Source organism: Dama dama, chromosome 17 (assembly GCF_033118175.1).
Source record: "Dama dama isolate Ldn47 chromosome 17, ASM3311817v1, whole genome shotgun sequence".
Classification (NCBI taxonomy): domain Eukaryota; kingdom Metazoa; phylum Chordata; class Mammalia; order Artiodactyla; family Cervidae; genus Dama; species Dama dama.
Window position 1 is genome coordinate 33,643,612 of NC_083697.1, and position 1,153,433 is coordinate 34,797,044.

Below are 1,153,433 nucleotides of genomic sequence, written 5' to 3' on the forward strand. Positions count from 1 at the left end.
ATTAAATCTTAAAAGAAATTTATTAAATGTTATTCCAGTCTTTTATTGGATTACAACTGATGTTTTAAAAGATAAGTAAGTGGCTGAATTTATATAAGAGCAAAAGTCAGAGGGCAGAAAAAGAGAGTATACCTGACTGAGATCATTTTATACAATATGGAATGAGGATGACTTAGGGAATATCTGTACCCTCTCTTTGAGAGAGAGAAAGGAACAATGCATTAATCCATTCTCCTGCCAGACACTAGTCTGCATCAGTATATGCCATCTCAGTTATTATCCAAAGCAGGCATGAATAATCTTGGGGTGCACATCAAGATGTACAAATAGTCGAAAATATAGAACATTAACCATACATATACTTGTGGCAAAATTTTGATAACTATATAACTAAATGGACTATTTCTAACAATTTTGCTAGAGTTACAATGTAAAACAGTAAATTTCAACGTAATTTGCTATTTTTGTTTAAAAACTAATTTAAATATAATGTATTTCTTCTTTCCTTTTAATTGAGTTGTACAAGATTACCCTTATTTAAAAAAAACAAAAACTCCAAAATGAAACCTGTATAATTTTTTCAACATACTATTTATGAGTACCTATAAATTCCATGGATGGAGGAGCCTGGTGGGCTACAGTCCATGGGGTTGCAAAGAGTTGGACAGGACTGAGCAACTTTTCACTTTCACTTTCACATTGTTGGTATTCAACAAAACACATAGTTTTAGTTATCTTACAATGACATTAAAAAAAGAACATAAATTCACAGTTGAAACTTGTGAAAAAATATAATGAAGGAAAAGAAAAGGATGCAATGATACACAGCAAAAGGAATAGGGTGAGGGAGTTTGGGGGAGGTAGTTGTAGATGAAATGAAGTAAAATTCACTCAGTGGTGTCTGACTCTTTGCAACCCCAGGGACTGTCGTCCATGGAATTCTCCAGGCCAGAATAGTGGAGTGGGTAGCCATTCCCTTCTCCAGGGGATCTTCCTAACCCAGGGATCGAACCCAGGTCTCCCACATAGATGGCAGATTCTTTACCAGCTGAGCCACCAGGAGATCCCTTATGTTCTTGCTCAAAATGACATTTCAGCTGCAGCCTGAAGGGTGACTAGAAGTTATGTATCCGGAGAAAATTTTAAAAAGGATGTGCAGAATAAATAGCTAATTAAATAATAATAGTTATAACAATCAATTTGGATGAAGGAAGAGCTTGTGAAAAAACTCCAGGTGGGTTGGAGGATTTCTGAGGAATGGGGGCAGTGATACTGAGACAGGATGGGACCTGGGAGCCTTTACTTCATTGCTTGCACCTGGACAAAAATCTCCTCAAGCAACAGAATACAAAGAAACCGCTGCTGCTGCAGCTAAGTCGCTTCAGTCGTGTCCGACTCTGTGTGACCCCATAGACGGAAGCCCACCAGGCTCCCCCGTCCCTGGGATTCTCCAGGCAAGAACACTGGAGTGGGTTGCCATTTCCTTCTCCAGTGCATAAAAGTGAAAAGTGAAAGTGAAGTTGCTCAGTCGTGTCTGACTCTTAGCGACCCCATGGACCGCAGCCTACAGGCTCCTCCGTCCATGGGATTTTCCAGGCAAGAGTACTGGAGTGGGGTGCCATTGCCTTCTCCGACAAAGAAACTATAAGGGACTAAAAATGACTGCATGCCTGAACAATGGGACAAATTATGAGCAACAAGATATAAAAAGGCCAAAACCCCAACTGTGACTTCTGAGGTGCCAGGAGCAAAAAGAGGGTACCACACATGACCTCTGCATACAGCAGCCCCTAATGGTGGGCAGACACCTAAGACACCTCTGAGGCCCAAACACCAGCCTGCCCCACCTTCACCCTATTTAGGGAAACAGCTCACCATATCATCTCCCCCACCCCCCACAACTTGCCCCCACAAAAGCAAGCAGCAAAGGCACTTGTTACTTATTCTCGCTCTCTTGTGCTACAGCAGGACTCTCAGTCAAGTCTTGCCTGAATTTCTCATCTGGCTCCTTATCAATTTCTATTAATTAAAGAGTCCAAGAACCCAGTCCGGTAATAATATGAGTTGAGGTTGGAATTAAATCTTGAGGCTTTTACATTATTCTGAATTTAAAGAGGAGGTTAAGGCTGTGATAACATCATTGCCATGACAATATTTCTTTTTTTTCTGCTTTGGAGGATCAAATACCTATATCATTAATTGGGTATAGAGTAGTCAGAAAGGAGGAAAAACATAGGAGCTTAAAGATAAGGTACTCACAAGCCAGGAGAGACAACTAGAGAATCTGTTATTGTATCAACAAATAACAAAAACACACAAAAGGGAATTTACCCGGATACATGTAACTGGAAAGTTAAAGGCTTGTGTAGTTTCAGATACATTGTATTGGCATGCTCAAGCAATGAATGCAAAAAAAAGCTACGTTTCATCATCTCTTAGCTGTTTTTATGTGTGTGATTTTATTTTTCATATGAAGTGACACATTGCCAGCAGCGTCTCCAAGGTCATATTCTACCCGTCTGGTGAACCCAGTGACATAATGCTTCTTTCTCAATAATTCCCATAATGAAGCCTCCTTTAAATCCAAGTCACCCACCCATCCTTGAACCACTCACGACTAGGAAATGATCTAGGAAATGGAATATCCTCCTGGTTTCAGGCCTGACCCACATCCCCAGTCCTCAGTGGGCATGTGGTTAGGTTTTCTGAATCAAACTGACTCAACATGACTGAGGTTGCAAAAGTTGTTTGCCAAGAAAAAATCAGGATGATGTTATTGGAAGAAGTAGAAATTTATGCTAGGTGATGGACAAATAAGGATGTAGGGGATTATGAAGGTGATTAGAATAGGGAGAATCAGAAAAGGACCAGAAGAAATTAATGTCGGGGGATTGAATCCATGAGATTTGTAAACACAAGTCCAAAGATAGGATAAAAGTAAAAATACATATATATGCTACAGATAACCAACAAGGACAGCACAGGGAAATATATTCAATATTTTGTAATAACAGATAAAGGGAAAATAATCTGAAATCACTTTGTTGTGCACCTGAAACTAACAAAGCATTGTAAGTCAACTATACTTCAGTGAAAAAAAAAGGATATAAGGACATATCGATAATCTCACTCAAGATCTGCTGAATGTGAACTGATCCTCTAGGCTGTCTCCTGTTGACATGCATTTTAAAACAAGAACACCAGAATCCCTGAGCACTCTAAAGGTTGAGAATCACTAGATTAAAATGATAACCATGGGGATCCCTGAGTCTCTCAATAATTCAAAGTGTAGAGTTTCTCTGAGTTGCAAATTTATATGACTTTTGTGTCACTTGTTATCTGAAGCAGGAAAATAATCTGACCATGAAAAGGACACCTACCACATAATATTGATTTTTAAAAAAATGTTGGTACTTCTATCAATGTATTGGCATGTTGAGAAATTTATCCAAATCAATTTAAGGCCAGTAAGACCTCTTGGGGAGAAGGCAATGGCACCCCACTCCAGTACTCTTGCCTGGAAAATCCCATGGATGGAGAAGCCTGGTGGGCTGCAGTCCGTGGGGTCACTGAGTCAGACACGACTGAGCAACTTCACTTTCACTTTTCACTTTCATGCATTGGAGAAGGAAATGGCAACCCACTCCGGTGTTCTTGCCTGGAGAATCCCAGGGACGGGGGAGCCTGGTGGGCTGCCCTCTATGGGGTCGCACAGAGTCAGACATGACTGAAGTGACTTAGTAGCAGCAGCAGCAAGACCTCTTGGTGATTTTGCTTCAACCTCCAAACTTTCAGATTTTCTCTACAGCAGATGAATTGAGTTCTTGAAAACAGGTGTGGAAACTTGAAACTGAATACCCATGAGTACCTTTGAACATGAATGCATTGCAAGGTTTTGCTTTGACTCTGAATTTCTTACTCTCCTTAGACTGGAGTTAGTGGTTAGCACTTGCTCACTGTCAAGTGTGTTGCAAATCCTGGATTAAGATTTATTGCAAAAAAAGCTCATCCTTGATTATTGTGAAGTCTGTTAAGATTCAGCCACCAGGTGTCAGCAAGACTTGCAAAACAGTAGGATTTTGCCAAGTCCAGTGATGTTGTTCATTCAGCCTCTGGGAGCAAATTAATATAGTCTTTGGTTATATCTTCTTTTTGTTGTTGTTGTTCCAGGGAAAGAAATGCAATCCATTGACAGACCCATTGAACACAAAATATAAATCTTCCCACCAACTCCCGCCCCTGCCCATGACAATACCTTGCTTCCCCACACTTTTAAGAATATGGGCTAGCTTTTAATTTCCAAGAATTGAGTACCTCAAGATTCATAGTGAATGAGGTCATTTTCCCAATCTAGAAGGAAAAGGATACATCTGAAGCAAGTGACAAAGGGGTAAGTTATCTTGCCAATTACATATAATCTACTATGAAATGTCAATTAATAAAAAATAAGCAGAAAAGTTGAGTGCTCTCAGACTATATATAACACCAAAAAGAATATGCTGGGGCACTTGCAAAGCTTAAATAAAATGGGGTCTTTTTTCTTACTAATCATCCAAGGTTTTGTGTTAGTATTCTCACTTATTATTGATATTCTCTTCATCATTATTGTTTTTTACTCTGCTATTGTTGCTTATAAGACAGACAAATCCATTTGACCCTTATACAAAGCTACCTGAATACCTCAGTTTATTTTTCCTATTTCAGGTAAACTTTGAATTAAAACTTGAAATCAAATATGCCACAGCATATTAATGATATCATTATAAAATTTATTCTATTCTCTGTAGTTTATTCTATTCTATTCTCTATAGTTAATTCTCTACAGTTATTCTCTGTAGAAAAGGGAATTTGCAAAATGTACTCTCACTTTCTTGAGAATTATTCTAATAGTTACTGTGTTCTGGTAAATTGGTTTATTTCACTCTAAGTTTCCTCAGAGGTAGATATTTCAGGTCCTTGATGTAGCCAGCCTAACTAGTTAAAGTCTGACCAAGGTCCTAAAGTCTATTGACTTACGTGGCTATTCCAGGGTAGAACACAAAATTCTACATTATCTTTGAATGAAATCCAATGGAGCAAGATCCCAGCTGTCCTAGTGTCTGTTGAAAACACAAGACTGACCTAGTTTAAGTTGGTTCTCAGCATTATTTTGGAGAGCATTTATGTTTTCAAGACTGTAAGAATGATACATGTATATTTTAGAACATTTTAAAGGTAAACATCAAGATGAAAAATAGACAGCAATTGTTAACATTTTGATTCACAACTGTAAAGATTTTGTATAATCTTCTGTCCCTGTGTTTACTGTGTTTAAAAAGCAGCAGCAACCAAAACAGCTAGTTTTGTATGGAAATTACCTGTCTATGAACAATTTGAAAGACTATATAGAGCTTCTCTTCCCAGGATAATAGATGGTGCGCTACAATGGCTAGATTGTATTGTTCTTATGCCTTAGCAAGGTGAATTCCATGATAGCTATCACCGGACATATAGCACTAACACGTCTTCTCCTTCAAATATAATATGTTTTTAGAGTTTGAATTAAAAAATTACTGTAAAAGAGGTGTGGGGCAGGGACAAGGGTTAGAACCAGCTTTGAATGCTGTGTAAACTAGGTCCAATACTACAAGGGGGTGACTTACTTCCCTGTGGCCACAAAAGAGTCTGGGGCTGTTGGGGGTGAGTGAGTGCAATAATGGTGAGTGAATGAAATGTATACTCTGTTTTTTTCTTTGCGTGCACTTGCTGTTTGCCTCAAAGCTTCATTAGAACTTTGGTTAGTGAACATTCTCTTGATACCTGTCACGTTAAAAATATATATATATATTTCCAGTGCTGTTAAATATTTTCATATCACCTTTTATTTTGTGTTGTGTTTCAGTGGGAGTGTGAGGAGTGTGAGGAGGGGTCAGTCAGGTACTCCTAAATTTCTGCCATTTAACTCAGAAGGCCCTCATTACCAGCACTATGATGTCCTCATTCTGAATCATTAGTGAGCACTTTTCCACTTAGGGCTTTCAGAGTAACCTAGTTGAATGTATTTCAAGTGCCTATCACAGTCCCCAGGACAGACTAGATACTGAAAAAAATATGAAAAGAGTCAATAAACTAATTTTTTAAGAGATAGTAACTTGTTGTCAGGTATTAATGATACAAAACAAATCATATTTTTCATTTGTCATGCTTCATCAGTTTAGTTGGGACATCTGGTAGAAATAATTCAAAGCAGACACTATTAATATATAAGTAGCAGGGTACACATGTCCATGTGAATGATAAATATTGGACAGAATTGTAAGAAGAAAATATTGAACACTTAGAACATATAAAACATAAATACAATTTCTTTTTTAGAAATGAATAATATAAGAACTAGTGGAGTTCGATGAATGGTATAGTGGGTAAGTGGAACTTGGGTTAACAGAACGTGATATTGTCAAGAAGGAAACCACACTTTGATAGTGTATAAGAGAGAAATTGGATCACAAATTGAACTTTGGTTATACTCAAACTGTGAAGTTGGAACATGACCAGGGAATATCGCTAGATTTATCACTTTTGATGGTTTTCAGATTATTTAGGCGGCCAGGATGCCCTTTTAAACTCTCCAGCTGACTGACTGTCTCATCCTTTCCTACAGAGCACAGGCTCTGCTACAGTGATCCCTGCATTTATCATGTTCAGATGTGTCTATTTCAACGTGTTTTTCTGAAACTGGAGGAAAAAGCCATGTGGAGATTGCAGCTGGTACCTAATGCAGTACCTCACCTCATGGCATAAGACAATCTCCAAGAGATATTACTCAGACTCCCATGTACACAAAGAGAAAACCTATGCCTCAGGGAAGATTATCTAGTTCACCGCCTGGATATCTAGGTGAAGATTTTTTCCAAAGTGACATGTAATTTCCAACAAACCCTACAAGTATCCTTAGATATTACACATAACACACAGGTACTTTCAAGAGGATATATTGTTATCAAAAACACTTACATTTGAAGTACTATTTAAAAATAATTCATTTTATATTAATATCTTCCTCATATATAGGCATGTTTCCTTTATAGCCTAATGTGTTTGGTACTAATATACATTTGTGACTTTGGCTTCATAAGATATAATTGTGACTTATGCTTTTTTTTTTCATTCATTTAATAAATAGTTACTGAGCACCTCTACCTTTATATAAGTTTACTATACTTCATAGGAGATATAAAAATGTTTAAGACAAAAAAATAAATAGACCCTCCAGGGGCTTACAGAGGAGGACACAAAACAAGAATATCACTCAGATCTTTTTATAATATATAAAGCTGTAAGTTCCCTGTGAAAAGTGTCCATCACTCATTCTCAGTCAGCCAGAGAGGGTGGTGAAACTTTCTAAAGGCTTTTCTTGTAAAATCAAACACTGAATTCCTTAAAATGCAGTGAATTTGAAATCAAGTCAAGAATTAATTGAAGTTGAGTACCAGCAAACATAATAGTCCCAGGTCCGGAGGCATATGAATTTACATTTAATTGACAAAAGTTACCTGATTTAAAATCATAATATATGAATGGCTAACTCAATCACCTGAGTGACTGATGCAGCATTCAGTGAAGAATATTGTTATTAAAATACCTGGGAAAAGAATCAGCTATAAATAATTCAATTGGTTGGCTGGGAATAGACTCTCAAGTTTATGTGGCAGGTAGGAATCTCTGTTTTATAACTTTGCTTATTTTCTATAACTACTCAAATTTCTGCCATGTTGGCAGACCCAGCATTTTAATATATAGCCAACCCATTCTCTTTTTCTAAATGCATCCTAAGTCTAGGGAAATCTTACATAGGACAAGGCATTTCAGAGACTCATTGGATCCTCAGTGTCCTCTTCCTGCCTGAGTGAGGTCCATTGTTTTATCTGGACCCATTTACCAATCCATGTTTCATCCTCATAGTCATCTCTATTCCCATTTCTTCTTCCTCTGTTTTCTGTACTTCCAGGGCAATTCATAGGCATGATAATCATGCCACTATATCCCTTTTCTCCACTTCCACAGTGCTGACTGGGAAGTAAAGCTCAGAGCATTTTTCTGGGAGGAAAAGACCCATTTCAGTATCCAGTCCTCATCATGTCTCATCTCTCACTTACCTCTTTTCCAAAGGAAAATTTTCTACTTAAATGTGTGTGGAGAGTCCCCTCTTCAATTTACCCCTCTTAAATGTATATTATATTCATAGTATTTCTCCATTTATTGAAGCAACCAGTGTCTTGGGAGATAATAGTCAGGACATGTCTCTTTCTGCTTTCTCTCATCTCTTCCATGAAGTATTGAGTAGAAAAAGGTCTAGCAACTTGACATAGAAGAATGAAGCAAAGTAAAAGGAGTAATAACCAAGAAAAATAACAATGAATAATGTCAAATATAGTTATTCCTACATTTATGTATATTTAAATCAAGTCATAATTTTTTGATCAAATAGAAATCAAATATATAATAAACAAAACTACAGAAATAGAGCAACAGATCAGAACACGTATTCATTATTTTAACATTACTCTTTAAATGAACATTTAAGGCACTGTTTCTAGATGCAAAAACTAATTAAACTGTCTTTTTTTAGATGCTTATGAGCTGTTGGAGATGCCAACATATAAATAAGAACACAAAAGTATTATAGATTGTGAAAATATAGAGAAAGCAGACTGTGGATGAAGGTCTCAGTTCAGTTCAGTTCAGTTGCTCAGTCGTGTCCAACTCTTTGTGACCCCATGAATCGCAGCATGAATCCCTGTCCATCACAAACTCCTGGAGTTTACTCAAACTCATGCCCATCGAGTAAGTGATGCCATCCAGCCATCTCACCCTCTGTCGTCCCCTTCTCCTCCTGCCCCCAATCCCTCCCAGCATCAGGGTCTTTTCCAGTGAGTCAACTGTTCACTAGAGGTGGCCAAAGTATTGGAGTTTCAGCTTCAGCATCAGTCCTTCCAAGGAACACCCAGGACTGATCTCCTTCAGGATGGACTGGTTGGATCTCCTTGCAGTCCAAGGGACTCTCAAGAGTCTTCTCCAACACCATAGTTCAAAAGTATCAATTTTTCAGCGCTCAGCTTTCTTCACAGTCCAACTCTCACACCCATACATGACCACTGGAAAAACCATAGCCTTGACCAGATGGACCTTAGTAGGCAAAGTGATATCTCTGCTTTTTAATATGCTATCTAGGTTTGTCATCACTTTCCTTCCAAGGAGTAAGCGTCTTTTAATTTCATGACTGCAATCACCATCTGCAGTGATTTTGGAGCCCAGAAAAATAAAGTCTGCCACTGTTTCCTCTGTTTCCCCATCTATTTGCCATGAAGTGATGGGACCGGATGCCATGATCTTAGTTTTCTGAATGCTGAGCTTTAAGCCAACTTTTTCACTCTCTTCTTTCACTTTCATCAAGAGGCTCTTTAGTTCCTCTTCAATTTCTGCCATAAGGGTGGTGTCATCTGCATATCTGAGGTTATTGGTATTTCTCCCGGCAATCTTGATTCCAGGTTGTGCTTCTTCCAGCCCAGTGTTTCTCATGATGTACTCTGCATATAAGTTAAATAAGCAGGGTGACATTATACAGCCTTGACGTACTCCTTTTCCTATTTGGAACCAGTCTGTTGTTCCATGTCCAGTTCTAACTGTTGCTTCCTGACCTGCATACAGGTTTCTCAAGAGGCAGGTCAGGTGGTCTGGTATTCCCACCTCTTTCAAAATTTTCCACAGTTTATTGTGATCCACACAGTCGAAGGCTTTGGCATAGTCAATAAAGCAGAAATAGATGTTTTTCTGGAACTCTCTTGCTTTTTCGATGATCCAGCTGATATTGGCAATGTGATCTCTGGTCCTGGATGAAGGTCTAGGAGTGGTCAATTCTACTTAGGTGGAGAAGGTTTAGGCAAGTTTCATAGAAATGAAGAATCTTGAGTTGACAGTTGAAAGGTAGCCAGGTGTGCTCTAGCTGGTCAGAATAGTGAAAGTATTCCAGGAAGGGCAGGTAGGACTAGAAGAGCCATGGCATAACCAAGCAGGGTGCAGACTGGAGTAAGGGAGTCTGGTTATAAAGAAAATACAAGCAGTTTGACAAAGCAGTGACACAGGGTGGTCTATGTTAAGAGGAAACTAGCTGAAGACATAACCTGAAGGACCCATATTTCATTCTACAGAACTCTGTATGACATTTTGAAAGATCAGGAATTTAGTTGAAAGGTGTTGAGGAACATTGTATGGTTTTATAGGATGGGGGTTAATAAGACTGAACTGGATCTTAGGGGTATCATGTTGGTTTTAGTTATGGAGGACAAATGTGAGGTGAGGGGAGCACAGATAGAAAAAGGGAGAATATTTTGAAGAATTTTTCAGAGGCGGTGGCAAGCCATATTTAAAAGTAACCTGTAGTAGCAATGGGGAAGCAGTAGCTTCATAGTGTTATGAGGTTGACTTCACAAGATTTTGAGTGCATATAACAACTATAGTCTAAAAATGAACCCTAGGATAACACTAGATTTTTGGCATGGGTCTCTGGTATACAGTGGTGTATTTTCCAAAGAGAAGCAGGTCTCTTTGGGTAGAAAAGTAATCTCGTATACAAATGAAAGGTAGATTAATTAGGCAAACTGGACATTTTAATGCTGAGAATGATTGTTTTTTTCATATCATTATATAAATGAAGGTTTTGAAATGTTAACTTTAGTGCACATCATACCTTATTGACACATATACTTTTCTTAATAATCTGCTGTAGGTAATGTACTTCATTTCAAAGTTCTAGCTGCCACATGGAGCTTATGTATCTAGTCAGACCTCAACATCTAGAATCATTATTCTCCTCTTAACTTGTAGCATACTACACTAACGAATATTTTGTGTTATTTGGAGGGCAAGATTTCAAATTGATCACACTTTCTCTCTCTCTCTCTTTTCTTTTTTTTTTTTTAAGATTTATGAACTTTCTAAAAGGCTTATTTCAGCTGGAATTGTCCTGTGTCATGTTCTGGACTGTGTTCTTCATCTAATCTCCCATTAATATTAAACCAAAGTCAAAAACAACAACAGAATCTTGCAAGAGAAGGCTTTTAATTTTGCGGATGCAATTATCTTCATGAATTGAATAGCATGTTGCCCTTTATGACATTTAAAAACTAACAGAATTCCATCTTAAGTCACCAATTAAACAGATGGCATTAACCTGTGGGAATTTAACAAATGAAATTGTTTTTAAAATTGTGCACATGAAAGTTGGCCATGGCATTTATGAAAGATATTCTGACTCTAGGCCTTTTAAAGGATGGAGCAAGGGACAACAGCATGTCAGCGTCAGTTCCCTTTAGCTGTCATTTTAATTTTAGGGCAAATTTTGTTTTCAGTTAAAGAAAAAAGGTACTGTTTTTTTCTCTCTCTAACCTTACCATTCTCCTTTGTTTTTCATTTCTGATGATTGTCACTGTCCAGACATGCCTACCATAAAATAAATCAATCAAATAACTTTCAATTATTTTGCTCATTCAATAAGCATTCACTGAGCTACTGAGCAGAAGTGGGAAAGCAGACATAAACTATAAGGACTGATATGAGTAACAACTTCAGACTGGCCTTTGCTACTTGACTACTAGAATAATTGATTTTCTCATGCTAATTTTTTTGGCTCCCCAAGCAGAACAATGCCATTAGACCAGTAGTGATGTGTTTCCACTTCTTATGAGTGTGCACTGTGGGATGAGTCAATGTGAAATAGACAAGTGCTTATAGAGGCAGTTCCGGGAGAGGTAGCCCAGTGAGGAACAGGACATGACGAAAGTCATGCAAGGAAACTGTACTTAATCAGGGGTGGACTCACCCCATTGCGGGTCCCTATGACTTCAGAAAAGCAGACCAATCTTGTTGGCCTCCTTAGGAGAGAAACAAGTCATAGTTCTAGAAAGGACACCCAGCTCTGGAGAGAAGACCCAGGTTCAAGCTGTGGGGGTATCACAGCTTGAACCAGAGAAGGGAGGGAAGTAGGAACACAACTGATGTTGTTGTTGTTTAGTCACTAAGTCGAATCCTACTCTTTTGAGACCCTATGGATTGAAGCCCACCAGCATCTCTGTCCATGGGATTCTCCAGGCAAGAATACCATAGTGGGTTGCCATTTCCATCTCCAGGTGATCTTTGCAACCCAGGGATTGAACCCATGTCTCCTTTTTTGGCAGACGGATTTTTTTCTACTGAGCCCCCTGGGAAGCTCAGGGAAACACTTACTGGTTCCAACAGATTCCTACTATACTGGCACTGAAGCCCAGATACATGTCCTGTTACTATTTGTATTAGTCATCTATTGATGTATTGCAAACTGCCATAGGCTTAGTGACTTAAAAAAACCCTCATATTTATTATTTCATAGATTGTATTTTGGGAATCTTGACACAGCTAGTGGATACACTATTTCACAGCTTCTCAAAAGGCTGAAGGGAAGGTCGTGACCAGGAAAAGGGATTCATCTAAAACTCAAATAGGAAAGGATCCACTTTCAAGCTCAAATGATGGTTGGCAAGACTCAAATTTAGTTTGATTATCAGGCAGAGGCCGCAGGCTCTTGCTGAATGTTGGCCAGAGGCCATTCTCAGTTCCTTGCCCTGTAGACCTGTCCAATGGTTGGCTTACTTCATCCAAACGAGCAAGGGTGAGAGTCAAGAAAGTCTCCCAGCAAGACAGAAAAAGCAATCTTAGAAGTGACTTACCAGGTTTTTTGCCTTATCCTATAGCTTAGAAACAAATAATAGGTCCCCTTTCATATTCAAGGTGTGAATGTCAATAGGTAGCAATAATAAGGGTACTGCAAGCATGCAATAGAGTAGAACATGTGACTAAGATCATAAACTTAGGAGCCAGACACTGTGGATTCAGGTCTCAACTCTGCTACTTACTAAGCTGTGTACTTGACACTGAGTTACTTAACTTCTTTGAATCCAGTTTCCCTGTTTATAAGATAGAAAAAATAATCACATTCACCTCATAGGCTTGTTGTGAGGATTAAACGAGTTCAGATGTTTAAGCAGTAGGAAAGTCTCATTAAATGTTTGTTATTACATTTTGTGAGTAATATGGCAAAAACAGATGTATTTATCACCCAGCTAGACCATGGGTAATCCATTCAAGAGCATTTTGCATTTTTGAGTTTGTAGATAGAAAGGCATGAATATCAGGAATCGATGCTTCACAGAAAGAGCAGACCAATAGATCTGCCTCCACAAAACAGACCTTGGCCCTGGCTCTCCTCATGGAGAACAGGTTATGGAGGGAATTACATCCATCCTGAGAGCCCTCAGGCCAAAATGAGGATGCACATGGGTCTGAGTCTTATATACTCTATTTTTCCTCTTAGGTAAAGGGATAAGAGTCCTCATATTTTGTTTCCCTCCTGAGAAATGAAAATTCTCATTTTTCTGTAGCACCAAGAGGAATAAGAATCTTGTAGTGTCCTCAACTCCCACCTCAACACTTCCATGACCTGTATGCTATTGTGTATACCTAGCTCCATTCTCCAATATCACCTCACTACCTCTTTTACAAAGTTCCCTATACCCAGCAATTGACTTCTTCTTTGTTCCCTGAGGAAACCAGGACCTTTTTTGCCTCAGGACTTTACATATGGTTTTCCTTCTAACTGAACATTTTCTCCACATCTCTTCACACTGTCATTCTTTGGTCTCAACTTCAACATCCTTCTCAGGGAGGACACTGCTGAGGGAGTCTCAACCCTCCTACAAAGCTGTCGAGCATGTAACTCTCTCTTCCATAATTTCTTTACTTCCTCTCCTTATTAGAATCTAAGCACCAGAATTACCAAACTCTTTTCTATCTGGTTTTGTGCAGTACTGGCAACATCTAGCATAGGTGCTTGTAATAAATATGTGTTGAATAATGAATGATACAGATGTAAAGATATGCTTGCTAAATTCAATTACATTGTTACAAAAGGTAGAAAAGTCATTTTAGCCATTTTAAACTCTCAAGATTTTCAAATAAAATACACTCCAAAAAACAGTCACATAAAGATAGAGTTAATATTTTTTTTTTTTGTAACAATGATTTAAAGATATGTCTTACTTTTCCATAAGATATTACAGAAATTTCATTAGGTCCCATTTGTTTAGTTTTGCTTTTATTTCCAATATTCTGGGAGGTGGGTCATAGAGGATCTTGCTGTGATTTATGTGGGAGAGTGTTTTGCCTATGTTCTCCTCTAGGAGTTTTATAGTTTCTGGTCTTACATTTAGATCTTTAATCCATTTTGAGTTTATTTTTGTGTATGGTGTTAGAAAGTGTTCTAGTTTCATTCTTTTAGAAGTGGTTGACCAGTTTTCCCAGCACCACTTGTTAAAGAGGTTGTCTTTTTTCCATTGTATATCCTTGCCTCCTTTGTCAAAGATAAGGTGTCCATAGGTTCATGGATTTATCTCTGGGCTTTCTATTCTGTTCTATTGATCTGTATTTCTGTCTTTGTGCCAGTACCATACTGTCTTGATGACTGTGGCTTTGTAGTAGAGTCTGAAGTCAGGCAGGTTGATTCCTCCAGTTCCATTCTTCTTTCTCAAGATTACTTTGGCTATTCGAGGTTTTTTGTATTTCCATACAAATTGTGAAATTCTTTGGTCTAGTTCTGTGAAAAAATACCATTGGTAGCTTGATAGGGATTGCATTGAATCTATAGACTGCTTTGGGCAGAATAGCCATTTTGACAATATTGATTCTCCCAATCCATGAACACGGTATGTTTCTCCATCTGTTTGTGTCCTCTTTGATTTCTTTCATCAGTGTTTTATAGTTTTCTATGTATAGGTCTTTTGTTTCTTTAGGTAGATATGCTCCTAAGTATTTTATTCTTTTTGTTGCAATGGTGAATGGTATTGTTTCCTTAATTTCTCTTTCTGTTTAAAACTAAACAAATGGGACCTAATGAAACTTAAAAGCTTTTGCACTACAAAGGAAACTATAAGTAAGGTGAAAAGACAGCCCTCAGATTGGGAGAAAATAATAGCAAGTGAAGAAACAGACAAAGGATTAATCTCAAAAATATACAAGCAACTCCTGCAGCTCAATTCCAGAAAAATAAATGACCCAATCAAAAAATGGGCCAAAGAACTAAACAGACATTTCTCCAAAGAAGACATACAGATAGCTAACAAACAGATGAAAAGATGCTCAACATCACTCATTATTAGAGAAATGCAAATCAAAACCAGAGTGATGTACCATTACACGCCAGTCAGGATGGCTGCTATCCAAAAGTCTACAAGCAATAAATGCTGGAGAGGGTGTGGAGAAAAGGGAACCCTCTTACACTGTTGGTGGGAATGCAAACTAGTACAGTCGCTATGGAAAACAGTGTGGAGATTTCTTAAAAAACTGGAAATAGAACTGCCATATGACCCAGCAATCCCACTTCTGGGCATACACACTGAGGAAACCAGATCTGAAAGAGACACGTGCACCCCAATGTTCATCGCAGCACTGTTTATGATAGCCAGGACATGGAAGCAACCTAGATGCCCATCAGCAGATGAATGGATAAGGAAGCTGTGGTACATATACACCATGGAATATTACTCAGCCATTAAAAAGAATTCATTTGAACCAGTCCTAATGAGATGGATGAAGCTGGAGCCCATTATACAGAGTGAAGTAAGCCAGAAAGATAAAGAACATTACAGCATACTAACACATATATATGGAATTTAGAAAGATGGTAATGATAACCCTATATGCAAAACAGAAAAAGAGACACAGAAATACAGAACAGACTTTTGAACTCTGTGGGAGAAGGCGAGGGTGGGATGTTTCGAGAGGAATCGGGTGGAGAGGGAGGTGGGAGCGGGGATTGGGATGGGGAAGACGTGTAAATCCATGGCTGATTCATATCAATGTATGACAAAACCCACAAAAAAAAAAAAAAAAGTAAATGTAAAAAAAAAAAAAAAAAAAAGATATTACAGAAAAACCCAAACAAACTTTTTGGTCAACCCAAACTTTTAGACTGTCACCAGAGTATCATTTGAATATTAAAATTTTGATACATTACAAAAATGCAATCAGCCACAGTATTCAATGAAATGTATAATGCAATAATATATGAAGTAGGAGAATTGCTATTAATACCAATGATACAACATTCTAAACTTGTAATTTTGTTGTTGGACCACAAATAAACAGTTAATTTCATCACCAAATACATATAAGCTACCCTCTATCCAATTATTATCTTATTTTCTAACTCGCCTTTTACCATTGTAATGTGTGTTATTTGAAATACTTTGAGTATTAAAAAGAAAAACATATAGAAATATTCTTTTTAAAATAAATTCCCAATGCTAGTTTGTATGATGTAGAAGAATATAGTGGTCTGTAAACTCAGGAACTTGAAAATACTATTTTTTATTTTTAAAAAAGTTATAACATTACAGTAGAATTACTCTTATTGTTCAATGTATTTGAGTGTTTAACTTTTTTCACTTAGCAAAATGCATTTGAGATATATCCATATTACTGCATGAATCAAAATTTTATTCCTCTTATTGCCAAGTAAAATCCCATTGTATCAGTTTGTTTATTCAACAACTGAAATACAAATTTCTTGATTTTAGTTTTGGTGATTAATAATAAAGTTGACATCCATTTAGAAACAGAGTTTTGTATAATTATACATTTTCATTTCTCTAGGCCAAATACCTTAGCGGAGGTGCGTTACTGGATCATATGTCAAGAATATGTTTAACTTTACAAGAAGCTGCCAAACAGTTTTCCAAAGCAGTTGTATCATTTTATATTTCTGTTGCCAAAATATGAGATATTTCTCAATACCTGGGAAAATTCCCATAACATACAGTATAGCTAAATACAAAGAGTAGTACACAAATTCTCCATACTCTGTGAACTCAATTTTTTTAAGAGAGAAAGATTGTTTAGAAATATAGCCAATTATTAAAGTGACCATTTCTAGGGGCTGTTTGGAGTATGAGTGATTTTAATTTTATATAATCTGCTTTCATGTTTTTTTTCAGGTTACTTCTACTGTACATTATTTTTAATAAGGAAATTTTCTAAAACAACTACATAAAGTTTCTCTTTAGACATTTTAATGGTTGAAAATCAATGAATGGTTCTTTTTACAATGAAAGGCTGATATGAATCAGCTGCATTAATTAAACCTCCAGGACAGGCATAAGTGGAGGAACAATGGTTAAATGAAGTTTGGACAATAAACTGAAGGAAGTGCTTCAAGCAGTGGGTGGTGCCTGTGTGAATAACACCTGGCCCAGAGGAGCAGTAGATCAGTTCCCTGGAGCCACTTCAGGAGAACAGGAAGAACACTTCACAGGACAGACCCCTGAGGACTGTTTTTATATCAATGGCTAAACTCACTACTGAAGTCAGGTGGGAGTTTGGCCAGGACTCTGCCACGTCTCAGGTGCTTGATGTAGCTACCTTTAAACAACAACACGTTTTCCTGAGCATGTAAAGGCCAAGTTCACAGAATTTGGTGGTAACTGCTTTTTTGTTGTTATTGTTGTTAGATTTGTCAATTCCAGGGATTTAATGCCCCAGGTTAGTTCAAAATTATTTCTGAGCCTTCATATTTGTTAATTTTCAAACATGTAGCACAAAGGAAGGAAAAAGTCCTTCTTTTTATAGCTCATTCATTCTTACACTTTTTTTCTCTGCTCTATCCCTGTTCTATTAACACAAAGACTCCTTCTATTTTATACAGCTGTAAAAACCAGCAGGCTTCTCTCTTAATCAGTGCTGTCTAGGTTCATTGCCTGAGGGCCTAGGTCGTTAGTAATAAAGGTCATTAGTTGATGTTTCCAACATCCATAGACTGTCAGATGATCCCTTCCTTTAATCTCCCATGATTAGAAACAGGCCCAAGCTTGTGCTATTTAGTAATTTTATTTTCTTGTTGTGGGAAACGTAAAAGGTTGCCTCTTGGAAACAAAAGCTTTTTAAAACTAATAGCTGCTTCACAGTAGCCATGAAGGAATAACAGACTATATATAAAGACACTCAAAGCGGAAACAAGAGAAAATGGAAGGAATTGGTATCTGCTGCACCCGAGGTTTCTTCAAGGAGTTGAATTAAATCGAGCTATAGGCAGCCTCAACTTGCCTGTCCTTATTACCTTACATCTTAGAGCATTGTCTGATTTCCAGCATTCTAATTGAAAAGACCCTTTGTAGTAAAAAGCTCTGTTTGAGTCACTTTGAAATCATGATCCTTGAGTTTTCTTTCTGGCAAATGTTTCTTGGAGATCACTAAGCTTATTAAAGTTCTGTGTTTGGAGGCTTCTGATGTTGGAACAGGCATAATCCAGACACCTTCCTATAAAAAAAATAGCAGTCAATTCCCCATAGATTCTTTGGAAAGAAGCTGAGTGCTACTCTCCCTCCTTGACCTGTATCTTTGGAAGCTCAATGCCGTGTACACAGGAAATGCCCGGTAAACAACTGCAGTGGCAGATCATGATTATGTAATTATTATTAGTAATAGAACAAATTGTTTTTTGTTCTGCAGTGTTCTTCATCTTATTTCCTCCATGCCCTCAAAGGAAGAATGGGAACTTGCAAGCATCAGAAAGTTTTTAAAGGAAAAATAGTTCTATTTGAGTGAAATTTAAATAATCTTTAGGGAGTTGAAGTATTTATGAAGTCTGAACACCTAACAAAATTGTTCACAGTTCATTGTTGAATGTTGAGAAATAAGATTAATGGATGTAATTATAGGTTTGTCTCTCTATTCCAACACTTTATTCAACATTTTGTTATAGAATGAATACTGCCATATTATAATTCTCCTAGGAAAGTGATTTTTTAAAGAAAGGTCTTTGTTTTCATAGTTACTTTCCAGAACAGAAAAATCGCCTGTTTTATTTTTTAAAATTCCTTGAGACAGGCAATACATGAGCCAATTAAAAAGAAACTGGCAAACTTACAGGCTTTAAAGCTCAAACTGGTAAAAAGCATAATCAGTTGCATCACATGTGACCACCTTTGGTTATATACTGATTATTTATCTCAGCTGAATTAGCTACTCCTGGAAATTGGCTTCTACTCTCCATAGTTGTGCTAAAGTCCATGGGGTCGCAAAACGTCGGACACAAGAGACTGAACTGACTGACTGACTCTACATAGTCAGCATCCCTTTGAACATTCAGGGCCTCATTAATGCAAAAGTGATGCAAAGAATTCTGTAGTCACCTGCTTATGGATACATATCATCTTTTAATTAAAGGGATTTATGGAAAAATAAAGAGAAGAAAAGAACTCTGAATGGTTGCAGTGAAGAAAGAAAGTACTGGGGCACTGAGGAAGTAATGCTGGGAGATCAACCAACAGGATGGAACTTGTGTCCAGACCAATGATCATTCATAGATGTGATCATTCATTTAACTCATGCACTGGATTCCTAGTATGTGCCTTCCACTGTGCTGGCACAGGCCTTAACACCAAGCGCCACAGCATTTAATGGGACAAGATTTAAACATGAAGGAGGGAATGACAATGAAAGTGATATGGGCACTATGATGAGGAGAGACATTGGTGAAGCCCCTAACCAAATTGGTGCTGAGGTGGTGGAAAAAGAAACAAGCTTCATAAAGAATCAAAACTTAAAATGAATCCTGGAATTCTAAATGAAACATTTGAGTACAGGGTCCACTATGTAAGGAAGAAGATTTATCTGTGGTTCTAGTCTAAAATGTTGGCAGACGCTAGACTGTGATTTCTGAAGGTCACAGCCTAGAGAAGATAATTTTCTATAAACCTAATGGAGCCATGGAAATCAACCCTTAATATCAATTGGAAGGACTGATGCTGAAGCTCCAATACTTTGGTCACCTGATGCGAAGAGTTTGGTCACCTGATTCATTGGAAAAGACCCTGTTGCTGGGAAAGATTGACAGCAGGAGAAGGGGATAACAGAGGATGACATGGCAGAGGATGAGATGGTTGGATGGCATCACTGACTCAATGGACATGAGTATGAGCAAACTCTGGGAGATAGTGAAGGACAGGGAAGCTTGGCATGCTGCAGTCCATGGGGTCACGAAAAGCCAGACACAACTTAGTGACTGAACAATAACAACCAGGAAGGCAGCCTTGGAGTAAAAAGCTGAAACCCATTTCACTTTGCTAACTGCTTCTAATCAGCAGCCACTTTTAAGTCATGAATGATGCTTTACTATTCACAGACAGAACAAAACAGCTCTATTCTTCTGCATTGGCATAGGTTATATTGGCTCTTCACTTCTTTTGGATATCTTGTTAGGTGACTGAACTATATAATGGTAATCACAGACCAGTTGAATGTGACTCCCCTATCTGACAAAAGGTTGGGAAACTATAAAATAGATACCTTTATCAAAGAGATGCCACTGTAAGCAAATTATTCATTATACATTTAAAATTAGAAATTTTCTCTAAGTAGAACTTCTAGCTATAGAGGTTCCATTATTTATGGCATTATGTTTAAAATTTGATGAACAACATAATTAAAGAAGTAAATCAAATGTATTTTTATCATATGCCTGAGAATCACTGAAAATAATGGTCTTGGAAACAATTTAAAAAATACATTGCGTCACTTATGCTTTATGAATTACTGTTTTATGCATATACTAATAAAACTGAAGACAGAAACAACCTTAGTATAGGCTTAAAGGTAATTTGGGAAATGAAGCATTAAGACACAACCTAATTTTATACCTATAGTCAGTAAGAATTGGCTACTGTGTTTACCGCAAATGATAATAAGTATAAGTGCCCAAATACCCTCTCTAATACTGGTGAATACAGAAAATGTACATTCTATAAGCATAACAGAATATTCTTTCAAGCATTCTGTAGCATTTCTTTTCTTTTTCTTCCCCTTCCCCTTGTTCTTGCCTCCTTCTCTCCATTCTTCAATTTCAAATGGGTATCTGCCTGTGAGATATATATTGATAGGAATTCAAGAAAGTTTTGATTTACCTCTCATCTTTCCACTCCAATTGAAATTTTAACAGCCCACAAATTCTGCATTCAGAATTACTTATTTAAAATAAATTTACAAAGAAAAAAATTGGCGTTTTCACTTTATGAATCAAAGAAAGTTTGAATTTGCCCCCAAAATAACCTTGTATAGATGAGATAGGCTGAGCAAACTAACCCATGACTGTTGATTCTGGTTTGGTTTTACAGATACCTCACCTCAAAGTCTTATCTGGCTGAGCTGCATGCTTGTTTTAGGGGAGCAAATCCTCAGCAGGAGGAGGCAAATACTAAGAGGCATCCTTGATAGTCTTTGAAGAAACCAGGAGCACTAGGGTAAGAAAGAAAGGAAAAAAAAAAAAGAAAGAAAGAAACCCCTTTGAAAGGGGTAGTAACTTTGGGCCAGGAAAGTGACCTAGGTATTTTATTTAGAAATTATCAGAAAGTGTCTGCTTAGAATTTTATGCTGAGTAGGCAAAAGATGGTTTCGGAAGGTGTACATTAGTCAATGGGCTACTTTTAAATCATGAAGTTATTATTTATCAGTATCTGAGCTGCTTTTGAACTCTCACACAGATTTACAGAAATAAAAAGACAAATACAAAATCAGGAACTCTTAAGTTCTACTCCAAGAGGCACCATTTATAGAGAATAGAATGGGAATGATGCTTTTGGAACTGTGTTAACATGGTAAACTTCTTTAACATTTACAGATTTTTTTGAATATTCACAGTAAATTTCTGCTATAATCTGATATATTTCTGATATAATGTATATCGATCTCCAATATGGAAATTTTAGAAAAAAAAGATAACTTTAAAACATACTATTTAATTACTAGACAATCAGCATGCTAATTATATGGAACTGATAACCAGATCTAGAAATATTTAAAGTGACCAAAAATACATATGAGTCTTGCCATATGTTTTAGAACTAATTTTGATATAATTTGACATCTATTATGAATGAAAACTCTCATTAAAGTAGAGATAGGTATAAAGTTCCATATATATGTGTGCATGTGTATATACATATATATATATATACAAAATATATGATCATATATACACATGATGTATAATATGTATCTCAAAGTTAACATGTTAAAACACAGGCTCCTGATCATTTCACAAAAATCTCGGTTTATTTATAATCTTCTCCATGTGTGTTAAGTCAGCTCCATCCTTTCAGTTTTTCAAACCAGAAAATTTGGAGTCATACTTGACACAGAAAATCCTGTTAATTCTTTCAAATAAATTCTGAAAGTGACTACTTCTATTGCTACAAGTTTGGTAGCAAGAATGAGACAGACCTAATATTATGAAAAGATGTATATGATATATTAAGTGGAATAATCAAGTTACAATTAATTTTTATTTATGTTACCACTTGTGTTCCATAATTTCTCACTATATATAGTAATATATATATATACATATGCATTTGTTTAGCTTTTGTAAATAATAAGAATATCTTTGGAAGTCTGATAGAGTATTTGTTCGGGATAATGAGCTGATTGGGGAAAACATGGGTAAGGGGTTCTTTTAATTGTACAATTTCTGGTATGTTCTGAGTTTTATACCAAGTGAATGTATTATTAACTATTAAAATTAAAATTTTAGAAGACTATAATTATTTAAGGAAACATTTAATTTACTTTTCTCTTGGAGGTTACTTTATATGGTATTTTGGATGATAAATAGCTTAAGATTTTCATTTTCACAATCAAATAGGTAAAATATCAATTCAACATTATGTAGTACAGATAAAATTATGCTTTGATAACTTTTTATTGCTATCTTTTGTATAGAATGTAGTTAGAAAGTGGAGATAAATTACTTATGCCATTATAAACTATTTTATCTGGTGAAACTTAGATAAAATTAACAAAATGAAATGTACATTTGTGTTTAAAAGAAAAAAAAATCACAAATCCATGAATTTAACAATAGGTCAAATGATCTTTCAGGGAGAATGATACAGCTAAATACAGCTATAACTAAAAAGGACAAAATACACAAAATATCCTTAAGGGAATAATCCTAGTATCGCAGAGAAAATACATAACTTCAGAGAATGATTTCTCAGTGATAAAATACTATGATTATGAACAGTAATTAACTCTAAAACAACATGGAAGTTGGATGGAAAGAACTCTACCTAAAATGTTGAATAATTAAAGTGAATGAAATAGGAAGCATGCACTGGGGACATAAAATGTGCTGCTCTAGCAGAGCTATTAACTATTGCATTAGAGCCCCTAAATCATATGCTCTTTTTACCTTCATTGACTTAGGTCAAACTGGATCTTTCCACTAAAGGAGCCAAATGAGCTTAATGTTTCAGCTGGTTGATGCCAATGGCAAAGAGACCTTCAGATGCACTTCGAGAAAGATGTATGATCAAGGAGTAATAAGCTTTTCTCCATTAGTGTAACAAGTCAAAATATCATTTAATTTATTTCTGAAAGTTTTTTTTTTTCTTTTTTACTGTAACAGATATAGCTCATCACTTAACTTCATTCACCAAACATTATGCACTAGCATTTTACTATAGTTTTAGGAAGAGAAAGGAGAAGCATTTCAGGGGTGATTCATTGATATTCCTGAAAATAGGATCATTGCTTCAGGATTCTTAAAATGTTAAGCAAAAAAAAAAGAAAAATGTTAAGCAAGGTGGATACCAAATGCAGTACAAGTGAATACTGAAGTTAAGGTTTTCTGTTGCTATTTTAACTGCATGTTGTACAGATAAATGCTTACAAAATCCACATAAAGAATTTTGAAATTTCAAATAGATAGAAAGCATAATTGATGCTACCATTGAAGGCCAAAGAGGCAATGAAAATGGAGTAAAATACCAGTAAATATCAATGTAACTACTAAGTACTCTATGACTATCTATGCTATATATAATTAGGGGCATTTTCTCATGTCATAGATTATCTGCATGAAAAATGCAAGTATCTAGATGCTATAATCTCTAGATTCTTGGTTCCATACAGAAGAAAAGAACTTATTGTGAGTTCAGTTTTTCAGTCATCTTAATAACATATAGATGCTATGGTATCTTTTTGACCAAAAACAAGAAGTCTGGAGACATAGAGAAGATAACTGACATAATTTAGATTGAAATGGGGGGGGGGGCTAAATAGTTATACTGTGAATCTAGATAAAATGGGCACTTATATACAGTATCACAAAAATGAATAAACATAGTAGAGGTAGTATAAACAGTTATCAGGTAGTAATGTAGTATTTTTGCATTGCAGTTTACTCTAGAAATAAGAGCATCTGGAATTAGATTCAGAAAATCATGTTTATATCATTTTCTTACTTTGAAAATTGTCATTAAAGTCACTAAACATCTCTTAAACTCTATTTATTTATTAGGAATTTAGGAATAATACTAGGAATAATAATTCTTACATCATAGGGGTATTATGGATATTAAGTAATGGGTATCACTTGGCACAAAATAAATGCTCAATATATTACAGCCATTATTCTGTGCAAATTTTGCTATGTTAAGCATTTCTTGTAAATGTAATTGTAAATGCATTTTGTTTCTTTTGACAGTCAGTGACCTAACTATAGTTATTAATCAAGAGTTAGCCTGCTAATGTGTAAGTATGGTATAGGCTTGCTTTCAAAAGAGTGCACGGTCATTAAGCCGTGTGAAGAAATAGATCTGGCTCTGACTTTTGGCAATTAGGTTGACTCTCTTTCTCCTATCATGATTTTGAAGCATTTTGCAGCTCCACCTTGTAGATGAACCCCGCCACCACTACCACCTGAAGCCTGTTGGGTTTTCCCTCAGAGAAGTATCACACAGTGGTTAGGGAAGGGACTCTGGTGAAGAGTCCTGACTCTGAATTCTATACTATCTTTGAAGAAGTGACTTTTGTGTATAATTTTATTATGCTAAATTATTTAGCATAATTTTATTATGCTAAAATAAGGATAATAATAGCAAACTTTGATTTGGGAATTAAATGAAATGATGCATTATATGTGAAAATAATTTACAAAGGCCTATCACAAAAATGATGTTTTTAAATCTGTTTGTAAATGTTAGCCATAATCCTTAGTAGGCATTTGGTTTTTCTCAAAAACTGAAGAGAATCTGGGAATCTAAAAGAATCATGTTCTATCCTGAAACCTATATTCAAGTTCTAATGAAGTTATGTTTGTATGATTTAGGAGTGAATTTTATTCCTATTAGTAAAATTAAGCACAGTCATTTTAAAACTTGGTAACATTATTATCTGAACTTGATTATGGCTGCACACTCTGACTTGGCTTAGAGTTTTACAAACTTGTTTTCCATCAGTTGATTCATCTCATTTGGTTCATTGGTAAAGAAGATGCCTGCAGTGCAGGAGATGCCAGAAATAATGGGTTTGATTCCTGGGTTTGGAAGATCCCCTGGAGGAGGGCACAGCAAACCACTCCAGTATTCTTGCTTGGAGCACCCCATGGACAGAGGAGCCTTGTGGTCTACAGTCCATAGGTCACAAAGAATCAGACATGACTGAAGCGATTGAGCACAGCCCATTTGCCCACACTACTCTCCATTAAATACAATTTCTTTTTTTTTTTAAATAAACTGAATATATAGACATTCCCTTGCAAATTTATGTATAGCAAAAGTTGACTGTTAAGATACAACCAAGATATTAATACAAAGCTAAGATATAACAGATACAATACTTTATATTTTAAATACAAGATGTTTAGTTTACTTATTTTTCAAATTGATGTAACCAAGTCATTTTCAGCTATCTATAATTGCATTACATACAAGTAACTACTTTCTTAATTGGAGAACTGGAATAATTATCCATTTAATCACAAGTTAATATATGGTACATTTTAAACTAATTTTGGTTACTTAGTAATTATTTTTTTCTCTACATACCATTGTTTATATGATAATTGTATAATATTGTCCTTACTTTGCTAGTATATAAATAGTCCTAAAATTCTAGAGAAATTAAAACAAGGTTTCCTTGCCATCTTGTAAGAATATATTAAGTAAATATTTTTAAAATTAAAATAGAATTAGTTTAAGAAGGGCAAAAAGTTTTAAAAAGTCTCAAAAGCCCAAGGGAAACAAACTGCTTCAATGTATTTAGTCCAATGTTTGATATAAATTCTGCTAAATGCATTAGAGGAAATTATATGACACAAAACTTACTGGACATTTTGGTGAAACAATTAGAACACTAGATTTACCTTGTTTTTTCTTGGGTAAAGCATAACGGACCATGTAGGACTAGAAATAATAGGATGGGCTCATTTAATTATGCTTTCAGAATCTTAGTCTTATATTTAAGTATTATTTTTATTATCGTTCCTGCTCTTTGCTTCTCATTAAAACAAACTCTCTTTTCAGAATGTAGAAATCTATTTTAATAAAATAAAGTGAAACTAAATCTGTAGATCTAGACTACAGAACATATAAATAATTGGAAATCATTTTGAATAAAATACAATATTAACTTCTGATTATTTCTGCATGGTAAAAAATTACTGTTGATTTTACTTTTTATCTTATTGCTTATTTTCTTATTCTATAATTAATAGCATATATTTCTTATATAGCATAGTAATTTTTCAAATCAATGATATAAATAAATGTTTGTGTTATATCTATGTATTTCAACTCATATGATGTATTCTAACTATGGGTCAAAATGAGAGAGATTTTAATTAATCAAATTATATTTCCTATGTATAATAATGTCTTCAATTCTCACCAGTATAACATTTCAAACAACTATTATTTAGAATAGACACTGGCAAACAATAATGGTACTAAAATAAAATTTTGAGTTTTAAAAAGAAAATGCTTTTTTTGTGTTACTGAATATTTTCCTTTTTATAAAAATACTAAAATACTGAAAATCAAATCAAATTAACGCTTGATAAAGTTGTCCACTATAGACATAGTCTTAAGCAAGATTACCACACACTAGAGATCTACCCCATTTAAATATAAACCAAAATTCACTCAATGATCATCCACGCTGTACATCATACTCTTTAGGTGTGCTATATGGGAATACTTAAGGATTTGAAAAATATAGTTACTAGGGAGGAACTTAAAATCATCAAAGAATGGCTATGAGAAGCAACTCCTAGATTTACCAACCAATGTTAATTGTCTTACATTAAAAAAAAAAAAAGATGTATCTATCTTGGTACTTTTGGGGAACACCTTCTGGGAGTTTGGAGGATGCAGGGCCCTGCAAAGAGATTTAGATGAAGAGGATCCTGAGGATCTTGGAGGCTCCTAAGATCACAAAGCAATCAACTAATCAGTAATGAATAGATAGGATATTCTTAAAGGAGATGGATCAGGAGAAATGTGAGGTGATATAAAAAGTAAATTCTTATAAGACAATTTAAAATAATTCAAAAGATAAATAAATTTGGCACTATTTTTCAAACTATGGTCTATTTACTGTATTCATTGAAATGATGTAGGCTGTTTCCTAAAAATGTGAATTCTAGAATCATACTCAAGTTTGGCTGAGTCATTACTTGGAGCTGAAGTTCAAGTCCATATTTTTTTAACAGTTCAGTAGGTGATATTCATGTATGCTAAACTTTGAAGTTGGGAAAATGTAAGTACTTTAAATAATACAGGATGAACTGGTAAGAGGCCAAAGAAGAATCACTCCTCCCAACCTTCCCGAACAAATGATCTTCAAAATCAAAGGATAAATATAACTTGGTTGAGAAAATATTTGAATTTCATAAGTGAGTTATTAAACATTAACTTATTATTTAAATACAGTCATCCCTCCATATCTGCAAGGGATTGATTCCAGACCCCTACAAATAACCACATCTGCAGATGTTCAAGTTTCATAGGACAGTGTGCCTTTGGTTTTCCATTCTAATTTCCTCAAAGCCCACCAGTTCAGCACTCATGGATTCTGAATATAGAAATTCAAAGTTGAATCCATGATTATGAAGGCTTATTTTAATTTTCAATTTCTTTCCCAAATAAATTATACTCAAGAAACAAGAATCTTAATTTCAACCCACTACTGGTGATAACAGGGTCTTCTCTGTAGCTCAAGTGGTAAAGAATCTGCCTGCAATGCAGGAGACCTGGGTTCGATCCCTGGGTCGGGAAGATCCCCGGAGAAGGAAATCGCAACCCACTCCAGTATTCTTGCCTGGGAAATCCCATGGACAGAGGAGCCTGAAAGGCATAACTGAAGAATTATGGATAATTTCAAAAGCAGTAGAAGAGAGTTGTCTACACTTTTTTCTTTCCTTTTTCCTTTTCTTTCTTTTTCTCTCTCCCTCCCCCTCTCCCTTTGTCTTCTTCCCCTGCCTCTTTCATTCTTTTCTTGCTTTCTCTTTTTTTCTTTTCTCTTTGTTTTGTGGAAGCTTATCTCTAAAATGTAGACAAGTGATCCTGGCAACAACCTCAACAAAATTAAACAAAATCATGTCAGCACTTAGGAAAGAGGATTGGTAGTTATGACTATCTCTATTCACTGAGAATTTAAAATATGTATTTTTTACTTTTACTGTTTGTTTTTTTTCCCCCTATTTTGACAAGATTATTTAGCTGGCACAGTGAAGGCCACAGATAACTGAATTTCATTAAGATTGCTTAAGGTGTCTCTTGTTATGAGCTTATGGTTACCAGGGGGAAGGGTGGGGTGGCGGGAGGACAGTTAGAGAGTTTGGGATTGACTTGTATACATGCCTATATTGAAATGGATGACCAATTGTATAGCAAAGAAAACTCTGTTCAATATTCTGTAATAATCAAACTGGAAAAAGAATTGAAAAAGAACAGATACGTGTATATATATATAATTGAATCATTTTGCTGTATACTTCAAACTAGCAAAAAAAACTGTTAATCAACTATACTCCAATATAAAATAGAAAGTGAAAAAGAGGGAAAAAAACATGTCTCTTGTTATGTTTTTTATGAGAAATCTCTTAATTGAATTTTAAATAAGAATGACCCAGTGGTTTTAATTGACTATAATTCATACTTAGACAGTAGTGAAATATGGCTGCAAGCAGAGGCCACCCCCCTTCATCTTTGACAAGAGAAAGAAAATCAATCATAAATAAAACAAATTATTAAAAATCTACAAAGTCACATTTGTCCCCTTACTGTAATTTTCAAACTAATAATTTTGACTTTTGGTATATATTTAAGCCTTCCTCCTTTATTTTTTCTTCAGCTTCTGGGTGTTTAGCCCATGAAATAAATAAAAATGGAATAGGTCAAATGACACTAGTTGCATCTGATGAGAGAGATACCAGGAAACTGTGAGTCGCTCATCAGGGTGAACATAGGCCTTTTCCACACGGCAAGGGCTCTGAGATGGGGACTTTCTCCTGGGTGCTGTGAGGGCAGTCAGGACTTTATGCAGAAAGTGGAAAATGTGAGCTGTAAAGAGGAGCAGACTGTTCTTTTCACTCCCGGGAGACCATAAGTGACAATTTGTCAGCAATGTCATACAATTTAAGAGTTGAAATATCATTCCTTCTATTTTTTTTTTTTTAAGTGGCAGCATAATTTGTCAAAGAAAAGTATATCACAGATTTCTAGTATCTAAACCTGACAACAGCCAACATAAAATGGAATTCTCTGGTTAAAGTCTGAAGGGAGTAAAAGCCCCACTCTACTCAATCTCCACCCCTTACCCCCAGGTAGACATTATGGTTCTCCCAGATATCTCTGAGTTCCATATGGCCCTTGGAATTGACAGAACATGGTTGGAAGCTTCCTGCCTATTTCGCCTCCTTCCATGTCCTTCTACTATTTTATAAGTTTGGTGCTGGATAAGGAAATTGAGAGCAGAGAGTTCCAATAATTTCCCCATGGTTGCTATTAATATTAGAAGGAGAAGTGAACTACTGTCTTTAGTTTGTTGTTTCATTGTACAACACTGTCTGGAAACAAAGGGAATGATTCTTAACATTATTTCAAACTCATTTTCAAACCATTTCCCATCTGAGTATGTTAAACTGCAAAGAGAGTGGCATTTGTCACATACTTTTGGATTACTGCAGAAACTGAAGAAAGCTATGTTTAATCACTGAGGGAGTTGTTTAGGGACACAGTCTTAGATTGCATGAAAATTCAAGACAACCACAGACAGTTCAACCAATAAGAATATTATTTATTCATCATCAAGAGTGTGGACAGGATTTTAGAAGATATTAAAGGAACAGAAGACATGGCACCTTAAGGAACTATTTTGTTAGGCAAACAATGTGTGTGTGTGTGTGTGTGTGTGTCTGCATGCTCATGCATGCGCATGGGCCTGTGCATTGTTGTGTTTAGAAGTATCAGCTGAACTGTGCAGGATTTAATAAAAACTTCATTGCAGTTTGTGAAAGAATACAATCAAATTTTCTTACTCGTTAGTTTAAAAAAAGAGAGACACAGACAGAGACAGAAAGACAGAAAAGTTCAGGAATTTGGTTTTTGATCTTTGAAGCTATCAGTGGGTTGACAGATCTACAACTGTTCAAAGTTTTCTATCCTGTCAAATTCATGGAAAGCAGAAGCCAAAAATTTTGCAGAGAAAAATGGGCAGCATGAGATAAAACAGATTTTGTACAAAAAGAGAAGCAGAAGTAGAGAATGCAGAAATAGAACTGCAATTTTGGAATATTCTAACTACTATATTTCCTAAAGTTAGGCTTTGTAAGATTGCCTTCAAAATTTTAGATTCATGAGTCATTCTTTAAGCTTTTGTGAAGGGTTTAAGTTGCATTCAATCAAACTTTTTTTGAATAATTCAGAATAAATGGATACAAATTGCCTGGTAGAGTGTATAGTACATTAAGAGCAAAACATGATATATATAGTTATTACATTGAAATATTGTAATTTCTCGTACCCAAGATTTCACATGGTTAAGGTTATAGAACAAAAAATGCAAAGCTGCTGAGTACATTGCGTAAATGGAAAAACACTGAATGGAATTTGGGAGCTGGGACCCTTAGCCCCATTTTTTTTTTTTTTTAAACCAAGTGTCCCATTGCGCTTTGGTAAGACTAATATAAAGAAGCCTCACTTTTCTTTTCTGATGGATAAGGAGAAGATGAGTGATTTCAGAGATGTATTCTGTCTTTAAATCTATGTAAATCTGGGGTTGAATCAAAGGCCTGGCATAATCTGCAAGCACTTTTGTTATTTGTCCTGTGAAACCCTCCATGCATAAATTTATGTGACTTCAAAGTAAGACAATTTTTCTTTATGTGAGCTTTTTACATGTTAGCTTTTCAGCCTTGTACTGTATGTGTAAACCTTGTTTTGCAGACTTCCAAATAATTATCACTGATTAAGAGATGGGAATTTTAGTTTCTAAATCATAATGTGTAGGAAGTTTATGCTTATTTTCCTTGACATTAACAAGATCTTAATTCCATCTGAAAAGCTGCCTCAACACAGGTTTAATCTTGTAAATGTGTTATTATTGAAAATGGATATGCCTTTATATTTGATAGAAAATATGATTGTGTTCTGATGAAAGTGACATCTAAAATTAGTTTCCCAGACACAGTGTGCCCATTGAAACCTCACAGATGGAAGAGGAGAAAAATGTCAAAGAAGCTCATATACTTGGATTTGTTTCTGCTGCCTACACTTGTCTCCTGATACCTGCTTCTTGGCATTGCCTCCAGTGCCTCTAAAGGAAAACATGTTGCAAAATATGTTAGAAAATTGTATAATATTTTAATACATTTTTAAAAAGGGAATAACTTTCTCTGCTCTCCTATTGCTGACCTCTCCACTCCTATATTCGTCTTTCTTCCTTTTCTTGATTCTTCAGGACACTGTAGTGTTTCCTGAGGGACAAAAGCGAAAAGAAACTCCTGGTGCTTTAACAGGTTTAGATACTGCAGGGAATTCCCATTTCTCACAATCCTTCTTTAAATAGCAGTTCAAGGACTCACTGCTGCAAAGACTGAAATATGTATTTTAAGCAAAAGCAGCAAGGAAAAACAAGAAGCTGACATCTCTCTGCCCATCACTTGGTAATGCTGTCTTTCTCTCTAAGGCAAAACTTCAGAGCTTCATCTTCTAGTATAAGCCTATGACAAGTGACCTCTGCAGTGTTAGTGGTTGGAATTGTTACAGCCTGTAACATCACATAAGGGAAAAATCTGACCCTGAAATAAAAGGATATTTTATTTGTTAGACAACTTTAGTTTGGAAGAAACAAATTCAAAAGAAACAGATTAAACAATCTGGCAAAAATTATAGTTCATCTTGGATTCATGTATTGCTCAGTGATGATTTCATGCTTACTTTCTTATTCTCCATTGTCATGATTCATGTTAAGTGCCAACTTGACTGGGTTAAGAGACACCCAGATAGCTGGCATGAATTATTTCTGGGTGTGTCTGTGAAGATGCTTCTGGAAGAGATTCATATTCTAATGAAACATTCAGTCAAGAAGATCACCCCCTTCCAGTCCCCAAAGTGATCAAACATCATCCAACTTCTTGAGGGCTTAAAGAGACCAAAAACGTAGAAGGAGGATGAATTCTCTCTCTCTCTCTCTCTTTCCTTGAGCTGGGACTTATTATCCTGCTGTCTTTCTTGGGTCTTCAGATTCTGGAACTTGTATCAGTGGTTCCTCCCCCATACTCCCCATCTGCATTTCTCAAGCCTTCAGATTTGAGCTGAATTATACAACTGGCAGCCCTGGTTCTCCAGCTCACAGACAGCAGATTGTTGAATTTCTCAGTCCCCACAACTGTAGGAGCCATTCCTATATCAAATCTCCTCTCACACATATCCATATGTATCCTGTTGGTTCTGTTTCTCTGGAGAACTCTGACTAATACATTCATCATTCTCCTCTTTTCTGAGCGTTGGATATAAAATCCCTATATATTTATCCATTTTCAAAGACACTGCTCTTAAAAACCTTTGTTAGATTTCTGTGGGATACTAATCTCATCCAAATTTCAGTAAAAATACAAGGGTTAACACTAAACATCCTAGGATATCATATCTTTTTCTTCAATAAAAATTATTATTAATGTTCTAGGCCCAGTTTAGTAAAAACTAATGTGCTCTTTCCAGAAGCTCGATTTTCCAGCATCCTAATAATTGTGATTTAATCAGGTAGCCTGAAACTGTTGATTTTAATAGAAGTTTCTGAACTAAATGCCTTGGGTAACAAAAATTGGAGGAAGAATATTGTAGTAACATAGTCCCTTAACAAAGCAGCAGCACTGAACTTGAGAATCGACTCCAGTCTGCCTACCGAAACTAAAGAAAAATTGCCATTGTCACAACTGTGAAGTAGGAGGAAACAGGGGTTGAAAGTTAAATGAGGTCTTTTCTTCTAGAATTGAAAAGCAAGTCAATCCAAAAGACAAAAATGGATGGACTTACAAAATTGCAGGCTCCCCATTATTGTGAGTGTTCAGACAACAGATGGACACTCTTCTAGGGGAATCCCACAATAGGTTGGGATTGTGTTAGGTGAACTGTAACTCCCTTCTAATGCTGACATTCCCCTGTTCTAAGAACCATATGGTGATGGCATTAAAAACAGGACAGGGAGGAAAGAGGCACTGTTAAACCTCCAGTTATCCTCCAATTTCTCTGTACTTGCTGGTTCCCTGGAAAGGCAGCCTCTCTATAACAGAGATGCTAAATTTAACGGGTATGTCTAACCTCATCTATAATCTACTAGCCTATTTCCCCAAGTCCTTTTCTATACTATTGCAGGCATAATTTAAAAACCATTAATAATTGTGTCCATTAACTACATTTTCAAATGTTCTGAGACAGTCTCAGAGATGAGGCATGTGAGGTGCCTGGAGCCTGCAATGGAGAAGAACATGAATTGCACTCAGTTTGTGGCAGAAGGGAAGAGCATGGGAGACTATTCCCCAGTTCACTTGGTTTTTACCTGATGATTTACAAGGTATGTAAATTAGGAGACAACCACAGAAGGTACATTTAATGACATCTTAATGCATCATGGAATTTATGACAAGGCATGAATAGCTTGTGCACTCAACCATTGGAAGCAGATGCTGCAATAATTCTACTTAATACATAGAAGCAAAGTAAAGCATATTGTTTTTTGTACAAATGTTTATGAAACATTAATAAGAATAATATGCACCATTCAATGCTGAACATATAATCTGAAATCCTTTCCTATAAATATTTATAAAGAAGACATTTTGGTTCTCAACGTAAATTGATTTTAAGCCCAGATTCTGAGATTCTACATTTTTCCGCCCCACCCCCATCTGGGTATATATTTAAGTAGAGTAAGACTAACTGACTCATAGGACAGCACCACTTTTTACTGTACCCACTTAGTGAGAGCCTAAAGAGATTGCTTTGAATTAATTCATAAAATATATTCTCTATTACAACAGCTAGTCACTGGGAAATGGAACTTTGACTGTTGTGTTAGCTGGTAACTACTTACTGTGTTACAAAGAATTAATGAGCTTTATTAGGTTCAAGGAAGTATACAGTTTCTAAATTACATGGTAATATTTGATATGTGTAATACAAATAATTTTTAAAATGCCTTTACCATCAATGCCTCAAATGTCAGCTTGTTTGCTCACAATGACCAATTAGAGATATTAAAGGAGCTAGAATATATTTAAGAGAAAAATCTACATTCCAATACTATATAAATTTGATTTACTGTGCAAAATGTTGTAGTTCCTTACTGCTAACTACAGTTAGCACGTTATTTTCTTTCTGACAGTATCTTTTCTATCTGCAATTATCTTATGTTTCTTCTAGTGACTTTTACTAGCCATTGTCAGGTTTTGTTCATTTCTTCCCCTCCCCTTAACAGGGGAACCATTTCAGAGAAACAGAATATCTGTGATTTTCTTCCAGTTAAAGAGTCCTAACTGCTAATTGCTCTTCAACACTGCAGTTTTGTCCATCCTTAGCTTCCTAAATTTGGTTGAAAATGTCAAGATTATGAAGTGAATCATTTTCATAACTTTATTTGTATAAGTATATAAATAATGAGTGAGTTCTACATGCCAAAGTTAGCTTTCCTCAACAACACAGTGAACTTATTGAAAAGTACCAGGTAAAATGTGAGCCTTGGGAAAAGTGAAAAAGATTTCATGATGTAAAGAATATCCCACAGCAACAAAGCAGAAAAAGAACAGGGTGAAGGTGGTTAGGAGTTATGCATGCAAGTGATTTTTAAACTAATGCAGAATGTGCCTCATTAGTATCACTTAAATCCCTCTAACCCTTTTGAACACAATATGATTGGTCATTTAAACCAGTCTTGGCACATTTTATCACAGTATAATGACATCTCTAATCCACTCGCTCATGTGTTATCATTTAAAGATGTTAGGGTTTGTTACATCTTCTCTGACCTTTGTGTTTGTCCTGGATCTCCAAATGTTGATATGCACACTGGATGTCCAAATCCAGAGAAATCAAGTATCATAAAACTATGCCACATTGGGGTATTTAAAAAACTATTTCTGAGCCACCCTTGTCCTCAATGTATGACTACCATAAATTGAGACATTGTAAAAAAGATTTGGTGATTTTTTTTTCTTTTCTATGCATCTACTATATGTAATGAATTTGAAGTTTTTAACAAATTTTATCTCAATTTCATCTAGAATACCTCTGTGATATAAATTTCAACCCTAAAGTAAATGCTTGTAAGAATACAGTAGTAAACAATTATCTCAGTCATTGGTATCTCAGCAGATATTTTGTTCTAATTGGAATAAATTAGACTAAAGTGAATTTGTGTTAGAAAATAACAAAGGTTATTTTAAGGCACCAATTGATATTGTAAAATAAAACCTTCACAAATATTTGAGTTTTATCCATTTCACATACCTTGTCTTGCAGTGGGAAGAGAAAGTACAGTAAATAACAAATATATTCTGTAGTCCATTTTAAAGCAGCTAGAGACAGATTATGGTTTAAATAAATGTTAAAGGCTAGGATAGCAGTATTCCTGAGTCCAACTATGGTCTATATTTATCTAATGAAGCTATAAGTGTCTTTCTTTTAAGGTTTTACTGTTAATTCCCTCATTAGACTCCATTTTCACAACATTACCAGGAAGCTGGTTTATTGCCTGGGTTCAAACCCCATGTCAGCGCCTGCTTAGTCACACATACTGGATTATGGGGCTCCAACAGTTATTAAAGTACTATTCTTTTTTCTACTACCTTCGTCACCATTTATGATCTGGGACGCAAAAAATTCCTGTCCTCTAGCTATTTGTCCCCCAACAATTCCTGAGAATGTCCTCTCTCTGCTATTCACACTTGGATTCTGGAAAAAAAAAAAAAAAAAAAAAGATGGCAACAGTAGCAGTGGGAGGAGAACATACAATTTTATGTATTCTAATGTATTTAATATTACCAAACCCCATTTGGAGAGATCAGAGAAAAGGCTTTGGGAGGTTAAATACTTTGCCCAAAGTCACATAACTATGAAATGATATAGCTGGTGTTTCTGGACCAGTTTTTTATTTCAAAGCCCCCTTTTCCCCAACTGGATCACAGTCCTGGCAACAAAAATGACCAGTGACTAAGTACATCTTACATGCAAATAAACTTCTGACATTTTCACAAGACTATTATCTACCATAATTTCTGGTTCCAGAAATTATCAGGGCATTATAGCATTTAATTCACTAATAGATTATGAACTAAGTTTGACATTTTCAATTAGTCTTGGAAATTAGCTATTTAATGGAAACTCTTTTTCAAAGTTAGTTTTAAATGGTTATTTTTGAACGATGAACCCAAAAAATCAGAGTTCTGTGGCAAAGTTCTTAACCAATTACTTCTCTGAGAGTTTATTTTCCTTTAGACTTGACATTTGGCATGTGAATAGGAACTTGAAAGACAGAATAAGCTGGAGGTAATAAAGGAATAAATGATTCTAGGAAAAGGCTTGAGGAAATGTCAAACTCAGGTTATAGATTGTTGGGACTGCTATTCATGTAACTTATTTTCCTGGAAACACTCTTTGACACGTTTTCATAAATATTTTCTTTGTCTCTTCAAATGAATTCCAAACTCCTGAAGCTTGGAGGGCAGATAAAGTGCTTTATTGGCAATATACCCCAGGTCTCACATTCAGTTGCTGCTTAATAAGTATTTCCTGAATAAATGAATATAAATAAAAGAATCTACTTTAACTTTTGTATATTATATGTTACATCATATTTGTTTGACTATGCACTGTCAATTGTCTGAATCTTGAGTATAAGGAACAATAATAAAATCTATGCAGCAAAGATATATTAATCAGAACAAAATCCTTTAAAAATACGTCTATCAGTTGGCATGTATATGTGTAAGAGGATGTGGATTACAAGCATGTATACATGTTGGTGTTTGTACTCTTATCTCCCACATAGTGGGTTTTCAAATGTACATTTTTTTCTTTTTGGTAGCTCACTTCATTGAACAACATTCACGTTATGCTTTTACTATCAGCTATCATACACAGGTATTCTAGAACTAACTCTGTACTTTAGAAACTCGAGAAGAAAGCTTTCAGATGCTGTTTCATCATACCAATGGCTGATTAAGGTGACAAAAGTGGTAAGAAGCTATCAGAAATACTGGGCTCTGATACTGCTGATGGTAACAGAAGTAAGGCCATTATGTTGGAGCAGGGATTAGACGCCTCAAGTGCTGAGATGCTTGAATTTTATTACTGTATCACTGTTAAACAACATTTACTTTTGAAATTATAACCCCTGACTACTGTTTTACATTGAAACAACATCTTTAAAATTTTTGATAAGCACTATTTATTGGAAATGCATTATACTTTTATAATCAGCCAGGCTAGGGACTTTTGATTCTGGATTAAAAATGGGATAAATTCGATTCTCTTTATTGCTCCTGATGAGTACAGTTAAAAACTCTGGAGATTATACAAATACAAAAAAAAATTAGAAAACCCTAGAAGGTGGAGAGAAGAGGGCAGACATGTAGGGATCTTGGAGACCATGAAACAACTCAGTGAAGTTCTCAGAGTCTTCTTCTTGCCTCGTATATCCAGAACTGGGAGCTAAGACCAGAAACATGGAAACACCAAAGGGAGCATACCAGAAAACAAATAAAACAATAAACTGTCGTGCTCTAGTCAATGGGCAAGGAAAAGGTCAAAATATCAACAGAGAAAACTTTTAGTCAATAACGTCCATATCCCAGCCAAAGAGCACCAATAAAAGACATGCCTCAACACACCCCTGCCAGTAAAAGCTGAGTGAGGGTATGCAGATGTTCGCCAACACTGTAATGAGCACTACCCCTCACATTTCTCTCCTACCCCCTCCGCTTCCCCACCAGGTGGGGATCAGGGGAGACTGAGTGGGAAGCTGGGCCTTTTATCCCTATCTGGTGGTACTGAGCTTACTACCCTCATGGTGTTGGTGTAGGCCTCATGGAGAACCTAGACTCCCAGGCCAGGCTGCACACCCTCTTCCTCTGTGACACAATGTCAGTGGAGACCTGAATAAACAAGATTTAAATAAGACACAGGGCTTTACAATATAATACCCCAAATGTCTGGGATACAATTAAAAGTAACTTTTCACACTGAAAGCAATGATACTAATAGCTTGAATCAAAAAAGGCCATTACAGATGCTAACACTGAGATAACACAAGTTATCTGACAAAGACTTTAAAGCAGCCATCATAAAAGGGCTTCAAAGAGAAATTATGTATTTGGTGCCTGCTCAGTCACTACAGATGTGTCTGACTCTTTGTGACTCAATGGACCATAGACCTCCAGGCTCCTCTGTCAATGGGATTCTCCAGGCAAGACTGCTGGAGTGGGTTGCCTTACACTCCTCCAGGGGACCTTCCCCACCCAGGGATTGAAACCTCATATTCTGTATTGTAGGCAGATTCTTTACTGCTGAGCCACTGGAGAAGCCTATATATACTTAGTAAGAACATATTAAAAAATAAAAAGTATAGACAAAGAAATATAAAATGTAAATAGTAAACAAAGTTTAGAACAAAAAATAACAACAGCGACAAAAGCCTCAATGAATGTGCTCAATAACATAATCTAAAGAGCAGAGGAAGAATCAGTGAATTTCAAGATGTTGTTGTTCAGTTACACAGTCTTGTACAACTCCTTGTAAACCCATGGACTGAAGCACTGCAGGCCTCCCTGTCCTTCACTATCTCCCAGTTTGCCCAAGTTCATGTCCATTGCATCAGTGATGTCATCCAGCCATCTCATCCTCTGATGCCCTCTTCTCCTTCTGCCCTCAATCTTTCCCAGCATCAGGGACTTTTCCAATGAATCAGTTGTTCACATCAGGTGGCCAAAATACTGGAGTTTCAGCTTAAGCATCAGTCCTTCCAATGAGTATTCAGGGTTGATTTCTCTTAAGATTGACTGGTTTGATCTCCTTCATGTCCAAGGGACTCTCAGGAGTCTTCTCCAGCACTACAGTTCAAAGGCATCAATTCTTCGGTGCTCTGCCTTCTTTACGGTCCAGCTCTCACAACTATACATGTCCACTGTGAAGACCACAGCTTTGACTATATGGACCTTTGCTGGCAGAGTAATGCCTCTGCTTTTCAACACACTATCTAGGTTTGTCATAGCTTTCCTGCCAAGATGCGAATGTCTTCTGATTTCATGGCTGTAGTCACCATCTGCAGTGATTTTAGAGCCCAAGAAGAGGAGATCTGTCACTACTTCCACCTTTTCCCCCTCTATTTGTCATGAAGTAATGGAGAAACCTGTATGCAGGTCAGGAAGCAACAGTTAGAACTGGACATGGAATAACAGACTGGTTCCAGATAGGAAAAGGAGTACGTCAAGGCTGTATATTGTCACCCTGCTTATTTAAGTTATATGCAGAGTACATCGTGAGAAACGCTGGGCTGGAAGAAGCACAAGCTGGAATCAAGATTGCTTAGAGAAATATCAATAACCTCAGATATGCAGATAACACTACCCTTATGGCAGAAAGTGAAGAGGAACTAAAAAGCCTCTTGATAAAAGTAAAAGAGGAGAGTGAAAAAGTTGGCCTAAAGCTTAATATTCAGAAAACTAACATCATGGCATCTGGTCCCATCACTTCATGGGAAATAGATGGGGAAACAGTGGAAGCAGTGTCAGACTTTATTTTTTTTGTATCCAAAATCACTGCAGATGGTGACTGCAGCCATGAAATTAAAAGACGCTTACTCCTTGGAAGGAAAGTGATGACAAACCTAGATAGCATATTAAAAAGCAGAGACATTACCTTGCCAACATAGGTCCATCTGGTCAAGGCTATGGTTTTTCCAGTGGTCATGTATGGATGTGAGACTTGAACTGTGAAGAAAGCTGAGCATCGAAAAATTGATGCTTTTGAACTGTGGTGTTAGAGAAGACTCTTGAGAGTCCCTTGGAATGCAAGGAGATCCAACCAGTCCATCCTAAAGGAGATGAGTCCTGGGTGTTCATTGGAAGGACTGATGCTGAAGCTGAAACTCCAATACTTTGGCCACCTCATGCGAAGACTTGTTGGAAAAGACCCTGATGCTGGGAGTGGTTGGGGGCAGGAGGAGAAGGGGATGACAGAGGATGAGATGGTTGGATGGCATCACCGACTCGATGGGCATGAGTTTGAGTAAACTCCGGGAGTTGGTGATGGACAGGGAGGCCTGGCGTGCTGCGATTCATGGGGTCGCAAAGAGTCGGACATGACTGAGCGATTGAACTGAATGGGGCCAGATACCTTGATCTTAGTTGTTTTTAGTATTTAGTTTTAAGCCAGCTCTTTCACTCTCCTCCTTCACCCTCATCAAGAGGCTCTTTAGTTCCTCTTCACTTTCTCCCATTAGAGTGGTATCATATGCATATCTGAGGTTATTGAACTTGAAGATAGATCAATATAAATTACTTAATATAAACAAGAGAGAAAAATGAGTTGAAAAACAAAGTAAACAAGCTCTGAGATTATGTGGGACTATAAGAAAAGATTTGATATTAATATTACAGGATTCTCCAAAACAGAATTGAAAAAGAGCATGGCTGAAAATTTATTCAGAGAAATAATGGCTGAAAAAAGTTCCAAATTCAGCAAAAATAACAAACTTATGAATTCAAGAAGCTGAGTGAACCATTAACTATATAAACCTAAAGAGTGTCATGTCAAAACCAATTATAACTTAATTTTTGAAAACTAAAGACAGAAAAAAATTATTGAAAAAAGCATAGGAAATATAATACCTTACATACATTAGAAAAAGGGTTAGAATGCTCTAGATGTCTATGTCCAATTAAATATCCTTCAGGGGAAATCAAATTATTCTCAAGAGAATCAAAACTATGAAAATTTGTCATCTGCACATCTGCCCTAAAACAATAGCTAAAAGTAGCTCTTGAGGCAGAAAAGGACAATTAAAATTGATAGTAATAGAAACAACAAATCTTAGAACATAAAGAAAGAACAGAAAGAAAAAAAATATGGAGAAATAGCATACATTTTCCTTCTCCTGATGAGTTTCTAAATTGTGCTTGTTGGCTGAAGCAAAACTTATTTCTTTTTTGGATGTGGTTCTCTATGTAAGGGATTTTTGGATGTGGTTCTCTATGTATGTCTCTATTTAAGACAACGCTATTGTAAATTGTAAAGGGACTTAAAAGAAGGTAAAGCTTCTTTCTGGTGATGAAACTGTTCTTTATCTTGATTTTGGTGGCTGTTATATAAATATATACCTGTGATAAAATGACATAAAACTATATCATACATTATACCAATCAATTTCCTGGTTTTGATATTGTGCTACAGATATGTAAAATGTTACTGTTAGAAAAAATGGTGAGGATACGTGGGATGTTTCTCTACTATTTTTGCCACATCCTGTGAATCTAAAATTATTACCAAAAGACAGTCAAAAAAGACAGGCTGTGAATGTATTATATATATATATATGTATCCATATATATATAATTTATATATATATATATATTTGTCTTTGAAAAATAAACACATTCCATATCCTGTACACAAAGACCTGTGCAGGACAGGTCACTCAATCTGGCTCACATCCAAACTTGGTCCTGATCCAATACTGGATCTTTAAAGATGAAAGCCTGGATCAAAAGAAAATTCTACAGGACTTCCCTGTGGTCCAGTGGAGAGAACAGCATCGAAACATGTATATTATCTAGTGTGAAACAGAGGGCCAGTCCAGGTTGGATGCATGAGACAGGGCGCTCAGGGCTGGTGCACTGGGATGACCCAGAGGGATGGGATGGCGAGGGAGGTGGGAGGAGGGTTCAGGATGGGGACACATGGACACCCGTGGCTGATTCATGTCAATGTATGGCAAAAACCACTACAATATTGTAAACTAATTAGCCTCCAACTAATAAAATTAAATGAAAAAAATTAAAAAAAAAAAAAAAAAGAATCTGCTGGCCAATATAGGGGACACAGGTTCTATTTCTGGTCTGGGAAGATTCCACAAGCTGCGGGGAAGCTAAGCCCATGAGCCACAACTTCCCAAAGCATGCTCTAGAGTCCACGAGCCACAACTGCTAAGCATGATTCCCACAACTACTGAAGCCTCTGCTCCCTATTAATCCATGCTCTGCAGTGAGAAAAGTCACTGCAATGAGGAGTCTGTGTACCACAACCAGAGAGTAGCCCCGGTTCACTCACTGCAAGCAGAGAAAGCCCACACGCAGCAATGAAGACCCAGCCCAGCCAAAAATAAAACAAACAAATAAATATTAAAAAAGGAAGTTCTACAGAAATATCTATTATTAATATAAAGTGAAAGTGATAGTCATTCAGTCGTGTCCGACTCTCTACAACCCTATGAACTGTAATCTGCCAGGCTCCTCTGTCCACGGGATTCTCCAGGTAGGAATACTGGAGTGGGTTGCCATGCCCTCCTCCAGGAAATCTTCCTGACTCAGGGATCAAACCTCAGTCTTCTGCATTGCAGATGGATTCTTTATCATCTGAGCTACCTGGGAAGCTCATTATTAATACAAGGATTCTTCCTAATAGTTTTTTTTTAATACCTACCATGTGCCATGTACATTAAATATACCATCTTAGTAAACTTCACAACAGCACTACAATGTGGATATTATTTTATCTATCTTTTATTCAGAGATAAAGATAAAGCTTAAAATATTTAAATAACACATCCAGGATTATCTATCTAGTTAGCGGCCAAAGGCAATATTTAAACTTAAGCTGTATCAGGCAGCCTATAACCAGGAAAACAGAAACCATATTATGTATTTCAAATAGAAAATAATTTAACAAAGGGAATTAGTTATGCAGGTTTTGAAAATGGAAAAGAACAAAAATTGAAATGTATATTAATTCAGAAATTAGAAATTGTGAGAAACCACTATTATCTGAAGGGGTGCAGAATACAAGGGTAGAAATGTTAGTACCAGACCCTGGCACACAGGAAAGACTCCCACCTTTGGTGGCCAACGCTCCAGAAGCAGTGCAATAAGAAAAAGAGCTAGAGTGAAAGTGGGTGTGAGGGAGTATGAGAGCAAGAGGAGGGGCAGGGAGACAGAGACAGAAAGACGCAGAGGGGACTGTGGCTGTTTCTTATCTGCCAGCAGTGCCTCCTATGGGGCACACTCAAAGAGATTCCATCTGGAAAAATACCCTGGGAGACAGTTTGCAGATCTCCAGTGTAGATGGGTGAGGGGATAGAACAAAGGGTTGAAGCGATAACAAAAAAATGGCATAGACCGATTTCTTTTTAAAGTTATAATATTTATAGTGGAATATGCTGCCTGCAAACAAGGGACTATGTACAAATATCTAAAATTTGAAACCTAAAGGTCAAATTTGTTTGCTACACTTTCCAAGATTTTTTAAATGATGTAAATAATATATAATTTAATCTTTTTTCTTTCTTTTCCACCAGCCTTCCAGAAATGCAAAGATACGCAATTTCACTTTCATATTTAAACAGTTGTGTACTTTTTTTTTTTTTTACATTAAGAAATAATTCTAAGCTTTGACATAATCCAAAGACAAAAAGTGCTGACTGGCTTCACTTTCTTTTCATAGATCCCTGGTTAGCATTCAAAGTGCTAATAAGGCCAAGGTCTCAGGTACATTTCTTTAATGTGCCAGTTAGCATCACTGCCCCCGTGCCCATAGATGATCTGTAAAGTTATTTAGACGTGTTAACAGATGCTATTGTTCGCTGGAAATACCCTGGGGATGGAAGGGTCACTGCCAAATTCACTTGGTAGTATTGGTAGTAGCAGTTATGCCTGCAGATTAGTAAATATTTAAACATCAAGAAAATACACTCCTCCTCAGTGTATTGGCATTCAATGAGAAAGAAATAATTCTAGTATTTTCTAGGGGCAAAAAGTTCTTTTTAAAAAGCTGACTCTCAGAGATGTCAATGAGGTTTAACCAGTGGACTCTTGTCTGCACCCCCTTTCCCCTCCCCCTGATATATGTTGTTGCCTTTGGGACCAACATTGAATGAAAGTAAAACAGTTTTGTATTTACTGGGTTTCTTCTGTAAAAAGTCAGTGTTGTCAGGATACAGTTTAGATTTTGAGATAATTCTATATGAAAAGAGTGAGGTGTATTAGAGAAGGATTTTACACTTGGGAAGTACACACTAATTATTTATATAAATCACTAAGAAGCAGAAACTAAATGGACAAAAATATGCTTGCATCTCCAGTGACATAAAGGAAAGAAAGAGAAGTTTAGTTTAGTACCATAACACTTAACAATGTCATATATATGAGAAGTAATAAATGAAGATAATCTGATAGAAGGAAAAGCTTTTCTCTGACTTTTGCTTTTATTTTTTATGTGCTAATTTCTATTGGGGTATAATTAATATGTAACTTTGATTTCAGCTGAACAAAAGGATGATTCAATATTTGCATATAGTGTGAGATGCCCACCACAATGTCTTGTTAACATCCATCACTATGCATAGTTAGAATTTTTTTCTTGTGGTGAGCACTTTTAAGATACTCTCTTAAAAACTTTCAAATATGCAAAAAAGCTTTGTGGAATATATAATACATTATTATTAACACAGTTGTCATGCTGTACACTACATCCCATGACTTATTTATTTTATACCTAGAAGTTTGTACCTTTTGACTCCCTTCACCCATTTCCCTACTCCTCATCCTCCCACCTCTGGCCACCACCAATCTGTTCTATTTATGAGGTTTTTAAAAAGATTCCATATGCAATAATCTTATGGTATGTGTCTTTCCTTGTCTGACTAATTTCACTTAGCATAATGCCCTCAGTGTCCAACTGTGTTATCACATATGGGAAGATTTCATTCTTTTTTATGGCTCAAGAGTATATATATAATATATATATATAATGATATATATATGTAATTGTGCTATAAATGGTTGTGATATATATGTATTCATCATGTTTTCTTTATCCATTCATTCACTGATGAACAGTTAGGTTGTTTCCATTCTGACTTCTGCTTTTAAAACTATGTTGCTTAGATGGTGATGGTGACAACACGTAATGGGAGATTTAATTCTAATTATGTTGTTTTAGACTGACTTTGATCTTGTATATATGACTAATATGAGAACTTGAGCAACATTTCACCAGCAACTTGAGAGTAGGTGACTCATTTCCATAATACCAATCAGTAAGTCATAAAATAATTGTAATGACTTAGTAGACCTGGTACATCATTTTGGAAAATGTAATTGCATAAAATATGACAGAATAAGACAGGATGGGATACGATAACATAGGATGGAATGGAGAAAAAATATAGAATCCAAATAGATCAGGAGGTGAATAATATTTGGTGAAATGCTTACTTTGGTTGTGTGTGTGTGTATATATATACACACACACACACATATATACATATCTGTGTGTATTCTGGGACATGATATTAAATGAGCTACTCACTATAAGTTGTGGTCAAAAATATTTTAATCTGAAAAATACAGTGAAAGAGATCTAACTGAAATAATTATGTAATTCCTTGTTACTTACATGAGTCAAACCACTCTGGATAATTTTCTTCCTCTGTTAGATGAAGGTAAAAGGAGGGTGAACTTGATGTCTTAAAATGCTAATTCTTCATAAAATATCAATTTTGACTTGAGCAATTCTTTCATGGTAAGCAGACTTGAAGATGGCCCCCTAATACTTCCCACTTCCTAGTGTTCACAGACTTATTAATCCTGTCTCCTTTAGTAATGATTCTTACTAATAGAATATAGGGACATTGAGGGATACTACATCATATTACAAAAGATTGTGACTTCCGTATTGTTGGGAGATTCTCAGTATTGCTTTCTCACCTTGCACAATTTGATGAAGAAAGTTGCCATATGGAAGAGGTCCACATGAGATGGCCTCCAGACAATAGCCAGCAGGGAACTGAGGCCCTCATCTCTCCAGGAACCATTCTACAGGAACTAAATGCTGCCCAAAACTAAACATTCAGAAGCAGATTCTTCTCCAGTTGAACCTTCAGATGAGAACTTCCACTCTTGCCAGTAACTTGATTGTGGCCTTTGGAGAGATTCTTAAGGAGAGGACCCATTTATGCCATATCTAAATTCTTGACCCATAGAAATTGCTTATTTTAGGGTTAATGTGTTACACAAAGCCATGATAATTAATGAATTGGCATATACTCTGGTTCTCAAACATGGGTCATTTGGCACTGGCTGGAAATACTTTTGGTTTTCATGACTTTAGGGGTGCTACTTGAATCTAGGAGGTAGAGACTGAAGATGCTGGTAAACACAGGAGAGTCTCCTAACAACAGAGAAGCTTCTGACCCCAAATGTCAATAGTGCTGAAGTTTAGAAATCTTGGTCTAAAGCAGATTACACTAACTTTATATCATTGATTTTAGATCTCATTTTCCACAAAACTATTTCTAATATCTACTACCTAAAGCAAAATTGCTTTTAAATACATTTCTGGGAATCTTGTAAAATCATTGGAATTTCATTCATTTCTGAAACATTACAACATTTTTCCTTAGGAATATCACAACAAAGAAAGTATGAAGCATGTCTCCATTAAAATACTTTAAATTTATTAATCCTAGAGCTATGTCCATTCTGAAATACATAGGCAACCTAGAAACTGATAATAAAGCATCTAAATGAGGCAGAGAAACTTTACATCATATTAATCTCACTATGGTAATACCTGAACAGCCAAATTTATCTTTTTCTATATTTGGTAAGTTTGCTCCCCCTCAGGCTAAGGCTCATTATGCCGAGTTATATCTTACACTGAAATGGTTGACGTACAATGAAAGGAGATCCTAAAATTCTGGTGGGCGTGCCTGTAACTTTTCACACTTAAACTAAAGTGCTTCATGAATAAATCTATGAAGTTGTCAGAGAGGCGTATATTTTTCCACAAATGGAACTGTAAGCAACCAGTACACACTGTGAATAGCCAGTATGTTTCATTTATGCCCTGTCCTGTCAGAGAAATAGCATAATTTGTATTGCACACAATTGATATAGTTCCAGGATATAAAAACAACCTGAATAGTAATATAATAAATACTGATATAACTGTGTTTCTGCCTTATTCAGAGCAATAATATAATTACCAAATTTTTTAAAGGCAATAAGAGTGACAACTGATAGTCCATTGAAGAAATAGCTCCTCACACTAAAGCCAAGAATTGTATTGCTAAAGTTACCTTAAGCACACACATACTCCATCACCATCAAATAAGCTATAGAACCTTTTAGTTTTGAATGCATATATAACACTTCACTTTTGCCAGCATAGCTCACGGGATACTGGTTAAGGACACAGCTGTCAAGGTCTACCCTTCAATTATATTCCTGTCCTAAACGTATTATCTAGGCTAAAGAGAGCTAACTGAAAGGCTGGTTCAAGCCTACATTGTGGTTCTGACCATATCATGAGAAATTATGATTGATCAGCACAGATTTGAAAAGAGTTTAAAATGCACAACATGTGAAATGAAAGATATAGGTTCAGTATCCCTTCTGTTCACTATTCAAAAACTCTAATAGCTCCTTATCCTCTACAAAAAAGTTTAGACTCTGTCTGACATTTACTTTAATGATTTCCTTCCAACTACTTTTTAAAAAAAATTGTTTTTAGTACTTCCCATCTTGAAGTCTTTACTTCTGTTAAATTCAGTCAGACTCCTTTCTCCTTCTTATATCTGTGTCACAGCTTATAGGGTTCCCTAAATCTTAACTAACATTTTCTCTTTCTGCACAAGTTGTAACCATCCTCAAAAGTCTAGATAATGTATTACTCCTTCAATTATGTCTTCTTAGATCTACAGGAAGAAGATAGTTCTTTCCTTCCTCTAATATCATAAAATGCAATTTATATGTATGTTTCAGTTATTTTGCATTTAATTGCATTTCTGAATTACCTTTGTATTTCTCCAATGCACAATGTCTGCATATTAAATACATATGTAATCGCCTGACCTAGATCCTAGTGAAATCCAAAGCACTTAAATTTGCAAATTCAAATTTTTATTGCCTAATTATTAAAACTATATTTCTTGTATGACTAGTTTGACTTGACTATTCCTGAGTATATCTTTCATTTTACAGAAAAAGAATACAAAACTGACAAAGAGTAGCATTTACATGGTAATTCATTAATTAAGTGATCTATAGAAAGTCCCTCAATATGTTGTATCAAACTTTAGTCTGGCACTACTCCCAAATAAACATACTGATATTCCTTATTTCTTTCCTTGGTAAAGGAAGATGACCTAATTCATCTCAAAGATAATATTTGAAATTCTAAACTTACACTGGAATGAAGCTTTCTTTTCTAGGACAGGAAAGGCAATATGGTTAGTGTGCAATTGCTATAATGTGAGGAAAATACAATTGCATTTAATTAAGCAGGTTTAGTGGCTAAAATGTTAATAACAGTTCTAGCTTATAAGCCTTAATACGTGCTTTGTGTGATGAATTCATAGTGTATCCCAAGATTTATTTGGCTTGACTTTGCTGCCTGTAACAGAAGGAAGCTGAATGACTTAGAGAGAATAAACAACTCTCCTTATTGTATACCGTGTTTATTTATGGCATATTTGGGCTATAATAAAAGTTAGGCAAATTAGTATCTATCCTGAAGAATAAGATGCAAGAAGCTAACAATGAAGATAAAAGGAAGAGAATATAAACACAGATCAGATAATATGCTTCCTCATTAACTCTCACTGCAATCTTTTAAATGAAATGAAATATCCTTCCATGTTTAGAAGATTGAATGTATTCCATTACTAGAATTTACCTGCTAATAAAATAAAAATATTCTGCTTTATAGATTGAAATTTAGGTTAATTCTGTGTCTTGCCATCATATCCTAATGGGACCAGGCAACTAACATTTGCTAAAGGCATCAAAGTTACCTTCTAAGAATAAGTACAAAGTCATAAAACTTTACAAACTGCATGCCAAAGACTTTGTGTATACTTGTTTTGTGAATTTGCCTTTTACAGTGAGGAGTTTATATGTGTGATTCTTAAGAGGTAATTTCACTATGTTTCCTTTTGTCTTTAGGATGGAAATCTAATAGGAATGATGGCTTTTTTTTTTTTTTTCCTTTTGGAGAACAACAGCTTTCAAAATACACAGCCCTTAACTGAATGAGTAGCTCCAATTCCAATTTAAATAAAATACATTATATTACTATTTTATTTTGGGGGGATTTAGATATGTGGTTGATAGGTAACTGGACAGAGAAGAAGCAGAGAGATAATTTTTTTACCTGTTTCACATAATATTATATGTAGTAAACACATATAGTGCTTAAAAAGATTTGTTTCTTGGGAAGCAGTTAGCTGACAATGATCAGGGAAAGAAGCCTGGAAGAAAGGAGCTCATATAAAGTGTAGCACTTTTCAAACTGATTCTCATACCACCTGTACTACAATGAACAGGAATGTTTAATAGATATTTAAATTCCTGGCCCACTCAAAACACACTAGGTTAAAATATTTCAGGGCTGGACAAAAGCCTCTGGACAGACATCTTGGTGATTCTGAGGCACATTAAAAATTTAGAACTATTGCCAATGAGAGCACATGTTAATTTTTTATAATAATAACTCTTAAAAAGCAACAGGTCACTCATCTTTAGTACTTTCTCCATCTCTTCTTACCTTTTTAATTTAGCAATTCCATTTCATGTTTCTATGCAGATTGTCTACAATTCATATAGCCTACCAGGTGAAAGATAGCCACATCATAAAGCCCATATCTTTATATCTTTGTCCAAAAAGGCAGTCAAGTACTTCCCTGGTGATGCAGTGGTAAAGAATCCACTTGCCAATGCAGGAGACATGGGTTCGATCCTTGATCTGGCAGGATCCCACATTTTGCAGAGCAAATAAGCCCTTACACCACAACTATTGAACCTGGGCTCCAGAGCCTGGGAGATGCAACTACTAAGCCCATGTGCTTCAATTACTACAGCCCTTGCAGCCTAGAGCCCATGCTCAGCAACAAGAAAGGGCATTGCAATGAGTCCATGCATTGTAACAAAGGTGCGTGGCACAACTAGATAAAAGCCCACACAGCAACAAGGACCATAGCCATAAAGAAAGAGATAAAATTATTTTTAACAAAAGAAGGCAGTCAAGTTGGAGACTACATTCATTTGGCCTCAATTCCAAACTTATAGGGAAGGGATTCTCATTGGTTCAGCTTGAATTAAGTATCCACCCTTTGTCCAATAAGGTATGGGAGGCAAGAGGGCCAAGAAATAAAACATGATTACATGGTCCCTACCCAATTACCTATGAATTAATTTACAAAAATACTAAGCATAGGGAATTCCCTGGTGGTCTGGGCCTGAGTCCAGTCCCTGATGGGGAACTGAGACCTTTCAAGCTGTGCAGCCTGGCACATATATATATATATATGTCACTAAGTCATGTCTGACTCTTTGCAATCCCATGGGCTATAGCCCACCAGGCTCTTTCTGTCTATGGAATTCCCCAGGCAAGAATACTTGAGTGGGTTGCTATTTCCTTCTCCAGGGGATCTTCCTGACCCAGGGATTGAACCCACATCTCCTGCATTGGCAAGTGGATTCTTTACCGCTGAGCCACGAGGGAAGCCTACATATACAAGCCTGTATGTGTGTATATATATATATATATACACACACACACACACATATACATACACAGAGAGAACATATACTGTTTGACAAAGACAGGGTACTGCAACCAAAATAAAATAGAAATGAGAGAAATTCCAGAAGACAAATCATTGTATCCTGGGCAGATAAAATTCATCCCTTAAATGTAGCAAAAGGGTGGTAAGATTCTAAGTGCTCAACACCTGGTTAAAGTATAAGATACACCTATGAAACAGTAATCAGGGGATGTAGCTCAGTGGTACAGTGCATGCTTTCTATGTATGAGGCCCTGGGTTTGATCCCTGGCATCTCCATGTGGTTCTGTTTGGACTTCCCTGGTGGCTCAGACGGTAAAGAATTTGCTTGCAAAGCAGGAAACCCAGGTCTCCTAATTTATATTTCTTTTTAAACAACTGTGGGTAGCTCAAACAGTAAAGAATCTGCCTGCAATGTGGGAGACCTGGGTTGATCCCTGGGTTGGGAAGATCCCCTGAAGAAGGGCATGGCAACCCACCTCAGTATTCTTGCCTGGAGAATTCCGTAGACGGAGGAGCCTGGTGGGCTACAGCCGATGGAGTTGCAAAGAGTCAGACACTACTGAGCAAGTAACACACACACACACACACACACACACACACACACGAAATAACAGAGTAAAACTCATTCTTAGGAGAATACATAGAATGAAGGAAAGCTATTCAAGAATATTTTATGCTAATATACACACAAATTATTAATTACCTATAAAATGACCTTATTTAAAAGTAAATGCAAAAAGACATAGGGAGATATACTAAAATAGCATAGTGAATGTCACTGGATTTCTTCTTTTTTTCTTCAAACATTTCTGATTTTACAAATTTCTTTAGATTACTATTAAACTAGAAGATGATAAAAAGGAAGAAATAACATTTATTCTGCAGCTTGCTGCTTATCTACTTATAAGTCTGACAACAAAGAAGCTGCTTTCTCTGTGTTTTTGGAGCCACAGACTGACTTGCTGAACACACCTCTTCTTGAAGCCAACCATGGACAGACAACACAATTTGCATTCACTGCAAAGCCTAGACTAACCATTAGGCTGTCATAGAATAAATATTCCTCAGGATTTGATCCTTGAGACATGGTAAACCCACACACGTCTTCTTCTTCAATCCACATGGCATTGGGGTTGATATCAATGAAAATTACCTGCACTCAACTGAGTACACAGAAATGTCAACTAGATTATAGTGATAATTTACTTTTTTTCTTTGCCATTTTTCATCTGTATATACTTTTTATTTGGAGAAATTTCAATATAGGTAGGAGGTATTATCCCACCTTCCGCTATAAAAGTAAAGCGAAATAAATATTTTTTCTCCCAGTCTGCTGCTGCTGCTAAGTCACATCAGTCGTGTCTGACTCTGTGTGACCCCATAGACGGAAGCCCACCAGGCTCCCGTCCCTGGGATTCTCCAGGCAAGAACACTGGAGTGGGTTGCCATTTCCTTCTCCAGTGCATGAAAGTGAAAAGTGAAAGTGAAGTCGCTCAGTCGTGACTGACTCTTCGCGACCCCATGGACTGCAGCCCACCAGGCTCCTCCATCCATGGGATTTTCAGGCAAGAGTACTGGAGTGGGGCGCCATTGCCTTCTCCTTTCTCCCAGTCTAGAGACTGCTATACAGTGGACTTGAGGCCCAAGCACAGACACTTAGGTATTCCCATCCAGAATTTTGATTTCTGTGATCAAAATACAAAGATGCAAGAAACAATCAGGAATTTTCAGCTGTTGAATTGGCTGGTTCTAGACTTGAGTGGTGTTTGGAGAGTGGCATTCTGATGGGGTCAACAACAAGCTGTGTCACCCATCCATTGGGGCCACACCTTAGCTATGCCTCCCTTCTTGTGATCTCCCTTGTTAACTAGTCTTTCTAAGGGTGTCATAAGGTTGCAGAGATGGTTAATTTTACACGACAACTCGAAAGGTCATGGAGTGCCCAGATTAAACCTTATTTCCGGGGGGTATCTGTGTTTCTAGATGAGATTACATGTGAAGGAATGAACTTAGCAAAATAGATTGTTCTTCCCATTGTGGGTGGCATCATCTGATCCATTGAGGGCCTGAACAGAATAAAAGGCAGAGGAATTTTTCCTGTCTCATTGAAATGTTTTAGGTTTCAATTTTGAAGATCCTAAAATAAATATATATGAGAAATAAAAATACAAAGGAAATGGAAGGAGGGGAGGGAAGGAGAGCTTGAGAGAGGAAGGAAAAGAATAATATCTGGAAACTGAAGCTCTGAGATTAAGCTTAAACCTTACTCTGTGTTGCATAATTTTAGGCAGATTACTGGAGCTCTCTTAGCATTAGTTTTACTCACTTGAAAGAAGTAAATCAGAAAGAGAAAAACAAATATCTTTTTTTTTTTTTTTTTAAGGTGTGAATGCATGTCTTTTTTTTTTTTTTTTTTTTTATTATTAGTTGGAGGCCAATCACTTCACAACATTTCAGTGGGTTTTGTCATACATTGATATGAATCAGCCATGGATTTACACGTATTCCCCATCCCGATAAAAACAAATATCTTATATTAACACATATATATGGTATTTAGAAATTTGATACTGATGAGCCTGTTTGCAGGCAGCAAAGGAGATGCAGACATCAAGAAGAGGCTTGACATTGTCAGGGAAGGAGAGGGTGGGAAGGAGTGAGAGAAGCATTGAAACATGCATCGCCGTGTGTAAAATAGATAGCCAGTAGGAACTTGCTGTATGATGCAGGGAGCTCAAAACCAGTCCTCTGTGATGACCTAGATGGGTGGAATGGTGAAATGGGAGGTTCAAGGGGGATGGGACATATGTATACCTATGGCTGATTCATGTTGATGTATGGCAGAAATCAACACAATATTGTAAAGTAATCATCCTCCAATTAAAAATTTTAAAAAATGGGGAAAAAAAGAAAAGAAGTAATAATGTTCTTTTTAATCTGTCAGAAGAATTAGAAGAGATAAGTTATGTAAAATAGATAGTAAAAATAAAAGTTTGACACATGGTAAGGACTTAATAGATATTAGTTATTTCTGCTTTCACCAACATTCCAAGTGGGTCTGATTCTTCTAGTTATGTCTCTCTGTCATATGTATAAGGAAGGATGGACTCTAAAACGAGTTCAAGAACTTGTTATCTTGACTCATAGAAACATCTTGGTAACTGAACTTTATTTTAACACTATAACAATAAAGTTAAGAAGATACTGGCTCAAGTGTAAGTTCTGGGAGACTGAGAGTGAAGGTGAGAAGTTTGTTTAACAATATCTGTTCTGTGTACTAGCCCTTAACAATCACATGGTGCATTGCATTATAGATTTGATGCACTTGGCCCAGGTACTGGGTTCTCCAGCATCAATCTAGGCAAGACTGCATGCTGAACTCTTTTATATATATTGGGCCTGAAGAGGCCAGTTGAGCTTCCAAATCCTGATATTTATTCTGTCAACTTAATTATCCACAAATGTTGGTCCATAGTTCAGTCCCCATCTAGATGTTTTTAGACTAAAATGCTTACCTTCACATGTCACTGTAGAAAGCTAATGAGCTATGCTATATCTTATTCAGTGCTGGAAGGAACACTGCTTAAGAATGCTCAAGAATATAAGAGGATATTGTGATAGTCATAAAATGAAGCCAGCAGCTCTATTATTTTGTCAATCAGATGTCACAGAATATCTAAACATATCATTTTTCCTTTGGAGACACTGACTGATTCAGAGAAGTGATATAGCCTACAGAGATGTTGAGATGTTAGTCAGAGTTTTGAAATAGAAGACCCTACTCTTCTAGAAAAATGAAAGCCCTTGTGGTAGCCGTGTGGCTCCTAAGAGGAGACTGTAATTAAGACAAATAGGGAAAAGGAGAGAGCACAGACGGCAACAGAATTGGTCTAACATCCACTAGCCCTCCATATGCTATGCTACGTCGCTTCAGCCCTGTCTGACCCTGAGATCCTATGGACTGTAGCTCACCAGGCTCCTCCGTCCATGGGATTCTCTGGACAAGAATACTGGAGTGGTTTCAATGCCTTTCTCCTGGGGATTTTCCTGACCCAGAGATGAAACCCATGTCTCATTATGTCTCCTGCATTGGCAGGTGGGTTCTTTACCACTAGTGCCACCTTGGAAGCCCCTATTAAAAGAAGTGGTAACCATTCCCTTCTCTGGGGGACCTTCCCAACTCAGGGATTGAACCCAGGTCTCTTGCACTGCAGGTGGATTCTCTACCATTGAGCCACCAGAGAAGCCCATTAGGTCATCAAATCAAGCTAGAATTGACCGGAACTCTTCCTGGACTTTTTAGTTATGTCAGATAATGTGTGTGTGTGTTAGTTGCTCAGTCATGTCCTACTCCTTGTGACCCTATGGACCATAGCCCACCAGGCTCCTCTGACCATGGGGTTCTCCAGGCAAGAATACTGGAGTGGGTTGGCATTCCCTTCTCCTGGGGATCTTCCTGACCCAGGGGTCAAACCTGGGTCTCCTGCATTACAGATGGATTCCTTATTGTCTGAGCCACCAGGGAAGTGCAAATGTAAGACAATAAATTACCTTTTTTCCTTTAGACATTTTTAATAAAGTTGTGGGTTTTTTTTTTTTTTTGTAACTTGGAAATGAAAATGGGATGAAATTTTTCTTTATGGAATTTGGTAGCCAAAAGAATTATCTGGTTAGCTGTAGGTGAGAAAGAGTGTATGATGCGACTTATGAATTTTTCCCAGCAGTACTGAATGATGTCCTGATTAATACCCACATTCTCATTTAGGATTTAAGTGTGTTCTCTCTTAACTCAGTCTATCCTTTGATTCTTCTGTATGGTTACATCTTGCTTCCTATAATCCCCAATCCCTAGAGAGTCACTGTTTGTTGATTGTAGACAGATATTTTATTTACAAATCAATAGTCTCTATGTGATTTCCTGGTGTTACGTGCTGCTTAACATATCGAAATTTTCGGTATCTCTAAGTACCTGTGCTTTCTGAACTTCCATCATTCTAGACTATTTTTCTTTGGAGCATATGCTGACTATTTCCCAGCTAACAGACTGATCTGAGGAAATTCTGGGCATGGCTAGATTTTAAGACTGAAGTGTATGAATACAGGGACAAACAGATCCTCAACTGAAAATGGTAGGGTCTTAGCTCAAGCTATGGAGGAGGGAAAAACTGGTATCCTGAAATACACCTATAAAGAAACTAAGCGTTAAATAACCATGGAAAGAGTTGAATCTAAAAGGAACAGCCACGAAACAAAAATGTTTCTTTACAAAAGTAATGGGACATCTATAGGAATAAAAGGATTCAAGCAAATTTAAATATGAGTATAGGGCAAAATTATGAAAATAAAAGAAGGAAACTCACTCTGCTAACCAATAAATCTTTTTCAGCTTTATCCATGTGTGGAAATTTGATCTGCTTCACACAGACTTAGCAGCCTCTGAAGAAGTAATCTTTTCTCTATTCCAGCAGAATATGATCTTTCCACAAGACATACAGTACCTTTCCTCAGGCTGCTCTGTCCATGTTTGGAGATCCTAGTGCAGGTACAGCCTAGTATACTTTGATTTCAGGGAATGTGGAGACTAAACTTTACTTGCCATTTTCTAAATCTAGAGCTAAGTCTTTTTTCCAACAGTTTTCTAACATCCGACTGGCTTAATAATTCAACTTAATTCTGACACTAACTATCCTGAGTTTGCCCAGATCCCATAATTGAAGGACTCAGTTCTATAAAACTACCCCAATCAAACTGCGGGAATCAACACAAATGGAGCCCTTTGTGTAATCCATACATCTGTCTGAGTGATTACAAATTTGGGGCTTCCCTCAATTTGCCACTCAGGTTTGATAATTTACTAGAATGACCCACAGAACTCAAGGAAGCAGTGTGCTTATGACTACAATTTCATTATAAAGGATACAACTCAGGAATAGTCAAATAGAAAGAGATGAATCCAAAAAAGTATGCAGGGCTCCGGGTATAGGGTGAGGCCTCCATGCCCTCTCAAGCAGCTCTGAATCTCAATGTATTCACCAAACCAGAAGCCTCTCAAAACCCTTTCATTCAATTTTTAATCAAGGTTTCATTACAATAGGCATGACTGATTAGATCATAGACCCCAGACAACTGAGCTTGATCTCCAGCCCCATTCCCACTCCAGCTCCATTCCCAGGAGGTTGGGGGATCAGCAGAACTACCCTCTAATCAGCTGTTGGCTCTAGTCTTCCAGAAACTATTGAGGGGTTTACACTGAGTCAACTAATTAGCATAATGACAGGCAGAATGCAAAGAGGCTCCTTATGAATAACAAAGACACCCATCACTCAGGAAATGCCAAGGGTTTTAGGAACTCTATGCCAAGAACCAGGAACAGAGCAAAATATATTTCATACTATACAACAGATTTCTCCCTGAAATTCCAGAGGTTACATGTAGACCAATCAGAAAAATCCCATCTCACCCTCATAAAATCTTGTTCTCTATGCTTGGATCTTCATTATTTTCTGAATAGATTAAAACAGTGTCTGAAAATATTTAGAAATGCATGAGCTGATCAGTAATTTTCAATGGCAAAAAAAGTTTATTTATACAGATTTCACAAAGTTGAAATATAAAATTCTTCGCGACCTTTATGTGATTTTCTTTTTTTTTTCCTAACTAACTATTAAGCTCTGAAGGGTATAAATGAAGCTAAAGGTCTTACCAGTTATTTCATGATTGGCTGCAGTTATTCATGATTTTCCTATTTGTATAGTACTTGCCTGTTACTATTTCACTTTAGTTTGGATTTCCCAAGTTACTATTATATTCAGTTCAGTTCAGTTGCTCAGACATGTCCGGCTCTTTGTGATCCCATGAACCGCAACATACCAGACCTCCCTGTGCATCACCAGCTCCCAGAGTCCACCCAAACCCATGTCCATTGAGTCAGTGATGCCATCCAACCATCTCATCCTCTGTCGTCCCCTTCTCCTCCTGCCTGCAATCTTTCCTAGCATCAGGGTCTTTTCAAATGAGTCAGCTCTTCACATCAGGTGGCCAAAGTATTGGAGTTTTAGCTTCAAAATCAGTCCTACCAATGAACACCTAGGACTGATCTCCTTTAGGATGGACTGGTTGGATCTCCTTGCAGTCCAAGGGACTCTCAAGAGTCTTCTCCAATACCATAGTTCAAAAGCATCAATTCTTCTGTGCTCAGCTTTCTTTATAGTCCAACTCTCACATCCATACATGACCACTGGGAAAACCATAGCCTTGACCAGACAGACCTTTGTTGACAAAGTAATGTCTCTGTTTTTTAATATTCTGTCGAGGTTGGTTATAACTTTCCTTCCAAGGAGTAAGCATCTTTTAATTTCATGGCTGCAATCACCATCTGTAGTGATTTTGGAGCCCAGAAAAATAAAGTCAGCCACTGTTTCCACTATTTCCCCATCTATTTGCCACGAAGTGATGGGACCAGATGCCACGATCCTAGTTTTCTGAATGTTGAGCTTTAAGCCAACTTTTTCACTCTCTTCTTTCACTTTGACCAAGAGGCTCTTTAGTTCTCTTCACTTTCTGCCATAAGGGTGGTGTCATCTGCATATCTGAGGTTATTGATATTTTTCCCGGCAATCCTGATTCCAGCTTGTGCTTCTTCCAGCCCAGCATTTCTCATGATGTACTCTGCATATAAGTTAAATAAGCAGGGTGAGAATATACAGCCTTGACGTACTCCTTTTCCTATTTGGAACCAGTCTGTTGTTCTAACTGTGGCTTCCTGACCTGCATACAGGTTTCTCAAGGGGCAGGTCAGGTGGTCTGGTATTCCCATCTCTTTCAGAGTTTTCCACAGTTTATTGTGATCCACACAGTCAAAGGCTTTGGCATAGTCAATAAAGCAGAAATAGATGTCTTTCTGGAACTCTCTTGCCTTTTCAATGATCCAGCAGATGTTGGCAATTTAATCTCTGGTTCTTCTGCCTTTTCTAAAACCAGCTTGAACATCTGGAAGTTCATGGTTCACGTATTCCTGAAGCCTGACTTGGAGAATTTTGAGCATTACTTTACTAGCGTGTGAGATGAGTCCAACTGTGTGGTAGTTTGAGCATTCTTTGGGTTTATTGTATATCTTCAATTGTAAAGCTGATTGTATTGTTCAAGATATGTTAGATGATAATAAATAACCACAAAATGCAGTGACTTAATACAACCCAATGTTGCTCTTATTTTTGCTTCATATCTAAAAGACCAGCAAGGTGCTTTTTTCACTATAGTCACTAGGACCAAAGGCCTTCAGAGGCTTCATCGTGACACCTGTTTCTTAGATTACCATGGCAGAGGAACAAGATCCTAGCAGTCCATGCACTGTCTCTAAAAGGTCTGCCCAGAATGGACATGTCTCATTTGCTCACATGTTATTGACTAAACCCCCATGAATTTTTCTCAACTTAACTGCAGGTACCATGATCCTATCAGGTTTTGGTAGGAAATCTAAACAGGCTTCCCTGGTGGCTCAGCTGGTAAAGAACCTGCCTGCAATGTGGGAGATTGGGGTTCAATCCCTGGGTTGGGAAGATCCCCTGGAGAACGGAATGGCTACTCTCTCCAGTATTCTGGCCTGGAGAAAAATCACAGAGTTGGACATGACTTAGTGACTTTCACTTCACTAAACCCTTAATTATTTTCCTGGAGAGACTTTGACTAATTGAAAGGATTTTTTTTCTTTCCCTGTGTTGCCACAAACTGTTCAGAGGTTTTAATAATGAGTTTAATGGCCAAGCCCTTGATTTGATGCTCACCACAAGTTTGAATTTTAATTGGCCCTTTTAATACAAAGAATTTCTCCATTTTATTGTTTTTATAGTTTGGAATTGAAAAGCAGTTCTGCTTCTAAACAAACAAGTCCCTGAATTTGTGGATTATTTCTATTTCTTTTAAATTTGTTTTCTTGAACTCCTCTTTTTCATCTGATTCCTTGGAAATACAGTCAATAACAATTATAAACCATTATTATTCTATTTTTCACTATTAGTTCAATTCCAGCACTAAAAGTTCATGTGGTAAGTGAGCTGCCTTCCAAGCAAAGTGGGAATGTTACCAAGTGCCTTGACCCTGCATAACATGGACCATCATTTCAGGTTCTTATATTGGTTATCTCCCTACTTATTACTGAGTCCTTGTATTAATCCCACATGTTTTAATCTTAATATCATAGAAACATCCATTATCAATTTCTGTATAAATCAGAATAGGATATTTTCATTTGCCCCTCTGAAGTCTATGGGGTCACAAAGAGTCAGACACGACTTAGCAATTGAATAACAACAACAATGATCACCTGGTCACCTATACATTTCTCTTCACTCCTTTGAGATTTGCTATGGGGGGAGACAAAAGGTGGGGGTTGAGGGGCGTGACATGCACAGAATTCAGTTTCCTTTATTTTATTATCTGCATCAGTAGATTCTTTTGTCTTCCAGATTCCCAGACAAATCAACAGAAATCAATGGAAGGATATTGGGAGGTAAAAGGAAAGCAGGTTACTTACTCTCCTGGATTCTTCCCCTTCAGGTTACTGCAGGTTGACGGAATTCTTCTACTGAAGAACAGGCCAGTCTATTGTAGGCCCTTTCCATACAACTGTGCTATATAGGTTCTAGAAATTAACACTTCTCCTTGCCCCTTCGGATACAGTTGTCATAACATCTATCCAATGTCATGAGGCTTAGGATACATCATTCCTGGTTAGTTTACCTAATGTCTAATGACTACAACTTTGTAAATGCTTCAGTCATCTAGTCCAAAGGGGCTTCCTTTTAGGACTCTGATTGATTAGGTTATGTTTCAAGAGTAGAATATCCCTGAATCTTTGCAGCTTAACATAATAAAAGTTCTTTTCTTTCCTAGGCTAGCTACCCATGTGTGTAGGTAGTGAGATCTGTTCCTTCTAGTCACTGAACATTACAGGCTTCAGCTTGGCTTATGCTTTTGTGACCAGCGGGAGCATAGGAAGAGTATGCTACTCATGTAAGGGCATTTCTGCTTCTGCCTGGATGTGACATCTGCCACTTTTACTTACATTCTAACCTCAACAGTTTAAAATTTACCACCCTATAATATGCAAACAAAATGGGGAAAACTGGAGAATTTAATGATTACAAATCTTTCAAAAGTGGTTTTTGAAGCATAACATTATGATGAAATTGAAGCAAGCAATTAAAACTCATGTTTAACTTCATACATATACATAGGAAGAATGGTGACAGTGCATATACAGACTGAGTCTGTTTGTCCTCAAGCAAATAAATCTGCTAGTTTAACGATGCCTCACAATTAGTCCAAAAGAAAAGTGTAAACTCATAGACAAGTAAATAATGGAAACTGAACTGTACTCAGGCCAGTTTATGAGCCATCCAGTTCTCTCAGCTCTGCTCTAACCCTGGGCAGGGGCGTTAGCCATTTTCCCAGTTTCCCACACAGAGCAGCTCCAGTGATGGCTTTCACTCTTCCTAAAGGCTCAAAGCCTTATTCACTACTGCATTTGCCTCATCTTCAAAATATCCTATCATCCCAAGAGTGAGAGGGGAGCTTCAGTAAGAATTCTATTGTACCCTCATGGTATGAGATGACGCTGCTCTGGCTCTTTAGCGTGGCCAAAATGGACTCAAGGAACAGCCAGTTTCCCCAGCAGCTATCCAAAGGGATCAGTTAGTAAAATTCAGAGGACTGGGAGAGGAAATAGCACATGAAGTGATCTTTGATCAAATAAAGACAAAGAGTAGGAAGAGTGTACCGAGAGATTGCTTTCCCTTCCTTTCCTATCAACTTTGAGATGGTGGTATCACAGAGACTCCCTGCAGATATTCCACATAACTAAGCAGCTGACTGCATTTCCTGGGAGGCTGGGAGAGTTTAGTCACATGCAACTTTAAGCTCACTTGCCTTTCTTCACTGCCTCACTTTCCTTTACACTCTCGTTTCCCTCTGAATGTACTGCTTCTCTCAATATAGTGTTTACACATAAGGTTTGCCTTAGGAGATACTTACTAAAGAATCTAGTCTTAGAAAACTAGTACCAAGGATGGTCATAAAGAGAAAACCTTCAGGAGGAAATCTGGTGTTGAATTTCCCACTTGTCTGAAAGCAATAAAGACTTTATCACTGGGGGTGCATTTTACCAGGAATGCACTAACAGTACCAGTATTTAACATTTTAGCAGTAAATAACAGAATTTAGGTATATTTTTGGGTTTTGGCTCATTATTATAACTTCAATTTTTCATTGACCTATTATCACACTTTGCCCTGTATGAGTTTCTTTTCTTTTTCTTTGCCACTTATATTTTCATGTCTGTGAAAATCCTTTGTCAGATTGTTGCTCTTGTTTTTAAGTAACAGACATATACTCTTTATTAAAAAACTATAAGTAGTGTTGAAATGTTGCTATATTTATAGACAAGTCACTTTCAATCACATTTCCAGAGAGAATTTCAGTTGTTAACAGATTCATTCCAAAGAAAATTTACTGAATTTTGTTTTGAATTGTCATTGCCCTTAAGTTGCTTTTGCAGCTGCCATTTGAATTTTCTGACCCAAATCCAGCTGTTTTACTTCTTCTAGACTGATAGATAAACATATTGATCCAGGTTTTGGCAACAGAATTCTTCTCATGCCAAACTATGAATTATGTCAAATTCACTTGTGAATCAAAGAAAAAGGAAGAATGTTCTAGATAGCAACAGAAGCTAGTAGACAGTCTGACTTAAAAGGGCTCAAACAGGTAGGAGTTTACTTATCTCACGCAAGTCTGACATTAATTAGTTACTGGTGCTGGTTTACCTACCCAAGCCTGTTAAGTCTCCCTGCCGGGTCATTCTTAGATGTTGGCTTGGGTCCACATGTTTATTAGCTTTCTAGGGTTGCCATAACAGAGGACCACAGACTAGGCAGGTTAAAACAGAAACTGATTTTCTCATTATCAAGTTGTTGGCAGAGTGAGCTTCATCCTGAGGCCTTTCTCTTGTTTATTTATGGTCCTCTTCTCCCTGTGTCTTCATGTGGTCTTTCCTCTGTGCATGAGTGTATGTTGCAAGTTCCTCTTCTTATAAGGACTCCAGTCAGAATGGATTGGGGTCCATCCCAATGACTTTAACTACCTCTGTGAAAATTCTGTCTCCGTATATAGTCATTCTTATGAACTGGAGGTTAGGACATCAACATACAAATTTTGGTGGAGGGGCACTATTTCAGCCCACATGACTATGGTTATCACTTTATGATCTTAAGATGAATGCCATGACTCTCATATTTACTATAAAAATAGAAAAGCGAGAGAAAGATAAAGTAATGGGCCTGTTATCTTTATTCCCTTTTTAACAGGAAAACAAAAGCTTCCCATACCACCATACTTTCCTCATGTAGTTGATTCATGTATTTGGTTCAACAGTCAATGTGTCACGTGGTCACTTCCACCTGCAAGAATGGCTGAACAAGTGACAGGGCTTTTGAACAGTTACATGAACTCTAACTACAGATCTAAGGTAAAGGAGAAAAGGAAAACAATGATTAGCAATGGCTTTGGGGCCACTCAATCTACAGAATCTGTTCCAGAGAATTTCACAGAATATTAAACAAATGTATATTTATTCATTTACTACTAATGGCATACTATGCTAAACACTCAAGATATATGAATTGAAAAAACACCCTGCCATCAAGGAATTTATAGTATGGTGTGGAAAAACAGAAAATTAAAATAAGCAGTTACAATACAACATGGCAATAAAAATGATGGAGAGCAGCAGAGTGTACTATAGACAATCCTAGGAAAGGCAATAAACCTGCTCACAGAAGATCCTGAAAGGTTCCACAAAAAAAGTGACATCTATGCCTCGCTTATCATTAACATGCAAGTGACTGATTAACTATACATACTTTGTAGAGGTATTTTAAGCAGTAAGCAGTAAGTAAATTAATGTGCCAGAAATCACAAGCACAGGACTAGGCACAAAATAATTACCATGTCTGTGTACATTTATTGATAACTGCGGGTGTTTTCTCTTAATTTTTTTACTTTTTTTGGTTCAAAGTTTACTTTGTTACTGAAGAACTATGGATGAAGGTTTGTGCCACTGTACAGGAGGCAATGATCAAGAACATCTCCAAGGAAAAGAAATGCAAAAAGCAAAAATGGGTGTCTGAGGAGGCCTTACAAATAGCTGAGAAAAGAAGGGACGCTAAAGGCAAAGGAAAAAAGGAAATATATACCCATTTGAATAGAGTCCCAAAGAATAGCAAGGAGAGATAAGACAGCTTTCCTCAGTGATCAATCCAAAGAAATAGAAAGCAATAGAATGGGAAAGACTAGAGATCTCTTCAATAAAACTAGAGATACCAAGAGAACTTTTGATGCAATGATGGTCACAATAAAACAGAAATGGTATGGACCTAACAGAAGCAGACAATATTAAGAGGTAGGAAGAATACAAAGAAGAACTATACAAAAAAGATCTTCATGACCCAGGTAACCACAATGGTGTGATCACTCACCTAGAGCCAGACATCCTGGAATGTGAAGTCAGGTGGGTCTTAGGAAAGCATCACTATGAATAAAGCTAGTGGAGGTGATGGAATTCCAGTTGAGCTATTTCAAATTCTAAAGGATGATGCTATGAAAATGCTGCACTCAATATGCCAGCAAATTTGGGCAACTCAGCAGTGGCTATGGGGCTGGAAAAGCTCAGTTTTCATTCCAATCCCAAAGAAAGGCAATGCCAAAAAATGTTCAAAAAATCGCACAATTACAGTCATCTTAACACGCTAGTAAAGTAATGCTCAAAATTCTCCAAGCCAGGATTCAACAGTACATGAACCATGAACTTCCAGATGTTCAAGTTGGATTTAGAAAAGGCAGAGGAATGAGATTAAATTGCCAACAACCACTGGATCATAGAAAAAGCAAGAGAGTTCCAGAAAAATATCTACTTCTGCTTTATTTTGACTACACCAAAATCTTTGACTGTGTAAAAGTGAAGTTGCTCAGTTGTGTCCAACTCTTTGCAACCCCATGGACTGTAGCCTACCAGGTTCCTCTGCCTATGGGATTTTCCAGGCAAGAATACTGGAGTGGGTTGCCATTTCCTTCTCCAGGAGATATTCTCGACCCAGGGATTGAGCCCGGATCTCCCACATTGTAGTCAGACACTTTACCGTCTGAGCCACCAGGGAAGTCTTGACTTTCTGGTGTGGATCACAACAAATTGTGAATAATTCTTAAAGAGATGGGGATACCAGACCACCTGACCTGCCTCTTGAGAAATCTGTATGCAGGTCAGTAAGCAACAGTTAGAACTGGACATGAAACAACAGACTGGTTCCAACTCCGGAAAGGAGTACATCAAGGCTGTATATTGTCACCCTGCTTATTTAACTTATATGCAGCATCATGAGAAACTCTAGGCTGGATGAAGTACAAGCTGGAATCAAGATTGCCTGGAGAAACATCAATAACCTCAGATATGCCGATGACACCACCCTTATGGCAGAAAGTGAAGAAGAACTAAAGAGCCTCTTGATGAAAGTGAAAGAGGAGAGTGAAAGAGGTGGCTTAAAGCTCAACATTCAGAAAACTAAGATCATGGCATCCGGTCCCATCACTTCATGGCAAATAGATGGGGAAACAGTGGAAACAGTGACAGGTTTTATTTTATTGGGCTCCAAAATCACTGCAGATGGTGCCTGCAGCCATGAAATTAAAAGACACTTGCTCCTTGGAAGAAAAGTTGTGACAAACCTAGACAGCATATTAAAAAGCTGAGACATGACTTTACTAACAAATGTCAATCTAGTCAAAACTATGATTTTTCCAGTAGTTGTGTGTGGATGTGAGAGTTGGACTATAAAGAAAGCTGAGAGCTGAAGAATTGATGCCTTTGAACTGTGGTGTTGGAGAAGACTCTTGAGAGTCCCTTGGACTGCAAGGAGATCCAACCAGTCCATCCTAAAGGAAACCAGTCCTGAATATTCACTGGAAGGACTGATGCTGAAGCTGAAACTCCAATATTTTGGCCACCTGATGCGAAGAACTGACTCATTAGAAAAGACCCTGGTGCAGGGAAAGATTGAAGGTGGGAGGAGAAGGGGACGACAGAGGATGAGATGGCTGGATGGCATCACTGACTCGATGGACATGAATTTGAGTAAGCCCTGGGAGTTGTTGATAGACAGGGAAGCCTGGTGTGCTGCAGTCCATTTGGTCATAAAGAGTCAGACACAACTGAGTGACTGAACTGAACTGAACTTACCTTGTCACAACAGTAAACACTTCTGTACGTAAGAGTTCCCTTTTGCTCAGTTATTTCTTACAGTAATTAAAGAGACAGTAGTATTATTTACCTCATTCTAGATGAAGAATTAAAAAATTAAGTAATTGTGGAAGGTCATATAACTTTTAAAAGACAAGGCTAATTTGAGTCAAGTCAGTTCAGCTCCAAAGCTCACACTCTTATCTACCCTGCCGTAAAAGTTCTTCTCATTTTACTCTGTCTCTGATACTTACTTCAAGTGATGTTAAGAATGTGCTCATACTAAAACTATGGGCTTCCAAGGTGGCTCAGATGGTAAAAAATCTGCCTGCAATTTTATCCCTGGGTTAGATCCCTGGGTCAGGAAGATCCCCTGAAGAAGGGAATAGCAATGCACTCCGGTAGTCTTGCTTGAAGAATTCCATGGACAGAGGGGCCTAATGGGCTACAGTCCATGGGGTCCCAAAGAGTTGGACATGGCAGACAACAGGTACAGTTGGACACCAGTAACACTAACACCCTGATGTCTGAGTTTCTCTTTCTGGCAATCTATCTACCTGATAGGTTACTCACACTAAGTCATGTCCAACTCTTGTAACTCCATGGACTGTAGCCTGCCAGGCTCCTCTGTACAAAGAATTTCCTAGACATAAATACTGGAGTGGGTTACCATTTCCTTTTCCAGTAGATCTTCTCATCCCAGGGACTAAACCTAAGTCTTCTGCACCACAGGCAGATTCTTTACTGCTAAACCACCAGGGAAGCCCCACAGGCTACTATACTATATATAAATATATTTTAAAGGTATCTATTTCCAAGTAAGACCATGTAATAATTTTTTCCTCAAATGGCAAGATTATAAATTCCATCAGTGCATAAAATCCCATCATTTTCCTAAGGCTGGTCATTTTTCCCCTCTTTTGGGACATGTTATAAACCAAATATTGTCAATTTGACATTCAGACAACTTGGATTCAGACTTTAGACACTGTTTTAGGTTCTTCTGGGGCAAGGAAAAATAGTTTTCTTTTTATGCAGCAACCATCTCTTCTCTTGTTCTTTTTATTCTTTCTGTTTTGTTTTCATATTTTGTTTCATTGTTAACCAAACTTAATATGGTTTCTATTTAGTTCTTTGTTTCAGGATATAATTAAAGGAAATACATTCACTAACTATAATACGACTTTTAATTTTTCAATGACACACATTTTGAAGTTAGTAAAGCCTCAATTTTTCTTATTTTCCTCTGGCTGGGAAAAGAGCCTGCTAAGTCATGTGCAACAATGGGATTTGAAGAGTACCTCTGAAAAAAAATAAAAAAAGAAGAGAATTGGTCCTCACTTTTCATTTTAAATATCGACTATTAAATGTCTACACAGTACTGGCAATTATTCATAATCAAATTCTATGCTTTGAGAAGTCAGCAAATCCACAATCCTGAAAATGCTGGTTATTTTTATGCAAATATGTACTGTGTATAAATAATTGTAACTCAGGAAATGGACTTTTCTTTGTAGCCAAAGGTGGTGTTAGCAAGTTTAACTATAGGCTTTAGAGTTTGCTGCTACCTACTATTCATTTTTCTATAGTGATCTCTTGCCTGTGTATTTTCCAAAATCAGATTTATTTTTTATTTCCAGTTGATATAGAAGGTTTTTATTTCTTACTAACCTATTATTCTTTTTTGATTTTTATGGAATGAATAAATTAAAAATTGTGTCAAGAATTATCAAGGTCCTTGATAATTTCCAAGGATGTATTCTTTTGTTTTACTTGTTATGATGCAGCTATTTCCATGTTACCTTATACAGCAGCATGCAATTCTTACACTGCCTATGATAAAGTATGACTTCTATTAAAATTGCAATTGATTTTGTATAATAACTACATTTTGAAATAGACCTTTTCACTTTTCTCTTGGCAATACTTATTTCTACTTTAGAATCTCTATGGACTTAATACTTGAAGCCAATTGAGTTTTATTACATTTTAATGTTCCCAATACTGTGATGGCATAAATTAGCTAACCTCTAACCTGTTACAGCCTTCTGTTAAGATCTGACAAACAAAAATTTGTACTGTGTATTATGATGGTTATACAATTCTAGCTCTGCTCATTTCCAGCAATCAACGTTGTGGGTGTCATTCATGGTCACTCTAGGCCTCAAATTTCTTGTCTCTAAACTAGTAATGGATCTCTCTGGAATGACTCTTTCTCTGAATTGCTGTGAGGGTCAAAGGACATAAGATATGACTTGGCTTCTCAAAGTGGAGAACAAGGATTCCTAGGAGGAAAATTAGTAATTAGGAGGTGCAGAATTCTTAGAATAAAGAATGTGCATCCTCCAACAGGAAGGATTTCACTGAAAATTTAGGGGGAGAAAAATGAAAAAAATTTATAATAAACAACAGTATTATGGTATGAAATTAAAAACATGAATGTTTAAGAGAAAACATTCAAAACTAACAGTGATAAAAGGTCTCTCATGAAATTAAAATTCCCTTTTGTCACTCTCCTCTGTCTCAACCACCTACTCTCCTATCAAGCTTGTATATTTACTTTTCTCTACCTTACAAGGATTTGACTTGAGAAATAAGCATACAAATGTTCCTAATTATGTACAAAACTGACATTCAAATATGACATATTACTATCACCTTTGGTCCTTCTGAAACTTTCTTCAACATCTTGAAAATATGTCATTATCTGCAGTTTACCGCTTAATTCAAGTTGGTATCTTTACTCTGTGATCACTGTGACTACCTTGCAGCTGACCTACTGTATCTATTCTGGTTTCTCTCAAAGTTAGCCTCTAGCACTCAAATAAAATAGTGCTTCTGAATCTCTAATTCAGTCATGGTACGTTCTCCCTTAAAACCCAGCTGTGACTTCCCATTTTTCTGGGGAAAAATATAAAAGTTTTCAACATATCTTCTTAAGCCTTCCATTCCAGATCCCCTAATTCTTCCTAGCTCTCTCTGTTCCTACTGTTCTTATCTTTCAGCCCCTAGTAATGTTTAAGCTCTGTCTTGCCACAGGGACTTAGCACATAATATCCTCCTGCTGAATGGTTTTCCTTCCTCTCCATCTAGTGACTCCTCCACTTGCTTGAGATCTTTCATGAAAAAGAAAACTTCCTATATAAAGCTTTCCCTGTCCACTACAGTTAGGTAAAGTAAGGCTCTGTGGCACCTCATATGTCTCTTTTGTCATACTTACTACAGTTGCAACCAAACATTATTTGGGCAAGTACTTTACTAAAGTTTTTCTTTATTACTTCTCTGTTTAAACTCCCATCAGTCTACTTTGCTTCATAGGAGTACATAATAAATCATATATATAATATATATGTATATATATTTGATGAATGAATGAATAAATGAATGGATATAACTACACTTCAAATAACGATTTTCATCACTGCCATTCTTCCTAAGTATTTTATAGTTAAATACCTACAAAGTGGGCTCCCCAGGTGGTGCTAGTGGTAAAGAACCTGCCTGCCAGTGCAGGAGATATAAGAGATGCAGGTCTGATCCTTAGGTAGGGAAGAGCCCCTGGAGGAGGGCATGGCAACCCACTCCAGTATTCTTGCCTGGAAAATCCCATAGACAGAGGAGCCTGGCATGCAGCAGTTCATAGGGTTTGCATAGAGTCGGACACAACTGAGGTGACTTAGCATGCACACATGACTTACAAAGTAGAGTTATAAAATTCTTCCAAGATAGTAATATTACACACTGCATGTCTCATTTATGTAAAGTTTTATTGCTGACATAGTGTTGGATATATAGTAGAATTAAAGTGACCTTTTATTCAAATGGATTGAAGGATGCAATTTATAGGGAAATGAAGATCAACTATATGTTTGATATTAATTTGTTTACTGATATTCTCTGATTGAGATAGAACTATATGTATTCTACTAACGTTACCATCTAATCTCTATTAACTATCATGGAGAAAGGAAGAATGATCCCAGATAGATTACATTAACAGTGAGTGAAAATGGAGAAAACAATTAGCATTTAGCACTAAGTGGGTAATTACCTTTGTTAGAAATTAGATATAGACATTTGAAAGCTAGAACTGATAATTTAATTACTTATGTATTAAGCATTCACCATAGGTAAGAAACAGCAATAGGCATTGTGAGGATATCCATTTAAATTAGAGGGTATATCTATCCCAAGGCAGTTAAGTTCCCATTAGAGGAAAAAAGTGCAGAACAGTGCCAGACTGCTGTAATAAATGCTATAGTACAGTGTTATAGGCTAAATTTTGTACCTCTCCACCCTCTGTCCCCAGTCTATCCAATTCATATATTGAAGTCCTAACACTTGGTACCTCAGAATGTGATAGTATTTAGAGATGGAGTCTTTAAAAATGTAAATAAGATAAAATAAGGTCATTTGGTTGACAGGTTTTAGCATTCAATAAACAGATGTCCAAAATACAGGCACCCTTATAAGAGAGGAATTTTAAACACATACACACAAAAGGAAGAGAATGTAAAAGCATAGGAAGAAGATAGCCATCTACAAGGCCAGGAGGGAGACCCTCAGGAGGAAAATGACATGCCAAAGCCTTGATCTTGGGCTTCTAGCTTCTGGAACTGTGAAGAAATAAATTTCTATTGTTTAAGCCACCTGGTCTGTGGTATGCTTTTAATGGCATTTCTATCTAACTAATACATACAGTTATAATCTAAATTTTTTAGGGATACAGAAAGAAAAAAAAAGTTTTTCTGGAGGCTTACAAGTCTGTAATGGAAGTGGCATCTCTCCTGATTTATTGACATTTGAATAAGGCTTCTAATAGCAGGATAACATTCTTCTCTGTTTCCACAGATCACTCAGTAAACCTCTCAACTTCAAGTCTTGTAAAACGATTCCAGTTTTGGTCACCTGTTGGGGTCCTTTAATGGACCAGAACCTGGTGGTACGGAGTCGACGATGAGAAAGTGAAAGAAGGAAAGAGGCTAATATTCCCTTGGTTACACAGCCGGCTTTCACGTTTCAGGGAATCAGCCAGAAATAGAGAGAGAGAGAGAGAGAAAGAAAGAAAGAAAGACACGGGGACCCACGCTCTGATGGAACAAGGGTGCTTTACTGAATTCTCTAAGAGTATATACACCAGTAGCTTCTTTAGATAAAGATCAAGAGACCAGACTTTACAAGTTTACCAAGGAAGCAAGGAGCAATAGAGGCCATAAGGCCAAAAAGGCGACCCATATCAAAAGAGGGTTGTAAATAGTTACTTATCACCATACGGAAAAACTAACAAAGGAAATGCATGGATTCCTCAACCACGGGCAGAGGCTTGCCTCTCCTCTTAATTCCTGAATATTCAGGAATTAACAAGGAAGAGAGGATTCATGACAGATCCAAAACAGCACACAGAAAGCCTCCTGTTAAATGCTTCCTGACAGTCACCTGTATCTTAAATCTTGACACCTAAAATCCTCTATATTAGTTTCCTACAGTTACTGTAATAAATTACCACACACTCAGTGGTTTAAAGTAACACAAGTTTATTTATTTATTTTTATAGTTTTAAGGGTCAGAGGACTAAAACTGAGGTGTTGGCTGAGCTTCTTCCTTCTGAAGCCTCCTGAGGATTTATTCCTTCTCTTCCTCTGGAAAAGAGAAGGAATAAATTCCTTCTCCTTCATAGCACTGTAACCTCTTGCTTCCTTTGGTACATCTCCTACTGCTAACTTGGACCTTTATCTTCCTTTTATAAGAACCTTTGTGGTTACATTGTTCCACTTGGGTAATATAGGATAACCTTCCCTTCTCAATATTCTTAACTTGATAATATTAGGAAGTCCCTTTTTCCATGTTATATAGCCACAGGTTCTAGGCGTCATGATGTGGACATCTTTGGGGGTCATCATTCTGCCTAGTACATCCTATGAGACAGATCTCTCATATTTCAATACCCTGCTCTTCAAACTTGGTCTTTCATCTTCCATTTTCTCATTCCTATTAAGCTTGCTCATTGAACTCTAAGCAACAGCCAGTATTGTGTCTTTCCTTTTCTCTATATTGTAGCTTCGGCTTTACTGTTTACTGTAATTTGATCATCCTTATTATTCTCTTCCCAGATCCTTCAGTTCCCTTACCTTTCTGTCATGCCATTGCCCAGGCCCAGACACTTCCCAGACAGATCAGTCACCTATCCTCTCTCCTCCCGACACTGGTGCCCCTGCAGAGCAGAGTACCACACAGCAAGGGTCTCCAATCTAAGCCAGTTTGCAGTATTAATTTTATTTATCCCTTTCCAGTGTCAATGTCTATGAAAAGAAAAGAAAACAAAAACAGAAAAATAAACTTTTACCCTTCACCTTAGACATTCCCAATCCTCACAATTTCTCAGTAGATGATGTAGCATCTTATTTCCATGAAATAATTGAGCCCATCAGCACAAAATATCTGATTCTTGCCACCCACCCACAGAATCCTAGAAAGGTGTGTGATCAATCTCCATTCTCCTTAGAAAATGCTGGAAGGAACATAAATTTGATTGTGTCATACTGCTGCTTAAAAATATTTATAGGTTCCCAGCTATCTACAGATTAACTTATAGCATCTTGATTTAGCAAGGAAAAGTGTTCCAAATCATTGAAATAGCTGTTTTGCACCTTCATCTTACACTATATCTATATTGTACTTATTATCTAAACAGGTAACTCTACACTATTATACATACTTGATCAACTTTTTCTCTTAAAAGTTTTTCTCTGTCTATAATGTTCTTACAGTATGCTGTAAACTAGCAAACTTCTCCTTAACAATCTAAATCCTATTTTTCCTAGGATATCTTCCTCATCTCTTGGAGAAATTAGCAGATATTCCTCTTGACTGAAGTACTATATACTACTGCTACTCCTCCTCTTGCTGCTCTTACTACTATTGGTATTACCCAGATTATTATAAACAATGTAATGATCAGCTACCATTAGCCGAGTTAACCAATGCAAGTAATACTTCTTTTGAATTTCCCTAATTGCCCCTGAATTTAAGTACATTTATTATTCCTTTTACTCTTGAAATTACTGAAGCTTAAGGCAGTTAAGTGTTTTGCCCAAGGTTACACAGATTCAAGATTTACACTCAAGTCTGTCTGATCTAAAATTTTTTACTAAATGTTATATTCAATTGCCTCTCTTATAAATTTATCATATTTAACTGCAAGGCCTTATGTTCTGTATTATGTCAATTGCATACTCTAAAGGATTAGCAATTCTGAGGAGAAATTTATATAAATCAAATTATTTTTTAATACTTCCTTAATACCAAAGGAACATGTTACTGACAAAGAATATGAAAAACAATTATTATTATTTAAAACCTGTGCTTTCTTCTATAAATTAAGGTGCTTTAAATTCACCAAATGACGCATAATCTACAAACTCATATACTTCTTTCCAGTTCCTAATGAACAGAAAAATGCTTCTCTGAATGTTTATAATATCATATCCTTTTGTTTGTGTAAACTATATAAATGTTATTAGAAATATTTAAGATTATAAGTACTTGATTGACTTCATTCTGATAAAAGGAATTGGACAATTATAGTACTCAGTTATTTTTTCCCATTTATCATTTCTTATTATTTTTAACTTCTAATTAGCACCTCCCATGTAATACACAATGCAAGGGAGACTTCTGTGTATAGAAAATAATTCTAACTGTGCACAGAATATCAGATTAAAAGATGTTAAATCACTAATCTATGATATCTTAGTCTTACTAATACTAATTCTGCAGGCTGCATACATTTACCTTTAAAAAAAGTCATCGCTTTGCAAATTATCTTTTCATTTACAATGATAAGAGGGGCAACAGAAAATGGAAAGCCAGCTTTTGAAGGCTCCTCAAAGGATGTAGTCTACCAATTATATGCTAGCCCATAGCACTGCAGAACAGTAGACAATGGGATGTAGAACACTTCATCTCTGCCAACAGACACTACCACTGACTTTTTATAGTTAACATTTCCTGAAACAGCTGGAGTTTGAAATTTCCTAAACCCAAGCCCACTCAGCATCTATTTCAATATATGGCAGTCACAACTGAGGATCTAACCAATAAAGTCTAAACCAACTGGCTTTATATTTGAAGCCATATATCAGATGCCTAGTTAACTATACTAATCTCATCCTGAAAATGAATGAATTAAAATATATTACCACAGGGTTGGCTAGCTACACAAATACCATAAAGTTTGAAACTATCACTGCCTAATTCATGCCTGTAATTAAATTTTAAGAGTTTATGTACCAAAAACCTGGAATGGTCTCCTCATGATCCCTGGAAGCCAGGTCTTTTAAGCTGAATGCACCCATGGACATGATTGGCCCCAAATCTGACCCATAAGTCTTCATGGTTCACTTTGAGCGTGAAACTGATAACTGTCCTGATTCCTGAGAGATCCTTCATTTATGTTCTGCACTTGAATGCAGTGTGCTTCATTTTCATTAGGTGAAAGCATAGGGCTTCAAGCAGAATGATCTACTGAGACGCTGCAGAAAATGCATGTAGCACGCACATGAGAGCACAGATTGAGAGAGCATGCTTAGTATGAACAGCTTTTCCTGTGAATCAAGATTGAAAAGTCCAAAAACCATATTAATTTTTTACCTTTAGAAAACTGCACTGTTTTGAAGCCATTCATATGTGTAACTTAAAGAAATGTGAAATTAGGCAGCAGTAAGTGTTATTTCTTTAATAAATTCAGACAGATTATCGGAGTTAATCCCCAAGAGCTTTCTATTTATTTTAAAATCATTTCCTTGCTATTTCCCCCAGATTGGGAGGCGTGAGTGCATAGATGTTTGTAGCCACAGGATCCACCCTTCCGGCAGCTGCTTGGATTATGCTGAGGACTTTACAAGAGCATTTAGAAAAGCATGAAAAATCCTGATTGCTAAGCATAAAAAGGAGAATATGCATAATATGGGAAAAGGTTATGAATTTTTATTACCCACTTCTCAGAGCTCCATTTTTCAAACATATATGGAGTCAGCATTGCTCTGTAGATGGAATACTAGACCAGGAGCAGCAGGGCTAGATATTACACTCCCAGATTTTACACAAACCAGATTTATGCTCTCACACAAGCACTTAACACCTTAGAGTTTGAACTAATGATCTTTCATATTCAGTTCAGATTTAACATTTTGTTACTCTATTTTGCAGTTTTTTTTCCATAACATATCATCTGCCTACCTATCTATCTACAAACCTATCTTACATCCATTTTCAAAAAACACTTATTAAATAGAATTTACTTTATCTTTACTTAGCAGTACCAATTTTCCAAATCTACTGAAGTCCTGGGTAATTTGGAAATGTGTGGTTAAAAGAAACTCTTGGCTGTTAGCAAAAATATTCCCAAAACTGTAATACACTGTATGATGAAAAAAAAAATGTGCCAGATTGAGACAGTTATTTAAACACAAGTTGATGCTTACTGGGTAAAACAACTGTTTATAAATATAATGAGCTTATCATGGAGCCAAGGAAAAGGATTTACACAACATATACACAGGGGTCAGAGACTGAGTAGATTAAGTTAAGAAATGATGACACATTAAGGGAAAAAAAAAACATTTTTTGAGAGCTTATGGGCTTATCTGCTTGAAAAGTAAATCTCTTATTATGCTTTCTCTTGTGTTTCTTTGAAGATCGATTATATAGTGACCTGTATACATTAATAGGATAAGAATAGAAGAATATTTTGTTTTTTCTTCTAAAATATTTACTACTACATTTAAACATTTCTCATATCTCTACCTACCAAATTTTCTTTTAAAAAGACTAACAGAAAAAAAAATTGATAGAATAATTAAGGAAACAGGATACACATACAACAGAAGAAAGGGGATTGTTTGCAGCAATTTTTCTTCAGTTTCCCCACTTGCTTATGTTTTTGATATCAACCTTCAAATAATAGTTTTCAGATATTATTTAAGACATATTATTATGGTGTTTAGTCACCCAGTCATGTTCAACTTTGCCATCCCATGGACTGTAGCTAGCCAGGCTCCTCTCATCCATGGAATTTTTCAGGCAAGAATATTGGAGTGGGTTGCCATTTCCTACTACAGGGGATTTTCCTGACTCAGGGGTTGAACCCATGTCCCTTGTGTCTCCTGCATTAGCAGGCAGATTCTTTACCACTGTGCCATGCCCTTAAGAATTCATAGTGATAAACAATTTGTCTAAATCACACTGTGGCTGACATTTTCTCAGGTAGCTTTTAATGATCAGTGCCTCATGGTGTTCACACCCTTATATACTGTCTTCCCCTTAAGAGTGAGCAGAGTCTGATTTTATCCAATCAAATATAGCACAAGTGGGGAAATGTCACAAGCTTATGATTCATAACTCAGTTGGTAAAGAATCCGCCTGCAATGCAGGAGACCCTGGTTCAATTACTGGGTCAGGAAGAGCCCCTGGAGAAGGGATAGGCTGCCCACTCCAGTATTCTTGGGCTTCCCTTGTAGCTCAGCTGATAAAGAATGTCTGCAATGCGGGAGACCTGGGCTTGATCCCTGGGTTGGTAAGATCCCCTGGAGAAGGGAAAGGCTACCCACTCTAGTATTCTGGCCTAGAGAATTCCATGGGCTGTATAGTCCATAGGGTCTAAAAGAGTTGGACACGGCTGAACGACTTTCACTTCACTTTTATGTTACATTATGAGGACCTTGGCAGTGCATTTCTGTTAGAGACTCACCTTGCCACCTTCCTGAAGTAAGAAGCCATGTTGGAGAAGCGCAGGTGTCAAGGAGCTGTGGGTGGCCTCCAGGAACTGGGGCAGGCCTCCAGAAGAGATCTCTTGGCTGTCAGCAGAAAACTGAAGTTCTCAGCCTACAACCACAAGTAAGTGATTTCTTTCAACAAATCAAGGGAGCATGAAAATAGATTATTACCTATTTGAGCTTCTGTATAAGAACCCTGCCCTGGTCAAAACCTTGAATCTAGCCTTGTGAAACCATAAGTAGAAGATCCAGACAAGAAACCCCCAGCTCCTGACCTACAGAATCCGTGAAGAAATACATGTGCATTTTTTAAATTTGGCAAGTTATAGTTATTTGCTATGTAGCAATATATAACTGACACATAGCATTTGAGAAAGCAGCAGAATTCAAACCCAGGTCTACCTGACAGTTAAACCAATCCTCTTTCCATAACATCAATGTTCTACAAGTTTGGGTCCCAGGATCCCTTCTCTAAAATTACCTGGAAGATTTATTAAAAAATATTGTTTTGAGGATTTCAAAGCTGACCTACTAAGACAGAATCTCTGGAATAAAGGATGAATATCTGTATTTTTTACAAACTCCTGAAGTGATGGTTATACACAGTAATGTTGAGAATGTTTCACTATACATGTTGTTTTTATAAGCTGTAGATTTATTCCAATTATGTATAATGGCTATAGATCAGAATATCCTTTTATCTTCTAAAAAAGGGTTTTTTTTTTGAAGGTTGATCCTTCTAAGATTTTTATTACAATATAACCAAATTATTAACTGATAGTAGAGATAGAAATGCATCTTTACAACTTAGTTTGCATATTTTCACATTATCATCCAAAAATAAAAATATTAGGCACTTGTTTTATTGCTTAAAATAAAATTGGAAAAAAAAACCCACAGGATATGTGAGACCCTTCAGAGATTAAGAATTAATATCTGAAATATGAACTGTACCTATATTGTTAATCTCCACTGTATGCGCGCAACAGCTGTCAGGCACAGAGCTGGATACACTGAGGGTACTCAGTGAATATTTTTTGATCATTAACTAAAGTTTAGAACAGGCAGACACACCAGTCCTTAGCTTTTTCAAATCTTAATCCTTTAAGATAGAACTTCTTAACCTAAATTACAGGTATATCAACATAAAGACCCTCTCAGCTCTGCCTGGTACTCAAGTTTGTTCCTACTAGACCTAAGTAGCATTGTTCATTTACCTTACTGTGCCTCTTACTAATTCTACGTGTGTCATGACTCTAAACAGAGGTAGAGAGTTCCACATTAGAGTTTATATGACATAAAGGGTACAAAACACAACTTTCAGTAAAACTGTCTTTTAAGTTATGAGAAACAGAATCTCACCACTTTAATTTTATATGTCTGTTTGACTTCTGAATGTGAACGGCAGGTTTCCCAGAAACATCACCAGAAATTCCTTTGTATAACCAAGTAGATAAAATCATCCCATTTCCTGTGAACCAAGTGTGAGTTTAAATACTAAGGAATTCATGTACTAAGACTATAATATCATAATGCTATAATCTGTAAAAGACCTCTTACTTCTTATTGTATAAAAGAACAAAATTTGTTCAAGAGTGAAAATTCTTATCCAGGCCAAGAATGTGATTTTAAGAAGCCTCTTCCAATGTTCCTTCTTTAATACTGATTTCAAGTTTTAAGCAGTGCGAGCCTCATTGACTTTGGAAATAAAAGATAAAAGTCTCAAGATTGAGTTAGGCTAGGAAACAAAGAAAAACAAGTTCCCTAGTACTAAAAGTCTCCCATGATGGCAGGGGAGACATACACATAGACAACGATAGGCAAGGAGGCCTCTAGTACTTCAAATAGATCCTCAGATGGCTTGGGTAAATGTCAGATGTAACTCCCATGTTTCTGTATATTTATCACATATATTGGCCTTCATTCTCTCTCTTTCTCTTCCTCTAAGTACATACACAAACATTCTACCTCTCTTTTAGTGGGAAAATTCCTACCCTTTACTTTGGGGCATACAGGAAGACTATACTTCTTTATTCCTCTTGAAAGTAGACAAGACCAGATGACTTGTTTTAGGCAATAAAGTAAGAGCAGATTTAGCATGTCCTTCATAGGTAGAAACATTTAATTGCCAGAACTCATGTCTCCAGCAATATATTTTCCAGCACCAATGATCACAGCACAAATTGATGTGAAAATGCTCTTAATTCATACCAGCCTGGAATGCTGAGCCAAGACAAGGAGAAAAAATGGATCTGAAGATTTACTCAGATGTACAAAGTACTGAATACAACCAAGAAATACTTTTTGGGTATAGTTGACACACTCATCTTTTGGGATTATTTGTTACTAGGACATAATCTAGTCCATTCTGATTAAAACATATCCTGAGGATAGATAATAATCCTTAGAGCTTAATCTTAACATAGAAGTACATAGTGAAACTGTCCTATAATTTTTAATGCTAATTCATCTCCAAGTGAGAAAGGAGAGTACTAGTAGAGTACTGTTTTATCTTGTAGAGTACTATTATTTTTTTCTTTGATTCTATCCCCTAATGGCTCCACCTTCCATACACTCTCACTCTATGTCTCCTTGAATGTGTTTAGAATAGATAATTGACCACTTTTCCCAGCTTTATTGAGGTATAATCAACACACAACATTGTAAATTTAAGGTGTATGATGTGTAGATTTGATATATTTATGAATTGCAAAATGATTGCTACCATAGTATTAGCCATGTCCTCCTCCGGGGGATCTTCCCAATGCAGGGATCGAACCCAGGTCTCCCACGCTTCCCTGGTAGCTCAGACAGATAGAATTTGACTGTAATGCAGGAGACCTCAGTTCAGTCCTGGGTCAGGAAGATCCCCTGGAGACAGGAATGGGAATCCACTCCAGTATTCTTGCCTGGAGGATTCCATGGACAGATCATGGGGTTGCAAAGAGTTGGACACAACTGAGCAACTTTCACTTTTCGCTTTTATAGCATTAATTATCACCTCTACCCCATCACACAATTACCATTTTTTTTTCTTATGATGAGAACATTTGAGATCTACTCTCTTATCAGTAAGAATATGATACCATATTATCATCTATAATCACTGTGCTGTACATTAGATCCCCAAACATGGAGCTCTGAGACCATCCATGTCCCTACCACACACATACACACACACCTTGGAGCATGAAGAACATACGGCAACAGCAATTAGAAGCAATGGACCACTAATGCACATAACAATGAGGATAGACTTTTAAAGGTAATACTGAATGAAAAGCATAATGTAATTTATACTACATTGGAGAATACAGGGAAGACCAAAAAGATCTCATATTCAGGAGAACAATATTAAAAAGGAACTGGGTTTACTGGACAGTGCTGACAGTCGTGTCTGACACTTTGTGACCCCATGGACAGTAACCCACCAGGTTCCTCTGTCTATGGGATTCTCCTGGAAAGAATATTGGAGTGGGGTGCCATTTCCTACTCCAGGGGATCTTCCCAACCCAGGAACCAGACCCACATCTTTAATGTCTCCTGCATTGGCAGGTGGATCCTTCATCACGGAGCCAGCAGGGAAGTCCTTGTTGCAAATAGGAGTCACCAAAGGCTACAGCAGAAAGGCTATGCAGAAAGTTGAAGCAATAAGTATAGTATGGTTACCAGACTCTTACCTTGTGTTAATCACTGCATTTACTTATAAAATTCTTGCCATATATAAAAGGCAATAATTCTCTATCTCATTGTTAACAGTATGAAAACATAAGGAAGATAAATGATTTGTGTGTGTATATGTGTGCACATGTGTGTATAAAGAAAGTAAATTATTAGATTCTTGGGCAGTTGAGGAAAAAACTACGAATAGTAAGGGGTAAAAGATTTTCCTTAGAGATAAAATCTCAGAAATAAAAGAAAAATTTGGAGGAGAAATAAAAAAAGAAATAAAATGAGATTGAACATTGATATTTCTTTTGACTTATATAAAAATTTATATTCATAATATGAAGACCTATCGATTATATTATGATTTCATATTTTAAAGTTTAAATTGGATACATAACCTAATTAAATTGGAGATATGTGCCAAGAGCTTAGATGCTCTAAATTATCTATCCAATTTCAAATAATCTATTGAAATACTAAACCATAGTATACTAGGTCAATAGAGTATGTAATTTCAATATAGCATAACATTTTAATAGCACTAAAGCAGACAAAAAAGTAATTTTGGCTCTTTTTTTTAAAAAAAGAGATATTGTTTTGATTGTATTTTTTAAACCTTCCTATTGGCTTCTGGAAAGAATTCACTTCAAATTTTTATTTTGTGAATGCTATGAATTCTGCCTTTCTTCAAGAAAACAGAAAGAAAAGTATAAACAGAAAAATATGTATTTTTCTACACCAAATCCAGAGAAATTTCATAACTATTTCTTTGGAAAATTTGTAGTTTAAAATCATACAATGTCTCATGATATTTTATTAATAATATAAAATTTGTCTAAATTTCAAAAAAGGTATAAATAAATATGAGTCTCTTTATGTTGACTAGTGTTACAAAAAGAAAGTGGGGCCAGAGAAGATGCTCACAGCCTAGATTTCAGGCAAGTCCTTGGGACAGTTACCGAGTGTGGATTCTTGGCCTTGTGCAGGTAAGAATTCAAGAGTGAGCCACATTAAATAAAAGAAGGTTTTTTTTTTTTTCAGGGAGAAACACACTCCACAGACAGAGTCAAAGGCAAGAGGCCCTGAAATATGTGGTGGTTAGTTTTTATAGTTTGGATCATTTCATAGGCTAATGAGAAGGAGGATTATTTCAGCTTTTTGGAGGAAGGGGCAGATATTTCTGGGAACTGGGTCACCACCCACTTTCTGGCCTTTTATCGTTGGCCCCAGGACTGTCATGGCAGCTGGGGGTGTGCCATTTAGTATGTTGATGTATTACAATGAGCTTAATGAGGTTCCAGGTATACTGAAAGTCAATCATACACCGCCTTGGACCTAGTTGGTTTTAACCAGTTTATGTTGTATCCTCAATGGCTGTGCCATTCTTTTAAAGGTTGTGCCTGCCTCCTTCCTGTCTCAATAGGGCTGGAAAATAAAGAAACTGTTATGTTAAAAAAAATATTCTACCTATTCTTTCAATTTCACAAAAATATACATATCATTTACTAGCTTACAGATTTCAAGGTATATATTACCTGCATAATAAAATAATAATAACATCTATGGAGCTTAAGCACCTACTATTAATACATTCCAGTCACTGTTCTACGAAGTTGGCACATAGTATGCCATTTAATTTTTAGCACCGCCCTGTGGAGAAGGCAATGGCACCCCACTCCAGTACTCTTGCCTGGAAAATCCCATGGACGGAGGAGCCTGGTGGGCTGCAGTCCATGGGGTCGCTAAGAGTCAGACATGACTGAGCGACTTCACTTTCACTTTCATGCATTGGAGAAGGACATGGCAACCCACTCCAGTGTTCTTGCCTGGAGAATCCCAGGGACGGGGGAACCTGGTGGGCTGCTGTTTCTGGGGTCAGACAGAGTCAGACATGACTGAAGCGACTTAGCAGCAGCAGCAGTGAGATAATACTTACTATTATGGAGAAACTGAGGAACAAGGTTCTTATGCAAGATCACAAAGAGTTAATGACCTAACCGAACTACAAACATGTGGTCTGGCCTCAGAATCTGTATTCTTAACCACTTGGGATCTTTATTCCTCAGCGTGGCAGTCAGGACTCCTGTCATCTTGTAGGAGAGAGCCTTTCTAGAATCATCACACATTACTGGGCCACAGCTACTGAGCCTCACAGCCAGTCTGCTCCTCGAATCTATATCATGTATTCTCTTTCTTGTGGTTGTTTTCATTATCCTTCCTTACTTAATGCTGGTCATTTTTACAATAGCTAGGTCAAAAATCAAATTTCTCTGATTCCCCACCAACCCAGTTCTCCATCCTACCAACCACAGTGGATTCCTCTTTTCCTCCTTCATGGCCCTATAATCATCTAGCACTTAGCTTAAATCACTTGTAGGTCTCTTCCCACCTAGTGTTTTCTATTTCGCCTTGTGGTTGTGTGTGCACATCTTTACATTCCTAAATAATCTTACAATGTTTCAAGACAAGGCCTGTTTATTTTTAGTCATAATATCTGATCTTACCTTTGAAAGCATATCTTTTGATTGAATATGTTAATAAATGAATAGATAAGTGATTTAAATTAAAAAAAGATTAAAAGCTATGAAGGCAATCAATCTTGGAGACGTAATTAAAGTGTTCACTGTTGGGCAGCATATCATCATTTTTTTCAGACTACTGGGAATCTTTTATAAATAAATTTCACCTGACACTTAAGAACTCATTCACTCATGAAGTGAATGATGTACTTTTTACATCCTAAGACTGAGTCAAATACATGTAAAAATAAGATATAATATCCTAATCATTCATCAAAATTTATGAAAATGTAAAATGTATAACAAAGCATGGTGGGACCTCTATTTCTCCTAAATATATCCTTGACTACTTGAGCATAGGAGCTATATTTTGCTCTCTACTCTTATAATATTTCATAGCCCACATCCATAGAATTATTAATATATTTTTGGCTGAGTGAAATAAAAAAAGGCAAAGAATGAGTAAAAAATTAATAAATGATCAAAAAGTATTAGATGCTCAGTTATGTCTGACTCTTTGCAACCCCATGGACTGTGGTCTGCCATGCTCCTCTGTCCATGGAATTCTCCAGGCAAGAACACTGGAGTGGGTTGCCATTTCCTTCTTCAGGGTATCTTCCCAACCTAGGAATCAAACCCAAGTCTCTTGCAATGCAGGCAGATTCTTCACCATCTGGGCCACCAGGGAAGCCTACTAATAAATGATGAGAGAACTTCAAAATTTAAGAAATAACCAGGGCATATGAGTTTGTTTAAACTCTGATCCTAGAAAAAAGTATTTTTTGCTTAGAGAGTAAGGAAAGTTTATGGTCACTAATAAAAGAATTTTAAGCTCTTGCTATTGATCCAAATTGTTATAGTTAATAGAAATTGAGACAATATCTATAGCAAGAATGACATGCTAAATTGACATGTAAACATATCAATTGGCACTTGAAATCAGATTACTAGATTGTGGTTGAAAAAAAAAAAAAGTAGTGTTATGAACTAGCAATGAACAGACAAAGCAAGTAGAAATTTCTTTGGATTTAGGAACATACTTCCTGTCTTTTCAACTGTTGGAGAACATGATGTTTTTCTGTGCTTTCCATTTTAACCCTTATCTCATGCAGAAGTATCCTATTGTAGTTACAATGACCATTTTCCTAATGACTAAAGATGTTGAGCAACTTTTCATGATTATTTTCTATTTTATACTGTTTTTGATGAAATACTTGTTAACATTTGTTAAGAGATACAATTAGCTTGTACTTCCGTTTTTTTTATTAAACTGTGAGATATCATCTGACAATTTTGGTACATGTGCCTTTTCCCCTTATAGATGGACAGATTAATAGCTTAATATAGAAATAAAATATATATATAGCAAATAACTTCTCAATCTCTTTACTTTGTTCTTTAATGCATTCTTTAATGTAACACTTTAATGTATTCTTGATGAACAAGTTCTCAATCCCATTATTATCTAATTTATAATTTTGTGCCCTGTGTAAGAAACTTTTGCTTACTCTAATGTCATAGTATGTTTTCCTATGTTGTTTTCCTAAAATTCTTATTATTTCTACCATTGACATTTAGATTTGTGATCCATATGGAATTGATTTTTAGGAAAGAGTATATGAGGTTTTTAGGAAAGGTGTAAGATTGCGGGTGAGGAGGAGGTACTATATACAATTTTCCCTCATGAATGTCCAGTTGACCCAGCATTATTTATTGAAAAGACCATCCTTTCTACTTTTCATTTCCAATTAACATCTATCAAAAATCAGTATGTATTGTACAGATATGTTTCAGTACTCTGTACATAATTCTAATACACAAGGAGTTACACTGTTAATCAGTTCCATCACTTTGGAAAGCTATTTGTCAATACCTGCACAGTTTGAACATATGCAAATACCATATGATTTAGCAATTCTATTCCCAGGTGTGCATTCAAAATAAATTTGTGCATATGTTCACCAAAAGGCATATACCTGAATGTTCAGAAAAATATTATTTGTAGTAATTAAGCACTGAAAACTACCATAATGTTCATGAATGTTGCTTTGGATAATTATATCATATAGCAAAACATGCAGAATGATAAAAATGAATCAACCACACCTATGCACAGTAACATGGATAAATTTAAAAAACACAAAGTTGAGAGGGAAAAGCAAGTAAAAAAGCAGAGTAGGGTGTGGTGGCAATCCTTACACAATAAGGTTTTACTATAGGTAAAACTAATCTATAATACTAGAAGTATATTTCTAGTATACTATAACACTAGAAGTTACTAACCATTGGGTATATTAGTGTCTGAAAACAGGGGGTCTTCTAGGCTCCTGTAAGGTTCTATTTCATGAACTGAATGCTAGTGACAGTGCTGTATTCAACTTGTGAGTTTACTGGGTTGTATGCTCATGTGTATTTTTGAGGGGATATTATATTTTAATACATTTTTAAAAGGAAGAAAACATTTAAATTCTTTATCGTTAAGGAATAAATTATAATAAAATAGGAAATCATTTAGAGCAAAATAAAAACTTGTGGAATGCAATCTATGCTCTGCTTAAAAGGAATTCTGGGATAGTTTTAAATGCTTATTTAAGAAAAAGCCCTAAAAATTATTTAAGTAAGCAGACAATTTAATATGGGAGAATTGAGCAACAGAAAAAATGTAAAGCAAGTAGAAAAAAGAAAATATAGACCAGATACCATTAATATATAAAACATGCATGCAATAGAATGAATTAAAAATATAATAAGTGTGGGGTTTTACGAATAAAATTGATAAATTAGCAAAAGTGATTAAGAGAAAACATAGGTACAAATAAAAATATAATTTTTGGATTGGAAAATATTACACAGCATTGAGAATTTTTAAGGGATAATGAAATAATATCATGAGAAATGTAATGCCAAATTTCAAGTTAGGTTAAATAAACAAAGGTATACAAAAACAATTTTTGCAAAATAAGATTCAATTCAAGCAACAACCAATTTTTCAGGAACAAAGATATGTTCTAGCTTGATATTAGAAGGTAAAGAGCAAAGTCACGAGAAGTATGGTTTAGAAAAATCAGTTGAAATTGTCTTAGATGAATATCTGTACAAACTGGCATCTTCTCACCTACTCTGTACTACATTATCCCATCCTCATGCATTTCACTTTTGTTGTTTTAGTTGCTAAGTTGTGTCTGCCTCTGTGACCCCATGAACTGCAGCCCACCAGGTTCCTCTATCTATGGGATTTCCCAGGCAAGAATACTGTAGTGGGTAGCCTTTCTCTTCTCGAGCACTTGGCTTTTAACCCTAGGTTAAAACCCAACCGAGCAACCATACAGTAGAAAAACTGAAATCAATAATAAATAAGAACAACAACAACAAAAAATACCTAGAGAAGATTCAGTGTTCTGGCTTTCCAGAGCAAAGTCATATCCATTCATGGTTTCTCAGACCACTCACTTCTTAAGCAAAGTCTACTAATTGGCAAGTCAAGCCAATGTCACAGAATTACTGGTCAACATTCCTTTATGAGAGAGACTTGACTGAAAGCTTATTTACCTAAGTAAGAGTGAGAGAAATTTACATATGTAGGAGTGAAGGGTAATCACAACAGCTATCTGAAAAAAAATCAACCTATAACAATCAAAACCTTGAAATATAAAAACCACAACAGATAAACATTGGAATTGACTCTGGAGGAAAAAGGCATGTTCTAAGAAACCACAAGATTATTTAAAACAATATTACTGATACCATCAATAATAATGACAACCAATCCTTCGAATTATTAAGACTCCCTTCTTAAAAATTGGGCTTCCCTGGTGGTTCAGATGGTAAAGAATCCGCCTGCAGTGCGGGAGACCTGGATTTGATCTCCAGGTTGGGAAGATCTGGAGAAGGGAACAGCTAGCCACTCCAGTATTCTGGCCTGGAGAATTCCCTGGACAGAGGAGCCTGGCAGGATACAGTCCATGGGGTCACAAAGAGTCAGACACGACAGAGCGACTTTCAATTTCTTAAAAACTGGTACTTTTACTTATGTACTAATTTAGGGCATATGCCTTACAATCATCCCTATCCACTTTTTCTCTCTTACTTCCCATCTGATTTATCAGTAAATTTTATTAACTCTAAATCAAAAATATAATCAGAGCCCAATATTTTTCTCATAAGCTACAGAATGACCACCCTATTCAAGACGTCATCATTTCACCAATGGACTATTTGAGTTTCCTTCTAGCTTGTCTCTGGTTTCTTTGCCCCTCTGACTTTGCACCTCCCTCATCATATATCTTTCTACTTATATTTGTAACTGTGATCATGCATATCTCCTTCAACGCTTCCCATTGTTAATTCCTGTATAAAAATAAAATCTAAACTTTATGTCATCATCTTTAAATAAATTCCAAAAGAACATGTAAAAACTACTAATCCTCTCAGTGTAAAATTAAAGGCTTAGTTGACAGAGATCAATGACTATACATAGATGCAAAATATCAAAATATCAAGTGAAGTGTTAGTCACTCATTTGTGTCCAATTATTTTATTTAACTCTATTTAGATAAATGTTATCATTCCTAACAATATAATTTTATGAGAGCAATCCACTATATTAAAATAGGAAAATATTTTTACATAAAATTATATAAATTGTCTATATACTATATTTTACATATTTACTGAATTATACTTTGGTATTTTGAAATTTTTAATAAAAATTGAATGCAATTTTAAAAGATTTAAAAACATATACAATGTTATCTGTGGTTGCTTCTGAAAGAGGACATAATAAACACAGTGATTTTATGTGCAGTTTTTGCTCAGCCATACGTCCTAAACCCCTCAGTCTAGTGTTAAATTACTGACAATAACAGAGTATAGTTTCAGCTTAGTTATATTGCTGTGAAACAACCAAGGGATATATGTATACCTATTGAAGCATGTTAAGGTTTGACAGAAAAAAACACAATTATATAAAGAAATTATCATTCAACAAAAAATAAATTAAAAAAAATAAAACAATTACCCACCCCCTTGCACACACAAACCCATTCCCTAAAATTTATACACATAAACTCCTTCTCCAAACTTAGATATCATGACATTATCTCAGAATTTCAGAATTGCTATGGACCAATGACTACAATGCACCTCTCATTCTTTCCCCCCTTGAGTGCCACTGAGTTTACAGTTAATGTCTCTGTCCCTCCTTTGTAAAGGTCAGATAATTTGTCTTTTTATACAAATTATATTTTAAGAGACACATCAAAATCTGATGTAAGTCATGAGATACTGTACTTTGAGCATAATACTCTAAGTGGATCAAAATTTTGAGATTCTTGAAATAGAATAGATGTAAACAATTGTAATCAGGACGTAGACCATGGAATATCATTTAGAAAAATAGTTACAATTAATCTTTTCTTTATAATCATACTCTGCAATATGACACTGTAAAATAGTACATTAAGCAGTAGAATTATTTCTTACTCCTGGAATCTGTTCTGTCCTTTTAATTCATGGTGGCCAACAGAGTACAACAGAAATCATATTGTGTGAATTCTAATTGTTTGTTTCTGCTTTCTCTCTCACGGAGCCCTGAAAATGCTATGTGAACAACACCCACTAATATACTAGATGGTGACAGTCATGTGCTTTATTTTATCTTATTTTCACCACTGATGGCTGACCTCCAGACTTGTGAATGAGGCAATCACACACCAGCCCGCCCTTGACTACCTGCCAATAGACCCCATATGTAAAACAATTCAAGTAACCCAGGTTAGCTGCAGAACAGCCCAGCTGACCTTTAGACTTATAATAAACGGCAGTTTTTTAATTCACTAAATCTGGGAAATGTGTGTTCTACATTAGTTAACTAATATACTGGCTTAAGGGTAACTGCAGTTGAAAAATCACAACAATGGAGCATCTATAAATTTGGAATAAGAAAAAAGTCATGTAGATGCATGATACTACTAAAATTAGAAGCAAAATACTACAGAGAATACTAATATACACATGAGTTGGATTCACTAGTTAAGTGGTGAGTGATGCCTACCAAATATGGTTCAGGATTCTATAGTTTCTCAGTTTTATTATTTTCTTATGCAAAACAATTTAAAAATCTGTAGCAGAGACATGAATGATTATACATATAATAAACAATGGATGGATGAGGCTATGAAAAATAAATAAGAAAATAATTAAATCTTCCATATTTATATCCTTCTCGTCCTACCCTAACAGTCATATAAATAATGGTTGTACTTAAAATAATCTCTATTTTCCATAATATCAATACATTCTCTGTCATCTCATTCAAATAACCAAATAAATCTCAAGTCATTCAAGATAAGAATTTTTTGATTAGATATAGAAAAGCTGAATCATACTAGTTTAAGCAGTGTGAAAGAGAAGCTTGAAACATATTGAATACAACATTGCTACCTAACTTGGTATAAATCAGGTGAGCAAATGGACTAGTTTTACCCACTGATTAGAAATATAAAAGGAGCAAAGTGGGATAAAAAGGCATGCAAAAATTTAGTTCTGCATAAATTTGAATTAACCATGTATAAATGAAGGAAAAAAAAAAAAAAAAAACAGAGCAGAATAGCTAAGAAATGTTTTCTATTCAGAATTGTATAATGCATAAATAGGTCTCCTGGCACCATCATGGTCAAATTATCAATAGTGAGTTGAAGGTTATACAAACAGAAAAGGTAGCATTTTGAAAAGTATCAACAAAATGAGAAAATGCTAGATTTGCATCATAAAGGACACACACCTTGCTGGGCTTTGAGCAGTACAGAAGAAATGCATTTACATGAAAAATTGAAAGACATTCTGTCAATATGGGCAAAGTGACCTGGAAAATGGGAATAATTATCGGGATAATTCAGGCCAAAAATGCTAATGAGGTAAAATAGTTCTTTACAATCTGATTTATCTAGGTCAACTGTCTACATTTATTAAATTAACTGGACAGTTATTCAAGTCTCCATTTTTCTAAGCTTGAATACACTTTAGTATTGATTCCCTGTTTGCAGGCTGAAGCAGAAGAACCTTGGTGCATTATTGGCATTTCCATATTGGTTACAGATCATGCTCATTTTTAATCTCACAATGCACTTAATTACAGTTTAAGACATTGCTGCATTATACTTAAATATTTACACCATTCTTTAAAATTTTTTTTGTTAAATGTCAGTTTTCAAGCTAGTCTTTTATTAAAAGTAATGTCCTAGGGACAAAGCAAGTTGAGCTGCACTTAATGGCTATAAACCACTGGATAGCTTCATAAGTCTCATAAATGCTTGACAAAATCAGATTAGATAGTGTTCTGTGTATTTCAAGGGACAATTTGACTCTGGGATCTTGATTCAATTTGTTAAAATCATATCAATTTAATGATTAGTTTTATTTCTCTACACAATCCAAATATTGATTTTTTTCTTTTGACATTGATTATGTAGGGGTAAATGGAATATAACGGCATGAGACCTTTCTAGATATGTGCAAGAAAAGAATGAAGAAGAAAACTATTATAGTATTTCCCCCCAAAACACTTAATGTTTCAGTTTGAAGCATTTTTATCACAAGCAACCATGAGGCATGTATTTTATTTTAAACAAACATATGTGGGCTGAAACTGGAAGAGAGAAGATACACCTTAAACACAAGTTAGCAAGATCCTTGTACTTGGAAAATTCAACCAGAATGCAAAAGGTTCCCATTAAGCCTGTTCAGACAAGAAAGTAACATAAATACTTCTAAAGGCTTTGTGCTTTGATAAATATTGCAAAACAAATGCATCCTTAAAGATACCATCCCTAAAAATCTTTCATCTAAGGTTTGCCTCACATAACTTACTAATAGCAGATGCATAAATTGGAAAAATATACATATATATTCAATGCCTGTGAAGATGAATGAACCCACAGAGCTGTGTTTTTGCAAAAACACTGGCAGCTTTGATATTTTGGGCCAGATAATTCTTTGTTTTGGAAAGCCTGTCTTTTGCATTGTAGGATGTTTAGTAGTAGCATGCCTTCCTCGTCATCTCTCTCCAATAAACGCTAGTAACACCAAATATATATATATATATATATATATATATTACCATCAGATATAACAACTAAAAGCATTTCTCGATGTTGACAAATGTCCCATAGGGGACAACATTGCCCGTGGTTGAAAATCACTGCCGGAGAGTGAACACCTAAGCGTTCTCAGTGCCACTATACCTGTGTGACTAGTTCAAGCTCGTTCCCAAAGGAGCGTGCTGCCCTCAGAGACTAAAGCTTTTCACCTTTGTCCCAGGTGGAGAACAGATCTAGAGCCTGAAAAGGAAGAAAGATGTTTAACAGTGACTTTGCTATGAAGAAACTACCTGAACACCCTACAGGCAAAGCACAGCCCTTTAATTGTCTTAAGCTCTCAAGAGATTTTCCAAAGAAAACAAACAAACCCAACCCTGGACTTGTGGATTTACAGCCACTCTGTGTGTGAGAGGCTCTCCTGCTGGGAGATCTCTGGTCAAACAGGGAATGCTACAGGCTTCTCAGGTGGTGAGTGGGCTGTGCAAATAGAGTGACTTCCTGCCTATGCTTGGATTTTCCCCTCAAGATCAAAAGTCTGAGCTCCAGAGCCCTTGAAAAGAAAGCACCAGAGACCTATGTTCAGTCGGAAATTAAGGGATGCCTGATTTCTGTGAGTTTCTGTCATCTCTTGATAAGGCTGTTGCTTTCTCCAATGATAAGGGTCTGTAAAATTCTGAACTGTTTTAAGTGTTGCAGTGATGCCTGAAAGCCATTATTTGCTTCCCTGCAACCAGTGAAATAAATGTTTTTGTTTGAAAATATCTGACAGTAAGCAAGGTTTTTTGTTGTTTTTTTTTTTTTAATTTTGGTAACCTATGATTTTCCTTTCAGAATACTTGCTGAAAATGCCTTTTAGTATAAAAACTATCTTTGTTATTTAAGTTGTCTATATCCAACAATATCAATAAAGATATATTCCCCCTTCTGATTAATTAGATAAATGGAAAATTATTTTAAACAGTCTGACATAGGTAAAGCACAAAACCCACCAGAACGAGGTTTCTCAGTCTCCACACTACTGACATTCTGGACCAGATGATAGTTGGGGGGAGCCTGTCCTGGGTACTACACAGGATGATTGCCAATATCCCTGGCCTCTGCTCAGTAGATGCCAGAAGCACTACCACCCTACCACCACACACACGCACACAAACATGACACACACACCTTTGGATTATAGACAATGAAAATGGCTCCAGAGAGAGCCAGAGGTCTTCTATGGGGGCAAATTTGCCCAAGCTGAAAACCACCATCTAGAAAACTCCTGCTTTGAAATGACATAGGTGTCATTTGGCAGTTGCAAATACTTTGTCATAAATAACCTTAGGCCACAAAGATTCTCTATTTTTTTCTTTTTTTTCTAAATGTGTTAAAATTTTACGCTTGGGGCTATGGTCAATTTTGAATTAATGTTTATATAAGATGTGAAGTTGGTATCCATTTTTTTTTTTTTTTTTTGCATTTAGATATCTAATTTTTCCTTTTATTGAAAGCTACACTTTCTCCATTTAATTGCCAGTACATGGGTGTCAAAAATCAATGAATCATATTTGTGTGGATCTATTAATGGACTGTCGATTCTGTTCCATGGATCTGTATATCTCTATCTCTGCTAGTGAAAGTGAAAGTGCAGGTCACTCAGTTGTGTCCGACTCTTTGCGACCCCATGGACTATAGTCCATGGAATTCTCCAGGCCAGAACACTGGAGTGGGCAGCCGTTCCCTTCTCCAGGGGAATCTTCCCAACCCAGGGATCGAATCCAGGTCTCCTGCATTGCAGGTGGATTCTTTACCAGCTGAGTCACAAGGGAAGCCCAGTAACACACTGCAAATAACACTATATAGTAAGTTTAAAAATTGGGCAGTGGAAATCTTTCAGTTATATTCTTTTTCAAAATTATAATACATATATACTTGCATATATACACATATATTTATTTTTGGATTATATGCAAGCTTAGCTTGAGTGAAAAGGCAAACTAAATACCATAGTTAAAACAATTCTGAAAATGAATACAATGAAAGATTCAGACTTCATTTTGAGTTGTTCTTTTTATCTTTAATATGTCTACACAGACACACAAGAGCACATGTATCTGAATCACTACTGCCCTACCCACCCACTTATCTTCTCAGGTATTCACTACACCTAAACACCCAATTATTTTGCAGTTATCATTTCTCTGCAAAGGGTCAAAAACAGTGAATTTAGAACCAAGGCTTTGGAATCAGGTACACCTGGGTTCAAACTTTGTCTCTGACCTTGTTGGCAGCAGATGATTGGGCTTTTATCAAGGACCTTAACTCTTTAAGACAAGACTTCTTATTTGTAATAGGAGAAAAGCAATACTTAATTTGTAGAATTTTTGCCAGAAACAAACATGATAATATTCAGTTCAGTTCAGTTCAATTCAGTCACTCAGTCGTGTCTGACTCTGTGACCCCATGAGCTGCAGCACGCCAGGCCTCCCTGTCCAACACCAACTCCCGGAGTTTACTCAAATACATGTCCATCGAGTTGGTGATGCCATCCAACCATCTTTTCTTCTGCTGTCCCCTTCTGTCCTGCCCCCAATCCCTCCCAGCATCAGGGTCAACACTTTGCATGAGGTGGCCAAAGTACTGGAGTTTCAGCTTCAGCATCAGTCCTTCCAATGAACACCCAGGACTGATCTCCTTTAGGATGGACTGGTTGGATCTCCTTGCAGTCCAAGGGACTCTCAAGAGTCTTCTCCAACACCACAGTTCAAAAGTATCAATTCTTTGGTACTCACCTTTCTTTATAATCCAACTTCCACATCCATACATGACTACTGGAAAAACCATAGCCTTGACTAGATGGACCTTTGTTGGCAAAGTAATGTCTCTGCTTTTTAATATGCTGTCTAGTTTGGTCATAACTTTCCTTCCAAGGAGTAAGTGTCTTTTAATTTCATGGCTGCAATCACCATCTGCAGTGATTTTGGAGCCCAGAAAAATAAAGTCAGCCACTGTTTCCTCTGTTTCCCCATCTATCTGCCATGAAGTGATGGGACCAGATGCCATGATCTTGGTTTTCTGAATGTTGAGCTTTTTTTTTTTTTTAATTTTTAAATTTTTATTTATTTTTTTTTATTAGTTGGAGGCTAATTACTTCACAACATTTCAGTGGGTTTTGTCATACACTGATATGAATCAGCCATAGATTTACACGTATTCCCCATCCCGATCCCCCCTCCCACCTCCCTCTCCACCCAATTCCTCTGGGTCTTCCCAGTGCACCAGGCCCGAGCACTTGTCCCATGCATCCCACCTGGGCTGGTGATCTGTTTCACCATAGATAGTATACATGCTGTTCTTTTGAAACATCCCACCCTCACCTTCTTCCACAGAGTTCAAAAGTCTGTTCTGTATTTCTGTGTCTCTTTTTCTGTTTTGCATATAGGGTTATCGTTACCATCTTTCTAAATTCCATATATATGTGTTAGTATGCTGTAATGTTCTTTATCTTTCTGGCTTACTTCACTCTGTATAATGGGCTCCAGTTTCATCCATCTCATTAGAACTGATTCAAATGAATTCTTTTTAACGGCTGAGTAATATTCCATGGTGTATATGTACCACAGCTTCCTTATCCATTCGTCTGCTGATGGGCATCTAGGTTGCTTCCATGTCCTGGCTATTATAAACAGTGCTGCGATGAACATTGGGGTGCACGTGTCTCTTTCAGATCTGGTTTCCTCAGTGTGTATGCCCAGAAGTGGGATTGCTGGGTCATATGGCAGTTCTATTTCCAGTTTTTTAAGAAATCTCCACACTGTTTTCCATAGCGGCTGTACTAGTTTGCATTCCCACCAACAGTGTAAGAGGGTTCCCTTTTCTCCACACCCTCTCCAGCATTTATTGCTTGTAGACTTTTGGATAGCAGCCATCCTGACTGGCGTGTAATGGTACATCACTCTGGTTTTGATTTGCATTTCTCTAATAATGAGTGATGTTGAGCTTCTTTTCATGTGTTTGTTAGCCATCTGTATGCCTTCTTTGGAGAAATGTCTGTTTAGTTCTTTGGCCCATTTTTTGATTGGGTCATTTATTTTTCTGGAATTGAGCTGCAGGAGTTGCTTGTATATTTTTGAGATTAATCCTTTGTTTCTTCATTTGCTATTATTTTCTCCCAATCTGAGGGCTGTCTTTTCACCTTACTTATAGTTTCCTTTGTTGTGCAAAAGCTTTTAAGTTTCATTAGGTCCCATTTGTTTAGTTTTGCTTTTATTTCCAATATTCTGGGAGGTGGGTCATAGAGGATCTTGCTGTGATTTATGTTGGAGAGTGTTTTGCCTATGTTCTCCTCTAGGAGTTTTATAGTTTCTGGTCTTACATTTAGATCTTTAATCCATTTTGAGTTTATTTTTGTGTATGGTGTTAGGATAAGTGAGGTAGAAGATAAAATGGTGGAAATAAATGAAGCAGAGAGGAAAAAAGAAAAAAGGATCAAAAGAAATGAGGACAACCTCAGGACCTCTGGGACAATGTGAAACGCCCCAACATTCGAATCATAGGAGTCCCAGAAGAAGAAGACAAAAAGAAAGGCCATGAGAAAATACTTGAGGAGATAATAGCTGAAAACTTCCCTAAAATGGGGAAGGAAATAGCCACCCAAGTCCAAGAAACCCAGAGAGTCCCAAACAGGATAAACCCAAGGCGAAACACCCCAAGACACATATTAATCAAATTAACAAAGATCAAACACAAAGAACAAATATTAAAAGCAGCAAGGGAGAAACAACAAATAACACACAAAGGGATTCCCATAAGGATTACAGCTGATCTATCAATAGAAACCCTCCAGGCCAGAAGGGAATGGCAGGATGTACTGAAAGTAATGAAAGAGAATAACCTAGAACCTAGACTACTGTATCCAGCAAGGATCTCATTCAGATATGAAGGAGAATTCAAAAGCTTTACAGATAAGCAAAAGCTGAGAGAATTCAGCACCACCAAACCAGCTCTTCAACAAATGCTAAAGGATCTTCTCTAGACAGGAAATGCAGAATGGTTGTATAAACGTGAACCCAAAACAACAAAGTAAATGGCAACGGGACCACACCTATCAATAATCACCTTAAATGTAAATGGGTTGAATGCCCCAACCAAAAGACAAAGAGTGGCTGAATGGATACAAAAACAAGACCCCTATATATGCTGTCTACAAGAGACCCACCTCAAAACAAGAGACACATATAGACTAAAAGTGAAGGGCTGGAAAAAAATATTTCACGCAAACGGAGACCAAAAGAAAGCAGGAGTCGCAATACTCATATCAGATAAAATAGACTTTCAAATAAAGGATGTGAAAAGAGACAAAGAAGGACACTACATAATGATCAAAGGATCAATCCAAGAAGAAGATATAACAATTATAAATATATATGCACCCAACATAGGAGCACCGCAATATGTACGGCAAACACTAACGAGTATGAAAGAGGAAATTAATTGTAACACAATAATAGTGGGAGACTTTAATACCCCACTCACAACTATGGACAGATCAACTAAACAGAAAATTAACAAGGAAACACAAACCTTAAATGACACAATGGACCAGCTAGACCTAATTGATATCTATAGGACATTTCACCCCAAAACAATCAACTTCACCTTTTTCTCAAGTGCACACGGAACCTTCTCCAGAATAGATCACATCCTGGGCCATAATTCTGGTCTTGGAAAATTCAAAAAAATTGAAACCATTCCAGTCATCTTTTCTGACCACAGTGCAGTAAGATTAGATCTCAATTACAGGAAAAAAATTGTTAAAAATTCAAACACATGGAGGCTAAATAACACGCTTCTGAATAACCAACAAATCATAGAAGAAATCAAAAAAGAAATCAAAATATGTATAGAAATGAATGAAAATGAAAACACAACAACCCAAAACCTATGGGACACTATAAAAGCAGTGCAAAGGGGAAGGTTCACAGCATTACAGGCTTACATCAAGAAACAAGAAAAAAGCCAAATAAATAACCTAACTCTACACCTAAAGCAATTAGAGAAGGAAGAAATGAATGTTGAGCTTTAAGCCAACTTTTTCACTCTCCTCTTTCACTTTCATCAAGAGGCTCTTTAGTTCTTCACTTTCTGCCATAAGGGTGGTGTCATTAGCATGTCTGAGGTTATTGATATTTCTCCCAGCATTCTTGATTCCAGCTTGTGCTTCTTCCAGCCCAGCATTTCTCATGATGTACTCTGCATATAAGTTAAATAAGCAGGGTGACAATATACAGCCTTGACGTACTCCTTTTCCTATTGGGAACCAGTTTGTTGTTCCATGCCCAGTTCTAACTGTTGCTTCCTGACCTGCATACAGATTTCTGAAGAAGCAATACCAGGTGGTCCAGTATTCCCATGTCTTTCAGAATTTTCCACAGTTTATTCTGATCCACACAGTCAAAGGCTTTGGCATAGTCAATAAAGCAGAAACAGATGTTTTTCTGGAACTCTCTTGCTTCTTCGATAATCCAGCGGATGTTGTCAATTTGATCTCTGGTTCCTCTGCCTTTTCTAAAACCAGCTTGAACATCTGGAAGTTCACGGTTCATGCATTGCTGAAGCCTATATGATCTATTATTGTAAAATGTATATCCCGTCATCATATCTTTCAAGGCTGTTTTCTATGATGTATTCTCCAATTGAAATTAATCTCTTCTGCAATCTGCTTCCAATTTTTATCCTCATTTAAAATGACTAAATTATATTATATAGTATTATGGGAAATAAAGCTGAGCAGGACTCTGTTGGGGCCTTCCCAGGTACAAATACTTTCCATCTCCTCCCTTTCTTATTTGTAGGAAATAGGCTTCATTCAGCCCCCTAAGACCTTCCCTGAGTTCTAAAGGGCAGATTCAACAAGTTGCTAAGAAGGGAAGGGAAAGAATACAAAAACAAAGGAGGAGCCAGTCAAGAAACAACAGTGCATCCCTAAACTGGGTCCTGGTTTCTCTTCAAGGAATATACATAACACTGTGTCTTTGAGTTCTTCTGCAGGAACTAAGACCCCTACTCAGGGGAACAGTAACTTCAGGCTGAGCATAAGAGTCCTGGAGCACCACCCTGTTACCTCACCGGCAACCAATCAGAAGAAGGTCTGCGCAGAGTGAAAAGAAAGTGTTAGTCACTCAATCGTGTCTGACTCTTTGTTACCTCAAGGACTGAAGTCCATCATGTTCCTCTGTCCATGGGATTTCATAGGCAAGAATACAGTAGTGGGTTGCCATTCCCATCTCCAGGGTATCTTCCTGACTCAGGGATCGAACCCAGGTCTCCTGCATTGCAGGCAAATTTTTTACTCTCTGAACTACCAGGGCACACAGTGGAAGACAACAAAGACTCTGACCCTCTTCCCCTAATAATTAACTGCAATTAACTTCCCCTTTATCCTTTTAAAAACTTTCAGGGTCAAGCAAAATCTTCAGAGTTGGTTCTTAGAATGAATCATTGTTCTCCCTAGGTTGCTGGCCTTGAATAAAGCAACTTATCCTTTCCAAACAACACTTGTCTCTTTCAGTATTGGTTTTGAAGCAGACAGCAGTTGAACCTCAGTTTGATAACAAATAGTTATTTGTCCTATTGTAACTTAAGCTACTTCATGATGACCACATATCACATCATCACTAAAATCTCCACAATGATTCTACCAAAAATGCAGCAGGTTCTTTTAGCAAATATATAAATAAACTATCTGATTTAACTCTGGTAAACAATGAATGAATATGTAGATATATAATTATTATTATTTTTATTCTATCTATTGAAAGATGATTCCTCTTCCAGAAAAATAATAGATGAAAATATGTCCTGCACTTATTAACAAAGTTGCCATTTGTCCAGCCATTCTTTTCTTAACACATTCACAGCATAAGATCTCCTTAAGCAGTGAGCTCATTATGACATATATACTTTTGTTGTGATCACAGAAATCTCTTTTTTTTTTTTTTTTTATTAGTTGGAGGCTAATTACTTCACAACATTTCAGTGGGTTTTGTCATACATTGATATGAATCAGCCATGGATTTACACATATTCCCCATCCTTTTTTTATACATCACTTTTGATTTGGTTAGAAACACTTACGTGGTATACCAACTTACCGGTATATAGATGAAATGAGGAGTGTTGAGGCAAGTCTCAATGATATAATGATATACTTATGAAAAGGTATTTTTTATCTTTGTGTGTGTGCTCAGAAACCTCTGGCAACATTAGAATGCAAATGTCAACATTCCTCAAAGGAGGTAAAATAAATAATGAACTGTTTAGGTACTTAAGGAAGAAGCTGACTTGGCAAATCTTTCTGAGATAATGATAAAAATTTATGTGATTACTTCACTTATATTTATTTAAGCTATTTTAAATGTCAAAAATCTTTTTGAGGGCACTATTTCAAAAGGCTACAGAAGCAATCCTCTCTTAAGAAATGAAGATCCCTTTTGTCAAGAGAAGATTCAGTGATGAGTCTTTATATTACTGAATACCCAGACAAGCGGTTTTAAATTCTAGAAAACCTAGTAAATGTATTAAGCCTAAACTGACAAAATAAACAGCAACATTTTAGGTAATCCACAGTTCAAAGAAACATAAATTTTCACTTGATAATTGCATGTCTTTATATTCCATATACTAATAGGTAAATTTCTACTAGAGATTAGAAATAGTATAGCCTTGATGCAGTGACACAGATGATGGAAGAAGAGGTAAGCTTATACCTTCTTAATAAAAAGGAATAGGTCTCAGTTAATGTCAATCTTAGTTGCCAAAACAAGACTATAAGCCTAAAATGAACTGTGTAGACAATCGACTGTATCTTCACTCATGCTTTTACCACCCTTAAATATCAGTCTTTAACAACAGATTTCTGGATGCTAAATTCACTTTTAGTATGCAGAATGCAGAACTCCTCTTTCTTTCTGGAATCCCCATATCCACATTTTCTCTGTCAATTTCTCCTCTCTGCAGACATTAGCATGTTTATTATTATAATGTGTTGATGAAAGGGGACATTTTAAACTGATTTTCTACTTGGAATTCTTGCTTAAGGTACAGTCACCTTATGACATTTCTTGATGTGCAGGAATGTAAAATATGACTGAGAGTAGCAGCATTCTTTGTCAAACTACATTCAGTATCTCTTGGGCTACAGAAGCAATTTGTCTCAATTTAAGGAAACTTAGATGGGATTTAGGCAACTGTGACTGAATAAGGCAGTCTGAGGGGATCTGAGATTAGATGATTATTGTAGAGAAAAAGATTAAACTTTGGGTGCTGAGAGAAAAACCACACAAAGAGGTATGGCATCAAAGGCTATATTCCAAGCCAGCAGTGCCAGTGCATTGGATTAGTCCAAAGTAGCAGTAGGTAGGTGGAGCATTCAAAGGCAAGGATCTAGAGGAAGAGAGGCAGCTGACCTTCAGGAAATGTGCTGAAGGGAAACAGGTGGCTTCATCTTTTCACTGCTTATGTAATATTGAATATCTGTTATGTGCCAGACCCTATGCTAATGACTCAAAATAAGAGTTTTGAACAGGTACTCGCAAAGTAATGCTCAAAATGCTTCAAGCTGGGCTTCAGCAGTACATGAACTGAGAAACTCCAGATGTACAAGCTGGATTTAGAAAAGGCAGATGAACCAGAGACGAAATTGCCAACATCTGTTGTATCAAAGAAAAAGCAAGAGAATTCCAGAAAAGTGTCTACTTCTGCTTCATTGACTATGTCAAAGCCTTTGACTGTGTGGATCACAGCAAACTGTAAAAAAATTCTTAAAGAAATGGGAATACCAGACCATTTTATCTGCCTCCTGAGAAATGTGTATGTGAGTCAAGAAACAATAGTTAGAACCAGACATGGAACAATGGACTGATTAAAACTTGAGAAAGGAATAGGTCAAGGCTATATATTGTCACCCTGCTTATTTAAATTCTATGCAGAGTACAGCATGTGAAATGAGGGGCTGGATGAATCACTAGCTGGAATCTAGGTTGCTGGGACAAATATCAATAACCTCAGATATGCAGATGAAAGCACTCTAATAGCAGAAAGTGAACAGGAACTAAAGGGCCTCTTGATGAAGGTGAAAGAGGAGAGTGAAAAACTGAAATAAAAATAAACATTCAGAAACCTAAGATCATAGAATCCAGTCCCTTCAATTCATGGCAAAAGTGGAAGTGAAAAGTCACTCAGTTGTAACCGACTCTCTGTGACACCATGGGCTGCAGACTGCCAGGCTCCTCTGTCCACAGAATTCTCCAGGCAGGAACACTGGAATGGGTAGCTCTTCCCTTCTCCAGGTAATCTTCCCAACCCAGGGATCAAACCCAGGTCACCCACATTGTGGGCAGATTATTTACTATCTGAGATACCAGGGAAGCCTGCTTCATGGCAAATAGATGGAGAATAAGTGGAAAAGTGACAAATTTTATTTTCTTGTGCTCCAAAATCACTGCAGATGGTGACTGCAGCCATGAAATTAAAAGATGCTTGCTCCTTGAAAGAAAAGCTATAACAGACCTTGATAGCATATTAAAAAGCAGACACATCACTTTGCCAATAAAGGTCCATGTAGTCAAAGCTATAGTTTTTGCAGTAGTCATGTATGGATGTAAGAGTTGGACCATAAAGAAGGCTAACTGCTGAAGAATCGATGTTTTCAAATTGTGGTGCTAGAGAAGACTCTTGAGAGTCCCATAGACTGCAAGGAGATCAAACCAGTCAATCCTACAGGAAACCAACCCTGGATATTCATTGGAAGGACTGATGCTGAAGCTGAAGCTCCAGTACTGTGGCCACCTGATGCAAAGAACCTACTCACTGGAAAGACCCTGATGCTGGGAAAGACAGGGCAGGAGGAGAAGGGGGCGACAGAGGATGAGGTGGCTGGATAGCATCATCAACTTAATGGACATGAGTTTGAGCAAACTTCAGGAGATAGTGAATGATCACAAAGTCTGCTGTGCTGCAGTCCATGGGGTCATAAAGATTCAGACACGTCTTAGTGACTGAACAAGACACATAGTTCACAGAGCAAATAGTTTATTGAGGGAGATAAATGAGTATTAAATTTACATATACAACTATATAACTGGTGTAAGAATGTCTTAAATAAATGCCATACTGTGGTATAAGACCATATGGAAAGAAAATATAACCTACTCAACATAATTATGGAAGGTTTCCCTGAGGAGGTGAAATGTAAGCAGAGTCCAGTCTGTGGGGAAAAGGTTGTCAAAAATAAGACAGGGACAATGCCACAGAGACTGGGCTCCTAAGTCATTGCTAAGACACAGGTTCAGAAATGGGTCAGGCAGAAGCCAAGTTTTTAAAAATTTAATCAAAAGTGCAAAGTTAATACAGCTGTGAGAACACTTTGATATCAAAAAAGGGAGCAAAGTTAGTATTAATACAAGTTATATTCTTTTGTTCTTTCATTCCTGCTCTTCTATAATCACTTTACAACTCCATTTCCTGTTTGAGCTGAGTTGATCTTAGACAGTGGAGCAATGACTAAATTAAATGACTTCAGTTATAGGAAGAAAAAGAGTGCAAGAGTTTCGAGTTTTCTGGGACCTAGGGGAATTTAAAAAAAAATAGAAGATAATACTTCTCTATGACCCATGAAGTGAGGACAAAGAGATATTGAAGATGTCCAACTATTCTAACCAATTAAAAAATATCAGTGATTATTGAGGGACTATAGCATGTCTGATACTATGAAATCCCTTGAGGATGCAACAGTGAACAAGATTAGCTTTTGCACTGAGATGGTTATAGTCCATAGACATATCTGACACATGATATAATAAGGTTAAGTTGTCAAAGGTCGCACAGAAGGACAAATAATCTAAACTTAGAAAGTAAATATATATATATATTGGAGAAAGTATTAAGTTGAGATGATTAGTGAGTAAAAAATACATGATTTTGAGATTCTAGGATCACCCAGGAGAATGTGTAGAGTGAAAAGGAATTAGTGAGAAGGAGTTAGTGTAAGGAAGGAATAAGGGCTTTTATGAAATGGGTAATTGGAGAAGACTCTTGAGAGACCCTTGGACTATAAGGAGATCAAAGCAGTCAATCCCAAAGGAAATCAGTCCTGAATATTCTTTAGAAGGATTGATGCTGAAGCTGAAGCTCCTACACTTTGGCTACCTGATTCGAAGAGCCGATTTGTTAGAAAAGACCCTGATGGTCAGAAAGATTGAAGGAAGGCAGGTGAAGAGGACGACAGAGGATGAGATGGTTGGATGGCATCACTTACTAAGTGGACATGAGTTTGAGCAAGTTCTGGGAGATGGTGAAGGACAGGGCAACCTGGCGTCCTGCAGTCCATGGGGTTGCAAAAGGACAGAACTGAGTGACTGAGTAACAACAATGCAATGGGTAGAAAGAAGAAGGAAAGTATAAACAGGAAATGATAAAGGATTATCCACAGATAAGACACACACACACACACATACAGAAAGCAATCACAGAATGTAATGAGAGAGTTTTTCAAGAAGAAAGGAACTACAGACAATGTCAAAAGTAGCAATTAAATTTCTTAATAAGCATTTTCTGATTTTAGTAATAGGCAGTTTGTTGGCTACCCTGGATAAAGCAGTCATAATGACTGTCTAGAGGAGGAGAATATAAAGATGAAATATAGACAAGTGAACAAAGCTCCCTAGGTTCTTATGAGTTGTGAAACAAATGGGGGGACTGTTCTCCAGTTCAGTCTACACTGGTCATAGTTGATGTGCTCAGTGTCTAAGCCAACTTAGTCTTACTAATGCAGATACCAAGATAAACCATTAATGACTTGCAAGGTGGTGATGCTGGGTTTCAAGTGTCTAATCTCTCTAAGTGCACTGCACAGGCATTCTCCACTGAGACCTTGCCATTTCCAGGATGCTATGGTACTAAGAAAATCCTTGTTCCTTTTACAGTTTTCGATGAAGTTTCTGCCCACAGTTCTTCATTTAGTAACTTTTGCTTTTTTCCTTCTTTCCCTTCTGGGATAATTCTATAGAATTTTAACTCTTACAAACAAAACCTAGATCACTTAGCTTCGTGTGCCTAGGAACATCTCCTTTGGACCTGACTGTTTTGCAGCCCCTGAGTGAAGAAAACACAATACTAACCACTTTCTTGGAATCAGGAAGAGAAAGCATTTATAGCAATCCAAGAAAAATCCAAATTAATGTTTCAGTAAATCATTCTGCCACATTAAACATCTTTTGTGCAAATTTCATATCCCTTCTTTATAGGTTATACTGTTGGCTTTTTGTTTTTCTGTGAAATTTGGAGATAATTTTTTATTTATATTAAATTATCTTAAAGCTACATTAGACCATTCTACCTTCAGGCTTACATATATAGAGTAACATGTTTTGCTGTGTGACATTTTTCTTAAATTTTTTCTTCTCTTCAAAATAGATATGCTTAGTTCTTAAAGCATAGTTCTTAACTAAAAGCACTAACAAGTTTCAAGAATTAATGCATGGATGCAGCATAGTTTTATCTTTACCTAAATTAGTTAGCTATGTAGACATTTCAAATAAAAGGAACATAGAGATGATATTTTTAACTATAACAGAAGAAGCAGCTGCCAATACCAAAGGAAATTTATTTAAATGCAATCTCTGAGGGAGTTAGATTATCATACGGAAGAATTTCCTTGTGTGTACAGAAGTCTTTAAAGATCAGTCATCTTTCACAAATGTTCTTATCCGTTAGTTTATTTGATTATGCTGGCCTTTCCACCAGTGGCTAAGCTGAAGGAAGATGGTATTTCTGAGGTGAATAATTTGCCTTTTTTTCCTTTGGGCTCCTGAATAACACTAGAGGTTGTAAAAGTTCAATGAGATTTCTGTTTACTTGTAACATCCTCTTCAATTTTTGCAGGTTTAATAATGAAAATCCACTCTATGTAATTTACTTGCTACAAAGTTCTGAACAAACATGCCTCATTCATTTGAAAAATAATTAATTATAGCAACTGGAAGGTGGTCACATATTATTCACAGGCAATTTTAGTTTAGTCTGCATTATTTTTTTTTTACATATTTTAAATACCCAGAATATTTCACATGTATAAAATCTGAAATTTATACTATTATTCTACTATTGAAAAATGTTATTTGGAAAAATTGAGTTACAACAGAAAAGCTTCATTCAAACTGAGCACTCAGCTGACTGGTTTAGGGAATGACTGGCCTGGCTACTGTGAACTTTGAATTTGCAACATTGATTTACATAGTTGCTTTCTGGTAACAGGATTGTAATTTCCAAACTACTTTTAATAGCAGACCAATGCTTTAAAAAAAATGAAAGCAACAATAAGAAAGAGTTGACACTCTGTCTGAAGTAAGGTTTGGGTGTCTGTGAGCTCACCTTGTGATCTCTTCATAACAGTCTTTACTAAACCTCTAAGCTATCCCCCATGTTGAAACTGTGAGCCTCAAACTGTGACTTCATCCCATGAAGCCTGGATTCAAACCTGGCCAAAATCCGTGGTCTTTTGACCGAGATCACACACCTAGTTTTAGGACTTACTGAAGCTCAGGTTCTTAATGTCTCATGGCAGAAAGAATTCAGTGAGAGGCAAAGTGATAGGTAAGAAGTGGATTTATTTAGGTAGAGATAATCACTTCACAGACAGAGTAAGGTCCATCTCAGAAGGTTAGAGCTAGCCTTGAGATATTTTAGGTTTGTGTTTTATGGGCTGGGTATGAATGGGAGGACTAATCTAACCATTTCAGGAAAGGGGCAGGAATTTCCAGGAACTGGACCACTTTTTGGTCTTTGATGGTTGACCTCAGAACTATCATGGTATTGATGGGAGTGTCATTTAGCTTGGCAATGTGTTAAGATGAGCTTATACTGAGGCTCAGTGGTAGAGAACCTGCCTGCCAAGCAGGAGACACAGGTTGGATCTCTGGGTTGGGAAGATCCCCTGGAGAAGGAAATGGCAACTGTCTCCCATATTCTTGCCTGGGAAATCCCATGGACAGAGGAGACTGGTGGGCTACAGTCCATGGGGTTGCAAAAGAATCAGACATGGTTTAGCAACTAAACAATATACTAAGGTTCAAAGTCTAGTGGAAGTTGATTCACTCACCATCTTGGATTTACCTGGTTCTAATCAGTTTTTGTTGTGACCTTGGGCTTTATCATTCTTTTAAAATTTGTGCTCTGCCCCCTTCCCTTCTATTTCAATGATACTCTCAAGGCAAATTTTTTGCTCAGTTGTATGCAAAATACTATTCTTAAAACATCTCTAATGATTTTCTTTCATGACACTGGTCAGAGTTATTTTTGTTCTTTCTCATTTTATCTGGTTTTGTAGTTGGACACTTGCAATTCTGACTTGTGTGTAAAATATTGATAAGACATAAGATACCTTCTCTTTTGTTGGGTAATTTATTTCCTGCTGAGACAGGAAGGAAGGGAGCAGGGGACAATTGTTAAAAGAAGAAAGAGGTGAGCAAACCATTGAGAAAAACAGGATATGACAAAAACTAGCTAGAACCAGCTAAAACCAAAATGACAATGAGCCTGGTCTGGTCACTAATCTTTAGCTCATTATACCTCCCGCCAAGACATTTTCAGAGCTGACCATAAAAGACAAGAAGTAGGTAGTGTCTCAACTCCTAGAAATTCCCACTGTCTCCCCTGGAACAGCAAGAATATTCCTCGCACTTGTTAGACTATGAAATTACCCAGCCCATAAAAACTAATAACCACATACCCCAGGCCATTCTTGTCTTTTCGAAGCGGGGGCTAGGCAGGCTCCAGGTTAGACATTTATAACCGGCCTCCTGTTCACATTTCTTAGAGCAGAAAAAAGGTAGGCTTCAGGCCTGACACTTACAACTAACCTGTTTTTATCTCCTGAGACAGGAGATTGGTGGGCTCCAGGTTAGGCATTTACAATCAGCCTCCAGTTTGTACTTCAAATAGAAATAACAACATTAACAGGGTAAATAGCTAGGCTTTGTCTCCTAAGGACACTTTAATATAACAATATGGCAGAAACAAAGGGGGGCTACAGTCTATTTGAGTAAAAGATGGTGTGTGTGTGTTCAGTCATTTCCCATTCTGCAATCTTATGGACTGTAGCCTGCCTGCCTGGCTCTTCTGCCCATGGGATTTTCCCGGCAAGAATACTGGAATGAGTTTCCATTCCTTCCTCTGGGGGATCTCTCTGACCCAGGGATCGAACCTGTGTCTCCTACATTGGCAGGCAGATTCTTTACCACTGAGCCACCTGGGAATCTCAAGTGAAAGATTAAGAGGTCACAAATGTCCCCTCCTTGGGGCAAGGGAGACACTACACATGCACAAAAGGCTCCTCTGGAGTCAAAAGATAGGGGACACCAGGCCATAATAAGTCTGCCATTCTCTCCCTTCACCCCACCCAACTCTTGTTGAAATCTATCTTGGCTCAGGTGGGTGCAGGCACATAGGGCATGATCCTGAGGCAAATTAGCCATGATGGCAAAGCAAGATGATTGGCCAGAAGGAAGACAAAGGCCCAGAATACCCTCTTAAAAACGATTTAAACGTCCCCAAATGACTTTCTACTGCATTCGCCCTTGTATCTTTTTGTACATACTCTGCTTTTCAAAAGTACTCTTTACTTTTCTCTTTCCCTTCTGTCTCATCATGAGAATTTTTTTTTTTTTTTGTGGTCAAGTCATGCAAGGACTGGGGATTTAGGCTCTAGCCACTAGCCTTTGTGGTCTAGCGGTTAGGACTCTGGGTATTTATCCAAGTGACCAGGATTCAATTCCCGGTAGAGGAACTAATATCTTGCTTCCAGCTACTGCTCACTGCCACTGCTTACTGCAAGCTACCACCTACTGCTGCATGTGCCTGAAAGTCATTCTGTCTATGGAATGCATATCTTCAACCTGTTTTCACTCTACTTCCTCTCACTCTTGAATTTCCTGCACAAAGCCAAGAATCCTCACTTAGTGACCCAGCCCAGGGACTTACATGTGTCTTAGGAACAGATATTATCTTCTGTGCCATTACCATCTAAAACAGATTTTGCTTTTCCAGTTCAATGGAAACATGATTCTATAATTCAAGACGTAAATTTGGTCTAGCACAAGACAAACTTATCTGATCCAAAGTCATTACAATGAGTTTAAACTGAAAATGTGGACACGTGAAACATGGAAAACAATTTAACTGTCTTTAATATCCTGTATTCTACATCATTTACATTCATAGTAATTTAAATTATGTATCTGTGTAACAGTATCACAGCCCACAAATATGTGACTTTTGAATTTTTTCTCCTTTTTTGGCTTTTAAAATTCTCTTCAGTTATTTTTAAATGATATATTCTGGGAGAACTTTTTTTTTTCTATGTTTGTATACTGAGACTTTTAGAGACAAAGAGTTATGAAGAATCTAATAATCACATAGTTAAAGTACATAAGAACATGCGGTTACCAGGTTTTAGACTTTTCATAACCTTGCAATATCTAAAATTCCTTTTTCTCCCTGCCTTTGGCCAAGAGAGCAGATGGATAATTACACTCCTCAAAAGACAAATTAAAGAAAAAATTTGGACCAACTGGGTTATTGAAATATAGTGCTAATGGCAGGTTGTGGAGAAATGGCCAAATAAGAGTCTTGAATGACCTTATTTTCCTCCTGGTGACAGTGCTTTCCAGATTAAAAGCTGTTTTCTTTTATTGAAATAGAATAGTGCCAAACATTGAACCTGTTTTGTAAGACATACATCAAGAGAGAAAATATTTCACCACAATGACATGACCTGACATTTTAAAGCAGATAACAAACGACATCTTGTCAATGGCACCAATTTATTATTCCCTCTCTTGTACCTTGGTGCCACAGCAGGATACACGCTCCTTTTAATCATGGGATTGTGTTAAACAAATTTTTAGCAGAGACTATAAAATGCCCCTCATCATTTCCTGACTTCTTGACTGTCCCCACTGTAGCATATAAAGACAAAGGCTATGCTAAATTTTTCATCATTTTATTCCATTTCAGATCCAATTATGTGAGGGTCTTCCATCACTTACAGGGGTGTATATGCTATAACAGGAAGTGCCACACATTAATCAGACTCTTTTTATCCAGCAGACACCAGTGCTAAATCACATTACTTCACAAAAGAGGAACATGAAATAGAGGCAAACGTACAAGGAGGGTGCTCTCTTTTGTGCAGTTACAATAGGAGGTGACTTGTGTGGGTGGCCTTCCATCAAGTCCCAGAGAGTATCAAAGGGCATTTTGTTTTTCATGTTTTCTACCACATTCCTCCCCAAAAGGACTCTCTTCTCCCACTTGCTTTAATGTTCCTCTGCCAGTTTATATCACAGAATCTACTACTTTAAATGCTGCCCTGGGCAATGACTTTCTAGTTGAACTGTTGTAACTAATCGGCCTGTAAGCTGAAAAATGACCAGCTTGACACTTGTTCAGCCCTCTTAGCAATGAAAATTCTCCCTTTATCTCAGCAGTCTCTTTATAAGCACGTAGGACAAAGACCTTAGATGTTGAATATTTCTGACAAATGACATTGAAATTGTGGATCTAAGGGAAACAGAAAGATTTATATTACTAAATAATCTTAACTATTTTGGAGTTAACACTTTCTTAATAATATTTCAAAATTCTACGTGATAGCTTAACAATTATGAAGATAAGTTGCTTATGATTTCAAAGACATATATACAAATATATTATAAAAGTTAAACACATTTCATTGAAAAAATTAATGAAAAATATAAGGATCTCTTTATACAAAAAGGGATAAGGCTTATAGTTCAAAACAGACATACTTATAAATACTAATAACTTGTGTTTGGGCAAGTTACATCATCTTTCAGAATCTTGATTTGTTCCTTTAAGAAAAAGGAATAATATTATCACTTACTTCACAGAGTTGGGGCAGACTAAATGAGCTAATATCTATAAAGCATCAGAAATAATAGTTGATAATGCTAGCCACTCAATAAATATTGTTCTTTGTTAATAGCATCATGAAATTCTAAAATATGCCTAGAGTAAAGAAATAAAATAGAATTGTTGCTTTGACTTCTTCCAAGGACTGATTGGAAAGAATAATCTCAATCGCTTTAGATTCAAACTGTGGATTTAGTTTTATTGAAGAAAATATCATAATTTTCTTTAAGATACTCTTTCATAAGAAAGTTTTAATAGCTGGAGAAAAAAATAAAATCAAAGTTCTTAAAAATCTATCTATAAATTAATGTGTGTATTAAGATAACTTCCCCATATCAATGATACCTCCACTTAAGATAAAATATTTAAAGAATTTTTAAACTCTATGCATTTTAGGAGTATTTGATTCAGTTCAGTTCAGCTCCTCAGTCGTGTCCAACTATTTGTGACCCCATGAACCGCAGCACGCCAGGCCTCCCTGTCCATCACCAACTGCCGGAGTCCACCCAAACCCATGTCCATCGAGTTGGTGATGCCATCCAGCCATCTTATCCTCTGTCATCCCCTTCTCCTCCTGCCCTCAATCTTTCCAAGCATCAGGGTCTTTTCCAGTGAGTCAACTCGTCGCATGAGGTGGCCAAAGTATTGGAGTTTCAGCTTCAGCATCAGTCCTTCCAATGAACACCCAGGACGGATCTCCTTTAGGATGGACTGGTTGGATCTCCTTGCAGTCCAAGGGACTCTCAAGAGTCTTCTCCAACACCACAGTTCAAAAGCATCAATTCTTCAGCGCTCAGCTTTCTTCATAGACCAACTCTCACATCCATACATGACCACCGGAAAAACCATAGCCTTGACTAGATGGACCTTTGTTGACAAAGTAATGTCTCTGCTTTTTAATATGCTGTCTAGGTTGGTCATGACTTTCCTTCCAAGGAGTAAGCATCTTTTATAAATAAGAAATACATACTTTGTTTAAAGATTAAGTCAAAAAGTGATAGAAATGGATATTTAGGATGTAATAGAAAAGGGGCATTGCTAATAGAACAAATTTCTGAATGAGATAATATGAGAAATGAGTGATCAAAAGAACAGGTGGAGTGTTGACACTGAAAAAAGGGAAGGATAACTCTCTTCCTAAAACTGGGAGCAAAGGAATAATATGAGAGGGGGCATAGTGAGATAAACTTATTGGTGAGAAGGTAGAAAGATGAGAGAAATATACCTGACAACCTCAACTATGTATGTAAGGTTGAAAACAAAAATCATACCTGAGATTAAATGAAACAAAAACAGATAAAATGAGTTACGGGGAATGGTAAAGGTTCAGACTGTTCTGAAATAAAAAGGGGAAGAAGAAGTTGATTTAAAAATAATGAATTATTATTGAAAGTCTAGCTACCCTTCATGACACTGAATTTACAAAGTTGTATGATTTTCCTCCAGCTTTCCTGGTGGCTCAGTGGTAAAGAACTTGCCTGCCAATGCAGGAGACTAGGGTTCAATCCCTGGGCAGGGAAGATCTCCAAAAGAAGGAAATGGCAACCCTCTCCAGTACTCTTACCTGGGAAATCACATGGACAGAGGAGCCTGGCGGCCTACAGTCCACAGGGTCTCAGAGTCTGAAATGACTTAGTGACTAAGCATGCGTGCACATGATTTTCTTCTGTAATTCTCAGCAGTCTGAGATGGAAGAAAGGAGTAACTATGTAAATAATAATTGGCTTTCCTGGTGGCTTAGCTGGTAAAGAATCCACCTTCAATGTAGGAGACCCTGGTTCAGTCCCTGGGTTGGGAAGATCTCCTGGAAAAGGAAATGGCAACCCACTCCAGTATTCTCACCTGGAGAATCCTATGCATGGAGGAGCCTGGTGGGCTACAGTCCATGGGAATAATTGAGATAACAGATTTTCCTAAGTAGGTTCTAGACTTGTGCTAGGACTTCAGATAAATTATCTCAGGCTATCCTAACATCAAACCTGTAAGGCAGGTATATTCACTTCCTATTTTGCAGATGAAGGAACTGTGTATTTTAAGTGATTTGCTGAAAGTCACAGAAGGTAGTACAATCTAGGTTCATCTGAACACCAAAATCTTTGTTCTTTGTTCCACAGCTAGTCATAATAATGGAGGATCCAAAGGTGAATCTATGCTGAAGAAGTAACAGTGGGAATGCTGTGGGCTAAAGGGTAATGACGATTCATTTTGATGTATGGCAAAAATCACCACAATACTGTTAATTATCCTCCAATTAAAAATAAATACATAAAAAAGAAAGTCTTTGACTCATTTTATATGGTAAGTGAGACCAAAAAAAGCACATAATCAATATGTATTTTGTGCAGGGGTTCAAGAGAATGGAGGGTTAACCTGGCAATGGTATCTGGCTTAAGGGAAAGTTGACAATTTCAGTTTTAATATGTTGTGTTTGAAGCTATAATGAGAAATATGACTAGTCATACTAGGAATACCTGTATTCCAGGAAGCAGTTTGGTGTTCACAATATGAGTTTTAAAAGAGATATGGTTGGGGATAAAGATTTGTATCTGATTTTATTTGAGAGATAACTTAGAGAGAAGAATAAAATTCCCATTGTAGGAAATAAAAGACAGGAAAGAGAAAATCCAGATAGAATATACATTCAGAGTTGAATGGCATGCATTCAAATTTTGGCAGTAAAAATGCAGGAAAAAATATTCAAACTAATATGAGGAGAACAAAGAGAGGGCTGTTCTCATATAAACTAAAAGTAGTTTGGTGTTTAGCAACTGCTCCTTGGAGCCTAAGAAAAGAAATGGAATGATAATCTAGATATATCCACATTGTATGATTATTGACTTCAGAAAGAACAAATTCTCAAACAGAGGTATGAAGAGATTCTAGATTACAAAGTTACATACACACTCATATATAAGTATTATTTATTTACTTAATAAACTCATATTTTGGTCACAATATGCAAAAATGTAACTTTCAAATACTACCCTTTATAATTTCCTTATACTTGAGGTACCAACCTTTTTTTTTTTTTTTAATCTTTTTTTTTTTTTTTTTAAGTTTTTGAGTGTTTTTTTTTTTTTTTCCAGTGGGTTTTGTCATACATTGATATGAATCAGCCATGGATTTACATGTATTCCCAATCCCGATCCCCCCTCCCACCTCCCTCTCCACCCGATTCCTCTGGGTCTTCCCAGTGCACCAGGCCGGAGCACTTGTCTCGTGCATCCCACCTGGGCTGGTGATCTGTTTCACCATAGATAGTATACATGCTGTTCTTTTGAAATATCCCACCCTCACCTTCTCCCACAAAGTTCAAAAGTCTATTCTGTATTTCTGTGTCTCTTTTTCTGTTCTGCATATAGGGTTATCGTTATCACCTTTCTAAATTCCATATACAAGTGTCAGTATGCTGTAATGTTCTTTATCTTTCTGGCTTACTTCACTCTGTATAATGGGCTCCAGCTTCATCCATCTCATTAGGACTGGTTCAAATGAATTCTTTTTAACGGCTGAGTAATATTCCATGGTGTATATGTACCACAGCTTCCTTATCCATTCATCTGCTGATGGGCATCTAGGTTGCTTCCATGTCCTGGCTATTATAAACAGTGCTGCGATGAACATTGGGGTGCACATGTCTCTTTCAGATCTGGTTTCCTCAGTGTGTATGCCCAGAAGTGGGATTGCTGGGTCATATGGCAGTTCTATTTCCAGTTTTTTAAGAAATCTCCACACTGTTTTCCATAGTGGCTGTACTAGTTTGTATTCCCACCAACAGTGTAAGAGGGTTCCCTTTTCTCCACACCCTCTCCAGCATTTATTGCTTGTAGACTTTTGGATAGCAGCCATCCTGACTGGCGTGTAATGGTACATCACTCTGGTTTTGATTTGCATTTCTCTAATAATGAGTGATGTTGAGCATCTTTTCATGTGTTTGTTAGCCATCTGTATGTCTTCTTTGGAGAAATGTCTGTTTAGTTCTTTGGCCCATTTTTTGATTGGGTCATTTATTTTTCTGGAATTGAGCTGCAGGAGTTGCTTGTATATTTTTGAGATTAATCCTTTGTCTGTTTCTTCATTTGCTATTATTTTCTCCCAATCTGAGGGCTGTCTTTTCACCTTACTTATAGTTTCCTTTGTAGTGCAAAAGCTTTTAAGTTTCATTAGGTCCCATTTGTTTAGTTTTGCTTTTATTTCCAATATTCTGGGAGGTGGGTCATAGAGGATCTTGCTTTGATTTATGTCGGAGAGTGTTTTGCCTATGTTCTCCTCTAGGAGTTTTATAGTTTCTGGTCTTACATTTAGATCTTTAATCCATTTTGAGTTTATTTTTGTGTATGGTGTTAGAAAGTGTTCTAGTTTCATTCTTTTACAAGTGGTTGACCAGTTTTCCCAGCACCACTTGTTAAAGAGGTTGTCTTTTTTCCATTGTATATCCTTGCCTCCTTTGTCAAAGATAAGGTGTCCATAGGTTCGTGGATTTATCTCTGGGCTTTCTATTCTGTTCCATTGATCTATATTTCTGTCTTTGTGCCAGTACCATACTGTCTTGATGACTGTGGCTTTGTAGTAGAGTCTGAAGTCAGGCAGGTTGATTCCTCCAGTTCCATTCTTCTTTCTCAAGATTACTTTGGCTATTCGAGGTTTTTTGTATTTCCATACAAATTGTGAAATTCTTTGGTCTAGTTCTGTGAAAAATACCGTTGGTAGCTTGATAGGGATTGCATTGAATCTATAGACTGCTTTGGGTAGAATAGCCATTTTGACAATATTGATTCTTCCAATCCATGAACACGGTATGTTTCTCCATCTGTTTGTGTCCTCTTTGATTTCTTTCATCAGTGTTTTATAGTTTTCTATGTATAGGTCCTTTGTTTCTTTAGGTAGATATACTCCTAAGTATTTTATTCTTTTTGTTGCAATGGTGAATGGTATTGTTTCCTTAATTTCTCTTTCTGTTTTTTCATTGTTAGTATATAGGAATGCAAGGGATTCCTGTGTGTTAATTTTATATCCTGCAACTTTACTATATTCATTGATTAGCTCTAGTAATTTTCTGGTAGAGTCTTTAGGGTTTTCTATGTAGAGGATCATGTCATCTGCAAACAGTGAGAGTTTTACTTCTTCTTTTCCTATCTGGATTCCTTTTACTTCTTTTTCTGCTCTGATTGCTGTGGCCAGAACTTCCAACACTATGTTGAATAGTAGTGGTGAGAGTGGGCACCCTTGTCTTGTTCCTGATTTCAGGGGAAATGCCTTCAATTTTTCACCATTGAGGATGATGCTTGCTGTGGGTTTGTCGTATATAGCTTTTATTATGTTGAGGTATGTTCCTTCTATTCCTGCTTTTTGGAGAGTTTTAATCATAAATGAGTGTTGAATTTTGTCAAAGGCTTTCTCTGCATCTATTGAGATAATCATATGGTTTTTATCTTTCAATTTGTTAATGTGGTGTATTACATTGATTGATTTGCGGCTATTAAAGAATCCTTGCATTCCTGGGATAAAGCCCACTTGGTCATGGTGTATGATTTTTTTAATATGTTGTTGGATTCTGTTTGCTAGAATTTTGTTAAGGATTTTTGCATCTATGCTCATCAGTGATATTGGCCTGTAGTTTTCTTTTTTTGTGGCATCTTTGTCTGGTTTTGGAATTAGGGTGATGGTGGCCTCATAGAATGAGTTTGGAAGCTTACCTTCTTCTGCAATTTTCTGGAAGAGTTTGAGTAAGATAGGTGTTAGCTCTTCTCTAAATTTTTGGTAGAATTCAGCTGTGAAGCCATCTGGTCCTGGGCTTTTGTTTGCTGGAAGATTTTTGATGACAGTTTCGATTTCCTTGCTTGTGATGGGTCTGTTAAGATCTTCTATTTCTTCCTGGTTCAGTTTTGGAAAGTTATACTTTTCTAAGAATTTGTCCATTTCATCCAAGTTGTCCATTTTATTGGCATAGAGCTGCTGGTCGTAGTCTCTTATGATCCTTTGTATTTCAGTGTTGTCTGTTGTGATCTCTCCATTTTCCTTTCTAATTTTGTTAATTTGGTTTTTCTCTCTTTGTTTCTTAATGAGTCTTGCTAATGGTTTGTCAATTTTGTTTATTTTTTCAAAAAACCAGCTTTTAGCTTTGTTGATTTTTGCTATGGTCTCTTTAGTTTCTTTTGCATTTATTTCTGCCCTGATTTTTAAGATTTCTTTCCTTCTGCTAACTCTGGGGTTCTTCATTTCTTCCTTCTCTAATTGCTTTAGGTGTAGAGTTAGGTTATTTAATTGGTTTTTTTTCCTGTTTCTTGATGTAAGCCTGTAATGCTATGAACCTTCCCCTTAGCACTGCTTTTATAGTGTCCCATAGGTTTTGGGTTGTTGTGTTTTCATTTTCATTCATTTCTATACATATTTTGATTTCTTCTATGATTTGTTGGTTATTCAGAAGCGTGTTATTTAGCCTCCATATGTTTGAAGTTTTAACAATTTTTTCCCTGTAATTGAGATCTAATCTTACTGCACTGTGGTCAGAAAAGATGACTGGAATGATTTCAATTTTTTTGAATTTTCCAAGACCAGATTTATGGCCCAGGATGTGATCTATTCTGGAGAATGTTCCGTGTGCACTTGAGAAAAAGGTGAAGTTGATTGTTTTGGGGTGAAATGTCCTATAGATATCAATTAGGTCTAGCTGGTCCATTGTGTCATTTAAGGTTTGTGTTTCCTTGTTAATTTTCTGTTTAGTTGATCTATCCATAGTTGTGAGTGGGGTATTAAAGTCTCCCACTATTATTGTGTTACTATTAATTTCCTCTTTCATACTCGTTAGCATTTGCCGTACATATTGCGGTGCTCCTATTGTACCAACCTTTTAAAGGACAAATTAACCTAGGTTCTTTATAAGTCATCCTTTGCCAGTACAAACTTGATTCATTTTCAGTTTAGCCCAGTCTCGTTTTAGTTCACCATTCTCAGGGTCCTCTTGCTGTTTCTCATCCTTCTATTACTAAACTCCAGAGGCCCTAACTGCTACCAGCAGGGTAGCTGGACAGGAGCAATCCTGCCTCACTCTCAGCTGGGGGCCACACTGGTCTTCTTCTCCTGATAGAGAATGTCTGCTATAGTTCTTGATGTTGACACCTTTGTCCTTATCTGCTGGTTCTGTTGCAATAATCCCAGCCACAACATTGTCCCTCAGTGTGTGGCCTCTGAATCACCAGCCATGAATTCCTGGGCCTGATTGCTGAAGAACTGGCTAGTTATCTACACCTTTCTGAGGGCTGCAAGTACTCAAGGGTCAGTGGTTGCTCTTATTTCTCTATAAAGCCCTCTTCCTCACTTTTGTGAGGCTACTGACTACTGGCTCTTCAGACACAGCAGGAGATGTGCAAGCTGGCCCCTACACTACCTCTTACTCTAGTTTTTTTTTTTTTCTTTTCTCTTTTGCCTCTGTCAACTCTGAGAATTCTTTATGTGATAACTGGAAGAAAAACATTCTCTATGTTCATTTCACAGCCTCAATTATTATTATTATTATTATATCTGATGAATCCTTTCACAAGTAGAAGCTGTGAATGAGGGGTTTTTCATTTGTTTGTTTTTCCAGTCTATTTATTACAACTGCCCTGGTGCCAAAGCTCAGAGTCTCTCAGTCAATGAGTCAAGTAGGGGACTCACATGAGAAAATGAAAAATACATGCTGTTTATTATCTCATGTTATTCATCTTCCTTATGTATCACATCTTTTCCAGAAAAGGATTTATGGCAGCTTTCATATATTTAGATAAATTGAAGTAAAAAGTAAACAGCAGTGGAGGAGAAAGAAAGCAAAAGAAAAAATACGAGATGAATTCAAGAATGCCATAAAGGCATCTAAACTTGCTTGCAGCCAGCCACACACCTGACTCTTGAGTTCTGAAGCAGTCAAAGGAAAGAGGCCATTAGAGGAAACATGTTGCCCAGCACCAATAAAAAAGCAGCTCACCTGTTGCCTAGAAGAAGCACAATTATTCCTAGCGCTGAATCCAGAGAAAAACTTCTCCTTTGAGTCCTCATAAAAAGGGACACTGTGACACAGTGAACAGTATCCTCAAGAAATTGTTGCAGTAACTACATCAAAGTGGTTTATGGAACTGTTTATTACTGAGTCCTGCAGTGCAGGCCCAGGGTACAGCGCCAAGGGGAAAGCATAACTGACTGGAAATAGTTCTGTGGGGGACAACGTTTGGTTGTCTGGGTGTGCATTTCTCTGTCAGCCTTAACCCATGGGTTGATTTCAATGGTTCTTCTATGTGGATTCAATTACACTTCAGGAGTTTTTCCAGATATTATTCTCTTAAAGTTTTGATGGCTACTGAGCAGCAGGAATTTGTAGTTGGATTCCCTATCAAGTGCCTGGAATGCAACTGCTTTGTGCTATTGATGAAGGTCAGGGCTGCACATTTTTATTGTTCTGTGGCCTGGGAGTAGAGCAGCATTTCTAAGGAAGGAGGAGGGGCCTTCAAAGGAGCTGGGATAATAGCTACCCCATCTCTACTTAGAAAATGCCTGTTGGGAAGGGTTGGTCCCAAATTTCCTCAGGAGGCACTTTGGAGTCTGCTTTAAATCATAGATAAAAAGGCCCTTTTAATCTGTCCACAATAAATTCAGCCTGAAAAAAAAGTATACTTTGTGTATTTAAATACTCAGAGCAATTATGAAACGCAGCTCAGCCTCTACAGACCATTTAACCTTGAGCTTTGTAATTTCAGAGCATGTCCTGTGAAATAAATTGATGGCAAATCATATACAGAGGTAAACAGATGAGTCAGAATTAGCCTAAAATTTGAGTCTAAAGTCAAATAAGTGTTGCCTTTTTACCTAACAGAAATAATAAGCATTTTGTTTTTAGTGGGGCTGATTAGCACCTCTACTTTGACAGTAATTAAGTAATGGATCAATGTGGAATTTTAGAATCATAAAAGTAAATTTCATTCATCATCAATAATTTAAAAAGTATATTTTAAAAATATAATTCTTAAAAAAACGGAGCTCAGTGTGTTGAGACACTTTATCTCTTTAGTGTGGCAGTAGAACTGACACTACAGAATCAGCGGTGGTGAAGGACGGCCGCTGTCCCACAGCATACAGGGTTCGCTTGTTTTAACTGGGGTACGGTTGCTTTACACTGTTGTATTAGTTTCTGCTGGAGACTGAAGTACATCAGCCATAGGTATACATTACCCCCTCCCTCTTGGACCGCCCCACCAACCCACCCTACCCAGGTCACCACAGGGCACTGAGCTGAGCTCCGTGCACCACACGGCTGGTTCCCACTGGCTGTCTTACACATGCCAGGGTACGTTGGTCTGTCCCAGTCTCCCAGCACCTCCCACCCACCCCCAGCATCCTCCACCTGGCCCATCCTGTCCTTGCCCACATGTCTGTCCTGGACCAGTGGTCTCTAAACTGTCAGAGCCACCATGGAGAACAGTACTGAGGTTCCTTTAAAAAACTAAAAATAGTACCATATGCTCCAGCAATCCCACTGCTGGGCATATCCCTTGAGAAAACCATAATTCAGAAACTATACATGTTTTTTTAAACTTCATGTTTAGGCTAAACTTTACCAAAACAACATTTTCTTTTTGACTGTTACATCTCTAGCCCTCAGAACAGTGCCCAGAACACAGCAGGTATTAAAAGCTGAAATACGTGCTATAATTACAATAAAGAGTACTCTCTGGTAAGACAAAAAAATTAAAAGCATAAAGAGATGTTACAGTTTCTGAGTAAATATTACACATTTAAAAATATACCAGTGTAAGTTTGTATTAAAATCATATTGACCTTTAACTGGTGACTTTTTATTCCTCCTTTAATTAAAAAGTTGGCTATCACATTTTAATCAATAGTCTGTCATATCCATGGAGACATGCTATAACCAATATGATATTTTTGCAAGGCATTTTTGCTTGCTTCTTTGAAATCAGACCTCTAAATATATGATCTTAACACAATTTATAGCCCAATTATGATCCAATTTAGAAACTAAATATACAGAAAAGCTTATTGTGTTAGAAAGATTAATATGACGAGACAAAAGCTCCCCAAATTTTAGGGACAGTGGTTCTGCATTTGCAGGTTATAATAATCAAAATATGGTAAATGCCAGTTGCTTCTTATGTGCTTAATCTGATTATATATTCATGTTACATAAAGACATGATGTCTTTATGAAGCTAAGTACTGAGTATCAGATTAAGTGTCTTAGCAGGCTCAAAAACCAAAATCAGAACCCTGAATTTAAGTTTGAATTAATCCAGGTTCCCATTTGCGTGCTTTTTGATAATAGTTCACCTAAAACGACGTTTTATCTCTGAATGATATCCCTGCCAGCACCACCAACTGTTGAATGTTAAATATGAGATTAGGCAGGTGCAGAGATTTTAGTCACCTACAAAAAGGAGTATGTAGACTCCCAAGCCAAACAGCTCATACACTAACAAAAATCAACATCCAAACCATCTGCCAATGGAACAAACATGTCAGTCATTTTTCCATTTGATTGGCAGTATTTCTATAAATGGATGATTTTAAACATTAATTCTGATCCAGAAAAACACCACCATCACCACCACCACAGAGCTGTAGTTTTATTTACCTGGCGATTGAGCTGATTCTAGGCAAAATTATGAGGTTAAAAAAGAGGCTTCAGCTTGTGCCTCTTGCTCTTTCATTTGCCTGCTGCCCCATTTCCAGTTGATATCTACATGCTCATCCTAGCATTTGTTATTACTCTTGCCGGCTGCTGTACCAGTGACTAGGATGAGTTAACACTTGCATCTGATTTATTTCCTCTTAGCCAAGATATGTTTTTGAGGACTCTACTTATAGGTGATTATATGTAGTAATTAAATCAGACACATCAATTCTTGATGATTAGGCTACCTATTAAGTTATAATTCCTAGGTTAAAAATGACTTATCTTTATAAAATATGCTTCCTCCTCCCCATTAAAAATTTTTAAAGAGTAAGTTAAATTCTTAAAATATTTGTATATTTTTAGTTTGCTTGGGAAATGTTTGAGAAACTGTTCGCTTCCTCAGTGCCCCTAAAATTAGAGGTTTTAAGGAGCATTGCAGTGTCTACTCATCTCTGGCATACTCTGCTTGGAAAACTCTACCAACAAATGACTCTGCCTTGATTTGGTAGAGGGAGCAGAAGGTCAGAGTCTCTGAGGCTTGGCAGACTCTGAAATTTTAAAAGGACATAATTCCTCACTAAACAGACTGAAATTCTTATTCATTTAGTGAGATGCTAGACTGGATTTAACAATAACAACAAAAATTCATCTGCTAGTCTGTATGTTTAAATTAGGGGCTACTTGAATCAGAAAGAAAACAAAATAGATGTTGACTTGTATCATTTTATATTTTATTTTCTACTTTAATGTACTCTGATGCAGTTTATTTCTACTTTTAAAAGGAGAGGGATTAGGTATAGGGAATTCTGTAATATTTATCCTGTCTTTCTTTCAGGATAGAGTATCCAATTATATCTTTTGCATAATGCAAAATCTTCACCATCACAGAGAACACATTTTAAATTTATGGCTCAGAGGGATTTCAATCATCTCTGGCATTCAGCACTCAAGGCATTTCAGATATTTATTCAGAGCACTATAGCAGAAAGTACACAACAGATTGCAATTTAAATGCTGTACTTTTTGCAACATATATTTGCAGTAAAAACTTGGAGAATATATAAAATAAGAATGCATTATGAGTACTGTACATTTGGATTACATGTTTTGAGAGGAGAATTCTTACATTCTTCCATTTAACAGACATTTTCTCAGGATAGCACTATGCATAGAAGAACACATCTGATGTTCTGATCCTAAAGTCATGTATTGTTTTGTGTCCACTTTAGGGACACCTCCATGTGGAGATCATTACTCTATGCAGTAGAGGGCAAATAAAAATACTGTAATATTGGAGTTATTTTTTGGCATACAACCAAACAAATAATGCAGAAGATATACTGGAGGATTGGGTACCAGGAAGTTAAGAAGTCATTGCAGGGACTTCCTTAGTGATCCAAGGAAGAATCCAACTTGTGATGCAAGAGACATGGGTTTGATTCCTGGTCAAGACCTTTTAGAACACCCAAAAATGATATCCTTGTCATTATAGGGGACTGGGATGCAAAAGTAGGAAATCAAGAAACACCTAGAGCAACAGGCAAATTTTCCCTTGGAGTACAGAATGAAGCAGGGCAAAGGCTAACAGAGTTGTGCCAAGAGAACGCACCGGTCATAGCAAACACCCTCTTCCAACAATACAAGAGAAGACTCTACACGTGGACATCACCAGATGGTCAACACCGAAATCAGATTGATTATATTCTTTGCAGCCAAAGGGGGAGAAGCTCTATACAGTCAGCAAAAACAAGACTGGGAACTGACTGTGCCACAGATCATGAATTCCTTATTGCCAAATTCAGACTTAAATTGAAGAAAGTAGGGAAAAGCACTAGACCATTCAGATATGACCTAAATAAAATCCTTTATGATTATACAGTGGAAGTGAGAAATAGATTTCAGGGACTAGATCTGATAGACAGAGTGCCTGATGAACTATGGACGGAGGTTTGTGACATTGTACAGGAGACAGGGAGCAAGACCATCCCCCCAAAAAGAAATGCAAGAAATCAAAATGGCTGTCTGAGGAGGCCTTACAAATAGCTGTGAAAAGAAGAGAAGTGAAAAACAAAGGAGAAAAGGCAAATTATACCCATTTGAATGCAGTATTCCAAAGAATAGCAAGGAGAGATAAGAAAGCCTTCCTCAGATATCAATGCAAAGAAATTGAGGAAAACAATAGAATGGGAAAGACTAGAGATCTCTTCAAGGAAATTAGACATAACAAGGGAACATTTCATGTAAAGATAGATAGGCTCAATAAAGGACAGAAATGGTATGGACCTAACAGAAGCTGTAGATATTAAGAAGAGGTGGCAAGAATACACAGAAGAATGTACGAAAAAGATCTTCACAACCCAGATAATCACGATGGTGTGATCACTCACCTAGAGTCAGACATCCTGAAATGTGAAGTCAAGTGGGCCTTCAGAAGCATCACTACAAACAAAGCTAATGGAAGTGATGGAATTCCAGTTCAGCTATTTCAAATCCTCAAAGATGATGCTGTAAAAGTGCTGCACTCAATATGTCAGCAAATTTGGAAAACTCAGCAGTGGTGACAGGACTGGAAAAGGTCAGTTTTCATCCCAATCCCTAAGAAAGGCAATGCCAAAGAATGCTCAAACCACTGCACAATTGCATTCATCTCACATGCTATTAAAATAATGGTCAAACAAGGCAAGCCTCAGGAATACATGAACTGTGAACTTCCAGATGTTCAAGCTGGTTTTAGAAAAGGCAGAGGAACCAGAGATCAAATTGCCAACATCCGTTTGATCATCAAAAAAGCAAGAGAGTTCCAGAAAAATATCTTCTTCTGTTTTATTGACTACGCCAAAGCCTTTGACTGTGTGGATCACAATAAACTGTGGAAAACTCTGAAAAAGATGGGAATACCAGATCACCCGACCTGCCTCTTGAGAAACCTGTATGGAGGTCAGGTAGCAACAGTTAGAACTGGACATGGAACAACAGGCTGGTTCCAAATAGGAAACTGAGTACGTCAAGGCTCTATATTGTCACCCTGCTTATTTAACTTATATTCAGAGTACATCATGAGAAATACTGGGCTGTATTATGCATAAGCTGGAAAGCTGATTGCTGGGAGAAATATCAATAACCTGAGACATGCTGATGACACCACCCTTACGGCAGAAAGTGAAGAAGAACTAAAGAGCCTCTTGAAGAAAGTGGAAGAGGAGAGTAAAAGAGCTGGCTTAAGCTCAACATTCAGAAAACTAAGATCGTGGCATCTGGTCCCATCATTTCATGGCAAATAGTTGGGGGAACAGTCTAAACAGTGACAGACTATTTTTCTGGGCTCCAAAATCACTGCAGATGGTGACTGCAGCCATAAATCAAGACACTTGCTCCTTGTAAGAAAAGCTATGACAAACCTACACAACATATTAAAAAGCTGAAACATGACTTTACCAACAAATGTCTGTCTAGTCAAAAATATGTTTTATCCAGTAGTCATGTATGGATATGAGAGTTGGATTAGAAAGAAAGCTGAGTGCCAAAGAATTGATGCTTTTGAACTGTGGTGTTGGAGAAGACTCTTGAGAGTCCCTTGGACTGCAAGGAGATCCAACCAGTCCATCCTAAAGGAGATCAGTCCTGGGTGTTCATTGGAAGGACTGATGTTGAAGCTGAAACTCCAATACTTTGGCCACCTGATGTGAAGAGGTGACTCATTGGAAAAGACCCTGATGCTGGGAAAGATTGAGGACAGGAAGAGAAGGGGATGACAGAGGATGAGATGACTGGATGACATCACCAACTCAATGGACATGAGTTTGGGTGAACTCTGGGTGTTGTTGATGGACAGGGAAACCTGGCATGCTGCAGTCCATGGGGTCACAAAGAGTCAGACACAACTGAGTAATGGAACTGAACTGAGCATGGTAAGTCTAGTAAACAGCTGTCCATTTCCAGTTACAATTATTTCTCCCTTGGGATGAGAATTTTTAAGATCTACTCTCTGAGAAACTTTCAAATATGTAATACAGTATTATTAACTATAGTCATCAAGCTACATATTAAACACTCTCTTTTTCATGCATGCATCCTCTCCCTACATCCTCAATGAGATACTTATGTCTACATGTTTCTGAAACTCAAATGTTTCCCTGGGTATTGGGGATAATCATACTATATTGTGGTTACCATAAGAATTAAAATAATATATGTAGAAAGGCTACCACATAGTACATTTATTGTTACAAGGTAGTATTAGGAATACCATAACAAAGAAGAGAGTTTTGGACACAATCATCTAAGTAAAGTACTCCCTAGGTTGATTTTTTGAAGTCTCAATTCATGTAACTAAGGCACTGATATCTGCAGATGAGCAGGAACCATACTAATTGCATAGCCATTAGCACTGGAACTAGTTTTATAATCTTCATGTTCTGGAATTTCTGGGTCCACTGAGTGAAATCTTTCTTCACATAATACATTTTACTGGTTTCTCTGAATGGAATCAATATCCTCATTGCATGCTAAGTTTTTGGCAAAAGAAATGAAGAATTCTCCAACCTAATTTTTTTTTCTTGAGATGGTTACCAGGTGCTGGATCTGATCCTTTAAATTCTTATCTAGAGCAGTGGTTCTTCAGAATGGTCAGATAGTCTATGACCTCCCTGCTGCCTCATCTCTGTGAATCCCTGCAATTATCCGGAGTCTTCTTCAAGGTCTGTGAAATTTCTCTCCCATCAACTCTAGGCACTGACCCTGGGTTAGCTTGAATTTTATCTTCTTCTTTGCACATTGCAATAGAACATGAAGACCACTTCCCCATCCCTTCTTCAGGAGCAATGCTTACAGCAACGTTGGATCTTCATGGCTCAGCACTACTCTTCTTTGCATTTTCTTTCTCTTAAGGCATTCTATTGAGAGAGCTTAATGGGCTTCATAAGTTCTCTTAAATTCAGAAAAAAATTTAAACATGCATAACTATAAATATTTTCAGAAATCTTTAGAGTCAACAATTGAAATACATTTCATTTCTTTTTAACTTTCAAAAACTTTGGCTAACATTCAGTTCAGTTCAGTCACTCAGTCGTGTCCAACTCTTTGCAACCCCATGAATCACAGCGCTCCAGGCCTCCCTGTCCATCACCAACTCCCAGAGTCCACCCAAACCCACATCCATTGAGTTGATGATGTCATCCAACCATCTCATCCTCTGATGTCCCCTTCTCCTCCTGCCCTCAATCCTTCCCAGCATCGGGGTCTTTTCCAATGAGTCAACTCTTCGCATGAGGTGGCCAAAGTATTGGAGTTTCAGCTTCAACATCAGTCCTTCCAATGAACACCCAGGACTGATCTCCTTTAGGATGGACTGGTTGGATCTCCTTGCAGTCCAAGGGACTCTCAAGAGTCTTCTCCAACACCACAGTTCAAAAGCATCAATTCTTTGGCACTCAGCTTTCTTTATAGCCCAACTCTCACATCCATACATGACCACTTGGCAACGTAATGTCTCTGCTTTTTAATATGCTATCTAGGTTGGTTATAACTTTCCTTCCAAGGAGTAAGCGTCTTTTAATTTCATGGCTGCAGTCACCATCCACAGTGATTTTGGAGCCCAGAAAAATAAAGTCAGCCACTGTTTCCACTGTTTCCCCATCTATCTGCCATGAAGTGATGGGACCGGATGCCATGATCTTAGTTTTCTGAACGTTGAGCTTTAAGCCAACTTTTCACTACCCTCTTTTACTTTCATCAAGAGGGTCTTTAGTTCTTCTTCACTTTCTGCCATAAGGGTGGTGTCATCTGCATATCTGATGTTAATACACAGAAGAACTGTACAAAAAAGATCATCACGACCCAGATAATCATGATGGTGTGATCACTCACTTTGAGCCAGACATCCTGGAATGTGAAGTCAAGTGGGCCTTAGGAAGCATCGCTACAAACAAAGCTAATGGAGGTGATGGAATTCCAGCTGAGCTATTTCAAATCCTGAAAGATGACACTGTGAAAGTGCTGCACTCAATATGCCAGCAAATATGGAAAACTCAGCAGTGGCCACTGGACTAGAAAAGGTCAGTTTTCATCCCAGTCCCAAAGAAAGGCAATGCCAAAGAATGCTCAAACTACTACACAATTGCACTCATCTCACATGCTAGTAAAGTGATGCTTAAAATTCTCCAAGCCAGGCTTTAGCAATACATGAACTGTGAACTTCCAGATGTTCAAGCTGGTTTTAGAAAAGGCAGAGGAACCAGAGATCAAATTGCCAACATCCGTTTGATCACTGAAAAAGCAAGAGAGTTCCAGAAAAATATCTTCTTCTGCTTTATTGACTATGCCAAAGCCTTCGACTGTGTGGATCACAATAAACTGTGGAAAATTCTGAAAGAGATGGGAATACCAGACCACCTGACCTGCCTCTTGAGAAACCTGTATGCAGGTCAGGAAGCAACAGTTAGAACTGGACATGGAACAACAGACTGGTTCCTAATAGGAAAAGGAGTACGTCAAGACTCTATATTGTCACCCTGCTTATTTAACTTACATGCAGAATACATCATCATAAACGCTGGGCTGGAAGAAGCACAAGCTGGAATCAAGATTGCTGGGAGAAATATCAATAATCTCAGATATGCAGATGACACTACCCTTATGACTAACATTACTGAGACTTAATTATACACCAGTAAATAGGCTAAAATTTTATATATACTTTCTCATTCCAAAGAAGGCATTCTTTAAATACCCGTGTTTTCATTCCTCCTAGAATTGCAATATTTGGGAATGTTAAACTCCCTCAGATAGAATGTGACTAACTTTAAAAGTAAACAATATTGATAAGAAAAATCATAAGACTTTCTTGTATTTCTTCCTATAATGTCTATGTTCAAAGTCAAAATAAGAATTAAAAAGTAGTAACCTAAATCTAAGAGATATAATATCTTTGTACTGTGATAAATTTGGTAACAGAAAAATTTAAAGGAAAAAACTCACAGTTTTAAATATAGCAATCTGTAAATTTCTCATACTAATTATACTTTACCTTATGAAATTGCCTTAAATTTCACTTTGGCATATAAACTGATACATCATATAAACTGAACTTATGAAACTAAGCAATTTTATTTTTCCTTTTGGGTTATGTCATTGAGTATTCTTTTGTTCAGTAATCAACAAATTCCAACTATAAATATAAAGCTGATGGTTGCCTTCAAGTTTTCATATCATTTTATATCATCATTTCCTTGAATGACTTAGGAAGTAGTTTCTGTAGTAAGTCACTTTGAATGATTCTGATAATGCAATTAGATTTATGAGTCAGGGTTTCTTTGCCTAGTTATTCTAGGAATTAAACATAAAAAGTATTTTGTGTAAATAATTCTTCTTTTTTAGGTCTTCAATTTAGGTCATACTTATGAATTTAGGTAAACAGAATCCAGTGAGAATTGGTGGAATTATGTAAACTTTATAATGTTTTGAGCTGAGAAAATCAAGAAAATTCCATTTCCTGACCTATGTACTCAAGGGATGTTCTCAAGATTAATGTGTCTCTTTCAGAGCACTAAGGTACATTTAGAGCACTAAAGAAGTCATTTACTAAATGGTGCCCCTGGGACTTGAAAGAGTTAATGTACCTCTCAAAGGTGAGCAATGAACTCTCAAATGTGTGCAAGGATCAGTACCAGAGCTTATAAAGAATTATAAGAATGTTAGTCAAAAGCAGCTGTTAGTCCGTAGCTCTATTATTCATGACTCTAACATTTAGTTAGTATATTTGCTAGCATTCAGTGGGTGCCTTATAAACAATGCAGACAAATGAGAATCTTCTTACTTTTAAAAGTGAAAACAGGTGAGATAAACATTGGCCAAGAGAAAATGTTGGAAATGTGTAAATGTTATCCAAATAGCTTAAATTTCAAGAATGTGACAAATTATGGAAAACTAGAACTTCAATCCAAAAGTGCTTTCTTCCCGAGCTACATCAGAATAGTTATTAAATCCACTGCATATTTTCTTCTAAAAAAGTATTAAAGATAATTCTGAGAAAATTTACAATATGTAATATTAAGTGATAAAGTAAGGGTGTAAGACTGCCTATAGAATATAACACAATTTTATTTAGTATATCAATCTAAGATATGAAAGGCCAAAGGAAATACAGCAAAGGATTAAAAGCTTTTGCTCTAGGTGATGGGATCATAAATTATACTTTGTTTTCTTACAATTTTTCTGCTCTTCTCTAATTTTTTGTGCAATGAACATTTTTCTTGCGACAGTTAAATGTTGAGAAAATGTGAAAATAGGTTAGTGGCAACTTAACATATTAAATAAATGTTGCTACTTTGCTTTTTTTCATCTGAAGTAAGAAATTTGAGTGTCATTCTATGCAGGATCCTTGCTAAAAGTGAAAACTGCTCTCCTCAGTGATGCTTACGGAGAAATCAATTATTCTTCACAGGCTAATCCCAGTTGCTCAGTATGGAAGTTGGGCACAAAGAAGAGAGATAACTCTGTACTTTCAATGAGAGTAGACCCTGAAATCCTTTCCTTACCTTTCTTCTCAACTTATCTTTCTGGGTAATAAATCTACACTCATGGCTTCAAATGTTGATCTACATACTAAAAGCTCTCAAATACTTATCTTTAGAATATCACTCTCTCCAGTTTTCCCTATTCAAGTACATAGACATCTGTAAATATGGATAACTTCGTATTCAATACAAGAAGAAAACAGACTCAACTGAACTCAGAAGCTTCCCTAAAATATCTCTTCTTTCTGTTTCCTCTCCTAGAGAATGACATTACCATCCTCCCAATTTCCTAAAGCAGAAACAATGAAGCCACACTTGACTCCCTACATCCCCATTCATTAACTCTTCTATAAATATTTTACCTTCCATGTATTTCGAAACTTTTTTTTAATTTTTCTTGAACTCACTCTTATAACACCTACCAGAGTCCTCAGTTTGTCTTACATGAGTTACTGCAATAACTGAAAATTTTCAATTCTGAAATTGTTTCCCTGCATTTGGCTTCCTCTTTTCATATTCGTCACCCACTTTAAAGCTGGAATTACATGAAGCCATAATTTAGGCCCATATTTATCTCTGATTCCTAAGCTCTTTCCACTGTAATTTTTGCTTTCTATGATAAAGAATTTGGAAAAGCTTCAGCTATCTGTTTAGACGGGAGAAAAGGTAGCCTTCCAGTTAAAGATGGTAGCTTGAACTCATGCATCAGCTTTCACTTGCTCCTCAAACCCCACAAAAATAATAGAAAGCATGATTTTTTATCTGTTGGTCATAAATTCAAAAGCTAAATAGAAATTTCATTATACATCTGGAAGTTGGAAAATGATAACTTATTAAATAGAACCAAGATAATTGAATCCCATGTCAGGAAGATTCTGAGAAGCAAAATACATGCAGAATCCCCCAAAGGGAAAGTATACACGCATCAGGTGCTTTTGAAAAGTGTCAAGATGAGTCTATAATCTAGGGAATTTGGGGGAAGTTTAAGAAACAGTTAAAAGATCTTTTCATTGACTGTCCCCTCTAAGCTGCAACTGTTCCTCAGGAAACACTGGATGGTTATATTAGTTTGCCCAACAACAAAAAGATGCACTTCATCATGTGGGTCCTCTATGCAAAGCAATATATTGATTGGGCTCTCAAAGAAACAACATATTTATAAGTGTAAAAGTAAGTTGCTTCCCCTCATCACATACTGGAGCTTCCCTGGTGACTCAGATGGTCAAAATCTGCCTGCAACATGGGAGACCCATACTCATTCCCTTGATGGGGAAGATCCCTTTAGAGAAGGGAATGGCTACCCACTCCAGCAGTCTTGCTTGGAGAATTCCATGGACAGAGGTGCCTGGCAGGCTACAGTTCATGGGTTGCAAAGAGTCAGACATCACTAAGCAACTAACACTGTCATTTTCACCTTGTACTGCATTTAAAAACAATGAGAAACAACCAGTCATAATATAACGTGACAAATTCTGCTATATACTTGTGAGTTAAATGCAGCCGATCTGTACTGATGGCTGCCATAGGAAGGGTTTTCTTTTTAAGTTCAGCTGTGGAATGTATTGATTTTTGCAGAATTCTTAAGAAAGGACACTAATCAAGCAATGATATTATAATTTCAACTTGACCTGCATAAATAATGCTTGCATTTACAATAAAACTGCTGCTAGAGAGCAGGAACAAATAAATCAGCCACTAACAACACGTGTGCCTTAGGTGTCAGGCACATAGCAAATTTTGGAGAAGGGATATTGTAATGAACTACTCATTTCAGACTTTATTCCATTCTAATGACAACAATTTTAGCCCGAACAGTAAAGGTGCTATATCCAAAAAAGATATAAAAACCTCCAGAAAGTATTCAAATAATCTGTACAAATTCATATTGACAATTAGAAAGAGTGCCCATATATGGTTTCCTGCTGCATCTGAATTCTCACTGTATCTGTAATTATCTTATTTTCGATTGTTTTTACTTCATAATCCAATGACAGATATTTTTATGACATTTTTATGACTTCCTCCCAAATATATTGTTAGGTCTTGAATGGGAAAACCAGAAGTCATTTATTTTTGCGCCCTCTGAACCTAGGAAAATGCTCGAACAAATGATGGGTACTCAATAAATGATGAATGACTTAGTTGACCCTAATTTCAATACCAAAAATTATTCATTCTTCTTTGTGACCAAGGGTCCTTCTTGTCAACTGGATGAATAGCTGAGTTCCTGTGTTACAGATCCTGTGCCAGGGTCCGTTCCACATATCCCAGTTCCCTTGGTCTATGAGCCCTATTCTCTGGGAAACTAGAACCCAGTTTGGAATTCTGCTCCTTAAAATTGCTATGAAACTTTCACCATGACACTTAATATCCTACTGTGTTCCTCTATTTACATGAGAATACTACATATGTTTATCTAATTTTTGTGTTCACTTGGGAGTGTTGCTAAGGCACTAGCATGTTGAATAACCACTATAATGCTAGTCACTTTCAGATGCTGTATTTGGTTTGTCATGACAAAACATCATACATAAAGTTGGTTCAACAACTGAAATAACAGTCTCATACTTCTGGAGGTTAGAAGTTCAAAATCAGGGTGTGCAGGGTCTGTTCCTTCTGAAGGCTGTTGAGGAAGGATCTCTCCTAACTTCAGGTGGTTTATTGATAGTCATCAGTGTTCCTTCTTGTGTAGATATATCATCCCAGTCTCTGCCTTTATCTTCCGGGGTATTCTCCCTGCGTCTTTACATTTTCTTTGTGCACATCTCTGTATCCAAATATCCTGCCTTTTACAAGGTCAGTCACAGTGGATTAGGGCACAACCTAATGACTTCATTTAAACTTGACTAATTCTCTAAAGGTCCTGTCTCCAAATAAGGTCACACTTGGAGGTATTGGGTGTTAGGTTTTCAACATCTGGACTTTGAGGGGGCATGAGTCAACCCATAACAATGTTCACTGTCTACAGAGAATTACGCTGAAAGTCTTTGGTATGGGAGCATACCTGGTACAGTTGAGAGTGGGATTATCATTCTGAAAATGTGGGAATAAAGTAAGTGCTATATATTGTGTCTGTGACCCTTACACATTCATCTCTGCCAGACTCCAGGAACTGAGTGGGTACAGATAGAATCAGGCCTTTTTTTTTTTTCCAGCATGAATTCGTAAGTGCTTCCTCTGGAAAATGGGCTTACCTCATAACTCAGTCAGTAAAGAATCTGCCTGCAATGCAGGAGATCCAGGTTCATTTCCTGGGTCTGGAAGATCCTCTGGAGAAGGAAATGGCAACCCACTCCAGTATTCTTGCTGGAGAATCCCATGGGCAGAGGAGCCTGGCAGGCTACAGTCCATGGGGTCACAAGAGTCAGACACAACTTAGCGACTAAACCACCATCTCTGGAAAATGATGTTAATGTAAGAAAATATACTAACATCAGGGACTCTAGCAAGGGAATAGACTAAGGAATCACCCTACTCTAGAATCCACAGTTTACTAGCATCGGCCAGTATCACACAGACAGAACTTCTAATCAACGTTTGGCTGTCCAAGTCAAATACGAACAGACAGTCACAGGTCACCACAGTTTCGGAAGGCCTTTTATATCAAAGACAGAAGCTAAAATAAATAAAGAGAAATGTCAAGTAAAAAAATAAAACCTTGGAGGAAATAGAATATAGGTGGGGGGAAAGCTCCTAAAAACTGTTAGTGGCAAGGGTGAGGGAGGTGCAAAAGCAGAGCAGGAGAGAATCCGAGAGGATGATGTAAAAGTTCCGTATTATGAATGACTGTGGGAGTGGATGTATGACTTTATGCATTTGTCATAATGCACACAAATGTACATCATAAAGAAGAAAGTCTATTGTGTTAATATATGAAAGTTTATAATATCACTTGGATATAAATAGAATCCAAAAAACCCCAAAAAGCATGGGTTTCCCTGGTGTTCCCTGGTGGCTCAGATGGTAAAGAATCTCCCTGTATTGCAGGAGACCCAGGTTCAATTCCTGTGTCTGGAAGATCCCCAGGAGAAGGGAATGGCAACCCACTCCAATATTCTTGCCTGGGGAATCCCATGGACAAAAGAGCCTGGTGAGCTATAGTCCAGGGGTCACAGAGAGTCAGACATGACTGAGCAACTGACACTTTTTCACAGAATCCAAAATAGAATGTAAAGTGTAACAAATGAATCTAACTGTATTACACATGAATAATATCGCCATACTAAGAAGTTGAATTGTGTCCTCTAAAAAAGATATGTTGAAGTGCTAACCTCCAGTACCTGTGAAGGTGATCTTATTAGGAAATGGGAGTTTTACAGATCCAATCAAGCAAAAACAAGGCTACCAGAGGGAAGCCTAACCCAATGATTGGTGCCCTCATCAAAAAGGGAAATTCAGACATAGAGACAGACACACACAGAGGGAAAATAATTTGAAGCCACACAGAGAGAAGAGGACCATACTGAACAAAATGATGCATCTACCAGGCAAAGAATAGGAAGAATTGCTGGCAAACACGATAAGCTAAAATAGGCAGGCAAGGATTATCTCTCTAAAGCCATCAGAGAGAATACGGCCCCTTAGTTACCTTGACGTCAGGCTTATAACTCCCTAAACTGTGAGACAATACCATTTCTGTTGTTTTAAGCTATTCAGCTTTGACAGTTTGTTATGGCAGCCCTAGGAAAATAATACAGTAAATTACTTTGGAAAGCAGCATTTTGATTAGATTCTATAAGGCTAATAACAAAAAGAACAGTTTACAAATACCATAATCTAGTTAACAGATTTGATTCTCATCAGAACATACTTTAGAATTTCAGGACTACTTTACTTATACAGTAGGGGTGAAGAAACAAATAAATATATAGCTGATAATGTGATGTGTCTCTGCTTTTTTTTAAGAAAAGCAGAGACATTACTTTGCCAGTAACAGTCCGTATAGTCAAAGCTATGGTTTTTCTAGTAGTCATGTATGGATCTGAGAGTTGGACTATAAAGAAATCTGAATGCCAAATAATTGATGCTTTTGAACTGTGGTGTTGGAGGAGACTCTTGAGAGTCCCTTGGACTGCAAGAAGATCCAATCAGTCAATCCTAAAGGAAATCAGTCCTGAATATTCATTGGAAGGACTGATGCTGAAGCTGAAGCTGCAATACTTTGGCCATCTGATGTGAAGAACTAACTCATTGGAAAAGACCCTGATCCTGGAAAAGATTGAAGGCTGGAGGAGAAGGGGACAACAGAGGATGAGATGGTTGGATGGCATCACTAACTCAATGGACATGAGTTTGAAAAAAAAACTCTGGGAGATAGTGAAGGACAGGGAAGCCTGGCGTGCTGCAGTCCATGTGGTCACAAAGAGTCGGACATGACTGAGCAACTGAACTGCATGCAAAGTGAGAGTGATTTCCTGTTTTGGAAAAAGACAATACAGATATGTAAAGACAAAATCGAGATGGACTCTGTGGTATTGGATTAGAATTGAAGCTATCAATATATAGTGATTGTAAATGGTTGACCAAAGTTTATCAATAATCGATCTAAGAATGAAATAGAACTTTTTATTTGAGCAAGTCACTGCTACATGGGACAGCAGACTGTTTCAAAATCAGGAAAGGAATACATGAAGGTTGTATATTGTCATCCTGATTATTTAACTTATTTAACTTAGAGCTTCCCTGGTGGCTCAGATGGTAAAGCCTCTGCCTGCAATGCAGGAGACACGGGTTTGACCCCTGGGTCGGGAAGATCCCCTGAAGAAGGAAATGGCAACCCACTCCAGAACTCTTGCCTGGAAAATTCCATGGACAGAGGAGCATGGTAGGCTACAGTCCATGGGGTCACAAAGTGTCGGACACGACTGAGCGAATTCAATATCTTTCTTTCCTTCTTATTTAACTTATATGCAGAGTACATTATGTGAAATGTCATGCTGGATGAATCACAAGCTGGAATCAAGATTCACAGGAGAAATATCAACAACCTCAGATTTGCAGATGACACCACCCTAATGATAGAAAGTGACAAGGAACTAAAGTGTCTCTTGATGAAGGTGAAAGAGGAGAGTGAAAAAGCTGGTTTAAAACTCAACATTCAAAAAATTAAGATCACGGCATGCAGTCTCATCACTTCATGGTAAATAGAAGGGGGAAAAGTGGAAGCAGTGGCAGATTTTATTTCCTTGGGATCCAATTTCACTGCAGACAGTGACTGTAGCCACAAAATTAAAAGATGCCTGCTCCTTGAAAGAAAAGCTATGACAAACCTAGACAGTATACTAAAAAGCAGACACGCTGCCAACATAGGTCTATATAGCCAAAGCTATGATTTTTCCAGTAGTCATTATGGATGTGAGAGTTGGACCATAAAGAGAGCTGAGAGCTGAATAATCAATGCTTTCGAATTATGGTGCTGGGAGAAGGCTCTTGAGAGTCCCTTGGACAGCAATGAGATCAAACCAGTCAATCCTAAAGGAAATCAACCCTGAATATTCACTGGAAGGACTGATGCTGAAGCTGAAGCTCCAATCCTTTGGCCACCTGATGCGAAGGACCAACTCTTTGGAAAAAGATGCTGGGGAAGATTGAGGGCAGGAGAAGGGGGCAACAGAGGATGAGATAGTCAGATAGCATCACTGACTCAATGGATATGAATTTGAGCAAAGCCTGGGAGTTAGTGAAGCACAGGGAAGCCTGGTGTGCTTCAGTCCATGGGGTTGCAGAGAGTTGGACCCAGCTTAGTGACCGAAAAACAGCAACTCACATGGAATGGACACCCTAGTGAGTGCTTTCAGTGCTTTTCCAAGTATGGGAAGATGCAAGAGTTCAGGTTCATAAAAATATTTTCTTATGAAAATACCTATCTGAAGGCCTGTTCTGCCAGTTTTCCCAGAGTATAAATTGCCTCATCCTGATCTTTAGTCTGAATTCCTTTGTAGGTTAATAACTGCACTGATTAACAACTTGATTATTTTAGAAGTGGATGGTGGACAACATTCTTTATTTTACAATCTCTTTCCTTTTGGTCTTAATTGTAACCAAGCTCTGGGAGGCACTGTGTGACCAATTTGTACCAAGACAATAGGAATGCTCATTCCCAGGTCAGGTGAGGATTTCATTTACAAGTTGCAGCGTGCTTTTACTGGACGGGGCCCTGTTAGTAGTAAACAGAGAGTATTTGGACTGCCTGTCTTTCTACTATGTCATGGCCTGGGGAATGGTTCCCTCTTATTGCTTCTTCCCATATCTAGAGTTATATTATCAGGACCATTGACCTTAAAGAACTATATATTTGGTCAATCTTTTCAAATTTCCTAATCATTAATTTTATCTGAGTTTCAGTCACACACTTGGTAATTCAATAAACAATATTCTTGTAATATAGAATACAAGTAAATATAGTTAGTGACATTAGTAAGGTCATAAGTAAGTATTTTAACTAAGAATTTCCATTAAGTACAGCCCAGTATCTCCCCATCTGACCTGTGTGTTCTGCACCAACCACTGTCTTTAAGGGAAATAATATACTGACATTATACATATAACGTTTACCAAAGATGTTGGCACATACAAGTGGTAGGTCATTGTGACCCCTTATAGGATTGCAAAATGAATGTTATATTTTAAGGAGTTACATAACTGATGCCAGAAAGAGAAAAATTGATCTTTGCAGTTAAGGAGGTCATTCTGCCATTGGAGAGGTCTCAATAACACATAGGGCAAAAATACAATGCACACTAGAGAGGAAGGAGGAGGCAAAAGGACAGATTTGGGGCTATAGATATGTGTCTGTATGTGACTTAACATATATACATATATTTTCAAGGTCTGTTCACTGAAAGGTCCTATAAGCAGTCCTAGACTTAAGGCCAAGATTTAGTTTCTAAATACCATTATTCAGTTGAGTCGAACCAGGGCTCCTTAGAAAAGTTGTTGATTCCAGTGCTGGGACAATATAAACAAATGATTAGCCTGGAACATCTTACTGTGCTCTTTCTATATATTGCATAATTTTTTAAGTAAAAAAGTGCTCAAAAGTAGATGAATGTATGTTAAAATGTCACTGAAACCAGAATGACACAATGGTCAAGGATCAAAGCTTCTCACAATCAAAGCAAGAAAATAAATCATAGTAGTATTAAACTCAGAGAATAAAATAAATATCCATGACTCTATATGTATGTAAATAAATAAATAAGAAGAGGAAGAGAAGACAGAACTCTTCCTTATAAAATAACTCAACACATTGCTGCAGAGGAGAAACTGACAAAGCAGTGCAAAACAACTATACTCCAATTAAAAAAGATAGTTCCAATTATTAGATGAAGAAGACATGAGAAAAATAAAAATCACAGTTATACATAAAGAAAATAATTATGGTGAGTAATATATGCCCATGGCCATGGAAGCTAAAACGAAGGTGCCAATGTGTGAGATGAAATAGAATATTGCAGTCTCAAGAATCTCTCTTAAAATATTAATTAACTGCAAAATTTAATAAAAAAGAAAAAAAGTACTTTTACAGTGAATAAAACAGGAAGAAACCACCGTACCCAGATAATCAAGTCAACTGTCATCAGTAATAAGACATATAAATATCAGGTATCTTTGAGATGAAATACTGAGAAATGTACATTACCTTGTTTTCTCCAGAACTCAAAACCTGAATCTAATCATGTGAAAACACTACATAAACACATACTGAATGGTATGTTACAAAACAACAGATGAATACTCTTTAAAAGAAAGATCAAGAAAGACAAGGAATGACTGAGGACCTGTCACAGATCTAAAGAGACTAAGGAGATATGATGGTTAGGTGTGTGGAATTCTGGAAGAGAAAAAACACATTAGGGGAAGAAAACTCTGGTAAAATCTGAATGCAGTCTATAGTTTAATTTATAGTATTTTATTAATGTTAATTTCTTAGTTTTGATCATTGTGCGATGGTTATGAAAGATATTAGCCTTAGGGGAAAATGAGTGTAGGTATATGAGAACACTCTGTATTATTTTTGCAACTATTGTAAATTTACAAAATAAAAAAAGATAAAACTGATAATTATAACCTCAGAGATGTTAATATATTGAGGTATGAATAAGAGCATAATACTATAAAAATATTATTTATGGAACAAAAAGATATCCCTAGAAAATTAAAATGATGAGAGTAGAAAAACTGCATATAAAAGTTGATGAAATCTCTCAGATGGTAGAAAATTAAAGAAAAAATAGGAGAGAAAAATTTAAAAAAAATTAGAGGAGGACTTCAAAAGATCTAACATCCAAGAGAGAAGAAAGAATAAGAAGCTATCAAATTAATAACACAATGTTTTAAGGGACTGTCCTAATTAAAAGATGTAGAGAATACCTTTATTTGTCTAATAAGTATGGCATGAAAGTGAAAGTCGCTCGGTCACGTCTGACACTGCAACCCCATGGACTATACAGTCCATGGAATTCTCCTGGCCAGAATATTGGAGTAGGTAGCTGTTCCTTTCTCCAGGGGATCTTCCCAACCCAGGGATTGAACCCAGGTCTGCTGGATTGCAAGTGGATTCTTTACCAGCTGAGTCATGAGGGAAGCCCAAAAATACTGGAGTGGGTAGCCTATCCCTTCTCCAGTGAATCTTCCCAACTCAGGAACTGAACTGGGGTCTTCTGCACTGCAGGCAGATTCTTTACCAACTGAGCTACCAGGGAATCCCAGGGTGTAATTGATATTTATTGATATCCAGTGGTACTGCATTGTATGAAAATACATTTTAAAGACATTCCCGTGAAATTTCAGAACATTAAAGGCAAAGAAAAGATTTTCAGAGAGAGAAAAGATGTCTTACTAAGAAATTCAAAGATATAAAACCATTTTGTTCTTTCAGTCTTTTGAGCAGCAGCACTGGAAGCTAAAAAAACAATTGAAAATGTTTAGCATAAAAACACTTTCAATTGGAATACAAACAAACTAAGTGAGTGTAAAAGTGAAAGTGTTAGTAGCTCAGTCCTGTTCGACTCTTTGTGACCTCATGGACTGTAGCCTCTGTCCATGGGATTCTCCAGGCAAGAATACTGGAGTGGGCAGTCATTCCTTTCTCCAAGGGATTTTCCCAACCCAGGAATCGAACCCAGGTCTCCCACATTGCAGACAGATTCTTTACTGTCTAGCCACCAGGGAAGCCCATAAACAAACTAAACTATCACTCAAATGTGAAAGCAAAATATAGACATTTTTACATAGGCAATATCTCAAACATTTACCTCTAATACACTTGTTTTAGAAAGCCATGGTAGGATATACTTCATAAAACCAAGGGAGTAAACATAGAAGTCATGCGTTTTGGCACAAAGAAGCAAAGGAAAAACCCTGGGATGTTTAAGGGTATTGCTCTCCTACTTACTCCTACCCTCAAAATAGAGGCTGTGAAAGAGCTTTTCAAGATGAAATTTCATAGAATACTGTACTGAAAGTATTCAATACATTAAAGAGAAAATTAGGCAACTGAAAAAATAATAGGAGGATAAATTTGTGTTCAGTGTACAGAAAACAAAGCAGAAAAATAGAAGTAATTACTACTAACTCCAGCAAAAATAAAAGTTGTGCAGTAAAGGAAGTGTTATTCAGATATTACTATGTATATGGCTCAGCAATATACATATAAAGTTGAATACAGAAATGATAAAAATTGCTATGTTTATATCAGGAGAGTGGGAAATTAGAAGCACAAATATGTGATGTGGAGGCAGGTATATGACAGAAAGCTAAATACTAATACTTCCATTGTGGGTATCCAATGACAATTCTTACAGTGTTAAGTGAAATACCAATGAATTGCATGGTGTTTAGAAATGTAGGAGAAAATGCTGAAAGAATAAATTCAAAAAATTGAATAATCTTTAAGATATAATAAGAAAATACAAATGTAGAGTTTTTGAAATCTTTAAACAATGTTTATAAATAAAACCCACAAATATTGAAAACTCAGTATAAAAAAAAGAAGAAATAAGTAGTTGATTCACAAATTAAAAAACAAACACATTCCAAAGTTATTAAAATTGTGTTGGCTAGCATTAAGAGAACATTTACTGTGTGCTAGATGCTGTTCTAAGTATTTCACATTGATTAACTCAATCCTCTTAATGGTTATTACCATTTAATAAAGAAGACAGTATATTTAAAGAAATTGGACACACATAATGACATGGCAGCAACATAGTCTGCACCCAGTTAGTTTTAAATATGTGATTCTTAAGAGGAATACTACAAAATCTCCCACATGATAAAATCTGTTAGCAAAATGCTGCAGTCATGTGGTCAGATTCATGGAGGTGGTGCAAGAACACCTGGCTCTACATTCTGACCCTACAAGATACTAATTATGAAGTTTTTTACAACGCAATTAATTTCCATGAACTTTAGCTCTTTTGTCTGTACTGAATAACTTTTCCCAAGTGCTGACATTAAAATTAAATAAGGTGATATAAAGTCAAGCATAAGGGAAAAAACAATACAAAGCCTACACAGGGAATGTCAAATAGTAGACATTCAATAAATTCACTCAATAAATGTTAACTGATTGGAATTAAATGTTACTGAAATGGATGTGAAGTTCAATGTTATCTCGGTGCACCATAAGTCTCAATTCTAGCTATAGCTCCTTCAGAGTATCTAAGGGAAAACCATGGATACTTTGCGAAAGCCGAACCATACACATATTATGATAATTGAAAGTAGGTAGTCTAAATTTTCTTCTACGTATATTATTTTCCCCAGAATCAATTTAGGATAATTGTTAATTAAGTCACCATGATATTCTTGACAATATTTTTTCAAATGCTCCTTTTCCAAAAATAGTTTGTTGTTTGAAATTAATTTATGCATCTGACTTAATTGAACTTGTTAAAATTATTCTCTTGGGTTGTTCTGCATGAATAATAAGTTCAGTCAATACTTCTACATTCCAGGAATGAAATGTTGACAACTGTAAAATGAATTTGCTTCTAAATAATCAGACTCTACAAAACTTTATTGTAGAAGAGCAGCTTTTAAGTATTCAAAATAAGACATTTTTGTTGTCTGAGCATTTCCCAAATGTCCAGAGAAATATTTGTGCCTTAGGAAGTTATGAGAAAAAGGTGTTCTGTGATGATAGAATATTTGGAAATTACTAACGTTAAAATGTTAAAGTAAGATGGGTTTCTTTTTTGGGAGACTTTTCAGAACCTCTTATGTGGTAGCTTATGCTTGGATTTCTAATGGCATATAAAATGCACACTGTTACCCCAAATTATATTGACCACAACATCTTTTTTGTTTGGTTTTGGTTTGTTTCTGAAGCTCACCTGTTTCCTACTCCATTAACTTGACATTTTTATCTAGAAGTCAAATGAGTAATAGGTTTGACTTCCCACAATTATTATTCATAATTTGTTTTTCTCCTGTAAGTATTTTATACCAATAGAAAGAAAGACATTAATAAATTCAGAAACCTAAATGAGTTGACATGTGGTTATAATTAAAACTCAAATAATATGTAAGAGTGAATTTTACCAAGAAAAGTATTCCAACTTTTAAATTACAAATATAGACAATAGACATGGTTACCAAAAGGTGGAGGGAGGGATAAATTAGGAGCTTTGGATTAATAGATACAAACTATTAAATATAAAATAAACAACAAGGACACACTATATCAAGTTTCCTATCACAGGAACTATATTCAATATCTTGCAATAACCTACAATGGAAAAGAATCTGACTGAATCACTTTGCTGTACACCTAAAACTAACACAATACTGTAATCAACTATATTTCAATAAACACAATTATAAACATAGAACAAGTTAGTTTTGAATAGTGGTTCAAGCTCTACTAAAATTTGGGTTGGAATTAGATCTGGGTGCACAGCTTTCCAAGATTAATTTAGTAAAACAGAGAGATAAATCTACCATATTTTCTCACTTGGGTGAAGAATTTTGTTTTTCCTAAAGATACTTCCTTCTCAGAGAATGAACTGAACAATAACATACAGTTACTATCTGGAAAAGCAAATTTGTACACAACCATTTTATTTTATATATTAAGTAAAAAATTAAATATGAGAAATTTGTTTTCCAAGTGGCTAAGTATAAGGAAATGGCAACCCACTCCAGTATTCTTGCCTAAAGAATCCCGTGGACAGAGGAGCCTGGTGGGCTGCTGCCCATAGGGTCACACAGAGTCGGACACGACTGAAGTGACTGACCATGCATGCATGACTTGGAGAAGGAAATGGCACCCCACTCCAGTGTTCTTGCCTGGAGAATCCCAGGGACAGAGAAGCCTGGTGGGCTGCCGTCTATGGGGTCACACAGAGTCGGACACGACTGAAGTGACTTAGCAGCAGCAGCAGCAGCAAGTGGTAAAGAATCTGCCTTCCAATGTAGGAGACAGGAGAGACATAGGTTCTATCCTTGGATTAGGAAGATTACCCTGGAGAAGGGCATGGCAACCCACTCCAGTATTCTTGTGTGGAAAATCCCATGAACAGAGAAGCCTGGTGTCACATGTTTCAATGGCTCTCTGATTTTATTTAACCTAATGCATATAAACATTCTAACAATTTTTACTCTTTGCAGAAAATATTTCCTTCAACAAGTGCTATACATGCATTTCATTTCTTCACAATCAAAGTTAAAATAAAAGCAAAAAGCCACTAACACAGGGCTAATTTTACAATGCAAGCAGATGTTGCTCTTAAAACATCTTCCACTATTAGCCTGTGGCTCCAGTGACTACCGTCCAAAAAACAGAGAGGAAGAAACGATTTGGAGAGCAGATAAGCTGTTTGCTGGGGGCACAGAATGTGATAACTAGTTGGAAGTCATTAAATTACAAGTGTCTGTAAGTGCCACTCATAATCTCTTCATTATATGTGTTTCAACTACAGCTCCCCTTTTATAAACATCATTTCTCATCATGGAATTACTTCAAATATTTTAGAAATTAAAGAAAATGTGATGTCCTTAACTAATTGATATAATTTAACCTGAACTTGAAGTTTTATTTAATTTAAAGCCTTCATTGGAATTTTTTTTTTTCCATTTCACTAGAAAGAATATGCAGGTTTTTACATGTAAAATAATGAACAACAGTCTTGAGATTTGTTTTAACTTTGCATACATGGGAAGAGAAAAGACAAAAATATTCCCCACCTTCGGGAACACATGCACAGATAACCTAAATTTTCAGTCCTATATGACTAGGTATTCCTCAGGATTGATAATTTATTGAATTAAACATTATATTCAAGTATGCATAAATGCTGTAGTCCATTGCAAGAGATGGCCACAGATCATTTTTACATCTGTACACATATTTCTTTGTAATATGTCTACTAGCACTTTTTTTCATCAAGTGGTAAAGTCTATTTCCACTCTTCTTGAATTTGAGCTGGCCCTGAGGATATTCTTTGACCAAGAGAACATGGTGAAATTGATGCGGTGTGATTTCTGGATCCAGACTTCAAGAGTAATTGTAGCTTCTGCTGGAACTATCTTAAAACATGCTGAAACCTTGTAAACAAGCCTGAGATAAGCTCCTTGAGGGTGAGATACTACTGGACAGAGAGACTCAACCAACAAAACACCAGATGCCCAAAATGTGTAGGGCTATTAGTATTTTGGACCATCTGTCCTTCTGGAGCCACCAGAACACATGACTTAGGTGAGCCTAGCAGAAGAACTACCAGCTGAACCCAATACAATTGCCAACTCACAGAATCATGGACAAATAGAGGTGCTCTTTTAAGCCACTATGTTTTCGGATGCTTTGTTTTGTAAAAATAGATTACTGAGACAACAGCATTTTACCAAAGGTGTAATGTATGGAATATCTTACAATCACCCAAAGAGATGACTTTATGCATATTGCTTTTTACATAATTTATAAACTGTATATTTATAATGTTCTAATTTAGAATTCATTAAAGATATTGGTGCTTATGGTAAAAAAACAAATGAAACACTACTTGCCAACGCAGGACATGTTAAGAGATGCAGATTTGACCCCTGGGTCAGGAAGATACCCTGGAGGAGGGCATGGCAACCCACTCTATTATTCTTGCCTGGAGAACATCATGGACAGAGGAGCCTGGTGGGCTGTTAGAACCCACAGGGACACAAAGAGTGGACACAACTGAAGAGACAGAACATGCAAAGATATTATTCAGTTCAGTTGCTCAGCCATGTCCGATTCTTTCCCACCCCATGGACTGCAGCACACCAGGCTTCCCTCGCCATCACCAACTCCCAGACCCTGCTCAAACTCATGTCCGTCACGTTGGTGATGCCATCCAACCATCTCATCCTCTGTCGTCCCCTTCTCCTCCCCCCTTCAATCTTTCCCAGCATCAGGGTCTTTTCCAATGGGCAGTTCTTTGCATCAGGTGGCCAAAGTATCAGAGCTTCAGCTTTAGCATCAGTCCTTCCAATAAATATTCAGGACTGATTTCCTTTAGGATTGACTGGTTTGATCTTCTTGCAGTCCAAGGGACTCTCAAGAGTCTTCTCCAGCACCACAGATCAAAAGCATCAATTCTTCGGCTCTCAGCTTTCTTTATGGTCCAATTCTCACATCCATACGAGACTGCTGGAAAAATCATAGCTTTGACTATACAGACCTTTGTTGGTAAAGTATTGTACTGGCAAATATATATATATATATATACATATATATATATATGTATATATATATATATGAGATACCATTTTAAAATCATATCTGAATGATTCTCATCATTAATTCTTTTTCTGATTTCCTTATTCACAACAAAGCTTTTTTTCATATTGAATTTGTTCAGCTTGATTTTCTTCTGGTTAAGTATATTGTCCTGAACTCTACTTAATGAATTTCATTATACTGTTGTAGAATGTTGTTTCTAGGGTCATTTGGGACACTCCTGTCTTTCTTAGACGTGCTGTTCACACTCCATAGTTCAGTGTCATTGGCATTCTGTCATCACGTTCATTGTTTAAAACGTGAAATCTCATTGAGTATAACGTTAATTACAGAGGAATACTTCTTGGTTTTCTCCATGCAGAAGACACAGCTACAGTACTGCCTGCCGCTGCCCTGTCTCTATCAAGAATAATTTCTTCCTGTGGAGCACATTGTCAGACGTGGTACAAAGGTATTGCCCTATATGCATTGTGCCTGTGGTGAATAGAGCCCCACATCATTATGTATATTTAGCAGAGACATATTACTTAGTCTCTTTTAGTATTTCTCATATTATCTTGGATAGAATGTTGATCTAAAAATATGGATATTCTTTATCCTAATAAAAGTCTCATCTCCTAGATAACTCACCACTAAGACAGGTCTAAGACTACATGAAACACACCCCTTCATTAGGGATGCTGAACAGAATCAGATTCAATCATGTAAGGGTTTGAAATTTGCAGTTTTGCAATGTGCAGACAAAATCTATATTTGTTCTTTCTTTGCAGCATGACTACACAAGCTAAAGTAAATAGCCGCTTCTTGGGAAGAAGCTTCTTGATTTATTCTAAAGGGTTATATGTTAATTATGATCCTAGGAAGAAACAGGTTGTACCCTCGAAGGGATAATTGAAGGGAATTTAACAGAAGGATGCTTTTCAGAGCTAGAGATAAGATAAAGTCATTACTCCTAGTCCCTGAAGTAGTGAGTGTTGGCTGTGGCCTTACACAACTGGACTAGAGTCACAGTCATAGAAACGGAACCACTGCCAAAACATTAGTCATTCAAAGAAGGAATGGATTTGAGTAGTATCTTATATATTATTTCCTTCACACTTCTCATCTTCAGTTGATTCCTTCCATTTTCCAAGTCCAACAGAAGTCAGAGGGCAAGAAGGCTCTGGATTCTTGGGGCATAGAACAGGGCAGTGAATGATAGAATGGATATGGGAGAACACAGAATATCCATCACAGCTGGGGTAGAAAAGCTATTTAATACAATGTTCTAGATTGAATTGAGGCTTTTTTCTCCTACTAAGCAGATCAAGTGTGCTCAAGTACTGTTAAAGAACAAGATGTCCTCTCGGTATACCAAATATGAAGTGTTAGAAGGGAATTTAGCTTCACTGTATATACACAATAAATACATCGCATTAATACCTTTGCTTCCCTGGTGGCTCAGAGGGTAAAGCAGCTGCCTGCAATGTAGGGGACCTGGGTTTTATCCCTGGGTAGTGAAGATCCCCTGGAGAAGGAAATGGAAACCCACTCCAGTACTCTTGCTTAGAAAACTCCATGGATGGAGGAGACTGGTAGGCTATAGTCCATGGGACTGCAAAGAGTTGGACACGACTGAGCAACTTCACTCTCATTAATACCTTTGCTAGACTTGCCTTTCCTTATCTAGAGAAAGATGAGAGGAATAAGACTAGGCTCTGAATATAAAAAAAATTTTGCTTTAAATCCTGGTATTGCCACTTCAAATCCTTGTATGACAAACTTATTTTTTTGTTCTTTTTTTCTTTACCTCTATAAAATGAAGATATCTATACCTGCTGTATAGAATTACTATAAAGATTAAACCAAAAGATGGTTGTAAAAAAATTGTAACATGCTCAGAATTTAGTAAGCTCTGAATAAATTTAATGCATTGTTTTTAGCTGAAAGGTTGTTAGAGTTAGTAACCTTGATTATTGCTACTTTTTTTCTTACTTAATGACTGACAATGTTCCTGAATACGTGGGTCTCTGGACTCCTGCATGCACTAATAATTTTCTTTCAAAAACTGTGAGCTCATCTTTAAAAACAAATAACTAATTGACAATAATACACTTAAGAGCAATTAAACAAATAAAATTTCTTTTAATCTAGTATTAAGTTAATAACATTAATAATAATGTTATAATTATTAATAATAAGAAGTATATTAGGCACATTGGCCTGCCACTTGATAGAATTTTATGACTTAGGTCCTAGACCAAGATGGATTAGATTCTTCACTCATAAGAGTCACTCAGCATGTTTTAATTAAAACTCTTATGGCCAGTTCCATAAGCTGAGATGGCTGGAGCAACATCTTACTAAGAAGATATTTATGGCAGCTGGAGACATAATGATAATATTATCAAGAAATTGATCAAAGCATTTATTGCAATGAGAGTTTTTTTCATTTGAAATTTTAGTAAATCAAACTCACATTTGTATGGACAGCATTTTTACAATCACAACTTCAATCAGATATTACTTTTTTCTCTCTCCTGAAGAGTTTGAAAATGAAAGTGAAAGTCACTTAGTTGTGTCTGGTATCTGACTCTTTGCAACCCCATGGACTGTAGCCTGCCAGGCTCCTCTGTCCATGAAATTCTCCAGGCAAGAATACTGGAGTGGGTAGCCATTCCCTTCTCCAGGGGATCTTCCCAATCCAGGAAATGAACCCAGGTCTCCTGCATTGCAGGCAGATTCTTTCCTGTCTGAACCATCAGGGAAGATTGTGGGATGAAAATAAATTTGAAAACCTTTCCTATCACATTCACATGCTCTGTTTTATGATAAGCTCTTATAGCTTTTTCTTTAAGAAGAATCAATGGTACAAGATAAAAATCATTAGATGAGTCCAGGATTAGAATAAAAAAGTGATGGTCCAAAATGTTATACTTCAAAAAAATCACTAGAGTGTTAAGTGATGATTTATAAACACAGCCAAGCTTTCAGCATCAAAGAAAATCTGGGAAACATTTATCAAAACCAATAAATTGTAATTTATTCAGTACTTTTCAAATGGTATTTCATCACTAGTTTTATTTTGATCTATTTTTTAAAATTTCAGTTCCTCATGAAAACAAGTTGTATAGCTTATGGTATTACTCTAGCAAAATGATTTCTATAAATAAAGCAAGATGCAATGGAAAGGAACATATATAAAGATTAATGCATCAGACTTATAGGCTTATGGTGACTAACTATAATTCCTGAGCCTGAAGTTATTGGAAAGAAAATCTCTCTTATGGAAACAGGCAACAAATACCAAACTATCTGGGCAGCACAAGCAATTTCCTTTCCCTTGACTTAAAGAATTGTCGTTTTATAGCCATTTTCCCCGAGTTTATTGATTTCATATGCAGTTTTGTACAATGACATAATGTATCTGGACTTCACACACAGAGACAGAAAGGATAACTAACATTTGTGTCATTTGTCAACCCAAAGTAATCAATGGGACCTGTCTCAACTTAGATGTGCAAAGCAACAAGGTAAATCCTCTTCAATCAAAGTGTCTCAGGGACAAGAAAAGTAAGAGTACTGAAGAAAAGAAGCAAAAATAAGACAAAAAATCCTAATGTTAAATGCTTGTCAGAAAATATGTATAAGTTTTTTTGGCATCTTTCATCAAATGTCACATTAGCAGCACTGTAAATGCTAGTCATTTGTCTGTGAATGTTTGCTCTATCCACCAAGAAAAACTGTGGGTTCCTTAAGGTTATTAATGTGTGTACTCAAGGAATGTAGATGAACTTTAATAGAATATAATTAGACAGGCAAATCTGCTGCAACATCAAAGTGCTATTATATTTTATAAACTAAAATATAAAGTTTTTCAGTTCAGTTCAGTTCAGTCACTCAGTCATGTCCAACTCTTTGCAACCCCATGGATTGCTGCACACCAGGCTTCCCAGTTCATCATCAACTCCCAGAGCTTCCTCAAACTCAGGTCCATTGAGTCAGTGATGCCATCCAACCATCTCATCCTCTGGTATCCACTTCTTCTCCTGTCTTCAATCTTTCCCAGCATCAGGGTCTTTTCCAATGTGTCTGTTTTTCACATCAGGTGGCCAAAGTATTGCAGCTTAAGTTTCTGCATCAGTCCTTCCAATGAATATTCAGAACTGATTTCCTTTAGGATTGACTGGTTGGATCTCTTTGCAGTCCAAGGGACTCTCAAGAGTCTTCTCCAACAGCACCTTCAAAAGCATCAGTTCTTCAGTGCTCAGCTTTCTTTATGGTCCAACTCTCACATCCATACATTACTACTGGAAAAACCATAGCTTTGACTAGATGGAACTTTGTTGGCAAAGTAGTGTCTCTGCTTTTTAATAAGCTGTCTAGGTTGGTTATAGCTTTCCTTCCAAGGAGCAAGTTTCTTTTACTTTCATGGCTGCAGTCACCATCTGCAGTGATTTTGGAGCCCAAGAACATAAAGTCTGTCACTGTTTCTATTGTTTCTTCATTTATTTGCCATGAAATGATGGGACCAGATGCCATGATCTTACTTTTTGCTGAGTTTTAAGCCAGCTTTTTTACTCTCTTCTTTCACTTTCATCAAGAGGCTCTTTAACACTACATTATGTTTCATTTTTCTATATCAACAAACACATTCATCATGTCAGAAAAAATAATAAAATATTCAGTAGAAATGATAGCACTCAGAGGCAGACCTAGTCAGAATTCTAAAGTTGGTAAAATTGTTTTTTCTCCTTTCTAACCTTTTTCTGCCTGTGCTTTCTTCCATGACTCCACTGTGCCCAGGGTCCGGTGCCTTCATGCTATTTCACTGCTGCTCTCTTGTTATGGACTGAATGCTTGTGTTGTCCCAAAATTCATGTGTCAGAATTCCATAATGTGATGGTATTAGGGAGAGCTGATTAGGTCATGAGGGAGGAACCCGTATGAATGAGACTGGAGCCCTTAAAAAAGAGATCCCAGGCAGTTATCTATGAATCAGGAAGTTGGACTTCAGCAGACTCTAAATCCACTAGTACTTTGATTTTGAACTTGTCAGTGCCAGAGCTAAGAAAAATAAGTGTCTTGTTTAAGCCACCCAAAATAAGTTTTTTTGTTATAGCAGCCCAAACATAATCTCTAGATTGCACAAGGTAATCTAGCAAAGATTCTCTCTGTGTTGTAAACTGCTCTTTCTACTCTACTTTTTCTCAAAGAACTTGCCTCTCGGTGTAGCCACTGTAAGTAGTCAGGGGACTTCTTGACCACATTGCTCCAGCTACAGATAATAAGACCACTGAGGAAGTATGATTTAAATGGAGCTAATGGACAGACTGATAGTTCATGATTTATATGACCTTCTTCATCATGAAGGACAAGTTCAACCAGATCCCTATCTCAGAAATTTGAAGCAATTGGTAGATAGAAGAGATTCACAGTGGTAAGTATCTGCTTGAGCTTAAAAAAGAGAAAAAGTAGAGCTAAAACTGCAAATATGAGGCACTGTGCACAAAGGGTTATGAGGAAGGAAGACAATTAACAGAGAGATAAATAGGATAGACCAACAGAAATCAAAGCACTAAGACAAACCCTATGACCCAAGAGATGTGACAGAAGATCTTTAATACTTAGTTTTCATTCTAGTTCCTATTCCCATGAGACCTAAATTCTGATTATCACCTGAACTTTGAAATTAATGATCTTGCTATACTCAGAAAATGCCATTCCATTTTTTTCTGAAGCTAGTATTATTAGGTCTTTGTTCCTTGTTACAAAACTATTCAATATATTATTCATCAAATTAATTTGGAAAACAATAATGCTTGCATTTGTAAAGCATTTTATAATTTATCAATCACTTTCATAAGCATTATTCTGTTTTATCCATACAACAATAAAGTTAGGCAAGCAGGACAGGCATTGATATGTTCAATTAAAATGAGAAAATACAGTATTTGAAAATAATTATATAAACTCTCAGGCCTTATAGGAGTAAAAATAGGACCAAAACCTTGAATTTACTGTGACATTTATGTCATTGAAGCATAGATGAACACACACATATACACACACATACACACACACTTGGATTCCTAGATCATTTAATCCTTTATTTCTAAAATAAATTTGATCATAGTTATAAGCATAAAACTTCTTTGTAGCTCTTTTTCTTACATCATCTAAAAAAAATTTTGGACTCCTCTTTAAAACCTCTGATAATCTCCATACATCAGTCCTACAGTCTTCCACATAACTTCTCAGTTTCCTCTCTTCTTCTTCTAACTTGCTTGTGGACATATTCTGTTGCCACTGATAGTGAAAGCAGCAACTGTACCAACAATGGTCCCTAATGGTGCAGCTGTGATGTGGATACTAGCTATCCAAAGCTCTACCAGCACTGCTGATGCCCTATGAAAATGACAATGTCCACAATCATTCTGTAATATCTTCATGATGGCTGCTCACAGTTTGAGTTTGAAGAAGCAAATACCTTCATGCATGCGTGCATACATGCTCAGTCATGGCTGGCTCTTTGCGATTCCACAGACTATAGCCCACAAGTCTCCTCTGTCCATGGGATCTCCAAGGCAAGAATATTTGAGTGGGCTGCCATTTCCTTCTCCCGGGGATATTCCTGGCCCAGGGATTATAATCACATCTCCTGCTTTGGCAGGCAGATTCTTTACCACTGAGCCACCTAGGAAGTCCAAATATCTGCATGTTGGGCACCTATTGCCAGTGTTAAAACCTCTGAAGATGTCAACGAGCAATGCAAATGCTGTTATCAATTCCATTTTAGTTTTTCTTGGAAACGGAGAGCAAGTCATAATATTGGGACAGGAGTATACCAAGGCTGTATATTGTAACCTTGCTTATTTAAGTTAAATGCAGAGTATATTGTACAAAATGCCAGGCTGGGTGAATCACAAGCTGGAATCAAGATTGATGGGAGAAATATCAATAAAGTCAGATATGCAGATGATCCCCCCTAATGGCAGAAAAGGAAGAACTAAAGAGCCTCCTGATGAGGATAAAAGAGAAGAGTGAAAAGCTGCCCTGAAACTCAACATTCAAAAAAATTAAAATCATGGCATTCAGTTTCATCACTTCATGGTAAATAGAAGGGGAAAAAGTGAATGCAATGACAGACTTTATTTTCTTGGGCTCCAAAATCACTGCAGATAGTGACTACAGCCATGAAATTAGAAGACTACCACACTGTATGTGGTGGGGGTATATGTGAGAAAGAACAGATAATTTAATAGAAAAATTAAGAAGCTATATAACATAACTTGGTGTAGCGGAAACAAATTTGTAAACCTCTATGTTATATTTAACTCATAAGAAAAGAAATATATTTGTGAAATATGGATCATTAATTTTTATCAAAGTTATGTGTGGGCTTTTATTTCAAGTACATTTTCAAAAGTACTATTATTGCTTCATTAAAAAATTGAAGTCTAAATCATATTTGCAGCTAAATCACATAGTAATTAAAACTTTCAATCAAAACCATTTCAATATATGCCTATTTATACACTGTTATTATATAAGGTCTCTAATGCATATAGAGATTGCTCATGATTCTAGGTTACAGGTGATATTTATGGCATACAAAACTCTGAAATATTATGTGCAATTTTCCTTTTTGATGTCCAGTGGCCTTATATGCATCTCAGCTAGCTGGGCTACCTCCAATGGCCAGTCTCAGGTAATGGGTGTAAAAGCAGAACCTGAGCCCAAGGAGAATAGTTCCTAGTGTTTTTAATTTCCAAATTTGAGCTCTGAAGTTAAAGTTTTAAGAGAGCTGTACTAGGTAAGGCTCAAATGTCTAAGCCCTAGAATCTCTATGATGACAATCGTATCACAAAAATAGAGAAGAGGAGCAGCAGAGTCAGACTCCTACTTCCCTAATGCCCACAAGAAGCAAAAATTCCAAGAACCCAGGAAGAAATGACACAGTACTATACAAGGTATAGAGCTATGCGGGCTTCTGTTGGAGAGAGAAAATTAACGACGCCGTGGACATGACTGAGTCTGCAGTGAGTGAGTGTCTGTGCTCCAGCCAGGTCACAACCACTCATCGCAGATTCCCAAGGAGAGATATGGACCATTTCTCCCAGTTTCCCAGACCATTCCAGGAGCATCTATACCATATCACCAGTGCTAAGGATGATATTATTCAATATTATTCAAAAAAGACTTCACATTTTGCAGCAGTCAGAATATCCCTTACTGTTCACACAGTAGCACTGACATCTTCCTGAACCCTGAAAATTTGCTCAACCATATATGAACCACCCTTCCAGAACAAACGGCCCTATCTATTCAATACCTTGCTGCTGCTGTGCTGTGTTCAATTGTGTCCAACTCTTTGCAACCCTATGGACTATAGCCTGCCAGGCTCCTCTGTCCATGGAATTTTCCAGGCAAGAATACTAGAGTGGGTTGCCATTTACTCCTCCAGGGGGTCTTACTGACCCAGAGGCCAAAGTCACAGCTCTGTGTCTCACGCATGGCAGGCAGATTCTTTACCACTCACCACCTGGGAAGGCTTCAGTGTCTTGGGACCCTCTTATATTCCAACGTAGGGAATGGAAGCCTGGAAACCTGTGCTTACATGGATGTGCTGGTTTAAATCACTTTAAACCTCCCCTGAGCCTGATTCCATGTATCTTTACAAAATTAACTGTCTTTGGAAACAGAGCTGACAGCTTGACAATGGCATTTAGTGAGCAACAAACATGCCCCTCATATATGTAGGAAAGAAGAAATTGTTAAAGAGAATTTTCTCTTTTGGGGGGGAATAGTTATCCTTCAAAACTTTAAGTAGATAGAGATAATGACACTGGGAAAATGAGAGCTTATAACCTTCTTTTGTAGCTAGTGCTCTCTCAATTTTTAAGAGTGATCCATCTAGACAGTTGTCTCCTTTGTGGGGTTCTTCCTTGCCTTAGGGTTTTCCATATGTATCATGGCTGACAAAGTGGGTGCTCCTCTCATATCCCTTAGTTCACCTCTGAAGTCAGGTTCTGTTTTGCTGAACTGATTTTACTCATACCTACAGCTTTCTGCTCCCCTTTTCCTGAGGTCAGTCTTTGGCACTGGGACTGTGTTTGGCGGGAAGTTACGCCACCCTGACTGTCTATCAACCAATGAAGAGCAGTAGGTATATAGCTTCTTGCTTTCCTCCCTTGATTGCAATAATTCTACAAAATCTCTTCAAGGGTCCAGAGCAGGAATGAGCTCCAGTTCCCAACAGCAGTAATTCACTCACTCATGAAACCTTAATGGTTGCCCTCCCTTTTTTTTCTTATTTGTTCATTCCTTCCCTATCCAGATATATTTGTGTTAGTATTTGCTTTTGAGGGACTCAAACTAAGAAATAGGTAGTGTTAGTGGTAAAGAACCCACCTACCAACACAGGAGACATAAGGGACACAGGCTTGATCCCTGCATCCAGAAGATCCCTGGGGAAGAGAATGGCAACCCACTCCAGTATTCTTGCCTGGAGAATCCCATGGACAGAGGAGCTTGGAGGGCTGTTGTCCACGGGGCTGCAATGAGTGGGATACGCCTGATGGGACTTAGCACGCATGCAACTAAGAAGCGTACATTGTGGAGTCAGTGTACTCACGTATCACAGTCCTTGATTACGTCAACTGTAAGAAATGCAATGTGCTAATACAAATTATTCCTAAAACAAAATATCATTTTTATAGCTTCATCTTCATGGATTTGCTTTATTATGAGAAAAAGTCTTGCTCTTAACTTTGTAAGGAAATTACAGTGAATGTCAACTAAAGGAATTCTTTAAAAATTGGAATCCCAAATACAGATTAAGAGCAAACCGTTTGCCTGAGTACATCATTCTATAGTGTTTATACTTGTTTAAGTTCAGGTTTATCTCTAAGCTGGGTGCCTATCATTTTTTATAAACAGCCATCAAAATTGTCCTCTGGATCCCTTTATAGCACTCCTAAGATATGAAGTTCTCATCAGAGTAAAGCACAAGGGAATGTGAGCTTGATTTTGTTGAGTTGAGAGATCTGTCCTTGGGAAATGTTTGTTATGTTTAATTATGTACCTGGGTGTCTTCATGAAGCACTCTCTCTGTGAAAGCAATATTGATCTACTTTCCCTTTCTATCTGGGCATTCTATTTCACAGATCATTGTAGACATGTCAGGCATTCCAAGAAATTTAAGTATAGAGAAAAGTATATTGGGCCAAAGGGGGAAAATAGAACTAGTTCCTGTTCTTATAGTTTTGCATTATTTTGTTGATCAAATATGATGAAGCAAGGGTGATTTTTCACATTGTACCCTCTGGAGTTTTTAGAGTCTGTAAGGTGAAATGAAAAAAAATCAAATGAAAGCAGATAGTGCATTTTTGGATCAATTTACCTAGCTCTACACCTGGGACCAGCTTGCCGTGGTTATGATGGACACGTGTCTGTTGGTTCTTTTTTGAATTCACCTTTGCTTATGGATCTGAGAAGGCACTTGTCATTCCAACCACATCTAATATCATTTATAGACAATAACAGAGAATAAAAGAAAAACAAATACTGAAATAGGAAGGCAGCTGGCATAATTCAAGGTGAATCTCACACCTGGGGACAGTCTGCCTTTATAAGAAGGTAGTGTAAACAATAGCTATAATTTGTGTCAGGGCACATTCTTGAGAGCTTTCAAATTGTCTGATGGCAAAAATGGGAATGATACTAATAAATATGATTAAGGGTTAACGGGAAAAAAACTGAGGGCAACTGGCTAGCTAAGACATTTAGTAATGGAATATGACACTGTTTGCTTCTAGGTCACTAGTTCCAATTCAGTCAAAATCAGAAGCAGCTGAAAGCTGTGATTATGTAATGTGTGCCTGGTGGCCTATGTGAAATGGTGTAATGGTCACAGTTCAGGGAAGATGTGCCCCCTGCAGGCATAAATATATCGAGGATCAGTTAAAGCTTTTCAACATTTTTAATCGTTCTGCAATTATTATAAAAAGACCAAATATTGCTTAGGACTAGATTCTATCTTGATCTTTCCTACTGGAATCTCATCATTGTCAAAAGTGGCTCCTCAGAATGTGAGTAGTCCATCCTCCCTATCTACAGACACAGATACTGATCTCACAGATACAGAGAGACATCTGTACTATGCCATTTTCTACAAGGGATCTGGTCATCCATGGAGTTTGGTATTCACGGGATGGGGAGGTGCTGGAAGTTTTGGAACGGATCCCCTGCAGATATCAAGGGATTATTGGAACAATATTTTCCCCTGGAGACTTTGAGAACTGACTGGTGACCTAAAAAGGTGCCATCAAACTCAAGAGAGAAAGATTAAGTCCCTGACCCAGGTCTAGTGTTTTTAAAATTTTATTTTGATCATTTTTGGCTGCATCACGTGACATGCAGCATCTCTGTTCCCCAACCAGGATGGAACCTATGCCCCTTGCAGTGGAAATACGGAGTCTTAACCACTGGACCACCAGGGAAGTCCCCCAGGTACAGTTTCTGCTTTAAAGTGTGGAAATCACTTTACATCCCTGTGCCTCAGTTTCCTTATCTATCAAGTGGAGATGACTAAAGAAATATTATTCAGGGCTATTTGGAAAATTATATGAGTTAATGTTTATAAAACTTCAGGCGTCACTGTCTTCTTACCTACACATGAGAAGTGGGATGGGATGGGTACCTATTTTAAGAGCTTAGATACTAGTGTAGTACTTGGACTAACACAAACCAATAACCTTAGCTACAATGTTGAAGAGTATGTAAGGAGTGGAGAGAGAAGCTACATGTGTTCATATTCTTATTGCTCATTCCTGGAGTAAAGCAGACCCTGAGCCCTCTAGTGAAAGGGGAGGAATGAGAAACAGTGCTGCTTTCTAACCTCAAATAATCATGTCATCAGCTTCCTGAAGTTCCAAGGTAAAAGCATGTCTTTGGGTATTGTGAAATACAGCACTTGAAATGTGTATCTGCCACATTCATCTCTCTATCCTTGGAAGAATAGAGAAGTGTACACTTCAGAGAAAGGAGCCTAAAAAGAAACTGTTCCTGTCTGGGTGTTCCATTATTTATGAAATAATTTAAAAAGTAGCTCCATAAGATCTTCCAGACTGAAAATTTCATTTACATCCCAGAATAATGATGAAGTTTTTTTGAGTCTTCACTTTCACTTTTCACTTTTATGCATTGGAGAAGGAAATGGCAACCCACTCCAGTGTTCTTGCCTGGAAAATCCCAGAGATGGGGTCGCACAGAGTCAGACACGACTGAAGTGACTTAGCAGTAGCAGTAGTTTTTTTTTTAATAATAAAATTCATGGACTCAGTAACAGATCCAGATGAAGTGCTACATAACTGCAATATTATTTGAAAATGTGTACTTTTAGAAATCACAGAAGACTAAATGGGTTGAATTTACAAATATTTTAATACATTGGATTTATAAATATTTAAGTATATTGAATTTATAAATATTTGAATATTTGAATCTATGACTTATGGGAAAAAGTTAAATTCAAAGAGATTTCCTATAGGCAAAAGCTGAATCCTCCTGGTAGTAAAAGTTAACAGCAGTGACTGAGTTTTCAGATTATTTTATTATTTTACATATTATTTGATTATTCCAATAGCTTTGGGAGTTAGAGCACTGTTGTTGTTTTTTCTTCTCTGCTGTTGTTGCAAGCATGAGAAATTTTTGCCTCAGATAGTTGGTTTTGATTGTCCTTGGTCACATAGCTAGAAAGCAGAAAAGGCAGGAGATAAACCACAGGGCTTCACATCTCTTGCTGGCTCACCATGCCACCACTAAGCAGTTATGATTTCACTTTCCATTTTATTGGGCATTGAGTTAGATGTTTTATCCTGCAAATATCTCTCAGAAATTACAGTGCAAACTTAGGCAGGGTCATTCAACACAACGTATATAAATATATATATTAGGCTATTTCACAATGCAGTTTCTTTTTATAGTTTCAGGTACACAAGATGAGATCAGCCTACAGTATACACTTGCCCTTGTAAAGAACTGTTATTTAGCATTTCAACTACTGCTGTTCCTGCAGCAGGGATCTCAGGCTAAATGTCTTCTGAATGGAAAACTGAGCTGACAAGGCTGTATACTAAAACAAACAAACTACTGAGCCAACTAGTAGATCTCCTTAACAAAACTGAAAGTTATTCCCACAATAAGCCCCTTTGGGTTTAGAAAGATATGTGACTATTTTTAAGTTATTTGTATTTTGTACACAGATTTGAGAGACTGAATTTATTGTTGTTCAGTCGCTCAGTCATGTCTGACTCTTTGTGACCCCATGGACTGCTGCACACCAGGCTTCCCTGTCGTTCACCATCTCCCGGAGATGGTGGTCCATTGAGTCAGTGACATCATCCAATCAGCTTGTCCTCTGTCATCCCCTTCTCCTCCAACTTTCAGTCTTTCCAAGCATCAGGGTCTTTTCTAATGATCCAGCTTTCGCATCAGGTGGCCAAAGTATTGGGGCTTCAGCTTCATCATGAGTCCTTCCAATGAATATTCAGGACTGATTTCCTTTAGGACAGACTGGTTTGATCTCCTTGCAGTCCAAGGGACTCTCAAGAGTCTTTTCCAACACCACAGTTCAAAAGCATTATTTCTTCGGCACTCAGCTTTCTTCACAGTCCAACCCTCACATCCATACATGACTACTGGAAAAGCCATAGCTTTGACTATATGGATCTTTGTTGAGAGACTGAATAGTAGGCTCAAATCTTGAAGGCCTTTTGCACAAGATCATATACAGACTGACATGATGTTGAAAGACGCCCTAGTGAAAAATCCATGGCTTACTTCATTCCCCTATATCTTCCAAAGTTATAAAAATGAATCAGCCTCTCTTCTTAAGAACTATTTGTGAATGCAACACTGAATAGTAAATTAGAAAAATCTTGATAAATGTTTTAATGTTAGGATTGCATTTTACAATTGCTCAGATAGTTAAAAAATATTTATCATGAAAATACAGATAAAAAAGAAAATGGTTTATCCATATGCCTTTCTTTCTAAGATATTTATTTCTCATTAATCTCGCATCATTATCTCTTACATCATTGTAGTGGCCTTCTAACAAATCAACCTCTTCTATTTTTGTGACTCTATAGTCTACTTTTGCTTTCTACTGTCTCTTTAATATGTGTATTCATTCTTTACTTTTTTAAAAATATAAATACTTCAGTGATTTATCATCAGAGTAAGAGTAGAACCCCAACTCCTTAACAATAGTTATAAGGCATTCTGTGATCTGGTTCTAGCCTGGCATGACAGTTTTATTGCACACCACTGTCCTTGTTTTCATATTAAGCAACAATTGTAGTTTTTAGCTTGACAAACCAAGCACAGTTCTTCCATGTTGGGGCCTATGTACAAGTTATTTCCTCAGCAACTTTAATGTAGCTGGTTCAGTAATACTCCTTAGATTCCATCTCTGTTGGATAATCTTTCGTGAGCTAGAGTAGATGTACATCTTTCCAACCACCAGCCCCAAAATAAGAACAAAATAACCTTTTTTTTCAGCATTGCTTTGTGGACTTAGTTTCTATAATAATTTATCCTGGTCATACTCCCCACACCCAACTTTTTAATTTTCTTTTTTGGGCCACAACCTGCAGCATGTGGAATCTTAATTCACCAACCAAGGTTCAAATGGGTGTCCCTTGCAGTGAAAGCACGGAGTCTTAACCACTGGACTACCAGGGATGTCCTCCCACACGCTAGCTTAAAAAAACACTTTAACAGAATGAAATATTTGAACTTATTAGAAAAAAATATACAGAAAAAGACATTCAAAGATTTGAATACTTTTTATTAAAATATCCTTTTTATTGGGCTCTCACAGTGGCTCAGTTGTAAAGGACCTGCCTGCCAATGCAGGAGACTCTGGTCCAACACCTGGGTTGGAAAAGATCCCCTGGAGTAGGAAATGGCAATCTACTCCAGTATTCTTGCTTGGAGAATTCCATGGATATAGGAGCCTGGTGGGCTACAGTCCATGTGATCGCAAAGAGTCAGGCGTGACTGAATGACTAACACTTGTACTTTCTATTCCATAGACATTTTTACTCACAATTTGACTTTTCCCTTCCAATTATACTGAGATATAACTGACATACAGCACTATATAAGTTTAAGGTATATAGCATATGATTTGACTGACATATATCATGAAATGATTATCATAGTAAGTTTAGTGAATTCCGTCATTTCATATACATACAAAATTAAAAAAAAACAGAAATAATAATTTCTTTGTATTGAGAACTCTTAGGATTTAGCCTCTTAACAACTTTCATATATAAAATTCAGCAGTTGCTTATCATGTTGTATACATTACTGAATACATTCCCAGCATTTATCTTGCAACTGGCAGTTTGTCCTTTTGATTGCTTTTATCCAACTCCTTCTCCTTCCCCTGACACCTGTGGTAACCCCAGATCTGATCTCTTTTCCTGAGTGCATTTTCTTGTGTGTGTAAAGTATAGTTGACCTACAACATTATATTATTTCCTGGTACACAACTTTGTGATTTTATATTTCTATACATTTCAAAATGCTCACCAAAATAAGTCGTTACTTGTCACCATAAAAATATATTACAAATTTATTGACTATATTTTCCACACTGTATATTTTATATTTATGACTCAATTATTTTACAACTTTTAGTTTGTACTTTTTAATCTCCCTCACCTATCTCTTTCTTGTGCCCAGTCCCTTCCCTCTGGCAACCACCTGTTTAAGTTCTGTGTATAAATCTGTTTTTATTATATTCATTTCTTTTGTATTTTAGACATCACATGTAAATGAAATCATACAATATTTGCCTTTCTGTCTGACTTATTTCATGTAGCATAATACCTGTAGGTCCATCCATGTTGTCACAAATGGCAAAATTCCAGTCTTTTTTTTTTTTTAGGACTGAGCAATACTCCATTGTATAAATGAACTATATCTTTTTTATCCATTCCTCTATCAATGAGCATTTAGGCTGTATCCATATCTGAACACTGTAAATAATGCTATATTGAACATAGCGGTGCATTTATCTTTTCTAGTTACTCTTTTGGTTTCTTCAGAAAAAACATCCAGAAGTGGAATTGCTGGATCTGCTGGATCATGTGGTGGTTCTATTTTTCATTTTTTGAGAAACCTGTGTACTGCTTTCCACAGTGGCTATACCAATTTACATGCCTACTAACAGTGCAAGAAGATTCCCTTTTATTTCTCACATTCTCATCAACACTTGTTATATGTTGTCCTTTTGATAATAGCCATTTTTACAGGTGTGAGATGATATCTCATTGCAGTTTTGATTTGAAGTTACCTGATAATTAGACTTCCCTGGTGGCTCAGAGATAAAGAATCCACCTGCAATGTAGGGGACCCGGGTCTGATCCCTGGGTTGGGGAGATCCCCTGAAGAAGGAAATGGCAACCCATTGTAGTATTCTTGCCATGGACAGAGGAGTCTGGTGGGCTATAGTCCATAGGGTCACAAAGGGCTGAACACAACTGAGCAACTAACGCTTTCTCTGATAATTAGTGATGTTGAGCATCTCTGCATGTGACTGTTGGCCATCTGTATTTCTTTTTTCACAAAATGTCCATTCCCATCTTCTGCCCATTTTTTCACCAGGTTGCTTTTTGTTGTTGAGTTGTGTGAGATCTTTGTAAATTTTGGATATTAACCTCTCACTGGATATATCATTTGCAAATATATTCTTCCATTCAGTAGGAAGTTCCATCTACTGTTCAGAAGCTTTTTCATTTTATGAAGTGCCATTTGTTACTTTTTGCATTTGCTTCTTTTGCTTTTGCTGTTAATTTCAAAGAAATCATCACCAAAACTTGTGTCAAGAAGTGTACTACCTATGCTTTCTTCTAAGACTTTTATTGTTCAGGTCTTATGTTCAACTGTCTAACCCATCATGAGTTAATTTTTGTGTATGTTGTCAGATAGCTGAGTGCCAAGGAATTGATGCTTTTGAATTATGGTGTTGGAGAAGACCTTGAGAATCCCTTGGACTACAAGGAGATCCAACCAGTCAATTCTAAGGAAATGAGTCCTGAATATTCATTGGAAGGACTGATGCTAAACCTGAAACTCCAATACTTTGGCCACCTGATGCAAAGAACTGACTCATTGGAAAAGACCCTGATCCTGGGAAAGATTGAAGGAAGGAAGAGAAGGGGACAACAGAGGGTCAGATGGTTGGATGGCATCACTGACTCAATGGACATGAGTTTGAGCAAGCTTCGGGAGTTGGTGATGGACAGGGAAGCCTGGGTGCTGCAGTCCATGGGGTCTCAAAGAGTTGGACATGACTGAACGACTGAATTGAACTGTCAGAAAGTGTTCCAGTTGTATTCCTTTGAATGTGGCAGTCTAATTTTCTCAACACTATTTATTAAACAGACTGTGTTTTCCTCCTTGTATATTCTTCCCTCGTCACAGATTAATTGACCCTATATGTGGGTTTATTTCTGAGCTCTCTATTCTGTTCTAATGATCTATATATCTGAATTTATAGTAGTAGCATTCTGTTTTAATTACATCATTGTATTATAGCTTAAAATCAGGGAGCATGATATCTCTAGCTTTGCTCTTCTTTCACAAGATTTCTTTGGAAATTCATGGTCTTTAGTGTTCCTATACTAATTTTAGGACATTTTGTTTTATTTCTATGAAAAATGCTATCGAAATTTGAGAGAGATTGCACTGAATCTGTACTTTGCTTTGGGTAGTATGAAAATTTTAACAATATTAATACTTCCAATCCACAAGGCTGAAATTTCTTTCCATGTATTTGTGTGTTCAGTATCTTTCAATAGTGTCTTATATTTTTCAGTATACATGTCTTTCACCTTCCTGGATAAATTTATTCATAGATTTTTTTTTGATGTGTTTGTAAATGGGATTGTGTTCTTAAAATTATCTTATAGTTCATTATTAGTGTATATAAATGCAAGTGATTTTTGCATAATGATTTTGTATACTGCAACTTTACTTAATTCATTCAGTAGGTCTAAAAATTTTATTGACTGAGTCTTTAAGGTTTTATATCTATAATATCAAGTCATCTTCAAATAGTGACAGTTTTCAATTCTTTCTTCCCAATTTGGATGTCTTCTGTTTCTTTTTCTTGGCTATTTGCTCTTGTTAGGACTTCTAATAGTGTTTTGAATAAAAAGCCAAGAGTGAGAATTCTTACGGGCTTCCCAGGTGGCACTGGTGGTAAAGAAGCTGGCTGTCAGTGTAGAACAGGCTTAAGAGACGCAGGTTTGACCCCTGGGTCAGGAAGATCCCCTGGAGGAGGACATGGCAACCCACTCCAGTATTCTTGCCTGGAGAATCCCATGGACAGAGGAGCCTGGCAGACTACAGTCTATGAGTCACAAAGAGTTGGTCACAACTGGAGTGATTTAGCATGCATGCAAGAACATCCTAATCTTGTTCTTGATCTTGGAGGAAAAGCTTTCAGTTTTTCACTGTTGACTATGATATTACCTGTGAGCTTGTCATATATGACCTTTATTATGTTGAGGTACATTTCCTGTATACCTGCTTTGTTGAGAGGTTTTTTTTATCATTAAAAAATTGATGTTTAATTTTGTCAAACATAGTTTCCCACATCTACTAAGATGATTATCTGATTTTTTTAATCCTTCATTTTGTTGCTGTGGCATATCACACTTACTGACCTATTGATGATAAAAACATCCTTACATCTTTGGGATAAATCCTGCTTGATCATGGTATATAATCTTTTTAACATATTGTTGAATTTGCTAATATTCTATTGAGAATGTTTACATCTATGATCATATTGCCTGTAATTTTCTCTTTTGCGGCATTATGATCTGGTTTTAGTTTCAGAGTAATGATGGTCTTGTTAAATGAGTCTGGAAAATTTCCCTTCCCTCCTATTTTTTGTTAAAATTTGAGAAGGATTAATATTAATTCTTTTTAAAATTTTGGTAGAATTTATTGGGGAAGTTATCTGGCCCTGGACTTTTGTTTTTCTGGATGTTTTGATCAATGATTTAATCTCCTTAGTAGTAATCTATAAGTAAAAGTTCAGATTTTTTACTTCATCATGATTCCATCTTAGTGGGTTATATGTTTCTAAAAATTTATCTATTTCTTCTAGACTGTCCAATCTTTTTGTATACAGTTGTTCATAGTAAGCTGTTATGATCATTTGTATTTCTATGGTATCAACTGCAATATATCCTCTTTAATTTCTGATTTTATATATTTGATTCATCTCTTTTTTTCTGATGACTCTAGATAAATATTATTCAGTTGTATCTTTTTAAAAGTGATAGAGTTGATAACAGTATTGTTTATTCTTATCACCATAACATATATGTGTCCTGGGTTCCTGACACATGGGGCTTCTAAAATGCTTAAGATCCTCAGAAAGGATGAGGAGAGTCATTGTGTATGCTAATCAGATGATTAGTGCTGGGAGGCCCACAGATAGCATCCTGATGGGGACTTGTCTCTAGAAAGACCAACATGTGATTAGAGGGTTGGAACTTTCAAAGCTAATCATTCATTTTCTCTAGGGAGGGGAAAGGGCTGGAGACTGGCTTAGTCAGCAATGTCCAATAATTTAATCAATCATGTCTACATAATAAAACTTCAATCAGTTCAGTTAAGTTCAGTCGCTCAGTCATGTCTGATTCTTTGTGACCCCATGAATCGCAGCACGCCAGGCCTCTCTGTCCATCACCAACTCCCGGAGTTTACTCAAACTCATGTCCATTGAGTCAGTGATGCCATCCAGCCATCTCATCCTCTGTCATCCCCTTCTCCTCCTGCCCCCAATGCCTCCCAGCATCAGGGTCTTTTCCAATGAGTCAACTCTTCACATGAAGTGGCCAAAGTATTGGAGTTTCAGCTTCAGCATCAGTCCTTCCCATGAACACCCAGGACTGATCTCCTTTAGGATGGACTGGTTGGATCTCCTTGCAGTCCAAGGAACTCTCAAGAGTCTTCTCCAACACCATAGTTCAAAAGCATCCATTCTTCGGTGCTCAGCTTTCTTCACAGTCCAACTCTCACATCCATACATGACCACTGGAAAAAACATAGCCTTGACTAGATGGACCTTTGTTGGCAAAGTAATGCCTTTGCTTTTTTTTTTTTTTCCATTTATTTTTATTAGTTGGAGGCTAATTACTTTACAATATTGTAGTGGTTTTTGTCATACATTGACATGAATCAGCCATGGATTTACATGTGTTCCCCATCCCGATCCCCCCTCCCACCTACCTCTCCATCCCATCCCTCTGGGTCTTTCCAGTGCACCAGCCCTGAGCACTTGTCTCATGCATCCAACCTGGGCTGGTGATCTGTTTCACCCTTGATAGTATACCTGTTTCAATGCTGTTCTCTCAGAACATCCCACCTCACCTTCTCCCACAGAGTCTAAAAGTTTGTTCTGTACATCTGTGCCTCTTTTTCTGTTTTGCATATAGGGTTATTGTTACTATCTTTTTAAATTCCATATATATGCATTAGTATACTGTATTGGTCTTTCTTTATCTTTCTGGCTTACTTCACTCTGTATAATGGGCTCCAGTTTCATCCATCCCATTAAACTGATTGAAATGAATTCTTTTTAATGGCTGAGTAATATTCCATAGTGTATAATGCCTCTGCTTTTTAACATGATGTATAAGTTGGTCATAACTTTTCTTCCAAGGAGTCAGCGTCTTTTAATTTCATGGCTGCAGTCATCACCTGCAATGATTTTGGAGCCCCCCCAAAATAAATTCTGACACTGTTTCCACTGTTTCCCCATCTATTTCCCATGAAGTGATGGGACCAGATGCCATGATCTTAGTTTTCTGAATGTTGAGCTGTAAGCCAACTTTTTCACTCTCTTCTTTCACTTTCACCAAGAGGCTTTTTAGTTCCTCTTCACTTTCTGCGATAAGGGTGGTGTCATTTGCATATCTGAGGTTATTGATATTTCTCCCGGCAATCTTGATTCCAGCTTCTGCTTCTTCCAACCCAGTGTTTCTCATGATGTACTCTGCATGTAAGTTAAATAAGCAGGGTGATAATATACAGCCTTGATGTACTCCTTTTCCTATTTGGAACCAGTCTGTTGTTCCATGTCCAGTTCTAACTGTTGCTTCCTGACCTGTATATAGGTTTCTCAAGAGGCAGGTCTGGTGGTCTGGTATTCCCATCTCTTTCAGAATTTTCCACAGTTTATTGTGATCCATACAGTCAGGGGCTTTGGCATAGTCAATAAAGCAGAAATAGATGTTTTCTGGAACTCTCTTGCTTTTTTTTTTTTAATTTTCTTATTTTTTCCATTTATTTTTAATTAGTTGGCAGCTAATTACTTTACAATATTGTAGTGGTTTTTGTCATACATTGACATGAATCAGCCATGGATTTACATGTGTTCCCCATCCCGATCCCCCCTCCTGCTTCCCTCTCCATCCCATCCCTCTGGGTCTTTCCAGTGCACCAGCCCTGAGCACTTGTCTCATGCATCCAACCTGGACTGGTGATCTGTTTCACCCTTGATAGTATACTTGTTTCAATGCTGTTCTCTCAGAATATCCCACCTTTGCCTTCTCCCACAGAGTCTAAAATCTGTTCTGTACATCTGTGTCTCTTTTTCTATTTTGCATATAGGGTTATCGTTACCATCTTTTAAAATTCCATATATATGTGTTAGTATACTGTATTGGTCTTTTCCTTTTTCGATGATCCAGTGGATGTTGGCAATTTCATCTCTGGTTCCTCTGCCTTTTCTAAAACCAGCTGAACATCTGGAAGTTCATGGTTCACATATTGCTGAAGCCTGGCTTGGAGAATTGTGATCATTACTTTACTAGCGTGTGAGATGTGTGCAATTGTGTGGTAGTTTGAGCATTCTTTGGCATTGTCTTTCTTTGGGATTGGAATGAAAACTGACCTTTTCCAGTCCTGTGGCCACTGCTGAGTTTTCCAAATTTGCTGGCATATTGAGTGCAGCACTTTCACAGCATCATCTTTTATGATTTGAAATAGCTCAACTGGAATTCCATCACCTCCACTAGCTTTGTTCGTAGTGATGCTTCTAAGGCCCACTTGACTTCACATTCCAGGAGCTACCCCATGCCTGAGGCCAGGGGTTGTGGCCGAGAGGAGCAACCCCAAGTCCAAGGAGTGGTGGCTGCGAGGAGATACCCCTCGTCCAAGGTAAGGAGCAGTGGCTGCGCTTTACTGGAGCAGCCATGAAGAGACACCCCACATCCAAGGTAAGAGAAACCCAAGTAAGACGGTAGGTGTTACAAGAAGACATCACAGGGCAGACACACTGAAACCATCATCACAGAAAACTAGCCCGTCTGATCACAGGACCACAGTCTTGTCTAACTCAATGAGACTAAGCCATGCCGTGTGGGGCCACCCAAGGTGGACGGGTCATGGTGGAGAGGCCTGACAGAATGTGGTCCCCTGGAGAAGGGAATGGCAAACCACCCAGTATTCTTGCCTTGAGAACCCCATGAACAGTGTGAAAAAAACTCAGTAAAACCCCCTAAACTGTGTTTGAAGAGCTTCCAGACTGATGAACATATCCACTTTTTAGGAGACTGGTGAACCTCAAATTCCATAGGGTCAGAAGTGTCCCCTTGGGACTCTTCTGGACCTTACCCTATGCTGGTCTTCATCTGGCTGTTCATTTGTATCCCTTATAATAACCATTATAATAAGCCAGTGAATATAAGTAAAGTGTTTCCTTGAGTTCTATAGACCATTATAGCAAATTATTGAACTTAAGGAGAGTGCTCTAGGAATTCTACCCCCAGTTAATCAGTGGATGCTTAGAAGTATAGATGTTAACCCAAGATTTGCGACTGGCATGTGAGGTAGGGTGGCAGTCTTGTGGGATTGAGACCATAACATGTGGGATTTGTGCTATCTCCAGGTCGTTAGAGTCAGAATTGAATTTAATTATAGGATACCTAGTTGGTGTCCAGAAATTTGGGGAATTGATTGTTACTGTGGAGGAAATACACATTTGTTCTGAGAAGTGCTAAGAGTAAAAACAGCTCACAGACCTTGAGATTATATAGCTAAATTCAATAATGATTAAGAACATCTCCAAAGAGAAGGATCTCTGTTAAATTCAGATGGTTAATCTCCAGCCTATTAATCTCTTAAATGCTGAGGCAGCCATGGAAGTAAAAATGTGTAATAGCATTGCATCTGATATTAAATGTGAGAACTGTTATTAAGACTATGTTGAGAGACTTCCCTGTGGTCCAGTGGTTACGACTCTGTGCTTCCAATGCAGGGGGTGTGGGTTCGATCCCTGGTCAGGAAACTAAGATCCCACACGCCGTGCAGTTGGTCAAAAAAAAAAAAAAAAAGAGAGAGAGAGACAGTGTTTCTTAATGCATTTTATTGTAAGGTTTAGGTTCCGAAAGGCCAGATATATCCTTGCATGGGCTTACAGAGCATTGCATGGGCTTACTGAGTGTCATCATTTCAGTAAAACCGGTTCTCCTCTCCCATCCTCTACCCTCACAAATAATGTTAGAGAAGAACTAAGAGGGAGAAAGAGTATGGATAATGCATTTTCATGAAAGGAAAGAAGGGGTAATTCATAGGAACTGCTCATAAAGCTTGAGATTAAATAATGTAGTAGTGGAAGTCAGTATTATCCATCTACTCCACTTAAATTTCTAATACCAAGAAACATATAGGTTAGAATCTAAAGGTACCTATCAGCTCCAAATCTAGAGGACTTCAAGTGTTTGAGTTCAAGAATACAGGTATCAAAGAAATGTCTCTAGAGGCCTTTAGCTGTAAGTCAACCTTAGGTTAGCAGGGAAAATATGGCCAACCACATCTTTTAAAGGATCACCAGTATTTAGAAGGGCAATTTGGGAGTAATATCTCCACCAGTGGGGCTTATTCTAATCACCATAATTTTACACCATTTCCAATAGCAGTATGGTAGGCATAGTAATATGATTTTCACCCAGTTCTTTCTTCAAGGAAGAACTTGTTGCCATACCTGTTGGGCACTGCTGTATGTAAACAGCCTTCAGCTGTCAGGCCCTTGAGGGATTGTTGCAGATGCAGAGTACTACCTCTGCAAAGTTCAGGGCTGCATTCCAATGATGTTCAAGGCAAGGTGATAAAGGCCCAATTCAAAGCAATTCTAATTCCAGCCCACTTTAGGTCCAGAGCTTTCTATGGAATATGTGATAGCTGTTCCTGGGCCGAAATTGTTGTTCAACTTCCCTTTCTGTCCAGTTATGCTTTCTTCTCAAGAGCATTTTCAGATAAACTTTCTGTAAATTAAATATCTAATTCTGTTCTCCAGAAATACAACCCAATTCTGCAGGTTGGAGACAAGATAGTAGTTAGAAGGACTTGAGCTAACCTATCTCAAGAAAACATTGAAATTACAACTAACTGCTGAATGACTATCAATAAAAAAGACTGGAACCTATCCCAAAAGATCTTGTACATCCAAAGACAATAAGAAGCTACAATGAGATGGTAGGAGTGCCACATTTGCGATATAATCAATTCCCATCTGCCCTGTGTGTGACCCACAGATTGTAAAATAATTATATCGCAGAGGTTCTTCCATAGGAGTGAGAGTTCTGATCCCCATGTCAGGCTCCCCAGACTGGGAGTCTGACATCGGGAGGAGGAGGAGCGCCCAGGCATCTGGCTTTGAAGCCAGAGCATCTGGCTAGGGGGGTTTCATTGCAGGGAGTCCACAGGGCTGAGGGCAGAAGAAACTCCACTCTTGTAGGGCACACATACTGTCTTGTGCACACTGGGATCTGGGGTTAAAAAACCAAAAACAAAAACAATGACTTCATGGGAACCTGGGCCAGACCTACATGGTAGTCTTGAAGGATCTCCTGAGGAAGCAGTGTGCATCTGGGCTCATTGTGGGGACAAAGACACTGGTAGCAGAGACAGCAGTGAGTACTCCTCTGTGAAAGTTCTCCTGGAGGCTGACATTTTGTCACCAAGACCTGGCCCCACCCAAGCACTATCAAATGACTGCTGGCCCTCTTCACACACCTAGAACAAAAAGGTCTTAAAATTTGCATGGAGACCCAAAAGACCCTGACTAGCCAAAGCAATTTTGAGAAAGGAAAATAAAGCTGCAGGCATCAGACCTCCTGACTTCAGGCAAAACTAAAAAGCTATAGCAACCAAAAGAGTATGGTATTAGCACAAAGAAAGATTTATAGATCAAAGGAGCAAGACAGAATGCCCAAAATAAACCTATGAATCTATGGTCATTTAATCTATGACAAGGAAGTAAGGACATACAACAGGAAAAAGGTAGTATCTTCAATAAACGGTGCTGGGAAAACTGGACTGCTGCACCTAGAAGAATGAAATTAGAATGTTCTCTAACACCATACACAAAATTAAACTCAAAATGGATTAGAGACCTAAATGTAAGACCAGATACTATATAACTCCTAGAGAAAAACATAGGCAGAACACTCTTTGACATAAATCACAGCAAAATCTTTCTGGATCCCCTTCCTAGAGTAATGAAGATGAAAACAAAAATAAATAAATGGGATATAATTAAACTTAAGAGCTTTTGCAGAGAAAAGAAACCACACACACACAGAAAAGATAACCCACAGGTACCAGCAAGCACTCCTCTGTGGAAGCTCTCCTAGAGGCTGACAGAATAAGAGAAAATATTAACATTTGCAAACAATGCAACTGACAAGGGATGGATCTCTAAGATATATGAACAGCTTATGCAATTCAATATAAAAAAAAAAGAAAAATCACAACCCAATCAACAGCCTATAGGCAGAAGATCTAAATAGACATTTCTCTGAAGAAGACATACAGATGGCCAAAAAGTTCATGAAAAGATTTTCAACACCTCTAATTATTAGAGAAATGTAAATCAGAACTACAGTGAGGTATCACTTCATTCAGAATGGCCATCATCAAAAAGTCTGTAAACAAATACTCAAGAGGGTATGAAGTAAAGGGAGCCCTTCTATACTGTAGGTAGGAATATAAGCTCATACAGCCTGCAGAAAGGTTTGGAAGTTTCTTAAAAAACTAAAAATAGGTCAATATGATGCAGCAGTGCTACTCCTGGGCACATATCCAGAGAAAACCCTACTTTGGGAAGATACATGCACCCCAGCGTTCATGGTAGCACTGTTTACAGTAGCCAAGACATGGAAGCAAACTAAATGTCCAGTGATAGATGAATGGATAAAGAAGATGTGGTACATATTTACAAAGGTATATTACTCAGCCATAAAAAGAATGTAATAATGCCATTTGCACAACACAGTTGAGCCTAAAGATTATAGTATACTAAGCAAAATAAGTCAGGCAGAGACAAATATCATAAGAAAATGAACTTATTTACAAAAAAGAAACAGACTCACAGATACAGAAAATAAACTTCTGGTTACCAAAGAGGAAAAGTGGGTGGGAGGGATAAATTAGGAGTTTGGGATTGACATATATACAGTACTATCTATAAAAGATAACCAAGAAGGATCCACTAGTGTATAATACAGGGAGCTCTACTCAATACTATGTTAACAACCTAAGTGGGAAAAGAATCTAAAAAAAAAAATGTGGAGCACTGATCATAGCAAACACCCTCTTCCAACAACACAAGAGATGACTCTACACACAGACATCACCAGATGGTCAATATAAAAATCAGATCGATTATATTCTTTGCAGCCAAAAATGGAGATGCTCTATATAGTCATCAAAAACAAGATCAGGATCTGACTGTGGCTAGATCATGAACTCCTTTCTTATTGCAAAACTCAGACTTAAATTGAAGAAAGTAGGGAAAACCACTAAAAAAAAAGTAGGCTTCCCTGGTGACTCAGGTGGTAAAGGATTTCCCTGCAATGTGGGAGACCTGGGTTCAATACATGGGTTCAGAAGATCCCCTGGAGGAGGGCATGGCAACTCACTCCAGTATTCTGGCCTGGAGAATCTCCATGGACAGAGAAGCCTGGTGGGCTGTAGTCCATGGGGTCGCAAAGAGTTGGACATGACTGAGCAACTAAACACAGCACACAGGGAGAACCACTAGAACATTCAGCTGTGACCCAGATCAAACCCCTTACGATTATACAGTGGAAGTGAAAAACAGATTCAAGGGATCACATCTGATAGAGTGCCTGAAGAACTATGGACAGAGGTTTGCAACATTGTATAGGAGGCAGTGATCGAAACCATCCCCAAGAAGAAGAAATTCAAAAAGGCAAAATGTTTGTCTGAGGAGACTTTACAAATAGCTGAGAAAAGAAGAGAAGACAAAGGCAAAGGAGAAAAGGAAAGATATACCCATCTGAATGTAGAGTTCCAAAGAATAGCAAGGAGAGATAAGAAAGCCTTCCTCAGCGATCAATGCAAAGAAATAGAGGAAAACAACAGAATGGGAAAGACTAGAGAACTCATCAAGAAAATTGGAGATACCAAGGGAACATTTCATGCAAAGACGGGCACAATAAAGGACAGAAATGGTATGGACCACACAGAAGCAGAAGATATTACGAAGAGGTGGCAAGAATACACAGAAGAACTATACTAAGATCTTAATGACCCAGATAACCATGATGGTATGATCACTCACCTAGAGCCAGACATCCTAGAGTGTGAAGTCAAGTGGGCCATAGGAAACATCACTATGAATAAAGCTAGTGGAGATGATGCAATTCCAGTTGAGCTATTTCAAATCCTAAAAGATGATGCTGTGAAAGTGCTGCACTCACTATGCCAGCAAATTTGAAAAACTCAGCAGTGGCCACAGGACTGGAAAGGCTCAGTTTTCATTCCAATCCCAAAGAAAGGCAATGCCAAAGAATGCTCAAACTACTACACAATTGCACTCATCTCACACACTAGTGGAGAAGGAAATGGCAACACACTCCAGTATTCTTGCCTAGAGAATCCTGTGGACAGTGGAGCCTGGTGGGCTGCCATCTATGGGGTCGCACAGAGTAGAATACGGAGCTGAAGCGACTTAGCCTGTAAGCATAGCATGCATGCATGCACACACTAGCAAAGTAGTGCTCAAAATTCTCCAAGCTAGGCTTTAATAGTACATGAACCGAGAACTTCCAGATGTTTAAGCTGGAGTTAGAAAAGGCAGAGGAACCAGAGATCAAATTGTCAACATCTGCTGGATCATAGAAAAAGCAAGGTAGTTCCAGAAAAACATCTACTTCTGCTTCATTGACTATGCTAAAGCCATTGAGTGTGTGGATCACAGCAAACTGTGGAAAATTCTTCAAGACATGGGAATAACAGATGCCCTTACCTGCCTCCTGAGAAATCTATATACAGGTCAAGAAGCAACAATTAGAACCAGACATGGAATAATGGACTGGTTCCAAATTGGGAAAGGACTACATCAAGGCTATACACTGTCCGCTTTGCTTACTTATATGCAGAGTGCATCATGCGAAATGCTGGACTGGAGGAAGCACAAGCTGGAATCAAGAGTGCTGGGAGAAATATCAGTGACCTCAGATATGCAGATCACACACACCCTTATGGGAGAAAGTGAAGAGGAACTAAAGAGACTCTTTATTGGGGAGTGTTTGGTGGGAGGATTCCTACGTGCTGTCTCTCATGAGTCCTTTGTCCCTCTTCAAGCAGAGCAGCACACTACTCCCAGGAACTGAGGTCATTGTGTGAGGCAGGCTTGGGTCTCCTTTAGTAAACATTCTCTTTATGACAAAACTGCTTAGTCTCACTCCCCTTTCTTGAGATATGGATTGTCTCCTGATCTTGCGACCATTATTATCCCTTGTTCCCTTGGTAACAGTTGCTGTACGCTTGGTTTTCTGATCTCTATCATTGTCGAAAGAAATTTTTTGTACCACAGCCTTTATATACTCACAGAAAAATCATTAAAGCACATTTGCTCCATCAGAGCTTGGGTCTCCGTGTCTGTTTTATTTTTCTCCCTCTCTCTCTTCCTCTCTCCCTCTCCCTCTCTCTCCCTCCCTCTTTCTCCCTCCCTCTCTCTCCCCCCTCCCCTCCCTCTTTCTGTCTCCCTGTCTCTCTCTTACCCCCCCTTTGTCCCCTGCTCCCTCCCTCTCTCCCTTTCCCTCTCTCTGTCTCTCTCCCCACCTCCCCCCAGCTGATTCTCTGGAGCGTGGAGACCCATTGTCATGCTCACTTTCCTGCCCAAGGTCTAAGACCCTCTCGAGAAGGTGCTCTGTGCCTTCACCACCTCGAGAGGGCACCTGGTTCCTTCGTGAGTGATGCAAGTCCTGTGTCAAGGGCTTTATTGGTTTTCTGCGTAAACCAGGGAATATCAGTCTTTTTCTCTCTTTTACTTTCTTATCATTGACTCCGGACCACCAGGTTCTGGTCCATTAAAGGACCCCAACACCTCTTGATGAAAATGAAAGAGGAGAGTGAAAAAGCTGGCTTAAAACTCAACATTCAAAAAACGAGTATCATGGCATCCGGTCCCATCACTTCATGGAAAATAGATGGGGAAACAATGGAAACAGTGAGAGACTTTATTTTTGGTGACTCCAAAATCACTGCAGATGGTGAACTGCAGCCATGAAATTAAAAGGTGCTTGCTCCTTGGAAGAGAAGCTATAACAAACCTAGACAGTATTTAAAAAGCAGAGACATTACTTTGTCAACAAAGGTCCATCTAGTCAAAGCTATGTTTTTTCCGTAGTCATGTATGGATGTGAAAATTGGACCATAAGGAAAGCTGAGTGCCAAAGAATTGATGCTTTTGAATAGTGGTTTTGGAAAAAACTCTTGAGAGTCCCTTGGACACAGAAGATCCAATCAGTCAATCCTAAAGGAAATCAGTCCTGAATATTCATTGGAAGGACTGATGTTGATGATGAAGCTGCCATACTTTGGCCACTGGATGTAAAGAACTGACTCATTGGAAAAGACCCTGATTATGGGAAAGATTGAAGGCAGGAGAAGAAGGAGATGACAGAGGATGAGATGGTTAGATGGTATCACCAACTCTATGGACATGAGTTTGAGCAAGCTCCGGGAATCGGTGATAGACAGGGAAGCGTGTCATGCTGCAGTCCATGGGTTGGAAATAGTTAGACACAAGCAAGTGACTGAATTGACTGAAATACACAAATGCATAACTGAATGACTGTGCTATGAACTTGAAACTAACATAACATAATAAATCAACTTTATTCCAAAGTAAAATAAAATGAAGAAACCTGACTACTGAAAAACAGTTACAGCTAACTAGAGGAATGACAATAACCTCTCTTGGGTAGTTTACTAAGCATGAATATCCTTCTTTATCCCTTTCTAAGGTATATGCTAGTGTTATTTGCTGAGACAGGGAAAGAGGAAAATGTGAGAGAACTTTCATGTGGGGTAGGAGAGGAGGTTTAATATATGAGAGAGAAACTTTGTAATGACTAAGTCTTCAGGATAGTAATGAGAATTTTTTCAAATAAGAAACATTTATTGAAAAGTCATGGTTTCAGCCAGATATACCATTAAAATGCCCAGTCCCACATAGGAACATGTGTATTTCTTTGTATGTTTTGTATATGTGGTTGGCATAACTCCAACTGTGATGAAAATCAATTTTGTGCCATCCTATTTAGAAAGGCCATATTCCAAATAAGGATGATGTATATCCAATATAAATCCACAGTCATAATATAACTGCTTGTTTATTTCAATGAGCTTAATAACAGTAGCATATTTATTTGTTTTTTAACCATTAAACCATGCCAGATATTATATACACATAATTTTAAAAATTCATTACATAGAGATAGGCATCTTTTTCCAAGAATACCATGGAATCTTCAGTTATGAATTGTCCAATACCACTGAACACAAATTTAAAAGGAATTTAGAGTCTCAAAATTTAAAAGACATGTAAATACTGATAAAGTGTAAACTACAATTCTATTATGAGGGCACTTTGATTTCCCTTTAGTAGATTTTTCTCAGAGTCTTTCTCTCTTTCTTAAAAATGTCAAGTGTGCTACTAATTTATAGCAGCCCAACATGCAAAAGTAAATTTTGAGAAGGAGATAATGAAGAAGCATAAAGTCAAGTAATAAATATTATAATCAATGGTGTCCATGAAAACACATTATTCTGAGATCTAACTTTCTGAAAAACTTAAAAAATCCAAGAAAAAGAAAAAAAAAATGATTAAGGCTGAGAAAAATGGGACTGCTAAATAAAAATATATAAATGAATAAAGAAAATAAATGAATAATGGGCGAAGTAATCAGTAAGAGCCTCAAACCATAAAAAAATATGAGAATTGTTATATATGTGTGTATACATACACCCTATGTCTATAAGATTTATTTGATTTATACATTAATCTCCCAGGTATATTTGATTGTAGGATTGTAAGTTGAACACAAAGTCACCAGTGGAAGCAATATCTTAGATTTAATTATTTGTCTCTTCTAATAACATTCAATAAATACACAGAATAGAACACCTAGTTATTTAAATAACTTTGCAAAACACACAAAGATCAAATAAATATAGGAAATATGTGATTAGTATTGCAGAGAAAACAACTTGGAATAAGGCAGATGCTGGCATATGGTAGAATTGGAGAGTTACATATTTCACATCCAGAGGGATCCAAATAGGGAATGTGATTGCTTCTGGGATATGGATAAAAATGCAAATAGAGCACTAGACTAAATCCTCAGAGTGAGATAAATACTCCAGAAGATACAGATGTCAATTTGAACAGTAATGGTGATTAGTGTGATTTGGTAATTGAAAAGAGACAGCAAAGCAGAATCTGAAATCTTCCACATTTAGGTTCTATGACATGTTGTTATTTGACTCAATTAAATTACTGAGATATAACTGAATATGTTTTATCATGAGGCAAGATTCATCTAAGCACATGCTAGTTAGTTAGTAATGAAATTCAGAGTTTTGTTAACGTAAATTGAGTTAATGGGAATCTGCAAACAATATTTGATCACAAGAGCACAGCTTTCTATTTTCTTAAGGAGGACATGACTTAAAATGGCATGCTACCTCACTGGTTAAACAACAGGATGAGTAGACAGACTGAAATCTAATTTTGAATAATGATTCATCTCACATTTGGCAAAGTAATTAAATTTGGTTCACTTGGGTATAAAATGGAACAAATAATACCCAAATACCTTGTGGAAATATTTTAATGAGAAACTCAAGAAGCATAAATAATCTAAAAAATATAGTTATAGATAAATAAATAGTAATATTTTCAAATTCACCAGTCATATGCAAAATATACTGGTAGTTGATGCTACATTATTAAGTTAGCAACATAAAATAGTGCAGGAATGCATAAAGATTGTCTTTATTTTCTAGATAAAATGACTATGAGGCAAAATTTAATTTATTCAAGGAATTTCAAATTTACAAAATTTAAGAAATAATGGCACTGATCCATAGAAATGGATCACCATAGTTCAAAAGCATCACTTCTTCAGTACTCAGCCTTCTTTTGAAAAACTAATCAATGGAAAAGAAAAGTGTGCAGAAAAAGAGCCATACATATATAATTACTGAATGAAGTGAAATAAAGTGAAGCTACTCAGTCGTGTCCGACTCTTTGAGACCGCAAGGATTGTAGCCTACCAGCTCCTCCATTCATGGGATTTTCCAGGCAAGAATATTGGAGTGGGTTGCCATTTCCTTCTCCAGGAGATCTTCCCTGACCCAGGGATTGAACCTGGGTCTCCTGCATTATAGGCAGACGCTTTACCATCTGAGCCACCAGGGAAGTAATACATCAAAATAATTACTGAAATAGAGTGAGGAAAGAATGGTCTTTTTGATAAATGATGCTGAATAATTAAAGATGAGCTCAATAAAGGACAGAAATGGTATAAACCTAACAGAAGCAGAAGATATTAAGAAGAGATGGCAAGAATACACAGAACTGTACAAAAAAGAACTTCACGACCCAGATAATCACAAAAGTATGATCACTCACACTCACCTAGAGCCAGATATCCTGGAATGTGAAGTCAGGCGGGCCTTAGGAAGCATCACTACGAACAAACCTAGGGGAGGTAATGGAATTTCAGTTGAGCTATTTCAAATCGTAAAAGATGATGCTGTGAAAGTGCTGCACTCAATATGCCAGCAAATTTGGAAAACTCGGCAGTGGCCAGAGGACTGGAAAAGGTCGGTTTTCATTCCAATCCCAAAGAAAGGCAATGCCAAAGAATGCTCAAACTACTGCACAATTGCACTCATCTCACACGCTAGTAAAGTAATGATCAAAATTCTCCAAGCCAGGCTCCAGCAATATGCGAACTGTGAATTTCCAGATGTTCAAGCTGGTTTTAGAAAAAGCAGAGGAACCAGAGATTAAATTGCCAACATCCGCTGGATCATTGAAAAAGCAAGAAAGTTCCAGAAAAACATCTATTTCTGCTTTATTGACTATGCCAAAGCCTTTGACTGTGTGGATCACAATAAACTGTGGAAAAATCTGAAAGAGATGGGAAGAGCAGATCACCTGACCTGCCTCTTGAGAAACCTGTATACAGGTCAGGAAGCAACAGTTAGAACTGGACACGGAAAAACAGACTGGTTCCAAACAGTAAAAGGAGTACATCAAGGCTGTATATTCTCACCCTGCTTATTTAACTTATATGCAGAGTACATCATGAGAAATGCTGGGCTGGAGGAAGCACAAGCTGGAATCAAGATTGCTGGAAGAAATATCAATAACCTCAGATATGCAGATGACACCACCCTTATGGCAGAAAGTGAAGAGGAACTAAAGAGCCTCTTGATGAAAGTGAAAGAGGAGAGTGAAAAAGTTGGCTTAAAGCTCAACATCCAGAAAACTAAGATCATGGCATCTGGTCCCATCACTTCATGGCAAATAGAAGGGGAAACAATGGAAACAGTGTCTGACTTTATTTTTCTGGGCTCCCAAATCACTGCAAATGGTGATTGCAGCCATGAAATTAAAAGATGCTTGCTCCTTGGAAGGAAAGTTATGACCAACCTAGACAGCATATTAAAAAGCAGAGACATTGCTTTGCCAACAAAAGTCTGTCTAGTCAAGGCTATGGTTTTTCCAGTGGTCATGTATGGATGTGACAGTTGGACTATAAAGAAAGCTGAGCGCCGAATAATTGATGCTTTTGCTTTTTCCATTTATTTTTATTAGTTTGAGGCTAATTACTTTACAATATTGTAGTGGTTTTTGCCCTACATTGACATGAATCAGCGACGGATTTACATGTGTTCCCAATCCCGATCCCCCCTCCCACCTCCCTCTCCACCCCATCCCTCTGGGTCTTCCCAGTGCACCAGCCCTGAGCACTTGTCTCATGCATCCAACCTGGGCTGGTGATCTGTTTCGCCCTTGATAGTATACTTGTTTCAATGCTGTTCTCTTTGAACATCCCACCCTCACCTTCTCCCACAGAGTCTAAAAGTCTGGACACAGACACACATGCCAGCAGAGAGACAAGATGAGATTCCAGGGAGAAGAAAGGACACTAACTAGCCCAGGAGAAGAAAACAACCCTGTGGATATCTTGATTTCAGACTTTCAGACTACAGATTCATGAAATAAATAAATTTCTGTTGTGTGAGCCACTCAATCTGTGATATATTGTTATGGTAGACTTAAGAGATTAATACAATAACAATACCACCTATTGGCAAAAACTGCATCCTCATACACAGCTAATGTATATACACCAAGCTTGCTGTCACTTCAGGGCCTTTGCATAATAGTATGACTTGCTTCCTCACTCATAACAGGTCTTTGAACAGATATTACTCTCTTGTGATGTCTTTCCTGACCTCTCTACCTAATACCTTATCACTCTTACACATATTCTTTATTTTCTTTTCTTGCTTCATTCTGAGTAATTATTTATCACCCATATTTATTAGATATTTATTACACATCTCTCACACAGCTAACATGTAAGTCTCTTGAAGGGAATAGATTTCATCTGCTGGTTTTTTCTTTTTTTATTCACCTTACTTGGAATACTGCCTGGTATGTAGTTGGCAGTCAGTGAAAACTTGCTTGAAGGGGATAAACAAATCAGTTTTCTCTTAATTTTAATTATTAGGCTTCAATATTACTCTGTCATCAGTAACTTTCAGTAAATGGATAATTGTTAAGTGAGAATAATTTATAGGTTACCTAAATTATGAATAAAGGTGTGAGGAAGAATCCAGGATAGAAAGCATTTACTAATATTAATCAAATGGTTTGATTTAACAGTTTTCATTTTAACAAATCACAATGATCTCTGTAGTGGTTTGGTATAAAATCACCATATCAGAGGGAAAAATCATTCCATTGTTTATTTCTTCTCAAAGTAGCTGTCTCTTATTATGTAATTTACAAATTGCTAAATATATGTCTTTCAAAAAACAAGAATTGTTTAAGCAATGTATTTGGAGATCAATTATGCAAATTAAAATTTAATGTAATCAGTGGGACACATGAAATGCTGGAACAAAGTGATTTTTAGTGTTGGTCTCATTTCTGTCATGCACAATATCTTATTTTCTCACATATATAACTATAATTAATAATTATAATTATTTAGCATGATTTAGATACAATTTCCCCTCTATATAGTCAGGACAAGTGTGAACTGAGTTATTCAACAGAAAATTACTTTCTCCAATTCTACATATTTTGTCCAAAACAAATCTTATTCCTTTATAGTCCAACTCTCCTTTATAGTCCATTGCAAATATATGTTCTGTTTATTTTTTTAAATGATACTATAAATTATGTTTTATCAACACAGATGCAAATTCTAACTTTGGAATTAGAATTTCCCTTTTTTAAAGAGTCCGATTAAATGCTTTAGCCTAACCACTTGCTTCATGAGTTACTGTTCATAGATATTTCTCATTCATAGCTGGCTGATTTGTTTCTTCATTATAAACACTCTACAATAAGCACTTAGACTGTCCTTTTTCCCCTTCATCAGAATTGGCCCACAACCTGCTTGAAAGCATTTCCACAGAGCTACAGATAAACATCAGCAGGTCACCTTCCACTGATTTATTATTTTTATTAGGATTTGAAATCATTACCATGGAAGAATGCATGCAAGTTACCTTGTTAAATCAAGATCAAAATTTAACTCAGTAAGGCACTCTTATGTGGTTCTAAACTTGTCATTTCAATCTGTTTTGTTTTTTCACACTTAGATCTCTAACTCAGAGGCCTTTTATCTTATTTTTTTTTTTTTTTTTGCTGTCCTTTGGGCACTCCACCAACTTCTCTTACTTCTGTGACTAGATTTTTTTTTTTTTGCTTCTATTGTCTTTTACATTTTGTTATTGTGGTTGGTCTTTCAGAATGTAAGACGGAACTATTCCATAAATATTGGCTATTTTCAAGCTTCTATACCAATATTTGGTGAATCACAATCTATTGAAAGGTCAGAAGAACAATAATCTGTAAAATTAAGTAACTAGTATTAGATATTTAGCATATGGCTCTATCACAGACAATGATCCTTATGTGAACATGATCATCTTTGTATTGCTCATGATGAAATCTCAGTGACTACCTCAGTGCTTGTCACGTAGATAGTGCTCAATAAATGCTTCTAAATGGATACTGTTTGCTTGCTTTTATTTGACACTTACATAGCCTTATCTATTTAACTACTTCAAAGCCTTATCTATTTAACTCTATTTAAATCTCTGACTAAAATAGTTTCAATTGAAATGCGTTCTTTGAATGCTCTTCTGGTCAGAGTATGGAGCTTTAAATAATGGGACTGTACAGTTTTATTTTCATTAAAATATATATTTTTTCCTACAATATAATTCTCAGTAAACTAAGAGAAAAATCATCATTTCCTATTCGTCATTTCAACCTCTTACACAAGTGAAAATATAATTGTCAAAGAACTAATATTGACATTGGAGAGTATTATGAGAGAAAAAGTGAGTTAAAATTGCATGATGTTTACATGTACATGTAAAAAATCACTTGCAAATACTAAAGCTGTCATACTGAGAAAAGAGGCAGCTTTCATTAACCTAAATGAAAAGATGCTTGCAAGGTCAAATTTTCAGTGATTTGTCCAATAGAATTCCCCTAGGTTCTTTTGGGAGAATTGACCTAGGCTGACACACAGGATTAAAAAGTACAGAATTTCTGAATCTATTTAACTACCCTGAGATATGCCAACTAAAAAGTGGCACTTGCTATCTGCCTCTGCAAAGATTAGGTCACTAGCTACTGCAGCCACTGACCTTCAAAAACACCCTGAAAGGAGTTCAGAGTGGAGATCAGGAATGAGGCACTCTGTGCTCTGGGAAAAGTGGGCAAAACTGTCTTCAGATAATTAGGTACTATCAGGAGATTTCACGAGCACAGTTCTTGCATTTCTTCATAGAACAGCACAAAAATCATTAACCGAGACATCTGCTCCTCCTGAAGAGAAGCAAGCCTCTGCCAAAATGAATGTCTGACTGCATGTACCCCCATCCACTAAAATCATACATAATACTGACCTCCTCCCTACTTCTTTTTGGTGCAGTTTCTCAAAGCTGTTTGAATGATGCCTTTCAAGCTCTAGTCCTCATTTTGCCCCAGATAAAATACTTAACAACTCTCATGGTCTACTTTTCATTTTAGTTGACAAGTAGATGTATAAACTTTGCCAACAAAGGTCCATCTAGTCAAAGCTGTGGTTTTTCAAGTAATCATGTATAGATGTGAGAGTTGGACTATAAAGAAAGCTGAGTGCCAAAGAATTGATGCTTTTGAAATGTGGTGTTTGAGAAGACTTTTGAGAGTCCCTTGGACTGCGAGGAGATCCAACTAGTTCATCCTAAAGGAAATCAGTCCTGAATATTCATTGGAAAGACAGGCTGAAGCTGAAACTCCAATACTTTGGCCACCTGATGCGAAGAACTGATTCACTGAAAAAGACCCTGATGCTGGGAAAGACTGAGCGTAGGAGAAGAAGAGGGCAACAGAGGATGAGATGGTTGGTTGGCATCACTGACTCAATGGACATGAGTTTGAGTAAGCTCCAGGAGTTGGTGATGAACAGGGAAGCCTGGCGTGCTACAGTCGATGGGGTCACAAAGAGTTGGACACAACTGAGCAACTGAACTGAACTGAACTGAGTTGTATACACAATAAGAAATACTTTTCTCCTTTATGAAAATCATTTCAACACAAGAAGAAACAAAGAGCCCAAGAAAGGGCTTCAGAGAATATGTACACTCCTTTTGCCCTTTTTAGTTAATTAAGTGACCTCAATAAAATGGAGGGCATCCATTTTTAAATCTCAGGATCTCTGAACAGTAGATTATATCTGAAAATCAAAATACAAAACACCATCTCTGCTGTCAAGGGAAAGGCAGATTCATGGGTTGATTAATTTAGCTTTATGTTTCATCTATTTCTATCATTAACTTTTTGTTTTTGTTCTATTTATTGCTTTTTTTTTCAGTTTTAATGAGAGATATTGAGAGAGATGATATTTTAAACTCATGGCTGAAATTATGTTTTTTGATGGTCTCTTTTATGTTTTTTCTCCCAGCTGACACACTATAAAATCAATTATTTTAGAATTAAATAAAGACATCTATTATAATCATATATGAAAAGATACTTTTAAAAGTTAAATATGGGACAAGATTTTTGCTGTTTTATCATAAAGTGGAAAATCAAGTCTCCTACAAGCCACATCTAACAGATGTCTCCACAAACCTGGCTTTTAAAGAGGCCTGTTTTCTGAATCTCAAGGCTGCTAAAAGCATCTCCCATCTGTGGGAAGTTATAGGTGGTGCAGAGGAAAAGAACCTGACTCCAAGTCTACAAAGATGTGGAGCCTGCATGAAGAAAGTTTGCAGAAGTCCAAGGAGATTGAAGAGGAAGATGAGATTGAAAGACTGGAATAAGGACATAAAGAATGGAAGGTTTTGGCATATGACAAAGTAGTGCAAAGTGGTTCAGTAGATCACCCATAAATCTAGCTTTACACATGCTTGCATCTTTTAGGCTTCCCACGTATTTTTTAAAGACCTGAAAGTGGGTGTTTTATTATTACTACAATAAAGCCACTCTCATTTTTAGCTTTATGTTGCCCTTGGTGTTTTATACATAAGTACTCATTCAATATATGTTTAGTTTAATTTAATTATAGATAGAATCTCCCAGTAGTCACAAATCACAACAGAGAAATGATTTTCCTTTCTTTTTTTCACTTTAGGATAACACTGAAACTTTGTGGGAAGGTGGGTTTACTTAAACAGCATTTCTTTAATTATTCAATTAAATATAAGAATAATAGCAGACCTTTCCAAATGTAATTTTTTAAAGTGTCTTAAAATTGTTGCCTTAATTTTGTTATTTAACTAACTTTGCAATTAGGTTAATTTTGATTGGTGTTAATATAGTATTACCATATATTAAGGCAGCTTTAATTCTAGATAAAATTTTATCAGGCTTAAAAAGATAATTGTGATAGCGCTATTTAACTGCTTACTCAGAAATAGGAAATGGTGCTCCATATTAATCTGAAATATCTAAGAAAAAAGATTCGATTGCTAATTTCAATGTCTCTGGCTGTCTGAAAAAAGACAATTTTATAGTCCGTGCATGCTAAATTGCTTCAGTTGTATCAGACTCTATGGTCTTCTCTCCATGGCTCTTCTCTCTATGGGATTCTCCAGGCAAGAATACTCAAGTGGATTGCCATGTCCTCCTCCAGGGGGTCTTCCCAACCCAGGCATCAAACCCGTATCTCTTACATCTCCTGCACTGGCAGGCAGGTTCTTTACCACTAGAGTCACCTGGGAAGCCTTGATTTTATAGTACAGTACTGTAAAAGTTAATTTTAGTATGTAAATATTTGGCATAACTTTTCTGCTGGGAAACGTAAATCATATTGCTGATGCATCACATCATTTTTGAAGATCTTTAAAACTGTTTTATTGTTTAGAGTGGTAGCAAAATAGCTATTACTGTACATGAAATAGAAAACATTGCTCTTTCACAAAATCTAAATGTTGTTGGTATGACTCAGTTTTAACTTATATTTCCTCTTATTGCAACCTACCACAATGCACAAAATGTTATCAGGTAGCTATCACATAATTAGACTATTTTAATACAGCAATATCAAGAAATTCATATGAAAGCAAACATAATTCAAAAATTAAAATACCCTGTTACAAAGATTTTTTGCAAGCCTGTCTTTCAATCACAACAGAATTATTTGTCAAAGGCTTAAACAATACACGCATATTGACTACTCTTGAGAAACCTATTACATTTCATCATTCAGAAAAGTGAGCATTGACTAGGAAGAATGTTGCATTTGGATTATGTTTTGTCCTTGGGTCATGATTTTCCCTGTCCCTATCTCCAGTATTGTTAACTACTTAATGCACATCATCTTTTTGCTCCTAGTAAGTAAAATGCTCTTGACTGAGTCTAAGGATGATTGATGTCAGCAGAGTATAAAGATATATGAATGTATAATGGTTTTGGACATAAAACTTGACCTTCGTTTGTTTTTCTGCCTGTTTTTTTTTTTTTTTTTTGTCTACATTATTTGAAGTCAATTGACACATCATGCCCCCGGCCCCACCCTTCCCTCAGGACTGAGTGCCAAATTTCCCCCTCTTGTCTGAAAAGTAGTAACCAGGCATTTCCCCCCACCCCCCCAACAAAAGACCTTCCTAACTAGGGGAAAGAGAGAGATAGACAGAGAGACTAATTTTAGTGTTTTGTTCTATTTATTTTCTTTTATTTTATTAGACTAAGGAACAGGCCTCGCACAGGGTGGCTGCCCTGGAGGTTATTCTTCATTGTCTCAGAGACATATCAGGGCTAGTGCTGGTGTGGGAATTTGATTTTGTTACATAGCACGTCCTTACCCGTTGACAGCAGTAGCAGGGATAGTAGATCCACATTACCAAACTTTCTTCTCACTGCCTTATTTATCAGTGAAAATCATGTCCAGCAATGCATTTCAAGATTTCCGTAACACCAAAGCATAAAGCCCCATTCCAAGTTTTCATTTCTGCATAAAGTGGCTGTTGTTTGAACAATATGTGTAAAGTGGAATCCACTTGTGCTAGCATGACTGCAATTAATTACATAAAGTATCTGACCAAATAGTAGCTACAGTTTCACCTGAATATGAGAACAACCACCAACAGAGTGTGACAATTTGTTTCAATAAAATAAACTCTTACATAGTATGAATGCTGGATGCACACAAATGAGGTGGGTCATTTAAGCTCAGGCCATATCACAGCCATCTGAGCTCCATTTATGGCTCTCTACCTGGCTTTCTCTGCACCCCAGTGTTGGATCTGATTTGACCACATCATACATATTGCTATGAAGGAGATGATATCCAAATACTTTAGTCTTCAAAGATAGTAATGGCAATGACATCTCTCCTGTTCTGACACTTCTGTTTCTCTCTTCCCAATTTAAGAGTCCTTATGATTTCATAAGACCTATATGGATCATCTACAACAAAATTCTAATTTTAAGATCAGCTTATTGTGTGATGTGAAAGTCGCTCAGTCGTGTCCAACTCTTTGAGACCCCATGCACTATACAGTTCATGGAATTCTCCAGGCCAGAATACTGGAGTGGGTAGCTTTTCCCTTCTCCAGGGGATCTTCCTAACCCAGGGATCCAACCCAGGTCTCCTGGATTTCAGGTGGATTCTTTATCAGCTGAGCCACTAGGGAGGCCCAAGAATACTGGAGTGGGTAGACTATCCTTTATCCAGGGGATCTTCCCGACCCAGGAATCGAGCTGGGGTCTCCTGCAATGCAGGTGGATTCTTTACCAAATGAGCTATGAGGGAACCTTAATTTTATCTGTAACCTTAACTCCTGTTTGCCATGTAACACATTAGCATGGATTAGGGATCAGGATGTTAACATCTTGGAAGAGCATTATTCTGCTTACTCTAGAAAGGCATTTTATAAAAACTGAGATAACATTTCAGATTTCTAAGAGAAGTTGCCATTTGTATAGTACACAGATGAGCAACTCTAATCATGTAAAATTCCTGGTAGCTTGAGACAGTAATGCTAATTCTAGACCCAACCAGGCTATTGTGGATGTGATTTCTATCAACCATTACACATGGTGGCTCCTGGATTGGATGAGGTTTGAACTTTAGGGAGACAGTCTACTGGTTAATAGCTGGAGAAAGTGAGGCAGTCAGAGAATAAGATTTTCTCATTATTAAATAAAATATATCCTAGCTACCAATTTTATTTCTGTTATCTCTTCCACTAATTTTTTCTTTTGAAGGCTTTGCAGGATTAAAATAAGCCCTCTCTTATCTCTAAGACTTAAAAATGATTCTTGCACTAAACCATTCAAAACACTGAATAACTGAGCTTAAATTATTTAAGATTTCTAACTTTTAAGTATTAAAAGTGATTCCTGCTGTGGAATGCTCTGAAACAGTGAACAACAGCGTTTAAAAGATTTAGAGTCAGGGGGTTACGTGCTGGTGAAACCGAGTATGGCCCTGTGGAGCTCCTAGACAAGGAGGACTTTCTGTCACTCAATTTCTTGTTGGTCGTGAACAGACCCCAGCCTTCATGACCTTCCCTGGGTTCCAAAGGGTAGATTCAAACAGTTGCTAGTCAAGGGAGAAGCAGCCAAGAAACCACCTAAGGTGAGATTAAAGGAACCAGAGAAGCCCATCAAGATTACCTTGGACAAGAGGAACGCAGGCCCCACACACAATTAATCTTAGAGCAACCCCACACTTTAACTACTGCTGTAAAACTCCTCATCAAATCCTCCAGGATTAGATCACATAGTTTTCAGGGCAGAAGCCTGCTGTGCCCCACTTTGCCTGGCAAAGCATTAAGCTATTCTTTTCTACTTCATCCAAAACTCTGTCTCTGACATTTAATTTGGCACCAGTACACAGAGGTCAAGCTTCTGGAATCACTGATGCATCTGCTCTGTTCCATCATCAGATCAGTTACATCATTAAAAAAAGAGACACTGTGAGCCTCCTTCTTAACTTCCTAACTATATGTGTGTGTGTGTGTGTGTGTGTGTGTGTGTGTATATATATATATATATATATATATATATATAAAATGATAACCACAGCACAAAATTTATCTTGTTTTTGGAACACTGAAGTATGCTTTAGCTTCTCTGCTGTGAGGCTGTGGGGATACTTTTTACCAGGTTTTTCTCTACAGGATGTTCATACACACACACATACACACACACACATTTTCTTCATATATATCTTTCTTTAATACATCAGGCTATAATAATAAATGTAGATATTCATTACCTTTGGTTAATATTCTGTGCTTTTAAGATAGCCAGAGTTTAGTTTTCTTCAAGAAAAACACAAAACAACTGCCAAAATATTATTTATAGGTGAACTATTAATTATATATTCCATATTTTATAAAGATTTAAATATGACAGAGAAGACATATTTATTTTGTGAGTGTTAGACAATACTTTAAAGCTTTTTTTCCTCCATGTAAATATTGTCGTCAAGACTATTCCTTATATTTTATACCCCACAATCTGCTTTTTTGTGGCATCTCTTCCTGTCTTTATCAGTGGCTCTATTGTTTCACTTGAAATGAACACTTATTTAGGCTGAAGACTTTTAAGTGAATCAAAATGTTCTGAGTTCATCTACATTGAAAATACTGAATTGTCAGAAAACAGATCAGTGTTGGGACAGAAGGCATTATCTGTGCAAAAAAGGGCAGGATGATTTTTCCATGTAATTCCTAGTTCAGTCTATACCCAGGACAGAATCCTGATTTGTCAATGACAACTGCATACTCCAAAATTTCTATGACCACCTGCAGTTTAGTGAGCCTCAGAACACAGTTCCTAAAACACCCTCTGGTCACTGAAAACGCTCTACAAAATAAACGAAACTTTGGTGAATAAGGGTTAAAGGATATTCTCATCTACAGCACAGGTTAGCCTCTAAAGTACACTACTCATTCTATCCATGTATTTGGTATTCTTTGCATACATGAAGTCCACAAAGGCAGGTGTGATACCTGTTACTCTCAACAGTGGCACTGTGTCTGTGACACAGATACTTCTCAGTAGATACTGGGTAATGAATGAGTTTACAGTGGTTAAATGCAAATGTTGGTCCACAAATTCCAATACTCCAATTTTAAGTTAACTTTATACTACTTGCATGTCAGTCCTATTAAATTAATTGTATTATGCCATACTTAGAATAGAAGAATTCTTCTCAATAATAAGCTAAAATATATTTACACACAAAGATAGAGGTAAAGTGGAAAAAAGGAAGAAAGGGAGAAAAAGAAAAAAAAAAAAAAACTTCTCAGAACTTACTTCTCTTCCTCTGTTTGCCCAGATGATCAGTGATTGTGGAGTTTAGAAAAGTTTTTCCTACATATCCAATGGCTAACACAAAATTCCAGCAAAATTGCAAAGGAACTAGGTGACTTACACAATACTGGTGGAAATGTAAAATAGTACAGCCACTCAGGAAAAGAATTCAACTGTTCCTAATGAAACTAGCCATGCAAATATTATATGATGCACCAATATCACTCTTAAGCATTTACCCCAGGAAAATAGAAACTTAATGTTCACGCAAATACCTGTACACAAATATTCACAGCAGCTGTATTCATAATAGTCAAAAGCTATAAATGACCAGATATTCTTCAATAGGTGATGTTTAAACAAACTATGTTCTATCCATACTATGGAAAACTATAAAAAAGGAATGAACTATTAAAACACTCAACAACTTGAATGACGTGTCAGGGAATTATGTTCTGTGGAAACAGATAAGCCTAAAAGATAATATACTGTAAAATTTATATATTTAATTTAAAGTGTAAAAATAAATGTTATCTTCTCTCACTACCATTACATAATGGGTAACAACAATCACAATAACAATCAAGTTTTGTGAGACTTCCACAACACTGTTCTTATTTTCCTCATTTTGATTAGCCCAACAGTAATCTATCTACAGGCCTTTAGACGGTGCTGATCTGTAATAATACATTACCCAGAAATTCCAAAATTCAATCAAGAATTTTACTAATCCTAAAACACTGAGTATATAGGAACCAAGATGATCTTAATCAAATCTGTATCTATTTACTATGAACAGGCACTACTGGCTGCCTCTCAAAGTCTCTTCTCAGTCCTCTCCACCTCCCATCACTCCCACTTTCTTCTTTTGTTCCTTCTTTTCCATAGAGTATAAATTGGGCAGATCTGCACAGCTAAGTGTCATATAACTAAGTTCTGAAAACCCATTGGGACAGATATTATAAATAATGCTTATAATATATACTATTATGTATTATATACAATAATAGTAATAACAAAAAGAGCAGAAAATAACAATTGTTGGCAAAGATGTGGAAATATGGAGCATTGAGCATTGCTGGCAAAATTGTGAAAAATGGTAAGTCATTATGGATAACAATATGGTGGTTCCTCAGACTATTATACATAGAATTATCATATGATCCAATAATTCTATTTCTGGCTACATATACTAAAGAATTGAAAGCAGGGACTCAAGTAGGTATATCTATATCCATGTTCATAGCAGAATTACTTTCAAGAACCAAGAGGTGGAAGCAATCCAAGTATCCTTTGACCAATGAAAGAAAAACTAAATGTTCATAAATGTTATATATATGTGTGTGTGTGTGTGTGTGTGTGTGTGTGTATACACACATATACATAACTATACATATACATATACATAGACATAGACATAGATATAGATATAGATATAGGCTTCCCATGGAGCTCAGTCGGTAAAGAATCTGCCTACAATGCCGGAGACCTGGGTTTGATTCCCGGGTTGGGAAGATTTCCTGGAGAAGAAAATGGCAACCCACTCCGGTATTCTTGTCTGGAGAATCCCACGGACAGAGGAGCCTGGCAGGCTACAGTCATATACACACACAAATACAATATGGAATATTACTGAATCTTAAAAAGGAAAGTAATTCTGATAAATGCTGCAAAATGGATAAAACTTGAGGTTACTTTTCTATGTGAAATAAACCAGTTGCAAAAGGATAAATACCACGATTCTGCTTATATGGGCCTTATAATAGTTCATAGACATAGAAGTAGAATGGTGGTTTCTGGGGGCTGGGGAGAAGGTGGAATGTGGAGTTATTTAATGCATATGGAGTTAAGTTCTGGAGATCAATGGTGGCAACTTTTTCATAACAATATGAATGTACTTCATGCCACAGAACTGTATATTTTATAGTGGCTAAAATGGTTATTTTTATGTACTTTTAATCATAGTTTAGAAGATAAATAATGTTTCCTTTATATGAATTGAATTGAGTGACATTAGAAGTTAAAGGCTGAACCACACAAATTAAGGACTGAGGAAAACATAAACAAAAGGATTGAGGAGAATGAGAATATGGTTTTCTGTATTTATAGGGACAACAAAGATACTGTTTCTAATTTCTTTTTCAGTCTGTTATTAGGTTATTAGAGAATAATATATATTGAATTAGTGGTTTTCAGAGTACACATGGGAGAACAAAGTGAAATAATCATGTGTGAAACATTTTTTGAATAATGGTACAATTGCTATAAACTGGTATAAGGAGAACCCACCTGAAATAGATGTCCTTAAGTAAATATAAAAGGTGTTTGCCATCTTTCAGTTATCTGTACTAACTCATTCAGCACTTCTGAGATCTAAGGGATAATGAATGACCACTCAGTTTCAGTAATTTTGTAATCACGCAGAATATTACTCACATTTCAATTTCATCATCTGTTGTCAATAAATTTAGAGAAGAATATGCCATAAAGTAACTGAAACCTACAGTTATATACAGTACATTTTTTCAACTTTGAATATCAGTTAAGTTCAGTTGCTCAATCATGTCCAACTCTTTGCAACTCCATAGAGTTGTAGCACGCCAGGCTTCCCTGTCCCTCACCCACTCCTGGAGCCTGCTCAAACTTATATCCATTGAGTCCGTGATGCCATCCAACCATCTCATCCTCTGTCATCCCCTTCTTCTCCTGTCTTCAATCTTTCCCAGCATTAGGGACTTTTCTAACTAACTGAACTAACGAGTCAGTTCCTCACATCGAGGTCAAAGTATTAGAGCTTCCACTTCAGCATCAGTCCTTCCAATGAATATTCAGGACTGATTTCCTTCAGGATTGACTCATTTGATGTCCTTGCAGTCAAAGGGACTCTAAAGAGTCTTCTCCAACACCACAGTTCAAAAGCATCAATTCTTTGGAGCTCAGCTTTCCTTACGGTCCAACTCTCATATCCATACGTGACTACTGGAAAAGCCATAGCTTTGACTATATGGAACTTTTACAGTATGAAAAGGCAAAAAGATATGACACTGAAAAGTTTGAACACACAACAGATGTTTTCAGGAAAAACAGTATGAACTATTCTAACACGTCTCTTATACTTTGTTTTCCCCTGGTCTTTATAGTTAAAAATCTGGAACATCTCCAGTGACTTTTATCACTTCATTTTTGCTTTTATTTTTTGTTTCTCAATGTAAAATATATAACTGATGTGAAGAGAAATCTTATTGGGTAAGATTTCAACTCTTTTGATACTCAACTTTAGAAAAAATCAGTTTCTTTCCTTTGGAGATATCTCCTAAAGCTTTTAAAACTTTTTATTTTTTATTCTTTTTAATTATAGTTGATTTACAATGTTGTGCCAATCTCTTCTGCTTAGGAAAGTGACTTCGTTATACACATTTACACATTCTTTTTTTAATAATATTTTCCATTATGGAGACTGCATATGGTTCCTTGTAGTAGGACCTTATTGGTTTTTCATTCTAAATGTACAGTTTGCATTCACCAACCCCAAACTCCCAGTCTATCCCTCTCCCTTCCTCCCTCTCTCTTGGCAATCACAAGTCTGATATCTATGTCTGTGAGTCTGTTTCTGTTTTGTAGATAGGTTCATTTGTGCCTATTTTAGATTTCATATATAACTGGTATCATATGATATCTGTCTTCACTTAGTATTTAGGTCCATTCACATTGCCACAAATGGCATTATTTAGTTCTTTTTTATGGCTGAGAAATATTCCATTGTATACATGTACCACATCTTCTTTATATGTCCATCTGCTAATGAGCATTTAGGTTGTTTCCATGTTTTGTTATTGGGAATAGTGCTGCTATAAAAATAGGGGTGCATGTATCCTTTGAATTATCGTTTTGTCAGGTACATGCACAGGAGTAGGATTGCTGGATCATATGGTAATTCTGTGAGGCACTTCCATACTGTTTTCCACAGTGGCTGCACCAACATTCCCACCAACAGTGTAGGAGGGTTCTCTTTTCTCCACACCCTCTCCAGCATTACGTGTAGACATTTTAATGATGGCCATGCTGTCTGGTGTGAGGTGACACCTCATAGTAACTTTGATTTGCATTTCTCTGATAATTAGTGACACTGAACATCTTTTTTTATGTGCCTACTGGCCATCCGTATGTCTTCTTTGAAGAAATATCTATTAAGGTCTTCTGCCCAGTTTCCGATTGGATGGTTTGTTTTTTGTTGTTGAGTTATATGAATTGGTTGTATATTTTGGAGGTTAAGCTCTTGTCAGTTGCAATATTTTCAAATATTTTCTCCCATTGCATAGGTTGTCTTTTTGTTTTCATTTATTATTTTTTATGGTTTCATTTGCTGTTCAAAAGCTAGTTTGATTAGGTTCCATTGGTTTATTTTGTTTTATTTCTATTGTTTTAGGAGACTGACCTAAGAAAACATTATGATTTATGTTAAAGAATCCTTTGCCTATGTTGTTTTCTAGGAGTTTCATGGTATCATATCTTACATTTAAGTCTTTAAGCATTTTGAGTTTATTTCTGTGCATGGTATGAAGGTGTATTCTAACTTAATTAATTTATATGCAGCTGTCCAAAAATCCTAGCACTACTTGCTGAAGAGACTTTTTTTTCCCATTTTATATTTTTTGCCTTCTTTGTCAAAGACTAATTAATGGAAGGCATGTGGGTTTATTCCTAGGCTCTCTATTCTGTTTCACTGATTCCTATGACTGTTTTTGTAATAATACAATGCTGTTTTGATTTTTAATTACTGTAGCTCTGTGGTATTGTCTTAAGTCTGGGAGAATTATGTCTCCTGCTTTATTTTCTTCTGGATTGCCTTGACAGTTCTGGGTGTTTTTGCTTCAACATAAACTTTCTGGATAGAAATTTGTTTAAAACAGTTACATTTTACTATGAAGGAAATTTTAAAAGTAAAATCTACTTTAGTTTTTCTATTTCCTCATTTTTAAATATCAGAAAACACATACATGTTGAAAAAGGAAATCTCATGAAAACAAAAGCATGCTTCAATTGAGATGTTTACCAAGTGTGAATCACCTGCTGCCGCTGATGCTCTTCAGTCACTAAGTCATGTCTGACTCTTTGCAACCCCACGGATGGGAGCACATCAGGCCCCATGGGATTCTTCAGGCAAGAATACTGGAGTGGGTTGCCATTTCCTTCTCCAGGGGATCTTCACAAACAAGGGATCAAACCCATATCCCTTGCATTGGCAGGCAGATTCTTTACCACTCAGCCTCAAGGGAAGCCCCATGAATCAGAATGCTTCACTCTTACTTTCCTAGTTTGGCCCTGTGTCATAACAACTGTCCTGATATTAGAGTATTAAATATTTGTTTTTTTAAGAAGATAGTTTTAAAGCAAAATTCAAAAATCTATGAAAGGTTACAGACAGTAAATAACAAATGTAAGCTCAGTCTGACACATTCAATCTTTTGAATGCACAGAGTAATAGACTTAAATCACTTCACATATGGAAATTCATTTGAGGACCAGTGAGCTGTGAACTTTCCCCATGTATCAAAATTACTGCAACACCTGGACCAAATTTCTCTGTAATGATGCACTGCAATTGCACTGTGAAGTGTTCAACAGTTTTCAGAATCATTCTTATTCAAATTGATTTCCACTGATGTAGTAATGCACTGTATTTCACAAGTTTTTTCAATTGACTCAATTTTGAATATTACTCATAAAAGGACTCATCTATGCATCTACATTTATAAATGAATATTTCTTCTGGTTTTCTGCTTTTATCTTGAGTACTCCTTTTGTCTAGAGTATGAGTATACTGATTATAAAAATATATTTAAAGTTCATTTATATATTTGCAATAGAAGTGATCTTTAGGAATTTTCATTTTACCCTAGAGTATTCTGAAACAAAAATAGAGATATGAAAAGAAGACAAAAAAACTGAAATGATGCACTCTATTTCTATTTGTTAATTAAAACATGCTCACATCAATTAAGTAATAAAGCAAAGATTTGAGAACAGGAGGCTAGTCTAGACTCAGTATTGCTAACTGTAAACTTGAACATGTCTTAACCAATGTCTTCTAGCTCAAAATGTCTAAGCCTTAGCCACAGGCACTTGAGTAAAATTTCTCTATTTTAACAGCACAGCAAAGCAAAGGGACTCCTTTACTGGTTTCATAGAGATATACATTATCAGGCTGGCAACAGGGAGAGCAGCTTTCCCACACTGCTAGTTGTTGTTCAGTTGCTAAGTCCTGTCTGACTCTGCGACCCCATGGACTGCAGCACACCATGTCTCCCTGTCCTTCACTATCTCCCCGAGTTTGCTCAAATTCATGTGCATTGAGTCAGATGTAAAACCATCTCATCCTGTGCTGCTCCTTCTCCATTTGCCCTCGAACTTTCTCAGAATCAGGGTCTTTTCGAATGAGTCAGCTCTTCACATTCAGCAAAGTATTGCAGCTTCAGCATCAGTCCCTCCAATGAATATTCAGGGTTGATTTCCCTTAGGATTGACTCGTTTGATCTCCTTGCTATTGAAGTGTCTTCTCCAGCACCACAGTTAAAAACCATCAATTCTTCAGCATTCAGCCTTCTTTATGATCCAAATCTCACATCCATACATGACTACTGCAAAAACCACAAACTACACAAACCTTTGTTTGCAAAGTGATGTCTCTGCTTTTTAATATGCTATCTAGATCTGTCATAGCTTTTCTTCCAAGGAGCAAGCATCTTTTAATTTTGTGGCTGTGCTCACTGTCTACAGTGATTTTGGAGCCAGACCGAAAGTGAAACTGTCTGGCTGTTTCCACTTTTTCCCTGTTTGCAATGAAGTGATGGGACCAGATGCCATGATCTTAGTTTTTACAATGTTGAGTTTTAGCCAGCTTTTTCATTCTACTCATTCACCTTCATCAAGAGGCTTTTTAGGTCCTTTCCGTTTTCTGTCATTAGTGTGGTATCATCTGCATATCTGAGGTTGTTGATGTTCCTCCCTGCAATCTTGATTCCAGTATTTGAAAAATAAGTGATGCCATAGGAGCTACATTATGATGTGTTTCTCCCTTTGGCTACTGATTAGAATTTGCATCTGCCCTTTGAGTGGTAGTAAATAGGACTTCTTTACTGTGGCACCATACATTTCTAACAGAGGAAATTCCTTCCAAGTGATGCTACAAAGGTATACTCTCCAAATGTTTCATCGAATAGTAGTTGAGTAGGATTTCTTTTTTAATTTAATATATTTGAATCCCTTAAATGTATCCAGCTAATTATTATTACTTAAAAAGAAAATTAAGATAAAAATAAATATCTTATTTGTCTGAATCTTATTTTATAAGCAAAAGTTATAAGAAACGCTATCAATTTATAAATCAAAATAAACTCAATTTTGGGCTACCCATCTTGACAGTTTGGCAGAAAATCCAATATTAGTCATTATTAGGGTCTCTCTACTTCTTGCCCACACTCTGAGATTGTACAAGAACACAAGAAGTTTAGAATGCTCTAGCAAAAGCACGATCACAGACAACCTTACTAGCTCAGATCATGTGATCTCATATGGAAGGCTTTTGTGCCCAGCCTGGGTGACATAATTTTATTTTTTTTCTCTGTCTAAAGTTTAAGGCCCTGGAAATAGGGTCCTACCACACAGCCATCGCTCTCTAGGTTTCATCAACTGTCAAGATGATGACACAAAATGAGAATTCATCCCTATTATATACCCAGGTGGAGAAGGAAATGGCAACCCACTCCAGTACTCTTGCCTGGAAAAATCGCATGGATGGAGGAGCCTGGTAGGCTGCAGTCCATGGGGTGGCTAAGAGTCAGACATGACTGAGTGACTTCACTTTCACTTTTCACTTTCATGCATTGGAGAAGGAAATGGCAACCCACTCCAGTGCTCTTGCCTGGAGAATCCCAGGGACGGGGGAGCCTGGTGGGCTGCCGTCTGTGGGGTCGCGCAGAGTCGGACACGAGTCGCACAGAGTCGGACACACAGAAGCGACTTAGCAGCAGCAGCAGCAGCAGCATATACCCAGGACTTTGCTGATTTCAGGACTGGTTCCCAGTCCAGGGAAATTTCTCATTTTTGTCTCTGTTCAGAACTCTCTCTTTCTCCTTTAGATCACTATCATTCTTTCTAAAATAATCTTAGGCTTTCACAAAGAGAGAAAAAGAAGATAAATTGAAGAATTGTTTGCTTTTGGCCAAGACACAACAAAACACAAAGGGTTTGGCTCCTTGCTTGAATAAGGAGAAGAGGGCCTTGCAAAAAATTTAAAAAATGAGATAAAACCTGAATAAATTATTCTGTCACCAAAATTAAATACCTTTCTTTCCTACATTACTTCTTAGAATATTTAATCTCAAAAAAAATTTAATCTCTATGTATTATAAATCTAAAAAGAGGATTCATATGTAGTATTTTCAAAATATCTTTGTCCACAAAAATTTTGACAGTTTTTCTACTCTCTGAAGAGAATCTCTCAAGAACTAGTTTGGAAAATGCTTCTCTTGGAAAATGTCCAGACCTCTAAGATTCTTCACATTTGAGTTTCTCAAACCTCACAGGTTCCCACTGCTTCTATTCCCAGAGAACATAAGAAACGATAACTTATTATATAAGACTTAACCTCTATATCTTTTATATTTAAAAAGGAGCTGAAATGTTACAAAGAAAGTTAATGTATGCTTTTTCTGAAGTTCCTTCATAGGTAATTAATAACATTTTTTTCTAAACCTGCTCTGTACAGAGGAGGGTTCCACATCTTTTCAGGATGAACAAAGGAACAGGTGAGGGAAATTGTTATTTAATGATTCTGCTATTAATTCTGCCCTTAAAGAATGATACCAATAAAACTGAGTACGGGCAAGGTTCCTTCTTCTTCTTTTTTTTTTTTTTTAAATTTGATACATTTATTATTTTTTTTTTCTTTTTTTTTTATTATTATTATTTTTTTTTTCCAGTGGGTTTTGTCATACATTGATATGAATCAGCCATGGATTTACATGTATTCCCAATCCCGAATCACTGGATTTCTTTAAAGTTAAGCGACAGGGAAAATAGAAACATTTCTCTTTTCCTACAATCCAAGGAAAATAAAGCTGAAAAAGAAAGCACAGAAGAAATCTGTCAGTATGTAGCAAAAGGAAGTCATCTGGGCATTCATTGGATTAGGACTTGGTAATATATTGAAATGCTGGATAATTGGATATATTGAAAAATTGTATAATATTGTCTAAAATGCTTTGCATCAATCATTTGAATTCAGAAGTGTGTTTTTGTTTCTTTTTGGTGGCAATATTATTTCATATAAAGAAGAGTTATATGAAGGGCTTATAGTATGACTTTGGTCAATTAGTAAATTGTGGCCAGTTACTTTTTTACATAAAGGAAAAAAAGAGAAAAATATCACTTGCCTAGTGACTTTTTGGTCAGACACTGCATACTATTTTATACTATTATTTATATTGTATTTATTTTATTATATATTATATACTTTTTATATATTTATATTATACTATATTATAATATTTTATACTATTTTGTATTGTTGGGTATAAAAGGAACTTTACTAGCCCATAGAACATAATATCTGTCTGGTCAGACAGATAAAATCTCACCTTCATGTATCTCACAGCCTTATTTAGGGCAGATCGACTTTATAAAATCTGGAATAAATTGATTCTAGTGTATAAAATGGTACAGAAACAAAAAGTATAGGGCAGGTTAAAATGGGGTCTGGAAGAAAGCTAAACCAAGATTTAGTTTAGAAAACAGTAAGTCAAGGACAGGAGAACATCCTGGTAAGTCAAGAACATCCAAGGTTAAGTCAAGAACATCTGTTATTAATGCTGGAGAAAGCAGCCAAACCTTATGTGTATGTCACAAATATACAGAGCACACTCATTTCCATTTCTACTCAATTTGTTCTGGCAAAATATTTGGTAAATTGAAAAGCTACTGGTCTTATATATTTCATACTTGTATCCTGTTCCACAAAACTCCTACCATACATGTTTAATTTCTCATAAATAAATTAATGAAAGAAAGGATATTTATATCTTTTCATTTATGCCAGTGCTTGTATAATACACTTCTTCCTAAATGCCTAAGTAAAAATTCAAATATATTGATAGACATTACCATCACAAAACAAGCAAAAAGATACAAGTTAAAAAATAAAAATAGGTAACTTAGAAATGCTTGAAGGTTTTACAAATTTATAAAAACTCTTTCTTATGTGCACCAGTTTTTTCATTTTTTCCACAAAATATATAATTGAAGTCTTTGTAGACTTCTCCTAATGACACTGGGACTCAGTTGACTTTCTCACTTCACCTTTGGGGTCTCTTTCCCCTTCTCCTTCTCAGAATTAATTAAGAAGGTACAATTTGGGTCTCTAGACTTAATTCACAATCAGGATGACTTTGTGTTTCAACTTCATTTCCCAGTTCAGTGGCACATGCACAGATTTCCTCTTTTTCTCACCATCCCCCGCTCCCCACAAAGAAGCAGTGTGAAGTCCTTCTTAAGGGCTGTCCCTTCCTTCCTCAGGTGACTAAAGGTAGGGGCATCTTGGTGTCACCATCTTGTAGGGGAAGTTCCGAGAGTCCCAAGGGTATTTAGAAAATCATCCAGAGGATCTGAGATGCTTGCTCCTAGCAATGTATTGGAGAGAAATAATGGCTCTATCAGTCCCATCCCATCAATATTGAGTCACTGAATTTATCTGTCCTAGAACAGCCCACGGCATTACTGCTGTCAGAATAACAGGAAAGAAATGCTGCCCTGAACTGAATTAACTGGGAAACTTTTCTCAGTACCACTAGTAAATCCCTCTTCTTAAACTGCCTCTTGTTTATATCAGAACCAGGTAACTAAGGTGCTAATGATTGAAAATGTTCAAATAATTAACCATGTGTTGAAATAATATGAGTTATGCTGATATTACTGACTATAGGAACTGACTCACCCAACTAGGAGTCTCAAAATATTTTCTTAATTTTCCTCAGATAATAACCTCCTAAAACAAAGCAAGGTTAGCACATCTTCCCTTAACAATTTTCTAATATTGAGGAAAATCTGAAATATGGGGCAGACAGTCTTAATACCAACTTATATTAGTGAATGAAGTGAACCTAAATTGATATGAATTAGGTTACTGGCACAGCAAGCTGACTATCCTCTAAATTAAAGAATTTCTAATCCAAGCAAGTGATACTTGAAGGTATGTAGATATCTTAAATATACTTAGGCTTCCTTATCCTGTGTCTGTCTATTGTCTTTCTTACTGTTCTATGTTTTTCCATTGTCTTCATGAAGATACTCATCTTTAGAGGGCCAGCAGTGAATTCCTGAGTTGATTGGTCTCAATTGTGAGTGGACATCATCTGTTCCTAATCTGTAGCTTACATTGTTAATTCCCAAAGATAAAACACTAGACAAGGTTTTTGTTTTTTGCTTTTCTTACTGCCTTTTCCTGTCTTCATTCCTGGAAATCTCTGCTCCATCTACTGTTAGCACATCATTTTTAGTCTCTTTTGGTGTTATTCTACTCAATCAATCCACTGAGTCTTTTCATCTAGTATCCTCTAAAAACAAAGACCACGATGGCTTCTACTTTAAGTCTTTTGGTTTATTTGTTTGTACTGATTCAGTATGCAGATTCTCTTCTTCATATATCTTGTCCTTGATGAGTCTTAATGAGATGACATTTAATGATATGACTGAAGGGCACATTTTCTTTTGGACACCTACACTAATGGTAAAGTTTCTTGGTTTAACAACCTGTTTGCCAGTCTTTGAAGGAAAGCAACAGAAAATTAGTTATATTTGTGAAAATTTTGGAATTGCTGTATTGCTTCTCATTATTTACTAAATAATAAAGAATCTTTTGTTTATGATTGTAGAAATGTTCAACTTGTTGCTATGGCAACAAATTATTTGCTGTTTTAAAATTCTGCATTTATATTTGAACTGTAGAAAATGTAAAGCTAAAAACAGAAATTAGATGGCCAAGAACCATGGATAATAAATATCAGTTAAGTTTATCAGGAATGAAAAGTTACATAGTATTTTCGTTGATGATATTTTAGCAGGATTTTTAAACACTTAATTTGTATCTAAGTATTTATAGTCTATATTTAAATATATTTGTGGATTTAAGAAAATATGTAATTAAAATTTTCAATTACTTCTCAAAATATTTGAATAAATGATTAATGATAATTAAGCTAAATACATGTCATTTTTAGACAGTGGAAATGATTGTCACTGCTTTGTTATTAAAATTTATGTAAAATTATACACATTGAAAAATAAGCCAAGTTTAAGGCAGCAAAATGCTACCACATTTCACTCACTTTTCTGTTTTGTTCTGCACTGTTTAGTTGTCAGGGCAGTATAACATTTAAATACTACCTGCAAATATCCTTTATATCAGTACAAATGTATTATATTATTAGAACTGAATTTTCTATTATTTTCTCAGATTAAGTCCCATCCTTTGAGAGAAAATCTGGCTTGTGTAAAATGAGGGTAATTTACAATAATCATATTAATATCTATGGACACAGATTTCCTTATAGAGCAAATTAAAACTCTTATTTTCCCACACCATAGTCATAATTCTTAAAACTTCTTTTCTGATTGTTGTATAATATACTGAAATGCTAAAAAGATAAAACCTCATATTTACTTGTGATGTGAAATGCTTCCTCTACTTTAAAGAAAATAATGAAAAAGTATGTCTTTCCTACTTTAGAGTTTATGATAACTGCCATGTTACTCTGATAGTTTTCATAATAAAAGCTTCTTCCATTAGGTAGTGGTTTTTGTATCATTTTATCCAATAAAACAGTGACTTTTAAGTGTTTTTGCTTATGTACAACCTAAGAGTTTTCAAAAATGATATACTCCACAGATTTTCAAGTTATCTAAAATTTTACATTTAAATAATTACCAGGATCCATTTCCCAGATTGTTATATATTATAGCTATGGTTTAAATGTATTTTCATCAAAGCCTTTTGAGGTATAAATTTAACACATTCAATTTACTTAAAATAAGTTGTAATTTTCAGTCTTTGTTATAGAAAGCAGTCAAATGGGACTATTCTATCTGAAATTGTGTGCCTTTATTTTAAAATCTAGATTTATGTTTTGGCATGCATTACTGAGAAGACAAATCTTTTCTCTAGAATGCTAATTCTAAGATAGATAGGGAGATTATTTGTGTACGTAGATGGAATGTTGTTCTAAGTCTGCGACATATATGGAATTTGGTGCTTATTCCTTTCAATTTTTTAGAGACTCTATTTGCTATACTCTCACAGAACTCCTCTTGGTGACACTGGCATGGTATTCTTAAAACACACCTTGTTTTCTTCCCTAGAACTAGTTGTGAAAAACTTTCTGCCTGCATTGTAGAAAACAGATGAGAGTGAATATAAGACCAGACTCAGAAAAACAGTCCGATGGTTGCTGCAGTGATGATGGGCTGAAAGATGCGATGCTCTGGACTTTAATACAGCAGTAAAGATGGAGAGAAATAAACATACCTAGAAATATACAAAAAGGATGATCAACAGAAAATACTGATTGCTTGGATGAGTAAATGTTAACACCCAGGGCACTGGCTTGGGAAACTGAACTGTTGACGGTAACGTTTATGAAATCAGGAAACAAACGATGCATTTGGGCCAGTCAGCAGGAAGAAGAGATGATGAGTTCAGTTTGAGAAATAGTTTTGAGGTCCTCTCTGACATCAAGTGAAGATCAAAGAAGATAGTTAGTCATAAAGTTCTGATCCTCAAATACATCTTACAGGGGTGAATATTTCCTGTCTTTAGTCAAGCAATTTCAGAAATTGGCTATTCATATCTTTCTTGATTAATTATAAAGATGGTGATACTGGTTTGAAAACATACTTTCTGTGATTTCTCCTCTACCTTCTACTCCACATATTGAACATCACTGTTTATTACATGTCAAAGTAAAAGTAATTAATTTAGCTTCTCATCTTTCTTTAATACACTTTTTTGATGAACATATACTGAGAAAATTATGCAACCATGCAGATACCATAAATGAATTTCCATAATCTGAATACATCTATGCAACCACCGCCCAGAAAAAGAAATAGAATACAGCCAACGGTGCAAAGTCCTACCATATTCCCTGCCAGTCACTTCCATGTCTTCAAAACAGTAACCACTATGTTTACTCTTAACTTTATAAATGTGCCTGTTTTCTTGTTGCTGTCGTTGTTTTTATTTTCTTTTAACTTGATATTGCAGGGCTTTGCCTGGAAACTCAGAACTGGTATGAATATTATTTTCACCTAAAGAGGTCTGAGGATCAAAAGATGCAGAAAGAAGCCTTCTTGGAGCTTCCCTTGTCTGACTAAAAATGACAACTGAGAAATGAATAAATCCCACCTAATGGGAAGTTTCATGGCCATGTGCAAGACTGAATGACACTCACATCTACATAAACAAATAGCACAATCTTTCTTATCCCCATTATTGGTCTAGAAACTCATTTATCTTTCCTGAAGAAACCTATTCGTTTTTACCACAGAAGACTTTTCTGCCCCATTCCTTTTCCCAACTAAGTTAGGTATATAAACCTCTCTCTTTGACCATTCGGCAAAGGAGTTACTTCTTTTGTTAGCTCCTGTATGCATATGAGTAAATCTTTCCTCTCTTTATTTGTATTTTGTCAGTTTAATTCCCAGGTTCCTGAGAACTAAGTCGAAGAGAAAAAGTTTTTTTCTCCCCTACAGTATCAATGGAACCAGATACTATGTTCCTTTGTGTGTGTGGCTGTAATTTTTGCTCAAAACTATATTTGAATGATTATTTTCATTGCTTAATAACATTTCCTTATATATGAAACTGGACTTCCCTGTTGGTTCAGTGGTAAAGAATTCACCTGGTGCACTGGGAAGACCCAGAGGGATGGGATGCAGAGGGAGGCGGGAGGGGGGATTGGGATGGGGAACACATGTAAATCCATGGCTGATTCATGTCAATGTATGGCAAAAACCACTACAATATTGTAAAGTAATTAGCCTCCAACTAATAAAAATAAATGAAAAAAAAAGAGAGAGAATTCACCTGCCAATGCAGGAGATGCAAGAGATGTGGGTTCTATCCCTGGGTGAGGAAGATTCCCTGTAGAAGGAAATGGCTAACCACTCCAGTATTTTTGTCTGAAAAATCCCATAGACAGAGGAGCCTGGTGGTCTAGAGTCCACAGAGTCACAAAAGAATCAGACACAACTTAGCAACTAAACAAAAATATTCTTGTTGTCGTTGTTCAGTCACTCAATCATATCTAACTCTTTCAGATCCCATGGACTGTAGCATGCCAGGCTTCCCTGTCCTTCACCAACTCCTGGAGCTTGCTCAAACTCATGTCCATTGAGTCGGTGATGCCATCCAACCATCTCATCCTCTGTTATCCCCTTCTCCTCCTGCCTTCAATCTTTCCCAGCATCAGGGTCTTTTCTAATGAGTCGGCTCTCAAGAGTCTTCTCCAACAACACAGTTCAAAAGCATCAGTTTGTCAGCACTCAACGTTTTTTATGATCCAACCTTCACATCCATACATGACTACTGGAAAAGCCATAGCTTTGACTAGGCAGACCCTTGCTGGCAAAGCAATGTCTCTACTTTTTAATATGCTGTCTAGTTTGGTTATAGCTTTTTTCCCAAGGAGCAAGTGTCTTTTAATTTCATGGCTGCAGTCACCATCTGCAGTGATTTTGGAGCCCAAGAAAATAAAATAAGTCACTGTTTCATTGTTTCCCCATCTATTTGCCATGAGATGATGGGGCCAGATGCCATGATCTTAGTTTTTTGAAGGCTGAGTTTTAAGTCAGCCTTTTCTCTCTCCTCTTTCACCTTTGTCAAGAGGCTCTTTATTTCCTCTTTGCTTTCTGCCATAAGGACAATATCAAACAAAAATATATAAAACTATAATTTATTCATTCTGGGATTGAAACAGTTTTGGTTTGTTTCACTTATTCATTAATGTATCAATAAGTATGACACACACTTTGTGGTTTAGTTGCTAAATTCTGTCTGACTCTTTGTGACCCCATGGACTGTAGCCCACCAGGCTCCTCTGTCCATAGGATTTCCTAGGCAAGAACGCTGGAATGAGTTGCAATTTCCTTCTCCAAGCTCTTCTCAATGTGAGTATTGAACCTGTGTCTCCTGCATTGGCAGGTGGATTCTCTACTATTGAACCACTAGTGAAACCCATGATATACACTTATTATCAATTTAACATTAGGCACTGTACTAATTAAAGACAAAAAATATTGATAGGATTGGTAAGATACACTTGATGCTCTCAGGGAATTTACACTTCAATATCAACAATAAAATATGAACAAATATAATAAACTGTGATATGAAATTCTATGAACAAAATAGGGTATACCATGGCAAAGAATATAGTTAAGACTGCTCAAGAAATGAGATTATAGAATCACTAAGGAATAAGAAATGTTTCATCTAGAAGCCTGAGAAATTAGAGGGTAGAGGGAACAGCATGTGAAAATAATTTTAGAAGAGAAAAAAATATGGCAGATTTAGAAACAGTAATTCAAAATGAATATTAATTTTAAAACTGTGATTATAAAGATAAGTATTGATAATTATGCTGCAAATGAAGAGTAGGGCTAAATAATGAAGTTATATCTACTCTGTAATCAGATTTTTGTTTTAGAGAGAGTATCTGTCACTATAGATGACAGAAATGCTGCAGACAGAGGAGAAACAAAAGAAATTAGTGCTAGAGGACCGTCAAAAGATGAAAGTGGAGCAGATGTGTAGCAATGTGGTATAAAGAAAATAGGATTTGGCTCTTGATTGATGAAAGACTCTAAGGTAGATCTTTCATTTCTTAGCAAATAATGATGATCTGAATATTTAGGCTGAGGAGGAAATTTTGCAAACAGATGAAGTTCAGATTTGTCTTACTGAATTCGAACTGATCTAACTAACTAGTAAGTAATTGGTTCCACAGGACTGGGAAAGGTCAGTTTTCATCCCAATTCCAAAGAAGGGTAATGCCAAAGAATGTTCAAACCACTCTACAACTGCACTCATTTCACATGCTAGCAATGCTCAAAATCTCTTAAGCTAGGCTTCAACAATACATGAACTGAGAACTTCCAGATGTACAGATGGATGTAGAAAAGGAAGAGGAACCAGAGATCAAACCACCAACATCTGCTGGATGGTGGAAGAAGGAAGGACATTCCAGAAAAACATCTGCTTCTGCTTCATTGACTATGCTATATCCTCTGACCATATGGATCACAACAAACTGAAAATTCTTAAGAGATAGGAGTACCAGACCAACTTAACTGTATTCTGAGAAACTTGCATGTGAGTCAAGAAGCAATGGAACTGGACATGGAACAACAGACTAGTTCAAAATTGGGAAAGGACCATAACAAAACTATATATTGTCACCTCGCTTATTTAAGTTATATGCAGAATACATCATGTGAAGTGCCAGACTGAATGAATCACAAGCTGGAATCAAGACTGTCAGGAGAAATATCAACAACCTCAGATATGCAGATGATACCACTCTAATGGCAGAATGTAAAGAAGAACTAAAGTGTCTCTTGAGGAAGGTCAAAGAGGAGAGTGAGGAAGCTGGCTTGAAACCCAACACTCAAAAAACTAATATCAAGGCATCTGGTCCCATCACTTCATTGTAAATAGATGGGGAGACAATGGAAATGGTGGCAAACTTTATTTTCTTGGGCTCCAAAATCACTGTGAACAGTGAACAGCCATGAAATTAAAAGATGCTTGCTCCTTGGAAGGAAAGCTATGACAAACCTACACAGTCTATTAAATAGTAGCAATATCACTTTGATGTCATCACTTTGATGACAAAGGTCCATATAGTCAAAGCTATGGTTTTTCCAGTAGTCATGTACAGATTTGAAAGCTGGACCATAAAGAAGGCTGAGCACTAAAGAATTTATGCTTTTGAATTGTGGTGCTGGAGAAAACTCATGTGTCAATCTTAAAGGAAATCAACACTGAATATTCATTGGAAGGATTGATACTGAAGCTGAAGCTCCAATACTTTGGCCACCTGATGCAAAGAGCCAACTCACTGGAAAAGACCCTGACGCTGGAAAGACTGAATGCAAATGGAGAAGAGGGAGACAGAAGATGAGATGTTTAGATAGCATCACAAATTCAGGGGGCATGAGTTTGAGCAAACTCTTGAGAGACAGTGGAGGAAAGAGGAGCCTGGGGTGCTGCAGTCAATGGGGTCACAAGGATTTGGATACGACTTAGGGACTGGACAACACTAGTTTAAATTCCAACCAAATATGTGATTTTGTGATTATGTGATTTTGCATGAAAAAAAGAGTCATGGACAATAATTATCTTTAGAGTGTACACACTTATCTCCAATCTATATAGCACACATACACAGCTTGTGCATTTTTTAATGCTAATCAGTCATTTTATTTTCTCTTTCTGATATTAGGTGAGGAAGTGAGAGATTCAATCACTCTTCTCATGCCCTAGAAAAATATCACTTATCAGCTCCTGAAATATCAACATAAGACATCTCTTTGGCTTTAAACCTTCATTTCCATTCCTACTATAGACAAATTTTTGTGCCTGGGCTTTTGCAAAATACATATGATTTTTTATTTAAAGGAACTAAGTGATTTATCTATCAATTCTGTTTTCTATGGTCTATTTATGTTCATTTGGATATCTATTTCATTGCTTATAACTGCTAAATAGTACACTGAGATATACATCCACTGTATTTTCCCACTTCTTTTCCTTATAAGGGACATCTTTCAACTACTTACTACAAACAGAAAAATCAGAGGTTGCATGGATTTCTGTGGCCTAGATATATTCAGGATCAGAATTGCTGAGTTACAGTATAGGCTTATACTTAACATGGCTAAATAATGCCATGCTGCTCTTTGGAAGCTTTTAGCCAATCTGGAGTATGAAAGAAGTGTTGAAACCATAGTACTCTCTTAAAAGAAGGGACAAATACAAAATAAAGTATCAAAGTGAATATGAAATTAAAGCAAGAATAGAAATAAGAACAGACTCCAATCTAGAAATAATTGACAAACATGAGGGTATCATGACATCTAGGAAAAAAAAAAAAACAACAAACTTTATTACTTAACTACTTAGCCTACTCATAAAATACACTTTGCTTAGTATTTTTTTTTAATTCATTGCCCTTCTTCATCTGTCAACAATTTTAAAATATCATTTTCTCTAGATAATGGAAACATCATTTAGAGCTCCTCTAGAATTAGGTTGAGTGAAACAACAGTTGAGATGCATAAATCCTATAATATGTTCAGTAATGAAAATGTATTATTTTCATTTCTGTAGTAATAACATAATTTTAATGTATACGTTGGTGTAGAACAGTATCAAGACAAAATAATGTTCTTACTAAATAAAGAAGCTAACTAAAGAAATGAAGATAACATATAATTGAAATCGGTTGTGGTATTCATTACTTTTTAACTTCATTTTAACAAATCACACTTTTCTCAGTTGAAATAGAAGGTACAGTTGTAACTTGTATATATTTCAAAACTTAAATAATGTTCGTTACTTCAGCATGGATTTTTGCCCTCAAACTTCTCCTACTTTTGATGATATAAATTGGGTGAATGTATTAGCCAAAGACAATAAGCAATAAATAAAACCAAAATACTGAAAAGTGAAATTTGTAGTTTTCATGATGTTCCATTAAAAAGATACATACCATTATTTTATGATATTTACTTCTAGTCATTCTCAATTTATTTCAGATTTCAACAGGTGACTCTGGGTAAAAGATGCCATCTCCTGTAATCTCTAATACAGCAAACTACCCCATACACTAAAACAACAATTTTAAATGAGAAACATTAAATCAGCTTCCCCTTTGGCACAAAGCTTGAGCTTCTGCTCCTGTACTAGTCCTCATAAATGTATCAGCCCCTCAGAATGAATTTCTGCCCTACTTTAGAGTAGATATACATTTTACGACTTACTTAAGGAATTCCTGACCTGTTATTTTACAAATTATAAAAATCCATAATGCAGTTCTGAAGATAAATGCTGCTCAATATATCAAAGATCTGAAGAAAATGAGGGTTAGACTATTAAGATTTGGACCACAGCCAAAAGAACTGTAACAAACTCTGTTTTCATTGTACCTTAGTTTTATGGATATATGGCTATCTTTTAGAGCTGTAAGCAAAAGAATATTTAGTAAAATTCAGGCAAAATTTACCTTCCAGATGGAACTGACCTAGACAAAGTGATTTTTTTAACTTCTGCAAGACTAAGTAAAGTGAAAACTTGTTACTATATATATATTTTTTCTGAGTTGAATTTTACACCTGAAGTAACTTAATGGCTTTCCACTTGAAGACTGAAGTTGGGAGCAGAGAGATAATAGAGAAATAATGAAGACGAAGCAAATACAGGTGATAAAGGACGTGTATAACTTAAAACCAGCTAAAACATTTGCCACAGTGTTGGAAACCTCTACTGAAATTCAAGCTGATTTCAATGACTCCTACCCTTCCATGAATCTGTTTTGTGTTGAGAGCTCCTGGCCTCAGGATTCAAACCTCTAGCATATTTCCATCCACGGGGCATTTTATTGACCACAGCAGATAATAGTTATACCATCTCTAAATAATGATATCAGCATGACACCTTTAGATTTTTAAAAGCACCTTGGAGAGGGAGGTGGGAGGGGGGATCGGGATTGGGAATACATGTAAATCCATGGCTGATTCATATCAATGTATGACAAAACCCACTGGAAAAAAAATAATAATAATAATAAAAAAAAAATAAAAAAAATAAAGCAGCAGCTTGAAGAGTTAGAATGTAATGCAAATAAATTCTAAGTGCACCCAGTTTTCCTTGTGTATGGGCAGTTAGTTCTAGTATAGTTGGAAATTTCTAAGTTGGTAGGTAATTTAGCAAAATATCTAAAAATACTACACTTTATTATGGAATATTATAGCTTTTCCTCTTCAGTGATTAAACAGTGAATTGTGACTGTGAGTGATCATAAATTAAAATGTGCTAACAGTTTTAAATCTCTTATAGATTACATAGAGGACTCTACTCATGTATGAGTGTGTGTGTGTGTGTGTGTGTGAAAATAAATGATAATGTAGCAACTGACCAGAATAGGTTTTAAATAGCTTTTTTTTTTTTTTTCTTTTTTAATTTTTTTATTAGTTGGAGGCTAATTACTTCACAACATTTCAGTGGGTTTTGTCATACATTGATATGAATCAGCCATAGATTTACACGTATTCCCCATCCTGATCCCCCCTCCCACCTCCCTCTTCACCCGATTCCTCTGGGTCTTCCCAGTGCACCAGGCCCGAGCACTTGTCTCATGCATCTCACCTGGGCTGGCGATCTGTTAAATAGCTTTTATAATATGAAAATTATATTTTCATATAATATATGAAATTTTGAGAGAAGAATTTAATATCCTTTTTAGAGACACATAAGATTGTGAATCATTCACTCACAATTATGCGTGAGTTTACATTTTCTTCTCCTGGCATTGTGGGGCCACCTAGATACTTTCATCCAGTGTACCACCTGGTATTCAGGAGGAAGGGATAAAACTTTGCAAAATGCATCCAGTAAACAGAGTATCAGATAGAAAAAGGGAGTAAAACAGAAATCAGGATTCTGTGCAGAGGGCTCCTCTCAGGTATTTGTAGGATATTACACTTGAAAATTGATGTTAAGAATTCATCTAGTTTTGTCAATTCAAGTCCAATCTTCAGTTAAGCTGTTGTCAGTATTACTAATGTGCACTTCAGTGGTCCTTTTATATTGTGCGCCTAATCACTTCAGTCGTGTCCGTGTCCAACTCTTTGCGACCTCATGGAGTGTAGTCTGCCAAGCTCCTCTGGACATGGAATTCTCCAGGCAAGAATACTGGAGTGGGTTGCCATTCCCTTCTCCAGGGGATCTTCCTGACCTAGAGATCAAACTCGCGTCTCTTACATCTCCTGCACTGGCAGTGAGTTCTTCACCATTAGAACCACCTGGGGAGCACAGTGGGCCTTAGAGGAACCCTTAATTCTGTTCTTAACTCGATTTTATCTCTGAATTTTCATCTCCCCTAGGCTTCTCCAAATCAGCCAATGGCTCCATAATTAATGAAACTTCTCAAGCCTGAAACTCATCCTGATTCCTCTACTCCTTACCCTCCATATCTAATCAAACAGTGCCAATTATAGTCCACCAATATATTTTAAGTCTACCCACTTATCTCCAATTTGACTGCCATCATAGTAAACCAAATCATCACCAATTCTTACCTAATAAAATTACTCTCTAACTGATCTCAGCATGTCTACGTTTACTTTCCTTAAATTAACTGTACACAAAGCAGTCAGCAAGATTGAACAACTTGAACTAGGCCTTGCTTAAAACCTTCTGATGAGGGACTTCCCTGGTGGTCTAGTGGTTAAAAATCTGCCTGCCAATGCAGGGGACATGGGTTCAATCCTTAGTCTGGGAAGATTCCACATGCTGCGGGGCCACTAAGCCAGTGTGCCGCAACTACTGAGCCTGTGCTCTAGGGTCAGCCAGCCGCAACTACTGAAGCTCATATGCCTAGAGCCTGTGCTCCAAAATGGGAGAAGCCACAGCAATGAGAAGCCACACACCACAATGAAGAGCAGCCCCTACTCACTGCAACTAAAACTGCACGTAACAACGAAGACCCAGCACAGCCAAAAATAAACAAACGGGCATCTTATTGCAGTTAGAAGGAAATGCAAATAACTAGACATGTCCTGTGTAATCCTTCCTGAAGTGGTGCTGCCAACCTCTCCATCCTTCTTCATACCTCGATACCTTTCACTCGCTATACTCATGCCCCATTGCTCTCCTCAGTTTTTCAAACATACTAAGTTCTTTCTCTGCCCAGGGTCTGTGCACATTTCAGTTTTTGTTTGTTTTGCTTGCTATGCTTTTATTCCTGCTCTTAATACATTTGTCAACTAATTTTTGCTACTTCATTAAAATTAAATGAAAAAAGGCTTTTTTTTTTTCAGAGAATTATTGACATATTTAAATGTCCTTGAAACTACCGACCAACTTTAAGTGATACTGCATAGGTATCTCAAGATGAGAAACAAATTTCTCTAGACTCTGGGTTGAAAAATATTTTGAGCATCATAACCTCGAAAAACAGAGGTGAATGAATATAATAAACAAAATGAGGTCAGTGATTCTGTATTCCTATTCAGTATAGAGATATACAAAGAGAAATGTAAAAAGAGAAACCACAAAAGTCAGTTAACTTTTTGAAAAGGTTGCTGTCTAGAAAACTGCTTACCACTTATCTATTTTCTTAGAGAGCAAGAAGAAAGGAAAGCAAACGAACAGCCTTTAATATGCCATCGTATACTTTTGCTATCTTCTTTTTCCTTACTTCTTCTCTAACAATGTGTCTCTTAAATTGGGGACAAAACATAGTTAGTAATTTAAAGCATTTAATAAATTTCTAAGGAAAAAATCAGAGCTATTTTAAAGTAGTAATTACAAAAAGTGACTCTGACCAGCTGTACGATGACCTCTTAGCCTGAAGACTGACTCACTCAGGTCATCCGCCGTGCTTTTCTCACTGGTCTGCTGCATGAAAAGACCTGCTTCCCAGTGTGTTTTAATCACATCTCAACTAGCTTCCGGGATGTAGTTCAAGTCCTACCTTTACAGTAAGGCTCTTGCAGACCATTCTATCCTGTATGTGGACTTATTCTGATACGTGTTGCTTTAAAAGTGTGACCACCTGATCTCTTCTTTTATCTTTTCATAAAATAATTTATAAGGATATTCTTCCTGGTGGCATTCTAAATTCACTGAAGGAAGTGATAATGTGCTTTTTGTTTTTTAGTTAATATATTTTCTAGTGCCACACTGTCCTAAGCATTTATTTCATAATAAATAATATGATTCATTCTGTAAACATTGATAGTAAGTTCTGCCATGAGACTATAACGTTCTATATGCTGCCCTGGGAACACAGAGTTAACATATATTCAGAATTTCATACATGCCAAGTATTGTTCTTTGTGCTTTGCATTTGAAAACTTATATTTAATTGTCACTGTCAAGTTATGACATAGACACTATTATTATCCCCTCCCTCAATTTACAGACTAAGACACTGAGACACAGTCACATTAAATAACTTGTTCAAGGTCATAGGGTTAATAAATAATAAGGTCAAGATTTGAATCCACGGAGTCTCATTATAGGTATATGTGATTAACTCATTGTACCTAAACACTTGTGAAGAACACAAAAATTTAATAAGCAATCCCAAGGCAACATAAATATTGTAACAGGGTATAGACAAGGTATAGAGGAACACAGAGGAAAATATTTAATGTAGACCTGTGGACTCAAGGTCTATATATTCTATGCATATAAATTAGATATAACTTGTGTGTGTATAGAGAGAGGAAAAGACTGTGAGGGAGAGAGAGAAGCTATATATATATATATATACATACACACACACACACACACACACTGCACACTAAATTAGTTCTTAGGTGGTCTTGGTTTTTGGTCTTCAATTTGTTTCTATCTTTTGCATAATAGCAGTTTTGCATTAAATCCATTTAAAACTGGATATACCAAAAAAAAAAAAAAAAAATGACTGCCCTGTCACCAGCAAAATCTTGTTATCTATGTTTTCCAACTGAATTCCTGGGGACTATAATAGGTTTAGATCAGTTTACAGTATAAAACATACTTCTAAATAAAACTTCTAAAATTATATAAATTAGTTTCTTCTAAAATGAAGAGTCCCCTGGACAATAAGAAGATCAAACCAGTCAATCCTAAAGGGAACCTATCTTGAATATTCATTGGAAGGACTGATGCTGAAGCTCCAATACTTTGGCCACCTGATGTGAAGAGCCAACTCATTGGAAAAAGCCCGGATGCTGGAAAGATTGAAGACAAGAGGAGAAGGGATCGACTGAGGATGAATGGTTGGATGGCATCATTGACTCAAAGGACATGAGTTTGAACAAACTCTGGGGGACAGTGAAGGACAGCGAAGCCTGGTGTGCTGCAGCCCATGGTGTCATAAAGAGTAGAACATGACTTGGTGACTGAAGAACAACTAAAATGGAACAACCATTTGATTACATTGCCCTCATATACAAACACATTGTCCTCACTCAAATGTTTGTCTTCTGAATTAAAAACCCCAGAATATTTGCTAGGAAAAATATCCAGAACTTTTGCAGATCCTATTAATTTTTTAGCAATGGAATTTCAAAATCTTTACAAATGTCTTGCCAAAGTAGAACTCTGGATATGTAACAGCTGTGCTTAATTTTTCAAGTTTGGAAATCCTAACAGTGCTCCTTTGTGGCTCAGATGGTAAAGAATCTGCTAGCAATGACACAGACCCGGCTTCAATCCCTGGGTTGGGAAGATCCCCTGGAGAAGGGAATGGCAACCCACTCCAGTATTCTTGCCTGGAGAATTCCATGTTCAGAGGAGCCTGTTGGGCCCCTGTCTGTGGGGCTGTAAAGAGTTGGGCACGACTGAGTAACTAACCTGGGTCTAACAGTGCTCCAAAGAGTTTGGCATATTTGTCATCTGTGAGAAGACTCAAAATCTTACTCAACTTCCCTCAGCATTCCTTAACCCAAGGAATAAATTACTTCAAGGGGCAGTTTTCATTGTCCATTCACTGCTTGTGTATTAAGTGCTGACATATTAAAGTAATTCTGCCATTAGAGGAGCCAGATACTTGTGCAGAAAGAGATCCCTTGATTGTTTTAATCTTTTTCAGATCGAGTATCAGTACAGCCTAAGTCTGAACCTCAGTGTCTTCCCAAACGTGCCAGGGAGGAAAGCCTGATGTACAGAGAAAATGTGATGCAGAGGATGAGCCATAGATGCACTGATAAATAATGCTCCAAGCAAGACTGCTACACTGCACAATTCCAAGAAGCACAAGTCACATTATCGCCTATATATATATAATGCTCCCTGGAGTTAAGCAGTGTATAGCCTGCTTAACCACACCTGGCAGCCCTGATCAGGGCTTCACTTAATGCTCCAAATAATATTTCCAATGAGTTCATTTTAGAGACATGAAAGCATCAAACAAGGTTACTCTTCAGCTTCAGAAGCAGATGATTTTCAAGATAATGCAGAGAAAGCATATCATTATAAAATTCAACATTTACATTGCACACCATCAATGATTAGTTTAAGAGGCTTTTTTTTTTTCAAGTAACCATCACTGCTAGGGGACATGGAGCCAAACTCCTGTGAATGATTTCATCTTGCTCTCCAATAAAGCTTTAAATTATGGTTACTTTTTAAAGTGCATTATATTAATTAGCCATTTGCTCAGCAGTCTCCTTCCCAGGGCTCCTTCTTGCAGTTCCCTTGACCCTGTGGCAGGACTTGGCAGTGGCTACAGCAAGAGTTCAGATGTCTGGAAACAGAATTCAATGATATTTTGCCAACATGAAGGAGATAGATATGAGCATAAGAAAAAAACGCATTGCTCTGCAAAACACTGCTTCATTTCTCCAACATAGAGGGACGGCAGAGAAGACTAAATTGCATTGGGCTGCTTCTCAGGCTTAAAGTAGAGGTTTACAAAGCAGTTTCTATTTTTTTGGTTCAATTCATCATTAGTTTAATATTATTTGGATAGGAAACTGATTTAACTCAATTACCCTTAACTGAATTCAGGGCATTTTAGTCACGCAAACAAGAAGGGAAGAGTGGAGCAGACAGAGTTACTAGGGTTGAGGCAGAGAAGAAATGCTCCCCCCACTCAGCTGCCCATTAGTGTCCTTACTTTTCTCATCCATAATTACATTCTATCCGCAATTTTATTCTCTTCACAGAGTCACATAATCTGACTTTGGACATTATCTTTTTAAACCCATAACATGCTGGAAAGCCTCGTAGTGTCACCAGCCTTACTGAAAATTCTCGACGTTTCTTCCCCAACTGTTTCCTCTTAATTATGATTTAAAAGCCCAATTTAGGAGCCTAAAAATTTTGTTTTTTCAGTAGCATCTCCTTACATTGCACAAGTATGAGTTTGTTACTGGAAAATCTGGCTACAGGAGAAAAAAAAAAAAACAAAAACAAAAACGCGGAGGGATTAAGAACCTGGGAGGCAAGACTACTTCAGGGGCCAAATTTGATATCAATTAGCGTTACTTGGCGGAGAAGGCAATGGCACCCCACTCCAATGCTCTTGCCTGGAAAATCCTATGGACGGCAGAGCCTGGCAGGCTGCAGTCCATGGGGTCGCGAAGAATCGGACATGACTGAGCGACTTCACTTTCATGCACTGGAGAAGGAAATGGCAACCCTCACCAGTGTTCTTGCCTGGAGAATCTCAGGGACTGCGGAGCCTGGTGGGCTGCCGTCTATGGGGTCGCACAGAGTCGGACACGACTGAAGTGACTCAGCAGCAGCAGCAGCGTTACTTGGTAAAGCAAAGTTCATCATCTGCCTTGTTCAGTTCCTGGCAGCCATCCCCAATACCATCAAGTTCTCTCTTTCACATCTTTCCATTCTATTTTCCCTACACTCGGAGGGCAATATTTATAATCAAGGCATAAGACAGCTAACCTTCTCCAAGATATAAGAGCTGAATCGCGTGGTTTCATATTGTGGAGTTAATCTAGGTAATTTATTTATTTACAACATTGACTAGTAAAGCTTTAAATGTGTGAAGCACTTATCCAGATATCACCATAGAATTCTGTGGGGATGGACATAACTCAGAAAGGGCATCCCGGTAGAATCTCAGACATATTTTTTTAATATATTGGGCTATTAAATAAAGTGAGAGAAAAAATATATGCCAAGTACTTTTTCTTTTGCCAAATTGATGATGGCTTTTCCGAAAAAAACAAAACAAAACTTGTTCATTTTGAGATAGTCTCAATATATTAAGAATGTGTGTGTGTGTATGTAAGTCGTTCAGTTGTGTCTGACTCTGCAACCGCATGGCCTGTAGCCCACTAGGCTCCTTTGTCTGTGGGATTCTCCAGGCAAGAATACTGGAGTGGGTTGCCATTTCCTTCTCCAGAAATGAACTGCACATATGACCCTGCACAGAGATAGAAGCAGAAAGAAGGCAAATGGACTGTGGTTCCATGGAAGGCTCCTCCAAGCTAGTTCTTGTGCTCAGATGTTCCCAGGAAGGAAATACTTCGACAGAGCCTGCTGGGTGGCCTTTCCTTGGTGATAACACTCAGAGCTGTTGAACATGGACTAATACTCTCCACTGTGCAATGTAACATCGTTTTGCTCTAACTTGTTTTGATCACAGACAGGCTAGACAACCTCTACACTAGGAATGAGTATAGGTAATAAGAGGAAAATGCCTTGTACATGAAAAGTGGCACATGTTTACAAAGAGCTTATTACAAATGGTTGTTTGCCTGAATCCTCTAACAAATGTGTTAAGGAAGAATTATTAATTCCATTTTTAAAATGAGGAGACTGTGGCTGGAAGAGGTGAAAAGGTTGGCTCAGAATCCTATAAAAACTCAGTGGCAAGGCAGAAGCTCAAATGCAAGGATTTTATTTCTAAGTCCAGGGTTGGTTTAACCCACTGCGAATCTCTATTCTTTCACGAAACCTTAAAATAATCCTATATAAGTGCTTCCTAAAAACATTGTAATGACCTCAAAGAAAAGAGATAATAGATTATATACCAAAATTAGGCTATGATTTTCATGCTTTTCTGGGGAGCTCTTTTATTGTTTGAGAGGATCATACAGAAACTAGAAGAGTCATAAAACAGAGGACAATTCCCTGGAATCAAAGAATACAATTAGGCTTATCTGTTTTTACTGCACAAAAATATATCTTATGAACAAAGAGCTGCTGAGCAGAAGATGCATTTGTGGTAGCAATATACACAGGCACACTCAAATTGTGATGCACATAACCAGGTCTTTGTAGTCATCGGAGTATGCAGGGCAGTGAAAGTGAAGCTCATTGACAAACGTGGTTTGGTTTTCTCCCGGATTTCTCTATTTCCTTAGCTTCTTAATATTTTTGACTCTATAGGTAATTTTTAAATTAACTACACTTTTGAGATGTCTATTAATTACTATTTTGCCTTAAAATAATTTTAAAATGATGTTATTGAATATCTTGTGTTTTTAAATGGTCATATTCTTTTTCCTTGCACAATTTTTCTACTTTGCATAAGAAGATATTTATTTTAATTAATTGATTTTACTCTACTCACATTTCAAATTCCAATGTTTCAATTCTAGTCAACTATCACCTTGATCAATGACACTTAAATATTTATCTTTAGTGCTCACATCCTCTTTGCCCATTTCTTTCTTGTACTTCCTAGTCATTGATTTATCTCTGAAACATTTCTTAAGACTGTTCACATGAGCCTGCTTTCCTAAATAAAACCCCTCAACACTTCTTACTTGAATAGCAACAATCACTTAGAGCTCCTGTTTCCACCTCTATTTCTTCCATTATAAAGATAGGACCTATCTTTTGTCAAAAATTAATAAACAGAAACCTTAGTTAAATAGAGTGGAGGACCAGAGAAGGAGCTCTCATGCCCTACCACTTTGTGGAGCCCAACAGGGAAATGAAAGACTTCTTTACTGGCCAGAACTCAGCCAATGATAGACTATCACAACTAAGCCAATGAAAAGTCTTGGACTCTTTGTTTAACATAGTTTCCCCAACTTTCTTTTCTAAACTGTAAGTTAGTTTTCATTTTTGCTAGAGGACTGCACATGCCTTGATATGGTTATAGGCCTCAAACTGCAACTCTTTGCTGATCCTGAATAAACCATTTTTGCTGGAGAAATAATTGGTAGTCTATTTGATTTATGTGAATGCTTTCTAAAATGTAAATATAACTATGATAATCCTTTGTTTAAATGTCTAATATCTTAATAAAGAATTTAAAATATAAAAATATTTATCAGATAATATTAAATACTAAAAATGCTGTCTGCAGTGTTAGACTAACTAGGAAGTATTATGCAAGCATGTAGGCAAGAACACACAAATTCCTCAGGAGTTGTGTATTAATGTGGACACAAAATATATTTCATTGATATCTTTATTTTTGTGTAACTTTAACATTGTGTGTGTGTCTATTAGTTGCTCAGTCACATCTGACTCTTTGCAACTCCATGGACTGTAGCCCACCAGACTGCTCTGACCATGGAATTTTCATTCCTTTCTTCAGGGGATCTTCTTGACCCAAAGATTGAACCCATGTTTGCTGCATGACATCTGAGCCACCAGGAAAGCCCACTTTAAAATTATCAATAAATAATAAAAATAGATATTCAATAATTGTGCTGCCTAGCATTTTAGTACAATTACATTGACATAACACAGAAAACTCTTTCAAAACTGAATTCAATTTTCCCCAGAAAAAAGTTAAAAAAAAAATTGTATCCAGGCATACAATGCTATTCAACCTTTTAAAAATGCACTTTAATTCTTTTTCCATATTCCCTTCCTATGTGCCTACTTGGTACATAAATCCCATTTTTCAATGCTTGTCTTTTATTTCTGTCCTAGATCCTACCCAAATTTTCCAGGCTATAAGGGTCTTTATCATTTATATTTCTAATTCTCTGTTCAAGCACAAAAGAAAGAAAGAAACACTGCTTTTTGCCAAGACACAGATGGGTCTTGAGGGCATTATGTTAAGTAAGTCAGCTAGAGAAAGAAAAATACTATACGATTCTACTGATATGTGGAATCTTAAAAAAAAAGAAAAAAACTTGTAGATACAGACAGACAGCAAATTGGTATTGCAAGAGGCAGGGATGAGGGTGGGGAAAATGGATGAAGAGGGTGAAAACATAGACTTCCAGTTATAAGATAAATCAGTCCTGGAGATATAATGTACAGCAAGGTGAATAGAGATAACAATATTGTTGTATACTTGAAAGTTGTTAAGAGAGTAAATCTTAAAAGTTCCTATACAAGAAGAAAAATTAACTAGTGAGGTGATTGATGCCAGCAAACTTACTGTGATAAACATTTTGCAATATATACATATATCAAAGTATGTTGTGCATATTGGACAAATACAGTGTTAAATGTCTATTATTACCTCAGTAAGACAGGGAAAAAAAGTCTTTGACATACTAAGCCCATCACTGAACCTCCTTGAAATTAAAGATCTTAACTTTTCATTTCTGAATATCTCTTTTAATTGATAAACTCCTCTAGAATACTTCTTTTCCCTCTGAGTGACCCGTTATCCCTCTTAACCCTAGCCTCAGTTAGAGCTGGAGAAGGAAATGGCAACCCACTCCAGTATTCTTGCCTGGAGAATCCCGTGGACAGAGGAGCCAGGTGGGCTACAGTCCATGGGTTCGCAAAGAATCTGAAATGACTTAGCCACTAAACAACACCCTACCTATTTTGCCTTAAAGTTAATAGAAAAAGTCACCTTCTTGAAAGATAATTCTTGAGCTCAACTTTATTCAGTGTTTCCATCTGGATCTATACTATTTTATTTGCCTCCTTAAGGGTTATATGCTGTGATAAGCAAACCATGAGGTAAAGTTAAATTTGATAACTGTACTCTATTATGTTTTCTTTAAAAAGCATAACATAACTTGTTTACTGAAAAAGTTCAATAAAAGTTAAAAACAACAACAAAAAACTCAGAATACATTAAGGAACATAATGAAGCACATTTTCACAAGATGAGAAAGCAAGGTTTGGTCTGGAAATCAGTTATAAATGCATTATTAAAAAAACAGCTTAATAGTTAACTCAAAGCTCTAATCAGTAGTAAGTCCTTAACTAGCATGGATTTTTATGTTTATGAAAAAATAATGAAATAAGAAATGATCTGGTTAGACTGGAGTCTGCCTAGTTTTCCAAAAAATATGGTTTGGGATCTTAAATTTTTGGATTCTGTTCTAAGTAAGAAAATTAGGTTTTCGACCTTTCACTGTGTTTGTGGGAAGTTCTTACACATTTTCCTTATGAAACTCATGAAGAAATCAAATGAAAACAAATTAATTAAGCTAATACATATGAAACTGGATGCAAAGTTTATGTTAATTGACAGTTTCAGGAAGTATTTATTAAAAGCCTTGCTTTTAACTTGGTCACAACTACAGTAATTTTTTCATTGTTAGGTTATTAACTCAATGTGTATTTGAAATATTGGCTAATTTCCTTCAATGTTAAATTATATATTGTCCTTTGCCTCTTCTTATGTATACAAAGAAAGAACACACGTGAATATGAATGTATAGCATGGAAATAGAGATGGCACAAGGGAAGTAAACTAGGAACCTGGAGCACTAATCGTCATAACAGACAGTTTAGGTACATTGAGGCTTTTTTTTCTCTTTCTTTTCTTTCTTTTTTTTTTTTAGCAGCATTTGCCTTGTTTAGCAACAGGAAAATTTTTACATCATCTCGAAAATATTAGTCTTTGAGTTTTCTCAGCCAGACCATCCTGCAATCATAAGCCATATTCCTTGGAAGCTCCAAGGCCAAATCACAAGAACTCAATTAAATGATGTGTGTTAGTTGCTTAGTTGTGTCTGACTCTTTGCAACCCTATGGACTGTAGCCCACCAGGCTCCTCTGGCCATGGAATTATCCAAGAAAGAATACTGGAGTGGCTTGCCATTTCCTTCTCCAGGGGGTCTTCCCGACCCAGGGATCAAACCTGGGTCTCCTGCATTGCAGACAGATTTTTTACCTCCTGAACCACCAGGGAATTTAATGATAGCCTTTCTTTTTGTATGCTAGGTGATTCTGTCTTAGGCAGAACTCTACAGCTCTATCTTTGTGCCTGCATCTATAAGGGAAGGCAAATGCATCCTTTCACCTAGCTGAAGTACACAGAATCAATAAAACACATTTTGATCTCAATAAACTTAGGTAGTAGTATGATTTCAAAACACTTCTGTCACACATAATCTCTCAATAAGTGACAATGAGAATTGCAATGATTCGGCCATAACTTGGGCCAAAGTGAAGTGTTAGTTGCTCAGTTGTGTCTGACTCTTTGTAACCCTATAGACTTGTAGACCCCCAGGATCCTCAGTCCTCAGAATTCTCCAGGCAAGAATACTGGAGGGGGTAGCCATTCCCTTTTCCAGGGGATCTTCCTGACCCAGGGGTTGAATCTGGGTCTCCTGCATTACAGGTAGATTCTTTACCATCTGAGCCACCAGGGAAGCCCAAAGCAAAGTAAGTGATAAGTTACTGTCATTCTGATACACACACTTTTATAGTCACACTCTTCATCTCTCCAGTCTCCCCTTATGTTTCTTTTCGAAGCACTGTGTTAACATCACTTAGTTTCACATATAGTTGGCACTGAACCCTTTCTTTCTTCCTTCCAATGTATTATGTTACCTCCAGCAGCAGCATTGCTATCTGATGTCAAGTACCTACTACATGCAGGGGTTTCCAAACGACAGAATAGAATGGGTTTGAGAGGAAACCCACTTTTCTCCCTTAAGTTCAGAAGTATGATAACAGCTCCTCATGCTGTGTGTGTGTGTGTGTTAGCCACTCAGTTGTGACCAACTCTTTGTGACCCCATGGACTGTAGCCCACCAGGATCCTCTGCCCATGGGGCTCTCCAGTCAAAAAATACTGGAGTGGGTAGCCATTCCCTTCAGCAGGGGATCTTCCTGACCCAGGGATTGAACCTGGGTCTTCTGCACTGAAGGCAAATTCTTTACTATCTGAGCCACCAGAGAAGTCCTAACAACTCCTTATAGAAGTGTTTAATCATTATGAGTCACAGGAAATCCTCTTAAAAATGAGCCCATTAAAAAAGAAAATAACATGGTATACCTCCCTTTTCTATGGCCAAATATTAATGATACCATGTCTTCCTCTTCCTCACTACAAGCAGAATGATAGACCTATTCCTTCTTGAGAGGCACATGCAATACACCTGTCGACTAAAAAGTTCTATGTACCCATATTTTCTAGTGCACTTTTTCTCTTTCCTACTTGTTCTTGTAAGATGCAGGAACATTTCTCATTTTAACCACGATGCTCTTCACAGTTTATAAGAGCTATCTGACATGTTTTAAAAGTCAGAAATAAAGTGTACACTGTGTTATTTTAGCAAAATTCATTCCTCTAGGCAGAGCAACAACAGGACTTCAGGGCAGTTTATTCCAATTTCTTTACCAGATATCTCCCACACTTTAATAAACATTCAGCTTTTCATAAGCAAAGGCTGCTCTTCAGATGTACAGTTACAGATACTCTGAAGAGATTCTTCTCCAACAGCTAATCAAAGAGTACTCTGTGTGATATCAAGATATTTTAATTTGATCCATTGACTACCTGATATTTTTAAACGTTCCTTTTTTTTTTTTTTAATCTAATTATCATCATCACCAGAGAGTTTGGTTCTTTCTTCCTTTTCTAAACTATAACTATATTCTACCTTGTTTTCTTTTCATGGAGCTTCCCAAGCAGCTACATCTTCCTAAATGCACTTATTCCAGCAAACTGAGAGGAAGGGGACCTAATACAAACCTGCTTGAGGACACAAAGTGTCTTGGGAGGATGATAGAAATACCACTTGAAAGAAAGCCAAACACTTAATCTGTGAGTGCACTTTAAAAGTGTCAAGGTCATAAAAAACAAAGACAGGCTGAGGAACAGTTACAGACTAGAACAGGCTAAGGAGAAATCACAATAACATAATCCTGGAACAAAAGAAGGCCCACAGTGGCAAAAATGGAGAAAGTCACATCAGGTCAATACACTAATAGTTATTGTACCAGTGTTAATTTTCTCTTCTTACCGCAGTGCTGTGGTTGCACTAAGATGTCAACATTAGGGGAAGTCAGTGAGATGAGAACTACAGGAAATTATTCAGACTTTATTTTTGCAGCTTTTCTGTATTTTTTTATCAGTTCAAATTTTAAAATAAATATATCAATTAAAAAAAAACCTGAAAGTCTATGCAAAAATGAAGGAAATTTTGGTTGAAGCTTAACTTACAGAGAAACTGGAGAATCTAGAGAGAGAAATGATTAGACATATATGTGGAACATCAAACTTTACTTTGTAGCAGAGCAATCTAAATGAATCATCTAACGAGCTCTGGAGAAACAGCAGAGTAAAGGGCCAGGCCTAGAAGGCAAAGAGCAGGAATCACAGTTCTTCACCATATTCTTCAACATTCCCAGCAACAGAGGAAAGAAAACAAGCTTGAGTAAGCAGCAAGCCATCTGCTGCCATTCTCCCTCCACCAGCATTCAGTTTGTGCTTCTTAAAAGGAAAAATGTGCAGTTGGTCACTGCAATAGAATGCCTTTTATTACGAACACTTGATACACCTACCAATATTAATGTTTATAGAGATAAAAAGTATTCCTCTTTCAGAATCTCAGATATAACAAGATGAAAAAAATAATCTACTAATTCATACAAATTGTTCTGCACAGTGATGACTGAGATTGAAGAGAAAGATTTTGAATATCCTCTACTAAAAGTGATAAAATATGAGTATCTAAGAAAAGTTTTAGTTGTTAATAATATATTGAGTTTACTTAGCATAGCAGATTTTCAAAGTGTTTCAAAATACATTATGCCATCATGACATCCTTATAAAATATCAATACATCTAATTTTTTACATGAAAAGAGCAAAATTTCACAAGGTATATTAATTTCACAATCTACATATGGCAACAACTGACATTTGGCTTGAATGCAGAGGAGCTCCACAGGCATGGTAAACAGATAGTCTGTGCCCCTGGGAGGGAGGAAGCTGATAAGCAGCTCTGAGCTGGCTGTCATGCAGGACTGCAGGCCTGATGTGATCATATCTGCCAGTTTTTCAGGAGGAAATCGAAGTTTCATCAAATAAAATTTTGTCAGCCAAAAATTGAGTGTCTTGTTCCTATTTCAACTCAGGTGGTAATGGAATTTTGGAAATATATATTTCTAGATAAAATACTACATTAATTTTCTCATCAACTCTCACTTGAAGACTAAAAGGTAGAATAAATTTGTGGCTATTTTACTATATCTACTGTGAAATATAAACATTTTACATCATATAACTATTATGCAATATTTCTTAATATTTAAGGATTTAAAAACTTAATTTTTTTAAAGAAAAGAGTGCTGTGCCTGCCAAATTTTGTGGATTTACCAAAACACCTGAACTGTACTTTTTGTAAAAATTCTTGAGAATTTTTAAAGAGGAAGAGAAAAAAAGAAACTCTGGAATAATTTATCTCTCCACTATGTCATTGATTTGTTATCCAGAATCAAGTAAGAAAATGCATGTAGAAGGGATATTTTATAAATGCTGTACAAAGATAAGAAATTATTACATCTGTATTTGATTTTACTTTATGAAAAAATGTTTGTCCTGGAAATTTTATCCTGGCACTCACAAACTAGCATAGTATACTATCACAGTTGAGTAAGAGTGTACGGAGCACTGAGTTCACTTCTATAGATTTTTACCTTCTTGCTTACAATACTGTTCTGTGTAGGAAATGAGGAATAATGAAATAGATAAAATTTAGCCTTCAAGTCAGAACTGATAAAGAACTTAATGCATTAATATGTATGAACACGTATTTCAGAAATAACCTTGTCAAATATCAGAATAGAAAAAAAATAAGAGAGTTTTTTCCACCAACTAGTCAATTTGCTATGAGATAAAATTAATAACTATATAATTCTTAACACTTCCCATATACATGGGAATACCAGAAAACTAATGAAGAAAACTAAGCAAATGTGTATGTGTCACTGCATTTCTTTACACAGCAAGGGTAAGAAATAGGGACTTATTTTGTAGACATAAACTTGAATAAATAGCTCTGGGGCCAAACCATAGTCCCTCACAGCTCACAGGATGTCTCACGATGAACTTCTGCTTTTACCTCTTAAAAAAAGAGAATCTGAAGCAGGTTTTAATCCAGTTGTTATAGAGCTTTCCACTCAGACTTTAGAGCCAGACTGACTAGATTCTGAGTTCTGTCATTTACTGTTAGAATGTGCAAGTTATTTAATTTTCTTATTGTCAGGTTCTTGATACATAAATGTCTGGTATAAAAAGTACTTACCTTTTAGGTAAGGAACATCTAAAACTGACTCCAATTTATTAACAAAGAGTAATTTTTAGATTTTGTGCTCTCAAGGAACATAGTTATTTTTCAAACAGAAAAAGAGATTCTACTCTACATTGTCTGCTGCTGTATGTTATTTTGACATACAAGAAATATTCATTGTGTGGGTTTTGATAGTATTCAAGAGAGATTTATTATTCTCTTGACTTTAGTTTTAGAAAGAGCTAATTTCATATATATGTATAAATTATATGCTAAAAAATAAACATTATTAAATTATATATGTAACTTTCAATGTCCCAGTGTGTTTTCTTTCCCACAATGTAATTGCTATTATTCAAAAATACCCTCTCTGTTACACAAATTGGAGTGTATTTTAGATTCTGATAGAAATATTTATTAGCAGTTACTTAGGAATCTGACTGTGTGACAGGCACCGGGCTAAACATATCACACAACATCGTGTCGGTATGGAATAAAAGTAGAAACGTTGGAGTAGGTATCCTGAGTTCAGCTCAGCTAATTTCTAGCTAAGTGAATAAGGGGAAATTATGCAACCTCTCTGTGTCTCAGTTCGCACAACTGTACTATGGATCCCATATATAGAGCTGTCAAAAGGATTAACTAATTAGAGATTTCAGGTCAGTGCCTGGCATATAGAAAACACAGAATTAGTGATTATTAGTATTAAATATTTTGACACTTCTGTTTTATTTTTTTCAGAATCACTATAGTAGGCCTAAATAGCAAAACTGTCTAGGAGAAGACCTGAATTTCTAGACTCAAATTCTAATATTTGTTGTGACCTTGGTTGAGTCATATGAAGTCACTGAGCTTTAATTCACTTATCTGGAAAACATGATAATAAGATTTGACTAATGACCTACTATTATTGTCAAGTAGAATAATGTAACAAAATTCCTCAAAAGGTATAAAACCACGATGAAAATACAAGCATCTTCTTACCTTAACACAGAAAAAAATGAATATTTATTATATCTTGCCTTTTCTTTCAAAACATCTCCCTCAGTCCACTCTAACCCCACCCAATAGAGGGTTTCAAAACTACAATCCCAAATGGCAATGGTTTCTATATGTGTTTGGAGATACAATGTACCAAACAAGAAATATTTAAAGTAGCTGCTTTCTTAAAGAACAAACTATAATTTGGAACAAGTTCTTCTATGTGCAAAAATCAAATGATGGTATGCATTTTCTAATTCACAAGAGGAAAAAAATGACAGCATTTTCTCAAGATTGAGACTTTCTTTTGTTTATTTTTTTCCTCGTCTTTCCTTCCTGCCTATTCTTTATCTGCTAGGGAATCTGAAAGTGACAAAATGAATTGTTGAGTATCAAACACATGTTAATTAAAAGCCTCAGACTCAGCCATCCTTTTTCCTTGGCAGCATCTTTCCTGATTGATACATGTACCTGTGGTTTTGCTCTTATGTTTTGTTGATAAAATATCATTTTTCCTGCTATTTAGTGGTTATGACACTAGGTGGAAATGTTTCAGGGTAACAGACTATCCAGGGAGAATCAATTATGTGGTATTTCCCACACCAGGCAGAAGAACTTTTCAGTAATCAGGTAGGATTTTACCAAATCAAGGAGATTTGTGAAAATAATTGGAGATATTCTTTCCTTGGGATGGAGTTTTTTAAATGACTATAATGTAAATTACATAGTTACCTAAAACTTAATTTTTCCAGCAACTCTGGAAACCATATATTGGTCTGATTTTTAAAAAAAATTTAGTCACTGAAATTCACTAGTGAGCATCAATATGTGACTAGTTATCAGACATGACTAAAACAACTTTTATTTTCTAGTAGAGAAGAGAAAATTCTGCTGATAAGTCAGAATTTATTTGAGTTTTCAGTAGAGACCTGTGATTGGATGGTGTTTTGGATTCAAATTTTGTTTTGTAATTCTTCTATATCTTTTCTTACTATATACTCCTAAAAGTAGAAAAATGTGGAATTTTTCTTTGGATGCTCTAAGCTGATAAAGTATGAAATTTCCTTGAAATATTCTGTTTCATTTTTTAAAGTTCTGTAAACTTTGCATTCTGTTTCTTAATATAAGTGAAACTCTTTTAAAAGAAAAAAAATATTAAAAATAATAAAATTAATAGTAATGTATAGGACACTAATGTATAGTAACATATACAAGGAAGATGTTTATCAATGAAGACAGTGTCTCAAATTTTTATGCCTATACAAATCTCCTAGTAATTTTGTTACTATATAGATTCAAATCCAGTTGTCTTGAGAAGGTTCTAATATTCTGCATTTCTGAAGGCTCCTGTATGAGGAGATGCTGCTGGTCTCTGACTATATTCTGAGTAGCAAAGTTTTAAAAGGACAACTGAAAAAATATCCAGATGAGTCTCATGTAGACTTACTATAGAGGTGTGAAATTCTGAAGTCATGTAGAAATATAAAGTTAACGCATATGAGTGGTGATTTTTAAATTGTAAACAAAACAAAAATTCCTCATTTCAATTAAATTCTAGCTACCTAAATAATTACTCAAAAGTAAATTGGTATCACTCAGTTTACACATATACTTTAGATTCTAATTTAGTGTTATACTGAACTGAACAGATTTATGCCCTTTCTAAGTAATGCAATTTGTTCCTTCAATGAAGCCAGTTCTTCCACTCTGACCCTATCCAGGGTCTAAGGATCAGAGTCATAAACATAGGTTTGTAAAGCCCCCAAAACAGTAAATGATGGGTCCAGAATTTTAATCCATTTTGACTCTCGATCCTGGCCATATACAATATAATGCTTATTTCCTTTGCTGTAAACTCTAAAACTCTAAGTTGTAAGGGCATTACAAATGGAAGAAGTTAATATATTGAAAATAATTATTTTTCCTGAACTTGTGCTAAAGGCAGTTGACAGCATACACCTTTATATACAAGGTATGGGCTTCCCAGGTGGCATGAGTGATAAAGATCCTACTTGCCAATGGAGAAGATAGGAGAGATGCTGGTTCGATCCCGGGGTCAGGAAGATCCCCTGGAGCAGAGCATGGCAGCCCACTCCAGTATTCCTGTCTGGTAAATCCCAGGGACAGAGGAGCCGGGTGGGCTATAGTCCATGGGTTTGTAAAGAACTGGACATGACTGAAGAGACTTAGCAAAGCACAGCACCCAAGGTACTAAAAATATGTTGAACTGAATAGATTTTTTAGGTATGTTCTAAAACAAAGCAGAATTCCATAATATCTGATGCAGATAATATTCAGTCTCAGAAATTTGACTTGATGTTTACCTAATGCAAGATACAGCATAATCATGAGAAAAGTGAGGATCTGAATTCATCATTCAAGTCACTTATGAAGTTATTCTAGAAGAACTCTACCATTTTGAATAGTTTCAAATACACTTGTTACATTTTCGTGGTCTGGGAAATAGACATTTATATATTATGTATATTTATTAGAGATAGCTTTTTCATAGTACCTTTAAAATCAGTACTTCAAGGGGAGGGGTACTGAGTGTCCAAAAATCCTATTTGTTAGTAAAATACTAAAATCATCTAACTAAAATCATCTAAAATAGAAAATCTTCTAACACAATCACACTTTTCTCCCAAATTTAAAATATTTTAAGTTTCTGAGAGCTTAACTTGTGCAATTAGATCAGTGACAGCTGAGGAAGACAGAAGTTCAAAAGAGTGGCTCAATCAAACCACTAAACCAGGAAAGTGGAAAATTGCATTTTGTTGCTTTGAGTTAGGTAGGTTATCACCTGAATATGTATGCACATGTTTGTTTTTATGTTCATTAATTTGGAGTTCTTCACTTCTCTTTTACCCTTTCTACAGTCCCTTAACTTAACCGAGTTGATATTTTGGTTTCATTTCTTTAATCTCTTGATGGCATTTCTCACAGTATAAGCTTTTCCTCATCTCATTTTAATATCATTTAGTATTTAAGGAGAGTACCTATTTGCAAACCCATTTATTAGTCATGCTACAAAGTAAACATCCTGAATGAGCCCTCTGGAATCCCTGAAATTAAACTAGATAACTAACTCAAATGAATACAGGGCTGATGTGCTTTCAATCAGAGAGCAATGTGCAACAGATGATCCCATTTTGATTACTTGTGTATCTTCATGCAAAACCAGGATGTACTGCAGACCATGGTATTTATCTTAGATTTTATAGGCCCATGAACTGATTTCAGGAATCCATAAACTAGTTGATAATAGGTGGAAATTATTATATATATATGATTTGGATGTCTATTTTTCTGGAAAGAGGAGATATTGCTTTCAGGAGCTTCTCAAAAGGGCTTAAAGCCCCCTAGAAAAGTAAGAATCACTGTCATAAGCCAAGAGATATGTGGTCTGATATTCAGATGTGGTATTTAGCAGGATAATAGGAAATACAAATTATGCAAGCTAAGATAAAATATGGAAGACTATGGCAAACATTACCAGCAGTCCTAAAAACCCTCAAGTGGGCAGAAAACACTAGCATTGGTTGAACTACTACTATGAGGCAGGTTCTGTGTCACAGGCTTTTTGTATCTCATTATATCAACTACATCTCTGTGAGATGATTCTCCTTTACTCTATTTCACAATTGAAAAATTTGAGAGTCAGAAGAACTAAATGTTTTTCAGTTTGTTGTTGTTGTTTAGTCACTAAGTCATGTCCACCTCCTTTGTAAATCCAGTGACTGTAACCTGTCAGGCTCCTTTATACGTGGGATTTCCCAGGCAAGAATACTGGAGTGGGTTGCCATTTCCTTCTGCAGGGGACCTTCCCGACCCAGGGATGGAACCCACATCTCCTGCATTAATAGGTGGATTCTTTACCATTGAACCACCTGGGAAAGCCCAATTAGCAATTAGACCTCAACATTTATTAACACAATTATTTGTACTGGTCACTACTTCATGCATTACTTCATATAATCCTCACGACAACCTCCTGAGGAAAGTGTTACTGTTCACTCAGTTGTGTCTGACTCTTTGCGACCCCATGGACTGCAGCACACCATGCTTCATCCTTATTTAATAGATGAGTAAATGGAAATTTAGAAGTTTATGTTGCTTACTTACTCAAAACTACACAATTAGAGAAAAGCAGAACCAAGATAAAATCAAACAATATATAAAATGAATTCTAGACCTATATATTATTATTATAAACCAGATATAACTCAAAATTCATATTAATCTTATTAGGGCACAACTCCTAAAAAAGCAACAACATTAATTTGTAATTTATAGTCTACCAAAAATATTTTACTTCTTAAAGGCAATAAGAGTAGGAGAAAACAGTATTTTAGAAGACCTATAAGAATTGGCCAGAACTCTTTAAATAAGAGATGAGTTCAAGAGGTTCTTATTTGTTTATAATTTTAGGACTTAAGAGAAAAATCTTAATATAATAAAGTCCAACTGCCATTTGATGCTGATTTCCTCTACTCTATCTCATTCAGATCAGCATCCAGCTTTTGCTTAAAATTTTCTTTAAGTAAAAACACATTATCTCTTGGATAGTCCATTATAACGTTTTAAATTTTCACAATAGTAAAAATTATTACTGTTCTTGCTCAGTTGCTAAATCATTTGCAACCCCATGGACTGCAACACACCAGGCTTCCCTGTCGTTCACTGTCTCCCGGAGTTTGCTCAGACTCAAGTCCATTGAGTCAGTGATTCCATCCAAGCATTTCATTCTCTATTGCCCCCTTTTCCTCCTGCCCTAAATCTTGTCCAACATCAGGGTCTTTTCCAAAGAGTTGTCTCTTCGCATCAGGTGGCCAAGTATTGGAGATTCAGCTTCAGCATCAGTCCTTCCAATGAATATTCAGGGTTGATTTCCTTTAGGATTGAATGGTTTGATCTCCTTGCTGTCCTAGATAAGGGAATGGCAAACCACTGCAGTATTCTTGCCTCAGGAACCCCATGAACAGTATGAAAATGTAGAAATTATAAAGGAAATAAATTATTTCCTGACCTGGAATATAATTCAACTAGGTTGAGCAACCCACGGCTAAATTCATATAGAGAGCATGTAAATATTCTCTTCCTTTTTTTTCACTCTTTTTGAGCATTTGTCCTCTCTTTGGTTTTATATATCCTCTTTTGTTTCAAGACTATTTTTATTGACCAAAAACAGATGCAAAATATCAAAGATCTTTATTCTTAGTCACTAAGCAACAAACTTTGCCCTTCTTTGATTTTTCAAATCCAAATTTATCTGAGATCTGCTTGTACAGTTAGATGGTTCTAACTGGGAAACTAACCGTTCTCATACTCATCAGAATCTTTTGTGATTACAGAGTTAAAATTGCATTTGTGATAACATTTTCATCTTTTAGAAGCCTCATGACACATTCTGATTCATAATTCTTATATTTTTTAAGAAAATATATCAGAAAATAAGTTTTTCTCCTTCCTTCCAACTGCCTTGTTTTTTTCTCTAATGTTTTCTTGTGTGATCATTGTCAGGGTCACCCTCAGATAGGTGGTGCATTGGCAAATAACAAGTGAACAGACCAGACTAACTGAAAATGCTGGTACTGAATTATGAAGAAATAAAATACAAATTGCTAATAAGAGATTTTTGTTACTTTCACCAGTGTGAAAAGAATCTATAGAGAGTAAAACAGTCTTCCAATTTTTAATATATGTCTTCAAGTTCTGATCACAGTTGATCATAAATCTGATAATCTAATGATATCTTAAGCTTGGTGTTTACTCATTTATATTCATTTAAACATTGAATAACCTGATTTTCTCCTTTTGTCCCCCTATAATATGTCTGCAACTCAGGCTTCTGCAAAAGTCACGGTAGAAGCCTTTTGTACCCTGTGGTTCTGCCTAAGACATCTGAAGTTTCTTCAATAAGAGAGAGATTTTTGAGCCATATTTAATAAAGAAAAAAAAAACCACCCTAAATCACTAGGATTCTCAACCATCATCTACTTTCATATATTAAAACAATGTAAAGTTTAGAGAAAAATGTAACTGCTTGTCCAAATAGAAGTAGTGAGTGTAGTATAGTAATCTGGTTCCATCTACTTACTTTCCTACATATAATGGAAAGAACTTTCAAGAATATTATCAAGATAATATATCTTTATCCTAAAGATATGGGGGTACAAGTTTTATGCTCACCATTTTTCCTCTTGAAACACTTAAACAACATTCCTATTCTTGTTATTTCTAAACTAACTCATTTCCAATAGCCAAAAATGGCATAGTTTTTGCTTTTATCTATTTTCTTTCTTATATATGTTGCTACTGAATATCATCTTCTGTCTTTACAATAGTCTTCAGACATGTGCTATCATCACTATATCAACATCCTTCCACAGAATGAGCTTTCAGCTTTCTGCATACTCTGTTTTTGCCCATTATCTATTTCAAGAAGTATGGTATGGCAAAAGTCACTAAATGACATAAACGCCTTACTTGTAATAAATTGATTACATTAAAATGAATAATAAGATATTATTCTATGTACTTCTGAAGTTTAAAAATATAATTTAAGTTTGTTTTCCCATAAACCAGAGAAAATACATAATCAATTGTCCCTTTGCCTTAGTTCAGTCCCTTATCTGTACTTCTAAATATTGTAAACATACATGTAATGTCTTGAAAAGAGTAATTTTCTATCCATCTTCCATCCACCCGTAGAATCTACAGGTGTGTAGGCTTCACTTCCTAAATAAATTCTGGGGCACCTTGTCATCTAATTCAAAAAAGGAAGTTCTCTCCTCAGTTTGGAAACATAACTTTTTGAAATCTCATTAGAATGGACTTTGTTTGAGAACAGGAAAATAAAGGGTGGAAGATGACAAAATTTAAGTTCCCAAGCAAGCAAATCTGGTGCAAGCAATCTGGTGCCATTAATGCTAGAGCTGTCAGAAACAGATAGCACTTTTTTCAGAGCCTAAACTTAAAGCTTCAACAGTAAGTGGGGAAATGACATTTACATTGAGATGCAAATTACAGCCAATGACACTGTTCATTTATGTAAGATGAGTTTATTTTGGTGTTCAGAAATATAAATTGAAACCCTGTGTTTTCTTTTAAAGACACTGCATAGAAAGTAAAGCTTAAACTTGCCCCTGACATACCAGGAAAATGCAAAGGCCATTTCACTGCCTAAATATGAGTATTGATACAGTGCAAAGGTAATTCTGTTTAAGAAGATATCTAAATTAGTAAGATTATTTCTAAGTTCTCTTGGAAAGGCTATCACTTTTGAGGCAATGGAAATTCTATAAAACAGTAAAAACCTTCCATACAGAAATATGCAAACACTTCTCCCTTAGCCCTGAGCATTAGGTAAACAAGTTCACAACTGTGTACCCTAAGAGACAACTCATGTATTTCATAGGACTAAAAGATTGAAAGATATTTTGAAATGCTATTTAATTTTATTTTCTATCTCCAGGTACAAACAGATTATGGGTTTATTTTTTCTATACAAATTCCTAGAGAATATGATTCTCTAATACCTGTGATACTATATTAAAGCAATTTATCATATGGAAGCCTGGGAGATCAACCCTAACACTAAATCCTTCCATTTAGTACCCTGACTTAAACCTTCCTTAGGGAAACCCAAAACAATGGTCAACTACCAAACAGTGTATATTTAAATTTGCTCCTTCAATAACTCTCTGCACATCCCTATCACAGCACCAATCACACTGGAAAAAAGCTACACTTGTCTCTCTCACCTGCTAGACTGGTCACCCTTTGATGGCAGTGTATCTTCCTAGTGTCTATCTTAGTATCTGGAACACAGTATGCATTCAGTAAAGGCTGAGTTATGTTTGTTATATTCTTTTATGTACACTATTTTTTAATCTAAATACTTTCAAGCACTTTAGTTATTAAGAAGAGTTATTTCTCACTCTTTCTGGAATTCATCAACACAATTTATCAACAGCATCCCAATAAATGTTTTGCGGTTATGATAATAACACAAACTATAGCTTTTTAGTTGCTTTTGCTATTATTTTCAAGGCCCATCAAGTTATCATACTATACACTGCTTATACTATCATCTTCATGACTAATATATAGTCTATATTTGAGATAATTTGAGGGGAAAATAAATGCTGCTTAGTAAAAACCACATTATTTGTTGATTTTAACTTAACATTTTGCTATAATCCTCCAGTTATGTTGGAAGAAAAATGATCAAGGCAACTTTAACAATAAATAGAAGGCAAATATCAGTAATAACAATAGTTTAAAAAGAGATAATGTCAAAGTTATTCCCAGAAGTCATCGTCTAATTGCTTTAGAGATTGTGGCAATTCTCTCCTGGGTTCCAGTTAACCAGTCTCCTTCCATCACCTTCCTCACTCTGGCACCCTGAGTGACTTTGACAAATCTCACACCAGTCTTGCTGCAACAAGGGTATTTCATAAACATCAAACTCTGATACAGTTCCACTATAATTAAGATTACTAGTTCATTCATTCAACTAATATTTTTAAAGTCTTTGTTATTTATCAGACATTTTTCTGAACACTAAACAATTATTAAAAAGAAAAACTCTTGACTTTGGAGTCTAGTAAAGACAGACAATAAATATACATGAATACAAACACAGGGTAGTAGATTGTGTTAAGTATCTAACACAGGCTGAGGAAATAAACAGGATGAGGTGATCATACAAATCATTGTGCAAAATGAAAGATTTTTGGAGATAAAAGGAAAGGAGTATTTATAATAACAGAAGTAAATAGTCATAAACCAGAATTGTCCCACATAAACAGGACATATAGCCACTGTAGGCAAGGGAGATTAGAAATGTGTTGGAGTACAAGAAAATGGCGTAATGATCTAGAAATTTGAAAACTAGGTAGCTAACTCAAAGGCGTTGAGCAGCAGTAACTGTTTAGAGAACATTCTCCATAGTAATTCATTTCATCATCATTTTTGTTGTTGTTCAGTCACTAAGTTATGTCTAACTCTCTGTGACCCCATGGACTGTACCCTCCACTATCTCCCAGAGTTTGCTTAAATTCATATCCATTGAGTCAGTGATACTATCTAACCATTTCATCCTCTGCTTCCCCTTCTCCTTTTGCCTTCAAGCTTTCCAAGGACCAGGGTTTTTTTCTAAAGAATTTTCTCTTCCCATCAGGTGGCCAAAGCATTGGAGCTTTAGTATCAGTCCTCCCAATGAATACTTACAGTTGAATTTCTTTAGGATTGATTAGTTTGATCTCCTTGCTGTTCAAGGGACTCTCAAGAGTCTTCTCCAGCTCCACAATTAAGAGCATCAATTCTTTGGTGCTCAGTCTTCTTTTTAGTCCAACTCTCACATCCATACATGATTCCTGGAAAAACCATAGCTTCGACTGTACAGTCCTTTGTCAGCAAAATGATGTATCTGCTTTTTAATATGCTCTTTAGGTTTGTCATAGCTTTCTTTCCAAGGAGCAAGTGTCTTTTAATTAAATGGCTACAGTTACCATTTGCAGTGATTTTTGAAGCCCAAGAAAATGAAATCTGTTACTGCTTCCAATTTTTCCTCCTTCTATTTGCCATGAAGTGATGGGAACTGATGCCATGATCTTAGCGTTTTGAATATTGTGTTTTAAGCCAGTCAGCTATGGCAATCCACCCCAGTATTCTTGCCTGGAGAATCCCATGAACAGAGGAGGCTGGCAGGCTACAATCCATGGGGTCAAAAAGAGTTGGACACGACTGAGTGACTAACACTAACTAACTAACAAACAGCTTTTTCACTTTCCTCTTTCACCACCATCAAGAGGCTCTTTAGTTTCTCTTCACTTTCTGCCATTAGAGTGGCATCATCTGCACATCTGAGGTTGTTGATATTTCTCCTGGAAATTTTGATTCCAGCTTGTGATTCATCCAACCTGGCATTTCGCATGATGTACATCAACATTAAATAAACAGGGTGACAATGTACAGCCTTGACATACTTCCTTCCCAATTTTGAACCAGTTGTTTCACATCCCGTTCTAACTGTTGCTTCTTGACTTGCATGCAGGTTTCTCAGGAAACAGGTAAGATGATTTGGCATTCCCATTCTTTAAGAATTTTCCAGTTTATTGTGATCCACATAGTCAAGGCTTTAGTGTAGTCAATGAAGCAGAAGTAAATGTTTTTCTGAATTCCCTTTATGATCCAGTGAATGTTGGCAATTTGATCTCTAGTTCTTCTTCCATTTCATCATTATCATAACATTGTAAGATATGTGCTATTATTATTTCTATTAGATGGTTCAGGAAAGACATGCATAGCGATTTGAGAGCGGCATTTTCTTAAAAACCCTTTTTTCATTACCTCCTAGCTCTACTGCCTCTTCTGGACTCCTTTCCCCATTACCCTGAAATGCCCATGCCCACATTTTCTCTTTCAAGGAGGCTTCTGCATATGATTCAATAAGATACCATGCTTACCAAATATGGTGAGATAAAGACACTGAATTATGATCATAATTACAGTGTTTGTGAAAATGGGGATATAATTATTTTCATGGATCCTTTTTGGTGATTAAAGTCCTTAGAGTCTCCAGTGTTTGGCCACAAATCTGAGACTTGATGAATTGCCTCATATCATATGAATAGTTTTTTTTTTCACTTTTATATATATTGAGAAAATAAGAAATAAAGTCAGTTTTTCTACAAACCTAGTTATAAAATCAAACCTGTGACTTTTCTCTAGAGACACCTGTAAGCAGAAATGTACCTTAAAATGTTTCTTCTAAGTACAAACTATTTTAGAAAGTTAATCCCCTAAATAAATGGTAAGAAATAATCATATGCTGTCCACATATAAATCAGTAGATATCTGCATTTTTACTACAATTAAATTAATAAAACATAAGCAAGCCAATAGTAGATACTGTATTATTTATATCAAAATAATAAACATTCTGAAAATATTCAGTGTTGTAAGAGTATTATCACATGAACACAGGCATATTTTCTGATGGCAGGATAACTTGTTATACTCCATTTAGAAAGCAATTTGACAGCAATTCTCAAAAAAAAAAGGGGGGGGGAGAGTTTATAAACTTAGTCTTGGCACCTAGACATAGGAAAATTATATTAAGAAAAATAAATAAATGATGTATAACTCTACTGAAATAAATAAACAAAAGCTGGAAATAATCTAAATGTTCCAAAATGAATGGAGGTGAATTAATTCATTGAGTTACATTATCTCTATAGAATATTTTTTAGAAATTAAAAATCTCCTTTTGGGAAGTTTTATACCATTTATGTAAGGCAATCTGATGTAGAAATATTAAACTAAAAGGAAGAAAATACAAAGTTTCATTTGTTATATATTTGTGTAAACCATGGATATTAGTAGGAATTGAAGGAAACTATGCAAGATAAAATTAAACTGAAGTAGATGTATTAGAATTATGGGATTATATATAATTTTAATGAGTTTTCATTATTATTAAAGATTGAATATTAATATAATTTTTTAAATCATTGAGCATAAGTCTTATTCATATATTAGAATCTCTAGAGAGGCAATTTATAGTCCTTACATTTTTAGAGGCCATGTAAATTAAATGGCATTCTTTTTGTATTATACTTCGATTGGTTTAAAGTCTTACCTATCAGTTAAGCATTCTAAACTTACACAGAGTGAATTGGAGAAAGGGAACAAAGTTGAGGAGAAAAATTGTCATAGAGCTTTGATGAAATCTTTAACAAGCATAAACTCTGATAAAGTGTTTTAACAGAGACCTTTTTAAAGAAAAAGCCTATGATTTGACATTCAGTCCATTTGTGTATTTTGAGGGATGTCTGGAGAATTTGCTGGTGACCTGCATAGAGATAGATCCATGATACTTAGAAACATAAATGTCTGATAGTTCTTCATGGATAAAATTTGATGGTTATTTATGCCCCACAGCTTGGTTTTAAATGAATCACTTTGAAGCTATGACAGGCTTTATATATATATCTCTTCAAGTTGAAGCTATACAAATAAAGATATACTAAAATTGTTAACTATATATATGGTCAAAATTATGAGTTCTCTACAAAAGAAATATTTAAAAAGCAAGATTAATTAGAGTGTTGAGAATAAGAAGTTAAATGTCTTATCCTTACATAGACTATACATTTGTCATTTAATATTTAGAAAAGCAGCTCTTTGACTTGACATTTGAAAAATATTGTATGCATATGTTCATTTAAAAAGTGCTGTCTTAACAATGTTGTCTAGGAAATTGAGGAAGTACTGTTTGTCAATTTCCCATTCTGGAAGATTGGAATGAAAGCAGATGTTAACCGAAGAATGGAAAGGTTACTGCAAAATACATGAATGTGGGTGCTTTGGAAAAGAAATAATATTGGATATATTTACATGTAGGCTTTGAATATTATTTGTCTCAAAGTTCTGTTAAATTTAAACAAATCCTAAAAAAGCCCTTGTGATATAGCCATTAAGGTTTCTTATTTCCCAAGTAAACTTTGTCAGCTTCAGCAGAGCAAATAATGCAAAGCCTCAGGAAGATGAATAATGATTAAATGTCCCTCTGTTCCAAAAGGTCTTTGCATTGGTCTTAAGGAGAAACAAGAAAGAACAAATAAGTCCTGGTCTGAAGCTGGTCTTATTCTTTTGGCCAAGGGCCAAGAGGGGCATTCTCTAGGGGACTTATTCATCCAAATAATCTTTTAAAGTGAGCTTGCTTTTTACAACTCCCTGTTTAAATTGAGAAACCTACACATACTATTGGATCAAGTAACTTGGCCAGGATTAAACCTCTGTTTCAAAATATTATCTGTATCACATCTATGACATCCATTATCAATCCCTTAACCAATTCTTCCTGTGACCAGAGTTCAAGGTTGAAGAATGAAATGTTGGGGGAGGAGAGCATAAAACTGGTTCCATTTCTATGTTTTCATTCTTTGTATGCAGCCTTTACTTCAATTAAGACAGTGTTAAAATATCTCCCATGCCCAAATTATAAAAATAATAATCATTTGGTTGGTAATTCTACCACAATGATGATCAGCACAAGAGTAACCATGGCAAAGAACTCCATAGAAACCAATCGGAATGGCATTGTATGCCATGGGATGTATGTGCTGAGGGAATGGCTTAAAAGTGTGTGACTGTATTATTAGGAATTCTCTATTAAGTGAACAGCAGTATTTATGGATAATTTAAATTTAAGCTAAACATCTAGTTATCAAGCAAGATAAAAAGTTCAAGGTAAATCAATAGTTTTGATGTAACAAGACTAAGAGCACTCCAATGCATTTAGTTCAAGTATGTAAACTTTACTAATAAAAAACATTTTCTTAGTCTTTTCTATTAGGTTTTATTATGACATTGATTGTGGAACTATAATAAAGCCTTGTTGAGACTTTATAACCAAATAAAATGTGCTGACAAATGAGTTACCTAACACATAATGCATAGTGCATGATGGCAACCACTTTTTAAAGATCTTGGCAAGCATATTTAATCAATAAATAAGACAGCTGTGTGTTAGGCACAGCTGGCATCATATTCAATACAATCTGTAATTCTGAATTCATGTTATAAAAACATTCCTACTATCTCAAGGAACAGAATGCATTATATAGAGATAATAAATGATTGAGGAATTTATGATATTCAAGTAAGAAAAACACGTTTGATAACAAAGAGCATAACTGAGTTAGGCTTTAATAAAGGATGAGAATCTGAAACAGTTAAAAAGGAGAAAGGAAAGGCATTAGAGGATAATATGTGAAAAGTCTAGGCTTCCCAGATGGCGCTAGTGGTAAAGAATCCATCTGCCAATACAAGAGACATAAGAAATGTGGGTTCTATCTCCGGGTTGGGAAGATCCCCTGGAGGAGGATATGGAAACCCACTCCAGTATTCTCACCTGGAAAATCCCAAGGACAGAGGAGCCTGGCGGGCTATGGTCCACAGGGTCACAAAGAGTCAGACCTGACAGAAGTGACAACGCACACGCGCACACATGCGCAAAGACCCCAGATGATTGACAGATTGGCAGGAGATTGTTATAGTTAAAACAAAGGCTAGTGATTAACCTTCGAACGTGTAAAGAACCCAGGTGAGTGAAAAAGACAAGAAGCCTAAAGAGAGATTAATAGGCTCAAAACAGGAAATTCAAAGTATAAAATATGCTCAATCTCATTACAAAGACAGATGTGAAATAAAAACAACAGTGACCATCCCTTTCACAAACATTATTTAAGCAACATGTATGGACCTAGAGATGATCATACTAAGTCAGTCAGAAGGAGAAATATAAATATAATATGACACTGTTTATATATGGAATTTAATAAATGATACAAACAAACTCATTTATGAAACAGAAACAGACTCACAGACATAGAAAACAAACTTAAGGCTACCAAAGGGGAAAGGTGGTGGGGCATGGATAAATTAAAAGTTTGGGGTTAACATATACACACTGCTGCTGCTGATGTTGAGTTGCATCAGTTGTGTCTGACTCTGTGTGACCCCAGAGACGGCAGCCCACCAGGTTCTGCCATCCCTGGGATTCTCCAGGCAAGAACACTGGAGAGGGCTGCCATTTCCTTCTCCAATGCATGAAAGTGAAAAGTGAAAGTGAAGTCGCTCAGTCGTGTCTGACTCTTCACGACCCCATGGACTGCAGCCTACCAGGCTCCTCCATCCATGGGATTTTCTGGGCAAGAGTACTGGAGTGGGGTGCCATTGCCTTCTCTGCATATATACACTACTATATGTAAAACAGATAATAAACAAGGACCTACTGTACAGCAGCACAGAGAAATCTACTCAATATTCTGTAATAATTCATATGGGAAAAAATCTGAAAAATAATAATATATACATGTATAACTGAATCACTTTGTTGTACACCTGAAATTAACATAACATTGTATATCAACTATACTCCAATATACAATAAAAATTTAATTTTTAAATATCAAGCGTAATACAGCAGTTTGCAACTCAGATTTAAAAGATGAATGTTTTCTCAACAGGCAAGAATCCTCAATATTAACATTTAATGTGCACATGGAAAAGCAGATTTGCCTGTGCCAAATTTTCTTAACACTATGTCAATCTGGTTTCAGTCACATTCACTGGAAAAGTTGGGCAGTTTCTTTTTTGGCCTATTACTCTCAGTATCTTCCAACCCTCAGCCATTGACTCCTAAACAGTGTCCTCTGAACATTGTCCATTTTCCCCCTTTTCTCAGGTCTATATTTCAGGGAAAAAAAAAAAAAATCTCAAGGCTCTCAATCAGCCCTATAAACCTGCTAATTTAAACCATGTTGTACAAAGTACATGTTAAAAAATGCAAGATAATGTTAAACAAAATTTTATTCCTAAAAAAAAATTTTTTTTATTCTTCCTGAATAGTGCTTAACAGTAGGCCCAGAAAACACAAAAAACTATTTGACAGTCCTTTTTGGGGACCCAAGTATTAAGAGACAAGTACTCCCGAGTTTATTGTCCCTTTCATCTTCAATCTCTGCAAACTGCTTTCTTATTTTTCTTTCATCACAAAATAATCTTTCTTATTTACCCTTTCCTAATATAGGTATCTACTTCTGTTTGCTATGTATCTCTGGGATATTGATGAAAGGCTATCAGTGTTCCCCAACATGCATCTCATTCTCTGACACTGTTTTCCAAGATTATTTTCTTTAAAATCAAAGATATTAGTGTCAGAACATTTTAAATCTAACTGTCTCTGAATCTGTAAGCTACCTGAGCATATTGTGCTTCCTACTGCAGATCAGTCCTGGGTGTTCATTGGAAGGACTGATGTTGAAGCTGAAACTCCAATACTTTGGCCACCTGATGCAAAGAGCTGACTCCTTTGAAAAGACCCTGATGCTGGGAAAGATTGAGGGCAGGAGGAGAAGGGGATGACAGAGGATGAGATGGTTGGATGGCATCACCAACTCAATGGACATGGGTTTGGGTAAACTCCGGCAGTTGGTGATGGACAGGGAGGCCTGGCGCGCTGCGGTTCATGGGGTCGCAAAGAGTCGGACATGACTGAGCGACTGAATTGAACTGAACTGCACATTCTTCCTCCAGATCCTATGCTACTCAAATCTATCCCTAGAGCATTTCCTAGGCCAAGCCTCTCTCCCTTTTAAGTTCCACCCTTGGTTCTCAGCCTAAAATTTCATCCTCTACCTACCTAATATAATTACCCCATTCTTCAGACTCTGGCTCAAAGTTTCACTCTGGTCCTGTGGTACAAGTTAGCCCTTTGTTCTTCCCTCAAAACATACAACCTTTTGGGGAGTTGTGAAAACATTGGTTTAATAGTTTGAGGAAGAATGTTAATGGGGAAACAAACATAGAGGAGACTACAGACTATGATGGTTTATTTTGTGTGAGAATTGCAGATGATATGAACTATGAATTGTTCTTATCACATGGACCATCAGAACTCTCAGCACTGCCTGAGCAGCTTCTCATCACGTCGTTATGAAAAAGGAGTTACAGTGTATGAACTCAAACTCACAGAAAGGCATTTTGATTATTGACTTTCATGTCAGTTGCTTACAATTTTATACCCAATTACTATGCTGTAGAATAATGATCATGTAGACCATTAAATGTTTCATTAAGATTTTATGATTTTATTTGATTAGTACAGGAAACTCTACTCATGTGTGTTCTATATTCACAGTTTATTAAATGTGCAACATGGTTATTTGCTCATAGAGCTTTATCTCCCCTAGCCTACATATAAGGGTATTTAAAAATGTATAGCCTTTAAAAAATTCCTTTTTTTGGCCTTATGTTGGAACATAGAGACGGAACCATGAGACAGAGTTATGAGAGATTTCATATAAATATATGCAGTAAGAAGCAACTTTTTGAAAAAAAAATACTTTGGATGTTGTGAAAAATGAATTCAGTCTTTCAACATCCCAGCTTCAGGACTTTCTAGCACGTAGCATGAGTACAAGTGTCCTCATTATGGGTTACACAGTTCAGTTAAATTGAGTGTGTGTTAACTGATAGCATACATTTATAATAGTGACAACAAATAGAAGCATGTCCTTTTAAAAGATCTGAAGGAAACTAGGCTTGGGAACTTCATAATATCTTACTTATGCCCTTTAATGAATCTAAAAGAACTCTATTTTATAGCTAAAAACATTTCATATATTTGAAGAAATTCTGATTTCATGCACTTGATATATGATAAATTCAAGACTCAAAATCTCATCTTTATCTTTAGTACAACTCTAAACATTGCTCAATAGAAATCATTTTAAGAGAATGACTGAAATTGAGATTAAGAGATTTGCACTGTTTAACAATTAAATAGAGATTGTACTTGAATCTGGACTTCTCAGATGATGCTAGTGGTAAAGAATCTGCTTGCCAATGCAGGAGACATAGGTGACTCAGGTTCAGTCCCTGAGTCAGGAAGAACCCCTGGAAGAGGGCATAGAAACCTACTCTGGTGTCCTTGCCTGGAGAATCCCCGTGGACAGAGGAGCCTAGATACAGTCTATAGGGTCACAAAAGAGTCAGACATGACTGTAGCTACTTAGCATGCACACATGTACTTGAACCATCAATTTATACAATCTAGTTCTTGCTTAACCTCTGAATTTCTTTAATGGACTTCAACAACATGAATCTATAACTCTCTGCTCATGCTAGTTTTTCTATATTTTCTTTATTTCTCGGTTTTTCTATTATTCTGTTTTTCTAGCTTGTTGATGTCCTTAGGTTCTCCACAGTAGTTGTAATATTTTTTCTAATAGTTTCCTATGATCTTTAACTTTATTTATGCAATCACATTTGTCTTATGTGAGAATTTAGTCTTGATACTCCCTGCAGTTTGAGATGTTTTCCCCCAGTTTTTGGCTTGGCTAGTTGTAGTAATAAAAGGAAGAAGTATTTAATTTATTGCAATCCACAGTCATCTTTCCTTTCTTTACCACTGTCACATACATTATAATGAGGCAAATTTTACTTGTTGCAAGAGTATGAGAATAGTTTGCAAATGATGCAGACAGCATTTGAAATTTTTGTCAGGTTTGTCATCCCTAAAGAAAATATGAAAACAGACTGAATGATCCAAGATTAGGAAATATCATCACAAGAAGGTAAAGAAACAACAAAAACAGACTCTCTTGAGAGAACTTAGATGCTTAGCATAATACAGAACTTAGATACTTGGCATTAATACATAAAAACAAGGAAGCTTCATGGCTGTGATGGTTAATTTTATGTGTCCACTTGGCGAGATCATGGTGACCAGTTGTTTGGTCAAAACACTAACCTAGGTTTTTCTGTAAAGGTACTTTCTAAGGTGTAAATAACATTTATAATCAGTTGACTTTAAGTAAAGCCGATTACCCTCCATCATGTAGTTGAGCCTCATCCACTAAATGAAATGCTTGAGAAAAAATTGCGGTTACCTGCAGAAGAAGGAATCTTGCCTCCAAATGCCAAAATAAAAATTCTTCCTAAGTTCCCAGCCTTTGGACTTCAGACTGTAACATCAAATATTGCCTGAATCACCAAGCAACCAGTTTGCCCTTAGGAATTTTCAGTTGTCACTTACCAGCCCTAACAATGGCATGAGCCAATTCTTTCAAATCAATCCCTTCTCTTTCTCTTTCTGTTTCTCCCTTTCTCCATCCCCTTTCTTATCGGTTTTCTTTACAACTCTGACTAATATAATGGCCACTAAAGAATCTTCCAATTTTTATCATAAAAAACAAACACGAGTTACTCGATCATAATTTAATTATATAGTCAAGATGTACGATGCTTTCCTTCCTTATGAGGTCATCCCTCACAAGGGATGTGTGATCAAATCATTTTCTTGACAGAGGGCTCAAACAGAACTATCATTAGCCAAGGGTCATTAATACAGGTAGTTGTTATTCTATTATGACAGTTGATATATTAATAGAGATCTTGTGATGTTTTTTCAGCCGATTGTCTATTTTATTTTTCTGAAAACTTCCCTCCCATCCCATAGTATTAGACAACTTTCTGTCATGTTTGCACCATGTGAAACCTACCTCTGGTTTTTGCTGATTGGGCCAGAGATGGACACTTAATTCAGACACATTCACCATGTCTTTCTCCCTTAAGGATCAGTAGGTTGTTTTCAAAGTCAATAGCCTCTGTAAGTCTTCTTAGAAATGGACAGAAAACTGGTTTCAAGAAAAAAAAAAAAGGAGATAAGAATAAATCAAAATGTAATAAAGAGCAGAGACAGCAACTTCAAGATCCACAACAGTGGGAGAAAGTAAAATCCTAAAAGATTAGTCATTTTAATTGCAATGAATAATTACATTTAGTAAAAATATAATCAGTAATAACCAGGTTCAGTTCTTGAGGAGATCTGGATACATGTCTTTCTTCAGATTCCATGAAATATCTCAGAAAGCTTATTCTAAAGTCCTTCCCCTTTTTAATTCTTCTGAATTTTTTTTTTTTCCTTTTTCTTCAAGAAAATTTGAATGGCTTAATCACAAGAGCTCTGATTAAGATAGAAAACCAATTTCCTTCTGATAAAATTAACTGATTTTATCATTTGCTTCCCCATACTTTCATTTTTAAGCATTTTGAAAAGATTAAATCAATACCTTCCTTTTAATTCACTGTCAGTTCATGAAACACATAATTTTTCCTAATAACACTGAATATACTATCTAGCACAAAAACTCAGATGACACCAAAATGTAGGTTTTTATTTTTACTGACTGTTTCATTTGAAATATCAAGAAAAAGGGTTTACAAATCAAGTGTTGACAAGTCTGGAATTGATTATATTATGAAATAATTGCAAACAGTCCAAAACACAGCAACTGGAGAAATGATTCAAAATACTTAGTATATAAAATTAATCAAAGAAAAAGTGATTAGAACTTAAATCTGATGGCATCTGAGGTAAGAGTTCAAGTGGGGCATATCCATAAACATTTCTTGTCTGGTCTTCTGGATCTCATCCAATATTATTCAGTCCAAAAAGGACGTTTAAAATGGGCAATGCAGGAGTGCCGTGGGAGCAGACTGAGTAAATAAAGAGTTCCATCATGGCAATCTGGGAGACTCTTAAGTTTGTGAGAAAGTCAATACCCTTAGCAACCATCCACCTTACCCACTGTTTTAGTTAAATAAAGAAATTGTAGGTATAGTCCATCTGACAGTGACCTGGGCTTCTTCAAAGTAGAGGTTAAAATCAAGAATACTGTAATCTCTTTCATCCTCGATATATGATTTTCTTTTATAACAGAAGTTCAGCAAAGAAAACAAAATCTTGACTCTTTCCCAGAAAACATATTCTATCTCAGGAGTGGTAGTAAATAAGTATTTGTGAAGTCATGCTATATAGAAGATAATGTTTAAGAAGAGCAAAAATAATGACTATATATTTTACTATTCCAGAGAAGAAGTGACATAAACACTAATATATGCAAAAGTTCAGGGGTGAATACATTCAGGTAATGAATCTGTCATTTCAGATTTGTGTGACAAAATTTTCAATGAGCCAATCAGATCTGTATGTTTCTAAATAATAATTATACACTGACATCAGACATATTTAGGTGATTAGTATATCAAAATCTCTTGAAAATAATTAATAAACAATTCACTTCATAGACAATCTATGAGGTGGAAATAGGTGTATTTACCACACACACAAAAAAGTTTTCTAAATACTTTACTGAATGTATGACCTTTGCTGCTTATTTTAAAAATCTTCATGCTTTATATGGTGTATATCATATAACTTTAAATGAAGATGTCCATGTAACACAATTCTACTGAATAACAAGGTGTCCTTTATTGACATGGCTTTTATTATGTTTCTTTGTACTGAGGCAATTACAGCATCTAGTATTTCCTATGCAACTCACAGGAATATTGTAGTATTTGGGCCTAATTAATAAATCTTAAGTGAAGCAAGTCAGTCTAAAAATCTTGGTCCAGTGACACAGCTCTGTGGTTGAATGAAGAGCAATGCTGAGTACAATATGGCATTTACCTTGCAGACTTGTTCTATGCATGAGCTCTTGTTCTCATGTGCCTACAGCTTGTCTCAGGGAAGTCTTCAATTAAAAAGGAAAAGAACTTAGCAGTTCACATAAAACTTCCTGTGGGATGCAAAGGAAGTGGAACAAATTGGCACAGCATATTGGTAATCAGTTGCTAAGTCATGTCCAACTCCTTGAGACCTCATGGACTACAGTATGCCAGGTTTCCATGTCCTTCACTATCTCCCAGGGTTTGCTCAAACTCATGTACATTGAGCTGGTGATGCCATCAAACCATTTCATCTCCTGTTGACCCCATCTCCTCCTGCCCTCAGTCATTCCCAGGATGAGGGTCTTTTCCAATGAGTTGGCTCTTTGCATCACGTGGCCAAACTATTGGAGTTTCAGTATCCGTCCTTTCAATAAATATTCAGAGTTAATTTCCTTTAGGATTGACTGGTTTGATCTCCTTGCTCTCCAAGGGACTCTCAAGAGTCTTCGCCAGAACCACAGTTTAAAAGAATTAATTCTTCAGTGCTCAGTCTTCTTTATAGTCCAATTCTTACATCCATACATAACTACTGTAAAAACCACAGCTTTGACTAAATGGACCTTTGTCAGCAAAGCAAGGTCTCTAGTTTTCAATACACTGTCTAGTTTCATCATAGCTTTTCTTCTAAGGACAAGAGTACTTTAATTTCATGCCTACAGTCACCATCTGTGGATATTTTGGAGCCCAAGAAAATAAAATCCATCCATGTTTCCACTTTCCTCCCTTCTATTTGCCATGAAGTGATGAAACAGGATGCCAAGATCTTCATATGTTGAATGTTAAGCTTTAAGTAAGCTTTTGCACTCTCCTTCTTCAACTTCATCAAGAGGCTCTTTAGCTATTCTTCACTTTCTGTCACTAGAGTGGTACTACCACCTGCATATCTGAGGTTATTGATATTTCTCCCAGTAATCTTGATTCCAGCTTGGGATTCATCCAGCTTGGCATTTCACATGATGTACTCTGCATATAAATTAAATAAGCGGAGTGAGAATATATAACCTTGATGTACTCCTTTCCCAATTTTGAATCAGTTCATTGTTCCATGTCTTGTTCTAACTGCTGCTTCTTGACCTGCATACAGGTTTCTCAGGAGGCAGGTAAGGTGGCCTGATTTTCTCATCCCTTTAAGAATTTTCCACAGTTTGTTGTAATCCACACATTCAAAGGCCTTTGCATAGTCAATGAAGCAGAAGTAGATGTTTTTCTGGAATTCCCCTTGCTTTATCTATGACCCAATGGATGTTGGCAATTTGATCCCTGATTCCTCTGCCTTTTCTAAATCGAGCTTGAACATCTGGAAGTTCTCAGTTCACATACTGCTGAAGCCTAGTTTGAAGAATTTTGATCACAACCTTGCTAGAATGTGAAATGAGTGCAATGGTACAGTAGTTTGAACATGCTTTTACATTGCCTTTCTTTGGGAATGGAATGAAAAGTGACCTTTTCCAGTCCTGTGGCCATTGAGTTTTCCAAATTTGGTGACCTATCGAGTGCAACTTCCCAGGTGGTGCTAGTGGTAAAGAACGTTCTTGCCAATGTAGGAGACATGGGTTTGATCTCTGGGTCAGGAAGATCCTCTGGAGTAGGAAATGACAACTCACTTCAGTATTCTTGCCTGGGGAATATCATGGACAGAGGAGCCTGGCAGGCTAAGGTGCATGGGGTCCAAAAGAAACAGACATGACTGAAGCAACTTAGCCATGCAGTGAGTGCAGCACTTTACATCATCATCTTTTAGGATTTTAGATAACTCAGCTGGAACTCCATCACCTCCACTGGCTTTCTTCTTAGTAATGCCTCCCAAGGCCCTCTTGACTTCATACTCCAGGACGTCAGGCTCTAGGTGAGTGACCACACTGTCGCGGTTATCTAGGTCACTAAGGCATTTTTTGTATAGTTCTTCTGTGTATTCTTGCACCTCTTTTAATCTCTTCTGCTTCTGTTAGGTCCTTGCCATTTTTGTCCTTTATTGTTCCCATCTTTGCATGAAATGTACCTATCTCTAGTTTTCTTGAAGAGATCTCTAGCCTTTCCCATTCTATTGTTTTCTTCTTTTTCTTTACATTGTTCACTTAAGAAGGATTTCTGATCTCTCTCCTTGCTATTCTTTGAAACTCTGTTTTCAGTTGGGTATACCCTTCCCTTTCTCCTTTGCCTTTTGCTTCTCTTCTTTTCTCAGTTATTTGTAAGGTCTTCTCAGACAACCAATTTACCTTCTTGTATTTCTTTTTCTTTGGGATAGTTTTGGTCACTGCCTCCTGTACAATGTTATAAACCTCCATTTATAATAGTTCTTCAGGCACTTTGTCTACTAGATTGAATATCCTGAATCTATTTCTCACTTTCATTGTATAATCATAAGGGATTTTACTTAGGTCACACCTGAAAGGTATAGTGGTTTTCCCTGATTTATTCAATATAATCTGAATTTTGCAATAAGGAGTTCATGATCTGAGCCACAGTCAGCCCAGGTCTTGTTTCTGCTAACTATATAGAGCTTCTCCATCTTTAACTACAAAGAATAAAAAGAACTAAAAAGAATCTGATTTTGGTATTAACCATCAGGTGATGTTCAAGTGTAGAGTTGTCTCTTGTGTTATTGGAAGAGGGTGTTTTCTATGACCAGTGTGTTCTCTTGGCAAAAATCTGTTAGCCTTTGCCCTGCTTCATTTTGTACTCCAAGGCTACACTTGCATCTTACTACAGGTATCTCTTGATTTCCTACTTTTGCATTCCTCCCCTGTGAAGAAAAGGACATCTTTTTTGGTGTTAGACCAGACCATCTTACCTGCCTCCTGAGAAATCTTTATGCAGGTCAGGAAGCAACAGTTAGAACCGGATATGGAACAACAGACTGGTTCCAAATTGGGAAAGGAGTACGTCAAGGCTATATACTGTCACCCTGCTTACTTATACACAGAGTCCATCATGCAAAATGCCAGACTGGATGAAGCATAAGCTGAAATCAAGATTGCTGGGAGAAATATCAATAACCTCAGATATGCAGAATACACCACCCTTATGGCAGAAAGTGAAGAGGAACTAAAGAACCTCTTGATGAAAGTGAAAGAGGAGAATGAAAAGGCTGGCTTAAAACTCAGCATTCAAAAAACAAAGATCACGGCATCCAGTCCAATCACTTCATAGTGAATAGATGGGGAAACAATGGAAACAGTGACAGACTTCATTTTCTTGGGCTCCAAAATCACTGCAGATGGTGACTGCAGCCATGAAAGTAAAAGACACTTGCACCTTGGAAGAAAAGCTATGACAAACCTAGACAGTATATTAAAAAGCAGAGACATTACTTTATTGACAAAGGTCCGTACAGTCAAAGCTATGGTTTTTCCAGTAGTCATGTACGGAAGTGAGATTTGGACCATAAAGAAGGTGAGAGCCAAAGAATTGATGCTTTTGAACTATGGTGTTGGAGAAGACTCTTGCAAGTCCCTTGGACTGCAAAGAGATCAAACCAGTCAACCCTCAAGGATACCGGTCCTGAATATTCATTGGAAGGACTAATGATGAAGCTGAAGCTCCAATACTTTGGCCAGCTGATGTGAAGAACTGACTCCTTAGAAAACTCCCTGATGCTGGGAACAATTGAAGGTAGGAACAGAACTGGATGACAGAGGATGAGATGGTTGGATGGCATCACCAACTTGGTGGACATGAATTTGAGCAAGCTCCGGGAGGTGGTGATAGACAGGGTAGCCTGGCGTGCTGCAATCCATGGGGTCGCAAAGAGTCAGACACGACTGAGTGACTCAGTCGCTCAATTGTGTCTGACTCTTTGCGACCCCGTGAATCACAGCACGCCAGGCCTCCCTGTCCATCACCAACTCCATTGGTCAGCAGTAATGCAGGGGATGCAGGTTTGATACCTGGGTTGGGAAGATCCCCTGGAGTAGCCAAGTATGACCCACTCTAGTATTCTTGTCTGGAGAATTACATGGGCAGAGGATCCTGGCAGGCTATAGTCCACAGGGTCTCAAAAAGTTGGACACGACTGAAGCAACTTAGCGCGTGCACACACACACACACACACACACACACACACACACACACACACACACACACACACACTCACATATGGTAGCTCTATTTTTAGTTTAAGGAACCTCCATACCATTCTCCACAGTGGCTGTACCAATTTAAATTCCCACCAACAGTGTAGGAGGGTTCCCTTCTTTCCACACCCTCTCCAGCATTTATTGTTCATGGATTTTTGATGATACTAAAAAATCTTTGCATCCCTGGGTTAAATTTCACTTGATCATAATATATGATCTATTTAATGCAATATTAGATTTAGAATACTAGTATTTTGTTGATAATTTTTACATCTATTTTCATCAGTGACATTGGATTATAATTTTCTTTTTGTGTGTGTTATCTTTGTTCTTGTTTGTTTGTTTTTTGGTATCAGGGTGATGATGTCCTCATAGAATGAGTTTGGGAGTATTTGTTCCTCTGTAATTTTATGGAAGGGTTTCAGAAGAATAGGCGTTTGCTCTTCTCTAAATATTTGATAGAATTCACCTGTGAAGGTATCGGGTTCTGGACTTTTGTTTGTCAGGTGTTCTTACATCACAGCTTTAATTTCAGTGCTTCTGTTGGTCCCTTCATATTTTCTATTTCTACCTGGTTCAGTCTTGGGAAATTGTACCTTTCTAAGAAAATGTCTATTTCTTCCATTTTATTGGCATACATTGCTTATAGTAGTCTCTTATGATCCTTTATATTTCTACAGTGTCACTTGTGATATATTCTTTTCCATTTCTAATTTTATTGAACTGAGTCATTTCTCTTTTTTTCTTGATAAGTCTGGTTAAAGGTTTATCAATTTTGTTAATATTTTCAAAGAACCAGCTTTTAGTTCCATTGATCTTTACTATTATTTTATTTGTCATTTATTGCTGCTCTGATCTTTATGATTCTTTTTGCCTTCTACTATCTTGAGGCTTTATTTGTTCTTTTTTACCTAGTTACTTTGCATGTTAGGTTAGTTGTTGACTTGAAATTTTTCTTTTTTTTTTTTGTGGTAAGATTGTATTGCTATAAATTTCCCTCTTAGAACTGCTTTTGCTGCATCCCATAGGTTTTAGATTGTGATTTTTTTTTTTTTTTTTTTTTTGGTCTCCTGGTATTACTTGATTTCTTCTTTGAATTCTTCAGTGATCCATTGGTTGCTTAGTAGCATATTGTTTAGCCATTATGTTTGTGTTTTATTTTTTTAAGGTTTTTTTTTTTCTTGGAGTGAATTTCTAATATCACAGCATTATGATGGGAAAAGATGCTTGATGTGATATCAGTTTTCTTATGTTTGCCAAGGCTTGCCTTGTGGCCCAGTGTAGGGCTAATCCTGGAGAATGTCCCATGTGCATTTGAGAAGTTTTTGATGGAATGCTACTAAAATATCAATTAAATCCATCTGATTCAAAGTGTTATTTAAAGCCTGTGTTTCCTTATTAGTTTTATGCCAGGATGATCTGTCCATTGATGAAAAGTGGTGTGTTAAAGTCTTCCACTATTATTGGGTTAATGTTGATTTTTCCCTTCATGGTTGTTATTATTTGCCTTACATATTGAGGTGCTCCGTTGTTGATTGTGTATCTATTTACAACTGTTATATCTTCTTGGACTGATTCCTTGATCATTATGTAGCATCCTTTTTTGTCTCCTATAACAGTTTGTGTTTTAAAGTATTTTGTCTAATAGGAGTATGGTTACTCCAGCATTTTGATTTCCATTTGCATGGAATACCTTCTAACACATCACTTTCAGTCTGTATGTGTCCCTAAGTCTGAGGTGGGTCTCTTGTAGACAGCATACATATGGGTCTTACTTTGTATCCATGCACTAGTGCATTTAATCCATTTACACTTAAGGTAATGATTGATATACATGTTTCTATTATCATTTTCTTATGCAAAGAAGTAGAGATAACAAGAAATTAGGAAAGATTACAGATATCTTCAAGAAAATTGGAGATATGAATGAAACATTTCATGCGAGGATGGGCATGATAAAGGATAGAAAAGGTAAGGGCCTAACAGAATCAGAAGAGCTTGAGAAGGAGTGGCAAGAATACACAGAAGAACTATACAAAAAAAGGTCTTAATGACCCAGACAATCATGATGGTCAGGTCAAGTCCCTCATCTAGAGCCAGACATTCTTGAGTGTGAAGTCAGGTGGGGCTTAGGAAACATTACTACAAAAAAAGCTAGTGGAGGTGATGAAATTCCAACTGGGCTATTTAAATCCTAGAAGATGATGCTGTTAAATTACTACACCAAATATGTCCACAAATTTGGAAAACTCAGCAGTGCCCCCAGGACTGGAAAAGGTCAATTTTCACTCCAATCCCAAAGAAGGGTGATGCCAAAGAATGTTCAAACTACCGTATAATTATGCTCATTTCATATGCTAAGCAAGGTTATGCTCAAATTCCTTCCTGCTAGGCTTCAGCAATATGTAAATAAAGAACATCCAGATGTATAACTGGATTTAGAAAAGGAAAGAGAACCAGAGATCAAATTGCCAATATTCGTTGGATCATAGAAAAAGCAACAGAATTTAAAAAAAAAAAATGTGCTTCATTGACTAAAGCTAAAGCCTTTGACTGTGTGGATCACAACAAACTGTAAAAAATTCTCAAAGAGATGGGGGTACTAGACCACCATACCTGTCTCCTGAGAAACATGTTTGTGAGTCAAGAATCAACAGTTAAAAGCAGACATGGAACAATGGACTGGTTCAAAATTCAGACAAGGCTGTGTAATTCTAATCCTGCTTATTTAACTTTTATGCAGAGTTCATGCATGCTTAGTTGCTCTGTTGTGTCTGACTCTTTGTGATACCATGGAATGGTGTCAGGCTCCTCTGTCCATGGAATTTTCCAGGCAAGAATACTGGAGTGGGTTGCCATTTCCTCCTACAGGGGATCTTCCCGACCCAGGGATTGGACCTGGATCTCTTGCATCCCCTGCTTTGGCAGGTTGATTCTTTACCACTGTGCCACCTGGTACATCATGTGAAATGCCAGTCTGGATGAATCACAAGCTGGAATCAAGATGTCCAGGAGAAACATCAACAACTTCATATATGCAGATGATACCAATCTAATGACAGAAAGTGAAGAGAAACTAAAGAGCCTCTTGATAAGGATGAAAGAGGAGAGTGAAAAGCTGGCTCTAAACTCAACATTCAAAAAACTAAGATCATGGCATCTTATCCCATCACTTCATGGCAAATAGAAGGGGAAAAAGTAGAAACAGTGACAGGTTTTATTTTCTTGGGCTCCAAAATCACTGCAGATGGTGCTTGTAGCCATGAAAGTAAAAGACACTTTTCTCTTTGGAAGGAAAGCTATGACAAATCTAGACAGCATATTAAAAAGCAGAGATATCACTTTGCTGACAAAGGTCTATATTGTCAAAGTTTTTCCAGTAGTCATGAATGGATGTGAGAGTAGGACCATAAAGAAAGCTGAGCATGGAAGAATTAATGCTTTCAAATTGTGGTGCTGGAGAAGACTCTCAAGAGTCCCTTAGACTGCAAAGAGATCAAACCAGTCAATCCTTAAGGAAATCAACCCAGAATATTCATTGGAAGGATTGAAGATGAAGCTGAAGTTCTGATACTTTGGCCACCTGATGCAAAGATCTGACTCATTAAAAATACCCTGATGCTGGGAAAGATTGAAGGCTCAAGGAGAAGGGGGCAACAGAGGATGACATGGTTCGATTGCATCACCGACTCAACGGACTTGAGTTTGAGACAACTTTGGGAGACTGTAAAGGACAGGGAAGCCTGATGTGTTGCAGTCCATGGAGCCACAAAGAATAGGATATGACTAAGCTACTGAAGAACAACTGTTTTGTATTTGTTTTTGTAGGTCTTTTCCTTTTCTTAAGTTTTCTCCCCAGAGTAGTTTCTTCAGCATTTATTTGTGGTGCTGCATTCTCTTAATTTTTGCTTGTCTGTAAAGCTTTTGATATCTGTCAAATCTGAATGACAGACTTGATGTGCAGAGTATTCTTCATTGCAGGTTCTTCCTTTGCATCACTTTAAATACACTGTGCCATTTCTTTCTAGTTGCAGTTTCTGATGAGAAATCAGCTGTTAACCTTATGGTACCTCCCTTTTCTGTTATCTTTTTTTCCATTTTGCTTTTAATATTTTATCTTTGTCTTTATTTTCGTCAGTTTGATTACTACAAGTCTCAGCATGTTCCTCCTTGGGTTTAATCTGGCTGGATAAAAATGGATATTTCTATGCTTCAAGAACTTGGTTGAGCATTTCCTTTCCCACTTTAGGGAAGTTTTAGCTATTATCTCTTCAAATATTTTCTTGGGTCCTATCTCTCTCTTCTTCTGGAACCACTATAATACAAACCTCGGTGCATTTAATGTTATCCCAGAGGTCTCTTAGGCTGTCTTCATTTCTTTTCATTCTTTTCTCTTTATTCTGCCCCACAGCAGTAATTGCCATCATGCTGTCTTCCAGACCACTTACCTGTTCTGTTTCAGGTGTTCTGCTTTTGATTTGTTCTAGTGTATTTTTCATGTCACTTGTGTTGTTCATCTCTGTTTGTTGTTTAGTTCTTCTAGGTTTTTGTTAAACATTTCTTGCATCATTTCAATCTTTGCCTCCATTCTTTATCGAGATCTTGGATCATCTTCACTATCATTATTCTGAATTCTTATTCTGGTAGGTTGCCTATCTCCATTTCATTTAGTTGTTTTTCTGTCATTTTATCTTGTTCCTTCATCTTGGACATAATCCTACCTTTTCATTTTGATTAACTTTCTGTGATTGTGGTTTTTGTTCTGGAGGCTCCAGAAATGTAGCTTCTTCTTGTTTTTGTTGTCTTCCCTATGGTGAATGAGGCTATCTAAGAGGCTTGTGCAAGCTTCTTAGAGACTGGGAGTGACTGGCAGTGGGTAGAACTGTGTCTTGCTCTGATAGGTAGAGGCTTGCTCAGCAAAACATTAACCTGATTTTTTTTAGCTGACAGGTTCTGCTGTGTTCCCTTCCTGTTAGTTGTTTGACATGAGGCAGTCCAGGCATGGAGTCTTCAGGGTCTGTGCTAGGGCTAATGGTGACCAACCTCCAGGAGGGTTCTGAAAGTGGGTACATACTTCCTAGGACCGCTTCTGCCAATGCCCTTGTCCCTGTGGTTAGTCACCACTGACCTATGCCTCTGCAGAGGACCCTCCAACACTAACAAGCAAGTCTGGTTTAGTCTCCTATGAGTTCACTGCTCCTTTTCCCTGGATCCTGGTACACACAAGATTTTGTGTGTGTCCTCCAAGAGCAGGAGGAAAATCTTGGTTTCCCCCAGTCCTGTGGAAATCCTGCAATCAAATTTGCTGGCCTTCAAAGTCAGTTTCCCTCAGGATTGCTATTTGCTTTGCCAGATCCCCAGGCACGAAAGCTTGACGTGCTTAGAACCTTCACAACAGTGAGAGAAGTTTTGTGGTACACTTGTTCTCCCGTTGGTAGGTCACCCATCCAGCTGGCCTGGGATTTGATTTTATCATTGTTGCACCCTTCCTACCATCCTGTTGTGACTTCACCTTTGCCTTGGATATGCGGTTTATTTTTTGGTGGGTTCCAGCATCCTCTGTCGATAACTGTTCAATAGTTAGTTTTGATTTTGGTGCTCTTGCATGAGGAGGTGAGTATGCATCCTCTGCTCTGCCATCCTGAAACAAAATCCTTAATTGTGATCAGACTATTTCACAAAAGAACTGCACCACGTTCCAGACTCTAATGCTTAGCAGATAATCAATAAATATAATGAAAAAAAAAAAAAAAAAAAGATACAATTTCATTTATAACACAGAAAGGCTTACAGGACTAGAAATGAGAACTTTCTATCAGGACCAGTTAATAGTAAAACAAAATTTTAAAAATTGAGGCAAAGTGAGGCCCTTGTTGAGTTAAAATTTAAGTGTACATCACCTAGGTGATTCATCCCCATAACAGCAACTTACCGTTCTACTTCCTCCATGATGAAGTAGCTGATGCAATAAAATTGAAAACTTTACTCTCTCTCTCTCACACAAACACACACACACATATATATATGTGTGTGTGTATATATATATATATATATATATATTTTTTTTTTTCCTGTCTTGCATTCTAGTATGAATGTACACAGTCTCACAGATTGGTCTCTTGTCTCTTTCATTTTGGAAGAAAGTAGTAGAGCTTACCAGGTTATAATAATCATAATGAAGGTGTGGCTGAGTCTCCAAGAACTCTCAATGTGAGACCGGACTTGCCCCTTAAAGCCTTGCAACCTGTTACAAAGTTTCAACATTTATACAATGGCTTGTCAGTTGGAAGTTGATAAGTGCTACTACTAATATCCTCCACCTTCTTGCAAAGTTAACTAGGTGCTTCTCAGCTGAAAAATGACCAAACGCTATTTATTAGTCAATATATTGAATTACTGATTTCTCATTTTTAGAAACTGCTTTGGATCATTTAATTATTCTCTTGATCAAAGTATAGCAATCTATGACCGATGGACTGAATAAAATTTACTTAAGCTTTAAAAATGTGTTTATATAAATAAAACCCTTTAGATAGCAAACACCTCAAAAGCAGACTCTAACATCCAATTTGTTTACGTCTTACAGTAATACAGCACTATGACTATTAAAGAGATTGCACGACGATGTGTATGTGTGTGTATCCTCAAATTTGATTTAAATTATTCTCCCAGGTAAGGAGCTTAGCTTTCAGAGCTACAGAAATATAACTCATGCTGTCATCTGTTAGATTTAGATATGATCATCACTGTGTAGTTACTCTGAAAGCACAGGGACAGAGGGACCCTGAAATCTAGCATCATTGAGACCAGCCTCTTATTTTTCTCTCACATTTCCTTTTTCAGCTTTCATGTATGCCTTTCATTCCTTCACCTAAGGCACATTCTTGAGGCCCTGTGTGTGTGTGTGTGTGTGTATGTGTGTATATGTGTGTATGTGTATATATATGTGTGTGTGTATATGTGCATATGTGTATATATGTATGCACATGTGTGTATGTGTGTATATGTATGTGCATGTGTGTATATGTATGTGCATGTGTGTATGTCTGTATGTCTGTATGCATATGTGTATGTGTGTATGCATGTGTGTATGTATGTGTAGAGTGTGTGTGTGTGTGTGTGTGTGTGTGTGTGTGTGTGTACGTGTGTTGGTTTCTCAGTCATGTCTGACTCTTTGTGACCCCATGGACTGCAGTCCACTAGGCTCCTCTTAAACATCAAATATTGTGCTAAAAAATATAGCCCTTTCTCATAGCAAGTGCAAGTGTGATGAAGAGAGATATGTGGATGCATGATACAACAGAAATGGCTATGTTATTTAATTGTCCAGTCATGTCTGACCCTTTTGTGACCTTATGAATTGGGGTTCTCCAGGCAAGAATATTGGAGTGGGTTGCCATTTCCATTCTCCAGGGTATCTTCCTGACTCAGAGATTGAACCTGAGTCTCCTGCCTGTGTCTCCTTTACCTCTGAGCCACTGGGGAAAGCCCAGAGATTGCTACGGATAGTATTTAAATCATAGTATAATGATGAGCAATGCCTCAAGAAATAGAGTTAATCTTTGAATCATGTTTTGAGCCTAAGTAGGAATTTTTCAAAAAGACAAACAAGGGCATCACCATTCAGGGAAAAGAATACATGATTGTTTCCAGGTAACAAAATAGCTCAGAATTCTTAAGGACATGGGTTACTTCTAATTCATCAATAGACAATAAAGCAAAGCAATGTTACTTCTTTGTTGACTTCAAGATTATTTTTTAATCCTTAAAACTGGGGACCAAAGGTTGAATGATCAAAATTATAAGGTAATATTTCTATACATATAGAATAATTGAGTGATACAGACAGAAAATATATGAAATTTTTAATAATGTTAAATAGCATTTGAAATTGCATGTTATGAGATATTCAAAGGACAGAGTGAGGGAGAGAGATACTATGGCTAGAGTAGGGCTTTGAGGATGAGTGGGGTTTTGGCAAGTAACAGAGTGGAAGTATGATGTAAGTGAAGGATGTCCAAGAAGGGCTACAGTGTTGCAAAGTTCTACAGTATAAAAGTCTAATTGCAATTCTGCTGTGGGGAGAACTATTTGCATAGACTAAAATGTGAATATGTCATTCCCATTTTTCCTCCTGGATTTGTTGAACTCAGCAGTACCAAATAACACACCCTGAATATCCCCTGAAAGCCTAGCCACAGAATTTGCAATTTAGAGTATCAAAACTTGTTTAAGGCCTAAGGAGCCAATTACTTCTTTGAATTTGGGATCAGGCCACCTTAACACTGAATCTCAAGAGAGTCCTAAAGGTCACTAGCTTTGTGTGTCTTGCTTCTGCTGATCCAGCACTTAGAATTTTCATTTCCATTTTGAAACCAATAAATCAGCATATCTTGCTGGAGGAGTTTTAACCTCTTACAATGCAATCAAATTGCTCAGTCAGAATGACTCCTGAAAATTGATCTGTACATTGTTAAGAATGGAAAAGAAAGTGTTTCTAAGGAATATATATCTCTGATTTATAGAATAATGTTAGCTGGATCCTGAATACCAAATAGAACATATCAAATAGAATCCTGAATTTGGTATCCTGAATACCAAATAGAACAGAAAGTTGCCAATCAGTGATACTGGCCAATTGTACACAGTTAGATAACCATTGTAATCAGTGTGTTTGCTGATCCATTGTTTGGTAATTATCTCCATGTCAGTTTGAATGCTTATTGTCTCAGATCACTGAAAAGAATGATAAAATACAAAATACATCTTTAATTACTGAAGAACCCCTTTTGGGGATTTAAATCACCTACCAAAGGCTTGAAAGCTGCTTCAGGATTTTTGGTTTCTGTTTCTTTTTTCTTTTTTTTTGGCCACATAGTTTTGATTTTTTATCCTTATTTTTTTTCAATTTTGACCCAACAAATTATCAATAAATAATTTTCACCAGAATTAGGTCTTTGAATGCGACAATTTTACTTTTAATATGTTAATTTTCTCATTCAATATATGTTTCAAAGCAGTAGTTTTATCAATATGTTGCATCTCAGTTTTCTTCACCCCAATCTCATCTTATTTCTTTGGTCAGAAATAACCAAACCTCCCAAAACAATCTTAAAGTGATCATTTATCTCCCTGCCTGAATACTGGGAGGGAGTTGATAAATGACCACCTCCCTTGGGACCCTACATCCCTCTTTAATGAAGCAATATCCATGTAATTAATTTTATCAGCTATCACAAAGATTAGCAAGGTAACATGTCCCAAGTGTCCTGTGTTAGCTAGAGAAAGGTACAGTGTACACAGAAGCAGCAGCATGATGTTATCTGTGCATTATTCCCTCAGCCCTTAAACTGACTGGCTGGTTTTCAGCATCAGTGCTCAGAATCAAGTGAGCATAATATTAATTTAGGAAGAACACATGAATTGGCAACCACCAAATATCACTAAGTAATATCTGAAACATATGAACATGAAGAATAAGTCTGCTATTGGGAATCTCAGAGTAGAATTTTTTTTTTTCTTACAGACTTTAGCATTAATTTCTCCCCTCTTCACCTGCTGAATGTCATGTAAAAAGTGTCTTGTGCATGTTTTACTAAACTAGCAAGGCAGGTAGCATTGTTGCTGTCTTCCTGTGGAAAGGAACTTAAATTTCCCCCATTGTAAGCAAGGTAATCAGGTAAGTATAGTGGGACAATCTTTTCCTGTAAAATTTTGTATTCTTATGAATATAATATAAAATGATTATTTTTGTTAATGTTGTTAGCACATTTTCTGTTTGAAGGCAAAGGATGCTAAAATATAAATGGGAAAAGGGAATAGAAAACTGAAGGAGTCATTAAAAGAGGGTTGTGAAGCAAGTCTAGTAATTACAGCTGCAATGCATTAAATTTCAGTTTAATTATTTCAAAATTTTCCTCAGAATATTGAAGGAAGAATTGTAGGAGTATTGGAAAGGAAGGGCCAAGTATCTAAAGAAAGTATTCTAAGTTTCTCAACCTCTGTTATCTTTCTTGTGCTTTCTGTAGCACAGGGGAAGGAAAGGAAATAAAAGATGAAGGAGTCTTTTGGGCCTAGAAAAGAAAACAGTCTCGAAGGCCCTTGCTGAATCATCTAACTTCGGAGAAAACAAAACAGAACTTTAGTTCCACCCTGATGCTCCAGGCCAGTTGCATCTATCTGGGACTTAGAACCCCCTGTCCAGAAACCTTCCACCCCCTACACCTGCCCGGAAGACTTATCACCCCCTACCCAACTACAAATGCCATCTCAACTAAAGAATACTCAAAACATCCCACCTGATTAACGTTTCCCTTATCGCTTCCACAAACCTCCCTATAAATATGGAGCCTCCCTGATCCCTCTCGGTGCTCAGCCTGGTCGTTAGGCCGACTGTCGCCCTCTTTGCCTGAATAAAGGTAACACACTTCTGTTGAGGTCGTTTTTCCTTTTCTGCCTTGGCCCAAACTATACAGTACAATAGATACCATCCTCATTCCTTATGGTCTAGATCTTGGTTGCAAAAGTCTCAAGAATGTGCTGCTGTCCCTTTGAGCTTGCTCTGTAATTATGATATGGGCTTTTCTATGAAGGGACATTGAAGAAAAATCTTCTAGTGTCACTTTGCCCAGAAGTTGTTTTCATTTCATCAGAAGCTATACAAATTACTTCTCGGGCCCTCAAGAAATGTAGAACATGAGGGTGATATTAGGGGAAACTTTACTCTTATTCACATTTATGAACTTCTGAAAGTGAAGCGGCTATATACAGAAAGAGAAATATCAGCATTGGGCAGGGTACCAGCTCTGACCAGTTCCTACAAGTCAGTTGTTAAATGTTCTGGCATTTGATGACCCAATTTTTAAGCCATTGGTAGCTTCAAATTGGGCCTGGCAGGAGTATTTATGCCTGATAAACATAACACATTAGTTCCCTGGTTTATAAGAACACTAGCATGCTGAAAGAAGTGGCTAGTGTAACAGTGACTGCCCTCTGGATCTTATGTACTTTAGTAAAGACACTGAAGTGTAAGAGGATTCATGTGGAAGACTTTGTTAGTCTTGAGATGATCATCACAGTGGCTTTCAGAAAGACAGTGGATATAGGATGATACAGTGGATGATAATGCAAGAAAAAAATATCCAGAAGTTGTTTAAAAAATGATCACTAACCACCCATGATGGATGTTCATTCCTAGACAGGAAATGTTGCCTTAAATATCACCGCTTGACTGTATTAACTAAATGTCAAAATTGTATGCAATTTAACCAATTTCCACTCTACCTACCCCTGTCCACAAGCAATTCTCTTAGTGGTATCCTAAAGCTCAAATTTCAAAAAAATCCTTTTGTATGTTAGTTGCTTAGTCATGTCCCACTCTGCAACCCCAGGACTGTAGTCCGCCAGGCTCCTCTGTCCATGGAATCCTCCAGGCAAGAATACGGGAGTGGCTTGCCTTTTCTTTCTCCAGGTAATCTTCTCAACCCAGGGATCAGACCTGGGTCTCTTGCATTGCAGATAGATTCTTTACCTTCTGAGCCACCAGGGATTTTTTTTTTTTTTTCCTTAAATCAAAATACAATGTGAACTTTCTGGAGGTCACTGCCTCAGGTTTTTGCAGACAACAGCCTATATGGGTAACTGAGCAAATTTAGTTGTTTATTTATGCTCATAAGAGGACAGTTGCAAGATAAATAACTGATACAGATTTGAAATTACAGTTAATGCTTATACACTGCTTACTATGTACTACATGTATTAAATAGTATATCCTCATATGACGTAACTACTTCCATTTTACAAATGAAAAAACAAAAACAAAAGATGAAAACCTGAGTCATAGGGAATTGCATTCCTTACCTACTATCTCACAGTAGCAAATCTGGAGCAGGATTTTGAATCCAGAAGGTCTGGCTCCAGAAGTGAAGAGCTTAAACATTACACCAATGCTCTTCATGGAACCATGATTGTGGCATTCAGAAGTACTACTAGCTAAGAATGTTCCAACTTAGTTGCCTCTTTTGCTGGAATAATGTGATGTGCATTATACATTCTTTCTTTTTAAAATAAAGACTCTTTTTATGACAAGGTTTTGACATATTCATCAATTGCTATCATTACTCTAGTAATTAGTATAAATATGAATTTCTCTACTTCAGTTTGACTTAACAAACAAGAATTTACCAGAAATGATACACTCTACTGAGCACTATGAAGAATAGAAAAGCAAGATAAACAGTAACATGATATCTGAACCAGACATTATTACAACAGAACCTGAGGAGCAATGCTTACACACCTGGGACACTGAAGATTGGAGTAAGATAGCATACAATAAACTACTTCCTCTAGGGAAGTATGTGTGAGAGACAACACTAAATCTAGGTGCAATCCATAAGTATTTTTATAGAAAAAAATAAGGTAAAATAAACATTAGCAAAATAAATGAGAATAAACTGTTGCTTTGACATATAAAGGTGAATTAAAGGAATGATGATATAAAAAAGATGATAAAAGGATTTTCTAAGAAAAGTTGACACTGGGGAAAAAAGAGAAAAACTGAGATGATATATAAAGGAAACACTGCATAGACTCCTAAAAACAACGTATACAAGAGAGCAGAGCTATAAACATAATAGAAAGCTGAGGCTCCAAGGGAGAAACTTAAATTAGGAATTCAAGAGGTGCCAGTATTTCTTTCAGAACATTGAGGTAACTGGATTAATAGCACTGACAACTGTCAAAGCAGATGAATAAAGAAGTATGTCATATATTTATTCAAAAATAACATTTTAAGTATATTAATGAAAAATATTTTATCATTAGATATCCTTTGATGATTGTTTCGACTGAATTTAAGTTCTATTTGAATTAAAATAACAAAATTATTGAATTTAATAGGTTATAAGTTTCTAACTTACTGTCCATGTTAATGGGATGATTTGAGGAGCTAATAAGCATTTAAAAGATGAAGACAGACGTAAGGATCCATGGTGTCATCTGAGCAAGACATGAACTCAGAAAAAAAAATGGTGGAATGGACATGTAGTCAAATATTTTCCAATAAGCAAGGAAACTGATCCAATATTCTTCCAAGGCTTGGAGATATACACAGGAGGATAAGGGTAGCACGGTGGAACGGCATGTGTGAGAACAGAAATTCTAGAGGAATCAAGCAACTTTCATGATAAAAATTGGATGAAATTTTACCTCATAAGGGCATTTATTGGTAAATTGATCACAAAAAAGCAATGGTGAAATCCTAAGGCCTGTTATCAAATGGAATTTTATCTATTTCTAGTTGTAAGTCTACAGTGGTTAGGCTAATGTCAAAAGTGTTAATTAGAGTAAGGAACCCTTGCTATTGCAACAGATAAATTCTGGAATTTTAGAGGTTTAACAAAAATTTGTGTCTCACGTGTACAAAGTCTAATGCTCCTTCATCTTGTAATTATCACATCATCTGTAATACCTGGCCTCCAGTGTCACCACAAGAGTGAAGGTGTGACCTGGAGTTATGAAGAATTTTGTAAAAAGTTCAAGAAACAACACATATTGTAACTATCCATATATCATTGGTCAAAACAGTCACACAACCTAACAGCAAGGAAGTATAATTTTCCTGTGTGTCTAGGAAGAGAATGCATTAAAGTGGAAAATAGTTCTGTTTCTGCCAATATAAATTATTAGCATATAAGAAACAATAAATATGCTTAGATAAAATTCTGCTTTTTATTAGTCATGACTAGGAGAGAAAAATGAGCAATGGGATAGAGCAATTAATCACCAGTGCCATCTCTATGAAACTAAAAGAACTGTGAATAAAGCAGTGTCTGTCCAATGTACAGTGAGCCAGGCTTTAGAGAAAAAGGAGAGTGTTAACTAGCCAAACTAAAAAAATATGGCTCATAACACATCAATCATCAATAGGAATTTATATATAGTCTTTCTAAATACATACCATTCTGAAATCCTTTCGTCTGTGTCCCTGTACTATTTTAGATACAAAGTTGGACCTCTCAAGATTTTCCAAGAAGTTATCCAATGTAGAATTACCTGATAGTTTGATGGAGAAAGGTGTACTACAAGGAATAATTTGACATCCTCCTTGAGATGCTTAAAAATTTGCCTCCAATTTGCACTCCAATATACATATTTGCTTTTTTGCCACTTATTTTTTAATTGAAGGATAATTGTTTTACAGTATTTTGTTGTTTCGTTGTTTTCAGCAAGAATCAGCCATAGGTACGCCCATGTGCCCTCCCTCGTGAACCTCCCTTCCATTTCCCTTCCCATCCTTCTAGATTGTCACAGAGCCTCTGCTTGAGCTCCTTGAGCCATAGAGCAAATTCCCATTGGCTAGCTCTTTTACATATGGTATTGTAAGTTTCCATGTTACTCTCCATACACGTCGCCCTCTCCTTCCTCCCCTCCCCCCATGTCCTTAGGTTTGCTATGTCTGCTTCTCCATTGCTGCCCTGCAAACAAATTCATCAGTACCATCTTTCTAGATTCCATATATATGCATCAGTATACAATATTTATATTTTTCTTTCTTCACTCTGTATAAATCCACCTCATTAGAACTGACTCAAATGCATCCCTGTTTATGGCTGAGTAATATTTCATTGTATATATGTACCATGGCTTCTTTATCCATTCATCTGCTGATGAACATCTAGGTTGCTTCTAAGTTCTAGCTATTGTAAATAGTGTTGCAATGAACATTGGGGGTACGTGTGTCTTTACAATTTTGGTTTCCTCAGGGTATATGCCTATGAGTGGGATTACTGGGTCATATGGTAGTTTTATTCTTGTTTTTTAAGGAATCTCCATACCATCTTCCACAGTGGCTGTATCAATTTCCATTCCCTCCAACAGTGCAATAGCATCCCCTTTTCTCCATACCATCTCCAGCATTTATTGTTTGTAGGCTTTTTGATGATGGCCATTCTGACTGGTGTGAGGTGGTAGGTATCTCATTGTAGTTTTGATTTGCACTTCTCTAATAATGAGCGATTTTGAGCATCTTTTCATGTGTTTGTTAGCCACCTGCATATCTTCTTTGGAGAAATATCTGTTTAGGTGTTTTTTCCCACTTTTTGATTGAATTGTTTGTTTTTCTGGTATTGAGTTGTATAAGCTGCTTGTATGTTTTGGAAGTTAATTCTTTGTCAGTTGTTTCCTTTGCTATTATTTTCTCCCATTCTGAGAGTTGTCTTTTCACCATTTTTGTAGTTTCCTTTTCTGTGCAAAAGTTTTTAAGTTTAATTAGGCCCCACTTGATTATTTTTGTTTTTATTTCCATTACTCTAGGTCAGTCATAGAAGATCTTGTTTGATTTATGTCATTGAGTGTTCTGCCTATGTTTCCCTCTAAGAGTTTTATAGTTTCTGGTCTTACATTTAGATCTTTAATCCATTTTGAGTATATCTTTGCATATGGTATTAGGAAGTGCTCTAATTTCATTCTTTTGCATGTAGCTGTCCAGTTTTCCTAGCAGCACTTATTGAAAAGGCTTTTTTTCCCCCCCATTGCATATTCTTGTCTCTGTAAAAAATGAGGTACCCATAGATGCTTGCATTTACCTCCAGACTCCCTATCTTGTTCCATTGGTCTATATTTCTGTTTTTGTGCAAGTACCATACTGTCTTGATGACTGTAGCTTTGCAGTATAGTCTAAAGTCAGGAAGGTTGATTCTTCCAGCTGCATTCTTCTCTCTCAAGACTGTTTTGGCTATTTGGGGTCTTTTGTGTTTCCATAATAATTGTGAAACTTTTTGTCCTAGTTCTGTGAAAATGCCATTGGTAACTTGATAAGGATGTGCATTTTTATTATACAAAGAAACTTACATTTGGAGAAATGCATTCATAAATTTGAATACTCAGGATCATCATTTTTCCCAGGGTACGGGGGATAAAAGCTTGGTGACATTACCGAGTCCCTCATCCCGAACTCTTTAGAAGGAAGAGGAAAAGTAAATAAATGTATAAATATATTTTTCTGTTTCACTGAAAGGGAAGAGGAGAGGATGGGGAGGAGATAGGGAGGAAAAGGACTGGCTGGCTCAGAAGATCAGATATCCCTATCCCCTGAAATAACTGGATCAAGGATGGACACATCCAAACAGGCCAATTAAGAATTATGCCTGAAATTTTCCTGCAACTGTCAAGAAATCTCTCCTAATTTGATAAGTTTTGATGAGATGGCAGATAGAGAAGACCCTTGTTCCATGATATGTAGAAAAATCTAAGAATAAATTAAGTAAAATTAGACAAAGTAGCTGAGATGTGAAAACAGAGAAGGAAGAGGAGGTGAGGGAAGAGACAGAGAGAAAGAGAGAGGAAGAGAAAGAATCTTATAGTCTTCCAGAACTGAAAATATTTCTCAACTTTTCAATTACTGAGCTAGTAAGTTTCTACACTATGCTACTTCCACAATTCACATAAAGAGTTGTTTGTATATATAATATAACAGATACATATCCATTTAATAATAAAATTAAGCTTACTAGAGAAATATGTACATAAGTAGAAATAAAGGATGAATCAACCCTGAATACTTTTTGGAAGGACTGATGCTGAAGCTGAAGCTCCAATAGTTTGGCCATCAGATGCAAACACATGACTCTTTGGAAAAGACCCTGATGCTGGGAAAGATTGAAGGCAGGAGGAGAAGGGGGCGACAGAGGATGAGATGGTTGGATGGCATCACTGATTCAATGAACATGAACTTGGGCAAATTCTGGAAAATGGTGAGGAGAGGGAAGCCTGGTGTGCTGCAGTCCATGGGGTTACACAGAGTCGGACACAACCTGTCAACTGAACAACAAAAATGAATAACTATAAAACTTTATAAAGCAATATTTTAAGATTTTTGTGTTAGTGCTACAAAGCTTAATATTTATACAATCCTTTGTACTTATTAAATTTTCTCATAAATTAACTAATTTAACCTTAACTGTACAACACTTACTATAACCCCACTCTACAAGAAGTAAACTTGTGGTTCAGGGAAGGAAAATGATTTACTCAAGGTCATATAATAAGAACCTGAACAAGAACTCAAACCAATGCCCTCATTCCTGCTATGTGATTACAAACTGCTCATCTTAAAGCCCAAAACTGTAAAGTCTAAATTAAATGTAACCACATATGGTCAAAAAAAGTTACTTCCACCACAAAAAATAATTACAGAAAAGAATTCATTTGAGTCAGTCATCTTGGTTTGAGTTCACATGAAAGCAGAGCCTGAGATAAGCACAGATATTTTGTTATTTTATTTGGGAGGCGAGCCTATGGAGCTAGAGTGAAAGAATGGGGAGGCAGAGAAAAAGAAGAAGAGAAAGACAGTAAAAGAGGGAATACTGAGCTTATCATCATTATGAGCAACTGAAGCTCAATCCCATTTGGGAACATGTGATATATATTACTGCATGCACACAAAATTTTTGTGGGAAGCGCTGGAAGCTGGGGCTTGTATTTACCAACCCTGGATTTCTACTGTTCATTGTCCCCGTATCTCTGCCCCGCATCAGTACTTTCACCAGCTCCTTGATGACATAATTGCAATTGGGCCATGAATGACTGTCTCTGCTGCTCAGAGAAAGACCTATGAAAGAGCTCAGCATTTCAGTGAAGATTCCCTTACAGCTGCAATAAGACTCAGAGGTGGCCTGACGCAGGACACCATAATGTCTACTACAGTCATACCCAAAATAGACTGGCGTTAAAGTCAACGTATCACCATTAGTCTGAGATCTGACATGGACTTGGTAACTATAGAAAGAATAATGGAAAAGTCTGTATCAACTCTCTTGGAAAATAGGAAAATTTTTCTCCTTATCAATTAAAGTTCAATACACAACTTCCTAAAACAATTTGTAGTTCCAGAGAGATTCAATTTCAGACTTGAGTGATAAATATCATTATCCATAAGCAAAGAATGAAAATGAGTAAAAAGAAGACCAAACTATTATATACAGATATAAATATGTTTCATCTGTCTCTAATTAGAAATTCTAACAGATACCACCACTACAAATGAGTCATAACTCATAAACCAATTTACCTTTAACACATGCATCAGGAGGGCAACTTCTTTTGGGCAGTAGACAAAGATAAATATGTCTCAAGAGAAATAAAAGGACGTAACATCTTTTTGGTGTTACCTATTAAAGATAAATTGTGTGCTGTTAAGTTTAAAATTTGCAAAGAAATTCTGTCTAGTTTCAAAAGAAAATTTAATTATAAAAGCTTAAGCCTTTCTATTTAAAATATCTTGCTTTTTTATCACCTTAAAAGTCTTCATAAGCATCGATACTTCTAACATATTTTTAATATTTGCAAAGAAGTCAGGACTGAACAAAAAGGAAATGGAAATTTCTAGTGGGTAAGCCATGTATTAGTAGTGAAATTGGTGTGATATCAACTATACCAGCCACTCGAGTCCCAATTCCTTCCTAAATTATGCTTTTGTTGACTTCAGGAGTTAATACTCAAGATCATATGAAAAGAACCAGACAATTGTTTAGGCAAATCTTCTAGGGTATTTTAGCTTGAAATAAATTAAGCCAAGCAATTTTCAATATCAGATAAAAACTATTAAATAAGGCTAGAATTTAAATCCTTCAAAATTTTTAATCAAAATACTTGAAATGAGACCGATTTTATGAACCTTTCCTATTGAAATGCAAATGCTTCACACAGAGGTTATAATGCTAGAAATAAGACTTAGGGAATTTCTCATATAGTCAGGTATATAAGTATAGGTATTATTCATAAATATTTTCAAAATTTAAATCAACCTTATTGAGGTATAATTTATATTCAATAAAATATATCCATTTTAAATGAACAGTCTGACAAGTTTCAACAAATGTATTCCAGTACACCACCATAAAGATATAGAATATTTTTTATATTCTTAAGCAGTCAGCCTCTACCACCATACCATTGCTGGCCCCAGGCAACCATTGTTATTTTGTTTTGTTACTGTACATTATTGTTGCCTGGTGAATTGCATATAAATGGAATAATATGTATTGTAATATTTTTGGCTTGCTGAAATAAAATCCTAAACATAGAATAAAAATAGGCTGAGAATTACTGTCCCCCTCATTGAAGAATGAGCTAGAGAATAGAATCCACTCCTGGGAACAACCCATCAGGAGCTATTAGGGTTTATAGTTGTCAATAGTGATGGCTGCTTGCTTGCTCCAGCTTTTCACTTGATAAGTCTCTCCACTCAGGGAAACTCTGAGGAAAAAATTGTTTCTAAATTATAGTTTCTACTTCTCTTTAAAGTCTCCTGTTCTAAAATCTTCCAAAATCGAGACAGTATTCTTTCTGGGATAACCAGTACTTTTGATTCATCTAGTCAAAATAAACAAAATATTTCAACAACAACAAGCAAAACTGATCAAAGGGTATCATAGAGTGACTTAATTCCTGTCAGAACTAAATAACATCCTACACAGATTTCAGTTCTCTTCGTGAAGAGGGGAAATTTCAGTTTTGTCAAAGGATCCTACTCTCTGAGCAACAGTTGCTTGATAATGATGATCAGAGAGGAGGCAAAAAGGGATTGGATTAAGAGGCAACAAGTGGGAAAGGAGTAATCTAAACTTTTCATATTTTCTGGGGAAGTGGTTTTGGGCCTCCGTCTACATCCCAATCCCCTGGGTTATGGCCATGGACATTTTCATTTTGCATGATTTGTGACTATTTTCTCCTTAATCTTGTGAGTAGGAATACATACCAAAAAAGGGCAAGCCATCTGGGTTTCCATGAAATGAATTTTAAATATGGATTCTGCATGCTATTTATTCACTCTCAATGAAAACCTGTAAATGTCTCAGGGGAAAGGCTGTTAATTCCAGAATATCTTACTTAAGAGTGATCTTTATAATATTCATATGCTCTATCCCCATAAAATATCTTTATGTGATTAGGACCATGGAATTTCAAGATATACTTGGAGACGGCCCCTGAGTTTTCCTGTATGATCTATATAGTCATGTAAAGTCAATATTTTGTCTTAATACTTGAGGACTTCCTCAAACTCTGCTTTTCCTCCATTTTAGTTTTTGGTCAGCCTGTGGTATTTCCTCAAATTGCTCTTTGTCCCATACATTAAATCTCTGAATGAATTAAGCCACTGTAATTTAGTTTGACAGTCTACATCCTTATACTTCTTTACCTTGCCTTTCTTCCTTCTGAAAACACCTGCTATTTCCCCTACTTTGTCTCCTCACTTTAAGGTCCAAAGAGTGCACAGTTAGCCACAAGAAAATGTGTAAAAGAGAACAGAAAAAAAAAGTCATTGACATGTTTTAAAAAAGGGGCCTTACTTGTGCAGACGGAGAAGGCATATTGACAATCAAAGAAAAATGACACTGTGAAGCGTCATGTAGATAAGAAAAAAAGATCATTAGAGAAGTGGAGGCAGTTAAGATTTGTGAGATGGATGACAACAGATCTTGGATGTCCATCACTGTGAGGTGAAAGATTTAGATATAACTCTATAGATAAAGGATTACAATTGACTGTGAAAAATACGAAACTTTGAGTGACTGAACACGCGTGCAATCGGGAAGAAACTGTAGCATGAGCTTTTTAATGTGTTGTTGTCGTTGTTTTTTAGTTGCTAAGTCATGTCCAATTCTTTTGTGACTCCCTGGACTGTAGCCCATGAAGTTCCTCGGTTCATGGGATTTCCCAGGCAAGAATACTAGAGGAGGTTGCCAGTTCCTCCTACAGAGCATCTTCCCAACCTAGGAATTGAATTCACATCTTTTGCATTGGCGGGCAAATTCTTTACCATTGAGCCACCAGGGAAACCCTAAATGGCTATAATGTACCCTAAAATGCTTAAGTTGAGTGACGTGTGTGTGTATAAGTTAACTTTAATCTATACATTAAGGGCAGCTGGTTAATTTAAGTGATCCTAATCAGGATTACCTACTTGAGAGATGGTTGGTGACTTAGCTGCAATTCAAACTCCAGAATCGACCTCAATTTCTTCCATTATCTTTAGCTCCATCTGCTCTTGTGTGTTTGTTAGCTAATACAAAGCATGACAGAAATAGTTTTTCATCAATGATATGTGTTATTCAAAGCATCATAATCTGCCCAGCAGATTATACATTTCAGAGTTGTGCCCTAGACACAATACTTTTAATTCTCCATCTCTACTCTTATTGCCTTAATCCTGAGAGGGCATAAGAAGAGAGCAACTGATTGAAGATGGGGCCATCGGAAAGACATGATAGACACAGGGCAAGGATCCACACTTACTTCAGTAAAGCACACAAGAATGGCCCTAAGAACACTGTACAAAGCAAACATCCCAGCAGGACTGTCCACGTGGAAAGCCAATGCACCCTTGGGCTTTCAGATTCCAACCATGGAATCTGCTGACCATGGGACTGTCTGATCTAGATGAAAACCTTTAGTCCCACGGATTGGTGGTTGGAGGGTATGCTTTTGGCCAGCCCCAGCTTCTCCCTGCTTTGACTACCCTGCCCCCTGCTTCCCCAGGTACAGAAAACCTGTAAGAACCCCTGCCCATTGCTGAGACCTGTCTCTTAGGTGTTCCATTCCCTTACCATGTCCAGGCTTCAGGCCTGCCTAAAATCAAGTCCTGCAGGGAATAAGGGAAGGGAAAAAGAGCCCAGAAATGACTCCCAATATGGACTGTGTTGTGAGCAACTGAGATGGCAAGAGGAACAGGTCTAGTTGGAGATGGTGGTGGTAGAAAGAGGGAGGGTAGAAGACAGACAGACAAAAGAAAAAAAAAATACTTTTAATTCAACCCTTGATTCAGATATTTAATGAAGGATTCTGTCACTGTATTCCAACCAGGACAGCTGAATTCTGCTGCTAGAAGATTATCACATATGCCTTGAGCTAACCTTTCATGTTACAGTCTCATCAGTATGCCTAAAATGATAATAAGCTGGAGCTCACTAAACTTCTAAGAAAAGTTATATATGATTGTTTTTGTCACTGTCTTTTAATGTGTTTCCATAAGTAGCAATATTCTGAAATTTTCATTTATCATATTTACTATAAGGTAGGAGTACTATTTAAAAAAAAGCATATTTGTGGCTCTCTTACTTAAATAGTAATTTAATTGGAGACTCATTATACTTATAAAAATGAAAGCCAGAAATCTAATAATTGTGAATGGCTAAATGTGGGCCAGCATGCAACAAACATAAGATGAAGATCTATTTTAAAAATAGATCAACAGTACCCATGTGAGGGAATGATGGACTCCATTATATGTGGGAATTGAAATATTTTGGGAATACTGAGCTCAAAGTCTCTCTGTAAGCATTAAACAAAAGGAATTTAACCTCAGATTTAATTAAACTTTCCAACTTAAAATATTTAATTCAAGAACATTAGATTAAGAACACTATTATAAAATATAAAACATATGCCTCAAATTCTATTTAGTCATTTTGATTAAAGTAATAAGGATTAGTAGGAAAGTAGAACTGGAATAATACAGGAAGTAATTAGAAAAATAATTATATCATGGGAAAAAAGGTAGAATGTGAAAGACTGCAAGTGGTTTATCTAGATGCATATCACAGGCCCTGTGGAAGAGTAGCTAGCGTTGTGTGGGACGACGGAACGGCGGTGTGTTATGAAAACACAGCTGCACATCCCGTTCTGTACAAACTGCTCTGGCTAGGGTGACAGACTGTACATCGGTGCAATGTGTGCTCTGTTTGTTCTTATAAAGGACAATTTTACGTTTTGCCATTTCTACATATATTTCTACATAGTTTAGTCCATTCTGAAAATTACTCTCTATCATCCCCAAGGAACAGCAAGATAATTTTGACCTATTTCTTTTGTAAAAAAAAAGAAAGCAACTGAATATTCAGGGGGAAAAAAAAGAAGGCAAATATCACGCATCTCACTCTATATGCTCCTCATTTAATGAGGCTGTTCCCCAAAATTTGACTGGCTGTGTGATAAGCAGAATAAAAAGCTATTTATATGAGACAATTCTAAAAGTATGAAAAATTCCTTTAGTGCCCAAAGGATTTCCCTGGTAATGATTTTATTATGTTTGACATGAAGAAATTAGCTGAAGCTATAGTTTGACATGTAAAACTTCATGGTACATGGTAGGTATCAATGAATCATGTTAAATTTAAATGCACATACTGGAATGATGGGTAGAATAAAAGATTATTAGCTCCTTTTTACAAATCAAGAGATTGGTTTATTTCATTAGCATTAGTTTCTTTTTAGAAGAACTAGGTCTTTTATTTCAAAGAAGAGCAAGCTAGAGTATGTCTGAAACTTGAACAATTATGTAGGGGCACCAGGCTGGGGAAGAGGGAGTTGGAAACTGCCAAAAAATGAATGAGCAAGACTAAAAGAGGAATAATTTAATATTATTAGTTCAAATTATTTCAATATTAGAAATTATTGTAAAATGATTTTATTTCCTAACTCTAACCATAGAAAGAAATAAAATACATTAATGCAAGCCATTTGTTTAAATCTTTATAAAGTTATTTTAAAAATATTCCAATTCTTGTTAGTTAATAAAAGTTAATTTGAAACAGGAGGGAAGGGGCTAAGGCACAACTTTCAAAGAATGACACAGCCCTTAAGCATACAACCTAAACTGGAGAGAACCAACTAGGTCTAAAATGGTAGAAGATTTAGCTTCCAGTGGGCCTTGAATCTCACTATATACTCACTGTAATATATCAGCACACGAAATGCCACATCCACAGGTGCCATGATAGTTCCAGGGTCACCACAAAAGACCAAAAGGAGGGGTGACCCAGTTCCTGTTCATCCCCACCCTTTTTTTCAAGATAGCTGGACTAATCCTCCCACTCATTAGCCTATGAAATTACCCAACCCGTAAAAAGTAATCACTGCCCCGATACTGGGGTCCCTCACCATCTGAGATGGTCTACATTCTGTCTGTGGGGTGTGTTTCTTCCATAGCCACTCTCACTTCAAGATAATTCCATGCCCTGCTCAAAAGCCTGCTCTCACCTTTTGAGACAGACCTAGGTCTGTCTATGGAATGTGTATCTCTCTAAATAAATCTACTTCTTACCTACCACTTTGTCTCTCACTAAATTCTTTCTGTGACCAGACACAGAGCACCTGAGCTTCAGAAAGTCCTGATACCAGGTGAGAGAGATTTTATCTAAAAGACAGTGAGTTTGACTCCCAGAGTTAAGAGACTCAGTCTGGGGGCTCAAGTCCCAATCTGGGTTTAGGTTGGGTTCAAGTCCCATCTAAGTTGTGTGATTTTAAAGATAAGATCAATGCAATAGAATAGAGTCTAGGAAATATATGAACAATTGATTTTTGATAGAGGTGCTAAAACAATTCAGTAAAGAAATAATAGATGTTTTCAACTAGAAAAAATGTGCTGTGCTGAAAATTAGATAGCTATTAAAAAAATACTTCAAATCACACCTTGCACTAAAAGTAGTTTATTAATTTAATGTAAATCTAAAACTTATAGAAGTAAACAAATCTTTTATTAGGAAAAGCTTTCTTAAATATAGCTATAAAATGTGATTCATAAAATTATTTATATGTTAGACTTCATAAACATAAAACATTTCTCCTCTGTGAAATAACAGTTTGAAGGATGAAAAGCATAATTAGGAAAACAATGTCTGCAAAGCATATATCTGATGAAAGATTTGTGTCTAGAATATATAAAGAAAAGTCCATAAGTAAACAACTTAATTTAAAATACACAATAGATTTGAACAGACACTGAAAGAAGCGACAAATTAGCCCATAAATAGATGGTTAGCATCAGTTATCATAGGAAAATGAAAGCACAAAGTAATGTCAAGGAATGCAGAAAAATCAGAACTCACTGCTGGTGGAAATAGTACAGCTACTTTGGAAAGTAGTTTGACAGTGTCTTAAAATTATAAACATATACCTACCATATGACCCAGTCATTCAATCCTTAGGAAATAAAACATTTCCACAAGAAATGTCCATAGCAACTTTTTCATAAAAATGTCCCCAAACTGGAAACAACCCAAATGTCCTTCAGCAGATAAATCAATAAACAAATTTTGGTATATCCCTTTAATGGAAATCTGTTTAGCAATAAAAGGTTAGGGAAAACTGATACAAACAATGACATACAATTAATTTCAAATTGTCTGTGCTAAGGGAAAGAAGCCAGGCAAAAAAACAGTACCTACTGTATTTTTTTTCTAAAATTCTAGAAAACATAAGCTAATCTATACATAGAAAAAATAAATCTGTGACTCTCTGGGGATAAAGGATAGATGGAAAGTGCTGGGAAAGGGAAATAAAAGAGTAACATGAGGAAATTTGGAGAGGTGACGAACATATTCATTGTTCTGTTTGTTTATACACACAAACACACACAGATGCATATTTCACAGTTTAAACATCTAAAGTTTATTGTATATCAGTGACACCCTAAGGACTTTCCTGGCCAAACAATGATTAAGGCTCTGCACTTCTATTGCAGCGGGCGCAGATTTGATCCCTGGTTGGGGAATAAGAATCCCACATGTCCCATGGCGTGGCAATTGTTTTTTTTTTAGTTATAAATTTACAACTTAATAAAGCTATTCTATTAATACAAAACATATTTCCAACCTCTGTGAGATGCTTACATAAACATATAATGTTCTATGAAAGCATTCTGATGTGGCTCATGTTTCCTTTAAATTTATCACAGAAAAGGGTGAATTAAGAATAAAATTATAGGCAGAAAAGTCAAAGGACATAGTTAAAAATGACAGTTTTATACTCTTGAAGGGAACCACAAACACTAAACAGCAGAGCACTAGTTCCTAGACTATTCCTGAATTTGAAATCATAGGAAATAATAAAAGAGAAAAACAAAGCTTACTGTAAATTGATCAATGAATTGAAAAGAATTAGGAAATGGTAAATTTCTTAAAATATTGCTTTTCTCTGCCTTTGGAGTGATGACTGCCAAACTAAAAACTGAAAAGTTCACATTTTCTACTTCAATGAGAATTTGAGCCTGGTCATTAAAAAGTTACCAAGGAAGTGGTTTGAAAGTGATTACATGCTCCAACCTCTTTAGAGGGTTCTCTACAAGCAGCAAATGCTCACAGGTCCTAAAGAGAGCTACAAGCATAATGTGAGCTGCCTTAGAAATATGCTAGTAGTGAAGGAAACTTCCTAAACAATTAGTCATTTTTTTCTACAATGAAACAAGGATTTTTCCTAAGGAAACTAATGGTGAACAGTCTGAAATTGCTACAAATAAAAGATCTATAGGAATTTATAAAATATTTTTAAGTTCTTAAAGATCAAGGGACTGGGGTCTTACTCACTTTTTTCTTTTCGGTTTTTAACCAGTGCCAAACACAGGCATACTGGGGGAGTACTCAACAAATCTTGGCTGAAGTATGCTTTTTTGTCCACTTTGTTTTGTTTTTCACATGGGAGAACCATCTTTTAAGTGCGTTGAGATTTATACAAGGCACTATTGGTTTAATAAAAAAAAAAGCAACTCTCATCTCTGGTAGCACATTTCTACTGTTTCATAAGTGAGATTAATCAAGTGAGCACAGGTCATCAGAAAAGAAACCAGATACAAAGGAGGCATCACCAAGACAACCAGAATAGAGAGGCTTATTACAACAGACGCTAACAAGCTAGGGAGTTGAAACATGACAGAAAAGCAATAGAATCATGAAGAAGGCAAATAAGTTCCAAATTAGTAAATCAATCTAATGCAAAGATTCAAAGGCCCTTCATAATGTCAAGGTGTTACACTACTCAGAACTGTAATAATGCAGAGCAAGGAAATAATGCAATGGTCAAAACTAGTAAACTGAGGAGCCATGGGTTCAGAGTAATAAATGCCAGTGAAGTTGTTTAAGGGCAAGGAATAGCAAAGAACAGAACAGGGATGAGAGGCCGGCTGAAAGGTTACATGAATAAAAGGAAATTGAAAACACCTTCCCTTGAAGGGTTTGGGTAGTTCGATAAGTGGAATGAAGAATATTTCATCTGGGCAGCCACTTCTCAGTAATATTGAGGGTGGGGCACACATGCACATTAGAAGAAGGTTAATGGCAACTGATGCCAGTATTCTTGCCTGGAAAATTCCATGGAGAGAGGAGCCTGGCAGGCTACATACAGTTCATGGGGTTTCAAAGAGCTGGACATGAGTTAGTGACTAAACAACAATAAGAGTAGATTAGGACTTTAAAGTAAATGAGCTTTAATTTTACTCTTGGATCATATGTAAAAATGAATTGCCTAGAAGCATAAACAAAGGACACATGTAAGTAAGCAGAAGTTGGGAGAATCCTGATCACTTCAACACTGCTTTCATTCACCCAATGCCAAATGCGCCCATAAAATATCTTTTCATCACACCTTATATTACCTTCCTAGGGCTGTCATAATAGATTACCATGAACTAGTTGGAGTTCAAACAAGGGAAATTTATTTTTGCATAGTTCTGTAGTCCAGCAAAACAAAATTAAGGTGTTACAGGACCACAGTCTTGCCACAGGCTCGAGGGGAGAATCTGTTTCTTGTCTTATCCAGCTTCTGGCGACTGCAGGCCAATCCTTGACTTGTGGCCATATCACTCCAAGCACCGCCTCCATGATGACATTGCCTCCTCCTTTCCTGTGTCTTCTCTGTATGTCTATTTTATTGAGGATACATATGATTGTACTTAAGGCCCACCCAGATTATCCAGGATAAGCTCCTCCTCTCAAGAGCTAGAGTTAATCATAATTTATAATACTAAGCAATATTCATTCTTTTGTCACATTATGTTATAATTTCTGGGATTTAAGACATACTTTGAGGGGACTACTATTTAACTTACTACATACATTTTTCTGGGAAAAAAATCACATAATAGCAAAAAACAAAAAGTCACAATTTATAAAAAATAATGGGATACACAATACTTATTGTAAATTCCATATTAATCAATTCTTATGGGATGTTTTCACTGATTTTTGCTGAACTCTTGTATCCACAGCCAAACTACAATTTCAGTTAACACAGAAAGTTGATTGACATTTTAGTTTTTAAATTGTATGAGGGTGAAATAATGAGAACAAATGTGGGAACTTTACTCATTCACCAATGTAGTGAGCAAATTTTTGACAGATAGTATATATCTATCTATATACAGAGAGAGAGAGAGAGAGAGAGAGAAAGAAGAAAGTTATTTCTTTAAATACTGAAAGGGTATTTTCTCAAATATTTTTATGCTAGTCACAATGTAACAGCAACAGATGGCACACACTTTGAAATCTAATCTGCATTATTAACATTTTCTCTATCACTTGAAGTCCAGATAATCAGCAAAACAATAGTCAAGTCCTGATTTGTAACATTTGCTGATTTCTGTGGTGTAAACATTCCCAACATGACTAAATTCAAGATACTACTATGAAATCACTAAATGCAGAGTTGGGAAGTGATATTTAGCACACAACTATAAAGTAATTCTTCCATGAGATACATAACTAACCTCAAGAGCATAATAATATTTAAATATACTAAAATAATTAAGAAGTGATAAACATTGATATTTATTTTCAACACAGTTTTTGAATTTTAAGTTTATATAATTTAATTTCAGTAATAGTTATGTTTAAAAACTGTCTTTTACTATTCCTGAAAATTTAAGTTGGCTCTTATAAGTTATTATGAGCTTGTTCCAGTATATTACTCTATAACATGACAATGATGAATTAGAAGAAATATTTTCAAATCTTTACATCATTAATTTTTAATTAAAAATTAATGATAAATTAGCAAGTTTAGCCAGAGCAAATGCATCTTAAAGTCTTTAATCTTTCCCAGGACTATTGATACAATTACCAGTCAGGGCTGGCTCCAAAGAACAATACCAAGTGTTACATTAAAGGTCTCAATAATTTGGTTATAATAAGCAGAAAAAGAAGCTGACTTTCCTGTTCTACATTTCTAGAAGTTTCAGCTATACCTACTGATGAATCTCCAGGTGAATTTCATAAGGGAGCTTACTGATGAGTTCTAATTATGGCTAATTCCATATCCACCAACAAATTCACAGTTTTGTGGTGTGACATTAGGCAAGTCACTTCCTTATCCCTGGCAATTTCTTAATCTACAAAATGTGGATATCTTACCACACAGGGGTGTAGTAAAGTATGAAAAATTAGAAAATATTATGTATCCAAAATACAATTCCATTTAAAATAGTAATTAAGAAAATTAATGTAGGGAACTATGACAATTCCTTTGGAACCAAGCCATTAATTTTTTTTTCTCCATTAATTTTTAAATAAGGAAAGGAGAAACATAAAGGAGTAACCTCATCATGATCTTTTATAACCTCTCTTTTGGGAGAGAACAATCAGGCAACACTTACTCTCTCACAGAGAAAAATAGAGAGGCATGTGACCCTCAGCCTATTTCTATTATGCCAGCATCTGCAATCATTAGGTTCGTGTGGCATTTTAAAAAATTATTTTCTCCAAAATAATTGTGTCCCAAGGAAACAATAATTATCATTTAATGGAATTCACAGTGGCACAATAGCATCACTACTCTTCCCCACCTGAGTTCTGAACCAGTTGAGAAAGGCAGATGGGCACCAAAATACCATCTTTATTACTCATAACAGAAAATGCAGCTGTTAATGGAGGGTAGCTTGGCCTTCTTATAATGAACAAAACATTAAAACTGACTTTCCTACCATGACAAAGGCAAAATGAGATCACTGCACACCGCACACAAGGGCCAGAACAAGGCTGTTGAATACTTACTTATAGCATGACTCATCTGCACAGGATACATGCTTCCCAAGACAGTAAGGGACAAAGGGTCAGCCCCTCACCCCAGCATCATCTTCTAAATTCACTCTGCCTCTTTACTGAGGGGTAAATGATGTGGCAGAAGAAGTCTTAGAATGTTATGCTAAAGGAGTTCCTTTAGCATAAAGAAGGAAACCTCAGGAGTAGAGAAAGTTCCTCCTTTACAACTCCATTCCACCATCATTCAAAACTACTGATATAAAAGAGAGATAGGAATTGTCCATGAGGTATGCACACCTTAGCAAAAAATTTAGGATCAACAAAGAGGATAGTTCCCTTTAGTTCTTTGATAGTGTCAGACCCAGTGCTAGGTGCTCAGAGAAGTCAAGCAACTTAAGTAAGTTTACACAGCCAGCAGCGGAGGATGACTAGACTACATGCTCTCTGAATGCAGATTATACCTCAGTAATTATATAATAGCTATAATTTAATAACAGCCTGGAACATCATAAATATTTATAAAAGGAAGTAAGAAAGGAGGAAACAAGGAAGGAGAAATGAAATAACCGAGAGAAATAAATTTATACCTAGTTTTGAATAGGTCCTCTTGCCACTCTACATTGCCTGGATATGGGTGTTGTAACTGGGCTTTGTGATTCCTGGAATCTTATTAAACATTTAGGAAGGAGTAACTCTTGAATGATCATATTCTTAAGAATAGTAAGTCTCTCTAAAGGAAATAAACTCAGCATTCCAACAAACTCAGATACAATTCTGGCTGCATGCTGAGATGATATATAATCTCACGTGTCCTCAAACCAGATGAGAAAAACAAAATGAACTGCATCTAATACATAATGGTATTTATAATCATACTTAAGATCAGCATGTTATGCCATAAATAATAGTGTAACTGCAAGCTTGCATTAGCATATTTTAGGCATCCTCTCTCAACACCATACACAGGGCTAGGCTGTCATTCTTTTACTGGTAAAGACTGTTCTTATAACATTGACAAGCATTGATATACAGGATTAATACCTTTAAATCATTTACTCAAGAGATTATTCTCTATACCATGCCCATGGCTGAATAAGCAAACAATAAATATTATTGAAAAATCATCAGCAATCATTGGTCAAAAAGTTCAGGTAAGAAAAGAAGTCAGTCATAGAGTTCAAGTAGTTTTTCTGCTCTTCACATATTTTGGAATTTAGGGAAACTACTTACAAAGAAAAACTAAACCCTCATTATGTATGATGAGCTATATGAAAAACTAAAGTGAAATTTTAAAAATGCTTTATATTAGAGGAAAAGATACCGATATACCTTTTAAACCTATATATTTTGTTAATTGTGAGTCTCTCCTTTATTGAAGATTCTTACTTGAGAGGAAGAGGACATATGTATACCCATGGCTGATTCATGTTGATTCTTGACAGAAAACAACAAAATTCTATAAAGCAATTACCCTTCAATTAAAAAACAAATTAAAAAATGTGCTCTTGAGTCTGCATTTTAGAGTCTACTCTATTAATAACTAGTGGGACCACATTAGAAATATGATGGCTCTCCTCTGGGTCTCAGTTATAGTATTTTGTTCATAAATGAAAGTCACTTAGTCGTGTCTGACCGTTTGTGACTGCATGGTCTATACAGTCCATGGAATTCTAGGCCAAAATACTGGAGTGGGTAGCCTTTCCCTTCTCCAGGGGATCTTCCCAATCCAGGGATCGAACCCAGGTCTCCTGAATTGCAGGCAGATTCTTTACCAACTGAGCCACCAGGGAAGCCTTTGCTCATTAGGATGACAGTAACTGGTTACATGAAGACAAAGGCATAGACCAAGCAACCTATTTATAGCCTTTATAGTCTTAAATATCATAATCTCTGATTATGTATAAAAACTTGCAATTTCAGACAACGGGGGTCTTAGGAAGTTAAGTGGCAAAACTGCTGTTCTCATTCATCTGCCCTTCTGCACCCATGGCAGCTTTAAGAACGGTGTTATCTTTCGTTGACTTGGGTCTTAGCTGCATCAGCCTCCACTGCAATAACATGAAGGCTGATGCCTAAAAGAAGCTTTATCCTCCACTTCAGTCAAGCCAGCCTCCTCTAGTACAGGAACACTCCATAATCAGGTATGCAATTCAGTTCTGCCTGAAAGTGAAACTTGCTCAGTCCTGTCAGAGTCTTTGCAACCCTATGGCTATACAGTCCATGGAATTCTCCAGGCCAGTTTACTGGAGAGGGTGTTTTGCTTAAACAATGCTTATTCATGTCATATTCAGGCTGTAAATCACACCTCCCCAGTATCAGTTTCCTATTACTACTGAAACACAGATTTAGTGGTTTAAAACACCACATATTTATTATGTACAGTTTCTTGGGTTAAATGCTCTGCGTGGGTCTTTGCACCAAGTGACATAACAAGGCTATATTCCTCTATGGAGGCCCCAGAGAAGATCTATTTCCTTGCCAAGAGGCTGCCTACGTTCCTTGGCTCATGGCTTCTCCTCCATCTCTAAAGCTGGTCACTGACTTTTCTTCCATACTCATACTACCCTCTAGCTGTAGCCAGGAAAGTGTTTCCATTTTAAGGACCCATGTAATCAGATCAGGTCCACCTGGATGGCTGAAGATAATCTCCCCATCTCAAGGTTTCAAAATCTCTGTTCTTAACCACATTTTCCAGATCCCTTTTGCCACTGTATTAGGGTTATCCAAAGAATCAGAACTACTGGGATGTACCTATGTGAACACACACACACGCAGAGATTCATCTTAAAGAATCAGGAACTGGGTCACAGGATTGTGAGGATTGGCAAATCTGAAATCTACAGGATATGCCAGCAGGCTGGGAACCAGTACGAACGGAAGTTATACTTTGAACCCAAAAGCAGTGCGAAGGCAGAATTTCTTCTTCCTTAGGGGAAAACTTTCCATCTTTTTATCTTTTAAGACCTCAAATGATTATAAGGATTATTGATTTATGAAAGTTAATCTACTTTACACAAAGTCTACATATTTAAATGTTAATCTCATCTAAAAATGAAAAAAAAAATACAGTAACATTTAGATTGACTAAATATCTGGGTGGAGAAGGAAATGACAAGCCACTCCAGTATTCTTGCCTAGAAAATCCCATGGACAGAGGAGCCTGGTAGGCTACAGTCCATGGGGTCGCAAAGAGTCAGACATGACTGAGTGACTTCACTTCAAATATCTGGGTACCCTGGCCTAGTTAAGTTGATACATGAAATTAACCATCACAGCCACGTAGGTGACATATTCATAGCTTCCAGGAATTAGAGCAGAGATCTTTTCGGGGAGGGAGTATTATCTTGCCTGTCATCTCCTCTATGAAACTTCCCATAACCATTCCAGCCCTCGCTAATTAAACTGTACCAGGCACTACTGGATTCTGTAATCTCAAGTATTTAGCAAGTCATTGATTATGGCCTTTTTCAAATCAGATTGTTTTCAATGTGGGGCAACTATAAAATTTCTGGAAGACTTTCTGCTTTATGTGTCCGGTGACTTCTCATCCTTTCCCTTTCATGTTCAGAGTGCTCAACACATAGTAATCAGCATATCTCTTAGATAGTTCTTTAAAACCAAAAACAACATATTTCAGCCTTGAAGACATTTTATATTATCTTTTTAAAAAAACTCAAATTGAGTACCAGACAAGTCAAATGAAAATCTAAGGTGACATGGAGCCAGAAACAAGTTTAGAATCTTTACAAAACCCATCAGTACTCTTCCTATTACCTCAAGTTAAGTGCTTATAAATAATAACTATACAATTATAGTTAGAAAACAGGCAAGGAAATTGTACATGGGTATATATTTCCCATGATTTACCAGTATGAACATATATCATTTTCATAACCAGGTTCATCTACCATTACCAAAAAAAAAAAAGCTTTAACAAGAGAATATAAAAAATATTCTAAAAACCCAGGGATACTGTGATTCAGTATTATGGTTACTGTTCTTTTAAATTTTTATTATTATATACTATGATTTTGAACATGTATTAAACTCAAAGTAGTTTGCAGAAATGAAGTCTTGCTAAAGTCTTCCTTATTCCTTGCAAATATTTTAATCATACTTGCTTGCATGTGTGCCCAGCAAAAAAAGAAAAACTTGCTGACTACCAGGGTCCATGGAGGACACTTTAGTCCCTGGTACAGTTCTGAGTGCTGAAAAATTGATGCTTCTGAACTGCGGTGTTGGAGAAGACTCTTGAGAGTCCCTTGGACTACAAGGAGATCCAACCAGTCCATCCTAAAGGAGATCAGTCCTGGGTGTTCATTGGAAGGACTGATGCTGAAGCTGAAACTCCAATACTTTGGCTACCTCATGCGAAGAGTTGACTCATTGGAGAAGACCCTGATGCTGGGAGGGATTGGGGGCAGGAGGAGAAGGGGATGACAGAGGATGAGATGGCTGGATGGCATCACCGACTCAATGGACATGAGTTTGAGTAAACTCCGGGAGTTGGTGATGGACAGGGAGGCCTGGCGTGCTGCGATTCATAGGGTCGCAGAGTCGGATATGACTGAGCGACTGAACTGAACTGAACTGAATAGTTCACTCACTGAAGTCTGACTGGCATTAAGAATTTTCTGGGTCAATATTTAAACAACACTGAAGTTAATCAGTGATTCTTCAAGAATTTATAGATGGGATAAAAGAGGTAAAAGAAGCAAACACACACACTTTCTAATTACAGTGAAAAAATGATATATTATTTTCTAAGTGATCTGCAAAATAGGGATTCTTAAGATGATCTCATTGACTTAAAGATATAGAGCCCCCTCATTCAATTAAATAGTGAAAAAGTTTTCAAACAAACACAGTTTGGATTTAAAATTGTGTGATATATGTAACTAAATAATATTCATGTTTGCTGTATTAATTTATTTCTCTGAAATTCACATATTGAAGCCCTAATCCTCATGTGATTACATCTGGAGATAGGATAGTAATTAAAGTAAAATGAGTTCATAAGGTGAAGCCATATGTAGATTTATGTAGAGGAAGAACTGTAGATTTATAAGAGGAAGATACAAATTTCTCTCCCTCTCTCTCTGCCATCTGAAAACATAGTCATTTTCAGTCAAAAAGAGAGCCCTCTTCAGAAACCAAATCCTGTTCAAGCCTTAATTTTGGATTTCCAGCCTCCAGAACTGTGAAAAAAAATACTTTTCCTGTTTTTTAAGTCATTCAGTCTATGATATATTATTAGGGCAGCCTGAGCCAACAAATACAACTTTTAATTTATGAAATGGTTTCAATGGTAATGTAATACAATTAACCACAACAATTTAGTACAGGTAACTCTCTTAAGCAGGAAATAAAGAAATCTCCAATCAACAAAATAATAGGTCTTGTTGAAGGACAAATAAAAAAATAAATCTACACGCAAAAAAATATCTAGATACTCACCCTAAACCTTTCAAAAACATTAACTCAAAATGGGTTAGAGACCTAAAACAAACACTATAAAACTTCTAGGAGACAATAATGATGAAAATCTAGGTGATCTCTGGTTTGGCAAGGATCTCTTAGAAAACAACTAAAAAAGCATGATCTGTGTAAGGAAACTTTGATAAGTTTGTTTGCATTATCACTAAAAAGTTCTGATATGAAAAATAAACTATTAAAGAATGAAACAACAATGCATAGACTGCAAAAAAAAAAAATTTGCAAAACTCATATCTCATTGACTATATTCAAATATGCAAAAAGCCTTAAAAATCAACAATAAGGAAACAAACAACCCAAATGAAGTGTGGGTAAAATACCTAAAGAGACACCTGACCAAAGAAATTAGATGACAAATAAGCATATGAAAAGATGTAAACATGTGTTCCCCATCCTGAACCCTCCTCCCACCTCCCTCCCCATCCTATCCCTTTTAGGGTCATCCCAGGGCACCAGCCCTGAGCGCCCTGCCTCATGCATTGAACCTGGACTGGCGATCTATTTCAATATGGTAATATAAATGTTTCAGTGCTGTTCTCTCAAATCATCCCACCCTCACCTTCTCCCACAGAGTCTAAAAGTCTGTTCTTTACATCTGTGTCTCTTTTGCTGTCTCACATATAGGGTCATTGTTACAATCTTTCTAAATTCCATATATATGCGTTATTATACTGTATTGGTGTTTTACTTTCTGACTTACTTCACTCTGTATAATAGGCTCCAGTTTCATCCACCTCATTAGAACTGATTCAAATGCATTCATTTTAATAGCTGAGTAAGATTCATGTGAATGTATGGCAAAAGTTATTACAATATTGTAAAGTAATTAGCCTCCAATTAAAATAAATAAATAAATTTACAAAAAAAGAAGAAAAGATGTAAGATATTATTAGAAAATTTTAAATTACAATAAAATTATATACCTATTGGAATGACTAAAATTTTTAAAAAATGACAACAAATGCTGATGAGGATGTAGAGTAACAGAATGCTAATTCATTGCTTAGTCAGTCAGTTCAGTCACTCAGTCGTGTCCAACTCTTTGCAACCCCATGAATCGCAGCACGCCAGGCCTCCCTGTCCATCACCAACTCCTGGAGTTTACTCAAACTCATGTACATTGAGTTGGTGATGCCATCCAGCCATCTCATCCTCTGTCATCCCCTTCTCCTCCTGCCCCCAATCCCTCCCAGCATCAGGGTCTTCTCCAATGAGTCAACTCTTCGCATGAGGTAGCCAAAGTATTGGAGTTTCAGCTTCAGCATCAGTCCTTCCAATGAACACCCAGGACTGATCTCCTTTAGGATGGACTGGTTGGATCTCCTTGCAGTCCAAGGGACTCTCAAGAGTCTTCTGCAACACCACAGTTCAAAAGCATCAATTCTGCAGTGCTCAGCTCTCTTCACAGTCCAACTCTCACATCCATACATGACCATTGGTAAAACCATAGCCTTGACTAGATGGACCTTTGTTGGCAAAGTAATGTCACTGCTTTTTAATATGCTATCTAGGTTGGTCATAACTTTCCTTAAAGGAGTAAGCGTCTTTTAATTTCATGGCTGCAATCACTATATGCAGTGATTTTGGAGGCCAAAAAAATAAAGTCAGCCACAGTGTATACTGTTTCCCCATCTATTTCCCATGAGTTGATGGGACCAGATGCCATGATCTTAGTTTTCTGAATGTTGAGCTTTAAGCCATCTTTTTCACTCTCCTTTTTCACTTTCATCAAGAGGCTTATTTAGTTCCTCTTCACTTTCTGCCATAAGGGTAGTGTCATCTGCATATCTCAGGTTATTGATATTTCTCCCAGCAATCTTGATTCCAGCTTGTGCTTCTTCCAGCCCAGCGTTTCTCATGATGTACTCTGTATATAAGTTAAATAAGCAGGGTGACAATATACAGCCTTGACGTACTCCTTTTCCTATTTGGAACCAGTCTGTTGTTTCATGTCCAGTTCTAACTGTTGCTTCCTGACCTGCATATAGGTTTCTCAAGAGGTGGGTCAGGTGGTCTGGTATTCCCATCTCTTTCAGAATTTTCCACAGTTTATTGTGATCCATACACCTTAAGCATAGTCAATAAAGCAGAAATAGATGTCTTTCTGGAACTCTCTTGCTTTTTCGATGATCCAGCAGATGTTGGCAATTTGATCTCTGGTTCCTCTGCCTTTTCTAAAACCAACTTGAACATCTGGAAGTTCATGGTTCACATATTGCTGAAGCCTGGCTTGGAGAATTTTGAGCATAACTTTACTAGCGTGTGAGATGAGTGCAATTGTGTGGTAGTTTGAGCATTCTTTGGCATTGCCTTTCTTTGGGACTGGAATGAAAATGGACCTTTTCCAGTCCTCTGGCCACTGCTGAGTTTTCAAAATTTGCTGGCATATTGAGCACAGCACTTTCACAGCATCATCTTTCAGGATTTGAAATAGCTCAACTGGAATTCCATCACCTCCACTAGCTTTGTTCATAGTGATGCTTCCTAAGGCCCACTTGACTTCACATCCAGGATATCTGGCTCTAGGTGAGTGATCATGCCATCGTGATTATCTGGGTCATGAAGATATTTTTTGTACAGTTCTTCTGTGTATTTTTGCCACCTCTTCTTAATATCTTCTGCTTCTGTTAAGTCCATACCATTTCTGTCCCTTACCGAACCCATCTTTGCATGAAATGTTCCCTTGGTATCTCTAATTTTCTTGAAGAGATCTCTAGTCTTTCCCATTCTGTTGTTTTCCTCTATTTCTTTGCACTGATCACTGAGGAAGGCTTTCTTATATGTCCTTGCTATTATTTGGAACTCTGCATTCAAATGGGAATATCTTTCCTTTTCTCCTTTGCTTTTCACTTCTCTTCTTTTCACAGCTATTTGTAAGGCCTCTTCAGACAGCCATTTTGCTTTTTTGCATTTCTTTTCCACAGGAATGGTCTTGATCCCTGTTCTCCTGTATAATGTCACAAACCTCCGTCCATAGTTCATCAGGCACTCTGTCTATCAGATCCAGTTCTTTAAATCTATTTCTCACTTTCACTGTATAGTCATAAGGGATTTGATTTAGGTCATACCTGAATGGTCTAGTGGTTTTCCCTACTTTCTTCAGTTTAAGTCTGAATTTGGCAATACGAAGTTCATGTTCTGAGCCACAGTCAGCTCCTGGTCTTGTTTTTGCTGACTGTATAGAGCTTCTCCATCTTTGGCTGCAAAGAATATAATCAATCTGATTTCGATGTCGCCCATCTGGTGATGTCCATGTGTAGAGTCTTCTCTTGTGTTGTTGGAAGAGGGTGTTTGCTGTGACCAGTGCGTTCTCTTGGCAAAACTCTATTAGCCTTTGCCCTACTTCATTCTGTACTCCAAGGCCAAATTTACTTGTTCCTCCAGCATTTTCACACTGTTCATGGGGTTCTCAAGGAAAGAATACTGAAGTGGTTTGCCATTCTCTTCTCCAGTGGACCACATTCTCTCAGACCTCTCCATCATGACCCATCCAACTTGGGTGGCCCCACACGGCATGGCTTAGTTTCATTGAGTTAGACAGGGCTGTGGTCCTGTGATCATATTGGCTAGTTTTCTGTGATTATGGTTTCAGTGTGTCTGCCCTCTGATGCCCTCTCGCAACACCTAGCCTCTTACTTGGGTTTCTCTACCTTGGACATGGGGTATCTCTTCACAGCTGCTCCAGCAAAGCGCAGCCGCTGCTCCTTACCTTGGACGAGGGGTATCTCTTCACGGCCGCCCCTCCTGACCTTGAGCGTGGAGTAGCTCCTCTCGGCTCTCCTGCAACCATGCAGCCACTGCTCCTTGGACGGGGTTGCTCCTCTCGGCTGCCGCCCCTGACCTCGGGCCTGTGGTATCTCCTCTCGGCCACCACCCCTGACCTATTCATTGCTAGTGGCATGCAAAGTAGTATTGCGCCTTCTGAGGACAGTTTGGCAGTTTCTTACAAAGCCAAACAGTCTTAATTATATCACCCAGAATATGCATTCCTTGATATTTATCCAAACAAACTGAAACCTTATGTCCACACAAAAACCTGCAAATATTTTCAGAAACTTGATTGATAATTACCAAAACTTGGAAGCAAATAAGATGTCCTTCAATATGTAAATGTATAAACAAACTGTTGTAAATGCACACAATGGAATATTACTCAGTGCTAAAAGAAGAAATGAGGTATTCATGAAGCCACAAAAAAGAAATGGAGGAATATTAAATGTGTGTGTGTGTGTGTGTGTGTGTGTATAACATGAAAGAAGCCAGCATGACAAGGCTGTATGTTTTCAACTATATAATATTCTAGAAAAGACAGTACTATAGAGACATGTAAAAGAATAAGGACTGAAGTGGTTTGAGGGTGATGAATAGGTAGAGCAAAGGGTTTTTTTAAGGGCAGTGAAACTATTGAATATGATGTTGTAATGGTATGTGATTCTGTAATGCTGTATTCACGGCATTATGCACTTGTCAAAACCAAAGAGAACAGTACAATACAAAGAGTGAACCCTAATGTAAACCATGAACTTTAATAATAATGTATTGACATTCATTCATCAACTGTAACAAGTATACCACATCTATGAAAGATGTAAATAATAAATGAGGGAGAGGAAATATACAGGAACTCTATTTTCTGTTCAGTTGCATGTAAACCTAAAACTAAATAACAAAGTATATTGACTTTTAATAAATAGGCAAATCAAGATATAATCTATAGCAAATAAAAGATTTAATTTTATAATAACAATATCAACATAGATGGCAGATATTTTACACATTTGCATGCATTACTAGAAAACACAATTCTATGACATATCAGCTTATAAACCTAAATGGATAAGAATCATGGGGATAGAGAAGAAACACAACTATAGATATATGAGTAAAGTCTTTAAAAACAAACATGTTTATATTTAAACTCCTTCACAGATTGAAATTTGACTATATTTTAACTCCTAAGAGTAAAATGACTACAATTATAATGTTTAGATTCTTAACATAAAAAAGAATCTGTATCTTGAGTGATGAACAACACTGGAGTATATTCAGTTAAAGGTTTTCAGTAATTCAAATTGTTCTCTACAGAGGCTATGGGACACTCTCTGGCATCTGTCTGACTACATCTTCACACTGGGAAGAAGTAATGTTTGTTTTTACAAAGGTGGGTCAGTAGGAGAAAAGTTTTCCAAGCTTTTCTGTCATAAGTAACTGCAAAGTTGTAACTGTCATGTACCATCTCAGGAGGGAGATGGGGCAAGTGCCATTAGAATGTTGTAAATTTTGTGACTGCTACTTGCTCATTACTTTTTAATATAATAACTGTTTTTGACCCTTTAATTGATGGCTGACTGATTCATTCATTCAGAAAACAGCACTGGAGTTTCTACCATCCATTCTAGACACTGGCATTAAAGTAATGATCAAAGTATACCAGATCCTGGCTCTCAAAAGATGGAAATAAACCCTTAGTTCTTTCAATTAAACTTGTGCATATATGTATCACTCAGGAATGATCATGCCATTGTCTTCTGGCATCTGCTGTTGGTGAAATAACTCCTTTCAGTCTAGCCGACTAATTCTTCAAAGTAATCTATTATTTTCTCTGGTGACTTCTTCATTTTCATCTCCCAGATTCTGTAGCTTCATTGTGACGTATAAATGTGGATTTGCTTTTATTTATCTTTTGTATGCTTGGTAAGCTCCTTCAATCTGGAAAACTTTATGCCATCACTTCTTGAAATACGGATGTACCTACACACTCCTTCTTTTCAAATGTTCTATGAGAACTATTAGGGGTTTCTCATTCTACACAGTATACTTCAATTGCTTTTTCATTTTTTCTGATTTCTTTTCTTTTGCATGCTGTATTTCCTGAATATTTCTTACAATGTACTTATCCTCCCTCTTTGAGTATTGATTTGGTTTGACTCAATGATAATTAAATATTTATTTCTAAAACTTCATTTTATTTTCAGAGTATATGCTTCAATTTTTAATAAATCTGTTCAACTTCCATATTTCCTTAAACAGTAAGCAATGAAAAATGTAAAAAAAAGATTATGGGAGAAGAGTTTGTCATATTTAAGAACAAAAGATAGGACAGTGTAAAAAGGAAGGAATGGTATAAAATGAAGTCGTAAAGGGTAGGCAATAAATAACCAAATCTTGCTGGGTTATCTAGGCCACTTTAAGGAGTTTGGGTTTCATTCTAAGGGTGAAAGCAGTGTTCTAAACTGGGACATAACATAACTTCATTTATGTTTAGAAACATGTCTTCTATGAAAATAGGAAAAGGATGAAGGGAAAGGTGACAAGCAGTATTTTAGAAATTTAGATAAGAGAGTATAATAGTTTCAATTTGATCACTACAGTGAGACTGTAGAATAGAAAGAAATGATCTTTAATGTGTTATATGTTGGCCAATGCTCACAGCTTTATGTACATTATTATTTTTATCTTCAAAATAGTTGTTATTATCAGTCTAATTTTGCAGATGTGCAGAGGTTTCATCATACTAGATAACTTGCTAAATTTGCAAAGATGTCATATAGGGCAAATGGTTTTTGACTAAAGTCTTAGTCCAGTCATTTTTCTGAGAGAGAGAAATAATGAATAAACAAACAAGATATATTCAGATTATGACATGTCCTGTGAAGGTAATGCTGTTGTTCAGTTGCTAAGTCATATCCAACTCTTTATCTATGACCCCGTGGACTGCAGAACATCAGGCTTCCTCTGTTCTCCACCATCTTCTGGAGTTTGCTCAAATTCATGTTCACTGAGTCAATGATGGTATCTAGCCACCTCATGCTCTACCACTCCCTTCTCCTTTTGCCTTCAATCTTTCCCAGCATCAGGGGCTTTTCCAAAGAATTGGCTTTTTGCATCAGGTGACCAGTGTTGGAGTTTCAGCTTCAGCATCTGTCCTTCCAATGCATAGTCAGTGTTGATATCCTTTCGGATTGACTGGTTTGATCTCTGTATAGTAAAAGGGACTCTCAAGAGTCTTCTCCAGCACCACAATTCAAAAACATCAGTCTTCAGTGCTCAGCCTCTCTTATGGTCCAACTCTCACATCCATACATAACTAATAGGAAAAAAACAAACAAATAGCTTTAACTATACAGACCTTTGTTGGCAAAGAGATGTCTCAGATTTTTAATACTGTTGTCATAGCTTTCCTTCCAAGAGCTAGTGTCTTCTAACTAAATGGTTGCAGTTGCCATTCACAGTCATTTGGAGCACAAGAAAATAAAATTTGCTATTGTTTCCAATTTTTACCCCTTCTATTTGCCATGAATTGATGGAACTAGATGCCATGATCTTAGTTTTTTGAATGTTGAATTTTAAGCCAGTCAGCTTTTTCACTTTCTTCTCTCAACCTCATCAAGAGGCTCTTTAGTTCCTCTTCACTTTATGCTATTAGAGTGCTATCATTTGTATATCTGAAGTTGTTGATATTTCTCCCGGCAATCTTGATTCCAGCGTGTGATTTATTCAGTTCTGCATTTCACATGATGCATTCTGCATATAAGTTAAATAAGCAGAGTGACAATATATAGCCTTGCTGTACTCCTTTCCCAGTTTTGAACCAGTCATTTGTTTCATGTCAGATTCTAACTGTTGGTTAGAAAAAACTGTAGGTTTTTCAGGAGACATGTGAGGTGGTCTGGTACTCCCATCTCTTTATGAATTTCCCAGAGTTTGTTGTGATCCACACCCTGATAATTGATAGAGACCAGTTTGAAATGGTGATCATTTAGCAGATTTTGAATTTGAGAATAGGTTGAAAAAAAGCACGATTAATCTGGTAGGAGGATTTCTATAAAGATTCAACATTGAAATTTAAAAGAGGATCCCCAGCATAATACTCTTTAGGTCCAAATAAGAGCCACTCTTTTGATGTGTTTACATATCTCCACATCTGCAGTGAGCAACACCTTAGACCCCGCTATCAGTTTCATGTCATATTTCTGTGTCTATTAACGACATATCCCTTTAAAAGAAAAGCTGCCCCCCGTTCCCCCACCCTGACTCTGGGTATAGTATGAGGGGGTTGACTGTTAGAAGAGTAAGGGCACTGATAAAAGAAACCCAGATTCCAATCTATAGATATGCATGGTGAACATTTTCTGGAAGGATAATAGCAGAAAGCTATTGAGAATAAATGACAGGTATCAGCCTTATGGAAGGAGAGCAGGGAAAACAGATCTGAGAATGAGGCTCTGGCTTCTAACCATATTTCTTGATGCATAAATGGCCCTTGCAGAATTCACTTCTATCTTAAAAGTGTGTCACTATTTTAGAAGTTGTCCATCTGTCTTTATGTTCATTAGAAAAATCAACATGCTTTTAAGAAAAATTATTATTATGTTTAAATTACATAATTTAAAATATTATCTTGGCAGTCTTTGCCTTTGGGAATTCAGTAGCATTAGGAAGAGGAAGAGTTAGTAATGAAAATTGTGACCTGATATATGTCTCATGTGTTTTATTTTTTAAAATGTTTTAGTTTATATTGCAATATAATTGATTAACAATGTTGAGATAGTTTCAGGTGGATAGCAAAGGGACTTGGCCATACATATATGTGTATCCATTCTCCCCAAAACTCCCCTCTCAGTGTATTTTAAATTTTGGCAAAGTTACACAATTATAGAAGTAATATATGAATATATAGACACAGGTACACACACACACACACACACACACACACACACACTGTATGCTTCTGCCTGGCAATCTTTTATTGACTTATACCAAACTGTTTATTTCCTGGCCTAGTCTTCTGAAAATTATAAAGAAACTAAAAATACTACTTGATCTGATAGATGACAGAACTGAGAAACAGTTCGTGTGCTTGACTGCTGTGACTGCAATTATTTTCATTTAGTGATAAAGTATAAGTCTGTATCTGAGAATGCCTTATTCAATATTCACCAGCTATAAAACTGAAGACAATGCTCTCTCTCATCAATAGTTCTGCAGAAAGAAAACTCTGGATAAGGGAATGGTGGCATTGCCATGAACTAAAGCCCTGGCACTCTGCCCAGAACTCTATGTGCATTTAAAACCTGCACTTATTCTTTTCCATATGCAAGATGAGGAATAATAAGAAATTCAGCCATGCAGTATCAATAGCTCATAATATAGAGTCAGAGTGCCTGTTTCAAATCCCCTGAGCCCTTCTTGTTAGTCAGATGTGCTTGGGTGACTGACAGAGTCACAAAAACTCTCAGCTGCCTCCTCAGCAAATGGCCTGAATAACTGAACCCCTCTTCCCATACAAGAGATGCTGTGAGGATGAAATGAAGATAACTTGAATGTTCCATAATTATGTGATCAACAGTAAGAATTTTCAAAGCACTTTCTAAGGATAAGACATGCTCATGCTCAGTCACTTAGTTGTGTCTGACTCTTTGGGACCCCATGGACTGTAGCCAACCAGACTCCAGTGTCCATGGGATTTTCCAAGCGAGAACACTGGAGTGGGTTGCAATTTCCTTCTCCAAATATAAGACATGAATAAGTAATTAAATTATCACTGTAATAAAGGAATTACTGCTAATTCATATGGGTACCAGATCCTTGAGTAAAACTGTTTATTGGGTTACACCATCCCCTGCAGAAGGGAACAGCTACTGACTCCAGTATTGTGGCCTGGAGAATTCCCTGGACTATTCATGGGGTCGCAAAGAGTTGGACATGCCTGAGCGACTTGCACTTTCACTACCCAATATATATGACTATTTTAGTGATATTTGATTTTGTTTCAATCCAGGACCTCACAAACACATAGTGGAAGAAACCATACACTGTATATTAGACAAGTATTAACTCAAACATAAACACATATTTAACAAGCTGCAAGTAGTACATACTTTGGCAATTATATTGATTTTATATTTTTTCTTTCTTGAATTAACAGGACATTTTAGCCAGAAATCTCTGAGTATCTCTCTCTTCTGGTTTCATTTATATCACTATCTTTCATTGTTGAATCCTATAATGCCCAGAATAACTCTCCTGTGTATTCAATGTAGTATTAGAACTTTCAATACAAATTTCTGGGATTCTTTCATCTCTCCTGCCTCAATAACTGATCTATACAATACTTGGATTTTAAAAGATTTTTCTATCCTTTAACATTTTCTCTTTAAAATTCTGGCTACAGATGCTTATCCCATATTACACAGGCTACAACTCAGGAAATGACTAGTCCCTTTATTTGCAAGGTATTGCAGTTCTGTATAATAGCTCTCGATCAGAATTCAAGATTCTATAATCTTGACCCTGTGTCATTGTGAGAATGGAACAGATTTTTATTACCAGCTGCTGTTAGCCAAGAGCAAAACTGTTTTCAGAGTGAGAATAACATCTAGGTGGTTAAAGTGAACATTGACATCTTAGGAACTGATGAACTAAAATGGACAGGAATGAGCAAATTTAAATCAGATGACCATTATTTCTACTAATGTGGCAAGAATCCCCTAGAAGAAATGGAGTAGCCCTCATAGTCAACAAGAGTCCTGAATGCAGTACTTGGTTGAGACCTCAAAAACAACAGAATGATTTCAGTTTATTTCCAAGGCAGACCATACGACATCACAGTAATCCAAGTCTATGCCCCAACCACTGATGCTGAAAAAGCTGAAGTTGACCAGTTCTATGAAGACCTACAAGACCTTATAGAACTAATGCCAAAAAAAGATGTCCTTTTCATCATAGGAGACTGGAATGCAAAAGTAGGAAGAGGTAACCAGTGTAACAGGCAAGTTTGGCCTTGGGGTACAATTGGAAGCAGGGCAAAACCTAACAGAGTTTTGTCAAGACAACACACTGATAAAAGAAAACACTCTTTTCCAACAACCCAAGAGATGATTCTACACATGGACATCATCAGATGGTCAACACCAAAATCAGATTGATTATATTCTTTGGAGCCAAAGATGGAAAAGCTCTATACAGTCAGCAAAAACAAGACCCGGGGCTGACTGTGGCTCAGATCATGACCTGCTTATTGCAAAATTCAGGCTTAAAGTGAGGAAAGTAGGGAAAACCACTAGGCATCAGATATGACCTAAGTAAAATCCCTTATGGGTATACTGTACAAGTGACAAATAGATTCAAGGGATCAGATTTGGTAGATAGTGCCTGAAGAATTATGACATAATGTCTTAACATTGTACAGGAGGCAGTGACCACAACCATCCCAAAGGGAAAAAAAAAATCATGTAAGAAGGCTAACTGGTTGTCTGAGGAGGTTTTACAAAGAGCTGAGGAAAGAAGAGAAGTGGAAAACAAGGGAGAAAGGGAACTATATACCCAACTGAATGCAGATTCCCAGAGGATAGCAAAGAGAGACAAGAAGGCCTTCTTCTTAAATGAACAATGCAAAGATGTAGAGGAGAACATTAGAATGGGAAAGACTAGATCTCTTTAATAAAACTGGAGATAGCAACAGAAGATTTCATGCAAGGATGGTCACAATAAAGGACAGAAATGCTAAGGACTAACAGATGCAGAAGTGATAAGGAAAAGGTAGCAAGAATACACAGAAGAACTATATACAAAAGGTCTTTATGACCTGGATAAGCCTGATGGTATGGCCACTCACCTAGAGCCAGATATTCTGGAGTGTGAAGTCAAGTGGGCCTTTAGGAAGTATTACTATGGACAAAGTTAGTGGAGGTGATGGAATCCCAGCTGAGCTATTTCAAATCCTAAAAGGTGATGATGTTAAACTGCTGCACTCAATATGTGATTTAATTTGGAAAACTCAGCAGTTGCCACAGGACTAGAAAAGGTCAGGTAAGAAGGGAAGAAAAGTGATCAGGTTGGGACATGTGCCCCTGGGAGGGGATTCAGGGGAAAAGGGAGATTACATGGGTGAGGACCCTGGTTGGGGAGTGAGTGATTCAAGCCACACATTGGGCATCCCAGCCATGGAACCCAACAAAAGGAATTCAAACCCCTTGGTTGGTTGGAGGGCCAGTGGGACTAGCAGCAGGGCTGTGGGAAGTCTGGAACCTACTTCACTGCAAATGCTTGTCTGAACCCAAAGCAGGAGGGAGGGAGTGGGAAGGCAGGATTGAAATTGTGTAGCCCACAACCACCCCCAAGGTATACCAACCTGAGCCAAGCAAAGAGTCCAGCCCTGTTTGCTCCATGATGGAGCAACAGCTGCCAGGACTGAGGAAGCAGCTTAGCTGTGAGACACTATGTCACTCAAACTCTAAGCAGCATATGAAAAGGCAATTACGTAAGTGGCTATCAGAAGCACTCCATATTTCTGACAGTGGCCTGACTGTCACACCCTGTACCCTGACCTAAACCAAATGATGTTTCCAGCCTCTCTTGCTCTAGCCCTGGCCGTCTTTGAGGCTGAGGGTCTTCTGCTGGGAGGAGGGGGAAGAGATGCACTTAAAAGGAACCCAACCCTCAGGGCTTCTGCTCTAGTAGCTGAGACCTGCCCCTGACCCACATCTCCAGCTGTAGCCCCTCTTCCTCCAGCCCCATCTCCTACCAAGGTGATAGCTGCCAGCACATTCTGAGGAAAAGACATGACTTGTGTTCTCATCAAATTCAGCTCTCCCACCAAAGCCATTAGCCACTATTCAGCCTGTATAGGGGTGTGCCTATGTATGAGCACCACTTTGAGACTGCCACAGGCAATTGTTTGACCTAATTTAATAAAGACAGAGAAAGATAAGCAAGATGAGGAGACAGGAATTTGTATCAATTGAAAGACCTAAAGAAAACCTTTTAAAAAAACAGTTAATGAAACAGAAACAGATTATATAAAGAATTCAAAGCATTACTAATATGAATGTTAACTGAATCAAGGAAAAGAATAGATGAACACCATAAGCATTTTTATAAGAAAGTAGAAAATATAAAAAAAGAACCAGCCATAACTGAAATAACACACATGAGAAGGGATCAATAGCAGCCTAAACAACATAGAAGAATGCATAACTGATCTCAAAGACAGAATAATGGAAATTGGGCAACCGGAACAGTAAAAAGAAAAATTTCAAACAAATGAAAATGGTTTACGATTATCTTTGGGATAATTGCAAGCATACCAATATTTGCCTTACAGAAGTCTCAGAAGAAGAGAAAAACAAGGAGAAAGAGGTCAAAAATGTATCTAATGAAATTATGGCTAAAAACTTCCCTAGCCTGAGGAGGGAAACAGATATACAAGTACAAGAAGCATAGAAGGTCCTAAACAAGATGACCCCAAACAGACTCACACCAAGACATATAATTAGAAAGGCAAAAGTTAAACATAAAGAGTGAATTGTAAAAAGAAGCACAAGAAAAACAAAGATTCAAATACAATAGAACCTCCATGAGGCTATCAGCTGATTTTTATACAGAAATTTTTCAAGTCAGAAGGCAGTGACAAAATATATTTATAAATATTTTCTCCCAGTCTGAATGTTGTCTTTCTGTTTTGTTTATGATTTCCTTTACAATGCAAAAGCTTTTAAGTTTAATGAGGTCCCATTTGTTTATGTTTGCTTTTTATTTCCATTACTCTGGGAGATGGGTCCAAAGAAAAAGCTATTGCTGTGGTTTATGTCAGAGTGTTCCTCCTATGTTTTTCCCTGGAAGTTTTAGAGTACATGGTCTTATGTTTAAGTCTTTAATTCATTTTGAGTTTATTTTTGTATATGGTGCTAGAGAATGTTCTAATTTCATTCTTTTACAAGAAACTGTCCAGTTTTCCCAGCACCACTTATTGAACAGACTGTCTTTCCTTCGTTGCATATTCTTACCTCCTCTGTTCTAGATTGACCATAAGTACATCGGTGTATTTCTGGCCCTTCTATCCTATTCTGTGATCTGTTTTTGGGCCAGCACCATACTGCTGTGATCACTGCAGCTCTCTAGCACAATCTGAAATCAGGAAGCATGATTCTGGTAGCTCTATTTTTCTTTCTGAAGATTGCTTTGGTTATTCAGGGTCTTATGTGTTTCCATACAAATTTAAATTTTTTTGTTCTAGTTCTATGAAAAATGCCACTGGTAATTTGATAGAGATTGCACTGAGACTGTAGACTGCTTTGGGTAGTATGGGCATTTTAACAATATTGATTCTCCCAATCTAAGAACACAGTATATCTTTCTACCTGTTTGTGTTGTCTTCAATTTCTTTCATCTTTCAGAAAATATTAAACATTATGACAGTTAGTAACATGATTTAGTCAATCTAAGGCAGAAAAATGGGAAAGATTTCCCAATGTCACAAATGAGCACTGCCCAAGCTGAAAAAAAAAGAATCCTCATGTTATCACACTATTATTATTCACTTAAATTAGGTTAGCGATCAAATGTCCTTATATCTAGAAACATATAAGTAGAATGTATTCTTGGTATTATGATGAATTAAAAACAAAGGATAAATGGCAGTCATGTTCCCCAGAGATAGTTGCTGTACTGGTGGTAAATCAATAGTGAAAAAATGACATTTTATCTTTCACTATCATAATTTAAAATATAAGCTGAAGAAAATATACATATTTCTAACATCTAAACATGAATCCTCACTTCTCTCACATAACTTATTTATAAAATAAGAGTATTAGACTAATAAATATTTACCAGTTTAGTCATGTTTCTATCCTATGATTGTAAAAAGAAAACACATTCTAGAACATTAAGGCTATATTTTTAATTTTAGAGGAGACCTGAAGCTCAAAAGTATTTTGTCAAGATTGTGAAATACCTGTTAAGCAGAGGCACTGATTCACACATTTGAGAAAAAAATAAAATCACTGCTGTTAATTTTAATATTTGATCAATTGATGAATCCTTTTAGCCTTCAACATGAATACTGTGTGCCAAGCAGTTAGAAACCAGAAAATAATGACTCAACTATTCTAGCTTTTCTTTAAAACTAATCATAATTTGCTACCTTCACATATATGCCCTACTTACTATTCTATAAACCAGAAGGTTCCTCTCACAGAAGGAGAGCTCTCTGAGGCTCTACCACAGGAGAGGCATTTTGACTTCTCACCTGTAGATAAAACAAGTAGATAATTTCTTCTCATTTCTTGCATCCAAAGGATTCAGTATTATTTTCTGAGAAGACAAATAGGAGGAAACCATGCTACTACAAGCTTAATATCATATCAGTCTTTAAGGACATTAAAGTCTTTTCCCCTAAATCTTTATAAGATTCTTGGAACAGATATACCATGTCTTAGATTAAATTTAGTCACTTGATGATAGGAAACAAAAATTGCCCATGACATTCTTTTAAATAGAGATGTTATATTTCCATATTCTTATATAAATTGCATTCTTAAGTTTAATTTGCTGATGTATAATTGTTATAATTATATAACATACAATGAAACCCAGGCCAAAAACACATCACAGAGGAGCCTTAGCCAGCAAAAGATATCTTTTTAATTTCATTTCTGCAATTCTTAATCTTGGAGTTGAAACAGCCCCATTAAGAAGACTACTGCCTGGAAAAACTAGACGTAACATCATGTCAAGGGATAGATAAGACTGTACAATGCAGGCTTTAAAGTATGTGTGTCTATGGGGAAGGCAGGGGAGCTGCTTACGATAAATACTACAACAAATATTGACATCATTTTGACAGTGGCACCACAGTTGGACATGATGGAAGATAGAGTAGCAGTTGTTTGCACTGTGTGTGGATATTAAAAAGGAGAGTTCTACTCATTTAAACAATATCAAATCTAAATGTTTCCTGTTTCATGTGTGATTAATAGTGGCTCAAATTCATCCTTACTTAGGAATGAGAACAGAGGAATGCAGGAATTATTGAGTATTAAAGACTCATATTCTTTAAGCATTTATTAAAGATGATTAATTTGAATATCTGACCCATAATTCTAGTATATTTATAAGAAGATTTCGGGGGACTTTACCAATTTAAAACATTATTTATCTAACTTTTATTAATATGTTTAAAATAAATTTAAATATGTGCATAATTAAGTTCTGACTATAATAACCTCAAAAAGCCTATCCTATATCACACAATAATCTTATATATTCTCATTAATAAAATAGTAACTCCAAGCACAGTTTTTCTGGTTGCCTTTTTGTTTGCTTAACAAATGTTTTCCCATTTAGATGTAGTACCTGTTTGCAAATTGCAAACAGTTGCAATTATTTAGTTGATTTATCAAATGAACTAAAATGATGTAAAACCTGATAATGCATTTAAATTCCACTGAATTTCCTTTCTGAACTTGCATTTTCCATCAAACTATTAAGAGTCCTATGCAATAAAGGGTCGCTCTGCCACCATAAAACAACCTACCTTTCTTAACTGTATTTTTGAGCTATATATCAAGTCTGAGATGAGCTGACTATCTGAAAATGGCTGTATCATAGCACAGAGAAGCAGAGGAGATTGTGAACAGAAATATGTGTAACAGCGAGAGACACCCAAAGCGCCTTCCAAAGAGTCTGCCACTGGAAAATTAATTCCTTAAGAAATAGTGGCAGATGTATCAGTGTGAACAGTGTGCAATTTATTTTATACATTCTGTTCCTCCGATTATGATGTCATCAGTTTCTACTACAACTGAAGAAAATATTTCCTAGACACCTAATAGGAAAAACGTTCTAGAGCCAATTCCCCAACAAAAGAGTGCTTGTTACCATCCTTTATCAAAATCTGTTCAACCTAAAAATGAGATGAAATTTGTGTTATAAAAATTAAAGAAAATGAAAATTTTCTTATATGAGTATTTTGATATAGTAAGTTACCAAAATGTTAAATCCTTATGCTATTTTAACTCGACATTAAAAACTCAATATTAAAAAAAAAAAAACTAAGACCATGGCATCTAATCCCATTAATTCATGGCAAACAGAAGGGGAAAAAGTGGAAGCAAGGGAAAAAGTGGAAACAGACTTTATTTTCTTGGGCTTCAAAGTCACTGCAGACAGGGACTGCGGTCATTAAATTAAAAGACACTTGATCCTTGGAAGGAAAGCTATGACAAACCCAGACAGTGTTCAAAAGTAGAGACATCACTTTGCCAACAAAGGTTCATATACTCAAAGCTATGGCTTTTTCAATAGTCATACATGGATATGAGAGTTGGACCATAAAGAAGGCTGAGCACCAAAGAACTTACATTTTTGAACTGTTGTACTGGAGAAGAGTCTTGAGAGTCCCTTGGACTGCAAGGAGATCAAATCAGTTAGTCCTAAAGGAAATAACCTTGAATACCCATTGGAAGGAGTGATGATGTAGTTGAAGCTCCAATACTTTTGATGTGAAGAGTCTACTGATAAAAAAACCATGATGCTGGGAAAGACTGACGGCCAAAGAGAAGGGGGCAGCAGAGGATGAGATGGTTAGATAGTATCACTGACTCAGTGGACATGAATGTGAGCAAACCCTAAGAGATAGTGGAGGACAGAGGAGCCTGGCATGCTGCAGTCCATGGGTCACAAAGAGTTGGACATGACTTAGGGACTAAACAACAACAAGTCACCAAAGTGTTAAATCTTTATGCTATTTTAAACGAATCTTTCATAAGATTTTTTTTTTCGAATCTTTCATAAGATTTTTATAATTCCATCCTGAAATACAGTAAACACACACATGTTACTGGTGGATTGAAGAAACATGGCTAAAAAATATAATCAATGCAACTTTATGAACTCTCATTGTCCTTTCAACATTTATCATAGAAAACTTTCCTGGTTGTTAACTTAAAAAATCATATGATAACTTTATTCCACAGAAACCCTTTTAATAATTTCATTATAAATGTCCAGTGCAATAGCTAAAATCTTCATAACTCATTGAAAAGTAAAGTTTCTGGTTACTTCTCCCCACAAGCCCCAACCACTCCTCCCGTCTCCACCAGTATTGTTAAGTAGTAAGTACAGCTTTATTTTGTTTTTTAATGAAGGGGTATGATTGGCTTTCCCCCTTTATTCCATTCATAATTTTACGTCATGCTTTTAGTCTTTAAGGGATTAGATTTGGGGTAATGGAATGCAGAAAATTCCTGTTAACTGGAACAGTGATGAGATAATCTTTATAGTCTTTGAGCCTAGCATAGGTTGAAAATCAACCCTGGTCTTCAAGTTGCTTTCTTGGAAAGCTCCAAGAAGGGTTATTGGGACTCTCTGGACAATGCCTGAGTGGATCACACAATTGGTCCTATACCTGTACTGCTCCAGATGTCCCCTCAGTCCTCTCATCCTCCTATTCCCCACTCCTTCACTCCTAGCCTTCTAGTTACCCACTCTTACACAGCTTCTTGGGCAGGATTCAAGAGGGATTCATTCCTGCAATCATTTTTCTGTGGCCCATTTTTTCAAATGGACGATTCTTATGGTCTTTTCTTCTTCTGAAAAAGAGCAGGCCACCAATCTGCTGCTAACATCACTCTGGTTTTCTTAACCTGTGTCAGGCACATATTCTAAGTCTCCAGGGTGGGCATAACTTCTGAGTGGTCCCACTGGGGTTGTTCCAAATGTCTGAGGCTAAGAGTAAGTCCTCCACTTAACTGGGTATCCTGTATTTTATCTGGCTACTTTAGTCACCCTTCCTTTGTGGCTGAGTAGGATGTAAAAGCACCTCTCTTCAACATATCCTTTCCAAATCTCACTCCAACTTCCCTATTAATCTGGGCTGTATCCAGATTAATTCTTAGTCCTTGGATATTTCTTTATATTAATGTATTTTGGTATATCCCATAACTCATTAAGTACAAAAATCTATCTTATCTCAGCATCTCAACTGAAATTTTAAATTTAGCTTCTTGTTTTAATAAGTGTGATATATTTTGCCTTTGTGGGCTTTTTAAAATTCTCTAAAGCTTCATACATTTCAAATCCTACTGTGTAGCCATTTACTATTATGATATCCTTTTATTACAGTAAGTTTATATATTTATATTTATTTTATTCATATGTTTATATATTCTATACTTATGTGAATGCATAAAATTATAATTTATATAGCTTATAATGCATGTAATAATTATAATTTTTATTCTAATGCCTCACTTTTTCCATGAACTATAACAATAGCCCCATTCTTTCTGGAATTGCCCCTTTCTTGTCACGATCATGATCTTCTATGACTGTTTCAGTCTCTTTGACTAACCCAAGATGGTCTGAGATCAAAGCCAAGCACACCTGAATTACAGCCAAACCAATCATTGTCCACTGGTAATTTATAGCAAATCTGAGAAAAATCAGTTAAATCAAACTTTAACATATAAAATTCAGAGGCTATAATTAATCATATGTTTTACTTTCTAGAGATAACAGGATTTTAATAACAGCTAAGGAGGAATCTGAAACTCTATTCTATTTATTTCTGTGGTCTAAATGCTACTCTTGACCTTCTCACACATGGTATGTTTAATTTTTCTTTGTTTTTTAGAATGATTATTGATTTTTAAAATCTAATCTAGCTGGAGTTACAATCAATAGATGAAACCAATCAATTGTATCTTGCCTTACAATCAACAGATTGCTTAAATGTTGCAATTCATTATTTTAAATTGAAGCCAAAAAAATATTATCAAGGCTTTTACAAAATGTTGTAAGTGGGTAAAATGATAGGCTTAAAATAGATGAACTAGCATGAATTGGTCCTATTTTAGGAACATAGTTAGAAGAGAGACAAACAGAAAAGCATCCACAATAGACACAGTAAATACTTGGATACACCTCACAATGATACTGAAGCCACAAAATAGTTATAAAACCATTATTATTATCTTTTTTTTGATAGGGCCAAGTCTGTCTTTTATTTTTTTGACAACAGTTTATATACCCTCACTCAGAATGTATCCAAGATACAAGATGCTTACTCATGTTTATACAGGGTTAGTTTACATTACATCAGTTTGTCCTTAAGGAAGAACAAGATGCTTTCTGCATTTTGTTTCTATAATAAATCTTTACACATTATCTTTTGGCCTTGGGGCTATTAACATTTTATGTAAGTCAGGTGAATGTAAACCTATTTTCTGTTCCTGTGGTGATCTTTTTTTTTTTTTCCATTTATTTTTATTAGTTGGAGGCTAATTACTTTACAATATTGAAGTGGGTTTTGTCATACATTGACATGAATCAGCCATGGAGTTACATGTATTCCCCATCCAGATCCCCCCTCCCACCTTCCTCTCTACCCGATTCCTCTGGGTCTTCCCAGTGCACCAGGCCCGAGCACTTGTCTCATGTATCCAACCTGGGCTGGTGATCTGTTTCACTATAGATAATATACAAGTTTCAATGCTGTCCTTTCAAAACATCCCACCCTCGCCTTCTCCCACAGAGTCCAAAAGTCTGTTCCGTACATCTGTGTCTCTTTTTCTGTTTTGCATATAGGGTTATCATTACCATCTTTCTAAATTCCATATATATGTGTTAATATGCTGTAATGTTCTTTATCTTTCTGGCTTACTTCACTCTGTATAATGGGCTCCAGTTTCATACATCTCATTAGAACTGATTCAAATGAATTCTTTTTAATGGCTGAGTAATATTCCATGGTGTATATGTACCACAGCTTCCTTATCCATTCGTCTGCTGATGGGCATCTAGGGTGCTTCCATGTCCTGGCAATTATAAACAGTGCTGCGATGAACATTGGGGTGCACGTGTCTCTTTCAGATCTGGTTTCCTCAGTGTGTATGCCCAGGAGTGGGATTGCTGGGTCATATGGCAGTTCTATTTCCAGTTTTCTAACAAATCTCCACACTGTTCTCCATAGTAGCTGTACTAGTTTGCATTCCCACCAACAGTGTAAGAGGGTTCCCTTTTCTCCACACCCTCTCCAGCATTTATTGCTTGTAGGCTTTTGGATAGCAGCCATCCTGACTGGCATGTAATGGTACCCCATTGTGGTTTTTTTTTTTTTTTTTAATTTTTTTATTAGTTGGAGGCTAATTACTTCACAACATTTCAGTGGGTTTTTTCATACATTGATATGAATCAGCCATGGATTTACACGTCTTCCCCATCCCAATCCCCGCTCCCACCTCCCTCTCCACCCTATTCCTCTCGAAACATCCCACCCTCGCCTTCTCCCACAGAGTTCAAAAGTCTGTTCTGTATTTCTGTGTCTCTTTTTCTGTTTTGCATATAGGGTTATTGTTACCATCTTTCTAAATTCCATATATATGTGTTAGTATGCTGTAATGTTCTTTATCTTTCTGGCTTACTTCACTCTGTATAAGGGGCTCCAGCTTCATCCATCTCATTAGGACTGGTTCAAATGAATTCTTTTTAATGGCTGAGTAATATTCCATGGTGTATATGTACCACAGCTTCCTTATCCATTCATCTGCTGATGGGCATCTAGGTTGCTTTGTGGTTTTGATTTGCATTTCTCTGATAATGGGCGATGTTGAGCATCTTTTCATATAAAACCATTATTATTAATGAGAGGTAATGCCTGAGTGGAATTATAATTAACTAGGATAAGAAATAAAGGCTAAGAGTATAAGTTCTAAAAATTCTTAAACAGATCATCAAACATTTTTGAATGCTTTTTTAAAATGGATTTTATATAGGGAATTAAAATTAGGATGAAAATCCCTGCCTATATGAACATTAAGCAATGGCACTGTTTGATATTTTTATTGTGTGTGTCCCTAAACCACACTTCTCACAGGGACATCTGGATAACTGAAAATGTACAATTACCTAGCTTATCTTCATTTTAACATATTCAGTTCTGGCTCTAATAAATATTTTAGGCAAATGGTTTGGTAGTCTATTCCTTGCCTCTTTCAGAGCCTTCCCCCTCATTTTATTAATGTCTCTACAAAAGCTTCCTGAAGCTCTTTTGCTATTTTCTATAGCACAGATACTTAAATGGTTACTTTTGCACTCTGCATTACCACTCACAATAGTTAACACACCATGATATAATCAGGTGTGAATCTGGTACATCACCTTTGTAGACATTCAACTAAAGTGTCTTCTTTGGCAGGCAACATACAGACAATAAAAATTTTTGTCAGTTTTACAATTCTTATTTCCATTTTTAAGTTATTTTATTCATATTTTCTAACTTCCCAGATGGTGCTAGTGGTAAAAAAACTTGCCTACTAATGCAGGAGAAAAAAGATGCCAATTTAATCCCAGGAAGATCCCCTGGAGGAGGAAATGTTAACCCACTCCAGTATTCTCACCTGGAGAATCCCATGGACAGAGGAACCTGGTAGGTTACAGTCCATGGGTTCTCAGAGTTGGACATGACTAAAGACGCTTAGCATGCACACATTCATATTTTCTCAGGTCAGTTCAGTCTGACTCTTTGTGACCCCATGGACTGCAGCACGCCAGGCCTCCCTGTTCATCACCAACTCCCGGAGTCCACTGAAACCCATGTCCATTGAGTCGGTGATGCCATCCAACCATATCATCCTCTGCCATCCCCTTCTCTTCCTGCCCTCAATCTTTCCCAGCATCAGGGTCTTTTCCAATGAGTCAGTTCTTCACATCAGGTGGCCAAAGTACTGGAGTTTCAGCTTCAGCATCAGTCCTTCCAATGAACACCCAGGACTGATCTCCTTTAGGATGGACTGGTTGGATCTCCTTGCAGTCCAAGGGACTCTCAAGAGTCTTCTCCAACACCACAGTTCAAAAGCATCAGTTCGTCTGCGCTCAGCTTTCTTTATAGTCCAACTCTCACATCCGTACAAGACTACTGAAAAAAACCATAGCCTTGACTACATGGACCTTTGTTGACAAATTCTGCTTTTTAATGTGCTGTCTAGGTTGGTCATAACTTTTCTTCCAAGGAGTAAGCGTCTTTTAATTTCATGGCTGCAGTAACATTTTCTAAACAAAGAAAAATTATTTCCTCTTTCAGATCTACTCTTTTGCAAATAAAATCCATGTAGTTTTAATGAAAGAATTATAACTTACAGAATTACTACATAATTCATTTAAGATTTATCAAGTTTGTTATGTATCTTCCTTCATTTCAGAGGTCACATAACCAAAAAATAAATAGAAAACAGGATCTGAGATGTCATACGTCACATATACTGTAAACTAGGTAGAAAGCTGCAAATAATCCAAATACAAAAAAAGTGTAAAAAATCTGTATTCTGAGGAAACCAACATGCAGCTGTAATAGAATATTTTTTCCTTTGGTGTTCATAAAAATTTCAAAAATTCAGAAAAATGTAATGATAAAAATATGGAGCCCTCTAAGAACTCTGCCTCTCAAAGAACAATAGAGGGGAAAGAGGTGATGTTTGATGGTATATTAAAAAAAAAATAAAGAAGGAAAACAAGCCAAAATAGCTAGTGAGACACAAGGAGAATCTGATTTTCTCCTTGGGGGCAAATTTAACATCAACCTTCTTGACAAATGAAAGACACACAATTGAATATGGGAGATATTACAGTTGGCAAAGTACCTATTATTGCAATATGGATATAGAAAATAACAGCTTCCATACAAAGGGACTTTGAAAGGGCCAGACTTTAACATAAATTAATTAAAGTTAGGGGAGGCGGTCTCTTTGACAGAGCAAGCATTAGGAACTCATCGTTTAGTTAAGCAACAAACCTAGTAGTAGGCTTTATACTCACTATTTCAAAGCAGAAAACAAAGCAGGTAGCAAGGAAGGGCTATTGTGGTACATTGCAGTTAATTTCTTACACTATGTTTGAAAAGAAGAATTCAAGATTGGTTATTTGTAAATTAAGTTAGTCAATTTTACTTGTTAAAGGAAAAAAAGAAAAAAAAAAAAAGAAAAATAATAAAAAGTTGCCTATCTGCATTTATATATTTTGAAAAACAACTTCCAATTTTCTTTTATTAGCTATTAGATAGTGCTGTAACTTCTACTTTCCATTTAATACATTATTAAAAATTTGACATATTACATATTAGTGATAAGGTGAAGTGAGGATATATTTTCTTTAATATTTAGTCTTTGAGGAGCCACTCCTTCCATATAAATGTCTGGACCTGGGTCCTGCAGTTACAGTGACCTTCCCGGCTTGTATTTCACTCCCACCTCATTACCTGACTCCAACAAATGATGATCCACAATGACCAATGAGCGTAGTCTTCTTACACAGTTTGTTATCTAAGGATGTCTGGCCAAGGCAGTATGTGGGGCCTGAAATCTAGCCTTGTTTTTCTCCCCAAGCTGTGTACTTTGGCATGGGGTGTGTATGCCCGAAGAAAGGTCACCTTTCTCTAGTTCTCATAAAGGCTCCACCTGCTTGCCAAGCTGTTCACCTCCAGGGCTACCTCTACCTAGTAAGAAGCAATTTGCTCACTTGTACACAGGCTATGGAGCCATATGGGCTAGCAGAGGACCCGCTAATGAGAGAAACTCCATACTCTTTGCCCCAGTGATTTTTTCATGGATGGACCCAAGCTCAAATCTGGCCAATCAGAATATTCCCTTGAATTTTACTTCACTATTAGCTTGAAATATTGCATTTAATGGCTAGGGTTGCAAAATTAAAGGATGATTGCAGCCATGTTCCTCATCATTTGCAGGGTCTGTATGCAGCACTAAGCAGACACAATGAGGAAAGACAGCTAAGAGATGGGAAAAAAGAGAACAAGCCCTGGTTTGAATCCCTGGTTCCAGCCCTCACTGAAATAACTACCTGCATTTCCCAGCTACAGGAGCCAGTGGAGTCTTCCTTAATTAACTTGTTGCAAGCTGAGTTTCTGTTATGTTCAAACAAAAGAGCGCTGGTATACACTGGTGGTACAGTGATGAGTTCAGTTGTTGCAATTCATTAGAAAGGATGTTGTACATAATGGAATGCTACTAACCTCCCCCTAATAGCAGTGCTCCAGTTACTATGTAATAACAAGCATCTGTTGCCTTTCAACCTGAACCTGTATGTAAAGGCAGGTGTTTTCAGATTAAATGACTGAGTATAGTGGCATGAAGTTAGTCAGGAAAGGATCTCTGAAGACAGATGAATGCTTTTTCCCAATCTCAAAGTAAAGAAACTGGATTGGCAAAAGAATGAAATGGAAGATTCCTTAATTTGAGGAAAGCGCAGGAGAAAAGGCACAAAGAAACAAATTAGAGATATATATTATGACTCTCTTTTAAGTTTCAAAGGAATGAATTTATTAGCTCACTAGCAAAAGTCTCCATGGATAGTATGGAAGCAGGATTGTTCCAATTTGTATTTAGATATGATTGTCTGGGGTCTTTCTTTCCTCTCAGAGAGGGAATTGCTCCTTCTTTGTTATTCTAGCATAAGTCTTAGGAGTGATTATTACTGAGTTATTATGCTTCTTAGGTCATATCACTGAGTAATATATTAGATCATATTACTGAGTAATTATGCTGCTTAGGTCATAGGTCCAAGCTTCACTGGATTTGAATGGCCAAGGTAATGTGAAGCTCTGATCAGTATTACCTGTAGTTGAGCATAGAGGCTCACCATCTGACCAAACACATTGATAAGTGTTTGTCCAAGAAAGGAGGGGGGACTATTACTAGAAAAAGGAAAATAGATGTTGGATAGGTTAAACATCCAAGGTCCAAAGAAGAGGATAAGATGACTGGCTAGGTGACAAGGAGTGAATCTATTAGATAGCATAAAAAAATGAGGTTGGATAAATGAGGGGACCAAGTTCAAGAAATACTGAAGTGTTTTAAATTTGAAGTATTTGAATATCAGTATTGCACATAAAAATGGAGTTTACACATAGTTATCTGTTTAGCACTGGAGAAATATCTGTGACAAGGTGTGCCTCTTCTGAACAGGGAACTCATGTCATTTATATTCCAAGCTGTGACACTTTCAGGAGTAAAGGGGAGTAGTCTTAATGATTATACTAGAAAAAAGAGGTGTAAGTTGGGACTTTACCCCAGAAAAGGGGGGGACAGATGGCTATTCTCTTTCTCAGGAAAGTGGCCAGAAAGAGTAGCTTAGACACTATTTCATGTGCAGTGGTATTTGACCCTGTTATCATAGCCAGAATCAATTCCAAGCATCTGAGACTAACCTTAAGGCAGTCACCGATAGCTGAACATAAGAAGGACCAGGCGATTGGCAAGAAAATCTGTGCCAGAATGAATACTTGATCAGATGGTAATCTATGAATACAAAGCCAACGGGATTCTCTTGAGGAGTGTTAGATACAAGACACAGAGCAAGAATGGTTGGAATGAAGAAAAAAAATTTTTTAAAACTCAGGGATAACATAGTGTATCAGTTGGTGTGGGCTAAAGGTCTATAAAAGACAGAAACAAATATGTCTAAACCAATGAAAGTTGTATCTTACTCCTGTGACAATCCCAAATGAGTGTCCTAGTTAGTGGGAACTCTGTTCACACAGGGATCCTGAGAATAGGACTGTTTCTACTCTGTGGCTCTGTTGTCCCCAAGTCACAGATTACAATTACCATCTGTACCATCAGGAGGGATCGATAAGACATTGGGGGAACCAAAAATCTTTTCTTAAAGGTCTTGGCCAGGAATGGTCCATATCATTTCTATTCACTTTTCATGGATAAGAAGTAGTCACAGGATACAACTACCATGAGAAGCAAGGATGGGAATAGGGTCCTTTCTTGGGAAAGGAAGTATGGCTAGGACACCTCTATACCAAGCAAAGGATTTCAGAAGTCTACCAGTGGTCTTTGTCCCAAGCTGTAAACAGAACCTCAGCAAAACACCTGAGAGGTGGAAAGATGGGCAGTTTGAGTGAGTTAAAAGTGGATATTTGCATAAGAAGCAGAGACAGAGAAATGTTGACTGAGCCTTCTCAGTCCAGCCTCCATAAATTGGTGTTTGAAGGATTTTCTCCTGACCTGCTCTTTTTGTTTATGGCAGTATGTGCTCACATGCATTAATTTGGGGGAAAGTGTCTAAGAATTCTGTAACCTTATCCAGTTTACGATCCACCTCTCTAAACTCCCCAGGCAATACTGTCAACTTCTATGGCTTCAATTACACTTTACAATGTTTATGTCTTCAGGACAGACTTTTCTCCTGAGCTCCAGCCTGGCATGTCTAGTAGCACTGTACAGCTCCACTGTATGTCATAAACACACAACTCAGCATCCCTGCACTGGATTCATCACTCACTCTCCCCCAGCCTGCTCCTCCGTGAAGAGCATTACTGTTCATCTGCATATTCTCATGGGAAACTTGGAAATCACCCCTAAATCTCTCTATTTCTCACACCTCATAGAATTGGTCAGGAACTGGAGCACACCTCCTTCTATGGCTGGAATCCAACCACATGACTTCATCTATTGCAGGTTTCATAATCCAGGTCATCTCTTCTTGCCCACATTTTCACAGGAGACTTTAAAGTATTTTTCTACCATACATTTTGTCCTTCTATGGATTCTTTACACATCAGATAGCGTGATCATTCATGTCCTATTAATACATACATATATACATATATACATATATATATATATATATATATATATATATATTGCCATCCCTTCTAAATAACTCTTATTTACTATAATGTGGCTTGTAAGGCCCTTTTATCAGTCAGGTTCCAATCAGGAAAATATAATCCACCCAAGTTAATTAAAAGAAGGACAATGAACACAATAAACAACTACAAAGGAACTGAGGGAAACAAAAAGAAATATAGGTGATACTGAGACAGGTGGCAACAGCAGGAAACCACTACCACTCTACAGTGGCATGAACAAAGAGATCAAGTAATATACTGTCAGATTTCAGAGTCAAGAATTACTCAACGAAAATGGGAATTCTGCAGGAACTTGTCTGACAGGAGTTGGGGCTATGGATGAGGAGGGTCTGGTGAAAGCTGGAATCATGAAGAAGATGCAGCCTCTTCAGAGAAAGAGAGAGAAGACCACTCTGACTTCTCGTCTCCTGCTCTGCACTACTGCACCTTCAATCACTTAACTTACCCGGAAGCCAACTGGAAAGGAGCCTGTGTAACATACTTTCAGAACACCAGAATATTAGGAAATGAATGTGCACAACGTCATATTCTGGCCCCGCTTATCTTTCCAGCTTTAGCCCTGCAACTACTTCCTCCCTAGCATACTCTGCAATTCATCCCAAGAACCTCATTTCAGTTTTCACCATACTCTTTGTTCCCTCTGTGTTTGTACACCCTTTCATCCCAATTCAGAAGGGCCAGAAAAGAGGACACCCTTTTGCCTTCTCTCAAGTTCCTGAACATCCCCAGCAATGCTTTGGGTCTTAGCTTAAGTATCACACCTCTGGAAAGTCTATTTTGGTCTCCAAATGTGAACTAGATACCCTTAACATATGAGCTCTTAAGAGTCTATAATAAATTGCCATTATAGCATCCATTAAAAAATTAAAACATGATATAAAGATTGATATTTTCCAACTTACTATGTTCTGAGCCAGCTTACAAATTCTATACATGGAACAGACTGGTTCCATATCGAGAAAGGAGTATATCAAGGCTGTATATTGTCACCCTGTTTATTTAACTTATATACAGAGTACATCATGAGAAATGCTGGACTGAGTGAAGCACAAGCTGGAATCAAGATTACCGGGAGAAATATCAATAACCTCAGATATGAGATGACACCACACTTATGGTAGAAAGTGAAGAAGAACTAAAGAGCCTCTTGATGAAAGAGAAAGAGGAGAGTGAAAAAGTTGGCTTAAAACTCAACATTCTTCCATGGCTGATTCATGTCAATGTATGGCAAAAACCACTACAATATTGTAAAGTAATTAGCCTCCAACTAATAAAAATAAATGAAAAAAAAAGAAAAACTCAATATTCAGAAAACCAAGATCATGGCATCAGTTCCCATTACTTCCTGGCAAATAGATGGGGAAACAGTGGAAACAGTGACAGACTTTATTTTTTTCGGCTCCAAAATCACTGCAGGTGGTGACTGCAGCCTTGAGATTAAAAGACGCATGCTCCTTAGAAGAAAATATATGACCAAACGAGATAGCATATTAAAAAGCAGAGACATTACTTTGCCAACAAAGGTCCATCTAGTCAAGGCTATGGTTTTTCCAGTAGTCTTGTATGGATATGAGAGTTGGACTATAAAGAAAGCTGAGTGCCGAAGAATTGATGCTTTTGAACTGTGGTGTTGGAGAAGACTCTTGAGAGTCCCTTGGACTGCAAGGAGATCCAACCAGTCCATCCTAAAGGAAATCAGTCCTGAATGTTCATTGGAAGGACTGATGTTGAAGCTGAAACTCCAATACTTTGGCCATCTGATGCAAAGAACTGACTCATCAGAAAAGACCCTGATGCTGGGAAAGATTGAAGGCAGGAGAAGGGGATGATAGAGGATGAGATGGTTGGATGGCGTCACTGACTCAATAGACATGAGTTTGAATAAACTCCGGGAGTTGGTGATGGACAGGGAGGCCTGGCGTGCTGCAGTCCACGGGGTCGCAAAGAGTCAGACACGACTGTGTGACTGAACTGAATTGAACTGAATAAATTCTATGAGAGTAGGGGTCCCATATCTGCTAGTCACCAGAGCATACAGTTGGTGCTCAGTAACTATCCCTTAACTGACTGTGTGGATCAACAAATGAAGGTGTGAGTCAGAAAGTAACAGAGCTGGACAGGGAGTGGTGCCCGTTCCTGCTCTGGAACTGCAGTGAGGATTTCACTGCCGTTATATTTTGAAAGACAAAGGACAGTGTTCAAATTTTCCATGATTTCTGAGTGTGTGATAGCTACTTGTGTTTTTGACTGTCTTATTTCACTTCTACCCTTCCTTCCTCACTCCTTGACTTAAGACAACACACAACTTACTGTGTTAAATAGATGGAGAAAGACACAAGAAACCAGAAGCCCACCTAAAGGGCTATTGTAGAAATTTATGTGTGAGTTTATAGGAGAAATAAACTAATTATGAGAAAAGAAGAATAATGAGGATAATATTTGAACATGGAAATTCTTTAATTTGGAAATAAAGGAGTAACAAAGAAAAAAAGGAGTAATCAGAGAAAGCCATGCTTACCTGAGAAATTACTAGAAAAAAATTATCCCAATCCAGTTTAGATGCTTCCCTTTTTACTCATTTGTGAGAAAAAATCAACAAAAAAAAATTAGCTAAAGAAAAGCTAATACTACCACATTATAGGTAAAAAAAAGTACATAGTTCACTAATAGTTATTTTAAATACAATATACACCTCAAATTGAAAACAAGAGTCAGTATGGTTCTGGATTTAATCATCATTTCCTCAGCAACAAGTAATTTGGGTGGTGTCTCTGTCCCTCTTATTCCCACATGTCCATCTGGCTACTGGAAGCTGAGACAACTCTTCAAGGAAATGCTATTATCGCTCTCTATTGGAATGATCATCTTTTATTATGATAGTCCATTTGTCTGCAGTTTTTTTTTAAATTTTAGTTCATCAATAATTTCTTTCCTATCCATGTAGATTTGTTCTTGCCTCTTCTATTTCTAAACCTAATTTCTGTTACACAAATTTATGATGATGAAATTCTTCAGGGTTTCTAGTGTGACTGACTTAATATGTGAATGTGCTGGGCTTGTAATCATCTATTCTGTGTTGGAGAGGGTTTCAATTACTCCTATCTGTGAGCAGAACATCTTCTAGAGTAGTCCATGAGGAACATTTCTTGATATACAATGCTCCTTTCCAATGGCTTGTCCCTATGCTATAGTTATTAACCTGAGCAGTTAGAGATAAAAATCTCATGCTCTGTAATAAAACTCTGCTTCACTAGGTCTTTGCTTACTGTATATTGGTTCCATATGTTCTCAATATTAAATAAAGAAGCAAATAAAAATTGAAGTAGGATATGTTTACAAAAGATTACAGAGCTCAGTCATGAAAAAACCAACAATATAGGTATGATATTTTTTTATGTTCTCAAACAAACACTACTTGAACAAACTTGTCATTAAATCTGACCTTGTGACTAGGGATATTAAAAATCAATAACATATGTGCCTTAAAATATAAACTTATTGATTTTTTAAATTCAAATATAAGATCAACAATTATATTATTTGTAAAATAATTCAGTACTTTGAAGCTGGCTTTATGAAAAGTGAAAAATGTCTTCAAACAAGAGAAAGGAAGCTAGAAGTAAAGGTAGAGATCAGCTTGCATGATTTCATACGAAAACTTCCTATATGTCATATATCTTGTCACTCAATTTCCCACATAACTGTACACAAAGCAACTGTACAGCCAAGAAGACAAATAACAAAGAAAAACATCACCACACGAGTTCATAGCTGCATTTCACAGTCAGACAGGAGTTCTACTGAGGAAGCTGATTTTATGATGTTCTGAATAAGATAAAATACATTTTCCAAACACAGGTATAGCAATGTCACCTGAAAATTCTGGCTAGATATAACCCACAGGCTAGTTTTATCTAATGGAGATAAATATATTAACCTCATGGGGTTTGTTGTAAGGATTAAATAAGATAAAGTATATATAATACCTTCTATGGGTTGAATTATGTTCCTGTATAATTCATGTTGAAATCCTAAGCCCCAATACCTCAGAATGTAATCTTACTAGGGTTGTTGCAGATGTAATTAAATTAAGCAGAGGGCATACTGGAGTAGAAAGGGCTACTACGCCAATAGGACTAATGTCCTTATAGAAAGGCAGATGAAGGCAGAAAATACCTTCAGTCTTTTACAAGCCAAGGAAGACCAGAGATTGCCAGCAAACTATCAGAGGTAGGACATAAGCATGGAGCAGATCCTCCTCCACAGCTCTCAGAAGGAACCAATCTTGCAAGACCTTGTTGGTGGACTTCTAGCTTCTAGACCTGTGAGACAATGCATTACTGTTGCTTAGGCCTCCCATCAGTGTTATTTGGTTATGGTAGCTGTACTAAACTAATATGGTATCCAAGAAAGACTGGTGCATAGTGGAGATTCAACTGATGCCAGCGCCTCAATGACAAACTTGTGTGAACACATTCATGTAAATAAAGAGATATAGAGGTATATATTCCTGTGTAAAAGAATGCAGAAGCATATTAAGTACTGCATCAGAAGTTTCACAGTCATTTTGAGGACTGGGATGCCAAATCTCTAGTTTCCTGGAGGAGAAAGGAGCACAAGATAGGAACCTGGGACAAAAGGAACAGAGACATTTGACAAGACCATAGCAAAGCACTCATAATTTAGGAATTCAGCTGTTCACCCAGTTAACAGAATGATCTTTGGACAAAAAGAATGAAAACATAGCTACTGGAATTAGGGTCACACTAGTCATCTGTCATTTCTAGAGTATCCATCGTATGTTCAAGCATTTTGCTAGATACAGAGGGCACAAGAGTAAGCAACTCCTGGCTTTTATGCTCAAGAGCTAACAGCCTACTTGGGAGGAAGTCATAAAGATGTCATAAAAAATACCATTAGGATATAAAGTAGAAATAACTGGTAATGAGCAAAATAATTCCAGATTCAATGAGGATTCAGATGTGGAAGGAAACTGTATGTGGCTAATGTTATCAACTGTCACAATGAAGCCATACTGGGCCAACACTTTATGGAGTCCCTTGCATCTTTTCTTAAATAGAGCAACTCTGTTGTTTGGCCTAAACTATGGTCACCAGAATTAAATAAAATCTGAGTAATTCATCATAACATCTTTTCTCGAGAGTTTGCTATGTGCCTGACACCTAAGGCACAAATACTTTTTTTGTGAGTAATTTATTTGTTCCTGCTGTCTAGCAGTGTCTTTATTATAAGCAAAAACATGTTTTTTTTGTGGGTCTAGTTAGAATATTCTCAATGACCTTTCCTGAAAATTCTACAAATGTAGACACTAAACTCAAAAAAACTTCTTCATAGCACCCACCATAGAGATTGGAGGTGGTGGTGGTGCTCAGTCATTCAGCCATATGTGATTCTTTGAGACCCCAGGTTCCTCTATCCATGGGATTCACCAGGCAAGAATACCAGAGTAGGTTGCCATTTCCTCCTCTAGGGGATCTTACTGACCCAGGGAACGAATCCATGTCTCTTGCCTCTCCTGCATTGGCAGGTGGATTCTTTATACTGTGCCACCTGGGAAGCCCACTACCATAGGGATTAGCCCCATTTAATTCATAACTATATAACAGAATTGGTCAAAATATATTATGGTTAGTCATTTCCAGTTCTTTGTATTTAAACATCGTGTACAATGAAAGGAAACAATTTGCTTTTGCAGTCCTAAACAAGTAATTTCTATGAGTCCAGTATGTTGTTTTATGTGCAGGACCCATACCATGAACTGTGTCTCCTGTTGTTAGGGAATAATACAAAAAAAGGACAAAATCAAGGCAATATAGAGTAGTATCAGGAGTACACAGTGTTATTCTTGTTGCACAGGGCCTGCACTCTTCAGGAGGTGGGCATGCATGTTGACATCGCATAATGGAGTAGTCTAGCAGCTATGCGGTTTAAAGGTTCTGCATACAGGTGCAGGTGAGGCGACGGGCTCAGCGACAGGTCGTAAGGCTCAGAGACAGTACTTTGGTTCTGGGCCATGTTATGAAGGCCTGAGATATGCTACAGGTAGTGACAAAATGACTCCAGCTGTGCAGATTGGCGGAGGAGAAAAGACAGATGTTTACACGGACTAAGAAACAGAAGCAAAGAGTCATACCCCAGAGGATCAGAACAAAAAAGTCATAATACAGGCCAGAACTTCCTTACAAGAAAGGATCTAGGTGAGAGGGGTGACAAGCAGTTGGGGTCAACAAGCAACAGAGCAACATTTCAACAGTTATGATAATATGTAGACTTCCTGTGCCGAAAGATTCTAATATTCCTCCTACCCTCCTTCCAGGGACTAAAAATGGTCTCAGCCAAATGGACACCAGCAAAAACACCTGGTTAGAGAAGATGTGAGGTTGTCAAAATCAAGGCAGTATATGAAAAAAGGGTGCATATATTTAGAAAGATAAGGGTAACATATAGTTTGCAAGTTGCATTTTAAAGATGGAATTTTGAAAAGCTCCTGAAAAGGTTTTATGTTTAGCCAAATTAATATAATGTTTCATATATGTAAAGGTATTACCACCCCTTTAAATATAGCTAGCATATCTTATTTACTTTTTATAGGGGGAAAAGATGATGGTGCAGGATAGCAGATGTCATGCTTTAGTGTCCCAAGAAACTCATTCTCTTTTCAGGCTAAATTCAGCTACTAAAACTTTATAGTCAAGCATTAAGATGCCTGGGGAAACAAAGATACTAGGCAAAGATCCTAGCAGATACTTCTGGAAGCATGAGAGCAGGTGATCTTGAGTCTAAAGTAAAATGAAATCATGATATAGATTCACAACTAACTCTGAGTCATTAGGAAAATCAAAATAATCTCTACATATTTGAAATAATAAGAAAATGTTTGATTAAAAGGTAAGATGTAAATAACTTTAAGTCATTTTTTTTTAAATGGACTCAATGTTATTTTAAGGCAATGGTTCTCCAAGTGTGTTATTTTAAGGCAATGGTTCTCCAAGTGTGTTTCTGGAACCAACAGTATCAATATCCCCTAGGAAATCTGTGAGAAATGCAAACTCTCAGCACCTATTCCAGACCTGCTAGATCAAAAATTCTTAAAATGTGGTCAGCAACCTAGGTCTTAACAAGCCCCCCAGGTGTACAATTGCCAAATTTGGAAAATGAATGTACAGTATACACAGCTGAATGGGATTTCAGATAAAAAATGATTAATGTTTAGCATGTCCAATGTGATATTTGGGACATACTTATACTAAAAAAAAATGCACTGTTTATATCAAATTCAAATTTAACTGGGCATCTTTCATTGTATCCTACAAACTTATCCAGGCTGCTCTGATACAAATTAAACGCTGAGAATTTTAGTGTAAAAATAACAGCAATGTTCAAAAACTGGTATCTTCTATGCCCATAGAGCAGATGTCTGGTGCAAGCATCTGTCTGCATCTGTCTGATGGAATGTTGAATTCAGTTTTAAAATATTTTTGTTTGACCAAATGTATAGGTTTTTGCTTGCTCTTTGTGTTTGGATATTTAATTCCAACTATCCAAATATTTGCAACTAATCCAAATATTTTCAATTATCCAAATATCCCAAAAGTAAATAATATTAATTTTAAATATTTGAAATGTTGTGAAATTTCACATAAAGTTATGATTTTGATCACATACCAGTATGGCAACAATTGAGACTTTTAATAATCCACATTATTCCATATCATTCCACAGTCCATATCATTCTCTATTGTGTCTCTACCATGAATCTAGACATTGCTGGTCTATTCCTGTAATTGTACTGTTTTAATATATTAATATCACTTGCCTCTGTCCTTGTAGACATATAAGGTCTTCTTAAAGTATTCCCCCTACATGTGAACCCTTTGTAATATGAAACATCTCAAAAGGAAGGTCTCACATGGGAAATGGGTATCATGTCACTGGCTATATCTCCCGGAAAATAAGTTATTAGAATTAGAAATCAGGGTTGTAATAGCGTCCAGCCTAAAAGAACCAAGCCTGTCTTATATAAGGACCAATTTAGAGGGAAAAAAATATTGGGTTCCTTTTGATTATTTCATTAAAATTAAAAGTATTAAAAAACAATTAAAAGTATTATTATTGATTCTCCAGGTGAAATGCATATTCAAAATCTGATAATATATTTTAGTAGTGAAAATATAAATATAAAAATTAACAGTGATTTTAAAGGACTAAAATGTTAACACTGAAAAATATTTAAGAAATAAAACACAAAGGGTGATTTTCAATCTTTCACACTAAAACTAAATTTGGGGTCATATCTTGCATTTAGGCCACATACATGCACTCTAAAGATTGTCACTTACTAATCATTTCTCTATACCAGCTTGAACTAATACATGGATGTGTAGAATCAATAGGTAATGCCTTGTTGGAATTTCGTTCCTGTTGCACTTCAAGAGCTCTTTTGGCTGTTGAAGGAATACCATTTAGATATTGTTCGATTTATTTTAAGTAAGTGAATAAGTACTGAAGAAAATTCATCTAGTTTGTTCTTAATGCAACTTTGTGCCTTGAAGATTTGAATTCTGCAAAGTCACTTTTGATTCAAACTTTTGTATCAACATTCGTTTTACTATCTCAAAAGTCTTCCCAGAATAAATCTTTCCACTTCTAATCCAGGCTTGGAGAAAATTTTGTGCAATGCTTTTGTGACATATGGGTCTGTATAAAGTAATTAATTTCTAGTTCAGTTCAGTTGCTCAGTCCTGTCCGACTCTTTTTGACTCCATGGACTGCAGCACGCCAGGCCTCCTTATCCATCACCAACTCCTGGAGTATACTCAGACTCATGTCCATTGAGTCAGTGATGATATCCAACCATCTCATCCTCTGTCATCCCCTTCTCTTCCTGCCTTCAATCTTTCCCAGCATCAGGGTCTTTTCAAATGAGTCAGTTATTCGCATCAGGTGGCCAAAGTATTGTAGTGTCAGCTTCAACATCAGTCCTTCCAATGAACATTCAGGACTGATTTCCTTTAGGATGGACTGGTTGGATCTCCTTGCAGTCCAAGGGACTCTCAAGAGCCTTCTCCAACACCACAGTTCAAAAGCATCAATTCTTCGGCACTCAGCTTTCTTTATAGTCCAACTCTCACATCCATACATGACCACTGGAAAAACCAATAGCCTTGACTAGACGGACCTTGCTCCATGTTAGCAACTCTTGTTATCTTATCAAATGTAACATTGTCAAATATAAACAAAATATTACCAAAATAATGATTATTTTTTCAAAGATGTACACACTTAAAAATTCCTCTATTGTATCAATTAAGTTATCTCTGTTCACTAAATATTTCCTAGCCTCTTGATCTCAAATGCATTGCATGTTCCAATTTATCTTTTTAATTATATTGATGATTAGTTGTGTTCTGAATATACTGTGGAGGCAGAATCAGATTCAATTTTCTTTTCTCATACTTTACATATATCTATATAGAGATCTCTCTCTCTCTATATATATATATATATTTAACATATATCTACCCTTACGTGTTTTATTTTATTCCTACCTGTCAGGAAAGTAGAAAACCCAGGTGTTTTTTATTTTTATGTAAAGTAGATTAGTGTTCCTCTCTGATTGGTCAATGAGGAAAGGCATTTTGTCCATTTAGAACTCCCTCCTTCAGATTGGTATATGCATCTTTAATCCATTGGGACTGTTTTCTTTACTGCATCTCCATTTAATCCAAACTCCACAGTAGTAGCTTTTAGTAAAATTTGGTTTGAGATAGCGTAAACAATTCAGGCATTTACAAAGCTTGTCAGTTGTTGCTTTTTCACAATTTACAACAGAGAAAAACCCCTGAGGGAATGAATTCATTACACTCTAGATCTGTGAGACATTTCTACAGCAATCCCTTAAGTCTCATATAGTGCGTTATAGGATGTCCTTACATGTCTCTACATGCCTAATTCTAAGTTACCCATTATGCATCAAAACACAGTTTATATATAAATAGTAAAATAGTTATAAACACGTTACTCACATTTCTGAAGTCTAATATATTACACTTTTGAAAAATCTTATGAAATCTGCACCACCTTCACAAAAACATTCATCTAAAGCAACAGTACTCTAGACAGGACCTCTCAATTGACTTAAAAAAAAATAGTGAGAGTATACACAGGTATATGTGCAGCAGCGGGAAGATAAAATAGAGCAGTATCTCCTTCTTTCTAGCTATACCCCTCACTGAAAACAGGCCTTGTTAAGGGATGAAAGGTAGGGGCATTTTAAATTCCTTTAGTCTGGAAGATTTAGATCATTTATATATATATATATATATATATATATATATATGATCTTTTCCCTTTTTTAAGTAAAGGGAAAAAAATGCACTTTCACTTGGGTATTATGCTTACTACCATAGGGATTAGAGGGCAGAATTACAAGACGGTAAAACCCGAAAGCCTGAACCCAGCACTTCCAATCCGAAATACTGTGGGGGATGGAAGCAGGGAGAGAAAGGCAAAACAAGTATGTCAGGCAACCGGGACACTCGTCCTGGCAACCCCACCCTATCCTTTCATACTAAACCTGTGGAGACAGGGAGAGGGGCCTTTAGAAACATCCAGAGAGCTCTGGTAGAACCCAGACTTACAGGCCTACATCTCTGCGTGTGTGTGTTTGGGAAGGAGGGAGGTGGACTGGGAGCTCCTAGCAGAAGCCTTGCATAAAGCCAGTGGAGAGGGAGGTGGGAGCGGGGATCGGGATGGGGAATACGTGTAAATCCACGGCTGATTCATATCAATGTATGACAAAACCCACTGAAATGTTGTGAAGTGATTGGCCTCCAACTAATAAATAAATAAATAAATACATAAATAAATAAATAACCAAAAAATAAAAAATAAAAAACAAACAAAAAAAAAATTAAAAAAAAAAAAAAAAAGCCAGTGGGTGACTGTGCATAAGGAGAGCTCAGAGAAGGGATGCACGCAATGAGATAGTTACGGGAGAGCTGGTAATTTTTAAAAGCTAAATATCAAGGTTGTGAGGCCTACCTTAAAGTGCAGGATGTCAGAAGATCATCTCCAAGACCACCCGACCCTCGTTTCTGAGGACCATCTACAGTGGAGGAAGTGCATCACGGATTAAGAAGGTGAAGATTCAGCCCTTCTGTAGATTTACTTCCCTTGTTACAGGGAAAGCTTTCAGAATACAGACACTTCTGTTCCTTTGGGCACAGGCAAAAGGCAATTAAATCGGCTGAGCTAAATTGAATACAGGTGATGGTGAAGGGCACTGCGGGCTTGAATCAAGGCTGGTGGCTGTGAGGATGTACACAGAGGTCGTATCACCAAAGGCTGAATGTCCTTGCTCTGGCTGCTGTCACTGCCCCACAGCCGCAGCTCTACAGCGACCGTGGCAGAGAACTCCCACTTGGACTAGGAGGAGCAGGGCGCATTGGCCTCACCGGGGCTCCGGCTGCGGATCCCATCATCCCCCGCAGGACGTCAGGTGATGAGGGCGGCAGAGCTGGGGCTGAGGTGTCCGCAGAGAACCTGGATACTCAAGGGGCAGGCGTGAGTGGCTGCGGAGGTTCACCAGGGTAGGTGTGGAGGCCTATGATGACTGGAATGTTTCGGCAGCCTCACGGTAGCTGTCACCAGGCCCTGCCCTTGGCTGTGCCCATTCTGGAGGATGCATGAGTCTGAGAAGTCTGAGGTTCTTATCTCCTCACTGTCCTCGTCATGAACACACTCAAGCAGCTGTCCATCCACAAGAAGGTGGCGTGCTGACGAAGTATGCAGTGCCCAGGCGGAGCGCGGGGTCTGGACGCTCAGAACTGGCCATGGTGGGCGTGCCTGCTTCGGGGACAGGCAGTCCACCAAGCCCAGCACCTCCACACCGCACGTCAAGCGCTCGAGCAGCTCGTCCAGCCGCTAATTGTTGCGCAACAGCGTAGCCACTGCGCATGCGGGTTGACGTCAGGCTCTTCACGCGCGGCAGCGCTTGCAAATCCTCACGCACGTCCCCCGCACGCCCTAGTGCTGCGAGCATCCCACACCCCGCGGACCGCATCGGCCGCAGGAAGCGCAAAGGCCAGCGTGGAATGCCGGTGTGAGAGCGGCCTGGGCTGGGAGACTCTGCAGAGACTTATGTGTGTAAGTGTATCTATATGCTTCTCTATTTACATTTGTATCATATGTTTTATAGACAGCCCTCTCTGTTGGTCTGCAGCGTGATTGTGGATATTCATTTATTTATGAAATCTAACGACTGTCGTTTCATGCCCTGCCGTGCCTCTTTGGAACTTCCCGGAACATTCCTAGCCTCTAGTAGGAGTATAACCTGACACAACTACTTTGGAAAAGTGTGTGTGTGCCCAGTACTCTCCAACTCTTTGCGACCCCAAGAATGGTAGCCTTGGTGCATAGGTTTACCATACTGTAATTACAAAGAACTTCTAGCAGTGACGTTTTTAATGACACAAAATTGGGAGAAAAAAATTAAAAGCCCATCCACAGTTAAAATTGAATTTTATATGTTCAAACATGGAAAATACAATTTACTTAAGAGTTTTATTTGGTATGTTCACAGAATAGGATGTAATCCAGTTTGGAAAACACACACACACACAGAGGTATGTGTGGCAAGGTAGATGGATTTTAAAATAGTAATTAAGAGCATAAGAGAAGTGTTGTCTTATGATTTCCAAAAGAAGTTAAAGGTAGTAAAAGCTTAGTGTAGACAAAGGACAAATTAGCCAAGATGGTGTGGTCAGGCTCTCTCGCCCCACGTTTCCTAAATACATGGTTATTGTGTAACAGCTGAGATCACTTACAGCACAGGGAATGCATATCACGATGTACCCACTCAGTCAGGGGCCACTTTTGCTCTGTAAACACATATAAGCTTCACCTGAAAAGCCCTTGCTGCTAGTTTATGGCTGTGTCTCAGCTGGGTCAATGTGTCAACTAGGACAGAAGAGAATACAGCATGTCTGCTGCTATGGCTGCTCTGCCAGTCAGGCGAGAATAAACGTGCCTCCAGTTCCTTTTCTTCCAGTTTCCCCGCTCTCATTTTGCTTACCCTGTGTTCAGTGAACAGTGAGATACAGCAAGACACTAAGCTGTAAATTATATTGTTTAGGAATGTATACTTTGATGTTGTATCTGTTCAGAAAACAATGAACTGCCACAATGGTCCTGGCAGTGGTTACCTCTAGGAGTTGGAAAAGGAAGATGTTTGTAGGGGTGCAAAGAGGCTTCCAGACTGTGAGAAGTGTTCTAATTTTTCACCTGGATGGTGAGTACATTTCTGTTTGGCTAATAATCATTCTTCACACAACATGTTTCTGTTTTATGCATGTTTCTGTAAATTTTTATAGTTTAAAGCAAAAAAATTTCAAGCTGGGGATTTTTTTCAGACGCCACATAATTTTCAAAGTCTAATACAAAGGATTCAGTGGGCTGTGTGCTAGGGCTGGTACCCACGGTCCTCACAGCCAGACTTCAGGGAATTTCCTGGGACCAGCCACAGACTTCGAGATGCCAGCCATAGTTACTTTTGACAGTTCATGGAGGAACCCATACCCGCCACCTCTGGGCAAAATGCAAAGGTTATTTGAAATGAAAAAGATGTGTGTGTGCCCTCAGTCGTGTCTGACTCTTTGTGACCCCATGGACTGTGGCCCGCTGGGCTCCTCTGTTCATAGGATTTTATAGGCAAGGATACTGGAGTGGGTTGCCATTTCCTCCTCCAGTGGGATCTTCCTGAACCAGAGATCGAACCTGCATCTCTTGGGTCTTCTGCATTGGCAGGTGGATTTTTTACCACTGCTCCACCTGGGAAGTCCTAAAGGTCATTTCGAGCACAGCATATTTATGCATGGTTACCAGAGCCCTTCCACCTTGGGAAGGAGCAGGGGAGACCTCTGAGCATTTTTATTTAAAGAGGTTAAGCATTTACCTAAAAGGACTCTTTAAATGATTCCATTCCCAATGCTTACCCAACTGGTCTAACATACTATTTTTTTTCCCCCAGTAAACTGAAAAATGTGGAACTATAAAGAAATTTATATCAGTAACACAAAATAAATTACATTTTCTTTGGACATCTAAATGTAGTTTGAGTAAATCTTTGACCTAGCAATAAATATATGTGCATTTCTAAAGGAAAATGGGGAGGAAAGAAATAATCTGTATTGTTTGTAAGTATTTCATTGGAACAAAATTGGGATTCAGTTTACTCAATAATTAATTGCTGTTGCAGCTAATTCTCTCACCCACTTTGGTTCTCATGGTTGTATAGCTCTTAAATTTGGTGTGGCAAAGTTTTATATATGTGCTTTGTTTCTTTAGCTATGGCCTATATGCAGAACTACACTTGGTTGCAGTTGGACTTTGTATAGAGAACATGAAAATATGAATATGGACAGTAATAATTAATTGAAGTACTGATATTTTTTAATAACACTGTTGAAATTCTGAAGTAAAATAATGAAGCAAAGATGCTTATAAGTCTTTGAAGGAAAAAAAAAAAGCCTGCTTCAATTATTTTGAAATCCCTTATATGACATTCTTTTGTTATTCTGAATAATACTCTAATATTATTAAAAGTTATAAATAGATTATGAATTAGAATAGGAACTTTCTATAACACATAGTCTGACACAAAATGTAGCTGTTACCACAATGAGATTAGCTCTGTGCATGGCTTATTTCAAAACTCTTCTGAAGCAAGAATCTCATTAAATATAACTTTATACCCTTCATACCATATGAATATGTGAATGAATTAATGAACAAATAATTTGAAATCTTGCCCAGTTTGGAATTTATATTTCAAAATAATATAATAATTACTTTTAAATTATTTTAAAAATTCAGATTTTGCCAAAATGTTATATATCCAGCTGCATTTCTTTTTTTATTTTGGCAATGCAGTAGAGTTCCACAACCAGGTATCAAACCCAACCCATGCTCCCTGCAGTGGAAGCATGGAGTCTCAACCACTGGACCACCAGGAAAGTCCCTCTTTATTTTTTTATTCAGATATAATTGACTTATAACACTATGTTAGTTTCAAGTGTGTAATACAGTCATTCCCGCTTTTTATACATTACAGGATGATCACTGTAAGTCCAGTACCATCTGTCACCATACAATGTTATTACAATATCATTGTGTATCCTATGATGTACAGCTCACCCTGATGACATATTTATTTTTTAACTGTAAGCTTGTACCTCTTAATCTCCTTTGTCTATCTCACTTATCTCTGATCCTTTCCCCTCTGGCAGCCCCTTGCCACCTTTTGTTCTCTGAGTCTGTTTCGGTCTTTTTATGTTTGTTCATTTGTTTTTAGGGTCTGCACATAAATAAGATGGTATGGTATTTGATTTATTTCACTTAGCATAATACCCTCTAGATGCATCCATGATGTTGCAAATGGCAGAATTTGTTTTTATTGTTGAGTATATTCTTTGTATTGTGTGTCTGTGTGTGTTTATAGATAGGTAGATAATTAGATAGATAGATATGTATATATGGCTTCACCAGTGGCTCAGCAGTAAAGAATCTGTCTGCAATGCTGCGATGTGCAGAAGATATAGGTTCAGTCCCTGATTGAGGAAATTCCCTGGAGTAGAGGGCTTCCCTGATGGCTCAGTGGGTAAAGAATCTGCCTGAAATGCAGGAAACACAGGAAACAGAGGTTTGATACCTAGGCCAGGAATATCCCCTGGAGAAGGAAATGGCAACCCACTGCAGTATTCTTGCCTGGAAAATCCCATGGACAAAGAAGCCTGGCAGGCTACAGGTCATAGCGTTGCCAAGAATCGAACACAACTGAGCATTCATGCACTATTTATTCATCTTTATTTATCAGTGGACACTTAGGCTATTTCCATATCTTGGTTATGATCAGTAATGCTTCAGTGAACATAGGGGTGCATATATCTTTTTGAATTAGAGTTTGTTGTTGTTTTTTGTTTTGTTTTTTTTTTTCAGAAAAATACCTAGAAGTAGATTAGCTGGATAAGCTGGGTATGGTAGTTCCATTTTAAAATTTTCTTCAGGAGCCTCCTTACTGTTTTCCATAGGGGCTGCACCAGTTTACATTGCAGCCAGGAGTACACGAGAGTTCCCTTTCTCTACATCCTCACCAACACTTGTCTTTTTTGATAATAGCCATCCTGAAAGTTGAGGATGGTATCTCATTGTGGTTTTGATGTGCATTTCCCTGGTGATTCATCATGTTAAGCATCTTTTCACGTGCCTCTTTGTCATCTATATGTCTTTGGAAAACTGCCTATTCAGTCCTCTGCCTATTTTCAAATTGGGTTTTTTTTTTGATGTTTACTTATATAATTTCTTTGTATACTTTAGATATTAATTTCTTATCAGATATATTGCTTACAAATGTCTTCCCTCAATTAGCAGGCTGCCTTTTTGTTTTGTTGATAGTTTTCTTCACTATGCAAAAACTTTTTAGTTCAATGTAGCCTCATTTGTTTATTTATTTTTTTAAATTTTGTTTCTCTTCTTGAGGAGACATAGGCAAAAGAGACAAGTTAAAGTGCTTGATGCTTATGTTTTCTTATAGGCGTTTTATGGTTTTTAGGTCTTATAAGTCTTTAATATATTTTGAGTATTTTTTTTTGTATATTCTTTGAGAAAGTAGCTCAGTTTGATTCTTTTGCATGTTTCTACTAAGTTTTTCTAACTCCATTGAAGAGACTTTGTTTCCTGCCTTTGCATACAAGTGACACGACTTAGCAACTGAACATGTGGGTTTATTTGTTAGCTCACCATTCTGTTCCATTGATATATGTGTCTGTTCTTTTTTTTTCTTGCCAGTATCGTACTGTTTTGATTACTAATATCTTTATAGTTTGAAATAAGGGTGTGTGATACCTCCAGTTTCATTCTTGTTTCTTAAGATTGTTTTGGCTATTTGGGATATTTTGTGTTTCCATACAAATTTTAGAATTATTCTAGTTCAGTGAAGAATGCATTTATATTTTGGTAAGGATTACAGTGAATCTATAGATTGCCTTGGAGAGGATGGGCATTTTAAAAATATTAATTTTTTCAAGTCCATGAACATGACATACTTCTCCATGTGTTTGTCTTGTTTTCAGTTCCTTTCCTCAGTGTCTTACTGTTTTCAGAGTATAGGTCTTTCACGTCCTAAGATTCCTAGTTATTTTAAGTCTTTTTGATGTAATTGTAAGTGAGATTGTTTTTTCTAAATTTTTCTTTCTGATAGTTCTTTATAGGTATATAGAAACACATAGGTATTTTTGTGTGTTAATTTTGTATCCTGCAACTTTACTGAATTCCTTTGTCTAATTCTCATCAGTTCTAATCATTTTTGGTGGTGTCTGTTGAATCTATCTGGTTCCTCTCACAGGCTTTTTTCCCCCTGTGTCTGGTTTATGTGTGGCATGTCTCATTATTTATTTTGTTAAATAGACATTTTACATAATACATTGTAGCAATTCTGGATGGTGATTTTCCTCCCTACTCTCTGGGGCTGTTCTGGTGGTTGTCATATTTGTTTTGTGACTTGATTAGGCTCCTTGATACAGTATTTTCCTTGCCTCTTTAAGACTTTGGTGTCAGTCCTTTGAGGACGTAACGTTGGGCATGTGGCCCATGCCTGGGATAACAGTGATTTTTTACCACGGCTCTCTTTGACTGTCTTTCTCTGGTCTTTCTGATAAGCCATCTGCTTCCTTTGGTATTATACCCTGCTCATAAGGCTTTATTAATCACTAGTTGATTATCATTTTTAGCATCACCCTATAGCATAAATTGCTCAGCAATCTGGTCCAGTTAATTTGGACGGTGATAATTTTTAAGACCAAACTTTCAGTTTTTTTTTTCTCTCCCCACGAGGACTCTTTTCAACTGTTTATTTCCATGTTTGTCACTGGAAAATTAGGTGGCCCGTGGTTTAGCTTGTCACTCTTAATTAAGAGAAGCTGCTATTTTTGAGAGCACCCTTTGGCTTGAACTCATTTCAAATAAAGAACCTAAAGTAACTCCTTTAGATAAAGCTTCAGAGCTCTCTTCTTAATGGACTGCCTGTTTACCTGGGACATCTCTGAGCCACTACTCTGGGCTCTGGGTGAGGCAGTACCCTCTAGTTTTCTTGGCTTGCTTCTGGCAGAATCTCTGCTCTAAGGAGGAGCTAGGGTTAGGGCCATACGGGCCTCAGTAGTCTCAGCATGCTGCACATGGGGTAGTGCTTCTGTCATATGAATAGGAACTGAGTGGGAAAGGGGCCTTCAACTATTAGCTGGAATTCACCAGGAGTTAGCCATTTTAACTTGCAATTGAAGTAGATGAGGAATACTGATGGCTTATACCTCCGTGAAATACAGTAACACTTGACTCGGAGCCTCAGGAAAAGGGACCTCCATCCTCTTAGGTCACACCTGCCTATAGTGGAGCTTTCCTCAAGCGGAATTTGGTGGGTGGAGAAAAGCAGAGGATTGTAACTCAAATGCCTTGTCTCTCACTGTTCTTACTGAGAAAAGTAAAAACTCACTTTATCCTTGAACAATTTTTGTTTCCATTTGCTCCTGTATGCCCTTAGAATGATTTCTGGAGACTTTTTTTTTTTTTTTTTAAGTTTTATGGTTATCATTAGCTTTGCTTATTTCACTGAGGAATGGATTTGCAGGGCTCTTCATCTTGTTATCTTGAAAATGGAGTTCCTGTAATTTCATTCTTTAAATTTTTATTTTCTTTTATTCCAAGGAAATATGAGGTGAATGTGAGGTGGACAGATATGTTCAGTTGGCTCTATTGATCCAACCCTTTTCATCTCTTTTTGAGACTTTATTTCTTCTTTCCATATCTCTTTTGTTGCCTAGGTAGGAGACATTGATTTATGTAGTCCTATTACTGGCATTTAAGAGAACCAGGTCCAGAAACACTCCTAGTAAACGTGATTTCAAATCCAGCCTTCTCTTACTAGTTGTTTGACCTTAACACCATATGGCCTGTTTGAATTTCTGCTCCTTCACCCGTAATAAAAGGAAAGAGCACTTAACATGTATTGTCATTAGAGATAATGTAAAATGTTCATCTAGACATCACTTTTAGAAAAAATCAGATTATCTCATCTCAATTATAGGAAATATAAGAATGTGGCAGAATTTAGCTTCATTATGTAATAAGCTTCAAACTACTCTTGAGTTTAAAAAAAATCTATACACAGAGCAATTACTGCTTCATTAAAATGTTTCAAAAGAATGCAATCAAACCTATTTTTTGATTCTTGATTAATCTCTACAGTGCCTTGAATTCTCATGTAAGATGCATTTAAAAGCTCATGATTAGGAAAAAATAATTTTCTTTTTTGTATGAATGCTCTCAGATATTTTGTTGCTGCTTTTGTATAGATTTAGACAAAAGAGATGATTTTCAGATTCTAGTACCAGAGGGTTTCATTTCAGAAACTATTACTATTTAATCCCACAGTGACCGATTCCTGTATCTGGAGTGCTTGATTTAACTTAAAGGTTTATAATCTCAGCATTTTCCATAATGTTAAGAAATGCCATGCTGTTGTATTAAAATTTTACTGATTATTGCCTCATTTATTTGAAATCTGAAAAATTTACATGTGGATTGTGTGAAAATTTACCTTTGCTATTTTTTTGTATTGAGGTTTCCTAAAAATTTGTCAGTACAAAACCTAGTTGAGAACCCTACAAAAGTGTGTAGCCAATTGCTATATTAAATAAATTGCTATATTTAATAAACATGCTGTTAGTAGAGGGAAGCATTTGAGAAGCAGGAATTTGCCACATATTTAGACAAGTGACAAATTATACATTTCTAAAAATATAGAGTATAGGAAAGGTCTTCAGGACCTTGCCTGGCAATGCCTTCTTACATTAGTTGTTTTCTGAAAGCTGAAATTTGCCCTGTTATCCAGGATTTTCTGTAGTTTTAAAATGGTGCATCAGCAAATCTTTGCAGATTTTTCAAGATCCTTTAGTGATGGAAATTGATAGTCTGTAAAAATTCCAAGAATTCATGTGGCTTCAACCTTTGAACTTTTTTGATTTTACAAATTTCTATACATTTCATTCATTCAAATAAAGGGTCCTGTGATGGTTAATTTTATGTCCATTTGATTAGATGCCAAGATAATTGGTCAAACACTAGTCTAAATATTGCCATAAAGATATTTTTTTAGATGCTATGAAGCTATTTCTAGATGAAGGTATTTTTTAATTCAGTAGGTTGCTCTCAATAATGTGAGTGAGCTGTGTCCAAGCAATCAAAGACACTGAAGGAAACAGGTTGTGCAAAGTTCCCTGTGTTATACGGTTTCCTGTCTTTGGGAGAAGAATCTAAAATGAGCGGATATACGTGTGTGTGTGTGTGTGTGTATAAATGATTCACTTTACTGTACAGCAAACACAACAGTTTAAATCAACTAAAATTACATTTTTAAAAAAGCAAATCAGACAAATCTCTGGGGGAGAGTTTTGCCTCCTGACTGCCTTTTATCTTGAGCTGAAGTATCAACTCTTCCCTGGGTCTCCAGCCTGCTCTGCAGATTTTAGATTTGCTGGCCTTCACCTGAACCAATTCCTTAAAAAAAATTTCTCAATCTCTTTTTTTTTAAAATCTGGAGAGCATTTAGAGTTTATTTTACTCATTATCTCACCCTCACCATTTTTACCATATTAGCATCCCTTCTGTACAGCTCTTACTTTAATATTTGTCTTCAGTCTGTTTAACTTTTAAAGACCAAGATCACATACTGTAAAGAGAAACTAACCACAAAAATTAATTAAATCAAAAGAAAAGAGTAGTTTTACATTCTATAAACTGGGCTTTGTATTGAGGTTTGCTTCCTTATTTTTTTTTAAATTAACTTATTTATTTTAATTGGAGGCTAATTACTTTAAATATTGTAGTGGTTTTGCCATACACTGACATGAATAGGCCATGGGTGCACATGTGTACCCCATCGTGAACCCCCCCCCCCCCCAACCTCCCTCCCCATCCCATCCCTCTGGGTCATCCCAGTGCACCAGCCCTGATCACCCTATCCCATGCATCAAACCTGGACTGGCGATCTGTTTCACAATTGATAACATACATGTTTCAATGCTATTCTCTCAGATCATCCCACCCTCACCTTCTCCAACAGAGTCCAAGTTTGTTCTTTTTATGTGTCTCTTTTGCTGTCTCGCATATAGGATCGTTTTACCATCTTTCTAAATTCCATATATATGTGTTAATATACTGTATTGGTGTTTTTCCTTCTGACTGACTTCTCTGTGTTTAATAGGCTCCAGTTTCATCCACCTCATTAGAACTGATTCAAATGTGTTCTTTTTAGTAGCTGAGTAATATACCATTGGGTATACTTACCACAGCTTTCTTGTTCATTCATCTGCCGATGGACATCTAGGTTGCTTCCATGTCCTGGCTATTCTAAACAGTGCTGTGATGAACATTGGGGTATATGTTCAATTCTGGTTTCCTCCGTGTGTATGCCCAGCAGTGGGATTGCTGGGTCATATGGCAGTTCTATTTCCAGTTTTTTAAGGAATCTCCACACTGTTCTCCATAGTGGCTGTACTAGTTTGCATTCCCACCAACAGTGTAAGAGGGTTCCCTTTTCTCCACACCCTCTCCGGCATTTGTTGTTTGTAGACTTTTGGATAGCAGCCATTCTGACTGGCATGAGATGGTACCTCATTGTGGTTTTGATTTGCATTTCTCTGATAATGAGTGATGTTGAGCATCTTTTCATGTGTTTGTTAGCCATCTGTGTGTCTTTTTTGGAGAAATGTCTGTTTAGTTCTTTGGCCCATTTTTTTGATTGGGTTGTTTTTTTTTCTGGTATTGAGCTGCATGAGCTGCTTGTATATTTTTGAGATTAATTCTTTATCAGTTGCTTCATTTGCTATTATTTTTTCCCATCCTGAAGGTTGTCTTTTCACCTTGCTTATAATTTTCTTCATTGTGCAAAAGCTTTTAAGTTTCATTAGGTCCCATTTGTTTATTTTTGCTTTTATTTCCATTACTCTGGGAGGTGGGTCATAGAGGATCCTGCTGTGATTTATGTCAGAGAGTGTTTTGCCATGTTTTCCTCTAGGAGTCAGTCGCTTTTTCTCTCTCAATGTCTTTTTTTCTCTTTCTCCCCCCCCCCCACCCCCCTTCTCTAACACACAGACACATACACACATACCCCTTATTGGTTTTGTTTCTCTGGAGAACACTTACTGATATAAGCACAAGCCTTTTGCTAGAAATCTTGACTTGTTTCAACCTTCTCTTTGTCCAACAAACTCTTATTAAAAACACAGATGACTGAACATCACTTCCTCCCTGAGAGAATTTTTGGTTCAATATATTCAAAGGACTTCCCAAATTTGCCTTTAACTTCTTTTTTTCCCCCCATTTAATTTTATTAGTTGGAGGCTAATTATAATATTGTAGTGGTTTTTACCATACATTGACATGAATCAGCCATGGATTTACATGTGTTCCCCATCCCGATCCCCCCTCCCACCTCCCTCTCCATCCCATCCCTCTGGGTCTTCCCAGTGCACCAGCCCTGAGCACTTGTCTCATGCATCTCACCTGGGCTGGTGATCTGTTTCACCCTTGATAGTATACTTGTTTCAATGCTGTTCTCTCAGAACATCCCACCCTCGCCTTCTCCCACAGAGTCCAAAAGTCTGTTCTATACATCTGTGTCTCTTTTTCTGTCTTGCATATCGGGTTATCATTACCATCTTTTAAAATTGCATATATATGCATTAGTATACTGTATTGGTGTTTATCTTTCTGGCTTACTTCACTCTGTATAATGGGCTCCAGTTTCATCCATCTCATTAGAACTGATTCAAAGGTATTCTTTTCAATGGCTGAGTAATATTCCTTTGTGTATATGTACCACAGCTTCCTTATCTATTTGTCTGCTGATGGGCATCTAGGTTGCTTCCATGTCCTGGCTATTCTAAACAGTGCTGCGATGAACATTGGGGTGCACGTGTCTCTTTCAGATCTGGTTTCCTCGGTGTGTATGCCCAGGAGTGGGATTGCTGGGTCATATGGCAGTTCTATTTCCAGTTTTTTAAGGAATCTCCACACTCTTCTCCATAGTGGCTGTACTAGTTTGCATTCCCACCAACAGTGTAAGAGGGTTCCCTTTTCTCCACACCCTCTCCAGCATTTATTGCTTATAGACTTTTGGATAGCAGTCATTCTGACTGCTGTGTAGTGGTACCTCATTGTGGTTTTGATTTGCATTTCTCTGATAATGAGTGATGTTGAGCATCTTTTCATGTGTTTGTTAGCCATCTGTATGTCTTCTTTGGAGAAATGTTTGTTTAGTTCTTTGGCCCATTTTTTGATTGGGTCATTATTTTTCTGGAATTGAGCTGCAGGAGTTGCTTATATATTTTTGAGATTAATCCTTTGTTTCTTCATTTGCTATTATTTTCTCCCATTCTGAAGGCTGTCTTTTCACCTTGCTTATAGTTTCCTTTGTTGTGCAAAAGCTTTTAAGTTTAATTAGGTCCCATTTGTTTATTTTTGCTTTTATTTCCAATATTCTGGGAGGTGGGTCATAGAGGATCTTGCTGTGATTTATGTCGGAGAGTGTTTTGCTTATGTTCTCCTCTGGGAGTTTTATAGCTTCTGGTCTTACATTTTGATCTTTAATCCATTTTGAGTTTATTTTTGTGTATGGTGTTAGAAAGTGTTCTAGTTTCATTCTTTTACAAGTGGTTGACCAGTTTTCCCAGCACCACTTGTTAAAGAGGTTGTCTTTTCTCCATTGTATATTCTTGCCTCCTTTGTCAAAGATAAGGTGTCCGTAGGTATGTGGATTTATGTCTGGGCTTTGTATTTTGTTCCATTGATCTATATTTCTGTCTTTGTGCCAGTACCATACTGTCTTGATGACTGTGGCTTTGTAGTAGAGTCTGAAGTCAGGCAGGGTGATTCCTCCAGCTCCATTCTTCTTTCTCAAGATTACTTTGGCTATTCGAGGTTTTTTGTATTTCCATACAAATTGTGAAATTATTTGTTCTAGTTCTGTGAAGAATACCGTTGGTAGCTTGATAGGGATTGCATTGAATTTATGGATTGCTTTGGGTAGTACACTCATTTTCACAATATTGATTCTTCCAATCCATGAACACAATATATTTCTCCACCTATTTGTGTCCTCTCTGATTTCTTTCATCAGTGTTTTATAGTTTTCTATGTATAGGTCTTTTGTTTCTTTAGGTAGATATACTCCTAAGTATTTTATTCTTTTTGTTGCAATGGTGAATGGTATTGTTTCCTTAATTTCTCTTTCTGTTTTCTCATTGTTAGTGTATAGGAATGCAAGGGATTTCTGTGTGTTAATTTTATATCCTGCAACTTTACTATATTCATTGATTAGCTCTGGTAATTTTCTGGTAGAGTCTTAAGGGTTTTCTATGTAGAGGATCATGTCATCTGCAAACAGTGAGAGTTTCACTTCTTCTTTTCCCATCTGGATTCCTTTTACTTCTTTTTCTGCTCTGATTGCTGTGGCCAAAACTTCTAAAACTATGTTGAATAGTAGTGGTGAGAGTGGGCACCCTTGTCTTGTTCCTGATTTTAGGGGAAATGCTTTCAATTTTTCACCAATGAGGATAATGTTTGCTGTGGGTTTGTCATATATAGCTTTTATTATGTTGAGGTATGGTCCTTCTATTCCTGCTTTCAGGAGAGTTTTTATCATAAATGGATGTTGAATTTTGTCAAAAGCTTTTTCTGCATCTATTGAGATAATCATATGGTTTTTATCTTTCAATTTGTTAATGTGGTGTATTACATTGATTAATTTGTGGATATTAAAGAATCCTTGCATTCCTGGGATAAAGACCACTTGGTCATGATGTATGATCTTTTTAATATGTTGTTGGATTCTGTTTGCTAGAATTTTGTTAGGGACTTTTGCATCTATGTTCATCAGTGATATTGGCCTGTAGTTTTCTTTTTTTGTGGCATCTTTGTCTGGTTTTGGAATTAGGGTGATGGTGGCCTCATAGAATGAGTTTGGAAGTTTACCTTCTTCTGCAATTTTCTGGAAGAGTTTGGGTAAGATAGGTGTTAGCTCTTCTCTAAATTTTTGGTAGAATTCAGCTGTGAAGCCATCTGGTCCTGGACTTTTGTTTGCTGGAAGATTTCTGATTACAGTTTCGATTTCCATGCTTGTGATGGGTCTGTTAAGATCTTCTATTTCTTCCTGGTTCAGTTTTGGAAAGTTATACTTTTCTAGGAATTTGTCCATTTCTTCCAAGTTGTCCATTTTATTGGCATAGAGCTGCTGGTAGTAGTCTCTTATGATCCTTTGTATTTCAGTGTTGTCTGTTGTGATCTCTCCATTTTCATTTCTAATTTTGTTCATTTGGTTCTCCTCCCGTTGTCCCTTTGTTTCTTAATGAGTCTTGCGAATGGTTGCCTTTAACTTCTAATACGTTTCCTGGTGATGCTGACCCTGCTAATTTAAGGACCACACTTGATAACATCTCTTCTATATCATTGTGTAAAATATGGGGAAGCAATGAAGGAGCTGCATTATACTAGGGAAAACAATCACAAAATAAATCATTTATTGTGGCCACTTTCTTGGCCTTTTGACTTGGGTCTACTGCAATTTTCATCCATATTTCTGTACCTCAGATTTCTTATTAGTAACATAAGGGCTTTAGATTGAATTATATTTGATCCTCCTAAGTACAGTTTATAAGATTTTATAACTACTACTATTTATTGTGAGAATTAAAGAAAAACTTGTTTCAACCTTAAGGAATTTCAAAATTAAGGAAATTATTTGGAAGTATCTTCTAACAATGAGGAATGATTTAGCATTAGGTAACTGTGAACTTTGTAACTGTGATTTGAACAAATTGTTTTCTCACATGAAAAATATCTGAAAGTAGACCAGTATCATTGTTTTCATGATTGAAAGTTGAGTTCTCTGGAGCAGAATTTGAGATGAAATTTGGGTTATAAAATCCCCACATTTTATAATGTGGGAATCAACACCTAAGGGGAAAAGTGGGAACAAGCAGGATTGGGCAGATAAAGCCTGAAATGTGTGCCCAAGAAAATCTTGGCCATTCTCAGAATGCTCCCTAGCAAAGGGTCTTGTGTTGGCCTGGAACAGCTGGATCTGTCTTAAGTTGTGACTCCATCTCACTCTGTCACTGAAGAGTGTGACCTCAGCCAGACAGCTTTCAGCAGCTGAGTTAGGCCCTGAAACATTGATGTTTGGTTGCTGTCTACTGATTCTGAGGCTTCCCAGGTAACACTAGTGATAAAGAACCCGCCTGCCAATGCAGGAGACATAAGAGACATGGGTGTGATCCTTGGGTCAGGAATATCTCCTGGAGGAGGTCATGGCAACCCACTCCAATATTCTTGCCTGGAGCATCCCATGGACAGAGGAGCCTGGTGGACTGCAGTCCATAAGGGTCACAAAGAATCAGAAGTGACTGAAGCGACTTAGCAGCACGCACTGCTGATTTCACTCTCCACACCTAGCAGCCAGTTCCTCCTTGAAGGGGGTAATGGGCAGTACATTGTTTGTCTACCTCACATATCAACACAAGTCCTCTCTGGCTTTCTTTGCCTTCCTCTCATTCAGAAAATGGCTCCTGCAGTAGCAAGTATTACATGTCATTCGGCGAACCAAGGGAGAGGAGAAGCTGTGATGTCCATCTGCTTTTTTACCAGGAAATAAAAAGGTTTCCTAGAAACCATTGAGCATATTTTTGCTTATGCTTCACTTACCAGAAAGTAATCACATGACTAGATCTGTAGAGGTTGAAAAGGTGAATAGTTTCTGTCTTTAGTGTCTACAATGGAGCAATGAAAGGGAAAGATGATTGGGGTGGATGTGGGATTCCAAGAAGGTCATTGTCACTCATTTTGCTAATTTCCTAAAATATCTACCAGTTACTTTTCTATGTACAAAATGTTAAATCCCATAAAGATGTGCAAAATCAGTACTGTTATTCCCAATCCCCAGAGAAAAGCCTGAAAACTTAATTTCTTTCTGCATCTCTCTCTCTCTCTTTTTTTTAAAAACATTTTCCTCATTGTCCTGACACCAAGAATTAATAGTCTTAGGCTTTAGAGAATTTATTGGAGCAGTGAGCAAGGAAGTTTCCTGGTATTGTGTGTAGAGTGCAGTTTTACTAAGAACATGCTCCTATTGTAGAAAAATAGCATTTACTAAACTTAGTATTTTTATTTTTCCTTTCGAATCCAAATAAGTTTTCTTATCTATCCTGTGAAAATATAGCCAGTTACCTCACAAATGTGGCATGAACTGAAGGTTACAGGGGCTGTAATTTATATCAAAGCCAAACCAACAGGACTCCTGTCATCTCCTTTCCAAAGCAATATTATGCCAATGGATGTGCTATTTCACCATAAACCAGTGAGTTCATGCTCAAACATGTAGCTGCCAGCTCGCAATTTAACATAAAATATCTTAAGGAAGCAAGAAAGTAGGTGGGAAAGAAGCTCTACAAATCTCAGGAATCCCTCCTGTTCTTAAGTAGCAGACATTGTGTTAATACACAAATGAAGATGAGTAATGACTGAGTGAATTATAATAATGCAGACTGTCAAGTGGACACATCACAACTGAAAATAAGGACCATGCTTTCATAATTGCTGAAGTGGATAGGAAGGAGGAGGAATCTAATTATCTTGTTTCTATAGCTTGTCTGATTGAAATTTAGCTATATTCAAACTCACTTTCCTGTAAATGTATTTCTAGGTCAATTTTGACCTAGTATTTGAATTTTTTTTTTCTGAAAACATGTAGGGATTGTATAGAACAGAAGAATAATGTCAGAATTATAACATCAAAGTTATTGTAATAAGAACTATGTTTCTGATAGCAGTGTGTATATAACTTCTCAAAATAATTTAGATCACTCTCTTTTATGGGGTGCTTTTAGAAATTTTTAGAAAAATATACTTTGATATTCTGGCAAAGAATATACTGTTTTCATAGTGAAATTGTAAAATGTCTCTCTGCAAAATAAATGACCCAATCAAAAAATGGGCCAAAGAACTAAACAGACATTTCTCCAAAGAAGACATACAGATGGCTAACAAACACATGAAAAGATGCTCAACATCACTCATTATCAGAGAAATGCAAATCAAAACCACAATGAGGTACCATTACACGCCAGTCAGGATGGCTGCTATCCAAAAGTCTATAAGCAATAAATGCTGGAGAGGGTGTGGAGAAAAGGGAACCCTCTTACACTGTTGGTGGGAATGCAAACTAGTACAGCCACTATGGAGAAGAGTGTGGAGATTCCTTAAAAAACTGGAAATAGAACTGCCATATGACCCAGCAATCCCACTTCTGGGCATACACACCGAGGAAACCAGATCTGAAAGAGACACGTGCACCCCAATGTTCATCGCAGCACTGTTTAGAATAGCCAGGACATGGAAGCAACCTAGATGCCCATCAGCAGACAAATAGATAAGGAAGCTGTGGTACATATACACAAAGGAATATTACTCAGCCATTGAAAAGAATACCTTTGAATCAGTTCTAATGAGATGGATGAAACTGGAGCCCATTATACAGAGTGAAGTAAGCCAGAAAGATAAACACCAATACAGTATACTAATGCATATATATGGAGTTTTAAAAGATGATAACAATAACCCTATATGCGAAACAGAAAAAGAGACACAGATGTATAGATCAGACTTTTGGACTCTGTGGGAGAAGGCGAGGGTGGGATGTTCTGAGAGAACAGCATTGAAACAAGTATACTATCAAGGGTGAAACAGATCACCAGCCCAGGTGAGATGCATGAGACAAGTGCTCAGGGCTGGTGCACTGGGAAGACCCAGAGGGATGGGATGGAGAGGGAGGTGGGAGGGGGGATCGGGATGGGGAACACATGTAAATCCATGGCTGATTCATGTCAATGTATGACAAAAACCAATATAATATTGTAAGGTTAAAAAAAAAAAGACACTCAAAAAAATAAATAAATAAAATATTTCTCTGCAACTTTAACAACCAAAATTGACCAATCAATTAGCAGCTTTGAATGAACTGCCTTCCAGGAGGCAAAATAAGCAGTGATTTTAAAAACTTGTTATTTTAAATAAAAACAAAAGAGGACTCTAAAAGTGATGAAACAAAATCAACTGCTAAAGCCAATTTGGTTGAGTGTCAACTAGGTATGACACATTTTACACACATTATCTCATGTATAAAAGAAATATGGAAGCTATGAATAAGTTGTTAATAAACTAGCTGTTTATGAATGACTTCCCACACAATATTATTTATCCTTTGAAACCATTCCTTAACTATTTTATTTATTTTATTATTTCTCAATAAAAATTCCAAAGAGGCAATTTAATCACTTACAGAATGATTTCAAACATATATTTTCTTGGTGTTATGTCTTTAGGGAATAGCGTTCTCTGTTTTGTTTCAATATTGATTTATGTGTTAATTTTTTTCTGCCATGGAACATCAATGGATATATTTTTCAAGGGGCTATATCTCTAAATTATATTAGAATAGAATTTATCTACTTTCATAATTAAAGTTCCAGGAGATATTTTTCACAGGAATAGAATATAATTTTTAATATTGATCTTAATGCTGCTACAAATAATTGCATTATTTTCCTGATGAACTACTATCACCAAGCCTCCATGTTCAAAGAACTATATTAATTTTGACTCAGTATTAATTTTGTGTACATATTTCACTTGGGTAATTTTCTAAATAGAGGATACATTTACTCAATATGGAAAATATGTTTTGAGTGTTGTTTTTAAGGTATGGTTATAAATTTGATTATTAATAAAATGGAATCAATTGATTATATTTAATGTTTAGCAACATCCCTCTCCCCTACTATAGATGATTAGGGAGCAGCAAGATGTTTGAACATCTGAATTTCTTATTTTTTTTATTTCTTCAGAGTTCCCAAAGGTATATATTAAAATACAGAAATGACAAGTTTAGAGCCACAAATACATGCAGAACTCAAGATACGTTCATGTGAAAGGAATTAATGGCAGCGTAACCAGAGTTGTAATGTTAAATATTTCTGCAATGTGAGAGGCAGCATATTGTTATCATGGGGGCACAGACTTGGAGCAAGACTACCGGAGACAAAACTAGGCTCCACTCACCATCTGCATGCCTGTAGGCAAGTTGGTGCCTCTCTATCAATGTGGAACATTACCATAATATACTTAATATACTACTGACTTAAAGCATTAACATAACTTTCCAAGGGACCTATTTTATTAACAAGATCCCAGTTTAAACCCAAGGACAGTTGAGTTTGAATAGTAAAGCATGGTTAAATATTTCAAAGTGTGAAAATAATTTTTAATTTTATGATATTAATGAGTGCACAGTAATTTATTTATTTGAATCTCTTGTTTCTGTTCTTCAAAATTCATCTCTTCTTTTTCCATCTCTTCTTCTCTCTTTTAGCTATAATCTGACACAGAGGCAGGGCAAAAGGAAAACGCACACTCCTAGAACATTTCTTGGAAACATCATACAATAACTTTTAAAATTAGAATATTAAGAAAAATATCTTAACTACAAAAACCAAAAGCTAGTCCCATTCTGTTTTTATTTCCTTCCTAGGGTAAAAATCAGACATATTAGAATTACATACAAGATATATATAAAATGAAAGACTGAATGCATCCTTTCATTTTCCTCTACCCTTCTGTTTTCATTCCCCTTACACATAATACTGTTCATTAAACTAAGAAGATGTTTTGTCAGCTTTTATTTTTCACCGACCGCTCTCAGTTAGCATGTGACATAAGTAAAAGCACTGTCAGATGATATTAAAGATAGGCAACATTCTGAGTGAACATAAATTGAATAATTTCATTATCTGCCCCCACTATTACCAGTGTACCTCTGTTGTGCTTTTCCATTTCACAGGCAACAGCTGCCTATCCAATTATTTCTATCTGTGGAATCTCAAGATAGCGTTTCCTAATATCGTAGCTATTGAACAACTGAAATAGATACTTTTCCTAGTTTATGAATGAACCCTAAAAAAGATTACTCAGTTAATCATGGAGGGATTTAAGTAAAATCAGTTTGTTTTAGAAAATGATTTAATGTTGGAGGATATAGGGCAGGGGCTTAGGTTAGCTTTAACAAAGTGTACATATCTATTTGCTTCCTCTTGTAGAAATGAGAGAAACAAAGATAAATAGATGTATTAACTATAAAAATCTATGACTCAAGGAAGGGAGTTATTATTTGTGCTGGGGAAGTGAAACAGTTTTTACACAAAAAACTACACTTCTATATATGAGTGTATACATACACACATGTATAAAGTCACAGCACTATATAATTACAATTTCACTGTGGGAATTAGTTGTAAAAAATATGGGGTCTTTGACACCCTGAGATTGGCACTGAGAAAATAATATTCTAAAGAAGAGACAATTATAAAATATACTGTTTTATCTGATTGTGGAAAAACTAGTGTTGGGGTGGGAGAAACTGTAACTGGTTTTAAACGTTTTACATAGATTGACATATTTATACCCTCAAGACTGCCACAAACAGTTACTTTATAAATCTTTTTTGGTCTTAATATTTCTGTTTTGACAGATCAGTGAGCTTGAGGGGTGAAGAGAGTGATGAAACTCCAAATATGTTAATAATACTGTCAACTTTAGTAGCCTTTCTATTTTATTACCTTCTGCATTTAGCAAGAGGTTACTTAACAGAGGTAGAAAACACTTATTTTCTCTGAGACTCAATTAATTGTCTTGCTCAATGATGAGGTTTGAGTAGATATTCTCTTAGTACCTTTATCTTTAAACTTTGTGATTAAAACACAAAATAGAAAATAACCACAGATCCAGAATATTTTACAGACGCATTTACAGATATCAATTCTAAAAATTACCTGAAGAGACAAAAAGGGAGAGAAAAACCGAAATCTATGTACATGGAAGTCTTGGGGGTATGAATGAAAAAGCAATTGCTGTTGTATTCTCCTTTTCTTATATTCAAACTAGTAAGACATAAATATATTTCAAGGGGCTTCAAACTGACTGGAACTTAAATAATATCCATACAGAATCATTCATGTTATGGATGAGAAAACCATAACCTAGACAGGATTAAATAGATTAAAGCATGGGTCTTATCATTAATCTTTTCATTAATTCATTTATCATGCATTTAAATAAACACTAAACACTATTGCATTGAACACTTTGTTAAGCGCTAGAGAACAAATACAAATATGCCATTGACCCTGCCTTTGAGAATATTTTATATTCTTGGAAGGAAAAGCAAATTTCCTGCAGCAAATGTCTCATAATTAAAGATAAAGTTATTCATAGTTAAAACTGTTCTTTGATTTAAATATGTGTATATATATATATATTAATATGAGAAATCATTGTAAGTTCATCAGTTTTAGAAAGCATGAAAGTAGTATAAAATGTTCCAACAAAGAATAGTCCAGTCCCAGATGGCTTTCATAATGAATTCTCTCTAACATTTAAGGAAATAAATGCCAATTCTGTTCAAACTCTTTTAGGAAAATAGAAGAGGAGGAACTAATTTCCACCTTATTTCATGAGGTCACTAGTAACCTAATATCAAAACTCAGCGAATACATTTCAAGAAGTAAATGTTATAGACCAATAGTTTTTATAAAAATGCACACGAAAATCCTCAGCAAAATATTAGCAAAATCAAATCTAGTAATATGTATAAAGTCTAGTACATCATTACTAAGTTGGACTCACCTCAATAATGTAAGATTAGTTTGACATTTAAAATCAACCAGTGTAATTCACCATATTATCAATATAAAGAAGAAAAAATAGGACCATTTCAACAGATGCAGAAGTATATTTGAGAGAATTCAGCACCAAGTCATTTTTAAGACTTTAAGCCACATGCGTGGTTTCCAGAAGAGGGAGGTTCAGGATGGGGAGCACAAGTACACCCATGGCTGATTCATGTCAGTGTACGGCAAAAATCACTACAATATTGTAATTAGCCTCCAATAAAAAAAAAAGACTTTAAGCCACATGCAAAAAGAGAACTTCCACAAACTTCTAAGAGCCATTTACAGGAAGTTTGCAGCTAGGCTCATAATTAAGGGTGAATATTTGGTATTTTCTCTCTAGGATTAGGAAGAAAGCAAGTATGTCTGCCCTCCCTGTTATCATTCAACTTTAATATTGGAGGTCCTAGCTATTACGATAATGAATATCAAAAAGGTATAATTGACAAAAATTATGTAAAAAAAAAGTTCATTTTTCAGTAAAACATGATTGTTTATGTAGGAAATCCTCAAGGACTTAACAAAATAACTACTAAAAGTAATGGGTTAATTTATCAAAGTGGTACAAGGTTAATGTATAAAACTCTTACACTGTTATATAACAAAGAAAAACAATTAGAAAATTAAATATTCTGTTTAAAATAGTCCCAAACTATAAAATAACAAGTAATTGATTTAATAAAACATAATCAAGGCTATACACACTGAAAACTATAACATATTACTGATAGAAAGCAAAGAAGACCTAAATAGAGATATTCACCATGTTCATGGATTGGGGGAGTTAGCATTTTTAACATGTTCATTTTCTTTAAATCCATCCATAGAATGAACTCAATATCAATCAGAATCTTAGCATTTTTTGGTAGCAATTAATCAGTTGGTTTGAAAATTTATGTGAAAATGCAAGCAGATCAGAAGAACCAAAGTCACTTTTAAAAAGAACAAAGAAGACATATCTTACCCAACTTTAAGACTTGCTATGAAGCGCCAATACTTTGTGGTCACCTGATGCAAAGAGCTGACTTACTGGAAAAGACCCTGATGCTGGGAAGAAATAAGGGCAAGAGGAGAAGGGTGTGAAAGAGTATTAGGTGGTTGGATGGCATCACTGACTCAATGGATGTGGGTTTCAGCAAACTCCGGAAATAGTGAAAGACAGGGAAGCCTGGCATGGTGCAATATGTGGTGTGGCAAAGAGTCAGACATGACTTAGCGACTGAACAACAACAAATGAAGCTACAGTAATCAAGACAGCATGGCCCTGATGAAATAATAGATATATCAAATGGTTAACAGAACAAAATAGTGAACCCACAAGAAAATCTGTACACATATGATCAATTGATATTTGTCAATGGTCCCAAAGCAATTCAATGGCTGAAAAAAAAATCTGTAACAAATAGTGTTGGAACCACTGGATATCCTTGAAGAAAAAGAAAACATTACACCATTTCATATATAATACACAAAAGTTCTCTTGCAATGCCTCACAATTATAGTGGTAAAAATATAAAACTTCCAGCAGGGAAAATCTTTGAAAATTTCTGTTAGCTATTGTTTTCTTAGGTAGAACATAAAAGGCATGAACCACAAAGAAAAAATGAAAAATTCAACTTCATGAAAATTAAGACACTTAGCTTTTCAAAAGACACCTTAAGATAATAAAAAAGCAACCCATATAAATGTGAAAACATATGCAGCAATAAGTAATTAGAAAGTGATTCACGATAGTGCCAAAAACATAATTTGAATAAATATATGGTTGAGCAATAATAAAGATTTATAACTTAATACTGAGAACAAGTGAACCAATTTTAATGGGCAAAAAGATTTGAACAGATTTCAAAACAGAAAATTTTTGGCAAATAGACTCATGAAAATATACTTAATAAAAGTCATAAGGAAAGTATAAATCATAATGAGTTATCACTATCCATTAAAGTGGCTAAAATAAGTAATATTGACAATACCAAGTGTTAGGATGGGTGTGAACAACATATACAACTCTTCAAAATGTAGAAGTGGAATAACCATAAAACTTTATAAGAGTGTCTTAAATATCTGTGTGCCTTATGACAGCACTGTTGCACTCCTAAGAATTTTCCCAAGTGAAGTGAAAAGGTATTTCTATATAGATTTTTATGTGAATATTCATATCAGCTTTATTCACAATAGACAAAAATCCTAAGCACAAAGATGCTGTGTTAACAGTACAACAGGGGAAAGGGCCCACTCTTTCTTCATCTTGTTCACCATCACATGGCTGAGCAGACCTTATACCTTGGTGTTTGAGAACACTTACTCCTGGGGCATTGTGTTTGGAAACTGACCAGGTATATCTTGGATGATATCATAATGTAGCAGGTATAGGTGGTGGTTTTGCTAGTTCGTAGCAGCAAAGTGACCCACCATTGAAATAGAAAACATCTGCAAATGGGATGAAATGTTGTTAATTTTTCAGTGGCCTGAGTGGCATGTTGCAATGAGAGCCTTTGACAAGCAAACTGGAGGAGACGAGCTGAGGTCAGAGAAGCAAAGAGCAGAAGCAGGTCCACAGTGGATTACATGTAGCAGATGGCACGTGCACTATACCTTAAAAGAGGATTGAAACCCTCCTTATCAGGGTACTGGGGAATCAGATTAGTACATTAACAGTAGTATCAACATTTTACTCTAGTAGATAAATTTGGGAAGTTCAGTTCAGTCGCTCAGTCGTGTCCGACTCTTTGCGACCCTATGAATTGCAGCACGCCAAGGCCTCCCTGTCCATCACAAACTCCTGGAGTTTACCCAAACTCATGCCCATCGAGTCAGTGATGCCATCCAGCCATCTCATCCTCTGTTGTCCCCTTCTCCTCCTGCCCCCAATCCCTCCCAGCATCAGGGTCTTTTCCAATGAGTCAACTCTTCGCATGAGGTGGCCAAAGTATTGGAGTTTCTGCTTCAGCATCAGTCCTTCCAATGAACACCCAGGACTTATCTCCTTCAGGATGGATTGTTTGGATCTCCTTGCTGTCCAAGGGACTCTGAAGAGTCTTCTCCAACACCACAGTTCAAAAGCATCAACTTTTCAGTGCTCAGCTTTCTTCACAGTCCAACTCTCACATCCATACATGACCACTGGAAAAACCATAGCCTTGACCAGACGGACCTTTGTTTGCAAAGTAATGTCTCTGCTTTTTAATATGCTATCTAGGTTGGTAATAGCTTTCCTTCCAAGGAGTAAGCGTCTTTTAATTTCATGGCTGCAACCACCATCTGCAGTGATTTTGGAGCCCCAGAAATAAAGTCTGACACTGTTTCCACGGTCTCCCCATCTGTTTCCCATGAAGTGATGGGAACAGAAGCCATGATCTTAGTTTTCTGAATGTTGAGCTTTAAGCCAACTTTTTCACTCTCCTCTTTCATCAAGAGGCTTTTTAGTTCCTCTTCACTTTCTGCCATAAGGGTGGTGTCATCTGCATATCTGAGGTTATTTATATTTCTCCCAGCAATCTTAGTTCCAGGTTGTGCTTCTTCCAGCCCAGCATTTCTCATGATGTACTCTACATATAAGTTAAATAAACAGGGTGACAATATACAGCCTTGACATACTCCTTTTCCTATTTGAAACCAGTCTGTTGTTCCATGTCCAGTTCTAACTATTGCTTCCTGACCTGCATACAGGTTTCTCAAGAGGCAGGTCAGGTGGTCTGGTATTCCCATCTCTTTCAGAATTTTCCACAGTTTATTGTGATCCACACAGTCGAAGGCTTCGGCGTAGTCAATAAAGCAGAAACAGATGTTTTTCTGGAACTTTCTTGCTTTTTTGATGATCCAGCGGATACTGGCAATTTGATCTCTGGTTCCTCTGCCTTTTCTCAAACCAGCTTGAACATCTGAAAGTTTTCGGTTCACATATTGCTGAAGCCTGACTTGGAGAATTTTGAGCATTACTTTACTAGTGTATGAGATGAGTGCAATTGTGCTGTAGTGTGAGCATTCTTTGGCATTGCCTTTCTTTGGGACTGGAATGAAAACGGACCTTTTCCAGTCCTGTGGCCACTGCTGAGTTTTCCAAATTTGCTGGCATATTGAGTGCAGCACTTTCACAGCATCATCTTTCAGGATTTGAAATAGCTCAACTGGAATTCCATCACATCCACTAGCTTTGTTCCTAGTGATGCTTTCTAAGGCAGAAGCGTGCCAGCTGCGACAGACCGCGCAGAAGCGGGGCCGTGAGGAGCTACCCCTTGCCCAAGGTCAGGGGTAGTGACCGAGAGCGCCGGGCTGCGACAGCACAGGAGGGCGGCTGAGAGGAGCTTCCCCACGCCGGTGGTCAGGGGCCCCACCTGAGAGGAGCTACCCCACCTCCAAGGAGCAGCTGCTGCGCGGGCGCAGAAGAGCCGAGAGGAGCTACTTCACGTTCAAGGTCAGGACGGGTGGCCGTGAGAAGATACCCCTCGTCCAAGGTAAGCAGCAGCGACTGCGCTTTGCTGGAGCAGCCGTGAGGAGCTACCCCATGTCCAAGGTAGAGAAACTCAAGTAAGACGGTAGGTGTTGCGAGAGGGCATCAGACGGCAGACACCCTAAAACCATAATCACAGAAAACTAGCGAATCTGATCACAGAACCACAGCCTTATCTAACTCAAATTTGGGAAACTTTACGTTAATTAAGCATACAAGAGGATTCCTAGCAATAGTCACAAAAATTAGGATGCCAGAAGGAAATATATGCATCTTGTCTCTCAGTGAAGGTCTTGTAAAGTTGGGATACCAGATGAAGGGTTCAAACCCTTCTTTCTTCAGGAAGAAGATCTGGATTCTAAGTTCCCTCGTGATTGTGGGTCATTATGCTAGGGATGGGTTTTATGGCAAAATTGAGTCCCAGCCTCTCCTATCTGTTTCAGTGTGATTTTCTTCTCATTTGCCTTGTGTGTAGTTGTCAGTTAGCCAGTCTTTATTTACATATTTTTGTAAGATGAAATTGTTCTATATTGTAGCTGTAGAGTCAGTGTATCTGTGGGAGAGGTAAGTTCAGGATCTTCCTATATCACCTCTTGAACTGAAACCTCCTTTCCAACTTCTGAATCCCTACCTCTGCATCATCTGACTTTGGTGGCCATTGAGGTTTATGCTTGCTCATGGTTCTTTCCCCCAGGACGGAGACCAACAGAGAAAAAGTCCTTAAACAGCTACTACGACCAGGACACAGCAAAAGTAATAGCCCCAGGAGCTCTCAGTCTTTCTGTGAAGGAGGCCTATTAGCTAATCGTGATGACTGCAGCCTGAGGGCCAGGCTTCTAATTAAACATGTATCTAGTGGCAGACTATGGTTCTTTCCAGAGACTTAAGAGGGGGGTGCTGTCTTTACACTCATCCTCTTTCAGGCTCTGGAGCACCAGTGTTTCTTGAAGGGGAGCTTTATATGTATCTGACACCTGGTTTGTAGCTCTAGCACCTTATTTCATATAGCTGACACTCAGAGGACACCTCTTGATCACCTGGCTCTGATGACCAGGGGGACTAAAATTCTTGGATTCCAGAGGCTGTGGCAATCAGAGAAACAGTTATTGGTTGGCTACCACCCCAGGGCAGAGCACCACACAGACAGTGGATAGAGACAAACCACCGAATCCTTTTGTGAAGAAGGCCTCCGCTTGTCCTAGTGCTTGGCCTGAGGAGCAGGTTTCAGATTTAGCATACACTTGGTAGCCTGTAGAACTGCTCTAAAAGCAATATGGATTGTAGATACTATCTCCTTCTGCCTTGCTCCAGCCTACTGATATCTCCAAGAAAAGAACTTCTACTCATTTTGAGCCCCATTTTTTTTTTTTTTTGACTGCTGTCAAGGGGTTATCTCTAGATTACCTGTCTGGTGGCCAGTAGGCTTTACACTTGTGGTATTATAGAAATGTATATATTTGCACAATTTTAAAAGCTGCTCCCTGAGGTCTGATTTAGCTTGACTTTGGGTGCTGATATTCCTTGTTTTGGGACGCTGACAGTTCTTGGTACATCATTTACTGGGAGCTGTTAACAATACAATAGGACACTTGGACAAGCACAGAGGTTCAAAAGATGGCAAATACTTGAGGTAGGTTAAACAAGAAGGTTCAGTTCCTATATGAGGTCATTCCCTCAGGACTGGGGCAGGTAGTTGTTTTATCTACTGTATAGAAATTAAGACATGGTGTCAGGCATAATGAAGGAACAGAGTAATATGTTGCAAATGAGAAATAAAAGGAAACATCAGAAAAAAACATTAATGAAATGAAGATAGGTAACTTAACTGATAAATAATTTGAAGTAATGTCATTGAGATGCTTACTGAACAAGGGAGAAGAATGTATGAACACAATGAGAACTGCGATAAAGGTTTGGGCAGTATGCTGCAGGACACAGTAATGGAGCTGAAAACTATGCTAGAGAGATTCAACAGCAGATTAGAAGAAGCAGAGGAAAGCATCAGTCAAGTCACAGGCAAAGCAGTAGAACTCACCCAATCAGAGTAGCTCAAAGGGAAAAAAAGAATGAAAAAAGTGCAGGTGGTCTGTGGGACTTATGGGAGAACATCAGTCAACTAACATTCACATTATTGTATAGGTTCCCAAAAGAAGAGAGAGAGAAATGGGCAGAAATCTTACTTGAATAAATAATGGCTGAAAACTTACCTAGCTTGGGGAAGGATACAGACCTCCAATTCCAAGAGTCAAAGAGAGTTCCAAAGATGAACCCAAAGTGACTTACACCAAAACATGTTATAATTAATACATCAAGAGTTAAGGAAAGGATGTGAAAGAAACAAGAGAAAAACTGCATATAAGAACACCCCCTTAAGACTATTGGAAGATTTTCCAGCACAAATTTTGCAGGCCAGAAGGGAGTGGCACAGTATAATTCAGAGTGCTGAAAGAAAAAAGGAAATTCCAACTAGGAATACTCTATCTGGCAAAGTAATCATTAAGAACTGAAGGTGAAGTAAAGCCTTTTCTAGACAAGCAAAAGCTAAATGAGTTCATCTCCACTAAAATTTCCTTTAAAACAATATTAATAAGACTTTTCTTAAGTTGAAAAGAAAGGTGATAATTAGTGACAGGACCACATATGAAGGAATATATCTCACTGGAAAGGTAAATATCAAGAAATAGTAGTGGATTAGTTACCTTAAGACTAACATGAAGGTTAAGAAGTAAAAAAAAAAAGTAACTGTAAAAAAAATAATAACTGTGATTACAATAATTTCTTAAGGAATACACAGAATAAAAATACTCAAAATGTGACATTAAAAGCATAAAATGTAGGGGCAGAAGTAAAAATGTTGAACTTTACAATGGAATTAAACATAAGTTGTTATCAACTTAAAATAGACTGTTACAGATATAAGGTGTTATATGTAAGCCTCATGAGAACCAGGAAGCAAAAATCTATGGTAAATACACAAAAGATAAAAAGAAAGAAATGCAAATATAACAGTAAAGAAAACCATCAAACCACAAAAGAAGAGAGCAAGAGAAAAACAAAGGAGTAAGAGGAACTACAAAAACAGCCAGAAAACAGTTAACAAAATGGGAATAGCACATGTATTATTTGCTCAGTTGTGTCCAACTCTTTGTGGCCCCATGGACTGTAGCCCACCAGGCTCCTCTGTCCATGGGATTATCTAGGCAAGAATACTGGAGTTGGTAGCCATTCCCTTCACCAGGGGATCTTCCTGACACAGGGATTGAACCCAAGTCTCCTGCATTGCAGGCGGATTTTTCACTCTTTGAGCCACCAGGGAAGCCCAATAAACACATCAGTTCAGTTCAGTTCAGTCACTCAGTTGTGTCCAAACCTTTGTGACCTCATGAATCACAGTACGCCAGGCCTCCCTGTCCATCACCAACTCCCAGAGTCTATTCAAACCCATGTCCATCGAGTCGTTGATGCCATCTAACCATCTCATCCTCTGTTGTCCATACCTAACAATAATTACTTTAAATTTAAATAGACTAAATTTACTAAAAGAAATAAAGTGGCTAAAAAAAAAAAGACTCATCTCTATGCTGCCTTAAAGAGACTCACTTCAGATGTGAAGACATGCAAGACTAAAAGTGAAGGGATAGAAAGAAATACTCCATGTAAATACTAACCAAACAAAAGCTTGAATAGTTACATCTGTTGACTTTAACAAAAGACTGTAGTACAAGACAAAAAGGAAGGCATTACGTAATGATAAAGGGCTCAATCTAACAAGAAGATACGATATCTATAAATATTTATGTATTTAATTAACATCTAAATATATCAAGCAAACATTAACAGATCTAAAGAAAGAGATAGCAACATAATAATAGTAGGGAACTTTAATATTCCACTAACATAATGGATGGATCATGTAGACAGAAACTATAGGGAAACATAAACCTTAAATATAACACATGAGAACAGATGGACTTACATATTTACTGGGCATTATATCGAAAAGCAACAGGATATACATTTTTCTCAACTGCACATGGAACATTTTCTTAGATAATATGGTAGGCCAGAAAACAATTCTTAAATAATTTGAGTTGAAATCATTAAAAATAAATCATCTTTTCCAAGAACAGTGCCATAAAGCCAGCCATTAATTGCACAAGGAAAACTGGAAAATTTATAAATATATAGAGATAAAATGCTGATCAACAACCAAAGAAAAACTCAAAAAGATACCTTGAAACAGGTGAACATGATAATGTAAAATAACAAATTTCACGGGAGGCAGCAAAAACAGCTCTAAGATGGACGTTGATGTGCCTACCTCAAGAAATAAGAAAAGTTTCAAACAGCAACCTAACTCTGCACCTCAGTGGGCTAGAAAAAGAACTAATGAATGCAGTAGTAGAAGTTAGTAGAAGGAAGTAAATTACAAAGATTAAAACAAATAAATAGAGACTTAAAAGACAATCAGTTCAATTCAGTCGCTCAGTCGTATCCAACTCTTTGCCACCCCCATGGACTCCAGCACGCCAATAGAGAAGGTCAGTGAAACTAAGAGCTGGTTCAGAGTTTTGATAGCTCTGTGTCAGGATTCTCAGATGTTTGTTTAGATTGCAGAGTTGTGTTTAGTTGTGATTTTTTTTTTCTTTTTTAGTGTGCGTTAGTCAGACTTGCCCAGAGAAACACAACCAATAGGTGATTTTATATATACCTATTTAATATATGTACATATAGGTATGAAAATATTTATTATAATGTATTGGTGTACATATCTGTGGAGACTGAGAAGTACTAAGATCTGTTGTTGGCAAGCTGGAGACCCAGAATAGCTTGTGCCGCAGTTCGAAGGCCTGTGTAATGGAGTTCAGGAATCATTGAACTGGTTCACAAATATTTCCTTTGATTTAAACTTTCTTTTGGTTTCTCAATTTTTTTTTCAATTTAATTTTCATGATTCTTTTTTATATAAAATTTAGATTCTGAAACTGATTATTCATGTCAAAAATAACTAGTCTAAAATACAGTATTCTAAATATTGCAGTGTAGTGTCATAAGAGTCATGGCACCTGGAAATTACGACTTTCTGAGTAACTCATTCTTGCTCAACATCCAGATAGTTGATTTTGATAAATGTACTTATCTAAAAGTATCTTTCTGTAGTATGAGGTGATGACATGAGATGATATCCAAGATCCTTCTATCTCCAACACTTTTTACTTCTATAAAAAGAGTAATACTGTTTTTATCACAAGCAGTGAATACTGTGTTGGAAAGAAAAAAAAAAGGTTATAAAGAAGAGCTATCGAAAAATATAGAGACAGTGAAAATAGTTTCTCTTTCCACCACTAACAAGATTAAACTGTAGTAGACACAGAGAGTTTATAGTTAATGTAACTTAATGTCCTAATTATACCTTTTGTTTTAACCACTTGTCAAGTGTTATTTCTTGTTGATTTCTCCAGTTTCTATTATAAGCCTTCAACACCCTCCAAAGTCTCTCTATCCTAATGAATTCTATGCATTGCTTGGGCATGTTTCACATGTGAACCGAAATTATGGTTCAACTATCAAACCTAAATACTCTTGCCACCTCTGGTAACAGCTGCTCCTCCCTTAAGTGTTCATCTTTGAGGCCATTCTAGTGGGTTCTGTCTCTCCCACTAATCTATTTACTGTCAGGCATCACTGTCATCGCCTCCCTCTGGGTATCAGCATTGCTTCTGTCAGTATCCACTGTTGTTTGTGCTTTTTAAAGACCTTTTGATAAAGTCAGTGTGTGAATCTTATAGAAGCTGGCAGTTTTCCTCTCTCTCTCTGCTTGAGTGTTGTTTTTATCCTCAGGGGTACCAAAAGCCTTAGTGCTTATACTGCAATGTCTTAGAAAAACTTTTGTGAAATAAATATTTTGGATTTTATCGGTAACTATTGTCATGTACTCCCACCATAAATACATATACTATTTCAGCTTGTCCTTTGTGATAAATGGGTGGAATGAGAAAGTAAACAAAAAGTAGTTACTGTGATAAATGAATGCCAATTTGTGCTTGGATTCTAAACTGATTGTGAGGAAAGAGAAACAAGAGCAGGCATGGACACATGAAGAGCAAAAATTCATGAGTGTGTAGGGTGCCTGTACTGTGGTGCTTAAGAAGTATGTTGTTGTGCTATAATGTTCTGTACATATAAGAAATACCATCCAAGAACTAAATCAAGAAGGAGTTGTCTTAGAGTAATGTGGTCTGTATTCATCTGAAGGAGATGACTAGGGGATGTACAGGTTATTTAATGAATTCATTATTCAGTAACCATTTTTGATGATCTATTGGATGGAAGGTAAAAGCATCATATCAGAGTTATATAGGATATAAAACTATATATAGCTATATAAAATGAAAGGGGCAGAATATGCCATCTCAGATATGCCACTTTGGCATATTAATTATTTTGAATTAAAGTTACTTAAGAAACAGCCAGTGCAAGAAAGGCATTACAACTCTCCTTTGTCCCTGTGAAAACAATAAATAAATCTCCCATGAAATGTACCCTTCCTGTGCCAGGAGGATGGAAGAGGTATCCTAATCACCAGAGTTAGGGAATTCAAGGCTGAGAAGCCCGTATAAACAGACCTTGTTAGTTCTTCACTAATTTACTACCTCAAGCCCAAACTCCTTTGTCTTATCAATTCTCCACACATTTACTGTTTCTTTGTCTGAAAGATATAAAATCTGCCTGCTTTGATTTGTCTTTGAATGTTATACTTTTATGAACCCCCCTATATAAAAAAAAATTAAATTTGTTTTACCCTCTTAATCTCCCTGATATCACTTTAATTATTAGGACCACCAAAAATCCTAGAAGGGAAGAAAGAAAAGTTTTTCTCCCCTTCAGGAGTTATAAAGGGGGTGGCTACTACTTTTACATCATAAGGTGAAAAATATTGCAGTTGTTGATGTTGGCTTTTTAGTTATGTCAACTCCAGCAGCTTGTTTTGTGTTCTTTAGCATGAAGGATCAGTGCCTGAGAGTTTTGAAGCAATCACCCATCTCCCATGAAGGAGTGAGCATAAAGATAACTTGAGTTACATACAATATGTTAAACTCTTATTAGCTCCTGCTTCTGATGACTACAGTTTTATTATTAAGTCAAATGTGTCTTTTTCACTCTCTTTTCTTGGTAAAAATGCATTCCCAAGAGGCTTTTAAGTTCCTCATGCAAACAGCCTTTGAGTCAATCTGTCCCAATTTGTTTGTTTTTTCAAGGTATGTACAAATATTAGTATTGGATTCAGTTGGGTTGCAAGGTGGACTATACCCATCAATCAACATGTGTCTAGATAAATTATTCAGCTGCTTTGTGTCTCTTATATCTCATTTGTAAAGTGAAGAGTAGTATCTATTTTAAGACTTTAACCCACTTCCTATCACAAAATGTCTTAAGTAGATTAAAATTAATGCATATGCTAATTTAATGACATGATAGAAGTAGAAAAATTGAGAACAAGCATTATTAACATAAGTAAAATAGTAAAGCTAAAATTTGTTAGAAAGCATAAGTAGTCATCAAGATTAATTTTGTTATGAGCTGTCATCATCTTAGTTAAATAGGGAGACACAGTGAATTGCAGGGTTTGCAATGTCAAAAATAAGTTTGGGTCCTTTTTCTACTCAGAAGGTCACAAGAGGAGGATGATGCTCCCCATCAAGTACAAAGCTATATAAATTATAAAATTAAAACTTTTTTTAAAACTCACTAGAGATTTTTTTTTTATAAGGCTGATGTAAGGCAAGCAGAGGAACTGAATTCCAAAGGGCAACAAGCAGAGGAGGAGATAGAGCATATACTGAATGTTACATATCTAGCAGAATGTGGGAGGAAGAAGTGTTAGGCATGAACAAGCCTGTGCATGCAGGCCTGCTGGTGGTAATTGGCTCATGATGGGGGACAGGACTGAGTAATTCCTGTGTATTGGGATCTTTTCTTATGCAAAGTAAAAGCTGACTTATCCTAGGAGGAAAAAGAGAAAAGCCTTTATTGAACCCTATGGCCCCAGAACAACATCCACTATCACTGGGAAAAGGATAAAAGCAGAACCCTTCTAATGCTAATGGAAAAGCTGGAACCTCCCCAGTACCTCTGACTCAAGAAAATCTTGGCATCTGTTTGTTTCCCCATCCATTTCCTGCTGATAACTCGAGAAAGGGCAGGTAGCTCACTAGTGTTGAGGATCCTTCATTGATTCAAAGCAAAGATTGCCTACTGCTGTTCATTATTAGGCAATAAATTAATGAGTAGAATTAGATTACAGACTGAGGGTCCATACAGGAGATTTGAAGTAATTACAATTAATATATTGAAGGATATATTAGTAGAAAAGTGAATGTAAAGAGTATTTCATGAAAGAAGTAAAAAAGAAATCAGTCACAGAAGTGCTTGAAATTAAAGCCAACTAATCAAATAAAAAAAAAGAAAGCACTGACTTAGAGATTGTGTAGTCCATATTCTCTGAAGATAAATGCTATTAGCGACATGGTACTAGTGATGGAAGAAATGTATCAATAGAAATCCCTCTGAAAGAAAATGGAGAGTAAGCCAAGGGATGCTGCCAGAGCCATCAGACAAAAAGGAAGTATGATTCTATATGAAAGAGAATGGAAAGGAAGGAAGGAATGTTTTGTGAAAGTTTGTTCCACATATGGGTTATAAAGAAACTCTCCAAGGGTACATAAGATGACTTATATAAGTATGTTTAAAATGCTTTTTGTTTTTGTAGCAAAGAATAACAGATAACCTAGACATCCCTTGCTATGAAAAATGAGAAATTAAATGCAGTATGAGCATATAATGAAAGATTTAGCATAGTAAGTAGCACACATGTACATACCTATGTCACAAAACACTGTATATTTTCTAGGACACATTTAAAACTAAATAAGCATATTGGAAATGGAATGTATTGAAAGACTATGTACTCAGTGTTCTAGAGGTAGGATTGAAAGAAGAGAGGATTGTGACTGGAAAAGGATGAGGACAAAGAAAAATAAAATAAATTCAAGGAGGGCTTTGGACATAATGATGCTGATGATGTGATATGAACTTAATCCTGTATATATGATATATATGAAGTTCTTTTAAAAAGAAAAGAAAGAAAAAGAAAGATCTATATCTTCTTCCTTTAGTTAAACAGCATTTCCTGACTTCTTACTATGAAGATGAGAGTGTTGGTATGTGTACTGTTCCCTAACTTTAATGATCTATACCTTTAATTTTATCTTTTTAGCATTGATTAATCCCTTTAGCATCTATATTTTAGTCTTCTATATTTTGTCTACCAGTTGATTCTAAAAAATAACAATAAAGGAGTTTTTTAATCATCATGACTATGTGAATAGTATGCATTGCAAAGCCTAATGGTGTCCTGGGATTATACCATCTACTCTTAATTGTTGAGTGTTAACAATTACCAGACCACTAAAATGGGAGTGTTCCTTGGATCTACATCAGATAGTTCAACTTTTCTTACTTAGCATCAACTGTGCAAGACCTATAGCTATTTTTATTTGCATCATATGTGGATGATACTGTTTTTTGGAGGGAGGTGACTGCTAGTTTTTTATAATTTTTAATTTGTTGAGAATAAAGACATATGCTGTCTACTAATCCATTAATATCATCTATTTCTCAGTTAGTTACCTGTTTTGTGGAGTCTAGTCAAATGTTCTTGATAATATTCTTAATGTTTATTTTTTTTCAACTTCACTTAAAAAAAAAAGTTTAAAAAGTAGAAAAACCATGGAAAATACTAGAAACAAAAGCAAAATTGAACAATAAAAATAGAAATTAAACCCATATGAATTTATTTCTTAATTTGCATTTAGTGATTAAATCTGATTAGGAAATAATTTATTCTGATGCTGTGAATTAGCTTGTTTTATAATTAGTGATTTGAAAAACAACATCATATACTGTGTGCTTACTACCTGATTTGCTATATGCTAAAAGTTTTACAGTTCTCATCTCATTTTTCACGACACTTCTAGTTGTGAGGCTTAATCATTATTTTTATTAGATAAGATGAGACTTAGGTCATAATGCTTTTTACAAACATGTTAAAAAGTAAAATGACTCCTTGTCATGGTCTGACGCAATGAAGATATGGGGGATATTGTTAATATGAACTTTTTATCAGTTAACATCGTAAGTGACTATATACTATAATTTTCTACTTCTGCCATAATGAAATACTACGGATTGGATGGGTTAAACAAGAAAAATCAATTTTTTCACAATTCTGGAGACTGGTATTCCAACATCAATGTATGGTTAAGTTCAGCTGTTTCTGAGGCTTTTCCCCTTGGCTTACAGTTGGCTACCTTCTTTCTTGTGCCCTCACAGCCGTCTTGTCTGTGTCTCAATTTCCTTTTATAGTAACTCCAGTCACATTGGGTTAGGGCCTACCCATAATGGCCTCATTTTAACTAATCTCCTTGAAGGCTGCCTCTGTCTTCAGATAGAATTATAATTCTGAGTACTGGAAGTTAGGACTTTAGAATTTGGGGGAAGTACAACTCAGCCATGACACCATATAATCTTAATACATTGAAGAGCAACTAGCGTATAGCAAATGGCTCAAGAAAATGGATGCTAAAGCTAGTTTGCTTGGGCTCAAAAACCCATATTCTATAGGATTTCTCTGATCTGTGTTGGACTTCTTCATTTATAAATTGAGGATAAAAATATAATCTTATATCAAAAATCCATTTAAAAAATTTTCTTCAATACATGCATTTAAAATATAGCCTGGTATATCATAAGTAGTGAATAAAATTTTGCTTAAAAAAACTTCACAAAAAGTGTTGATTTCTAAATAGGTTATATAAATATGATGCAAAGTTTGCCAATATGTATTGAACGGACAATAAAAGTAGGAAATTTATACCCCGAATCTTTATAATTAGACCATAGATATTGTCAGAGTTCAAATTCTTATGTTTTGAGAAGTCTACATGACCCATGGAATTAAAATTAAATTTAATAATAAATATATAATTTTATAACAGAATCATAAATATGTGTCAAAAAACAAATAACACTTAAAGGTAATGGCAAGGTCTGTCTTGACAAGTTAATTTCTAATAAGGGTTCGTAATAAGTATGGGGTTTGCGCGTTACTAATTTTGAGGATAAAGGCTAAAACACTGTTTTAACCACCAAATATCCAATATGTTTTTTTAACTTTTGTAAAACAAAGATATTTTTACTCAAATGATTTATTTTGTTTATTTATGCATTTGATCTTGTAATTCTAAAAAGTGAAAAAAAAAATCCCAAATTCAAATAATTAGCTCATCTTTTTAAAAAGGCATTTATATTTCATACTGATAAAGGGGCAGATTTAAATTCAATGTAAATAGAATTCACCTTAAAAAGAGAAAATAAAAGTATACAGAATATTTTATGTTTCAGGAAAGAGGGTCAGATCATTAGCTCTATGTTTACACTTTTCTTTTATCCATTTAAAATGATTTAATATATTTGAATAGCTCTCAGACAAGGTAGATTCTGTAGTGTTTTAATTTGTATGTATGTGTGTATTGGGTTTTTTGATTGACTCTATTGGGATTTCTGTTTTTTTGTTGTTTTTTTTTTTTAGTAGGAGGTGATTTTTACTTGGATTTCTCTTTGTTTCCAATTGGACCATATTAGAGAAAAAATAACTGTACTTATGAAATGTTTCTTAGCATTAAGTGGGTAGTGCTTTTCCTGAGAATCTATGGGTTATAAAGGAGAAAAGTAGAAAGCATTTCCTAGACTTATGTGCAAAGTGTTTAACAAATATATTTAGTCAGTAGAGAAGTCAAGCACTTTGCCCATGATTACATAAGTAATAATTGTCAGCATTTGAATGATCACTTCACTGCAAGTCCCATAAAGACTTGGTGAATATATTCATGACAATAATATATTTATGTATTGTTTTGTTAACATTTTTGCTTTTATATTTTGAATACTTTTTAATTGTGTATCTAATGACACTGTAGGGAGACTTTTTTTTTTTTTTCTTTTACAATCTCAGGTTCTATGGGTCTATGAAATAAACTGACAATAGGTAGTTCCTGATCTTAGAGGAGAACCTTTCAGCTTTTCACTGTTGAGTATGATTTTAGCTGTGGGGTTATTGTAGGTTATCTTTTTTATGCTGAGGTATGTTCCTTTACATCTGATTTGTTAAGAATTTTTACCATAAATGTATGTTGTATTTTGTAAAATGCTTTCCCTGATATGTTGAGAAAGTCATATGGTTTTTATTTTTCATTGCATTAATGTAGTGTATCACACTGACAGATTTGTGGATTTCAAACTTCCTTGCATCTCTGGAATAATCACACTTGATCATGACATATGATCCTTTAAGTGTATTGCTAAATTTGATTTGTTAACATTTTGTTGAGAATTTTTTGTCTGTGTTCATCAGGAGTATTGGCCTGTACGTTTCTTTTTTTGTGGCATTCTTATCTAGATTTGTTATCAGGCTAATGCTGAACTTATAAGATGATTTTGGAAGGTTTCTGTCCTTTTCTGAGAAGAGTTTTAAAAGGATCATTATTCATTTGTACTTGCGTGTTTGGCAGAATGCACTAGTGTAGCTGTGTGATCCTGGACTTTTGACTATTGTCAGATTTTTGGTTACTGATTCTATCACCTTACTGTTAATTGGTCTGTTGAGATTTTCTGTTTCACCATGATTCCCCACTGTCCACCAGAGGTGATCTGGTGGTTAGTCACAAAAATTGGGGCTCCTGATGAGTTTAAGTGCTTCTGGCTGGTACAAGCAACATGGAATGAAGCAGAGGGAGAGCAGCAATATGGTGTCCACAATTTATTTTCCTTGAGAGAAGCTCCTTAGGCCACTAAATATGTGCCAAACCTGAAACCTGTCCCTAAGGCTGAGGCTCTGGGACAAGCAAAAGGCCCTTTTCACAGAAAGACTGGGTGGGCCTGTGGGGAGGTGCCCCAGACTGCTTTCTGTGTAGAGTCCTGGGGTTGGTAGCCTATGAAGAACTTTTTCTCTGATTGCCACAATCCCATAAGATCCAGGAATGTAAGCCCTCAGCCATCAAATTCAGGAGATCAAGGAGATCTACAACTGAAATACAGTTGTAGAAACCAGGGCTTAGACATTAAAAAAAAAAAAAAAAAAAAAATACTGCACAACTTCCCTGCAGGATTCACTGATACTCTGGAGCATTGTGGAGGTTGAGCACAAAGATAATGCCCACCCTTTCAAGGTGTCTGGAGAGGATTACACTCAGTTCTTAGATGCACATTTAATTAGAAGCTGCTTGTCAGTCCACAGGTATGATGATTAGCTAATAGGCCAGTTCCTGGAAAGACTGAGCTTCTGGCTCTGTTGCCTCTTGTTGTGCCCTGAGGATAGTAGCTACTTAAAAACTTTCTCAGTTGGTTACAGTTCCATGTACTTAAACCCCACTGGCCATAAGAACCAGGTGATATTGAGGTATCACCTCAAAGCAGTCCCCAAAATGGGGGCCTCCAGAATCGATAATGAGATCCTTTCTGAATAACATCAATTATTACAGATTAGTATAATCCCACGGAACCAGGAACGTAAATTCCTTTGGCCTTCAGTGCCAGGCAATCAAAAAGTGTTTCCCTCAGTGGCAGCCATAGAATTTGGATCACAGGATGCTTGTAAAAGTTCCCTTGTAGGAGTTATGGGTGCTCTGAGGCATAGCAAAGGTGGTGCCCACCAGTTTCTATACCCAGAGAGTGTTTCAGCAGGCTCATAAGTGTCTGTCTTAAGTTAGATGCCTGCTCCTCAGTCCAGTGCTTTAATATAAGAAGGTGAGCCTCCTTTACCTTAAGTCTGTGAACAATTGCCTGTCTCTGAGCTGGGCCCTGAAGTGTGTGAGTCCACATGTGCAAGCCCTTAAAGAGCGTTTTCTCAGATTGCTTCAGTCTTATGGTTCTTGGGATTCATACCCTGATGGCTTTTAAAGTTAGATGTTTTGAGGGCTCATCTCTCAAGTGTGTGTCTTAATAATTAAGATGTCCAATGTGAGCTTTGAACCCTTTGTTCCTCAGAGAGAAGCTCCAGGTTATGAGTTCCTACCAGTTGGCAGTCACTGTGCCAGGGAGGGAGTTGATGGTGAGATTGTGATCTAGCCTCTTTTTCTTGCCTCAGTGTGGTTTTCTTCTTGTTTGCTTGATGTGTAGTTTCCATTCAACCAGTAGATATAGTCTCAATGTGTCCATGGGAGGATATGAGTTCAGGACCATCCTATATCTAAGTTGGAATCCCTCCCCAATTTGTGTATGTGTGTGTTTTAGTTGCTCAGTTATGTCTGACTCTTTGTGACCCCTGTGGACCGTAGCCCGCCAGGCTCCTCTGTCCATGTCCTCTGTCCATTCATGACTCTTTGCTAGGCATGGATACTGGGGGCGGTTTCCATCCCCTTCTCCAGGGGTTCTTCCTAACCCAGGTTCGAACCCAGGGATCAAACCGGACTAGATTGCAGGCAGATTCTTTGCTATCTGAACCACTGGGGAAGTCCTAAACTGGAACCTCCCCTCAATTTATTAATTTTTAAAATTAAGTGAATGAGCATGTACAGGAAAACAAAAGTGAATACACCAAAACTGGTGCAATTTCAGAGCTCATATTCTATCTGCTGCTACTTCAGCTAAGTTGCTTCAGTTGTGTCTGACTCTGTGCGACCCCATAGATGGCAGCCCACCAGGCTCCTCTGTCCCTGGAATTCTGCAGGCAAGAGTATGGAGTGGGTTGCCATTGCCTTCTCCAAGCATATTCTGTTTAACATCCCCCCAAAAATGTCCTTTTCATTATAGGGGACTGGAATGCAAAAGTAGGAAGTCAAGGAACACCTGGAGTAACAGGAAAATTTGGCCTTAGAGTAGAGAATGAAGCAGGGCAAAGGCTAATAGAGTTTTGCCAAGAGAGCACACTGGTCATAGCAAACACCCTCTTCCAACAACACAAGTGACAACTGTACACATGTACATCACCAGATGATCAACAATGAAATCAAATTGATTATATTCTTTGCAGACAAAGATGGAGAAACTCTATACAGTCAGCAAAAATAAGACTAGGAGCTGACTGTGGCTTAGACCATGAACTACTTATTGCCAAATTCAGACTTAAATTGAAGAAAGTAGGAAAAACCACGAGACCATTCAGGTATGACCTAAATCAAATCCCTTATGATTATACAGTAGAAGTGAGAAATAGATTTAAGGGACTAGATCTGATAGACAGAGTGCCTGATGAACTATGGATGGAGGTTCATGACATTGTACAGGAGACAGGGATCAAGACCATCCCCAAGGAAAAGAAATGCGAAAAAGCAAAATGGCTGTCTGAGGAGGCCTTACAAATTGCTGTAAGAAGAAGAGAAGTGAAAAGCAAAGAAGGATATACCCATTTAAATGCAGAGTTCCAAAGAATAGCAAGGAGAGAAAAAAAGCTTTCCTCAGTGATCAGTGCAAAGAAATAAGAAAACAATAGAATGGGAAAGACTAGAGATCTCTTCAAGAAAATTGGACATACCAACGGAACATTTCATGTAAAGATGGGCTCAATAAAGGTCAGAAATTGTATGGACCTAACAGAAGCAGAAGATATTAAGAAGAGGTGGCAAGAATACACAGAAAAGTTGTACAAAAAATATCTTCATGACCCAGATAATCATGATGGCATGATCACTCACCTAGAGCCAGACATCCTGGAATATGAAGTCAAGTGGGCCTTAGAAAGCATCACTACAAACAAAGTTAGTGGAGGTGATAGAATTCAGTTGAGCTATTTCAAATCCTAAAAGATGATGCTACAAAAGTGCTGCACTCAATATGTCAAAAAATTTGGAAAACTCAGCAGTGGCCACAGGACTGGAGAAGGTCAGTTTTCATTCCAATCCCAAAGAAAGGCAATGCCAAAGAATGCTCAAACTACTGCACAATTGCACTCATTTCACACACTAGTAAAGTAATGCTCAAAATTTTCTAACAGAAGCTTTAGCAGTAAGTGAACCGTGAACTACCAGATGTCCAAACTGGTTCTAGAAAAGGCAGAGGAACCAGAGATAAAATTGCCAACATCTGTGGGATCATCAAAAAAGCAAGAGGTTTCCAGAAAAATATCTATTTATGCTTTTTTGACTATTCCAAAGCCTTATGACTGTGTGGATCACAATAAACTGTGGAAAATTCTGAAAGACATGGGAATACCAGACCACCTGACCTGCCTCTTGAGAAATCTGTATGCAGGTCAGGAAGCAACAGAACTGGACATGGAAAAACAGACTGGTTTCAAATTGGGAGAGGAGTATGTCAAGACTATAAATTGTCACCATGCTTATTTAATTTATATGCCGTGTACATCATGGGAAATGCTGGGCTGGATGAAGCATAGCTGGAATCAAGATTGCCAGGAGAAATATCAATAACCTCAGATATGCAGATGACACTACCCTTATGGCAGAAAGTGAAGAACTAAAGAGTTTCTTGATGAAAGTGAAAGACGAGAGTGAAAAAGTTGGCTTAAAGTTCAACATTCAGAAAACTAAGATCATGGCATCTGTTCCCATCACTTCATGGCAAATAGATGGGCACACAATGGAAACAGTGGCAGACTTTATTTTTGGGGGGCTCCAAAATCACTGCAGATGGTGACTGCAGTCATGAAATTAAAAGACACTTACTCCTAAGTGTCTAGATACTAGTGCCTAGTGTCTAGACGCAACCTACACAGATATTGAAAAGCAAAGATGTTACTTTGCCAACAAAGGTCTGTCTAGTCAAGGCTATGGTTTTTCCAGTAGCCATGTATGGATGTGAGAGCTGGAGTATAAAGAAAGCTGAGCGCTGAAGAATTGATGCTTTTGAACTGTGGTGTTGGAGAAGAGTCTTGAGATTCCCTTGGACTGCAAGGAGATCCAACCAGCCCATCCTAAAGGAAATCAGTCCTGAATATTCATTGGAAGGACTGATGTTGAAGCTGGAACTCCACTACTTGGCCACCTGATGCGAAGAACTGACTCATTGGAAAAGACCCTGATGCTGGGAAAGATTGAAGGCAGGATAAGAAGGGGATAACAGAGGATGAGATAGTTGGATGGCATCACCGATTCAATGGACATGACTTTGAGTAAACTCCGGGAGTTGGTGTTGGACAGGGAGGCCTGGCGTGCTACAATCCATGGGATTGCAAAGAGTTGGACACAACTGAGCTATTGAACTGAACCGATTCTATCTAAGAAGATTTCCATGTGATTGTAGTGGTAAAGAACCCACTAGCCAATGCAGGAGACCTAAGAGATGTGAGTTCAACTGCCTGGGCCTGGGATATTCCTTGGAGATGGGAATGGCTACCCACTCCAGTATTCTTGTCTGGAGAATCCCATGGACAGTAGAGCCTGGTGGGCTGCAGTCCATAGGGTCCCAAAGAGTCAGACACTCCTGAAGTGATATAGCACACATGCATGCATCCTATGTAAACAAGGGGAAAGGAAGATGGGATGTAAGCAACTAAGGGTAGAGGGAATGATTATTAGGAAAGATGAATGGGCCCTTAGAAGAACAGATGGGAAATATGATAGTTTGTGACAGAGTTTTCTGAGTGTGAAGTGAACTTTCAGTTTCCTCTTCTGTGATAAGAGTCAAACTCCTGTAGTTGTAGATGAAACTCCCAAGGAGGACACCGATGATAGTTGTGTTCATTTTGGAGGATCTGTCTTTGGAAAGTCAAGACAAGTCAGAGAAAGTCTTTTCCTGCTATTTTTCCAAGTGCCTTTGCACTCAAAATAATCAATATACCACAGCCACTTATTTGTGATAATGTTTCCTGAATTCTTTCAAAACAAATAGAACTGGACTTTTTCTTTTTTTCTTTTTGCTGTGCCATCTTAGCTTGTGGGAACATTTCCAGACCAGAGATTGAGACCAGGTCATGACAGTTAAAGACCAGAATCCTAACCACTATGCAACCAGGGAACTCAAGAAACACCTTTTTCTTATTTAGCCTGTATATAGGGTGGAATGTTCTGGTAATCCAAATTCATTTTTGGAAAGGTTTAACTTTTATGTGTATATATACAAATAAACTTATTGATAGAATATAAATACACTTTAATATGGGATCTTAAAAATTTTTAAATATTAAAGTATAACTTTATTTCAAGACAATTTCAAAATAACAGAAATAGTTGCAAGAATTTTTAAAAGAAACCCCTTTATCCTTTCCCTAGTTTGATCAATTAATTAAATTTGCTAAAATAACTTTTGTACTCTCTATATATATTATTAGTTTTTCTGAACAATTTTAGAATAAGCTGCATATATTATATACTTTTAACTTTTGATTTCTATAATATTTTCCACTATCTTTGAATATGATAGAACTCTATATGAATGCTCTGGATATGATAGAACTCCATATTAATGATATGGTGCTATTATCATTAGATTTACTGATCTCTTCATTATTTATTCAAAAATATTTTTTGAGGACTCTATGTAACTATAGTGGTGAACGAATTTGCTTAAGTCAGTTTTACGAAGGAAAGAAAGTAATTACAAGAAAACTATATTGAGGATTATAGTAATAAAAGTAAAACTGATGTGAATCACAAAGCAAGAACATCTAATATATTTTCCTGTATCTAAGGAATCTGGAGAAAGGTACATTTAAGAAAGTCTTTAAAAAGTAAAACCTAAGAGAAGCAGGGGAAAGGGTCTTCACAGAGTGGGCTGACTCTTTGTAGAGCTCCAGAGCTCTCAAGCTTAAGAATATTCATATCCTTGGGCTCTTGTATGATTGTTTTAGCTATTTTTACTTAGAATTATTTCCTTCTGTATACAGGGAAATCAAGGACAAACTCTTTCACTAATGATCTCAAGGAACAAAAGTGAGAATGCTTATATGGTCTTTTGTTTATGAATGGCAAAATAGAGTAGAGAAAGATGGACTTCTTTGGAAGGTGGAACAGCTCCTGTGTTGTGGTTTAATCAGATAGGAGAAGAACTTTAGATAGCAGGCATTTCCAGGAGACCTTGGGTAAATGACTCATGCAGTGAATTAATTTAAGGGCTTTTCCTAGAATAGAAGATGGCTCCTTGGTACCCATGAGTTAATGTTCCATAAGAGCACCCTGACCTGAAGGAGAGAGCTGAGTGCCTCCCACCTGAGTAGGAAGAAGGGCTCCCATCCGCTGAGCCACCATTATGGAAGGCAGCCAAAGAGAGAAGTCATTAGCCAAGTGAATTGACCAAAGGCATTACCTTTAAATAACCAGGCCCAGTCAGTGAGATCTCAGGATAACCTCAGGTCAGTCTGTTTATGGTGTGGGTTGAGACTGTAGAATCATGTAAAATTGCTTATCCTCAGGACATGGCTATTGCAAAGCATGTGTGTCTTAGCAAGTGAGAGAACTGGAGACAGGCATATGATACTCTCACTCCACATCTTCCCTGAACAAAACTAAGCTTGGTACTTTGTATGCAGACACCTGTTTGTGAAAGAGACTATCAAGAAAGCATTCAAACATGCTTGTTACTGAAGTATAAAATGTGGGAAATTCAGGCATACTTCTGAAAATTCAAGCATGCTCAAAAATAAGCATGAATACCAATGCTTTTAGTGAAAACAAAATATTATAAAGCAAATCTCTGATGAATCTTAGAGCTATAAGTGCTCTCCAATTATAAATACAGTTATATATGTGTACATATATACTGATTGTTTCTGCGACAGTCTTTAATACAGTAATCTCTTCAGGTTGAATGTGGGCCCAATGTATTGTTTTTATATTTCTTACATTGCCCAGTATAACAGTGAATATTACCTGATATGTGGGTGAAGCAATCCATTCAGTTTTATCAAAGTCATGTATTGATTGGTATTGATTTATCTAATCATTGGAATTACCAACAAGATTATATAGAAATGAGATATTAAATTTTACAATATTCCTCAGTATTTAAAGTAAGATATTTGTGTTTTGACTATAAATGTTTCATTAAATTAAATTTATAATTAAACACAATAAATAGGTTAAGAATCTAATCCCTTTTACCTCTATCTATACTTAGAGGGACATTTTGAGAAAACCTTGGAGAATACAATTAACTTGTTTTTAGTTTCTAGAAATAACATTTATTAAGGGCTAAATGAGCTTCCTACTGAAGAACTACTGGAACTTTTCTGACTATTCTGTTCTGCCTGACTTGAAAGTTCTAGAACAGCAGCAGAGCTTCCCAGCTGATGCCTTATATTTCAGTTAACCATCTCGAGTTCCCCAGTCAGCCAGCTAATGAAAGTTTACCAATTGTGATTAGAATAAAGAAATAGCAGTATATTTTACTGGAGTGGGTCATTCAATACCCTGACCTAAAGCAAAGATGAAATTTTCAGCAAACCCCAACTCATTATCTCTGCAAGCTGAGGTCTAAAGGGCAAGGTTATTACTGGTCACTTCCAAAACAACTTAATGTATGTTTCATGGAAATGGTAAAAAAACAAACAAACAAAAAAAAGAGTTGTTTTAATGAAGGAAATGCCACATCATTTATTTGGAGGGTTTCAGTCATAAAAAGGCCAGAATGATAATATAGGGCAAATGATTATTTTAGCCTGATGATTTTCAGGAAGTTGATTAACATTGCTATGAATTCATTGTATTAAATTATTCTTCTTTATGTAGAGATGAAAAGTTTTAAAGGTTACTTTTCTTTTGGAATATTTTAAACTTGAATTTTCCTCATTTTATTCTGTGTGAGCAGGGGTCACAAGGTAACCGGGAGAAGGAACTCTGTAAAGCTGTCCGGACAACATGAATTACTGGGAGATGCTCGGAAACCAGAATATTAACTATTTTCATTCTGGAACTTATCTCCCAAGAAAGCTTCATAGATGAATGTGTCACACATTAAAGTTGCAAGTTGAGTCACATACAAAGGTTTTAGACCTTCACTCAAAAGGAATCTGCTGTTTAAAGTGTCTCTCTATGTGAATGTGTGGGCAAAAGTCAAGGGCATTATTCCTCAAAATCATCTACTTGATTTTTCTGGTGTGACCTTTATAGTAAGGACATTTTTACATACATGGATGTAAGAAAATGACTGATTCAAGATTACTTGTAGGGACATAATTTTTAATTAGCACTTTTTAACAGGAGCTAGTTGGATATAACATTGATTTTGGGTCACATGCTCTGAATTCACCCCTTCGGCAGCTTGTCTGTATTTAAAAGCCATTAATAGTAAAACTAATTTCTTTCATCTTTCTGGGTGCCGACAATGAAAAGTGAACAAACAAGTTGAAGTGAATATAATAAATATTAGATGCCAAAGTGTATTGCTGATTTATCATAGAATGGGGACTGGGTATTATGTTGATCAGGGTACATTCTACAGCATCTCACAGAGCCATTTCAATTTGTTTCAAAACAATAAGTCAAAGGTCTCAACTACAAGCTAGTAATTTGTACAGGATCTAGCTCTCTATACAAAAAGGCTGCATTTTCTTTGCTACATTAATCTTTTTTGCAAAATGAAGGATGGAAGGGAGGAGGTGGGGTGGAAAGCAGAAGAGAAGGGAAGAGAAGAGAAGAGGGAGGGAGACACTGAAGAAACTCATACACTGAGTAGTAGATAGTAAGGTTTATTTTCTCACTTTTTTTTTTCTTCTTAGTTTGTGAAGAGACATGTTTTCATCTGCTGTAGGGCTTTTGAGATGTAAACAAAGTGTAGACAAGTTAACATTAAAAAAAATAATAATAACAAATAGTGTATCTTCTTCTCCTGGGGATCTTCCCGACCCAGGGATCTAACATGCTTCTCCTAATATCTCCTTACTTACATTCCAGCCTATAAGAAGTACCTACGCTACAGTCCGTGTGATTGCAAAGAGTCACACGTGATTGAGCAACTAACACTTTTACTTTCCTTTTCAAGCTATCAAGTACTCAAGTATTGTAGGGAATTTTAACATGTTGGAGACAACACATGAATAAATGTGTGCTTTCAGCTTAGTTAATTTTTTGTTATTATTTTTTCATGAGTATTCATATATTTTGAAGGTTTTGAAAAAGTATTATGAATTACGGATGTGAGTGACCATGCACTAGTTTTGTTTTGCTTTCTTTTGAAACTCAAGTTGTATAGGTTCATATATGGATACAAATACAGAGTACTTCAACACATCCATGCGTTAGCAATTCATAGCAATGTAATCTTATAAATATCAGTTTATGGCATGTTCTCCTCATTAACTCATTGGATAATAGGCAGAATAATATTTCTTATGTGCCTATGGCCTGCTCGTAGAACTCTAGGCCCTGGGGATATAGACATAAACAAAACTGACAGTCTTTGTTCTTATGGGATTTTAATATTAATGGAAGTCAGGACAGAAAATAGACAAATATAAAATTCATATGTAATATTCTAGATCATAATAAGAGTGTATGAACAAAAAATGAGCAGAGTAAATGGTCTGGAAAAGCTTCTTTGATAAGAAGATAATTGAACAGAAATCTGAGAGGAAGATAAACATCCTTAAGGTTTCTTAGCATAGAGCATTCTGAGAAGTTCAGGTGTGAAAGCCTTAAAAGAAAAACCTGTTAGTCACAGAAGAGTAAGGTGTTCTGGAGAACAAGTATGAAATCAAAGATCATTTTCAGATTGTAAGAGCTGTTAAAATGAAGTGAAGGTGTTTATTTTTGGGAAACCAGAATATTATCAATTTGATGTAACCAAAACAAAAGTAGGTTCTAAGGTTAATACAGAGGATGAGATGGTTGGATGGCATCCCCGACTCAATGGACATGAGTTTCAGCAAGCTTCGGGAGTTGATGATGGACAGGGAAGCCAGGCGTGCTGCAGTCCATGGAGTCACAAAGAGTCAGACACAGCTGAGCAACTGAACTGAACTGAACTGAAGACTAATACAGGGGCAGATGATCCACTAATAATCTAAAATCAAAATGTTATTTTCCTCAAAAGAATCAAGATTTTCACTGATTTACTTTTTGAGATTATTTATTTCCGACTATAAGTGAATGCCTATGTATCAAATATCACTTTATCTCCTCTTTGTTTTTTGGTGCCCAATAATATTTTGTTAAAATATAATTATCAGCTAAAAATATATGTAACTTACAATTATTGAGTCATTTGGAACTTGGATAACTTAATCAGGAATTTTGTAACTGTGCAAACAGCAAAAATTGAAAAGGAGACAAATTATATTCATGTATTAATACTAGAGAGCAAATTATCAGAGCCACCTATTTTTGTTTGTTTTGTTTGCTTTTTCCCTTAGTATAAGTAATAGATAACTGTAATCATGAAAGAGAATACAGTTAGATAGACATGGGTAAATTTAGTAAATGTTCCCTGCTCTGCTTATAACTGAGATTGACTACTGCTTGTTTCAATAATGCAATAATGTATCATAAGGTTAATTTAATTAACTATATCATATTCTGAAAACCATAGTACTTGTCTAGTAGGCTGGTAACATGTATCAAATTTGGTTTATATGTTTATTTTCATGTACAAAATAGGGATAACATAGATTTCTTAGTTTTGAAAAGATTTTCAACAATGTAGATTCTCTTGCAAAGAACATCTGATGTTATAATCAACTTTTATTGAAAATATATTCATGTCATAGTCTAGATCTTTATATATATATAAGGAAAACAGGGAAGTGGTGATACAGAAATGATATGCTTAATATGCTTATATTATTTAGAGAAATAATAGCGTGATAATAGTACAATACTTAGTTTATTGAATAAAAATTCTGTAGGGTATTATGTAATAATAGAGTATATGGATAATTTAAGACTAGCCTTTAGTTAGGTTATTTAATTGGTTTTTTTTCCTGTTTCTTGATGTAAGCCTGTAATGCTATGAACCTTCCCCTTAGCACTGCTTTTACAGTGTCCCATAGGTTTTGGGTGGTTGTGTTTTCATTTTCATTCATTTCTATACATATTTTGATTTCTTTTTTGATTTCTTCTATGATTTGTTGGTTATTCAGAAGCGTGTTATTTAGCCTCCATATGTTTGAAGTTTTAACAATTTTTTCCCTGTAATTGAGATCTAATCTTACTGCACTGTGGTCAGAAAAGATGACTGGAATGATTTCAATTTTTTTGAATTTTCCAAGACCAGATTTATGGCCCAGGATGTGATCTATTCTGGAGAATGTTCCGTGTGCACTTGAGAAAAAGGTGAAGTTGATTGTTTTGGGGTGAAATGTCCTATAGATATCAATTAGGTCTAGCGGGTCCATTGTGTCATTTAAGGTTTGTGTTTCCTTGTTAAATTTCTGTTTAGTTGATCTATCCATAGTTGTGAGTGGGGTATTAAAGTCTCCCACTATTATTGTGTTACTATTAATTTCCTCTTTCATACTCGTTAGCGTTTGCCGTACATATTGCGGTGCTCCTAAGTTAGCAGAAGGAAAGAAATCTTAAAAATCAGGGCAGAAATAAATGCAAAAGAAACTAAAGAGACCATAGCAAAAATCAACAAAGCTAAAAGCTGGTTTTTTGAAAAAATAAACAAAATTGACAAACCATTAGCAAGACTCATTAAGAAACAAAGAGAGAAAAACCAAATTAACAAAATTAGAAAGGAAAATGGAGAGATCACAACAGACAACACTGAAATACAAAGGATCATAAGAGACTACTACCAGCAGCTCTATGCCAATAAAATGGACAACTTGGATGAAATGGACAAATTTTTAGAAAAGTATAACTTTCCAAAACTGAACCAGGAAGAAATAGAAGATCTTAACAGACCCATCACAAGCAAGGAAATCGAAACTGTCATCAAAAATCTTCCAGCAAACAAAAGCCCAGGACCAGATGGCTTCACAGCTGAATTCTACCAAAAATTTAGAGAAGAGCTAACACCTATCTTACTCAAACTCTTCCAGAAAATTGCAGAAGAAGGTAAGCTTCCAAACTCATTCTATGAGGCCACCATCACCCTAATTCCAAAACCAGACAAAGATGCCACAAAAAAAGAAAACTACAGGCCAATATCACTGATGAACATAGATGCAAAAATCCTTAACAAAATTCTAGCAAACAGAATCCAACAACATATTAAAAAAATCATACACCATGACCAAGTGGTCTTTATCCCAGGAATGCAAGGATTCTTTAATAGCCGCAAATCAATCAATGTAATACACCACATTAACAAATTGAAAGATAAAAACCATATGATTATCTCAATAGATGCAGAGAAAGCCTTTGACAAAATTCAACACTCATTTATGATTAAAACTCTCCAAAAAGCAGGAATAGAAGGAACATACCTCAACATAATAAAAGCTATATACGACAAACCCACAGCAAGCATCACCCTCAATGGTGAAAAATTGAAGGCATTTCCCCTGAAATCAGGAACAAGACAAGGGTGCCCACTCTCACCACTACTATTCAACATAGTGTTGGAAGTTTTGGCCACAGCAATCAGAGCAGAAAAAGAAGTAAAAGGAATCCAGATAGGAAAAGAAGAAGTGAAACTCGCACTGTTTGAAGATGACATGATCCTCTACATAGAAAACCCTAAAGACTCTACCAGAAAATTACTAGAGCTAATCAATGAATATAGTAAAGTTGCAGGATATAAAATTAACACACAGAAATCCCTTGCATTCCTATATACTAACAATGAAAAAACAGAGAAATTAAGGAAACAATACCATTCACCATTGCAACAAAAAGAATAAAATACTTAGGAGTATATCTACCTAAAGAAACAAAGGACCTATACATAGAAAACTATAAAACACTGATGAAAGAAATCAAAGAGGACATAAACAGATGGAGAAACATACCATGTTCATGGATTGGAAGAATTAATATTGTCAAAATGGCTATTCTACCCAAAGCAGTCTATAGATTCAATGCAATCCCTATCAAGCTACCAACGGTATTTTTCACAGAACTAGAACAAAGAATTTCACAATTTGTATGGAAATACAAAAAACCTCGAATAGCCAAAGTAATCTTGAGAAAGAAGAATGGAGCTGGAGGAATCAACCTGCCTGACTTCAGACTCTACTACAAAGCCACAGTCATCAAGACAGTATGGTACTGGCACAAAGACAGAAATATAGATCAATGGAACAGAATAGAAAGCCCAGAGATAAATCCACGAACCTATGGACACCTTATCTTTGACAAAGGAGGCAAGGATATACAATGGAAAAAAGACAACCTCTTTAACAAATGGTGCTGGGAAAACTGGTCAACCACTTGTAAAAGAATGAAACTAGAACACTTTCTAACACCATACACAAAAATAAACTCAAAATGGATTAAAGATCTAAATGTAAGACCAGAAACTATAAAACTCCTAGAGGAGAACATAGGCAAAACACTCTCCGACATAAATCAAAGCAAGATCCTCTATGACCCACCTCCCAGAATATTGGAAATAAAAGCAAAACTAAACAAATGGGACCTAATGAAACTTAAAAGCTTTTGCACTACAAAGGAAACTATAAGTAAGGTGAAAAGACAGCCCTCAGATTGGGAGAAAATAATAGCAAATGAAGAAGCAGACAAAGGATTAATCTCAAAAATATACAAGCAACTCCTGCAGCTCAATTCCAGAAAAATAAATGACCCAATCAAAAAATGGGCCAAAGAACTAAACAGACATTTCTCCAAAGAAGACATACAGATGGCTAACAAACACATGAAAAGATGCTCAACATCACTCATTATTAGAGAAATGCAAATCAAAACCACAATGAGGTACCATTACACGCCAGTCAGGATGGCTGCTATCCAAAAGTCTACAAGCAATAAATGCTGGAGAGGGTGTGGAGAAAAGGGAACCCTCTTACACTGTTGGTGGGAATGCAAACTAGTACAGCCGCTATGGAAAACAGTGTGGAGATTTCTTAAAAAACTGGAAATAGAACTGCCATATGACCCAGCAATCCCACTTCTGGGCATACACACTGAGGAAACCAGATCTGAAAGAGACACGTGCACCCCAATGTTCATCGCAGCACTGTTTATAATAGCCAGGACATGGAAGCAACCTAGATGCCCATCAGCAGATGAATGGATAAGGAAGCTGTGGTACATCTACACCATGGAATATTACTCAGCCATTAAAAAGAATTCATTTGAACCAGTCCTAATGAGATGGATGAAGCTGGAGCCCATTATACAGAGTGAAGTAAGCCAGAAAGATAAAGAACATTACAGCATACTGACACATGTATATGGAATTTAGAAAGGTGATAACGATAACCCTATATGCAGAACAGAAAAAGAGACACAGAAATACAGAACAGACTTTTGAACTTTGTGGGAGAATGTGAGGGTGGGATATTTCAAAAGAACAGCATGTATACTATCTATGGTGAAACAGATCACCAGCCCAGGTGGGATGCATGAGACAAGTGCTCCGGCCTGGTGCACTGGGAAGACCCAGAGGAATCGGGTGGAGAGGGAGGTGGGAGGGGGGATCGGGATTGGGAATACATGTAAATCCATGGCTGATTCATATCAATGTATGACAAAACCCACTGGGAAAAAAAAAAAAAAAAGACTAGCCTTTAATATTTGCAACTAGTTTAATATCTGCAACTATACTCTAAAGAAATAAATTCACTGCTGTATATCAGATAATAATCAATATGTAAACAATAAAAGTTACTTGGAGTGTTATACATGCCTCTCATTGAATGATGGAACAGATAGATAGAAAATTGGTAAGCCCTGAAAAAACATGATCAAATTGATTCTTTACTCAACAGTAACAGAATACGTATTTTTTCACATGCACATTAAACATTCAAATAGACTCTTTTCTAGGCCATTATATAAGCCACAGCAAACTGAAAAATATATAATTACACAAAATAGACTGCAATTTAAAATCCATAATAGGAAGTACCTAGAAAATTCCAAACATGAAAATTAAATAAGACACTTCTGAATCCAAGAGTCAATAGGAAGTCTTGAGGGAAATTACCAAATATTGAACTGAATGAATTAAAAATACAGCATATCAAAATTTATGAAGTTCAGTGAAAGTGATATATGGACATTAAAAGTGTTGGATACTCAAGTCAGAATAGAAGAATGGTCTTAAATAAGTAATTTAAGTGTCTTCTGTCAAAAACAAAACAAATCCAAGCAAGAGGTCATATTTTATAAGAAAGAGGAGCAGAATCAATAAAATTGAAAGCAAGACAATAATAGAGAATATCAATAAAAATATAAATAATTAAAAATAATTTTTACATCTCTAACAAGATGGATCAGAAACAAAAAAGAGAGTATATATGTCAGTTTTAGAAATGAATTATCACTAAATAGTGATATGAAGTAATCACTATATAGTATGCAAATATTAAAATGATAAGGGGTTTCTACAAATAGCTCTATGCCTATACATTTGACAACCTAGATTAAGTGGATCGATTTCTTTAGATTAAAAAAATACCAAAACTTACTAAAAAAGAAATAGATGATTTTAATAGACCAATATCAATGAAAAGTTTTAATATGTTAACTATAAACTTTTTAACAAAGAAATCAGCCTTAGATGTATTCACAGTAATTCACATATCTTTTTGGAAAGAAATCAAATTCTGCCAGTCTCTTGCAAGAATAGATAATAGACAAGATGAAAACAATACCCACTTATTTAATGAGTCCTATGTTTCCCTAAGGGCTTCCCAGATGGCTCAGTGGTAAAGAATCAGCCTGCCAGTTCAGGAGACACACTAGACACAGGTTCAATCCCTGGGTCAGGAAGATCCCTTGGAAAAGGAAATGGCAACTGACTCCAGTATTCTTACCTGGGAAATCCCATGGACAGAGGAGCCTGACAGGCTACAGTCCAAGGGGTTGCAAAGAGTCAGACACAACTTAGTGACTGAGCATGAGCACAATGTTTTTCTAATGCTAAAAGCAGATAAAATATATTACAAAAAATAGCGAGCTCCCAGGTGGCCCAGCAGTTCAGACTCAGGCTTTCACTTCATGGACCTGAGTTTGACCCCTTATTGAGGAACTAAGATCTCACAAGTTACATGGTGTGACCAAAAACAAAAAACAGATATTGCATGAAATACAAACCAAATACCGATATACCTCATGAGCATTGACACAAAATTCTCAAAAAATATTAACACTTTGAATCCAGCAAAATAAAATGCAGTATAAGCAAGTGGAGTTTACCCAAAGAATGCAAGCTGGCCTAAAATTCAAAAAATGATATAATTTATTATGTTAAGAAACTAAAAATTAGAAACCTTATTATCTCAAATATGCAGAAAATCACTTAAGAAATCCAACATTCATTCATGGTAAAAACACTGAGCATTCTCAGAATGAAAGGAGACATCCTTAATTGATAAATAACATCTTTAAAACAAACAAAAAATAAAAATCACTATATATACCTAATACCATGCTTAACAATGTAAACCTTAACTTTCTGCCCTTAAGTTCAAAAAGGAAGTATGCTATGTCCTTCTCACCACTCTTCATTCATACAGTTCTAGAAATCATAGCCAGTGCAATATGGCAATATGGTAATATGGTAAGAAATTGAAGTACAGAGCATATATATTTGAAAGAAAGAAAGAAAAATATGTCTCTTATAAGATAACATGCTTAAATCCTCAATAAGGAAATAGCCCAAACATATTTCAGCTTCTAAGAAGGTATACAAACTGTGGTGCACATGTGCATTGTAATACTACTCTGATAAAAATAAATTATTTTATAAACATTCAGCACTATATTTTTACTATGAGTAAAAGAATCTGCCCTTTGTGCAGGAGACTTGGGTTCAAATCCTGGGTTTGGAAGATCCCCTGGAGGAGGGCATGGCAACCCAATATTCTTGCCTGGAGAATCCCCATGGACAGAGGAGTCTGGTGGTCTACAGTCCATGGGGTTGCAAAGAGTCAGACACAACTGAGTGACTAAGCATGACACGTCACATATATGTTTATATAACTACAACAGTGTATTATATATACATGTGTGTATAAATCAAATGTATAATACAAAGTGAAAAAAGCCAGTCTCAAAATATATAATGTGTGATTCCATTTATTTTAAATTCTCCAAAATTAAAAAAATATAGTGTGGAGAACTAATCAGTGGTAGATGGCTAGTAGTTTAGATGTGTGTGGGTAGGCATCTATGTATGGGAACCATGATTAATATTGATTATGGTGATTGTTACACTGAGTTGAAACACACACATGGACACACACACAGGGTAAAATAGCACTCACACTTATTAGGATGGTTAAAGTCATATACAATGACAGAACTGAGTCCTGACAGGAACATGGAGCAATTAGATTTCCCATATATTGCTGGTGAAAATGCAACATGATAAAGCCATTATGGAAAACAAACAGTATATGTTCCAGATATCCTTCCCTTTGACATTAAAACAAGAGGAAGTAAAATTAATATTGACTTAAAATGCTTAATAATTATAATGCTTATATGTAAAAGCAAGGAGGGAAATAAAAAGTTATCATTAGGACACCAAACTGCAGATAAAGTCTTCCAATGGCTGCAAAAATAAGTGGGAAAATTGATTGAGGGGACATTTGCATACTCTCAAAGTATCTCCTCCAAGTATTGGTTAAAGAGAATAATAATACTTTTGTGCTGGAGAAACTCTGAAAATACTACCTTAACTAAATAATCAAGTTTTGAATTATCAGCCTTAAGCATAACAGCATCATGTAACATCTGATTATAATACAAATTAACTTTAGTATTCTTTCCTAAATTATATAACCTAATCTTGAAAATTTAGACGAACTTAAGTTGAGGACCATTCTGCAAAATAACTGACCAGTATACTTCAAAAGTGTTAAGGTCATGAAAGATAAAAGGGTGAAAAAGACCAAATTTCAGTGTGATATTCTGAATTGCATCCCATCACAGAAAGAGGACATTAGCAGCAAAAAATGCTGCAGTCCAAATAGAATTTCTACTTTAATTAAAAGTATTGCACCAATGTTAACTTCTTGGTTTTGATCATTGTGCTATAGTTAATGAAAATGTTCACGTTAGGGGAAAAGAGTGAAGGCAAATGGAAACTGTATATTATTTTTGTCAGCTTTTCTGTTACTCCAAAATTGTTTCATATTCAGCAGTTAAAACATAATATTCATAGTAATTAATTGTACTATTTTGAATACTAAAACAAAAGAAGTATCTGTGAGAAAGAAACATTTCTTAACAAATACCTATAAATGTACAAGAAATTGTAAAATTAGAAATTTTCATTTTAAAACTTCCAATGTAAACTTAATTCATCACAGTATTCTTAATGGTTGCTTGAACATAAATGGAAGTCATCACAGCTGAGATTACTTATTAATTACAAAAGGAAATCTTTGCCTGTAAAATGGAAGGACTTGATAGACACCGACATTACCTAATTCAGCATCTTTAATGATGGGATAAAATAACATTACTTGACCTTTATGTGATGAAATGGAAGGTGTCTATGTAGTCCTTTGCCTTTGCAGTATTCTTACCAAAAATACTTAATTTGACTGTTTATGTAGAGACAGTCAGAGAAGTATTCTGCAAAACGACATATCTGGGTTGTTCAAAATATCAAACGTGAAAGACAATAAGAGGCTGGGAAACTGTTCTTTAGGAGACTGACAAAACAAAACAGCAGCACACCATGCAAGATTTGTGATGGGATTCTAGATTTACACAAATAAAAACAACAACAAAAAGTTATAAAGGACAATATTTGGATAATTCAGTTCAGTTCAGTTCAGTAACTCGGTCGTGTCTGACTCTTTGCAACCCCATGAACCGCAGCACGCCAGGCCTCCCTGTCCATCACCAACTCCCGGAGCTCCCTCAAACTCATGTCCATCGAGTCGGTGATGCCGTCCAGCCATCTCATCCTCTGTCATCCCCTTCTCCTCCTGCCCCCAACCCCTCCCTGCATCAGGGTCTTTTCCAACGAGTCAACTCTTCACATGAGGTGGCCAAAGTATTGGAGTTTCAACCTCAGCATCAGTCCTTCCAATGAACACCAGGACTGATCTCCTTTAGGATGGACTGGTTGGATCTCCTTGCCGTCCAAGGGACTCTCAAGACTCTTCTCCAACACCGCAGTTCAAAAGCATCAAATTTTCGGTGCTCAGCTTTCTTCACAGTCCAACTCTCACATGCGTACGTGACCACTGGAAAAACCATAGCCTTGACCAGATGGACCTTTGTTGGCAAAGTAATGCCTCTGCTTTTTAATATGCTGTCTAGGTCGGTCATAACTTTCCTTCCAAGGAATGTCTTTTAATTTCATGGCTGCAAGCACCATCTGCAATTCTTTTGGAGCCCCCAAAAAATAAAGTCTGACACTGCTTCCACTGTTTACCCATCTATTTCCCATGAAGTGACAGGACCAGATGCCATGATCTTAGTTTTCTGAATGTTGAGCTTTAAGCCAACTTTTTCACTCCCCTCTTTCACTTTCATCAAGAGCCTTTTTAGTTCCTCTTCACTTTCTAGGAAGTATTGAATCTGGACTTATAGCATCATTATAATTAGGTCAGTGTTTTATCTAATGAGTATGATTGTGGCATTGGTCTTATATGGGGCATCTTTTAGTTTTTAGGAGAATATATGTTGCATTATTTAGGAGTAAGTGGAATAATATCTGCAAACTAATTTCAGATGGTTAGAAATCAACACATATATATGAAGAGCAGGGAGAGAAAGAGACCGCATAGGCTGATATTTGGTAAATGTAGCTGAAGTGCTTGCAGGTATTCATTTCACTATTGTTTCAACCGTTCTATAGTTTTAAAATTTAAAGTTTGGGAGGATTTTGAACTAGCCTGTTTGGAGCATCCTCAACTCTTAAAACTTTTAACTGATTAATCAAAAGCTACGTTAAGCAAATATAATAACAATCACAAAAACCAATAATTCCTTTATATAGCTTGTACTTGTAGAAATTGAGTCCACAAAAATGTTGTTTGCATTTTTATACATTTATATACCAAGGATCCTTTCCACATAACATCATCATTAAGATAATTTTCTGAAAAGCAACATTAACATGTGGAAGATTAAGTCGTAAAAAGACATGAGTGCTAGATCTTTTAAAATGAATCTGGAAATACATTGGGAAAAGTTTAATTATCTGTGAGATGAAACCTTTTAGCAGTTGAAATAGAGAAGCCCTGTTTTCAGATTTTCATAATACAACAGAATGCAGTAAAAGAAGTTTATAAATTGTCTAAAACAAGCATTGTGAAGAGAGGTTTTCAAAACTAAATATAATACATATCATAAAATTACCTATATTTCCTAATATATTCATAATATTTTACATATATAGATATATTTTAATTTCCGTGTTTTTTTATTTACAAGGCAAGTGGAAACTTGTCAATGTTTTCTTGAGATATTTTCCAACAAGAATGTAGCTGCTGAATGTGTAACATCAATGCAAATTAGAATAAAATTGTTCAACATTATTTGAACAGTTTGGTAAATAGAAGTTAATTTAAATTTAAGTTAAAACAGGATATACATGTTATACTTAATAATTTGTTTTCTTCTATTTGATAGTTTTTCTGTTTTCTTCTATTTGTACTTAACCCAAGTGAACAGTCAGTAAATAAAATTGCAGTTGCCATGAATGCATTTTGGACTTCCCAGGTGCTGCTAGTGGTAAAAAGCCTGCCTGTAAATGCAGGAGATGTTTCAAGAGACTCGTGTTCCATCCCTAGGCTGGGAAGGTCCCCTGGAGGAGGGCATGGCAACCCACTCCAGTATTCTTGTCTGGAGAATCCTATGGACAGAGGAGCCTGGCAGGCTACAGTCCATGGGATCACAAAGAGTTGGACATGACAAGCAACTTAGCACATAGCACACATGAATATATTTTAATCTCTACCTTAGCAAGAAATGTTTTAAAAAAAACAAACCTTTAGTAAATATTTCCTCATTTTTTTACCTTCAATACATATTATTTTCTACTTTATAGTCACAAATGTATATTTTATTAGCTATCTTTTCCTAATCATTGTTGCAAAGGGGAGAAAATTATTGGATATTTATATTCAATATACAATGTACTTAATATTTTGCAAATATAAAACAGCTTACAGGTGTTAATTCTAAAACAATTCTCTAATAACTTCAATAATGGTAACTAGGTATTATATTTTTGTTTCTGTACTTTTCTATAATTGGAAAATCAAAACATATTTTTGAGAGGGACTTCGGATAGGCAAGAAATATCTTATTAAAGTACTTCAAAAATTGTACCTGGAGAAGAAAAAAGTTGCTAAAATGGATAATTATATCTTTAAGATTTGTCAGTTTATAATACTGAGAAGCTAGATCATATGCAATGAAGCCCTTTCTTTTTCCAGATTCCATATTTCTAAAATTTATTTGTCTAAGAAATTTTTGAAGATAATTCATTAGATAGATCAACTTTCTTTTTAAGGTCTAATGAATATTTTCAAGTTCTTTATCTTTATTAATCCATGCATCAAAGTTCACATCTCTGTCTGTTGTTATGAATCATAAGTTTTTTATAGCAGGGTTTTATTAGAGCATCATTTATTATTGTATTACTATTTCTCACCGTATAAGAACACAGCTTCACATAGGACAGACACACAAATATGTGTTTGTTGAAAGTAGCAAACATTGAAAAGTAATTCTTAGACTTAATTACAGTATTTATATGAAATATGTTTTAAAGAACTCAAATTGAAAGAAATAAACTTGTCAAACTATAGTTAATCACAATCTCTGGAACTTCTTCTAAATATTCCTAGATACAATGACAATATTAGTTTGTAAGTGAGGCATGGAATTGATGTAAGAAAGGCATTACATGCATGTATATTCATGGATATGTTTATGCACTTAAAATGGGATCAGAAGAGGAAAGCTTAACAAAACCAGTAAAAAGCAAATGGCTTAAGTGTTTAGTTCAAGTACCACAGTGATTATAGATGACACAGTCTTTTCTCAGGTTCCAAATATATTTTCCTGTTGGAGAAAGAAATATTGCCTGTATTCAGACACTTGTGCACTAGAGAAATTAATAATTAGAAATGTCTTTTGATTCCTTGCTTATATCTTACTGTCTGTAGTAAGATGAGAAAGTTATTGTTTTATCTTGGGTCTCATGATAGGAATTATGATAAGAATTTTTTTTAATGCTGAGAAATTAGGATTACATACTGTATATGTGTTATGTGGTTAATTTAAATCATGCTTTTGTTGTTCTGTTGCTAAGTCATGTCCAACTCTTTTCACCCCATGGACTGCAGCTCGCCAGGCCTCCCTAAACATTCTGATAGAGATTCGAATCTGTTGAGAGAAAAAAAGTAATAGAAAACTATTATTCTTTAGTATTAGGATAACTAAAAAGTTCAATTTTACTTCAATAAATGTGTAAAGTAAATAATAATGTAGGTGATTTGCAAAAAAAAAAAAAAAAGCAAAAACCATGCAGACAGTAAGTTTATGAATTAACTTTGTAAAATTCAATATTATAGAATATATCTTTTGCTTTCCAGTAGCACGTTGTCTTAGTTTTAGTGTTAAGTATTGCTATTGCTTTGGTTGTATTTCCTGAACTTCACATTTATTTTTAGTGAAAATTAGAAGTCTGCTCAGAATCAGTTAACAGTTACGTATTTTAAGCCACAACCCAAGTAGGAAAAGGAATGGATATTTTAGTGTTTTTGTAAATTAGAGCATGATAAAGAATGACAACTACATTTTAATTTTTTTGCCTTGGCATACAGGCACCATACCATGAAAATATACTCCAAGATTCTTTGCTAGTTCAGAAAAAATTCTTCTCAGACAAAGCAGCAATTCACTTTCAGGTCAAAGGCTATGTAGACAAAAATGGTAGGTTCAAAAAACAGTTAACAGATTTTTCAGTTCTTCACTTTTTGTGGTAACAACTGTTGAGTGCTTATGTTGGACAATGTGGATGCTGCTGCTGCTAAGTCACTTCAGTCGTGTCCGACTCTGTGTGACCCCATAGATGGCAGCCCACAAGGCTCCCTTGTCCCTGGGATTCTCCAGGCAAGAACACTGGAGTGGGTTGCCATTTCCTTCTCCAATGCATGGAAGTGAAAAGTGAAAATGAAGTTGCTCAGTCGTGTCCAACTCCTAGCGACCCCATGGACTGCAGCATACCAGGCTCCTCCATCCATGGGATTTTCCAGGCAAGAGTACTGGAGTGGGGTGCCATTGCCTTCTCCAGGACAATGTGGATACTAGGTAAAATAAGAAAGGTATATTGAAGGTTCTGATGGTAGGTTGCCATCAGTAAATATCTTTACTTTGTCTCTCACCATTGTTTCAAATTGTTAGTCCCCCTTCTCAGTTTCTGTGTGAAAGCTGGAGTAGATATCTTAGCTTTATCATTTATCTTGGATATTGAATTTATCACTTCACTTGAGCAACTAAAAATACTCCCTGACCTAAACCAAAATTCTTCTTCACATCCAGTTTGAAGCTCCTCTATCCTTGTGGGTGAGAGTCAGTTGTGTCCGACTCTTTGTGACTCCATGGACCGTAGCCCGCCAGCCTCTTCTGTCCATGGGATTATCCCAGCAAGAATACTGGAGAGGTTACCATATCCTCCTCCAGGGGCCCTTCCCAAACTGGGGTTTGAACCCATGTTTCTATCCTCATCTAAGGCCCAGTTCTGTTATCTGCAATAAGAAAGGGAATCATTGTTGAGTTATTTTCCTCTTCACTTTATTTCCACCTATTATTTTAAGTTATTTTTGCTTCTTCCAAGATCGAGGGGACAAGAATGAGAAAAAGAAATACATGGTTTTTATTGACAAACGCTGCTGTAACTGAGCAGTGGGGCCCTTTGTATGCAGGTATCAAAATGTGAGCTCTTCCTCTCTTGTACATTTGAGACCATATTTCTTCCCACCCACCCTATACACATACTCGGATTTCTGAAGGTGACAGTGCATTTGACATCTTCTATTCTTATGGCAAACTTCATGTAGCACCCTTCTGTTTGGATATGCCTGAGACCTTCAGGCAGCATCCTCCATCTGCGTCCTTTCGAAAGAGTTCCACATCTGCTGACCTTGTAAGTTGTTATGTACTGTATCTTGTTTAACTTGTGAATTAATTCTCATTGCTCTTTTGTAAATTCCTGTAGATACTCGTGATGTTTGAATATAAAGAGAACTTTATTTCTTCTCAAAATATATGTGTTTTATTTTATTACTCCTTGGAAGGAAAGTTATGACCAACCTAGACAGCATATTAAAAAGCAGAGACATTACTTTGTCAACAAAGGTCCGTCTGGTCAAGGCTATGGTTTTTCCAGTAGTCATGTATGGATGTGAGAGTTGGACTGTAAAGAAAGCTGAGCACCAAAGAATTGATGCTTTTGAACTGTGGTGTTGCAGATGACTCTTGAGAGTCCCTTGGATAGCAAGGCAATCCAACCAATCCATCCTAAAGGAGATCAGTCTTGGGTGTTCATTGGAAGGACTGATGTTGAAGCTGAAACTCCAATGCTTTGGCCACCTGATGCGAAGAGCTGACTCATTTGAAAAGACCCTGATGCTGGGAAAGATTGAGGACAGGAGGAGAAGGGGATGACAGAGGATGAGATGGTTGGATGGCATCACCAACTCAATGGACATGGGTTTGGGTGGACTCCAGGAGTTTGCGATGGACAGGGAGGCCTGGCGTGCTGTGATTCATGGGGTCACAAAGAGTCGGACACGACTGAGTAACTGAGCTGAACTGATACTTAATTCACCAGGCTTCCTTGATGGCTCAGTGGTAAAGAATCGACCGGCAATGTAGGAGATAGTGGTTCGATCCCTGGGTCGGGAAGATCCCAGAGAGAAGGAAATGGCAACCCACTCCAGTTTTCTTGCCTGGGAAATCCCACGAACAGAGTCCGGTGGGCTACAGTCCATGGAGTCTTAAAAGAGTCAGGCAGGACTCAGGGACTAAACAGCTTGATAAACTGGCTATAACTTAGACTGCAATTCCGACAGACATGATGTGAATGACTAACTTGACTTGTTCCCAGTGAAGGGGAAACTATTCAGTCTGTTACCATTATGTACAATCATAATTGTAGATTTTTTCATAAATGTTTCACTGAATGTTCCTTTTCATTTCTAAATTGTTGAGAGTGTTTATCATGCATGAACTTTGGGTTTTGTCAAATGCTATTATTGTGTCTACTGAGATAGTCTTGTGTGTGTTTCACCAATTATTCTGTTAATGTGATTTTATTCACTAAATAAACTACAGATGTTCAAACTGTATTATCCTCTTTATGTATTTCTGGATTCTCTTTGCAAAATATTTTAAAAGATGTTTCAAGTAGAGATATTTGTCTGTAATTTTTTTTTCTGGAAAAGTTTTCCCTGCTTTTGATAATAAGGTTTTTCTGACTCCATAGAATGTTTCTTACTCTTCTAAGTTCTGAAAGGCTCTGTATGGGTTTCATATTATTTCTCTTTTAGATGGTAAATAGTATATACCAATGAGAACATTTGGTTCTGGAGTTTCTTTGGGGAAAGTTTTAATTACCAATTGAAATACCCTGAAAGAGCTGGAGCTATTAAAATTTAGAAAATTTATGTCCTCCCAGAATTTATTTAATCTCAGTATCAAATATATTAGTGTGAAGTTACTTATAACATTTCTTTATTAACGTGTGGTCTCAAAATATGTCTTTTCTTTCATTCCTAATATTAGTAATATGTCTTCAGAATGTTTTTTTTTTAATTAGTGGAGTTTGAAGTCTATCAATTCTATTGATTTTTCCAAATTACCAGCCTTTAGCTTCCTTGCTTTTCCTTTTCCATTTATTCTTCATCAGTGTCATTGAATCCTACTTGTACCTTTTTTTTTAATTGGTAGAAAATTCCTTTACAATGTTATGTTGATTTCTGCTGTACAGTAATACAAATCAGCCATAATTATACATATAACCACTCCCTCTTGAGCCCCTTTCCCTCCCCCATCCTACCACTCTAAGTCGTCACAGAGCACCAGGCTTGTCTCCCTGTGTTATATAATAGCTTCTTACCAGCTATCTCTTTTACACATGATAGTGTATATATATATATATATATATATATATATATATATATAATCAATGCTACTTTCTCCATTCATCCCACACTCTCCTTTCCTTCCTCCACTGTATCCACAAGTCCGTTCTCTACATCTGTGTCTCTATTCCTTCCCTGCAAATAGGTTCATTAGTACCCACCCTTTTTCTAAATTCTATATATTTATGCGTTAATATACAATATGTGTTTTTCTTTCTGACTTACTCTGTGTAACAGACTCTTAAGTTCATCCACCTCGCTAGAACTGTCTCAAATTCTTTTTTTTTTTTTTATGGCTGAGTAACATTTCATTGTATGTATGCACCTCAGCTTCATCCATTCACCTGTAGATAGACATCTAGGTTGCTTCCATATCCTAGCTATTGTGAATAGTGCTCCAGTGAACAATGGGGTGCACGTGTCTTTTAGAATTGTGGCTTTCTCAGGGTATATGCCCAAGAGTGAGATTGCTGGGTCATATGGAGGATTTATTTCTAGTTTTTTAAGAAATTTCCATACTATTCTCCATAATGGCTGTATCAGATTACATTCCCAGCAACAGTGTAAAATGCTTCCCTTTTCTCCATATCCTCTTCAGCATTTATTGTTTGTAGGTTTTTTGATGATGGGCATCGTGACCAGCGTGAGGTGATACCACATTGTAGTTTTGATGTGCATTTCTCCAATAATTAGTGATGTTGAGCATCTTTTTCATGTGTTTTTTGGCCATCTGTGTGTCTCCTTCGAAGAAACGTCTGTTTGGGTCTTACGCCCATTTTTTGATTGGACTGTTTTCCTGATATTGAGCTGTATGTGCTGCTTTAATTCGGGACCCACTTTGTAGGCTGCATCAGATATATGTTCCTTGCCCAGATCAGAGGGGGCAGAAGTAGTGGCTTATTAGGGCTCATTTGCTCAGCTGGGGCTGGGGAGAGGGACGATTATGGAAGCCCCACTTGGGAGATTTGGGGAGTGCGTGCTGTGACCTAGGCCGCGGGAAGCTGCTGCAGTCTGAGCGGGTCTTGTGCTCTCCTTGGGGAAGTAGCCCCGGGTCCGTGTCCCTCAGCAGAGCCGAGCCGCAGAGGCTCCCGGGAAGGCGTGGGCAGGAGCCCACCCCATTCACCGCTCGGGGGCAGCTGCTGCCTCTGGCGCTGGGTTGGTCGGGGCAGCGTTTTGTCCCCTGCCTCAGGCACTTGCCCTGGCTTTGGCAGTGGCCAGTCGGCTTCTTCCCTCTGGGAGCATGAGCGGCAGTCATGTCCAGTTGTACCGCTCACGCTCTGCCTGCTCTGCGGGTGGCCAGGCAGGCTGCTACCTGCGGGTTGCGGAGTTCACAGATGCCTCTCATCCCCCCTGTGGCGTTCAGGAAGGTGGTTTCCGGCCGTCTGCCAGCTTGTGGCCTTCGAGGGTCCGCGTGGGAACTGTCTCTCGCCTCTCGGAGACGCCCAGGCTTTTCCCTGGACTCCCTCAGCTGTGTCATACTAGCCCCCTCTTCACAGCATTCAGTCCCGGTCCTCTCCCTGGGCTCCGACCCCCTACACCCGGGCCTCCGCACCCAGCTTCCATTTGCTGCAGCTGCCGTGCAAGCTGCCTCTTGACCGGGTAGTGCTGTTGGCCACTGTCTCCGTGAAGAATTCTCTCCACCTTGCCTTCTGATCACCTGTTTCTGTGTTCCCCTCTGAGGTTCCAAAGCTGCCCCCGTCTCTGCCCCTGAGGGGGTTTCAGAGAGTGTGGGGGAAGCTTTTCCTTCTTCATGGCTCCCTCCTTGAGGTGCAGGTCCCCTTGCCAAAATCCCGTGTCTCTCTTTCTCATTTTTTTTTTGTCTTTATCTTTTGCCCTACCTCATACTAAGGAAATTGAGTTATCTTTTTGGAACTTTGGGATCTTCTACCAGTATTCAGAAGATGTTCTAGAGAAGTTGTTCCACATGCAAATATACTTTTGATGTATTTATGGGGAGAAAGGTGATCTCCTCATCCTACTCCTCAACCATCTTGAAAATCCCTTCTCCTACTTGTATCTTTATTAAACCCTTCCTTTCATTTATTTTTTGTTTGATTTTTTTCCCCTTGCCTAGCTTCCTAAGGCCAAAACTTAGGTCAGGAGACTACAACCTATGGACTGGAGGCCAAATTCAGTTTACCACCTACTTTTAAAGTACCTGAAAGCTGAGTGATTTTTACATTTTTTTAATGTTTGAAAAAATTAAAATAATACTTTGTGGATGTGAAAATTTCATGAAACTCAAGTTACACTTTTTATAAATAAAGCTTACTTTTAGAGTGTAGTCCTTTTCATCCATTTATGAATGCTTTCACACTACAATGGCAAAGATGTTAGTAGCAATAGTAAACTACACACTCTATTATTTCCCATCTGACTCTTTATAAAAGAAAAACTGTAAACTCTTGTTTTAGATCATTGATTTTAAGTTTTTGTTAGTTTGCTTCTGATATGAACATTTTAAGCTGTAAATTTCCCTTTGAGAAGCATTTATCCCTGCATCACAAACTTTTAAATGTTGTTTTCAATTTTACTTAATTCAAAATACTTTCTAGTTTTCCTTTTGCTTTGATTACAGTATGTTTAAAAATATATATATTTTTTATCTTTTCTTTTAATTGTTTAGGGATTTTCCAGATATCTTCCAGTTATTTGTTTCTAGTTTATTTTCACTGTGGTTTAAGAACATGCTCTGTGTGATTTCAGTTCTTTTAAATTTGATGAACTTATTTTATGGCATATCATGTGGCCTGTTTTGTTAAATGCTCATGTATACTTGAAAATTATGTATATTCTGCTATTTGAGGTTGCAATTTCAATCTAAATGTCAGTTAGGTCCATTTGGTTGATAATATTATTTATTTTTTCTATTTGTTATAGATTATATTTTTGTTTGGATTATCGATGATTGGGAGGAGGGCCTGGAAAACTCCAGTCATAATTCTGGTTGTCTGTTTCTCCCTTCATTACTCTTAGCTTTTGTTTCTTGTAGTTTGTCCTTCTATTAGTGAGTGTGTCCACGTGAAGGACTGTTAGGCCTCCTTGATTAATTTATGTATTTGTCATTTCAAAATACCCTTTTATTTCCCCCTCTATTATTGCTGCTTATTATGTCATAATTTCCCCCTCTTTTTACTACGGCCTTTCCAGCTTCCTTATGTTCAGTGTTTTCACAGTTTGTATTTTTTCATTCTCTTGCATGCATACGTGCTAAAGTCACTTCAGTCATGTCCGACTCTTTGTGACCCTATGGACTGTAGCCTGCCAGGCTCCTCTGTTCATGGGATTCTCCAGGCAAGAATACTGGAGTGGGTTGCCATGCCCTCCTCCAGGGATCTTGCCCACCCAGAGATCAAACCCTTATCTCTTAAGTCTCCTGCATTGGCAAGCGAATTCTTTACCTGTAGCACCATCTGGAAAGCTCTTCCATTCTCTTACTTTATATTCTGTCTCTTTTTATATATTTAAAGTGTTTTCTTATATTCAGTCCTAAAAATCTCTGTCTTTTATTGGCCAGTTAGACCATTTACATTTGGTGTATATATATCAGTATGTTTAGATTTATAACAATGTTGCAATTATTTTTTTTAAAAAGTTGTATGTTTTTTATTCCTTTTTATCTTCTTTTCCTGTTTTTTTTTTTTTTTTTTTTAATCATGTTGAGTGTTTTAAAAAATGGCTTCATTATTCATGAGTTAGGTATGTCTTCTGTTTAGGGTTAGGAATCTAAAATAAAAATAATTTTTTTTACATAACCGTATACTTCACAACATATCATTTTAATTTGGACTTTAAAAACTCAGTTATCTTTTTAAAACTTATGAATAATATTTTGTAATTACTCACATATTTATAATTTCTGGTGTTTTTTTATTCCTTTGGGAAGATCCAAGATTCCCTGTGGTATAATTTTTAGACTGAAAAATTTAGTATTTCTTTAGTTTTGGTCAGCTGATGATAAATTCACTTCCTTCTCCTTTTCTGGAAAGGTTTTTATTCCACTTTAATTTTTAAATGATATTTTGGTCAGATATGAAATTTTAGATTAATAAGTTTTCCTCTTTACCTTGAAATGTTTTCCATTTTCTCTGGCTTTCAGTATTTACTATGAGAAGACTCAGTCACTCTTATTTTGTTTCTCTGCACATAATGTATCTTGTTTTCCATGCCTCTAGTTTTCACAAGTGTAGTCATAATATGCCTTGATATGATATGTGTGTACATTTCCTGTCTCCAGTTCATTGACCTTTTAGGATTGATAGGCTTATAATTTCTTTAAATTAAATTTGGTTATTATTCAGCCATTATTTCTTAAAATATTTTTCTGTAGTCTGCTTAACGATAGGATGCTAATTACATTTGACCTTTGAACAGCACTGGGGTTCGGTGCACCAAGACCACTCCCTTAATACATAACTTCAGTTCAGTTCAGTCACTCAGTCGTGTCTGACTCTTTGCTACCCCATGCACTGCAGATGAGTCAGCTTTTCAAATGAGTCAGCTCTTTGCATCAGGTGGCCAAAGTATTGGAGTTTCAGCTTCAGCATCAGTCCTTCCAATGAACACCCAGGACTGATCTCCTTCAGGATAGACTGGTTGAATCTCCTTGCCGTCCAAGGGACTCTCAAGAGTCTTCAACACCACAGTTCAAAAGCATCAATGCTTCTGTGCTCAGCTTTCTTTATAGTCCAACTCTCACATCCATACATAACGACTGGAAAGCCATAGCCTTGACTAAACAGACCTTTGTTGGCAAAGTAATGTCTCTGCTTTTTAATATGCTATCTAGGTTGGTCATAACTTTCCTTCCAAGAAGTAAGCGTCTTTTAATTTCATGGCTGTGATCACCATCTGCAGTGATTTTGGAGCCCCCAAAAATAAAGTCTGACACTGTTTCCACTGTTTCCCCATCTATTTCCCATGAAGTGATGGGGCCAGATGCCATGATCTTAGTTTTCTGAATGTTGAGCTTTAAGCCAACTTTTTCACTCTCTCTCTTTCATCAAGAAGCTTCTTTAGTTCTTCTTCACTTTCTTCCATAAGGGTGATATCATCTGCATATCTGAGGTTATTATTTCTTCTGGCAATCTTGATTCCAGCTTTTGCTTCATCCAGCCCAGCGTTTCTCATGATATACTCTGAATATAAATTAAATAAGCAGGGTGACAATATACAGCCTTGACACACTCCTTTTTCTGTTTGGAAACAGTCTGTTGTTCCATGTCCAGTTCTAACTGTTGCTTGCTGACCTGCATACAGGTTTCTCAAGAGGCAGGTCAGGTGGTCTGGTATTACCATCTCTTTCAGAATTTTCCACAGTTTATTGTGATCCACACAGTCAAAGGCTTTAGCATAGTCAATAAAGCAGAAATATGTATATTTCTGGAACTCTCTTGCTTTTTCGATGATCCAACGGATGTTGGCAATTTGATCTCTGGTTCCTCTGCCTTTTCTAAAACCAGCTTGAACATCTGGTACAATTTCTTAAAAACCTATCTCCTGAAAACCTAAATTTCCTACTGTTGGGTGGAAACCTTACTGTTAACATGAACAGGCTATTAGCATATTTTCTATTATATGATCTATATATTTTCTGTTATATGATCTAGCTTACAATAAAGTAAGCTAGAGAAATGTTATTAAGAAAATCATAAGAATATACATTTATAGTACTGTACTGTATTTATTGTTAGTGTAATTCTATACTATCTGTTTAGAAGTTGAATTATCTGTCAGTGTCTGCGTCAGTATTATTTGTATAATACTGTTACCAGATTTGGGAGGGTGAGGCTTGTATAGGACCCTCCCTTGTGGGCCTCCATTCTTGGTAAGGACACAAAGAAGAATCTGAGGTCTTACCATTAGCAAAAACAAGTTCATTGAATAAAGAACAAAAAGAGCAGAAAGAAAAGAGAGAGCACCTCAAGGGAGAGGTGGGCCACACCAGGAGAGGCACTGGTACCAGAATGAAGAGGTACAGGATTTTCAAGACAGTGCTTTTACATATTTATTTAGGCAGGCGTGGACTGACAATTTTGGCTGACGGTTGCAAGTTACATAACGACAGGCTCTGTTGTGCATGTCTTTCCCATAATTCAGTCTGTTATAATCAGATGTATGCATATATGGAATATTTATGAACCCTTAGTGGACTCCTGGCTGCCTAAGGTCACTCGAGAACACAGCTGTACAGCCAGGTCATATTTGGAGAAAACTCTGTGGTTAGTTTGTATCCACTATGTGTTTAGGGTGCATACATATGCCAGGAATTGGATAAGTCTCTGTGGTTATTTTGTAGTATATCTATGAGCTCCTTTGGGCTGTATTAAGATGTGTCTGGGGTGGGGCTAGAGATCAGCTTGCATTGCTCATGTTAATTTCCTAACTAACAATACAAAACACTCTAGATAATAAAAGTATTACTAACACTAAACATAAAAAATGAAAATATAATGTGAAGAAGAAATTTATATTTGTTTACAAGTATAATGAATTGTGTATTGATAATGAAGAAGCAACAATATGATTAAGGTAACATAGAATAATGTAATTGCTTCCTGATAACTTAGTTATAAACTAATGAATGAATTATTATAAAATTTTTATGGCATACAGTGTTACAGTCAAATCCATAGTAAAATGCTGGAAACACTGTTACACTATTTTAAAGCCACTCACCTGTGATGTTAGGCTGATATGCAGTTTCTCCAATTATGAGAAAGAGGCATACAGTATTGTAAAATAATTATTTGAAAGAGAAATTACAAAACAGTAAAAACCTTAGGACATTATTAATTTTATATTAAATATCATCACCCCATGTCCATGTAAGCATAGGCCATCCATTTCAATACAAGTCCTGCACAAAGTGTTCTACACAATGAATTTTTCAGCTCGGTTCAGTCACTCAGCTGTGTCTGACTCTTTGCGACCCTATGGACTGCAGCACACCAGGTTTCCCTGTCCATCACCAACTCCCAGAGCTTGCTCAAACCCATATCCATTGAGTCCATGATGCCATCCAACCATGTCATCCTCTGTCATCCCCTTCTCTGTCTTCAGTCATTCCCAGCATTAGGGTCTTTTCCAGTGAATCAGTTCTTCACATCAAGTGGCCTCAGAGTATTGGAGCTTCAGCTTCAGCATCAGTCCTTCCAGTGAATATTCAGGGTTGATTTCCTTTAGGCAGTGCCAATCATGATGATGAAACAAAAACTCTCATACATTTCTCGCCTTACCATTACTGAATTTTCACATGAAGGTACATGCATACACAGCATTTAAGCTTTTTAACTATATGGTGTAATGATTATTTACTATTCCTCATGTGGAAATGGATAATGGTAAAGGTCTTCATCCTCATTGTCTTCACCTTAATTAGGCTGGGGAAGAGGAGGAGGGAGAGTGTTGGTTTTGCTGTCTCCAGTAGCAGAGGTACAATAGCTGGAGAAGGTGAAACTTCAGGCAGGAGAAACAGGCACTCGTGGTGTAACTTTATGAAAATACATCATGATTTGTCTGATTTTTTGCTTTTTCGTTTCTCTAAAATTGTTTCTGTATGGTTCCACCACTTGCTTTAGTTTTTTTGCCATATTGTAGGAGGATCAGTGTCATAAAAGAAGTCAAAAGCAGTCTTGAATAATTAGAACCCTTCTACTAGATTGTCAATTTGTTTTTCTTGCACTCCTATATCTTCTTCCTCATTGTCTGACACTGCTTCGGAAGTACTCATCTTCATCAAGACATCTCTGTTAATTCCTCTGGTTCATTATCTCTTGAATTTCTCTAGGATGCATGTGTAGAAATCCTTCACCCCCATCTTTTTTTCCCCAAATCCACAATCTATTTCATAATTTTCTTGACTGGCTCTGTTGTAAATCCTGTAAAGTCATTTATAATCTTTGGGCAGTTTTCTGTAGCAGGAATTTATTGTTTTGGACTTGATGGCTTTCACAGCTTTTTATACCAATTATGACATTTTCAGTTATATAATATTTCAGGCTTTTATAATGTTCTCTCTATTGGAATAGTCCTCTCCATAGAATATGGTGTATAATGAGTCTTAAAGTTCTTTATGTCCCACTAACCTAGAGGTTGAATTAGAGAGGTTTGTGTTTGGGGGCAAGCAGATCACTTTGATGCCTTTGCTGTTAAACACATGGGATTCTTGGTGGCCAGGGGCATTGTTCAATATCAGAAAAGCTTTAAGAGGCAGTTCCTTACAAACAAGGTACTTCTTGACTTCAGGGACAAAGCATAAATGGAACCAGCTCAGAAAGAGGATTCACATTGTCCAGGCCTTCTTGTTGTGGTACAGCCCCAAAACTGTAGCTTGTGTTTACTTTTTCCTTTCCAGGTACTAGTCTTGATATGACTGCATTTGAGTATCCCTTTATGCCTTAAATCCTGGTGAGCAATTCACTTCCTTACTAATAAATGTCCTTTGTGGCTTTTTTTTTTTTCCCAAAATAGGGCACCTCTTTATGCATTAAAAACCTATTCAGGCAGATATCCTTTCTCCTTAATGATTTTCCAAAAAGCATCTGGGAACTTATCTGCTGTCTGTTGATCTGTGGAAACTGCTTCTCTTGTTATCTTGACATTGTTTTAAGCCAGGCCTCTTTTTAAAATTATCAAATGATCTTTTGCCGGCATTAACTTCTCCACCTTTAGATCCTTCACCTTCTTTTTGCTTTAAGTTTTTACACAATGACTTGGTTTTTGATCAAATCATTTTAGAGTCTATAGGTATGCCTTTCTTATAGCAATCCTGCACCTCCATAAAAGCTGTGTTTTCAATAGGAGATAAAAAATATTTCCCATAATGTTCAAGGTTTTTGTGCCTGCTGACATAGCTGCAACTACAGCTTCATGAATTTCCTTTTATTTTTTAATGTTGGTCCTTATGCTTTGGTCCTTTATTTATGTTTAAGTGATAGGCAGTGACAGTTGTAGACCTCAATCTATAGTACATAATCAAGCAATTCAACTTTTTCTTGTAACATCATGACTTTTCTCTGTTTCTTGGTAGCACATCTAGCATCACTAGTGGCACTTCATATGGGTTCCCTGGTATTATTCGGAGTTTACTGCATTGTACTAAACACAATGAAAATACATGAAAGCTGAGAGATACTTTATTGTGATATGCAATTTACTAGACAGTTTTACATGGAGGTGATTAGTATTACATGATGTTTTAAGCTAATGCTCTCAATACTTGACCTCACCACAATAGCAATAGGAAGTGGTTTTGAAGTTATTACCATGATGCAGTTATGTACAGCAGTTAATTTTATGTAGTTATCAGTTTATACATTTGTTTACATTTCTGTCCACTGCAAATGACACCATGTAAGGTCTGTAAGTGTTTGTATGCATAAAATTTGATAAATGATAATTTTTTAGTAGATTGCTGTGTGCTTTATGATAGTAAATGGTAAAATGAATTAGTATTTGTCTGTATTTTATGCATTAATGCCATACCTTTTAAAATATTTTTCATATTTATAGGCTATGAGGTTCATCTTGAAGTTTATTTAAATTGCTGCAAATCTCCAAAATTTTTTCCAATATATTTATTTTTTAAAAAATCACATGTAAGTGGACCTATGCAGTTCAAAACTGTGTTGGTCAAGGGTCAACTGTGTATTATTTTTACAGTGCTTTGAATTATTCTGAGATCTAGAGCTCAATTCTTTTGGATAGATTGCACTACTGTTCTTCCAAGTTCACGGATCCTTTGTTTCCCCCTGCAATGCCAAATCTACTCATAGTTTCACCCAATAAAAATTTAATTTTAGATAATCTAGTTTTTATATCTAGAAATTTTGGGGGGGGGTAAAAATATTTTGTTTCTATTTATTAGGCTTCTATTTTATAAATACGTATGTATATTTAGAATAGCTCTTTTAGCATTCTTTGATGAATCCGTCATCCCATAATTTCTGAGTCATTTTTTAAGTCAATTTTATTATGATTTTGTGTCACAGTTTCTGGCTGTTTGTGTAATAATTTTGATTGGCTGTTGAACATTGTAGTTTTATTAGTTTTTGGTTTTTTTTAATTTTTGGCCCTAAAATTGATTAGGATACATTTTACCTCTGTTTGTTTTTAAGCTTTGTTAGTGCATGAATATTCATAGGCGTCAAAGCATATCTTCACTCCAGAGCAACCTCAGCACTGATCTCCACTGGTTACTGTAGTGTCTCTACTTGTGGTAGGTTGAAGCATGAATGCCTGCCTGCCCTGTGTGAGTTCTTGGAATTGTTATGCATACACATCGTTGGTCTTTCTCTGTCCTGTCTTTTAGAGTTTTGCTCCATGTATGCCCAACCTAGTTCACAGCCTAGTACAAAGACTCAGGAATCTCTAAACAAATTTCCAGAGTCCTCTGTGAACACAGTTCCCTCCTCTCCAGAACTCTGACTTACACTTCTAACTGACACATACTCCCCAGAAACCTGCACTCCATCTTCCCATTTAGCATGTAAAAATGCCAGGGCCATCTGGATTTCCCTTTTTGCATTAATGGTCTGAATTGTCTCTGGGAAAGAAATGGGTACTTGTTTGTCTCATATGATTTATATTCCATCTTTCAAGGATTGCAAACCTGCGCTGTATGTTGTTCAATGTCTTGAAATAGTTTCATGTATTTTGTGTAGTTTCTAGTTGTTTATGGTGGGAAGTTCTGTCCTTGTTTATTCTTCATGGATCATAGCAGAGATTTGTTGTATAAAATTGATACAAGAATAAATCTTAAAGCTTAAGACCTATATTAATGGTAAAGCCTTTGTGATATTAGTTCTAACAGTGAAGTTAAGGTTTGAGATAGTGGTAAAACATGGAGTTTACAGTCTCATACACCTCTATTTGGATGTTGGATAAGTTACTTAATCTTCTGACTTTCAATTTCTTCCTTATAATATGTTATTATAAAACCTACTTCAGCTTTTTATGAGGGTTTAATGAGGTTTTAGGCCTGCATCTTAGCTTGTCATTATTTTAGATTTGATGTATGAAATCAAAAAAGATAAAAATGTAATCTAAAAATGTTTATGCTTATATTGGTTTTATTCACGATTTGAGCAATTTAATGCATTTAAATTATAAAACTCCTCATTCTCAAGTATAAATGAGAAGAAAATAAATTGATATTTGCTATAAGTTTAATTTTACTTATTATGTCCTCTGCAAAATTCAACAATAAATCAAGCACAAATTCCCAAGCACATGATTTGTCAGCCACAAAGCAGAAATCTTTCATTTCTATTAGTTACATGTGTACCTAAGCTCAATTTTCACATTACACATATCTGAGTAGAAAACTGTTTTTATTCAACATGTTGTAATTTGCCTTCTCAGAAGACTGCCTTGTTTTTATAATTGTAGTACTTATTTGTTTATCTGCTATAGGCTCTGTCCTTTCAGCTATACTTTGATGAAAATGACAGAGGTGATCAGTAAAAATATATTGGGTGACCAGAAGGTTTCTTGGGGCTTTCTGTAATGGTTTATGGAAAAACCTGAATGAACTTTTTGGCCGACTCTGTAAAGTAGGAGAAATAAAGTACAATCTAAAAATATTCCCCTTATGCTCTATAATGACCAGAGGGGTGGAATGGGGGGTGGGAGGGAGGTTCAAAAGGGAAGGGGCATATTTACATGTGTGGCTAATTCACACTGTTGTACACTAGAAATTAGCACAACATTGCTAGCAATGTTGCATTGAAGCAATATGCCATTAAAAAAAAAAAGGCAAGATAAAAAATACTCCCCTTCAGTTTGATTGTAAATGTTGCTGCCTTCCCTTCACTCTCCCTTTGCTCCATTTTCAGGAGAAGAGTTAGAGTACATGACAGTTTATGAAAGACCATTGTTAGTTGTTTGTGACAAAATAAAATCAGAGAACTTTTGGTAACTAAGGATAAATTCATTCTTTAAGCGAGTCTTTGACTGTTCACCATGTGCCAGATGTGTTACAGGCCTGAAGATGTAGTGGTGAAAAGCAAAGCTTTACCATCGTGAAGATTAATCATTAAAGCTAACACTTACATGGTGTTTATTGTGTTCTAAGTACTTTTAAAATAATTAATTTAAAGTTCGGAACAATCCCATGAGATTAGGTAGCCTTATTATTGCCAGAGACATTGAGGCACAAATATTATTAATTTGTCCCAACTCCCACAGATAGTAATAGGCAGAGCTGTAATTAAAACCTAGCACATCAGACTGCAAAGCTCATATTCATATATGTGCTAGTGGGGGGAGAGAGAAAGAGAGGTCATGTTAAATATATGCCGATGTGCTCAGTCGTGGCCGACTCTTTGCGACCCCATGGACTGTATGTAGCCTGCCAGGTTCCTATGTCCGTGGATTTTTCCAGGCAAGAATATTGGAGTGGGTTGCCATTTCCTTCTCCCATATTAAAAATAAAGCACTAAAATACAGTCTGTTCTTCAAATCCATAGGTTTTTTTTGTGCATACGGGGGGCTGACTGTACTATGCCATTTTATGTAAAAGACTTGAGCATTGGCAGATTTTGGTATCTGCAGGGGTTCCTGGAACCAGTGCCTCACAAACACTGAGGGAATAATTAGATAATTATTCATGCCATGGAGTAAAATACAACAGGGGAGAAAAATAAGGGAAAATGTATATGGAGAAACTGTTTTAAAGAAACTTATCAAATGCCACTGAGAAAGTGGCATTTGAGTAAACCTGTTGGAGAAAAATATGCCTGTATATTTAAGGTATATAATATATGTATTTATGTGCGTAAGTTATGTGTATATATATATATTCTATTTAATAGAATAGAGGCTAAATAATAAAAAGCTAAAAATTTCAGGTCATTTCACAAATTAGTTTAGGACATCTGTTTAATTTGCAGATACTGTTTAAATATAACTGCTCTGTCAATCAACATTAATTCAAACTCAAAAATACCCCAAATATTCAAATAGTTGTTACTCATGGAAGATTTCAGTGACTTAAAAATGGGAGCAAAAAAGCCTGTTTTCTTAAATTTGTGGATGATTACTAATACATTCTTTGGTGATCAATTCTAGTCATAAAATTGAGTGTGATCGATCATTATGAAGTGTGCACTAATGATGATTAATTGTACGGACTAAACACACTGTTAAAGCCTGCAATGATTCAACTTGTCATTGTTGAAAAAATTTAAATGCACTAACAAGCTGATGCAACTTGTTTTATTTAAGCATAACATTTTTCGGAGCTTCAGTTAATACTTTGGTCACCTGATGTGAGCAGTCAACTCATTGGAAAAGACCCTGATGCTAGGAAAGATTGAGGGCAGAAGAAGGGAACGACAGAGGATGAGATGGCTGATAGCCTCACCAATGCAAAAGTATAGTTTCATAGACACCTAAATAACTTACAAATGATTACTGCTATTTTATATGGCTTTCTAAATGAATATATCTTAATAAATGCCAAACGCATCATGATTTGGTTAATAATGAATAATATACTTTGTAAGAAAAGAGTTTAATCATCACAGAATAAGAAGCTGTATGTTCAGTTGTTTGTTTTTTCCTGTACCTAATATTTTGCATAATAGTGGCATTTGTTTTGCTCTAAGTTAGTTAACTTGCAGAAGCATAAGCAAGACTTTAAAGCACATAAGAAAAACTAAAATGATTTTAAATGAAAACCATCATTGCTGGAGAAGGAAGGTCTATGAACAAACAGAATTATGGTGGAGTTTCTCAACTTCAGCCTTGGTCTCATTTTGGCATGGATGCTTTTCCTCATGGAAGACTGTCACAGACATTGTAAGATATTTAACATCATTCCTGGCCTCTACCCACTAGATGCCAGTAGAATTTCTTTACCCATCAACCTGGTCATGACAACCAAATATCTCTTTAGACTTGGCCAAATGTCCCCTGGGAGACAGAGTACCCCTGGATAAGAATAGTATCAGTATTAGAAATGCCTTTTTGTATTAATAGTTATATTAATAATAGTAGATTCTTGTGTGTTTATGCTCAGTTGTGTCTGACATTTTGTGACCACATGGATTGCAGCCCACCAAACTCCTCTGTCCATGGGCTTTCCCACTGGAGTGGGTTGCCATTTCCTTTGCAGGGGATCTTCCCAACCCAAAGACTGAACCTGAGTCTCTTGCATCTTCTGCTTGGCAGGTGAATTTTTAACAATGAGAAACTTGGGAAGCCCAAAAAATAGATTAGTGAATTTATTTATTAAGAACAAATTATATTCCAAGTGTTTTGATAGGTGCTAAAATATATATCGCCTCATTCATTTCATCTGTCATATGAGGAAGCACTCTTGTGATGGTCATTTGAGAGAAATGAGAACTGAACTCCCAAGAGATTGACTTACATGTCCAAAGCCCTATAGCCAGTAAATAGCAGAGGAAGCATTTGAAGTCAGGAAGTCATAGTTGTCTGATTTCAGGAATTATATTCTTAGCCAGTTTACTTCATTCTCCTCATTTCCTTAAAGTTTGAATTTAAAATGATTTCTGTGGGTTCAAGAATCAAATGTAAAAAGAGAAAGCTATAGCCAATAAAAATGGTTTAGACTTTTTATAGAACCCAATGAATACTATGGGTGACATTTAGAATATGCAAAACACACATTATACCATTTCAATGCTGCTGCTAAGTCACTTTAGTGATGACATACTCTTTATAACCCTATGGATTGTAGCCCACCAGGCTCCTCTCTCCAAGGGATTCTACAGACAAGAATTCTGGAGTGGTTTGCATGCCCTCCTCTAAGTTATCTTCCTGACCCAGGGATTGAATTCCTGTCTCTCTACATCCACCTGCATTGGCAGGCAGGTTCTTTACGACTAGTGCCACCAGGCAAGCCCAGTACCACATCACATCAACTCTCACAGATTGTTGAAGGCATTACAGTTATAAAACTGTAAGTCCTCACTTTCTTGATGTTCTTCGACCTGGAACTGCTTTCAGCTCCTATATGTTGCTTTTATTTTCTGGACACAAGTCCTTCTCATAAGTATTATTTTAAGATGGTAGCTTGTTCCATCAAAATCAGAAAGAGAAAGACATCTTCTTGACAGGCTTGTAAACAAATACATGCTTACATATTTTTATAGAGAAGTGCATGCTTGCATAATAAATATGCTCATAAACATGTATGTATGTATATTTTCATATAGGAAATACAAAGGGATAAATATATATACATATTATATACTGGTATATAGTATATACATTTAGAATTGGACATGGAACAATTGACTGGTTCAAAATTGGGAAAGGAGTACAACAAAGCTGTATGTTTTCACCCTGCTTATTTAACTTATATGCAGAGTACATCATTTGAAATGCTGAGCTGAAAGAATCACAAGCTCGAATCAAGACTGCAGGGAGAAATATCAGCAAACTCAGATATGCAGATGATACCACTAATGGCAGAATGTGGAGAGGAACTAAAGAGTCTCTTGAGGGTGAAAGAGGGGAGTGAAAAAGCTGGCTTGAAGCTCAATATTAAAAATAAAAACTCAGACCATGGCATCCAGACCCATCACGCTATGGAAAATAGAACAGATTTTCTTGGGCTACAAAATCTCTGCAGATCGTGACTGCAACCATGAAATTAAAAGTTGCTTGCTCCTTGGAAGAAACACTGTGACAAACCTAGACAGCATATTAAAAAGCAGGCATCACTTTGCCAACAAAGGTCCATATATAGTCAAAGCTATGGTTTTTCCAGTAGTCATGTGAGGGTGTGAGAGTTGGACCATAAAGAAAGCTGAGTGCTAAAAATTTGATGCTTCTGAGCTGTGGTGCTGGAGAAGACTCTTGAGTGTCCCTAGGACAGCAAGGAGATCAAACCAGTCAATCCTAAAGGAAATCAACCTGGAATATTCATTGGAAGGACTGATGCTGAAGCTCTAATTCTTTGGCCACCTGAGATGAAGAACTGACTCATTGGAAAAGACCGTGATACTAGGAAAGATTGAAGGCAAAAGTAGAAGATGTCAGCAGAGAATGAGATGACTAGATATCATTATTGACTCAGTGAACATGAATTTGAGCAAACTCCAGGAGATAGTGGAGGACACAGGGACCTATCGTGTTATAGTGCATGTGGTCACAAAGAATGATACACAGCTTAGCAACTGAACAATAATAGTGACATAAAAAAATATCAATATCAATGTGGATACAGATTTATATCTACATATATATATATTTATGTGTATTTTATATATATATATAATGTATTCATACACATATGTGAATATAATCATAGGAATGACATTTCAGCACCTTTTCCATGTTTCATCAGTAAAAAGCAAATCACAGATCCTGTCCACCTTCCAGATTGGGAGATTTTGCAGAATATACACATAGGAGTCATCATTAGATTGTTGAAATCATTATAGTTTTAAAACTAAGGTCCTCACTTTCTTGTGTGAAGACACAATTAGTCTGAAAAGCATTAGTTCAGAAAAATGTATGGCAGTTTCACAACTGTTATCTTGTTTTTAAGAATTCAAATGAAAAAGCAAATAGAAAAACGTCAAAAAAATAACCATGAAATTAGAAGAAAATGCTCATTTTAAATAAAAGAAAATTTTTGTCTTTATAGGACAGAATTTCCTGAGTATAACATTAACATCTATTCGTAACAAATTTCCTCACTTGAAAAAACACTTATTTGGCAACTCTGACAAGTTACAGTGTGACATTTTCAGGTCTCTGCCTGAGAGAGAAGAATCCTTAGAAAGACCTTTTACAAAAACTTCTCTCTAATCCTCCTTCAATTTACAGAACAGTCACAAATACGTCATCAAATCGAAGAATCGATGACAAGATATATCATTGCTTTATGTTTCCTCTCAAAGGAAAAAGCCTGGTAATTAAATTGTTACCCTATATTATTACTCATTTTGTTAAAATTTTACTAGTTAATACAACTCCTTTAAAATTAGCTTACCTTTATTTTTTTTTCACTCTAATTAAAAAAGAAAGCATACCTAAAATGTTGGTTAATATGGTCACAACATTTATTTACTTTCAGTCTGACTTTTTTTTCTTTAAACTTTACTCAAAATTCTGTTGTGTTTCTTCATTTGTTTTGCATCTTGGATTCCACGGATACTTGAAATCACACAGTATTTGTCTTTGTCTGACTAAATTCACTTAGCATAACATTTTCTGTGTCCATTCATATTGTCACAAGTGGCATAGTTTCATTTTTTATTTTCTTTCTGAGCAATATTCCTGTGTGTGTGTGTGTGTGTGTGTGTGTATTACATGTATAATATCACATCATTTTTATCCATTCATCTAGAGATGGGCTCTTAGGTTTTCACTTACGTAAAAAGGGCTGCAGTGCACTTGGCGGGGGGCATATATTTTTCTTAATTAGTGATTTTTTTTTTCTTCAGATAAATACTCAGGATTGAAATCGCTGGATCATGTGATAGTTCTCTTTTTAATTTTTGAGGAGTATTCATACTGTTTTTCTGTAGTGGCAGCACCAATTTATATTTCCCCCTAAAATGCAGAAGAGTTCCTTTTTCTCCACATCCTTGCCGGCACTTCTTATCTGTCTCTTTGGTAATAGCCATTCTGACAGATATAAAGTGCTGTCTCATTGTAGTTCTGGTTTACATTTCTCTAATTAGTGATGTAGACATTTTTTCATGTGCCTCTTGTTCCTCTGTTTTCTTTGAGAAAATGTCTATTCAGATCCTCTGCCCATTTTTTTAAATCAAGTTTTTTGTTTGTGTCTTTGAAGTGGAGTTGTAAGAGTTCTTTGTATAAGTTGTGTATTAATCCCTTATCAGGCATGTTGTTTGCAAATATCTTTTCCTGTTCAGTAGGTAGACTTTTCATTTTGCTGTGTGAAAAATTTTATGTTGACCCATTTATTCATGTTTGTTTCTGTTTCCCTTGTCTGAGGAAATGTTTCCAAAAAATCAGCTCAAATTTAATGATAATTGCTTTGAAGAATACTATAGTGCTCAATAATGTATCAAGAGAAATAGAAATTCAGCATATATTGAAAGAGTATTTCACTCTTCTCTAAGCCAATGATACCTATGTAAGTTCAGTTAATTGACTTTCATCTTGGGTAAATAAGCATGTCTGTTTTAGAGTGTATGGAAAGTGAGGTTGTGTGGCTCTTCTAGGGGTGCCATAACGGATTACTGCAAACTTGGTTGACTAAAACATTAGGAATTTATTTTCTCACAGTTTTAGAGGCTCAGTACGTAAAACTGTGGTCAGGGTCGGCGCCTTCGGAAGGGTCTAAGGAGTAGCCCAGTCCTTCCTTGTCTCCCTGCCAGTTTCTGGGGGCTGCAGGCAGTCCGTGGCATACAGATGGCGTCCAGTCTCTGCTTCTGTCTTTACGTGCCCGGCCTCTCCCTCTGTCCCCAATATCCCTCTCCTTTCTCTTAATAAGCATACCAGTCATTATTCAGGCCCACCCCAAATCCAAGAAGATACTAACGCAAGATCCTTAACAGTTACGTATCCACCTACCTTATTTCCACACAAGGCCAGGTACAATGGATTAAGACTTGGACAATTCTTTTGGGAGGATGCTGTCCAGCCCATTATAAAGGAGACATTGAATAGCTGCAGTGTGTAAACAAAAGCAAATTCTAAATTTAAAGAGCTATAAAATATGAATTTTGGTATTTTAAAATCAAGTTTATTTATGTCATTAGCATTACCTACAGTTATTTGATCATTTTGTCTCAGTTCTCATAGTGTTACCAACAAAATTTCACGGATACAAATCAGGAACCAGAAGACCAGGGGCTACATGCTAGTATTTTATATGCAACTAAGCTTTTACTTCTTGGAAGGAAAGTTATGACTGACCTAGACAGCATAGTAAAAAGCAGAGACATTACTTTGCAAACAAAGGTCCATCTAGTCAAGGCTGTGATTTTTCCAGTGGTCATGTGTGGATGTGAGAGTTGGACTGTGAAGAAAGCTGAGTGCTGAAAAATTGATGCTTTTGAACTGTGGTGTTGGAGAAGAGTCTTGAGAGTCCCTTGGACTGCAAGGAGATCCAACCAGTCCACCCTGAAGGAGATCAGTCCTGGGTGTTCATTGGAAGGTCTGATGTTGAAGCTGAAACTCCAATACTTTGGCCACCTCATGCGAAGAGTTGACTCACTACCCTGATGCTGGGATGGGTTGGGGGCAGGAGGAGAAGAGGATGGCAGAGCAAGAGATGGCTGGATGGCATCACCAACTCGATGGACATGAGTTTGAGTGAGCTCCGGGAGTTGGTGATGGACAGGGAGGCCTGGCGTGCTGTGATTCATGGGGTCACAAAGAGTCAGACACGACTGAGCGACTGAACTGAACTGAACAGGAAAAGAAAATAGCATGAAATTATGCATATTAGAATTAAAAATGTAAACACCAGGATTTTTAGAGATATGAATGACAGATAACATTATTTTTTTTTTAATTTAGCCACTCTTCCATTTCAGTGAAAGCATGTAAAAAAATTGATCGATTACATTGGTTACTGAGAAAGAACATTTAAAATTATTCTCCTTCCTCAGCTGTTATTTACCATTTCTCCCCCTCAAGGATACCAGATTATTACTAAGTGCTTTATAGCAGATTACATTTGTGATGGTTCATAGAGTAATTTCAATGTCTAGTTTCTTAGTTTTCAAAGATATTCTAGTTAAACATTGCAAAGATTAGCCAATAGTTTCTCTTTTTCAAGGACAACTGAATCATATATATTCTTAATTTTTAAGTCTTATTTTCAGGAAAAATAGAGCACACAATGGAACTGGTAACAGCATTTTGTTTTAAATCGCTGAGGAAAATTCTATTTACATAGAAAACAATAATTTATTGTTAGTAATAAAAACAATAAATTACTTCATATGAACAAAGTCTTTCAGACACACACTTATGCTTATAAGAATATCTGTATTTGAAAGTTAGCATATAACATGTTCTTATATATAGAAGTGTGTGTGTGTATATATATGTACACGTGCAGAAATTTTGAAACTGAGGATATACATCTCCATTCATCAATGTTTGTCACTACCAGCAAGCCACTAGCACAGGAAGCACTAAATTAAAGTGACGGCCAGCAATATTTTCATATAAAAATGTGTAAACCAGAATGTCTGTGGTTACCTACAAAAAGTGTATTTCTTTGTGAACAGCTTACAGTCATCTTGACAAATCAGCAAGTCAAGACAGGTGATGAATAGTGATAATTAGATATACTATATTGAATTCTTCACTAGATTAAGTGAGTAAAGCAAAGGTTATACTACTTAGAACCAATTTAGTTGGTTTAAGAAATAGGAAGTTATTACTCACTATAAAAAATCATTTTTGTGTTATTTGAACTCTTGTTTTTTTCTGAAATGATTTATAGTAAGAAAAATTCGTGTAGCTATTTGGAAGATATATAAGTCCTAACTAGTGTCTACCATAAAGAAGGCTGAGTGCCAAAGAATTGATATTTTTGAACTGTGGTGTTGGAGAAGATGCTTGAGAGTCCTTTGGACTGCAAGTAGATCAAGCCAGTCAATCCTAAAGGAAATCAACCCTGAATATTCATTAGAAAGACTGATGCTGAAGCTCCAATATATTGGCCACCTGATGTGAAGAGCCTACTCACTGGAAAAGACTCTGATGCTGGGAAAGATAGAAGGCAGTAGGAGAAGAGGATGGAGCAGCAGAGGATGAGGTAGTTGGATGGCATCACCAACTCAATGGGCATAAGTTTGAGCAAGCTCTGAGAGTTGATGATGGACAGGGAAGCTTGGCGTGCTCTAGTCCATGGGGTTGCAAGAGTTGGACATGACTGAACAACTGAACAATGAGAATCGATGGATTAAATAGAAAGCAGCCTCTCAGATAACCTAAGACCTCACTTCCAGGCATTTACACCTTCATGTAATCCTCTCCACTCCAATGTGTACTGAGTCTAGTATCCAACTACTGATGAATATAGAATAGGGCAAAAGGAATTCAATATCACGTTTGAGATTAGATTACAAAAGGACTATGACTTCTATCTCATTCATTTTCTATTTCCTTCTCACTTGCTTGCTCAAATGGACGCCACCTGGCATGTGTAAGCTACATTATAGAGAGACTTAAATAGCAAGGAATTGATTGAAATTTCCGGCCAACCCTTGTGGCTCAGCTGGTAAAGAATCTGCCTGCAATGCGGGAGATGTGGGTTTGATCCCTGGGTTGGGAAGATCCCCTGGAGAAGGGAAAGGCTACCCACTCCAGTATTCTGGCCTGGAGAATTCCATGGACTGTATAGTCGATGGGGTCGCAAAGAGTAGGACACAACTGAGTGACTTTCACTCACTCACTCTGGTGAACAGCCAGTGATGAACTGACCTCAGTCAACCCACTTGTGAGGAACTAACTCCTGCCAACAACTGGTGAGTGAGCTCTGCAGTGGATCCTTCCGCAGATGAACCTTAAGGTAACTCTAGCCCCAGCCAGTATTTTGATTGCCTTATTGTAAGAGACTCTGAATGGGATGACTCAGCTAAGGTGATACATAGGAACTATGAGATAATAAATTTATATTGTTTTAAGATACACAGTTTTTGGATAATATGTTATGCAGCAATAGATATTTTAACAAACTGTTTCTAGATGCTGGTGAGAAAATAAGAAATAATATGTGTAAGGAGTACAGGAAGACAGTAAATTCAATGTCACTTTATTCCTATTTGAAGTTGGGCCAGATGAGAATATTTTGATGTAGAAGTGTATGCCCATGGTTTTCACACTTGATGTTAAATACATGTCTCTTTTCCTGAAACCTGTCATATTTGTTTCATAATTTTATAGTCATAGAAAATGGTAACATTCAGTGTTAACTCTTTTTAAATAAGTGATTTTAGCACATAATAAAATCTCTACAGTCTATCTGGCATGCACTAGTTATTAATTTTAAATACACTAAGAATTATTTTTAAGATAAATTATTTTCTCCTGTCTTTTATAATGTTTAGAAATAGAGATATGACATTCATTGTGTCACATTCAACAAGCTTGTATCTCCTTTAGAAACATGAATCAGCACTAATGAATTTAAAACATAATTGCCAGGACATGGAAGCAACCTAGATGCCCATCAGCAGACGAATGGATAAGGAAGCTGTGGTACATATACACCATGGAATATTACTCAGTCATTAAAAAAAATTCATTTGAATCAGTTCTAATGAGATGGATGAAACTGGAGCCCATTATAGAGTGAAGTAAGCCAGAAAAATAAAGACCAATACAGTATACTAATGCATATATATGGAATTTAAAAAGCTGGTAATGATAACCTGATATGCAAAACAGAAAAAGAGACACAGATGTACAGAACAGACTTTTGGACTCTGTGGGAGAAGGCGAGGGTGGGTTGTTCTGAGAGAACAGCATTGAAACAAGTATATTATCAAGGGTGAAACAGACCACCAGCCCAGATTGGATACATGAGACAAGTGCTCAGGGCTGGTGCACTGGGAAGACCCAGAGGGATGGGATGGAGATGGAGGCGGGAGGGGGGATCAGGATGAGGAATACATCTAAATCCATGCCTGATTCATGTCAAAGTATGGCAAAAACCACTACAATATTGTAGAGTAATTAGCCTCCAACTAAAAAAATAAATGAAAAAAAATAAATAAGACATGGGGAAAGTATTAATATAAGTCAGAGTGAATAACTTCTCTAACATGTTTTTAGAAAATTTCCAGCAAGAAAAACTAGCTTCACTTTGTTCATTAGGGAGAAGGGAATCTTGGGGAAGTCTTTAAGTTTAGATAGCTAAGGCTGATAATAAATATTTTCTTCCATTATAATCACATAAACTTTTGAATATATGTACATACATTTGTACATCTTTTGTTGTTTGGTCTGGAAAAAACATACATATAAAAATTAGGGCACTTCTTTTTCCTAGTTCCAATATGACCTCTTACGGGAAATTGATTTAACATACAGAGTTAGACATTCCCTTGCTTATATTTTTAACATGTATTATAATTCCTGTTTTGTTCCTTCTCCAGGAAAGAAAATAGATGATTGGAGATATTTGATGCTGTATCTAAAAATATGTGGCCCAGTCTCAACACAATGAGAGTTAATTATGTGTTTTGGAACAAATATCTCATCACATTGTTGCTTTGTGCTTAGTGTATTATATTAGTACAAGAAGAGTAACAGTTTTCTTTAGTAATATTTATTAGCTGCTTTTTAAGGAAAGGTGCTATAAAATGTGAGAACAGGTCCCATTTTTTTGTATTTATTGGAATGGGGGATGTAAAGAGGTGTATAAGAGGACACTAGTCCTCATTCTTGTTTTGATCTACAGTTTGTACCTACTTGCAGGAAAGAAACATGGCTTAATTTTCAGAGTACTGAACTCCACATTTTATTGACTCTGAAAAGTGAAATAAATATCAGTAACCTCGAATATGCAGGTGACACCACCCTTATGGCAGACAGCAAAGAACTAAAGAGCCTCCTGATGAAAGTGAAAGAGGAGAGTGAAAAAGTTGGCTTAAAACTCAACATTCAGAAAACTAATATCATGGCATCTGGTCCCGTCACTTCATGGCAAATAGATGGGGCAACAGTGGAAACAGTGAGAGACTATTTTAGGGGGCTCTGAAATCACTGAAGATGGTGACTTCAGCCATGACATTAAAAGATGCTTGCTCCTTGGAAGAAAAGCTATGACCAACCTAGACAGCATATTAAAAAGCAGAGACATTACTTTGCCAACAAAGGTCTGTCTGGTCAAAGCTGTGGTTTTTCCAGTAGTCGTGTATGGATGTGAGAAGTGAGAGTTGGACTGTAAAGAAAGCTGAGTGCCGAATAATTGATGCTTTTGAACTGTGGTGTGGAATAAAACTCTTGAGAGTCCCTTGGACTGCAAGGAGATTCAAGCAGACCATCCTAAAGGAAATCAGTCCTGAATATTCATTGGAGGGACTGATGCATAGCGGAAACTCCAATACTTTGGCCACCTGCTGCAATAAATGACTCATTTGAAAAGACCCTGATTCTGGGAAAGATTGAGGGCAGGAGGAGAAGGGGCCGACAGAGGATGAGATGGTTGGATGGCATCAATAACTTGATGGACATGAGTTTGAATAAGCTCTGGGAGTTGATGATGGACAGGGAAGCCTGGTGTGCTGCAGTCCATGGGGTTGCAAACAGGTGGACACAACTGAGCGACTAAAGTGAACTGAACTGAGCTGAAGAGTGGAAAATTCTACTCTTTCCTAAATAAAACCAAACAAGCATATAACAACAGAAAATTAGCAAGTTAATTTACCAAAAAGTTATACATACCTTACCTTTTCCTTTGTAACTTGATATTCCTTTCAATTAAATATATAAAAATCCATAGACATTTTTGAAAATGGGCTTTCATGTGTTTTAATGTTATTGACTTCACTTTCTATCACTGTGTAATTGTGTTTTTCTTGTGAACACTGGCTTCATACTAAGTAGAAGGAAAAAAATAGGAAAAAATGTATATCTTATGCCAATCACCCATATATTTTGGGTCAGTTTATCGAATTTCTTAAAACATGATGTTTCCTTCACTAAAATAGTACAGAGATTATAAGACCTATGATGTGTTATCTTTATTACTTAATATAATTTATTTTATTCAAGTTGTTGCCCAACATTTTAATATGTTCAACTACAAGTATGCTCCATAGGAAATTGAATTTTACATTGATATCTCAACTAGTATATTGAAGATTCTGTCTTCAACAATCAAATCCATTTAAAAATGGTGAACATTAGAAACACCATTTGTACTTTTTAAGTGGTAATATATAGTCTGTGAAGATGATTCTAAAAGGGCTGTCCATATTTTTGAATTATGTTGATGTCTTAATTATATATACATCCAAGTTGACTCTTTGGAAATGCCTACTTAGATCTTTAAATTCCAGTTTGTTTCTTAAAAAATCATTTACATTATTATATGTATAAAATCCTACCACATTTAGTGCTTTAGACTCATACTGCTAAAATTCATTCAAAAAGGATATAATCTTAAGTTTGACATAATTTCTGGAATACCTGAAGACTATTTTCATTTTATTTTATTTGAATATGTTTCTTATTTTATGTCATAGAATCCTTTCTTCTTTTTCAAAATTCCACTGGCTAGAAAAAATTCTTCCCTTTGAACTGTAAGCGCCATTTAGATGTTTTTCATTTTTGTTTGTCTAGATTTGAACATAGTTTATATCTGGATTTGAGTATAGGATAAAGGCTCTGTAGTGATTGTCACACTGGATGTTATATTTTATATTTGGGAAACGGGGGTGTGTTTGGAATCTCTGATAAGATAATTAGCTTTCTCTATTTTCTAGTAAGTTGCCTGTCCATCCTCATTGCAAGACTTCCATGGAAGCTATGAACTCTGTGTGCAGTAATTTCAACTAGAAATTGATGTTGATTTAAGAATCTAAAGTCCTGTGCTATGATTATAAAATTCAGATACTATCCAAAGATCAAATTTGAAGAGTGAGGCTTGCCAGTGCTAATCCTGGCAATGCTTATTTTGTAATGCTAGCATGCTCAGTTTCTAATAGGGCATGCTTGGAAAATATTTAAAATATAACACTGCCTCTTAGACTTAATTTTGATCACTACAAACCAAAATCTGAATACATGAAATGAAACCACATGGAAATACTCAGTTAAAAGGTCCAGATGGTCCAGATGGTTCAAAAATAAGTATTTTTAAAATTATTTTTAGATAATAAAATAAGAACATAAATGAAATCTGATAGAGAACACAGAAACCATTATATTCACATAATAGCTTTAAAATAATGTTGAATTTGGAAAGTACTGTTCACAAAGTAATATTTTAGATTCTTGAGTAAGAACTTTTCAATTTTGTGGAGCTGTCTGTTTCAAATAAATTCTCAATATCTAGGGTTAATCAAGCTGGAAAAACTCTTCCTTCTTCAGACACTTATATATTGACCAAACTTTCTTAGTTCTTGAAATAATTAGGCTTTGTTTTCAGTGAGATTACATTGTTAAACTCCTTTCAGACTCCTTAGTAAGGATAAGTAACTTTACCTATACCACTCATGTAACAATTTTATTTTTTTCTGATTGGCTCTCAGTATGGTGAAGGCAGAGGAGTACACACCAGGGCTTGACTTGTAAAAAATGTATTTAAAAAATCATTTAGTTTGCAAATAAGCCAAAAATGATAAAGGGGGTAGAATTGAAGCATGGATGTCATTTGCTGACCCTTGATGCAGACAGTGCATTGAGAGGATCAGTATTTGATTGATGACCAGGGCATATTGAAAATAGTGCTGGATTTCAAAAGTTAGATTGAAGTATAGAATTATGGGGGAGGTATTAGGAATATTAGAAATAAATATGGCTTGAAATACAGGGAAAATAGAGAGAGTTGTGTGTTGATAAAGGAGAACATTGAGTCGTGATTGTGAATGTTATTAGAAACCTTTTAGGTTTGTTTTGGTGAGGGGTAAGCACTGCAGGAAGAAATTAATCTGATGGTGATGTGCAGAATGCGATGGTTTTACTGAAGGCTGGAAACTGTTAGAAGACTAGTACAATTATCCAAGCATGAGAAGTTGATCTAGAAAAATGGCAATAAAATAAAGAGGTAATAAAGAGGTTACCAACATCAAAATAATTGGAGTCTGACCTAATGAGGTATCTTAAGTTAAAGAGGGGGAAAAAAATTCAAATATGTTTCTAAGGATTTGATTTGTAACAAGAAAAATGATGGTACCATTATTGATTCTGACAATAAAATCTAGAGGGATGAGCAGTTTGAAGGGAAAGATTATTGTGATTTTAGCTAGACATACTTTAGTTCTTGAACCTAGGATTTCTCAATGAAAATGCCAACGTGCCAGTTAAATATAATAAAGCCAGTATTTATCAAATGGAAAGAAAAACTTTTGAAAGAAACTGGAGTAATTAAAACTACAGAAGTACTAATACATGATAGTATTTCTGAGATTGGGGAGGTGTTGGAGGAGGCAGAGGTACTCACTGTGTCAAATGTATATCTTTTAAAGCTATATTTTTGGCCCCAGGCTCACAATTCCATTTTGAAGGTGCAAATAGCCATATTCTCACCCTTTGGGAATGTTCAGTTTCTTTTCAAACATAACCACTTGCTGTGTGAGTGACTGCTTCTCACTGTTTGCTAGTGTGAGGCAAAGTCTCGGTGCAAGGTTAACAAAAGATTTTTTCAGTAGGTGTATTCTCCTGCTAGATGAAATATAAGCTTCATAAAGTGAGCATTATAATCTCAAGAAGGATTTTGCTTTAGGCGCATCTCTTCTCCCATGGGCTATGGATATGTGTGCATGAGCCAATTTGCACCCCTTCACAACACTTTCATTCATCTAAAATTACAGTACCATCTTCATGTGATTTTTATGCACCCAGCGGAATTAAGCTTATCATTGCTATTATGACAGTAAAGCTCGCATAAGAAGTTGTTATGTTGGGAATTTTCCCAAATGATTCATTCATATTTTCATCCCTGCCTCAAGTATGTGATTTCCCATTTCCATTTTTAAGATACTTTACATATATTGTAACTGGTGTTAAGAAAATTTTAGTAAGACACTCACGATTTATAGGAAACAAACTTTATTTTGGACAGCATATTTTTTATGTTCCGAAAGTGTGCATTTGAAGGGAGGAGTTTAGAATTACATGGTTATCCCAAATAAAGATAGATTAAGAACTTGTATTTTCTGATGAATTCAAACTAAATGTCTGTTGAACACATCCTCCAAACAGAATGTGTCTGTCTTTCACATATTTTATCTTAAACATAGATCATTGAAGTTGTACCTATGTTTAATCCTCAAGAACAATTCAAAACACAGGAACTTTGATGAACCTGGGAGTTTTTTGTACATCCTTTTTGATTAGATTAGACATCCTTTTTTGATTATTTAAATTTGCTTGGTTTTTAGAGCAATAAAAATGAAATTTCAGAGGTCTTTTATTGATTTCTTTTTTTATTGTTTTATTTATTTTTTAAAAGCTATTTATTTTAATTGGAGGCTAATTACTTTATAATATTGTGGTGGGTTTTGCCATACTGTCATTCAAACTTCTGTAAGATAAAAATACTAAGTAAAACAGATAATGGGGCTTCCCTCATGGTTCATTGTTAAAGAATCTGCCTGCCAATTCAGGAGATTCAATCCCTGGATTAGGAAGATCCCCTGAAGAAGGACATGGCAACCCACTCCAGTGTTTTTGCCTGGGAGATCCCATGGACAGAGGAGCATGGCAGACTGCGGACCATTGGGTCACAAAACAGTTGGACACAACTTAGTGACTAAACAACAGCAAAACAGATAATAGTCTTTTCACTTGACAGCTAATTCTCTCAGTTATCCTTGTCAGCTGGGAATGAATTATTCCTGTAGCTGTGCTGAGAAATAGTGATGAACAGGGGGGCCTGTGCCCTACGTTTTCCCACCCAGAGGAGGGGGTAGGAACTAAACACTATTAGCTTATGAGCTTATGCCTCTTCCTCACTGTACCCAGTTACTATGTGTCCTATCTTTGGAAAAGAAACAGTTTCTGAGGAGATGGTTTGTTCATAAAAAGTCCTATTAGTAATAACCTAAGCTTCCCAGATGACTCAGTGGTAAAGAATCCGCCTGCTAATGCAGGAGATGCAGGTTTGATCCCTGTGTTGGGAAGATCCCCTGGGGGAGGGCATGGCAACCCACTCCAGTATTCTTGCCTGGGAAATCCCATGGACAGAGGAGCCTGGACCTTAGTGCATGTGGTTTCAGAAGAGTGGACACAGCTTAGTGACTGAACAACAGCAATAATTGCCTACATATACTGTTACATATACATTATATCGTTTGCTCAATAAATGGGCAAAATAGAAATTATTCTAGTTTTATTGTTCAAGGCCATAACAGAAATCTGTGTTTGTGTAAACAAGCACATCGCTAGAGGGAAGGTGATTAAATAGTAATGTGTCCTGACTTCTATAAATGAGGAACTCAAGTTTAGTTGAGTCGAAACAGAAAAAATCTTTCCTTACTGCCTGGCACCTATATAGATATGATAGAGTGGAAATGTTCAGAGCAGAAATACACTGCTCACAATGGAGAGAGTTCTGGCACACCCATAGAGCTCAAAGAAACAGTGTGGAAGCATAGTCTAGTTTTCCCTGGAGTGAAAAGGAGAAGTCCAAGAATTCAGTGGTAAGGTGTCCAGAGTTTAGCTAAGCTTCTCTGGTATTGCTGCCTTGGCGGCATCCATTTCTTTTGGCCAGGCTAGCTGTGGAGGCCTTAACCTGAGAGTAGCCCCTGATGCAAACACATGCTTTAGACAACAACCCACAGTCACAAGTGAGTGTAGGTTCCTGTTATGACTTTGCCAAGGGCCTTTGTGATCGTCTCCCCTGCGCAGCCCCTGATGTAAACACATGCTTTAGATAACAACCTACAGTCACACAGTGAGTCTAGGTTCCTGTTATGACTTTGCCGAGGGCCCTTGTGTTAGTCTCCCCTGCCCAGCCCCTGATGCAAACACATACTTTAGGTGAGTGTAGGTTCCTGTTATGACTTTGCCGAGGGCCCTTGTGATTGTCTCCCCTGCCTCCCAGGGCCCTTAACCTTGTGCACTGCTTAGCTAAGACCCTCAGGGTCTTCATTCAATCTGGCCTTAGCCTAGGAACCCCAAAGCATTTCACTCATGGCTCCTGATAAAGGCATGTGCCCCAGATTCTATCTTTTTTTCTGTCTGCACCTTGCCTTGACTTCCCCTTACTGTATATCTCCTCCTTCCTTTAAGATCTTTCAGCAATAAACTTGTCTTCTTCAGTTACCTTGTGGTCTTTTGTTAAATCTAGCTCACTGTCTCACGGATGACTCAGGATGGGGAGTTTACTTAACAAAGTAGTTTAGCAAAATCACCTAACGTAGCAATATCCTATGGCAAATTTTGCTGGTTAAGGATCATGTCAGTTGCCTTAGGAAGAAAAAACCTGATGAAGAATGCCCTTTATCCTTTACAGCCTTTATTGTTCATTGATCCACTTATATACTGCAAAATGATTGCAACCATAGCCTGGACTAACATCATATAAGATCAGCTCTCTTAGCAGCTTCAGATTGTATGATGCATATATTATACTCACCATGAACACCAGTAACTATATAATTCTCATTATTGAATATAAGTTCTGATATTTCAAAAGATTTGTTTCCTTCACACAGTCTTGAGTTATAAATAAGTCTGGGATATAATACTGTATTTAGATTCTAGACTGAATGGATCAATATTTGTTATCACATTCAAGAATGAATTCATTTTTGGCTTCATACTATTGTTAATAAAAAAGAGTCTGGAGAAAATGTATTCCAAAATAACAGCGATTATTCTTGCTGAGTGAGATAAAAAAATATTAATTTCTTTGTATGCTTTTGCATAGTTTTCAACTGTTTTATTATTAATAGAGGTAAGGTAGCCAAGAACTCAGCTCTAGCTTAAACTGCCAAAATTTGATTTCCAACTTTTCCAGTTATTAACTATGTGTTCATCTCTTTATGTTAAAGATTCCTCGCTGAAATGGGTGGGTTCTTGTGAAGCTAAGCTTTAAATGTACAAAGACATGAAAAGTTTAATACTATCACTATTAATTCGTTATTAAGTTGTTAACTTTTCTGCAATGAAGGAGCAAAAACATTCTTTATTTTTTAAGTGTTGGAAATCCTGACAACTAAGAAATAAATTGCACTAGCATTTTTTTGGTTTTTTTTTTTTTAAGTTCAAGTTACACAACATGTGAATTTGATCCACTTATATATTGCAAAATGATTACCACCATAGCATAAACTAACACCTCCATCGCATCATACAAGATCAGCTTCAAAGTGTTAATACAATATTATACTCATCATGCTGAATTTTAGTTCCCCAGAACTTATATAAATCCTATAACTGGAAGTTTGTACTCTTTGACCAGTATATCTTGATTTGCCCTACCTTCTATCCCATGATAATCACCTTGCTACTTTCTGTTTCTATGAGTTTGGTTTTAGTATTATTTTTAACTGGGTTTATTTCATCAGTGATTTCAAGATTTATTATGAGCTGCAATAATCAAAACAGTGGAGTACTGGCTCAAAGATGGAAAATATTGATAAATAAATGGAATAGAAATCCAAGAATTAGACTCACACATATTTGGAAAACTGTTCTGACAAAGCTTAAAAGGCTTTTGGAGTTGATATCTTCAATTGCCTTTAAGATGCAGCCTACTTAATTCATAAATAGTAATGGAAGCCTACTTTTCCTACATTATTTGTTAATCAAATACATACATAATAGTGCTATTTTCTAATGATGGCTACCTATGATTGAGTATTGTGGACACTATAATATTTATAATAACAAATGCAAATCGTGCTTTTAAATTCAGATGACTCATTTTTTAAAAAAAGAAAACCTATATAGAAAAAAAAGTGTTAGGAAATAAAAGTAGGTGAAATGGAAGAGGATTACTTTACTAGCTATGTGACCCTGAAGATGTAATCTAATCTCACTATAAAATTTGGATCTAAAAGGCTAATCACACAGAGATGATATCAGAATAAACAAATCAAACTAGCATGCCCACAAATAATCATTATAAATTCTAGAAAATACACACACACATAGACATACACGTGTATGTGTGTGCACCCACTATTTAGAGGCATGGTGGAGTGACTAAAGCAAGAGGAAATTAATGGAAATTTGACACAAAGATAAGCAAAAGCTAGCTGAGACTATCTTGCTGTGTGGTCTACATTGATGTAGTGTTTTGCATATGATGGCTAGAACTCAAGCAGAAATCTAACATTGTTATCTGCTTGAGGAGTTAGAGGATATAAATAGTTTAATAATACCAGAACAGCTGGAAAATCAAGCATGGGGAATTACCAAAGAGGGATGCAGAAGATCAAAATGTTCCTAAAAACTGTCCTCAAATCTTTGACCACAGAATTGTGTAAGTTTTGGGAAGACTTTAAGAAACCAAATGGATAGACACAGATGGAATATTGAGAACCCTGAGTGGAAATTGCAGCTACTTCCCATCTCTTGGGAAACATAGTATTAAGTTTGAATACCACCAGAGTGAAAGTACTTGGAAATACCTTGGGTTTTCTTGAAAAACCCAAAGAGACTTACATCAAGCAGAAAATATACATCCCTGAGCTAAAGGATTCACTCGAAGAGCAAGGAAATCTCTATAACAGATCGACATCAGTAAATCATAGAAGCAAGTTCCCATTTTTATAAAGAAGTAAGCAAGCAATTTAATTGACTACTAAACAAACAAAAAAAATAATGCTCATCAGAGAAAAAATAGAAGCTAGAGTCTCTCCAATGTATTATCAGTAATTACAGTATATCACTATACAATTGAAGATACAAGAAAATCTACTTCTTTATATTGGAATTAGAATAAATGATATTTAAAACTACTATCAAAGAATTAAAGCGCATGTTCTCAACTGGTGTCTTTCTTAACCCCTGAATTGGACAGTGTGTATCTTTGATTGTTGTGACTGGTGGGTGTCTTGCTGGCATTCAATGAGTAGAGGCTGAGGATCCTGCTAAACATCCTATAATGCACAGAACAGCCTCCCCACACAGTTGTCTAGTTCAGTGGTAACACTGCTTTAGAAACAATGGCTGAGAGGAAAATAATGACATGGTGGAAAAAAAAAATCTGGGAATTCTCAGTAGAAAATAAAGCTGTAAAAAATCTTTAAAATAGTCAATACCTCTGTTATAAAGGAAATAAAATTTAAAACCACAGATACCATTTTAAACTGACAATGATAGCTATAATTTTTATTTTATTTTTATTTTTTTAATGATAGCTATAATTTTTAAAAGACCAAAAAGTACAAGTATTGAGGTTGAGGAAGAACCATAGCTCTCATATATTGGGGATTAGACTGTAGAATAATACAGTCATTTTGGAAAATAATTTGTTGCTTAAAAAGTAAAGCCTAAACTCACCATAACTCACAGAAACATGATTCATATGAATCGACACACAAGTGAAATGTACGTGTGTGCACATATGTATACAAAGATTTTTACACTTCCATAGCAACATTATTCATAAGAAACAAAAATTTGGAACAGTTCAAATGTCCATCACTGGTGAATGAAAAAAATAGAGAAAATGAAAATGGTATATGTTGTAATATGGGTAAAAGTCATAAACAGTGTCTTTAGTGAATGAACCCAAGTGCAAAGGGCTCTACTCGTATGACACCACTTATAAGATATGTATTTAAGAGAGAAATTTTTAAAGACAGGAAGCAGATGTGTTGCTGCCTGGATTTGGAGGTAGCAATGGGGATTAACTGCAAAAACGAATCACTCTGAAATGATGGAAATATTCTAAAACCAACTTTCCAACTTTAAGATTTTGTTTAAAGGCATTGTATTTTATACTCAGGAAATTATATCTATGTGATTACACTTTAATAGAGCTTTTAAAAAAATTAAATGTAAGTGGAAAGTTACAATATCTGAAATGAAAAATTCAACAGATGAATTTTACAGCCAATTGGAGATGACAGAAAAAAAGAGGTAAATTGCAGTCAGATCAATAGAAGTAATCTAATCTTAAGAATAAAGAAAAAAATCATCAAAGCCTTAGGGGACTCATAGAACTACATCAAGCCATCTGACATGTGTAAATGAAATCCTCAATGGAGAGAGACTGGGGAAAAATATATATCTTAAGATATAATAACTGAAAATCCTCTAACTTTATGAAATAAACACACTTAAAGATTGAAGAAACTCAGACAACCCCAAGCAGGGTAAATACCAAAAAGAAAAAAAACAAAAAACACATCTAGACACATCTCAGTCAATTGCTGAAAACTAAAGTTATGGAGGAAACTTGAAACGAGCAGAGGAATAAAAAATAAAAAGACACAGAGCAAACAGCAATATGTAAGACTACTCATTTGATCAATGGACAAAAATAAAATGACATCTCTACTGAAAGTAAAAAGAACACAGAATTCTCTAGTGAAAATATTCTAAAATGAAGAGAAAGAAATTTTCAATTAAATGCAGTATAAGGAGATTCATTACTACCAAACCTATGCTAAAAGAAATGCTAAAGGAAGTTATCTGGTGTGATGGGAATGATACCAGATGAAAACTTGGATCTAATAAAGGAGGGAAGATCCCTGGAAATGGTATATTTGGGGTTAAATATAAAACTTTTGTTAATTTTATTAAAGATAGTAAACTATTTAAAGCAAAACTAATACCTTTGTTTTGTGGAGTTACTAGCATATGTAGTTGCAGATATATCAAAAACAGCAAAAAGTCTAAAGATGAGAATAGTTTTACACCATACACAAAATAGTATATTAATTCAAGTTAGACAGTGGTAAGTTGAATGCATATTATTATAATCACTAAAATAAACACTATAAAAGTAATATAAAATAAAAACCTAGAAGCAGAATAGATGAGATAAAATAACAAAAATTACTTGGTTAACTACGTGAAGTGAAAGTCATTCAGTCATGTCCGACTTTTGCAATGCCATGGACTGTATTAGTGAAATGTGAAAGTCGCTTAGCTGTGTGCTACTCTTTGCGACCCCATGGTCTATACAGTCCATGGGATTCTCCAGGCCAGAATACTGGAGTGGGTAGCCTTTCCTTTCTCCAGGGGATCTTCCCAACCCAGGGATTGAACCCAGGAATCTGCAATCCAGGCAAAGTCTTTACCAGCTGAGCCATAAGGGAAGCCCAAGAATACTGGAGTGGGTAGCCTATCCCTTCTCCAGAGGATCTTCCCAACACAGGAATCAAACCAGGGTCTCCTTCACTGCAGGCAGATTCTTTACCAACTGAGCTATCACGGAAGCCCATGGAGTGTATGGTCCATGGAATGCTCCAGGCCAGAATACTGGAGTGGGTAGCCATTCCCACCTCCAGGGGATCTTCCCAACCAGGGATCAGACCCATGTCTCCCACATTGCAGGTGGGTTGTTTACCAGCTGAGCTGTTAGGGAAGCCTTGGTTAACTTGTAGTATAGATTAAACCCAACCATACCAATATAAATTGTAAATGGACAGACAGCTTGGTTTTTAGGCAATGATTGTCAGACTAGGTTAAAGAGAAGACTTAGCTAAACAGTTTTTATAAGAAACAAATATTAATTAAACATAAAGATAGAGATGATTTGAAAGCAGAGCATTACTCATCAAAAAGCTACTGTGGTGCTATTAATATCAGATAGGCTGTTCTTGTCTGTATTTTCTGGATTATTTAAAGAGGAATAGAAATTTTATAATAAAAATAATTATATATGTTTATTCACCTACTAACAATTTCAAATTTTTTAAAGCAAAAATTGATAAATAGTTGTTTGGTCCTCCTCTCTCAGTAATTCATAGAATTAGCACACACAGATCTATAAGGGCTTAGAAGATTAAAATAGCAAAATAAACTTGTGGCTCAGTGCTAAGGAATCCACTTGCAATGGGTTTGATTGCTAATTTGGGAAAATCCTCTAAAGAAGGAAATGGCAACCCACTCCAGTATTCCTGCCTGGGAAATCCTACAGACAGAGAAGCCTGACGAGCTACAGTCCATGGTGTTGCAGAGTCGGTCATTACTTAGTGACTAAACAACAACAAACTACCTTTACCTAATTGATATTTACAGAACATTACACTCAATACCTATAGAATGCAGATTGTTTTCAAGTGCATATGTTTACCACAGCAAAACGGATACCTTAAAAAATAGTTTCTGTAAACTTTGTGTCAAAGTATTATAGAATGTGTTGTCTGACAAAATCAGAGTTGAAATAGAAAACAGCAGCCAAAATGCATATAAAAGTAACTGTCATAAGCATGTAATCATAATTATTGTACCAGCAGTGATTTTTGAGGAGATGACTGGTAAAATTAAAGTTTATATGAAAATGCAAATGATTTAAAATGACCAAACCAACTTTAAAAATGCATGAAAAGATGGGTGATTTCTACTGTGAAATGTATGACAAAACCCACTGAAATGTTGTGAAGTAATTAGCCTCCAACTAATAAAAAATAAATTAAAAAATTTTTTTAAAAACAGTAGAAATTAATAAGGATATATAAATAAATTAATATAACTGAACATGAAGTCAGGATGTCTCCTAAGTTCACATAACTGTGGAAATTGATTTTTAACAAAAGTGACAAAGCAAGTCAAAGAGAAAGTGCAGTCTTTTCAGCTAATTGGTGTAGGGAAAATGAATGTTAAAATCAAGGAAAGTGAATCTTCTTCCATACCTTGCTCTCACCTACCAGTGTGTTAGTGGCTCAGTCATGTCTGACTCTTTGTGACCCCACAGACTGCACCCGCTCCCACCAGTCTCCTCTGTGGAATTCTCCAGGCAAGAATACTGGAGTGGGTACCCCTTCCATTCTCCAGGGGATCTTCCTGATCAATGGATCAAACCCGGGTCTCCTACATTGGCAAGGCAGAGTTTTTGCCATCTGAGCCACAAGGGAAGTCTTCCATATTTTGAAGCATATATAAAATTAATCAAAGATGTGTCATAGTACTGAATATGAAAGATAAATTTTAAGATTTATAGAAGAAAACATAGGAATATAGCAACAGTCCTGGGGTAGGCAGAATTTTCTTCAGATGCAAAAGCACTAGCAATATGTTATAATTTTAATAAATTAGACTTCATTACAATGCAAAAATATGTCTCATTAATAAACAGTATTAAGTAAATAAAAAACCAAGATAGATTGGGAAAAATATTTGTAAAATTTTCTGGCAAAGGACTTGTATTCAGATAATCTAAAGATTAGCCTTCAGTTTATGAATGAAAACATGAATACCCAATTAAAAGACTTGAACAAGCACTCTGCAAAAGAAAATAAGCATGGGGAAGGAGCCCAACAAAGCGCTTCGTCACTGAAGCAGATTAAAATAATGAAATATCACTATAGTCTCTTTAGAATGACTAAATTTTAAAATGATTAAAAAAATTTTTGAAGGTGTGAAGCAACTAAGGAGTCTCATGCTGTATATTGCTGATAGAACCAGAATGTGGAGAAATACTTGGTACCCTCTCATAAAGTAAGTTGGGCTTCCCTGGTGGTTCAGCTGGTAAAGAAGCAACTTGCAATGCTGGAGACCTGGGTTCGATCCCTGAGTTGGGGAGATCCCCTGGAGAAGGGAAAGGCTACCCACTCCAGTATTCTGGCCTGGAGAATTCCATGGACTGTATAGTCCATGGGGTCACAAAGAGTAGGACATGACTGAGTGACTTTCACTATAATGTAAGTTAAACATGCACCTGCCCTGCAACCTTAGATTTTCACTTCTTGGTGAAAATATATATAATATATTGAAAATACATGAAATGTATTTTATGAAAATATATAATGAAAATACATGAATGTGTGCATATTCACTCACCAATATATATGAAGAAGTGTTTATCGTTTTTTTGTAATTGCTCTAAACCTTGAGGACTGGAGAGATGGTGGGGAAAGAAATTGTATATCCACAAGAAAATGGATATTCGTGTTTGGTACATTTATGCAGTGGTCCACAAGTGTCTGACACGACTTAGCAACTAAACCACCACCACCGTAAACTAAGCAAAGAAAACTGAATACTAATAAGGATTCATCTCATAGCTGTCATAGATAATGCTACTGTCAAGAAAAATTAATATGTGCCCTGTGATTCCATCCATATAAAGTTCTAGAAGAGGCAGAAAAATAATTTTTGCTGATAGGAGTCAAAACAGTTCCTCTGTGGGAAGAGATTGGATCAAAAGAACAGCGAGGATACTCTGTTGGGTGGAGAAACATTCTGTTTTGAGTGTTTTATACACAAGTGAATATAGATTTGTCAAAAACCCATCAAGCAAACAGTTCAGAACTCTACATTTTGCTGAGTGTACATTAAAACTGTGTAAAAAATTGAGAAAGTCTGACTTGATAACATTGGGTATGTTTACTTGTCAGTGTTTCTGCAACAGAATCATAATTTTGTCTATGTAGCTCAAGTAGTTTAGTCTCTTGAGAACTAACCCACAATTATCGTATTTTTAAAAGATTCAGCTATAACCAGAACCACGTAATATTGATTTGTAATGAGCAATGTTAACTGCATTGTTCACAGTGACTACCCAGTACATACATTCTTTATAGGAAAGTTTTCCGTGAGAAGCCCAATTTCAAACAGGAGTTAGTTTAGTGGGTACAAAAATCAGTTCGAGGATAATAAGTTTTATAATTGAAATGGCTGGTATCATCATGCTTGGGTAGCCTGAGGCAGTTGTGTCTTGTTTGGGCCATGCAGACCTTTTCCTAGATTAGATAGATGTGAGGTCACATGGTCAGAGTCCAGTCCTGTGAATGCCTTCTCTCTGAGACCCTTTGAAACATTTTCTGCTAACACAGTTTTTCTCTGAGGAATAGTGAAATCAATGACAATTAAGCTTTATTCAAACTCACCTACTCATCCTGCTTTACTGAGACTTTCACTAGCTATTTTGCCTACACTTTGTCTCTTTTCTTTCTTTTTTTTTTTTTTTTTGACCAATTTATTTCATCTTTATTCTTCCCATTATCCCCTTCCCCTGGATTACTTTTTTTTTTTTTTTAATATCCCTTTGTGTTTTAATTTATTTATTGGCTGCAGTGGGACTTCCCTGCTGTGTGGACTTTTCTCTACTTGTGGACAGTGGGGCTACTCTCTAGCTGGTGAGTGATCTCCCCATTGCAGCGGCTGCTCTTGTTACGGAGCAGGCACTCTGGGGTGTGAGGGCTTCAGCAGCTGTGGTCCGAGGGCTCAGTAGGTGTGGTTCCTGGGCTATAGAGCACAGGCTCCATAGTTGTGGCCCACGGGCTTGTGGAAATCCCCCCAGGTCAGGGATTGAACCCGTGTCTCCTCATCGGCAGGTGGATTCTTTACCCTACAAAGTTTAGGGAAGCCCCTTGCCTAAACATTGATTTTTCTGTATTTAGTTACTCATTTAGTTATGGTTACTTATACAGAAGTCTCTATTTGTATATTTTATTATTTTAACTCTTGGACAATGCTTAGGGGAATCCCTCATTACAAACCTTCTTGGGTTTGTGGTAAAACAGGACATATGAAATGGTTGATTGAAAAAACATTATATTGTAACAGTTTTTTAAAAAATTTTATTAGTTGGAAGCTAGTTACTTTACAATATTGTAGTGGTTTTTGCCATACACTGGCTATTTTTGTACTATGAAGTGTTCTATAGGTACTCATTCAGAGCTTTGTGTCTCAACTTTGTGTCTCATCTCCTCTTTGTTCCTTACTCTCTCGACTCATTCATAAGCTTTCCCCCATTTTAATCCTTTCTGTGATTTTGAACTTTTGTATTTGGTTTGGCTGATTTCTGAGTCTCAGCTCATTCTAAACTTCTAGAGGTAGTAAGTGACAGGGTAATATTCACACAAGGTGGGAACATATGCTTTCATATTACTTGGCAATAAAAATGACTAAAAACTTAGTTTTCTTAATTTACCTCATTGAAAGTTATCACTAATCAGGATGATCATATGAAACAGTTAAGTAAAATTAATTTTGTTGAAAATAAGTATTAGTAGAGTCTGTTTCTAAATATTATGTACCCATTATTCATAAATTTCAGTTTTGTGGGGGAGGACGCATTGTTGGATTAGCTAAATAATTTGTAAAGCCTCATGTTTTGTAGATGACGATGATCATATTGTAGAATCTTTTCACTCCTTGATTACTAAGGTAGACCCACTGGAGTGTGTAAGCTTCTTTCTTCACACTTCCACTTATACACCACCTCAAGCTATGATGTGAATCAAATGGCATGACTTAAGTCATATATTTTTAATATGGAATTGGTATTACCTATTTAATTTTGGTGATTATTAATATTGTGAGTAATAGAAAAATTCATAAATTACCAGGGTCTTGTTGCTAGCATGTAATGTTATCTAGAAGGAATATTTTCTAAATGTTCATTTCCTTATGGTTAATAATTTCCTTATATGTTAGGAAATAAATTATATTTGTTTATTTTTAAGATTCACAGAATAATATTTGACAGATATTTTGATGTGATAAACTTGTCCCTATAGTTGGAAAACAAATGTATCCTTTACATAGAAATAAAGAAGAAGGGGTCAGTTCTATGCCACAACAAAGGATTGCTTATATGAGATTTGTTGTGTCTCTGAATTCCTGAAGGAACATAGGAGCCAGTTGGTAACAAATAACCGTGAATTCAAAAAGGAGGCCATGGCTTGACATATGTGCATGCTAAGTCACTTCAGTCATTTCTGACTTTTTGCAACCCTATGGACTGTAGCCCTCCAGGCTCCTCTGTCCATGGGATTTTCCAGGCAAGAATACTGGAGTGGGTTGTGATGCCCATCTCCAGGTTGTCTTCCTGACCCATGAATAGAACCAGTGTCTCCTGCATTGACAGGAAGGTTCTTTACCACTAGTGCCACCTGGCTTGATATACCATGGAACAAGCCCCAGTGCCCAGATGCTGGAGAGTGAGGAGACCCAGGCTGGAAGACATACTCAAGTGAAAGAGGCAATATTTCTGGCCGTGATCCAGGCAAATGGCAGAAAGTACAGCCGAAAAGAGAAATGCACAGTAGTAATTTGTCCTGACACGTAGGAGGAGGATTATCTGAGTTTAGCAGAAGTCCGATTCTTAGAGATCTGGTCAGATATTAGTGTGAGTGTATGTGGGAATCAGGGCAAGGATAGTTTGTGGATCCAGATTCTAACCAGATTCAAAAGGTCCAGATCAGAATCAGGACCTTTTAGTACTAAGATTAAGATACCCAGCCTTCTTGCACAGTGACTTCAGCAGGACTGTTGGGATATGAAGGAAAGGACCAGAATAGAGGAAGGATGGAAATACATGCCCTGTGGTTTGGCAGGCAGTTCAGAGTTTCCTGTTCTGCCCTGGGGTACTCTTCCCCAGTCAGCCTGAGGAGAGGCATTTTATAGCTGCTCAGAAAATATAGTTTGAATAAAAATGGTTGAGCTATTAAAAAGCCATCATATGGAAATGTCTAGCAACACCACTTTTTTTTCTAGGAATGGATGGGGGATGAGAACATAAATGAAGCAGAACTGACAAATGTTTAATCAGTATAGCATATTTCACTTCTTTTTTATTCAATATTATTAGTGTAATGAGTACAGGATTTTTTTTTTTCATTTTTATCAATACAAGTAGAAAATGAAGTGAGAAGACACATACTCAAGTAAACATCAACATGTATGTGCTCACGTATGAATAATTAAGTATTAATTGATGGGCTTATTTATTCCACGATTATGTGGAAGGATATTCTGGCAACCTATAATCATATTACATTTCTACTAGAAATATTCATTTGTTCTCAAATTGTGAAGAAAATAGTTGCTTTCAGGTTTTTGAACCAGCAATAAAGTAAATTAAAAACCTTGACAGCTTTAAAATTGAGATAGACTTTGTGATTAAAAATACATATAGTTCTGTATATCTGTAGGTGAATATTATCACCAAAAATTCTCTTAAGTACATGATTTTATTATTTCTAATGAAACTACTATTTCTAAAACCAAAGGAAAATAAGTTATTTTATAATTATTCAATGGGTTTGTCCTTAACTAAGGTAAAATATAATCATATAAAAACAACCTGAAATATAGAACATTTGTGAATTTCCACATAAAAACTAATACCATTTTATGGTTATATTTATATACCCAATATAGACCATTCTATGAAGATATTATTTAATTTTATGTTTAGGTTGCAGTCTCAAAAAATTCTAGAAACAAAACCCAAACATGATATTAGGAAAATAAAGAAGTCTATATATATATGAATAATAAATGTGTGCTTTTAATGTCAGTTCTTATATTTTAAATGTTTTATTGAACATATAAAAGGACATGTTTATAAATTAAACCAAAAGTTTTATATACCTCCCACTGTATTGGTATTCTTTTTGAATAAAACCTATGTAAAGGCAGCATGGTTTGAGTAAGTTTTGAGCATGGTTTGAGTAAGTTTATAAAATTTCAGTGTTTGACTATGGCAGATCAGGTTGTATCAGACCAAGTCTTCTACTGAGAAAAACTAGAAAAGTGAATAAAATATTTTAAGAAATTAATGTAATAACATCAGAAAACCCTCAAGTCAGCCAAACTTTTAGAGGTCAGTATCTTAGACTGATAACAAATAATAATAAGTGAGTTTAATATTGGAAATCTCTCTGGCTTTGGAGTTATTTGCTTATTTTCAAGTTGCAGCCAGACCTTAAACTTTAAACAGGTCTGCCCTGATTATGTCATGATGCTCTGTCCTAAATCTAAGTAGCAGAAGAAATGCTGAGGAGTTGAGAAAAGCATTAAGCAGTCTCTTGGGGACTTGGGGCCGGTGGTGAGTTCTGGAATATATTTAGGGTTTTAGTTGAGGTTTCTGAAAAAGTTTGCCCAAGGAGAATGGCCAGACAGAATGTAAAGTGGTTCTCATGAAAACAGAAACCTAGCCTCAAAATAATTCAATTCATGTTAATATTAAAGCAGTCTTCCCATAATGTAGCTTCTTATTAGGACCAAAAGTAAAGAAAACTAATGTTTTATATACTCACAAGTAACCTCTACATGTTTTTATATATGATACTTTGTATTAAAAAAAAAAGTCAGGAATTCCAGGAGCCCAAAAGTGTTGAAAACTAATTGAAAAATCACACAATAGAAACAGACCTATAGGGGGAAAAAAATAGTGAAATTATCAGCCATAGGTTTTCAGATAACTCAAGTTTACATCTCTATCTATCTATAGAAGGAAAATTTTAGCAGAAAACTATACATAGAGAAAATAGTTCAAAAATAAATTGTAACATTAGAAAAATATACTACCTAGAATTAAAAAGTTAATAACTAGATTTAATAGTACATTACACATAGCCCAAATGAGAACTTGCAATCTGAAAAATAAATCAGTAAAAATAAGCAAATTGAAACACACAGAGATTAAAAAGTTGTGAAAATGCAGATAAAGGAATAAGACATGTTTGGGGCAAGGTAAAAAAGATTTAATATTTATAATTACAGTAACAAAGAGGGAAGTGAAAGGCACTGATGCTTGAACACTGGTTGAAGGAAAACAGTAAGAAAGTTCCCAAAGATAACACCAGCTACTAAGCAATAGATAGCATTACAAACTTCAGGCTGGTATTATAATGATTTTTTGAATTTTTTTGGCAGTATCTACTAAACACAAGCATATGAGTACCCCAGTCAATTTCAATTCTAAATATAGTAACAAGAAACATCTCTATGTGTACTAGGAGACATGTTCAAAAAAGTATTTAGCAGCATTATTTGAAATGATCCCAAACTGGAATTGTTTATAAGAATATGGTGGCTGAATAAATGGTGTCGTATGTTTACAGTGGATATAAAAACGAAAGGGAACAAATGGCAGCCACGTGCAGCAACATAGTTTGATGTCACGATCATTTTGGAGTCAAACCTAAAAGGATATACGCTGTAAAAGTCCATTTGAATAATCTAATCTTTAGGAAAATGATCACCTCTGAGCAGGAGGGCTACTGTTGAGAGGGCGTAGGGGAGCTTCTGAAATGTGGATAGTGTCCTGTTTCTTGTTTTGGATTTTTTTTTTGGCTGTATCTGCTTAAAAATCAGTAGATGTGAACTCGTTGTTAGTTCATACTTCTTAATATAAGTTATACCTTAAGGTTATTTTCAAGTAGGAATAAGTATGTGTGTAGAAAGATTATGAAATATGATGGACTTACCAAAAGCTAAAGTTTGAAGGACGATTTTAGCACATTTTCAAATTTATGGAGCCAGTTATAGATGTTTTTGCTCAGAAGAGTAGGAAATATTTTTATTTCAAGGAGGTCACTTAATGTTAACCAGAGGAACTTCTAAAGTTCCTTTTAGTTGGAAGTTTTTACATGTATCATAATCTTCAATGAACAATCTAGCAGTTTCAAAGCACTTGCAGAAGTTTGGCTATAGGCTGATCAGCCAGAAAAATCTCCATTTTCCTAATTAATTAGGTAAGTAATTTATATTGCAAAGTCCTTGCTACATTTTGCCAACTTGCATGATTTGCCTTCCTGCCCTGTTGAACTGTTTGACCAAGTGCCATTCACTTTATATTTTATGTGAAAGGTAGCTTTCACAGATCCACAAACATGGTGGTGATGTTAAATCAAAATTATTGGTCTTGACTATATAAAACTTTAAATTGCCACATGGAAGGCAGAGTCTAATGCAGGTTTTATGGAAGTTGATTGACTCTATCCAATAAGACTAAAGCAATGAAATCTAATTGTCAGTGTAAACCAGTCACAACATCTTCCACTATAATGAACATTTATTATCTAAGTAAAAATAACTTCAACCTTTCCCTAAATTATTCATTGAAAAATGTATAATATATGAAGTTAATTGTGATGACAGAAAATTATTTGCAAATACATGGCATGTATCCTAATTTTTATACTCCTGTGCATATACTTACATCATTATTTCTATCTGTTTATAGTATCAATAGGATACTTATAGTATCCATATGTGGGCAAAGTCCTAAATCCAGGTTGCCAATAAGTAATCTAAGTTATGCGGTAGAGGGGACAGTCTCTTCAAATAGCTGTCATTTTTTAGTGTGTGTTGGTACTTGTTTAGTATATGAGCATCTTTGGTCATCTTCTAGGTGAATAGCAAAGTGATGTATGATGGTTAGTGATTATCAGAGCCATACCATGCTAGAATGGTCAGCTAACATAAATGATTTGTATAACCTGTACCTCTTGTTCATCTTTCAACCCCCTTGCTGTTTAGGATCAGCAGAGAAGGTTTGGTCTTACGTTCTGTACGTTGATGTTTTCCTGGTGCTATGAGCTCTTTTTCCACCATGGCTAGTTTTGCCATTTCCCATTGTACAGCTGGTGTGCTGTTCCCTAAACTGAACTTTCCTGAGAGTTTGTAAAAAGAGAATCTAAGGAATTAGAGCTTTTCATCAAAAGGTTTCCACATGAGGAAACATTCAATTTCTTAACTGTTGTGATAAGGTATGACCTTTCTTTGCTCAAGTCCAAACTGCATAATGCTCTTATAATAATTGCCACCACATTTATAGAAATGCAAATATTAGTGTAGTCCTTTAGCAGTACATTTTTCCAAATTTGAGACATTTGGGATTAAGTCAATCCTTGGGTTTTTAGGAGGATGATTAATGATACCCTCCGTTCCCAAGTCCCATGTCTAGGGAAGAGACAGTACACTACAGTGCTCTGTCTTTTGGTCCGTACTGGGCTTCTAATTAAGATTTCTGCTTAATATCCCAGAGTTAGCCATTTGCAGCTCAGAAACTGGTGTAGGCAGTGAATCATTTAACAGCTCTATACCCTACATTGTCTCACTTGTCGTGCTCCCTGCCATTGTGTATAATAGAAAGACTCAGAAAAAAAAGATTCTTTGAAAAAATGAGTTTTGACTAAAATGAGGTTTTTAAAACACTCATTGGAAAGTCAAGGGTCATAACCAAATGATAACAAGCCCTAATTCTTAGGTCAGCATATTCAACATAAGGAAGCGATAAAGTGCAATGAAATAAACTTTGACTATGTCTTTCTGAATGTAAGCAAGTTAGAGAAACATTTCCTTTCTCAAAATGGGCTTCAGTAACTCTGCCAATGTCCTATTAGCAATGTCCAGTGCCCAAGAGTGGTAAAGGGTGTGTGTGTGTATAAGTGGGTGTTTTTGTGTGTGTTTCAAAAGATTCAATAATTAAATAGGTAGATCTGTAGCTCATCTTATCAGTCTTCACCTACGACAGGGAGAGATGGAATACTTCTGGTTTGATTTTAACAGTATGCCTGGAAGTGTTGGGCCAGACCAGAGTGGTTGGAAATCAGCAGCAACTATTTTCTTGTCATCTTGGTAAGATTTCTTGATGGAAAAGATAAAATTTTACAGAGCTACCCATCCTCCAGTGTGTGTCAGAGACCATCCTATATATAATAAATGTTGAATAATGTTAAAGGAATGAATAATAAATGAGAACATACTTTTGTCCATGTGCAGTGTTTTCTGTTTTCAAAAGAAGCAGTATCCAACATTTTAAAAAGAAATTGTCTCACCAAAGCATTTCTTCAGACTGTATCAAAATAACGAAAATTTAAAGACACATCTGTACAAGTTGTAACAGGACACAAGATGATAGTTTACAGTACAGTGAAATTATGAAATTACCATTCAAATCATAAAGTTGTATAGGATAAGTTACAGATTGAGTTGGAGAGAAGAAAATGACAGCCGAAAAGAAGATACGTCCATTCTAAACTAGCATTCTCAAAGATGTGATGCTCTATCTGTTCTGTGAGATAAAATTTACTGACCCTTGCTTCATTCAACACATTTTTTTTCAATTATACAACTGACACTTTTTTTTTGTTTTCTATGTTTGTATGAATTGATTTGTTTGAAAGTAACTTCTTAGTCCATCATCATCACAAAGATTCCTTAATCATTCAGAAAATTTTCAGGCATTTTGTGAAACATTTTACATTTTAAAAAGAGAAAATCATATGGCTTAAGAACACATTCTATTTATCTCTATTTTTATGACATATATTTATATCATAGATATAAGTCATTGCAAGTTAAGTGATCAAATGCTCTCATTCCCTATTTCTCTGCTGTAAAAAACACTCTACAAAGACTTCTTTGGACACGAAGTTAACACTTTCTTTAGAGCACTATCAATAGTTAACTTCAAACTTCTAAGGAAAAAAGGAGTATTTTGTAGCCTGCAAGTTCCCAATTATATGCATGAATAGAATGGATAACCGAGAGCATGTTCTGAGACCCTTATTTGTTAAAAAGAGAATATCTTTTATGTCACTCAACAGTCAGTATTTCAGAAAAGATTATTAATATAAGAACACGAAACTTTAAATATTTAATTATCTTTGAATAAAATTGAAATAGAGGAAACAATACAGGCAATATATCCTTCAAATTCACCATTTCAGAGTTTTCCTAAATTCATTTCAATAGTATGAATTTACCTAAAGAGTATGCTCATTTGCCCCTGATCAACATACTTTCAACTCTTCAGTAAAGTTTATAAATCACTGGACAGTTCTACCTAGACCTGTGACTATTTCACTTTAGTTTTTTTTAATGGCAATAAATCATAAAAGAGTAATTTTCATAGCATATATACAATACTAAAGCCAATTACTGAATAAGAGTTGTAAAGAAGTATGAAATTTATTCAAAATTAAAATGGTGTGTGGTTTATATGAAAGCAAAGTGGTAATGATGCCTTATACTCCTACAATTCTGTTACATACACACTCATACATAGATCCAGTGCCAAGAATTCTAGCCAGAGGACATGGAGGCTACATAAAAGAGAACAATAACATGTTACAATGTTAGTATAGTAAGAAATGGGAGTAAAAAATTTGCATTTTGATAACACTAGATATAAAATATAATCTTAAACTAATTAAAATCTTTGCTCTGAACACATGATTGGTGAGGAGAAATTGGATCTATGTTAGAGTTGCTTGAAAAAGAAAAATTATCTGTATCCACAGATTTCAGCCATTCCCTTTTTATCCTTTATCAAAATACAGTTGCTAGTGAGAAGCACTCACTTCAGAATTCAGCTAATTTATGTATTGCTCCCAAACTTTGGTCTAGAATGAAATGGATCATTTTGATTGCTTCATAGAAAAGCAGGCTCATGGAAAATAAACTGTCCCTGAGAAATCATTAGAACAGAAATTTAGAACAGGTAGATTTAAGTGCCTCACCAAGAAGCTGTAATAAAGAGTTCTAAATTCTTCAGTGGTCTAAAGGGTAATTTTAAGTTTCAGGGCACTTCAAAGCTAATCAGTGTCTTTTATTTATTTATTTGCATTTCTTGGTCCCTCAATGGAATTTGGTTCAGATCTGCATCTAGGGCTATTCAATGCAATGAGTTCAACTTTTTGACTCCAGCTGACTCTTTGTCTAGACTTGAGAAGCAGAGACTATGGGGAGACTGAAAAGAGATAGATAAAATGCAGCATAACAGGTTCTTATCTTCCTTCTTGTCAGTGATTTTGATACATTGGGATAACTAGAGCCATAGAAAACACTTGTGGCTAGGGACATGTAACTCTGGGAGATATCTGTTTACTTTAGATTACCTGTATCTATTGTCCTGTACTGTAGAAGTACTGTATTCTCCATGCAGAGCTCTACAAAAGATGTGGCTCTGGGTTAATATTACTAATAACTAATAACCATCGACCACTTCCTATGATCTGGGCACTGTTCTATCATCGATTATTTAATTCTTATAAAAAGAGGCTGTAGTGAGTTCTTCCTACTTTTCAAATTTGAATGTTAAATGAAGAGAACTTAGGTAATCAGAGAGATTGAATAACTAGTTCAACATGGATCAGTGCTACACTCATCTTCTAGTAAATAGAAGACTTGATTTGAGCCCAAATGATCAAGCACCACAGTCCATGCCATCCACTATACTACTGCCTCTCAAATTTGACTACTGTTGTAGGTGATAACTGGAGAAGGAAATGGCAGCCCACTCCAGTGTTCTTGCCTGGAGAATCCCATGGACAGAGGAGCCTGGTGGGCTGCCGTCTATGGGGCTGCACAGAGTCGGACACAACTGAAGCGACTTAGTAGCAGCAGCAGTAGGTGATAACTCTGGGGACAGAGTTGGTTCTGAAACAGTCTTAAGAATTTGATTTGAGCCACTTTGGCACTGGACTCTTCTGAGAGACCTCACTTTAAGAAATACTATCTTTAGACCTTCATATGATTTATGCCTTTACACATAATATGTATTTTTCTAGTCTAGTCAAATACTTTGACTATTTATCTGGATTGTTACTATGCTTTCCTTTACTAGTTGTTTTCTGCAGAGATGAGATAAATTTGTCATCATGTTTTAAGGGATGTAGGAGTGCTGATAGAAACTTTATTTAGGATCATTTTGGTTTTATATACTCTGTTTTTATATACCAGAAGTAGCATATTTTATTGTGGACTGATATATGTATCATCCATACAGCTTTTATTAATGGTCTTGTGCTGTCTCAGTTAAATCTTCAGTGACTCTGTAAAATAAATTTGAGCAATATTGTACATGTTAGAAAAATGTATACCAGAAAATTGGGACTTCCCTATAGCTCATACGGTAAAGAATCTGCCTGCAATGCTGGAGACCAAGGTTTGATCCCTGGGTCAGGAAGGTCCTTTGGAGAAGAGAATGTCAACCTCCTCTAGTATTCTTGCCTGGAAAATCCCTTCAGACAGAGGAGCCTGGTGGGATACAGTCCATGGGGTTGCAAAGAGTCGGACATGACTGAGTGACCAACGCTAATATAATACCAGAAAATTAAGATAGTTTACCCAAGGTCACATGCAGCCAATATCAAGGGAATAATCAATAACATCATGTAGGAAATGATGGAGTAACCTAAGTAGAAATTTGAAGGATGAGCTTTCAAAACAGAAGGATCAGGAAAGCAAAGATGACAGCATATTGGGCATTATCTAGGAACTGAAGTTTCAAGTGACAGTTGTAGTGAGCAAAGAAAAAGTGAATTCAGAAAAGTAGTAGCAAACTTTATCTTGTAGCCCATTGAAAGAGAACATGATTTTTACATTTGAGCAATATGAGATGCCATCAATAATTTGGAATACAAGAATGCCATGATATTCCTTGAATTGTAAAATGATCTTTCTGGCAGTTGTATTAACACATCGCTAATATATCATGTGTGGAGAGTTAAAGAACCTGAGGAGTCAGATGAATCCAAGGCTTTGTGCTTCAATAATGATAAAATGGATATTCCATTTATTAGGTTTAGGAAACCTGAGGAGGAACAGGAGTTTTGTTTTGAGTGTAAGTTTGGGATGTTTATCATTCATTAAAATTAAGGTAAAAAGTTAGATATAAAAGTTGGGAGTACAATCTAGATATACAGGATGAAAGGCTTCAATATCTAAGTCATAGGCATGTATAAAGTATTTAAGACTCTGAGACTGGTAATCAGTGTTGATAGATGGGAAATATATAAGGACTGAGGAGCAGGATATGTAAATGATTAGAAATCAGGAAAATGCAGATAATCCAAAAAACTCACAATAAAGCAGAAGAATGAGTCAGTGATCTAAAATGAAAATCAGGGAGCAAATATTCAAGTATAAAGGGTCTGAGAAACCATGACAATGTCACTATCAGGTCAACTCAGATGAGAATTGACTCCTGGATTTTAGCAACAGGGAACAACTTGATAACATGGGGGCATTTTGGAGAAGTGGAGACAATTCCTGATTAGTGTGGATTCTCAAGAGAGAATTAGAAGAAGAGATAAATTGAAGATCATTATAGGCCTTTGAATCTTAGTTATCTGAGATATATTCTTGGTTTTTAGACTCCAGTCTATTATTATGACTAGATCTATTTCATTGTTAAATTTTTAAACTCTGATGTATAGATAAAGTAAATATTGATAGAGGTTTTCTAAATATTCTGAATATAGAGGCTTTCCAAATATTTTCTTTATTTGGGTGATAGCAAGTAGAACTATAGTGATTATCACATTTATGTCTAGAAGTAACTAGCATTGTAAACGAGAAGCTATCTCAAACTTTTAAAATATTAAATATTAAGAATCAGACCATTCAGAGATAAATTAATTGAGCAGTGATTTTTATGTATTAAGATTAAAAGGAATGATTTATTTTGCCTCAGCCTTATAGCAAATTTTCTTTTGTTCAAATACTTGTGCATGAAACTTTTGCATTTCTCATATTGGTTAGATTATATCTTTTAGTTTTTGAGTTAAATTATACATACTCTCTTATACACACTAAACAAAGTTGCAAAGCTTGTCTTCTGATATTTCAGAGACAGTTTCAAGGAAACTCAACTAACTTATATAGGAAATTATATTCATGCATGTTAGTCTCCAAAGCGATGAAAGTCATCTTTATTTAAGAAATGTAAATAATAAATATTTACAATAGGAGCATACTTTTATATGGAAGAATCACTGTGCTTTATTTTCTCTATAGATGAGTCTTGTGTGGATAAATTGTAGCTTACATTTATCTTTTAAAACTTACTACTTAAAGATTTAAGAAAAGACAATGTGACATTTGAATACACTTTGGAGTTCTTTCAAAATTCAATACTTTACAACTTTTATCTCTCTTTTGCATCAACTGCTTTCATTATATTTCTCTAGCAACACCATTTTTGTTTAAAACCAATTTTCCTTTCCTCTTGTTTTATTTCCTCCCCTATTGCATTTTTCTCTTTTACTTTTGCTCTTCACAAGGACCAAATATTCTCTGTCAAAGGTAATAAAACATTATTCTAAATAATCCCTGCCCTTTGAAAAGAGTGATAATGGCTTTGATCATTGTATTTGTATAATTAAAGTGCAGGCTTTTGCTTTAAAAATAGTTCATCTCATGTGTTGAATCTGGGAGGGCATGAAGCATTTACTGAGATGAGTACTCAGTTGGAAAGTCGCTGGTCTCCTTTGGTGTCACATCTATCTATGTCCCCAGACTGCTCATCCAATGTTCCAATGACAATGATTAGCGGGACCCCCCACGAGTTACAGATGGAATGAGGCAGAGTGATAAGGCAAGCTGCCTTTCAGATCAGCAGAAAGAAAGGCCTTCTTCACGGGAAACCCAAGAGGAAGCCATTTAAACAAGCGTGCAGAAAATATTGGGGTAATTACCAAGCACCAGGAGGGGGTCTCAGCATTGAGAACGGATTCAAGAATTCATTCAGCAGATTAATTGGTGTTTTCCCTGCAGCTTGTCTTTGGAAATAATTCCCATGGAAATTCATAACTGAGACTGGGGAAATGTATTATAAAAAGATATTTTCATTATCACATACATATTTACTAATGTTTAACGCATTTATTTCTACCAGAGAAGCCCTGGTGCTTTTGATCGCTCAGCTTTGCAGTTTTGCTTTCTGAAACAGGACTCTTGCACCTAAGCAGCCAGAAAATCCTGATGCATGAGGATGTAGTATAAGAAGCTTCTTAAGGTACTCTGATTATTCAAAATATCTAAGCAAGCTTTTTGACTATTTCTTTCTAACAAAGCAAGACTTCACTGCCATTCTGATGTTTGATTCATCTAGAAAAAAAAATGTTGTGTTTGAGCAGGAGATGCCCTAAAGGAGGACTGGCCTCACTAGCCCCACAAGGCTACTGCAGTGGAACATCAGTGATATGACAGATTTGTTTCTAGGGAGAAGCAAATCGACCTTTGCTTCTTTCTTTCCTAACCAGCTGGCAAATAAAGGACCTTGACAGCAAAAATACAGAGATAGCCACTTATCAAATGTACCAGTTTGGAAAAGATGTCAGAAAGCAAAAAAATATGTGAGTGGACTGTCTACACACACACACATACACACACACATATATGTATATAATATATGTGAAGTGTTTATGGAACACAGTGTTAGGCTTAAAAAGACACCTTTCTTTCGGAAATATTGATCTATCATTTTGAAAAATGGAAAGAAAAAGCTGCTAAACTTATGTTGCTGTATTATCATTGACACCTCTGGGGAAACCTGTGTGTTATGACCAGTTTAATTGGAAATTGACTTGAAATAAATTAATCTGAGTATCCTTACTGCAGATGTCTGCTTATGCACATTAATGATTCTAGGACCACTTGAGAATTTGAGCCTATGGATATCCACTCAGAAAAGGAATGATTCACCTTTCCCATGAACAATGCATATGTTGTTCCCTTCACATTGAACGTGATTCCTCTCTTAGTGCACCTGGCATGCTACACTCATGCAACTAGGATTGTATCCTGATTTCCATGTCAAACCATGTACCACAGATTAAGACTTGAACACATGTGCTAGAACTCGAACCAAGCCAAAACCTAGTTTGGGACTTGAACACACGTGGCTGGGACGTGAACCCAGCCAAAACCCTGCTTGAGACTTGAACCCACATGGCTGGGACTCAGATCTAGCCGAAACCTTGCTTGGGACACAAACCCAGCCAAAACTCTGCTTGGAACTTGAACCCCCAGCCAAATCCTTGCTTGGGACTTGAACCCACATGCCTGGGACTCAAACCCAGCCAAAACCCATGGTATCTGGTTTCAGGACTTAATGAAGCTCAGGCTCTTGATGTCTCATCACAGAAAGAATTCAGTGAGAGACAAAGTGATAGGTAAGAAGTGGATTTATTAAGATTCAGAGAGAAGCACACTGTCCAGACAAATTGTGGGCCATCCCAGAGGGTGAATGCAGCCCTGAAATTTGGTGTGGTTAGTTTTTACAGGCTGGGTAATTTAATATGCTAATGAGTGGGAGGATTATTCCAACTATTTTTTGGAATGGGCAGAGATTTCCAGGATCTGACAGTGCCTTGGAACTGTCATGGCACCTCTGGGTGTGTCATTTCACTTACTGGTTGAGAATCAAGGTCTAGTCTTGTCTGCCATCTTGGTCCCATTTTGATTCTAATCGGTTTATGTTGTGTCCTTGGGCTATGTCATTCTTTCAAAAGTTATGTTCTGCCCCTTTCCCTCCTGTTACCCATGGACATCTATCACTATAAAAAATTTAAATTTGTGGTTCACAGTCACATTGTTATAAAGATGAATATATTGATTTTACATACCAAAATGTTTTCTTCTATATAAATTTTTTCTGACTTGAAATTAAACTATTTTCTTGACCCTAAATTCATGATGCATCCTAGACTATATACCTTTTGTGCCTTATGGATCGGTAGGTCCTGCATGTATCAAGTCCAAGGTAAAATACTAACAGTTCTGTGTAAGCTTCCTGTAGCAGACCTGTTGAAGTCCTTACAACTATTCCCTTCCTTTCCTGGCTTATAGATCCTGGATTTTGTTTAGGGTTCACGCAGGTAAAGGCACAAGGAACAGATTATTCCCTGGTACTAAGGAATAGATCATGACTGGCCCACCGCCATCATGGAGCTTTGACCATCTTTTGATCATAAGGGGAGACATGGTTGAACAGGCCAATGGAAGGGACCTGAGTACTTGATAACATTGTTGAACCACCTGTGATTCTTTTTAAGTTATGTGATAGGTATCCTTGATGTTTTTGCCTTGTTTGGTTCAATATTCTGTTATTAGCAGCTTAACTGAAGCATTTTTTGGTACTTGATAGTGTTGTAGGCGTGTTTCGTGTTGTTTCTTGTCATGTCTGACTTAGTAACCCCATGGACTGTAGCCCTCCAGGCTCCTTTGTCCGTGGGATTCTCCAGACAAGAATATCAGAGAGGATTGCCATTTTCTTCTCCAGGGGATCCTCCTGACCCAGAGTTGGAACCTACATCACCTGCGGTAACTAGCAAGATAAAGGCCTCACATTTCTCTCAGTCTATTTTTGTTCATTTCCCTAAGGAAAACTTGACATATATCATGGAAACTTAGGGACATACTGGGCTATACCAATCAACAGTACATATGCCAGAACACTCCGGATTTATAAAACTTTCTAATCCTGACGTGCTGTTGGATTTGTAACAGACCGGCTCACCCGAGTGTGTTCTCCAGGACCGTTTCTTCTGCTTTATTCATGTCTGGACTTCCCCTTTAGCCTCCAGAAGTGCCACGTTTCCCAGCCCTTGTTGACTGGGTACTGGAACCTCAGTTTTCCCCCGTCAGCTCCTGCTCTCATCTTCTCTGTTTTCCCCTCTGTTGCCTGCTATGACTCTTCCTGGTGACAGACACTGAGAAGTCTTCTTGTATAACTGACCCATCTGAATTCAAATTTAGGTGGCCTGGTCCAGAAAATACTCTTTGATCTCAATTACTAGCAATATGTCCCACTAGCAAATAGAAAAGCTTGGTTCCCATCTTTGGGGAGATTGGCTATTTAAAAAATTATGGCTTCTATAGGAACAAGTCTGGTAGCAAAGTGAAGAGCTGTCACACTAAGTATTAAGGTCAATAAATAGACTCCCTGGAGAGTCTGGGGACAAAATTAGGGGATAGAGTAAATATGGTTATATACATGTAATGTATCTGGATTGGGGTTTTAACTTAAGTGTCTTGCTCAAAATCTATTTGTACAGTTAATCCCTGAAAAAGAAAACAATTAGAGCCAGCATTTTTGCACTGCTGAATAAAGGATACCTGCTAATTTACAGTTCTTAAGCAGTGTGCTATTTATAACTTGCTCAATAATCAACTAACTGTTGACTATCCAAAGTGGACAATCATGACTTGCTTTGAAATAAAAGTGAAATTTTATCATAATGGTGATACCAGTGTTCAATTTATCCTTTTGTTTCATGTTTACATTTAAAAATTATCTTGAAAAGCAAAATTTAATGGAGTTCAATAACATTCTGACTCATCCAATTCCCTTTGTTGTTTTCTCCTGTCAGAATATCAATATCTAAGAAAACACTAGCAGAAATTAATATTGGCAGGTATTAATTTGTTTAATGCATGCAGTAAAAACAGGCACACACAATGGAATCAAAGAACAACAGCATAAGTGCAGTGAATGAAATTTCTGAAGACTACTATGAATGCTTCTTCAGCATAAATTACTAGAAATAAAACGTTTTTGGAGAAATAGTCTTTAAGGTGTAAAAATGTCTCAAAATATTTGAAATTGACTAGTTACCCAGACAAATAAGAGTTGGACTTTCTAAATATTTTAATAATAAAAGCCTGTAGGATACTGGTATTTCATAACCTATGAAAGTGAAAGTCACTCAATCGTGTCCGACTCTTTGTGACCCTGTGGACTATACAGTCCATGGGATCCTCCAGGCCAGAATACTGGAGTGGGTCGTCTTTCCCTTCTCCAGGGGATCTTCTGAACCTGGGGACTGAAACCAGATCTTCCGTGTTGGAGGTGGAGTCTTTACCAGCTGAGCCAACAGGGAAGCCCAAGAAGACTGGAGTGGGTAGCCTATCCCTTCTCCAGGGGATCTTCCTGCATTACAGGCAGATTCTTTACCAGCTGAGCTACCAGGGAAGCCCTCATAACCTTTGCTTCCACATGTGTAACAGTTTAGAGCATCTGACTGAGGAAAATGAACTGGGCAGGACAAATGACAGTGGGCTGGCCAGATTTTCCTGTGTTACCTTCAGGGGTTATCTGTCCTTTGCCCATGATTCAGTTTTTCAGCAATTTGGTTTAAACCTTAAATTCTCCAGGTATGGTACATGTAATCTCTTCTTTCCTTTTATTCATTTAAATACCCCAAAGATATGAATTCATTAAGGAGCCAGTTTGGTTTTCATACATTCCCTTCTTTTGTTCCTCTTTTGTGGTATTTTAAATTACAAGAATTTCATGGTGTAGTGCTTCTGTTGTCCATCTCTGTCCATTTTATCTTTGAAAAGCTCTGGCTTTGGAGGCTGTTTCTTTGAAGTCTTTCACATGATTTGATATAAAGTAGGGTGCCAGGTATTTTTCTAAAAGGGAACTTTAAAAGTTTCAATTATGCTTCAATTTTTTATATTCAGATTTGGAATTAGAAGAACTGTTCTCTTCATCATTAACTTAAGAGAATCAATAATTAATCAGTCTAGTCAAGAATTTACCAGCATTTTCAGTTAAGTTGTATAAATCCTCACATAGTCATCTCAGATTAAAAAAAAAGAAGAAGTAGAAATAAAACATTTTTAGTGTTAAATTCTAAAATTAGCAGGTGATTGGTGAGAGCATGTGTTTAAAATTTAGAGTGATATTACAGAGATAGGATGGGTAATGCCCTGGATCAAGTTCTGAACTTCTTAGAATTTTGTTGTGCTTCCTTATTTTCATCCAGAGGGGAGGAATATGTCAAGCAATTCAATTGGATGTTGTTAAATATTGAATTACCTAATTCTTCCTCTCTTACTAAGCAACAACCTATTGATTATAATATTATTTCTCATAATCATGAGAAAATTCAACTAGAAGATACAGTCATCTAGTTGAATTCTACGTATTTATCATTTAAGGTAGCCAGTTGAATTTTGTTCCTTTGTAAATACTGTACATCTTACCTTTTGCTCACTTAAGTAGCCCTTGAGAGAGAAATGAAGATAATCTTGGTGAGCTGGCAATGGCAGTTTTTAAGCTTGCAAAACTGAAGCATGAAGTTTGGACCAAAATAAAGCAGTACTATGCTATTAAACATCTTGGGATAGATCCACATAGTTTTGTGAGAAAATCCTTCTCCATCATTGTGTATAAGCTATTTCTGTTTGCTACCTATATGAGTGGTGGTTGTTTATTTAATATTAAGATGTCTGGGTCAAAATTACTTCTTGCCACTGCATAAATTTGCAATTTTAGGAAAGCGTACCCTGTTACTGTATTAATGGTCCTTAGTATATTCCTTCTGTTTCCCCCCTTAGTTTTTTTTTTATTATTATTTTAATATTTCTGACTTTTTGTGATGCTATGGACTTCCCACTTATATCAAGCTATCTACTACCCCTTACAGTGATCACAGATAGTCAACTAAACCTTCTTTATAGCTGTGTGTATTGCAACAAGTTAGGAAAATGTGTGTTCATTGCCGGTTTTAGTTTTTGTTCTTCAGTGTTCAGTATCCCTCAGTCTGTTTATTTTCAGTGTATGATCTCATTTCTTACTTACAATAAGATCTTTACTTAGATCTACTTTATTAGATCTTTACTATTTTAATTTCCCACCAAATTTTTTTGGGAAACATTATTATTCCTTTGTATATTTCTATGCATAGATGTCCTTTCCATTCTCCAAGCAGAGACAGGAATAAGGTAGTATTTCCAGGCATTTGATGATTTTTTTCTCATATCCACTTCAAGTGAGAAAAAATGACCTCCATTTACTATCCTGTTGTTGAATCAATCCGTTAAAGAACACTACTCATTCATAGGCTAACTGCTTGGTGCCTTCTCCTTCTTTCTCTTTCACTTATTTTCTCAACAGCTGCTCTATGTACAAGTTAAAAGTTAGGTACAATTCATGGAATGGTCTGGTAGATCACACATATAAAACCTTATGGCAGGCTGTTTTTCAAGTCAACTTTAACACAATAAAAATCGTTCATCATTTATATACTCATTTCATTCTCAGATTGCTTTCTTTCTCAGTCAGTTCAAAACATGAAAGAAAGAAGTAGTCATCATCAACATTGCTAGCATTTCCTAAAAAAATCATCCTAACTGCATTATATCACTATCTCAATCTTTATATTAAAATGTACACATATAAAACGTTTAATAAGAAATGTGTATGCAATAAAGAATTAACTTTATTAACAGCAAACAACTTATTTAACTCACTGGTCAATTTTCAAGTTCATTGATTAGACTGTTTTTATTTGTAAAAAGATAAGTAGATGATATTTAGCCCATAAAATTCCCTGCCTCATTTCTGTTGCCAAGTTTTCCAAAGGTGAAAGCATGTATACACACACACACACACACACACACACACACACATTCTTTTTTTCTGGCAATAATCCATTCCAGTACTAAATAGCTAACAGATGTAGATTTTCTTAAGTCTGTAGCTATAGGGTTATTCACTCATTATCTTGGTTTTGTCTTAATGTACTGTCACCTGGGGATTGCGTCCTTACCCTCAAAGAGATGACTGAGTCCTAGTTTGAAATGTTGGGTACAGTGGAGAGAACCTAACTTTTGGTTCTTTTGCAGTTATATAGACTCAGAATTTAATGCTCCCTGTAACTCATACTAGATATGCTATATTTAAACATGTGATTCTCCCCTTTCTCAATATTAAAATTATTGTGAGGATAATGTTAGATTATCTATCATCACCTAACACAATGAATGGGTACATTGTAGACACACTCAATAAAAAATGGACTTTAATTTTTTTCATTATTGCTGTTATTTTGAATTAATGGCCCAGTTAACAAATAAGTCAAAATCCTTGCTTCTGTTCAGAAAACAAAAACAAGCAAACAAACAAAAATGCTCAACAAATGTCATAAATTAATGGAAATAGAGCTGGAAATAGGCCTTTGACATTAAATAATAAATTTATGATACTTATTCCATTTAGAATGAGGCAGAAGTTCCTCTGTATCTTAAGAGAAAATCACTAGATTGCTATTATTTATTTTACAGAAATCCTTGAAAAGCTGTGTTTACCATTTTGCAAAGTGAATGATACCTATCTGTTAAAAATTACACTGCTGGACGTGTACCTATTGCTAAGAACCTCTGGAAATCCCATCCTTAATTAGAAGGTAAAGTATGTCCAGTTTCAGCATGTTGTTATAAGCAAAGCCTGTTCAAAGGTTGTCACACAGACCAAGAAGGATAGGACCAAAAATCTGGAAGACACAACAGGACATCCAAGACTAGAAGTTAAAAAGGGTGGGGCAAAAATCCAAACTGGTTTTCTTAGTGAAGAGTTTGTGTGAATGAAATAAATTAAGTAATTCCAAATATGTGCATCATCCCAAGAATAATAGAGCAGTATTGAATATAACAACATCTAATTATACCTAACATATTATTAGTTATTTCTCTGTATACTCATTATAATTATAAATACTAGTTATCCTGGTATTTGTAAAAACTACCTCATGAGATCATAATCTCAGTGTCTCGAAAGTGCTAAAGTTCAGACAGGTATAGTGTCAGAAATAAGGCCACCAGCAGTATAATGGGGATTGAGAAAATAAAAGTCATTCACCAGAGAAATAAAATTTGTAAGAAGTCAATGTGAGGACTGAAGGTACATGAAAATTACTCCCGGTTACCTACCATCAAGACATTTCTCTGACAGCAGGTCTCAACCTATATATGGTCATCAATTCGGTTAACTCTCAGTTTGAGAATACAAAGGCACAGGGTTTAAAAAACTATTATAAGAATTTATCATTGTTGTGGGTACCAGGCTATGCCATTAGTTTGTCTTCAGCATTTAAACAGCCACGTGGATAGTCAGAGTCTTTCCTCCAGACACCTGCACCTCCATATAATGAATTGAGAATGAGAGTTTCCTTCCATTCTCAGCCTTAACCATAAACTGATTCCTTATGCCATTTCTAATAGAAAGTCTTTTGCTATAGGTAGCACGCCCATGAATACTTCCCTTGATGCACTTGAGAAGGGAAAAAAATGTGTGCATAAAGACAAGTATGTTTTACTGTGTTAGTATTTGCATAACCCAATAAAGCCCATCTTATATATAACTTATGTATGTAAGTCAAGAAACAGGTATGGAAAAATGACAGAGTACTACAATTCATGGAAGTAAAGATAACTTTTATTAAAAAATTATAACAGCATTTAGTTTTTTTTAAGTATATATTACCAGAAAAATCTTTCCACATCATTCTCCATTTGACGACCCTACATTTACTTCAAATAAAAGCCTGTGATCATTGGAATGAATAAATACAAACAGGTTATTGAAATAGAAAGTGCTCCAAGGTTCGTGTGTGTCAGCATCCTGGAAGTTATGACCAAGCAAAACATACTCTCAGAAACCCTTTTAAAGCATCTTAGTTTTTTAAACTGAGTACTTTTATTTAGTAACAGCAGGAAAGAATAACTCTTTATATAATAGCATGTGATGTGTTCAGTTAATCTGTATCTGAAATATCTTGTAAGGATTTAGATGTGACTTCCATGGAGCTGAGATGACCCTTACTAAAGGCTTCTTTTATTAAGCCACATTTCTGTCTCTGGATGCAAAACACAAATGTATTTGTTTATTTAAGCTTTAAAATATTTGTTGGCAGGGTCAGCAAAAGTATGCTTCAGTTTGTTATTCTTCATGTACTTTAAAATATGTTAAACTATAAAATGTCTAGTGCACTTTTAATAACAATGGTATGAATATTTATTTCCATTTTCAAAGATCCACTAACAGTCAAGTCCAGGAAAAGTTACTCATATAACAGGCATATAAGATGTAGTTTGGCTAAAATTGCATTATAGTTTTTTGGGTTTTTTAATGCTTGCTTTTAGATGCAATTTGGGTTAAAATATCTAGTACTAATCTTTGATCTGACCTAATAAATTTATAAAATATACTATGTTGGGTACTCTCAAAAAGGGTTGAATTAGTCACCATTAGTCCTGAATGGTCACAGAGAGATCTGATTAAGAGGTTTAAGCTCACTTTTAAGGAGACCTTTAAAAAATTATAAACCTCAGTGACATTAGCTATATCTTTTGTATATTTTACAACAAATAATGCATCATGCTGGTTGTTGTCTGGAACATAAAAGTATGTCTCCATCATCAACTAATGATTTTGTTCAATTCTCTTAAATTCAGCCACAATAGAGCAATGTTTAAATTGTGTCTGGGAATTAAACTAATCTCTAATCCTTTAACAATTCCCCAAACTGAGAAGTATGGAACAGACTGTACAATATTTCAGTGAATGTTTATCTGTTTATAACTTGTAAATGTGTGAGCCAAGCTAAAAATATGTGTGCAGAAAAGTAAAAAGTGTTTGTCATCTCAAATCTTGATCTGAAGCAGGTGCCACTTCTCTATTTCTTGTTAGTTCATTTTCCAGGATTTCTTTTGAGGATCCATCATAGAATTCTAAGTGTTGTGTCCACTGGGATTTACACCACTTGTTCAGTCTATTTATACCAAGTTAATTAAGTGATAATCCCAAAGTATCAGAGGACATATGAAGTAATAAATGTCTGATTCTCTCACAGACATGCTGAGACCACATGGTGAGGAGTCACAGGACGGAAGACTGTTTTATTGCCTCATATCATGTTCTCTTGTATAGGGAATATTGCTATTAAACAATCTGTTCTCTTATTTCCTGAGGTTTTATGCCTTTCATTGCCTAATATTCTTTTGACAACTGTGATGCTTCTGAAGGAGAGTTAAGCCAAAGGCTGCATACGTGACATTTTGCAATTTAAGTAAGGGATTACTCCTATTTAGCAAACTTGGTCCAATCCATTGCTGGAATGAATCAAAATATAACTTAATTTTCTATTTGTTAAATGATTTCCATGAGCAGACAAACAAAAATCTGAGATGCCTTTATTTTCAACTCTACCTTGATCCTGTGTTTGCATACAAGCATACATACGTCCACAGAGAAACAAATTATCCACTTACTAACTTAATATACCTGATTGTCTGTTTAACTGTTTATTAATCTCATTCATTTTGTTGAATAAGCAAGAAGGAAGTAAAATTCATTGTTCTTGTATTAGCACTAAAAACATTTGTGGGAGATAAGAAATGTCTGAATATGTCCTAGAAATTCCATGAGTGATTTTCAGCTCTCTAAATAAAACTGTTTCCAACAATCACAAAAATAAATAAATAAATAAAAGATTGGCCAACCTAGAAAACTCACTATTACATTGAAAGTCATGTAGTCTCCTGGTAAAATTAAAAAAATAAAATAGGATAGCATCTATCAAAAGTAACATACAGCAATCCTTTAAAGATGAAGGGACTCCCTTCACACCAATTTAAAATGTTAATGATAGGAAACAAAGAAGCTTAAATGCTACTTACAAGTTTATAAATGGGTGAAACTGGGAAATTTGGGAATGATTCAAGTCCTGGTTCTCCTGCGATTAATTAGTTTCAAAAATATGAAACATTTTACAACATTGGCCATAATTTTTTCCCTCATTAAGAGTAGCAGTGTTGAATTGGATTAGCTGTTAGATATCTTTATCCTAAAAGTAGATTATTTGAAGTTTGCAATTCTGAAGAAAAGCTTCAATGTCTTAGTTATGATTATTTGAGTAATGTGTGCTGTAAAAAATAATGATGGCTATTAAAACCGTGCACTGTGCAAAGAAAAAAAAAAAAAACACACACACACACCCCCTAAAAATCACTTAGTCAGACTATGGGTACTGGATTATTTGACTCTAGATGACTTACTGCTTGTCACTGCTTTGATCCATGTAAACTGTCCAGAACCTCTGGAGCCACATCACATAATAAAAATGTTAGGAATTGTTTACAAGGATATGTTGTTAGCATTGTATCCCTGATATTATGGCTAGTCTTAAAGTATAACTTCAGTAAAGCAAAGGTGTTTATTTTAACCATAGACACTATAATACTGCACTAAAATATTAACAAACACATACTTCTAAGTTGATTGTAAAATAATAAATAGGTTCCCCTTGCATTCACAATATCAAGAATATTCTGTATTACAGATTGGAATGTCACATCAATAAATATATTTGTTGCATGAATTAGATGCACAAAATAATGTTCGCAAGGAAACAGTTGATACAGAAATGTATTGATTATAGATACATACTAACTTTGTTTCTCTTGTGTCTTTGGGAGTCTTCCCATCAGAATATAAGCTCCATCACAGCAGAGATTCTTTATTTTTTGTGTTCTCTCCTTGCTGTATTCCATGCACACCAAGTATATAATATTCGGTGATTTTCCTTTCCCCATTAAAGGGAATTGTATTTTATTTTGCCAGGTATATCAGTTGTTGGTTTATATTGATAACTTTAGTCCTGTTAAATTTGATCCATGTTGATCTAAGTCTGGGTTAAAGAGATTCTAGTTCTGCATTGTTCTTAGTATCGGGACATGGCACTTACCACATGGTATGGTCCATACTGTGAGGCCAGGGCATTTTCTGGAATCTTGACTGAATGTTCAGTGCACTCATGGGTGTCTTTCCATTCTGATCAGGAGACTCAAATGTCCATCTGAAGTGAACCACTCAGCCCTCATCCAAGGACCCATGATGATTCCCTCCAGAGACATGTGGGGCCCCCCTTATCCCAGTTCACTCTTCTTACCCGCAACTGTACATTTTGCCTCTTCTAGAAGCCACATCTGGTGTCTTTTGATGTCTTCCTCCTCAGCTTAGCAATGTCACTGCTTGTTTGCCCCCTTATTCTGCAGCACACAAATGCCTCCCGACTGAGAGCCAGGGCCCTTGGGGCACAGTCATCTGGCTACCTCCCTGTGTTTTCCTTCTCTCCACAGTCACAGATCTCCTCTGCCTGTTGTCCTGTATTTGAAATGTTTTGTCATATAGCTATTTACTCTATTTTATGATAGTTTTTGTGAATAAATCAAACCCAGTATCATTTATTCTGTTGTGATTGAAAGCAGGGGTCCCACCATAGTAACTTGTAATGATTACTAATTAGGTCATTCCTCTTTCTTGACTAAATATCTCATTGAATACACATTGTATTCAGGGGGTTCTGGGTTCTGCCTTATCTCCTGACTCCTAATACCTAATAAAAATCTTCTTGCTCATTACTCCAGACATGGTGATTTCTTGCTGTCACTATTTCAGCACATTCACAAAGGATGTTCCATCTGCATGAGATAACTTTTTTCTACTCTGTCTACTAACTCTTCAAGTTTCAGTTAAAATTCTGTTCCTCTTAAGGAACTTTTCTGACTACTTATATAACTATATTTCTTTCTTGCATTACATTGTATTTTTTTCTTTTATACACTTTCTGCTATGCTGTCAGAATATTTATGTGAGGTTTATTAGTAGATAACATACACTCAGTGTTTTAAGTAAGCATTGTATAGAGAAAGCAGATCAATAAGATGTACAAATATGTGTGTATATGTGTGTTAATAAGGAGTTGGCTTGGTGTGATTATGGAGAATGAGAAGTTCTGAGATCTGTAGTCAGCAAGCTAGAAATCCAGGAGAATTGATGGTATGGTTCTAGCCAGAATGGCTTAAGGCCAAGAGAACCTATGGTAATAAGTTCCATTTCGATACTAGATCCAAATGCAGGACAAGACTGATGCACCAGCTCAAAGACAGGCAGAGAGAACAAATTTTTCCCCTACTCCATCTTCTTTATTCTGGTCAGGACTTCTTTGATGGATTGGATGAAACCCACCCTCATTAGTGAGAGCAATCTGCTTGACTCAGTCTACAGATTCACATGTTAATCTCATCCAGAAATATTCTCAAATACACACCCAGAATACTATTTACCAAATATCTTGGTATCCTGTGGCTCAGTCGAGTTGTACATAAAAATAACCATCACACTCAATAAATGTTTGTCTGGTGAATCGGAGAAATTGAAATTAAAAGAATGCAGGGAATTAGTAGTATAAAATGTAGTAAAGAGGATTCTGGACAGATTAAACTCTCCATGAAATAGCACGGGCATATAAAAGGGTGATGTTCTAAGAAAATGAAGGAAGTCAAGGTGCTTTGAGCCATGTAGGTCAGATGCAGAGTGTTGGGTGATGAATTTTGAGAGGCTGCGAAGAGGTCAGTTATGTAGGAATTTGTAGGTTCATGTTGTTCAAAGGGTGGTTCTCACACCATCAACACAGGTATCACTTGGCATTTTTTTAAAATCCATGGCCTTTAGTCCCGCCCTAAACCCACACAATCAAAATCTAAATTTTAATAAGATCTCAATATGAGGCATGTCCCAGATGTGTAATTTTGATAGGACATGATGATGAATTATATATTGGTGATGATGAGTCAAGGATAACATTCAGATTATGTACCTTGATCAGAAGTGTTAATAAAGGGCCATGTACTCAGGTGGAGAGCTCTATAGGAAGGGTAAAGTGCATATGTACACCATGTCGAACTCAGGATTACGGTTTTGCCTTTATTATGTCTGAACTATGAAATATCCAAATAGTGATGTCCAGTGTTGCAAGGTATTAAGGTCTAGAACTCAAGAAAGATAACTGAGTTAGTTGCATTAAAGAGGACATAAGCTAGAAAAATGTAAATAAGTTAGAAGAACATTAGACAGTTCAGGAAAATGTTAATGAGAATCTGAACAGTGATTTACATGTAAGAATTTTAAAAAATAAATATTTAAGAGATTAGCCTATTGAAAACATAAAACTAATTCAATGTAGGGAAAAGGGCAGAGAGAGTGAACAAAGACGACAACAAAATTCCCATCCTGCATAGAATGTGTGTGTGTATGCTCAGTCATGTCCAACTCTTTGTTACCCCACGGACTGCAGCTTTCCAGGCTCCTCAGTCCATGGAATATTCCAGGCAAGAATACTGGAACAGGTTTCCGTTTCCTACTCCAGGGGGTCTTCCCCACTCATTGATTGAACCCGAGTATCCTGCATCTTCTGCATTGGCAGGCGGATTCTTTACCACTGAACCACCAGCAAAGTCCTCTATTTCTGTTAATAACTCCTTAAGGGCCTCCTGCGTGGCTCAGTGGTAAAGAATCTGCCTGCCAATGCAGGAAATGCCAGTTCATTCCTTGGGTCAGGAAGCTCCTCTGGAGAAGGAAATGGCAACCCACTCCAGTATTCTTGCCTGGGAAATTTCATGGACACTGGAGCCTGGCGTGTTAAAGTCCCTGGGGTTGCAAAAGAGTTGGACATGACTTAGCAAATGAACAGCACCAATAGACATAGAAAATGCAGGAAAATGTCTAAATGCATACATGATATATTTCAGAAATAATCAGTTGGAAGCAACAATAGGATATTAATTTGAAAAGATGATGCATATATGTGTGTGTGTATACATACACAGATATATATATCTATAAACAGATACAGATATGTCTATCATTTATATATATGTAGGGCTTCCCAGGTATATATATCTGTATACCATATACATGTATATAGGGGGCTTCCCTGCACTAGCAGGCAGGTTCTTTACCACTAGTGCAAAGAACCTGCCTGCCAGTGCAGGAGACATAGAGATGTGGGTTCAAACTCTGGGTCAGGAAGATCCCCTAAAGCAGGACACGGCAGGGCACAATATCCCACACCAGTATTCTTGCCTGGAGAATCCCATGGACAGAGGAGCCTGGCAGGCTACAGTCTGTAGGGTTGCAGAGCCGAACACAACTGAAGAGATTTAACACAGCATGGTTGATCTCAGGATGCTAAGTCCACAGCTAAGTCTGCAGTAAAGTATTGGGAAAATATATAGATTGAGAAAATAGTTGAAACTTGGATCTAGAGTTCCATTCTACTTTTCACTGGCTCTGTTGAGTTCCACTTGTACTCAAATAATGATTTCATTAAAATCAACACACCACCTCGAAGTTCTGGCTGGTCAATGCTTAACTGGCATTCTGCCCAGGGACCATACTGAGAAAAGAAACCAAAAGTAAAATCTAGCATCCCTGAAAAGGAATGAGCTAAGATATCAGTTTGAGTGGTTGTGGATTCCCTTTTTGTTTCATTTTCATAATAGAAAAATCTCTGCAGTTTTGAAGAAGAAAGGAGTATCTGATGCAGTGAATTATACTTAAATTGTATGAGAAACAGGAATAAACTTCAATGTGACATGACCCTACATCTGCTGATGGTTTGATCACTAATATTTGAGTAGTTAGCATTAAGAAAAAGAAAGAATGATATTCAGGCAGCCTCAGTACAGTCAGTAAAATTATTGAAATATATTCTCTGGAGTTGGAAATGTGCTTCTGTTTTGAGTCCGTAAATGATGGTCCCTATTAACACAAATCTAGATCCCAACTGCGTCTGTTCCATCTAACTTTCTGGAATCCAACTTAATTGCAGGTTAAAACTTGAATCAGTCACATTTTATCCATCTGTATCCTAACTGAGTTACATATCTACATTCTCATTAGCAGGTGCTCATAGGATAGGTGATTGGCTTCAGTTCTGTAGGCAGCCAATGTTAGGAGCCATGGGAGGGGACACCTAATATGAATAATGCCACTTAATGTAACTGGGAGACACTGATTAAACTGTAGAACACCTAATTGTTTTTTGGCTATCAACACTATGAAATGTATTAGTAAAATGAGATCCAATATCAGGCCATGCCTTAAACATATATTAGCTCATTTGAGTGCTGCAATTACTCAATTATATTGAAAGTGAAAGTTGCTCACTCATGTCTGGCTCTTTGTGACCCCATGGACTCTATGGAATTCTCTAGGCCAGAATACTGGAGTGGGTAGCCCTTCCCTTCTCAAGGGGATCTTTCCAAACCAGGAATCGAACCTGGATCTCCTGCATTGCAGGTAGATTCTTTACCAACTGGGCTGTCAGGGAAGCCCAAAAAGTGAAAGTGAAGTCTCTCAGCCATGTCGGACTCTTTGCAACCTTACGGACTGAAGCTCGCCAGGCTCCTCTGTCCATGGGATTTTCCAGGCAAGAATATTGGAGTGCGTTGCCATTTTCTTCTCCAGGTGATCTTCCTACCCCAGGGATCGAACTTGGGTCTCCACATTTCGGGCAGACTCTTTACTGTTTCAGTCCCCAGGCCACCAGGGGTTGAGAACTATAATTTTACAAATGAGAATTTGAGATATATTGAGATTAATAATAATGTCATTAACTAAAATGACAGTTTCAATTTGAACTCCACCAGCTAGAAACAATCTCCACTTGTATAGTTATTTCAGTGCCTCTAATCTCATCTGGAGGAAGTTACAACCTATTTATATATACTTTCAAACAAATGAATTTGTACACAGTAAATAATAGAATGAATATATTAAATATTAGACATTATATAAGGAGTATTAGAAAAGTGAATTTAATTATTGCTAATTCACCAGAAATTGAGACATGAATCAGTACCATGAAAAATTATCATTGGTGATAGGCATAAAGGAGAAAAATTCAAACAAAGCTACAGTTAATCTTTAATTTATGAAATATAAACAATGAATATATTTATTTTAAATGGTCACAGTTTTAAATATAAAGATATGAGATCATCTGAAAAGAGAAGAAATCATTCCAAGAGGAATGGAAAAGTTTTTGAAGTACTAGTGCTGAAGTGAATTGTTTGGAAACATTCCAGTCCTTCATCATGTACAAGCCACCTTCAATTGTGAAAAGATTCTGATAAAGAAAACATCAGTGCTTCCTCTTCTTACAGTCTCTAAACAGAAGTTTTGTTACAGAGAGTATTATATGTACAATTCTTAGTTTCAGGAATATATTTCCAAGCATATAAGATGGAACAAAAGCTTAGAAATGAACCAGAATGACATCTAGTGAAAGCAGACAATTTAAATCCAGTATTTACTCCTCTAAAAGCTTTGTTAAACCCAACAAGCTAATGTTGTTTATGACTTTTATACTCGAATATTCAGTTTTTTTTTTTTTCAACAAAAAGCATCTTACACAGTAAACCATTTTCACAGCCCGAATCCACCTCTAAAAATACATCATAAGTTTTCATATGTTCATTTTAAGGAAGAAAATGTAGGCTGGATTAAGTAGGATATGAATGAGCAAGCAGAATAAACCAGTAAAATTTAATTAAGCAATTTAGCACACCATAAAAGCAGCAACACATAAAAGTGGGATGTAAATGACAGTGGGGTGGTGCACTGCAATTCCAACCTCTCAGGAACCTAAGAAAGTGTGCTGAGTGCAGCAAACAGACTTCCTTTTTCTCCACACAGTAAATTTAAACAAAAGTACTGATCAAAGCAGCCTTTACATATGGAGATTGTGTCTCCTGGTCTCCTGTATTTTTTACTTTTGCCTTGTGCAAGTGAGGCAAATTATAAGAAATGATTGTAAGACCTATACTCTTAAATTTATTATAAACAGGAAAACGGAGGAAAGAATTCATTTATTAACATCCTATTTTTCAAAATGATATGCCTGCTACATACATTTTAACTGATCCTACCAAGGTACTGAAAACAATTAAAAGCTCAGAGATGAAAAGTATGAGCTACCTTTGCCTTAAAAAAGCCGAATGAATGAACAGCCTCCTTTGCTTCATTTCAAGGGATGATTTGTATTTTCTCAATTTAGGATTATTATGATACTACATTCTTTTAAATCAAACCTGATTGTCAAGGTGCCTGTAACCTTACAATTTTTCAATCTATTTCCTACTAGCTTTCAAAATTTTTCTGAATTTAGTTCAACTAAAATTATTTTAAACATCAGAACATTTATATTAAAAAATCACAATTATTTTATATTTACTGGGGACTTTATCTCAGACTCTTCTACAATGACATATTTGTTAAAAACAATAAAATTATATCTTACTGATATACATTATTAGGCTGCTTTTATAAAATTCCTTATTTCTTATTTTTAACTCATAATTTGTTTAACATATATGTGCATGTTTTACTTAATAGGTTATGTAACATATATATTATATCATTATTATTTTACTTATAATTCAATTTGTTTATCACATGTATTTTATAAGTAAACTTTAAATATTTGTGGAATAAGACCCTGATAGCTCAGTTGGTAAAGAATTGGCCTACAATGCAGGAGACCTGGGTTCGATTCCTGGGTCAGGAAGATTCCCTGGAGAAGTGAGTGGCTACCCATGAAATTCTTGCCTGGAGAATCCCATGGACAGAGGAGTCTGGTGGGCTACAGTCCATGGGGTTGCAAAGAGTTGGACAGGACTGAGTGACTAACACTTCTACTTACTTTTCAGACAAAGAATAAGACAGTAAGCAAGTGAAGATTTCAGTATATCCAAATGTAGCAATTAACATTAAAATTAATTTCATTTCTTCACATAGAAAGAAGACCATAAACAATTCTTCCCCTGGTTATCTTACAGGTCTTCATGTAATCATAAGCACATTGTAAATATTATTCAGCTTATTATGTAGATCACTCATCCATCTTTAGTAAACATAGCACACTTTATTCTAACTTTAATTGTTTTATTTTAAACATTATTTCTTTTAAAATAATTTCACGAATACAGAAAAGTTGCCAGAATAGTACATACAAAGAGCTCACAGATTCCCAAATTTTCATTCACTCAGACCCTCCAGTTGTTGACATTTTTCATGTTTGCTTCATCACCTTCTCTCCCCTGCTTGAAAGCATGATGCAAACACAATCCCCTGTCATCTCTCAATATTTTTGTTAGCTTTTTGGTAAAGCAAGGAAGTGTTATCACACTGTCCTTTTTGTTCTTTGGTTCTGATATATCAATAACTGATTATCTAAAACTTTGATAATTGTCTTTTTAAGTTTATTTTTTTTTAGTTTTTTGACTGGTAGGAAATTGCTTTACCATTTTGTGTTAGTTTATTTTGTACAACAAGCCAATTCAATTCAATTCAGTTCTTCCTCAGTCTCCCTCTCAGCCTTCTAGGTCATCACAGAGCACCAGGCTGGGTTCCCTGTGTTACTTAGCAACTTTCTACTATCTGTTTTACACATGATCATGTATATATGACAATGCTACATTCTCAGTCATCCCACCCTTACTTCCCTTGGAATGTTGAAAAAGCTCAAAAACTTGGTTTCTTATGAACTGACCACAAATCAAAAAAATTGAAGTGTCTTCTTCTCTTATTCTACCCAACAACAAGGAACCATTTCTTGATTGGATTGTGATATGTGATGAAAAGTGGATTTTATGCAACAACCAGTAATGAGCAGCTCAGTAATTGGATCGAGAGGAAGTTCCAGAGCACTTTCCAAAGACAAACTTGCACCAAAAAAGTCATGGTCAGTGTTTGGTGACCTGCTGCTGGTCTGATCCACTACAGCTTTCTGAATCTCAGTGAGACCATTACATCTGAGAAGTGTGCTCAGCAAATTGATGAGATCCATAGAAAATTGTAGCACCTGCAGCCAGCATTGGTCAACACAAAGGGCCCAAATCTTCTCCATGACTACACCCAACCAAACATTGCACAACGATGCTTCAAAAGTTGAACAAATTGGCTACAAAGTTTTGGCTCATCTGCCATATATATTCACCTGACCTCTTCCCAACTGACTACCACTTCTTCCAGCATCTTGACAGCTTTTGGAGAGCAAATGCTTCCACAACCAGCAGGAGGCAGAAACTGCTTTCCAAGTGTTTTCTTTCGTCCAATGCTTTTGTCAAGAATCCCAAAGCATGGATTTTTATGCTATAGGAATAAACAAGCTTATTTCTTATTGGCAAATATGTTGATTGTAGTGGTTCCTATTTTGGTCAATAAAAATGTGTTTGAGCTTAGCTATAATGATTTAAAAGAACTTCCCAGGTGACACTAGAAGTAAAGAATCCGCCTGCCAATGCAGGAGATGTAAAAAACATGGATTTGATCCCTAGGTCAGGAAGATCCCTGGAAGCAGGCATGGCTCTTTTCCAATATTGTTGCCACAAGAATCCCATGGATAGAGGAAATTGGAGGGCTACAGTTCATAGGGTTGCAAAGAATTGAACATGAGTGAAGCGACTGAGCACACACACACACTAACTTAAAATTCATTATCTGAAACCACAATTATATTTGCACCAACCTAGTATATACAATTTATATATGTTAACTTATTAAATATTCTTAATAACCCTATAAAGAAAATATTGTTTTTATTTGGGGAGAATTCACATTTTTACATTTACACTTTACGTTTATAGAAAAGTTACAAAGATGGTACATAGAGTTCCAATACACCTCTCATCCAGTTTAACGTCTTATGTTACTAAGGTTCATTTGTTGAAACTAAGAAACTGCCATAGGTATGTTATTTTTATTAACTGAACTCTAGCATACATTAAGGGCTTCCCTTGTGGCTCAGCTGGTAAAGAATCTGCCCACAAAACAGGAGACCTGAGTTCGATCCCTGGGTCGGGAAGATTCCCCTGGAGAAGGGAAAGGCTACCCACTCCAGTATTCTGGCCTGGAGAATTCCATGGACTGTATGGTCCGTGGGGTTGCAAAGAGTAGAACATGACTAAGTGACCTTCACTTTCACTTTCAGGATACATTAAATTTCACTCTCTGTGATGTATGGCTTATATTGTATGGTTTGTGATGTGTATGATCTATAGATTTTGAGACATGAATAGTCATGTATGTGGTATTCTAGTACTTCGCAGAACAGTTCCTTCACCTTAAAAATTATCCTGCACATTCTCTTGTAGCCAACTGATCTTCACTCCTCCAATTCCAGGCAACTGCTAATATGTCTTCTATCTTTATAATTTTTGCCTTTTCCACAATATTATATGAATGGAGTTGTGTATCATGTATATTTGGGGGTCTGTCTTCTTTCAGTTACTAAAATGTATCTAATATTTGTCCATGTCATTGAATGCATCAGTAGCTCATTCTTTTTATCCCATATGCTATTACATTATATGGCTCTTCCATAATTTATCAATTCTCCAATCGAAAGGCATAGTGATTTTGTCAAATTTTTGGTTATTAGGGATAAAGCTGCTCTCAATATTCTCATACAAATTTTCTGTGAGTATAAGGTTTCAGATTTCTTGGATAAAGACCTAGTAGAGTGATCCCTGTGTTGCATGGTATGTCTTTAACTTTCAAAAATCCACCCAGCTTTCTTCTGAAGTGGCTTTACCCCATAATCCCATCATTAATGAATGGATAAATAAGATATGGTTATATATACAATGCAATATTACTCAGCCATATGAAGGAACAAGTTTGAGTCAGCTCTAGTCAAGTGGATGAACCTAGAGCCTGGTGTGAAGTAAGAAGTAAGTCAAAGAGAAAAACATGTATCATATATTCATGCCTATATATGGAATCTAGAAAAATAGTACTGATGGTACTTATTTTCAGGGAAGGAATGTAGACACAGACTTAGAAAATCCACTTGTGGACACAGAAGGGGAAGGAGATGGTGGGACAAATTGAGAAAGTAGTACTGATGTTGTGTAATATAACTAGCTAGTGGGAAGCAGGTGTACAAAACATGGAGCCCAGCCTGGGCCTCTGTGAAGACCTAGGGGGCTGGGATGGGAGGGCGAGGGAGGCTCAAGAGGGAAGAGGTATGTATACAGTTATGACTGGTTTGCTTATTGTATGGCAGAAACCAATACAGCATTGTAAAGCAGTTATCCTCCAATTAAAAAAAAATTAAATGAAAGAAATTCTGTTGTTCCTCATCCTCACCAGCATTTGCTGTTGTTAGCTTTTCACTTCCTCCCATTTTGGCCTTTCAAATAGATGAATAGGATCTCATCTCATTGTGTTTTTATTTTACATTTCTCAATGACAAACGATTTTTTGTCAGGGAATGTTTGACGGGAGGATTCCTACGTGCTGTCTCTCATGAATCCTTTGTTCCTCTTCAAGCGGAACAGCACGCTGCTCCCAGGGACTGAGGTCATTGTGTGAGGCAGGCTTGGGTCTCCTTTAGTAAACATTCTCTTTAGGACAAAACTGCTTAGTCTCGTTCCCCTTTCTTGAGATATGGATTGTGTCCTGACCTTGTGACTAACATTACCCCTTGTTCCCTTAGTAACGGTTGCTGTACGTTTGGTTTTCTGATCTCTATCATTCCCGAAAGAAGTTTCTTGTACCACAGGCTATATGTACTCATAGGAAAATCATTAAAGCACCTTTGCTTCATCAGAGCTTAGGTCCCTGGGTCTTTTTTGTCTCTCTCTTTCTCTCTCTCTCTCTCTTTTTCTGGCTGACTCTCTGGAGCATGGAGACCCGTCATGCTCACTTTTCTGCCCGGGCTTCTAAGACCCCCTCGAGAAGGCACCTGGTGCCTTCATGAGCGATGCAAGTCCTGTGTCAAGGACTTTATTGGTCCTCTGCATAAACCAAGGGATATCAGCCTCTTTCTCTCTTTCACTTTCTTATCATCAACTCCGTACCACAAGGTTCTGGTCCATTAAAGGACCCCAACAATTTTGAACATTTTTCATGTTTTCATTTACCATTATGTATATCCTGTTTGCTATTTGTATGAATATCCTATCAGGTAACTATTCATTTTATCATTATTAATCCCATTTTATAGATGATAAAATTGAGGATCAGAGCAATTAATTACTTGCTCTAAGGTCATGTAACTGATAGTAATAGATTTTGACTACTCTACTTTTTAAGTAGCATATCCATAAAAGATAAACCAGTTACAGAAATAGCATCAAACTCTACAGTAGATATTACTATATTATATTCCCTTTCTATATGACCTCTAATTCTTAAGGAACACCATGCAAAATTATACCTGAAAAAAATCACTCCAGAAAATCAGAAATGAATAAGATATAAAAAAAAAAATTGTGAGATTGAATGGTGAAGAACTCAGCAACAAGCTCTCAATGATAGAGTTAGTGGTAAAGAATCTGCCTGCAGTGTAGCAGACACAAGTTTGATCCTTGGCTTGGGAAGATCCATGAGAGAAGGGAATGACACTTCAGTATTCTTGCCTGGAAAATTCTATAAACAAAGGAGCCTGGCAGACTATTGTCCATGGGATTGCAAAGAGTAGGACACAACTGAGAGACTGACACACGCTTCTCTTAATAACATCATCAGAATTGAATTAACACATGAAGCTGCTGCCCTCATTATTTTCAATTAAGTTCTCTACTCTCAGTGACTTTTGAAAAAATTATTAAAATGATGATCTATAGCATGCTAAATGGTGTGCTTAAGTAGCACTCTATTTATTCCTGAGCATTCCCTGACTTGATATTTGCAATGTCAATACTTTGCTTTCTATTCTGTTTCTTTTGTCCAGTCACTTACTGGAGATACGGCTGAAGTGCAATGTCACATTATGTCGGTAGTTGCTCCAGAATGAGATGTGATGATACCAGCATTTTAAAGTTGATTTGTGTGAAATGAGGGCCATTCACACAATCACAGTCACACAAGCTATTTTCAACTTTACATAACTTAAGCGTTCAGATTGAATTGATTGTCTTCCATTTATTTATTCTTTTCATGTATTAAAGTTGTGATCATCTATGCCTTTTATGTTGTTTAGCATTAAAAAGACAGTCCTCATTGAGCTTTTTTCTATCTCTTGCACTGTAATTTTAATTACACAATTCCCTAGCATGCTGTATAAACTAGAATCACTATATTTTCAAAGCTATAATTGTACAAAACTCTATTGCTCTGCTTTGCAATACTGTTTTATAAGAAAAAAAATATATGAATACTTTGAGTAGCCATGCTTTTTTAAAAAAAGCTTTAATGCTTAATCATAAATGTTTCAACTTCTTATTAAACTTTGTTTAAACCTGAAATTTACTACTTCAAGATACAGTGAATTAGGTATTTTAATTCATGTTTATAATGCATTCAAAATTTAGTGAGGAAAACATTAATTCTTTAAGTTACAAACTGATTTTTCTTAGATATATATATTTTTGAACTGTTACTGAGGTGTAGAGATATAATTAACAAATATAACTTAATAGAGAAGATTATGAATACAATGAATTTATCATGGAGTTATCCTCATTTTATGAAAAAAACCAACTATTATAGGAAATCATGTCATGTGATTTCAAATGTGGACAGAATAATTATTTTAAAATTATTAATTAATTAATTTGGTTTTTTTCTTCCTCACAGTTATGCTACATTAATAGCTTTGGCTTATTTGCTTTGGTCAATGGGCTATAAGACTGAATAAATGTAAATGAGGGTTCCTGATGTACAATGACTTAAAAATTATGCTCTGTGTGTGTATTAGCTGTTCAGTTGTGTCCAACTCTTTGTGACCCAATGGACTGTAGCCCACGAAGCCTGTCTGTCCATGGAGTTTCCCAGGCAAGAACACTGGAGTGGTTTGCCATTTCTGTCTCCAAAAATTATGCTATGTATATCACAATAACTTTGCATCAACTTTCTATAAAATTTCTAACATTTTTAATCAACACATAGCAACCTGTATTTTAGAACAGCAGCTATTAAGTAGTTTGTTTTAAAATACATTTTATTTCCGTGTCATATCAGTATCTATTATTGATATATCAAATACTGAAGCAATATGAATAAACAAATCTCTAAAAACATTTATTCGCAAACCAGTATTCCTTTTTAATGTCATATAACATAGTATAAAGTGTGGTCAGTGATTTCTTATTTTGACCATTTGTATATATTCTCTCATGATTAGAGAAGAGAATTAACATTGTTGCTATATTAGGTTTTTTTCTTTTGGTCTGTGGTTTCTCCATAATACACATACTACTGTGTGTATTATTCTCATAAATAGCAAATGAGACAATAAAACTCAGAAGATACTGAATTAGTATCTCAATTAGTCTGCCAAGGTCTACCAGGAGATAATAAACTGTATTTTTTGAAATATAGTTTATAAGTTTGGCGCCATGCTGTGCTCAGTAGTGCCTGACTCTTCGTGACCCCGTGGACTCTAGCCCACCAGGCTCCTCTGTCCGTGTGATTCTCTAGGCAAGAATACTAGAGTAGGTTGCCATGCCCTCCTCTGGGGGACCTCCCCAACCCAGAGATTGAAGCCGTGTCCCCTACATTGGCAGCAGATTCTTTACCACTGAGCCGCCAGGGAAGCCCTTAAAAGGTTGGAATGGATCCTATTTGCTTTCATATAATTCAACTGGGGAATACAACATAACTTTTAATTTGGGAGAAGGCTGGCGCTAAATATGTGGTAATGAGATCCAATCAAAGTAGAATCAAATGCCAATAAGTGCATTTTTCATCCCTACAAAAGGAAAAATAAATGTTTGTGTCTTGATATATTATTTTATTTTACAAAAGACCAAGATAATTGTTCCCTTCCCTCTGCTGAGCAAGAACAACAACCTAAAGAAATGTGAAACACTCAGGAACGTTGTTATAAATAGAATTAGAAACTTAGAGTGAGCAGTGTAAACATAGGGACAAAGCACAGACTTTCTAAGAAAAGGTGACACGAGTGCCTGGAGTTCTTCTGGGAAACATAAGATAGTCATTACGTTGTAAATTCATAGATCTGCCAATGAAAATGTTATTTGCATAGACCTCTTGCCTCAGTGCATGTGTGTGTGTAGAGTGGTCATGGGAGGTAAGGATATACTTTTGGCTTGTTTACACTGAGTGTCACATTCAAGTGTGACTCTTGAGTGAGAGTCATATCGGTGTATACCCACATCAATATTTTTTTTATACTAGCCAAACTACTAGTCAAGCACAAAATCTCCAGCCTTTTAACTTGAGTAACTTTTACAAATAAAATAGTTATGAAAATTAAATGGAAGTGTAATCATAAAATACCTTGAATACTGGGAAACACATAATAGATATTTAATAATTTTGTATCTCTTTTTTCCTTATTCTTCCCTGCTTTTGTGTTCCTTTGATTGAGGGTGGTGGCCACCCTCTAATCTAAAATATCAGATTAAGATTTGTAATGGGATAATATGTGATTTAGTTTATTTAAATAATAATAACTAGAGAAAACTGCTCAATATGTTAGAACATTATTTTACAAGATGAAAACTAGACCATAGAGATTAAATACCTTTCATAGATTACAGGTACATATGGCCTAACTAGATTAAAATTCAATTTGCATCATTATTTTTTCTTCACACTTTGCATCAGATTCCTTAGATTGTTACTCATAAACCAGCTCATATCTTCAACATTAATATTCAAATATTCTCAGTATCACTGTGATTAATGAACTGGTTCTTTGAAAGTAAAATCACATCCTTATTTATGTGGGGACCAGGAAGAGGAAGAACTCCTCAATACTTCAAAGTTAGTTTTCGGCTTCATTTGCTATGTTTTAATTTTAAAAATCCACTGAAGTTTGAAAGTGTTAGTTGCTCCATCATGTCTGACTATTTTGACCCCAGGGATTGTAGCCAGCTGGGTTCCTCTGTCCATGGGATTCTCCAGGCAAGAATACTGGGAGTGGGTTGCCATTCCCTTCTCCAGGGGATCTTCCTGAGTCAGGGATCAAACCCGGGCCTCCTGTATTGCAGACAGATTCTTTACCATCTGAACTGCTAGGGAAGCCCCCCAAATCCATTAAGATCCATTAAAATTAAATCAGAAATTATGTAATCTAATAGGCAGATCAAGCTTTATATCCATACTCCATTCTGTAATAGTATAGTAGTGATTAACATGAATAGAATTAAGCCTCTCTTCTATTTTTATTATGAAATTCTTATTTCTGTTCAGTATCTGTAAAGAATAAAAGTTAATGATTATTTTTGTTTCTAACATGTGATTTTTGTCAGCAAAATATTCAAAGGAGAGAAAGAATGGGAAGAGGAAGGAGAAAGAAAAAAACAAGGGAAATAAAGGAAGGTCAACTGAATTCTGAAGAGAAAAGTCACAGACCTAGTATATATGTTATAATTGCCTTGGACATTGTGGCTTAATTTCTCCAGGCATCAATCACTGAAACTTCTAGCATTTTCTGTAGCTTATGAGGGCTTCCAGAGTTGGATTTTACTATACTTTCTCTCAGTTCCTCTTAGCCATTGGTGTAATCAAGGTGAAAGTGCTTTTCAGACACTGTGTGCTGCATGAAGCTATAATGCATGGATGAACTAATAAACAAATGCAAAAAAGTGCATTTAACCTTAAGGTTGTATGTCTCAGACATGACCAAGTAATCATAAGAATTAATCAATTTAATCTAGTTCCCATTATATAGGATGACAATAAACAGGGTTTATTTATAAGAATATAGACATTATTTCTTGACATAAATGAACACCCAACAAAATGGTATATGTTAGAAATATAGAAGGTGCTTATTAATACAGACTTCCTAGAAGTATTATAAGCACGTAGAGACATTCTTCAGGTTGCACTATTTGTCAGTTTACCTGAAGTAGTTTTAAGTTTTTTAATTCTAATATGCCTGAAAGGCAGAAGCTACATTATTATTTGGGACATGTATAGATAGAAGCAGAACCAAATATGCAGTTTTTAACTATCTTAACAATTTTAATCAATGTTAAGAGACTTGTTTTCTTAAAGTGAACTATGTACTACTATCAATAGAAAGTCTTTTCAGAATCCTGACAGCTGGAGGAACATATTTTTGAACAAAGACTCTGGTCTTAATGATCTTAAGTATAAGGGAAATATCTTAAGGCAAATTTTAAGATTAACAATTAGATCCTGAGTGTAAGTTCTTCTGGAATGTTGATGAAGAACCCACAATAAAACATTAGTGGCACAAGAACATTTGACTTCTTTCCAACTCTTGTACAAGACCCTATTAGTGAAATTTGACTAGAACAGAATAAGACAGGAGGAAAATATCACATGGATAAGCCACTTTTATAATACCAACTCTGGTAACATTTTTACTATTGGTTGAGTTTTTCTCATTTAGCCAAACAAACTAGGAATATTAAGCAGATATATGTGTGTGTGAGTGCATTTGTGTTGTGTGTTCATGCAACCTAATTATGATGTTGAATCAGAAATTAAGAATATCAGGACTATCAGTACATTAAAAGATACAATTAAAACTTTCAATATTCTTATAAAGTGATTATCTACTCAGATTATCCCTAAGAGGTGAAGTCTTCCACTCCCATGAAGTATTTTTCATTTCTTATACAGAAACAGACTATGTAAAACTGTGATTGCCAGCATACAAATAAAATTTATATGATGAATTTATTTGGCTAGAACCCCCAAATTTCCAGGTAGAAACAATCTGTTGAAAATATTACTAATAAATAATGGAGTCTTGCTATATAGTAGCTTTGCTGTTCAAACACATTAGCTTCATTTAAAAATAAATATTCTCAGTAAGACAAAACTACTGACTTATATCTGGCTAAAGATATCATAGGAAGTCAACTCTGCTATTATTTCTTGCTTAACATCAGGAGCATCTTGCTAGAATACATTAGTTTGAAACTAAAAGTGCAATAGCTATATTTTAACATTATTGAAACGCATATTTTATATTGAATACTGAGTTGAGTGACTTCAGTGATATTCAAGTCCTAATATGTCATTTTACAAATGAAGGGATTTACTAATAGAAAACATAAATGACCAGCTTCAGTGGCACAGATATCAGAAGGTTAAATTCTAAAATTCTAGGTTAAACTCACCTTCAAAAAAAAAAAGATTCCTGTGTCCATAGTTAAGTAAATTTATATCAGAAAGGTCTTTAGGGGAATGAAAGACATTTTGGAATTAATGTGTTTTCTTCTGTTTAGTTAATATGTTGTCAAATTAATATTTTCAGAGTAATGATGGAAGCAAATAAAAGCTAAATAAATCACTATAAAATTGGCTGATTTGACTCAACAATGGGGATAATGTTATAAGCCTTCAGGTGCTTGACTGTCTTTTAAAGGTATTATGTTACATGACAAAAGAAGAAATCAGTGAATATAATTGGATCAGCCTCCTAATGAAGAGGTTTTAAATTCAGTACCATCAAATCTGCCAGGGCTAAAAGGAAACTGAGAGGCAAATGAGGAAGATATTGAAGTTAGACCTATAGAAAAAGAAAATGGGTAGTTTGAGAATTTTTGAACTAGGCCTCTACAAACCAAATTTAGCTTAAATTTCAATTTTTTACTTCTTTGGTATTCAGCAGGGACAAAAGCCATCTGACAATCAGTTGGATCCATCCTGCTGTTTAAAGTGTCCAAGGGAAAGAAACATGACATTGTATCTTATTGTTTCATTTCAGTGAGCTTACTTTAGGGTACTAAAAATAGGAGATACCAGGACAAGAATTGCCAATAGCTTTTAAATATTATTTTTCTATTTATAGCCGTCTTTTTTCTCATAAAATTTCTTTCTGTTAATCTTTTAAGCAGACTGCTGATTGTTTAGAGGAATACAATTTTACTAAGAAAAACATTTAAAACATGAAATTTCCTATCATGTAAACAAATATTATGAGGAATAAAGTATAAGAACCACTGCTAGTGTTTTGAAAATATACTTATAAAAATTACGTTGAGCCAATAAGCAAGGTTTCAATGTTCCTTTGGATGTAATTCTCTCATAATAAATCATAACTTTCCATTTATTACCATTAAATATATGAAAAAAAACATTGCTTTGAATTGATGACAAAGAGAAAGTCTAGAAGCACATAGACAAAAAGTAATTTGAGTTAAAACTAGAAATCACTCAAATTAGATGATCTTTATGACTTGGCCATGAATAATGCCTTGGGCCAGTAACTTAACCAATGAGAACAAGACCAAAAACTAAACCTAAAAAGACAAAAACTTGAAATCTACAGACTATGCTTTTAAGTTCATAGTGTAATGAAAAAATATAGTGGTTAATAAAAAAGTAAATGTGTGAGTATGAGAGTGTTAAGTAGCCATCTTTAGAACACACACACAAAAATTAGCAGTCTCAAAGTAAATCCATGCTTTAGCAAATATGAATCAATAGGGTCATCTTATTAGATGTGCAACATGTAAATTACTATTCCAAATACTTTCATTGCAAAAAGAGAAGGCAGTTGCTTCCTAGTTGTTTGATTCATGAATTCCTCTGAAAAGTAATGGTTGAAGCTGAAAAGTAATATTTTTAAGTCAGTGTATTAGAAACCTCTGAATTGGCAGAAAATAGACTTTAACTGTATATTTTAGAAATTGATAAATTAGTCATGAAATAATGAGATAAATAATTGCTAATCCATTATGTTCTATCTAATATAAAGAGCCCAACTTAATTTCTTTTCTACTGCAGTTACACTAAAATCATACTATTTACACTAGATAGTATATTCAGTAGATCTGCAATCCTTTCCACATGTTAAAGAACCTTATCAGAGTATTGTGGAATTTACAGTAACTCTTTTATAGTAAAATAGTTAGATCTTCTTTTCTAGTAACCTGAATTTCAGAAGATATTATTCATAGGATTTTACTAAGATTCCTTATGTGGTTTATCATATATATATACACACATATATATATGACAATATGATATAGTACAGTGACTTTCAATGTGTGTTTGGCAGAAGGTTAAAATTTGCAAAGTATTACTATGTTACCACAGAACATAGTTTACAGTCAAGTAGGTTAATAAAATGTAGGATTAATCACTTCAAATGATTTCTTGCACTGTGGAACCTCTAAGAGCATTTAAAATAACCAACTTTATTTTAAAATATTCAAAATTAGGGTATGTTTTTTAAAAGGTTTTCCAAGCTTCTTGGACAAATATTCAATTTTTAGGTGACATAGGATCAGTATTCAACAGAAGTCTACTTAGGAAACATATTTCTTTAGAAAAAATTGGGGGCTAACAGTGCATAATACTGTTTTAAATGTCAGTATCTGGCATTATACATTTGTGGCCTAATTTACTCAATTAACTCTTTTTGTATACTTCAAACCACCTTCATATATATATATTGTGTGTGTGTGTGTGTGTGTGTGAGTCACTCAGTTGTGTCTGACTCTTTATGACTCCATGGACTGTAGCCCACCAGGCTCCTCTGTTTGTGGAATTCTCCAGGCAAGATAATTGGAGTGGATTGCCATTTCCTTCTCCAGGTCATATATTATGTTTGGGGATAAAGGGAAAAGATCGTGTATGAATAAGATTTAAGAATGTACCAAAGCAAATATACACTGCCTTTTAAAATAATAAACATATTATTTATCCTGTGGCTTTTTTGGCACCTCAACATCCTAGACTGTAGCTGCATGTCAGAATTTGGAAACTTAAACCATCAATGTCCAGAACCATTCCTAAATCAACTGAATGAGGATCTCTGGTTTGAGGCCAGACATGGGTGGTTTTAAAAGCTCTCAACATGATTCTAATATACATTGAACGTTGAGAAATATTGCTCATCTGACCTCATCTGAATGGAAAGAAATCAGCCCTCTGAGTTTAATCAGAATTGTCCTAAAATAATATGCTGTATGAGATAGCGAAGCAAGTCCCTTCTCCTATAACACTTGTTATTTGACTCATCTTCACATCCCATACTAGTTACTAAAATTCTCCTGGCAAAGATTCATCATGATCTGGAACAGAACTGCCAATAGCAAGAGCAGAGGTGACAGGCAGCAGCTGAAGTTTGATGGCATTGGTTCAAGTTGGTTTTAGGGATGGATGGAGGAGGCAGAAACTTAGATGAGTGTTTCTCAGTCATGAAGTGGGGTATAGAAGAACATTTTGCAGTTATCCAAGGAGTGCTTCAATATATTCATGCCTGGCCAATTCTATCTCCTCCTCACCTACACACATCCTGATACAGTTGCCTTAGAAATGTTGTTTTACCCTCATATCTGCATTGAGAAGCACTAGCCTGGAAATTTATTTCAATTTCAGAATCTGTGGTGAGTATCATACATATTGATTAAAATGTAGTTAATTGTGAAAATGCAAATGCTATAAGAAAAGATAACACTGCCTTGTTTTTTGTTTGTTTGTTACCTTGGTATAAAAAATTAGGACCAGAAAGAAAGATTTGAGAAATTTTGAAAGCCAGACAAGAAATGAAAATAAATGCTAAGTGGATATGAGACATAAAGGGAAAACTAGGATATATTTGAGAAGCTTGGTGTCTTAGAGGCAATTTTTTCCTATTTTGATAGCTTACCATGTACCTGAGCATTATAAAATGTTAATGGTAGGCAGATGTATACAAAATGCCATAGAGAAAACAAAAGGCATACAAAAAAGTTAATGGCCTGTAAAGATGTAACCTCTAATAATTTCATAAATTCTTTGTCATTATTAAGACTCATGGTCTGATCGTATGTAAGATCATATGTTCTCGTTCAGAAGAATATAATCGGAAGGATTATTATGAAAATGGGAGCCTCCCTGATGGCTTGGTGTTAAAGAATCTGCCTTCCAATGCAGGAGACACAGCAGATGTGAATTAGATACCTGGGTCAGAAAGAGCCCTAGAAAGAGGGAATGGCAACCCCCTCTAGTATCATTGCCTGGAAAATTCCATGGACAGTGGAGCCAGACTGGCTGTAGTTCATGGGGTCACAGAGTCAGACACAACTGAATAACTGGGCATGCATGCATATAGCTGAATTTCTTTGGGAACAGTAATACAGAGATCATTTTAATAGCATGACCTTCCCTCCTTTTCAAAGTTAAACAGACAGCCGCTATTAATCAAGGTTACACATTTCCAAGTTCTTAGTAGTCTAGTTTGGTGTGAGTTAAATGAGTTTGTTCTCTTAACTGCTTTTTCTTCAAATGATTTTATTGTTCAAAATACTTACTGTAGAAACTATATATTTCTAGTCTAGAATATATGTGATCTCCCTAGTGGCTCAGATGGTAAAGAATTTGGCTGCAATGCCAGAGACCTGGGTTAGATCCCCAGGTTGGGTATGTCCCCAGGAAAAGAAAATGTCAACCCTCTCCAATATTCTTGCCTGGAGAATCCCATGGACAGAGGAGCCTGGAGGGCTACAGTCCATGGGGTCACAAAGAGTGGGACATGACTGAGTGGCTTAACACTTTCACTTTCACAATATATGGTAATTAGGTTAAAACTAATATTGAGACAAGTATTCCGGAAGTAAAGCATCTCAAAGGGTGCTCTGTTTAATAAAATTAATGTGTAGTGGACAGGTACACTGAAATCTGTCAGATGACGTTTTTTCCACAAGAAACAAGAAAACCTCAAAATCATAAAATTCTTGAAATATTGGTCATCCAAAATTAATTTGGCTGTGCTCAGTATTTTAGAACCCAATCTTTAAAAAAATTACCTTCCCTTCTGAAGAGACTGGAAAATGAGGCCATCACTCTTTGCACTAAAAATAGTACACTAAATAACTATTTCCAGTTTACCTCTAACATTGAAGAGGATCATCTAGAATTCATTGACTGTTCAAAGGAAAAATGAATGATATTTTTGAAAGTCAAAAATAAATGCATGAGGATAGAAAGAAAATCAGGATAGTGAAAATAATTTTTTGTGTATGAGAGAGACTCCTAGACAAGATATTAGGGAAGACATTCACAGATGTGACAATATTAGGGAAACAATGAAATTTCTGGCTCAAAGTCTATGAAATATCTGCAGGAAATGTGTGAATCCCACTGTTTTCTAGCCTGTGTTGTTTCTAATGCAAAATCATTTGTTAATTGTAATTTTGTTGCTCTGTACATGTTTTTCTCTGGCTATATTGAATATTGAAAGTTTTCTTTATATTTCAGCAATATAACTTTGATATATCTAGGTTTAGATATATTTGTGTTTATTTTACATAGGCTTGTTGATCTTGGACCTATAAGTTAATATTTATAACATTAAATGTGGGAAATTTTTGTAACTTATTTGTTTAAATATTTTTACTGCAAACTTATCTTACTTCTGTCTAACTGGCAGTCACATATATGTGTTTGATACTTGCTCATATGTTTTCACACTTATGTATATTTTTCTTAAATCTTTGTGTCTCCTCATCCTTAAGATTGAATAATTTCTTTTGATGAATTTGTTGATTTGCTTTTCTGTCATGGCAAATATGCTAATAAACTGATCTAGTACATTTTCCATTTCTTTTTTTCTTTTTTTTATTTTTATTATTATTATTATTATTTTTTCCAGTGGGTTTTGTCATACATTGATATGAATCAGCCATGGATTTACATGTATTCCCAATCCCGATCCCCCCCTCCCACCTCCCTCTCCACCCGACTCCTCTGGGTCTTCCCAGTGCACCAGGCCGGAGCACTTGTCTCATGCATCCCACCTGGGCTGGTGATCTGTTTCACCATAGATAGTATACATGCTGTTCTTTTGAAATATCCCACCCTCACATTCTCCCACAAAGTTCAAAAGTCTGTTCTGTATTTCTGTGTCTCTTTTTCTGTTTTGCATATAGGGTTATCATTACCATCTTTCTAAATTCCATATATATGTGTTAGTATGCTGTAATGTTCTTTATCTTTCTGGCTTACTTCACTCTGTATAATGGGCTCCAGCTTCATCCATCTCATTAGGACTGGTTCAAATGAATTCTTTTTAATGGCTGAGTAATATTCCATGGTGTATATGTACCACAGCTTCCTTATCCATTCATCTGCTGATGGGCATCTAGGTTGCTTCCATGTCCTGGCTATTATAAACAGTGCTGTGATGAACATTGGGGTGCACGTGTCTCTTTCAGATCTGGTTTCCTCAGTGTGTATGCCCAGAAGTGGGATTGCTGGGTCATATGGCAGTTCTATTTCCAGTTTTTTAAGAAATCTCCACACTGTTTTCCATAGTGGCTGTACTAGTTTGCATTCCCACCAACAGTGTAAGAGGGTTCCCTTTTCTCCACACCCTCTCCAGCATTTATTGCTTGTAGACTTTTGGATAGCAGCCATCCTGACTGGCGTGTAATGGTACCTCATTGTGGTTTTGATTTGCATTTCTCTGATAATGAGTGATGTTGAGCATCTTTTCATGTGTTTGTTAGCCATCTGTATGTCTTCTTTGGAGAAATGTCAAGGATATACAATGGAAAAAAGACAACCTCTTTAACAAGTGGTGCTGGGAAAACTGGTCAACCACTTGTAAAAGAATGAAACTAGAACACTTTCTAACACCATACACAAAAATAAACTCAAAATGGATTAAAGATCTAAATGTAAGACCAGAAACTATAAAACTCCTAGAGGAGAACATAAGCAAAACACTCTCTGACATAAACCACAGCAAGATCCTCTATGACCCACCTCCCAGAATATTGGAAATAAAAGCAAAACTAAACAAATGGGACCTAATGAAACTTAAAAGCTTTTGCACTACAAAGGAAACTATAAGTAAGGTGAAAAGACAGCCCTCAGATTGGGAGAAAATAATAGCAAATGAAGAAACAGACAAAGGATTAATCTCAAAAATATACAAGCAACTCCTGCAGCTCAATTCCAGAAAAATAAATGACCCAATCAAAAAAATGGGCCAAAGAACTAAACAGACATTTCTCCAAAGAAGACATTTTCCATTTCATTTATTGTATTTTTCAATCCTGGAATTTTCATTTGGTTCTTTTTTCATATATTACTAAGTACTTACTCGCATTTCCTATTTGCTGAGTCATGTCATCATTCTTTAATTCTTTAAAAATAATTTCTTTTAGTTCTTTGAACATAGTTATAAGAGCCATTAGAGGCCTTATTCTGTCGAATCTAACATCTGGTCCTTCTTATAGACTGACCTGTTTCTGAATATGAGTCACACTTTTCTCTTTGTCTTGTGAGGTTTTGTTGAAAGTAGCTATTTTAGGTAATATAGTAAATACCTCAGCTTTTTAAAAAATTTTCTTTTTTTTTCTTATATATATGTGTATATATATATATATATATGTGTGTGTGTGTGTATATATATATATATATATAGTAAATAACTCTGTATTCTGACTTTTCCACTACACATTTTAATTGCCCTTGATTATTTTATTTATTTGTTTAGAAACTTGTCAATACTAAAGATGACAAAAGGAAGAGCAGTAAACATAAATGGGCTTTTATAAGCCATACTTGGGATAATTTCAGCATCTCTTAAACAATACAATGGCAATGATATGTTATACCATATTAAAATAAAAACATAAATGAGTCTATGTAAGATACTAAAAAAGAGGGGAGAGCACTCTTCTTTTAATAGAAGGCCTTAGCGAAAAAGAAATAACACTAAATAAATTATAGAATAAAAATATTGCTGTTTCACAACTCCCAATTTAACTTAGAAAATAGATCATCAATGATTGACGAAAAACAGTGCTGACTCAAAACAGCAATCAGATATCATAAGACGCTTGTTAGAATAATTTGAAAAAAAGTATCAATTACTGGCGAGGATGTGGAGCAACAGGAAATCTCATTGGTTGCTTTTAGGATTGAAAAATGCTATAGCTACTTTTGGAGACAGTTAGCAGTTTCTTATGAAACTAAATGTAGTCTGACCATAGAATCCAGCAGTTGCACTTTATTTAGCCAACTGATTTGAAAGCTTATGTTTACCAAAATTCTACTTGCAAATATTTACAACAGTTATCATCCAAAATGAACTAGCCAAGATGTTCTTCAAAAATAAATGAATAAAAAGCCCTGTCATACTGTCATACAATAGAACATAGTTCATTGATAAAGAGAAATGATTGCAATGGCATGAATGAAACTTAAAAGTGCATCACTAAATCAAAGAAGCCTGTATGAAAAGGTTATATATCATTCCATTTATATGACGTTTTGGAATAGGTAAAAATATAAAGATGGAAAACATCAGGATTTGCCAGGGTTTTGTGAGAAATAAATAGAAGCACAGGGAATTTTGTTTCAGAAATGTGAAACTTTTCAGTATGATACTATAGTGATATATATATATTACACCATTGATTTGTCAAACCTGTAGAATTTTATAGCTGAAGAGCAAAACTTAATGTTTACATTTAAATTAGAAGGTCAGAGGATCCCAAGATGAAATGCAAATTGTGATAAAATAATTTATTGCATTACACATGCATGACATCATTAAGGGAGGTAAGGAGGAAATATGCTGACCCAAGTGGAGACTGGAAGACTAAAGACAAAAGGAATGGAACATAAGAACTGTACTATAGTGAGTGAAGTTTTTTCTCACACACCTGTGAGATAGCAAATCTGAATGAAACAACTGTACATGTACACTGAGACTGAAGAACTACAATACATAAATGAATTATGAATGTTGGTAGTCAGATTTCTCATTGTTAGAGTGCAAGGTTACAAGCAAGAGAGCAAGGCTAGATGAAACAATTAAAACTGACAATTTGAAGACATCAGTATGAACTCATGTTTGGCTTAATATTGGCTTAATACACAAAGGAAAGTAGATATAGAAATAATTATAAATATGAGTTTATACATCATGTTTATATAATATATATAATTAATTACTAATAGATTATTATTATAATATGCATATACAGAGATGTATCTCATTAGTTTATTTATTGTTGGCTCTGCTGGGTCCTTATTGCGGTACAGGGGCTTTCTCTATTTGCGGTGCATGGGGCTGCTCTCTGGTTGTGGTGTGTGGGCTTCTCATTGTGTGGCTTCTCTTGTTGTGGAGCACAGACTGTCACGTGTGCACGCTCAGGAGTTGCAGCTTGTGGGCTCCAGATTGCAGCTCAGTTGTGGCGCACAGGCTTAGTTGCCCTGTTGCATGTGGAATCTTACCTGGTGAGGGTTTGAACCCATTTCGCCTGCATTGGGAGGAGGATTCTTTAGCATGGGACCACTAGGGAAGTCCTCATAGATTTATTTTGAAGTTCTATATTCTCAACAAGCCTGGAAGCAATGACACCTAAGTAGCAATAAAGATACCCAGAACCCAAAATTCCCTGTAGTAGAAGAAATGAGGAGTCCTTGTAGAAATGTATGATTATAAGTCTGGGATAGGAAATAAACATGATAAGCCTGGACCATCTTGTACCACAAAGTAATGGAATATGTCAGAGAAGCACAGTTGAATTTGCTCCTAGTGTGACCAAACCTGGAACAATTTGAACAAGAAAATAATGTATGTAGATAACTATAGTGTAAGGTAAAAAATATCTTTAAGCCTGCAGTTATACAAGTAAGTGATTGAATAAATACATGAAATGGAGAGAATAGACAAATCTTCATATATAAGAAATAAAAAATCAGTTACGAAGATACTCCTTTTTTCAGGAGGTGGAACATAGAACTCCATTGCTTAAGTGTGGGCTGCCCATAGTGATTTCCTACCAATAAAATATACCAGTAAAATATAGAAAGAAAGGAAAGGAGTAACTTTACAGTGGTGAAACCTGACAAATACTACCCTAGCCATGTGATCAAGGCTCATATCCACAGTCATAAGTCGTGTTGATAGCATGAATCCCTGGTATGGTGTGATGCACGTTACCTCTGTGGCTTTTCTTTCCCCAAATCAGTAATTCCAGTGTAACCATAAGAAAACATCAGCCAAACCAGAGACATTCTGCAAAATACTTGATTAGCACTCCTCGAAACTGTCAACTGTCTTGTCATACAAGAAAAGTATGAGAAACTGTCATCTAAAGAAATCTAAGGAAACATGATGACTAAATGTAATGTGACATCCTGGATGGGTTTCTGGATTGAGAAAAATAACATTAGATTAAAAATAAAATAATACAACTAAAGTATGGACTTGAGGTAATAATACATCAATATTGGTTCATTAGTTATATCATTCAATGCAAGATGTTAAAAACTGGGCAGGCAGTCTACTTATGGTAAATATAATAACCTTCTGTATCATCTTTATATATATATATATGTAAATATAAAACTGTTCTAGAATTAAAACTTCATTGAAAAGAAAACATTGGGGAATGTTTAGTGAGTAAAAGGATGTTCAAATAGTTCAAAGATTCACTGCACGAATTGCTTTTTCTTTACAGGAGGAGGGAAGGTACCTTTGTGGTGAGAAATCTAGAGGATAATGCTTTAATTAAATGATCAAATTTTTCATTGCCAAATATTGAATATACACCATATGCCTCCTGATATGCTGCACAGAGATTAATGCAGCATCACTATTTCTGACAAGAACCTTTAACCTGATTTCATTATGTGGATACCATTAGACAAAGCACATTATGTAATGTTCTGCAAAATAACTAAAATGTATGAGATAGCTAAAGCATTCTTAGCTGAAGGGCTTCAGATTAAAATTATTTAGTTTTTTACCTAGCACAGTCTGTTTCCATGGGGTGATTGGAAAGAGCTTGATAGAATAAATGCCACCAGGGATTCAAATCTAAGGCTGAATTGGAAGGGTCAGTTGGACCAAGTAACGGAAGAGAACACGTTATGGTCAATTGATACATTACTGCATAAGAAGAAAGAAAAAAAAATACAAACCTTTCCTAAGAGTTTAGATCAGAGGGGTCAGAAATGAGCAGGCATAGTGTCAGTGATTTCATGTTTGAAATTTACCTAATGCTGCAACTTTGTGTTAATTCTAAAAAGGACGGTGATCAGAAGCTTTCTTCTACTTCATGATCTCAGTTATAAGAAATATTTGACTATTTTTCTCTATTTTTATCAGAGTCTATATACCTATAGATAAAGTAATCACATGAACAATTTTGGACCATAAGATTTCTTTTAAAATGGAAGAGGTTATCCCATGGATGGAGGAGCCTGGTAGGCTACAGTCCATGTGGTCGCGGAGAGTTGGAGATGACTGAGCGACTTCACTTTCACTTTTCACTTTCATGCATTGAAGAAGGAAATGGCAACCCACTCCAGTGTTTTTGCCTGAAGAATCCCAGGGACGGGGGAGCCTGGTGGGCTGCCGTCTGTGGGGTCGCACAGAGTCAGACATGACTGAAGCAACTTTAGCAGCAGCATTCATCATTTTAAAAATATGTCTGACATAATGATTTTTAAATATAGGAAATGGTTTTATGTTCATTTAGCAGGTAGATCAGTTATGAAATCCTTGTTGATGAAAACTTTAAACATTGCTTTGGTTATGCCTAGGGATTTGAAGCTTTTGACTCTGAACCACTTTCACTATTTGATCATAAATCCTAGCGTCTTTGGTTACATTTTATAAAATTAAGTAAAATGACAAAGTGTAATAAAGTTCTGTAAAGGGACAAATATGTAAAGACACTATGTTTATGCTTTTTCTTATTTGGTTTTTAGTATTTTGGATTTCAGTAAATCTCTTAGAAAACCCGTATTTAATATACACATACTGTAAATAATCCAAATCCTGGAAAGTAACTAGGTTGCATTCTTATCATCAAGCCCTGCACTTGTATAGCTATGCTTGAAGCCAGTTTTCTTCTTTTTTCTGGCTCTGTGATCTCTTTTCTAGCACCTCAGTCCTGTAAATTTCTGGCAGAGGCTCCCTAGAATGGGTTGACTGTGTTATTTGACAGCCTCAAGCTTTGCAGGCCCCCTGTGGCTGGTTATAACAGGCAGTTGCGTAAGGAGAAAAATACAGTTGCCAGCTAGTACTGAGGAGAGCCATAACACAGACACCTTGAGACTCATATTCAGTTAACCTTCTCTGCCTCCAAGCTTTTTCATAACAAAACCACTGCCATCTACAAAAGCTATAGTCAATTCAACAAATATTTACAGAGCTCCTACTGTGTGTGGGGTGGGTACTCTGCTAGAGTAAGGAGGCTAAGAGAAAAGGGAATGGAGGTGACTGATGAAAAGAAGGGGGGAATCTTCAAGTTTGAGCTTTGGGGTTAAATAAAATGTATTCAAGTAATTTTAACTTTTCCCTCAATGGCCTGTGACCTTAAGCAAGTTAACTTCTGCAATTTTTTTTTTTTCCATTTGGACAGAGCTAGAGAATTTTTTAAAGGTAAATTTAAGTATGCAACCATATTTAAATTTTCTAAGTCAGTAACAAAAGTTAAAATTAAATACAGTGAATAAGTGTAACATTTTAAATTCTGTGCCTGTACCTTGTGACTGAGAATAAAAATTGAATATAACTAGTTCTAGGGAGCAAACCAGAGTTGTGGAAACATAGGTAAAACTTGCTGAGAGGAGACATTCAGTTAGTCTGCACTAGGTGGGGATCAAAAGTTCAGGTTGTCTGCTGGATCTGAATTATGTATTCATAGACAGGTTAGCTACAGAGTGCCTTGATGGCATGCCAGAACAGAATATTGCATTCATTCATGGAACTGCAATCTAAGTGGGGTCATCAGAAATTTAATAGCAGATTATAAGAGGATACAGGATGAAATGTGTTAAAAAGAGATGCAAACCACACATAGCCAGAAAACTAGAATAATTTATCCCAGCTAAGTTGGATGGTGATAACAGGAAAAGTTTTGTAGGAGAGCTAGCATTGAATTGGGCCTAGGGATGCTAGTGGTGGCATCAGAGGCAGCGAATGGGAAACTTGAACAGTATTAACTAGATGAGAGCACAGGGAATGTTAAAGAAACACAAAAGTATCATAGAAATTATGAATACACCAGAGGGTTATGGTTTATGCGTGCCATTGGTGATGAGTTTATAGTCAAGAAGACGGCAGAGAAAGCTGCATAACTAATCTAGGGAGAAAGTTTGAATAAGGAAGAAAAATGAAGCCTGAGGACTTAACCTTGGAGTATGCCAGTGTTTGGAGTCTGGGGAAGAGCAAGTAGATCTAGCAGTAGACAATGAAAAGAAGACATCTATGTAGATGTTCTCATCAGTTCAGTTAAGTCACTCAGTTGTGTCTGACTCTTTGCGACCCCATGGACTGCAGCACGCCAGGTCTCCCTGTCCATCACAAACTCCCGGAGTTTACTCAAACTCATGTCCATTGAGTTGGTGATGCCATCCAACCATCTCATCCTCTGTTGTCCCCTTCTCCTCCCACTTTCAATCTTTCCCAGCATCAGGGTTTTTTCAAATGAGTCAGTTTTTTGCATCAGGTGGCCAAAGTATTGCAGTTTCAGCTTCAGCATCAGTCCTTCCAATGAATATCCAGGACTGATTTCCTTTAGGATGGACTGATTGGATCTCCTTGCAGTCCAAGGGACTCTCAAGAGTCTTCTTGAACACCACAGTTCAAAAGCATCAATTCTTCAGTGCTCAGCTTTCTTTATAGTCCAACTCTCACATCCATACAATACTACTGGAAAAACCATAGCCTTGACTAGACGGAATGTGTTCTCATAACAAAAACAAAATTGTAGCCCTATATGGTGGTGGATGTTAACTAGACTAATTGTGATCATTTTACAATACACGCAACTATCAAGTCATTATACTGTATCCTTGAAACTGGTATAAAGTGTGATAATTATACTTCAGTAAAAAAAAAAAAAAGGACATCTGTGGAGTAGAAAATGAGCCAGTGAGGTATGGAAATTAAAAAGGAAAGAAGAAAGTAACCAAGAATAGGCATTTATCATCTGTATGAAATACTGCTGAGATTTTAGTAAAAAGGAGACAGATAAATAGCGGATAGTTGACCTAGCATGATGCATGTCTTTGGTGATTATGAGTGATTGGTGAATGGATTGGATGGGGCTGAAAACCTCCGCTAGTTTCTTGAGAGGACAGAGTTGAGGAATTGAAGACAGGCAGTATTGACAGCTTTTCTAAGGAATTTTGTCATAAAATTGTTTCATATTTTTTTATCCTAAAGGCTAGCACAGAAATGTGGCTGTGAATGGAGGGAAGGAGATTCAGTCAAAGCTTCAGAACTGGAAGCTTCAAGTATGAGAATCAGGAGGTTTGATAACTTTCTTTCCTGTCCTGTGGACAGTGTGGGATTTTATTACACATAATAAAACCAGCACCTAGAACAAATCAGGGAAGATGACTATGCAGACTTCTGACTGGTTAGTGCAATCACATGCCAGTATGTTTCTAATGAATCTTTCCTCAGTCTAAGTTAATTAAAGTGGAATTTGTGCAATCTAAATAGGCCTGGATGATTGAGTAGTAAAATATAATCAGCTATACTTCCCAAATATTAACTGTGGGATGTCAAAAACATCAGCAATTTTGGAGATTCAGACCTGGAATTCATCAACAAACTCAAAACTATAGTTTCCTAGTTTGGAATAGATAGGACATAGTGACATCATTAGTCAAGAAGAAGAATTGCTCAGTTTGTGTGCCCAGGCATGGTAGAAGTATTTTCAGTATGTATATAAAACAATATTGTAGAATACATACATGTGAAGAACAGCTGAGTAAAGTCCATGGAAGAAAATTTCAAGAAAGGTATTCCAAGATGTGGAGGAGAACCAAGAATGTCATGTCATAAGATCTAAGGAGTGGTTAAGTATTTTAGGGAAGTAATACATTGCCAAGTGTGTCAATTTTTTTCAAAGAGATTAATTATGATAAAACCATTGGGCTTAACAGTGAGGAGCTTTGAGAAAGCAGTTTTACTTTAAATAGTGGAGATGAAAGAGGGATGAGATTATCAGGTTAATATGTATATTGACAGAGAGGAGGTAGCAAGGGAGAAGTCATTTAAATGAAAGGACAGAGCAAGATGGTAACTAGAGGGAAAACTCAGAATGAAAGAGAAGGATCTTAAATAGTATTGATGGGGGAGCATATTTGGTGACTATAGGGGAGCTGGGGAGGAGGAGAGACTGCAAAGCAAACGAGTAATGGATACAGCAAAGATACGAATGCCAGCAGGGGAGAAAGAGTTAGCATTAGATGTCTCCATTGCTTTCCTTCAAATAATTTCATCAGTACCCTCTTTCTAGATTCCATATATATGCATTAGTATATGATGTTTGTTTTTCTCTTTCTGACTTACTTCACTAACACAATACTGTAAACCAATTATCCTTCAATTAAAAATAAATTAATTTTTAAAAAAAGAAAAAAAAGTGAAGCAGCATTACATGTACTTATGTGGAACAATCCCCAGTATAGAAAACTTTAAGGAAATGAACAGTGCACGTAATATTTTTGTTAAAAATAGTATATATTTCAGAATGAAGAGTTAAAATTATTTAAAATATTTATGGGTATATATGTATGTGTTTATGTGCATGTGTATGTATGGATATATATGTTGTGCTTCTGTGTGCACAGAATATCTATGGGAATAGAAACAAGGAACTAAAAACAGATCTAGGTAGAGGGGTTGGGTGGACTGGACATGGAGGTTAGGAGATGGGAGATTTACTTTTCTGTGTTTACTCTTTGGAACATTTTAGTTTTATAATTGTGAGTTACCAGGTCAAACAATAAACTGGGGTGAAAATTTTAAAAAAAAAGTTAGCATTAGAATGAAGGTAGGCCATGTGTTTGTTGAAAGTAAAATGACAGAAAAAAAATGCAGAAATATTTTAGGTGAAAAGTGGGAAATTTATGTTTTGAAAATGATAACTAAGAGGAAAGGGGCCAAATATAGAAAAATAATGATAAGGCAACCGGTCAGTCAAAGGAGCAAATAAGGTAGATAATTATCCAGAAATGAATAAACAATGCTACTTCCTTCCTTCTGCCACTTCTTCCATTCTCCCCCTCCTTGATTTACAACTAGTTTTAGATATATTAAACACTCAGAGACAGTGCCATCAAAGGGTAGACAAATAAAAGAACAAAAATACTGGATTTTGCTTTGGTATCCAAGGGATGACTTTGGATTACACACCACAGAGAACACTTTGCTTTCTCAACACAAGAATCAACCTTTCCAGGATGTTTTCTTGGTGTACAAGCAAGAACTGAGGACTATTAATTAGCTGGTGGAAGTCTTTCTGTAAGAGATGATTGGTTTTAGAGGACATAGGCAGTTTCCAGGTCACCCAACTTTATGTTGCCCTACCCTTGTGATTAGAAAGGGGTTCCCTTAAGAACCATCATCCTCCTTTACAAAAGAGACTTGAGACACCAGAAATACTTGCTTCAGAGTATTATAAATGAATATGCACATATATAAAAATACCATCCATTTACAAGTTATGGATCACCTTCAAGTTTACTGCTGGTTCTTCATTTGAACTCTGCATCAACAGGAAAACACATTTACTCTGTAGCCTTTGACTCTGATACACTGAGACTTTGTAATTGCTCTACATTCCTGAGTAATCATTTTCTGATGGGTTTATTGCCACCTCTGCCTTATCAGGGCATGGCACTGTTATGGACCCTAGTGATAAATTACCCTTTGGAGAGGGATAAGACAGTGCCACTTTAACAAGTGCAATAAAACACTTTTTATATTGGGAGAGTTCAGTGCATTTTCCATTCATCATACACCCTCAGTGATTTTACACAGATTTTACACTGTTGATTAGCTCATTAGTGGGGTTAATTGGATACATTAACTGGCAGAATTACAGCTTGACTATGAACCAGAGGCTGCAGCATTATAAATGACAGACAAACCGCAGACATGCATGACCAACCTGAAGGAAGTTCTTCTCTTTGATTAACTTTCATTAGATTTTAATTTTCCCCCCTCCCCACTCCTGTAAGTGGCTCCACATGAATATTTACTATGGGTTGGATAAGTGAATAAATGGCATGAATACATATTTTCAATATCTCCTCTCTTTCTACTATAAGTTTCCTGAAAAATAATAAGAAAAAAGACCAGTTTAGGAAAATGATGGAAATAGTCTCCAGGAAATCAAGAAATGAATGTCTAGAAATTCAGTAAATTCTCTGCTTTCAAAAACTGTACTTTTATGAATCCTTGGTAATACATAGTGTGACTAATTGTTCCCTCATGGACTGCACTTCAATATCACAGGGAAGCTTTTAACAATACAGATTCCTGGACTATACAGCAAACTTGTTAAATAAAGACTTATAAAATAGACCCAGGAATCTTTAAAATTAACAAATTCCCCAGCTGATTCTTACACAGTGAGTTTTACGTTGTGGTTAGAGTAGCATGTTAGTTTGTATTGAACACCAAGCAGTGTGAAATACACCCTTAATTAAATGACTGTAAATGGATGTGATACCATTTGGAGAAAGGCCAACGTCTTTTTAAGAGACAATAGAAATTTTTTTCTGTAGTTTAGTTTCCTACCAGACTCAGGTTTTAAGTTTGTTGAAGTCTTTCGGAGTCTCTTCTCCCATCTTTTTTTAACTTGTTTACGTCTACTAGTTGTGATTGTCTTTATGAAATTTTTAGCTTTATTTCTTTCCATTGAAATTGTATTTGTTGCAGTGGAAACTATAGGTATAGAAACCATGTGTAATTTAGCTATGTTTTATATAAGATAGTGGTTGGCAGTGGAAAGCCCTCTAGACTAGAAATGTGGACCTGGGCTCCAGTTTCAGTTCTGTGCTCTGGGTGCTCAGTTGCGTTTGACTCTTTGTGACCCTGTGGACTGTAGCCTGCCAGGTTCTGCTATCTATGGGGTTTCTGCAGCCAAGAATACTGGAGTGGGTAGCCTGTCCCTTCGCCAAGGGATCTTCCTGACCCAAGGATCGAACCAGGGTCTCCTGCATTGCAGGCAGGTTCTTTATCAGCTGAACCACCAGGGAAGCCAGTTCTGTTACTCCCTTTTTAGACACCTTAAGAAAGTTTCAAATTCTCTGGTCCTCAGTTTATGATTCTTAAATTGGAAATCAGTCATATCTGATAGTAGGATCAGGAAAGGATCAGCTCCAAAGGAGGGGGAGGCAGCTAGTTCATTAGGCAGCTAGTTTACAAAGCAGCCGGTATACTAAAAAGGAAGGAAATTTCATGTGGAGAGGATGTGCAAACTGTGTGGAGAACAAGGATGTTGGGATTACAGGAAACTTGGTGATGGTTATAGGTAATTCACCCCTACCTGCTACCCTTCAGGCAGTGGAACAGGCATGAAGCAGACACTGGATGAGGAGAAGGCAGAAGATAAAATAATTATTTGCAGTTCTAGGGGAAAAAAAAGCATAGGAAAAGAAAAGAACAGGGAAAAAAAGTAAAAACAGAAAGCTTTGCCTGTGAATTTTAGGAGAAAAGAAAGCCAGGAGGGCTTGCAAGAGAGAGAAAAATCTCCCTGTTTGATGTAACAGGGAGAGAGAGAAAGGACTGTTATTAGGAAATCTACATAAAAATGCATGGAAGTGATTACCAAGTTACTGCTTAGTTGGAACTTAATGAATGATTTAATGAACTGAACCCAAAGGCTGCGTTTACAGTGACTCTAAGTTCTGGAATTCAGTATTGATTTGCATTCCATAATAAAGATTTTATTATAAAAATTGTTTCCAGAGAATAAAGATTGTAACAACAGTGTTCTCAGTGGTTTTTGGTAGGTGTGAAATAAAACTGCTAAGATGTATTGTGACTTTTGTGACCAAGATACTATAATGTGTTTAGGTGGCCTTGAAACCAGAGACAGTACATCAAAAGACCCACATGTCAGTAACTTATATGTTTAGGAAACTTTAGGTATCTGGCATGTCATTACTTTTCAGAAAAAAAAAATATTCTTTGTATTATTTTGGAGGGGGACCCTCAGGCACTAATTTTACCTTTTTGGGTAATTAATACTTTGGTTTCAGCTACCTTGATGAACTTTTTGCTAATAGCAACCCCCAGATATGGCATTGCTCTCTCCTAAAACTCAAAAACCAAACAGTTTCTAAATATATTCATTTAAAAATATTCTCTGTGCTATGAAAACCAAATAAAATGTAATACATTAAATAAAGCTCTTCCTGTTCAACTAGGTCTCTTTCTTTTCTGAACTTCTGTAGCATGCTGTGTGCACCTTATGAGGTACTTATCTTATTTTACCTTCTGTCCTAGTTATTTGCACGTGAATTTTATCTTCCTTCCTACATGACCTGTTTCTGGAGGACAGAGATGATGTTTAATAAAATGTAGAATAGACACACAGTTAATCATTATAATTCTCATAATATACATAAAAATCTGTTGAGAACAAAGATATACCAAGCAGAACACAGAATGAGATAGACATTGATTACAGTGTGCTTCAGAGTTCATATATTGAACTCAGTGGATCTCACAGCTTGGAGCAGAAGTTGTACATGTACACTTAATATTGGAGTAACTATTTTTATATCTTAGTAGACTATAAAACAACTGGAAATAAAGGTCAATAAAATGCATATTTTGAAAGTTATTGGAACAGAGAAATAAAATATTTTGTGGAAAAATGAAACTAACTTTAAGACAAATAGACTTAGACACAAATTGAACAATGTATTGAAATGAAATCACAAAGTAAAACAAAATATATATTTAAATATACATCGTATAGGAGAGGATATTGTTTTAATATTGTTCTGGAAAGCAATTGAGAACCAATGAAAAGGATTAAAGAACAAAAAAATGTTGGAAATACATTTAGAATGTGGACAAGGTATCTCACCTTTTTATTTCTCTAGTCACAACTTGAAAAAGCCTTATTGTTCCCTGTTTTGTACAGTGGAGTTCAGAGCTTATACCTCCTGATATTGGCTAATGTAGTATATAAGACTATCACCTAGATCATAAAGAGCATTGGGAGAAGAACTCTGCAAGTAAGGGGGGGCTAGAAATCATTCTGTTGCTTTGTACCTTTCCTGGAGCCTGGGCGGGCACTTTGGACATAGAGCACAGTTTTATTTATCTACTACATAATGTGACTTCCCTAGGTTCTTGTTCAGTGCACTCATTACCCACCGACATGAATCCCAAGTTGTTCAGCTGGAGTCCTGTCACTGCTGAAAGTTATCATTAGTCCTCTCTAAGTCCAGAATCTAGTCCACACTCATTTCTTGTTTTGGATGTGAAGTTTCTCAAAACAAGATTACTCAGTGTGTATCATGATGAGTTTCTGTCTGACCGAATTTTGTCACATTTTGAGACTATGGCTTCATTTGGTCTACGTTGAAATCAGTGCCAATGTATAGTCTGTCATTATACCTGTTTAAATACCTGTAATTTGGAAGAAAGTAATTTTCAATGGAAAATTAGCTAAAAAATTGAGTATATATTTTCAAAACTCAACATGTTCATTCACAAATCATTCATTCTATTTATTCCTCTTATTGAGAAAATATTCTACAAATTATTATAATAGTAATATATAGAAACAGAGCAGAGTTATTATTGCTTGTTAGTATACATAAAATATAAAAATGGACACATATTTTAAACAATGATATAGGAAATCAAACTAGTACACTACAATATGAAATCTGAATCTTGTTTCTCTGGAAATAACTTGCCTTCTTGACAACTTCATTATCAAGCATAAGCCCTTACCCGTACTAGGCACTATATAAATACTCATTGCAAGAATAAGTGTGTCTGCTGAAGACAGAAGGTTTTAGCAAGCATAAATAAAGCACAACAGTTCTGTACAGTAAATGAACAGTTGTAGCTGAATCAGAATCCAAAATGCAGTATTATTTTGAAAGCACGATATACTGACAATGGAATATGTGAGGATGCCCTTTGTTTAGTACACTAGTGAGGTAAAACCTGGGAGTTGGTGATGGACAGGGAGGCTTGGCGTGCTGCGATTCATGGGGTCACAAAGAATCGGACACGACAGAGCGACTGAACTGAACTGAAGGGTTCCTTAGAGAAACAGAACCAATAGGATACAAAAAACAATTTATTACAAGATATTGGCTCGTGTGACTATAGAGGCTGAGAAGTCCCATGATTCTCTGTCTGTAAGCTGGAGATCCAGAAAAGCCAGTGGCTTAATTTAGCTCAAGTCCAGAGACTAGAGAAGCAGGACGTTGATGTAAATCTCAGACCAAGGCCAGGAGATGATATGTCCCAGTTGAAGCAGAGGAAGAAAAAAGGGACACATTTCTTCTTTCATTGACCTTTTTGTGCTGATCAGACATTCAACAGATTGAATGATGCCCCCTCACAGAGGGGAGAGTTACGTACTTTACTGAGTCCAGAGATTCAAATGCATATCTCACCTGGGCACACTCACAAGCACTTCCAAAAATAATGATTAACCAGTTATGTAGGCATTCCTTGATCTAGCCAAGTTGATATATAAAAATTAATCTTACAACTGGTTTAATGAAGTTATAGTAATTGAGTAATTTAGTTATTACTCAATAAATTACACAACTTGAGTTATTACTCAATAAATTACTCACTTGTGTCCATGAGGTCGCAAGAATCAGACATGACTTAGCGACTAAACCACTATGATATTATAATTAATTCCTACTCTTTAATTGCTATGAGCTGTATATATAGCTTGGATATAAAGGATCTTTGATGTCGAAAGCATGGATGATACTGCATATGTACAAGGCTCAATTTGGGACTACAGAGTGAATAAGAAGCTGTGTCTGCTCTTAAGGATTTATAATTTAGTAGATGCTGTTAGTGCAGAGAAATTCATACAAACACTCTTAATGAAAACTGGCATTTGACAGTATTACCTATTGATAAGTAGGTATCAATCAGTATGTGTACACACACACACACACACACACACACACACACACACACTTGCAGTCTTCTGAGACACAGGAATTAGAAAATCCAGTATAGCTGGATAATAATTCAGGCAGTCTTGAGACCAAACAGCCATTTTATGTATTTTCCACACCAGTGTTTTCTTCCAGAATTGTGAATGTCTGTCTTTTATTGCTGGTTCTTTGTTGGTTCTTTGTTGCCCCAGATCATGATGCGTCTTGAAAGCTGCTAGTGAATGAACAATTTTGTTTCTATTCCCAGGATAACATCTGTAGGAAAACAACTCAGGCAGATATATTCATTTATGCTAGCAAATGCTACTTTTTTTTATTTGCAGAAAGTTATTTGAGGCATGATTATACAGCACCTGCTAAGATGTTGGCTGTTTCTTTCCCTGTCAGGAAGATGTGGTTCTGATGACCCTAGTTGTATTGGGAAGAATAAGGGTAGTGATTAGGTGGTTATTGTCTCTCATTCGAAGGCAGATTTCTGGCTGAGACATCTTATTTTCAGTATAAAGTGTTTATATAAATGAGAAAAATGCCATACTCACACAAATCCTTGAAATGTCACATTCCCAGTATTTCAATCTGAATCTTATATTCCTCACAATAGATTCATCTCTGCAAAATGTCCAATCAATCCTTTCAACCCTTCCGCTATCATTCTAATTTAATTAAACACCTTTACAGTAAAATTACCATCTTTCCTATGATAATTAAATTACTCTTGTATTCTGTTGCCTTAAATAATGAAAAAAAAGTTTATAAAAATGAGCTCAGTACTGAATATTTTAAGCTTTTCCATCTTATCACTTTCACTATGTAAATATACTTTAACTGTTTAGCTCCTGAATTACTTAAATTGCCTTTGCCTTAGTTGAGGCTGCTGATCCCACCTTCATGACTTTCTCTATGATCTCATCTTATGGACAATATCTTTCTTCTTTGAATTCTTCTCTAGATAGGTCAACCTTCTCATTTTGATCACATGCGCATAATTTGGTCTCTTTCTCATGAAGAGTCTTCTCTTAGTCGCTAACCATAGAGTTTCACTTTCTACCCTCCTTTACCCTGCTAAGTGTACTAGTATTTGATTTAGCTAGACTCCCTATCTATCCCTTAAAATTATATTTGTCCCGTAGAAAATTCCAGTGGGATATCAGTGAATGTGAAGACAAAACTGCCTTTGCATTTAAATTTCTATCTCCTTGTGTTAGTCTGTTGTTACCAATGGCTGGTTCCTTTATGGTAAGCCACAGCTCCAGATGGGCTACACCTTCTGTAACTCTAAGTCTTGCCATGTTCAGAGAAACATATGTCACCAGCTGTTGTCAATTCTTAGGATTCTTCACCTTCTTTTTTGGTGTCCTATAAATGTGTCCAGACAACTGTAAAACATCCTTTTATTAAACTCTTTTTCAGTCACCTTATATGAGTATGCCATATATGTTTCTTGTGGGAATTCCTCTAGATACAGTCTGCCCAACTCTAACAACATCAGTAAAGACTGAATAAAGAACAAGTGAAAAAGTAGGACGTCTCAGTAAAGAAATAGAAGCCATAAAGTAGACCCAAATGAAAATTTTAGAACTGAATATGTTAACCACTAGTAAAATTGGGTAAAGAACACACAGAATTTCTCTGTATTGTTTTTTACAACAGCATGTAAGTGTAGTTATTTCAAAATCAAAAGTTTGATTTAAAATATCTATTTTAGAAGGACAGAAAAATATTTACCTTGAAAGTATCGATATTTAGATGAAAAAAAAAGCCTCCAAATAATCAAATCATAATTTTTCTTTTTCCTTATGACCTTTTAAAACAGCTTTATAGGTATGTTTACATATAAAAAAACTTGCGCACATTTAGCATATATATATATATACAATTTGATGAGTTTGGATGTATGCATACACCTGTGAAACTATCAATATGATCAAGGTAATAAACATAACTGTACCTCCATAAGTTACCTCATGCTCCTTTGATTTTGTTGTGTGTGTTTTATATCACAGCTTTAATCACTAAATCACAGTACTGTAAATCACTATATTTGAAAATCCTTAACAATGTTCTCTATACCTGTGATCTAACTCCTAATATCTTTACAGCTTGTTCCTTTGGAAAATGAACATGCTCATGAAAAATAAGTAACTACTCTTATCTTTTAATTATTAAGCAATTAGTAGCAATGCTTTATGTAAAAGGGATACTGATGGTTAGCCATGGATCAGACTAGTTAGGGGCTTATGTGTATGATCTGGAATGGATTTGGGATTTTATTATAAATGTGAATCAGATTAAGATTGAGAATCAGGTTGCAAATTAAGACTACGTTTGCATGAGTATTAGTATATTATCTTTGTATGTACTCTCACTTGACAAATAAAAATTTTTCATATTATAAAATCTGTTCTCTGAAAATCTTCATTCCTAATTTGATTTACCTAAATTACTTAAATATATTTTTCTCTGCCTTCTAATTATAGAAGCATTCTCATATGTCCTTCTAATATGTGCTAATCAAAATTTAAATTTAGACCTTTATTTCATTTAAATCAATTTTGTTGTATGATATAAAATGAAAAACTTATGTTTATTTTCTTCTAAATAAAATATCCAGCACCCTAACACCATTTTTTGGAATACCATTATTCCCTACTTGGGGCATATTATTATTACATTTATATTATTGTTTTCACACAACTACTTTAATCAATTGTTTCACTTTCTATCATTTCATTAACTTCTTAGACTTTTGTTATACAAATATCATGCTATTCTGATTAAAGAAACTTGATAGACAAGGGACAGGTTCAATTCAGTTCAGTTCAATTGCTCAGTCATGTCAAACTCCTTGCGACCCCATGAACTGCCAGGCCTCCCTATCACCAACTCCCAGAGTTTACCGAAATTCATGTCCATTGAGTCGGTGATGCCATCTAACCATCTCATCCTCTGTCGTCCCATTGTCCTCCTGCCTTCAATCTTTCCCAACAGCAGGGTCTTTTAAAATGAATCAGCTGTTTGCATCAGGTGGACAAAATATGAAGTTTCAGCTTCAACATCAGTCCTTCCAATGAACACCCAGGACTGATTTCCTTTAGAACAGACTGGTTGGATCTCCTTGCAGTCCAAGGGACTCTCAGGAGTCTTCTCCAACACCACAGTTCAAAAGCATCAATTTTTCGGCACTCAGGTGTCTTTACAGTCCAACCCTCACATCCATACATGACCACTGGAAAAACCATAGCCTTGACTAGACGAACCTTTGTTGACAAAGTAATGTCTCTGCTTTTTAATATGCTCTCTAGGTTGGTCATAACTTTCCTTCCAAGAAGTAAGCGTCTTTTAATTTCATGGCTGCAATCACCATCTGCAGTAATTTTGGACCACAAGAAAAGAAAGTCTGCCACTGTTTCCACTGTCTCCCCATCTATTTGCCTTGAAGTGATGGGACCAGATGCCATGATCTTGGTTTTCTGAATGTTGAGCTTCAAGCCAACTTTTTCACTCTCCACTTTCACTTTCATCAAGAGGCACTTAGTTCTTCTTCACTTTCTGCCATAAGGGTGGTGTCATCTGCATATATGAGGTTATTGATATTTCTCCCGGCAATCTTGATTTCAGCTTGTGCTTCATCCAACCCAGCATTTCTCATGATGTACTCTGCATGTAAATTAAATAAGAAGGGTGACAATATATAGTCTGACTTACTCCATTTCCTATTTGGAACGAGTCTGTTGTTCCATGTCCAGTTCTAACTGTTGCTTCCTGACCCGCATATAGGTTTCTCAAGAGGCAGGTCAGGTGGTCTGGTATTCCCATCTCTTTCAGAATTTTCCACAGTTTATTCTGATCCACACAGTCAAAGGCTTTGGCATAGTCAATCAAGCAGAAATAGATGTTTTTCTGGAACTCTCCTGCTTTTTTGATGATCCAGCGGATGTTGGCAATTTGACCTCTGGTTCCTCTGCCTTTTCTAAATTCAGCTTGAACATCTGGACGTTCATGGTTCACATATTGCTAAAACCTGGCTTGGAGAATTTTGAGCATTACTTTACTAGCGTGTGAGATAAGTGCAATTGTGCTGTAGTTTGAGCATTCTTTGGTATTTTCTTTCTTTGGGATTGGAATGAAAACGGACCTTTTCCAGTCCTGTGGCCACTGCTGAGTTTTCCAAATTTGCTGACATATTGAGTGCAACACTTTCACAGCATCATCTTTCAGGGTTTGAAATAGTTCAACTGGAATTCCTTCACCTCCACTAGCTTTGTTCTTAGTGAAACTTCCTAAGGCCCACTTGACTTCACATTCCAGGATGTCTGGCTCTAGGTGAACGATCACACCATCATGATTATATGTGTCGTGAAGATCTTTTTTGTTTATTTTTTTTGTATTTTTTATTACTTACTCATTTAAAAAATTTGTTTAGCAATTTCATATTTTATTCTCCCATATACACTTTAGAATCACTTGCAATAAAAAAGCCCTTTGTAGTTCCAACATTAATGTGATTCTGTAATTAATGTAATCTGTAATTAATGTTGATATTGAATGCAAATCTTTATGTGGCTTTATAACTATTTGTAGGTTATGCTTTTCCTCATTTATTTAGACATCTGCAACAAAAGTGTGTTTTTCTGTTGTGTATGTGTGCTTCTGCGATTTTTAAAATAAGGTTTTGGTGACAGGATCATCCCAGTATTATAAAATAATCTGAAGGGCTTTTCATGTCATTCTGCTGTGAAGTTTTGTAAAATATGAAGGGTTTGTCTGTCATCTGAGTGTATGTTAACATTCACAAGTAAAACTACCTGGAACTTGTGTCTTTTACAGTCATGTGCCTTTGAAAATCTTTTCTTCTAATGCTTTCGAATGTTGAATCTTTGATCTCTTCTTAGACCAGTTATTATGATATATATTTTGCTAGGAAATCATGAAAGTTGTCATGGATTAGCATAGAACTGTCACTTATAATAATTTAAATCCCTTTGAAGCCCGTAGTTCTATCTTCTTTCTCAACTCTGAGGTTGTACATATTAGTATCTTTTTTTTTCTTTCTTTTTTTTACTCTTAATGAGATGTGACTTTTTAAGAAAAAAGAAGGTGACTCTATTCAGAGTTTCATACTCATTTTTTTTTCAGTTCAACATAATCTAAACTTTTATCATTATACTAATGCAATTTTTAGTTTATGTTGATTCTTTCCTTTTATAAATTTAATATGGCCCATGTAGTTTCTTTTATTTCTGAAAAAGAAAGAATTTACATGAATACAATCAATTTCTTAAAGAAGCTTTGATAGGATATAATGTTTCTTATTGCCAAATTCAGACTTAAATTGAAGAAAGTGGGGAAAAGTACTAGACCACTCAGGTATGACCTAAATCAAATCCCTTTTGATTATACAGTGGAAGTGAGAAATAGATTTATGGGACTAGATCTGATAGACAGAGTGCCTGATGAACTATGGACGGAGGTTGGTGACATTGTACAGGAGACAGGGAGCAAGATAATTCCCACGAAAAAGAGATGCAAGAAAGCAAAATGGCTGTCTGAGGAGGCCTTACAAATAGCTGTGAAAAGAAGAGAAGTGAAAAGCAAAGGAGAAAAGGCAAGATATACCCATTTGAATGCAGAGTTCCAGAGAATAGCAAGGAGAGATAAGAAAGCCTTCCTCAGGGATCAGTGCAAAGAAATAGAGGAAAACAATAGAATGGGAAAGACTAGAGATCTCGTCAAGAAAATTAGAGATACCAAGGGAACATTTCATGCAAAGATGGGCTCAATAAAGGACAGAAATGGTATGGACCTAAAGGAAGCAGAAGATATTATGAAGCAGTGGCAAGAATACACAGAAGAACTGTACAAAAAAGATCCTCATGATCCAGATACTCACGATAGTGTGATCACTCACCTAGAGCCACACATCCTGGAATGTGAAGTCAAGTGGATCTTAGGAAGCATCACTATAAGCAAAGTTAGGGAGGTGATAGAATTCCAGTTGAGCTATGTAAAATCCTCAAAGATGATGCTGTGAAAGTGCTGCACTCAATATGTCAGCAAAATTGGAAAATTCAGCAGTGGCCACAGAACTGGAAAAGTTCCAATGGCAGAGCAAGGTAATGCCAAAGAATGCTCAAACTACAGCACAATTGCACTTATCTCACATGCTAGTAAAGTAATGCTCAGAATTCTCCAAGGCTTCAGCAATATGTGAACTGAGAACTTCCGGATGTTCAAGCTGGTTTTAGAAAAGACAGAGGAATCAGAGATCAATTGCCAACATCCACTGCATCATTGAAAAAGCAAGAGAGTTCCAGAAAAACATCTATTTCTGTTTTATTGACTATGCCAAAGCCCCTGACTGTGTGGATTACAATAAACTGTGGAAAATTCTGAAAGAGATGGGAATACCAGACCACCTGACCTGCCCCTTGAGAAACTTGTATGCGGGTCAGGAAGGAACAGTTAGAACTGGACATGGAACAACAGACTGGTTCCAAATAGGAAAAGGAGTACGTCAAGGCTGTATATTGTCACCCTGCTTATTTAATTTATATGCACAGTATATCATGGGAAATGCTGGGTTGGATGAAGCACAAACTGGAATCAAGATTGCTGGGAGAAATATCAATAACCTCATATATGCAGATGACACCACACTTATGGCAGAAAGTGAAGAACTAAAGAGCCTCTTGAAAGTGAAAGAGGAGAGTGAAAAAGTTGGCTTATACTCAACATTCAGAAAACTAAGATCATGCCATCCGGTCCAATCTCTTCGTGGCAAACAGATGGGGAAACAGTGGAAGACTTTTTCCGGGCTCCAGAATCACTGCAGATGGCAATTGCAGCCATGAAATTAAAAGACGCTTACTTCTTAGAAGGAAAGTTATGACCAACCTAGAGAGCATATTAAAAAGCAGAGACATTACTTTGTCAACAAAGGTCCATCTAGTCAAGGCTATGGTTTTTCCAGTGGTCATGTACAGATGTGAGAGTTGGACTGTAAAGAAAGCTAAGCACCGAAGAATTGATGGTTTTGCACCGTGGTGTTGGAGAAGACTCTTGAGAATCCCTTGGACTGCAAGGAGGTCCAACCAGTCCATCCTAAAGGAGATCAGTCCTGGGTGTTCATTGGAAGGACTGATGTTGAAGCTGAAACTCCAGTACTTTGGCCACCTGATGCGAAGAGCTGACTCAAGAAAAGACCCTGATGCTGGGAAAGGTTGAGGCAGGAGGAGAAGGGGACAACAATGGGTGAGATGGTTGGATGGCATCCCCGACTCAATGGACATTAGTTTGTGTAATCTCTGTGAGTTGGTGATGGACAGGGAGGCCTGGCTTGCTGCAATCCATGAAGTTGCAGAGTCGGACACGACTGAGTGAATGAACTGAACTGATCATTTCTTAAAAAGTCTCTTTAAATTTACAGATGGTTTCCATTTTAAAATTTAGTTTAATGTTAAGTTAGTTTTGTTAACTTCTATGTTTTTTGTATTAACATCTGAAAAAATGGTCTCTCAAAATCACTGTTTTTAACATCTACTGAGGCTATCTTTGCTACTCATATACAAAATTTTTGTAAAAGCTCCATTGACAAAAGAGAGAAGAATGTGTTTTTCTGTTTGTTGGTTCAGACAATATTTTTCCTTTGGGTTTATGTTCAAGTTTTCAGATTATTTTTTTCTACCCCTGTAGTGACAGAGATTATACGTATTAGAAAAAGCTACTTTAAAAGCATCTGGATCAGATGCTCTGCAAGGTGATGTGCTATCTTCGTCTCTCTTTCTAGTCCTGGAGCTACTCTGTGATTTGGATTATGTAATATGATTTTAGCTGCCTCCCTTTCTGTTTGAATTGGTGTTTCTTCCTATTGCTGTTAGTGAACATGTTATTCAAATTCAAAACATTTTTATATTTATCTTTTCTATTTCAGATCAAATCTTATTAATAAACCCAATTCCTACTCATTTTGTTTTTAATGCCCTTAAGGTATTATATACACAGAAGCCTTCATGATTTTAAAGGATCGAGGTGCACAATTAATTTACTGAGAGTTGACACCTTAAAGGTACAATGTTAAAAATATCTATAACTCAAAACTCATAAAACACATTAACATTTTTAAACAGAAAGTCCCAAAGGCCACTTAGAGGGGGATGAATATGGGCTTTCTCTTTAAATGCCTCACATAGTTTGTTTTTAATATTTTCTACTTTGATATTTTGACAAGAGAAAACCATACCATTATGCCTCTGCTTTATAAAAACCATTTAAAACAATATGAGAAAAATCAATCTGAATTCAAAATCCATTTTAAGTGCTATTATAATAAAACAGCTGTCTTTATATAATATAGGTGCCCATGTTTAAGATGCTTAAAGAAATGTACTACATCCATAAAAGATAATGTAGATGTAAAAGTATTGATTTTTCAAAATATAGAGAGTAGGAAATGCATTATTGAGTGGATATAATTTCTAAAATTTACCTGAGTGAAAATTCAAGAATAAGAATACATTTCTGGGATACTCTTTTATGTAATTTCATTCACAAAAGTAAGGAATGGTTACCAAGCAGCAGTCCTTCCCAATATCAAGCACACCAAGACATCACACACACAAGCCCATGTATAATTGAACATGCACACATATACAGTTGCACACACAGGACATTACCTGCACATACACACAGACACTAGATATCTCTAATTTTGGGGGCCTTGTTAGCAGGTTTTTCCAGGCTGAAGTATGCATAAGAAAAATTTGAAGATACTTTAAAAAATATTTCTAAGTCACCAGACACACAAACACACTTCTTTGAAATAAATACAGAGTTCTGCCAACCCTTGATGTAATAATAACATTAGGAACATCACTTATTTTATCCCATTATTTCTAAAATTTAGTAAACTTTTAATCAACTCCCCCCCTCCCAGGTTACACCCATTTAAAGGAAGAGACTTTCCACAAAGAAGGAATAGTATGAATGGAACTATGTTGACAATAAGTAAGGTGATAACACATTATGAGGGGCAAGAAATCTCTCCTCTCTTTTTCTTCATTATCACCCGCATCTCTGTCATGTTAAAAGAGATTACCTTTGTCTAAGAGATGTGACTCTTTCTAAATCTAATGCCCTCAGATCCCATTCACTTCCCTTTGCATCCAGAATAAATATCAGGCTGTGTTTTTTGAGGACATATTGATCATTTGTAGTGAGTTAAAGAATGTGTTTTGAAGGGCAAGGAACCCTGGCTTGCTACAGTTCATAGGGTGGCAAAGAGTCAGACACAACTTAGAGACTGAACAACACCCACAAGGAATGTGAGGGGCCTAGGATAGTTTGTTTGTTTTTTCCTAAGTGACTGAGTGTGTTATAGGCTTTTGTTAAAGGTAAAGAACTAAAGGAGATCAGTCCTGGGTGTTCATTGGAAGGACTGATGCTGAAGCTGAAACTCCAATACTTTGGCCACCTCATGTGAAGAGTTGACTCATTGGAAAAGACCCTGATGCTGGGAGGGATTGGGGGCAGGAGAAGGGGACCACAGAGGACGGGATGGCTGGATGGCATCACTTACTCGATGGACGTGAGTTTGAGTAAACTCTGGGAGTTGGTGATGGACAGGGAGGCCTGGCGTGCTGTGATTCATGGGGTTGCAAAGAGTCAGACACGACTGAGCTAGTGAACTGAACTGAACTGAACTGAAAGAACTCAGGAGGGCCAGTAGGTCTGAGGGGAAGAAAAGTGGGTTCTGTGTTAGCCTTCTGAGTTTTGGGTGACTGTGATAGTACTTAGTGGTTATACATCCCCCGTACAGTTGCCCACTACTTTCTGTATGCCCAGATGTTCTCTAAATTTTTATCATAATATCTATAGTATTTTACCTCACTTCAATTAGTTTACTAAATTTAGAACCCTCAAAGTCAAAATGTGAATGTGTTTACTTCACAGAATCTCATGCATTGTCTGATACGTGATAAGTGTAATAGGAGGTATAATCAAACTATTTTCTTTCTCAAAATGTTTATGAAGGCTCAAAGGCCAAGAACAATATAGTTGTTTTCATTGCTACATCATTCTAATGGTCCTAAACACTTTTGTAAGATGTGTGAAGAGATAGCAATAAGATATTACCAGCATTAATTCACTTCTCCCTTTTCTTGTTATTTTTATAAATGGGGTTGGGGTATTGTATAGGAAAGGGTGTGGTAACTTTGAGGGAATGATTGTTGGAGTGATGTGACATTTGCTCTCCCTGCCTTTTGGAGGAAGAAAATAAAGCACATCTCTGTCACCTCAGGTCAGGTGAGTGGGGATTCAAGGAAATAGTTTGGAAAGCTTTATATGAGTCTTCTGAAGACTCGGGGATATTGAAGCCTGGTATCTTTCTCCTCTATGTGAAGTCAAAAGGTAAAAACACTTTGATTAATTATGTTTCAACCATCAAAACAAAGCAAGAGAGGACTGTGATCGAGGAAGCTACATTTCATCTGGAAGTATTACAAATGAGTGTGTTAACCTGATGAGATTTCAGAAGGTGATTGGCCTAGGGTCACCTAGGAAACAGTCCTAAAATGGGTAAGTGATTTCTATCAGAAGGATAAGTATGTGCAGACCATGCCCTGAGGAGGAATTGGTAAAAAAGGGAATGGGTGAATATCAAGAGGATTACAGGTACAAGTTCCATTGGGAGGGTCTCTGAGGAGCTCACAGAAATCACGTAAGAGAAAGACGAAAGTTATTCCTCTGTCACCCTGACAGCACTGAAACCAAACTACGAGTTTACCAACCTAGTGAGGTCTGTGCTATCTCTTATCTCTCTTGCAACCATCAGTTCAGTTTAGGTCAGTCACTCAGTTGTGTCCAACTCTTTGAGACCCCATGGACCACAGAACACCGGGCCTCCCTGTCCATCACGAACTCCTGGAATTTACCCAAACTAATGTCTATTGAGTCAGTGATGCCATCCAACCATCTCATCCTCTGTCAGCCGCTTCTTCTCCTTCCTTCAATCTTTCCCATCATCAGGGTCTTTTCCAATGAGTCAGTTCTTCACATAAGGTGGCCAAAATATTGGAGTTTCAGCTGCAACATCAGTCCTTCCAATGAACACTCAGGACTGATTTCCTTTAGGATGGACTGGTTGGATCTCCCTGCAGTCCAAGGGGCTTTCAAGAGTCTCCTCCAACACCCAGTCCAAAAGCATTGATTCTTTGGCACTCAGCTTTCTTTACAGTTCAACTCTCACATCCACACATGACCACTGGAAAAACCATAGCCTTGACTAGATGGACCTTTGTTGGCAAAGTAATGTCTCTGCTTTTTAATATGCTTTTAATATTTAATATTTTAATGCTTTTTAATATGTTGGTCATAACTTTCCTTCCAAGAAGTAAGCATCTTTTAATTTCATGGCTGCAGTCACCATCTGCAGTGATTTTTGGAGCCCAGAAAAATAAAGTCAGCCACTGTTTCCACTATTTCCCCATCTATTTCCCATGAAGTGATGGGACCAGATGCCATGATCTTAGTTTTCTGAATGTTGAGCTTTAAGCCAACTTTTTCACTCTCCTCTTTCAATTTCATCAAGAGGCTCTTTAGTTCTTCTTCACTTTCTGCCATGAGAGTGGTGGCATTTGCAGATCTGAGGTTATTGATATTTCTCCTGGCAATCTTGATTCTAGCTTATGCTTCATCCAGCCCAGTGTTTCTCAAGATGTTTTCTGCATATAAGTTAAATAAGTGGGTGCCAATATACAGCCTTGATGTACTCTTTTCCTGATTTGGAACCAGTCTGTTGTTCCATGTCAAGTTATAACTGTTCCTTCCTGACCTGCATACAGATTTCTCAAGAGGCAGGTCAGGTGGTCTAGTTTTCAATCTATTTAAGAATTTTCCACAGTTTGTTGTGATCCACATAGTCAAAGGCTTTGGCATAGTCAATAAAGCAGAAATAGATGTTTTTTCTGGAACTCTTTTGCTTTTTCAATCAATAAAACACAATCAGAAAACTAACCAATCTAATCACATAGACCACCGCCTTGTCTAACTCAGTGAAACTAAGCCATTCCATTAGGGTCACCCAAGACAGATGGGTCATGGTGGAGAATTCTGACAAAATGTGGTCCACTGGAGAAGGGAATGGCAAACCACTCCAGTATTCTTGCCTTGAGAACCCCATGAACACTATGAAAAGGCAAAAAGATAAGACACTGAAAGATGAACTCCCCAGGTTTGTAGGTCCCCGATATGCTACTGGAGATCAGTGGAGAAATAACTCCAGAAAGAATGAAGAGACAGAGCCAAAGCAAAAGCAACACCCATTTGTGGATGTGACTGGTGATGGAGCAAGGTCTGATGCTGTAAAGAGCAATATTGCATAGGAACCTGGAATGTTAGGTCCATGAATCAAGGCAAATTGAAAGTGGTCAAACAGGAGATGGCAAGAGTGAACATTGACATTTTAGGAATCAGTGAACTAAAATGGACTGAAATGGGTGAATTTAACTCAGATGACCATTATATCTACTACTGTGGGCAAGAATCCCTTAGAAAAAATGGAGTAGCCGTCATAGTCAACAAAAGAGTCTGAAATGCAGTACTTGGATGCAATCTCAAAAACAGCAGAATGATCTCTGTTCGTTTTCAAGGCAAATCATTCAGTATCACAGTAATCCAAGTCTATGCCCCAACCTGCAACGCTGAAGAAGCTGAAGTTGAATGGTTCTATGAAGACCTTGCAGCCATAGTAACCTAATAAAAGTCAGCACACGAGAGAGAGGAGATATGGTTTTCTTTTTTTTTTTTTTTTTGAGATGTGGTTTTCTAAGTATGGTCCCTGACAAGCAGCAGCAACAGTGCCATCAGGGAACTAGTTAGAAATCTTTCTTAGACCTCATCAGACTGACTGAATGAGAAATTTTCAGATTTAGATACAGCAACCTCTCTAATACACTGTGTAGTTGATTCATGCTGATTCATATGGGAGTGTGAGAGCCACTGTGTTAAGAGAATGAAGAGGTGGGACAAGTGCTACACTTGTCCGTGGCAGACCTGAGATGTGGAAGGAAAAGAACTCTTAAGCAGATCAGTTGGACTTTTGGATAGGAAATGATTTTTAAATAACTGAAACTGAGGCTTACCCTTGCACCATAAAGGACTAAAGAATCGATGGGCCATGCTTGATAGAAGAGGAAGGAATGAGATTAGAGAGTGTGTTTGATAAGGAAAGGTGAAAAACAGAGTTGCTTTCCAATTTTTTTTCCCTACAGAGCTCAGTTCATTCAATACACTTGACAGGAATGTGTCAAATAAATGTGTTCATAAATTTGAGTAAATGCACAAGTCTGAAACACAAATGAAAAGCAGAGGAAGAGATAATGATTTTGTTGTCTACTGCACATGGATGCTAGTTAAAGCCATGAGAAATGTGGAGATTTATAAAAAGGTCAGGAAACCAAAGACAGGAGTCTGGAAACCTCAGTATTTAAATAAGAGCTGGAGAAAGAAGTTGTCATGAGATAGATGGGAAAAAATAAAAAGAATTGTTAGAGATGTTAAAGAAAAACTAAGAGAAGTACTAAAATATGTGGCAAAGAAGATTTAATTATAAAGAAAATAACAAAAAAGAAAATGGACTGAGTTTAATTTTCTGTAGAGATTCAATAGTACTAGATGTGAAAATGTGGATTAATTTTTTTCCAAGAGTCTTAGAAAGCAACAGAAGTAAGAAAAGTCAAAAGCTGGGGATTGGAGGTAAAAAACAAAGGAAAGCATTTAATTCACATGAGTCAGAATGTGTGGATGTTTATATGTTTTAGGTTAACAGCCTTTAGACATAAATATACTCAGAATTTAGGAATATGTTGTAGTGATACAACATAATCCAGAGGAGTAGAGGAAGGAAGGGATAATAGGCATCAATTAAATAATTGGTTGTTTAAACAGAATTTCATAATGGTTCATTAACAACAGCAATTGAATGACTATTAATTATTGAAGTGTAGTATTTAGATAGTGGTATAAGATTTCCATAAGCTGATCACCTAAAGCAATAAAATTTAAATAATTCATGAGAGGAGATCTTATGCTACAAAGTATTAGCTAATTCCTTATTAGCCCATTCACATAGAATTTCAAGCAACTTCTACTGTTCCTGATGATATAATCCATTCCCCCCATGACCTTTTGCTTGTCCTTTTTTAGTATGGGACTAGGTGTACTAGTAGAATTATACCATCTTCCCATTCAGATCCACATGGCTTCCCTTTTTATGTGTATTTTGGGAATTGTATATCCTACTTACGATTGTAGTAAGGACTACGGCTGCTTGTATTGTAACTGAAAACTCTAATGAAATTATATAGAATTTTCAGTCTTATGGTTCAAAGCTTTTGCTTTCTCAGTCATTTACTTTTTAATTCTTTAAACAAGCAATTATTGTGGTACTGTTAGGTATGGTAACACAACAGGGCACAGGACATACATACTCTTGCCTTCTTGGAAATTCAAGGGTCCTGAGGAGGATGTGGGGGTTCCCTGGTAGTTCCGCTGGTAAAAGATCTGCCTGCAGTGCAGGAGATCCTGGTTCAGTTCCTGGGTCATGAAGATCCACTGAAGAAGGGATAGGCTACCCACTCCAGTGGTCTTGGGCTTCATTTGAAGAAGAGATCATCAAATGGTTAGTTGCCTGCTGGGATGAGGTAACTGTCTTTTTTGTAGGTGTGCAGATAAGGGGCTGATTGAGATAATGGGAGGGAAAGCTATAGAGGAGAGGTTAGATAAGGCATGAGTCCAGGGGAATAGGCATCCTCATTTGGCAGTAATGATATAAGTATTTATTTATTTATTTTGATATAAGTATTTAGTCAAGAGGAGTGAGTGCTCCAAGAAGGCAGGTAGAACATCAACATAACACAAAGGCCTAGAAATCACATGGAACAGCCTAGAAGTAGTTAAATAGGTAAGAATTTACTGTAGTAATCTTAATAAGAGCAATGATGGTCTATATTTTACTCATAGCAAAGTGGATGAGGAGAAGTAAACAAATGTAAATAACTGCATATTGAGCCAAGGCTACTGGGTGATCTTATCCAATAAAGAGAAAACCTTATTCTCCTAATCTCTTCCCACAATTGGATCGATTAGTCCAGGATGCTGTAGTCGTACCACTGCCTTGCCTGCCCTGGATAAAGTAAATCAAGGATGAAACAGGCCTCAGATATATGGCTGGGTCTGAGAAATGGTCCCTCCATTATCATAATCTCTTTAGTGCAAAATACAGAGGGAATATTAAGAGAGAGTACAGATCGTAGGGAAAATAGATCTGTAACTGCCACCCTTTGAGATTAGAAAGTGAATTAATGGTCTGATAGAGTGACATCAGGGGATCACCAGCAAACCAGTGTGTTGCCCCATGCACAGAGTCTGTCTGCACAAGACACTGACTGTTCAGTGTGGAAGCAGTCTCACAAATTTCAGACACTGATGGGACAGCTTGTTCATAACAGGGGATTTGTGGGGAATTCTCTGGTGCTCCAATGGCTAGGACTCCATGATTTCATTTCCAAGGACCCAGGGTTGGATTCCTGGTAAGGGATCTGTGATCTTAAAAGCTGCATGATGTGTCCCTCTCCACCACCACAATTTTTTTTTTTTTTTAATGGGATTCCCTTTCTTAGCAAGATGACACATGATGGTATTACCCATATAAAGTAGGAGAAAGTTAGGAGAAACACAGTTTGGAATTTTTTTAGAAATCAAGCATATTCATATATGTGTATTATTACCTTAGAGTTAAAATATCTTGAGGAATGACCAAGTTTAGAATATGGCTATGGAGATGGGTATTTCAGGTGGAACGAATAGGATGGTCATTCAGAATGTTGGGTCAAGGAACTGGAAGTGCAGTTCTGGAAGTGCACTTAGGAACTGGAAGTGCTGCATGTAATTTTTTGTATAGCCATGTATTGACTCAGTATGACAGTAAGGATTTGAATGTAGTAAGATGAGAAAAGCTGGTAGCAAAGTTATCAGTGGAAAAGAGGAGAGTGATAAGAATGAGGAATGAAAGCATGAGGAACGGTAACTGGTTGTATAGCCAACTGGCATAGGCCTCCAAAAGCGGTGGAGTGATTTTTTTTATATGAGAAATCATCAACAATGGCTTGGAAACGCCACGAGGAACTAAGACTACACCAATCTCAGCTATTAGCTATGCAGGAGTGTAAGAACGTGGTAAATTCCTCTTGAATGTTCTGCAGAGAAATCTGTTTCCACAAGGCCACAAATTTAAAGTGAGAGGATGAGACTAGTGGAATAGTTTTCAAAATTCACAGTGGAAATATTTGGGAGCAAGATTAAGAAGAAATAAAGCATTGCATCTGTTTATTGTTAGAACATGACAGAATAACTTATGGAAAAATCTTACACCTTGAGTGCTGGCCAAGGGTTTCAAGGATGTTGAAGAATGGTAGATAGTAAACCTTGTATGATAGGCTGCATTTAATAATAAGACATATGCAAAGAGAATACTATGTAAAGGTGGCTGTAAAGACAACCATAAGTGTTGTTATATTGAAGTTGTGAAACCCACTCTGATAGGTCATCAGTTAAAGAACAGGTTTCAAAAGTGTTTGGAGTTTTATATGCCTTTAATACATTTATGAAGCCACTCAACTAGATATGTGATTATAATACTATGAGGCAGATTTTCTTATGTGGAAAACTTAATCATATTTTATAGTCATTAACCACTACTATCCTTACATGTAAACCTTTTTTTTTTTCACGATTTCAGAGGTCATACTTTTGGCTAAAAGAATAGATATTCTAATTCTGTTACCACTAAAATTTTACCAATGTAATTCTTTTTCTCTAGGTTAACAGTAAAAATGTGAATATTTAATTAATGTTAGTATTTTGCTATATGATCAAATTCCCATGTCCGTTGGATCACTGAAAAAGCGAGAGAGTTCCAGAAAAACATCTAATTCTGCTTTATCGATTATGCCAAAGCCTTTGACTGTAGTTCACAACAAACTGTGGGAAATTCTGAAAGAGATGGGAATACCAGACCACCTGACCTGCCTCATGAGAAATCTGTATGCAGATCAGGAAGCAACAGTTAGAACTGAACATGGTACAACAGGCTGTTTCCAAATCGGAAAAGGAGAACATCAAGTCTATATATTGCCACCCTGCTTATTTAACTTATATGCAGAGTACATCATGTGAAATGCCAGGCTGGATGAAGCCCAAGCTGGAATCAAGATTGCTGGGAGAAATATCAATAACCTCAGATATGCAGATGGCACCACCCTTATGGCAGAAAGCAAAGACAAACTAAAGATCCTCTTGATGAAAATGAAAGAGGAGAGTGAAAACGTTGGTTTCAGACTCAACATTCAGAAAACCAAGATCATGACATCCGGTCCCATCACATCATGGCAAATAGATGGGGAAACAATGGAAACAGTGGGAGACTTTATTTTTTTGGGCTCCATAATCACTGCAGATGGTGAATACATCCATGAAATTAAAAGATGCTTCCTCCTTGGAAGAAAAACTATGACCAACCTAGACAGCATATTAAAAAGCAGAGACATTACTTTGCCAGCAAAGGTCTGTCTAATCAAAGCTATGGTTTTCCCAGTAGTCATGTATGGATGTGAGAGTTGGACTATAAAGAAAGCTGAGTGGGGAAGAATTGATGCTTTTGAACTGTGGTGTTGGAGAAGAGTCTTGAGAGTCCCTTGAACTGCAAGGAGATCCAACCAGTCCATCCTAAAGGAAATCTGTCCTGAATACTCATTGGAAGGACTGATGTTGAAGCTGAAACTCCAAAACTTTGGCCACCTGATGCAAAGAACTGACTTATTTGAAAAGACCCTGATGCTGGGAATGATTGAAGGCCAAAGGAGAAGGGACGACAGAGGATGAGATGGTTGGCTGGCATCACCAACTCAATGGACAAGAGTTTGATTAAGCTCCAGGAGTTGGTGACGGACAGGGAAGCCTGGTGTGCTGCAGGCCAAGAGATTACAAAGAGTAGGGTGGTGTTGAGTGACTGAACAGAACTGAACTGTTATGATTATCAATTTTGTGTTATTATAAAAGATAATTTCATAACTTATCAATTTCTGACTTTCCAGAAATAATATAAATAAAAAGTAGTTTTACATATTACAGTTTCAAGCATATTTGCTTTTTAATATGTGGATTAAATTGATTTTAATGCAATTTCATATAAAGTTGACTTTAGTATGTTTTATTTTTTCAATTAAAATATGGATTTTGCCAGCATAGATAGAAAGGGCTGAATGCTCACCATATGTATGTACATAATTCACAGTTCTCCCAAATACATCCTCCTCTTATCACCATGGTAACAGCCAGGTAGGTTGCTATTGGGATAACATCATTGATGGTGGGTCCTTTTCTATAGAGTTCAGTATATGATTATCAGGAACTTGTTTTATGAGTTGACTTCTAGGCCAGGTTAAGCGAGGGGCTATGATTTTTGCAGATCTAGGGTGCATTTATAGATATATATTTGGGCATGACATGATTCATTCTGTCACCTCAACTCATTCTAAATCCAAGGAACTTCAGAATTCTAGATAAATTTGTTCTGTGTATCCAGGGATAGATGGGAAAATTGGATTGTACTCTATCATGACAGAACCAATGAAGGAGATTTTGATTAAATTTCTTCTAATTTTATTCCAAAAAAACTGCTTACCATCATCCCACTTAAATTATATTGAATGGAAGTTGATGTTTTAACTGATTCTTAAATAAACAAAGGGGACTAACTTAATTATCAACCGAAATTTCTTCTTCTGTAGACATTGGATACACAATACATGGCTATCCGTTCAGTGCCCTTCCTTGTCATCAGGAAGGGGTGGATGTGCCTTCTCTGACACATCATTAAATGTTGAATTTGTTCAATTTTTAAGTATCGTTGAATATTCTATTATTTATAACTCAATTAATTAACAATTTCCTTACTCATATTATAATAAAATATTTACTTTATGTGTTTAGAAATATGCATAGTTCTATTTTATTTGTAACAAACTATCCAAGCTGCTTTTCTAAGAATCCTGATGAATTGTGTTTAGCCTTAAGTCAGAGCAAGGAAAAAGATCATTTTTGCAACTGATAAAAAGAGTTTAAAAACATAAAAGCAGACCTTAAAAAGACAGAAATCATGCAAATCTAGAAATTACAGTGATTTTTTAAAAGTCATTCGTACTTTTCAGAGGGCTGCATCTGTTTTTTTATCATAACTAAAGATCTTTCATTGCCAAGCATCTCTGGTTTAGTTGAAGTCCTGGCCCAGTCTGAGTCACATGTGCATCCTCTGTTATACAGGAGCCCAGATTATTTGGTGGTTGGTAGCTTTACTAGAATCACTTTGGGCAGGAGAAGGTATCTCAAGAAAATTGAGCTTTAACTGATAATCAACAACATTTTTTTTCTTATTGCTTTGCTTTCTTGATACATCTCTCTCTCTGTCTCTCCCTCCGCCCCACACACATGTGCACATACATGCACACAACTTTTTTTCCTATATGTATTCACTTCCAAAAATGTCACTTTTCACAAAACTGACCTACTTATAATAGCAAACCAATTCACTGAATTGTAAGAAACAACCTTTAAAAAATGCTTAGCTAAAGTCTACAAAGTCCAGTGTCACAAGGTTTCTTTTCTCCAAATCCTGTATCTTTAAGAGATGTTATGGATTTATGGAGAAGTCAGTGTTAAAACAAAAATATTTCCCACGATTATGATAACTGAATAACTTAAGTGATATAAGAACGGACATTAGAGAGGAGTTGCAGAAAATCCTTATGAAACATGAGATATTTGGAATTAGTTATCAAACTCAGATTGGGCACATGAAATTGAAGCCTCCCCTTATATGCTGAATGAGCTAGTCATGTCTCTCAGTGCCAACTTCATTAATCAACCTACTCCAAGTCAAGTTCAGGTTAAGTGCAGCCAAACCTAGCCTAGATCAGACAAGCCAGAGCCAGAGCTTACTTGCAAACTCCTGAGCATGAACATAAATATTGTTTTGTAAGGCACTGAGATTTTATAGTTGTTTATTGTAGTGGAAATGAAGAGGAAAGACTGAGCTTCCTGTCCAATTCTCCAGTCTAAAACATTCTAAGATCCTAATTTTCTAGTCCATTAGTCACAATGCATGAATTAGTGTAGATCTTGACCCCAGGCCATCACTCCTTTTAAGCAAAGTAGCAAAGAAAATGTAATGATTGAAATTTTTGCCTAATCAGAGAACTTCCCTTTTGTCCTTAGGGATTTCTTATTAATGAGGCTGTTATATTCCAGTTGCCCTCTTGTTGCTGTCGTCTGCATATTTTCAGAACCATCTGTAGTTTGGGCAATATATTTTGCATTGCTTAATTAATCTGAGGCACTCTTCTGATTTCAGTAGTTGGTGATGAGGAAGTGGTATGTATTCAAGGCACTTAAGAAATACTAACTTGCTAATGCAGTGTTCCTTCCAGTGCTCCCTAGGCCTCCCTTAGATGTGCCAGGTTTCTCTGATGCTGCAGGGTGGTTACACATTCCCAGTTTCACAGCTCAGTGAATCAGGGAAGGCTATGTCCATGTTACCATCTTAGATTTCATGTTCACAAGGGTAGGTGTGCTCTCATCCTCAAAGCTCAGTGATAAATCAGAATCTGCTCCTCAAACCATACGCAAATCCTTTGGATTGAATTCTTTAACTTTTATGATTTTACTTTACTGATTCCAGATTTGCTTTATTTGAATTTATGTTTTGTTTGAATTTATGTTGTCTTGTAAATAATGTGAGGAATATGGTATGAGGAGAAGGGTTAATTCATTTCCATAGGGGGAAGCACATTATTTTCAGTTTGATGAGGCACAATTATAAAGGATAATTCTCAGGGATTTGGGTAGTTGGAACTTTTCAATGCTTTTAGTCCTTCTAAACCAGATGATCAGCCTTAAAGTTTTCACCTAGCAGCCGAATGTCAATAAAATCTAGCAACTTCCGCAATCAATCTCTTCATACTCTTTTCAACAACAGGTAAAAAAAGCAGCATGCTGTTCTTTCATTATTGTCACATAATGGTTCTAAAAGATAAACATTTCAAATTTTAAGTTGTTTTTTCTTTTTTTTTAGATTTTAATATTCAGCTTTGAAAGCAACATGCATTTCTTTAGTATAAATAAAACTTTTCTCATCTCCTTTGCATTGATCTATCTTAGCAGTTGCTTAGTCTATGAAAACTACCAAAAACTTACTATGAGACCACATGGAATAGATTGATTAGTGCAGTTGGCACTGAGACATGGACTAATTCTAGCTCATTCAGAATATAAATAGAGACTTAATTTCATGTGCCAAATCTGAGCTTGATAACTCAGATTACTGTAATTCCAAATACCTCATATTTCATGAGGAGCTTTTCTTCAGCTTCTCTCTAGGGTAGGTTTTTTTTTTTTTTTTAAATCACTTAAGTTATTCAATTATCATAAACAAACTCCAACTTCAGCTAACTTAAATAATAAGGATTAAAGGAATATTTATTTTAAGAATTGGGTAGCCCAGAATATCAAAATCAATCAGTATAGTAAGATCTTAATGCCAGGCGAGTGTATGCTCCTCGAGTTTTGTCTCGTCACAACAAAGATTTGGAGTGACGGACATTAAAGCCCCCCTCAGCGTGTCACAGCTCTCGGGTCTTGGACAGACCGTGTTATAGCTCTCAGGTCTTGAACGGACCGTGTTATAGCTCTTAGACAAATCACTGTTATAGCTCAGTGTTACAGCTCTATTTTATTTAGATAATAGCAGGAAAATCCATCTTCAAGGCGTGAGGGCATGTCAATCCAAAGACGCGAAGAGAAGAGCGCCCCAGCGCGCGGGAGAGAGAGAGCTAGCTTTGGCTCCTCTTTTTATATGTTTTTCTCTCCCTGGGCCTGTCCTATGTAAATTGGGCCAGCCAGGAGTGCTGTTTGTTTTACCCAAGGTTCTCACTCCAGTCCTTGGATCTTCCTTTGTTCTATTTTTGCGGGCTTTTCCCTGCCAGGTCTTTTTAACCACTACCATTCTGGACTCCTTTTCCCTATTCTAACTACCTAGCGTTAAGAACAACAGAAACCTGGGCAGCTTGAAAAGGTCATCAGAAGGTACTTTGGAGAACATCTCTTCAGGACAGTGCAGTAACAATTTAGTTCCAACCACTTCATCCCCATGTGTATCTGGAAGACAATTCTGAACTGAATCATGGCCTTCTGTAGGAGGAGGTCTGATTAGCGGGCTCATCAGAACCATTGGGAGTGGAAGAAAGCAAATCCTAATGTAGTATTTGTGGTTGTCATTGTTGTTCAGTCACTCAGCCACATCTCTTTGCCACCCCATGGACTGCAGCACACCAGGTTTCCCTGTCCTTCACCATCTCCAGGAGCTTGCTGAAACTCATGTCCATTGAGTCCGTGATGCCATCCAACCATTTCATCCTCTGTTGTCCTCTTCTCCTCCTGCCTTCAGTATTTCAAGCATAAAGTGGAAGTCACTCAGTTGTGTCCAACTGTGTGTGACTCCATGGACTGTGTCCATAGTATGGCAAACATACTGGAGTGGATTGCCATTCCCTTCTCTAGGGGATCTTCCCAACCCAGGGATAGAATTCAGGTCTCCCACATTGCAGGCAGATTCTTTACCATCTGAGCCATCAGGGAAACTCTTTCCAGCATCAGGGGCTTTTCTGATGAATCAGCTCTTCGCATCAGGAGGCCAAAGTATTGGAGCTTCAGCTTCAACATCAGTCCTTCCAATGAATATTGAAGATTGATTTCCTTTAGGATGGACTGGTTTTATGTCCTTGCAGTCCAAGGGAGTCTCAAGAGTCTTCTCCAACACCACAGTTCAAAGGCATCAATTCTTCAGCTCTCAACCTTCTTTATGATCCAATTCTTGCATCCATACATGACTATTGGAAAAACCATAGCTTTGGCTATATGGAACTTTGTCAGCAAAGTAATGTCTCTGCTTTTTAATATGCTGTCTAGGTTTGTCACAACTTTCCTTCCAAGGAGCAGGTGTCTTTTAATTTCATGCTAAGGTACGTCTAGTCAAGGCTGTGGTTTTTCCAGTAATCATGTAGGGATATGAGAGTTGGGCTGTAGAGAAAGCTGAGCACAGAAGAATTGATGCTTTTGAACTGTGGTATTGGAGAAGACTCTTGAGAGTCCTTTGGACTGCAAAGAGATCCAACCAGTCCATCCTAAAGGAGATCAGTTCTGGTTGTTCATTGGAAGGACTGATGTTGAAGCTGAAACTCCAATGCTTTGGCCACCTGATGTGAAGAGCTGACTCATTTGAAAAGACCCTGATGCTGGGAAAGGTTGAGGGCAGGAGGAGAAGGGGACGACAAAGGATGAGTTGGTTGGATGGCATCACCGACTCAATGGACGTGGGTTTGGGTAGACTCCGGGAGTGATGGCCAGGGAGGCCTGGTGTGCTGCGGTTTGTGGGGTCACAAAGAGTCGGACACGACTGAGCAACTGAACTGAACTGACCTGAACAGTCACCATCTGCAGTGATTTTGGAGTCTAAGAAAATAAAGTCTGTCACTGTTTTCCTTGTTTTCCCATCTATCTGCCATGAAGTGATGGGACCAGATGCCATGATCTTAGTTTTCTGAATGTCGAGTTTTAAGCCAACTTCTTCACTGTCCTCTTTCACCTTCATCAAGAGGCTCTTTAGTTCATCTTCCCTTTCTGCTATAAGGGTAGTATTATCTGCATATCAGAGGTTATTGATATTTCTCCCAGCAGTCTTGAGTCAGGTTTGTGCTGCATCCAGCCCAGCATTTTGCATGAGGTATTCTGCATATATGTTAAATAAGCAGGATGACAATATACAGACTTGACGTACTCCTTTCCCAATTTGGAATCAGTCCATTGTTCATGTCCAGTTCTAACTGTTGTTTCTGAGAGATTGTTGCTGAACCACAAAAGACACCAGGATTCTTGGCCTCTGGAGGAGAAGAATTCAATCCAGGGCCAGAGAAGAGGCTTGATTGCTCAGAGCTTTTGTGTAATTAAGTTTAATTAAAGTATAAAAGATAGAGAAAGCTTCTGACATAGAATCAGAAGAGGGCAGAAAGAATACCTGTCTTTAGCTGGATGCTATATAGTTACTAGCAGTCTGTTAATGAAAGAAAGGAAATGTCTCTAAACTCTGGAGAATGGCACCAGGCCCCTCACCCTGAGATAATCTCAGCACCAGGTAAATCATCCAGGGCCATAAAACTATTGACTTGAATCCTGAAGAAAGGCAGATTACCATACAAATAGTTTGACTTACATAGATTAAGAGAACAATGTATTTGTATAACATACTGGTTTGTCAAGTCAGTTTTGAGCCTTTAGGCTGAACAGACTTGAAGACAGAGTCTGGGGTAGATGAATAGTATATTAACATAGCCTAAGACAAACATTTCTATTTAAAAAATGCATTGGTTAGCTCAAGATTTGAGAAAAGTTCAGGTGGAACCAGGTGTCATTATGTCAACAGAGTGTTTTATGAGAAACCTGTTTTTAAATTTGTATAGAGAGGGAGAAAAAATATATCACTAGTTCGTTTCCTCCTGCCACTTAAGAGAGAGATAAAAAAAAATGCCTGACACTTGCAGCCTATTTCCTCCATTTGGAGACCCATGGCCTTCCTGCCTGTTACCCTCTCAACTTGTTGACTTGCATATAGGTTTCTCAGGAGGTAGGTAAGGTAGTCTGGTATTCCCATCTCTTTAAGACTTTTCCACAGTTCATTGTGATCCACAGAGTCAAAGGCTTCAGCCTACACAATGAAGCAGAAGTAGATGTTTTTTCTGGAATCCTCTTGATTTTTTGATGATCCAGCGGATGGTGGCAGTTTGATCTCTGCTTCCTTTTGTTAGGTAGTTAGAATAGGGGAAAGGAGTCCAGAATGGCCGTGGCTAAAAGACCTGGAAGGGAGAAGTCCGCGAAAATAGAACAAAGGAAGGTCCAAGGACCGGAGTGTGAACCTCAGGTAAAACAAACAGTACTCCTGGCTGGCCCAATTTACATAGGACAGGCCCAGGGAGAGAAAAACATATAAAAAGAGGAGCCAAAGCTCTCTTCTCTCTCTCTCTCCCGCGAGCTGGGGTGCTCTTCTCTTCGCGTCTTTGGATCGACATGCCCTCAGGCCTCGAAGATGGATTTTCCTGCTATTATCTAAATAAAATAGAGCTGTAACACTGAGCTGTAACACTGATTTATTTAAGAGCTATAACACGGTCTGTCCAAGAGCTGAGAGCTGTAACACGCTGAGGGGGTTTTAATGTCCGTCTCTCCAAATCTTTGTTGTGATGAGACAAAAACCGAGGAGCATACACTCTGCCTGAGACTCTGACTTTTCTAAATGAAGCTTGAACATATGGATGCTCTTGATTCACATACCGTTGAAGCCTAGCTTGGAGAATTTTGAACATTACTTTGCTAGCATGTGAGATGAGTGCAATTTGTGGTAGCTTGGACATTCTTTGGCATTGCTTTTGTTTGCAATTAGAATGAAAACTGACCTTTTCCAGTCCTATGTCTGCTGCTGAGTTTTCCAAATTTGCTGGCATGTTGAGTGCAGCATTTTAACAGCATCATCTTCTGAAATAGATCAACTGGAATTCCATCACTTCTAATAGCTTTGTGCATAATGATGCTTACTTAAGCCCAGTTGACTTCACATTCCAGGTTGTCAGGCTCTAGGTGAGTGATCACAGCATTGTAGTTATCTAGGTCATTAAAGATATACCCATTTGAATGCAGAATTCCAAAGAATACCAAGAAGAAATAAGAAAGCCTTCCTCAGTAATCAGTGCAAAGAAATAGAGGAAAACAAGAATGGGAAAGACTAGAGATCTCTTCAAGCAAATTAGAGATACCAAGGGAACATTTTATGCAGAGATGGGAACAATAAAAGACAGAAATGGTATGGATCTAACAGAAGCAGATGATATTAAGAAGAGGTGGCAAGAATACACAGAAGAACTGTAGAAAAAAGATCATGACCCAGATAATCACGATGGTGTGATCACTCACCTAGAGCCAGACATCCTGGAATGTGGTCAAGTGGGCCTTAGGAAGCACCTCCACCAACAAAGCTAGTGGAGGTGATGGAATTCCAGTTGAGCTATTTCAAATCCTAAAAGATGATGCTTTGAAATTGCTGCATTCAATAATCTGGCAAATTTGGAAAATTCAGCAGTGGCCACAAGACAGCAAAAGATCAGTCTTCATTCCAATCCTAAAGAAAGGCAATGGAAAAGAATGCTAAAACTATAGCACAATTGCACTTATCTCACATGCTAGCAAAATAATGCTCAAAATTCTCCAAGCCAGGCTTCAGCAATACATGAACCATGAAATTCCAGATGTTCAAGCTGGTTTTAGAAAAGGCAGAGGAACCAGAGATCAAATTGCCAACATCTGTTGGATAATCAAAAAAGTGAGAGAGTTCCAGAAAAACATCTAATTCTGCTTTATTGATTATGCCAAAGCCTTTGACTGTGTGGATCACAAGAAACTGTAGAAAATTCTTAGATATGGGAATACCAGACCACCAGCCCTGCCTCTTGAGAAATCTGCATGCTGGTCAAGAAGCAACAGTTAGACTGAACGTGGAACAACAATTGGTTCCAAATCGGGAAAGGAGTACGTCAAGGCTGTATATTGTTACCCTGCTTATTTACTTATATCCAGAGTACATCATGTGAAATGCCAGGCTGGATGAAGCCCAAGCTGGAATCAAGATTGCTGGGAGAAATATCAATAACCTCAGATATGCAGATGGCACCACCCTTATGGCAGAAAGCAAAGACAAACTAAAGATCCTCTTGATGAAAGTGAAAGAGGAGAGTGAAAACGTTGACTTTAAGCTCAACATTCAGAAAACTAAGATCATGGCATCCAGTCCCATCACTTCATGGCAAATAGATGGGGAAACAATGGAAATAGTGGGAGACTTTATTTTTCTGGTCTCCAAAATCACTGCAGATGGTGAGTGCAGCCATGAAATTAAAAGATGCTTGCTCCTTGGAAGAAAAGTTATGACCAACCTAGACAGCACATTAAAAAGCAGAGATGTTACTTTGCCAACAAAGTTCCATCTAGTCAAAGCTATGGTTTTCCCAGTAGTCATGTATGGATGTGAGAGTTGGACTATAAAGAAATCTGAGCACCGAAGATTTGATGCTTTTGAACTGTGGTCTTCAAGAAGACTCTCGAGAGTCCCTTGAACTGCAAGGAGATCAAACAAGCCTATCCTAAAGGAAATCTGTCCTGAATATTCATTGGAAGGGCTGATGCTGAAGATTAAACTCCAAAACTCTGGTCACCTCATACAAAGAGCTGACTCATTTGAAAATACCCTGATGCTGGGAATGATTGAAGATTGGAGGAGAAGGGGATGGCAGAGGATGAGATGGTTCGATGGCCTCACCGACTCAATGGACTTGAGTTTGAGTAGGCTCTGGGAGTTATAATGGACATGGAAGCCTGGTGTGCTGCAGTCCATGTGGTCCAAAGAGTTGGACACAACTGAGCAACTGAATTAACTGAACTGAACTGAGGTCATTAAGATTTCTTTTCTATAGTTCTTTTCTGTATCTTTTCTTAATCTCTTAACCTCTTCTTAATCTCTCTGCTTCTGTTAGGTCTATACTATCGCTGTCCTTTATTTGTCCTCATTTTGAATGAAATATTTGTTGGGAAAAAACTAAGTTATGGGATTTTTTTTTTCAAAAAGCTTTACTTATCTTTCTTCTTTGAAGATTGTTTTTATATGACTGGGAATTATTTTCAAATTAATTATAGCTTCCACTGTATCACCCAATAAAAGTCTCAAAATGCCCTGAATTATAATTGATAATGCCTATCATTTATGCAGTGTTAAATCCAAAGCTCCTTTTGGATGTATATATTTTAATAAATTAGTAGCATAATTATTTTAGCTGACGTCTCCCTACTTTGTTTTAATAATGTGCTGGTTTCAATAGAGATAAATGAAAAAAAAAATGAAAAAAAAATAGAGATAAATGTGACAAGGCATGGACATTGAGAAGTCGTCTCATATATTTCAATCCCAGTATGTCCCCAAAATAGCTAATTATTTTTTCTGCTTAAAGGTATTTACCCAAGTGATTTTTGCAGCTTTTAAGTTAAACTCCACTCATATTTCCAAGCGAAAGTTCTTGTAATTATTAACTCTTTTCTCTTGAACTCTTCTCCAGTTAGACACTGAATTCATTTAAATATATCAAGAATATCTCCCAGATTTGGCCACTTCTTTTGATTCATGCTTATCATCCTTTTTGATGCATGCCCTTAATATCTTTCAACTGCAACAGCCTGATAAATGCTCTTGTCACCACTTTTTCATTCACTATATATGTGTGTGTATATGTTTTATATATTCTCATCGTCACCAGATTTATCTTCATAAAAATGTCTTAATTGTATTTTTTTTCCCAATTCAAAGATTTCTGTTGGTTCATCAGTACCTTCATTATAAAATTGAATACTACCATATGATGTAGAAGGCAGCCAAACTGGCACACAATTGGACTCAATTTACCTCTTCTATTTTATACCAGACAGAATCCTCCCTGCCTTCTCCACAAGCTTCTTTCTCAGGAAAACTGAAAGTCTCATTTTTTCAAGATGGCAACTAAATTTTAACTTTGGTTCGATGACTGTACAGAGAGGCATTTCTTCTGCTAGTGATCGTTTCCCTGGATAATCATTTTTTTTTTATCCTGCATCCTCTTGCTAATTATTCAAAATGCAACACAAATGTTACTTCCTGACTATCTCTACTTACTCTCAGAGTTTACTTGCATATAAGTGATTTAGTCGCTAAGTCATATTTGACTCTTTGTGACCCCGTGGACTGTAGCCCATCAAACTCTTCTGTCCATGCAATTCTCCAGGCAAGAATACTGGAGTGGGTTGCCATATCTTTCTCCAGGAAATCTTCCTGTCCCAGGGACCAAACCCGAGTCTCCTGGATTGCAGGCAGATTCTTTACTAGCTGAGCTATGAGGCAAGACCTAACTACATGCGAAGAGCATGGCAATCTGTGTAATAAATAATCCACAAAATTAATATTAATAAACTACTAGCATCATTGTAATTTTTATTCGGTTATATTATAATTGTTAATGGGTATCTTCCTGAGCAACTTCTGAGTTTCTCAAGAGCAGAGGAGATACCAGTTTCACCTTGGATGTGTTCCGTGCCTAGCATTGTGCATGCCTTATTTGATGCTCAGTAAGTTTTATTGAACTAATACACTAATGATTGACTCTTCCAAAATCAAAATGACACATATAAACTATAATAAATTCTGAGTTGTAAAGTGTGTAACAATATGTTTTCCTCAGAAGACCTTAGGAGTTACTTTTGCTTGTCTAGATTTATTTTACATGTTTTAAGAAAATCTAAAATTTTTTCATCTAATGTAAAGATGACCTTGGTTCACCCTCAGAAAATTAACAGTGAAGAGATCTATTCTAAAACAGCATGCTTGTTTTGAAATCTTGTTTTACTCATTAAGAAAAAGGTACACAAAACTATTTTTGTAAAGAATATCTTCAGCTGATCAAGTATACTTTGATGTATCCTAAAGCATTCATCTTACCAGAATGAAAAGAAAATTCTAATCAAAAGGACTGAAACTAGGCCTAGTGGGAGGTAGAATGTGTACTGCATGAAGAAATAGGTCTCTCAGGCAAATTGCACTTTGAGACCTATCCAGATATGTCAGAAATGGAAACCTTCAAATGATTTCAAAATATTCTATTTCTTTGTCAAAAAATTTTTTTCACATGGGAAGTTTAACAGATATTAACCTGAAAACTGAAAAGTATAGTGGAGACAAATGGGTAGTAAGATCTTGATCTCTGTAATTTTTCTTGAATATAAAGATTGTTGGGACCAAAGAAAGTGAAGAAAAACACATGGGTGGATCCTTGAAAACTTTTATTTCTGTTCTTCATGTAATGCAGCATTATAAATGTTTAGGGTAAGACATATTTTAGTGCTAAATATTAGAATTTGTTTCAGGGGCCCTAGTACTCTATGAGGCATCTTTGTGGTACAGGGCAGTGATTGCACACATTGACTCATACAACAGATATTGACTTTTCCCAAGATTCTAATGGTACACTTGTACAAACAAAGCCTTTGCTTTCAAGACGCTTACCTTCTACTGGGGGAAAGAAATATAGGAAAATACAAACAAGTGGTTTATAATATAATTACCAGTAAATAGAGAGTACATGTTTTAGGGTGTACTCTAGTGGAGGTATTGGAACCAATTGACTTATCACAAATCCTAAAAGATGATGCTGTTAAAGTGCTGCACTCAATATGCCAGCAAATTTGGAAAACAGCAGTGGCCACAGGACTGGAAAAGGTCCATTTTCATTCTAATCCCAAAGAAAGACAATGCCAAAGAATGCTAAAACTATAGTAACTTACTAGGTGTCCTTCATCCACACAGGAAGGTACTTAAGAGAACACCTTGTAAATATCATGGGAAAGGAAGACAGAAGAGCATTTTCAAATGACCTGGCGTGGGGAAAATCTTAGTGTATTTCATTAACAGCAAGAAGGCAAGTGAGAACCAAGCCCAAGGTTGTAGAAGTTGAAGTCAAGAAGTTGGCCAGAGGCAAGATCCTTGTAGCTTGAGGTAAGATGTCTACATTCATTTCATATTAGATGGGAACCAAGTGAGTGGTTTGAGAAGCAAAATGATGCTAGATTTGCATTCTTAAAATATGATTCTAGACGTTGAGTTTTGGGGGTCAAGGCTCTCATTTACCTCAATGGGAGAAGTGGCTCAAGGGATGAGCTCAGAGCTAAATATGGTCAGAGTTGGGATATTGTTGAAGGTGAACTTGTATAATAAGTTGATGGGGTGGATATTACTATATTCAGGCTGCCAAAGCAACAGACTAAGTGGCTTGAACAACAGAGTTTTATTTTCTCAAATTTCTGAAGGCTAGAAATCTGATATCAAGGTTGGGTAGTTCTGAGGGCTGTGAAAGAAGGTTCTATCTGGGCCTTTATCTTTGAGTTGTAGATTGCAGTTTTCTCTCTATACTTTCTCTTCACCATTTTTCTATACCTGTATTTTTCCAAATTTTCTCTTCTTTCATGAACAACTACTATATTGGATTAAGACCCACTCTAATGATGTCATTTTTCTTAATAGCCTCCGCAAAGATCCTGTCACCAAATATGGTCATATTCTGAGTTACTGGGAGTTAGGACTTTAACATATGAATATTTTTAGAGAGTACAACACAAGTCAGCCGATAGCAGATAAAGAACCATTTTGAAAAAGAGGAGTTGGGATAATTTCTAAGCATTGGCCTGAGTAACTAGCAAGTTTACATTACTGAAGGATAAGAGCATGATTGGTCAAGTGTGAGGATGATCATAGAAGGGAAAACAGGATTTATGCATTGTACAACAATATTGGAAGTGTTCATTATATAGTTGGATATATGAGTGTGATACTTAGGAAAAAGATAAGGACTAGAGGCACATGTTTGAGATGCTTCAGATAGACATTTGGATTGCATTGGGACAGAGATGGTGTTTAAAGTCAAGGGATGATATGAGACTATCTAGAAAGTGACTGAGGAGACTGAAGATTTCTGAGGATTCAATCAAGGGACACTGTAAAAAATCTAAATCAGAAAGAAAAGGAACAAGCAGAAAAGGCTATCTAAAAGGAACATCGTTTCAGAAAGAAAACCAGTAGGATATGGCTAGCTCAGAATCAAGGGAAGAGAAGGATTCAAGGGGAAATTGGTCAGTCGTGTACTGTCCATTTGCAAGAGAAAGATAAGAACTGAGAATTTAACCACTGGGTGTGGCAAGGTGAAGGTGACTGTGGAATAATTTTTTAGAGGCGCTGTGATGAACAAAGATGTTTAGGGTAAGTTGAGGACAGAATGGAAGATGAGGACAAAGTAACAAGTACAGTACATATTGTGGAATTTGCTGTGCAGATAGGCAGGGTGGGATCAAGAGATTGTTGTGGTCTGTTGCTTTGGTATCATTTTAAGTTGATAAATACTTTGAGATGTGTCTGTGAACTAAAGGAAAACAGTTCAGTAGCAGGTGAAAATTTGATGATATGGATGAGAGAATAATTTCAACAACAAAATTCTTGTGAGGCAAATGGGGCAAAATGTGTTGCACATATATTGTGGTTGGAGGAAGGCAGGTTTTATGGAAACATTTATGACTGGGTTATTAGATTTGTTGGTGGGAAGATGAAGTAATTCTAATCTGATTATTCCTGTTATTTTGATTGTCCCTTCATAATGAAACTGCAAAGTCTTTTCACAGTGTACTTTATAAAATATTTGCTGTCAAGCTTTATAATGTATAGAAAAAAGTATTCCCATTATAGATTTTATATTGTGTTTATATTGATGATTGTGAGGCTCATTCCTTATTTTTAAAGGTATGTGAAGACTTTTTGCAAGGTGGTATATAACTAAAGATTCAAATAAGAAGTTGTAAAATACAATTTGAAAAAAATTTTTTAGCAGAATAAGATTTTAAGAATCCCAAATGAATGTTAAATTTTTTTGGCCATTTAAATCATTTAGTGTCCATTAAATAAAAAGTAAAAACTAATAAATTCAAAATAGAAACTTAAATTATTTTTCTTTCATGTGTCATATATTCTTTTCATTCCTTTCTCCCTACATTTATTCATTATTCTATTTACACACCTTTCTTTGTTCTATCAGTCTCCTTTGAATCTACACATTACACGTGTAGAGATAATTCCCAAGATATATTACTAAGGATTTCTCATAATTGCTTAGTCTGATTTGCTGTCAGATGTCTAGATTTTATTTTTCAGAATTTAAATAATTTTTGAAAGGTAAAAATCTATTTTTTTTATCCTGACATAGGAAATAGAAAGGAAAGATAGAAAACTTCTTTAGATTCTCCTTATAAGAGATACCTTGTCTCTCTTAAATGGCCTGAATATGGTGTTATCAACCTAAAGCTAAAGATGTATCATATAGATGCATATGCTAGAAGTCAGAATAGTGGTTACCATTGAGGGATAGAGGTAGATTGTGACTGGAGGGGGCACAGGAGCTTCCGGGGGTACTGGTAATATTCTACTCCTTATCTAAGCCACTGTGTCTGTTTCACACTCCAACGTGGTCCTGTAGATCCCTCAAGGGCAACACAGGCGGCCCCCTTCCTTTGCCTCGTTCTGCTTCTCTCCATGACACATACAGAAAGCAGTTCTGATAAGTGCACAGTGCGTCTCATGTCTGACTTGGTATTTATTGTACCCCCGTCTCTAAATTCAGAGATGATCTTGAAAGGAAGAATAGAAGGTTTTAGACAATTTAAGGTAGAGTCACTGATTGCTTAATTACTCCCCTCTGAGACTGACACATTTTCTGTGAACCAAATGCATCATGGAGATGTTTTCTCTTAGAGTGAGATTCTTCCCAGATTTTTATCAGTCCTTCAGGTAAACAGATCCATGATGGGCACTGAGGATGGAGAGAGTTTAGGCTTACCAGTGATTCTTTTTAACTCCATAGCTCTTTTAATTCTGTTGTTCTTATTATTTGTTGGAAGATCACACTATTACCTTCTACACTTTAAGGCAAGATAATATTCCTCAATGTCTTATGATTTCTATTAATTAAAGATTACACATATGAGTATTGGGAACCTCCATTTAACTTAAAAATTTTTTCTAACTACTCATTTTTATGATCCTTTCTTCCTTCAGTATCAGTTTGTAGATGGGTAAACTATAGAAACAAAATTTGCAAATATGGCTGTATCAAAGGCAGTATAGGGCTTCACTGATTTAGCTCATTTGGTGATGAATCTGCCTGCAATGCAGGAGACCCTGGTTCTATCCCTGGGTTAGGAAGATCTCCTGGAGAAAGGAAAGGCTACCTAATCCAGTGTTCTGGCCTGGAGAATTCCATGGACTGTATAGTTCATGGGGTTGCAAAGAGTCAAACACGGCTGAGTGACTTTCACTTTAACTTTCAAGGCAGTATAAAGGTTAAAAGGCATAAAAGAGGAATCACTTCATTTACTGTGATGGTGGGTGTATAAGATATGGAAAATGTTCTACTTGAGGGCAATCATGTTTTTATCAATTTGGTCAAGTTAGTTTTGAAGCATATTGCATGGTGGAAAAGAAACAAGCAATTATTTTCTAATTTTTAAAAATATATTCTATATTTAAGAAACTTGTGACAGTGCAAGGTACAAATGACAAATTTCACACTTAGAATGTAATAAAAACTTATCTTATAAGATAACGCTGCATTTTACTTGAAGGCTTATCTTTTGTCGTGGCAGTGATGACATTGCACCATTTTTAAATGCATCAATATTGAGATGATAAAACATCACAAAATATTGATTCCAGAGAGAATTGTAGTAATTGCCCCGACCCTGAAGGTGACACGTTAGGAACAACACCAGGAGAGCCACGGAGCAGTGACAATGCCTCCAAGCAGAAGTTACCCTTTCAGGAAAATGCTCCAGTTTCCTATGGTGCCCTTTACTGTAATCATTGATGGTAATGGTTTAATCTCATTTTTATAGTTCTAAATAATGTAAATCATCACAAACCACACTTAACATGGAGAATGTGAAGTACAATTAATCACTGATTTATTGCTTCAGTGAATGTGCAAGTGAGGAGAATAACCTTGCCATATTTAGAAGAGATAAGAATAATGTCGTAGAATTACTGGAATTGGAAACTAAAAAGTGAGACAAAGCCTCGACTCTACCTAGAGACTTATTTTATTTGACATGACCTATTTTTCCATGGTCCGCGTGAGGATTATCTAGAGACTGAATTCGTGTATACTTCTTCATAGAAAATTACCAAATGTTTCCAAATTTTAGTACCCGAAGGAACACGCACAATTAGCAGATTGTTTTATTTATTGGTATACATTTTTCTCACAAGATTATTTGTTCTGTGTAGCAGATGTGAGTCATACTTTCAAAGAATCTCGTTTATCACCTAATCTATCATACTATCATTTTATGCAATTTAACTATGTCATATTATTTTAATCCAAGATATAGACTTAAGACCAAAAGGAATATTTTTTACTTGATTTTTTCTTCAATTTCATCTGGATTGATACTCTGTTGTATTCTTCTTTTCAGAGTGGATCCAGTCACACCCGTTGTACAGATTTGTACACACTCTACTCATCACCTGCACAGAATATAGAATGATCCCAGTTTTAGGCAGAAGGGCTATAACCCTCTGGAACTCCGTGTTAAGACACAAAACAGAAAAAGGGACACAGAAATACAGAACAGACTTTTGAACTCTGTGGGAGAAGGCGAGGGTGGGATGTTTTGAGAGGAATCAGGTGGAGAGGGAGGTGGGAGCGGGGATTGGGATGGGGAAGACGTGTAAATCCATGGCTGATTCATATCAATGTATGACAAAACCCACTGAAAAAAAAAATAAATAAAAGCTCATGGAAGAATGCAAAAAAAAATAAATAAATAAAAAATAAAACCCAAAAAAAAAAAAAAAAAAAAAAAGACACCCTTCCCGCCTGACTAGTTCAGACATACTTAGCTCTGTTCTAAAAATTCAGGTTTATAATTTTCTTTTGAGACAGTTTGAATCATTACTTAGGATCCCAGTTATTCCAGGACTCTAATTCTTTGTCTTGCCAGATTTTGCCCCAGGAAAGCTTCTCTCCATCAATCTCCCCTTCACCCCCTAAAGAACATTGCTTATCAAAATATATTCCTAGAGCAACTGATCTCTCAGGCTGATTCAGCACGACAGATGTTTCTATGATCAGACAAATTTCGTAACTTCTACATACTGTTTGCATGGTTTTCTATGTATGTATACAGGAAGGTATAATGTTAAAGGAGTTTTGGTTAAATTGTATATAGCATTGTGACCACCAAACCAAAAAAATCACTAGTTTTTCCTAAATAGTGTCTATCAACAATTTTACCTGGGACTTGAATCACATAGGAACAGTCTTCCTGAATGCCCAACAGCACAGTGTAGACTTCACATGCTGCCTAGTTACATTTTAATGCCTCACTTTCCCCCATGGCCTTAAGATAAGTGTTTAATGCTCCTATGTAGTTATAAAAAGTAAAAATTAATGACAGAATAGTAGTGAGCCCTTTGAACATTTTGATACTCATGCTATTTGAAATAGTTTATATTTATTCATCCCGAATTGCCCAACCTGGTAGTAACTGTGGATTCATGTGCTAATTAAATACAGCATACGTTTCAGTTTTAGTGGGTTAAGGATTTGGAGTCAGACAAAGTTTGAATATCATTACCAGCTATAATTAACCTATATGGTCTGCAGTTTTATTTTACATAAAATGAAAACTATTTGAGATTATCGAGGATTAAATGGATCAATGTGCATCACTTGCCATTATAATGCCTGACACTTTCTATGTGGATCAGTTTCTGTTCCTCCACCTCTGAACATTTACTGATGTTGATTTCCTGATTACTGGTATGATCTTCTAAATATAACTTATTTCTGGAGTCTTTACTTGCCTGTTTGAGAAACATTGCATCCCATGGAGCTCTCTGAAGTAAAACTCTACATGGAATTATACTATAGTCTATGATGTATCTTTTCCATATTATGTTTCACTGATGTGGCTAGACTTTTTCCTGGCACTTGCTACAGTGTCTGTGGCTTGTGTGACCCAGTGCTAGGACAGATTCTGTAATCTGATGCTCCTAGCCGCTCTGTTCTTTTTTTTTTTTTTTTTTAATTTTTATTATTATTTTTTTTTCCAGTGGGTTTTGTCATACATTGCTATGAATCAGCCATGGATTTACATGTATTCCCAATCCCGATCCCCCCTCCCACCTCCCTCTCCACCCGATTCCTCTGGGTCTTCCCAGTGCACCAGGCCGGAGCACTTGTCTCGTGCATCCCACCTGGGCTGGTGATCTGTTTCACCATAGTTAGTATACATGCTGTTCTTTTGAAATATCCCACCCTCACATTCTCCCAGAGAGTTCAAAAGTCTGTTCTGTATTTCTGTGTCTCTTTTTCTGTTCTGCATATAGGGTTATCGTTATCACCTTTCTAAATTCCATATACATGTGTCAGTATGCTATAATGTTCTTTATCTTTCTGGCTTACTTCACTCTGTATAATGGGCTCCAGCTTCATCCATCTCATTAGGACTGGTTCAAATGAATTCTTTTTAACGGCTGAGTAATATTCCATGGTGTATATGTACCACAGCTTCCTTATCCATTCATCTGCTGATGGGCATCTAGGTTGCTTCCATGTCCTGGCTATTATAAACAGTGCTGCGATGAACATTGGGGTGCACGTGTCTCTTTCAGATCTGGTTTCCTCAGTGTGTATGCCCAGAAGTGGGATTGCTGGGTCATATGGCAGTTCTATTTCCAGTTTTTTAAGAAATCTCCACACTGTTTTCCATAGCGGTTGTACTAGTTTGCATTCCCACCAACAGTGTAAGAGGGTTCCCTTTTCTCCACACCCTCTCCAGCATTTATTGCTTGTAGACTTTTGGATAGCAGCCATCCTGACTGGCGTGTAATGGTACCTCATTGTGGTTTTGATTTGCATTTCTCTAATAATGAGTGATGTTGAGCATCTTTTCATGTGTTTGTTAGCCATCTGTATGTCTTCTTTGGAGAAATGTCTGTTTAGTTCTTTGGCCCATTTTTTGATTGGGTCATTTATTTTTCTGGAATAAAGATCTAAATGTAAGACCAGAAACTATAAAACTCCTAGAGGAGAACATAGGCAAAACACTCTCCGACATAAATCACAGCAAGATCCTCTATGACCCACCTCCCAGAATATTGGAAATAAAAGCAAAACTAAACAAATGGGACCTAATGAAACTTAAAAGCTTTTGCACTACAAAGGAAACTATAAGTAAGGTGAAAAGACAGCCCTCAGATTGGGAGAAAATAATAGCAAATGAAGAAACAGACAAAGGATTAATCTCAAAAATATACAAGCGCTCTGTTCTGTCATAGTTAGTATACCACCCCTTTTCCTGCTCTAGAATCAGACAAAATATTTACACTTCTTATGTCTGTAGGAAAATGACTCTATGTATTCAGTGTTTTGGATTTGCTACATTGGAAACAAAGAAACAAACATAAACCTATTCATCATTTCATAAATTCTCTAAAGAATATGCATGTATAGAAAGCCTAATACTTCCCAGTTCTGCTGAAGAGTTATGAAAATCTTCTTAACATTTTCCTGAGTGGCCGAGATGGTAAAACCATTTGTGGAAATATACCTCCTAATAATCTAAATTTTGTTTTCCAAGGGAATTTAATTAGCAGATCATGATAATCTAATTTAAAAAGAAGCATAGCTAAACAAACAATAAATATTCCCATTTGAAAATAATTCCTATCCTGATTAGTTCGGCTCCTGGGGGGAACATAAAAACAATCAATAAAAAGTTGAACATACAAAACGACATTCTTTTGCCAATTACTAAAAATAACTCAGTGAATGTAAATTTATTGTTAATATATAAGCTTTACTAGAGACTTTCTTCTCTGGGATTGTCATTTGAATATTTTTGGTGCCTATCTTAAATTCTGTAATACATTCTCCTGCATAGGGACTAGGAGCTTACTTATATGGTGTCTGCAGAAAATACTGGCAATATTTGAATGATGTTAAAATAATTCTCTGTCAGCAATATAAAATATTCCCTGTCAGTCATCCTTCTAACCCTGAGGGGTCTGTAAGGGAGCCCTGGGCATAGCCAAGTGGGAATCAAAGTACACTTTATGATTATTTGTGTCCATCCAAATCAACAGCAATGCAGGGCTCACTGACATAAGCTAAACTGGATTGTGTGGCTTTAACTTGAATACTAATACAGTTTTATACTTCTTCCTTCACTCTAAATCTTGGTACAGAGAAGTCAAACCTGCCCATGAGGAAAGAGAAAATATGGCCTGTCCTCAAAGCAGGCACTGACTAACCTAACACCAATTAAAGAGAAGATAGTCCACCTCGTTATGCTCCACAGGAGTCAGTGTGGAAATCCAGGGTAGAGAAGGAAGCTGAACTTCTGCCTTGAAGGAGGAGCAGTGTTGTTCAGACATGACATGCTAAGTCATGTCTGTCTCTTTGCAATTCCACAGACTATAGCATGCCAGGTTTCCCTGTCCTTTACTATTTCCTGAAGTGTTCTCAAACTCATGTCCATTGAGTCCATGATGCCATCCAACTATCTCATCCTCTGTCACCCCTTTCTCCACTTGCCCTCAGTCTTTCCCAGCATCTGAGTCTTTTCCAGTGAGTCAGGTTTTTGCTTCAAGTGAACAAAGTATTGTAGCTTCTGCTTCAACATCAGTCTTTCCAATGAATATTAAGGATTGGTTTTGTTCAGGATTAACTGGTTGCATCTCCTTGCAGTCCAAGGGACTCACAAGAGTCTTCTCTAGCCCCACAATTCAAAGACATCAGTTCTTCATCACTTGGCTCCTGTATGGTACACCCCTCACATCCATACATGAATACTGGGAAACCATAGCTTTGACTGTATGGACCTTTGTCAGCAAAGTGAAGTCTCTGCTTTTTAATATGCTGTCTAGATTTGTCATAGTTTTTCTTCCAAGGAGAAAGCATCTTTTAATTTTGTGGCTGCAGTCACAGTCTGCAGTGATGGGCAGTGTGCTTCCTGATAACATGTGCACCTTCTGGATTCTAATCAGGTAAGATAACAGGCAGAGCCAGACGGGCTGGAGAATGGACATGTGTCCTCCTACCTATGGTGTTGGAGAGGAGAGGGTTCTTAAAACACTATATGTAGACTTCCTTTAAGTACCCTTTACCTTTTCCATAGAACAATGGAGAGAGAGAAGCCAGCTATGTGTTGGCAGTCCGGTCATTGCAAAAATAAACTTTATGCTATGAACTTCACCTAGCATGGCCCATGGATGTATTCACATTTGGAAGAAAAATAGTTGAACATTGAACCACTTAAACACATCAGCCTCTTTAATCTTATGTGTATATTACAATATACGGTGCTGTTTGCCAGCGCAACATTTTATACCAAATATTGTGTCATTCTGGAAAATCATTGTAATGGAGTAAAATGTTGTTTTTTGTGTGTTTGTATACATAGTAGAGGAGAAGGCAATGGCACCCCACTCCAGTACTCTTGCCTGGAAAATCCCATGGATGGAGGAGCCTGGTGGGCTGCAGTCTATGGGGTTGCTAAGAGTCGGACACGACTGAGCAGCTTTACTTTTACTTTTCACTTTCATGCATTGGAGAAGGAAATGGCAACCCACTCCAGTGTTCCTGCCTGGAGAATCCCAGGGATGGGGGAGCCTGGTGGGCTGCCGTCTACGGGGTCGCACAGAGTCGGACATGACTGAAGCGACTTAGCAGCAGCAGCAGCAGCATACACAGTAGAAATTGTTTCATATATCACCATTAACTTGTTTAAGGATTCCAGTAATATCCTATGTAGCCCTAAGTTGAGACATTACTGATCCTTGCATAGAAAAATTACTAGTTTTGTGTTAATATGTGCCTTACCTAATTTATACTATATTTCAATCACAATTATTAAATATTCTTGAATTACCATTTTACTCCTAACCAAACATTTCAATATTTTCCTCTAAAAAGTTATTTTGTTTAAAATTAGAATACCATATATATTTAAAGAACAATAAGAAAATAGGTACAATGTATCCACTATTAAAATTAAATAAGAAATAACATTTTTCTTGTAAACATCTAATTAAAAAGTGAGCTAAGGAAAAGACAGAATTAAAATGATACCGCCATAATTAATGATCCCCTGTCATTTCTCTCATCTCTTTCTTTCTCAGAGATGAAATACACAGAGTTGACATATTCCTTTTATATTTATCTATTAGAACTTATATATTTATCATTGTATATTAACATTTTAAAAAGTTTATAGATGTTTATGACATGTATTATTACTCATTGGCTTTATAATGATAAAATCTTCATAGTAATATATGTATCATTTATTTGCACTACTTTGTAGCTTTACATTACATTAATGTCATTTTCCTTTGCTGACAAAGGACCATCTAGTCAAACTATGGTTTTTCTAGCAGTCATGTATGGATGTGAGAGTTGGACTATAAGGAAATCAGAGCACAAGAGAGTTGATGCCTTTGAACTCTAGTGTTGAATAAGACTCTTGGGAGTCCCTTGGACTACAAGGAGATCAAGCCGGTCAGTCCTCAAGGAAATCAGTCCTGAATATTCATTGGAAGGACTGATGCTGAAGCTGAAACTCCAATACTTTGGCCACATAATGTGAAGAATTGACTCATTGGAAATGACCCTGATACTGGGAAAGATTGAATGGAGGAGAAGGGGAAGACAGAGGATGAGATGGTTGGATAGCATCACTGACTCGATGGACATGAGTTTGAGCAAGCTCCGGGAGTTGGTGATGGACAGGGAAGCCTGGTGTGCTGCAGTCCATGGGTTTGCAAAGGGTTGGACACGACTGAGCAACTGAACAGAACTGAATATCATTTTGTCCTTTTTTTTTGTACCAATGTACCATCTTTCTGTTTTCTATTTAAAGTGAGATTTCCATAGTTAATATTATTTTTGTCTCTTTATTCATAGGATGATACAGAAACGTTTATTTTCTGGTCAAAGTATGTATGAATAATCATTTTTCTTGATATTATATTGCCAAATTAATTTCAAAATTGTTTGTGACATTTTAACTCTCATAAGGAAAGCTATAAAAGGTCCTGTCTCTTTGTACTCTCAAATAATACCAAATGCTGTCAAACATTAATTTTGGTCAATATGATGGTTATGAAACCATATTTAAATGTTCTAATTTGTATTTTCTCCATTTCTGGTAGAAATGATTCTGTATGTATTTTTTTTTTCCATTTCCCCAATATTTCATCTTTCCTTTATTACTGATTTGTGGTTGTTCTTTAATTCTTAGTTTCTTTGTCCTGTTAGTCTTGCTTAACAAGTATGTCCCTACACTGATGTAAATCAAGATATTCCTTTTTTTTTTTTTTGAGGGTGAGTGTTAAAATTATCACAACTATAAGCACAAGTATATATTTTACTAGTTTGCTTAAATCCAATGAAGCAACTTATTACAAGTTGATTTTGTAATTTTGTAAGAGTTTATTTTTCTTTTTCATCCATGATGAATTTTTATACTTTAAATGGGGAAAATCCTATGAACTCTATAATTTTCTTATGCTCTATTTTAAAACATTTTTTTTCACATGTATGTCTTTAATTCATCAGGAATTTAATTAGGCATACCAAGTGGCATAGGATCTTATTTTTCTTTTTATAAAATTTTAATCTATACACTTACCTCGATGATTGGTATTGCTTTCTCTCTCATATATAACATCCCCATGCCTACATTTGTCAATTTTTGAGACTTCTTTGTTCAGTTTTCTATTTTTCCAGCTGCATGCCAAAGCCACTTTTAAAAATTATTGTAGATTTTAAAAATTTTGCCAAATGTTTCCATCACCAAATATAAATGAAGAGCCTTGGTTGTCATCTGATTTGGAGAATAGTGCTCTTTGCCATCCTCCACCCTTCCACTGTAGAAGTTAGAAACCTCAGTGCAACCAGCCTCCATGTAGCTGCACAACTTCTGTCAGCAGGAGCCCTGGAAATTTTCCTATGCAATGCAGTCCACTCTGTCTTATATGTCCACCATTATCTGTTTTAGGATCATCATGGCTAGTTTCTTTATGCCTTTTATCACTATTTTTATACCTGCAGGACAGAAGCAGAGACTTTTCAGGTCATCTTTTTTCCCCGTATGACTTTGATTATATCTTTTTTTCTGAATCAGTCTACCCCTATTCCAAAGTCCTAAACTATAACAGAGATTCTACAGATTGAAGTCATTCAAGAATTCTGGACATTTTTCAGTGAACTTTTCTTCAGATATTACCACTTTCTAACTCCTGATGATACCTACTTTTGTAATTCCTAAATGAAATTCTGTTTTTAAACTGTTCACTTTATTCATCATGTTTCTTAATTTCTCCATCATAATTTTGAAATCTTTATATCTGTTCATTTCAGATAAATTCCTCAGTTTTACCTTGCAGTTTATTTTCTTAAGAATTTAAACAATTTATTGTACATATCTTATTTTAACAATGGAATTTTTTTCCTTCTAAGAATTTTGGTAGTTTGTAAAAAATATCTAAGATTTTTTTCATACTTTATCATTTTATCTTATAATGCTATCTTATAATGACATTGATTCATTATCACATGTCATTAATGTTTTAGTACACTATATGTTATTTAAGTAATTTTTGTTATGCAAATATTTGAGGATTATGGTCCCTCTGATTCTCACTGTAGGTGTTGGCTTCCCTCATTAACTTCCATTGTGAAGCTCTCCTTCAGTCGGATTTATCAGTAGTTATCTTGTGACCTGAGCTATTTGTGTTTGATTTTACCAAGCAGCTCAGTGCTATCAGCAGTGCAGGACCATCTTTTGTGTTTTTTCCTGAAAAAAGTTAAGAAAGTAAAAGTTGGAAATTTAGGAAGTACTGGTCACTTCAGACATAAACTATGTATGTTACAGAGCATGGTTATGAATTCTCACTGACTTTATTTTCTTCACTTGGATCCTGTGAGAGACTGACAAGTTTCCCTTTTTAAGTATGTGTACCATTGTACAAATTATGTTTTCTCACTTTATACTTTCAGTAGTTTAATATTAATATTGTAACTCTTCAAATGCTTTTTTTTTTTTATGTCTAGGTTTCTCAATTCAAATTTGTGCATTTCACAGGTTAAGTAAGGTCTTACCTCCCAACTTCATGTGACAGAGCTAATGAACTAATGTGGCAACTGCCTCTGCTTCTCTAGCCCCTCCCCATGTTGTCAGAGGTTTCAGATGGAGCCCTCACTTTTGTTTTCAATTCCTTCTGCACTTCCTGCATTTGGTGATCTATTTATTATTATTATTATTTTTAATTCCAATCTCAGCTTTCAAGAAGTGAATTTGTTGTGAATAGTTTTCTTAAAGATTAGTATTTAGAAAGCCTGAAGTTCACCAGCTGCATTTTTGGAATGTGAAGTCAAATGAATTGTTATTTAATTAATTTTCTTGAAGATTTATTAATGTGTCAAAGGAACACGGTCTATGAACAAAAAAGTTAAGGTTGAAAACACAAACCCTTTCTTTGACAATTTTAACAGTGTGACAATGATGTACTCTTAGCTCCTTAAAATATTTAGAAGCCTGTATTTCATTGGTATATTGTGAGGATTACATACATTCCCCACAATTAGGACAGTCCCTAACACAGCACAAAATAAATGTTTCCTATTGCTTCTGTTGTTATCATTATCTGTTTTGGTAATATAGAGCTGAATAAGAAATAATCCTAAATTTACATGATGTTTCATTTTATTTGTCAAGGTCACTGATCACAGGGTATCCTTGTATGTGTCTGTAAGAATGATTCTGGTGAAATTAGTACTCAAATGGATGGACTCAGTAGGGCAATTTGCCCTGCCCAGTATGGGTGGGCATCATCTAATTACCTTTTGGCCTGAAAACAACAATCTGAAGGAAGAAAGAATTCAGCCTTTCCTGCCTGATTGCTTAAACTGCAGCATTGATCTTTTCTTGCACTCTTTGTTCCTAGTTCTTAGGCCTTCAGACCTGAACTGGATTCTCAAGGAAACAAATTAAGCACCAGTGAGTGAGTGAGTGAGTGAGTGAGTGAGTGAGTGAGTGAAGTTGCTCAGTTGTGTCTGACTCTTTGCCACCCTGTGGACTGTAGCCCACCAGTGATAGTAACCAATAGTCTACTTCAACCCTGTCTAATCTTCACTTGGGAAAATTCAAGTCCAGATGAATTAAAGAGAATCAGTTAGAGTCACAAGGTAAACTAATTAGGATTAAAACTATAGAGTAGTCCAGGTCTTAGATGTTTGGAGTTTTAGTCCAATATTTATAGTATGCTCATTGTATTGCAAGTATTGTTAGCTGTGATTTAATGTGAGTAAAACTGTACTGAAAAGATAAAAAGAGTTCTTTCCACCAAATATTTAAAATTTTGGCTATTATTTTTCTGAAAAGAAAATTATTCTTTCAATTTTAAAAAGCTCTTTAACTTATTTCCCCGAGATTTAAATGTGTAGTGAAATAAATGTATAAATCGGGAAGGCACTGGTGATTCAAATGTAAGGAAGTTAACAGTCTTGAGTTCATGGAACTTGCAGTTTTATTAGAGTGATGGACAATTAGCCTTTACAGTGTGATTTTGTGTTTTGCTATGATAACAGAACTGTGGGGGTTGCTATGAGGGCTCCTAACCTTACCCCGTAGGTCAGGCCTGAGAGGCTCAGAGGTACATTAATGTGTGTGTATGAATGCATGTGTGTATGTGTGTGTATATGGAGAGGATGCATGCATGAAAAAGAGAGTGTTTAATATGTAGCTTGGTGACTATAGTTAATAATACTGTATTACATATTTGAGAGTTTCTCAGAGAGTAGATCTTAAAAATTCTCATTCCAAGGGGAAAATAATTGCAACTGGAAATTGACAGTTGTTTACTAGACTTATCATGCTCAGTTCAGTTCAGTTGCTCAGTCATGTCTGACTCTTTGCAACCCCATGGACTGCAGCATGCCAGGCTTCCCTGTCCATCACCAACTTCTGGAGCTTGCTCAAACTCATGTCCATCAAGTCGGTGGTGCCATCCAACCATCTCATCCTCTATCATCCCCTTCTCCTCCAGCCTTCAATCTTTCCCAGCATCAGAGTCTTTTTCAATGAGTCAGTTCTTTACATCATCATTGCACAATGTATACAAATATCAAAGCATTATGTTGTACACCTGAAACTAACATAATGTTTTATATCTATTTGATCTCAATCAAAGAGAGAAGGGAGGGAAAGAGAGAGATCATTAGCCAATTTTAGAAGTTCAAGGAAGATTTCTCCAAGTAGTGACTGCTAAGCTAATACTGGGAAGATTATGCAATGATGAAAAGAGCATATCCGTGGTCCTATCTTTAAACAGCAAGAGTGGGAATTGTATAGCAGACTGTCATTTATATTAAACCAGAGTTGGGTTGGTTGTATTGATAGAAAGGAAGACAGCAGGGCTTTCTTTTTGGTGACCCAAGTAAGGATTACAGCCCAAAAGTAACCTGAGTACAGGAATAAGGATGGCAAGCCATTTCAGTATTCCTGTCTGGAAAATTCCTTGGACAGAGGTGGGCTACTATCCATGGGCCTGCAAAGAGTCAGACACAACTGAGTCCACACACAGATCCTTTTAGGTTCAGGTAGCAGAGAAACTTGGAAAAGGCAATGGCAACCCACTCCAGTACTCTTGCCTGGAAAATCCCATGGATGGAGCAGCCTGGTAGGCTACAGTCCATGGGGTCGCTAAGAGTTGGACACAACTGAGCCACTTCACTTTCACTTTTCACTTTCATGCACTGGAGAAGGAAATGGCAAACCACTCCAGTGTTCTTGCTTGGAGAATCCCAGGGACGGGGGAGCCTGGTGGGCTGCCGTCTATGGGGTTGCACAGAGTCGGACATGACTGAAGTGACTTGGCAGCAGCAGCAGCAGAGAAACTATGAAATGAGGATCAGGTGAGCTAATTCAACTCTTTAATTAGATAGCAACTGCAAAGAATATTCTTTATAGATTACAAATTACTGTGCTATATGACTTTTTCCAAACATAGTTCTAATACACAGGTGGAAACTGTAGTTACACATTTCATCTTTAACTATCACTTTTTCTTCAAATATGCTGAATTTATAGAACACACTAAAGAATACACTGCAGTAAAAAGGGGTTGTACAAATTTTACTGGTCTGTCTGAAACCTGGTCTTCAGCAAACACTGTGGTATCTCTTCTCCTCATTCCACTAGCACTCAGCTCATTTCACAGAGCCAAAGGTATTCACTAAACAACCATCACTTTTCTCTGTATTCTTGATGATTCTACTTTCTGTTTTTAGTGAAAACAGAGCTGAAGGGGAATGGTGCATTGTGTATGAAGTTAAACGAGATGACTAGGCAAATGCATGTGCCATTACTTTAGAGTGTAACAATTGAGCTTCCACTTTACAATCCTTGAGTTTCTTTTGGAACAACTATTTACGTTTGAGTCTGTCCACTGGTTTTTGTGCTCATTTTCAAAAGAATGTGTCTCCTTTTTCTTTCCGTGTTCAATGTGTCACTTTGGAGTGTGCCGTCATTGTGACACAGTCTGTTTATTTTTAGAAGTAGCAACCTGTTTTGAACTTTTGAATTTTTATCGCAATATATTATGAAATGCTTCTCTTTCAGCTTTTAAAATTTGAGATTATTGCCAAAATATAGAAGCTGCCCCTCAGGTTAAATTTGTCGTGAAAGTTATAATTGAAGGGCTAGTTATGGTTGAAGTGGCCTCAGGAGAAATTATATCCTACATGGTGTGCAACAGCCTTCAGGGATTCATAAAATGAATGACTCAACAGAAGAAGGGAAACATAAAGGTGTCTGAGAAATCTAGTTGTTGAGATTGGAGGAAAGCAAGACAGTGTCACATCAGTTTCAAAAAGAAAAGAAAAACAAAGGGATATTAAAGTATTGATGGTTGGTAGGGATCAAACAAGTGGGGTCTGGAAGAAGTTACGTTTCTAAACATTGTCATAGATATGAAGGACCAGTAGCAAGAGGATCAAATGAAATATTCAAAAAATTTTAAAGCCATGTTAAGTCAGAGAACTGATGAATATAGCCATGGGACTTTGTAAAAGAACTGATGAATATAGCCATGGGACACAGCCAATAGAGTATAGAATGTACAAACATTTCTAACACGTATTTAATTGCTTTTTCGAACAGTCTGGTTGTGTGGAAAAATAGAGGACTATAATAGAGGGAGCTGGTGGGGTTCAAGAAATTGGATGGGTTTAAAGGCTGAGGGAAAGGCTCAAGGGAGAGGAAGAGGTTGCAAAGCAAGAGTAATGAAATAGTTGATGGTTTTAGGGCCCTAAAAAGGAATGAAGGTAGTTCCCAGAACCTGCAGAAATTGGTTTGAGGCTCATGCTCTGCTCCTCAGGGGAAGATAACAGCAGGGGAAGATAAAAGATAATTTTAATAATTTCGAACTGCACCTCTGTCATAAGATTTCTATTTCTTTCTTTCCTTTTTTTTTTTTTTTTTTTTTGGTAAGATGCAAAGTCATCTGAAGGGCCTAATGGAAGTTGATGATTGTTAGTTAACAGTTGACCCAGTCTACTTCTTTTATAATTATAACCAACCATCCTCAGCTTCTTAGAAGCAGGACTGGCTAGAGTAGGTGTTTGGTTTCATTGAAAGTTATGGTTTTTGCCCAGGCAAGTGTAATTTATAAAAAGATGAAGAATTAAGGTAGTTTGGGGCAGTATTTAAGAATGCTTTTTAAAATAATGCTCATAGGAATCTAGTCCAAATGTGTTTAGAATGGAATAAAAAGGTCTATTTCTTGAGAATTCACCTGAAATAATGGGGTCTTCCCTTGTGGCTCAGCTGGTAAAGAATCCACCTGCAATGCTGGAGACCTGGGTTTGATCCCTGAGTTGGGAAGGTCCCATGGAGAAGGGAATGGCTACCCGTTCCAGTATTCTGGCCTGGACAATTCCATGGGCTGTATAGTCCATGGGGTAGCAAAGAGTCGGATACGCCTGAGCGGCTTTCACTTTCACTTTCAATGGGGTCACTGAAAGCTTCGATCAAGATGAATGAAACCATAGGATCATCATTGAACAAGAATGTTAGAAGGAAGGGTGTTCTAATCAGAGAGTGTGGTTCTTGAGTTTGCGATGCTGGTTTAGCAATATTGAGTGATGACGACATTCAAGATGACGCTGTTGAGTGTTCAAAGGTACTGATGATGAGGAAGGGATTAATGATAATAGTTTATATTTACTGATGGCTTATCATAAACCAGGGAGTACTTTATTGACTTTTTTTTTTTCTCTCAACAGTTGTAAAATGAGTTATTATACCAACACTATCTTACAGATGAGAAAGTTAAGTCACTAAACAGTTTAGTAACTTGCCTTGGGATCAAAGTTACCTGCTTCAGAAAACAAGTGGGCAGACAGCTTACACAGTCCATGTTTTTGCACCTGACCTATACTGCTTCTTTGAAATGCCTAAGTCATTGTGGATGCTAAAGTCATCCAAGATGTTGGTGTTTGTGGTAGAAGAAAAGACTATAGTCAAAGTGCTAAACTTCTCAGTGAATAAGGAAAAGTGACCCCAATTCAGGTGACAGCCCAGAAAAGGGCTGCTGGATTGGCATGGAATGAGCTGCAATGAGGCAGTTTTGATGAAAGCAATGATATGTAAAGTCTGGAAGAGATTATGTGGATCTAAGAGGGGTACATCCTTAATACCTGGCCTTACAAGGATGAGGATAAGAGTATATACCTATCACACATTTGAGATAGTTCTAGAAAAGAAAAAAGGCCATTTTCAAGGAAGATCTACATATCCATATCCGTTAAAACAGACAAGTAGAACCAACACAAATGTGGTTGAAGAGGCTTAGTTGAAGTTACATGGTGTATAGCTGCTGAATTTAAAAGCAAAAGTACTTAGCTTACATTGATGGGTGAATGTAGTCTAGGAAATTGTAGACCTCAGACTACTGATTAGTAGAGACTATCTGGAGCACTTCACCAGTTAAGATTTTAAGGTCACATCCTAACACAGCTGGAATGAGCAGTGACTGGATAGATGGCTCTACTGGGGACATAGAAAGAGTCAGTGGAGAATACGTTAAGTGTATTTGGTGACCCAGATTCAGAATTTATCTGGCAATCACACCTTCCATAAAAGTAGTCATTGTTGTGATAAAATGTTTAACAAAGAAACTATGTATATGCTTTCCTAGAGAAATGTCTCTTTATAAGAATCTCCCTTGACATACAGGGCACACTGGCTTGGTCACTGGCCCAAGAGCTTGCCACACGCTGTGGGGCACCTAAACCTCTGCACCACGACTACTGAGCTCATGCTCTGGAGCCCATGCACCTCAGAGCTGGTGCTCAGCAACAAATAAATACGCCACAATGAAAAGCCCACATGTTGCAACTAGGGAGTATCCCAGATTGCCACAATAGAGAAAGTCCTCATGCAGCAATGACAACCCAGCACCGCCAAAATGAAATACATTAAAAAAAATTAAAATATTAGGTGACAAATATTGAAGAGACTGTTGATAGAAGTAATAGGAAATGATGGAATCAAAAAGAGATATTAAATCGCCCAGAGGGTTATAAGAGCAGGAAGTATTAATGCTCCTAGACTTGAAGGGGTCAAGGCAAAGAAGTATTACCAGAACTCAGAACTGGCCTGTATGACTCTAGCTGTGCCAACAGAAAGAATAATAGAATGACTGTTATTTTAGAGTCCCAGTAGAAAGAGAGCTGGGAAAAAGAGCCCTGCCCTTTCTCTCCCATGATACTACAAACTTCTGCTAGTGCCCTTCTTGAGAAGCTAAAAAATACAAGACCCTGAAAATGACATTCATCAATGTCAATCTCCTGGAGCAAAATCATAAGGCAGAGAATGATATCGGAAGGCTAATGGTAAAGTTCTCCCCGAAAATATGATGTCATCATGCTCAGGGCTGCCATGTATGGTTGTGCCGGTTGGGACTGCACATTTCCGTGCAGCACCGCTCCTGTTGGCAGTAGTCGGGAGCTCCGTTTATATAGCTGTTCGTCATGTCTATGCTCTACAGTCTTTGAATTCATAACAAGATTGTAATTTGTCTTTTCCTCATAATAGCAGGATTCAAACTGAAGGTGGTATAGAAGAGAAAAAGTAATACCTTTCTGAGTTTTTAGTTGAGAACTCTTTCACAAAAGATAGCTTAATAAGAGAAAAACAAGTTTATTAATATACATACCTCATTTATTCTTGAGTGATAACCAGGGGAAAATGTGTTATTCCTGTAGTGGATTAAATTGAGACTCACATGCCATCTTAATAGGGAAAGGGGAGAGAGGATCTAGGCTTCCTAGGGTAGAGTAAATGATTTTTAGGAAAGATGGAGCTGTCCTTAGAAGAACAGATGAGAGATATGATAGTTTATGATAGTTTGTCTGGTTGTGGTGTTGACTTGTCACTTCCTCTCCTGTGATAAGAGTCAGTATTCCTTGCTTGATGAAACTCCTAGGAAGGGGATTTACAGCAATTGAATTCTTTTTGGAGGATTTGCCTTTAGACAGATAAGGGAAGTCCAGAAAAAGCCTCTCCCTGCATCTGCTGATTTCAAATGCCTACAGCTCAAAATAATCAATATAACCAAAGCAGCATATATTAGGGTGGTGCATCCTGAACTACTACAGTCATATTTCGAGGCGACACATTCTGTTACACTTCAGAGGATTCTAGAATATCATAATATGGAGTAATAACATCGGTCACAGGTTGAGATGTAATGAACAAGTAATGTCTGATAAGTGTGACACAGCTGTTACATAAGATGCACTCATAGAAATGCCTGTTTCTTTCTTATTGTTTGTTGATATATCAGTAACACATGATTTCATGTAACCTCCAGCTGGAACTCCAATCACACCAGCAAATATTTTATTTTCTAGTTATGACATATGAAACTGACCAAAAAAATTCTCAATAAAGCTCTAGCTTTGAGAAGTTTAATTCAAGAAGTCTAGACTTAGGAGTATTGAATGGAAAACATGGACGATACACTGATATTGTCATCACTATTATTATATTAGTGTCTTCCAAATGAATTTTAGGTACTTCTAATAGAATCGTTATTATAAATGATATGATACGTTTTCTTTAGTAATTCAATCAAAAGAAGTTTGGGAGAAATGGGAACCTAATGAAGAGGTAAAATGGTGTCCTTGGCTACTCAATCAAGTTTAGAAACATAGTTTGAATATATATATGTATTTAAGAAAAATTTAAAATTAATTTTAATATTCATAAACTTGCATAGTATTTAGTTTTTATAGGTATCCAGATTCAGATAGTATCCTTCAGGTTGTTTAAATTCTGCCATATAAACCTTATATTTACAAAGTAACATAAAGTAGCCACTGAGAAATCAGAAATACTGTAAAACAGACCAGGGATGAATTTATCTAGTCGTCCATATTTTAATTCAACAATATCACCTTACTTAAAGGAGTCAGGACTGCTAAGAGCAAATTAAATCTTATCACATATTCACCTTATTGTCCACAGAAAAAAATCTTGTTAGGGCACATGGCAAGTTTTAGTATCAAAATGTAGGGCAAAAAGACACAGAGAAGTATTAGGATCAGAAAGGAAAAGCCAATATGCACAGAATGAAGGACGTTTACCAAAGCTTTTTGTTCACTCAGCTCCACTGCACACTATGTAAATATGTGGTAAGGCACTTAAATACTGTTTGGACTACATAATGCAATATTTTAAAACATTACCTAATAGGAAAATTGTAGAATATGTCTTTTTAAATTAATTGTCATATTACAGAGTCTGATTTGACATAGTGTCTTCAAATAAAGAATATCTGTGACACAAATTCATAGAAATAATAAAGATAGAAAAGTGAAGGAAAATTAATGTATTCACATTTCCTCTCTATTTCCTTAGCAAGAATTTCTGTTCAAAGACTCACCCTTTTTGCTCAGATTTCTGAAATAAAGCATTCTTGTTATACTGTCACTCCAGATTCCACCATATGTCAGTTATGTCTCAAAGTTCAATTAAAGTGACAAGTATGACACACATCAATAGTTTTGGAGTAAAAATGAAAAGTGAGCGAACTTCTAAATGAAATTTAATTATGAGATTATGGTAGAAATTATTCTAGAAAGAAGAGAAATACAGTAGTAAGCAATGGTTTATATTTTGGAATTTTCATCCCCAGAGACAGTTAATCAACCAAATCCACAGCAACATTTGATTAAGTCTGCATGTTGTTCTTGACCTCATTAATGGAGCCAGTTATGAATTTCCACATCAATTTGTATGCAAATGCAACAGAAGTAGGGATGCACTTTCACGAATAATCTGCCCGCTTTCTCTATTTTTTTTCTTCCATCTTCATTTATACACTCATACTTATCTGTGCCCTAATTTAAGTGTTTTGACAACTGATGGTATGTGTTAAACAAAAAAAGGAAGAGATGATCCTAGAGTTTGTTTCATGTAAGACTGTGTGGCATTTAAATGCAGTCTAATGTTTTCTGAAGACTTTTACAACTGTGATTTACTTTACTCCTAAATTATTCTAATACATTTGAACATATGGGAAGGGACTAGAGAATAAGAACAGACAACAGTAAGGTTAAATCCCATCCATTCTGAGGAGAAAGAGACATCTCACCACAAAATGGGATAAATTTAGACATTTAGTGCTATACTGAAAAAATTATAACTATATACTGTAAGACCTTGTCTGTTTTCAAGATAATGGGTGTGGGAGCAATCTGATTTCTTGATAAACACTGTTATTTATAGGATTCACATTTGTTTGCTTTCAATTAAATTTATTCAGTTAAATTAAGTCAATGAATAATAACTTGTGAAGTATCTATGATGTCATATTTTTGCAAGGCATTATTAGAAATGTTTTGGGAACATTAGTTTTATTTGTCATTACACTAAGATTGCACAGATGTCAGCTAGATAGATAAGATAAATAAACCTAAAAGGGTGAAACTTAAGAGACTTAAAGGAGGAAAATCGGTAAGATTTATGATTGGGTTTGTGGAGACCTGTGAAAGGGAAAGCTAGTGTCAACCATAACTGAAGAACTCCTCTAGAATACCAAACCAGTGAGGAATCACAGAGCAGTGTCGGCACATTAAATAGATAGCTTGAGGAAATGATCAGCCCTTATGGAAATGATACTTGTATTTCAGGTTTCATCAGTCAGATGGACTGAGAGTATGTGATTTTCCTCTTTCTCCCAAAATCTTTTCAAAAACAATGGTCAAAAAACAGTGAAAACAATAAGGGTGAATGTGAATAAAGATGTTATTCTAGTCTAGAAATGCTAAATCCTCACTTGTCATGGCCAAAGTCAATAAATAACATCCAAATAAATAAATAAATAACATCCACAGTTAATGAATTAATATGCAATGTCATAAACATATCATATGGAGATTTGAAAGTAAGCAACTGAATAACTGTTACAGATAACTGTTAAAAAAAAAAAAAGTTGTGTTTGTGGAAACAGGAGCAGTGGAACAATGGAACTTTTTCTTTCAATCCTTGAGTAGTACTGGGTTTATAAGCCATGTGTGTGTGTGTTACTTTAATAAAAAATAACACTGCTAAGGGAAAAATAAACTTGCACACTGCACTGAGAATCCCACACATTTCTAAATATTACATTTACCTTACGATGATGATAATTAATCAGTTATTCAGACTTCACTTTGTTGCTTTATAATTAGTCAGTACAGCCAAAGATGGAGAAGCTCTGTACAGTCAGCAAACACAAGACTGGGTGGTAATTGTGACTCAGATCATGAACTATTTATTGCCAACTTCAGATATAAATTGAACAAGTAGGGAAAACCACTAGACCATTCAGGTATGACCTAAAACAAATCCCTAACAATTATACAGTGGAAGTGAGAAATAGATTTAAGGGACTAGATCAGAGTGCCTGATGAACTATGGATGGAGGTTCATGACATTGTACAGGAGACAGGGAGCAAGACCATCCCCAAGAAAAAGAAATGCAAAAAAGTGAAATGGCTGTCTGAGGAGGCCTTACAAATAGCTGTGAAAAGAAGAAAAGCAAAAAGCAAAGGAGAAAGGGAAGATATATCCATTTGAATGCAGAGTTCCAAAAAATAGCAAGGAGAGATAAGAAAGAAGATTAGAGACTTCTTCAAGAAAATTAGAGACACCAAGGGAATATTTCATGCAAAGATGGGCTCAATAAAGGACAGAAATGGTAGGGACCTAACAGAAGCATAAGATAGTAAGAAGAGGTGGCAAGAATTCACAGAAGAACTATACAAAAAAGAACTTCATGATCCAAATAATCACGATGGTGTGATCACTCACCTAGAGCCAGACATCATGGAATGTGAAGTCATATGGGCCTTAGGAAGCATTACTATGAACAAAGCTAGTGTAGGTGGTGGAATTCCAGTTGAACTATTTCAAATCCTAAAAGATGATGCTTTGAAAGTGCTGCACTCGATATGCCAGAAAATTTGGAAAACTCGGCAGTGGCCACAGAACTGAAAAAGGTCAGTTATCATTCCAATCCCAAAGACAGGCAATGTCAAAGAATTCTCAAACTGCCACACAGTTGCACTCATCTCACACATTAGTAAAGTTATGCTCAAAATTCTCTAAGCCAGGCTTCAACAATATGTGAACCATGTGTACAAGCTGGTTTTAGAAAAGTCAGAGGAACCAGAGACCAAATTGCCAACATCTACTGGATGATTGAAAATGCAAGAGAGTTCCAGAAAAACATCTATTTCTCCTTTATTGACTATGCTAAAGCCTTTGACTCTGTGGATCACAGTACAGTGTGGAAAATTTTGAAAGAGATGGAAATACCAGACCACCTGACCTGCCTCTTGAGAAATCTGTATGCAGGTCAGGAAGCAACAGTTAGAACTGGACATGGAATAGCAGACTGGTTCCAAATAGGGAAAGGAGTATGTAAAGGCTGTATATTGTCACCCTTCTTATTTAACTTATATTCAGAGTACATCATGAGAAATGCTGGGTTGGATGAAGCCCAAGCTGGAATCAAGATTGCTGGGAGAAATATCAATAACCTCAGATATGCAGATGACACCACCCTCGTAGCAGAAAGTGAAGAAGAACTAAAGAGCCTCTTGATGGAAGTGAAAGAGGAGAGTGAAAAAGTTGGTTTAAGACTCAACATTCAGAAAACTAAGATCATGGCATCCAGTCCCATCACTTCATGGCAAATAGATGGGTAAACAGTGGGAACAATGGCAGACTTTATTTTTTGGAGCTCCATAATCACTGCAAATGGTGACTGCAGCCATGAAATTAAAAGGTGCTTACTCCTTGGAAGAAAAGTTATAACTAACCTAGACAGCATATTAAAAAGTGGATACATTACTTTGCCAAAAAGTTCTGTCTAGTCAAGGCTAAATTTTTTCCAATAGTCATGTATGGATGTGAGAGTTGGACTATAAAGAAAGCTGAGCATGGAAGAATTGATGCTTTTGAACAGTGGTGTTGCAGAAGGCTCTTGAGAGTCCCTTGGACTGCAAGGAGATCCAACCAGTTCATCCTAAAGGAGATCAGTCCTGGGTATTCATTGGAGGGACTGATGTTGAAGCTGAAACTCCAATACTTTGGCCACCTCATGCGAAGAGCTGACTCATTGAAAAGACCCTGATGCTGGGAAAGATTGAAGTGGGGAGGAGAAGGGCATGACAGAGGATGAGATGTTTGGATGGCATCACTGACTCAATGGGCGTGAATTAGACTAACCTCCGGGATCTGGTGATAGACAGGGAGGCCTGTCGTGCTGCAGTCCATGGGTTAGTAAAGAGTTGGAAATGGCTGAGCAACTGAACTGAACTAAACTGGTCCCTCTTGTAATAGCAGTTGTTTAGATATTTTTGTATAACTTTAAAAGTTAAACTATCATTTGTTAATTTTATTTAAATTGCTTGTTAAAAGTTGATTCTTACTGTTGATAAAACTTGTGGCTCAGAATTTCTCAGTTGCTTTCCAATGTGGAATACTTTTATATAAAGCAGACTATAATGCACTTTCATATAGCACAAAATGTGACATATAATTTGCCATAGAATATTATATATAGCATGGATGTACATAACATATATATGTATATATAACATACCAAAAATGTGATGTATAGTATACATCTGTATACCACATACTGTGCAAAATTGATCCTTTTCAGCATTGGCTAGAGTTTGAAGTTAGCATGAAGATTGACAAAGCCTCTATTATTTGGCATGGTAATTCAGTTTGAGATCATCAAAAACCTTTTCAATACCTTTGAAAAATGAGGGAATGTGTAGCTCACCCTTTTTACAGTATACTGAAGAATAAGGGTTCTCATTTAAATCCACTTTATATTAACCTGTCAATCCCTATAGATTCACAGCAAACCTCTACCAGGCATGAGATTGAAAACTGATGCATGCTATTAAAAAAACTCAATGGCCACACATTCCTTTAAAAAACAAAAAGCTCAGTTTTTTTTTTTTTTTTTTTTAATTAATGGCAAATGGGTTCTTTACTACAGCACCACCTGAGAATTCCCAAAAACTTCATTGAGATATAATTTATTAATTTCAACTGTAAAGTTCAGTGATTTTTATTACATTAACAGGATTGTTCACACATCACAGAAATCATTTTTAAAGCATTTCCCGCTTTCCAAAAAAGAAATCTTTATTCATTTACAGCGACTCCTTATCCCTGCCTCTAGCCTTACATCATGACAGACCTACCTTCTGTCTCTACATTTTTATATCAATTCTTCATGAATAATTTGTGACTAGAATTACGTTTTCAGTTAAATACAAGTTTGGATCTTTGTTCAGAGTGTTTTGATTCAATCATTTAACATCCTAATTTTGCTTGGTACCATTTTAAAAGTCAGAGTATCGAACTCATGAATACCTTGAAAACTCATAATGAGTTTATTTGACTTTGGGCTGCTGCTTTTACTCACCCCCATTTAATGCACCTCTGATCAAAACTGGCTATATAACTGGCTAATCATCATTATATGGATTAATCAGATAAAATCCGTAAATTTATAGCACAGTCTAGAAAATACTAGTTCCTTATCAGATTTTCCTCACACTGAAAACTCATATTCAGGATTAGATTTTTAAGTGTTTGCAATTTAGTAAATGTAGGCTTATTCTGAGCACACATCCAGTGATTTGCATGTGTTCATTGAGCTACAAGTACATTGATAATATTTCCCTGAACTAGAAGGTTAGCCTGATTGTGACTACATTTTTATGAACAGTAATGTAAATTTCCAGTGAAGGATAAATAAGTCCTGAAAATTATTAGCAACAATTGTTAATTTAGAATTTATTCAAATCCCATGAGAATAGTTTGGGTTAAGATCAAGCACTATGATTTTGGCGAATATGAAACAATTTAGAAATTTTCCTTTTGAAAATTATGCCTTGGTTGGATGATAGCTTTGGCTGAAGGAGTCCATTAGCCTAGCATCTTTCACTCCACAGCAGGAATAGAAGGAAAGGTTTGTCATCCTTAAAGCTGAAATCTTGTCAGCACCACTGTAGATTTATGTGGCGATGTTCTAATCCCTCATGATTATCTGTCCTGTTATTCTCCATTACTGCTTCCTCGAGGAGGTTGTTTTTGTGTGTACCCCTCCTGTCATGCTCAGCTGGAGTATAATTGACTGGAAGACCATCTACACGTATGGGGCATTCATACGCAAATGAATGGATGCTGGAAAAGTTGTGCACCCATTAAGCAGAGCATTAGTTCTGATGTTATTCATTTATCTATCAAATATACCTAGACATATGAGTTTTCTGAAAGCTTGTGTACTGAGAAATGGTGCTTTGCTTTTAGGAAGGGAAAATGAAAGATATTGCTACTGTCAATGAACTTAAAGGCTTTTATGCAAAAGTCTGAAAAATGAGAACTCATGTCATTTTTCCATTGTCTGTTTTGTGGTGATTCAAAGTGAAATCTTTCAGCAAGCTGTTTTCATGTTATGATCAGGAGAGAAAACACACACATGAACACTCATACATATTTATTTTGAATTGCCTTTATCTCTAAAGAGAAGTATACAGAAATTTAAGTTGTGGGTGACTTACATATTTCTAATTTCAGGTAGTTCCTTTGGAAAAAAAATACAACACAATATGTAGTTGATTAAAACTACCATTTTTTTGTTAGTAAAAATGGACTACATTTCATATCCTGTGGCATAAGAAGATAGGAAGGGCAAGTCAGTTGACACAGTGGTCAGTAGTATGATCCTTTTTCTGCAGAAATACAGGATATTATATAAAATTATAGCAGAGACATTAACACTGGTTGATAAGACTTGGAGAATCTTTGAGAGGAAGAACCAAAAAGTAAAAAAGAATTTTCAGACATTAGAAATAACAAGTATGAACACTTCAAGGTAGAGAAAAACAAAGCACTTTTGAAGAAAACGTCCTGTGTTACTGGAACATAAAGAACAAGAAAATGTTACCTGATCTAGATCATGTAAAGCCCTGCAGACTTCATTAATAGTTTTAGACTTTAAGGAAAAAGGGTTAACCATCAATGAATTTTAAGCATCAGAGTGAAAAACTTGGATGTGAATTATTTAAAAGGACAATTTTGGCTGTCATTTGGAAAAGACATTGGAATGAGAGAGAAGAACTTATGACTATTGTAATGGTCCAGACTAAGGAAAGCTGATTAGCACTGGTTAGTTGGAAGGGGGATATAGAGAAGTGGAAAGTTGAACACATGTGAGATAGTCAGGGGAGGAGTATAGGAACCAAGGATTTTTCTTAGGTGTTTTCATATACATTCTCATTGAAATCCCAAGTTATTGTAAGATAGATGTCATATCATTTTAGATCTGTAAAAATGGATGCTTAAAGTGAAAAACAGAAGCCCAGAGTATTAGCAGTGTAACAGACCTTGTGTTAAACCTCTTCTGTATGAATAGAAAATCAACCAAATGCCAAATAATGGTCCCTTTCTTTGCATATAACCTTTCAATTAAATGCATAACATTTTAATAAACTATTTTTTAGTATCCTTGTCACTAGAAGCTTGGTAATTCTTAGTACTGACACTGTTTTGAAAACCTCATTGTTTCCTTCTTTGTTTTCAAAGTGTCAGTGACATTTTGAAATTTTATATAATATAGATATTCTCCTGACTTACTTAGTCTATGATCGTACTTTGTTCATAATATTTTTTCTTTACTTTTATCTTTTTCTTTTTAACTTTTCAAACTTGAATATTTATAGCATGTATATGTCAACAGTCTAGATATTTTGGCATATTTTATTTATTTATATTTATGTGTAATATAGTTAGTCATGTCCGACTCCTTGTGACCTCATGGGCTATATAGTTCTTGGAATTCTCCAGGCCAGAAAACTGGAGTGGGTAGCCTATCCCTTCTACAGGGGATCTTCCTGACCCAGGAATTGAACCGGGGTCTCCGGAATTGCAGGAGGATTCTTTACCAGCTGAGATACCAGGGAAGCCCTATGTATAATATTTCTATATCTATTTATCTATCTATCCATCCATTCTTCCTTCCTCTCTTCCTTCCCTCCTTCCCTCCCTCCCTGTGGCTCAGATGGTAAAGAATCTGCCTGCAATGCAGGAGACTAGGGTTCAATCCCTAAGTTGAGAAGATCCCCTGGAGAAGGGAATGGCCATCTATCCATTATTCATGCCTGGAGAATTCTATGGACAGAGGAGCCTATCACAAAAAGTGGGACACAGCTGAGCAACTAACACTTTTACTTTCCTTTATTTTAAAAGATGATCTAGTCTTGCCTCTGACAAAAATGAAACTATAGTTTTTATCTCAGGTTTTTTCTGTGCTACTGAAACAAGTTCACATGAATTTTAAACTTAAAAACATAAGACATATTAAAGATAGCCTTTAAAAAACAGATAAACTATATTCCCACAGATAATTATAATTAGAGTCACAACCCTCCTTTCTTTTGTGTCTGTTATTCAGTAAGTTGTACATCTACCCCAAGGCAACTATTGGGTTGCAATACAGTAATTTCTCAATTTCTCATCTGGTTGCAAAACTTCAAGGAAATCACTCTGAGTTTCCAACAGGTTGTTCAAAGCTGGAAAGTATTTAGTGTGACAGATTGCATATACAAAAGCACAATAGTTAGAGCATCTATGACAGCAGAACCCTTACTTCAACTTCTATGGCAGTCAGTTCAGGACTTATTCAGTGAATGCCAAGTTTCCTGTTTTTTTGGCACCCATTTCCAACTCATAACCAGCCAGAGGAAGGGAAATATGTTCCCGAACCAACCATATACGATGATCTACTTCCCACATGCCATCAATGTCCAATCAGAGCATACTTGAAGTCTTCATTTTTCTACTGTGAGACTTTCCCACTTCACATTTTTGTCTTTTTTAAGTTTCTGCCAAACAGAAGTGGCAGTGATTGACTCCCTTAATATATTAAGTTCTGAATAAGCAGCTTCATTTATTTACACAAGTTTTATTTGGGGAGTCATCACCTATGAAAGAGTAGGAGGCAGTGTTGGGGGACAGGATTAATGAGGGGGGTCCACCTTCTTAAGATACTTTACATGTAAAGGAGACTGGGATAGGTGGGCAGTGGCATTTTGCAGTATCCAGCAAGACTAGCCTACAGAGTTTGAAGATGCCTTATTCCTTGCCAGGCCCAAGGGGACCTTTACTAGAGAGGAAAGGGAAAGAAAGAGAGAGTCTCTTACTGAGATGTGAAAAAAGGAGATATGATTTAGTCCAAAATATAGCTCTTATTAAACATGTAATGTTAGGCAACCACCTAATTCGCTTCCTATGATTTCTATAGCTGCTGACTCTGGCTTAAGTCCCTGTCCTTTTATATATTTTGAATACAAGTTATTTATTATATATAAAGTTTAAAAATATTTTCTCTCAGTCTGTGACTTGTCTTTCATTCTAGTAAGAGTATCTTTTACAGAGCCAATTGTTAAAATTTTCATGAAGTCTAATTTAGCGTTTTCTTTTATATTTCATGCTCTTTGTGTCCCATTTAATTTCTTTCAACTGCGAATGTCATTCCGCTCGATATTACCCCAAAGTTCACTGATACTCTTCACTTTGTTCAGTCACCTTTCACTGTGTGATTTACGTAGAATAGTTTCACTTATTAATTCTTCAACATTCATTATTATTTTTTTCAATTCTTTAGCTAAACCTTGAGGGGATCTCTCCATAGAACTCCAGAAATCTCTCAGGTATTTTGTCCGAGAAATCCTAACCTCTCTGCACCCCCCAGACACTCCACTTTGCCTCTGGGGTATATGTAGACCAGTGGCCTCTGGCTTGCCCTGCTGCACTGTGGCTTCCTTCTGAAGAAATCCTGGCGTTAACCTTGTTTACTTCTTTTTCTCACGTATTACTTTCTTGGGTTAGCTAGTCACATGACTGACAACTCATTTCATGTATTTTGTTGGGTTGTCTAATATTTTAAAGCAGAAGGGTAAGTCAGATTCCTATCATTACATCATGGAAGAAGTGGAATTCCTAGTAGCCTTCTTGATGTGTCCAGATATCATGCTAGTTTTCTCCCTTTCTCACTGGCCAATTACTGTTTTTCTTTGACTTTTAAATTATTTGACTGTTTTCCTATAGGCATGGGCAAAGTACCACTAATTCAACTCTGTATATTAATTTTGCATCAGTGAATGATGTTCCAGTTATTTATTTTTATCTTTTATTTCAGTAAGTTAAAACAATTATTTTTATTAACAGTTTTGAATTGTTTTACTTTATCAGTAGTTTTATTATAAATACATTTGGTTTATTAATAGCTTTATTTTGACTATGTATAGTCCTTTTTTATCAGTTAATTTAAAAAATTCTATTTGAGAACTATTTTAAAGCATTTTATTTATTTCATCATATTGTCATAAATTTAAACACTTGTTATAATTGCTTTGTTATGTAACAGCTAACAGACTTGACAGACTTTACAAATAGAGAAAATGTAAGCATGGTATTTTGGGGAATTATTTTAAATATATATCCTTATTTCTGATTGTTTGTGTGATAGTGTAAATATTGCTTAAATTACTATTTATACATAAAGTATTGTGGTGACAATGGTGACAGAAAGAGTGATCAGAGTCAGTGTAACAATTATTCCTTTGTACTTACAAGAACTTCAAGATTTCTTCCTGTTGACATGTTATCCAACATATGTATTACCTTAATTTATTCAAAGGAGTAGAAACTAAAGTAACTGTCCTAGAAATTACTGCTTGGGTTGATGCCAACTGTCCCTTTAACTTAGTATTTATTCCTGATACAGAGAGAAGAATATAAAGCTTATCTCAAAAAGATATGAGAAGAAATTTTTATTTTTTTCATATTTTATTTACCTCCTTTAAGAAGTTAAATTTTATCTATTCAAATCTTACTCTATATGCAGTGAATATTAACATTCTTTACACTGTTTTAGTCTATACCTAAGGCAATAAGGCAGATTTTTTAAAATCAGGGTTTCTTTGGATTCTGTACTCACAGAGCAGAAAAAAATAAGTATAATAATGTATGGATACTTCTATGAGGTGAAGATTCAATTAAATGTTCCATATATTTTGTAAATGAATTCACTCTGTTAGTATGTATTATGTATGAACCTACTGTGTATCAGATACAATAGTGAACAGAAGAGAAAGAATAAGTATCTTTTCTATAAAGCCTAAATTCTGGTAGAACAAGTGATCAATAAATAGTACATATAAATAATATAATATACTAGAATATAAATTCTATTTGCCACCTTTAATGTAAGAGATGTTCTTCAGTTAGCTAATGGTAAATGTCAATTAAACAAATATGGCTGCTGCCCTAAGAGAGCTGAAGTCGCTTACACTCCTACTAGACAATTTTGGCTGGACATAATGTCAAACGTGGCTATTGATGCTTTGCCTGAGGGAGAATCTGTGCTTTCCTTTTAAGACTCATTGAATTAGACTCACTACATTGAAAATTTGACCTATTCTCACCAGCAGTTGGGAATATTCTCATCCACCAGTTCACCAGGATAGAGTAAAATATTTCATCATTAAAATAAACTGCTGGTTGTAGTTGGATTTATAATATTTCTCCAGACTTTAGACTCCCATCCTGTGGTTACTTAATCCTATGGCAGAAATTCTATCATGACCTTTACACTTACATTTCTCTTTCCTGATTTTTTCCATAGTACAATATTTCATCTCTATTTATGCCTCATTTTTAATGCTCAAGTCTTGCTTTTTACTTTCTATTTATACTTACTATAATTAGAATAGTACTATGTGATTTCTATGTAATTTTGACAAGGTAGAAAAAGGAATATAGCTACATACTTATAATTATGCTGTAGATTTTGCATGACTTCGTTTTATTTTTGGTGGCATATCTTACATTTAACTGTTCCTTATTTTTCATTAACAACAATCTCTTATGTACACACGTATGCTCAGTCTTTAAGAATAGAGATAAAATCATGAAAATAAATGTATTCAATGAGCTACCTAAATCAATAGACATTTTCAGTGTCTAATAAATTCCAGCTAGTTTGTTGCCTTAAACCACTTTAGAATTCTTAGTATAAAAGTTTCCTCTATGAATAGTAGCAACTGTATGTCCTAGATTTCTGAGGACAATTTTGATTTCAAAGAGTTCTATTTTCAGAAGTATCAGGCTCTTCTGTCCTAGTTTTTCATTTAGAAAATAAGATAATCATTCCTACAAAATTAGGTTAGTAAATGTGCACTAGGTTTTATGTAAGATACAGACTCAGTGTAAGATGTGATTATTATCACATGTAAACTAGAGCATAGAACAATAAAGTAAACATAATATTTTAAGCATATTTTTCTAAAAGTGTTTTTTGAATCCCCACAATATAGAAAACTGGATGTTTGAGAAAATATATATATCTCAAATATCAGCACTGTTTCTGAATGAGACATAGTTCTCCATATTCTCATATTATATAACAGTTACCTACTATTTATATTTTTTAATTGGAAGATAATTGCTTTACAATGTTATCTTGATTTCTGCATCCCTGTCTGTATTGTTTCTAAATAGCATAGGTAATGATCAAATAATTCTGGCAAATATATATAATAAGTTGTGTTTTTAATGACTTAATCATTATTTATATTTTACTGGTTCATGTGTGAATATTAATGAATACTTATGCTATCATAGGAAAATATGTACATTTTACTTCAATAAATTTTGAGCAAGCATGGAACATAATATTATCTAGTATATTGTTATTGAGAATTTATGACAGGTGAAATAGGTACTCAAAATTGCATAATTTCATTATAGTCAGTGGTTATGATGTTTTGTTTTATGTATCAGACTGGTTAGACTATAATATCAGTTATTTAACTAAACAGCGATCTCTGTGTTAATGTAAGCCTCATCTATTTTGTAGATGTGATTAGCATCTACAATAAGTTGACTTTAAGTAAAGAAGGTTTCTCTTGATAATGTATTGGGCATCATTAAATCATTTGAAAGTCTTAAGAGCAAAAACTAAAGTTTCCTGAGGGAAAGAAAATTATATCTCAAGACTGTTTAAGATGAGAATAAATTCTTGATTGAGTTTCTAACCTGCCAACCTGGTTACAGCTTCCTTATTTGTCATCTCCCACAATCATGTAAGCCAATTCATTAGAATAAGAACATCTCCGTTTCTGTCTCCCTCTCTCACCATTCCTCTCCCTCCTCCCATTTCTCCTTTTATTCCTCTCCATCTTGTTATCCTCCAGCTGTTGGTTCCATCTTTCTGTAGAACCTTAAGCTATAATGTGGCTATTAGTATAGGTATCAGAAAGAACTGATGAAATAAAATTATCCAGTTTACAAAAAGGATATAGATTATTTGGCAGACTTCCACAATAGTTAAAAAGGCTTAGATTTTTTTTTTTAAGTTTACAAAGAATTTATGAAAGTCCTATATTCATATGGCTAATCATGCATTCATGCATGCTAAGTCACTTCAGTCATGTCTGACTCTTTGCAACATTATGGACTGTAGCCCACTAGGTTTTTCTGTCCATGGGATTCTCCAGGCAAGAATACTAGAGTGGGGTGTCGTGCCTTCCTCCAGGGGATCTTTTCAACCCAGGGATCAAACCTGCATCTCTTAAGTCTACTGCATTAGCAGGCAGATTCTTTACCAATAGCACCAACTGGAAAGCTCCAATTATTCATCTAGATAAGTCTGTATTTTATAAATTATATAGGGATTCTTTTTTCTCAGCAACGTAAAAGGTGAAGATAATTAGTATGAATACTGTAAAAGTAAATACAGTTCACCTATACCATCCTCATGCAGAAATAAGAAGAGGGAATGAGATGTCAGAAAACAGATGAATAAGCTCATGTGTTCTGACTTGCAACACTGGGATAAATCTTAGTGTTAAGACATTATATTGAAGGTCATTATAATGAAGGAAAAGTTCAAGGCCCTACTCTATCTTCAGTTTGTAACTATTGGAGAAGATTTTCAGACATGGTGACCCTATATGAAAACAAGGACAAGCAACAGTGGTTTCTAAACTGAGTATGAAAGCTGCACATTAATCAGCAGTAGCTGCTTCATGGCTAAGCTGTATTCCTTATGCTGCCTGTTTTGGGCAGTGAGAAAACCAGTTCTCATACTCATGAGCCTCTTTAAGCTCCATAAGGATCCAGAAGTCCTTGATCTTCCCTGGAGAATGCAGAAGATAGTTAAATAAAGTCTGCATAAGATAGTTAAATAAAATATAAGTTTTGCTATTAGAACTAAGAGGGCAAAGTAACTGCACAATAAAATTATGAAATGGATAGCCTGAGCCAGAGGAAAGATGTATAAGTATCAACTATTTGGGGACACTATAATACCAGTAAGAAAAAATGCAAGGTAACTCTCCATAAGGACCAATGAAATAGGAGATTGACATGAACACTTTTAAATATAGCTGAGGCACCAACTACCCTCAGCCACTACAAGATACTCTTTTTGCTGTATATATGATGAAGCCTCCAGAAAGAGCAATTTTATTTACCTGAAAGACATTGAGTTCCCTAGAAGACATTTTAAACCAAAAGAGAAGAAAATTTATTAATGAAAAGAATAAATTACAATCTATTCTTCACATGTGTTCTCAGTGGAGTTCATAAGATGAGAGCTTTTTCATAAAACAAAGAAGCTTTGTTTTCTTGCATATCTGAAAACTAGTGTATTAAATATAAACTTCATTAAAATGTTTGTAGTGAAATGATTCATTAGACTCTCATTAATTCCTTACTATCTGACATATTTTAATTGTTTCACAAGGGGGGAAAAAAGCATTTATTAAGTTGCACATTGATAACTCTTCAGAAATTAAACTCTGTCAACACAAACTTAACATTCTTATTTGACTTTCTAGAATGTAAATTGTAAGAGATCTTGATAAATTCACTCTTGTGATAACTTCTATATGTTTTTTTTTTGTATTTTGTAAAATATCCCAAAACTTTATATGATAAGAATTTTCATGAACTCACGAAAATTCAAATTTCATAAATCAGCTTATTAAGTATTCTAAGATATTTTTCTTTAATCTTTCAGTTCCAAGGAAAAATAGTCTGCCCTTTATTCAAGTGATTTTAACTGTTTAAAAAGGCAGTGTTTGAATTTCCTCATATGTGCTATAGAAAATTTGGTGACAGACATTATAATTCGAGTCCTCAAGTTTCTATGAATGATTTTTTCTATCATGATTGTAGTAGTGAAAGATGTCATAAATTTGACTTTTCTATGAAGAACCGATGCTTTAAAGTACAGTTTGTCATCCATAGCTACAGGTTTCAGCTGCAGCTGTAGATAAGAGAGGACTAGATCTGTTCACTGTACCAAGCCTTTTTATGTAAGGAAATTGAGCATCCGTGGATTTTGGTATCTGTGGAGACTCCTGGCACCAATCCCCTGCAGATACCAAGAGGTGACTGTAACTAACTTCTGGAGTAGCTAACATATGATTTCAAAACAGTAGATTGATTTACTGTTTAAAAAAGTGAGAATGGAAGAAGCTAAATATTATCACCAACTTTCAGGTTTGAAAAGAAAATTCTCAATAGAGTGCCAATACATAAAACATACAAAGTTGCATTCTTTTGTGAGAATATGTATACACACATATAATAACAAACTTAATAGTCTTTACTCATAGTTAAGAATCATAACTGAACTAAACAATCAAAAGAATTTGCTGAGGAATAAAGCAATTTGAACTTTATGGTGTGGGATGAGAGTTGCTAGTTTAAATCAGCTTTCATTTTAGTATGTTTTTGGTTTTGATTTTGTTTTTATAGATATTAGCAAATAAGTCTTGACTGAGAGAAAAGTACCTGGAAGCTCATATGTTTTGTGATAACCTCTATATGTTTTTTTTTTTTTTTGTATTTTGTAAGATATCCCACAACTTTATATGATAAGAATTTTCATGAACTCATGAAAAGGTCAAATTTCATAAATCAGTTTATTAAGTATTCTAAGATATTTTTCTTTAATCCTTAAGTTCCAAGGAAAAATAGTCTGCCTTTTATTCAAGTGATTTTAACTAGTTGTTTAAAAAGGCAAATTAATCTCAAAAATATACAAGCAACTCCTGAAGCTCAATTCCAGAAAAATAAATGACCCAATCAAAAAATGGGCCAAAGAACTAAACAGACATTTCTCCAAAGAAGACATACAGATGGCTAACAAACACATGAAAAGATGCTCAACATCACTCATTATTAGAGAAATGCAAATCAAAACCACAATGAGGTACCATTACACGCCAGTCAGGATGGCTGCTATCCAAAAGTCTACAAGCAATAAATGCTGGAGAGGGTGTGGAGAAAAGGGAACCCTCTTACACTGTTGGTGGGAATGCAAACTAGTACAGCCGCTATGGAAAACAGTGTGGAGATTTCTTAAAAAACTGGACATAGAACTGCCATATGACCCAGCAATCCCACTTCTGGGCATACACACTGAGGAAACCAGATCTGAAAGAGACACGTGCACCCCAGTGTTCATCGCAGCACTGTTTATAATAGCCAGGACATGGAAGCAACCTAGATGCCCATCAGCAGATGAATGGATAAGGAAGCTGTGGTACATATACACCATGGAATATTACTCAGCCATTAAAAAGAATTCATTTGAACCAGTCCTAATGAGATGGATGAAGCTGGAGCCCCTTATACAGAGTGAAGTAAGCCAGAAAGATAAAGAACATTACAGCATACTGACACATGTATATGGAATTTAGAAAGGTGATAACGATAACCCTATATGCAGAACAGAAAAAGAGACACAGAAATACAGAACAGACTTTTGAACTTTGTGGGAGAATGTGAGGGTGGGATATTTCAAAAGAACAGCATGTATACTATCTATGGTGAAACAGATCACCAGCCCAGGTGGGATGCACGAGACAAGTGCTCGGGCCTGGTGCACTGGGAAGACCCAGAGGAATCGGGTGGAGAGGGAGGTGGGAGGGGGGATCGGGATTGGGAATACATGTAAATCCATGGCTGATTCATATCAATGTATGACAAAACCCACTGGAAAAAAAAAAAAAAATAAAAAAAATAAACGTAAAAAAAAATAAAATAAAATAAAAAGGCAGTGTTTGAATTTCCCCCAGCTCACCATGCAATCTTATATTTTTAACTAAAAAAATCCCAGAAGCTTTAAATAATGACGGAAATTCATTAATAATAGCAAATAACATCTTTTTCCTTAATAATTGAAGCTTACTCAGCAAATAATAAATTTTGTGGACCTAGGAAAAGAAAGAGGTTCTCAACCATTTTATAGTTTGAGTATCTGAAAAAATACATTTTTCCAATTCTTCTGTAGTGGATATTTCAATTATTATTATAATCTACATACTTTCTTCTGCATATTTTTATAGATACTCCTTAAAATTGCATAGGAAATTTCAATTTTTCACTGAAAGATTTTTATCTAAAATATAAAATACAGATCTTTGCAACCTCAGCATGCTAAGTTGACTCATTCAGTTTATTTAAAGTCAGCTATGAAAGTTAAACAAACTAGCCATTTGAATTCTGATTAAAAGTGTTAGACTCAATACATGTGAAAAAAGGGAAAAAAGCATAATAAAAGTGAACATGAGGCAATTCTTAATAAAAGTAAACTTATTATTAAGGGATAAAAATATTGAGAAATTCTGGAAGATATGAGTCAAAGAAGACAAGATTTCTTGAGATGTAAAATCAATCAGAGAAAATCAGAACCCAAAAACCAGACCTATGTAAGCTACTCTTAAAGATAACTGAGACTGATTTTAAATTAAAACTAATAGAAAATGGCTTTAAAATAGTCATCTGGGTATTTAAATAACCACCATTTAAAGATTGGGGTTAATCACATATTTTTAGCTCTCCCGTGTATACAAAAAGTTAGCAGTAGGTCTGCCTAAGATACATGTGGATTGAAGGTTTAAAGCACTGAATTAAGGAAATATTTAAGCTTGAGATGCTTCTATATAAAAATCTGAGCAACAAACCCAAAAAGCAAACAAAAAATACCTCAGCCTAGATGTAACTTCCACTGTATTAATCCAATTCGAGAATAATGCTCTTCTGAAGAGATGGAGGACTGAAAAGCATTATGCTGCTGCTGCTAAGTCACATCAGTCGTGTCCAAATCTGTGCGACCCCATAGATGGCAGCCCACCAGTCTCCTCTGTCCCTGGGATTCTCCAGGCAAGAATACTGGGGTGCGTTGCCATTTCCTTCTCCAGAAAGACGTTATAGGGGACTGGAATGCAAAAGTAGGAAGTCAAGAAACACCTGGAGTAACAGGCAAATTTGGCCTTGGAGTACAGATGAAGCAGGGCAAAGGCTAACAGAGTTCTGCCAAGAGAACACAATGGTCATAGCAAACACCCTCTTCCAACAACACAAGAGAAGACTCTACCCATGGGCATCACCAGATGGTCAACACCGAAATCAGATTGATTATATCCTTTGCAGCCAAAGATGGAGAAGCTCTTTTCAGTCAGCAAAAACAAGACTGGGAGCTGACTGTGGCTCAGATCATGAACTTCTTATTGCCAAATTCAGACTGAAATTGAAGAAAGTGGGGAAAACCATTAGGCCATTCAGGTATGACCTAAATCAAATCCTTTATGCCGATACAGTGAAAGTGAGAAATAGATTTAAGGGATTAGATCTGATAGACACAGTGCCTGATGAACTATGGATGGAGGTTCGTGACATTGTACAAGAGAGAGGGAGCAAGACCATCCCCAAGAAAAAGAAATGCAAAAAGGCAAAATGGCTGCCTGAGGAGGCCTCACAAATAGCTGTGAAAAGAAGGGAAGCAAAAAGCAAATAAGAAAAGGAAAGATATACCCATTTGAAAGCAGAGTTCCAAAGAATAGCAAGGAGAGAGAAGAAAGCCTTCCTCAGTGATCAATGCAAAGAAACAGAGGAAAACAATAGAATGGGTAAGACTAGAGATTTCTTCAAGAAAATTAGAGCTACCAAGGGAACATTTCATGCAAAGATGGGCTCCATAAAGGATAGAAATGGTATGGACCTAACAGAAGCACAGGATATTAAGAAGAGGTGGCAAGAATACACAGAAGAACTGTACAAAAAAGATCTTCATGACCCAGATAATCACGAAGGTGTGATCACTCACACTCACCTAGAGCCGGACATCCTGGAATGTGAAGTCAGGTGGGCCTTAGGAAGTATCACTACAAACAAAGCTAGTGGGGATGATGGAATTCCAGTTGAGGTATTTCAAATCCTAAAAGATGATGCTGTGAAACGGCTGCATTCAATATGTCGGCAAATTTGGAAAACTCAGCAGTGGCCACAGGACTGGAAAAGGTCAGTCTTCATTCCAATCCCAAAGAAAGGTAATGCCAAAGGATGCTCAAACTACCGTGCAATTGCACTCATGTCACACGCTAGTAAAGTAATGCTCAAAATTCTCCAAGCCAGGTTTTAGCAATATGTGAACCGTGAACTTCCAGATGTTCAAGCTGGTTTTAAAAAAGGCAGAGGAACCAGAGATCAAATTGCCAACATCCGATGGATCATCAAAAAAGCAAGAGAGTTCCAGAGAAACATCTATTTCTGCTTTATTGACTATGCCAAAGCCTTCGACTGTGTGGATCACAATAAACTATGGAAAATTTTGAAAGAGATGGGAATACCAGACCACCTGACCTGCCTCTTGAGAAAGCTGTATGCCGGTCAGAAAGCAACAGTTAGAACTGGACATGGAACAACAGACTGGTTCCAAATAGGAAAAGGAGTACATCAAGGCTGTATATTGTCACCCTGCTTATTTAACTTATATGCAGAGTGCATCATGAGAAATGCTGGGCTGGAGGAAGCACAAGCTGGAATCAAGTTTGCTGGGAGAAATATCAATAACCTCAGATATGCAGGTGACACCACCCTTATGGCAGAAAGTGAAAAGGAACTAAAGAGCCTCTTGATGAACATGAAAGAGGAGAGTGAAAAAGTTGGCTTAAAGCTCAACATTCAGAAAACTAAGATCATGGCATCCGGTCCCATCACTTCATGGCAAATAGATGGGAAAACAGTGGCTGACTTTATTTTTCTGGGCTCCAAAATCACTGTGGATGGTGATTGCAGCCATGAAATGAAAAGGCACTTACTCCTTGGAAGGAAAGTTATGACCAACCTAGATATCATATTAAAAAGCAGAGATATTACTTTGCCAACAAAGTTCCATCTAGTTTTTCCAGTAAAAACTATGGTTTTTCCAGTAGTCATGTATGGATGTGAAAGCTGGACTGTAAAGAAAGCTGAGCGCTGAAGCATTGGTGCTTTTGAACTGTGGTGTTGGAGAAGACTCTTGAGAGTCCCTTTGACTGTAAGGACATCCAACCAGTCTATCCTAAAGGAGATTATTCCTGGGTGTTCATTGGAGGGATTGATGTTGAAGCTGAAACTCCAATACTTTGGCCACCTGATGTGGAGAGCTGATTCATTTGAAAAGACCATGATGCTGGGAAAGATTGAGGGCAGGAGGAGCAGGGGACAGCAGTGGATGAGATGGCTGGATGGCATCACCGACAGAATGGACATGGGTTTGAATAAACTCTAGGAGTTGATGATGGACAGGGAGGCCTGGCGTGCTGCTGTTCATGGGGTCGCAAAGAGCTGGACACGGCCCAGCAACTGAAATGAACTGAAAGAGATGGAGAGGTACTTTAGAATGCCTACCAGTCCTCTTTAGGGATTTAGCCTGCTGACCAATTTCTCGTACTTACTTAGTGTGAGTTATCAGTTGTTTCTTTCAAGAGAGATACTATTTTGTGAAATACACTTTTACAACTCTAGAGGGAATTCACATACTTAATTAATCTAGTCTTTCACTAATGAATATGAACTAAGAATCAGCAAAACTTTCAGAGAAACTATGAGCAGGAAATATATAGACTAAAATGAGTACATGGAACAAATGACCCTGAAAGAGGCAGATATAATCCAGACAGTAAAAAAGGACATTAAAAATTCAAATTAGTACCCCTTGAGAAATGCAGGAAGGCATTGTATTCTATTAAAATACCAACTGATATTAGAGAACAATCGTAGAACAAAGAGCTTAGATGAACTTCTAAATTATTTTTAAAAAATTGTATTAGTGTATATTTGACTTAAAATTGGTGTTAGTTTCATGAAACTCAGTTATACATATACATATGTCTACATGTTTTGAGATTCTTTACCCATGCAAGTCATTACAGAATATTGAGTAGAATTCCCTGTGCTATTCAGTAGGTGCGTGCATCCATGTTCAGTTTTTCTATTGTATCTGACTCTTTGTGACCCTATTATGGTCTGTAACTTCCCAGGCTCCTAGGTCCATGGGATTGTCCAGGCAAGAATATTAGAGTGGGTTGCCATTTCCTCCTCCAGGGGATTTTCCTGACCCAGGAGTCAAAACCACATCTCCCGTATCTCCTGAACTAGCAGGCATATTCTTTATCACTGAGCCACCTGGGAAGCACTTATTAGTTATTGATTTTATATATGGTAGTCAATTCCCAATTTATGTCACCTCTGCTTTCCCCCCTGGTAAACATAAGTTTGTTTTCTACATATGTGACTGTTCCTGTTTTGTAAATCAGTTCATTTGTACCATTTTTTAAGATTCTGCATATAAGTGACATCATATGATATTTGTCTTCCTCTTTCTAACTTTACTCAGTATAACAATCTCTAGGTTCATTCATGTTGCTGAAAATGGCATTATTGTGTTATTTTTTAATGGCTAATATTCCATTGTATATATGTACCACATCTTTATCCATTCCTGTCAATGATCACTTATGTTGCTTCCATGTCCTGGCTATTGTAAATAGTGATGCAGTGAATATTGGAGTGTATGTGTCTTTTTGAATTTTGGTTTTCTCTGGATACATACCTCTGTTCTCGATAGTGGATATACCAATTTATGTTCTCACCAACAATGTAGGAGGGTTCCTTTTTCTCCACACCCTTTCTAGCATTTATTGTTTGTAAATGTTTTGATTATGACCTTTCTACTGCAGTGTTTTATTTGCATTTGCAAATTATTTATTTGCATCTACTGTAGTTTTATTTGCATTTCTCTAATAATTAGTCATGTTGAACACTTTTTCATGTGGTTTTTAGCCATCTAAATGTCTTCTTGGAGAAATGTTTGTTTAGATCTTCTGCCCATTCGTTGATTGGATTGTTCGTTTCCTTGATCTTGACCTGAATGATCTGTTTCTGTATTTTGGAGATTAATACCTTGTCACATGCTTCATTTGCCAATATTTTCTCTCATTCTGAAGGTTGTCTTTTCTGTTTGTTTACAAGTTTCTTTGATGTGCACAATCTTTTGAGTTTATTTAGGTCCCATTTATTTATTTTTGTTTTATTTTCTTTTCTCTAGGAGGTGGATCGAGAAAGCTCTTGTGCAATCTATGTCAAAGAATGTTCTGCCTGTGTTTTCCTCTAAGAGTTTTATAGTATTTAGCCTTACATTTAGATTTTTAATTCATTTTGAGTTTATTTTTGTGTGTGGTGTTAAAGAGTGTTCTCGTTTTATTCTTTCACAGTAGTTGTCCAGTTTTTCCAGCACCACTTATTGAAGAGGTTGTTGTTTTTTTTTCCCTTTCTCCCACTGTATATTCTTGCCTCTTTTTTCATAGATTAGGTGACCGTAGATGAGGTGACCATGGATGCATGTGTTTATCTGAAAATTCTCTCCTTTTCCATAGATCTATGTGTTTTTGTGCCAGCACCATACTCTTTTGAAATGACTGTAGCTTTGCAATATAGTTTGAATCAAGGGAGCCTGATTTCTCCAGTTTTATTTTTCTTTGTCAAGATCGCTTTGACTATTTGGGCTGCATTGTGTTTCTGCACAAAATTTAAGCGCCTCTGTCTTGCCTAACATTTATTTAGTTCAATATTGCAGATGCATGATATACTGACTGTTTATATTATACAATTATATTTCCTACACAATTTTATGTGATCTGGTGTGCACAGGTTAGAGACTCAAAAATTACCAGTGAATGATTGCAACCTTTCTAATCAATGACATTTATTATATGTGACCAGTTTACTTCCACAAATACACCACATTTATGGCAGCTGAAAAGTAATATCTGATGATAGTGTTTATTTACTATCATCATTCAAATACTTCATAATGGAAATATTTTAAATTACATTATAGTCCAACATTTACTGATCATCTGAACCTTTTTGCTAAGTTATAGTTAACCAAAAATAACATCTTTACAAAACTCTGTAATAGGGAAATGTAAAGGTAGGAAAATCAGCTCTGCATTGTTAAAAGTCAACATTTGGTATTTTTATATAGCTTCTCTCATTATATTCCATTTTGTTCGCTCATTTCTTTATATACCCTCATATACACAGGTATGTGTTGCCCTTTCCTTTATCTCATGGACCCCTCTAAAACTGAAATTATTTCAACAGCATTTGTGGTTAGAAGCTGCACCCTTCATGCATTTCTCCCATTAGGCGTAAATAGATCCCAGTCCTTTATGCCCTGTCCCCGTACCATTTCTTCTCTCCCATCCTCCACAAGAGTCCTAACAAGCCTCAGTGTATATAATGTTTAATGCGCTCTGAATTCACAGACTTGGATATTTGCTCCTTACACCCTGTATTGGAAATTGTTCAAGAACTGGGCCAAAACCTCTATAGTGCAGCAGACATCAAAAGCCAGTATTTTATTTCTCCCTCCCAAATGAACGTCAGTGGGCTGATTTCCTGTTCCCCGAGGAACATCTGAATGGTGATTGCAAACTGAGCAGCCTCTCCACAGACCAGAACCTAAAACATTTACAGATTAGAAAGTAAAAAAAGCATATAGTATATGCTAATTCTTTCCTTATGAATAGTTATTTGTGTCTTCGCTATTTAATGAAGTTACGGACTGTGGCCTCTCTGTGAAAGTACAGTAATTAGGAATCAATTAAACACTATATTGAAACATTGGTTACTCTGCTGCTTTAGGATAATTGCGAAATAACTATATTGTCATTTTTATGTATGCTGGCTACATTGAATCACAGTGTTTCAGTGATGACATGCTGGCAAATTACACATACATTTTTTCATATTAGGTCATGAAATGTGAACACTGCTCTCACAGAATGAACTCCAAAGATAATGTGTAAGTTGAAGCAGCTATGTAAAAATAGTCAAGGCTTCTCAGTTAATGTTCATTCCCAATGCAATTAGTACTACTTAATAGAATGTGGTGTGATATTAGAAAATGGATCTAAATGCATTGTTGGTTTACTTGTGTGTGTATATATGTGTGCAAATGTGTATTTTAGCTTGACTACTGAAGGGGATTGAAAAATTAAAGTTTTTTTTTAGAGTAAAGATATTTATTTAAAAATAAATACTTCGAGAATAACATTACAATAAGTAAATAGAAACACTGATAGGTTGGAATCCAGAGCCCTGAAGAAGTTTTCAACTGGGACTTTTTAGAGAGGTATGATTCTTTGCTAATTATATGACTGGGAAGCAAAACCTTGTGATATTGGAGAAGTGTTTTGCTTGCTTATTTATTTGTCTGTATTGCTAGCATTGATGTTGCTAATGTGTTCTCACAGGGACAAGTAGGGGTGACAAATCCAAATCTTGAGCCAAGAACTTAGTTGAGGATTCTAATATGAATATCATCAGAATTTCCACATTGAAGATAAATATATTGTTTACCTTCTAAAAACAAAGCAAAGGAACTCTCAAGAGATTTAACTTAGGCAACATCTGTGTTAACAGAACTGGCAGTGATGGCCCATAGTTTAAATGACCTGTCTCAACCATTGGTTAGTGAGCTGATTTGCATGCTAATGTATAGTTTTTGCTATCAGCCCCCTTCTTTTCATTTATTTTCCTTACATTTTAAAATGTATTTATTTTTTATTTTATTTTATTTTTTTTGGCTGTGCTGGATCTTTGTTGCTATGCATGATCTTTCTTTAGGTGCAGTGAGCTGGCACCACACTCTAGTTGCAGAGCACGGGCTTCTCATGGCAGTGGCTTCTCTCACTGTGGATCACAGGCTCTAGGCACATGGGCTTTAGTAGTTACAGTGAGTGGGCTTAGTAGTTGTGGCACGTAGGCTTAGCTGCTCTGCGGCATGTAAGGTTTTCCTAGACCAGGGATCGAACCAGTGTCCCTTGCATTGTAAGGCAGATTCTTACAGTGGACCCACCAGGGAAGCTCACTACATCATTTTAATTTGAAAAATATTATTGGCCATTTTAAAAATTAGAGATTTCACACTCACACCAAAAATAAATGGTTCGAAAATGTGGGAGCAAAAATTAACTTGCAGTATAGATACAGGAAGTTGAAATGATTTTTTGTTTTCATTTGCCAAGAGTTAACACTGTATCTGTTGATGATAACTATTCTAGTGTGCACCATCCTCAGTCTGAAAAACAAGGATAGTCTTTCCTGACTTCCATTTATACTTTTTACATGGCCACAGTCGAAAAATAGAAACTTCTCAAAGTACCTGGATCTCAAATGTTTTATACAAGTATTGTTCAGATATAAATGGATCCCATTCTATACTTTGAAATATAATATGTATACTTTCTTCCAGTGGGTAGTTAAGGGGTAGATTATATGTAATAGCAAGAGTTGCAGTCCTTAAAATAAAATTGAAAGCATTCTTCCAGAGCTGCATTTAACTAATAACATCCATATTATCCTCAGTCAGATCATCCCGCCAAGTGAGGCAGTCCAGATACCTTATAAACATCAAACTATTCTAAAAGCCTGATACACTTGGTCACTGATTACCCAATTACTTAAGAGGGGTAATCTGAGCACAAACAAAAGTATTTAAGTACAGATTTGTTTTTAATTATAAGCAAACAGAATGAATTAAAATACAGAGGTATTACTGTGAAAGTGAAAAGTGAAAGTGAAGTTGCTCAGTTGTGAAGGGAAAATTACTGTAAAGGGAAAAATATATCAGAAATTGTCTTAAATGTGATTCTTAGAAGTCAAGTGTCTTGTGTCATTTAACAGCAGAAAACTAAGACAATGGGCATGAGTGTGTTTTTCACTTCCTCGGGTGCTATTTGGTTTTCTTTTTGTAATTGTGAAATTAAATTTAACAAGTGATGAAAAGTGAAATTATTTTAAATATTTTTGATACTAAATTTTTGACAAGAGTAAACACTGTTTCATCTACTTGCACTCATTTCTGATGAGCAGTATCAGTAAAAATAGATCACCTTGAAGATACAGGATAACAGCAATGTTAGATTCACGATTCCTCTGAAAAAGAAGAAGATAGAATGCAGTAATAATTTATGATCATGCAAATCTAAAAGGTCCTCAATTTCCATTTTTTTCAATTGTTTCTCAAGTTTAAGTTAGAATAAAGGGAGATTTCCCCCTTGAATTATTCTTTATTTCTATCTGATTAAAGAAAGAGTTTCTATTAAACACATGCTCAGGAGCACTGCAATATTAAAAGGAAACAAGCAGCTGTTGCTGATTGCATATTTTCAGCCTGAAAAATGGCAGTTCCATTAGGCTATTAATCCAAAGTATTAGCCAGTATGTGTTTTCTGATGAAGTTTTAGCACAGCAGAACCACATGTAAGGGCGGAAGGTCATGGATACAATTGAGATGTTGCTCAGCCAGAAGTGAAGAATTATCAATGTATTACTTCCGTCTTATTGTACAAACATCCATAATAATCTTTGTTCTCAAATCAATGCATCTCCATTTCTGGTACTGATTTGAGGTAATTTTGCAATGGTAGATTGTGTCCTGGGGTTTGAACAAATATTTAGTATCTAAATAATGCCTTAGAGTAGAGGAAAGTGATAGGAAATGATTGTCACTAAGACACATATCAGAGGAATGATCAGAATGCTTTTCTTGATGATGCAGAGAATAATTCTAGCTCCTAACAGAGAATGGTGAATCAGGATACCAGCTATCAGATAGATTCACTTCTGTAATTGAGTAATGATACTGTCTATGTATAATTAAGGGGAACATGAGAACGACCATCCTTTGACCTGTGGCAGTCATTAATTTGTGGTATGTTAGACCTTTCCCCTAGAACCTCATACAGATTCTTTGTGATATCTCTTAGGTTATGATTGCAGTGAACTCTCTCTTTTTTATTTTCTTTTAGCTATATTTTATTTAGTAAAAATCTGCTTAATTTTCACTGTGATTGAAAGTATATTCTCATTAAATATTCATGATCAACCTTGAAGAAAAATCATAGATCAGACAAAAATATTATTGAAAAATTTACATTTTTCAATATAGTATAATATATTTTTATAACAAAGACAAATTATGAACACAGTAGGAAATTCCAGCACAAAGACAAGTATGGAAAATTTCACTAAGAATATTTTTAAAGACTTAAGTATGGAAGGAAATTTTTAAAATATAAGGGTAAAGTGCTTAGCTTACTTTATTATATTTTAAACATATGAAATTATGAAAATTATGACATGGAACTGATGCAGAAACAAATCAGTGAAAATAAATAGAAATATACATTCATATAACAATGTCAGTTAAAGCAGTAATGGGCAAGAGATTTTTAAGATTAAGTTGCTTAAAAATTGCTTTTACATTTGATTTCTCTGGTAGCTCAGCTAGTAAAGAACCCACCTGCAATGCAGGAGACCTGGGTTTGATTCCTGGAATCAAATCTTCCTGGATCTCCAGGAAGATCCCCTGGAGAAGAAAAATGGCAACCCACTCCAGTATTCTCATCTGGAAAATCCCATGCACAAAGGAGCCCAGTGGACTAGAGTCCATGGGTTCACAAAGAGTTGGACATAACTGAATGACAAAGCATGGAAATAATTTCGGTCTCAGTTTTACATATCACACTGAAGTAAATTCTGCATCTACTAAAGATTTATAAAACAATACTCTTCCTAGAATAAAATATGCATCAGTACCTATATAATATTGTACTGTTAGGACTTTCTGTGTTTGAGCCCATGGACATTAAAAGAAATTAAAACATTAATAGATTTTAAAAAATAAAAATAAAACTCTTTATGGAAAAATATTTATGTATGTAGATATGCCTTTATAGGTGAAGAGTTTTTGTGTTTTTCAATGTATCAAGGGGCAAATGATTTTGTGTATTGAGTTTGTGAAATGTTATTCCTATCACCTTTTCCAATGTATAGTTAAGTAGGGTAAAAATACAATTTCAAAAAGAAAGAGAATGATACATTGACTATTAAAGAAAAGCTTTTTCATCTTTTTAAATGAATGATAAGAGACATGTATAGTTTGCCTCTTATTCATCCAGTTGCTGAGGGAAGGATCTCTGCCCCCACTTGTGTGAAATGACCAAACGAATCTGTCAGAGAACTGAAACCCATTGAGGTTGAGGATTGGTGGAGTGCAGTTGGTCCAGCTGACAGGGAAACTAGCCAAATGGGGAGCCTTTCCCCCTGGTGGGTACATGTCTCGTGAGAGCAAAACTCACAGTTAGGGGGCCCTGTGAGGCTCAAAGATGTCAAGGCAAGATATGAAGTTTGAGGCCTTATATAGCAATTAAACATTTGATGCTTTCTCATTAAGTACATATTTTAGTGATATTGGTATTTTTTGGAAGTGGAAGAGCTAACTCTCTCAGTAGCCAAGTAGACACTTGGTCAGAAGGGCTACATAGTGAGGTGCTTGTCAAAAATTTGAACTTTAGAAGTGTCCAATAAAGGCAGTGTGTGGCATTCAAGTAGGGAATGAATGTCCCCAGGGAGCCTTAATATAGACTAATTAATGGTTGTGACAGTAATGACAGTCAGTAGAGGTCCAATTGCTATTTTGTAACTTAAATAGTAGAATTGAGGCAGCTATTAGGTCTCTATATTAAACCAGGGCCATGGTGGGTTATTTTTGCACAATGGGTGCCATAACTATGGGAAATTTAGATAATGCAATAGTGAAGTGAGGTATACCTATCTATTTACTATTTTATATTCAGAAATTCCCCTAAGATTACAGGGGGATTGTGCTTAAATTTAGTGGTATCCCTGGATATAACTGTAATTTAAGCCCTGGTATTATTTAAGTCCCTGAAATCTTGCAAAATAGTATATTTCAGCTGATGTTAAAGTTCATTCAGAACCTATAGTAGAGAGATGCAAAACCCAATTAATGCCCATTTTCATATTGGCTGTAAATTTTTTAAGCAAGTTTTAGATTTCCAGTTTGGTCAAATTTGGAATCTCTGTTTTAAATTTTTTTTTTTTTTTTTTTTGAGTTTTCTTTTTTTTTTTTCTTTTTTTTTTATTATTATTATTTTTTTTTTCCAGTGGGTTTTGTCATACATTGATATGAATCAGCCATGGATTTACATGTATTCCCAATCCCGATCCCCCCTCCCACCTCCCTCTCCACCCAATTCCCCCGAGTCCTCCCAGTGCACCAGGCTGGAGCACTTGTCTCATGCATCCCACCTGGGCTGGTGATCTGTTTCACCATAGATAGTATACATGCTGTTCTTTTGAAATATCCCACCCTCACATTCTCCCACAAAGTTCAAAAGTCTGTTCTGTATTTCTGTGTCTCTTTTTCTGTTCTGCATATAGGGTTATCGTTATCACCTTTCTAAATTCCATATATATGTGTTAGTATGCTGTAATGTTCTTTATCTTTCTGGCTTACTTCACTCTGTATAAGGGGCTCCAGCTTCATCCATCTCATTAGGACTGGTTCAAATGAATTCTTTTTAATGGCTGAGTAATATTCCATGGTGTATATGTACCACAGCTTCCTTATCCATTCATCTGCTGATGGGCATCTAGGTTGCTTCCATGTCCTGGCTATTATAAACAGTGCTGCGATGAACACTGGGGTGCACGTGTCTCTTTCAGATCTGGTTTCCTCAGTGTGTATGCCCAGAAGTGGGATTGCTGGGTCATATGGCAGTTCTATTTCCAGTTTTTTAAGGAATCTCCACACTGTTTTCCATAGCGGCTGTACTAGTTTGCATTCCCACCAACAGTGTAAGAGGGTTCCCTTTTCTCCACACCCTCTCCAGCATTTATTGCTTGTAGACTTTTGGATAGCAGCCATCCTGACTGGCGTGTAATGGTACCTCATTGTGGTTTTGATTTGCATTTCTCTAATAATGAGTGATGTTGAGCATCTTTTCATGTGTTTGTTAGCCATCTGTATGTCTTCTTTGGAGAAATGTCTGTTTAGTTTTTTGTGTGAGTTCAGATTTGTTTTATTTCCGTCTTCCTTTTTCTGTCACTGGATATCTTCAGTGTGAGGGATTCTTTCTTATCCTGTTTATTTTTATAAATTATTTTATTCAAAAAGTCTCAAATCAGTATCATTAGGGATCGGGGCCTCCCAGTGCTAGTGGTTATATATGGTGTAAGAAATCTGGTTTAGGTAAGATTTGAATTAATCCCTTCACTACACTAGATGTTTTCCCTTATAACTCTGAAGACTGGGTTCTTTGTTAACAGAGGCATATGTAGGGGGATTGTGCAATGGAAGACCCCTGGGCTGCAATTCAGAGCCTGGTGGATTGAAACCATCCTGTGCTACAGCCTGTGCATGTTTGACTTTCTAGCTGTGTAGCTGTAGTTTTGGGTGATAGGGAAACTAGGCAGATGAGGAGGCTTTCCTGCAGAGTGGGGCATATATGGTGAGAGCCCAGGAATTCAGGGGCCAGTGAAGCTCAAAGATGTCAAAGCAGTACATGAAATTTTAATGCCTACAGTACCCCTAAGTCCTGTGATGTTTGTGTGTGCATGTGTGTGTGTATATATACAGATTATATATATATATATTTTTTTTTTCACTGATGTTTGTGTATATATGTATATTCAATTTTTATTTTTTATTGAAGTAGATCTTCTAATATTATCACCATATCACCATATTAATTCAAACAATACTTTCTAAGCACTTACTATATTCAGTGGTCATGTATGGATGTGAGAGTTGGACTGTGAAGAAAGCTGAGGGCCGAAAAATTGATGCTTTTGAACTGTGGTGTTGGAGAAGACTCTTGAGAGTCCCTTGGTCTGCAAGGAGATCCAACTAGTCCATCCTGAAGGAGATAAGTCCTGGGCATTCATTGGAAGGACTGATGCTGAAGCTGAAACTCCAAAACTTTGGCCACCTCATGCAAAGAGTTGATCTATTGGAAAATACCCTGATGCTGGGAGGGATCGGGGGCAGAAGGAGAAGGGGACGACAGAGGATGAGATGACCAGATGGCATCACCGACTTGATGGGCATGAGTTTGAGTAAACTCCAGGAGTTTGTGATGGACAGGGAGGCCTGGTGTGCTGTGATTCATGGGATTGCAAAGAGTCGGACATGACTGAGCGACTGAACTGAACTGAACTGAACTGAACTATATTTAGTGCATTGTGTTAAGTTTGCTAGATGTTTTAAAATCAATAAGAGTAAGTACCTGATAACAAATATTTGACCAGCTATTATAGATCTATTAAGATATATATTTTATTACTCTTGTACATAATGCAAAATGCAGTTAAAAAGTAAGTAATCTAATATATCAGAAACACAGTTGTTTCCTAAAATATGGAGTTATAATTTGACAAAGATGCTTGGCCAATTAGAATAAAATGAAAGTGTATTTTATCTTCTTGATACAGTTGTTTCTCATAGGTTTCCTATGAACAGCATTTTTTATCCTATTGCTCTATAGTCAAAGTTAGTTGAGATTTTATATATTTATGAGTATATACTCCAATCCCAAAGAAGGGCAATGCCACAGAATGTTCAAACTACCACATAGTTGCAGTAATTTCACACGCTAGCAAAATAGTGCTCAAAATCCTTCAAGCTAGGATTCAGCAGTATGTGAACTGGGAACTTCCAGATGTACAAGTTGGATTTAGAAAAGGCAGAGGAACCAGAGATCAAATTGCCAAGATCTGTTGGATCACAGAAAAAGCTAGAAAATTTGAGAAAAACATCTACTTCTGCTTCATTGACTACACTAAAGCCTTTTGACTGTGTGGATCACAATAAATTGTGGGAAATTCTTAAAGAGATAGGAATACCAGACCACCTTACTTGCCTTCCGCAAAAACCTGTATGCAGGTCAGAAAGCAACAGTTAGAACCAGACATAGAACGATAGACTGGTGTCAAGTTGGGAAAGGAGTACGTCAAGGCTGTATATTGTCATACTACTTATTTAACTTATATACAGAGTACATCATGTGACGTGCCAGGCTGGATGAAGCACAAGCTGAAATCAAGATTGCAGAGGAAAAAAAGAAAAAGATTGCAGAGAGAAACAGGAATAACTTCAGATATGCAGATAACACCACCTTTAAGGTGGAAAGTGAAGAGGAATTATAGCCTTTTGATGAAAGCAAAAGGGGAGAGTGAAAAGAGCTGGCTTAAAACTCAACATTCAAAAAATGAAGATCATGTCATCCAGCTCCATCACTTCATGGCAAATAAATGGTGAAACAGTGGAAACAGTGACAGATTTTATTTTCTTGGGCTCCAAAATCACTGCAGATGTAACTGCAGCCATGAAATGAAAAGATGCTTACTCGTTGGAAGAAAGACATGACAAACATAGTGTATTAAAAAGCAGAGACATTACTTTGCCTGCAAAGTTCTGTATAGCCAAAGCTATGTGGTGGCTTTTTCCAGCGGAGAAGGCAATGGCAACCCACTCCAGTACTCTTGCCTGGAAAATCCCATGGACAGAGGAGCCTGGTAGACTGCAGTCCATGGGGTCACGAAGAGTCAGACACGACTGAGCAACTTCACTTCACTTTTCACTTTCATGCATTGGAGAAGGAAATGGCAACCCACTCCAGTGTTCTTGCCTGGAGAATCCCAGGGATGGGGGAGCCTGGTGGGTTGCCGTCTGTGGGGTTGCACAGAGTCGGACACGAGTGAAGCGACTCAGCAGCAGCAGTTTTTTCCAGTAGTCATGTACAGATGTGAGTGCTGGACAACAAAAAAGGCTGAGCAACCAAGAATTGATGCCTTTGAACTGTGGTGCTAGAGAAGGCTCTTGAGAGTCCCTTGGACAGTAAGGAGATCAAACTAGTCAATCCTAAAGGAAATCTACCCTGAATATTCACTGGAAGGACTGATGCTGAAGCTGAAGCTCCAGTATTTTGGCAACTTGATGACTCATTGGAAAAGACCCTGGGAAGGATTGAAGACAGGAGGAGAAGGGGATGACTGAGGATGACATGGTTGGAATGCTTCACTGATGCAGCACACATGAGTTTGAGCAGACTCCAGGAGATGAAGAACAGGGAAGCCTGGCGTGCTGCAGTCTGTGGGGTCGCAGAGTTGGACATGGCTGAGTGACTTAACAGCAACAGCAAGATACTTATGATATCAAAATCAGTACATTTTCCTTTTCCTTTTAGGTTTTGATGTTAATTCTCACATCAAATAGGTTTATTATTAACTTTTACAAGTATATAGAGAAAACCAGATCTTAATCTTCCTCACTGAATAATAAGGAAATTAGGTTTGGGCTTGTTTTAAAGAGATGAAAGATTATGCCTTTGGCATTTTATTCATAAATGAAAAGGGACAGAATTTACATTTGATAAGCACCTACCACATTCTGTATATTTGCAAGCATTATTTTACTTAACCTCATAACAATCCAGAGAGTAATGTCTATAATTTACAGATGCCTTTGAGAACCAGAGATATTAATTTTCTTGATCTGAAGCACAGAGTAACTAAATTTCTGTGTAAGGATCTGAGCTCAGAGTGATATCCAAGTTATGTCCTCTTTCCATTCAACATAAAACTGTCCCTGTATGGAAACATAGAAAAACTCATGAGTCCTCTCCTGCTACATGACATATCATTTAGAGTTAAATTTTTTTACTGACATTATTAATTGGTCCCACTTTGGAGAGATTTAGAGAATTTATTTATCCATTTAACGAACATTTATAGAGTGTTTACTATGAACCAAGCACTGTTTTATACTCAGAGGATAGAATAGGAAGACAACTACCTCTCTGCTCTATAGTTTATATTTCAGTGAGCAAGGAAAGTTTTATGTAAACAAGCAAATATATGAAAATACACTTTTAATAAGGTAGAAAGAAAAATAAACAAGGAAGGAAAGAGTGAGCATCAGGGCAACCAGAGGCTGGGGAGTATTGTTGTAACTTGAGTGACCAGGGAAGCTTACACGGCTGGTCTGCAGTGTTAAGGATTATAAAGTTTTTTTCATTGAAGACACACAACCTACAAATAGACTGAAAATATGCATAGTAACCAGAGAAGCCAGTATCACTAGGAGAATATTTTGGTACTGTTTGGCAGAACTTTGGTAAAGGATGAGCTTTTTAAGTTAGTGCATTATTTCTTGCAGCTGCATATAATGTGGCTGCAAAGTTGGTTTGTGCAAGGAAGTTGATTTCAAGTCATGGTTAAAGTATCACTCATGAATTTAGAATCACTCAGACATACAAATCTTCCATTTTATCCCCATATGTTGTTATGAGCCTTAATTAACGTTACTCCTATAACAACAAATCAAAGAAAGCACAGACAGCCTAGACTAGTATGCTAGACTCATTCCATTTAGAAAGTACATTTATGTTTCCACTGAAGACACAGCAGATCCATCATCATAAATTTATATACACTTTATATAGCATTGAGTTTTTTATGGGTACTTTATTGGCTTTAACATTTATGAAATAGTAGCCATTTTAACTCCATATACTCAAACATTGATTTTTCTCAACCCAGTACAATTGCTACAACAGCATTCCTTTTAAAAATAATAGGGTAAAGCAGCTGTCTACTGACTGTTTCTATTGATCATGCATAGGAATTTGAATTCATGGTATAGCAGAATACTATAAATTTCAGGGGTTTTTTTGTATTGGTTTCTGCTTTTAACTACAAACAGTGTTTTGCCTATCATGGAGAATAATTTTTGTAGTAGCCCGCATTCATAAATAACAATTGAAAATATTTACTTGAATAAGAATGCAAACCTTTTGTTCAATGAAAATCGAACACTTAAAAACTAAATGAATAAGTTAGTGGGTATATCAGTTAAGACAAATATGTGCATCTTATCTGAATTATCCATATCTACTACCAATCAATTTATCAGTCTATCTACCTACCTTCCTATCTAGTATGTATGTGCGTAGGTGCTCAGGTGCTCAGTCCTATCTGATTCTTTGCGGCCCCATGGTCTATAGCCCCTCAGGCTCCTCTGCCCATGAACTTTTCTAGGCAAGAATACTGGAATGGGATGTCATTTTTCTACTCCAGGGAATCTTCCTAACCCAGGGATTGAATCCACATCTCTTGCATCTCCTGCATTGGCAGGCAGATTCTTTACCACTAGCGCCACCTGGAAAGCCCATCTAGTACTGCATATAAGCCAAAAGTAAAAAAGAACATGAATAAACAGCTCACACATAAATAAAAGCAAAAATATTTAACATCACTAATACTCAAAAGAATGGAAATGAAGAAAAAACAATATGAAAATACCGATTAAGTAAAAAACTAAATTACAGTGTTATTAAGGGTCAAACATAATTTTATTAAAAATAATTTATTCTCAATCTTATATGAAATATTTAATATTATTTACTAAAATATACTGGAGAAGGGCATGGAAACCCACTCCAGTATTCTTGCCTGGAGAATCCCATGGACAGAGGAGCCTGGTGGGCCACGGTCCATGGGGTCGCAAAGAGTCAGACAGGACTGAAGCGACTTAGCACGTATCCACGCACTAAAATATACAACAAATGGTAAAAAAATCTGCCTGCAATGCTGGTGACCTGGGTTCGATCCCTGTAGAGGGCAGATACCCTGGAGAAGGGCATGGCAATCTACTCCAGTATTCTTGCCTGGAGAATTCCATGGACAGAGGAGCCTAGCAGAGTCGGACACGGCTGAAGCGACTTCGTATGCACGTACACATAACAAATATTGCCTTAAGGGTAAGGCAAAGGGATATATAATTGATCAAGATATTTTTTCTTGATGCTAGACTGAAGGAAAAATATATTTTCTTGGTTTATCCTAAAATACAAGAGTAGTTTTGAAACTACATCTTTACAGGAATGAGAATTTTGGTTCTTGTACAGTTGTTTGTTAAGCGTGAGTCAATGCAAACTGATAGCATAACGTCTACCATAGATCACTGAATTCTAAACATAGCCAGAAGCTCTTAAAACTGTTCAGTATGCAAGTTTTATATTGATTCAAAGAATAATATTTAGCATATCTAAATAAATATATTTGCATTGCAGGCATATCCCTTAAAAGTTGAGGAGCAATTCACTTAAAATTGGCAAAGGATAACATTCTTCTTATTTCTGCCAAATACTCCCAGTAATATGCAACCCATCTGATTATTTCCTTTGGGAATCCAGCTTGTGTATTCCAGAAGATGAACCTAAACTTTTAACTGGTATCAAAGAAAACATCCACTTGCCAGCATGAGGAGCTTGGCATGAAGGAGAACTAAAAAAAATAAATAAATAAAGGATTACTGCTGTCAATGTAAATTGTTGTTGACACAACATTCTACCCATTCAAGGAGACAGGACTGCCTCAAGATATTTGTACCAAGATGTCAGTATGGGAAGAAGCTTGCAGACGAATTGGCTAGATGATGTCATTAATAAACATTGAATAAAATTGGATAAGAAAATTAAAAGAGAAAACTTCAGGGTCTATATTTTCAGAGAAAATGTTAGAATATATTCTAAGGATTTGTAGCAGACATATTAAGACAAATTATGTGAAGAGAGGCAAATCCTACTAATAGGAGAAAGCTCCCAGGCATTTAGACATGACAAGCAACTTTGCAAGTATCAATGGCCAAAAAATTACCTGAAAAACTTGTAGTAATGCAGATTTTCAGATCCTGACCCTAGAAATTCAATTTCAGAAGAACTGGAGTGGAGTTTGAGAATCTCCACTCTATTTAATATGCATTGGAATTGACCTTGGGTCAGATACTCCAGTATAACCACTTTGAGAAATGTTATTTCTATAGGAGGAAACAGTGTGGTTTAATGGAGAAACAGCACAATGATTTTGAAAAAAATTCAATTGCAACAAGTTTATCAAGTCTTCTTTCTTGGTAGATTTTCTTAGGAGGTATTATTTCCCTTCACAACAAGACAGATGAATGAATGAGTCTAGAAATGTTCTGGGAACTTAGCAGTTCTTTCAAAATAATAAAATGGTTATATTTACAAAGAAAGTTACATATGATATATGTATACTGTGGTTTAAATTAATAAATTAGATGCCTATGAGAGTATTTATGTAAATTGTTTCATTAAGTTGAATTGTATAAATTAAATTGATTAAATGACTATCAATAAGATAATTATATTAGCATATGTTTTATATATAGTATATAAATATAGTGTAAATTGTAACAGAAATCAAAATTAATGTACATGATGGTAATAACTATATAAATTATTCATGTGCATGATAATATTCACAGGGAAACTTTGGAAGAATTAAAATATTTATGTTTGGAGTGGGAAAATTTATACTCTTCATATAGTTTCATAGTTGGTTTATTATATTTCAAAGCTGTTTAAAAGTTAGTACTAAAATTATTTTAATTAGTTACATTAAAATTTTAACTTGCTTTCTGGAGAGATATGATAGGTTAGTACTCTGGCCAAGCTTATGTTGATATACATATAATACTTGGTTGTCATTGTTTAGTCACTGAGTCGTGTCTGACTCTGTGGCACTATGGACTGTACCCCTCTGTCCATGAGGTTCTCCAGGCAAGAATACTGAAGTGGGTTGCCATTTTCTTCTCCCATAATACTTGGGGAAAATTTTATTGCTACTTCTTCAGAGAGATTTTATTTTAATGTTTGAAATGAGAAGTCCATGGGGGAAAAAAAATTATTATACTGAATTCTGGCTGCCTATAAATCTAATTGGAAAAAGAGCTTCAGTGAAACCTTAATGATTAACTTTCATAGTTTCAGGAGAATTGATTTTAATTATTTGTTGAAGAAAATAGGGCCCGAATACAAAAGCATTGGTACTTGCTGTAGAAAGGCAAGGGCCTTTGACTGTTTGAAAAGGGATATCATGCTCTATGCAAATCATTCTGAGGTGACAATTCTGTGTCACATTCACAGTGCTTACATTTTAGGTAGGGAAGGAGGTCTAAGATGTTAAAGCTCATTTAGGTCTATCACTAAACATGATCTTGAACTAACATATCACATTCCAAACATGAGATGCTCTATAGAGGGCTAAATGGCAGTCTTGCAGCAGAAAGGCGATTCTCAATATAAAATAAAATATTTTTACTGTTATTTTTTTTCCAATGATCTCTCCCATTATCTTTCACCTAAATCTTAAAGTTTTCCTTTTCAAATTTATTCTTTGTACTGTTATTAAAATGTTACTTCTCTATAGTGTAAGAGTTACAGAGAATGGGAAGATTTCATTTCTGTTGTATTATAATGTGTATTTAACATAAAAAGTATTTTATATTTTAAACTTGCATTACAAAAGTGATTTATCTAATGCTAACCATCAAATATGGTTCCTCGAGAATGACGTTGTATCTATTCTCTTAAATATATTCTGATAGAAGCCAATAGAATATATTCCTAAAGTATAATTTTGGGTGTTGTGTTGTGACATCAAGTGAACAGCAGGATTCTAATGTACACCAAATTTGACTTTTATGATGAAAAACACTCATCTATTTTCTGAACTCATATAACTTGCTCAGCAATATTTAGAGATATGATACTTAGATGATGTTAAGAACTCATTTGCTATTTGTGTTATGTTGTAATATTGGTATCTTTCCAGATTACATAAGGAAATCAAAATTTATACATGTGTAACATAATGAAAATAATTTATTATTTGAACTTAAAACTAGTTTAATTGTCAGTAATAAATTTATACAGGCATGCAACGTATGTCCTTTATCAAACATTTGACACTTGACACTTGTTTGCTTCACGTTTTCCAAATTGTCTTTTCCAAGAAAACCACTACAATATTGTAAAGTAATTAGCCTCCAACTAATAAAAATAAATGGGAAACAAAAATAAAAAATAAAAAGTCATCAGTACAATGGAAAAATAAATAAATAAATAAATAAAACCCTGTGTTTTTTCCCTTAATATTCCCTTAATCCAATAACTCGAGTCTATACCTTTTAGATTTCAGAGTAATTTCTAATATTCTGAAATCAGGAATATTTATATTTTTTCTTTTCAGAATTTATTTTGAGACTGTTACGATAAATTGCTTTCCTAGGTAAGCGGTTTTAGGCATGAGCAAGGCTTCCTTCTGATAACTCCAGGGGAAAAAAAAAAATAGAATTTGTTTTTTGTTTGCTTTAAATTCTTTCATAAATATTGACTCTATTTCTAAAATATATGTGGAGTTTCAATATTGTTGTTGTTGTTTAGTCACTAAGTCGTTGCAACCCCATGATCGGCCAGGCTCCTTTGTCCATGGGATTTCGCAGGCAAGAATCCTGAAGTGGATTACCATTTCCTTCTCCAGGGGATCTTCCTGACCCAGACATCATACTCACATCTCCTGCATTGGCAGGCAAATTCTTTACCACTGAGCCACCAAGGAAGCAATAGAGTTACATTAATAACAATAAACACTATTTTGAGTGCTAAGATCCCCTGGAGAAGGAAATGGCAACCCACTTCAGTACTCTTGTCTGGAGAATCCCGTGGATGAGGGAGCCTGATGGGCTACAGTCCATGGGGTCACAAAGAGTCGGACACGACTCAGTGACTTCACTTTCACTTTTACTGTCTCTCCACCAACATGTTCTGAAAATCTAAGTAGGCCTTTGTAAAATATCTCTATTCAGTTTTTGTCAAACCCAAGAGGGTATCTCATATTTGTTAGCAGCAACTTCTCCACTAAATTATGTTATGTGCAAAAACTGATCTCTTGCTCCGGCTGTTGTTAGGATATACTTTCTGTACATCCATCTAGTGAGTGGGAGACAATGAAGCCAACTACTAATCTGTTTTTAGCCAAGAGTGAAGAACCACCCTACCAGTCATTTCTTAATGACAATGAGCTCATTGTTTTGTTTAAATATGTTCATTAAGTTCTTAATATACGTGAAAAGCTACACCAGACACTGGACATGCAAAGATGAGTATGCCCTGAATAAGCCCATAGTCTATTTAGGGCCAAAAGAGAAGACTGGAAGATAATACAGTATAAAAAAGCTATGCTAAGTAAGCACAGAAGACTACAGACACATAGGAGAATCAAACCATTTCTAAAGGTTCAAAAAACTACAAGTAAAAAGTGATGTCTAGGCTGAAATGTGGTGTATAGAGGGAGTGCATAATAGTAACAGTTATTAATCTTTGTTATATTTTTCAGTTCAGTCGCTCAGTTGTGTCCGACTCTTTGCGACCCCATGAATCGCAGCACGGCAGGTCTCCCTCTCCATCACCAGCTCCCGGAGTTTACTCAAACTCATGCCCATTGAGTCGGTGATGCCATCCAACCATCTCATCCTCTGTCGTCCCCTTCTCCTCCTGCCCCCAATCCCTCCAAGCATCAGGGTCTTTTCCAATGAGTCAACTCTTTGCATGAGGGTGCCAAAGTATTGGAGTTTCAGCTTCAGCATCAGTCCTTCCAATGAACACCCAAGACTGATCTCCTTTAGGATGGACTGGTTGGACCTCCTTACAGTCCAAGGGACTCTCAAGAGTCTTCTCCAACACCACAGTTCAAAAGCATCAATTCTTCGGCACTCAGCTTTCTTCACAGTCCAACTCTCACATCCATACATGACCAGTGGAAAAACCATAGCCTTGACCACATGAACCTTTGTTGGCAAAATAATGTCTCTGCTTTTTAATATGCTATCTAGGTTGGTCATAACTTTCCTTCCAAGAAGTAAGCGTCTTTTAATTTCATGGCTGCAGTCACCATCTGCAGTGATTTCAGAACCCCAAAAAATAAAGTTAGCCACTATTTCCACAGTTTCCCCTTCTATTTGCCATGAAGTGATGGGACCAGATGCCATGATCTTAGTTTACTGAGTGTTGAGCTTTAAGCCAACTTTTTCACTCTCCTTTTTCACTTTCATCAAGAGGCTTTTTAGTTCCTCTTCACTCTCTGCCATAAGGGTGGTATCATCTGCATATCTGAGGTTATTGATATTTATCCCAGCAATCTTGATTCCAGCTTGTGCTTCTTCCAACCCAGTGTTTCTCATGATGTACTCTATAAGTTAAATAAGCAGGGTGACAGTATACAGCCTTGACATACTTCTTTTCCTATTTGGAACCAGTCTGTTGTTCCATGTCCAGTTCTAACTGTTGCTTTCTGACCTGCATACAGGTTTCTCAAGAGGCAGTTGGTAGTCCCAACTCTTTCAGAATTTTCCACAGTTTATTATGATCCACACAGTCGAAGGCTTTGGTGTAGTCAATCAAGCAGAAATAGATGTTTTTCTGGACTCTCTTGCTTTTTCGATGATCCAGCGGATATTGGCAGTTTGATATCTGGTTCCTCTGCCTTTTCTAAAACCAGCTTGAACATCTGGGATATTTTTACTAACTCCTAACTGACTATTTTTAGATTTAAATAAAGCAATACATGTAGAATCTTAGAAGAAGTGTGACTGTCACATAGTAAGTTCCAAAAATGTAAGATACCATTGTCATACATCAGTCACTATAGAAATTGTTAATGTATCATTTATCACTTATTATTAATATGATCTTATTAATATACTATGATTTTATTATTTGATAAAATGTTATGACTACTACTATCTCCATTTTACCAATAGGAATAGCAAGTTTCGATAGCATTAACTTCTAGTGAAAGTTAACATAGACAGTAAGAGATGTAGCCTGTTTCTAAACCTGGCTCTACCTGATTCCATAGCCTATCATTAATAAACTCCTGAAAGGTGGTTTCCTGCTCTAAAGCTCTGTGTATGCAAAATAGCCTGAAATGAACTGAGATGAGTGAGTAGTAAAGCCAGGGTGTCACAAGTTGTTTTCTCCAAACTTAAACTAGAGCTGTACGTGGAAAACCTGAGAGGTATACAGGGATCATAATTTTAACTTTAAGAATAATGGGAACCTTTCAGCTTTAATTTATATTTCAATATTTTCACTTTCTGGTTCTTTTGAGACTAATAAATTGGAGAGGCACAGGAACGGATGCCAACCAGTCAATCAAAGAGACCCATAATTCATTTGATGGCAAGTTGATGACATTGAACTCTTTTGAAGTATTGTGGAAAGGACTGACCAATAAGGGGGTTATGAAAAACCAGTAATACAGCCCAGGCTACTGCAACGCTAGTGTCAACAGTGCAAAATCGCCACCACTACCTGAAGCCGATATCCTTATCACCAGCGATGGTGTCTGTGGATCCTCAGCATCCTGATGCTGCTTCCGCTGGCTATGGATGCATTGTGGTGCTATCTCCATGGTGATAGCCCAGCTGGGTGATGCTGATATGCTAGAACCTTCACTATCCTAGAGCTGCATTATGGGTTTCTTGATCCCCAGAATTCCAAAGCTTCATTGTCTTCTCTTCCAAAATGGAGAGAATGCTGTTGGTTAATTTTGGTGGAACTTAGTGATGTGACCTTTCACCTCAATGTCTTATACAAATTTTACCAATGTATACTTTAGGCTTTTACACTACAGTCCCTCACTTGCTTTTCCAACACAGTGTTGCTTAAAATAGGTTTTTTGAAATAATTTATTTCAGTTTGTTATCTCTTCCTCCATAAAAATGTTAAGTGTCTCCAAGGTCTGTTATCTCTTCAGTTTTATAAGTTCAATAAAAATATATATGACTATACATTTTGTTCCTGAAAATTATATATATATCTATGCATATATATATAATTTTATATTATATATATATACACAAAATTTTATATATACACACACACACATGTATATATAAAATCCAAAAATAGCTATGCTAAAAACTTTTCTAGTGTTTTGACATAAAATTCTATCAGGTCTCAGCATTTCCTTCTGTTCCTAGTGACCCCAAGCCTTCTCTGATACCTTCTCTCTGATGCCATTTTTCAAATACTTCATTTTGCATCTGTGCCCTAGTAAAGGCAGGGTATATCACATCAAGTGGTCATGTGGGATTGCCAGTCATGTCCTGGGTTCAGTCAGACTACCATGTAATAAAGTCACATGAGTCCAGCAGAAACCCAGGGTAAAAATGAAAATGGACGTTTTTAATGGAGAGCATTAGAATCAGGCATGTCCAACAATCACAGTAAGCTATATGAGGAGATAGACCAGATCTCCATGGTACCAATCTATGTTGCCCTGACTCCTATCAGCTTATACCCAAGCTCATGAGAACCAGCTGCTAGAGGATCAGAATACTTGAGCCAGATTCAAGGATAGGTCAGGTCCACATGTGGTTGCAAGATGGAAACATTTTGTTACTACTTTACCTTCTTACATAAAGTTGATTTGAAAAGAGACATTGAAAGTGAATCATCCCAGTGGGCATAGCTTTGGGCTGTGTAAATGATCATCCACTTTGTGTAGTGAAAGTTGTAACATGAAGTAAGATTATGCCAGAATTTATAAACTGGAGAATGGCTTAGCTAATTGGGTAGACTTTCAACAACTAAGAGTGAGAGATGTTTGAGAAGCAAGTTTAGGGAAGAAGCTTGTGGTTTAAATATGCAAGTGGACCCAGAATGTGAGGATCATGTAATTCCTTCCAGAAACTGTCTGCTGCTGAAGAGTCTCTAAGTGGGCAGGATGACTTAGTCCATATATTTCAGCCAGTTTCAGTTCTTGGCCATCAAAGCTTAGAAAGGCAGCAGATGATGACAAAAATGAGGGAAGACTTTGAAGCAAGAACATGGTACCCTGTTGGGACTTGTCTTGATACTTCCACTGCAGAATGTCCAAATCACGTGCAATGAAGTTCGGTGCCATGCTTGAAATATAGTACTAGCTTGAAAAAGAGACTAACCAGTCATTTGGCAGTAAGCTGACTGCATCAGACCCCTTTCACTCTGGAAAGGACTGACCTGAATTCTGCCTGACCAGGATTGACCATATTTGGGATTGACCATATTTATGTTTTTTGTCTGCTATGCCCCAGGAGCACCACTCAGGGCTCATAATGTGAAATATGCTGATACAGGAGATTATATAGCATTTTGTTGCACTGAGGGATTGTTATATGACAAAGAAGTACAGCCAATAGTAGATACATTATTGTGGATTTGTAGATCTTATCACATACCAAACTATCCTGATAAAGTAGGAGAGGCTAAACCTTTGAAGTCAGAGCTAAGGTACTAGTTTGAGGATGACAGTCAATGAAAATGGAGTTGTATTTTCAGGATGCAGTACAAATCGTAAACCCACGGCCACTGTATGGTGATAAGTATCCAATAGGTAGACTGAATGGGCTTAGGAACCAATATGTTATAATGGTATTGACCTTGCTTACCACATCACTTTTAGTGTTCTGTTTGTATTTCTTGTCCTCATAAGAATCATCATCTAAAACCCCAAGTCCAGGGCAGACATTTCCAGCAGGTTCCTGTAGGCTATCACTGCCCCCTCATCTGATTAAATTCCTTGCTACAATAGATCAGCAAACAGGGGTCGTTTACCTTATTATCAAGGAGAAGTAGGCTGCCATATAATGAGGGTGAAAAGAAGTGGTTAGAACTCTGGTGATCTTTTTGCATCTATTGATATTCCCAAACTTAACTGAAACCAGAAGTGAAGAACAACCAAGCCCTGATAAGAGTATCAAAAAAAAAATGGATTTAGTCTCCTTGAATTTGATGTGGATCATGCATCACGAAAGCCAACAGGACCCTCAGAAATGCTAATCAAAGGGGAGGACAGTTTAAAATGAATTTTGGGGGAGAGAGATGATGTGTCACTACTATCCCCATACCAAATATAACATTGAGAATTGTAGTTTGCTCTACAATTTTCCCACTACTGCATGCTTTCTCAGAAATTGTGACCAATCAAAATCCAAAAAGAAGTTGTGCCTAGCTGCAGTATATTTAGTGTTCGTGTAAGCAGGTGTGTGTCTTACAAAGACGTATGAACTAGAAATAGATTCTGTTGGTAACCTAGTTTCCATTTCCCAGCAAGTCATGCCACTCGCTTGCTCAGAGGTAGACTTTCTAGGGCTCGGAGCTTCTGATCCTCCCGAGAATAGCCTCAGTTACTCATTCCACGAGGGTGCAGTTTATGTTCAGTGACTGACTATCATTCGAGATGTGGAGTTCCTTCTGGGTACAGACTGAAGCTGAATCTAACTGAGGCTACATCCTTCCTCGGCTGCTTTCCTTGCTTTACTGCTTTTTCATTCTCTTTCTCGTGAGGGCTCTTCATCAACATATTACAGGAACCTGTTTTAGACTCTGCATTTGGGGGCCCAACCTGAAAACATGGAGAAACATTATTTCCATATTAATATCCTTGAGGCATTTACACACTACTGGTGTGTGAGAAAATGATACAACTATTTGTAGGGTAAAATTGTTCAAATCTGTTGTTTTAACCCAGACATTTTGTTTCTGAGTAAGTGTCCTGCATAAATAATCATGCGAAACTTAAAAAAAAAAAATTATATATATATATACATAAATCATTATTGTAACATTGTTATTTTAAAAGAAAAAATGCTGAATGTGTATCAATATGGGAATGGGTTTAATAATTCATAATGTATCCATACATTCAGTGATTATAGTATTAAGTAAATTCCTTTGTTCTTATATAGAAATATGCCCAATGTATGATGGGAGTAAATTAAAGAGCTTAAGTGCATGTACTTTTGTGTTGGCAAAACAATTCTTTTGTAGGTTCTGCCTCTTAGTTACTGCATGATAGTGAAAAAAGTACTTAACCTTTGTAAAGCTACATTTCATTTCCTTCATTTTTAAAATTATCATTTAACAGGATATCACACGCAAAGCATTTAGCACATAATTATTGTTAATATAAGTTAGCTTTTATTTTATTATTATTATGTGTTAAGTGAAAATGTTAAGTAGGAGAGCCCTGATTCATTGAATGTATTTAGAGATTGGTATAGCACTCTTTCATGTAGTTTAAATAGAAGTTAAAGCATGGGCATGTAGCCATGGCATAAATCCGTAGGCTTCATGCCTTGTTGCATCACTAACTTTTGTAAAACCTTGGAGAATTTCTTAACTCTCTAAACTCAAATTTCCTTGTCAGCAAAATAGATATATTAACAGTTCCTTCTTTGGGGAATTACTACCCTAAAAGGCTTAAATGAAAGAAAAGCCATAATAGCTAATGGTTACAGAATGGCATCATTTTAAATGCCTTGCTTGTATTTTTATCATAGTTTCACTGTAGCCCTAGCAACTAAACATTGTTATTATCCCTGTTTTATACATGAGGAAATTAAAGCATAGAGTAGTTAAATAATATACAAAGATTTATAGAGCTAGCACAGGGGCAATTCAGGATTTTAATTTAATCTGTCCAGTTTCACAGTCTGGGGCCAAAACCACTTTGATAAAATGTGAATCCTAAAAAAATATTAAAGTCTCAACAAATGATATATATCATGTCTGTATGAAATGTATGTATACTCATTTATAGAAAAGGCAGAGGAAGCAGAGATCAAATTGCAAACGTCTGTCGAATCGTAGAAAAAACTAGAGAATTCCAGAAAAAATATTTGCTTAATTGAATACATTAAAGCCTTTGACTGTATGGATCACAGCAAACTGTGGAAAATTCTTAAAGATATGGGAATACCAGACCACCTTACTTGACTTCTGCAAATCTTGTATGCAGGTCAAGAAGCAGCAGTTACAACTGGACATGGAATGACAGACTGGTTCCAAATTGGGAAAGGAGTACCTCAAGGCTGTATTTTGTCACCCTGCTCATTTAACTTCTATGCAGAGCACATCATGCAAAATGCCAGGCTGGATGAAGCACAAGCTGGAATCAAGATTGCCAGGAGAAAAGTCAATAACCTCAGATATACAGATGACATATGCATATCTGCCACCCTTATGGCAGAAAGTAAAGAGGAACTAAAGAGCCACTTGATAAAAGTGAAAGAGGAGAGTGAAAAAGCTGGCTTAAAACTCAACATTCAAAAAATCAATAGCATCTGGCCCCATCACTTCATGGCAAATAGATAGGGAAACAATGGAAACAGTAACAGACTTTATTTTCTTGGGTTCCATAATTATTGCAGATGGTGACCATACCCATGAAATTAAAAGACACTTGCTCCTTGGAAGAAAAACTATGACCAACCTAGACAGCATATTAAAAAGCAGAGACATTATTTTGATGGCAAAGGTCCATATAGTCAAAGCTATGGTTTTTCCAGTAATCATGTGTGGATGTGAGAGTTGGACCATACATAAAGAAAACTGAGTGCCAAAGAGTTGATGCTTTTGAACTGTGGTGTTGAAAAAGACTCTTGAGAGTCCCTTGGACTGCAAGGAGAGCAAACCAGTCAATCCTAAATTCCTGAGTATTCATTGGAAGGACTGATGCTGAAGCTCCAATATTTTAGCCATCTGATGCAAAGAGCCAACTCATTAGAAAAGGCCCTGATGCTGGGAAAGATTGAAGGCAGGAGGAGAAGGGGATAAAAGAGGATGAAATGGTTGGATGGCATCACTGACTCGATGGACATGAGTCTGAGCAAGCTCCAGCAGTTGGTAATGGACAGGGAAGCCTGGCGTGCTGCAGTCCATGGGGTGAGAAAGAGTCAGACACCACTGAGCAACTGAACTGATATACATATATACATGTGTGTATGTTTGATTATTTACAGTAAAATATATGGTAGGAGTTAAAACACTTGTTTTTATGGATACATCTGGGAATGTGTTTCACAGTGATTGGAGGAGGATGTTCGTTTTCTGGTCAAAACACTTTGCTTTTTTAATACAATAATCTAGATGCCCCCTCCAAAAACATTACAGTAAGATTTTGAACTTCAAGGAAAAGCATAATTTCAAAAATCAAGAAAATTACCTTAGTTAAATCCTAAAAATAGATTCAATTAAGACAAATTAAAATTAGTACACTTGGTAATAAGGAACCAATTAAAATGAAAAGTTCAGTAATGATGGCTAGATAGGAAAGTTGGAAACATACAACATCTAATCATAGTTCATTAGAGATGGAATGCATTTATTATGTTGGAACAAAATTTAGGGGACAGAGACTCACTGGCATTCTCAACTAGCATGTTCATTACCCAGCTGAAGGGGTGGGATCATTCATTGTCTCCGCTGGGTTCACTCCTTCAAGGACTCCAACTGAGTCAATAAGATTAAGAGTGATGGACAGCTTCTCCTGGGCCCTCATTCTAACCCCCTTCAAAGATGCACTGAACTTTTGAGTTCCACATAAAGTGAAAAGGTATAATTGATTTGAAATATTCATTTAGTTGCCAGAAAAAAGAATTGAAAGTTCTCTTTTTGAATTCCAAGCCAGATTATTTTTAAATTACTAGTCCTAAAACACATTTTATAAGGATTCAAGAGAATGTACATTGTGTTTAAGAGAGGAATTATAAAAACTACTAATGGAGAACACACAGAAAACTGGGAAGACTTTATATAGTATAATGCATACAAGAAAATAAAATAAGCGTAGCTGGTGTGGGGTATTGGTTTGGGGTAGATGTTGTAACTATGACAAGATACACAGAACCACATTATCTTTTGGAGTAGGCATATTTCTAATAGCTTAAGCTGCAGTTGGATATTCCAATAAAAATATGCAAGTGATTCAAAATGTTTTATTAATACAAAATATGGAACTATAGAAGTAGAAAAACATTCTCATAAGGTTCCACATTAGATCAATCTCAAGTATTTCTTACTTGTTTTATTGAGAATCAAAAATAGAATGGTCCAAGAAAGGCACAGCTCTTCTGCAGAACATATCTGCAATCTAGGCTCCTTTTGCCCAGACTTGCTTTTATGATTTCTCATAGAACTGATTTATTCTGGTTGAAGCCCTGATATTCTAAAGAATAAAACATAAGGACAAAAGGATGAACCAGAGATCAGACTGAGCAGGGCATACATCTGTCCTTTACACCAGCCTAGCTATATGATTTGGGACATTTTCTGAATTATATGAGTCTGATTTTTATCTGGCAAAAAATTGCCTTAAAAACTTGTAGTAAAATTACTAAGACAATATACATGACAATGTGGCGTAGGTAGATTATAAATGAACTATTTTTATTATTTTCCTGTATCCCTCCACAGATTTATATTTCAGTCCATTTGTGAAAAATCACAGTTTATCAGGCCTCAGTATCTCGAAATAGCCAGGTCCCAAGCGAACAACCACATTTTGGTGGAAATGGAATCATGAAGTAACCAAAACAGAGAACAAGAGACAGTTCATTATTTCTGACTCACAGATGACATTTTCTCTTTTGGACACAAAAAGTTTTGAGGATAGAGAAGGAAATGGAGCTACCACCTTTGTGCTTGAGATTTTTATTTTCAGTGAGAATCAAGTGCAGATGAGAGGCAGGCCTGATGGAATCAACCTCTGTAGTGGGCGGTTCAGCCTATTTAGATGAGTCAAGTGCCTATTCGTTCAGTTGAAAAGAAAACTAGTTACGTTGATGTAGTCAGCTTCAGAGCAAGCCCAAAACTAAGTGCAGGGAAATGCCAGCAGTTCAGTGAGGAAGTACAAAGGCTTCTGACAAAGAGAAGTATTTTCAAGGTAGAATGCATCTTAACTGATGGACTAACAATAGTTTTTTTTCCACAATTTGGAAATAAAATTGCTTCAGTTCCCATTGACATCTGGGGCTTGGTGACGTTAAAGAGGTATTTAAATAACAATGATGCAAGCTGGTTTTCTTTCAAAATGTAATCTTTGACAGTTTCATATTGCTGTTTTATTTAGAGAGAAATAGTAACATTTTTTCCATGTACTAGTATTATAATGTTAGGAAATCACTTTATCTCATATTCATTCTGTCCTTTAAAATGTCAGACTCCTCATTAGACCCTCAGAATATGAAAGTGATTCTGATGAGATTGCTCCTCTCAGAGAAGTTCATAGTCTAATGGGGGAAATAGATGTCCGAACCCATTTTGAGTAATGTGAAAAAAGTGGCAATACTCATGTGCATAAAATGGCAAAGTTCTCTAACAGAGGTAGCAAAGGCATCATGACAACAGTAGCAACTGTGATCAGACTTAAGGCTAAGTGAACATTTTCTAGATTGAAAAGGCAAAATGGACATTGCAGAGAGTGCCATAAGGATATTGACTGTTTTAGCTCTTTTAACTTGTCAGGAACTGAGGAAAATACATGCATTAATCCATTTGAGGCTTCAACATTTGCTTGAGATAAGTTTTGCTTTTACTCCTTGGTACATACATGGTTACAGGGATTACATATAATGGCACAGACTTTTAATTCAAGGCAGTCTGACTTCACTTTAGTAACTGCTGCTTCCCTGTAACTTCTTTGGGCACATGTATTATCATACCAGTGTAGAAACACACCAAGGGCAAAAAAACACAGAACTAACTAATTCATGAGTACCTACTCTCTGGGCTTCCCTGGTAGCTCAGTGGTAAAGAATACACCTGCAATGCAGGAGACAAGGGTTCAGTCCCTGGTTTGAGAAGATCCCCTGCAGGAGGGTATGACAACCCACACCAGTATTCTTGCCAGAAAAATCCCATGGAGAGAGGGAGCTGGCAGGCTACAGTCAATAGGGTTGCAAAAGACAGACACAACTGAAGTGACTTAGCATGCATGCACACACTCCCTCTCTACCAAGCACTGGGCTGGCATGAACTGTCCGGAGAAAATTTAGGAGGATACTCTACTAATAAAACAATGAGTCAGAAGAAGCAACTATTGAGAGAAAGGTAATTACTGGCAATTCACTTTTGTCTGTTAGATTAGGGATGAGACATGGAGTAGACAAAGATGACTGATGGTTTTTGCTTGACAAATGGAGTAAATGGGATGACATAATATGAAGCAGGAAAAAACTTAATCAGGGAAAATTGGTCATTCATTTTGAAGCCGTGGGTTCCCCTATGAAAATCATACAGTCAGATTACCTGCTTAACTATGTCTCAGTTTGGTTAATAATATCAGATTATGTCGTGATACATTTAACTCTAAAATACTATGCAAAAAAAGAAAACAATACTATGCAGATTTTAAAACAAGCTATCTTAGTACAAGTGAATGAAAAGCCACAATGAAATAAACTCATTCAGTCCAGAAACAGACAACTCAAAGAGAATCCTTCAGAGGGGTAAATGGCTACTTCAGAAGTCTAACCAGAACAGATAATAATTATTTGTAGAGTGAAATAATAAATTAATAATAATTGAATAAATGAGTGTGTGAATTCATGGTGAGATTATGTACTGAATTTACTTTTAGAGCACAAATGAGAGAAAATGGACTTGAATTAGTGCAAAAGAGAGTTGACATTCATAAATCATAAACTTCTTAAACTCGTAGAGTATTTCCTTTGGAGATGTTCCATTAAAGGAGAAACTCATTGCTCAAGAGGCTGCTGCTTGGATAGTTTACAGTAGGCACAGCAGAAAGTTCCAAAGAAACAGGAATGGAGGAGCATTATGTTATCCTGAAGAATCATCCCTGAATATCCTGATAAACTCATACATTCTTTCACCTTTAGTTGATGTAAGTATCTCCTGTATCCTTAGATATTAACTCTTTAATTTTGCTTCAATGTGCTACTTTTAAAACCTCAGCCAAGATTCTCTACTCATCTTTATAAAGACATTAATGATAACCTTATATTTTGGTCAAAAGTTTACTTGTATTCAAAGTCATTGAACTGTTTCCTTTCAGTTTGTTTTTATTTTTTACTGTCTTGATCCCCTCTACCTCAAGTGTCATTTACTCCTCGGTTCCCTTTTAACTATGTTTACAGTCACAGAATCTATTGCTGTCATTTGCACTGAGGACCAACAATTTTCTTTGTACATAAAGCTGTTTCTTCCACATTCAATGTTTATATTTTCATCTATTATTTTTATTATATCATAATATTTATTTTAATGTGCCAAATATTTTACTATCTATGTAATCTTGTTCACATACTTCTACTGCCTCAATAATAGATTCATCTACTCATGAAATTAAAGTGTTTAATTTAATTATAATCTTATGGGTAAACTTATATAATTAAATATTTAATTTAGAATTAAAATATTTGAACAAGACAGAGGTAAATTTTAGTCACATAATAAATAATAAAGTATATGTTATCACATGGTATTTTATCCCAAAACACTGAGTGCCTGGTTGATGTTATTTGCCAAGCTAAGAGATGGTGGTACAATAACCAACAAGACAAGAATGATCCTATTCTGAAAGTGCTTTTAGATTAATGAAAAATATATACAAACTAATTTAACTTTAGAATATCATATAATAGCAAAGAATCAGATTCTATAGGATTAAAATATGCATATATATGTATATACATATGTACATGCATACACATACATATATATTTAAATAAATAAGGTATTTTCATTTTATCATTTTATTGTTGTTATACTTTAGTGTTGACTTCAATGTAATACATTACATATTCCTAAAATACAAATATTCACTCCATTAATAATAAACCATTTAAAAATTAACTGTATATTTTTAAAATATCTGAAAGGATTATAAGTATTCATTTTATAATATTTCATATTTGCAATAAATGCATAAGAAAGTGGCATGTCTTTGGCAAGTAATACAGAAGAGCTCTTTTGAAGTGGTTGTTTTTATTTGAAAACATATTATTAAGGTAATTTGAAAGGATATAAAAACTATATTCATTTCAATGAAGTATGCTTTTAAATTATAACCTTATATTTAAGAATTTTTTGTTATAGGCTTTGAATTCTGATCAATTATAAATATTATAATAACTTCACATTAAAATGGGTTTCAAATTATTTTTATTACAGCCTAAGCATTGTAGCAGGATAATAACATAAAAGATTTGATTATGAATTAAATATTTTTCAAGAAGTAGTATCGGGAGGACAAAAACTATGTCTACTGTTTCCTTTGCATTTTCCCATCGGGTCTAATAAAGAACCGCAGGAGCTCACTAAATGTTGGTGGTGATCTCACTTCCAACTTAGTTTTGATGAGCTTCTGAATTAGATGTCCTTTAATGTCCTTTCCTTCTCTGAAATTGTTATTCTCTAATAGAGTTCTATATGTTCATTTTCCCCCATAGAGAAATATAAAGCACATCCTGCTCTCTAAGTAAGAATGATCTGTTCAGTGATGCAGATTACACATTATTCATGCTAGTGTTGAAGACAGAAATCACAGATAAGGTTCTCATCAGGAAGAGTTATTCCCAGATTAAAAAAGAATGAGTTGAGGCAGTCTCAGCTCTTTGATTTTTTTTTTCAAATTCTAGTTGAAATAGGACTACAACAAGTGAAATTATTTTGTTAGTGTATTAATTTTCATTTATTCTTTAAAAAAAAGAAAAAACAACTAGGGCACATATTTTTACATGTTTCTCAATGATCAGTCTTAAAACTCTTGTTGGAAAACTTGAATTTCCTTGAAAATTCTGATTTATTAAACCAGAACTATCTGGAGATGCATAGTGTTGCATAGTGGTGATGCCAGGGATGTCCAGAAAAATCTCCTTGAATGCTTTTTATTATCATTCGATTTTTTGAAGTGTGGTTTGGTCACTTATTTCTTGTATGATATCCTCAAAAGGTGGATGCATAAAACCCCCACTTATAACTAATTTGAAAAGTTTTGTTTGGCAATAAAAGGACTATATAAATTTAGAAGTGTTAACAAGCCAAAGACATTGTATATAATTCAGGGTCAAATACATGGCAAATAGGAGTTCCCTTAAGGTTACAGATTGAGGAATCATGTTACTTTTTCTGTAGTATGGATACTGTTTGAATGGGCAAAGAAAATGAATGTGATAGAGGATGACAAGCCTTAGTAAAAGCTCAGAAGCAGGCAAACAAAAGCTAGATTCAGCAAAAATGATAATGTCACTTTGTCTGACACAGGGGTATGAGTAGGGAAGAAGAGTAGTCTGTGGACAGATGCAGACGCTGAATAGGATAGCAATGGAAAATGGGCTTTAACGAGACAGAGGCTGAATAAAGGTATCTCTTACTGTGAAAACCTGAGGCAGAAGGCGCTTTGTTTAATTTCTTCTAAATCAGGGGGGAAAAAAAGAAATAAAATACATCTCTAGGTTATCACATAATTAAATTATGTCCATAATCTGCCATACATAGCATTGAAATTCCACTCAATATTGTAAGTATGCAAACTTCCTCAAGTACACTATATCCTCATAGACTTTGTAAACATTGTCACGTAGAAAGGAGATTTTTGCTTTTGCTATGTATATGTCTAGATTTTATCTAATTAGGATATTTTTAAATGGAGGTGAATACACTAAGATCATTGGATGATGGAAACTAAAAGAAAAACCCTGACTCTGCCAGGTCTATTTTAATAGTTTTGTTTTCGAGTTTAACAATTGCTATTCTGTAGGTTTAAATGTAGAAATGACACATAGTGGGAATGGAAGAAAGGAGAAAAAATGTGATGCAAGGGGAAGACCATGGACTTAAGAGACAAATAGACCTATGTTGTAATAAGTCTACCTTTCTTACTGTGTGACTTTTGAACTCTATTAAAGCTCTTTGACTTTGAGATTTCTTATCCATAAAACAAGGACTATTTTTTTTTTCTATCTCATAGTATTTATGTGTCTAGCTTCATGCTTGACAAAGAGGCAGCACTCAAAAAATAATAGCTCTCATCCCATGAATGTCATTATTTTATGCATGGTGAGTTTTCTGTTATTCATAAAAATGACAGTGTCAGCAATTATCAAAGTTCAATATAAGGCTATATTGTGGTTCTTTGAAAACATATTTTAGTTAACAACATCGTTAATTCTTTACACCTTTTTTCAGGAAGTCCCTACTACAGCTTCACATTATCTCGGCCATAATTCTCATGTGCAAAATGGTTGGCTCAAACCCTACCTTTTTTCCCACATAATTTAATCCTAGTGCAAGTTTTGATTAAATCCATCTGATTTTCAATACCTAGAACACTTTTGAAATTCTAAGCTCAAAGAAAAATAAAAAATTAATTTTTAAAACTGTTGAATCCCTTCTGCAGAGGAATTGTGTATCTAATATAGTCCAACAATTGCTACTCAGTAACCTATTTCCACCCTTAAATTTCTAAGCAACAATAACTGTACAATAGATACCTTCCTAATAAATATGACCATTCTTCATACAAACGAAATAGTGCTGTATCCAAATTTACTGAAAAGGCACATTCTGCATGATGCTCATTCCTTCTCTAGTTCAATTAAAATGATGAAGCCATTATCTTTATCTAGCGGATAAAGATAAAGCTGATATATTCTTCTAAGATAGTTGGACAAGGGGAGAGAGAAAATTTTGGTCACTATAAAAGCATATAGGAGGCATGTTTGGGTAGCTTCTATAGTCTCTGTATTTGTATAAGGATGGTAAGATTTTCAGTTTGTTTCTGCCACTACTCATTATTTATTTCCTTTGTTCACAGTTACTATCTCTACTCATCCAGATTCTTTACATGTTGCGATGGTTCAAAGCTTTCTTTCTAACGGATCTAACCCTCGATGTCCCTGCATATGTGTGGTTACTCCAGTCTTCCATTAACTGGTAACGCTGGAATGGCAGTACTTGAAAAACTCCTCCTTGCTGTGCCATAAAAAGCTGCTTCAGTTCCGTCTGATTCCGTGCAACCCTATGGACTGTAGCCCACCAGACACCTCTGTCCTTGGGATTCTCCAGTCAAGAATACTGGAATGGATTGCCATTCCCTTCTCCAGGGGATCTTCCTGACCCAGGGATTGAACTGGCGTCTCTTACGTCTAACCTGCATTGGCAGGCGGGTTTTTTTTTTACCACTAGCGCCACCTGGGAAGTCCAATACTCCTTCTTACCCCTGTTATAATAAAACAAACACATTTGCCCATGATGATCAGAACCAGTCATCTCAGATAACATAGTATTATTCCCTTTTTGGGGGGATTATTGATCTAGCAACATGAGGAGCCCACAATGACCAGGTGGTAATCTCAATGGCATTACTGTTGTTTTGTCTTGTATAAGCATTTAGCTGAGAACTCTAAACCAATAGAACTTTCTGATGCAAGGAAAAGAAGAAAGTATATTTTGAGTTGGTAATTAGGTATATTAGCAGTATTACTTTTAATTTACTCAAATATTCCAGTTCCATGTGTTCTAAAAAGGGAAGAACTAGTACAGCCTCAACTATTTGTCACTGATTTGTATAATATTCTGTCTCACTATATGATGTCATACTTTTAAATGGTCATTTCTAAGTAGGACAATCACAAAGTCTTTAAGAGTCCATTTCACCAGTTACTTCTGGGTGATAGGGTAAGATTTGTCAGTTCTGTGACTGTAAACTGATTGCCTCACTATTTTGGCTAGAAAATAAGTGAATTCTTTCAGAAGTAGAATATCCTGATGATGAATAAGACATTCAATAAGATTATTGTTAAATAACATCACCAACTCAATGGACATGAATTTGAGCACACTCCAGGAGATAGTGAAGGGCAGGGAAGCCTGTAGTGCTGCAATCCATGGGGTTGCAAAGGGTTGGACAAGACTTTGTGACTGAACAACAAACAATAAAGATTATGGTGCCATTACTGGGGGGCAGAGAAGAAGGAACCAAAATGGATGTCTCTTCAAATAAGAAAATCTTCCGTATTTGACATTTCCCAGGTTAACATAACTGATCACCTAGAGGTTTACTGTTATTTACTGCTGGCATTGGGCATTTAGAGTGGCATATGCAGATAAACTTTGAGAAGAGAGAAGCTGTCTGTGTGCACACATTCATAATTTTTATCCCTGCCAAAATGATCACTATTTGTTCTAAACCTTTAGACAATCTTGAGATGACAAGGAAAAGAGGCCATGTAACAACCCAATGATGCTGTCTTATTCACCTGAGAACTTCTCACATGGCACAGAAATATCCTGTCATTCTCAGTCTATTTTGAGAAGTTCATAAATATAATATACCACTTCCCTAAAACTCTGTAACTTACCTTTTTTCTAATTCCCTGACCATCTGGCTAATTTTTACCCACTGTTCTTAAATAAATGTTAACTCATACTTGCAGCCAGTTCTTCCTCCATGCAGGGTGACTACCGTATGTATTATTAGAATTTTTGCCAAATGGCAGTACCTTCCCTGCTCTCCTTTCCAGTCAGTAGACTGCTGTGACTTTACATTTTAACTATTTTTAACATACAGTTAAGGACTGTTTGTAAACCCACGAGCTTTTTTTTTTCCCCTTTCTCAATCAAGTAGCTGTAGGGAATTCTCTGTAAGTGAGCATGCCCATACGTGGCTTGGAGAGGGGTGCCAGTGCTGTAGAGATAAATGTACTAAATGTAGAGACTTCTGCAGCCTCAATTTTACCTTTAGTATCCCAAATAGCTTTGATTATAAACAATGCACTCTTTATAATAACTATAACATAAATCTTACAGCTATAAAGATTGTATTTATAAGCCTAAACACTAAAGTAAGGCCTTACTGGACTGTCTATGTTAATCTTTGGTATTTTATGGGCACTTAGTCAAAAATTCTGGTTATTATTAACTGTTACAGATACCATAGTACCCTTGCTTCTACGCATTACGTATATCCTTTTTGGCCTCTGGATTCCAAGATTTCATCATACACATTAGAATATGAAGAAGTAAATTGTTAGTCACTCAGTAGTGCTCAACTCTTTGCAACCCCATGGAATGCAGCCCATCAGGCTCCTCTGTCCATGGGATTTTCCAGGCAAGGATACTGGAGTGGGTTGCCATTTCCTTCTCCAGGGGACCTTCCCAACCCAGCAATTGAACCCAGGTCTGCTGCACTGCAGGCAGATTCTCTACTGACTGACCTACGAAGGAAGCCCACATTAGAATCTGAAGCTATATCAATACAACTCTCATAATTATATTACAAAGAATAGCAAATATTATGCTATGGCTTTCCTCACCAACAGATTTTTCAATGACTCAGTGAAAGGAATCTCCTTTGGATTCTATCACATTTAATGAATGTATAAATTAATCATACATGGTTAAGCCACACCAACATCAGTAAATCTTTGAGGCATTAGAATCACTTCTTGTGTGTTATAACATGGAAACTGGCATTTTTGTCAGAAGGATATACTGTAACAGCTAATCAGCTTATCAAACACTTTCCTTCAATAAGCACTTTCTCCCAGGAGACTGCAGATAATCATTTAATGTGTTGCTTTGACATCGAATGTGATGGAATAACAGTGTTCTTATTCTAATGTTAGCAGGATCCTCTTTGACTTCAAACACAACCAGGACAGATACCCAATACCAGATGCTCGTTTCCTTGAGGCTTATTACCAAGCACACGTGTTGTATCAGTTAAGGTTTAACAGCAAAGACAGACCTCACTCAAGCTTGCATACCTATATGATAATGTATTGTAATAAATTTAATTTTTTACTGAACTACTAAGAGGCAATAGGAACAGACTCTAGGTTGAGATGCCAAGAATAACCTCCAAACCTACAATAGAACTGGGCTTCCAAGGACTGCTATTCCTGCTGTGATCAGGAAAATTCCTGTTGAATCAAGAATTCAGTGCTGCAGCTGCTTGCTTCATAATCACAACACCTGTGCTATACTACACAAATACAACACATACACACCCCAGTGGGTGCCTTATGCCTCACTTCTTTTTACACTTAATTCCATTTTGAATTCAATTTTTATTCAAGTGGGTCTCACTTGGGGAATCTAAATCACAACAAGATATTGTATTCTTGCTTGGTTCTGTTTTAGTAATTCAGCATCTACATTATAAGAAAGCATATTAGAAAGAGGTTAGAATGGATGTTGAACTGGCTAAGCCAATGCATCTGCCATAGTTTACTACATGGTAGTGATTTATGGAATGAAAGCCTAATTGTGGAAAAGCTTTAGAATTAGCACTTCAACTTTGAAGTGTTCGCTCAAGCATTTACTCTTTTTTTTTTTTTTTCCCCAAGCATTTACTCTGTAGAACTGTTGCCTAACTATTAGCTCAATTCACAACTGTTAAGTACATAATATGTGCCAAGTTCTGGGGATACAAAGATGAATTATATCAGTTGTTCAATCTGTAACATAGGATAGAATAATAAGTAGCTGTAGTAATTCAGATATTAACACTAGACCAAGAAATGAACAATATGCTCTTGGATTAATTCAGCTTTGGGTGGATATAGAATGGATACCGTGCCTTAAGTACTTTTGTGGTATTATGAGAAGGGAAATATATTATTCAAGGAGATAAAAACATGCATTAAGTATGAAAAGATAAGGGTTCATATGAAAGTATATGATCTCTGATTGTACAATAGAATAAATATTTGTTGAGATTAAATTACCAAAAAAAACAAAAACAAAAACAAAACAAAACTAGGATGCAGTGCTCACAATAATAGTGAACAGAAGATATGCCAAGGGAGTTAGAATTTTTAGGTTTTCAAGGACATTTGCAGGTCTGTTTGACCAAGTTGGGGATAGAAATCAAGAGGTATCACTTCCAGGCCAAAACAGCAATTAAGCTGGTATAAGACCACCTACTGTTTTCTTTTCTCTCTTGCAAAACCATCAACATTCAGAAAGAGATTTCTCACAAGAAATGCAAGAAAACAGAAGTCTTTTACACTAAGAAATCACATAGTAATATGTTTATAATGGTAACTCTGGAAGTACTGAAGAGGATAGATTATAGTGCAGACAGCTGGAGTCAGACAGATCAAATAGAATATCATGTAAGAATCTATGTTCCCTGGAGCTGAAGCAGTAGTAGAGATGAGGAAGCTCATCTTAGAGACATTAGAGGGAGGGGAATGAGAGGACTTAGTTGAAGCAAATATATAAAGAGGAAAGGGGGGAAGTCAACAATAAGTTCAAGATTTCTATCTTTGATCACTGGGGGAATGGTAAAATCTTGATTGGAACACAGACATTTATTTCATGCTCACCAAATATCTATATGTGTTCCCGTATTGACCATTCCTCTTGCTATAAAGTGAGATCATCTAGCTACTTTGTCAGTGAGCTGTAAGCAGAAATTATGCATGTCACTCTTGAAAAAAGAATAACTAAAGTAGTATGCATGCTCTGGATCTTTCTTCTTTGCCCTTGTTAACAGAGGAGATCTAGAGCTGAGATGGCCGAATCACTTACACTAGAACCCTAGGTCACTTGATGGATAGAAGCAACTCTAGAATGTCATCCAGTCCTCATCACAAGTGAGATATGAACTGTTTCATGTGTAAATTGACTTTAATTACAGGTTGATTTTATGACAATTTGGTCAGTTTAGCTTCCTTGGTAACTCAGACGGTAAAGCGTCTGCCTATATTGAGGGAGACCCGGGTTCGATCCCTGGGTTGGGAAGATCCCCTGGAGAAGGAAATGGCAACCCACTCCAGTATTCTTGCCTGGAGAATCCCATGGACCGAGGAGCCTGGGGGGCTACAGTCCACGGGGTCGCAAAGAGTCAGACATGACTGAGCGACTTCACTTCACTTCAGAAGAAAAAATAGAACTCTTGTAGAGGTAAATAACATATAATTTACTGAATATTATATGCCAGTCACTGTTTTAAGCACATCCATTATATATAAAACAGGCTTCCCAGGTGACTCAGTGGTAAAGAATCTGCCTGCCAATGCAGGAAACGTGGGTTCGATCCCCAGATCTGAAAGATCCTCTAGAAAAGGAAATGCCAGTCCACTCCAGTATTCTTGCTTGGGAAATCCCAGGGGCAGTGGAGACTGGTGGGCTACAGTCAGTGGAGTTGCGGAGTCAGACACAATTTAGTGACTAAACTACAGCAACAATATTGTCTGTAACAATTCATTTGCTTCCTAAGGCAACCCTGTAAGGAAGGGTTATTTTATTTAAAGTTTGGAGATGAGGGAATTGAGTCACAGGGCAGTTAGGCCATTTGATTTCATACAGGCAGGATGCTGTGAGTTTGAAATTCTGGACCACATTTTACACATGCTGAATTTGAGACAGGAATATCCAGTGTGCATACAGAGATAAGTTCTTCACGCTTAAGAGATTTAATTTTGTGATTCATTGCCATAGAGTTGATATCTGAACCCGTAGACAAGATAAATGTCTTTGGAAGCATACTGATGCAAAAACAAGATTGAAGTAGTAGGAATATAAAGAGATTTTTTTTTTTTTGAGACCTGGATGACAAGAGTACACAACATAAACATAGGGGTATAAAGACTGGAGGGCTTCCCTGGTGGCTCAGTGGTAAAGAATCCACCTGCAGTGCAGGAGACCCAGGTTCTATCCTTGGGTTTAGGACGATCCACTGGAGAAGGAAATGGCAACTCACTCCAGTATTCTCACCTGGGAAGTCCCATGAAGAGAGGAGCCTGGAGGGCTATAGTCCATGGGGTTGCAAAACAGTCGACACCACTTAGTGAGTAAACACACACACACATGAAGACTGGAACATCTTTCTCTGGCTTTAAGATTCTAGATCTTGGTAGTTTTATCTGGCTGCCCATCCACATTTGTAAAAAGCCTGTGTAGGCTGGATGATGGAGTTGCAGACCATGGGTTTGAGTCTATGAAAGGCTTTCAGCCTGCAAGGTTTCTCACCATGAAGGATAGTGAGATAATCTGTCTCTGACTTCAATCTCAGTGGAGAGAATAAAAGGGAAAACGTCTACCTGAATACTTCCTCCCTCCTAAGCCACATTATCAGGGCTTGAGGGCAACAGTTGCAACCTGCTACCCTTACAGTGTCAAACAAATAATAAAAATATAAAGTGGTTCCATAGATATTACTTCGCTCTGTGGAAGAACTTCTTGTAATGTCTAACTTTGATAATGTTTCCTTCTCCATTCCATTATTATTATTTGTGAGTGCTGAAACTCTTAATATTGCTCATTCTAAATAATCTTTTCCTGCCATAGTCATTATTTTCTCTCAGACCCAGCCATCTGCCTTTCCTATTGGGGACTTTATATTTAAAAGCATATTTTCAACTAATATATGTGTGTATATATATATATATATATATATATATATATATATACACCCAAGTATCTCTTTATATCTTTATGTCTAGCTTGTGTTTCTAGTTCTTTTTGAAAGCTCTCAAGCCCAAATGTCTGCAACACATTTCTAATTAGTTTCCAGCCAATATACAGAGAAAATTAAGGTCACTGGATGGCTAACATTTCTTATTGTTTTTACTGCTATTGAGATCTCTGCAAGGCAGAATATGTTATCAGGAGACAAACTGTTGCTGAAAAGAAAACCTCTGGAGTCACAGAGTTCTTCAGTTTCAATCTTGCCTCCATTATTTATATGTGAGAGTTTGGATCTTTTAAACTTTATATGCTGAGCCTCAGTTTTCTCATTTGCAAATCGAGGATAACTGATCCTACATTACCTGTCATGAGTACTAAATCAAATAGCTCACAGAAAATCACCAGATACCCAGTATATGGGATTCCCAGGTGGCTCAATGGTAAAGAATTGCCTGCCGATGCAGGAGACATGGGTTTGATCCCTAAGCTGGGAAGATCCCCTGGAATAGGAAATGCCACCTCACTCCAATACTCTTGCCTGGAAAATTTCACAGACAGCAGAGTCTGGTGAGCTACTACTATCCATGGAGTTCCAAGGAGTCAGACATAACTGAACACACAGGCATCTAGTATATAGCAGGCTCGCTACAAAAGTTAAGATCTCTTTCCACTAGTTTGTATTCTTAGCTGGGTTATTATGACCATACAGCCAACTGATTCTGTTAGGACTTCCAAATCATCCTCTTGGAAAACTTTTGTGATTCCAGGTTTCTGACAGTTAGAATTTTAAAGCAATTCAGAATATGTATTAAGATGAATACTCTTTTACTGTATAGTGAAAGTGAAAGTCGCTCAGTCTTGTCTAATTCTTTGCAACCCCATGGACTGAGTCCATGGAATTCTCTAGGCCAAAATACTGGAGTGGGAAACCTTTCCCTTCTCCAGGGTATCTTCCCAACCTAGGGATTGAACCCAGGTCTCCTACACTGTAGGCAGATTCTTTACCAGCTGAGCCACAAGGGAAGCCCTTTTTACTGTATAATAATGTGTATACATCCTCTTTTACTTGGATAGAACTATGAATTATTATTTTAAAAAATTGTACATATTTTAGCCTCTTTACTTTTTGTGTTTAACTTCCACAGACATACATTGGGGCAAAGTTTTCAATGACTGTCGTGTTTTATCACTCACTTCCTCTAAAAGTGCAGTTCAAAACTGTCTCTTTCATGAAATTATCTTTGTTAGTAAAAACTAAATTCCATCCTCTGATACAAAATAATTATCCATTTATTGTATGTTGGAAAACTCACAACCCTAATTTGCATTGCTCTTCATTCAAATCCTGAGATAGTCCCCACATTATATAAGCCATGTGTGTGGGTGTGTGGGGGGGGGTGGGGGGTAGGTAGGTGGGTGGATTTATGTTTTGAGGTCAAAACTTTGAAAGAAACTTTTGGCAAGACTTTTAAGAATGTGTTTTGAGTTATAATGGAGATTCCTTAATACTTTCTATGTGCAATGATTTTGATCAAGTAATGTGATTTATGAAGGTAACTTGCTGTTATTTTTCTTGTGAATTTTAAGTCAGGTCCCAATTTCTAATTCTGACTTATTCTGATAAGTGAACATATATTGAAGAACATCTGCAGTTTTGTACATGGAAATTGAATAGAGAAAAATTATGTTTGCCCCAGTGGGGAGTATACTGACATTCAATTGTTTTTTTTTTTTTTTATATTTTATCATAAGCCAATAATGGGCCAACAAATGTGTTTATTGCAGAGAAGGGTATGATTAATTTGCCTGATAAGTGAACCAAAGTTTCTCCTTTTAACCTCCATCTGCATAAGTTAAAAGAGAAATATTACAGCTTTTCTTTTTCTTTTTCTTAAAGGTTTCTCATTTTTATTTCAAAATGCTAATAACTAAAGTTTATGCTCCAACTTATTATAGTGACTGTTGGTATTGCCAGTATAGTGCATAGTGCAGGGAAGTGCATTTGAATGTTGTAGAAAGTGGTTAGGCGATTTCCCAGGTGGCACTAGTGGTAAAGTGTCCACCTGCCGATGTCGGAGAGGCAAGAGATGTGAGTTTGATCCTTGGATTGGGAAGATCCCCTGGAGTAGGAATGGCTCTAATATGCTTTCCTGGAAAATTCCATGGAAAGAGGAGCCTGGAGGGCTTCAGTCCAAGGAGTTGCTAAGAGTCAGATACAACTGAGTGACTGAGTACACAGTCACTGGTTAATAAACATCTGTTCAAAAATAGTTTTTTTAAGAAAAAATAACCCATTTTAAATTTTAACTTCCTAAATTATTTCCTATCTTGAATTACAGTGAATATAATTTGAAAGAGAGCCTAATGTTTCATATTTGGAGAGTGTTTCATGCCTGAATGAAAAGCATACAAAGTACTGCTAGATAGACTCAGAGGATGCTTATCTCATAATCGTATTGTTTGGAAACAGGAAATCAACCAGGAACATTTATTCGTTCATTTACTCACTCGTACAGGGTTTACTGTTTGATAGGTGGTGGATACACGGATGAGAAGCACAGATCTCACCCTACCTTCACAGAGATAGAGGCAATCACCTGACACAAAGTTTAAACATTTCTCTTCACGCCACATACAGCATTTTCCACAAGATTCTCAGTCACTGTCACACATCTCAAGTTAGTTTAATAGGCTAAGTGATCAGACACTCTGGCTCACAGCTGATTAAAATAAGTAAGTCAAACCCGAACGAACGTGCTAAGTGACAAAAACATTAACAGGAAATGAAAGCATTTTGACTGTGAGATTGGTTAGGGAAAAAAAAAAATCCCCACCTTACACTCTACTATTCAGCTACAAAATAGCACAGAATCTTATTCAGCTCACATTTAGTTGCTTAACATTTATCACCTTTATGTGACATATAAGGCTTCCCTGGTGGTTCAGACGGTAAAGAATCCACCTGGGATGCAGGAGACCTGGGTTCAGCCCCAGGGGTCAGGAATATCCCCTAGAGAAGAAAATGGCTACCCACTCCAGTACTGTACATGGATTTGGGTTTGTAAAATATAGAAGTAAAAAATGGCCCCTAAGTAAACGGAACTCGTACTATTATACATGCACATGTTTATCTGAGTTTTTTGTGTGTATCTCTGGGAAGGAGGTGGGGATACTTGGTATAGGTTTCAAGAGCTGAAATCAAGCAGAGGGGATACAGTGTCAAGAGAGAACTTTTAACTAACAATTAGGGTTAAGCCTGAAATTGCTGGCAGTGAAGGTATGAAACTGTTACAAAGATGGCATGATTTCACAGTGGTATTCTTGAAGGTCAGAATGAGGATAGAATCAGAGTAAACATGGGGGGCACTTATCCCACTGTGAAAGCTGAAAAAAATAAATGGGCAAGATCTGGGGACATGAGAATAAGTGAAGCATTGTGAATGTTTGCATTATTGTTCAGCAAATAGTCACTACATTTTCTTCATAGGCAGAGTCCATTTACGTACCTCATTGATTTGAGGTTTCTTTGTACACAAATGCTTTGGTCATTGGAGGCAGAACTTGAGTTCCAAATGTAGTCTTAAGATGTATCCAGTGTTTCTCCTCAATTGTCTGAGAACTTTTGACCTTCACAATGAAGATTATGCTTCACATAGTTTCTGCCCCTCTAGCCTGAACCCCCAAATAAGACAGATGATGTAGTGTCCCCCAACTAACCTGAACACCCATGGAAGTAAATGGTTTTTGAGAATAAGTAAGAATTCATTGAGAATAAATAGCTATCATTGTATGCCACTGAATTTTATGTAACAGTAGCTGAGTACTTGAGACTTCCCTGGTGGCTCAGACAATAAAGTGTCAACCTGTAATGCAGGAGATTTGGGTTCGATTCCTGGATGGGGAAATCCCCTGGAGAAGGAAATGGCAGTCAATTCCAGTATTCTTGCCTGGGAAATCCCATGGACAGAGGAGCCTGGCAGGCTACAGTCCATGGGGTTGCAAAGAGTCAGACACGCCTGAGCAACTAACACAAGCTAAGTACTAAGTTAATTGGTAGCTAAAACTAGGAATGACTTCGATTGAGTCACACTAGCTTTGAGACTGGCTAACAGATAACAGGAAAATTTATTGGAGGTTGGATAATTGTGAGCTGTGGTTGTAATGGGAAAATATTTGGTAAAACATTTGCCTCTGGTAAGTTAGAAGATAGAAGACATATCTATGGAAACTGTAGTATTGGTCAAGAAAGTTTTGATAGCGTAAGATGGATGCTACTAGTTGCATTAGATAAGATACTATAAGGGGGAAAATGAGTCCAGAAAAGAAGTGAGCAGTTCTAAATTATACTTGAAAGGAATATGGAGAAACCAGAAATCACAGAGTTAAAATCATAGACATAAATATTGCAACATAGCTTCAGGAAAAAAGAAAAATCTGGAGTAGGAGATAAGACTAACACCTTTTGTTAAGATCTCTGAGTGAATTAAAGTCCACTTATTGGGCTGGGCAAAGTAACTCTAGAAAGCACAAGGATGTGGTTCTGTTGAAGCCCAGTAAGTATACAATCAAATATAGTTAAATTTAAAGAGAAAGAGCAGCATGCTCAAAGAAACAGAAAAACAAACAAGAGCAAACAAAACCCTAAATCCTTGTGGTTCTGCCTTTTGGCTGCTGGAATTCACAAGCATCAAATACATGAGAAATCCACAGCTTACCGAAACTATATTAAAAACATTACTACCAGCCTAGAACAAAAGAGATAGTCTGTCAGTTTAAAAATACCTGAGAGTCACCAACTTTGTACAGACAAGAAGTGATCTGAAAGAGCTGTTTATCCACCAGGCAGCACTGCTTTAAAAGTAGCTATGGAAGATTAAAAATAAATAAGGGTCTCCTAGATGGTAGTGCCATGTTTGGTAGAGATCAATGGAGAATGGGTAGCCACTTACAGGGAGCAAATCTGGAATTAGATCAGTGATAGGGGCATCTAGAAAAAAGAAAATTGCCCAGCAGGAATTTAGAATTCTTGTGGACTATTATCTATTCATTCTTCTTCTTATCCTTCTTGATGTGGAATGAAAATATTTGTTGTGGATATCCTTGTCTGTTTCACCAAATTGTAACTTAGGTTCATAGAGAGTAAGTGAATTGTCTCTTTGGTTCATAAATCCTCAGGTCAATAGACTCTGTACTTGGATAGAATGCAGATGATGAGACTCTTGTCTTAAAGTCTGATACCACTGTAACAGGTAAATCTATCAGTAGTCTTAGGAGTACCTGTGTTTTGCAATGTAAGAAATGATGTGGGATATTTATAAAGAAGAGGATGGATTCTGATTGTTAGATGATTGTTCAAAAAATATTCACTCCTTCCTACTTCTCATTATGGGCACAATATTATTCTAAGAGCAGTGATTTGAGATATGTCCATGAGCCATACTTTGGTCAATTAAAATGGCAATGGAAATAAGAGTGCAAAATCCAAGAATAGACCTTAAGTTCAGTTCAATTCAGTCACTCAGTCGTGTCCAACTCTTTGCAACCCCATGAACCACAGCACGCCAGGCATCCCTGTCTGTCACCAACTCCCAGACTCCACCCAAACCTATGTCCATTGAGTTGGTGATGACATCCAACAGTCTCATCCTCTGTCTTCTCCTTCTCCTCCTGCCCCCAATCCCTCCCAGCATCAGGGTCTTTTCAAATGAGTCAGCTCTTTGCATCAGGTTGCCAAAGTACTGGAACTTCAGCTTCAACATCAGTCCTTCCAATGAACACCCAGGACTCATCTCCTTTAGGATGGACTAGTTGGATCTCCTTGCTGTCCAAGGGACTCTCAAGAGTCTTCTCCAACACCACAGTTCAAAAGCATCAATTCTTCGGTGCTCAGCTTTCTTTTAGTCCAACTCTCACATCCATCCATGACCATGGGAAAACCATAGCCTTCATTAGACAGACCTTTGTTGGCAAAGTAATGTCTCTGCTTTTTAATATGCTATCTAGGTTGGTCATAACTTTCCTTCCAAGGAGTAAGTGTCTTTTAATTTCATGGCTGCAGTCACCATCTGCAGTAATTTTGGAGCCCAGAAAAATAAACTCAGCCACTGTTTCCACTGTCTCCCCATCTATTTGCCATGAAGTGATGGGACCAGATGCCACAATCTTAGTTTTCTGAATGTTGAGCTTTAAGCCAACTTTTTTACTCTCCTCTTTCACTTTCATCAAGAGGCTCTTTAGCTCTTCTTCACTTTCTGCCATAGGGTGGTGTCATCTGCATATCTGAGGTTATTGATATTTCTCCTGGCAATCTTGATTCCAGCTTGTGCTTCTACCAGCCCAGCCTTTCTCATGATGTACTCTGCATAGAAGTTAAATAGGCAGGGTGACAATATACAGCCTTGATGTACTCCTTTTCCTATTTGGAACCAGTCTGTTGCTCCATGTCCAGTTCTAACTTGCTTCCTGGCATGCAAACAGGTTTCTCAACAGGCAGGTCAGGTGGTCTGGTATTTCCATCTCTTTCAGAATTTTCCACAGTTTAATGTGATCCACACAGTCAAAGGCTTCGCATAGTCAGTAAAGCAGAAATAGATGATTTTCTAGAACTCTCTTGCTTTTTGATGATCCAGCAGATGTTGGTAATTTGATCTCTGGTTCCTCTGCCTTTTCTAAAACCAGCTTGAACATCTGGAAGTTCACAGTTCACGTATTGCTGAGGCCTGGCTTGGAGAATTTTGAGCATTACTTTACTAGCGTGTGAGATGAGTGCATTGTGTGGTAGTTTGAGCATTCTTTGGCATTATGTTTCTTTGGGATTGGAATGTGAACTGACCTTTTCCAGTCCTGTGGCCACTGCTGAGTTTTCCAAATTTGCTGGTATATTGAGTGTGCAGCACTTTCACAGCATCATCTTTTAGGATTTGAAATGCCTCAACTGGAATTCCATCACCTCCACTTGCTTTGTTTGTAGTGATGCTTCCTAAGGCCCACCTGATTTCACATTCCAGGATGTCCGGCTCTAGGTGAGTGTGAGTGATCACACCTTTGTGATTATCTGGGTCATGAAGATCTTTTTTGTACAGTTCTTCTGTGTATTCTTGCCACCTCTTCTTAATATCCTGTGCTTCTGTTAGGTCCATACCATTTCTATCCTTTATGGAGCCCATCTTTGCATGAAATGTTCCCTTGGTAGCTCTAATTTTCTTGAAGAGGTCTCTAGTCTTACCCATTCTATTGTTTTCCTCTATTTCTTTGCACTGATCCCTGAGGAAGGCTTTCATATCTCTCCTTGCTATTCTTTGGAACTCTGCATTCAGATGGGCATATCTTTCCTTCTCTCCTTTGCATTTTGCTTCTCTTCTTTTCACAGCTATTTGTAAGGCCCCTCAGACAGCCATTTTGCCTTTTTGCATTTCTTTTTCCTGGGGATGGTCTTGATCCCTGTCTCTTGTACAATGCAATGAACCTCCATCCATAGTTCATCAGGCACTCTGTCTATCAGATCTAGTCCCTTAAATCTATTTCTCACTTCCACTGTATAGTCATTAGAGATTTGATTTAGGTCATACCTGAATGGTCTAGTGGTTTTCCCCACTTTCTTCAATTTAAATCTGAATTTGGTGGTAAGGAGTTCATGATCTGAGCCACAGTCAGCTACTGGTCTTGTTTTTACTGACTGTATAGAGCTTCTCCATCTTTGGCTGCAAAGGACTAAAGTTAAGCCATTCCAGTTAATTGTAAGAGTGAGTCTAGTGGACCTATAGACCTGTGAGCCAAAGAATAAATATTTGCTACTCCCAACTACTGTGTTTTGGGGATGTCTTTTTATGTAATGATAGCTGACTATTACAGGAAATTTAGTTTTGTGCGAAATAAAAGACAAGTATATCTGCTGAGAGTGGTAGGAAAACCAGTATGATAATGACCATTATTGAATTATGGGCTTGTTTTAAAAGGTGGTTATGTGAAATGGCAGATAAATAAGAGGCTGTGTAGAAGGAAAAAAAAAATCTAGGGAAATAGTGAAAATGAGTTTTCTTTATTCTTTTTGCCTGAAGTAAAAGGAATCTGCTGCCGACTTGTCAGCTCACAAAATGAACTCTTCCTTTATCCTGTGTTCCCTTTCCCTTTTAGAGATCTCATGTTATTATTCGCTTTTTGTATTTGTTTACAGTCACAGATCTTCAAACTCTCCATCTCATAATGAAAAGTCTACAAAAATCTCCTTTTAAAATAAAAAAAAAAAACCATAAATATATGTGTAAACAGCAGGAACACATACAAAAAAGTATTATTATCCTTTTAAGGCAATTATAGATTACAAAAGATTTTCCAAAGAACTGTATCACGCTTGACATTTTGGATAAAAAAATACCTATAATTTTTGCAAAGCCTAACTTTTAAAATGCCATTGTCAGGATAGAAAACGTGCCACTCAGTAGCAGTGATTCATTGAGATTTATCAGCAATGGCACGTGTTTTTCTTGTTATCTCAATTTTCCACATAATTCTCAAAATAAACCTACTAGTATGGTACCATACCAGACCATCTGATCTGCCTCTTGAGAAACCTATATGCAGGTCAGGAAGCAACAGTTAGAAATGGACATGGAGCAACAGACTGGTTCCAAATAGGAAAAGGAGTACATCAAGGCTGTATATTGTCACCCTGCCTATTTAACTTCTATGCAGAGTACATCATGAGAAAGGCTGGGCTGGTAGAAGCACAAGCTGGAATCAAGATTGCCAGGAGAAATATCAATAACCTCAGATATGCAGATGATACCACTCTTATGGCAGAAAGTGAAGAGGAACTAAAAAGCCTCTTGATGAAAGTGAAAGAGGAGAGTGAAAAAGTTGGCTTAAAGCTCAACATTCAGAAAACTAAGATCATGGCATCCGGTCCTATCACTTCATGGGAAATAGATGGGGAAACAGTGGAAACAGTGTCAGACTTTATTTTTCTGGGCTCCAAAATTACTGCAGATGGTGATTGCAGCCATGAAATTAAAAGACACTTACTCCTTGGAAGGAAAGTTATGACCAACCTAGATAGCATTTTAAAAAGCAGAGACATTACTTTGCCAACAAAGGTCCGTCTAATCAAGGCTATGGTTTTCCCATGGTCATGTATGGATGTGAGAGTTGGACTAAAAGAAAGCTGAGCACTGAAAAATTGGTGCTTTTGAACTGTGGTGTTGGAGAAGACTCTTGAGAGTCCCTTGGACTGCAAGGAGATCCAACCAGTCCATCCTAAAGGAGATCAGTCCTGGGTGTTCATTGGAAGGACTGATGGTGAAGCTGAAACTCCAATACTTTGGCCACCTCATGCAAAGAGTTGACCCATTGGAAATGACCCTGATGCTGGGAGGGATTGGGGGCAGGAGGAGAATGGGACGACCGAGGATGAGATGGCTGGATGGCATCACCGACTCCACAGACATGTGTTTGAGTAAACTCTGGGAGTTGGTGATGGACAGGAAGGCCTGGTGTGTTGCGATTCATGGGGTTGCAAAGAGTCAGACACGACTGAGTGACTGAACTGAAATGATGGTACCATTACTGTCTTTATTTTAAATTACAGCTTGTTAGGGTGATGATGGACAGTACTAAATTCAGAAGTAAAATTCATCAATCTCTGTATTTTTACTTTCCCATTTCGAAGTAATATTTGGTATGTTGCAAACACCTTAATTATAGTGGAAGATTCCTAAACTTTATCTAATCATCAAAGTGCCCACTCCCAGACTCCATTTATCTAGAATTCTCTATAGCATTAAATATTATGGACTTATGCTCCTTCTTTGAAATATCTTTACTGACTTCTTTTATTATTTGAGTCCTCTATATATCAACTCTGTATAATTTCTTCTATTTAAAAATAATCCTCATGTCCTCATTTCTTGATTTAAATTCATCATATGTTTTTTATTTTTCTTCTGATATGCTTATCCTCTAATTTTTTTACCATGACAATCCACTCGTTAGCATAATTTTGATGCCTGAATTTTCTTTCCTTATTCTCAACTATAGTTATTGCTCATTTATTATTTCATGGAATAACATTTTGTGTGTTGTTTTCTGATTATGTTGAAATCTCATGTCCTTTAAAACACTATATAAATTTATCAAGGGCAAATATGTATTTTTCATGTTCAAATCCCTTCTGAACCTATTGTATGTTTGGATATAAATGATTGGTAAACATGTTTGCATTTACCCTGCATAATGCATTTCTTTAAAAGCCTCAGTGGGGCCATTTATGGCCTGGATTTCCTCTCAAGATCCCTTGAGATCATTATTAGCTTAACTAAAGACAAATAATCTTTCTTGTAATTGTGTCTCTGATGAACCAAGAGAAATTTAAATATTAAGTGTACTCAATCAAAAAAGTAGAATATATAGAAAATAAGTCAGTCTAAATTTTTTATTTGTTTTGATCTTCACAAGATAAACGTATGATCTTCAATATTTATTTATTGTAGATATGTTTAAAGATGCACTCATATAATGTTATACTAAAAGTAAATTTTATCAAGTAGCTTCCAGTCTGTTCTACATGCAGAATTGTCAATATGTCATTATCATAAATCTCTCTTAACTATTGAACAATTTCACAGCTTCTTCTCTAGATAGATTGTAGAGGGCTATTCTCGACAATATATGTCCTTTAGTCTGAAGAAAAGTACAGCACCAAGGATGCATTTTTTTCTAACCAAAAGCATCTTCCATAGCATTTGTTTTATCTTGGATTCATTCCCCAGAGTAAAATTCATATACTGAGGCAATACATCTTTTGGAGTTCTAATTTCATTTTTGCATGCTAAGGCACTTCAGTTGTATCTGACTCTTAGCAACCCTCTGGACTTTAGCCTTCCGGCCTCCTCTGTCTATGGGATTCTCCAGGCAAGAATATTGGAGTGGGTTGCCATGCCCTCATCCAATAGATCTTCCTGACCTAGGGATCAAACCCATGTCTCTTACGTGTCCTACAGTGGCAAGTAGAATCTTTATCATTAGCACTACCTAGGAAGCCCAATTTCATTTTAAAGATATATTATTTTTTAAAGAAATAAAAAAATGCTAGATAGTTGAAAATATTTTAAAAAGCATAGTTAATGAATTTAAAAAGAAGTCTACATGATAGGGAAACCATATCCTAGAACAGTGTGAAGCAGCGTCACAAAATCTTGAAGTGGATAATTTTCAGCCATTATTTTTTTTTAACCACAAGGTAAAAGCAAGGTAAAATGTAGTACAGGGAATTAGATTTTTACCTTGATATATTCCCTTCAGTTACAGAAAAAATTGTCATTTATTCAAAATGTTAACTTCCAGTTTTCTGTTAATTTAATTATTAAGAAGAATAAATTATCTTTGTAAATTTGTATTAGTACTACTTAAGTATGTAAATGTTCATGGCTCAGCTGTGTCCAAGTCTTCACAACCCTATGGACCATATTCTGCCAGGCTTCTCTGTCCATGGGATTCTCCAGGCAAGAATACCAGAGTGGGTTGCCGTGCCCTCCTCCAGGGGTACTTCCCAACCCAGGGATCAAACCGTGGTGTCTTTACATATCTATCTGCATTGGCAGGCGGCTTCTTTGCCACTATCACTACCTGGTAGATTCTATATCACTGATTCTTTATCAACCCAGCAGATGTCTTAGCACTGTCAGGCCAAATAATGACACTTTGTTCACTTACAACATGCAGGAGCTATCTCTCTAGGTCACGGTAGGAGTAGGCATCATTCTTATTCACCCCAATCCCTCTCTGGTCCAGTCAGGCACGGCCAGCCCCGGGAGTGCCCAGCAGAGGCCGAGAGAGAGAGAGAAAGAGAGAGAGAAAGAGAGAGAGAGAGAGAGAGAGAGAGAGCAGGGGAGCCCTCCTGCACCACAGAAAATTTCCAGAGACTTGGTGAAGATAGGAAAGCTATCAAAAAGACCATAGGACTGTTGTACTTGATAAAGTCTTGGCTGTGCAGCGCTGGAGCTGTGAGTCGCTGAGAGGATATACCTCATGTCCAAGGTCAAGAGTGGCGCACGTGAGGAGATACCCCACATGCAAGGTCAGAAGTGGCAGCGGAGAGGAGATACCCCATGTACAAGGTTAGGAGCAGTGGTAATGAGGAGATACCCCGCGTCCAGGGTAAACGAAACCCCACTAAGATGGCAGGCGCTGAGAGAGGGCATCAGAAGGTAGACAGACTGAAACCACAATCACAGATAACCAGCCAATCTAATCACACGGACCACACCTTGTCTAACTCAATGAAACTAAGTCATGCCTTATAGGGCCACCCAAGACGGTCACCCCATGGTGGAGAGTTCTGACAAAATGTGGTCCACTGGAGAAGGCAATGGCAAACCACTCCAGTATTCTTGCCTTGATAAACCCATGAACAGTATGAAAAGGCAAAAAGATAGGACACTGAAAGATGAATTCCCCAGGTCGGTAGGTACCCAATCTGCTACTGAAGACCAGTGGAGAAATAACTCCAGAAAGAATGAAGAGATGAAGTCAAAGCAAAAACAACACCCAGTTCTGGATGTGAGTGGTGATAGAAGCAAGGTCTGATGCTGTTAACAGCAATATTGCATAGTAACCTAGAATGTTAGGTCCATGAATTAAGGTAAATTGGAAGTGGTCAAACAGGAGATGATGGCAAGAGTGAATGTTGACATCCTAGGAATCAGCGAACTAAAATGGACTGGAATGGGTGAATTTAACTCAGATGAACATTGTATCTACTACTGTGGGCAGGAATCCCTTAGAAGAAATGGAGTAGCCATCATAGTCAACAAAAGAGTCTGAAATGCAGTACTTGGATGCAATCTCAAAAATGACAGAATGATCTCTGTTCATTTCCAAGGCAAACCATTCAGTATCACGGTAATCCAAGTCTATGCCCCGACCAGTAATGCTGAAGCTGAAGTTGAACGGTTCTCTGAAGACCTACAAGACCTTTTAGAACTAACACCCCAAAAAGATGTCCTTTTCATTATAGTGGACTGGAATGCAAAAAGGAGGAAGTCAAGAAATACCTGGAGTAACAGGAGAATTTGCCCTTGAAGTACGGACCGAAGCAGGGCAAAGGCTAACAGAGTTTTCCCAAAGGAATGCACTTGTCATAGCAAAGACCCTCTTCCAAAAACACAAGAGAAGACTCTACACATGGACATCACCAGATGGTCAACACTGAAATCAGACTGATTATATTCTGTGCAGCCAAAGATGAGGACGCTCTATACAGTCAGCAAAAACAAGACCAGTAGCTGACTGTGGCTCAGATCATGACACTATTGCCAGATTCAGACTTAAATTGAAGAAAGTAGGGAAAACCACTAGACCATTCAGGTATGACCTAAATCAAGTCCCCTGTGATTATACAGTAGAAGTGAGAAATAGATTTAAGGGACGAGATCTGATAGACAGAGTTCACCTGATGAACTATGGAAGAGGTTCGTGCCATTGTACAGGAGACAGGGATCAAGACCATCCCCAGGAAAAAGAAATGCAAAAATGCAAAATGGCTGTCTGAGGAGGCCTGACAAATAGGTGAGAAAAGAAGAGAAGCAAAAAGCAAAGGAGAGAAGGAAAGCTATTCCCATTTGAACTCCAGAACCCTCAGAGTTCTAAAGAATAGCAAGGAGAGATATGAAAGCCTTCCTCAGGGATCAGTGCAAAGAAATAGAGGAAAACAATAGAATGGGAAAGACTAGAGATTTCTTCAAGAAAATTAGAGCTACCAAGGGAACATTTCATGCAAAGATGGGCTTAATAAAGAACAGAAATGGTATGGACCTAACAGAAGCAGAAGATATTAAAAAGAGGTGGCAAGAATACACAGAAGAACTGTACAAAAAAAGATCTTCATGACCCAGATAATCATGAAGGTGTGATCACTCACACTCACCTAGAGCCAGACATCCTGGATGTGAAGTCAGGTGGGCCTTAGGAAGCATCACTACGGACAGAGCAAGTGGAGGTGATGGAATTCCAGTTGAGCTATTTCAAATCCTGAAAGATGATGCTGTGAAAGTGCTGCACTCAATATACCAGCAAATTTGGAAAACTCAGCAGTGGCCACAGGACTGGAAAATGTCAGTTTTCATTCCAATCCCAAAGAAAGGTAATGCCAAAGAATGCTCACATTACCACACAATTGCACTCATCTCACATGCTGGTAAAGTAATGCTCAAAATTCTCCAAGCCAGGCTTCAGCAGTATGTGAACCGTGAATTTCCAGATATTCAAGATAGTTTTAGAAAAGTCAGAGGAACCAGAGATCAAATTGCCAACATCTGATGGATCATCGAAAAAGCAGGAAGAGAAACATCTATTCCTGCTTTATTGACTGTGCCAAAGCTTTGGCTGTGTTCAGTTCAGCTCAGTTCAGTCGCTCAGTTGTGTCTGACTCTTTGCAAACCCATGAACTGCAGCATGCCAGGCCTCCCTTTCCATCACCAACTCCCGGAGTTTACCCAAACTCATGTCCATTGAGTTGGTGATGCCATCCAACCATCTCATCCTCTGTCATCCCCTTCTCCTCCCCCCTTCAATCTTTCCCAGCAACAGGGTCTTTTCAAATGAGTCAATTCTTCACATCAGTTGGCCAAAGTATTGGAGTTTCAGCTTCAACATCAGTCCTTCTAATGAATATTCAGAATTGATTTCCTTTAGGATTGACTTGTTTGATCTCCTTGCAGTCCAAGGGACTCTCAAGACTCCTCTCCAACATCACAGTTCAAAAGCATCAATTCTTCGGTGCTCTGCTTTCTTTATGGTCCAACTCTCACATCCATATGTGACTACTGGAAAAACCTTAGCTTTGATCTTTATAGGCAAAGTAATGTCTCTGCTTTTTAATTTGCTCACTAGATTTGTCATAGCTTTTCTTCCAAGCAGCAAGAGTTTTTTAATTTCATGGCTGCAGTCACCATCTGCAGTAATTTTGTAGCCCCAAAAAGTAAAGTCTGACACTGTTTCCACTCTTTCCCCGTCTGTTTCCCATGAAGTGATGGAACCAGATGCCATGATCTTAGTTTTCTGAATGTTGAGCTATAAGCCAACTTTTTCACTCTCCTCTTTCACTTTCATCTAGAGGCTCTTAATTCTTCTTCACTTTCTGCCGTAAGAGTGGTGTCATCTGCATATCTGAGGTTATTGATATTTCTCCCGGCAATCGTGATTCCAGCTTGTGTTTCATCCAGCCCAGCATTTCGTATGATGTACTCTGCATATAAGTTAAATAAGCAATCAGTTCAGTTCAGTCGCTCAGTCGTGTCTGACTCTTTGCGACCCCAGGAATCGCAGCACGCCAGGCCTCCCTGTCAAATAAGCAATAGTAGCTGTCAAATTTATTTTTAAAAATACACTTTTATTGTGTTTTAATCATGCATTAAAATGTATCACATCAAAGATTGAAAGAGCATGGACTAACTGAGTTCCAAGATGCATTTGCAAAACACCATTCATTTTGATAAGATAAAACATTTTAAAACATGGTCAATAATTTGATATTTTGATCACTTATATTTTCTATTTCATTTTTATGGAATCATATTAAGTAAATTATTCCTACATTTGGTTAGATTTCCTTTTTCTTTGTGATGGCCCCTGGTAATATCTAAATACAAAATAATGTGCCTATGTGATCAAAAAGGTTTAAACCCCAACTGAGACTTCATTTTGGGCTCTCTGCTTCTAAGAAGTTTTGTGTACATAAGACTTTTTTTCCTTATAGAGTAAGGATAGTTGGAGCTTTAGTTTGACCTTTCCAGTTTGGATTCTTTGCTATTGAATCAGGCTTTGGCTTTGGTTCATTTCTTTTCTTTAGTGGAGTTCCCTGGTCCTAAAATAAACTGTGGATTTGTCAGCATTGTCATGTTGGATCGTTTTAAACACAAAGAAGTCTGTTTAAATACAACCATTACTGTAAAAGCTTACTGTCTTTTTGGCCTCATAAATTGGAAAACAGTTTGAAGGACCTCTTGAAACTGAGGAAAGAATCTAATTCTGCATGTAAACTTCATCTATTTCCCTGCTGATCCCTGAACCGCACATGAATGGGACAGACAGCAAAGAATACACCTTAGGAGATAAAGAACTGAACTGAGTTGAGTGTCTGCATGAAGACTAGCAGTCTAAATCCAACCAAGTTAAATACATGCTATAAAACAATAAGAGCTACAAAAATCGGTGTCGCAGTAAAACAGCAGAATTTTTTATATGGAGTCTTCACAGTGTAATATCCCAATGAACAGGGCACAATACAACATAACACTGTATTTTATTCTACAGCAAAGAATCATAAAAATGTGACCTATTTTTCAAAGAAACAAACCAACACAGCCCTAATTCCAGATGACCCAAATGTTGGAATTAGCAAACAAAGGCTTTGAAGCAACTATTACAGCAATGCTCAATAAAAAACAAAAAAGCACTTGCAATGAATGAGAGAATGAAAAGTATTAGTAAAAGATGATTTCCTTAGAAAATAAAAACCGTGTTAAAATCTAATTGAATTATAAGAAGTGAAAAATATAATATTTCAAATAATTTAAACAAGTTTTTTTTTTTACTCTTGAGACTAGTTTTTCATCTGTCATAGAGAATCACTATAGAATCTATTAAATACAATCTACTTTACAATCTTGTAAACTTCTAATAGCTTCTATAAAAAGAACATTTTACTTTACTTTTTACTTATAACTGAGAGCAGATAGTAAATACTGAGTAATAATTAGAATTATATTAATGTTTACCTTAAAGTTTATCCATTTATTAGCCTGAAAATTTGCATCTTATCTAAAATTATAATTTGGTGAAATTTGTATTTATGTATATTATTTATGTATAAACCCATAGTATTTTAAGTAAAGAACTAGGGAACTAAAGGTACAATGTGAATAAATGTTTGTCTACTTTTGTAATTCAAATAAATTATTATTAGTAACGATGACTACATAAGTAGAAACAAATACAGCAGTTTTACTGCTGAATCACAGGGTCATGCAATGTGATCTATCTTTATGTTTTAAATAGTTTATAAAATGGCATATTATATAATTGACTTAATAAACACAACCAGTCTGTGTTCTTTCTAATATTACTAAAATGGATCCTATTCTCTACAGAACACTGACTACAGTTGAGTTCAGTTCAGTCACTCCATCTTATCCGACTCTTTACAACCCCATAGATTGCAGCATACCAGGCCTCCCTGTCTATCACCAAATCCCAGAATTTAACAAACTCATGTCCATTGAGTCATTGATGCCATCAACCATCTGATCCTTTGTTAGATTTAACTAGATGGACCTTTGTTGGCAAAATAATGTCTCTGCTTTTTAATAAGCTTTCTAGGATGATTATAACTTTTCTTCCAAGGAGTAAGCGCCTTTCAATTTTATGGCTGCAGTCACCATCTGCAGTGATTTTGGAACCCCCACAGATAAAAAATAAAGTCTCTCATTGTTTACACTGTTTCCCCATCTATTTGCCATGAAGTGATGGGACCAGATGCCATGATCTTAGTTTTCTGAATGCTGAGTTTTAAGCCAACTTTTTCACTCTCCTCTTTCACTTTCATTAAGAAGCTCTTCAGTTCTTCTTTGTTTTCGGCCATAAGGGTGGTGACCTCTGCATTTCTGAGGTTATTGATATTTCTCCCGGCAATCTTGATTCCAGCTTGTGCTTCTACCAGCCCAGCATTTCTCATGATGTACTCTGCATATAAGTTAAACAAGCAGGATGACAATATACAGCCTTGACATCCTCCTTTCCCAATTTGGAACCAGTCTGTTGTTCCACATCCAGTTTTAACTGTTGCTTCTTGACCTGCATATGGATTTCTTAGGAGGCAGGTCAGGATTTCTGGTATTCCCATCTCTTTCAGAATTTTCCAGAGTTTGTTGTGATTCACACAGTCATAGGCTTTGGCATAGTCAATAAAGCAGAAGTAAATATTTTCCTGGAACTCTCTTGCTTTTTCAATGATCCAGCAGATGTGGCAATTTGATTTCTGGTTCCTCCGCCTTTTCTAAATCCAGTTTGAACATCTGGAAGTTCATGATTCATGTATTGCTGAAGCCTGGCTTGGAGAATTTTGAGCATTACTTTGGTAGCATGTGAGATGAGTACAATTGTGTGGTAATGTGAGCATTCTTTGGCATTACCTTTCCTTGGGGTTGGAATGATAACTGACCTTTTCTAGTCCTGTGGCCACTGCTGAGTCTTCCAAATTTGCTGGTATATTGAGTGCAGCACTTTCACAGCATCATCTTTTAGGATTTGAAATAGCTCAACTGGAATTCCATCACCTACACTAACTTTGTTTGTAGTAATGCTTCCTAAGGCATTAACTTTGCATTCCAGGATGTCTGGCTCTATTTGAGTGATCACACCTTTGTGATTATCTGGGTCGTGAAGATCTTTTTTGTACAGTTCTTCTGTGTATTCTTGCCACCTCTTAATATCTTCTGCTTCTGTTAGGTCCATACCATTTCTGTCCTTTATTGAGCCCATCTTTGCATGAAATGTTCCCTTGGTATCTCTAATTCTCTTGAAGAGATCTCTAGTCTTACCCATTCTATTGTTTTCCTCTATTTCTTTGCATTGATCTCTGTGGAATGCTTGCTTTTCTTGGAACTTTTCTTGGAACCTTGCTATTCTTTGGAACTCTGCATTCAAATGGATATATCTTTCCCTTTCTCCTTTGCTTTTTAGTTCTCTTCTTTTCATAGCTATTTCTAAGGCCTCCTCAGACAACCATTTTGCCTTTTTGCTTTTCTTTTTCTTAGGGATGTTCTTGATCCTTGCCCCTGTACAATGTCACGAACCTCTGTCCATATCTCTTCAGGCATTGTGTCTATCAGATCTGGTCCCTTAAATCTGTGTATAACTTCAGTGTATAGTCATAAGGGTTTTGATTTAGGTCATACCTAAATGATCTAGACTTTCCTGGTGGCTTAGACAGTAAAAGCATCTGCCTGCAATGTGGGAGACCTGGGTTCAATCCCTGGGTCAGGAAGATCTCCCTGGAGAAGGAAATGACAACCCACTCCAGCACTCTTGCCTGGAAAATCCCATGGATGGACAGAGGAGCCTGGCATACTACAGTCTATGGGGTCGCAAAGAGTTGGACACGACTGAGTGACTTCACTTTCACTTTTCACTTTCTTGAATGATCTAGTGATTTTCCTTACTTTCTTCAATTTAAGTCTGAGTTTGGCAATAAGGAGTTCATGATCTGAGCCTACAGTCAGCTCCCGGTCTTGTTTTTGCTGACTATATAGAGCATCCTCATCTTTGGCTGCAAAGAATATAATCAGTCTGATTTCAGTGTTGACCATCTGGTGATGTCCACACACATCTTGTGTGTCCAACACAAGAGTCTTCTCTTGTGTTGTTGGAAGAGGGTCTTTGATATGACCAGGGTGTTCTCTTGATAAAACTGTGTTAGCCTTTGCCCTGCTTCATTTTGTACTCTAAGGGCAAATTTTACCATTACTCCAGGTTTTTCTTGACTTCCTACTTTTGCATTCCAGCTCCTATAATGAAGAGGATATCTTTTGGGGTGTTAGTTCTAGAAAGTCTTGTAGGTCTTCCTAGAACCATTCAACTTCAGCTTCTTCAGCATTATTGATCAGGGCATAGACTTGGATTACTCTGATATTGAATGGTTTGCCTTGGAAATGAGCAGAGATCATTCTGTCGCTTTTGAGATTACATCCAAGTACTGCATTTCAGACTCTCTTGTTGACTGTGATGGCTACTCCATTTCTTCTAAGGGATTCTTTCCCACAGTCTTAGATATAATGGTCATCTGATTTAAATTTACCCATTCCAGTCCATTTTAGTTCTCTGATTCCTAAAATGTTGATGTTCTCTCTTGCCATCTCCTATTTGACCACTTCCAATTTGCCTTGATTCATGGACCTAACATTCCAGGCTCCTATGCAATATTGCTCTTTACAGCATCCGACTTTACCTCCGTCACCAGTCACATCCATAGCTGGGTGTTGTTTTTGCTTTGGCTCCATCTCTTCATTCTTTCTAGAGTTATTTTTCCACTGATCTCTAGTAGTATGGGCACCTACTGACCTGGGGAGTTCATCTTTCAGTGTCCTATCTTCTTGCCTTTTCATCCCATTCATGGGGTTATGATGGCAAGAATATTGAAGAGGATTACCATTCTTTTCTTCAATGGGCCATGTTTTATCAGAACTCTCCACCATGACCTGTCCATCTTGGGTGGTCCTACAGGGCATGGCTCATCGTTTCATTGAGTTAGACAAGGCTGTGGTCCATGTTGGTTAGTTTTCTGTGATTGTGGTTTTCAGTCTGTCTGCCCTCTAATGGAGAAGGATAAGAGGCTTATGTAAGCTTCCTGATGGGAGAGACTTGACTGAGGGGGACACTGTGTCTTGTTCTGAAGGGCAGGGCCATGCTTAGTAAACCTTTGATCCATTTTTTGTTGAAGGATGAGACTGTATTCCTCCCTGTTATTTGACCTGAGGCCAAACTATGGTGGATGCAATGAAGATGATGGTGACCTCCTTGGAAAGTTTCCTTGCACGCACTTCTACACTAGTGCCCCTAACCCTGCCACAGGCCATCACTGACCCACGCCTCCACCAGAGCCTCCTGGACACTCATGGACAAGTCTGGGTCAGTCTCTTGTTGGGTCACTGCTCCTTTCTCCTGGGCCCTGGTGCCCACAAGGTTCTGTCTATGCCCTCCCAGAGTCTGTTTTCCCAGGCCTATGTAAGTTCTGATGGCTCTATGGTGGGTTAATGGCAACCTCCTCCAAGAGGGCTTATGCCATACCCAGGTCTACTGCACCCAGAGCCCCTGCCCCTGTAGCAGTCCACTGCTGACCCATACCTCTGGAACCAGGGAACTACAAAGTACAATATGAATAAATGTTTATCTACTTGTGTGATTTAAATAAATTATTTTTAGCAATGATGACTACATAAGTTAAGAATATGGTAAGTAGAAACAAATACAGCAATTTTACTGGTGAATCACAGGGACTTGCAATGTGATCTATCTTTATTTTTTAAATAATTTATAAAATGACATATTTTATAATTAACTTAATGTACACAACCAGTCTGTGTTCTTTCTCATATTACTAAAATGGATCCTGTCCTCTGCAGAACATTGACTTCACTTGTGTTTAAATCACTATTCTCATTTAGAACAAAAGCCCACTTTGATAATTGTGGAGTTTCCTTACTACAGACATCTATGTATCCTGATGGACCATAAAGAAATAATGAACACGGGGAGTGATCCAAATATCACGTATTGTATAACCTAAAGGTGCATAACAATCATAAAATTTCTATAGTTTAAAAAAAAAACAACACCCAAAAAATCAGTTGTCCTGAGGTTCTCATGTTACAGTCTGATTACCATAATGTCATAAACATTACCTTCCTCAAAGTCACACCAAAGTCTCATATTATACTCCCAGGAGTTCTGACTGTGAATTTGTGACATCTAACTTTGTTGCAGGTACAATCCTGTCTGGTTTAGTCTATTTCTCATGTTATAATCTCATTGTTATCAGGCAAATTTCCCAAGTTTTATAATTAAAAAATATGAAAATGAAATACAGATGGTATAATCCTACTTAAATGTTTCAGATATTTTTTTGCCAAAAATTATTTTTAATTCCATATCTGTATGTATCTCTGTTAATTTAGTACAATATACTTAAAACCATTGTGAATGGCATGTTTTTTATTTAAACTGAGCAAAGTTCTTTGAAGAAGTGAACATGTATGATTGAAGTTCAGGGTTAGAAACTCTTTTAAATGTGCTCTGAAGGGTCAGTTTGTGACAAAATATAACACATATTTAACACAGTGGTAGATCACCTCATGATGAGATGGGTCATTTGAAGCTATAAACCTAGGGTATTGAGTTTTTTCTTTTCTTCACCAAAGAGCAGCATGGAGGTATAATTGGGGAACTCAGAATGACATAGTTTCCTAAGGCCTATGGTGAAAATGATTGTTTCCATTGAGGATTTTTTTTTGTTTGTTTTGGTTGCTATTACTAACCCCTTTCTTTTTCCCCACTTACTTGCTTTCAAACGATTTCTTTTTTCCAACCAAACCACCAAGCAGTGCTTTCTACTTCAGTTAGTCCAGCTCACCACTTGTATTTATATGTGTTTTATCTTTTCAAGTACTCAGATCTCCCAAGGTGCATTCAGTCCTATGCTCATAATTGAGCAAGATTTTGTTTGTTTGTTGTTTTGTTTTGTTTTTGTCTTGCAAAATAATGAATAGTCCATCTCAGGCTTTATGTAAAATACATTGTCAAAATTCAGAAAAACAATTTTTAGACTCTGTGCTTGTAAACTATAGGGCACAAATGCCCAGTTTCCAGAGAACTCAGAACTCTGTTTTTAGTACCTGACTCTTTTCCCACTTTTGCTAAAAGTGTAGGTCAGTTATAATCTCTTGATAGTGTCCATCCTATTCTGAAGAAAAACATTCTTCACAAGTTAGATATCTGTCCATTATTTTCAATTGTCATGCTGGCCTTCTAAGATGAGATAATATTATATGCAGTAATGTACTATAAGGGGAAAATAAAAAAGGGAAAAAAAGCTTTCAAATAAAGGAGTGCTTACTGTCTTGACAGTTTATCCAAAATAATTAAATCAACCAAAAGGAATGAAAATCTGAGCTTATAATAGTACAGATATCTGATGAATAACATTTTACAAAGCTAACTAAAGTCTTCTTTCAAGTCTCTTCTTTATTTCCTTCAGATATTATCTGACTTATGCTTTACAGCAGCTGTTTTATTATACATGATAGCAAAGTGAGAGTATTCATAGAGCAAAGTGGAAAGTACATATAATGAGGGTATGCTTCATCTAAGAAAGGAATGTCTTATCATGCATGAGAAAAGAAGCTAAGAAGTCAAATCTCAGAATTGATACAGTCAGGACCAATGGGGCTTTTTTTTTTATTTCTAAGAACCTCATCTTGTGGCAACATAATTAATGAGTGCATAAAATAATATAACCATTTTTCATATATTAATGTTACCTGAACATGTGTTACTCTTGTGTGTGTGTGTGTGTGTGTGTGTGTGTGTGTTCAGGCACTCAGTCATGTCCGACACTTTGCGGCCCAGTGGACTGTAGCCTGCCAGGCTCCTCTGTCCATGGAGTTTAGCAGGCAAGAATACTAGAGCAGGTTGCCACTTCCTACTTGAGGGTTCTTCCTGACCCAGAGATCGAACCTGAGTCTCTTGCATCACCTGCATTGGCAGGGGTTCTTTACTATTAGCGCCACCTGGGAAGCCCCTGTTAATCTTGTCATGTTTGACACACACAAACCCCATATATATATATGTACATACACAGATATATTTGTTTGCCATATACATATATGTTTGCCATATATATATGTATATTTGCATATACACACAGACATATATATCTGTATATATATGATACATATATGCTGTTTCCTAGTATCAGATGGCAAAATATACTTCATGCACAAAAGGAGAAGAAAACCTTCTTTATTCATAACTATTCACTTTCATCATTATTTGTTTTGCAAAAACATGAGGAATATTTCTATTCTCATTTGGAGAATATATTTTAAAACTAGTTAATGTGTAAACATCATCAAGATGGCAAACCAGGAAGCTCCAGATGTTCTTTCTTCACTCAGACTACAAATTTAGCAGCTACACAAGGATCAGTTCCCTTTATGTGACATCCAGAAACTGTTTGAGAAACTCCTATACACTAGTCAGTTGAGAAACCACTCAAATCTAGTTGTAGGAAAAGCTGAGGCTCAATCTTGTCATAAACCCCATCCCTGACACAATACCATACGATCAGGAGAGAACCCCCAAATCACAGTTCCTCCCTGAGGAGCAAAGGCTTTGAACCATGCACTAGTGCCTCCATTTTTTGCAGCTGCTATTCAAGGATCTGACTTATAACTCTTGTATACAGTTTATAGAAATTTAAATTTATGCCGCCATTATAGAAAACATACGGAGGTTCCTCAAAAACCTAAAACAGAAACTGCATTATTATCCAACAATCACACTTCTGGGTATATATCTAAGGGAGATGAAACACTATCATGAAGAAATATCTGCATTACCATGTTCATTCCAGCATTGCTCACAGTAGCCAAGATATAAAAACATCCTAAATATCTGTCAGTGTGTGAGTGAATAAAGAAAATGTGATAGAAAGAAAGAAAAGGGAACATTATTCTGCCTTAAAAAAGAAGGAAATCCTGCCATTTGCTGCAACACAAAAGAACCTGGAGAGTATTACGCTAAGTGAAAAAGCCAAACACAGAACAACAAATACTTCATGATCTCACTGATATGTGAAATCTGAAATTGCCATGCTCATATAAGCAGAGACTAGAGTGGTATTTGCCAGAAACTGGAGGAAGGGCAAAAATTTGAAGATGCTTATCAAAGGATGCAAAGTTTCAGTTATGCAAGATAAATAAATTTTGAAGCAATAATGTGTTGTACATTTGAAGTTTGCTAAGAGGGTAGATATTAGGCATCTTGAAAGAAAGAGAAGGAAAGGGAGGAAGAAAGGGAGGGAAAGAAAATAACTATGTAAATTGATGGGTATATTAATTAACTTGATTGTGAATATTTCACAATATCATAATACCAAGTCATAAACCTTAAATATATATAATTTTTTTGGTCAAGTATACTTTAATAAATATGAAAAAAGTCAATGTGGAGAGGCAATCAGTATGCTCAATATTCATGACATTGGAATGAAAGTGTTTCCAATGGAAAACTGCATTCTTTATAACATACACCTTCAGTTTTTCTGATCCTATAGAGTTTTTGTGCCTTTCTTTGCCATTAAGCTATGTTGTGACTTTGTAAGTTGTAGATAAATGATAGCAATGCAAAATAATTCATGAGTATAGGTGTGTAATGAAATTCTGTGGAGGTTCAAATTAGTTCCTTCTCAACTGCATTAAAAGTCAGTTTTGTATTCGTTTGCAAATCTATTTCACTATTCCAGATCTGCAAATATGCTTCTTGTATTCTTCTTTGAATCATCTAACTTCTCACCCATTCCTTTATTTATTAATGAGGTAATTAAATATTTGCTATGTGTTTCTTTTATAAATAGATGTCACAATTCTTATTTGACATTTATTATTTAAATTTAAGTTCTAAAATTTTGTTTCCAAAACTACAAAGGAAATGGAGATTTATATGTTTGAAGGTATTAAAACATATTTTAAATCTCAGCAGTAAAGTGCTAATTATCAAAATTATATAAATTAAAACTGGGAATCAGAACTGGGAAGAGGAGAGTGCTTATGGATTTTCTTCTTTGGTTTGCTCAGATCTGTCTAGCTGTTCGGTAACAGGGAAAGGGAAATAAATGCTAGTTTTCAACTACAGGTCTGAAAGGTTTATAGATCAAGAGAACAGTCATTTTGTTGTTAACTATAGCCATACAAAATTGTATGTAGCAGGCTGGAGACAAGACAACAAATCAAGAACTAATGCTGAAGAAAAACTTGAAAGAATGTTGAATAAAGAGCAAGAATAGTGAAAACTACAAAATGTACTGCAGAGTTCAAATAGCAATGGAGTGTAAAATTTGATAAAGTGCAGTTAGATTCCTCATGACATCTGGACTTGAAGAACTATTACCATTTTTGCACCTTTAAATTGTGTCATTTCAGTCTTCAAGTGTAAACCAAGAACAAGCAATTTTACTGATGTGAAAACATCAAACTATCCAAAGAAACATGTTTCATTTTGTTTTTTTTTTTTAAAAGGAAGTTTATTTTTTTCTCAGTAACTTCCCTTTCACTTTCAGGAAATAATTGATTATTAGACAATTAGTCTAACCTTTATTTTTTAAATATATAGTCTTCATTACTGGAGAGCATTCTACTTCCCAGAAGATGTTCTCAGGGGTGACCAAAGATACAGTTTTAAAAAAAGAAATTTCTCAACTTCTATTCATGAAAACAATGATTTACCTGAGAATTTACCTGAGAATTCACTTGCATATTCCTATAGGTTTTCTGAGTACAGTCCTCTTTTGTAAAATTATTTCAGTTGTATATCCCATACTCATACTAAATCATATCTTTTGTGGTTGTGTATGTACCGGACTAAGCACCTTATGAAAAGGGACACTTTAAATTAACCAAACCATAAGTTTACCTGATTCCTATGGTTTTATATATATATAATAATAATAATAATATATTATATTAAAAATAATATATATACTATATATATAATTATATATATATTTATATATAATTTATATATATTTATAATTATATATATAATATATATAATAAATAATATATATAAATATATATATTTGGATAAGAATGAAGTGTAGCATTGAATTAAATACTGTGATCTGTGTTAGGCTATTCTCATTTAGGAAAGAAGAACCAGAGATCAAATTGCCAACATTCATTGGATCATAGGTAAAACAAGGGAATTCCAGAAAAACATCTACTTCTGGTTCATTGATTTCACTAAGACTCTGAATATGTGGATCACAGCAAACTGTGGGAAATTCTTAAGAGATGGAAGTACCAGTGGAAGTCCCAGATCACTTTACCTGTCTCCTGAGAAACCTGTATGTGAGTCAAGAAGCAACAGTTAGAACCAGACATGGAAAAACTCACTGGTTCCAAGTTAGAAAAGGAGTACAACAAGGCTGAATATTGTCACCCTGCTTACTTAACTTCCATGTAGAGAACATCATGTGAAATGTCCAACTGGATGAAGCCCAAGCTGGAATTAAGATTGCCAGGATAAATACCAACAACCTCACATATGTAATGATACCACTCTAATGGCAGAAAGTGAAGAGGAAGTAAAGAGCACCTCGATGAGGCTGAAAGAGGAGAGTGAAGAAGCTGGCATAAAACTCAACAGTCAAAGAATAATGATCATGGGATCCAGTCCCATCACTTCATGGAAAATAGGTGGAGGAAAAGTGGACACAGTGTCAGATTTTATATTCTTGGGCTCCAAAATCACTGCAGATGGTGACTGCAGCCATGAACTTAAAAGATGTTTGCTCCTTGGAAGGAAAGTTATAACAAATCTAGACAGTGTATTAAAAAGCAGAGACATCACTTTGTGAACTAATATCCATATAGTCAAAGCTATGGTTTTTTCAGTAGTCATGTATAAATGTGAGAGCTAAGCATTGAAGAACCTGAGCATTGAAGAATTGGTGCTTTCAAACTGTGGTGCTGTATAACCCTATATGCAAAACAGAAAAAGAGACACAGATGTACAGAACAGAATTTTGGACTCTGTGGGAGAAGGCGAGGGTGGGATGTTTCGAGAGAACAGCATCGAAACATGTATATTATCTAGCGTGAAACAGATCACCAGCCCAGGTTGAATGCATGAGATAAGTGCTCGGGCCTGGTGCACTGGGAAGACCCAGAGGGATCAGGTGGAGAGGGAGGTGGGAGGGGGGATCGGGATGGGGAATACATGTAAATCCATGGCTGATTCATGTCAATGTATGGCAAAAACCACTACAATATTGTAAAGTAATTAGCCTCCAACTAATAAAAATTAATGGGAAAAAAAAAAAAACAAAAACAAACAAACAAAAACAAGAACAACAAAAAAAAACTGTGGTGCTGGAGAAGACTCTTAAGAATCCCTTGGACTGCAAGGAGATCCAACCAGTCAATCCTCAAGGAAATCAGTCCTGAATATTCACTGGAAGGACTGATGCTGCAGCTGAAACTCCAAAACTTTGGCCACCTGATGCGAAGAACTGACTCATTTGAAAAGACCCTGATGCTGGGAAAGATTGAAAGCAAAAGGAAAAGGGGGCCACAGAGGCTGAGATGGTTAGATAGCATCACCAACTCAATGGAGATAAATCTGAGCCAACTCCGGGAGATAGTGGAAGACATTGGAGCCTGGTGTGCTGCAGTCCAGATCACAAAGAGTCAGAGGCGACTTAGCAACTGAACAATAGCAACAGTAACAAGTTATGCTTAATGTGAAAGATGGAAATTCAAAGAATGGCCTAGGGACTCTTCTTTCAAGAAATTTTATTTTTCTTTTCTCATATTAACACTTTTTAAAACTATGACATAATATTTTTTAAAACATTATTTTGTTTTAAAAACCCGACTTTTCCTACACATTTTTAAAGTGTTGATTGACCTTTTGAAGCAGGAGGCTGATATTAAAGTAAATTGCTTTGTATTGAGGAAAAAAAGCAGATATCTTTGGATATCTTGTTTCTGGATTGCAGCTGAATCCCAAAACTGCATATTTCTATTTTTGTCTGTTTAGAAAATGACATTTTAAATGCCTTATTTGGTTCTGTACTCTGGATGAAACTTTTATTTCTAAGAGAGACTGTTTTAACATGAATAGATCCAGGATTTTAGGGTTATAATCACAGTTATAGTTCTTCTCAACCTACCATTAAAATTAGTGAAATAATACAGCAGGAGATAATACTAAGTTTCTATGTGGTACTAGTATATGGAGGATTATTTTAATATCTATAAGACAAGGTGAAAGCAATTATTTTTTCAGTGTAAATATTGATGCTTAAAGAAGTATGCCAATCAAATAGGTCTACAATATATTTCACTGCTCATTTGTCATATTCTGCATAATTCAGGATTCAAAATTTATATTTTGTGAAATTCAGACTTCCTAGATGGCACTACTGGTAAAGAACCAGCCTGCCAATGCAGGAGACATAAGAGATACAGTTTCGACCCCTGGGTTGGGAAGATCCCCTGGAGGAGGGCATGGTGATCCACTCCAGTATTCTTGCCTGGATAATCCCAAGTTCAGAGGAGCCTAGTGGGCTACAGTCCATCAGGTTGCAAAGAGTCAGACATGACTGAAACAGCTTAGCACACATGCATTCATGCAAAATCCAGAATTGTAAAGAATATAAAGATTAAAAAAATTCTACTTTAGAGAATTTTTCACTGGTTTCACTGGTCCAAGTACCTCTGCTATCTGCACTTCATCCCTTATTCACACCTCTCTACATCTATTTGGGGTCTCCAGTGAACTGAGAATATGGTTAAGGAATTAGAAAATGAAAATGGTGGTTTGGTGGTAGACTCTTGAAGTTGTACATTTACCTTTAAGACCAGGGGTAGAATAAAAGTAGTCCTGGTAATTAATGTTTCATGATGGGGACCTCAGTTACTGATATATTGCATTATACTACTTGAGAACAACAAAAAATGCAATTAATGGAAGTATGGAATATTTCTTAAACTTGGAGAACTAAATAAGATGAATATTTGTAGGCAAATTGAGCAAGAGTAGTTATTTTCAACCTATGGTCCTATATTTTGTTTTAGTGAAAATCTTATATCACCCAAAGGATACTGAGTAGGGACAGACATTTATGAAAACAAAACGTCCAGTATGAAAAAATCTTGCCTTGAATGATAGTGGTTAAAGAGTTAGGAAATCTAAAACAGTGAAATTAGAACTATTAAAAGAAATATAAATATTATAGAAATGAATTATGGATCATTCATATGGCTAGGAAGACAAGTATATCATTGACCTTCATCTTGAAGAGAAAATCAGCCTTCATATTTACCACAGTTTAAATTTACATATATAAAAATAAAGTCTCAGCCAAAAAATATGTTTTATGTTTTTTTCCTTAAATAACCATGGCAGACTCAATTATATATCCCAGATATTTAACACATAGACACCTTTCAGACATATATTACTAACACTAAGTTTATACAGCATTTTTGGGCTTCCCTTGATATAGCATATTTGGGCTTCCCTGGTGGCTCAAATGGTAAAAAATCTGCCTGCAATGCAGGAGACTCAGGCTCAATCTCCTGGAGAAGGCAATGGCTACTCACTCCAGTATTCTTGCCTGGAGAATTCCATGGACAGAGGAGGCTGGCAGGTTATAGTCCATGGGGTTGCAGACATGACTCAGCAACTAACACTTTTACTTTCTTTCATAGCATTTTTCAGTTCAGTTGCTCAGTCATGTCTGACTCTTTGCATCCCCATGGACTGCAGCATGCTAGGCTTCCTTGTCCATCACCAACTCCTGGAGCTTACTCTAATTCATGTCCATTGAGTTGGTGATGCCATCCAACCATCTTATCCTCTGTCACCCCCTTCTCCTCCCACCTTCAATCTTTCCCAGCATCAAGGTCTTTTCAAATGAGTCAGTTCTTCACATCAGGTGGCCAAAATATTGGAGTTTCAGCTTCAGCATCAGTCCTTCCAATGACTATTCAGGACTGATTTCCTTTGGGATTGACTGGCTGGATCTCCTTTTTAATATTTGCTAATTTATGAGTACAAGTTTCACTTTTCCCTCTACTACTGAGTATGAGAAGACTTCATCTTCCCTACAGGACCATTCTGAGGTCCCTCTTTGTCCTACTGCACCAAAGCAATTCTTAATATAGATGTTAATGGCTAGCACATGGGGAATTATATTAGCATCTATAAGATAAGAGATGATGAGAGTAATTATTGTTCAGTGTAAATGTTGTTACTTAAAACAAGTATGCTAATCAAACAGGTCTACAACATATTTCATTTCCCATCATATTCTGCAACATTCAGAATTATAAAGAACATAAAGATAAAAAATTCTGGTGAGTTATACCTATTTATAAAAGAAATCTTGCAATTTTTATGAGTTAATCTGAAATTCAATAAGATAAATAAGGAAATGGAAAATATGTCTTTTCTGCCTACAAAGTAGAAGTAATACTACAGAAACAAAAATCACAGATATGGAGAACATGCTCTCCCTAATATAAACAAAATAACAGTGAAATAAAGAACATTATAAAAAAGATGGTAGAGACAGGGGACAGAAGAAGCCAAAAATCTCAAAGTCAGTATTTTCCTTTTGGAAACGGCAAACAGCTTATGCCAAACCAGGTTTCTTGAAGGTAGAAACTATTAAATCTGGACAAAATTTTGTTTCAAATCAACTATATGAAAGCACTAGAGAAAAAGCAATGGCTGCCCAAAACTGGAGAAGAGCTGACCCTTGAAACAAGGGAACTACGCTGGGTGAAATGAATGTTTCTGTAACTTTTCATGAGCTACTCTGAGTCCATTGGGTATGAACGTGCATGCTCATTTGTGTCCAACTCTTTGCAACCCTATGGGCTGTAGCCTGGCAGGCTTCTCTGTTCATGGGATTTTCCAGGCAAGAAAACTGGAGTGGGTTACCATTTCCTCCTCCAGGGGTCTTCCCAAGTGGGAATTGAACTCACGTCTCCTGTGTCTCCTGCATTGCAGGCAGAAAATTCTTTACTACTTGAGCCACCTGGGAAACCTGTAAGAAGGGAACAGAATTTATAGCCAGTGGCTAACACATAATGTGTTTTACTAGACCCTGCCCTTCTCCAGGGGACCTTCCCTACCCAGGGATTGAACCTGAGACTCATATTCCCTGCACTGATAGGCGGGTTCTTTACCAGTGTCTCCACTTGGGTATAGAGTGACTACAACTCAAAGAGAACTCAGCCAAACTGACTTGAAGAATCAGTTCAGTTCAGTTCAGTCGCTCATTCGTGTCCGACTCTTTGTGACCCCGTGGGCTGCAGCATGCTAAGCTTTCCTGTCCATCACCAACTCCCAGAGCTTACTCAAACTCATGTCCATGGAGTCAGTAATGCCATCCAACCATCTCAAGGATGACATTCAGCATTGTAGTGATGGGAATGTCTCTGTTGTGAATGGGGGTATTGTAAAAGGAAGAAGCTACCAAAGAGGGAGACAAATTTCCATCTTACCTTTGCCTAGGAAATATGAGGTCAAGATACCAAGAACCATTGCAAATCAAGATTGAGGGCCTAAAAGAACTGTATGAGAGAGAAGTTTGGAGTCAGACCAAAGTAACCATGCATTTGAAGAGAAATCAGAACTCTTCAGAGGAAGATAAATCTAAATTATCTACAATTCCTCAAATACAATGTCAAGTATATAAGAACTGTGTGGTAAGATCGCAGAAAAAAAACACAGAGAATGAAAAACTTGAAAGTAGATAGAAAAAAATCAAAAGCATGTTAAATGTGAGAGGAAGCATGCACATGATGATTGATTTCTCATCAGAAGCAATAAAAGAAAGACAAGGAAATTACCTCTTTAAAAAGCTCTGTGCCTTAAAATTTAAAAAAAAAAGAAAAGAAAAATCAATCAACCAGGAATTTGGTATCTTAAAAAACGGTTAAGAACTAAAGTGCAAATGACAACAATTACAGATAAATAAAATTTGAGAGAATTAGTTGCATTAGGCCCTGAACTTCAAGAAATGCTAAAATGAACTTTATACTAAAGGAAATGTCAACATATGGAACCTATAATATACAGGAAGAAAGAACACTTGAAATGGTGAATATGCAGATAAACCTATGACTGTATATATTTTACATCTTTTAATTTTTAAATAACCTCTAAAGCAAAATTCTAATGATACAGGATTTATAAAAAAGTGCTGTATATGACTAATGTAGAACTAAAGGCAGTTGTAAATAAAAATATAAGATTGCAAGTGTCTTGCATTGTACATGAAATAGTACATAAATGATCCTAAGTCACACTGTTAAATGTTGGTTGCATGTTGCAATCCCCAGAGAAACCATTAAAAATGTTTAAAGAGGTATATAAGACCTATTATGAATTATAAATGAATATTAATAAGAAAATGATAAACCTAAAAGGAAATTAATGAGTAAAAATAGATGTGGCAAATTGAAAAGAAATAGCAGGAAAGCTAGAGTTTCTATATTAATGAGAGACAAAACTTATTTGAAGGCAAACAGTATTACTGAAGAGTGGCAAATTCATTGAGGGTATAACAATCGATAAAGAATGGAAAGTCTTTTTAAGAAATGGTGCTAGAACTACAGTATATTGATATGGAAAAAAGAAACACAATTATTTTCTACCTTGAAGTGTATATAAAGCTACTTAATCATTGACTTATGTGTAAAAGTTAGAACAATGAAACTTGTAGGTTAAAAAAGGAGAATATTATCATAACCTGGGAGTAATCAGAATATATCTTGATATGGAAAGCAATAACAAGACCAACCATAATAAATTAGACAAAAATATCTACTTATCAGAAAACATGTTTAAGAAAACAAGCCTAGATTGGGAACTCTTTGTGACTCCATGAGCTGTAGCCCACCAGGCTCCCCTGTCCATGGGATTCTCCAGGCAAGAATCCTGAAGTGTATTGCCATACCCTCCTCCAGGGGATCTTCTGGACCCAGAGATAGAACTCACGTCTCTTATGGGAAGCCCATATATATATACACATATATGTATATATTTGACAAAAGATTATGACTAGAGCACAAATCTATATTTTAAAAAAATCAGACACAGTTTTTCTTTTTTGACCATGCAGTGCAGCATGCAGGATATTTAGTTCCCCAAGCAGGGACTGAAATTGTGCCCCCTGCAGTGGGAACATGAAGTCTTAACCACTAGATTGCCAGGGAGGTCACTAGACACAGTTCTTGAGTACACATGCCACAAAGAAAGGGGCTGACATGTAGATGGGAAACGCACGACAGAGCCCTTTCCTGCCTCGGTTTCATTCAAAGCCAGAAGCCTTTTGAATCACCAGGTATATGGACGACAGCAGTCTGTTCCACAAAGGTGCTGGAATATATTGCTTCCAGAACTGAAGAGGATTACTAGGCATTGTGCTCCCTACCTCATGGCTAGATGTGCAGGATGTGATAATGTACGTTTCACTTTGGAGGGAATATCCTAACTTAACCTTGATATCTAGAAACTAAAAATTGTGTAAATATGATAGGACTTTGTGTAAAGAACACACCTGCCAATGCAGGTAGATGTAAGAGATACAGGTTTGAATCCTGGGTCAGGAAGATCTCTTGGAGGAAGGCATGGCAACCCACTCCAGTATTCTTGCCTGGAAAACCCCATGGACAGAGGAGCCTTGTAGGCTACAGGACCCTTGTGGGGTTGCACAGAGTTAGACATGACTGAAGTTGACATGACTAGCATGCACCCACGGAATCATACTGAGTTTGATTACCACCTTCCTATAGGGCATGTGTCTAACCAAGACCTCCTGGTTATCTCATTCATTAAAATAATGAATCCATGTAATGTTCTGTGGAATAGAGGACAGGAGAGTTAATAGTCCTGGGACAAACTATATATATTGCTGTCTATTCTACCTGAATATGAAGGATTATGTTTTTTTTTAATTGGGATTGATGAAAGTAAACTCTCCAAATTAATACTTGTATTCCATATATCTGGGGGTATATTGATCTGCTTTAGGAAAGATATCACACCTGGCATGGTACTGCCATTGAAGCATCTAACTTGATTGAGCTTTTGGTCATCTGTAAGTAATCCTTCAGGAGCCATTAAGTTTCTGTAGGGGTCTGACACGCCAATTAGATGTAAATATGAAAGTAAGTACCACCTGATCTTCCTGTAGATTCTTAAGAGTAATATTGGTTCCCCTTTGACCACCCCCAGAGTATTATTTTTTTGCTTCCTCATAGAGATTGAACTTTTAGAAACTCCACCTGGCCTTCTCTGTTATCATAGTTCTTCCCATACACACCAAGCTCCCAACACACAGGGACTGAGTCAATGAAGCATTCATGGCCCAGAGATATGAAAACTAGAAACACTCTGTGAGCTTGACCTGTTTCAGTACTTGAATTAATCCTTACTTGGCCCACTTTAGAAGGGGGCCATGCTGACTTTTCTCTTACTTAGACAGCAATATCAGTTCTGATATTGTGTATAAAAATTCTAATGTTATTAGAAAGGTGCATAGTCTCAAAGTTCAGTTCAGTTCAGTCGCTCAGTCGTATCTGACTCTTTGCAACCTCATGGACTGCAGCATGCCTGGCTTCCCTCTCCATCACCAACTCCCAGAGCTTGCTCAAACTCATGTCCATTGAGTCAGTGATGCCATCCAACCATCTCATCCTCTGTTGTCCCCTTCTCCTCCTGCGTTCAATCAAGGTCTTTTCTAATGAGTCAGGTCTTCAATCAGGTGGCCAAAGTATTGGAGCTTCAGTTTCATCATCAGTCCTTCCAATGAATATTCAGGACTTATTTCCTTTAGGATTGCCTGGGTTGATCTCCTTGCAGTCCAAGGGACTCTCAACAGTTTTCTCCAACACTAATGCATATAAACAGAATCTAGAAAAATGGTACTGAATAATTTATTTACAGGGAAACAATGGAGAAAGATACATGGAGAACAGACTTATGGACGTGGGGAGAGGGGGTGAGAGGGTGAGATGTATGGAAAGAGTAACATGGAAACTTACATTACCATATGTCAAATAGAGAGCCAATGGGAATTTGCTGTATGGCTCAGGAAACCTAGACAGGGGCTCTGTGTCAACCGAGAGGGGTGGGATGGGGAGGGAGATGGGAGGGACTTTCAAAAGGGAGAGGATATGTGTATAACTATGGCTGAGTGAAAAAGTTGGCTTAAAGCTTAACATTCAGAAAACTAAGATCATGGCATCTGGTCCCATCACCTCATGGGAAATAGATGGGGAGACAGTGGAAACAGTGTCAGATTTTAATTTCTTGGGCTCCAAAATCACTGCAGATGGTGACTGCAGCCATAAAATTAAAAGAAGCTTAAAAGAACAGCATGTATACTATCTATGGTGAAACAGATCACCAGCCCAGGTGGGATGCATGAGACAAGTGCTCGGGCCTGGTGCACTGGGAAGACCCAGAGGAATCAGGTGGAGAGGGAGGTGGGAGGGGGGATCGGGATGGGGAATACGTGTAAATCTATGGCTGATTCTTATCAATGTATGACAAAACCCACTGAAATGTTGTGAAGTAATTAGCCTCCAACTAATTAAAAAAAAAAAAGAATAAAAAAAAATTCATTTCCTTAAATTTCATTTAATTATTGAATTACTAAAAAAAATAAAAAATAAATAAAAGACGCTTAGTCCTTGGAAGGAAAGTTATGACCAACCTAGATAGCATATTAAAAAGGAGAGACATTACTTTGTCAACAAAAGTCCATCTGGTCAAGGCTATGGTTTTTCCAGGGGTCATGTATGGATGTGAGATTTGGACTGTGAAGAAAGCTGAGCATGGAAGAATTGATGCTTTTGAACTATGGTGTTGGAGAAGACTCTTGAGAGTCCCTTGGACTGCAAGGAGATCCAACCAGTCCATCCTGAAGGAGATCAGTCCGGGTGTTCACTGGAAGGACTGATGCTGAAGCTGAAACTCCAGTACTTTGGCCACCTCATGCAAAGAGTTGACTCATTGGAAAAGACCCTGATGCTGGGAGGGATTGAGGGCAGGAGGAGAAGGGGATGACAGAGGACGAGATGGCTGGATGGCATCATTGACTCGATGGGCATGAGTTTGAGTAAACTCCAGGAGTTGGTGATGGACATGGAAACCCGGCGTGCTGCGATTCATGGGGTTGCAAAGAGTCGGAGACGACTGAGCAACTGAACTGAACTGAACTGAATGGCTGATTCATGTTGAGGTTTGACAGAAAACAACAAAATTCTGTAAAGCAATTATCCTTCAATAAAAAATAATTTTTTTAAAAAAAAGCATCAGTTCTTTGGCGTTCAGCTTTCTTTATGGTCTAACTCTCACATCCATGCATGACTACTGGAAAAACCATAGCTTTGACTCTGCAGACTTTTATTGGCAAAGTAATGTCTCTACTTTTTAATATGCTGTCCAGGTTTGTCATAATTATTCTTCCAAGGAGCAAGCGTCTTTTAATTTCTTGGCTGCAATCACCATCTGCAGTGACTTTGGAACTCAAGAAAACAAAGTCTGTCACTACTTCCATTGTTATCCCATCTATTTGCCATGAAGTAATGGGACTGGATGCCATGATCTTTGTATTTTGAATGTTGAGTTTTTTTAAAGTATGAATCTTTAACTGTAAGGGCAAATATGGAATGTTCTGAGTATACCGGTGGACACAAAAAGAGTATTAATCTTGGCGAAATTAATAATTTTGATATTTGAAGAATTGTGAGGAAATAGAAAAGAATATTAACCACAGTGGAGAGAGCGTGTTTTGATTTTCTGAAGTCTAAGAATGGGGATTCTAGAGGGTATAGTTGAAAGGATTAGAAAGGAAGACAAGATTGAACTTTAGGATCAGGATAAGAGTACTAGGAAAGTTAGAAGCCCAGAGAGCTTCTTTCTCTGGGCTGCATCTAGAATGGTGACCAAAGGTAACAGGGCTAGTAGGCATGGAAGGTGCAGTTGTCATTGAGGATCCATCACTACAGACCCTGTGGGGGGAAGGCTGCTGTCAGGGCATGTAGGTTCAATAGCTTGGGCAGTTGTTCCTGCCAGTAGTAGTCTGGACTCTGTGAAATTGGAGCAGAAACTTTGGAAGTATGGTTGATAGAGTTCACAAGAAGCAGGGGGGGAAATTGGTGATGGTGTCAGAGGGTTTTGAAAAACTGCTTTGTGAACTTCAGTGTTAGGCACTGTAGACTCATCTAGTCATCAAATCAGCTCACACACATGGAGACAATGCTGTTACTTTTGTAATGTGTTAGCAACTATTTATTTTAGATCCAGAGAAATGTATTTTATTTGATACCCCTGGTTTATATTTTATGTCCTGGGTAGAAACTACTGTCATGCATGGTAAACTTGTGACACAAAAATTAGAAGTTTTACTATAATTCAAAGACCAAAATACTTCAAGAAATAGGTGGCATTCCTTTTGTCTATTTCTGACTTATCATTAATTCTTTAGTGCATCTCAGGAGTAGGTAATTTTCTATGTATCAAGATATTATGAAACATTTATCTATGAGTCAGTTGGTGGTGGTTATTAATATTATCATTATTATTGCTTTAATTTGTCTCCAACAGTTTATCTCTCAGTTCTTCTATGCATGTGTTTCTAAATGTTGCTCTCCTCTCTTCATTCCTTTCCCATTCCTTCCTCATTTCTTCATTTTTTTCAGTTTCTTATTTTCCCCTGCCTTCTCATCACTTTTTTAAAAAAAAATTGATTCTTTTTATGTCTGTATCTAATACCTGTCTTTTTGGTTGAAGTGGTAAGTAGCCCATGTTTGGGGGATTGTATGTCCTTATGCAATAATTTAGAAGCTGATAAAATAAGGTGTAAAAGGAGAAATATTCCACTAAGTTGGTGAGGGCAGTATAGAAAGGTAAAGTCAGAGAGCAAAAGCAAGGAAAAGGAGAGAAGGAAGGACATAGAGAACTAAAGGGGAAGCAGGAGGATATAAGGGAATAAAGGGGAAGCAATCAACAAAAATCATTAAGAATGAAAAATTCACAATTTCTTTGAATATGTATTGAGTGCCTCATTAGAAACAGGAATTATTGTATGGAATGAGGAGAAAGTAATGGTGACTAAAAGAAAAAGTTTGCCATAGCATAAGTCAGTATAATACAAAATATTAGTATATGTATTTAGTCATCTCCTCCTGCCCCCCTTAGTATATGGATTTGTAAGTATTATTTCTAACCTAATTACCTGATTATCCATAGTTTATATCTTGGCCTGTTATTCCGACTTCCTAAAGGTTTACTCTATTTGGCAGAGCCACAAAATTCTATCAGGGGAAAAAAAATGATTCTTTCAGCTGACTGGCAGTATCTACAAAAAATATTACCCCTGGGACAAAATAAATAAAGTTAAAGGGCAGTGAAGAATGAGTTTTCTCTACACAATATACCAAGAGAAATAACTATTTTGAACCTGACAATAGTGGAAATGATTGGTGGACAGTTTGTTAAAAATAATGAAATATCTATATCTGATAATATAAAAAACTAATTGCTGTTATGATTTTAAAATATTTTGTATATTAAAATTAATTGTGTTGTGAGTAAATTTTAGTTGAAATATATGCTTTGTATATCACTATAAATATTTTTTTCTTTTTTTCTAATTTGTATGTCTTTTTATTCCCCTTTATTGCATTGGCTAGGACTTCCATTGTCATGTTGAATAAGAATGGTTAAAGTGAGCATCGTTGCTTTGTTCCCTGTCTGAAAGAGAAAATATTCTTTGTGATTCTTCATTAAGTAAGATGTTAGCTGTAGGTTTTTTATAGTTGTTCTTTATGAAGTAGAGAGAATTTCCCTCTATCCTCAAATTGCAAAGTGTTTTATTTTTTTCCCTTTAACAAATTTTGGATATTGCCAAATGCTTTTTCTTCATCAATTGAAATGATCATGTGATATTTTTTTGTCTTTAGCCTGTTGATATTGTAGGTTTATTATCTGATTTTTTGAATGGTGAATCAGACATACTTAGCTAGAAAAATAATCTCATTTGATTATGGTGTTGGCTTTCTGTTACTGATTTCTGGACCGCTTCCTTTATCATATGTTGTTTCTAGTTTGATTCCTATCATCAGACCTTGCTCTTTGGCTTCATTTGGTGAATGGTCTATGAGAACCTAAGAATGTGTACATTTTGTTGTTGTCAGGTGGATTATTTTATATATCTGAATTTGATCCTATTAATTGATTCTGTTGTTTATAACTTCTGTAATCTTGCTGATATCTGCTTAGTAGCTTTATCAGTTGCTTAAAGAGGTGTGTTAAGGTCCCCACATTCATAGTGGATTTGGTTTTCCTCCTTTCACTTCTATCAGTTTTTACTTCATGTATTTTGTGATTCTTCTGTATGATATATGCACATTTTGTCTTCCTGGTAGATTTATTCTTTTATCATTATGCACTGTTCTTTGTTTCTAGTAAATTTCTTTGATTTTCAATCTAATTTATCAAATATTAACATACCTAGTCTCCCATTTTTTTCTGATTAGCATTTGTATATTATATGTTTTCCTGTCCTTTTACTTTCAACCTACTTATGCCATTAATTTGAAAAAAAAATGTTATAAAAAGTATACAGTTGAGTAACTTTTAAAAAATGCATTCCAAATCTCTCATTTTTGATTGATATATTTACATTTTACATTTAAGTTAATTTTGGATATGTTAAAACTTAAGTCTGCCATTTTATTATTGATTTTCTGTTTGTCCTGCCCTTGTTCTTCTTTGCCTCTTTTCTTGTCTTCTTGTAGGATATTTGCACCTTATTTTGATTTATTTACAGAACCTTTGAGTATATCTTTTTGTATAGTTAGTATAGTTGGTATATTTCAATATACACAAAAGACCTATTACCATCTACTGGTATCAGTATTCAACACTTTGAGTGAAGTCTGGAAATCTTTCACCTCCAAAATGTGGCTCTTGTTTCCTCCCCCATGTAAGTAACATTATCTTCAATATCATATAGTGTTATTTTTCCTCTCAATCATCAAATCGTTTTTATAAAACTCAAGAAGATAAGGTTAGTTGCTTGTAGGCACCCATTATCTGTTTTTCAGTTACTTTTTCTTCCTCCTGGCTGCTCCAAGATTCTTCCTTTTATCACTTCCTTTCTGCTTGAGCAACTTAATTGGACAATCTTAAAGGTAAAATCTGAAGAAAAAAAAAATTTACTTTTTCTTTATCTGAGAGTATCTTTACTTCTTATTTATTCCTGACAAATAATTTCAATGAAAATTGTATTTGTAGTTGACACTTTTTTTTTTTTTCCCCAAAAAAATGTTATGTTATTTCCTCTGGCCTGCATGGATTAAGATGAGAACTATAAATTAGTTTTCCTCTGTAGGGAAGTTTTTTGATATTAATTTCTTCTAACAATTTTTCAGCTCCACTCTTCTTCTGGAATTCTGACTATATACATGCTGGATTTTTATTATTATCCTGTAGATCTCTGAGGGTCTGTACAACTTGTTTCAGTGTTTCTTCTCTATTATTTAGATTAGGTTATCTGTGTTCTGTTAAATTCATTGATTCTATCATTTCCAACTTTTGTCTCTATCTTCTTGTTATCTCCACTCTATTTGTGATTCCATTAAGCTATTTTTATTTGTTATTGTGTCTTTTAGTTCTGTAATTTTCCTTTGTCTCTCTCTCTCTTTTTTTTTTTTTTAACTTCTGTCTCCGTAATGAGTTTATTTCCCACTCACTTAAGATAATTTGTCATTAATTGTTGGAGCATTTTTATGATGCTGTCTTATCTCATTCCAGTTCTGATTTTCCTGAGCCTCCATGTGCCAAGTGTCTTTTTATTGTTTCCTGGCTATTTTGCCTGTTATGTTAAGGAGTATCTGAGTTCTAGTCAAGCCTTTTGTTTTAGTGAGTCATCATCTTGTTTATGTGTAGCCTGTAGGTTCTAACCTACATCTTTAGGCTGTGGTTTTAGGTACACTTGTTCCAGAGCCTTCGTGCTTTTATTTTGATCTGCTTACTTTGTTCGGTCTCTCCAAATTTACATGGCCCTGCTGTTGCTGCTTCCCCTGGTCACTTCAGCAAGTACCTTGGCCACACACGCTTGTGGTGGGATCTTCCATGCTGGGCTACAGTCTTACTATGGGTAGATCCTCGCTTTCAGCCTTTTGCACCACCTGACCATACCAGCTGGGAATACCTGGAAAGAGGCATCAGTGGCAACCGAAAGAGAAGCCAAGGGCATTCTCAGACCCACAGGATAAAGAATATCCAGGGCCAGGCTACTTATTATAGTGTGATCCCTCTTGCCAGTCCTTCCTGGCTGCCCTTTTATCTATCAGTGGGAGAGGGAAGTTTCAAACCCTATGTGGATAAAAACATTTTACCTGGACACTTATTTTCAGCCAAACTCCTGCTAACAGCATCCTTTGCAGTGGTGCTAGGCTCACCTGTGGTTGTCACAGGGACTCCTAGTCAATCAGCATACCTTGGCTACCCTCTGTTGCCAGGTTTAGATTTTGGAAATATTGGACTTTGATCACCTTCTTCTGTTGGAAAGGAGATGTAGGACACCCTTCTGCTTTGTTGTTTCTTTACTCCTGTGGTCCCAGTCTGATTTATCTTTCTCTAACCACCTTTCAGAGCTTTTATTTGGTTACCTTTTGCATTATTTCTAATGCAGGAGCAGAGAGAAATGATTCTACATGATCTTGTCCAGATGATCTTGTCATTTTAATTCCAGCAAGATGTCTGTACTTTATCTAGAATTTAATATATGTCAGATGGATCATAATACATTTCTAGAAATTCTACATCAAAATAATGATGTTTCTTTTATAGACTCAATAATGTACATGACCTGTATATTTCAACATGGAGAAAGAAATACCAACTCCAGGCTTTCTTTTTTTTTTTTTTAATACTCACCCTGATGAGCATTACTAGCTGGCCAAATGGACTGATGAGTGGAGTATTGTTTCTGTGGATGTCCACATGGCATTTCATTCTGAAGTTCTGGGAATCAAGAAAGGGCAGAATAGCCGTTGAAGGGTACTTATAAACAAAGTACTCTAGAAGGTTGCGTATGAGTATCAAGATGTAGATGAAAGAAACAGATGATACTGAATCAAGTTTTAAATGTCATAAAAAGTGAAATGAACTGTTGGTTCTAAAAATATATTGATTTGACTGATTTGTATTTTGTATTTTGTGGTGATTAAAACCCCTGTGTGTCTATTGTTTGAGGAAGACAAGTCCTTCAGTAATAATACAGAGAATACTAAGGTATAATCAGGGTTTGAAAAATTTGTGTTTTCCAGATAGATGATGATCTGGGAAGTACATAGTTCAGAAAACTAAGATCTCTTTATTGCCGGGTATAACTTTTGAGAATTGAAATCATCCACACAGTTCATTGTCTACCATATTAGAGTTGTATTTTTTATCAGTAACTTCAGTATTGCTCTGGGTAGATAAAACTTGTGGATATATTCTAGGAACTTCCAGGGATACTCTCCTCTGTATAATAGAAGCATCAAATGACAGTTCTGGAAGACTCTTTGAAACTTAAGCTACATTTAAATATCTCAATAAATATCCCAGCTGTGTCATCCTCTGTATAGATGCTACTAAGAATTAATTAATTGCCTTTCTGCAGTAGGCAGTATACTCAGATTTGTCTTTCCAAAAGTTGTATTGGTAATACTTGAGAGAGAAAACACTTGACAATATTTAAGAATGGCTATAAACAGCCATTCAAAATGAATAGTAACCATATTTCTCTCTTAAAGTATTTTTTGAGCATGAAATATACCCTAGAACTTGCCCCAGGTAATAACAGTGGAACTTCTCCAGTGCTCGCCATTGTGCCAGTCATCGTACTAAATGGTTTGTAGGCATTATCGCATTTATCCAGTGAGATATGTACAATTATTATCATCCCCTCATTTTTAAATATGTAAACTGAGACACGGGAGGTTGAACAAAAATCTGAGATTCATCAGAGACAGGATTTGGTCTGAGAACATCACGTTCCAGAGCCCATGTTCCCAAGTTCTTTCCTACAAATACTCTTCTGTGCTCTGTTATACTTCGAAACCCTACATTTTGTTGAATCTTCACCCCCATTTCTGTTTTGCAGATGATGATAATGAAATTTGGAAGAATTAAATTACATGCCCAAAATGTAGTTTGAAAAAGACAAGATTTATAGCTTGGAAAAATTCACTAACTTTCCCAAAATTACACAAAGAGCTAATATGTGAATATACAAATTAGAATTCTAAAACCAGCAATCTTTTCACCAAGCACTGCTAAATCAATGAGTCTTATTAAGTTCTGGGACATCCTAAATGGAAACTTAATAAATAGGTGCCTACTTCAGGAGCCTATGAGTCCAAAAAATGCTTTTTTTGTTGTTTTTAATCTGAAAATGTTAACCTGCTACTCTACAAAGGCAGTTGTTCTTAAAACCATTATCATAAAAACTTTTAAATTAATTCTTAATTGTTATAGCCTGTGTTCACTAGCAAATACATGTCAAGCATGCTCTGCTATTTCCTGATTTCTTAAACTTCAGAAAAGAACATTAGATGTTGTTTAGTCATTTGAAGAAATAGTAACCCTTTCATCAGCCTATTACATGAAGCTAGCTAGCAATGCTCATGGGACTGACTATAGAATAGCAAAAGCCCAGAACTTCTTATTTCTTTCTCAACATATAATGGGCAAATTTAGTCATTACCTTGTGTGCCTCATTTAGCAAACTGGCCGAGGACAAGGAAAAACTGTCTTCAAGACATTTTACACAATAAGTGGGGAGGTGGGCTAACTAAACTAAGGATCATATGTTTCATTTTTTATATTTTGTGCACTGTACATTTCATTTATACTATTTAAGCTTATTGAATAATCCACACATACAAAGGCAGATAAGTTATTTCTTAGTTTTGTTTTATAGCACTAATCCCATATTATCAAATTCCTCTCATATGCTATTTACTTTGATCTTGTCATGAATCCTACACCATCTTTTTCTTCAATTCGTTGTACTTAGAAATATGGTGGGGGCTTCCCTGATAGCTCAGATGGTAAAGAGTCCGCCTGCAATGCAGGAGACCCTGGTTCGATTCCTGGGTTGGGAAGATCCCATGAAAAAGGAAATTGCAACACACTCCTGTATTCTCACCTGGAAAATCCCATGGACAGAGGAGCCTCGGGGGCTACAGTCCATGGGTTTGCAAAGAGTCAGCCACAACTGAGCATGAAAAATATGGTGAGAATTAGTATACCTAAATGATGATCTTTCAAACTTAGAAACCCTCTAAGGTGTCCCAGATAGATCATTCCTTATCATCTAGGTGCACAGTGTACACTAGCTTGATCACTGTTTTGAAAACCTTGAAGAGGGTTGCTAATACACTTCAGATATAGAAATTTCATAGTTTGAATGATATGATCAATCACTGATTTTTTTTATCACTGTGATTCTGAGTAAGGATTATCCAGTTTTGAAAAATTGTTGTGATTTTGACAAGAAAAAAAAATCAGGGAAAGCACGAATGCCTCTTTTCTTTATTAAAATAGACTTACTTTAAGAATGTGATCAAGATTCTCTCCTTGACCAAACTACTCAGACTCCTGTGAGCCTCTTCTCAGCTAAGCCCTCACTTTAAAGCTTCTCTGTTCATTCTCTGCATTGTCCAACCTACCTTTAGCAGAAACCTACCTTTGTTTATTCCATAATACCCCAACCTCAATAACTGATTACCATTTTTCTCTGATGAGTTTCTTCATCTGCCACTTCTGACACTCCCTGGTAACACACCCCATTGACTTGGTCCCTACATCTATCATGATGCTCCAGGGTAATGTCTCCTGGACTGTGCTTTAACACATATCATGAATAATTTTTTTTTAACAAATGAAGTCATAGACTCCTCAAGTGACATAGAAAAAAGGCTGCACTTTTTTTTTTTTCAAAAAGCATAATTTATGCTAAAACAAGTACGTAAAGTGTTCTGTGGTTAAATGGAAATGTGTGGCTCTTAGGAGTCATATAGCAAGATTCCCAAAGGACACTCAGCAATGTATTGTGTAACTCAGTAGAGATCCATGTCATAAGTATTGATATATTCATCATATAGAATACCCCTCTAGATTCAAATCAGAGCAAAAATATTGTGCCTCTGAAATAGGACATGCATTCACTGGACTTGTTTTCTGCTTGCAGTAACTAGAGATAAAAAGAGTTATTTGGGCAGTGTACATCAGGAAGAAGAAAGGTGTTAGGAAGAAGGGAAGTAAAAGAAAAAACTCTGAAGAGTTTGGGAAGTGCAAACAGAAACTCTTGAGCTCTTGCCTTAGCAATAGTCTTAGCTTATGAAAATGAAAAAATTAGATATTTTTCTTCCAAATCTTCAAACAACATTGGGTGCTTTTTATTTCTTTCAGGCAGTGTAATATTTCTGGTAGTCCAGTGGCTAAGAGTCCATGCTCCCAATGCAGGGGGCCTTTGTTTGATCTCTGGTTGGGGAACTAGATCTTGCATGCCTCAACTAAGACATGGCATAGCCAAATAAATAAATAAATGTTAAAACATGTTTGACCACACAGAATGGATGTTTGTTAATCATAAAGACTGACAGTTTACTCAGCTGAAATCTATATCTATCTATCATCTATATACACTTATGTTTGTATGTATATAGTTTTTTTTTTTTTTTAAATAATTGTGGATCCCTGTCTCTAGGACCTTTAAATGAGAGTGGAGGGACAGTCTAAGGACTGTTGGTGGTGCATTTGCAAGTTTGAATTCTGGTGTTGCTGGTTACAACAAATTTGAACTTCAACAAATTATTTGACTTCTGTGTACCTCAATGTCTTTATCTATAAAATGTGGATAATGACTCTTGGAGTTGTTTTAAGAAGTAAATGTGTCAATACACTTGGAAATGTATTAGTTAATATTGTTTATACATTTCTTATTGACTCTCAGAAGAATCCTACGAAGGTTCCATGTTGCTCAAGACATCTTAGAGGATAATGTAATGTAACTTACAGTCAGGGTCATCCAGTTAATAAACAAGAGGCAAAGCCTCTTTTGAGCTTTTGAAGTTAGAAATACACTTCAAAAGGAAATATAGGAAGATAATACAATGTTGACTGTTGGACTCCCAAAAGACCACAAAAAAAAAAACATTGATCAACAAACCTAATTTTAGTAAACTTGTCATTAAGGTGGAACTGCACTAGGAAGAGTCTTAGGAGTGCCATAGGGGAAAATACTTATAGGGCTTTAGTGTCCAGGCTGGATAACTTTAAGGTGGATTGACAAGTAGGGAACTGGTTGGGACTGGGCTCAGTTTATAACCTGATATCTTTGGTTAGTTTTCAGAGTGAGTAGTATTCGTGAGGGAATGTCTTAAAACAGGTATTGATGAACAAGCTGTTAGTCATGATAAGTCAGTCTTCTCTCTTAGGAAAAGGCAATTTCTTGGAGAAAGCAGTTGGGATATTTTTGCTTGGATTCAGCACTAACAGAGACAAGGAATTGTGTTCAGTTTTGAGGAGGAAAAAGCAAAATAACAGGAGGAGACAGCTAAAAGAGTGTCACTAAAGGTCATCTGGAGAGACTTATCTTGATTTATAAATGTCCAGCAAAAAAATACTCACACAAGTTTGGACAAAAATAAAGGCCTTGTAGCAAAGTTTCTTTTTATTGTAAGACTATTTTCTAGAGGCATAGGATATAAAAATGATTTGAGCTTTGCTTTAATGTAAGAGTCCAACTTGAATTGGAACTTATAAAAATGAAAGACTTAACAAAAAACCTCAGTGGCAAAATTCTGAAAGTCAGTTTCACGTTAACTTCTAAATTATGGGTATATAAATTTCTCTCTTCTAACCTATATTTCGTAATTTTGTGTTTTGATTTCTTATTATTGTCACACTTCTTATCCTATTTTACATTAACTTATCAGTAATAATATTATTGAAGCTACTGAATATTATATTTAAAATACTTATAAAACACATATTAAAAACATTTATTTTGGGGAAAGTGTGAACTTGGGGAATGGATAAGAAATATCCACTAATATCCATGTCATTAGAACATAATGACTTATCTCCATGAACGTACATACAGGTAAGGCCTGCATTGATATGAACAACAGGCCAGACAGGGATGGAAGGAATGATGAAGTAGAGGGAGAACCACACATTTCATTCAACTGTGTGACTAAAAATTATCCAGATGAATCGAGATTGGTGGAGAAGATGACAAATATAAAACAATTCAGTGTTTATTTAATTTAAATCGTGAGCTAGTGTGTGTATATTTTGTTTAAAATATTGTGTTACATATTGACCTAAAGCATTGACAGAAATGATCTATAAAAACAATCCCTTCTAGGAATTTACTACCTGGTGGGGTCCTTTAAATACTTTCAAAAATATCATCTTTATAAGGGACTGTATGAACCGTCCCAAATGAATTTCTAGATAGGAAGCTAATTACAAACCCAAAGGCAGAAAAGCCTCTTCCAATATTGGAGATATTGTAAAGTTAGGAAATGTTGAGTCCAATTTCTATAAATGATCCTTTCTCAGGATGTGTCTCAGAATTCAGAATTTTTGCTGTGCATTTAGTAATTTATATATAGCAAATGCTATTCAGTCTACCAAACATCCTAGGGCTATAATAATGTTCAAATAAAGTACAGTTCATAGATTTTACCATTTGATTGACAAATGAGAAACTAATCAGTGAGCTATGTTATATACACACACACATATATACATATTCATGTATATGAAATTGTCACTGTAGATGTTGCTGTGAAGAAAAAAAAGTGCACACAGTACTAGAGATATAGATCACTAATTTCATTTGGAAGGTTAGAGAATCATTACACAAAACAAGTGGTGACAAATCTATTATTTGAAAGAAGAATAGGAATTAACTTGGCTTAAATAGGAAAGGTGTGGAAGGAAAGATGATTCAAGGAAGAGGAAGAGCACATAATGAGTTTCATAGGTAGGCATAAGAATTCCAGTGTGGCCTGATCACAGAGAGCAAGAAGGAAAGTAGGAAAGGTAAGAAGGAAAAGGAAATGTGGTTTGGATTGTTGTCTTTGTTCTAAGAGAACTTCTTAAGTAGTGGACTGTGTGATTAGATTTATATTTTTCAAGTTTGCTCTATCTGTGGTTTAGGTAATTGGTTAGATAGTGCCATGAATGTAGGGTTCCCAGTTAGAAAACTGTAGTATCAGTCCAGACAAGAGTACCTGGAGCTGGAGTTCTGGTACTGGAGATGGAAGAAAGTGGACTGTTTGTTGAGATATTTAGGAGGGGCTGATGAACAATTTCCTATTCAGGACAGGTGAAGGAAAGGCATCTAGGATGACATCTAAGTGTATGATTTGTTTAGCAAGATGGTGACGCTACTTCACTACAGTAGTTTGGAGTGAGCTCAGGAATTTGTTTTCAAAATACTGAATTCTCGGCTTCATTTCATTGATTTTTCAGGTACGTTAATTGGATGTTTAGTATAGGCATAGATGTCCTGCTTACCAAATTTGAAAATGGCAAGAAGGTCTTTAAAGGACATGGAAAGAAAGCTTTTTGTTGGGATTAAATGCTGCTATCAAACACAGCAAGGTTAGGTTTAAGCAATAGACATACAGTAGCAGCATTTTCTTCAAAAGCTGTTTTTCTTAAGGGTGAGTCTACAAAAACAAGACATTCTGCCAAAAATAAAATAAGATAAGGCTTAAAGGACAAAATATGCAAATAACTGTTGAATCAAAGATAAGCTCATATAACTAGTTGTTTAAACTGATTCTTTAGTTTTAATTTTTAATCTTTGCGTTATTGTGTCCACATTTTACTCCCAATTAAATGGTTGTGTATGACATAGAATTCTCTATTTTAAAAATGAAAAGTTTGTTAAAAATTCTGTATGTTGAAAAATGTTAAAAATTTGGGTACATAGTATTTGATATAATTTGCTATTTATTAGTTTCTAAAAATCACACAGATACATCCTTTCTTAAATTATGAGTCATCTTTACCTGTGAGTGTTGTATGTCACACTTGTCTCCTCAGCAGTTTTCAGCTACTAAAGCATTGTGTTTCTTCTTGAAGTCTGACCCCCAGTGTATTGGTAGCATTCATTATTATTATTCAATGTGATATACAAATAACCTTACTAGAAAGGATCAGTCCACCTCTCTCCAGGTTGGTTCTATATATTTATAGAAAAGATATTCTTTTTGACTAATATTGAGTAGATATAATACTTCATTTTAAAAATTCATAGTTCTTGCCAATATACCAATAAAATTGACACATTACTCAAATGTGACTGCAGTTTAGCTGATAACACAGTTGGCCCCACATGCAAATAGTCTGGGGTATGCAGATAGTTTGCAGGTAGTACTTCCTTACCTAGCATACATGAGAGATTAAAAAATGGTATATACATGCATACTGTGTCGTCCTAAATATATTTTATTGAATGCCTGCCCTACATGCAAACCTATAGTGTGTGCATTTGAAATTCTACAAGAAGTGATTGCATTTTTTGAGCTAAAAGTTAAACTGTGGCAGAGTCCTCTGATTCAAAACTAAGTGTTCCTTTGTAATTAATTTAGGTTGTTTGAGCTATTGTTAGTCATCTACAATGTCAATCTGGCTTCTGGAAGTTGGAGTACTGTTTAGCAGGCAGGTTTAGAGTATGCCTCCGTAGGCAGGATGTCAGCGTGAATGTTCAGAAAAGTCATAGAGCATCAGTGAGGACGAGGGGAGGAGGACCTTCAGAGAGTGAAAGTACCTTGACGTGACACTTAACAGGGCTTTAAAGGGCAAATCATTGATGCCACGAATTTTCCTAAGCCGTATTGGATTGAAACATAAGGATGGTGTAACTTGCTAATGGAAATATTTGTGAAGCTGCATCTTGCATCAGAATTTGTGTATCACATTCTCAGAAATAATAAACAAATCTTAATTGATCCAAAAAGGACTCTAGGCTTGTAGAAATACAGGGATTGCACATTTGTAAACTCTGAATGTGGAAGGCCATACACTCTTTTTCAATTCTCTGACTAGGAGCATGTTTTATTAATATTTGGTTGTGTTCTTGGAGATCAGCAAATCCTCAACCATTTTTTTAATGTTATGATTTATTGTCCATGATACATAAACTCCAGAGCTCTTCAGTTCTGTTCAGTTCAGTCGCTCAGTCATGTCTGACTCTTTGCGACCCCATGAATCGCAGCACGCCAGGCCTCCCTCTCCATCAGCAACTCCCAGAGTTTACTCAAACCCATGCCCATCGAGTCGGTGATGCCATCCAACCGTCTCATCCTCTGTCGTCCCCTTCTCCTCCTGCCCTCAATCTTTCCCAGCATCTCATTTCCAATGAGTCAGCTCTTCGCACGAGGTGGCCAAAGTATTGGAGTTTCAGCTTCAGCATCAGTCCTTCCAATGAACACCCAGGACTGATCTCCTTTAGGATGGACTGGTTGGATCTCCTTGCAGTCCAAGGGACTCTCAAGAGTCTTCTCCAACACCACAGTTCAAAAGCATCAATTTTTTGGCGCTTAGCTTTCTTCACAGTCCAACTCTCACATCCATAAATGACCACTAGAAAAACCATAGCCTTGACCAGATGGACCTTTTTTGGCAAAGCAACGTCTCAGCTTTTTAATATGCTGTCTAGGTTGGTCATAACTTTCCTTCCAAGGAGTAAGCATCTTTTAATTTCCTGGCTGCAATCACCATCTACAGTGATTTTGGAGCCCAAAAAATTAAAGTCTGACACTGTTTCTACTGTCTCCCCATCTATTTCCCATGAGGTGATGGGACCAGATGCCATGATCTTAGTTTTCTGAATGTTAAGCTTTAAGCCAACTTTTTCACTCTCCTCTTTCACTTTCATCAAGAGGCTCTTTAGTTCTTCTTCATTTCTGCCATAAAAGTGGTGTCATCTATATATCTGAGGTTACTGATATTTCCCCTGGCAATCTTGATTCCAGCTTGTGCTTCTTCCAGCCCAGCATTTCTCATGATGTACTCTGATATAAGTTAAATAAGCAGGCTGACAATATACAGAGCTCTTAGATTTCCTTTATGATTTTGATGCCTGTGTTTTCATTAGTATGTGAATCATAAGTGGTTAGGTAAAGACCAATATTTAACTTTTAATATTTGGGTTACCATTTCTGTTTGGTCTTAGGTTAATAAAGACAAATTTCCAAATGACAGAAATTTTCCTACATCCTCTGCCACACTCAAATTATTTTATAAGTTCTGAAAGGTCAAAATTATGTGCACCATGGAGAGCCATTTTTATAGAAGGGACTTTGATTTCTGAAATTAATAAATGGAGGCTTTTATTTTACATCACAGCAATGATAGGCTGTGAAATGCACTGCTTTGTGTCTAGTGCCATCAAGAAAATGACTGAGGCCAATTAACATGTAAATTTGCACCAAGTGAAGATGAAATGTGGTCAAGAAGCACTGTACAAATGGCAGTTTTGCAGTTGTTGAACTAGATAATAGCAGTGGGTATTTGAAGTACACCGTGACACCCTGAAGTCAGAAGCATTAGATAGTGATAGGTTAAGAAAACAGACTCTCCAACCAGGCTTCCCTAATTGCTAGTTTGAAAACAAGTGATTTCACTTCTTCATTTTTAAATTTCCTCAATGAAAATTTGGGAATATAATGGTACATTTTTATAGGACTATTGTGAGCACTAAATATGTTTAAAATGTAATGTTTTAGAATAGTGTTTGGCACATGATAAGCACCCACTAAAAGTCAGACACTGATATTACTAGTTGTAGAACAGGCACATTCAAAAGAATGCACACCAAAACAGTTACCATTATATTCATATTGTGTGTATTATTTTAATTTCAGCAACGTGATCCCTCTGCAACATTAAATTAGTGTTACAAATGTGAAAGTAGTAGGCTTAATAATTTTGTTTATTAATATTTACTGATATGATTATTGAAGTTTTTAGAATGTGGCTGATTTATGGTAACGACTATGTAAGTTTCTTTTAAGCAAATATAGAATTCTATTTATGAATTGGTTTGGTTTATGAGATAGATTCAAAAAAATAAACATAGAAATTTTTAAGTTAGTTTTGTTTTTATACACGTATTTAAAAACTTAAGAAAAATTTGTCTTAGTGGAGAATCTGTTATAATTTTCCCTATGTAACAAAATCTGCATAATAGTAAAAATTTGGGAAGATGCTCCACACAGCTTATTTGGAGATGGATTCAAAATTAGAAGCGCTGGAATAGGAATTAGGAAATGTTACTTAGAATCCACATAAAGAACCAATAAACCATATAACATATCAAATTCATTTAACTACTATACTCCATTTCCTCACCTGCAAGTATCAATTTAAACTCAATAAGCTTTGAGGCAGGAGAATCCCAGTGTTGCTCCCTTGGCCACCTGCATCAGTATAATCTGAGTACTCAGTAAATTTCTCAGCAAAAACTTTCCTGTAACTTAGAAGACTTCTGAATTATCCTTGAGGAAATGCATTTTAAAGTATGGAATTTTAAGCTAAGAAAGTACATGGAGAAGATTATTAACGTCATGTTAGTTAACATGTTTTGAGTTAGTCAGAAGACATTTTCTATTTATCCTCACTATTTTTACAATAGTTATGTGTTTCTCTATATTAAAATATTATAAAATTAGATTAATTTAAACTGAAGTGAGTATGTGTTTTAGGAAAAAATGATTGTCAAGAGAGTAACATAATGTCTATATTCATTTTATTTGTAATAATTTTCTATCTTGTTCAACTTAATTTTAATAAGTATTCTCTATGTCTCCAAGAAGTTATTAATTATCCCTTCATTGCTAACCTTGTATTTGAGTGGGACAGAATCCAATATTGTCCATGATACATAAAAGTATATTGTTTAGTACAAGTATTTGCCAAATTGAATATTGATTAAATCAGAAAAATGGTGGCTAGCTGTCAATGTACAACTCAGAATTATATACACATACATGTAAACATAACTCAAATGCACCTTTGCAGCAGGGACAATTTCTTAATATAAGTTTTCTCCTCCATCCACCAATGTCTTCCTTTATTTGGAATGCCAACCAGTCTGAAAGTCCCCTGCATCCAACCTTCTCCAGCTGGGAGTCTTGACCCATTGCGTCTGTGAGAAGCTTCCATACTATTTTGTAATTACAAATTTGAAAGTTTATAAATGAAATAGGAGATAAAGTATCTATGACAGTATAATTCTATGACAGTAATAAGGCAGGATGGGTCATCAAACTTAACAGAGGGTTTTTCCAACCTTTTGCTCTTCCTTGAAAATATTATATGAGTCATATTATTATGAACTGTTAAGTAACAACTTGTTGCTTAACATTAAAATAGAGTTTTTAAAATAGACATTATAACTCAAATTCAACATTTTGTTCTTCTAAATTAAAAACTATATAATTTGATCATACTTCAAGTTATATTGTGAGAAAATATCTCACCTTTCACTCAGAGCATTTGTGACTTGGTGGTACAGTTGTTGAAAAAATGATTGTATAAACTAACCAAAATAAAAAATAACACTTGATTTTCTAGGAAATGTATGCTTTTGAAAGCTTTTTAGTTAGTAAACTGGTAAGTACATGAGCCAAGGCTAAACTGGATTTTAATACTTCACGCATAATGTTTTCTTAAATCAAATTAAGGTTTTCTTGATACTGTTTTCTCAACCAAAACATACTAACCCTTTTGGATTATATGAGTAATATTAGTTTTTCCTTCTAAAGATTATATCTTTATTTGAGACTCAAAGCAACACTCCATTGAAAAGGCTGATACATAAATACTCCAGAAGGGTCTGAATTAATATCCCATAATCCAATATACTTGCATTTCTTAAGAAAATTATATGAATAATTAGACCACGTGGGATTAAGATAGGCTAAAAGTCTCACCCCTTCCCGTCATATCAGATTATGTTTTGCCACCAAATGAGTTTGCCACAATCTCAGCAAAGTACTTTAGGAATTACTTTGGATCATAATACTATGAATAATGGATCATGGTGGTAGCATTCCATGTCTTGATTATCCATGGATAGTGAATTTGCCTCCAGGGATCAGCTTTCACACTGGAGAGAGTTTGTGTATTTCCTTGAATTCTATAAATAGTTGTGATTATTGAGCTGTGCCTAAGTACAAGGGAATTCTGTTTATATGATATCCACCATGTAATTTTATAAGCAATATGTCTTATACCTAGGATTTTAGTTCTTTCTATCAAAGCAAAAAGTTATTTTTAACCCAAGAAACATTGGATTTGCCCTTGCATCTCTAGTGACTCTAGTGCAGAAAAGCAAAGTTCATTATTTCAGTACAGAGTGAAAAGAAGCCTAGAAAGTTCAAGTAAGTTAGACATGTTTCTATTGATTACAACACTACTGAGAATAGAAAGGGATAGATAAAAGCCAGAAAGTTGGAATTAGTTTAAAATTATCTCTCTAAGGACCGAGCCCTTTGGACAAAGCACTGGATAAATTACAAGTCACATTTGAATAACCTTCAATAACAAAACTATGGATGTGCATTATATGTGTATTCTAAAAGAAAACATACTTGTAGTGCTATTTATATTCTTCTATTTCTTAGAAATATTTTGTAGATCTTCTAAGGAAAATTGCAAGAAAAGACTTACAGTTGCTATAGTAGCAGAGTCAATATGTTTTGAATGCAGTAAACAGAAAAGGATATTGAAAAGGGAGGAGGATATGTATCCGTGGTATGCCTGGGGAACAGCACTGTCCAAGAGAACTTTCTGTAACGATGTAAACAGGGTAGCCCCTAGCGCATGATGCTATCGAGGGTGTGAACTGTGGCTCCTGTGACTTAGGAACTCAGTTGTGAGTTTAATTAGATTTCACTTCATTAAATGTAAATAGACACATGTGACTAGTTGCTACCCTATTTGGCAGTGTAAGTATAGAATTTAAAATGTATTAAACATATGAGTTTTTCCTCCAATGTTGAGGTTGTAATTTTTGGCTAGACCTGTGTTTTAAAATAACAGCTCTAATAGATTGTCTGATGTTTGTTATAACTAATGAAAAGATTGTTCTGGTGCCCAATCACACTACATAACTCATGTCATACTAAATAGCAGGGTGGAGAGATGAGGTTTCCCAATACCAACATACATCTTAGTTACATAAGTCTAGGCAACATTAGTGCTCCTCAAGCTTGAGAATACAGAAGAATCAGATGAAGGTCACTGTTGAAGCACAGATTCTTTTTTGGTAGAACTGAGGTGGGACTCAAACAGGCTCTAGCATTTCTAACAAGCTCTAAGTGGTCCTGCTAGTGGTGGGCTAGTTTTTTTATTAGTCCTCAGTGGTTACTTAATGGGGTTCCCAGGTGGCTCAGCAACAAAGAACCCGCCTGCTGATGAAGGAGACATGGATTCAATCTCTAGTTCAGGGAGATCCCCTGGAGAAGGAAATGGCAATCCACTCCAGTATTCTTACCTGGGAAATCCCACGGACGGAGGAGCCTGGTGAGCGGGTTACTTAATGCGGCAGTGCTCAAAAGGCAGACTCTGAGACTCTGGACCAGCACTTTCACCATCATTATTACTTGGGAACTTGCCAAAAAAGCAAAGTTTCATGATTTTTCTCATATATATTAAAGCAGAAGTCCTAAGGATGGGTATATTTCTTGTAACAAGCCCTCCAGATGAACTGGAAAATGTGCTATAAATTCACTTGTACATATGCATGAGGAAGAATGTATTGTACATGACAGCAGAACCTTGGAAACAACCAAAATACCCATCTTAAAGAGACTAGCTGAGTAAACTGTAGCTGAATTTGCTCTCGGGATACTATGCAATAGTTAACAAAAACAAGTAAGGCACATTAGCTGTCATGGAAAGATGTCTAAGACATATAATGCATGTGGAGGAGTTGAAATAGACAATGTATCATGATTTATGTAAAAACAAACAAAGCAATTAAAAAAGAATGAATTGATCTTGGTATGTATATTTGTTGTATATATAACAGAATAATTTGTGAAATCAAATTGATAACAGTGGTATTCTGTAAGGAATGAACTAGGATTGGGAGCAGTAGTTTAGAGTTTATCTGCATGTTGAGTTTTATAAAAGGAAAATATATTCATCAGATCAATACTTGTGACTTAAAAAATAAAATATTCAAAGTACATGCCTTGATGTTAAACAGGGATATATGTATGTATCTGTAAATATCAGTTGCACAGACCTATTTTATTATCTTATATTTCTGTGACCATACATTTTAATCATTTAGTTTATGAATCCAGTTTCCTGTATTAAGTTAGAAATAACTCCCATTGATAATGCTGGAGTCTGTCATTATATGATATTAATATTGAATCAGAACTTTAAACCAGGAAATAACATCTTTTACACTTTTTGATTGGCTTGCTTTACTTCTCTATATTATAAACCTGCTTTGAATTCAGTTTCCAATATGAGGGTTTTTAAAATCTTTTTATAATTTCAGTGGATTTCTTTCCAAGACATTTTGCATTATAAAGCAAATGTGACTAGGTCTCTATTCAAAAAGATGCTAATTATAAGAAAAAGTAAGACAAAGTTGCTCTAACAGGGTACACAACAAATTTTATCTGGCCCATTACTGTTCACTTTGCCTTTCTACCATGCCTTGGATAAATTCCTGATCATCTTACCCACGGTAAGATATGTGCCCATGGTAATCATGTGTATTTATCCCATGCATCACACACTGAATGTGCATCTCAAAGTTTGTGCAACATAAGATTAGAAGAATGAAACTTATCCTTTCTAAAGTTTTCCAAAGCACTTTCTTGTTAACATTTTACATATAATAAAACAACAAAATGCTGTATTATGCCTGAGGTTAATATAGCAATTTTAATATTTAAATTGATTTTAATACTGCTAAAATTACCTGTGAAGATCAGTTTTATGTGTTAACTTGACTAGGCTATAGGACACAGTATTTCAAACAAACACAAGTCTTTTAAATGGTGCTGTGATGCTATATTGTGGATGTGATTAATGTCTACAATCACTTAACTTTATATAAAGGAGATTATCCTTTATAATCTGTATGTGGCTGATCTAATCAGCATAAAGGCCTTAAGAGTGAAATGGAGGTTTCTCTGGGGAGCAGAAATCTCACCTATAGACTGTAGTATCAGCTTCTGCATGAAAGTTTCCAGCCTACCCTGACTATTATAAAAGTGACCTTGGAATTGGGTGAAGAATGGGGGAAATGGTGAAGAATGGGAGAAATTTGAAGCACTTCAGAGAAGAAGGCTACAATACCTTGAACAGAATGTTAACAGAAATATGGACTTTCAAAGTGCTTCTGGTAACCTCTCAGAAGAAAGTGAGGAGGACAGAAGAGAAAGCTTCTATCTTGATTCTAAGACAAGATTTTTATGCACCACAAGTCAGGAGTCCTCCTGCGGCTATTAACAGAATGTGGATATGTAGGTTGGAAGAATTGTGAAGTTTATACTTTTTGTGATTTTCTTTTTAAATTATTAAATATATGTTTTATTAATGTTTGTTTGCAAACATGTTTGAAGATCCAGTATGGTGTTTTCTAAACATGAGGTGTGAAATAAAAGAGGGTGATTCCAGGTTTGAGTCTACAGATACTTTTGGTAGGGTTGAAAGCAAACAACTGCAGTCTTCAAAGTCATTTCCAAGTAATTGAATCAGAGCAACAAAGGGAAAAAAATAAAACTATAACAAGAGCAACAATAAAAGCTTTCTATTAACATATTTACCAGGGAAGCCAATCAATTTTATAGGAACTGACAATCCATTATTTAATCCCATTGTACATAGTTTGTTGCAAACAGTCTCTACTGAAGCAAAAAATCAAAAGGACACAAAGACAAACCACAGTCACTGGACAAGGAAAGCACTGAGATATAGTTCTTGAAATCTTAAAGTCAGTAAAGGTTTTGTTTAAAAAAAAATTAGCTGCATTCACTGAAACATTTCAAGAATCAAGTTATTTAGTAGCAGGAATTATGACCTCCCACCTAAAGAGAAAAGAAAAGTTTCACATGGTTAGTGATATCATAATGATGGAGGCATGCAAATGTATAGTGAGAAAATGCTGGGTCAAGATACAACTTGATATCAAAGACAACACTCTCTATCAAGATAAGTTGAAAAACTGAGACAGTATCATTGAAACTGAAGAGATCTGAGAACAATGAATGGAAAAGTGACTTCTCCTTCCATTCAGTTCAGTTCAGTCGCTCAGTCATGTCTGACTCTTTGCGACCCCAGAACCGCAGCTCGCCAGGCCTCCGTGTCCGTCACCAGCTCCCGGACTCCACCCAAACCCATGTCCGTCGAGTCGGTGATGCCATCCAACCGTCTCATCCTCTGTCGTCCCCTTCTCCTCCTGCCCTCAATCTTTCCCAGCATCTCATTTCCAATGAGTCAGCTCTTCGCATGAGGTGGCCAAAGTATTCGAGTTTCAGCTTCAGCATCAGTCCTTCCAATGAACACCCAGGACTGATCTCCTTCAGGATGGACTGGTTGGATCTCCTTGCAGTCCAAGGGACTCTCAAGAGTCTTCTCCAACCCCACAGTACAAAACTATCAATTCTTCAGCGCTCAGCTTTCTTCACAGTCCAACTCTCGCATCCATACATGACCACTGGAAAAACCATAGCCTTGACCAGATGGACCTTTGTTGGCAAAGTAATGTCTCTGCTTTTTAATATGCTATCTAGGTTGGTCAAAACTTTCCTTCCAAGGAGTAAGCATCTTTTAATTTTATGGCTGCAGGCACCATCTGCAGTGATTTTGGAGCCCAAAAAAATAAAGTCTGACACTGTTTCCATTGTCTCCCCATCTATTTCCCATGGAGTGATGGGACCAGATGTCATGATCTTAGTTTTCTCAATGTTGAGCTTTAAGCCAACTTTTTCACCCTCCTCTTTTGCTTTCATCAAGAGGATCTTTGGTTCTTCTTCACTTTCTGCCATAAGGGTGGTGTCATCTGCATATATGAGGTTATTGATATTTCTCCCAGAAATCTCGATTCTAGCTGTGCTTCCTCCAGCCCAGCATTTCTCATGATGTACTGTACATATAAGTTAAATAAGCAGGGTGACAATATACAGACTTGATGTACTCCTTTTCCTATTTGGAACCAGTCTGTTGTTCTATGTCCAGTTCTAACTGTTGCTTCCTGACCTGCATACAGGTTTCTCAAGAGGCCGGTCAGGTGGTCTGGTATTCCCATCTCTTTCAGAATTTTCCACAGTTTATTGTGATCCACACAGTTAAAGGCTTCAGCATAGTCAATAAAGCAGAAATAGATGTTTTTCTGGAACTCTCTTGCTTTTTCAATGATCCAGTGGATGTTGGCAATTTAATCTCTGCTTCTTCTATCTTTTCTAAAACCAGCTTGAACATCTGGAAGTTCACATTTTACATATTGCTGAAGCCTGGCTTGGAGAATTTTGAGCATTACTTTACTAGCGTGTGAGATGAGAGCAATTGTACAGTAGTTTGAGCATCCTTTGGGATTGTCTTTCTTTGGGATTGGAATGAAGACTGACCTTTTCCAGTCCTGTGGCCACTGCTGAGTTTTCCAAATTTGCTGATATATTGAGTGCAGCCCTTTCACAGCATCATTTTTCAGGATTTGAAATAGCTCAACTGGAATTCTTTCACCTCCACTAGCTTTGTTTGTAGTGATGCTTCCTAAGGCCCACTTGACTTCACATTCCAGGATGTCTGGCTCTAGGTGAGTGATCACACCATCGTGATTATCTAGGTCGTGAAGATCTTTTTGTACAGTTCTTCTGTGTATTCCTGCCACCTCTTTTTAATATCTTCTGCTTCTGTTAGGTCCCTACAATTTCTGTCCTTTATTGTGCCCATCTTTGCATGAAATGTCCCCTTGGTAGCTCTAATTTTCTTGAAGAGATTTCTAGTCTTTCCCATTCTATTGTTTTCCTCTATTTCTTTGCATTGATTGCTGAGGAAATCTTTCTTATCTCTCCTTACTATTCTCTGGAACTCTGCATTCAAATGGACATATCTTTCCTTTTCTCCTTTCATAGTGTGAGTAAACATGATTCATCATTAGCTATCAAGCTCTAGCATTTATAAACATTGTGAATGTTGACAAAATTCATGAATTACGTTTTCTTGCTACAAGCCTCTGTCTGAAGAAAAGAAGGTCATAATATATTGCATTTTTTGTCTTCATATTTGGATAGTGCTGTCTAGGAGGAATTGTGATGAATTCCTTACTGACATTACCCCATAGGTGGTTAGCTCTAGGAGGGACTTGTCTCCTGTTATTAAAAAAAAAATCTTGATATTGTCATAAAACACATTCACAGATAAATTCTGGGTTCAAAAATTTGGATAGTAAATGAAAACTAAAGTGACTGAATGGTACTATAAAATGATTAACTTTGTTAAATGATGATCAGTTTCCTTGAACATGTAAAACTCAACAAAGAGCACATAAATCATTCAATGCATACAAAAATCTGGATTCATTGTAGAGATTTCTCAGCAAAGTGAGCTGGGAGATGAATTTCAGTAGTACATTTATGGAAATATTAATCCAAATTTTGTTAATGCTTTGAAAATGATGAATGACTGCCCAAAGTAACCTAATTGACAGGCATTGTTTCTTCACTTGAATTAGTTGAACAAGTCTTTGCCAGGCTCTGAAGTGACAAGACTCTTACACTTTAAAAGGAAATGGAATTTTTGAAAAATCATGTTGAAAATAGGAAAAATTTAATGTTTTTACTTTTGCTTGGGTTTGACAGTAAGGAAGGATATCAGTAAATATCTCAATCCCACAGTAAGCAAAGGTGGCATTAATTAAGTGCCAGGAGAAAATCTCTTCAGGAAAACCTTAATATCCAGATACTTAACTAATGTTAAAGGCCTCTTAATAATATTGACCCAGTTATCAAAAAACAATAAAATATCTAAAAATCTATAGAAATATATAGAAAATGGAAATAGACCATTGGGATAACAGATAATATTGTTAAATAATGTTCATTCATATGGCCAAAATATAGAAAAGACAGAGAGGTTTAGCAGACCTCACTGAAATCTACATGCGCACCATCAAATATATGTTCCAAATTAAAAATAAAATTACTGATATTATAATTCTATAGGCTTTAACTATATACTTGACATAGTAGGAAAGATAATTAGTAAAGGAAAAGACAGTTTAGTAGAAAATATCAAACTGAAGTCTGGAGAGAAAAAAAAGTAATGAAAATGTATGAAAAGTCTATAAGAGGTATAAGGTCAAAATATGTAACACTCATACAACTAGAGTCTTAGAAATGGAGAGAGAATGGGACAACTCCTAAAAAGAGAGGAAAAATCATTAAACAATTGAATTCAGGCATATAAAAAATACATGCTTTAAAATTTGATTTATTCTACAATTTCAAGTTATGTTTAATGCTTAAAAATGAATCAGTGTAATGCTCCACATTTACATGATGTGGTTGCAAAATCATATAGCCATACCAATATATGCTGCTGCTGCTGCTGTTGCTGCTAAGTCACTTCAGTCTTGTCTGACTCTGCAACCCCATAGAGGGCAGCCCACCAGGCTCCCGTCCCTGGGATTCTCCAGGCAAGAACACTGGAGTGGGTTGCCATTTTCTTCTCCAATGCATGAAAGTGAAAAGTGAAAGTGAAGTCCCTCAGTCGTGTCCAACTCTTAGCGACCCTATGGACTGCAGCCTACCAGACTCCTCTGTCCATGGGATTTTCCAGGCAAGAGTACTGGAATGGGTTGCCATTGCCTTCTCCACCAATATATGCTAAAATATATTTAACCAACTCCATCAATTTTTCCTGAATTTTAAAAATAATTAGCAGGCCAAGGACAGAGGAAGCTTACTTAATACAATAGTGTATTGACCAAAATTCTGCAGTAAACATCCTGTGTAATGGTGATACATTATAAAATTTTACTGTGAAACTAGGAATGAGATAGAGATGGAGATGATTTCTAGCAACATTTCTTTTCAGTATTTCATTGGAGGGAGTTCAGTGATAGAAGAAAGTGAAATAAGGATTGGGATGGATGAAGTAACACTGTCATTATCCATAGATGACATTGTATAGTAAATTCAAAAGAAAGTTACAAAAAGACCATTAAAATTAATGTGACTCTGAAAAGGCTACTAGATTAAATATCAATATACAAAAATCAATTGTATTTTTCATTTAGAAACAATAGTTAAGAAATGTAACTTCTAAAATATGTTGTTTATCAAATAAGAAACTTATATAAGATTTCTATACCAAGAAAAATATGAGATAAAGGAAGATTAATCAATAGAAAAAGTCTTATATTTTAAACTTGTCATTTTTCCCTGAGTAAAACTGTAGATTCAGTGCAATTTCAATAAACATTTCAGCATGTAAGTTGAGGAGCTGATTTCAACTCATGTAGAAATGAGATAATCGAGAATAATTAAGACAGTCTTGAGCAAATGAACATTGTTGGATGATATAATTGTCATCAAGACAAATAAGAAAGTCATAGTTATTAGAGCAGTGCTGTATTTACTCAAGAATAGACAAATAGACTAATGAAATAGAACAGATAGTATAGAAAATGGCCTGATTTAAGACAGAGATGCCTCTGCAATTTGGTAAGGAAGGATGCTCCTTCTAATAAATGAGACTGGGTTAATTATATACCTGCATATGAAAATATAAACCCATCTACCTCATACCATACATAAAATCAATTCCAGGTGGATTTAGAACTATTTGGATGATAAAGCAAAAATACTTCTACAATAAAATGTATACTATCTATGTGACACCAGAGGGGACAAAGAATTTTTTTTAAATTGGCTTCAAAAACAAATAATCATGGTTGAAGTATTGATAATTGAACTCCATTAAAATTGTAAAGTTTTGATCTTCAAGAGAAACCATTAGGAGAGAAGATGTCCAGCCACAGAATGAGAAAACATATACAAAAAAGAATTTGTATCCAGAATAAACAAAGAATTTCTAAATATCAGTAAGAAGAAAAGACAATCTGCAGTTTATAAAATAGATAAAACTTGAATTAACTCTTTACAAAGATGGTATTCAGGGTTGTCCCTGGTGGTCCTCTGGGTAAGACTTCACTGTCCATTGCAGAGGTTGTGGATTTGATCCCTGGTCTGGGAGCTTAGGTCCTACATGCCTCATGGCCAAAACAACAAAGCATAAAAACAGAAGCAATATTGTAATAAATTCAATAAAGACTTAAAAAAGAAAGATGATATCAAAATGATCAAATAACCTGTGTAAAGAATTTCAACATCAGTTGCCACAAAGGAAATAAAGAATAAAGCCACAATTAAATGCCACCCGTGTACCTACCACAACAGTTGGGAAAAAAAAAACAAGAACAACAACAACAACAAAAAAAACTTTTTAAAAAAGATTTCAAGAATTGATGAGGATGAGAATACTGCTTTAGAAAACACTTTCTCAAAATTTACTAAATCTGAGCTTGTAATACTCTCTGACCCATTAAATACAGACCATGCATGTCAATTTCCCCCCCCAAAATTAAATGACACATCAGATGTTCATCAACAATGAAATAGTATACTATGGCTATAATCAACAAAGTGATAAGCCTCACACTCCTAATGTTGAGTGAAAGAAGCAAGACACAAAATAATATGTACTATTTGTTTTCCTTTATGTAAAGCTCAACCACAGGCATACCAAGTGAGTAAATTCCTTTGGAAGTGCTAATTAACTGGGGGAGAATGATATGGGGAATTCTGGGATGATGGTAATATTCTGTATCTTCATCTGGATTATGGCTGTCTATTCATTTTGTAAAGCATCATTGAACTGTTTATAGTTTCCATGTATACTGTACTGTAATTCAGTGGGCATTTAAAAGGTAAATTAAGATTTTAAAGAATTGCAAAATGTATTTTGCTCACATACTACATCACTGTTACAGTCATGTCTATCTTTGATTCTGTATTTTGCATTGATTTGTGAGAACATGAATGTACAGATACTAAATTATTTTATTTTTAGAATGTTTGGAATTAGCATCACTATTTCCAGTAACATAAAAAAATGACATTTTACTCTGGTTATTTTTTCAAATTAGATCTCAAAGAATTAATACTTAGTTTTTTTTAGCAAATGTTAGAATTTGTATTAATTACCATTTGTTCATTTTTTTTTCTTTTTTTTTGGTTTTATGTTCCTCAATTTTTTACAGGGTTTTTTCTTGTTTCTTCCAAATTTGCTTCTCAGTATTTTATCTTATCATTGCTTTAGTAGATGGGTTCTTCAGTTTAATTGATGTCCATAGTATTTTTCTTGTTGGACTATGGGAAAGCTTCTTTTCGTAAAGGAATCAGTCTTGTAAGTAGTCACTTAAAGCACATTCTCTTATAGTATGAAACCATTTTGTAGTTGTTTTTCTTGTGCTTATAGGTTTCAAATTCTATTATCTGGGAATTGTGATAATTTTCTTTCTCTCTAGAAGTTTTCTAATTCCAAATTCTTATTTCTTTCTGATTGTATTCTCCACTCTGTTCATAAAAATAATACATATTTTATGGAGCCTTGATTAGGGATCCAATGTGATTTTTTCAGAATCAGTCTGAATAATAGGATGGCTGACTGAAAAATAAAAAATTAGGTGTTTATCTTTGATGGTATTCTGACAAGGTGTTAGGTGAGGCAAAAGAGGAGAGAGGAGAATTATAACCCTTTTAATAGTTATTATGGTGCTTTCCATAAAGCGTTGAAATAAATTGTTTAGAAGTTGGAATTTTTATTTCTAGAAATGCATATTAAGATCAAAGTAATCTATATCAGAATTTCTGAATTAGAGGGGTTATTCTGGGGAAACTAAAGCCTAAAAATAAAATTTGTTTCTAAAGATCACAGGATTAATCAAGGTAAGGGTCTGACTTCTACCCCCAAATTTATACTGAGATAAAATTTATTGCAAAGTTATTTGATAATCTAAAAACAATTAATTTATTATGAATTAAATTCATGTACTTTGACAAAAATATTTTAATTATCTTTAAAACAATGCTTATTCTCTTGCAATATTTTGGTAACCTCCTTTTTTCTTGGTCCAAAATTAAGTAGACTTTAGCATCCAGTGTGTGCATACACCTATCAGTCAAAACAAATACAATATTACATACATAGATCTATTTTATTTTCTTCTCTAAATATCTATTGAAAATTTCTGAATATTTTTCACTGCATGAGAGTGTTTTCTTATTTTGAGCTTTACTTTTAGCTACCTTCACAAAGAAAAGCCTCTAAAAACCTAAGTAAATAGGTAAATTTCTTTTCAGGTTGCCTTACATTTGATTATAATCACAAGTCATTATGACCATTGTGTTTTTATTTTGTTTTTCTCATTTCTAACAAATTCTGACCAGGATAGATTAAACTTACTAATAAGCATTAGTTCATCCATAATTATGATTAACATTTCTGAACTTGTTATTTAAGAATAGGAGATTTATAGAGAAATACATCAGGCTTTGCTAAGTAGGTAAAATATATTTGAGTTTTGACTGCAAATTCTGTAAAGTCAAGTAATACAAAACTAAATCCAATAAAATCACCATCATTATGCATACTTACCATTTTTGAAAGTAAGCCAAGATTGTTTAGGTTATAGTAGAGCTAATGGGTAACCTTACTTGTAAGCATACCATAATTGAAGACTGAATCACTTATGTTCATAAGGTAGTTAAATTGTTGACATCCTCTTTCCCTCACAAAAATGTTCTCATGGTCTTGTACTTTGGTGAGGTAGACAATCAATTTCAACTTCTCTAAGCAATTTCTCTCTTCCTTCATTCTTTACTTTTTTTGACCTGAAAATTTATCATTAATTTAAAATAATGTACATACATTGACAAGCAATGGATCAATGCTACTGTAAGATGCATATATCATAGTTAGGCTGTTTCAATTCATATGCAGTTCAGTCATATTTACTAAAATGCTTTACTTAATGAATGACTTAGTAGTCAAAATGGTGAATTAGTATGTACTTGTTTTAATTGTCTTGATACTCAAATGCTGGAGAGGTGAAATAAATAACAGAAGATGGATGAAAGCAATAAATAATAGGGGGTGGTGGGGACTGTGGCCAACCAAAGAACAAATAATATATATGAAGTGTCATTCCCTATATACGTACTGAAGACTGCTGCTACACAAGAATGTAAGCAAATTATTGCCAGATCTTCCTGTTTTAAAATAAGTTGATAATACAGACTTTTGTTTGGATCAAAAAATCTCTATTTGTAAGGAAAATGAGTTACCAAAATAAATCATGTATGTGTGTTTGTGTATTTGCATGTGTGTATGTGTGTGTGTGTGTGTGTGTATCTCCCAGGTCAAAATCCTAGACCTATAATAGGCCTTCTTTCTTTTTAATAATGAGAAAAAATATTCAGATATTCACTTCAATACAATCTGTGTGAATTTATAATCTTATAACATATAAGGTATCTTTGTAAATTCATATATATATGCTTACATCCTAGTCTATGAGTGGCAAAAGTTATGGTAAAACTCTACCCTTGGTTGGAGACCAATTTTCCCATATAAACATAAAGGTAGAGACCTAAATACAAGTATGCTATGCTTGATAGCCAGGGAAGGAAATAAGTCATCATCCAGATCAGTGGTGAGATGATTTCTTCCTACCTCATATTCCATCAGAATATCAACTGAGGTATTCAGATATTTCTATGTAAGAAGTCCTAAGTAGAAGGTACCTATAGTAGAAAATGCTTTTGAATGGTGGTGCTGGAGAAGACTCTTCAGAGTCCCATGGACAGCAAGGAGATCAAACCAATCAATCCCAAAGAAAATCAACCCTGAATATTCATTGGAAGGACTGATGCTGAATCTGAAACTCCAATACTCTGGCCACCTGAAGCAAAGAGCCAACTCATTGGAAGAGACCCTGATGCTGAGAAAGACTGAAGGCAGTAGGAGAAGGGGACGACAGAGGATGAGATGGTTGGATGGCATCACTGACCAAGGGACATGAGTTTGAGCCAACTTTAGGAGAGAGTGGAAGACAGGTAAGCCTGGTGCACTGCAGTCCATGGGGTTGCAAAGACTTGGATATGACTTAGTGACTGAGCAACAACAACAAATAGAAAAATGGGGAGTTTGGCATAGACTCTTAAGGTGATTTCTGTACAAGTAAGCTTTAACTCTTGTCTTTCCATTTAAAGCATTTTGGGTATTGTTACCTCTTCCATGACATGTCTTGGGATTCCCTGATAGCTCAATTGCTAAAGAATCTGCCTGGAATGCAGGAGACCCTGGTTCAATCCCTGGGTTGGGAAGATCCTCTGGAGAAGAGAAAGGCTACGCACTCCTGTATTCTGGCGTGGAGAATTGCATGGACTTTATAGTCCATGGCGGTCACAAAGAGTTGGGCACAACTAAGCCACTTTCACTTCACTTCACTTCACTTTAGACATATATTTATTTATTTGCATATAAAATATTTTGAAGAATATTAAAATTACTATCACAAGGATATACCCTATTTTATTTTGTGGCTTCCAAAAGAGGAGGCCTGCAATCTGAGAATTAATTAGCCTTTATGGTTTGTTGGGAGGTAGAGATGTTGAATAATATCCTCTAAACAGGGAAGGAACTTTAAAACTGAAGGATGCAACTCCATAAAGTACACTTATGAAGTTTATCATGAATAACACTCATATAGCCGTGATGTCGTGGACAAGATCCAGAGGCACTCAGAGCTGCACTCCGCTCTGGTGAAAGGGTTATAGGGAGATTTAAAAGGGGCCAAAGCTAAAAAATAATTTGATTACCAAGTGAAAAGTATGTTAGAATCACCTGGAACTGGGGCTCTTCCCTCTCCCTGGGTGTCTCATGACCATTAACCATCTACATCAGCAAAAGGCATATTTTCCAGTTTCGTATCAGATGAAGGCAAGGGTAAAAGTTGACAGGCAACTTATCTGGCTTGGGCACATTCCTTGTGAGTAGGCTAAAGCTCAGCCACTCCCACAGACATAGAATGGAATAGTACTGCAGGCCTATGTTGGTGCTAGCAATATGGAGTCAGTGTGGTTCGGTGCTGGATTGGATTGTAATATAATGTGACTCTTAAGCCCTGATTCAGCAGAGTGGACAAGGTCAGTGCAAAACATAAAGTGCCATTAATATCTTGTAGCTTATATCTACATTCCCATCTTTTTTTCAAGCTCTGAGAAGAACTAGGCACCTTATCACCAAAAATATATTATTTACAGAAATTGGTTACAAATTAACAGCATTCCTGTGCAACTTAAATGCAGCATATTTTTATTTGCTGCATTGTCACATTTGTTAGAGCCCATAGTGGTATATATGCCAGAATTACCTCATATAAATAAATAAGAAACTAAAAATTATGCACTATTACAAGTTCTTGAACACTACATAGGAAAAAAAAGGAGAAATAAACATGAGCCATATTGGTTTTAAAAAAAAAAACTGTCATACCATAGCAACTATTTTTAAAGACTTGCAGTCTTCCTTTTTATTTATTTCAATCCCCTTAGCTATTCTGAATTATTTCAATGGTATATATTTATACTGTATAGAATCTAATTGTGTGTTTATCTGGAGGCAAATTACAGGATGTATTTCATGTAGAAGTCTATTTTTGATGTTCCATTTTTCACACTAAAATCTTGAAGCAGCCTGAGTCAATGGTCTGAAATGTGCTGGTCCTTTTTATTGCAACGTAAAATTTGGAATCTTTCTGTGGCATAAGCAGAAGGCAAGTAATCTATTAATATTAGAGTACACAAAGATTTTGCTTTTTCCTATGAGACTTGTATTCCTGCTTTCTGTATGCATGATTACTCTCATTGGAGTAATGAAAAACAGCATTTTAAGTTTGTGTGTGTGTCCTTGGGTATGTTGTGTATGGCATAGCTTCTTAGACTGGGAATTAGTAGATAAGGGAAATAATTCTGGAGTTACAGTGGGTGGTTTTAATACAGGCACTCACTTTGAGCACTATTTGAGTGATTCTGAGAAAATCATTTACCCCTTCGAAACCTCACTTTTGTTAAATATAAAGTGATAATTAAAGTTTCTAATCTGAAGAGTTATTACCAGAGTTGAACCAGCTGAAGCATGTGGAGTACCACATATCTGGTGCTTGTTAACTCCTATTATTATATTTAAGATTAAGTATATATCTGTTTATGGGCAATTAGCTTTATTAATCATTTAGTTATCTTATTGTCAACCATCAGCACTGAAATTTGCTGTTATCTGGGGGAAGTTACTTACTTAACCTTTCTGAGCCTCTGTTACTCATCTGTAAATAGTTAGAGTAATATTACCTATTTTGTTCTGGTGTCTTGGGAATAAATGAGATGGAGCATGCCAAGTGTTTAGAACTGGGTAGCACATGGTAACCTCTCCATAACTATTTGATAACATGATAATCACTCGATTTCCCACTAAATAGATTTTAATCTGTGAATTAAGATTGAATTTTTTTTTATTTAATTGTACTTATTCTTTCTTTTACACTCCTTTATGTTTTCAATGAACTTTCTTACATAAATTTAATTATACACACACACCCACACACACACAGACATCATCATCATTATCATCATGTTTTCCCTTAAGCAACAAATAACATGTGCTGAAGAAAAGGGAGCCCTTGTGCACCGTCAGTAGGAATATAAATTGGTAGAACCAGTGTGGATAACAGTATGCAGGGTCCTCAAAAAATTAAGAATAGAACTACCATATAATCCAGCAATTCCACTCCTAGATATTTTCCCAAAGAAAATAAAAACATTGATTACAAAAGATAACACAACCCTATGTTTATTGTAGCATTGTTTACAATAGCCAAAATATGGAAGCCACTTGTGTCCATGATATATGAATGGATAAAGAAGATGTGCTATATATATGTATATGTATATAATGGAATAATACTCAGCCATAAAAAGAATGAAATCTTGCCATTTTTGACAACTTAAACAGGCCTAGAGGGTATTATGCTAAGTGAAATAAGTTAGAGAAAGAAAAATACTGTATGATTTCACTTATATGTGGAATCTAGGAAAACAAAACAAAGCTGAAAATAGAGTCATAGATAGAACCAATAAAGAGTTGACGGCGGCCCAAGAAGTGCGGGGGAAAAGAGAAAAGTAGGTGAGCGAGATTAAGAGGTACTAACTTTCAGTTAAAAGAAGTGGTCAAGGGGATGGAATATACAGAGTTAGCAATATAGCCAATACTGTAGTATCTTTGTATGGTGAAAGATGGAAATTTATTGTAGTGATATCTTTGTAATATACAGAAGTGTTGAATCACTGTGTTGTATGCCAGGAAGTAACATAATGTTGTAAGTCAATTATAATTCAAAACCAAATAAACTCATAGAAAAAGAAATCAGATTTGTGGTTACCAAAGACCAAAAGGTGAGGGGAAGAGGGTATTGGATGAAAGTAGCCAGATAGTATAAACTTACAGTTGTAACTATGTACTAGGAATGTAATGTACAAAATGATAAATATAATTAACACTACTGTATGTTACACTTGAAAGTTTTTAAGAGAGTAAATCCCAAGTTCTCATCCAAACAAAAATTATTTTTCTTTTATTTCATATCTGAGGTGATAGATGTTCAGTAAACTTATTGTCTTAATCATTTTATGATGTGTGTGAGTCAAATCATGCTGTATACTTTAAACATACATTCTGTAGGTCAATTATATCTCAATACAAGTGGGAGGAACAAACAAAAGCTTATGAGAAAAAATTATTTCTTTATATATGGACATCATCATATTTTCTCTTAAATCAGTTACTAAATTTATTTGATACTAAGTAGGTAAAACACTGCACAGCTGTTTTCAGCCTCAAGACGAAAATCACCTTGTGGATGAAATGATGATCAATGGCAGAATTGTTGCTTTACCTCACGTGTTTCACCAGGACCATACTGTTCACTAGAGACGTATGCATTGAAATACACAGAAGACAATTGTTCTTAGCAAGGGGTAATATAAAATGTGTATAGGAAGCAAACCGTTTGAAAATTATTTCTATTGTCAAAACAAACAGGCTATTGCTTTGAGGGGTATGCCTCTGTGGAAACCCTTGGATGTAAACTCTAGCACTTGATGATTCTGCTGGAGCTTCCCTGGTGGTTTCCCTGGAGCTTCCCAGTGGCAAAGAACCTGCCTGCCAATGCAGGAGCCACAGGAGACTTGAGTTTGATCCCTGGGTGGGAAAGTTCCCCTGGAGGAGGAAATGGCAATCCACTCCAGTATTCTTGCCTGGAAAATCTCATGGACAGAGGAGCCTGGTGTGCTATAGTCCATGGGGTTGCAAAGAGTCAGACACGACTGAGCGTGAGCAGGATGATAATTCTGCTGGACTCATGAGCCCTCTCTTGCCAGTGTCTCTGCCACTTGTACTAATCACCACACAGCATCGACAGGCACATCCCAGAGGTTCCAAGGACAGCCTGGGGATGAGTACAGGGAACTGAGTCAGTGTCCATTGATGTACAGAGGTTGCTCCTAGTACACAACAAATATATTCATACCTATGCATCTGACTACAAAACAAATTTATCTCCACGTGAGAGTACTAAAGCCTGTTTGGTAGATGTTATTATCTTTCTCATCTCCAAATCTCCGCATTTTGTTATCTTCATATGTTTCATGGGCCTTTCTCTACTATTGCATTATATCCTTCATTAATTAAACATATATTTCATACTCTTGTATGAATGAAGTGATTACAAAGATTGGAATTTGTATTGCCATCTAAAGTCATACTAAAGATATTTGATTATTACAGCAGGTGATATTTCCTTTAATTTGGGGGAAGGAGGCAGTAAGAGAGACATGTTATTCTCTGAACTTAAAAATAACCTATTGACTGTGGCATGCTCCTGAAGCTTAGCGGTAGCTATGGAGCTGTTACAGGACAAGTACCTCGGGCTGGAAGTGCAGCAGAGGCGCCGGGGGCCTCACCCACCCTTTCCAGAGCTTGTTGTCGGGTGTGGCTCAGATGAGGGAGCTGGTGGCTGAGCTCTTCTGCTCTCAGATACAGCAGGGTGTGTACATCGGGTGACGCTGGCTCCCGATGAGGTCTTCGAAGGTGATGATGATGAAGATGATTCAGAAGATGAAAATAACACTGATAACAGAACTAACTCAGATGGACCATCTGCAAAATGGCAAAAAAAAAAAAAAAAAAAAAAAAACCATCTTAACTAGCTTTTATGAAATTTAAAAGACTGCTACCATATCTTATTTACCACACACTGACATTTAAGGAAGACTTGTACTCTAATTTGGAAAGCATTTGTGTTTTTTTTTTCTTCCCCTGGGACAGTTTTGTTAAAGAGGAAACTTTTCTTATGTTTCCATCAAAGAAAGACATAAATGCTTAGAAATGAATCCCTTTTCTTGGGTGAGAAGGCAGCTTCAGATCATGGAAATAAAATAGACATTTAATAATGTATAATATCCAGTAAGTTGGCAGTTGAATTCTTACTTTATACTTTTTAAATACCCATTGGATTAAATTGTGTGGTGTCTACATCTTTTAGCTTCTGCTTCTGTTATAAAAATATATGTCAAGGTTTATGGAGAATAACATTTCAAGGAACTGACATGAGCAAGTGATGAAAATTAGGTGTTAAATTTAAAAATGTCAGGTACTTCCTTGGTGGTCAAGTGGCTAAGACTCTGCACTCCCAATGCAGGGGGCCTAGGTTCCATCCCTGGATGGGGAACTAGATCCTGCATGCTTCAGCTAGAGTTTGCATGCCACAGCTAAAGACTCAGCATGCGGAAATGAAGGTTGAAGATTCTGCACATCTAAAACCTGGTGCAGTCAAATAAATAAAATAATTAATTTAAATTTTAAAATGACAATTCCTTGTAAGTAGAAGGAAAATGGGAATAGCGAGAAATACTGAAGAGAAGGAGAGCCCCTGAGAGAGACCCAAGAAAACCTTGAATCCACACCTGAACTTGATATACAGACTTCTGGAGATGATACCACTCAACAGATAGATATTTAACTTGCACCTTAAGAGAGTCAAATTGGGGTGTGCTTTTATGCTGTGATATGCTGTTTATGTTAAAATGGATATAAATCTTTAGGTAAGCAACCTGTGCTGACTATAACTTAGATATTTCATGCCATTCTATAGTCAAACTTTGATTTTGCTTAACAAGGAACTATCAAATCCTTTAAATATATATGTATATATTCCTAAAAAAATAACCTATTATGTTTTACTGCTTTAGTTTTTATATTATTTCTCAAAGTATTTCTTTCCCAATATGTACATGAGTTGTTTATTTTTTAATATTGTTATTACGTATTGTCCTAACAAGACCTTGAAAAGATGCATGCATACTCCATGCAGTGTGCACTTTAATTCAAACTGACAAACATATCTGCTCAAATTAAGTCAGCAGGATGTACTTGACCATGATGATGCAGTTTATGATTTCAGTGATTTTTAATCACATCTACCCATGAATTAAATGTTGATAATTTTGGCTCTATCATTTATGTTATTTATTTTTCAACAAAAGTACATGGACACAATTAGTATGTACTCTGGGCTGAGGGTTGATCTGGGCACTGTTTTTTACTGTTTTCTTCTGTAATATTCCTTTATATCTCAAGCAGTTACGCATCGCCTATTGAATAAATATATTTAGAGACTATACAGGACATGTGTGAATTAATGAAAGAAGATGGTCATTGTTACCCTGTCAGTTAATCTCAAGTATACATCCTTGTTTCCTGTTAGTGGCAAATGGCATTCCTGCTGTTTCACTCTTCTTATCTCCCTGTCCCTTTTTAGATTAGGGAAGTTTTTACCTAAAGTTTTGTCAGTTTGGGGGATTTAAGAACATTCTCTGGTATGTGGAAGTCTCCGTTTCTTTCCTGTAAAAGGGAAAAAAATTACTCCTTTCTTTTCAGGTTTGCCCTGAGTCTAAAATGAGAGGATGCATATAATATCTACAGGATAGACAAATGTAATTCTCCTCCTTTCTCATTTTGTTGAACTTAGTAATTAACAGTCACAAGAGAATCCCTTAACTATAAATTTAATTTGAGATGCAATTACAAGGATATGTTGGCCTCTGAAAGAAATTGATACTTGATGAAGGTGATTCTTACTGGAAAGAATAGAATCACATGGAAGATTAGAGATTTCAAAACCATGAGTGTAAAATCAGGACACAGGTCTCCATCGTTGCAGAGACTGATTGTATGGCATTTAGGGATTATGATGTCCCCCAAATTATAGATTAAATGTATGTTTTAGAAATGCTTTGGAACAAACTAATCACAGTTTTTAAAAGATAGAGGAAAAGGAAAGAGAATACTGCTTTGGGGTTGTAAATCTGACTAACAAACTATGGAGTTTGTAGCAGCATTGGCACAATTAAGGATACACTGACTTTCTCAAAAGTTACATTGTATTTTAGAAGAGAAGTCCATCAGTTTACATAATTTAGGGCTACAAATGTTAGTGTGAGTAAACTGAAAGAATGTCTAATCTAGATACAGCTAAAATACACAGGAGTCATGATCAATTTCAATGAAGTAGTCAGGTAGTGGGGCAATATCTGGAATCATGATGTATTCCAATAGAAATCCCAGTATTTAAACCTATTATTATATTGTTCATATATAAGACAACTAGAGAGAGTGAGAAAAAATTAGGATGGCAGAGAGATAATTCTGGGGGAAAAAAGAAAAAGATTGATACAAGGATTTCAGTTCAGTTCAGTCGCAGTCATGTCTGACTCTTTGCGACCCCATGGACTGCAGCACGCCAGGCTTCCCCGTCCATCACCAGCTCCCGGAGCTTACTCAAACTCATGTCCATTGAGTCGGTGATACCATCCAACCATCTCATTCTCAGCTGTCTCTTTCTCCTCCTGCCTCCCATCTTCCCAGCATCAGGGTCTTTTCCAGTGAGTCAGTTCTTTGCATCAGGTGGCCAGAGTATTGGAGTTTCAGCTTCAGCATCAGTCCTTTCAATGAATATTCAGGGCTGATTTCCTTTAGGATCGACTGATTGGTTCTCCTTGCAGTCCAAGGGACTCTCAAGAGTCTTCTGCAACACCACAATTCAAAAGCATCAATTCTTCTACAAGGATTTGGAATATAGTAACAAGCATTAAACTTCCTTTTATATTTCTTCACTTAAATATGTATAAAAAAAGTAAATGTAGTATTAATACATATTAGAGACTCATCATGTGTGTAAATGTATTTGAGGTGAATATAATAAAATCTGTTTAGAAGTGGCAACCTTCCAAATCTGAAAAATGAATTGCTTTCCCAGCCCTTACTGAGACAGATATTGGGGAGTACCCTTACTAGTGGCAAATTAGTGATATGTAACCCCTATCCACACATACAAATAAAGGCAAATTTTGCCTTGAGCTAACAGGCCAGGGCTAGCCCTCGGTAAGGGCAGAGAAGGAGGGCTTCTTCACTGATTCATCATTTTGAGCTGAACTTTAGTGTCCTCCATGTTCCACTAATGCAGAGATAGGGCTGCAGCTTTTCTTTTCATTTAAAATAGCAGGCTGAGTTTGGGAAGAAAACTGCATAATTTGAGAAGAGGGGTGAGGAGATAGGGAAGGCAGCGTTTTATTCACTAAATAAGTGCTGCTTATTCAGCTGTGACAAGCCAGTGAAGTCGGAGGTTGCAAATGAGAGGAGAATCACAGGGGCTTCTATTAAATTCAGCTTCTGTTCTTGATTCAGTTTTATCACTTGCTAAACAAAGCTTGGATTTCAGCGATTTAGGGTTCACAAATTCAGACCAAGTTCTTTCTACTCAGTGAGCTGGGTCAGTTTGTAACCAGTCTAACTTAAAATTCATAAATATGACTTGTTTAATCTGTGGTGTAGATTGAGAGTCACTCAGGATTTTAAATCTCCATTTACTTTCCATTCCTGCAATGCTCCAGCATGAGAGAAATTCGACTCACACACACTGGGAAACTCTAGCTGATTTTGCCTCTGAGATATAGTCAGCGTATTTTGGTTCCTTCATTCATCATTTCATACTACCCTTGATTGAAACTGCACTTGAACAGAACTCTCCCGAGTTACTCAGACCTGCAAAGCTTAAATCTAGTCACAGTTTATTGATGGAGACAGTAGCACATAATGAAATGCCATTAATTCACACATGTAATATTGGTTTCTAATTTGACACATCACATGTAATTATCAGTAGATTAGTTACTCAGATTCATAGCCTGGTGACTATGGGGAAAATGTGCCTACTTCTACGACCTGAACTGTAAGAAATTAGAATGATGTCTATTTCTTTTTTTTTTTTTTCAATTTTTTTTCCATTTATTTTTATTAGTTGGAGGCTAATTACTTTACAATATGGTAATGATGTTATAATGATGTCTATTTCTTATGAGGACAACTACAAAATCTCTGAAGCCTTCACATTGTTATAGATTTATGGCTCAATCCATAAAGAGAGTTCAGGAAAATCAGCTCTGCCACTTGTTATTTCCCTGCAATTCTCATCCCAGATAGTGCTTGCAAAGAGCTTCATCTTGGAAAAAAGCATTTTATTTCAGTGCAACAGTTAGAGGCCATCATCCTGCTTTATTTGGGAGTAAAGGGCATCAAAACATGGCAGCCATATTTCTGAAGCCCTGGCTTCTGGAAATATAAAGGAATTCAACGTTTGATCATAACCAGGGCATGCTGGTTATTCAGGGCATGGACTCCTAACCTCTGATTCTGTGTTTGCTTAGTTAATGTGGAACGTTTGCACCCCTAGTACAGTCCTGCTTCCACTTATGTCTGTTGTGCAAGGATAGTTTCAGCAAGTGTTTCTGAATTCTGGAAACTACAGTTACGGGCATGTTCAAGTTACAGCTGCATATTGGGAAAGACTGGCCTCTCTACGAGGGAGTATAAATGTTTGTGGAAAACATTGTCTCTCTTGGCTTCAGAGCACCCACAGCCAGTCAGCAGGGAAGTGTGAGGATGTCAGGTAAACATAATCAAGCCATTTGTGGAAAATGTGAGAGGAGAAAGAGGAAGGGTAATGAAGCATAGACAGAGCCAGGCTGTTACTATTTAGCTAGATTGTCTTTCTCTAATTGGTTTTCTCCCTGGAGGTTAAAAAAAACAGAGAGGGTGCGGGAGGGAGAGAAAGAGAGAATTTCAATATTATAAATCTATGCTTTATTACTGCTGCTTTCAATTTTTTTTCACAAAGAAACATGTAAGGCATTGTTGTGGAGCCCAGTAGCAACTCCATAGTTAACAGATTTGTCAGCAGTTCCATTGTAGATTGTGTTCCTGAAGATTTCTGTTACAAAAGTAAAATACTTGCTTTCAGGTAAAATTGGCATAAGTATTCTCAAGCCAGGAGCATTTCGCTTTGCTCATTATTTTTAAAAAATCTACAACAAGTGATTTTTTGTAAGTTTTTTTTCCTCTAAAGACTTTTATTTACCTCTTACATGAATGTTGTAAAAACTCTCAAATTCAAGGCCCAATTTATTAACTATCTAGAATATAATTACAAAAGGTGGTAATCTCCTAAACTCAAAGTTTTCTTTCTTTCTATCATGATGAATCTAGTTGAATGTCAATCATCGATGAAAATGGGAAATAGGGATGATCTGGATAAATACAGTTCCCTATAAATTCCTAAATTTCATCAAACAAGTAGACTGCTTCTTTCCTTTCCAGCAGCTCTCACTCTGAATCAATCAGACCAAGAAATAAACTGAACTTATTATTGACCAGGAGACTTTTGTAGAAACTGTCTATGACCGGTGAATTTTATTTTGGCCGGCCCCATATTAATTCTTTTATCTCACTAATACTTTGCAGGTTATCACACTCAGTAGTTACACCTGATACACCTGTAAAGTCTTCTGATTTCCATGGGATATTGTCTTCAGTCAGCTCTTGTATAGAAGCCCAGGAGCATTCTCCAGCACCGTGAGTTTCATTTTCTCTTTCCCTTTCAGAACCAATCTTAAGGTTTTTTGTCTTTTTGTTGGTCTGATATTCACATCGTCTGAATCAGAGCTATAGTCTAAAGAACTGTCATCTTCTGAGACACTAGTATATATGTTGTTCAGACAATCAGAGAAAATGCCTTCATAAAATTTACTGAAAAAAAAAAAAAGGGAAAAAAAAATTTACTGAAAAATTCTTTACTCCAAATTTCATGGTGCAAGATTTTTGAAAACTTTATGTTTATAATATACACAAGGTTGGAACAAAAACCTTATAGAGCAAAATGTGAGCAATAACAACAATCATACGTTTAATAATGAACCCTTGTTCAGTTTTAAGCTCTATCTTTTCATGGTGATGTTAATTGTATTACTCTCTAAAAACCTATTGATAACATCTCCAGTCAATAATGTTTGGGTAACAAAAGACATATTAATATGTCTCAAGTCAATAATAACTAAAAATAATACTATCTCTATCAACTTTCAGGAATTTACATGATCATGGAGGAGAATAGTCATTATAAGCAGTAAAAAAGATATATATTTCAACAGTGATCTAAAATGAGGTCCAAGGTTCCTGGATAGACTTTGAGGAAACCCATGAATCTCTGACATTAACTCAACAGGTTTTGTGCATGTGCCTGCATGTGTATGAATATCCCTGTGTAAGAATATACATATGTACTCATTTTTTCCTGACAAATGAGTCAATGATCTAGAAATTCCATTAGTTTTTAGGCAATATGTAACTATATTGTATAATAATATGTAACTATATATGTTAATGTGTGCTTAGAAGTACATTAGTACTTCTTACCAGTTCAACTAGAAGTACCTAATACTTTTACTAAAACCTAGTATAAGCTGAAATGTTCTTTTAAATATATAATTTTTAGCTATGTATTCATCATTTTATGCAAGAAAGAAAATGGTGAGGATAGGAACTTGTAACTTAATATATTGGACAAAGCACCACTGAATATGAACCTTGAAGAAAAGCACTTATAAAAATTGCAAAATGAATAGGAAAAATTGCGTAATAGGAAAAAAGAGATTTACTCTCTGATCCCAATGATATGACCTTGGGTTACAAACAGATTGTCGAGGCTTCATTGTCTTCATTTGTAAAATGAGGCTGCTTATGGCTCTAGCAATATATTGACTTTTGATCAATGATCATCAGTATTCATTTTTTTTCCCACCCCATTATATGTTGAGAGAATTTCACTGAAAAGGCTGATTTTAATCAAATTTGTTCTGAAATGTTTAGGCAAATTTTCAATCATTTTGGTTGTAAAGTCTGATGAAGTTTGGGATTTGGATGTTATTTGCTTTTCTTAGATTTATGTATATATTTTTTAATTTTATTTGACTGCTCTGGGACTTAGTTGCAGAATCCAGGATCTAGTTCCCTGACTAGGGAACCAACTCTGGCTCTCCGCATTGAGAGCAGGAGTCTTAACCACTGGACAGCCAGTGAAGTCCCTGCCTAATTTTGGTTTTGTTATTTCTTTCTTCCTCCAAGACCACAAAATAGCAGAAATAAGGAACTTTTCTTTTTTTTCTTTTTTCTCCTACGAAGATTAGTGGTGATCTATTACTGATTGTGAATATCAGAGAAAGTCGGAGATAACATGTGCTAAGGCCAACAGCTCTGTCTGTTAGTCTTCAAAAGGTTATGAGACACCTCAGAGATACCAGAATACCTTGGAAAGTCACTAGAATGCTATTGAATGACATTAGAATGAAAAAAAAAAAAATGCATGACTGGACATAAACATTAAATATGTCTGTGTGACCTTGTGAAAGTTACTTAACTACCCTATTGCTATTTATGCACCTATGAAATAGGGATATAAAGTTATGAGGATAAAACATTATAATTATAGAATAATTACAAAATTATTTAACTATTATATTTGTCATTTTTGTTCTCATACCCTTAAAGTGATAGTGAAAGTCACTCAGTTGTGTCTGACTCTTTGAGACCCCATGGACTATACAGTCCATGGAATTCTCCAGGCCAAAATACTGGAGTGGGTAGCCGTTCCCTTCTCCAGGGGATCTTCCCAACCCAGGGATCAAGCCCAGGTCTTCCACATTGCAGGCGGATTCTTTACCAGCTGAACCACCAGGGGAGCCCTTAACCTTGATTCTACAAGTTGTATGATTATTTCTGAAGAAAAATCAATCCATAGATGATTATCGGCAGCAAAGAAAGGTGTTGAAAGTGTAGCCTTTGTAAATACATACTGGAAGACAAAAAAAATTGCTCTGTTAAGAACACCTTTGATTTAAGGGTAGTCTGAATATACCTCTCCACAACATTTTTGTAGACTGCTTCAATTGGATATATTAGTTAAGGCGTACTTGCTTATGAAGTCACACTTCAGATGCTTTATATGAATGTTACAAGACAAGTAATAATATGATTAATATATTCTTTTTCTCTGAGCAAACATAATCTTTGCATTGACTTAAAATGCTTTTTGTATTCTGTACTCTGAAATTTCAGTAATCCTTATTTCATAATTTTATTTCTGTCTAGATATGAATTTTAAGAAATTTTTCAACACAAGACTATTAGATCCCTAATCTTAGCATTAGGAGTTATTTCAACTTCACTCTCAACCCACTGGTCAGCACTGTTCTAAAGCTCTCAAAGTAAGAACCAAGAAAATTGCATGAAAATTTCATCTAATGGTGATTTTGCTTCTCAAAGTGTTTAGATGTTTAAGATTGCTTGTGACATCATATTTAGTTAGTGCACTAGATCACTTGGCTGAAAATGCATATAATGCTCTAGGGTTTTCATGGAGAGTGGTCCTTAATATATTTATCATCGGTCTACTATTTTTGTTAAGAAACTCTTCATCATAACTTTTTTTCTGTTTTTAAGTTCAAAGAAAACACGACTCTCATGCAATACATTTTTTCCCTCATTTTTATCTCCTTTGGGAATTTTTCTCTTCATCTCCTATAACTCTTTTTCTAAAGGGAATGTATAAAGGTAACAATATATATTTAATAATTTATAGAATATACTGAATATTATAATAAAATATGTAAATATATTTTTATATTTATATATGTATATATACATTTTATATACTTAATAAAATATGTGATCACATTTATATATTATACATATTTGTATATTATATATATTTTATATATTTAATAAAATATGTAAATATATATTTATATACCTGTCACCCAACACCTATATGTTTACAAGTTGGCCTGTGTATAATATCTTTGCTGTGTAACAAATTGACTCAAAATGTAGCAGCTTGAAACAACCAGTTAACTCTCTGACATGGTTTCTGAGGATTGGATTTCTGGCAGCAGCTTAGTGATATAGTTCTAATTCACATTTTCCCATGAGGTCACAATCAGGCTGTGAGCACATGCTGCTTTTCTCTAAAGGCTTGACCTCATCTCAGCTCATTCACCTGGCCAAGGAGAGAAGGCTTTAGCTTCTTACCTCTTGTACTCTTCATACCATGAACTGCATTCCTGGCTTTCACAGACACACTGACACCAGAGTGTGGCCAGGATGGAAGACACAGTGCCTTCCTGCTCTAATCTAGGAAGATGCATACCATTACTTCTACTGAATTGTATTGGTCATATAGACCAAATTATGTGCCAGTGATATACATAAGGGTATATGTAGGCAGAGAATGATTCAAGGTAATCTTGAAAACTGGTTAATATAGCCAACATGAAAAGTAAATAGTCAGAAAATAACTGGGATTTTTATTCACATTTCCTAAAATATTCACAAAATTTTACAGCTGTTGTTACTGTTGTTATTGTCTAGTCCCTCAGTTGTGTCCACCTCTTTGTGACCCCCATGGAATGCAGCAAACCAGGCTTCCTTGTCCTTCACTCTTCTGGAGTTTGCTCAAACTCATGTTCATTGAGTTGGTGATGCCATCCAACCATCTCATCCTCTGCTGGCCCCTTCTCCTCCTGCCTTCCATCTTTCCCAGCAACAAGGCGTTTTCCAGTGATTCAGTTTTTCGCATCAGGTGGCCAAAGTATTAGAGCTTCAGCTTCAGCATCAGTACTTCCAATGAATATTCAAGATTGATATCCTTTAGGACTGACTGGTTTGATCTCCTTGATGTCTAAGGGACTCTTAAGAGTCTTCTACAACACCATTTGAAAGCATTTATTCTTTGGTGCTCAGCCTTTTCTATGGCCCAACTCCAACTCACACATCCATAAATGACTACTGGAAAAACCATACCTTTGACTGTACAGATGTTTGTCAGAAAAGTGATGTCTCTGCTTTTAATACACTGTCTAGGCTTGTCATAGCTTTCCTTCCAAGAAGAAAGCTTGGAAGTGTTTTGCATTCATGGCTACAGTCACCAGTAACTGTGGAGCCCAAGAAAATAAAGTCTGTCACTGTTTCCATTGTTTCCCATCTATTTGCCATGAAGTGATGGGGCTGGATGCTGTGATTTTAGTTTTTTGAATGTTGAGTTTTAAGCCAGTTTTTTCACTCTCCTCTTTCATCTTCATCAGTAGGCTCTCTGGTTCCTCTTCACTTCCTGCCATTAGGATGGTATCATCTGCGTAGCTCTGTTTATTGGTATTTCTCCCAGCAATCTTGATTCCAGTTTGTGATTCATCCAACCTGGCATTTCCCAAGATGTACTCTGCATTTAAGTTAAATAAGCAGGATGATAATATACAGCCTTAATGTACTCCTTTCACAATTTTGAACCAGTTTATTGTTCCATATCTGATTCTAACTGTTGCTTCTTGACCTATGTACAGGTTTTACAGGAGGCAAATAAGGTGGTCTGGTATTCCCATCTTTTAAAATTTTCCACAGTTTCTTGTGATCCACACAGTCAGACTTTAGTGTAGTCAATCAAGCAGAAATAGATTTTTTTTCCTGGAATTAACTTGCTTTTTCTATGATCCATCAAGATACTGGCAATTTGATCTCGGGTCCCTCTGTCTTTTCTAAATCCAGCTTGTATATCTGAAAGTTCTCTGTTCACGTACTGTTGAAGCCTATCTTGAAGATTTTTGAGTACTACCTTGCTAGCATGTGAAATGAGTGCAATTGTGCAGTAGTTTGGACATTCTTGGCATTGCCATTCTTTGCAACTGGAATGAAAAACTGACCTTTTCCACTTCTATGGCCACTGCTGAGTTTTCCAAATTTGCTGGTATATTGAGTGCAACACTTTAACAGTTTCATCTTTTAGAATACAGAATAGCTCAGCTAGAATTCCATCACCTCCACTAGCTTTGTTCATTGTAATTGCTTCCTAAGGGCTACTTGACTTCTATGCCCTAGCAATTGTAAAAGGTGCTCTCAAGAACGTTGGGGTACATGTGTCTCTTTTAGTTATGGTTACCTGAGATTGTATGCCCAGGAGTGGGATTGTTGGGTCATGTGGTAGTTCTATCCTATTTTGTTAAAGGATTCTTTACTGTTCTCCATAGTGGTTGTATCAGTTTATATTCCCACCAATAGTGCAAGAGGGTTCTCTTTCCTTCACATTCTCTCCAGCATTTGTTTGTTTAATGATAGCCATACCAACCAGTGTGAGGTGATACCTCATTTATTGATTGTTTTTCTGATACTGAGATTCATGAATGACTTGTATATTTTGGAGATTAATCCTTTGTTCATCGCTTCATTTGCAATTATTTCTTCCCATTCTGAGGGTTGTCTTTTAATCCTGTTTATAGTATCCTTTGCTGTGCAAAGGCTTTTAAATTTAACTAAATCCCATTTATTTCCATTACTCTAGGAGGTGAGTCAAAGATGATCTTGCTGTTATGTATTTAAAATGTGTACTGCCCCTATTTCCAATATTCTGGGAGCTGGGTCATAGAGGATCCTGCTGTGATTTATGTCGGAGAGTGTTTTGCCTATGTTCTCCTCTAGGAGTTTTATAGTTTCCGGTCTTACATTTAGATCTTTAATCCATTTTGAGTTTATTTTTGTGTATGGTGTTAGAAAGTTTTCTAGTTTCATTCTTTTACAAGTGGTTGGCCAGTTTTCCCAGCACCACTTGTTAAAGAGGTTGTCTTTTTTCCATTGTATATCCTTGCCTCCTTTGTCGAAGATAAGGTGTCCATAGGTTCGTGGATTTATCTCTGGGCTTTCTATTCTGTTCCAGTGATCTATATTTCTGTCTTTGTGCCAGTACCATACTGTCTTGATGACTGTGGCTTTGTAGTAGAGTCTGAAGTCAGGCAGGTTGATTCCTCCAGTTCCATTCTTCTTTCTCAAGATTACTTTGGCTATTCGAGGTTTTTTTGTATTTCCATACAAATTGAGAAATTATTTGTTCTAATTCTGTGAAAAATACCATTGGTAGCTTGATAGGGATTGCATTGAATCTGTAGATTGCTTTGGGTAGTATAGTCATTTTGACAATATTGATTCTTCCAATCCATGAACACGGTATATTTCTCCATCTGTTTGTGTCCTCTTTGATTTCTTTCATCAGTGTTTTATAGTTTTCTATGTATAGATCTTTTATTTCTTTAGGTAGATATACTCCTAAGTATTTTATCCTTTTGTTGCAATGGTGAATGGTATTGTTTCCTTAATTTCTCTTTCTGTTTTCTCATTGTTAGTGTATAGAAATGCTTGCAATGCTAACAATGAGAAAACAGAAAGAGAAATTAAGGAAACAATACCATTCACCATTGCAACAAAAAGAATAAAATACTTAGGAAATAAAAGCAAAAATAAACAAACGGGACCTAATTAAACTTAAAAGCTTTTGCACAACAAAGGAAATGATAAGCAAGGTGAAAAGACAGCTCTCAGAATGGGAGAAAATAATTGCAAATCAAGAAACAGACAAAGAATTAATCTCAAAAATATACAAGCAACTCCTGCAGCTCAATTCCAGAAAAATAAATGACCCAATCAAAAAATGGGCCAAAGAACTAAACAGACATTTCTCCAGAGAAGACATACAGATGGCTAACAAACACATGAAAAGATGCTCAACATCACTCATTATCGGAGAAATGCAAATCAAAACCGCAATGAGGTACCATTACATGCCAGTCAGGATGGCTGGTATCCAAAAGTCTATAAGCAATAAATGCTGAAGAGGGTATGGAGAAAAGGGAACCCTCTTACACTGTTGGTGAGAATGCAAACTAGTACAGTCACTATGGAGAACAGTGTGGAGATTCCTTAAAAAACTGGAAACAGAACTGCCATATGACCCAGCAATCCCACTTCTGGGCATACACACTGAGGAAACCAGATCTGAAAGAGACACATGCACCCCAGTGTTCATTGCAGCACTGTCTATAATAGCCAGGACATGGATGCAACCTAGATGCCCATCAGCAGACGAATGGATAAGGAAGCTGTGGTACATATACACTATGGAATATTACTCAGCCATTAAAAAGAATTCATTTGAATCAGTTCTAATGAGATGGATGAAACTGGAGCCCATTATACAGAGTGAAGTAAGCCAAAAAGATAAAGACCAATACAGTATACTAACACATATATATGGAATTTAAAAAGATGGTAATTATAACCCTATATGCAAAACAGAAAAAGAGACACAGATGTACAGAACAGACTTTTGGGCTCTGTGGGAGAAGGTGAGGGTGGGATGTTTTGAGAGAACAGCATCAAAACATGTATATTATCAAGGGTGAAACAGATCACCAGCCCAGGTTGAATGCATGAGACAAGTGCTTGGGGCTGGTTCACTGGGAAGACCTAGAGGTGGGGAGGGAGGTGGGGAGGGGGATCAGGATGGGGAACACATGTAAATCCATGGCTGATTCATGTCAATGTATGGCAAAACCCTCTACAATATTGTAAAGTAATTAGCCTCCAACTAACAAAAATAAATGGGAAAAAAAAATGTATACTGCCTATGTTCCTTTCCTCTAAGAATTTTATAGTTTCTGGCCTTACGTTTAAATCTTTAATCCAAAAAAAAAAATAAAATAAACTAGAAAAAAAATTAATCTTTAATCCATTTTGAGTTTCTTTTTTGTGTATAGTGTTTAGAAAGTGTTCGAGTTTTGTTCTTTTACATGTAGCTGTCCAGTTTTCCCAGTACCACTTATTGAAGGGGCTGTCTTTTCTCCACTGTATATTCTTGCCTTATTTGTCAAAGACAAGGTGTCCATAGGTACATGAGATTATCTTTGGACTTTCTGTCTTGTTCCATTGGTATATATTTGTGTTTTTGTATCAAAACTGCACTGTTTTAATGACTGTAGCTTTGTAGTATAGTCTGAAGTCAGGAAGGTTGATTCCTCCAGCCCCATTCTTCTTTTTTAAGATTGTTTTGGCTATCTGGGGTCTTTTGTGTTTCCATACAATTTGTGAAATTTTTGTTCTAGTTCTGTGACAAACGGCATTGGTAGTTTGATATGGATTGCATTGAACCCTTAGATTACCTTGGGTAGTATCGTCATTTTAATAATATTGATTCTTTCAGCCCAAGAACATGATATATGTTCTTATAGTTTTCTGCATATAGTTCTTTTGTCTCTTTAGATGTTTTTATCCTTAGATATCTTATTTTTTTTTTTTCTTTGCAGTGGTGTATGGGATTGTTTCCTTAACCTCTTTGATTGTTTTTTGTTATTTAACAAACATGAGAACCAAGAAAACTTAATATAATGAATACCTGGATAATAACAACAAATTTTAAGCCATTTTAAGCCATATATCTTATATATATATATAGTTTTTGTCATATACTTTTAATCAAGTGAAAATTAAACTTATAAGGCCACCTATGAAATACTTTTAAAATAAGTTCTTTACCTCCCATCTTAGAGATGACAGTTTTTATCATTTGTGTCATTATTCTCATATATTTGTCTGTACCATGTACTTGCACATTCACAAATAATACACAACATTATCAGTTGTTATTTTTCTATATAAATGATAACATTTTGGCACATATTGTAGCTCATTCATTTTAACTCCAGTATAGTGCATTGACTTAATATCCCTCAATCTATTTATCACTAATCTTACTAATGGATGTATAAAGTGTTTTTGAGTATTTCTAATTATGAGCAGAACTGAATCAATACTCATGTATTTCTCTCCACCAGCACATGCCTGAGAACTCTTTAGAATAAGCCTGGTTGTAGAATTGCTATGTAGTATGGTACATTTCACAGTTTGTCAGTTTATATTTTACTAGTAATATAGGAGAGTCATCTTATTTCCATACCCTTGCTTGATAGAGCCTGTGTTATTTTTTTCAATCTCATGTGTATGAAATACTGTATATCTCCTTTTACTTTTCCTTTGCCTGCTTCTGAGCTTTAATGAGATGGATCATCTTTCTGTGTTTTATTGTTATTCAAGTTTTCCTATCTACAAGTTGATATTCTAATTCTTTATATATTTTTCTGTTGACCATTGTGTTAAATTGATATGTATGAACACTTTTCAAATACTGATTATTTTCAGTCATATATATATATATAAAATAAAAATAAATACTACATCTTCCTAACCTATGCATTAATTAATTTTATATATGTTACTTTATTTATATAAAACTTTTAAATCATCAAATAACAGAGTGTATTCTTTTTCCTTATGGACATTATTTTCTTATGTTTTAACTAAGAAATCTTTTTCTACCTCAAAATCATAATGATATTCTTCTATATGTTTTAAATATTTTAAGGTTGCATGATTAATGTGCATGTGTGCCACACAGCATTGGCAATATTTATGAATTTGTATGTGTTCCAGGCACCATTATAAGCTCTGCCTATTTGGTTCTTAAAACATTATATGATATGCTTGATACTTTTACTTCCATGATCCAACAGAGGAAACGCGAGTGAAAAGGTTAAGCAATTGCCCAACAGTAGGCAGTCTGTGTTAAAAGATATATGCCCACTGGAATTCAAATCCAGGCCTTCTGTCTCTTAAGTGAATAGACAGCCTATAATTTTAGTATTAACTCAATGCCCCAGATTGATAATGAGATATAGTTTCAAAATTCACATTTTAGGCTTTTTCTTGCATAATTAATTTAACACAATTAAGTACTTTGTTTACCACTTATCTATATATGATAAATAATGTTACAGTTTGTATTTAGATAAATTTGTATAGCAATTTTATTTAGATAAATTTGCTTAGACAAATTTATTTAGATAAATTTTTATAGCAATCTTTAGTACTATCACAATTAATTTATTATTTCACTGTATTAAATGCCATGTAACTGAATTCCTTTAAAATTATATAAGGAGTTTCCAAAATTGAGAAATGACTCTCAAATATTTTCAAAAGAGAAACACTTGGCTTTTCTTTTCTACTAACTGCAACTTTTTTGTCCTATCAAAAAAGAATTGCTAAATTGCTATTTAAGTCTTAAAACTTCTCTTTCAAGTATACATAAACTGGTTATTTTTAATTTCTGTAGTTTTAAAATATTCTCTTGTATTATTATTTTATATTCTTTATTAACAGATTAAAGTAATGAGAAAGTGCCTCCCAGTACCTTTTTCAGTTTCTGGGCTTTATATGCTGCCTATTTAGGTCCATCGTCACCATACCACCTCATGTATTCTAAATTTGTGTGAGATCACCCCTGATTGTGAATCTTCCCAACCCATTTTTACTTATCAATTCTGTGTATATAAAATATGGTTTGAAGAGTTCAAATGTACAGCTCTTTCCACAGGATCAGAAATGATTGTGTAGCAGGTCTCATTTTAATTATCAGATCATCAATATTGAAGAGGCAGCAGGCTTTTTTTATGATTCTCAAGCTAGAGTTGGCTTTGCTATTAGTTTTATTGAAAAATTATAGGATTATGCTACCAGTAGAAGAGGATGCAGAATTCAGAGCTGCTATAAAATTGTCTTTAAAAATACAAATGAAACAGTAAGTAGGATACGTGCAATGGTTTTGCGTCCTAAGAAGATTGATAGTTAATATTTAAATAATTAACATTAACATCCTTCTTGTAAGACTGAAACATAAATTGTGGTTAGTATTCTCTATATACTTACAGGAAAATGAAGGTTGTCCATTAGCCATTTTACCATGCTGATTCTAAACTTAAATAATTTTAGGCATGGCTAAATGCATAAAGAAGTATAAAACTTTTAAGTATGATTTTTTTTTCTTTAAAGCAGAGTTAAATTGGATGCTGTCATTGAAGTGTCACAAAGGATAATGACAATAAACCTAAGTGTTAGAACAATATGTGAATTTACTTTGGAGGTATTACAAGATAGCCACATGATTCCAAAAACTCTCACTCTCATTGAGGGTATTTAGGAATGGGGATTTGGAGAATGAGAATTTCTCTAGAGATAACTGATCTGGCCTTAAACTACTCCACCCACCCTCAGGAATAGGAATTCCTGCCCTTCCCCACAAATCGAAAGAGAAAGGCTGCAGTGAGGTCATTCAGTTTGACATCTATTCTCTGAAGCAGAGTGGGATCAGTGAACCTAGACTGAAGGCAGAAGTAAAGAAGAAGAAGGCATTTTGGTTGGGAAGTCCTACCACATGTGTTAGGTATATATTTCCCATAGACCATATTTGTGCAAAGGGAGAGAGTGATTGATTGAGATTAAAATTGAGGTTTTGCCCAATAAACTTGCCATTTGGTCCTGCACAATTCTCTGAAGAGACAAGTTTTCTTGTGATTCTTATCTGCACCAGCAGATAAATGGTGAGTTTTGTGGTGGGCCTATATTGTCACACCTTAATTAATCTGAATCTGCATTTCCTAGTAATTCCTTATGTATATGGTTTCAGGCCATGGTAGCCATGGGAGAAATGTTCAAGGGACTTGAAGTTCAGCTCAATTCAGTCACTCAGTCGTTTCCGACACTTTGAGACCCCATGGACTGCAGCACGACAGCGCTCCCTGTCTATCACCAACTCCCGGAGTTTACGCAAACGCACGTCCATTGAGTCTTTGATGCCATTCAACCATCTCATCCTCTGTTGGCCCTTCTTTACCCACTTTGAATCTTTCCCAGCATCGGGGTCTTTTCAAATGAGTCAGTTCTTTACATCAGGTGGCCAAACTACTAGAGTTTCAGCTTCAGCATGAGTTCTTCCAATGAATATTCAGGACTGATTTCCTTTAGGATGGACTGATTGGATCTCCTTGCAATCCAGGAGACTCTCAAGAGTCTTCTCCAACACCACACTTCAAAGACATCAATTCTTTGGAGCTCAGATTTCTTTATAGTCCATCTCTTACATCTATACATGACTACTGGAAAAACCATGGCTTTAACTAGACTGACCATTGCTGGCAAAGTAATGTCTCTGCTTTTTAAGATGCTGTCTAGACTGGTCATAACTTTTCTTCCAAGAGGCAAGTGCCTTTTAATTTCATGGCTGCAGTCACCATCTGCAGTGATTTTGGAGCCTGAAAATAATAAAGCCGGTCACTGTTCCATTGTTTTCCCATCCATTTGCCATGAAGTGAAGGGTCCAGATGCGATGATCTTAGTTTTCTGAATGTTGAATCTTAAGCCAACTTTTTCACTCTCCTCTTTCACTTTGAACAAGAGGCTCTTTAGTTCTTCTTTGCTTACTACCATAAGGGTGCTGTCTGCATATCTGAGGTTATTGATATTTCTCCCAGCAATCTTAATTCCAGCTTGTGCTTCATCCAGCCCAGCATTTCACATGATGTGCTCTGCATATAAGTTAAATAAGCAGGGTGACAATATATAACCTTGACATACTCCTTTCCCAACTTGGAACAAGTCTGTTGTTCCAGTTCCAGTTCTAACTGTAGCTTCCTGACCTGCATACAGATTTCTCAAGAGGCAGGTCAGTGGGCTGGTATTCCCATCTCTTTCAGAATTTCCCAGAGCTTGTTGTGATCCACACAGTCAAAGGCTTTGGCATAGTCAAAAAAGCAGAAGTAGATGTTTTTCTGGAACTCTCTTGCTTTTTTGATGCTCCAACGGGTGTTGGCAATTTGACCTCTGGTTCCTCTGCCTTTTCTAAAACCAGCTTGAACATCTGGAAGTTCACGGTTCATGTACTGTTGAAGCCTGGCTTGGAGAAGTTTAAGCTTTACTTTCCTAGTGTGTGAAATGAGTGCAATCGTGTGGTCACTTGAGCATTTGTTGGCATTGCCTTTCTTTGGGATTGGAATGAAAACTGACCTTTCCCAGTCCTGTGGCCACTGCTGAGTTTTCCAAATTTGCAGGCATATTGAGTGCAGCACTTTCACAGCATCATCTTTTAAGATTTGAAATAGCTCAACTGGAATTCCATCACCTCCACTAGCTTTGCTTCTAGTGATGCTTCCTAAGGCACACTTGACTTCGCATTCCAGGATGTCTGGCTCTAGGTGAGTGATCACAGCATCATGATTATCTGGGTAATGAAAATCTTTTTTGTATAGTTCTTCTGTGTATTCTTGCCACCTCTTCTTAATATCTCCTGCTTTTGTTAGGTCCATACCATTTCTGTCCTTTATTGAGCCCATTTTTGCATGAAATGTTCCCTTGGTATCTCTAATTTTCTTGAAGAGATCTCTAGTCTTTCCCATTCTATTGTTTTCCTCTGTTTCTTTGCATTGATCTCTAAGGAAGTCTGTCTTATCTCTTCTTGCTATTCTTTGGAATTCTGCATTCAGATGGGTATATTTTTCCTTTTCTCCTTTGCTGTTTGCTTCTCTTTTCTAAGCTATTTTATAAGGCTTCCTCAGACAACCAATTTGCCTTTATGCATTTCTTTTTCTTGGGGATGGTCTTGATCCTCGCCCCAGTACAATGTCACAAACTTTCAACCACAGTTTTTCAGGCACTCTGTCTAGCAGACCTAATCCTTTGAATCTATTTCTCACTTCCACTGTATAATAAGGGATTTGATTTAGGTCATATCTGAATGGTCCAGTGGTTTTCCTCTACTTTCTTCAATGTAAGTCTGAATTTGACAATAAGGAGATGATAATCTGAGCCACAGTCAGCTCCTGGTCTTGTTTTTGCTGACTATATAGAGCTTCTTCATATTTGGCTGCAAAGAATATAATCAATCTAATTTCAGTGTTGGCCATCTGGTGATGTCCATGTGTAGGTTCTTCTCTTGTGTTGTTGGAAGAGGGTGTTTGCTATGACTAGTGCATTCTCTTGGGAAAACTCTATTAGCCTTTGCCCTGCATCATTCTCTACTCCAAAGCCAAATTTGCCTGTTGCTCCAGGTATTTCTTGACTTCCTACTTTTGCATTCCAGGCCGCTGTAATGAAAAGGACATCTTTTTTGGGTATTAGTTCTAAAAGGTCTTGTAGGTCTTCATAGACCCATTCAACTTCAGCTTCTTCAGCATTACTGGTGGGGCCATAGACTTGGATTATTGTGATATTGAATGGTTTGCCTTGGAAACAAACAGAGATCGTTCTGTCATTTTTTGAGATTGCGTCTGAGTACTGCATTTCTGACTCTTGTTGACTATGATAACTACTCCATTTCTTCTAAGGGTATCTTGCCCACAGTAGTAGATATAATGGTCATCTGAGTTAAATTCATCCATTCTAGTCCATTTTAGTTCTCTGATTCCTAAAATGTCGACATTCACTCTTGTCATCTCCTGTTTGACCACTTTCAATTTGCTTGATTCATGGACCTAACATTTCAGGTTCCTATGCATTATTGCTCTTTACAGCATCAGACCTTACTTCCATCACTAGTCACATCCACAACTGAGTGTTGTTTTTGCTTTGGCTCTGTCTCTTGATTCTTTCTGGAGTTATTTCTCCACTGATCTCTCGTAGCGTATTTGGCACCTACCGACATGGGCAGATCATTTTTCAGTGTCCTATCTTTTTGCCTTTTCATGCTGTTCATGGAGTTCTCAAGGCAAGAATACTGAAGTGGTTTGCCATTCCCTTCTCTAGTGGGCCATGTCTTGCCAGAACTCTCCACCATAATCCGTCCATCTTGGGTGGCCCTACACAACATGGCTCATAGTTTCACTGAATTAGACCAGGCTGTGGTCCATGTGATCAGTTGGTTAGTTTCCTTTGACTGTGGCTTTCAATCTGTCTGCCCTGATGGAGAAGGATAAGAGGCTTATGAAAGCGTCCTGATGGGAGAAACTGACTGAGGGGGGAAACTTGAAAGAGACTTGAAATGTTGAAGTAAATCTTAGCGATTAAACACTGAAAGTCAATGCAGAGGTCAGGCAGTTTTTGTATCCCTAGTTGCTATTTCACTGACTCACCTAATTAGCATAATGCTGTACCTGAGCTCATAATTCCTGTTTCCTACATCTTCTCTTTAGCTAGTTGGCCCAATGTGAGTGTGCAACTCCAAATCAAAGAAGGGCTTTTTATCCTGAAAATTACCAATAACTACATAGTTTTAGTTTATGAACCTTCCCTGATTCATAGTTTGTCTCGAAGGTCCCTTTATATCCTGCAAGGTGAAGTTTGTCTCTGGTCTTATCCATGTCTAGCTTTCCTTTTTGATGGACAGTCTGACTGACCTCTAGGAACTCTAGGGTCATCGCCAGATTCAGGACAACAGACGGCTTAACCATCTCCTGCAGTCGGATGATTCCTGCAATAAACTGTGTGTGCAGGTGTGTGAGAGCATGCTCATTCATGGCAGACTCTTTCCAACACCATGGACTGTAGCCTGCCAGGGTCCTCTGTCTATGGGATACCCAGGCAAGAACACTGGAGAGGGTAACTGTTCTCTTCTCCAGGGAATCTTCCCTACCCAGGGATTGAGCCTGCGTCTTTGGGCTGGCTGATTATTTACCACTGTGCTACCCGAGAAGGCCCCCCTGCTCTACATTGCTTACTCTATGTCTCCCTTTAGCAGTTTTGCTCCTCTGATCAAACTCAGACCTGTGAAAGCTGTAATAGAAAGAGGGTATATCCCTCAGAATTGAGAAAGAGTGTATATCTCTCAGTGATGGGGGAAGCGGGGGGATTACCAAATAAACAAACAAAAAAAATGCCTGCCCCCGGGAAGGACTCTGCTTTCTACCTCAGCCAAGTCCTGAACACAGGCAACTTGACTGTTAGTTGCCCATGACTGCAAGCATTCAAGTCATGTCTTTTCATTTAAGACAGAACCTACTGGGAAAAGGGGAGAACTATCATTTTGTGTAAAAATCAAAAACTTTGAATTGTAAGATATGTGACTGGGCATTCTACAGTCAGTACTCTGACTGTATTCACTGTACTGAATTAGGCTCTGCTTTGTGATACAAGGTGATAGCAACTTGACTTAGCTGAGAGTTGGCAGAAAATTTAGCCACCTAGGCTAAATTTTTATCTAATGACAAGTGAAAATTAGCCCCACTGAACAAAGTTAAATGGACAGAGTGGTACTATGTTAAACATGGTTTTGATTGCATCCCACTAGCTGTGCTTGTACACTATTCATTGTACCAGTAGATCTTGCTTTCTTTACTTCCCCTGTGTTTGTTTACTTTCCTATGTACATCTTCTACTTCTTCCTCTTTTCCAGTATTTTCTTGACTTTTATGCTTTTTGCACTGCTCTAACATCATCTCTTTGCAAATGTCTCCTTAAGCAAAATGATGTCTAAATCAAAATCTGTTTCTTTTGCATTCAGTGACAACTAGCCTTACTGAGAAACTTCACTTTCGCTTTTCACTTTCAGGCACTGGAGAAGTAAATGGCAACCCACTCCAGTATTCTTCCCTGGAGAATCCCAGGGACAGAGGAGCCTGGTGGGCTGCCATCTCTGGGGTCACACAGAGTCGGACACGACTGATTCGACTTAGCAGCAGCAGCAGTTGCAACAACAAAGACAAATTAGTAGTCACAAGATTTGAGATTGTTTCCCCTTAGAATTAGGTGGAAATAACCAGGATCCTTTTTGGAAAGCACTAGAGTATGAAGCTTTTTTCAATTTAACCACTGTGGGTTCATGAAAAACATGCTAATATATTGGGTTAGCCAGAAAGTTCATTCATTTCTAAGTAAAAGGCATATTTTTCATTTTCATGGAGAACTTTATTGAACAGCATATTTACTAACCAAACAAACCTTTTGCTCAACCCAGTAGTGTGACTCAGAACTTTTAGAGCACACAGCCTGATATACCATGGGGATATATTTCCTAGTTAAATTTAAATCCCAAGGAAGAAAAGCCCAAGAAAATGTGTAAAAGTGTATTTTTTATTCACAGTAAACTAGTGTGACTCAAAATATTAGGTAAAATATAAAATAAACAAGAATACAAAAAAATGTCTAATATGAAAAACCACAAAATGTATGCAAACCAGCTTAATTGTTGGCCTGTTTGATATAAATTAATAAGTCATTTGTGATTCTGCTTCCAATTTTAATGATTGGCCTATGGTAGTGACATTGCATCTTTCTTTCAATGAGATAATTTTTGAGATATAAGTTTAATTATAGAATAAGGCACAGAAAATGTTAAGTGAAAATAGAAAATAACTTTGAAGGGGGATTGACATTGGCTTTCTGTTCTAGTATCACTGCCAACTTTGGGCAGCCCAGTTCTGTCCCGTGGGGCAGTGATAATGGCAGAGAAACCATCTAGCACAGGCTGCTGCAGATGTTCTAATTCAAGGCCAGCTTGAAGAGTTACCACAAGAACACGGTTCTCTAAGTTTAAATGAGCTGCCAGCGCCGTCATTTGGCAGTGTTGAGTGTGCAGTAATGAACAGAAGAGAAAATCTGTTGAATAAAGGAGACAGTGCCCATATTAAATAGTTGGTAGAAAAAGAGTAGGCTCAAGAGGAAATCAAAAGGAGAGCCATACTTGGGCAGGGGGAGAGAGAGAGGGAGGGAGGGAGGTGAGAAATAGGCAGAAACTGTAAACTGTTCACACAAGTTGAGTGGATCTAATATTACAATGGAAACTTACTCAAGAGGAGTTAAGTTTTCTGTAGCGACAGCAATGCCTCTTCTCCACTCTGATTACCCTGGTAACATGACTCCTTTCTTACAATAATACCATTATAATGAGATTTTAAAAATGAACAAAAATGACGTGAAAAACAATTAGAGGGCAGATCTCAATCCAACTTGGAAATACTTGATGGGGGGTGGGGGATTTGAAAGCTATTTGTTTCAAAAGAAGTGAAATCATGATGAAATTCACTGACTTGGACAAAGACAAGTAGACCATGTTACCTTCAAAGGCCTTCTTTATTTGTGTGCTGCACAGGTCCACCCTTGGACCAAGGTAAATGGAAACCCTGTCTGCATTGCCATAGGCTTGAGGACCCACACCCTGGTTTCCTTCCAGCTGACTCTCTCCATGAGCTGAGGCATCCCTGGGCCTGCCGGGATGTGTGCACTCAGATTCCATATACCTTCTGGACCATGGTATTGAACAAATCCTATGTGCTGGACTTTTGTATCCAATGGCCCCTAGTCTGTCCACAGCCTGCCTGGGTTCTCTCTGCTGCTGCCAAGTCGCTTCAGTCGTGTCAGACTCTGTGCGACCCCACAGACGGCAGCCCACCAGGCTCCCCTGTCCCTGGGATTCTCAAGGCAAGAACATTGGAGGGTTCTCTCTAGGGTGGATTATATTAGTGTCATGGGTACCGCCAGGCTCAAGTGTTGGCCAAGGGGAGGTTGTTTGTAGAGACTTTGGGCTCCTGTATTAGTCCAGGCTGAGGGACTCTTCTCTATAGTGCAGGACTGAGCCAGGACTGGAGGAGCAGGGGCATGCTGCATGGCTACATTTAGGCACTAAACTCTGTCCTTCCACTTAATTTTGAGGAGTGCCTTTTCCAGATGAAGAGATTAGAGCATGTTTAACTCTTTGTTGTTTAGAGTTTAACGTAACATTTATATGTTTAGACATAGGGTTTTGAGCCTCCATTTCTGCTCTTGTCTTAATTTTGCAAATATCAAGGGCAGACCTGATGCTACATGTTATAGATAATTGTACTTATACTTGTGTTGATAGTACTTTTTTTCTGTAAATGCTTTAAAGGTAAGACTGAATAGTAACCTACACCTATTATTTCTAAGTATTACTTAGAAAATCAGTAAATACAGAATTAACATGATGAATCTTATTCTTGTGAAACTGCTTTGGGCTTTCTATGCATACTGTCATCAAGGATAAGAAAAGTGAACAGACCAGGAGCCAAGGGAGAAAACATTTGCAAAGGTAGCTGCATGAACCTTTTTAAAGATAGATTAAAGATGAAGCACATGAGTTAGCAATATGGATATAACTCATGCAAAGTGCAACATTTTAAAATATATTATCTTGACAGTAAGTTTTGAAAAGCAACTCAGAAAAAGTGTGAGCTAATGCTTCTCAATTGACTTCTTTTGTTGGTGACTTCTATATTTTGCCTCAAAAACTGATCCTATATTGATTAAAAGAGACAATTGATATGAAAACATTTTAAACTGTATTATGTAAGTGTAAACATTTTTATGTTATCATGAATAAATAAATGACATAATATATGCATATATTACATACAGTGAAACCGTACTATATGAATATAAATATTAACCTAATTATAGTAAACATTTATGAAAATGTCTTTGAGCTCAATGTTGTATCTTACCAAGTAATCCAGAGACATATCTAAGCCATAGTAACTGAAAGGCCATATCAATTTTTACCCTCATATTTGATTTTAATATTTTATATAATCTTCATTGTAATTATTTGTGTATTTGTATAATACTTATCACTTCAAAAGCGTGATGGCATTCACCAAAACAACGTTGCAGAGAGCTAAGTGACCCATCCATTCCACTGCAGGACTCTGGAGATTCATTATGAGCAAGCACAGAGAAGTCCCTGTCCCAGGGGAGCTTGCAGACTACTTGGGGAAAGGTCATGAAGCAGTCCTGTATTTTAATGAATATGTATAATTTCCCTTACAAAGATTAGTCATGAAGAAAAGTCACTAGATTGGGAGATGGTGGCTCTTACATTTTATGTAGCTCATGAAACAAGCTCAGCAAGTACTGATTTCAGTTATGTGCTTCCTGTAACATGTCCCATTTACCAGGGATTTCATTCTTCTTATGACCATCTCTTCAGGAGTGATCCTGGATTTGTTATAATGAACACAATCAATTGAGCAGAAAACCAACAAGTGGTACTTTTATGACCAGAAATAAAACTCTGTACCTTCTCCTTTCCTCTTTGGTTATTGTCATTTATAAAATTATGTTCTAAGTAATAGGAAGTGCAGGAAATTCTCTGTGAGAGAAACTATGAAGAATGGTAATTACCGTAATGGAAGCAATAAGCAATTACAACAGAACAAAAGGCATATAATACAAAAGTAAGTTAAATAAAATGCTGTGTCAAGAAACCATTGGTTTACAGTCTGTGGTTTAGTTTAAGCTAAAGAAATTGTACAAAGATATTACATGGATTTAAAATGTCAGTATGGCAAAATATGGCAAGCAACTCTAAAGTAGTTAAATGGTGGATAATTCATATTTGTAATATTTTGTTCAAGCTACCCTATTTTTGTTATCTTTGAGTAGATATCCAACTCAAGCTGAAAAATTATTAACTATTTAAAGAAACAAAATTTAAGCATTATGCAAATATAATGGTATTTTAAAGTCTTAATAACTGTTCTGGTTATAATATAATTAAATATTTGGAGCTATTGATTAAAATTCAAAGTGCTTATAATTTTATAATTGTATTTATAGACATTTCATATCAATAAAACAATGAGTTTAGAGATAAAATATGTTTCAATAATTACTCATTATTTTGCCTCTAGGCTACAACTATATAATATAACAATAATAATTTTCAAGTAATAGAAAAAACGACCTTTGTATGCATTTAAAAGAAGCAATCCCTAAATGTTTCCTTCAGGCCATTAAGTTGAATCAAAATATTTAGCCTGATATTTTGGAGGATTTTACTTGCTTCTGTAAAAACCACAGTTTTTGTTTGTCATTTAAGCCTAAAAAGCAATTCTGAAAAGTTATGTAATGCTTCTCAAGCATAGTCTTGCTCAGAGTGTTGACTTTAGGAATAAATTGAAAGTATTAGAGATAGGTTCACTGGAAGTTAATGATAGATTGACTTATCATTACCTTGTCTCACCAAAAATAATATATTTATTAAAATATAAATACACCAGAATGGGATGAGTCTTAAATAACACCATTAATATGTAAGGTAGATAACCAAAATAAAACTTGGAAATAATTTCTGTGCTTTTGATACAATTTCTTTTGCTGTTAACATAAATTTGCAGGAAAAATGACTGAATGAAAACATGCAGATCTTCTAATTCTGATTCGATTAATTGGCCTTTTCTAGGTAACTGGACTTGGGATGGTTGGGGTAGAATACAATTATTGATAAAAATCATGGGAGTTAAATTATGATGAATTTTAATATAAACAAATGAATTTATCAATATTATCAAAATGATGATTACAAGGTTCAGCTGGATCACCATCTCCAGGAAATTGTTTCTTGACTCTGACCTGATCTGTTGGAGTTAGAGTGGATTATAGATCCCTGCTCTATTCATTAGCATCCAGCCCTTGACACTGCTGTGGCCTAGCTCACTCCATGTTATTGATAAAATGTCCATTCACTTATCTGTCTACTTCTTTGAACTGTGAACTCGTTAGAGAAATTGATTGTGTGTCATCCATTTTTTTTAATTTTAATTTTTATTGACTTTATATTTTTAGACCAGTTTCAGGTTCAAAACAAAACTGAGGGGAAGATACAGGGATGTCCTCTTTGACTAATCCCACATGTGCATAGCCTCCCTCATTATCAATGTCACTCAACAAGATGACACATTTTTTACCAAGAAAGAACCTACATTGGTGCATCATAATCATCAAATTGCTGGTTTATATTACAGTTCATTCTTGGTATTGTAAATTTTATATGAGTTTGGACTTATGTCTCATCATTATATCACCAGTTCAGTTCAGTTCAGTTGCTCAGTCTTGTCCGACTCTTTGTGACCCCATGGACTGCAGCGTGCCAGGCTTCCCTGTCCATCATCAACTCCCAGAGCCTGCTCAAACTCATGTCCATCGAGTTGGTGATACCATCCGACCAGCTCATCCTCTGCGTCCCCTTCTCTTCTTGCCTTCAATCTTTCCCAGCATCAGGGTTTTCCGGTGAGTCAGTTTTTGCATCATGTGGCCAAAGTACTGGAGCTTCAGCTTCAGCATCAGTCCTTGCAATGAATATTTAGGACTGATTTCCTTTGGGATTGGCTGGTTTTATCTCCTTGCAGTCCAAGGGACTCTCAAGAGTCTTCTCTAGCACCACAGTTCGGAAGCATCAATTCTTTGGTGCTCAGCTTTCTTTATGGTCCAACTCTCACATCAATACATGACCACATACAGAATATTTTATCTGCCTTAAAATCCTCTGTGCTCTGCCTATTCATCTCACTTCCTCCCAAACTACAAGCCCCTGGAAAGCACTTATCTGAACCTTTTATTGTCTCTGTAGTTTTGCCATAACCAGAATGTCACATAATTGGAATTATACAATATGTAACCTTTTCAGACTGGCTTCTTTCACTTAATAATATACATTTGAAGTTCTTTCATCATTTCATGTCTTAATAGCTCATTCTTTCTAGTGCTGAATAATATTCCATTGTCTATATGTACCACAGTTTATTTATCCGTTCATCTACTGAAGGAGATCTTATTTGCGTCCCAGTTTTGGCCAACAATGAGTAAAGCTACTATAAACATCCATGTGTAGGCTTTCGTGTGGATATGTTTTCAACTCCTTTGGGTGAATACCGAAGAGCTGAATTTCTGGATCATGTGATAAGAATATATTTAGTTTGGGAAGACTGCCAAACAGTCTTCTAAACTGACTGTACCATTTTGCATCCCCACCAGAAATGAATGAGAGGACTTTGGTTTCATCTCTTCACCAGTACTTGGTGTTAGTATTTTAGATTTGGGGTCATTCTATAAGGTATGTGGTAGGATCTTATTGTTGTTTTAATTTACCTTTCCTTGATGATGCATAATGTGGTATATGTTTTTACATGCTTACATGATAATGTACAATGATGCCATGTAATGTAGAGTATCTTTACCCATACTTATTTGAAGATATATCTGTGATTATATCATCTCTCTATTATAATATAATGATAAATTCATGTCATAATACATTTTTCCAAACCCACAGAATGTACAACACCAAAAGTGAACTGCAGTGTAAATTATGGACTTTGGGTGATTTGTTACTGCTTTTAGTTGCTAAATCATGTCCTACTCTCTATGACCCCATGGACTACAGCACGCCAGGCTTCCCTGTCCTTCACTTTCTCCTTAAGTTTGCTCAAACTCATGTCCATTGAGTTGGTGATGCCATCCAGCCATCTCATCCTCTGTTGCCCGCTTCTCCTGCCCTCAATCTTTCCCAGCATCAGGGTCTTTTCTACTGAGTCAGCTCTTCACATCAGGTGGCCAGAGTACTGGAACTTCAGCATCAGTCCTTCCAATGAATACTCATGATTGATTTCCTTTAGCATTAATTGGTTGATCTCCTTGCTGTCCAAGAGACTCTCAAGAGTCTTCTGTAGCACCACAGTTCAAAAACATCGATTCTTCAGCACTAAGCCTTCTTTATGGTCCAACTGTCACATCCATACATAACTACTGGAAAAACTATACACACCTTTGTCAGCAAAGTGATGTCTCTGCTTTTTAATACACTATCTAGGTTTGCCATACATTTTCAGCTAAGCAACAGGTGACTTTTAATTTTGTGGCTGCAGTCACCATTTGCAGTGATTCTGGAGCTCAAGAAAATTAAATCTGCCACTGTTTCCTCTTCTATTTGCCATGAAGTGATAAGACCTAATGCCATGACCTTAGTTTTTTGAATGTTGATCTTTAAGCCAACTTTTTCACTCTCCTCTTTCACCATTATCAAGAGGCTGTTTAGTTTCTCTTCATTTTCTACCATTAGAGTAGTATCATCGGTATATCTCAGATTATTGATATTTCTCCTGACTATCTTGATTCTGGCTTCTGTGGTGTCTCAAAAGGTAAGGAGTCTGCCTGTAGTGAAGGAGACCTGGATTCAATCCATGAGTTGAGAAGATTCCCTGGAGAAGGAAATGGCAGCCCACGCCAGTATTCTTGCCTGGAAAATCCAATGGACAGAGGAGCCTGGTGGGTTACAGTTCATGGGCTTGCAAAGAGTGGGGCATGACTGAGTGACTAACACTTTCACTTTCATCTTGATTCCAGCTTGTAAGACATACACCCAACATTTTACATGATATACCCTGCATAGGAATTAAATAAGTAGGGTGACTATGTATAGCCTTGACATACTCCTTTCCCAATTTTCAGCCATTCTGTTGTTCCATGTCTGGTTCTAATTATTGCTTCTTGACCTGCATACAGGTTTTTCAGGAGGCAAGTAAGGTGATCTGATAGTCTAAACTCTTTAAGAATTTTCCAAGTTTGTTGTGATCCACACAGGTAAAGGTTTTAGCATAGTCAATGACACAGTAGTAGTTGGTTTTTTTTGTTCGTTTTTTTCTGGAATTCCCTTGCTGTACCCCTCTGGTGGTAGATGCTGATAATTGGGGAGGCTGTGCATGTGTATGGTCAGGGGCTATAAAGGAAATCTATGTATACCTTTTCAATTTTAAGGTGACTGTAAAGCTTCTCTAAATAAATAAATTATTAATATGATTTTTTTTTAAAGTAAATGTTAAAAAGTTACTTAAGTTGACTTTCCTGGTGGTCCAGTGGTTAAGACTCCATGATTCCACTGCAAGGGGCATGGGCTGAATCCTCCATTGGAGAGCTAAGACCCCACATGCCACAGGACGTGATAAAAAAAGTGAATTAAGAAACAGAGAATGATGTTAATAAGAATGAACTCTCTGATAAATTACAAACAAAAATTCTAATTTGAAGAAAAATAGAGATAAGGTTAGTACTCAAATAAAAATAACAGAATTCTTAATATGTTGTTAGTTCTAGGTAAAGATTGAACTCTATGATTCTCAGAAACTGAAGTGAAGGGAGAAACATAAATCTTAAGATTCAACATAATCAAATAAAAAAATTTTTCTGATATTTAAGATTCTGGATAATTTCCCCTGATGCCTCAAGGAACCACTGTGTGATATAATAGACAAGGTCCTTTAAAAATCTATAAAATTACTACAAATGCAGACTATATGATAGCTCCTATAGCATTATTCAGTCCTAGCTGAGCACATGATGCCTCAGGGAAGTCCAATGAAAGCAATTGTTCAAGATGTTGAAATACTGACATCCAAGTGCAATCCTGAGATTCTGGCTCACTACCAAGTGCTATTCTCAGCATAAAGGGTGATACATTCTCAGCATAAATGTCCTCCAAGAGCAGCCCCATTAATAGCAACCATATTTTCTGTTCCTTTCATTTATCTTAATATTCAGGAGCAAAGAGTATGAGATTATAATCTGTGGGAATCTGGAGACACAGTAGTCATTCTGTTGATTAAAAGGCCCATATGCTTTATAGTCAGCTAAGGATAGTTGATGTCTTCAAAGGAAACAAATTTCAAACCTGGTATTTTGTCTAAAGCAACCAGGCCCTATCTACAAGAGGATAGCAGAAGGAAATATTCAGGGCCTGGTGTTTCCTTGGCAAATAATCCTGCCTCTGTTCCAACATAAAAATAAGTAAGTGATTGAGGCCTTAAAGACTTATTCCGTACTAGATGGTTTTGATAATTTTACCCTAAGCCATTTTCATAGCAAATACTATCAATCATTCATGAGGGCCCATAAAATATTGCATTTTAAGTGATTTGACTTCCCAGTAAATGATTAAAAGCTGAATTAGTTGTAAAATATACCCTGAGGTAACTAAACATGTTAGCATGCTGTATTCAGTTGTTGGATATAGGCCAATTAGACATTGGAGAATATGTGTCAAAAATTGATTTCAGTTTTAGAGTAGTTAATACTAAATCATTACTTGTGACAAGAAGTATATGCTACTGGATCAAATTATAAAGTTTTATCATCAACATTTTGCAGAACGCATATTGTTTGGCTGCTTAGAGCAGTAGCAACAGTTCATTGAGTTTTTATGAGAGACATGTTAAGTCATTAATCCAGTTAGAGAGAAAAAATGATAAAAACTATGATTTTGAGAAATTGGATTTTTGTATGTTTTCAACATTATATAGCCAGCAGTTTCATGGGTAATAAAATTATGTATCTATGTAGTAGACTCAATGACATTGTGTGCATTATATTAAATGAGATTCAACATCTATTTCTGCTATATTGACTATGCCAAAGCCTTTGACTGTGTGGATCACAATAAAATTTGTGGAAAATTCTGAAAGAAATGGGAATACCAGACCACCTGACCTGCCTCTTGAGAAATCTGTATGCAGGTCAGGAAGCATCAGTTAGAACTGGACGTGGAACAACAGACTGGTTCCAAATAGGAAAAGGAGTACATCAAGGCTGTGTATTGTCTTATTTAACTTATATGCAGAGTACATCATGAGAAATGCTGGGCTGGAGGAAGCACAAGCTGGAATCAAGATTGCCGGGAGAAATATCAAAAACCTCAGATATGCAGATGACACCACCCTTATGGCAGAAAGTGAAGAGGAACTAAAAAGCCTCTTGATGAAAGTGAAAGAGGAGAGTGAAAAAGTTGGCTTAAAGCTCAACATTCAGAAAACTAAGAGCATGGCATCTGGTCCCATCACTTCATGGGAAATAGATGGGCAAACAGTGGAAACAGTGACAGACTTTATGTTTTGGGGCTCAAAAATCACTGCAGATAGTGACTGCAGCCATGAAATTAAAAGGCGCTTAATCCTTGGAAGGAAAGTTATGATCAAGCTAGACAGCATATTAAAAAGCAGAAACATTACTTTGCCAACAAAGGTCTGTCTAGTCAAGGCTATGGTTTTTCCAGTAGTCATGTATGGATGTGAGAGTTGGACTACAAAGAAAGCTGAGGGCTGAAAAATTGATGCTTTTGAACTGTGGTGTTGGAGAAGACTCTTGAGAGTCCCTTGAACTGCAAGGAGATCCAACCAGTCCATCCTAAAGGAAATCAGCCCTGAGTGTTTATTGGAAGGACTGATGTTGAAGATGAAACTCCAATATTTTGGCCACCCTATTCGAAGAACTGACTCATTGGAAAAGACTGTGATGCTGGAAAAGATCGAAGGCAGGAGGAGAATGGGACAACAGAGGATGAGATGGTTGGATGGCATCACTGGTTCAATCGACATGAGTTTGGGTAAACTCCGGGAGTTGGTGATGGACAGGGAGGCCCAGCATGCTGCGGTCCATGGAGTCGCAAAGAGTCAGCCATGACTGAGCAACTGAACTGAACTGAATGGAATATGTTACTTGAAAGTGAAACTTAGATGTACAAAGGTGTGATAGTATACATCATTTGAAATATACAAAATCAGACGAAACTCAGTATAATGCATTTTTTGCTGTTTTTCAACCATCCTTAATGGATGTTTATATTTGTCATGTCTCATCAGAAAAAACAACAAAAAGGCAGATATTTTCCTATGAGTGAATCATAGGAAAATATGTAGAATAAAATATCCAAATTGTATTTTTAGAATTAAAGAAAAAATTATATGTTATTGAAATTGTTTTAGAATAAGAACATTTTTTCTAGATAACACAGTTACTTTCTTATGACTTTTTTTGATACGTTAGAACACATGACACTCAAAGAATCAAGAAAGTCTAGACTTGGAACATCTTCAGTAAACAACAAATCATAACAGCTTGCCAGATACTATTCCTCAAAAAAGGTTATTTGGAGAGCTGAAATCATACAACAAAGGCATAGAGTTATTCATCTTATGTTGATGATGTAAAAATACTTGAAATAGCTCATCATCTTCCAATATGTTATGCATTAATCCTGGACATCTATATAGAGCCAGTGAATTTCACTTACAGAGACTGGTACCGAGACAGTCTGTACTGAATAGTATCCTGACTGGACCACATTCCAGACTTAGTAGAATGAGGGGAAGTAGGTAAATGGAAAGCAGCATCTGCTCTGTCTCCTAAATAAAGCTGGTGTAACAGAGGTTTCCATAAGAATGATAATATTACGGAAGCATTTAAACATAATTGGATTGCTTTCAGTACAATTACCCTGTAAATGTGCTTTGAGTCTTCCTATGACCTTCTGTATCTAATTGGCAAAATTTAGTAGGAGGGTAGAAAAGCAATAAGGACAGGATGTTCATTTTACTGTTTCAGCGGCATAATTGCTACTTATTAATAGTAAGTTTTGCTTTTCTCTATCATTTTGAACCTCATTGTTGAGTTTCCGAAATAGTTTTATAGTATTTATATTTATGCATACACTTATGCATTATATTTTATTTTATATCACTGCAAAACACATTGATTTAATTTGTACTTCAGTATTATTTCATATCACCTGTCTCTGAAAATCTTAGAGTTTTCCATTAAACTAATACACAGATATTCTAAGATTCTGGTGTTAAACTATTTAAGAGACCTAACAGCTGAGCATGGGAGGAAATAAATGCATCAGTAAGAATTAATGTGTGCTCAAATAATTATATTTCACTTGTGTCCTATCTTTTTATTGTAATATTGTTGATGGCCACCCAACATACTTTTTTTACATGAAAATTCAGATTAGAAAGATTTGGTTGAATTATATGTCAAATATTAGATAGAGATTCACTTGAAAAATCATCAAAGTAGCACCCAAGTTACAGTCTCTTGATTGTTATACTTAAAAGTGAAAAGATGATTTATTGAGCAAAATTTATCACTTTTTAAAAGGTATATTTTGTTAACAGTTATGATGTTAATACTTAAAATTACTCTGGTAGCCAGTGGCAAGTTGTTGTCTATGTAAAAATGCCTGGTGGATATACTTTAAATACTTGTTTTCCTTGTTGGGTCTCCCAGGTGGCTTGGTGCGTAAAGAATCTACCTGCAGGAGACGCAGGAAACGCAGTTGGATCCCTGGGTCAGGAAGATCCCTTGGAGCAGGGCATGGCAGCTCACTCCAGTATTCTTGCCTGGAGAATGCCATGGACAGAGGAGCCTGGAGGGCTACAGTCCATAGAATTGCAAAGAATTGGACATGACTAAAGTAACTAAGCATGCACGCATCCTTCTCTGTGCTGGAAAAAAAAAATTCTTACAGGTTCATATTAAACCAAAACTATAACAATTATTAATGTAAATCTATTAATGTAAATCTCTGTGCTGGAAAAAAAAAATTCTTACAGGTTCATATTAAACCAAAACTATAACAATTATTAATGTAAATCTAATGTAAATTAATGTAAATTCTTCCCCTGATCTGTTGATGCTTCTGGGAACTTTCTTTAACTTTTGAAGTCACCTTATACTCAATAATCATTTTAATGGAAATTCTAGGACTCTTTTTCAACCCCAATTTTATTCTTACAGTTAATACTTTCAGAACTTACACAGGCCAAATGCTAATGCAAGAATGCATTTGGTGTCATTATGGTTATTAGAAAGGATTGAATTCAGACACAGTCACAAAGTCAATTATAAGTATAGTTAGAAGTGGGATAAGGATAGAAAACATAAGATGAATATGAAGAAACAGCCATTCATTCTTTGTATAATATTCCCAGTATAAACACTAAGAAACTGTAAATTAAAGCTATCATGCTGAACTACAGCTCCACTTCTTTTCTGCTTATATATTAAAACATCTGTATGGTTTTCTGTTAAATGCTTGAAAACTGTGACCACTGTGCAATCTGATATATTAGTTGACACATGACTAGCATGGAGGATCTCAATGTGTTGTAAATAGAATAATATTTCATATTGTATAACTTTTTGGCAGTAACATTATGCAGGTACCATAAGATCAACTTATATAAAATAGAGATATAGTGATTTTTCAGTTTTAGTGAAGTAGAAATTGCTGCAATGCATTAGAATATGCAAATTTAAATTATACTTAGGTGAACTTCTATTTAAAGACAAGTATTCTGCCAAGAACATAAAGCATTTGTAAAACAATGCTTTCCCAAAGTTTTATACAGTAGTCTGATACTTTTTTTAAATAAAATGAAAGCTCACTTTTTTTTTTCACTTGTTTAGGCATGAACAAGTTAAACTACTTTAAAGTTTGTTGTCTATAAACTATTGTCTTCTGAGTCAGTGATTTCTTTGAGCTTCATTTATTTAACAAATGACAGCAATAAAGACAGTAAAGTACTGTTATAAAAGCAACTAACATTAATACAGATTTTAGGAAATGTATGAAAATGTTTTTGAAACATCAATTTATGTCTTGAATCCCTTACAATGGACAGAATATGCCACCAAACAAAGCCATTTCAAGAAAAAATACCTGATTACAAAAAAGAAGGTAGAACAGTGAAAATAAAACATGAAAATTTTTCAACTCTGTCTTTCTGTATAACAAGTCAGTGTGCTACATTAGTCATTAGTGCTACATTACAATATAAAAAGACAGAAATAATAGAACAGAGTGATAGAGGATGAGAAGGTTACATAGCATCACCAACTCAATGAACATGAATTTGAGCAACCTCTGGGAGATAGTGAAGGACAGGGAAGCCTGGTATGCTTCAGTCCATGGGGGTTGAGCCAGACACAACTTAGCGACTAAACAACAAAATTGTCATAAAACTATTTTAACAATTTATATGAGTTATTTGCTCCTTGTTCTACAAGAAGATATTAAGTTTTACTTTATAAATTGTTTTCTATAAAACCCAAAAGTTATTTTGTTAGTATCTAGAAGTTATGAAAGGGCTTCTCTGGTGGCTCAGCATTGCCTGCTAATGTAGGAGACACAGGTTCAATCCTCAGGTTGGGAAGATCCCTTGGAGAAGGCAGCATACTCCAGTATTCTTGCCAGGAGAATCCATGGACAGAAGAGCCTGGTGACCTACAGTCCCTGAGGTGGCAAAAGCATCAGACATGACTTAGCAACTAAATAACAGCAGAAGTTATTGAAACAGTAATATATTCAGAGACAAAATATTACTAAGAAGGTACTATTGTAAAAGCAGATATTTTCTTTGGAGAATCATGTGTTTATATGTTTTAGTAATGGAATACGTATCTGTTAGAATAATCTAGGTTATGCTGTTATAACAATCAATCCACAAACCTCAACAAAAAATTATTTTTTTCCAGGCTTCATGTCCTTCAAGGTTGACTGGGGCCCTGTTACATGTTGTCCTCAATCTTTGACCCATGTTTACAGATAATACCATCAACTGAAACTGTCACTTTGATAGAGAGAAAAGAATTTGGTGTATCAAATGGCTTGTAAAGCTGTAGTGTCAAATAACACATACTAGAAAAAACAAGTTATGTGGCCATGCCTCACTTGGTAGTGTGGTAAAGAGATTGCAGCTTACTAAATTGTTGGAGGGAGATTAGTAATACTTGGTTTTTGTGTTAAGGACTAACATAGAAGTACTAAGAAATCATATTTAACAATCAAAATCTATTATTATGCCAGTCTGGTTGTTAAAAGATGATAGTAAGACAAAACTGCATTACTATACATTCTGGGCTTAACCAAGAGCAAGTCAAAATATATAATTATCACTAAAAAGCAAGTAAATCATTGTTTTAGAAAGTTCACAAAATATCATAAGTTTTTCTATTGAATATTATAATGTTTTCACTATTTTAGAAAAAGAAAAAAGGAGAAAGAAAGGGGAAAATAGAGTAACTGTGGTTAGGTTCACCATTAACTTCCTTTGGTTTAAAAATGCATTGCTAATGGCATTATTCTGGAAAGCCAGAAAAAAGACTTTAAATTATTATTTTAAGATATGAGGAAGTATTATTAATAGACTGGGTTGTCTGGAGCCAGATTACCTGTGTTTGATTTTTAGTTTTATCATTTATTAGCTGTGTAACTTTGGATAAAATATCTAAATAGCTGTGTAACTTTGCTTTTTCACCTATAAACTTAGAATCATAATAGAACTTCAAGAATTATTAAGAGGATTAAATGAGTTTATGCAAAAAGGGCCCTTAGATCACCACCTATTACTCTGTAAGAACTCAATGGAGGTAAGTCAATTATTTTACAATTCTCTCCTATTTAAAATAAAACAGCTAAGCCAAAAATGATTTTAGATTCTACCCTTATTCCTTACTATGTCACCATATCTCTAAGACATTTTAGGAAGAAAAAAGGCAATGAGAGAAAAGCAAGTTTTTAACATGTAAAGCTTGAGGCTGATGGAACAACAAAGATATTTGTGAATAAGGGGTGTGTGTGTGTTGTGTGTGTGTGTTCGGGGGCAGAGACTGGGGGTTCGCTCCTTATAGTAAGGCATACCCATTTCTAGTGGGGTGGCACACTCAGTGCCTAGCTATTTGTTCTTTCATATGGTACTTTGAAGTGTAATTTGTTACCCAAATTCCCTGACCTCTCTCTGTAACATTTAGAAAGGCACACAAAAAGAAAAGAAAAAAAATGAGTATGATGGGGAATGGGTCATATACATACTAGGGAAAAAGATAGAAAAAATATGGTTTATAATCATTAGTGGCACGTCTATTTACAGGTTCCACCCCCCCCCCATAAATCCTTCCCCCCTTCCAATATGCCTATTTTCCTTTTGTATGTAATCAGTTTTAAATCCAACTTAATTAAAATAAGTGGACTGCCTAATTGGAAAAAGAATGGTAAAAAAGGTAGAAGAAATTGTAAAGATCAGAGCAGAAATAAATGAACAAGAAATGGAGAAATAATATCAAAGGTCAATAAAACTAAAAGCTGCTCCTTTGAGAAAATAAACAAAATTGACAAACCAATAGACATACTCATCAAGAAAAAAGGGGAGAAGACTCAAATCAACACAATTAGAAATGAAAAAGGAGTGGTTACAATAGACAATGCAGAAATAGAAAGGATCATAAGAGTATTATGAGCAACTATATGCCAATAAAATTGACAACCTGGAATAAGTGGGCAGATTCTTAGAAATGTTCAACTAAGACTGCATCAGAAAGAAATAGAAATTATGTGAAAGCCAATCACAAGCACTGAAATCAAGCTGTGATCAAATATTTCTCAAAAACCAAATCCCATGGCCAGATGACTTCACAGGTGAATTCTATCAAACATTTAGAGACGAGCTAATGCCTATTCTTCTCAAACTCTTTCAGAAAATTGCAGAGGAAGGAACACTTCCAAACTCATTCTATGAGGCCACCATTACCCTGATACCAAAACCAGATAAAGACATAAAAAAAAAGAAAATTACAGGCCAATACCACATGAACATAGATGAAAAAATCCTCAGCAAAATTCTAGCAGATTCCAACAGCACATTTAAAAGATCATACACCATGATCATTCTGAGTTTATCCAAGGGATGCAAGGATTCTTCAATATATACACATCAATCAATGCTATACACCATATCAACAAGTTAAAAGATGAAAATCACATGATAATCTCAATAGATGTAGACAAAGCTTTTGATAAAATTCAGCACCCATTTGTGATAAAAACTCTTCAGAAAATGGGCATAGAAGAAACCTGTTAGTTGCTCAGTCATGTCTGACTCTTCGCAACTTCATGGACTATTACCCGCCAGGCTCCTCTGTCCATGGAATTCTCCTGGCAAGAATACTGGAATGAATAGCCATTGCCTTCTCCAGGGGATCTTCTCAACCCAGGGATTGAACCCAAGTCTCCCACGTTGCAGGCAGATTCTTTACCTTCTGAGCCTTCAGAGAAGCCCCATAGAGGAAACATACCTCAACATAACAAGGCCATATTTGATAAGTCCACAATAAACATTATTCTCAGTGGTGAAAACTGAAAGCATTTCCTCTAAGATCAGGAACAAGACAATGGTGTCATTCTACCCCTTATTATACTTCACAATTTTGGAACTCCTAGCCATGACAATCAGAGAAGAAAAAGGAATAAAAGGAATCCAGACTGGAAAAGATGAAGAAAATCTTTTGCTGTTTACAGATGACAGGATACTGTACATAGAAAACACTAAAGTTACTATCAGAAAATTACTAGAGCTAATCAGTGAATTTAGTAAATTCACAGGATACACAAGCAATACACAGAAATCCCTTGCAATCCTGTATACTAAAAATGACAAATCAGAGAAATTAAGGAATCAATACCACTCACCATTGCAACAGAAATAATAAAATACCTCAGAATAAACCTACCTAAGGAGACAAAAGAGCTGTATACAGCAATCTAAAAGACACTCATGAAAGAAATCAAAGAGGGCATAAGTAACTGAAGAGATATACCATGTTCCTGGATTGGAAGTGCCAATATTGTGAAAATGATTAAACTACCCAAAGCAATCTACAGATTCAATGCAATCCACATAAAATTCCCAATGGCATTTTTTCATAGAACTATAATAAAAAATTCACAATTGATATGGAAACACAAAAGACTCCTAATAGCCTAAACAATCTTGAGAAAGAAGAATGAAACTGAAGGAATCAACCTTTCTGACTTCAGATTATACTACAAAGCTACAGTCATCAAGACAATATAATACTGGCACAAAAGCAGAAATATAAATCAATAGTACGAAATAGAAAGGCCAGAGATAAACCCATGCACCTATGGGCACCATATCTTTGACAAAGGAGGCAAGAATATACAATGGAGAAAAGATAGATTCTTCAATAAGTGGTACTAGGAAAACTGGACAGCTATGTGTAAAAGAATGAAAGTAAAACACTTCCTAACACCATACACAAAGATAAGCTAAAAAAGGATTAAAAACCTAAATGTAAATCAGAAACTATAAAACTCTTAGAGGAAAACATAGGCAGAACACTCTCTGCATAAATCACAGCAAGATCTTCTGTGACCCACCTCCTCAAGTAATGGAAATAGAAACAAAAATAAACAAATGGGATCTAGTTAAACTTAAAAGCCTTTACACAGGAAAGGAAGCCATAAACAAAACGAAAAGACATCCCTCAGTGTGGGAGAAAGTAATTGCTAATGAAGCAACTGACAGAAGATTAATTTCCAAAATATACAAGCAGCACAGGCAACTCAATATCAGAAAAACAAACATCTCAATGAAAAATGGGCAGAAGACCAAAACAGACATTTCTCCAAAGGCTATATACATATGGCTAATAAACACATGAAAACAATGCTCAACATTGTTTATTATCAGAGAAATGACAATCAAAAGTAAAATGAAGTATCACCTCACACTGGTCAGAATGTTCGTCATCAAAAATCTACAAATAATAAATGCTGGAGAGGGTGTGAAGGAAAGTGAACCCTCTTGCACTGTTGGTGGGAATGTAAATTGATACAACCACAGTGGAGAATAGTATGGAGATTTCTTTAAAATAACTGGGAAAAAACTACCATATGACCCAGCAATCCTACTACTGGGCATATACCCTGAGTAAACCACAATTCTAAAAAACACTTGTACCCCAGTGTTCATTGCAGCACCATTTACAGTAGCCCAGGACATGGACGTGACCTAGATGTCCATCAAGAGATGACTGGATAAAAAGTTGTGGTACATATACACAATGAAATATTACTAATCCATAGAAAGGAACAAATTTGAGTTAAGTTCTAGTGAGATGGATCATTCTAGAGTCTATTACACAAAATGAAGTAAGTCAAAAGAGAAAAACAAATATCATACATTAATACATATATATGGAAGCTAGAAGAATGCTACATGATGAACCTGTTTGTAGGGCAGCAACAGGGTTTCCTCAGTGGTTCACCAGGTAAAAAACCTACCTGCAATGCAGAAGTTGGAGGAGATGCGAACTTGATCCTTGGGTCAGGAAGATTCCCTGGGGAAGGAAATGGCTCCCCACTCTAGTATTCTTGCTTGAAAAATCTCATGGAGAGAGGAGCCTGGTGGGGTACGGTCCAATGGATCACAGAGTCAGACACGACTGAGTGACTGAGAACACCGCAGCAATAGAGATGCAGACATACAGAACAGGCTTGTAGACAGAGTAGCAGAAGGAGAAGGTGGGATGAGCAGAGACAGCAGCATTGAAACATACACATCACCATGTGTATAATAGACAGCCAGTGGGAATTTACTGTGAGATGCAGGGAGCTCAACCTGGTGCTGTGTGAGAACCTAGAGGGATGGGATGGGGTCGGAGGTGTGAGGGGGGTTCAAGAGGGAGGGGCCATATGTATACTTATGGCTGATTCACGTTGATGTAGGACAGAAATCAACACAACATTGTAAAGCCATTATCCTCCAATTAAAAGTAAATAAATAAATAGATTGACTGGAAATAAGTTATGTAAAATAATTTAAATATTTAAAATAAGAACTTTATCAAATTGCTTTTTATGTAAAAATTTACAAGTTATCTTACCTTATCTTTAACTATATAAACTTTAAAGATTTTTTGACAATTGTATGATACACAGTCTTGCTGCAAAATCACCTAGGTCAAAATCTACCATATTATTAATACTCCAGAATTCTCCTTTAGCCCCGACTAATTCCAAATTCTATTTTCCCCCTGACACAAATATTTTAAATGGATGATACATTAAGTATGTATATATGTGTATATATTTACATATTAAGCATATATATATATATATATGTATATATATATATATACACAAACACATAGCACAGTAATATATATTCAGATAACCTGACTTTTACTCAATCTTCTTCGTGTTTTATTCTCCACCTATGTAGGAAACACTAACATTGTTTAGTTTTGCCTGTTTTGAATTCATATACATGAAATTAATCTATGTTTTCTTTTGTGTTATATATAATTCATTCAGCATTATATAAAGTTCATCCTCATTGTGTGTAGTTCTAGTTTATTTCATTCTGTTTCACTGCAGTGTAGTATTCCTTAGTATAAATATATGGCCATGTTATTCATTGTACTGCTGTAAACATTGGAGCATTTGTACCAGAGATCAACAAGGACATAGTCACATGTATATAGCAAATATATACTTATGGTTTGAATTGCTTGATTATGTGTTATGGATATTTCAAATGAGCAAGACAATGCCTCATGTGTTCTAAAATATTTGTATCCATTTACAGAGTAGTATATGAAAATGTGTGATGCTCCACATCCTTATATTGGTATTATCAGACTTTCCATATTTCTATTCTGATATGTTTGAAATCTCATTGTGGTCTTAATTTACACTTTTCCGATAGTAGAATTTCATATTGCTGAAGCAATATTTTATATATTTATTGGTTATTGCAATGTCCTCTTTTATGAAATGCACATTCAAATCTCTTGTTCATTTTCCAGCAATGTTGACTGTCAGTCTGATAATAGGCTTTGCGTTTTCACAGATTCCAAAGGGAAATATATAAACATATCAGCACTAAATAGTTTACTGTAGGATTTGTCTTACTGTTAATAATCAACTTTAGGAAGTTCCCTTATATTTCTAGACCAAAATTTTACACAAAAATATTGACATGAATACATTTTAAATTAAAATTTATTTGAACCTGAGATGCTCATTAAAATGCTCTTTTTAATATTACATTTTCTCTTTTAATATGTTAAAATGACATGTAAATGTCATACAATGTGCTACACTAACCTACATTAATATATATGGCTGAATTGTTAGCTCATATTTTCTCTAATATATTCACAATTGTAATTGTGTGTAAGATCACTCTATAATTTTCATTTTGTGTACTGTCCTTGTAAGGTCTGATAATAGTTTTTTTTCTTTTTCCTGGCTTCATAAAATTAGTTTGGAAGTGTATTAGTTTGGAATTATCTTTCTTTATCTCTTTTATAAATCTTACCATTTACTTTCTTTGGATATGAACTACTTGATTTGGGCTACTTTTTCACAGGTAGTATAATAATATATCAATATATCCATATGAATATTGATTATATACATATATACATACATATGTATACATATGCATATATATAAATATATATCATATATATGTATGATATATGATATATATTATTATATCATATTATAATATATTTATTATATATAATATATAATATAATTATATTAATGTATCATATTAATTATATTAATTATGTTAATGTATTAATTATATTATATTTATATATATTTATAGAAATACAATAATTATTATATTAATTAAATAATATTAAATAAATAATTGAATTAATTAAGTTTATTTATTAAATGAATTAATTTTATAAATTAATTATTAATTATTATTAAGTAAACTAAACTTAAAATATTAATTAATTAATTTGAAATTAATATTTAAATAAATATAACTATATTATAATCATATTGATTATATTAATAAATTAATACATTACTATATAATATAATTATATATAAAATAATAATAATAATATATTAATATTATATGTTAATTATATATCAATATAATAATATATCAATTTAATAATATATCAATAATATAATCAATATATAATCAATATCAATATAATCAACATAATGTATATTATATATTATATATCATTAATATTATATATATCAATATAATCAATAATATATCTATATAATAATATATCAATTAAATAAAAAACCAAGGTCTTCTGTACAAGAATCATTGCTAAGTCGGTTATCTTTGATCCAGTTAAATATGTCTTAAATATAAGCTTCTAAATTTATCTACAGTCAACTGAGCTTTATTCATTTCAACATATTTTATAAACAATTGAAATGTGTCTGTATCTGGCTTCTGTCACCTTACATATGTATTTTGTATTACTGTATTAGTTTTCTTTTGCTGCTGTAACAAATTTTCATACATTTAATGGCTTAAAATAACAAAAAATGGTTTTATGGTTCTGTAGGTGAGAAGTTAAACCTGGTCTCACTGAAGTAAAATCAAGGAGCTCACAGGGCTGTTCTTTTCTAGAGACTGAACAGGATAGATTCCCCTACATTTTTCCAGATTCTAGAGACCTCCCTCATTGCTTTGTTCACGGCCCTCTGTTGAAGCAAACATGGCCATTAGACTGGAACGGCTCTGACACCTTAATGGTCTATGTGAGCAACCCCAAAGCTAAGCAACAGACAGTGTACTCAAGTCTGAGAGGATGAAATATATGAACACTCAGTCACAAACAGCAAACTAAGCTCTACCAAGTAAGGCAACCGCGTAAGGGATAGCCAGTCAAAATTGGTTTACCTTTGCTTTCTTGTCTTCTGTATAAAACTCTCCCGTAGCTCCTGCCTGTGAGTGTGCCTAACCACGTTTTGGGTGGCACTGTCTGATTCAAGTTGAGATATGCTTAAATAAAACTGAAAATTTTAACATTCTTCAATTTATCTTTTAACACTCCCTTCCATTTTCAGCATGTATTTTTCTCTGACTCTTTTTCTGTTTTCTCCTTTGATCATAGCTGAGAAAGGGTCTCTGTTGTTAAGAATTCCGATAATTACAATGAATCCACTAGGAAGATTCAAGTAATCTCTCCAACTTGAAGTCCTTAAACATAATCCTTTCCTCAAGTAAGAAGATATTCACAGGTTCCAGTGATTAAGACCTTCACCATTGTATCTTTGAGGAGCAATTATTTTGCCTAATGTAATTCTTTATTAATAATTGCTTATTTTATCCAGGCAACAATCCATTTCTGAGCAGATACCATATACCTCTATAAGTACTAAATACATCTTAAGAATATAACATCCAATTGAAATCCTCTCCCAGTTTAAACTTACAGTAAATGCAACTAAATCCGTAAATCAATGGTGACAGTTGCACAATAAAAGCATACAATAAATATTTCTTGTTCATGTTTTGACAAACAAAACAGATGTAATCTTCCCCCCTAAGATCCTATCCTCTGTAAAAGAGATAAACACTAAATTAATAAACATTCACACTGCTGCTGCTCAGTCGCTTAATGGTGTCCAACTTGTTTGCAACCCCTTGGAATGTAGCCCGCCAGGCTGTCTGTCCTTGGGATTCTCCAGGCAAGAATAACGGAGTGGGTTGCCATTTCCTTCTCCGGGGACCTTCTGGACCCAGGGATTGAACCCGAGTCTCTTGTGTCTCCCTCATTGGCAGGCCAATTCTTTACCAGTGGTGCCACCTGGAAAGCCCAGACATACAGAAAATAATTACAAATGTTTAAATATTCTATGATGGATAATATAGCAGGTCATGAAAGTGAGTAACAGGAAGGTACCTGACTTAGTTTGGGTGGTTAGAAAGGAGTCTCTGAGAAAGTATCATTTATGCCAAGACCAAAATAGAAAGAATTAGGTAAGGGAAGGTGAGGGTGCCGAGAGCATGTCAGGTCAATAGAACAGGCTGAAGTAGGGCACTGAACTAGGAATGGGCTCAGAACTTTACGAAACTTGGAAAAAAAAATGGGCTGGGCTGGATTGTAATGAATGAAGAGGGCAGGTGGGAATGCAGGGGCCTGGGAAATCATTGAGGTGAAGGGCCTTGGAAACGAAATTAGTCACAGGTGCAGTGATAACAAAAATGAGAAAGTGACTTTTTAAAATTTTTTCCTTTTGATGATTAGTGAAGACAAAGTATATAGGGATGGTCTTTCAGAAGAATTGACTTTGGAACTGAATGTTGAATAATGAGTATTTGTCAGACATAAAGGGAAAAAAAAAATGACATTCTGAACAGGATGAGTAGTATGCATGGAAGGGAGGGAGACAAAGAAATACAGTTTTGTGCCACATAAAAATTTTATGAACATGCTTCCTCTGTTATCATTCATCTCTTTACTAAAAAAAAAATCATCAAAGAACTGGAAGCAGAGACTGCTTCATCTTACTAGAAAAGTTTGTCTAAATTGACATTAATCCATTCATCTGCTCTTTGGGGATTAACTTGTTTAGCCTTTATTGAATCTACTCAACTGAGCAGGAAGCTTCAGAAAATGTGTCTGAATTTGAATTCTTATTTTGCTAACATATGTCAACATATTTAATCTCTTTGAACCCATTTTCACATGATGATATTTATAATTGTAGACAGTCTTACTTCCAGTTGTAGTGATATTATATGTTGAATATTTCTAATATACAGTCCATACCCACCTGTTACATTTTTATCTCCTCTAAGGGCTTCCCCTATAGCTCAGTTGGTAAAGAATCCGCCTGCAATGCAAGAGATCCTGGTTCAACTCCTGGGTCCAGAAGATCCACTGGAGAAGGGTTAGGCTACCCACTTCTGTATTCTTGGGCTTCCCTTGTGGCTCGGGTGGTAAAGAATCCACCTGCGATGTGGGAGACCTGGGTTCGATCCCTAAGTTGAGAAGGTCCCCTGGAGAAAGGGAAAGGTTACCCTGATTTATTCTGGCTTGGAGAATTCAGTGGACTGTATAGTCCATGGGGGTCGCAAAGAGTTGAACACCACTGAGTGACTTTCACTTTCACTAAATATTTATAAAGTGTTATATGCAAGGCATTTTGCATTTGAAGGTACAAACATAATACACAGTGCTTAATTTCACAGCATTCATAAGGGAATGAGCCAAAGATATAAGAAACTATGAGACAGGCCAGGAATATTACATAACCGGCATCAGTTCAGTTCAGTTCAGTCTTTGCGACCCCATGAATCACAGCACACCAGGCCTCCCTGTCCATCACAAACTCCCAGAGTTTACTCAAATTCATGTCCATCGAGTCAGTGATGCCATCCAGCCATCTCATCCTCTGTTGTCCCCTTCTCCTCCTGCCCTCAATCCCTCCCAGCATCAGGGTCTTTTCCAATGAGTCAACTCTTTGCATGAGGTGACCAAAGTACTGGAGTTTCAGCTTCAGCATCAGTCCTTCCAATGAACACCCAGAACTGATCTCCTTTAGGATGACCTGGATGGATCTCCTTCCAGTGCAAGGGACTCTCAAGAGTCTTCTCCAACACCACAGTTCAAAAGCATCAATTTTTCAGTGCTCAGCTTTCTTCACAGTCTAACTCTCACATCCATACATGACCACTAGAAAAACCATACCCTTGACTAGATGGACCTTTGTTGGCAAAGTGATGTCTCTGCTTTTTAATATGCTATCTAGGTTGGTCATAACTTTTCTTCCAAGGAGTAAGCGTCTTTTAATTTCATGGCTGCAATCACCATCTGCAGTGATTTTGGAGCCCCCAAAAATAAAGTCTGACACTGTTTCCACTGTTTCCTCATCTATTTGCCATGAAGTGATGGGACCAGATGCCATGATCTTAGTTTTCTGAATGTTGAGCTTTAAGCCAACTTTTTCACTCTCATTTTTCACTTTCATCAAGAGGCTTTTTAGTTCCTCTTCACTCTCTGCCATAAGGGTGGTGTCATCTGCATATCTGAGGTTATTGACATTTCTCCCGGCAATCTTGATTCCAGCTTGTGCTTCCTCCAGCCCAGCGTTTCTTATGATGTACTCTGCATATAAGTTAAATAAACAAGGTGACAATATACAGCCTTGACGTACTCCTTTTCCCTGGCATAGTTAATCTCTTATTGGAATTCAGAATAAGCAAGAGTAAAATATGAAATTTTAACAGACGTTTTGGCCTTTTATAAAAGGAATAAGTTTTGAGGAAGTGTGGGGAAGGGCTCCTATTTGAGAAAAGCCAAAGTAAAGGCCTAAATTGAAGGAAGGTTGTGAATCATCACCTTGGCAGGAACACAGGGGTCTCACATACAGACAAACTGTAAGGACAGCTACCTTGTAAGTTTTCAGTCTCTGAGCAACCCTGCAGTCTCATCCTGAGTATTCCTTTCTAGTTACTTATCCAGCCAGCTTTCTCTAATTTGTCTACTAAGTGTTAAGCTCTGATTTATGGGGTTTCTGTTTGTGACTAGACACCTGTATCTGGCTTTTTCTCTAGTTCATCTTTTACTGCTGTTTATTCTTGGAGACTCAGACTTTACCTGAAATTAGAACTATTGTTAAGTAGAACAAGATTTCATTTCCTCACATATGTATAGGTAAGAAGAATTTTTAGAGAGTATTGTTATGATATTTTCTTCTATGGGAAAAGAAAGATTGACATTATTATTAATAATACTAAATTTAAGAATATAGTTTTTAATAAAGGGGATGATCTTTGCATATGGGTGTATGTAGTCTTCCCTTTTAATATGATTAAACTTCTTTTCATTAAGAGAAGCAATGCAATTAGTTATCACATTTAAATAGAAACAGTTATGAAGAAATATATCTTGTTCATAGATTTGTCCTATAGTTGGGTGTATTAAGTTCTATTCGTGTATGTATGTGCATGCACAAGTGTATGTGTGGGTGTGTGGGTGTGTGTGAGTGTGTGTTTTCAATGATATCTTGAGATCTAGCTTTACTCTTAGAATTTCTTTACAGCAAGAATCTCAAAATTTCAGGTAGGGGACAGGAAGAAACAAGTCAAATTTGAGGAGGGTGATCAAATATGCCTTTGAATATTTACTGATCCTTTAATGTATTTCATAGATTATTCTAGAAAGTTACTTTAAATAATTTCTTTAAAATGTATTATAATTCTAAGATATAGGTGCTGTTCTTTCCTTTCTATGGCAGACAAAACCAGGAGAGTAAAAGCTAAAGTGAATTGTCCAACTTCACACATTTACTTAATCAAGTTTCAGGCTACAACTCTGGTGACTTGCTTTCAGAGTCTTAACAACTACTGTTTTGCTTCTTTCTCCCAAAATTAAATGAACTCGAGGAGATCAAACTATGGAACCAAGTATAAGAAAGAGCCGGAAGATGACATAGCACAACTTTCTTTGCTATAAAATGTTGGTTTAAACAGTTTGTTTACCCTCATAGGTAATTTTTTTGGGTATTGTGAGTATTGAGTATGTATGTTTTAAAGTATTTACCTAAGTAAAATGTAAAGTCTAGAACTAAAGCTATGGATCTTACCCAAAGTAATTAATGACTTGAGTAAGGGCTTAAGACTAATTAAAATAATTCACAGAACATGTACCTGGTGACACATTTATGTCACAGTTCAAGTATAGAGGCTTTGACACCAGATCTGGTTTAAATCATAGAAGAGGTGATCCCTTATAGCTCACATTTTGTTTCTTGGAAGGAGAATTAAATCACCTAAAATTTTGTTGAAATTTGTGTCTTTTGAGAAAGAAATTCCCTTTTCTCATGGTTCTTGAAAATTTGAGGTCATTTAGAACACTGGAGTAATTCTCTTTCTATAGGCATACCCTTTCCAACCTCATGATGACTATCAGAGTTAAATACTTCTGCTTTAAGTTTACTTTACTGCTTAGTCATCTGCAAAGTATTTATAGTAAGCCATTGATTGAAGCTGCAAATCCATGTCAACTATCTGGGGAACCCCTTTCTGTGAAAATCTCTGCCTGTTGCTCCTTTGGAATAAACAAATAATTAACACCCTCAGCCACAGCTGACTAGACCAAAAGTTGACTCTGGAATGGAGAAAAGTGAAAGTAAAAGTGAAGTCACTCAGTCATGTCTGACTCTTTGTAACCTCGTAAACTGTAGCCTACCAGGTTCCTCCCTCCATGGGATTCTCCAGGCAAGAATACTGGAGAGGGTTGCCATTTCCTTCTCCAGGGGATCTTCCTGACCCAGAGATCAAACCTGGGTCTCCCTCATTGTGGACAGACATTTTAACCTCTGAGCCACCAGGGAAGCCCTAATCCGCCTGCAATGAAGGAGACCCTGATTCAATTCCTGGGTCAGGAAGATCCGCTGGAGAAGGGATAAGCTACGCACTCCAGTATTGTTGGGTTTTCCAGGTGGTGCAGCTGCTAAAGAATCTGCCTGCAATGCAGGAGACCTGGGTTCAATCCCTGGGTAGGGAAGATCCCCTGGAGAAGGGAAAGACTACCCACTCCAGTATTCTGGCCTGGAGAATCCCATGGACTGTGTAGGGGGTCACAAAGAGTCGGACGTGACTGAGCAACTTTCACTGGAATGGAGAAGATACACACAATTCATAAGCTGTTTTCTGACTTACAGCATACAGGCTTGCTCACACAGATGATGCAGATCAATCATTTCAAATCTAAAAAAACTAAGCATCTATGTTTTTTGAGCTAGAAACCACCCCTAAAGGTCATAATATAAAAGGGAGATTTTGGACATGTTGTCTGGGGGCACAGTAAGGTTCAAGAGGATGTCAGTCAAGAGGAAAAGTGTGCAGAAAGAAGTGGTATTAGAGGAGGCCCTGTGGCTCTGAGATGCCGAGAAAATGACTTAGGCTCCTGGTCTTCCAGAACTTTATACCTGTGAAATGAAAGATTGTTCATCCACTGTTTAAAAATCTATATAATCCTTGAAATCTCTATGTTTATTCACCCCATCTAGTTTTACTTGAGTTAATTTGAATAGATTATGGTTGTAAACTAACAAAAGATTTGAGTAGAAAAGCAAAAGTTCACTTATAGATTCCCCCTTTTTTAAGAGCTTTTCTTCAATTTTATTTTGTTGAAAACATTGGGCTTCCCTGGTGGCTCAGAGGTTAAAGCGTTTGCCTCCAATGCAGGAGACCCGGGTTCGATCCCTGGGTTGGGAAGATCCGCTGGAGAAGGAAATGGTAACCCACTCCAGTATTCTTGCCTGGAGAATCCCACAGACAGAGGAGCCTGGTAGGCTACAGTCCATGGGGTTGCAATGAGTCGGATACGACTGAGCGACTTTACTTTTCACTAAACATGTTTTCACTGTGGAAAACAATATAGAGACTCCTCAAAAAATTGAAAAATAGAGCTACCATATGACCCATCAATTCTACACCTGGATATTTTTCTGAAGAAGGCAAAAGCACTAAGTTAAAAAGAAATATGCATCTGTATGTTCACTGCAGTATTATTTACAATAAGCAAGATACAGATAAATGAGATGTGATACATCTACATATATAAATATAAATATTACATATGTAATATAATATTCTATACATAATAGATGATTACTCAGACATAAAAAATAATGAAATCTTGCCATTTCCAATGAAGTGGGTAGACCTGCAGGATATTTTGCTAAGTGAAATAAGTCACACATAAAAATACAAATATGCTATGATTTCACTTACATGTGGAATCTAGGAAACAAACAAATGAACAAACATATAACAAAACAGAAACAGGGTTATAGATAGAGAAAACAAGCAGGTGGCTGCTCAAAGGGAAGGATAATGGGAGGAGGAAAGAAATAGGTGAGGGAGACGAAGAGGTATGTACTTATTACGTTTGCGAAATAAATGGGTCAGGGATATTAAATATACAATGTAGGGAACATAGTCAATAGTAATATAATATCATCATATGGTGATATATCATGACTAAACTTATTGTAGTGAACATTTTGAAATGTATAGAAATATCGAGCCATGATGTTGTGTAATAGAAACTAACATAGTGTTTTAGGTCAATTATACTTCAAACACACACACACACACACACACACACACACACACACACACACACAGAAAAACTCAGAAAAAGAGATCAGATTTGCTCTTAACAAAGATGCAGGATAGGAGTAGGGGAAAATGGACGAAGGTGGTCAAAGGTGCAAACTTTCAGTTAATAAGATAAAAGACATTTAAGAGATAAAATGCACAACATGATAAATATCATTGACAGTGCTGTATGTTACATATGAAAGTTATTGTGGGAGTAAATCCTACGAGTTTTCATAAGGAAAACATATTTTATTTTTCTTTTCTGTTCTTTTCTAACTGTATAAGATGATGGATATGAACTAAGCTTATTGTGGTAATCATTTCATCATGCATGTAAATCAGATAATAACATTGTTCACCTCAAACTTATATAGGACTATATATGAATTATATCTCAGAAAAAAACTAAGAGAAAATAAAAGACCTACCATTAAAAATTGCAAGAATATCAAGTGATTTTAGAATTAAGGTCTAGCTAACCTTAACCAGGGAATACTTCCAACGCCATTTAACATAGTTTATGCGTGCATGCACACTAAGTTGCTTCAGTCATGTTCATCTCCGCGCAGCACTATAGACTGTAGCCCACTAGGCTTCTCTGTCCATGCGATTCTCCAGGCGAGACTACTGGAGTGGGTTGCTGTGCCCTCGTCCAGGGGATCTTCCCAACCCAGGGACCGAACCTATGTCTCTTAGGTCTCTCAACATCGGCAGGTGGATTCTTTACCCCTTGTACCACCTGGGAAGCCCAGGCTAGTCCAGAGTAATACAATTATGACAACTTACAGTACATTCTGTGATGCTAACGTAACCTAAATAGCATCACCTGATATAGCAGGAAACAATACGGACAATATATAATAAATATAAGAATAGTGTGAGTATACTTTGGAATATCATATTTTATAAATAGCCTTCAGAGCTTCTCTATCATGAACAAAAATACATTGAATGGAGCATACTAATATGAAAAAGTATATTGTCAGTCAGCTGCGATGTCTTCACAGAGTGCCACAGATTTAGCACTCTAACATAAATTCAAAAGTAGCTCTATTTTCCAGAGCTACAAAATAAATATACAACATCAGTTTCTTCTGCACAGAGGAATCATTTTTGCACTTCTGCACAAAAAGTAAGACCTCTTCTCTTACTATTTTTCTTCAGTTGATTAAAACTCTTAATATCTGATGCAATTGAAAACTCAGGGATTTAGGATTAAATGACAATTTTATGTGAAAATGTGCATAAATTTTCTTACACAAGAAAAGTGACTGCTAAACTTAATAAAGAATAAGACTCAGACAAAAATCAGCAAATGATACAAATCTAAAGTGACATAATTTTAAGCAGCAGAAGGTCAAGGACAGAAGTAGGTCCCTTCATCAATTTTTCCTGCTGCCTGTAACACAGAGTCAGCTTTGACACTAGAGCCGCCCTGCTTGTTATTCATTTGTGGTAATTGTTTTACAGATGATTATGCATTAAATATTTAGTCAATTGTATATGACTTGTTCCTTATCAGTAATTTTTAAATTGGGAATGTAAAGAGCTTTATAACCTTACTCAGAGATTTTCCTGTACTGTCTCATAAAACTTAATGTTGATTAAGTATTTCAAAGCATAGGTTTAATGAAGCTGCTGCTTTCTATGTCAGTTCATTTAAAGTGTTGTATCAGATATTGTTTTGATTTCTCTTAAGATTTTGTTTTTTACATTAACATTTTATTTTGGCACTCATATATGCATTTTATTTTATTTAATGTGTTTAATTGATATTATTGCTGAAAACTCCAGGATTATTTTGTTGTTGTTTTGATGCATTTTAATGTTTACAACAGTTAGGAGAAATCACTTTTATTACTCATCATCAGTGTTCTTGTTTGTGTTTTATTGGGTTTTGTATTGAAATATATTTAAGTAATGAAATTAATATTTATTGTATTCCATATCCTATATCATTTGAATAATATACATTGCTTTAAAGTTGTGAAATTAAGATGAGAATGATACCTTTAAAACTGTTTAAATGACTAAAGTAAGATCAGCATTTACCTTGTGATAAATTGTATAGTTCCACAAGTAAATATAGTTTAAATAACTTTCTTAATCTTGATTCTTCCAGAGATATTGACTATTGAAACCACTATAATATTGTAAAGTAATTAGCCTCCAACTAATAAAAATAATTGGGAGGAAAAAAATAAAAAAATAAAATAAAATAGATAAGCAACAAGAAAAAAAGAGACTTTAGAGCTAGTGAACAGAGAAGGCAATGGCACCCCACTCCAGTACTCTTGCCTGGAAAATCCCATGGACGGAGGGGCCTGGTAGGCTGCAGTCCATGGGGTCACTAAGAGTCGGACACGACTGAGCAACTTCATTTTCACTTTTCACTTTCATGCATTGGAGAAGGAAAGGGCAACCCACTCCAGTGTTCTTGCCTGGAGAATCCCAGGGACGGCGGAGCCTGGTGGGCTGCCGTCTATGGGGTCACACAGAGTCGGACACGACTGAAGTGACTTAGCAGCAGCAGCAGCAGAGCTAGTGAAAGCACTAGGGTCACATTGATTATGTCTAATGAGTCTTTTAAATTAATGAATCACCTGCTTGTGCAGGAGCTTCTGTAGATATCTAAGTGGGCAAAATTGAGTGGTTTTAAGTTTATTTATATCTCCTGGAATTAATGGTAAAAACAATAATGGTAACAGAATTTTCTACCAAATGATTTAACAGTTATGATCAAACATTCAAATTATGAATATTTTTATATGACCAAATTGCTACATCATGCAGTATTTGGTACCCAAGTTAAGAGCTATTTCACTAGGAACAACCATGAAAATGTTACTGTTTCCTATATATCTCTTTTTGTAAAATATAAAATGTCAGTATGCTGACATTTAAACATAAGATAATGCAGTTGACTCAAAAGTGATTGCAATGGATCCATTCATAGGTTCTTACCTAGTAATAATAACAAATTCAACATCAACAATAAAAATAGTACTTAGTACAATTGTCAGTACTTCTGAATACAACTGTGAGTACTTCTCTCAGTCATTGAATCGCTACTCAGTGCAAGTCACTATTCAAAGCAATAGTGGTAATCCAGACAAAAATGTTAGGGAGAATTATAATTTAAAAATCCATGGACCAGATAATTTTCAGATAAGTCATTGGTGCTGTACAAATTCCATGTAGATGGCTATAAACAGTTTTCAGATTATCTTCACTTATATAAAACTTACTGATATTCACATTAATACTGAAGTGAGTAATAACAGAAATTTATACCTGGGAGTATAGGATTCAAAGACGATAGAGAACTGATAATAGTCATGGAGGTAGGAGTAGTCATGAGAGAGAAGGGGAGACAAAGAGAGCAGGGAGGGAAAGAGGAGGAGGAGGAGGGGAAGAGGAGATAGGAGAGATAGAAGCACAATGTTTAACTTAAATCTGGAAATTCAACCAAACTATATACAAAATTAAACTTGCTATCTTAAAGTTATTATGCTCATACTCCAAATAAGTGGAGTATAAGCATTTATAACAGAAAAATGTTTTAATATCATCTATATTATTTCAGTAACTTACTTTTCTGTGTTTTGTACTTCATACCCTAAATGCAGAAATCTTTATCTTTTTTTAATCTTTTTTTTATCTAGCTTTTAGCTAGATACTTTTTTAAACTCCACTAAAAATATATTGGTATCTTTATTTTTTACATGCTTTCTTGGAGATTTATCTCAAGAGTCTGACTTTGTTCCAAAAAGCATTATAATTTGCTATTTTCTTATTCTTAGCATATGAGTTTTAGGATTCATGAGCAATCTACCCTAATTAATAATCCAAATTTATGCAAATATGTTTTTGAGTTAAAATACATCTAAACACCTGTCAAGTAAACATTGATTTTTATGATGAAAAGGTCAATTATTTTTCTATCAAATACCGGTAAATATTCATTTATTTTATACATCTAAATTATTGAGAACATTTACAATCCTTCATTAAAACATATGTCTATGTGATGTCTCCCAACATGTCAGGAGTACTGTGAAGAAGAGTAAGATTGTCAAGATTGTAAATGTTAAATGGAAGAGTCTCATCCTATAGAATTCAGTTTTCTGAAATTTTTAAATATTACTTTAAAAAATAAAACACTGTGGCTTAGTACAGCACTATCTATCTACCTATCTATATATTTTTTCCACACACACACAAGCTGTACAAATCTATATCCGTACTAGTATATGTGCTATAAACTACAAAATAAATATATACATATTTATCATATATATATTTATATATAGTTTCCCTTTGACTGTCAAAAGTTCTTATAAATTCTCTGTTATCATATTTGAGCCCTGACTTGTTATATAGGTGTTAAATGTGTGTATGTAGGTTCAGAGATGCTGTAATGACTCAAGGTGTGAAGGTCCATCTCAAAGTCTAAAGATCAGAGCCTAAAACATTCTTGTATAGTGAAAAGACTTAGGAGCCAGGTTGTTCAGGCTTGGAAACATATACCTCTGTCATTTATGACATTATACATTCTTGATATTTATTTAATTATTTTGGCCTTATTTGCCTATCTGAAAAATTAGAATGTGATCCAAAAAGGGTACCATGACAATTGACTAGGAAAAGAAAAGTTTTTCAACAGATTTTGAAAGGACAGCTAGATATAAACATGTAAAAGATTTAAATTGGACCCCCACCCCACATTATATATTAAAAATAATTAAAAGTGTTCATATATTTAAATGTTATAACTAAAACCATAAAACTCTTAAAAGAACGATAGGGGTAAAATCTTTGCCATGGATTAGACAATGATTTCTTATATATGACAGCAAAAGCACAAGCAGCAGAAGAAGAAATAAACTGAACTTCATTAAAATAAAAACTTGTGCTCCAGTGGATACCATCAATAAAGGAAAACTCTCACCCACAAATAGGAAGGAAATTTTTGCAGATCATATATATGATAAGGGAGTTTGCATCCAGAAAATATAAGAAAAATTTTAATTCAAAAGTAAAAAGCAATCCAATTTAAATAATGGCCAAAAAAGTTGAATAGAATTCCCTCCAAAGAAAGTATATAAATGGCCAATACACACATGAAAAGACATTCATTTGTAAAATGTAACTCAAATGACAATGAGGTACAGATTCACACTGATTAGGGTGGCTACAATCAAAAAGAGAATATAATAAGTATTTCCAGTATTAAAAAATCTAAAGACAATAAGTGCTGGACAGGGTGGAGAAAAAGGAAACTTCTAACACTGTTGGTGGGAGTGTAAATTGGTACAGCCACTATGGAGAACAATATAGAGATTCCTTAAAAAATACTAAAAATAATGTTACCATATGATCCTGCAATCCCACTCCTGGCTATGTAGTACCCAGCAGAAGCCATGATTTGAAAAGATAGATGCACCCCTATATTCATTGCAGCAGTATTTACAATAGCCAGGACATAGAAACAACCTAAATGTCCATCAACTGAGAAATGGATAAAGAAGATGTGGTACATATATACAATGGAATATTACTCAGCCATAAAAATAATGAAATAGTGCCATTTGAAATGAATTGGATGGACCTAGAGATTCTCATATAAGGTGAAATAAGTCAGACAAATATGAAAATGAAAGTTGCTCAGTCGTGTCTGACTCTTTGTGACCTCATGGACTATACAGTCCATGGAATTCTCCAGGCCAGAATATTGGAGTGGATAGCCTTCCCCTTCTCCAGGGGATCTTCGTAACCCAGGGGTTGAACTCATGTCTCCCTCATTACAGGCAAATTCTTTACCAGCTGAACCACAATGGAAGCCCCCAGACAAATATATGATATCACTTTTATGTAGAATCTAACATTTTATAAAAATTAACTTATTTACAAAAATGACTCAGAACAGAACTTATTTACAGAAACAGACCTAGAAAATGATCTTAAGGTCAACAAAAGGGAAGGAGAGGAGGAATAAATTTGGAGATTCGGATTAACATATATGCTTCACTATATACAAAATATAAAATATTTAAAAAGTGGAAGCAGTGACAGATATTATTTTCTTGGGCTCCAAAGTTACTGTGGAGGATGATTGTAACCATGAAATTAAAATATGCTTGCTCTTTCGGAAAACTTTGACAAGCCTATACAGCATATTAAAAGGCAAAGACATCACTTTACCAATAAAGGTCAGTATAGTCAAAGCTCTTGTTTTTCCAGTAGTCATGTATGGATGCGAGAATTGGACCATAAAGAAGGCTGAACGCCAAAGAATTCTTGAGAGTCTCTTAGACTCAAACCAGTCAATCCTAAAGGAAATCAATTCTGAATATTTATTGGAAGAACTAATGCTGAAACTGAAGCTCCAGCACTTGGCCATCTGATGGGAAGAGCCTACTCGTTGGAAAAGCCCCTGATGCTAGGAAAGACTGAAGGCCCAAGGAGAAGGGAGTGGCAGAGGATGAGATGGTTAGATGACATCACTGGCTCAGTGGACATGAGTTTGAGCAAACTCCAAGAGACAGTGGAGGACAGAAGAGCCTCGCATGCTGCAACCCATGAGTCTCAAAGAGTCAGGCACAACTTGGCAACTGAACAGCAGCAAGATATAAAAAAGGTAACTAATAAGAACCTACCACAGAGAACTCTACTTAATACCCTTTAATGACTTTTATGGGAAAAGATAATCTAAAAAAAAGGTGGGTATATGATACCAAATTCACTTTTCTGTACAACAGAAACTAACACAGCATTGTAAATCAACTATACTCCAATAAAAAAAATTTCAAAGAATAGTTATTGCCAAGGTTATGAAGAAACTTGAACCATCATACCCTATTGATGGGAATATAAATGTTGCTGACAAAATGGAAAATTGTTTGTCCCCTCCTTCACAAGTTGAACATATAGTTACCAGCAATTCTATTCTCAGGTTTATACCAAGAAAATTTTTAAATGTTCATGTAAGAACTTAAGCACATATGTTCACATCAACATCAATGATAAGTAAAAAGGAAACAGTCCAAATGTCTATCTCCGATGAATGTATGAAAAAACGTGATCTGGCCATACAACTGTTATTCAACCATAAAAAAGAATAGAGTACTGTTACACACTTCAGCACAGATGAACCTTAAAATCATGCTAAGTGAAAGGACCCAGGAAAAAATAACCCATTTATATGAAGTGTTCAGAATAGGTAAACCCTTAAAAGACAAAAAGTAGATTGATGATTGCCAGGGGCTAGGCTGTGGCAGGAATGGAAAGTGACTACTAATGGGTTTGGAGTGTCTTTTAGGGATGATGATAATATTTTAAAATTAGGTAGTGGTGATTGTTGCACAGTTATATCAATCTACTAAAACTGCTGAATTGCACACTCTGAAAAATGAATTTTATGTTATATAAATTATATCTCAAAAAAACCTGTTATTAAAAAAACTGGAATGTGAAACTTAATCCAGGGGATGTTCTCTAAACATTAAACAACTTAAGTATGTAAAATGCCTTCCATGCTTGGCAGCCAGAACATATTCAGTATATAGTTGCTATTATTATATCATTACATTAATCATATTTGAGGGCTCCAAAAATCTTGACACTAACAAATGCATCTGCCTTTTGGGACGTGAAGTCCATTGAATTCTCCAAGCAATAATACTGGGAGTGGGTTGCCATTCCCTTCTCTAGGGGATCTTCCTAACCCCGGGATTGAACCTGGGTCTCCTGCATTACAGGGAAATTCTTTATGATCTGAGTTACCAGAGAAGCCTGCCTTTTGGAAAAAAAGGATTTATTAACTGAACAGAAAAGATAGTGTCTGTTTTTATTTTCTTTGCAATTTCTTTACTTATGGCCTGCATAAAAGAAAATTAAGCAGATGCCTATTTGTATTCTGCACCATATTATGTAAAGTTTTGTTCTCACCAATCATTCTAATTTTAGAGACTCATAAAAGCATAGTAACTAAAACTTCAAAAATAACTTCTTCAGATAATATTATATAAATTATTGTTCAGATTCCATTTAAAATTTAATCATTTGAGGTAATTTTTTCTTTGCAATCAAGTAAAAACAATAAAATATAACATATGCTTGTTCATTATACAAAACATGTATATAATTGATTTGGGTAAGAAATCATTAGCAACTAGGATTAAAGTCTGTATTTTAAGGCTTTTGAAGTAAAAGTTGTGTTCTCTTCTATATTTCTAACTTAAAATTTCTATAGAGTCAAGGTGACTTTAAATTGGATGTTCATTCAAATCTCTGTTACTGAGTATACTTTCCCCAAATGTGCTCATGCTAAGAACGTGAAAAGAAATTGTTCCTCCTGGACTTTCTATTCTTCTTTTGTGTATCAAAATCTCATTGAAAGGAAAATTAATGTATTATAGTGGTAGATATTAGTTTGCTTGACCTTTAACTCAAGTTTTCATGAGCACACAAGTAGGATTTTATGTCTCTATGTGGAATTTAAAAATGTCCTCACTGTTGGCTTTTACAAATGAAATATGACTACAAAGAGCATTTGTAACTTCCAGGTAAAAGTCATTAAGAGACAATGTACTGTATGTCTCCTTCCTCCTGCCATGGTGACTAGACATATTCCATAGAGAGAAAGCTCCATTTACCTGGGCCACCTTGTGAGACATACTTGAAACAGGCTTATAACCAGAATGAGAAGTGCATGTATATATTGGTTTGTTTTAAGCCGTTGAGGTTATCGTTTATTACCGCAAGATAACCTGTGGTAACTCTGTGACCTACTTAACATTTAAACATTAGGTCGAATGAAACATTCAATAACAACATATGCACTCTTATGTTATGCATTATTCAGAAAGATATTTTTAAATTAGAACTTTGCCTTGAAAAAGCATACTGATCAGCTTTATGGTGTGAAATGATAGTTTACATACAATGTTTCTATCATGGAAAGTGTTACCCGGTGTTGAAACATGTCCATTACTTGTAATACAGATTTCTTCACGCATTTGTTTCATGACATCTAAATATAATTTACAAGACTAGGGGGGAAATGATAATATATTTCAAAATAAGTAAATTCATTATCAATACATGCTATTTTTATCCATTAAATGAAGCAAATGACTTTTCAATTTAGAAATAAGGGGAATCTCTTCATTGTGATTCCTTTGCAGGGGTCATATCTTTTCTCTAGTTCTGCTGCCTGTGTACTTCAAGTGCTGATCAGCTTCTTCTGGAACTCTTAAAAGAGTTGCCATATCTTCCCTTTACGTGTTTTCAGAGCAACTTTTATCAAATGGAAACCTCCCTCTTAAAGAATTTCACTGGCTTCCTTTTGCCCTCAGCATGGCATCCAGTCTCTTTTTCACAATTTAGAAACTCTTGCTATTGAGACCCCAGTCGGGAATATTCTACCTGACCATAGCCTTCTTCCTTCCTTCACTCCATATTCAACCACACTGAGATAGTTAGAGCTCACATAAGAGGCCAAGATCATTTATTCTTCCAAACACTTGTTCATAATACTTCCTGTGTTAACAATATCACTTTTTAGGGAAAACATGTCAGTAAATATAACAGCATCACCCTGAGCACATAGTCATTAAATTCCACTTCAATATGACTAAATGAACAGTTTCTTCACCTTGCACCTTGTCTTTAGCTGTTTTCCCTAAAACTGGACTTTCATTATTCCATCCCTATCTCAAATTCAACATAAATCTCTCTGACTACAAGATCAAGATTGGTCCACATTCCTTCATAATGAGTCAAAGCTGCTTTTCAGGGCCCATCAACCCCTTCCCCACTGTATGCTCCCTCACAGAGTATCATTCTTGATGTACTCCCCAACTCCAAATGCATCTGAGCCTTTGGTAGCTCTTATTCATCCACTGTTCCTTCTCTCATATCCATTTTTGAATATTATCAATTTAAATATTCATTATTTGTATAGTAGATTATATGTGTGGTTTTAAAAATTGTTTGGAAGCATATAAGATTAAATTAATATTTATTTTTTTCCTTCTGCTCATTATCCATTCAACAAGAGAATGCTACTCTTTAGTATTAATCTTCTGATGATCATGACCAGTATAGCATTTTAAATAGAATATTAAATTGAATAGATCCATTGCACTCAAGGGTTTAATGAAACTTAAACACTTCATTGTTTTCAGTTTTCCTTTCATGATATGTTTTCATCCATTATTTTTCAATTATCTATACTCATTTTGTTTAAAGAAAAGGGACATGTGATCTTATTGCAATAAGTGAAATAGTATACACATGGTGTTAAAAATTAATCTCTTCTAGCCTCCATTCCCACTCCTGTAGTGTAATCAATCTAGCAGATTGCCATAATTCTTTGCCCATTTATCTCCAGCTTACAATCCTGTGAAGCATATGTGCACATCCATAGGAGTAGCAGACACTGTTCGTCACTCAACCAATATTCATTTTTCTCTGTTACCTTACAAACAGAACCCATTTTTTAGGGAGGGGGTTGCCAGTGCGCCCTATAAAATGTTTGCTTCCTTTTAACCTTCCAATCAGATAGGGGCACGATGAGACACAGTTCGGCAGTGAAAAGGATTTAGATGTCAACTAGGTGAGCTTTTGGAAAAAAAAAAAATTAAAGGAAGAGAAGCTCAGCTTTTCCCTTGTAAGCTTTTTCCAGACTTTTTCATTATCAGATAGTTGTAATAACTTTTAGTCATTGGAGATGTCTTGGTAAAACTTTACTCAAGTGGATGGACCTTTCAAATACTGAGAAAATATTTGGAAAATTGTTGATAGCTGCAAGACCAGCACAACAGTCATTCTGTCTTTTGTTACAAAGATTGGTATCTGCCTATCACAGTAAAATAGAATATGCCATGATTCCTTTGTTCAGTCTATCAGCTGTTTATGTAAACTGTATATTGTAGAAAACTGTTTCCCAAATTATGAAATAGAATCTTGGATGATATTTATTTATGATTTCTTAGATTTAAAGTTGTGGTGTCTTTAGAAATGTCTTATTTCAATTTATTTAATGAAGGAAATTATATCTTCTTGAAATTCAAAAGCAGATGTTATCTTAGGGTGGAACATTTAATTTTGAGATCCTGTTTGATGATGAGTGCAATAGATAAGTATGTGGTTTTTCTTTATTCCAATGACAACTTTAATATGTAAGTACAAAAATTAATGCCCAGTTGTATTTAATGATTATAATTCATTAGGCTAGCTATATTAATTTCTACCTGCTTTAATTTACTATGTCTTTACCTAGGAGTAGGTTTATGTTTTCCATGTAGAGAATAATGTAAATTTTTATCACTAGATTATTACATGCATTTCAGCATGAACATTTACAATTTTGCATTGATGTAACTTTAGATGTTTTTCTTGATACTATAGAGAATATAATCCAGTCTAAATTACATATTTCAGCATAAAATAGTGTAATTTTTCAGGGAGGTTCTTATATACATAGTGGTGAAAGGTAGATGTGAGCTCACAATAACCACAGAACTTGAGGCAAAGAAGGGAACATTTCTTCATATAATTTTAAAATTGAGGTTTCTTATATTTTTAAATCAGAGCCAGCAAGTTTCAAATTAATATAGTCTTGAAATGAGTTCAGCAACGTTTATTCTAAATTTAAATTAAAAACTTTTTTTTCCTTCTCTTTCTTTTCATGCTGACATTTGTTTCCAACATAGCTTTCTTTCCTATTTAATTAGTACTTCTTGACTTTTGACTTATACTTAGTGACTAGTTTATCTTGTAAACCATGCCATTATCTTTCAAAGCTTCATTATTTTTTCAAATCTTCCTTTTTTATTTTTTTATTAGTTGCATAGCTATAAACTTTCAGGGTTTTTGGTCCAAGGACCACGTTTATCTTGCCTATTGCATTTCACAAATGGAATCAGAATGAGAGATAATTTACGACCCAAGCCATTCGAAAAACCCTTGGAGGCCACTATCTAATCATTCCAAAACAAGCATAGTCAAAAACTATCAACCAAGAAAATCACAAGGTGCCAATCAACACTTTACTATATCAAGCAAATTACATACTGCTTGGCTTCTGAGCAAAAGTACCTTTATGAACTGACACCACTCAAATTTATTGGAAATCTTAGTAAAGAAAAACATTACAAAAAAATGCTTTCTAAATTACAAAATATTGCATATAGTTTAGGTGAGTTATTATTAAGACTATATTATGAGGAAAAAATCAACGAATGACAGAAATTTAGAAAACTAGCCTGCATGTACTGATCAGATCTCTCTTTCTGGTAAGATGGTATAGAAGAGCAATAGAATCAGTTTAAGACTCAGAAATAGGGGGATATTTAACAGTTAACTTGATGTATCCCAGGGCAGTTAAATACAGTCATATTGGAGACAGAATGCTAAGATGACCCTCACTGAATCACGCCTTTTAAAAATCTTTTCCCTTTCGAGTATGTGATACAACCTAGGACTTGTTTCTTGCCAACAGAATATGACCAAAGTTGTGAGATAGTCTCTCCCATGAATAGGTTATGTAAGACTCCATCTGAGCAGACTGGTATAAGAGCTTCTCCCATTGGCTTTGAAGAAGTGATTGGCTGTGTTGTGGACAGCCTGTGAGCAGGACACATTGCAAGGATCTAAGAACCTCTGGGAGCTGAGATCTAGCGAGAAAGGGGGGCTCTCAGTAAATACAACAGCAAGGAAATGAATTCTATCAACAACCATATGAGTTTGGAAAAGGATCTCAAGTTCCAGAAAAAAATGAAAAAAGACAGCCAAGCCAACAGATTGTCAAAATATGAGATCATGAGCAGAGGATCTGAACTCCTGACCTGAAAACTGATAATGAAGAAATGTTGTGTTAAGTATCAAATTTATGACAATGTGTTATACAGCACAGAAATTGATACATGTAATGAAAAGGGCTTAATCTAGCCTCTAGGAGTAAAAGGTACATATTTTAGAGACAGGGATAGCATTTTTATCCAGGAAAAATCATATAATGAGAGGGCTTGACACTGGTTTATAAAAATAAATAATATATAAAAATGAAACATGCACACAGATAAATACTGGGATAAATCATCAAAAGAATAACAATTTTTTATGTTGTCTAGATGGTTGAATATTAAGGAATCAAAATGTAATTTAATTGACGCTGAAAAATAAATGGCATGCTTTTCTGTTAAAAGGCACACTATTTAATGTAAAAAAAAACACTGGAAATAGCTAACAAAACCAAGTATGAATAGTCTATCAGAATTCTCTTATTAAACTTAGACTGTGCATTAGAAAGGCAAACTTTTTTTTAAAACTACGAAGTAAAAATCTACATGTTTCTTTGAAATCATTCTAGGATTTTGTGTGTGTCAGGGATGGAGAGTATTTGCTAATTTTCTTAACACCAGGGTAACGGACCTGGAGAAGGAAATGGCAACCCACTCCAGGATTCTTGCCTGGAGAACTCCATGGAAAGAGGAGCCTGGTGGGCTACAGTCCACGGGGTCGCAAAGAGTCGGACACGACTGAGTGACTGAACACACACAAGTTTACGGAAATGATTTCACTGGAAAATAATTACTATAATGAGCATGCTTGCTTGTAAACGTGCACTGTATTAATTTTTAAAATATTTGGTAACACATAAACATCAAGTGACAGAAACAAATCAAACCCTTTGAACCAGTTATTTCACAACTGGGAATATATCTTAAGGAAATAGCTAAAATTTGTAGAACTTTACAGTAAAAGACTTTTACTGCTCTACTGTAACAACAATGTTTCAATCAACCTAAATCTGTCAATGTAAGGAAATTATTAACACAACCAGGCCTTAAGGTGATTTTGCAAATAGTTTATTAGCAGTTAGTAAATTTCTGTCATCTCTAAATCTAGTTTGCTCACATTTTCAGCGGGAGCTCTGGAGAAATAAATCTACAATCCTTTGACTTTCTGTACAGAGACTGCTATTTCCCTGCATTGCTATGTCCTTGACTACAGAGCATATTCCTTCTCTTAAAGAAAAAAAAGAGCAACTCCTTGACTGTGACTGTGAACATTTCTGAAAAATTTATTAATTTTTTATTGTGAGTGTATATCTGTGTTTGTGTTCATTTTAGGCCCTGCATGTGAGAGTTTATTGCACATAACCATCTCAAAAAAAGCTATGGACATTGGAAGAAGGAGAGCTGGTTCAAAGTTTAAATTTTTATTCTTTTCGCTATTAGGCCAGAGAAAAGGAATCATGCTTAAAACTGCAGACGGTGATAGCTGAAAGGGAAGCAAATGAACAGCATTGGAAAATAGAAGTAAGTGGTATGACTTGAGTGTTAAGTTTGGGAGCTGCCGACATCCCTGGTGGTTCCCAGAAAGAGTATGCAGGAGAAACTCATTTCTTTCTTCATTCCAAAGTGACCACCTCCACTTGGTAGCTCAAGTGAATTTGTTTTTGTTGGAGTCTCTCTCAACCCTCTTCTGCAGCTTCAAACTGCAATGTGCACCAATAGTGTATTGAAAACGAGGGGATCCCTGTTCCTCAGGGAAAAATGATAAGAACTGTTCTCCTATCATCTCATGTCTATTTTTCCTATAAGGTTGTTTAAGCATTTGAGTATCCCAAGAAGCCCCAGGCGCCCCCCACCACCGCCCTGCAAAGGATTAAGTCTAGTCGACTTCCTCTTGCTGCTTTTGCCCACATCATGCTCCACCTTTCTTCCACAACACAGTTTATAGACTCCAACCGATAAAAGGCATCTGAAACCCAATTTTAAATCACTTATATTTCCATATGAATGTTAAGTTAGAGGCATAGCTTTTAAAATTTTCATTTGAATCTCAAACTTTGTAACATTTCATGCTTTATAATTTTCTTGATGATTTTCAAAATAAAAATGTAAGTATTATGAACTACTTATTGGAAATTATACCAAACATCAAAATGATGCCATTTGTGATCACATCCAGTATTATAAATAAGACTTGAATGAAACACATAAGACCTGTATACACATTTAAGACTGGATAATATTGATACAGAGATAGTTTTCAATTTGTTAAAAGGAAGTGTACGCACTCATTTGTATTTGTACCTGGGGAAAATTGTCTGGGCAGAAATAACTCATTGCACTTTAGATCACTTTATATAAGTATATCCCTCAAGTACAAGTAATGATTGCCTTACTTAATCTACCCACAAATTGCAAACACTTTGAACTCAAAGTATGAAAACAACTGTTCTTATTAGTATTGCCGTTGAGATTGAATACTATATATATGCAACTGTTTATTTCAGTAGAACATGGAACTTATTCAAGTATACAGATTCTCTTTGTCATGTAAAATATAACAAGAAAAGGCCTAACTTAAACAGATAGATATATTAGTTCATAGATCAGAATCAACATTTATTAAATATTTTCTAAATTCATTGGTTTATTTATTAATTTAACCATTCATTTAGTTCTACGTTTCACAGATTTCTTGGTATTTTTAGAGAACTCAGACCTTTAAATGTATCATATTAGACTCTCAATCTATTTAGCAAAAAATTTTTTTAAACCATTACATATTTGGACACTGAATGGCCAATAATGCATTCTTAATTAAATATTTAAAGGATATTTTAATTAGAGTATCAATATTTTTAAGAAAGAAAAATGATCTATTTTTCTAGAATGTGATCTTGAAGGGTTAAAGACTGCAACTGTCACCAAAAAAGTCAGTGCTTAACATAATTTGCAGTTATTCTTTTACTTGTTTATTGTCTGTCTTCCCACTAGAGGGCAGGGCCTTCTTAGTTTTGTTAACCAGTATACCTTCATGGCAGTTAGTAGGTGCTCAAAAAAATTTTTTTTTAATAAATAAATGGATTAATTCTTTGAATTTATGCAATCCAAAGTTTTGAGTCCCACATTAAATGATATGCTTTATTTTTACTCATGTTCCCTATGACAGAAAATTCCTTTTTAGTTTCTGAGTTTGCACTTTGGGTAAGTACAGTTATCAGGCTACTGTGAAGTGAAGTTGAAACGTCAGACAAGCCCAGGAATCTCAACTAAGCCAGCCCAAACAAAACCTTTTGAAAGCATCCTAGCTGAAACGTATGATTTACAATCAACTAGGCTTTATCTTCACTGTGATGTGAGCAACAGGCATCTCAAAGCATCAATTGTTCAATCATGCCCCTGTAAAGATGGTCGGAAGCTGGCTGGTTTCACAGAATGTAACAGCGAGGATGGTGCTAAAAGCAATGTGAATCTGTTGACAGAACCACTTCCAATATATTCTATAAAAATACAGCATTTTGAAATATTTTCACATTTTAGCTGTCAACTACTCTTTCTATTAAAATGTCCTCTAAAGACAGTGAAAGAACCCTAGCAAGTTTCATGTAGTAGTGGACTCTGCATGTTCTCCTATACAATTGGATCTATCAGAAAACAGATAGGGAGTATTAGTATAACCCAGGTAAGAGATTTATTTTCCAAGTTGCTAGCCAGGTAACCAACAAAATTTGTTGGAAAAAAAAAGGTCAGTATTTTCTCCATGCTTTCTTCTACTGAGTAGGATTACTATAATCATTACAAGAACTATAATGATTAAAACAATGTGTGTGTGTGTGTGTGTGTGTGTGTATACTTACACATACATATATATATTTAGGTTTATCAAGTGTAAAAATAAAATCAATAAAGATTTTGATTTAGTTATATTGAAGGCATTAGTTTAGTGAAAATTGGCAGCTTTGCATTGGGTTGGCCAAAACATTCATTTGATTAGTGAGTAAGTTGTTCAATAAAGTTCTTGGTGAAAATGAAAAATGTACATTTTATTTTACTTAAAACCAAGTGAACTTTTTGGTCAGCCTAATAATATTGAGATTTGTCTTCCAAGAATAAATCATAATCATTGCTTTCTTTTAGTGAAGAACCACCACAAAAGTAAAAACTAACTTTTGATGAAAACTTACTTTGTGCCATTAACATTCAAATCATTATATGCTATGAATCATTTAATCCCCACTACAATCTATAATAATTACTATTGATGTCATTTACATTTTACAAATGAGAAACTGAGGCTCTGAAAGGTTAATGTTTTTCCCAAGATCATGCAAAAAGCAGGCAGATCAGAGCTGCCTGCCTCTCCCAGAGGATCTGTTCGGTCTTATTGCTGTCATCTTATCTGACATTTTGTTGATGCTTCCTTATTTTCTGTTTTTTCTACCTTTTGCTATATGTTCTGTTTGGTGCCTCATATAAGTTATAATCTGTTTTATTTACTCAGAAATATATTTTTCCTTTAAATCACGACTTGAATCTGTCTTTCTAAGTTTATTAACTTTGAAAACAATGTCAACTAATTCCCTGATGTGGAAGATGAAAAGATTGATGAACTAATGAAAGCCTACTTCAACCTCTCTTCCTCCTTCTCAATAAAATATTCTGGGATTTTTATCACAATCACTAGAGTAGAGATAGCTAATAACATTCAATATGTTTTATATTATATAACTTGTCTTTTGAGAATATAAACTTTATCATTCATTTCTTAATACAGTCATCACAGTTATTTAGTTAAGCCTACATTTTGGTGAATCTACTTATCTCTATCAATGTTTTCACAATATATGATATAAGGTAAGGTGCTTCTTCTGGAAGTAAGTTTTAAAAGTTCCATTAAAATTGCCTTAAAAATTTAGGAAATATATATGCCATAATTAGGAGTTCGCAGATAACACAGGCTCCAAGAACGTTGCAGTGAACATTGGTCTAAATGATGTCATGGAGAACCACTGTTACCTTTAACCTCAGACCTTGAGTAGGTAGCTGGAGAAACTTTAGACAACTTAGTCACATTCAAACATAATGAGACGAAGAGGAGAAACATATCTGAGTGAAAAAGGGAAAGTTTCTTTATCTCATTTCTTTCTTAGTCCTAAAGAAAGTTTTCACAGAAGTTAGTAACATATTTTCCCTTCAGTGTAGTTGGATTTTCCACTCCCACTTTTGAAATTTTATTGGGAGGAAGACTGGAATGAGCATGTTTAGCTTAGATTAATTTTACAGGATTTTGAATGTTGGGAACTTTATCAAAAGTCCCCTAAATACTCTCCTCTTCATAAGTAAGCTATTTGTTTTGAATCATTTTGTGAATATCTAGAATATCAGTGAACAATATACCTCCTGAATTACTGCAGACTAAATATATCATCCTGATGCCTTTGTATATGAAATACAGCTTCCTAAGAGTGTAATTCAGAATTCACAATACTTGCTTTAGTGCTTGATAGATAGGCATTACTGCACTAACTTCTGGCACTAAATAGTGTCCTTTGTATTTGTAGGCTATTTTACATTTTTTTTTCTTTTTCTTTTTTTTTTTCCTTTATTTATTTATTTATTTATTTTTTCAGTGGGTTTTGTCATACATTGATATGAATCAGCCATAGAGTTACACGTATTCCCCATCCCGATCCCCCCTCCCCCTCCCTCTCCACCCGATTCCTCTGGGTCTTCCCAGTGCACCAGGCCCGAGCACTTGTCTCATGCATCCCACCTGGGCTGGTGATCTGTTTCACCATAGATAATATACATGCTGTTCTTTCGAAACATCCCACCCTCACCTTCTCCCACAGAGTTCAAAAGTCTGTTCTGTATTTCTGTGTCTCTTTTTCTGTTTTGCATATAGGGTTGTCGTTACCATCTTTCTAAATTCCATATATATGTGTTAGTATGCTGTAATGTTCTTTATCTTTCTGGCTTACTTCACTCTGTATAATGGGCTCCAGTTTCATCCATCTCATTAGAACTGGTTCAAATGAATTCTTTTCAACGGCTGAGTAATATTCCATGATGTATATGTACCACAGCTTCCTTATCCATTCGTCTGCTTATTTTACATTTTTATACTCTCCATATCACTTCTGTACCCCCTCATTGATGTTCAGTCCCTATTTCATATCCGACTCTTTGCGACCCCATGAACTGCAGGATGCCAGGCTTCCCTGTCCTTCCCTATCTCTCAAAGTTTCCTCAGACTCATGGCCATTGAGTTGGTGATGCCATCCAACCATCTCATCCTCAGTCACTCACTTCTCCTCCTCCCCTCAATCTTTCTCAGCATCAGGGTCTTTTCCAATGACTCAGCTCTTTGCATCAAGTAGCCAGAGTATTGATTATCTTCAGTATTGACTGGTTTGATTTCATTGCTGCCGAAGGGACTCTCAAGAGTCTTCTCCAGCACCAGAATTCAAAAGCATCAATTCTTTGGTGCTCAACCTTCATAGTTAGACCATAAAGGTCCAACTCTCACATCTGTACATGACTACTGGGAAAAGAATAGCTTTGACTATACAGACGTTTGTTGGCAAAGTGATTCTCTGTTTTTTAATATGCGGTCTAAGCTTGTCATAGATTTTCTTCCAAGGATCAAGAATCTTTTAATTTCATGGCTGCAGTTGCCATCCACAGTGATTTTGGAGCCCAGGAAAATAAAATCTGTCACTGCTTCCCTTTCCCATCTATTTGCCATGAAGTGATGGAACCAGATGCCATGGTCTTTATTTTTTGAACATTGAGTTTTAAGCCAGCTTTTTCACTCTCCTCATTCACTCTCATCAAGAGGCTCTGTGATTCTTCTTCACATTCTGCCATTAAGGTGCTATCATCTACATATCTAAGGTTGTTGATATTTCTCCCAACAATCTTGATTACAGCTTACAAGTCTTCCTGTCTGACATTTTGAATGATGTACTTTGCATAGAAATTAAATAAGCAGGGTGACAATACACAGCCTTGATGTACTCCTTTCACAATTTTGAACATCTGTTGTTCCATGTCTGATTCTAACTGTTGCTTCTTGTCTATACAGATTTCTCAGGAGACAGGTAAGGTGGTCTGATATTCCCATCTCTTCAAGAATTTTCCACAGTTGGTTGTGAGTCACACAGTCAAAAGTTTAGTGTAGTCAATGAAGTGGAAGTAGATTTTTTTTTGGAATTTCCTTGATTTTCTTATTATCCAATAGATTTTGGCAATTTGATCTCTGATTTTTATGCCTTTTCTAAATCCAGCTTTACATCTGGAAGTTCTCGGTTCATGTATTGTTGAAGCCTAGTAGTATCCCCTAACTTACGATTTGTCAGTAGCTGTGTATTTTCTATGAAAGATCTTTAGTTTATTGTTTTGTCAGTTCATTCTGGGCTAATAGCACTTGATCTTTTGTCACTTGTTTTGGGAATTGCATATTCTCTCTAATTGCCAGGAAATGAATTATTTCTTACTGAAACATTTCATTTCTCTTAAGATATATCTTCTTCCAGAGTGTTTTGTTTTTTTCAGATTTTTGCATACTGTGTTGTATCCTATAACCTTATTCCTTTTTTTCTCTGTATCACCTCTGTGGCTAATTCATGAAGTATTTATCTACAGTAAATTTTTGAAGAACTAACATATTTTTTCTCTGCTTGTCTTACTTTGGATAAATCTACCTAAACCATTTTTTTCCCTTTTGCATCAAAATTGAATTTAAGATTTCCTGTTGATTCTGCCTCTTTTTCTTCAAGACATTTTTTGAATCATCCCATAAAAGGATTAATAGGAGACTAGAATTCATTATATTTGGTTGTGTTTTTTCCTTGGCAGCTCTTCAGATTACTGAAAAATTTATGTCATTATTCAAGAAACTTGTTGCATTCTGTAAGTCTGATTTTTAAGCTCTAAATCAAAATGCATCCCAATAAATGGGGGCGGGGGGGAGAAAAGACAGTGTAGGTAATGTTAAGCACTTTGTAATTTTAGGATTAGATTTCAGGTGGATAAATACTTTGGTGGCACAGAGAACAGATGATTAGATTTGCATGAATGTTCCTACATAGATTAACTATTAAAAACATTATTCCCTAGACTTTGTCCCTATGCCATTGTCTTCTACATGGCATATATGTTAGTAATAGATTTTATATTTTAGAGGACATTTAGGTTCATAGCAAAATTGAACAGAAAGTATAGAGAGTTCTCTGACACTTCCTGCCCCTATGCATATACACTTCCCCAATAATAGCATCTCTCTACTAGACTGGCATATTTCTTTATAACTAATAAACCTATATTGGCACAAGATTACCAGTCAGGTTCGTACTTTACATTAAAGTCACTCTTGAAATTGTACATTCCATGTATTTTGACATAAGTATAATGTATCCCCCACAATAACATAATTCCAATCTGATCACATGGACCACAGCCTTGTCTAACTCAATGAAACTATGAGCCATGTTGTGTAGGGCCACCAAAGAAGGACAAGTCATGGTGGAGAGTCCTGGAAAAATGCGGTCTGCTGGAGAAGAGAATGGCAAATCATTTCAGTATTCTTGCCTTGAGAACACCATTAACAGTATAAAAACAGTTTATACTGTTTTTAAAAACAGTATATAAACAGTATAAAAAGGCAAAAAGATAGGACACTGAAAGTTGAGCTCCCCAGGTTGGTAGGTGCCCAGTATGCTACTGGAGATCAGTGGAAAAATAACTCCAGAAAGAATAAAGAGATGGAGCCAAAGCAAAAACAACACCCAGTTGTGGATGTGACTGGTGATGGAAGTAAAGTCCGATTTTGTAAAGAGCAATATTGCATAGGAACCTGGAATGTTAGGTCCATGGATCAAGGCAAATTGCAAGTGGTCAAACAGGAGATGGCAAGAATGAACATCAACATTTTAGGAATCAGCGAACTAAAATGGACTGAGATGGGTAAATTTGGCTCAGATGACTATATTTCTACTACTGTGGGCAAGAATCCCTTAGAAGAAATGGAGTAGCCATCATAGTCAACAAAAGAGTCCAAAATGCAGTACTTGGATTCTATCTCAAAAAGACAGAATCTCTGTTCATTTCCAAGGCAAACCATTCAATATCACAGCAATCCAAGTCTATGCCCCAACCAATAATGCTCAAGAAGCTGAAGTTGAAAAGTTCTATGAAGACCTACAAGACCTTCTAGAACTAGCACCCAAAAAAGTTGTCCTTTTCACTATAGGGGACTGGAATGCAAAAATAGAAAGTCAAGAAATACCTGGAGTAATGGTCAAATTTGCCCTTGGAGTACAGACTGAAGCTGGGCAAAGGCTAATGCAGTTTTCCAAAGAGAAGGCACTGGTCATAGCAAACATCCTCTTTCAACAAGACAAGAGAAGACTCTACACATGGACATCATCAGATGGTCAATTCTAAAATCAGATTGATTATATTCTTTGCAGCCAAAAATGGAGAAGTTCTATACAGTCAGCAAAAACAAGACCAGGGACTGACTGTGGCTCAGACCATAAACTCCTTATTGCCAAATTCAGACTAAATTGAAGAAAATAGGGAAAACCACTAGACCACTCAGGTATGACCTAAATCAAATCCCTTATGACTACACAGTGGAAGAGAGAAATAGATCTGATAGACAGAGTGCTTGAAGAACAGTGGATGGAGGTTTGTGACATTGTACAGGATGCAGGGATCAAGACTATCCCTGCAGGAATAGGAAAATGCAAAATAGGAAAAAAAATGCAAAAAGGCCAAATGGTTGTCTGAGAAGGCCTTACAAATAGCTGTGAATAGAAGAGAAGCAAAAGGCAAAGGAGAAAAGGAAAGATATACCCATTTGGATGCATACTGCCAGAGAATAGCAAGAAGAGATAAGAAAGCCTTCCTCAGTGATAAATGCAAAGAAATAGAGGAAAACAACAGAATGGGAAAGACTAGAGATCTCTTCAAGAAAATTAGAGATACCAAGGGAACATTTCATGCAAAGATGGGCACAACAAAGCACAGAAATGGTAGGGACCTAACAGAAGCAGAAGATATTAAGAAGAGGTGGCAAGAATACACAGAAGAACTATACAAAAAGATCTTCATGGCCCAGGTAATCACGATGGCATGATGATTGATCCAGAGCCAGACATCTTGGAATGCGAAGTCAAGTGCGCCTTAGGAACTATGAACAAAACTAGTGGAGGTGATAGAATTCCAGTTGAGCTATTTCAAACCTAAAAGACGATACTCTGAAAGTGCTGCAGTCAATATGCCAGCATATTTGGAAATCTCAACAGTGGCCAAGGATGGGAAAAGTTCAGTATTCATTCCAATCTCAAAGAAAGGCAATGCCAAAGAATTCTCAAACTGTCACACAACTGCACTCATCTCACACACTAGTAATGTTCAAAATTCTCCAAGCTAGACTTCAACAATACATGAACCATGAACTTCCAGATGTGCATGCTGGATTTAGAAAAGGCAGAGAAACCAGAGATAAAATTGCCAACATCTGTTGGATCATAGAAAAAGCAAGAGAGTTCCAGAAAAACATCTATTTCTGCTTTATTGACTCTGCCAAAGCTTTTGAATTTGTGGACCACAACAAAGTCTTTAAAATTCTTAAAGAGAAAAGGGAATACCAGACCACCTGACCTGCCTCTTAAGAAATCTGTATGCAGTTCAAGAAGCAACAGCTAGAACTGGACATGGAACAACAGACTGGTTCCAAATAAGGAAAAAAAGTTCATCTATGCTGTATATTGTCACCCCTGCCTATTTAACTCATATGCAGAGTACAGCAAGAGAAACACTGGCTGGTTGAAGCACAAGCTGGAATCAAGAATGCTGGGAGAAATACCAGTAACCTCAGATATGCAGATGGCACCACCCTTATGGCAGAAAGCAAAGAAGAACTAAAGATCCTCTTGATGAAAGAGAAAGAAGAGAGTGAAAAAGTTGGCTTAAAACTCAACATTCAGAAAATTTAAGATCATAGCATCTGGACCCATCACTTCATGGCAAATAGGTGGGGAAACAGTGACAGACTTTATTTTGGGGGGCTCCAGAATCACTTCAGATGGTGACTGCAGCCATGAAATTAAAAGACACTTGCTCCTTGGAAGAAAATTCATGACCAATCTAGACAGCATATTAAAAGCAGACATTAGTTTGCCAACAAAGGTCCGTCTAGTCAAGGCTATGACTTTTCCAGTGGTCATGTATTCATGTGAGAGTTGGAATATAAAGAAAGCCAAGTGCTGAAGAATTGATGCTTTTGAACTGTGGTGTCGGAGAAGACTCTTGAGAGTCCCTTGGACTGCAAGGAGATCCAACCAGTCCATCCTAAAGGAGATCAGTCCTAAATATTCATTGGAAGGACTGAGGCTGAAGCTGAAACTCCAATACTTTGGCCACCTAATACGAACAACTGACTCACTGGAAAAGACCCTGATGCTGGGAAAGATTGAAGGTGGGAGAAGAAGGGTCGACAGAGGATGAGTTGGTTGGATGTCATCACCAATGGACAGGAGTTTGAGTAAACTCCAGGAGTTGTTGACAGACAGGGAGGCCTGGAATGCTGCAGTCCATGGAGTTGCAAAGAGTGGACATGACTGAGTGACTGAATTGAACTGATAATGTATCTCCCATAATAACATAAAAACTCCAAAGTCACCTGAGTTTCTCCTTTGTTATCTTCTAGGAGTTTTTTAATTTTGCATTTTACCTTTACATTGTTGATCCTTTTGGGATTAATTCTTGTGAGGAGTGTAAGGTCTGTGTGGACTTCTCATATGGTTCAATGTTAGAGAATTCTGCTGAACAGGAGATGCAGTAGACATGGGTTTGAACTCTGGATCGGGAGGATCCCCTGGAGAAGGAAATGTCAACCCACTCTAGTGCTCTTGCCTAGAAAACCCCATGGATAGCAGAGCCTGGCGGGCTACTGTCATGAGGTTACAAGGAGTCAGACATGACTTAGTGACTACACAGCAACAGCAGCAGCTAAGGTCTGTCTTTTTTTTTTTTTTTTTTTGCATGTTGATGTCCTGTTTTTCCACTGCTATATGTTGAAAAGACCATCTTCACCCTATTGTGTTCTTTTAGATTTTTCTAGAAAGATCAGCTGACTATATTTAGGTAGGTCCATTTCCGGGCTCCAGGACGTGTTTCTCAAAACACAGTTTTTTCAAAGTTTTTTTTTTTTTTTTAAATCTAGATAAGTCCACATTGTTCTCATTAAAGGGATTGGGTAAAGCTTCACCTGCTGGATCCTTCTTTCTTCCATCCAGTGTCTCCTGGAACAGAACAGTTAGCTTTCTAAGAAAATCCCTGTGCTAAACTATTTTAATAAAGTTGAAATATAGATACATACTGAACACTCATGCTCACACATACACACATGCACACACACACATACACACACATTCACAGCAACAGATGATTTATGCCTGGTGAGTTCCCAATCTTTCTCAGTGGTAGCACATCATCTGTATAAAATTCTCAAGTGCTCATAACATAATTTGCATGAAAGAGCTTATTTACTTTCAAAAGGTAGTATTCCCAGTAATTTTGTGATTATCTTTGAATGTGTTCTTTTGTCAAAGCTTGAACACTATTCTTAAATGTTGTGTGTTTTTTAATAAAACAATTTACTAAAAAAGAGAAAATCCTCTCCTTTATCCCTCAGAAAGCCTAAGCACATTTTTATATTGTATTATTATCATTCCTATAACAATTCTAGTGGATCTCAGTGTATCATGATTAGTTTGCATTAAATGGAAATTAGAAGTTTTCAGTTTAATGCAAAATGGTGGACTGAACTACATTTTTGAAACCTGTATCATGTGAACTCAAAATTTGAAATGTAATTAATAAGGAATTTTATAAATCAAGATTAATAATTTGGCTGAAAATCAGTAGTAAATTATATCCTCAATAATTTGACTTCCCTTTGTTATGAAAAGAATTAGAGTAAGAATAGACTTACTGTAAGCTTCTTGAATGCCAGATCTGCAAGGGACAGAGGAACCAGAAGGATCAATCAGAAAAGAAGAGTGCCTACTTTCTGAGCAGCTCAACATATTGATAGATAAGACTAGGATGGCAATTGTTTTAATTAGTGTAAGTCTTCTCTAAATTTTCTTGTAAAAGACACAGATATGGAGTACAGTGCTTAAGGAAGAGTCCCAGAGCCCTTCTGATCGAAGTCATCATTGCATGATTGATCCACCTTTTGTTGATTGAGAGAGAAAAAACAATCTCAGTGGAAATATGTGTGCCTTTCATTTTGTGGGGGTCCTAGGACATGAGCTAAAGGTTGCTAAATACAGAGGGAGAAAACTGAGCTCTATGTCTTCTGGAGTTTACTGATCTATGAAAGTCACACTTTAGTAAAAGTATCCCATGGTACTCCATTTCTATGTCCTTTAAATAAAACATAGAGAAGACTTAGCAAATTGATTAAAACAATTGCATCTCATCTTCCCTGTGCTGAATCACATAGAAAGTAGGCTTTCTTCTTGACTGTTTAATCTATGCTCTTGATCATCCTGTGTTTAGTAGATCTGGTATTTAATAAGCCTAAAGAAGTTGCTATTTTACTTTAATTCCAGTAATAATCATTGCAAATTATGGTTACCATGGTCAGAGATCTATCACTCGATCACATTTCAAAAAAAGAAAATGACAAAAACAAAAATTTAAATTTTAGAAGTTTCTTTTTTTACTTATGATTATGTAATTTCACAGCCACTTCAGGCAACTGCAAAGTTTAAAAGCAAAATCAATGCAAATTTCCTTTTCTTATTCCTTTCTTCATCTGGGTTGACAAACAAGTTCTGAGGTTGGTTAACAGCTGTAGTACATCATGCCATTTGAATGCATAGCCTGTGGCAACATCTGGTTTCCAAGGCAACTAGACTACCTGCTTTGGTCTAAATGTACCTCCTCATATGTTGAATCCTAACCTCAGAATGTGATGTTATTAAGAAGTGGGACCCTGACAGTTTCTGCCATCATCAATGGTATTAACCTCTTATGAAATAGTCTCCACAGAGATCCTTCCCCCTACTACCATGTGAGAACCACAGAGAAAATGCACCAGCTATAAATCAGAAAGAGGGCTCACCAGAGCTCAATCTTGCTCTTGTCTGGATCTTGAACTTTCAGCCTACAGAACTATGAGAAATACATTTCTTTTGTTAATAAACCATTTAGTTTACATTTTGTTATATAGCAGCCCAAATGGACTAGTATTATGCTACACTAGTTTGTAGCATAATATTGTACACAGTTCCACAGAAATCCAAAGTGACTACTTAGAGGCAGCTTACAGATCTGGGCATGGGGATAACAGTGGGGCCAGCTTAGAGTGGCATTGTGAGTTTTAAATGACTTAATATATGAAGAGTATTTAAATGACTGTCATTGACATAGTCTTCTAAGTTATCATCAGCGCCATCATCACTATTCCTTTTTATTTCTACTTTTACTAATTACCTGTGAGTGTTGTTTCTGGTGCTTCTGTTTCAGGCACACTTCACTGACAGAAACTCAGTATCTACTGTGCCTACAGGAGGAGCAGGAGGGAGCAGCTGGCGAAGTAACAAGGAGCAGGAAGCATGGTATAGTCTCTGTAGACACAAGCACGTCAACACAGACACATTGCACCCACATTTACTTAAACACACACATCTGGAGAGGGCTGTCAAGAACTGTGAAGACTATGAGACTTTACCCCACTTGCAGGCTAGCCTGTCACAGTGTCAAATGTGGTGGCAGATACCCGCATCAGAGATAAAGGACTTTATTACTCATGGCGCAGCACGCAGCTTGAGCTTCATGTTCTCATAGAGAAACCCTTGCTCTCCAGGCCCCAAGAATGATGGAGAGGTGGGCCCTTTTGGACATGGCATACATAGTGGATTGTCTCCCAAATGAGAACAGCTTAGAGTATCACCAGTCTTATAAAAGAATTGCCAACTCTTACATCAGATGGGGACATTATTATCCTGGACAGCAGATCCATTCACCTTCTCTTCTGAAGAGGGGTACTATCTCTGCTTCCTAAGCCTGTTTCCTATTGTACAAAAGGTAACCATAAACAAAATCAGATACTAGACATATAAAAACAACATTTGGGAGGATGGCCTCCAAAAAACCACATGGATTGATCTGACATCTATTTTGGTCTCCAATCTCCCTTAAGATGTATGATAATTTTAATGTTGTAGGAAATCTACATTTTACAGAATAAAATATATTCTGATTACTTTAATTATTTAAAGTAATGCTGTAATGACAAATAAACCTCCAAAATCCAATAGCCTAATGTGGAAGTTACATAAAGTATACCTATTGCTATGATAATATGAAGTCCAAAATGATAGCTCCTAATAAGTGGACTATTCTTCAAATAGGGATATGTATACGAATTCTTGTTGTTTTAGTCACTAAATCACACCCAGCTATTTTGAGACCCCATGGACTCAGCCTCCTCTGTCCATGGGATTTCTCAAGGAAGAATATGGGAGTGGGTTGACTTTCCTTCTTCAGGGAATCTTCCCAACCCCGGGATCAAATCTGCATCTCCTGCAATGCAGACAGATTCTTTACCACTGAGTCACCAGGAAAGCCCCTTAAGAATTCTCACTTTTTCCATATTATGGCTCTAATATCGTCTGCAAAAGTCTCCCAAGTTTGCCATAGGCTTGGTCTCCATTCCAGCTATCTTAAAAGAGAATGGATCTCAGTGGATTCCCTGTGGTGGGATTTTATAGACAGAACTCTGACATGCATCATTTCACCCTCAGTCTACTTTTGGTCAACCAGATAGTCACATGGCCATATCTAACAGCAACAGAAGCTAAGAAATGAAGTCCAGTTTTGGGTGGAAGAGGAGAAACTCTTCTTGTCAATTTGATAGTCTCTTACACATTCAACTTAGATCTGTGTGTGCTCAGCTATTTCCAACTCTTTGCAACCCCATGGACTGTAGCCCATAGGTATCTCTGTCCATGGGACTCTCTAGGCGCGGATACTGGAGTGGGTTGCCATGCTCTCCTCCAGGGGATCTGCCCTACTCAGGGGTTGAACTAGCGCCTCTTGTGTCTCCTACATTGCAGGTGGAAATTGTACTGCTGAGCCACCAGGAAGCCTCTCAACTTACATAAGTGCATCTTAAATTTAGACTTTTTAAAAGCCATATGTAGAAAAAAAATTAAATATACATTTAATTTCATTTTGAATTTTGCTGTGTGCCTTAAGTAGTTTCACTATGGTACAGAATTAATTTCAAGTTAGTTTTCCACAGTTTGAAAGTAATTTTGATGTGACACAAATACATTATTGGTTAATCCTTCATATCAGATGTAGAGATTTGGAGGATTAAAAAGATTGATTTACAGCCAACTCGGAAAAATATTTATGCATGCATGAATAAAGCATTGCCTTAAAGTAGCAGAAATTAAAAAATTGGGGTATTGAAGTGTTTATATCCAAAGGAATCAAAACAATTTCAGGGAGCTAAGTTTTGTCTAAAGTATTTTTTTAATATTTAGAAGATACTAACACAACTTGGCTTATTATCATCACCCTGGCTCAACTCATTTTTCCATCCTGCATGCAGAGAAGAAATAGAAAAGTGAAATAATGCTTGGCAAGGTCATCCTCTGGGAGCCCTTGGCCACATGGGACAAAATAGGGAGAGTGGATCAGCTTTTTACTAGTAAAATGTAACTTGGTGATGTCTTAGATCACTAAGCAGTTTAACCAGAAATTCATCCTATGTTGTGGGGAACTAGAAAGCTTAATAGTACTGGGGATGGAAGATAGCAGTTTTTCCTGTACCTATACCTTTTACTCTGAATTAAATTTAGTTTTGCTTTTAACCAGTTCATTTTACTTTCTCTCATTTATAACCTTACTCTGATAACTGCATTGTGTGAGTGTTTTTTGAGCATGATCCTAGTTTTCATCTTCCCATATTTTTCAGCTTTGTTCAGTCACCGTTCTTCTTTGTTGCTATGTGCAGTTTCTATGGTATCCTTTGCCATTAATTTTGTTTCTCAAAATAACCTCCTCTCTTTCTCTTTGAGAGCAAGCATCACAGAATGAATAAACATTTCTAATCCAAGATAATATCAGAAGCTTTTAGCCTTAAAAAATGAAAAGGTATCATCACCCCTAAACTATTTTGTTTAGTGAATGTTGGAAACATCCCCTATACATATATGAAGTAACTATATAAAATGGAAATTTGGAAAAAGATAAGAATTCCATGTGTTATCCTCATTTAGCTCTCCCTGTTCAAAACCTCTTATAGCATGTTCTTCCTTCCAACAACAACAAAAAAAGCCACCATCGATTTAGTGCTTACTGTTTGGGACTCAAGGCCAAGCACTTCTTCCTCTACCACACCAGGGTTCTGGCTGAAGAAATGTACACATCAGGATTTCCAGCCAAATGGGAATCAAGCAGCATTTTTAAAAATTTGTACCAGCAACTTAAAATGCCAAATGTAAGGCTGTCTTTTACATGCTGTAGTGAAGAACAAGAAAAGGGCTTAGATCAGGGTCTGAAATGACATCTTCTCCATCATAAGCCAACTTTCATGTTTGAATCTTCTTGTGCTTCAGCTGGGTCTGCTGGGTCTGAAGAGGTCCAGGTGGACACAAGGGAGAGAATTGTGATTGTCTAACCTATAAACACTTCACTTTCACTTTTCACTTTCATGCATTGGAAAAGGAAATGGCAACCCACTCCAGTGTTCTTGCCTGGAGAATCCCAGGGACGGGGAGCCTGGTGGGCTGCCGTCTGTGGGGTCGCACAGTCGGACACGACTGAAGCGACTTAGCAGCAGCAGCAGCAGCAACCTACAAACAACCTATAACCTATAAAAACAAGAGAGGTTCTCTCAAACCTATAAAAGCAAGAAATCCTGAAAGATGATGCTGTGAAAGTGCTGCACTCAATATGCCAGCAAATTTGTAAAACTCAGCAGTGGCCACAGGACTGGAAAAGGTCAGTTTTCATTCCAATCCCAAAGAAAGGCAATCCCAAAGAATGCTCAAACTACCACACAATTGCACTCATCTCACACGCTAGTAAAGTAATGCTCAAAATTCTCCAAGCCAGACTTCAGCAATACGTGAACTGTGACCTTCCAGATGTTCAAGCTGGTTTTAGACAAGGCAGAGGAACCAGAGATCAAATTGCCAACATCTGTTGGATCATTGAAAAAGCAAGAAAATTTCAGAAAAACATCTATTTCTGCTTTATTAACTATACCAAGCCTTTGACTGTGGAAAATAAACTGTGGAAAATTCTGAAAGAGATGGGAATAGCAGACCACCTGACCTGCCTCTTGAGAAACCTGTATGCAGGTCAGGAAGCCACAGTTAGAACTGAACATGGAACAACAGACTGGTTCCAAATAGGAAAAGGAGCACTGTATATTGTCACCCTGCTTGTTTAACTTATATGCAGAGTACATCATGAGAAACGCTGGGATGGAAGAAGCACAAGCTGGAATCAAGATTGCCGGGAGAAATATAAATATGCAGATGACATCACCCTTATGGCAGAAAGCAAAGAAGACCTAAGGAGCTTCTTGATGAAAGTGAAAGAGGAGAGTGAAAAAGTTAGCTTGAAGCTCAACATTCAGAAAACTAAGATCATTGTATCTGGTCCCATCACTTCATGGCAAATAGATGGGGAAACAGTGGAGACTGTGGCAGACTTTACTTTTGGGAGCTCCAAAATCACTGCAGATGGTGACTGCAGCCATGAAATTAAAAGACGCTTACTCCTTGGAAGGAAAGTTATAACCAATCTGGACAGCATATTAAAAAGAAGAGACATTACTTTGTCAACAAAGGTCCGTCTAGTCAAGGCTATGGTTTTTCCAGTGGTCATGTATTCATGTGAGAGTTGGACTATAAAGAAAGCTGAGCCACAAAGACTGATGCTTTTGAACCATGATGTTGGAGAAGACTTGAGAGTCCCTTGGACTACAAGGAGATCGAACCAGTCCATCCTAAAGGAGATCAGTCCTGAATATTCATTGGAAGGACTGATGCTGAAACTGAAACTCCAATACTTTGGCCACCTAATGCAAAGAACTGATTCATTGGAAAAGACCCTGATGCTTGGAAAGATTGAAGGCAGGAGGAGAAGGGAACGACAGAGGATGAGATGGTTGGATGGCATCACTGACTCAATGGACATGAGTTTGAGTAAACTCCAGGAGTGGGTGATGGACAGGGAGGCCTGGTGTGCTGCAGTCCATGGGGTCACAAAGAGTCGGACATGACTGAGCGACTGAACTGAACTGAACCTATAAACTACCCTACCAGGATTTGCTTGTGATAAAGGAGTAAGAGTTCAGGATACTTTTAACATATATTTTATATAAATAACAATAATAATAATAAAAAGATTATGTTTGAGACAGAGTATCAGACATACTGTCCAATGAATGTCAAACTTATCCTAATCAGGTTAGTACCTCTGCTACTTTGGGAATTAACAAATATATGCACTGCAAGAAAGTTATGAATGTAACTTCCTCCCTTTCTGGTCAAGGCAGGAATAGGGAGAGAAGAATAATCAGTTTCCCCTAAGCTCACAACATGCTATTGTGCTAAACAATTTACATTTTGTAATCTCTTTATCTCACTGTTGTTGTTATCAGATGTTATTATGGATATAAAATAAAGGAATGTGTTGTAGTAGGTGAACCCATCATTTGACTGTTTTTCTTCACATCCATCCCTTACATTCCTCTGCCCTATTTGTATCATAAAAAAATAACCTATACAGATTACATTTCCAAAGCTGGAAAAAACTGACAAGAAGTGCTGGCAAGGGATGGGAAACAAGAAGAAAGAAGAGGCTTGGTGTATTTTCCTCCTTGCTCCTGAGTTCAAATGTCATGTAGTAGTAGCTGCATTTTCTTAATATTTCCATCTCTCTTGGGCAGCCCCTTTCTCTGAGATCCAGCTTCTGATGGGAGGCTCTCTGGATGGTTCACCAGACAGATCTTAGATTCCACTTCCTCTGAGATTCCAAGCAGGCAGCAAAGATGTAATATTATCTTCTCTCTTTCTAATATCCCGTTAGCCCGAAGAGTAGAGAGAGTTTCTTTAGTTTGTACTATCAGGCTCACCTTTGCTCCTTTTACTCTTCTTTTATTTAGGTAACTATCTCCAAACTCATATGGTCTAAGTTCTTTTGAACCAAATGTGTAGGTTTGAAATTCCTCAAATGAAGGACTAGAATGTTAGGTTCAGTTATCCAATACTCACTTGTGAAATATATTTTTTTCCGAATCTCATTATTTCTAGAGAATAGTGTATTATATTACTTGTTAAAATTTGTACACTACAGAGTAAGTATAACACATTAATTAAGAATTAGCCTTATAGTAGAGGGAGATGAACTTATTCATTCAACAAATATCCTCTGTGTTCTTTGAGTACCAGCTACATGTCAGATAGCTAGTGAAGAGGACAAATGTGATCCCTACTTTCAATTGGTCCATAATCTGTCTATGCTTCTGACTTTTTGTAATATTTGAGTGAAGAGTAGGTGGTTCAAAGTAAGTTTATTCCACAAAAATTAGATTAAGAAAATTTTCAAATAAAGAAGTGGAAAGATTTTTATAGTAAATATCCATAAATCATCACCCAAATTCTAAAAATTAATATTAACTATTATTATTTTATTATATGTGTATATTTCTATATATCTCTGGCTCTATTCATGCAGCATGTAATCTTTTTTGGTATACTTCAAAGTAAATTGTAGACGTCTACAATTTACAATTGTAGACGTCTTCTCTCTAAACACTTTAGCATAAATATCATTGACTAGTTAAATATTTTAAAAGTTTTTTGTTGCATAAAATTATTTCGTTACATATACAAGTTACCTACAGTGAAAAACACAAACTTCCTTACACATTAAGCTGAGTTTTGACAGATGTATATTTTAATACTTCAGACTCTTATGATACAGAGCATTTTGATCACTATCAGAAAATTCTTTATGTCACTTAATAGTCAATTCTTGTCTACTTTCCCTTGAGGATACCACTGTTCTGATTTTATCTAACATGATTTAGATTTTCGTCTTCTAAGAACCTCTAATAAATAGTATTATACAATATACACTTTGTGTAAGATTTCTTTCATTCAACATCATGGCTTTAAAGACATCCATGCCACTTTATGCTTCAGTAATTCATTAATTTTTATTGCTCACTATTATTCCTTTGGTTGAATACTCTTCATTTTTTTTATCCATTCACCTTTCAATTGACACCTATATTATTTCCAGTTTTGGGCTATGATGAATAATGCTGCGATTTAAAGTACAAGTTATTCAACATCAGCAAATAAAACAATAAAAAATAATAGAATATCATATATTTAAAGCTGTCTCGTAGGATGTAGATTTCCTCTAGTGTTGAAAATGCTAGTCATAGAGTACATGTGTATTTAGATTTGTTTGTTTGTTTTTTAAAGTCCTGGTTCGTATTCTCCCCCAAAATTGTAGAATTTTACCTACCAACGAATGACACTGGAAGTGAAAGTGAAGTTGCTCAGTCGTGTCCAACTCTGCGACCCAATGGACTGTAGCCCGCCAGGCTTCTCCTCCATTCATGGGATTTTCCAGGCAAGAATACTGGAGTGGGTTACCATTTTCTTTTTCCAGGGGATCTTCCTAACCCAGGGATCAAACTCAGGTCTCCCACATTGCAAGCAGACTCTTTACCCTCTGAGCCACCAGGGAATCCCGAGTACTGGGGTGGGTAGCCTATCCCTTCTCCAGCAGATATTCCTAACCCAGGAAATGAATCAGGGTCTCCTGCATTGCAGGCAGATTCTTTACCAACTGAGCTATCAGGGAATCCCTTAACGACATATGAGAGTTCTGATTATTCCACATCCTCACAAAGCTTGCTGTGATAGTTCTTTTAATTTTTGCCCCTTTAATCAATGTGTATTAGTATTTTATTGTGATTTAATGTGAGTTTACCCAATGGCTAATAAAATTGAGCAGTTTTTCCTGCATATTGTCCATTTTTAAATCTTCTTACTAAACTTATAAAAATCATTTTTCCAGTTTTTACAGGGATTGTTTACTTTTCAGTGTCGAGTTCTAGAAGTTCTTTATATATCCTGGAAACCAGGATATGTTTCACAAGTATTTCTTTTAAGCTGATAAAAGGTTTTCCTTTTCATTTTATTGGCAATGTCTTTTGGTGAATGGATACTTTTATTTTTGATGAATTAAAAAAAAACTAATTAAAAAAAACTACTTCATTTGATTTTTAAAATGTTTTTGTTGCCACTGTTTTAAGAAATCTTTGTCTATTCCTGAAACATAAAAATACTCTCCATATGTTTGCCCTTAAAAGGTGTTATAAACATAGCTTTTAGTTTTAGGTCTATGGTTTATCTCCATTTCGTGTATGGTAAGCCATAGAGGCTAAAATTCTGTTTTCTTTTGCATATAGATATCTTGTAATTCCTGAGCAAATGGCTGAAAAAGACACCCTACCCCTGACAGGATTGCTTTAGTGTCTATGATGAAATTTGCCTGAGAATGTAAGTGGGTCTCAATTTCTGGATCCTCTCTTTTATCTATCATTCTCTTTGTAAATCATACAGTCTGGGTGCTGTATCTCTACAGTAAATATTAAAGTCATCTAGCTTAAGTTATTCATCTTAGTTATTATTTTCAAGATTACTTTGGAGAGTCTAAGTCTTTTCATTTCCATATAAATTTTAGAATTTTATATTCATTTCTAAAAATATCTCTTTTAGTTTTATCCTTGTAATTGCAATGGAATTATAAAATTGTAATAAAATTGGTGGAGAACTGACAACTTAAAAATAGTATGTCTTTCAGTTCATGAACATGGTATATATCTTAATCTATGCAGCTATTATTTAATTGTTCTAAGCAATAAATATCTTATACATGGTTTGTTTAAATACTGAGATATTATGTTTTTATCTTTTATCAATTTTGGTAAATTTATAACTTTGTTTAACACTTTGGTAGTGAAGTGTGCTGGCAATTATTTCTCTTAGATACATCTAAAAATATCTTTAGTCACTATTCTTGAAGGATATTTTCAATAGATTTAGCATTCTAGGCTATTTTTTCCCCTTTTGGCATTTAATACTGTTATCTAATTGTTTTCTGTGGCTTCTGTTGAGAATGCAACTATCATCCGAATCATTCCCCTGGATACAATGCATTACTTCTGTCTGGATGTTGTCAAGAATTTTATTTATTGTTGGCTTTAAATAGTTTTGCTATGCTGTGTCTAGGCTTGTTATTCTTAACATCTAGTCAACTTGATTTCTGATATTCTTACTTTCACTAAATTGTAAAAATTTTCACTCATTATTTTTTCAAACTTTCCTTCTGCCATATTTTCCTTCATATTAATCAGCCAGTATTTAAGCTTATGTTCTCTTTTTCCTGAACTTTTTATTCTTTATGGTATTCAAATCAGATCATCTTTATTGATCTATTTCCAGACTCACTTTTTCCTTGGTTGAATTTAAGTCCATTTTTCAAATATATTTTTCAGCTCTTGATTGTTTCTTATTCCTTTTTGTGGTTTTTATTGTTGAAATTTTCATTGCTTGTTTCACTGAATTCACATTTTTTTTAACCTCATTTATCATAGTTACATTACTGCTTTTAAGTGTTGTTATTTCCAACATCATGGGATTAATATCTGTTTTAGTTCTGTTTTGTTTTTTGTTTTTTGTTTTTTTTTCATAAAGAATGGATCAGTCTTCCTTTTTCTTTATGTATCAGGTAATTTCAACTTTTCCCAGACTTTATGAAAGATATATTTTGGAGGCTGTGAATTCTGTTATATTCCCCTGAAGAATATTGATGTTTTTATTTTAACAGGCAGCTAACTTGGTTAGACTCAAAGTAAAACCCATTCTCTTAATCTATAACTCAATACTTAGATCAAGTTCAAATCCCTTTCTTCATCCCCCCCACCCCGCCACTCTCTTTAACAAGGCTTCTTTCCGTTTGCAACATGCATGCATGCTTCATGAAACACCTACAGATTTTTCAAAGAGTTTACTCATCAAATATGAAAACCTCAACTCTGGATCTCTGCTCGGACACCATAACCATTTTCTAGGGTCTGTGATTGCCCTCTGTCTGTCCAATGACTCTTCAGGCCAGAAGGCCATACATTTTCTATTGGAGTTTTGGCTGCTCTGAGTTACGCTCAGGCTAAAAGCCATAAGTGTTGGAAGCTCCCTCAACATTTTTTCACTCTTCCATATTAAAATTCCCTTTATAGTATGCCTATGTTTTTTCACTGTACCAGAGTTTATTGTCCAGAGCAGAATTTATCATTTTTATCTATGGGGTGATCAGTATGTAAGATTGTTACTAGGTCATTCCAGAGGCAGAACTTCTATGGTAGAGATTTCCCTTCCTTTGGAATTACGTGCTGTTCTTTGTTATACATTGTCTGATAATTTTGATTACTATATTTAGATAGATTCTAATTTGTGTTTAAGCTATATTCTAGACATTCTAATCAGTATATAATACATGTAATGCTTTTCTCTTTATTAAAGATATATAATAAGGAAAGAAGAACTATAATTACAAACCAAATATATGTAACATTGTATTGTTCTGTAGAAATAATATATGAAGTTGAGAAAGAGAATAGGGAATATTGAGAGTATGGCAGCTAATCAGAGATTCTGGAACTTGGTTAATATGCTAACATGAGAGAAGATTTAATATTTTTTTGGAATTGTCCAAACCCTAGTGTGGCTGAAACTTAATAAGCAAATATAAGAATTTCATTAGGCCAGATTAAAATAATTGTGAGGGGCCAAATCAACCAGATGTTCTACAGATTTTGTTAAGAGAATTGGATTTAATTATAAGTATGGAGGGAATCAGTTGAAACGTTGTTAGCAAGGAGTGACTCATCTTGAAAAATCTACATTTTCCAGTGTCTGAATGCACTCTGCTAAAGCCCAAGATTGTTTGTAATCTTATATGATACTTAAAATGCATGTAAAATATAACATGTCTGTGTAGACTCAAGTTAGAAATAACTATGTAAAGTGAAATACTGCAACCAGAAAAACATTAGTTTGTTAATAAAATTATACAATATTTAGCTATGGAGAAGAAATTAAAAGTCTAATTCCATTAGAACAGTGTTAAAATCTTTCAATGTCAGTAAATCTCTTTGCTTTATGAAACCATTCTCTTCTACCCTGTCTTGATGATGACTGATTTTCTGAAGTTCCAAACCTATATACATGCATCAGAATGTGCAGTTTTGATGTGTCAATACTAGCCACTATTATTCACAGGGGATAGTTTTAGCACTCTACCACTAGCAAAGATTTACTGGAGCAAATAACCATGTTGTTATACTATATGTTTTTAGGACAAGATTATGCACACCAAAATATCATTAATTAATGATATATATGTGAACTCTTGTATATTTATAATCAAGTGGTGACATTTTTGTAGTCGAGTTTCATGGTAATTGAATAACCAATACATAGCATGTTAGTTTCTCAAATTTTACAAGCCAATACTTTATTTTGATGAATATAATCACCTTATCCCACTCCTCAGGATTTCTGATGTACCTATTTATAATAGGAAAGTGGCCCACAATCCCTTTGAAAACAGTCTTCACTAGCAAAAAAAGTCTTCTCGAGCTTTTCTCTTTCATTTTATATTTATAAAAATATAATTTTCACTCATTAAAATTTATTATATGTATTGAATCATAAGTCAGAAACTGGAAAGGAGCTGAAATTTCATCCTACTTGTAGGCAACAAATTAGTCTGATTTTATCTATACACATACATATACACACACTGACAGAAGTCATAAAATGATATGAGATGCTTTGGTCAGAGACACACAATATTTATTATTCATAGCAAAAGTAGCAACAAGAACAATATATGAGCACTGATGACTCAAAGCCTAGTCATCACAGGGTGATGCAATGAGGAACATATAGTACTTGTACATACAGTAACCTGGATCACAGGAGAGAAAATTAGAAATCAGGAAAGTCTGAATGTATGAGGTTTGTGACTGGCCTGACTTGCTTTCCAGAGAGAGAGAGAGAGAGAGAGAGAGAGATCCTATGTTTATTTTTGTATGGAAACAAATAATAGAATGGGAAAGGTTAGAGAGCTCTTCAAGAAAATTAGAGATACCAAGGGAACATTTCACACAAAGATGGACTCAATAAAGGACAGAAATTGTAGGGACCTAACAGAAGCAAAATATATTAAGAAGAGGTGGCAAGAATACACAGAAGAACTGCACAAAAAGATCTTCACGACCCAGATAATCATGAAGGTGTGATCACTCACCTATTAGCCAGACATCCTGGAATGTGAAGTCAAGTGGACCTTAGGAAGCATCACTACAAAGCTAGTAGAGGTGATGGAATTCCAGCTGAGCTATTTCAAATCGTGAAGATGATGCTATGAAAGTGCTGCACTCAATATGCCAGCAAATTTGGAAAAGTCAGCAGTGGCCACAGGACTGGAAGAGGTCAGTTTTCATTCCAATCCCAAAGGAAGGCAATCCCAAAGAATGCTCAAACTACTGCATAATTGCACTCATCTCACATGCTGGTAAAGTAATGCTTAAAATTCCCCAAGCCAGGAAAATTACTTCAGCAATACATGAACTATGAACTTCCAGATGCTCAAGCTGGTTTTAGAAAAGGCAGAGGAACCAGAGATCAAATTGCCAACATCTGCTGGATCATTGAAAAAGCAAGAGAGTTCCAGAAAAACATCTATTTCTGCTTTATTGACTATGCCAAAGCCTTTGACTGTGTGGATCACAACAAACTGTGGAAAAATCTGAAAGAGATGGGAAGAGCAGACCACCTGACCTGCCTCTTGAGAAACCTGTATGCAGGTCAGGAAGCCACAGTTAGAACTGGACATGGAACAACAGACTGGTTCCAAATAGGAAAAGGAGTACGTCAAGGCTGTATTGTCACCCTGTTTATTTAACTTATATGCAGAGTACATCATGAGAAACGCTGGGCTGGATGAAGCACAAGCTAGAATCAAGATTGCTGGGAGAAATATGACTAACCTCAGATATGCAGATGACACTACCCTTATGGCAGAAAGTGAAGAACTAAAGAGCCTCTTGATGAAAGTGAAAGAGGAGAGCGAAAATGTTGGCTTAAAACTCAGCATTCAGAAAACTAAGATCATGGCATCCAGTCCCATCACTTCATGGGAAATAGATGGGGGAACAGTGGACACAATGGCTGACTTTATTTTTTTGGCCTCCAAAATCACTGCAGATGGTGATTGCAGCCATGAAATTAAAGAGCACTTACTCCTTGGAAGGAAAAGTTATAACCGACCTAGACAGCATATTAAAAAGCTGAGACATTATTTTGTCAACAAAAGTTCGTCTAGTCAAGGCTATGGTTTTTTCAGTGGTCATGTATGGATGTGAGTTGGACTATAAAGAAAGTTGAGTACTGAAGAATTGATGCTTTTGAACTGTGGTGTTGGAGAAGACTCTTGAGAGTCCCTTGGACTGCAAGGAGATCCAACCAGTCCATCCTAAAGGAGATCAGTCCCAGGTGTTCGTTGGAAGGACTGATGCTGAAGCTGAAAGTTCAATACTTTGGCCACCTCATGCGAAGAGTTGACTCATTGGAAAAGACCTTGATGCTGGGAGGGATTGGCGGCAGGAGGAGAAGGGGACAACAGAGGATGAGACGGCTGGATGGCATCACCGACTCGATGGGCAGGAGTTTGAGTAAACTCCCGGAGCTTGTGATGGACAGGGAGGCCTGGCGTGCTGCGATTCATGGGGTTCAAAGAGTTGGACACTACTGAGTAACTGAACTGAACTGAACTGAAATATCTCCAGAGAGGTGAGGAAGGATTTATTTTTATTACCCCCATTTATCTTTGGAGAGGGAAAGGTGTTTAAGTTGATTATCCTACAATATTTCCTTATACAATTATTCTTAAGTTTGCTGTAAATGCCTTTTCTAAGAGAATCAGCAAGATGCATAAAAATTAGATATTTAAGGAGAATTTTCTCCCAACTACAGTCACCTAGTCTTTATAACTAATTGCAACCTCTTGATCCCTGCCATCCTGGTATCCCATTATCCCTGTGCATTTCGGGATTCAAGATGGATGGTAGCATTCTCACCTACATGAACGTACAATGGCCACAGAACTCTTCAGGGATGCTGGAACTCCCCTCATAAATTTGTCATATTTTTTGCATGCAAAGGGTAGGTTCTATGTACCCTCCTAGCATGACTGAGCTGATCTTAACATGGTAAATGTATTCTAACATTCTAATATCTCTAAGTGTTTGGACATTTTTCTGCATTTAGTTTATCAAGATAGTTTTGATATTTCAACTTCATTTAATGTATGTAGTTCATGTTAGGGTCTTTCAAAAAATCAAGCAAAACAACCTGTAGAGCCCGTTCTAACATCTTCCATCAAACACTAGTCCAGGACCCCTGTTCAGTGGTCCTGTACCAATAAATAGGGCTTGATCTCATTTTATGTTCTGTACACCATTCAGTTCAGTTCAGTTCAGGCACTCAGTCATGTCCGACTCTTTGAGACCCCATGAATTGTAGCACGCCAGCCCTCCCTGTCCATCACCAACTCCCGGAGTTTACTCAAACTCACGCCCATCGAGTCGGTGATGCCATCCAGCCATCTCATCCTCTGTTGTCCCCTCCTCCTCCTGCCCCCAATCCCTCCCAGCATCAGGGTCTTTTCCAATGAGTCAACTCTTCGCATGAGGTGGCCAAAGTATTGGAGTTTCAGCTTCAGCATCAGTCCTTCCAATGAACACCCAAGACTGATCTGCTTTAGAATGGACTGGTTGAATCTTCTTGCAGTCCAAGGGACTCTCAAGAGTCTTCTCCAACACCACAGTTCAAAAGCATCCATTCTTCGGTGCTCAGCTTTTTTCACCATCCAACTCTCACATCCATACATGACTACTGGAAAAACCATAGCCTTGACCAGATGGACCTTTGTTGGCAAAGTAATGTCTCTGCTTTTAAATATGCTATCTAGGTTGGTCATAACTTTCCTTCCAAGGAGTAAGCATCTTTTAATTTCATGGCTGCAATCACCATCTGCAGTGATTTTGGAGCCCAGAAAAATAAAGTCAGCTATTGTGTCCACTCTTTCCCCATCTATTTCCCATGAAGTGATGGGACCAGATGCCATGATCTTAGTTTTCTGAATGTTGAGCTTCAAGCCAACTTTTTCACTCTCCTCTTTCCCCACACCCTTAAAATCCATTCCCACACATATTCCCCAGATCTCTGCATCTGCGTATATACTAAAAATAATCATGCAGTTCTTTTGATGTGTAAGTCACTTTTTTATGGTTCACATCTTGTACCTTATCCTTTGAGACCCCTTAGTGATTGAGTCTAAATATAGGACCAGGCTATATATAGTTCTGTGCAGTTATAGGTCTAGAAACAAAGAGATGCCTGGAGTGGGCCCTAAATAGCAACAGCAGTGCTTTTCAAGGCAGCAGTCTCAGGAAGGCTTGTGCTGACAGAGAAGAATTTGGGGATTTGCCTTCACTTGCTTCCAAGTGTTCTGCATATATGACCCCATTTGAATTTTCAGGATCTTATTCCTTCCCAAACAATAAGGTGGAAGATTCAGTTTGCACTGTAATCCCATCATGCACAAAATGAGACTCTGATTTTTTGTTTCCAGTTTTATTGAAATGTAATAGACATATAACATTGTGGAAGTTTAAGCTATACTACATGTTGATTTGATATATTTATATATTGCAAGATTATCACCATCGCACAGTTACAGTGTCAGCACTTAATTAACATTTCTTTGTGGTGGTGAGAGCACTTAAGATCTACTCTCTCAGCAACATTCAAGTCTATAATACAATATTACTAATTATAAGCAGTCATACTGTACATTAGATTCCCAGAGCTTGTTAATCTTATAACTAGAATTTTCACCCCTAGACACATATTTTCCCTAACCCAACCCCTGGTAACCACCACGCTACTGTCTGTTTCTCTGAGATCTGACTTGTTTTCATAACTCTCAGTTCTGTAGCAACAGGAGATAAAGGTTTCTTTCAAGGCAGTCACAGAAGCTTTTAGGTCATTTATACTCAGCTGAGCCTGAGAATTTGAAGCCCTGTGATAACCTTTTCTTTCCTCACTGTTTTTCCACTATAATCAGGAGAAATATTATTCTCTTAGTTTGACTAAAATATTCTAAACCAGCAAATGAATGGTCATGTAGAACATCATTTCTTTATGTATTTCATTAGGAGTATACAAGGTGATATTTTGGCTACCTCTGTTGCCAAATCATAACGTGGACTTCGAGAGCCCTTTTTTTTAACCTCTGAAAATCATAGTCATTAGTGCTTGAAATCTAAGCAAGTAGAAAAGCATTTCAGCAAAACCTAGAACCAATTTAGAAACTGCATCCTTATCTTGCTATTCCTCTGGAACCACATCTGTTACTAAAATTGTTAACAATCAGGGTTCAACAAGAAAAGCAGAATCAGAAATATACATATGTATATGTATGTACATACATATATATATATATGTGTGTGTGTGGTGTGTGTATATGTATATGTGTATATATATATATATATATAATAGAGAGAGAGAGAGAAGCTTATAAAGCTAATTTAACATCCAAAGGGCTGATTATGAACAAGGATAGGCTAGGACTCTGGCACATCAATTGAAGCTGTTCGTCAGAGGCAGAATTTCTTCTCAAGAAAACCTCAGTTCTGTTTTTAAAGGTGTTTAGCTAATTAATTCATGCCCACCTAGATTATCTTGAATGATCTCCTTTACTTAAAGTCACTGATTATGGATCATAACCATATATATAAAAAACATTCACAGCAATGACAAGGTAAGTGTGTGACTGAGTAACTGGTAACTGTAGCCTACTCAATTTAACATATAAAATATCCAACATAATAGAGAAATAGTTTATTATTCTAAAAAATTGGTAAACAGAGTAATATAATCAAACGTTCCTGCTCTTTCTTTAAGGACTATACTAATAGACAGGCAAATAATATACATGGGGAAATGTGTCTATAAAAGTATACCAAGCAATAATTGAAAAAGAAATGATAGAATATCACCACTTAACCATACCAGTGAAGTAATGGATGTGGACATTGTGTACAAATAAAAATGAGAGAAAATCAGACATTATCATTCCCTATCCCTAATGAAAGAACGTACCACCATTTATATCCTTGCCAAAGAAATGAACCTGAGTCTGGTCAGGTCTCTATATTCATCTGCCAATATCCAGAAAAGGCAAAGGAAAAACCAAATTTTGAGCTACATTGAGCATATAAGAACAGCCAAATCCAGACTGTGGGAGCTTCTTTATATTGAATAGTCAATGATCTTCAATGGATAAACTTGTAAAAATTGAAAAGAATAGGGGATTGTCTGCTAAAATTAATGTTATAAACTCTATAATTTTTTAAAGAACAAAACTATGGTATTATGTATACACACATGTGACTATCCAAAAAGCAGCATTTATATGACAGATTATTTGTCCTATAGTTACATAGAGTGTCAACATTTTCATGACTCTCCTCATAGGAACCAGTTCTCCTGTTTAATAGATGAGATCCTTGTCAATTAGGATGTTTCATTTCCTGAATTCTTGATAATGGGGATATGCCAACAAGTAAATTGTTATAGGGTCCTAGGAAATCTATTATTGATAGCTTTGACTTCTATTGTTTTGAGATATTCAACACCCATTCTGCCATTTTTTATTCTAAAGGCAGAACCATTTATTTTTGTGAAACTTGTCTCTATGTGGAGCTCACCCAGTCACCCCCTGTTCATGGTTTTGGGGCCACTGTAAAGGTTTAGGAAGTCTCTCAACCCTGAGCCACAGTAAAGACATGGGGAAGAGACAGGGATTCACTTAACAAATATCTGTGACAAAATTAGACCAATCGGAGTTCTTCCAAGGGCATTTTTTCATTGTTATTCAATGTCCCTTTCATACTGGCCCTGAGAAGCTGTTAGAAGGTGAGTATCGTTCCCCCTGCAGGCTCTCTATCAACTATATGAATAGAAAGTTTGAGTATGAAAGAATCAGGGCCTCAACATCATTGATTTCATGAATCCAGCAGTGACTGAACCCATGGAGTGTAGTCTCCCCAGTTTAAGTTTGGTTTCTATAATTTGTGTCTAACAGCTTTTTTCAATAACATATTGTGGATACTTGAAGATTTCTAGAACCTAAAATAACAGGGTATACTATTAAATTATTTCTTTTCTAAAGAAATTTTAAAATCCTTTAGCATAAAGTTGGGGGGATATTTAAGAAATAACTTTATTTTGTAGAACATAATGTGTTTTTAAGAATGTTTTCAAACTTTTGTATAGTAGAATGTTTACAGTCGATAGAATTAAGATTCTACAGTGAAGAAACTGAAGTGACTTATGTAAGGTTACAGAATGGCAGGCATAGCATCGATGGTACTAACATCGATACTAACATGTTTATTCTTAGAAAAGAACATGAAATCAGCCATTTGAAATGTATAATATGACATATTCAGAAAACTAACCATTGATGCTTCAAAATAGTCTTTTCCTAATCACCTTAAAAAATCACCTACCAAATATAGTTTTTAAAATGAATATTGTATTAAGATACTACGTATATAAACATGTCTGAGAATTTTATTTAAAACTCTCGAAAAAGAAGACATCTCAAAGTTGCTAAATGATTTTTAGAAAGGTAGAATATTTTTAGGTTTATGCTAAAATTGGATCCTTTCACTTATTTTATTTATGAGTTTATTTACCAATATCATTCCACAAAGGTAATGCATTTTGATTTTTAAATATTGACATTGTAAATTATAATATCTGTCTTCAAAAGGTAAACAGAAAGAATTATCTACTGTAAAAATATTTCTTTATATGTACAGCATGCCACTTTTGGCATGTCAACATAGCAATAACTCACTGGTAAGAAGACACACACATATTGACAAAGCATTTATTAATATGTAGAATTACAGTAATTCCAGAGAGTCTGCTTCTGTAAGCTCTCTAAACATCGGACATTTCCAAGAAGTATTCTGAAGTCTAATAATTATCATCCCAGACAGCTGAATGAGCTGTCACATTTGAGAGTTGCCAATCTTAAACCAGCTATGACTCTTCTCTGTAAACTTCTCTCTCTGGGGCATTAGAAAACTCTTAATTAGCTTTTGTTTCCAAGCAGGGTTTCATTCTCATGATATTACTTCATTTTGTTAAAATTATTGGATTCAAATTGATTTTGACATTTCATTTATTCCAATAAGTACATATATTTGTGCATACATTTAAATTCAAGTTGCTAACCTAACTAAGCCTGGAGAAGGAAATGGCAACCCACTCCAGTATTCTTGCCTGGAGAATCCCATGGACAGAGGAGCCTGATGGGCTACAGTCTATGGGGTCGCAAAGAGTCAGACACGCCTGAGTGACTAACACACACATACCCTCCCTAACTAAGATAAAATCGGGAGTTCATTAAAACACAAATGTCCCTTTAATACTGAAACAGGAACTTTTTATACATAATTCAGAATTTCATGCAAAGACAGGCACAATAAAGGACAGAAAGGGTAACAGAAGTAGAAGTTATTAAGAAGGGGTAGCAAGAAGAACTATACGAAAAGATCTTAATGACCCAGATAAAAACAATGGTGTGATAACTGACCTACAGCCAGACATCCTGGAGTGCCAAATCAAGTGGGCCTTAGGAAGCATCACTATGAGCAAGAAAGCTAGTGGAGGGGATGGAATTCCAGCTGAGCTATTTCAAATCCTAAAAGATGATGCTATTAAAGCGCTGCACTCAATATGCCAGCAAATTTGAAAAACTCAGTAGTGGCCACAGGACTGGAAAAGGTCAGTTTTCATTCCCACCTCAAAGAAGGGCAGTGCCAAACAGCGTTCAAACTACTGTACAATTGCACTCATTCCACACGCTAGAAAGGTCATGCTCAAAATCCTTCAAGCTAGACTTCAACAGTATGTGAACCAAGAACTTCCAGATGTACAAGCTGGATTTCAAAAAGCCGGAGGAACAAAAGATCAAGTTGCCAACATCCGCTGGACCATAGAAAAGCAAGAGAATTCCAGAAAAATATTTATTTCTGCTTCACTGACTACACTAAATCCTTTTATTATGTGGATCATAGCAAACTGTGGAAAATTCTTAAAGAGGTGGGAATACAAAACCACCTTACCTGCCTCCTGAGTAACCTGTATGCAGGTCAAGAAGCAACAGTTAGAACCAATCATGGAACAGCAGACTACAGACTGGTTCAAAATCAAGAAAGGAATACATCAAGGCTATATATTATCACCATACTTTTTTAACTTATATGCAGAGTACATCATGCAAAATGCCGGGCTGGATGAAACACAAGCTGCAATCAAGATTGCTGGGAGAAATATCAATAACCTCAGATATGCAGATGACACCACCCTTATGGGAGCAAGCAAAGAGGAATTAAAGAGCCTCTTGACGAAGGTAAAAGAGGAGAGTGAAAAAGCTAGCTTAAGTCTCAACATTCAAGAAACTAAGATCATGGCGTCTAGTCCCATAACTTCATAGCAAATTGATGAGGAAACAATAGAAATGGTGACAGACTATTTTCTTGGGCTCCCTCAAAAATTACTGTGGACAATGACTGTAGCCATGAAATTGAAAGATGCTTGCTCCTTGGAAGAAAAGCTATGACAAACCTAGACAATGTATTAAACAGCAGGGACGTTGCCAATAAAGGTCTGTCTAGTCAAAGCCATGGTTTTTCCAGGAGTCAAGTGTGGATGAGAGATTTAGACCATAAAGAAGGTTAAGCTCCGAAGAATTGATGCTTTTAAACTGTGGTGTTGGAGAAGACTCTTGAGAGTCCCTTGGACTGCAAGGAGATTAAACCAGTCAATCCTACAGAATATCAGCTCTGAATGTTCATTGCAAGTACTGATGGTGAAGCTGAAGAATTAGTACTTTGGTCACCAGATGTGAAGAATTGACTCATTTTGGAAAAGACCCTGATCCTGGGAAAGATTGAAGGCAAGAGGAAAAGGAGACGACAGAGGACGAGATGGTTGGATGGCATCACTCACTCAATGGACATGAGTTTGAGCAAACTCCAGGGGATAGTGAAGGACAGGGAAGCCTGGTTTGCTGCAGTCCTTGGGGTCACAAAGAGTCAGACACAACTGAGCGACTGAACAATAGCAATTCAGAATTATACTGATGTATGATAAATTTGTCCAAAAAAGCAAGCTTATTTTTGAAGACATGTTGATGGTTTTAAGTGTTAAAAATTCATAGAAATAAAAAAGAAGGTAGCTATATTATGAACCTATATAATGCTGTTAAAATTCTTGCATAAATTCTGTATTCCCACAAGGGAAAAATACTTGAATTAAGAGTATATTCAACTTATTGTAGAGAAAATTTAGAAAGATTTTCCATGTAATATATTCCAAAATGTTTTGAGTTTCCAAGGGGAAAACATTACACCAGTGAAAAATATTTAGGTATGTTTTTAGAGCTTGGCATTTTTGAATAGTTTATCCTGAATGCATCTTTATTATATAGTGTCAGTTTCAAGTTACTTGAAATTTTTCACGCAATAAATTTCAATTTGAGTATCTTATCTTAGGGTTCGGGATTAGTTAAAATATTTCAGCAAAATCAGCTGCTTATGAAAGTAGTCAATTGTCATTTACCTTTACCAATATTAATAGTGTGTTTAACAAGTAACAATATGCATCCTCCTTTAGGCAGAGATGCTGCTTACTAATGACATCTCATTGCTTCACACAGCAGGGCCTCTCATTCCATTTGGGTGTAATGACTGAGCTAACATCAGTTTTTAAGAATGTATGTTATCATTATTCATTACAGTACAGCACTGAAGCTTCTTTGGGAGGCAATAAAGAACAAAATGTATATTTTAAAGACTCTCATTTTCCCCCTAAATGCTTGAATTAAGCTGCAGTCTGTGGTGTTCAGAGAATTGAGTTATGTCCTAAAGCAATGCTTCTCTTGAAGTACATCACGCCTGGAGATTGGGCTCTGATTAGCCTCTGAGTTTTCTAATACAGCCTATTGATTTTCTGTTACTGTAGCTGCCTTTGGATTTTGTGTGCTGGTACAGAGTTTTCTCTTTTGCATGAGAGAATGATGAATGGTTGTCTGCAAGGCTCCAAGCACAGACTTATTTCCTCTTCAATAAGGACAAGTGTTAATATCATTTAAGCAGAGAAAAACAGCAAGGAACCCAGCACACTTAGGGAGGAATTTGGGTTTTCTTCATATTCTTTGTTGATTCTAACTACTGAACTATTTACATCCTACAAAAAGTTGACAGTCTTATTTGGTACTATTATATTTTCTTATTACTCTAATGGTGAGGAAAGAATAAACATTGTTTTAAAGGTAAACATACAACTTTTGTGAAAGTATATTTTAAAAGCAATCTCATTTTTATTTTTCAATTGGCCACCAAATTGGTTTTAAATGCAAACAGACTAGGACTAAGAAGTGAACCAATATTCTGAAAACATTTTTTTTAAATTTCAGATAAATAAGTACTAGAGATATAATGTAAAACATGATTAATATAAATAACACTGTTGCATGTTATATATGAAAGTTAAGAGAGTGAATCCTGAGAGTTTTAATCACAAGAAATATTTTTCTTTTATTTTGTATTCATATGAGATGATGGATGTTCACTAAACTTATTGTGGAAATCATTTCATAAATCATAACTTTATGCTATATATAGTAAACTTATGCATTTCTGTATGTCAATTATATCTCAATGAAGCAAGCAGAAACATTCTTATTTGGAATGGAAATTCTTATTTCCATTTGTTCTTGTGAATAAATACACAGAATCATAATCATCTAGAACTTCCTACATGTGTGCATGCATGCTCAGCCGCTTTAGTCGTGTCCAGCTATTTGTGACGCTGTGGACCGTGGCCCGCCAGGCTCCTCTGTCCATGGGATTCTCCAGGCAAGAATACTGGAGTGGGTCGCCTCACCCTGTTCAGGGGATCTTCTTGACGCAGTCATGGAACCCATATCTCTTAGTCTCCAGCACTGGCAGGCAGGCTTTTTACCATCAGCGTCATCTGGGAAGCCTGGAACTTACTACAATTTATATTAAAAAAAAAAATCATTTCAATGTCAACGGACTCTGATTTTTTTTTCTTTTTTTTCAGTAAGATAACACATTGTTGATCTATGTTCACTACAAGCAGAGTCAGAGAAATAGAACCTTGAAGCAATGGTCTGGGTGACACCTGTAGCAAGTGAGGGAAGCAGAGTAAGTCTGGAAAAAGCTAGGCACAGATGTGAGTGCAGGTGAAATCTGTCTCCGGTCTCATTTCATAGGGAATGTTACCACTCTGTTGGTACCCACCATGAAGCAAGGGCCTACCTCTTTTTCACCCTTGTCAGTGAGTCATTGATCACAGGCTGCCTAAGAAGTGGAAGAGGAACATAATTTCCTAGATTATCTTCTTGCCCAGCAGGTCCCATCAGAAGAGAACAATATTCAAGGGAAGAGGCAGCCATGAGCTGCTAGCAGTCAGCACTCACAGCAGCCCTCAGAGTGGACCTGAGCAGGGCAGCAGCAATGCCTGCTGGATAGGTCAAGTTCAGATTCACAGTTTCTGGTCTGACTTGCTCCCACATAGAGATGCAAAGGTTGCATATTGTACCCATTGCCTTTAAAATGGGGATCTGTTAAAAGGATTCACAGGTGATATGAAATTATAGTTGATCATATAAATTGACCAGCAAAACATTTGCTTTGCAATTTATGAATGAAAATCACAAGATATTCTACATTAGTTGAATCCACATTTTTATACCTGTTTAAAATATTTTTATAATTTTAGTATTCAGTAAACTATAAATAAAATGATTTGATTGCTATGTTCCTGTTATTAATTTTTATTCTTTCAAAGAATTCCCATAAAAGGCAATGTGTGCCATTTCAGTGTTGTGCAAAAAAAAGAGGATACAAAATGATCCACTTCTATGTTTATCAATCATTTAGGAGATGAAAAAGGTAAACAAATAGTTTAATGATTCAAAAAGAGTAATAATTATGACAGCAACAGAAATTTAGTTACACTTTTAAAAAGTCTACCAAATTCTTCATAGAACAACGAACTTCATAGCTTCTGAAAGTTGGAACTATCATTCTGTCATACCACAACCCTTAGATGGTACATTTATCTGGGCTTCCCACACGTGGAATCATCCTCAGAATAAAACTGAATTATATTCAAAGAAAAGGTAGAGAACTTGTAAAGCAGTCCAACTATGCATATAAATTTATTTAGAAATACTGTTTTGCTTCCCAAAGGGTTGTTTTTATTGAAGATTTAACCCAATATCATTTTCCAATACCTTGGGTTCTTAGTTTTCTTTTCACCTATAAAAATATTCAGTGTTTTCTTTGCTCATATTCACAAATCACTAGAGTAAGGTTTGTATGTATGGCATGTAAATTTTTTATTGATGTCAAATATTCTGACTTACTGATTCTAAAATATGAAATTATTGGCTGCTGTGAACGATAGATTCTGGAGTGATTTCAACTCACAACAGGATAGTGAATGAGCTTGTACTTTTAGATAATTCTCCAAGCAGACAACTCAAAGTATATAAACTAATATCCATCTAGTTTTGCCTTGGCACCTTGGTATTTATTCTGCACAGGAACCTTTAATATTGATTACAAGTCATATGAAGTTAGACTGATATGCTTTCTTCCATTTTCTTTCCAAAAATAAATTATGCCAGAAATTCAAAATTAATGGAGCAATCTCATTATAATACATCTCTGCTGGGCATTCTTTCACTTTGGTTAAATAATTGAGGGAATTAGACAGGTGGAGCTATGCAGTGTGATATAAGCATACACATCCTCAGGCTGAATTGATGTGAAATTAAAGGAACAGGTTAGGAAGAAGAGTTGTGGCAAGTTCATATGAGTTCACACTACACTATAGTCTTTAAAACATTTCATGAATTTTCAGTGACACCAAGAAAATGTTAATTCAAGCTTTGACCTCATTTCCTAGCTGAAACAGAAATGATAAGGTATGCTGATGGACTAAGTCTAACAAACTTCAGTGTGGTAGGATCAACTAGCCTAATTCATTCCTTGTCAGTCAGTAGAATGTAAATATAGTAGCATATAGTGTTTTGTGAATTCTCAAAGGATCAATGTAAACTTCATAGAAAGGAAATATTCATCCATTCCTGATTAAAATGAATTATCTTATTGCAATTTGGAAACACTTTAGTAATAGTAACCAATTGAATAAAGGATATATATAGTCATCGGTATGCTGAAAAGCACACACTGGGGCCACTTGTAAACTTGGTCAAGTTGTTGTTCATTTGCTAAGTTGTGTCCCACTCTTTGAGACCCCATGGACTGAAGCATGCCAGGCTTCCCCATCCTTTACCATCTCCTGGAGTTTGCTCCAACTCATGTCCATTGAGTTGGTGATGCATTTGTGGTATAAAATATACTAATGTTATATCACTAAGATTAAGTTAAAAACAGTATATGAAGCATGATTTTAATTTTATTAAAATTAAATAAATGCATTCAGATATGCTAAGTAATTTTACCAGTGGAAACACAGTGTTAAGATTGACTATTTTAAAATGTAGATGTATGGGTAATTTTATCTGATTAAATTTTATTTTATTACACTGGAATTTTTTAAATAAAAGTTTTAAGAAGTAAATTAATTTAAAGGCTTAAAAGTTCTTGCAAATTGTACTAAACATAGTTTCTAATCTGCTAAGTGATCTTGTAGAGATATACCTCTAAATAGGGCCCTTTTTATATAAATGATGTAAACCCAGCAAATTTGGGCTATTTCTATATAAGTGCCTTATACAGAAAGTCTTCTGTTTTTAAAGGTAACAGATGTAAACCTCCATAGGAGATATTTTCTCATTATTGACCTAAGGTAATAACGAGAAATCATTCATTGGCTACACATGTCCTGAAGGAATAAAAATACCCATCTCACCTTATAGTCAGCAATCTAGAAAAATAGAAACTTGATAAGACCTTTAGCTGAGATTAATAAAAGCAGTGCCCCATTATTTAGCCTACAGTGCCTGAAAAGATCACCTTCTTTTGAGAGAATGAGCCATGATCTTCAAGATTACTGAAACTACTTTTTTTTTTGTAATTTACAGACATACATCTTTGATGATTAACTTCTGAGTTTTTCATGTACTCCTCAATACTGTAAGAAAATATTGTTTTGCCAGAAACAGCTTTGTCGCCCATGAAAAAATGTGATGTCTCTACTAGTAAAAACTTAAACATACTTACATAACATTACAAGACTATATTGAAAAAGAAATGAATACTTCAAGATGTCAAAAATGCACTTGGTGTTCACTGTTCATAGAGAAGAAAACCTGTAACATGCCTAAAAGTTAGACAAGAAATGTTATTAATGAGATGATTTCACCTTAAAGCACAGAAGAAATCTATGAGAAATCTAATATAATTTCCCAGCATGCCACCTTGAAAAGATCACTAGTTGACATGAGTAGCCCTTATTTAAGCAAGTATTATAATCCCAGTTTAATCTATTATTTAATTAATTCATTCATTAATTAGTTGTAGTAGACCATTGCCAGATGAAGGAAAAATAAAAAGAAAAACAGCTCAGTTAAGGCTAGAATAAAAAAACTTGCATGTCACCAGAAGCTACCAGTAAATTTTCAGAGTATGGATCTTGGCAGGAGATAGAGTACACCTATGCTTTAGTTTCCTTAGAAATGAAATAGAATAAAGCCAATTAAAGGGAGAAAGAGGAGTTATGATACCGAAAAGCTAATGTCTACTGATTAATTTAAAGGAAAATTTGATTCTACTCAAGATCCATGTATCAGGTAAATTCTTAAAGTTTATGGCTTTTCCTACCCTTAATTTCTTCCCCTCTCCTCCACCCCTAACCCTGAGTGTGGCTGGACAGCTGACAAATACACACAGTACATTCAGCTGCCAAATACCTGAAAGCACATGTCAGCCATGATTACCAACAAGCTATGCTACATGCCAGTTTATCCCACAGGGGCTCTGGGATCATGTACGTGTTTTTAGTCCACGCTGCCAACAGACTCTGTGTAACACCCAAGTAGAAGCAGAGCCCTTCTCAGATCTAACCACACATTTCAGATCATGACTTTGTTTTTGTTTATATACCTTGTATTTCAAAATAAGTTTATATTTATCCCAAGGAAAAATAAAGATAAAGAGACTGGTCTGATCATATATCTTTCTGGGAATTATTCCCAGAAATTGTATACTGAAAATATGTTCCAAAAATATAATTTCCAGATAGTTAAGTGGGCAAAATATCAGCTTGTTATTCACTTGCTTATTAAAAAGCAGATCAGAAACATACCTACCCTGTCTTTTAATGATTAGTGTCTAATATTTAATTGTCTACTCCCCACCTATTAATCCAAACATAAACCTTCTTTTACACAAATACAGAAATCTAGAAGACTCTCCTTTGAATTAAGTGCTGCTTTTAATGAATAAATAATTCATGAACTACTACCTTCTTCATGAAAGTTTCCAAAAGTTGGATAGTATTATGAATGTTTTCCTATCACCACCTACTCTAGCTTTCAAAACTCATATTTCACGTTTTGCTAAATTTGCAAATTGTATAAATGTAATGGGTTTCACTTTATGAATTTACCTTTGTGACAGTTAAATCTCTGCTATCAACATATTTGTAAATTCTCACATTAGAATTTCTGTTTTAATTTGCAAAGTCTGAAATCAAGGTGGTTGTAATGGAAATAAACTAGTTGACTTCTGAAACACTTACAAGAGATATTTACTCATTTCACTTGGCCATCAAGAAATCTAGTAAAGAATCACTAAGCTTGAAAGTATCAGTGAAAATAGAGAAAATTAAAGTAAAAGCTATCATCTACTCAGTAATCTAGCTCTCTTTCACCTCATTATTATTGCTCTTTTACACTTCCTATCAGTTTAGATTTCACTGCTCATATTCAGGTATGACCTTGAATTATTTATGTAACTTCTATTAGCTACAAATTGTTCATTTACGTGTATTATATGATAGAGTTGTTGAAAGACTAAATAAGATATGTGAGGTAGCAAACATATTGTTTGCTTTAATAAATGATAGTCAACATCTTCTAATTCTCCTATTCTTCATCTTTTATTTCTCCCTTCTCCAGGGAATCTTCCAAACCCAGGAATCAAACCGGGGTCTCCTGCATTGCAGGTGGGTTTTTTACCAGCTGAGCTGTCAGGGAAGCCCCATGTTCTTCACGGGAACCCTCAGCACCGCTCCCTGAGAGGCACACCTCTACGTGCAACGTTATGATGTGCAGAGGTTTCTAAGTTTAGGTTCGTTTGCTCTCCTGCAGATACATTTTCCTAATTACTAGTGAGTGAGGATTCCGATTCATATATAGACATACTTAATAAAGAAATCTTGTCTTAAATATCAATGTTTGTCAAGTGATATAATTCAAAGCTATTCTGATATATTTAATTCAATATTTTGGGTTTCTTTGGTTGGTTGGTTGGTTGGTGGGTGGGTTGGTTGGTTGATTAGTTTTTCTTGGTGTCTTGCTTAACTTGGTGTCCTGCGACTAACTGCAAACAACCAGACAGACTTTGTTAAATATAAACAACTTCAAATGCTTCTCTCTGTGACTTGAAAGTCCCTAGCACATGTGGAAAATAACACATTGAGCTTTTAATAGATAAAGTTTTGTATTCTTTTTCTAGATTATGTTAAAGGTGCCTGTAAGGGAAGTTAAACTTTATTAAACCTTTGTTATGTTTAATGTTTATTTTTTTAACCTTTATTAAGTTATTATGCAACTATAAGGACAACCTATATTTCAGAAACTGGGACTATATATCCTTTCCTTGAACAAAAGTCAAGATCTGAATAAGGCCATATCAATAAATTAAAAGGAAAAAAATAATATAATTTCAACCCTCTCTCAACCTCATATTTTCTCCTAACATAAATGGAATAGGGGCATAAGTATGGGGTCATAATTATTAAGAGTATGACTGGATAATTTACTGAAACACCTTGTCGTCTGTTACCAGTTCTGCAGTTTGGGGTAAGAACAGTGTCTAATGCTTGATTTTATGATTGCTAGATAAATAGTGTTCAAGTGCTTAGAAGTATCAGTATGCAATAAATGTTAAATGTTAGAAAAGGGAAAACAATTTTTAAAATAACATGAAGATAATCTGGTATCATGAAATTAAAGAAAATAATATAGATATATTATTATTCTGACTAAAAAATACTTTAGGAAATGTCCTGCTAAAATTTTTGTCCACTTGTTGCTATATTAAATGAATAGCCAGAAATGGTAAGATGCAATAGTGATTGAATATAGGTTGCATTAAGGTATATGTAATACTGTTTTATTTCTCATGGACACTGACAAAAGTGTATATGTTAGATCTCAAGAAAAATGTCCTACCCTTGTTCTACCCTGGATACAACCTACTCTGAGCATAAACATAGGTTTGTGATATTAATCATTATATAGATCTCAGAATTACATAAAATTCTAAAGTGCACAAAAATTTAACTTGCTGAATTATTATGGTTCATTTTGGAATTAGTTAATATAGCCTCTTGTATTCTACGTTTATAATGACATGTCAGTGATTGGAACCTACAAGTGGAAGAGCAATAGTTACAAGAGTGACTAATTATTAATAACGTGCCACAGTTTTAAAATTTAAATAGCAGTTTCTTGTAAGGGGGGAAATGTGTTGCATTTCAAAAAATAGAAATAGTCATTGGAAAGCTAGTTACAGGTAAAATGGTTAAAATTTTGATTATGTGTTGGAAGAGAAAAAAATTATGTCTTGTACTCACAGATGTTAATTTTTTTCTTTGTTATAAATTCAACTTGAACACAGCAAAGGGTAAATGTTAAAAAAGCAGATTTCAAGTGATTTTTAAAATACTTCACATTAATCTTTCTAAAATCATGAAAAGTTACTTTTTATAATTTTATTCAACTAGAGAATGTTTATTTTGTTATACAAGCGCACCATAAAACTGCTAAAGTAACAAGCACCTGTGGTTAGTCACTCAGTCATGTCCCATTTGCTACCCCATGGATGTAGCCCGCCATATTTCTCTATCCATGGGGATTCTCCAGGCAAGAATATTGGAGAGGGTTGCCATGCCCTCCTCCAGGGGATCGTCCAGACCCAGGGATCAAACCAGTGTCTCTCGCATTGCAGGCAGATTCTTTACCGTCTGAACCTCCAGGGAAGCCTAAGAATACTAGTGTGGGTAGCTGATCCCATCTCCAGGTGAACTTCCTGATCCAGGAATCATACCAGGGTCTCCTGCATTGCAGGCGGATTCTTTACCAGCTGAGCTTATGATTATTGTACAACTCATTTTAGATTTTTTGGAGCATCATAATTATTGAAAAGTTTTCACATATATCTATTTCATCTCTCCAACTATAGTGAAACTATAAGTTCAAACCAGAAACAATAGATAGCACTCTTTATATACCACCTACTCTCAACCATGTCCCAGTTTTGGCTCACTACTAAATTTTTGTCTCTGTCTTTTCTGTATAAGAAAAATATTTTAAAATATTGCATCTATTAACTGTACTAATTACTTAATTGTTCAACTAGCATGGGATTTGACCAAACTACATTATACAGATAACAAGAGACAAACTCAATAACCTTGGAGGCTCCATTCCTCCACTTTTGATGATGAGCAAGAAGGCAGGAAGCCCTTCATTAGCCTAGGGAAGCTCATGGAAGAACTGGCTCATAACAGATTCTGAGTTATGTGGACACAGCCTTTTTGTCAGGACATTTTCCTTGAACAGATAGTTCTTGTTTTGCTTTTGTCTTGATAGCCATTGCCTGCTATTTCCCTTAGTAGAAAGCAGCTTCACCAGGAGCTCGTTCCATGGTGTGTCATCCAGTCCAGCCATAGCTGGTCTGTGTTCTCTGGCCTGAGAGCTCATGGATTTCATGTGCTCTGATACTTCTCTGCCCATATGTTTAACCTCAATAAACCCCGTGCATTGATGCAGTTATACATCAGGGTTAATAGATAGTGATTTGTGTATCTGTGTGTTGTTTGTATGAAAAAGGATGTTGAGACCTATTACTTTAATATTAGCATGAGAGAACAGATCTCATCACTTAATGGTAAAGGCAACAAGGACAAAGTCTTAAATATATAATACTTGCATGAGTCTGTTTTCCTATGTGCTTGGAATAGGAAGAGAAAGTAGGATAACGACATCTTTGTGATTTTCTTCAAAATGCCACAATACCATTTTATTTAGAATATACTGAGAGCTCTTTTGGAATCAACTGGATCCATGTGATTGGGTTACAAAAGTAGTTTTGAAAATGTAAACAATATTAAACTCCAGCAATTCAAGACAGAATGTTAATGCTAACAGAAGCCCTTCAAGGTTTTTGTTACATTTGTATATATCTTAGTAGACCATGCCATCAACACAACTCTTTTTCAGTAAATATATTATAAACGTGTTCATCCTTTTTCTAATATCATCATAAAGTATACATGTTTCATCACATAAAGAATACTTAGCACACTTTATTTCCCATATTTTTAGTACAGCCTGGAAAAGTCACTAATATTTATTGATGTCTTAAGCTACAAAAGTATTGGCAAAAAAAAAATGCATGTGTCTCTTATTACTGATATGATTTATTTAAATGAACCATATGTATGGGGGATAGTTGGTTTGAGAGAAGCCTTCAACTATCTGTGTGATTGGATTTCCCTGTACATTAGATTAATTTGGCTTTCCAGCAAAGGGAGGTACTACTTTTTGATGGCTATGGTTTGTTCCCTGAGACTGAAGACTACTGCATAATGGGAGTCTAGCCATCTATGAATCTCTGACAAGGAAATGGATAGTCTCCCCTAATGTTACAGCTCTCTTGTGATTAACACCACTCTAATATGAAACTGAAGAAATCTACCCATCATTTCAGGATACATGACACTCTCATTCTAGCTGGGGACTTGACAGAATTCATGAGCTGTTTGCTGAATCTCTTTAAAAAGCAGTGGTTAAGTCCAAATTCCTTTATTTTGTAGTCAGACACCCCCAAATTATGGCTCCGCTATTACTGCCATTCATATTCTTCCAAAGAATTACATGAAATTATATAGAATAGGCTATATTTTTCATTACTGCTGTGCTTTTTTTCAAGGAATTCTTTCTTAGCACTGTTTTTCTTTCCTGCCTACTCTGTCCAAATATTGTCTGCCTGCCTCCTAGGCTCAATGCATAAGTTGACTCTTTTCTGTAGCTCCCATTGACTCCTTCAGAGCCATCAGTTCAGTTCAGTTCAGTCGCTCAGTCGTGTCTGAATTTTTGTGACCCCATGAACCTCAGCATGCCAGGCCTTCCTATTACCAATTCCCAGAGTTTATGCAAACTCATGTCCATCGAGTTGGTGATGCCATCTAACCATCTCATCCTCTATCGTCCCCTTCTCCTCCTGCCCCCAATCCCTCTCAGCGTCAACGAGTCAACTCTTTGCATGAGGTGGCCAAAGTATTGGAGTTTCAGCTTCAGCATCAGTCCTTCCAATGAACACCCAGGACTGATTTGCTTTAGGATGGACTGGTTGGATCTCCTTGCAGTCCAAGGGACTCTCAAGAGTCTTCTCCAACACCACAGTTCAAAAGCACCAATTTTTCAGCGCTCAGCTTTCTTTATAGTCCAACTCTCACATCCATACATGATCACTGGAAAAACCATAGCCTTGACCAGACGGACCTTTGTTGACAAAGTAATGTCTCTGCTTTTTAATATGCTGTCTAGGTTGGTCATAACTTTCCTTCCAAGGAGTAAGTGTCTTTTAATTTCATGGTTGCAATCACCATCTCAGTGGACTTCATCTGCCTGGCACTGAATTCCCCGTAGTCTATCTTCTACAATAGATATTAGGACATATTTTATTTCCTGTACTTGATTATGAGTGTTTTAATGGCATGTGTCTCAAGTATCTCAGCTTTCTCACCTACATGTAATGCTGCTCTTTGTCAGTTCACTTGAATATGCCTAATCATTAGGTGGCAGAAAAATGTGCATGATTTCTATGGATATGCAGTTTAAGTGAAATATAACTGAAACATTGAGTGATTATATTAAAACCATGGGACTGACTTTACCATTATTTTGGCAGGGATTTTATTTAAGAGAAATGGAACCTTAAAAATAACTCTTACCATTCTACAAAATAATGGCACTGTTCTCCTGTGGATGTGCTCATGTGCTAAGTCGCTTCAGTCATGTCCAATTCTTTACGACTCCATGGACTATAGCCCGCCAAGCTTCTCTGTCCATGGGATTCTTCAAGCAGGAATACTGGAATGGGTTGCCATGCCTTTCTCCAGGGGATCTTACTGACGCTAGGGATCAAACCAAGTCTCCTGAGACTCCTGCATCAAAGGCAGAGTCTTTACTGCTGAGCCTCCGGGGAGGCCAGTAATAGCACAAGTAAATAAAATCCAAAACTTATCCCCAAATCTTATTTGAATTTCATCTTTTAGCATTTCCTTGAATTTGTATTTCTTCCACACATCTTTCCCAGTCATACCTAATTTAAAAAATCATATAAAAACAGTCATTTCCATGAGAGTATCAGTTGCAGAGCCAATAAATTTGAACTTGGTGATAGCTCTTTAGTGTGGTAGTTCAGTATAAAAGATGGAGCAGGTCAGGTCTGGCCCTGTCCCTTCCATCTATTCATTCTATAATCCTGGCTCATCTTCAGTTTACTCTTGCTGTTTCAGACAAGCTAAGCCTTGTGTAACTGTTGCAACCACATGAACTGTAGCCTGTCAGGCTCCTCTGCCCATGGGATTTCTCAGGCAAGAATGCTGGAGTGGGTTATCATTGCCTTCTCCAGGGAATTTTCCCAACCCAGGGATCGAACTCATGTCTCCTGCACTGGCAGGTGGATTCTTTATCACTGAGCCACCAGGGAAACCCCAGCTTCAGTTTGCTCATCAATGAAATGTGGGGAGGGATCCTACCCAATAGGCTTTTTATGGGGATGCAAAGCTTATGTAAGTGTTTTATATATGTGACCTACTTATATTACTCACTCTTGGCTCTTAGGCCTTGCCAGCTGTAGACAAGCACTGGCAGAACCAAATTCAGACTTTTTAATTTTTTTATTACCGGAACTCTTAGCCCAGTCATGTTTCAGGCAGATTAAGTATATTTTAAACTTGCAACATTTTCTTCTATGGAAACTTTATTAAATCAGAGTTTCCTTTTAGGAAGCAAAGTGGAAGACCTCAGTAACAGTGCTTCAGATATATTTTGTGCCCACATCCACTGATCCTTTGTTTCAATTTCTAGGAAGTTAATGGTTTTCAAATGGGTCAGGAAAGGATGATGAAACACAGAGCAACAATTTCTCTTATGAGTTCTTCTACAGTGCAGGCCCAAAAATAAAATGACTAGACTTATGTTTGTCTATCATCTGAGGAATAATGTATGTTATTTGGCATAGAGGTAATAGCAATCTGAAGCTTTTCAATTAAATTGAAAATGCTGACACACCAATTCTCTTACCTCATACATATCATTAGATAGATTTGTGTTTGACTGAATCACATGGAGGTATCTTTGTGTATCTTGAGAAATATACCTTCAATTAATGGCACACTATATAATCTACTGAATAATTTTCTTGATAACTAATAATTATTTTTATGTGTGTGTTTGGTAAATGATATTATATATGAACTCAGACCAAAGCAACTATTTACAGAAGAAAGAATGAATTTGTCCATTTTTAGGATTATTATATAAAAAAATTAAATGATATCTAATTTGCTAGCACCAGTTGAATTTCATATAATGTTTGTCTGCCTACTGTATACAATTTAAAGGCTTTTCTGTACATAAAGAGTGCTTCCCAGAAGTGTTTTATTCTTTAATTTTCTCTATTAATTTAAAAATAATTTTGTTCTTTTGTCATATGTCCTACAGAGTAGACACATTTTCTTCTAGTGCTAATTTTTCAGTCACATTTATGTGAATGCTACATTCTAAATTGTCATATTAGAGCTAATCAGTAAAAGTTACTTCTGCTGTCTTTGAACCCAAGAAGGAAATTCTGAAGGTCAAAGCTTCTCTTGCTCTCTCATGCATACACTCATTTTCTCTCTCTATTTTGTCCTTTCTCCAGCTCGTTTCATCTTTATATCTCTCATTAATGCTCTAAATCATTAATGTACTCAGAGGCAGTGGAAAAGAGAGATTTTTCTATGTTATGGATAATAGATTGGCAGGAATATGTGGAAGAGAGGCTATAATTGTCTAAACTTACAATCAGATTCAATACGGGCTTTCCCCCATGGTCTACGCTAAGAAACTTTATTACTTCTGAGTTGTAGATATGAAACCAAACCACAGACAAGACAGTATTTTAAAGAAACATACCATCAACTCAAAGCTAAAGTTTTGATTTTTTTTTTTTAGTTAAAGTATTGTCTAAAGGAAAACTTCAATTGTTTGAAATGTATAAATCTCATAAAATTGAAATATATAAATTTTCCCTTTAGATATGATTAAGTTTTACCTTGGAAAAATGAATGCAAAGATCAGCATTCCATGTGAGTATAGTCTGAGTGATGGAAAATGGAAATAAAATCTGCTTCATTGTCACTATTTACTCAAGAACAGTAACTTACACTTTAATTTTAAACTCACTAGAATAAATCATGGTACATTATTTTTAAAGTACAAAACTTGAGGTGGAGATCTCTTTATTAAAAAAAAAGTTCTTGTTGTGTTAGTTAAAAATAAAATAATGTTCCCCTTCTATTTCCTTTTTTCAATGAATGGTGAATTCATTTTTCCAAATGGCTTAGATTAAAAGAATTTCCTATGCAACATACAAAGTACTGCCCAAACAATTCATAAATTTCATTTCTTTCCAAACTATGACTTAACAAAAGGTAAAGTAGAATACCTTTACATAACCGTGCATTTATACATTTCTTCACTGAGAAGCATCTTGTGTAATTGTTCAAATGTATAAGCAACCTCTATGTTCTTTATTAATGTAGATTGCGTTTTTTTTTTAAATAGCACAAGGCAGTGTGCTGTGTTCGGTATATAGTCATGTCTGACTCTTTGCAAACCCATGGACTATAGCCCACCAGCTCCTCTGTCCTTGGAAATTTCCAGGCAACAATGCTGCAGCAAGTTGCCATTTTCTTCTCCAAGAAGAAAATCCTTCATCCTGACCAAGGGATCGAAACTGTGTCTCTTCCATTGACTCCATTGGTGGGCAGATTCTTTACCACTAGTGCCTCCTGGAAAGGTGGGTGTGCATGCCCCATCACTTAGTTGTGTCCATCTCTTTGTGATCTGATGAACTATAGCCCACCAGGCTCCTCTGTTCATGGGATTCTCCAGGTAAGAATACTGGAGTGGTTTGCAATGCCTTTCTCTAGGGTACCTTCCCTAGCCAGGGATCCAACCTGTGTCTCCCATGGCCACTGCCTTGCAGGCAGATTCTTTACTGCTGAGCTACTGGGGAAGCCCATATAGGAAGTTGTAGATTAATATAAATGTGTGTGTGTGTGTGTGTGTTTACATTCTGTCTGTCCATAGGAAGATGGAAACACTTAATAAAAGACATTTTTGGAAAATGGCATTTTGGATAAAAGGCGTTTTCCCCAAGGAGATACAAAAAAACAAAAAAATAAGAGTAAGCATTTATAATTTGGTTCAAGACAATTCTTAATGTGAAATGAATTTCCTGTTAAAGATTTAGTTCATATATTCTAAGGAGAGTGAACAGTGGAATGTAAATAGCTGTCTACTTTTGATGAATTATCCAAATATTCTAAGGGTATTTTTCCATCTTAAAGATCAAAGGCTGGTTAAAATTATATACCTTTTATAAGTGAACAACTGTTTATAAACATTAGCTGATAATTCTTAACTCTTTTCTCAGCCAATTAAAATAAGACACAAAGAATTCTTAACCTCCATAACTTGTATCCTGTTCCTTACATAAGACAGTAAAGTGCTTCCCCATAGAGTGGAGGAGGAAGTCAGATAAAATCATTCACACTGCCTTTTAGAATTTTATCAATACTTCTAGCATCTCCCAAAGTTTTCACCATTCTTCTGTTTCAGAAATGGCTTTCTTCAATTTATTTTCTAAATGGATTTTAGGCTATTTCTTAAATTTCACTCAGCTTAGAATTTGTTTTAATTTAATAGATATATTGCCTTCTCAGACTAAAAAGGCTCTAACAGGGATTTTCTTTTTCTCCGAACATATAAAATTGTGATGCTCAACCAAGAGATATTTTATAGGTTCTAAGGGATATTCTATACCAGCCAATTTTCAGGAATAAGTCACCTTTGGAAGACCTTCAAATCAGAGGATGTTTGCCTTAAACAGAAGGATCTTCTTGGAGAAGATCATTCATTTCTAAAACAGATAGAGGAGACAAGTAGTATTTCTCAATCTGTAATTCAGAGACTCACTTAAGTCATTTCCAAAGTGGGCATAGACACTCAAGGAGACATCATAATTATCAAAGTATAATTTTCAAAAAAGTTAAAAAATTGACTTGCACAAATATAGATGAACAACAAAGATTTTAAAGCTCACTGTATTAGTTTTCACCTGCTGCTTTAACAGATTACCATGAATTTAGTGGCTTAAAACAAAGCAAGTTAATTATTACACTGTTCTGTAGAACAGAATTTCAGCAGGAGTCTCACTGGGCAAAACCATGAAGCCAGCACAGCTGCGTTCATTTCTGAAGGCTCAAAAGGAGAGTCTGTCTCCTGCTCATTTGGGTTATTGGCAGAATTCAGTTTCTGTGGCTACAGACAGGTCACTATGTTTTTTGTTGTTGTTGTTGGCTCTGAGGTGGGGACGGCCCTTAGCATCAAGAGTGAGTCTTCAATTTTTCACCGAGGACCGGCAATAGGGCACTGAGTCCTTCTTGTCACTTTATTTTCTACCGTATTCTACTGTCAAATCTCTCTTTCTGACCACACTAGGAACAGCCCTCTGCTTTTAAGTACTTATATGTTTGGGCCTATGTGCATAATCCACAATAATCTCTTCACTGCAAATTCTGTAACCTTAAAAGCATTGGCAAAATTCCTTTTGCCATGTAAGATAACATTCAGGAATCATAGGGATCAGGGTATGAATGGTTTGAGGGGATCATTATTCTGCCTACCACACTCAATTTTTGTACCTTTTGACACCCTTCTTGCATTTCAGCCATATCATAACCCTTGCCACTGGCAACAACCATCAACCTGATCTCTGTATTTATGAGATTCCTTTTTTTTTTTTTTAGGATTCCGCATATAAGTGAGATCATCCAGTTTTTGTCTTTCTCTCTTTGACTTATTTCACTAAAGGAATGCCCTCAAAGACCATCCTTGTCACTAATAGCAAGATTTTGGTTTTTTTGGCTGAATAATACTCCATTGTATATATGTATGTATGTAAGTGTGTGTGTGTGTGTGTGTGTGTGTGTAAAATGCATTTTCTTTGTCCATTTATCTATTGGTGGAGACTTAGATTGCTTCCATGTATTGACTGTTTTAAATGATGTATAGTGAATATAGAGCACATGTATCATTTTGATTTGGTATCTTTGTTTTCTTTGGAAAAATACCCAGAACTGAAATTGCTGGATCATATAGTACTTCTATTTTAAGGACCCTCCATACTGTTTTCCATAGTGGCTATACCAATTTATAATCCCACCAACAGTGCACCAAAGACTCTTTTTTATCCACATCTTCACCAACACATATTGCTTGTCTTTCTGATACTAGCTACTCTAACAGGTGTGAAGTGATAACTCATTGTAGTTTTGATTTGCATTTCCATGATGATTAATAATGTTACTCAGCTTTTCACTCATTAATTAGCTAAATACCACAATTCAGAAGAGGATAGGTGAGACTCTTATGTAAAATCTGTGGGAAAAAAGAATGCTCGAACAAATTTGCACAGATGGATATAAAACTGGTCAATGTATTAAGGACAGCAAAACTGTAAGATTTGGATTGATCTTTCAGGTGGATAAAATTTATTTGAATCTTTAATAAATGGAAATTATTTATTACCTATCAGGTATATATAAATTAATATATAATTTTGTAAATTAGTCCCTAATCAATAGTAAATTGGTCAAAAAAAAAACTATATTTTTTAGAGTCAAACTTTATCATGGACATGATCTTTAAAAACTTGTTCCCAAGCTTTGGATTTTTTTTCCCTTAACAAAGTGAATCACTTAATGGATTATTGCTAAAATCTATGCACTGGCTCTAAAAATTATATTCCAGGTTAAGGAATGGATGTAATGAAAGCAGTTGTTCAAGTTAACTATAGTCTTTCTGATAATTGACTGAATAAAAATAGATATTTATTATATGCACAACTACATTATGTATGTTCAAATGTATTTTAAAATATGCATATGCTTACATAAATTAGAGACATTTATGTATCTGTACATAGATAATAATAAATACATTTAGATCTGTATTTGCTAAGTATTGAGGTCTCTACAATTTGAAAAGAAACACAATTTCTTCATGCAATTCACAGGAAATGCCTTCCTCAGTCTTTTTACATAAGGCAATTTTAATGTGATAACTCTATAATTAATTGAAATTACTTTAATTCAGCATGTATTCATTGAAGTTCTAATAAGAAATATGAATTATGTTAGGTGTCGAGGATATTAGAAAATAGTGCTCTATGGGTCCAGGTCTCAAAGTACATGCAGTCTAATGGATGAGATGAATAAATAACCAAATAGCCATGACATGATATAAACCTTGCTCAATTTAGGGATATATGAAATGTTATGGAAATGCAAATGCATATTAGACACTTTTTCTTGGGTGAGGAGTTTTTGGGGAGGCTGAGGAAATGAAGATCCACTTGATTTCACTTTTCAGAGATGGGTAGGGATGAGACAGATTAATAGGAAGTGTAGGTTGGAGAGAGCAAGATTCCAATGTGCTAGGAATGGAGGAAATGCGATGAGTGGGGATGTGGTGAGGCAGGAAAGATAGGCCAGAGCCTCGCTTTGCAGTCAGGCAGATAGAGCTAAACAAATATCAGCTTTTCTCTTATTTACTTCATGACTTTGGCAAAGTAGTTTTTCTAATATTGAATAAATTGTATAAAATTCTCTTTCAGGATATTCTCATAGTTCGGAGCCAGTATAAACGTTGTTTCCATTATTCCACATATACTGTGACTAAACCTTTATTTTTATATAAGGAGTAGAAATTCACTAAGATTTTTTTTAAAGATCATGGCCTTAGCAAAGTAGAATATGGCTTCAACAGCAAAGGATCAAATGCAGAAAGGCCATTTCAATTGTTCCTGTCACACAGGTAGAGGCTGAAAAATAGAACAATAGAAATGGAGAGGAGGGGGTGGTTGCCGGAGGCTTTTGAAGGTACAGAGCTGGCTAGAATGATAACATGGTCTCTGGCTGATATAGAATAAGGGTGAAGGAGAATCAGATGTAATCATAAGGTTCAAGGTTTAGACAAGTTGTTATCAGTGATGCTATTGAAGAGAATGGATAGGATGAGGAAGAGCAAGCAGACCACTAGGGGAAAGTTTTGAGTTAAGTTTTTAAATACTTGTTAGAATAACTTTGTGAAAGAAATTACTTTTTCTAGAGTCATTTTGAAGAAGGAAATGACAACCCACTCCAGTATTCTTGCCTAGAAAATTCCATGGACAGAGAAGCCTGGTGGGCTAGAGTTCCACCATGGAGCTGCATAGAGTCGGACACAATTTAATGACTAAAGAGCTTCATGAAGAGTTATTATCTTCATGAATTTTATGTTCTCTTTTCTAATAAATAGAAACCTTTCAAAAGTGAACTAAGAAGCAACCTTTTCATTAAATGTAATCTAACTCAAAGACACATACACATACACACACATGAGTGTATAGCTCACAAAGTTGTGATGTTTTGTTGCATTTTCATCTCACTATTTTTGCAGTTGCCTGGTTTCTTGATCTCATATCTGTGTTTTCCACTTCTTCTGTTGTAATTGCTCCTTGAAGACTGTCTAAATCGACCTTGAAAAGAGGAAATTTGTCTTCTGTTTGCTTTGAAATCTTCCCACCAGTGCTTTGTTGCTGTGGTCACAGTAAATATTTAATACGTACCACGAGACAGAATCATCCAATAATCTTTAAATGTGGACTGCCTTCAATTCTTATTGCTAATTAAGTTAATTAATTTCCAGTTTGCTTGACAAGAGCAAATTCAAGAGAATCTTGATATTCACAGAGGTCCCGAGAAATTCCATTTAAAGATTATAGTCTATTCTGTTTCCAACACAAAACACAGAGTCTGAAGGAGGTTTGATTTAACCTCCCAGCTCATTTGAGTCAGTCACCTATAACCAATTAAGAAGGTGTGCTTTTGAGAGGCATGTGTGGTATACCCAGCAGTCACCTAGTCCAAGGCAGCAGAGGGTGAAGACACATTTTCTTCCCTTAGGTCTGAGCGGCGCATACTGTGCTAATCACATTTTGGCCATGTCCAGCTTCCCCAGCTTTCTCCTGTGTCATCATTCTTCCAGGTACAGTCTCCTAGGAAAGTTTTTCATTGCACACCCTGACTCTGGACAGTTATTCACAGCACAAGTCAGGGAGAAAGTGGGTGAATCGTTCTCATTATCATCAGCAGCAGTTGTATGTCATGCTGAAAATACCCACAGCAAATTGTTAAGAGCACAAGGGGAAAGGAAAGAGAAAGACTGAATGCAAAAAGTGCCTGAGGTAATCCATGCAAAAGCTGATAAAGAGAGAAGAGGTCCCTGCCCTGAGATCAAGCGCCCAAGCAGCTAATGCCAGGTCCCTACGCTGTACGCCATTATAAGAATCCTGAAATGTCTCTTTCTAATTCTTACTCATTAGGCTTATTTTCTTTTCAGGCCATAAGGAAACTGAAAAACTGACTTTTAATTTTGTACAGATATTTTTGTAAATAAGTTATTTCAACAGAAGTAATTTTAACTCTAAGACTTTTAAGTTAGGATTGAGAAACACCTACTTCTGTGGGAAAAGGCAAGAAAAATTCCTGGGTGGGTATATTTTAAAAAAATCTTAAAGTTGCATTTTAAGAAGAGCATTATAAAATAGGTACCTATTTTAAAAATAAGTAGAATGCAACATCTATATTTAGGGAATAATATATGGTCTGTAAGTTAAATTTGATCATTCCTATCTAAAGTTTTTTAAGAAAAACATTTTATTATTGAATAGCAAAATTAAATACAGCATAATTAGAACTAATAATATGAACAGCAGAAACTTTGAGAGAACAATTAAGTATATGTATTATTATTAGTTAAATTTTAATATACAGTTAAATAATATGTTTCAATAAATATTTATTTGTATTACAAAACAGCCTTTTGTGCAAGCTGATGCCTCATTTAGTCATCCTGACGAGGGAAGACGATTCCTGTTAAGGGCTCAGTAGCATATGGGGTATATAGGAATCAAGATGAAATGTTTATTACTTTTATTATTATTTCCCATCACAATTTCTCTTTCTTTTCCTCAGTGTGAATGATCAACAGATGTAGTGAAAACCTGAGACAGTAATTCTGATATTTCTAAACTCACCAAATGAAACTTAATTGAAATTTGAAAAAATGTTTTTTCGTAGTATAGCTGTTGTGTTAGTTTCTGCTGTACAATATTTACTTTGTAAATATATGTGATGTAATATATATACAAATATAGATACACATATATGCACTCTTTCTTATTAATAGATTTACTTCACATTTAGGTCACTAAACAGTAGGTTCTCATTGGTTGTCTGTTTTTATACACAGCAGTATATGTATCTCTATCCCAGTTTCCAAAGTGGATTCTCATTTCCATAATGTTTTCATATGTTTCCATAATTGTATCCATAAACAAACCATAAGTTTGTTTTCTGCATCTGTGACTCTTATCTCTACTTTGCCAATAAGTTCATCTATACCGTTTTTCTAGATTCCACATATAAGCAACATTATACGATATTTAGTTATAAAGGGCTTTCTGACTTACTTCACACTGGCTGGCACTCTCTAGGTTCATCCATGTCTCTACAGATGGCACTATTCTGCTACTTCTTATGGCTGATAATATTTTATTGTGTTTATGTACCACATCTTTATTCATTCCTCCGTCAAACATTTCAGCTTCTTCCATGCCCTGGCTGTTGTTGATGGTGTTGCAATGAACATTGGGGTTCATGTATCCTTTCAAATATTGGTTTTCTCCAGATGCATTTCCAAGAGTGGGACTGCTAGGTCATATGGCCTCTCTATTTTTTAGGTAATCCGTACATTTCTCCATAATGGCTGTACTAATTTACGTTCCCACCAACAGTGTAGGAGGGTTCGCTTTTCTCCACACACTCTCCAGCATTTATTGTTTGTGGATTTTTTGACAATGGCCATTCTGACACATGTGAGGTGATACCTCAGTGTAGTTTTTGATTTGCATGTCTCTAAGAAATAATGATGTTGAGCATCTTTTCATGTGCTTTTTTGGCTATCTGTATGTTTTCTTTAGAGAAATGTCTACTTAGATCTTTTATTAAAATAATCAACAAAACTAGTATGCACATATTGAATAAAAAGGTCAAGTATTTTACATTCAGTTCAAACCTTATTGTACATTAAATGTTTCAGCGTTTGTACAAATTTACAAATGCAAATAATAATGACAACTTCTATTTCTAGCAATATGAGTCAAGATTAAATGTTAATTGTTTTGAGGGGGACTCTCTGAGGCCAGAAGTGAGCCACAGGCCCAGAGTAGCTTAAATGAGTACTGGTTACCCATACCCACCTTGCTTGGAGGAAATTTGTAGTCAGAAGTCCCATAATTTCAGAATCCACATAGGCAAGTACCGTGGATAGATGTAGTCATATCCTCAACTTGTTCATACTTTCTTGTGTCCCAGTTGTTTGGCAGTGCTTTGTGCATACTACCTCTGGGCTTGGCCCTGTGATTTCCTCCAGTCCATGGGAATAGTAGCACAGATGTTAGAAACAGACTTGGAAAGTGTTTGTAAAGTGGATCTTGCCCTATTGCTATTCTTGCAATCCTACGGCCATGTGTACAAGCTCCAGAAAAGCTCCTGAGTGGATACAGGCCACCTGAAGAGAAGGCCTGCCTGAGGACATTATAAATTAGTTAGCCATTGCGAAACTACTTGCTGACTGCAGATAGTTGGTTGGGAAGAGCTAAGATTAACCAATTCCAGACCAGACCACTCCACAACAATCACATTTCTGTGATCAATCCAAAATCTTGAACTTCAGATTCATGAGCTAAATAAAAGTGTGTGCGTGTGTGTCTGTCTGTGTCTGAGTGTGCATGCACACATGTGAGTGTATGTATTTTAAGACTTTAATGTGGTTTGCTATATGGAAACAGCTAACTGATGTAAACAAGGTGTCAGATTGGAGATAAAACAGTTTCCGCACATAAAATGTTCGTTTCCCCACATAAAGCATATTCTTATATAATAGTAATGCTAATGATAGTAGTAACAATAAAAATATCAATTCCCTATTACCTAAAGGATAAACACCCATATTTTAGACATGTCACATAAGATTCTCCATAATCTAAATACTGCCTAGTTTCTTTTACTAATTGTTTGATAGTTGCCCATTTTGCAGACTAATTTCAAAAATAAAAATTTGTGTTAATCCATGGAGAAATAAAATTTGTCTACAAACAGCAACCTCCAACTTCCAATCCTATCCTGTAGCTGAAAGGGGAATATGGTCACATGGATAGAGAGTGAGAAGGGGACTTTCTTCCACTCTGAAATTAAGATGCTGACAGCAGAAGCCAGAAACAGATGCTGTGCAAATAGAAAGAATACATACCTCTCTGGTAGAGAACTCTTTTTATTTTTTTTTTTGGAAATAATGAGCAAGATCAGCCTGCACTAATTAACCAAACTCGTTTCCTAATAGTCATTATCCTGAATCCCTTATGTCACTGAAGCAGTCTCCTGAATAAGGTCTACACAGGTCACATTCATAGCTGTCTATGCCAGGCCAATTATAAGTTACCTTACTGAGATGCTCTCTCACCTCTCCACCCAAACAAGTTCCTTCTTAATGTAACTCTATCTATTAGCTGCAGTACTTTTTTTTTTTTTTTTATTTTTTTTTTTAGCTACATGTTACTCTTTTTTTTTTTTTTTTTGCATTCTTCCATGAGCTTTTATTTATTTTTTTTTTCCAGTGGGTTTTGTCATACATTGATATGAATCAGCCATGGATTTACACGTCTTCCCCATCCCAATCCCCGCTCCCACCTCCCTCTCCACCCGATTCCTCTCGAAACATCCCACCCTCGCCTTCTCCCACAGAGTTCAAAAGTCTGTTCTGTATTTCTGTGTCTCTTTGTCTGTTTTGCATATAGGGTTATCATTACCATCTTTCTAAATTCCATATATATGTGTTAGTATGCTGTAATGTTCTTTATCTTTCTGGCTTACTTCACTCTGTATAAGGGGCTCCAGCTTCATCCATCTCATTAGGACTGGTTCAAATGAATTCTTTTTAATGGCTGAGTAATATTCCATGGTGTATATGTACCACAGCTTCCCTATCCATTCATCTGCTGATGGGCATCTAGGTTGCTTCCATGTCCTGGCTATTATAAACAGTGCTGCGATGAACATTGGGGTGCACGTGTCTCTTTCAGATCTGGTTTCCTCAGTGTGTATGCCCAGAAGTGGGATTGCTGGGTCATATGGCAGTTCTATTTCCAGTTTTTTAAGGAATCTCCACACTGTTTTCCATAGCGGCTGTACTAGTTTGCATTCCCACCAACAGTGTAAGAGGGTTCCCTTTTCTCGACACCCTCTCCAGCATTTATTGCTTGTAGACTTTTGGATAGCAGCCATCCTGACTGGCATGTAATGGTACCTCATTGTGGTTTTGATTTGCATTTCTCTAATAATGAGTGATGTTGAGCATCTTTTCATGTGTTTGTTAGCCATCTGTATGTCTTCTTTGGAGAAATGTCTGTTTAGTTCTTTGGCCCATTTTTTGATTGGGTCATTTATTTTTCTGGAATTGAGCTGCAGGAGTTGCTTGTATATTTTTGAGATTAATCTTTTGTCTGTTTCTTCATTTGCTATTATTTTCTCCCAATCTGAGGGCTGTCTTTTCACCTTACTTATAGTATGTAATACACCACATTAACAAATTGAAAGATAAAAACCATATGATTATCTCAATAGATGCAGAGAAAGCCTTTGACAAAATTCAACACTCATTTATGATTAAAACTCTCCAGAAAGCAGGAATAGGAGGAACATACCTCAACATAATAAAAGCTATATATGACAAACCCACAGCAAGCATCACCCTCAATGGTGAAAGCATTTCCCCTGAAATCAGGAACAAGACAAGGGTGCCCACTCTCACCACTACTATTCAACATAGTGTTGGAAGTTCTGGCCACAGCAATCAGAGCAGAAAAAGAAGTAAAAGGAATCCAGATAGGAAAAGAAGAAGTGAAACTCTCGCTGTTTGCAGATGACATGATCCTCTACATAGAAAACCCTAAAGACTCTACCAGAAAATTACTAGAGCTAATCAATGAATATAGTAAAGTTGCAGGATATAAAATTAACACACAGAAATCCCTTGCATTCCTATATGCTAACAATGAGAAAACAGAAAGAGAAATTAAGGAAACAATACCATTCACCATTGCAACAAAAAGAATAAAATACTTAGGAGTATATCTACCTAAAGAAACAAAAGACCTATACATAGAAAACTATAAAACACTGATGAAAGAAATCAAAGAGGACACAAACAGATGGAGAAACATACCGTGTTCATGGATTGGAAGAATCAATATTGTCAAAATGGCTATTCTACCCAAAGTAGTCTATAGATTCAATGCAATCCCTATCAAGCTACCAATGGTATTTTTCACAGAACTAGACCAAAGAATTTCACAATTTGTATGGAAATACAAAAAACCTCGAATAGCCAAAGTAATCTTGAGAAAGAAGAATGGAACTGGAGGAATCAACCTGCCTGACTTCAGACTCTACTACAAAGCCACAGTCATCAAGACAGTATGGTACTGGCACAAAGACAGAAATACAGATCAATGGAACAGAATAGAAAGCCCAGAGATAAATCCACGAACCTATGGACACCTTATCTTTGACAAAGGAGGCAAGGATATACAATGGAAAAGAGACAACCTCTTTAACAAGTGGTGCTGGGAAAACTGGTCAACCACTTGTAAAAGAATGAAACTAGAATACTTTCTAACACCATACACAAAAATAAACTCAAAATGGATTAAAGATCTAAATGTAAGACCAGAAACTATAAAACTCCTAGAGGAGAACATAGGCAAAACACTCTCCGACATAAATCACAGCAAGATCCTCTATGACCCCCCTCCCAGAATATTGGAAATAAAAGCAAAACTAAACAAATGGGACCTAATGAAACTTAAAAGCTTTTGCGCTGCAGTACTTTAAATGAGAGTACATGTCACACTAAGGACTCAATGAATATTAGTTTTCTTTCTTCCTTCCTTTTTTCTTTTCTTCTGTTTCAATTCTGTTTTCTTTCTCATTTTATAAGATTTTGTGAAGTATAATCTCATTTTAATGACTCCCCAGTTACTAAACAACAAGTATTTGTTGAACTAGTGAACATTTTAAAATTTCTATTTTCTCCAATTCATTTTACATTTGTTAACTGAGCAAACAATTAGCATTGCATTTTTACAAATCTAATTTCTATCACTTTAGTGTAACTTCCAAACTAACTAGGACCTTAAATTTAAGTAAGATGTTTTATTTTTATTTTGTATATTGTGTGAAAATTAACATAGTTGTGGATTGTAATTTGCTATAAAAGAGGATGCTGGAATAGAAACAGAAAACCTAAGCTCTAGTTTTAGTTTCATCACTTATGAGCTCTAGAATCTTGAGCAAATTAGTTATGCTCTATAAGACTGTATTTCCTTACCCCCAAAATGGGAGTATAGAGACCCACCCTACCTACATCACACATTTACTTTAAAGTTCAGATAAGATGATGCATGAGGCAGTGTTATTAAGAGAGAAGACCTGTTGACAAAGTGCTATGATAGTTAATAAAAAAAAGAAGAAAACCAGACTAGAGCAGGACAGAAGCAGGACATAGGTGTACAGAGAATGTCACAGTGTCACAGCAGCCCACAAAAAGGAATCACGATTGTATTAATGTGCTGAAGGACACTGGAGGTTGGAGGGCAGAGAAAAACAGCATTTTGTTTGCTCCCCAGGTAGAGGAGGCGAATGAGTAAATTAGTTTGCGTATAACCCTGAGACTGTAAGAAATTGTCCAGGTGCCAATTTCACTCATAATACAGAGAGTGGACTGAGATGTAACCCCAGTGGAAAATGTTATCCTGATGATTTTGTGAGTGTTCTGAGTTAGCCAGCAGGTATGATTACTTGTTACTGAGGGAAAGCCAAATGAGCCCTTAGAAGGAATGTTCAAAATGTAAAGCAGAAATATATGAAATGCTTTCTACAATAATTTATATTCTGTGAATAATTGCTATCTCCTTTATGTTCTGTGAAAATTATATTGCTCCTTTCTTTCTCTACTACCAAAGAAAATAATTCGTGCCTGTTCTGAGTGGTGCCTTGTAAACCTGTGCTACCAGCAAAGTCAATCCTTTGGGAAACATAGAAATCCTCTGTGATTTGCTTATTTTCCTTCCTTGGAAGTAGAAGTGACTGGTCTTAAAACCACTGAGCTAGAGTCAGCCGTTTCACACAGGTGCTATACTCTGAGATGAAACAGACCTGCAGTCCAAGAAATGGAGTGAATATTTCTTGCAGGCCTGTTGTTAGAGCACCAGAGCCTTTTCCAAAGGAAAAAGCTTTTCATAGTTCCATCATTTTTAATATTATTTTTTAAACTTTTCTGCTGTCAAACATGTTGCTAGTTACTGCTTCTGCGCCCCTCTCCTCGTGTTCTAGGCCCAGGCTGACCCTGCACCTGATTTACCAGTAAATGACTGGCAAGGACTCTTCTGCTTTTGGAACTTTTTGTTTTAACTTTAGCTACTATTTCACAAATATCACTTATACAGCCTCTGTTCAGTGACACTATATTTTTTGTTTACTGTTCTGCTATAGTAGCTGTACTATGTAAGATTTAAGCCCCTATCTAGACATGGCAGTGTCTAGACAGGGATGGACGTCTCTTTTCTTCTAAACATTTCTTTGAAATCATACTGATAAACCTTGACCTGCTAAATTTGGGCCTTTCTCACTCTGACAGATCTCGCTCACTGCCTTTTCATATTGCTACGCCAACTGCACATTCTCGACTCAGTGGAAATACTCCTTAGGATACCCCTGAGGTGTTGGCACTGTAGGTATAAATCTGTGCTTTTTCTCCTCCCCATTGCTGTCTTCCTCCTGCTGCAACCCACTTTACAAATGAGCTTGTTTAGAGAACTGGAACATTTGCAGAGCTTTTCGCTGGGCATGACTAGAGGAAGAGCAGGTGATATGTGAGGTTATGTGGCAAGGGCAGTGCAAAGTCATATCAAAAATTAATGGAACAATTAGTGGGAACAAAGGAACTGATCCTAGAAAGTGATGTCAAAATATCTGTCTATGATACCCTTGATAAAAAAACACCAAATAATGGCTGCTTTATTATGATGGTGTGTTCTCTGTGCTAAGTCACTTGAGTCATATCTGACTCTTTGTGACCCTATGGACTGTAGCCTTTCAGGCTCCTCTGTCCATGGGATTCTCTAGGCAAGAATACTGGAGTGGGTTGCCATGCCCTGCTCCAGGGGATCTTTCCAACTCAGGGATCAAAACCTTGTCTCTTATGTCTCCTGCATTGGCAGACAGGTTCTTTACCACTGGTGCCACCTGGGAAGCCCTTTATTATGACCACCATATGTCATTTACCTGACATCTAACAAGTATTATATTTGTTTCTTACATAGTTTTTCAATGTTAACAACACTGTAGGTAGGTATTATTACCTTAGTTGTATAAATGAGTAAATTGAGGCTCAGTCCTGTTAACTCACCAGAAATGATATTATCAATATGTGAGGCAGAGTCTTGGATTTATCCCAGAGTTCTCTGGCTCCAAAAAAATTGCTGCTCTTTTTTTCTAAGCAGAAATGAATATGCTCTAAAACAAAATAAATAAGTTATATATGTATGTATGTATATTCATACATGGACTTCCTCTGGTGCCTCAGATGGTAAAAAAATGCCTGCAATGCAGGAGACCAAGGTTTGATCCCTGAATTGGGAAGATTCCCTGGAGAAGAAAATGGTTACCCACACCAGTATTCTTGCCTGGAGAATTCCATGGACAGAGGAGCCTAGTGGGCTATATATTTAGAGAGAGAGCATAAGAGAAATAGAGAATGTGTATTTTTGTGTGTAATTTGTCATAAATGAAGATGAGATTGTCACATTGGTTAGTAGGGACAACAAAATATAGATGGAATGAGAGATTATAGATTACTTATTTTATACATGTGTTGACTTCCATGCATATTGTATTTATCCCAAATGTTAGCATTAATATGTATCAATGATTAAGTAATATGTCCTCACAATGTATTTCAGTGTTTCAGAAACTATATTAGATGCAAGGGTAGAGCCAGAAGGCTCTCCAAATAGTGACTTTCATGCTTGGAATTGAGCTCCTAAATGTGAAAGTGAAGTTGCTCAGTTGTGTCCAGCTCTTTGCAACCCCATGGACTGTAGCCCACCAGGTTCCTTCGTCTATGGGATTTTCCAGGCAAGAATACTGGAGTGGGTTGCCATTTCCTTCTCCAAGCTCCTAAATGTAAAGCCCTCTAATAAATGGCAATATATATAATGACTCAATATAATGCTCAATATAATGACTCAATATATAAATGGCTCAATATAATGCTGACATTTCTATGGAAACACTTTACAAACATGCTGCTGATATATTGGGAAAATCTGGTTGAAGAAACTTTTGTTAACTTTAACTTTACAGTAGAAAAGTTGTGTCATATCGCATTTGAACTGTGTACCATTTTCAAATGTGGCAGGAGGAAGTGAATACTGGTCTTGGAAAGCGAAACCCTGAGTTTTCTGCCTCGACTTGTAACAAGCAGACTCAGTTATTAGCATCACAGTGATTTCTTGACAAAACAGTGTAATACTTCACTCTCAGTATGATTGTGAGGATTAAATAAAATAATGTTTATATTGCACTCTGATATTTCTATACTATTAGGATCATTATGCCATTTAACATATAAAATAAAACAATATTGCATTGTAATTTTCCCATTGGTTTATTCTATACACAGTTTTAAATTATAACTCCTTATTGTGTCCATGGGGTCACACAGAGTCAGACATGACTGAAGCAAGTTAGCATTAGCATAGCATTGTGAATTATAATGTACAAAATTGAGTAGTTACAAATATAAATATGAGTAACACATTTTTCAAAGAAATACTGGAAACATAGTTCAAATTTCCCTGAAAGCTCATTGATACTTTAATTATAAGGAAGTGCTTAACCAGCATCATTATTTGGCCTTTGCATGTATTAAACAACCAAAAACTGAAGTAGAAAATTCAATTTCACACACAAAAAAATCACTTTATAGAAAATCCAGTTTTGAATGGTTTAAACGGATTTAGATTGGCATACTAGGTGTCAACTGTGATTCCAGGTTAAGGATAGTATCAGTGCAGGTGCTAAAATAGAAACAGCTTTGTTATTTGTAACAAACAAGATTCTGAAAGTGACTTTTGAAAAATCAAATTATGCCAAATTTGCCAAAAACAATTATGCCAAAAACACTGGTAGAGCTAGCTAAGTAATTATTGGTATTGAAATATCGATTAATAGAGACCAAAATCTTATTTATATTAGTCTAGGACATATTTATATTTAGGATAAATGGGAAGAATATTTTCAAAGATAAACTGTGTGAAGGGAATTTATGAGAGGACAATTTTTCATTGAATACTAACAAAGGATTAAAAATTGGTTTAATAACTAAAGCCTCTAATATTAAATATGCATTATTTTATCTGTAAAGAAAATAATAAAAACACATTTCTTGTTCTTTAATTTGGATATAAAACAATCTTTATTTTCTACCACCACTGCCTTATGCTATGATTTACTGTTTTTATCTGTAAACTCCAACAATAAATATTGACTGTGTTTAGATATTATAAACAGCTGCAAAATAACAACTATATCATGTTGAAAATCATTTCAGGGATTTAATTCTTCAAAATAATCTTGGTGAGGATACATTGCATTAACTGTATAAAACACTGCCTCAAGTACCACCTCACTAATCCAAATAAATCTACATAGTTTTTAAATCACAGATAATTTTTTAAAATTAATACAAACATTTTGGAAAAAACTTTCAGTTCATACTCATTTGCTCTTTGAATTTTTCTTATAAAAAGAAAAGCAGTACCAGCTATATATCATTACATTTAAGCAATAGCTTCCAACTATGGGACTCAAACTGAACATTCATCTGAGCCTTATTCAGAGAACCTTTTGTATAAAATAATACTCAGATAATCTGAAGATGATAATGTCATTTTTGTGCTACCACCATATTTGTCTCTTTGAAGTCTCAAATGTATTCATGTGACAGCCATTGGTAAAATCGTTCAGTGGCACCTTGTAACAAACAGAATTGGGCCCCATTTCAGATGATGTTTGATTTTGGTCCCCATGGTTCTTAAACTTTAGTGCAGGTCAAAATTCCCAGGAGACTTGTTCAACCACAAATCGCTAATACCTACTCTGTAGGAGTGGGATGTCGCCTCAGAATGTGGGTTTCTGACAGCTTCTCGGGATGCTGATTATGCAGGTCAGGGACCACGCTTTAAGAACTGTTCTAGCCACCTGTAGTTACTTGCAAGAGGCATAGTGTTTCTTGTCTCTTCAATCATTGCTTATGCCTCTCTCTGTGCCCAGAACAAATACCATTTTGTTTTCCACATGCTTAATTCTGAATTGTCATTCAAAACAGAAACCAGGGAAACCTTTGTTTGTTTGTTCATTTTTTACTTCTTAAGTCCTTCAATCTGAGATAGAGGCCTTTCTTTTGCACTTTCATGGAATCCTGTGAGTGTCTCTATTAATTCATATGGCACAATGTACTGAAATCACATTTTTGGTTGCTTTTCCATCAGACTGTGAGTTTATCAAAGACAGGGACCATGAAGAGTTAATACTTGAATTCCCAAAGCTACCATGTTGTAGGGCACCCTCCAAACATCCAATGATTTGTTCTTTTTATGTTTCTGTATGCAAACTTTGAAAATGACCAACAACTATACAGATAATAATAAAGGATTGAAAGTAAAGAGTATCCCAGGAATAATCAATATAAAGAGGATGGTAGAGATAGAATGTCAAGTGCAAGCTCAAGTCTTCCAACAGGTGCCACCTAGGGGAAGGTTAATTTAAAAGAAAGTTAATGATTCAGTGAAATTAGCTGAAAAGGATTGTTTTGTCTAGGACATAATTTGTAGGTATGGCTGTCAAGATCATGTTCTGAAATAAATCTTATTTTTGAGTGTAAACTTCTGTAGAGTATAATAAATTCAAAAGATCTTTAATGCAAAATAATATTCTATTCTTCATCTCATTCAAACTTTTCATCCTGTTGTATGCAACAACATACTATTTGCATGTTGTTTAATAGCTCTAAATTGTACTTGAAACAGATGAAAGATTCTTTTTTCCTAGATTGATACTACTTGTCCCATACCTGGATTAATGTGAAGTGTTCCCAGACTTCAGACATGCTCGTTACCATGATTTCATTTCTGGAATAATGGAAAGATCACAGTCCTACATTATTTTATATTTTAAACTGAAGTTTTATCATTATGCATTGGAGTGGGAGGAATGAGGTTGCAGGCAACACTAAGGGCAATTCTGCACAATACATATTTCTGTAACAAAAATGTATCATGGAAGGCCGCAGAGACAGGAGAAAGGGTCAGGAAAATAAAAATCTAGGGACATATGAAGGTTGGTCATGTTCAATTTATGAGACATAGGTAGTAACAGCTGAACAAATAGAAGGTAGGAAAATCATATTTCAATTAAGTATCCTTGAAACTTCAGATTCAAAAATGCCATCTGATCTCTCTAGGGAATTTGATTGCCAGACTGCCCTTTTATTGCAGATAATTAGGGCTTACAAGAAAGCAATGTGATGATCAATAAGACTTTATGGGTCATACTTACTGTATAATGATATCTTGTGAAACCCCAGGGCAAAATATTGGTCCTCATTGCTGATGGGGTTCATGAGCCTTTAAGCATCTCACCACCACCTCTGCATTTACCTCTGGCAACTGTCTTCAGGCAAAGGTATGTATGATCCATTTCACCCAGGACATCTGGTGCTCACAATCAGGGCAGTAGTCAGAGGGACTGCAGAAATGTGGCCATGAAGAATCAATGCACCCTGCACACTCTGTTCTTTCTGTCACAGAATTAAAACTAGCAATGGATCTTGAGGCCAAAGGTACCAGTGCACCTTTGGATAAGGACTTGTTATTAGTTGGGCCTCATCTCTAGTCCCAGATTCTGAAGAAAAGGATTGTTGCTTCCAAATGCCTTTTTCATGCTGAGAAAGTAAGTGGCAAGGGAGTGTGTGTGTGTGTGTGTGTGTGTGTGTGTATTTAGGAGATTGGATTTACAATATTAGAAAGAGAGCACAAATGAGAAATAATGCAAAAACATCATAACAGGAAAAGCAAGGTCTTTTGGTTTCCATATGCTTTCAGATAGGAGGGTTCTTTGTGCTGCCCATCAATAAAATGGTATCATATTAATAATTCAAAAAGATCACAACTTTACGTTTTTAGCAATTAAATTCTTTTACTTTAAAAATCTGCTGTTTTTAATCAGCTGCTAACATATGCCTTTAATATTTCACCCTACTATTTGAAACTAATGTCAGTTCATTCAACCAGAATGAATCAAAGGAGAGAGAAAAAATGTTGAAAAAGATTAAATTGTTTTAACTGAAAAAGGACATTATGATTGAAAATATCAGGATAGATGGGAATATTTTAAACTTGTCATATTGAAACATGGTTTTAGTCATGTAAATAATTACATATAAATACTTATTAATTATATATATAATATATATATTATATATATACTGGCTTCTCTGGTGGCTCAGTGGTAAAGAATCCACCTGTCAATGCAGGAGAAACGGTTTTGATCCTGGGTCAGGAAGATCCCCTGGAGAAGGAAATGGCAACCCACTCCAGTATTCTTTGCCTGGGAAATCCCATGGACCATGGGGTCCCAAAAGAACTGGACACAACTTAGAGACTAAACAGCAATAACAATAATACGTGTGTGTGGTGTGTATATGGTGTGTGTGTGTGTGTGTGTGGTGTGTATATGGTGTGTGTGTGTGTGTGTGTGTGGTGTGTATATGGTGTGTGTGTGTGTGTGTGGTGTGTATATGGTGTGTGTGTGTGTGTGTGTGGTGTGTATATGGTGTGTGTGTGTGTGTGTGGTGTGTATATGGTGTGTGTGTGTGTGTGTGTGGTGTGTATATGGTGTGTGTGTGTGTGTGGTGTGTATATGGTGTGTGTGTGTGTGTGGTGTGTATATGGTGTGTGTGTGTGTGTGTGGTGTGTATATGGTGTGTGTGTGTGTGTGTGTGGTGTGTATATGGTGTGTGTGTGTGTGTGGTGTGTATATGGTGTGTGTGTGTGTGTGTGTGGTGTGTATATGGTGTGTGTGTGTGTGTGTGGTGTGTATATGGGGTGTGTGTGTGTGTGTGTGGTGTGTATATGGTGTGTGTGTGTGTGTGGTGTGTATATGGTGTGTGTGTGGTGTGTATATGGTGTGTGTGTGTGTGTGTGTGGTGTGTATATGGTGTGTGTGTGTGTGTGGTGTGTATATGGTGTGTGTGTGTGGTGTGTATATGGTGTGTGTGTGTGTGTGTGTGGTGTGTATATGGTGTGTGTGTGTGGTGTGTGGTGTGTATATGGTGTGTGTGTGTGTGTGTGTGGTGTGTATATGGTGTGTGTGTGTGTGTGTGTGGTGTGTATATGGTGTGTGTGTGTGGTGTGTATATGGTGTGTGTGTGTGTGTGTGTGGTGTGTATATGGTGTGTGTGTGTGTGGTGTGTATATGGTGTGTGTGTGTGTGTGTGGTGTGTATATGGTGTGTGTGTGTGTGTGTGTGGTGTGTATATGGTGTGTGTGTGTGTGTGTGTGGTGTGTATATGGTGTGTGTGTGTGTGTGTGTGGTGTGTATATGGTGTGTGTGTGTGTGTGTGTGGTGTGTATATGGTGTGTGTGTGTGGTGTGTGGTGTGTATATGGTGTGTGTGTGTGTGTGTGTGGTGTGTATATGGTGTGTGTGTGTGTGTGTGTGGTGTGTATATGGTGTGTGTGTGTGTGTGTGGTGTGTATATGGTGTGTGTGTGTGTGTGTGTGGTGTGTATATGGTGTGTGTGTGTGTGTGTGGTGTGTATATGGTGTGTGTGTGTGTGTGGTGTGTATATGGTGTGTGTGTGTGTGTGTGTGGTGTGTATATGGTGTGTGTGTGTGTGTGTGGTGTGTATATGGTGTGTGTGTGTGTGTGGTGTGTATATGGTGTGTGTGTGTGTGTGTGTGGTGTGTATATGGTGTGTGTGTGTGTGTGTGTGGTGTGTATATGGTGTGTGTGTGTGTGTGGTGTGTATATGGTGTGTGTGTGTGTGTGGTGTGTATATGGTGTGTGTGTGTGTGTGTGTGGTGTGTATATGGTGTGTGTGTGTGTGTGGTGTGTATATGGTGTGTGTGTGTGTGTGTGGTGTGTATATGGTGTGTGTGTGTGTGTGTGGTGTGTATATGGTGTGTGTGTGTGTGTGGTGTGTATATGGTGTGTGTGTGTGTGTGTGGTGTGTATATGGTGTGTGTGTGTGTGTGTGGTGTGTATATGGTGTGTGTGTGTGTGTGTGTGGTGTGTATATGGTGTGTGTGTGTGTGTGTGTGGTGTGTATATGGTGTGTGTGTGTGTGTGTGGTGTGTATATGGTGTGTGTGTGTGTGTGTGGTGTGTATATGGTGTGTGTGTGTGTGTGGTGTGTATATGGTGTGTGTGTGTGTGTGGTGTGTATATGGTGTGTGTGTGTGTGTGTGTGGTGTGTATATGGTGTGTGTGTGTGTGTGGTGTGTATATGGTGTGTGTGTGTGTGTGTGGTGTGTATATGGTGTGTGTGTGTGTGTGTGGTGTGTATATGGTGTGTGTGTGTGTGTGGTGTGTATATGGTGTGTGTGTGTGTGTGTGTGGTGTGTATATGGTGTGTGTGTGTGTGTGTGTGGTGTGTATATGGTGTGTGTGTGTGTGTGTGTGGTGTGTATATGGTGTGTGTGTGTGTGTGTGTGTGTGTATTTAGGAGATTGGATTTACAATATTAGAAAGAGAGCACAAATGAGAAATAATGCAAAAACATCATAACAGGAAAAGCAAGGTCTTTTGGTTTCCATATGCTTTCAGATAGGAGGGTTCTTTGTGCTGCCCATCAATAAAATGGTATCATATTAATAATTCAAAAAGATCACAACTTTACGTTTTTAGCAATTAAATTCTTTTACTTTAAAAATCTGCTGTTTTTAATCAGCTGCTAACATATGCCTTTAATATTTCACCCTACTATTTGAAACTAATGTCAGTTCATTCAACCAGAATGAATCAAAGGAGAGAGAAAAAATGTTGAAAAAGATTAAATTGTTTTAACTGAAAAAGGACATTATGATTGAAAATATCAGGATAGATGGGAATATTTTAAACTTGTCATATTGAAACATGGTTTTAGTCATGTAAATAATTACATATAAATACTTATTAATTATATATATAATATATATATTATATATATACTGGCTTCTCTGGTGGCTCAGTGGTAAAGAATCCACCTGTCAATGCAGGAGAAACGGTTTTGATCCTGGGTCAGGAAGATCCCCTGGAGAAGGAAATGGCAACCCACTCCAGTATTCTTTGCCTGGGAAATCCCATGGACCATGGGGTCCCAAAAGAACTGGACACAACTTAGAGACTAAACAGCAATAACAATAATATGTGTGTGTGGTGTGTATATGGTGTGTGTGTGTGTGTGGTGTGTATATGGTGTGTGTGTGTGTGTGGTGTGTATATGGTGTGTGTGTGTGTGTGGTGTGTATATGGTGTGTGTGTGTGTGTGTGGTGTGTATATGGTGTGTGTGTGTGTGTGTGTGGTGTGTATATGGTGTGTGTGTGTGTGTGGTGTGTATATGGTGTGTGTGTGTGTGTGTGTGGTGTGTATATGGTGTGTGTGTGTGTGTGTGGTGTGTATATGGTGTGTGTGTGTGTGTGTGTGGTGTGTATATGGTGTGTGTGTGTGTGTGGTGTGTATATGGTGTGTGTGTGTGTGTGGTGTGTATATGGTGTGTGTGTGTGTGTGTGTGGTGTGTATATGGTGTGTGTGTGTGTGTGGTGTGTATATGGTGTGTGTGTGTGTGTGTGTGGTGTGTATATGGTGTGTGTGTGTGTGTGTGTGGTGTGTATATGGTGTGTGTGTGTGGTGTGTGGTGTGTATATGGTGTGTGTGTGTGTGTGTGTGGTGTGTATATGGTGTGTGTGTGTGTGTGTGTGGTGTGTATATGGTGTGTGTGTGTGTGGTGTGTATATGGTGTGTGTGTGTGGTGTGTGGTGTGTATATGGTGTGTGTGTGTGTGTGTGGTGTGTATATGGTGTGTGTGTGTGTGTGTGTGGTGTGTATATGGTGTGTGTGTGTGTGTGTGGTGTGTATATGGTGTGTGTGTGTGTGTGTGTGGTGTGTATATGGTGTGTGTGTGTGTGTGTGGTGTGTATATGGTGTGTGTGTGTGTGTGTGGTGTGTATATGGTGTGTGTGTGTGTGTGTGTGGTGTGTATATGGTGTGTGTGTGTGTGTGTGTGGTGTGTATATGGTGTGTGTGTGTGTGTGTGGTGTGTATATGGTGTGTGTGTGTGTGTGTGGTGTGTATATGGTGTGTGTGTGTGTGTGTGTGGTGTGTATATGGTGTGTGTGTGTGTGGTGTGTATATGGTGTGTGTGTGTGTGTGTGGTGTGTATATGGTGTGTGTGTGTGTGTGGTGTGTATATGGTGTGTGTGTGTGTGTGTGTGGTGTGTATATGGTGTGTGTGTGTGTGTGTGTGGTGTGTATATGGTGTGTGTGTGTGTGTGGTGTGTATATGGTGTGTGTGTGTGTGTGGTGTGTATATGGTGTGTGTGTGTGTGGTGTGTATATGGTGTGTGTGTGTGTGTGGTGTGTATATGGTGTGTGTGTGTGTGTGTGGTGTGTATATGGTGTGTGTGTGTGTGTGTGGTGTGTATATGGTGTGTGTGTGTGTGTGGTGTGTATATGGTGTGTGTGTGTGTGTGTGTGGTGTGTATATGGTGTGTGTGTGTGTGTGTGTGGTGTGTATATGGTGTGTGTGTGTGTGTGTGTGGTGTGTATATGGTGTGTGTGTGTGTGTGTGTGGTGTGTATATGGTGTGTGTGTGTGTGTGTGTGTGGTGTGTATATGGTGTGTGTGTGTGTGTGTGGTGTGTATATGGTGTGTGTGTGTGTGTGTGTGGTGTGTATATGGTGTGTGTGTGTGTGTGTGTGGTGTGTATATGGTGTGTGTGTGTGTGTGTGGTGTGTATATGGTGTGTGTGTGTGTGTGTGGTGTGTATATGGTGTGTGTGTGTGTGTGTGTGGTGTGTATATGGTGTGTGTGTGTGTGTGTGTGTGGTGTGTATATGGTGTGTGTGTGTGTGTGTGTGGTGTGTATTTGGTGTGTGTGTGTGTGTGTGGTGTGTATATGGTGTGTGTGTGTGTGTGGTGTGTATATGGTGTGTGTGTGTGTGTGTGTGTGTGGTGTGTATATGGTGTGTGTGTGTGTGGTGTGTATATGGTGTGTGTGTGTGTGTGTGTGGTGTGTATATGGTGTGTGTGTGTGTGTGGTGTGTATATGGTGTGTGTGTGTGTGTGTGTGGTGTGTATATGGTGTGTGTGTGTGTGTGGTGTGTATATGGTGTGTGTGTGTGTGTGGTGTGTATATGGTGTGTGTGTGTGTGTGTGTGGTGTGTATATGGTGTGTGTGTGTGTGTGGTGTGTATATGGTGTGTGTGTGTGTGTGGTGTGTATATGGTGTGTGTGTGTGTGTGTGTGTGGTGTGTATATGGTGTGTGTGTGTGGTGTGTATATGGTGTGTGTGTGTGTGTGTGGTGTGTATATGGTGTGTGTGTGTGTGTGGTGTGTATATGGTGTGTGTGTGTGTGTGGTGTGTATATGGTGTGTGTGTATGTATATGTTATCCTGGTTACTCTTAGTATTTGTCCCTTTTTTTTTTTTTTGAATAGCAGACTATTAGAAGGACTGTATTTAAAATACATTGTTTTATTTCTTTGGTAATTGAAACATAGTTTTTAATCAATTATATAAAGATCCTTTCATGAGTTAGAGTACAAATGTGAGAGAAAAATGGAAAAGGTTCATATATCAAACAATAGAATATATTCACATAAAACTCAGAAAAAATTTTCCCTTGAGTCTTAATTCTAGAAATTAGCATGTAGTTCAACCTTTGAGAGGACTTCTGTCTCATTCCTCATTTGTGCTGAATGTATACCAATGCCTTTGTTAGGGACAGACAGATAGATTGATGACATCCTTGCTACTAACTTCAATTCAGGAACTGATCCAAGAAAGACCACTATACCATTAATGACAAAAAACCAGGGTCAAACTTCAAAAGCAAAAGCCATGCCTCCATATTCTTTTCTTTTATTTCCACTTAAGGTCTTCTGTCACCATTTATTGCTTCTTCAGGCCAAAATTGTATTTACTATTGATTGACAAGAAATTGTTATATAAGATAAATGGTATATGTTTATTTTCTGTCTTATTTTTCCTTTTTGTTCTATATTCACTCATCTGCCTTCTCCATCCCCAGCTTTTACATGTCTCATCTTTTTGCCATAATTGTCTGATGCCTCAATTTAGTTACTGCCTTTCATACTGTGCTCAAAAGATGACATGGCTCATTTTGAAAAAGCAGCAATTATTGTGCAGAACACAGTTTGCATAGCCTGGAACAATTTCAGTAAAATCAAATCAAATAAAAATATTTATGAGCGCACATAATAGGAAAGCCACTGTGGTGGGTGCATTTGAGGATACAAAGAAACATAAGCAGTTCCTGCTCTTAAAATGCTTGTGATCTATCCACTTGGAAGTTCAAGAGATTAGTAAGAAACCTAAATATCAGTAATAGATCACAATGAGAGTGAAAGCCCCATTAGGAGAAGAAGGAACCAGAAGTAAGTGATTAATTGCTGAAGATGTGATGAGCACATTAGGCATTCAGAAGACAGAATCATCACTTTATATCGGGATGCTGAGAGCAGAACTCATGACTTCAGTGGTCTGAAATCATAGCACAGATTTGGGTGGGTGGTGCCAGGGTAAAGGCTAATGAGGAGGTTAGCAGGAATGTTGGAAGGCAACTCAAGGAAGACACTTGGTGAGAGGAAATCTCCAGAGAGCGCAAATCAATTTCAGTGTTTTGTGGATAGTGACTCCTTAGTCTGGTGTGAGAGAAGAGGTTTCATACCAACCTATCGAGAAACTGGGAATTATCTTAGAGTCAATGGGGAGTCACTGATTCAGAGACAAGGTATTTGAGCAAGAAAGTGGCATGATCCCTGCAGTGTTTTCTGAAGATTAACAAAATACCACTGTATGTTGGGCTATTTGTATGAGGAAGTCAGAGCAGATCAAGACAGAAGTGTCACACAATCAACTTCAGGTTATAATAGAAAAGGGGAAATCAGTCCTTCCATACAGAAGCTGTCTCATGACTGAAGCAGTGGGAGATCTGTGTAGTGTTGACTGAAGAACTGCTGTGTGCCATACACTGTTCTAGACCCTGGAATTTGTGCATAAAGCAAATATAAACATGGTCTTTGCTCTTCTTGAACTATCCAGAAGAGAAACATATAATAATTAACCAATTACACAAATAAATGTGTAATTTGAAATAAGATAAATAGTATAAAGAAAACAAAAGTCAGCCTTAACAATGTGTATATGTGTGTGTACATAAATTATGAAGAGTGATGTGTCTGGAGAAATTTCCTAAAAATGAGCATTTTGGTGAGATTTAAGAATGAGTAGGTATTATTTCTGTAAAAGGGACTGGAGAAGAGACTTTTAGGAAGAGGAGAGAAACATATGCAAAGTTAAATGGGAAATAGCACTGATATATTTGGGTACAAAAAGAAGACAGCTTTGGCTACAAAAATAAAAACAGAAAAATGGAATGAAATGAGGCTAACAAGATGGGCATTTACTATAGTAAGGCTTCAAAGGACTTTATCTTTAATAGAAATTGCTAGCCAGTAATGGATTTTTAAGAGGAAGCATTTTGAGAAGACTGGGCTTCCCACGTAGCTCAGTGGTAAAGAATCCACCCGAAATGAGCAAAATCTATTTGATTCAGCTATTAATATTTTGGAACTCTGGGGTCCATTGAAGGCCTGTAACTTCTAGAACAAGGCTTGTACAGTCAGTTGCAGTTATTTCTGATCAGTTTCAGCTCTTAGCACAGTAGATGCTAACCACTCCCCAGCCCCAGCCCATGGCAGGTAGCTATGCACCTGTGCTTGGATCAACCTACACACAGTTTATGGAAGCAAGGCTGGATAAGACGATTCAGCCTTCCAAATATTGGGGATGTGTGTTCTCATTGTTGACTATTGCTTCTGGCTACAGTGCATGCGTGTGTGCTAAGTCACTTCAGTTGTGTCCCACTCTTTGTGACCCCATGGACAGTAGCCTGCCATGCTCCTCTGTCCGTGGGATTCTCTGGGTAAGAGCACTGGAGTGGATTGCCATGCCCTCCTCCAGAGCATCTTCCCAACCCAGGGATCAAACCCATGCCTCCTGCAGCTCCTGCATTACAGGTGGATTCCACTGCTGAGCCCCCAGAGGAGGCCACAGAAGGCTCCAAAGTTGCAGACAAAAACATGAGCAGCCACTTTTTTGTGCCTCCTTACCTTATTGCAGGCCCTTCTCCAACTGAAGTGATTTCCAGGGTCCAAAGAGCAGTGTTCTTCCTCCCCTCTTCAAGATTAGCAAGATTATGTTAGCAAGATTATGCTCAAAATCCTTCAAACTAGGCTTCAGCAGTATGAGAACTGAGAACTTCCAGATGTACAAGCTGGATTTAGAAAAGACAGGGGGACCAGAGATCAAATTTCCAGCATCTATTAAATCATGGAAAAAGCAAGGCAATTCCAAGAAAACATCTGCAAATGCCTCATTGACTATGCTAAAGCCTTTCACTGTAAATATATTAATATAATTATCTTATATAGATTTGTTTTTACATAAGACAGAGTATTTTTTATAACCTATAGAAACTTTTCTTAGTTTATAGAATGTTATGGAAAAGGCAGAGGGACCCAAATCAAATTGCCAACATCTGTTGAATCATAGGAAAAGCAAGGGAAGGGAATTCCAGAAAAACATCTGCATCTGCTTCATTGACTATGCTAAGCTTTTGATTGTGTGGATCACAACAAACTGTGGAAAATTCTTCAAGGGATGGGAATACCAGACCCCCTTACTTATATCCTGAGAAACCTGTATGCAGGTCAAGAAGCAACAATTAGAACCAAACATAGAACATTGGACTGGTTCAAACTTGGGAAAGGAGTATGTCAAGGCTGTATATAGTTACCCTGCTTATTTAACTGATATGCAGAGTATATCCTGCAAAATGATGGGCTGGATGACTCACAAGCTGGAATCAAGATTGCTGGGAGAAATATTGACAACCTCTGTTATGCAGATGATACCCCTCTACTGAGAGAAAGTGAAGAGGACATAAAGAGCCTTTTGAGGAAGGTGAAAGAAAAGAGTGAAAAGGCTGGCTTAAAACTCAACATTCAAAATATGAAGATCATGGCATCTGGTTCAACACTGCACAGCAAATAGATGGGTGAAAAGTGGAAACAGTGACAGACTTATTTTCTTGTGCTCCAAAATCAGTGTGGATGGTGACTGCAGTCGTGAAGGATGCTCGCTCCTTAGAAAAAGTTTGAGTGAACTCTGGAAGACAGTGAAAGAACGAGAAGTCTGTGTGCTACAGTTCATCAGGTGGCAGAGAGTTTGCCATGACTTAGCGACTGAAAAATAAAAACAAAAATATACATGTGATATGTGTATATCATTTGATAAACACTTCCAAGCACTTTTCCAAGATACATGCTAAAGAGTTGAACTGCAATAAAGTTATAGACTATGCATATTCTCTACTTCATAACTGCTCAAAGTTAGTTGTAAAATTATATGTTCCCATTAACTGTGTATGGAATACATAAATATTCTTTCTGGATAATACTTTATCTCACAAGATTTAAACATTTTTCAAATATAGTGGTTATGAGGGAATCTCACATCTGGTAAAGAAATTGTCTGAAAAGATAAAGCAAACTATTGAAAGTTCTCTCACTTAATACATTCTCTAAATCTATATAGCTTGAAATTTTATCAAATGAGTATCAAATCAGTATAAACTGATTTTTAAATAACAGCAAAAGTAAAGAAAAAAATAGATAAAAGACAGTAATACAATTAAGCTATTTTTGAAAGCTTGTTTATCACATAATTAGCAAATACCCTTTGCATGACAAATAGAGGAATGAAGAGTGTACAGCAAAGTCTTGTGCTGGGGACAAAAGTAGATATATATATGTGTGTTATTTTTCACTTAAGCCACAAAGACAAAGCAATGGATTTTTTTTTTTTTGTAATTGGCAATCTGCCAAATACTGGGTTCCTTGTATATAGCAATATGTAGTAGTGGAAAATGCCCAAGTAAACTAACAACATTCTGTGTCTTAGGACTTTATGGTCATTTTATCCATTTGTGGAATCACATGCTGTCTACAGTGATTCTATGATATTTTATTCAGCCTTTATTAAGGGTTCTAACTACCGTTGCATTTTATCAGTATATGTGCATATCTGCCTTCCCCATTGGATCTTTCTGTAAGAACACTGGCTTTGAAATCACACAGACTGAGTTTAAATCCCAATTCTGTGACATATTAATTGTGTACATGTGGATGATTAGTCTTTGAGCTAAAATAGCATTTTTTCTGAAATGCTACCTTTGTGGGGGGCGTGTACACAATCTATAATGAATAAGAAGGAACATGCATATGTAAAGACGAGAATTTATGAAGACCATCTCCTCAGTTACTGCTTAAGTATTGCAACCACCTCTTAAGAAACATTTTTTCCCTCTCTTGCCTCCCGCACACCTTCCATTGAGTAGAGTGAAGTCAGAGTGATTTTTCTAAAACACAGTATTGTTCATGGATTAACCCAGCTGAAAAACTTTAATAATGGCCCTTAAAGTTAAGCTTAAAATCCTTTAATGTAACTTATAAAGCTTTCATGACTGACTTCTTCCTCTCTCCAGTCTCATCTCTTGTTACCACTTACTTGTACTCTTCCTTCCAGTCATCCTGTTTTGTTGCAATTTCTCTAACTCTAGAGAAATAGACTATGTTTTTCTCTACTTTGAAGCCATAGATGCGAGCTGGCGTCAGTGCACTGGTGGTGGGTGTCTTTGACATATGCAGCACCTATAAGCAGTTTACTTTGGCCTTCAAGCCTGATCCCTGAATCACCACTTCTGTTTTATAATGTATTCCTGTTGGGCCCACCACACTTTTCAACTTGATGAGTTGTACACAAAGTGACTAATGATGAGCAGTTTTACCAGAGTCGTTATTGCTGCCCCATTGTTATATGACTGGTTCCTAAGATCTAATAACTAAGAACTACTTTTCAAAGAATAATCTCTGCAGCACACAGAACAGGCTCCTCTAAGGATCTATGCTGTCAATGTCTTATGGTGACTTGTCACAAAATTAGCAAATATGTTTCTCCACACAGATACTCAAGTTCCCTGGTATCTGCTGGGCTGGGTCCGTGGTCCAAGCTGGATGTCTACTTGTACTACATTCTGGGAAAGTGAAAGCAATGCTTCATTCAGTTAGAAGGCAAGACTGTTCCCTGGCCATTCTAGAGATCTTATGCCACACAACCAACAAAAAAAGAAAAAAAAAAGATCTCCTAGTTGGAGTAATTGTTTTCAGTTGTCAAGAGGAAATTATGTTGTTGTTATACAAATTTTGGAAAAGAAAGCCATCTGAAACCTAAGGCATTCATTCTTTGAGGTGGGGGCTATGGTTTGTGCTTCACTGACCACTGAGGCTCTACGTGAGTGCAAGGGAAATACATTATGCAGAATTAGAAGAAGGAAGCCACGTATGTTAGTTTTGAGACCAGTTGCAAAAAGGACTAAAGAATGTTTTCATATTTGTTCTCTGTTCATTATCGGTATATGCTTAATTGTACATAGAACTATGTGATTTTTTTCTCTTTCTGTCTTTTCCTTTTTATTTTATATAAAATTTATAGGAGAAAACCATTTAGTGTTTCGCTAATGAAACTATCAGAGATTATGTAATAAAATATTATGGTCATAGTGAATGTGCATCTTAGTGTTTGGGGAAATGGTAAAAACTTCATTTCTCAGAAGGACAGCTGTATTTTGTTAGGTGGGAAAAACAGAGTTGCCTCATTGTCATATGGGAGTTCAAATGTGTGTTTCAGAAGCCAGTGGAAATTGTGCCCACAAAAGTGAATTGTTCCAGTTATCAGAGTATTTCCTGTCAGCTCTTAATCTACCCTCGGTACCTCCATAGTGATAATGGAGCTTGAGCTGGTATAAATTTCTTTTTTGCTCCAAGTACAACTTTAAATTTTGATAGTAGGAGGTACCAGAGCACCATTGCCAGAGGAAAGAGTTTTTCTTTCTGGTTAATGTGTCCTTCCTTTTGCTTCTTTTCACTCCTATTGCGTGGTTTACAGTAGTGTGAAAGAGGAACACCCAGTGATGCTCAGTCCCAGCTGAGCACCTACAGTGTATAATCTCTCGGCAAGCTTGAGTCCTCATCCTCAGTAGATGGGTGGCTGACTCACAGTGGGCCACTTATGCAGACAGTGTAAACCCTAGACTTTGCACTGTCCAGCTGCTAGATTCTGAATAAATCTGCACCTTAGCCTTTTGGTCTCAGACCCTCTGCACCCTGGAAAGCTGTTTCCTGCTTGCCAGTCCCAGCTGCTGTTTCATTCATATCTCTAACCCTTATAACTGTGTCAATCTCAGCGCCCCCCTTCCTTGGAGAGGTGTATTTGACCTGTCACCTTTAGCCCACATATCATAAAAGTTATTTCTTGCTTGCCCAATGACTGTGGGCAACTCAGGCAATTTCTCCACCATCCAGTGTGCTGTACCCACACTTTCTCCAGTAAGATCTAAACTCCAGCTTTGGAATGGGAGTTCCCTCCCAAATTCCTTCCTTCCTTGATTGTGTGCCTTTCAGCCTTAGGACATTCTTTGGAGTTCTTATTCTTTGTATTTGCCCCCTAGTCATAGTTAACCTTTCTTTATACTAAATTCTCCCTGTTCAAATTGTGAGTTTTATTTCCTGATATAACTCTACTGTTGTAGGATCAACTGAATTTGAAAATTGTGGATTTGTAGTGTTCTTAATACAATTATCTCTTGCACTGTACAATACCCTGGAAAGACAAAAAAAAAAAAAAGTATTATGGAAGGTCAGGGAGTGAGGAGTGATAAAAGTTTGGTGGAAAAATATTTCTGCTAAAATACAGTACAGTCTTTGCCATTTTACGTGACATAAAACATGCAGATCATTAGTCCTGTCAATTCTATCTGCAACATACATTTTGAATCCTTGTTACTTCTTTGTCTCCATTGCTACTACCTAAATTCATGCAGTTATCATCTGTCATTTATATGACAATTAACCCTTCTAACTAATCAAACCATTTCCCTCATGCACTCCTTCAAACTGTATTTTACATAGAAAACTCTTCAATTTTCATAACATATTTCAAGCATTAAAACTTTACTGAAATTTTAATGTATCTGTATTTTTGTTGTTAGTGGTATAGTTTGATTTTTCATTTCTAAAATCTATAGAACATTGAGTCAGTTTTGTTCTTCATTATATCTGTAGCTCTAAGCAGAATATTGGAATATAAGTTGAAACTTAATTTCTGAATCAGTGAAAGAATGGCAAGAAATTAGAAATCTGTTGTTGATGAGTTCTTTAAATTGATATCTAATCTGAATATTTTAATGCATTGAAAAATGAAATGGTATTTTCCCTATAAAATTGGTGCTTTCAGAGTTAATAGGATAAGATGGTACATATTAGAACAATTTTTGGAGAAGGAAAAATGCAATGGGTACTACTGTTTGGTGCAATCAGATTCTATGACAGCTGAGAGAGGAGAAATTAATAGGGGTGCCTCAAAGAAAAGATGCTTGAAGTAGAAATTTTTTAAATGAGTAGGAGATGGCCAGAAGATAAGCAGACCAGGCAGAAAGCATGAAATAAGGAGGCATGCAAGAAAATCAAGGTTTGTATTATGTCTGGAGAGACTGACCATAGGCTATATTAAGAATAACGCAAATAGCTCTTTAAAAGAAGTAAAGAAGTAATATTATTCATATAAGGGTGATAAATGGCAACTTTACTTTTTAATTTTATCATCGAAGTGTAATAGCTTTACAATGCATTAGTTTCTACTATAGGACAAAGTGAATCAGCCACATGTGTACATATCTTCCTTCCCTCACGGGCCTGCCCCCATCCCACCCTCTAGGACATCACAGAGCACTGAGCTGAGCTCCCTGCTCTATAGGGCAGCTTCCAACCAGCTATTTACTGTACATGCGGTATCTATGTCAGCACTACTTTCTCAGTTCATCCCACCCTCCCGATTCCCGACCCACGTCCACAAATCCATTCTGTACATCTGCACCTCTGTTCCTATTCTGCAAATAGGTTCATCTGTACCATTTTTCTAGGTTCCATATATATGTGTCAATATACAATATTTTTTTTCTCTTTCTGACTTACTTCAATCTGTATGACTCTAGGTTCATCACCATCACTTCAAATGACCCAATTTCATTCCTTTTTTATGGATGAGTAATATTCCATTGTATATGTATGTGTGTGTATACATCTATATATGTATGTATATATATATATATATATATACAGTATATACAAATATTATATACATATATACATATATATATACATACATATAACATTTTTATCCATTCATCTGTTGATGGACATGACATTTAGGTTGCTTCCAGGTCCTAGCGATTATTCATAGTGCTTCAATGAACATTGGGTACATGCGTCTTTTTGAATTATGGTTTTCTCAGAGTATAGTAGAGCTTTGTCATTCTTCATGGTGTTTAACTTTTGAAACCCTTTCTATGTGTGGAGAACCCACTGACTTGTGAAGCAAAGCACACATCCAACTGTAGAAGTGAAAAGTGCTGGAGAATTGCTTTCTGTGCTTCTGTTGAATGTAGGGCTCAGGTAAAGGATGTAGAACAACCAGATAGACACATCTCAGCTGTTTAATCTAAAGTGAGTGACCAGGTAGATACGGTAACAAAGGGATCAGCTAGTGCTTATTTTCCAAAGTTGTCCATGGATGTTGCTAATTGAAAGCATCCATCTGTTTTTCTTCAGTATTGATGATGCAGAGCAACATCACTGGTATTTTTGATGACAGATTTTAGTAGCATAATTTTGAATACTCTTTTTCCGAAATGCATGACATGTAACTGTGGTTCTCAAGCACTGTCATAGATTGTGGGTTTCTCAATATCCTCCTAAGGAAATGCCTTCAGCTAAAATCATTCAGATTACTGCTTCCTAGTACTTGTATATAAGAACTTTTGGTTTAGGAGATCTAAATTTTAAACAGTTGAAAAATCTACAATAATTTAAAGTATATAACTGGGAATTATTCTGGAAATATGAATTAGTAAGAAATCTAGAAACAATTTGTAATCATCATAAAAGATAAAAGAGGCTTGAGGCAGTAATACAAGAAGTGAGACAAAAAAAGAGATAATATGCACAGGCATTTCATAGAAAAAGTGATGCAAATTACTTATAAGCATATGAATAGATGTTCAATCATATTCATAAATAATAAAATGCAAATTAAAACAACAATAAGGAAACAGATTGGCAAATATTAAGGTATGATAACACAAAGATTAGAAGAGAGTAGAGAAATCACATCTTCATACATTGCTAAAGAGCACATTGTTTCAGCTACTTTGGAAATGATTTAGAAATATTTTTGTGTGCATGAATGATAATTTTTTGGACTGATACATATAAAACTGTGGCAGTAGGAGAAATGGAGCATTTGTGCCGGAAGAGAACTTCAAATTTCATTAGGTTTTTTTTCACTGTGAATAAGAATTAATTTAATAACCAGCCATAATGGAAAATAAAAATGGAAACAGCTAAGGCCAAACATGAAGAGAAAAGCAACTTGAGCAAGGAAAAAACCTATGGAAAGTAAAGTACAAAATCACAATATAATTCAAAGACCAAACCTCCCTGGAAAATGATTAGATATAGGATGTGAAGAGCAGAGAGAAGTAAAATGTTATTTAGGCTTGTGGAGACTAGGTAATTAATAAAAGAAGAATTATCATAAACAAAATATGAGAAATTAGGAATAAAATTGTTTTAATGATTAAAGTGAATATCATTTTAAAATGTGTTTGAGAAGTCTTTTAGGATATTCAGCTAGATAACACAGCAGAGAGTTTTAGATTATAGACTAAATCAGTCAAGGGTTATCAAGGTTCGGAGATTTAGGAAGTACTCAGAAAGTTGGGATGGTTGTAACTGTGGGTTGTACTGCCAAAGAAGATAGACCAATAAAGGTGAAAAGAAGCAAGACCTTGAATCCTATAACATAGCTTCATTTAGGCAGTAGTCAAACAGGAGGAGTCAGTAAAGAATAAAAGATTGGAACAGGCTGTGTGTCAAGAGAAACAGCAGAATAGTATATGTTTGTTGGATCTAAAGAATAATACAATTTTAAGAAGACAGTCATCTGTGTCGGTAGTTACAGAGGAATTGATAGAGATCCAGACTGAGAATGGGTCACTTGATTTTGTGATTAGATGGTCAGTTTCGAGCTGTGTAGTGGTAGATACCTGATTTCAAGCAGTCCCCATGCACAAGACAGTGGAAAGACTAAGGAAAAGAGTAGTTTTAAAGTTACTCCTTTGAAAGCCTAGTCACAAAAGGAAAGAAAAATACATAATTCAAGGCATTAGAAGAGCTTTAACATATGTGCACAACTTTTGTTAAGATATATTGCTTTGTATTCGAATGTTGGTCTTTTTTAATAAAGAAAGACACAGGAAGCCAATATTTAGAAGACAGACTTTATTAGTTGGGAAATATTACCATTGTGTGTGTGTGTGTGTGCACGTGCATATGCAGGAAACTGAATCTCAGGGTTCTGAAATATCAAATCTATGTGTGCTTGACAGTGGGTCTTGGGTGATGCATGTCTTCCCCCACTTTGGGTAAGGCCCAAAGTCAAGGGATGTTGGGTGTGGGGCCTTCCACTGGGAGTCCTTAGCAGGGAGTTATTAAATCTTAAAAAAAAAAAAAAAAAACCATCTACTTTTGTATCTCTCTTCTGTAATACATGAACCCTTAAGCTGTGATTATATCTTCCAACTGGGTTTCACTTGTGCAACAAGGAATTAAGAGGATTCTGTGTTTTCTTTATGGTTAAAACATGACAAGGGATTAATGTATAGCCCTCTTACCTCCGACTGCTTTGTCCAGCAGTAGTTAAGAGTCTGAGGTATCTCTAAAAGGGAGAAGAATCTTAGGTCAATGATTGGGACTATGAAGCCTAGACAGCTATTCTCCACAGGAAAAGTCCTCCCTGAATTGCTTTGGAATACCTGAAATTGATTTCATTTGTATATTTGGCTGATACATTATACAATAATAGAAAAAATCTGAGAAGTTTTAAGAGTATAGGGAGATCTAGCATGTTTATTAAAATAACCAAAGAAGTCACTAGTAAAAAAGATGAAATGGATATGCCAAATATGACAGTTTCTTTTTTTAGTGGAATTGATATTTTTCTGTAATTTTTATCTCCAAATGGATAGGACAATACTTTTAACTATTTTGAATACATCAAGGGATAGTTATCTCATGACCAGAGTTACAGTATATGAGGTTAGCTAGTAAAAAAAAAAATGGCACTCAGTTTTATTGAGAGAGCATTGATATGTTCCTAATTCAATATGATACCATGGACAGAGTTGACAGATTGGGTCAGCTTCATCAAACACTGGGCAATTCCTTGATGGAAAAAGTAATGTATCAGATCAGTCACTTGTAGTCCAATCAATCAAAATACTGGCTATATGCCTGAAATTTTGAATTTTTAATGTTTCCTTTTGGCATGATGCAGGCATAACCACTGCGAATAGCATGCAATACTTAAGGTAATTGTTAATTTTACTACACTTTATACTTCCTCAACTACTCTGTCCTCACAAAACACAGTAACAATCAAATCACATAAGAGGAAAGAGCATTTCATTTTTTTAAAGCATCTCATTTCTAACCAATAAGATGACTCAGTATATATGGAAGAGCTATTTAAAATGTCGTCTTTATGAATATTCAACTTAGTTCAGATTAAGCTTTACCATTAGGACAAGTGAAGCAGAATGCTGACTATACCATGAAAACACTTTTAAAAACTACTTTTTTCGGAATGCCATATGTAAAGAGTGAATGTTAACAAGCAGTTGGGTAACTAGTATTTTTTTTCCTGTCAAAAATGATGTACTTTTTATATCTATATTATTCCTGTGTAGTCCTTAAAATGACTGCAGTGAGAAAGCTTTGAATGTTAATTTACCAGAGACAGGAATACACATTTATATCTATGGCACTTAAAAAGTACATCTTTTTTCCCCGTACAGTGACACATTATAATGATGTCAAGGTCCTGAAAAAAGAGCGTGACATTAACAAGATGGAAGGCTAACTTAATGGAAGTTCCATTGATAAAATGCCATCCTCACAAAGCTAGTAATTGTTCTTTGGCTATTATACCGTTACCAAAGAAGCAATATATCAGATGTCTGCTCATCTAGGCATAACTCTGAAAGATTCTGAGACACTGTAAATTGTATATCACTAAACTGTAGAACATTAAAAGCAACTAACTTATTCATTAATTATTGTATCTTACTGACTAGAATCAAGAATTATGACAGACAATTTAATCATTAAAAACCTCATGCATAGTTATTTGAAAGTGTTATTTTCTTTTAAAATGAAATACATCCCTAGGGAAAAAGTCAAAGATTCTCTGTCCTATGCATACATTATTAACCATATAGCATTGGATTGCAAAGTTCTTAGTACTCAAATTGTGTTTGAGTTTTATTGTAAGTTTCTAGATCTTCATAAGAAGCTTAATGTTATTATGCTACATAAAGTGTTGAGGTTCATTCTAACAGCAGATAAAATAGCTTTACTATGACTGTGGTTCAATTAAAGTTGAAATTAAAACTTTAAAATTTAGAATATGTGATTTGGTATTTGTATTTTCATCATGTGCATTATCATTCAAGTTCCTGTAAACCATCTTTATGCTGCTCTGTTTTTCTTAGTTAAGTTATTAAAGTTAGCTTTTGTGCTGTCACCTGTCCCAAGACCTTACTGTGATTATTACATGCAGGCACAGAGATTACTTGCAACTGTTATGCACTTGTAGAATCATACAAAGAGATTTGCTCAATGTGATAAAATGTCTATATGTACCTCATGCCTCTCTCCCTAATGCCGTTTAAAACTACTGTGCATCAAAGAGTTGCATACAACTGTTTGCAAGCATGTGCTAAAATATATCTTTCCCTCAAGGAAAGGAGAGAAAAAAACATTAGAAAATGATCAACTTTACCTAAATCTCTCAGCCAAGGACCTCTTTATCTACTTTTCTCACATTGCTAGTATGTGTTCATTCCACAATTATCCATCAACCCCCATCACACTCCACTCACTGTGAAAGGCGCAGATACAACTTGTCCTCAGTTGTTTCTCTGATAAGCAGACTTTGAGCCAAGGGTTTAGGGAAACAAGACAGTCAAGCAAAGCTGTGATTTTAGATGAAGTCCCAGCCTCTGCCTCTTTCCTGAGGGTAGGGGCTCTAGGTGGCCAGTCACCTCTTGGATGAGGGAATTAGGATTCCCTCCCTAACTCCCTCAGTGTTACCAAGAGAATTAGTCACTGCCTACAGGCCTGGATGCATCAGCAGAAAATAAATTCCCAGGCACCTGTTGCTTCTACTGGGCATGGTAGCCTCAAGCACCCACACCATCTTCCTAAGGTCACAGCAACACAGAAATTCTGGGAATGGGTGCACAGGCTCTTAGGGATGCAAGATGTCAGCTGCACAATTCTAATAAGAAACAGTACTTGTACTAAAACAGTTTTATAGTGGGTTTGAATTTAAGAAGCAAGCAAAAAATAAAAAAGTTCCATTCCTTGTTATTTGAACTGTTACTGATAGATAAGAACCGACATAAATTGATCACATCAAAGGCAAGCCTGTACCCAACGGTTTACAAATGGATGCTATCTGGCCTATGGCAAACTCAGTTTAGTAGTTGCTAACACTTGTCTTCAACATCACCCAAATATATTTTCTTTTTTTTTTATTTCTCCATAAATGCATATGGAAAAGAGCCATTTTGGAACTGTACATGCAAAACCCATATGGCTAAAGGCTGCTGAATGCCTGGGAGATTATTCCAAGAAGTTCTGCAGTTAGTTTTATACTCAATGCACTCAGTGTTAGTTTGGTAATTGTAAAATTAAGGACGAGTAAATGTAATGAGATAAAAGGTGTTATAACTACCCCTTAATTAGTATGTTTTAAATGAATTTGAAACTTTGCAGTTAGATATCAAGTTATTTCAGTTATTTTGTGGCAAATAGATGACAAAAGAAAAAATATTCTCCAATATTGAGGCATTTTTGTGTGTGTGAAAGCTGTTAAAATAGTAGTTTTATCCAACTGGCTAAGCACCCATCTGCTGGGCAGATAATAATTTTGATTATGTGCAACCACAGCAGATATCCATTGTAAGACATTAAGTTATTTATTAGTCTATATGTGTTGGCTTCTCTCCTGATTACATTAAAAGTGCTGCAGTGTAAAAGACACTTTAATAAAAGTTCAGTGATATTTGTACTCATGCCAAATAATTCTCTTAAGAGAATAAAGTCTTTAAAGAAACATCTTTCAAGAATTGATAAGGACATTTACTTTTCTCTTTACATATAGGAAGGTAGAAGAGGCTGAGAGTGACCTTGCATGCATGCTAAGTCGCTTCAGTTGTGTCCTACTGTCTGCAAATTATGGACTGTAGCCCTCCAGGTTCCTCTGTCCATGGGATTCTCCAGGCAAAAATGCTGGAGTGGGTTGCCCTTCCGTCCCCCAGGGGATCTTCCAGACCCAGGAATCGAACCCATGTCTCTTGTGTCTCCTGCCTTGGTAAGCAGGTTCTTTACCACTAGGGCCAACTGGGAGACCCAAGAGTGAACTTACCATATGCAAAAGCATGCCTTCATTTTCATAATAATGAAGCTTAATTATGGAGGAAAACTTTTGTTCTGAAATATTTACATACCGGGAAATTAATTTAACCTATGGAATTTTCTTACATAGCTTTAAATAAATAAAGCACCATTCGAATTCAGGTTTAGTCACCTTTTATGTACATGTTTATAGCTATTAAAAAGCAAAAGTTTTCTTACAAAGAAGAATAGTAAAGCAAGCATTCATTACATCCTATGTATAAAAAAGTTGAATTGATTTGATACCTCTGTGAATTTTCATCATTAATACAGTAAATGATGATGTCTAGGAAGAGCTACCTACAGTCAACCTCTAAGGCTTATTTTGGAGCAAATTTTCTTGTTTCGCTCACCTGGACAGTAGGATAAAAACAATAACTGGTTAATGGTGCTGTATCACCTGTAAACTGAAATTTAAACAGTTGTTTAAGATAAAATGTGTTGGCTTCCACCCCACTTAGTATGCCTAAATGTGTGAAAGTCAAGTGGATAATAAAGAGAGCAATTCGATATACAACCTGAACAATGCCATTAGGCTTATTGTAGAGTTATTTTTGCCATGTTATTCATTTACATAAAAATAGACTTAAAAGCATCATCATTAAATAATATGAGTGATCATATGCAAATTATAGGGTAGGCAGTAACTGGGCTTACCTCACACAGGGATAAGACAGAAAGCAAGCAACCTAGACTTGGAGGGGAGAGTTCTCCAAGTGGCTCTTGAGCTTGGCAGAAAGCAAATCAACTCACATTCTCGAAGTCACAAATACTTCATTCCTTTATGCAGTACTTCTCTGTAAATATACTTTGCAAAATACCACAGCAGGGAAGTGATTGAGTTTCAAACATTTTATTCCTTCAGAGATGCTATACATTTTAGGAATATTAAAGTAGTGTGAATAACCTGATTTTTTTTATACTTACTGATTTATTCCCTTTTGAAACAATTGTTTTGTGCCAATCATTCTATGTAATTATCACTCTGTCTATATAGTTACACATGTTTTTCCTCTGAAAAACTGACATCATCTGAATGAAATAAGTGACTTGAGGCAATAGAAAAGGAAGGATATTATTGATAAAGATTTTAAGGTAAGTATATGGGCCATTATGTAATTTTTAATATACAGCAAATTTTTAAATAATTACCAGAATAATTTTGGTAATGGAGCCTTTAAAAATTGGAGATATTTAAACAGTTTTGACCTATAAAAATGACAGTTTCCTATGAGCCAATATAAGTCTTATTTGACATGCTCTCTAGTCAAGATGGGCTTCCCTGGTGGCTCAGTGGTAAAGAATTCACCTGTAGTGGAGGAGTCACAGGAGACATGGGTTCAATGTCTGGGTCAGGAAGATCTCCTGGATCTTGGCAACCTACTCCAGCATTCTTCCCCAGAAAATCCGATGGACAGAGGAGCCTGGAGGCTACAGTCCATAGAGTCGCAAAGAATCAGCCATGGAGGAAGCAAATGAGCACACACACATAGTTAAGATGAAGGTAACAAACGTTACTGTCTTGCTGTTCCTAGGTTTCTTAGTTTTCTAAAATGTTTAGAATGTAAACGCAATCATAATAATTACCATTATTGTTAATATTAGCAATGCTTTATACAGAGTGCCTTACTCTGCCAGGGGCTTCCCAGGCAGCACTAGGGTAAAGAACCTGCCTGCCAATATAGGAAACATAATGAGGTGTGGGTTCGATCCCTGGGTCAAGAAGATTCCCTGGAGGAGGGCATGGCAATCCATTCCAGTATTCTTGCCTGGAGAATCCCATGGACAAAGGATCCTATCGGGCTACAGTCCATAGGGTCATAGGTCACAAAGAGTTAACACAATTGAAATGACTTAGCATGCACACACGTAGTTTGCCAGGCATTGCCCAAGAGCTTTAAATAAATACATTTTCTGATTTTATTCATAAAGCATCTGTATCAAGAGATTAAATTAAACTGGACAGACCATATGATAAGACCATAGGTGCACATACTCTGACCCACAAATTCTTCAGCAACCAGCCCATGAGGCCAATCAACATATTCTGTAGTGACTGGCTCAGAACCATGAAGACTTGATCAATGACTGCCAGCTTCCCTATGTTTTGCCGTGTTTCCAACTCAGGGTCAATCAGAGAAAGTCAAATGATTTCCCTTGTAAGATGCAGTGGCTTTCCAGGTGGTGCTAGTGATAAAGAACCCACCTGCCAAGAGACTCGGGTTCGATATCTGGGTCAGAAAGGTCATGGCCTGCTTCTAATCAGTTCTCTCCAGCTTCCCCATGCTGAAGCTTCTGATCAGAGCATCTCTGAAGCCTTCCCTTTTTTTCACTATAAAGCTCTTGGTTCACTTGGTCCTAGGTAGGACAAATTGAAGAAGGAAGGGACTTCTAGAGCAGGGAGACCCTTTGGAGGCTATTATAATATTGACAATATAGAAGAGAGATGATGAATGCCAAACATAATAGGAAATGATACCAAAGGAAATGACGGTGTATAAAGAGAAAGTACAAGTTGACCCTTGGTGTGGAGCCTAGATCATTTGAAGAATAATGACATTATTTATAGGATTTCGAGAGACATGCAAAGAAGTGATTTATTTTTCTGGGAAGATAATAACTTTTGTAAAAGTGTAGCAACCATTAAGTTTCTAGAGTGAACCATATAAGCTGAAGTGTCCTACGGGCAGTAGGTCAATGGAGAGAGAAGAGGGACCAGAGTTGGAGTAAAAAATTATAGTTGATTGTCAAAAAAATTTTTAGTAGAATGACTGGTTTCTGTTGAAGTATAAAGAGCTGAGGGTAAAAAACTCAGTCCTTAGAAGTGCTCACACAAATGCAAAGCAAAATGAAGAGTCAGTTAAATGACACAGAGATGATACAGTCAGATTGGTTTTGTATGTGTCTGTGTGGTCTGTGCAGAAATACGGGGTTCCACATGGCATGGTGTGACTAATCTAGACCTACAAAATTGTTCTTGTGATGTCACAACCCAAAAAAACAGTGAAGGATGCAACACACCCCAGGCTGTGTCTGACCTTTGCCCAGGAACCTCAAACATCTCCACCTGCTAAGCCTAACAAAGTCATGTGCCCCGGCTTCTTTCTCCTTTCTCTATACCCTGCTTTAACCTCTCTGTATGGCAGCTTGGGTCTTGTTATGTACTTCTCTAGAACCTATCAGTAATACATTTTTCAATTTCAATTTTTCTTATGGTCTGTTGAGCCCTGACTCATCATGGGGCATCCTGTGCTTCTCCTTGTTCAGTCTCTCAGTCGTGTCTGATGCTGTGCAATTATGGACTGTCGCCCACCAGGCTCCTCTGTCCACGACGTTCTCCAGGGAAGAAGACAGGAGTGGATTGCCATTTCCTTCTCCAGGCGATCTTCCCAACCCAAGGATGGAACCCATGTCTCTTGCATCTCCTACATTGGCAGGCAGATTCTTTTACCACTGAGCTACCTGGGGAGCCCTTGTACTTCACTTAACAAATATTAATTTAACAAAGTCAAAACACCTATATAAAATAAACATTGCTAAAAAAAAATAAAAAAAAATAAACATTGCTGAAGATAACTTTTCTTATCTAATAGGAAAACTTTTTTTAAAAGCCTGTAGACAAATAAGACTAAAGAATATTACTGTGTTTACAGCTCTAGGTACAATGTGAGGAAAAAGACAAGGCAAACTAAGACAAAACAAAACAAAATGAAAACAACATTTCATCCTGGTATTTCTGTACTTATATGGGCTAGAATTCAAATTATGTAGATCTAACTCTCTCCTCCTTCCATATGCCAAAGTTTAAGTTTTTTCCTACTTTTTTTTTTTTGTTTAACTCCCAAGTTTCCTACATAAGCATAGAAATCCTAGGAAAAGACACTTTGTAGCCAGATGATGAATAGGTTCTACAGATAAAGTGCAAAACAAAAAAGCTCACACTGAAATTGTAAGACACATAAATAAACTAGAAAAGTAAGAATCAGTAAAAGTAAATGATATAGTGAAGTTCACTGAACAGTAGAAATGAGTGCACTGGAATTTTAAGATTCAGACAGAAAAATTCTATTTTTAAATGTTTGTATAAATAAAAACAAAAATTATGTCAAATGAAAAAAATTACATTGAATTTTCAAAACATAAAAAAGCCCATTGAGTACTTAGCAGATAGGAGAGGAATCATATTCAACACAGATGAATTGGTAGATCTGAATAAATTAACTTGAATGCAATTCAAATAAAGAAACAAATATGCAAAAAAAAAAAAAAAAAAGGTTTAAAAACTCTGAAGAAAAGAGATGAACTGACATGTTTAAACTGAGTTTGGCATATAAAACTTATTCAGTTAATAGTTATTGAACATCTAAAGAAAGGAATAGGAAAAATGAGAGAGAAGAAATAATCAAAATAATAATGACTCAGATTTGTACTAGAATAGAAGACAAGCATTCTCAGATTCCAGAAGCTAGTTTATCCTAAGTAGAAGGGGAACAAAACCAAAACAACAAAATCATCAATGAAAAGTTTTTATAACCTCATTAGAAATAGATTTATTAAAAATATTGCAAAACAACACATTATCAGTGACACTGTAACAATTTTAATTATATTAAAAATAAATCCAATAAGAGTGTGTTCTTTAAAAGATATCATACAGTTAGAGAAAACAGAACCCCCAAACTGGAAGATATCCCCAAATAAAATTAACCAAATAGTATCCCTGACACATAAAGAATATTTATTAACAAGAAAAAGATATCTAAGTATAAAAATGGGTCAAACTGTGAACAGGATTTTCTGAGACGCAATAACATCAAAAAGGATGATCAATTTAATTGGTATTAGATAAAAATTGAAACTAAATGAAGATATGACTTTATCCCATGAAATTGCTAAAATAAGAGGTTTGACAATATGAAGGACTATGGAGGATGAAATGGAATGAAAATGAGTATATGCTCTTGGTGAAAACACAGCCCAGCAACTCCCTTTTAGGTACATTCCCTTAAAAAAACTCTTGCATGTGTTCATCAAACCACATATAAAAGAAGGTTTTCAGCAATATTTTTAATAGTACAAAAATCTGGAAACTATTCAATCATCTAACAAGTATAGAATAAATTATTTGTACTATACCAGCTCCCAAGGGACAGTTTTTCATAGGTCTTTTATGTTTCTGCACATCTTGTTCTGGACTATTTTTTCAAGGTTTTCAGAAACCGTGAAATATGTAGCATTTCCCTCTGGAGCAAAGGGCATATTTGCCTACAACCATGAAAGACAGAAAGAGGAGCGCGTCCTCCTGAGCAAAAAGCAGGCATGCTTATTGTCCCGAAAGGTATCTCCCTGGATAGCTCTGATTCCTGCATAGCTCAGTCAGGAAAGCATCTGCCTGCAATGCAGGAGACCTGGGTTCCATTCATGGGCTGGGAAGTACCCCTGGAGAAGGAAATGGCAACCCACTCCAGTATTCTTGCCTAGAGAATCCCTAGAGAATCCCATGGACAGAGGAGCCTGGCAGGCTACAGTTCATGGAATCGCAGGAGTCGGACACGACTCTATCTTGACGCTATCTTTTCTTTCTTTCTTTCCTGGACAGCTAAGGGCAAAAATGCTAAATACTCATTACAAAAGATTTGTATTCATAATCTCAGTGTTCTTTCCTGTGACACAGTCCACTGTGCATGCAAGCATCACCTGGCTCTCGTCTTGTTGCCTTGTGGAAACTGGGGTTTAGGGTATTGAGCAAAGATTCCATTGTTCCTATTGCTTGTTATGTGTGAGAAATAGTTTTTTGTCACTGTCCCAAGAGGTTTTGTGTCTTCTAGCAAGTCACAAAACTGTGACAAGTTAACTGGTTAGCCCTCGAGTAGGATTAAATCTCAGGCCTTTCAGAATTATTGATATTCATGTGATAGATTAAGTAGTAGAATTTAATCTATCCTATCTATCTGAATCAATATGGGTGAATCAGAAAAGCCCTTTGTTGAGGCAAAAACCATAGATTACCTGAAAGTATGGTTCCTTTCATAGGAAATAGGCTAAGTGATATACCTTTCAGTTGTACATACATATGGGGCAAGCCTATTGAAAAAGGCATGAGACTAAAATCATAGTAGGTTCTTCTGTTGGAGGTGACAGGGACAAGGATGTGGTTCAGATTATGTGCAGTCTTGAAGGGTACATAGATGCTTCACAGGGGTTGATAAAATCATGTTCCTTCTACTGCGTAGCAGGCACATTCATTTCATTTGCTTCTTTAAACTCTACACATATACATATTTTATGTTCTTTAATGTGTTTGATATTGTAGTTCACATTTAAAAGTATTGAAAGAACTGAAAGAAAAAGAAAAGGGTAAGACGGAAGGCCTCCCTTCTAAGAGGATTAAAAGAGACAGCAAAGTCTTTCCTGATAAGGTAACATTTAAGCATATGCTTTAAGACATTTTGGAGAAACTTCTGTGGTCCTGTGGCTTTCTTGGGGAGGCAAAGTAAAAACAGCTGAAACTGTTCTACACCAAGAAAGGCAGTATGGTTGGAGTAGTGTGAACAATGGGGAGAGATGTAAAAAGTGACTTTGGAGGGACAGGAACAAGGGTGCAGACCTTGGATGGCCTGATGGGATATTGAGTTCATGGGATAGAAGTTTGGCATGATAACACAATGTTTTATTTGGTTTTTAGCTTAAAAATGAATGCATAGATTTTTATTTTGCATAAATTTTACATTTCTATAGTTTCATGTCTGTTTTACTCTGCATAGATGTGAAATATGATGTTCCTTTTTAGTTCATTTTTCTTCACATTTTTCTTTTGAAGGGAAGATTCCTTTAAATAATCTAGTGCTTTAAATTTTTCTAAAATTTCATAGATGATTCTATATAATCCCATATTAACTTTTCCCCCTACCCTTACATTGCTTTTCCCCACTGATAACCACTAGTTTGTTCTCTATATCTGCTTCTCTTTTGTGTTATTCACTAGTTTCTTGTATATTTTAATTCAGAATATAAGTGAAATCATGAAGTATTTGTCTTTCTCTGTCATATTTATTTCACTTAGCATAATACCCTTCGAGTCAATTCACGTTGCTGTAAATGGAAGCAATTCATTCCATGGCTTCTCTATCCATTCATCAGTTGATGGACACTTTAGTTGTTTTCATATTTTTGGCTATTGTAAACAGTGCTGCTATGAACATTGATGTACATGTATTTTTTGAATTAGTGTTATAATATTTTTCAGATATATACCCAGGAGTGGAATTGCCAAATCTTATGGTAATTCTCTTTTTAGTTATTTGAGAAACCTCCATACTGTTTTCCACAGTGGCTGCACCAATTTACATTCTCACCAACAGAGAACAAGGGTTCTCTTTTTTCCACATCATCACCAACATTTGTTTTTTGTGATCTTTTTGATGATACCCATTCTGGCCAATATGAGGTGATATCTCATTGGCATGATTACACTAAAATAGTGTTCCTGACTGTTGTGTGGTGAATAGAGTTTTTGGAATCAAGAAGAGACAGGGACCTTAGCAGAGATTATTGTAGTATTTCAGACAAGAGAAAGTAATAGTCTGGACTAAAGATATGGAGGAGGAGATGGGAAGAAGAAGTCAGAGTCAGGATACATTCTGGAGGAGATTTCCTGATGATTTTCCTTTGGGAAGTTAATGAAAGGGAAGAGTCAAAGATGCAAATTCAAAGGAAATAATCCAATCCAATTAGGTTAGCATAATAGAGAAGGTTTTCTGGTCTCTTCATGACAACCAAATGAATTTGTTCTATCATTTAGAGTATTTGAGATTATTATATGTTTTAAATATCTTCTTCTCAGTAAACTTTTTGTTAGGGTGGTAGTGTTCTATTCATTTTGTTTTAGTTTTGTCCTTTCTTATGAAAGCAAATTCTTATGAATAGTACTTGATTATTATTATATATGATTATTTGGCTGGAACAACATATAGAATTTCAGTAATTTTATTAAGAAAGTATATGAGTTTAATGAAAAATTACATGCATTTCTGATCAATTTTTAAAATATGAGTAGGATTACTTCAACTTTCAAGGACACTGATATGAAATTGACCTGACAATCTAACTTCCTTCCTTTTGTCTCCTAGGCTAGCTAGCATTGTGTGAACAAATTATATGACAGTTGTGTTCTTCTACTTCCCTCCTGTACCCACTTTACCGTAGACTTCCCTTTGTGTCCTTTTCCTCCTTCTCTTTTCCTTTGTTTCTGCCTCCAAACTTTAGCAGCCATCAAATGTCAAAGAGGTTAAGAAGTGCCAAGATTTTGCACAGATGAAAGAATGGCAGACACAAGCTGTGAGTCTGGGACCAAAAAAAGATCAGAAATATATTTGAGACAGGGACCTAGACTAGAAATTTGTATCACTAAATATAACAAAAGTGACGTTAGGTCAAATAGCACAGGTCAAGAAAGGTAAGTGAGACAGAAAACGGATAAACAGAAGTAGAGCCCAAGTAGAGGTCATGTCTGAATTGCTTCATTTTATATTCATCTCCCAACACAAGGCCAGCACTGAAACAAAAAAGCACTTTTTGGTTTCCAACAATATAAATTTCTGTATCAGTATGAAGAAGTAGGGATAATCACTTTGCTAAACAAAACTCCTGCAGTTGGCTTAGAGCTGTTAGAGAGCACAGATTTAAAAATCCATTGCAGGAATAATACAGAAAGATTTTCTACATCTATTTACTTAAGTGTACCTTGAACTTTGATATTGTGTCTATTTGGGGGATATTATTCATAGTATCATATATGTCCTCCGTGTGCTTTCACTTCATGCAGAAAATTGGGATCATATCTAATCAGCCAAAAAGAAAAAAAAGATATTTATCTAAAAAACTAAGAATGTTACGTCAACTGTGCTTGTTGCTTTGAAATTTTGTAAATTTAAAACCAAATTGTTTTGTCATTTGGTAGCATATGAGATGTCTTAATGATACTAATTTCAGACTGTTTATCTTGTCTTTATTATTATAATATATATTATTCTTCAATTATTTGTTTTTGCCTTACAATTATATACATTTTTGAGCATCAATATTTTCAAATTCTTTCCAGAATAAGCTAAAAATAAATGAGCAAATCACTGTATAAAAGTTTATTTTAGAATTTTACCAATAAGATATAATCACCTATTCCTTTCATCTTTTTAGCAAATAAACACTGAGTCATTTTTCCTATAAAGAATAGACTATCGATTGGTAATAAATAATTGAGGATAATATGTAATTCTGTACTGTGAATCTAATTTGTTAATTTTCCCATCTTCAACTACAAAAAAGTAGAGTGATAATTCCAGACATTCCCTGTTTCCTCTAAATGCTTCTCTTTCTGCCCCATTCCAACTCACCATAAATCTCATTGTCTGAAGTGCATTTGCAGGTAAAGTTCTCATGTCCAAGCCTTAGATAAACTTGGTTATCATAATTCCAACCCGCAGCATCTCTGCTAACAAATATAAGTCTCTCCAGTTTTGTCCACAATGTAGAATTCCTTGTCTTCCTCAGACACCTATCAAGTACCTTCTCTGTTTTAGCAAAAACTACTTGAATAATATCAAAAGGAACACCAGAAAAGTTAAGAAGAAAAGAAAGATCTTTAAGTTTCTTATAATTGCTTGAAGTTTGTGCAATTGATATTCCAAGAACAGTTGCTAGGATCTGGTAGAGTTGTAGGGAATTGAAGTTAACTGATTTATGCCTTACATCACTCTTAGCAACAAAGGAAAGAAAGAGGAGTGTGAGGGGGAAATATCCACTTCAGTAAGCTTGTATCAAATACTGCACTGCTGGGCATGCTGGCCATTTCTGGAGGCTTGATGTGGTCAATAAATATAGGAGTTAGTTCTGAATGCTGGAAACCAAAGCATTGTTCAAATGATCTAATCAAGTCTTACTGATTTTTCTTTCCTTCAAAGAGAGATTTATAAGGAATTAGGAGCTGGAGGTATGGGAGAAGGTTAGAAGAAACTGGGTATTTGTGGGAGGACTTGAGAGACATAGAGAAAGAAATCTGTAATCATCAAATAAATTTTTAAAAATATTCAACCCGATTACTAGAATGATATTAATAATGATATTCATACCTTGGCCTCACATAATTAGATTTAAAGATAGGGCTTTGATTTAATAGCATTAGTCATTTCCTTTCTTCAGAAGTTGCGGGAATTAGCTACAAATTCAATTTTTAAAAAAAAAAAGTGAATAGTAAAAGTGGTCATTTTCTGGATATAGCATTTTATACTGCCCATTAAAGATATGAAATTAACTATAAAGAAATGCCATTGGCACAGGCAATGAAAAGATAAAGAGGAGTCCTATTAACAGATTGCAATTACGTTAAGCCTTTTCATGAAGATTTTCATGTTGACAAAGCAGTAATTATCGAAGCTGTGTGTACAAGGTGAAGTGGATGTGGAGTGGACCAGTTAGAAAGACGTTCAGGTGTGCACGCTGTCAGGCGTTGGATTGCTGCGTATCGGGCAGGTCATGGTGCTACATGCCCACGTTTCAACGCGCAGCTGCCTCTCCTTTGGATGCTAAGCCAGATGCCTCCTGTCTCCCGGTCTTCTCTGTCCCTTGCAATGCAACATTAATTCTATTCTTCACTATATTAAGTATGATTTGTATAAACTCATAAAAACAAAAGAGAATTTCAGTTTTCTTTTATATAAACAAGGTGCCCAGTGACTTCAATTCCTTTTTACCTTAAGTCAATTCAATTGTTGAATTTTTAAGTTATAGCATGGCATCAAAGCTAAAATGATTGCAAGAGAATGTTCTAACAAGAAAATGTGCTAACTGCATTTTAACTGGGGCGTTCATTAAATTCTAACCAACTCTTTTCTTGCTTTGCTCTTCTACCTCTGCAGAGACAATAAAGTGTGGGGCTTCAGAGCTCAATCTCTGGAGTCAGATGGCTCAGATTTAAATCCCAGCTCCAACACTTCCTAGTTGAGTGAACTGAGGTAAATTATGCCTCACTTTCCTCTTCTTAAAAAAAAAAGGATAAAAAGCGTAACATATTATGGCATCCCTATTATTATGAAGATATAGTAAAGATCTCTAAATACTTGGAAAGATGCCTGGCCAATAATCTACATTATATAAATGTTTCCTCTTATTATAGCTCTGCCAAGATTTATGTGTATTTGGAATGAAAACAGTTATGTGATCAAACTTAGCACAATTAATCTATAATTTACTCTGGACCTCACTAAATTAAAGGAAACAACTGAAATATGATTGGGAGAACAGCTTTTATTTCTTGAGAAAACCTCAATAGTGCATTAAATACACCAGTATTTATATAATTAAATAAACAAACTAGATAACAAATACATAAAATCAAAAGAAGCAAGCTTTAATAAATATAATGCTGTTATTTTATAATAATAATACACTACTCATTATTTTAACTATGATGCTTTAAGGTTTTAAATATCTTGATTTCAGATTATATATTTAGTATTATTTTTCATAAAAATCCGGATGAGGGATGCTGTTGTTGTTCAGTCGCTCAGGCGTGTCTGACTCTGCGAGCCCATGGACTGAAGCACGGCAGGCGGAATCCCCGTCTGTCACAGTCTCCTGGAGTTTGCTCAAACTCATGTGCATTGAGTCAGTGATGCCATCTAACCGTTATCTCATCCGCTATCATCCCCTTCTCCTCCTGCCTTTAGTCTTTCCCAGAATCAGGGTCTTTTCAAATGAGTCAGCCAAACATCAGGTGGCCAAAGTATTAGAGTTTCAGCATCAGTCCTTCCCAAGAACATTCAGGATTGATTTCCTTTGACCAGTTTGATTTCCTTGCAATCCACGGGACTCTCAAGAGTCTTCTCCAACACCACAGTTCCAAAGCATCAATTCTTCAGTGCTCAATCTTCATTATGGTCCAATATTTTGCATAATGTACTCTGCATATCAGTTAAATAAGTAGGGTGACAATATACAGCCTTGACATACTCCGTTGCCACATTTGGCCCAGTTCATTGTTCCATGTCTGGTTCTAACTGTTGCTTCTTGACCTGCACACAGGTTTCTCAGGAGGCAGGTAAGGTGGTCTGGTATTCCCATCCCTTTCAGAATGTTCCACAGTTTATTGTAATCCACACAGTCAAAGGCTTTGGCATAGATGTTTTTCTGGAATTCTCTTGCTTTTTCTATGATCCAGTAGATGTTGGTTATTTGATCTCTGATTCCTCTGCCTTTTCTAAATCCAGCTTGAACATCTGGAAATTCATGGTTCACATACTGTTGAAGCCTTGCTTGGAGAATTTTGAATATTACTAGTATCACATTACTTGCCTGGAGAACTTTGAGCATTACTAGCATAACATTTGGAGAAGGCAATGGCACCCCACTCCAGTACTCTTGCCTGGAAAATCCCATGGATGGAGGAGCCTGGTGGGCTGCAGTCCATGAGGTCGCTAAGAGTCAGGCATGACTGAGCAACTTCACTTTCACACATTGGAGAAGGAAATGGCAACCCACTCCAGTGTTCTTGCCTGGAGAATCCCAGGGAGGGGGAGCCTAGTGGGCTGCCGTCTATGGGGTCGCACAGAGTCGGACACGACTGAAGTGACTTAGCAGCAGCAGCAGCAGCAGCAGTATGACATTGCTAGTGTGTGAAATGAGTGCAACTGTGTGGTAGTTTGAACATTCTTTGGCATTGCCCTTCTTTGGGATTGGAATGAAAACTGAACTTTTCCAGTCCTGTGGCCACTGCTGAGTTTTCTACATTTGCTGGCATATTGAGCACAACACTTCCAGAGCATCATCTTTTAGGATCTGAAATAGCTCAGCTGGAATTCCATCACTTCCACTAGCTTTGTTCATAGTGATGCTTCAGCCCACTTGATTTCACACTCCAAGCTGCCTGGCTCTAGCTGAGTGGTCACACCATCATGGTTATCTGGGTCATTACGATCTTTCTTGTATAGTTCTTCCATGTATTCTTCTGTGTATTCTTGTCACATCTTCTTAATATCTTCTGTCTTTGTTAGGTCCATACCATTTCTGTTCTTTATTGTGCCCATCTTTGCATGAAATATTCCCTTAGTATCTCTAAGTTTCTTGAAAAGATCTCTAGTCTTTCCCATTCTATTGTTTTCCTCTATTCTTTTGCATTATTTACTAAGGAAGGCTTTCTTATCTCTCCTTTCTACTCAGTGAAACTATGAACCGTGCCATGTAGGGCCACACAAGACAGACAGCTCATGGTGGAGAGTTCTGAAAAAATGTGGTCCACTGGAGAAGGGAATGGCAAACCACGTCATCATTCTTGCCTTGAGAACCCCATGAACATATGAAAAGGCAAAAAGATATGACACTGAAAGATGAATTTCCCAAGTTGGTAGATGCCTAATATGCTACTGGAGAAGAGCAGAGAAATAGCTCCAGAAGGAATGAAGAGGCTGAGCCAAAATGGAAATGATGCCCAGTTGTGGATGTGTTTGGTGGTGAAAGCAAAGTCCGATGCTATCAAGAACAATGTTGCATAGGAACCTGGAATATTAGGTCCATGAATCAAGGTGAATTGGAAGTGGTCAAATAGGAGATGGCAAGAGTGAACATCAACATTTTAGGAATTGGTGAACTAAAATGGACCTGAATGGGCAAATTTAATTCAGATTACCATTACATCCACTACTGTGGGAAAGAATCCCTTAGAAGAAATGGAGTAGCCCTCACAGTTCACAAAAGAGTCTGAAATTCAGTACTTGGATACAGTCTCAAAAATGACAGAATGATCTCAGTTTGTTTCCAAGCCAAGCCATTTAATGTCACAGTAATATAAGTCTATGCCCCAACCGGGGATTCCCTGCTGGCTCAGACGGTAAAGTGTCTGCCCGCAATGCGGGAGACCCAGGTTCGATCCCCGGGTTGGGAAGATCCCTGGAGAAGGAAATGGCAACCCACTCCAGTACCCTTGCCTAGGAAATTCCATGGATGGAGGAGCCTGGTGGGCTACAGTCCATGGGGTCGCAAAGAGTTGGACACGACTGAGCAACTTCACTTTCACTTTCACATGCCCAATCACTAATGCCAGAGATAAGTTGATCAGTTTTATGAAGACTGACAAGATCTTCTAAAACTAACATAAAAAAAAAAAAAGAAAGAAAGAAAGAAAAAAGATGTCCTTTTCACTATAGGGACTGGAATGCAAAAGGAGGAAGTCAAGAGATACCTGGAGTAACAGGCAAATTTGGCCTTGGAGTGCAAAGTGAAGCAGGGCAAAGGCTAACAGAGTTTTGCCAAGAGAGCACACCGAGTCATAGCAAACACCCTCTTCCAACAACACAGGAGACAACTCTACACATGGGCATCACCAGATAGTCAACACCAAAATCAGACTGATTATATTCTCTGCAGTTGAAGATGGAGAAGCTCTATACAACCAGTAGAAACAAGACCGGGAGCTGACTGTGGCTCAGATCATGAACTCCTTGTTGCAAAATTCAGACTTAAATGAACCACTAGACCATTCAGGTATGACCTAAATCAAATCCCTTATGATTATACAGTGGAAGTGACAAATAGATTCAAGGGATTAGATCTGAGAGAGTGCCCAAAGTACTATGGATGGAAGTTCGTAACATTGTACAGGATCAGGGAATTAGTTTGTCTAATTGATTTATCTTGTTTAATATGGTCATAATGAGATAGCCCTATATTTCCCATATTGTTATTATTTTACATATGATCTCTGATATTATTTTATTTTAAAAATATTAAGAAATCTCATATGTGGATATAGAAATAGTCCATTGCATTATATTTAATATTTTACAGAAGTAGATATTTAAGAATATTGGTTATTTATTGAGAAAGTGTTCCAATAACTCACCCAATTTTAGCAGTATCACACTAATATAGATTCTGTGAGCCAGGAGTTCAGGAAAGGCTCGGTGGTTGGCTTATCTCTGCTGCACAATGTTTGGAACCTTGGCTGCAAACTGAAACATCTGGGCGCATTTGGTGTCTCGGGTGAGTTGGAACCAGTGTCATCTGGAAGCTTTTTCAGTGACATATCTGACTCCTGTGCTGGGAGAACATGGGTGTGAGCTCAGTTAAGACTGTTGACTGTAATAACTCCTGCTCCCTTCATGGGACTGACATTTCTCAAAGCAGCTGGGGGAGTTCTGAGAGGAAACATTCCAAGAGGAAGAAGTGAGGATTCCAAAAGACTGAGGCAGGAGCTGCAAGACTTCCTTTGACGGAGCCTTAGAAAACATGCAGCATATTGTGTACCATCTTCTATGGATGTAATGGAGATAAGAAGGCCACACCAGGTGCAAGGGAAAGGTGACTGAGTTTACCACTTGACGTGTGCAAGCACACTCAGTCGTGTCCGACTCTTTGTGACCCCATGGGCAGTAGCCTGCCAGGCTCCTCTGTCCTCTGTGGGATTTTCCAGGCAGGAATACTTGAGCGAGTTGCCATTTCATTCTCCAGGGGATCCTCCCAACCCAAGGATTGAACCCATGTCTCTTGCATCTCCTGTGTTGGCAGGCAGATTCTTTTCCAGCGGAGCCACCAAGGAAGCCTTACCATGTGATGGGGGTGGGAAAGTCACACAGCAGAAGACCCTGTGTGATTGCTGATAACAGTGAAGCTATCTTTGGACAAACAGATGCTGCCACAGGGATCATGTGACATATAGGGTTACTAGGTTAGTTTTAGTTACTAGGTTAGTTTTAGGTTAAGTAGTATATACAGAAATTCAGAAAGCACACACAAAGTAAATAAAAAACAATTTAGTCTGTATCTGTAAGTGGAAAATATTTTCAGAAGGCTTCTCTTAAGAACACCTCAGTTATGAAACTTAAAATTCATCCATGGCATTAATTACAAGTAAATGGTTTACTTATAATTAATTATAGCTAAAACAGAAGCCTGTGTACAAGTATTTTAAGTGCAGTAAAAGTTGCTAAAACTATGAATGAAGTAATATTTTATAAATCAACTGGATTTCCAAAACCATGATCAGTTATGAATTATGACTATTTCCAAATCACTTGTGTTTAAATGAACATGATAGTGTCAACAATCTCCAGAAATTTAAATTATGTCAGGGGATAGACTTATAAACAGATAAGTATAATACAGAACCAGATTTAAAAATATGTTATCCACATACTTTGAGAAGGAGAAAAAAATGAAATTTTCAGACATTTATGACAAAATTCTAATATTAATAACTATAGAAATCTTCAGTATTTTATCAGCCTAAGTCAGTTTTATGTAAATGTGCACTTATATCAGATACTAAATTATAAATGTGTGTTTATATAAGATATGTATTTATACTTCAGTATCACAGAAAGAGAGATGATCTTGGGTAAAATTTAAAGATTTTTTCTTCTTTAGAAAGACAAGTAGTGAATCTCAATTTTATATGAGATTTGAATAATTTTAAATTGCTATAAAGAAAACAAGGGAATAAACTGTTTACAAAACAGTTTCCAAGTGTCTCCTTACTAGTTTCTGAGGATATAAAGATGAATGATGTCTGCTATTTATCTGAGAGAAATAAAGTAATTTGCCTTGTTTATCAGAGATTAAAAATGAAATCTAAATGAGCACTGGGCTCAACTCCTTTTCTACTTTCAATTTTCTCAGAAAACAAAGAAAGGTATGCATTTTAATTCATCCCTGCAGTAAATAGCCAAAAGTAATATTCTTGAAAGAAGGAAAAGAACCATGCGAGATAAATGTTTTCTTTATTTGAAATTTGGTTTTCATGTTTCTCAAGCACACATATTCCTGAGATAATTTCCAGACATCCATGTTCTATATGTTGATATTTGGTCAACAGTATCACAGTCTCAATCAAATCTTCATATCTCCACTACTGATCCATTTAAAATAAAAATAATGTAATTTCTCAATTGTTATTTTTCTATCCTTTGGCACAATAAAATTGGTATTCAAAAAAGACTGGGGGGAAATAACAAAACCTCAAGCCAACTTTGTTATAATTCTTCCCAATGAAGGCACTCTAAGAGCAAAGGCATATTTTTCTTAACTGTTTTTTATGTAATCCATTTATAATCATTAGTCTGCTCTGAATATATTTCACAAGATTTTCTCTCAAATGTAGCAAATGGATCTGGGTGTCTAATATGGGTGTTAATGATTGACTGATACAATGTAATCCTGGAAAGGACTTTCCCAGTGCTGTCTCATTAACCAGATGACCTCCAGACATTGTCAGTCCAACCCAGCCAAGGTGATTGATCACCAGAGAACAGAGGTTAGTAACTCTCCCCCAGGTATTAATGTATAGCATCTTCACTTACCTCCATCTCAGGCTTTTCCAGTAAAAGATTGATTTATTATGCAGCTTCGGTGGGGATTTGTCAAACTCTTAATCAAGGAATCCTATATTGCCACAAGTAAATCAATGACACTTTCAGGTAAAATGACTTTTATGGCACCTGAAAACATTACTCTGTTCAGGTACTGTTTGGTAACAGCAAAATACGTTCTCAGTGAAGCAGAGATGGCTCAATGGAAGGCAGAAACAACACATCCATTCTTTGACAGATGCTATGGGAAAGTAAAATGCTATTTTTTGTTTCCTGGAATAAATCAACACAATTCAAAGCTCTGAGACTTGGTAAAAGGAAGAATAGAAGGCAGAGGTGATATGACTACGGAAGAAACATACTCTAAAGGCTGACTGTTTGAGAGATATATATATAAAGAAAGTGGTGGGGAAAGAAATCTTAAAGCCTCACTGTTTTGACTGCCTGTCCTACTTAAATGTCCCTAGGGATCTAGCAACTAGCAGATACTCCATTGATTTCATAACATATATTATGATGGAAATTCAATAATCAGTGATATGTCTTATGATGACTAGAATTCTTATTATTTGACAAACCATATATTAAATAGTGTAGACTTAAAAGAATGTAAATAGTGCAGCTGAAGACACCAAAATTTCCTTACCAAATAGAATGTATAAGCAAACCAGAATTTCTTCTTTCTGCTCTTTATGTCTAGGAGTATATTCCTCACCTCTGAAAATAATCTTTTAAAAAATAAACAAACTATATTCTCTGTTATGGGTTGAATTGTACACCACTGAAGAAGACATGTTGAAGTCCTAACCCACAGTAACTCAAAATGTGACCTTATTTGGAAATATACTCTTTGTATTAGTCAATCCAAGGTGAGGCAATTAGAGTGAACCCTCATCCAGCATGACTAATGTTCTTTTAAAAAAGGGAAATTTAAGCAGACACACTCAGATGGAAGATGGCAGAAAGATGGCCATGTGGTAAAAAAAAAAGCAGAGACAGGACAGATATAATTATAAGCCAAAGAGTACCAAGGATTGTCAGCCACTATTAAAAGCTAGGAAGAAGTAAAGAAAGATTCCTTCCACAGTTTCAGAGGGACCTCTGCAAATACCTTGATTTCAAACTTCTAGGCTCCTAAACTGTAATGCACTAAGTTTTTCTTGTCTTAAGCCGTCCAGTTTGTTATGACAACCCAAACAACTAATACCCTGTCTATGCACTGTGCACAGACTAGATATTGTCCAGATTAGGGAGACAGTTGCCATCTAGACTCACTAGATCCATGCAAGAATCAGGTCACAAGGATGGAGAAATGGGGGACTCGATGGACAGAGTGTAGTTTCATGCCTTGGCAAGGCTGTCAGTGTGTGGGAAACAAATGGATGGAACAAAAAATATAACTTCCATTATAAAAATAGACTAATCCCACCTTGGTAATGATGGACATCTCTGGATGGGATAGGGATGACTTCCTCTTGATATGCAATACAGGATCTTCCATTATAAAAATAGACTAATCCTACCTTGATAATGATGGACATCTCTGGATGGGATAGGGATGACTTCCTCTTGATATGCAATACAGTATTAAATACAACATTAAATATAGTATTAAAACCTAGTAATTATCTAAATTGTTTGTTATCTTTATAAAATCAACTTTGATGTGATTGCTGAAAGTGTTTCTGATATCACTTGATAGGCAATGAGGGTGTTTTTTACAAAGCCAGCAGTCAAATTATTCAAAATCCTATGAGCATTGTAAGTAACTAGGGACCACATCAATTGACATGTGTTAAATATAATGTTTTTTCTTTCTTTTTTTTTTTGCCAATAGTTCATTTGTTTGAAGAAATCAAATATGACTGCAAAGCAGGGGAAGGCTCAGTGATACTGTACTCTGGTATCCTCACTGCTAAGCTTGTCATTATTTTATAACTAAGACCTATGCTTTGCAGGCAAAATACTATGTCTAAAGGAGAAAGTACTATTTTCATTGTGAATAACATTTCATTATAATGTTCCTTTAAAGAAATATGCTATCTCAGGTGAATAATTGTCTTTGAGGGACTGCAAGGATGTTTGGGAATTACTTAAAGGTTTTCTTTCCTTAAATGTCTTATGAATATATGTGATGACCATATAAGATCCCTTGCTGAAAGCATATATGTTAATCAAAATCTCCAACATATGAACATAGGCCATATTTAGAGAGTGATCAGTACTAGTATTTTTAATGGGTCTCTCACAATTGCTAAATTTTGTCTTCTCAAAATCATTTCATATCTAAATAACCTTATACTTAAGAATTTACAAGTCTTTTTATGTCCAAATAGTTTGATCCACTGATTTATATACAACTATGTGAATATTTTAAAAAATCCATCAGAAATGAAGCATAAGGGATCTTGTCATGATGCAAATTGAACATATTATATTAATAGGAGATGTGTTTCTGAGGAAACTGTATCCTACTATAGGGGAAAAACAAATCAATATATTTTATAATGACTTACTCCAGACTTACTGAGAATAAACATTACCCTTATCACAACATAAACATTTTGGGGATCTATCATTTTAAAGAAATTCTTACATAAATCAAAAGTGGATTTCAGTGGTTCTCATTTAAAGTGAACCAACAATGCCCTTAAATTAACCAACTGAATGATAGCTACACATAAACAAAAGGGATAATATGGACTTAGACTTTTTACAAAAAAAAGGAAAAAGATTTGGATGCATATGAGAGAATATACTAGAGGGAACTCCCTCTCAAACTTAGAGCCCCTAAAATGACCTTATTGATTTGCCTTGGGACATCTCCTTCCAACACCGAGTTTCATTTCATTGAGTGGATGTTCTTTGAAGTCAATTAAAACTCAGGCATGGCACTCCCAAGACCTCAGCACTTTTATAGCTGAAGGCAACAACTATTTGACAGGGTGACATGGAAATAAGACTCCTGATACAGAGCACTATTTTCAACCTTCCAGCGTGTGGGAAATATAAAGTAAGGGTATTTATTTGATATTTAAAATTGAGCTGTTTTCAGGGCTTTGGAGAATAAGTATACAAATTCAACTGAGCATTACTTTTTCTCAGTTCAGACCTAGAGAACTTCCCTCTGTTTCCAGTCACTAGTTCTCTTGTAAACTCTTGGTCATGTCCAGAAGAGTGAATATGTGAGATTTGAGAATAGATGAAAGAAATCTCAACAGTCACAGATACTGGAAATGCCTAAGCTTGGATCATTAGGGTCCACTTATCAAGACGAGAAACTTCTGTTTTCAGTTATTGGAGAAAATCTCTGGGTGGTGCCTGATTATCCCCATTTGGCAATTTTATAAATCGTGATGAGATTAAACCACCTAATTCAGAATAGCCTTTGTCATGGTGGTATGGTCATTACTTTGCTTATACATTAATATAAGCAACTTTATTCTGGAAAGATGAAGTCTTTTTAAACATTTACCCAGATTCACTATATGTAATTCACAATTAAATAACCATTTAAAGATTAAAGAGCAAACTTAGTTCATATGTATTAACCTCTCAGTGTAACTTAGTTGAATAAAATTTAAAAGGCTAAAGGCATTCTTTTAATATTCCATTGCTCTCAATTTCATAAGAAATAGAAAACTATTTCTGTTTCCATTTATATGAAAAATAGTAGTTTAGTGTTTCCTGTGGATACTACCATCCCATTTATCATGAAATGGAAAATGTTGGTAGAACAAGATTGTATGTATATTCACTTTCACTAATGGTGCAGCTTTATTCCTACTGTGTTCCTCTTCTGGTAGGTAACGCTGTCTGACATTCTATACCAAAATTAGGTTTAAAAGCAAATTTTAAAAATAATTACCTTGGAATCAGAAATCTTAAGACTCTATTAGAGACTGATCCATTAACACATTTAAATATATTGTTGTGGGAATAGTTGATTTTTCTTCTTATTCATATTAAATAATGCTGTTGCTGCTGCTAAGTCGCTTCAGTCGTGTCCGACTCTGTGCGACCCCACAGACGGCAGCCCACCAGGCTCCCCCGTCCCTGGGATTCTCCAGGCAAGAACACTGGAGTGGGTTGCCATTTCCTTCTCCAATGCATGGAAGTGAAAAGTGAAAGGGAAGTCACTCAGTCGTGTCTGACTCTTAGCGACCCCATGGACTGCAGCCTATCAGGCTCCTCCGTCCATGGGATTTTCCAGGCAAGATATTAAATAATAAAATACTGTAAATCCTGAAGTTTAAAACTACCTATAAGAATAGCTCAGGGCCTCAAAGATTTCTACTGATTTGATTCCATGTCTATTGTCACTGTCCTTAATTTTTCCACCATTGAAAAGTATGAACTATTCACCTAGCCAAAGTCATTTTAGGGAATTTCCCATACAGTAACTTCCCTGTGTACAAACATTTCCGTTGTGAACTTTCAAAGATGGGAACATGCATGCCAGTCCCTCTGTGCCAGCTGTGGTACCCTACTTCTGTACTTTTCAAGGTACGATACTATAAGAAAAAAATGGTTTATTTTCTCTGGTTTTTTATGTACATATCATGTGTGTGCACTTATTACAGTGCAGTGCTATAGAGCTGATTGTTTTAGCTGGGTACCTAGGCTAACTTTGTTGGACCTAGGAACAAAACTGGACTCACGCTTTTGGCCTCACACCAACACACTTTCGGAACAGAACTCACTTGTATGTGAGGAACTCACTGTATATTACAAGGGCATTGATTTCCACCTCCCATCTGGAAGAAGTAATTAGAATGTTGGTAACTCAAGGTAAATATTTGAGAACATTCTCAGGTGATGTCAGAAAAACCTTTGGTTAAAGAAATGAGGGTTTCATTTACACTGAGCTCTTCCTATGAGCACCATTTCCCCGTGTCCTCCCGAAGCTGCAGCTGGTGTCACCAATCATATCTTTGATTGGCTCGTTCTACTTCTGACATGCCCACTGAGATTCTGAACAGTTTATCAGGCAGTTCCAAAGTATTCATCCACTGTTCAAAGTTCTGCAGCAGTTGAAGATTGGGATGCCTTCTCTGTCTTTTTTCCACTCTTTTTGGAATTTCTGACTTGATAACATATGGTTTAAATTTATCTTTGACTTACTGAGGGCTTATAACATTTTAAATTACTCTCTGTAATATTAATTATCAGGAGTAAAAAGTACATCATTTACTCAGTGTGACATTTTGAATAAAAAAGCCTTCCATCTGCTATCATTTCTGTCCCTACTTCTCTGTCTTCATCTTATTCAGCTTCTTAATAATGTTTTATGCAGTTGTCATCTCCTTCTTTTTCTTGACTTTTCTCATAGCATATTGGTCGATATTTCAGTATCTTCCAACTGCTAAATATTGCTGAACCCAGGGCATTTCTGCTTTATCTCTCCACCCCCTCCACTGCTGATCCATCCAAGGCCACAGCTTAAAATACAACCCATGTACTCAAGATGAAATTTCCTGTAAATCTTCTAAAGTTCTCTTAAGCTCAAAACTTTTTATTTAACTACACAATTTATGTCTCCACATTGATATATACTAGTCTTCTGAAACAGAACATATCTGGAATAAAGTCCTTACTCCTCCCTCCATCTCCAAATCATCTCTTCTTTAGTCTTCTTTAGATCAGTAAATGGCAGATCACATATCCAATTGCTCAGTTAAAATCCCCAAAGTTATTCTTGATTTCTTTCATCCCTTCACTGAAAACATTCAGGTTATCAGCAAGTCCTTTGATAAATATTTTGAATCTGCTCATTTTTTTTCCACTTTATACCTCTAATTCAAGACACCATTACCTTGTTTTAAGACTATTTTTACAACTTCTTAATTGGTGTTCCTGCTTCTGCCCTTACATTCTAAAACCTAGTCTTCATATAAAGACCATTATAAAGCGTATATATAGCTCATGCCATTTCCCTGCATAAGTCCAATGATTTGTCAAACTCATTACTGGCACTCATGATATCATTTTACATGTTGCTTGGGTTACTGCTCGCATATTCACTATACTCCAAAAACGTTTGCTTTCTTTCTTTTCATTCAGTTGCCAGGCTCTCTTCTGCCTTAGCCTTCTCAGGTTTCCCCCTGCCTCTTTGTGTAGCTAGTTCTGTCACCAATCTTTTCTCAATCCTGATGTCACTTCCTTACCTTCCCTTGTTAACCAAGTACTTTACTCACCCAATCTGCTCTTTCCATATATCCTTCTTTATTCCAGAAACTTTTGCTCCCTGAAATTACCGTATTATTTGGCACATAAAACGAGAGAAGTGACCTTTTCTGTCTTGTGCAACATCTCCCCCATCTCTTAGAAAAACATTTGAAAATGTTAAATGCTCGATATATGTTTGACGTATGAATGAAAAGACAGAAAGATTGATACCAGTTAATATAGAACTTAAAACCAAAAGGTAGGTCCAGATAAATTGCTGAATAAGTCCAGGGAAGACTATGAATATAGAAGTACTGCTTCTAAAAATGCAGTCCTCAGATCTTGCACTGGGCTTTACTGGTGGCCCAGATGGTAAAGAATCCTCCTAGAATGTGGTACACCTGGGTTTGATTCCTGGGTTGGAAAGATCCCCTGGAGGAGGGCATGGCAACCCATTCCAGTATTCTTGTGTAGAGAATTCCCATGGACAGAGGAGTCTGGTAGGCTATAGTCCATGGGGTCGCAAAGAGTGGGACGTGACTGAGCGACTAAGCGCACAGCATACATCTTGCACTATTTATACTAATAAGTTTCAGGAGTGGAAACAGGACAGTGTGGTATAGTGGGAAGAATCTGAATAGGAGCCTGAGAAACTTTAATTTTTTCATTCTACCACTTTCTGATTTTGGCAGCTTGGGTGAGTCTCTTTGCTTATTAGACCTCTGTATCTGTTGCTGTAAATTGGGAGAATGACCCTGCTTAACCAACTAGGGTTCTTATGAAGTTTAACCACATGTGGCTAGATGGTGGATGGATCCCAGAGGGAAAGGCTGGGAATTGAGCATTCCTTGGCAGAATGTCGATAATTTTTGTATTTAATTCATTTTTAAATTTAATAACATTTTATGTTTATGTTCACATATGATTATACAAATAATATGCCTTTGTATATTCTGAGAGGGGAGAAAAAGTTAAGTATAGAAAAGTATAAAGAAGTAAAATAGGTCATCCATGATTCTATTTTTCAAATAAATGCTACAATTAGGATATTTTTTACGTCTTTTTCTGGGTGTTTGTAATGTAGTTGAGATCAAACAGTATAAGCAGTTTTGTATCATTTTCTTTACTTAATATATATATTCATATAGAAATTTCAATAGTTGCTTTTTGGCAATAACATTAATAGGTGGCATCATCAGTTTGTATTTATACAGGTATAAGATAGCTATATATGTGTGTGCTGAGTCATTCAATCATGCCCAACTCTGTGAGCCCCATGGACTATAGTCCACCAGGCTCCTCTGTCCACTTAGTTTTCCAGGTAACAATAGTGAAGTTGGTTGCCATAGCCTTCTCCAGGGTATCTTCCCAACCCAGGAACTGAACCCATGACTCTTCTGTCTCCTGCATTAGCAGGCAGATTCTTTTCCACTTGCACCACCTGAGAAGTCCAGAGGCTTCTCTGTCTATGGCATTTTTTGAAGTGAGAACCCTGGAGAGGATTGCCATTTCCTACTCCAGGGAATCTTCCCGACCCACAGATTGAAACTGCATCTCTTGCATCCTGCATTAGCAGGAAGATTCTTTACCACTGTGCTCCCTGGGAAGCCCTATATCACTAACTATTAAATTATAAAGACACATTAAATCCATGTTCACAGCTAAAGAAATACTCAACCAATTTCCCAAATAAGAGTAACCTGTCATATCATCAACATTTGAGGACAGAAGTACCTTTCTTACAGCATCACAGACACCAAATGTGTGATGACGTCATCTGAGCCTGAGCATTCAGTGAGCACTCTATAATGTGGCTGCAATGCCCCAGGGCCTAAAAAGCAATCACCTCAAGATTCTAGTGAATTGTTTTAAATGTTACCTACTCAAGTAGTTTGGTCTGCTCTCAGAATTGAATGAAATATATCATTCTGGGGTTGTCTTGAGGGTTGGGGGAAAAAAAAGAAACTAGCAAAAAAGTTCTGTTACTCAGATAGTATTGAATTTTTAGCAAATCTGAAAACATTGAAAAATAAAGATGGAAATTGACTTTCTTTCTAGAATGGATTGATAGTATTTAAGCTGACAAAAGATCTTTAGCAAACTCTATGAAACGACATTTTGAAATAATAGATCTAGTATATGAGACATATCTGTTCCCATGAAGGAGAGATGAAAATATTTTCAAAATTATTCAGAGGCTAAATCTAAATTTATTCCTAAAATACAGTGAATATTTCATAACTACTCTGTTCCATCACTTCTTCCCTGTCTCCTTTTCTTATTTTTTTTCTACTGTCTAAAAAACTAGTAGACCCAATGTATATTAAATGCTGTGTTATTTTAGTGTAAATATATAGTAGTTCTGTTAAATTAAAATAATATACATGTAACTTTTATAAAATAAATAAAATAATTATAAATAATATAAAATAATAATGTATATTATTAAACATACATACATTTTTAAAAGCAGAGCATTTAACTTAATTATATTTAATTTTCATGGCATATTCACACTTATCATTTTATAAATTAGTGACATGACTGAAGATACAGGAAAAGACACTTATCATTTTATAAATTAGTGACATGACTGAAGATACAGGAAAAGAGAGATACATGGGGGAAAATGTCTTGAAAGTTTCTTAGATTGAGTTGTCGAGAAGAATTGCTGGGATATAGTAAAAATGAAAAAACAGAAACCTTAGTTGCAGTTATTACAGTTTTGAAATTGAGATGATACCAGAAAAGGGAAACAGAATCTAGTCTTAATCACTGAATGTATGGTCTCACACTCTATACCTGCCTTCTCTTTCTATTCCCCAGGAAAACACTTCTAGTGGGTGAGCTGAGTTTGAGAGCAGGCCTCCTGTCTAGAGGAGTGATTGGCGCTGAAAAGTGCAATTAAAGTTATAAGACAACAAAAGAAGATAGAAACCTAGTTACATCAATGTTTTTCGTTGCTAATTTATGTCCTACTCTTTGCTACCCCATGGACTGCAGCACACCAGGCTCCCTTGTCCTTCACTATCTTCCAGAGTTTGCTCGAACTCATGTCCATTGATTTGGTGATGCTATCCAACCATCTCATCCTCTGTCGTCCCCTTCTTCTCCTACCCTCAATCTTTCCCAGCATCAGGGTCTTTTCCAGTGAACTGACTCTTCGCATCAGGTGGCCAAAGTATTGGAGCTTTAGTTTCAGCATCAGTCTTTCCAATGAATATTCAGAGTTGATTTCCTTTAGAATTGACTGGTTTGAATTCCTTGCAGTCCAAGAGACTCTCAAGAGTCTTCTCCAACACCACAGTTTGAAAGCATCAATTCTTTGGCACTCAGCCTTCTTTATGGTCCAACTCCCAGATCCATACATGACTACTGAAAAACCATAGCCATAGTTTTGACTATATGGACCTTTGTCAGCAAAGTAATGTCTCTGCTTTTTAATACACCATCTGGAAGAGGCAATGGCAAACCACTTCATTATTCTTGCTTTGAGAACCCCATGAACATTTACACCAAAGGGGTCAACATTAAAGGTTTTATAAACAGGGATAGAAATGTGACTTGCATTCCACGTGAATTTAAGGTTAAACCTTCAAGGCATTGGGTCTAGGATGATGACTTAATTCTATATCTTGGGAGGAAGGAAGTCATTGACACACTATTTAGTTTAGTTAGAATGAGCACAGAAACTGAAGTGCACTTAAGATGGGAAACATAAAAGCAGATTTAAGAAGCTAGTTCAAATAAAAACAGAGGACAGTGCAACAAGGAAAATCTCATCAATTATTTCTAATGATTCTGAGCCCTTCACTGGGACCTGCCACTCTCAAAACATAACAGAACTGTCAGGCTCTGAAAGCTGCTGTCACTATTGGTCACTATACTTTCCTACTGACAGTATATTGAGTCAGATAATAAAGTCACAAGGTCCCTATGTTAACTCCTAATTAGAAGGAAACAATATTCTATGTTCAGTTTTTTGATAGAGTTTTAAACCTTTTTGTTGATTTTAATCTCGTTGATAGGGAGGACTAGAACCCATTAAAAGGAGGCCCCTGGTGGACGAGCACAGTGTAGGATAAGTTCCTGGGTTATAGTTTCATAGTAGAGTTGCAAGCAGCACAGAGGGTCCTCAAAAGATAAAAACAGAAGAACTACCATATGATCTGGCAACTGTACTTCTGAGCATTTATCCGAGAAAATGAAAAAATAAACAAAAACAAAAACTAACTGGGAAAGATAGATGCACTCCTCATGTTCATTGCAGCATTATTTACAATATGACCTTTAAATTTTTGAGGTGGTACTGGTCAGGCTTTTGTAGTGTGTCCCTCTTTTAGGTTTGTATGATATTTTTCTCATAATCAGACTGGCGTTATTTTTTTTAGAAGTGAGGCCACATGGGTGATACGTCATTATCATGATATCGTATTGTATCAAGGTTATGTACTGTCAATAAGATTTGTCATTATTGATGCCGACTTTGATGGCCTGGCTAGGGGGCATTTGTCAGGACTACACACTCTAAAGTTTTCTACCCCCTATCCATGCTGTAGTCTTTGCAAGGAAATAACTATTTGAAACTCACATTTAAGGAGTGAGGAGTATGCTCCAGCTAATTGCGGGTGGAGTATCTATAGAAATCATTTGGAATTATTCAGCACAGAAGGTTTTCATATTCTCCCCTACTTATTTATTTATATCACCATAAGCTCATGAATATTTGTTTTATATATTGGGATATAATCCAATATTACTTTATTCTCAATCCATTAGCGAGAACATGCCTCTGACTGTGAACTTTGCAAGGGTGTTTCTCAGCATTTTTTCTCCCTCGTTTTATGGGAGAGGATAATTGAATTGGCCTGGAACTGGGTATTTCCCTTCTATCACTTGGAAGGACAGAACTGACTGGAGTCAGTCACTTCCCTTCCAGAGTTAGGCTCTGATAATACTCCACTAAATTAGCCTCTGATAAACTAGTTTTTCCTTAGGGTAGGCTTTGTGAGAGTGCCCTGGCATATTTCAAAATGCTTCCCTTTCCACTCTTCCTGCAGGAAGCCAAAAGGGGTTTTTCTCCATTACTTACTGTGAGAACCTGGTTGACCTCCTAGATGTACATCTCACAAAGTTGTGTTGGCTCTCCAGTGACCAGATTCTCCCTGGAGTTTTTAACTCTCAGAGTTGTCTACACTGAGCTTCCAGTAATGTGTCAGTTACAGCTCAAGTTTTACTCCAGCATTGGTCCCCCTGGAGATTTCCACTCTGGAGGCTCCTCAGGTAAACCATGACTCTCTGTATTCATCTGTCTCCTCTTGTTGGGGGCACACCTGTCTCAGGAATCTAGGAAAGGTTGTTGGTATTTCAGTCTGCTGAGCTTTCTACTTGCTGTTAAGATGAAGTGGTGTATTCCAGGTTCCTTACACGTGGAACTGGAAACTGATAATATCCTTCACTTTGAAGTGTAATTCTAGGGTGAATTTGCAATTCTAGGTTGATCATATTTCTTTCCAACATATTTTGAACATTTCACTCAATTTGTTTCTTGCTTGCATGTTTTCCAGTACAAAGTTGTCTGTAATTATTTTCCTCATTCCTATATAAGTAAGATCCCTACCACCCCCTCACTACTTCCTTGGTTTCTTTCAGGATTTTCAACTTTTCTTTGGTCTTCCACAATTTGAGTATGATATGTCCAGGGGTAGGTTTTTGGTATTTATCCTGAGCTTCCTTGACCTATGGTCTAGTGTTTGTCATAACTTTTAAAAATGTTTCACTCATTATTACATCAGATAATTATTTTGTAGCTTTTCTTTCTTTCTCTTCTGCTCTTCTAATTCTGTGTGTGTTACAAATTATCAAAATTATCCCATGGTTCTTGAATGCTTAGTTTTGCTTTTTAATTCTTTTTGTTTCCACTTTGCATTTTAGTTTGCAAAGCTTCTATTGACTAATCAGTTCACTGATTATTTTTGCTCAGCTATGAGCTTCCCAGGTGGTGCTAGTGGTAAAGAACCTTCTTGTCAATGTAGGAGACCTAAGAGATGCGGGTTCGATCCCTGGGTTGGAAAGATCCCCTGGAGAAGGGCATGGCAACTCACTCCGGTATTCTTGCCTGCAGAATCCCATGGACAGAGGAGCCTGACAGGCTTACAATCCATAAGGCTGCACAGAATCAGACACAACTGAAGCAACTCAGCATGCTTTCTCTACTAATGAGCCCATTAAAGGCATTATCCATTTCTAGTAGTGTTTTTTATTTAGGGAATTGTTTTAAACATTTCTGTCTTTTTACCTACATTTATCCATGCATTATTCTATGCTGTCTACTTTTTCCATTACAGTCTTCAACATAGTAACCATAAATTGCCTACCTTCTAATTCCACCATCTGTGATATATCTGATTGATTCTGACAACTGCTTTATCTCTTCAGACTATTTTATATAATTTTTCACCATGCCTTGTAATATTTTTATTGAAAACTGGACATATATTCCATAATAGCAAATGAGATAAATGGGGTTTCATTGTGAGGATTTATGTTAATCTGGCTGGGAGTCAGACTGTGTTTGATGTTTGCCTTAACTAGGTTCAAGACACTTTGTATTCCTTTAGTGCTCTTGTTTTGAATCCTCTCCTGGCCTTGGGTTTGGACTTCCCAGGTGGTGCAGTGGTAAAGAATCTTCCTGGCAATGCAGGAGACACAGGAGATACAGGTTTTATCATTGGGTCAGGCAGATCCTGTGAAGTAGGAAATGGCAACCCACTCCAGTATTCTCTCCTGGAAAATTCCATGGACAGAGGAATCTGTTGGGCTGCAGTCACAAAGAGTTCGACACAACTTAGCGACTAAACAACATGGAAGTAATCAGTCATGGAAAAGACTGATGCAGAAGCTGAAACTCCAATACTTTGGTCAACTGATGCTAAGAGCCAACTCATTCAAAAAGACTCTGATGCTGGGAAAGATCAAAGGCCAAAGTAGAAGGAGGCGGCAAAGGATGAGATGGTTATATAGCATTACCAACTCAATAGACATGAGTTTGAGCAAACTCCAGGAGATAGTGATGGACAGGGAAGCCTGGCATGCTGCAGTTCATGTGGTTACAAAGTGGACATGACTTAGCGACTGAACAACAACAACAACAATGTAAGTACTTATTATTACTGGCCCTCAAACTTTTCACAGAATTGAAATTTTCCAAAATAAAAATGGATGAATGGTGGGAGAATTAGCCTTGAGACTAGGATGTCCTATTCTGGTCTTTAAGTACCACAGCTTCCTTTAATTGGTCCACAATGAGCCCATTCACCTCTGGATCATGCACTTCTCCACAGGAGAGTCTGAGTCCCCAGCCTCTTGCTGATCACCAACAGTTCTGATTGCACAGCTGGTGATATAGATCTTTTGCAGGATAGATCTGTACATAATTATCATGTAAATAAAACATTTACTCCAAGATGTATGTTTTCTCAGCTATAGTGGAAGAACTGGAAGTATTAGTCACTCAGTCATGTCCAACTCTTTGCGACCTCATAGACTGTAGCCCGCCAGTCTCCTCTGTCCGTGGGATTCTCCAGGCAAGAATACTGGAGTGGGTTGCCATTCCTTTTTCCAGGGGATCTTCCCAACCTAGGGATCAAACCCAGGTCTCCTGCATTGCAGGCAGATTCTTTGCCATCTGAGACATTAGGGAAACACTTTCTCAGCTATATTGTGGTATAATTGGCATACACTGTGTATTTAAACTGCATAATTTGCTAAGTTCTGACATTTGCATATACCTGCAAAGCAGTCAACACAGTCAATATAGCAAATATCCATTTCCATCCAGATTTTTCTTGTGCCTCTTTCTAATTCCTCATTCTGTCCTTCCCTACTGTCTCAGCCTCTAGGCAGCAGCTCATTTGCTTTCTGTCTTGGAGATTAGTTTCCATTTTTGTAGAATTTTTTATAAATTAAATCATATACTGTATACTTTTTGTTGTTGAGCTTCTTTTACTTGGCATCATTAGATGAAATTCATCCATATTGTTAGATGTATTAGTAACTCATTATTTCTATTTCTAATAAGAGTGCAATATGTGTGTGTGTGTGTGTGTATATATAGATGTGTGTGTGTGTGTGTGTGTGTGTATATATATAATTTGATAATCTAGAAGGACTTTTGGTTGTTTTTAGTTAGAGGCTATTACAAAAAAGCTATTATGAACATCCAAGAAAGTTCTTCTTATGAAAATAAGCTTTCATTTCTTTTTGATAAATGCTCAGTAAAATAACTGAGCTTGGGATAAGTGTATGTTTCACCTTGTAAGAAAGTGCAAAACTATTTGTGAAAGTGGCATATTTTACACACCAACCAGCAGTTTATGAGAATTCCAACTTATTCAAATGTTTGCAACACTTGATATAGTCAGCCATTTTAAACATTCTAATATGTATGAGTCAATATTTGTGATTTCATTTTTCATTTCCCTAATGACTAATAATGCTGAGAATTGTGTCCATGTACTTGTTTGCCATCTGTGTATATTTTTTTGAAGAAGTACTGTTCAGATTGATTGCCAAATTTTTCAGTGGGTTATTTGTGGTTTTATTATTAAATTTTGAAAGTTCTTTATATATTCTGATACAAATCCTTTATCAGATATGTGATTTGGAAACATTTTCTATAAGTTTAGTTTCATCATTCTCTTAAAGTATTAATTTTTTAATTACAAATTTCTGGTTAGAATTTTTTTAATTTTATAACTAAAAACTCTATAATATCAATTTAATGATAAACAATGTATTATAAAGGAAAAATAAAAACTGGTTTCTCTATTGTGATTTACATTATTCATCAATTATGCTAATAGTTCTAGTATCTAAATATCCCAAAACCCACTACATGTTAATTCTTCCTCTAAAATAAACATATGAAATATAGTCTTCATGGAATGCTCTTTGAAACATGAGATATAAATATTTATTGAGTGAGCTTTCTGGGAGAGATGCTGCCAGTTCCTAATGTGCTTCCTTGAATGATTCAAAGTGTCTCATTTGCAACCCAACACCAGTGTCAACAAAATACTGAAATTAAATTGAGGAAAAGACATTTTCCACTGTTTACATTCAAGCACACTATCTAGATGACTATTTGATAGAAAATTAATGTTATAATTTATTATTAATTATTTATAATTCCTAAATGGATAGCAATTATTTATCCATCTTCAGGGAGATATAAAAAAGTCACAGAATACATGTATCTGATTTAAACTTATATTTATTTATTTATCAACAGTTACAATGTTTAAGAATGATATTGATTCTTCTTTCTCATTTTGGGAATAGTGGGCTTTCATAAACTCAAAAGATTTAATCACTGTGTTTTCTCTCACTAGATATTTTACACTAATGCCTACTATGTGTCAAGAGATATTTCATCTCTATAAAGCTCTATTTCTAAAATGGTAAAAGTTAGTTCAGATTCTGCCTTTTTTGCTGAATGCATTGATGTTGAATAGTGGTGCTACAAGTATTTAAAATGTTATTTCCTGGCCTTTAGAAATAAAAACAATGACATTTAGAATGCAGCCAAATAGCATTAATCTGGCTTCTCTGCCTGCAAGTTATATTGGCAATTTATCTCAAGCAGGGTTTCATAGTTAAGGTGACATCACCCAAAATGTCAGTCTAGAGAGAAAACCAATGACCCTGTTCTTATAGGATAAAAACCTAAACAATATCAGTAGCTGCATTTCAAATTACACCATGTTGTACCCTAAAGGACTCTCAAAATAGAATCCAAAGTAGGATCCATGCATCTAAGAGTTTTAGCTTATTTCCAAGTTTCATTTAAATATAGCATTATCACTAATTTCATATATTTTTTGACAAATAGCTATTGAATATCTACTATATTCCAGAAACTGTTTTAGTTAATTAACAGTAAAATATCATTGTTTACATGGAGCATAGAATCTATTAAGAGTGTAAGTAGTGAAATGAGTACATTCTTAGAAGTAAGAACAAAAGGGAAGAGAAAAACCAGAAAAGAGAGTTGCAGAATGGTAGGGTGAGAGATGGTTTAAAATTTTCAGTAGAGAGTCACAGAAGACCTGATTAAGCAAATGACATTTTGTTCTGTTTACAAAAACACTTGTATAACACTGTCTTCTAGGCTATGTGCTTTTCAAATATTAACTCACTTAATCCTCATGACAACTCTGTGAAGCAGATGCTGTTATTAACTCCATGGTATAAAAAACAAAAGGGAAGGACAGGAAGGCTAACTTGCCCATGATCCACAAAACTGGGAAGTGACGGAGCAGTGACTTAGCATCGGTAGCCTGGTTCTGGGATCCGTGCTCTTTGCCTTTACACCACTCTGCTCTTTTCTTTGAACAAACACATGACGCAGGTAAGCAGGGCAAGCCATGCAGGTAATTGGAGGAAATGTATTTTAGACATCCATGAAGACAAAGGCCTAAACTGTTTGTAAGAGAGCGTGGGGTCCATTGCAGCTTGTGTACAATATGAACTCAGTTCAGTTCAGCAGGCCAGGCTCCTGATTCATCACCAGCTCCTGGGATTTACTCAAACCCAGGTCCATTGAGTCAGTGATGCCATCCAACCATCTCATCCTCTGTCATCCCCTTCTTCTCCTGCCTTCAATCTTTCCCAGCATCAGGGTCTTTTCAAATGAGTCAGTTCTTCCAATCAGGTGGCCAAAGTATTGGAGTTTTAGCTTCAGTAGCAGTCCTTCCAGTGAATATTCAGGACTGATTTCCTTTAGGATGGACTGGTTGGATCTCCTAAATTAAAGATTTAATGAACATGGCCCCACCCATCAGAACAAGACCCAATTTCCCCCTCAGTCAGTCTCTCCCATCAGGAAGCTTCCATAAGCCTCTTATCCTTCTCCATCAGAAGGCAGACAGACTGAAAACCACAATCACAGAAAACTAACCGATCTGATCCCATGGACCAGAGTTTTGTCTAACTCAATGATGAGCCGTGCCATGTAGGGCCACCCAAGACAAACAGGTCATGGTGGAGAGTTCTGACAAAACGTGGTCCACTGGAGAAGGAAATGGCAAACCACTTCAGTATTCTTGCCTCGAGAACCCCATGAACAGTTTGAAAAGGCAAAAAGGTATGACACTGAAAGAGGAACTCCCCAGGTTGCTAGGTGCCCAATATGCTACCGGAGATCAGTGGAGGGATAACTCCAGAAAGAATGAAGAGGCAGAGCCAAAAACAACACCCAGATGTGGGTGTGGCTGGTGATAGAAGAATATGGACTAAGGAAGAGTAATAGGAATGTGAGGCGCTGGATCATATAAACAAATTATTTTACTCTGAGGGAGATAGAAAACCAGGAGAAAGGACATGTTGAGTCTGTTTCAATTACTGTGGCTACTCTGTCAAGAATAGACCATAGATTGTAGGAAAACAGGACCACTAGTAAGGAGTCTAGTTTGAGGATTTGCGGCAATGGTGATGAGAGGTTATCCCTCCTTTAAGGAGGTAAAAGTACTGGAGATAGTGTAATAACCATATTCTGATATATTTTTAGTCTGACCAGTAGAATTCCTTGGTGGTTAGGTATGGGATGTAAAACTAGACAGAAAACCAGGATGACATCAAGGATATTGGCCTGAACAACCAGAATTATAAAGTTGCCGTTAATTGAGAAGATAGGGCTGTAGTAGATTAGACTACGAATGGAAACAGCTTTGAGCATGTTAAGTTTGATGACTATCTGACATTTAAGTGGAGGTTAGATTTGGCGATTGGATTTATGAGTCTGGAGTTCAGAGAAGAGATTCACACTGGAGATAAAATTTGGGATGATACATGTGCAGTTAGTATCTAAAGGCATGAGGCCAGATGAAGTAACCAAAGCAGTAACTGTGGAGGGAGAAAAGAAAGGGGTCTAGGATTAAGCTAGAACAACAATTGAGTATTTTTCCATTGGTTCAATATCAAATATAGTGTCAAAAATGAAAAGGTTGGAAAAACAATGAGAGCAGAAACTAAACTGTGTTTATAATACTTTGATTATAGCACATCTATAGAATGCTGATATATATGTGTATATAATATAACACAGAAGACTCTGCAAGTTTAAAATGCATTTGAACTTCATCTCAGTGCAGGTTTGAATTTTCTCAGAACTCTAGATTCTCAAAATTAATAACACAGCAACACTCCATACCATGCAACTTCTGTAAATGTTCCTCTTTGAAGATTTCTTGGACTCAACTTGATTGAAAAGAGCTGGCTGATATTGATAACAAGTAAATTATAAATGGGCCAATAAGATGTTTGTTATATTTATCATTAAGAGGAAGGGAAGGAGGGAGAGAGAAAGGGAGAGGCAGGAGGAAGAAAAAGAAAAAGAAGGAAGCACAGCAAAATAGATAAGTGAAAGTAGTTAAATTTGCCAAGTGTGTATTCAAAACTTGAGTGGCAAGTTTTACAAGTAGAACATGAATTGCCTAATCATCCACCCCTCAGTCATGTGAGTAGTAATCAGTAAAAACACACTTTCAGAGCTTCTGATACTGGGAAATAGCTAACTATCTTTGGTATTTAATAGATCTGTCAAATCAAGCTTTTGTTAGAGTTGATCTTGCAAAGGAATTTGGCCTCTGAAGCCCATGGAAAGCAGATGGATTCTGGGAAGGAATTAAGTGTCTGCTGGTAGGGGGGAGATGGGTTGTTTCATTAATAAAATGTGAACAGCAGGAGGATGTTAATGAATAGACACCCCAGAACATGCATAACAAATTTATTTCATGAAAAAAAAAAAAAAAAACTTAAATATGTTAACAAGAAGAGGTATTCTACCAAGCAAAATGCCAAAACAGTAGAGAAACTCGTTACTTAGAACTGTAAGATTTTTTTTAAAAAAATCAGTTTCTGCTACTTTCAATATAGCATTCCAGTTTTTCCAACTTGTGGTCTAAAGACAAATGGAAAATGTAACTAATATTAATTAATATCACATATTCCATTTTAGAATATTGATTCCAACATTTAGGAATTTGTCATACTCATTATTTATTTTATTTAGATAACACACATTTTTCTCAATTGATAGAAAAGAAAGTTAAAGTGTTTATTACTCAGTCATGTCCAACTCTCTTTGCAACCCTATGGACTGTAGGACTGTAGGCTCCTCTCTCCATGGAATTCTACAGGCAAGAATACTGGAGTGGGTAGCCATTCCCTTCTCCAGGGGATCTTCCTGACCCAGGGATTGAATGCAGGTCTCCTGCATTGCAGGCAGATTCTTTACCATTTGAATGATCATATTGATCCCAACATTTAGGAAATTCTGATACTGGTTATTTACTTTATTTAGATAACATCCTTTTTCTCAATTTATTGGATGACAGATCTTTATTTTTTTTTTTTTTTTTTTTCATTAAAAGACTTTATTTATTTATTTTTTTTATTATTATTATTATTTTTTTTTTCCAGTGGGTTTTGTCATACATTGATATGAATCAGCCATGGATTTACATGTATTCCCAATCCCGATCCCCCCTCCCACCTCCCTCTCCACCCGATTCCTCTGGGTCTTCCCAGTGCACCAGGCCGGAGCACTTGTCTCGTGCATCCCTCCTGGGCTGGTGATCTGTTTCACCATAGATAGTATACATGCTGTTCTTTTGAAATATCCCACCCTCACATTCTCCCACAAAGTTCAAAAGTCTGTTCTGTATTTCTGTGTCTCTTTTTCTGTTCTGCATATAGGGTTATCGTTATCACCTTTCTAAATTCCATATACATGTGTCAGTATGCTGTAATGTTCTTTATCTTTCTGGCTTACTTCACTCTGTATAAGGGGCTCCAGCTTCATCCATCTCATTAGGACTGGTTCAAATGAATTCTTTTTAATGGCTGAGTAATATTCCATGGTGTATATGTACCACAGCTTCCTTATCCATTCATCTGCTGATGGGCATCTAGGTTGCTTCCATGTCCTGGCTATTATAAACAGTGCTGCGATGAACATTGGGGTGCACGTGTCTCTTTCAGATCTGGTTTCCTCAGTGTGTATGCCCAGAAGTGGGATTGCTGGGTCATATGGCAGTTCTATGTCCAGTTTTTTAAGAAATCTCCACACTGTTTTCCATAGCGGCTGTACTAGTTTGCATTCCCACCAACAGTGTAAGAGGGTTCCCTTTTCTCCACACCCTCTCCAGCATTTATTGCTTGTAGACTTTTGGATAGCAGCCATCCTGACTGGCGTGTAATTCATACACCATGACCAAGTGGGCTTTATCCCAGGAATGCAAGGATTCTTTAATATCCGCAAATCAATCAATGTAATACACCACATTAACAAATTGAAAGATAAAAACCATATGATTATCTCAATAGATGCAGAGAAAGCCTTTGACAAAATTCAACACTCATTTATGATTAAAACTCTCCAAAAAGCAGGAATAGAAGGAACATACCTCAACATAATAAAAGCTATATATGACAAACCCACAGCAAGCATCACCCTCAATGGTGAAAAATTGAAGGCATTTCCCCTGAAATCAGGAACAAGACAAGGGTGCCCACTCTCACCACTACTATTCAACATAGTGTTGGAAGTGCTGGCCACAGCAATCAGAGCAGAAAAAGAAGTAAAAGGAATCCAGATAGGAAAAGAAGAAGTAAAACTCTCACTGTTTGCAGATGACATGATCCTCTACATAGAAAACCCTAAAGATTCTACCAGAAAATTACTAGAGCTAATCAATGAATATAGTAAAGTTGCAGGATATAAAATTAATACACAGAAATCCCTTGCATTCCTATATACTAACAATGAAAAAACAGACAGAGAAATTAAGGAAACAATACCATTCACCATTGCAACAAAAAGAATAAAATACTTAGGAGTATATCTACCTAAAGAAACAAAGGACCTATACATAGAAAACTATAAAACACTGATGAAAGAAATCAAAGAGGACACAAACAGATGGAGAAACATACCGTGTTCATGGATTGGAAGAATTAATATTGTCAAAATGGCTATTCTACCCAAAGCAGTCTATAGATTCAATGCAATCCCTATCAAGCTACCAATGGTATTTTTCACAGAACTAGACCAAAGAATTTCACAATTTGTATGGAAATACAAAAAACCTCGAATAGCCAAAGTAATCTTGAGAAAGAAGAATGGAACTGGAGAAATCAACCTGCCTGACTTCAGACTCTACTACAAAGCCACAGTCATCAAGACAGTATGGTACTGGCACAAAGACAGAAATATAGATCAATGGAACAGAATAGAAAGCCCAGAGATAAATCCACGAACCTATGGACACCTTATCTTTGACAAAGGAGGCAAGGATATACAATGGAAAAAAGATCTTTAAAAAACATGTAAAGTAATTGTGTTTCTGTCACAAAGGTAACTCATATATATTTATAAAAAGTTAAAACTACAGATAAGTCAAAAAAGGATGTTAAAGATCTATCATAATCCCACAACCCAGAGATTATCACTGTTTACTCACTCTCCTTTCAGACATTTTCTACTGAATAAATACTGACTTACATGCATCACCTAAAATTAATTTCTGGAGAGTACTTCAAATATCTGGACACAATAAAATATGGCAAGACAGGAGTAACAGTCAAAGCAGTAATACAGATGAAACAGTTCTGTTTGTTTGTATTCCATTGAAGTGAAGGCAGGTCAAGGCAGCAAGGATACAGCAGAAGTAAGTCTTCTGGCATTGCCTCAACATTTAACTTTACAATTCTACATTTCAGTTCGTGAGGCAAAGGCATTTTCTGCATGTTCTGCAGTCCACTGTGGTCTCCAGCTGGAAGGCTGCTCTGCTTCTCCCTGCAGGATAATCAGCCATGCAGAGCCGCTCCTATAATGTATGGTGTGCTCCCACATGTGGCCATCCAGCTCGTGATTGCCTTGCATCCCCTGACATCCTAATGCAAGAAGTAGGATCTTCCCTGGATGAGTGACATTCAATTATCCAAGAAAGAAATTCTTAAAGGACCACATGATACAAAGATAAATCACCTTGGCTGACAGCTTCATTACAAAACTGACACAGGGGGAAGAGAAGTAGCCCACTAGGCTAAAGGTACCTTCTCAGCCACTCCCCAAGCATCCGTGATGTCTGCCGAAAGGAGAGCCTTAGCCAGATGAGTTGGGCAAAGCTGAGGAGTCGCGTCATGAGAGGATTAGATTTTCCCCACAACATCAAGGACTGAGATTCTGACGTCAACTGCTTGATAAATCACCCCTGAGAAGTTCCTGACAAATAGCTGTAATACTATGTATTATGATACGGTCCCCGACTGGGTAATCCAAAGCTATTTCCTCTTCCGAGCACCTCAGCTAGCTAGCTACTAACAATCTACGATAGATCTCAGCTTCTTGGTTGCTTTTTATACTTTACCAGGCACATTAGATGTCCGTCTTATTCTTAATGTTATCTCTATCAGCAAGCACAATGCTTAGCACTTGGAAGACAATGTATAAATATTGGTGAATGGATGAATATACAAACAACTAAAAGTATAAGTGGTGGAATGCCTTACCAGCTGAACGCAGACTTCTGGCCCATGCGTTTGCTCACAGGCAGGAGGATAGCCCACTTCACCACACTGACTGCACAGAAGAAGTCAGATCTGCTTTCACTTCGCATCCTCCACCCAACAACTTTCACACCATTTCCTGACATTAGTAAGAAATAGGACTAAGTAGTAAGAAACAGGACTAAGTAAGACCTTTGCTTTTTTCAAAAGGAATACTAACACTATTAAAATCCTGTAATTAATATGAGACGATTTGGATGATGCAAGTAAAACACTAAACGTCATGTGCGCATAGTCGCCCACTTGTGTCCAGCTCTTTGTGACCCCAGGGACTGTGGCCCGCCAGGCTCCTCTGTCCACGGAGTCTCCAGGCAGGAATACTGGAGTGGGCTGCCATGCCCTCCTCCAGGAGATCTCCCCAACCCAGGGATGGAACCCAGGTCTCCCACATTGCAGGCAGATTGTTTACTGTCTGAACCATTGTGTCTGACGCATAATAAGTGTTCTCTAAACAGTCACTATTTGGCTCTTGGCCACTAATGCTAGAGGCTCATGGCCGCAATAATGAGCCTTTCCCAGCGTCTGAAAGAAAAATACCATCTGACTGGAGGAAGAAAACACAGAGCATGCTAGAAGTCCTTGCTTCACACTTATCCTGGGAGCTAGGCATCTGCCTCAGGAGGACAAGTCAAAGGGAAAACTCCCCTAGAAGCCTACCTGCTAGTTGCGTAACTACAATTAAATCAGAATATTACAATTAAAAGGAGTTTTGGTGATTTGACAGAAGCGACTTAGCGGCAGCAGCAGTGATAATAAGTCTAGCCTCCTACTGCATATTTGAATCGCGTGTATAAAATCCTCAGCGAAGGATACTCAGTTCTCATAGCCACTGGTGAGAAGCCTGCTCCCAAATATATTCAGGAAAGAGGTCCTCAGGGAAGAAAAATGCAAAGTTGTATTTATTCTCTCCTGTGTTTTTTTTTTAATACGATAAATTCAACAATATGAAATTCTACACTGCATGTCATGCATAGACTGCCATGGAGAGTTTCTTTTAAATTTCTGAAATAATCTTATTCTCATTTTGATTCCAGTAATAGGAGATGTAATGAAAATGTCAAAAGAGGTTACTAAACGATTTAGCCACATTTTCAATTCCTGTGTTGCATTTTTAATAGTTACATTAAAAAGTGAATACTTTAGGGACTCTCACTCACTCTCAGGGAAAATGAGGTGTTCTGGAGATATAGCTTTGATATAAGTAAAGGCTTTAACGAGACAGCTACTTAATTATGCATTAATATAAATGCTGAATAGGAGGTGTTTCATAATGAAGGGATCCCCTATTGCAGATTATACCCTGCTCTTCCTATTAATGTTTTGCTCCTATTACTGATTGTAGAGCTCACCAAGTTTGGACGGACCAGAAATGCCTAATTAAATGAGCTGGTTTCTTGGGAGATGGGAGGGAAAAAGGAAATTGATGCCTGTATGGGAAAAACAGTTAGTCATTGAGATAAAATGAATCAGAGGTTTATAATGAAGGATTATATTGCTTTATGACTTGATGTGTCAAAAACACCATAGTTAGAATTAACACACAAATATTACCACCTGGTAGAAAAGGGATTAGAAAATGATCGTGGCAGGGTACAAGTTAGTCCACTTAAAAGGAAAACAGTCAAAATTCCCTGAGCCCTCAAAGGACCTTAGTCAAGAATGCAAGCTGATTTTTTTTGTAAAGTGGGAAGTCTGAAACAGATTTCACATGTGACAACTTTATGCCTTGCACTTTAGAATGTGATAGTGCAAGTTGTGTTTTTTTCTTTCTTCCTACCACCATCCTATTTGTAAAGATAAAATTAAATTAAATGTCTAAGTAGCTTTGAAAGCAAAACATAACAGAAGGGTGAAATCTGAAGTGTACATGATGCAGGTAAAGACTTAGGATGTTTCTATTTGTAGCTAAAACAGGTACTTCAAGAATTATATCATGAAATGGAACTCAGAAGTTATTAAAGACAATTCAGGATCAGTCTCTTCAATTGTGTCCGATTCTTTGCGATCCTATGGACTGTAGCCCGCCAGACTCCTCTGCCCATGGGATTCTCCAGGCAAGAATACTGGAGTGGATTGTCATTTCCTTCTCCGGGGATCATCCTCACCCCAGGACTGAAACTGCGTCTCCTGTGTCTCTTGCATTACAGGTGGATTCTTTACCGCTGGGCCACTGGGGAAGACCATTAAAGACAGTAGGACTTTCTTTTCTTCCCAAAGTTCTGAAGTCTTTGAAAAGATCAAGTACCTGTAAAAGTGCCACCCCTTTAAGGAACACAGCAAGCTAAAGTGAGAATCTTTCAAGAGAATTAAGTGATAGTGAAGGGATAAATTTTCGGAATGCACAGATCTATACAAAAAGGATCCTAATGATCTGGATAACCATGATGGTGTGGTAAATCACCTAGAGCCAGACATCCTGGAGTGTGAGTCAACTGGCCCTTAGGAAGCATCACTAAGAGCAAAGCTAGTGGAGATGATGGAATTCCAGTTGAACTATTTCAAATCCTAAAAGATGATGCTGTTAAAGTGCTGCATTCAATATGCCAGCAAATTTGGAAAACTCAGCAGTGACCACAGGACTGGAAAAGGTCAGTTTTCATTCCAATCCCAAAGAAGGACAATGCCAAAGAATGTTCAAACTACTTCACAGTTGCACTTATTTCACATGCTAACAAGGTCATTCTTGAAATCCTTCAAGCTAGGCTTCAACAGTATGTGAACCAAGAACTTCCAGCTGTTCAAGCTGGATTTGGACAAGGCAGAGGAACCAGAGATCAAATTGCCAACATCTACTGGATCATAGAAAAGGCAAGGGGAATCCAGACAAACATCTGCTTCATTGCCTATGCTAAAGGTTTTGACTGTATGGATCACAAAAAAACTGTGGAAAATTCTTAAAGAGATGGGAATACCAGACCACCTTACCTGTCTCCTGAGAAAACTGTATTCAGGTCAAGAAGCAACAGTTAGAACTGGACATGGAACAGCAGACTGGTTCCAAATTGGAAAAGGAGTACATCAAGTTTGTATATTGTCATTGTGCTTATTTAACATATATGCAGAATACATTGTGCAAAATGCCAGGCTGGATGAAGCACAAGCTGGAATCAAGATTGCAGGAAGAAATATCAGTAACCTCAGACATGCAGATGACACCACCTTTAGGGCAGAAAGCAGAGGCACTAAAGAGCCTCTTGATGAAAATGAAAGAGGAGAGTGAAAAAGCTGGCTTAAAAATCAACATTCAAAAAACTAAGATCATGGCATCTGGTCCCATAACTTCATGGCAAATAGATGGGCAAACAATGGAAACAGTGACAGGCTTAAGTTTTTTGGGCTCCAAAATCACTGCAGATGGTGACTGCAGCCATGAAATTAAAAGATGCTTACTCCTTGGAAGGAAAGTTATGACCAGCCTAGACAGCATATTACAAAGCAGAGACATTACTTTGCTAACAAATGTCTGTATAGTGAAAGCTATGGTTTTTCCAGTAGTCACCTAAGGATGAGAGAGTTAGGCCATAAATAAGGCTGAGCATTGAAGAATTGATATTTTTGAACTGTGGTGCTGGAGAAGACCCTTAAGAGTCCCTGGGACAGCAAGGGGATCAAACCAGTCAATCATAATGAAATCAAGCCTGACTATTCATTGGAAGGAATGATGCTGAAGCTAAAGCTCCAATACTATGACCAACTGATGTGAAGAGTCAACTATTAGAAAGGCCCCTGATGCTTGGAAAGATTGAAGGCAGGAGGAGAAGGGGATGACAGAGGATGAGATGGTTGGATGGCACCACTGACTCAATGGACATGAGTTTAAGCAAACTCTGAGAGATGGTGAAGGACAGGGAAGTCTGGGGTGCTGCAGTTCATGGGGTTGCAAAGAGTCAGACAAGACTGAGCGACTGAACAACAACTCATTGAGATCTATTTTCCTTTGCTTAGTTGTCAAGGGCTCAAAATGCTAAAGTAATAACCATAGAATTGTCACAATTATATTTTATTTATTTCTAAGATTTTTTTTACTAAGAAAACTATGTTCAATTTTTTTTTAAATTTATGACACGAATCTATTAATAGTCCTTGGGAATGATTTTACATATAGATATAACCTTATAGGTCAAATGGAATATGGTGTGAATATGTTTGATAAGGAAAAGCAAGCCCTTTATATGGATTGGAGAGGATCATTACATGGATCATTAGCCAAAGATGGTGAACAACTTATTTTAGAACAATACAGTGATGATTCTTTTTAGGCTAAACTGTAAAGTTGATTTAATCTGTTCTTGACATTCTCCTTCATATTCACTTTTCTGCCCACACAATTCCACATACCTCTGGTCTGGTTGCCCTCATTATTACTGCATTTGATGGATCTTTATGATGACTCTGTTTGCTTGTCATCGTGTTTCCTAGAGGACGTGTAGCATGGTGACACTTCTGACTTGTAGGAAGGAACAGAACATGAGCATCTCGGTGCCATTCTGTCCTTCTTTAAGAGTAGCATCACCCTGGACCGGTAGATGCCTTCTGCTGTGTGCCTGCTTTCACTTGGAGAGCAGACCTTGGTCAGGCCATGCTAACTTTTAAGAGGCAGGTCTTAGAGACATTTTTTTCACTAGACTCCTTCTATCAGACATCAAAAATAATATAGAGTGATTACCCTTATTGCTGTTTATGTAGTGTTTGCCTGCCTTGCAGACAAACTTTTTCTCAGATGAACCACCCCAAAGTTTAGACTGAGCAGCAGGTTACAGATAATGGTTGGGAACCAATTTGCCTTTAGAGTCCAATCATGTTCCCCATTACAGCACTTCTGGAAATACAACTGGCATTTAGAGACACACTCTTCTGTTTATCAATTGGTTCTTAACATTAGGGGATAAGATAAGAGAGATAGTGTTTAATTAAAAACCAACTTTAAAAACTAACATTGTCAAGCATGTTATCTTGTCCATATTTTAGCCGATACAAATTAAGAGATGTGTTTTCTGAATGATACTCTGGGTTAGCTTGAAATTCCATAGAGGTGTTGATATTTATTTCATTTTTAGTTTATTATTAGTTAATGTAAGAAATTTCATCTGTAGACTTTTACATATGCATATTCTTATTTTTACAACCTTCAGTTCATCTCAGTCACTTAGTTGTGTCCAACTCTTTGTGACCCCATGAACTACAGCACGCCAGGCCTCCCTGTGCATCACCAACTCCTGGAGTCCACCCAAACCCATGTCCATTGTGTCAGTGATGCCAACCAGCCATCTCATCCTCTGTTGTCCCCTTCTTCTTCTGCCCTCAATCTTTCCCAGCATCAGGGTATTTTCAAATGAGTCACCTCTCTGCATCAGGTGGCCTAAGTATTGGAGTTTCAGCTTCAACATCAGTCCCTCCAATGAACACCCAGGACTGATCTCCTTGAGGATGGACTGGTTGGATCTCCTTGCAGTGCAAGGGACTCTTAAGAGTCATCTCCAACACCACAGTTCAAAAGCATCAATTCCATGGTGCTCAGATTTCTTTATAGTTCTTCTTCTTTATAGTCCAACTCTCACATCCATACATGACTACTGGAAAAACCATAGCCTTGACTAGACGGAACTTTGTTGGCAAAATAATGTCTCTGCTCTTTAATATGCTGTCTAGGTTGGTCATAACTTTCCCTCCAAGGAGTAAGCGTCATTTAATTTCATGGCTGCAATCACCATCCACAGTGATTTTGGAGGACAAAAAAATAAAGTCAGCCACTGTTTCTACTGTTTCTCCATCTATTTGCCATGAAGTGATGGGACCAGATGCCATGATCTTAGTTTTCTGAATGTTGCACTTTAAGCCAACTTTTTCACTCTCCTCTTTCACTTTCATCAAGAGGCTCTTTAGTTCTTCCTCACTTTCTGCCATAAGGGTGGTGTCACCTGCATATCTGAGGTTATAGAAATTTCTCCCGGCAATCTTGATTCCAGCTTGTGCTTTATCCAGCCCAGCGTTTCTCATGATGTACTCTGCATATAAGTTAAATAAGCAGGGTGACAATATACAGCCTTGATGTACTCCTTTTCCTATTTGGAACCAGTCTGTTGTTCCATGACCAGTTCTAACTGTTGCTTCCTGACCTGCATACAGGTTCCTCAAGAGGCAGGTCAGATGGTCTGGTTTTCCCATCTCTTTCAGAATTTTTCACAATTTATTTTGTGATCCACACAGTCAAAGGCTTTGGAATAGTCAATAAAGCAGAAATAGATGTTTTTCTGGAACTCTCGTGCTTTTTTGATGATCCAGCGGATGTTGGCAGTTTGAACTCTGGTTCCTCTGCCTCTTCTAAAACCAGCTTGAACATCTGGAAGTTCACGGTTCACATATTGCTGATTTACATTTACAACCTTGAGTGAGTGAGTGAAGTCGCTCAGTCGTATCTGACTCTTTGCGACTCCACGGACTGTAGTCTACCAGGCTCCTCTGTCCGTGGGATTCTCCAGGCAAGAATACTGGAGTGGGTTGCCATTTCCTTCTCCAGGAGACCTTCCCAACCCAGGGATCGAACCCGGGTCTTCCACATTGCAGGCAGACGCTTTGCCATCTGAGCCACCAGGGAAGCTTTACAACCTTATCAGGTGCCAATTATTGTCCCTATAGAAAAGCAGGATCAAATAACAATAACTAAATGACAATTATCTGAGCTAGATTTTTAATGAAAATCCTTATTTCAGAGTTCATTCTCCTGAATGTTGCTATTGTGAAAGATATAAACTGTGTACACAAATAATCATTTAATCTAGAAAACTATGTCTACCATTGAGAGAAATGTAAATGCCAACCTGACTTGTAAGTCAGAAATATCTGAAATAGCCTTAATTATTCTCTTAATTTTTTCCTTCAGAACATTATAACTGTTTTTAATCAAATGTTTCTATGGCTATTTAACATCCATTTCCCCAAATGAACTGTACATTCTGTATGAAAGAGAATCATTTCTCTTTTCTCCACCATTGTACCTGCAGCACTCAGCTCACTGTTTGGCTCACTTTAAATAACCAATGTTTGTTGAATAAACTTAGGCATTCAGCCCTATTCAACCTGGTGACTTCACTCCTTTTCAATGAGAAAGATAGTATGAATGGACCAATCAATTTTCTCTCTCCAGAATCTATTTTGGGTCTGTGGGGAGTTTGTTCAGTTCAGTTCAGTCGCTCAGTCATGTCCAACTCTTTGCCATCGCATGGACTGCAGCACGCCAGGCTTCCCTATCCATCACCAACTCCCAGAACTTGTTCAAACTCATGTCCATTGAGTCAGTGATACCATCTAACCATCTTATGCCCTGTCATCCCCTTCTCCTCCTGCCTTCAATCTTTCCCACCATCAGGGTCTTTTCCAATGAGTCACTTCTTCGCATCAGGTGGCCAAGGTATCGGAGCTTCAGCTTCAGTATCAGTCCTTCCAATGAAAATTTGGGACTGATTTCCTTTAGGATTGACTGGTTGGATCTCCTTGCAGGCCAAGGGACTCACAAGAGTCTTCTCCAACACTATACTTCAAAAGCATCAATTCTTCAGTGCTCAGCTTTCTTTATAGTCCAACTCTCACATCCATACATGACTACTGAAAAAACCATAGCTTTGATTAGATGGACTTTTGTTGGCGAAATAATGCACAACTTAATTGCAGTTGAGAATTCCAGCAAAAAAGACAAAGAGGAAGAAACAGAAATTTTCACAAAAGAAGGTTCAGAATGCATTTGAATGCACTCCTCCCTTTTCTTTGTCATTGAGTCCTTCTCCCCACCTTCCCTAGAACCTTTGTGCACCATCTGCTGGCTATATCCAGATTGCTGTATATTTTCAGAATATAACCACATGACCAGGTGTTGGAGACTTTTACTGCACCATTCTCAGCTGTCAAAATGCAGTCTTTATTTGAGGTGAAACTTTTCTGTGAAGTCATCAGCCCTTCTTCCCAGTCAAAGATAATTCTTTCTTTCTCTGCTCTCCTATCAAACATCCTTAAATTTATTTTATAGTATTTATCACAGACTTCCTGGCATTAGTGTTTGCTTTATACAACTCTCTTTCTAACAAAATTCAGAGCTCCTTTGTACCAGGAGTTATGTACTCTCAGTTCCTGGCACTGTATTTTGGGCAAGGAACATAGTCAATTAATGCTTATTAAACTGAATTCTGTATCTTTATTTAGAGCTTGGAGATAATGACTAGCTTGTAAGTAGTGGGAGGCTTCATCATGCCAGAATCATGAAATACTGTCAGTAGTTGAAATGACAACTTGTTCAGTCATAAACTTGTTTGTCAGATGTTTTTTTTAAATGTGTCTTACAGCAGTATTTATGGAAAAGAAATAACAATGCAGATTGCTCCAAGAATAGGTTACCATAATGGGTGCAGATCAAATAACCATTAATACAATTGCAGTGATCTTCTATGTTATTTATTAGGAATAGAATTTTAAATCACCTGGATTTTTATAAAAGCAGAAATTTGCATCTTGTAAGCCTCAGAATAGATTTAACTTTTACTATTTTAACACACATCTCTCCAAAAAATTCATTATTTTTGCATTCAGTTTTATTGATGTATTTGACATATAATACTGCATGGACTAAGTCCATGGGGTCGCAAAGAATTGGACATGACTGAGCGACTTTCATTTTCACTGCATAAGTTTAAGGTCTACAGCATAGTGATTTGACTTACATAATACAATGATCACTACAATAAAGTCCATCATCTCATATAGATTGAAAAGAAAAGGGAAAAAATCCTTCCTTATGGTGAGAATTCTGAGGATATACTGTTTTAACAACTTTCAAATGTAACATACAGCGGTGCTGATTATATTTACCATGCTGCACATTAAATCCCTGGTATTTATTTATCTTATAACTGCATGTTTGTACATTTTGATGCCTAAATCCAATTCCCCTTCCACCCAACCCCCTCCTCAGGAAGCCACAAATCTGATCTCATTTTCTATGAGTTTATTTGTTGGTCTGAGTTGGTATGAGTTTGTTTGTTTTTGAAGTATAGTTAACCTACAAAACTATGGTATTTCCTGGTGCACAACATAATGATTCAGTATTTCCATACATTCTGAAATGATCACCACAATAAATACCATCTGTCACCAAAGATATTGCATCATTATTGACTATATTTCCCACACTATACACTTTCTATCCATGATTCACTTTTCTTATGCAACTGAAAGCATACACCTCTCAATCTCCCTCACCTATTTCTCTAATCCCCCTATGCACCTTCCCTAAGGCAACCACCTGTTTGTTCTCTGTTTCTATGACTCTTCCTATTCTGTTATATTTGAGGTTTTTTGTTTGTTTGTCTTTTAGATTCCACATATAAGTGAAATCATATAGTATTTATCTTTCTCTAACTTATTTCACTTAACATAATACCCTCTAAGCCTATTCATGTTATCACAAACTGTAAGATTTCATTCCTTTATATTCTACTGTTTCAGAAAAACATCTACTTTTGCTTTATTGGCTACACCAAAGCCTTTGACTGTGTGGATCACAGCAAACTGTGGAAAATTCTTCAAGAAATGGGTATATCAGAACACCCAACCTGCCTCCTGAGAAATGTGTATACAGGTCAAGAAACAACAGTTAGAACTGGACATGGAACAATAGACTGGTTCCAGATTGGGAAAGGAATATGTCAAGACTGTATATTGTCACCTTGTTTATTTAACTTATAGGTAGAGTACATCATAGAGAAATGCTGGGTTGGATGAAGCACAAGCTGGAATCAGGATTGCTGGGAAAATATCAATTACTTCAGATATGCAGATGACACCATCCTTATGGCAGAAAGCAAAGAACTAAAGAGCCTCTTGATGAAAGTGAAAAAGGAGAGTGAAAAAGTTGACTTAAAACTCAGCATTCAGAAAACTAAGATCATGGCATCCAGTCCCATCACTTCATGGCAAATAGATGGGAAAACAGTGAGAAATTTTAATTTTAATTTTTTTTTTTTTGGCTTCAAAATCACTGCAGATGGTGACTGCAGCCATGAAATTAAAAGACGCTTGCTCCTTAGAAGAAAAGCTATGACCAACCTAGACAGCATACTAAAAAGCAGAGACATTACTTTGCCAACGAAGGTCCATCTAGTCGAAGTATTGTTTTTGCAGTAGTCATGTGTGGATGTGAGAGTTGGACTATAAAGAAAGCTTAGCACTGAAGAATTGATGCTTTTGAAGTGTGGTGTTTGAGAAGACTCTTGAGAATCCCTTGGATAGCAAGGAGATCCAACCAGTCCATCCTAAGAGAAGTCAGTCCTGAATATTCATTGGAGGGACTGATGCTGAAGCTGAAACTGCAATAGTTTGGCCACCTGATGCGAAGAACCGACTCATTGGAAAAGACCCTAATGCTGAGAAAGATTGAAGGCGGGAGGAGGAGATGACAGAGGATGTGATGTTTGGAAGACATCACTGACCCAATGGACATGAGTTTGAGCAGGCTCTGGGAGATGGTGACTGACAGGTAAGCCTGGTGGTGCTGCAGTCCATGGGGTCAGAAAGAGTCGGACACGACTGAGTGACTGAAATGAACTGATTCCATCTTATATATATATATGGATGTGAAAGTGTTAGTTGTTGAGTCATGTCCAACTCTGCCACCCCATGGAGTGTAGCCCACCAGGCTCCTCTGTATATATATTGCACCGTGCTCAATTGCTAAGTCATGTCTGACTCTATGTGACCCCATGGACTGTGTAACCCATCAGGCCTCTCTGTCCATGGAGTTTTCTAGGCAAGAATATTGGAGTGGGTTACTGTTTCCTTCTACAGGGCATCTTCCCAAGCCAGGGATCTAACCAGCATCTCCTGCTTTGGCAGGCAAAGTCTTTACCACTGAGCTACCAGAGAAGCCCTGCAATGAACATAGGTGTGCATATATCTTTTAGATTTAGCATTTCTGTTTTCTTCAGATAAATACCTAGAAGTGAATTGCTAGATTGTATGGTAGTTTTAGTCTTAATTATTCTGAAGAAACTCCATACTGTTTTCATAGTCACACACTAATTTACATTCCCCACTAGTACATGGGTTCTCTTTTCGCTACATCCTTTGCCAGCACTTGTTATTTGTGGCCTTTTAGATGATATGCTGAGAAAGATTGAAGGCAGGAGGAGAAGGGGACGACAGAGGATGAGATGGTTGAATGGCATCACCGACTCTATTGACATGAGTTTGTGTAAGATCTGGGAGTTGGTGATGGACAGGGAAGCCTGGTGTGCTGCAGTCCATGGGGTCACAAAGAGTTGGACATGACTGAGCAAATGAACTGAACTGAACTGAGATGATATCCATTCTAGCAGGTGTGAGGTGATATCTCATTGTGGTTTTGATTTGATTTCCTTGATGGCTAGTGATGTTGAGCATGTTTTCACATGCCTGTTGGCCACCTGTATGTCTTCTTTGGAAAAACTTTCATTTATTTCCTCTGCCAACTTTTTCCATCAAGTTACTTGTTTTTCTGATTTGGGTTGCTTCAGCTCTTTGTATATTTTGGATATTAACTCTTTATCAGAGTTATGTTGCTTGCAAATATCAAATTTCATTCAATAGGTGGTCTTTTAATTTTGTTGATACTTTTCTTTGCTGTGCAACAATTTTTAATTAGGTCCCATTTGTTTAATTTTGCTTTTGTTTTCCTTAACTGAGGAGATGTATCCAACTAAGACCAATGTCAAAGAACATACTGCTACTGTTTTCTTCTAGTAGTTTTATAGTTTCAGGTCTCACATGTAAATCTTTAATCCATTTTTCAGTTTATTTTTGAATGCGGTGTCAGAAAGTCATCCAATTTGATTCTTTTGCATGTAGTTACCAGTTTTCCCAGTGCTATTAATTTCTTAAGGTTAAATAGAACAGGATGAATTTCTGGTTTTCAACCAAAGCAGCCTACTTGCCACAGTTACTGAAATAGAAGAGAAGTGACATTTACCAGAAATATTAGAAAAAGCATAGGAAGGAAAGCCTTACTGAAAGATGGTGTTTGTGAGCTCTCTGGATATTATCTACTCTGTATGGGTTTCTGTGGGGTTTAGGGAGAATGGTGGAGAATGAAAAGCATCTAATTTTGATTGATTACTTCATTTCAAGATAGGTGAATTAGCTGTCTAATACAGCATCATTATTGCTTCCTTTTGACACCAGTGCTCCATTCTTAGAGCATGATAGTGTCCATAACTCCCGTATCCCAAGTATGCAATAAACTGAGTCAGAGTCTTCCAGTAGCCAATCTTAAATTAGATAAACTTCGAAAGTTATATTAAAATTTTAACTGAAAACATAAACACCATTTTCAGAAATTGCTTAATTATTATGCAAACACTGGGGAAATTTGACTGAATACATCTTAAACAATTGGTTTCATATATTAAGAGTAAGGTGAGTGCAATTTTCAATAAACAATTACTAAGTTGTCATATAACAAGGCAAGATTTTATTTCCCATTAGTTGAGGTGTAAGCTATCCTTATTCCAAACATTGAATCTACATATTCATTTACGGTAGACAAAAGAGCATGTACACATACAGTTGAACTAAACATGAGCTTGCATCAAAAATGACAGGCATTTATTAGTGATCTAATATTGAATGTGATATGAGTACTTCCAAAGAATCGTAAAAACTTAAAGTGTATAAGTAAACCATTTACTTAGAGGAATTAATGTAAATTGATCTTTAAGAAGAATGGTAAGATACAAGTTGCATTTGAAATATTCAAAATATGAAAGCTGTTGTTTTTCCCTAATTATTCTTTAAAAGGATTCTTTCCTTACAGGTTATTAGTTTCAAAGTGTGGTTCAAAGATTCTTAGGAATACCTGAGACATTTCAAGTGTCTATGAGGTCAAAGCTGCTTTCATAATAATGCCAAGATGCTATTTGACTTTTTCACTGTGTTGACCTTGGCACTGATGGTAAAAGGCAATGGTGGGTAAAAACTGTTGATTCCTTAACTTGAATCAAGGCAATGGCACCAAGATACTTAGTCTAAGCCATTATAGTCTCCAATGTCATACACTCACAGGGGTAAAAAAAATTAATTTTACTTAAGGATGCTGAAGCAATAAGATGTAATAATTTCATTAATTACTATTTTATATCTATAGTCTTGAGGATTATTGTTTGCTTAAAGTGGGCCAGGTAACGTGTTCTTCATACTTTCAATGAAACAAAGAATCTGTAAGATTGCAGTAAAAAATATGAAATTCTCTTCTCCATACTATATTGTTCTAGGACAAAGGTTTTTAAAGAAATAAAATGTCAAAATTTGATGCGGTATGATGAAAAAACCATTCTAATGGGCATTGGTTTCAGAAGGCAGAGTGAGTTTCTCAACTCCAGAGTTATCCTACAATATGATAGATGGCAGCTTGGGGGAATTCTACAGACTGTGGTAGAAGGGAAGAGTAGCATGCTACCTGAATTGGGAGAAGTCATTCCCACATGGAATTTCATAGCTGCCTGCTTTCCCCTGAAGCCTGAAAATTGGAGCATATACTTGACTGAGTAGAAGATATGATTCTCAGAACTGGTTGAAAATTTGGGTATCTTGATCAAAAATAAATACATGGAAAAAAAAAAAGAACAGAAAAGGCAAGGGAGGGAAGAGAGAAGAAAAAGAGAAAAACCAAAAGTTATTACCTCTAAGCATCCAAGTTTGTGTTTATGCCCATATGAGGTCCAAATTCTCTCTGGGGTTAAGTCCACCAAACTCACCAGCTTTATCGAAGGAGACAGTATGGGAGCTTTTAAGGATCTGTCATCCTAGAGGCTGAACATAAAGCAATTCCTGCTTTGTAGTCTACATTCTGATTGGCATAAAATAATTTCTAAGTGCAAACTTTTGTTTTCATGATTCCTTATTCTCCGAATATGTGGCTGTGATCCACCTACTTTAGCTCATCATCTGTGTGAAGTTTGGCCTTCAATTTTACCAATTTTTTCTCATCTCACCTATTTTTTGTTTGCTTGTTTGTTGAATCTACTACTGCTTTTTCTTTCTTTTATTCACTAGTTATTCTTCATAGCTTATTATTTCTATCCGACTGAAATGGTAAACAGTGGTCATGGAGTTGTCTCCCATCACCATTTCCACAGATACACCCAGCATCTGGATTTTCTGAGACTTCTGTTTCTTTTTACATTCCAAAATATTCCCATTTTGCCACATGTGGTACTCCAGTGTTTGCCCACTTCTAATCAAATGCCTTCCCTGTGGTCTTTACCTGAAAGAAAAGACCCGACAATCAGAAACTTGGCCAGTTTGTGCCTCAGGTACCTGCTTTCCACTTATTTAGCATACATCATACAAGTCATAGTCTCTATGACCTTGCAGGGGGCATCCCAGGTTGCACTAGTGATAAAAAAAAATCCACGTGCCAACACAGGAGACATGGGTTCAACCCCTGGGCTGGGAAGATCCCTTAGAGTAGGAAATGGCAACATGCTCCAGTATTCTTGCCTGGAAAATTCTGTTGACTGAAGATCCTGGTGGGCTATAGTCTATGGGGTTGCAAAGAGTCGACATGCCTGAGCGACAGAGCACACACAGACATCACCTTGCAGTAGCAGATAGAAATGGCCCTTTAGAAACCAGATCTGAAAGAGACACGTGCACCCCAACGTTCATCGCAGCACTGTTTATAATACCCAGGACATGGAAGCAACCTAGATGTCCATCAGCAGACGAATGGATAAGGAAGCTGTGGTACATATACACCATGGAATATTACTCAGCCATTAAAAAGAATTCATTTGAATCAGTTCTAATGAGATGGATGAAACTGGAGCTCATTATACAGAGTGAAGTAAGCCAGAAAGATAAAGACCAATACAGTATACTAACGCATATATATGGAATTTAGAAAGATGGTGACGATAACCCTATATGCAAAACAGAAAAAGAGACACAGATGTACAGAACAGACTTTTGGGCTCTGAGAGAAGGCGAGGGTGGGATGTTTCGAGAGAACAGCATCTAAACATGTATATTATCAAGGGTGAAACAGATCACCAGCCCAGGTTGGATGCATGAGACAAGTGCTCGGGCCTGGTGCACTGGGAAGACCCAGAGGGACCAGGTGGAGAGGGAGGTGGGAGGGGGGATCGGGATGGGGAATACATGTAAATCCATGGCTGATTCATGTCAATGTATGGCAAAAACCACTACAATATTGTAAAGTAATTAGCCTCCAACTAATAAAAATAAATGAAAAAAAAAAAAAAAAAAAAAGGCCCTTTAAGGAGGGAGCCACCATCTTTCTAGATGATGTGAAGACTCTCCTTCAGATTTCTTTTTCCTCATCTGGCTTCTGCCCAGTTCTCTACTGGAACCTGTTCTGGCCAAGGTTCCTCTTGCTTTCTCTGCTGACAAGACAGGTGATCCCTGCCCCGTCCTTTCCTGACTTCAGGAACAGGGGACAACATCCCCTCCCCCTCCACCCCCCCACCCCAATCTCCTCCATGGGCTCCTCTTCCATGTTTAAATGTTGTGTTCCTCAAATTTTCTCCTAGTTCCTTGCTCACCCAGCTCCATACCCTTGTCTGCTGGACCCCTTTCATGCTGAGGGCTTGTATTCCTCACATCTGCAGATAGAGACCCACCCTCTCCCTTGTGTTCCTTGCTCAGGTCTACACCATGTATCCCCAAGATCTCTTACAAATACATTAGATACTTCTTACTAAAAATGAATTTGATGTGGACACACAAAATATGTCACCTTAACACACTGACTCTTTTAAGCTGAAGGAGTCTGAGAAAACAGCAGAAGCAGGGACATCACTCTGAACTCCCTCACCCTTGTCTGCCCCCTGCTTCACCTTTCCTTGAAACAGGCTATAATATATTTCCTCATGTGATAGGGACCCTCTCTATATCTGGAAGAAAGAGCATCCTTTTCTCTGAAGACAAAGGAATGCCAAGAAGAATCCTAATAAATAGGTCTTGTTAAATTCCTCCAAACTTACTATACTTACCTCATACTTCTTAACCTGTCATGTTCCCCTTAGCTGTCCACTCTTCATCAAAGCAGCATAAAAGAACAAAGGTCTGGCAGTGTCTTTATGTCTTCATACCTTTGTGAAGGTTTCCATATCCCATAAACTATTAACTTGTAATCTCCTCTTAATCTGGCCTCATCAGTTTAATTTTTAGACCCAATCTGGGACCCTAAGAGGGTTGAGGAAAACTTTTTCCTCCTCTGAAAACTCAGTCCCTCCTCTGCCTCTACCCCTTACAAACCTGCTTCTCCTCCTGAGTTCCCAATCTCAATGCTACCACCGTTCACCCAAGGTGTCAAAGCCAGAAACTAAAGAACCATCCTCTCATGGGGACATGACCTGCTCCCACACTCCTACATCTAATCACCCAAATTCTGATAATTTAAACTGTTGAATATTTCTGAAAGCTGTTTTCTCCTGCTCTGGACTCTCATTATCTTTTGCCCAGATTACAGCAACAACTTCCCAGCTGGTCTTCCCTAGAAGATCACTTTCTTATTGCCCTTAACATCCTTTCCACATCTCAGTTAGTTGAATACTGTCTTTTTAATATGCTGTTTGACAAAATGGAACATAAGCATAAAGCACTACTGCATACCAAAATATAATCATTGTCTTTAGGAAAATCACATGTGCAGTTTGCACTGCAAATTAGCCTGGACGCCTTTTTATGGAATATAATTTTTATTTGAAAGTACTAATGAACTATAGACATCCAGACTTGGACACTTAATAGACATATCATGACAATGAGCTCATCATTTTAAGAGAAACACTGGACAGTACATTTTCTTCAATGATAAAATTTGAAATTAGGAGTAAAAATATATAATTTTATATATTTTATATATATTTATATATTTTATAATTTTGGAACACTGGTATTCACCAACATGAGTTTGACAGCCTTCCAATTCTAAAGACTTTTCTGATGAGATTTGTGTTATAGTAAGAAATATGATTCTTTTGTTATTAAATAATGGAATCTGTCAACATTTGGAAGATGTATAGAACCCAGTGAACTTATCTTCCTCAAAGAACCAATGAGTGATACTCCAAAATCTGTTCAAAGTGAAGAAAAAAATGATAGATTTTAACAAAACAGAATGTGACTATTTCTTTTAGAAGATTTCAGATTTCAAATCACAACTTACATTTATGAAACTACCACACATTGAGTTTGGTGTACAAGAAAGACTATCCATGATTAATCTGCAAAAGTTCTTTTTTTTTTTCCAACTATTTAATATGACAGGCTACATTCCTTTACATCTTTCCACCAAAGAAATGTTTCACAACAGATTGAATGAAGAAGCTGTTATAAGAATACAGATGTCTTCTATTAAGTAAGACATTAAAGAGAATTTGACAATTATAAAGCAAAGCCACTCTTAAGGTTAACTATTTTTTGTTTTATAAAAGTATTTTACTTAATTTATATTAAATTACAATGAGATTATTAATGCTGTTTTAAAGGAATTAATATATAACTTAAAGCTTCTTAGTTTTCATTTTAATATGATAAATATTGACAGATACTGTCAACATTAAAAATAGCACTTATAGATCCTCAATAATTTTTAAGAATGTTAAGAAGTCCTGGGAAACCAAAAGTTTCACAACTAATTTCTTATAATATTTACAGTATATAATACAGTGCTGAATAGCTGAATAAACACTTGCTACTTCTCATTAATTGATAATTGTGATATCATCAATTTAATTTTTTCTGAGACAGAATTCCAAATAAAGATTTAGTTACACGATTGAGTTTTTCTAAGTATTATTTCCCAGATTTAAAGATAAAATAATGTTTTTGAAAACTTACTGCAATTCTTTTTCTAGTCTGAAAGATACACATCTTTAACACAAAAATGCTACTATTAGGAATTTATCTTAAGAGAAAAACTAAGCAAATGTATCAAGGATATATATTAAAAGATCTTCACTGGAATGTGTAATGGTAATAGAAATGTACAAATAAATAAATACTGACACAGAAGAGCTATATAAAAAAGATCTTAATGACCTAGATAACCACGATGGTGTGATCACTCACCTACAGCCAGACATCCTGGAATGTGAAGTCAAGTGGGCCTTAGGAAGCATCACTACAAACAAAGCTAGAATAGGTGATGGAATTCCAGTTGAGCTATTTCAAATCCTAAAACATTATGCCGTGAAAGTGCTGCACTCAATATGCCAGCAAACTTGGAAAACTCAGCAGTGGCCACAGGACTGGAAAAGGTCAATTTTCATTCCAGTCCCAAAGAAAAGCAATGCCAAAGAATGCTCATACTACTGCACAATTGCACTCATCTCACACACTAGCAAAGTAATGCTCAAAATTCTCCAAGCCAGGCTTCTACAGTATGTGAACTGTGAACTTCCAGATGTTCAAGGTGGTTTTAGAAAAGGCAGAGGAAGCAGAGATCAAATTGCCAACATCTGTTGGATTATCGAAAACACAAGAGAGTTCCAGAAAAACATCTACTTATGTTTTATGGACTATGCCAAAGCCTTTGACTATATGGATCACAAGAAACTGTGGAAAATTCTTAAAGAGATGGGAATACTTGCCTCCTGAGAAACATGTACACAGGTCAAAACCCAATAGTTATAACCGGACATGGAACAACAGACTGATTCCAAATTGGGAAAGGAATATGTCAAGGCTATATATTGTCACCCTGCTTGTTTAACTTATATGCAGGGTACATCATGAGAAATGTTGGGGTGGATAAAACACAAGCTGGAATCAAGATTGCCGGCAAAAAATATCAATAACCTTAGATATGCAGATGACACCTTAAGGCAGAAAGCAAAGATCTAAAGAGCCTCTTGATGAAAATGAAAGAGGAGAGTGAAAAAGTTGGCTTAAAACTCAACATTCAGAAAACTAGGAGCATGCTATTTGGTCCCATCACTTCATGGCGAATAGATGGGGAAACAATGGAAACAGTAAGAGACTTTATTTTTTTGGACTCCAAATCACTGCAGATGGTGACTGCAGCCATGAAAATAAAAGACACTTGCTCCTTGGAAGAAAAGCTATGACCAACCTACACAGCATATTAAAAAGCAGAGCCATTACTTGGCCAACAAAGGTCCTTTTAGTCAAAATTATGGTTTTTCTAGTAGTCATGTATGGATGTGAGAGTTGGACTATAAAGAAAGCTAAGCACAAAAACAAAAAAGAATTGATGCTTTTGAACTGTGGTGTTGGAGACGACTCTTGAGAGTCCCTTGGACTGCAAGGAGGTCCAATCAGTCAATCCTAAAGGAAATCAGTTCCAAATATTCATTGGAAGGACTGATGCTGAATCTGAAACTCCGATACATGGAACAACAGAGTGGTCCCAAATTGGATCATATTCTTTGCATTGCCACCTGAAGCAAAAATCTGACTCATTGCAAAAGACCATGATGCTGGGAAAGATTAAAGCCAGGAGGAGAAGGGGACAAGAGAGGATGAGATGGTTGGATGGCATCACCAACTCAATAGATATGAGTTTGAGTAGGCTCTGGGAGTTGGTGATGGACAGGGAAGCCTGGTGTGCTGCAGTCCATAGGGTCACAAAGAGTCAGACATGACTGAGTGACTGAACTGAATTGAGAGTGAATTAGTTAAAGTATGGTACATCCATATGACAATCTATTAGAGAGTCACTGAAAGAATAATATAGTTATAAGTGTATTGCAATAAGTGTATATTTATGACATGTAAACTGAAAAGCAGGTATGAAGATAATATGAACTCAGGATAGTATTGCATATGCAGGATTTTCCTCCTCCTTCACCTCCTACTCCATGGTTTAGCTATTGTATCTTCCAGCAGTTGCCTGGTGTTTCAGGCTGAATGAAGCCATATGTCTGGGGAGGAGGAGGGCAGAAAGAATTAAGTTGAGAGAATTGAGCCAATCCTTTCACTCGGTAACTGAATTGTCTGACATCATCTCTGAGGAGATATGTATAATCTGATTCTCTTATTTTTATTTTCTTAATTGAAGTATAGTTGATTTAAAATGTTGTGCTATAAAATCTGATGCTTGACCAACAATCCTGAAAAACAGAAATGCAAGCAACTGCATAACAAACAGGGCTGAATCTTGAGAGAATGACAGACTGGGGGTGAGGGGGGAGACAACTGGAGGACGAGGCACAGAGGAGGGGCTAAGAGAAAGACAAAGAACACTTCCCGGTCAGGAGGAATCACTTAATGGAAATAAATAAACAGCAAAGAAAAGTAATGCAGAGAAAGATAATAATAACAAAATTGACAGAAAAATTTATGAAAGATGATAAAAATTCATTAAAAGTAAGAAATAGAAGACTATGAAATATGTAGGTTTGAGATCCTCAGAGGAACAAGTGTTAAGAAACCAGTAGTTTTCTGAGGGGAGGAGCCAAGATGGCGGAGGAGCAGGACGGGGAGACCACTTTCTCTCCCACAAATTCATCAAAAGAATAACTGAACACAGAGCAAACTTCACAAAACAACTTCTGATCGCTAGCTGAGGTCATCAGGCGCCCAAAAAGCAGCCCATTGTCTTCGAAAGGAGGTAGGACAAAATATAAAAGATAAAAAGTGAGACAAAAGAGCTAAGGACGGAGATCCGTCCCGGGAAGGGAGTCTTAATACAGGATGTTTTCAGACACCGGGAAACCCTCGCACTGGCGGGCCTGGGGGAAGTATTTGAATCTCAGAGGGCAACCTGACTGGGAGGGAAACAATAAATAAAACCCACAGATTACGAGCCTAAAAGCAACTCCCAGCAGAAAAGTACCCCAGACACCTGCATCCGCCACCAGCAAGTGGGGGCGGAACAGAGAGGAGCGGGCGGCATTGCTTGGGGTAGGGTCCGGGCCTGAGTGCCCTGAGGACAATCGGAGGGAGCTTTTGTGAGTTGCCAACTTGAACTGTGGGAGAGCAAAAGAGAGAGAGAAAATCAACCGGCCCAAACACACTCCCGGCTGTTCGCAGAACAAAGGGACCTAGAGAGTCCAGAGAAGAGCTCGCAGGCTCCGGACCGGCCCAGCCCCACCGGAGGCAGGAGGCAGGGGGGAGGGGAAGGGGGCAGGCTCGGCCCCAAGGACCGCATCCCCTGCCGCACTGCAAACAGGCCTCCACTTTCTAATCAAAGACCTCCTGAGATTCTGGATGGTCGACATCCGTTGGGAGCATCGCGGCGAGACACAGGGCGCAGGCACCCGACCGGCGCGGGTGGGGACTGGGGCTGGAGACATGGAGGGCAGAGGGCGCACGCACCCGACTGGCGCCAGCGGAAACTGAGACTGGGTCCGTGGAAGGGAGTGGGCGGGCCGCACCCGGGGAGAGTGCCCCGGTCAAGCCCCTGGCTGCCTGGACCGCTCTGACAGGGAAGGCACAAAGAGCAGGTGCAGCTTTTTGTTCCGCGCTTTTGTGGAACACCCAGGGGGCTGGAACCGCGCGCAGCGTGGGGCGCGCTCCATATAGAGCATTCGGGAGCCTGAGCAGCGCAGACAGAGAAAGCAGTGCCAGCCCCTCCCTGCAGCACGACGGAACTAGCTACCTGATTAAGAGTCCACCTCCGCCCGCCTGTGTCAGGGCGGAAATGAGGCTCTAAAGAGACCAGCGAACAGAAGCCAAATAAACAAAGGGAACCGCTTCAGAAGGGACCGGTGCAACAGATTAAAATCCCTGTAGAAAACACTGACTACACCGAAAGGGGCCTGTAGATATCGAGAAGTGTAAGCTGGAACAAGGAGCTATCTGAAACTGAGCTGAACCCACACTGACCACAAGAGCTCCAGAGAGATTCCTAGATATATTTTTACTTTTTTTTTTAAGTAAGGAAAAAAAAATTTTTTTTTATTTTTTATTTTTTCTCTTTTATTTTCCTTTAAAATTCCCTGTTACTCCCCCATTACTCCTTAACTTTCATTTTCATAGATTTTTATGATTTTTTTAATTAGGGAAAAAAATTTTTTTTCTTTCTTTTTTTTTCTTTTTTTTTCCTCTTTCTCTTCTATTTTGTATTTTTCTTTTTCTCTTATTTCTTTTAAAGTCCTCTAGTACTCCTCTATTACTCCTTAATTTTCATTTTCCATACACTATAACCTTACAAAAAAAAAAAGAAGAAGAGAAGCCCTATTTTTAAACCGAACTTCATATATATTGCTAAAATTTTTTTGTGTGTTTTGGTTTTTGTTTTTAATATAGTATTTTTAAGAGTCTAACCTCTACTCTAGATTTTTAATTTTTGTTTTTCAGTATATGATATAAATTGTGAACATTTAAGAATCCAATATTCAGTTCCCATTTTTATTCAGGAGTGTGTTGATTATTCTCTCCCAATCTTGACTCTCTGTTTTCCACCTCAGAACACCTCTATTTCCTCCTTTCCCCTTCTCTTCCCAATCCAATTCTGTGAATCTTGGTGGGTGTCTGGGCTATGGAGAACACTCTGGGAACAGACAACTGCGTAGATCTGTCTCTCTCCTCTTGAATCCCCCTTTTTCTCCTCTTGCTCATCTCTATCTCCCTCCTCCCTCTCGTCGTCTTCATGTAACTCTGTGAACCTCTCTGGGTGTCCCTAACAGGGGAGAATCTTTTCGCCATTAACCTAGAAGTTTTATTATCAGGGCTGTATAGTTGGAGAAGTCCTGAGACTACAGGAAGAATAAAACTGAAATCCAGAGGCAGGAGACTTAAGCCCAAAACCTGAGAACACCAGAAAACTCCTGACTACATGGAACTTTAAGTAATAAGAGACCGTCCAAAAGCCTCCATACCTACACTGAAACCAACCACCACCCAAGAGCCAATAAGTTTTAGAGCAAGACATACCACACAAATTCTCCAGCAACGCAGGAACATAGCCTTGAACGTCAACATACAGGCTGCCCAAGGTCACACCTAACACATAGACCCATCTCAAAACTCATTACTGGGCACTCCATTGCTCTCCAAAGAGAAGAAATCAAGTTCCACGCACCAGAACACCAGCGCAAGCTTCCCTAACCAGGAAACCTTGACAAGCCAATCGTCCAACCCCACCCACTGGGTGAAACCTCCACAATAAAAAGGAACCACAGACCTCCAGAATACAGAAAGCCCACTCCAGACACAGCAATCTAAACAAGATGAAAAGGCAGAGAAATACCCAACAGGTAAAGGAACATGAAAAATGCCCACCAAGTCAAACAAAAGAGGAGGAGGTAGGGAATCTACCTGAAAAAGAATTTAGAGTAATGATAATAAAAATGATCCAAAATCTTGAAAACAAAATGGAGTTACAGATAAATAGCCTGGAGACAAAGACTGAAAAGATGCAAGAAATATTTAATAAAGACCTAGAAGAAATAAAGAAGAGTCAATTAAAATGAATAATGCAATGAATGAGATCAAAAACACTCTGGAGGGAACCAAGAGTAGAATAACGGAGACAGAAGATAGGATAAGTGAGGTAGAAGATAAAATGGTGGAAATAAATGAAGCAGAGAGGAAAAAAGAAAAAAGGATCAAAAGAAATGAGGACAACCTCAGGGACCTCTGGGACACTGTGAAACGCCCCAACATTCGAATCATAGGAGTCCCAGAAGAAGAAGACAAAAAGAAAGGCCATGAGAAAATACTCGAGGAGATAATAGCTGAAAACTTCCCTAAAATGGGGAAGGAAATAGCCACCCAAGTCCAAGAAACCCAGAAAGTCCCAAACAGGATAAACCCAAGGCAAAATACCCCAAGACACATATTAATCAAATTAACAAAGATCAAACACAAAGAACAAATACTAAAAGCAGCAAGGGAGAAACAACAAATAACACACAAAGGGATTCCCATAAGGATAACAGCTGATCTATCAATAGAAACCCTCCAGGCCAGAAGGGAATGGCAGGACATACTGAAAGTAATGAAAGAGAATAACCTACAACCTAGATTACTGTACCCAGCAAGGATCTCATTCAGATATGAAGGAGAATTCAAAAGCTTTACAGACAAGCAAAAGCTGAGAGAATTCAGCACCACCAAACCAGCTCTTCAACAAATGCTAAAGGATCTTCTCTAGACAGGAAATGCAGAAAGGTTGTATAAACGTGAACCCAAAACAACAAAGTAAATGGCAACCGGGCCACACCTATCAATAATTACCTTAAATGTAAATGGGTTGAATGCCCCAACCAAAAGACAAAGATTGGCTGAATGGATACAAAAACAAGACCCCTATATATGCTGTCTACAAGAGACCCACCTCAAAACAAGAGACACATACAGATTAAAAGTGAAGGGCTGGAAAAAAATATTTCACGCAAACGGAGACCAAAAGAAAGCAGGAGTCGCAATACTCATATCAGATAAAATAGACTTTCAAATAAAGAATGTGAAAAGAGACAAAGAAGGACACTACATAATGATCAAAGGATCAATCCAAGAAGAAGATATAACAATTATAAATATATATGCACCCAACATAGGAGCACCATAATATGTACGGCAAACGCTAATGAGTATGAAAGAGGAAATTAATAGTAACACAATAATAGTGGGAGACTTTAATACCCCACTCACAACTATGGACAGATCAACTAAACAGAAAATTAACAAGGAAACACAAACCTTAAATGACACAATGGACCAGCTAGACCTAATTGATATCTATAGGACATTTCACCCCAAAACAATCAACTTCACCTTTTTCTCAAGTGCACACGGAACCTTCTCCAGAATAGATCACATCCTGGGTCATAAATCTGGTCTTGGAAAATTCAAAAAAGTTGAAATCATTCCAGTCATCTTTTCTGACCACAGTGCAGTAAGATTAGATCTCAATTACAGGAAAAATATTCTTAAAAATTCAAACATATGGAGGCTAAATAACACACTTCTGAATAACCAACAAATCATAGAAGAAATCAAAAAAGAAATCAAACTATGTATAGAAATGAATGAAAATGAAAACACAAAAAGCCTAAACCTATGGGACACTGTAAAAGCAGTGCTAAGGGGAAGGTTCATAGCATTACAGGCTTACATCAAGAAACAAGAAAAAAGCCAAATAAATAACCTAACTCTACACCTAAAGCAATTAGAGAAGGAAGAAATCAAGAACTCCAGGGTTAGCAGAAGGAAAGAAATCTTAAAAATCAGGGCAGAAATAAACGCAAAAGAAACTAAAGAGACCATAGCAAAAATCAACAAAGCTAAAAGCTGGTTTTTTGAAAAAATAAACAAAATTGACAAACCATTAGCAAGACTCATTAAGAAACAAAGAGAGAAGAACCAAATTAACAAAATTAGAAATGAAAATGGAGAGATCACAACAGACAACACTGAAATACAAAGGATCATAAGAGACTACTACCAGCAGCTCTATGCCAATAAAATGGACAACTTGGATGAAATGGACAAATTCTTAGAAAAGTATAACTTTCCAAAACTGAACCAGGAAGAAATAGAAGATCTTAACAGACCCATCACAAACAAGGAAATCGAAACTGTCATCAAAAATCTTCCAGCAAACAAAAGCCCAGGACCAGATGGCTTCACAGCTGAATTCTACCAAAAATTTAGAGAAGAGCTAACACCTATCTTACTCAAACTCTTCCAGAAAATTGCAGATGAAGGTAAGCTTCCAAACTCATTCTATGAGGCCACCATCACCCTAATTCCAAAACCAGACAAAGATGCCACAAAAAAAGAAAACTACAGGCCAATATCACTGATGAACATAGATGCAAAAATCCTTAACAAAATTCTAGCAAACAGAATCCAACAACATATTAAAAAAATCATACACCATGACCAAGTGGGCTTTATCCCAGGAATGCAAGGATTGTTTAATATCCACAAATCAATCAATGTAATACACCACATTAAGAAATTGAAGGATAAAAATCATATGATTATCTCAATAGATGCAGAGAAAACCTTGGACAAAATTCAACACTCATTTATGATTAAAACTCTCCAGAAAGCAGGAATAGAAGGAACATACCTCAACATAATAAAAGCTATATATGACAAACCCACAGCAAGCATCACCCTCAATGGTGAAAAATTGAAAGCATTTCCCCTGAAATCAGGAACAAGACAAGGGTGCCCACTCTCACCACTACTATTCAACATAGTGTTGGAAGTTTTGGCCACAGCAATCAGAGCAGAAAAAGAAGTAAAAGGAATCCAGATAGGAAAAGAAGAAGTGAAACTCTCACTGTTTGCAGATGACATGATCCTCTACATAGAAAACCCTAAAGACTCTTCCAGAAAATTACTAGAGCTAATCAATGAATATAGTAAAGTTGCAGGATATAAAATTAACACACAGAAATCCCTTGCATTCCTATATACTAACAATGAAAAAACAGATAGAGAAATTAAGGAAACAATACCATTCACCACTGCAACAAAAAGAATAAAATACTTAGGAGTATATTTACCTAAAGAAACAAAAGACCTATACATAGAAAACTATAAAACACTGATGAAAGAAATCAAAGAGGACACAAACAGATAGAGAAACATACCGTGTTCATGGATTGGAAGAATCAATATTGTCAAAATGGTTATTCTACCCAAAGCAATCTATAGATTCAATGCAATCCCTATCAAGCTACCAACGGTATTTTTCACAGAACTAGACCAAAGAATTTCACAATTTGTATGGAAATACAAAAAACCTCGAATAGCCAAAGTAATCTTGAGAAAGAAGAATGGAACTGGAGGAAATAACCTGCCTGACTTCAGACTCTACTACAAAGCCACAGTCATCAAGACAGTATGGTACTGGCACAAAGACAGAAATATAGATCAATGGAACAGAATAGAAAGCCCAGAGATAAATCCACAAACCTATGGACACCTTATCTTTGACAAAGGAGGCAAGGATATACAATGGAAAAGAGACAACCTCTTTAACAAGTGGTGCTGGGAAAACTGGTCAACCACTTGTAAAAGAATGAAACTAGAACACTTTCTAACACCATACACAAAAATAAACTCAAAATGGATTAAAGATCTAAATGTAAGACCAGAAACTATAAAACTCCTAGAGGAGAACATAGGCAAAACACTCTCCGACATAAATCACAGCAAGATCCTCTATGACCCACCTCCCAGAATACTGGAAATAAAAGCAAAACTAAACAAATGGGGCCTAATGAAACTTAAAAGCTTTTGCACTACAAAGGAAACTATAAGTAAGGTGAAAAGACAGCCCTCAGATTGGGAGAAAATAATAGCAAATGAAGAAACAGACAAAGGATTAATCTCAAAAATATACAAGCAACTCCTGCAGCTCAATTCCAGAAAAATAAATGATCCAATCAAAAATGGGCCAAAGAACTAAACAGACATTTCTCCAAAGAAGACATACAGATGGCTAACAAACACATGAAAATATGCTCAACATCACTCATTATTAGAGAAATGCAAATCAAAACCACAATGAGGTACCATTACACGCCAGTCAGGATGGCTGCTATCCAAAAGTCTACAAGCAATAAATGCTGGAGAAGGTGTGGAGAAAAGGGAACCCTCTTACACTGTTGGTACAGTAAGTTTTCCATAGTACAGCCACTATGGAAAACAGTGTGGAGATTTATTAAAAAACTGGAAATAGAACTGCCATATGACCGAGCAATCCCACTTCTGGGCATACACACTGAGGAAACCAGATCTGAAAGAGACACGTGCACCCCAGTGTTCATCGCAGCACTGTTTATAATAGCCAGGACATGGAAGCAACCTAGATACCCATCAGCAGATGAATGGATAAGGAAGCTGTGGTACATATACACCATGGAATATTACTCAGCCGTTAAAAAGAATTCATTTGAATCAGTTCTAATGAGATGGATGAAACTGGAGCCCATTATACAGAGTGAAGTAAGCCAGAAAGATAAAGAACATTACAGCATACTAACACATATATATGGAATTTAGAAAGATGGTAACGACAACCCTATATGCAAAACAGAAAAAGAGACACAGAAGTACAGAACAGACTTTTGGACTCTGTGGGAGAAGGTGAGGGTGGGATGTTTCAAAAGAACAGCATGTATACTATCTATAGTGAAACAGATCACCAGCCCAGGTGGGATGCATGAGACAAGTGCTCGGGCCTGGTGCACTGGGAAGACCCAGAGGAATCGGGTGGAGAGGGAGGTGGGAGAGGGGATCGGGATGGGGAATACGTGTAACTCTATGGCTGATTCATATCAATGTATGACAAAACCCACTGAAATGTTGTGAAGTAATTAGCCTCCAACTAAAAAACAAACAAACCAAAAAAAAAAACTGTGCAGTTAATAACTTTGCTGCATTTAAATAAAATGCTTTCTGGAAAAAAAAAAAAGAAATCAGTAGTTTGCTATCTTAATCTGGGTGTGTAACTATAAAAATAACCTGGTTTTTAACTTTGTATTATCTAAGAAACTGGTATCATCTTTCACAATGTCACTTCTAGGTATACTTCGAACATTTATAAGATAAATTTTTGCACATATATACTATATATAAGGATGATCTTATTTGTTAACATACATATTCAAACAATAATAACAAAAAAAATCAAAATTATTCTAGGAGCACAATTAAAAAGCTGTACTCGAAGGCTCAGCAGTTAAGAATCCGCCTGCAATGTAGAAGACACATGAGACACGCTGGTTCCATCCCTGAGTCGACAAGATCCCTGGGAGGAGGAAATGGCAACTCATTCCAGTATTCTCACCTGGAGAATCCCATGGGCGTAGAAGCCTGGCAGGCTACAGTCCAAGGGGTCACAAAGAAGAGTTGGACACTATTGAGCACACAAGTGTAAAATAATACAATGCATGCGTGCTCAGTTGCACCCAACTTCTTCTTTGTGACCCCATGCACTGTAGCCCGCCAGGCTTCTGAGTCCATGGAATTCTCCAGGCAAGAATATGGACGAGAGTTGCCATTTCCTCCTCCTGGGGATCTTCCCGACCCAGGGATGGAACTAGCATCTCCTCTGTCTCCTTGCATTGGCAGGTTGATTCTTTACCACTGAGCCATCTAGATACCATATTTATGTAAGGGAACACAATGGAAGTTAAATGTCCTAGGTATTACATAAATTAAAAGCAATAAATCCATATTTAAAACTAACAAGGATGTACTATATAGCATATGAAACTCTGTGGCAGTCTAGATGGGAATGGGTTTTGGAAGAGAATGGATACATGTATATGTTTGGCTGAGTCCCTTCACTGTCCATCTGAAACTATCGCAATGTTGGTAACGAGCTACCCCACGATACAAAATAAAAATATTTTTATTTTTTTAAGATATTACATTTTTATAAGAAAGGAATAAATAAAAAATACTAAAAGACAAAAAAAAAGGTTTATAACAATGCCTGCAATATGAAAGCACTTATATAAAGCTTAAAATTATGCAAAACAATACTGCATATCATTTGCAGACACATACTATGTAGTAAACATGGACAAAAGTAGACACGATTTTTAGAATGGTGGTTAACACTGGGGAGGAAAGGAAAGACTAGAAATAGGAAAAGCTACAAACAAAATCTTCAATTATGTGTGTTTTATACAATGTATAAGAAAATATCTAAAAGTAATGGAGCAAAATGTTACAATATTTGCTTTCCAAATATGTGAAGCATTTCACCATGAAAAGTTTTAAAATTATGCTTAATATAATTCCATTTCAGGATAGTTTTATAGGTAAATATTGTTTATCTTTATTTGCTATTGTTTATGTAAAATGAAAGTTGCTCAGTCGTGTCCAACTCTTTCTGACCCTATGAACTGTACAGTCCATGGATTTCTCCAGGCCAGAATGCTCGAGTGGATAGCTGTTCCCTTCTCCAGGCACCTTCCCAACCCAGGGATCAAACCCAGGTCTCTGGCATTGCAGGCGAATTCTTTACCAGCTGAGCCACTAGCGAAGCCCTTATTGTTTTTATAAGAGACATCCATTAGTTGAGTGATGTAAATAGCAGAAAATTAAATATAATTGTTTAAATGTATTGCATTATATTCAAAGGCATATAGAAGTTATCAGCCACCTGACATGTATAGTGAAATAAATATAAATCATCTTCAAATTCATTTCAGTGATTATTTCTTGACTGAAAGAATGTAGGATTTTGACCAATTTTGCCAGCTAGTTAATACATTTATCAAGAATATTTTCAAGGATGTAAAAGAAATTTTAAAAATTGATGTATAAACCCTTAGCAAATACTTTGTGTACTTGTAACTGAAAAAATTTGTAACATTTTTAAACTCAAAGATCCAAAATTATATTCTTTAATTTTTTTTCTCAAAGTGAATGGTAGAAATAGCATAATATCTGCTGTTAATACATTATTCATTTAAAATAAATTTGCCTTATACCACATTTTACTAAAACATATGCAGTCCATTTAGGAAATAATTTTACCCATCAATTGTAAACATTAACTAATGGCAAGTTGTCACTTTAAAGATTGCTTTGGGACTAAAAATATAAACAGTAGTGTAATTTCTTAAATTTATAATCACTTTTCCTGCCTCAAAGATTAATATAATGCTATGACATGTACATTTTATCAATAGAAGAATGTTATGTGTGTTCAGAAAATCATTCATTTTTACTTTTATAGAAATTTATAGTAGCTACACTTCATCTTCCCACATTCAGCAGCCAGTCATAGAGATCCCATAGTCTGGTTTTAAATGCCTTAACCAAAACAAACAAAATGAGTAAAATGATTTCTAATATCTGCTTACATCTTATACAAACCCTGAAAAATTGCTTTGAAAAGACTGATAGGAAGCATGCATAATAGGTAGGTTAAGCTCATGTAATAGGTCCACTGTACTATTTGGTAAAAGAACATGTTGAACTAGAACAAGTAATAACATACACCATCTGAATTAATTCATCAATATTGTATTTAAGACTATTATTGCCCAGGAAATAGTCTTCCTGTCTAAACAAAAACAACACAAATAAAAAGCAAATGAAACTGAGTTGGTAACCTGGTTTCCTGTAAACACACTCTGAGATAAGGAATTGTGTACATGTTTATCTAGAGATAAATGTGTTTCCCTCATTATCTAGGGCAACCCCCACTGAGTACAGAGCTGTGAACTGGCTTAACTGGGGAATGGCTACAGTAACACAGACAAGAGAGTGAAGTGGAGTGAGGGCTTCCCAGGTGGTGCTAGCGGTAAAGAATTCACCTACCAATGCAGGAGAAGCAAGAGACATGGGTTTGATCCCTGGGTTGAAGATCCCTGCAGTAGGAAATGACCAGATGGTAAAGAAGCTGGCTGTGATGATGGAGACACAAGCTTGATCCCTGGGTTGGAAAGATCCCCTGGAGAAGATCACTCCCCTGGAGGATCACTCTAGTATTCTTGCCTGGAAAGTTCCAATAACAGAGGTGCCTGGTGGGCTAGAGTCCACAGGTTTGCAAAGAGTCCTAGTACACAAATGAACAACTAATACTTGCACCTTTTCATTCTTAAGCGATTCACCTCAAGGGAGGGAAATCTGATCTACAATGCAGTTGCAAGTGAGGCCTCATCTGATTGCATGTGGAATGCTGGCACTAAAATAGCTCCTTAGTCGCTTCAATGAAATGAATGGCAGAGGCTTTATGTCCTTGCGGCAGCCTATCATTGACTACAAGTCGTCCTATAGGGAGGACAGAGCCGGGGCTGCTCCTATCCTGACATGAGGGCAACCCCCACTGAGTACAGAGGTGTGGGCTGGCTTATCTGCTGGATGGTCTCTACAGTAGCCCGGACAAGAGAGTGAAGTGGAGTATATGTATTCATTACAATAGTGTCCACACAACAAAATCTGAATGGATTTTTAAATTTTTAATACGCATGTGCCTACTTCTATGTATATTGAAGACGCCTGAAATAAAACTGATATTCTTCACACCGTATTTTTAAAAGGTCAGAGTAAAATTAGACAAGTAGCCAGCAGGAAAGGTGAGAACTAAATTATAAATATGAGGAAGGTTTTGCGGCAGCTTTACATTTAGGTTTGAAATTTGTGGCTGCCAACATAGCCAAACTGAAATCATATGGCTTCTAGTCATTCTAAAAGAAAAGAATCAGCTTTCAGGAAAAATAAGCATTTTCTTGTTTATAACATTAGTAATAATGTATCACATGCAGAGAATATTAAATAACAATGTCTTATTTAATATCTGCAGAAAATGCAGAAAGTGTCATCAGTTAGATATATACTGGTAATACTGAAAACTGACAAGAGAATCAATTGCAACAAATCATTGCTAAGAAGTAAGCCCAAGTACATTGTTTTCTAGTGCTATAACTTGAACCTACCCAAAGATATCCTGTCCCTTAGACCATTATTGATGAGAAGCTTTTGCCTCAGCCATATTTTGCCTAGAGCTAAATAATAGTTATTTTGAAACAGACCTCTCAGGCAAGTACCTGGCACACACAAATCTATGTTGATGATTGAAAAGATACCAGATGGTCTGGCAGCAAGGTTACATTCTGTTATGGAAATTAAGGAGTTGAATTATATTCTTGCCCACTTGGAGGGTCATCCCCTGTCCACATGGGAGTAAACAACAGGGGAGCAATTGGTCAAATCTGTTTTAAAAGAGCTTTGACTCTCTATCAACTGAAGACTGTTTGCTTTATCTTAAAGGCCATCTCAGCTAAACTGGTACTTCCCAGAAGTCTAACTTGAGAATTTTGAGGTAGTTTCAGTATTCTGTGGTGAAACTGTCATGACCTGTTAATAAAATCTGCCATAGACAAGAGAGCAAGCGTGCTGTTTATCTGCTCACCAGGATTTAGTCCCACGAAGATCCGCACCATGGAGCTTGGGAAGGCTCTGGCTGAGATCATTTTTGGAAGAGGTAGAATCTCAACTGGCTTCTCTAGAATATAAGACTGGGTATAGTACTGCCTCCTTTTGAGTTTGTGAGCTGCAAACGGTAGTCCTCAGGGACTCTTGATGGAATTATTTACTGTAGCTCAAGTAAAGTTAAATGATGCCAAATGCAAATTTAGTTTTAGCCTAGTTGCCATGTAACTGATGGTCTCTGAGAATCACATCCAACTTGTTTGGCTGCTTAAGAAGCATTCTGATTTCTGATAGTGCAATGATGTCATTTTAAAGGAAGAAAATGTCTGCCTTTCTGATTCCTAATGGCAGGAGAGTAGAAATGTGGTATCCATCAAATGATTTATTTGAAATTGTTAAGTGATCATATTCAGGTATAGGTGCATGTGTACTAGGAGGGTTATTTGAATCCTTTTTTAATAAGTCTTTTATCTTCTCAGTGAAGACTTTTCTAAATATCTTCTTCCCCATTTAAAATGGTAACTCCATATCTCTAGTTACTCTGGTTTCCATATTCAGCTTCCCCACTTAATTTTTCCAAATTTCACTAATCATTGTTTTCAGTATGCTGTATAATTTACACATTTTTTTTTTTGTCAATTGATTTTTCTCCCCCCATGAAAATGTATGCTTAATAAGAGCAGGGATTTCAGCCTACTTTGTTCACTTTTACACCCTAGGGTGTAAATGTCATGCTAGAATAGTATCATGACATGCACTAGGCAGTCAATAAATAGCTGTTGACAAAATTAATGGATAAACCAACGAATAGATGGTGCCTGACCATTCTGAGTCTATAATTATACTGATTTATTTTGATTTAGGGCTTTCCTGGTGGCTCAGATGGTAAAGCAGCTGTCTGTAGTGTGGGTGAACCGGGTTCGATCTCTGGGTTGGGAAGATCCCCTGTAGAAGGAAACGGCAGCCCACTCCAGTACTCTTGCATGGAAAATCCCATGGACAGAGGAACCTAGTAGGGTACAGTCCATGGGGTCGCAAAGAGTCAGACATGACTGAGCAACTTCACTTGCAGGTTTAGCTTAGGCCTTCCTTCAGGTTTGACTTAGGCCTTCCCAGTTGGTACTAGTGGTAAAGAATCTGTCTGCCAATGCAGGAGACACCAGAGACACAGGTTCAATCCTTGGCTCAGGAAGATCAAGTGCAGGAGGGCATGGAACCCCACTCTAGTATTCTTGACTGGAAAATCCCATGGACAGGAGAGCCTGGGGTCGCAAGAGCTGGACACTATCAAGTGACTATCATACCATATTGATTTAAAGAATAAATAAGATTGGGGAGATTATGTGGAAATCATATGGCTTGGCACAGACATAGGTTGGACTAATATAGAATGCGTGCCTGCATGCACGCTAAGTTACTTCAGTCATGTCCACTTCTTTGCAACCCTATGGACTGTAGCCTACCAGGCTCTTCTGTTCATGGGATTCTTTAAGCAAGAATACTAGAGTAGGTTGCCATGCCCTCCTTCAGGGGATCTTCCCAACCTAGGAACCAAGTTTCTTATGTCTCCTGCATTGACAGGTGGGTTCTTTACCATCTATGCCCCCTGGGAAGCACACTAATATAGAATATGAGGAGGCAAATGATAGATCGATATTCAGGAGCTTGAGAGTATTGGGTTGTTAACTGCTTTTTTAAAAGATAAAATAGAGTACTTGAGATCACTCAATCTATGGAATACTGCAAGTACATTTCCCTGAAGTCAGTCCTGATGAATACTTCTGCTCTCCTCAAAACACTTTAGAGATGATCAAAAGCCACACTCTTGGCCTGTAATTCATTGCATTTTCCTTCCTTGACAGATTTCTCCTAGACAAATGTTATCACCTCATTTATATTGCTACAGCATCTTATTCTATGATCTGCTACTACATTCTACTAAGACTATTTCCCCTCTGCCTTTTGATGCAGGTGAACTGTACTAAAATGAGAATCCCTAATGATCAAATACTATTGGAGCTTGAACTGAAGATTAGCAGGATGTTGAGTTTATCCATACTCTTTCATATTCTGGAAGAATTTTAGAGGGAGTCCATTTGTTTGAGGAACCAGAAATAGATAAAGTGGTTTCATTAGATATTGTGTTAAGCTGACCTAATTCCACAATTGTTGGTACTGCATGGTACAATTTTATGAGTTGACACATCTTGCAAAAAAGAAAAAATGCATACGGTTCTTTGAACCAGATCACTTAAGTATGATGAGAAATTCATTTATTCCAGAGAAGAAGTTGACAACTGATAAAAAAAAATTACTTATCAATTTATTTACTGTATGATTCCAGTTCCTCTACAATGGATTATAATGTCTATAAGGAACAGTATGATCTGTATTCTTTGCTAACAGATACCCAGCAACTAACACCATGCCTAGTTGAGAGTGCTTATTAAATAACTGAGAATATACAATTAAAGCAGAGGCTTTATTTTATAGGGCAGTTAAAAATAATCTATTGTGCATTCTTCCAAGGATTGTAGTAAAGGGATTTTAGTGTTTTCTCTAGGTTATTCAAATTCTCTTTGGTTGCCTTCGTAGTCCAAAGCATGGCCCATGTGAGACACACAAGTGGAAATACATTTTATATATCAAAGATCATGGTTTTTAGTTTCCAGATGTTCTCTTATAGGATTGTGGAGAATGGATTGTGGAGATAATGGTGACCGATACCTGACTTTGTTCTTAGATATGGTCATTGTAGCTGCTTTCTTTTTTAAATTTTCTTTTCATCAAGTAGCAAAGAGTAGAGAAAGGCAGTCAGACATATTCAAGTCTGTGAGACTTTAGAGTCTGTTTGGGTCCTAATGACAAACTCCTCTCTGGTCCTAGGATGGTTCTGGGCATGTTTAGTGTGAAGTAACATTAGAGATGCCCCTTGACAGTGACATTCTTACTGTCATTAAAGGTAGAATATGAAAATGTACATTTATAGTCATTAGATAAATGTACTATACTTCTAAAATGAAGATTAAGATATTATCAATAAAAGTGAAAGTTGCTTAGTTGTGTCCCACGCTTTGTGACCCCATGGATTGTAGCCTGCCAGGCTCCTCTGTCTATGGGATTCTCCAGGCAAGAATAGTGGAGTGGGTAGCCATTCCCTTCTCTACAGGATCTCGTAGAACCAGGATATTTCCAGCACTGTTCAAGGTAATGGGAACAGTACAACAAGACAAGCAAGTATTTGAGATAACTTTTAAGCCATATACAATGCATGTGGGAAAATGAATTATTTGTACAAAAAACATGACATTGTCATGTTTAAATGATGTGCAGGTTGTATAAATTATTGGGCAGGTATTACTTCATACAATAAATTAGCTTATTTACTAAAGTTATTATATTTCTTGGGCTTCTCAGGTGGCTCAGTGGTAAAGAATTCACCTGCCAAGCAGTTTGATCCCTGGGTCAGAATTATCCCTTGCAGAAGGAAATGGCAACCCACTCCAAGTATTTGTGCCTGGGAAATCCCATGGACAGAGGAACCTGGGGGGCTACAGTCCATGTGGTCGCTAAAGAGTTGGACACAACTGAGCAACTAAACAACAACAGCAACATTATATTTCTTAGGTAACTTTATTTGCACATGGTGTTTCTCCAATGATATCTTTACAAGTCACATTTTCAGAAGCCACTTTAATCCTCTTTAGAAATGAGACCTTATCTCAGGTGAAATGCAGCTGCTATCTTGCAGAATCATCATAGTCCAGGACAGGAAACCAAGGAGACCATCATTGCAAATAAACATATAATTCATTCATTGAAATGAGTAATGCACTACACGGAGCATCCTTTTATGACATTTGTCTCAGTGCTGCCAAATGCAAGTGACCAGAAGAAATAGCAGCGATCTATCTACAAGGTCTATAGCAAGTAGATTTGGGACTTCTTATGCCAGTGCATTTAAAGTCTTAACTAGATGTGGTAGTAAAAATGTCTAAAATGTTATCTCTAGAAGGAATTAAAGTCTGCATAAATATGTAGTAATGCATCTAAATAAGCAAAGGGAAAAGGAAAGATAAAATACATATAAAAGTCCATTAAAATTATCCTACTAAAGTATAAACTTTTATTGCATTAGATAGAAAACTTGTGCCTTCTCAGACTTATAAGAATACTTCTTATGAATCATGTTTTAAGTATATGAGCTACATGCAACATTATTTTTCATGTACGGCATATGCCTTGTACATTCTCTGGCATTGGATTCTGCACACTTTCACAAGTTGGTAAATGATCACGTCAGCATCTCACATGTACAATATAAAATTCTGACTTGGCATTTACTTACATACTAACTGAAAATATAATTGCTCACAAAATTTGATAGCTTCTAAGATCAGTCCACAATACCCTTGAAATCTTTTGTGGGTGGAGCTATAGGAAAAAATAGTTGAGGATATTTAAATACTTTTTTAAATTTTTTGAAAAGCTACTCTTTTATTTAAAGCAATAAATAAAAGTATATAGCATTTACGTATACAGGTATATGCTTATATATAATTAGTCATTCATTACTTCCTCTAAAATGTTCTGAGGCATAGAATGGAAAAGATACTATCATTCATACTGATGCTGGAAATTGAAGGAACTCATTTTAAATAAGTAAACAGAGTTGATTTATCAAAAATCTAGGAATACTGCATCATTTTAAAAGTATATTACTGATTACTTACTACAGCATATATACATATCTATAAGCATATATGTGATGTTGTAATCACTTTCCTATATGGTATATAGGATCATTTGATCATAGTGATAATTCTGCTTTATATTCTGCTATATTAATTTCATATATAAAGAAACTAACCAACAGAAAAGTTACACAGTTAACTGATAAACAGTTCCATATGCCAACACAAGGCTTTAGTTCTTAAGCAGTTAGATGTGGAGGGAAGATAATCAGAAAAAATATGCAAATTATTGAAAAGGAAATTAGTTTTTCCCTCAAAAATGATTTGATTAATTATTATAATTAATATCAAATTACTAAATTCACCATTTGACATTTCCTGGAAGAGTGATGTTATACATATTATAGATTATAATATCTGACAGAATACATCAGAGAGCTCTGCCCTGTGTCTTTGTCCCTATCTAGAACTGTGGAATGAAGAAATCATACTCTCAGATCAAAAGCAGGATTTTTGAGAAAGCAATATTCTCTATAGGGATCCTTTCATACAATGTGAGTCAAAATTCCAAAGGCTGGAGAAGGTATCTCACTGAAGACAACAAGCCAATTTTAAGATAAATCATTTTAAAAGAACCTCATTTTCCAAGCAGTTCCTTTCCAGAGAGACTCATTGGCCAAGTCATTACAGGAAAATCTCCAACTTATTTGCAAAATATAAACCCTTGTGTGTCATCTACCCATGTATTACCATTATTTTCTTGATTAGATGATATGCCTTAAATAATCCCCTCTCACAATAAAGAATTCATCTTTTTGTATATTATAAACATTCCATGGTAGATTAAAATTATTATAGCTATTAAGCTCTTGAAAGTGTTATGCAAATTCTCCTTCAACTATAACTGTATTTCACACAGTTAGGAGCAATGAAAGATAGGATAGTTTTATTTTAAGGAAAGAACATGACATTATTTTTTTTTTACAGATAAATGAAAATAAGATGTGAATGCCATTCTGTCTTGTAGTCAAGGTTATTATAATTATAGTGAGCACTCTATAGCTCTGTTCAGTTGGCATTATTGCAAACTAACAATATTCATGAGTGTCAGCTAATACTAATTAATGATCTAAGTGACTCTAATGCTGTGAAAAAGCACACAAGTGAGCCTTTTGTTCCCAACCAGTACTTGTCTCTGACTTTTAATATAATAACATACGTGGCAAACCTTTCAATTTTCCATCTGAAGTGACCAGATATTCAAATGAATGTGTTGTACTATTTTTAGGACTATGAAATGTGCTTTCCCCCCATCTGAAATGTCATTACGATATGTATTACTCTTTCTTGATATTTAGCTGTAGGACCACTTAACTAAAAATTGATTTGTGATCTTTGGATAACAATTCAAAGTACATATTATTTCTTCAGGTGCTATTGAAATATAAAATAGCTTCAGTGAATAAGTCTCCATTTACATACTTATTCTTTTATATCCTCCTATCTCTGTTCCTGGTAAGTTTATTTACAAAAGTATGCGTTTTTACCCCAGAGTATGCCATTTTATTTTTATTTCTCTTTTATCTATTTCCAACAAATTCATTTTGCATTTGTTCTTGGGGTCACCATTCCAAGGAAGATCTCTGTACACAGTAGTTCTGCTCTTATGGTAAAGCCTAGTCAAAATATTGGCTATGCATTGCAATTAAAAAGTTTCAACCTAGAAATGGGGAACTTATGCTCTCCCAGTAAATATTTCAAAGCACTAAAAATAAATAAGGATATTATTTTAGATTTAAAAGGAGTAAATCTGGGCTTTACTCAGAAATATTTAAATAATTAATAATACACAGAATTTTTCTACTTTTTCTGTTGGGGGAATGTAGAATTCTAAGAATTAACTTCTCAATGTCTGCGACCAAGACATAGTCTCTGTTTAGGGATCTTGTTTTGACAAGAATAGATAATTTTAGAGACCGTCCCAGATCCTATAAAAATAAATATTTATTTCTGGTGGTGTGAAATAGGTTCAAATGAGGCATTTCATTAGTCTGCAATTAGCAGACAATGCTGTCTCAACTGATGTAAGCAATAAGGAATATTTTGTTTCACAGTGTGCCAGAGATTTATTCCTCTCACTTATTTGGAGTTAAGGTTAAGACGCAGGGCCCAGCACCATCAGAGGGCCTCAATGATCGTTTCAGGGACACGGTTCCTTCCACAACTGTAGCCTACGGCCCTCAGCCTCAGTCTCATCCTGCGCCTCTCTGGTCCCTTGTTGCCAAGATGGCTACCGCCGTTAGAGGTCCAGACACCTCATGGTAGAAGGAAGGTTGCGTCTTTCTAGGCCCTACTTTATCAGGCATCTGCATCTGTACCAAGGACTACCCCAGCAGACTTCTCCTCACGCCCCACAGATCACGCTGGGTCATATATCCACACCTAAACTACACCCTGAGAAGGGGAAGGAGACTACCATGATTCACTTCAGGCAGTCAGGTGACCTGAGAAAACAGACACCAGAACTCTGATTTTGACAGTGAAACATTCTGTACATTGAAATAAAAGAAGGGCTCTGTCAGCACGGCAAGCGGGGATACTGTTGCCTAGACAGCCAGCTGATGCTACAGGCCAGTCGGTCTGTCCAGAAGCTATTCATGTCCTCCGTTCTGCACACACATCTGAAGTTTGGTCTAGATGAGGGGAAAGCAAAGAGCACGAAGCAGGGGGAAAGACTCGTAAGACTCAGCAAGATGGCAAACTAAAGAGAAGGCGCACACTCTCTTCCCAAGACATTGGGAGTTAAATTTTCAAAAACTGCAGCCTGTAGTTTGGCACGCCCTGGGAAGTGATTAATTGGCAATTTAATTCATTTTGGTACCAAAGAAGAAATAATTTACCATTAACTCCCTGGTGCTCTGAAGGAGTTAATTTTCATCACATGGATGAGCACTTTATTCCCAGAGAGTATCTTACTCACTCTGCCTGATCATAGAAAGAGACTCAATTCAAGGAAATATTGAACCATTTGGAAAGAACATTAGACTGAATTAAACACTCTCTGTGCTCACCCATGTGATGCAAATTAGTTCTTTGTATTCTTTTAGTCTGATTGCCAAGAAGCATTAGACACAGGAATATGTACTACCAGTTTAATTGCATGGTTAACCAACAATATTTATTAAGCACCTACTGTTTACAGAGAACTATTCTTGGAATGGTCATAGTCAAGGAGGAAGCAGTATTCATGCAGAAACAAGTCAGATGAAACTGCATCAAACTGACTCTCTTAGTCTGTTTGCAAAATTAACTCAGCAAAGCCTTACATGTATTTCAGAGCAGAACTGGTAGATAGGTCACAGTAAAGAAAGAAGCAAATAACTACCTTTTCTTCACTTATAAATCTTACTCAGCAAGTATTTTAAAGTATTTTTTTTTAACATTTCTAACATCCTGTCTCACCCGACCTAGTTTACTCTTCTGAAAGCTGGATACTAAGCATTATTTAACTTACAATACAGTTGATAATTATCATTTGCATATATAACATAATATACTTATTCTATTTTCTCATGTAGTGACATTTTAAATGTTGAGATTTATCAATAGCATTTCATTTTAGATTTAGTAAAAGGGATAGAAAGAAAATAAAGTGTAAAAATTTTTGATATGGCAAATATATATATATATATATAGGTACAATTTTCCTTTCATATAAATAAATGCATTGGATACCATATTGTAGAAAAATTCAGCATTTTATGAAGAATACTATTAATTTCACCCATAATTTCTTTAAAGAAAACAAATATTGGGAATTTCCTCATGGTCCAGTGTTAAGACTGTGCTCTCACTGGTCAGGATGCGGGTTTGATCCTTGATTGGGGAACTAAGATTCCATAAGCTGCCTGGCCAAAAAAAGGAAATAAAATTTTATATGCTATATGAGAAGATATCATTTCCTTAGATCAAGTAAACTATCTTTGATTCAAATATTAATACTAATTTGCTAATCAGAAGTGGTAAATTCAGTGTATATGAAAATTTTGCTTGTTTGTCAGGTTAAATCAGTATAACAGGGCTACTTTAGTATAGTAACCCCTCCCCATTCTGTGTATTGCTGAATGTTCTACAACATGCCACTGCCTGATGCCATTAGACATTCCTGGGGATTGGCACAGGACCCATTTGCATTCCTCAGAGTAGAACACTGAGAAAGAATTTATGGAGATTGAAATGTGAGCTAAATTGAGAGCATAATTTCAAGCAGATGATTTCAGTTAATTAAAACTAGTAATACAGGTTCCATATAAATGGGTGCTGGTAATTTCCAGAATATATGAGGACATCTACTGAACTATACATTTTATCACAGTCTAATAAGCTGTGATAAAATGCTTTAACTACTATGAGGATTTATGGAACCAACTGTGTTTATCAGACTGATATTCAGTCAACTCTGACACACAAAAAGAAGGGCTGATTTGGTTTATCCATGCCCTCCCTTCTCTTTATCTTCCTTTCTACTTATCCCTAACCTCATTGTATCCTTCATCAAAGGAATAACAGGGAATTACTCAGTTGCTTTTAATGTTTTTGGTGAAACTTGCTTTGGTTAGGTGGGAGCTTGGTAAACTTGTCTGAGACTAGGCTGGAGAATATGTCCGTGTTTTATTCCTGACATACAAGAAGATACTTATCATTAATTTCCAAAGCTCAGTGGATAATGAGACAATACCAATCAACTTACTCAATATATGGTAGTGTTCTTGCCTTTGTATCCCTCTTATCTGGTTGGCTATATTGAGATATCATTAAGATCAGCCATTTTGTTGTTTGCAACATCTGCTATTGATTTTTCCCCCCCAGATTGAAACCATTTTCTTCATTTTCTAATATGAAACTTATTAGAGCATCAACTAGGAATATGAATATAATGCCATTTGTGATGAGTATCCTGTACCATCTACCTCTGTTGTTGTTGTTGTTTAAGTCATGTCCTACACTTTTGCGACTGCATGGACTATAGCCCATCATACTCCTCTGTCCATAGGATTTCCCAGGCAAGAATACTGGACTGAGTGTTATTTCCTTCTTCAGGGGATCCTGATCCAGGGGTATCATATCCCTTATCCTGACCCAGAGATCGAACCTGCATCTCCTGCATTATCAGGCAGGTTCTTTACCATTGAACCAAAAGGGAAGCCCATCTCTGTTATTAAATGGGGTCAAAAAATATCCTGACTGATGTTTAACTTCAGTGTAAAACTCCTACTACTTTGTGCAAAATAACATACAGAACCTAGAGAATTTGGATTACAGAATTGATCCCTGAAACCTCTAATATTCTAGGAATATTGCCAATGTGAGACCTCACATTTAATTTGACTATGTGTTTTATACATTTTAGCATGATTTTATTTAAGTAGATCTGAAACTGCTTCTTGAGGAAAGACTGGCTGTCATGAAGGTCCTTCTTGTGTCCCATGTCCACACAGAAATCCAATAATGAACATTGTTACTTCTCAATCTTACTGAAATTATATCAAACTTTTCAGTAGTACATGTGGTATTTTCTAAGATCTCATTGGGAAATACTTCTTTGATAGGCTGTGTATAATTTGGCCAAAAAGCAAGCACTTAATGAGAGCATGCTATTATATTGTAATTATAATAATAATTAATAATTAAATAATATTGTTATAATAAGTATAATTTTTCAAGCTAAAGCACTATATATTATATATATTCTTATTTAATTCTCATAACAATACTACAAGGGCTAATATTAATAAATAGTATAAACTAAATGCATACTCTTTGCCAGCACACTTGGGATCTGGGCCTTATTTTAGAATTAACTTACCTAACTTTTAATAAGCTAACATTTAATTTGAAATACATAACTCTCTACTTCCTTTTTAAGAATGAGGAAACCAATGTTTATAAAGTTATGTGCATTGCATGCTAGTTGCTCTAGATTCTAGAACATATTCACTGAATGTTGACGATTCGGAGTAGTACATACAAGAGCCATACCCTTGAATCCGTTGTCTATTTCAATCCACTTTCCTCTAACTTCAGTGATCAAAGTAAAGGTGACATTAATAACCTACCACTCTGGTATTTCACTCTTGGTCTCAAAGCAGTATATTCAAGTGTCTGGGCATCTTTGTCTATGGTGAATGTGGCCATAGCTGGATACAGATTAGGAAATACTGATGGAGCATCGACTGACTGTGGTCATTTTACTACTTACTTTAATACTTTAATAACTTATTTAGTGGAGGAAGCCAAGGAGGCATATATGTATCTATCTGAATAAGCAGAATATTCATGACAATAGCACCAGTCTACATTCAGTCTGACTCCTTTCAGAGTTTGCCCTTCACTGCACCTCATTTATTTTATCTTAAGTAGGGGTCTATTCATGATTGAACCATCTTCCCAAGATTGATATATTAAAATGTGTGAGGGGCAAGACAGCACTTAGCAGCATTAATGATTAGCCTGATTTTATAGATGTTAAAAAGCTTAGGAGCAATAAAAAAGAAAAAAATAAAAACATGGAATGTTTGCTTAAAGAATTCCAGTTCCACTGGGAAACTAAACATCATTAACTTTCTCATAAGACTTCCTTCTGCTTTTCCAAATTTAAAAGAATAAATAATTTATACAAAAAAGCTATTATGGTGGGGTGATTAGAAGTGTTAATTCTTATCTCAAAAGGCATTTTCATGAGGCTTGGTTCCATTGTTTATTAGCTATATGAATTTGAGAATTCACTTAACTTATTCTTGTGTCAGTTTTTTTTCTTCTGTAACATAGAGTAAATAATATTTACATCATAGGATTTTTGTGATGAGTTAAAACATGAAAGAATCTGGAGCTACACTTAGCACATACAAAATACACAGTAAATATTCAGTCAATTCAGTCACTCAGTCGTGTCCAGCTCTTTGCAACCCCATGGACTGCAGAACGCCAGGCTTCCCCATCCATCACCAACTCCCAGAGTTCACTCAGACTCATGTCTGTTGAGTTGATGATGCCATCCAACCATCTCTTCCTCTGTCGTCCCCTACTCTTCCCACCTTCAATCTTTCCCAGCATCAGGGTCTTTTCCAATGAGTCAGTTCTTCACATCAGGTAGTCAAAGTATTGGAGTTTCAGCTTCAGCATCAGTCTTTCTAATGAATATTCAGGACTGATTTTCTTTAGGATGGACTGGTTGGATCTCCCTGTAGTCCAAGGGACTCGCAAGAGTCTTCTCCAACACCACACTTCAAAAGCATTAATTCTTTTTTTGATGCTCAGCTTTCTTTATAGTCCAACTCTCACATCCATACGTGACTACTAGAAAAACCATAGTTTTGACTAGACAGATCTTTGCTGGCAAAGTAATGTCTCTGCTTTTAAATATGCTGACTAGGATGGTCATAGCTTTTCTTCCATGGACTAAGTGTCTTTTAATTTCATGGCTCCAGTCACCACCTGCAGTGATTGTGGAGTCCAAAAAAATAAAGTCAGCACTGTTTCCATTTTTCCCCATCTATTTGCCATGGAGTGATGGGACCAGAATCCATGATCTTAGTTTTCTGAATGTTGAGTTTTAAGCCAACTTTTTCACTGTCCTCTTTCACTTTCATCAAGAGGCTCTTTAGATCTTCTTTGCTTTCTGCCATAAGGGTGGTGTCATCTGCATATCTGAGGTTATTAATATTTCTCCCAGCAATATTGATTCCAGCTTGTGGTTTATCTTCCCAGCATTTTGCATGATGTATTCTAAATATGAATTAAATAAGCAAGGTGACAATACACAGCCTTAATGTATTCCTTGCCCATTTTGAAACCAGTCTGTTGTTCCATGTCCGGTTCTAATTGTTGCTTCTTGACCCGCATACAGGTTTCTCGGGAGGCAGGTATTCTCATCTCTTCAAGAATTTTCTATAGTTTGTTGTGATCCACAGAATCAAAGCCTTTGGCATAGTCAATAAAGCAGAAGTATATGTTTTTCTGGAACTCTCTTGCTTTTTTGATAATCCAGTGGATGTTGGCAATTTGATCTCTGTTCCTCTGCCTTTTCTAAATCCAGCTTGAACATCTGAAAGTTCACGGTTCACATACTGTAGAAGCCTGGCTTGGAGAATTTTGAGCATTACTTTACTCGTGTGTGAGATGAGTGCAATTGTGTGGTGGTTTGAGCATTTTTTTGGCATTGTCTTTCTTTGGGATTGGAATGAAAACTGACCTTTTCCAGTCCTGTGGCCACTGCTGAGTTTTCCAAATTTGCTGGCATATTGAGTGCAGCACTTTCAAAGCATCATCTTTCAGGATTTGAAATAGCTCAGCTGGAATTCCATCACCTCCACTAACTTTGTTTGTAGCGATGCTTCCTAAGGCTCACTTGACTTCACATTCCAGGATGTCTGGCTCTAGGTGAATGATTATACCATCGTGATTATCTGGGTTGTGACGATCTTTTTTGAATATTAGTTAAATAATAATAATATTATTAATTCTATGCGTTTCTCAACAGATACTGCTGATTAGTCCTAAGGTTTCAAGGTATTGTAGGAAGGAACTCAGCCCTTGGTCCTATACACTTAAGGAACTGAATTCTGCCAATAACAACCTGAGTAAACTTTTACTGGGCCCTCTTCTAATAGAGCCTTAAATGAGACAGCAGGTTCTAGATGACACCCTGTTTATAGCATCATAACATCCTAAAAAATAGCCCAATTTTGCTATACCCAGACTCCTGGTTCACAGGAAAATATGAGATAATAAATGTGTCATCTTTTAGACAACTAAGTTGGTTACACAGCAATAGATAGCTAATAACAGGAGTAAAGAAGGGGAAAGAATTATGAGATTTCTAGTTTGAGTCTACTTTGTTAATTTGTTTATTTTAATTGGAGGATATTTACTTTAAAATATTGTGATGGCATTTGCCACACGTTAATATGAATCGGCCATAGGTATACATGTATTCCCTCCGTCCTCAACACCCCCCTCCGGCCTCCCCATCCACCCTGTTCCTCCAGGTTGTCACAGAGCTTTGGGTGCCATGCATCATACATCAAACTCACCCTGGGAGAGTCTACTTTTATACTGTGCTAAAGTTGAGTTATTATTTGCTATATGGAAGTCAAATGGTCAGGTTCTAAGGACAGTTTGACTTGGCAGTGGTTGTGATCTTTTACAGAGCAGTTTCAGCAAGTCAGCAGGCTCTGAACCAGATTCAGTGGGTCAAAGTTAACCAGAGTTTAAAACTGCTGACAGAAAGTCCTATAGATGGCAGTTCCAAAAAAAAAAAAAAAAAAACTTTCTTCACTGAAGGGAGAAAGAAAATAAATGGATAGACTGAAGAAAAGATAGAGTTGAAGGCACAATATTTTATGGTAAAGAAAGGGGAGTAGATAACTTAGGAAAAATAAGGTAAGAGGGAAAGGACTATGTTAATGAAAAGGATGAGATCTCTTAAAGGCACAGATTTAGAACCAAGGCAAAAGAAGAGTCAGATAACCCTCTACATCTGAAAAATTGGGTAAGAACAGTACTTAAATCATATAGGTGTTGGGTAAATATAACAAGACAATAAATATAAAGCTTTTAGCACAGTGTTACTTGTAGCAAACAAGAAAGAGTATCACCTACAACTAATTTTATGATTATTAAAGATACCAAGAGATGATTGGAAGAACAGGGCTTGGAGGTAGCAAAAGGAAAGATAAATGTATATTGATTAATATATATATATATATATATATTTTTTTTTTTTTTTTCAAGAAGAGAAGGGAGTGCTAGATGAGTGAAGAACCTACTGTTGGGAACCATTACAGTAACTTGGATGTAGGATAACTGAGGGAAGTTTGTCTTCCATTCCAGGCTCTATGAGTGCTTAGTAATGAAGGCATGTTCTGGCTGTTTGCTCTCACTCCTCTGATTTTAATCTAACTTTCTGAACATCAGCTTAACTCTAATGTTTTCTTTTTTTACCAAAGGAGAGGCATTAAAAATACTAGGCTCCTAGAGTAGCTTAATGAATCTTGTTTAGAATAAGTTCTATTCTGAAATGTATGAAACTGTCTGTAATTCGGATGCAAGACATGTTATGCTTCTTGTTTTTAGAAATTGTGTTTAACCGTGTAACTGAGTAATCGAATCCTTGTCTTAAAATTGCATCTTCAGTTTGTGTTAGCAACCTTTCACACATGTCTAGGCTGAAGTGTTAATCTTGTATTGAACTCTGGGTTGGTTAATGTGCTTTTCTTATCATGTTACCTTCACACTCAGCTCCAATTTACAAATCTCACCAGTATAGGCAATTTTGCTGTCTTTTCACAAGATGACAGAATTCTTGGTTCAATGATGAAGTGTGAAAAACTTGCCACTATATAATAAATGTGATATGTGATATTAGAGGCTTTATTTTTCAAATTACTAATGTAGTTTTGAGTTGCTGGAAAGATTTTTAAGGAAAGAAACTGTTTAGTTCACCTCCTTCTAAATTTTCAAACTACCTGATAAACGAAAAATGAAGGAACACAACCAAACTGGATATATGCTTAATTACTGATAGGCATCATTTCATGTTTGCCGTTTTTTAGACTATAAGGATAACTATAGCTAGAATAGACAAATACAGCAAACAATCTAATGTATGTAAAATAGACAAGTACTTAAATAATTCAAAATAATTAAAGTGATATGTAAATGATATTAACTATTTTAAGTCTTTTTATTTATACATACAAAAGATGGAAATTTTTTCCTTAAAAATTCATACAGTAATAAACAGTACTGGTACATATGTAAGCTCTGAGAGTCTCAAAAAATAAATGGTCAAAGAACCTGTTTTTAAAATTGTCCATTTTTTTCTTCTCTTAAAAGAAAATTAATTTATTTGAAAGGATATGGGTGTGTTTGGCAGAGATGGATTTAGCATAAAGCTAGAGAAAATCTTTCAAGTTTCTGAAGAAGGGCCCCTTGCTTCCTAGGGCCTCTGAGGATTGTGGTTATGCACAGTGTTAGGTGGGAAAGAAAACCAACTTGCAATGAGGACACCTTCTTATGAAAACATTTCTAACAAATTCTCTAAAAAAAACGGAAGCAAAAAAGGACCTGAGTCTACAAACAAATCTTCAATATTTTGTTGTGATTTCTTTTTTTTTTTTTCCAAGTAGGAATCATCACTTTGTTACCCAATTATGTTCAATTCAGTTCTGCCACTCAGTTGAGTCTGAATCTTTGCAATCCTACCGACTGCAGCACACCAGTCTTCCCTCTCGCTCACCAACTCCCGGAGCTTGTTCAAACTCATTTCCATGAGTCGATGATGCCATCCAACCATCTCATCTGCTGGCGTCCCCTTCTCCTCCCACCTTCAATCTTTCCCAGCATCAGGGTCTTTTCCAATGAGTCAGTTCACGTCCAGTGGCCAAAGTATTGGAGCTTCAACTCATCTCACACAGCTACCTTTTTATCTAAGTATACGGACTATCTAGCGCTGCAAGTTTGAAACTGACAGCTACTTTTCTATGAAGACTTTCTGTGTCAGCCACTTCCATCAGGCACCCCACTGCATGTCAAGGCATTGTGTTCATACATGGCTTCTCTGTTTCCAACTTACATACAAGTAAGGTCCCAACACCATTCCTATGACCCTGTCCATTAGTTTTGTCTGTGAAAGTAGAGTAGATGAAACTTAAAATCTAATTTTCAGCTCAGTTCTTTCAGACAAAACCACATGCTGAATGGAGAGTTCAGTCACTGCTTCCTTCTGCCATGATTAGCTTTATATCCTTGTGGAACAAGAGGGGGTTCTATGTATTTTGAAGTTGTTCCCACAAAGAAAGGGAATGGCAGCTAAATTTGTATGAATTTTTGGTTCATATATCTTTTCTTCCATATAATAACATTGTGACTTTTTTTTCCTAAATGTTTGGACTGTTATCTCTTTTTTATATTGATGTGTAGATGATTTACAATATTGCATTAGTTTCAGGCATACAGCAAAGTGATTCAGCTATGCATAAATATGTATAGGGGCTTCCTACGTGGCACAGTGGTAAAGAATCCACCTGCCAATACAGGAGACACATGAGACAAGAGATCCCTGGGTCAGGAAGATCCCCTGGAGGAGAAAATGGCAACCCATTCTAGTACTCTTGCCTGGAAAATTCCACAGACAGAGGAGCCTAATTGGCTACAGTCCCTGGGGTCATGAAAGAGTCAGACATGAATGAGCGACTGAACTAATGACCAAATGTACTTATCTATATTATTATTTGCATTCTTTTCCATTATACTTTATTACAAGATGTTGAACATAGTTCCCAGTGCTAATGCACTAAATCCTTTTTGTTCATCTATTTTATATATGGTAGTGTGTATCTGTTAATCCCATATTCCCAATTTATACCTCCCCTACTTCTACTTTGATAACCATAGTGTTTTCCATGTCTATGAGTCTCTTTCTGTTTTGCAAATAAATTCGTTTATACTATTTTTTTTAGATTCCACGTGTAAGTGATACCATATAATATTTGTCTTTCTTTGTCTGACTTACTTCACAGTATGATAATCTCTAGGTCCATCCATGTTGCTGCAAATGGTATTATTTCATTATTTTATATGGCTGGGTAGAAGTCCATTGTATCTATACATTTTTCACAATAGCCAAGACATGGAAACAACTTAAGTGTCCATCAATAGATGAATGGATAAAGGAGAATTCACTTTTAACTACTGTCTCATTGCCTTGTCAATGAAAAAGTCTCCCCATGTATTGCAAAACACCACTTAACCGCTTAACCTTAGATACTTTACCTTCCCAAATTAGGGCCATCTAAAAGACCAAAGGAAGTATATTCTGATAACACAGTGCTCTAGGCAGGGAAGAGAAATTGGCAGTAGTTATCCTTTCCCTTTGTTCATGAAGTTAAACAGCAGCAAACTGCATTCGCCTTACTTTCTTTCCATTTCCTCATACAAGTTGTCATCAGATTGGAGACAAAGTGAAAATACTTAGTTCATTTAATGAAATTAAGCCTAATAGGAGCTTTGTTTAATTATCTAAGAGCAGAGTCAGTCAGAGATTGGTACTGAGAAAATGATGGATCCAGTGAAAGCACTTTCATCTGGTGCTCACCTGCTAGCTGCAGTTTTCTTAGTGGGCATATTAATTGTAAAGGGGAAATTTTATGTATCATTTAGACGGAACCTTTATAATTCAAGCCTCCTTTATGTACAGTGCAAAATGTATGCTTAGTTTTTCCAGTAACACTTGGGGAAATGCCTTGTAAATGGGTGTATAAATTTGCTTAATTAATCAAACAAAGGGAAAGCTTTTAGAGAGCAAAATCATGACGAGAACTTAAAAGAAGGAAATTAAAAAGATAAAGCTTATTACTGCCTAGTAATTTCAATTTATGCTGTAAATAAAATAGGTTTAAAAGCAAAGCCAGTGCAAATATGCCTCTATAGCAGGTTCTCCGGTATAATTGGCCGTGGCCCAAGAATTACCAATGGGCTCTAAGTCAATATTGTTTTTTGAGTATCCTTGGACTATTGAATTTATTAAGTGGTTTGTATGTAAGTGAAGACATTCTCTAGGTAACCTTGCCTATACTCCACATGTGATCTCTGAGTCACCAACTAGGCACAGGAGGTGAATTCTGAGAGCCAGGAGTTTTCATGTTGATCTTGGAAATGATGCTCCTCTACAGTTAGAACTGATTTTAAAAGTCACAGTGACTGGGGGATTATTGTAAGTTATTTATTTTCGTAAGTACTTCAAATGTTTGTTGCTTATTTCCAAGAAATTTGAGTGAACTGTTAGAGAAATTAACTTCAATTAAAGTCCTTGGTTTATGGTAAATGGGCCATGTGAACATGCTATTCTTGTGGGAAATGGTGATCCTCCACTCACCCCTCTGCCTTCAAAGAGGGTCTATGGTTCAAGGACGAGTATATTACTGGGGGGCATTTTTATAGATGCAGAGGCTTGGGTCCCATGCCAGAACGGCTGATTCAGGATCTGCATTTTAACAAAATCCCAAGTTAGAGAACAATTCTAGCTATGAGGGTTTGCAGGGGCAGTAAGAGCTCCTTCTTGCTCCCTCGGGAATTAGTATTTGTATTTGTACTTGGCACTGTATTGATTCATAACTTTATAGCAGTAAATGTGCCACCATTTTTTAATGTACTGAAGGGTTTATGTCACCTCTCTTCTAATAGTTTGTAATAATAATTTAAAATAATTCAGTATAGGCAAATTAACTGAGAGGTTTTTTGAGCCATGGAAATTAAGAACTCTAAATTGGTCTCAGTTTGGATAAAGCAAGATTTCAAATATTATCCAAGTTCTGAGAGTGTAGGATAAGCCAAGTACTAGCCATTTTTGCAAATTGTTCCCTCCCCCTTGGGGGAAAAAGGTTTACATCATCTTCAGGTTTCTCTATAAGTTATAATTTGCTACCTTTTGTAATTGAAAATGATTTTGTTCTTACTCAGTGATTTAATTATTTGTCACTACATTTCTAATCTAGGCATTTGTGTTAACAGTTGTAAAAACCAAAAATATGATATACCGTAAAAATAGATACTATTTATTGAGAACTCTTCTATATGCCAGGAATTCTTCTAACTTTTTTATGTAATAACTCATTTAATTTACACAGTAACCCTACAGATTAAATGCTATCATTAGACCCATTTTATCCGTGTAGAAAGTGAAGCACCGGAATGTTAAATGACTTTCCCAAAGTCACACAGCAAGCTCATAATAGAAATACAAATGTCAGTAGTCTTTCTTCAGAAAGAACACTCCTAAAAACTTACAAACACTAAACAGTGTAAATGCCCAATAACACACAGAAGCTCTGGGGAAGGGAATGCATTTGGGTTGGGAGAATCCAGTCCCTTGTTCCTGGTTTTCTTGCTGTCTAACACCCAGACATCGCTCTCAGCTTCTGCAAGCCAGGTCCCCTACATAGCTGTTAGGCTGACACGCCACGTCCTAAAAAACTGGCTGACTGCTTTGAGATGGAGAGAGTTAAAATGCTGTTTCTGGGGAAGGGGCTGAGGAACAAAAAGAACTGCCATTTCTGTCAAGTTACTGAATGTTTCATCTGATTGCTTGAGTCACAGGCAAAATAGCTGGAGGCTAGACAGGTATATTGCTCTTTTAAAAACAGATGGTGGAGCTCATAGGAGATTTGAGAGGGAGGGAAAGCAGACAGAATAAGTGATTTCTATAAAAGGAGCCATCTTATATATCATAGTAGATACAAAATCATCAATACATTCTTTGATCCTCTATTACCTTTCTAAACGTTATGTGGTATCTATTAATAAAATGTTCACCCTATGATCTTTTTTGCCAACATTTTAATATCAAACTTTGAAAGCATATTATATAACACTTCTATTGCTTTTTTTGTATTTTTATGTATTTATTTTTAAATTTATTTATTTATTTTAATTGGAGGCTAATTACTTTACAATACTGTAGTGGTTTTTGCCAAACATCGACTTGGATTAGCCACCAGAGCACATGTGTTCCTGTTCTGGATGTGGAACACTTCTATTGTTATGTTCAATATTGTGATGGCTTTTGCCATACATCAACATGAATTGGCCACAGGTATACATGTGTCCCCCCCATCCTGAATCCCTCTGCCACCTCCCTCCCTGCTCTACCCCTCCGGGTTGTCCCAGAGCACTGGCTTTGGGTGCCCTGATTCATGCATCAAACTTACACTGGCCATCCATTTTACAAATGGTAATGGACATGTTTCAATGCTATTTTCTCAAATCATCCCACCCTCACCTTCTCCCACTGAATCCAAAAGTCCGCTGTTTACATCTGTGTCTCCTTTGCTGCTCTGCATCACAGCAAAATCCTCTATGACCCACCTCCCAGAGTAATAGAAATAAAATAAAAAATAAACAAATGGGACCTAATTAAACTTAAAAGCTTTTGCACTATGAAGGAAACTATAAGCAAGGTGAAAAGATAGCCCTCAGAATGAGAGAAAACAATAGGAAATGAAACAACTGATAAAGAATTAATCTCCAATATATACAAGAAGTTCATGCAGCTCAATACCAGAAAAACAAATAACCCAATCAAAACATGGGCATTTCTCCAAAGAAGACATGCAGATGGATAATAAATGCATGAAAAGATGCTCAACATCACTCATTATCAGAGAAATGCAAATCAAAACCACAATGAGATATCATCTCACACTGGTCAGAAGGACCATCATCAAAAAGTCTACAGACAATAAATGCTGGGAGGGTGTGGAGAAAGGGGAACCCTTTTACACTGTTGGTGGGAATGCAGACTGGTACAGCCACTATGAAGAATACTGTGGAGATTCCTTTAAAAACTGGAAATAGAACTGCCTTACAACCCAGCAATCCCATTGTTGGGCATACACCCCAAGGAAATCAGAATTGAAAGAGACACATGTCCTCCAATGCCCATTGCAGCACTATTTACAATAGCTAGAACATGGAAGCAACCTGGATGCCCATTGACAGATGAATGGATGTTCATCAGCCAATGAATGAATAAGGAAGTTCTGATACATATATAAGATGGAATATTACTCAGCTATAAAAAAGAATGCATTTGAGTCAGTTCTGATGAGGCAGATGAACGTGGAGTCTATTATACATAGTGAAGTAAGTCAGAAAGAGAAACACAAATAATGTATATTAACACATATATGTGAGGAATTTAGAAAGATGGTACTGAAGATCCTATATTCAAGATGTTTTTAATTTATTGCCTGAGTTTACATATCATAATTGAGGGTACTGACTGCCTGGTGAATACAAAAATATTTATTAAATTAAATTATTGCTCTTACACTGATAAAACATTTAGTTTTACAGTAAAATACATCATTGGAAAAGCAAAGTTGGAGATGACAATTCTATCTAGGATAGGTTGCTTATTGCTAAGTTGGAAGAAGGTATCTTTCTACAAAAGTTACCTGCAACAGATATTGTAAAATCATGAGGTCATAAACAAATATTAACAATGGCATGTACCTTAACCACAAAGAAGCAAACGTCTCATGGCAATACATCTTTTTAAAATGCTTATTTGAAGAAGAGGTCTTGGCCTTTGTAGATTCAGATAATGCTACTGACCAATTTTTAAAATATTTCTCCAAAATGGGGATGTATGTAGAAACATTTGTGATATCTGGCATAATCATATTTGCAAAACTGCATAGTTTTAAGTGTTTAGGCTAAAATCATGGATAAAGAGTAAAGTAAACCAACCATGGTGATCAAACACATGATCATAGCCTCATAAACACAGATTTCTTTATCTGTGACCTACTTAGCTATTTATTAATGCGTGATAATTTAATTTTTACTTACCATTACCATTAATTGACCAATTATAAGAGGGTCTGTAATTCAATTCAGAAGTCATTTAAGTGTATATAGATAGAGAGTTTTAATAGCAGTTTATAAAGAGTACCATTGTCTCCTGTAGACGCTGAGATTTCTGCAGGCAGAGAGCATGCCTGGCTTACTCGTGTTTATAAGCTACCGGGACACAGCAGTGTTTGGCATCTAGGGTCAACCACTCTACAATTATTTAATTTTAAGTCGTCAAAGAAAATTATGAAAGTAAAGAGTAATTAGTAGATGACATCATTATGGAACATTGAGGGTAGAGAATATTTGAGAAGCAGTTTTCTTATTTTCTTGTCTTGGGAGAATGCCATATTGAAAAATATGATAGGAGATGAAAAAAGATACGTAAAAATAACAGCTGTATTTAATGTGGCTGAACAAAGTGAGGTTAATAGTTGATTCAGTCAAATGAGTTAAGTACGATCCTGCAGTGTGACTGTGAAAATAAGAATACTATTTGGAACAACTAGTATTTCTGTTGTTGTGGCTCAGTCACCCAGCCGTGTTCAACTTCTTGTGACCCCATGGACTGCAGCACGCCAGGCCTAGTATTTCTGTAAATTAGCTTATTTATTACAAACTTAGTCTTGCTGTCCCTCAAGTATCAAAGTTTAGCAACATATCTTATACAAACTCTTAATGAGTAGTACTAGCAGTATTCTCAGAAAAGGAAAAAGGAGTGTAAATCTAATTATATAAGTGCAACATATAAACATTAAAATTTAAAAATAAAGTTAGGCAAAAGGCTTAGAAGAAACAAGCTATTTAATCTCATCAAATGTAAAATATTATTTGGATGCATGGGAAGACCATGTATCTCTCTTATATGGAAAGAATTTTTACCACTAATAGATTGGCTCTCCATAAGATTATACATATACAGATTCAATTAAAAACACAAAAGTGATGTAAGGGGGGAATTGGAGTTAGTGGTGTTTTTCTTTGTATTAGTATGTTTCATGTTTTAAATAACAAATACTATCTGAGACTAGTCAAGAAATTTTGAGTCAGGAAAAGGAAAATATTGTCTGATGGCAGAACACAGCATAAAGACATTATAACCAAATAAACAAGATTTTGGCCAAAGTGAAACAAATGGTGCTGACACAAAGTGACTATCCTTCTAAAAGAATATAAAATTGAAACCCTACCTTTACCATATGTATTGGTTTCTTAGCGGCAAGTGAAACATATTATTTTAAAGTTATTTTCCTAGTATGCACATTTAATGGTATGCACAGATATAATGTCTGTTCAACAAATACATATTAATTTGTTCAAATGATAAAATTGAAAATAATATTGTATTTATCAACTTAATTTGTAGAAAATGTCAACAGTATAATAAACTGTAATAATAATAGTAATATTTTAATAACTAGCCATGTGCAATGGTAAGAATTCTATAGGTATTACCTTACTGATTCCTCCCAGTAACCCCATGAGGCAGAGTCTGAGATTCTCTGTATTTCATAGAGCATGAATTTGAGGACTAGAATGGGCAAGTCATGTGCTCACAGTCACTCATATGAGAAAAAGTGGAGCCAGGATTTAAATACAGACAGTCTGACTCCAGAAGCCTCATCTCAAAACTATAAAATATGTACTTGTGAATATTCGTATTCACTCTCTTATTTTAATGACAATGTTGCTGTTAGAGGTAATCTAAAATGTATATGTATGAAAGACTTGTAGAAAAGATAATGATGGGGCTTCCCTGGTGACTCAGAGGGTGAAGAGTCTGCCTGCAATGTAGGAGACCTGGGTTCAGTCCCTGGGGTGGGAAGATCCCCTGGAGAAGGGAATGGCTACTCACTCTGGTATTCTTGCCTGGAGAATTCCGTGGAGAGAGGAGCCGGATAGGGATAACATAACTTAATTGCAGGGAAGACAAAGGAAAAAAAAAAGAGGCCAATTAAAACTTCTACGAGAAGAATTTCTTGAATACTGTTTAGTTTGCTATATATGATTTTACTTATTCTGTCATTCAGACGTGATTGAAGCATGCACACATGTGTATTCTTCTCATAGTGAATTTTATATATTATAGTTAGTACAGAAGGAAGATTTCTATTCTTTTATAAAAGTAAACCAAAAATATTAACCAGATTGAGATATAACTTATAGTTTCAACTGGAATCAAGATTAAAATTCCCTACCTTGCTCTAGCTCAGTCACTTCAGTAGTGTCTGACTCTTTGTGATCCTGTGGACTATAGTCTGGTAGGCTACTCTGTCCATGAGATTCTCCAGGAAAGAACACTAAGTGAATAGCCATTCCCTTCTCCAGGCCATCTTCCTGACCCAGGGATCAAACCCACATCTCTAATGTCTCCTGCACTGGCAGGCGGGTTCTTTAGCACTAGCACCACCTGGGAAGCCCTAAATTCTCAGTACATTCTCTATATCTCAGAGTATTCTTTTATGTTTTGGAGTTTGTGTTCTCTCTAACTTTCTAATTTTCTTTTCGAGACTGCTGTTCCCCCCCACCACCCCAAATAATTCAAACCTATAGCCCTTTCTTTCTTTCTTTGCTCTAATTTCAAATATATCTCTCACAACTTATAAAAATAAAACCCAGACATGTTGAACCTGAGTGAAATAAATGCAATGAGACTGTCAGAATGAATTTGTCTATGTGAAAATTATATAAGACAATGGACTTTTGGGATTTGGGAGGAGGTAATGAGAGTGGAGGGCGTGGGGGCATATTACCTACTGCAAAGTAGGCATTCAATAACTAGCTGTTGAATGAATGAATGCATGAATTAACATGAACTACCAAATCAGGAAAGCCATGACTCAACAAGCCCTTGTAGATTTCTTGTTGGTTCACTGCCAAGGCTCCTTGACACAGACCTTTCTTCTGTAGAGGTGTTGTTCTTTTTTTTTTTTTGAATCATTTCTTTCCATTACCTCTTCTCTTTTCTATTCCTATTAGTTTGAAACCCAGTGACATAGCATATCCACTTATATTGAATTATCTGATTTTTACAAGCCAACTCTCAAGGACACAGAGGAACTCTTAAGCCTATAGGACCTGGAGTTGTCTCTGACAAATAAGAAAAGTAACTCACATTTTTTTGTAGTTAATGGATATTCAGTAAATGAGATTGGTATGTTTATTGGATTAATAATCAGAGATACATGAAATTATTTAAATTTTTACACAGGAATTCCAACATGTTCAAGGAATTTCTGGACATAAAGTCAACAGCTTAATTAGATTTTGTGATTAATTAACTAACAGAATAACTCAGTTAAATTATCTGTCAAACTCAATATCTATAACAGTGTATCTCCACTGGGGATATGCAAAATGGTCTATTAAGTGCAGAAAGAAAATAAGTAAACTTTTTTTATAATTATTAAAACTAGAAGAGAGATTAGGCTGAACAAAAATACTGAGCACAATATATGACTATAACACACACACACACACACATACACACACACATATATATATGAACACACATGGGGTAAAAGTATAATAACATTCTACAGATCTGAGGGAGCCCTGCAGACTTGTTTTAGATAATGTCTAGGGTGATTTCCTATAACTCTTTCATTTTTAAATTTTGTTATTTTATTCCCATTACCAAAATGAATATTATTCTAGTAATTTATTATTTTATTAAAATACCTCAAGCTTCTTGGGAACTTCAGGCTAAAACCTTATAAATTTAACCTCAGAGTGAAAACCTTAAATGGTGAAGTTCTGTTTACAGTGATTTCCTATGATTATATATCTATGCAAAAATGATGAGTGTTCCTTAAATACCTTGATACCATGAACCTTTTTTGTTGATGCATCTGATGATATGAGAAAATTTAAATCATAACCTTACACATTAGTCTTCTCATAGTTGTGTTGGGGAAATTATTTTGAGAAATGTAAAGACATTACCATGTGCGTTAACTCTTAAAGTACCTTAACATTGTCACTGAACTTACACACATTAAAAATCAAAAATATCTGAAAATCTTCTCAAGTAAGATGAGTGATTATACCTGAAATTATATGACCCCAAGATTTCTATAGAGGGAATGAACACTGTTAGAAAGTTTAAAATCTTAGGAAAAGAACTAAGTTCTAAATGTGAAGTCAGTAAACAGTGGTTTAGTATATCAATAAAATGTTACATACCTGTTATGTCTTCAAATTTACCAGAGAATCCTTCATTTGACAGTCACATCACATATGAATTCAAGAAAAGTTGTTTTTTCAGATACTATAAAATAAAGGGATGCAATAAAGTAAAAATCTATCAAGGGAAAGGGAAGCATAAGACAGAAGAATGGGGAAAAAATAAGGGAAGAAAGAAGGTATGAATGCTGCATTAATTGCTTTTGATTGTAAGAGTATTTTTCAGTTCAAAGGAACAACAGCTCTCTTCCTTATAGGTGTTTTCTGAACAATGCTGTTGTTCAGTCTATTATCTGTGTCTAATTCTGTGTGACCCCATGAAGTATCCTTCACCATCTCCCAGAGTTTGCTCAAACTCGTGTCCATTGAATCAGTGATGCCGCCAACCATCTCATCCACTGTCACCTCCTTCTCCTCTTGCCCTCAATCCCTGCCAGCATCGGGGTCTTTTCCAGAGTCAGCTCTTAACACCAGGTGAATAAGGTATTGCAGCTTCACCTGCAGCATCAGTCCTGCCAATGCATATTCAGGGTCCCTTTCCTTTAGGACTGACTGGTTTGACTCCTTGCAGTCCAAGGGACTCTCAAGAGCCTTCTTCTGCATCACAATTCAAAAGCATCAATTTTTTTTTTTTTTTTTTTTTGGTGCTCAGCCTTCTTTATGGCCCAACGCTCACACCCATACATGACTACTGGAAAAATCATAGCTTTGACTATAGGGACCTTGGTTGGCAAAGTGATGTATCTGCTTTTTAATACACTGTCTAGGTTTGTCATAGCTTTTCCTCCAAGGAGCAAGCTTCTTTTAATTTTGTGGCTGCAGTCATTATCCATAGTTCTTTTGGAGCCCAAGAAAATAAAATCCTTAACTATTTCTACTTCTCCCCAAACTGTGCCATGAAGTGATAGGACTGGATGCCCATCATGGATGCCATAATTTTTGTTTTTCCAACGTTGAGTTTTAAGCCAACTTTTTCACTCTATTTCATCCTCATCAAGAGGCTTTTTATTTCCTCTTTCCTTTCTGTCATGAAAGGGGTATTATCTGCACATGAGATTATTGATATTTCTCCCAGCAATCTTGATTCCAGCTTGTGAGTCATAAGCCCAGCATTTCTGGACAATAGAATATTCTAAAACTCTTCTTAAAAATAGTTTTGTAACAACTCTAGACATTTTTTTGTGGGGAGAGAATTTTTTCAGCTATCAATCTATCTCACGTGTTACACATTAATTAAATGAACTGTGGAATTATTTTCCTACTTCAGAAATTACAGTGCAATAAATGGAGGGCTAAAAGGATGTTACCACACACTCTGTCATTTTACATTTAGCTTCTAAGAAGATTAACTATGCTTCTTTAATTGCTCAGATTTAGAAAGCAGGTTCCAGTTAATACCTATTGGAGAAAAGAGGGAGAAGGATTGAGGGCAAGTGAATAAGTGTGGTGAAGTGCCAAGCTTAATAGAACAGAATGTAGACTAGTGATTTACACACTTAATCGAATAAAGCAACATTTGGAACAAAAATAATAATTTCTTCTGAAAAATCTCATGTTAGAGGGCCCTGGCTCAACACACATACACAGGCACATACACACACACATGTACACACATACACACACGCATGCACTCTCAACAGGAAACTCATAGCCTCCCCCCACCCCCAATAAGGCTAACTACTTAAACAGAAGTAAGGTCTTTATATAAATATTATTTCTGTGTATATAGAAAGCTTAGTTTTCCTTGAAAACACTGCTAGGTGTTGCACCTGCAATAAAGTGGAAGGAATTTTGTGTTGCTAACTTTTATGGTGGATGTCATGACAGGGGGAGGGAAAGCACCACTGAATCTTTATGACTATAAACAAACTCAAAAATTCTTCTGTAAACAACACCAGCATCTGAGGCCATCCTTGCTTCTATGCTTTCATAATTATATGTTATTTTACAGCTCAGGGCATTGTGTGATGTGCGATATGGTGCAAAGTAAGGATTGGTAGGTAATAAAACAGCGTTCTGCCTTCTGCATGTGATTTATTCAACATGATGTCAAAATTTACATAGTAATCAAAACTTAGACATGGATTTAAATTTGTCATGTGACAAACCTGGTGCCCAGCTCAGTGGAGGATGGGAGAGAGGCAGCATATTTATTTTACAGGCCCCCAAGTCACATATAACAATCATAACAGCAATAAGTGCTATTTGGATCATATTTTGCAGTGTAAGATGTGCTTTCTCTAATAATAATGGATAGAATAACTGAAGAACTTATCCCCAGCCTTAGCAAAATAATTCAGGAAAGGGTATCACTAAATCAGTCTAAGAAATATTATAACTTTGAAGGCATAGAGGTGAATTTATAGGGACATTTTATTTTCCCCTGATTTTAGTGTAAAGAATAATGCTTTTTCTTCTCCTCATAGAATGACTGGGTTAGCCGTTTTCTGGAAGACTCTGAAATATTCCCTCAAAATAGTAGCTAAAAGATAGGAAAAGGAGGTCAGCATCTGTGGACAATGCCTAAGACATTAAAGACTGGATACAGTCTTTAATCTAGGAAAACAGGGATTTCTTTTAAGATAAGAAAGTCAAAGACAGCCCTAGAATAGACTATGATGAAGGAGATGCTACTCCTGGGCTTAGCAATTTAGAGTCAAACTAAAGAAATGGGGCACAAGCAAGACTGAGGATTTAGGTCAGTATGTTAGTATACCACCAACAGACATATATCAAATCAACAAAGTCAGCAAAATCTGGAATTTCTTCCAGAAAATTATAAAATCAACACTTTAGTCCTAGCAAAGGGATACAAGGAAAGTGTTTGCCTCTCTTTCTCTGTTTTCTTAAATGCAATGCCCTGTTGAATATTTAAAATCAGATCACTGATTTTATCAAAGCACAGACTATAATTTGCTCGCTGTTGTAATTAGTCTGCTCTCAAAAAAGATATAGATTTGGGTGTAACCTTTAATTCCTATGCAATTAGAAGACTTTCAGGTTCTTAGGGATTTGTGTCTCTTCTGTATGTGTATGAAAGCACATCATATCCATATATGTGTACATAAATATGCATTCATTAAAATCCATACACATATATGTGCAATTTCATTCATATGATTTGCAAAGATAAATATATTTATTATATTATATTATATAATATATTATATATATTATGGTTCATGCCATTTAAATGGCCAAGTAAATGATAGGAATTTTAAAATCATTAGCATTTTCCTTCCTCAGCTTTACCCCTTTCTCCACAGACTTAACCAACTTTGTCAATTTAGTACAAATCAGTTCAAGTTATTTTCCTCTTCCAACACATATATACAATGCTATTGGTTATTGTAATAAAAAATTTTAACAATATGAAATTATAAACAAAACATATCATTTTGTACCACTTTTCACTTGATTGTTGTAGCCACACATACTTTGTTTTATTTTTATTAGTTTCCCAGTATTCCATAGTTTGAATGAACCAACTTAATCATTCCTTTTTGGGTGTAAATGCCAATTTTGCCCAATTTTTGCTTCCATAAATTATGATACAATAGATATCTTTGAAATGTATTTTGACATAATACTATTTATTTTGACTTAATAATATTTAATAATATTTTGACTTAACATCTGAAATATTCCCCAAGGTAGGATTACTGAAGCAGCATAAAATTTGAAACAAAAGTACTGTGGATGATGTCGTACAGTCTCACCAGGAGAATGGAGAGGATTCATGAATGAGAACTCATATCCTTGTTATTTCATCATTACTGAATGCTACCTCTTCATTTATTGGTCAGTCTAATGAGAATAACACTGTTGCTTTATTCCTAACTGTGACCAATAGTGAGTAGGACCAGCTCATGATTGGTGGGACCTGAGATGAAATGAAAATGCAGGGTCCCAGCTGGGATATGGAAAGGCAATTTCTGCTTCTCAGAGGACAGCCCTGCAACCCACTGTTGGTGGTAAATTCCAAGGGATTGAAGACCTCACCCTTGGGCACTAGTGGTACCTGGCTGCAGACGGGCAGAGGCCAGCCAAAGAACTCCACAGAAGCAGCAGTAGGCAGGCAGCCAAGGTGGGCTCACCCCTCCTGGCCCTGTCCAGACCCCCTACAGCAAGTGCCTGACCCGCTGCTTCCACACAATATGCCCAATGAAGGCCCTGGTCTTCACAGGGCAACAGGAAAAAGGGGGGCCCTCCCCAGGCACACAAACTGAGCTCTCTCCCCAACAGAGAGGGGAGGAACCCATCCCAGGGAAGTAACAGAGGGCAGGAAGGTGGAAAGAAGCTGGACCTCACCGGAGCCAGGGTACATGTTCTAAATGTCTTCTCTGAATTCACGTAAAAAAAACCCAAATGATAAGTAAAATCATTATGAATTTCAAGATGATGGCCACAGAGCATTATACCCCCAAGCAAGGAAGCCCACTCAGGGAGGGAACCTGGGTTGCTGGTTGCTCCTTGGAGAAACACAACCTGTTTATTGAGCTTTCACATTTTTGTTTCTCTAAAATTTTTGAGTACATCTTCTGTCTACTATGATGTTTGCTTGTTTATGGTTTTCTTAGACATTTTAGAATCATTTTGTTTAAGAGAAAAAAACATACTGATGTTTCCTGCCCAGGGTGTTGTCAGGATCTTCTTCTAGTTTATTTTTGTCTTCTTAGAGAATTCAACATGTTTGTGTAACAATGTAGTTCAATTCCTTTATCTTTATAGACTCTGGGAATAAGAGCATATCTGCTCCCAAATTATGGAAATACCTGGATGTTTCCATCCAATCTTCTTTAATTTACTTGATTGTGGAATTATTTTTTACATTTTTAGCTCCAATACAATGGAAATACATTTATATGTAAACTGATATGTTTGAGTTTACTTCTGTATTCTCCTAAGTAGTTAGTCAGTTACCAAACACCACTATTAAACAGTTGATCCTTTTCTTCTTGGCAGATAATTCCATCAATATCATGAATGAAAGTCCAATTTATACCTGAATAAGTGTTGGTTCTTTTTATTCTATTAAATCACTGTACCATAATAAATATCTGATGACAATTGTGAGTGTTAGCTAACAGGGACTGCTGTTAATTTAAAGGTTAGAAATGGGTAATACTTCTATTCATAACATACAGCTTAGCTATAATAAGTACGTGGAAACCCTGAAGTACACATTTTCCATGCTCACAGGTAATGAAGTTTGGTCTAATGGATAGCATAAAGAATTGTGAGTCCAATCTTGTATTGAAATCTTATTCATATAAATACTAGTCAACAGATAAATTGCCTATACTAACACTGCCATATAATTTTCAACTGTGAAACAAGACTAATAAAGCTTTTGATAGCTTACGGTGAACGGTGTCAGATTCTTGATCTCTGAAAAAGATTTAGATTTGGGACCAGGGACCAGATTTGATCACTCAAGAGCTTTTGTGTGCAGAGTTTTATTAAAGTAAGAAAAGGTACTGAGAAAGCTTCTGGCATAGACATCAGAAGGAAGATGGGGAGTGCCCCCCTTGCTGGTGTTAGCAAGGGAGTTATATACTTTTTAAAATTAGTTATTACAATTAATCAAAAGAATGTCTCAAGGTTGTAAAGATCTTACTAGACTCACTCCCATAATTTACATTTTAAGATAACAAGATTAGCCTGAAGGTTTTCAGAAAGGAGAGACTGTCCTCAAGCAGAATCCATTGTTGTTATATAATCCTTGGTACAGAGTTTAAACTGAGTTGTTTGTTGTATAATCATCAATTCAAGGCTTAAAGAAAAAAAAGCTTTATAGAACTAAGACTAAGGAATATAGAGGGGGAAAAAAAAGTTTGTCCTTTCCTCCTCCTTGAGAATGCCAGACCCCTATATCCTCCTTGAGAGCCCAGACCCCTTTCTCTTCCTTGGGAACCCTGGACTTCTTATCAACCTGCCTAGGAATTGACTCTCACTTTTTTCACAAAATAAACATCTTGCAACAGTATAAGCCCTCTAAAAAGATTAATGCTCCCTCATTATCATAACGTCAGAACATTTCACTTTAATTTACATTGTGGTATGTCTTTAGTCCATGTATTTCTCTTATACCTTTTAACTTTCAAATAGGTATCATTTCTCTGGAAATCAGGATAGAGCTGTAAATTTCAATTCAACTGAAGGTACTGCTTTTTCACAGAGAATTGTAACTTATTTACAGTTATTCTAATAATAAATGCATTTGAGCTTATTTCTCTTATCTAGTTGACTTTTATTATTCAATATCCTTCCTATTGCCTTTGATTTTTTTTCTTTTCTACCTGATTGAATAATTTGTTTTCCTCTAGTCAGTAATTTCAAGCTGCTTTGTGTGATATATACATATATAGATATATATTTTTTTCTCAATGTTTATCTTCATCATTTTAATGATTACATTTAAGCATAGGTTTATTTATTTATACCAAAACCAAAAATTTTATAAACCTTTACTTCCACTAACACAGAACTTTTATAACATATTTATTTCTTCATTTTTTCCAACACACAAAAACTCTTAATTTTCATTAAATAAACTTTTGAATTTAAATCCAAGTTATTTTTTTCTTACAGAATGCTTCTTATATCAACAGTATTGTTCACAAACTATTATCAATTTGTATTAAATATGAATTCTACTGGATTCATTTTTAACTGTGCTTCCCTGATTAACTTGCCTTCTGTTTTTAGATATTCTGATACCATTTTCTTTCAAATGTGGGATTTTCTTGAGTAATTCTTAGAATATGTATATCTCTTAAAATTGTCTCAGAAAATATACCTCCATGTGGTAGGTATGTGTGTATGTACCTAGCTTGCTTGTTTTTTTCCTTCTTTCCATTTTTTGTTTCTAATTTTGCCTTTTTCCTTGACAAAAGAAGGAGTTCATGGTTCAGTCTCAGGCTAACTTCCAGACTTCACTGGTGCAGATGAGATGAGGGACAAAAAATTGACTCCTTTGACTCTCATAAAATTTATATACTTTTCACTTTATCCTTGGAATTGAGGAAATTTCACCAGGCTAGGGATCTGGGTGTGTATCTTCTTTTGATTAATCACACTTTGCACACCTGGTAGGCATGACTTAAAAGCTCCGCTCTTTTTCAGATAATGTGCGTACTCTATTCATGGTTTGTGTGTTTCCTCTAATAGATTCTAGAATGCCAGGAGTTCAAATTGAATCCCTGGATATGTTCATTTCTCTTGTTGCTCTTACTCCTGATTTCCAGTTCTTCATAAGGTTCTTTTGAGTGGTGGAGAATTTTGCCAATTTCCAAACCATTAATTCAGCTTTCAGCTTGTTTTCCAGTTTTTCTATTGAATATCTTACATTCAGAGATCACATTAAAATGTGTTGTTAAACTCTTATTCTAAGATTTTTATTCAGTAATAACTCTGTCTCCTTTAAAATTACATTGTGTAAAATATATAATTTAAATAAAACTTTACTGAATAAGGTGAAGAGAAGTTAGCTTCTGAAAGCATATTTCTGAAGTCAAATCCTGATTTTGCCAGTTACTAACTTTTTACTTTTCATCCTTGGACAAATTAAGCGCAAATTCAAGAAATTAATTGTTCAGAGGATTAAATGAAATACTTTGAGAAGTAATGCCTAGCTCACAGTAGGTGCTTAATAAATTGAATTACTTGCATTTAAGAAAATGAAAACGAGGCGGGGAAAAAAATGTCTTTTACATGAAATCCTTTTAGCTAAGAACAATTTGGTGTATTGAATACCATTCATTATTATCAAACACAATGTCTTAAAACTGAATGCATCATATTCAGACACTATTTCTCATTTATGGTCTTAGAGAACCATGTATGTGCTTTTGAAACCTCTTTCTTTTGTAACTGAAGTATAATCGATTTACAGTATTAGTTTCAGTTGTGCAGCATAATGATTCAGTATTTTTACAGATTATACTTGATTAAAAGTTATTAAAAAATAATGGCTATAATTCCCTGTGCTGTACAATATGTTGTTTTCTCTTATATATTTTGTATGTAGTAATTTGAATCTCTTAAACCTATATACCTGATGTGCCCCTTCCTCATTCTTTCCTTCTACTGGTATTCACTAATTTGTTCTCTATATCTGTGAGTCTATTTCTGTATTGCTATGAATATTATGAAAACTTATTATCACTATTCTTTATACTTAGGCATTCTGTTATATTAGCCATCCAATATGTAGTAAAGAAGAAATACAAGGCAGTTCAAAGCTTATCTTGAAACATTTTTAAAAGTTTTATCATTGATCATTTTACTTTTAGAATAAAAGACTATTCATTTTAATTATTTTTGCTATTTATTTGAAATATTGGTTATATTCCTGGTCTTTTTCAACAAGTAAAGGAAGCTAGACAAATTCTTTAAGTCCTATTTATAACCATGGCACCAGCTAACACACAGAATTTTATCGATTCTCTGCTTCCCCTTTTAACATATCTGAAATTGGAGTCTCCTTATTAAAGGCACATTCAACTAATGTATAATTACCTCCTCCCATTCCCAGTCTTCTGAGAAGCTGATAGTAAATAGTTGGTGAGTATTACAGTTAATGTATCAGAGGTACTTTTATAGCCTGGCAAATCACAAAGAAATTATTATTAGTAATCCACAGAACAAATTTTGTCTTTGCTTTCTTATCTAAAAAAATGGAGATAAAAGATTGCCCTTTCTACCTAACAGAGGTATTTCAAAGCAAACAGCACGTTTCAGAAGCACTCTGTACTTAGAAGAGGTACTTCTTTGTTGAAATCACTATATGCTGAGCTCTCTAAGAGCAGCACCAAAGATGCTTCACTGCACAGTTGCCTGAGAGCACGCCTTGCAGAGAGTGCTATAGGAGCAGTTGCCAGGGGTGCTTTTCCCTTTTTCTTTATGCCTGGCATTTCTGAAGCGAGACTCTGCTTGCCCAGGAGTTGCACAGGGCACAGACCAGGGCAGGATTAGACTTCACTGAGTTATAGAAAAGAGATGCCCCAAACAAATACAACAACAAATGAGTGGTAGGCTGTAGTAACAAAACAGAAGTCAGGAAATGGAAGTAAAATGTTTTGTTTATTCTAATGCAGTGAGATAAAATACAGGTCCTGTATTCAAGACTTAAACAGAACATTCACAAATAATCGTATTTTTTAATTTTTTTTTCTTTACTTTGACTGGAAGAAGTTAATGACTCAACTGTCAGTATAGCTTCTGATTTGGTTGTTGAAATAAGGCCAAAATCTGTGCTTAGCATTCTCAAAATGCTTTCCACAGAGAGCCACAGCTGCAGAGATACTATCATGGATTCTCTCACATATTCCCAACCAGTAAGGAAACTGGGATTTAATTTTCATTTCTACCAAGCAATATCAAATGCTTAAATTAAATATGTAAATGAACAACTATAACTATAATTAAGAATTCCTACTTTGGAAAAAAAGTGCCTACGTTTCTATAGTTTTCAGTATGTCAAGGAAAAGAAGTATTGCTCAGTCACCCTGCACTAAACCTTTTTAAACCAACAAATTTAAACGATTAGATTAATACAGTGTGTTGCAGCCACGGTAAACTACGGGAGAAGGACTATGATAATAGACAACCCAACAAAATAAATACATGGTTAACAGTTTCATGTTGTGAAAGCTTCTGTTTCCATTTGCCAACAGAAGGTCTACCATAAGAATAAGAGTCCAAAACAAGTCAAAAGACATAGTAGATGTTAGCTATTAGGCAAAAGTTTAAATATGGTAAAATTAAATTGAGTCTCAGGCTGACATCTAGATTTCATGCAAAAGGAGGAAATATTTTTATAGTATGGACTTCGTGCCAGAAGGCTGGCTGAGCACTGCTTTGGGGACAGAAGTAGGAGAAGAGGAACTTCAATTAGAGTAGCCACTTTGAGGGACAAAACCAAGAACAGAAATGATTAACAAATTTTGTTCTAGCTGTCTGTCAGGGCAGTAGAGTTTGTTGGTACCTTTTACATTTGCAATCCCATTATGTGAGATGTGACTTCAAAGAAAACACATTTTTATCAAGATACAAATCTATTAAGAAATCTTGAAAAGAAAAATACTGTTCATTACTATTTCCTAAATCATTTGATCCCCCCGCCTTGGGTTTTGTCTGCAAATCTCCATTGAATCTCTTCTCAAAGTGAAAGTGGCTCATTTGTGTCTGGCTCTTTGGAACCCCATGGACTATACAATCCATGGAATTCTCCAGGCCAGAATCCTGGAGTGGGTAGCCTTTCCCTTCTCCAGAGGATCTTCCCAACCCAGGGATTGAACCCAGCTCTCCCACATTGCAGGCAGATTCTTTACCAACTGAGCTATTAGGGAAGCTCAGGGAATCTCTTCTCAACTTAGACTATAAATACCATTTCTGTGTTATATATAATCAGACAAAATACTTTACCATACAATAATCTGGTTGTTCACAGACTAGGTCATAATAATATTTCACTTATATTCCTGATATAAAGTTTTTTTTTCTTCAACTGTTATCATAGATATTTCTATCTATATCTATAAAAAAGACCTCCTTATTGATTCTTCTTTTATTTCTTCTTGTTACATATTTCACTTTTCCTTAGACTTTTTGTTGGAGATTGCCTAAATTGCAATTTCCATGAACCATACATCTTCTAGATAATGTCTTCAAGATTGGAAAGACTTACTGAGTAATAATAAAGAGATCTGATCATAAGTGCATCTTGCATAAGATGCTACATCATTAGTTCTTTTTCCTCTTTCCATCTTCTGAAGAAAGTAACATCAAAAAGCACTTAATTTCCCAGGGCTTCCTTCACATTTACTTAACCTATGATAAAAAGGAAGGCATATTTAAAGCTTCTTACAAATTCCACCTCCCACTCCAGACCTTTGTACTGATGTTTCTCTCAGGGCTGGTTGTGGAACCTCTAAGCACACTGTTTACTGACTGTATGTAAACAAAAGCATCTTTGATGCTTTTTGTGAATAAAAGAGTAGAAGGAAAACGGTGTAAGAGTACAAGAATTGAAGAGGGCAAGCATAGAATTTGGATAATATACAGGGACCAAATTTTTTTTTTTTTAAAGGAAGAAAATTCACTAGCTGGTGAGTTCTCCAAAGTTAGGAACAATGTTTTATTCCTCCAGCATATTGGCTTGAAAGAAATTTCTGAATGAATAAATATTAATTCAGCATGAGAAAATTCAGCAAGGAAAAGAGGGAAGATTTTGATGCTCTTAACTAAATTTGGTATACTTCAGTGTGTGCACAGGTGATCTAAACACAGAACTTGTAGAACTGGGTTGCAGTAAGTCTCATATATTTAAAAGTGGGTAACTTCATAAAGTGTTAAAAAGATTTTCTACCTCTGCCCATTAACACAGTTCTTACACCAGTACAAGAAATTCTGCTTAACTTTCTGACTTATGTCTGATTCTTGTTGAAAAAAAAAAAATGAAAATCATCTCCCTTCTTCCATCAACCAATTCTACACATATAGGAAGAGAATTAGTATTACTATTTGAATGCTGTGATGTAAAAAATAGAGATACTTTCTAAATCAAATTTTCAGAGAGAAGTATACAACAATTAATCTCTTGGAACAGCCAAATGCAACGTTTTCTCACTCATATTAGGATAGGCCTCATTGCTAATTTTCTTACAACAGTTCACTTATCTTAACACGATGTACATCAGTCAGTTCAGTGGCACAGTCGTGTCCGACTCTTTGAGACCCCATGGACTGCAGTGCCAGGCTTACCTGTCAATCACCAACTCCTGGACCTTACTCAAACTCATGTCCATCGAGTCGGTGATGCCATTCAACCATCTCATCCTCTGGCATCCCCTTCTCCTCCCGCCTTCAATCTTTCCCAGCGTCAGGGTCTTTTCCAATGAGTCAATTCTTCACATCGGCAGCCAAAGTATTGGAGTTTCAGCTTCAGCATCAGTCCTTCCAATGAATACTCAGGACTGATTTCCTTTAAGATTGACAGGTTGGAGCTCCCTGTAGTCCAAGGGACTCTCAAGAGTCTTCTCCAACACCACAGTTCAAAAGCATCAATTCTTCAGTGCTCAGCTTTCTTTATAGTCCAACTCTCACATCCATACATGACTACTGGAAAAACCAAAGCTTTGACTAGACAGAATTTTCTTGGCAAAGTAAAGTCTCTGCTTTTTAATATGATGTGTAGGTTGGTCATAGCTTTTCTTTCAAGGAGCAAGCATCTTTTAATTTCATGTCTTCAGTCACCATCTGCAGTGATTTTGGAGCCCTCAAAAATAAAGTCTCTCACAGATTCCATTGTTTCCCCATCTATTTGCCATAAAGTGATGGGACCAGATGTCATGATCTTAGTTTTCTGACTGTTGAGTTTAAGCCAACTTTTTCACTATCCTCTTTCACTTTCATCAAGAGGCTCTTTAGTTCTTCTTTGCTTTCTGCCATAAGGGTGGTGTCATCTTTGTATATGAGGTTATAGAAACTTCTCCTGGCAATCTTGATTCCAGCTTGTGCTTCATCCAGCCCAGCATTTCACATGATGTACTCTGCATATAAATTAAATAAGCAGGGTGAAAATATACAGCCTTGACGTACTCCTTTCCCAATTTAGAACCAGTCTGTTTTTCCATGTCCAGTTCTAACTGTTGCTTTTTGACCTGCATACAGATTTCTCAGGAGGCAGGTCAGGTGGTCTGGTATTTCATCTTGAAGAAGTTTTCACAGTTTGTTGTGATTCACACAGTCAAAGGCTTTGGCGTAGTCAAAGAAGCAGAAGTAGATGTTTTTCTGGAACTCTCTTGCTTTTTCAATGCTCCAACAGATGTTGGCAATTTGATCTCTGTTCCTCTGCCTTTTCTAAATCCAACTTGAACATCTGGAAGTTCATGCTTCATGACTGTTGAAGCCTGGCTTGGCGAATTTTAAGCATTACTTTGCTAGTGTGTGAGATGAGTACAATGGTGTGGTAGTTTGAGCATTCTTTGGCATTGCCTTTCATAACTGGAATGAAAACTGACCTTTTCCAGTCCTGTGGCCACCGCTAAGTTTTCCAAATTTGCTGGCATATTGAGTGCAGCACCTTCATAGCATCATCTTTTAGGATTTACTCAACTGGAATTCTGTCACCTCCACTAGCTTTGCTATAGGGATGCTTCCTAAGTCCCACTGACTTAACACTCCAGGATGTCTGGCTCTAGGTGAGTGATCACATCATCGTGGTTATCTGGGTCATTGAGATCTTTTTGGTATAGTTCTTCTGTGTGTTCTTGCCACCTCTTCTTAATATCTTCTGCTTCTATTAGGTCCATACCATTTCTGTCCTTTATTGAGCCCATCTTTGCATGAAATGTTCCGTTGGTATCTCTAATTTTCTTGAAGAGATCTCTAATCTTTCCCATTCTATTGTTTCCCTCTATTTCTTTGCATTGATCACTGAGAAAGGCTTTCTTATCTATCCTTGCTATTCTTTGGAACTTTACATTCAAATGGGTATATCTGAGAGGAATAGGACAGGGGGACCACTTTCTCCCCTACAAATTCATTGAAAGAACAGTTGAACGCTGAGCAAACTCCACAAAACAATTTATGATCGCTAGCAGAGGACATCAGGCACCCAGAAAGGCAGCCCATTATCTTCAAAAGGATGTAGAACAAAATATAAAAGATAAAAAGAGAGACAAAGGAGTTAGGGATGGAGACCTGTCCCGGGAAAGGAGTCGTAATAGAGGAAGTTTCCAAACACCAGGAAACCCTCTCACTGGCGGGTCTGGGGGAAGTTTTTGAATCTCAGAAGGCAACCTAACTGGGAGGAAAAATAAATAAATCAAATGGGTATATCTTTCCTTATCTCCTTTGTGTTTCACTTCTCTTCTTTTCTCAGCTATTTGTAAAGCCTCCTCGGACAACCATTTTGCCTTTTTGCATTTCTTTTTCTTGGGGATGATCTTGATCTCTGCCTTCTGTACAATGTCATGAACCTCTGTCCATATTTCTTCAGGCACTCTGTCTATCAGATATAACCCCTTGAATCTCTTTGTAACTTCCACTGTGTAATAGTAAGGGACTTGATTTAGGCCATACCTGAATAGTCTAGTGGTATTCCCTACTTTCTTCAATTTAAGTCTGAGTTCGGCATTAAGGAGTTCATGATCTGAGCCACAGTTAGCTCCAGGTCTTGTTTTTGCTGACTGTATAGAACTTCTCCATCTTTGGCTGTAAAGAATATAATCAATTTGATTTCAGTATTGACCATCTGTTGATGTCCATTTGTAGAGTCTTCTCTTGTGTTGTTGGAAGAGGGTTTGCTATGATGTACATGTGAGTGAAGTAACTCAGTCCTGTCTGACTCTTTGCGACCCCATGGACTGTAGCCTACCAGGATCCTTAGTCCATGGGATTTTCCAGGCAAGAATACTGGAGTGGGTTGCCATTTCCTTCTCCAGGGGATCTTCCCAACCCAGGGATCGAACCCAGGTCTCCCGCATTGTAGGCAGACTCTTTACCGTCTGAGCTACCAGGGAAGCCCATGATGTACATAGACATTTGCTATTTTCTACTTAAGTACCTTTCCCATTAGAATATGATCTCATGAGCATGGATTGTCAATCTGGCATACTAGCTGCAGAGTAACTGCTCAGTAAAATGGTTGAATCAATCAATGAATGACTTCAGATGCCTTTGACTCTGAAATTTGTATTCTAATGCTAGCAAATTATGAATCATTCAGAATTACAATTTATAAGCTAGTGTTTAAGAACATAATTCATTCAGTTCATGAGACTAAACTTTCATACTATGAAGGTCACTTTGGATTTCCATTATACTGATATGCTCATGATTGCAGAGCAACACTGCTTGAGCCTTTCAAATGATGTTTAGAGGTAACTACACTACTCCTTATTTGCTCTATTCAGAAGTTTGTATGCGATGGATGGTGTGTTCTTATGTGGGATCACTGGCTTCCATGTTAGAGATTTTTGCTTAAATTTCTTCCCTTGAGGAGTATCTAATATTTTACTGGCTTCAACATAGCAGAATATCCTGAAAGATCCTTCATGATGATTCTCTAATTGCTTCATTCCCAATGTCACCAGTGTCTTTTCTGGTATTAGGATGTAGAGCAAATATAATGACCTTTTAACTGGATTCCATGGACTTAGATTATTTTCCATTTCTCCATCTGTTTATAGATTCTGCTCAAAAGCCCTAATATATCCCTGCTATCTAAGATATAAAGCTTATTTTATAATTGAGCTAGCATTTATCAACTTCCATTAGGGTCTCGCAACATTTGATTGGCATTGTAACATTCAGTTCAGTTCAGTCACTCAGTCATCTCTGACTCTTTGCGACCCCATGAATCACAGCATGCCAGGTCTCCCTGTCCATCACCAACTCCCAGAGTTTACTCAAACTCATGTCCATCGAGTCAGTGATGCCATCCAACCATCTCATTCTCTGTCGTCCCCTTCTCCTCCTGCCCTCAATCTTTCCCAGCATCAGGGTCTTCTCCAATGAGTCAGCTCTTTGCATCAGGTGGTCAAAGTATTGGAGTTTCAGCTTCAGCATCAGTCCTTCCAATGAATACCCAGGACTGATCTCCTTTAGGATGGACTGGTTGGATCTCCTTGCAGTCCAAGGGACTCTCAAGAGTCTTCTCCAACACCACAGTTCAAAAGCATCGATTCTTCAGCACTCAGCTTTCTTCACAATCCAACTCTCACATCCATACATGACCATTGGAATAACCATAGCCTTGACTAGATGGACCTTTGTTGGCAAAGTAGTGTCTCTGCTTTTTAATATGCTATCTAGGTTGGTCATAACTTTCCTTCCAAGGAGTAAGTGTCTTTTAATTTCATGGCTGCAATCTCCAACTGCAGTGATTTTGGAGCCCCCCAAAATAAAGTCTGATACTGTTTCCCCATCTATTCCCCATGAATTGATGGGACCAGATGCCATGATCTTTGTTTTTTGAATGTTCAGCTTTAAGCCAACTTTTTCACTCTCCTTCACTTTCATCGAGAGGCTTCTTAGTTCCTCTTCACTTTACTTCTGCTCAAATGGATCACTGCAACTTTGTATGTTTGCTAATTCTACTATGCCCATTTAGAACTTATTTTACTCATGCTTCAAAATGGTGAAATTCTAAAATAATAGAGAAAAAAAAATGTGGGTTCATGTCGAATAGAAGTCTCTTCTGTTTGTGATTCAGATATACAAAAATGATGGTAGAAATGTTTTTCTAGGAGTAAATAAAGAGAACATATATTTTTAAGAGCATGAGAAGAGTTCTTTGTGAGCTGGGTTGCTAATCAGACAACTGGAATGTTGAGGAGAGTCTAGAAGGAAGAAAAGCAGAGAGGAAACCAGGAAATGGTGTGATCCTGGGGGCTGGGTGAGATTAAAGGATAGTGAGGACTTCCTAGTAGTGGAATATTTGTTCCCTAACACACGCCCTCTCCCATTAACTGAATGGTCTATAAAATCTACTAAATTAACATTCTTATAATATCTATTTGTGTCTTTTATCTGCCAGCTGAGGAAGAGGTTGAGCTCTACATCTAGGTCGAAGAGATCAAAGAGCACGTTCTCCAACAAGACTCATATTGTTGTACAGTGGAGCTTTTCCATATCCAAGGATTCTTCAGCTTTTGGGATGATTTTCATTTGTTAAGGACTGGGAAATAATCATGATATCTGAGATAAGCATACCGAAGGTAGAGTTGCAATTCTCTCTTGTTCTTAATCATGCTCTTGTTCTTTCTTTCTCATTCTCTCATTTTATTGAAAAGTTTCTTGTCCACATGGTAGGAGTGACTTCTCAATCTTTATTACACATAAAGAATTAGAACACCTCTATTCTTAGAGCGTTTGTCATATACTGCCTTGTTTATGATAATTGAATGAATGTATATTTATAGTAAGCCACGTCCTTTTTTCCCTTAATTATATTTTCACTTCTTTGAATCTGTTAAAGTTTCTAAAGTTCTAATTAAATACCTTATTGTTGGTGATTGATTTGTTGATAGTAAGGCATACTCAAAAGAAAAATGCCAGTAGAAATGTAGACAATAGGAAAGGGAAGAATGGCCCTAGTTATCCAAAGGAATCTCTTCCCAAAGCCCAGAGAGGTTAAGCTCTGGACTTTGTTGTTATCCAATTGGCAGTATTAGTGATGGTTGCAGTTTCCCCATATGCTAGTTTCAAATTACACATAAGAATTTTTGATTAATTTTAAAATCTATGAACCTATTTTTTGTCTTCTGTTATAATACAAATAATACCCCAATTTACTGTAAAGAAGAATACAACAAACAAGTTGAAATTTTCTCTTTGTTTAGAGTCAATAATATTTTAGGCATTCAATCCAAATGCAAATGAGACCTTGGTCAGGTCAAATGTTATAGAAAATGCAGTAACAAATAATTGCATTTTCTACAGCTTTTCATTTGAAATGTTATGCAATTAGATAATGCAGTAATCTTTTTTTTTGGCAATAAATGTGAAATGCTGGGAATTTTATTCTGGCTTTCCCCCTATCTTCTATATATAAAAGATGATATATATATTAGATGAGTTTCCTCTCTCTGCTTCTGTTTCTTCACCTGTGAAATTACGATAATAATGTCTGCTACATCATAGGGTTTTTAAGCAGCTTAAGGTTATTAATAAAAGCATCATAAGTTCATTTAATAGTGACTGCCACTTACTAAATGCTGTATAAATGTTTGCTTAATACTATTATCATTATTATATTAAGTTGCAATTGTAAGCAAAAAATGACATCAGCATACATAAAATGTCACAAAAGACCTCATGTCTTTTAGATTATATTAGTCTATTAGATTATATTAGTCATGACTATTTTAAGAGCTAGTAATAAAAAGAGGAAAAAATTAATTAGGATTATTGGAATAGCATTTCAATTTATAAAAAAGGGACAATAACATATTTTATCACTAAGTATAGTCATTCTAGGCAAAGCAAGAATTTAGGACTCCATGTTAAAAAAAAATCCTAAAAGATACATTCCACCAATGATTTGTGTTTTCTTTTATTTAAAATATGACATATAATTTTTTGGATGGAAGAAGAAACTTTATCAGATATTTTCCTAGAGCAATACATGACACTATTATGTTTAAAAGCTATGTTTTGAATTTAATTATAAGATGATATTTAAGAGCATTGTGACTAGAAAATAATGTCCATATAATGTTACTGCTTTTTTAAAATAATATTTTATTATCATTACATATAAAATCCTTCATGAGCTGGTCTCATAGATAAAACTGGCAACCCCAATTTCTGTTTATTGTTTCTATACAATCTGATTTTAATCAGATTTCTTTTCTTTCCATTCCTAAAACATACTAGTTTTACACATTTGCAGAATAGTTCACATTTTTGTGTATGGTTTACTGTGCTTGGAATAGCACCTTTCACCCTCACTTGAGCAACTCCCACTCAAAAATCACCTCCTCTGTGACGCCTGTGTGGACTTCTTCGGGCTAAGTTAATCGCTCCGCTCAGTGTCTAGTTTAGCCCCTCTCTCTGATTTGTGTGCTGCTGGATCAGAGCTCCTAGCTCTGATCTATCCTCCAGGCTAGAGGTCTCTCTCTCCTCAGAGATCTTCATGAGGCTGACTTCTGCTTCTCGTTCAGATTTCTGCTCAAATGCCATCTCAAAAAGAGCACTTTATGTACAACACAACTAAAATTACTCCCTATGCTTTTCATCCTAAACATTCCCCAGTACTTCTTTATCACCCTGCACTTTTATTATTTTTTTCCATCATCTCATTCTTTTCTTTTTCCTTAGTCATGAAAAGGTAATATTAAATACAGAAAAGGAATACATTTCTACCAGTAGAATTGATAGATCAAAGAGTATACTATGAAGGCCACGGATACATTTTGCCAGGTTCCTATCCAGAGATACTTTATTATTATTACTATCATTATGTAGCATGTATAATTTTAATATGGAGGTATAATTACACCATTTATTATAACTATCACTTGTGTTCTTACAATATACCAATCACTGTGCTAAGTGCTATAATACATTAAGTGAATCTTCATATGTATTAAGTCTATTTGCACTTCCATTGGCAGTATGAAAGAGTGTTAATGTTAACATAGTCTTACCATTACTTTTTAAATTTTTGATCATTAGGATTATATTTTATTTTCTAGATTTGAAGTTCTTTAATGGCACATATGATAGAATATGTCAAATTTTACTGGTCATTTGTTTTTTTTTTGTTGTTTATAAACTCAGTGTATTAGTTTACCAGGACTGACATAGCAAAATACTGCAAACTAGATGGTTTAAGCAACAGAAATTTATTGTCTCACACTTCTGAAGGCTAAAACTCTAACATCAGTGTATCAGCAGGGTCATACTCACATTGAAGGTGTGATGGAAGGATTGATTCCAAGTCTCTCTCCTAGCTTCTGGTAGCTCTTTGGTTTGCAGCAACATAGCTCTAATCTGCACAGGTGTTCATTTTGTGTCTTCATATTGTCTTCCCTCTGTACATGGATCTCTGTGTCTAAATTTTATTTTTAATAAGGACACTAGCTACATTGGATTGGAGCCCACTCCACCTATTTTATCTTAACTTTGTCACCTATGAAGACTCTATTTTCAAATAAGGTCACCTTCTGAGATACTGGCCATGAGAACTTCAGCATATGAATTTTGGAAGGACACAGTTCAGCCCATAAAATCCAGTTCATGATCTTTGCTAATTTTTCTTTTGATATACTCATATATTTTCATGAGGATTAATAAAAGTAGAACTATAATCCTGCACCACATATTTGGTCACTCTATTTCCAGTTAGGGCTTATCTTTCACTTTTGTTTATGTACTATTGACATATGAAATGTCATATTTATATATGAAAAATGAATTGTTTTTAGCAATCATCTTTAGGTGTACCTTGCCATGGTAAAGGACCTTTAGTTACAGAAGTTAAAATTTCAATGTTTCATCTAATTATTTGGTACAAGCCATACATGTTAGCTCTCCAGAATTACCCTTCTGCAAATTATTCTTCACTTTGCCAGAAGAGTTTATCTAACCTATGCTTCTAATCATTATTCTATTACTTAAAATCCTTGAATGGCTTTTTAATGTTTCGTATATTGTGAAACAAATTTTTTTGCAGAGTTTGGTTTCTAGCTTCTCTAAGATTTGGTGCCAGCTCATTTTCCCAACCACAACTTCCACACACTCAAATACACACCTGCACTACTTTCTCATCAGACCCCCTGAAGTGTGAAAATGTGTCACATCCTCTCAGACAAACAGTCCCTAACTACACACACATACACATTTCCAAACTAAATCCAGGAATCACATAATTGAGAATGACTTTTATCTCTGATTTCCAAATATTATTTTAGATATCTGCTCTACAAAAAAAAAAAAAAAGAACAGTGAAAATGAAATAATTAATTTCAATTAAAATTATTTCTAACACAAAGAAGTTATAATTTTGAGAGTTGTAGAACTTGAGGGTTAGGGTGCAGAAACAGCTGAGTATATTGTGTGGAACTAGTGGGGCAATAAAACCAAAGGCCCAGAACCAGATCTGGGAGAAACGTGTCCCTAGCCATTCTCTAAAGGCAGACTAGCAATTTGAAAGTGCAGAAGATAATTCCACTGATAATATTTAAAGTTTTCATTTTGAATTAATTTCAGATTTGCACAGGAGTTAAAGAAAAAATACAGAATGTGGCTCTGTGCCCTTCATCCAGGCTTCCCTGGCAATAACATAGCCACAGCATATTTGTCAAAACTAAGAAATAAGCATTGACACAAAAGTACTAAATAAAATGTACACTTTGTTCAGAGTCCATCCATTTTCTGCTGATGTTAACTTCCTGTTCCAGAATCCAGTCCAGGATATCACACTGTATTTTGTCTTCATATTGCCATAGTCTCCTTCATTTTTGATACTTTCTCAGACATTCTTTACTTGTCATGACCTTGACACTTTTGAAGAACACTTATCGGATTATCGGGTATTTTTAGACTATCCTTCTTGTACATTTGTCTGATGTTTCTCATAGTTAGATTGAGGGTATAGATTTAGGTGAGAATACAGCAGGGGTGATATGCCCTTCTCACCACGTCATATCAGGCAGGTATATGATATTGACATCATTCATTACTGATTATTTAACCTTGGTCACTTGGTGATGGTGGTATTACTCAGGTTTCTTCCCTACAAACTTGCTATTTTTTCCCTTTCTATAGTTGTTAGAAGTGAATCACTAAGTTTAGCTCATATGCAAAAGGAAGCAACTTAAGCTCCGTTTCCTGGAAGGGAGAATATCAAAAAACTTTGCGGACATATGTTCAACCCACCACAGTAATTATTTTGTGGGAGATACTTTGTGGATATTTAAATACTCAGCCTCTAGTTTTTGATCCTCTAAATTTAGTACTCATCTGTGATTTTCCTTTTCTCTCATTTCTTTTACGTGTATTAGTTTGCATTTTTCTGAAAAGAATATTTGTCCCTCCTCTCCTATTTATTTCTTCTATCATTCACTTAAATAGGTTTGGACCTGTGGATATTTATGTTACTCTCAGATTGCAAGTTGTTACAATAGTCATTTGTTTTCTTTCTCAAATTGTTCCAGATTTGGTTATTGGAAGCTCTTGCCGACTGAGTTCTGTGCCTTTTGATGTGGCTCATCTTTAATATTTTTTTTTCTGTTTTCTCACTTACTAACCTAGTAAGATGATTTAGGTTTATACTGTATATTCCCTGAACAAACTTAGGCTCATAGAATGAACCATTTCTCCAATGGCCTCTATTTTCTTTTATTAGAGACTGATATTCTGAAATTAAGATTGGATTCATAGTAAACAGCTCTTCTCTATGGAGGTTTCTCTGACGCTAGGCCATTTCAATAGAGCTGTGTATGTATGGTTTCCAAATACACATACATATCTATATTTATTTAGGTATTTTCTCTACCAGCATCTATATTAAAATAAGTATGTTTTCACACTTAAATCTCCGACTCTAATTCAGCACATTTTTTCCTACTTTCCCCCTTTTTTCATTTGTAACTCTACCTGGACCCCATTATTTACAATTTACGTCAAACCCAGTGAACATGTAAAATTGCTTCAGAATTGATAACTCATACCTCTGTGAAATAAATTTATCATCTAGAGTATAGTCTTTAATATCTACAGACTTTTTTTTTCTGTAACCCCACAGTATCCAGTCAAAATACAGTTTTCCAAAGTTACTTATTTCAGTTCCTTTCCTCATCTTTTTTTTTCTTTTCCCATCTTTTTCATTGAGATTATGCCACTCATTTGCAGTTAGATTTATTGTCAGAGTCCTGGGCTCCTCCAATATCCTGATTCATTTTCTTAAAAATGTAATAAAGTTCTAATTTTGAGGCATATTGACCTATTGGTTTTGATAAATACATTAGTCCTGTGTCCTCAAAGTCTTTTCAGTCTTTTCCAGCATCAGGGCATTTTTCAATGAGTCAGCTCTTCATGTCAGGTGGCCAAAGTATCGAGACTTCAGCATCGGTCCTTCCAGTGAATATTCAAGGTTAATTTCCTTTAAAATTTAAGTCTGTCACTGTTTCCACTTTTCCCCCTTCTATTTGCCATGAAGGGATGGCACCAGATGCCATGATCTTAGTTTTTTTCAATGTTCACACCAGCTTTTTCACTCTCCTCACTTACCCTTATCGATGGCTGATTCATGTTGATGTCTGGCAGAAACCAACACAATTTTGTAGAGCAATTATCCTTCAATTAAAAATAAATAAATTTAGCAATAAAAAAAGGCTCTTTAGTTCCTCTTCACTTTCTGTCATTAGAGTGGTATTATCTGCATATCTAAGGTTGCTGATATTTCTCCCAGCATTCCTGATTCTAGCTTGGGATTCATCAGGCCCAGCATTTCACATCATGTACCCTGCATTAAAGTTAAATAAGCAGGGTGACAATATACAGCCTTGACATACTCCTTTCCCAATTTGGAACCAGCCATTTTTTCCATGTTCTGTTCTAACTGTTGCTTCTTGAGCTGAATACAGGTTTCTCAGGAGACAGGTAAAATGGGCTGATAGTCCCATCTCTTTAAGAATTTTCCACAGTTTGCTGTGATCTTCAAAGTCAAAGGCTTTACATAGTCAATGAAGCATAAAGAGGTGTTTTCCTGGAATTCCCTTGCTTTCTCCATGACCCAGTGGATGTTGGCAGTTTGATCTCTGGTTCCTCTACCTCTCAAAACCCAGCTTGTACATCTGGAAGTTCTCTGTTTATTTACTGCTGAAGCTTAGCTTGAAGAATTTTGAGCATACCTGGCTAGCCTGTGAAATGAGTAAAATTGTATGGTAGCTTGACCATTCTTTGGCATTGCACGTCTTTGGTCACTGCTGAGTTCTCCAAATTTGCTGGCATACTGAGTGCTGCACTTTAACGGCACCATTTTTATGATTTTAAATAGCTTAGCTGGATTCCAACACCTCCCCTGGCTTTGTTCCTAGTAATGTTTCCTAAGGCCCACTTGACTTCACATTCTATGATGTCTGGGTCTAGGTGAGTGACCACACCATTCAGGTCATCAACACTTTTTTTTTTTTTTTAATAGTTCTGTGTATTCTTGCCACCTCTTCTTAATCTCTTCTGCTTCTGTTAGGTCCTTACTGTTTCTGTCTTTTATTGTGCCTATCCTTGCCTGATATGTTGATATATCCCTTGCCTGATATATGATATGTCCCTTGATAACTCCAATTTTTTTTTGAAAATATCTCCAGTCTTTCCCATTCTATTGTTTTCCTCTATTTCTTTGTATCGTTCATTGAAGAAAGGTTTCTTATCTCTCCTTGTTCTTCTCTGTAACTCTGCTTTCAGTTGCATATATCTTTCCCTTTTTCCCTTGCCTTTCACATCTTTTATTTCCTCAGCTATTTGTAAAGCCTCCTCAGACAACCACTTTCCTTTCTTGTATTCTTTTTTCTTTGGGATGGTTTTGGTCACTGCCTCCTGTACTATTTATGAACCTCCTTCTGTAGTTCTTCAAGCACTGTGTTTACTAGATCTAATCCCTTGAATATATTCTTACCTCCACTGAGTAATCACAAAGGATTTGATTTAGTTCATACCTAAATGGTCTAGTGGTTTGCCCTATTTTCTTCAATTTAAGCCTGAATTTATCAATAAGAAGCTCATGATCTGAGGCATAGTCAGCTCCAGGTCTTGTTTTTGCTGACTGTATAAAACTTCTCCATCTTTGGCTGCAAAGAATATAATCAATCTTATTTTCAAATTTACCATCTGGGTGATGCCCACTTGTAAAGTCATCTCTTGGAAACATCATTTTCCTACGAACATAGGAAACATAGGCAACATAGATGTTTGCTATGATTGGTGTGTTTTCTTGACAAAACTCTGTTAGCCTTTGCTCTGCTTCATTTTGTATTGCAAGGCCAAAGAAAAGCATTGTGAAAGTGAAAGTCACTCAGTCATGTCCAACTCTTTGTGACCCCATGGACTATACATTCCATGGAATTCTCTAGGCCATAATACTGGATTGGGTAGCCTTTCCCTTCTTCAGGGGATCTTCCCAACCCAGGGATCAAACCCAGGTCTCCCACATTGCAGGTGAATTCTTTACCAGCTGAGCCACGAAAGAATTTGCTCATTATTCTGGGTATCTCTTGACTTACTATTTTTGTATTCCAATCCCATATAATGAAAAGGACATCCTTTTTTGGTCTTAATTCTAGGTGTTGTAAGTCTTCATAGAACTGGTCATCTTCAGCTTCTTCAGCATCAGTGGCTGGGGAAAGACTTGGATTCCTGTGATCTTGAACAGTTTGCCTTGGAAACAATCTGAGATCACTGTTATTTTTTTGAGCTTGCACCTAAGTATTTCTGTTCACATTCTTCTGATGACTATGAGGTCTACTCCATTTCCTCTAAGGTATTCTTGTCCCTAGTTAATAATGTCCTTTGTCTTGAGTTAAATCATTATATCTACTGAATATAATCAGTCATCTGAATTAAATTCGCTCATTTCCATCCATTTTATTTCACTGATTCCTAAGACGTTGATGTTCACTCTTGTGTCTCCTGCTTGACCACATACAATTAACCTTGATTCATGGAGCTAACACTCCAGGTTTCTGTTCTTTACAACATCGGACTTTACTTTTACCACCAGATACAGCCACAGCTGAGCGTCATTTCTGCTTTGGTCCAGCCTCTTCATTCTTTATGGACCTAATAGTATTTGCCCTCCACTCTTCCCATATTAGACATATGGGACATATGCATATTGGACAACTTCTGACCCGGAGGCCATCTTCCGGTGTCATATCTTTTTGCCTTTTCATACTGCTCATGGGGTTCTACTAGCAAGAATCCTGGAGTGGGTTGCCATTTCCTCCTCCAGTGGACTATATTCTGACAGAACTCTTCACTATGACCCATCTGTTGGGTGGCCCTGCATGGCATGGCTCATAGCTTTGAGTTATGTGGGTCCCTTTGGCACAAAACTGTAATCCATGAGAGGGACAACACAGTTCCATCATCCTAGAAATTTACTGTGCTGACTATATGTAGCCAACTCTTGACAACTAATGAACTGTTTTCATCTCTATAGTTATATCTTTTCAGAGTATAAAATAAATGGAACTACATTCAATATGTAGTCACTGAGATCTAGTATCATTCACTTCCCTTAAGTGGGAAATGGCAACCTGCTCCAGTATGCCTGGAAAATTCCATGGCTAGAGGAGCCTGGCAGGCTGCAATCCATGGCATCACAAAGAGTCAAACACCACTGAAGGACTGAGCACTGCACATCATTCACTTAGCTATTCCTTCCTGCTATGTTAACCACATCTTTATTCCTTTTATTACTAAGTAGTATTCCATTGTATGAATGTACATTGTGTATATCCACTCATAGGTTGCAAACCTCTTGGTCACTTCCAGACTTTGGGCATTATGAACAAAGAGTCTATAAACATTCCCATATAGATTTTGGTATGAATATGCTTTTTAATTTATTGAATAAATAGGAACAGGGTCACTGGTTTTTATGGTAGAGGCATGTTTAACTTTAAAAGAAACCACATAACTCTTTTCCACATTTCTGTGCCATTTTTCATTTGCATTAGCAAGGAACATGATAGGCAGGCTGAAAACTATAAGACACTGATAAAAGACATCAAATAACAAATCTAAATAACAGAAAGATATATAGCATTCTTTAATGGGAAGCCATGATACTGTTAAAATAACAGTTCTCTCCTGATTTGATGTGTAAATTCAATGCAGTCTCATTCAGAATCCAAGCAAGCATTTTGCAGACGTAGACATTTTTAATCTAAAATGTATATGGAACATCAAAGTAACAAGAGCCAAAACAGATGAAAAAGAAAAAGTTAAAAAACCCTCTTTACATGACTTCAAGACTTATTATGGGATAGACACATCATTCAAAATAATATGACAGAGTCCAGAAATTGACTCCTGCAATTATAATTAATTTATTTTTGTCAAAGTTTCAATATTAACTCAGTGAACAAAATATAACCTTTTAAGTCAATAGTGCTTGGGACATTTGGACATCCATATCAAAACATAATATAAAAGAAGCAGACTCACACCTCACATCTCATACAAATTTCACTCAAAATAGATCGACATAAATGTAAATAAATGAGAATATAAAACATCTAAAATAAAATACTGGAGAAAATCTATGTGACTTTAGGTTTGATGATGAATTTTTACATACATCAAAAATAAAATAAAAATATAATAAATTGGACTATAAAATTTAAACATTTTGCCATAGAAATGAAACTTTTAAGAGAATGAAACTACAGCCCACAGACAGGGAGAAAATTTTTGTAAATCACGTGTTCAGAATGCATAACGAATACTTGAAGATACACAATAAGAAAACCGACAATCCAGTTTAAAAATGAGCATAAAATCTCTTTGAGTCTGTTCTAATGAGGTGGATGAACCTAGAACCTATTTTACAGAGTGAAGTAAGTTAGAAAGAGAAAGATAAGTATCATATTCTAATACTTATATACAGAATCTAGAAAAGTGGTACTGAAGAATTTATTTACAGGGCAGCAATGGGGAAACAGACATAGAGAAATGGACTTATGGACATGGGGAGAGGGGAGGAGAGGGTGAGATGTATGGAAAGAGTAACATGGAAACTTACATGACCATGTGTAAAGTAGATAACCAAGGGGAATTTGCTGAGTGGCTCAGGAAACTCAAACAGGGGCTCTGTATTAACCGAGAGGGGTGGGGTTGGGAGGGAGACGGGAGGGAGGCTCAAAAGGGAGGGGACATGTGTATACCTGTGGCTGATGCACGCTGAGGTTTGACAGGAAACAACAAAATTCTGTAAAGCAATTATTCTTCAACAACAAAAAAAATATTTTTTAAAACGAACAGAAAACCAAAATAGTAATAATAATATAAAGAACAGAAAATTGACACCAGACACCATTGAAAGGAGCTATGCTGCTGCTGCTAAGTCACTCAGTCGTGTCTGACTCTGTGCGACCCCATGGACTGCAGCCCACCAGGCTTCTCCGTCCATGGGATTTTCCAGCCAGGAGTACCGGAGTGGGGTGCCATTGCCTTCTCCGAAAGGGAGCTATAAGAATGACAAACAAATAAATAAAATGACACTCAACAGTATGAGTTATTAGAAAATGCACACTAAAGCCTCAATGAGATACCATTACATACCTATTAGAATGTTTGTATAAATATAACATATATGTGTGTGTACATATACATATATGTGTATATACATATATGTGCATGTATAATGACTTCCCCAGTGGCTCAGACGGTAAGGAATCCACCCGCAATGCAGAAAACTCAGGACAATACCAAAGCTTGGTAAAGCTGCTCAGCAGCAGGAATCCTTGGATTCCCTGGTGGTCCAGGGGATAAAAATCTGCCTTGCAATGCAAGGGACACAGATTTGTTCCCCGGTCCAAGAAGACGCCACAGAGCAACTCACCCTGTGCGGCACGACTACTGAGCCCGAGCTCTGAAGCCTGCAGGCCCCCAGCGACTGCGGCCGCACGCCCGGAGCCCGACCCCGCGACAAGAAAAGCAGCCTCGGGGCGAGGCCCGCACACCTCAGCTGCGGCGAGGCACACTCGCCACTGGAGAAAAGCCCACACAGCAAGGAAGACCCCACACAGCCAAAAAAGGAATAAATGCATAAATCTTAAAACAAAGAAACTCTCTTGCACAGAGCTTTAAACTGTACACTATTCATCTCACATCATGGATGTGGTCCTTTTCAAATAATCCCTTTTGTTTTTATCATAGTTTGTAACATAATTTAGTCAGGTATAAAACAGATTAAGAGGAAGTATAGTTATCAGCTTTACTAAATGTATAATTACAATTATTAACCCTGAATCAGAGCAGCTCAACCAGCCAAAGTGTACAATATAACATGCTATCAAAGAGAAACCTATCCATTCCTGTTTGGGTAGATCATGGTTATACGTATGTAGGACTGGAAGATATGCACTGTTCATTAGAAGAACAGGTATTGATAATTGTTAATAAACACATGATGGATTTACATTATAAAATGCTTTTTAATAATATATTTTTACTATTTATTATATGTCAAGTACTATAATATGTGCTTTGCTAGCTTATTCATGCATAAGAAACAAATTACTAATATTAGGATGAAATACCCTAAAACAGAATAATACCATTTTTTTCTTTTAAACTTCTGATGAAATTAAGATATTTAAAAACAGCTTTATCTAACAATATTAATTAAGTAATATGGTTATTAGCCATAAGGAAACTTCTGTGATTCAATTAACTATGAAAGGTGGCAGAGCATAATTTTCTTGAATGTTTATACCTAATGGATATTTGTCAACATAAATAAAGCATTATTGTTACAACATGCCTAAGAAGGGAATAATATAAACTTTTCACAAGACAACTTGCTCATTTTTAAATATATGTCCATGTAAAAACACAGTTAAAAATAAACAGTAATTGAAGATATGGAAAAGGGAAATCACAGCAGGTTTCAAACATAAATCACAGCAAACATCACACACTATTCTAGAGCATGTTACTTAACAATAACCATAATTAGCTGTATCAGTGTCTACCAGTTGAAAAGAATAAGCAAAGTGTTTATTTTGGTGTTAACACTGCTTTCCTTTAATATTTTAGTCTAAAATACTACCAAATGAGAATAAACATTCAGAATAAAATTTGCATTAGCCTAGAGGGGTAAGAAAAAAAGGCAAGGAATGGATATTTACTGAGCACCAGCATGCACAGTGATGGGAGTTCCAGTTCAGTTGAAGGTAGGAGGAAAAAGAATGATGAGACTCAGGGGAAAAAAAAAAAGAGAGAGAGAAAGATTCTAGTGAATAACTGTTTATCTCTGGGTGGTCTGAAGGGGATTTGTGGACTGTGATCATGAAAGAAGGCACCTCCACAAATAAAATTGTTTCTTAGGAAAAGTTACTACAGAGAAGGCAGTTTTGGTTGCACAATAATTGGGTTTTGAGGGAGAAAAGAACAGAACACTGCTTCAGATGTTATTAGGGGCAATAATACTTAATGATACATTTCAGTTCTAATTTTACTTAAATTATAAAATTGCAAGCCCCAGTGTTTCCTCACACAACCCAAGCCCCTCCTCCCTCACTCCATCAGCGTTTGGCAAAGCAGTTCTCTTTAATTAACTAAATTGTTGTCTAGCCAGACATCTCGACTTTGAGAAAATGGATGTCTGGGGATTTGCTTGACAGAGGACTTAAGAGAGTCTTCACACAGACCAGAAACATGACATTGGTTCGGAAAGAAATTTATAGCCCTGCTGAACAGAGGTTCTGCTACCAGCAGAAGAAACTGCTCTAGAGGCGGGATGACTAATATGTCACCACATCAGCGGTTCCTTTATGGAAGCTGAAGAACATCCAAATAAATCAGATTTGTCACAGGCCTACATACCATTAGGCATGTCAGCTGGGATCTGAATTGGTGTCCCAGAGCAATGGATGGGAAAGTTCTGACTGCACTTTTCCAGAAGCCTCAAGCCACAGCCACCCAGCAGGCACTTTGGTGGCTGGGACCTTCCGTTTTAACCCTAAGGGTCTTTCCTAGATGTGGCTTCCAGATCATCACCGCTGTTTTGTTTATTTTAAAGGACAAAGTAAGGACCGAGAACGACACACGCTGCAGCTTTTCTTGGTATTTGAGGGGCTTTTCCAGATGTATAATTTCACCCAACATATGCTACAGTAATAAGCAGCCATTCTTTAACATAAGCCAAGAAACTATTACTTTAGTCATTCATCAGTTATTTCCAGTAAAAGTTTATTATAAAAATGACAATGCCACATACACAGTAAGAAATTTTTACTAGTTTTATATTTAACAGTATTTTATATATAACTCAGGCTTCTCATAGATATATGTAATATATAAAATAATTATATTTAGTTTTCATGACTAGCAAATAAGCTGGTATCAAATAAATAAAAAACTATTCAAAAGGAAAATCATGTTACTTTAAAATTATAAAACTGATGTTTCATTTCTTTGTAGAAATTTTATAAAATATACCCTGAAACTTGGAAAAGCAGCACATCATAGATATAATAAATATATATTGAATCCTTCACAGTTTACATTTTATGGGAAGGATTGGTTTTTGGCTTATGAAATTTTTTAGTTACAAAACTTTATCTAAATTTTGTGACTTCCGACCCAAAATATAAGCAGATAGTCATATTAGTTTAGGATACCTTTTCAAAGGTAACATTTGCAAAGCAAAAGTTATAGAACCTCTCCCAACATGATTAGAAAATGAATGTACAAATTTTCAACAAAAATGCCCTTTCTTTTCACAAATACTCCCAATTTAATTCACCCAATTCATTATAGCATTGTATTGAAATAAATCAAGGACTATTAAAATAAATCAAAGATAATTAAAGTAATGAGATGTTGGGGGAGAAAAAACACACTTACATTGAACTCCATTGATCTCTGGTAGAGATACTCTGCTTCCAAGACCCTGAGATGTCTTTTCTGACATACTGTACCTTTATTTGAACAAGTAATTTATATTCCCTGAAAGAGTTTGTCTAAATGAATGATAACTATCTGCATGTGTGTATCTCCCCCACGCACTTGGACCTTCTTCATTCATTAAACAGATATTTATTTAGTGGTGGTTTAGACATCAGGGATTCAGAGATGAAAGACATCGATTTCGGTGATCAGAGAACTTAGATTATCACAGCAAGATGATTGTGCACTCAAACAACACACTCTGCTCAGAAAATGTTTATGTTGGTGGTAGACACAAGCTGCATTGCAAGTGTAGGAGACACAGTGTCTGCAGATTCAAGCATGTGTTTAAATAACTTTTATCAATAATTGTGGAACAACAAAAAATAAGAGACATGATATGAAATCTTAATGGCATAGACCATATTCCTACATGTTTTCTTTAGGTTTTAGTTATTACTTTTTACTAAAATGCTTCTATGTATTTTTAAATTTTTATTTATTTTTAGCTGTGCTGGGTCTTCCCTGCTGTGCGCGGGCTTTCTCTAGTTGTGGCGAGTGGGGGCTGCTCAGTGCAGGCTTGTCACTGCAGTGGCTTCTTCTTTTTGTGGAAGCCAGGCTCTAGAGTGCGTGGTCTTCAGGAACTGTGTTGACGGACTCAGAGGTTATGGTACATTGGCTTAGTTTCCCCATGGCATGTGAAATCTTCCTGGACCAGGGGTTGAACACGTGTCCCCTGAATTCATAGGCAGATTCTTTGCCATAGAACCACTAGGGAAGTCCCAAACTGCTGTTTTAAAAACCAGATACTTAGCAGTCCTAGGAGCATTTGAATCACTCTAAATCATTGCCAAAGGCTTCACAGAGCTGATAGAATCTGAGCTGAGAACTAGAGGCTGCCTAGGAAAGTATTAGTTAAGTAGGCAAAGGCTGGGAAAGATAACATATTTAGGTGAGCAGCAAGGAGCAGAAAGAGGTAGTCCAAGCAGGGGAACAACTTGGACTTAGGTGTGGACTTAGGTTACAGTAACATGTTTATGTTATGGGATATTATCGATAGTTCATTATTGATGAATCATAACATAAAATGAAAGTAGAAAGGAAAGGATAATACAGTGTAGGACTTTTTTTTAAATTTGATTCCAAATCTCTTGAAGATTTCCTGCATATTGTAGTCATTCAAGAAAAGTAGATAAATGTATAAATTAATACTCTGAAAGTATTGAATTATCTTGACAAAGTATTTTACAGATATTCTTCTCCTATCGTATTTTCTCTCCACTATTACAAAACTGTCTTCCTCTATCAGTAAAAAGAGTCAAATCTAATTGAGATATGCATTGTCTGGGTCTGCTAAGAAATGATTGCCAACAGAGTATTAAATGTACAAAATATTTGTTGGGAACTGAACAGAAGGCAGAGGGAGGCTTCATTCCATAGTGCAGGTCTGATGCCTGTGAAATGAGAGAAGGAAGGAAGGAGGGTTGAGTCGAATGTCTCAGACTCCGGAATAGTTTCAGGAAAGATTTGGTCAGGCCCACACAGAGTCCTTAAGCCAAAGTCATCCTTTGGAGGAACCCTGCATCTTGCTTGACAAGCCAGCTTTAGCCCTGTAGTATGTTTAGTCACTGCTTGGGAGCAGGCCATGGGAAGCAGGGCTTGGCAACAAATACAGTGTTGGATCCAGAGGGGCAGCAGCTGGGGCCAACAGTCCATTATACTCTTCACACCAGGAGGTCTGAGTGGCACATTTTCATGGTTGCCACAATGCATAAATCTAAATGAAATGTTCTCTGAAGACTGATTAAAAAACAGAATTAAAAATCATGTAGAGACCATGTTCCCACAATATCAGAAGGAATCATCTGTCTCTTAATTGATCTTCTTTGTACAACTCTAGTTCCCTGTGGTCTCATAACAGAGCACAGAAAACAAAACACTGCATTTCCCTGAAACCGTAGCTGTGGCATTAAGACAGACTCGAAGGCCCTATGACTAACTGTAGCTATCTTTGAGGGGAAAGCTTGTGATACATGCTTGTAAAAACCTTAAATATGTAATGCAGTTAAGTGAAGCTTATACCAAAAACATGTTTATATTATTAATGAACTAAAGTATACAAAGAAAATTAAGCTATATAATTCTGAACCAATTATTTAACCTATCAATCTCTTTCTCGTGCTCTTTTATGATTTGGGGAAAAAAAGAGAGTTTTCTTATTGTAAAATGTATTTCAAAGCTTTTTTCATTTTCAAAAGTTCAGCTTTGGGGAAAGCAAGACTTTTCATAGATATATGAATATTATCCAAGGAACACTAGAGGAACTAAAGTCTATATAGCATTAAAAAAAAAAAACAGAGGGTTTACAAATATGACATGAGTGAATTTAGTCTCATCTACACTAAAATGTTCTTCATATATTCAATTCTTATGACCATATTATGAGCCAAACTTTGAAAGATATAATAAAATTAAAAGTAATTTAAAAATAAGCGTATAATAGGTCCCCTGTCTTTGAGAGCCTCGCAGCCTAATGGAGGAATTTAAAACAGAAATTACAATGGCACAAACAGTGCTTCAAAGTTACGTAAGAGGAGAAAGTGTATCACTGGTGAGTTCTAAGCAGGCGTCATAGAATAATTACTAGGTATGAGTCAAGAAGTAGCATGAGGCTAAATGGAAGGGAAAGGGTCTTCTAAGCAGAGGGAACAGTATATGCAAACACAGAGAGTGGAGAAGGTCTGGAAACCATACAAAAATCACTATGACTAGAGAACAGAAATACAGAGGAATGACTCCGCATGGTATGAAAATGGTTTACTTTTCCCCCTTCTTTTTATAGACAATATAAGACCATGGAAGAATTTTGATGAAGGAATGGCCATGATTTGATATATAAGTCTAATATATTTGTTACACATGTTAAAGGGATGAGAGTGGAATAGATTGAATGGGATACAGGAGACATTAAATAAATTATTATAAAATTCTAAATAAAATACGACCACTGGTGGTAGCAGCAGCAGCAAAGGGTCAGTACGGGAAATATTTACAAGGATAGACTGAGTTCCCCACACATGATTAGAAACAGTAGAGCAGAGGGAAAGAGATTCAGCGTGCCTTCCTGACGTTGGCATTGGCACTTGGGGGCACTCCTCACAGAGAGAGAGGTTCTAGGACAACTTCCCTGTTGAACAGATGGGGGAACTGTCTCCTTAGCAGCTAAAACCATGAAAAAGTTAGCGATCTGAATAATATTTTAAAATGTAGGTTCTTCTTTAACATTTCATTCATTTATTCAGTGTCTTCTGTATGCCAGGTTCTGTTCTAGTCTAGAAAGATAAAGCAGTGTACAAAATGGGAAAGAATATTTGCCCTTTGCTAGCTAATATTTTAGTGGAGAGTGTTAGGAAACAAAAACAGCAAAGGTATATAATATGAGAGATTGTATGAGAGTGGTTTGAAAAATAGCAATAAATGAATGAAGGTGCAGGGGCTGTTTTAAGATGGCGGCCTGAGAAGGCCACAGTGAGAAAGGGGCCACCTGAGTGGGGATGTGAGTAGATGAGGGGGATCTGTGAGTGTGCTGGAGAAAAGAGAGTGTTGTGGGCACAGGACACAATGTGTATACCAAGGCCAGAAGGTGGGAGCAGGTCCAGCCTGTGCAAGGGGCAGCAAGGAGCCTGGTGTGATTGGAGCAAGGTGAGAGAAGCGGAGTGGGAGGCGCCCTGGTCCAATATGTAAAGTGAGGCTAAATTATGAGGGCTCTAACTGTTACTTTAAATAGAGTGAAAAGCTGTCATGTAGAGGAGTCATCATCCCTGAAACATTTTTTAAAAATCCCTTTCTTTAAGTCTCAGATTTTCAATATACTTTTTAATCATATATCTCCTGGGTTTGTTAATGTTACATTTTTATTTTTTTCTAATATTCAGTCAGACTAAACTACATTAACTTGAATTAATAAATTTGTTAAAATTTGTTAATTAACAAATCAAAGCTAAAAATTATTATCCATTTGGACATACTTATATATCTTAGCTGTTTTTGTTTCCTAACACTCTCCAATAAAATATTAGCTAGCGAAGGGCAAATATTCTTTCCCATTTTGTATACTGCTTTATCTTTCTAGACTAGAACAGAACCTGGCATACAGAAGACACTGAATACTTGGTGAATAAATGAATGAAATATTAAAGAATAACCTATATTTTAAAATATTATGGACATACTTTTTTTGAAAAAAAAAGTTTTAATAATTGCAATGTTAATTTTTGTTTATATCAATGTTTATTTTTGTTCATAAATCTCTTTTTATTTATACTCATTTTTATAGTAGAAGCACACTAAAGAAATTAACATGATAGTTAAGCTCTTCTATATAGATAACAATGCTGACAGAATCAAAAGGTTGTCAGTTAGCAAGGTAATACCACAAGACAGTATAAATTCAATATAAGAAAGTCAGTGTTAAGGGTACCAATATTCCAACTATAAATGTGCCCCTCATAAGCATAAATATAGAATGCTAGTAGATGTTTTATGACTGAACTTCCCACAGTCAAATGTTTCAAAAGTTGTTTAATTAAACAAAGTTAATAGGATTTCATTAACACAGGACAAAGCAGATCTTTGCAGAAATGAATCTCCAAAAGAAGTTCATGTAGTATGTTGTGCTTCTCAAGTTCATTCGTCCACAGCCCTTTCTTTAACAGTGTCTCTCACCAAGACTAAAAAAGACAGTCTTCAGGTGGCGCTAGTGGTAAAGAACCCATCTGCCAGTGCAGAAGACATAAGAGACTCAGGTTCGATCCCTGGGTCAGAAAGATCCCCTGGAGGAGGGCATGGTAACCCACTCCCATATTCTTGCCTGGAGAATCCCATGGACAGAGGAGCCTGGCAGGCTACAGTCCGTAGGATAACAAAGAGTCAGACACGACTGAAACAACCTAGCATGCACACACATGACAAACCCAGACAGCATATTAAAAAGCAGAGACATCACTTTGTAGACAAAGATTCATACAGTCAAAGCTATGGTTTTTCTAGTAGTCATGTATGGATGTGAGAGTTGGTCCATAAAGAATGCTGAGCACCAAAAAATTGATGCTTTGGAATTGTAGTGCTGGAGACAACTCTTAAGACACCCTTGACTGCAAGGAGATCAAATCTGTCAATCCTAAGGGAAATCAACCCTGAATATTCCTTGGAAAGACTGTTGCTGAAGCTGAAGCTCCAATACTTTGGCCACCTGATATGAAGAGCTGACTCATTGGAAAAGACTCTGATTCTGAGAAAGACTGAGGGCAAAAGGAGAAGGGGACAGCAGAGGATGAGATGATTAGGTACCATCACTAACTCAATAGACATAAACTTGAGCAAACTCTGGCTTATAGTGGAAGACAGAGGAGCCTGGCATGCTGTAGTCCATGAGGTCACAAAGAGTTGGACACGACTTACTGACTGAACACAACAGTCCATGAAGACAATTGAAATCACTTTGATTGCCACTGAGTATGTGAATCTGGAATTCTGTGTAGAGACCCCTTCAGGAACTATATTTTACATGTCATTATATTATGCATCACTGCCGTGGGAACTATTACCGCTACTGTGCGCAGTTGCTCAGTCATGTCCAACTCTTTGACACTCCATGGACTGTAGCCTGCCAGGCTCCTCTGTCCATGGGATTTTCCAGGCAAGAATACTTGAGTCGATTTCCATGCTCTCCTCCAGGGGATCTTCCCGACCCAGGGATTGAACTTGTGTCTCTTATGTCTCCTGTATAGGCAGGCCTAGTCCCAGGACATCACCAAAAAAGGATACTTGTTTTTGTTTCTCTTATATTCTAGTGGTGAGTGGCAGATGTTAAACCATAAATATCATTAGGGGGTAAATCTACTGTGTATAAGGAGCTGAGAAGTGCCATGGAAGAGATAAAACATAATTAGAGATCAGGAAAAATGGGTTGATGGGGTGGTTGTAATGTTGAACAAGGGATAAAAGGAAATTTTGTTGTTGAGAAGACTAACTGTGGGGAGAACTTGAAGGAGATGAAAGATTTAGCCTAAATTCATAAAGATATCTGACAGAAGGAATTTCCAGGCTGAGGATGAAGATGCCTGAAGGCAGGAGCTTGTCTAGAATATTCCTAGAACTGTTCAGAGGCTGATGTGTTGTAATGGAAGGAGAGAGGAGAAGAATTTAGAGCTATGATCAGAAAGGTAAGGTGACCCAGACTGCATAAGCCATGATGAGGAATTCAGCTTCTACTCAGTGAATGTGGGGGTCACTGCAGAGTTTTGAATGGGGAAGAGACATCATCTGATTTATATATTTGAAAAAATCACTCTGGTTTTTCAGGCTGAGCTTAAAGAGTGGAGGCGTGTGTATAGCTCATAAGAGTCAACTCAAAGATACCTGTTAGAAAACTACTACATACTCACAAGCACAGTAATATACTTTGAATCAGAGTAGATGCAACAGAAGCGGGAATACTGGTGGATATATGAGGTGAGAGAGTTGAGAGGCAAAATAAACAACAAAAAAAAAAAACTGAGAGTTTTATAAATATATATATTGTTGTTTAGTCACTAAGTCAAGCCCTACTCTTTGTGACCCCATGGACTGTAGGGTCCACCAGACTTCTCTGTCCATGGGATTTTCCAGGCAAGAATACTGGAGTGGGTTGCCATTTCCTCCTCCAGTGGATCTCCCCAACTTAGGGATCAAAACTGTCTCCTGTGGCTCCTGTATTTGCAGGCAGATTCTTTACCACTGAAGCAACTGGGAAGCTGAACACACACACACACGTACTATTTAAAGATATGGAATTAAATGAGCTCATGGAAGGTGAACTGGATGTAGATGGAAAAACAGGAAGGGCCAAGATTGTGGCTTGGGACACGGTAGCAATGAGAAGACTAAAAGAAGAGGAAGAACCAGTAGGAGCTGGGAAGGACTGTCCAGTAAGTGGAAGCAAAGCCAGGAGATGGCAGTGTCCTGGGAGCCAATCGAGAGTCATGTGTTAAGGAGGGGTGAGTACCCTTAATAAGCAAGAACTATGCTGCTCCTAACCTCCAACCCCATAACAATTATTGGAATCCTGACTTCCAATCACTCTGCAGACCTCTTCCTGAACAAATGACGGGGCCAGAAGACTTAGCAGAGATACGATCTTCCAGGTGGTTTATTACCTGCCAAATGCTCCTGCCATTACTCAAAAGCCCTTTCTTCTGTGTTTCTTTCAAGCATCCACCTTCATACTTTGCTCCTTTTCTGGAGATTTTGCTCCTTTGTTATCTTAAGCCCCTTAGAGGTAATTTACATCAAGATGTCCAAAATGATTGACTGATTTTCTGATTGGCTGAAACCAATCAGAAAGGAAAAAGAAAACATTTCAGTTTTAACCATAGATATGCTCCTTTTTTAAGCTTTCAAATTTGTAATCAATTACCTGCCACTGGTAGTTCAATATCATTCTCTCTCCCTTAGAATTTAAAATTGTGTTCGAACAAAAAAAAAAAAAGAATTACTATTTCACATTACACTGTAGCATTCTTCTTTTATACCACCTCTGACCTATATTTCACAGAACTCTAGGTAAAAGTATAGGATGGTAAGCAATTTAACAATGTTATTAACAATGAAGCCCTTGGCTTCATCTTCCTCAGGAATTCCTGAGGAAGTTGTATAGTTGTATGTAATTGCAATAACTAAGAAGAAATATAGGAAAACTAATTAGCATATCATTTTTATCATTACACTGTCAAATACAAAAAGAACAAACACTTTTTAATGTGTTTTTTTCTTTTGCTTTTGCTTTTTTGGTATGCGATGGCTCTGCATATCCGTGGCTAGAAAAAAGCATTCTTATATACTTAAACTTCAGTTATTTCAAGGATGAGTCTCTGCATCTGGGTTTTATTTAGTCTATCCAGAGGGCATCTTCATCTTGTTTTTCCCCGGTATAATTACTGTTACTATCATTAGGGAGAAATAAACTAATTTTGATAAAAGTCCAATTAGTATTCTTACTTGGCATATAGATATAAAGTGTGCAGACTGTATAGAAACGTTTTTATGACTGGTATTCATAGGCTAACAACTGAAGAAAATGGGATGCACCATTATCATTTCGTTTTAAAAAGCACCCTATGGATTTGCTTAAGGAGTATTAGCAATTTCCAAAGCCAAGTGTATTTTAATTAAACAGTTATATTTTGTATAGGCAATACTTATTCTGCAATATTTTTTTCTTAAGTGGCCAATTGAAGAGTATTTTCTGGATTTATATGCACTTATCATTAAATTAGCTGCTCCAGAGTAACTAACTTTCATCAGCAGAGGTCAAGATTTAAACTTTATCAGAACTTTGGGCAGAATAGCACATTTGATGATATCTGCTGCAAGTCTAAATCCAATTATCTATGTTTTAGTAAAGTTGTGAATTCTAAAGTGGTATCCCCATAGGGAGATACTAACAGTTTCTTTCTGAATAGTTTTGTTTTTAACATTAAAAATTAAAATAATAAATTTGCACTGTACCTTCTTTGACAAGGTAATCCTAGTTCTTTTCCAGCTTTAAAATTTTCTTTTATATAAAAAGCAGTCAATATATTACATTTCATATTTCTCTCTAGGAAATCTGTCTTTTAAATAGTTTTCACAGAGAAGTGCTACTTATTTAGAAAATAAAGGAGAAAAAACATAAGAAGCCAGTAAGTGATCAACTTAAATTCAGAATGTTGGTTATTTCTTGAGGAGAATTGGAATAATTTAGTTGGGAAGAGGCACACAGTGTCTGGGGTCAAGGGTCTCCTCCTTTCCCAGTGGTTTACTTATCTGATAGGCTGTTCATTATAGGTGGAGGTAACTTTGTAGCCTTTGTGATTTGATCACAGTCTGCTTTCCTGGAGAGGCAATGGCAAATATTTGAAATGATTGCATAGATTTGACAAGAATTACGGTGGGAATCGGTAGTATTACTAATCCCATTTTGATGTGGAAAGACACTAGCACTTGGTGCAGTGGTACATTTCACCATTGTGTATAAAATAATACTCCTGGAAGTCATCTGAACTCTTCAAGATTTTGATACTGCTCATGCTGAGTGAGATGGAGTTGATCATCCCACCATGATTGTACCCTCTTCCCTGTTATACTAGCTTCCTTTTCTCTCATGGGTTCAAATCAGCCATATTGGAATGTACTTGCTTTCTAGGCACTTTCCTAGACCACCAACTTTCTTATAATTAAATGCATCTAAAACCTGAACTGCCAGGTGTCATCATTTGTTATTTGGAAGCAATGCATTATTCAAAACAAAAACTTCAGTATACTTTGTCAACATTATACCATGAACTGGAATCAGAAAACATGTCTTGAAATCCAAGCTTTGCCACTTTTTAGTGAGGTTTCAGCAAATTGTTTTAGTTGTCACTCTAAAATAAAATCCTTTAGAGGAATAAAACATAGTGACAATAATAAAACAAAGAAATTTACTTCACTTTTTGCATATCACATTGCTCTTACACAAATAAGATCTAATATACAACTGTGTTGTGAATATTAAATGAGATAATATGTGTGAAAGTGCTGGGTAAATACTAAAGTGTTCTAAAAGTAAGAGCTATTTTTATCTATGGCTTTCTTTTTTATCTTAAGTAATTTTTCACTAATCAGAGTCTCTGTCATTCATGTTCAAAGAATTATCTTTTCTCTCACAATCCCTTTATTATTAAATGGTGTGTTTTCCAGGGTTGATAAAAATCTCTTGAAAAAGATAACCCTTGGTCTTAAGTTATAAAGACTTTTAACCACAAAATGAGCTACATTTCAGTGAATGAGGTGACTCATATGACATGTTTGTGTTAAATACTTGTCTAATATAAGAAAGAAATAGTGTTCTTAATAGGTCTTCATAGGAGACAAGGCTTCCCAGGTGGTGCTAGTGGTAAAGAACCGACATGCCAATTCAGGAGACATAAGAGTCATAGTTTTGATCCCTGGGTAGGGAAAATCCCCTGGAAGAGGGCATGACAACCCATTCTAGTATTCTTGCCTGGAGAATTCCATGGACAGAGGAGTCTGGCAGGCTACAGACCATAGGGTTGCAAAGAGTCAGACACGACTGTAGCAACTTAGCATGCATAAGAGATAGAAATATTTATAAATCATGGAATCATTTCTTATAGAAGAGTCAGAGCAGCAAGCTTGGAGAAAATTGAGACCTCTCTGTTTAATACCTTTCTCATGCTGAACTGATTTTTTTTAATATATTTAAATTTTGACTTAGATGTAAAACATGTTTGTTTGGTTTACTGCAAATATGCATAGTATGTTTCAACTGCTCTTTAAAATCAGAAAACAAAATGTATAAATGATGGAAAATCAGCATATCATAGACAGGAGGTAAGATTTGGGATCATAAGGGGTACACGAATAATAGAAGAATGACTTGAACTGAAGACTTCACCAACTTTGAATGTATATGATATTAGCCATTTGATAACATTTGGACTTTTGTAGAAAAATTTTTTATCTAAAAAAGAAAAAAAAAAGTCTCAGTTACCAGGTACTGATCTCATTCCGGGAGACTAAAATAGTTGAAATACAGCATCCTTTTGGTGTTGGATTGTATAAAGAACACATGTATGTAGACAAAGCAGTATAAAATAATAATGAAAGGTTCCCAACTAAATTGTTTGAAACTGATATCAGCAAGCACATGTCATCATTTTTGTGAACTCCGATTGCCTTTGCATGTTGTAGTGGTATCACATGGGTGCTGAATAATGCTTCTTCACTGATGGCACAGTGACTGAAAAAGCCAAATAGAGCATTTCTCATGCATGAAGCATGGCGTGATTTAGACAGGAAAGTATTTTAAAGTAATTTTAGTTTCTTGATAACTAAATTATAAAGCGGTTGGGAGTTTATTTCTGAAATCATCCTAAGTGTTTTACACTTAAGGAAACATCTTATTTTTTAGCAGTTTTATTGAGATCTAATTGACATAAAATAATCCATCTATATTAAGTGTAAATTATGATACATTTTGATAAATTTATGTACGCATGAAATACTTTTATTCATCCATAAAACAAATAAAGATAATGCATGTACTATTACTTCCAAACATATCCTCATAAATTTTGGAATCTTCTCCTCTCCATTGTTGAATTTATCTATTTGTCTATCCTTATGCCAGTACCTCACTGTGTTATTACTGTAGTTATGTGAGTCTTGAACAATCTGTGGGTTTATAGTTTCCATCAAATTGGAAACGTGTTCATCCAGTTTTTCTTCAAATACTTTGCTTGCTCCTCTGCCTCTACGTCCAATCAAGGACTCCATCTACACATTTTAGGTCACTAGAACTGACCCCTAATTCACTGATGACTTTGTTCTTTTTTAAAATTTTCCTTTCTCTCTGTATTTGAATTTTAGCAGATTCTATTGGTATATCTTCAAGTACACTAGTCATTTCCTACAATATCTATTCTTACTTTTTAATGCTAACACATGTATTTGTCATGCAAGGCACACTTTTCATTTCTAGACGCTTGATTTAGGTCTTTTTGTTACTTCCCTGTCCCTACTTAACATTCTGAAAATACAGAAGACCATTATAATAATGGTTAAGTGTTTTGTCAGTGAATTCTAATATCTGTGTCAGTTCTGGGTCAGTTTTAACTGATCTTCTTTATTATGGATGGTATTCCCTACTCCTTTTATGCTAGGTTATTTATGGTCAGGTGCTAAATATTGTAAATTTTACATTTTTAGCTGTACAACTGTGTATTTCTACAAATACATTGAACTTCCCTTGCCTTAGCCCCAGGATGCAGTTGATTTAACTGTAAAGAGTTTGATTCTGTTAGGTCTTGCTTTTAGGGTTTTTAGGTGTGAAAGAATAGCATTTAGGATAGAATTAATTATTCCGAGAACTGTACCTAAGTCTTCATGAATTGTATAGTTTTTTAGTCTGGCTGTTGGGATAAGGCACTATTGCTGGCCTGCTGTGTCTGCTGGGGACTGTTGCTTCTCATCCTTTCACGTGTTTCTTGATTGCTTAGGGTACTTTCTTCATGCACGGTGCATACAGCAATATTCAGCTGAATAATTTAAAGAGATCCTCTCCAGGACGCCAGTGTTCTCTTTTTGTCCCTACTCTCCCTGAAGAACTCTAGTAGCCTTGGTCTCCCAAACACTTAGCTCTGTCCTCAAGTCAGGAGTCTTCCATGCTCTGCCAGGGCTCCTTTTGCCTAAACAACCTGAAAACTCTAAGACAGCAATCTGGGACAACTGTTTAGTTCAGTCATGTCCGACTCTTTGCAACCCCATGGACTACAGCACACCAAGCTTCCCTGTCCATCACCAACTCCCAGAGCTTGCTCAAACTCATGTCCATTGAGTTGACAATGCCAGCCAACCATTGCATCCTCCGTTGTCCCTTTCTCCTCCTGCCTTCAATCTTTCCCAGCATCAGGGTCTTTTATATGAGTCAGCATTTCACATCAGGTGGCCAAAGTATTGGAGTTTCAGCTTCTGCATCGGTCCTCTCAATAAATATTCAGGACTGATTTCCTTTAGGATTGACTGGTTTGATCTCCTTGCTGTCCAAGGGACTCTCAAGAGTCTTCTCCAACACCACACTTCAAAAGCATCTATTCTTCAGCACTCAGCTTTCTTTATAGTCTGACATGACTACTGGAAAAACCATAGCTTTGACTATATGGACCTTTCTCAGCAAAGTAATGTCTCTGCTTTTTAATATGCTGTCTAGGTTAGTCATAGATTTTCTTCCAAGGAGCAAGCGTCTTTTAATTTCATGGCTGCAGTCACCATCTGCGGTGATTTTGGAGCCCAAGAAAATAAAGTCTATCACTGTTTCCATTGTTTCCCCATCTGTTTGCTGTGAAGTGATGGGACCCAATGCCATGATTTTAGTTTTTTGAATGTTGAGTTTTAACCCAACTTTTTCACTCTCCTCTTTCACTTTCATCAAGGGGCTCTTAGTTCCTCTTTGCTTTCTGCCATAAGGGTGGTGCCATCTGCATATCTGAAGTTATTGATATTTCTCCCGGCAATTCTGATTCCAGCTGGAATTCATCCAGTCTGGCATTTCGCATGATATATTCTGCATATAAGTTAAATAAGGAAGGTAACAATGTACAACCTTGACATAATCCTTTCCCAATTTGGAAGCAGTCCATTTTTCCATGTCTGGTTCTAACTGTTGATTCTTGACCTGCATACAGATTTCTCAGGAGGCAGGTAAGGTGGTCTGGTATTCCCATCTCTTGAAGAATTTTCCACAGTTTGTTGTGATCCACACAGTCAAAGGTTTTAGCATAGTCAATGAAGCAGAAGTAGATGTTTTTCTGGAATCCCTTTGCTTTTTCTATGATTCACTGGATGTTGGCAATTTTATCTCTGATTCCTCTGCCTTTTCTAAATCCATCTTGAACATCTGGAAGTTTTAGATTCATGTACTTTTGAAGTCTAGCTTGGAGAATTTTGAGCATAAGTAATGTGTAAGCTTATGTGAGCATAAGTAAGCTACTGTGTGAGATGAGTTCAGTTGTGTGGTAGGACACTGTCGGACTAGCCTAATTTGTTTCTTGGCTTTCTGGGATCACTGTATTTCATTGCCTGATTTATTTAATATGTTTTGATTCTGATACTTTTAGGTGATTTTATATATGGTTCCGGTTACTCTTCTGGATCAGGAATAGAACTTGGATGTGTTTTTAAACAAAATTTACAATAAAGCAAACTTAAAAACAATAAGAATGAAAACTTCATTGAAAAAAATGTTTTTTTGAAATCATCAACACGAATGGAACATAGTTATATCTGAACAACGCTTGCAGAATTTCCTGAACTTATGACACTTCTCCACATCACTTAAGACCTCTTGGGCTAATACAAAGGCATGTCCATTACTAGCTACTGTTTCTCTAAACTGCTAATCAACCCCTGCAGGGTATTTGGAGAATGTGGTTGCACTCATGTAACAAATGGACTGAATTGACTCAACATTGAGAAGAATGAAATTCATCAGAAAAAAAAAGAACATTTACTTGGGCAGTCAAAAATTTAATTTCAAAGCTAATCTAAAGCATTTTGAGCATGTTTTCTTGTTTATAATTCTCCGTATGCATGTAGGTATGTATTTATGTCTGTGCCGGGTCTTCACTGCTGTGCTTGCTTCCTCTAGTTGCCGCAAGCAGGGGCTACTCTCTAGTTGTGCACAGGCTTCTTATTGCTGTGGTTTCCTTTGTTTCTGAGCACGGGCTCTAGGGCCTGCAGCCTTCAGTACTTCTGGCATATGGGCTCAGTAGTTGCAGCTCCCAGGCTCTGGAGTACAGGCTCAATCGTTGTGGCATGCACGCTTAGCTGCTCTGAGGCATGTAGGACCCTCCTGGATTAGGGATATGACTCGTGTCTCTTACATTGGCAAGCAGACTCTCCACCACTAAGCCACCAGGAAGCCCTTGTCTGTTTTCTGTTACATAAAAAAAAAAAAAAATGATACTGAAGATACTTAGAAAAAAGTTAGTGTTATACTCCTAAATGCCCCTGTAAAGAAATTTAAAAGATTCCCTACGTGACAGCAAACAATTCAACTCAAATATCAGTATGTATGCAGAAAAATGTTTTCTTTCCAACATATATTCAGAATTTATTTTTAAAGATAATTCTATACTGCTTTATTGGAGATTGATTAAAAAATATTTTTTATCCCTTTAGTGGATCTTTTTGCATCTGTTTAATTATTTTATGAATTTCACTGACAATGTACTTTATTGGTGACTTTGATAGCATATATGTCTCAGTTTTAGAAGTTTCCAAGTTGCAAATTTTTAAAACATTTTTATTTTTTTTTAAATTGTGAGTTCAAAGAGAATCTCAGGAAGAACGACAAAAGCAAGCTTTCAGACAAGTTTCTGTTTCTAGTGAATAGTAGGCCATGACAAGTCTGTTTCTATGAGTGTATTCTGTGTCAGACAACACCTGTAAAGAAAGCCTACAAGGAACATTAAGTATCTGGAAATAGGAAAATTATTTCCACTGATGGGCAGCTGAAATGCACTGAGGAGACAGACAGAGTAATGGTATCTCTGCGTTTATTTTGACAGACCTATGACAGCACCATTCTGTTCCTTGATAGACAAACACAATCTTTGAAATATGTTTGGAGATGCCTTCCACTCAGCTTGTTTCTTTTAAGGCTGCCTTTGATCACAAGCCAAACCCAGCTGAATGGAAAACAATGTCTGTTGTTCCTTGTATATCATAGCTAAACCACTATTTTATCTTTCATTACTGGATTTTGACTTGTATTTGAATGAACATTAAAAAAAGCTTTAAGCAAGCTTTATATACCTAACTCATTCTATCTCCAATCCTACTATCCATTTATCTGCATAACAATACTCATTGTTGATGCATTATGAAGAATAAAAATATAATGCCCTCATCCTACTAAATTTCAATTCATTTTATAACAATCAAAAATGTCCCAAGTACAGTCATGTTATTTCCATAAGTTTCAGTATCACCACATTAATTAAAGAGGTCAAACTTCTGTGCTCTTATACCTCCACATATTTTTAGTTCCTTTGGCAAATAGCAGAGTACATTGTTTTCCAGCAACTGTTTGTAGCATAAAAGGAATTCTGAAAGCACAGCTAATGAAATCCATATATTAGAATTCTTGCCATTTCTGTAGAACAAGAGTACCAAATTTACTCTAAATTTTTTATTCAGCAGCAAGAGCATTACAAAATATAGTTTTATGGATATGATTCATGTATGTTAGTAGCATTAATTCAGGATGGGAGAGTAATTGCATTTCCTCTCTCAATATTAATATTTTGTGATTTGTATTTATAGCTAACCAAAAGAAATCTACTACCACCATATCTGTAGAAACCTTCTGTCTCTAAAAATTTTCTGCTTTGAAAAGACACAAAGCCACAATATACAAAGCTCTACTCATATATTATATAGATTGACAAATTATGTTTCCACATTTTAAAAATATTTCTGTATATATATATAAGAATCAGGACCACCCCGGGGTGAAAAGAAACACCCGAGGCCTCTCCTTTACTCTCTTCATGACAATATGTGTGTGTGTGCTAAGTCACTTCAGTCATGTCTGACTCTTTGCAACCCTATGGACTGTAGCCCACCAGGCTTCTCTCTCCATGGAATTCTCCAGGCAGGAATACTGGAGTGGATTGCCTTGCCCTCCTCCAAAGGATCTTCTCAACCCAGGGACTGAGCCCACGTCTCTTGTCTCCTGCATTGGTAGGTGGATTCTTTACCACTAGTGCCACCTGGAAAGCCCTCATGACAATATAGTTTATAACAAATCTGAATTTAAGCTCTGAAAGAAAATGAAAGTTTACACTAAGCTGCTGTCTAGACCTAAGATGGAGTTTTCAGTAATTCGTATGAAATATAATGTAATCAAATTTCAAAAAGTTAAAGGGTGCTCTGTACTGACCTGTGTCTCCCCACCAAAATTCATGTGTTGAAGCCACAACCCTCAATGTATGTATCTGGAGTTAATTCAGGTTAAATGAGGTCATAAGGGTGGGGCCCTAAACCAGTAGGGCTGTGGCCTGCTAAGAAAAGGAAGAAAGAGACTTGCCCTCTCTCCATTATGTGAGAAAACAGTAAGATAAACCCTCTGCAAGCCAGGAAGAGAGCTGTCACCAGAACCAGTGCACACCAGCACGCTGACCTCACAAGTTCAACCTTCAGAGCTCTAAAAAAAAAAAATCAATTTTTTGTTGTTCAAGCCAACTCAGTCTGGCATTTTGTCATAGCATCCTGATGATATGTGGTTTAGTGGATATTTGAGTAGTACCCTTTCACTTATTAGAGGTGTGGCCAGGGATACATCATTGGAGCATTTCATATCTGTTTTTCCCATACTTACATGATGAATTATTGAAACAGGTTATGTTTATATCAAAAGGGTCATGTCTGTTTAGTCCATGATATGGTTGCATATAGATTCTCAACTTGATAGCCATGACTCAAGGTTATGGGGCATCCAAAGCCCCTAGGATATGAACCCCAGTGAAGATTTACTTCAGTGTTTTCCTTCCAAGAGTAAAGTTTAATTGGCCAATCCCTCATTCTTAATATAATATATAATATGGGTTTGAGGCATATCAATAGGTTATATAAAATCTGTACTGCTTTTTCTCTTGGCTACTAACGTAGCAATTTATTTGAATAAAAATCATGTCAAATTATTTAACAGAGGTCACTATGCATGATTGTAATTTCTTAGTGTAGCATCTCCAAAATCTTTCAATATAAATCTATCTAATTTTTATAAATGCGTCTGTTGCTCTTTGTATTTTTTTCCTACATGGAAATGAGGACTATTGATTCTGTAAATATAATTTCTCAGCATAGAATCCCTTATCTCCATTTTTCTCTTTCTATCATGGTGATTGTTTTTCTCCAATGAAGTCAGATCAAATTTGTATCATATATAGGCAGAAAAATATGCATGGATAGATATTATTAGACATGTTAGATATTATTTGACTTGTTGGCTTTATTATGATTTCAGTTATGACCAGTATCATGCAAATGTATTCACTACACAACGTAAAGCTTTTTTACGTATTAACCATGACTCTGCCTTTCAATCCAGCCAGAAGCAAAGATTTATTTGCACTACATTTTGTTTATTATGTGCAGGTATAATTGTGTTCATTTTCCTACTGTAGCTTTTTAAGGTTTCAGAGCCACAACCACTCCAGTGTTCACAGCATCATGCACAGCTGAGAGTTTAAAGAGCTATTTCTGTTACTGATGATACTGCTAATAATGATGATTTTGTTTAAAGGTATTTCAGGCCACATATCTAACTGCAGAACTGGGGCATGAAAATCCTCTGAAATTTTTACACTGAAGCAAAGGATGAAGCACAAATTGTGTAAGGTTTGACTTTGTCTACAATTTTCTTAGGGCAATCATCTGCTCCATGAAAAAAAAAACTCCTTAAGGTCTTTTCATGATAGAATACCTTTATGACAGCCCATTAGTCCATCATTTCTAGCTATGTACTGTCTTCCGGTTTTCCAAATCATTTCTGAATCAGGATGAAAATGACATTTCAAGTCATTGTGACAGGTTTCCAGAGGAAATCATACATGTGTTTCTGTGCACAAACTTGGAAACACAGAGAGTACAATTTATGGAGGCTGAATAGCTCTTTGTGTCGTGTGGCTCTGAGGAAAAGTTAGACTCACTTATCAATTCACAGCCCATCATCTTGCACTAGTCATTGAAGTTCAGGGCTCAACACTGCATGGCTACTTGTCACTTGGACCAAGAAAGAAATAAGAAATGATGTAAACCAATTTCCCTTGACAGGAAAGACACAGATGGAGACGACACTTGGACCATATTGTCTGCTTTCAGGTCATCCCTGAAGCCATTAGCTATCATAATGATGAAACCCGAGTTATTTATTTCCCCACAATTTTCTAATGTGGCAAAAACAGTATTACACTGGGGGCCTGAGTTTCCTCTGAAAGGTTGTGTTGTCCTTGAGAAAAAACAACACATATGACAGAATATTTTTAGCTTGTAGAAGTAAAAATTACAAATTAGACGAAAGAGACATAATGCAGGATAAATATTAAGCTTAGTAGTATGTAAGACTAGACTTTTCATAATACTATTTTGATATTTATGTAAAATATATAAACTTTTCTTGGAGTTCTTGACTTCTAGTATTTTGAGTCAATTCATTCATTTAAGACCATTATTTGATACCTTCTATTCATTTATTCTGTTAGTCAGAATGTTTACCTGACCAATAGAATAAATAAAGATTTATGGAAAATAATGGAAACAGTGAGAGGCATTATTTTCTTTGGGCTCCAAAATCACTGCAGATGGTGACTGCATAGCCATGAAATTAAAAGACGCTTGCTCCTTAGAAGAAAAGCTATGACCAACCTAGACAGCATATTAAAATGCAGAAACACTGCTTTGCCAACAAAGGTCTGTCTAGTAAAAGCTATGGTTTTTTCAGTAGTCATGTATGGATGTGAGAATTGGACTATAAAGAAAGCTGAGCACTGAAGAATTGATGCCTTTGAACTGTGGTGTTGGAGAAGACTCTTGAGAGTCTTCTCAAGACTCTCAAGAGTCAGGATCTCTTAGACTGCAAGAGATCAAACCAGTCAATCCTAAAGGAAATCAACCCTGAATATTCATTGGAAAGACTGATGCTGAAGCTGAAGCTCCAGTACTTTGGCCACCTGATGTGAGGAACTGACTCATTGGGAGTCAGTTCCCTGATGCTGGGAAATATTGAAGGCAGGAGGAGAAGGGGAAGACAGAGGATGAGATGGTTGGATGGCATCACCGACTCAATGGACATGAGTCTGAGCAAACTCTGGGAGGTGGTGATGGACAGGGAAGCCTGATGTGCTGTAGTCCACGGGGTCGCCAAGAGTCAGACTTAACTGAGTGACTGAACTGAATGATGGAAAACTCAACATTTACCAGGGCTGATGATGTGTCAGAAAACAAAACAAATCAAAAAGAAGAAACACATTCCTGTACTGATGGAGCCTGGTTCCTAGTAGGGGAGGCAGTAGAGGAGTGAAAGTCAATTATACATAATGGTTAAAAGATGAAGAGTACTATGAGGAAGAGTAAGTACCAGCAGGGCTAGGCAACGGGAAGGAGTGGGGAGGATGAGAGTACAGTGAAAGTGCAGTTCCATGAGGCGATTAAGACTCCCTGAGAATATGACATCTGAGCACAGCATTTTAAAAATATCTATTTATTCATGGCTGCATTGGGTCTCATTTACTGCACATGGGATCTTCATTGCAGGAAGATGCCTCTCCGCCTGGGCCTGCTCACAAGTTCTCTTGCCCCACAGCACGTGGGATCTTAGTTCCCCATCAAGGATCAAAGCCCTGCCACCTGCATTGGGAGGCAGATTCTCAACCACCTGACCACCTGGGAAGCCCCTGAGCAAAATCTTAAAGTGAGGATTTCACCACATAAATGGCTTGGGGACAAGCATTCTCTGAGGAAGGACAATGCATGCAAAAATCACTGGGTGGCAATGTGCTTGGCCTGCTCAAGCAACAGTCACAAGACTAGTGTGGCTGAAAGAGTGAGTGAGGGGAACAATGTGGAAGTAAAGAGAGTAAGAGCATAGAAACACCAGGGCCAAATTAAAAGGGTGGTTTTTTTGTTTTGTTTTTTTTAGATCATGATAAGGATTATGGCTTTTAGTTTCAAGGAAAAGGGAACCATTGAAAGGAATTTGAGAAAAAACATACATAGCCTGAATTCCTTTTGAACCAACTGAAGAAGGAGCCAGGTGGGGGGTAAGAACTCAATTAGGAGCATTTGCAATAAACCCAGGCTGAAGAAAATAGGCATTGTATAAAACAATGAACAAACACAGTCTGTGCCCTTAAGTCACTCTTAGTAGAAAGCACAGGCATGGGTAAATGTAATTGTGCTAAAGACTGTTACGTGTAATAACTACCAATTGTACTCAAACAGGATATTGGCACCAGGAGGGAATGATCAATTGTGATTGGGTGCTGTATCAATGTGACTGGGTTCCTCACAGGAGAGGAAACAAAATCCCTCCTCTTCAGAAAATGATATTTTCATTATAAAAAGTAAAGTTGACTTGTCAAATTGGACATCAATTTTCTCAAATATGAAATCAAAGTTGCTGGTAAAGTCACTGAAGGGGTGGGCAGTAGAAATGTATATGACATTACAGATTGCATAATTTTGAAAATTACTGAAGTTAGTGGGTTTTTTTTTCCCCTTCTTTATAGTTCAGTTGGCTTCAAAAGTCTTGTTAAATTAAAAACAAATAAAAAAGAAAAAACCCTTAACTCTCTATATTCAAGATATAAAATTTCAAATACAGAACAGTAGATACACAGAAAGACCGGATGACCTATTTTCCCTGTTTATTCTTTGCATATTCCTCCTCTACTTGTTTTTAAGTATCTCTCTTCCTCTTTGAGGTTTTTTTGTTTTCTTTTTTCGTCTTGGGCAGCATCAAAATCCATACCAATAATTTAGACTTGCAAATATTTACAAAAGATTAAGCAGGCTGCAGGAGGTGTCAACCAATCCACATCTCACAGGAGAGAAAACATTGTAAAGAATATAAATTCCATGAAATATTGCTCTATTGTAAGTTACCATTGAAAAGGCTCCATAATTCATTGGTTTCTTATTGAAAATGTACTCATCCAACCGCAATAGATGCTAATATGTTGAATTGCAAAAGTCAAGAACTGTTTTGTGGTTTTCAAAATGCAAAGCTAAGAATTCAATTAAGATCAACTGCATTTTGTTTTCAAATGTTGGTATTCATATTCAAAGTGCAATTCTGTTGAAGTAGGCAAGGTTACATTAGATAAGGTTAGATTATAAATTATATAAACCCATAAGATATAATTAACACATAAAGTACTATACACAACCAATAGGTTAGATGTTACCATATGATTCTTTCTTCTAAGCACTCAAGAAACATCCATTAAAAACTAGTTCAAAAAGGGCTAAATAATGAAGCTTGAAAATACAGCTTCCCTGGTGACTCAGATGGTAAAGAATCTGCCTGCAATTCTGGAGACCCGGATTTAATACCTTGGTTGGGAAAATCCCCTGGAGAACAGAATGGCAACCCACTCCAGTATTCTTGCCTGAAGAATCCCATGGACAGAGGAGTGCAGTGGGCTACAGTCCATTGCATCGCAAAGAGTCAGACACAACTGAGCAACTAACACTTCTATTTTCATCCTACACTTACTCATTTAAAATTCTTAGGATCATATAAGCTTCCCATCTAGATATTATATAATATTTTATTTGTTTATATAAATATGCACTCTAATTATATATTTATATAGGTGTTTTATATAAATAATTATAAACATAATATACACATATATTGTAATACTTTTATCATCAACTAATTGAGTCTAATATTCAAGTTTCTATGAAAACATTTGCCATCTACTCATTATCATTTACCTTGAGTACTAATTTGTAGTTTTTTAATAGCAAAAAACATGAGAAGCCTGTAATTTCACTCAGAAAAAAATAGTAAAATGAAGATAGGATATTAAACATCTTTATGTAAATGAATCATTTTCAGTGGCAAAATGGTATTGCTTCCCATTAGCTCCCTTGAAACGGTTAATCACATAACATATCTTGATATTAAGTCCAAATAAAACTCAGGAGAAATAAACTCTTTTCATGGAAAGAATAAGCTCTGGTTCTAAAAACCTTTATCATATGTACCTGACCTCAGGTAAATAACTTGTGTTTGGGAAAAATAGCTGTTCACAGATTATTTTTTAATAATGCAATGCCTTTGTGCAATAGTGGATATGATTCAGGCACCATCATCCATGTCATTCAGCACTGCTGGGCAGAGTAAACATTTTTCTAAATCATATCATGACTGAAGAAAGACATATTTCCAATTAGAAAATAATTTAAACATCTTTGCAATTCCACATCTGTGCCACCTTGAAAGGACTATCCACTTTCTTCCATCTGTCTTTTAAAGGCTACTATTGAAAGGTCAGTTTAGAAAAATAGATCCACCTGACAAGCATAAGAACTGTGTTGAACCATGTGGATTAAGGTTGTCTAGAGCTTCTGTGTTACCATTACAATGGGAATTGTTACAAAGAATGCAAAATTGATAGCTAAAAAGTAGAACCAACTTTCTTCTACTAAGAAAAATCCTTAATAAAATGATTGGTATAAGTATGATCAATAGAAAGATTTTCTATATTGCCAGTATGTATTTTAATTCTGAAAACTGGCCAATTAAAAACAATTCTTGCCAATTATATTATTTTTATTTTCAAAACTTTATGTAAATAATTTATAAAACTCCCAAACCCCATATATTTACATTAGAACTTTTTAATAGTTTGTTAGAAAAAAATCAAGTTATTGTTTAACGGAGGCAAGTTTATGTTTTGGATGATAAAAAAGTTCTGGATAATAGTGGTGATGACTACACAATATTGTGAATACACTTAATAATGGTGAATTATATACTTAAAAGTGATTAAAATGGAAAGGAAGGAACCAAAACAATAAGATACCTATAGGAATAAAATTTAAAAAAACAGCTTTCTAAGCTCCTCAAATTGTGCCTATTTAAAATCAAAGTGACGTGTGTATAAGAATGAGGTTTCTTTCAGTGTATTGGCATTCATTTGTATTAACAGTATAAATTACAAAATGTCACTTCATTTGTAATACACTTTTTTTCTTCTTGATATGCATTTAGAGGGATTGCATTAGTCCTAAATGAAGAAACATAGAAAGAAAAAAGGGAGGAAGGAAGGAAGGAAGGAAGTGAAAGAGGGAGGAAAAGGGAAAAAAATCTCTCCTGTCTTTCTTGTCCATTCAGCAGTGATGTGAAAATTCTGCTTGCAGTTCTTCTGAAACTAATAATAATTCTGCTTTGTAGACAATATTTGAAGCATTTTTGAGGTATTGGAAGTATGTTTTTATGTTTCTAAAGCTGAGCACATTAATTAGTGTAAGAGAACATTAGCACTTCAGCAATCTCTCTTGATTACTATGAAAGGTTTCCCCACATATATCATAAATTGACTAATTATGAAGAAGTCTTAAAGGAAGAAGAGACATTAAAACCTGGGAGATAATAAGTGGCTGAAAAATAAAAAGAAAGAAATGCTGGTTCTAATTGCTTACCGAAGTAAAGGCATAGTTCAACATAGATACATTGGGCTTCCCTGGAGGCTCAGATGGTAAACACTCCTCCTGCAGTGTGTGAGATCTAGGTTCGATCCCTGGGTTGGGAAGATCCCCTGGAAGAGGTCATGGCAACTGCTACTGCTACTGCTAAGTCACTTCAGTCATGTCCGACTCTGTGTGACCCCGTCCCTGGGATTCTCCAGGCAAGAACACTTGCCTAGAGAATTCCCATGGACAGAGGAGCCTGGCGGGCTACAGTCCCTGGGGTCACAAAGAGTCAAACAAGGCTGAGTGACTAAGAGTAGCACAGCACATGCATTGCTGAAAAATAAAAAAAGAAAGAAATGCTGGCTTTAATTGCTTACTGAAGAAAAAGCATAGTTCAACATAGATACATCAAGATAACCTAAAAAATAAAGGTGTGTATGTTCCAACACAGTGTAGAAAAATTAAGTTTTTCCTTCAGTCCAAGAACTGTTTTTCAAGATGAGAAAGAGTAATAGGTCAATAATCTAACAATTTATTGATGTTACCCCTACTCAGCAAGCAAAAATAATGACTAAAGGAACATAGCATCTAGTTGGCTACTTAACACGTAAAGACATTAAACAATTATAGAGCTTACTAAGTTTTGTGAGAGATCTGAAAAAATGCCAGACATGAGAAGATTCCAGGAGACCATCACATTCTTGTTTTGCCACTTCCACTTCCTTTCCTTCTCTATTCCCTTCTTTCTTCTCCCCCAACTCCCCCATTTCTTTTTTCAGGCTTACTTTTTCATGAAAGAAGTATTTTCTCTCTGATAGCATGGTTTAAAGACATATAAGAAATGGTATAAAGAGGTACAAATATTGGATTGGCCAGAAGGTTCATAAGGGAAAAACTCAAATGAACATTTTGGCCAACCCTATATATATATATATATATATATATATATATATATATATATATATACACATATATATATGTATATATATACATATATAAATATTAAAGTAAATATATATATTTATATATTATACATATATATGACAACAGAATATTAATATTTACTTTAATTTTTCATAAATATACATACTCAAAGTATTCAGAAATCAGAGTACTAATAAGTTGTTAGGAAAATAAAGCTTTATTACTTCACACCCTTGCTCATTGACTCTGTCTTCCAGCCTTGCTTCTCAGAAGCAGTTATTTTACATACTTTTGGTTATTCTTTGTGGTACATCCCCATGACTTCAAGTGACAACCAAAAAAAGGAAACATTCTTGGTCTGTCAATTTAGGCAGCATCTATTGACTTTCAGTATGGGTCATGGAAATTTAGCTTATATGAGAAACTCAATATCATTTCCACATCCTTCCCCTATATTTATATCTCAGTTTTTGGTTAAATCAATATTAAATTTCTATTATAAAAACTAAGAGTTATTTCTAGGACAAGTAATATACTAAATTATAGGTTTAATTTTGTTTGTTTGTTTTTGCTTTTACTGGGTTTAAAATCAACTTTTTTCATTTGCTGATATATATTATAACATATAATTGAAGAAGGAAATGGTAACCCACTCCAGTATTCTTGCCTGGAGAATCCCATGGATGGAGGAGCCTGGTAGGCTGCAGTCCATGGGTTTGCTAAGAGTTGGACACAACTGAGCAACTTCACTTTCACTTTACATTTTCATGCATTGGAGGAAATGGCAACCCACTCCAGTGTTCTTCCCTGGAGAATCCCAGGGACAGAGGAGCCTGATGGGCTGCCGTCTACGGGGTCCACAGAGTCGGACATGATTGAAGCAACTTAGCAGCAGCATCAATAGTATCCTAACCAAAGAAGGGAATTATAAAATATCCTGTGCTTGTAATTCTATATATATAAAATTGTGTGGGGCTAGATTAAAGGAAAATGTACAACTTTTCACTCATTTGATAAGCAGTCTCTACAACTTAGAAACTAATATAAAATGGTGTCTTAGATTATCTTCTTCCAGAAGCAAAGTCAGTGCAAAGAGCTGACCTAAGTGATCTGGAAGCACCAGTTAGTGGAGTGGATAAGAAGACAGAAGGCATGAGTGCTAAGTTGCTTCTTTCATGTCTTGATTCTTTGTGACCCTCTGGACAAAGACCTGACCCTAGGCCAGCCGCCAGGCTCCTCTGCCCATGGGGATTCTCCAGGCAAGAATACTGGAGTGGGTTGCCAATGCCCTCCTCCAGGAATCTTCCCTACCCAAGGATCAAACCTGCATCTCTTTTGCCTCCTGCACTGACAGGCAGTTTCTTTACCACTAGGACCACCTGGGAGCCCTAAGACAGAAGGAAAGGAATCCAATACAGAACACAGTAACGAGCAGATTATTATTTTATTTAACTAGGGCTAGGGGCTTCCCAGGTGGCTCAGTGGTAAAGAATCTGCCTGCCAATGCAGGAGACATGGGTCTGAACCCTGATTCAGGAAGATACCCTGGAGAAGGGAATGAATACCCACTCCAGTATTCTTGGCTGGGAAATCACATGGACAGAGGAGCCTGGAGGGCTACAGTCCATGGGGTCTCAAAAGAGTCAGACACAACTTAACAATCAAACAACAACTGTGGCTCAGTTCTACAGGGAGCTTTAGAGGGACTGCGTGGAAAATCGTCAGGGTTTCCTCACTGAGGAACAAAATGTTTGCAGATTTATTCATCAACTCCGGTCAGTTATTGGATGAGAAACACTTCCAGGAACATCAACATCCCAGCCTTGACACACTTGCATAGGACCAAGTGCTTTCCAGTGGTCAGAGGACCCTGCAAGCAGACACCTGAGTGTTTGCAATAGAAATCTGCCAGGTTAGCATACTCAGGGACTGGGAGTGCAAAACAGAACTGAGTGAAGTACCAACAACCCCTGCTTTTTCCCCCACCTTCTATGAGGATAGAAAATATATAGCATTGATCTCTGCCCTAAATTCTTGAAAGCCTTGTAATTTCCTAAATGATAAGAGCACTAGAAACATCTTTTGTTGTAATATTTGGCCTTTGACTACAGTCCCTGACACAGAACTTCTAAAACCCTTGGAATTTCCCCAATGATCAAAGTGTCTTGTCCTTAAAAGACATCACCGGCTGGGCTCCTGGATGGGGACTGGTCACTAGGAAAACCAAACCCTAATTGTAAGCTTGGGATTTTCAGCCCTACCTTCCTCACTTCTCCAGAGAGGAGAGAGGTGCTGGAAATTGAGTTAATAATTTATCAGACCTATCTGATGAAGCTTCCCAGGAAATCCTAATGTATACTGAGATTCAGAGAGTGGCAGGTTTGTGAACACATTCACATATCAGAAGGGTGACATATCCTAAATCCACTGGGACAGATGCTCCTGGGCTCAGGATCTTCCCAGACCTCACTATGTACCTCTTCATCTGACTGTTTATCTCTATTCTTTACCTTGTATCCCTTAAAAGACAGTTAAACGTAAGTATGTGATCCCCTGAGTTCTATGTGCCTTTCTAGCAAATTAACCCAAGGTGGGGGTTGTGAGAACTTCAAATTTATAGCCAATGAGTCAGAAGGACCAGTGACCTGGACTTGCAGTTAGCATCTGAAGTGGGAGGGGAACAGTCTTGTGGGACTGAGCCTGTAACCTGTGGGGTGTGAAGCTGTCTCCAGGTAGGTCGTGTCAGAAGTCAGTAAAATCATGGGACACCCAGCTGGTGTTGCAGAGAATTGCTTGCTGGGACACATCCATCTCAGAAGGGTCATGCATAGGGTAGTAGTGTGAAAGCAAAGGAGAAGCATAGGAGGAGGACTGAATTTTTCCCAAGACTTCTTCACCTCAGCCTCAGTAGAAGTGAAGCCGTGAAATGAAGCCTCCAACTGCTCCTCAGAGACCTCCGCCTCTCTCTCTCTCTCTCACCTGTGATACTCAGCCTCAGCCTACATATCTGTCTATATGGAGACAGTCCCTCTAAAACTCATACAATAGTTTGAGTATGAACTCATCTCTGTTTGCTTCATACATCATGTTTGAGTCCACACAGGCTTCCAAAAGAAAGTACCATAGTCTGGATAGCTTCAACTACAGAAATTGTGTCTCACGGTTCTCGACACTGGGAAGTCCAAGATCTGGTGCAAGCCAATTCAGCTCATGACGGGGGCTCTCTTTGGCTCACAGGTAGCTGTCCCCATGCTATATCCTCACTTGAGGAAAAGAGAGACAGATAAGAGAGCACTCAGGTGTCTCTGCTTATAAAGACACAAATTTTAATGGATCGAATCTCTAGCCTTATGATCTTAATTAACCTTAGTTATACCATAATGACCCTATCTCCAAATAATATTACATGAGGGTGCTGAAGCTTCAACATATCAATTTTGGGGAACACAAATATTCAGTTCATAAAACATCATAAGAAATCTCACATTTTTTATCATTCTTTATCTTTTAGAATCCCATTCCATAAAGATCTGTTGTTACTATTTTTGCTGTTTAGTCCCTAAGTGTCTGACTCTTTTGCAACACCATGGACTGTAGCCTGCCAAACTCCTCTGACTATGGGATTTCCCAGGCAGGAATACTGGAGTGGGTTGCCATTTCCTTCTCCAGGGGATCTTCCCAGTCTAGGGATCAAACCCACGTCTCCTGCATCAGCAGGCGGATTCTTTACCGCTGAGCCACTTGGGAAGCCCATGAAGATCTGTACATCTACTCAACCTCTTCAAATCAGCCACAGAACTCTGAAATGTTCTGTTAGTCATTAGAGAATCCCCTATATCTTAAACCTTCCTTCTGATGTTCCTCTTCATATTCTTACCTCTCTGAGGCTGAAACAATAATATTAAAGATGTGAGAGGATAGTCTATGTCTTGGAAGTGATAAGTTGTGTGAATTTAACAAAAGCAACCCATTGCTCTTGAAAATTTTCCTTTACATTTGCCCTTTGCAGTATCAAGTCCACCTTTGCTCAGTCTTATTCTTTTTTACTTTGTGTTATTTCTATTGACTTATAGTTGATGTAAAATATTATCTAATTTAAAGGTATAAAATACAGTGATTCACAATTTTTAAAGGCTGTACTTTCAGTTATTTTAAAATATTGCCTTCATTCCCTGTGTTGTATCATATATCCATGAGCTTTTTTTACACACAGTAGTTTGCACCTTTTAATCCTCACCCCTATATTGCCCCCCCCCCCATCCCTCTCCCAACTGGTAAGTACTAGTTTGTTCTCTGTATCTGTGAGTCTGTTTCTTTTTTTGCTGTATTCACTAGCTTGCTTTAATTTTTTATATCTCACATATAGTATTTGTCTTTGTCTTAATTATTTAGCTTAGCATAATGCCTACCAGGTCCATCCATGTTGTTGCAGATGGCAAAATTTCCTTCTTTTTGTGACTGAGATGTATTTCATTATACCTTCTTTATTAATTCATCTCTTGATGGACACTTAGGTTGCTTTCATATCCTGGCAGTTGTAAATAATGCTGCCTATGAACACTGAGGCTCATGTATCTGGTAGGAATAAAAATTGGTGCAGTCACTGTGGAAAACTTAATGGAAGTTTCTCAAAAAACTAAAAATAGAGCTACCATACAACCCAATATTTTTGTTCCTGGGTATGTATCTGTACAGTCTTTTCAAACTTCACTCAGCTACAACTTACTTCCACAGTCATATCCTGAGTGCTAAAAGCAATGGGCGTTTTTTGGTAGGCATGCTGCCTGAACTCTATACCCTTTGCTGCTTTTAGCTCCCTTTTTTTCTTGGATTCCAGAAAATATTCTTTTTTTCTTTATTCTTTCTAACATCAGTCCTCTTAGTCTTTCACTGGGGTTCATTTCTATTATCATCTCCCCTAATTAGTAACCTGATCTCCCACATTTATATTTTCTGCCCTCCCCACTTAGTATTCCCTAGATAATTTTATTTCCATTCCTTTCCTTTCTCTTTCTTCCATTAGCTCCCAGATATCCACCTTTCGAATCTGACTTTTTGCTGATTTACAGATTTGCACTTTTAGTTCGTATTGAGGGTTTTTTTTTTTAATTTTGTTGATTTATTATTTTGAAACATGAACTCAATCTGCCTCTTATACATACACACCTTCTCATACCCTCTGCTTGGAATCAAGGACTCAGTATCCATCCAATCCAGGGACAATAAACAACCATCAAAATCATACTCAACTAATTCAATCTTGTTATTTTTAATCCCTCTAGAACCACTTCTCTTTATAATAACCACTTGTTTATTTAGGTTCTCCTCATTTCTCAAGGATTATTAAAATAGCTTCCTAACTGTCTTAACCGTGAAAAGGTATCTTGACACAACAACCCAACCTGTCATTCTAGATTAATACTCTGGACAAACACCTTGTTTTAAACATCCTTGGCTCCTTCTGATTCTAGAAAGAGATGCAAACTCTTTGGTTTGAGAAATAAAATATTTCCTCCTTTCTTTCATTCAGCTTTGCCTCTGTCCACTTCTCGCCTTGTTCCTTACGTTCATAGCAGTCCAAACCCCAGTCCCTCCCCACCTATCCCCAGTATCTATGACTTTTTCATATTTTTCCCTCTGGTTTAAGTACTCTTTTGAATGCTTCTCCACCCAACCTTTCAAGACCCAAGTGACTAATAACTCTAATGAAAAAGTGAAAGTGTGAAGGAATCTTAATTCTGGAAGATCAGTCAGGATAAATAATCATGATGGCATCTATGCTCCTGAAGCACTGCATGAACTTCTATTATAGCATTTATTAAATTGCTTGGTAATTAGTTACAAACTTATTCGAGATGTAAGATACTCATAGCAAGCACATCCTAATGTTTGTTTATTTTAAACAGAGAGAAAGACCAGGGATGAACTCCTAGTCCTAAAACTAAGCTTGTATCTTAGTTCTTCCATGGACCAATACTGTGATCCAAAGCAAATCTCTTAGCCTTGCCCCAATTTCTCTCCCACCAAATTAAGATAATAACTTATTTATTTTGAGAATGTTATGGAATAATAAACATATGGTTCCACAGATCACAGTTCCCAGATCATAGTATGTAGTCTGCAATGCTGGTTCTCTTCCTTATTAGCTTCTTCCTTTCATCCCTGGACAGTGTCAGCACATAGAGTGTTAAATACATGTATGTGCGTAAATCCTTTTGTTTATTATATTCACTGTATCCAAGCCATCTGAAGACTTAATAGCTTATAGCAATGACAACTTTTATTATATTACTGAATCTGTGATCTGGGCTGGGCTTTCTGGGGACAGCTTGTCTGTGTTCCACTCAGCATCACTGAGGTGACTTGTAGGTTGAAAGGCTGAAACCATTTGAAGACTCCCTCATCACCTGCCTGGCATTTGATGCTGGCTGTTGACTTAGACCTCTGCTTGGACTGTGGCCAGAACTCCTTCACCTCAGCATTTCATGTGGCTGCTTGTCTTCCTCACAGTGTGATGACTGGGTTTCAAGAGCAAGTGTCCTGAGAGAGAGAGTCAAGAGGAAGCTGCGGTACCCTTTATGATTTAGCCTAGAAATTATGCAGCGTCACTTCTGCCACATTCTATTAGTAAAAATTGATTAAGACTAACCCATATTAAAATAGAGGGGAATTAGACTCATAATTTGATGGGAACAGTGTCAATGAATTTGTGTACTTGTTTTAAAACCATGCATTCCTCCACCAGTCAATGCCATGCTGGTGTGTTGACTATATGGATGAGCCCACTTGAAAGCATCAGGGTTCCAATATACAAATTAGGGATCTATTAAAGTAAAGAAAGTTTAGGATTGACATGTGCACACTGCTATATTTAAAATAAAATGCTTTTCCATGAAAAAAAATTAAATAAAAGGAAAAACAAACCCAGACCCAGAATTCCAAAGTATGCCTGTATACTAATTCCAGATATGTCCAGCCTAAAAACTAGCTAAGCCTTAATTACAACCAAGTCACTTAACTGTTGGGCCTCAGTTTTCTCAGATCTAAAGTGGGGATAATGATTATTATGCAGACAGTTGCACAAAGTTTTGAGACTCAGAACTAGTTCATGTAAAGGCATTATGAATTCTGTAACATAGAAAAAGGCAAGTTGTTGGAGTAAAGGTAGATGAGCAAAACCATTCTCCTTTTACATAACAAAGAAATTGTATTCTTATCTTTGTTAGATTTGCTTTTACTGCTGGCAGGAAAGACTGTTTGTCCTTTCACTTTCCCTGTATAAGAAATGCATTTTTAAAAAGGCCACTACTTTTACCTAGGTACCAGGAAGGTTAATTAGCTCTTGATGTAAGAAGTTTTGCAAGTGTCCAATGCAGTATTACATATCCCACCCTATTGATACACTCTGTATTCAGTCTTGTGTTTCAAGAGAGTAAAAGCAAGTGACATTTTGTAATCTAAGCTTGTTCTGTTTAAAAAAATGGATTCTAGGTTTATGGAAAATGTCAAAGAAATCAAAGAAAATATCTGACATTTAAACAACCAAGAACCTCAATACTCAATATATAAGATGAAAAGGATGACTACTGTGTACATTCTTAACTATATATTACATTTTTTATCCTTTTGCTTAATGATGAATACCTTGTACTTATATAGATTGTTTCCTTAATAACATTTAAATTTTCCATGATTTCACCATTAAAGGATATTATCACCCTTTAGCTATCTTTATATGAAATTCTTCATTACTTAATCTATAATGCACTTTGTTTCCCATGCTTCTGTCTATCCATATGTATCCATATAATAAGATTCCAGTAATTAGGCAGTTAATCAAAATGTTGATGGATCTACAAAGAAAATAGTCTACATACATGTCTGAACTGAAGTGGAAGATGCCTCTTCACACAAGACTTGGCAGATGAAGTTAAAACAAAAGCCCCCATGTGCAATGAGATATTTCAGACACATAACTGGCAAGGTATCTAAATCTGAAATGTATGAAATATTACTACACATAAATAATAAAAGTAAAACAAAAAAATGAGCTTAGAATATGAACAAGAAATTCATAGAAGAGAAAATCCAAACTGCCCATAAACACAGAAAAATATGCCCTGTGTTACTAGAAGCAAGGAATAATGTATTTATATAAAGCAATAAAGAAATAATATGCATATTCATTAAATGGTCTAAGTTCTAAACTCAGACAAAACTTAACAAAACCAAGTTTTGCTAGAGCTACTAAAAGTGAGAGTCTCATAACTGCTTTCTGTTAGCCTGCAATATTACATAGTGACAAGTGAATATAAATACACACAATTAAAATAAATATTTTAAGAAATAGTATTTACTAGTAACTACATATGTTACAATCATTTATTCAATCACAAAAGATTGAGTACATTCTAGAGTTCATAGTAGATTGTCCTAAATCTAAGACGACTGGGCTTTAAGAGTGAGAAAATGAGTATAGAGGAAGCTTTAAAATGTAGAGCACACAACAGGAACTCAATAAAGAGTAGATTTAATACTATTTCTGGAGGTTTTGAGCTAGTAGTTACAAGGGTTATATGCCATTGTACACAAGTCAGTTTATGATCATTCATAAAAAATACAGTAAGTGTGTAAATTCTAGAGATAAACTGATTTATATTTCCAATCCTGTCCTGTAGGATGATTTCTTTTAAGAAATGGAGTTCTTGCAGCTTAGAATATAATTTCCAAAGACAGCTCGAAATGTGGATTCACAACGTGTTACATCTCAAATAACTTTTATAGAGATGAAATGATGTGCTCTGGGGAAAAGTATGTTAGCCAACTCAAAAAGCATCTTAAGTGATCCAGATGATATTAAGGGCACAGATACTAAACAGAGAACTGTGAAAGGGTAGAGTGAATTAAAACAACAATACTATGATAATGTATTACTTAATATAGTATTATAGTGTATGTGTACACGCATGTTTAGTTGCCCAGTCATGTCCCACTCTTTGTGACCTCATAGACTGCAGCCTGTCAGGCTCCTCTGTCCGTGGGGATTCTGCAGGCAAGAGTACTGGAGGGGGTTGCTATGCCCTCCTCTAGGGGATCTTCCTGACTCAAGGATCGAACCTGTATCTTTTACCTCTCCTGCATTGGCAGGTGGGTTCTTTACCACTAGCACCACCTGGGAAGTCCATTATAGTTTATACATGTAAGTTAATACAATTACAACTACTTCACCAGGAATAGGAAAAACATAATTTAAAAATTGTTTTGCATTTTCATATCCTCCAAATGGGAAAGTAGAGGATGATCTTATTTTAAATATTGGCATATATCCACACATAGTATAATCTACCCTGCTTTATAATTCTTTAGTGTCTCCTCCCTACTATTAGGACAAAGTTTAAGCCTCTTAGGGAAACATGCAAGGCTTCTAGAATCAGGCTTTTCCCTAACTCTCCAGTTTTTTTTTTTGTTTTACTGTCCCTTAAAGTTCAGCATTACAGAACTTCCCTGGTGGTTCAGATGGTAAAGCGTCTGTCTACAATGCAGGAGACCTGGGTTCAATCCCTGGGTGGGGAAGATCTCCTGGAGAAGGAAATGGCAACCCTTTTCTTGCCTGGAAAATCCCATGGATGGAGGAGCCTGATAGGCTACAGTCCATGGGGTCGCAAAGGGTCGGACACGACTGAGTGACTTCACTTACTTAAAGTTCAGCATTACAGAACTGTGTGTTGTTCTCTTCAAGAGTTAAACAAATTCTCCCCTGTTCTTTGCCCTGTCTTATCTTCTGGTCCAAGACACTTCAAAGCTTCAATTCCTGTCATGCCTCCTGCTTGAAAAATTTCCCTGAACAAAACCTCTTACCACTTCCTTTTTTCCTTGCAAAGTATCTTTTCCCTATCTTTTACATGGCACTGTATTATAATTTCTTTTCTAAAATATTAACATTGTGAACAAGAGTACATAGTAGCTTCTAAGTTAGATAGGAATTATCCAAGCTTTGTCATTAAAAGCTGCATGACCTAGGATAATTTACTTAACTTCTCTGATTCATTTGTAAACTGTGCAAAATAATATTTAATATTATGCAATAACAGTAATAGTAGTATGGTGTTATGAGGCTTAAATAAGTTATAAAAAGAATGGCTACAGATCATAACCCAAATTACTATCATCAAAAAATAAAGATATTATTATCATATTATTCTTGCTATTATTAATATTATTTTCTCTTTTCTTCTCATAGCATGTAAGATTTTTGGCACTAAATGGAATTGTTTTATTATTTGTGTCACCGAAGGCTGATGCTTTGACTGGAATATGCTACATTCTTAATGCTTGGATAATTAAATAAATGAATGAGTGGGACTGCTAGAAATTGGGAAATGACAAGTTATAGTTTGTCCCATACAGAATAGAAGAGAATGACTGATTTTCTTTTTTCTAGAAATCATATGTCTACAGCATTACTGTGTGTTGTTGCTGAGCAAAATCTTCCATGACCTAAACATGAGAAGCACATGAAGAACCTTAAATTTCATCCTCTGAATGCAATCGTCTCCTTAAGATAATGTGCTGTTACTAGTGCTGTTTACCTTGGAAGTTATTAGACCAGAGCTCGCTCGCTCTCTCTCAGTCCTGACGCTTAGTTACAGACCCTGAGAAGTCTAAGATGAGAGAAATAAATGTTGCAGTGTCAGGGGCTACAGGCTATAGGAGAAGGCAAGGAAAGGTACTTTTGAAAGACAAAGCATTGCCCAAAAGTATGGGAACAAATGGATGAAGGAGGAGCTGAGAAGAACTGATGACAATAAGAAAGATGGGAGAACCTCCAAACCCAAATAGCTGCTTCCTAGCATTTTATTTAAAAGGTTTCAACTGTGGTATTCATGATGTTGACAATGACTTATCTGAACAGGTTAAAAGTATTCTGATACTGTAATTCCTCCCTCTTAGGTGGCCGAATTACTGAGCAGTCTAGTTTAATTCTGGTAAACATTTTCCCAGTGAGGTTTGCTAATATTCCCACTGGACAGACTGGAGAAGCCACTGAAGGCCAGATAGATATTCCACTGTAAATAAATTGACACTGCCGTTTATCACTAGTCCCTTGAGACTTTAGTCAGCATCGAATCCACAGAGCCTATAAGTCGTGGTAGAGCTCAGAAAAAACTGAATTTTAGAATCTCTAAGAGTAAGTAGTCCCTGAAATAGAAACACATACAACAAAGCCAGCGGTCTTCTTCCTGCTAACTTCCCCTCCTCTTCCAGCTTCAGGAAATCACTCACGTCATCATCATTATAGTCATCATCCTGCTTTAATTAAACACCACTACCTCTAATGTGTGTACCAGACACATGACTTTCAAGTGCCAACATCCTGTAACAAGACGTCTGATTGGCATAGTGGGCAAGTACAGATATGTCTGAAGTCAGCTGCTCAAGGAAACACATTACAACAGAAATTCTCTTAAGAGAATCAAGATGCAGTGCAGAAGAAATGGCCACAGTCTTCACCATTCTAGTAGTATCCCGTGAAATGAAATGTAGTGCACTCTTCCAGATTTCCATAATGAAAAACTCTGAGTTATAGGTCAGTTTGTTTCAACTCCTCTCAAGGAGTAAGACAGTGAAGGCTATTGTGCTTTGCTTGGAGCAAATCACTTTTAGAGTCCAGGCCATGAGTCCTCCACCAGCCCTTATTCTCAAAACTCCTTTCTTCTTTCAGACGTTTTAATGACTCTTTGGGCACTAAAGGGGGTGGAGTATGTGCTTGACTTTTCCCCTACTTGCTTCTCCACATCGCCTTTAATATCTTTCACTATTACTCCAAGGCAGATGCATCACCACAAGAACTTTGGTAAAGATGAAACAGCATAATTTCTCAAAATATTTCTGAAATACATTCTTCTTTATTTTTCGTTAAAAATCTTATTTTCTGTGCTTTTCGAAAAAGAACAACTTCACAGTGACATCTCTAGTTTGCCTAAGGGGCAGCTTTTGGATAAAGTCACTGTCAAATTACGTTCAAAATCAGAAATCCTAACAGAGAAGTTTTGTGACAGTGATTGCTGCATCTATCCCTGGAGCACGTTGCTGGCTTTCAGGGATCATACCTGAAACAATACTGACTGACGGGTCCCAAAACAGCTCACCTCTCATGAGGACAGTATGAAGAGCCAGTGAGCTCCACTTCACAAGTATGAAGCTGATCCTCTCGTTGACATGGCCCTACTGTCCTGTCAGCTCTCCCAGAGTGACGTCTTGGAGAAATAAACTTGCCTGCAATGCAGCTTCATGTCAAATTAGCATGTGGCATAGCATATGGAATGACAATTGGGTGACTGGTTTCTCAGACCTGAGAGGATGCAAGAAAAAGATCTGCAGAAGAGACGTGTCTCTCATTGAAGAGACAGCTGCCCAACACGCATTGTCTCCCCGTAGACTGGTACTGGCAAGGACAACTGTCTTGACTGAAAAGAACGCTGCCAAGAAACTGACCTTAGGGGGAATGGCAGAGCTCAGAGCACAGTATTTACATTTCTTTGAAGTCTCTTTCAAGTTTTGAAAATCACTCCTAAAAATACACTCAACTGTGACTGGAAATATATTTTCTATTCTCTTAGAATGGTTGGGAGGTTAGGAGACACGCTGAAAATGACACATTCACTCTTCCCCATCTCTGTATTCTCCAATTTTTTTATGCAGCCTGACTAAAGTAAAGCAGTCCAACAGATTAGCAATACTAAATATATGCATTTAGGTTTCCCTCTTATCTCATTCTCAGTTTAGTAGCTTAGAGTCTCAACTGAAAACTATGCTAAATCCACATTATATTTTGGTATCCCACACATTCTGGAGAGAGAGCAAAAATCCCCTCTGATTCTTTCTTTAATTTGCAACTGTTGCTAAGTATTGCAGCATTATACCCCTTTACCACACAACTGTCAGTAAGGAACACTTTGAAGATAGCTTCTAATCCTTTATGTGAGTGACAGCTTGTTTCATAGCTTTTTATTTGAGTCAACTTGAAAATCCCACCAATCAGAAATCTCATTCTAGCTCAAAGAAATGAATTTTAATGTATTAAATACTGTCCACTGTAGAGAACACCTTGTCAGGATAAAATACATACAAAACATCAAAATACATAGACGTTCACGTAGTGAGATTATCAGTGAACATTTCATAAGTTTTTTTGTGTTTTTCAGTAGTAGGAGGCCTCTCAGAAAAAAACAATTCACATTAACTTATTTTACAGTGTTTCTGTCCTTTACCACAAAATGATGATTCATTTCCACAGCATCTAAAATTCACAACTCTAAATGCCCTCATGAGTGAACCTCGTTCACCTATGTTAGTTTTTCAGGTACTAATAGAGCTGCTTTGAACTTCATTCACTGAACTACATCACTTTTACACTGACATATACTGACACAACGTTCTATAGTTTTGCTATCAGGCCTTAGCCGTTGTCAGCTTTCCACTGAAACACAGTAAGAGTTTATTTTGTGTGTATTAAGCTACATTGAACCTTTGTATCTGGACCTTTTCACTTGTCTCATTTGTGGTCACCTTTGCTGTCCCTTTTTTCCCCAATCGGTCAGGATTCTAAGATAAGCCTTTCATCAACATATTGAACAGTCTAAAACCAATGTCATTTTAAGTTTTTTTCCTCCTCATCAATTAGTAGTCAAGATCATTCCTGTCTGTTTACTCTTATTTTACTCAAAATCTGCAAAATATTAGCCAGGAATACTTAAAAAAAAAACCAATAACAAAAGGAAAGCAAAAACTTCAGTTGCAAACATCATACAACATGCTTTAGATTCAGGGAAAATTTGGACTTAAATCCCAGCTCTGCTACTTGTTCACTATTTGGCGTTTCTCAAGTAACAGAAGCTATCTGAGCCTCAGTTTCTCCTCTATAAAATCAGAAGGTTATCTTCAGTTTTAGAGTGTTTGTGTGAATCATGAAGTCATATTATCTGAGTTTTAACTTACTCAGAATGAAGTAGTTTTGCTCGAAAAAGAGTAACGTAAATGGAAAGAGTGATCCCATCAGCTATCCTATCAAATCCATCTCTTCCCCGGAGTAAGCAGGACATGAAGGATGTATATTGTCTAATTTTCATGCAACATGTCTCCAAAATGTAAGCTTCCAATTTCAAACAGAAATTGCAGTCTGCTTCAGTGCTAAAGGAAAACCTGGCAGTATTAGATTTAAGGAAAAGCAGTTAAGCAGTCCTTACTTAGAAATTCTCAGTCAATATATTTGACTTTCTGAAATATACCCCATCCTGGCTGACTTTAGAACCTAGCACTTGTTCAGATGGTAAAGAATCTGCCTGCAATGCAGGAGACCTGGATTTGATCCTTGGGTTGAGAAGATCACCTGGAGAAGGGAACAGCTACACACTCTAGTATTCTTGCCTGGAGGATTCCATGGACAGAGGAGCCTGGTAGCTACAGTCCCTGGGGTCACAAAGAATCAGACCTATGACTGAGCAACTCTATTCTACAATAACGTTTTTAAATTTCCTACCTAACCCATCATGTCTCACACATTAATGGCATTCAATCACATTAGGTGATTATTATTCATCATTTTATTGTTACAATAAAATAAACACAACTGCTATAACTTTTTAGCTTCTTGTTGGCATGAAAAGTGAAAGTCACTGAATCATATCTGACTCTGCAAACCCATGAATTATAGCCCACCAGGGTCCTCTGTCCATGGAATTCTCCAGGCAAGAATATTGGAGTGGGTGGCCATTCCCTTCTCCAGGGGACCTTCCTGACCCAGGGTTCAAACCTGGGTCTTTTGCATTGCAGGCAGATTTTTTACCATCTGAGCCATCAAGGAAACTATGGCCCTAACAGTGGTTCTTCCCAACATTTCCACTTTCCTCAAGTCCCATATTCATTCTTTCCTTTTCACTTGTAGCAGACACTCAATTTCCACTATTACTCTCAAATTAAGATTATCCAGTATAACTATACCTTTCTCACATTTTTCCCATGTAAAAGCATCACTTTATATTTAATCTTCCTCTCTTCCTTTGGCCAGTCTTTGAAGAAAATTAAACCTCCTCCAATTTAAGTTTGAAGATCTCACCCATTCTTAAAGGTCTTGTTTTATTCACTTTCATGTTAATCATAATAGTAAAAGCATATTATATTTTATGAATATCTGGCATATACTTAGTGTTTTGCTTTAGATACATTTCCTGTTACTATCTTGCTTTCCTATTTATTTTTAACATATTTGTATGGATCTCTGTAAAATATATTCCTAGAATTCATCTTGTTTCAATGTCTGTAAATATGGGATCATACTGTGTGTAGTAATGTGTAACTTGCTTTTACCTTTCAACAAAATTTTTTTGAAATTCTTCCAATATAATATTTTATACTATAGGTTTTTTTTTTAATTTTCACTGCTACATAATGTTCCACTGTATGAATATATGACCTTTTAATTACCCAATCTCCTGTTGATAAATATTTGTGCTATTTTCATATTTTTGTATTAAACACAGTGATATCCAGGTCATTTCAGTCAACGTCTAGACACAAAGTGTTCTTGTGGATCGGTCAGTGTCCTCTCTCAGTGTTCTTTCAATTAATGTGAAACTAGTAAGTTACTGAATCACAGTTCTCTTTCCTCTTTAAATCCTTCTGTATTGATCGTCTATTTAGCAACCTTTCTCTGTATAAAACAGTATTTAGAAAAACTTGACCACCACTTTGCAAAGAATTATGGATTTTCAATTTGTTTCTTATTAAAAGCAGTTTTATTTCAATGAAAATGACTAAAGAAGACACAGTTATATTGCTATTATTGAGTTAGCCAGACACAAAATATATTTTGAATGTATTGAATAACTTTAACCTTCATGAAGGACCATATTTTAATCAACAATAGAGATATTCAAAGGCTCCTAAATGTTTGTCTCTGCATGACTAGAGCTTTGCTGAAGGATCACAGTGTCTAATGAATAAATCCATTAAGAACTTGTCAATAACATAGAGAAATGTTTTATTTGCTTTACTAACAGCCTATAGGAAAAAAATATCTTTCAATATCTTCGACTAAGCTAATGGGCTAGCATCTGATATATAGAGCAAATTATATAATCATTACAACAGATAATTCTGAGTTTAGAGTCATAGATTTAAACCCATTTTGGACTTTGCTGTTAGTCATATCATTAGTATACATTGATTATTCTGATTGGCTAATTGATAATTAGGAAATAGACATTTGTTAATAAACTGACTTAAGACAGTTCTCAAACTCTGGGAGAGGATTAGTAGTCCTTTATTTTGTGTAAGTTTGTACATGAAATCTGACAGTGAAATTTAATATTGCACTAGGTGTAAATTTTTAAAATAATTCCAATAGAAATAAATGAAGGAAATATATGCACACATAATTTTGTTACTAACGAAAATAGAATAGTTAGAAAACTTGAAAATCATCAGAGAAATGATTTTGTTTATTGTGTTTATTTTGTTTTGGGGCCCTAAAAAATATAACTAAAGCCTGTTTTCTAGAATCAGTTAACATGAAAGTTAATCATGTTGCTCAAATGTAGAAACACAGTTCTGAGGTACAATGAAAAAGACCTTAAGTTACACTAGTTCACAGAACATTTAAACTATCACTTGTATTCCCTACAGAGCTTCCTCTATTACAAATAACACTGACATGAGGAGGAGTTGAACATTCTGGTTAAATGATAACGGATGGTACAAAATGTAATGCTATGAAGGTATGAATAAGACATAAGGAAATTGTTTCAAAGGCCAGTCCAATGTCTCTTTGATACAAACCTAGGGGCCCTTCCATTTCCAATGAGCTCAATTAGCCCCTTTGCTTCATGACATCACAGAGTGACTGCTTTAAACTGTGCTTCAAGAGCCTTTTATACACAAGAATTAACTGTCTCATTTAATTTCAGTTAATGTAAGTGAGCTTCTGAGAAGGAACTGCTCAGTTATAATACTGAGCTTGGAGCCAGGCTGGCTGATTAATTCCTAGCTGTTTGAAGTGCTTTCTTCTCTTATCTTGAGCTGTGCAGGCCTCACTATAGCCTGAGGAGACCTGAACCTAAGACTTAGAGAGATTTTTGTCTCCTCTCTACAGAGAGGAATGGAGAAAAGATAAGCACTGTGGCATAAAACCAGAAACAAACCAGGAACTTGTTGCCAATTTTGAAAAAGGCATGGGGTGTGAAGCTGCATAGAAAACCCAAAAAAGCCCATAATTTGGCGTCCTTGTATCTGACTTTCAATCCACTGTTACACTGTGCAATTTTAATTGAAAATTACTATTGCCTAGAAACTAACATTACTCTAAAGATGTCCTAGTTAGTTCCAGTTGAAGTTTTTTTACATAAAATGAACATTAGCAGTGATGAAAAAGGAAGGGAGAGGCCGAACATGGTGAGTCATTAAGGCAACGATTAGGACACTTTCCCAGATTTTATTGTATAACCTTTTGAAATCCTCATATAATCTGCTTTGCAATTCTCAGGAGAGTCCTTTTATGATCTTCAAAGCAAAAATCTGCCTCAGCATGAACCTCCTAATAAACATATCACAGCATATCTTCCAGTTTAAGATAAAAAGGGAACCATTTTTCTGCAGTAATTTCATGACTACCCCCCTTATGTTTTCCCATTCACCCGTACACATGCCCTGGTCCCCATCTCACCTACACTTTTATATTTTATTGAATTTTTATTTTAAGTAGATGTCCAGAGAAATGCAGGATGAACTGGCAACTTTAGGTCATATAAACATCCTTTCTTGCCTCTACATGGCATTGCTGCAAGGCCACAACACCCAAAACAGTTATGCAGTCCTGTCCGTGGGCAACCAAATTGCTGAAGATTCAAACAGCAAACGAAATCATTGCCAAGAACTCACAAGAGCCAGTCAGAAGGGCTTAAGCACTTGAGAGAGCAAAATTATTAAAACTAAGCTAGCTCAAAGAACAAGACTGTTCCTCTCCAGATGCTGTGTTGTTTGCTCAAATAAACATCCAAAGCAGAGCAAGAAAATAAGAAAACAAAATACCTAAGACAAAAAAACAAAACAAAGAACCATTGTTTAAACAACTCTTCCTCCTGGGAAAACTGGAAACCGCAATGAATCCAGAGATTCACAAAGAAAAATCTTAAATGCATGTTTACTCTAGGCATTGTTCTCACAGCCAGATCATTAATGTACTTTAGTAGTTTGAAAAATCTTCATAATTCTGCTGAGGGGCTAGGCGATCTTATATTGTACTTCCTATAAAGGTACTTCTAGCGGGATGCTCTCCACAGCAGCTGAGCACTCCAATTATATTATCTGAACACAGGCTGTCTGGGAAAGAGAACGTTTCCCTCATCTTTATTCCAGACTATGTAAGATTAAAGTAGTAATGGTTCGGTAACTGTATGGATTTTGATATTTGGAGATTCAGAATCAACTCATGAAAAAGGATATATTTTACATCGTTCCCTAGTAGCACACTAGTGGCTTAAGAACTTATGTTTGTGGAAAGGAAATATCTTACTTAAGAAATTTTATCTGTGGAGTATATATGATTTCTCAAATTAAAATGAAGAGTAAATATCTAAATAATCAGATGCCAGATAATTTTGGAGGGTTACTCATATAATCATCACATGAAACTGGACCTATAATTAAAAAGTCAAAATCATGATGTTTCTTTACTCTATGTCATAAACACACAATTCATAATCATGAATTGTTATTGTAAATTAATGAAACTAATTTATGTTATGGGCTCATTAGTTAACTCTAAAATTATTTAAAAGTGCAAAAGTGTTTTGATATTGGGATATATAATATATATAAATATATATAATAATAGGTTACTCTTTGTTGAGATCCTATGGCATACATGCACTTTTCACAAATGGTCTAATTTAATGATAAAAATGTTGGAAGGCAGCTATTTGACTCTGTTTTTAGAGACAGAGATGTTTTGATGTTGAAAAATAATGCATCCAAAGTCACATAGCTAGTCGTTGCCAAAGCTAGAAATCCCCTCTGTTAGCTCCTTTCCCTATAGCTTTCTTCATACTCATCCATTTCTCATTCTGTTCTTACAGCCCTATTTCCTCCCAATTTTCTCCTTTCTTCTGCTCTACTATTTTCTCTTTAGCATATTACTGAAATTAAACTAAGCCTTTTTTTTTTTCTCCAAAAGCCCAAAGCTGCAAATGATGCCATCTGAAGTAAAAGGTAAACAATACCTTCAACATGTTTTGTTTCTACTTTATTCATCAGAAATCCCATTCACAATCTGTATCTGAAGCCTAACCCAAGTGCAGATTCTTCAGGCTGACCTTCATCTGAGCCAGTTTCTCTCTTCCAAAGCCTCTGCTATCTTATCATTACTACAGGAGATAAATAATTCTTTGATTTTGAAACTATAAACAGTTTAAATATTTTAAGGCATTTTAGGTAATACAATTATAATTGTTAGTATTAATTATGAAATAACCAATCATTCTTCATTTTTATGGCTTCTTATAAAACTGTTAAGGTGATCATAATGCTCTGTATAGCAAATTAAGCATAATATTTCCATATTGCAAAATTTCACTTATCATTGGGATCACACTAATGTGTTTTTCATCTATGTTACTGAAAAATCTATCACACTATGCATTTGTGTTTTTGCACGGCAATGTTTATCTACTCAGCTACATAAGTAAGACATACCCACACCAACATCACTATAAAGTTCAGGCCAATATTTTCTCCTCTCCTTCCATTTTAATCCCTTTCTGGTATAAAACTACCTCAACAGAAGTTAAACTGGAAATGATATCCATAGATATTTCTAGGGTTTCTCACAAAGAATCAAGTAATATCTTGAATAAACAATGGGATTCAATTTTTTTATTCCTGGTCAGGAACAATTCTCATGCTAGTAAACTAAGCTAAAGAGACTAACTAATGGTTCACATGTGCTTTTTTTCTTTTGCTGACTCATACACAGTCTTCAGCAAATTTATATTCCATGAATGTGAAGATCGCAAGAATAATGAGGCTGGAATAGTGTACTGGATTATTAACATTTAAAATCAAGGTCAGCAAATAGTTTTCTATTTGGCCATCTTCCTGGCATTTAGAATTTCACTTTATCTTTTGTCCAACTTACTAAATACTAGAAAATTCAGAAGTCTTTTCTGCAATTTGAGATTTAAAGTTGGAGTCTGAAATTGGTCATTTCTTTCCCTGGGGAATTTCCTGGTGGCTCAGTGGTAAAGAACCTACCAGCCAATGTAGGACATGAGGGTTCAGTCCCTAGGCCAGAAAGATTCTTTGGAGAAGGAAATGGCACCCTCTCCAGTATTCTTGCCTGTAGAATTCCATGGACAGAAGAGCCCAGTGGGCTACAGTCCATGGGGTCACAGGAGAGTAGGACAGGACTTAGCAACAAAAGAAAAACAACAGATTTTATACCTGAATAATCCCATTAAGATTTCCTCAGAAAGATTGTAAGCTTCAAATTAGTATAGAAAAGTTCACAAACTTTACAAAGCAAGAGCTAGAGCATTAAGTTATCTTAAGAACATAATTATGTTGGTATTTATTACTATCGTATCTTATTTAAAGTTATTTAAAATGCATTTTTAATACTGTTTTCCCAATACCAAATCTTTTTATAGTATTGAGTGCCTTTAACTTGTTCTTTGTTAGGAAGACAAGTACCAAATGAAACATCACTGGAGTCAACATTACCTTGATTTAGAAAAAGTCAAAAAGTGTAGGGGGCAGGTAGGGCTTTGTGAGAAGTGGTACTGTTGTAGCCACGTGTTCCAGGAAACAAACTCACTCAGAAGGACAATGCAGATAGTGGAGCGCAGTTTATTATACCGGCGGGCCCAAGGCAGAGTCCCCTCTTAGCCAAGGACCCCAACCAGTTTTTGTGAAAACCTTATATACCCTAAGTGTACGTGCAAAAACCCACCTCCCCAAATTCCCTGAAACTAGTCTGAACAAAGGGAAAGAAAGACACAATCAAAGTTAACCTGTGATTCAGATGCCTTAAGCCTAGGTACTTAACAGTGGGCAATTATCAATAGGCCTGTGGTCATACTCCAATAAGCATAATAGAATTTATGATTCTATTCGGTTATACAGATAATTAAGGTATTCTTTTAGGATACAGAGAATATAGGTAGGAGCCCTGGGGCTCTTCCTTCCAGGGGGCCTGGTTTTCCAGTTGATACGTTGTTTCCATAGATATTGGGCATATAACTCAAAGTCCACAGTCCGGCCCAAGACAGAGTTCTGCTCTCAAGATGGAGCCTGTTCTGTCTGTTTCCTCCTTCAGTATAGATGAAACAAGATTGGCCAAGTATTAACCATTTTTGAACCTACATGCTAGATGTAAGAGAGTATGTTATATACTATTTGCTCTACTTTTTCTTATGTATTTTTTATTAATACAATTTTTAAAGTTAAATTTGCCAAAATGACCTCATATCCCTTTTCCTGTGTGTATTTAACCATTTGAGCCTCCTAAATGTTCAGTTAATTCTTAGAGTCTTTCATTTTAGCCTATCTTTTATGCACAAGTATATAGAAAAAATAATTTTTCATTTATTTTTCTTGTCCTCTTTGAAAATCCTATACAATATTTAATTGGCCATTCTATTCCTATACTCTAAACCAATGTATTTCTATTTTTGCAGCCCTAGTGTGGTTCTTTCTACTATTTTCAAGTGTTTGGGCTCAGAACTCAGGTAATTTTTTTTATGTTCTTCAGCAGTTTTTCAAAAAATTCCATTGACTCTTATCTGTGTTCAAGTCATAAACTCAGCTGGACAAATTCACAATAGGTAAGGCAATGTCACTGAAATGTTTCCCCTCTAAAAAATCATCTTCTTCTAATTGCAGGCCAGTGACATGTTCAAGAAAAAGGAATTCCTTGTTCAAGTCAGCTGTCCATTTTGGTTCATTATTTAAGACTAAATTTCATCACCTCAATCAAAACAGTCCTATAATTTTCCTGATGGGACATCATTTGCTTTCTGAAAATTTAAAAAGTGGAAGGCTTTCTCATGCTATTCATTTAATGTGGTCTTTCATATAATTACCATATGCCAGTTATTAGTTCTGTTTCACTTCTGTTCAGGTCAGGGCAAGGCAAGTAAACATATGTCACTGTGTTCAGAATTTCAAAAGGAAGCATCTCAGTTTGAAAAGATGATCAAAACTGTGCCTCCAGGGGAGAGCACCTAAAGTGAGTGGATTTCTCACAACCTTGAGTCTGTTCCCACGAATGGCACACAGGCCCCAACACGCATGAGTAACAGCTGACGCCACAGCAAAGCCAGACTTGGGCTCTGCAGGAATCAGGCACTGAAAACCACCGTGGTTTAAAAGAGCCTCTGGTGGGAATTTTTAGACAAAAGACCCAAACAGCTTGTAATGTCCTCATTATCTTCAAAACAAAGCATGTTGCTAAGAATGCCAGAGGACTTACTGCTTTCCAAAGACTTGGTGGTACAAAACTTTCCTCTTTCCATCAAGCAGTTAGCATGAATCACCATCTTTACAGAGAAAGAAACATGAAAGGAAATTACTCAAACATTTCTGGAAATGTGGCAATTCCTTGAAACATGTAGTTCTTTAGATGATTCCATTATCTCCCATTAAAGAATTTTGTGAAATATTAGGTAATCTAGTTTTAAGAGAATCTCCCCAAGAAAGAAATTTTAGAATTAAAAAGTGCTTATTTATGTTACATTTGTTACTATGTAGTTTATAAGATACATTTTCACATGCCAATTTTCAACATTAAACAAAAATTATGAATGTTATATGCTCATTTTATTTTCTCTAATAACATTTATCATTTAACATTTATGTATTTTCCTTGAATCTGACCTTATTAGCTACATTACTCAAAATATTTATTTAACTTGCATGAAAGTCACTTGGTCTACAGAGTGAACATACCAAATTCATTTTGATAGAAAATTATTTTCAGTCATCTGCCTGCTGGTTTATTTGGAGGCACGAAATCAAACAAGAAAATAAATCATTTACTTCAGTATTTACCAGTGAACTGTATTAGTGTCAAATAATAAACAGACTGCTTTGTAGGCGTTCTTTAAAGAATATTCTCTTTAGTTGACTCTTGGACAGTAGTGGGGTGGGGTAGGATTGGAGGTCTACCCAGAACGTAATTTTGGGTCAGCCCTCCATATGTATCTGCAGTTTGCAACCACAAATTCCAACCAGTTCATTCACTTAACCAATATCATCAGGAAGTTACTCTCTGCTGGACACTGTGCTGGACCCTGAATGTTCAGTGCTGAGAGCAATAGAATATCAAATGGAGAGAAGACAGCACACAGAATATTACGTTTCATGAGGAAGGAAAAATATCAAATAGGGCAATAAAGGAAAATGATGGACAGAATATAGGAGTAGAGGGATGGAGATGAGCTAATGTTGAAGAGGGAAGTGAAAGCTTTAATGAAGAGATGAGGCAACCAGAGAGAGAACCATTTGGGGCAGAGTGAACAGCCCAGAGTCTGTGCAGAGCTCCAACTTGGAAAAGAGATTTGCAGGTTTGAAAAACTGAAAGAAGACTGGATGGAGAAGAATTAAGTGAGGGGGAAAGAGAACAAAATCAGGTTGAGAAGCAAGAGTCCTGGAAATCTTAACATTCAATAGTTTTTTGTTGTTGCTGTCTTATTTATAATAGATAGGTACCTACCTCCATCATCATTTTAGAAATCTTTGAGAAAATTAGTGATAATATTCTTTCTCTTTCTAGATCTTTAGAATATAAAATGAAGGTTCAGAAAGTTTTGTTTTTGTTTTTGAGCAATTTGTTCTTTTTTGAATGAAATCATGGATTCCTTTGATGGTTGGGCTCAGGAATCTATCAACTGTATCATGAAGTTGGTAGCCTAAAATTTGAGCAAATCTGTACCTCGACCATGTCCTGTTGTGTCTCTTTTGAATTTTTCAATACAAGCTATGAGATAAATGTTTGGTGATTGCTTTCTCCTTTAATTTGTAGTATTCTAGTTACTTTTACCATTACTCTTTCCATAGTGAAATATTATTGCTTTGTGTTTGTTGGTATGTCTTTATGTTTCAATGGAACAACCTGTCTAGGGTTTTTTAGGTACTGTTTTCCTTCCTGGAATTAGCTATAATAACTATCTACAAAGTCAACTATTACTTTTTATATTATTTATTTTTCTAGAAGTTGGTTTTGATGGTTGACCCTTATCACATCAAGTGATTGTATTCAAAGGGTCTTCTACTGGGCCATGGAAAATGCCTTATGAGCCATCAGCGCAGGATCTCATAAGGTCTCCAGACCATACAGGAGTGTGGGTTCTAGACATAGGTCAGATGAGTTATTCTGTTTCCTTGTCTCTTCACCACAATGTGCTTCATAAGGACTGGGAGTGTTTCTGTCTGGTTCACAAGTAAGGATGGGTTTTAGCCACAGTGAGAGAAAACACAGAATATCTGCTGGTATATTTTTCTTCCACGTTTTAGAAACTTGCAAGTTATATCAGTCAATGAAATGGTGCAGTGGCTTCACAAAGGTTACAGGAACCAAGGCTCTTTTCATCTCCCTGCTTTGCAATTCTTGGTACATATAATACACCTAAAGGTCCTATATGGCTACATGAGCTCCAGCTGTCATATTCATACTCCTGTTAGCAGGAAGAGCAAGAGACAAAGACTGTCTTTCTCCCTGGAGGCTATAAGCCCAGCTAAAACCCAGGAATTATTCTTCTCAAGAATAAGGGGAGAGAGATGTTCAGTACTGTGTTCCATTATCCAATAGAGTATCTGGCACTTAAATATACTCATTGAGTTGATATTCTGTGAATTTATGTCCCAGTTGCATCAAGTATGTTATCTCATTAAAACCTCACACCAGTCTTCTGAATCATGTAGCCTTTTAAATGTTTTGCAGAAGAAACAGAACCCCAGAAAATGTAACAGATTTGCCTAGCATTGTGCACTGAAATAGGATTAAAGTCCTAGCCTTGAACTTTAAAGGTGTTCTCATTGTCTCAAGGGTAATGATAGTCCTTTATAACTTTCCATGCAATCTGCCATGGAAACTGCCTCTTTCTTTGTCTGTTCTCATTACTCCTGGATGGAAACTGCTTCTGAGAAATCCATGTTTATACTTTCTTGGTCCTGCCCTTTCTGGCCTGCTAATTTGCAACCTGGTGCTACCAACTGCTTCTGCACCTGTGCAGGTTTACATAATTTTTTCTCTAAACTGAATGGAAAATTTGGAATCACATAAATAGAGGCATTTAACTGGCGTTAGTAATGGTGCTGTATCACCTACATGTAGACCTATGACTCATACTTACTCTCTTGAAAATATGTAGATTGGACACAATTTTTTAACTGTAGTATTTATTAAGTAGCTATATTGATTTCATGGAGAAACCCTGTACTTACAAGAGCTACCTGATAGGAACCAACAAAACTAAGGTCACCCTCCTATATTTCAGGTAATGCAGAAGAGAGACAAAACAAGGAACTTGTTTCTTTGAATTTCAGTTCTTTCATTTAGTTCATTGAGCCATCTGGTTGCCTTATTTTCCACCCACTACTTGAAATATGTGTTTATAGAAATAAATATGAAACTGCAACTAAAGTAATATGAAAACTGCAAATGTAGAAACATGATACTGACAAATACAAAAGTCTGTGTTATAAAAGCAATTAATCACTCCATTAGCATAGCTTTGAATGTTATAGTTTATAAACTCATTGAAAACATATACATGTTCGTTGATATATCATTGTTATATATATTTTTAAGCCTGTTACTGTGAATATACTACTTTTCTTTCTTGGATGAACATCTTCTGTTGCTCTTCGAATAAATATTTCATTAATTTTTTTTTAAAAATGAAAGTCAATAAAATGACTTTCTATTCATGCATCTGATATTTTAAAGGAGATTTTCTTTTTGTTGTAAAAACAATAGGACTGATCCTTCTTTTTTTTTTTTTTAAGGGCTAATATTCCAAATGACTCTGGTAAAGTTGAAGCCTTTTTTGTTTTCTTTAGTTTTGAGAAACTAGACCTAAAAGTCTATCATATTAGATAACTTTAGTTTCTACTAGTGCATTTCAGTATACCTGTATACCTGAACATGATCTGTGGTAAACAACAGGAAGAATGTTAAAAATAGCATTAACAATGATGCTAACGTCAGTAAAGACTGAGCAATTTGTTGAGTAACAGTACCAAGAAAACACATACACATAAAGACACACATGAGCGCATACACTCATACACACTTTCTGTTATCTGCATCACCATTTCCAAACGTAATGCTTTTGAGTGTTGTTTGTCTTCCACTTGTATAAAGGACTGTATTCTTCAGTCTACCGGTCTAGCAATCTAACAATCTACTATAAAAAAAAAAAAAGAAAAGAAAGAAAAGATCTTGAAAATGTTTTCTCACTGAAGACATAAAAGTGCTTTTTCAATACTGTATGTAGACATGTTTACGTCTGAATAGTACTTTCAGTTCAGTTCAGTCGCTCAGTCCTGTCCAACTCTTTGCAACCCCATGGGCTACAGCATGCCAGGCCTCCCTATCCATCACCAACTCCCAGAACTTATTCAAACACATGTCCACTGAGTCGATGATGCCATCCAACCATCTCATCCTCTGTCATCCCCTTCTCCTCCTGCCTTCAATCTTTCCCAGCATCAGGGTCTTTTCAGACGAATCTGTTCTTCGCATCAGGTGGCCAAAGTATTGGAGTTTCAGCTTCAGCATCAGTCCTTCCAATGAATATCTGGGACTGATTTCCTTTAGGATGGACTGGTTGGATCTCCTTGCAGTCCAAGGGACTCTCAAGAGTCTTCTCGAACAACACAGTTCAAAATCATCTATTCTTCGGCACTCAGCTTTCTTCATAGTCCAACTCTCACATCCATACATGACTACAGGAAAAGCCATAGCTTTGACCACTTTACCACATGCATTTTAGAGGTAGAGTGGTATAATAAAGATTAATAAGAGATGACGCCTTCTCTGAAAAAGTTCATGGTCTATTGAAGAAATACCAACAGATATATTAAAATATAAAATGGTAAGTACATTTGGTAATTATTTTCAGTTATGAAAAACCATCGGTAATAGTGATAGAGCATTCATTAATTGCAGAGCACCATGAGGGGCAACACTTTCTTTGTCAAGAGTTATAAGAGGAATAACACAAAACCAGATACCAAGTACATATATATATATATACATGTAATATTAGTGCATCACAATCAGAGTTGTGTATAAGGAATTCAACATAATGGGTTGAACAAAGTTAAACAGATTCCTTTAATGTAAAACTTCTTAGATGTGCTAATATACAGTTTACACCATGTAACTTTGAAAGGAAGATTTTGTTTAAAATAGTTTTCACCCTCCTCTTTCTCTTTTTGTAGAATATTGAGGCTATTGTTCCACAGACCAGCAGAAACCTAAGGGGCTATGAAAGAAGATTCATTCCTTTGTCTCCTCAGAAAATGTTCCCAAATTCAATATTTCAAATATACCAATATTCATTGTTACACACTTTATAAAATTCATTCTATTTTTTAAATGTATAATAGTAACATGCCTTAATTATGGAAGCTTAAAAATGTTGTTTTTACAAGCCTTTTTCTGTTAAAATTTATGAAATTCACATTTCATAAATCTAAAACTATAAATACTTCAAATCCATGACAGCTCAAGTAATATGAATTCAGAATACATTAATTATCTTTTGAGAAGAAACAGTTTTTCTCTCATAATAAATAATAGTAACCAAAATAGAATTTATGGACAGAAGTTCTGTACAAGTAACTTTTTTCAAATTGTGATTTAAATACTGTCTGTGTTGTCATGTTGCCATGTCCTGTCCGACTCTCTGCAACCCCACGGACTGAAGCATGCTAGGCTCCTGTCTTCCACTGATCTCCCAGAGCTGTTCAAGTTCATGTCCATTGAGTTGGTGATGCTCTCTAACCATCTCATCTTCTGCCACCCTCTTCTCCTTTTGCCTTCAGTCTTTCCCAGCATCGGGTCTTTTCTAATGAGTCAGATCTTTGCATCAGGGGCCAAAGTATTGGAGCTTCAGCTTCAGCAGCAATCCTTCTAATGAATATTCAGGGTTAATTTCCTTTAGGATTGACAAGTTTGATATCCTCGCGGTTAAGGGACCCTCTAGAATCTTCTCCAGCACCACAATTCAAAAGTTCTTTGGAGTTTAGCCTTCGTTATGGTCCAGCTCTCATATCCATACATGACTACTAGAAAAACCATAGCTTTGACTATAAGCAACTTTGTTGGCAAAATGGTCTGTGAATTTTTTTAATTTGGGGAGTAAACAAAATTCATTCCATATAAGCAGATTTTGGCTGACTTCAATGTTATAAAATATACATTTTATTTGACATCTGAAGTTAGTTTTTATTTCAGCCAGGCTAATCTTTTACCAGATAAAAATACAGTCAGTGAAATCCCTATAACCTGCCTTCATTTTTAAAATATATGTCTATGTTCTAGCTGAAAAGCCTTCCCCTTCTCAAAGCTAACATAAAACTATTGTTTTAAATACTACTACTAATTTTGACCAAAATTCATATTGTCCTCTAGCTTCATGACTCTACAACACTGCAAAATTATAATTTTTCCTTTATCTTAGGGATTTTAAAAAGGAAATATTTAAATTACATTAAGGATATACTTCTACTTCTATGCAACCCACCTTACAGGTAGGACATAAAAATGTCCCATATATTTGTATTTTATTTAACTTTTTAAATATTGGAATTGTCAAATATATTTTTTATTATCTGATATAGAATGATTTCTTAAAATTAATTATCTTTTTTATTTTAGAGTTTATGAACCATTCAGTCTCACCCAATTTATCTTTTTAAAAAGTGTATTTTCATGTGAACATGTACTTGGGAAAATTACTGAATGGCCCAAATTACAAACTACTGAACTCAAATATTTCAAAGCCAATGTTGAAAAGCAAGTATTAGTGAAATGTTTACATATCATCAGCAAATACTAAGCAGTTTACTCTGATGCATCCAGTCAGTAAGTGAAGTAAAGTGAAAGTGAAGTTGCTCAGTCGTGTCCAACTCTTTGCGACCCCATGGACTATAGCCTACCAAGCTCCTCCATCCATGGAATTCTCCAGGCAAGAATACTGGAGTGGGTTGCCATTTCCTTCTCCAGGAGATCTTCCCCACCCAGGGATTGAACCCAGGTCTCCCACATTGTGGGCAGACGCTTTACCCTCTGAGCCATGGGAATAAGTCCAGTCAGTAAGACTGAACCATAAATTGCCAACATATTCCTAGACCAGGTTTTCTCAAGTGCAGTGAATTTTTCTTCTCAAGCAATGATTTGCAGGGTTTGGGGGTATATGGGGTCATCACAACTGGACAACTAAGAGAGGGGCACCATTGGCATCTACTGGATTGAGGCCAGGGTGCTGTTAAATATCCTACAACGGACATGACAGACCTCAACAACAAAAAGTGCTCTGGCTTACATATCAATAATGCCAAAGTGGAGAAACCTTGCCATAGATGATGCTAGCTCAATATACTGTAGGCATCTCCAGTGCACAACTAAAAGTTAACTCCTTTTCTTCCCAAAACAGACTCTGCACTACCTGCTTCTGATAGCACTTTCATCACCCTTTAAGATTTAAAACCATAGAGTCAAACGTGAGACCTATATCTTTTATTTCTCTAAATAAAAACCCCTGCAAGGTCAGCATCAACCACCACAGAAGCCCTCATGCGCCTGTTTCTTTCCCTCCTTTCGAGAATCATCCCACACCATGGACTTTTCCGTAAACTTTCTAATAGCTTCTATCCATCCTGTTAGTAATTCTTATTTTTTTCCTGCTTCATATTTATGCCCAGGCAATCTTCCTAAACTACCATAAAGATTATGTCACTCTTCTACAAAGGATTGTTCAGTAGTTAGGCACTGCCTAAATCATAAAAGATCAAACTTTCATTTTTAATATCCTCTCCCCACTAGAGTCTTAACTTTGACCACTTCATTTGTAATACTCGACTCAGACTAAATAACTCGTATAAATCACTGCACCTCCAGTGCAGTTTTCCTCTGATTTTATTCTATCTCGATTTCTATTCTATTCTGGATTTCAGCTTGAATAGAGTCATTTGGAATTTCAGCCTTAAAAAAAGAATATGAGCGGTCTTATAGTTTTTACTCCAAAAAGAGAAAGCTGTCTCCTTTAAAATACCTAGACATTGGAATAGGAAGTCATTTTACCGGCTTTCATTCTTTAATTTGAGTATTTATTCTTTATTTCTCCTTTATGCATGAAGGATAGCTTTTTCTGAATATAGTATTGACAATGAATAATTATTTTCTTTTAGCACTGGAAAAATACGCCACTTTCTTCTGGCTTTCATGATTTCAGATGAGAAATATGTGATCATTCAAACTGGTTTCCACTGTAGCGAATGTGTTATTTCCTTCTAGAGGTTTTTCAATGTTTTTGTTATATCTTTAGTTCTTCAAAGTTTAAGTATAATGATTATTGGTGTTTTGTGTTTATTTCTATTTAAAATGTGCTCAGTTTCTTGAACCTGTAGGCTTGTGTATCTCAACAGATTTTGGAAGTGTTCAGTAACTGTTTCTTTAATAATCTTTCAGCCTCACCTCTTTTCTCCTTTCTTTCTTGGACTCTGATAGCGAAATGTTGCATCTTTTGTTATTATCCCTAATGACCTGTTCTTTTCTTTAAATCTATTTTTCTTTTATTTTTCTAATTAGTTGAATTCATTTTTCTGTTCTCTCCCATCAGTCAGTTGTCTCTCTACTTCAGTGAAAGGTCAGTGCCACTTAGTTGTCACTCTACTGTTAAGCCCATCTGGCAAGCTTTTTCTTTCTCTTATTGTATATTTTTAGTTCTATGATTTTCATGTAGTTATTTTTATAACTTTCATTATTTTAATAAGTTTTTCAATTTTATTTGAAGATAATGTGTCACTGTTTTTTGACCCCTTCTTTATGATGCCTGCTTTAAAATTATTGTCAGATAATTTCAACCTCCCGTTTATGTGAAGTTGGGCTCAATCGTTTTTTTCTTCTCATTCACGTGGTTTTCTGGTTCTTGTTATAAAGGGTGATTTTCAGTGTATCCTGGACACCTTGTCTATTGTGTCAGCAGTTTCTGATTACTAGTTGGATCTTTTATATTAGAAGATAGTGACTTTATTTTGGTATAGCATGCCAGTCCTGGTCTACTTTTGTGTAAGAAAGAAAAGAAAGTGAAGTCGCTCAGTTGTGTCCAACTCTTTGCAACCCCACGGACTGTAGCCCACCAGGCTCCTCTGTCCATGGGGTTTTTCAGGTAAGAATCCTGGAGTGGGTTGCCATTTTCTTCTCCAGGAGATCTTCCTGACCCAGGGATTGAATCCGGATCTCCCTCATTGTAGGCAGACACTTTACCATCTGAGCCACTGTGGTTCATATAATAACTGAATTTTCAGAGCCTCTAGGGACTACTTTGGTCTACCTGATTTATTTGGTGCTCCTAGGACACCTATTAGTTATTCTAGGACTGTCTGAAACAAAAGAAAGAACTTACCCAGGCCATACCACCTCTAAGTAGGGGAAGAAAATTACCAACCCATCGAGACAGAGAGGTTTCCCATGCTGGACTATATTTTTGACTGGATCCTCTTTATTGTTACCACCCAGCTGCCTAATACCTTTGGTTGATGGAAGGGTGCTCTCAAGCCCATGGGAACAAGAGACTTCCTAGTCAAGGTGAATCTTGGGCTGGAATGCTCATTATCTGATGTTGCCCAGCCACTTGGTTTATCTCAGTAGGGAAAGGAAATGCCAGTCCTGGTGAGGAGTGAGAGTGTCCTCCCCAGCTCCCTATCGTCATCAGTAGCACTGCCAGACGATTCCCCTTGCTGGTATTGCCAGGTTTGTCTGATGCTGTCAACAGTATTCCTGAGAGATATGAGGCAGAAATGAGCCTGTTTGAGTTGCCTTCTCTTGCTGGGCTGAAGGGAACAAAAGACTTTTAGGTTACCTTATTCTGATAGGCTACAAGGCACTCTGCTGCTATGTTGTCCCTCCAGTCCCTAATCTTTCTTACTTTTATTTTAATGCCATTCATAAATCCCACTTGATTGCCTATTACGTTGTTTCCAAGACTTATATTTGTGTTTACAATAGAAGAGCAGGAAAAATCGTATCTAAGCAATATTGTCTGGGTCAGAAGTACGGCATATTATTTGGAAACCATCATAGAATCTTCTTCATAACATAGACCCAGTATGTATTTATGAAGTTAAACACATAAAGAAAGCCAAGTTACAACTTGTTGATGTTGAACCACAAACATTTCTTGAAAGTTGCTGAAAATAATCAGTTTTTACTTTGTTAAAATTGGTATTGGGGCTGGGAAAAATAAATCTCTAGGCTACCTGAGTGTTATTTCCACATCTCTTACTGGATTCTAACTCCTGGCCATTCATCACTGCCATACCTTAGTTAACTTATTGATCCACTTGTTGTCTGGGTATGTATCACAGAGCTAAAATCCTCTCAGAAGATCTTGATCAAGACATAACATCTGGTAACAACTAAGTTAAATGTGTTAATTGCTCATGGCATCATAAAATCTGAAATATGTTCATGGTAGAATCCAAAGTTCACAACAGAAAAGAGTGATGATAAGCAATAGGATCCTAGGTAGATTAAGAGAACAGATAGAAGCATTACTCACAAGGTCAGAAGCTAAGAAGGTCAGCAGCATGTGGAGAAATAGAATATAAGTCAGTCTGTGAAATGTTTTTCATACAGAGACCATATGCCCATTTAATTTTGACTGAGCACTTGGGACAGCAACAATTTCAACACAGGTCACCTTGTACATGGAGCATGGATCATATGCATGGCTCAGGTTCTGATAGCGAAATGCCAATAAAATAATATTAATAAATGAAATTAGAGGAACATGTTTCCAAATGCTATGCTCTTTTTCACTCCATTGTCCCATGTTCATTAGCATAAAACATCAACTCTTTCCATTTATTGTCAGGTGAAACATTGTTAAGTAGTTCTGCATGTTTAATGTCTCACACTGCAAAACTGCAAGCCTACAGTATCTGTGTGTATTTTATATTTTTTTCATTTATCTCCAGTGACTACATGATTTTTATAATTTTTAACAAAAAATAATAAAGCAAAAATTATAAATAATTTTGGGTTTCTTATAATAAAGATGTTAAATGATTCTAATAAACATTTTATCCTAGGATTAGAAAACATGCTTTTGCCACAAAATTCAGGGTATCCTAAGGTAGATTATATAGAAGTATAAGTAAAAAGATCACGTAGGCATATGCAGTCTGCCTTGAACTATCATATTATTTGGTGGTTTGCATGACAATCCTCAAATGTTACTTCATATTAGTGTATTCATTTCACTACTAAAATTAAGTGTACCAATATGATGCATTTCACAATATGCAAAATTAAATGTTATTCATCATTAAATGCTTTAGCAAATCCATTAGATTCTAATTATAGTTTAATTGTACTCAGTAGCAGGTAAAATATGTGGTTTTCATTCATCCATATAAAGAATTACATTAAAATCTTGCTGAAAAGGCACTCTCTTTGCATTTAACTCCTGTTTCAATAAAAATGTTGACTAGATATAACAAATAAATTGTCTAATGGGAGGGATATTTCCTACTAACAGCATTAAAAGAGGCTGAATTGAGTAAGTAGTACATATGTAATATAATGAGGCTTTATACATAGTCTTTCCTGTCTGGTTTAATTGGTTCAAGCATTCACTACAGACTTATTTCTCAATTTGGGGAAAGTAATTCTGTTCTCATTACTAGAAAAATACCCAACTAATAAAAATTGCCATGAGTCAGTTTTATTGTTTCACCAATTGGTGGGAAAAGGAAAGTATCTTTGTAGCACTCTACCCCTTCAAAAATTAATAACTCCTCTGAAAATTACTCCAGATGGCAGAATCATTTCTATCTCCAGAGATCTGTATTTCCATCCACAAAAGCTTTCAAGATATAAACCTGACAAATAACATTTTGTCTTTTAAACTGTGGGGTTTATTTTGTCTTCGGAGGCACTCACAGGCACACATGGACTGAGAATCCTTAAACAGAAATTATTCCACCAAAGTTATTCTGGTTACCACTCTAATTATAATTATCAGACAGTTTGAAACTGTGAAGATACTTTTTAATAGTATATGAAAGATTCTTCTTTACTCTGGAATTTCAAAATAGACAGAACACATATTTGAAAGTGAAAAAAATTTCCAAAAAAATCCAGTCTATGGAATAATTTGTATATACTATCCTAAACAGTTACCTTAAACTTATCTATAACAAGCTATATATAATATAGTTATATAACTATATTGACAACCAAACACAATTCATCAGGGGAAAAAAAGAAAGTTTTACTTTTATGTGACAATTCCTAATAGAAATTTCATTTATTATGATGTAAATAGCTGTAACGTCAGTAAAGAATGCCATCAGTCAATTTTCTTCACTATTAAGGCTGACTAGTTTCTTAGGAAAATAATTTCTTAAGAGAATAGAAAACACTGTCTAGTTAATGGCTCCTTTAATCCATGCATACAAGAAAGAATTTCATAGCAAGGACTGAGCGACTTCACTTTCACTTTTCACTTTCATGCGCTGGAGAAGGAAATGGCAACCAACTCCAGTGTTCTTGCCTGGAGAATCCCAGGGACCGGGGAGCCTGGTGGGCTGCCATCTATGCGGTCGCACAGAGTTGGACACGACTGAAGTGACTTAGCAGCAGCAGCAAAAGGAGTATATACGGCTCCCCTGAGAGCTCAGTTGGCAAAGAATCTGCCTGCATTGCAGGAGATCCCGGTTCGATTCCTGGGTTGGAAAGATCCCCCAGAGAAGAGAAAAGCTACCCACTCCAGTATTCTGGCCTGGAGAATTCCATGGACTATATAGACTGCAATGCTCCACAGGATTACCTACACTTCCTGTTTTGAAAGTATTCTATCATTTTCTCCTTAGTGATGACCCTTACCAAGGTGTATTGTTTTGGTATTAATTATAATATGTATGTATATATTTATACATTTAGGAGGTTTAATTCTAAGAAACCAATAGGTACCAAATAGATATTTAGTGGCAACGCTTTTTCAATCCACTTTTCAGATAGTCAAGGCTCAGAATAACCCTGTTTCACTAATGACTGCTCTCACCAAGTAAAGGTTTTTCTTTCTAGTATGGAAGCATTAAAATTGAAGGCCAAGACATTACCTGTGATCCAAACCAAATCATATATCTCCTTATCAGGAATCTTCCAGTATTGATTATTCCTATACATTCTGGCTCTTCATCACACACATCTCTGTGGAATTCCTCCAATCACTTTTAGTTATATTGCAATTTTCCCAACTCAAAGACAAAAATTTTCCTCATTCTGACTTATCCCTCCAATTAAAATTACACCCAACTTCAGAGAAAGAACTTTTCCTCCCCTTCACCTACAGCTCAGTGAATCCTAAGGTCTTTTCCTGTAGCCTTCCCCTCCACGGCTGCACAAAATGGCTCCAACTGATGTAATAATGACTTTGGGGTCAGTCAATCTAAAGTAATTTTATACCACATCCTACTTGGCTAAATTTCATTCAAAACTATTCACACACTCTTTCTTAAAACATTCTTTGTCAATTTCCTTGAAACCTCATTTATACCTTATGGCTCATTGCTCCTTCTTTGTCTCTTTTATTGACTCACTCTCATCTCCCCAGGTGATGTATATTACAATTTCTGTAAGTCTGGTGTTTAGCCATATTTAACCCTAATTCCATATTTCCTCATTCCAACCCATAATTTCAGTTTCAATCTATTCACAAATGGCCCCATATAAAAATACATACATATATATAAATATATATATATATATATTCTTTTTATTTTTTCTGTCAACAATTCTGCTCTGAGGTTTTCCAAAAGCTGAAATTCTCACAGGACCCTCAAAATTTTTAAAACAGCTCTATTGAGATAATTTGTGTGTCATATAATTTATACATGTATATAATTCAATGAATTTTAGTGTGTTCATATTTATGAAAGACTATCATTACAACTTAATTTTAGGACAGTTTTCATCATCTCAAAAATGAATCCCATATGCTCTTCAGCTGTCACCTTCCTAATTTCTCCCCCTATGCTTCCAGCCCTGCAAAACCATTAATCTATTATTTGTCTCTATTAATTTCATTGTTCTGGAAATATCATGCATGGAAATCATATTCTATATAGTCTTTTGTGACAAGCTTCCTTCACTTAGCATATTTTTAAGGTCCAGCATGGCAACCCATTCCAGTATTCTTGCCTGGAGAATCTCAAGGACAGAGGAGCCTGGCAGGCTATAGTCCAAAGGGTCATAAACAGTCAGACACAACTGAAGCATGAATGCACACATGTTGTAACATGTATCATAACCTTATTCTTGTTATTGCTGAATAACATTCCATTGTATAGTTAAACCAATATTATTTAGCATTTTTCACTTGAACAATGTTTGTTTCCACGTTTTGGCCATCATAATTAGCACTGGCATTAACTTTCATGTACAAGTTTTTGTGTAAACATAAGTTTTATTTCTCTTAGGTATACACCTTTGAGTAGAATTACTGGGTTACACAGTAAGTCTATGTGAAATACTTTGTTTCTCAAATTGGTTGCACCTTTTAATAGTCTCACTGGTAGCATAGTTCAGATATTTCCACATTCTTTTTCACCACAACTTGTTCTTATCTGATTTTTTTTTTAATTCTGGTGAAAATGAAGAGGCTCTTAAATCTAAACTCATCATCTTCCCCAACTTTTTAAATCTTGTCCTTATTGTCTATATTTCAATGAATATTATTAGCTTTTTTGAACTTATAGTTAGAAAAAGGTGATTTTGATTATTATTGAGATATAATTGACACCTTGCATTATATTTGTTTCAGACATAGAACATAATGTTCTGATATTTGTAAATTTTGCAAAATGAAAACAAGTTTAGTTAACATCCTTCATCATGATATTAGTTTTTAATGTAGAAAACTAGAAATACTTGTTGATGGTCCCTCCTCCTTCATCCCTCATATTTTATATCACACAGAGTCCTGCCCATTGTATTTCATAACTAGATATTGAACTCACTTTTCTGCTTTTCTACCATGTCTATCCCAGTGTAAACTACCACAGCTCACCTGGACCAATGCAGACCCTCCTAACCCGTCTTCTCAGATCTATTCTTGCCCTTGTTTAAACTACTTTCTATAGCAAAGTGACATTTTTCAAATAAACATAAGAGTCCTTCAGAGTCTTCATTAATTCTCCATTGTGACTTAGGTTATGGATAAAATCCTTAAATTGATCTACCCATTTCAGCATATAGCTGAATTTCAGCTGAGTCAGCTGGAATAGCTAGTTTTATTGCCTCTTACCCATTTACTAATCTCCTCACTGTACTGTGCTTAGTCACTCAGTTGTGTCTGACTCTTTGCAACCCTTTGGACTCTAGCCCACCAGGCTTCTCTGTCCATTGGGATTCTCCATGCAAGAATACTGGAGTGGGTTGACATGTCCTCCTCCAAGGGATCTTCCCAACTCAGGGATTGAACCCAGGTCTTCAACATTGCTGGCGGATTCTTTACCAGCTGAGCTACCAGGGAAGACCTGTCCTTAATTTATTTTACCCACCAGGCTATGCTTCTAATCACCTCAGGACTTTATTTTAGAGTAGTGTCCTTTAACTTGAAAATTTTCATCCACTTCTTTCTCTGTAGACTCAACTGATACTCTTCCTTAATACCTCAGTTAAATTATTGTTTCCTCAAGAAGAGTTTCCAATTATTCACTTGCAGAGCATATCTCCATATGGATAGAATTAATCAGAACTGAAATCAAATTCTTAATTGCATAATGAATGCTAATTTGTTCGATCACTGAAACATGAGTTTCATGAAGGCAAGTGGGAGAATGTCCACTTATTATCTGTTCTAAGTCATGTGACTGATTTAGTATATATGTGTGTGTATATAGTGATTAAATAAATTAATAATACCCTTATTTAAAAACTCAGTTCAGTTCAGTTCAGTCACTCAGTTGTGTCTGACTCTTTGCGACACCATGGATTGCAGCACACCAGGCTTCCCAGTCCATCACCATTTACCAGAGTTTACTCAAACTCATGTCCATTGAGTCAGTGATGCCATCCAACCAACTCATCCTCTGTCATCCCCTTCTCCTGCCTTCAATCTTTCCCACCATCAGGGTCTTTTCAAATGAGTTAGTTCTTCACATCAGGTGGTCAAAGTACTGGAGTTTCAGCTTCAGCATCAGTCCTTCCAATGAATATTCAGAACTGATTTCCTTTAGGATGGACTGGTTGGATCACCTTGCTGTCCAAGGGACTCTCAAGAGTCCTATCCAACACCACAGTTCAAAAGCACCAATTCTTCTGCGCTCAGCTTTCTTTATAGTCCAACGTCCATACATGACTATTGGAAAAACCATAGCTTCAACTAGATGGAATTTGTTGGCAATGTCTCTACTTTTTAATATGCTGTCTTAGGTTGGTCATAACGTTTCTTCAAAGGAGCCAGCGTCTTTTAATTTCATAGCTGCAATCACCATCTGCAGTGATTTTGGAGCCCCCAAAAATAAAGTCTGCCACTTTTCCCACTGTTTTCCCCATCTATTTGCCATGAAGTGATAGGACCAGATGCTATGATCTTAGTTTTCTGAATGTTGAGTTTTAAGACAACTTTTTCACTCTCCTCTTTCACTTTCATCAAGAGGCTCTTTAGATCTTCTTTGCTTTCTGCCATAAGGGTGGTGTCATCTGCATATCTGAGGTTATTGATATTTCTCCCTGCATCTTGATGCCAACTTGTGCTTCATCCAGTCTAAAGTTTCTCATGATGTACTCTGCATGTAAGTTAAATAAGCAGGATGACAATACACAGTCTTGACGTACTCATTTTCCTATTTGGAACCAGTCTGTTGTTCCATGTCCAGTTGTAACTGTTGCTTCCTGACCTGCATACAGGTTTCTCAAGAGGCAGGTCAGGTGGCCTGGTATTCCCATCTCTTAGAAATAGATGTTTTTCTGGAACTCTCTTCCTTTTTCAATAATCCAACGGATGTTGGCAATTTGATCTCTGGTTTCGCTGCCTTTTCTAAAATCAGCTTGAATATCTGGAAGTTCACGATTCACATACTGTTGAAGCCTGGTTTGGAGAATTTTGAGCATTACTTTACTAGTATGTGACATGAGTGCAATTGTGCGGTAGTTTGAGCATCCTTTGGCATTACCTTTCTTTGGGATTGTAATGAAAACTGACCTTTTCCAGTCCTGTGGCCCCTGCTGCGTTTTCCAAATTTGCTGACATATTGAGCGCAGCACTTTCACAGCATCATCTTTTAGGATTTGAAATAGCTCAACTGGAATTTCATCGCCTCCACTAGCTTTGTTTGTAGTGATGCTTCCTAAGCCCCACACATTCTAGGATGTCTGACTCTAGGTGAGTGATCATACCATAGAGATTATCTGGGTCATGAAGATCTTTTTGGTAAAGTTCTGTGTATTCTTGCCACCTCTTCTTAAGATTTTCTGCTTCTGTTAGGTCCATACCATTTCTGTCCTTTATTGTGCCCATCTTTGAATGAAATATTCCCTTTGTATCTCTAATTTTCTTGAAGAGATCTCTAGACTTTCCCATTCTATTGTTTTCCTCTATTTCTTTGCATTGATCACTGAGGAAGGCTTTCTTATCTCTCCTTGCTATTCTTTGGAACTTTGCATTGAAATGGGTATATCTTTCCTTTTCCCCTTTGCTTTTCACTTCTCTTCTTTTCTCACCTATTTGTGAGACCTTCTCAGACAACCATTTTGGCTTTTTGCATTTCTTTTTCTTGGGGATGGTCTTGATCACTGCCTTCTATACAATGTCATGAACCTCCGTCCATAGTTCTTCAGGCACTCTGTCTATCAGATCTAATCACTTGAATCTGCTTCTCACTTCCACTGTATAATTGTAATTTGATTTAGGTCATACCTGAATGCTTTAGTGGTTTTCCCTACTTTCTTCAATTTAAGTCTGAATTTGGCAATAAGGAGTTCATGATCTGAGCCACAGTCAGCTCCTGGTCTTGTTTTTGCTGACTGTATAGAGCATCTCCATCTTTGGCTGCAAAGAATATAATCAATCTGATCTCTGTATTGACCAGCTGATGATGTCCATGTTTATTTAAAAACCAGATAAATATAATTTGAAGTTTGCAAATATCATGTGATTTTTTTTTTTTTTTTTACATTTAAACCATTTTCCTCCAAAGTATTATCAAGTGGTTTATTGTGTTGTTGAACTAAAACCATGACTGGCAATTGCAGAGAACTGCAATCCTGCCTCAGATTTCTTTAAATCTCTTGACTCAGATGGGCTGCATAGGAGCAAGGAGCAAAGTTATATTCTTAACAATATATTCAGTAATATCCTGGGAAAGAAAAGCAAACATATCTGTGCAATTCAATAAAATTATGAATGTTAAATATCATGATGCATGCTAAGGATACTTCTGTATCTGAGTTATTTCAACTCATACATAACTAAGAAAAATACCTCAGCATTTATTCCAGAACTATATACTTATCTCAGCACTATCCTAAGAACTATGATTACACAATCGCAAATTTTTTCACCAGTGATTTTAAGCCCAATTCATTCCAGAAGCAGTTGTCTACTGAATCATGAGAATAGTTGAAGAGGTTACTTACTTTATTTAACCTGAACACATTTCAGTTTTAGCTATTTTATTAATAATTATTCATTTGAATTACATAGATAACATTTCCAAAAAGAAAATCTAATATATTATCCCTTCCCTCCAGGGTCATTATAATCAAATTCCTCAGGTAAATCAGACTTGCATTGTGACTGAGTCATTCAGACTACTTTGATTTTGAATGTCAAAGCTTTCTGGGTCAAACCAGAATACAGCTCATATTTCCAAGCTCTGTATTAGAAATCATGCTGTGAGGGGTAAATATGTTGTCTTAACTACAAGAAAATATAGGGCAACATTGTTCAAAGAGTCTCACAGGGAATCCTAGGAAGAGATAATAAATATTCAGAGTCAAAGGGAAAAAGATTTTATAGCATACACACACATGCATTATATAAGAAGTTTTTCTATCACCTTAAAATGATGGTAGATCTATTTATCTATCAATCTATTGATAGATTACCTTTTGCTCTCCATCTCCCTGACTTGAAAAATCCCATTTACATTCAGAATACATACACAATGCTTATTTTTTAATAAATATCAGATATTTGTACAGTAAGGATTTCTAAAAATTTTATATTGTTTTATATTCAATGGTTTGCACTGAATCAAGTCACATCAGGCTCCTGCAATTAAGATATTTTGCAATGAAGCAAAATAACTTCCTACACTAAAATTTTAAATTAAAGAGGGTATTTCCATTTCTAGGTGAACAGTTTTTAATTTTGTGACACAGTTTCAGAGTATGCAATAATTATTCACTGAAATCAATATCTTGAAACATTTCTGATTCATTAGGCATTCTTGAAATCATGTACATAATAGGAATCCCAGTAGCAAAAAGAAGAGTAAATGGAAAGATACTAATAATATTTGATGGTGGTGTATAGCTAAAGAAAGAGCAGAATGCTCAGTTTCAGGGAGCACATACAGAAAAGTCCAAATGAGTGATTACCACATAATATATACCAAGCCTTTTGTAGAGAAACTATAGAATGTCAAAAGCTAATAGACTATATTAAAAGTAACTAAAATACAATTCACAAAGTAGTAGCAGTTACATTTCTAAGAAACAAGTGCAACAATATTTTCAAATACTAAGACAAAAAGCAATCTACGACTCTATGTCTACTCTCTCCCTTCTCTCCCCATGTAAACTCACTAAAGGAGCTTCTGAAGCAAGATCCTCTATGACCCACCTCCCAGAATATTGGAAATAAAAGCAAAACTAAACAAATGGGACCTAATGAAACTTAAAAGCTTTTGCACTACAAAGGAAACTATAAGTAAGGTGAAAAGACAGCCCTCAGATTGGGAGAAAATAATTGCAAATCAAGAAACAGACAAAGGATTAATCTCAAAAATATACAAGCAACTCCTGAAGCTCAATTCCAGAAAAACAAATGACCCAATCAAAAAATGGGCCAAAGAACTAAACAGACATTTCTCCAAAGAAGACATACAGATGGCTAACAAACACATGAAAAGATGCTCAACATCACTCATTATCAGAGAAATGCAAATCAAAACCACAATGAGGTGCCATTACACGCCAGTCAGGATGGCTGCTATCCAAAAGTCTACAAGCAATAAATGCTGGAGAGGGTGTGGAGAAAAGGGAACCCTCTTACACTGTTGGTGGGAATGCAAACTAGTACAGCCACTATGGAAAACAGTGTGGAGATTTCTTAAAAAACTGGAAACAGAACTGCCATATGACCCAGCAATCCCACTCCTGGGCATACACACTGAGGAAACCAGATCTGAAAGAGACACGTGCACCCCAATGTTCATCGCAGCACTGTTTATAATAGCCAGGACATGGAAGCAACCTAGATGCCCATCAGCAGATGAATGGATAAGGAAGCTGTGGTACATATACACCATGGAATATTACTCAGCCTTTAAAAAGAATTCATTTGAACCAGTGCTAATGAGATGGATGAAACTGGAGCCCATTATACAGAGTGAAGTAAGCCAGAAAGATAAAGAACATTACAGCATACTAACACATATATATGGAATTTAGAAAGATGGTAATGACAACCCTATATGCAAAACAGAAAAAGAGACACAGAAGTACAGAACAGACTTTTGGACTCTGTGGGAGAAGGTGAGGGTGGGATGTTTCGAAAGAACAGCATGTATACTATCTATGGTGAAACAGATCACCAGCCCAGGTGGGATGCATGAGACAAGTGCTCGGGCCTGGTGCACTGGGAAGACCCAGAGGAATCGGGTGGAGAGGGAGGTGGGAGCGGGGATTGGGATGGGGAATACGTGTAAATCCATGGCTGATTCATAGCAATGTATGACAAAACCCACTGGAAAAAAATAAATAAATAAATAAAGGGGGGAAAAAAAAAGAATGTGCTTCAAGAAGAAGAAAATTATTACATAAGGAGAGTATGATATTTTTAAAGGACTGGTAAGTAAAGAAGTTGCTCTTTGAAAATGTTCTATTTTACAAAATGAGTTTGTCTTCTTCCCTCATTTGCTTATAATGCTATAAAGACCTCAAAGAATGGAACATCACTTATTAAATAACTTAGGTATGCTAAAATTAAGTTTGCCAGCCTTGCTCTATGCCTCTATCTATTCTATGGCTTGCTTACCACAGTCATTATGTTCTCATTGAATCTACATCCATGCAATTATTATAGACAGTGATCTTTTCCTTCATGTTAGCATTCCCTATGCCTGTGTCTGACCTGTCATGACTAAGGAGGAGCTTATCTGCCTCCAGAACTCATTCCTTTCTTCTTTCAAGAGTCTTGGGAGCTTCCCTGGTGGCTCAGTAGTAAAGAATTTACCTGCCAATACAGGAGACACATGTCCGATCCCTGATCCAAGAAGATCCCACATGCCGTGTGTGCCACAACTGTTGAGCCTGTGCTCTAGAGCCCAGGAGCTGCAAATACAGAAATCCACACACCCTACAGCCCATGCTTTGCCACAAGCTAAGCCACTGCAATGAGAAGTCTGAGCACCACAACTAGAGAGTGTCCCTCGATTGCTGTGACTACAGAAAAGCCTGCAGCAACAAAGACCTAGCATAGTCAAAAATAAATTAAAAAAAATTTAAAACATAAGTAAAAATTAAAAAAAAAAAAAAAAAGAAAAGAAATATCTTGGGAATTCCCTGCAGTCCACTGGTTAGGACTCCACGCTTCCACTTCGGGGCGCCTGGATTCAGTCCCTGGTAGGGGAACTAAGATTGTGCAAGCAATGCAGTGGAAAAAAGAAAAAGTCCTGCACCAAAATTCACTGATTCCTACTACTAAACATTTCTGATCTGTGCTTTATCATTCAAGCCCTCCATTCTCATTTAAGTTCTTTTAAAATGTCTTAAAACAGTGACTATCTTAAAACAATTTTTATTTTATTCTTTGATTCCCTTTATTACTTTCTATTTTTGTGCCAAACTATGCAAATGGTTTATACCCTTTACTCCAATTGTCTACACACACACACACACACACACACACACATACTCACACCCTACTTTAATTTCTGTAAAATATCTTCTGCTCTCACCCCCCAAGAAACTGTTCAATCATAACTGTAACCTGCCCACCAAATCTAATAACATTTTTAAATGGTTTATTCTACTTTCCCTTTGTTCTCCATTTTCAGTCAGTGACCCTTCTCCATCATAAAAGCACAAACCATTTTCATTTCGTGTTTTTCAATGGCATCTTTTCTCAGTGACTTTTCTATCTTTTCCATCCCCTAAGTGTGCAGGTTCCCAACAATCTGTTTTTAGAGCAGATTGCCTTCACCTTAAAAGAAGCTGGATTGGATAATCCTTAAATTATTTCCCAAACCAAATAGACTTCTCTGTTTATAAGCTCATCTGCATGCCTATGAATTCAATAAATGCTTGATAATAATACTTACTTCATAGGCTTATTATCTGCATTCAGGCAGATAATGTATATAAGATGCTTGGCAGATATTAGGCTCTCAAAGAATTCTAGGTGAGATTCTTAACTGTTATTATCCACCAAATTCACAAGCAGATATAAACTGGTTCCTTCTTTTGTTGATTACTCCTACCAAGCAAAGATAACATGTGGCAACTTTTCAGCACTCTGATTGCAATATCTTCATCCAGGATTGTGGTATCCAATAAACTTGATAAATTATTCCATCTTCCAATTTTTAAATGACATAAAGACCTCTTCAAATTGACAAAGCACAGCACTGATGTAAAACACCCATAGACAATTATTTATATTAGCATTATTATTTAAGGTTGGTAGGGCAGGTATTAATTTCCATTTAGTTTCTATATTATTCATATTGTATTTATATTATAGCACTAATTGCATCTGAGTCCATGTATTCCACAGGTCTAGACATAGTGAGCTATTAATAGCAATATTTTGAGTGCCTCTGATTGACTAAGTAGGCCAGATGCTGATCCACTTAACAGTGAGGCCTTCAGCACGCTTTTCCCCATTTCTTGATTAATACTTCATATAAGACTGAATCAAACTCTTTCTAAAGTCAAGATAAATGTCATCTAATGCTTTTCTCTGATTTACTATCCCATTATTCTGTCAATAGAAAGATATCTGCTACCACTGTGACAGAATTTGTTCTTTATAAAGCCTTGTGTGTTTCCCAGTACATCATTCTAGTCTAGGTATCTGAAAATGGGATTTTATACCTTTTTCCCCAGATTTTGTTAGAGCTTTAATTTCAAGGGTGATGCCTTTTTACTTTTTTAAGAATTGATAATCCCCTGAGAGCACTCAAAGAAATTAAAGATTAAAATTATACTAGTCAATCTTTCACTATCCTATACCTTTAGATTGTAACAGTTTATTTCAGCAATCTCAATACATTTCCCCCTTATTTACACTCTTTACTTTTGCCCTTGCAATTTCTGGTTGCCTGATAACACAGTTTTCAGATAAAAATTGACTTTTTCTATAAATATACAAAGAAAGTACTAAATGTTCTTTTTAAGTAAGCATAGCAGTATCTTCTGCTTTGTGAAAGTTCTTTCCTTTACTTTTCTCTCATGTATAATATTGTTGCAGAATCTCAGAAATTGCTTATGTGTATTTTCAGTATTTAACCAACAAAATGATACCATTTTTATTTTTTTATTTTATTTTTTACCATTTTTAAATATCTTGACCTATTTTGTGATTTCTGTGATGATTCCATTTTAGTCCTGATATATTAAACAAATTGTAGTATTTTCATACCATTTGTCTCTGGCAAATATTCTTTTATTACATATGAGTATTAACATCAGAAATTTATGAAGTAGCAATGTTTTTGAAAAGAAACACCAGAAAATGATTTATCAGTATAACCACTGAATGCTTAATTTTTACATTGGCATTTACTTTCTCCATTTTAAATTATATTTGATGTATATTTAATATTTGCATTTATTTATTCCTGACTTCTTCCATAGATGTGTTAAAGCTGACTTGCCTAAGTATGTAGATTAGAAGTAAAATTTTAAAACATTTCAAGGGCCCGCCTGATGGCTCAGCGGTAAAGAACCTGCCTGCCAATGCAGCAGACATGGGCTCAATCTCTGATCTGGGAAGAGCCCACATGTTGTGGAGCAAATAAGCCCATGAGCCACAACTATTGAGACTGTGCTGTCAAGCCTGGGAGTCGCAACTAGAGCCCATGCACCACAACTTCTGAAGCCCACGTGCCCTAGAACCAGTGCTCTGAAACAAGAGAAGCTACCACAGTGAGAAGCCCCACACACCACAACTAAAGAATAACCTATACTTGCCACAATTAGAGAAAACCCCATGCAGCAGCAAAGACCCAGCACAGCCAAAAATAAATAAGTAAAATAAAACATTTCAAAATGACACCAAGGGGAAAATAATATTACAAAGAGTAATAGAGCCAGAACTACCTTAGACTAAGATGCCTGTTCTGAGGTGAGCCTCAGATTTGAATAAAAACTCTTAGCAACCAACACAGAAAAGACCAATCAATTCCAAAATGTGAGCACATATTAATTCTTCAGAACAGCATTACTATTATTTACACTGATATCAGGAAGGAATTTCCAAGATACAGTGTCAACCCCAGGGCCTGGCCCTCATTAACTATTCAAACAAAGATTTGAAATGAGTGAATGGATAGACACGTAAATTATTAATTGCAGTCATATTTATACAATCCTTATTATAAATGCAGCCGTTAGTTTTAGAGACTTCAACATTGCTTGATATCATCACCCTAAACTCTTCATTATTTAAGAGCAACTTGATAGTGAGGCCAGAAGGAGTCATTCTTTGTAGTGGATTCCTAAGGGATAGATGTTAGAACAACTGAGGAAAGGAAGCGCATCTTTCAGGTGCAGCTTCACAACTATCAAGAGAGTAAATTTAAGATTGTTGTCCACGTATACTCAAATATGGGCTAGGTGTTAAACAGTCAGATACTGGGAAAACATTGTGTCATCATATTCTACAATACAGAACTAAACAAGAACTAAAGTACTTATTCAAACATTTGGGTGGTCCAGAACTCTGATATAAAGTACTTAATAAATAGTGGTTATTATTATTATTATCATTTGTAATTAAGGGTATACTAAAAATATTTCACAACTAATAAAAACTAACAAATTCAACCTTAACTAATGCATTGCAAAGTAATATTCACTCTCATCCATAAAGTTATCATCACACATCATTATTTTGTTAAGTCCTTTTAATATGATGTTATCCTAACCTCCAATACTGAAACTCCAATACTTTGGCCACCTGATGTGAAGAGCCGACTCACTGGAAAAAAACCCTGATGCTGGGAAAGATTGAAGGCAGGAGGAGAAGGGGACAACAGAGGATGAGATGGTTGGATGGCATCACCGACTCAATTGACATGAGTTTGAGTAAACTCCGGGAGTTGGTGATGGACAGGGAGGCCTGGTGTGCTGCAGTCCATGGGATCGCAAAGAGTCGGACACAACTGAGTGACTGAACTGAACTGAACTGATCTTAACCTCTTGATATTTGATTATCTAAACTTTATAAAAAATATACTTGAAGCAGATACTATTATGAAAATTTCAAGAGAGAAACTGAAATGCAGATGTTAAATATTTGTTAATATGTGGTGGAGAATAAATTAGAACTCAGATCTTCGTGACTCAAGAGACAGGGCTCTTTACCAGTCATCTTGATTACATTCCAAATGAGAACCAAAGGAAAAAGATATAACCTATCCCTCTCTTCCCCATCAAGTTTTAGTGAAAAAACCTACAAGTCCAATTAGGTTAGAGTCTGTGACTGTTAAAAAAAGAAAAGAAAAGAAAAGGGTCTGCTCTTCCTTGAACATTCTGAAGAACTTTGCAAAATTCTGAAAAGTGAATTTTGTAAAGTGTAAGTTAGAATACTAAATGAAATTGCTAGGTAATAAACTGTATTCTTATGATGAAAGTGAAAGTTGCTCAGTCATGTCCAACTCTTCGTTACCCCATGGACTGTAGTCTGCCAGGCTTCCCTGTCCATGGAATTCTCCAGGCCAGAATACTGGAGTAGGTATCTGTTCCCTTCTCCAGGGGATCTTCCTAACCCAGGGATCAAACCCAGGTCTCCCATATTGCAGGCGGATTCTTTACTGTCTGAGCCACGAGGGAAGCTAGACACATATATATGAGTGACAGGTACAGAAAGCCACTTATTGTCTGATTAGGGGAGAAATAGCAGTTATATACAGTACTTTCAGAAATAGTTTCATGCTATCAAAACAGGGTTGAAGTTAAATTTGTATTTTATCTGAGTACAGCAAAATGATTCAAGTACCAGGGCTATAAATCTGGTCCTTGTCAGGTACAATAAATTTACCTGCAAATATCACTTCAGCGGGGAAAATTTTGAGCTTATGGTCCTTTGATATTAAATGTAAAATCTTTATCTAAAAAGAGGAAAAATTGAGAGTCACCACTGAAAATGCCTGTCCTGGGGATGGCCATAAATTTCAGAAAAATTCCATAAGTTAAAATGTAGACTCAAGTAATAGTATTTTGTGACTCTCACATATTTTGTGATAGCAGGTTTTAACCTGAATATCAAGCCTTTTATGACCATTACAAATCTCTGGGTTTCCACTGCCTGGTTAAGGCTTTAATCTTGTCAACTTCCTATCCTTCATCCACAGAGAAAGATTTTATTTTTGAGTGTGTATGAGTTATAGACATATTGAACCAGATGTTGACACAAAGAAGAATGTTTCAGTACAGTAGCCTCTCTTGGAGTTCAGCAAACTCATTCATTCATTTATCAAACAACAATATTTATTGAACATCTAAAGCTTCAATTATTCTTTGGAGGAGTGCTATATTTTTTTTTTAACTGGGGGTATATAACTTCCTTCACTTTATATCCTTTTTGTTCACTTCCTCCTTTTCTGATTCTGTCCATTTATTCATAACTTGAGAATTAGGCAGATCTTAGTTTTTCATGACCCAACTTTCTCTTCTCATTTTGATCAAAAATTCTAAAAGGCAAGTGACTTTCTCCAATGATTTTTATTCTCAAAGGGGGAGGATGCAGTTAATAAAATGGTTTACCAAATTTCCAGGAGTCAGAAAAAGCAAATAGCTAACTCAGAGGTAAATAGGCTAACCATCCTCTATTAATACATTTATTAATATTCTGTATATTCATAAAATATTTCTGGAATGATGCTTTTAAGATAGCATAGAAATTATAGTTGCCTCTGATACAGTCAATGAGGGGCTAGGGTTCAGGCGTGAGAGGAAAAATTTTTGTGATCTTTGAATTTTTCTTATCCTGGACATGAATTAGTATTTGAAAATTACAGAACAAGAGAAAAAATAAAAAAGAAAAAAAGAAAAAAATAAAAAAAAAATTAAAAATGACCCACCTCCCAGAATACTGGAAATAAAAGCAAAACTAAACAAATGGGACCTAATGAAACTTAAAAGCTTTTGCACTACAAAGGAAACTATAAGTAAGGTGAAAAGACAGCCCTCAGATTGGGAGAAAATAATACCAAATGAAGAAACAGACAAAGGATTAATCTCAAAAATATACAAGCAACTCCTGCAGCTCAATTCCAGAAAAATAAATGACCCAATCAAAAAATGGGCCAAAGAACTAAACAGACATTTCTCCAAAGAAGACATACAGATGGCTAACAAACACATGAAAAGATGCTCAACATCACTCATTATTAGAGAAATGCAAATCAAAACCACAATGAGGTACCATTACACGCCAGTCAGGATGGCCGCTATCCAAAAGTCTACAAGCAATAAATGCTGGAGAGGGTGTGGAGAAAAGGGAACCCTCTTACACTGTTGGTGGGAATGCAAACTAGTACAGCCGCTATGGAAAACAGTGTGGAGATTTCTTAAAAAACTGGACATAGAACTGCCATATGACCCAGCAATCCCACTTCTGGGCATACACACTGAGGAAACCAGATCTGAAAGAGACACGTGCACCCCAATGTTCATCGCAGCACTGTTTATAATAGCCAGGACATGGAAGCAACCTAGATGCCCATCAGCAGATGAATGGATAAGGAAGCTGTGGTACATATACACCATGGAATATTACTCAGCCATTAAAAAGAATTCATTCGAACCAGTCCTAATGAGATGGATGAAGCTGGAGCCCATTATACAGAGTGAAGTAAGCCAGAAAGATAAAGAACATTACAGCATACTGACACATGTATATGGAATTTAGAAAGGTGATAACGATAACCCTATATGCAGAACAGAAAAAGAGACACAGAAATACAGAACAGACTTTTGAACTTTGTGGGAGAATGTGAGGGTGGGATATTTCAAAAGAACAGCATGTATACTATCTATGGTGAAACAGATCACCAGCCCAGGTGGGATGCACGAGACAAGTGCTCCGGCCTGGTGTACTGGGAAGACCCAGAGGAATCGGGTGGAGAGTGAGGTGGGAGGGGGGATCGGGATTGGGAATACATGTAAATCCATGGCTGATTCATATCAATGTATGACAAAACCCACTGGAAAAAAAAATAATAATAATAATAAAAATTAAAAAAAAAAATAAATAAATAAATAAATAAAAAAAGAAAATTACAGAACAGTTAATATGTTATTTAATTCTATTTCATTGAAATATTCCCCCAAAGTATGTGATAAAAATAGCTTTTGTGTAATCCAAATGCAAAATTACATATATATTTAAAAGTATGTGTATATGAAGATCAGGATAAAGTAATAACCGTAACACACACAAAGGTAACGATCCCTTAAAACATCATTTATAACCAGCAGTATTTACTCACTTTAAGTTTTCAAGTGTTAATTCTATTAAGAAAAATTTCTATTATTTTTCTTTTTTAAAAATGGGTCCCATTTTGTATTTGTGGTAAAAATAGTGAGCATACTGTAGATAAGTCTTGTATTGTATGATAAAGTTGATATGTCTATGTAAAGATTGGGAAAGTAACACCTATTTCTCAGAATTATCTTAAATGTTTAATTTACATTTTACAAATGAATAAGATAAGAAAATAATAGTCTTTACCTTTTCCTGAAAGTGAAAGTAAGCAAACCACTTGACTGTCAAAATTTCTTATTTAGAAATGAATTTGAAATAATATTTCTTCCACACCATGTGTAAATGATTAATATAGTTGTGCTGAAATATGTTGCTTATGACTTGATAATTTTAGCTGTGGATTTCTAATCTGAGGAATGTGTATAGCATTCAACTGATGCAGTAGTAATTATTCCTGGTCTTAAATTGCTCTATGTAGAAGCAACTGTCTCAGGCATCAACAGGAAGATGATACCTAAAATACCCTTATTTTTTGCTCAGGTAACATTAGAAGACTATTGGATTTAGTATCAGTTTGTTATGCTGTAGTCACCAAATCACACATGTTAATATATGTAGAACTTACGTATTATGTTACTATATATAGCATACAAATATTTCTTATGAAAAGAAAAATATAGACACTTACTTGCATTAAAAATAATTCTCACTAGCAGTGGATGATACATTAAATGGATAAATCTTTCTCTGTCAACATTTTGTATTGTTTTCATTAACAGATATTATATAAGATGAATTTTACTATAACTGGAATAATGTGTTATGCTTCCCACTCCTCCCTACCCCCCCACCCCGGAGGATTACCTGATAATTTCTGCGGTCATATTTGTTTAGTCATCATAATTGAGAAGACAATACTGACATTTACTTGGCAGTGGATGTGAAGCCCTGATACTTCAATGGTCACCACAGGCCCATACAAAGGAGGCTGGGGTTCACACTGCTGAACTTGGTGTGGCTGTATTGGTTCTCTTAAGACTGTAACTCTCGCTTAGAGGAGCATGAAAACTTCCCTGATTCTCCTAAGCATGCACCTCTACCAGGACCTCCACCGTCGTTCAACAGTCTAGCTACTCAGTTGTTAATATCTGGCTTAACAGAGGTTTCTAGTATCTAGTTTTTCTACCAATAAGATGGATATCAATTTAGATTGGATAAAATGATAAAGAATGTGACTATTTACCCACTGAACAAAGAAAAATGTTTTCATGACCTGTAATGACATTTAAATATCCTGCCTAGACATTTAGAGATGAGGTTTATGCTTCAGCTTGGATTCTCTGTGATATCTTTTTATTACTGTAATCATATCATAACATAAAATAATTTATAAATGACATTACACATGCAAATACCACCCAGCACATTTGAATGAATAGAATACCTCATTTTGGGGTTTTTTTTGGTCTACTTCAATAGTGATGTATCTTGGCATCTAAATTCTACTCCAGTTGGAGTTATTTCCTCTTTTTCTAATAAATGTAGTATATTATTACTTATAAATCTGGTTTTATTCCAATATCCTATGCTTCTGTACTTTTTATTTCTCTGTATCCTTTAATGAAAAGTGTCCTGATCTTTTAAATTCAACTTTACTCATAAGTGGATAAAAAATCTAACTACATTTTTGTCTTCAAGTATACTCATGCTTGATTATGTTTATATTGAAATTCATTTTAATTTATTATAGATTACTTTTATTTTATACTTATATTTCAGTTTGAGGACTGTAATTTTTCTATAACTCTGTTTGGATATAGGTTATATTATTATGTAGGATTTCAAGTTAGTAAATGATTCATTAGAAATTGCTCTAAGTGTAGGGGTACCCTGAGTCTAATAAGGTTAAGAACTACTACTTAATTTATTAAAAGTCAAAGCTCTTTCAAATCAGTATATGAAATATAAGATTATCTTGCATGTACACAAAAAAGTCTTCTGAAGTCTTCAATAAGAACTACTGTTTATTTCCTCATTTTTACTATGTGCCAAGCAGTACTGTCAGTAATGTATGTGTATGTGTGCGCATATATATATATTAGTCCCCCTCAATTTTCTGAGATACCTGTTATAATTAGCCCCATTTCATAGACATGAAACTGAGTCATAGATAGTCATAGAACTGGAAAGTACTGCAGTACTGCATTAAATATATATATGAAGACTAAAACAAAATCTTAGAGTAGCTCATAGACAAATATTCTGACTGAGAACAAGTAGAAAAGTTTGATAAACATCAATACAAAAGGCATCAGAGGCTGTGAAAAAAAGGACTGAAGGAAGTAAAATTTCAGAGACAAGCTGAGGATCCTCAGCTTTCCCAGAGAACATTTTCTTATTCTAGCTAAGGCTAGACGTTGAGAATGTGGGCTCCAGGCAGATGCAGAGGGATCTTGAAGACAACAGCTTTAGACCGTGGCACCAGGGACAGAACTAGAAAAATGAAGGTACTCAAATGCAGGCTGACTTCCCCTCCAAACCTGTAGATGGTAGTCACTCAGTCATGTCCGACTCTCTGAGGCCCCGTGGACTGTGGGCTGCCATGCTCCTCTGTCCCTGGCATCTCCAGACAAGAATACTGGGCTGAGAGCAGGTCTGCTGCACTGCAGGCAGATTCCTTACCATCTGAGCCACCAAGGAAGCCCCCTCAAGGTCTGTATAACAGTGCATATAGGGGACACTACCGAGCTAGACCAAAACCTCAGAAAAGGAGAATGGAATTTCTTTGGGACACAAAGGTCTGCCAAGGCAGCATAAAGAATGCTAGGTAGAACAGAAAGCCCCCATGAATTGGTTAATTGCTACTGAAGGTCTGCCAGGGCTCGTCACCAGGGCACTCCTGCCAATCAGGCCACAACCAGAAACTGAACAGACATTAGACTCCTGCTAGAGAGCCACTGCTGGGGGACAGGATGTTTTGAAATTAAAACTTACAATAAATGAGACTATGCCTTTGTGGTCTCACTGAATTATTTTCCTTCTGCTGAAGCTTTCTGTATACTTTGTGTTGCTTTCTTTCCTTTTCACTCTCCATCCTTTCCTTCTCCCACACTTGTTATATACAATCCAAAATAGGATTCTGTTGGTAGCTTGATAGGGGTTGCATTGAATCTATAGATTGCTTTGGGTAGAATAGCCATTTTGACAATATTGATTCTTCCAATCCATGAACACGGTATGTTTCTCCATCTGTTTGTGTCCTCTTTGATTTCTTTCATCAGTGTTTTATAGTTTTCTATGTATAGGTCTTTTGTTTCTTTAGGTAGATATACTCCTAAGTATTTTATTCTTTTTGTTGCAATGGTGAATGGTATTGTTTCCTTAATTTCTCTTTCTGTTTTTTCATTGTTAGTATATAGGAATGCAAGGGATTTCTGTGTGTTAATTTTATATCCTGCAACTTTACTATATTCATTGATTAGCTGTAGTAATTTTCTGGTAGAGTCTTTAGGGTTTTCTATGTAGAGGATCATGTCATCTGCAAACAGTGAGAGTTTCACTTCTTCTTTTCCTATCTGGATTCCTTTTACTTCTTTTTCTGCTCTGATTGCTGTGGCCAAAACTTCCAACACTATGTTGAATAGTAGTGGTGAGAGTGGGCACCCTTGTCTTGGTCCTGATTTCAGGGGAAATGCTTTCAATTTTTCACCATTGAGGGTGATGCTTGCTGTGGGTTTGTCATATATAGCTTTTATTATGTTGAGGTATGTTCCTTCTATTCCTGCTTTTTGGAGAGTATTTCACAGAACTAGACCAAATAATTTCACAATTTGTATGGAAATACAAAAAACCTCGAATAGCCAAAGCAATCTTGAGAAAGAAGAATGGAACTGGAGGAATCAACCTGCCTGACTTCAGACTCTACTACAAAGCCACAGTCATCAAGACAGTATGGTACTGGCACAAAGACAGAAATACAGATCAATGGAACAGAATAGAAAGCCCAGAGATAAATCCACGAACCTATGGACACCTTATCTTTGACAAAGGAGGCAAGGATATACAATGGAAAAAAGACAACCTCTTTAACAAGTGGTGCTGGGAAAACTGGTCAACCACTTGTAAAAGAATGAAACTAGAACACTTTCTAACACCATACACAAAAATAAACTCAAAATGGATTAAAGATCTAAATGTAAGACCAGAAACTATAAAACTCCTAGAGGAGAACATAGGCAAAACACTCTCCGACATAAATCACAGCAAGATCCTCTATGACCCACCTCCCAGAATATTGGAAATGAAAGCAAAACTAAACAAATGGGACCTAATGAAACTTAAAAGCTTTTGCACTACAAAGGAAACTATAAGTAAGGTGAAAAGACAGCCCTCAGATTGGGAGAAAATAATTGCAAATCAAGAAACAGACAAAGGATTAATCTCAAAAATATACAAGCAACCCCTGAAGCTCAATTCCAGAAAAATAAATGACCCAATCAAAAAATGGGCCAAAGAACTAAACAGACATTTCTCCAAAGAAGACATACAGATGGCTAACAAACACATGAAAAGATGCTCAACATCACTCATTATTAGAGAAATGCAAATCAAAACCACAATGAGGTGCCATTACACGCCAGTCAGGATGGCTGCTATCCAAAAGTCTACAAGCAATAAATGCTGGAGAGGGTGTGGAGAAAAGGGAACCCTCTTACACTGTTGGTGGGAATGCAAACTAGTACAGCCACTATGGAGAACAGTGTGGAGATTTCTTAAAAAACTGGAAATAGAACTGCCATATGACCCAGAAATCCCACTTCTGGGCATACACACTGAGGAAACCAGATCTGAAAGAGACACGTGCACCCCAATGTTCATCGCAGCACTGTTTATAATAGCCAGGACATGGAAGCAACCTAGATGCCCATCAGCAGATGAATGGATAAGGAAGCTGTGGTACATATACACCATGGAATATTACTCAGCCATTAAAAAGAATTCATTTGAACCAGTCCTAATGAGATGGATGAAGCTGGAGCCCCTTATACAGAGTGAAGTAAGCCAGAAAGATAAAGAACATTACAGCATACTAACACATATATATGGAATTTAGAAAGATGGTAACGATAACCCTATATGCAAAACAGAAAAAGAGACACAGAAATACAGAACAGACTTTTGAACTCTATGGGAGAATGTGAGGGTGGGATATTTCAAAAGAACAGCATGTATACTATCTATGGTGAAACAGATCACCAGCCCAGGTGGGATGCATGAGACAAGTGCTCGGACCTGGTGCACTGGGAAGACCCAGAGGAATCGGGTGGAGAGGGAGGTGGGAGCAGGGATCGGGATGGGGAATACGTGTAAATCCATGGCTGATTCCTATCAATGTATGACAAAACCCACTGAAATGTTGTGAAGTAATTAGCCTCCAACTAATAAAAAAAAAAAAATAGGCTTCTGTTATTTTGGATAAGAAAAAAACAGATTTTTTTATTTCTTCTAATTCCCTGACAATATTCTAAGCATATTAAATATAAAAACTAAATTAACCTTAAAACAACACTACAAGATGGGTGCTGTTATTTCCTTTTACATGGATGTGGAGATTGAGCCCCAGAGAGGCAAAGTAATTTGCCTGAAGTCAAAACCTAAAAACTAGCAAAATTGGCATTCAAGCCTGGACATCTTGCTCCATGGCTCATGCTCATAACTAGTAAACATTACATTAAAATTTCACAGAAATGAGAGTAAAGGGACAATTTAGTATGTAGAATAAGTAAAGAAATGAATTCATAGTATTATAAACTCATTGGTGACTAAATCAGGACATTCATCCTATATAACTAAAACAAAGATCTTCACTCCGTGCTGTGTTGTTGGCGTTTTAGTCCCTGAGTTACGTCCAACTCTTCTGCAAATGTGTGGACTGTAGCCCGCCAGGCTCCTCTGTCCATGGGGTCTCCTAGGCAAGAACACTGGAGTGGGTTGCCATTTCCTTCCACAGGGGTCTTCAGGACCCTAGGATCAAACCCATGTCTCCTGCATTGCAGGCGGATTCTTGACTACTGAGCCACCAGGGAAGCCCCACTGTGCTATAGATTTTTAGATTTAGTCTATTAAACAATGTTAGTTCATCAGTGGCCCTTTTAAGTCAGACTTTGTTCTGGACAATCAGTAGTATTCTTCTTAGTCAAAGAAAGGTGTTTTTTTTTTTTTTTTCCCTCCAAAGAATTTGCATCTGACAAGCTACATTTGAAATTCTTTATTACTATGGTAGTTATATAACATTGGGCAATTTAGTCTCTCTGAGCTTCAGTTTTCTTATCTCTTAAATGAGAAAATAGAACGGTTCCTAATAGATTTTTTGAGGGAATTTGATGAAATGATACAAAATGCCCATCTAGCCAGTGCTTATCATACGTACTCAATACAGAGCAGCTGTTTTATTATATGTGTGTCGATAGGGTACATAGATAAGAAAAACGTGATTTACTTAAGGAAGAAACACCAATAAATAATAAAATATTTTAAATTTCATGTATTTTAACATACTTTCCTTCTGGAGAAAGAAAAAAAAATCTATGAGTTTATGAGTTATAACAAGTCTTGTATAAACTGTAATGTCTAGAACAATGATGTTTATATATCATGATAATCATAGTTTTCAAGAATGTGTGAGGGTCTTTTCATGTTGAATAATAGAGCTGCAGCTAACAAACTCATGAGTTTGGAAGATGTAAAACTACTAGATGTAAATATGACTATAAAAATATAATTTCTTAAATAATGAATTTGAAACTCTCTCCTAAACACTCTTGCTTTGTTTTAACATAACTGCCTCTCTTTTCACCACTTTATTTTTCTGAAGAAACTGAAAAGATGCAATACAAAATGTTACATGAGTATTCTGCAAGAATGTCAATGACTGAAAATGAAATATATCCTATCCCATGCTTAATGTATTTTAGTATTTCTTTCATATTTTATTTGTTGTTTCAAATGGGGAGCCCAAGTTAATGAGGACTTAACTATAGTTCAAACTCAGTGCCAAAGAACACAGAAAAACCAAATTTGAATTAGCCATAACTTCAGCCCTCAAGGAGCTCTTATTCTAGCAATGAAGACAAGTACACACATGAAATGATTACAGAACTGGGTGGGAGGGTGACTGTGATGGGATTGTCTAGTAGGAGGGGTCTCAGGATTCCAAAGAAAAAGCACCCAAATCATGGGGAGGGATCAGAAAAGGCAAGTCAGCAGACAGGAAGACCAACCTGTACTTTAAACCTTCCCATCAAGGAATATTCAGAAGCCTTTAACCCTGAGCATCTACGCATTCAGTACTACTATATGCTATATACTATACCATATACTACGAGGAACAGTTCATCGGGACTTTGTCAGTGTTCTGGTTCAGAAGACTGAGGTAAAAAAATCTATTGAGCTATTTAGTCCCTCTTTGTTCTCAAAGGGAGAAAAGATCTTGAGGAAATTATTAATGTGCTTTGCTTGCTTGTCTGAAGCATTCTTTTTACTGTTTTACCCAATAAATACATTTGGTGACAATTCTAAGATCTTTGGTGTGTACAAAAATATAGTTCCTGGTTGGACATATTTTGCATATTATGGCCAATTCCTGCTCACAAGCTGCTTACTTTTAAATTAGGGAACTTATTTGAATATAGTAAGCAGGATACAGAAACAACTGTATTCTGTTAGAATGTCTTATTAAATTTAACAATCATGTAGGTGGAAGGAATTTTTCACATAAATAGATTTCAGCATGTACAGTATTGAAATGCCCATATTCAAACTAAGGCTGTAAACTAAATGAAACTGAAGATGACAGATATCCATTCCACACTTCTCCACTCTACCAGCTGAGCTATGGAATAGTGGGGATAGGAGCAGGCAAAGGATGACTAGGGGGAGTACAGAGACTTTAAGGGCAGTGAAACTACTCTACATGATGTTATAATGGTGGATGCATGGCATTATGCACTTAGCAAAGCTCTTAACTTTAATTAATAATAATGTATTAATACTGGTTCATCAGTTGTAACAAATATACCACACTAATGCTAGATATTAATAATCGGGGAAAAAAAAAATAATCGGGGAACTGAAGATTGGAGGGACAGGGTGTATAAATGAATTATCTGAACTTTCTGCTCATATTTTCTACAAACCTAGGACTACTCTAAAAAATGAAATCTATTTAAATGACAGAGAAATGGAAATGACAAATTGGAAAAATATTTTATAAGAATCTGATAATGAATGATTAATATCCTTTACAAATAGGGATCACATAAATCAATGACTAAAATAATTAAAATTTCAAACACAGTGAGGGCAAAAAGATAAACTAATAATGAACATAAGAAAAATACTGGCATTATTATTGATAAAATAAATATAGATAAATTACATATTTTGACTTACCTAATAAACATTTTACAAAATGCTAATACTCAGGGTAGCTCAGAGTGCAGATTAGTTTTCAAATCTTAAGGAAAGTACAAATTGAGTTTTAAAAATGGTAATATATATCAAGAACATTTAACTCATTCATCTATACATCTGTGAGTTTATAAGCCTAGAAATGCAATAGTGAGTATAGCAAACATTTCCCCTGAAACCATGCAGCTTAAAGTTTAGTGATGAAAACTGATATTTTAATAAACTTAAACATTAAGTGCTCTTGTTACAATTGCTATGATAAAGAAATACAGAAGAGCTTAAATTGATCTGGATTGTCTTAGAAAGAGAAGTGAAATTCAAATGAGACTAGAAAGATAAGCAGAAGTTAACTAGATGAAGAGACAGTGAGTCATTCCATCAGTAGTAAGAGCAGAGTTGAAATGCTATAGCATGAGAGCCTGATGAGCTCATGGAAGTGACAAGGGCCAGTGCAACTGGAGCAGAGAAAGCTGCACAGAGTCGTCGGCCATAGTGGAAACCTTTGAAGAGTCCGGACTGATGCTCAGCAGGGCTCTTGGAGACCTGAAGGCTCATAGCAACTGAGCCCAGGAGAACTGAAAATAAAATCAAAGGTTTGGTGAGTCTTAGGATATATGAGTAATGCTTTAAGGGAACCATAATGAACATAGAAATATAGGTATATTTTCCAACCTGATTTCCATTCTTTAGATGTTCAGTGCGTCTTATTTGAAACCTTTTGGGCAACTATATGCAGAAGGCAGATAATACAGATCATCGAGACGCAGACAACAGCAACTTTAGGCAAAGGGAAAAAAACTAAATGAATTCCAGGACAAACACAACATTCATCTCATGGGGGAATACAAGAAACCAGCAGCCAAGGAAAACTCAGAAGGGGCTAGCGCTTAAAGCCAGCTCAGCTGGTGTGTTGGTCTCCTAGAGACTAAGACCTCTGCTTTTTTGTATACCCTAATTCCCACTTCTTCAAATTTCTCTTTATAGTCATTATTTTCTCTATTGTAATTTTTTTATTAATTAAATGTTTTGCTCAGAAAAAGTAGTAGAATATAGTGTTTGTCAAGGGATGTTTGTAAAATATGGTTAAAGAGGAAATTAGGTAGGTAGGTGGGACCAGGAATCTTCTGAGAACTGATGTAAGAGTCCATAATGAACAGGACTGTACATACTGCTGGAGGACTTTTTTTTCTTTATCCTGTAATGGAGTCTACATTTTGTTTCTTTAAATGATTTACTGGGGAAAAAACTTTATTATAGAAGATGCTTGATACCTGAAGTTAGCAAACTAAGATTTAACTGGGTCAAGGGCTTCTAAATAAGGGAGATGAGAAAGGGTGGTGAAATGTTTATATGTGCCAACTGTTCTATTATACAGCTTGGCTATCGTCCTTTTCCCCTAATATTTTATTTTGCAAATGAAATATTCAGAACTACCTTGCTTATCCTTGCCCAGATGGCCCTTTATCTGGCATCTACCAGCTGCAAGCAATGCCTGATTTGTAAAGGGTGTATTTTTGCTCTGTCATGTAGGTATTTGTAGATAATCCCAGACCCAAATTACCATCCATAACATTCCTCACAACCTTCTATTACTGCCTATAATAAAAGATTTGGAAGTTCCAATGCCTCGGATCTAAACAAAGGAAGAAAAAAGGAAATGTATGGAAAAGAATAGCCAAAGTAGTGCAGAAAAATTACATTTCAAGGTCAGATATTGAGAAAATGTACAGAGATAAAGTTTTAAAATGTAACCATTAACACTGTATAGTCCATCATCATGTACCACATGCAATCGCAAAAATATAACTCCATGACTGTTACAAAAGTCTAGTATCTTCTCTTTAGGAATTTGCTCTCAAATCCTTGTAAGAAGAGTGGTGCATACATTTCTGACTGCATCTGAGTTTGGAGTATAAGCAAGTCCTATGAGTATTTCTCTGTTCAGTGTCAGAATTAAAAGTTTGGAGTTTTCTTATGGTGGTTGCCCAATACCTTTAGTTTTGAAGTGAAGGTTATTTTTTTCATCTCAACATCTCTGTGTCTGTGTGTGTGTGTCTATACCTGTGTGTGTATTCAGCCCTGAATACTCACTGGAAGAACTGATACTGAAGCTGAAACTCCAGTATTTTGGTCCTTTGATGCAAACAGCTGACTCATTGGAAAAGTCTCTGATGCTGGGAAAGATTGAGGGCAGAAGAAGAGGGCGTCAGAGGATGAGATGGCTGGATGGCATCACGGATGCAATGGACATGAACTTGGCAATTTTAGGAGCTGGTGAGGGACAGAGGCACCTGGCATGCTGCAGTCCATGGGGTCACAAAGAGTTGGACATAACTGGGTGACACAACAACACACACACACACACACACACACACACAAATACATTTTTACTTTTCAAATTTTTGTCAATGCATATATGTGTATGTGTATTTATACTTTCTATACTTTTTTGTCAATGTGGTGATGGTTGGTAATTATACTTAGAAAGAAATCTAGCTTGTGGGAGTTTAATGAATAAGGGAAATGAAATATTTGTCAGGCAAGTTCAATGTCAAATGTCACAGAACAATTAACTTCCTCCTTCCATCCTTGACTGTCTCTAACTGTAGTGGGTGGGCCAGCTGGTCTTCCCCACAGAGGAATTTCAAGATGCATGTAAGGCAATTACTTCTTTCAAGCAAAGTCAAGCCCCAGACCTTACTGAACTGAAATCACAAATACATCTTAAACTCGCAGATCCAGTTCCTATTGTTTTTCTTAAGGGACACAGCTGAGTTCTTCCAATCCATTGTATTCAGGTTTCCAGTTTACATTCAGACTGAGAAAACCTGAGATAAGAAGGGGTGACAATTCACTCAAGTAAATCATAGCCCTGAAAGTAACATTTTCAACAAAGTATTAAGACATTGCTTTAAGACATTATTGAAAAGGCAAAACACTTGAGGTTTTAAGGTTAACAGTACCATCTAAATAGAGTTTGGTACTGAATATGAGAGCTTTAATTTGAAAGGAATTGATGGCTCTGAAATATGATCTGCATGCAGGCTAAGTGACAACTTAAACAAAGAAGGCTGCTGTGCTTAATTTGAGTGGATTCCATGAATGTGTTGCGATGTTACGAACTTGTTTACAATAATAACCTAAATGCATCTGCTCCATCTCTGTGCAGTCACCTAGACTACATTGTTTGACACCACCATTCTGCATTAACCTCCATCTGCTGGCCTAAGTCTGTCATTTCTCTCACTATAATATAATGTGACAGAGTCTTCATTTACCTAAACTTATCTTGGCAACTTGTACTTCATTAAAAAGAATCCTGAAAGCATCAGTTAAAGCTTTCTTAGCTGGCCATGCATAGCCAGGCTTCATAAATCATTCTTTCACTTTCCATTTTGCAGCTTCTGGAAAGGTAACATTATTGAATTCACATCACTGGGAAAGAGCAGTACTAAAATGTTTATTGACCAGCTTTTAGGCACGAAGCTCTGCTCGAAACCAGACATTAACCAAAGCTTTTGAAGTTAAATAAAACTTAACTCACTGATATGGTTTATACTGTGCTATAAATACCTCATAACAGTCACTTTAGCAAGCTAGTATTAACTTGTTTGAAAAAAAAATATTTTTGGCCCTTGGTTCCCCATTCCTTACCACCTAAACTTCTTAACTAGATTTGTGCTAATTAAAGGAGATATTGGGTTTCCCTAGTGGCTCAGAGGGTAAAGAATCTGCTTGCAATGCAGGAGACCTGGGTTCAATTCCTGGGGTGGGAAGATGCCCTAGAGAAGTAAATGGCAACCCAGTCCAGTATTCTTGCCTGGAAAATTCCATGGACAGAGGAACCTGGCAGGCTACGGTCCATGGGATTGCAAATAGTCGGACACGACTGAGCAACTAACACCTAGCAAGGAGATATTGATATTATCATTTACCTATCACCGCCAACTCTAAACAATCTCAGTGGGTAGTAAAAACACACCAGGTCTCCCTTGGGTTCCTTCCTTAGTAAATTTTGCAGTCTACAGAAGTTTGTGCATCAGGTTTCTTTGACTGAGAATTAGCTCCCAGAACTTCCTCAACAACACATTCTAGGTTAAATTGGCCTTTTGCTAAAAGTTACGAAGAATACATCCCTTATCCAATAGGCTTGCATGCATCTTTGTGGAAGCATTATCATATTTATGCTTGCAAATTTATGATCTTTCTTTGAGAGCATTGAGGATTTGCCATCAAAGAATTTAAGGAAGGACATTGAAAACCAGAAATTGTGTGAGGTTTGTTCTTATGGGAAAAAGTAATTATTTTAATGTATTTAATTCATTACTCTGGCTAAACAAGAAGTACTTTATTACACCCTTCACCCCCTGCCCTGGAACGCTTGAAATCAAGTATTTTAGATGAAGTACATGGCAAGTAATCATGGTTTGTTTACTTTGGGTCATTTGGGTGAAACTATTTTCTGCTTTATGTGTATCAAGTCATCTTCAATATATCTGTAATTTTAATTGGCAATATGAATGGAAATAATATTTTTACTTTATTTTTAAAAGCAACATCTATAATATGATTTTAAAGGAAATCCCTAAAATGATAAGTTGTAATCACATAACATTTCAATCTAATAGTGTAATTTTAAAATCAAAGGACTGTAGAGGTGGAAGTAAATTTAAAGACCTGACATGGACTCATTTTATGTAAACCTAGTAGGAAACAGACGTTTATTAGTTTTAAATTATTTGCCCATGCTCAAAAAGCAAGAGCGTAGCAAAGATAAAACGCAAATGATTTTGAGCGCAGAGTTTCTGATACAACTTATTTTTAGATGTCAAGATATATATCAATATAGAGAATGATTTTATGTCTCAAATGAGCCTTTGATAAGGAACATCAGCTGTATATCTATATAATAATAATAGAAAGTTTACTTTCTATTGATGAATTCTCAATTATTACAGCAAAAGGAAGTCAGAATTACATTCAGAAAATTACCCTTTCTTCCTTATGCTCTATCTGTTGGAATTTTTATCATAATGGAGAAGATATAAATTCTAATATTGCTTGACACAGTAGAAATAGGAAAAAAAATACAGCAAAAGTTCATATCGCTTAGCTGATTTCTATATATGCCTTCTACTGTCTGTGAAAACATAGTATGAGGATCCATCAGACAATAGTAAATCTTGAAATAACAATAGAATTTACCTTGTCCAATATCCTTAATTTACAGAAGGGAAAATAGAGATCCAGTTAAGTGACTTGCACAATTACAGTTATTTCCTCTATAACATACTATCCCTTTAATTCATGTAAAGGAGAGATATTCATAATTCTTTTGTTAAGGCACCAACTATGAGAAACAATTGTGAAGGGCATTGAGGAGTTCCTCTAAGAAGTCACAGTCCAGCTGAGAATATGAACATTTAAATGACAAACAATAATTCAACAATTTTCTAATAGATACAAACTGTAAAGAGGACATAATAGGAGCAATGAATTATTCAAAGGATTGAAAGAAAAAGTGAAGAAACAGAAAAGAAGATTGGGAGTTTATCAGGCAGAGAAGTGGAGAAAGCCCTTCCAGATAAGAAAACACCAGCAAAGCAATGGCATGGAAACTGTGGTAGTGTTACCAAGTAATCCCAAGACATACTTCAGCCTGCTGAGTCTAATTCCCAACACTTAATGTATACAACCACTGTTTGTTTACTTTCAACTTCCTCTTCTGCCTCTCATATTTTAAATAGGTAGTAACTTTTTTTCTTATGTGATGGATTAGGGAAGGAATGGGCAGTCAGTGACACCCAGGGTATAATCCTTGCTCCAATTAACACTTGCTCGTAGTTTGCAAATCACATTTGTAGTTCCTTGTGTTCCTTCCATTTAAAGTTGAACTAAATAGCATTTAATCGCTAGGCTTACTTGTGCCTAGTTTTTGGTACAGTGCCTACATAAAAGTAGGTCCTCAAAATCTGATGCTTGCAAACATTTGCTTTAATGACATTTTAATATACAGTTACAGATATGCTATTTTGAATATACTATACAGCCATTTACTAGAACATCTATCTATTTCTAAAAATAACATTCAAGGATATAAGATATAAAGAATGTCCAGATACTTGAGAGAGTCTCTATGTCTGTGCCCTGAAGACATACAGGGCAATTTACAATTTATACAATTGTAATATATATACAATTTTATATATTTTAGATATATACAAATATATAGGCAATATATACAATTTATTATTAATAGCAAACACTTTGAATATCTCAGACAAAATCTCAGAGTAAGTTCTAAGTAGAATTTGGTTTCATCTAATTATACAATCAGTACATTATTCCTAGTGTTTCTAATTATAGTTGTCTGCAGCTATATTACTAAAATTATAAAATGAACTTTCTCCCATAGCCATTATAGCCTAAAGCAGATATGCACAAGGTGAGTTTCCCTGAATGTACAAAATCTAAAATTAACATGGACCCAAGGTGCAGACCAATTCACAGAGAAATACCTCCACGTTTCCTTACAGGCATTCCTGAATTCTTAACAGTAACCTCAAGATATATTTTAGTACACTCAGTGAAAAAGCCGAAGCCCTATCAATTCTGAGGCAAAGTCTGTTACAATCAAAAGATAGCAACTACTAGAGAATGTTCATTTTCTTATCATATTTTCTACAGAAAGATGGTCCTCACACTGCCTTTGAGACCAGACAAAATTTACCATATGGAATGACTCAAATAACATTTATTATATACAAAGTTCCATATTCTCATGCTTATTCAATAGAAATGAACAAATCTTCATCCCTTTTTCGCTAAGATTACAATAGTCTGGAAAACTGGCAAAATGCCCTTTCCATTTATCTGGTTTCTGAGCTTCTGCACAAAGATAGCATATATTAATTTATCCCTTAAATCGGTATTCTCTTCCTAAGTCAAAAGAACCTTTGTAGCAGACAATGGATTTTGTTTAAAATAAAAATGAAATTATTTCAATAAATAAAAGAAAGTTTTTTTCTTCATATACTCAGGTTATCAGGAAGGTTCATAGTTAAGAGCAAGAAAAATGTGTCTCTGGAATTAAAAGCAGTTTGCTGATAATTCACCTTTTGCTAATTCATTTTGACTTCTTAAACACAGAGTTTTAAGAGGTTCTGTTGCTTTTTCTAGAGTAAATGACCAGTAGTCTCTTTTAAAGGACCTCCTTTCTATGAAATTAGAAGGAAGTGGCATTAGGCGTTTTGGTTAAGACTTGGAGTCAATGTAGTCTGCAAATGGTTACCAAAACTCATTTGAACTTTTCTTCCTGGGGAAGCTTCCTGGCTCTTCTCAAGGTTGGGTATGGCTGATTGGCTGCATTTTGGCAATGGGATATAAATAGAAAAGATGTCACTACTTTCAGCCCTGGGCCGCAATATCTTTCTATGTGTGGTCCTTATTCTTCTTCCCAGTCCAACATCTGGATGAAGACTGGAGTGGAGTGGATCCCCAAAATGCAAGAGGCATGGGTCTCCAAATGATTACATGGAACAGTTCATTTGAAAACACAGACACACACAGGTGCACACATATGAACACACACGTTGCTGCCAACCCAACAACCCAAGTACTCTATTTCTGTTTTTGTCACTGAAACACGTGGGTTGTTTCTCTAGAGGACCTTACTGCTACATGCAGATGTTAGTATTCTTCTTTTCTGAGTGCAGAGGGAAAATATTCTTTCCCTCTTCATAGAAGTTAGTTGTGACCATATGAAGTTCTTTGGCCAGTGACATGGGAGTAGAAAAGCCAACATCCAAAATAAGAGAAGATATTTGCAAAAGATGCAACCAACAAGGGATTACTCTCCTAAATTTACCACCACCTCATGTGGTTCAATATTAAAAATAATAATAATAATCAAGAAATGCACAGAAGACCTAAACAGAGGTTTCTCCAAAAAGGCAAGTTGTTGTTCTTTAGTTGCTAAGTTGTGTCCAACTCTTCCATGACCCCATGGACTACATAGCCCACCAGGCTCCTCTGTCCATGGGATTCTCCAGGCAACAATACTGGAGCGGGTTGCCATGTCCTCCTCCAGGGGCTCTTCCTGACCCAGGGGTCGAACCCATGTCTCCTGCATTGGCAGGCAGGTTCTTTACCACTGAACCACCAGGAAAGCCCAAAGAAGATATACAGATGGCCAGAAAAACCCACGAAAAGATGCTCAACATCACCAATTATTAGAGAAATGCAAATCAATACTACAACCTCACACCAATCAGAATGGCCATCATCAAAAATCTACAAGCAACAAGTGCTGGAGAGGGTGTAGAGAAAAGAGAACCCTCCTACAGTGTTGGTGGGAATATATTTTGCTACAGCCACTATGGTGGCCAGTATGGAGGTTCCTGAAGAAACTAAAAGCAGAGATTACATATAATCTAGCAATCATACTGCTGGGCACATATCTAGATAAAAACATGGTTTGAAAGGATACATGCACCACTGTGTTCATTGCAATGCTGTTTCCAACAGCCAAGACATCAAAGCAACAAATATGGCCATCAGGTGATGAATTACTAAAGAAGATGTAGTATGTATATATGATAAAATATTACTCAGCCATTAAAAAGAATGAAATAATGCCATTTGCATCAACATGGGTGGACCTGGAAATTGATCATAATAAGTGAAGTCAGACTGAGAAAGACAAATATCACATGATATTGCTTATATGTGGAATCTAAAAAAAAAAAAGTATTACAAATACACTTACAAAACAGAAACAGACTCAAAGACTTAGAGATTGAACTTATGGTTACCAGGAAAAAATGATGTGGGAGAGGGATAGATTGAGACTTTGAGGTTGATTTTTACACACTATTATATTTAAAATTAAAAGCCAATAAGGACCCACTTGTATAGCACAGGGAAATCTGCTCAATACTCTAATAACCTAAACGGGAAAAGAATTTAAGCAAGAATAGATCCATATATATGTATAACTGATTCACTCTTCTGAACACCTGAAACTGACACATTATTAATCTATACTCCAGTATAAAGAATATTTTAAAAAACAAGAAAAAAGCAAGGATGTGGGTCATTTCATGTATAATGCATTTAGTTGCTGGTGCAAGAGTCTCCAGATAAATATTCCTTTAAGCCTCTGAGATTTGTAGGTTGTATGGTACTTTAGATAAGTAGCGCATCTGATTGCTAAAGTTTCAGGAGGAAGCCCATCCTGACCAGTACAAGGCCCAGGCCTAATGCCTGCCATCCTTATTTTCCACCAAATAAATGTCCAAATACATCTTGCAAAAAGTACATACTCTGAGAAAGCAACCATTCAGAATCTGAAATTTAGAATCTTTTTCTTAAACAGGATTCTTCCTTAGCAGTAATTTTAAAAATCCAAAAAAAAAAATTCCAAAATAATACTAGAAATGGTCTAACTGTTAGAAATGTATAGAAAATGAAGCAGTACTTTCATTATCTCTTTCTAAGTTTCTTTCTTAATAGGAACCTCCCTCAAATTCATGGGAATATATAATAACATTTCATCTATGTTTCATGGTTAAATAGTATAAGGATACCTTCAAGATAGTCAAAGAGTTCCTTGCACATAGATTCCAATTTATGGCCCTTCACCATGGTGGCTCTTGCCTTCTTTTTAAGAACCTTCTTTCTGGGACTTTGGTGGTGGGCCAGTGGCTAAGGCTCCACACTCCCAATATAGGGAGCCTGGGTTTGATCCCTGGTCAGGGAACTAGATCCCACTTGCTGCAACTAAGACCCGGTGTAGTCAAATAAATAAAACAACAACAACAACAACAACAACAAAAAAACCTCCTTACCCTTAACCATGGCAACTCATTCTCAGTCCTGTGACTGGTTATTCTGGCCACATTCCCAGTTCCGCCCATATGGCCCACAGCCATAACGAAAGCTCTCCAGCTGTGTAGACCCACACCATTGTCATTCCAGCACTGCTCAATTCTAGTTCTCTGACATCCCCTGGTTCCATTATTGCCTGCCATCAGACATTTTCAGAAGCAGTATAGCAGGATAGTCTAGCGGTAGGCTCTGACCTCAGACATGACACTTAAGTACTGCCATTGATCAAATATGTAACCTTGAAAAAACCATTGTATCTAATTTCCTCATTTTTAGAACTATTGACTCCTTTTTCATGCATGCAACAACTGATTTGTTGATATCTTCATCATTCAGTTAGAGCGATAGCAGCCAAATTGGTCATCTTTTTCTCAGTTTAACTCTATGTGTGTGTGTGTGTGTGTGTGTGTGTGTGTGCGCGCGCGCGTTAGTCACTCAGTCATGTCCAACTCTCTGAGACCCCATAGACTGTAGTCCACAAAGCTCCTCTGTCCCTGGAATTCTCCAGGCAGGAACACTGGAGTGGGTTTCCATTCCCTTCTTCAGGGAATCTTCCCACCCCAGGGACTGAACCTGGGTCTCCTGCATTGAAGGCAGACTCCTTACCATCTGAGCCACCAGGGAAGCCCTTAACTCTTTATGATACACTCTATCTAGTCCCATGTCCAGATTATCACAAAATACATTTTCCTGAGGCTTCCCTGGTGGCTCAGATGGTAAAGAATCTGCCTGAAATGCAGGAGATCTGGCTTCAATCCCTGGATTGGGAAGATACCCTGGAGAAGGGAATGTTAACCCACTCCAGTATTCTTGCCTAGAGAATCTCCTGGACAGAGGACCCTGGCGGGCTGCAGTCTATTGGGTAGCAAAGAGTCAGACACAACTGAGCAACTAGCGCTTTTACATTAAAATGTCTTTTGCTTCCTTACTTTATGTCTTTCATTTCGAACTTTCAGCACAATATACCAAATCTTTTCTTTATTTAAGTTGTTCTGCCTCAGTCTCTTCTTGTCTTTTCAGAGACTCTTCCAGCAATATCCACAATGGCAATAGCCAAACCTGAGTCAAATAACCTGTTTAGAACAGCCAAAATGAACAGTGTTCTATACCGCTTTGCTCTTGGACATATACTTCACAGGCTTCTCTGGTGGCTCAGAGAGTAAAGAATCTGCCTGCAATGCAAGCGATCCTAGATTCAAGAAGATCCCCCTGAAGAAGGGAATGGCTACCCGCTCCAGTATTCCTGGAGAATTCCATGGACAGAGGAGCCTGGTGGGCCACAGTCCATGGAGGTCACAAAGAGTCAGACATGAAGGACTACTAAAACTTTCACTTTCATGTACTTCACCCTGTCTAGACTGTAACTGTCTTTTGTTTTCTATCTTTGTCAGGCCTCTTTGACTTTTCTGACTGACTTCTGACGGCCTGATTTCCCTGGTTATCCTAGTTGAGTTATGTTCCCCTCATCTTTTACAATGCCTTGGGCATCCAACTTAATAGCAAATATCACAATAACAACATTTACTTGTGTTCTTATCTTTCTTTCCCTCTTTACTGGAATCATCCTGTATAGCATTAATTATGCTCTTTTTGTTTTTGTCTCTTCAGCACCTAGGACATTGTCTGTTACACACTGTTTATATTACTACCAGTTGCCAGGACTGCCTTCACAATGTACCACAAACTGAATGCCTTAGACAACAGACATTTATTTCCATGGTTCTGGAGGATGGAATTCAGAAATGAAGGTGTTAGAAGAATTGGTTCCCTCTGAGGGCTGCTGTGAGGGGAGGGTTTCTTCCAGGTCCCTCTCTTTGGCTTAAAGATGGCCATCTCCATTTTCACATAGCTTTTTCCCTATATGAATGTCTGTCTTCTAATTTCTAGTTTATACGAGGACATCAGTCACAGTTGACCAGGACTCATTCTAACACCTCATTTTACTTAATTACCTCTATAAATACCCTATCTTCAAATGAAGTCACACTATGAGGTACTGGGGTTTAGGACCACAGCATACAAATTTTTTGGAGACAATTAAACCAATAACAGTGAAAAATACACATTAAACTAGTACATGAATGGAAGAAGGAAGGCATTACTAAATTTTCAATAAATCATTGCTTAAGTCAGTTATGTGTTAGAGCATTCTGCATCACAGATGATAACAAAAGAACTCTCTGATACCAGCATGTAAAATCCTAAAATAGAAGAAAAAATATTAGCAGGTGCCTTTTGGCCTGGATGAGACCTTTTATGCTGCACCAATTCAAAGTTTATGAAGCCTTTTATTTCTCCCTCAGCTGGGGCTTCTCTGCTCTGTTAATTGTCATCCTGTTCATTTATTCAACTTCCAGTCTAGTTAAGAATGACACTGGATTCTGAATATACCACAGAGAAGAAAATGCAATACTCTGTCCACTCAGCAAGTCCATCTCTGGAATAATGGGGTTCATATAAGAAAATAACACTTACACAAATTATGGTTTGCCATAGGTTTGCAAAACTCACAAAGCCTCTGGGATCAAGATATATTGAAAAATCCATTCTGCCAGCTACATAAAGACACTTAAAAGCATCAAGATTCTTTGTGCCAAGTGGAGAAATTGCAAGGAAAGGTGAAGGGATATTACTGTGTACTGAGGTATTTGCCTTTAACAGATTTTCCTTTATTTTTATTAAACGTCTATAGTTCTGGCACATTGATTTCACTTTGTATAAAAGCCTAATGTGTCACAGCATAATATTTCTTAAAAATTATGACTGGATTTTTAGATAGAATTTGATTTTGCTACATATTTCCCTTCTTATCTTGTGGTCACAAATAATTTAAAATAGATAATCATATTTAAAATGTATATAAATAAGATTGGTACCCATAGCACGCAGTATGTGATGGCTCTTCAAGAATTGAGAATACATATTTGTGTTATAATAATTATTTGTTTCCTCAGGTTTAGGTTAGGAGGAAAATACCAAGACTTGTAGTATTACACACATTACAACTCTACTATTTCATTGCCTAAAATGAAGGCAGCATCATAGATCTAGTTATTTAATGTACTGCACATATATAATACACAAGCCTATGGTTCCAGATATGAATTGATGGACATGTACAAAACATCCACATAGCTTTAAAGTGCTTTGCTGTTTGCTGTTTAGTCAAAAAGTTGTGTCCAACTCATTTGCCATCCCATGGACTATAGCCTTCCCATGGGATTCCCCAGGCAAGAATACTGGGGTGGGTTGCCATGCGCTCCTGTAGGGTATCTTTCCAGACACAGAAGTTGAACCCATGTCTCCGGCATTAGCAGGCGGAATTTTCACCACTGAACCAACTGGGAAACCTTTTAATGTGCTAGAGGTATGAGAAAATCACTTTAGACTCAATTTTAGGAGTATTCCTTAGGACACTAAATCACCCTAACGGTTGAGGTTGGAGTCCCATAGTAGCATGGAGAACACTAATTCTCAGAAGAAGAGGTATGGAAGCTAAACCAGCGCCTAAGCTCTTACTACCGTCTCAGTGTCCCTATGATACTTGGCAAGTGTATGTATTCCTGAAGAGAGAGAGAAAAAAAAAAAGGTGGGTTTCCCTGGTGGTCCAGTGGTTAAGAAACCATCTTGCAATGCAAGGGACACCAGTTCAATCCATGGTGCAGGAAAATCCCGCGTGCCTCAGGGCAACTGAGCCCGTGAGTCACACTACTGAAGCCCATGTGCCTCGGGCCCGAGCTCCATTGTGAGAGAAGCCACCACAACGAGGAGTCTGCACGCTGCACCAAAGAACAGTCCCCGCTCATACCGCTGCAGAAAGCCTGCCCTCCACAACAGACTCAGCACAGTCAAAAACAAATAAAATAAAAACAAACAAACAAAAAAATCAAAACCTTCCTTTTAAGAGTTTTTATTCTTTAGGGCAGGTTTTTGGTTCATAGCAACTTGACAGAAAGTAAAGAGATTTTCCATGCAACCCCCTGCTCACATGCATGCATGGCCTCTCCCATTATCAATATCACCCACAAGAGGGCTTCATCTGCTACAGCTTATGAACCTACACTGAAATAATTATCTTCTAAAGTCCATAGTTTACCTTAGGGTTAATTCCAGGTGTTGCTTGGATAAATATGATGAGTTTGGATAAGTTCATGATAATTTGTGAACCCATTATAGTAACATACAGAATTTCACAGCTCCAAATGTCCTCTGTGCTCTGCCTATTTATCCCTTCTTCCTACCCCCAACACCTAGCAAGCAAATTAACTTTTTTCACTGGCTTCAGAATTTTGTCTTTTTTAAATGTCATAGAGTTGGAATCACAATATGCAACCTTCTCAAATGGCTTCCTTCACTTAGTAACAAGCATCTACTTTCCTCTGTGATCATTTTATTTTTACTATTTATTTTTTAAAGTTTATACAATATCTCAAAGGTTACTTCTCATTTACAGTGTTTTCTTTCCTTTCTTTTTTTTTTTTTTTTTTTACAAAATATTGGCTCTATCCCCTGTGTTACATGTACATCCTTGAGCCTATCTCACGCCCACTAGTTTGTACCTCCCTCTCCCCTACCCCTCTATTGCCCCTGCCTCCCTCCCCACTTCCAGTACAGCTTCAGTATTTTCACCACCTGATGCAAAGAGGCAACTCATTGGAAAAGACCTTGATGCTAGGAAGACTGTAAACAAAAGTAGAAGGGGGCGGCAGAGGATGAGGTGGTCAGATAGCATCACCAACTCAATGGACATGAATTTGAGCCAACTCTAGGAGAACAGAGTGGAGGACAGAGGAGCCTGACGTGCTACAGTCCATGGGGTCACAAAGAGTCAGACACGACCTAGAGAGTGAATAGTAACAGTTCTTCCCACTGGTAACCACTAGTTTGTAATTTGTGTCTGTGAGTCTGCTTCTTTTATATTTTATTCACCAGTCTGTTGTATGTTTTAGACTCTGCATGTAAGTGATATCATACAATGTTTATCTTTCTCTGACTTATTTCACCTAGCATAATGCCCTCCTAGTCCATCCATGTTGCTGCAAATGCCAATATTCCATTCTATTTTGGCTGAGTAGTATCCCATTGTATACATACTATGTCATCTTTATCCATCCATCTGTTGATGGACCCTTAGTTTGCTTCCATATCTTAGCTATTGTATTGTAAATAATGCTGCTATGAACATTGGGATGTATATATCTTTTCAAAGTAGTGTTTTTGTTTTTTTCAGATGTACACGCAGGATTGAAATTGCTAGGTCATGTGGTAGTGTTATTTTTAGCTTTTTAAGAAACCTCCAGACTGTTTTCCACAGTGGCTGCATCAAATTACATTCCTACCAACTGTGGACAAGCATTCCCATTTCTCCACATCCTCACCAACATTTGTTATTTGTATTCTTTTTGATGACAGCCATTCCATTCTGAAAGGTATGAGGTGGTATCTCTTGTGGTTTTGATTTGCATGTCCCTGATGATTAACAATGTTGAGCAACTTCTCACATGCCGGTTGACCATATACATTCCCTTTTTGCAAAATGTTTATCTGCCCATTTATTAATTGGATTGTTTATATTTTTGATATTGAGTTGTATGAGATATTGATTTACATGTATGGATATTAATGCCTTATTTTTCACGTCTTTTACAAATATCTCCTCCCATTCAGTAGACTGACTTTTTGTTTTGCCGATGGCTTCCTGTGTTGTGTAAAAGTTTTAAATTTAATTAGGTACCATTTGTTTATTTTTGCTTTTTTTAACTTTACTTTAGGAGACAGATCAAAAAACTAATTGCTGTGATTCATGTCAGAGTATTCTGCCTATGTTTTCCTCTAGTAGTTTTATAATATCCATGATCTTTCATGGCTTTATATTTTGCACTGAATAATATTCCATTTTGTGGACATCACACATCCACAATATCCATTTATCCATTTACTTACTTAGAAAGATATCTAAGTTGCTTCTAAATTTTCGCAATTATACATAAAGGTGCTCTAAACATGTGTGTGCATATTTTTGGGTGGACATGAGGTTTAAACTCCTTTGGGTTTAAACTCAGGAGCATAACCGTTAGATGATATGGTATGCTTAATGTGATAGAAAAATGCCAATCTGCCTTCCAAAGTGGCTGTACCCTTCGCACTCCCACAAGCAATGAGTGAGTTCCTATTGTTGGACATTCTCACCAGCAATTGGTGTTGGCATTGCTCTGGATTTTGTCCATTTTGATAGGTATGTAGTGGTATATAAGTGTTGTTTTAATTTGCATTTCCCTAATGCGCTCCAAAATCACTGCAGATGGTGATTGTAGCCATGAAATTAAAAGAAGCTTACTCCTTGGAAGCAAATTTATGACCAACCTAGATAGTATATTAAAAAGCAAAGACATTACTTTGACAACAAAGGTCCATCTGGTCAAGGCTATGGTTTTTCCAGTAGTCATGTATGGATGTGAGAGTTGGACTGTGAAGAAAGCTGAGCGCCGAAGAATTGATGCTTTTGAACTATGGTGTTGGAGAAGACTCTTGAGAGTCCCTTGGACTGCAAGGAGATCCAACCAGTCCATCCTAAAGGAGATAAGTCCTGGGTGTTCATTGGAAGGACTGAAGCTGAAGCTGAAACTCCAACACTTTGGCCACCTGATGCGAAGAGCTGACTCATTGGAGAAGACCCTGATGCTGGGAAAGATTGAGGGCAGGAGGAGAAGGGGATGACAGAGGATGAGATGGTTGGATGGCATCACCGACTTGATGGACATGGATTTGAGTAAACTCCGGGAATTGGTGATCGATAGGGAGGCCTGGCGTGCTGCAATTCATGGGGTTGCAAAGAGTTGGACACGACTGAGCTGAACTGAATGATATATGATGTGGAGCATCTTTTCATATGCTTATTTACCTTCTATATATCTTCTTTGGTATGGTGTCTGTTAAGGTCTTTAGCTCATTTTATAATCAAGTTGTTTGTCTTCTTATTGTTGAGTTTTGGGAGTTTGTAAATTTTGAATAGCAGTTGTTTATCAGATGTGTTTCTTACAAATATTTTCTCCCAATCTGTGGCTTGTTCTTTCATTCTCTCAGCAATGTCTTTTGAAGAGCAGACTTTTTAAAATTTTAATGAAGTCCAGTGTATCAAGTCTTTCTTTCATGAATTGTGCTTTTGTTGTTGTATCTAAAAATTAATTGTCAAACTGAAGGTCCTCTAGATTTTCTCCTACATTATTTTCTAAGCGTTTTATAGTTTTGCATTTTATATTTTTGTCTATAATCCATTTTGTGTTAATTCTTTGAAGAGTGTAAGGTCTGTGCATAGATTCTTATTTCTTTTTCCTTTTTGGATGTAGATGTTCAGTGGTTCCAGTATCATTTGTTGAAAAGAATGCCTTTGCTCCATTGGGTTTCTGTACACCTCTATCAAAGATCAATTGACTATATTCTCATGGATCTATATCTGAGAAAAACTACCTTTTGAGAGCCTAGGTGAAAGGTGAACATAGTGAGCTTGGCAACAGGGAAAATTAAACTGTCAAACACTGGGTATTAACAGGAAGCTGTGATAGTGATAAGTTATGTGTGTGTGTTTAATCGCTTCAGTTGTGTCTGACTCTTTCGACGCTGTGAACTGTAGCCCACCAGGCTCCTGTGTCCATGGGATTCTCCTGGCAAGAACACTGGAGTGGGTTGCTACGCCCTCCTCCAGGCGATCTTCCTGACTCAGGGATCGAACCCATGTCTCCTGCATCTCCTACATTGGCAGGTAGATTCTTTACCCATAAGCCAGCTGGAAAGCCTGTGAGAAGCTAACTACACTCCAATTTTCTCAGCATTTGACTGTGATAACCCAGATTAACCCCTTGTTAAACTGTATAAGTGCCTGCATTACAAGAAGAGGGGTTCTCAAGAAGAAGATAATTATTAATGAGAAGCAAGGGAATAAGCAACAACAGAAGCAATAACATAGAAATTCAGAAGAGATGCATGTATATTTTATGTTGAATTTGTAGAGTCCAGTTATATACAAGTTATACACAAGTTCATGCACACACACACACACACACACACACACACACATGTATTTACACTCATTTTTCAATGATCTGGCTTTGTCACCCCAACAACTCAATCACACAAACCTGAAGTAATAAAAAAATGTCTAATCTAAACAAGAATTAGAAATGTCAACAATATACTGATAATCGGCATCAGATGGTGATACCCAGTGTGAAAGATTAGAGAAGATCCCTAGCATCAGCAGAATGGTCTCCGCTTGCACTTTAGTCAAAGAGACAGGTGGATATTTTGAGCTCTGTTAAGCAGTAAAGTTTTTATGTGTCTCTCTGGAAATGAATTTGGATTGATGACTGATCTGTCATCAGCTGCTTGGAAATACCAAACCATTTGGTAAATAATGCAGACAGATTCTCATCAACCTTTTCCTCTACATTGCCGTCTTCATTGTTCGTCTAATACGAAGATTTGTTTCTAATTAAAGTGGAGTTCTGAAAGAAGACAAGTTGAGGGGTAGGTATAAGGCAATTTGATCATGAAGTGGAAATACCAGACACATAGAAAAGCTTCCAGTGTCAGGAGATAAAGAAGAGAGCATGAGCAATTATAGGGAGTATTACCCTGTCTTGTGCCTCAAGTGATTCAGGAAGCAAAAGAAAGAGCTGTATTCTGTGGCCATTTCTAGAACAAATTAGAACACAGTCTAGCATTTAAAGGGGGCTTTACTTTCTTCTCAAAGTTCAGTTTGGCAAATTCAGATGGGGTCATTTGAGTCTGAACTGACCAAATAGTTACAATTAATTCAAGAACTGCTTATAGCAAAATTTCAGCATTTTGCTAGGGGGCTGAACTGGCTCACTAGAGTAATGTGCTGTCATGAGTGCACTGATCTTGAAATAGAGGACATGGCATGGTAAGAGGAACTCTCTGGAGAAATGAAAATGTATTGATACTAGTTACAGTGTGATTTGTTTTAGTGGACACTAGCAAAAATAGAATGAAATCAGAATGAAACTGTACATAAACGTAACCTCTTTTTTCTGATCAACAAGCTGATTAAACATCAATATGAACTTTTTGTTATATACCTATATCTATATATTTATCAGAATCATGGACTTCTCTGGTGGTTCAGCCGTAAAGAATCTGTCTGCAGTGCAGGAAACACAGGTTCAATCTCTGGTCAGGAAGATCCCCTGGAAGAGGAAATGGCAACTCACTCCAGTACTCATGCCTGGGAAATCCCATGGACAAAGGAGTCTGGGCAGGCCACAGTCCATGGTGTTGCAAAAGAGTCTGACATGACTTAGTGACTACATAACAACAACAATCATAATAATAAAGAAGTTGATCATTTTGTTTAAGTCCATCAGTATTCCACCAAGCATTTTTTCAAACTAAGAAAATTAATAATGCTTGTCCAGTACTATTTATTATCAGCATACCAATTTCCTGACAATTTTGAAAGATAATAGATTACTATTTTAAAATACATATTATTCTTAAAATCTACCACAAACTACAAAGCATAGTTTGGACAACCATTAAACAATAAAGTTTTTCAGTGTTCACATAAAATCATAAGTGTACGTGTAAGTTTGATTCCAATTTTTCCCCATATTTGTGTAGCAGTATTGCTATAAAATATATGGAGGAGGAGCTATGGGTTATATATAATGGACATATTTTACTGCTTTAGGAAAATTCTAAGACCTTCAGCACTGCAGATGGTGACTGTGGCCATGAAATTAAAAGACACTTGCTCCTTGGAAGAAAAGCTATGACAAACCTAGACAGCATATTAAAAAGCAGAGACATTACTTTGCTGACAAAGTTCCATCTAGTCAAAGCTATGGTTTTTCCAGTAGTCATGTATAGATGTGAGATTTGGACCATAAAGAAGACTGAGGGCCGCAGAATTGATGGTTTTAAACTGTGGTGTTGGAGAAGACTCCTGAGAGTCCCTCGGACTGCAAGGAGATCAAACCAGTCAATCCCAAAGGAAATCAAACCTGACTATTCATTGGAAGGATTGATGCTCAAGCTAGAGCTCCAATATTTTGGCCACATGATGCAAAGAGCCAGCTCATTAGAAAAGACCCTGATGCTAGGAAAGATTGAAGGCAGGAGGGAAACCGAGATGATAGAGGATGAGATGGTTGGATGGCATCTTGACTCAATGGACATGAGTTTGAGCAAGCTCCAGGGGATAGTGAAGGATAGGGAGGCCTGGCACGCTGCAATCCATGGGGTCATGAAGAGTAGGACATAACTGAGCAGCCAAACAACAATCAGTGCTATGAGATCTTAAGGTTAAAGAAAATGGACAACTGCTTTTTCTTTTCATTTGGCTGTGCTGCACAACATGTGAGATCAAGAGTTGACTCATTGGAAAAGACCCTGATGCTGGGAGGGATTGGGGGCAGGAGGAGAAGGGGACGACAGAGGATGAGATGGCTGGATGGCATCACTGACTCGATGGACATGAGTCTGAGTAAACTCCAGTAGTTGGTGATGGACAGGGAGGCCTGGCGTGCTGCGATTCATGGGGTCACAAAGAGTGACATGACTGAGCGACTGAACTGAACTGAACTAAATCAAGGATGGCACTCGTGCACCCCAGAGTCTTAACCACTTACCTGCCAGGGAAGTCCTAGGTTTAAGAAAATGGGATCCAAGAGCAGTGATGCATTAGCCAGCCTCCCCAGTATTCCTGTAGGTATCCCTGCCTCTCCGTGGCCACATTTAATCCCTTGCAAAAAGGGATATGAAGGCCAAAGTTCAGACACAAGAAATCTATAAGTACTGGCCAATGTACTGACTTATTCCAGCAAGTTGACCACTTCTGATGTCTTCCTTTTGGAAATGAAGGAAAAAATATTCTCAGAGGTCAAGTCCTCTCCTTTATCACAGTGACTTCTAGTTTTAATAGCGTAGACTTTTTAATAACAAAAACTTATGGCCCGCTATTTTGTAGTAATTGTTCTCTTAGAATCCACTGATTAAGACAAATCATAATGATATAATACTCTTTATAAAGTCAGTATGCATTTAAGGAATGCAGATTTTATTAATATCTATGCATACATATTAATTATCCATGCTGCATATTTTGTTAGAGCTAAATTAAGACTAAACTCTCACTGCTTTGTGTGCAAATGAATTGTTGGAAGATCTTTTTCTGGGGCCTGTACCCCCGCTGATTGTGAACTCTTGCTCTAGCCCCCTCGGTTTGCCCAAATATTTCTTCTCACTCAAAGTTGCTCTCAACCACCCACACTGTTTTCTGCTCTCCATAGTCTATTCTTAAGCAAAGTGATCCTTTTAGACATAAGTCAGATCCTGGCACTCCTCTTTCTCATAGCCCTTCAGGGTCTTACCTCTCAGAGTAGAAGCCACCACCCTTGCCATGTTCTATTATACCTCTAGGATCCCGCGTCTTGTGCCCTGGCAGCATCTCTAGTTCTCATTCTCTCTCTCCCTTTCTTTCCCTCCCAGGTCCAGACACACTATCCTGTTTCCTCTTCCCCTAACAACCGAGTCCAACTGCTCCCATTCCAAGTCTTTTGGACTTAATATTACCTTTGTCTAGATATTCTTTCACTGGGGCTCAGTCTTTCAGCATCTTCAAGGATTTGCTTTTATCATCACTTCAGCAAAATTCCTCAACCATTCTAAATTGGAATTTCTGACACATTGTACTCCCAACTCCCCTTAGCTATTGAAAATTTGCCTCCACAGCACTCATCAGTGCTAAATAGGTAAAATAGAAAAGTTATTTGCCTATAGTTCATTGTCTGAGTTTCCCCACTGAAATTAAGTCTTCATGAGGCAAGAAGGCAAATATTTATGTGATTTTTTTCACTACTCTGTCTTCCCTAGTTGGAACAGTGTCTGGCACATGATGGGTACTTAATAAATATTTATGAATAAAAGAATGAATAGATTAATCAGTTATTCTCTGTTTAATTCAAAATATGGTGCACCTAGAATCCCTTCTTAATAAACCATATATGCTGGAATGCAATCTCATTGTATCTCAAAATTGTTATTTGTTTTTATTCTTCTTGAGTAACTTTTGCCTGCCCTAGAAGTCACTAGCTCATTAAATTCAGGACCTCCTTTATGTTCTCCAAATGCTCTGACACAGTGCTAAGCTCTTTTGAGATCTTCAAATAGCACTGCCTGGCTTAAAATGAGTTGCTTCAAAAATGTCAGGGAAAATAAACTGCTCTTTCTCACTCTTATGTGCCACTCTTTTGTCTTCATAAAGCACAGGTTAAAAAGGGAAGTAAGTTTTGAATAATGCTGTTAATGTAACAATCTGACTGAGATGAGGGAATGATGGAAAGGGACATATTTAAATTAAAACACAAGACTGCATTTGAGGAATCAGTACAAGTATGATAGTGATAAAGTACCAAAGAGGTAGCCTGTAAAGCCTGGCCTCAAATTCCCTTCCACCTCATTGCTGAGAGCCTCACTAATCCACACTACACACTTGCTAACCCAAGTGAAATGCATTTACACATACCAGCGGGACATTTCTCATTCATGTAATGGTCTTCCTTTGCTCATCTTAGTTCCCCATGTTTTTATAGTCATAGCTTTTTATAAACGTTAAATTCAAGCACTATTTTCTTCATCTAAATGTCCTTTATTCTCCCATTAGAAAGAAGTTTAGCCTTCTTGGTAATGTTATAGCACCTAACGTTTACATTTATAAAGAAATGTATGTGTCATTATGATCACACAGGCATTTGACCTACATATTAGAGTGTAAGCTTTTTGAGGACCAAGTCAAAGTTGATTTATCATATAATCTTAAGCACCAATTCACCATTTTCATAGAGTGGGCACTGGATATATGTATGTTGAATAGATGGGTGGATGGATAAATGATTGATAAATGATTGAAAGGTTGAATACATACTTGACAGTAGCAAAACCTAAGTTCAAAGATACATACTTTCATTATCAAGTACTCAATTGTTAGTGCCAGTAGTTTTATATAATGTTAAAATCAAAAGATTTCTTTAAAAACAATATTTAATAAAAAATGAACCATTTTTAAGAGTGAGAATCTTATGGGGCATTAAAGCTCCTTAAATATATATATGGTGATTCTTTGAAAGTTTCTTGAGAACCTAAAACAATTGAGGAATGTGAAAAGGGATTTTCCTAAAATCATTGATTTTCTGCTACATTTAACTGCAACTCTGGATTAAGAAATATTTTTAAATGTTTATTTTCAGATGTGATTGAAAGAAAAAATATAAAAACTACAAATAGTTCTTCATTTAATAATTTAATAATAATAATATATATATGACTTACTGTGTGACAGGAATTGTTGGAATTTATATGTTTAATTAAGTTAATTATTGTTTTTATAATTCTAAGTCACTCACAAACTTAATTCTTAAATCAAATCTGGAGAAAAGAATTAACCTACCCATCAACTGTAGATCTTTTGTAATCAGTTTGTTACATTGAAAATATCAATAATTATACATTTTCTTACTATAATAACTTATAACATTAGCCCGATGTAGCTGAAAATGTACAAATGTTGTCACTTGAGTGACTATCTTATTTGATATTTACCAATAAGTCATATTATGTTTCCTAACTACTTCTAAATAGATTAAATATTAAAACATATCTAATAGCCGGTAAGTTAATCAAAATAATACCTATGAATAAAATAAGAATGCAGCATTGAATATGAATAAAATAAGAATGCAACATTGAATATGAATAAAATGAAAAGCAGGACTATTTGTTTATTTTTTGTTTTTTATCTCAAGAGAGGAGAGAAAACACCAGAAAGTCAAATGATCTGAAACTAGGGTAAAACCTGAGAGCACTTAAGAAAGTCTTCACTCAGTGGTCAAATCCATCCAAGTCAGAACATCTTGAATAGTCTGTTAACTGCAGGTCTTTCTACCCTAATTAATAATAGGAGGTTATCCCAGGATATGAGAAGAAAGGAAATCACTTATCTTAGCTGGGTCAGCAATAAGCAGATGGGCTTTGCAATACATACAAGTCACAGAAGTGTAACAACCCAAAGGAGGCAGCATAATGTTTTAAAAGCATACTCTACTGAGCTTTCAAGAATTGTTCCTTCTAGCCTAAGATGCTCTCATTCTGCTAGTCTTCATGGTTCCAATAGAGTAGCATTTGCCTAACCCTCTCATTGGACTACATTTTTCCTGTATCTTGTCTCATGTATTTCATTTGTAACTTTGTTTTATCTTGAAGGTAGAAATATCAATAACACACTATGTTGTTCTTCCAGAAACTCACAGTAGGAGAGGCTGCTGTGACCATTTATCTACTGGGTAATAACGCAAAAACAAGCTTGTATACGTTTTACTGTTAGGTCGTTAGAATAGAATGTTAGGTAGTTAGAACAGGAAACAGGAGTCCAGAATGGCGGTGGCTAAAAGACAAGGAAGGGAAAAGCCCACGAAAATAGAACAAAGGAAGGTCCGAGGACCTTTGGAGGACCTCAGGTAGAACAAACAGCACTCCTGGCTAGCCCAATTTACATAGGGCAGGCCTAAGGGAAGGAAAAAACATATAAAAAGAGGAGCCAAATGGCCGGGGCTCTCTCTTCTCCTCCAGTCTTTTGGGTCGGCGTGCTCTCACGCCTTAAGGATGTATTTTCCTTTTATTTTCTAAATAAAACGGAGCTGTAACATGGAGCTGTAACACTGATCTGTCCGAGAGCTATTACATAATCTGTCCCAGAGCCGAGAGCTATAACACGGTCTGTCTGAGAGCTGGGACACCTTCTGTCCAGGGCTTTAACTTTCGTCGCTTCAAATTTTTGTTGTGATGAGACAGAACTGAGGAAATTACACACTCCTCTGACATTACCAAGGTAAGATGTGTGAACACACATGTGGGAGATATTATCTGCAAAGATTTCCTGAACAATGCAATGCCTCACTTGGACTCTGAACATAATAGTTTAAATTGCTTAAATTGTTTAAATAGATATTAAATTAATAACATTAAAATATTAAAATTTATTAAAATTAATAAATTAAAATGAATAACTATTAAAATAAACTATTTAAAACAGCTTAATTTGCTTAAATTGAAAGACTGGAAAAACATTTTGGAAAGCGGTAATTAATAGTGCAAAACTATTAAAGTGTAAAATGAATATATGTTAAGTTGGAGGTATAAAGTGAAGTATAAAGCATCCCACCAGTGGAAAATGGTTTGGGAACCTAGAGTTTAAATCATAAAAAAGCTTCAGCTGTCGAGATGCCAGGGGTAGTTGTCTTCTCCAACAGTGAGAAGGCAAAGACTAGACTTCAGTTTTAGAGGTCTTTTGGCAATAGGATGAACTATGGATGATTTCTAGTAAAGAAATGACAGTGGGAATAGGAAGTAACAGAAAGTTATTGAAAGAAAGAAATTTTCTGAATAGTCAGATATGAGATCAGAATGATTCATTTAAGATGTTTCTCTGTTTTCTTGTTTGGGAACTGGAATTAATCTACACATCATCTCCCAAGACAGTTAATATGGGTTGAAAAAACATTCAGTGATAAAAGGCATTTATTTATTTTGGACTTTACTTTGACATTCATATGATAATTCATTTGGATACGCTTTTTTTTTATATAATTTTGTATTTTACAAACCTTTCATTTCAACAATAAAAGAGTAGTTTAAAAGCTTTAAGTCTTTTGAAAGCCTTTGCATTTTAAGCATATTATTGCCTTTTTAGTAGGAATTTAAAGTATGAAACTTTGGGGTTTTTTCAGCATTATCATATAGTAATAGCTTTAAAGTGTTAACCTCCTTGTGCAAATCCAACTGGGAACATCCAGTTTTTCAATGGCTCCTTTTCCTGTCACCAGTAAGATCATCATAAATAGCGTAGTTTCTTTCAAATTCTTCATTTTTGTTAGTGATTGTCATTAAATAAAAAGTGTCTCACACTGTTTACCTGAGTGTCAACACAAAAGGATTTTTATTTTAAGGAGTAATGCTAGTTTCTAATTTTCTGACCAAAAAAAATGATAACAAGTGAAATTATCTGATGACTTGTCAGCATCCTGATTTACCCATTTGAATAACTCTGTAAGAGAAATAACTTGAATGGACTGAAATCTGGAAAGGAGGTATGGATTTGAGATATAGATTAGATTAATATCAGATTCATAAACATTTTTTGCAGACAACAGGAGGCAGTGATGGATATTGAACTAGCCAAAGGCAAGTCAGTAAAGAAATACAGACATGAGGAGAAAAGCCCACAGTAATAAAATGCTAGTATTATTGTATTTTTCTTAAATAAATTTTTTAAATGACAAAAAGAAAACCACCTACTATGTGTGCATCTAGATTTGATAAATATCAATGTTGTTTTTTGAATAAAATAATAAAATTATTTGCTTTTACTGAACACTTTTGGTGCTATTCTTTTATAAGTTTGACTTCAGTTTTCTTTTGGATTTTAATATTCCTCTTCCCTGTGGACGTATGATTCTGAGTTTGATATGTGGGAGGAAGAATCATGCATATGTCTAGAATTCTTATCTCTTCTCCCAGTAGGTTTGTTTTTAATTCACTCTCCCACACTTGTACCTCTACCCTCCTTAATAAAAATGAAATCCTTTTTTATTCATTAGCATTTTAATAGAAAAAGAAGACTACAATAATGGTATGGGCTATGTCCATATGTTATGTGAAATAGGACCAAGCATGCTATAAATCCCAGAAGAAAAGCTTCATGCAGGCTAAACACAGCATTTTGATTGTAATCAGTACTAGATATGGTAGTATTTTCTTTCCTCAGAGCAATTATGTTAACAGCACCTAAATGTCTAAAAATAAAATTAGATAATTTTGCCTATTTTGTGAGAGTATTATTTTAACTGTGTTTGTTTAGAGCAAAATGTAAGTTACCAGGCCATTTTAATAATTTGATATTTAAATTTATTCTTTTAAAGTATGATTGGGACTGCAAGTTTTCAGTTAATTTGATAACTGTCTTATGATTAACATTTGAAGCAGCCAGGCATGCATTCCAATTTAGAACAGTACCTCTCCAGCTTTGAAATAGCATTGTCTTATAATTTCAGTAGGTCTCCAGAGACCAGCTGAAAAAAATCAGACGGCACCTATCATGCATAGGTCTCTTAGAAATTCTTTCTTGTTTTCAAGGTATCTTTCTCTGGTTCAGTTCAGTTCAGTTCAGTCACTCTGACGTGTCTGACTCGTTGTGACCCCATGGACTGCAGCACACCAGGCTTGCCTTTCTATCACCAGCTCCTGTAGCTTTCTCAAACTCTGGTCAATCGAGTCGGTGATGCCATCCAACCATATCATCCTCTGTCATCCCCTTCTCCTCCTGCCTTCAATCTTTCCTAGCATCAGGGCATTTTTTTCAAACGAGTCAGTTCTTTGATCAGGTAGCCAAAGTATTGGAATTTAGCTTCAACATCAATCCTTTCAATGAATACTCAGGACTAATTTCCTTTAGAATGGACTGATTGGATCTCCTTGCCATCCAACGGACTCTCAAGACTACTCTTCTCCAACACCACAGTTCAAAAGCATCAATTCTTCAGTGCTCAGCTTTCTTATAGTCCAACTTTCACATCCATACATGACTACTGGAAAAATCATAGCTTTGACTAGAAGGACTTTTGTTGGCAAAGTAATGTCTCTGCTTTTTAATATGCTATCTAGTTTTGTCATAACTTTTCTTACAAGGAGTAAGCATCTTTTAATTTTGTGACTGCAGTCACCATATGTAGTGACTTTGGAGCCCCAGAAAATAAAGTCTGTCACTGTTTCCACTGTTTTCCTGTCTATTTGCCATAAAGTGATGGGACCAGATGCCATGATCTTCATTTTCTGAACGTTGAGTTTTGAGACAACTTTTTCACTCTCTTCTTTCACTTTCATCAAGAGGCTTTTTAGTTCTTCTTTGCTTTCTGCCATAAGTGTTGTGTCATCTGAATATCTGAGGTTATTGATATTTCTCCATGCAATTTGATTCCAGTTTGCTATTCATCCAGCCCAGCATTTCTCATGATGTACTTTGCATATAAGTTAAATAAGCAGAGTGACAATATACAGCCTTGATGTACTCCTTTCCTGATTTGGAACCAATCTGTTGTTCCATGTCCAGTTCTAACTTTGCTTCTTGACCTGCATACAGATTTCTCAGAAGGCAGGTCAGGGGGTACGGCGTTGCCTTCTCTTTCAGAATTTTCCACAGTTTGTTGTGATCCACATAGTCAAAGGCTTTGGCATAGTCAATAAAGCAGAAGTAGATGTTTTTCTGGAACTCTCTTGCTTTTTTGATGGTCCAACAAATGATGGCAATTTGATCACTGGTTCCTCTGCCTTTTCTAAATCCAGCTTGAACATCTGGAAGTTCATAGTTCACATACTGTTAAAGCCTGGCTTGGAGAATTTTGAGCATTATTTTGCTAGCATGTGAGATGAGTCCAATTGTGCATTAGTTTAAGCATTCTTTGGGATTGCTTTTCTTTGGGATTGGAATGAAAACTGACCTTTTCCAGTCCTGTGGCCACTGCTGAGTTTTCTAAATTTGCTGCCATATAGAGTACAACACTTTCATGGCATCATCTTTTAGGATTTGAAATAGTTCAACTGGAATTCTATCACCTCCACTAGTTTTGTTTGTAGTGATGCTTTCTAAGGCCCATTTGACTTCTCATTCCAGGATGTCTGGCTTTAGGTAAGTGATCACACCATCATGGTTATCTGGGTCATGAAGATGTTTATATAGTTCTTCTGTGTATTCTTGCCACCTCTTCTTAATATCTTCTGCTTCTGTGAGGTCCATATAGTTTCTGTCCTTTATTGAGCCCATCTTTGCATGAAATGTTCCCTTGGTATCTCTAATTTTCTTAAAGAGATCTCTAGCCTTTCCCATTCTATTGTTTTCCTCTATTTCTTTGCATTGATCACTGAGAAAGGCTTTCTTATCTCTCCTTGCTATTCTTTGGAACTCTGCATTCAAATGGGAATATCTTTCCTTTTCTCCTTTGTTTTTTGCTTCTCTTCTTTTCTCAGCTATTTTAAGGCCTCCTCAGACAACTATTTTGCCTTTTTGCATTTCTTTTTCTTGGGGATGGTCTTGATCCCTGCTTCTGTACAATGTCATGAACTTCTGTCCATGGTTCTTCAGGCATTCTGTTTATCAGATCTAATCCCCCTTGAATCTATTTGTCACTCCCACTGTATAATTGTAATGGATTTGATTTAGGTCATACTTGGATGGTCTAGTGATTTTCCCTATTTTCTTCAATTTAAGTCTGAATTTGGCAATAAGAAATTCATGTTCTGAGCCACAGTCAGCTCCCAGTCTTGTTTTTGCTGACTGTATAGCGCTTCTTTGTTTTTGGCTGCAAAAAGTATAATCAATCTGATTTCGGTATTGACCAGCTGGTGATGTCCATGTGTAGAGTCTTCTCTTATGTTGTTGGAAGAGTGTGTTCGCTATGACCAGTGCGTTTTCTTGGCAAAATTCTGTTAGCCTTATAATAGAAAAACTCTATCTCCTTATCAAGGAGAAAGCACAAGTTTAATTATGGTCTTCTTCACTCTTCTCCAGGGAATCTTCCCAGCTCAGGGATCAAACTTGAGTCTCTTGCATTGCAAGCAGATCTTTTACCATCTGAGCTCCCAGAGAAATCATAGATAATTCAACTGAGTCTCAATTATCTGTCTATATTCACTCAGCAATTTAACAGTGAAGACAAAACATGAACCCAAATCTAATTCAGATTCAAATTCTAATTCAGATCTTTTTTTTTTTTTCTCTGTATTTGTCAGATCTTTAATGTCATTCATTCCTAGGAGGACACGTCAACATCTTACTAGTTTAATAAAGTTAATCTTTTTGGAGAATAAGATTTCCATCTCTTTTTCTTTCTCTCCCTAGGTTGTATTTAGTCACAATTTCCCCCATGACTGTCTTACTTTCATTTGAATCTTTATCTTATTCACATAGTTGGTGTTCTATTCTTTTTCCACCTGATTAAAGTGCTATAAAAATCTCTAAATCATATTATGAATTTTCTATATTATCATTCTTATTCATTTTTTACAGATGAAATGTTCCCATATGCCATAATAAAATGCATGTTCTTTAGGATGCTAAATGTTAGGAGGACACATCTGGACCAAAAGCAACATCTAGGCACCAGATTCTGTAGAGAATGGATATTTAGCACAAAATTAGTGTTGGCATGGATTATTGTAGCTCAATCAACTTTGGCAAAAAAAAAAAAATTTTTAGAAACTCTACCCCTGACTCTTGTGTTATTTGGTTCTAGCTTTTTTTATTGGATATGAATTATTATGGTTAACTTTGATAATAAAGAGTTTGTTAAGAAGTATTAAAAAAGCAGAGAAGGACTCCTACTTAAAACCTTGAAAAGTGTTTTGTTTTGTTTTGTTTTTCCTTAGAATTACAGGCTTGATTCTCTGGGGAGTCCAGACATCACATGGTGAACAACAGTAACAAAATTTAAAAAACCACAGTTGTCCACTCAGAGTCACACTATCTGCTGAATATTATCCACCCACCAGGAAATGTGGTTTATGAAGAGAAAATGGGAAGGCTTACAGTTGGAACACAAAGATACTAGAAAAATATAAACATGCCCAAAAGTGTTGGCTACGAGATTTGTGATGCACTAAGTCTTAAGGAACACTGGACCACCAGGAGTTAAAGAGTAAGGTCGAATGTTGATTTTCAGTTCCGAGCCACACTCTGTCAATTCTGGGCCAGGTGTTGCGAAGCCTCAGCAGGCCTCCAGGATCACAACTATCCTCAATCCACCTGACCCCAAACCTTCCTTATCCCAAGCCTGCTCACTGTCCTGCTGTGGAACCTGCCACTGCACCCACTGGTAGAGCTTTCTTATCAAGTTGTCCTCAACACACTCCCAGTGCCCACCATCCAAACTTCTGATTTCATACCACACCAACCTTACCACTCTTCCCAGTTATCTTCTCATTTATCATCATTTTGTATCTTCAAACTATCTCTTTATTTGATTTCTTTTCACCATCATTGGAATATATTTAATCTCTACATCTGAAGATAATACATTTAGACAGCAGATTTTAATCCAACTCTCTTTTTTTTTTCTTCCCATTCCCAGCCAAGATACAAGTACTTTATCAGATATTTGATTTGCAAATGTATTTTCCCAACCAACACTTTGTCTTTCTATGCCCTAAGCAACGTCTTTCAAAGAGCAGAAGTTCTTAATTTGGATGAGATCCAATTTAACAGTTTTTCTTGTGGGTCATGCTTTGGGTGATGTAGATAAGATATCCTTGTCTGACCCAAGGTTACAAAATTTTCTAGCATGTTTTCTTCTAGAAGTTATGTAATGCTAAGTTTTACATTTAGATCCATGATCCACTTCAAGTTACTTTTTACTCTATTTAAATTGCTGTAGTTTTACATAGGATTTTCTAATTGCCCCAGCAATATCCATTGAATAAATAGCACATCTACTTATCTGGTTCTTTTTCAGTTACTTTCTTTCAACAATGTTTTGAAGTTTTCAGTGTTTGTTCTTGAAAAATTCTGTCAGATATATTTCCAAGTACTTACACTTATGAAATAATGCCACATCAGGGATTCAGTGATGGTTTTGGCTGTTGGCAGATTAGCCACTTAGCAATAGTCTTCACCCTTAGAAAGGAGACGTCTAAGTTGTTGAGTCTCTGTTCCTACCATTATGATCACTCTCCTCATGGTCCCGCTGAACAAGACCTAGAGTGACTGGGCAAGGAAACTGACTGACATCCTCAAATCATGTCATTTTATCCACTGATTATTATTTTATCCACTCTGATTATTAAAAATTTATTCAGCAGTGCATGCTCTTTGGTGGGCGTTCACTCAGCACACAAGCACATTTACAATGTGTGCCTATTCTAAGAGATCCTTCCACACACTTCTCTCCCAAACTTACTTTTTGCCAGTCTTTTAATCTTATTTCTTCTAACTCCATGGCCATCCACCCAGACACTTATGAACTACCCATAAATCATTATAGATCTGTTTTTCTGCCCAAGTCTCATTCATTACATGCTGAGCAACAAATTTACCACTCATTGAGAAAATGTTTCTCCACCACTGACCTTCAAGACCATCCCTGAAAGGGTTAATAATGCTACAGCCTTACATTTTGGAGTGGGCACCTCTTATCTCGTGACACATTTCTAAAGTAAGCTCAAGTTTGTTCTTCCTGGGTTATTTGGTTTCAAGGAACGCTTCAGGAATCCAAGGTCTTGAACTGCAGGAGAGAACACAATGTACAGGGTTTGGTTTAAAGGAGTCAGAACCACCTGTTCATGCAACTTACTTGAATCTTGCAAATTAGGTACAATCATTCAGTTCAGTTCCGTTCAGTAGCTCAGTCATGTCTGATTCCTTGTGACCCCACTGACTGCAGCATGCCAGGCTTCCCTGTCCTTTAGCGACTCCTAGAGCTTGATCAAACTCATGTCCATTGAGTCGGTGATGCCATCTAACCATCTCATCCTCTGTTGTCCCATCTCCTCCTACCTTCAATCTTTCCCAGTATCAGGATCTTTTCAAATGAGTCAGTTCTTTGCATCAGGGGGCCAAGTATTGGAGCTTCAGCTTCAGCATCAGTCCTTCCAATGAACACCCAGGAGTGATTTCCTTTAGGATGGACTGGTTGGATCTCCTTGCAGTCCAAGAGACTCTCAAGAGTCTTCTCCAAAACCACAGTTCAAAAACATCGATTCTTCAGCACTCAGCTTTCTTTATAGTCCAACTCTCACATCCATACATGACTACTGGAAAAATCATAGCTTTGACTAGATGGACCTTTGTTGTCAAAGTAATGTCTCTGCTTTTAAATATGCTGTCTAGGTTGGTCATAACTTTCCTTCCAAGGAGCAAGCATCTTTTAATTTCATGACTGCACTCAACATCTGCAGTGATTTTGGAGCCCCAATGAGTAAAGTTTCTCACTATTTCCATTGTTTCCCCAACTATTTGCCATGAAGTGATGGGATTGGATTCCATGATCTTAATTTTCTGAATGTTGAGTTTTAACCAACTTTTTCACTCTCCTCTTTCACTGTCATCAAGAAGTTCTTTAGTTCTTCTTCACTTTCTGCCATAAGTGTGGTGTCATCTGCATATCTGAGGTTATTGATATTTCTCCCCATAATCTTGATTTCAGCTTGTGCTTCATCCAGCCCAGCATTTTGCATGATGTACTCCACATATAAATTAAATAAGCAGGGTGACAATATATAGCCTTGAGGTACTCCTTTCCTGATTCGGGAACCAGTCTATTGTTCCATGTCCAGTTCTAACTGTTGCTTCTTGGCCTGCATACAGATTTCTCAAGAGGCAGGTAAGGTGGTATGGTATTCCCATCTCTTGAAGAATTTTACACAGTTTGTTGAGATCCACATAGTCAAAGGCTTTGGCATAGTCAATAAAGCAGAAATAGATGTTTTTCTAGAACTATCTTGCTTTTTTCAAAGATCCAACGAATGTTGGCAATTTGATCCCTGGTTCTTCTGCCTTTCCTAAATCCAGCTTGAACATCTGGAAGTCCACAGTTCACATACTGTTGAAGCCTGGCTTGGAGAATTTTGAGCATTACTTTGCTACCATGTGAGATGAGTGCAATTGTGTGGTAGTTTGAACATTCTTTGGCATTGCCTTTGTTTGGGATTGGAATGTTAACTGACCTTTTCCAGTCCTGTGGCCACTGATGAGTTTTCCAAATTTGCTGGCATACTGAGTGCAGCACTTTTCCAAATGCACAAAAGGAGGACAGCAAGACGAACTTGGCCTCTCTGTTTGAGGTAGGCCCACCCTCACGCCTCAAGGGTATACTTTTCTTTGCTTGCCAAATAAAACTGGGCTATAACCAAGCTGTAACATTTTGATCCGCCATTTCAAATCTTTGCTGCAGCAAGACAGAACCAAGGAAATTACACACTCCCCATCATAAGCAAACCTGATACCCACCAGAGATGCTCAGAGGGCTCAAAGAAATCCTTGTGCACACCAGGAGACCCCACAAAGCCTGAGGCAGACCTGTCTTTGAGTGTTTGAGTGTCTCCAGTGGTGGTACGGGTCAGCAGTAGCCTGTCGCAGGGGCAGGGGCTCTGGGTGCCGCAGACCTGGGTGTGGCATAAGCCATCTTTAAGGAGGTCGCCATTAACCCCACCATAGAGCCACCAGAACGTATATAGGACTGGGGAAACAGATTCTTGGAAGGCACAAACAAAACCTTATGTGCACCAGGACCTAGGAGAGAGGAGCAGTGACCCCACAGGAGACTGACCCAGACTTGCCTCAGAGTGTCCGGGAATCTCAGGTGGAGGCGTGGGCCCCCTGGTGGCCTGCTGCAGGGTCAGGGGCATGGAGTGCAGCAGTGAGTGCACGGGATCTTTTGAAGGAGTCACCATTTTCTTCATTACCTCCACCATAGTTTGGTCTCAGGTCAAACAACAGGGAAGAAACACAGCCCCACCCGTTACAGAAAATTGGATTAAGAACAAGACCCAGTCTCCCCAATGGTCAGTCTGTCCCATCAGGAAGCTTCCATAAGCCTCTTATCTTTATCCATCAGAGGGCAGACAGAATTAAAACCATAATCACAGAAAATCTATCAAACCAATCACATCAACCACAGCCTTATCTAACTCAATGAAACTATGAGCCATGCCATGTAGGGCCACCCAAGCCAGACGGGTCATGGTGGAGAGTTCTCACAAAATATGGTCCACTGGAGAAGGGAATGGCAAACCACTTCAGTATTCTTACCTTGAGAACGCCATGAACAGTCTGGAAAGGCAAAAAGATATGACGCTGAAAGAAGTACGACCATTAGGTATCAATATATTAGACCAATATGATGGCTTATAGAATGTCATGATGATCAAAATCTCAGCAGACAACATTATGGCAAAGATCTAGGGATCATTTAACTCTAGTGAAACACTAAGTTATGTTGTTGGTCCTGACATACAAAATAAACTGTTAAAACTACCTAAAAATTGGTATGAAGAGAAATGCATGAGCCAGGCCAACACTGGCATACCAAATACTAGGGGCTATACTGATTTTCTCTGGTAAAATACTACATTTGTTACCACAACGGGACAGTTGGAGTTATCACTTGATTAAATTTACAGTAGTTCACTACATTCTGCATTTGATTTCTGCACAGGTAACACTTATAAATTAGATGGGAATATGATATGTATTACCACTCCTATTTCTTTCAAGTTTTCATGGTGGCATTAACTGTTGCAATTCCTCCAGCATATTATATTGCTTCTGGTTTACTAACTTGGTAGGAAATTCAAAGGAATTTATTTAGCCCTCTCACCACAATGAAACTCACGACATGGGTTAAAGAGCTATGTGAGTATTCTGCCGTCATCAAGGGTGTCTAAGACTGGGAGCTGACAGTGTGTCAGATCATGAGCTCTTCACTGCAAAATTGAGATTTAAACTGAAGAAAATAGGAAAACCACTATGCCACTCAGTGTGACCTAAATCAAATCCCTTATGATTACACAGTAGGAATGACAAATAGATTCAAGGAGTTAGATCTGATAGAGTACCTGAAGAACTATGGATGGAGGTTCATAACATTGTACAGGAGGTGGTGACCAAAACTATCCCCCAAAAAAAGAAATTCAGCAAGGCAAAATGATCGACTGAGGAGCCCTTACAAACAGCTGAGAAAAGAAGCGAAGTGAAAGGCAAAGGAAAAAGGGAAAGATATACCCATCTGAATGCAGAGTTCCAGAGAACAAAAAGGAGAGATAAGAAAGCCTTCTTAAGTGAACAGTGCAAAGAAATAGAGTGAAAAAATAGAATGGGAAAGACTAGATATCTCTTCAAGAAAATTAGATACCAAGGGAACATTTCAGGAAAAGATGGGCATAATAAAGGACAGAAATGGTACAGACCTAAAAGAAGCAGAAGATACTAAAAAGAGGTAGCAAGAATACACAGAAAAACTATTCAAAAAAAAGCCTTAATGTCTTGGATAACCACAATGGTGTGATTACTCACCTAGAGCCAGACATCCTGGAATGTGAAGTCAAGTGGGCCTTAGGAAGCATCACTACAAACAAAGCTAGTGGAGGTGATGGAATTCCAGCTGAGCTATTTCAAATCCTAAAAGATGATGCTGTTAAGGTGCTCCACTCAATATGCCAGCAAATTTGGAAAACTCAGCAGTGGCCACAGGACTGGAAAAGGTCAGTTTTCATCTCAATCTCAAAGAAGGGCAATGCCAAAGAATGCTCAAACTACCACACAATTGCACTCGTTTCACATGCTAGCAAGGTAATGCTCAAAATCCTTTAAGCTGAGCATCAACCGTATGTGAACTGAGAACTTCCAGATGTACAAGTTGGATTTAAAAAAGGCAGAGGAACCAGAAATCAAATTGCTAACATCCGTTGAATCATCAGAAAAGCAAGAGATTCCAAGAAAGCATCTTGAATGCACAAAAGCCTTTAACTGTGTGGATCACAACAAACTGTGGGAAACTCTTCAAGAAAAGGGAATACCAGACCACCTTACTGCCTCCTGAGAAACCTGCATACAGGTCAAGAAAGAATAGTAAGAACCAGACATGAATAACAGACTGTATCCAAATTGGGAAAGGAGCTCATCAAGACTGTATATTGTCGCCCTGCTTGTTTAACAGAGTACAGAGTACATCATATGAAATGCAGAATACATCTTGTGAAATTCTGGGCTAGATGAGCCCCAAGCTGGAATCAAGATTGCCAGGAGAATTATCTACAACCTCAGATATGCAGTTGTCACCACCTTAATAGCAGAAAGCAAAAAGGAACTAAAGAGTTTCTTGATGAAGGTGAAAGAGGAGAGTGAAAAAGCTAGCTTAAAATTCCACATTCTCAAAACTCAAATCATGGCAACAGGTCTCATCACTTCTTGGCAAATAGATGGGGAAACAATGGAAACAGTGACAAGATTTATTTTCTTGGGCTCCAAAATCACTGTAGACAGTGACTGCAACCATGGGATTAAAAGAGGCTTGCTCTTTGGAAGAAAAGCTATGACAAACTTGACAGTGTAGTAAAAAGCAGAGACATCACTTTGCCAACAAAGGTCCGTCTAGTCAAATCCACAGTTTTTCCAGCAGTCATGTATAGATGTTGAGAGTTGAACCATAACGAAGCCTGAGCACCAGAGAAGTGACGCTTTCAAATTGTGGTGCTGCAGAAGAATCTTGAGAGTCCCTTGGACTGCAAGGAGATCAAACCAGTCAGTCCTAAAGGAAATCAACCCCAAATATTCATTGGAAAGACTGATGCTAAAGCTGAAGCTCCAACACTCTGGCCACCTGATTTGAAGAACTGACTCATTGGAAAAGACCCTGATCCTGGGAAAGATTGAAGGCAGGAGGAGAAGCGGGTGACAGAGGATGAGATGGTTGGATGGCATCATTGACTCAATGGACATGAGTTTGATCAAAGTCCGGGAGACAGTGAAGGACAGGGAGGCCTGTGGTGCTGCAGTCCATGAGGTCTCAAAGAGATGGACATAACTGAGTGACTGAACAGCAACAGTTCCAATTACATATTCAGGATCTAGCAAAATAACCTTCGTGTATCTGCATATCTACTGGGTCCTCTGTCATTCAGACTTGAGTTTCCACCTGACCATCACAGGCTGGTATTTTGACCGGTGGCCACAGCAGCATTTTGAATCATCCGATAAAAGTCTCATTTCAGGCCAGCATCTAGTAATCCCTGAAGTTCAGTGTGTTCCTAGTCATGCAGTGATTAGGTAAAGGCTGACGATCTCTTTGGGAAAGGCTTGGAGGAAGATTTACAGTGCGTACTTAGAGCTATTGTGCAGTGTCCTCTCTCAAGGGGACCAGAACTCCTGCAGTCAGGGAGTCTGCGTCTATGAACAGACAAGTCTGGAAACTGAGAGGCAGTAATTCTCCACTTTGGCAGTCTAAGTCAGGTTTCTTGTTACTGGACTTAAAGAGTTTTTCCTATTATGTAAATCAGGCAATATGCTACTAGGCTGTCCATTTATTTCATTCCTAGAGACACTGTGATCAATTAGCCACCACTAAAGATCTCTGCAGGTCAATGCATTCTAATTACTGCTGCGCCCCTGTTTCCCTTTATGGTTGATGTGACCACCTTGCCTTTAATGATTAAATGCTGCTGCCTGGCCTCTACTATTCTGGGATTCTGTCATTTTTTTTTTTTTTTAATCAAGGAACCCATCTGAATGGTGGTATCCCCTACAGTAGCACCTGACCTATAATAGAGAGCAGCCACAAAGCCTTTCAGAGACACTTTTGTCACTAATGATTTTTGCCAGTGCCTTAGTGAAAGAGTATATTCTAGGTCTTCTCATGGATCATGGTTGTGAAAAGGGGGTATATGTCATACATAACAAATTTAATACAGTGCTTCTATTTCCTTTTGGTTTTCCTTGGAGCTTTTGGATTCTCTTTTCATGCTAGGGAAGCTCTGGCAACTGTTGTATTAAATGGACGCTACAATTGAGTTTGTTTCTTCTCAAACAACCAAGTAAATGGCTAGAGCCACATCAAGCTGCACAAACAGATGCATTGAATCTGGAATCTCTGATAAGTGCATCTGTATCAATGAATTCAGTCTAATCTAGTGTTTAACTCTACCACTTCAGACTAACACACTTAAAATTTATTTGCGTGTGTTTCTCAGATTTCTTCTGCTATATATATGCAAGTTCCTAAAAATCTTTCAAAAAAAAAATCTACTTCTTTTTCCTCCTGGAGTTTGCAGAAGAGGAGTACCATAATACTGGAATATGCAGATATGTGAACCCAGTTTTGGATACAGTGGCACGGGGATGGCTCCAGAGAGTTTTGAGGAAAATCAGCATTACCTTTCACGGTTCCATTGTCACAGAGTCTTCAGCATAAGCAAGTCTAGTCACCTCAGCCCTTTGAGGGAAAGCTTCTTTTACTTCAAAAGGAGTCTCAGGGTGACTAGGGGAGTTAGTATTGCCAGTTTCATCTGGGTCCAATGAGATAGCCTCAATTTGAGTTTCAGGATTTGATTTTTTTTCCTGATTAATGCCTTAATTTTCACATGAAAAACCAGGAGAAACTGAATCCAACTGTCATTGTGGTACAGAAATTTCCAAGATTAAAAAGCATATTTGAGGATTTCCCTGGTAGTCCAGTGGCTAAGAATCTACCTGCCAATGCAGGGAACATGGGTTTGACCCCTGTTCCAGAAAGATCCCACGTGCTGAGCGGCAACTAAATCTGTGTGCCCCAACTACTGAGCCCGTGTGCGGCAATTACTGAGCCCATGCCCAGCAGCTACTGAAGACCATGCACCCTCGAGCTGGTGCTCTGCAGCCAAAAAAGCCACCGCAATGAGAAGCCCATGCAGTGCAACTGGACAGTAGCCACAACGAGAGAAAGCCTTCGTGCAACAGCGAAGACCTCGCATACCCCAGAATAAATAAATGATTAAAAAACCTGTACTTGATTTTCAATAATATCAGTCCAATGGCTACTAGGAACAAGACTCTGTTAGGGCTGCCATTGAAGCTGTGCTGTCACAGTCAAAATTCAAGTGATATGATGCCCCTTCAGGTATAAAACAAGGATCTCCCAATCGGATATTTTGATTTCTCCCCTCCTGGCCTTTGTGCTATTTTTGTCATAAACTTTATTTCTATATAGATAGCAAATATTGTTATCTACAGTAGGTTTATTATTATCACTCTAAAAAATGAATTATCTTTTCAAGAGGTTTAAATTTTATCTTTATATTAATGCACATAGCTAACATTTCAGTAATCTGCATTGCTTTAAGTATAACCACATTTCCATCTGATATCATTCTCCTTCTCCTGAAAGGACTTCATTCAATATTTTTGGTGGTACTGGTTGGTTATTCATGAATTCTTTAAACTTTTGTATAGCTGAAACTGTCTTGATTTCTGCTTTGTATTTTGAAAAGTATTTTCCCTGGGTATAGATCTGTAGTTGCAGGGGTTTTATTTTGCTTTATGCTACTTGGTTTTTATTTTCTCTTAGCACAGAAGATTTCTAATCAAAAATAATGCACTGCCCTATGTCTTTTGGCCTGCCTTATTTTGTATTAGAAATCTGCTATAATTCTTATGTTTATCCTTAAACATGTAATCTATCATTTTGCTCTGGCCACCTTTAAAATACTTGCTTTATCTCTAGTTTTAAGCACTTTGATTATAACGTCTTCTGGTATAGTTTTCTTCATGATTCTTGAGCTCGAGTTTTGTTGAGATTCTTAATATCTGAGTTAATCATTTTCATGAGAATTTGGAAAGAGTTTATCCATGGTTTCCTATCCATTTTTTATTGTTCTCCTTTTGCTATAGAACTCCAATTATCTTTATATTAGGCCTCTTTATTTCTCCCACAGCTCACTGATTATCTATTCTTTTTTTTTTTCTATTTGTGTTTTATTTGGAATATTTTCTATTGTATCTTCAGTTACTAATCTCTTCTCCAGAATGTCTTATCTGCCATTAATTCCATCTAGGGTATTTTTCATCTCAGAACAATTTTCAAGTTAGCATTTTAAATTTTACATCTAAAAATCCAACTTGCATTTTCTATATTCATGTATGTCTCTCTCAACTTAAGATTTCCTCTAATTCTTTAGGGGTTTCCCTGATAGCTCAGTTGATAAAGAATTTGCCTGCAATGCAGGAGACCTGGGTTCGATCCCTGGGTTGGGAAGATCCCCTGGACAAGGGAAAGGTTACCCACTTCAGTATTCTGGCCTGGAGAATTCCATGGGCTGTATAGTCCATGGGGTCACAAAGAGTTGGATACAATTGAGCAACTTTCACTTTTTAATTCTTTAACACCTATACAAGACCATAACTTCATTTTTTTTACTAAGTTCATTATGATCTCATCTTCATTGGCATTTCCCTTTGTTCCCTTAGTAATATAAGAGATGTACTTATACTAAAATAATTATTTTTTTAATTGAAATCCAAGTGTAAGTGAGCAGCCTTTATTTATCTGACATCCCTAATAGCAAACCTCACTTCATGACATTTCCTAACTTCCTCATCAACTTTATTTACCTACTTAGTTTGCACTAATCACCAGTAGACCTCCTGTGTACATTACATATTTACTTATTTACTAATAATCTGCCTTCTTCCACCAAAAAGTCAGCTCTGTGGGGATAAATATTTCTATGTTTTGCACATTGCTCTTTCACAGTGTCTATAATAATGCCCCCACATAATAGGCATTTCCTTAATATTTGCCAAATTAATAAATGGATGAATAAACAAACAAGTATTTAACTGATGGATGGATTGATAAACCTTGGAGATATATTCTGACTGAAAGATAAAATGGAAGATGAGAGGGGATAAGAGAAGTAAGACAGAGGCTGTTGTATAAATCACAGTGCTTTCTTTTCATCATCTTCCACTTTCCTGATTACATTTCAGAAAATATTATTTAGAAGTGGACAGTGATATATTTTGTGGTTTTTCTGAGCACTTAGTTTTAAGTCAAGTGTCCTACCAGAAACAGTCATCTAATGAAATAAACCATTTGCTCTGCATTTAGTTTATTTTGTTCTCTAAGATACACTTTTTCTGATTGCTTCTGTGAACTACTTTTTTTTTTTTTCTCAAATCAGAAGAACTTTAGGAACTCAGTTGTTTTGTCCTCTAATTCAGATTGAAGGGTGGCTCAAAGGATAGTTTTGTACACAAAGGAAAGGGTGATATTTTAATTTTCTTTCCCTTGTTTCTGTGAAAGTCAATTGTGTAAATCCTGCTCTCTAAGGTAATGATACTTGTGAGCTTGGGTTACACTGAAGGATTCCACGAAGAGAATATCATATTACAGCTTCTTTCTCTAGTTTCTAAATGTCGGCCTTGATATTACCAGACAACATAAAGATATCAATCATCAGAAAGCTTATCGACTGTACAAAATAGTTCTATCAATATCTAATTTGCTGTCTGATCTAATGCACAGTCAGCCAGTACAATGCCAACATCCTGGCTCTGTCTTTCAGGATATGTCATCTTTCCTCTATAGACAATGAGAAAAGCCTTAATTTCATCCTTGGGCACTACACGCAGAGAGATACTATTTATGGGCTAGAAGGGAAAATGTTAAAGAAAAACACCAACTTTTCTGTTCCTGTCTCTACAATCTACACCTTTGTGTTTAAAATGATATAGTGCACCTGCCACAAGTTTTACATTAAATCAAACATTTTACAAACATCACATAAAATTATCATTGAACTCATGAATAGCAAACCTCTGTTTATCACTATGAAATTTTTCCATTTCCAACTGCACATCTAATTCTCTTTGCAATTATGATTTTCAATTTGAAATAGCTTCTTAAAGGGTCAATTGGGCAAAAGTTGAAAGCTTATATCCATCTCTTCCAAACCCTCCCTTTATATATTTTTCTATTTGCCCAGACATGTTCTTTCTCTTCTCAAGTGAAAAGAGAGAACCCTACCAAAAACATAGTTTTAGTGCAAATAGTCTTGTCTTACACAAACAGCTCACAGTAGCTAAAACACAACCCAATCATTCATGGATTCTAATTCACCAAATACTTGTTCATCACTAATATATCATATAGGCCCTGTACTAGTCATTGTGCACAAAATAAACCATCTGCATAGATCTGATCCTGTCTTTATGGAGTTTATGGTCTACTGGAAGCAAAGCCCAGAAGTTCAAACTGTTGTAGTTAATCTGAACATGCTACAACTCATTATATGCATCCCATTTTCTCTTGTTGCTGTATATAATTTGGAAAATGTTTAGTAATTTAAGAAGCACAGTTTGAGAGCATGTTAAATCTCTAAAAACTACTGAATATATGAGCACAGGAGGAAGATGTAACAACTTTGATTTAGTTTTCTCCAATCTACTTGCTCACTTTTCATTCTCTGCATCTCTCTCAAGTGAAAGAACACAACATCAGCAACACAGATACACCACAAAATCTGGGGGCAAAGCTGTGTCTTCGCAGTTTATATTACCCATGTGAAATATAGTGGATTGAGAGCTGAACAAAATATGGGAAGAAACAGATGGATGGTAAGGGATTTTTTTTTTCTTTCCTTCCTGCTGAAAAGAAACTGCAAGTATTTAAAATGTTCCTCCATTTCCCATGCTTAATCAATAATAGCAAACGCATTTGCCCCTTGGCTGGAACCATTTCATTTCAGAAACTTTATCAGAAGGAAGGTATATATATATATAGCATAGGCAGACATCCAAGATATCAGCAGAGAGGATTATAGTACATATACGACATTTAAATACTGACTAGAATAGCATGCTTTATTCTAAACCTCACAAAATACAGATCTAAGAGCCTCAGGGTATGTTGGAGGGCAATAATGTTTAATAAAAGTCTGACTTTTCTGAAGTAGGAAAATGAGAAGGCTGTCAACTCTCAGTTCAGAGTGAAAATCTTTGGTGGGAAGAACTGGGCTCCAACAGCTTCCATATTTTGGCATACAAATGAAAAGCTGGCCATTATTGCATGACAGTTGCTATGATGCATCACTTTATCACTCCAACATGAAACAGAACAAAATGTCCTAGATTGGAGCTGTATGACTTTGCTATGGCAGCATAAAAAATACTCCACAATTGAATGACTTGCACAACAACTAGGTATTTTTTCTCAAAATTTTGAAGATCAGCTTGGGTTGGTTTATGTAGGCAGACATTGATCTGGCTGATTGCCTCTTTTCCCTGTGACACTTGTCTTCCTCTGAGACCACCAGGCTGGCTGAGGCATGCCTTTCTCATAGTGATGCCAGAATAGAACAGAAGGGGCCATTAAATTCTAGTTGGAGGTACCATCCTCTCACTTCTGCTTCATTATAGTGGCTAAAGCAAGTCACATGATCAAATCCAAAGTCAAAGGTTAGTGAATTTTACTCTGATTTTTAGGGGAAGGAATTTCACTAAATAGAAGAAGGAGTGAAAAAGTACCAATCAGTGCCACATTCCTAGGAACCAATTATAAACTCATGCATTCTGTCTCTTCTTCAGAGGCCTTAAAACTGCCCTAAACTGGCCTCTGATTTCTAATCAGATCACATGAAGATGGTATTAGTTTTATACTGATGCTGTGAAAATTTACTATAAATTAGGGGTCTAAAAAAGTACAAGTTTAGTATCCTAGTTGCACAAAACAGAAGTTCAACATAGCTTCTTTGGGATAAAATCAAGGTATAGGCAGGTTGTGTTCCTTCTGATGACTCCAGGAAAGAACCCGTTTCCTTGCCTTTCCCAGATTCTAAAGGCTGTCTGCATCCCTTGATTCAGCGCCCTTCTTCTATCATCAAAGTCAGCAAATTCAGGCTGTCTTTTTCATGCTGCCATCTTTCTGGTTCTCATTTACCTCCCTCTCTCCCTTTTAAAGACCCTTGTAATAACACTGGTCTCTTACCTAGATTATTCAAGATACTCTCTTTATTTTAAGATTAGCTAATGCACATCCTCGATTTCATCTGCAAATTTAATTCCTGTTGCCATGTAAATTAAGATATTCATGGTTCAGTGAATTAGAATCTGGACATTTGTGAAAGGACAGTATTGAAGTCTTTATTTAGGGGGATTATTGCAATGGAATTTTATTGTCAGGGAGAGAGATAAGGCTCAACTCTGAATACAATGAGGAAAAGCAGGACTCTAAGTCAAGGAGCCCATAGAACAGTGAATGGAAAATTTTTGAGGAAACATCAGGGATAAGGAGACTTTGACTAAACCAACCTAGGTGAATTCTCACTGAAGGAAGGCCAGGGTGATCAGACATCACCTGGGGAATAGTGGAGGTTGAAGAACCTGATCAGGTATCAGGGGTGACGGGTTCTGTTTAACTTACATAGAATTCTTGCTAAAACTGCACCATGCAAAGATAAACACAGAGGTCCAAAAGTCAGGTCCTAGTTGAGGAGATGGTTCAGAAGTGCCTGACCAGGATTTGGTCAAGAAGAGAATCTTTGTCACTATCAGAGAGTTATTTTTGTTACTACTATAACTTCAAAAAAAAAATAAGAAAAAAAAATAAGAACACATATGTTCTTAGAGGATGATGAAGTGTTACCACCTTTGTGTTCTAGATTATTTCTTAAACATTTTTTGTTACAGTAGCTCCCCACACACACATTATCTGCAGTTTCTATTACCAGAGGTTAACTGTGATCCAAATATACTAAATGGAAAATTCCAGAAATAAATGATTCATAAGTTTTAAATTGCAATCCATTCTGAGAAGCATGTTGAAATCTCATACAGCCCCACTCCCTGTCTCCCTGGGTGTGAATCATCCCTTAAGTCCAGCAGATCCACGCTGTACATGCTCTACCTATTAGTCACGCAGTAGGTGACTCAGTTATCAGATCAGCCGTGGTGATATTTCAGGGCTAGTGTTCAAGTAACCCTTATTTTACTGAATAAAGGTCCCTAAACACAAGAACAGTGATGCTGGCAATTTGGATATTCCCTTACTGTGCCTAATTTATAAATCAAACTTTATCATAGGTGTGTATATATAAGAAAAAACACAGCATACACAGCATTCACAGCTTTAGGCACCCACTGGGGGTCTTGGAACACATCCCTTCCAAATCAGCAGAAACTACCGTATTTTGCTTTTGTAAATAAATTGGGTTCGTAGTAAAAGTTCTTGTAAATAGAGAAATAAAAAGAAAACTAGAGTCAGACATAGGATTACCAATTAGATAGCTACTTTTAATTATCTTGAGAAGACTTTATAGATAAAATATGCCTTTATACCCATATGTTTTCATTTAAATATCATTCTTACTAATGTAGTAACTTGTATGATGGACTAATGGAAAAATTTGTAGTGTGATTAGGGAAGGATTAGAAAACAGGCAAACACAGGGATAAATAGGATTATTGTGTGTGGGAGTGGAAGCAGATGTTTTTAAAAATATAAATATCTGGAGAAATTAAAGGCTGTTACTCATTGCAATCATATTCCCAGCTTCAAACACTTGCCTTTGTTTGCCCTGTCCACTTTCAATTGTGTTGCAGCAAACAGACTTTCTATGTGACCACAGATGTGTATGAGATGGTGGCAGGGAGCATTGGTTTGACCCGCTGTAACAGTATAATCTAATAGGAACTGTACTAATAATATTTAACCATTTTGCACAAGCCAATAATTTTCACAAGATTTATGAAAAATTCTTTCTTTCTTGTTTTTCTAATTTAGCAATCTCATTGCTCAAAGGAGTAGAAATCAGCTATAGGAATATAATGATAACATTGTAGTCAGTTATACCAATTGTATTATTAAGGTGGTAGGAAAAAGATCAAGTAGACTTCCTAGCAGCTAGTCATTATCTCTGGGAGCTTGAGCCTACAATTCAAGGTAACAGAACACAAATGGAAATACTATTCTATAATGGCATATTTCATGGCCCAGACATTGGAAAACAGAATATAAGAGTTGAAATACAGTGATCACATAGTAGCAGTCATCAATTTGATTTTTTTTGCATATGTACTTTTCAACTTACTGAGTTATTTTTAGAAATAGTTCTTGCCTTTAACAAATTCATAACCAAAGATATCAATTTAAAATAAGAGATATGAACAATGTACTCTAAAAGAAAAGTGGTTAATTGTCCCTGAATGTGGCCAGATCAAAATGACTTTATAAAATACTGTCACATCTGTAATGACATTACAGATTGTCTGATTCCCGATACAGACAATTGTAAGCATTGCTCCCAGAGAACTACTTTTAAAACAAAATGTAGACCTGGTGGGTATATGTATTAACCCCAGCCATACATATGCATGTGTAATCTGGAATAAGATAAGAGGAATAGACTCACGGCTCTCACTGACTCTCCATGTGACCTTGACCAAGTCAGTTTCCCTCTGCACATGCTTTTCTTCATCCTTAAAATGAAGGAACAGAATCACTGGCTTTCATATTTTCCTGATTGCTCTCTTATTGCATCTTTCTATGACTTACTCTCTGGTTATCCAACCTGGAATCTAAAGCATATTGAGAGATAATTCACCATGGCATTTTTGTACATATTCTATCAGGTTTTGTCCCAGACTATCCTTTTAAGCATATTTGTAGTTTGCATGACAAACGGTTTTGGAACTAAGATAACATCACCTTTTGGGGACAAGGGCAGATTTATATCCTGAGCAGAATAATGACAATGTCTCCCTCTGGGGCAAAGCTGGGCAGTGTGCTAGCGGCCCCTTTTAGATGACCAGAGGGTCTTAAGCTCAGGGTTCCTCAATTCTGGCACAAAATCACTGTATTTGCAGGATTCATCTGGCTCTATTTTGGCAACATCCTCATGAGACTTGAGGACAAGAGGATCCAGCGTGATGCTCCTTGCTGTGCAATGAGTAAAAAGGTCCTTTACTCAGACCCAGGAATTCTGTGTCTTCTGCCAGCACCTATGAAGTTTTGGCAGTCTAACTTGTTAGCTTGCAAAAATAAGGCAAAAATCTTAGAACCTTCATGTTGCTTGACAAATTATTACACATTATAGAAACATGTGGAGAGGAAAGATAGCCTTTGTTTAGGATTATCTATGCCTTGATAATGTTCTTAGTTTTAAGAAAACCCCAGAGTGAAGATTAATTTATATTATCTGAGTTGTAGTAATTTTGTTTGTTAGCTGCCAAAACACATAAAACCTAAAATCTAAGTGGTTCATAAAATAGAAATTTATTTCTTGCACATTGAAATTTCAAAGTGAATGCCTCTAATCTGTGAGAATTGCTATTCCAAGATTCAGAGTGATTTCATATGTTGTCCCAAGCATGTTCTAAGACATGGTGGTGCTCTGCAGTAAGTGGATGACAAAAGAGTCAAGAATGTTAAGAAGGTTACTATGGGCCAGACCTAGAAAGTGGCGCAAATTACATCAGTTTACCTTACAATGGTCAACACTCAGTCTTTTGACCATACTCATCTGCATTGTAGCTGGGAAATGTAGTGTGGGTGTATATATGGGAGAATAAAAACTGGTATTGCTGACCAGCTAATCAGCTATTACCAGAGCTGGGTGAAACTTATCCCTCTATTTCTGAAATTCAGGGCAGTTAGCATTCAGTAGTATTTCTTTAATTTATTATTAATAAGACTATTTACCAAACAGCCTACTTCCTGTAAAAATTACTCATAACTTTGACTGTACCACAATAATGTTTTTGTATTAGCACAGCAAAAGTAGATTTCCCTTTAAAGAAAAAGTTGCAAACATTTTTTCAAGATTTTCCTAATAAGTGGGAACAACTATCTGATGTGGAAGGATCAAACCTGTGTGAGCTATGGCATGTGAGTTATAGCCTTGCTCACTAAGGTAGTGGGGAAGCCATTACTGAAGAGTTACCTGAATGGAGTACAAGATGTTTTCAGGTCAGGAAAGCACCAGCTTCTCCAGGACTTAATGAGGGATCCAGAAAACCAGTGGCTGTACAATGATCGACTCCATTGATTGAAGGGATACTCCTAGAGAAGTAGACTCTTGTCTCATTATCTGATAAGGATTGTGCTGTGTTCTGGGAAGTAAATTATTATGAAATATGTCAGTAATGAGATTAAAAATATTGCTTGAAAGGTTTTCTGTGATAATCCTAGGTCTTAGGGCTTCCCTGGAGCTCAGAGGGTAAAGTTTCTGCCTACAATGTGGGAGACCAGGGTTCGATCCCTGGGTTGGGAAGCTCCCCTGGAGAAGGAAATGGCAACCCACTCCAGGATTCTTGTCTAGAAAATCCCATGGACAGAGGAGCCTGGTAGACTATAGTCCATGGGGTGGCAAAGAGTCAGACATAACTAAGCAACTTCACTTTCACTTTTCAGGTATTACATAGGTTTGAGGTACTCCTCAAACCTGAATACATATTTCAGTTCAGTTCAGTCACTCAGTCATGTCTGACTCTTTGCGACCCTGTGAACTGCAACACACCAGACATCCCTGTCCATCACCAACTCCCAGAGTTCACCCAAACCCATGTCCATCGAGTCAGTGATCCCATCCAACCATCTCATCCTCTGTTGTCCCCTTCTCCTCCTGCCCTCAATCATATCAGGCTACTAATAGTAGATCCTATTTATATTTGCACAGAAAATTTAAAATCATTCTGAATTCCTTCCCTTGCCTTTTTCCTGTAGATCAGCTCTTCCCTATCTATCTCCAGTATTGTGGTCCAAGCTCTTATTACATCTCACTACACAAGTGGCATCCTGACCCCCAACAGTTGTCATTTCAATACCTAGCATCTGTGATTCATGTTGGTAACAAAATGATTTTGCTCTAAGATATAAATACTTGATCATTCTGTTAGTTTAAATATATTAATGTGGTCAAGGGTAAAAGCATAATTTTCTTGGTTAAATGGATGAAGCTCTTTAGAATATGCTCCCTGTTCATCACTCTGCCTTATCTCTTCCTTTCCCTTGCAAGTACTGTCCACTCCAGCCATATTACACTATTTGCAATTTTAAGATCATCTTATGGTTTCAAACTGCTGTGCTTTTCCACAGCTGCTCTATCTCCCTGTAAAGGGCATTCCTCCATTTTCCCTCAGATAATTTTTCATTGTCTTTTAAGTCTTAGCTTAAATATCCTTTCTTCCAGGAAAAAGTCTACAATCCTAAGCCCATTAAAAAATTTATGAGTTCCTGTAAACCACTGTGCCAAATAAGTACAATATACTCATCAGCATCATTATGGTTTATTTTTGTTTTCTGTCTTTCACTAGGCTCTAATCTCCTTGAAAGGCACCATGCCTTATTTCACTTAAAATGGAGACACCTGTAGTTTCAAAATTAGGAAAAATCTCACATCCAAAAATGTATTAATCAGTCATTGTTTGACACTCAAAACTTATTCCCCATTGAATCTATTTTACATAATTCAAAGATATCCTTTAGGAAAGCACAATAAGGTCCCTACACATGAGCCTTCAAGTTGAGAACTTTCACAAATGCAAATGCGTCTCTGCATGTCTAATCACATAAGATAGTTCATGTAACTGGCATACATTGCCACGTGTATGCAACCTCTACAAATGGCTTTGCTTTTGTACACTTCACTGTTCAGGACTGTATCTATATACAGTACAATAGAAAAATATCTCTATTTCAGGCTCAGGATGTCCTGAAGCAAGCATGAAAGCACCAGTGATGTGGCTGGTACTGCCAAGAAGCACCAAGGGATAACAATGAAAACAAAAGTGAAAATAATGGAGAGAGTGGAACAACAGGAGGAAGAAGTAACTGAAGAACAAAAGAGAGCCATGGCACAGGGAGTGGCAGGGGATTTTCTTTATTTGAGGGGGTGCTGATGGAATTTGAAGGCCTGAAGGTTGATACAGCTGTTCAGAATTCAAACCAATGCTACTATCTCGTCCATGATGAGCAAAAAAAGACCTACCACCTAGACATCACTAGATCTTTTTTTCAAGAGGGTGGATAGAACTGGATCCAGCAAGAAACCAGAACCTGTGCCGTCAATGTCAGGCATGAGTGAAATTGCAGCTTGCCCTCCATCTCCTATTGCTGATGATCCTTCCGCTCTACCATCTCCCTCCTCCAGCCAGCAACTCTTGCTGCCTGCTCACGCAATGCCAGCCCCTGTATGCCCACTGTGTACTGTACTACTGCACTTTTCAAGACACTGTACTCTAAGATTAAAAATGTTTTCTTAGAAATTTATTGCTTGTTCTTTTACGTATTATTTGTGTAAAGAGTATTGTAAACTTATTACAATACTGCGTTAGTTGGGCACCTAGGCTAACTTTGATGGACTTACAAACAAATTGGGTTTACCAACATGCTCTCAAAATGGAACTCATTCATATTAAGGGATTTGCTGTACTTTCCTGGAGAAATTAAAATCTTTAAGGAAGATTTTTTTCCTTAAAAATGTGAAGCACATTTAATAGTTTCTTTGGATGTGACATTAAGCAGAGATCAAGCCATACTGGGACCCAAGAATTTTTCATGGTCACACCTAAGAGACTTCCAAATTACAGTTGCACCAAAGGTAAAAACTGGAGCTGCACCTGGAGGAGGGCATGGCAGCCCACTCTAGGGTTCTTGCCTGGAGAATCCCCATGGACAGAGGAGCCTGGTGCACGACAGCGCATGGGGTCGCAAAGAGTCGGACATGGCTGAGCGGCTAAGCACACAGTTGTGACAAGAAGCAGAGAAAGAGATGTGGAATTATCTTTAGAATACACCACTGCAAAGGTCCAGGAAAAGGGGTTTCAGTGAAGGACAAGGACTGAAATTTAGGAGAGTCTAGCACTAGGGTGACTCATGGATACCCAGCTATGAAGATCATCAGATATTCACCTTCTACACAGAGAGACAAAGAGGTCTCTGGGGCCTGTGGTTCTTATGTCCACTGCAATAACCAAGCAAAGACTATCCATGAGAATAAACATATGACTCGATTTTGGCTGTGATTGTAGATGTTAAAATATTACATAAAATATTAGCAAATTGAATGTAGTAGTATCCTTTTTTTTTTCTCTCTCCCGGGTAGCTCAGTGATAAAGAATTTGCCTGCTAACGCAGGAGAAGCGGGAGACGTGGGTTCAATCCCTAGGTCAGGAAGATCCACTGGAGGAGGAAATGGTAATCCACTCCAGTATTTTGCTGGGAGAATCCCATGGACAGAGGAGCCTCGAGGGCTACCGTCCATGGGGTTTCAAAAAGTTAAACGTGATTGAGTACAGCACAGCAGTATCCTTTTTATAAAGATAATATGATAGAATTGGGTTTATCCAAGGGGCACATGGATATTTATCATTACAAAAATCAGCATTACACCTTGTCATATTGACACATTCAATGGGAGAAACATGAACATTTTAAAAGATATGGGTCAAGTATATTTTAAAAAATTAAAATTCATTCTTGATGAAAACTTAGTATGCATAAATCATATAAAAGACTTTTCAATAAGTCAATGGGTAGGATAGTGAAGTGCATAGCAGTCAGCTTGTAATATCAAGTACTATGACTTCAATTTGTATTTTTCATTGTTTAAAAGATGCTAGATTAATTTTAAGTATTAAATTATATTAAATATTAATAAATTTAAACTTTCATGTTCAACATATAAAATGACTTCAGTAAATTCCATATCATAAATAAGCATATAAAAGACTGCTGCTACTTATAAGTTTATAGCTATTCAGAAAGCATTTAGTAAGGAATAGTAAAACCTATAATATACCTTGATAGCTATTTAAAAGTGAACTAAGCCTCTCACATTTTTTCCCCATGCTTATTAAGTGCTTATGTAGGACTTTATATAATCAAAGTTTCTAACAACCATTTTACTTGTTATGTGTTGTAACATTACCTAGATATACGAAAGAAATATAATATAACTTATTCAAGGCATTATAGCACAACTATGTTGGTTTATATAGTACATATAACTTAAAATGAGCAAGAACTCCAGGCTCTTTTTACCTACCAAATAGTCTATGTTCATGGCAGTCTTATAGGACTTACTTCATTACTAGGTTAGCGGAAATTTATTCTTTGGAAAGCAAACTTTCCTTTTCCATTTCCATCTAAAGCTTGGTTTATTCTATTTATTTAGTTCTGTGTGTGTGTGTGTGTGTGTGTGTGTGTGTGTAATATTTACTTGTTGTTGCTCAGTCGCTCAGTTGTGTCTGACTCTTTTCAATCCCATGGACTGCAGAACTCCAGGCTTCCCTGTCCTTCATTATCTCCCGGAGCTTGCTCAAACTCATGTCCATTGAGTAGTAATACCATCCAACCATCTTGTCCTGTCGTCCCCTTCTCCTCCTGCCTTCTATCTTTCCTAGCATCAGGGTCTTTTCCAGTGAGTCAGCTCTTCGCATCAGGTGGCCAAAGTGGTCTACCTTTGTATATGTGTACACACACACACACACACACACATTTATTCAGTCTTAAAAAAGAAGGAAATGCTACCATTTGTGACAATATGCATGGACCTAAAGGACAGAATGGTAAGTAAAATAAGCCAGAGACAGAAAGAGAAATACTGCATGATTTCACTTATATGTGGAATCTACATAGTGAAGCACATAGAAGCAGAGGGTAGAACAATGGCTGTTAAGGGCTAGGGTACAGGACAAATAATTGGGACCAATATCTCCCAATATGGAGAGATATTGGTCAAGTAGTAAAAGTAGCAAAAGCTTCAGTTATGCAAAACATATAAGTTACAGACATCCAATGTACACCAAAGTGATTAGAATTAATAATACTATATAGTACTCTTGAAATTTACTTAGAGAATAAATCTTAAGCGTTTTCACCATACACACACACACACACACACACAGAAGAGAATAGTAACTATACGAGGTGATGGATATGTTAATTAGGCTTGATTGTGGTGATTATTTCACAATGTACATGTATATTAAACATCAAGTTGTATATCTTAAATACATTCAATTTTTATTGTCAATTGTACCTCATTAAACATAGGGAGAAAAACAATAAACATTGCTGAACTCATGATACTAATGAAGATATCACAAAGTGAAGCTACTATAAAGTAAGCTGAAAACAACTGCACATCATTTATGTATATATTTTTTGCCCATAGGCAAACTGTCACTGCTATAGGTATGAGTATCTATATTGTTAAGAGTCAAGCAGTAATTAACTGATAGTTATTTATGATTGATCATAGAGCAAAAATAGTTTCAAGTTTTGGTGTGTATTGCCAAAATATGTTTTCAAAATAAGCCATAATCCAACATGAAGTATGAAAGTGAATATTGCACAATACTCATACTCTCATGTTAGCCCTGATATTTTCTTCTTTACAAATGTTAGGTTATTTGATTAGTAAAAAGTCACGACTGAGTGACTTCACTTTCCTTTCCTTTCCTTTCCAGTGAAGTAGGCAATATTACAGCTCCTTCATACACTCTGATGAGCAAGACAGATAAGGTCCCGACCCTCAACAGGTGTTCTTACAGTAGGGAGACAGATCCTACTCTAATGGAACACTTAAAAATGGGATTGATTCTTTCAAATGCTGAGAAAAATGACTAGGAAAATATGGTTGGAATAGAGGCATCTTATATATTAGTGGTGGTTGAAGAAGTCCTCCCTAATTATACTTTAGCTGAAGCTCCAAAACTTTGGCCACCTGATGTGAAGAGCCAACTTCTTGGAAAAGAACCTGATGCTGGGAAAGATTGAAGGCAAAAGGGCATCAGAGGATGAGATGCTTAGATAGCATCACCAACGCAGTGGATATGACTTTGAGCAAACTCCAAGAGACAGTGAAGGACAGGGAAGCCTGGAGCATTGAGATTCTTGGGTCGCAAAGAGTTGAACATCACTTAGTGACTGAACAACAATTATATTTTAACTTTAGAAAGTGTAAGGAAAGTCATCCTTTGAGTATCCAGGAAAAAATAGATTTCCAGGGTGAGGGAAGACCTTATGCAAAATCCCTAAGAATTACTAGATCTTGGTATGTTTAAGAAACCAAAATAACAGCATGAGACTACAGTGAACACTATGGATATGAGCAGAGTGGAGACAGGCAAGAGACAGAGTTGATTCATGTAGAGAATAGTACTCAACCTTTGCTGTGTGCATTAGCACAAAGCCCTGAAGCATGACAGCATCTAGAAATTGGGCAGAGAAGAACCCCCAAAACAGACAGATATAAAATGGCTATTGAAGCTGGAGGGAAAAAAAATAGGGGAAATAATCAACGAAGCCAGAAAAAAGAAGCATTGAAGAAAAAGGAGAGAGTGATCAGCTGTGCCAAATGTTTGTGATATAAGAACAGAATAGATTCCAGAGAGGTCTTAAAGGTGGAATCCGAGCTGAAAAAAAAAAGGGATGAAAGAAGCAGGGTGGGAAATAATGCAAGAGTAGTAGAACCAAGAGGTCAGAACTCGCACTGAAATGTTTAAAGCTGATATAAGAGTCCTGAGTAATAGCTGGTAGGAAACTGTAGACATTTCACAGTGATTATTTTGAGAATGTTGATACTAAAAGAGAGAAAGCAAGACAGAATGAGGAATGACTGAGTTTTCATTGCCTGAGTTTTACTTTATTAATGGGAGAGAATACAGCGCGTATGAACTCACACAGGACGGCCATGATGCTGGATATGCACACCTCCTCGGATTTCCTCAGCACCTCAGTTTCAGGCACCTACCTGTTCCTCCTCAGCTCCGGCTATGGCTGACCTACCCCGCCTGGGACCGTGAAGCCTTCTGTGGCTTCGAGCTGCCACGCGTAGGATCCGGGCATTGCACCTCCTACAGGTTAATCCCAGTTTTCACCTCAGGCTGTTTTCTTGGGAACTCTGCCTAAGATAGTCCTATTTTAAAAACAATACTCAAAGTATGTACTATTTATGGATTCCATCAATGGTTTTTTCTCTTTTACTAGTTATAGAAACTTTAAATATTTGTAGTTTTATAATTATGCTTTAATAATTCAATAGAATTCCTCCATCTAAAGTGCTGAAAAATACTTCTGTTCTCGTCTGTATAGTCATAAAAGTGACATTTGGAAGTGTATTGTTAGGATGCAAAAAGAAAAAAAAAAAAAAACCTTATTATTTAAATTATAATCATTAAACTATTAATTAGTGAAGAATTAAAAATGAATTTACTCAATCTAAAACTTTATTTTACTAATATTGAATAAAACACATTAACTAATGAGGAATTGAGAATTTGAATTTGTTCAATATACTTACCTATTAAAAATATATATTTAGGGTATTTTTATTTCAATTAAATGAGCCATTTGCATTCCTCTTCTATTTATTTTGGCTATTACATTTTCCCAATATAAAGGAATATTATTAAAAAATTTAGAGAAGATCTCTGTGCAGATATAAGAAAAGAAATTATTATATGTTAGTTTATTTCTTTCTTGTGTTAGTTTATTTCTTTCCTGATCTATACATGGCTGACGCATGCTATATGTGAATTTGAATATTTTCCTTTAATATAATATGAAATATAATATGGACATTTATCATTAAAATCTATATAAATCTAATTTTCCTGTAAAATATCTTACTTAAACATTTCTGGACATTGTTGTCAGATTTAGCTATTGTAGGTTTTATGTGTTCAAAACACTTTTATATATAAATGCCTTTTATAATTTAGAGGTTGTTTTCTTAGAAAAGATTCATAGGCTGTACTGCTTAGGAATCATTAATTTTGTGATTTACTTTTGGCCATGCCAGGTGGCATGTAGGATCTTAGTCCCCTGACCAGCAATGGAACCTGGGCCCTTGGCAGTGACAGCACCAAGTCCTATCCACTGGACCAGCAGGGAATTCCTTACTTTTATGATTCTTCATAAATCAATTTTATCTAAAAGTTTCTCACAACTTATATCCCAACAGCAATGTAATAAAACTCATTTTTACTGTATCATTTTAAATATTTTGTATAACCTTTTATAAATGGCTGTTTTACTTTTAAAAAAAAAGACTGTCATTTAAATTGTTCATGTATAATTTCTAATACAAACATAAAGTTTGCTGAATTTTCTTTTGTATTTCATGATTTTTATATTGTTTAATTTCCTTTTTATTTATATCATTCATATATTAGTATAACTTATTTATTGTAAGATGTTACATATATATCTCTAATACTTGGTTTTAGCTATTAATAATATTTGCTAATTTATAATTTGCCTTTAATTTTAGTTTTCCATAATAAAGTTTCTACAATGATCATGTAACCTATCTATATTTATTTATGTCCTCTGCCATTAATTTCAAAATAAGAATACTCTTCCCTCTGAAAGAAAGGGCATATATATATTTTTCCAAGTTTTTAGAGTTTATTTTACTCTTTAAGCACATCTGTCGCTCTGAAATTTAATTTAGTATGGTTTGATATGTGATCTAAATTTATTTGTTAGACTTAACTAATTATTCTAATGATTTTTATTAAAAATCCATTGATTATTTTTTAATTGTTTTTTAAATGTTAGGTAATTTGTAGAATATTTTTGTATCACTTCATGCTATTTATTCTGCTCAGTCTTGGGAATGAACCTAATTTTTTTAATATCTTAAAATTTGCTTACATTGTTATTATTCTACTTTTAATTTTTTCCTCTAAATTTTCTTATTTTTCCTTATTCAATTAAGAACTTAAAAACTCTTTTGTCAAATTATAAAGAAATGTATCTCACTTTACAAATTCATTTTAAATAAACAGATTTCTTTATAACATTCTGCCTTCTGATACAGGAACCATGGTACCCTTTTCATTATTTGATCCTTCTTTTGTATCACTTAGAAAAATTATGTAATGTTTTATATGCTGTATCTTTTACCTGTATTTTACTTTGTGTTCCATTCATTTTGGACAGTGAGAGCTTGAAACTCAAACTTCCTTAAATGTTTATCCAAGACCCTTCAGGCAAATGCTGATGTTGTCCTAAACAAGAGCAGGAGTTTTTAATATGTTGTTGGATTCTGTTTGCTAGAATTTTGTTAAGGATTTTTCAGACTGATCAAAATCTTAAATTCAAGTCCATGTGGCAATAAATTGAAAGAAAAATTGGAGATTTACTATTTTAGATTCTGATATTAATAGTATTGCATACATGATATAATCATCTCTTTAAAAAGAAAAAGAAAAGGAAGAAAACATGATCATTGTGCCTGAATGACAAAATTCTAGTGTGTTTTCTTTGTTCTTCTCGAAAGCCTTCCTGATGAAGTTAGCTGTTTTGGAAGAAGCATGATTACATGTGTAGTGCTTCTGCATGATTTCATCATTGTGAATTGATGGTGGCTTCCTTTCATCAGTTTTGGCATCTGGAAGAAATAAACTTTGTGTGAAGCGCTGTTGCTTTCAAATTTCCTGTTTGCTCTCTTCACAATAGCTAAATTAGCCATGACTGAGTTTCTGAGGAGGCAAAGAAGAGATGTCCTCCGGATCTTGTCCGCATTGCTGCGAGTTTTATCCCAGCAGTCGAAGTGAAGATGATGAATCACATCATCATTCCTGACCAATCAAGCAAAGGAAAGGGCCAATATGGGAAGGAAAGCTTTAGCCTTCTTATTTATCTCTTTTTTTAAATTCACATTGCACTTATTTTGAAAAATGTCAGAGGGCTCCTCTTAGGCTTGTGCTTCTAGGGGACAACCTAGTTTGCAGTTCCTTTGCCAAATTTATTAAGATGCCACTACCAGGAAGAAAACATATAAGTAATCAATAAGCAAAAATAAAATTATCCTTCTACCTTCCTAAAATGTAATGGTGAAAATTTCTCAAGTCGAAAGAGAAAGGCAATGCTTTGGATGTGTTCCTCTCTTTTTCTATAAAGATGTCATTATACTGAAAAATCAATAAGAAGTTCACAGTTTTGAAGTCATCAACATCATAATTACTATGTGAACAGATGTCAGACAAAGGAATTTTCTGTTCAGTGGTGCTAGATGGGCTTAATAAATACAACATCCTCACTACTTTTGTATAAGGAAACCTTTTTCATTAAAAAAAGAAAAGTTTCCTTAGGCATATTTCTAAATCTTAAGCACTTGCTAATCTTACCAATGATAGTTTAAGTGCAGTGTTACAAGACAAACATAAGTGAATTCCCAAACGATGGAGCTGGGAAAGGAGATCTACCTCCCCAGGGAAGTAGTTAGGGCTCAACTGGTGAGCTGAGATTGAACAGAGGATGCTCTCACGACACTCTAGTTACAGGCTAGAGGAGGACCACCTAGAAACGGGCATTAAGACAACAGGGAATAAAACAGGCACAAATGGATTGGCTTCAGAAGGGTGCTCCATGTGGTACTGAGCTGAGGTTCGTGTGATGCATGAGTCATAAAACAAAACCAAAAACAGAGAAGAGTCAGGGAAATAAATGGGATTTTTCACTTGCCTGTATTTCTGAAACTCTATGATCTGACACATATAGGTGCTCAATAAATGTTTGATGAGTAAATGGCTGCCTTTGTCCCTTTATTCAACATGTATTGAGTATCTATGTCATAACTAAACAAATACATACAGTTTATAAAGTGCTATGATTTCTGCCATCAGAGAATTCACAATGAATTCCAAGAGACTATGATGATTTTTACATATAACTTTTGAATTGATTTATCCACACTGCAGGTCTGAATATATCCTTTGCACCTCCTACTCCAAATCCGTGCTACAAGCTTTTCATCTGTCTGTCCACTTACCAAAGTATTCATTTCCTTGATAACCAGGACCCTTCACAATTTGATTAAATGATTCCTTTTCCAACAATGTCTTGGGCAAAATATTGAAATGGGATGTCTTATCTTTTCCTACTTTTAAAAAAATACTATTTTTTCCTAAGGTATCCCTATGATAATTTCCCCTGACTTAATTATCCATCATTTCAATATCTCACATATTCATACTCCACTCAAAACATTTCATGTATGAGTTTTTAAAACTTTCTTAATGCTCTATAATGAATGTGTTCATATTACTTCCCCTCTAAACTTACATCCTTTTAAATCATGTGCTCAGTCACCCAGTCATGTCTGACTCTTTGCAGCCCCATGGACTGTAGCCCACCAGGTTCCTCTGTCCACAGAATTTTCCTGGCAGGAATATTGAAATGGGTTGCCATTTCCTTCTCCAGGGGATCTTCCAAACCCAGGGATTAAATCCATGTCTGTTCTCCTTCATTGGCAGGTGGATTCTTTACCACTAGTACCACCTGGGAAGGCCTATCAAACCAAAAGTTGCTAAGAAACCAGACCTGTAACTTTATGCACTGTCCTAAAAGCCCTCGTAAACTCCTTGCACAAGCCAATCCACGAGTCAGTAGCAAGTTTGCTGAGATCACTGCTGTCAGGACCACCCGGGAAGCATGCAGAACATCTGTATTAATTGCTCACTTAATGGACAAGAGACTTCCTCCTTTGGCTCTCTTTCCTATTTGAAGGTTTGTCTTAAATTCATGCATATTTTTAGGTGGTGCTTCAGCCCAGGTTCAGTGAGCACTGCACTGGAGGAGTCCCTGGGTACAAAACAGAAAAACAAGCCATGTGAACTTGAGATGGACACATGGTGAATAATCAGTGAGTTTAAGCTCCTCCAGACATGGGCACGCAATTGTAACCAAAACGAGAGGCAAACCTAGCTACTGTGATTCAGGGATCTAGTGTATCTTGCACTGGATAATCAACTCAGAATTGGATTGGGAAAATATTTCTTCCTTCCTTTATTTGCTTTTCATTAAGAAACTTAATTGTGCAGGCACTGTGTTAAGTAATTTTGACATATTTTCTCCCTCATTTTTTTTCTTGTGGGGTTATAGTTATGTTTTATAGTCACCAAGATATAACTTAGTAAACTATTCTAGTGATGTAGAAAATATTCTATAAAATTGTGAAGGATAGAAGAGTAACTTTCGCAGATGCTTGCAAATTTCAGATGTAACAGTCACTATTTATTGAACTCTCAAGGACATACATACATTTTTCTTATTATTCAAAAATGATGTCACTAATGGGGATTGTTCTCTTAGTGACTGAAAAAATGGATCTGTGACTAATGGTCCTTTCCATCCTACATAAATGCGTATACTGTCCTTCATCTATGACTTGCTATGTCTGAGGCTATTTACAATGAGGCTTACCCCCACTGTCTTCCCAACACCTTCACTGACATAGAAACACCCCATTTCAAATTGCATTGTCTAGGGCTAAATTGATGTGCATTAAAAAGTAAAAAAAAAAAAAAAAAAATCTTCTAAAGAAAGCACTCTTTAGCTTCCATTCTAATACCTAAAAAACATTAACCTATACATAAAAAGCAAAGGATAATAGGGGTGGGGGTAGGGAGTAAAGAGTTATTTTCCTCATCAAATTCATAGAAAGACACCAGTATTTTTAAATTGCAAATGTTTCACATATTACTTATGTTGCTAATTACTTTGGTCTTATTTTTCCATTAGTAATTGTGCCTTTAAGTATTTTCTAAAGTTATTGAAATAGGGTTATCTTAACAAAAAGTAACAGGTCATCTACCTCTACAGTCAGCTGTCTGTAGCCTGAATCCTCACCACAGGCATCAAGCATCAGTCCTCTCTTTTTCTGCATCTTGGCATCTTAGTACATGCCAAATCCTCGGGGATTTTCCTTTATCACAAATCTATGGTTTCCATTTTGTCTTTTCCAGTTTCATTATTACCACCACCGAACTCAACTGTCTTTCTCTATTGATTTAGTATATCCTATAAACGTTGTGCTAGATATAATGCACTCCTAAGTTATTGAAGATACTTACCAGTTAATGCTACTACTGCTTTATCTAGATTTTTTTAGCATGAAGTAACAGGAAATGATATAAACTAGCTCCAAACTATATAAAGATTAATTGCCAGGATACAGTGTTATCACAGAGTACCCAAGAGCAGTTAAAAGCTTCCAGGCAGTAAGAGAGACCAGAACCAGGAAACAGAAATTCATCATAAACTCAGGCAATTACTACATTTACCTCATGGATGTCTCTCACCTCTGCTTCCTTTTCTGCAACTACTACATTCTTTGGATTTCTTTGAATACTAGTTTTCTCTACCCCTTTAAGTGCTACTGTTTAAATATAGGCACCTCACCAACCATTCCCAAGTTTATGTATTATGACTAAGTTACTACCACAACAAACAATTAACACATTAATATGAATTCTCCAACCCTTACTATGAACACCAACCCTTACTCACTGAGATTTAGAAGTCCTGTATATCAGCCATCCTGTGACTTTTAAAGTGGCAATTAGCTAAAACCACACATGTTAGTTACTGCCTGTTGGAAAACTAAAATAGAGCTTCAGGCTCTCTCTCCATCTTCAGGTAATATATGTGGATTGGGATGATATTCTGAAAACAAAAACCTAGAAGTTGCCAAATTCAAGAAGTTGACTCAGTCAGGAACATGCGTCCATCTAAAGAAAAAACAATAGCCTATAAGGCTAAGGTGAAAATGTTCTTGGACAGGACCAGCTTCACAGTACCTCTGACACTCTACCTCCTCAATATCAGAGCACGTTTTGTCTGGCTAAGCACTACATTCAGAAAACTAAGATCATGACATCCGGTCCCATCACTTCATGGCAGATAGATGGGAAAACAGTGGAAACAGTGGCTGACTTTATTTTTTGGGCTCCAAAATCACTGCAGATGGTGAATGCAGCCATGAAACTAAAAGACACTTACTCCTTGGAAGGAAAGTTATGACCAACCTAGACAGCATATTAAAAAGCAGAGACGTTACTTTGCCAACAAAGGTCTGTCTAGTCAAGGCTATATAGTTTTTCCAGTAGTCATGTATGGATGTGAGAGTTGGACTATAAAGAAAGCTGAGTGCCAAAGAACTGATGCTTTTGAACTGTGGTGTAGAAGACTCTTGAGAGTCCCATGGACTGCAAGCAGATCCAACCAGTCCATCCTAAAGGAGATCAGTCTTGGCTGTTCATTGGAAGGACTGATGTTGAATCTGAAACTCCAATACTTTGGCCACCTGATGTGAAGAACTGACTTATTGGAAAAGACCCTGATGCTGGAAAAGATTGAGGGCAGGAGGAGAAGGGGACGACAGAGAATGAGACGGTTGGATGGCATCATTGACTCGATGGACATGAGTTTGGGTGGGCTCCAGGAGTTGGTGATGGACAGGGAGGCCTGGCATTCTGTGGTTCATGGGGTTGCAGAGAGTCGGACATGACTGAGCAACTGAACTGAACTGAAGCACTAATGAACAAAAGTTCAGCAAAAAGACTCATATCAAGCCATTCCAGAATGACAGAGATGTCAGAACCAGTTATTGAAAATCTCTTTGGCATAAGAGCCAAAAATTTTTCAGAGAATTTTTGAGTATCTATCACTTCAGTTCAGTTCAATCACTCAGTCATGTCTGACTCTTTGTGACTCCATGGACTGCAGCATGCCAGGCCTCCCCGTCCATCACCAACTCACGGAGTGTACTCAAACTCATGTCCATTGAGTTGGTGATGCCATCCAACCATCTCATCTTCTGTTGTCCCTTTCTCCTCCCACATTCAATCTTTCCCAGCATATATGTAGGGCCTTTACACTATATATAAATTCTTCCTCTGAGCATTTTAGATGAAACTCCCTGATACTAATAAAAGATACACAGAGGAGATCACCTGAGCTTACCTGATATCAGTAGGTATGGGCCACACCACAAACCAAGCACAAAGACAGAAGGGGGTTAATGCGTTTTCTACGTATCATGTCTAAAGTGGTTCTATTCAAATAATTCTACTGGGAAAACAATTCTGAGAACTTTAAAAGCACACAAATATTCTCTCTCTCTCTCTCTCTCTCTCTCTCTCTCTCACACACACACACACACACACACACACACACACACACTCAGGTAATGAAAACTGCTGAATTATCTCACACCTTTGGGAAGGTGCCTACTTGTGGTCTGTGATAATACCTTAAGAATCCCAGTGGATATAGGACTAACATCATTGGGGGAAAGAGTAGACACTGGGAATAAAATTGTGTATTATTCAGGCAAAAAGACTCTCTCTTTGAGTCACTGAAGGCAAAAGTAAACTGCAGGTCTGCAGGCATCTGAAAGCTGGACCCAGGGGACCATGATTTCCCAGAGAGTGCAGAATTCTCTTCAAAATTGACAGGAGGTAGGTGCTGCTTAGAATAAAGAGCTTTGTGCTTCTGTGCATAAATGGCCCTCTATCACCAGGCAGTAATTTTCCGAGATGCCTCAGCAGAACTTGCAGTATGAATTCTGCTCTTTGAAGGGCCAGAAGAACCCAAAGACTTTAGCGGGCAAGTCACACATTTAAGACAATCAGAAAATCCTATCCATGCCCTGCCCTAGACAGTGTGACCTGAAACAACTGTTGCATTTTCCTACTTAAAAATTTGGCTCTAATGAAAAGAACACAGTGCCCACAATCATTTATTCTATGTTTTATTAAATTTAATTAGAGTATAGTTGCTTTACAGTTTTGCCTTACTTTCTTTATCCTTATCTTTATCTTTTTCCATTCCTCTATCAAAGGACTTTTAGGTTGCTTCCATGTCCTTGCTATTGTAAATAGTGTTACAATGAACATCAGGGTGCATATATCCTTTCAAATTACAGTTTTCTCCATATATATGCCCAGGAGTGGGGTTACTGGATAATATGGGTCATTCCTCAGTTTTTTTAAAGGAACCTCCATACTGTTCTCTGTAGAGGTTATACCCTGGGTCAGGAAGATCCCCTAAAGGAGGGCATGGCAACCCACTCCAGTATTCTTGCCTGGAGAATCCCATGTTCAGAGGAACCTGAAGAGCTATAGTTGATAGGGTTAAAAATGTTGGACACAACTGAAGCAGCTTAGCACGCACACACACACACTTGGCAATGTAAGAGGATTCCCTTTTCTCCACATCCTCTCCAGCATTTATTGTTTGTAGATTTTTGGATAATGGCCATTCAAACCAGTGTGAGGTGATAATTCATAGTTGTTTTTACTCTCTAGTAATTAGTGTTGTTGATTATCTTTCCATTTGTTTTTTGGCCATCTGTATGTCTTCTTTTAAGAAATGTCTATTTAGGTCTTCTGCCCATTTTTAAAATTTTATTGTTTGGGCTTTTTTTTCTTTTTCCCAGTACTGAGCTACATTAACTGCTTATATATTTTGGAGATTAACCCCTTGTCAGTTGCCTCCTTTGCAAATATTTTCTCCTATTCTGTGGGCTGTATTTTTCTTTTTGTTTATAGTTATTTAAAGAAGCATAACTGTGTAATTCCTTGTTTGTGACCTGAAATCACCAATTTATATAAAAGTTCTCAGCCATGGAAATAATTTGCTTGTGTTTAACACTATCATACTTCAGAATGTGGGGAAAATAAGTTTTTAGGAGAGTTTTCAAACTGGCATAGAATATTTGCCTTTTCTTTATTCCATAATGCAAACCTTGTATTAATTGCCTTCTCTAAAGAATATTTCAACATTTTTTCTAAGCATAGTGATTCTTCATATAATTATGCTCAGGCTTCACCATTATGCTCCTAAAAATGAGGTCACTTTTTACTGATATCTTACATGGTGATGGTTAATTAACAAACAGAAATTCCATTTTTTCAAAAGGTTGCCTTTTCTTGGTAGCTTCAAAGCTCCGTAGTGAGTATTTCTCAAAGAACCTGTCCTCCTTTTCACTGCCTATAGCTTCTCTCAGGGGAACTCAGAGCTGCCTCTTCAGGTCAGACTCAGACCGCACTAATTCCCTTGATTTGTTCACCAGAGAACCTCCTCCTCTTTGCTTCAACTGCATCAAAATACAACTGCACTGAACTGTGAGTGGAGGAATGAGGTTGAGCTGAAGCCCCTACCAGCTAGGGAAGCCAGAAACTCAAAACCAGTTCTGTTGTAGCTGCTGGAATCCCTCCAACTCCTTCCCAGTTCAGAGAAGAAAATGTTCCACAAAGAAGGAAGAAATTCTTCCTCTTTCCGTGTTAATGCTTAGTCATGGGTATTCCACAGAAAATCTGGTTGAGCCCCAAGTGTTACAGTTGTTTAATTTTCCAGCTGTTTGAAATCAATAAACATTCACAGGTTACCTCCATGGACAAGCCTCATGGATTTCAGGGCTGAGATGAAGGCCTCCTACCAGTTGCTCATTATGTCTAAAAAGATAGGGTCCTGGAGTTCTATATTGCAATCAAGTCTCAATCAGATCCACTCCACCCACAAGCTGCTCACTGTTTCTGAGAAAAGAGAAGCCCTGTTCTAGCAATTTTGTATCAGCCAAATCAGCCTCAGTCCATCAAACATCTTATGTATCACGGAAACTCACTGGGGAAGAGGGCAAGGACGGATAAAGAGAAGATAAATTTCTGGAGGCAAATAGCTATTTGGAGAGGAAGGGCACGACTCCAAAACATGCAGCACTAAACATCAAATACTGACAAATATTTGGAGCAAGGAGTGACAACAAGCCCTCCTCATATTATTTTCTGAGCAATAGGCTACAAATCCAGACAAAATATCTTGTTGTATATGTTTTACATATCTAAAATTTTTCTAAATGTCTATCCCCAAGAACAAAAACTAACATTTTACAGGTAACATGCTATTTCCACCATAAAGGAGCTTCTGCATTGCAAAAATCATAAATTCATTTTGTTTACGTTACTTGCTTGCCCAGGTAGCTTATTTTGTATATGCCTGAAGATTTTATAGATTAACATATTTTTGTGTCTATTTTATAATAGTCTGAACATAACCTTTAATTTCTTCTAATGCAATAGCAATTTAATGGGCTTCCTATTGTGCTTAATCCTTTTCTTCTTAGATAATGTGGAATACACTTAAAAAGCCTGTGTGCCCTTTCTTTGAATCCAGAGCTATTCATAATGTGATTTCTTTTTTCATCCTTCTGCTTTGCCCATTAAAGAGTGGTGTATACTACATGGGATTACTGATGAGTCAAGGAAGAAATGCATAATTATTTCTGAAGCTCTGTGAGAGTAATTTATACCTTTTAAATCAGAGGTTCCCAAACTTGAATGATCAATAGAAATATCCGAGAATATGCTTAAAAAAAAAAAAAATTCGGTAATTTGGGCTTCCTTTAGAGAGGTTCTGACTTAGACAGAAGACACATAGAAGACACATACATACAGATACAGATAAGATATAGATGTAGAGATAAATAGATTATTTTTAACTGAGTTAATTCTGATGCTCAGGACAACTGCTTTATCAGAGAGTAATCTCTGAACACAGTGAAGCATCACCCAGGTCCCCTTTTCAGAAACTGAGGCTCTGCTTCCCCCAACCGCTGTCAGTCTTCTGGCAAAAAGACCTCAACTGTCCTGAAGAGGTTGTCTGTGCTGAGTCAGGCAGTGTCACTCAAGGGCAAGCCACATCACAAGTCCCAAGCTCCCAGCCCCGAACCCACCTGGGGAAACTGATGGCAGCTCAAGTCTCCCTGAATTTGGTGTCTTCCAGGTGCTAATCCTGAGAGCACTACCTTTAAACCTCTTGCACACCATTTTCCTTTTGAAGACCGCTTCCTGGGGCCCCTCTTGATGGGCATTTTCATTAGAGTGAGAAGGCCAAAAGGGAGCTCTCCCGAAATTTCTCAAGAAAAAAATAATAAATCTTTTATCCCTATATCTGCTCTCAAAGAAACATAGCTGGTTTAGCTGCTTCCTTTTGTCAATCATTTGCTCCCTACCTATCACTACGCATTCTTTCCTGCAGTGAAAGAATGCTCTCCTCTACTTCTCTAATCGAAACCCTATGTTCTGTCCTCATAATTACATTCTTTCTTGAAGCTTTGACATCTGACTTTCTCAGTACTTAGATATCCATGTATATATAAATCTCTGGTATAATCATGAATGCCCTTATACATTGGCTTTCTATCTATAGATAATATGTCCTAGAGAAAAGAAACCATGTTCTGCTTTTCCTTTCTTTTCTTGTTTTTTCCTGTTCTAATTTTTTTCACCATTTTTATTAAGAAATAAATTATTTCTTTTATTAAGAAATAATTGGCACGTGTGCATGTTCAGTCACTTCAGTCACGTCTGACCCTGCGCAACCCCGTGTACTGTAGTCCACCAGGCTCCTCTGTCCGTGGGACTCTCCAGGCAAGAATACTGGAGTGAGTTGCCATTTCCTATTTCAGGGGATCTTTCTAGCCCAGGAATTAGACCCATGTCTATGTCTCCTGCATTGCAGGCCAATTCTTTACCCACTGAGCCATCAGGAAAGCCCTAATAATTGATGTACATCACTTTATAAATTTGAAGCATACAACAAAATGGTTAGATTTACATATTCTGTGAACTGATTATCACAGTAAGTTCATCTAACATCCATCTTTTTATATGTGTGTGTTAGTCACTCAGTCATGTCCGACTCTGAGACCTCATGGACTATAGCCCACCAGCCTCCTTTGTCCATGGAATTTTCCAGGCACGGATACTTGAGTGGGTTGCCATTTCCTTCTCCAGGGGATCTTCCCGACCCAGGGATCAAACCTGAGTCCCCTGCATTGCAGGCAGATGGTTTACCCTCTGAGCTACTAGGAAAGCCCCAAAAAGAAACAAAAAAGGAATGAATTTTCCTTGTAATGAAATACAGTTTCCTTGTAATGAAATACAGTTGTTATTGCTTTTCAGTCGCCCAGTCGTGTCTGACTGTTTGTGAACCCCATGGACTGCAGCACACCAGGCATCCCTGTCCCTCACCATCTCCCACAGTTTGCCCAAGTTCATGTTTATTACATCAGTGATGCCGTCCAGCCATCTCATCCTCTGATGCCCTCTTCTCCTTCTGCCCTCAATCTTTGCCAGCATCAGGGATTTTCCAATGAGTTGTCTGTTTGCATCAGATGACCAAAATACTGGAGCTTCAGCTTCAGGATCAGTCTTTCCAGTGAATATTCAGGGTTGATCTCCCTTAAGATTGATTTGATATTCTTGCTGTCAAGAGACTTTCAGGAGTCCTCTCCAGCACCACAGTTCAAAGACACCAGTTCTTTGGCGTTCTGCCTTCACAGTAGTGTTAGCTAAATTTATCATGTTGTATGTTATAACTCTAGTATTTATTTATCTTATAACTGGAAGCTTGTACCTTTGACCACCATCCTTCAATTCCCCTCCCCAGACTCTCTCTGCCTCTGGTAGTCACAAGTCTGATCTCTTTTTCTAGGATTTTGCTTGTTGTTTATATTTCACAGATGAGATCATACAGTACAGAATTTTCCACAGTTTATTGTGATCCATACAGTTGAAGGCTTTGGCGTAGTCAACAAAACAGAAATAGATGTTTTTCTGGAACTCTCTTGCTTTTTTGATGATTCAGCGGATGTTGGCAATTTGATCTCTGGTTCCTCTGCCTTTTCTAAAACCAGCTTGAACATCTGGAAGGTCATGGTTCACGTATTACTGAAGCCTGGCTTGGAGAATTTTGAGCATTACTTTACTAGCATGTGAGATGAGTGCAATTGTGCGGTAATTTGAGCATTCTTTGGCATTGCCTTTCTAGGGATTGGAGTGAAAACTGACCTTTTCCAGTCCTGTGGCCACTGCTAAGTTTTCCAAATTTGCTGGCATATTGAGTGTAGCACTTTCACAGCGTCATCTATCAGGATTTGAAATAGCTCAACTGGAATTCTATCACATCCATTAGCTTTGTTCATAGTGATGCTTTCTAAGGCCCACCTGACTTCATATTCCAGAATGTCTGGCTCTAGGTGAGTGATCACACCATTGTGATTATCTGGGTCATGAAGATCTTTTTTGTACAGTTCTTCTGTGTATTCTTGCCACCTCTTCTTAATACTCTTCTTTGACATTTTAGTTGTTTAAATTTCCTGGCTATTGTAAATAATGCTGCTATGAACCTGGAGGTGCAGATATCTTTTCGAAGTGATGTTTTCATTTCCGTTAAATATATTCCCAGAAGCAATAGGATCATATAGGGCTTCCCTGGTGGCTCACAGGTTAAAGCGTCTGCCTGCAGTGTGGGAGACCTGGGTTCAATCCCTGGGTCAGAAAGATCCCCTGGAGAAGGAAATGACAACCCACTCCAGTATTCTTGCCTGGAAAATTCCATGGAGAGAGGAGCCTGGCAGGCTATTGTCCATGGAGTTGCAAAGAGTTGTAAACGCCCAAGCAACTGAGCACACACACATTCCATAGAGAACCATAATCAGTTCAGTTCAGTTCAGTCACTCAGTCGTCTCCAACTCTCTGCGACCCCATGGACTGCAGCACGCCAGGCCTCCCTGTCCATCACCAACTCCTGGAATTTACTAAAACTCATGCCCATCGAATCGGTGATGCCATCCAGCCATCTCATCCTCTGTTGTCCCCTTCTCCTCCTGCCCCCAATCCCTCCCAGCATCAGGGACTTTTCCAATGAGTCAACTTTTTGCATGAGGTGGCCAAAGTATTGGAGTTTCAGCTTCAGCATCAGTCCTTCCAATGAACACCCAGAACTCATCTCCTTTAGGATGGACTGGTTGGATCTCCTTGCAGTCCAAGGGACTCTCAAGAGTCTTCTCCAACACCACAGTTCAAAAGCATAAATTTTTCAGCCCTCAGCTTTCTTCACTGTCCAACTCTCACATCTATACATGACTACTGGAAAAACCATAGCCTTGACTAGATGGACCTTTGTTGGCAAAGTAATGCCTCGGCTTTTTAATATGCTATCTAGGTTGGTCATAACTTTCCTTCCAAGGAGTACGCGTCTTTTAATTTCATGGCTACAATCACCATCTGCAGTGATTTTGGAGCCCAAAAAATAAAGTCTGACACTGTTTCCACTGTTTCCCCATCTATTTCCCATGAAGTGATGGGACCAGATGCCATTATCTTAGTTTTCTGAATGTTGAGCTTTAAGCCAAATTTTTCATTCTCCTCTTTCACTTTCATCAAGAGGCTTTTTTTAATAGCTGTACCAAAATACAGTCTCATCAACAGGACACAAATTTGCCCTCACCAGCATTTGTCAGCTCTTGTCTTTTAGATGATAGCCATTCCAACAGGTGTGAGATGATATCTCACTGTTGTTTTAATTTGCATTTCCCTACTGACTCTTGATGTTAAGCACCTGTTTATGTACCTGTTGGTCCTTTATGTATCTTCCTGGCAGAAATGTTTTTACAGGTCCTTTGGTTATTTTTCAGTTGGGTTATTTGGGATTTTTTTGCTCTTGAGTTGCCTGGGTTCTTACTATAGTTTAAATATTAACCCTTTATCAGATACATGGTTTGCAAATATTTCCCCATTCTCTACATTGTGTTTTTTCTTCCCCCCACCCCCACTATATTGCTGTGCAGAAGATTTTTTGTTTGATGTACTCCTAGCTGTTAATTTTTAAATTTTGTTGCTCAACTCTTCTGTTTTGTTTGATGTTTGTTTTTGTTTTGTTTTACCCAGTATGCCTATTGAGTGAATGGAAGATAATAAAAAGTAGCGGTTAATGCTCTGACATAAGATTCTGTCTTCATTAGTCCCTGATTTTACCAGACTTTCTGAAAGCTCTAGTGATCTGTAGAGATACACACACAAATACACACATTACTGCAAAGTAACCCCTCTTTCTAGTGTAATGATTTACTGAAATGTTCATATATGTATTGTCTTTACTATAACAAAGATGATTTTTGGGGAACATTTTAATCTGACAGTTGTATATATTTGAACTGAAAATATTAATATTTAATATTTTAATTTATAATGTGTAGTAAATTAATTTTTATTTTTGTAATGCATTAATGTGACTAGCAGTTCTTTAGCTTAATATGAGAATTAGAGTTGCAGTTGTGTTTTTCCAGTAATGTGCATTGTTGAGTTATATTGTCCGTTGTTTGGAATAATGAGTTAATGATTTTTTTTTTCTTAAAAATAGAAGCCTTTGGAGTTACACTAAGAGGATTTCAATCTGTTCGTCATTTATGGTCTTTGGTACTGTGAACAGTTTTTTGATCTGTCTGTGTGTTTCCATGCATTTTATTGTAAAATGGGAATGTTGAGACAAGACAGATGAATACTTTGAATGCAAGATCTTAGCAGGACAGCACACTCTGCTTTTGAAGCTTTTCTCTCCACTTTTAAGTAAAGTATATCTTTGTAAGTTCTGAATTAATTATATTTATTACAAGGTATTTGCTTCATGAAATACAATTTTATATTTATTACTCAAAACGTAACTGTCATATGAAACAAAAAATGAATAGAGAGGTTCACAGAAGTAAATCACCTGGTATGTGGCACATGATCTGCTCATGGTAGGGGTTAGCTCTTGTTAGCATTTAAAACCATCTCCACAGCCAACAACCTTCATCACTGTTGATATGTTTCAGTGTATGATTGAGAAGGAATCCAGTGATGATTCTTTTACTCTCAACTCTCAGAAGTGGAAGTTACTTAGGTCAGGAGAGGCATATATCAAATATAGCAGATGGTTGGATGTAGCAGATTTCCTCTTTTCCTTGCAGAAAATCATGTACCTTCATAATTGAGCCAAGTGTATAAGCTAGTGGTTTTTAGCCATGGTGGTTCATCACAGTAACTGGTGGGTATTTTAAAAATATACTTCCCCACTTCACTTTGAGATTCAAATTTAGTTGGACTGGCATGAGTCCCAAGTATCTGTATCTTAAAATTTGCTACATGTGATTCCCATGTGTGTACAGGGTTGACAAACCATGACAAAACTAGCAGGTTAAAAATCATTGGCATTATTCAGCAGGTCATTATTATTGGCATTATTAAAGGAAACAAAAGTAAGGTGATGACTGGGATTTGCAGTAGAATATGTACTTTAATGAAGTCATTAGTATCTCTAGAGAAATCACAAACCTCCTAGAAAAAAGTGCTAATGATTAATGGAAGAATAGAAAATAAGAGTCATAGAAGGCATAATGTTCTTTCAAGAACTATGCAGGAGAAAGGAAATGTTTACCAAGAATATCGAAAGCTAGGATTATATTGGTGCTAAGACGTGCCTTTTGGGAAAATGAGCTATCTATAAGCTACATTAACCTTAGACCATTGAAAATTCTGCTCCCTACAGTGTTTTGATTCTATGATCACATAATAATCCACTGATACACAGCATGCTACATGGAGAAATTCATCATGTTGAATTGATGTGAGTAGTCCTTCCATTTCATAAAATTCCCACTATAAGTTAGACACAGACATTTATGATGTATACAGTAGATCTGCTATGACCTTGATAAATGTAAGAACCCCAGGGTCTAATTGAATTTAGCAAACAGCCAAGTTGAGTTCTTAGGCCTTCGCTGAGGACCAGGCCTCTCATGGTGGTAAATCTCACGTTTGGGGTCTCAGCACAGAATAAGCTCTTATATTTACCAAGAGAAATCCCTCTGCTTTACAACCACAGCACTCTGCTGCAAAAAATTCCTCAGAATTGTCAAGTAACTTCCTGAAGCAATAGGAAAGAAAGCCTCACCTCAATGTCTAATCCTTTGGGGCAGGAAGTTTTGCAAAATGATTGCATATTTATAGCTTTCCCTCAATCTCTAAATTGGTCTAAAAAATAGTTGAAAATACATTTTTAACACTGCAATAACATTGTGTCTGACAGTGATGTGAGCAAAATCACTAACCCTGTCGCCAGTAAACAACAAAGGAAGCTGGTTTGATCGATCAGAAAAAATATCAGTGTTGACTATATCCCACTATCTGAAAAGCCAATCTGTAAAGTGTTATCAGTAAAAGAAGCAATGGAGTGCTGAGTGAGAGGAAAACTGGAAATTCAAAGTTCCATTTGGTAACTCCTTAGGTGACAAGTAACAAAAGATATGAAAAGCGAACAAAGAAAATTCAGCTTTCTTTTTTTTCTGTTCTTTAATACATCTGTGATAAACATTTTGATAATAATGTATGTAAAGACAAAATCAAATTAAAAATTCACAATTCAAAAAATATAACCAAATAAATAAAAATAGAGACATATAAACTGAGGTTCAAAAAATGTAAATAAGGAATAACATTGTTTCAAATGGAGAAAATAAAAGCAATAAAGCTAAGGACAGCAAAATCTTGAAAACAAGATTTGGATTGGAGAGGAGATAAAGCTATTACTGAGTGATCATTCAGTCACTCACCTTTGTCATTTAAGCATATTCTAAGAAAATGTGGCAGGCAATGAAAAAGAAAGCATACGATCTTCACCACTTTCTGTAAGGGATTGACTCCTTTCACTTGGCTGAAGTTAACAGATCTTTCTAGAGTTCCTTCTACCTTATGTTCCATGCTTCTCTTAGCACACAAGTGAAAAGAAATAAAAAATAACTTCTTTGCCAGCTTTGCTCTATAATGTGCACATTTGATGTTGATCCACTTGATAAATGGTTAGATAGATAGATACAAATAATTTTGTATAAAATAACAGAAATATAGAAAGTAATATAGTGGTATCTTTGGCTAGAAGTTTTTCAGTATAATAACAAATATTTTGATGAAATCCCTTCCACTTTTATATGCACATATACATACACATAACTGCTTATATATATATATATATATATATATATATATATATATACACACACAGATATGTATATATGCATATGTATAATTCTGTTCACTTGAATAGCTCTTCATACTTTACCTCACTTTGCTCCCTGCAATCTGTCCTCTCAGTACTTTTTATACAATAGACATTCACTTGTATTTTGCCTATTTAGGAAGACTGTCAATACTTTCATTTAGTAAATGTTATGACAACATAAATTATCTTGGGCTCAGCAGTATACACACAATTAGAAAGCTGTCTTATTCTAAGCATTCAGTTCACTTCAGTTCAGAGCTCAGTCATGCCCAACTCTTTTGCAGCCCCATTCTGCAGCACATCAGGCCTCCCGGTCCATCACCAACTCCTGGAGGTTATTCAAACACATGTCCATTGAGTCAGTGATGCCATCCAACCATCTCATCCTCTGTCGTCCTCTTCTCCTCCCGCCTTCAATCTTTCCCAGCATCAAGGACTTTTCCAAGGAGTCAGTTCTTTGCATCAGGTGGAGTTTCAGCTTCAGCATCAGTCCTTCCAATGAACACCCGGGACTGATCTCCTTTAGGATGGACTGGTTGGATCTCCTTGATGTCCAAGGGACTCTCAAGAGTCTTCTCCAACACCATGGTTCAAAAGCACCAATTCTTCAGTGCTTAGCTTTCTTTATAGTTCAACTCTCACATCCATACATGACTACTGGAAAAAGCATAGCTTTGATTAGATGGAATTTTGTTGGCAAAATAATGTCTCTGGTTTTTAATATGCTGTTTAAGTTGGTCATAACTTTTCTTCCAAGGAGAAAGTGTCTTTTAATTTCATGGCTGTAGTTACCATATGTAGTGATTTTGGAGCCCCCAAAAATAAAGTCTGCCACTGTTTCCATTGTTTCCCCATCTATTTGCCATGAAGTGATGGGACCAGATGCCATGACCTTCGTTTTCTGAATGTTGACTTTTAAGCCAACTTTTTCAGTCTCCTCCTTCACTTTCAACAAGAGGCTCTTTAGTTCTTATTTGCTTTCTGCCATAAGAGTGGTGTCATCTGCATATCTGAAGTTATTGATATTTCTCCAGCAATCTTGATTCCAGCCTGTGCTTCATCCAGCCCAGCATTTCTCATGATGTACTCTGCATATAAGTTAAATAAGCAGGGCGACAATATACAGCCTTGACGTACTCCTTTCCCTATTGGAACCAGTCTGTTGTCCCATGTCCAGTTCTAACTGTTGCTTCCTGACCTGCATACAGATTTCTCAAGAGGCAGGTCAGGTGGTCTGGTATTCCCATCACTTTAAGAAGATTCCACAGTTTGTTGTGATCCACACAGTCAAAAGGCTTTGGCATAGTCGGTAAAGCAGAAGTGGATGTTTTTCTGGAACTCTCTTGCTTTTTCAATGATCCAACAGATGTAGGCAATTTGATCTCTGGTTCCTGTGCCTTTTCTAAATCCAGCTTGAACATCTGGAAGTTCATGGTTCATGTACTGTTGAAGCCTGGCTTGGAGAATTTTGGACATTACTATTGTGTGAGATAAGTGCAACTGTGTGGTAGTTTGAGCATTCTTTGGCATTGGCTTCTTTGGGACTGGAATGAAAACTGACCTTTTCCAGTCCTGTGGCCACTGCTGAGTTTTCCAAATTTGCTTGCATATTGAGTATAGCACTTTCATAGCATTATCTTTCAGGATTTTAAATAACTCAACTGGAATTCTATCACATCTACTAGCCTGTTCGTAGTGATGCTTCCTAAGGTCCACTTGACTTCCCATTCCAGAATGTCTGGTTCTAGGTGAGTGATCATACCATTGTGATTATCTGGGTCCTGAAGATCTTTGTTGTATAGTTCTTCTGTGTATTCTTGCCACCTCTTCTTAATATCTTCTGCTTCTGTTAGAGCCATACCATTTCTGTCCTTCTTTGTGCTCATCTTTGCATGAAGAGTTCCCTTGGTATCTCCAATATTTTTTAAGAGATCTCTAGTCTTTCCCATTCTATTGTTTTCCTCTATTTCTCCACACTGGTCACTGAGGAAGGCTTTCTTATCTCTTCTTGCTATTCTTCGGAACTCTGCATTCAAATGGGTATATATTTCCTTTTCTCCTTTTCACAGCTGTTTGTAAGGCCTCATCAGACAGCCATTTTGCCTTTTTGCATTTGTTTTTCTTGGGGATGGTCTTGATCACTGCTTCCTGTACAATGTCATAAATCTCTGTCCATAGTTCATCAGGCACTCTGTCTATCAGATCTTGTCCCTTAAATCTATTTCTCACTTCCACTGTATAATCATAAGAGATTTGATTTAGGTCATACCTGAATGGTCTAGTGGTTTTCCCGACTTTCTTCAATTTAAGTCTGAATTTGGCAATAAGGAGTTCATGATCTGAGCCACAGTCAACTCCTGGTCTTGTTTTTGCTGACTGTATAGAGCATCTCTATCCCTGGCTGCAAAGAATATAATCAATCTGATTTCAGTATTGACCATCTGGTGATGTCCATGTGTAGTCTTCTCTTGAGTTGCTGGAAGAGGGTGTTTGCTATGACCAGCGCGTTCTCTTGGTAAAACTCTATTGGCCTTTGCCCTGCTTCATTCTGTATTTCTAAGTACTATATCTCCATAAATAAAAGAAAATATTAGTTCTAAATTTCAAGATCAACAATAATGTGAACAGAAAGATTAGATGTGGGTCCTATTGTTATCATATGTTATTTTGATTCAGATTGATGAATTTAGAAATACTAATTACTATGATTCTCTGTTTGTACTCTTTTAGTACATAAGGCAAATAAGGTTAATTTATCTCTTATGATTTCAGGAGTTCTTTCTAAAAAGAATTTCTCACAATTGGAAGAAAATATAAAATAAGCTCATAGACAATTATATAAATATTGTAAGTTGTTGCTCTTGCTCCTTGTTTAGTCTCTACTTTTTGTCCTAATCTTTTGTGACCCCATGGACTATAGCTTGCAGGCTCCTCTGTCGATGTTACTACTTATTATTAACATATTCTTATTTTATCATTCTTTTTCTTTTATAAGACAGTTTTTTGTGGGTCTACAGTGTACCACATAACTCCCCACCTTCAGTACTAAAGCACTCCCTTCCCAGCTACCGGGACTATTGACATCTAACAGCTCTCAGCCTTTGTCTAAAGAGAGTCATTTTGCCCAAGTTTATGCCTCCTTTCCAGGGACAGACCCAAGCATGATTCCACAGACAAGTAAAGCCAGGACCTCTGCACCAAACTGTGACACCTCTGCAGAGAACCAGTGCTCCACGGCGACTGCTGGCTGGGCTCAGGGGGCCTTCGTTGTGCTGCCTTCAGTACAACATCTCCATCGGCCAGGTCAGCTTCCTCCACTTCCCTGACAGGTGCTCAGCTAAGAGAACTCCTCAGTTACCTTCTACCGGCTAATCTCCCTTTCAGCATCTGCCCCCTGGCAGAACAACTGTTATCAGACAGATTCAACAGCACCAGGACTTCCCTGGTGCCTCAACTGGTAAAGAATCCGTGTGCAGTGTAGGAGACCTTGGGTTTGATCCCTGGGTTGGGAAGATTCCCTGGAGAAGGGAACAGCAACCCACTCCAGTATTCTGGCCTGGAGAATTCCATGGACTGTATAGTCCATGAGGCAGCAAAGAGTCAGACGTGACGGAGAGGCTTTCACTTTCACTTCTTTCTGAACAACTCCAAAGAGGCCTCTACGTGCGGAAGAGAAGGGGAAGCACGGGGCCTGGCGGGGGCGGGGGGGGGCGGGGGGGGGGTGGCGGGCAGGGTGTGTAGTTTGCAGTTTTATTACAACGCTAGAAAGCCTGTCTTATTGTTTAGGATATCATCCTCCAGTCACTGTACAAACTTTTCAAGAGCAGCATTAATCTTCAGGGTGGAACAGACTGTGTGGTCACTGATGGATATTTCACATCCCTATTTGTTAAGAATGTGGAACAAATACACTGTAAAAAATGGCACATTAGAATAATCCTTTCTCAAAATTGATTTTCTGAAGAAAGATTTTGAAAGTCTATGTGACCCCCTTCTGACACAGATGAAAGATGCAAAATGCAAGGCTATTTTTAGCCCATTATGAATATATAAATAACCCTTAGATTACTTACTATAAGTGTCTACTTAAAGGCAGCTGCCATGAGGAGAAATCAATGCTATTGTTCAACTCAAGGTTGTATTCTATCCTCCCAAGGATTGTTTCTTTTGACAGAAATTTTGTATTTCAATTTCTTATAGATACAGTCATCCCTCTCTATCATGGGGAATTGAATCTATGATTGCAGGAGTCAAAAAAAATAAGAGACTACTTCAGTCCCTTATATAAACTAGCATGGTGTTTGTATGTAACCTACAAACATCCTCCTGTAACTTTGTCATCTTTAATAAAGAAAGCTGAGCACCAAAGAATTGATGCTTTTGAACTGTGGTGTTGGAGAAGACTCTTGAGAGTCCCTTGGACTGCAAGGAGGTCCAACCAGTCCATCCTAAAGGAAATCAGTCCTGGGTGTTCATTGCAAGGACTGATGCTGAAGCTGAAACTCCAATACGTTGGCCACCTGATGTGAAGAGACCCTCATTTAAGAGACCCTGATGCTGGGAAGGATTGAAGGTGGGAGGAGAAGGGGATGACAGAGGATGAGATGGTTGGATGGCATCACTGACTCAATGGACATGAGTTTGAGTAAACTCCAGGAGTTGCTGATGGACAGGGAGGCCTGGCATGCTGCAGTCCATGAGGTCACAAAGAGTTAGGCACAACTGAGTGACTGAACTGATTACTTGTGATATTTAGTACAGTGCAAATGTCATGTAAATAACTGTAAATACCATGTGAATGTTATATTAAAACTTGTCAGGACAGAGCAAATTCAAGTTTTGATTTTGAGAAATGTCTATATTTTTTTCTGATTATTTTTGATCAGTGGGTGTTTGTGGATTCAGAACTCACAGATATAAAAGGCCAACTGTATACTATAGAGTTTTGCACCTGCATTAAGAAGTCACCATTAGAAAACGTGGTAGAAGTAAGGGAAACTTTTCCTTATAGAGGTGAAAAGTAGATAAGGTCAATAAGAGCTCCACTCTTAATCATCCATATTGTTTTCTTATTATAAAGTATAAATGAATCATAATCATCTCTATAAAGTATTTATTTTATGGCAACTATTAAGCACTGGACAACAGTCAATTTTATGCTATATGTGCACAATAGTATATAAGTCAGCCATAAAAAAGAATGAAATAATGCCATTTGCAGCAACATGGATGGAACTAGAGATTATCATACTAAGTGAAGTAAGTCAGACAGAGAAAGACAAAAATCTTGATATCTCTTATAGTGGAGTCTAAACAAAATATTCAAATGAACTTATTTATAAAACAGAAACAGACTCTCAGACACAGAAGAAAAAAACAAAACAAAACAACTGTTGTTACCAAAGGGAAAAGGGGAGGTTAGCAATAGGGGTTTTGGATGAACTTATATACACTATATAAAATAAATAAACAACAAGGCCCTACTGTATAGCACAGGGGACTATACTTAATATCTTACAATAACCTATAATGGAAAAGAGCCTGAAAAAGAATATATATATATATATTTTTTTTTTTTTTTCCAGTGGGTTTTGTCATACATTGATATGAATCAGCCATGGATTTACATGTATTCCCAATCCCGATCCCCCCTCCCACCTCCCTCTCCACCCGATTCCTCTGGGTCTTCCCAGTGCACCAGGCCGGAGCACTTGTCTCGTGCATCCCACCTGGGCTGGTGATCTGTTTCACCATAGATAGCATACATGCTGTTCTTTTGAAATATCCCACCCTCACATTCTCCCACAAAGTTCAAAAGTCTGTTCTGTATTTCTGTGTCTCTTTTTCTGTTCTGCATATAGGGTTATCGTTATCACCTTTCTAAATTCCATATACATGTGTCAGTATGCTGTAATGTTCTTTATCTTTCTGGCTTACTTCACTCTGTATAATGGGCTCCAGCTTCATCCATCTCATTAGGACTGGTTCAAATGAATTCTTTTTAATGGCTGAGTAATATTCCATGGTGTATATGTACCACAGCTTCCTTATCCATTCATCTGCTGATGGGCATCTAGGTTGCTTCCATGTCCTGGCTATTATAAACAGTGCTGCGATGAACATTGGGGTGCACGTGTCTCTTTCAGATCTGGTTTCCTCAGTGTGTATGCCCAGAAGTGGGATCTGAAAAAGAATATATATTCAATCTGTTATATACCGTGTATATACATACTTATCTGAATCACTTTGCCATACAACCAAAACTAATACAACATTGTAAATCAACTACACTTCAGTTTTTAAAGTATATTTTAAAGTATATTATGTGGTATAAGACATGAGATGTGAAGTACTTGAGAACAAAAGACAAATGCTTTATCAATCAAATGGCAATATTGTGAAATAACTAGGGTCTGTCCAAGGCCATACAGTGGAAGTAGAGAATGTCACAGGGTGGGGAATCACGAAATGTTTTCTGAGAATAATGCCATTTACGAGAAGACCAGAGGAATGGATTAAACTAAGAACGTGGAGAGAGTGGTCATTTCAAACTAGCTGTGGAGGTAAGTGAAAGGGCACAAAAGTGGGAAGGAATGAGAAAGGACGGCATGGAAAGCAGAAACAGCCATTATTACATTTCTACTTCTCTCTGGGAAGCTTTGATTAGTCAATGTAGTCAGTTACTCCTTTTCTTGTATCACTTTTAACCCAATCTAAAGAGATAACAGACAGTAATATGAAATCTAGCATAATTAACTCTGCCAGTGGCAATGTCTTCAAAAGCAAACTATGGGATCATTCCATTAGACATTTCTAGGAAGAGCAATGACGAGATTTAAAACACTAAACCAGAACTACTTTGCTGGGAGTTGTAAGCAACTGACAAAAAGGAACTTCTGTCTACATCAAAAGAACTTTAACCTCATAAAGATAAAGTTAGGTCTACTAAGATCTGTCCCTACTACTTTTGTTGGGTACTTAATTCTATGTCATTAAGACAGTGCCTTAAGTGCCTTAAGGTAGGCACATCTTGTTGTTCTAATAGAGAGTTTAAAAAAGTTTCTTTAAGCTCTTGTATGATAAAGCTTGTTTCTAGGGAAATTTGCTGTCATCATGCCATGGTTTACATCTTTTTTAACTCTAGAAAAGTACCTTGCAATCATTTAATTCATCATATGTGAAAATAAATAAAGGAGACTATTATTTTCTCTTTCAAAAATGAAAAAAAAAATGCTGTAGTCAGAAGTAACACTATTTCTAGCACAGTTTTAGAACCTAGTGAGGTGGTTTATAGAATAAGAAAATAATTACACTCCTAGATAGAATTGAAGATTTTGAGAAGCATCCTCCTGAATATATTGTGGTATAATATTCTTTGAGCAAACTCCAAGAAATCCAAACGATAGTAGAGGATGGAGGAGCCTGGCATGGTACAGTCCATGGGATCACAAAGAGTCAGACACAATTAGTAACTGAACAATAACAACAGTAATATTATGTGCAATAAACAATGGTGAATTTGGGAGATGCAAAAAGTGTTCAAACTGTAGTTCCTGTCATTCATGTAAAAGCATGACTCCAGGTAAGATAGTTTTCTGAGGCCCACCATCTATCTGCTCAGTAGCTCCTTTGTCCCTTTTATTCCCCAGTTTCTCCATTAGAATAACTTGGGCTGGAGATTGGAATTGACATATATGCACTATTGATACTATGTATAAAATAGACAACTAATGAGAATCTAACGTGTAACACAGGGAACTCTATTCAGTGTTCGGTGGTGACCTAAATGGGAAGGAAATCCAAAAAGGGGATAAATGTATGTGTTTAATTAATACTACCCATGGATTTTTTGAGACAAGAATACTGAAGTGGTTTGCCATTGCCTTCTCCAGTGGATCATACTTTAATGACCTGGAAAACCACAATGGTTCAATCACTCACCTAAAGCCAGACATCCTAGAGTCTGAAGTCAAGTGGGCCTTAGGAAGCTTAACTATGAACAAAGTTAGTGGAGATGATGGAATTCCAACTGAGCTATGTCAAATCCCAAAAGATGATGCTGTTAAAGGCTATTCTCACTATGCCAGAAAACTTGGAAAACTCAGAAAGGGCCACAAGCCTGGAAAAGGTCAGTTTTCATTCCAATCCCAAAGAAAGGCAATGCCAAAGAATGTTCAAATAACAGTACAATTGCACTCATTTCACATGCTAGCAAGGTAATGCTCAAAATCCTTCAAGTGAGGCTTCAACAGTTTGTGAACCAAGAACTTTCAGATGTAAGGCTGGATTTAGAAAAGACAGAGGAACCAGAGATCAAATTGCCAAGATCTGTTGGATCATAAAGAAAGCAAGAGAATTCCAGAAAAACATCTATTTCTGCTTCATTGACCATGCTAAAGCTTTTGACTGTGTGGATCACAACAAACTGTGGAAAATTTTTAAAGAGATGGGAATATCAGACCACCTTACCTGCATCCTAAGAAACTTGTATGCTGTACAAGAAGCAACATTTAGAACCAGGCATGGAACAACAGACTGGTTCAAAACTGGGAAAGGAGTACATTGAGGCTGTATATTGTCACTCTGCTTATTTAACTTATACCCAGAGTACATAATGCAAAATGCTGGGCTGGATGAAGCACAAGTTGGAATCAAGATTGCCAGGAGAAATATTAACAGCCTCAGATATACAGATGACACCACCCTATTGCAGAGAGCAAAGAGGAAGTAAAGTGTCTGCTGATCAGGGTGAAAGAGGATAGTGAAAAAGCTGGCTTAAAACCCAGCAGTCAAAACACTAAGATCATGGCATTTGTTCCCATCACTTCATGGCAAATAGATGGGGGAAAATTGGAAACAGAGGCAGATTTTATTTTCTTGGGTTCCAAAATCATTGCAGATGGTGACTGTAGCCATGGAATTAAAAGTTTGCTCCTTGGAAGCAAAGCTATGACAAACCTAGGCAGTATATTAAAAAGAAGAGACATCATTTTGCCAACAAAGATCCATACAGTCAAGCTATGGTTTTCCCAGTAGTCAAGTACGGATATGAGAGCTGGACCATAAAGATGGCTGAGCACTGAAGAATTGATGCTTTCAAACTGCGGTTCTGGAGAAGACTCTTGAGAGGTTTTTGGCCAGCAAGGGGATCAAACAAGTCAATCCCAAAGGAAATCAACCCTGAATATTCATTGGAAGGACTGATGCTGAAGCTGAAGCTCCAAAACTTTGGCCACATGATGGGAAGAGCTGACTCATTGGGAAAGTCCCTGATGCTGGGAAAGATTGAAAACAAAAGGAGAAGAGCATGACAGAGGATGAGATGGTTGGATGGCATCACCAACTCAATGGACATGAGTTTGAACAAACTCTGGGAGATAGTGAAGGACAGGGAAGCCTGGTGTGGTGCAGTTCATGGGGTTGCAAAGATTTGGACAGGGCTTAGTGACTGAACAATGAACAACAACATAGCTGATTCGCTTTGATGTACAGTAGAACCTAACACAACATTTTAAAGCAACCATACTGCAATAATATACACACACACACACACACACACACACACACACACACACATATATATATAACAGGCTTCAAGGTGGAAGAAAGGTATAGTCCTTTGAATGAAGTCTGTGAAATATGAGGAATGTCTATTTCCCTATCAGCTACCAAAAATCCGATTTGGGGCATTTTGAGGCTTGTTACAATGTGCAAAGGAGTATAGTCATGGCCTGTGTGGATTATTTGGAAACAAGATCAGACCTCTTACAATACAGACAGTGACTTCAGTGTCTCCTATATGCCTATTAAAAGACCCTTCAGATCCTGTCACCCACGTCTTCCTGCCCACAGCATAGACTCATACCTCTTCATACTGATTCATGGAATCAGAGATATTTAATTTATGCCTACAAGATGCCAAATACTACTCTAGATCCTCAGTATTATCTTGCTACAACCCAGCACTTAGTGAGTATGTGGCCCAGAAGAGGAGACAAGGGTTATAAATTAGCAAATGAGTGTATGTTAAAATACTGGTGTGTTCTCTTAAGGAAAAAGAAAGAATAAATATTCATGTGGAGTTCCTACTTTAGATTGAGTATTTGTGGATGACCTCTCCAAATAGTATGGCATTTAAACTGAGGTCTAAAGCATAAGAAGAAATCAGTCATTTCAAGGTTGACTGAAGACCCTTAAACTTAAGAGGCAACAGCTATAGATGCCTTAGGTGACAGGAGCTTGATATTTTGGGGGCTCAGAAGGAAGGATTGGGCAGGGAATACAGAATGTGAAAGGAGATTTCGAAACTAGCAAAGCCAGATCATGCAGCAGCACCCTACCAGTCAACACAATGCTTTTATTCCGCTTCTGTAGGGAGCCATACAGAAATTTCAATCAGCGAGCAACACTATCTGATTAAATTTTTAAAGTATTTTCCCCACTTAAAAAAAAAAAAAAAGGAATCCAAATTTAAACGGCAAAGCACTTGAATAGACATTTCTCCTAAGATACACAGGTCCCCAATAAACACACAAAAAGATATTCAGCATTGTTAACGTCTCAGGAAATAGGAATCAAAATCACAAGACAGTACCTCACACCTATTAGGATGTCTGACATCCAGGAAAAAAGAAAGTGTTGATAGGGATGTGGCGATATCAGAACCCTTGTGCACTGCTCGTGGCAATGTAAAATGGTACAGCCACTGTGGAAAACAGTATGGCAGTTCTCCAAAAACTTAAACATAGAATCAAATATGATCCAGCAGTTCCATTTCTGGATATATACTCAAAAAAAAAAAAAAAGAAAATGAAAGCAAGGACTCAAACAGGATCTTTGTATACTGATGTTCATAGCTACATTGTTCACAATGGTCAAAAAAAATAGAAACAATCCAAACGTCTACCAAGATGTGTGAATAGAGAAGCAAAATGTGACATATACATACAGTGGAATATTTTTCAACCTTGAAAAGGAAGGAAGCTCTGAATCATGTTGCAGCATGGATGAACCTTGAATACATTATACTAAGAGAATTAAACCAGGCACTAAAGGACAAACAATGCATAATTCCACTTATGTTAGGTACATAGAATAGGCAAATTCATAGAGACAGAAAATAGAATGATGGCTTCTAGGACTTGAGGGAGGAAAAGAAGGGGCTATGGGTAATGAGTACAGAACTTCAGTTTGGGAAGAAGAAAAAGTTTTGCAGATAATGATGGTTGGAGACCAGTGTGAATATACTTAATGTCACTGAAGTGTATATTTAAAAATGGTTAAAATGATATTTTTCATGTTTTGTGTATTTTGCACAATAAAAAGATTATTCCCAGAGCTACCTCAAGAATGTTGAGATCAAGAATATTAATGGTATCCTTCAAATTGAGTGAACCTTCATAGAATCTTCTACATTATCTGATCTATTTGTTGTTAGTAAATATCCTTTCAGTGTTCTTAATATTCTTTATAACATGTTAAAGATATGTATATATATATACACACACACATATATACACATTTATGCTTAATTGCTAAATTTTTATTTCAACTTGTACTTTATCAATCAAAGGTTTTGTTTCATAACCTCCTGAGGAACTTAAACCACAGCTACATTATTTTTTTTCCATTGCTTCAGAAATCCCCTTGCTCATTTAGAGAGTTTGCAAGCCATTTGGGGGTTTGTAATTTTTTTCTACACCTATTTCAAAATATTCATTCGTAAATTTATTTCTAGTGGAAATTTGTTTTCTGCTTAATTTGAAATTTATTTTCCTTTCTCTCTGTCCCATCCCAAGTCTGGATATTTTGTAGTTGCTTCAGTTTAAGATGTTGGGTATTCCAGTTCTAAATAACACTTGTTTGCCAATTTAGCCTTTACAACCCACAGCTGGTCCCACAATTTACCTGGCTCTTTGTTGAACAGATTTTTCCACTCTCAAATTTCTCTCCAACCAAGGAGCTCTTCAAAGTCCACAGCTCTGGATAATGACTCCAGTTCATTTCAGCTTCTAGTACACCTTGAGAAGTCCTGCCATAGATCTACGGTAGCCCTCTAGGCTCCTCTGTCCATGAAATTCTCCAGGCAAGAATACTGGAGTGGGTAGTCATTCCCTTCTCCAGGGGATCTTCCCGACCAAAGAATCGAAGCTGGCTCTCCAGCACTACAGGCAGATTCCTTACCATCTGCACCACTGGGGATGCCCCCTTTACCCTCTTACCAGACGCCTAACCCATATTGGAGTCCCTTCTCCCTTCAGAGGTGAACTCCAGAAAGCCACCTGTCTATTTCTATCTCTGGATCACAGAGACTCTGCTCATCTCAGTGTGGTTTTTTTTTTTTTTTTTTCCTTTGCTGATACATGAAAACATTTAAAAATATCTTTGTTGTTCTCATTTTTCAGAAGTACTGGGACAATTTGTATTTTGGGAAAAAAAAAAACACCTATGTGTTCATAAACAGAAAAATCTGGAAGTATATACAGAAAACCATAATGTTAATAGCATTCATCTCTAGGTATAGAATCTAGACCAATCCCCCTCCACTTCCAGGGCCTTCTGAGAAAGGATGTAGAGAGACGATAGGGCTACTTAATCTCCAACTTTCACCACCCAGTATAATAGGCATTTATAAATTACAGGATTTAAGAATTTTCTCCTCAGAAAACTCACACTTGAACATCAGAGAAGAACATCAGTAACGACTTTTCTAGCTGTTTCAGGAGGATATTTAGATAAATCAAGGACTTTCAAATCTCTGCCTTGTTTTTTTCTCTTGTGTTTGCCTTCTCACATTCTCATCTTTTTTGTTTATTTTTTAAATGTCAAAAATAAGGAGAATATTTAAATGAGTTCAGTCAGGGGTTATCCACAGAAATAACTAAAGAAAATATAGCACCCTTAGTGACCACACAGCAAAATATTAACAAGTTCTTTAATTTCTAGATCCATGTTCCTAGGTTAGAGGTACAGGCTGAAGAGACAGACAGAGATCAGAGGAAAGAAAACTCTCCACTGTCCTCTGAGAAGACATGGTGATGAGAACCTCATGCCAGAACCAAAAGTGTTGAATTGGTTTTGCATGAAACATGTCGGTGTTTTAGAAAACATCAGAGGCAGGATAAAGTCAGAGAAATTGTTAAATCCAAGAGCTACCTGGAGTGTAGAAACTCTAGGACTGGGTGATGGATTGAACATTATAAAACAAGAAATAAGCAAGGGACAAGATGACCACCCCATTCCCAGGAATAATTTGGAAGGGGAATGGAATTGATAGAGATGGATATGGGAAGATATTTTTAATTTAAGAGCACATGAAATATGTGTGAAACTTTTGCAGTGAACCAGATTTGAATAGGACCTTGCTTAACTCCTAGACAGTGGGAATTGTATGTCAGGAGAAGTGTGTTCATATTTACTAGTAATAGTGTTTTTTTATAATTGAATGTAAGAGAGTCAGAAGACCCAAGTTCAAGAAAATGATCTATTGTTTAAAAACTTCACTTAAATTTCCTGAGCCTTGTTGTACTGGGGGCGGGCGGTGGGGGGGGGGGTTGGCGGATTAAGACGGTGATCTATCACCTAATCTAATATTCTCACAAATTTTTGTAAAAATTGAACGAACTTCATTCACAGTACCTTATAAACTCTCAGTACTACGTGATCTAGTTATAATCGTCATTGCTAGTATCATGAGCTCCTCTCCACCGCTCCTACTTTTTTTTTTTTTGCTCCTACTTCTTTACCCTTTCATAATAAATACTGCTTATATGATTAAAAAAAAAGAACATAGAGGGGAAAACTTATGGATATGTGTATACTTCTTTATGAAAGATAAATTTAGCATAGTCCTGTACAGTTTACCTAAGTAGGGAGAGAATAGCCAGTGATTTTTTTTTTTTTTAACTGCAATGAACTTGGGAAATAATATAGTACTCTGAGGACTTCCCTTGTGGCTCAGTGGTAAAGAGCCTGCCTAACAATGCAGAAGTCACAGGTTTGATCCCTGGGTCAGGAAGATCCCCTAGCAAAGGAAATGGCAACCTACTCCAGTATTCTTGCCTGGGAAATCTTACACTGAGGAGCTTGGTGGGCTACAGTCCATGGTGTTGCAAAAGAGTCAGATACAACTTAACGGCTAAACAACAACAAATATTACTCTGATCAGATAATCGGAAATTTTTTAAAAATCCACAGAGGATTAATTTGGAAAAAAATCTAGACCATCAAAAATGTCTAACAGTAGGTAGATAAACATTATTTTCCTGATCCTATTTATCTCACTTCCTCTTTCATAAATATCACATAAAGTACAATTCATGCAACAACTGTATCATTTTCAATCTGCTATTTCCAGAAAAAAAAAAAAAGATTGGAATTCACCCTGAATAATCAGCTAAAACTGGAAATGCACGGTTCCTAATTATGTTTCCCTTCTAAGACAGAGCTGGAAAGTAAATTTAGAATAACTTCAGAATCTCTGTTAAACCTAAAAAACTCAGTTTTCCATGGTTTATTGGTCAGTTTTTTGCTTCAGTAATGCTGTATCCCAAAAACTCAGTGAGACTTAAACGACAAGCACTTATTCCACTTATTCTCATTTTTAGGGATCTGAATTTTTGATAGCACTTGAACTCTTCTAGCCAGGGTAGACTGGGTAACTTCAGTTCAGCTTGAAAGTTGGTTCTGCTGCTGCTGCTGCTAAGTCACTCAGTCGTGCCCGCCTCTGTGTGACCCCATGGACAGCAGTCTACCAGGCTCCTCCGTCCATGGGATTTTCCAGGCAAGAGTACTGGAGTGGGGTGCCATTGCCTTCTCCGGAAAGTTGGTTCAGTTTTGCTCAACTGCAGTTTAATCAGCTTGATTCCACATGTGCTTCTTTGGGACTCAAATGGAGGGCAGTGGCTCCCTGGGGCCTGCTCTTCTCATGGCAGGTCACCAGAGTGCAAAAACCAAGCGACACTGGACAAGCAGATGTAAGGATGATGCTTATGTTATCTCTGTCAGTCATCCCATTGGCCAAAGCAAGACATAAGGCCAAGCCTAACACTAGTGGATCAGGGAAGGACACTCTACAGTAGGACAAGAAAAGACAGTATTTGCCAAAAACAGTTCAAGCTATCATGTCTTGGTTCCACACTAGCATGGTTGCAAAAATTTTGCTCATATTTTGTAAAAGTGATAACCCTTATAAATTTATATCAAATTGTAATCATATAATGGAGTCTTAGTGTAACATAAATATAATGCCAATGTAAGGTCTATTTGGAATGCAAAGGAAACCTGGCCCTGACCCATAAGTATTAAAAATAATCTTGCTATTGAAAAATGTTTCAAGATACAATGATTCTGTTTTCTATTTCATCATGATTGTATATCCAGAAAGTATCTTGACAGTTCTAACTTATGTGTATATTGTCCTCTAATGCATGTAAAATTAGCAGTATATTCATACAGAATAAATGAAAAAAAATTATTTTTCATTACACAGTACACAGCTTGTGGGGTTGACTGTCACAGGAGGTCACTGAATCAAATACTGTGGTTACAAATTTGAAAGCTGTTGGAAAATTTTATGATGACTAATGGCATTCATTATTATTCATGCCAAGCTTCAGGTAATGAACTCTCCCACTTGAGGCTCTGAGTGATCACCTCAGGGGTCAAATAGGATGGTCCCCTTTGTGTAGCTAAACAATAGACTATTCATTTGGGAACACCCATAATCTTGAAACACAGATAAAAACTAATACTAGAGACCTCCAAAAGTCATATTATGCTTTAACATTTCAGTGGTAAAGACAATCCTATAAATCACTATCAAAACTGTTCTTTGTTACTATGTATTTACCCCAATTGGCTTTGATCACTCTGAAATGAAACATGATTGAATTTCCAGATATTTCTCAATTACATATAAACAGATAATCTATTTTAAATGCATAATTCCAAGCAAAATCTTAAACTCTCAAGGAAAAAACATTTGCTTTCATTAAAGATTCATGTTACTCTATGGTAAAAGAGGCTCTCCATCCAAAAAGGCATGAAATGGGAAGGATTAAAGAGATTGCTATTTTATCTTCTCCCATTTTGCCTTGTCCTCCAGTAAATTCTCTACTCCCAGAAGAAATGCAGGGGAAATGCAAATGCTAAAGTGAGTCTTCCAGATTAGGAATACAATATCATTTTTCTATCTGCATTATAGAGTGAAAAAACAGAATTGAATTAAGCAAGATAGAGGTAACCTTCCAGTTCCTTCTGAATTGTTTTTTTTTTTTTCTATTGTTTTTACTCTTTTTATTTTTGAAAGATTATTATTAGCAGAACAACAGAGAGCATTCACATTTTAAGATAAATAGAAATTCACCCACAGGCTAAAATATGAATATTTTGGGAAGTTGTCTGCTATTTTGAATTATGCAAACTCTTATTATCTATCTTAATCAAAGACAAAGCATCTTTAAATCAGTTTTATTTTAGTAAAAGTGTTTTTATGAGTGGAGAAGCAATTCTAGCTTTTGTGTATAAACAGGGGGAAATGGCAACCCACTCCAGTATTCTTGCCTGGGAAACTCCATAGACAGAGGAGCCCGGCAGGCTATAGTCCTTGTGGTCAGGAAGAGTAAGACATAACTGAGCAACTAACAGTACTAGGGGGAGTATGATATATAAAATATTTCAAGTTATTTTGAATCATTATCAGTAATTCCATGAAGAGAGAAAAGAAACATAAATAGTTGAGAGGAAAAGGGTTTGAGGTAAATTAGAAAGCATAAAAGATGACTGGGAGAAAGACTGATGAGGTCTCTAAGGTGAAACACAAAATACAAAACAGAGATAAAGTCAGGTCTCAAAAAATAAGGTTGAAAGTCTGTGGGGATTTACAAATATATTCTTTACTTAGACATACACAAATGATGGTATGTGTGTGATTATTTGCTATTATTAATTCAAATGTAGTCAAAAACACATTTTAAAACTTTGGTAAAAGTGTATTTCTGGTTACATATTCCAGTCATTAATTGAGGTGCTTTTATTTGACACTTTATGAACCTACTAGGAATATTAACATTAGGTTGTTAGAATAGGAAAAAGGAGCCCAGAATGGCAGTGGCTAAAAGACAAAGAAGAGAAAGTCCACAAAAATAGAACAAAGGAAGGTCTGCGGACTGGAGTGAGGACCTCTGGTAAAATAAACAGCCCTCCTGGCTGGCCCAATTTACATAAGGCAAGCTCAGGGGGAGGAGAAAAAACATAGAAAAAGAGGAGCCGAAACTGGGCTGAGGGCTTTTCTTTCCTTCTCTTCTTTTGGGTCAGCCCATCCTCATGCCTTGAGGCTATATTTTCCTTTACTTTCTAAATAAAACTGAGCTGTAACAAGGGGCTGTAACACTGGTCCATCCGAGGAAATTACACAGGGCTATAACACTGGTCCATCCAAGGACTGTAACACTGGTCTGTCCATTGCCTCAAATTTTGCTGTGACGAGACCGAATCAAGGAAATTACAAACTCCTCCAACATTAGTTAAATGTATTATATTGGTTTCCTAAAAGTGGAAGGAATCATAGCACTCATAATTCAGATATCTTTTGGAATACCAATGGACTTCCCAGGTAGCACTAGTAGTAAAGAATCTGCCTGCCAATGAAGGAGAGAGAACTAAAGTAGCTTGTCATTTTTCTGAGACATATTGATTAAACATAAATGAGGTGGAATGCAATTGGTGCTTGACCTATCAAGGTGGGTGCAGCCACTGACAGAAGCTGGACTGTGAAGAAAGTACCATTCCACCCTCAATCTACAGCCTATGCCCCTCTATTTCCCACTTGACTAGAAGAGTCCAGGAAGAAAAATTTGTAGAGACCCAGCCTCAGTATCACAGAAAGAGTATAGCAGGTTGAACTGGCCATACATAAAATAACAGCACAAAGCTTATTTTGTTTTGTGAAGAAAAGAACTCCATTACTAGTATTACCAGTGTGGTAGAAATTAACAGTGTTTGAAAATGTGTGATTTAATCATGTGTAGCAGAGAGATATTAGGCAAAATTTTGAATTTTTAGCCCAAGCAAAATTGACTAAATCTCCTATATGGATTTATATAGGGGAATATACATGAGATTACTCTGAGTCTGTTGGAGAATCATGCTTTGGAGCATGAGAACAATGCAGAAGTCACAAAATCAACTATTATGCCTATGAATGATCAATAGTGACTCTACCTTCCTTTAAAAAAAAAAAAAAACCATTATTCTATATTAGTAGAATAAAACATACTCATGATACTTTGAGAAATTTATTTTTTCAGAGTGGCAAATAGAGCATTATAATTTCAGTAGATTGAAATAGCTTCTGATGCTTAACAAATGCATTATTCTCTTGTAACCTTTTTCTCCCATTATATTTGTGAGTTGGTTACTGTTGTTATATGTGAAAACTATTGAATTAGAGATATTTATCATCTATCCAGCTGCTTTATTGAACTCTTTTATTAACTCTATTTATTCTTTGAGGATGCCAAATAGAAAATCATATTGTCTGTAAATAATTAAAATTCTATCTCCTTTAACAAAGTTATACCACTGCTTCTGCTTCATGTTGTATTTCTTTTCAGTTCAGTTCAGTTCAGTCATTCAGTCGTCTCCAACTCTCTGTGACCCCATGAACTGTAGCACGCCAGGCCTCCCTGTCCATCACCAACCCCCGGAGTTTACTCAAACTCATGTCCATCGAGTCGGTGATGCCATCCAACCATCTCATCCTTTGTTGTCCCCTTCTCCTCCTGCCCCCAATCCCTCCCAGCATCAGGGTCTTTTCCAATGAGTCAGTTCTTTGCATCAAGTGGCCAAAGTATTGGAGTTTCAGCTTCAGCATCAGTCCTTCCAATGAACACCCAGGACTGATCTCCTTTAGGATGGACTGGTTGGATCTCCTTGCAGTCCAAGGGACTCTCAAGAGTCTTCTCCAACACCACAGTTCAGAAGCGTCAATTCTTCTGCACTCAGCTTTCTTCACAGTCCAACTCTCACATCCATACATGACCACTGGAAAAACCATAGCCTTGACTAAATGGATCTTTGTTGACAAAGTAATGTCTCTGCTTTTTAATGTGCTATCTAGGTTGGTCATAACTTTCCTTCCAAGGAGTAAGCTTCTTTTAATTTCATGGCTGCAGTCACCATCTGCAGTGATTTTGGAGCCCAGAAAAATAAAGTCAGCCACTGTTTCCACTGTTTCCCGATCTATTTGCCATGACATGATGGGACCGGATGCCATGATCTTAGTTTTCTGAATGTTGAGCTTTAAGCCAACTTTTTCACTCTCCTCTTTCACTTTCATCAAGAGAATTTTTAGGTCCTCTTCACTTTCTGCCATAAGGGTGGTGTCATCTGCATATCTGAGATTATTGATATTTCTCCCAGCCATCTTGATTCCAGCTTGTTTCCAGCCTAGTGTTTCTCATGATGTACTCTGCATATAAGTTAAATAAGCAGGGTGACAATATACAGCCTTGACATACTCCTTTTTCTATTTGGAGACAGTCTGTTGTTCCATGTCCAGTTCTAACTGTTGCTTCCTGACCTGCATACAGGTTTCTCAAGAGGCAGGTCAGGTGGTCTGGTATTCCCACCTCTTTAAGAATTTTCCACAGTTTATTGTGATCCACACAGTCAAAGGCTTTGGCATAGTCAATAAAGCAGAAATAGATGTTTTTCTGGAACTCTCTTGCTTTTAACATCTACAAACATTGCTACTTTTCCTTACTGTAATAATAAGTCTTGAACTCAATTTTTAGACATTTTTACTTTTACTATTTTTTGAATTTTAAAATTACTTCTCAGGCTCTAATTTGTTACTATATTGGTAAGTAATCATATGACATTTGGAAATGAGTTATAGTTAACTTACTGTTTTAGAGTTCCATAATTAAAAGGGTTATTGAAATATACAATATATTTTGAAACACACTCATTGAGTGTGATTCAAATATTAGTTATTCCACTAAGTGTTATAAGGGAAAAAAAATCTGAACTCACTAATAACCCAAAAGAAGTATTGCTCTCAAGTAGTTTCCATTCCAGTTGTTTAGGCAAGACAGCTGTCACAGGAAGCCTGTGATAAAATACTAAACAGTCATAATAGTATCTATTGAGCATTCACAACGTGCTATCATTGAGTTTTACACAGATTCTTACTAATTCCTCACAGTTTTCCTTTGAGTTAGAATTTGAAATTATGTTGATGAATTCTGAGCCCCTAAAGAGGTTGAAGTACTTGCCTAAGTCCTACGGCTAAAGCCTAGCCCAACCTGGTTAAGAAGGTAGGCACTCTGACCTAGAATCTTCTTAAACGTCTCTGAGAATTTAGAATGGAATGTCAGGTAGATTATAATAGGTCATGGCAGTTTTTTGGAATTTTTAAGACTGATATAGAATTTTGAGAGTGAAGAATATTCATACAGAATCCCTCTAACGGGACAGTGGTGCAAAGAGTTCCAGAACAGTGATTAGATTAGTCTGACTGAATAGGGTCTTAATAAAGGAGAATTACAAATTTGCACAAAGATTGGGAAAAATCATAAATGCTAGCCTACAGACTTTATTCTTTACCTTGAAAATAATGGGGGAACAATAGAGGAAATGGAACACAATGCAACAGTCACCATACAGAGCAGACACCTTCCAGACTTCTTTCAGCAAAGATGTTAGGAAAGGAGATTAAGATATTCCAACCTAAGGAATTATCAAGGAAAAAGGACCCCAAGAAATCAGAAGCCTCAAAAATTAAGGATGAGAAAAAACGTGTGACATACAGAAACAAGCTGCTCTGGACACGGTGAATGCTTTCTCTTTAGGCCTATCGTAGCCCCAAACTGGGCAGTCAGAGGAAGCAGAGCCACTGGTTCAAGAGTTCTAATGCAATTTCCATCTACAGAATTCTGTCAGACTGAGCTGGAAATATTTTTATCAGAATCCTCATAAGATTTCAGGTAGCCTCCAGCTATGCTGAAACACTTTCCATGCCATTTCGAAACTTCCATCCCTTTGATGCCCAAAATACGGGTTTGCCTTATCTTAAAACACACGTACATGCAAGCCTGCATACACACTCCACATGACAAAAAGTCGATGGAAAAGAAAAGTTACAGAAATCTCCAAGAATATCAGAAAAGATTAGCCTCACATCCTGGTGTGGGGGCCTCATTCACACTCTGTCTCACTTAGTTTGTTCTTCCACAGAAATGACCTTAGAAACAGGAACATGTTATAAAACTCTGTGCTGAAACACATTTTAATTGACTTTCTAAGTTTAGGATGGCTCTGCTTTCAACCATTTTTAGATTTTTTTTGTATATACCTTAAAGTATTGAAAGTCTAATGATTATTGTCAGCAGCTGTCATTTTACAACAAGAAATTCTATCCTGCTTTATTTAAACAGTCACATTCATGACGACTGGTGATAAAACTATTTATAATTGCAATACAACAAAAGATTCCCTACTTCTACCAGAAATTTTAGCTGCCTCAATCCACACTTCCATGTGAAAAAGGACATTTGCATGATCAAATCTGAGAACCATATTTTAGTCATTTTACGAATGTTCACCAAGAGCAGTTGAAATATATGTGTTAAATGCAAAATATTTTTAGATGATGGTGTCAAAAATACAGTGAGTGACTGATGCCAGAAAAAAATGTAACTTCATGAAAATTTTAATTTTCTATTTATTTTAATCTACTCTGAATTTCTTTTCAGATACATTATTTGAGGCCTATTGATGAAAATGTTCTATATTTGTGCTTGAGATACGGTTGATATATGTCACATATATGACCATCTGATGTGGCTTGAGTGGTTGAGAAGCTGAATTTTAAATTTTATTTAAAGTTAAAGTTTAATAGCCTTATGAAGCTAGTGGTTCATGAAGCCTCATGAAGCTATAAAATGGTACTATCTAAAGACTGCAAGTAGTTGAAATATGTTAGTGTATATAAACTTTTTGAAAACTATTATTGCTTGCATATCTTTTGCTTTTTCAATGAATCAATAAATATAACACAGAGGAAGCCTAGCATTATAACCCATATAAAATATAATTGTTTTTTAAAAGTTTAAAGAAACAGATGTACTAAATATCCATTGCTGCTAAATAAGAAGAGACTCAAGTTGATCAGATGGGCACTACTAACAGGTAAGTTTTTAATTTTTTCTCCATAAATGGGTCCCTCAGTTCAGTTCACTTCAGCCCAGTCACTCAGTCATATCTGACTCTTTGTGACCCCGTGGACTACAGCACACCAGGCCTCCTTGTCCATCACCAACTCCTGGAATTTACTCAAACTCATGTCCACTGAGTTGATGATGCCATCCAACCATCTCATCCTCTGTTGTCCCCTTCTCCTCCCACCTTCAATCTTTCCCAGAGTCAGGGTCTTTTCAAGTGAGTCAGTTCTTCGCATCAGGTGGCCAAAGTATTGGAGTTTCAGCCCCAGCATCAGTTCTTCTAATGAGTGTTCAGGACTGATTTCCTTTAGGATGGACTGGTTGGATATTCTTGCAGTCCAAGGGACTCAAGAGTCTTCTCCAACATCACAGTTCAAAAGTATAAATTCTTCAGTGCTCAGCTTTCTTAATAGTCCAATTCTCACATTCATACATGACTACTGGAAAAACCACTGCTTTCACTAGCAGGACCTTTGTTGGTAAAGTAATGTCTCTGCTTGTTAATAATCTGTCTAGGTCAGTCATAACTTTTCTTCCAAGGAGTAAGCATCTTTTAACTTCATGGCTGAAGTCACCATCTGTAGTGATTTTGGAGCCCAAAAACATAAAGTCAGCCACTGTTCCCACTGTTTCGCCATCTATTTGCCATGAAGTGATGGGACCAGATGCCTTATATCTTCGTTTTCTGAATGTTGACTTTTAGGCCAACTTTTTCACTCTCCCCTTTCACTTTCATCAAGAGGCTCTTTAGTTCCTCTTCACTTTCGGCCATCAGAGTGGTATCATCTGCATATCTGAGGTTACTGATATTTCTCCCAGCAATCTTCATTGCAACTTGTGCTTCATCCAGCCCAGTGTTTCTCATGATGTACTCTGCATATAAGTTAAATAAGCAGGGTGACAATATATAGCCTTGGTATACTCCTTTCCCGATTTGGGACTAATCTGTTGTTCCATGTCCAGTTCTAACTGTTGCCTCCTGACCTGCATACAGATTTCTCAAGAGGCAAGTCAGGTGGTCTGGTATTCCCATCTCTTTAAGAATTTTCCACAGTTTGCTGTGATTCACACAGTCAAAGGCTTTGGCATAGTCAATAAAGCAGAAGTAGATGTTTTTCTGGAACTCTCCTGCTTTTTCAATAATCCAATGGATGTTGGCAATTTGATCTCTTGTTCCTCTGCCTTTTCTAAAACCAGCTTGAACATCTGGAATTTCATGGTTCACATACCTCTGAAGCCAGCTTGGAGAATTTTGAGCATTACTTTACAAGCGTGTGAGATGAGTGCAATTGTGTGGTAGTTTGAGCACTATTTGGCATTGCCTTTCTTTGCGATTGGAATGAAAACTGACATTTTCCAGTCCTGTGGCCACTGATGAGTTTTCCAAATTTGCTGGCATATTGAGTGCAGCACTTTCATAGCGTCATCTTTGAGGATTTGAAATAGCTCAACTGGAATTCTATCACATCCATTAGCTTTGTTCGTGTGATGCTTTCTAAGGCCCACCTGACTTCCCATTCTAGGATGTCTGGCTTTAGGTGAGTGATCATACCATTGTGATTATATGGTTCATGAAGATCTTTGTTGTATAGTTCTTCTGTGTATTCTTGCCATCGCTTCTTAATATCTTCTACTTCTGTTAGGTCCATACCGTTTCTGTCCTTTTTTGTGCCCATCTTTGCATGAAATGTTCCCTTGGTATCTCTAATTTTCTTGAAGAGATCTCTAGTCTTTCCCATTCTATTGTTTTCCTCTATTTCTTTTCAATGATCACTGAGTAAGGCTTTCTTATCTCTCCTTGCTATTCTTTGGACCTCTGCATTCAAATGGGTATATCTTTCCTTTTCTCCTGTGCTTTTCACTTCTCTTCTTTTCTTACCTATTTGTAAGGCCTCCTCAGACAGCCATTTTGCTTTTTTGCATTTCTTTTTCTTGGGGATGGTCTGGGTCACTGCGTCCGTACAATGTCACAAACCTCCGTCTATAGCTCTTCAGGCACTCTGTCTATCAAATCTAGTCCCTTGAATCGATTTCTCACTTCCACTGTATAATTGTTAGGGATTTGATTTAGGTCATACCTGAATGGTCTAGTGCTTTCTCCTACTTTCTTCAATGTAAGTCTGAATTTGGCAATAAGGAGTTCATGATTTGAGCCACAGTCAGCCCCTGGTCTTGTTTTTGCTGACTTTATAGAGCTTCTCCATCTTTGGCTGCAAGGAATATAATCAGTATGATTTTAGTATTGACCATCTGGTGATGTCCATGTGTAGAGTCTTCTCTTGTGTTGTTAGAAGAGGGTGTTTGCTATGACCAGTGTGTTCTCTTGGCAAAACTCTATTAGCCTTTGCCCTGCTTCATTCCGTACTCCAAGGCCAAATTTGCCTGTTACTCCAGGTGTTTCTTGACTTCTTACTTTTGCATTCTAGTTCCCTATAATGAAAAGGACATCTTTTTTGGGTGTTAGTTCTAGAAGGTCTTGTAGGTCTTCACAGAACCATTCAACTTCAGCTTTTTCAGCATTACTGGCCAGGACATAGACTTGGATTACTGTGATATTGAATGGTTTGCCTTGGAAACAGAGGTCATTCTGTCATTTTTTAGATCGCATCCAAGTACTGCATTTTGGACTCTTTTGTTGACTATGATGGCTACTCCATTTCTTCTAAGGAATCCTTGCCCATGGTAGTAGATATAATGGTCATCTCAGTTAATGGAATTAATTGAACAGAATTCACCCATTCCAGTTCATTTTAGTTCACTGATTCCTAAAATGTCGACATTCACTCTTGCCATCTCCTATTTGACCACTTCCAATTTGCCTTGATTCGAGGACCTAACATTCCAGGTTCCTATGCAATATTGCTCTTTATAGCATCAGACCTTGCTCCATCACCAGTCACATCCACAACTGGGTGTTGTTTTTGCTTTGGCTCCATCTCTTCATTCTTTCTGGAGTTATTTCTCCACTGATATCCAGTAGCATATTGGGCACCTACTGACCTGGGGAGTTCATCTTTCAGTGCCCTATCTTTTTGCCTTTTCATACTGTTCATGGGGTTCTCAAGGCAAGAATACTGAAGTGATTTGCCATTCCCTTCTCCAATGGACCACATTTTGTTGTGGGCTCAAGAATCATAAAAAAAAGGTGGGGGGGGAGGGTCCCTAGTAATGTTTGATTGGGGAATCTATACAAAAGAAAATTATTTAATACTTACTAATGAATCAATATATTTCCATATATATCATGTCAGCTTGGAGCTTTAGAAATGGTCCACACTCCTCTTTTCTGGCTGAAGTCTTTGTCAGAGTCTCAGTACACTGAGTTTTTTTTGTTTAGTTGGTTAGTTGTAAATACATATCCTTCATAACCCTTGCTCTGTGTGTCTTTGCAGGGTCTTAAAAATATTCCAAGACCTACTTTCTTTAGTTGCCCTACTTAACGCACAGTTATATCTGTTACTGGTTGATACATGGTCTCAACAACAGAATAGACAAATGGTAGCTGTCACACAAAATTATTCACCCTCTCTTTCCAAGAAGACTTGCTTTCACGGGGCTATTACTGCCTACATCCCTTTCTTGTTTTTTGTTCCCCTTACTTCCATTGATTTTGGATTTTTTTTTTCGTGTTTCTCTCTCTCTAATGTATTACCTATTTTATTCGAATATGTAGGTGGTATGTTTTTAAGTGAATCAATAATGAAGTAGTTGAGACCACAAGTCTCATCACCCTCTACATGCTATTAGTATTGGAATCCCAAGGGCCAACTGTGCAGTGAACCACGGTAATGAGGTTGATAGTTCATGAAAGAGCCGATGTGACAAATTGCCAACCTGCTGCAGGGACAGCCTCCCTAACCTTCCAGAAGGCCAATGTTATTCCAATTTTCATCTAGTTTTGTTCTCATTCTAAATGTGCCAGAGCTAACACAGTATTTAAACGGATAGTCTTCCCCCACAACCCACCCACACACCTACCTTGCAAAAGAGAGCACCCAATGGCATGTGCATTTATAATCCTCTTTTCAAACTGACATGTTCTCAGGGTGAATTTAATCACCATTTGTCATACCTTTTAAAGTATAAAAGGATGTTTCATTTTTTCATGCCTTATTTTGGAGGCACTTGTGAAAACAAGTATCTTCATTTTATTGGTGTTCTGGATACATAGGAACTTTTTAGATCTATTATTTCTGCTCTTAATAGTTACATTAGC

The 1,153,433-nt window shown here is 36.5% G+C and overlaps 2 non-coding genes across 2 annotated transcripts; one reads left to right on the forward strand and one right to left on the reverse strand.

The window, feature by feature from the left end:
* Nucleotides 1-178,189: 178,189 nt before the first annotated feature.
* TRNAY-AUA (transfer RNA tyrosine (anticodon AUA)) lies at nucleotides 178,190-178,262 on the reverse strand. Its single transcript has one exon. It is a non-coding gene; the product is annotated as a tRNA-Tyr (tRNA).
* A 555,828-nt stretch (nucleotides 178,263-734,090) lies between these two features.
* TRNAW-CCA (transfer RNA tryptophan (anticodon CCA)) lies at nucleotides 734,091-734,162 on the forward strand. Its single transcript has one exon. It is a non-coding gene; the product is annotated as a tRNA-Trp (tRNA).
* The last annotated feature ends 419,271 nt before the right edge of the window (nucleotides 734,163-1,153,433 follow it).